We start from the raw sequence: 1,060,809 nt of genomic DNA, 5'->3' as shown, positions 1-1,060,809 counted from the left end.
CCCAAAAACTCTTGTGGGGGCCCCTGCAGGGCCCCGGGGCAAATTGCCCCACTTGTGCCCCCCCCGACCCCCCGCAGTCAGCCCTGACAGTATATAGATCATGGTAACAAAAAGTGAATATGGTTGCTTCCGTTTGTTGGGGAAGGAAAGTTTTTACTTCCCTCAAATTGTTGCATATAGACTATGGAAACTGATAGATGGAGTTTATATGCAGCATGTAGAAAATATCAACCAGAACACAAATTATGGCTAACTTTATAGATAAGTTCAAAAATTATTTTTCACTTTATATTTTAAAATTCTGCCTAATCACTGCTATATGCAGAATAACTTGGATACCTACTGATGAATAAAGAAACCTAATATTTTGCATGATTACATAGCTTTGATAACGTATATTTATTCTTCATGTAATATTGATTGTGAAAGCTTCTGAAGAACAGTGCCAACTCTTTGTTAAAACCTGATTAAATGTGTCAAGTTTTTTTTTAAATGAATTGGAATTCCACATTACTGTCTGTAGTTGTTTTAGGACTAAATATTGACAAGTGGTTGCAGCAGTTACTCTTGACTGTCATCTACTTTGTGCAAGGAGTGTTGTGGGAGGCTATTCTAAAATGTACAGTTTAAACATAAACAAGCATTTTTACTGATAGTTCCTAAATTATTTCACTTTCCCAATAATTTAGCATTTTAACAAGTGGTGTATCATTAGGGCTAAATATTGGAGTGTTCCTGAGGGAATATTCTGATCTAAGGAAGCATGAAGCTAAACTGATTTTCACTACAATGGTGTTTAATCTGTTTTTTTGGTTACTAGCAAAAGGTTGAATGTCTGCTTTAGAGAGATGTACCATTTGCATGATTAGATCTCCCCCCCCACACACACACACACACTCTGTCTGTCTCTCTCTCCTCCTCCCTTTCCCCCCACCCCTGGCAGGAGTGAGCTCACCGCTGCTTGTAAACTTGTTTTGCACTTACACATGGTAATTTTAAAGTATTGCCTACTAACTGCAGATCAGATTAGAAGCTGCTGACTTCTTAAACTGCAGAGCCACTGTATAAAATTTGAACCTCAGTTAATACTCATTCCTAGAGCTAATGAAGTAGATAAACACTACCATATTTTGCTTTCCTTTCTGGCTTCACTGTGTGGTAGGGCAGCAGGTTTCACCAACACAGGGTGTGTGGTGCGCCCCCCTCCCCTTCCCTTCCTAAGCAGTTCCTGTTCTGCACATGCTGTAAGCACAGACATTTAGATACAATACTAGCGTGAACAGGTTAGACAACAAAGGTGAGCCTACACCACAAACTCAAATAGCTGAGTTAGTCATACTAGTAAATTAAATGGTTTTGGGAGAATGACCGGTTTGCATACAGTAACAGTGAATATGAACTACTGCTAGATAGAGATGATGGGCTAAGTTTGCTTAGGCCATTGCTTTTCAGTATAGATATAGTAAAGTATGGTCTGCGGGCAGGATCCGGTGTGTCAGGGCTTTCAGTCTGGCCCATGGGATTGCCAGCCTCATGGTGCAGCGGGGCTAAGCCAGCCTCCTTGTCTGTCCTGGCCCTGTGCGGCTCCCAGAAGCAGCCAGCACCAGGTCCCTGTAGGGCAGAAGGCTCTGTGCACTGCAGGCACCGCCCCATGCAGCTCCCATTGGCTAGGAACAGGGAACCGTGACCAATGAGAGCTCTGGGGGAGGAGCCCACTCTGCACCCCAACCCCTTGCCCTGAGCCCCTTCCTGCACACCTCAACCCCTCCTGCCCCAGCCCTACGTTCATGGCCCTGCATACAATTTCCCCACCCAGCTGTGGCTCTCAGGCCAAAGAGTTTGCCCATCCCTGAGATATGGGGTGGCTATTTGACTTGACGGGCAGCCTTCTGTCTGTATCTAAAATCAGGACACTGACCAAACCTTTTTCAGCTGGAGACCCAGATTCCAAACCTTGACCCATCGAAAGAGCAGCTCTCCTCCTGCCCCCCAAATTATGATGGCACTGTACAAATAGTCCAATGATCCCTGTCCAGAGAAATTACAATCTAAGAAGACAAGATTTAAAAAGTAATAGGTTTATCTTACATTATAGTCATTGCAAACAAATGGTGATAGGCTTGTTATTTTAGGGGGAAAAAATCATTAGCATTAAAAAGTGTATTTTGCACATGCTTTTCCTTCAAAAATGAATTTTACCTTAACTACACTATTTAAATCATTCCACGGGCTAGGTAGAATATAACTTCCCATTTAATCTTTATTCACTAAAGCTGTAATGTCTAACACCCCAAACTCTTGGGGGAATGTCTAATGGGTGTGGATCAAGCTTAATTGTACCAGCATAAAATTGTTCTAATGATGTATGGTCTTCTCCCTGAAGATGTGCATTTTTGAACGCTTAAGATTAGTTATAACCTTTAAAAATAACACCCAAATTAAGATTTCTGAAAGGCTCACAGCATTCTAAACAGGAATCTAGTTTCCTCTGTATAAATGAATCCATTCTATGTATCACAGAAGGGTGCATGTTACCTTATCAGTTGCCTATAGATAGTATGGTGCAACAGACTGCGAAGCAGAGAGACTGTGCTAGAGCAAAACTTCCAAACAGATTGTAGAATCAAAGAAAAAGAAACTTGACCTCTCATGTTAAGGTTCTGCTCTAAGTGCTCAAGATGTCAATCATATGACCAGATTTATGGTGAACTCTCTTGTTTATATATTTAATCTTATCTCAAATAGAAGTTTGTTTTTACAAAGTACTTGAATTCAGCTGTGACTGCCTCTGGCTTCAGTCTGTTTCTCACACTCAAATGGGTGCTTGCAGTTGCCACTTTGTTTAGAATTGATCAGGGCATTCAGTTGTCTGGTACGTCAAAGAATTTATACCATTCAGTTCCTCAAAAATCTATGCCCTGAAGTGTCCTTTTATTTGAAGAGTGACATTACCACAAACATTTGAGTTTTGAAATTAATTCCTTCATCATAGCTGCAGTTTGTTAGCAAGTACATGTTTGGCTTCCCTGCTCTGCCTTTCATAAAAAAGTTCATTCACAGCTGTTTGCCTATTTGGAACATCAGCTTTAAGAATTCACTTCTGAAGTGCCTTTAGACTTTAGCCTATCAATTAAATGTGACCAAGTTCTGCTCTAGTTATCACAAAACTGGATCGCTCAGCTGTGCTTGTGGAAAACGAACGGAAACAGCACAATTGACAAGCCGCAGTGAACTGTAGGCTGGTCTGTATAAAATACAAATACCCTTTTGTATTCCTGCTTCAGCTAAAGCATTAGGTATGAAAGATGTGAGATAAAGACAGTGAAAGGGAAAAAGGACAAGTCTCTCTCCACTCTTGGAGAAGTGTTGAGTGGGGAGCTGCAGCTGAATGCTGAGGAGTGATTAAAATCAGCCTCCATATTACCATTCAGAGTTCTGTGAAGGAGACTACCTAAAGATAGTAGGCTGAAAAGTTCTCTTTGCAATAAGCAGGTCCTGTTTCAGTCTTTCAGCATATTTTAGAAGAAATTACCTATTAGGGAGTGTGTGCTTTGCTTTATAACAAGGTTAACTCAGTCATGATGCAGAATCCTTGCAGCAATGGGATGAGTTGCAGCTCTGGAAGTTGGTAGTATTGTAACTGGAGTCCTGCCACCTGTTGACATTTTCTTCCTGTAGAGCATCAGTAGCTCTTCACTGCAAGTCTGGCTTGGCTAAGATAAAAGGGATGTTTATTTTAAAGGTTTAGCTAACACTTCCGGCATATTCTAGGAACCACTACAATTTCCTTCCTTCCTTCCTGTACAGAGGCCATTTTCTGCCCACGTTGAGAGAGAACGAAAATAATTCCTTGGTATTACACTAGGTAACTTTGAGGGCTCATCTTTACTGAGGTTAACTTGTATTGCCTTAACCCAACTCCTGTCTCTAGTTTGAATGAGGTGCTTTAAACCTGAGTTAGCCAGCCCATCATCTGCTGTGAACTGAAGCTCAAAAAAGCCCCTCAAACAGATGCACTTATACCAGCATAACAGTGCTTTTGCTAGTATAATCTGGTTCTCTCATGGGAGGCCAGGGATGTGGGAAACACCCCAGCAGCTGGTATTAGTTATTCAAACTCCACAGTAGGAGTGCTTTGCCAGTGTGGTATGCTGATAGCTATTCCAGCAAAGCCTTCCCAATGTAGACCCAGCTTTAATAAAGTAGTGGGACCTTGCTGCTAATCCAATCACTTTGTGCATCCTCAGTGTTGTTTTGTAGTTTGGCCAAAGTCACTTGAGGTTAGCTAATGTGTGGCAATAGCTCAAGTGTAGCCAGTGTAAACTAACTGCACTGAAAGCAGCTGAACCCTTGAAATAGGTAATTACTGCTTTGAAAGGTGAGCAGTACAGTAGTAGTGCAGTAGGTGATCTGCCCCTCCCAAGTTTCCAACTGTTCCCATCACCTGTGCAGCTCCACCAAGGGGAGCCCTACTGGAAATAGACCAGCATCATTTTTATTTATTTATTTATTTTTTTAAGTCTTCTGATGTTGCTTAGAGCAACAGAGGTAGGTGAGACTACTCCAGCCCTACACCTTGTTTCCACTAGGCTTTTACAGCAAGCTAAGATAGATAGACATCTCTGTCAAAAAAACCAACCACCTATTTTGGAAGTGAAGAGAAACTTGAGGTTCCAGTACAGTCAAAGTTCTGAAAAGAAGCAGCTAAGAGTATGACTAAGTTCCCTGTTTTCAGAGATGACTAGCACATTTAACTATAAAGCTCTTTTCAGTTTTAAAAATATAATTTGATAAGTGATTAAGGCCACAAATATCTTAGCTATCAAACCACCTAACTTTTAAAAATTATTACAAGCTTGTGCTTTAGTAATTCTAATAGGCTAGAGCATTATGTAAAATGTTTAACGCTTTGATGAAAGTTAAGTGAGGAGTGATCCTTGGAGTAGGCTTTGGATTTGTCTACACCAGGAAAGTTTGAAGTGTTAACCACATGTAGCTCCTCAGCCCATGTAACATAACTTAACACAGTAGAATGGATACCTGGGTTCCACCAAATCCATGTTTCTGAAAGTCCAGTTGGATTAACCTCTAAATGGATGTGTGGCAGATGCTGCTGCATACCATGCAACCTCTAAACCACCCTCAGCCCGACAGACCAGTAACAATCTGAGGAAGCTTGTTTCCTCAGGGAAATGGATGCTCTTGTCAAGGTACACACAGTTCCAGGAATGCCTCCTTACTTATCTAATGCAACCACTGGAGTTTGTCCCACCAGTCTGTTTCTGGACCATAAACAATTAGCACTCCGTGGGGTGAACAATATTGGCAGCAGAGGTGGGTGTCTGACAATTCCCCCAGTGAGCTCTGAGATCAGCTTGTCTTACACCAGCTGACTGCAGGTACTGCTACAACACAACTGCTGCCTCAGAAGTTCTAATCAATACACTGGAAGCCACCAGCACAGATGACCTGGTGAAGGGATTTTAGAATTCCCCTAAAATTATTCTACATTCAGAGGCTTTCTGACATCTTCACTAGAGTCTCAGGGACCCCCACCCCTTCCTATCTGCAATCACTTAGGAGCCCCAGGACAATTACACTTGCTTTCATGGAATACTAGGAAAATATTTAACAGCTGGAAACCATGACAAGGAGCCAGATCACCGGCAAGTGCTTTGCAGTTTGAGACACTCTAGGCCTCAGTCCCATATGCTACAGCTCTCTGAATGCCTTGACTTTTTTTGTTGGTTTTCAGTGCTGTTGAATTCCAAGCAGCAGCACTTTTAATTAAATCAAGTAAAATACAAGTACAAGCAAATATTATGGTTATGTGCATTTATTTTGATTTTTAAAAGTATGTAAATGTATATGCATGATAGGTGCAGCCCTCAGGCTTCAAGTAAGTAGCCAGTTACAACCCCTCATTTAGAGGAGCCATTAAATCACAGAGCACACCATTTATACCAATCTCAGTATTTCTGTTGAAAGCAGAAATGTTGCAGGGAGGTATGACCTCTATTCTGATGGACACAATGCTTAATCTTACAGATAGGTTTCATTGTGAGTTAAAACTACAACAAACAATATTTCATAATTTTTATTGATGGCATTTATCCCATGGTTTAACATGTTAATTATACTGTAATAAACATGGCTTTAATATTAAACTTTTTCCTTATTATCCAAAGTCACCACAGTCCATTTCTGTAAATATAAAAATATATACTTAATACTTTGTACAATACTGGTTTTTGGTCCAAACAAAAATGGATCAGAAAAGCCAATAAACTCACTTTAAGAATTCCCAATTTTATTTAAAGATTTTCCAAATGGATTTAGGCAACTTTGAATAATGGGATTTACATAATAAAATCTGAGACAATACTAAACAAAAATTGCCATAACACAAAATTAAAATTTCAAGTTCACAGATTTGTTATGCCAAAAGAGAGAAACAAAAATTGTATTTACACTTTTTCATAATAAAATAACAAAAAGGCGAGACAAAGAGCTGTAAGAATGAAAATATAGAAATAGCGTATAATTATTAAATGGAGAACTACAGATCTAACAAGTCCTTAGCAGGGACCATCCTTTAATCAGTCTTCCTCTATCAGAAAATTTTAGTGCACAATACACCCAACTCACTCACTTCACACATACACCAGCACAAACTCAGCATAGAAATCATTCATTATCAACATTCTCTACTCTATACAGAATCCTTTCACTGATATAATTACAATTTTGAGGCGTCAGTAAACGCAAATGAGCGCACATAGTGGTGCAGATGAAGAGGTATTATACAAAGCTATTTGCTGTGCAGGCTATATTCATGTCTATAGCCAGACCATGCCAAGTCTGAATAAAGAAATTGCTGGATTCTAAAATAGTTTTGCTTGAGAACCTTCCTGTTGCCAACTCTACCTCTTACCAAAGAAAACTAAATGGGGAAACAGACAGCAGAGTTTTGAATGTCTTTAGGCAGATCTGACTTCAGCTAAACCCAGCATGAGGTACAATCCAATAAGTGCAGGGCACCAGCTGTTGTGAAAGTTGCTAACAACCACTCACAATTATTTTCTACGTCTAACTGCAGTCTTTATCTTCCGCCCAGAAACTGAAGATCCAGAAGCAGAGAAAATATTTTTCCCGTTAGACCTGTCAAAAAGAATTCACAAGTAGTCAAAAATCTATCATGCTGCCACTGCAAATCTCAGGATTTTTCTGGAATAATTTAAAATAACCATCTGCAATAATCTGTATTCTGACAGCAATTAGCCAGGCCCAAACTTCATAAAATCTGATGCAAGAGAAGGATTCCAGAAACAAAATAAGCATCCGCGTTTGCTGTATTACAGTACAGAACACACACAACAAGATGAATAAGTAGCTGGCTTTAAAGTAGATGCAAGGTCTGCAAACATGAAAGGTGGCCTAATTTTCATGCATAAAAAGTGATTTTGTGCCTCACTTCAGACACTTTAAAAAGAACCTGATCTTCAGAGACAGATGCTCAACATCTGAAAATCAGGCCCCTTTGTCAGATTTGGCACCCAAAACCATTAGTCAGTCAGTCATTTATATGGAGGTCATTGTTCACAGATGTTCATGCGAACACCTAAATAATCATGTAAATGAAGACTGATTTGGGAGTTAGAAGCTGCACATACTCAACACTATGAATTAGGATCCTTATTCCTCCCACCACCACCCTTTTAGTCACTTAAAGATATTCTTACCCCATTGTAAATGCTGGAGTTGGGTTAAATGGAAATCCTGAAGAGCTAGAAGGCTGGGTTGGTGGCGCTGGTGCACCCGGATTTCCACCAAAAGTAAATACTCCTGGGCTATTACTTGTGAAGCTGAAATTAGTATCACTACGTCCGAACTGGAATACAGCACCTAAAAAAAGGCGAAGTCTACGTTTAACGCCTCCAGTGCAAAAAAATCACATTTCTTCCCCTTTGCCATTCTACCATATAAGTTTGTTCACAACAAGACTACAGGCTTCCTTTAAGCAGTGATACCAAAATAGCTATTGCAGTAACTTACCTAAAATCTACACTAAAAATATTAACTCAATTAAGTGGGGCAACTTCATGGAGGACTGGGACTTTCAAGCCAACAGCTACTTCAGCATTGCTGATTCAGATAGAAGGTGTGAATGCAGCAGCTTTTAATATGTGCAGCGCATTTATTAAGTCATTTAGGGTAAGAGACAGTCAATTCCTCTTTATTCTGGATATCTGTGCATTTCAAACTATGTGCCTTTAGAAGTAAGAATAATTAATTATAAAAACAGGGCATGTGGCATATTTCTGAATGGTCTGAACATTTTTAGGAAGCATTTCAAAAAGGAAATTGAAGAACTATACTTAAAATATATTTGTAATCACAGGTGATGCTGCCCACAGATTGGATTTATGCATAGTACTTGAAGTGGTTTACAATTTATCTGGTCATTCATAAGTCAATACATACTGTAAAGTTTTCTGAACCAAGAACTATATTCAGGTATTGTTTATTATCAAACAAACAACAGAATGGTTCAAACAGATGAGTTTCAGCATATTCACATAGGCTTTCAGTGAGAGGACTCAGTTACAGACAGGCTCCAGAAGAGAATTCTTCTAGGGAAGGCAAGGCAAGGCACCTCACTTTTATTACCCAAGTATTTCTTTGCAACTTACATTCTTCAATACCAAAGTCACAACTACCGTGATTTCAACAAAGGGACACTCCCATAGCTTAAGCCTAAATTTTGGTGCTGTTAAAAAAGTGTTACTGAACCTAAGGCCTGGTCTACGAGAGTGGGGGTAGGGGTGGGGGCAATGTAGACAAGCCCTCAATTAGAAATCACAGGTAAGATATTTTTTAAAAGTGGGTCCCTAAAGTCAGTCTCTTAAACCTATAGGAGAGCTTCTAAAAATTAGACTACTTAGTTGGGTGCCTAAGTATAAATTAAAATGTTCATTTTCATTCTTGTATTTTTTTTTTATTTTGAAGAGTAAAAAAGTAAAAAAAAACAAAAAAAACAACACGAAATGAGACTGCAAAACCATTAAAACTAGGAGGCAGACTCAAGGGTAGACCATTAAAACTAGGAGGCAGACTCAAACACAGGAGGCTGACTACTGCCTGAAACAAAAGGTAGGCAATTTTTTTAAATTGCTGAAGGTAGTTTAGATTTCAAGTTAATCATTAAACTCCAGACTGCGATGAGGACAACACCCACTGCAGAACTGGGGCCTGACTATTTCAATCTGAACACTTTATTTGGATTTGAACATTCCCTTGCAGTGTTTACAACCCAGCCCGTTATAGGACAAACAAAATCCACTAAAAAATGAAACTGGACTACTGTACTTTTACTGTCCAAACTGACTGAAATGCAAAAAATAAACAGATTTAAGAATGAGTCATACAATTTAAGGGTATTATTGTTAATATAGGTAAGGAAATGTGGGTTTTCTTTTAAATACAATTAAACTTGAAAGTGCCCTTTTAAAACTGTTGTTTCCCCATTTTCTGTTACAGCAGTAATCTTACAGCTATAAGCCTAGCTGTAAATAAAATCTTCCTTTACAGTTGAATGTTGTGGTTTTGATATTTAAGCAAACAGTTTATACTGTGCTAACAAGTTTACAAATTCACCACCCTGATGGCTCAACAATATTCAATATGTTTGTATAACACCTAATGCAATGGAACCCTCACTTGGTTTGCAGTTCGGCACTACCGCAATATAAACATTACGTATTTTGTGCAGACCAGGGAATCAGAAAGAGACTGATCTCTAAATGCCACCAGATCAAAGGAGGGCTGACTAAGTCTTTCAAACTAATGGAAATAAAGTGTTGATATTGTGCTATGGCTAACTGATTACTGACCTGTATTATTTGCTTATTTTCCTAGATTATACTTATAATTTCTATCGAATTACTGCATATGCCCCAGTTAATGAATAAAGCTCCCACAAAGACAAGGAAGCTGGGAAATTTTCCCATTTAATAACAAATATGCATTCTATTCTGAGAAACTACTACTTAAGCTACCATAATCAAAACAATAATAAATAATAAACTACAGTGACAGAAGAGGATCCTCACACGCGCAGGGCCCTGTCCAGGCTTAGACTATATTCATCTTCAAGTCACACTGCCTTTTTCAACCTCATGTGTGAGTTTCATATATTTCACACTGTTTTTCTAAGATTTCTTAATTTTAACACTAACATTCTTGAAAGAGAACAAACACACAAACCACTGATGTGCTTGCAACCTTAACTTCACCCTCATGAATTTTGTGGGTAAGTTTCTGATGAAGGTGGGGGGTAATATCTGACCTCTAGGAACAAGACAAATTATTGAATAATTCTGTTAACGGGCATTACAAGTTATAGTAATCAGATTCTATTTCCTATCTGTAATAAAGTGTTTAATATGAACTATGTTTGAGAGAGGAGATTGTTTTATTTTTTAATGTATTCCTTAAAAGTTGTAGCGTTTTACCAAAAGCTGGCAAGAAATCCCACACAGTCTTACTACTTACTGAATATTTACGGAGAATTCTTCCTAGAAACAATCTACATCGTGAGACCAAAATAGATGTCAGCCACGAAGGGCTTGCACTCACCGGAATTAGGTGCTGTACTGGAGCCAAAGCCAGGCTGTTGGCTTCCCTGCTGTCCAAACACAGGAGGCTGACTACTGCTTGACACAGACCCAAAGGCTGCAGGTGCAGGCTGAGAGCCAGCTGAAAATAATGAAGTTGATGATAATGATCCAAAAGTTGGAGCATTTGGCTGGCTGGCACCTTGACTTTGACCAAATGTTGGCATCTGGCTGGCACCAAATGCTGGTGTCTGGCTGGCACCAGCAGCAGGTGCTGAAGACCCAGAGCCAAACACAAATGAAGAGGAAGAACCTAGAAAAGCAAGGAAGCAGACCAGAAACTTAAGTATTGCGTTCTGTTTTTTCACAAGGACAAAACTAACTCAAGAAGGCTTTCAGTTTTAAAGCATCGTCTTTCAGGATTAACAACCAAATGCTACATTTAAGCTCAAAAGAAATCTGAAGTGGCTGAAATAACCCCTACAACAACTGGAATACATAAAACAGAAAGTAGCAATTCAAGCACCGAAAAAAGTGCAATTGGTACCCATTATATTAAACATGAAAATTAATGCGGAAAACAGCACATTTCCTCTGCATGAAGGGTTACTGTCAGTTTTTTAAAAAGATAATTTTACTCCTGGCCTAAATACCTGTAAACTGCATTTCATACTTAACATGAAATGGTCACTATATGAAGTAAATTGTTCAACACAATTACTACAATTATCTGATCTAATAGCAGATACACACTAATGGTGAATTTTTCATATAGTTGTTAAGAGTTGTTTGTGTCACATCAAGCCAATAACAAAGAGGGCAGTTTGCTAACTTTTATTTACATTTATTCAGTTTTAGTAACTTTTCTGTCAGACATTTAAAGTGTGGTTCTACTCTTCCTGTCTAGAAGTGGCGGGATGAGGGTGCCCACATTTATTGTCTTAACGATTCCATGTCAAATATGCTCAATAAGGTTTCGGGTTTTTCCAATAACTGTGAGCCCACAAATTCAACCTGATCTGAGTTAAGCTGAGTTCCTTCCTGCTTGCAGTCACAGCTGACTCACCAGTAATGTAAGTCCTGCAGGCCAAATTAGGTCCCCAATGACAATCTCACTTTCTTCAAATTGTGCATAAGATTAGAATTCAGTAAAACAATTCTACTGATGATGCATAGGAGAAATAGAACCCTACCTAGCTCCCTCTCCTAGCTGCCTTTGCTCTGCTGCATAAAACAGAAATAAAATGCAGTAGAGAAACATATAACTGACGTCCAGTAACAACTGAACGCACAGGGAACGCATCTGCCAAGTAGAAAGTGTCACTATTTCAATGACTTTTCATTTTGTCTAATGACATTTCAGGCAGCACTTACACAACTGAGAAAAAGAGCATGGTCTACTGCACTATAACAGAATGAAGGAAAACAGATTTAACTGCACATAAAATTTTGGATTTCTGCATTAGAAATAATAGTAAATTCTTGTGTCACTTCTGTCTCAGATTCAGTGCAATTTATTCGAAGTGACATGCTGGTTTGCTGGCAAAGAAGCTCTAATTCAGAGTTAGGATACTATTTGTTTTTAAAAAATGTGAAATTCTTCATATGGCAATTCCAGGTCCACAGTCAGAACTGCTGCTTCTGGCACAAAGAGTTCCTGAACGTAACTTCAGGGGTTATGAGGGTTGGAGACAACCAAATTTAAATTCTGCTTCTTAATAGAAAGAACAACAAAATAACTTTTACTTAAATCACTGGGTGGTTTGAGTCTTGCACTGTATCTCTGAGTTTAAGTTAAACTCATGCCAAATTAGATGACACATTTTAGGATTTTAGACTCTGATCTTTAATTTGTTTGAATCAGTGGGAGATAAACAGGATCAGTGTTCTTAACCCATTAACTTGGAAGAAACAAATCTGATCTTAAAATGAACCAGCAAAGGCATGAGTGTTGTGCTTAAACGCTGCGCTAATGAAGAAGGCTGCATTAAGGTAAAGAAGTCAAGAATTCTATGCTTAAAAATACTAAATGACATTTGAGGATTTCCACATATGGAAGGCTGAGTGGGAAGCTAAAAGAATGAACCATTTTCACTGAGAAACCTGAGTGCTGTCAAGCTGATTTGAGCTGCAGAGGGGCGAATTGAGAATCAAGGGCTCAGCAACAGAACTATGACAGCAACAATATTGTGGCAACAAATGGACCCAGACCAGCCCCATCTAGTGAGAGCTTTAACTTTTCCAAGAGGTTTTTTTTTAAATCTCTTCACATTTTAAAAAATTGGGAAGTTAGGCTGGATTTTCAAAAACTGGTTCTGGTACAGCAATATTCTGTAACTTCAATCAAATTTCTCTACAGTTTCCTTAGTGGAAGCAGAACTCTAGTTATATGAACTGGAAACCAAATAGGGAGGTTATGTGACGTATAAAACAATGCCTGTGACACTTTGCTCTTAAATTGTTTCTAATACTTATGCCTTTTTCCAATAGGAACACCTTATGACTTTTCTTAAAATTTTCTGTGACAAAGTCCTTGAGATGTGCTGATGAAAAGTATTAAGAGCTAGGCATTTTTTTCATAACAAGATAGCCTCGCTAATGACTGTTTGACTCCTTTGTCATACAAAGAATAATGAATAGCCCTGTACACAGCCCATGTATTCTCCGCAGTAAAATGCTGATGGAAATAAAATTGTGTTGGTCCTACATCTACCCACAATAGTGAAATTATCAGCACTAAATTGTATATATACCTGTAGAAGTTGATGTGCTTGTGGCCCCGAAGTTGAAACCAGGGGTTGCAGTATTGTTACTGCCTGTTCCTGAACCAAAGAGAAATGAACCAACAGCTGCACCTGTGCTAGAGGATGTGGTTGCTGGTTTGTTTTCTTGAGAGAACCCAAATGACTGAGGGGCATTGGATTCGGAAGCATTGCCAAATGCAGAGCTGCTCACAGTGTTGCTGGCCTGTCCAAACAAAAAGGCAGCGGCAACTGGCGGAGGATTTGAAGCAGAGGAGGAGCTGCCAAACACAATACTGCTGTTAGCTGAAGTGCTTGGTATGGCTGTGCTGGAGGAACCAGAGCTCAAGAAACCAAAGGCTGGCTTTGCTGCCCCTTGATCTGAAAAGAAGGAAAGCAATTATGAACTACTTTAGAAATGGCAAATGAGGCTCTGAAGGCACAACCAAGGCGAAATGCATAAATTGGGCTCTTTCCCAGGAAAAACACAATCCCCGGGAGGAGTGGGGGGAGGAGAAGAAGACTACAAGGCAGAGGAAAGGCACTTCTGTCTTGGCTCTACTTGCGGCTGGCAAGAGTAGGGGTGTTCACTAAGGAAATATGTACTAGCATTACATATGTACAAGTACTTCAGGGTTTTTGTTTGTTTTTGTGCCATCAGTAGTGGAAATGCTTGGTAGTAAATTATTCCAAGAAACATTACAACAAATAGTTTCATGGCTATGCTAAATGGATCCTACTTCGGGGGGAGAAGGGACAGACTGATTTGGAGATATTTCTTCTCCAGCCCACTGTGAATCTAAGGACCTGATCCTAAGTCAGGCAAAATCAACAACTAAAGTGAGTACTTTGCCTGTGTAAAGGCTGCAAGGTCAGACCCTAGTTGCACTTTCACAAAAATTCAAGGGTGCCTTGTTTATCCCTAATGGGGGTTAAAGTTTACTAATTAACCCCTGTGCTATCTGGAAAATAATTTAAAATTGTCTAGTAAAAGTGCATATATAAATATGCATATTTAAGTACCTTCAAGATTTCCTACAAAAGCAAAGATGACTAACTCTCTTCAGTCCGATTTCTTCATCAACCATTTTGTTTTAAGACATTAAACTAAGTTTACTCACATTTTGGAATTAAGGCAAAGCTTTAAGCCAGTGGTTCTCAAACTTGTGTACTGGTAACCCCTTTCACATAGCAAGCCTCTGAGTGCGACCCCCCTTATAAATTAAAAAACTTTTTTTATATATTTAACACTACTATAAATGCTCGAGGCAAAGTGGGGGTTGGGGTGCAGGTTGACAGCTCACGACTCCCCATGTAATAACCTCATGACCCCCTGAGGGGTCCCAAACCCCTGCATTAAGCTTTCTCTAAGTCTGTTGCTGTGTCCATTTCTCAGTCTTAACTGTCTGGCATCTTGTTTTCATTTCTCAGTCTTCATTTTTCTATTACTTAGGCCTCTGTTTCCTCTCCCCTTTTCTTTGGGGATGGAGATGGGGCCACTTTGAGGAATTAAGTTCCCCTTTCGCCATAAAGGACTGTCACAAATCTTTTCCCTTAGAACTAACGAGTCCTTGATGACACTGACTCTGGGATTAAAATAGCACTGTTAATATTTGCGTCATGGTATTTCATCTCAGAACTCTGGGCCCTCATTCTCTTGTTTGTCTAGCAACATCATGCAGTTTTAGGATTTCGAACAACATAACACTGTGAAGAGACTAATAAAAACACTATTTTTAGTCAGAGTTACTGACAAAACTCTTTGCTAATCCTCTAGAGAAAAAAAGCCGGTTTTAAAACATGACAGGTAGTTGGGCACAACTGGAACTTAACAGCCAGAAAGTCCTCTATGCAGCGACATCACTAAAAAGCTCATTTTCACCTGCAAAGGTGGAGATATTACCAATATATGCAGGACAATATACTAGTACCAGATTTTGTACCAGTATAATTATTTCAGTTAGGGCTGTGATTTATTTTATCTTTTTTTAAGGATATAGTTATACTGGTATAACTTCTTGTGTGGACACAGTTATAGTAGTATAGCATATTCTCCATCCCATACTGGAATAAGCTGCACAGGTATAAGGCACCTTTACACTGGGATAACTGCGCCCACACTGTACTGCTGGTATGGAAAGCGAGAGGTACAACTTCTGTATTTAGGCAAGGCCTACTAGAAAATGGTTCTTATGTGCAGTAAATATTTTGTCAAAGTTTCAGTCCGTGTTCAACTCCACTGAAGTCCATAGAGAAATTGTAACAATTCTGTTATCCTCTAAGACCCAAAATTGTAAATTCATCTTCATGTAGTAAATAAAAGCTTTTCTAAAGACCTAACACACGGACAAATCACTCAAATATATTTGTTTTCTTGGCAGTGACTTAATTTTGTTACTTCATGGACTTGACCAGACAACTAAAGTTTAAGTTTCTTTTACCTGCAGTACTGGTTTGTGCCCCAAATGTAAAAGTTGGCTTTGTTTGCTCTGTTTCCTTCTCTTCCGGTTTAGTTAAGTTGAAACTGAATGGGGGTTTTGCTGTGCTCTCTTCTTTGGTCTGCTCAGACTTCCCAAATGAAAAGATGGGTTGCGCCTTTGGCTCCTCATTGTCAACCGTCTTCCTGAACACTAATGAAGTAGCAGAGGTAACAGCGTCCTGTTTCTCCTCTGTCCTTCCCAAGACAAACTGTGAGGCAGATGCAGGTTCCATGCTGCCAAAAGTGAAGCCTCCCTTGGCTGAAGGAGTTTCATCTTTTTTCTCCTCTGACTTTTTAAATAAAAAGGGAGTTGCTGCAACTTCCTTTTCTGCCACCGTTCCAAAACTGAATCCACTCACTCCTGTTTTATTCTCTGATGTAGCCATGGAAGCAGTAGAACTTGTGCCAAAACTGAAACCTCCTAAAACAGGTTCCTCTTTCTTTTCCTGCTGTCCAAGACTGGATGTCCCAAACTGAAATGCTGAAGTAGATGGATTGCTTGTACCAGAGGGAAGTCCAAAGTTAAAACTGTTATTCTTACTGTCTTTTTTACTCTCCTCTGATTTAGAGTCTGAGGAAGAGACTCCAAATTTGAAGTCCTCTGAAGTTTTAGAGAAACTGAAGCCCCCAATCATATTGTTTGTTACAGATCCCGACTCTGATGTAATACCAAACTTCAAACCCCCTTGTTCTCCAAATTTGAAACTTTCTGTGCTTCCTAATGTCTGAGATGACTCAGAGGATGATGACTGAATACCAAATTTAAATGATGGTGCAGCAGCATCTGAGGACACAGCAGCAGTTCCAAAACCTGTAGAAAGAAAGAACAGACTACATTTGTAATACAGACACATGCACTTAAGTCCTGCTCTGCAACAACATTGCTATTCTGGTCCTGATCCTCTCCTGAGCCAATTATATCCAAAACTCTTTTACTAGAAATGCCTTTTGTTTATAGATTGTCAGTTACTTTAGCATACAGACCCTCTCAAATGAGTGGCACTCTATCTGCAACTAGGATCAAAGAACTGTACTTACGACTCACTCCGAACCGAAGTTTGAAGTGTATATAAAAAGTTAACAGATTTGGTGATATGGAATATTTTACGAACAAGAACATTATTTCCCTCCCAACAAGAGATATTTCCCCCCATACATACACACAAAGACAATGCTGAGCCCTAACAAGTCATTTGTGAAAGTTTTTTTTTTCTTTTTTTCTTTTCTGATATATCACACACACACTTTGGAAAAATGCAGCAATTCACACAAATCTTCCACTACAACAGATAGAAAACAACGGAAAGAGTGCAATTATTATTTCCGTCATGAAGCATTACCTTTGAGCTCAGGTTTGGTGCCTGGTTTTGCATTCTCACAAGCTATGCACTTTGTGGCCTCTGCTTTGTTTTGTACCAAGCATGTTTCACAGTCCCAGCTTCCCTCAGGTTTCTTGAATTTGTCTAATCCCAGAAATCCTCCAGAAGGAGCAGAGAAAGAGGATGTGCTGCTACTAGTCACAGGCACTGAACCCCCTAGGAAACAAAGGAAAGTGTTAAAAGTCTATTTAAATTATAAAATCAATAAATATGACCATTTTATGAAGCTCAAGTTTCAGCTACACTTTCAAGATGTATAAACTGATCAGGCACAAGCGGCGGAAACAAAACCTGCAGATTATTTTAAATATAATTTAGTATCTCTGAAGAATCTTGAAGAGCTTTACAAGCTTAAAAGTAATATACAGACTACAGAGGGGGATTACTGGAAGCACCCTAAAATGCAGCCAATGCTAGAGCTAATGCAGTTCATAGGCTATAGCAACATACCTCAGCTATTTAAGATATAGAGTGAAGGAGACTGTATCAAACTGAAACTGCAGGAGAAATTTAGGTGGACAGAAGGTAATTACCAGAGTTGGAATTAATGCTGTCCCAACTTGTAAAATGCCATGAGGTAAGGAGTTATTTACCAGGCAGACTCATTAGCAAATTCCAACCAAATCTCTTCCTCTTTTCCCTCTGCCCCACAAGCCTGAACAGAGGACTAAACACTCTTGCAGCAGCGGCTCCTCCCCTCCTCCTCCTTCCTCTTTGCTGGTTGCTAAAGCTACTCCCACCCGCCAAAACTGTAAAAGGCTAGAGGAGAAGAGGAAAGGCTGGTGAGAAGGCAGAAAGAAGAGACTTGTCTAAAACCACATACCCCTGTAAGTGATAAAAGAGCTAGATCTCATGAGCTCCAGACTCCCAATGCTATGCTCTATCACCCAAACCAACTGGCTTCAACAGCAACAGAGGCTTCTTTGAAAAGACATGGAAGGTACCATATTATCTGAACACTAGCTTGCTCTCATTTGAAGCTGGCTCCTTCTGCCTGCCCTGCAACCTAGACCCATTGTCATCCCTCAACAGAGTGTGTCAGTGGGTGCTGCTTCCGTAGCAGGCAGTCTGACTTCCATAACAAATACTCAGAGTGAAGCACAAATCCAAATCCAGCAGGTACATAAAGGGTCCTCTGAACACCAGTTTAATCCCAGCAAATGTATCCTAATTGGGTCTTCGAAGCAGCCAGATTGAAGAACTGTCTGCCTACCTTCTCCTCTTCTCCTCAAATTAACCCTCCTTTGATTTCAACTGTGGAAGATAGGGATGATATTCACTCTCATCCCACAACTTATCTTATAGAATGATCAGATATTCTTTGCCCTTTCCCCACTCCCCTCTAATTCTCATCCTTGATGGATCTAGAGACCAGGCAGTTCTCTTCATCATGGGGGATCACACTGAAATCTTGTATTTCCAAAACGCTTCTCAGCAATAGCCCAAAGCCTCACAAGCCACATCTAAAGGGCCAGCTCACACAAGCAAGTCCCTGAAGTAAAAGACGGTTACTCACCTTTGTAACTGTTGTTCTTCGAGATGTGTTGCTCATATCCATTCCAGTTAGGTGTACGCGCCGCGCGTGCACATTCGTCGGAAAACTTTTACCCTAGCAACTCAGTGGGCCGGCAGGTCGCCCCCTAGAGTGGCGCCACCATGGCGCTCCATATATACCCCTGCCGGCCCACCCGCTCCTCAGTTCCTTCTTGCCGGCTACTCCGACAGTGGGGAAGGAGGGCGGGTGCGGAATGGATATGAGCAACACATCTCGAAGAACAACAGTTACAAAGGTGAGTAACCGTCTTTTCTTCTTCGAGTGATTGCTCATATCCATTCCAGTTAGGTGAATCCCAAGCCTTACAAAGGCGGTGGGGTCGGAGTGAAAAGTGGCAGAATAAAACTGCTGAGCCAGAGGCTACAGCCTCTCTTGACTGCTGAACCAGGGCATACTGCGAAGCAAAGGTATGGACCGAGGACCAATGGAGCTTCGCGACAGATCTCGTGGGTAGAAACACGAGCCAGCAAGGCGGCAGATGAAGCCTGAGCCCTGGTAGAATGCACGGTGATGTGGCTTGGGGAAATATGAGCCAAATCATAACAAGTGGGGATGTCCGCCATCACCCCAGATGAGATCCTCTGAGAGGAAAACAAGCAAGCCCTCTCTTTGGCCCGCTACCGGGGCAGAGCTGGGGCACCTTAGGAAATGATTCTGTCAGCACAATATAATGCGAGCACTCCACAGATGTTCAAGGAGTGCAACGGTTATGCCCATTGCGTTGAGCTGTGGGTAACATGAAAGGCCAAAACACCTTAGGGAGGAAAGCCGGGTGCGGTCATAACTGCACCTTGTCTTTGCGGAACCTTCGTAAGAGCTCTGATCTCAGAGACTCGTCTGGCCAAGACTAGGTTGAGGTCCCAGGGCGGGGCTGGGCGGCGCACCCGAGGGTGCAAGCGCTCCAAGCCCTTGAGGGACCTCGAACCCATAGAGCGTGGGACACTGAACGTCCATTTTAGCCTGCTGGAAGGTAGGGATGGCTGCTGAGAGTATCCTCAGCGATGATACCGCCAGATCCTGCCGCTGAAGGCCAGAGGCAGGCCAAATAGAGGGATCGAGACCTCAGCAGGAGCAAGATCGAGCGTACTGCAGCTGTAAAGGAAACGCTTCCACCTGGCCCGGTACGTTGACCAGGTGGAAGGCTGCCTGTCACCCCGACTCAGGTACGCAGGAGCCACCGTGAGGCGAAGAGGCTGCAGGTCCGAGTGACGAAGCCTGTCATTGCCCTGAGTGATGGGGTCTGGGCTGACAGGCCGAGCAACGTGGTATGCCAGTGCTGCCTGGACCACTCTGGAGTGATCATGATGATGCGCACTCTGCCCCTGCGGAGTTTAAGCAGGACCTAACGAACCAGTGGGAACAGTGGGAAGGCATAATGCAGTTGGCCGTTCCACGGCATCAGGAATGCGTCCAAGATCGATTCCGAGGAGAGACCTTGGAAGGAGCAGAACACCTGGCATTTCCTGCTCTCGCGGTGAGCGAATAGGTCTGTGTGAGGAACCATCTCCACTTCCGGAAAGCGGGACGCCTCACATGAGGCAGAGTGATGACTCGTAAGACATGAAAGACCTGCTGAGTCAAAGAGTTAAGACGTTCCGAACACCTGGGAGAAAGGACGTCGCCAGCTCCATCGAGTGGGCCATGCAAAAGACCCGGAAATGGATGGCCTCCTGACAAAAAAAAAAAAAAAGGGGGAGGACTATGTCCCCCCTGAATGCTTATGAAGCACCTGGCCATTGTGTTGGCTGTAAACACCGAGATACAACGGCCTCGCAGCTGCCGCTGGAACCCCTGGCATGCCAGGCGGACTACTCTCATTTTTGGGGCATTAATGAGGAATGCCAGCTCCCTAGAAGACTGAAGGCCTTAAGCTCGGAGGTGACCATGAGCACTCGAGCAGAGAGATGATGCGTCCGCCGTCAGGGGCAGTGAGGGCTGGGGCGGATAAAACCGCATCCCTGTCCACACCAAGGAGGGAGTTAGTCACCACTCTAGGGAGCCTAAGGCGTTCGAGGGAACGGTGACTACCATGACCATTGGCTCCCTGTCCAAGCGGTACGCCGAGGTGGGCCGGACTTGGAGAGGACGGAGGCGGAGCTTGGCGTGTTTGGTTACAAACTTGCGGGCAACCATGGACCCAGGAGACTGAGACAAGAACGAGCTGAGGTCGTTGGGAAAGCCTTCAGACCTCAGATGATTGTTGCCATCGCCTAAAACCGCAGTTGTGATAAGCAGGCTCCGGCTAGGTAGGAGACCAAGATAGCCCCTAGGAAGCCCAACCTCTGCGTGGGAACCAGAGTGGATTGCTCTATAGGAATCATCAGGCCTTGACTTGTGAATAAGACCGTGACGATGCCCACGGGCTGAGTGGTTTGTGTCTCAGAGTCTCCTCGGATAAGCGAATCGTCCCAATACGGAAAAACGCATATCCGACATCAGCGACGGTAGGCGGCGACTATGGCCGTAAACCGGGAGTATTGACCGTTGGCTATAAAGCGGAGGCATCTCCCGTGCGGAGGGAAGATGGCATTGCGAAAGTACGCGTCCTTCCTATCCAGGGCGGCATAGTAGCCCCCAGGAGGCAAGGATGGAATAATGGTTCCCAGGGATACCCTGCAGAACTTCAACCTTATCCCAAACCGGTTGAGTCCATGCAGAACCAGGGAGGTCTGAGACCTGTGTTCGAGTGGGGGACTAGGGCATAACGGGAGTAAAACCCCTAGCCCCTTTCGTCCGCTGAAGGGGGACAGGGCTGGAGCAATTTAAAGGTGATACCTATGCTCCATCGTGCGCAGGGCCCAGCGATCTAAAAGTAACTGGGGCCATGCCAGGAGAAAGCGGGATCGGGATCCCGTCCTGCGACTGGTACGCCGCCCTCCGGCGAACCTTGGAAGGTCCGTCTTTGGTCCCAGTGGTAATTGCGAGGGACCTTGACTTTGGCTTTTTAGGGGGCCTGACGTTTGTCTGCGACCACCTTGGCCTTGCCGTTTTCCAGAGTTCTGTCTCTGGCTAGGCACAGAGTATGGCGGCTGGGGCCATAAAGGCCTACGTTTGGTCGCTGGCGTATACATGCTAAGACGCATTAGGACCCTATTGTCCAGCAGGCTTCGCAGTCTGGGGCTGTCTCTGCCGCGAAGATGCCTTTACCAACAAGGGGTAAATTCTTTCCCCCGTCCCCCAAGACGGCAGCGAACTCCAGGTGGGAGGTTTGAGGGAGAAACTCCTTCACCCAGGTGCTATAATTATCACAGCTAAGCAAGGCTTGTTGCTTTGCTACCCAGAGCTGCAGGGCCCCTGCAGAGTACACCTTGCATTCGCCAAGGCTCTTTCTGCGCCGGGGCTGGCGCCCGCTGGCCATCATATCAGGATCGTGGTCTTGAGCATAAAATCTGCGCATATGGGATGACACGGATACGCGTCCGGACGGCCATGGAGGTACTAAAAGAAGGCACGGGCCGAGTCTCTGACTCACTCGGACCTTGCCCAACTCGGCACCGGGGACCGGCATCGGGAGGCGTATCGGTACCTGGAACGAGATCCAGACCCGCAACCAGAACGGTGTCGGGAGGTCGACCGAGATCTCGAGGCTCGGAGAAGAGCTACAGGAGTCAAGGTACCTGCCCCGGTGCCAGATGTCGGAACGGTGCCGATAGCGGGTCGGCGAACGGGATACCGACCGGTGCAGCGAGTGTGACCAGTACCGAGGAAAACAGCACCGGGACTGCCAGTGGTGTCCGGCGTGCCGACAGGACTTGGAGTGTCTGCGGGACCGTGATCATGAACGGTGCCGCTTTGCTATACTGACAGGGGACAGTCCCTTGAAGAGACTGTATTACCCGTACCGGCGGTGCCCGGGTCAGGCAGCACTGACTCTGTCATGGCACTGAGAGCCCTCGCCGTTGGCAACATCTCCGGCGTGCAGGGAACAGCAGGCTCAACCACAGTGCGTACTGGGGAGCTGTCAGGCACCGGATTCGACGGCCCTCGTGGGGCCGGGATCCACGGTACCGAGGTCGTCAGAGCTTCGGTAGGTGTCGGTGCCGGGCGAACCGAGTTAGATAAGCTGTCTGGCTGCGGTGCCGTCAGCACTGAAGCAGCGGGAGTAATACGCTTAACCACGGCGCGTGCCGGGGAGCCGTCGGGCACCGGATTCGATAGCCCTTGTGGGACTGGAATCGACGGTGCCGATGTTGTCGGTGCCTCAGAGGCTTCGGTTGGCATGGAAGCAGCCGGAGCAGGAGCTCAACCACGGCGCGTGCCGGGGAGCCGTCAGGCACCGGATTCTACGGCCCTTACGGGACCGGGATTGACGGTGCCGACGTCATCGGTGCCGCAGCAGGTGTCGGTGCCGGGCGCTCCGATTTAGACTAGCCCTCTGGCTGCGGTGCCGTTGGCACGGAAGCAGCCGGAGCCCTAGCTCGACCACGGCGCGTGCCGGGGAGCCGCCAGGCACCGGATCCTACGGCCCTTGCGGGACCGGGGATCGACGGTGCCGACGTCATCGGTGCCGCAGCAGGTGTCGGTGCCAGGCGATCCGACATAGACGAGCCCTCTGGCTGCGGTGCCGCTGGCACGGAAGCAGCAGGAGCAATACGCTCAACCACGGCGCGTGCCGGGGAGCCGTCAGGCACCGGATTCTACGGCCCTTGTGGGACCGGGATCGACGGTGACGACGTCATCGGTGCCGTAGCAGGTGTCGGCGCCGGGCGATCCGACTTAGACGAGCTCTCTGGCTGCGGTGCCGCTGGCACGGAAGCAGCAGGAGCAATACGCTCAACCACGGCGCGTGCCGGGGAGCCGTCAGGCACCGGATTCTACGGCCCTTGTGGGACCGGGATCGACGGTGACGACGTCATCGGTGCCGTAGCAGGTGTCGGCGCCGGGCGATCCGACTTAGACGAGCTCTCTGGCTGCGGTGCCGCTGGCACGGAAGCAGCAGGAGCAGTAGCTCAACCACGGCGCGCACCGGGGAGCTGTCAGGCACCGGATTCTACGGCCCTCGTGGGACCGGGATCGACGGTGCCGACGTCGTCGGTGCCGGGCGAGCCATCTTAGACGAGCTGTCTAGCTGTGGTGCAGCTGGCACAGAAGCAGCAGGAGCAGTAAGCTCTACCACGGCGCGAGCCGGGGAGCTGCCAGGCACCGGATTCCATGGTCCTGGGGGACTGGAATCGACGGAGCCGAAGTCATCGGTGCCTCTGCAGGTGACGGTGCCGGATACGCAACTTAGGCGAGCTCTCTGGCTGCGATGCAGGTGGCACGGAAGTAGCGGGAGCAGGGGGCTCAACCGCGGCGCGTGCCGGGGAGCCGCCAGGCACCAGCAGGAATCGTAGACTCTCTCGACCTCGGAAGAAGGGAGCGGTGCCGAGTCGACATCGGTGCCGGCGATCGGTCGGTGCCGAAAGGCCTTGGCGATACCGGCGGGGTCCGGTGCCGAGGAGGCGCTTCTGCCCGCCGCTTGAACATCGCTCCGCGCCCAAGGTGGAGGGGTAAGTGAAAGTCCCGCACCTTTGTGTTCTCGGCTTAAAAGCCTTGCAAATGGGGCACTTATCTGTCAAGTGTGATTCCCTGAGGCACCTCAAACAGGAGTCATGTAGATCTCTCTTCGGCCGCGGCTTCTGGCAAGCCGGGCCCCTCTTAAAACCCGGTGAGCCATGCATGGCTCCGGCACTGGGCTCATGGAAGGGGCTACTTCCTGAACCCCGCTAACTAAACTAACCATGTTAGCAAAGGAAACACGTATAACTATACAAATATATATATATAAAAGTGTTATAACTGCATAATTATATACGAGAAAACGAGTAGCTAGGGAAGTGGAGGTCAGCTAAGCCGCGCTCCACTGTTCCAACGACCGACACGGGCGGTAAGAAGGAACTGAGGAGCGGGTGGGCCGGCAGGGGTATATATGGAGCGCCATGGTGGCGCCACTCTAGGGGGCGACCTGCCGGCCCACTGAGTTGCTAGGGTAAAAGTTTTCCGACGAATGTGCACGCGCGGCGCGTACACCTAACTGGAATGGATATGAGCAATCACTCGAAGAAGAACAAGGTGTTCACTATGGTGCTGAAAGTCCACAAAAGCAACAACCTCTGGAATTTACTATATAGATTTGGAAGAAATTCCATTCTGTGCAGAGTGGTTGTCAGAATTTTTTAGGAAGGCTTTAAAAAGGCAAAAGCACATGACATATTACTAGAACTACTCATCCTTAAAGTCCATCGGGGTCCTTTAGGAAGGGTTTTCCATCATTTCCCACCAACCTAGAATCTAGATTTTTTTTACAGCTCACCGAAAATCTACAAACTAAGCCTTGGCCAATAGTCAGTTTGGAGTCTTGGCTTAGTGGTCAGCAGACCCACCCCACTTCCAAACCCTTAATGGGATTCCCTTTTTCTAGCTCTCTGTAGGAGTGGCCTTTCTGGTGGCCATCACTTAGGCCAGGAGGGCGGGTGGGCTAGCTAGCTGCTCTCTCTGTGGATGCCTATTCCTGCAAAAGGTGCCCCAACTTGGAGATGTTCCTAGTTTTATGCCTAAAGATAGATGGCCTTATATCAGTGCATCTCCCTTCATTCTGTTCAAAACATTATATATATATATATATATATATATATATATACACACACACACACACACACACACACACACACACACACACACACACACACATATAAATACACTACAAACAACAATCAGATGCAGTCAGGCTCAAAACATATTTATAAAGAGCTCAAAGCTTCTGTAAGGAAGAGTGGTTCTCTTCAACTGTTGTAAAAAGGAAAGTATGTGCAGGTAGCATCTCAGACTCAGAGGCCAGAAGGAGCCATCATGATCATTTAGTCTGGCCTGTACATCACAGGCCACAGAACCTCACCCACTCACTCCTGTAATAGGACCTGGATATGTTACTGAAGTCCTCAAATCATGATTTAAAGACTTCACGTTATGGAGAATCCACCATTTACACTAGTTCAGACCCACAAGTAACCTGTACCCCACACTGCAGAGGAATGCCAACCCCCCAGGGTCTCTTCCAATCTGTCCTGGGGAAAAGTTCCTTCCTGGCCCCAAATATGGCAATCAGATCCTGACAGGTGGGCAACATGCACCAGACACGCAGGAAAGAATTCTCTGTAGTGACTCAGAGCCCTACCTACCGTCCCATCTCTGGCTACTGGAGATATTTGCTCATAGCAGTCGCGAATGGGCCATATACCATTATAGGAAACCTCATCGTACCATCACCTCCATAAACTCATTAAAGATAGTCTTGAAACAAGTTGAGTTTTATGCCCCCATTACTTCCCTTGGAAGGCTGTTAAAGAACTTCATTCCTCTGATGGTTAGAAACCTTCGTCTAATTTCAAGTATAAACTTGATGGCCACTTTATATCCATTTGTTCTTATGCCAACATTGGCCCTTAAATAACTCCACCCCTTCCCTAGTGTTTTATCCCTTTGATGTATTTATGGAGAGCAATCATCTCCCTCCAGGCTTTGTTCTGCTAGGCTAAACGAGCCAAGCCTCTTAAGTCTCCTCTTGTAAGTTAGGTTATCCATTTCTCTGATCATGCTAGTAGCCCTGCTCTGCTTTTGTTACAGTCTGAATTCATCTTTCTTAAACATGAATTGCACACAATATTCCAGATGAGGTTTCACAAGTGCCTTGTACAATGGTAATAACACTTCCCTGTCTCTACCGGAAATACCTCACCAGATGCATACTAGGATTGCATCAGCCTTTTTCATGGCCACATAGTCATCCAGTGATTGACCAATGCACCTAGGTCTTTTCCAACTGATATGTCCCCAGCTTACAGCACAAATTCTTGTTATTTCTCAGTCATAGCAAAATAGTTATGTGCTTATATTAAGGAAGAATACATAGCTGAAGCTCTCCCTTGCCCGCTAAAAGTCAAGAGACATTCTACTAATGGACTGATAGCCACTTAAGCATAAAAGGAATGTGGACACACTGCCAGGATATAAACTAGAAGTCCATTCCTACCTTCATTCTCTGATGAGCACACATTGGAACATCTGTAAATATGTTTTTGAAGAGTTTTTGGAACCACAGTTCAAGACAATGTGGTTTCCTTCTCCTCTCTATAATGCAGTACTACAAAAGCCATAGAATAATGAGTCATTTGTCTTGTAAAAGGAGTTTAAGTTATCAACTTGTGCTGGAAGATGGGCTACAGCTTAGGGAAGAGTAACCCTTTGGGGCAGAACTACCTCATTCCAGGCAATGAGGAGAAGCAGATGCTAGTTCCAAAGCAGTTGCCCACAAGCAGAAATGTGGAATAAATGGTAACCAGAAAACAGAATCAGATATTTAGTCACACAAGTCATAAAACAGATGTGTTAAAGAGCTTATACATTAATCTTAATCCCTCAGTTTTAAAACCAGAGTATTCACTATTCTATACTTTACACTTCAAATTAAATAGAATGCTTTTTAAAGACAAGGGCTTTTTTAAAAAATATTTAAGTTAATTTGCAAGCATGGAGAGCTAAAATACAAAAAAAAAAATTCGTACCTGGTCTCTCACACTGACAAGCTATACATTTACTGTCTTCCGCCTTATTTGACACAAGGCACACTGTACAGTCCCAAGAACCCTTCGGTTTTTTGAATTTGTCTCCAAACCCCAAAGTGACTGTCGTTTCAGTGCAGCTAGGAGAGGAAGTCACTGTTATTGTATTTTCTGTGACCACTGGCAATGTCAGAGCAGGCTTTACTCCGGTTCCAGGCTTTGGTGTCTCACAGGCCACACATTTTGTAGCTTCAGGTTTATTCTGGACTAGACATGTATCACAATCCCATGTTCCTGCTGCTAATTTAAATTTGTCTCCGAAGCCCAGTGTTCCTGTTGCAGGAGCAGTTGATTTAACAGTGCTGCTTAGAGTCAACGTTCCAGTCTGTTTAGCAGGATCTGCTGTCGGCACTTTAGCAGCTTGACAGGTTATGCATTTGTTGTCTGTTGCCTTGTTTTGTAAGAGACATGTGTCACAGCGCCAATATGATGAAGCTTGTTTAGAGGTCTCTCTAAATCCCAATGAACCTGCAGAAAAATTACTTATTGCAGGCCGTGTATAAACTTCTGTGCTTGTTGAAACAGGCTGTGTGGCTGTAGGGGTGTGTGTCTTCAGAGAAGTAAAGTCTAGAAAAATATAAACACAAAATCAGGTACATTTACATTAGCTCCTTTGAGGAACTCTTTTTAGCCCTCATTCATCTTACCACACAACAGGAGATATATACGGGGGTCCTGGGGATGTGGGAGGTCTCCAGTATCGTAAAAAACACAAGTGGTAAAGCCACTGTAAAAAAGCTTCACACCATCCACCCGTTTTTTTCCCAATTGTTAATGTTGGGAGTCCTGGACCACAGTGGACTACCATTCAGTATTTCAACACTGAGCTTGTTTTCAATTTGTCAGCAAAATTTAATCTTAGATGAATGATTTAATTAAAGTTTCTCTGTAACTGCAACACTGTATACTGGTCCAGGTTTTACTGTAAGTTCTTTTTAAATGGAACCCATTATCTCACCAGGGCTTTTTAGAAGATCCAGTACACTCCCTTCTTTCAAGACTTTTGCAGGCTTGAAGGCGCCATCGTACTCTTCCTTTTCTTTCTTCTTATTGCTGGTGCTATTTACAGCAGTGGTACCTTTAAAAAGAAAGTTTACTACTTTCATGGAGAAACACGCTCAAACCAAATCAAAAGGTTATTTCCTTCTTCCATCCCTCCCAAAAATACAAACTCTTCAAAAAAGTCTTCCTACTTTCCAAGATTTGATTTTTAAAATTTTATGTTCACACAGGATAGAAACTTAGTGTATTATTACAAGAACCATACAAGTCCAATTAACTTTTTATGTATAATTACAAGGTTACTTTCTAATTTCAAGAAACATTTACATAACCTCCCACTTTTAACTTAGTTGACAAGCTTTGTAATGTGGACTCTTACAAAGAAAAGCTGGATATAGAGCTGGTTGGGAATTTTCCATAAAAACACATTTTTTTAAAAACACAGAAAATGCAGTTTCTGTAAAACTGAAATTTTTCATAGAAAAAAATTGATTTTGCTGGGTTTTTTTAATTTCTATTTTCCCCAACAGGAAAATATTTCACTTTGAGTCGGTTCATGCCAAATAACAATATTTCAGTTTGTTGAAATGAACCAAAACATTTGGTTTATAAAGTCAGTTCAAGATTAAACTGCATCTTCCTATCCTGCCACTTAGTCCCATGAGAGTTGCAGTTCGGATTTATCATGCCTCCATTCTTTCCTATGCATTAGGCTCCCCCTTTCCAATGATGCTGATGAAACAATCTCTCCTGTGACTAGGCTATATGATGCATCATGGGAGTCACATGACTATTAATGTATCATGGGAGATGCAGGATGGCTAGAGAGCCCAGTCCCTAAGGAAGAATGAAGACATGAGGCACCTGAACTACAAATCCAATGAGACAATGCAGCACCAGGAGGAGATGCAACTTAACACTGAACTGAACTGAAACAAAAGGTTTCAATTTGGAAATATCAACACATTTTGTTCTGATCAAAAATGCTCATATGTAAACACATTTTGCCACTTCTGAATAAATTTTTCAGAACTTTTTGTTTCGCAAAATATTTTTTTGGTATTTTAACTCTTTGTTCCACTTGAGGCCGAAAAGAAATGTAGAAATATCAGAATTTCCTGCAGAATAGAAATTCTGATTTTCATTTTACTGTAGTTATGTGTTGTAGTATTAACATCTACTGTTGCAATTTTCCCCAAGAAGATTTTCTTTATTCCTCGCTATTACTGAAAACAAACTATTAGGGCCTTCAATTAAATGAGGGAATGGGAAAGAGGAAGTCTCAAAGGGAGAGAAAAGAGTTGCTTTCAAGTTACCAACATTTTATACTTAGAGAATGACCTGCCTGTCACACTGCTATTATTGTGCCTGTCTATGGATAGAAGACTTCAGTCTCGTGGACTATAAATATAGCATTTGTATGATTGCTCTGACACAAAGTACATTGTAAACTACTTTTTAATCCACTCACTTTTTAATATGTCAGATCAATTTTTATTACTTTTTGTACTGCTAGACTGGGGCCATATGTGCCAAAGTTCTGGTAAGACAATTTCTATAGCTAAATTATAAATATCCCGAGATAGGATTTCATCATTAAAATGGTGAGACAACCTGAACTGTGGTGGCACAAATATGCAGTTTTAATAAATGACATGTAGAAAGAGTTCCTAAAAAAATCTGGGAAGTTACTCCAGTTTTGATGGAATACAGCTATTAAGATTCAGAAGGGAAGGGAATAAGTTAATAACAGGACTTTCATGTGCGGTAACTACAGCACAGCGTTTTGAAATTCCTTAGTGTGTAAGATGTGGATCTGACATATCATATTAAAAAACAACAATCTGAAACAGTCAATTTAGAAAAAAATTAGTCAAATATACTTTCAGGGCCCTTGAGTCTCCCGGACAGTTTTTGTAGTTTAAAAATCAGATTCTCCTTTTTTTTTTTAAATTCTAACATTTGCTGTGTGAAAGACAAACACTAACGGGAAACTGGATATTAAAAAAAATGCTATCAAATGCAGAAAGTTAAACTAAAAGATTTTTTTCTCTATAACCTTTCACTACAGTAATCTTAGGTGCTGCTTGTAACAATGGTATATAAAGTATTCCAATAGCAGTGTGGTTTAAATTTACAGTGTCCCCATAACTTATGCACAAATTAAAAGTATGCTTTACATGATAGCATTTCAGTGGCATTTTCATATAACACACTATGCCAGAAGAAACCTTGGCTATGTAAGTAAAAAACATCCCTTGCAACAGGGAAGAGAAATATTAGGGTTGCGGTTGGGAACTGTTACTGCTTTCAGAAGGAACAAGTCAGAGAAATAAAATTTCAAGTCTCAAGGTAAACCAAACACGCTAATGATCATAACTTAGGCATTGTGATTGGAACACAAAAAGGATAAAATAGCAGCCTATAGGAGGAAAGATGGAAGGTGACACACTAATTCCAATATCTGGTGGAAAATGATCCCCATCTGAAAGCATGCAAATGGTGGGGTTAGACAGTTCAGCTGGAATATGACCCCCAGACAGATCTAGTGTCAGAAAAAATAAAACATTTGAGGTCTGAAATGCTGGAGTTTTAGTTACCTGGGCTAATCAGAAGTGGCACTGGAGTATCACTGGATCCAGAAGCTTGTGTAGATTTCACAACAGGAACACTAAATGTAAACCCAATCTGATAAAGAAAATAAATAAATCTTTTCAATGCCAAAAGGAAGAAATCTTAATCCAGAGTAACACACAAATACAAATTCAGATTTCAATTCTCTGGTATACAGTTTATTTGGCATCCAACTGAATATAGAAACCTATGTTCCTTTTTCCATTATTTGCCACTAATGCCACTTTACTGTTTTGAAATGTTCTGGTAAGCCTACAGCAAAAGCTTCAGGAACAGTGGAGTTTCTACATGCATTACTTACAGACAGTGGAGGTAGCACTTCTGCCTCAGTAGATTTTACAATTGGAGATGAAAATCGGAACACAGGACTGCTAGCATTACTTGCTGGTTGCATCTAAATTTTCAAAAATAAAAAAATTAAGACTATGTAAAAGGAAAATATGTTGAAAGAAAAAACACTAGTTATTTAAGGCTATAAAAATATAAGAAGTTCTGCAATGAACTTGGGAAAGCTAGTTTTGACATTTATAATTCCCAGACAAGAACTATGATGAAATGCATTTAAGGTTCAGAGTACATATCAGTAGTTTTTGGTAAAATATATTACAGTCATGTTTTAATTATTCTAAAACCATATGATATAAACTCAGAAAATTCAGAGTTGAGGTTACACTGAAAATATATTCAAATATGTTAAGGTACAAAAATGCAGCCAAGGCACCTAAATAACCTTAAATTCAACTCAACATTTACCAGGCCCCTCCATAAATAAATGGGCATCTGATTCTTTTTTTAGAAAAACTGTACACAAATATTAAAATGTGTCTAGACATTCTTAATGTTTATTTTTATTGCAGTTATATACATGAATTACTGTGATGACATTTCTTTCCTACTGATGCTTCCAATGCCATTTATGGCACTTCTAAACTGTTGAATAAATCTTGGCATATTATAACCATAACAGGCTTTCCAGAGCACTTCCAGGAGCCATACATCAGTATTATCCAATAATTAATCCAACAACTTTGTGAAACTACATCAAAATCTTTCTGGAATCTCATTACACATCAGAATATAATGGCCCTCGTTTACTCAACTGGCCATAAGATAATACCACTTAGTCTACCCCTTAATACCACTAAGAACAGTGGTTCTCAAACTTTTGTACTCGTGACCCCTTTCACTAGCAAGCCTCAGAGTGTGACCCTCCCTTATAAATTAAAAACACTTTTTAATATATTTAACACCATTATAAATGCTGGAGGGGAAGAGGAGTTTGGGGTGGAGGCTGGAAGCTCAAGACCCCCGATGCAATAATCTTTTGACCACCCCCAGTTCAAGAACCCCTGATTAAGAACATATCTGATACGCAACACAGAGAATGAACAAGACAAATCAATTCTAATCCTGTAAAGTTTTAAGTACATACAATGTAAAAAATTACCTTGTTAATCACTGGTTGTGTATTAGTGATTGGTGATGACGACACAGTAGTAGTACTGGCGAGGGAGCCAAAGCTGAAGTTAGGCAGTGATGCAGTATTAATTGGTAAGGGTATTTTGGGTAGTACTGGTGCCTCCACCTCCTAAAATTGTATATTTATTTAGTTATTTTTCTATTCTATATTAGAAATTACATTTCCCCCTCTAATAGCTATACAAAACAAAAAGCAGCAAAGCCAAATTTAAAATAAAATGATAAAAATATATCCAATCCCCCATCTCAGTCTACTAGAACTTTTTTAACCTTTGGTAGGCACTTTCCATTAGTATGCTATGATCATCATGTGTACAGTAGGTAGAACAGGGAAGACTGTCTCAAAGTTGCTAATTCAACCACTGCCCATAGGATGTGCCATAAAAATAATGTAGAATGAAAGATAGTCTGAGTTGTTCCTCTCCATTTAAAACTTATTTTTGTTGTTAACATCATTTAACTTTAATAACTAAAATCCTAGAGAAAGGATAGTTTTGCTAGTTGATCTTCCCTATTCTTTAATCCAGATGTGGGATTTCAATACATGCTGAGATATGCAAGAAATCCTCTAGCAAAGCTAAGGAAGACCAGTCTTGAAGATTCTGATATTTCTAAGGTAAAAAACAGAGAAAGCAAGTTTTGTTCTTAAAAAAAAAAAAAAAATCTTTCAGACCTTCTTTATACATCGCAGATACACAAAATAGCATAAGCCCTATTTTAGGAACACAGGAATTGTCACACTGGATCAGACCAGTGGTCAATCCAGTCTAGTATCCTGTCTGACTTCATGGTATGTCATATAGTTTAAGGTATGGTGCAAGACAATTATGGAACAAACACAGAAGCTACTGAAGCATAAAGACATTTCTTTTAAGGTATTCAGCTGCTGAAATTAAACTGGATATTATAAAGATTTAACTAGTTTAATGACAACTCATTAGTGGCACCTGGATCTATGCAGAAACAATTAAGTGTGGATAAATTAAGACCGAACTTTCTCCTTGTGTTTATTCCCAAAGGAATTTGGGTTCCCAACTTCTGTATTGGTTCATTTCAACATATTTAATGAAAATTAGGCCCATCAAATATTTATACTAAGTTCTCTTATTTGTGCTACAGAAATAGCCTCCATGATCTCCAATATCCAGCTGGATTTTCTCTCTACATCAGTTCAGTCAAAAGATTAGTCTAATGATTTATAACTCTCTATTTAAGACAAAAGAGGCAGTTATAGTTTATCGTATGCTTTGGACTATACACAGTTGAGACACTAAACACAGACATAATTCTGTGGACATGTACTACTATTTATGTGTTTTATTAAATTGATTTTTTGATAAAAATACAGAGTGGCTGATTTGTGCACCTAGGAAGCATTAGTCAATGTCACTCACAGATCTCTAACATATTTAATATTTTTGCATGCACATATAGTGTTATCTTCAGCTTTATTCCATTTCAAATTTTTGATTTGTTCTATATGGTTAAGTCACATAAGATAGAATTATGAATTTAAGTAATACCCTTATTTGCTTACTGCCACTTATTTAATATTTCAATCCTTTAAAATAAACCGCACGTTACCCTGATATATTTACTCAGTGTTTCTTGTATAGATTCATTCAGCTGCTAGTGCGAAACCCTACAATACAATTGGAAGAACCCCTAAAGTAATATGGCCAAAGTTTCCAAATGCAGCCTCTCATTTAGAGTGCCCAACTTCAGAAATCTAGGGTCTGATTTACAGAAGTGATAAGCAGCTGCAGCCTGTATTGACTTCAACTGGAGAGGTAAGTGGCTCAGCACTTCTGAAAAATCAGGATGTCTCAAGTTGAGCACCAAAATTGAGGCATATAAAATAAGCGGCTCTTTGAAGACTTGGGCCTATATATCCAACAGAATTAACTATTATTTATTTATTATTTGTATTATCTTAGCACCGAGAAGCTTCAATCATTGCCTAACACAATGGGGTCTGGGCTATGTACAAACATGACTGGCTTGTAACTATTAATTTTTTGTGTAGTCTCTTAGAAGCCAAATATTTCAGTTTCACTGCATCCATGCTTTGAAAAATTACATTGTGATGGAGCAATTTAGCTGAAGTATTTTCTCTTACCTGTTTTTCTTGTCCTGGTTGAGATACATAGTGTACTCCTCTCTCCTTTCTCATCTTGCCACCTCCACCACCTCCCACTCCAGAATATAATCCATTGGATGCAGGTGTACTGAATTTGGGGTATGTGAAATTGCTGTCACAGAAATAAACAGTATATAATTAGAATCCACTCTTATTACTTAATTGTTTTAAGCTCTTATGCCCTCTGTCCAGGCTGGAACAGAAACATTCCTACCAACAGTCTGGAAAAAGCAAAGTTCTTGTCCAAGTTGTCTTGTGCTGGTCAAATAGACATCCCAAGCAATAAAAATATTGCTAAACAGAAAAAGTTACAACCAAAATAAAGGGTCAATCAATCAAAAATCTGTCTATCAGAAACAGTCCCAACTCCACAAGGTGTGATGTCTGAGCCAGCAGAGAAGAAGATGGAAAAATTAAGTTAACTAGTAAAATGTGTTATTCTCCCACATCCCTTATTGCTAGTCCGGACAGCGGACATTTCAAATGAAATACCCACCACCAAATGAGAGACCAGATAGGATGAGTATCGTGAGAGGGAGAACAAATCAGACTACATGCAAACACTGACACATCAAGATTTCAGCACAGAGAAAACATAAAAAGGATGTCAAGGTACTTGTCTACCACTGTTATGGAATGAACCTTGACAGAAGGCAGAGACTCCAGTTTCTGCAGCATGACAGTGAGAGACAGAAGCCGTAGAAGCTATTGCATCTTTTGTATGGCCCTCAACAGAACAAAGAGGTTTTCTGACATGTTAACATTCCAGAATTCTTTTCAGATATACATACATCAAAGGGATAACATCAAAGTGTAACGGAATTTTCTCTTTTTCATTCCAAAAGCCTGGACAAAACAAAGGGGAAATATATCCTAACCCAAGTGGAAAAACTACCCGAGGAAATTTAGGAAAAAGGAACAAGATCGAACATTACACCTTGCCCAGATGAAGAAAGACATAGAAGTGCCCAAAGCAAAGAAGAAATTTTATACTGAAGCTCTTCTTCTGGCCAAACAGGTGACTACAAAAAAGGTAGGTTTAAGCACACACAAAGGCTTTTAAGCCCCAAGTCAAGTCCCTGTGAGGATGAGGGCAGTGCCCTGGTTTAACCTTGTCAGGTGCTCCAGAATAATCTCTCCAGCTCTGATAGGAACCTATGGAAGAGCACTCTGTTGCCTCTTAAAGCCTAACTAGCACTTGGATGCTCAACCTTTTAACTATCCAAACTTAAAGAGCAGCAAGAATTTTAGAAATTTCATATTTTACTCAATTTAACTACTCCTGCACCAGAGCCTGACTCAGACTCTTATGCAAAATACGTAACCTTTTCTGCATACACCTGTTCGTCACTTACGGAGGAAGTCACTCCTCTGTCATTAAAGGAAAGATTCTGACTTACAAGTCCTTACCCAGATTTCACATATGAAAAACTTCTGCAAAAATCCTAAGGGACTTCCCTCATTTCTTATCAAGAGCCATCCAAGAACTAAACAGACCCACAGATTAGAGTGCAGACTCTCTTGATCAATTAATGTAACTGGATCGACTCTCTTGCAAAAACAAACCAAAAAAACCCAACAATATCAAAAAGGGTGTGATTATCCCTTCTGCAGGAGAATGGAAATCCACAGAGGTCAGGCTTTGTATAAGTTCATTATCTTCATGCAGAGGATATCTTGTGAGAAAAATTCTATTTCCGCTACAGAATAATCCATTTTGAGGGGGAAATGCTAAACTGAAATTGATACTGAGGCTATGAAAGTTGAGAGACTTACAAAAATCATAGAGAAAAACTCAAGTAATCATTTCCAAGGACCACAGAATTGCTCCAAGAGAGTGAGGGCTAGGGATGAAGCAGCAATTTGTCCTGTATGTTACACACAGCGTCTGATAAGGCCATGCTGCCTTCCACAAAGAGCATTAGATACAACTAAGAAAATGGTACTGGGTCATACTGAAAAGAACTTCCCTCAGAGAGAAACTACCTTACTGTAGTAACCATATGCGTACAATAGAACTGATACATCAATTGGTTGCTAGGTTAATATACTCTTCAATATCATGAGACAAAACTGAAGGTGAGACAGGTGGAACCACAGAGGCTAGTGCACTAGGGGATTACTTCTGCCATGTCATAGGAAGTGGTAGGTCAACTTAGAGCACCTTAAAAGTGAGGCTGCTACCATAGAGAGTGCCCAGATGAACAAAGAAAAACATCTTTACTGCAAAATGCCTTATTTCTACAACATCTAATCCTAACAGAATTACTAAAGGAGCTAAGGTAATATCAGAAATCTAGTTCAGCTAGCTGGAAAACTGACAACACTTCCTGGAGAAGGGAAATCGCAATGCTTCACCAGCCAAACAGCCCCCTCCAAAAGAATCATAGAATATCAGGGTTGGAAGGGACCTCAGGTGGTCAACGTACTTGGCCAAGGCAAGCTTGGTACCCTTATCCTCTTCAACTCTGTGTCCACCTGCTTACCAAGATTCCTACCATCCTTCATCTATGGGGCTACTATTTCTGCTCAAAGGCTTTGAAATGGATATCAAGTTGTATCTCTACTAACTGTGGTATGTAACCTATCACTTAAATCAGCTTCTGTACTACCTGATTGGGGGGTAGCTAATGTACACTGATTTTTTTTTTTTAAAGGCTCCAGAGGGGATCCTGGCAATTACAGGCTGGTAAACTTCAGAACCAGGCAAATTGATTAAAACTACAGTAAAGAACAGAATTATCAGACACACAGATTGGCGGGGAAGGATAGCTCAGTGGTTTGAGCATTGGCCTGCTAAACCCAGGGTTTTAAGTTCAATCCTTGAAGGGGCCGTTTAGGGAACTGAGGCAAAAATCTGTCTGGGGATTGGTCCTGCTTTGAGCAGGGGGTTGGACTAGATGACCTCCTGAGGTCCCTTCCAACCCTGACATTTAATGATTCTATGATCTAGTCCAACCCCTTGCTCAAAGCAGGATCAATTCCCAGCTAAATCATCCCAGCCAGGGCTTTGTCAAGCCTGACCTTAAAAACCTCTAAGAAAGGAGATTCCACCACTTCCCTAGATAACCCATTCCAGTGCTTCACCACCCTTCTAGTGAAAGCGTTTTTCCTAATATCAAACCTAAACCTCCCCCACTGCAACTTGAAACCATTACTCCTTATTCTGTCATCTGGTACCACTGAGAACAGTCTAGATCCATCCTCTTTGGAACTCCCTTTCAGGTAGTTGAAAGCAGCTATCAAATCTTCCCTCATTCTTTTCTTCAGCAGACTAAAACAATCCCAGTTCCCTCACCCTCTCCTCATAAGTCATGTGCTCCAGCCCCCTAATCATTTTTGTTGCTCTCCGCTGGACTCCTTCCAATTTTTCTACAACCTTCTTGTAGTGTGGGGACTAAAACTGAACACAGTACTCCAGATAAGGCCTTACCAACGTTGAATAGAGGGGAATGATCATGTCCCTCGATCTGCTGGCAATGCCCCTACTTATACAGCCCAAAATGCCGTTAGCCTTCTTGGTAACAAGAGAACACTGTTGACTCATAACTATCTTCTCATCCACTGTAACCCCTAGGTCCTTTTCTGCAGAACTGCTGCCTAGCCATTCAGTCCCTAGTCTGTATCAGGCCATGTGATTCTTCCGTCCTAAATGCAGGACTCTGCACTTGCCCTTGTTGAACCTCATCAGGTTTCTTTTGGCCCAATTCTTTAATTTGCCTATGTCCCTCTGTATCCTATCCTATCCCTACCCTCCAGCATATCTACCACTCCTCCCAGCTTAGTGTCATCTGCAAACTTGCTGAGAGTGCAGTCCACGCCATCCTCCAGATCATTAAGGATTTGAGACCACTATAGAAGTAAAAATATTGTTTTCCTTCATAGCATCCAGCTTTTCTAAATAGTTCTGAATCACTTCTTTCTCCACAGAGGGCTGGTCACCTCCTTCCCATGCTGGGCTGCCCAATGCACTAATCTGGGAGCTGACCGTGTTCGTGAAGACAGAGGCAAAAAAAGCATTGAGTGCATTAGCTTTTTCCACATCACATGAGGTTGCCTCCCTCATTCAGTAAGGGGCCCACGCTTTCTTTGACTTTCTTCTTTTTGCTAACATACCTGCAGAAACCCTTCTTGTTACTCTTAACATCTCTTGCTAGCTGCAACTCCAAGTGCGAGCTGGCCTTCCTAATTTCACTCCTGCATGCCTGAGCAATATTTGTATACTCCGCCCTGGTCATTTGTCCAGTCTTCCACTTCTTGTAAGCATCTTTTTTGTGTTTAAGATCAGCAAGGATTTCGCTGTTAAGCCAAGCTGGTCGCCTGCCATATTTACTATTCTTTCTATACATCAGGATGGTTCGTTCCTGCAACCGCAATAAGGATTCTTTAAAATACAGCCAGCTCTCCTGGACTCCTTTGCCTCTCATGTTATTCTCCCAGGGGGTCCCGCCCATCAATTCTCTGAGGGAGTCAAAGTCTGCTTTTCTAAAGTCCAGAGTCTGTATTCTGCTGCTCTCCTTTCTTCCCTGTGTCAGGATCTTGAACTCGACCATCTCAAGGTCACTGCATCCCAGGTTCCCATCCACTTTTGCTTCCCCTACTAATTCTTCCCGGTTTGTAAGCAGCAGGTCAAGAAGAACTCTGCCCCTAGCTGGTTCCTCCAGCACTTGCACTAGGAAATTGTCCCCTACACTTTCCAAAAACTTTCTGGATTGTCTTGTGACATAGCAAGAACTTTGTTTATTTCCTGTCTTCATTTACTGGTAGGAAGACACGTACTGGCTAATAAATGGTTGTCTGTAAATCATATTACTCTCATGTATCCTTTTTTCATTTAATATAATTACTGCTATCATTATTAATGTATCTATCATCATTCCCCTCTTTTCTACTAAGTGTATATTAAGAGACTTCAGACATTTCATATGCCATTTCTGAGAAACAATCCTTAACTAAAGAGTCCTAGTTTCACATTCTGTTGTGTGATCAAGAAATATTTCTTACTTCCTTTACAAACAGGGTAAGCCCAGAGATTCCAGTGGAGGAAGCACAAAGCCACCACACTCCTCTCACATAAATAATATAGATTAAATCTAGGAGGTTTGACATACCTTTCAGTTGGCTCTACTTGCTGTTCTGCAGTCAAATTCTTCTCCCTCACTCCCTGCAAATAAAGGAAAATGACTTCAAGTTTTTCTGAATTTGCTACTATTTCAAGCACAAAACAATACTATAGTTATGCCAATTCTTATAAAATTTCTTCTGCTTCTTTTATTAGTTAATCTAACTAGAAAAATCTTACTGCATCTACTTAGACTTCAGAGTTAAATCAATATAATAGGCACACTCAAATTAAGCTCTGCAGCTCCAATGGGTGTCATCAGTTTATCACTATTACTGATTAAAATTGTGGGAGATGAAATTCTTTTTATATTAACCAAATTTCAGTAGCATGGCCTGCATGCATATATTATAAACTTTTTGGACCAAAATCTGGGCTGATTTACAAGTCCATGCAATCCCACTGAGGTAATATTTATTGAAATTAAGTAGTATATCATATAATACTAGCCAGGTTTTTATATTAGAAAGCACATGCCATTTTAACAATCCCATCAATCACAGAAAGAAACATCTATTGACATCAGATTCATATAATAATCTTCTAGCAGGACAAAACACAAACTCTGCAACCTAAATGATTTATGAATTCATAGATATTAAGACCAGAAATTACCATTATGATTATCCATTCTGACACTGCATAACACAAGTCCTATAATTTCACTCAGTAATTCCTACATCAAGCCCATAACTTCAATTTGAGATAAAGCATACATTCAGAAAGACATTCAATCTTGATTTTAAGACTTCAAGTGATGGAAAATCCACCATACCTTGGTAATTTGTTCCAACAGTTAATTATCCTATTTAAAATGTATGCCTTATTTCTAGTCTAGTTTCTTTTTCCAGACACTGGACTTGGTCATGCTTCTGTATACTAGACTAAGGACCCTTTAATCAGAAATTTTTTTCTCTGTGTAGGTACTCAGACTGTGATCTTAATCTTCTCTTGGATAAACTAAATAGATTGAGCGCCTTACAACTTCCTTTGCAAGGCAGTTTTCTGCATCTCTAATCATTCATCTGAACCTTCTTTTCAAATCCAAATTTTTCAACATCCTTTTTGAAGCACTGAGACCAGAACTGGATGCTGGGCTCCATTAATGGTCTCATTAATACTATATGTAGACATACTGCCACCTCTCTACTCTTACTCAATATTCCTCTGCTTATATATGCAAGGGTCAGGTTAGCTCCCTTAGCACAGCATCTATCATGACCCTCTAAACTGTTTTCAGAGTCACTGCTTTCTAGGATGTAGTCCCTCACTGTGAGACACATACTTTTTGTTCCTAAATGTATCGTACATTTGGCAATATTAAAATACATGTTGTTTAAATGAGTCCAGCTTACTAAGCAATCCAGACAGCTCCTTAGAACTGACCTTTTTTATTTATTTATTACTCCACCAATTTTTGCATCATCTGCAAAAGTAGCCAGCAATGATCTTATATTTTCCTCCAGATCACTGAAGATAATGAACAGCACTGGGCCAAGAACAGATTCCTTAGGTACTCCACTAGATAACAATTCCTCACTTACAATTACTTTGCAAGATCTATTAGCCAGTTCTTAATGCATTTAATATGTGCCACACTGTCATTTGCACAGAACTTTATATTCAAAACAAAGAGTTTACAGTGTGGGGAAACATTAGAACAGATACACGGATAACTGTGAAACACAGCTCTTCTCTCTCCTCTTTAATATAACAGGAAGTCTCAAGCTAGTCACTAAAATACACATAATATTCCATACAAAACTCCATTTTAAGATAACATTAAGGTTAAAGAGGTAGACCCTCAAAAATTAGAAAATTCAAAATTAAGCCTGCACATATAATCTTATCATAATGCATACCCGCAAGAGGTAGAGCTAAACTTAAGCCATTTTTTCTGAGTTGCTATTGGAACAAAATATCTTTAGTCTCTTGCTGACTAAAAAGGCAACCCTAACAGATCACAACCACTAGGTTTCTCTCTTTAGTTCCTTTTTATAACTACTTATTTTCTTCTATTAAACACTTTTACTCCCCCCTCTAAAGTGCAATGAGTTTCTTCTCTAGGTTCTCACTTGGATCAACATGTAACCATCATTAGTTACAAGGGGCAGTTAAGGTCAACAACATAAAACAGATCCTCTTGCTCCCTGGGCCCTTCCAGACATGATTCTTAAATCCAAACTGAAATGTTAAACACAAAAATGCTAAACTGAGGCACCCCCCTCCCCATATGGAAGCTGTGCTTTGTTATTTACTAGCAGACATTTCCCACTTAGAGTTCAAAATTCACTGAATATTTTTATTTGATTCTTACAACTTTTCAGTCTAATAAAAATCATGATAAAATATTCATGCTATCTACATAACAGCTCAAAATTTCAGTTTAAGTGTTATATTGTAAAAGTGAAAACCCTCACGTTCTGCCCTCTACCATCACTACAGGTCAAAGTTAGGACTGCTTGGGTTCCTGACCTGGCATGTTCCCTATACTTTAGTACGCTTGGATTTCTTTTAAAGTATAACTTTAATTTTGAATTTCCTGGGTTTGTAATGTTTGGTTGGGGGATTCTGACTACATCCCTGTAATGTTTTTTATCCTAAAGTTACAGATACCCATCTCTCAACTTTAATTCCATCTTAATAATTATTCGTCTTGGAATTTCCTTGGTTTCTAAGTAATTAAAAAAATTATACACAAACACTAAACAAGAAAACCCAAAAGAGAATGCTGCCACCCAATATCTCAAATGATTTGTAAGATATGTAGTATCACCCTTAAAAGTTAAAGAAAAAAAGATTTAAGGGCAGATTTTCAATGGTACAACAAACAGCATCCCAACTATAGTGGCCAGCTAAGCTGGGTTTACAGTTGATTTGCATTACCAAAGTAGTGCAAGTCAGTCAAAGTGCAGTGATGATCCTGGCCCCCGATTTGTAAGACTGGCACTCTGTAAAAAGAGGGGCAGGGCAAGCCCAGTCCCTGAGTCCCACAGTATGCCTACACTGCAATAAAAAGATCCACCACACCGAATCTCAGAGCTTGGGTCAACCAACTGAGGCTTGCAAGGCTCAGACAGCAGGGCTAAAAATAACAGCATAGATGTTCAGGCTCAGGCTGGAGCCCGGGCTCTGAGACTTTCCCGCTTTGCAGGGCTTCAGAGCCCAGGCTCCAGTCTGAACCTGAACATCTACACTTCTCATTTTAGCCCCACAGCCTGAGCCCCACGAACCCAAGTTAGCTGACTGTGGCTCTGCAACGTAGTGCTGTTGGTTTTTTATTGCAGTGTAGACATGCCCCCAATGTGTCTGCACTGTAACAGCTCACCGTATGTTCCTGTCTCAGCTCCCACCGCAGTACTGCCTTGATTCACAATGGGGAGTACCAGGAGCAGTGCCACGGGCAGACTTTCAGGCCTTAATGCCCAAGTTATGACGACAGAACCTCTAAAAGTAGTGACAGTTAAGGGCCAAGTCATCTACCGAGAACTCTTGACACAGAAGTCCAGTCTTCTCATGCCACTGACTCATTACAACCAACAGATCTGCTTCAAGCAAACAAACTGCAGCATTGTCACAAACTTGAGCAGTGACATAACTCTGCAGCCTCTATATTCATAACAATTAAATACAATCATTTATTTAGCTTCATTACAACCTCATTTCTTCAAATATAGCCATTGCACAAAAGATTTCAATTGATTTTAAGTACTACACATAGAAGTTTGAAGTGTCTCATTTTTTTATTAAGATCACTCAAACAAAAAAAGACTTGAAAGACTGATTATGTCTATCACTTAAGAAAGTTAACTCAAACTTATTAACCGATTTACTTGTAAGTCCTCAGAAAATTTGTTCTGTAAAAAGAGCAAGTCCTGTAAGTTTAGGGAGGGTATGCTGGGTTTTTTTTTTTTTTAATAACCAAAAGGTTAAATCCCTGCTTTTAAAGACAAAAAGGAACTCAGACTTAACTACTGAGCCATAACCAACTCCGCCATAATAGACTGTATTACAAATGTCTGTGGCTGGGAAATAATATGTTTGTGTGCTGCCTAAAATCCACTCAAGCTTTACTCAGAAGAGCCCAAGGGAGAATACTTGTTCTGAGTTTTAAAAACCATGCTTTCTACAGAAATGTAAGTGGCAACCTCTTTCCTCCAAGCCTATGCCACTCAGTTGTTCAACCATTTTACAACCCATAAACTTCACTTAACTTTCAAAAATATCCATAGGTTGGTTCCTCCCACTCATGCCAGTGCTACTTAATCCTCCTCCACAGACTATATCTGGCAAAACAGATAGCAGCACAGGCAGTGGGGTTCCCTCACTCTTCTGGTTCAATCATCTCAAAAGCTATCCTCCTAACTTTCCAGTCCCCAGTATTTGCATAATAGAAAAGGACAAAGTAGAATTTTTGTCCAGGAGCTATGGTATATTAGAACAAACTGCAAAAAGTTTATATGTTTTATAAGTTACCTATAAAATTTTAGAGTAACACAAACTGAAATGCCCTGCAGGATCTCACAAATTAGATCACTGGGAGACCATAATTTAACTGAAAGGTAGTTTATACCCAGCTTAAGTGTGTTTATTTAGCATGACGGTAATCCAAGTTTTGCTAGATAATTATTTCAGCAGGTGTTTCTTGTAAGACTGTCAGAGAACTGATCATAACTAGTTCTCAAAATTTACTGCATTTCTGTGCTATCCTTTCAGTCCAAATATAGTCCAAGCCAACAGCATATCGTTACACTGAGGATGACAAACCAATCACATTCTGGTGCATGAATACAATAAATATTGACACAAATTCAAATATTCCTCCTACAAGGATTCCTACTGTCTTAAGCACTACCCTGAGCATTCTATAAATTGTCTTGACAGGTAAGAACATTTTAATAGGAGAACAATTTATAGCTCTTCCAAGGGTAAGAGAAAGCATACTTACTTTGTGCTTTACATCTACTCTCTGTCTAATCTTGCCTGACTCAGCAGCTGGAGTCAGAGATGGTTTAAAATACTGTAACCGGCTCATGGACTGAGAAATTGTCTTCGGTGTCACTAATTTCTGGACTGGAGGGTGCTGGGATTCCACCTTTAAAAGAAGCAGCAATCAATACAGTTAGTTTGGAGGCTTTGAGATCATTTATATTTACTTAAAAACCTGAATAAAACTAGCTCACTACCTCTACGCAATCACTGCGCTCAGTGAGGTGCTTCTGTGTACAATACAGGTATTCAGTGCGCATGGGGAAATGAGGAAGAAAGTCAAGCAAGGTATCCAGCGGTGTCTTGAATCTAAAACCAGGAGTCCTCAGCTAATTTTAGTAACATTTTAGGAACATTACTTCACTGAAATCAGAGTATTATCCTGTTTTACACATATAACGAAATTTGTGCTCATAGTTGAAGACAGGAAATAGAAGTCTATGTCAAAGTGCTAATGGCTAATCAGTCAACCCTTTGGATTTGATTACTCCAACAAATCTCATCCTAAAAAAAATACAACAGCATTAGTCAACGAAGCCCTTGAACCATGCAGGCACTTTGAAAATTTTACCCCACATTTTATTAAACTGACCCATTTTAAAAAGAGACAAATGTCAATTCAAATTTCATCCAAAATTTTGCATTTTGCATAAAGCACGTTTCTACAGAAAAATCAAAAAGATGAACACAAAAAGAATCTTAAATTTATTTATTTTTAAAAAACATTCCAATGTTAAGAGCTGTTTTAAACAAATATCACATGCACTATATTTGCAACTTATACATTGCTACAAACGTATCTAAAAATTAAACTGACTTCACTGGTTTTCATTGTCCTAACAAAGAAGTGTTTGAAAATTAATTTGAATTGTATAATCTGCTTCACTTGCAGTAATCTAGTTTTGCCAAACATCAGTAGAGAAAATAATTTACAATATTATTTTTAAACTAACAATATCCGTATAACTCAGGATGGAGCCAAATTTTATTTCCCCTAGCGTAATTTCAAGGATTATTTCATGAAAAGGATCTTTCTAGAAGCTCATTACAATAAAGTTTCTCGTCTCCTTCAGAAACCTTCCATGTGTTAAACTAAGTTTAAGTTCATCAATCTAGTCTACTCTAAATGGAAGAATTTTGCACTGTGAATTTTAATGTGCATTATCAAAACATTATAAGGAAAGGTAGGCGGAAATGTTTCTGATACTGGATTACAGATGAAAAGCACTAATGTGAGTGCTATTCTGGCCTACGTGGGTTTTTAAAATAAGAAATGTACTGCACCACTGGCATTAACTGAAACAGTTTTTACTAAGTACACAAGTGTTCCGTTAACAGTCCACTTACTCTGACAGCTGAGCACAAAACAAAATTTCGTCCAACAATCCTTGTCTTGACCAGCAATTACTATCATCAAGGGCTTCCCTTTTCTTGCCAAATATTGCAGTCTGAATAGACAATTCCTTTCCTTTCAGCCAGTGACAGCTGTGTGCAACATTCGTTCAGTCTGACATTGATCGCCAGGCTCTCTGTTGCATAACTGCTACATCTTTTTTAATGCCTCAACACAGGTGTGGCTCTATAATTTAAATGAAAATGCTATACTACAGTTTTCTTTGCAGTGTATTTACATGACACTTATGTTGAAGAAATTACACACTATACTTTGTGTTCGAGTGTCATCTTTTCCACAAATACTCAACAACAAAAGATTTGGATTCTATAATGTTCTGGTAAACTGTCAAGTATAATAATATTTCTAGTTAAAAGGTCAGTATAGAAATTTAAGAGTCATTCTCTCCATTTTCTGTGTAAAACTTCATGTGGTGGATGCTATGGAAGGAAAATAATATTTTTACTTCTATAGTGGTCTCAGATCCTTAATGATCTGGAGAATGGCGTGGACTGCACTCTCAGCAAGTTTGCAGATGACACTAAACTGGGAGGAGTGGTAGATATACTGGAAGGTAGGGATAGGATACAGAGGGACCTAGACAAATTAGAGGACTGGCCAAAAGAAACCTGATGAGGTTTAACAAGGACAAGTGCAGAGTCCTGCATTTAGGATGGAAGAATCCTATTCACTGTTACAGACTAGGGACTGAATGGCTAGGAAGCAGTTCTGCATGGAAGGACCTAAGGGTTACAGTGGATAAGAAGCTGTATATAAGTCAACAGTGTGACCTTGCTACCAAGAAGGCTAATGGGATTTTGGGCTGTATAAGTGGGGGCATTGCCAGCAGATCGAGGGACGTGATCATTCCCTTTTATTTGGCATTGATGAGACCTCATCTGGAGTACTGTGTCCAGTTTTGGGGCCCACACTACAAGAAAGATGTGGAAAAATTGGATAGCGTCCAGCGGAGAGCAACAAAAATGATTAGGGGGCTGGAGCACATGATTTATGAGGAGAGGCTGAGGGAACTGGGATTGTTTAGTCTGCAGAAGAGAAGAATGAGGGGGGATTTGATAGCTGCTGTCAACTACCTGAAAGGGGGTTCAAAAGAGGATGGATCTAGACTGTTCTCAGTGGTGCCAGATGACAGAACAAGGACTAATGGTCTCAAGTTGCAGTGGAGGAGATTTAGGTTGGATTTTAGGAAAAACGTTTTCACTAGGAGGGTGGTGAAGCACTGGAATGGGTTACCTAGGGAGGTGGTGGAATCTACTTCCTTAGAGGTTTTTAAAGTCAGGCTTGACAAAGCCCTGGTTGGGATGATTTAGTTGGGAACTGGTCCTACTTTGAGCAGGGGGTTGGACTAGATGACCTCCTGAGGTCCCTTCCAACCCTGATATTCTATGATCCTAAATTTATGCAATATTAGAAGTATTTGAAAAACTTGAAAAATCTATTAGTATTTTTAACTTGTTAACACCATGATAGGAATCAGGATTTTTCATACTATTATTACTCATTAGGGCTTCTTTAACAACAGTTGAAACTTATTCTTATGTGTAAGAACATTGGTTAAAATTATAGAGGTGACCAGAAATTATAAAATTCCTTCCCTCCTCGACACACCACCATTTTTCAAGACAGAAGCATTAAGGAGCACATGTAACAAGTTTATTTCGTTAGCTTAAAAACAAGCTTGGCAAAGTCATTTAGCACCATTTATAAATATTTATTATTTTTTCCAATTCTGGTTATTCTTCCGGCACAAGACCTTCCTCAAACTATTATCTAACACACACTTTGCTTGTCAACAAGTAGCGGGAAGAAGCAAAGCTCTGTTTAGTGTTCCAGCCATGTTCCTCTTAGTAACAGATTTCAAGAAAGAGCAACACGAAACTAACCTACCCCAGAAGTGGAGTGGATAACCATCCCAGCCCTCCCAGCTACAGTGTGGACAAGACAACATTTTAGTCATTAATAAGCCAACCAAAATATAATGTTAATGTTATGTGAGTTAATATCCTATTGTTTATATCCACTATAGGTTTGCAGAAACTTCACAGTACTTAAAAGTAATAAATATTTTAATTCAATTGATAAACTACCTGGGTATCAGCGAATCTTTACCTGTTTTCTCTTTAAATGGAAGCGAGTAATATCCAGCATGTTCCTGTCCACAGGCTGTAAGGAAAAAAGTGACACATTAGAGGAAAAATTCTTTATAATGACGTTGGCATGCAACAAAAGAGAAGATAGTTTAGAGACCAACTTACAGAAGACAGTGGAGAAGCAACAGAAGATGGAATCCTTTTAGCATCCTGTTGAATAAATATTACAGTAAGTTAAACTATATTAAGAAAGTTTTCACCAATATGGTGCAGGTTAAGTTTAGAATGTGTTACATGCTCTTGCACTGAAACACAATAGAGTAAAATGAGAGCCATTTACTGCTAAAGGACTTGACATCTTCTCCAGAGACTGCAAGATGCGCCGTGCTGTGGAACTTGTCACTCCATAGGATTGCACATTTGCTTGCTTAGCTTTCATTTGTCTTCTGACTGGTGTCTGAAAAGTTAGCATGATAAATGTTAAAAATGTTGGACTTCAACAGTCATATATTTGTTTGTTTTGGGACAACAATGGGTTGGATCCCAATATTTTAAAAGAGATGTGGGGAATGAGCTCAATGAGGACCTATTGAAGAAAATGGGAGCCTACTGGTTTCAAAAGAGTTGGATTATCCTCCCATGTGCCTGAAACAAGGGCGTGGGACAAAGTGATGTCTTAAATCACTTCAATTCCTAGCCTTTGAATCAAAATGTAAAAGGCTGAAAAAGAAGAAAATAATGGGCCTGCTATCTTTTTTGAAGGAGGGCAGGAAAGAAAATTTAAGTAAAGGCTCATATTGCAAGTCACTTCTGAAGAATGTACTTTGAGTAAGCAAGAGAAGTCAGATTTATATGACAGTATAGTGAATCATCTTAATCAATTTACATCATGATCAGGAATTCCCATTTTTAGTTTCTTTTTTTAATTGTTTTCAGAGTTTTGCTACTACAGTGCCTTGTAACTTCTTTATAAAGAAGATAAACCTTTATATTTACAACAATACATATCAAATAAAACTATAAAGAGAAGCAACAAAGGTCAAAAGGAAGAATACTCAGAAAACTTTCTTGAATAGTCATTTATTGCTGGTATCCTATGTTCCCCCTGTGTAATCACAGACAAATGTTGTGTATCACACTGTTGCTATGTGCAGGCAGGAAGCAAAGCATAGAAGGTACAAGCAGCTAGTAATACTGGCTGTAACCCACAGCAAATACCATGGGCAGGATATGAGCTTAGCCCATCTTTCAAAGGAAGCTTGCCATTTTAGTTCCCCTTCCCTAGGCCCAAGTATGTTTATTTTTTAAAGCTGATTTTTGAAAAATTGCAATAAATTTGTCTTGGCTATTTATTGCATTTATTGTATTAGACATGGTCTTAGTCTATAAAACATTCTTTGTCCTTAAGAGTTGTATCTTTGTAAAGTGCCATGTACATCCATTCGGATTATGTAAATGTTTAAATGGATTATGTTACAGTGTCTATCTTGACACTGTATTTAGGATTGTATCCTAATCTCTGCTGAGTAGAAGAATAAAGGTCAGCAAAATTACCTTGTTTGTAAATAGTATGCCACAAGACTCTTTGCTACTTTAAATATGAAAATTTTCAAATAGGCACAAACATCTGTTCCTGCTGTAGTTAAGGTTACCTGATGTTTTAGATGCACACACACTATACACATACATACACATACTTAACTATACATATAGTAAGTTATAAATAAATTGTTAAGCAACTTTAAAGCAATCACTACTGGTTTTGCTATAATGCAACTTTTCCAATTTCAAGATACATGATAAGGTACAACTTTGTTATAATACAGCTTGCCCCTGTCTCTCAGACAACAAACAGCACTGTACTATTTGTAAGTTTCACTGATCGCTTCTACAACATTCCTAAAGCCAGACTGCTATTACACAAACAAGGTAGTCTGACTGACCCTTTACTTTTCTACTCAGCAGTGATTAGGATGCATGGAATTCATCACGGAAACCTGTATTCAGTGTTTCACTTACTTTGGTTTACATCCAGGAAGAACAAGAGAAGAACAGGTCTTCATGAGAGCCAAGGACTTAGTACCACTTCTCCAGTGAGACAAGGTGGGTGAAGTAACATTTCTTACTGGACCAACTTTTGTTGGTGAAATACAATTTTCAAGCTTGACTTTGAGTTTTCACCAACAGAATGTGGTCTGCTAAGAGATATTACCTCACCCACCTTATGACTCTCACATCCTGGAATCAACATGGCTACAACACTCCTTTTAGTGGCTGTCTTATATAAATATAAAAACTGTGCAAGAGTGTGTATGCACACTGGAGAAGCAACGGTTGCTCTACAACAGTTTTTGAACTCAAAATCAATTTAATAAGCAACTATTCATCACCAGTAGTCCCACAGGTTAATAAGCTCATGAAATTTACCTTTAAGATTGGAAGCTTTCTTGGTTAAAGACTTCTACATTTGACAGTTTCCTCCCCCATTACTAAATGTCAGTGATCTCTCTATAATAGTATAATCTCTACTACTGAAGTATTTGATAATAAAGTAAGCTTTTGATCTATCTTATGTGCACACTTTCAACGACAAAATTTTCATTTTACATTTCAACTGCTCTTCCCTGCCCATATCACCAATAGTTTCTCTTACCTGATAAGGAGTAATTCGTATTTTAGATTGCCTTGCTGCTGCAGCTGCACCACCATAAGTGGTTTTTCCAGGGTAAAATGGAGAATCCCCAAGCTGGCTTGTCTTAAGGACAGAAGCATTACCAAGTGACTGCAGAGAGACATATTAACAGGTAGTTAGCAAAATGGACACAAAACTAATGTGATTAAAGCTTATATTGTGCAATACTCACAGGGGATAAGGCTCCAAAAGCAGATAAATTGAATGCAGGTTTTTTAGAGCTGGTAGCAGAATGTTGTGTGAGAGAATGAGATCGTTCAGTCTCTGTGGACCAGAGAGGTGGTACGGATGTATTTTTTGAAACTGCGATATCTGACAAAAGGACACATTGTGTGTGTGTAAATCATATTATAAATTGTAAGCTAGTTAATACACACAGAAAATTGGATATAAAACAGCATTAAGGAGACACATAATAAAATCCAATATTTAATCCTGCACTATTCTACCCCTGGGTTTCAGAGTTCTTTAAACAGACTAATATTGTTTATTATGGCAATATAATCTGCATCAAAAAGTAGGAGCACCAACATCACCCCTGAACCCAGGCCCTGTTCACAAAAGTGCATACACAACTAGCCCTTATAATGGGAATTCAAGGAACTAAACAGAACTGAACAATACTGATAGATTTACTACAAAACAGTATTTCTTCTTTCTGACGAAGACAGGAGGAGACTATAAACACATGGGGATTGGTAATCAGATATTAAGTCCTTCACACGTAGGTTAATGGTTCAAGACTAACCCAGGTCAGAAATGACTCATTCATGTCTGGTAACTTTTTAGTTATCCGTCTGAAATGAGATAATGCTCCTGTTCCCATTACTATCAAATAGTCCATAGAAACCACCAGCATTCTTACTGGCAAAATCAAGTAGGCCAAGAATTGCAATAGCATGGAAACAACTATCCTCACCCCTAAGAATTGCTCTCCCCCTTTCTGAAGGAGCTATGTTAGATGCACAGTATGTGGAGACCTGCAATATGGCTGCCTGTGCTGTCCAGCACTTACTCTGAAAATAAAGAGCCTCAGTCTCCAAAGGTGTCAGTCCAAAACTTAAAATTTTTACTTTAAAATGTTGAGAATGTTTTTCCTTAGTGAATGTTGTATTCATGAAATGTGACAGACTTGTCAGTATTGAAACTGAAGTCCTCTGTCCAAAAACAGATACACCTCTCCCTCGATATAACGCAATTGTGGGGAGCCAGAAATCCCTACCGTGTTATAGGTGAAACACCATTATATGGGGCAGCAGTGGCACGGCTGCAGAGGTGATTTAAGAGCCCAGGGCTCCGGACGCGGGGAGCCCCAGGCCCTTTAAATCGCTGGCCGAGCCCCGCAGCCGCAGCCCCGGGGCAGCAGCAGCAGGACTCCAGGGGCGATTTAAAGAGCTCCAGGCTCCAGCCGCTGCGGGGAGCCCAAGCCCTTTAAATCACTGGCTGAGTCCTGCTGCCGCAGCCCCGGGGTAGCAGTGTCAGGGCTCCAGCAGTGATTTAAAAGGCCCGGAGCTCCCCACAGCAGCCGGAGCCCTGGAGCCTTTAAAGTGCTGCCCGAACCCCACTGCTGCAGCCCCGGGATAGCGGTGACAGGGCTCCGGCAGTGATTTAAAGGGCCCTGGGCTCCCCGCAGCAGCCAGAGTTCCAGACCCTTTAAAGCGCCACCGAAGCCCTGCTGCTACTGCGCTATATGCGAACCCATGTTATATCGGGTCATGTTATAGCAGGGTAGAGGTGTAAACCACAGGCAGTGCAAGTCTCCTCACATGACCCTGACCATATTGCCTCAACTTTAACCTGCAGAACACCCCAGCCCATTTTTAGGGCTGAATTACACTGGTGATTTTGATGTGAACATCTATTTACGATTAAATATATTGAGACCACCACCCCATTTCATGAGTACAATGAGCTGTCAGTCACTACTACCTCAACTCAAATCTGAGTATAACCTAGGTGAAAGGCTTCGTGTTCCATCACCAATTCCTGAGACACCTTAGCCTCAGAACAGCATTTTTCAGAACACTCATCTAAAAATTACAAAGTAAAGTAATATTTCAGATACTTAAAGTTAAATTATTAAATACCAGAAGATATACATCTAAGTAATTGGCACTAACAAATTCTGTATTTACTGAGATGACAGATGGCATACAAAAAACTCAATTTATTCATGTTGTGAAACACAATCATATAAGGCAGATATGACCGTAATAAAATGAAAGTTACCTTTATCAGATGCTCTAGAGGAGAAGCCACTAGTAGTTGAGATGTTATCATCATCATGCTGAGAGGTAGAATCTTTGATTTCTTTTACAAGGGAGAGTCCAGAACTGCCAATTGCAAATGCAGAGGATGTGGAGGGCTGACAATGTGGTGACGGGGAATCCAACATGGTGCAATTCAAATGACTCCGATGAAGAGAGGGTCTTGTTAATACATCTGAGAAGTTTAATGCAGATCTGCTTGTGGACGGTTCTAAAGAGGAATTAAAAAAAAACACAATTAGCATTCTATTAGGCAAGGTGAGTGTACAAGCACACAGAAATCAAGAGCTGTTTTCTATCAACAGTCGTTCTACTGCCATGTATCAAGTACAAAAATAAAGATAAGCCAAATTTAACTTCTTCCTCACCCATACAGGGTTTCACTTAACTGTCTGAAGACAGCAGCAGCACTATATGCAAATAATTAACCTCCTGCAACATTAAACAACATTTTAAAGTACAAAGAAGTTAGGAAATTCAGTGTCAAGGTTTCCTTAGTAGCCCTAATTTTGTCCCCTATGTCCAATTACTCTCAAATAGGGTCTTTCATCACACAAAATATATGAATATTTACAAAATGCATGTATGAAGAAAATGATGAGATTCAGACAGACAATTCGCCTAATTAATATAAACACTATTAGATAAAAAGTATTAACAGTCACTTGATTATATGTAATAAAGGTACTTTTTTTGGTATCTTCTCTAAATGTTATTGTACTGGCTCCCCCTATAGATGAAAAATGTTGGGTCCCTGCCATCAGTTATTGCTGGGATTTTAGCATACAGAGGATACAAACCTCTTGGTTTGTGTGAAACTCATGCCACCCTATAGTAACCAGATGAGCAACTTCTCAAATAAATCAAAAGGTCTGAAGTTCTGACTATTGGTGGATTAGGTCTTATAGTTCTTGTGCGAAGGAGATTGCTATTACAACATATTTTATCTAAAAGGAGCCCGAGGCCTTCCTCAGAAGTTCTAGGAAAGCAAATGCTATTGATATCAACATCTATGGATTAGTTCAGTGTCCAGAATCATGGCAGGATCACTAACCAGTCTGCCCAATCTCCAGCAGATTTTTATGACAACATCTGGAGAGGAATTATATATACCAGGCTAAAGGTCCAGCTTGGGAGAGGGCATCTGTGCTTCAGGTCAATGGTTCCTGAAAGCTGATTATATAGAGTTTGTTTTTTCTGCTCTCAAGTCATTAAGATTTATCTGTGGCACTCCCCATTCACATCATAACTGGCCAAAGGTTCTGGACAGTAGTGTAATTCCTAATCGTTTGGAGTTGTTTGATTAAATCTGCTGTGTGGTTGCCTTGCTGAGAAGTCCTAAGTACTTCTCCATCGAAGACAGTATGTGTTCCTCAGTCCTGAAGACATCTCCTATTCCTTTATGAAAACTAGCTCTCTAGTCAAGGACTGAGAGTGCTGTAAACTTTCTTAGGCTATGGCTACACTTGCAGCTGTACAGCGCTGGGAGTTAAACCTGTCTTCGTACAGCTGAGTAGGTAAAGCGCTGCAATCTGGCCACACTGACAGCTACCAGTGCACTGTCGTGGCCACATTTGCAGCATCTGCAGCGGCACTGGGAGTGGTGCATTATGGGCAGCTATCTCAGCGTTCAAGTGGCTGCAACGTGCTTTTCAAAAGAGGGGGGTGGCGTGGAGTGTGACAGAGAGCATGGGGGATTTTTGGAGTCGACACTCTGTCAGCAACTGCCTTGCAAGTTCCGACCCATTCACTGAAAGCAAACAGCCCTCTTTGTTTTTTTCCCTCACAGACCAGATAAGCAGCTTCCCCAAAACGGATCCCCCCACCTGCCTCCCGCACGGCATGCTGCTTCTCTCCTCAAGCCCCTTCCTTCCCCTCTCTTCAAGCAAACACTAGCTGTGGGCGTTCCAAAGGGAGCTCATCCACAGCAAACAGTAGTTGTGTTCGGTTTTTTGATAAGCAGCTCCGGGAGCCCCGAGTTCAAGACAAAACAAACAGAGGCATCACAACAAAACAGAGAGTTATTTTCACTTAAAAGCATTATGGGAAGCTTCCGGAGGTCAGTTACAGTGTAGTAAGATTATTCCCTGTTTACACTGGCCCCCCCGCACTGCAGCAGCAGCACTATTCTCTTTATTCCTCTCGTGGAGGTGGAGTAAAACCAGCGCTGTAGCCAGGGAGATACAGCGCAGTATGTGCCTTGCCAGTGTGGACAGGGAGTGAGTTACAGCGCTGTAAAGCCACCACCAGCACTGTAACTCAAGTGTAGCCAAGGCCTTATTTGCCCTTAAAGTCTTCTTCAGATGGTGTTGCTAGCAGAGGCAACTAACTTTCTCCAATTTGACAGTCATCTAAGGATAGATGCACACAAATGACCTCCTTACCTAGGCAAGCAGTTTTGGTGATCACCACCACACCAAACATTTTTAATACAAGCTCACAGATGGAGTATCTGGATAGTCCTGCACTGCAAACCTGAGAAACTACTGACATATCCTGCCAACGTTGTCATCTTTACAGTTATCTTAATTTTAAAGTAATTAAGAACTAACCTGAATTTATCACCTCTATTACTGATCAAAGGAGCCTGATTAAAAAGGTCAGGACTCCGAGGAGGGTATCGTCCACTCATTCTAGGACTGCTCATCAGTATCACAGTTCCCAAAACAAGGAACATAACCAATGTTTCTATGGTAATGGGATAAGAGTTTTTCTTCTAGAGATCTTTTGTTTATAAACAATGCAGCTTACTTTTGACTAAAAATCATGACCATTTAACAGCTATTTAATGGATTACATGAAACTCATTGACATATAATTCCCTATAGCACACTCTTCAGAGAACACAGGAAGACAATGTTTCAAATGACATGTCTGCACTTAAAATTGAAAAAAGTTATTAAAACATTTGTATCAGATTTTGTAAAATCGCTTTTCCTTCTAATTTCCCTTAAGTTACAATTAATTCAGAAATGTAAATCTATGAATAAAGATTATTCAACTAACTGGCTACAGTTTTGATTGCAATCTCCCACATACCTTCTAAATTAATTCTTGTTGACTCAGGAGTGACCCTCCCATCAAACACTGGGGTGTCATCATCTGCATAACCATGATGGTAGTTTACTGGAGTTTCCTGCTGGCTTGTAGGTTCACTTGCATCTACACATTCATCTTCACTTTTATTGAAGTACCTTTGTAACCACCCTGGTACGATATTCTTCACTGATTCTGTAACTCTGCTAATGATTCCCTGCTTGAAAAAGAAAGTGCTTATATTTAACCACAAGCATGAACTCAAAAATATATTCTGACATGCAACATTACACACAGACACTAAAGACAGATGTTAGGCAAGAGCTGCTGACAAAATGAAAACAGACAAGAATTTCAAATCCTTAAAGAAAGTATTATATTCCTTGAGGACAAATATGAAGACTAGTCATTGGACAATGTATTTATTTCCCTGTATCAGAGTTCTCAATCTCTCTGGTGCCCCCCTCTCGCCTAATTCGATCTCAAAACTCTGATTGAACTTCAGGAGCCAGGTCACTAAGCTACGTTCTTCCTCCAGTGTAAGAAGACCTTCTTCCTACCCCTTCTCTTACTGCTTGTCTACACATGGAGTTGCTCCTGATTAATTCCATATGTGGATATTCTTTTTCTAGAATAAATGTGTCCCTATGTGGAGTTAATCAGGAACAACCACATGTGCAAAGAAACCTTTAATCAACATCTACAGTGACAGCAAGTTATTTCCAACAACCATGAGCCTCAAGATTTTTTGCTCATGGCATTTTAAACATTGACTTCTTGTATCAATATCTATAAAATACTATGCTTTGAACAGATATCTGCATCCTCTGATGAACCATTAATATGAGTGAGTAATCAATGCTGATTTATCATTGTTATATTAGTGTTATTGAAAAAGAGTAATCAATTGGCCATCAATTTTGGAGGGCTGAAGACATTGTGCTCTTGAACTAAGTTGATGTTGAAAAGTATCTGGAAGAAACTTGGCTACATTTCAATAGTATCTATGGCATCAAGAATGTATCTATGTGGCACTGTCAAAATAATTAGTGTTCTGCTCTTCTACCTTGGTTAAGTTTCACTCAATAACACATTTAATAAATGAATGTTATAATTGAGTGGGGAGGGGAGTTTAAAAATCCACTTTTCAAAAGGAATCACAAGCAGAAATAAGAAGTATATAAAACAATTAAATGTGCAAACTGTTTGTGTCACAACTTCATTCCCCAACTTTATTTTAAAATAACCCTCTGGTCCTTTAATTTACTTTCTGCATTTGAGACCTTGTCCACACTTGTGGTGGTGTGCAGGGTACATGTAACCACAGACTACAGTAAAAGGCAGGCTGCATCCACACTCACTACAGCGAAAGCCTGTGGTGGCAGGAAGCAAAGGGAAAGCCTCTGGCAGGGGAGAGCTGTTGGAATGTTTCCCCACTGCCTTCCCCCTTCTGGAACCTTCCCTCACCGCCAGAGTCTTTCATTGTGGTGGGGAAAGGCCCCGGCAGCATGGAGGCAGTGGGACGCTACACTGCTAAAGTAGCAGTGTAGATCTAGGAAGCACTGCTTGGGCACATAGAGAGCCATGTAGGGTATATACCCTAGGGCCGTGGTTCTCAACCTGAGGTCCGGGGCCCCCTGGAGGGCCATGAGCAGGTTTCAGGGGGTCCGTGAAGCCTGACTTGAGTTAGACTTGCTAGGATCCAGGGCAGCAAGCCAAAGCCCCCATCATGCAGGACTGCAGCCCAGGACAATGAGCCCTGCCACATGGGGCTGAAGACTAAGCAACTCAGCTTTGCGGGGCCCCCGGCTATTGCCCTGCTTGCTACCCCCTAGCACTGGTCCTGGCTTTTATATGCAGAAAAAACATTGTTGTGGCATAGCTGGGCCGTGAAGGTTTTATGGCATGTTGGGGGGGGGGGGGGGCACCTCAGAAAAGAAAAAGGTTGAGAACCCCTGCCCTAGGGTTAGGCATGTAGGTCACTCTACTCATCTAAGCTGTGCCTCACCATCTACATTGCTGTTTATACCTGTGCTAGCAGGGTGTGCAGTGTCTGCAAACGCAGACATACGATGAAACTACGCATGTGACAGTTCCACCTATTTGCATTGGCCTTTCACACAGCAATAGGAAAGGAAAAAACATTAAAAGAAGAAAGTGTGTTTGTAAAACCACAACAAGTGGTAAGGGAACACAGAGGAGGTGCTACAAGAAACTACATTAAATTATTTTATTTAAAAAAAACTGATTAGATTTCAAGCCAATAGCATTAAAGAACATCAGCTGCAAAACTGCAATTTGCCTTAATGAACTGAGAAGCTAAAAGACTATGCATGAAGTTCAGATCGTACCGTCAAATAGTCAAATAACGTAAATAAGTGGACATTAGCCACCAACAAGCATCTTTATCAGGCTGTAAATGTCCATGTCCAGCCAAGTTCAAGATTTTCTTTTCTTTTTTTTTTTTTTGTCAGTTTACTCTAATTTCTTAGAATGCATGAATCTCAAAATGAAACTGCATATTGCTATGCCTAAGTAACAAAGTGATATTGAAGTATTACTCCTGAGGGAATTCTGCACCACTGTGCAAGCACAGAATTAATGTCTCCCACAGATTCCCCTCACCCCCACAGAAGAACTGATTCTGATGCTGAGGTGAAGGGAAGTTGCAATTACACCTTTCGCTCACCAGGGGCGGATATGGCAGTAGAAGAGAGGCAGCTGGCCACGGGCAGGAGAAGTCAGCTGTGCAGAGGGAGGGGGCAGAGGCTACCTTATTCACAGAGCCCTGCACACAGGGCCTTTAAGGATGCAGTGGATGGAGGGGGGGGAATAAAGCAGCACACAAGGGGCTGCTGGGGGGATGATGTCACACAGATGGGGGTTTAGAAAGGCTAGTGAGGGGCAGCAGCTAGTGGGGTGACAATACTGAGCCAGGGGTTGAATGGGGTGGGGATGCAGGGCCACACAGGGATAGAGGGACTGGGGATGACTGAGTGGGGGTGCAGGTATACATGGGTACAGGGGCAGCTACGCCTGGCTGAATGGGGAGTGGGGGTGCAGGGACACATGGGGACATGTGACAGCATGCCTGGCTGAATAGGATGCTGGGACACATGGGGATAAGGGCAGATGTGTCTGGCTGAATGGGAGAGGTTAGGGGTCAGCCAGGTTCTGCATGGAGGAGGCTCCCTAACTCTCTAACAACCCTTCCCTCCCTCCTCCCCAAAAAACTGTTCCATACTTCTCACAGCTACACCCAACAACCTGCCAGGTTCATTCCCAGGCTCCTCTTGAGCAATTATTTCCCCAATCATCAGATTTCCGTTGCCTTGACTTCCACAAGCCTTTGGCCTGCTTTTGAGGGGTGTGGGAAATATGTTTCGGTATTGTAGTTTTAATGAATTATTACTCCAAGTTCTGTATTAACATGCCTAGTAAGGAATGTATTTGTTAAAAAACATTTCATGAATCTTTTTTGTTGTCTGTATTGCTACAGACGTACTTGCAGACACATATTTTGAAATAAATTACCAAAATAATTGAAACTGGCAAGATTATGTTATGTTATTTTGACAAATAAAATATGCAGAATTTTAAAATATTGTGCACAGAATTTTTAATTTTCGATGAAGAATTTCCCAGGAGTAAAGTATGACGGAACAGTATATTTGGTCTTATTTTTATTTATTTTAAATGAAGCATCGGTAAATTACTGATTTAATATCCATATTTTGCTCCAAACAACATGTTACTGGCATGCCACCAATTACATAATCCTTTGGAATGTTTGCTTCATTTAGGGCAATTGGAATACTTCCAAAATTTTGTTTCTAAAATCCCGAATGAAGGATTGTCTCTCAATACCAACTTGTTTTTCTTTCATTATCTAAACTGAGACCTGGAAACGCTTTAAAAAATATCTAGCTAGTTTACTAGATCCAAACATCGCAGAGAAGATACCGCAATGTTCTACATTTTAGTACTGCTTGCAAAGCAAACACCCAGCCTATCATTACCACCAATCCACAGTGTACACTCTGCAAGAGAATTCATATCGAGCCATTCCCAGGTCTAAGGAATTCAGGGTACCAGTTGGTTAAAGCCTGTTCCTGCCTAGCTTCCTCAAAATTGAGTGTCTTTGTCTAGGTAAATATATTCTATGTTTATATCCTACAGTATATAGAGTAAACATTTCATAAAACCGCATAAAAGTGGAAAATGTGAGACTACAGGCTGCATGCAAGCCTTAGTACTGATCAATGACAGGCACAACATATTACTATCAGAGCACATGCTAGGTATAACACCTTGAGATAGCCATCAATTACAACACTAGAAAGAAAAAAAGAAATATATAAATTTAAAATACTAATATGCATCTTAATCACTATTATGGGTACTACACTAAAATGTAAGGAAAAATCGAGAGGAATCCCTGGCAACCCTAAGAAGAGAGACTGGGGATTTAGCTAACTCTTTATTTACAGCAAGACTACTAGATTTACATAGTGTAAAATACATCTACAATTGAACAAAAACAAAAGTTAGAACTGTAATAATGGAAAGCCAGCTCAGAATTGATGGTACTGATTCTCTTCATATAAAGAAAAATTGTTTCAAACTAAAATTAGAACTTTTATTTAAAAACAGGCATGGCAGCAGGATGGCAAAGCAGAGTTCAACACTCCTGACAAATACTTGGACATGTACTGAATAGAAAATCATCCAGAAACACCTTTTCCAATCCATCTCATACTATTATGTGCTTATATGGGCCCTTCACCATATTATCTGAACACTTATTTAAAAACAGGAGTAACAACCTCCTCCCCTTTCTTCCTTTCCAGTCTGGGGAAGGAAAAAAAAAAAAAAAGCAAACATTAAAAAAGTTAATTGAGCTTGTGAGTTCGGTGGAAGAGCTGCAAAAGTTCTGTCTCCACATTTACAAACTTCCATCTATTGGTCAACGATTTTATTCTTCCAGTGGAATGCAGCTATCATGGAAGGTCATCACAGAAAAGGCAATCTCTCAGGGAGAGGGGAGACAGCACCACCCCAATGAAGAGCTTTAAAATTTAGAACAGATAACTTCTCTATTCAATGGGGAGCCAGTGCAGAGAATGGACCACTGAAGTGATCTGTTTGTGACAATTAGCGTTGCTAAGCACCTCAAGATAAAACAGAATCATAACTTAACACCTTTGGCCAAAATACTTAGCAAATGAATGACAGTCAGAATTGAAAGTCCTCAATTAGATGTCTGAACAACTAGCATAGTCATACTTAATTAAGAACCGTGAAATTGGGGCTACATTACTGTGCAGAGTAATATTTCAAATAAATTAAGCATGAAAATAAAAATGTGAGACACTAGTAAGGACAAGTCTGTTGTGTTTTTATTTTTTTTTAATCTATGAAGGACTCATCCACACACGAGGCACACTCGTATGTGATGAAGTCATAGACTATCCTATGGTAACCTTCTACAAAATTGTTTAAATGTGATTACATAACCCAAATATATATATATGGGGGGGTTACTTTGTTTAATATATATATGGACAGACATGCCTTGTTTAGACTAGGAAAACTAGGCCCCACAATTTATCAGTGGAACTACTCTAACACATGTAGTAACGATGATATAAACTGTAGTGTGGACAGGACTTATGCATTTTTACTAATGTATCATCTAACCCAGGCCTGCGCAAAGGGGCCGCACATGGCCCGTGTGGGCTCGCTGTGCAGCCCGCGGGGGGCAAGTAGGTGGGCTCACTGTGCGGCCCGCGGGGGGTGAGTAGGCAAGCGGCAGGTGAGGGAGGGGGGCTGAAGAGGCGGGCGGGCAGTGGTGGAGGGTAAGGAGGCAAGATGGTGGGGGCTGAGGAGGTGAGCAAGCGAGCGGGCAGTGGCGGGGGCTGAGTAGGCGAGCCAGAGGGGTGAGGGGCTGAGGAGGCGAGTGGGCAGGCAGTGGTGGGGGGTGAGTTGGTGAGCCAGGGGGTGGGGGGCTGATCTGGTCTGGCTCCCATCCCGTCTCCAAGGGTTGCAGCTGTCTGAAGGTGATGCCTTCCATGCCTTCCTCATTCACACCTCATCCATTCAACAGGGCAATTGATTACAAAGTTGGGGGAAGATCTTATTCTACTTCTAGCAAAAAAAAGACACTTTTCTTTTACCTTAATTATACTACCGTAGGGGCCCACTATAACATATCAACAAGGTTCAATACTGCTGTTTCGGTGGGGCAGCGCTGGGGAAAGAGGGTTTGTTTCCACGGGGCAGGCGGTGCTTGGGGCGGGGGGAGTTTGGGAGGGCCAGGAGGTGCGGGGGTTCAGCCCTCAGCTGTTTTCTTTGGAGTAATATGGCCCTTGCCGCTTTACGAGTTGTGCAGGCCTGATCTAACCCTTGGAATGGAGAAAGAAAGGTTACTTATAGTAACTGGAGTACAAGATGTGTAGTCCCCATGGGTAGTCACTGTGGGCGTGAATGCACTCTGTACACTGGGGACCAGAAACTCTGTCATAAACGGATAGTTAAGAGTTAATGGAACAGAAGTACTTCATATCTCTTTTGCCTGTAAAGGGTTAACAAGATCAGTGAGCCAGGCTGTCACCTGACCAGAGGACCAATCAGGGGACAGGACACTTTTAAATCTTGAGGGAGGGAAGTTTGTTTGTGTGCTGTTAGTTTTTGGTTGCTGTTCTCTCTGGGTTCTGAGAGTGACCAGACGTGCAACCAGGTTTCTCTCCAATCTCCCTGATACAGGTTCTTATAGATTCAAAATAGTAAGTACTAAGTGATAAGGCAAGTTAGGCTTATGTTTGTTTTCTTTATTTGCAAACATATATTTGGCTGGGAGGAGTTCAAATGTGTATTTTGCTGAAAGGATTTTAATTTGTACTTGTATATTTAGGCTGAGAGGGTATTCCCAGTGTCTATAGCTGAAAGACCCTGTACCTATTCCATCTTAAATTTACAAAGATAATTTTTACCTTTGTTCTTTAATTATTTTTTTTTCTTGTTTAAGAACCTGATTGTTTTTTTTTATTCTAGTGAGACCCCAGGGGACTGGGTCTGGATCCACCAGGGAACTGGTGGGGAGAAAGGAGGAAAGGGGGAGAGAAAGGTTAATTTCTCTCTGTGTTAGGATTACTTTCTCTCTCAGGGAGAGTCTGGGAGGCGGAGAGAGAAGGTGGATTTTCCTCTGTTTTAAGATTCAAGGAGTTTGAATCACAGTGCTCTTCCAGGGTAACCCAGGGAGGGGAAGCCTGGGAGAGGTAACGGGGAAGGAAAGGGTTTACTTTCCTTGTGTTAAGATCGAGAGGGTCTGGGTCTTGGGTGACCCCGGGCAAGGTTTTGGGGGGACCAGAGTGTACCAGGCACTGGAATTCCTGGTTGGTGGCAGCGCTACAAGTACTAAGCTGGTAATTGAGCTTAGAGGAATTCATGCTGGTACCCCATCTTTTGGACGCTAAGGTTCAGAGTGGGGGTTTATACCATGACACTCTTCAACAGCAGCGTCTATTGGTCTGCACTTGTGCCTCCTTGTGCTTTCAACAGAGAGCATAAAGGGCAGCACAGATCAACTGCCTCTCCAGCTCTGATTCTAACACGGATCCCAGAAGGATGTGAGCAAAGGAAGGCAGTCTTCAATATTCACAGGGACCGCACATCTCAAAGAATTCTAGTTACTAGAAGTTGAGTAACCTTCCTTTCCTCTTCAATAGCTAGTCCCTATGGGTATTCCCTGTGGGTGACTCCAAGCACTGCTCATTAAGGAAGAGGGCACAAGGAAGTTTGTTATATCACAGAGTGCAGGACTGCTGTGCTAAAGAAAGCATTTCGCAGCCAAAGTTTGGACCAGAGCATAGAGCCTGGTGAAGATGAATACAGAGCCCCAAGCAGCTGCTCTGCATATCTCTGAGAGCAGGATTCCCTGTCATGAGGATACTGAGAGCACGTGGACTCTCATAAAATGGGCCCTGACAGTTTGAGGAGGATGGACTTTCATATGATCATAGCACAGAAAGATGCAGGAGGAAATCCACTTAGAGACTATTCGGGAAGAGACAGCCTTTTCCTTCACCCTTTCAGCAACAGTGACAAACAAACCTTGGGGACTTCCAAAAAGGTGCCATTCTGTGCAGGTAGAAGGCTAGAGCCCTACCCAAATCCAAGGAAGAGTCATGTCCCCTGCACGCACAGTTTTTGAAAGGCAAACAGTCTAAGTAAGGCGAAACTCAGAAGGTATTTTAGGTATGAACTTTGGATGTAGTCACAAAGAAAACTAGTTCTAGTGAAAAATCGTAGAAGGCAGGTTTGCTATAAGGAACTCAAGCTCCTCAACCCTTTTAGCAGAGGTAATTGGCATCAAGAAAGCGACATTCAAGGAAGGTGCAGGAAGGAACAGAAAGCCAGGATTCAAACAGTCATCTCACGAGAGCAGAGAGGGTGAGGCTCAGATCCTAGGCAGGGACCGGTTTTGCAACTGGAGAGAATGTCCTTATGATATCCTTCAGGAACTTTGCAATAGTAGGATGAGTAAAGACTGAGGAGCCTTCTGCCACTGGATGAGAAGAGCTAAGAGCTGCCACATGTACCCACTGGGACCTGACAGACAAGCCACATGTCTTTAGCAAGAAAAGATACTCCAGAACAAGAGGAATGCCCGACCCCTCTGATGAGTAGCCATTTGACATGTCCAGGACCTATTTGTCCATTGTAATAGTGTGCCATATCAGAAGGAAATGGACCACATAGCCTCTGAAGGGGCCAGCAGCAGACATTGTGGAGACTGGCTGTCAACCCTCAGGTGCTGCGACACAAGAAGCAGCTGAGACTGTAAACTTGAGGATTGTGATGCAGGATGCCTTCACAGTTGAAGCCTCTGCCATTTCTTTGGGGGTTCACACATCCTCTGTTGGAAGAAGATGGTGGTTGATGTCAAGGCAGAAAGGAGACCTGGAGTTAGGGTGACCAGATCACCACACTAAAATATCAGGACATACTGGGGTGCCATCAGCCCTGCCCACAGTCTACCCCTGCTCCTCCCAGTCTCCGCCCCCACTCTGCCCCAGGTCCCGCCCCCTCCCCGCTCGCCCCCCCACATGCCCTTCCTCATCCCCTGGCCTGCTGCTGGCTTGCTGCCTCCCTCTTCAGTCCCCCACCCTCCGCTAACCTCCATGCCCACTGCTCACCTCTTCACTCCCTCACCCATCACTCACCCCTACAGCACTGACTTCTCCTCTGCTGGGTGGGTGCTCGCCCACCCCCCATCTCTTTCTGCCCCTGCACCGACCTCATCCCACCCCCATTCCACCCCCTTCCAAGTCCTCGCCCCTACCCTGCCTCTTCTCCCCCTCCTTCCCCACCGCACCACATCCCCACTCCTTCCCCCTTAAAAGAGCTAAGTGTCGCCAAACGCCTGTTAGGCAGCAGGAAGCACTGGAAGGGGGGAGGAGAGGGGACGCGGCGCACTGGGGGGAGGAGGAAAGAAGGAGACGAGTAGAGGGGAGGTTGGCTGCAATTTTTCCCCATGGGTGCTCCAGCCCCGGAGAACCCATGGGGTCAGCGCCTTCCTCTTGCTCGCCTCCTTCGCTGAATATCAGGACAAATGGTACTTTCCCCTGCTACCTTGACAACCCAAAACCTCCCAATCCATCACTTGCTGCCATTGCCTCCATAAAAATCTGTGTCATTTTCCCCCATGCCCTCAACTTTCATATATAAACCTTAACTAGGATCCTGAATTTTCAAGGTAGTAAAAACTCATTATATACTTTCACAGTGACACAATGTATGCTTATTTTAATGTGTCTTGCTGAGGTCATAATTAAACCTTTGCATTTCTTTGTGATTTGGAGAAACTGGATGTGTGCTTTCTGGGTAGTTACATATAGGAAGCAAAAGTCTATTGTGGAAGTGAAGAATCTATTGTTTTGTTTACAAAAGAATTTCCTATTAATGTTATTAAACATTCAACTGAACCCATGTCAGCATCAGTGGGAGCTTAAGCATAGACAAGGCTCTGGTGGCTTTAATTAACATAGCAGTAAAGCCAATTGAAGCCACTAGAGCCTTGTCTACTAGTTCACTCCAACTGTGCCAATACCAGTTGGCATCAGCAGGAATTTCTTTGTTAGAGCCTTTGAAGGCTTGGGACTGGGGAGACTAGAGCAATAAATTACACGAACTCAAGCTGCTCTGAGTGTTAGCGTGGCCTAACTGGTGATTTCCTGGATATTTTGTGACTGCGTTAAAAGGAAATGCACTTTAGTAAGCTTATGCTCAAATAAATCTGTTAGTCTTTAAGATGCCACCGGACTCCTTGTTTTTGTGGATACAAACTAACACGGCTACACAGATACTTTAGTAACATTCTCTAAAACAATTAAGCGTGTGAGTGTGTGTGTCAACTAGGATTAAAACTTAGTTCAACGTTATCTGTCCATGCAAGAAGGAAAAAAAGTTGCTATAATATGGCTTAACCACAATCATGTTTAAATGTGGTTAATTTTGTAGGCAGGTCCCAAATACTTGTTTTTTTTTTCTTACACTCTGTTTAGAATGCACATCAACAATATTAGCAAAGAGTGAGTTCCAGCACCGTTACGCATACATAACGTAAAGGACTGCTATGCCCACCCAAGGCTTATGATTTTTATTCTTTCATTACCACTATTGCAGCAGTACCAGCTGGGAGCATTAATATAAACCAACCAACCTTTTAAACACTGACTATGTCATCTAACTGTCCAGAACTTCCTAAGTGTCTTCACCATTGTAGCCTGGTCTACAGTAGGAAAATTACTCATTGCTTACAAGTGGTGTCTGCAGTTGGGTTGATTTTGTTTACTCTCTAGCCATATGATTTAATAGGATTTGTATATGACAAATACTCTTCAAGAATCAATGCTACACTGTCTTTATCTCCCTTCCTTATCACAAACTGAGCTGATATACCAGGGGTCGGCAACCTACGGCATGTGTGCCAAAGGTGGCGCACAAGCTGATTTTGCCTGGCACGCAACTGCCGGCTGGTGTTTTGGCCGTCGGCCCCACTCAGTGTCTTGCTGGCCTGGGGTTCCGTTCACTCAGCTGGCAGGAGGCTGAGCGGGGCTGGTGGCTGGGACCCCAGTTCCCCCCCCCCATCATGCTTGGGTTCTGCGGCTCTTGGGAGTGAGAGCCACCAGGGCGCGGGGCCCTGAGCCTGCTGTGAGAGGGGTGGTGGCAGCGGCTCACACTCCCAGGAGCTGCAGACCCCAAGCATGGTGACGAGGGAGCCAGGGGGCGCACAGGGACGGCTGCCCGCATGCACCAGGCCGCAGTCCAGGCAGACACCCCCCCCCGAGTTCCCTCCTCACTGCGATTGGGTTCTGCAGCTCCCGGAAGCGTGAGCCACCGCAGCTGCCCCTCCCACTGCCTCAGCACTCCACATGGAGTCAGCATCTGACTGGCATGGGCATGGCAAGGGGAGCAGGGGGAGGGCTGGAAGGTCTAGCGGTCCTGTCAGGGGGCAGGGGGTGGTTGGTGGGAGTCCCGGGGTCTGTCTGGGGGCAGGGGTGTGGATAAGGGTTGGGCAGTCAGGGGACAGGTAGGGGGTAGGGTCCGGGGGGGCAGTTAGGGTGGGGGAAGTCTCAGGAGGGGGCAGTCAGGGGACAAGGAGCAGGGAGGCTTAGGCAGGGGGTGGGGTTCTGGGGAGCAGTTAGGGGCAGGGGTCCCAGGAGGGGGTAGTCAGGGGACAAGGAGCAGGGGGCGTTGGGGGTTCTGACGGAGGCAATCGGGGTGAGAACTGGGAGGGAGTGGATGGGGCTGGGGCTAGTGCAGGGCTCTCCTCTTTTTGATTGGTAAACCTAGGGGAGGGGGTGCATGGGGGCTGGCGCCAGCATACATCCACTGCAGCCTGCAGGAGCCCCCTAGGGGGCAATGGACTGCAGCCTGAGCAGGAGGGGCAGGGGGCACAGCTGCTCCCTGCTAGCAGCGGCGGCACCTCCTTTGCAGAGCTGCTGACCCCCTGCACCGCACCGGCTCCTCCACGGCTGAGGCTCGCTGCTGTCGCAAGCGGGATGCTCTGGCTCTCCGGTGCCTCCGGAAGGTGGCTCCTCCCTGACAAGCTGCTGCAGCGGCCCAAGCCCGGCAAAGCCAGTGAGTGGACTCGGGCAGGGAGGGCTAATGGGGGGGCTGTGCACCCTCCAGGGAAGTTCAGGGGACGGGAAGAGGGGAGCCTGGTCTGGGGAGCAGCCGCCTCTGGGCACGGCTGGCCCCTGGGGTCTATAAAGGCTCGTTGGATTTGCCCCTCAATGTACTGACATGCCGGGGGCGGGGGGAGGGGAGAGGAGAGGCAAGGTGGAAGTTTTGCCTAGGGCACAAAATAGTCTTGCATCGGCCATGCCCAGGGGGTGCACCCCAGGTTAAGAACCACTGCACTAAACTGATAAGATCTACATTTTCATTTAATTTTAAATGAAGCCACTTAAATATTTTTTAAAACTTGTTTACTTTACATATAATAGTTTATAGACTTATAGAGCGAGATGTTCTAAAATGTTAAAATGTATTACCGGCATGTGAAACCTTAAATTAGAATGAATACATGAAGACTCGGCACACCACTTCTGAAAGGCTGCCGACCCCTGTGATATACGATGGGGCTATTGTGAATCAAACACTGAACGTGCCAATCCTATTGTTCATCTCATCTTGTTCAAAGGAGTCCTCCCTATTAGTGAAGACATAATTTTTGAATTAGGCACAAACTCTGTAGCACTTCAATGTAGACACTACCTACACCAATGGGAAGGATTCTCCCATCAGCACAAGAAGAATTGTTCCATCAACCTAGCACTGTCTATACCGGGGATTAGGTCAGCATAGCTACATCTCTCAGGGATGTGTATTTTCACACCAGAGCTATACTCATGTAAAATCCTAATGTAGACTAGACTTAAGTTTGATACTTTGCATGTATAGAGCCCTTATTTAGAAGTAGCACCTTGTTAAGTTTGGGTGATGAAATGGGAAATATTAAAGTAAGGTAAGTAATTTAAAAATCACCTTTATTATGCTCAGCGGCCATCTATGATTTTTAGCATGGTTCAACAAAGCCCTATAACTTTTAAGCATCATACAGAGGCTTTGTCTACAACGTAAGAGTCAGAACCCAAAATTCACTTCTGGGTAGCAACAGTGGAAGTTGTAATTACTTTAGTCAGGGCTCAAGAGATTTTAAATTGAAATTTTGTATAATCCTGCTGTGTGTTCTCTGACCAGTTTGATAAAGACAAGGATTGCCACTTGGACAGTTTGCTTAAGAGGATTGTACCTATCCACTGAAGCACACAAGAAGTTCCTCTAAAGACTGACTGAACATCAGGGACAAGAGAAACCTGTGATTGCAAAAACGGCAATTCTGAGGTTTCATCATGGTTGTCTACAATTCCTGATTCATTCTGTAGTGTTTTGTACATTCTAATCTTCTGTTAAAAACATAAAGAACTGTTCTACGTTATAAAAATTGCACTGGTGTAACTAAACAGATTTAAAATTGATCTAGTTACACCAGAATAAATCCCTAATATAGATAGATTTGAATCAGTTTAAACTTTGTTTATATCAGTTTAGCTTAAATTGACTTAAGCTAAACAGATATAAGATTGAAAACTGTTTAAGTGAATCTATACCAGGGGTTTGAATATATGGGTGTAGCTTGTCTAATGTAGACCAGCCCCAATATGTTCCTAACCTATATGGAAGATGTCTGCAGCCAAATAGCAGCAAAGATGGTAAAAACAGCTTTCCTGTTCTGTTAATTTCAATGAGGTGTGAATATCAAAACCAAATTGGAACTATTTAAATGCAAACATAATCAGTCACAAGCATTTTGTCTCTCTCAAAAACAGAAGAAACAGTAATTTAATATATATTAAGGCAATGTTACGGTTATAAAATGGAAATCAAAAATATATATTGAATGTGAGCAAGTTAATGTCACTAATATTGATACCCATTTCCCTATGTGTGTGTATTTATATCTGTAATTTTAAGATTTCATTAGCAGCTTTTTTATTTTAATTAACATGAGGTAAGTATGCTGAAAGCAATAAGTAGCATCATTTACTGTGACAATTCATGACACTGCTCCTTTATTGCCTAAATTTTCCAACACAGATGGTAGTCATGTCACTTAAAGCACTACTGGAAGGCAATCAGGACTTGCCTACATTAGAAAAGATGCACCAGCTTAATTAAGGCTATTAAAAACTGATCTCATTAATACAGTGCATCATTAATACAGGTATACTTAAACCTGTTTGACCCTTAATAAGCAAATTAAGTTAAAATAATTTAAAGTGACGGTTAAATCAGTTTAACTACAGCTATATTAGAGATCTGCACTAATTTAATTCACTTGATTTAAATTTTTTAAGACAATATAGACCAGTCTCCAACTGCAAAGCATAGCTGCAGTAAAAAAGCCAAACATGAATGGAATATGTTAATTTATATATATATTCTACCCTTTGTATAAAGAATCTTAATGTAAACATGACAGACTTCACCAAATAATTTGCATAAGCAAAACTGAAGAGATTCACTAAAGAAACCAACAGCTTACAAATAATTTGTACAGAACATGGAGCTAATATTTGTCTCAAAAGAACCACAAATTTTATGTGGGGGAAAAGTTCAAATTGTGCTTTATCCAAATATTTTGGAGTGTGTATTCATAAAAAATAGCCTAAAGTATTCTGTAACTCTTACTGCTACCAACCCATCAGTACACTTAGAGAACTGAGATGAGCCAACAGCTATATTTTTAAGAATATGAAAAATATCTTTCTGAGCTTTTAAACACTAAAGTAACTTGTTATTTTAAAGTTAAAGAATTAAGATAACAAAACAGCCTCTCCCCTTTTCAAACTGCATGTAAAAATATTGACTTTTTTACTTAAGGGTGAAAGGAGAAGCTAGTATCTTTTGCGCACACACACACACACCAGAATTCAACCACTATTTTAAATCAGCTTACAGACTCAGTGGTCTGGATGACTTAGGGGACTGATAATGGGATACAGAACCTTTCACTGCCAAGGTCACTAGTTCAAGTCCAATCCAGACTGACAGCAAACAATTCACTGCTTGGTGGACTCCAGGGTTTACTTCAACTAATTAACCTGTGTTAAAACTACAACTGTCTGCACTAGGATTTTAACATATATTAGCTAACGCTTGTTATAAATGCAAGCCACAGTATACCAAGTTTACCACAAATATTTTAATTATAGCTATGCCAATTAACAGCAGCACTGCAAGTAGGAGAAATATGGAAATGAGAGGTGAAGTTTAGAGAATACTGAAGTGTTAGGCCCTCTCTACATGGGAAAGTTGCACTGGTTCAACTTAGGGCTTGCCTACACAAGTTTTACCAATTATAATTATACTGGTATAGTTAGACAGATATAGTAAAATTGATATAACTCCCTGTGTGAACATTTACTCCAGAAAAAAAACTTATGTCACTTAGAAAGAGGCTTTAAATTAAATAAACCTGGGAACACACATTTTTCCCAGAATAAAAATATCCACACCTGGAGTTATACTGGTTTAAATTCACAGCTCAGTAGCTATAAGTATAACTTTCCATCATGGACCATCCTTTAAATAATTTTTAAACCAATTAATTAAACCAGCTTTTATTTTAGTGTAAGAGTCGCATATTTCAGTTTATCTTAAACCTGTTCCCAACAGTCTTAAACTGAACCAGAAAGGACTGCTCTAAAACCAAAATAAGAGCATCCACGCAGGGGTTTCTACCTGTTTTTAAAAAATGGTTTAAATTTACATTTTAGATTAAATTGGTGCAACTTTGTGCGCACAAGCCTTGAATAAGTGTTTTGACAATGGGATAAAGAAGAAATGGCAGATATTTGAAGTGTCATAAAGAAATAAACCACTCAATCTGGTGAATGCCCAGACAACGGGACGAATTGAGATATATCTGACAGCAATGCATGAAAGTTGTCCAAATTTTTCATGGCTATTCTTGGAAAGAATCAGATGAGAGACTAAATATAGAAAGAGTGGACAAACTGAGGAATAATTCTAAAGTTCTGTTCTAATGAGTCAAAATTAAAAAATTTAGTTTCTGCAAAGTGGCATTTTGGAATACCCAGCATAATTATTACTTCTATAGCACCAGTGACCACAAGAGTGTATAATACAAAATGTAAAGTATTAGAAACCAGGGACTCTCAACATTTCATAGCAGATCATGTGTTAACAGAAAGATTATACAGTAATTCCTCACTTAAGGTTGTAGTTACGTTCCTGAAAAATGCAACTTTAAGTAAAATGATGTTAAGTGAATCCAATTTCCCCATAAGAATTAATGTAAATGAGAGGCTCAGGTGCCAAGGAATTTTTTTTAAAACAGACAAAAGACTATATTATATATACACACACACAGTGTAAGTTTTAAACAAACAATTTAATACTGATAGCGATGATGATTGGGAAGCTTGGCTGAGGTGGAGGAGTCAGAAGGTGGGATATTTTCCAGGGAATGCCTTATAGCTAAATGATGAACTAGCAATTGGCTGAGCCCTCAAGGGTTAACTCTCAGTTTACAAGGCAGCAGGAATGGAGAGAGAGGAGAGAGCATTACAGACAGAGACACACAGTGTGTGCGTGAGAGAAAGATGCGCATTTCACCTTTAAGTACACTGCCTTGTTAATTAGATCAGCTTGCTGAGACCTCAACTGCTGCTGCCAGCAAGCTCCCTCTGTCCTGAACCCTGTCGTGTCCCCCCCACCGCTGTATGGAAGATGGGGTAAGTGGGGTGCAGGAGCAAGGGGGAGGGGGACACCCTGACATTAGCCCCCCTCTTCCTCCACTCCCCCCCCCCCCACAGCAAACTAGAGTCTCAGGGAGCAGCTCCAAGGCAGAGGGCAGGAGCAGCACATGGCAGTGGGGGGAGGGACAGCTGCAATTGCTACCCTGTTGGCAGCTGCTGCACAGGGAACTTAGGAGAAGAGGGAGCTGATAGGAGGGCTGCCGGTCCACCCTGGTTCCAAGTCCCCGCCAGCTAGCTGCCACGGGCTGCTCTTCCTGCAAGCAGTGGACAAAGCAGACACAAAGCAGACGTCTTCCAAACGACAATAGAAAGGGAGCACTGCATAACTTTAAAACAAGCATGTTCCCTAACTGATCAGCAACAAAACGTTAACTGAGAAGACTTTAAGTGAGGAGTTACTGTACTGGGGACCACTTTTTCTCCTGTGTCAGGATTGTGCAGAATACCTCCCTTTCAAAATTTGCAAGTTGCACAATATTTATGCATTAATACAGTATCAGAAAAATATTATGAACAAGTCAATCCTTTTTAGCTGTCTTTCATGTGACACAGCAGCTGGAAAAATAGAAGAGCTGCACAACATGATCTGTCAGTTTTCCGTAAGTGAGACGTGGTCCACAGACCACTTTTAGAAACAGTAATATAGACAAAATAATTTAGGCATGTTCTTACTCTGAGAGAATCTCATGCTCTAAATTGATGGATAAACTATGTAAGATACAAAAGCGGGATATAAACATTACTTCTCTCCTTCAAAAAGGAATTTTCTCCATTACAAACTTTATTCTTCCATTGGGAATGAAAGAACCTAAGCCTTGAGACAGAACTGAAGCATATACCTATAAGGACTGTTATGAACCGACAGTCTTGTCTACATTTGTGCTGGTACTACATGCTAATACAAGGTCCCTGGGAAATATACACTAATGAACAGTGCTATAAATTGTTTCACAAAACTATGCTAAGCTACATTTAAAGTGAGTTGAAATAGATGAAAATTGGTAAAAATGCCTGTACCCACTCTACATTGGCATTTCCAGCTTTACTGGCACAACTGCTAGACCAGGAGTAGGCAACCAAAGGCGGCACACAAGCTGATTTTCACTGGCACTCACACTGCCCAGGTCCTGGCCACTGGTCCAGGGAGATCTGCATTTTAATTTAATTTTAAATGAAGCTTCTTAAACATTTTAAAACCCTTATTTACTTTACATACAATAGTTTAGTTATACATTATAGACTTATTGAAAGAGACCTTCTAAAAACGTTCAAATGTATTACTGGCACGTGAAACCTTAAATTAGAATGAATAAATGAAGACTTAGTACACCACTTCCGAAAGGTTGCCGACCCCAGTGCTAGACTAAATGTGAGACAACTGCTAAAAATTCTCAGTGTAGATAGTAATTTTTTATGCTGATGGCAGAAACTGTGTTAATACCTGCTAACAAGAATAATAGTTACACTGTTCTTGATAACATGGTTGCCACTTATGTACAGATGGTATCAGAGATAAAGCATGAGCTGAAATGAGCTATAGCCCAATTCTTGAAAGAAAAGAAACTTTTAAAACCAGTTTCTTACACCAGCCTACTACTGAACTAAAAGCATGTAGAGACAGACACACAAAATACTCAAATGAACATTATCATCTTAAACTAAAAAATATCTGTCTCATTTACAGAACATCAACAAATTATGCTGTTGATTGCAAAATTCTAAAAGTTATGCCTAATCATGAGACATTTCTCTTCCTAGGATGATTCAGCAGCAGACAATCAGATGTTCCTCACAGAACAGGGCAGGTAGTTCAGATATATGACAATTTTTTCTTTCTTTCGGCTCTTAAATTTCATGTCACTCAGAAGCAAAACAACCAACAGTTTAGAATCATTGATTGTTCGTGTGCACATGAAAAAAATAATGATTTAAAAGCACTAGTACATGCAGAACTAGGTCTGAAAGAGCAACTGCTCTATACACACAGACCCAGGCATCAAGCCTCACCGACTTCAGTAGGGTTCCACAAGCTCAAAGCAATTTGCATGACCATGACTTGGGAGGGGGCTGCAATACTATAGCTCGGGGTGGGCAAACTATTCGGCTCTCCAGATGTTTTAATCTGGCCCTCAGGCTCCTGCTGGGGAGCGGGGTCCAGGGCTTGCCCTGCCCCACACGGCTCCTGAAAGCAGCAGCATGTCCCCCCTCTGGCTCCTATACCTAGGGTCAGACTGGGGGTGCCACACGCTGCCCCCGGAGCTCCCATTGGCTGGGAACCGTGGCCAACGGGAGCTACAGGGGCAGTGCCCGTGGATGGGGCCAGAGGGGGGACATGTCGCTGCTTCTGAGAGCTGCTTGAGGTAAGCGACGCCTGGAACCTATACCCCCGACCCCCTCCCATGCCAACTCCCTGCCCCAGCCCTGCTCCCCCTCCCACCCTCCAATCCCCTCGGTCCCAGCCCAGAGTACCCTTCTACACCCCCAACCTCTCATCCCCAGCCCCAACCCAGAGCCTGCACCCCCAGTTGGAGCCTTCACCCCCTCCTGCACCCCAACCCCCAATTTCATGAGCATTCATGGCCCCCCATACAATTTCCATACCCAGATGTGGCCCTCAGGCCAAAAAAATAAATAAAAATAATAATAATCAATGTAGTTGCACTAGTGCAAACCCCTTGTGAAGACATACTACACTGGTGCAGCTTACCCAGGTTTCAAACACAGGTAAGCCAGTGAAAGTCACTTTTTACACCAGTGTATAGAAAGTTAGACAAATCCTTGAAACTACAGATGACATATCCCCAAGATTAAAACCACGAGTCTGAACCTTAAAGTGAACATACAGGTTGGTGGCAGGCTTTAAAAAGCCTGGCTAGTAAAAATTGACTTACTCAAGGGGGAAAAAACAAAGAATTGTGCTTTTAGGCTTTAAAATTTCTGCCTGGAAAATTGAGTTTTAAAGCATGACAATAAAGAAAACGTTTTTCTTATTACACCATGTTACATTTGTAAATTTGACCAGTACATTCAAGTATCTATTCTTAGGGCCTGATCCTCCATTCCCAAACACATGCTTACTTCAGCACTTATCCAAATGAACCCATTGGGAATACACAAAGACAACACAACTGGTCCATTTAGACTAGAGGATTAGGTCCATAATTACTATCTAAAGCTTTCCATACATCTCCTTCAAAGTCACTCCTCAACTAGCAGTGATCAACACATTCATTACTTGCTACTTCAATACTTCTTTAGCTTTTACACAAATGTTTCAATACTACACGTAGAGATGAAGAAACTCACTTTTACTGTTTAGATGTCATTAAACTACTATCTCGTAGAGCAGTGGTTCTCAAACTTTTATACTGGTGACCCCTTTCACATAGCAAGCTGCAGAGTGCAACCCTCCCAATATAATTAAAAACACTTTTTTGTATATTTTAATGCCATTATAAATGCTGGGGGTCAAGTGGGGTTTGAGGTGAGGGGTCGCAAGCTGTCAGCCTCCATGCAATAACCTCATGACCCCCAGTTTGAGAACCCTGTCCTAGAGCTTCAGAAACAGATGCAGAACAGTGTTATGCAATTGTATATGTATACTTAAGGCTGTAGAAAAGTTTCTATTATTCCAAGAAGCAGTATATTATGAGATTTATGTTGGATAATCCTTCACTTTATATACAAACAGAACATAACTGAATTTGTATTAACCTAGTTCAACAATTTACATAAACACATTCCGAAATGTATGCATACATATATACCCATACAGATGAGATCTGTATAGTACATAGGTATCCGAGCACCCTAAAACTCCTAGAAACACACACACTAATAATGAGGGATCTATCTGCCTGTCCACCAGCCATCCCACCTAGTTTCTGGATTTTTATCTATAAATGCCCAGCAGTGTCAAGTGCTGTAATATATAAACAAGTTATTTTGTTATTTATCCACCACTTCAGCAAGATTTAAAAAACAAAACAGGTTTCTTTAATATTGTTATTTCTTATACTGTATTAGCACCCAAAATGTGCTAGCAACAGATATACACAGAATGAAGTACCAGAAACATTTATGTGAGGGGTTAAAGAGTATGAACTATTTGCCTACTGAAATTATCACAAGGACAACTAACTGCATCTTGGTTTGTAACATGTTTTGAAACTTGTACATAAAAATTAAAAATTTGGCTAGTTTGATCTTAAAGACATTCAAATGTCAAAATTCACTGTATGCTAACTAAACACCTATTTAAGATAATGTCATTCTAGAGGTTTATCCTGATTGTGTATAACGTTTGAACAAAAGTGAACCCAAATCATTCCTGCTGATATATAATTATCTTTTGGCAATCTGAGCTGGGAAGCAACCAGTAAGTTGGGCAGTATAGGAAAGGAAGACTGTATCAAGAGTGGAGCTAAACCACCCTAAAGGACCAGAGATATTACACGATGGACAGAGTCAAAGTTTACATCCTGGGAAAATCGGCACCCTACACCAACTCGTCTGTGTGACAGGAAACGCTCTCCAGATTTTTCCTTCCAACGCTTTTCTTTCCCCCGTTCCCGCCCCATCAAAGCTGTCTGAAGCAAACTGAATGAGACGGGGTTAATTCACACATGGCACCAACTGCGCTAAACAAGTTTCCTCTTCCCTCCAGTGACCCCTCCCAGCGTCACCGAAAAAAAGGCAGGAAATCCCTAACTCCCGCCCCCCCGCTCCGCTCCCAGAGGGAAATCCCAAACCCCTCCCCGCTGCCCGAGGAAACCCCCACACAGGCATACCGGCCCCAGCGCATGGGAAAGCCTCCCACACACGCACCGCCAACCCCGCAGGAGACGCCTCCCCCCCCGTTTCCCTTGTCCCCCCACCCCGGGCCGTGGCTCCTCACGCGCCCCCTCACAGCTCGGGCGGCCCGATCCCCTGCCGCCCCCGGGCTCCACGTGGGTCCCCAGCCCGCGGGGCCTGGATAGGCCAGGGAGCCTCCACCCGGCCCGGCGGCTCCCAGTCCCCGCGGGCCCCCGTGAGTCAGAGCCCCCGGCCTGGCAGAGCGGCGCGGCCCATCCCCGGCCTCTCACCTGCTTGTTTCTCGGGTAGGGCTTCGAGGCGCCCAGGTGGTACCGCCGGGTCCGGATCTTCCCCCCTCCGCTGCCGCCGCCGCCTCCCCCGCCCGAGGCCATGCTGGGATCCGGCCCCCCAGCGCAGAGCGGGCCCGGCCCCCGCTGGCTCCCCCTTCCCCCCGCGGCCTGGCCGCGCCGCGCGCTCCCTCCTCCCCTCTGTGCTGTCACTGTCACTATGGAGATGCCCCCGCCACGCGCCGCAAGGCCTGTCTCGCGGACTCCGGGGCCTCACGCGCTTGCTGCTGGCTGCCGGCTCCGTCCCGCCCGCGCCGCTGCCGACTCCGTGCTCCCCTCCCCCCGTCCGACCAACCACACAGCGCCCGCCCAGGCAGGGCGCGTCACTAACTCGAGCACAACCGGATGCGTCATCCTGCTGCGTCTTACCCAGGAGCCAGTGCTCCCCCCCAAACGCTCATGGGAAGTGTAGTTCCAGGAAATGGCAGCGGCTGTAAGCGCTGGCTGTGGGGGAAGGGGAGGTAGAGAGCGAGCTAGGTTCTGGCCAGGGGTGTGTTTTCCCAAGCTCCAATCGGAAAAAGTTCGCACAGGCAAATACGCAGAACCCCACCATCGTGAGATGTTTTTAAGGCTTTCGCATGGTTTATTTAGCGTTTTTGGAGGCTTCAGGTTGGCAATGCTGCTGTGTAAATTGAGGTTATGCAAGCACATAGTCTGGTGGATGATTTCCACGCTGCAGCGATCAAAAAGATTTGAATCAAGCTAATCAGAAAATGTGGCAAAGAAAAGGAACATCTGCCACTGAGTCCATCACTGCTTTGGTCCATAAACCAATTATTGTGAGCCAGATTGTGGCTGGCTGTTATGAAAGCCCACAGGGCAAGGGGAGGGACACAGTTGTTTTGTTAGGGTGCAGGGTAATGAGCATGGACAAGCACATCATGTGCCACTTGAGATAAGTCCTTTATAGATTATTTGTAAATGACACACAAGAGTCAGAACAATTTCTAGGTGAAGTTAAATCAACAACATGTCTAGCAAAAATTTAGTCACTACAGTTACATAAGTGTTAATGCAAACAAACACACTAAAAAGGGCCAAACCTTAGCTGCTTGAAACAAGCCCATGAAGTGATGCTGATTTATAGATAATGACCTGGCCCATTATATTTATAAATCTATGTCAAGTATGCGGTGAAATATAAAAATGCCCTTCCAGATAGGTTTAGAGAGAAAATGTTGCCCCACAAATTGCCTTCATTGATCCCTGGAAAAGAAAGAGTCATTCATTTGTTACATGCCTATTTATTCTTCCTCATTATGAAGAGCAGTTCACAAATATGGGATGGACTTCTTTACAAAATGGCCTGAGTATTAGTAAGGAACAAAAAGGGTCACCCAGTCACTGAAGTTTTACTGAACTAATTCTTCACCAGATTTAAGGTTCTAGGTGATTGGCACACAGATAAAGGGAAAACATTTGAATCAAGAGTATTTCAACAGGTTTATGAGATTCCAGGAATCTATGACTCACACCACAATTGTTTGGGAAGGTGGAATGGGTCAAAAAAGGTTAAGCAGGCTACCTTTTCAGAACAGCATCAAACAGACTGTAACCAGCATTTCTCATTATCTTGATGGCCTATAAACAGCAGCCATTTAAAGTACAAAATGAATCCCAGTATACCTCATGTTTGGACAAACTAAGGACCCCAGGAAATCTCCTGTAGAGTTTCTGGGAAGTAGCAAAGGAATTTGGATCATTTGAACTATATAGATATTCCACAGCCCCAAACTGAAAAAGCACACATTTCCTTGGGAAAATTTGAAACCCTTTGAAAATGAAAAAAGACTTCAACTATAAAGTTCATATGCGGAAACTTTTTTGGGTGGGGGAAGGGGACATAATCTGATTCCACATTCTTAGTGGAAGGAAGGATAGGAGCCCTAAAACCAATTAACCTTGGGAGGGATTCTTTATGGTATTGACAAGAATAAATGAAGTGGTTTATAGCATACAGGTGGATCCCAGGACTAAGCTCAAAATTACCCAGAAGGTTCATCTGAGAAGATACCAAAGAGTCAGAATTCCAACTTGGCTACCCCAGAAACTGAGAACACTGTTTAGCTGAGGCTGAAAGACCAATGGATGCCCTGTTAAAACAGAATGGGCAAAGTCCCTCATTGTTGCCCCAGCCCGCAGACTTCACAGAAACAATGAAAAGCAGCCCTTCCAAACTGCTGAAAGAAAATCAATCAGGGAGCGACAGGCTTTAAATAAATTTGGATGGGAATAAAATTAAGTCAGGAGTAACGGCATGGAAAGTCCTGACAGGAAGAATACTATGTAAATCATGTAACCCATATTAGAGGCAGTGCTGGTAGACTAGAATGAGCTGAAGAGAATGGGACAAGAAGCCAAGTGAGGGAGACTGAGGCAGGGTTGTGTGGGACAGTGGGAAGAGTTGTTCATTGTTTGTTAGCAGACTCCACAGAAACAGTGGAAATACTACAGGAGTTTGCCTGTGGCATGCCCCAAGCATGCCCATTATGAGTTCCCATCAGAGCCCCAGACTGTCATGCACAAGTATAAAATCAAATTGACAAAAACTTTGTGCTACATTAACATTTTCTAACTTGGACACCAACATTTAGGGATTTATGCACCTCCCCATCCCTTTTATAGAGCAGTGATCTCTCCCTTCTCCCACTACATATCATCTCCTTTCCTGCATCAAATCCTTCTTCCCAATTGCCCTTCTCCTTCCTAAATTATTCAGTCTCTATCCTCCTCCCCCATCCATCTGGCTCCAACCTACCCCCAAGTCTTTAACCTTCCAAAATCCACTCACCCCCAACCACTTATGGGGTCTCATTCACTATTTGCATAGACTTCTGAACAAGGAGCAGAAATTTTGGTGAGACTTTTTCACTAGCCTCCATGGAGGAACTGACCATCTGTTCCTTCCTCAGACAGGATGGTAGGCCACAGCTGTCTGTGCTCTACTTCTAGATCCAGAGATCCTGTTTTTAATTCCTCCAGCTTGGGGTGGGAGATTGGAGAAGCCTGTAACTCTTTTGCATCAGTAAATCCCAGTTTGAGCATGATCAGACCAGTCCTTGGTCCCAGCTTGCAGATTGGATGGTAAGGCCAAATCCAAGATACCAAGGGGGAAGTGACAGAAGCTACAAGTTAAATACTTTGTATATCTGCTTTATAAACCTAAATGAGAACTGGGATTGTTTCAGCCCCAGGATGGACACTCAACAGCAGGGATCAGCAATCTGCTTGAGATAAAATCTTACATCCACTACTTAGATTCAGAATTCTTGAGGGACAGCTGCACAGGTGGTTGGAGAAACTACAAAGTTATGTTATAGCATTTCTCCTTAATCAAGCCCTTAGTGAGTGCTAGTATAAGTTAATAAATAATAAAATAAAATAATTTGGGGGGCAAGGATTGTCTCTGACAATGTGTTTATACAGTGCCTAGCACTGCTCTTGGGAAGGAAAGTAAGGATGGTTGGGGTCACTGCAAGAGAATGACAGAGAGGGTCAAATGGCCCAATGGGCACCGCCCTCTAGAAGCTCGTGGTGTAGGTGCCTTGATATTAACTAAGCATCTGCAGAAGCTGCAACCTTTATGAAGGAACTGCTCACTCCCCTCCTCCTGCCTCCACCCGACTCTGCCCACTATCCAGTCCCAAAGCTCCCTCTTCCCACCATGTTCTCAGTTCCAGGGCAGGGGACCCTACGTAGTTTATTACGGGCTCTGGGGAGATGGGTTCATGGGATCTTGAAGTGGCACTTCCCTATCTTCGAGCCGAGCGCTGAACATGGGGAGTGAGACAGGGGAAAGATACATTCTAGAGAAACCTCAACCCAAAACAGCCTTAGCCTCATCCTCACGCCACCTAGGAACACACCCTCACAGCAGCCCCAGCCCCTCTCTCCAACCCAAGAGGCACAGGACAGTTTTACAGCCAGTTTGTGACTCACGGAATGGAAAAGGTGGAGCAGCAGCACTTTAGGCCTGGAGAGCCTGAGTAAACAACTAATCATCTCAGACCCCCAGAGCCAAGGCCTCCTGACCCAGGGAATGAGCATAGCTGACTGGGTAACAGGGAGAGGACCACCACCATCACCACCCAGCCTCTGGCAGGGCTGCAATGGGGGAGAGGGAACCACAGAACCAATGGTCCCTCTGGGGCCAGGATACTCCCTTCTCTGGCAGTGGATGGAATGTGGAGTCCTGTGAGGTAAAGGGCGGAGTCAGAGAGGCAAAATATTCTTCAGACCTTAGACCAGGTTGACTACGTCAGGGGTTCCCAAACTTTTTTCCCTGATGCCCACCTGTACAGCTGCAATAGGCACTGTGGCCCACTATTAACACTTCGAGGAAAATTATTAATTGTAATGATTACTTACATATACATGTCACAGTAAATACATGTATATTTCCTTTTAATTTTAACAAATGATTGTATGCCCTAGCAATATGCACTCAAAGAAATGCTTACAAATCTTTGAAACCCAACAGTTATAGTAAAACTACACGTTAAAAAAAATGTTGAGAGCAAAGTGTGGTGTTCAAACAGGAAAAACTCAATCTGGTATAAAACTGGAAATAAGCAAAACAATTTTTTTAAACAATCCATTTAAAACCAGACGTGTTATTTGTTGATTTTAAAACAAAATAGTTGTCCAACTTTGAACACTATATTACATTTTCAATTTTTTTAAGTGTAAAAATCTGAATTCTTGTGCTTTGTAGGTAAAGACCCAACCCTACTCTCTGCTAATTATAAAACAATCAAATATTGTAAATAAAATAGAAAATAAACTTACAGACCAGGAGTCTTCTTAATGGGATGGAAGTGCCTGCTTCTCCTTGTACAGGTTTTCCAGTTGGGGACACACGTTAGTGAGGCTCAACCAAATCTCATCTTCAATTTTCAGCCCCTTGCTGACTCCAGCCCTGTATGCCTTCCCTGCACAGACTGTCAGGCAGGGCAACTGGATGGGGCTGTGTGTTCTGGAGCTGTGCTGCGGGGCCAGGGTTGGGAAGGGAAGGAAAGGATGAAGTTTAGGGGGAGGGGCAACGCCCCTACAAGCCTCCCCCAATCTCTGCCCCTGACTTGATTGGGGAATGCAGTTTTGCCAGTGGATTACCCGGGATTGTGTTGTAGTCCACAGCCCATAACTTGGGAAGCCCTGGACCACGTGACATCACATTGAGGGCATTGGCCTCAAGTGAGAATCTTGCATGGGCAGGCAGACTGCAGGGCACAACTGTACCAGGGTTTAGTAATGAAACATGGCTACTGTATTTGGGGCTTACAAACCTCACAGAGGTTGGACCCCAAATTAGGCAGCTTACATACCAGAGGTGTAGGGGTCACTGCTACCAATGTACACAATTCAAGCCATACAGTCTAGATCTCAACACAACAGGCAAATTATACCAATAAAGTGAGTTCAGTTTCCAGAGCTGCAAAGGTCTCGAAGTCCTTACCAAACCTTCTCCATCAAGCTTCAAGAGGCCTACACATACATCACTTCCCTCCCCCCCACCCTCAGTTCCCCTTGAGTCCATCACTCTCCCTTCTCCTCCCCACACACATCCATCAACTCTCCCTCCAGACCACCAGTTCCTCCTTCAGTCCTCTCTTCAAAGGGTTCCCAAACTGTAGGTCTGGATGCAAAGCTGGTCACTTCACACTATGGACTGACTGGGCAAGCTCTTCACAGGAGCTCTTAATAGCAGGGAGGAAAGTACCTGGTGATTGCACTCTATGTTGCTGCACCCCCTGCCATACAGGAGGCTTTTTGCCTTATGGGTCATGTTCCACTCACAGCTTAACAGGTCTATGTGAGAATTTATGCTAGAAGATGCCTATCTGCCTAGCAGAGGCAGGGCTGGGAGAGGATCCAGCAGCAGGTAAGAGATAAAGCAACAGAAGTAGAAATTTCTGGTCAGCACTCAGAAAAGCCAATAGTGGCATAGGGCACACAGAGTAGTTGAGGGGAAAGGTGGAGACAGCACTGTGGGTGGACTGTGCACTCATTGTGTTACTGTTGCATTCTTCGGCAGCCTGTTCCTCTCATCTATTATTGGTCTGTACAGAAACAGCACAATAAGTGAAGTCCACAAACTCCCACCAGTCAGCCCCTTAAAGGAGGGAAACCTATTTGAACCCCTTCTGGTTACGCAATTGGCCCACTGTTTGCCCTCACAGATTTTGTTCAGGTCACTTTATTTTTAACAAGTTATCAGAAAACTAAAGATTCAGAGCTTCAAATTTGATACAAATCAAATCATAACACTAAATTTAAGCCCCCTGCACTTCAGAACCAAATTCACCATTGGCTATAGTACAAGGCATTAACTATCAATGATTAGGTGTTGGCATTATTAATAAAATAATTGATTCAACAGCCATTGTATTTATCAGTTATTAAAAAATGTGTAATGAGACAGTACATGGTTTACAAACCTCACTTACGTTATGAATCATAACAGAAACTAAAAAAGCTAGAATGATGACCTTCCCACCAACCTAAAACAACCGTGTCATATTGCTGGTGCCAGATCAGATGTGAAAGTGAGGTCTTGATTACCTGTGATAATTAAAAGACTATGGCATCTTCAATAGCCTTGCTACTGGCAAAAAAACAAAAAACAAAAAAAACAGTAATGACAGTAGTTTCTGTTCATATGGCTCCTTCAGAACTTTATTCTTCAGTCTCAGGCTCAAACTACACACATAGTGAAGGGATCCCTGTATCTGCAACATACTTCATTGTCCTTAAAGATTAAAATCCTATATATAGGTAGTGAAGTCTTTCAACTCCTCCAATTCAGAGTCCAACTGAAAGAAACGGAGGAACATACACATCTTCTTCCAGCTCCCCCCAAACACACAGGGTGTGAATATGAGAACATTTAAGTCCAGATGGAGTCTCTGTATAACCTTTTACTAAAATGTAATGTACACTCCTCCTGTTGCATGTTACAGCTGAACTTGGCACAGAGTTTGAATGTAAAGAACCCTAAAATTAACAGAAATCTGAGTTGGTACAACTTACTTGCATGACAAAGGGCCAGAAAAGAAATGCAGTGAGGAAAGCAAGGTACAGAAGAATGAGTTCTCACAGTAGGATTATAAGGATACATGATATATATATTGGGCTCTCTGTACGTAAGTAAATGTCAGATGACAAGGATATTTTCAAAGGTTTCCGTGAACCTTTGGACACTATGCAAATAGAAGTGGACTGCTGAAAGACATATTAAATAGGAGGACAGAAGTGCCAGATGCCAACTGCCCCATCTGCAGAAGTTAAGGAGGCCTCTAACTAGTTTAAATCAGTTTATTAAAAAACTAAAACAGTAATGGAGCAAGTGGCTGACCAGCTGCAATTCTTCAGTGTCAGGAGGCTGCAGGAGAGCCATGGGAATGAATGCTCCATTCCCAAGTGTGGGAGTCCCTAAGACTCATGGTTGCTAGCTAATTGAGCCAACACTATCTTCAGAATATCTTTACATCTAGTACCAAATAAATATAGATGTGGTGTTCACTCTAGCTATAGCCATTCTATAGCATGGTGTCAGTTCCAAAGTAAAAATTAGAAAGTTATGGAAACGAGACCATTTGGATTTTGCAAGCCCAAGAGAGAATGTGTACCAACTACTTACATGTGAAGAAGTGAAATTCCCCACTGACAGGTTTGCAGAAACGAGTTTTTATTTACACAAGCAAGTCTATCTTGAGATTCTAGTCAACTCTTTACATTTCTAGAATATTTACATGATTTCAAGATGCTTCATGAGTAGAGTGATGAACAAAAATTACAAAGGTTGTTTTGCTAAGCTTTTGACAGCAACCCATCCTTGTGCTTTAAAACTTAGGGTCTAGAGTAATGTAGAAGAAATGTAATGTTAGCACCTTGGTCATAACGGTCATGCTATATATTCATGAAAGAGACACTTTTAGAAAGCAGTAGGTATTTCAGAGGTGACCGTATCCAGAGGCTGCCAATGACAATTCATGAGTGAGTCATAGAGTTCTTCACTTCTCTCCATAAATTCTCTGTTCATTTCATCAATATCCAGATGGAGCTGTGGATCTGCAAAAATAAACCCAGTAAATAAAAAAAATTGGTCCCAGCACAAGAGACTTACACAGGCACACAAAAAAGTAATGGCAAGAGCTTCATATGTGACATGTGGTTATTGTTCTTACACCAAATGTTCCACCTCAGAAAACCAACCACACAAACCCTCTGCAAACTGGACTTTAAAATAAACCCCAAACATAACAAATTACATTAATGCTTAGGGTTAAAGTACAGATACTACATTACTACTTTGTGAAAAACTCAATTCTAATAAAATAAACTTGCACAGACTTGTTGAAGGTATTAACCTAAATTTTACATCCATTGCTACAGATTTGGGAAATATCACTACCCCTACATTTAAAAAGGGGAGAAAATGCAAGCCAGGATATGGTTTCCTAATATCCCAGTATCCAATACACACTTATTTCTCAGACACAAGGGTGAAAAGTTGCTGAAGGAGTTAGGTTCAAAGTCTTACTTTGACATCCGGTCAGGTTCAGATAGACAATCATGATAAATAGCAATTCAAGCAGGGAAAGAGCCCTCTGGCATAAGTTAGCATGCCATTATGGTTAGATAAATGATAGGGCATCCCACTTTGTTTGGGACAAGGGGGGAAAGAGTTCCGTATAAAATGTAACATCTCTTTTGCTTTTTAGCATATGATTCTGTTAAGCAGTATTGATATTTAATACGCTGTAGAAGATTTAAGAAACCAGTTTTCTACTGAGATATTTAAAGCAGAGTCAAGACTGTAAAGAGCTGGAGAAATTATGAGATGGAAAATAGCACACATCAAGGAAAATTAGCAGAGTGGGACAAAAAGACTATTTTATCTTCATGTAAGAGCAAGTTAGGAGAAAGTCATTTGTCTTAAAGACTGCCAAGTCTGAAAACTCCTAATTTTACATACAATGTAAATTATGTTACAGTCCCAACTTGCTGACCTCTATGCCAGTATTTAGAATAGCTCATTTGGAAGTGAAAATGGAATATTTGTACAGACTTTCCATGAACTCGCACTACTTTGTCAGCAGTTCTGTATAGAAATTTTATAAAGCCAGACATTATTAGGACCAAACAATTGAAGTATGAGCATTAGCATTACCTTCAGTTATTAGTTCATCATTGCTTTCAGTCACAATTGGGGTCTCCTGAAACAAGAATGTTTGTGTTAGTTTTATAGAAGTGTAATTATTAATTCCAGGTTCTTCAGAAATTTTTACATTCCATTATCCGAAAAAAGGATTTTCAATGCGTTCATGAATCTTCGTTTAAAAAAAAAAAAAAAAAAAAAAAGAAGAAGAAGAAAAAAGTCTTAGAAGCTGTAAATGGGGTTTTTCAACCTCATCCATTCCCTTTCTAAAAAAATAGACACATTCAGGAGAAAGGCAAATTTTATAGTTTAGTATGGCTTAGAACAACTACAGAATTAAACTATGTGCATTATGGACAGACTGTTATTAGGATAAAAAATTACATAAAGATATGTCAGTCACATTTGGCAAAAAAATACAAGAACAAATGGTACACATTTAGAGGATTATAGAAGTTTAATACTAGAGAAGTGTATCATCTAAAGGCTTGGATTTTCAATCTGCAATTTAGTCCTTATTTTACACATTATCATAGGCTTTACACATGGTTTCCATGTTTGGGAGGGGGGGGAATGACATACAGCTCTGTTATAAATTAAGTTAATTAAGTAATTTAAGATTTTGGCAAGAACTTGTCTTCAATGTAAATTCAGTAACATCAATACCTCAAATACAGCTGGAGTCACAATTGAATCTCTTATAGCAGAATCTCCAACAGCTTGCATGTTGTCATAGGAATGATAGCTATAGTTGTAATCAGCATAAGGATCATAACCCCACTGTGAGTAGTAGTTCTGATAATCTTGACAATAATCATTATAGTTATAGGACTGATACCGCTGGAATTCTGCTTTCATTCTAAAAACAACATTTTAAAGTGTATAATTAGAATTTAAGAACTGGATGTAAAACTGATTTTAGTTTAAAATTAAACAATTCAACAAGTCTTTGTACATCAAATTATGAAGGTGAACATTTCTCTGAAAGTTGCCAGAAATGAAAGGGTGAGGAAATCACTGCACAGTACTTTTCATCTGTGTTTATACAGAAGTAAATGGTCTCACCTCTGCCAATACCAATAGTAATTACTACCCTGGGTAAAATCCAAATCCATGAAACTACTACTACTTCTATCCATTTACTTTAAAGCAAGTTTCAGTGTCAGCATAAACACAGTTTCTGCAGCTAAAGCCTTGTGCTCTGCTATGGATTGGCTAATTAGTACTTAGACAGCTATCAAGTACAGCTGCTTTAAAGCTACATTCTTTTGTACTTAGCCCTTTGTTTTCTGTGGCTAATTACTAAATGGGGGGGGGGGGAAGAAGAGAGGGAGAAACTAAACAAAAAATCCCAAAGAGATCCCAGATTACATTTTAAGGAGCATGTGATACTTTTTTCTTTAAAAAAAAATCCCAAAACACACACTCCGCCTGAACTTGTTTTGCATAGAGACTGGTTTGGTATTCAGCAGCTGCCAGAGTTTAATTCCCATCTGAAGTTATAATCCTGTTTATGACAATCATTGCCACAACAATTTATGAAGTCAGAGAAGTGAGGAATAAGCAGCAAAAGCACAAACTCTAAAAAGGAGCCTGATTCATTTACTAATAGAGCATGAAGGAAGAAATGTAAAACAGTTGTTTTCTAATTTTTTTGAAGAAAAAATTAGAAAACTCCCCATTTTAGATTCATCTGATACTCATTCATTATACACTATACAATGAAGTCAGATGGACTAATTGGACATTCCAGAGACATCAGATTTTCCATATTTAATACCTAATGCTAAATGTGGCCAAGTCCAGGCAGACTCCTGTACTTGACAGCCTCCATTTACTTTGATAGTTCTCTACACAGACACAGAAAAGCCAGTTGTACCGTCCGCCTCTTAACCAAGAAAGGTAAACTAAAAGAAATAGACGTTTTGTTCATAACCTAACAGTTTGGAGACAATAGTATCTAGCTCAGACCAGCTTTGGGTAGTGCCAACTTGATCAAGAAGATTTCTCTCCTTTAAAGGGAAAGAGGTAATATTTTTAAGGTCTGGATATACCTAGAAGAAAAGGGAGCTTCACTTTTGGATATTTCCACTGACTAACAGGAATATAAGGCAAAGTAATTGAAGTATGTTTAGGAGGTTTCTTCCTCTTTGTTACATGCTATTTCACCCATGTACTGGATGAGAGAGTACGTCAATTTGATATCAACCTAACCAAACCTAACTGGTAAAAGCAGCGATTGCCTCAAAAAGTGTATAACTAACTAAGTTTAGGAGGCAGAACAAGGAACCTTTTCAGAGTGGTTCACAGTCCTCACTTGCACTTTAAGAGCTTCAAAGTCAGGAATCCTTGGACAGCAAAGAACACTGATGAAAGTTGGTGTATTTTCTGTATATCGCATTTGGGATCTAGTTTTGGCTTTCGTACTACAGATTTTTTTTTCTCCCTGCTTAAGAGTGCTCCTTCACTTTACCAGATCACTGTAAAATAAACCTTGTGCTATTTTCATTGGAAAAAAAATTAGTATTTATTCTGTAAGGTCCTGATCCTGAAATCACTTATGATGTGCTTAACTTTGCTATTATGAATAGCTACATTGACTTCAAATGGGACTACTCACAGTAGTAAAATTAAGCATGTGCTCACTTAGGTACTTTAAAAAAAAAAAAAAAAAAAATTACCCCAGGATTCTGGCCAGGCTCTAGGTACTTCATGGTTACCAGACAGTGCTTCTCCATCTGCTTTTCCTAACTAGAAGAAATGCAAAACTAGATCCTTTATGTCATGAACTATGGGATGACACCACCATTACAGTAGATGAGATATGCTTTGACAAGGTGAAGCTACCGTTAATTCCTGTATCAGTACAAGACTGATTCATTACCTTTTAGAAATTCCTATACTCAGTCGGATTCGTTTTCCACCTAGACCTGGTGCATTTTGGCAGTCTTGCAGTGCTCTCATCTGATCACCTTGTTCACCAAATCTGACAAAGCCATACCCCCTGCAAATTCCAAAAAGTAGCTACTTTAGTAATTCCAGTATACACACCAATTATAACAGGAGTTAATAAGTTTAGTGTTTTCTTCTGCAGACAAAACCCTTATTTAGCATTGTAGCTACTATGGCTTACAGTACATATTTGCTTTAACTTTTTTGTTTTGTTTTTAAACACCCAAGCTAAATGCTGTCTCTCAGAGCTCAAAGTTGTGTCAAAGAGCAAATACAGACAGCGGATTGCAGTTAGATTAATAGAGCAAGTTTCTTTTAATGGCAGTTCTCAACAAAAGAATAATTAAAAACAACATGGTTACCTGTATATCTAGGCAGACTCCATATTAATGGATTATATGGCAACTGATTTACCAACATCCTCAATTAGTGTTAACCAAGAGCTATCAATTTCCAGTACTTAGCCTTTTAAGAAAAGTTCACTCTCTCAGTATTTTGGGTTTCTTGCCTGCAAAGTGTACTGTGATCTTAATAAGGAACCAGCAACAGAGAGTTATAGTCCCAGCCCTGCCACTGATTCACTGGGTGGCCTTGGGCAAGTCACAAACTCTCTCTGGGCCCTTTCTGCTAGTATAAGCAGGTTCAACTCCACTGACTTCAGTTTATGTGGCCCCTTGTCTATTTTCCCCACCCATCAAATGGGGATAATACTTGCCCTCAGTACAGCTCCTGATTATGCACAGGTGCACTGCTGGGCATGAGCAGAGCCCCAATAATTCAATGTACATCTCCTTTGCCTCCCCAGGTAAATTTTATGGCATGTAAATATGTGCACAGTGAAATCACAATTTTGCCTATTGCGTGTCCAATCCAGACAAAGACTTGAAATAGCACAAGGGATTTTCCTCTAATACTGCTTTGTTTTTAGACTCTAACCTCTGTTCTACCTTCTCTTTGCATTGGGGGGAGACCCCAAAAACCCCACAGAAACATGACACAGAGTAAAGTCTGACCAAGTGGTTTACAAATAATAACTGTCTACAGTCCTTTTATAAGCAGCATTATGATTGTGTAAAAATTACCTGGAGTATCCCAGTAGGTCTGTGGCTATCTTGCAGTCAATGCATGTAGGGTACCTTTTCACAAAGTAGTCATAGAGCTGAAAATCATCCACTTCAGGAGTTAGCTCTCCTACAACTATTGAGAAATCTGGTCTAAAAAGGATTGAAAAGAAATAGTTAGATTGCAAGAATATTGAAATCTTAAGAGACTGGTCAGAAAGCTATTAAATTAGTTATTGCATATAACAAATAACTATGGGACTAATCCTGCAAACACTGTGATCTTCTATAGCACTACACACTGTAGTGATCGTTGCACTTGGCAGTGCTCATGTTTGCAGGATCAGTCCAAGTCTTGTAGTACAACCATTGTGGCACAATATTCTCGAAGATAATAAGCCCAGTCTACTTCTCTAGCTAAACAGGCTTTATTTCTGCTCTGAGAGAGAGAGCAGATGTCCAAGCCAATCCACCTTAAAAAAAAACCTCAACCAAACCAAACCAAAAAAAAAAAACTGATTGGATTTTACTATCTCTTAGTAAAACAAAAGAAGAGGAGCAATAAACATACAAACAACAAATGAATAAATGTATATTTATGGATCTCAAAGTACTAAGTAAAAAGATAACCCAAAAAATATACACTGGTGTCCCTCAAGTCTCAGCAAAGATTTAACAGCAGAGTGGTGTAATGATATCTCATTACAAAGACTATTACACTTTTACAAAATATACTAGAATAAACAATACTTGCCACTTACATAAGAACCTCCATTTAAGAATCTCAAAGTATTCATTCACTGCTCACTATTGATTTAGATGGATTGTTATGGACAGGGGCTAGTTGTTCTGGTCTGTTTCAAGAGCTTTTTACCTGATTGGAAGATTAACAACACTAACATAGTCTGTTCTTCCTGCTTTTATTTTGTTCTTTTTCTTTCGCTTTTTCTGTGGTCCTCTCCACCAGCTATAGGTTTGTAGGGACTCTCTTTTGTTCTTTCCCATTGTATCCTGCTGGGATGAAAAAAAGCTTTATAGTACTTAGTCTTATTTAAATTCCTCCCACCCACTCCCCATCACCACAGGTGATTTCCCCATATTCACCTTGCCCTTGAAAGAAGCCTGGGGTCCCATCTCTCCCTCCGCCTCCCATGAGGGAAAGCAGCCTCTGGGGAAAACGCCTGGCAAAAATAACAGAGCCAAAGGATTGTATGAACAGCCATATTCCCCTGACTTGTCAATCTGGCTAAAGGATTGAAAGAGTCCTCTTGGAATTAAATTAAAAAAAAAAGGTAAAATAAAGCAGTTATCCCTTAGATGTTGGCCAATCCTAAATGTTAATCACTTTAAGGACTGGACTGCCCCTAAATGTTGTGTAGGATTTGCTAGAGCAGTGTTTCTCAATGACCGGTCTGTGGACCATCACTGGTCCCTGAAATCTTCCTGACACTGTTTAGGCAGGCAGCAAGCTGGTCGCTGGCATCAAAAAGGTTGAGAAACACTGTGCTAGAGCACTCTAGTAGCATTTTTTTGGGTGACTGAAAGGCACAGCTAGGTCATCACTCTTGCCTAGAATGAGCCTCAACTGGCCCTGCCTCCCTTTTGCTGGGAGCTCTTCCCTTCCTGCTGCTGTGAGAAACTCTCCTCACAGCTAGTTGTCAGTCACTCGCTCAGGCCAAGAACCAAGAGGAGGTTGGTAGATGGGATGCAAAGGGAAAGCAGACAAGGGACAGACAGACTAATTTGGAGCCTAGGGGAACTCATGCCCAGATGCAGGGCAAAGAAGAAACAGGCAGAAAACATGCCTCACTCAAAAAAGAGGAAGGAGGTAGGGCAACTACAAAGAAGAGAAGGAGGGAGATGGTCGTAGAGTTAATGCAGGTCACATTCCTCACCTTAGAATCTTAAGAATGAGGATTCTCATCCTTAGGGCTCCAAGAGTTAATACATTTGGTATTTCTCAATATATTTTACTTACTAGAAGTAGAACATTAATGTCTGTGTGAGTGCTTGCATATATCCTGCTCAGAGAGCGTTACAGGCAAGCCCCTCCATGAGAACTCACTTTTAAACAATGGGAAGTCCAATGCTTCATGTCAGGTCCCACAACCTGCTTCAGTTGATATAATTAGGTTTCCAGAGCAGGGGAGCGTAATTAATTAGCACATTACCTGAAGGAAGTACAGGGCTAGAATTCACCTACTCAGAGAAATTATTTTAGTTTTATATTCGCGAAGAATTCTGGATATGGTTTAGTATCCCTCCTAAGCACTGTTGACCTGGACTTGTTCTCACCAGATGATCTTACCTGGTTTGCCACTGTTCAGAAGTTTTCTTCACAAGGAATGCTGCACTGCTTCACAATTTATTCTGATCCTCTATTTAAAGAAAAAGGGGAGGAGGAGAGAAGCTTTTATGAAAAGTAATTCAACTTAAACTTAAAAGAATTGTTGCTGCACAACTGAGAACTTGTTCACCTTCTTTTAAATCTGATTTAAGAGATTTAACTTGGGGAATTTTGAAAGGTTCCAGAGCTTAGACTTCCATTGCAAAAGCCTAAATTAATACACTTATGCAGACCAGTGCTATTAGTAACCACTGATCACTTGTGGATCAAATCATCATTGCATCATATCGTGAAACAGCCTGGCTTGGGGATAACCTGGAATGACCACACATATCCTTTCTATTCATCAAGACCTGTAATTATCTTTCAGCTCTACTTCCACAAACTTCTCTATTCTAGAGGACAGTTGCGAGTTTTTGTTCTTATTCCACCACTGCCTCAAGGTTTTACTTACACACACCCCTATTATTTTAAACATGTGTTCAGTTGGTGGGGGATATAAGGTCAGCTTAGAAATGAAGAAAGATCTATCATTCAGAAGCTTAAAAAGATAGCATGCTCATTTTTATAGGCCTTTGATGTTTCCTTGGTTTTTCCTCTCTTTGGAAGAAATTCAAAGATGCCTTGTTTGGTGGTGTAAGTTACAAATCAATAAGAGAATGCAGAGTGGTACATATGGAAGAGGCAGCTGTAGCGGTAAAAGCAACAAGACCGTATAAGGTAAAGCAAAGGGAGAATTTTGCCCTCCTGTATCTTTCCTAGCTATCCCCTTCTGCCAGCTTGGTATGCAAATTTCACCCTCTTACTGACTTGTAACTTACATAGCCATTTAGCACCTCTGAATTTAGCCTCTCATTATTATTTGTATTACAATAGCGGCCAAAGGCCCGTGCTAGGGCTACAGCTTTGTGCAGTCATTTGATTAGTTTCAATGCCTTTTCCCTTTAGCTCACTCACTTGCTCTATACAATTTTTAAGGAAAATCTGGAATAGCTACACTATATATTTTCTTTTAAATCATTTTGCTAGTCAAAGAATGTTGGGGATAAGAGCAAGTCATTGCACAGCACTTTCCCTCACAACCATTTTTTAAAACTGTTACTCTATTGCAAATTGTTTTTACATTCAGTACTTGGTACATACTAATAAATGCTTGCCTGATGAAATTTCACCCCATACGATTCCACATAACAGATTTCTGTAACATATTACCCCAAAGTGGGGTCTATGTAGCAAAATACATAGTACATCTTTCATTCTAATTACTATGGGAACTATTGCAAATTTAGTAAAATCATAATAGTTACACAGTTTGAAAACTGTTAAAACCCTGGTACTGCAAAGACTTACAGCTTGTCTACATATGGAGTTATTCAGCAACAGCAATTGGGCTTTAAATTCACAACCTGCCTTAATGCAAATTAATTTTCATGTTTAGACAAGCCCTTAAACACACACACAACTTTAACAGGTGAGCAACCCCACTGACTTCAGTGGGACTATTCATGGAAACAGTCATTCACATGCTTTAATCCAGTGATCACCAACCAGTCGATCGCAATCGACTGGTCAGTCCTGGGGACTCTCCCAGACGATCATGATCTCTCTTGATGCAGTGGGGCTGTCGCTAGATTTGCTCCCTGCCTGCCTCAGCCCCACGCCGCTCCTGGGGGGTGGTGGCAGGGGTCTTGGCGCAATGCTCCTGCCTGCGAGCACCACCACTGCAACTCCTACTGGCTGGGAACAGGGAACTGTGGCCAATGGGAGCTGAGGGGTTGCTGCTGGCAGAGAGGGGCAGTGCACAGAACTACATGCCCCCTGCCCCGCCCCCCCAGGGGGCGCAGGGGCATGTTGGCCCCTTCCAGGAGCAGCGTGGGGCTGGGGCAGGCAGGAAGCTTGCCTTAGCCTCGCTGCACCACAAACCGGGAGCTGCCCATGGTAAGTGCCGCCCTGCAGGAGCTCCCACCCCAACCCCATCCTGGAGCCAGCATCCCATACCCCCTTCTGCACCCAAACTCCCTCCCAGAGTTTGCACCCCCTCACTCTCTTTTGTACCTCAATCCCCTGCCCCAGGCTCAGCCCAGTGCCTGCTCCCAAACTATGAACCCCTCGGCCCCAGCCCAGAGCCCACATCCTCTCCCAAACCCTAACCCCCTTAAAGTGAGTGAGGGTGGGGGAAAGCGGCGACAGAGAGCAGTGGGATGGAGTCAGCAGGGCAGGCCCTCAGGGAAGGGGTAGATCCTGGGTTGTGCTTAAATTCAAAAAGCAATCTTGAGCATAAAAAGGTTGGAGACCACTGCTTTAATCTTTTCAGGATCAGCAATTCACTTTGAATTTCAGCAATCAATTTTTTAACAATATGGGAGACTTTACAATAGCACTCTACTATTAACTCTTTCCTGATAGAGATAGATGTCATTTTGCATAAGTTATGAAGTGCACAGATTAGCAGAATGTGCATCAGCAAGGTTTTACTATAGTTCTGCTATTTAGAGTCAGAACCAATAGAATTCTACTTTTGTATAAAGATATAAAATTCTAATACTAGGCCTTTAGATTAAAAACTGTCCAATTTACTTTTGACCACTTATGCTGTTTGTTTTTGGACTTACCACTCTGTGTGCACATTTAATGCAAGCTGCAGCACAATTTAAAAAAGCTATTTGACCGCAGAAAAATTGTATCAGAAAAAAAAGTGATGCAATAATATCTTGATCACAGTTGTCATGGTCTTCTATACGAAACAATATTTTTGGTATTTTATTCTCTGAGCTTGATAGTTGTCATCTGATCTTTTCACTGCAATTGAAACAAATTTTAAAAAAAGTTAGAGGTATGCACATTGATAGGGTACATTACTTTTTCAAACTAACATTAGCTACATAGGTAATTTACCATTTAGTTATTAAGGTCCCAATCCTGGAAAGACTTGCATGCTTAACTTCAAATATTTGACTCCAATAGGGCTACTCAATCGAACTACTCACATTTAACCTTAAGCATGCATGTAAGGGCTTGTCTACACCTGAAAGTTGTCTCTCTTTAATTATACTCATATAGTTAAAATGACAAAAATACCCTAGGATTAATTTAATTATATTTGTATCAAAATGTTTAGACCAGTATAACTTATTCTGGGTTGGGAAGCAAAATAAGCTATACCAGCATAAAGCATCTTTATACATGTCTAACTGTATCCGAAATATGGCTTATAACTGTATAGGTAGAAAATTTCACCCGCTGACAGTCCTATCAGTAAAACTTTTTTAGTGTAGACCAGGCCTAACTTTTTCAGGCAGGAGCATGAAGGAAAGATTTTTAAAAGCAAGCTAATAAAAGGACCATTATGTATGGTGCATACATATCCTTAATTCCAATTCTTTTTTCAGACTTTACAGTAAAATGGAAAAACCACGGAGAGTGAACCAAATATTCAGAGGCACGGTTAAGACCTCGAAACTGTATGTCACTACATAAAGTAAAACCGAGGGGACACTCTCGGGCTGTATAAGGGTGGGTGCTTGGGCCAGGCTCAGTGGGGCTGGTTATAGTTCATGGGGGGGAGGAAATGGGGGCTGCCTGTGGTTTGCGTGTGACGGTATTTGTGTTGCCTGGCAAAGGCGCAGAGAGCCCCCCGGGCAGGAGCGTTTAAAGAATCAGTAATTGTGGGGGAGGGGGTGTTTCACCCGCTGACCCAGGGCGGCCGTTTGATCTCGAGATCAGCTACGCAACCCCCGACGGTCCCACGGGCGGATTCCCCTGGTGACTCTCCCCCGGCCTCCCCGGGGGTGCGGCTGGTCAGCGGGCGGAGCTGAGAGCGGAGCTGCCCGGGGGGAGTCGCGGGACGGGGAGGGGGGAGGGGGGAGGGGCGGCGGCGGCGGCCCCGGGAAAGGCCCAGGGGAAGGGGACGGACAGACACCGCCCCGGGAGCGGGGGCGATAACCCTGGGGAGCGATAAACCCCCCCCGCCTCCCCCTGCTCGCGGGGCCCTCACTCCCCCCGGCCCGGTCCCGGCACTAACGTCTCCCATCCACGACGTCGCCATAAGGAGCAGGACGGGTCCTACTTCCGCCCCCGCCCGGGACCTCACGCGGAGGCTGCCCGTAGCAACGCCTGTTTCTCCAACCCCAGAGTCCTACCGCGCCCACAGCCCGCGCACTCCTATCCGACTCGGGGACTCCCAGGGATACACCCCGGCTAGGAAACCCGAGGGGTGGGCCGCGGGCTCGGGGGTGTCCAGGCCTTGTCAATTCCGGCTCAGGCAGGCCCTGGCCAGCCTGTGCGACGGGTAAATAGAAGGACCCCAGGCGTCGCCTCCGAGCGTGGGGGAAGGAGAACCAGGGCCGCGCCGGGCAGATGGAGCTAGTCGGCGGCTGTTACGAGCAGATTCTTTTCGGGTTCGCGGTGCGGCCGGGGGAGGTAACGGCGCCGGAACGGCAGCTGCTCGTGGCCCTCCCATCCCCCGGGTGTCCCAGTAACTTACCGCGGAGGTGCGCGCGCCCGACGCTGCCCGCCTCAACGCGGGCTTTAAGCGGGGTGGCTCCGCGCGCGCGACGCCGATGGGTTCCCCCTGCTGGGCGCTCGTGGCTGGTGCGGGGAGCGGTGCGAGCTGCGAGCCGGGCGTGGCTGCTCGCAGCTGATTTGATCAGCGCCGGGGCCCGGCTTGCAGCAGGGGATGCCGGGAGTCCTGCCTGCTGCTCACGGCGGGCAGCCAGCACTGACCTCGCTGCAAGTCCACAGCTCCATGTCAGCCCTCCCTGCCCCTGGACCCAACCACATGCCTGGGGGCCTTGTCCCCTGCGGGGCTCTGAAAGCAGGCGCCTTTGCAGCCGAGTTACCCGGCTGCAGGGGGTATAGCCACACTCTCTTTGGCCCAGCCACCTCTAGAAGGGCACAGAGTGCCACGCTTTTTATGATTATTATTTAATACGTTTATTGTGGTCTTTAATACCTAAAAACCAACCCAGAATGGGGCCCTGTTTTGCTGGGCATTGCCCGGACATAGAACCATAGTCTGGAAGGGCCCTCAGTAGGTCAGCTTGTCCAGTCCTCTGCACGCAAGGCAGGACAAAGTAACTAGCCCATTCCCGGCAGGTGTTTGTCTAACCTGGTCTTTAAAACCTCCATTGATAAAGATCCCACAACCATTTTTCTTAATGTCCAGCCTAAATCTCTCTTGCCACAATTTAAGCCCATTGCTTCTTGTCCTGGCCTCAGATGTTAAGGAAAACAGTTTTACACCTCCTCCTTGTAACAACCTTTTATGTACTTGAAAACTATCACACACACACACACCCCGGTCGTCTTTTCTCCAAACTAAACAAACCCAGTTTTTTCCAATCTTTCCTCAAAGGTCATGTTTTATAGACCTTTAATAATTTTTGTGATCCACTAAATAACCTCTAGATTCCTTTCCGCAGTACTCCTTGCTAGGCAGTCATTGCCAAAGTGCTGAAGGAGAAAGGGAAGGACTGGCTTGGATTTTCCTAAGAGCCTCAACTTATCTTTTTCTGCTGGAAGCCATAGAACCTCTTTCCACACAGGACCAATCCACCCCCATCACCAGTCACAAGCGAAGCTCTGGAGACCGGAGAGTTGTTAGGTTGATGGTGTCATTCTAATCATAGAGCGACCACTAGGAAACTTCCTTCACAGGGTCCCATTAGATTTGTAACAGAATATAACGTTTTTGTATGTTTGGCAAAATGAGCATGGCTAGTTTTTGCTATTTTAAAAATTAGGCTTATACTATGATATTGATAATCTAATCATATACAAGTTAGAACATATCTCACTGGGTGTGTTTCAAAAAAGGTTCATTCATTTTATATTTTGTTTTCAGAACTGGATGCCTACCCCTGACTTTACCCATCATGCTCACACTGCCTCATTATCAGCAGTAGCTGTGAATAACAGATATGTAGTCACTGGTAGCAGAGATGAAACAATCCAAATATATGATATGAAAAAGAAGATAGAACATGGGGCATTGCTGCATCATAATGGTAAGGGAACTTTTCTTTTTAGAGGTATTAATTACATGATTTACTGATTGGTGTGTTTCTGTAACAGAACTGTCAATTTTTAATGGGGCCTCAGTTGAGATACATTTTATATGGATTAAGGAATTATCAAATGCATATAAATAAATACATGTGACTTACTTTAGAGAGTGAGGGATCAGACAGAATTAAAAATTGTATGCTACAAGGACAATAGAGGGGCATCAGTGATTTAAATATGGTTGTTAAACTTATTTTCATGAAGAAATATATAGTAAGTAAGCCAGGTTTCATCTAACAAGCAGAACAAAAGGCTGGCATGTTTGGATGTTAAAGGCAGGCTGTTCTTTCACAGATAGAGAGGCATTGCTGCATGTTTGGTGCATGCATTATTCTTGCAAATAATATATGAGATGTACTTATAATGTTGTAATTCCTACATAGGTATTATGTAAAAAGGTATCTGTTATGGGTGTGATGCAAAATGAAAACAATTTAAGTGACTTTCATTTTGCACTTCAAAATACAATTTCATATGTGTGACTTTATTGGAAGTTATACAATTAAGTTTTAAAATATTAGCATGTCTTTAAGTGAATATCTTGATATTTTATATAAAACTATTTTTTGTGTAGTATTTTTATTCAGGATGTCATAATGTAGATTAATAATGCTGATCGTGTTCTGTAGGCACGATAACCTGCCTGGAGTTCTATGGGAATGCACACTTGTTGAGTGGAGCAGAAGATGGATTAATTTGTATCTGGGACACAAAGAGATGGGAATGTCTGAAATCCATTAAAGCACATAAGTGAGTCTTCTGAACTGCTTCTTTTTAGATATTTTTGGCTATTTATGTGACAAAGAAAATACATGATTAACTTTTTGTTGTTGTTGACTTTATTAGGGGGCATGTGACATCTCTTTCTATTCACCCTTCTGGAAAATTAGCTTTGTCAGTAGGAACAGACAAAACACTAAGGTGAGTCAAAACTGGCTGAAAATCTTACTTAGTGAAATTTACTAAGTTATCTTATTGAATTATAAGCAAGGATTATATATTGGGACTAGACTGTGAAGCAAGGATCAGGGAAGCATCTGTGATGCTGCTGTCAGTTAACCTATGTAACAGTGTATGTTTTCATACTTGCAGGATTCCTGTTCTATCAAAATGTACCTTTTAATTTCACTTTGTTTTATACTAGGCAGAGATGATGATTGGGATAAGGATCACTCTAGAATCTAGACAGAGTATATCTGTGCCTTAGCCTACACTTAAATTAGGTCATCATAGCTATGTCAGTCAGGGATGTAAAAAAACCAAAACAACCCCACACACCTCTGATTGACATAGTTTTGCCAACCTAATCCCCAGCGTAGATGCAGCTATGTTGATGGTAGAGGGCTCCCGTCGACTTGACGTAAGCATCATTCAGGGAGGAGGTGTTCCTTCAGTCTAGTCTGCATCGTACTAGGGGGTCATGCCGGCATAGTTAGGGTGATGTAGCTATACTGGTGAAGTGTCCATAGTGTAGCTATACCTAGCACTTTGAAATTTCCTCTTAGCTCCATTGAAATAGTAAAGAGGTAATATTCATCCTGTTGACTCTGTGGTATACAAAACTGGCCTTTTAACACAAAGGAGTAAGGAAGTCACCTCTATCAAACTGCTAGATTGATGTCTTCTGTTAGCCTCAAGACTGATGTCAGTTGCGGATGGAACAAGTGCCAGCCTTTCAGGGAAGAATACAAAGCTAAGAGATTGATATTGGGAGTAGGACTGGATGGCCTGCTCTAGAGGGGAGTGCAGACTATTACATTTTTTAAAATAGCAACAGCATTTTAAAGTATTTCTTTTAAAGAACAGTGGCAGTCTCGGGCACATGCTGCCTCCCCCTTCCCCCTGTTATGCACCAGTGGCAGTCCCAGGCTGCACTGCCACTCCTCCCCCTGCCCTCCCCCAAGTACCAGCAGTGGTCCTGGGCTGTGTGCCCATCCCTCCTCCCTCAGCACCAGCAGAGTCCCCAGCCACGTGCTGCCCCTCCCCACACCCAGACCCGTGGAGGTGCTAGAGCACCTGCGGTGCCCCTGAAGCCCCTCCTCCAGAGCACCCAAGATTTAGTCAGGGTACCTGTCCATGACTTTTACTAAAAATACCTGTGACTAAAACATAGCCTTACCAATGGTTAGTAAATAGTACTTTAATTTCTCTATGCTATTTTAAGCGATGAATATTGAGCCCCCTTTTTGGTATTTTACAGAACATGGAATCTTGTAGAAGGACGATCTGCCTTCATCAAAAATCTGAAGCAAAGTGAGTGTGTCAATCTAATCTGCAAAATATTTATTAAAATTAAATCAGAGTACCTTTTACCTGAGGTAGCCTTTGGTTTGCAAATGTTTGACTCTTTAATTACGGTAATTCCCTCTGCTCTACCTTCTACTAAATATCAAAAGCGCATATCCTCAATACAGACATTGCCATGAACAGGCTATAGTAATACTGTGGCAGAAATCTTATTTCATTCTTCAAATACACATTGTTAGGCTAAAAATCATTTTTAAAAAATTCTGTACCTCTTTTAATTATAACACTTCAGATTATCAAAACTGAAAAATTTAAAGAAATAGTAAAATAGTTTGCTATTTATTCTGGTAGTAGTAGTAGTATTTGTATTTACTTTCTGCATTTATTTCAGCTTGGACGTTGAAAATAGACGAGATAGTTTCTAAAGATTTTTACTTTTAGATTCTTATGCACTAACATGAATTTGGGTTGCAAAGACTACAGAAAAATGTTTGTTTTAAAATATAACTCTTTACTCGAAGTTTCTGGTTTTACTTCTTTGGAACATTGATTTTTGGTAGGATTTTGTAAAAGCTTGTTTTTACAAAATCTAAATTTTGGAACCTAACAATGTCTTTAAAAATCTGTTTTGCTGGTACTAGATTTATTCCAGGAGATGAAAATTTGTTATGATTTCCCCTTCCGGGTGGTAATACAATCCTCTATCCTGAAAACACACATGCTTACATTTACTACTATGAGCATCACTGAAATCAATAGTATTATTCCTGATAATAAATTAAGCATTGGCATAAATATTTGCAGGATTGGGGTCATATACACTGCATGCTAAAGATTCCAGAGTGAAGATGTCAAAAATGAGATTCAGAGTCTTTAAATTATTATTAAGGCAAAACTTATGGCCTTTCTGGTTGTTTTTTTATTTAAAATTGTTCAGATGCACACATAGTTAAATGGTCCCCCAGTGGAGAGAAGTATGTGGTGGTCATAACTAATAAAGTGGATGTCTACAAACTTGAAACAGCAGCTGTCAGTGGTGCCATCACAACTGAGAAGAGAATTTCTTCAGTTAGATTTATAACAGTAAGTATATAAAAGAAGGGGGTTGGAAGCTAAATTGTTTGAATTACTTTAGCCCTCATCTGCATTTTCTTCTCTTCGTCTTCAAGGATTCTGTACTTGCTATTGCCGGAGATGATGAAGTTATAAGACTGTACGATTGTGATGCACAAAAGTGCCTTTGTGAATTTAAAGCTCATGAAAACAGGTATTTTATTTTTGTCTTGTTAAATTGTTTTAAAATTTATGGCAGTTCTGAATACATGCTACTGCCTGATTAGTGGCAACACTGAGAACATCTTGGCTTAATACAGTTTATTTTTATTTTTAAAATAGAAAGTAAACTGCCTTATTTCTGATGTATTGCGTTGAAAATTCAATACAGATTTGTGCATTCTCACTGAGTGTGAGTGTACACCTATTGTTATATGAAACATGAAAGAATCCCTGTGTGAGATTTATTTTAATATCTCCCCACTGGATATATATGATGATCTTTTTATATATGTTGTGTGTATGTGATTTTAAATTGCGTGTCAATATTTTCCAACAAGAGCATGAGCTCACATCTTTCGTGGATGTATTCTAAAGAGATTATGATTTTTTTATCCATAAAATAGTTACAGCACAGGCACAAGAATTGCATAATGACCTATTTTGCCTCACCAGCGTGCCTCAAATCAGTTCTTGAGGAACTACTTTTTAAGAATTTCAGGTTTCATTTCTAATCTGTCCTTGGCACCAGGTGCCAAATGGTACTTGGCATTTTTTTTTATCTTGTTCCCAGAATCTCAACTTACTCTTTTTGTTTTTGTTTTTAATTAAAATTTCAAGCTCTTGTGGTTGAGCAGAGATCCTTGAAAACAAGCAAAACAAATATGAACAGATGCAGAGATGTTTGCCTGCATCTGCAGAGAACTGGAAATTACATCTTGGAGAGGTGTGAACTGCTCTGTTCATCTAAATGGTCTTAGCTCATGTGCTCAATGATGATAATTTAATAATCTGTATTGTTCAATATTTCACTGATGATCAAAGCATGCAAGGAAGGAGAGGGAGGTGTGTTTGAAGTATAAATTGCCAAGAAAGGATGGAGACAGCAGAAAAAGAGGTGGAACAAATCTCATTGGAAGAATGTGCTTCTGGTCTAAAACACAGTGTGTATGTCTACGCTGCATGTGGGAGCAAGTCGTGCAGTTCAGGTCCACAGACCTATGCTAGCAGGGCTTGCACTAGCACACTAAACATAGCTGTGTAGAGAGGTGGCTTTGGCATAGCAGCTCAGGGTCTCAAGTCCGCCTCAACCCTCAAGTTTGAGAACCCAATCTTCAGCCCAAACCACAATGTCTATGCAGGTATTTTGACAAACATGTACCAGAACTTAGTTGCTTTGGTAGTGTCTGCACCTTTTCCTGGTCTTTCCCTCAAAGCAGTCATGAGTCTTGTTCAGCACCAGATAACTAACTCAAACAGTTGTCCATCAATGCTAATTTTTAGATTGGATATTTTTCTAAAAGATGTGCTCTAGGAATTATTTTGGGAAAAGTTATGGCCTTCGTTATATAAGCAGTCAGATTAGATTACAATGGTCCCTTCTGGCCATAGAATCTATGAATAAAAATAGAAAAAAATGGCATAAGGAGTCTCTTATTTCTTCAATGAATCCACATAAGCATTGACTAACAAGCTGTTACCAATTTATAATCTTGCAGTGGTGTCCAAATGGATACCCATGTAAAATAGCACAGTTGGACTCCATCCAGACCAGTAGAAAGAGAATCTTATATGTTCCCCTTTATCATTAAAGAAATACCAAGTACTCTGTCTTAATTTAGGTGCCAATTCAGCAAAGCACTTAATCATATGCTAAAGTGCTGTTGAAATCAGTGGGTGTTCAGCATGTGCTTAAAATTAAGCACTTACGTGCTTTCCTGAATCAGGGTCCTAACAGTCCTTACATGCATTTTTCAAAGGCACATCTTGCTCCAAATGGCAGAATACAAAACAGATTAGTCCTGTGCATGAGCTGTATCTTACGTGCCTAAATCAAAAATATTCACATAAAGCATCCATAATTTGTGGCTCTCTAGATGACATGTAGAATGTTCTGTCTTCATTTTTAAATTCTAACAACTTCTTACCATTTGTCCTTATTGTTTGAAGCCACCTGTCATGGTAGTAAGTATCCAGGTATTATATTTTGTTCTAGAATAAAAGACATCTACAGTTTTGAAAAGGAAGGACTACAGGTTATTGTTACTGCATCCAGTGATGGCTACATTAAATTGTGGAGTCTTGAACTCAATAAGGTTAGTATATTAACAACTCATGGAAAATTTCTGGAGAACTAATTTGCAGGTTAACATTAGGTTTTAAAAAGCATGCTGTGACAGGTTCCCCCTGGGGTACCTCCTGGAACTGGGGTACCACAGAGCCCCCCCGACCCACCAGCCTGAGCTCCCTTTACACTGTATTGCTGTGACAAGCTCTGCACTTCACCAGAACGCACATGGGTAGGGACATACCCAGCTGCAGTTATATGCAGATGCTATGATCAGCCCTGCATGGGAAGGCTCCAGCTAGAGAACTTTCCAAATACTCAGGCAAGTGGTCCAAAATTATACTGTCTTGCGCTATGCAGGGAACTGTACAGTATAAGCTCATGAAATTCACCCCCTCCCTCAATGTGGAGAGGAGTATACAACAGCTTTATGCCCTGAGTTATGACTCCCACACACTGCTTTTAGATATAGCAAAAAAGTTTGATGGCAAAAGATAGATTTTAAGTGATTGTAAAGGATAGCAAATAGATCAAAGCAGATTACCTAGCAAATAAACAAAAATTCAAACTAAGCTTAATATACTAATGAGATTGGATATAAATAGCAAATTCTTACCCTAAGTGATGATACAAGCAGGCTGCAGATTCTTAGGAGGCAAGTTGCACTTGTTTATAGCTTGGAATTCCCACATGTTCCATTCACAGGCTAAAAATCCCTTTATCCTGGATCCAGCACTTCCCCCAACTCAGTCTTTGTTTCTTAGGTGTTTTTAGGAGTCTTCCTGGGTTGGGAGTCAATGAAGAACCAAGATGATGTCACTCCCCTGCTTTATATAGCTTTTGCATATGATGGGTCCTATTGGCATCCAGCGGGGGTGGGCGGGCAAAGCCCGCCCACTTCTAAAGGGCCTCCCCCCAGCCTAAGGGGAGGACCCACAGGTCTGGGACACCAAATAATTACGGGGGACAACTAATGAAAAAAACAGGATCGGGAGTGAGGTCATAGGGCTAAACGAAGGGAACCCAATGGGGACACCGAGCAGAGAACCCCGGACAACGTCCACTGCTCCTCGAAGACGTCGAGGGAGCCAGTGGACGCTGCCCAGAGGAACTCTGCCCGGATGCGTGAGCAGACGGAGGAACAGAAATAGGCCCTACAGTCGCAGGAAATCCCGTCGGCCAACCTCCTCTCCCTGGTGTTGTAGTTGCATATGATGGGTACCCTTTGTTTCACAATTTGGTTCCCATGCCAGTCAATAGAAAAATACTGATATCCCAAGGTGGAAACCAGCACCAGGTGACCTGGTCACATGTCCCTGTCATAGCAGCCATTACTCGGATGCTGTCTGTAGCGTCCTCAGGAAGGCTCCCCAGATGGAGATAAGCTTCCCCTAAAGCCTATTGTTTCTTCCTAGTGGCTCATTAACTTGAATGGGCCTTCCCAGCTAGCCATCTAAACTGAGAGCATTTTGCCTAGTAGGCATTGCACAGGAATAGCTACATGTGAAATAGATGCATAGTCAATATTCATAACTTCAGATGCCAAAAATGATACATGCATACAAATAGGACAATCATATTCAGCAAACTATAACCTTTCCAATGATACCTCACATGACTTATCTTGCATAAAATATGTTATGTCATAATCATATCATAATAATATCACTGTGAAGAATATGGGGTGCAATGTCACACGTGCATTTTAAAATTATTTTAAAATATTGAATAAACCTGTTTGCAATCTAGAAATCCTGAACTTCCTCCACACCATGTTTATCAGAAATGTTTTATATATATGCACTTAGATCTTTTGGTTATCAATTCCTTTTACTATAACTTTAAAAACTTTTAATTTTAGTGGTGATTTAAAAAAAAAATCTTTGAAATTCTCAAGTAACTTCACCCCTCCATCTTGTGCAAGGTTATGCTCTCCCTGATATCTAACTGGTCACACTTACAGCTTCCTAATCAATCTCTTATATTTTGGTGGTTACTATAATGTTTGTAATGTTGGTGACTAACACCACTCTTTAAAAACACAAAATGTATTATTTATTTGTGTTCAAGAGGGGAAAAATACTGTCTTCTTTGAAAAAAATCAAAGATGGTGATACACTAGGCATTTAAATTTTATATTGAGCACTTTTATTCCAAACACTTTATTTTTTAACAAAGCAGGAAAAAAAATCACTTCAGAATGTGTCTTTTGCATTTTTATCCCAATGCTTTTTTCCGTGATGCAAAAGGTGAACAGTTTTAGTAACTATAGTTAGCCAAGATGTATAAATTATTCATTCTTCATTGAAATGTGATAGGCCTAGTCCTTACTACAATTTTTAACCAAGTTTGTAGCCAATTACTGCCTTGGTTGGCTTTAATTGTAGGTTGTGTCCTCATTTTTTTTATCGTTATTACAGAAGCACTTAAAGACCTCAAAGAGGGCCTCATTGTGTTAGGCACTGTACAAATGACACAAAGACAATCCCTGTTCCAAGAAGTTCACATTCCAAGATTTAAACAATATTGTTAAAGCTCAGCTACCCTGGCAGCTAACAGAGTTTGTTTGGCTTCAGCCAGAGACCTAGGCTGGCACATGGTTGTTTTACTGTTACTGGTTCAGCATGCTTTCCCCCCAAACTGCAGCTGTCCTAAACATGTTTATGTAACTGGTGTGCCTGCTGCTTCCTCCTCCCAACTCTCTGTGTGGTAGGATATTCAAAAGTGCAATGCTTCGTGGGCTGCTATTGCTATTCTGTGTGTCCTCAGGACAGACTTTGTTTGAATGAGGTATAATGGAATGTTTGCCCAGATTTTCCCAAAGCACACTGATACAGACACAGTTAAGCAGTAAGGTAGATGTAGATACACAAATATGTTTGTGATTGCAGAAAAGCTGCTGTGTGCACATAAACTGAACCACATTATTTGTAACCAGTTGTAACCCTGTATTTGAGGAAATAAACGGGGAGGATATATTTCAATCAAGTTAGCTTAACACCACTTAGCCCCATTAAGTTGCAGACTAGCTACCTTTGTTGTAGCCAAGATTCACCCAGGCTACAGCCAGCCAACTAATGGTTTCAATTGTGTTGAGTTCTCTCAGGCTACGTCCAGACTACCCGCCATATCGGCGGGTTAAAATCGATTGCTCGGGGATCGATATATCGCGTCTCATCTAGACACGATATATCGATCCCCGAGCGCGCTTATATCGATTCCGGAACGCCATCAACCCCAATGGAGTTGCGGAATCGACAGGGAGAGCCGCGAACATCGATCCCGCGCGGTGAGGATGGGTGAGTAATCTGATCTTAGATATTCAACTTCAGCTACGTTATTCACGTAGCTGAAGTTGCATATCTAAGATCGATTTCCCCCCGTAGTGTGGACCAGCCCTCAGTTGAACCAATGTGATTAAAAAACACACCCATCTTGCCCCTCAAGATGTACCCTTAAGGCAGCTATGGCTCTGACAGCATTACAAAATCACAATTAACAGTTGCGGCATGGTGATATACAGCCATAAAAGTAGATGTACAGGTTAAGTGACATAAACTATATTGAAATAACCTTTTAATGAATCTGTTTCTATATTTTCCTCAGATCCAGGATAGACCATCTTTGCTATGTGAAGTCAATACCAAAGCCAGGCTTACATGTCTGGCGGTATGGCTAGACAGAACTTCAGAAACCAAAGAGAACCCTGACAATGCTACAACCTCTTCTTATGGTAACAGAGATCGATTGTGATTATTTTATGTTGAAAATAATTCCTATTTAAGTGCTATTAATATAGTGAGAAAATAGAAAATACGAAAGCAGGTGGGAGTTTTTATTGCATGTTTTGTGGCTGAATGTGGTGCTCTCAGAACTAAGGGAGGTGAGAGCACTTCTTATTTAGGATATCATACTGATAGATGGTGCAAACTTTCTGGGATAATACTGTCTCAGTCTGGAGCAGTAATGCCACAACTACTGAAGACTCAATAAATAAGCAACCATACAATGGCATTTTGCAGAATCACTTTTCAAATGGAACTGCACTTGAAGGATTAAGTTTTCCAGCTAAAAATGTACAATTTTCTGAAATACACATGACCTTACTTACTGACTGTATTATTGAAACATGCCAGTCTGACACTTTGGGTATTCACCCAGACCACTAATGGGTTCTGTCACTGCCTTCCCTGTATCCCTGGGTGCCTCTGAAGTTCAGCTTTGGTTCAGAGCCCTGACACCAGCAGCATGCACATAGCATAATGGTCTCACCCTGGCTTTCACTAGTCCAGTTGCTCCTTGTAGGATGACTCAACAGTCCTTCCAATCCCGAGTCTCCCCAAAACCATCTTCCTGCAGTGTCCAATCCCTCTTATTGGACACGCAAAGAGATAACACCAAGTTCGCTGCATCCAAAAAGCCAGTACACAACACACTCTCCCATAATACACAGCACAGATGGTTTGTAGTAAAACGAAGAATAATTTTATTAACAACGAACCTAGATTTAAATGATTTCAAGCAAAAGTGAAAGAGAGATGAAAGGGCTACAGACAAAACAAAAAGAACATGCTTTCTAGTCTCGACAGCTTAATTCTAGCAAGATACAGCTTTTGCCTGTCATAGTTTTTTGCATCATATTGTCAGCATTCTGCAGCCTGTTGTAACAGGAGGACCCACCTTTCACAGATACAAAGCGCTGACTGCTTTGTTGTCTCAGGTGATGAATATCCCAAAGTCCTGTAGCAGCTCCTATATCTTCAAAGTTTATCTTTGTTTTCAAAGCCAAGAAGCCTTCCTGGAGGCTCAACATTCTGTCTCCGCCAGGGACCAGATGCCATGTTAATTTTGCAGTCTCCTGAGATTTACAGTGCAAATGATATTCCTGCAATATCCGATGCAAATGAATGGCTCATTGTCCTTGTCACACCTGGTTCAATCTGCAGTTGAGCCAAAGAGGTGTTGGCCTTTCTCTCTTGTCTGTTTTACAGACTCTAAATCATAATATTGGAATATCCGTAATTTCACATACAGCATTATTACACACATTTCAGAGTGATATTAATGACCAGCAGGTTATTGGTTTTCCAATGATATATTTTTAAATGAATATTATAACAAGTGTGTGAAGTTCATTGAGCTTTTCAGGCCAGCTGAGATTTACTGTTACATACCAGGGAGGCCATGGCCATCTGGCATTGGGGTGCTCGGATGGTCACAGCTAGTGTGACCAAAATCTTAATTCTCTGCAGTCTTCTCTAAGCACCTTTAAGTAAGAATTAGTGTGGTAATATTTATGTAAATAAAATACTCAGGCTTTTAGGATACTGTTTTTGACTGGCAGTATCCTGTGCATGACTCCTTAAACCTGTTGGGTCAGATTGTCAAAACTAAACGTATGCAGTTTTGTGTACCTAATTGGTCACTTGCATGTCAGGTATGTATGCATTAAGTAGGTATGGGCAGATGTATTTACCCATTGCATGGGCCTAACTTAGAAAATCTAGCCCAGTATTTTTTTTTACTCGGCAGTCATGCATGACCATCTAAAATACATTTACTTGTCTGCTTGATGTTTGGACACTGCATACCATGGCACTCTCATCTCTTCCTCTAAAATATATTATAGACCTCATACTGTTTCAATTTCTTTTTAAAATGGGGGGAAATAAATTTGTACTTCATGCCAGCAGAGATTCCAAATATTGAACTTAAACACTCATGATAAATAACTTTCTCCTTTGTTTCAGTAAATGAAGATGAACAGCCATTGATAACTAGGAAAAAGAAAGTTTGTTGGACTGATAATAGTGATAAATCAGCAAAGGAAGATAGGCAAGTGATGCCCAAAAAAAAAAAATCAGAAGGTGCACAGCAAAAGAAGAAAACGAAACTACAGAACTCAAAATGAATGTAACTTCTCTACCATTCAAATAATAAGCTAACATTAGTAAATTTTGGTATCACTGTAACTATTTTTTACACCTCTCACTTCTACTCAAGGCATTTTTTGTCTTCTCAACAGGGCACATATCTCTGAAACTATCTTAATTTTGGGAGTAGAAAAGTTTTCTACATTGATAAATGACCATTCAGAATTTTGGAAGGTGGCAAATCTGATGGTACTAACTTCTCTTGAAATATACCATTCAGAAGTAAACACATAATGTAGTATATCTAACAAATTTTAATGATATCAAGTTTATTATAAAAATTATCTTTGAGCAGTTCTGAAATTCAGTTTAAAACTACAAAAATTGCCGCAGTTCTGTGTTAATATAGTTGGATTTTCTGGTTTTAATCATTAAAACTTGGAAATAGGTTTCAGTGAAATATACAATGAAAATGTCTGCAGTTAACCATTTCTATTGGATTATATAATTCAGGGTAAACTGTGTTTTAAATATACTTACTAGGCTGGATTTTTTTAGTAAAAAAATATGCCTGCGTTTATCACTTTAAGGGTTATTTTTAGACAATCTTAATATATACTCCATGATGTCAGAAAAATAGAACTACCAAAAATATCCTTCATATATTCACAAAAAGAAAACTTGTGTTTAACCCTTGAGACAGCAATGAAAAGAGGGTGTAAAAGCAAACAGTATATTTTTTGCCTTCTAATATTTCAAGTCTTTAATTTTAAAAAGACCTGTCTGTGTCCATAAATTCAACTCTGTTTATGTCCTCTTTTTCCAGGAGTTGGTTTACTTGATTGAAACAAACACTTCGGTAACTTTTATGCAGGCATTTTACAAGTATTTACATTTACTCTCGAGCTGTTGAAATGCCAGTGTTAAGAAGTGGGCTAGAACAACTTCAAGAGGTTCTATATGTTTTAAATGTTTATGTCAAAAGAAATCTAATATAAATTAGTTAAGTTGGAAAAGCTTATATTCATTTCTTTCCTTCTCCATTTCTCCCCCCTAAAAATGTTTATCAAGTCTGTGCTCTGAGATTTATTATGTAAAACAGAAAGAGTAATATTTATTATGTACGTAAAGTTGACTCCCTGATGAACCATTATACCATTGTGCTAAGTATTTGTACTGAGCATAATTCCACCTATCTTCAAAGGAAAGTGAGCAGAGAATGTTCAGTAGTCAAAATAAGAATAATGGCTGACAATAGGCTCTAAAGCAGAAATATTCTCTACTCCAGTGGTTCTCAACCAGGGACCCCCGTGGGCCACGAGCAGGTTTCAGGGGCACCACCAAGCAGGGGAAAGGATGCCCCCTGCACTCACCTGCAGCAGGAAGCAGAGCACTGTGGCTGGGAGCTGGCGGAGTGAAGCGAGCTGGGGCCAGGCTGCTCCGCTTCTGCCGTGAGTGCGAGGGGATCCCTTCCCCCAAGCCCCCTCCCCTGAGCGACACGGCAGGGGCCAGGGCGAGGGAAGCAGAGCGGGCGCTCCCAGCCCCCCGCTAATCCCCTGGGCCACTCTGGGACTGGGGGTCCCCAAAAGTGCCCTCCCACAGCTCCTGTCCCCCAGACTCTTGCGGGGGAAGCCCCTGACTGCCCCCAAGACCCTCTGCCCTTTATCAAACCCCTCGGCCCCAGCCTGGTCCAGGACCCTTAATGTTGCTCAGTGCAGCGTGTCAGAGCTTTACCGTGTTATATGCAAACCCATATTATATCGGAGTAGAGGTGTATATGATGTTAGCTACCTTCCATAAATGTCTCCACAGCCAATTCTGTGGCCCCAGGTGCAAGTATACTCATGCTAACTATAGCCTGCTTCTGTTTCTGACTCTAATATTAGTTAAAAGGTTCAGGGCTATACAGTGTTGGTTTGGGACTGCTCACCTTTTTCCTTTGAAACCTGAAATGTGGTGTGCACTCTGAATTCCTATGCAACACCTCTAAGGTTCTTTGAACCCTGTAGTACCATTGCATTGAAGAAAGTGAGAAGCTAGTTTAAGCACTTGTTCAGGTGGTTTTGTTTAAATCTTAGTTGTTTGTAAGAAAAAAATTTCTATATTCTTTATATGACTTTGGGGATATATTTTACCTCACAGTACACAAGGTGTTGGCAGGAAATGTTAGTGCAAAACACTTCCTTCACCAAATGTGTCCATTTGGCCAGTGTTGCATACTTACTATAGTGGAAGAAGCTATTGCATTTACTACAGTTGTGAATGTATTTGATGAGGGCCAGAAGGATCCTCTGTAACTGGACTTTCAGCTAATTTCTAGACAGAAGAAACATACTGGAAAAAACTACTAATCAACATCATCTGAAGTGTATATGTTACACTTTGATAAGAACTGAGCTGTGATGGAATAATACTGTTTACTAGATATGATCCCAGTAATCAAGTTATTGTCTGGATCTGAATTTCCTAAGAATTTGTGGGTGAGGTTTGGATCTGGTGTTTCTTCTTGGGCCCATGTCTAGCTTTTACCACTCTAATTGTAGAGGAGTATATAAACTATAAATCATTTTATGCTAACTATAGGCTCAAAGTTGGATATTGGACAAAATTTCCATAAGTCAGGATTCAGTTATTACAGTAGCAGTTATCCTAGGTAAGTCTGAAATGCATCTCCTATTGTCAACTGCAGTCTCTCTCTTTATTTTTTTACTATTAAATAGTTACTGATAACATTCTCAAACTCCGTTTGGGCTGAAAATAAATGTTTTTCATGGGTTTTTTTAGGTCAGAGGTGATGTTTAAAAAACAAACAAAAAAAAACAACAAAATCTATTAAGCTCTTTTTGTTTGTTTTTTGAGAGGTGTATGCAGTGACAGACCAACCATTTTCTTCCAGGTGCTCCTGTCAGATATTTTTAGCAAGTGTAATTCAGCAATAACCAGTGTGAGGGCTGAAAATATTTGTGTGTTAATTTAAAAAAAAAAAGTTCTGCAAGGTAAACAACACTTCTTAGCTGAAACATATGTCCCACACTGTACATTGATAGCATGTTCTTATCACAATAAGTACAGTCTATATGAAACCTATAGTGAAAACCTTTTGCTGTCTTACTGGGCAAATCCAAGAGAGAAGCCTCTGATAAGACAGACATGCTGAGAAGAGATCAGAAGCACCAGGCACAATGGCTCATGATCTGTTTATCACAACTGCACCCATTGTGGCTGGTTGGTTTGTGACGGAGCTAAAACATGTAAAAAATAGACATACCCAGTCAGAAAGATTCTTGATGTATGCTCTGTCTCTCTTTCTTTGTAAAACTTGTGGGAGCTGGTGAAGAAGGAAATGTATGAGGTTCCCCTTGAACAGTTTCTCTCACAATGTCCTCTTGGAAGGATGACAAGAGTTGGTATCCCTGCTCTTCGCAGGTCTTCAAAACAGCTGGATCTCCAGGGATCTGTAGATTCCAAGGATCACAGAAGACTCTGTGCCTCCATGTAAGCTGTCTGCCCTGGCCATTCCTCTCCATCCCTGCTTCTTGGTAGCATGGCTGTAATGGAGCTGCCCTACCAGGAATAACCCCCTAGTCACAGTATCAGATGGGTAGCTGTGTTAGTCTGGATCTGTAAAAAGCAACAGAGAGTCCTGTGGCACCTTTATGACTAACAGATGTTTTGGAGCAAAAGCTTTCGTGGGTGAATACCCACTTTGTGCAATACATCTGTTAGTCTTAAAGGTGTCTCTGTTGCTCTTTCCCCTAGTCACAGTTGCCCCTTGTCACGCTATTAAGGGAGATCCCTGCCACGGAGTAGTCATCTTAGGAGACAACAGGGGAAACTGAGCAACTGACTGACTAAAGGAACAATGAAACAGTGTTGTAAAAAATACAAATGAGAGAGGCAACTTTTTTTTTCCCCCTTTCATCTCTGTAGGAATTAGATGTTAACTTGTAACCAGAGCAGGGACACGCCAGAAGACTAGACATGTAATGTGTAACTTGCTGCTGTGGTTTAAAGTGTGGCTGTTAACAAAATACGAGACACACACACTCAGATATCTAAATAAGCAGCCCTAATTAATGATATGCGTACTGCATCTGCCCATGCTGTGAGTCTCTATTTCTAAGGGCCCAAGCCTGGTTGCTGGGAATTCCCTGTGCTTGACAGCAGCGGTGTGACAAAGTGGGACTGTTCTTAATGTTTCCTCGGAATACTGTGTGTGCCTCAGTTTCCCCCACGCATTTCTTAAGTCTCCAGTGTGCATAAATGGCCGACAATCTGTCTCCTAGCAACAAACGGCCAGCGCCCTTCCCCCCTTGCAAGGGGATGGCTAAAGGTGAACAAAGAGATCAGGTGACCTCCTGGCCCAGGAAAGAGACAAAGGCCAGAAAGGAGTAGCTGGAGGGGGGTTCAGTTTGGAGCTGGCTGGGGACGGGAAGTGAGGGCAGACCAGGTTGTCTGGCTCACTGGGCCCCAGAATGGACCCGGCTGAGGGATCCCATTCTCTGTACCTAAAAGATCTGTTTTAGACCATATTCCTGTCATCTAATAAATCTGTTTTACTGGCTGGCTGAGAGTCATGTCTGACTGCGAAGTTGGGGGTGCGTGCAGGTCCCTCTGACCTCCCCAGGACCCCACCTGAGCGGACTCACTGTGGCAAGCGCACAGAGGGGCATATGCTGAATGCTCCAAGGTCAGAACCAGGAGGTTAAGCTGTGTGAGCTTCTTGCCCTGAAGACAGTCTGCTCCATGGGAGAGGAGGCTCCCCAAAGTCCTGACTGGCTTTGTGGGGAGCAGTTCCAGAGCATTGCCTGGGACTCCGTGACAAGTGGTGCTTAGGCTGTGCAAGGAATGAGGGCAGGGGTGGCAGGTTTGTAGAAATTTTGGTGGTGCCCAGAACCTGCCCCCCCCAAACTCTGCCCTCCACCTCCCTATGGCTCTGGGAGGGAATTTGGGTGGAGGGAGGAGGTCCAGGTTGCAGGCCCTGGGCTGCGGCAGGGGTGTAGGGTCTGGAATGGAGTTTGCTTGCTGGCTCAGCAGGGGTGGGGGGGGGTGTAGCACGGGGTGAGGGGTACAGGCTCTGGGAGGGATTTTGGGGAGGGAGGGATGCAGCTAAACCCACGGTTGTGAGTTCAATCCCTGAGGGGGCCATTTGGGGCTTGGCCCTACTTTGAGCAGGGGGTTGGACTAGATGATCTCCTGAGGTCCCTTCCAACACTAATAATCTATGATACTCATGTACAGACTGGGAGGGAGTTTTGGGGTGGGAAGAGGTGTGGAGGGAGGGGGTGCAGGGTTGTGGGGTGTGGCTGGGGATGAGGGATTCATGATGCTGGAGGGGGCTCAGGGCTAGGGCAAAGGGTTGCAAGCGGGTGAGGGCTCTGGGGGTGCAGGGTCTGGGGCGGGGCAGGGCTGGGGGTAACTTTGGGGTGTAGGAAGGCTGCCCCAGGGCTGGGGCCAGAGAGGAGGATTCCCCACCCCCCACGCTGGCAGTAGTGAGCTCTGGGGGAGGGCCCTCCTCATCACCACCACCCCTGCACCACACTCACCCCACAGCACTGTCACTGCATATGCTCCTAGGGCCCCTCTCAGGTCCAGGAAGCTCCCTTGCCTCCCCTGTGGTGGGTGCTGGGGGATGCCATCACATGTGGGTATCCTCCCCTGCTGCTGCCCCTTACTGGGGGTGGCGGATAGGCTGCCCCTTGTCCAGTGCGGGGCAGGAGCAGTGACTGTGGGCGTGGGGGGGGGGGGCTATGCTGGTGGAGGGTCCTGCTGGAAAAAAGAAGAGTCTGAGGCAGAAGGGCAGGGGCAGGCTGACTGGGGAGCACTAGGACCCTGCGGCGGCAGTTCATGCCAGGGGCCAGGAGAGCAGCGTCAGCGTGGCGCTGCAGAGGAGAGGGACCCCAGGGAGGTGTGTGACAGCTGGAGACACTGGGGTGCAGGTGGGGCCGGCGGAGAGACCCAGCCCCAAACATTGCTGGAGCCCGGACTCGTACAACTCGCTGCCCCTGAATGAGGGGTCAGGGCCACCCCCTCCCTGAGCTGTCCGGGGAGTTGGGGGGGCAGGCACCCCGGCAGAAGATGCAATCGCCCCGCTAGACACAGAAGTTCCCGGGGCCAGCCCCGCCTCCCGCGGGGGAAATACATGGAGGCTAGTGAGGCGCTCAGCTGCTGGAAGGAGGGGGGGAAGGGAGCCCCTGGGCGGCAACCCCCGAGCTACGGGCTGCTTAGCCGCCCTTCTCCTCCCCTCCCTGCTGCGCCGGGCGCGGCTCTGATTGGCTGCCCCGCCCCGGGAAGTTCGGGGGTGGAAGGTCGGGACGCCCCCGTGCCAGAGTTTCCGCTGCAGCGCGGCTCCGGGCCGGGAGGGCAGGTCAGTGGGGCGGGGGACAGGGCGCCTTGTGGCTGCGGGCCTGCAGGGTACACGCCCGGCCCTGGAGCTCCCGGCCTCCCCGGGTGCGGGGAAGAGAGGGGGCAAGTAGCTGGCTTCGTACCTCTCGCTTGGTGCTGAGCCGAGCTGTGCGGGGGGCTGAGCGGGGCGAGTGGGTGTTGAGCAAGGCTGTGCTACGAGGGAGTGTTTGGAGGAGGAGGAGGTGCCCGTATTCAGGAGTGAGGTTTCTTGTGTGTTGCGGCTGGGGACTCCAGAGTCTGGAGATGGTGACGTTCCCCTCTGGTCACACCTGGTTCCTCGCCCTGCCAGGGCAGGACTGTTCTGAATTTGGTTCACTCTGCATCCCTCTGGGGTGATCGCAGGGGTCTGCCAATCCATCTTACAGAACCGAGCCTGAACCAGTCCCCACATCTGAGTTTCCCCAGACTGGAGGGAGGTTTGGAGCCAGATTTGTGGGTGGCGCCTGTGTGTGTGCTGGGCTGAACCCAAACCCAGATCCAGACATCCCTGAGCCTGGAAAAAGTTCGAATCCAGATCTGATCATGGCAATATGGCTCAGTCTCTGGCTTTTCAGGGAAGTTCTGGGCTAGAGCTATTGCAGGATGATGAGGTTTTTTACCCCTTACGTTGTGATTATAGGGAATTGTTTCCATGTCAAGCATCTTAAGCATTACCAATGGCCTCTGTTAAGGAACAGCTTCAGTGCGTCTGTCTCAGACCATTAGACACTGAACCACCTTCCTAACACATTGCTTCTCCTTGGGCTTTAGGTTCAATGTTCATCAAACCCATTTAAAATCTATTTTTATATTCTATATTTAATTTGTGTGATATCCTTTCACTTAGTCCGGAACTGTTCATTCATATGGATGTTTCTCCCTTACACTTGCATCCAGATACACTGATATCATGATATATGCTTTCCTGTTCTTAGGATTTTAAGTTTGTGGTGTATGTTTGTTCGTGCTTCTCAATGATTGCCAATAATTTTCTAAAAACAGAGCCGTATAGGGAGGTTTGCATTACTGTTGCCCAACCTTTAGTCATTATACGTTATACATAGAGGACTTCCCTTTCAAGTGTTATCAAGCTAATACTTTAATGCTCACAAAAGTAAGTTTAAAAATAAATATAAATTGTATAAAAACTGTGTAAAGGAAAGAGGGAATGAAAAGAATTAATATAACTCTGATTTCCTTGTTGTGTTCCCAGAATGGGTTTGGACTGGATAGGCTTTGGCTATGCAGCATTGGTTACATCAGGTGGAATAATTGGCTATGCAAAAGCAGGTATAGTATTGATAAATCCTCAAACTCTCTGGTGCATAATTGAATCAGATGTTGGAAAATGGAACCTGCCCTGCCTATAAAAAGCAAAATATCAAGTTTTCTGCACAGTGTAACTTCTTATAAAAACAGACTATCTAAATGTTCTTAACTATGACAGTTTAAGGTTTATGCAGATCTTTCAGTGTAATTGGGAGTGGATGGCTTCATTACTTGAGTTGGTGTTCTTTCGTGATAAGCTCACAATCAGGCATACCAGTCGTCTACTGGTAGCCTTTATGTTCTTTGGATGAATCGCAGTAAGCTTACTTCAGAAAGGCTTTATTGCTGATGTCTTGAATATCAATGACCTACTTATATATTTTCAGAGAACATATAAAAAGGTTAATTGTTAGTAGTTTTTAATTTTGTTTTTTGTAATTGATACTAGCACCATCTTGTACACTACAGATGGTCCCCTTATCACTTCTACAAATGGTACATTTAGAAGAGTAACTGCAAGTATTTAGAGAGCTCAGCTTTCCATTTTAACCTTTCTGTAAGTAGTGTGACTTGTTTGTGCTGTGTCACAATTATTTAGCAACATTTGTTTGCTGAGCTGCATTGAATATACTTGCACTTGGAACTTTATTCCTTGATCTGCTGCTTCCAGTTCTGCTTTTCTTGGTTTTCATTCCTTCATACAGAACTGTGGACCATCAGCTCTAAAATGCTTGCAACGAGAGGCCTCAATTCATGTGGAAACCCTCATTCAATTTTTAGGATAGAGTCATGTTTAATGTGGACTGAGGAGTTTGCGTTACCTGAATTCAGTAGGCGTTTGCCCACAAACGTGAATAAATTGGAGCTCCAGAGAGCTTGTTAATGTGTGTCCACTAGCTTATTTCATCCTGACTGGTCAGGATGGAGGTAATAAACAACATTTGGAACTTACGCTGACCTTTTGATCAGTATTTCTCAGAGCATTATTGTTCTCTGTTTCCAGATGGGGAAACTGAGACCCAAAATGTAAGTGACATGTCTGAGGTCATGTGGTAATTCAGTGGCAAAACCAGGAATGGAACCCAGGTCTCCTGACTCCCAATCAGAGAGGAAAGAGGAAATTTTTTTTTTATTATTATTTTGTTATATTTATTTATTCATTTTTGAGGGGAGGAGTAAAAGCAAGTAAAGTGACTTGACAGGGGAATGAGAGACTGCTAATAACTGAGACCTGTCTGTGCCAGTAAAAGTACAGGACAGCATGTTAAAAATAAAGGGAGTGTAGCTGGGTAAATAGCCCTGTCCATCATTATATTCACTTTATTCTCTAGCCATCTATTTCTAACTTAAACCTGAAAATGTTCAACCAGTCAGATCACTGACTGTTCTGATATCCTTGCAAAAAAGATATGCCTTATATAATGATGTCACCGTTGACAGAGTGGGCTCTTTAACAATTTTTTTTCTTTTTAAAAAATGTTCTGTGTAAATTTCCTTTACTGTATATTCCTGTGTGGAGATCCTTATGATCTTGCGATATTACATTCATATGTCAAATCTATTACTGTTGTGCAAATCTAGGGAGCATTCTCTTTCTTCATCTCTTATAGGCGGCACCCCTGCCTGACTTCATATAATCAGAATGTCCAAATGTGTATGTAATAACTTAAGGTTTTGTCTGGCTTCATCAAAAGTACTGAACCATATCTTGCCTATGTTGTATTCAATGGGGTGCTCCAACACCAATCTCCAGGCATGCCAGGGAAATCTTGGCATCATGCCACCTAACCCACTCCCCACCTCCCACTCCCTGCCCAGTTGTGTCATGGAATGGGGTGGGAGGAAGCGGGTACTATGTGTGAGTAGTTGTGGGCATGTCAATACTGTAGATCATTAAGGCAAAATTCAGGTATGCAGTAGCCATTCTGCGGAAAATCAGTTATGCCACATTTGCAGGATAAACTGTTGTTATGCTGCTGAACTGGATGGGAATAGAGTAGCCACTTGCTAATGTTCATGTCTTTTCCTTACACAGATGAGTATATCCTGCACCTCCTCTCTTTCTCTCTCCATCCTCTGCTTTATCCCAAATGCGGGATCTGAACCAATAGTGCAGCTGATGTGTTGATGACTAAAGAATGATCAGCTTCCTACAGCACTGAATGCTTATCATTCTGGTACACTTGGAGTAAAGACTTTTATCATACTGGCCTGACGATTTCAGATAATTTTAATGGTGACCTGCAAATGGAACAGAGTCTTATCACCATTAGCATTAGGTGTGGAATGCTCCTTTTAGCATGGTTGATGAAGGTATTCAGCACTTATTAAAGGTGATGACATTTTGTCAAATCCATTTAGAGATTGTCTACAAATCACTGAGGATAGGACTGGAAATAGCATCCATCTTCTGTCAATAGTGCAGGGTTATCTTTTCCACTAAGGACCAGATCTAAAGCCCACTCAAGTCCATGAGTTTTTTTCATTGTCTCCAATGGCTTTGGATTTGGGCCTTATGTGTATTTAGCCTTGAATACTTCTATTGTTGGTGCCTTCTAGTGCTTCTTGGTAAATTGTCTAATCATCTTGCCTGGCTAGTTTAAACTTCCTTTTTCTAATCTCAGGCCATTACTATGTGAGATCTGTACCACCCAACATAGTTAATCCCCTGATTTCATGCTAGTACCTCTCAAGAGCTTCTGGAAACATTTTACTGGGGGGGAAAAAATAAGTTCTTTTACCCATAAAAGGTCATGTCTGATGCTTTTATTCTAGTGACTCTTTTTGTGTTTGTAATTTATCAATGACTTATTTGCATGTTAAAGAACTAAATGCTGTAATGTTACCTGCAACTAATCTAGAGTTATTTGGTACTTAGTTAGGATTTGTATAATTACTTCCTTTATAAAAGCCAGCCTATTCGAATATTAACATCCTCTCACATTTGATCTAAATTCTAGTTTACCTTATAACAGTGAACAGATATGATTGTTTTGTTTGACTGCTTGGTTTATGGACCAAGTTTGTCTGATCTTCTAATAAGTGCAGTGTGTTTGATTGATTTATTCAAGGTAGTGTCCCATCTCTGGCTGCTGGTCTTCTTTTCGGGAGCTTAGCTGGACTGGGTGCTTATCAGCTGTCTCAGAATCCAAAAAATGTGTGGCTTTCTCTGAGTGAGTATACTTTAAAATATTTATGTAAAAAAACCTTACTGTTATGTTAATAACATTTCAAGGGTGTATATTATGGTGCAGCAGTAGTGTGCACCATAGTTAAGATTGTGCTCCAAAGTTCAATTTTAACAGGGCATTTAAAACCTTTATTATGTAAAACTCTCTGAAATGGCAAAAAGCAATGCATAAAATATAAACTTAGAGCACTATTTGAATTTTTCATGATGGTTTCATGAAAAATGAATTGATAGAGAGAATGAGAGTTTTTAAAAATTATTCCCTTTGGTGTCTCTCCCCAACTCCCTCCCTGCTAGACTGTCTCACTTTTTTGTTATCCTTTTGCAATAAATCTAAATCACTCCAGGCGCTGGCTTTTAGCCACATTGGTATCTTCATGTACTGATTCTTAGAATATCAGTTATACTGTACATCAGGTGTGTTTTGTCTGTAGAGCATTGTTTAACATTTTAGCCTTAATGGAAAACGTGCCAAGCTAAACTTGCCAAATTTCATTTTGAAGAAAAATCTGCTGTGGGTATGAATTGTCATCATTTCCAGAAATAGTGAAAGAGAAACCCCTATCAAATGCTGCCAGTAGCCTAGAGGAAAGAGGAGACCGGGAGGGAGCTCAACTTTCACCTCTTCTACATGCTCTTTAAATTCCTCTGCAATTCACTATCCCTATTATTGACTACACCCACGAACCCCTACCTAGAAGACAGTTAGGAAAGAGCTGTTGAAACCACCCTTTTTCTCCCTGGCCCCCTTTCTTTTTAAAATAAGTTAATAGTTGATGCAGTTCACTGGAGGTCCAGACCCCAGGTCTAAGATAACAAACCCTAATCTTCTCCACTGCACCATACTGTCTTTCAGAGAGACTAAAACGGTTTTGGGTTATCTTGTCCTTAACAGCTGTAAACCACATTCTTTTCCCAGAGCCAGGGGTTCTGATCATACATTGTTACTAGTCAGCAGTAGAATACTGAACTTGCTTAGAAGTGTGTGTCAAGTCCTCCTCCAGTGGCTGGTCTAGAAAGGAAGTGTTCCTGTAGCTCAAATAATAAGAACTTAAGTTAAGGGACCAGAAGGTCGAGGAGTTCAAATTCTGCTGCTGCTGGAAGGTGGAGGTGTATGGTTGCATGCAATTCACATAGTGAAAAAACTTTTGGTCAGGGTTTTTTGGTTTAAAAACTGCGATCTGTAATATGGTGTGAATCACCAAAATACATGTTTCATATTGCAGCCACTTGTCACACATTTTGTTTGTGTAACCCAATGGAGGCAGGAAGTGTTAAGCGTAACACTCTGTGTCTGATCCACAGAGGATGTCCCTCCATGACAACTCTCAGCTTGAGGGCATACCTCTTCAGAACAAGCTGTAAAAATGGTCTAGAGGCCATTTGTTCAGACCCTGGGCTTGGCCAAATTGATGGTTATCACATGTGCTGGTATCTCACATTGAGCCATGTGCTTTATACTGGCTGGGAGCAGGGAGCACAATAGGCATACCTGCTGTAATGCAGGGATGACACCCCGCTGCTGCAACTGCTCCTTCACAGAGGTTCTCTCCAGCTGACAGGTTATGTTTTCACTGCTAAACCTGGAGGGTTGTTCTTTGTTTACTTTTTAATAATTTATAAATGGGGATAAAATGGTATAGTCACCCAATTTACTGAGGAACATCACAGCCTTTCACTCTTCCGAAGGGTCAATATAGATGCTGCTTCAACAGTACAATTTATTTCTCTGGTTTCCAAGCAGGTGCAGCTTCCTTTCTCGCTGACTCTTGAATTATACACCCAAGCTGTAGTAAAAACAAACAAACAGGAAGTTAGCAAACAAAAACTAATTTAATCACAGTTAATGTTGTGGCACTCCACCCACTCAGACTTTAGAACTATGGAAATAAGTTATGGGGCAAGACTTGTGTATTCCTTTTCTCCTTCATATTGCCTATAGCACTCTTGATGTGCACTCCAGGGCTCCATAAGGCTTTCACTCCCATCTCCAACTGATGCCCAAAAGCAGTACATACTGCAAGTTTAATGAAGGTGGGGTAACACAAATAGTGAAAGAGAACCCCCCATCAAATGCTGCCAGTAGCCTAGAGGAAAGAGGAGACCGGGAGGGAGTTCTATGTGCTGTTTAAATTCCTCTGCAATTCACTATCCCTATTAATATTAGGGCTATACAGCATGTGCAGTGTGTAAAACCTGAGTCTAAAGTATTACCCCTGACAGAACAATGTGGGTTTAAAAAAAAAAAAAACATAGGAGTTGTCTTGATTTTTCTGTTATGACATTAATCATGTTTCACACTTTACTTGATGATCTTATTTATTACTCCTTTCTTTGCTCGCTCTGAGTTAGCATGTCTCTCTTGCTCACCTACCTCTGAAATAGTTTTCACTAGTCATCTGATCTTTCATTTAGTTGCATCTGGAACACTGACTGGAGTTATGGGAATGAGATTTTACAACTCTGGAAAAGTCATGCCTGCAGGTTTAATTGCTGGTGCCAGGTACTACACCACATGCTGTTTCTAATCTTACTCAATATGCTCGAGTCACTCCTGTTTAGTTACATTGGGGTTAAATTACTGTATTCTAAGATTATAAAATATTTAAATAAAACTCCATGTATCTTTTTAAAAACAGATAATTTCAGTTTTCTGCTTGCTTATGCTTTATGGGGGAGTATTTGGTAGTTTGCTCTGCATGTTTTTAAATTCAGTGAACTTACATTGTTTTCCTTTAAACAGTCTGTTAATGGTTGGGAGACTTGGACTGAAGATGATTGAAAAACCCCATGGTCCATAATTGTGAACATCATGTGACTTAATGTGTCAATAGGAAGCCTGAAAATGCAGCTGCCTGAATGTTCAGAGAGTACACAACTGTTCTTACATCAAAATAACTTTTTTTTTTTAAAGACTGGGGGAAATTGATGTGTTAAGTATTCAAAATATCATTTGTTTCATCAGTTAATATTTATCTGTACTTTGTTCTGAGAAGTTGGGTTAGTGTTAATTTAAATTTCTCCTAATACATCTTTCATTAACCACTCCCATTTTGAGCAGTCCCAAAAAAAAAAGTATAGACAACATATGAGGGAGAGAGGGAACTGGTGCCTAACATCATGATAAAGAAAATTCCCGCTGTGGGCCAACAGGAGTACTTGGTCAAATACAATACAAATATATATAGTTACTCTGCATGCAAACTATCAGAATGCTTTACCTGACTGCGGTTTGGCTGTAAGAATGTGTCTAACACCAGCTTAATATTTAATTGCAAAATTATGTTGAGCAAAATGTCATTTAAAGGATATAGTTTTGCAATATAAGTTCTGATTTTTATACTAATAAAAACTATCTCCTTTATTGGGCAAGTTTGAATTGGGGCTGGTTCGTGCCCTTCCTGTGGCCTACCTTTTCTTTTCTTAAGGAAATCTTTTCTGTGTACTGTTCTCCATATGCAGTCTTTGATCATGTAAAGAAAGATAACTCTTAAATGGAGGGGAAGAAGACAGAATTAAGTGTGTACATTGTGTTAATACTGCATTAAAGACTCTTTAAAGAAGATACCTCTATTGTGGATAATTTCAGCAAGATTTATGCAAGAATATTTGAACTGTTGAAGTCAGCCTAAAATACACAATCACTTGCATATTCTATTCTGAATATAAAATAAGTTCTGTAGTTCTGGTCTTCCATACTCGCCCTTTAGTTTCTAACAGTGCTTGAACATTTATAGCATCTCTTCAGTTAATGGACACAAGTATGACTTTATTTTGTAATCATTAACATACTTCTGCTTTGTGTGCAGTCTATGGCTTAAACTGTAGTACAGCTGTGGAAGATAGGGTTGATCTAGTACAGTCCTACAGTTTAACATCTTAAATATCATTATAATTAGAATATTTCAGGTCAGCATTATAGTAAAGTGTTTTACAAGTATCAGTATCCCTTCACCCAGTAACAAAGTGCAGCCACTTCTTGGGTGGAACTGAGCACCTGTTTAGTGGTACAAGGAAACCACGTGCAGTGGTTTTAAACAAAAAAAAACTAAGCATGCTGTACCCAAGGTGGATTTAGGTCACCAGGATCTAACGAGTTAGAATCTGGCAATGATTCCAAGATTAAAAAACCCATTACTCTGGGGGAGAAAGTGATGGGGGAGGGCTGGGAGGGAGATCTTTAATAAGCATAAGTGTTCAGAACCTTAGGTTTTATCCCAAAGATAGTGCCTCTAGCAGCAGTGACCACTGCTGCCATACTGAGGTACAAAGACAGCACTGATTTGGGAAGGAAAGGGCTACCTACTGACTCAGCAACACCGCTATGTGCAGCAGCTGATGTTTTCCCTGAATTCCAGTAAATTAAAAGACTTTAGTTAGCTGGGGAAAAAACTGGTTAAAAGAGAAATCGTTGCCAAGATATTACTAAGGATCTGCCCTGCATTATGCCTTGCTCTAGGAACATAGCACATGACTCCCTGATTTGAATGCAAAGCATCCACCAAGTTACCATTCTGCTGGAGGCTTTAAAAGTATCATTTGCCATGTCCTAGTTCTGTCATCTATTGTGCTGTGAGCTGACAGCACCCTGGCCTCACTGGTTGAGGACCAATACCTGCTCAGAAATATGGCCTGAGGTATTAAGCAGTATCATTTTATTGTGCTAAACTTCCTAGCTTGCCAGCTTTGCTCTCTGGTTGAACATTTTAATCTCTGGGGAAAGAAGAGCCAGAGACCCTCCAGGCAGTTATTACATAAGATGGAAAGCTTTGTTCCTTAACATCCCCCATCACATGGTGTATCTGTCCTATAGCAGTCCCTTCCGGCCAAGTGTGATGCTATAGATGCTTGCTTCCTCAGTTCCCCCTAATGTCATCAATAAATTAAAATATTTTACATAAGGAACAATACCCCTTCTGAAGGGTCTATCTTATTAACTAAAGGCCCAGTGAAAAACAAGCCTTCACAATAGCACCTTAGCTGGGAGACTGAGTCAATCTCACTTTATCCATTCTCATCTAGGTCCACCGTTCCCATTCAGCAAGGTTTTCTCAACTCAGGTCCTTTCCCTGGAATAGGGTCTCTTACCATTAAAAAATCCTTCCCTGGAGCCAGGGCTAGGCATAGATCTGTCAGCTGCTGCTGCTCTTCTGTGGGGCAGCATCTAGTTTCTGACAGGCAAGGCTTCCTTCCACTGTTTGGGAGTTCCCTGTCACTCAGAGCAGAGGTTCAGTGAGGGGTTCACCAAGCAGGGCTGGTTTTAGACTTGCTGGGGCTCAGAGCAGAAAGCCAAAGCCCCAGCCCTGTGCGGTTGAAGCCTCAGCCCGAGCAACTTAGCTTAACAGGGCCCCCTGTGGCATGGGGCCAGCCACAGGCAGTTGCCCTGCTTGCTACCCCCTAATGCCGACTCTGGCTTTTACATGCAGAAAAACTGTTGTGACACAACCAGGCTGAAGAATTTTTATAGCACGCAGGGGCACACAGAGCACACTACAGGCTCCTTCCCTCTAGAGCTTCTAGGAACCACCTCAGCTGAGCACTGGTAATGGTTTATCAGACTAATTAACTGCCAACCAGCCACCTCAGGATTTAATTACTTCCAGGATCCAGGTGTGTCTGAGTTGTCTTGTGCTCTCTTAGAGAAGACTGTCTGAGGTAGGCTGGTCCCTGACTCCTCTGCAAGGGCCAAGGCCCCGTGACACCCACTGAAAAAGTAGAATGTAAAATGTTAACTTAAGAACAGGCACAAAGGGATGTGGTGACAACTCCACCCCTCCTACTTTTCAGATGTGATTCAATGGAGTAGATCAAATGTCCTTGTGTTTTGGTGCCAAATTCCCAGCTCTGCCAGATGTCCTATGTGATCTTGGGCATGTCACTTATTCTCTCTGTGCAACTTCTCCCAACTGTTAAAATGGAAATAATCATATTTCCTCCCATAACAAAACTTGCCTTGTTTCCAGTCCTGCCCAATATTCCTCCACCTAAGATCTGGCCACAGAAACAGTCAACAAACTCATCACTAAGGTCCAGCAAATGCCACACTTGCCACTGTTCAGGAGTAGGTGAAGGGCACCCTGCCACTGACTGCATAGCAGAAATCCTATCTGGACAGTGCTGCACATTCTCCATCCAGCAGATAAAACAGCAGCCCACTGTGGTAGACCGAATGGGAGAGGGTCTCTGCCACTACCAAAAACTCCCATGTCACCAGACCAGTAGAAAGACTACCTGACTTTGAGCTTCTGAGCTGCCTCTGGAACCAGCCAGGTTCAGGTGGGGCACAGGTCACTGTCCAAACACCAACCATGCTTGGGACACACACACGCCCTTTGTCCATTTACTTTGTCTAGCATGTCTATTTGGAGTGTATGCTGATAGGGCAGTGACTGACCCTTATTGTGTGCTTGTACAGTACCTAGCACAACTGAGCCTCAATCTCAGGAGCTAGGACCTCCAGTTGCTACTTTTTTCCTTCTAATAGTCAATATAGTCTTTATTTTTAATTTGGTAGAGTATTAATCTAATGGAAGAATCACAGTAGGACAAATGCATATTTGATGGAATCAGTCATCGCTAGGTCACCTGACAGAGTAATGTGGTATATCACAACTGTGGCTGTATTTTGGAGATGTCAGTATATTTTAATGATCGCAACATAGGGAAGAGCAAGGAGCTCAAGGTGCTATTTCCAGCTCTGACACTGATCTGTTGTGTGACCTTGGGCAAATCACTTAACCTTTTTGTACCTCTAATCCTCCATCTGTAAATGTGGGAAGCTTATTCCATCTACCTCACAGGAGCTCCGGGAGGCTCATTTCATGGATGTCTGTAAAGCACTATGAGGTCTTCTCCTGCAAAGTGCTGTATAAGTGCAAATGATTCTTACAATTTTATTTTTAAAGAGAAGAAAAGATGTTACAACCTGGACCTGATTATACCCCCTGGGATCAGCATATGGATAGTCCTTTCCATCAATGGGTCTCATCCTATGTGGGAGGGAGAGTCCAGTGGTTTGAGCATTGGCCTGCTAAACCTGGTATTGTGAGTTCAATCCTTGAGAGGGCCATTTAGTGATCCTAGGCAAAATCAGTACTTGGTTCTGCTAGTGAAGGCAGGGGGCTGGACTCAGTGACCTTTCAGGGTCACTTCCTATCTCATAGAGCTGGTATATCTCCATATACATATATTAGTGTACTTACCCAGCTGCTTCTTAGTCCCACAAGCTTTAAGGTGCATTGTGGGAACTAGAGTGAGACTGTCAACATCATTTCCATTGCAGTCAGACTTGAATATTTAGTCAGTTCTATGCAAACACCCAGGAGGGAAGTATCAAATAAAAGTGCTAGTTCTTTACTTTAAATATTGGGCTTGTGATGTTTTTTGGCTTCTTTAGGATGTATAAAGAAGGACTGAGCTTTTTTTTTTTTTGTCTGTCTTTTACATTAGAAATTCAGGTCATTTCTAGGCTGGAAGAGTCTATGATAAATGGAGCACTAGTGAAATGATGACATCACAAGAGCCCTGAGACTGAAAGCTATGCACTAGAAAGGGAAAGGAGTTTCAGTCAGATGGTTATGTATTTCTGTTAGCACCCACTTAACTCCAATATCTAATTAACGTTTTGGAAAAAGGAAGCCTTTATATTCATGGTATTTCTAAGATATAAAGCAGCAGTAACCAGACCTCCAGCAGGGCTGGCTCCAGGCACCAGCGCAGCAAGCTGTTGCTTGGGGCGGCCCATGGAAGGGGGTGGCACGTCCGGCTCTTTGGCGGCAATTCGGTGGCGGGTCCCTTAGTCCCTCTCAGAGGGTAGGACTTGCTGCCGAAGAATGAAGTGGCGGTGGTAGAGCTGCCACTGATCATGGCTTTTTTTTTTTGGCCACGTGGGGCTACAAAAACACTAGAGCCAGCCCTGCCCTCCAGGTCCCTTTATAAAGAAGCACAGAAAGGCACATGCCCATGTTTAAAAAAAAATCATTGCAGGTCATTTTTAATACTCAGCCTCAGGGATTCTCTACACAAAAAAAGTTGCATGACCTTAACTAGTATAGTTAAACCAGCACAACCCTCTGCCCCAAGTGTGAGCACACTTATACTGCTATAAAAGGTACTTTTTCCTGTATAGCTTCATCTGTATGGAAAGGGGAATAAGTATTATAAAGCACCTTTATACTAGTATAACTGTGTCCACACTGGTGGTTCCACCATCAGAGCCATGCTGCCCAGGAGATGGAGTAAGACTTGTGACGTACATAAGTTATGCTGTAGTCAAACACAATTTATTGGGCTTTCAACCAGGATAGCTAAGTGAAATTTAGTGGCCTGGAATATACATGAGGTGAGATTAGATGATCTAGCAGACCCTTCTGGCCTTAAACTCTCTGAATAACTATATTGCTAAAAAACTTGCCCCTAACTGAAATAGTTATACACCCCTACCTCGATATAACGCTGTCCTCAGAAGCCAAAAATCGTACCACGTTAAGGTGAAATCATGTTATATCGAACTTGATTTGATCCACCAGAGTGCGCAGCCCGGCCCCCCGGAGTGCTACTTTACCACATTATATTCGAATTTGTGTTATAATGGGTGGCATTATAACAGGGTAGAGGTGTACCATTGCAAGATGTGTGTGAAGATCAGGCCTTTGTGTATTAAGTAAAGGTTTCCAATGATGGTCAAAGAGGGGATAGATGAAAAGCTCATAGAATCGTAGAAGATTAGGGTTGGAAGAGACCTCAGGAGGTCATCTAGTCAAAGCAGGACCGCCAACTAAATCATCCCAGCCAGGGCTTTGTCAAGCCATGTTAACCTACTGCTCTATGTACCTCCCCACCTTGCTTCCTGGGATTATGAAGCTAATACACAGATACAGAATAATTCATACAGGCGTTCTATTAAACTTGAACTATGTTTTCACATGTAGTGTTCTGCCTTTAAGAAATGGCGAGGGTTTGTTGAAAGTTTGGGCAAGTTGCAGCAACACTTGTTTCGGGGGTTTCATGGAACTCTTCTATATATGCAGTGTATTTTCTTTGCAGCCGACCTGCTCATATTTTTTATTAAGTTGGACAACAGAGGGCACTAGAACTTCAGCTCTGTTTATAATAGGAGAAAGCAAAATATCTATTATCAAAGCCAATAGAGTGAAGAGAATTCCTTCAATACCCCTCCCCTTGTAAAGGCAGGAAATTGATCTTGTGGGAAATGCTTCCACCCCTCCATTCTAGTGAAAAATTCCCTGCTAATAATAATTATATTAATAAAGAAAATTCAGTAGAAACCCTGACATTCTTTCCCTGCAGAAAATTCCATCCTGATTTTATATTTGAAAATCAGTTTAGCTTTGCTCATGTGAACAACATCATGGTAGTTAAGCATCTAATCCTACTAACACGTGGAGATAATACCGATATGTAGGCAATTTGCAAATTGAATTAGGTTCTGCTGTACCATTAGCAGAAGGGAATTAAAAATACTGGGTACCCTATTGAAACCATATAAACAGCATAGCCTAGTCACCTGTTCAGTGTATAAACAGGGAGAAGATGCAGGATATCTTTGTTCTTTAAGCAGGGACATTATCAGATAATACTAGGCAATGGCTGGAATCAGCTATCTGCTGCAAGCAACATAAAAACATCCCTTAGTTAGTGGGGTTATTGGATCTGCCAAAATTATCAGTCCCCTTCACATCCTCCCCAGTAAATATGAAAAACTTCCTTTGGGCTTGAACCAAGTACTGTTTCATTAATATTCAGCACCACATCTAGCAGAGAAGAAAATTACACCCAGGGAAGAGAGGAGATGGATGAAAAGCAGTGGGAACAAAGTAAATGCTTCTATATTTTAAAGTGAAATTTTTCTTTGCTGACTCCCCTTCCTCCATCCTCACCCTATATAAAGAAACTGCCACGTGACATGTACTGCAGATGGATTACAAGTGGCTTATAAGTAATCACACTGGTCGGATTCACAGCCTATAGTATTTGCCCGTCAGTACAATGGGGACACGGACCCTGACTGGGGCCTCTAGTTGCTACTGCAATACCCCTTAATAATAATCATAGCCACATTTTTATGCTTAATTAGTTTGGATTGGGAAGGTAATCCACAAAATTGTCCAGGAAAGAGTGAGATTAGTCCATATGGTCTTTTTGTTTTCTTTCTTTGGCCCTATTCTCCATAAATAGAAGATTTTTATTACTGAGAGTAAGAGCTCAGACACCCTGGTAATGAATGAATGAATAGTAACATAAACCTCCCCTACTAATTTTGCTCCTATCCACAAAGCTGCTGGTAAAATTATTGTCCTGGCCTATCAAACTGATCACAACATCCCCATCATTTACTATCTCCCCTGGCTCCTGATCCTCCCATCACATTTAATTTAATGTTCTTGCCTTATAGACCCTACATCACTTGCTTCCTTCCCATTTACCCAATCTGCGGGCAGATCTTCAGCTGGTGTAAATTGTCATGACTGGTGTATTAGTAGTTTATGCCAGCAGAGGATTTGTTGCATCAACTTCTACCCCATTAGCTCTGCCAGTGACACAGTCTTGATGCCTTGTTCATTTGTTTCTCCCATAAGTGTCTCATTGCCTTTTTCACACTGCCCTGCCCCTACTGGTTTGTAAAAACTCTACCTTTCTCTTCACTCATCTCCCTCCTGAAAACATGTGATTCCTATGAAAAAAATGAGTCAATAATAGTCACTAACTTCCACCTCTACTTCTGTCTAGATCTAGCAGTAACTAAACAAGAGTAGCCCATGATGTGCACATAACTGTCCTGAATATTCACCCTGCTGTATTGCTGTAACCCTCCATCTTTCCTCACCCCACTCTAGCCTTGCTGCGTGTCACCCTTGCTTGCTGTGTCACTTCTACAATGTAGGCCCTGATCCTGCAAGCTGGTTCACAGCTGTGAGCATCATTGAAGTCAATGGTTTTCAGAGTTTGGCCCAGACAGTTCAGCTTATCATAGAATCATAGAATATTAGAGTTGGAAGAGCCCTCAGGAGGTCATCTAGTCCAATCCCCTGCTCAAAGCAGGACCAACCCCAACTAAATCATCCCAGCCAGGGCTTTGTCAAGCCAGGCCTTAAAAACCTCTGAGGATGGAGATTCCACCATCTCCCTAGGTAACCCATTCCAGTGCTTCACCACCCTGCTAATATCCAACCTAGACCTCCCGCCCTGCAACTGAAGACCATTGCTTCTTGTTCTGTTATCTGCCACTACTGAGAACAGCCTAGCTCCATCCTCTTTGGAACCCCCCTTAAGGTAGTTGAAGGCTGCTATCAAATCCCCCCTCACTCTTCTCTTCTGCAGACTAAATAACCCCAATTCTCTCAGCCTCTCCTAGTAATTCATGTGTCCCAGCCCCCTAATAATTTTCGTTGCCATTTTCGCTGGACTCTCTCCAATTTGTCCACATTCTTTCTGTAGTGGGGGGACCAAAACTGGACACAGTACTCCAGGTGTGGCCTCACCAGTGTCGAATAGAGGGGAATAATCACTTCCCTTGATCTGCTGGCAGTGCTCCTACTAATACAGCCCAATATGCCGTTGGCCTTCTTGGCAACAAGAGCACACTGCTGACATCCAGCTTCTCGTCCACTGTAATCCCCAGGTTCTTTTCTGCAGAACTGCTGCCTAGCCAGTTGGTCTCCAGCTTGCAGGACCAATGCCTCAAATTGTAAGTTCTTCCGGCCAGGGCAGAGACTATGTCTTCTGGAAACACCTACCAAACTTTTGAGTAGAATAAAATAATAGTTAGATGCAGGAGTGGTCCAGATTCTCAGGTGGCACAGAGGAAGCAGAAACCTTCCTTAAGTCCCCAGCTGGGAATACTTACAGCAAAAGGGAGTCCCTGACAGGCCTGGAGCCAGCTCCCACAACTATCCCCCTCTGGCCCAGTGTGTATTGAGGATGTGGAGATGTGTGTCTGGGAGGCGCAGGCAGAGTGAGCGGTTGGAGCACTAAGCCCTCTGGCAAGCCCCATCTAGCACATGGTACCTACATGACCATTGCCAAGTGTCATGGTATATAGCAGGCTATGCAAAACTGCTCCAGGGCCAGGGCAGAATGAGGGTGCAGAAACTGGCTCCCTGCCCCACTCTGCTATGTCCAGTGTTAGCTAGATGCAGCAGAGAATCTGGTCCAGCATGTTTGGTGCTTTTCTGCTTACGACAGTGGGAATTTTATCACATTGTTTCATTATGCTCACACACACATACACACACACACGCACGCACGCTTGTGCACTCCGACAGGCATCTATACACACATGCACAAGGACATCCACAACTGCTCCATCTTTGCTCATATTTTTCTTTTTTGTTAGTGGCTGCTGCCACCCATTACTATTTTCCTGCCCTCTTGCACAGTCTCTGATCAACCAAATGCTGAACGGCAGTTCCTTCAAACAGCCCACATAGCAGTTGTGGTAGTGACATGCAGTTATTCCTATATTGCTTCGAATGTTAAACATTAGACTGTTAACTTTTTTACAGAGAGGGAGAGAGAGAGAGAGATGGGTTAAAGGGGAACAGGGACAGGAGCCATGGATTTTATTCAGTGTATTTGATTTATAGAATATGTCCCACTGGGCTTCCTGCAGGGCAAGAACATTAATCATAAATCTGCATTAGATCTGAACTCAAGGGACAGATACTGTGTTGGGTCTTCCCTACAGAGCCAGCACTCTCTACTCAGCATAACTGGAAGGTTGGAGTTATAGATCTGATTAAAAAAACAAACAAACTTTAAAATGTGCTAATCCCTCCTCCCGACGCCGAAAGGGACAAGTTATGAAAAGGAAAGGTCAGCCATACACCCATCCAAGACCCAATACTCAGGATAACAACCAAGCTAGGAAAGGAAAGGGTTAGCTATTTAAACAGCCTTGTTACACAAGACCTAATTAATGCTAATCTCTCCCTTTCCCTCACCACAAGATTAGCACCTCCATACTAGAGTGTACAGGGAGGACAGTTTGGAGAGAGGTCAGACTAGCATTAATTGTTTCAGAGTAGCAGCCATGTTAGTCTGTATCCGCAAAAAGAACAGGAGTACTTGTGGCACCTTAGAGACTAACAAATTTATTTGCGCATAAGCTTTCATGGGCTACAGCCCACTTCATCAGATGCATAGAAATGAACACACAGACAGGAGATATTTATACATACAGAGAATATGAAAAGGTGGAAGTAGCCATACCAACTGTAAGAGGCCAATCAACTGAGATGAGCTATCATCAGCAGGAGAAAAAAAATGTTTGAAGTGATAATCGAGATGACTCATAGAAGGTGTGAGGATAGTTAACATGGGGAAATAGACTCCTGTAAAAGAGCTACCTTGAAACAGGCCTAGCTACACTAATTGAATCTATTTCCCCATGTTAACTATCCTCACACCTTCTATGGGTCATCTCAATTATCACTTCAAAAATCTTTTTTCTCCTGCTGATGATAGCTCATCTCAATTGATTGGCCTCTTACAGTTGGTATGGCTACTCCCACCTTTTCATGTTCTCTGTATGTATAAATATCTTCTTGCTGTATGTTCCAGTCAATGCATCTGAAGAAGTGGGCTGTAGCCCATGAAAGTTTATGCTCAGATAAAGTCTCTAAGGTGCCACAAGTACTCCTGTTCTTTCATTAATTGTTTGGTATTTAGGGGGGCCATTTCAAGTGACCTCATTCAAAGCTTTCATTGCTTCTTGTTTTAAAATCCAAGATGGTGACATGATGAAAAAGCTCTCCATAAGTCACTCTACTTCAGGAGTGTTCACTGTTCTCTGGCTCTTTATCAAACATCTGTCTGATCTGGAGGTGGACACTGAAATTATGGTGCAGTCCATTCCAGAGATAGAGTGAATCCAACTGGTTACTGAGCTTAGCGTGACCAGACAAGAAGTGTGAAAAATTGGGGGGGGGGGGGAGAAATTGGGACTGTCCCTATAAAATCGGGAATCTGGTCACACTAACTGAGCTGCTCCACTTCTGAATGGTGTGGGGAGGAATTAAGAACTAGAGCAACAGAAATTGGCATAAAAAGCCAGAAGAAAACAAGCGTGACAAGTGTGTTCTCCCCTGGGTTTCCAGTCTCCTGCTTTAAGAATTCAACTCTTACCTTGTGAGACAAAGAAACCTGCAGGCCTGTTTCAAGGTAGCTCTTTCATAGGAGTCATTCCTTGCCTCATGGCTGACTTTTTCCTTTCCCAAATGAGCTGTTTGTTTAATACAGGCTTAAGAGCCTGACTGTGGAACTATTAGACTATGTCTTCATTGTAAAAAGAGGGTGTTTTTATTATAGTGATATAGCCAGCTGTCTTGATGTAAAACCCTGGCAGGGACAAGGGACAGGTAGTTTTAGCTCAGTGTAGCTAGTTAATCCCAGGTGGAGGGCTGAGGGCTGAATTCAACTACCACTATTGAGCTATACTGATTTACACCAGCTGAAATTTATCCCTTTATCTCCTTCTCCTACCTAGTGATTTAGAATGTGCCTTTCCCTTTTAAATAGAAAGATCCTCAGAGAAGAGGGAGATTTTTAGGGTTTGGAGGTTGCTAGAAATGCAAACACGCCCTGGCTTCCTGCTGATGCTAAAAGACATCTCCAACACAGGGCATTTCCTCACTGAGGGTGTATTTTTGTGTTCATTTCTCGTGAGGCTGCTGTGAAATGTATTGAAGATGAGAAAGCTGAGGCAATAGTTTCCTCTGGAGAAAAGACTGAAGCAGACCATTTTAATCACCAGGCACTTTGTAGACTATGATTGTATAATCCAGTTACAATTTGTAATTGAAAATAATGCTAGGCTAGATTGCACCTGTAGGACCCAGGAGTGGAATTCCGCCTCCCTGCATAAAAGGTGGGGACCAGCTGTTTCCAAGGCCCCAGGTAAGGTATGAGGAGGCTTGTGGTGGGATAAATGGGATGGGTTTGGTGAGGGAAGCACACTGGTACCTACTAACCCCATGGGACACTTAAGACTTGAGTCTGTAGCAGTGCAACTGCCAGGTTGCCTGGGGCCCATAGCTGGTACTGAAGCACAAACACCCCATAACTCCCAGCAGATCCCTGAGATCTCTGTGGATCTGCAGTGTTTGGGTGCTGGACTCCCAGGGAAGATTTCTGAGGACTCTCTATGAGGTGAACATCAATGAGTTTCCTGGCCCCACCTGGATATTTCCATGTAGGGGTATGAACTAAACCATTGTTGTTTCCTTTGGTTCTCCTCAGCATGGTGAATGAAGCTCTGTGTGGTTTGGGCTCATTAGTCCACTGCTCAGTGTATAGCTTACAAGAGAATGAATCTGAGTAATTTCAGTCACTGGCCTATATTTCAGCTGCATCTATGGGCACAGTTGAAGGGGCGGGGAGCCCACTGACTTGAGGCTCCCTCCCCCTGAAGGTGGTTCTAAACCAGCCCTGGTGCTAGCATAATTTAGAGCAGCCTCAGGACTCTCTTAAAATATGTTGGTTGTGTGTATCCTGCAGGGGCCTGTATGCCAGCTGAGAATAGCCAGAGTGCTGTAGCACTTCAGGCACAACTCCAAGCCTCATAAGGCAGGAGCCATAGTGTGGGTGGCATAGGAGCTAATTAAACAGCTCTATGTCACTTGTGAACCCCCCATGTCAGAAGAATGCCCAGCTAGGGAAATCTGTGGGCTTTCCAGCCCTTTGCGGTCCAAAGAATTACAAAGGGGTTGGATCAACAAAGAGACTGTAACCTCTATGTTTGGTGTTCTCTTAGTCTATTTGTAATTGAAAATAACAATTATTTTTCTCTTTTGTGTAGACATACTGAAAAAATGGTATATGGGTTTTGATCTCTTTATAAATAAGCTTGATGCATATCTAAGAAACTCACACTCTGATGCCAAATAATGTTCTGCTAGCACGTTATTTATTATTACTGTATTACAGTAGTGTCTAGAGGCCCTAACAGAAATGGAGGCTCCATTTTTCTAGGCACCGTATAAACACACTAAGTCCTTGTGCCAAAAACCTTACAGTCTAAACAGATGGGAGAAGGAGTGAGAGAAAGGGAGATTTGTTTTTAATGTTTACTAGTAGATCTTTAAATTGGTACTAGGTAAGATTGCCAACTTTCTAACTGCACAAAACTGAACACCCTTGCCCCACCACTGCCCTGAGTCTTCTCTGAGGCCCCACCCGCCCACTCACTCCATCCCACCCTCCCTCTGTTGCACACCCTCACTCACTGACTCATTTTCATGGGGCAGGGGATGAGGGCTGCAGCTGGGGATATGGGCTCTGGGGTTGGGCCAGAAATGAGGGGTGCAGGATCTGGGCTGGGGCAGGGAGCTGGGGTGCAGGAGTATGTAAAGGTTCCAGCTGGAGGTGCAGGCTCTGGGGTGGGACTGGGGATGAGGGGTGTGGGAGGCGATGACTTTGCTTATTGTTCCATTGGTGGGGTGGCCCTCCGGCATAGATTGTAAGGTTCACCCACAAATCCCTGGATCCCAAGGAATATACAGGATGCTGGGGCTGTCCACATGGAGACTCTGCACCACAGTGACAGCTCTATGCTTCCAGCAAGCCCATCTCACTTCCTGTAAATATGGCTCAAATTCAACAAAACTATCAATGATGTGTCTGGCTGTAGCTGATTGCCCAAGAGGTTCCCTGGGGCAGGGAACGGGAGAAGAAGCACGAAAGGCAATACAGTCTGGAGCTATTACCTTTTGCCAGAAATGTTTGCTGAGCCCAAAGGAAGGACGACAATTCTTCTCTGTTGGCCCTGCCTCCACTCAGTCTGGGCCTGCCATTCCCGTGGTGTCCTGCCTAATTCCTCCTTCTCTGCTGATCCAGCCTTCCAACCTCTCTGTGTCCCAGAGAGGCAAATAAAACGGGCAAATGCTATTTGCCATCCCTTGTAAAAGGCTTTGTAATCTATGGACGAGAAAGCACCCTACAAGTGCTAAGTATTATCATCATCCTCATTTTGCAGAGAGAGAAAGGGAAGGATACGTGTAAACTGACAGACAGGTTTAGCTGCTGATCTCCTGATCTCCACACTGCAATTTTTTGTGGTCGTGCCCACAGGCTGCACCTCCAAGACTGTCACTCTGCCCTTGAATGAAATGATGCCTCAGAAACTGAGGCACACATTTTTGTGTGTAACTTCTCCATGTAGCTTTTTATGCTAAATGCTTAAAATTCTGAAGTGTGCTGTGGGCACATAACGTAACAAAGTCATGTGATATCTTACAACCTCTCAGTCACTTTTGTTCATTATCCCTTGCTTTTAATTTCTACAGGATTCTTGACTTAATTTCTTTTTAAATGAAAATACTATATGGGAGGGAATAAAACAGAGGGCAGCAGTAAGTGGGTAGATAGCAATATACCCAAGCTCTGTGGTGTCATCCCTTTGGCCAGTCAGTGACATCTTATATAGTGGAGTCACTGTATTTGATGTCACAAAATGAGTGTCTGATAATGGCGCCAAATGAACAAATTACCTGCAAAATTAATTTTGAAAGCCCTCAGGAAAGTCAATGGGAGTTAGGCGCCTAACCTGCTTAGGCGCTTTTGTAAATCATGAGGAGTACCTAGCTGCATTTTTAGGTGCTGAAATGCCTTTGGAAATCTGGCTCCTCCTCCATTTCTGTGCTATTCATGTGCCTGACATGAAACCCACAATGAGTTATTTTCTTTACACTTTCCTAATTCAAAAATCGTGTCAATAAATAAAAATCATCTGCTCTTGTGCTAGACTCATTTATTACAACCAAGAGGTAAAGCTCTGAAAAGGAAGGTTTATAATGAAAATGCGGAGCCCACATTGTTACTCCTCTCAAAAACCGATTTCATATGCAGTATACTCCCATTTATCCAAAACCCTGTTATCAGAACCCCCGCATTATCTGAACCTCTTCCCTTGTCCCCCAGCATGAGATACATACTTCAGAGGGAAGGTATCTCATGCTGGGGGACAAGGGAAGAGGTTCAGATAATGAGGAGGTTTGGATAATAGAGCAGAGACCTCCCGGCCAGGACTGGTAGGAGAAGGAGGAGGATGAGCCCTCACCTACGGCTATGGGGGAGGCCACCCATCTGCTCAGTGGCTCTTGCAGCACCTCAGGGAGCCTTGTGCAGCCCCACTGCTACAGGAGTGAATGAGCAGGACTGTGACATCAGGGCTGCAGAGGGCTCCCTGTGCTGCCACAGGGCCAGTGATACCAGATCTCTGCAAGGTGCAGTGGTGGTGGTGGTGGTAGTAGGGATGTGGTCCTGGCAGGGTAGAGCAGAGACCCTTGGCCAAGACTGCGAGGAGGAGACCCCATCTGCAGAGGAAGCCACCCCACTGCTGAATGGATCCTGCCCTCTCAATAATCCAAACTCCCAATTACCCAAATAAAATCCATGTCCCCTGTGCTATTCAGGTAATCGGGAGTATACTGTAAGCCTAAAACAAAGTGTGTGAATGCCAACATGCCATCTTCTCCAGTGATTGAGCATTTGGCAATAAAACCAAATCTAATTTCTTTCCTTAGAATCATAAAATGAAATGGTCAGAAAATGACATTGGTGCAGTAGTGTGGAACAGTCATAACATGCTATAGACTTAGGACAAAATGACAGAGGAAAGAAAAGTTATGGCCAAGTCACATAGTGAATGAAAAATGCATGCCAATAAGCTTGGTTTTGCTAGATTTTCTCGAAGTCAAACAGCCTTGAGATGGTAGCTCTTTGATCCATAGTCAGCTAAACTATTTTATAAGTCTTACGAGTCAGTACATAAGGTTGCTGGCAGACTAACAGCTTTCCCAATAAAAATGGTGTAATGAAGATTTATTCAATCCATCACAGAATGTCACTGAGGCAATTTGCCCAGTACTGTCCAGACATGTAAAAACACTGGACTGAAGATCTAAGTTCAGTTCCGGGTCACTGACTTCCTGTATGATCTTAGGCAAATCAGTCCCTTTGTGCTGCCATGTCCCGTCTGTAGAAAGGGGCTAACAGCGTTTCTTTTCTCCCACCCTTCGTTTAGACGCTAAACTCTTCAGCAGAGTGACTGTCTCGTATATGTTTGTACAGTGCCTCGCACAATGACACCCCACTCTGGTATTTTTCCCCTTTTGGGTGCAGCACGTAAACAGGGATTTATAGCAATGAAATTAACGTCTCAGCACTGTGATTTTTACGTGAATTGCTGTAACTGTATCCCTAATCTACCCATTGAAGTTGCCCAGGAGTAACAGAGGACAGAATTTGGCCCAAGCACTGTTCAGACTGAATTCATAAAAGGACATTGCAATTCTCCTGTCTCCCCTTTTTATTTGCCTGCCACACTCCTACCCCACTGACCCACGCCACTCTACCCTAAAGAAGCAGGAAAGTGGCTGATTGCAGAAAACATGGGCTCTGATCTTCAACCACTTGTGCCCTTGTATAAAGTTACTCACATGTGTAGTGAATGACTGGAATCCTGGTGAGTAACTAGCTGCTTTCGTTCAGGAAGCTGAGGCACATGCTCCTATGAAGCATGAGCAAGAGTGAACTTTCCACAAGCCAGACTGCTCTGTGGTCTCCAGACTATGTAACACAGCCAACGGTCACATGAAGCCCTGTTTCAAAGTCAACATGTGACTTTCTGTAGCAACAATTCCTGTCACATTTTATTCATTAAGCTGTTTTATTTATTCTTTCCATTGGCTTGCTGCACTGGTCAGCAAGTCTCTGGGCACATAGACATACTTAAAACCCCACATGCATACACTATTCAAATCCTCCTCAGGCTAAAGAGACACTGAAAAGATCTCCTACCCCTGCTAAACAAGCCCATCCAAACTAAACCTCTCCTTTCTAAACTCACTTGCTTGGATCAACCTTGCAGCGTGCCACAGAGCACAGCAGCCTGGTTCTGTCAGGCAAAGTGGAAGAGCTAATTACTGAGTCAAGCGCCCTCCACTGAGATCTCCAGCTCACAGCCCTCATGGAAACCTCTTGGAGCTCTAAGCTCTAGCAGCCCCATAGATCCCAACTTTTAGGTACTTAGGACACTAATGGCCAAATCCTCAGCCCAGTGCCTAAACTCAAGGAGCTGGGCTGGATAATAGACTGATGCGTGGGGGTGGGGAAATCTTTCCCTCCATGCCATGAAGTCTGCTTTAGCTCCCCTTTTGCCCACATCCTTCACAAGAGCAAGCACAAGAGGATCTGTACTGTGGGGGATTCCCTGGCCCTGATGCCAAACATCCCCCAGTCTACCCCTGTATGGTGCAGAACACAGATTCCGTGCAGGGGACTGTGCAGCAAACATGGTGTGCACTCCATGTCTGATCCCTCAAATTCTTTTCCTCCCGATGACACCAAGCTATGCTGACCGGGGACCTTACACAGCCATGGAGGAGGTGGCTGGAATTGCCCCAAAAAGAAATGTGGCCGCATCTGTACATCTGGGACATCAACCACAAAATGTTTCCTAGAAGAACATGGACACATTGAATTGCATCTGGAAATGAACAGGAAGCTAATTATTGTTAGCTATTGTTACTGTCATTTCTTAATACGTTCACTGTTTAAAATATTCATACTTGGCTCTGCTCTAGTTGCGGTCCAGCTGAGGTCTCTCAATGTGCTTTACAAATAGTAGTGAATTAAGCCTCACAGCAGCCCTATGAAGTGGGGAGGTGTTTTGCAGAGACAGAGAGTGGCTAACGACTTGCCCAATACATGCTCTTTGTGTGTCATGTCCTCTAGGCTGGCTCTGCTTGGTTTTTAAGCTTGACTCATGCAGTGACGAAATGGCAAAAGGACCTCAACAACCACAAGTGTACAGCTCCTGCCCAGGGTGGTTACATTTCCTGTGCAGCCTGAAGGCATATCACTCTCATTTTCACTATGATAAACAAAACCCTTTAAAAGCTCTCTTGCTTTAAAGTGTTTCTCAGATGTTTGTGCAAGGGGCCTGTCTAAAAGTTTAAAAGAGGAAGCAGGAGGGTAGGTAAAGAAGAGAGGGGAAAGGAACATGGGATAAAATCCAAAGGCATGGACCACTGTGACAGGCACTTATTGTCTTTATTTATATGATAAATCATAGATTATTAGGGATCTCAGGAGAGCATCTAGTCCAACTCCCTGCTCAAAGCAGGGCCAATCCCTAAATGGCCCCTTCAAGGATTGAACTCACAACCCTGGGTTTAGCAGGCCAATGCTCAAACTGAGGGCATGTCTTCACTGCAGTCAGCCTAGGCTCTTACTTGGGTGTTATTCCCCTCCCATCCATGCACCAAATCCTCTCACCCAAGTTTGGTGCTGCTTTATACCCAAGCTACCTGGCACAGAGTAGGTGCCTGATTCAGAGCTCGGATGCTGCTTTTACTTAGCCTGGTAACCTGCCCACTATGCAATGAGGATACAGGCTGAATCTGTCGAGTGCTGCTGACAGCCCTCCAACGCCTTCCCACAATTCTTTTATGTGTCCAGAAGGACAGGCAAGTTCTCCCACAATTCACTGGGAAAAATCATAGAGTGGCTCAGCTTACGGCAGCACAAAGAGCCGTACAATATGCTCCAGAACTCCTCAGGACGCATACAGGGGAGCGCAGCACCAGTGAAGAGGATACAGTAACTTGGATAGGGCTTGGCAGTGTGGCTGCTCATAGGCAGCCCAGGCTAACTTGGGTGCTTAGATCTGGATGCTGATACCAGGATAATTCTGCAGTGGAGAAACACCCTGAGAACAGATGAGTGTGTAACCAACACAAAAGGTGTGACACACACAGCCTGACAAAACCAGGAAATTCTAAATCCAGGCTGAGATTTTGTCTTGTTAACTTTTGCCAGGGGCATAGCGGCGGGGGGACAAACTGAGAAATTAGAGGCCCAACTGCCTGATTTACAGAGGAAGGTGCAGATCTGGGCCCTTGGTTTATGTCACTGCTTCAGCTTGTTTCTCAGGTAATTCTCTGATTTAAACACACAAAAAGAACAGAAGGCATTTCCCCCAGTCTAAAAGTAGCTATTCTGGTCTCCCAGCTGAATATTGGACATTAACACACAATTATTACATACATCTTTAGGCTCTTTCTTATAATTGTAATCCCCTCCCCCATTGTAAGCGATATCAGAAATCCCAGTGCTTTGTGTGTGGCAATGCTAAACCATGGACAGAGACAAAGAGAATTAGAGGACAAATGAAGGATGTTCTTGATAATGTGTTGTCTTCCTCCTCCTCCTTTTGACACAGATCCTGCAGTCCTAACATACGCAAATTGCCATTGTAAAGATTTGTCTGCATTAGCACTGCAGGATCAGGCCCTTTGTGCTTTAGAAATGTCTCTTCCCACTCTGGTCTCCCTTGAACATTTTCTTTTATCAGAGCTTCCCTTGCTCCATAGCCTGGACTCAAAAATGCAGCAATTCCTATATTTAGGCAATCTCCTAAAGCTTGTTTGGCTTTTCCTAAAAGAGCAGGTTGCTCACAAAATGCTGTTTAATCTTCTTGCACTTTCATATTTCACAGCAAAAAAGAGCTAATAATGTTACAGCTCAATTGCCCCTTATTCATGGGAGTGATATTTTTCATTATCTTCCCTTCTTAGAGCAATGACTAACAGCACTGTCAGCTTTTGATCAGTGTAGAAATCACATATGTTTTAGAAAGAGAAAATTTATCATTGTTGGCTAACCCAGATAGCTTAGTAATTACGTACTTTGCATTGCCATGGAGAGAAGGATAGAGCCTATAACATAGGGCCTGTGGGGCTTAGGGAAGAGATGAAAGTGGGTCAAATGGAGGATTAGCAGTGCTGTATAAGGAATTCTTAGGGGCTTCTACTGGAGCAAACAGTGAACTCTAACTCAGGAGACCTGGGTTCTATTCCTGGCTCCACAACTGGTCTGCAGGATGACCTTGGGCAAGTCACTTCATTGCTCTGTGCATCAGTTTTCCTATCTGTAATATGGGAATAATTTGTAAAATGCTATGAGATCTACTGACGATAAGAGCAGGTGTTATTATCTGAAATTTAGTTTCTTCTTTGTTATTAGGTGGATCTTAAAACAATGAGCCTTATGTATTCATTGTAAACATATTTCTGCACCTGGCAAAAAGCACTGGTAAATATAAAGAGACACTTCAATCAGGCTTAGTACAGCTCCTTCTAACTTGGCTGGAGAGTCTTTTCATTTTGGGCAGCTGGCGGAGCTGCTGCCTAGAAACCACAAGAGTTTCAGCTAGGGTGATGTGCAGGATGAGCGCACACACAGCCATTCAATGGGGGAGTGGTTTCTAACGGAACAGATCTGCTCAAGTGTTGATTTACCAGGCAGTGGACCTATCTCACAGCCCCAGCTGATGGCCTCCTCATACAGTTATTGCACCTTTGACTCATTCTTGGATTCGTTTATGTTCATGTGAAAAATGATTTTTCAGCTCACTCTTCTAGAATTACAAACACTGGTACTTATACTGGTAATTGTGCTGTCTTTGACTCACTGGCACTGGGGGATGTCGGATAAGGTTTTGCTGTGTGCTAATGGGAAGTGTTCACTGTGACCCTAAGAGCCCTTCAGTGCCAACTGGCAAAGGGTCCCCTGTTCTGTTACAGCCACTCCTATCAGATCTGACAAACTCAGTACACATAATACATGGCATTTACAGTATTTAACCATAAAGGTCATGTGGGGTGTCAGATGAAAGCTGATGTCATACTGATCCTCATAATTATTGTGTCATGTACATTCGGGTGATATTTAAGAAGTTGTAGGTATGTACTGAAAATATATTGTAGGGCCGGTGTCCCTGGCAGGGTTGACCCACGAGGTTTTCCTAGACAAAGGAATGCTGATTTATCTGTGTTCATTGTAAATTAACATTGCAAGCCAATATACTGCAAACCCATTTATATAGGGAACCAATATGGGGATGTGAACTCAACAGGGGATAGCACAGCGGAGTCTGTACCCCAGGAGTCAGCCTGACGGGGGGAACAAAGACAATGGATTTGGGGAAGTAAAAGGAGAAGCAAAAGGACATTTTGATGTCACTGAGGAACACCTGTGGCGGGGTATGTGTGGGGGTGTTATTTGTGAATGTTCTGGATGCTGAACTGAAACTAGCAAGCTCTACAGAAAAGGTTTAGGTGAGATAAGACTGCTTTAGATATGGATTGTAGCCAGTTAAGTTTTGAGCTCAAGGAAGAGTGTTATATTTTGTTTTACTTGTAACCTGCTGTTCTTTTTACAATTGCTCACTGTCTCTTAAATCTTAACCTTTGTTAATAAACATGCACTGTATTTGTTTTCACTATAAATAGATTACAGTGCTGGGTTGTTACACCGGAGCTGACAGTTGACTCAAACAAGCTGGTGTGTGTATAGTATATTTCCTTGGGAGTAGTGAACCTGGTAATTATTGTGAGTGCCCTGTGACGGGCTGGACACTTCAGAGGAACACTCTTCAAGAAGGCTCAGGATGCACTTGTTGCTAACCTGCAAAGCAAAGTGGGACAGGCAAAGTCCTGAGGAGAGTGCTTGAAAGACTGGTGCTGTACAGGTGCTAGTGTAAAAAAAAGCCTTCCATTTCTTCCAAGTATTATTTACTTTCCATCACTATATAAATAATAAAATTGTATATTATGTACATTGCATCATATATGCTGTTGATTGGTTATTAATGACCGCTGTTTCACATGTGTGGGTCCCTGCCACTCCCTGGGGGTGTGCACGTGTGTGGGTCCCCGCTGCTTCCTGACCCCTTCATTGAAGCAGATGTGCAGGTTACTGGCCTAGGAACTGCAGGGCAGCAGTGGACATGGGGCTGGTTCAAGGCAGGGGCTGACTGGAGGTAGGGTCTGGCTGCAGGCAGGGCAAGGGGTGCGGGGCTGGCTGGAGACAGGGGAGTGTGGGGCGGGCTGGCTTCAGGCAGGGCCACAGGGGGGTGCAGCAGGGGTTGGCAGGGCTGGAGACAGGAGTATGGGACTGGCTGGCTTCAGGCAAGGGGGTGCAGCAGGGGTTGGCTGGAGACAGGGCAGAGCGGGCAGTGCAGGGCTGGTGCGGGCAGGGATGTGTGGCAGGGGTTAGCTGGAGACAGGGCAGGGGGTTTAGTAGGGGCTGGCTGTGGGCAGGGGGTGCAGAGCTGGCTGCAGGCAGCGGGGGCGGGGCTGGTGCAGGCAGGGCAGGGGGTGCAGCCGAGGCAGCTGGAGCCCCGGCCCTTTAAAAAGCCCCCAAGCCCCCTGCAATCCCAGGGCTCTGGGGGCTATTTAAAGGGCCCGGGGCTTCCCTGCTTCTACCCCGCCCTGGACCTTTTAAATAGCCGTGGGAGCCCTGGGGAATGCATGGGGGCGGCGGGGCTCTGGCAGCTATTTAAAGGACCAGGGTGGCAGAGGCAGCTGGAATACCCCAGGGCTCTGGGGGCTATTTAAAGGACCCGGAGCTCCAGCTGGGGGCACGGGTCTTGTTGCGCTCCAGCCGGAGCTCCAGCCGGGGCCGCGGGGCTTGTCGCGCTCTGGCCGAAGCTCCGGCTGGGAGAGCGAGGCTGTGGGGCAGCCGCACTCCCACCGGCGCTTTGGTCAGGGGAGCGGGGCCATGGAAGACCCCGGAGCAGACCGCAGCCGGGGTAAGTAAAAAAATTTAAAAGGCGCCTAAAGCGCGAGGCTCTCTAAGGCGCGGGGCCCAATTCCCAGGAATCGGGCGAATCGGCCTAAAGCCGGCCCTGAATGTGCCTAAGATGCGACTTGCCTGTATATACAACCATACAAGGCCTAGCTACGTATGCATACTGCTACATGGGTTCTGGTGGCTTCAGCAGTAGAAGATCAGGAGCCCCACTCGAGGGCCTACCAATTATTTGAAGAGAAACTACCCAATTCCAGTCATCAGGAAGATTATTGTGCCCTGGTTGTTCATATACCATGTGTAGGGTCCTACCAAATTTGTGGCCATGAAAAACAAGTCATGGACTGTGAAATCTGGTCTCTCACTGTGAAATTTGGTCTTTTGTGTCCTTTTACCCTATACTATACAGATTTCACAGAGGAGACCAGCGTTTCTCAAACTGGGGGTTCTGACCCAAAAGGGAGTTGCAGGAGGTCACAAGGTTATTTTAGGGGAGTCACGGTATTGCCACCTTTACTTCTGCACTGCCTTCAGAGCTGGGGGGCTGGAGAGCAGCAGCTGTTGGCCAGGCGCCCAGCTCTGAAGGCAGCACCCCATCAGCAGCAGTGCAGAAGTAAGGGGGCAATACCACAACCTCCCCTGACAATAACCTTGCAACCGCCTCCCAGAACTCCTTTGGGTCAGGACCCCTACAATTACAACACTGTGAAATTTCAGATTTAACTAGCTGAAATCATTAAATTTACAATTTTAAAAATCCTACTATCGTGAAATTGACCATAATGGACCATGAATTTGGTAGAGCCCTAATCATGTGGCAGAAACCAGCATGGCTTGCTAAGAGCCGGCCTCACTCTATGAAACCCAATGTTCCTAGGGGGTCTCTTAGCCTAACAGGAGCTTCAACTGTTGCAAAGGGAAAGGGAGCAACTTATTTTAATTTAAGAAGAAAAAATAAACAGTTGCAGAGGCCTTCTGTGCTACCTGGTGAACGCAGGATTAACTCCAGTTCATTTTCCTGTTCCCCTTGTTTAAGTGTTCAGAGGAAGTTCTATAGCAGAGGCTTGCAATCTTTTTCTTTCTCAGTCCCCCCACCAACATGCTATAAAAAGTCCACAGCCCACCTGTGCCCCAACAACTGTTTTTCTGCATATCCAGTAGATTAAAAACTGTATTAAACTGATAGTTCTACAGTTAAATACACATTGAAAAAAGGATAAGATAGTACTAAAATTAAAACATGAATATTATGTTCAAGTATTAATATGGCCAAGCCCTGCCGCCCAGGGCAGAAGCCCAAGCCCAAGCCCTGCCACCTGGGGCTAAAGCTGAAGCCTGAGCCTCACTGCACAGCACCCCTGTGGCATGGGGCCCCAGGCAGTTGCCCTGCTTGCAACCCCCTAATGCTGGCCCTACTGAAGCCAGTAGGTTTCAGCATATCATGCAGGAAAATGAACACGTGTTCTGGTAATAAAGAAAAGAAAAAGCAATGTGTCCAAATAGCATGAGGTGAAACAGCTTTTATTTTTTGCATGCGCTCTGGTTTCTTTTGGCAGACCCCTCCTGAAACCCAGTTGAGAACCACGGTTCTATAGGACTGAGTGCTTCAGAGACAAAAGGAGAAAAATGCTTTTGGGAAGGTAAGCCCTCCAGACACTGAGATAGTCCATGAAATAACCAACTGAATACAAAATGGAAATCCCCTGTCTTTGTGAGGCATTGCGAGGAGTGGGGTGTGTTTGTAGAGGGGATTTGAGGGCAATTTGTTCCTTTATTTTAAAAGAGTTTAAATCTTTTTGCATTTTGGTTTTCAGGGCCCCGTTATTGGTAGCTGCGAGAGCTGCTTTTGACTGAAGAAATGAAAGATCTTGGAAATTCGAATGCTACAGGTGACTTCTGAAGCGAAGGCAAGATGTCCAGAATGTTTCCAAGTGTGACAAATTGCACAAAAACGTTTTTGAGTTTTGCCCCCAAAAGCAAACAGATGCCAGACTGTTCACCCAAAGAACTCTGGGGTTTGGTGCTTCACTTTTCCTTTGTCATGCTGACACTCTCTATAGGGAGCTCCTCTGAATAAGTAATAGTGGGGTTTGTTTGTTTTCTAAGTTACCCATTTATTCATTTCTTTCTTGACATTTCTCCTAAAGGTCTTCATCTGCTCTTTCCCCCGCTCCCTTTTCCTGTTTCGGCATCTTCCTCAGACTGATGAAATTCAAAGGAGTACTATTGTGAACTGAATTCCTCATGCTAGTTGTACCTTTTGTCTCAGGTCTGCTTCTGAGTCATTGTTACTTCAGCCAGTCATTGCTAATATTGCTATTCCGCCCCAAAGGGCTGTTGGATCACAGCAGTAGAGAAAATTAATTCACTGTTTGTTGTCACTGAACACTAGCTTCTTAGTGTCTATGGAGGAGAGAGAGGAAACAGCTCATAAATATTGTTCCATAAGCATTTATTAGAAAGGTGAGGTAATTATAATCGGAGTGGTGCTAAATAGAAGGCTGTGCAGAACCAGTGATCCCAATATCTTGCAGGTTTCAGTGGAAGTTTCAGGAAATGGGCAGCTGAGAATCCAAACAGAAAACCAATGGGAAGGAATTTTTTCCCCTGGTATTGTGTTCGTTGTACACAAAACACAGGTGCAAATGGGATCTGATCCAAGATGCATTGTCTTCAATGGGCTTTGGGACACACTCATAGCTGGTAATATTTGTTCTGCTGAGGGAGAAAATAACCACCTAGAAATCCTTTTAGTTTAAGGCAGGAAGATGCTGGAATGGGGAAACAGAGAACTAGGAGGACGAGGCCTCCCTTAATCATGTGGCTCACAGGGGATGGATCATCCCTTCTGCTTCTGCTCCAGTTTTAAAGAAACACTACACACATCCTCACTCCTGCAATAGGAGTGCCCCCATAGGCTTACCCGCTGTCTGTGAATAAGGAGAAGAGTACTTTCCTAGACTTATTGATCGATCAGTAGAATTCATCCTGACAGGCTAATGCCTGTTTCCTTTTGTACAATCCAGCAGTATTTGGTGATTAAAACTTAATGACTATGCATACTGTGTAGCTTCTTAAGATCTCCCCCTCTCATCAAAACAGGGCCGCCCAGAGGGGGGGCAAGTGGAGCAATCGGCCCAGGCCCCGCAAGCCCTGGCCCGGCGGCTGTCCGGGTCTTCGGTGGCATTTCGGCAGTGGGGGGCCCTTCAGTGCTGCCCAAGACGCGAAGCGACTGAAGGGCCCCCCGCCACCAAAATGCCACCCAAGACCCGGACCACCGCCAGGTGAGTACAAGCACCACAGGTCCCCCGCTTTGTCCCAGGCCCCCTGAATCCTCTGGGCAGCCCTGCATCAAAAGGTATGTTTGCACTACTATATGGCTAACCTCTGTGCATGGCAGAGCTTTCCCAGTCTCCTAGAGGTACTGAGTTTGAAATTTCTCAGTTTAAAGCACAATCCAGATATCTCCAGCCTCAAACGTCTATTGGTACAGAAACTGAAAAGATTAAAATTGAACAGTTTGTTAATAACCTGCTTCACAGATTACATTTTTGTTTAGTCCTATGGTTATTTGGAGACTCCTGGAGAGATCCCACGTAGGAGAAAAATGAGACTTTAAAAATTGACATTGCTGTGCAGGACTGGGAAAAAAGATATGGGCCCAGGCACAATCCTGTGATGTGAGGACCTGACATGAAGTTAGGCAATCTTGGGGTTTGTAAATTTCATTCAACTTGTTCTAAACTCTGAGGTGTACTCATCTCTCAAAGGTTTTATAGGCATTCATTCTGTTTCTGTATTTAGTCAAGTCAATAAGCACAGCACTGAGGCTGAAAAAATTCACCTGAAACAGCAGGGTTCACTTGCCATATGACAGCAGACCATAATAATAATAATATGATCAACCTCATATATAGCTTACAGTTTCATCTCAAAGCACTTTACAAAGGAGGTCAGTGTCTCATTTTACAGATACGGACACAGGAATTTAAGTATTTTGACATACATATTCCACATGCGATTTCTCAGCCCTGGTCTACACTATGAGTTCAGGTTGAATTTAGCAGCATTAGATCGATTTAACCCTGCACCCGTCCACACGACGAATCCATTTTTGTCGACTTAAAGGGCTCTTAAAATCAATTTCTGTACTCTTCCCTAATGAGAAGATTAGCACTGAAATAGACTTTGCTGGGTTGAATTTGGGGTAGTGTGGATGCAATTCGACGGTATTGGCCTCCAGGAGCTATCCCAGAGTGCTCCATTGTGACAACTCTGGACAGCACTCTCAACTCAGATGCACTGGCCAGGTAGACAGAAAAAGCCCGTAAACTTTTGAATTTCATTTCCTGTTTGGCCAGCATAGCGAGCTCAGAGGAGACCGTGCAGATTTCATCAGCAGAGGTGACCATGGAGTCCCAGAATCACAAAAGAGCTGCAGCATGGACCGAACGGGAGGTACTGGATCTGATCACTGTACAGGGAGAGGAATCTGTGCTATCAGAACTCCACTTCACCCCAGAGGACTGCCAAAGCAACAGAAAGCTGGCATTCAATAAGTTTTGAAGTGCAGTGTGGCCTTGTCCTTCCCTCCTCCCCTCCTCTACCACCCCACCTGGTGCTTCCCTCTTCCCCCACCGCTCCTGGACTACCTTGGCAGTTATCCCCCCATTGGTGTGGTGAATTAATAAAGAATGCATGAATTTGAAACAACAGTGACTTTATTGCCTCTGCAAGTGGTAATCAAAGTGGGGAGAGGAGGGCGGTTGGCTTACAGGGAAGTAGAGTGAACCAAGAGGGCGGGTTTTCATCAAGGAGAAACAAACAGAACTTTCACACCATAGCCTGACCAGTCATGAAACTGGTTTCCAAAGCTTCTCTGATTCGCAACGCGCCCTGCTGTGCTTTTCTAACCACCCTGGTGTCTGGCGGCGCTTAATCAGTGGCCAGGTGATTTGCCTCAACCTCCCACCGCACCATAAACATCTCCTCCTTACTGTCACAGTTATTGTGGAGCACACAGCAAGCAGTAATAACAATGGGAATATTGGTTTAGCTGAGGTCTAACCTAGTCAGTAAACTGCACCAGCGAGCTTTTAAATGTCCAAATGCACATTCTAACACCATTCTGCACTTGCTCAGCCTATAATTGAACTGCTCCTTACTACTGTACAGGCTTCTTGAGCCATGGGAGCAAGGGGTAGTCTGGGGTAGGTGCAACCGCACGGTGCTGCTGGCTGGGAAAGCAGCCTGAGGCAGAAGCCTCCAGCTCGCATGATATTCCACGCAGGACTGAATCTCCATGAGACAAAACTTAAAGAAGAGAATGACCAGGAGTCACTCCCATTTATGTCCAGGTGCCCCAACTGACCTCACTGAGGTCTTCCAGGAGCATTCATGTCTGCCCAGGCACCCTTGACTGACCTCACCGAGGTCAGCCAGGAGCACCCAGGAGACAACAATGACGGCTAGCAGTCGTACTGCACCATCTGCTGCCACGAAGGCAAGGAGCTGGTGCTGTGTAGCAATGCAGTACCATGTCTGCCAACAGCACCCAGGAGACATACGGTGATGGTGAGCTGAGTGGGCTCCATGCTTGCCACGGTATATCATCTGCACGAGCAACCCAGGAAAAAAGGCAAGAAGCGATTGCTTGCTGTTGCTTTCATGGAGGGAGGGAGTGGGGCCTGACAAGATGTACCCAAAACCACCCGCAACAATGTTTTTGCCCCATCAGGCATTGGTAGCTCAACCCAGAATTCCAATGGGCGACGGTGACTGCAGGAACTGTGGGATAGCTACCACAGTGCAACACTCCAAAAGTCGACGCTAGCCTCAGTACTGTGGATGCACTCCGCCGATTTAATGTGCTTAGTCGGGACACACACAATTGACTGTATAAAAGCGATTTGTAAAAAATCGACTTCTATAAAAGTGACCTAATTTCGTAGTGCAGACATACCCTAAGTTGCACAATTCACTTTATATTTTGCTGTAGTTAGCCTGACAGCAATGTATAACGCGAAGGGCTATATACTGCCCTGATTTGCTTCCCATGGGTAAGACAGGACAGAATTAATACTTGATTCCCTCCATTAGAGTGCAGTGGTATATATACTTGAGGTATGATTGAAAAGAAAGTTACATATTATGAATCATTTTCATTTACTTATCCTGGTGTAATCAGAACAATTATAATTAATAAATTATATAAAGGAAATGTCTCATAAGCATCCATGCAAGGGACTGACAAAAACTGGCTGCTTACCAAAGGTGGTCTAATAAAGGAGTAAACTTGCACTCAGTAGCAATGAGGATACTTTGGCCATGCTGTGTAAAACAAGAAAGGGTTGAATACAGATTTTGCTGTGTGTCTTAATTATATAGACAATGAAACTTCATTTTTCCAAATGGAACAGGGCTGTAAAACTAATGTAGATGACAGGAAGCATAGGGCACTGGACTGAGACTCAGGAGACCTGGGTTCTATTTTTGACTTTGACACTGGCCTGCTGTGTGTGACCTTAAAAAAGTGTTTGTCCCTCTGTTTCCCATCCCAGCCTGTGTCTTGGGCCAGAGATCATGTCTGATTAAGCACCTAGCATAGAGGGGCCCCAGTCTTCGCTGGGCCCTCAGGGCAATACAAATAATAACATGATAACAATGAATGACAGTTTGGATAAGCAGGGGACTTTTCCATGTATACAGGCCAGACTTTCACATTTGGGTATCTAAAGTTATTGCGATAAAGGGGAGAGGATATTGACTGGGTTTTGATTTAATCGTTGCTAATTATTTTCTGGTTTTGGGGTGCAGAGCAGCTGTAAATTCAATCTTTTTATGCAACTGTATTTTTAATCTGTGGACGGCCACTTAGAGCCTGAGACAGGTGTCTTTTATATATTATACATCTAAATAACTAAAGCTACTCAGAGCTTGAAACAGGTGTCTTTTATATATTATACACCTAAATAACTAAAGCTACTTACAGCCTGAGACAGATGTCTTTTATATATTATACATCTAAATAACTAAAGCTACTCAGAGCCTGAGACAGGTGTCTTTTATGCCACTTAGTTATGGTAGATACCTACCTATGGACTTAGATGCTTAAATTTAGTCATCCAAGTTTCACAACATTGGCCTTAATGCACACTAAGAGGACATGATCTCATTTTAGATAAACAGGGTTTTAGAGAACCAGCATTCAGATAAATGAGTCTCCAGTGCAGTAAACTACTACATGTTAGAGATCTAGTAAAAAAAATCTTGCATCCTCTTATTCCCCAATCCTCCGAACTTCACTTCTTTTTTATTTCATAAAGCCTTCTGCTTCCTTCTTCCACCGGGCTGTTTGTCCATCAAGCGCCTTATCCTACATCCCTTGAAGTCAATGAAAGTTTTGACACTGATTTCCAGGAGAGAAGGACGGGCTCCTAAATAAGCTCTTCTGAAGTTAAATGACAAAGTGGGAAAAATGCCTAAATCCTGTTTACAATACAGTGCAACTTCCAGTGTTGCTACCACTGGTGGAGCTGTGCTGGTGTAGAATGAGGGGTCCAAAATTCCAATTGCAGACACACTCCAACTATTAGTGCTGAAGTAATGATTCAGCATGCAGAATAATCAGCTTTGGCCGCAAAGCAACTTGGCAACAATAATGAGAAGACTATCAGAATAAGTGATCTTTTACAAGAAGGGATAGCAATAGAAGTAGACAAGTATCTTAGCTTATTCTGAGTAGTTCTCCTTTCACTAGCTAGCTCTCCCTCTCATAAGCACTGCTGTGCTTGTCTGTGAATGTTTCCCTTCTGTCTTGGTGTCAAAAAAAGGCTAAACAAGGCTCTTCCCCTGCCCTTAAAAATGTAGGTGAATTGACAGAAGGCCCGGTTGAGTGATCAGATAGTATTCCCCTTTGTGCTGTGCCTGGAGAAAAAGAAATCCTTGATGGACTGCTATTAAAATGGTACATTCCCTATCCCTCCAGGACCTAGTTGTTCTCACAAACCCAATGGGGTGAGGGGGCAAGAGGCCAACCTGAAATTTGAATTTTGCATGTCCTGCATATAGTGTTACTGCTTGTGTACATGGCTAGGTGGCGTGTGTGTCATGACATAAGGTAGGAAATGCACTCATTCAGGACTGTGTTTTCTTTCATGAAAGCCTATCAGTTGTGTTGTTTCCTTGAGTGGTTTCAGTTCAGATTAGCCCCTCCTCAAACTTGGATGCTTATCCAGAATGTACTCTTTCGCTAGCTTTTGCCTCCCTTCTTCTCTCTCTCTCCCACCAAACTAGATACCTCACCCTTTCCTCCACTGCACCTTCCCCTCACCCTCCATGCCTTCCCTGTTTCATTATCCCTGCTGTTACCCTTTTGTGACCTCCAACAGATCTCACATTTGAGGACATCCTCAGTAAGAGACATCTCTGAGGCATTGTGTACCTCTGACCAGGGGAGCCCCAGAGAGCCTTAGGTTTCAATGCAGCAGCAGCTCAAGGCCTAGCAGACATATTATCAAACTTCCCACATCCTGCAGAATGCCTTTTAGAAGTTGCAGGAAGGGAGGGAGCTGGGGTCTATTGGAGTTTATAGGGAGAAAAGTGGACAGTTAAGGGCTGGAATAAGGATTTGGAGGATAGGGATTGAGATGGCAATATCCATAAAGGATTCCATTGGCCTTCATTCAGGAAAAGAGCTGGTGTTCATCTTTGGTCCTTCTTTCTCTGAGCTAGTTTGTTCAGTGCTTACTCTCTTGTTTTTGAAATTGTTATAACATTAGTGGAACTGTGCCAAATTTGGCATTAAATTAAACCGGCAGGAACTCAGCGTAACTCCACTGAAGTCAGTGGAGTGATTCCAGACTTTATGCTATATAATTGACTTCAGAATCTGCCCCAGTGTTTTTACAGTTAGATCTTCCTTCAGGAATAGGAAGGAATCAGGCTTCTATGTTTCCAAGGTGCAGTCCAGCATTTTCCACTGTGATTCTGCTGTGTGTGTGAAGATTATTGAACTCTGTAATCTCAGCCCTTGCTTCTGAATTATTCTGAGACCATTTATAATTGCTTTTGTACCTTTGTAAAAAGAAGTAAGGCAGCCCTCAGCATTCAGATCAAATACCACTACATGATGCACTGCCTGGGATACAAAGGGAAACAGAAGACCACAATCAGTGACAGCTAAAGCCCATTAGACACCAGTTAAGTGTAGTGTAAATCTGACAGGTGGAGGAAACACGCCTAAGGAAGTTTGTTTTAAATTAAAAGAATAATTTCAGAATTTAAATCCTGTGTCCACACTAATTCAAAGCATTAAACACAGCTGTACAGCAGGATTTATATCATCATTATGCTATTTTGAAACTGTGATTTAAACTGGTACTAGAACGACAGCTAATATTTTTTCACTACTTGTCTTGATAAATATTCACAATTTCATTGCAGGCCATTTCAGGCCCGGAATTCATGATGAGGTGTTTTTCGCATTAAACTATATGAAACAATCAAAACTTTCAGAGTAAAAATGGTTCTTTGTCAAAACAAAATATCATGTTCCAAATTTCAGAACATTGAGTTTTTTGCTCAGAAATTAATCTGTTTCGAAATTTCAGATTTTTTTTTCTGTGTGAAATTAGACCAAATAATAACAAAAGTGAAAGTATCAGTTTTCAAGGTTTTTGTCATTTCACTGTGATTATTTCACCCAGCCCTGTCCAGACTCAACCATGGCTCAGGCTCTGACTAACACAGTAAACTATGTCTTAACGGAAACAAATGATGTCAAATCTATTGGGTGAATGTGGATGCGTTAATCTGATTTTTGAATGTGGTTTGACTAATGTGATTAAAAGCAATAGCTTTCCACTGATGTGAGTGGGGATTTAGAGTGCAGAAGTGGGGCATTAGAGGTAAAGAGTTAGTTGCATGTTCTCATTTCTTGCATTACTGTATCACAGTTTCCTCTTTCCTCCTGCTTCATTATTAGAACAATAGGAGCCCAGTCGTATGTTTTTCAGTGTCCCAGATCCAATATGTGAGACACAGCTCTTGTGTACAGTATTAGATTCATGATTCCACACTGTCCTTAATAATGCTGCCCTACTTTCCTTGTGGGTATGATTTACTAATATTAGCAGTGCTGAGCACTGAAACAGAAATCCTTGTTACCTTTCAGAAAAACATTCCCACATTATTGGGTTCTCCTTCATTTGATCATTTGATTTTGGATGCTTATGCTGTATTAAAAGTCTGTGTGTCTTTTGCCTCCCATAAAGCATCAATGTATGTAACTGGACCATTATAATGCTCAACTAGATTTGTGGTGATTAAAGGCCCAGTCCTGCATCCCTTTGTTAGGTGAGTTGCCCAACTGAAGTCAATGAGATACTTCCATGAGAATTACTTTGTGAGTCAAGGTTGCTTAGTCAGTTAATATAGAAGTAAATAGCAATGGATCTCTCTTAATTAAAGATCTAAAGATATATAGTTCTCTGGCCTACTGAACCAGTTTCCCTGGAACATTTCCCACCTATATAAAGTACCTATTAAAAAGTATTTTCTCATGTTGACAGGGACATTTAGGTGCATAACTTGCATAATATTAACTGGAGTTACTGATGAGAAAATTATCCTCAATATTGTGATGGGAGTCAGTCTCTGGCTGTTATGGTTGCAAAGAAAAGCTTTAAAATGTGACCTCAGTGTAAGTGATGCATCAGTGTCTGCCTGCTGAGTTTGTGGAGAGCCTAAAGCAATAACGCTGCCCAGTTAATTTAAATGGGTGCAAACTCAGATTCCAATGCCACTTTAAATGTCAACGTTGTTAACTATTTTACTGTTCATTAAAGGAAATAAGAAAGAAGAGGAAGTATCATGTTATGAAATCTATGTAATCGATTCTGAGTGATAGCTCATTTTGGATATGCCTGTGACACTACGTGGAGGGATAGAAGGGGGTTGTGACTAGTATAATTTTCCTGAATGAGGGCTCAGCTTTGAAAAGTTTGGGAAACTTTGCTTTTGGCCACTTAGAACTGAAATAATTAAAAAACCCTCGTATGCTTTCACTTTATCAGCTGCTTATTTGTTTTTTACATTTCCCTTTATTTGGAGAAGGGAACTAGACTTCTGTTTATAGTCTGTTTTACTTTCTGGTTTGTGTGCTCTAGCATAATGTTATTATGTATTTAGAGGGGTAGGGTTCACAGCACTGCAGGAGAATGTGAACACTTAAAATCTTTTTTTGTTCATACTAGATTTGGTAAAGTCCCCCTCCTCTCCCCTCCCCTTTTTTTTTTTACAAAGTCTAACTTTAATTCCTAAATGATGCTGTGATCTTCTAATAATCCAGTGCGTTTAAATGTTTTTAAAATGGCTTATGTGGCACTTTTAATATAATAAGAGATTGTTATGTGTCTTGATTGACTGTTCATGAAGGAATTGCGTAAGATATTCTAAATATATGTATGTTTAACAGAGAAGCATGTGAGAACAAACCAAACAGGCTTGACACTGTTTACATAACAACAGTAATGACTAATATGTATCTATAGCACTTTGATCAAGGATCTGAAAGTGCTTTACAACATTAATCCTCACCTCAACCTTGTCAGGTAAGTAATTAGTATAACAGTGATTTTAAAGATGTGTAAAATAAGGGCTTGTCTACACAGTGTGGAAAGTGCACTACAGGGTGTGATTTCTAAAGCACACTAATGTGCTGCATGTTAACTAGCCTCTGTAGTCTATGGTGCTGAGCACTAGAAGTTCCCTAGTATGTTTTAATGTAGTATTGTTTGGTCCTATGTTAAAGTGCACTAGAGAATTTTTAGTGTACACCAGCAGAGCCTACACCACAGATATTCAGACCTCAGTGATTCAGGAGCCAAATTAGTGATCAACACTACAAAAAAAAGCCACAGTAGTGTGAATTCATTGTTTCATTACTATAGTACTATATATTCATATTTAAACAGTATGACAGGAAAATATTTAGTTTTATATATATATATAAAAATTTGATTAAGTATTATTATTTTATAAACTATAATTGGTTAATAGCATAGTTAAAGCATCCTGATTGGTTAATAACTTAGATTGGTTAATCATTAAATCACACAGTGTTTTAATATCACGTGCTACAAAGAGCCGCAGGAGATACATTAAAGAGCCACTAGCAGCTCTCAAGCCTCAGTCTAAGTATCACTGGTCTACACATACCAAATAGTGAGCAACAACAAGCCCTAAGACACTGGACTATTGGGACACTGATGCTGCAAGATGCTGAGCCTTTCAGCACTTCTCAGAAGCTGCTCTCCATCTTGATTCTTGAAAGTCATAGGCAGAATTAGGAACAGAACCCAGTCTCCTGCTCTAACTACTAGGAAACACTCCCTTCCTGAAAAAGAGGACATTACTTGCATGACATAATTTTTGATTTATAAGGAATCAGTTCTGCCTGGACTCTAACAAAGCACTTTCAGTCCCAAAAGCAGTAGTTCTATCACTTGAGATAAAGGCGAATCTCCATGAGCAGTCATAGGACTGATATAATGGGCTAAATTTATCCTTGATGAAAATACATTTGCTTCAGTGGGTTTATTCCAGAAATGAATTTAACAAATAAATTATTTAGAATAATGAATTTAACAAATAAACAACTTAGGCCAAACGGTACAAGTCATTTCAGACATAACGACTTCCCTGGAATTGTACTCATGCAGGATCTGGATCTGTCCTTGTCACTTTATTTTGAGTACTATATTTCATGCAAACTATTATCCCCAAAAGCTTGACAGAGTTAGATAATACAGTTGCAGAGTTAAATGGCCTGGCATAGTATTACATGCTATAGCACTGCTGGAAAACCTGAAGGGATCACAGCCGTGCAGAGATGAATTATTTGAAAGCACATTATAAAAAATGCTCTGGAATATGAATATGTTAACATGCTGATTAATGGTATATAGCTGCCTAACCTGGCCAGTCTAACCAGAATTGTTTTCCCATTTTCCTCTTTTTTGCATGGCACATAAGCAAGAACAATTCTTTATTTTTATTTCTTCAAATCTCTAGCTGCCCACCCAATGCTCTGGGTGCCGATCCCATATATTAAAAATCACAACATATACAGAGGACTCCCCATAAATACATCCACCTCACCTCAGCCTATACCCTCTTCAACAGCCTTAGAGAGGAGCAAGGTAACAGGCTTTTCAATGTGCCTGGAAGGTTAATAAATCTGGGCTCTGGTGGGCCGAGGGAAGGCAGCAAGTTCCTAAACTAAGCAATATAAATAACTAAAACAATAACAACAACCCAGCAGAACAAAACCCTGCCCTGGAACATGGCCAGTCCTCTTTAAAGAAGCAAATAGATGAAACAAAAGAATGTTATCAGTTCTTCTGTTCCTGGGGTTGTGTCCATTTACCTCACTCCTTGTGTATTTACAAAAGGGAAAAATGAAATTTGTGCCTAGGCTTTTTGAATCACTGAGGTAGCGCTTCCTGTTGTGAAATGTAACTGGTTCTCTGTATTTTGGAAGCCTGGCTTAGCAGGCTGACAACACTGTCTGCTCTTTTATGGAACAAGATTTATTTATTTGGAGTTAATTTTGGATCTCTCCTGGCTGCAGTATTTAACATATATTGCATGTCTGCATTATTTTTTGGAGTTGCTATAATTTTCTGCCTACTCTAAAGTTTCTCGCAGAAGCATCTGGTCCTGGCCACTTTTTGAGACAGGATACTTGATTAGATGGACCTCTGGTCTGATCCAGTCTAGCAACTGTTATGCTCCTATATACAAATGGATTACCACCTAATTTGACTCTTTTAAACATATTTTATATGGGATACCTCATAACTCTTAAAACCAAGTTAATTTTATTTTACATATTTCAAAGTGTCTAAAAAACTCACAATGCCATACTATCTTCTTCCTAAAGTAACTTGACTATAACAGGGTTCAAAAAAGAACTAGATAAGTTCATGGAGGATAGGTCCATCAATGGCTATTAGCCAGAATGGACAGGGATGGTATCCCTAGCCTCTGTTTGCCAGAAGCTGGGAATGGGTGACAGGAGATGGATCACTTACTTGATGATTACCTGTTCTGTTCATTCCCTCTAGGGCACCTGGCATTGGCTACTGTTGGAAGACAGGATACTGGGCTAGATGTACCTTTGGTCTGACCCAGTATGGCTGGTATTATGTTAACTTCTTATCCACAGTGCAAATAATGCAATACTTATTAGCTATATAGCATATTTCATTTTACACCACTTTACAAACTTATAGTATGAGTCATGACATAGTCTAGTGTTTAGGCCCAAAATTAGATTTCAGAATTCAGGGCTTCTATGCTACTGATTTACTAGGGCCTTGATTCAGCATGGAGCATTTGGAACAACTAAATGGGACTACTCACATGCTTAAAAGTAGGCAGATGCTTACATACCTTGCTGAGTTGGGTCCCACATGCTGTCATGCAAGTCATCTAGGCTGACATTTTCAAGTGCCACTAATTCTGAGTATTTCATTTTTGGTGGCTAGCTGGAGACAAACACTTAAGAACTGAGAGTCCCAAAATGAAGAGACACCTTTGAAAATTTTGCACTTACTTTCCCTCTCCTTCAGTTTCTCCATCTGTAAAATGGGGGTAATAATACTTACCCACCATTGTAAAATATTGTGAGATCTATGCATAAAACATCATCCTATGTGCTAAATGGTGTTATTATTCAACCCCTTTTTGTGGACCCGCAGTCCTTTAGTGAGGGCTCCTAACTGCACAGCATACAAATGCCTGTACAAGGATTATGTCAATGACTGGAGATTTCAGAGTCACCACTGCTTCCCTATAGCGCTACGACTTAAGATGCGTATCTTCTAAAGAATGGCTTCAGATTAATGGAGTTGGTATGCATCAAATGCACATTGAACAGGCTCAGGGAACAAGGGCCAGTGGGCTTTGTTTTCTGGGGAAAATTCCCATGGACTTAAGTGGGGCAGGCTCAAGCCTTATCTAAGTCATCTACTAGCTTATACAGCCTACTTTGCTGCAGAGCTCCCTTTCGCACACTAGGCTATTTAATACAATAAATATTAACACAGCTCTTCCCTTTAAATAAAAGTATGAGAACTTTGTGAGTTGTCTTAGTGGAAATGCAGTTAAAGAGACCTTGAAATAAAGTGTATGGCTCCTGCAAAGAACAAATTCTCAATAGTCTGAGAAACTTAAAAATGTGTTGGAATCTCATATCTATATGTATAAACTTGAGCAGCTCAGTTCATGTACAGTTTCTAGTGCAGCACATGTGTGTGACTCAATAAAGTTTGAGTGGGAGAACCAGACAGGTCTGAATCACCAAGTTTCCTTATCTCTGAATCACTGTTAGCTTTGAGTAAAACAACTGCAGCTCTCAGAGCTACAGAAGCCCAGTCATGATGATCGCAAATTGTAAAATCCAGAAGGAACCAACTAATTTAAAGAAATTTTGCAACCATTTGATGCTTGAGGACCCAGATTTATGTAAAAGAAAATCTGTTAATTCATGTTTTAAATTCTGGGATTTGAAAACTATTCTGGTAGACAGCAAGCTCTGTTTCCTGATATCACAGAAGTTATGTATTATTCAGCTTTGCTCACTGTTGTTCCAACAGGTGTATTAAAAAGTTGTAGAACCATAGTTATAGAATATAATGGTAGTACAATTGTTGTGAAAGTAGACTTGAAAATGAACAGAATTTTTAAGTGTGGAGTGATACAAAAAAAATTGCTTCAGACCATTAAGGGCCTGACCCAAATCTTTCATTTGACTTCTGTGGACTTTGGACAGAAGCCTAACAGAATACGTGTAGCAACCTTACATCTTAAAGGTCAACTGAAAGCTTTTACCTACCAAGAGGTGACTGAGTTCAAAAGAGTGCCAGGTTCCTGCACATCTCTTGCAGCAGCTGATTATTCTGGTGCCCATAACAGTTCCAATCTGCAAGGACTGCATGCTTTACAAATACAGAATGCTGAATAAATCTAATACAAAGAGACCTCTTTGAATATAGGTATTAGAATATAGGAAGGATTTCTGATTGTACATTCCCTTATGGAAAGTTCCCCTTTCACTTAGGCTAGTAACCAGCCCACATTGCAGTGAGGTCACAGGCTATATCACTTGGATAGTCCTCCAACACCTTCCTACAATTCCCTCCCTGTGCCCAGAAGGACTGACACGTTCTCCCACGATTCACTGGGAAAGAATCATAGAGTGGGTTGACTTACTGCCGCACAAAGAACCATGGATACGTTCCCAAGAGGCCTAGCAACACACATGGGGGAGCCAGCACAGCCATACCAATGAGGACACCATAACTCAGATAAGGCTATGTGATATGGCTGCTCATCTGGACTAGGCTAACTGCAGGGAGACATACAGTAAGGGTGAGCTTGTTGATAAAGACATGTTAACAAAATAGGAAGTAATGAACTAAAATAACTAGCAAACAAGAAACTTCTCTATAAAAATCATGGAATGAGCAGGATGTTGTACTAACTTCACCACTCAGTCACTTTCATCCTATCCTTCACCCCTGATCTACGTTATCTGTTTAGATTGTAAAATCTTCAGAACAGAGACCGTATCTGCATCTTTGTAAAGTTCCTAGTCCATGTTGGGGTAGGGTGACCAGATGTCCCGATTTTATAGGGACAAATCCCGATTTGGGGGGCTTTTTCTTATATAGGCACCTATTACCCCCCACCCCTTGTCCAGATTTTTCACACTTGCTGTCTGGTCACCCTATGTTGGGGGCCGAAGTAATATAAAATATATAATTAATAAATCATAGTTCACTCTCCATGCCCAGTCTATTCCTGTGATTTAGCTACATTCTTGGGTTTATTTTTATACAGACAAGGACAGTAAGACAAACAAAAATTTCCAAATTATTCATCTCAGGAACATAATCTATAAATAGTTTCGAGCATCTGACTGAGGACCCAATACAACCTTGACATTCTAAGGTAAGGTAGTGCTGCTGTGGTTAACAAATGGACCTGGATCATGTTTCAATTATTTTAAGCGCAAGTGTATCAATCTCAGTTTAGTTTGATGGTGCTTAGTTCAAAGGTGCAGAGTGCATAGCATGCAAGACTGTTTAACTTGTAGTGATCCTCTGTTCTTTTTTGCAGTAAAGAAGACTTTGTCCCCAGATGAGGACAGAAAAAACAGAATCTCCATGCAGCAGTTGAAAAAGGGAATGCTTGCTTCTTATATTGGTGTATTATGGTTGCAAAAATGTCCCTGGCACAACTCCAGGAATCTAATGTAGAAAAAAATGTTTTCAGTTGCATTGCAATGCAATACGTAAAAGCAAAAGGAAATTAGTGAAGAAACAAGAATAATAAAATGGTTTATTTAGATGGGTTTCATTGTATAGGGGTTAGCAGAATGGAGAATAGATAGAAAACCAAGGTTACATTGTCTGAAATCCCCCTACATGGGCTCAAGGAACTTCCTGACTCTGATTTTTCTTTCAGGTATGATGCCACTGAAACGACATTGACCTCAATGGAGTTACTCTGGATTTACACCAGTGTAAGTGAGCAGCACAGAACTGGGTGAGAATTTTTTTGCTTAACCATTCTCCCCGTGGAAGTAGAAGGGGGTTTGTCCTGCAAAAGCAATGGATCTCCAGAGATCTGTACAGATCTTGGTGAATCAACAGAGGTCAAGCCAATTTGTGCATCTGGAGTGGTTCCTGGCTGGCCCTCTCAGATTACCTCTGGCCCTTTGGCAACACCATTTCTGAGTTATATATCTCTCAGCCAGCCAAGGTCTGACGTGGAACACAATGTGTGATAAACACTCAGAATGAGGGGTCAAAAATTATTAATTCAGAAACCTTAAAATGCTGAATAATTCCTTCCTTTTGTGCATATAACATTCTGTGACCTCAGTTTTCATGATTCCTTATTTTTAATGTAAATAATTTTGAATGATAGATGTGAGGGAACATCGATATTTGTGTGGGATGCAGGTAACTTTGGGACTAAAATAAGTGATGTCCCTCAAAATGAGGAACATTTAAGAAACATGCTGCCAGGGAATCCACTGTCAGCTGCTATGGCCAGAACCTCTTATCAGGAGAGAGCTGCATCATGGTGGGAGATGAAGGAGAAAGAAGGAGATGAAAAAGCCAGCTGGGGGAAATACAAAATGAAAGGTAGTGAAGAAATTTAATTAGTGTATTTTATTTGTCTTACAAACAGTGTATTTTACTACTAATTTATTTATATAATTCCCTGCATTTATAGGGCTCCCAGTACCCTGGTATCTGGGCCGCCTTTACAAGCTTTAAAGTGGAAGCAGTTAGCGTTAGCAAAGCAATCTTCTTTTTATGATGGTACGCCAGAGAAAACTTGAATAAGAGACGTTTCAAAAGGTATGAGTAAGATTTTAGATGTCATTGAAAGATGTGCAGCCAAATCCTTCTTTATTAAAGGGAGAGGCTTAAAACCCCCTGCCTTCTAACAGATGCAAAAGAAGAGTGTCTCCCTCCAGACCTGGCAGCTCTGTATAGTCGGTCTCCTATCTCAAGCTGAACAATAAGAACAAAAATAAGAGTTAAAGTGGAGGGAAGGCTGAGCAAGCTCCTAACAAGCCGTGAGCCCCAGGGGAGAGGGTTGCAGGAGCTGGATAGGGGGTGGTGAAAGAGTGAGGGAGGGGAGAGGAACTAAGGAAGCCCAGCCTTTCAGGATCTAGGTACAACTTTACTTTCTCCTCCTTGGTTTTCACACCTCAAATGCTAGAAGAGGGCCTCATCCTCCCTGATTGAACTAACCTCTTTTATCTCTAGCCTGCTTCTTGCTTGCATATATATATATATATATATATATATACACACACACACACACACACTCTTACTTATCCCTGGAAATTTCCACTACATGCATCCGACAAAGTGGGTATTCACCCAGGAAAACTCATGCTCCAAAACATCTGATAGTCTATAAGGTGCCTCAGGACTCTTTGTTGCTTTTACAGATCCAGACTAAGACAGCTACCCCTCCGATACTAGGTACAATAGAAGCCCATCCTTCTGCCTGCTTCTATATCCTGCTGCCCCATCTAGTGCCACCAGCACTCTGCTGCCCCCTGGTAATGGCATGCCAGCCAATTGGTGCTATTTTTCGATTGCACTGGGAAAGAAACCAGAGTGGTGGCCAATGACACGTGAACTCTAAAGAGGGCGTTGCAGGAAAGCTGTAGGTGACAGCAAAACTCCTCCTTTTCTCGCAGTGAGCAGGAGTGCTCTGTGGTGAACATGGCAGATGCAGCTTAAGGTTCAGGCTGCTGCCTCCGCCTCCTCCTCCTCACTATACAACTTGGCTGCCCAGCAATTTCCCGTGGCGCTGGCTGGAGAGGTAGCTCGCTGGGAAAGAGCAGCCGGGTTCGGGGCTGTGTGTGCGCGCGTGTGGTGGGGAAGAGAGGCGCCCTGGGCTGTGTGATGATCCGGGTATGGAGGGCAAGCAGGGGGGAGCCTCTGGGGCCGCTGCTTTGCTGCTGAGCCGCTCCGGGAGCCGCGGGGCGCAGCAGGGACCAGCTGCCAGGCGACGTGCCAGCAACTGCTGCTGGGCTCGGGGGCGGCGTGTCCCCCTTCCCGGGGCGGCGGCGGCAGCCGCCCTAGGCTGGGTCTGAGCGCTCCTTGCAGTGCCGCTCGCTGCCGCGGCGCTTATCAGCTCTGCGCCCTTCCCCAGGCAGGGGCGGAGGGTGCACACGGGGGGAAAGGGGGCGCCGAGCCGGCCAGGGGCAGAGAGCAGCAGCCATGCTGCCCGGGGTGGGGGTGTTCGGCACCAGCCTCACCGCCCGGGTCATCATCCCGCTGCTGAAGGACGAGGGCTTCTCGGTCAAAGCGATTTGGGGCCGGACCCAGGAGGAGGCGGAGGAGCTGGCCAAGGAGATGAGCGTCCCCTTCTACACCAGCCGGATAGACGAGGTCTTGCTGCACCAGGACGTGGACCTGGTCTGCATCAACCTGCCGCCGCCGCTCACCAGGCAGATCGCGGTCAAAACCCTGGGTGAGTGAGTCCCACCCAGACGCCCTTTCCTTCCTGCGCACACTGGGAAGCGTCTCCTTCCCCCTGCGACTAGGGCTGCTCGGGAAGCATCTCCGGGGGTCGGGGAGCATGTGCGGGATCCCCATGGCTGGGGATGGGAGGAGCATCTGTGGCCACCCATTGCGCTTGTGGAGGTCTCCCCTCGGAGCTTATCCCTGTGCCTAAATAAATCAGTCAGTTCAAGGAGGTGTGTGTGTGAGAGAGAGAGAGAGAGAGAAAGAGAGAGCTGGCTGGATTGTGTTAGTGTCCTGTAGGAAGTCCTGCTGGGGAGGTGGAGTTATTGAAGCACTATTTTTGGTATTTTAGGATTACTGAAACAGAGATGATTTAGTACTAAAATGTGGGATTGTTAAAGATGTCACTGTCTTTGAGATTCGGATGCATGAGTTTTGAGATGTCATCAGTCCTTAGTATCAGACACCTGGTTAAGGCAACATACTGGAAGTTTTTAGGAAGCAGTGTTTCCCATCTTTCTTTTTTCAGAGTGTTGAAAGAGTTCACTTTTAAATACTTGATGTTGAAACTAGTTACTGGGCAACATTATGGGTAGGGCCCTACCAAATTCGTGGTCCATTTGGGTCAATTTCATGGCCATAGAATTTAAAAAATTGTAAATTTCATGACTTCAGCTTTTTAAATCTGAAATTTTACAGTAGGGATCCTGACCGAAAAAGGAGTTGTGGACAGGTCACGAGGTTATTGTGGGGTGGGGTGGGGAGGTTACGGTACTGCTACCCTTACTTCTGTACTGCTGCTGGCAGCGATGCTGACTTCAGAGCTGAGCACCCAGCCAAAAGCCACTGCTCTCCGGCCCCCCAGCTCTGAAGGCAGCACAGAAGTAAGGGTGTCAATACTGTGACCTGCCCACTTTGTGACCTCCTGCAACACCCTTTTGGGTCAGAACCTCTAATTTGAGAAATGCTGGTCTCCCCCATGAAATCTGTATAGCATAGGGTAAAAGCACCCAAAAGACCAAATTTCAGGGGGAGAGATCAGATTTCACGGCCTGTGACATGTTTTTCATGGCAATTAGTTTGGTAGGGCCCTAATTATGGGGTAAAATTCTGGCCCAGTTGACTTCAGTAGGAGTTTTGCCATTGACTTCAATAAACCAGGATTTCATCCATGGGGGCCTCATCCTGAGAGGTGATGAATACCCACAAGACCTGGATGCTCAGCACCTGTCAAGATCAGGCCCTAATGGTGTCTCAAAGGTTAGGTTCAAAATGGGGAAAAACATCTGTTTCATGATAAAAGGGAGAATATAATCAGGAGCTTTCATATATGCATAGAGCGGCACCAGAGAAACTGTTCACCATTTACTCTTTGTGTTAAATGATAGCTTAGTACCTTGCACAGTTGGAAGGTTGCCTCTTATACAATAATCCTAAAAAATAACCTGAGCAGGGCACAAAGATCAACAGATGCAAAGCAGTGAAGCAAGCAGAAAACTGACACTAAAGGAAATATTTTTACACAGGAGCCTTAATCAACATCATATACAAAGAAAGGACTGAAAAACAGGCAAACATTTATAAAAATAATCTTTGGATTTAGTTATACTTTAACACACACAAAAACTGTGGCCTAAGTTCTGCTTTAATTTACACTAGTGTAAACTGGATTTACCCCATTGACTTAGTGTAGGGTAACCAGATAATATTGGGATTTTCCCTATAAAATCGGTACAGCTGATCACCCTAAATTCGGGGCTTCCTGTGTAAAGTATTTGTTTTTCTATCAACGGTGACTTTAATGGAGTTACTCTCAGATTTACACTAGTGTCACTGAAATCAGACTTTGGGCCTCTGAATGTGAATGAGAGAAAGTAAATTAGAGAAAATGTGTTGAGTCATCTTTGTAACTGACAAAGGTATGTTGAGGTAAACAAATCAAATAGTGGCTATTTAGTTTCTTTCTGCAGTTCTGTGGGCTGGTTGCCATGACTATGTATTGCATCATATTATTACATTGCTACTAGAAAGCATGGCAATACTAAGTTATCATTAGTGATGTTAGTGTCAATGGGCATTTTCAGTCTTTAAAGGAAGGGTTGAGAACCATCTCTAACAAACATTAGTTCTCTATTCACAGGCCAAGTATAGTGCAAGCATCTGCAGTGCAAGCTTTGCCACAGTGTTTTAATATCTCTGACCAGAAATGGTTCTTGTATTTGGGTAACAGAACCTGATCATTCTTTATAGCAAACATTTGACTTTTTTCTAGATTGCATATTATTTATGCTTTGCCTGCCAAAGTATGTATTAATGGTTTTATAATCTAAATGTCCCAGAGAATTTAAATGACCATGGAGTTAAAAAGACAATGTCAAGGTTTTAGACCTCAAATGTGATCTAATATAAAATTGCTAGAATTTGACTAGGAAAGTCCTGCAAATTCTGAATATCTCCCTGCCCTCCCCCACTTCTCCTTAATGTACTACTCCTTTACTAAGACCTTTCTCTTACCGCCTGTGCTTGGGTGGACCATGTCTCTACGTTTAACCCCATAGAACAAAATGGGATTCCACACAGGCACAGGGGCGGAGTCTGTTGCAGGATCAGAATCTATGAAATAAGAAAGAAAAAGAATAGTTTTAAGTGAACATCATGTTTTGTTCATCTTATGATATGTGTATGTAGCAGCAGTTAACTAGCAAACATTATTTCCAGACCTATGGTGAAATTATTGATGATGCTGGTTTGGCAAAATAAATTCAGGCTACATTTTCAAAAAGGAAATGATGTTTTCTTATTACTGATTGATAGTACCCCTCCCACTCCCATCTGTCTATGGTCAATTTGCCCTTCTGCCATTCACTATTTGTAAGTATTATTTTTGTATGGCAATTGCAGTGAAATAGGTAAAAAAGAATGCCTACATAGGAGATCTGAGCATGATATAAGGTACCGGTGTAACACCAACAAACTCTGGTGGTTGGGGTCAAGTCTGGAACCTCTGAAGCTACATGCATGAGCCTCTACTGCATGAGATAAAGCTGTAGCAGACCCATTAAGTGCTATCTATTAGCACTTCCTGCCCTCACTCTTCGAGAGCGGTTTGATTTTAAACTCAGGCATTAGTTCTGCAAAAATAAAAATCCTTGTGGATTCAAATACGGTAAAATGGCTTAGAGAGTGATGACTTTCTTTGAGTCACTGGAATCTCAATTTTTGGAAGGTGGAGTGTACTATTTCTGAAATAAGAAGGTCCATAAATATTCCCTGAGCTGGTGAAATGGGCTCAAACTTCCACCTCTGCTCAGGGTGCCAGTGTAGCCTGATGGAAATGGTCAGCCACTGTGACAAAAAAAGTAAATGGGTCTTATCTCTTCTTTATTTTTCCCTTTGTTTCCTTCTTCATGCTTCACCTTTGGCTGCAAGACACATTTGTATTGTAAGGTAGTCACTGAAAGGATTTAGTGATACCTCAGAGTTTAACTTGGTGAATTAGTCTGTAACAAGGACTGAAAACAAACAGTGCTGTCCTGGATTATGGCAGTAAAGCTGGAGGGACATAGGAGTTTCTCCAGCATTATTCTATACAGAAATCCATTCTGGTTTATCTTGTTGCTGCTGGAGCTCTGTAATGTGCCTGTAGGGGAGTACACCGTTCTTCTACCCATCGTGTATTTCTGTGTAGCAATAGTTTGTCATGAAACATGGACCTTTCACCTGCAATAGTAGGCTGTTTTGTTTTCAGTATGAAAACTTGGGGAACTGGATGGCAAAAAGCATTGGTTACACAGTATTTCACTGTCACCCCTAGGGCCCTCTTACACTGGGAATTTACAGCACTTTCCCCACCGCTGATCTCTTTCTGATACAGGTCCTTGAAGATAGCTGTGGTGTGGATTGGTGTGGGTGTTCTTACAGCTGTGCTGCTTAACCAAGGCTGGTGCTACCATTAAGGCGAACTAGGCGGTTTCCTAGGGCACCAAGATTTGGGGGCACCAAAAAGCAGTGCCCCCAATTTTTTTTTACAGTGTTCCTCCCTGAGCGTGTGATCGCTGCTCCACTTCTCCCACCTCCCAGATTTGCAGCACCAATCAGCTGTTTGGCACCGCAAGCCTGGGAGGAGAATTAGAGCGGGGGCGGCGTGCTTGGGCTTGGGGAAGAGGCGGAACAGAGGTGAGCTGGGGTGGGGAGGTGCCGCATGGTTCCCCGGTGTGGGGGAGCTGCCACGGGAGGGGTGCCTCAGGGTGGGCGGGGTGGGGGCGTGGGGAGCTGCCGCAGGGCTGGGGTAGCGCAAGGTGGAAGTTTCGCCTAGGGCGTGAAACTTCCTTGTACCGGCCCTGTGCTTAACCCCGGTTTAGACAACACAAAGATAAAAATTCTTGTGCCCTATCTTTACCATACTTCCACTATTTTAACCTGCAGGTGACTGATCCTTGAGCTAGTGCGGCCCAAGCCTGAGATGGTTCAGAGCTAGCCTGCTCTAGGAACAGAGAAAAAGTTGTTTCAAATCCAGGGCTGTTCAGTGACCTTTGTGAAATGAGTTGGTGGTCTGAGTCCAGTTTCTGTGTCAAAAAAAAATAATAAAATTCCATGGGTCTTGGTTCCTATATGTAAAATGGGGATAGTAATACCATTTTTGTCTGCCTTGTCTATTTAAATCATAGGGTCTTGTCTTGTGGGCAGGGACTGTCCCTTGCTCTTTCCTTATACACATCTTTCACAATGGAAACCCAGTGTTAGCTGGGGCCTCTGGACATTACGATAATACAAATACCAAATAAAGAAATAATCTCACAATTGACTTCCCTCTTGAAGAAAGATAGATCAAGGCTTGAATGACCATGGAGGCCCATTCTAGTATTTAATATGAACTCTGTTGTTTCTCACTGGTCTTGGCAAGCATGGGGTACTTGTGCCAACTTGTTTTCATGTTCTTTTTCCATGAGCTGGAAGCAATTTGCTCTTCTACTACCTGCCTACAACTGCAATATGAACGCACCCTGGGTATAACACTGGTGTTAATGCAGGGTTAGGAGAGGTGAGGCAGAGCAAGTCTAGACAGAAAGACAATGTGCTTTCAAAACTCATTAGCATTCAGCACTGGAAGAGTTACCGATACTGGCAACATGATTTTATCCCTCTGGAAAGAGTTCTAACTTTCCACCCAGTTAAAAATTGTCAATACGTGAATTCTGACAATGTATTAAATATGATATTCCTCAGTCCTTGCCTGAAAGTGTTGTGTAGTATTGCTGTATACTGCTAAACAGCTGCTGCATGACAGCCACTGATGTACCTGAAGTGGATCCTGGGAAATCCTTGTTAAAATGTCACCTGTAAATTTAAAGGAGAGTTGGGGTCATTTCTCTGTCTCTGCTAGAATTCCCCACTGTGTAGGTGCTACTAAACCATTCTTGCCAGAGATGACTTATTCGCAGGGTTCATGTAAATATTTTTAAGGAGAAAATGTTTTGCTTTTGGAATGTATTTAGTGTTAGATATTTTTGAAATACATCAGTGGGGGTTGCCCCCAGCTCCTCTGATAAGGTCTTTGCCTCCTCTCTCATTTCACATTATGCAGATTAAACAGTCTGCAGTGCTCTAAATATTTACAGTATATTTTTCAGGAATATAGTCTAAACATTATTAAACATTTATATTGCAGTAGCACTTAGAGGCCTGCCAGGTCAGGACCTCATTCTGGTACCAAAATATTGGCAGCACATCTACCCCAGAAGTAGAGGTAACTTCAGTGGTAGTGAAGTGATTCATGAATCTAATCTATAATTAATTTGCACCTTCCTTGATACCCATTTAACCCTGTTAAGCAAATGCATAGCTGTAACTGTGGTAGAACTTGATCCATTGTCTGTAAAAAGGTTTGGAGTCCTTTGGGATGAGAGGCTCTATTAAGGCAAACAGCATAATTATTTATTAATAGCAATGTAGTATCTGTCCTGCTATAGTCAGTATAAATGTGGCCCAGCAGCAAGGACACTGAGTAGAATATCTTGTGCTTGGTAAACAGATGACTTTGCAGAAAATTAAACTTGAGTTATGTCAATCATATGACAAATGAAAAAGTTAGACAAAAAGCAATCCACCTTTAAACAGCACAGCCGGGGTGGTTGTGAGGGGTACCCATTTTGCACAAGCTACCTACTAGGAAATCAAAGCAAACAATACATTGGCCATCAGCTTACATACTCAATAGCAGTTGAACAAACAATGTGTATTACAGGAAAAGGTAACCAACTCTTTTAGTGATACGTGGTCCAATCATGCAGTCCTTCCAACTCATCATTATTCAAGCAAACTTCCTACTGGAATACAGCAGGATTGTACCTGTGGTCTTGTCAAGGTGCTGATTTACTCAGGGAAAATACTACTGTATATGATCCATATACAATGTAAATCAGTAGCTACAGTCATGAGTTCATAACAACAATGGTAGCCCTGGCTTGTGCTTGAACACCACCAACAATAACCCACTCTCCTCTGTGTCCTCTCCTTTCTGTCCCTCAAATCATGGATACTTCTCTGGATTTCCCCCATTGTCCTTTTTTCTCTGTATTTGTCTTTGACATTGTCTACATTACAAAATTTTAGGGGGCGGAAACTCCCACTGGTGCTGCTCCAGTTCAGTTGCTCTAGGAGGAACAGCACTAGTGGGAATTCTAGAGCAGACAAAGCTTTGGCATCCTCCACTGTCTGACTCACTTGTTGGTAAAAAACATTGGAAGTTGGAGACTTCTCTACATTAGAGACTTACACCAGTTATAATGGAAGCAGTTGTATTAAACCAATTTAAGTACAGTTAACTGAGTCCACTCTTGCCACGCTGAATTGGTTTGAGTTGATGCAGTTTTGTCCAAACTAGTACTGCTCCAAACCATTTAATTTGCATTGCCCTCTGGGTACCTATCCCACAATTCCGGGCTTAGCTCCCAGAATTCCAAAGGCTTCCAAAGGCTACCAGGGCAGTAGTAGGAAAAAAGTTGCACTGTTTCAGCTAGCTCCCACCCACACTGGCACTAAACCAGTTTAGATGGAAATAATTTTGACTGAAGCAGTTCTTCAGAACTGCAGAGTGTAGTCTGTTCCAACAGATTCAAAATCCTGTTTTGTACCAGTGTAACTATTTTGGTTACGGGTATGATTTTTTTTTTTTACTCAAATAGTTATACTGGTAGAACCCCTTTTGTGAACTTAGTTATACCGATATAAAGGTGCCATATACCCATATGGCATATTCCTTTTTCATATGGAAATAACTGTATCAATGCTAGCACTAGGGTTGTACTGCCTAACTATACCAGTGCAGCGAAAGTAGTATAACTTGTGTGTAGACAAGGCTTTATAGAATGCTTAGAAACTGGTTGGTGCACTTGTGTGTATGTGAACTTCATTGTGAAGTCGTTCACATTAGTGCTAAGTCCGTGTAAAACCATACCAAGTCAGAATAGTAGCATTTTGCACCACTGTAAATGAAGGCACAAAGTGTTAATAAATTGTATAATCAATTGCTTCATCATAGTTTGGTTCACTGTGAAATATACCCAAGAGATCAAGTAAGCAGTGTCAGTCAGGTTTATTAGCGTGGCGCAAGAAAAAGGTTCTATACGATACCAGTCTCCAAAGAGCAATCCTGTGCAAAGAAGTTACATTCACCGTACACATAATGTATGCTCCCAAAGTTACACATTTCAGCTGGGATTATTTATATGATGATGTTACAAGCTACACCCCTTTACAGGTCACTAAAATCCAACCCATGAGTTTTGTCCCAGTTCCATAACTTCTTGTTCTGTTCCTTCCTTATCTTTGTTTTCGATACTAGCATTCCAGTTACTGGTACTTCCCTAGCTTGTACTAAGACATAGTATGAATGTATCTTGATTTTGACAAGTTTCCTATCTACTTATGTCAAACTCTTACTTCAGCAAATCCAAGGCGTTATAGGTTACTTAGCATAAGTGAAGAGGATTATGGTATAGGCCAGTTTAGGCTATATCACTGTTACTATATTAGTGCTTTATGTTATTGGTGCTTAATCCATACTAATATATGTATAGTGCTGATAATATATATATTATTAATAGGTTATATATTTATATGCTAGCCAGCATAGATTAGTCAACAAATGTAACAGAAGATCAGGCCCAAAGTGTTTTACAAGCATACTAGGACATCGGATGAATTCTTAGAACAATACATTTCTCTCATGTAGATAACATATAGTATCGTCCCCTCCTTCCCATCATCACAACCTCTGGGGTAGCTAAGCAAAGTTACTACCACCTGTGCTTGTAGTGAAGGCCTTCTCTGTACACTAGCACTTTTTGCATCATTGGTCTAGTATTAGTCCAGCTCCACTGGTGTTAGCAACAGTGGTAGTACTAATGTAGACAGGGACAGACATTTTTCCCCATCATCATTACCATTGGCAGAGATTCATTGGTTGTAGATCAGTGGTGTGAAAAGTCTTAATGCAGATGCATCTGGGAGCCTTGACTACACTAGGGAATCCTTTCAGCACATTCCCACTGTCATAGTTCAGGGCAACTGCACCTGTATTTCCCCCTCACAATCCACGAAAGGCGCCAATTCTAAGCTTCTAGCTCCCCTGCCATCACTTCTCTTGAGTGGAAACCTGTGTCTCTTTTCTCACTCCTGACTATGCACATGGCTACACTTGCAGATGTAGAGCGCTTTGAGTTAAACCAGCCTTTGTAGAGCGCAGTAGGGAAAGCGTTGTAGTCTGTCCACACTGGCAGCTGCCAATGCACTGGCATGGCCACATTAACAGCTCTTGCAACAGCCACAGAGAGCAGTGCATTGTGGTAGCTCTCCCAGCATGCAAGTGGCTGCAACGTGGTTTTCAAATGCGGGTGGGGTGGGGTGGAGTGTGACAGGGAGTGTGTTGTATGTATGTGAGGGGAGAGAGAGTGGGTTTGTGGGGGGTTGAGAGCATGTCAGCATGCTGTCATGTAAGTTCAGACAGCAGCAGACCTCCTCCCCTCCCACCTCTCTCTCTCTCACACACAGCATTCCACACTAATGGTTGCTTTGTCTGAGAGCAGATAAGCAGCCAGCTGTCAAATGGAGCTTTCAAATGGCATATCCAAAACGATGACACGAGTGGCCACTTGACTTAAGGGGATTATAGTACATTTCCAGAGGCCGATCAGAGCACAGTAATGCAACACCCTGTTCACACTGGCACTGCAGTGCTCCAGCAGGGGCGCAGAAAAAGTTATTCCTCTTGCTGAGGTGGAGTACCAGGAGCACTCTAGCCGTGGAGTCAGAGCACTCTATGTGCCTTGCCAGTGTGGATGGGGAGTAAGCTGGTGTGCACGAGGCTCCTTTAATGCACTGTAACTCCCAAGGGTAGTCAAGCCTTAAGCAGGCCAGTGTCTGCGCTTTGCTTTCTCTTCAGTGTCTATGAACAGTGTAATTGCTCACAGTTATAAATGACCATACAGCCCTTTCTAAGCAAGCACATTTATTCTTAAAGTGAAAGCATTAGACAGAGAACATATAACAATAAAAGAACCAACACACATGCTAATAAGCTTACCAGAAATCACCTCCCCAACTCCAACAGGGGCTCTGTTAGAAGTCAGTACTTCAAATCACATCAAGTTTTTCCTGTGGTTACAAGTTCATAACAGCCTCAGTTCAGAATAAGCACACTCATGCATAGGTTAGTCTTTCCTTTATAGAGCCTGGGCCTTTGATCTTCAGATTCTAGGAACAGATAATCAGAAGACAATGGTCCCTTCCTTAAGCTGTAATGGCTAAAGCCTGGGTTTTCCTGTAACCAGGGAGGGGTGGAATTTGCACTCACCTCCCCCTAGATATTTCCCAGGAAATCCATTTCACTCAGTGTCCCAAAAGACCATTCTTCTCTGCCACATTGTTCGATAGAGTCCTTTGATCATCCAGGCCCACAATAATACATAATATTTGCATTGAATACAATGGACTCCAAAGATACTTAAACTTAATTCAACAAGATTTTTCCAGGATATTGCCACATCTGTCACACCCACCATTGCTAACACTGGATTAGCAGTGCTGGGAGCCATAGGGCTAGTTTACACTAGCAATGCTTTAACGTGGCTTGTGTGGTCGCACTCTAAAAACCCCACCTCCACGAGATGCGTAGCTCCCAGCGCTTGGGCATTGTCTACACTGGCACTTTACAGTGCTGTAACTTGCTGCGCTCAGGGGAGTGTTTTTTCACACTCCTGAGCGAGAAAGTTGCAGTGCTGTAAATTGCCAGTGTAGACAAGCCATAGTTTAGCTGGCTGGCTGACTTCTTCTGAATGGGTTTATTTGACATGGCGCTGAAAATGGCTACTAGAGCCAGATAGCATCATTGAGAGCCCCAGTGTAGATGGGCCGGCTAATACAAATTCAACTGAACTGATGCTAACTCTGGTATCTTACAAAACATTTCTACCTTAGTGTGGACAAGGCTTTAGGAATCACGGGAAACAGTGATTAGCTAAGTTGGGGCTTAGATAAGTTGCCCTTATCTACTCGAAGGGCCACTGAAGGTGATCTGCACCAGTTCCTGAATCAGGTAATATTGTGCATAGACAAGGCCTTCCACTGTAAGCTCTTTAGGCAAGGATCTCCTTTATCTGCACGTCTTCTACAAGTTTGAGCACATGGTCAGCGCTAAGCAAAATAAATAGCAACAGCACAGTATAATGCATCTTCATTTTGTAAATCCTTTTTCATACAAGCTGTATCTCAAAGTGTTTTATTAGTTAGTACTATTAAAATTATAACAGAGGTGGTTCTCAGTTCTATTATTCAACAAATCCCCAGCTCTGTTTACACACAAACTACATTGGCATAGTTAAAGTGGCACGATCCCAATGATGTGGGCACAGTTATACTTGTCTAAAAGTGCTTACAATAACTTATTCTTATATGGGAAGGGGAATAAGTTCTATTGGTAAAAAGGCACCTTATTCTGGTATAACTGAGTCCTTTCTAGGAGTTGTACCGATTTAACTGTTTTGATTAAAAATACAAATCACCTCCTCCCCCAATAACATAGTTATACTGGTATAAAAACTACGTATAGATAGACCAGGCCTTAGTTTACCCAGATATTTATCTTGCTTGCCTTCTGCCTTCATTTTGAATTTGTGGCCAGTCCTCACACCCATTGTAATGCTAAATTCACTGACTCTACTACAGAAGTTTACCTCAAAGGATTTTTTCTTCATGTTTTGGCGCTTGTGGGCCCAGTGGTACAGATAAAGGACAATACATTGTATTTATGTAAGAGCTCTGTAGATAAAGTACTTGTGCTGTGCCTCTGATTTTAGGTTTTGGAAGAATTCTAAGCAGCAGCGTAATTAAGGAGGAATGTATAGATAAATTAAACCAATGACAATCCTTTTTCAAAGTAAAATTTCAAGATTTACAAGCTCCCTGCTATTGTCACTTCTAGCTTTCTTCATTTTGAAAGCACTTTGACTCTTTAGAGCAGGGGTCAGCAACCTTTCACAAGTGGTGTGCCCAGTCTTCATTTATTCACTCTAATTTAAGGTTTTGCGTGCCAGTAATACCTTTTAATGTTTTTAGAAGGTCTCTTTCTGTAAGTCTATAATATATAACTAAACTATTGTTGTATGTAAATTAAATAAGGTTTCAAAATGTTTAAGAAGCTTCATTTAAAATTAATTAAAATGCAGAGCCCCTCGCACCATTGGCCAGGACCTGGGCAGTGTGAGTGTCAATGAAAATCAGCTTGTGTGCCACCTTCGGCACCCGTACCATAGGTTGCCTACTCCTGCTTTAGAGTATGAGATGTTGCTTTGACTTGGTGGACATCCACTGATGTAGCTGGCCCGGTGCAGCCCAGATAAACCTCTATGACCTGTAATTTGCATGGGTGCTGTTTACTACTGCTTGGAACAAAGGTAAATTGCACTGGTGGAAATGCAGTTTATTATCTCATATGTCTTAGGGATTCCCCCCCTGCAATTAGTGGGACCTGAGTACCACTGCCTAAAAATCAAGACAAATCCTTGATGTAGATAAGGCTGGTATTTTCTGTTAAATGCTATAGATTCCAGCTCATCTATATAGCCAAGACCATTCAGCGTTATCAGTTTGCCACTATATTAATCAGGATTTGAAGACAAGTGATCTGGGTTTCTTCAAGCTGAGGATGAAATCACCACAGTAGAAGCATGTTTCCTACTTTATTATTCATATTTTAGTAGCTCCTAGGAGTCAGCAATCAAAGATCATAGTCCCACTGTAGTAGACTGAAAGTCTACAACGTTTTACTTATTTAACCAAATTGGTGCAACTCCCTTGTGTTGACACTCTTAAAGTGGTTTAAGGCCTGGTCTGCACAGATTTGTGCCCATATAATTACATTGGTCAGGGATGTGGTGGTTTTTTTTTTTAGCATAATAGTTGTAACAGTACAACCTTTGGCATGGGTGCAGTTATCTTGATATAATGCCTTATACTGGTATAGCGTATTTCCCTTCCCATATGGGAATACGCTATACCAGTATAAACATGTTTATAAAGTGGGGTTGTATTGCTTAAGTATACTAGTATAGTTACAGAGCTGTGCAAATTGTATGTGTAGACAAGGTCTAATAGTGCATTATATTGATTTAGATAAATCAGGCAAGTTGGTATTAAGTGGACTCAGATGTATATTGATTGAGAATTTTAATGTATTACATTAGAAAATGAAACTCAGCTCCAGGGTGGTTAATTTGGCATTTCAGGAGCCCTGACCTCGCTTAGCTAAGCTAAATTAAACCATCTTAAAAAACACAGTTCTGTTACTTTATTGTGATTTATAGAGCTTTTTAAATAACTGAGGTTATTCTGTTTCTTCATCTTTTACTCCAGATCAGATCTTCCTTCTAACTGAAGTATCATCCAGGTACAGCTGACTTGTTCTTTCCACCTGCATCTACACAATCTATTAACTAGTTGTAGTGAGTCTTCAACTCATATTCCCCCCATTACCATAACATCTGAGTACCCCACAGTTTTTAATGCACATGTCCTCACAACACCCCATGTGGTAGGAAATTGCTATTATCCCCTTTTCACAGATGGGAAACTGAGGCAGAGAGACTAAGTGACTTGCTCAAGGCAGAGCAGGAGATTGAACAACTCCCAAGTCCTAGGCTAGCGCCCAAACCACTGGACTTCTAAGTTCAAAGTTTCAAACAAGATTGATGACCATATTAATTCCTTATGTAATTCCATTGGCTGCAGTGACTCCCTTTTTTGTGCAAATTATATTTGAATAGGAAGATTAAAAAAATCTGTTTACATTATGCAAATAATGCACTGACTTTACATTGTCTTAACCTTGTCTTTCCCCAATCCCTCCCCACCATTGTCAGATGTCAAACAACCCCTCACACCTAGTGTCTAATAAGCATTTTGGAGAAAGGATGTCCTTGTTATACATTCAACAACCTGTGTGTTGCAACCTGTCCCTGTAGCCTCTCTGGTGAGTGGGCCCAACCACAAAATCCCATATACTTCTAAGCCATCTGGGTAGTAACCGATCACTGTTCCTATCTGTGGGTCTCTCAGGCACATTCCCATGTCTGACCCCATTCTAGGGGAGTAGGGTTGCCAACTTTCCACTTGCTCAAAACTGAACACCCTTGCCCTGCCCCACCTCCAAGGCTCCGCCCCTGCCCCAACCCTTCTCAGAGGCCTTGCCCCCCCCACTCATTCCATCCCACCTCCCTCTGTTGCTCGCTCTCCCCACCCTCACTCACTCGCTCATTTTCACTGGTGTGGGTTGGGATGCAAGAGGGGGTGAGAGCTCTGGCTGGGGGTGCAGGCTCTGGGTTGGGGCTGAGCCAGAAATGAGGAGTTCAGGGTGTGGGAGGAGGCTCTGGTTTAAAGCAGTGGGTTGCAATGCAAGAGAGGGTGATGGCTCTGTCTGGGGGTTTGAGGGATTTGGGGTGCAGGAGGGGGCTCTGGGCTGGGGGGGTTCAGAGTGCAGGAAGGGGCTCTGGGCTGGAGCAGCGGGTTGGGGTGTGGGTGGGTGTAAGGGATCTGGGAGCACCTAGGACTAGATGCTGGGAAAGTTGACACTGAGAAGAAAAAAAAAAGCCAAGAAACTGACAACCTGCACCTGCTAATTATGAGCTTGAGAACTGACTTAAGGGGCCTTATTTCTGCTTAGGCCCCATTGGTCCTTTTTATAGCTGTACTTCTAGGTGATTGAATTTGCCTCTGGTTTATCATGTGTGCCAGATTTTGGACACAATTCTGCAACTGGATCCACCTTGGTGGAAGGAACCACATTGAACTCATGCTCACCCCCATGGATCCAGTTGGAGAATTGGGATTTAAGATTATAAACTCCTTGGAGAAGGGACTGTGACTCCCTTTATGTTTGTACAGCACCGAACACATACAGATGACACTCAGCAAATAATAGGAGGGTTATTACTGAACATCCGTAGCACATAGGTATGAGCAGGGTGCTAACCAGAGAAAAATCAAAACATGCTCCCGGCACTGAGGGTTTTACAAGCCAGGTGAATTAATGTGACTAATGAATGCTGCTAATAAGAGGAAACCATTATTTGACACTGGGAATAAAATTCTCTTCTCATCTGTTCTGTGCCACTTTTTAAGTGCTGGATAAAACTTGGTGCCTTGAATCCCACATTAGCAGCATACACACTTTGAGTCCAGCAGACAGAAAAAAGGTGTTTTTTTTTTTTAAAATTTTTTATGTTTTCCAAGGCTTATAACAGCAATAAGGACCTCTGAGTCTGGCACTTCCTTGCAGTGAATGGTTGGCAGCCTTCAGTGCCTCCAGCTGATCATTAGTTGCCAGGAAGTGCCAAAAAGAGAGGTCATTATTGTATTAATGAGAGTCCCCAGAGTGTTAGCCTTCACATGCAAAAAAAAGCTTTATTCAGACTAACTTTCAAAACTGCACACTTACAGTGGAGTCAAACAAGGGTAGACAATGCACAAAATAGTTATCAAATGACTTTGCTTAAAGCTATAAAGTGAATTAAAAACCGAGGATACACTCATATCTATCCCAAAACTAAGGTGAAAAACATCTATTGTAAAAGTGTCTGGAAATTCCCTCCTCCCTTCAATTCCACAGTCCACAAGCAACATAATTACACAGTTTTATATAGTGAGAAAAAAATAACTTAGGCCTTGCCTACACTGGCACTTTACAGCGCTGCAACTTTATCTTGAATGTGTAGACAAGGTCTACACATACACGAGTACACAGCCGCGTTACAGGTAGTGAAGACAGGGCCGGTGCAACCATTTAGGCAACCTAGGCAGTCGCCTACGGTGCTAGGATTTAGGAGGCGGTATTTTCTTCGGCAGCGACCGTGGTGGCCGGATCTTCGGCCGCCCCGGTTGCCGCCGGCATTTAGGTGGAGGGAGCTGGGGAAGGGGAGTGCGGGGAGGGCTGCCTGCAGCAAGTAAGGGGGGGGGCTGGGACGCAGGGGAGCGGCACACAGGGGAACTCCCTGCCCCAGCTCACCCCTGCCCCGCCTCCTCCCCGAGCACACTGTGGCTGCTTCAATTCTCCTGCCTCCCAGGCTTGCGGTGCCTAAGCTGCTGGGGGGGGGGGGAAGGGGAGCCCTTAGAGCGGAGTTGGGGGAGCTGCCGTGGAGAGGGTGGTGCTCAGGGTGGGGACTTGGAGACGGAGGAGGGCACAAGGTGGAAGTTTCACCTAAGGCACGAAACATCCTTGCACCGGCCCTGAGTGAAGACATACCCTTAGGGAACAGCTGGAAAGTGCTCAGCTCATATCAACAATCATGGCTGAGTTAATGCACATTAATAGATATAAAAACAGAGGGCCAGATTCTGATCTCTGCTACCTAGTGTAAATCTAAAGTAGCTCTAGTGAATCAGCAGAGATACTTCTTATTTACACTGGTATGACTGAGATCAGACTATGGCCTAAAGAAAATGACTAGTAGCACAAAGCAGATGGCAGGGCAATATCAGCTGAGTGGGGAAATTTTGAGTCAATTTAGAAAATTATTTGCATCCCAGGCTGACTCTGCAAACCCTTGCTCACTTCAGTACTTTTGATGCAATAGATATGAAAATTGTTCAGCAGGTTCACATGATAGAACCTGTAAGTCTTTTGTGACTAATTGCTTTGTGTGAAGTTGCTTTGTTATTTAGTATTGTGAAAGATATTTTGCAATGAGATGCTTCAAAATGCCATGATAGGATGTACAGTCCATGGATATGAGAATTAAGCAATAAGAATGGCCATACTGGGTCAGACCAATGGTACATCTAATCCAATATCTTGTCTTCTAACAGTGGCCAGTGCCAGATGCTTCTGAGAGCGTGAACAAAACAGGCAATTTTGAGTGACGCATCCCCTGTCATCCAGTTCCAGTTTCTAGCAATCAGCAGTTTAGGGATACTCAGAGCATGGACAATCTTGGCTAATAGCCATTAATGGACCTATCCTCCATGAACTTATCTAATTCTTTTTTGAACCCAAGATGATCATGGAAAAGTCAACAGAGGTACATCAGTTTATACTAGTTGATGAATTGATCCAGAATTTGTAAAGAACTCTGATCTTCTGGGATGAAAGATGCCACATAAATGAAAAATGTGACTAAGATAAAACTGTGTCTATACCAGACCTTTTTCTAACTCCAAGATGAGGCTACATGAGAAGAGTAACTTACATTATAAGCATCCCACTTTTATTAACAAAAGTTTTATGACCTTATTTCTATAAACAGAATAAGCAATAAAAATAAGTAGCAATACTTCTACAGCATCTTGTGACTGAGGATCTGAAAGCATTTTACAACAATTAATTTTGCCTCTCAGGACCCTCAGAAGTTCGGATTGAGTAACAGAAATATGGAGATGTTAATTGACTCACCCAAGGTCGCACAGGAAAGTGGTGACAAAGACATTAATATAAACTAGGTCTCTTGATTTCACCCCTGTGCCTTAACCACAAGACCCTCCTTTATTCCTCAAGCATCAATAGAATTAGCTGAATTAGGCCGTGAACACAAAGTCATTCTAATCTCTGAAGGACAGACTGTGTGTTACTCCTCTAGCCCAGTGGTTCTCAAAGCCGGTCTTCCGCTTGTTCAGGGAAAGCCCTTGGTAGGCCGGGTCAGTTTGTTTACCTGCCACATCCACAGATTTGGCCAATCGTGGCTCCCACTAGCTGCAGTTCACTGCTCCAGGCCAATGAGGGCTGCAGGAAGGGCGGCCAGCACATCCCCGAGCCCGCGCTGCTTCCCGCAGCCCCCATTGGCCTGGAGCGGTGAACCGTGGCCAGTGGGAGCCACAGTTGGTCGAACCTGCGGACGTGGCAGGTAAACAAACAGGCCCAGCCCGCCAGGGGCTTTTCCTGAACAAGCGGCGGGCTGGCTTTGAGAACCACTGCTCTAGCCTGCTGGTTTTCCTTGGAGGTTTTATAGCTGCAATAAAAGCTCAAAAAGGCACAGCCTCTTGAATGTTGAAAGCAAGCCAGGTACTTCACTCAGTGGCACCCATTTCTGTTGGTTATGAGACAGCCTTCAAACTGATTGCAGTGTAAATCTTCTAGGGAGGAAGGATCACGGTTGTGGTGTCAGGTTAAAAATGAAGGAAAAGTTGAGGGAGAGCCTTATAGGGCTCCACAAGCATATAGTGCCCAGTGTGGGGAGGAAGGGTAATATTTAGAGCAATGTGAAGATGTGACCATGAGCTGTGGCTGTGCTCAGGGATGGCGAGTTATTTGGGCCCATGGTGCCTGTGCTCCAGCAATATTCAGGGCTCGGGGGCCTGGCTCCACCAATGTTTGGGGCTGGGCCTCTCCCCTGGCCCCAGCTGCCACGCCCACACACCTCCCCCAAGCGTTCCTGCCTGTGCCCTGGGCAGCTGCCCCCTGCAGCTCCGTCCTGCACTCTGATCTGCCAGCTCTCAGCATCAGCTGCCACTGCAGGGTCCTAGTGCCCCTTAACCACTACTGCCAGGGGAGGCTGACCCTGACCTTGCCCTTCCGCCTTGGAGAGATGTACCCTTCCCTTTTCTGGCAGGACCCTCCACCAGCACAGGGGGCCTCCCCACACACAGTCACCGCTCCTGCCCCAAAGTGAGCAATGGGCAGCCCCATCCCCCACCGAGGCTACAGTGAGCGGCAGCAACAAGGGAGGAGGTGCACACATAATGGCAACGCCAGCACCCACCACAGGGGAGGCGAGGGGGCTTCCTGGACCTAGGAGCATGTGCAGTGACAGTGGTATGAGGTGAGTGTGCTGCTGGGGGCGGGAGAAAGAAAGGGGGCCCCTCCCCCAGAGCTTGCTGCTGCTGATGGGGAGAGGGCAGGGGGAGTGCTCCTCTCTGGTCCCAGCCCCAGGGCAGCCTGCCTGCACCCCAAACTCCTCATCCCTGGCCCCACCTGAGAGCCCACACCCCCAGCCAGAGCCCTCACCCTGCTACATCCTAACCCTCTGCCCCACCCCTGAACCCCTCCTGCAATGGAACCCTTATCCCCAGCCTCACCCCCACAGCCCAACCCTCTGCTTGAGCCCCTCCTACACCCCAAACCCCTTATCACCATCCCCATGCCAGATCCCTCACATTTTTACATTATTTTAAAATATATATATATATATCAGCTTACAGGGCAGATGTGGAGAAGGAGGGACAGGACTTGGACCCATTCTGAGCACCACCAAAAATTATACAAACCTGCACTGTGGGATTATATTTGCCATTGGATATTACTTTGATGATTATTGCATATAGTCAGTCTGGTATTTGGCTCTTATTTAGTGGCTGCTGCAGAGATGGTATTAAATCAGCTCGATACCAGCAATGACGGCTCTACAGCTAGCAGATGTGTATTTATTTTTAATGAGGATTCTATGCTATTCAGTATATGACTTGGTCCATTCTGTGCTCTGAAAGCTTTTTCCTCTTCCTTTGCAAAGGAGTCGGTACATTTCTGGGCAGATCTGAGTAGCTAGTATGTTGGAAAACAAACAGCTTAATAGCGAGTAAGCATATACTGTCAGTTGCGAATACAACCTTGAGCAAAAAGCTCTGCCAACACAAGCAAGTTCAGATCTACTGCTGCAGTTAGAGATGCTCAAATGTTAAAAGATGCTAAGAATCAGCTCAGGGCATTTTTAAGTGTTACAGACCTTATGATCTCATGTGTGGGGTTCACTGTTTTGGGGAGTGGGGGCAGGGGCACGTGCGCACACACACTAGTGTTGGGCATAAAAAAAGAACATGCAACAAAGAGGGGTCAGAGTAGTCACAAGGCACTGAGAAGAGGCAGGTATGGCACTTTCAGCTGCTGAGCTTGAGGTAATTTACAACTGAGTCACACCATACCATGATTGTATTTGTTAATGACCTAGCACAAAACAAAACTATGGAGAAACTCCCCCTTATAAAACAGCCAGACTCAACTTCCCTTTGTGGATGTTCTATGCATTTTGCCAGTTTGATAAACAGCTAGAGGGTCACCTAGATTAAAGACATTCAGCTCACAGTAGATTTAAGGGAAGACTGCAGTGTAATATTAATGACACTCTGCTAGTTACTGAATCAGATTACAAAGAATACATCAAAAGAACCTATAATGATGTATCTTACATGTGATCTGCTGCAACCTTAATTTTGGTCTTGCATCTATTCCACCATACTGAGAGAGAAGAGGGCCAGTTTTTGATGAGGAGTTCAACATAACTGTGTGTAAGACCATTGTGCATAGGGGATTCAATCTGACCCTAATTAACCAAATAGGAAGTGCTGTTTTGATTGCTGAGATTTAGGAAATATTCTATCTGTTTGAATGCATGAGAACAAGAATTCTTAATGTCATACAGAGAATCCAGTTGCATAAAGATACTGCAATTGTTTTAAAATGGAGTGTACCTTATAAGAACTTTGAAAGCACACTGCTTTCACATGCATTCAAGAGTGTTCCTAACCTATACAGGCAATTTAGATGTCCTGATCAGAAGTAGCAGACATTGACAACAAACTTATGGAGCTGGTGACATAGGCACGAACTTTTCCCAGTGCCAGTGGATGCTCATGCCCCTCCCTCCCTTCCATCCCAGCAAAATTGCCTGGCCCTCCCACCGCTCTACCTTCTCAATGTTCTACATCCCATCAGTCTTACCAGGATCAAGATGAGGTTTAAAGAAGATTTGAGGCTACTTAACTGGACAAATAAATTATTCTGCTCTGATCAAATTTGTTATACTAATGCCTAACAGCCCATCTGGGCTAGTACCCAGTTATGCCAGGCAATGTACAAATAGAACAAGATGGTTCTAGACAACTTATCTGTGGTGTTGCCATTCTGCCTAGAAGAGTGCAAGACCAGTTTTGTACTTACATGTTATAACAGATCTCACCCCACAAGCACACCCTCCCGAAGCCACTCACAACAGCAACGGTAAGTTGTGTCTCCATTTTTCCTACAGTCCCCCAGGATGCCCACTCATGAATCAACACCCATTCCATTCTCCAGTTCCTCTACCTCTATTCCAGGGCCCACTCACCAGGCTATCTACCTGTGAGTTAACACTCACTCTTCATTAACTCCTATCTCACTCTTCCAAGGGCTACACATGTCTGGCCATTCTCCATACTTCTTGGAGGTCTGCTCCCACAACCTTCAACTCAGGGCTTCTGCAAGACCACCCCCTACAGTGTTCAACTCCCCAAGCCTCCTTTTGAGCTGCAGGTCCTAGTCAGGCTGAGCTGCTTCTCATAGGAACGTCCCTCCAGAATCAACCCTCATTTTCCTGGGCTCAGCCTCCTTTAACTGAGCTGTTTCTCCTCTTTTACAGAGGTCTCAGTACTTGTCTTCTGCTGAGCAGAATTCCCTAGCTCAGACTACTTCTATCATCAGCCTTCTTACTACACCCATCATTCCTATCTATTACTATCTCAAGTAGTGCTCACTAGCTCTTTCTTACCTGATTCCTGGGTCTTTATAGACATCAGGTGCCTTCTATCAAGCCCCATTAAGAGGCAACTAACTAGTCACAGGTGAATTGGACCCTTTCTCTCTTAAAGAAGCCAGTCACCCTAGGACATATGCCCCAGTGTAACTACAGAATCAAATAGTAGTTAAGAAGCAGGTGATTGAGTCCAAACAATGTTCAAAGTTATGGATTACTTTTATCTAGCTTCTTCCCTTTTCTCTCCCTCATTCTCTGTCTGGATTTCCTAGAATCGTCTGTTACAGTGAGGTATGTCAGGGCCTGAATTTAGCAGTCAGGAAATTAAAGATGCAGATAATTTTGCTTTCTTGATTTTTTTTTTGTGTTTTTGTTTTTTGTTTTTTTTAAAGCAACAGACAGGTATGAAATGATTGAGGTAGGTTCTTGAAAGAGTATGACCATAGCAAGAGAGAAATCAGACCAATAGCTGCAGGGTAAGTCTTGAGGTTCAGATAGGAAAATTGAGTATATTAAACTTTGCCTTAGAGATTTAACAAAAAATATCCTGCCTCAGTCTGTAAGCATGTCACTAAAGATTATGAGAGGCTGGATTAATGTGCGCAATAGTTAATGTTCTTAATGAAAAGACTGTGGATTGCATGAGGAGTAACATGCCACACATATTTGAGATGCTGTTAGAGAAACCTGGAGGAAAAATACATTCCAATTGCTTTGAATGGTTGATCTTAGATCTGATATATTTTGGTTCTGCTTTTTAAAAATGAAGTATTTTACACTCACTTTGTGCTCACTTTGCACACGTGCAAATGACTTCACAAGCTGCAAAGCAGTGGAAACTCAGAGCCATAGTTTATAGTCAGGCATTTAAAGCCAGTAGAGTTATGCCAGTTTACCTCCTCTGAAGATCTGGACTGTTGTGTCAGAGGCATACAAAACAGAAATGAGACCAGTGTGGAACAATCAGTGATTTAATTGTAGCTTTCCTAGAAGAGTTTAATGTGCTCCCCTCTGTGCTAAAGTATCCTAGAGGGGGATAACTGAATGCCCAAACTCTGCAGCTCCAAGGGTACTCTGGACTCTGACCAGGTTCTCCTCTCCCCCAGTACATGGGATTGATCGGCAAAAATGTGGAAGGGTGAAAAGTGGGGGTAGCAGAGACCAGGAATCTAAAGGGATCTAGTTCCCCAATCCTATGGATCCTGCTCAGCTCTATGGAGTGACCTCCCTTCTATGCTCCATCACAGGTATCATTACTCGCAGCACAATGGCAGGAAAAGTAAGTTATGTTGCCAATAGCTGCTGGCCTTCCATTGTGCCCTGTAACTATGAAAAGGGAGTCAAAGAGCATGCAGCAGGAGTGGATGCTGTCTGAGGGAGCATCCATTTTCCTTAGCAGTAGGTCAGATACAGTTTTGGAGGGAAATATGCCACACAGTGTGGCCCTGCCCGTCTACTCCCAGGTCAAGTCCATGTTTTGATCCCTGTGGATGTTTTGAAGAAGGAAAAAAGGATTTATGTGGATGGGAGACCATCCTCTGTTGATATTTTCCTCCCCTGCACACTCTCTCCTTCAGATAGCATGAGTTTCTAGCAGAGTCCCCTCATGTAGCAACAAGGGCAAGTTAACGTCTCTGTTCAGCTGCACTTGTTAGCGTAGATTCTACTCAAGTTCAGCATCATGTCCTGATCTGGGATTCATGTAAATCATTAGGCACAATAGGTGTAATGTACTCCTATGCATACAGGCAATCTAAGGCCTATGCAACAGTTAAGTTTCAAAACAGAATAAGGCCAATCTTAAAGGAAATGTAAGCAGGATTGGCGCTAGGGGTTTTAGCGCCCTAGGCGCACGGCAATTTCGCTGCCCTACGCCCTGGTCCCGCGGCTCCGGTGGAGCTGCTGCAGTCGTGCCTGTGGAGGGTCCGCTGGTCCGCGGCTCCTGTGGAGCTGCTGCAGTGGTGCCTGCGGGAGCTCCACTGGAGCCGCAGGAGCAGCCGGACCGTCCGCAGGCACGACTGCGGCAGTTCCACCGGAGCCGCCTGCTGCCCCCTCTGGCAAAATGCTGCCCCCCTAATAATCCTGGCGCCCTAGGCAATTGCCTAGGCCACCTAAATGGAAGCGCCGGCCCTGAATGTAAGTGGCCTTGGAGTGGTCCTCTGAATCCAAGGTGAATTGGAAGGTGAAGTAGTTCAGGAGGAATGTAGTGTGTCTCAGGGGCTTCATTTCAGAAAATTTCTTTAAGGGGCCAAGTTGTGTCAGCAGCATTCCCATTTCTGCCTCCCTAGTGAGGCTGTGGCTAAGTAGTTAATGGGCTGCCCCATCTGGAGGAGGTAGAGGGTGTCAGAGGCCTGGCGGTGTGTTTCTCACTGATGGCTGGCCTGGAACAGTGCTTGGGGCCTGTCTTGCTCCATGCTTAGCTCTGGGCCATGTCCCTGCTTCCTGTCTGGACAGCAAGGGGAGAGAAGTGGCATCCTAGGCTGCTCAAGACAGTTTGCCACCTCTTCCTCGTAGGCCTATGGCAGCACATTGCCCCTCCATCCTGGTGTATAGGGTCGCAATGTACTCCAATTTGGCCCTACCACCTCTCCATCATGACAGAGCGGCAGCTGTGCCAAATTTGAGTGAGTGGCGTTGTAACCTGAAACACTGGGTTTCAACATCACTCAAACTTGGCATGGCTGACCCTCCGTCAGGGCCAAATCTACCGCCCTACGTGGTTGCCCAGAAATCTGCCGCCCTAGGTAGTTCCTAAAATTCAGGGCCGGGCCCTCCTACCCTACAGCAAATGACTCCCCTGGTGTACCTGCTTTAAGGGCCAAATCCTGAAAGATGCTGAGCACTTGCAACTCCCATTGACTTCACTGAAACTTTTGGATGCTTCCCATTTTTCAGAATTTGGCCCATCTGGGATTTTACCCAAGTCAGAAGTGTATAAAGACCTCACCATTTGATCCTGAATGAACTTTATATGTGCATTAAATATATAGACTAAAGTTCCTTACCCTTTTTTGCTGGAAAATAGTTGTCTGTTTGAAGTAGCTGATTTCCAGACAAATTACTGAGGTGTCCAAAACACCTAAAGAGATTGGTCTGCATTAGCGTAATATGGACAGAAAGCTGATCCCATTCACTTGTATCTTTTGGGGATGTTAGATGGGGTGGGATCTGAGTTACTACAGAGAATTCTTTCCTGGATGTCTGGCTGGTGAGTCTTGCCCACATGCTCAGGATTTAACTGTTCGCCATATTTGGGGTCGGGAAGGAATTTTCCTTCAGGACAGATTGGCAGAGACCCCTGAGATTTTTCGCCTTCCTCTGCAGCATGGGGCACGGGTCATTTGCTGGAGGATTCTCTGCACCATGAGGTCTTCAAACCACAATTTGGGGACTTCAATAACTCAGACATAGGTTAGGGGGTTGTTATTGAAGTGGATGGGTGAGATTCTGTGGCCTGCATTGTGCAGGAGGTCAGACTAGATGATCATAATGATCCCTTCTGACCTTAAAGTCTATGAGTCTAGCTTACAAATGGCCATACAGCGTTTATTTATTTAGTTATTTATTAAGCAAACTTTTTTTTAAGAGTAGAGTTTGCTCTCAGATTGAGGCTTCCTTGCCAAGTTTTACCTCTAGGCCAAATTTTTTATGTTTGAGTTATAAATCCTGAAAATAGGATAATGGAGTAAAATTTGTAATGGAAATGTGTGGCAGAACATAGCTGTGCAAATGGTGCCAATAGAGTACTGTAAAGTATTTTTGCAGACCAGCAACCTTTAGACAAAACACAGTTTAATTAATTAATTTCTTTGGGTGTAAGTGTCTGTTTTTTCTTATTTTCTTGGGTTGCTGGCCATTCTAATCCCGGGAGAGGGCCATGGACGAGATGTGAGTAGGGATAAAATGGGATTTAATACCAAAGGTATTTCTAAATGTATTGGGAAGAATTTCAGAGGCGAAAGTACAGATAGTGAGCCAAATCTAGGTGATTAAAGAGAGTAGAGGGGATTAAGAGCGATCCAGGCTAGGGCACAGAATTAGAAGTCATAAAATCTGGGTTCTGGACCTAACTCTGTCTCATATGTGACCCTGAGCAAGACACTTTAAGTTCCTCATCTGTAGAACGGAGATGATCATACTGTACCTACATTTGCAAAGTCTTGTTATAAAGCTTTAACGTTCTTGGATGTTTCTTATCTTTGAAAACACAAATTTATTTCAAGCTACAAAACCTCGGATGCTTTTTTATTTGGAAAGGAGCATGGATTTGGGTGAAAAGATAAGCAGGGGGGGACTTTTCTCAGAGACACACTTCAGCCATAATTATGGAAAAATAAATTAACAAAGAAAGTTGAAATGGAAACACTGACTGTCAAATCTGGTTGACAGGAAACCTACTGAATACAGCTCAGTAGGGAAGGGAGGGAGGGAGAGCATGGGTGAAAGAGCATTTTAAGCAACGTGATATATTACTGTAACCAAACTGATTACAAATGAAGGGGGAAAGAGACTAGTTGGAGAGTTGCTGCTGCTTCTCTAAGTCCATGGCTAGACTGTACCTGGAGTCACAATTCCTTCGGTTTTTCCTGCCTTTCTGCAGAAGAGGATTAATTTGCTACAGCCCCATGTCAGGTGTAGCGCATTGCCTGCCTTCTGCTGACTCGGGGATGGGGTGGGTGTGATGCAATGGGGAGCAGGGTGGAGCTCAGTTCCCCCTCCTCTGCTAAAAGCAGAAGGAGAACTCCCATCTTCTTTAGCTGGTATGGAGAGTGCCTCCTCTCTTGTTTTGATCTACTGTAATGACTGTGGCTCAGCTCTGCTGGCTGGTATGTTGTGGCGGAGGATTGGAGTCAAGGCTCCATTCAGCTTCCTGCCTCTTCCCATCCCCTCCCCACTGGGATAAGCAATAAATAGCATGGAATATTAGGACATATTTGTACAGTCCTTCCATTCCAACACAATCACCAAATAGCTCTGGGGAGTGAGGGCTGGTGGGAGTCTGAGTGTGGCACAGGCTACTGGGGATAGTACTTGTTCCTTCATGGCTCAGTAATAATAAAGATCTCTGATGCAATCAGAGTAGGGATTTAGTTTTACTCCCTTTGGAAATTCCCTGGATTATTATGGAAATCAAAACACCTCAGGGAGGCATCCATCAAGAGTGCCACTGATTGGCCCCATTTCTGTGCCTGGCGAACAGACTCCCAGTGGATTTGTCTCCTTTCCTGCTCTCACTCCCTGCTATAGTTGGTGGAGAATACCGTGGTAGGACTTGCTACAGAGCAAGGTTTCTTTTTCTAATACTGATTTCTCTGGTTTTGTAAGGGACTGAGTAAAAAATATAAGCTGCTGCATCATGGAAATATGTTTTTGAGGGTAATGAGAATCTTTTATTAAATAAAAAATAGGCCAATAGCACAGGTTCTAAAACCAACTTGCTGACCTCCCCAATCCATTGTGCAGCAAAGCGGAAGGAAGCTAATCTAGTGGCTGCACGAGCAGGCAGCCTGGCATGGGTTGGTCAGTGCTGGGGGAAACTTCAGGTACTAAGGGAATCTGCCCCAAGTGCTGCTCTTAATTCCAAATGCAAAATTCCTCTTCTGAGCATGGAAGCAGGAGCCCTTTGATCTTGCTACTGGGGCTCCTAAGGGATGAGGATGTACCACTAGGTCAAGGGAGTTCTCAGTCCTCCCCAAAGTGCTTCTGTGAAGACCTTCTCCTTTGAGCACGGAGGCCAGGGTGAAGGCATAGGAATAAAATTGCCAAGGTAAAATATAAAGGGAAGCTTAATTCCCAGGGGAGAGAACCACTTACAAAAGGCTCTTTCCCAGAAAGCAAGAGAGGAAGCATTTGTCCTCCTTGGAGACCAGGAAGGATGATATTGACTTCAGTGGAAGCTAGAGAATCCTTCGAATGTCTCTGGTATCTCAGATTGGGCAGCCAAACATTGGGGTGCGCAGGATTAGTGAACACCTCTGAAAGTGAAAATATTGCTCATGGGCTCTTGTGAGTCTGATAATGGAAAGGGTTAAGCAGATGAATTAAAAGATTCCTCTTATTCTGTTTTCCTTGAGCTTGCTCAAAGCTCCTGTCGAAAGGGATCAAAGCCTCTCGCCAGGGAGATGAGCCTCATAGTTTGAGTCACATACAGAATAACTTTTGGGGGTACAAACAGAGTAACCTATCTGGTGCCACTGACTCCAGGCTGAATTACTGGCTACAGGGCATAACAATCAGTGTTGTTGCTCAAAAAGAAAATGCTTTGGGTTCCAAAACTGCAGCCATCCATTGAGTAACAGTGTAATGGTTAAAGGTGAGGACTGAGGCTATCCTGGAAGAAAGGGTGGGGGAGGGGAGCGGGAGAAAGTCTTCACCAGCAGAAAACATGGTTAACGAACATTTAAAGTTAAGCAGACTGTCAATTTAAATGAGGCAGTAAATATCTGTTGCAGGAGCACTGAACTGTGAGGCATTTGGTAAGTTGGTGTAACTGAAGGTGTTTTTGCCAAGCACATGTTCTGCACAGTTGCTGTTGGGTTGGAAGTGCTGTTTCAATTAAGCCTCTCTGTGTGTATTTATAAATGTATGTGCTATCTTTCTCCCTCCTGAATCGGTTGCTGGTGTGCAAAGGAGACAAGTTTATGAGGTGTCATCTAGTCAGAATGCAAGATGTGTTTAGGGGTTGATTTAAGGTTAAAAGGGGCCCAGAATCACCATCATTTTGAGGTCCTCAAGTAGCAATGGTGCTATTAAAGCTGTAAATTGTTATGTGGGATGGCCATAGGGATCTTTACTACCACATCTAGAAATGGGTCAGATGACATGCTGATAAAAATGCTGTTGGTAGCACCAGCGCAGCATGAACTATTGCTAAGGCCTTGTCTACACCACAAAGTTGCAGCGCTGGTGAGGGAGTTATAGCGCTGCAACTTAGGAGGTGTACACATCTGCAGGGCATCACCAGCGCTGCAACTCCCTGTTTGCAGCGCTGGCCATACACCCATTGAAACTCGGGTGTAGAGGATCCAGCGCTGGTGATCCAGCGCTGGTCATCAGGTGTAAACACTCACCAGCGTTTTTCTTGACTTCCGTGGAATAAACAGGTATCCCAGCATACCAGAGGAAGCCTCTCTGGTAATCAAGCAGGTCTCCTTCCCCGCGGTTTGCAGGGGGGTTCGGGGAACGCGAGAGGAAACCGCGGGGAAGCAGGTCTCCTTCCCCGCGGTTTGCTCTCACGTTCCCCTAACCCCCGTGCAAGCAGATCTCCTTCCCCGCGGTTTGCAGGGGGGTTCGAGGAACGCGACAGCACACCACGGGGAAGGAGATCTGCTTGCATGGGGGTTAAAAAAACACCGGAGCAAACCGCTGGGAAGGAGACCTGCTTGCACAGGGGTTCGGGAAACGCGACAGCACACCGCGGGGAAGGAGATCTGCTTGCACGGGGGTTCGGGGAACGCGACAGCACGCCGCAGGGAAGGAGATCTGTTTGCACGGGGGTTCAAAAAACACCGGAGCAAACCGCTGGGAAGGAGCCCTGCTTGCAGGGGGGTTCGGGGAACACCGGAGCAAACCGCTGGGAAGGAGACCTGCTTGCACGGGGGTTCGGGGAACGCAACAGCACACCGCGGGGAAGGAGATCTGCTTGCACGGGGGTTCAAAAAACACCGGAGCAAACCACTGGGAAGGAGACCTTCTTGCAGGGGGGTTCAAAAAACACCGGAGCAAACCGCTGGGAAGGAGACCTGCTGGGGGGGGGGGGTTTCGGAACACTAGAGCAAACTGCGGGGAAGGAGACCTGCTTCCCTGCGGTTTGCTCTCGCGTTCCCCTAACCCCCCTTGAAGCCGCCCAACAGCGCTGCAGTGTGGCCACATCTAACACCACTTGCAGCGCTGGTTGCTGTAAGTGTGACCACTCGGCAGCGCTGGCCCTATACAGCTGTACTAATACAGCTGTAACAACCAGCGCTGCAAAATTGTAGATGTAGACATACCCTAAGAAACAGGTAAGGAATTACCTACTGCAGATATGGCCCATGTATATGTTATCCCCTCTGGGTAGGTGCTCTGCATGACAGCACAAAGGGGGCTGATGACTGGACAGCAGCAATATGATGTGATTCTAATGAGCCTCTGTACAGTATAAGCACTCATTCACTGTTACCTTGCGAGCAGAAGTGCATGAAGGATAGATCTTGTCCACTGAGAGATCTTCTTTGTTTTTTTGGGAGCAGAGCAACCTTTGTGCATTGAACGTTCTGGTCATGACTGTAGCTAGCTTGATAAAAGAAGAATATAGCCATTATGATCTGAATGATCCCCAGCACTACCTGTAAAATAATCAAACAAATAAGTAAATAAAGCCATGCTAGAAAAAGGACTGTTCATCTATATCTAGAGAAACAGCGCATTCAAAAATGGATTAGTCACTAAAATGGTCTAAACATAGTTAAGTCTAATTGGTTGCCATTGCACCAGTTCAAAGCTCCCATGCACAGGCTTATGAACCACAGATAGTCCTAATTGTGACTTGTTTAACTTGACCAAATGAACAGCTAACCCGTTACTAACATGACTGTTTCTGTAGTTATCATGACTTCCCTATAACTGAACTGTGCTTATCTTGGCTTATTTTTATTTATTTTCCCTAACATGAAATATTTTGGATTAGATAAGATATACAACATTGTTTCTCAAACTGGGGTTGCCGCTTGTGCAGGGAAAGCCCCTGGCGGGCCGGGCCAGTTTGTTTGCCTACCCTGTCTGCAGGTCCGGCTGATCATGGCTCCCACTGGCCGCAGTTTGCTGTTGCAGGCCAATGGGAGCTGCTGGAAGCGGTGGCCAGTACATCCCTTGGCTTGCGCCGCTTCCAGCAGCTCCCATTGGCCCAGAGCAGCGAACTGTGGCCAGTGGGAGCCGCGATCAGCCGGACCCGGACAGGGCAGGTAAACAAACCGGCTCGGCTCGCCAGGGGCTTTCCCTACACAAGCAGTGACCCTAGTTTGAGAAACACTGATTTACAAGGAGGAGCAGATATTAAATTTCAAGGTCTGCTACTCCTGCTGCATTGCCTTACATATCCCCTGTGGTCAAACATGCTGGGCATACTGCCAACATGAGATCATAGGATTTTTGTTTTATTTTTGTTTTGTTTTGGGGGGTGAGGGTGGCGGTAATATTTCATCACCTCACCTCCCATGATTCTGTCTTAGTGCTTCCCTCTGATGCTGTTTCTTTTATTATTTCATGTTTGTCATCTTGAATGTTCAGAGGACAGCAGCTGTAGAACCTAATGTATATTTATCTGCTGGCTTTGATGGTGATGGAGGATACTACATAGTACTTGAGCTCTCCCTGTTTCATTCCTGAGTTGCAGGTGCTTCCCCATAGGCTAGCTAACTACCCTTGAGCCTGATTCTGCTGTCACTTACAGCAATGTAAATCAGGAGTGACTCTGTTGCAGTCAGTGGGGTTATACCAGTTGAAGCTGATGTGAGTTGCCAGTCATGTCTCCTCTCTTCTCTAAATCTTCTTGACTATGCGAAATAGAGAGTGAGGGAAGAGTTAAAGATTAGCAGTTACCCAGGCAGTTTTGGGATACGGGATGCTGTCTATCAAAGAGACAAGCCTAATATTCTGGAAATCATTTATTGTCGGAAACCAGAAGCTGGATGTGAACTAGGTCCCTACCTGCACACCCATACCCACCCCCACTCCGGGGAGTATAATATGACTGTTTCTCTAGATAGAGGAATTGTTGTTTTTTTTTCTAGCATGGCTTTAATTTTATTTTCTTGTTTACTTGTCTGTGTGACTGAAGGAAGTGAAGAGTAAAGATGGGAGCTGGTATAGTCAAACTGATTTACCCTTGTTTGTACTGTGGATCAGGAGTTGATACAGAAGCTCATTCAATTTCACTAATGATTAGTTAGTATTTTTATAACAACATAATCAGTAGGTACTGAAGCTTTGCTGTGAATAAAAGCAAAGTGAATAGGAGAGAATCGCAGGAGATCTGGACACCCCTCCCTCCACACCGTCCTTGCACCCTCTGTTTCTTGCCATATGGAGGACTAAAGAATATTAATATTCATTAGAAGCTGTCAGTTTTGGCCACCTGCTATGTGTTTCTGAATCATAATATTGTAGAAAGCATTACTGCGCCTGGCAGGAGTCTATGGAATCCAATTAACAGGTTTAAGGGGTTATAGTATGAGATGTTACAGCTTAGCTGGCTGCAACCCAGCCTGGTTACTAGAGTACGTGGGTGAGCGACCATTGCAGCTCATCCTGACAGTGATGTCATTAATATGGAAAAGTGTCTGTGGTGAGCTTGGCCTCTTCTTGAGGCATCTTAGTACAAGGAAATATAGCGGATATAGCAACATGAATCTACTGAAGGGTTTGTGATGTTGTACTCCATATGTTTATGGAAATATGCTTATGAGTGTAAATATAATGTAACTGGAATATGCTTGATGCAAAAGATCTTTTGTAAGTTATCATTATGAAGCTTATGATCTACCGAGTGTGTTCATATATTATTTCTATGTCTGGATTTAGGAGAATAAGATGTAAACTTCTATTACTAACTGTAAACATGATAAATGGATGCCATTAAGGGTGCTTCAGAATCCATGAACTGTGAATGCGTTTGTTTACCTGCAAGCCTGTCTATGTGCATATCTTTCAGCTACTGGGCTATGAAGATCACATGTCACTGTAAAACCTCCTTCATGTCATCTGAACTGGAATCCATCTTAAACCTGGTGCTTTTCCTTTTAGAAGGAGGGATGGAGATCCAGAGAGACAAAAGATTCCCGCCTTGTGCCAAAGCTATAAAAGGTGGTGGAACAGAACAAAGGGGGCTGCCAGTCATGAGAAATCCCTGAGTTACTACCTGAGCTGGAACAAGGACTGTACCAGGGACAGGACTGGGCTCAGACTAAGAAGGAGTCTAGTCTGTGAAAGACGTTTATTGGAACATCTCTGAGGGTGAGCTTTACCTGTGTTCAGTTTCTTAAATGTATTAGGTTTAGACTTGTCTGTTTTGTTTTATTTTGCTTGGTAAGTTACTTTGTTCTGTCTGTTATTACTTGGAATCACTTAAATGCTACTTTTTATACTTAATAAAATCACACTAATAAAATCAGAGTAAGTGATTAATACCTTGGGGAGCATACAGCTGTGCATATCTCTCTATCAGTGTTATAGAGGGCGGACAATTTATGAGTTTACTCTGTTTAAGCTTTATACAGAGTAAAATGGATTCATTTTGGGTTCAGGCTCCCAGAAAGACTGAATACTGGGTGCTGGGAAAGTCCCTGTTAACTGAGAAGCCCCTGGGCTAAGTGAATCTTAGTTTCTGTGAACTGCAGGGGCATGTGGCCCAACATCTTGGTCTGTGCTGTAGCCAACTGATGTGTCTAGCTCAGCAAGATGGGAGTGGAGGTAAGCCTTCTCTGGCAGGGGAGTTTGTTCTCAGTGGTATCCTAGCACATCTAGTGACAATCTTGAAGGAGTTTCTGTGACCAAACCTGTCACAGGGATTTTTTAGGTGACTGAAAGGAGGAAGAACCGTGCTCTCTTCCCACACCCATAGCACTCTGGGCTTGTCTACATCAGAAAGTTGCAGCGCTGGTGAGGGAGTTACAGCGCTGCAACTTAGGAGGTGTACACATCTGCAGGGCACCACCAGCGCTGCAACTCCCTGTTTGCAGCGCTGGCCGTACTCCCGTTTTGTCTCGGGTGTAGAGGATCCAGCGCTGGTGATCCAGCGCTGGTAATCAAGTATAGACACTTACCAGCGCTTTTCTTGACCTCCGTGGAATAAGCAGGTATCCCAGCATACCTGAGGAAGCCTCTGGTAATCAAGCTGGTCTCCTTCCCCTGTTTGCTCTCGCGTTCCCCGAACCCCCGAGCAAGCAGGTCTCCTTCCCTGAGGTTTGCTGGGTGGTTCCGGGAACGCGAGAGCAAACCGCGAGGAAGGAGACCTGCTTGCTCGGGGGTTCGGGGAACGCGAGAGCAAACCGCGGCGAAGCTGGTCTCCTTCCCCGGTTTGCTCTCGCGTTCCCGGAACCTCCGAGCAAGCAGGTCTCCTTCCCTGCGGTTTGCAGGGTGGTTCGGGGAACGCGAGAGCAAACTGCGGCGAAGCTGGTCTCCTTCCCCGGTTTGCTCTCTCGTTCCCCGAACCCCCGAGCAAGCAGATCTCCTTCCCTGCGGTTTGCAGGGTGGTTCGGGGAACGCGAGAGCAAACCACGGCGAAGCTGGTCTCCTTTCCCGGTTTGCTCTCTCGTTCCCCGAACCCCCGAGCAAGCAGGTCTCCTTCCCTGCGGTTTGCAGGGTGGTTCGGGGAACGCGAGAGCAAACCGCAGCGAAGCTGGTCTCCTTTCCCGGTTTGCTCTCGCGTTCACCGAACCCCCCTTGAAGCCGCCCAACAGCGCTGCAGTGTGGCCACATCTAACACCACTTGCAGCGCTGGTTGCTGTAAGTGTGGCCACTCTGCAGCGCTGGCCCTATACAGCTGTACTAATACAGCTGTAACAACCAGCGCTGCAAAAATTTAGATGTAGACATGGCCTTAGTCTCTCAACCCACAAACTCCTATGCTGGGCTGACTGTATCAGCTGCCACCTGTCTGGGTGACTTTAATCCTTGAACAATGTTTAGATGATAAAGCAATAAATGATCTCTCTCTGCTTCTTGCTATCTCTATTCATTTCCTTACCATCTAAGCATTATTTATAACAGACTAAGAAGATACAAGCAGGTGTACATGTTAATATCTAACTGCATAATACAGTAAAAATGTACTCTTACATAGTAAATCAGATTAGTCTTACCATTAGAAAGTATTCTACCCCGGCATGTTAGTATTATTTAAATGCGGATATTTTGCAAGCACAGATGTGCTGTGGTATCCCTAGTGCAAGGGTGGCTGTGCTCTTGAAGGAGTCATAGATCATTGCAAAGAAATTAGAGCATTTACAGGGTTGATGGACTGGAAATATCTTTGTTTTCATTATGATGACAGTACTGCCCTGGTCATATCACATCATAGGTGTAAACATGATTGACTTAGCAGGGCTATAGCTGTTCATATTTGGACATATTGCTTAGAAAAACAAATAAGCATTGTATTTCTGCCTAACTCTCTTACATTTTTATTGCTTCAGACGCTCATAGAAATTTGATATGGAAAAAGCCTATTAGATCATTTAGCCCATCTCCTCACCACTGAAGGGTTGTTCCCTGTAATGGATTTTCTGGTGAAGTCTAGTTTTAAATATCCTAAACAATGGGGCATTCACCTTTTTTCTTGGGAAATAATAACTCAAGACTGGTGGATCTCTCAGGGTATGGCTACATTTGGAATTTCAAAGCGCTGCCGCGACAGCGCTGCGGGAGCGCTGCCGTGGCAGCGCTTTGAAGTGTGAGTGTAGTCAGAGCGGCAGCGCTGGGAGAGAGCTCTCCCAGCACTGCATGTAAACCACATCCCTTACGGGTGTAGCATGCAGCGCTGGGAGCCGCGCTCCCAGCGCTGCTGCCCTGATTACACTGACGCTTTACAGCGCTGTATCTTGCAGCGCTCAGGGGGGTGTTTTTTCACACCCCAGTTGCAGCGCTGTAAAGTGTGAGTGTAGCCAAGGCCTCAGCTGGGAAACTATCCTGATATTCAGTCTACATTTTCCGTGTCTTAATTTCATCCCACTACTCCTTGTTATCCATGTAATACCCTAAAAAATTCACAAGAACGACCATCCTCCATCTAGCCCAATCTCCTGTCTTCTGACAGTGGCTGGTGCCAGACAAGGCAATTTGAGTGATTCATTCCTTGTCATTCAGTTCCAGCTTCTGGTGGTCAGAGGCTTAGGGACATCCAGAGCATGGGGGTTGTGTCCCTGACCATCTTGGTCAATAGCTTTTGATGGACCTATCCTCTGTGAACTTATCTAATTTTTTGAACCCAGTTATACTTTTGGCCTTCACAACATTCCCTGGCAACGAGTTCCACTGACTGTGCATTTGGTAAAGAAATACTTCCTTTTGTTTGTTTTTAAACCTGCTGCCTATTAAATTCATTGGGTGATGCCTGGTTCTTTTGTTTTGTGAGGGGTTGGGGGGAAGAGGCAGCGGGGAAGGCATGGGGTGGAATATGGCAGCGGGAGGGGAATGTGGGTGTGAGGGGAGGGGAGGAGGATGGGGAATCACAGGGGGAAGTGGGAGCCCGGCATGCAGTGTCCCCTCAGCAGCGGCTGGGGTTCCTCACACTAAGCTCCTCCACACTTGGATCCTGCAGGGCTGAGCCTGCCCACCCACACCTGGTGCGCCAGGCACAGAGGGTCAGGGCCCTGGGATGTTTCTGGGGCAGGCCCAGCCCTTGCGCTGTGTCAGGGTCAAGTGCAGCCTCACTGCTGAGTCCCTGTACTGGGAGAGCTGGGGGCTTCAGGGTGATCTCCCACATCGATGCAGCCAGTGGTCTGTGCTTCCTACTGCCATGCTGGAGCCACATTTATTTATTGACAACTAAAATTTGCAGAACTTTAAAATATTGTGTGCACAATTTTTTGGCACAGAATTCCCTCAGGAGTAATATTTGAATTCCTTCAAAACTCTTGGATGAGTACCATCTGATTCTTGTGACTTATTCTGTTTAATCTATCAATTTGTTCCAAAACCTTCTGTACTGACCCCTCAATCTGGGACAGTTCCTCAGATTTGTCACCTAAAAAGATTGGCTCAGTTGTGGGAATCTGCCTCACACTATCTGCAATGAAGACCAATGCAAAGAATTAATTTAGCATCTCAGTACTAGCCTTATCTTCCCAGAGTGCTCCTTTAGCACCTCAGTCATCCAGTGGCCCCACTAATTGTTTGGCAGGCTTCTGATGTACTTTAAAATATTGTGCTTTTAGTTCTTGTGTCTTTCGCTAGTTGCTCTTCAAATTCTTTTTTTGGCCTGACAAATTATACTTTTACATTTGATTTGTCTGTCTCCTTTCTATGTTCCTCTGTAGGATTTGATTTCCAGTTTTTAAAATGTCTTTTTGTCTCTAACTGCCTCTCTGACTCTCTTGGTTAGCCATGGTGACATATTTTTTTGTCCTTTTACTTTTTTTTTTCCTTAAATTTCATGTTAACATGTAGTTTGTGCCTCTTCTTCTTTTTAAAAAGTTTCCATGCAGCTTGCAGGCATTTCACTTTTCTGAATGCTCTTTACTACTTTGTTCTTGTTCTTTACTTCATTTCCATCCCAGATGTTTACACCCTTCATATATAGTTATTGTTAAGGCTAAGTTTTAGTCATGAGTATTTTTAGTAAAAGTCATGGACAGGTCACAGGCAGTAAACCAAAATTCATGGCCTGTACCCGTCTATGACTTCTACTACTATATACCTAGGATGACCAGATAGGTGCCTATAGAAGAAAAAGCCCCAAATATCAGGATTGTCCCTATCACCCCCTACCCCTGTCCCAATTTTTCACACTTGCTGTCTGGTCACACTTGCTGTATATACCCCCTGATTAAATCTTGGGTGCTCTGGGGCAGGGGATGGCCCAGGAGTGCCACAGGTGCTCTGGGGCAGGGGATGGCCCAGAGGCGCCATGGGCCCTCTGGGGTAGGAGATGGATAGTGATGCACAATCTGGGATCCCTGCTGGGGGTAGGGGGTTGGCGGGGCTGGCAGACTCCCTAACTGGCTCTGCATGGCTCCCCGGAAGCAGCAACATGTCCCTCGGCTGCTTGGCAGAGGCACGCCAGGGGGGCTCCGCACACTACCCCCACCTTAAGTGCTGGCTCCGCAGCTTCCATTGGCTGCCCCTACTCCTAGGAGCTGAGGCACAGGTCACTGCTTCCAGGGAGCTCTCCGAAGTAGCGTCGCCCAGAGCCCTCACCTCCACCCCCACCCCAACCGCCTGCCCCAGGCCTGAGCCCCCTCCCAAACCCAAACTCCTGCTGGGGGATGAGTGAATGAAGTGGCCCAAAACTGCCCCACCAGCAGCTGGTGTGGCTGGTCCAGGGGCTGCCCGACCTGCTCACATGGCCCCAGGACCAGCCGCACTGGCTGCTGCAGAAGTCCTGGAAAGTCACAGAATCCGTGACCTTTGTGACAGACTTGCAGCCTTAGTTATTGTTCCTCTTTGTCTGCTTTTAGAGATTTCTGCACCAACACATCACACCCACACAAGGGTGAAAGTAACACAGAAGACTTTACCGGTACGGGGACCTGGCTCTGGGCCCCCAGATGGGGGTGGGGCCTTGGTGGAAGGGGCAGGGCTGTGGTCAGCCTCCCCCAGCCAGCCCATCAGCACCTCCTGGGCCGTGGCGATTCAAAAGGGCCTGGGGCTCCAGCTGGTGCCGCAGTGGCAGAGGCTGGGAGCCCCAGGCCCTTTTAAATTGCTGGGATCCGCAGCTGCCCCTTTTACCGCACCCCCTCGGCAGTGGCCCTGCTGAGGCGGGTGGGACAAGGGCAGTGACATTAAAGCACTTCCGCGGCAGTGCTTTAACGTCAGCTGTGTACAGGCCGGTACCGGCGGCCACTTCTTACCCGGTATGCTGTACTGGCCTGTACCAGCCCACTTTTCAGTGTCATTGCTGGAGTCCTATCAGTCACCTTACTTGTCAGAGCCTGTCCAAACAGTATTTAGATGACCGTAACACTCTGACTATTGGGACAGAGAATCATTATTAAGTTACACCTTCCTCCAATTGAAGTCACATCAGTTTCACATCTAAGTGGCATAGCAATAAGTAGAAAACAGCCTATGTATCTTCACAGTTGTGCTTCCTAGAGATTCCATCTGCTCTTCCCTATGCATATCCATGGTAATGGTCAGGGGCTTAGTCCTGCCATGGAATTTGTACAGTTAAATTTCTGCAACTGTTGTGATGCAAATGGAGAGAGTTATTGATGAGATGCCAATTGGATCATGGGGAAACAACTGCATAATAAAATCAAATTATATTACCCCAAAATGTACACAGTCTTGGGAATGATTAGGTTTTGTTTTTGCATTGTATAGCATCTAGCAAGTTGGCAGGATGTGAGTGGAATCTATTATGTCCATTGATCTTAGCCATGTTTGGTAGACAGAGAATAACCATGATTTTAAACTCTTTAATGAATGGCACATTCTGTTGCTTGCAAGTCTGGCCGTAAGTCTTGTCACTCAAGTGGGTGATATTTCTATCCACATCTGATCAGATGCAGCCAGTTAAAAATTAGCATACTGTACACTTTAAAGAAATGTTTGTTCTATCTCCAGCACTGGAGCTGAAATGCTGCAGTGTGAAGACAGAAGAGTCTCATGGGGGGATGTTCAAATATTAGGCACATACATAGTGCTGTAGGCTCTGTTTTGAGAGAGTTGGTATATTCAGTCATATCAGGGGCCATTAGGGACAGACATGATGTTTGCATATATATAGCTTGTTAGTGAACACTTTTATGGAAATATAGCTGGGCTATACTGAAATATAATAAGTGCATGGTGAAACATTGTCATTGCATAATTACAAACAAAGAATGCATATGTACGGTTCTACACTGAAAGATGTAACACATCATAAAATATGTACTCAATAGTGCTAGCATTACATGTCATATATTGGACTGTTTATGGTGCTCCTGTCAACTGAACTTCTTATCTAAGTTTCAGAGCATCACAAAATCTAGTGGCCTGTGTGAAATGTGTTGGTGGTCTCAGTTCATTTCCTGTGGGGGAGGTATCCACATCATATAACGCATGGTGTCCAGAACTGGACACAGTACTTCAGCTGAGACCTCACCAGTGCTGAGAAGAACAGGACAGTTACCTTCTGTGTCTTATGTACAACACTCCTGTTAATAAATCCCAGAATATTAATCTTTTTTTGCAAATGCATTATGTTGCAGACTCATATTCATTATAACCCTCAGATCCTTTTCAGGAGTACTACTGCCAGTTATGCCCCATTTTGTGTGGTGTGTATTTCCCCCCACCTCCTCTTTCTTAAATGTAGTACTTTGCACTTGTCTTTATTTAATTTCATCTTATTGTTGATTTCAGAACAATTCTCCAATTTGTCAAAATTGTTTTTGAATTCCAGTCCTGTCCTCCAAAGTGCCTGAAATTCTTCCCACCTTGGGGTCATCCACAGATTTTACAAGCATATCATCTAGTCCAGTATCCAAGTCATTAATGGAAGTATTGAATAGTACCAGACTCAGCACAGACCTCACTTGATTATGTCCCCTCAGTTTGGCAGCCCACTATTGATAACTAAAGTCTGGTCTTTCAACCAGTTGTGCATTTCCCTACTTTGCTTATGAGAATGTCATGTGGGACTGCGTCAATAGACTTACTAAAATCTACTACTTCCATCGCATCCACTAGACCAATAATCCTGTCAAAGAAGGAAGTTAGGTTGGTTTGGCAGGATTTGATGTTGACAAATCCAGATTGGCTATTACTGTAATCCTACTATCCTCCAGGTACTTGATTGTTTAATAATTCGTTCCAGTATCTTTCCAGGTATTGATGTTAAACTGAATTGTCTGTAATTCTCCAGGTCCTCTTTGTTCCCCTTTTTAAAGACAGGTACTATATTTGCCCTTCTTCAGTCCTCTGGGACCTCATCTGTCCTCCATGAGTTTTCGAAGATAATTATTAACAGTTCAAAGATAGCTTCAGCTTGTTTCTTAAACACCCTACAGTGAATTTCATCAGACCCTGTTGATCTGAATACATCTAATTTAGCTAAATATTATTCAGCCTGTTCTTTCTCTATTTTGGCTTGCTGTCTTTTGTCTTTCTCTTGCTCCTAATGTACTTATAGAACCTCTTCTTATTGTCTTTCATGTTTCTTGATAGGTATAACTCATTTTGTGTGTTAGCCTTTCTGATTTTGTCCCTATGTGCTTTTGGTATTCTTTTGTTCTCATGCCTAGCCATTTGTCCATGTTTCCACTTTTTGGAGGATTCCTTTTTTGATTTTCAGGTCATTTAGAGAGTTCCCTATGGAGTCATTTCTGCCTCTTACTATTCTTCCTATCTTTCCTTTGCATTGGGATAGTTTGCTGTTGCTCCTTAAATACTGTCTCCTTGAGAAACTTCCAGCTTCCTTTTTATGTAGGACTTGAAGGACCTCAAGAACGCATCAGGTTCAATCCCTATGCTGATTCAGGACCAGGTAAACTGAATCATGCAATCTATCATATCATGACACCTTTCACCCAAATTGCCTTCTACCTTCAGATGTGCAACCAATACCTCCCTGGTAGTCAGAATCCAATCTAAATTGTCTGTCCTCCTAGTTATTTTCTCCATCTTCCTAAACAAAAGGTTGTCCCCAGTACATTGCAAGACCTCACCTGACTCTTTGTGTTTAGCCGTATTCCTTTTCCACCAAATGTCTGGGTAGTTAAAATCCACTGTTACTACCTCGTCTTGTGGAGACTGAAACTCGCTTACTCCTCCAGACTGGTTGGTCCCTCCAGATTAGGACATGTTGACATAAAATCTGGGTTAATTGGCCAACAGAGATCTCCCTTATGTAGGGAAATGCTCCTGTGCCACCTCCTCCTTAGCTCCTGGCTTAGAAGGTGTGGCTGCAATGCTGCTATGCCCATCTGGTCCATGGAGGATCAGCTTGTACTAAGTGTTATATGTATCCCATTGATAAATAGAGGACTTAAGTCTCCAGGGCTGTCAATCTTGCACTTTTGTCAGCCTTAAATTCACTGAATAATAAAGTGCAATTGCCATATTATGAGATCCATATGTGCTGTGTGAAGGATGTATGATACAGTTAAACCCATCTGGTTTATACAGAAACTCATCTATAATTCACAGCCCTTCATAAATATGTCACTCTAATCACGCTCATACACCCACTACCCATGTTCTACTTCCCCTGGGTTATTCAGGTCTGACAGCTTCTGAGATCAGACCTTGAGTCATGTGGCAGATGGCTGAATTTAACTGAATAAATTTGGTTTTCATTTCAGAAGAATACTCCTTGTAATCACAACTGTTTCAGACAGCATCATCTTGAAGTTTTGCAATTTTCCCCTTAGCATAACTTAAAGTCTATATCAGTCTATTATTTTTGTCAAGGTCTGAATTTCTTGGTCAAGGTTCAGACTCCAGACAAAATAATAATGAAAAGAGGAGATGATGATAAGGATAAGTAAATAAAAAGGTTTTGGGGTCCGTTCAAAAGCGACTGGTGGTCTGGACTTGGCCTGCGGTTCACCTCTTGATAAGGCTGCAAGTCTGACATAGAGGTTGCAGATTCCAGGACCTCCGTGATTTCTGTTGCGGCTGGCCCGGGAGCCGCCTGAGCAGTTTGGGCAGCCCCTGGGCCAGCTGCACCAGCCACTGTTGGGGCAGTCTCAGGCTGCTGTGCCTTCCTGCTCCCCAGCAGCAGCAGGGGTCTCTGGGTGCCGCTCCCTCCTCCTCCCCACAGCAGTAATGTGGGTCCCAGGCCGCACGCTGCCACCTGCCTTCCCCCAGCAGCGGGGGTTCTGGGGTGCGCACCACTGCCTGCCTCTTCCCCAGAGCACCCATGGTGCCCCCATGCAGTCCCCTGCACCACAGCACCCAAGATTTGTTCTCAGGTATATAGTACAAGTCATGGACAGGTCATGGGCTGTGAATTTTTATTTACTGCCCGTGTCCTGTCCATGACTTTTTTACTAAAAATACCCGTGATTAAAATGTAGCTTTACCTATTGACTACCCCTAGTCTATAGCCTACTTATTATGCAGAAGCCATTAATTTTTTTAGTAGAACAGAACTGTGTCTAGCTCCCAACTCCAGCTGTAAGCTTTGGTCCCCTGCAACTGGAACCAGTGCCCTTCTCTCCCCACTACAGCATTTTCATTCTATGGTATTTCTTTTGCTTTTATGGGGTGAAGTTGTTAGAGCCTTGATATTAGCTTCAGGCTTTAGTTTGTGGCTTAATTAGTACACACAAGATAGCATTCTTTAGACTGTACCATACACACATGCTTCTAAGCATATGAGGATATATTTTTAGTCTGTTTCATTATGTGAGACATGGAGCTTTGCAGTGTGGTGTACAACATAAAGCTCTCAGAAAGTAGTATAATTATGTTATGTCTCCTTACCATGAACAAACCTATGGGCCAGCTCCTCTGGACCAGCTGAGCTGTACTTGGTGCAGCTCCAGGAGGGCTGGGCAAAGATGGCATTTAGCCAGCTTGAGTTAATGGCATCTCAATCTTGGGCCTGCTGAGGTCTGCTCTATTTTATACTGGCTGCCAACAGCCCCAAAGAACCATTCTGGCTGCCTTCGATCAGCTGGGCATAGGGGCATCCTAGCCATGATCTCTAGGCCAGGAGTTTGGGAGAGGGGTGGCATAGGCACATTTCTCTATAAAAGGGAGAGCTCTGTTGGCCAATTAAGCCAGGTATAAATCAGCTTTGTGGGACAGCACTCCAGAGAGTCTGAGCCTGATATGTTTAGAGAAGGTTTCTGTTGTATGGTTATCTTTCACATAACGTTGCTGCATTTCGGCGTTAGGCAGAGTGATTCCTGTACACACTGAGCTTAATTTTGCTCTTGTGGTGTTAAGTGAGCATAAAGTCACTGAAGTCAATGGTGTTATGGTGGTGTAAAAATGATGACATTGAGGTTGGTATCTAGCCCATTATTCATAGGTCTGTAAAGATTTGGAGGATCTTGTCTAAATGAAAGGTGGTATAATTTGTAAATTGCTATTTATTAATTTTCTTTTGTTGTTCAGCTCACAGATGCACAAGTTTTGCATCAGACAGTGCAAACAAGTGCTGAATGTATGTAAGCAAAGTCCCAGTTAATTGCGTATTCAGTGTGATGAGGTTAAAATGGAGTTGTGAAAAGATTGTCTAATTCATACCAGCTAGAATATGTTTCAGGTTCCTCTCGGTGCATGAGCCACAGAATACATGACTCTGTACGACTCTCACAGAGAGATCTTTGGCTCTTTAACGCGAGCTGTCACAGCTCGTGCTCATTGGCTCTGGAGGTGCCTGGTTTAATTTCCAGTGTGTCCACCATGAGGTTGCCCGTCACAGTAGCTCTAGCTGTATCAGCAAATGGTCTAAATTTAGTAGATTACTTAAATTGGTTTCTCTTCTCTTGCTAAGGGGGGAAGCTGGCATCTAGCTAGTATTCAAGAAATGCAAACAAACCAAACCAAAACAACCTGACATGGGAAGAACAGATTCCTAATAAGTTTGTTGAAATCCAGAAACTTTGCAAAAAAGGTTCACATCAGTTGGTGGAAATTCAGCTTCCCAATTCTTTGCTCTCCAGCTTTGTATCCATCCTTGTTGGATGTTTTCTCTGATAACTTTTGTACTCCCACATCATCCCCAAATCCCTGTTTTTCCCCTTTACACATTAATTTGAGTTTAGCAGGGTTGATGCTGGAATACGTAACTGGAGCAAAACCTCTTTACTCCAGTTAAATCCTCTCTTTTGCCCTGTTTTACACATCTCAAATCCACTTTACAAACAAAACAAAACTGGGCATTTTCCTACCTAACATTTCTTAATGGCTACCTGATTTGTCTTGCTATCACAAATCAAGTAGGTTAACGATGCTAGTCCTCCCAGTTTAGCTTTTATCACCTGGGATGTTCACAGTTTCAGCAGAGATGGGGCCTATTATGGAACTAGTGTAATATTATGCCCAAAATTTCTAATGAATCCCCTTCTCCCTAATTTGTTGCGCTGTTAACTTTTAAGTACCTCAGCAACAACAGTAGTCTGATTCAGTCACTTCTACTATGCAGGGTGAGGAAACATAATCCCCAAATATGCTGTGAATGCTACTCAAATGATGATAAACAGTCACACCAGCCTGAGGTTGAGACAGGGTGAAAAATTTTAAGAGCTGCCGGACAGTAAATTACAGAAATACGGTGGTCCACAGGACACTAGTGCAGCTGGAGATGGATCGACAGCCTTTTGATGTTAATGGGAATCTTTCAATTGATTTCAGTGGGCTTTGGATTAGACCCATTATTAGCTATGGATGAGATTTTTCAAAAGCACTCAGCACTGGTCTTAAATCGGCCCCCATTGACATTGACTTCAGTGGGAGCAGAAGTAGATCAGTGCTGAGCTTTCTTGACAATCCTTGGGATTTAACACCCTCTGTTATTTAAGTATAATGGAGCAGGGGTGGGGAGGAATCAATACCTCCAAATCAGGTAAATATTTACAGGATGTAGAGCAGGTATTGTCCCCCCAGGAGATGCAATTTTGTCTGTCTCTCTACATATTGGCCTGAGTACCTGAATCAATGTTATAATTCACTCCATCTCTATGGGTCTGGCTACACTTGCAGCTGTACAGTGCTGGGAGTTAAAGCTGTCTTCATACAGTAGGGAAAGCGCTGCAGTGTGGCCACACTGACAGCTACCAGCACTGCAATGTGGCCACATTTGCAGCGCTGTTGGGAGTGGTGCATTATAGGCAGCTATCCCAGGGTTCAAGTGGCTGCAATGTGCTTTTCAAAAGGGGTGGGGTGGGGTTGAGTGTGACAGACAGAGAGAGTGGATTTTTGGAGCTGACACTGTGTCAGCTCCCTGCCTTGCTAGTTCCGACCCCTTCCCCCACCCCTCTCTCATTCACTAAATGCAAATAGTATCAGAGGGTAGCCGTGTTAGTCTGGATCTGTAAAAGCAGCAAAGAATCCTGTGACACCTTATAGACTAACAGACGTTTTGGAGCATGAGCTTTCGTGGGTGAATACCCACTTCATCAGATGCATGTAGTTAGTTCAATCAGGGAGGATGAGGCCCTGTTCTAGCAGTTGAGGTGTGAAAACCAAGGGAGGAGCTCCCTCGTTATCTCTAGCTTGCTTGCATATATATACCTGCCCCTGGAAATTTCCACTTATGCTCCAAAACGTCTGTTAGTCTATAAGGTGCCACAGGGTTCTTTGCTGCTTTTAAATGCAAATAGCTGTCTTTGTTTTTTTCCTCACAGACCAGATAAGCAGCTGCTCCGAAACGGACCCCCGCACGCCGCGCTGCTTCTCTCCTCAAGCAAACACTAGCTGTGGACTTTCCAAAGGGATCCCCCTGCCTGCCTCATTCACAGCAAACAGGATCTGTGTTTGTTTTTTAGATAAGCAGCTCCGGGAGCCCCGAGTTCACAACAAAACAGAGAGGCATCACAACAAAGCAAAGAGTGTTATCTTTACTTAAAAGCATTATGGGAGGTTCCGGAGGTCAGTTACAGCATAGTAAGATTAATCACTGTTTACACTGGCACTCCAGCACTGCAGCACCAGCGCTGTTCTCTTTATTCCTCTCGTCAAGGTGGAGTACATGCAGCGCTGTAGCCAGGGAGATGCAGCGCTGTATGTGCCTTGCCAGTGTGGACAGGGAGTAAGTTACAGCGCTGTAAAGCCACCACCAGCGCTGTAACTCTCAAGTGTAGCCAAGTCCTCTGTGACCAAAAAGATGGAGATGCTTGAAACCAATGGGAGATCTTGAGAAAGGTAAAGCATGTCCATCTACAGGTCACTGGCCAAAGCTTTTTCAGTTGGTGCTGGCAGTCTCCTGGGGGAAACATAATTATACTCTATCAGAATAAGGCTTAACTTGATGCTAGGGAATGAGATCTAGACCAGAACGCGGCCGCAAAGATCTAAATTGCTACTAGCCCTATAGTACTACTACTGAGGAATGAGATAATGTCTCTTTGCAGGTAGCTTCACATAAGGCAACAAGAATGGGAGCTCTCATATAGACAAGGGGTCTATTACTTGCCAGCCATTTTTTTTACCATGTCAGCTCTGACCCTTCTGCACGTACTAACCAGACCAAAAGAGAGCACAGACCAAAGAAAGTCAACCTCCTTCAAGAAGGTTATGGCAATTCCATCATTTAATTGGAGTAGGGATGGGGATGGTGGTGGGAAAAGCTTTCAGTAAAAGAAAATTGTTAGAGAACAAATCTTTCTGGAAATACAGGAGCACAAAAGTTGGCTGTTTTTTCCTGCTAGGGCTATCCGGGACAAACAAGCCTTTCCCCTCATGTCTTCAAAGCCATTGATTTAAGGAAAGAGAGTAATTGTAAGTTGAGGACAATGGATATTTACTTTTGGAAATAATAGACTTGATGGACTGCAAAACGTGACCTAATTTTCAGCAGTGCATTGACCTCAGAGCAAAACTGTCTTGGTTTGGGATGGAGAAAAGTGCATTATTTGCCTGAGTTGACCATTTCTTCTGATGTAAATCTCTGCTCTGCACATAGGGCATGTGTCTATTGAGGAAAATGTATCATGTTAGCAAACCTGTTTAACATTTTAATTAACTAATGGACATGACTTAGAACTTATGGTAGACAGGCAAAACCTGTTTCAAAACTTGGTATTTGGTCATGGTTAATTATATGCTCCCTACTAGAGTTTACCTTGATGAGGTAGCATGTGTTAATACTACAACTGCCCTGCCTCTGCAAGGATTTTAACATTGTGTTTAATGAAATGTTAAACTAGGTATTAACTTTTGGCCACATCTACACCAGGAAAGAAGGGTTTAACATGTTAGTTCAAGTGTATTAGGCCTCATCTAGATTAGGATGAGAGATGTGGTAGCTAACACATACTAATTAACATGTTCTAAAAGTGTAGTGTAGAAAAGGCAGTGTATCCTCTAACACATGCTAACTGGTTGACTTAAAGCCTAGGCTCCCCTCTCCCCCGATCAGTTTAGCACATGTTAAAGGCACATGGCCTTGTCAACACTAGATTGGTTAGCACATTTTAGTTAGTATGTGCTAAGGTCACACCTTTAAATCCCAGCTGAGACAAAGCCTTAGTTAACAAGCTTTCTAACACGATGCATTTTCTTCAGAGTGAAATTCAACCCTCTCTGCAAGGAGCCTGGGGCTAGAAAGGAGAGGGGTTCAAGTGGGGCACTGACATCAGTGCTACCTCATTTCCCTTAGTTATTGTTCCTTCTTACTGTGCTCCAATGACACGTATCTGTAGTATCTGGAGTCAGGAAGGGAGGTAGTGGTGAGGATCATGTGGGATCCAATCGGTTTGAACAGCAGCCATTTCCCTGCCATGCTCAGGGATTTAAGGCAATTGGCTCCATGTAGACCTAGCTCTCTTGCATTCATTCGTAGCTTTGTAAGGCCTAGACAGACACTTTTTTTCCCCTCACCTGCAGAGAAGAACTAGAAACTACTGATAATTCTAAGAAAGCTAGTGTTTGGAATGTCAGAAGTAGTCTTGGCAGAGATGGATTAATGGGCACACTGTGGGTAAGGTGTCCAAAGGTGCATGCCAAATGCAGTAGATGACATGGTCCTGCTGTTTACGAGGGCTCCCATGAAATTAAAAACCAAGTTTAGTGTGAATCTGGTGATGAAATACACATGATAAATAACACATGCGCAGTATCAAACAACAAGCCACATATACAAATCTGAAATGGACAAAATAGCAACAATTCTAACGTGTAGCCAAGAGCCTTGTCAACATATTATTGCACACTGTGTACACTACACAGGTACATGAAAAATACGTAGAAGTAGATCCAAAACAGAATAACTGAAATCCATCTTCACCCATGTTTTGTGAGTTTGGATAAATGGGGCTTGGAGCTGAACTACCTTAGCTTTGGACTTTGGATTTGCAAAGCTGAGATCCAATCAACTATGCTTTACAAAACACCAAATCCAAGCCCTGTTGGTGCTCGTATTTGTTGTGCACGCTCACACGTGTCCTCTCTACTGCAGACAAGCTCCACATCTCCAGGGACAGCCAGCTGTATTATAGTGTCTTCCCAAACAGGGTCATTATAGTACACTCCAATAACCACAGTGTATTTTGACTTACTGCTTTGAAAGTGTGAGGCAGTATAATTCTCAGTTCGTATCTACGTTGAAGTCTCTGATACCGCTAGGGAGCTCAGGTAGGTCCACTAGGCTAGTGTATGTGGTCGTAGCTTGTGTGCCTGGGGCAGCCCTCACTGAAATGCCAAGGTCAGGGCAGGCTGGAAAAGGGAGAGCAGATACTCCCCAAACTGGTGGTTAACACTGAAGTTAAACTTACCCACCAGTCACACACTGTGCTTCTGATTCCCCACACTGGTTATTAAGAAGCTGAAGAAGGAAATCACACAGACCCCTTTATTGCATTCCAGTTCTCTGGCTCCCAGTCTGCACACAGGCCCAGTAGAGTGAGAAGTTATTTAAAAACTCTGCTCACTATACAAAATGTTCTTCTGTCCCCAGAAGGCCAGTCACACTGCCAGGTCAATATCCATTTGGATCTTACCTAAAATACCATGCTGCCAGCCAATCCTTTATCATCTAAAACTAAAGGTTTATTATACAAGTCTGTCGCAACTTACGCACATTTAACATGCGCAATTTCAACTTTACGCGTATGGCTGGAGTCGGGGGGCGTGGCCTCAAGCGGGGGGGCATGGCCTCAAGATTTAAAGGTCCTGGGGCACCAGCTGTGGCTGGGAGTCCCAGGGTCTTTAAATCACCCAGGGGGCTCCCAGCTGCAGAGGTGGCTGATAGCCCCTGTGGCAAACTATAGGGCCCCAGGCTCCAGCCACCGTGGAGCTCCGGGCCCTTTAAATGCCAGCCCCAGCCCGACTGCCAAAGCTGCGGGCGGGATTTAAAGGGCTCCTCCAGACTCCCCACCCACAGTAAAGTTAATTCAGATTAAGATAGGGTATGAATTTAAAGTGGAATAGCTATTCCTGACTGATTCCCTGTGTAGACACTCTTATTCTGGAATCAGTGCTTTATTCCAAATTCACTTCAGCCATTTTGGGTTGAGGGAGTGACACAGTCTGGAATAGTTTCTTTCAAAATAAATACTTATCTACATGGGGGAGTTATTATCTCTGAAGGGCAAGTCCATTTAGATCTGACAATATGTTTTTACGTCTGAGAGATCATTAAGCATTTAGTGTTTAACTAGAGCTGCAGGTTAAACTCTATAGGGCTGGAATTTGTATGTGTGAAAATGAAATAGTTTGGGTGAAATTTTTGAGTTCATTTTTATGTCCGCTCAGCTTTTATTGCCATTTCCTCTCTCTCCTCCCCCAGCTCAAATGAAACACATGGTTAAGCTAGTGCTACCACAATATGTGAATTCTTAGCTGTGACCTCTTCCACCTGGTAACGAATTGCAGCAAATAAGTGCTTCTCATTTCATGATTAAACACAGGGATTAAATGATTAATGTAAATATAGATAGGGTATACTGTAGATAGATATCTGCAAGATGTCTTGTGGTAAAGGTTTAATAGGCTATTTGTACTATGGCATTGTTGCTGAGAGGGAATTTAGAATTACACATCACAGGGGACAAGAATGAGGCTAATGTTTAACTTTCTTTTCTGTTGCCACCATGTGTTTTATTATGGTCATGAAAGCAGGTATATTGACAGTTTCTTTTCACATGTACACTCAACAGAGGGAGTGACATTGAAACAAAAAGAGTGATTTTTTTAAAAAAGAAGAAACAGTTGATTTGGCTGCAAAAACCTATTTCTTGGAAGCAGTAGTTTGTGATTTCTCTATAGAAAACAGACAGACATACACATTCCCTTCCCCAACCTCTTCCCTTTTTAATGTATTTTTGGATGTATTGCATTGGGAAAAATGGCCTGGAATTAAAGGAAGGATTTAAATGAAAGTGCTTTGTGTTATTGGCATATGAACCTTGGTGGGTCAAACAGCCCTGTCAGCCTCAAGCAAGCTTTCTTATGCTGTAGTTTTTGTTTTACATTCTGGCCACTGATCCGTGGTAAAGTTCTTAACTGGTGCACTCCGGAAACGGTATTACTGAGAGTTTATGGGCAGGCTGTGTTTTTGAGCAGACACTGCAGTAAAAAATTCCCTTCTGACCCTTTCTGTCATTCAGGCTTCTGCCAAACCCACTGAGTCACTTAGGGGCTTGGATTAAAAACACTTCACACAGTCAGACCTGGTTAATCTGTGCCTGGTTTATAGTTTTATGTCTGGAAAAGGAAGATTTCCTTGGTGGCAAGGTCTTTGGCATATTGTCGTCTTCTTAGGGCCTGCCTGCACTGTAAATTCAAGCAAAATGGGATCCTGTTGTCCACTAGCAAAACAGGTTTAAGCCAAGTTGGAGAACACAGTTATGGTCCATCTACATTACAAAAGGCACCAGGGCCAGGGAAAACCGTGCTGTAACTGGTTACGTTTATAGCATTTACAGGCTTTAAGAATAATCTAAATTAAATATGGAAAATTCCTTGTAGTCTTTCCAGATTATTCTCCTGCCTGGAAAGGATTGTTCCGTATAATATTCATTTATGTGGCATTGTTATTATCCTATAATTAGGCCTGTTCTACACTTAAAAGTTTTACTGATATAAACTATTTTGGTTAGAGGCGTCATTTAAAAAAAACCCAAATAGTTACACCGGCAAAAGCCCTAGCGTGGACACACTTATTCTGGTATAAGTCACCCTAAGCTATACTAGTATAAAAGTATGTCTACACTGGCAGAGTTAAAGCACCGGCAGTTACAGCACTGCTTAGAGGGTGCTGAAGGGAAACTGCTGTTTTGTGTTCACACTTAGCTTCCTGTGCAATAACATGTTCACACTTGCAGCACTTGCAGCGGTATTCGGAGCGGTGTACTCTGGGCAGCTATATCACAAACCATCTCTTCCTCTCTTCTGCCGCTAAGAGTTGTGGGAAGGCGGAGGGGGGTCATGGGGTATCCTGGGTCCTTGTCCCAATGCCCCATGATGCATTGCTTCACATCCCAACAATCCCTGTGTTTCTATCCACATTTGGTGCCATCTTTCAACAGTTTGTGTACTGCACGCCCTGCCTCTTTGGGCTGCAGGAATGGATCCCACACTGTTGACCAATATGCTGCTCGCTCTCACTAACACATCATGAGTAGCAGTGGAGTTATTCCTTAAACTACCAAGGCAATAGGAGTTTGATGTTGATCTCACCACATGTAGTAGCTGCGACATGAGATTGCATGTGGCATTCACAGAGGTGCTGACCACAGTGGAATGCCACTTTTGGGCTTGGGAAACAAACACTGAGTGGTGGGATCACATCATCATGCACCTCTGGGATGATGAGCAGTGGCTGCAGAACTTTTGGATGAGGAAAACAACACTCGTGGGACTGTGATGAGCTCACCCCAGCCCTGTGGCACAAGGACACGAGAATGAGAGCTGCCCTGTCATTGGAGAAGAGTGTAGTGATTGCACTTTTGGAAGTTGGCTACTCCAGACTGCTGCCGATTGGTTGCTAACCAGTTAGGAGTGGGAAAGTCGACCATTGGATGCGTGTTGAGGGCCTTCTCTTGTTGCTAAGACCAGATGAGCATGAGGCCCTCTGTGTGAAGATCTCTGGGCACAGTCCAGACACACATGCAGTAACATTTCAAGCTGGTATGGGTGTGTAGGACTTCCTCACAAACAGCTATGGGTTCACCCTGGTCAGGGGTCTATGGTGTTTCTGGACTGGCCCCTGTCCTTTTCCATCCTGGACAGAATGGCTGGGAAACATTGTTAGTGAGGAAAATGTTGCAGAGATCTCTGCCACATCTTTTTTCACCCTCCCCCTGTTCTTCCCAAAGGTTTTCCATCAGTTTTTACTCTGGCAAAATCACATGTACTCGATGGAAACTTGCTTAATTGTCAACTACACAATTTAGCCAGGTATAAGAACCTCAGGATTTTATTTTGGATTGTATTGCATATGCTAAATGTGTTTATAAATGATTGTCTGTCAAATTTGAACAGATATAGGTGCCTGAGTCTCTGTTGCTCCATGTATAGTCATTTACATCTGTGCAAAGAAGGTGTAAAATCCACCATTCTGATTTGGTAATGTTTTATACTCTGTTTGTCCCATATACTGTGTGCACACTGGACACACGGTGGACTCCAGTTACTAAAGATGGATATGGATGAATTCCAGACAGGAGCCACATGCATAGAAACAAAGGACCACATTCAGAAGGGAGTCTAAGATGCTACCTAACTGATGTTATTTACTTCTTCCAGGCTCTTCAACATGGATGATATACCAGTATAGACGCTCCTGGACTTACCTGTGACTCTGTCCTTGCAAAATTGGGACTGACTAAGATCTCATGTGTATATTAGTGTAATATTAGGTATTTTAATGCCAATGTAGCTTATTATTTGCTCTAACTGGTACACTTATGAACTTGTAACATTCTTCAGTTGCAGATAATTGGCACTCAGAGGTGTGAAATCTTTGTCTAATCACTTTTTGTACTGCCGTCATTCACTGTAGTATCTGAGTATCACATAAATTATATTGGTAATAGTTAGGTCCCTATAATGAGGTCCCTAGGGGACTTCATAGAATCTCTGGCTCTTCTCTGTTTTGCGAGCATAGAAAGCTCCGCTTTGGGTGTTTTTATTTTTTTTAAAAGGCAGTGGGAAAGGAAATGGTTGATGCTGTGAATGACATTATAGTGGAAAAGCTTCATCAGAGCAAGGTTTTCAGTGTTTCTTAAAGGTGTTCAGACTATAAATTCATATGATCTCTGCCTGGAAATTGGATCTCAGCTAGATCTCCTTTCCCTTTTGTAATCCTTAATTTTTTAAAAGAAATGATTACTTCTAAACAACTGATTCTTGCAATCAAATCCTGACTGATCCATTAGCAACAGGGAATGGCTTTTGGGAGAGTAATTTTTGATCTCTAGAATAGAGTGACACTACAGGCAGTGTTCACTAAAATCAAATTCCGCTCTAAAAAATAACAAAACAGGAGTACTTGTGGCACCTTAGAGACTAACAAATTTATTTGAGCATAAGCTTTCGTGGGCTACAGCCCATTTCATTGGATGCATGCAGTGGAAAATACCGTAGGGAGATTATCTACACACACAGAGAACATGAAACAATGAATGTTACCATACACATTCTGAGGAGAGTGCTCAGTTAAGGTGAGCTATTACCAGCAGGAGAGAGAGAATTTATGTTGGTAATCAAAATGGTTCATTTGCAGCAGTTGACAAGAAGTTGTGAGGCACAGTAGTGGGGGGGAAATAAACATGGGGAAATAGTTTTACTTTGTTTAATGACCCATCCATTCCCAGTCTTTATTCAAGCCTAATTTAATGCTATTTATTTTGCAAATTAATTCCAATTCAGCAGTCTCTCATTGGAGTCTGTTTTTGAAGTTTTTTGTTGTTGTACTATTGCGACTTTTAGGTCTGTGAATGTCATTGCACACTGATTGTGCTATAACCACTGTCCATTTCACGTTCATTTATATCACCAGCAAATTATGAGCAAGAGGGTTTTCAAAGATTTGTTTCAACATAGATGTGCTTCACATGTATATAAGTCAAACTTGTCAGGAGCATTGATTACGACAATGGATGTTGCAATGGCTTAATCCTTCAGGCTTTATTTGTTTATGTCCATTTTTTCAATAGCGAACATTTTAGGTTTATGTAACAAGAGTTAGTCATGGGCAAACAAGCCCACTCAGGCATGTCACAACAAATGCTACTCTTTGCCCCAAGAACAGTAGTCTGTCTGATGCAATGATCTATTCCCATAACTCTCCACGTATCTCCCTTAGCCTGCATGCTGCACAATGCAGTTGTAACTTGCTGACATTCAGACTTCTGTGAAACTCTGGCAGTAGTTCCTGCAGAATGTAGCAATGGCACAGCATTTTGTCCTGAGTTTCTCTCAGTCATGTTTGGTTCAGGAAATGTCAATATAAATAGTTCTTACTTCACTGTCATGTGTCTGCAGCCAGGGAATAAATACTTCCTCATTCCAATTGTGATATCACTTTTTTCCAGACTCCTCTCCAAAATTAGGCAAAGAAAATATAACTGTGTATGTGAAATAATAGAACAAGACAAGTTCATTTCAGACCTTATAGAACAGCTGAGAATGTGTTTAATAAAGAACTGACAGTCATTATACATCTGATAATGATGACTTAGGTTTTTGTAATAATCACTCTACAACAGTGGTTCTCAAACTTTTGTATTGGTGACCTCCTTCACATAGCAAGCTTATGAGTATGACCCTTCCCCCATATATTAAAAACACTTTTTTTGTTTAACACTATTATAAATGCTGGCAGCAAAGCGGGTTTGGGGGTAGAGGCTGCCAGCTCACGACCTCCCATGTAATAACCTCACGACTCTCTGAGGGGTCACGACCCCCAGTTTGAGAACCCCTGACCTACAAGAAGGGAGTGGTTGGCTTGTAGTTAAAACACAGGGATGGAAATCAGTAGAACTGGTGGTGTTCGTAGCTTTGCTTTCAACCGTCTATCTCTCTCAGCATTTTATACTGCTCTCCATCCCCATAGTATATGAGCACCTTGCACGTAATGGCAATAGCAAAGTCCCTAATGGACTTCATGGAGTCTCTGGTGCTCCTCCCTTTACAGGCCACAACTCTACTTGGGGTAGGGGCTGAGGGTGTGTTTGGAGGGGTGTTGGTAATTGGGAATTAAAGGGGTGTTCAAATTCAGCGTGCAACTCACATACTGACATTTTCAAAAGTGGCCAGTGATTTCAGGAGCCTCAATTTTTAGGCACTCATCTGGAGACCTTTGGTTTAATTTTTAAGAAGTACTGAGCAGGTGCAAATTGCACAGGTTTCTGCTGGAGCTATCGGCTCATTCAGCACTCCTGAAAAACCATGGGCTCCCAAAATCTAAAATGCCATTGATTTGGGACCAGTCTTGACAATTTTGACCCGGACATCTCAGGGTCCCCATTTGTTTAAAAACCAAACAATACTTCCCTATCTCACAGAGTATTGGGCAGCTTAATCCATTAATGGCTGTAAAGCATCTGAGAGTCTCAGACAGAAGGCACAGTAGAAATACATGATGATTTATTGGTATTAGAAAACACACATCCAGTGCTGCAGGTGTTTTGAAAAAAATGGAGCCAAGAGCATTCATTGGGGCTTGTCTACACTGGCACTTTACAGCACGGCAACTTTCTCGCTCAGGGGGTGTGAAAAAACACTCCCCTGAGCACAGCAAATTTCAGCGCTGTAACGTGCCAGTGTAGACAGTGCCCCAGCACTGGGAACTATGCCCTTCGTGGAGGTGGGGTTTTTAGAGCGCTGGGAGAGCTCTCTCCCAGCGCTCTGCCGCGACCATGCAAGCCACGTTAAAGTGCTGCCGCAGCAGCAGTTTTGCATTGCCTGTGTAGACTAGCCCTTAGATCAGTGCTCACATGACAAAAGATTGCAAATGATATGTCTGAACTACTATCCATCTGTCTGAGTTGCACAAACTAGACTGTTTTTACTTTAAAAATTCCCACTGTTGCTAACTCGGGTGCAGCTTCTCCTTAACCTTCCCCCCGCCCTCCCCCAGTCGTCTTATTTCAGAGCTAAGGCCCATCTTAGAAGATACTCAGCTACTATTGAACTAGCCATGGAGATCTCTTTAAAAGAAAAAGCTGGTTCTTTGTGGCAGTGGTACCTACTGTTCCAACCCCCAAGTATATAAGGAAGAAGAGTTTTGCGTACTGGATTCCAGCAGAAACACTGTCACGGCTGTAATCTGCCAAACTGCTGGGTGAGCTACTATTCTAGAGAGAGCGGAGGAACCTTACAGCCCAGCTGGCACCATGACACCACATGGAAGTTAGCATCATAGTGCGTTTCTCCTAATCCCTGCCCATCCTTTCCACCAAGCCACACAGAAGGCCAGAGGAACAGCGATAATAGGAGAATGGGATTGTAATAATGAGCCTCTCCTCCTGACACAAAATTAGGCTATGCTAATTAGTGTGCTCATTTGCATGCCAATACCCAGGAGGCTCTTCCACCCTATTACTGTTTCACAGAAATGCTGGCCTTTGAGCTATGGAAAAAAAAGGGAGGGTTGGGTGAATTGGTGGGGAATAGGCTGATTTCTTTTGTCCTGTGCTTTTCTAGTACAAATGGTGGAGGCTTTCCTTTGTTTCTAGCTTCTATAGCATTAACAAGTGGTAATTAGCTACAAGTGATCCAACTGTCATTTAAGTGAACAAGCCTCCCTGGAAAAAACCTCAGTCTTTATTCACCTGCAGCTACCTACCTGTCTGTCTCATCTTGCTGTCCATCCGTCCTTTCTGCCTGATGGTGGACGTTTAACCCTTTCATTTGCTGCTACCCAAGGGACAAGAAAAGATGAGGAGAGTAGCCTTGTAATAGCAAGCCTTCCATATCCCTCATAAAATCTCAGCTTTTCCTTTGAAGCAACTAGAAGAATCACGGTCTCTTATAATGCTCCAATGGGGAAAGTTAATGTGATTTCAATGTCATCTACTATAACTGTGGTGTTTTCTTAGCTGTGGTACAAGTCATCACAAACAGTCGTTCACCTGTATGCCAGAAGCCAATGGTGCTACACTGATTTACATCAGATGAGGATTTGGCCCCCTGGATCTTTTGGATTCTCTTACATGTAATGACTCATCGTGCTTAAAGTAGCCATTTAAGGGGTAGTTCTGCTGCCGTTACTCCTGCAAGTACTGCATAGACATTACTCTGCATGTAATCCCATTTTTCTTTAATAGGACTACTTGAGAAGTAAAGAGTGTGAAATTGGGAGAATCTAAGAGAGCTCACATCATAGGGCCAGATTCTACCATCCTTACTCACACTCTTTGGATGGTCCCACTGGGCCAGAGTGAGAACCCCTTACTTGCTTTCACATGGATCAGGGTTCACAAGCTAGCTACTGAAGTCAGTGGGACCATTTGGACAAGTTAGTGTTTGTCAGAACGAGTAAGGGCTCCTCAGTCTAGCTGTGGGAAGTCCGTGGGAATATTTGTGAATAGAAGTACTATTCAATGTGAACATGGGTGGCAGAATCTAAACAGCTGGCACAGAGTTTCTGCCCTGAAAGGCCTGCTGCCATTGAAGGCCATATTGTGGCAGGCTTCCCATATGGACTGCTCTAATCGCTAAAAACCCCAAAGTTCAGTAACATTTACAGACAATGGGTCAAATTTTGCCAGGGGTTTCATTCTCTAAAATTGTTCCTGTGACTGCGCAAGGCCAAGATCTTAGGCATGCAGCAACTCTGGCGTGAAAAAGTGCATGCATAAAACTGCAGATACAATTTTAGAGGCAGCAGTTGGCAATGTGGACAAGATACAACAAGCTACTCTGTGTATTTGGGAACACTATTGTTGCAAAAGGCTCATATAGTGATCTGATTACCTTTTACGAAAAGGGAGTAGATGGGAATCTGACAGCGATTTATGCACACATTAGAGTCTTGATTCTCCTCTAAATTGTGCCAGTTTTAAATCAGGAGTAACTCCATTAAAGCCATCAGAGTTAAGCAACTAATATAAAACTGGTGTGTGAGAGAGGAGCCCAATATGTCCAATTGCCTGAGCACTGGATAGCCTCGGCAGCATAACATTTCCTTACTCAGTTTCAGCACATCATGTTTTAGAGATCAAGTGACTGCAAGAAGCAATTTGTCTGCTGCTGTGTGTGGGGAGAAGGGAAATGTAAAAGCAATTTGTAGTCTGCAAAAGGTTAATTATTGAAAAAAGCAGCATCCCTAACAGTGGCTTTAAGGTAGTTCCTCAAGCAGCTTTATGTTAATTTCATGGAGCTAAAGGGCTGTGTGCACTGCATGTGGCTCAGCTGCTTTCACACACAATCCAGTTTCTTCAGTGGGTGTTAGAAGACTATATACTGATCAGGGCTGGCTCCAAGTTTTTTGTCTCCCTAAGCAAAAAATATTTCCGTGCCACCCTGGCCCTGCCCCAACTCCACCGCTTCCCTACCCCATTCCAATCCCTTCCCCAAATCCCTGACCCCACCTCCTCCCCCAGGCGCGCCGCATTTCCCTTCCTACTCCTCCCTCAGCGAATCAGCTGTTTTGCGGCAAGCCTGGGAGGGATGGGGGAGAAGCAGAGCGACAGCACTCGAGGGAGTGATTCCTCTGCCCCCCCGGTTACTTCCTGTGGCCCTCCCTGCACCTCTCACCGCCGCAGCTCACCTCCTCAGGGCCGGCTCCCAGCTTTTTGGCCCCAAGCAGAAAAAAAAAAAAAGGAGCCGGAGTGCCGCCTCAAGGACATGCTTGGAGTGCTGGTGCCTAGAGCAGGCCCTGATACTGATATAGTTAAAGCAGTGTAATATCCCTAGTGTGGATGCAGTTATATCAGTAAAAAGGTGCTTTATACCATATAGCTTTTTCCCCTTTCTGTACAGGAATAGCTTTACCTTTATACCACTAAAAGTGCATACTGCATAACTGTATTGGTAAACAATCACAAGTAAGTCTCGTGCTTTGTCTCTGCTGGTTGCAGACACAGTGACATTCAGAGGATGGAAATATAGAAGTTCCGTGTTAGGGCCTGATCATGCAAAGCTCTTGAATTCAGTGGGAATGGAGAGTGTTCAGCACCTCGCAGGGTTAGGCCATTTCAAAAGCAGCCATTGAATTTAGGTATCTCCATTTTTGGGTACCCATGCCCAGCCTGAAATGCCTTCTCCTGATTTTCAGAAAGAGCTGAACAACAGCTGCAGCTTCCACTGACTTCAGTAGCTGATGGGGCTTCCCTTTAATAGTTTCCATGGGCTTCTGAAAATCAAGTTAAAAGGGTCTTCCTAGTTGCACCCAAAAACTGAGTCCTCCAGAATGAGAAACCACTTTTGAAATTTTGTACCTTATTTTTTCAACTGTAGAAATTTACCTCACAAGGGCCAAACCTTTGTAGAACAGCAACTGTCAGGCTGAAGTTAAATACACCTCTACCCCATTATAACGCCACCTGATGTAACACAAATTTGGATATAACACGGTAAAGCAGTGCTCCGGGGGGCTGCACGCTCTGGCTGATCAAAGCAAGTTTGATATAACGTGGTTTCACCTAATGCAGTAAGATTTTTTGGCTCCCGAGGACAGCGTTATATCAGGGTAGAGGTATAACTACATTCTATATTCAAAGCTCAGATCAGTGTAAATTGCATTCAGTTTGAATGTTCTTCTAATTTGTTTGCACTTTGTGAATAGGTATCCATTGAGACTTATTTGAAGTTGTGTGGGTGATTCTGATTTGTGAGTTCAGAAATGACAATTGCATTTTCGTGAGATGCTTGGTAGAATTTGATGCTCTCTCACCAGTATCACGTCACTCAGTCATGAAATGCTACCTCCTCTGAACTGGAATGGGGCAGCTGTTGAATAGCACAAAGCAACACTCTGCAACAGTTGAATAAAGGAAGTGAAGAAGAATACCATGTCCAATTGCAACTACAGAGGGGGGATTATAGACAAGCCTAATATAATTACCCAGAATGGAGTATGGCCAGCACAGTGAGGTTAACATGACTTTCCTCTTGCATGAAGGGCCATAGTATTTTTAAAGACCACAGTGGTAAGGACAGTTTCACATCTTCTCTCAAAGATGGCAATGAGGAAACAAATTGGAAATGCATGCAGCAGTGTTTTCTTTTGTCATTCTGTTTTCACTTCCTGGAGCGTTACTGATATTTGTGTGTTATCTCGTCATCCCTCGCTGATGAAAAATAAATAGTCTCCCCCATGTTATCTCTTCTCTGCTCCAGTAAGGCTCAGTGTACCAAATGGTACAGTGTCAAAAATGATTCCTGCTGTCTCTCACTATTAGGAACTTTTCATTTAGTTTCTTGTGACCTGCCCTCTGACCCAGATAACACAATAAATGACAGGCTGGGAAAAACTTGAGGCTTACATTGATGTCTGCAGTTCTGATCTGTGTCCAAAACTGTTTCTGTGGTTTCCTGGCACTCACTTCTTCTATCTTGTTAAACTAAATCAGGCTGTGCTTATGGCTTTCTCATTCTGATGTACAGCATTTCTCTTTGGTACATAGTTGCTCTGTTTCCAAGACATCACTCAAAGAAAAAGAGGCCGTTTCGGGTGTAAAATCAAAGAACGTTACTAACTTGACTCACATTTTCTCCCTATTCCTTTTTATGTTTTTGCAGAGAACAGGTACTTTTATGTAATACAGCAACTGGTGGGAGGGAGAAGCATACACTGCAAATAGCCCTAGATTAAAGTAGCTTTTATAAACACTTTATGCTTGTGTAGGATGCATTCATTTGCTTTCTTGGCTTTTAAGGAGCAGGAGCATTGGCTCTGTTTACTACAAAGCAGACCAGATTCAAGAGGTCAGTGAGCTAAATGTATTTAGCTGTTTGTTGTTGTAGGTGCTACAGAAATATAAACAAGTTCCATTCGAGATCACGGTTGCATTGTATTAGGCACTGCTCAAATACATAAGGAAACACCACTCATGACCCAAGAGCTTATGGCCTAGTTGGATGTAGAGAAGGACCAGGAGAATGCAGGGCATGGGGTAGGTGTTAAAAATCAAGTGAAGTAAAGTCAATTAGGTCTTCCTGCAGACCTACTCAGGGCCATCCTTACCCATATGCAAAGTACGCAGCTGCGTAGGGCACCAAATTTCCTGGTGACCTGTGTGTGCTCCAGCCCTGCTCTGGCTCTTCTCCATGGCCTCCGCCCCAGCCCCACTTCTTCCCACCCCTGCTCCAGACCTGTCCCAACTCTCCTGAGGAGTGCCCCAGGGCCAGGCCTGCACTCACGGCTGGCGTGAAGTGCAGGGACCTGGCCCCAGACACGCCACTGGTGAGTGCTGGGGGGTGGTTCCCCCTTCCCCCCAAGCCAGGCCTCCCAACCCCAAGGAGGCCTCCCCCCTCCCTGCAGTGGAGCTGTGTAGGGCCCCAGATGGCCCTGGACCTACTCATTCCATGTTGGGTGAGAGAAACGCCAGGGAATCGTTCTGGGAAAGAACCAGAGAATTAATCTCTGCAAGTATTCCAATTATTCCAGTGCTGTATCTTATCATTAGGGTGCCTTTCAGGCAATGCATTAGAAATAGCCTATAAAACAAGGTAGAGCAGTGACTCATTACAGGAGGAAAGAGTAATGTCATCAAAAATCCCTTCAAACAATATGGACTAAATCATCAAGAGCGATTTAAACCGGATTTCAAAACAACTGCAGTCTGAGCACCACACGTTTCCACTAGGAGAGAATTTTATAAGCAAAGGCCAGAATAGAATAGCTTAAAAGCCCCTTTCTCCATGCTTTCAGGGGAAATCTTTTGTCTAAACAAAAGGAGCCAAGCCAGTACTGTCTGGAAGGTTACATGCTTCCTGTTGAGACATAAATCACTTTTAATTCTGTCTGGGAGATGTGTTCTGGGAACAGTCACTGGTGACTTGAGAAGTAAAACTGAGTATTGTGGTGGTGACACAATTCTCATGTGCTGTGAGAGGGGTGACCAGACAGCAAATGTGAAAAATCAGGATGGGGGTGGGGGTAATAGGAGCCTATATAAGAAAAAGACCCAAAAATCGAGACTGCCCCTATAAAATTGGGTCATCTGGTCATCCTAGCTGTGAGCAGACAGCAGCTCTCCCTTGCACTATGACACTAGACGTGAATGAGGAAGTTCTCACATGCTATTATTAAACAGATAAAATCGACTTGAAATTTAGTCTGCTAAAGAAGTTTTAAAGCATTTTGTTTACCTTTTCCTGAGGACCCCACCAAACCAGTTTTTGTGGTTTTACAATTACAATTATCATTGGTTTATTTATTTTTATTATTTGTATTACCATAGTAACAGTTGTGGAACATTTCTGTTTTCACTTTTAATAATAGTAGTGTGCGTTTTAAGTTGCCACTGTCCTTTTTAAATTGATATTTAAAAAAAAAAAAAACTTTGGGGCCAAATTCTGTCCTGGATTCTCTAGTATAGAAAGCCTGCCAGATAGGGCAGGATTTAATGTACAGGGTTAGGGCATACTTGCAAGCATGTTTTGCTGCTTCTCTGAGAAGATGGAATATACTTGTAGCTAGTGCTTGTTGAGAGCTGTATGTGTGCTAGCTATCTGTAGGGCTGGATATGCCCCCCGAGGGCAGCAGGCTTATGGGATGTTGTGTGGAACCTGTAGGTGTCCTCAGCTCTTTTTTTTTTTTTTTTTTTTTTTCCTCCTAGAATATGGGTTCTAGAATGTGATCACCCTCCCTTTGTTTATAGCTAGAAAAGAGTGGGAGGGCGCAGAGATTTTTTTTTTTTTTCTTTCTGATGTACCATGGAGTCACAGTATGGGAAAGGTTAAGAACCACTGGTAATCGTGCTTCTCTGGTCACCCTTGTGTTTGTACGGAAAAGTCCCTCCAACTGTATGGACTGAAGCCTTGATTCTGCAATGTCACTCGTGCACTGGGAGCTCATTGGGATTGGTGAGGCTTTGTGTAATTGCAGAGATTTGGCCTGCACACAGTGCAGCATAAGGTCAGGACATAAGGCTGGGATATACACAGAGAAGTCCTGATGAGATCCTAAACTATGGGAGCTCTCACAGATAGCTAATGCCACCAGAACCCTGGGACTGAACTGGGCTAAACTGATGTTCATGTGATGTGGAGGGAGTGTTTAGTGGCATGGATCACAAATAAGCATTTAATAACTTGGATCACAAACAATGTTCATAGGCTCATAGATTTTAAGGTCCAATGGGACCATGGTGATCACCTAGTCTGACCTTCTGTACATTGCAAGCCGCAGAACCTCACCCACTGACTCCTGTAATAGACCCCTAACCTCTCGCTGAGGGCTTGTCTACATCACAAAGTTGCAGCGCTGGTGAGGGGGTTACAGCGCTGCAACTTAGGAGGTGTACACATCTGCAGGGCATCACCAGCGCTGCAACTCCCTGTTTGCAGCGCTGGCCATACTCCCGTTTTGTCTCGGGTGTAGAGGATCCAGCGCTGGTGATCCAGCGCTGGTAATCAAGTGTAGACACTTACCAGCGCTTTTCTTGACCTCCGTGGAATAAGCAGGTATCCCAGCATACCTGAGGATACCTCTCTGGTAATCAAGCAGGTCTCCTTCCCCGCGGTTTGCTCCGGTGTTCTCCAAATCCCCCCCCAAGCGGGTCTCCTTCCCCGCGGTTTGCTCTCGCGTTCCCCGAACCCCCGTGCAAGCAGATCTCCTTCCCCGCGGTGTGCTCTCGCGTTCCCCGAACCCTCGTGCAAGCAGGTCTCCTTCCCTGCGGTGTGCTCTCGCGTTCCCCGAACCCCCGTGCAAGCAGGTCTCCTTCCCCGCGGTGTGCTCTCGCGTTCCCTGAACCCCCGTGCAAGCAGGTCTCCTTCCCCGCGGTTTGCTCTCGCGTTCCCCGAACCCCTGTGCAAGCAGGTCTCCTTCCCCGCGGTTTGCAGGGGGGTTCGGGGAACGCGAGAGCAAACCGCGGGGAAGGAGACCTGCTTGCACAGGGGTTCGGGGAACACTGGAGCAACCCGGGGAAGGAGACCTGCTTCTCCGCGGTTTGCTCTTGCGTTCTCCGAACCCCCCTTGAAGCCGCCCAACAGCGCTGCAGTGTGGCCACATCTAACACCACTTGCAGCGCTGGTTGCTGTAAGTGTGGCCACTCTGCAGCGCTGGCCCTATACAGCTGTACTAATACAGCTGTAACAACCAGCGCTGCAAAATTGTAGATGTAGACATACCCTGAGTTACTGAAGTCCTCAAATTATGGTTTAATCCACCATTTACACTAGTTTAAACCTGCAAGTGACGTGTGCCCCATGCTGCGGAGGAAGGCGAAACCCCCCCATGGTCTCTGCCAATCTGACCTGGGCAAAAATTCCTTCCTGACCTCAAATACAGTGATCAGTTAGACCTTGAACATGTGGGCAAGACCCACTGGCCAGACACCTGGGAAAGAATTCGCTGTAGTTTCTCAAAGCCCTCCCCAGAGGCGGATGTGATAGAGGCTAGTTTGATGGATCTGTGAAGTCAGGCCTTGGGCTGAGAGGGGGACACAGAGATCAACAAACCTTGAATCTGCTGCTGATCTATGGTAGGAGTAATAAAAATGGGTCAAGGTGGCAGGGAGTCTGGATGCAAGTGGTACAACTGATTTCTGGCCCCTTCTACCACTCTGGTCTGCCAGCCTTCTTCTATTTGAATTTAGTGTCCCACTGAGCTGTGGATGGTGGAGTACAGTCTGGGTGCTCCCCTAACGTCACATTAGAGCCTGGAGTTCAAGCAGGAGGCAGCTGGCACAAGAGCAAGTGGGCAGCACTCAGACAGCTGAGCCTGCTATGCATTCAAGGAGAGCAGCAGCACCTTTGCCATTGGCAGCGAGCACCACCAACAGAACCAAACCTTTAACAGCGAGTGAAGCAAAGTGGGTGGGTGGATGTCTGCTCTGGGCAGGGTGGCTATAAGGCTTTGCAGGAGAGGGTCTCTGGTGGGGGCTCGTCTAGACTAGGGGAGGAAAATTGATCTTAAATACGCAACTTCAGCTACGTGAATAACGTAGCTGAAGTCGAATATCTAAGATCGAATTACTCACCCGTCCAGACTGCACGGGATCAATGTCCACGGCTCTCCGTGTCGATTCCAGAACTCCGTTGGGGTTGATGGAGTTCCGGAATCGATATAAGTGCACTCGGGGATCGATATATCGCGTCTAGATTAGATGCGATATATCGATCCCCGAGCAATCGATTTTAACCCGCCGATACGGCGGGGTAGTCTGGACTTGGGCTGGGATAGGGAAGAAGAGAGGAGATCTGTGGAGAAAGCTCTGAAATAGAGGAGGAATGAGGGCAGCCTGCACGCTGGGGGTACAAAATGTCAATGGATCTGTGCTTTGAGTGGCATTGTAATGGTTGTTCAGTATTTGTATTGCAATAGTAGTGAGGAGCCCCATTCATGGATCTGGACCCAGTTGTGCTAGGTGCTGTACGGACACAGAACAAAAAGATAGTCCCTACCCCAAAGAGCTGTTTTATTTTATTACTTTGCCCAATGATACTTCTTGAAAAGTCTTAACCCTCTTTTGTTTTTATAGTATGCTCCTCTCTTGCTTTTTCTTGCTTTATTTTGTCTTTGTTTAAATTTGTACTTTTTAGGTATAGGAGAAGCACATAACTCCTGACAACAACATGGACTTGCATCACTTTGCATTATTAGATATCTAAGGTGCTGGGATGACACTAATCAGTTATCTAAAAATCCCCTTTCCCACTGTTCACTCTGGTCTTGATTCTCTTACATGAAGGCCTATTTACACTGCTCTGGCCAGAGAGAATAAAGCGATCTTATTATAAATGCAAATTGGGGCACCCCTTTCATTTCAGGTCATTCTATCAAAATAGTGGGTTGGGAGCAGGATGCTCTTTCCTGTAAATGAAGACATCCTCTGACACCTGTGTAAATCAAGAGTAGTCCCACAGAAGTCAATGAAATTCCACTGGGGTAAGACCAATGTAGGGCCTGGGGGGACTAAAGCAGAGAGGTATTGTGCATCTGCAACTCCTAATAAAGTCAATGGGCCAGATTCTTCTCTCTCACCAGTGCAATGTCAATGGAGTTACACTAGTGTAAAAGAGTCAGTGAGTGAGGAGACATGGGCATATTGGGTGCTGAGACTGCTAAGCCTCTTGCAGAACTGGACCCACTTTACAAAGTGTATAGGATTTCCAAGTGTATTGATTCTCTGATGTTGTTGTCGACCGCACTGTTCTAATTGCAAAATGTCTGACCCAGTTGGGAAAGCTTTTTCTTTGCATGGAAGCTGCTGACTGCAATTTTAAAACTCTTCTCTGTCTATAAAACACCCCAATAGGGCTCTTTGTTTTCAGTCTTCCAACCAGCGCATGTGAAGGCAAAAGCAAGACAGGAAATCAACTGAGATTTAACAGGTCCAGACCAACGTAGGATGAATCAGTGCTTTCATGTTATGTGGGTCACACAGTTCACAGACAAATTGGAGAGCAGTCCCTTCATTTTTGAAGTTAGTGTATTTTGAAAGTAATGTTCCTCAACATGAACAATTGGCTTTAAATGCCATTCATAGGAACCAAATTACCCATGGAGCCGGCACAGGAAGTTTGTTGGGTTTTAGTCCATTAAATATATAGGTAAAATGCAAATGGTAAAATTCAGCGACAATATGTCTTGATGGAGGTTTAGGTAAGACCTTATTACTCAGGGTATGTCTACACTACAGGATTATTCCGATTTTACATAAACTGGTTTTGTAAAACAGATTGTATAAAGTCAAGTGCACGCGGCCATACTAAGCACATTCATTCGGTGGTGTGCGTCCATGTACCAAGGCTAGTGTCAATTTCTGGAGCGTTGCACTGTGGGTAGCTATCCCATAGTTCCCGCAGTCTCTCCCACCCACTGAAATTCTGGGTTGAGATCCCAATGCATGATGGTGCAAAAACAGTGTTGCAGGTGATTCTGGGTAAATGTCGTCACTCATTCCTTCCTCCATAAAAGCAACGGCAGACAATCATTTCGCGCCCTTTTTCCCTGGATTGCCCTGGCAGACGCCATAGCATGGCAACCATAGAGCCTGTTTTGCCTTTTGTTGCTGTCACCATGTGTGTACTGGATGCCGCTGACAGACGCGTACTGTAGCACTTCACAGCAGCATTCATTTGCCTTTGCAAGATAGCAGAGACGGTTATCAGTCGTTCTGTACCATCTGCCATGCCATCTGTAAATTGGCAATGAGATGACGGTTATCAGTCGTTCTGTACCGTCTGCTGCTGTCATGGGTGCTCCTGGCTGGCCTTCGCTGAGGTCAGCTGGAGGCGCGAAGACAAAAATGGGAATGACTCACCTGGTCATTCCCTCCTTTATGTTGTATCTAAAAATAGAGTCAGTCCTGCCTAGAATATGGGGCAAGTGTACTAGAGAGCCAGTGTACCAGAGAGCACAGCCGCTCCGTGTCAGATCCCGCAGAAATGATGAGCTGTATGCCATTCACGGGGGTGCCCCTGCAACAACCCCACCTGTTGCTTCCCTCCTCCCCCAACCATCCTGGGCTACCGTTGCAGTGTTCCCCCCCCCCCATTTGTGTTATGAAGTAATAAAGAATGTAGGAATAAGAGACACTGACTTGTTAGTGAGATAAAATGAGGGGGAGGCAGCCTCCAGCTGCTATGATAGTCCAGGCAGTACAGAATCTTTTCTTTAGACATGAAAGGGGAGGGGCTGATGGAGCTCAGCCCCCAGTTGCTATGATGAAGACGGTTACCAGCCGTTCTGTACCATCTGCCGGGAATGACTGGGAGTCATTCCTATTTTTACCCAGGCGCCCCCAGCTGACCTCACCTGAGGCCAGCCAGGAGCACTCACGGGATGATGACGAGGATGGCTACCAGTTCTTCTGCACTGTACCGTCTGCCACCAGGGAAGGGAGGGGAGAGGATGCTGCTGTTCAGTGCCGCAGCACCGCTTCTACCAGCAGCATGCAGTAGACATACGGTGACATTGAAAAAAGTCAAGAAACGATTTTTTTCCCTTTTCTTTCATGTGGGGGAGGGGGGGGTAAATTGACGAGATATACCCTGAACCACCCCGGACAATGTGTTTGACCCTACAGGCATTGGGAGCTCAGCCAAGAATGCAAATGCTTTTCAGAGACTGTGGGGACTGTGGGATAGCTGGAGTCCTCCCTCCCTCCATGAGCGTCCATTTGATTCTTTGGCTTTCCGTTACGCTTGTCACACAGCACTGTGATGTGGACTCTGTATCAGCCTGGAGATTTTTTCAAATGCTTTGTCATTTCGTCTTCTGTAACGGAGCTCTGATAGAACAGATTTGTCTCCCCATACAGCAATCAGTTCCAGTATCTCCTGTACAGTCCATGCTGGAGCTCTTTTTGGATTTGGGACTGCATCGCCACCCGTGCTTATCAGAGCTCCACACTGGGCAAACAGGAAATGCAATTCAAAAGTTCACGGGGCTTTTCCTGTCTAGCTGGCCAGTGCATCCGAGTTCAGATTGCTTTCCAGAGCGGTCACAATGGTGCACTGTGGGATACCGCCCGGAGGCCAATACCGTCGATTTGCAGCCACACTAACCCTAATCTGACATGGCAATACCGATTTCAGTGCTACTCCTCTAATCTGGGAGGAGTACAGAAATTGCCCTTTATATCGATTATAAAGGGCTTCATTGTGTGGATGGGTGCAGGGTTAAATTGGTTTAACGCTGCTAAATTCGGTTTAAACGTGTAGTGTAGACCAGGCCTATGACTCTCTTACACTCAGTTAGACCCCCTTTGACCAATTTGCACCTGTAACATTGACAGACCCCGGTCGTCAGCGGGTGAGATTGAATTGGGGAGCTCTGGAGATTAGTGCATGAGCCTCTACCACATGAGCTAAAAGCCAACTGGCTGTTAGCTAAGGCTGTAGAGCAGATTCAATCTCTCTCTCTTGAAGTGGTCTCAGTGCCACCAGATGGGATAGAACACCACACCCAGAAGGTGTATGGGTGAGCCTTGTGCATATAAGATTCCGACTGAAGTTAGTTCCATGCTACCCCACTAAGCCAATTCTATTTATATTAGCAAAACACACACCACACACACAAGAATAATCGCAGAGCCTTATTTTGTCTAGGCCTCCTTCCCAGCCTGTTGTCTTCTGCTCTTTACACAGCAAACAGAATAGATGGAACCACATGAGTATGGTAGGGTCCAATTAACCGGGTCTACTAAATATACACAATGGGCAAGGCTTTGCTACAGATACAGTTCCAGCACCTTCTAAAACACAGAATGTGGTGAGCACCACTAGTGGGCTCGGAAAAGATTGCATAAGGGGAGGGCAGTCTATTAAAAGGACTGCAGGATTTACCCCCTCCTGTACAATGCTGATGGTTAGTTTGGGGTAATACTGCCCTACAGTTTACACAGCTAAAGACTAGAATGGGCTTGAGTCAAACACCTGGATCAGATTCCCCCAAATTTGGTTTTGTGGGTAAATGTTTTTAAATGTGGGTCTTAATTTTTGCAGTTTATGCCCATCTTTACTAACTCTCCAATATTTCAATATTTCAAGTATTTGTGCCATGAAACACTTAATAATGGTGGTTGGGTGGTAGGGGGCCAGCTATATAGCATCAGGCACCCTTGTGGTTTTGTTTTGTTGTTTTAGTATTTTTGTTTTGTTTTGTCTGGAATTACCAGTTTGGAATGATAAAGGAGTATTCCTTGCTTAGAGGGTCTTCCCATCTGTGTTTGCATTTTGATTCTGTTCAGCCTGTGTGTTGTTTGCACACACAGCACCAATTTGGATTACCCTGGAGCACTGGATTTGGTATGATAAGTTCTTGAAAGCATTTTAGACCAGAGCTCCTGCAGAGATCAGATGTGAAGTTTTACCCTCTTGACCTCTCCTCCAAGAATTATCAGCTTTTTATTTTAGCTTATAAATAATTGAGTATTCTGAGTCTGATCTATTTGCTGGCATAACCAAAAACTGGGAAGGCATAAAGTGTGAAAGGCTTGGCATTCCTGATCTTTTCTCCGCAGGGAGAAATCCGAATGTATAAATCAATATTTAGTTTGTTTCAAATTTTGCATCTAGGTAACATGAGATATTGTTTTATCAGTAAAGCTTTGTTTTGTGTATTCAATTTCCATTCCTTTAAAAGGTTAAATAATGATATTGACACATTTTCTGGGGAAAATACTGCCCACTCATGCTCCCTTCTGCATTTGATTTTTCTGTTTATTCCTCATTTTATTACGAACTATAATCCAGCTAAAATACTGCAATGGTTTTAATGTGCAGCTACACTATGGGTACGGGTGGGTGTGACATGACTGCCTTCCAGAAATAACACTTTTCATTCATGGCCATCCTAAAAGCTGCTATCAAATGTTCTAACATTATTGACAGACTTAGGTTTCAACACGCATTATTATTATTATTTTTTTTTAAACTCAAGTGATATGAGGGAATACGCCTGGCGTGCAGGCGACACAGTGAATTAATGCTCTAGAGTTTCACCTCTGGGACCTGGGTTCACATCTAATTTGAGTCACAAATGAAACGAATTTGGTGAGATCATCTGCAAGCTGATCTGATTCCTTAGTGAAACATTTGTCCACGGAACCAACTGCCCCATTTAGCTTCTGTGCTAGGGAGAAGCTGCTCCACTAGTGTCAGTCGCCATAGCTGCAGTTTACATCAGCTGAGGATGCTACACTAGGATTGTAAGTGAAGAGTCAGGGTGTCAGAAATCAGTGCTGGAGGCATGGAAACAGAACCGGTCTGCAGCACTGTCCCTGGTTTCAGCTAGCTCTGCCTGTCCTTTGTTTGCATAAGCCCTGAAATCCCCACTTCCTTTCTCCACCCTTTGCAAACCTTTGGTTTCCTGCATGGATGCTATCAAGCAGAAAAGGCAAGTCACACTGTAATTTGTGCCAGGTGGTTGGGCTCTGTTTACAACCTCCCATGGCCTCTAACTACACTAAACACCCCTGCCTGAGCCTTCCCCCTCTAGCAATCTGTATGACTTTCACCTATAGTTGAGCTTCTCTTTGCTAACGTATCCCCGTTTTTCAGGCACAGATGTGCCAGAAGTGCAGCATGGGACAGCACAGTATGGAGAGGCAAGGAAACATGGTCCAGGAGTAAAAGCACTAGCCTGGGACTTAGAAGGCCTGGGTTCATTTCCCTGCTCTGTCAGACACTCCCTGGGTGACCATGGACAAATCACTTAGTCTTTGTCTGTGTGTCAGTTCCCCCTGTGGATAATGGTACCCCTCCACCTTTCAAGATATTGTGAAGTCAGGCATAGATGCTATCATTGTGTGGCCTTAAAAGTACCTTACATAGAAAGGACCATGCAAGCAGAGATGGCCCAAGTGAAATGACTCTGTCTGTGAGCATCTTGTGCCACTTGGAAAAAAGAGACTCTTGTCCTTTCCTTCCCCCTAAGATGCAGGCTTATGAAATAAGCAGCTTTTGCAGCAACATTTGTTTATTTTCACCGCAACTTCAGTCATGTCCTCATCCCTACCGCCTATAGGAAATGTGATACAAGAGCTTTACAGACACCTGCACACAGCAATACAAAGAACAACTGAACTTCTGGAATATACTATATTATGACTTTGGTTTTGGAGGAAGCACTTGGGTGATATAAACAAAACACTCACAGCTTGCGTGGAGTTAGAGGCCGATATGGCATCATAAAACACTGTCACCTTTACTCTCTTTGGTCAGATGAGGACTAACCAGAAGTGTGACTACTTTCTTGGGTTCTCAAGTAGTCCTAAAAGCGTGGCCACTTCTGACCATATTGATCTCCCTAGTCCTGGAGAGCAGTAGTCCTTGGAATGCAGAAGTTTATAGTGTAGACAATCTGATTGCTGCCACTGTTAGGGTCTTAAAAACAGTCCTTCCTGTGATAGGCTGTGACCATGGGTGTTCATGGAGACAAGGCATGGAAAGGATACAGAAAATCTTTTTCTAGTGGAAAGAGTGATCAAGTAACACTATACCAGATACCACAGCGCTGGACACATCCTTGGATGAATGGAAGAATAGATTGCATGGATAGACCAAGAAGTACCGTTGTATACTTCATGGTCTTTCATGCTGTTAGATCCTTAAGGCTGCTCAGGCTTGAAGATGTAAAGGTGAAGATACGCTGCTCTATGGGCAGAACGGGTAGGAATGTTCAGGCAGTACAAAGATGGCTGTAGGGATTCTCCTAGAAAAGACAGAGAAGTTGCAGTGCATGGTGCAGATAAGCCCTGGTTGGCCAATCAGGATTGATCAGCCTCTTCTTGGCCCACCAGGAACAGGCACTAGACCGGACCAGTCTGTTAATATGAGTTCTTTATCATATAACTGGTTCGCAGAGAACTATTGGGTAATTATTGGAGGAAATGCAGCTTAGGGTTTAGAGAAGGGCACTGGGAGTCAAGATTGCTGGGTTTTATTCCTGCCTGTGCTGCTGACTTATGTCACCTTGGCAAGTCAGTTTTCAAACTTGAATGCTTACGGGGTAGGTGCCTAACTAAATGGCCTAATTTTCTGAGATTTTGAGCACTCAGCTCCTATTGATTTCAGTGGCAGTTTTTTTTTCACTCAACACCTCCAAAAATGGGGCCATTTTCATTTTAAGCCTAGCTGGGAATTTAAGTGCCTCATGATCAGTGCTAGAGCTGGGCAGGAACTGTTTTTTTGAGATTTTGAAATTTATTCCTGTCCTGAACCAGGACAAAAAGTCAGAATTTCAAAAATGTTAACAAACTCAATTCCCTCCCTCCTCCAAAAAATGGGTCTTTTTTACTGCAATTAGTTTAAATTTTGAAACAGTAATTTTGAACCAGCAAGGCAGAGTTTTGAAAATATCAAAATGAAACTTTTTTCAAAAATTTCAAAACACTTTTCTTTCAAAAACATTTTGAGTCAAGAAGCTTGTAGGAACCGACCCTGAAAAGTTTCAGTTTAGATGAATCAGCATTTTATGATTGGGGGGTCTCTGGGCACTACTGTAATACAGAGAATAATAGTCATTGTGAGGGTGTTCTCACTTCCTTTGTGTCTCTGTTTATTGAGAAGACTCCTTTAGTCAATAAAGTTAAGAATCTTGCTGCTACATTCAGCCATGTTCTTCCATGGAGAGCCATACACACAGGTTCTGGAACAATTTTTACCGTATATTTGGCTGCTATTACTACTTTAAGCCAGGGGGTGCTGCCGTACCTCCAGTACCTATGGTCACCTATCAGATGTGATACAAAAATTTGATGTCCAAATGGATAGTTTGCACAGACTATGCTGTTATTTATCCACGAGAAACTTGTAACAGCAGCACCTACATCCTTGTGACTGTAAGTCTTGACTATTACCATTCACTCTCATCAGAGCTGCTGGCAATGCATCTTCACCACTTGCAGCTTGGTCAGAATGGAGGAGCATGGTCATTCACAGGTTCATATTGTTCTTGTCCAGCATTTTTTACATTGGCTGCCTGTCAAAAGGTATGAGGCCATGCTACACTTACAGTTCTTCTTCGAGTGATTGCTCACATCCATTCCAGGTAGGTGTGCGCGCCGCGCGTGCACGTTCGTCGGAAACTTTTTTACCCTAGCAACTCCAGTGGGCCGGCAGGTCGCCCCCTAGAGTGGCGCCGCCATGGCGCTCTATATATACCCCTGCCGGCCCGCCCGCTCCTCAGTTCCTTCTTACCGCCGTGTCGGTCGTTGGAACTGTGGAGCGCGGCTTAGCTGTCCTCCACGTCCCTAGCTCTCCTAGTTCTCTATCGTTTATCTATCGTTCATCTCTAGTTCCATTATAGTTGTTAATTAGTTTGTTAAGTAGATAGTTTAGTTAAATAGTTGTTAAGTAGTTCTTCGCCGGGGGCTTAGCCCTTCCCGGCACCCGGCGCCAGGCTCATGCCTGTTTCGCCGGGCTTCAAGCAGTGTGCGGCCTGCAAGAAGCCCATGCCTACCAGCGATCCCCACGAAGCGTGCCTGAAGTGCCTCGGGGAATCGCACAGATCCGACAAGTGCCGCATCTGTAAGGCTTTTAAGCCGAGGACAAAGAAGGAGAGGGATCAGAGGCTCCGAACTCTCCTAATGGAGGCGGCACTTGACCCGTCGGCTTCGCAGGCCGTGGTATCGGCACCGGCACCGGATCGCTCCGGCACCGAGAAGACTCCTCGGCACCGACCCTCTCCGGCACTGGAATCAGAGCCAAGGCCGTCGAAGTCTGATACTCCGGCCAGGCAGACCCAGCTTGAGCGCCCGGCCTCGACATCGGCCGCGGCGCCGCCGACACCGTCAGCACCGTTGATTCCGGGCCCGGCGGGTCCGTTGAGTCCGGTGCCGCCGAGCTCCCCCATGAGATCTGGGGTTGAGGTAGTGGTCCCATCCACACCGGAGACCTTCGCCTCGGCTCGGGACCTTATTGCCCTGACTGAGCCCACTCGGCTGCCACCCCCGGTACCTCCGGTGCGGGTTGTGTCCAGAGGCAAGCCCATGATGTCGGCGCCGCCCAGAGACAGTCGTTCGCCATCCAGGTCCCGACGTCTTGGGCGCTCCAGATCCCGACGCCGCTCGCAGTCCCGGCACCGCTCCCCTCAGCGGCACCGGTCGCACTCGCGGCAACGGTCGGCATCGAGGCGGTCGCGGTCAGGCTCCAGTCGGCGACACCGGCACCGCGACTCCAGGAGCAGGCCCCGATGCTACTCGCCGCACCGGTCGACCTCCCGGCACCGAGCTGGTGGCAGGTCCCGGTCTCGGTCGACCTCCCGGCGCCGAGCTGGTGGTAGGTCCCGGTCGACCTCCCGGCACCGAGCTGGTGGCAGGTCCCGGTACCGAAGCGGTGCCCGGTACCGATCAGGATCCCGGCACCGTGACAGATCCCGGTCCCGATCCCGGTCCCGGCACCGATATGACTCCCGGCACCGGTCCCCGGCACCGAGACGATCCTCCGTGCCGGCCCGCGCAGACCCTTACCATCCGGGGTCGGCCCCACCGTGGCCCTCGAGACAGCCGTCCGTATCCTCCCAGACGGACAGCGGGTATGCGCTGGGCACCGACCGGCAGGCGGCGCTGTTCGGTGATCCGCCGCTGCAAGACCAAGGCCCACAACAGTGGGGATTCTGGACACCCTGGGCATACCATCAGGCCCAGGGCCCCCAGCAGCTCCCTGCTAGACTGGCGACTGCGGAGCGTAGGGCCCCTGAAGCCTCCTTGTCTCGCCCCCCTCCCTCCCCGGAAGGGGAGGAAGGGTCCAAACAGCAGGACTCCGCTGCGGCTCCGGAGGCAGAGGCGAGGGCTGAGGAAGACCCTCAGTTAGACACTCTCGTGCCTGGGGTCTCATCATCCTCCTCCCCGGATGAGGCGGTGGCGGGTACCTCCTCCAACAGTCCCCCCCCGCTGGATCTCAGGGCGCATCAGGACCTCCTCAGGCGATTGGCTCAAAATCTGAGTCTGCAGGCAGAGGAGGTCTCGGAGATAGAGGATCCAATTGTCACCATCCTCTCTTCTGATGCTCCCACCAGGGTCGCCCTGCCCTTTATACGGACCATCCAGGCCAACGCCAATACTATCTGGCAGTCCCCGGCCTCCATCCCTCCGACAGCGAAAGGAGTCGAGAGAAAGTACATGGCCCCTTCTAGGGGATACGAATATCTACATGTTCACCCGACTCCCGGTTCACTGGTGGTGCAATCGGTGAACGATAGGGAGCGTCACGGCCAGGAGGCTCCGGCCCCCAAATCCAGAGAAGCCAGGCGGATGGACCTCCTTGGCCGTAAGGTGTATTCGGCTGGGGCGCTGCAGCTCAGGGTCTCTAACCAACAGGCCCTGCTGAGCAGATACGCCTTTAACTCCTGGGTGGCAGTGGACAAATTTAAGGAGCTGCTGCCACAGGATGCTCGCCAAGAGTTTACGGCCATCTTGGACGAAGGCAAGAAGGTCGCACGCACGGCCTTACAAGCCTCCTTGGACGCTGCGGACTCGGCTGCCCGTACCCTCGCGTCAGGAGTTACGATGCGTCGCATCTCCTGGCTGCAGGTTTCCGGCCTTCCGCCGGAGCTCCAGCACACTATACAGGACCTTCCTTTCGAAGGCCAGGGCCTGTTTTCTGATAAGACAGACCCCAGACTCAAGAGTCTAAAAGACAACCGGGTCATTATGCGGTCCCTCGGGATGCACACCCCCGTGACGCAGCGTAGACCCTTTAGGTCGCAACAACAGCAACAACGTAGGCCGTTTTCCCAGTTCCGCCAGCGGCAGGACCTTTACAGGCGCCGCGGCAGGAACGGCAGGCGCAGGCAGTCTGGGAACCAAGGGGGGCAGAACCAAGGCTCCTCAAAACCCCCGCCTGGTCCTAAGCCTTCATTTTGAAGGTGCACCCGAGGGCGCGGTAACAGTTTCCCCTATGGATCCTTCCCCCCCATTTTCCAACCGCCTTTCGTTTTTCCTCCCGGCGTGGTCCCAAATAACATCGGACCGCTGGGTCTTAAGCATGGTGCAGACGGGATACCGCCTGCAGTTTGTTTCATTTCCTCCTTCCCGCCCTCCTTCCTCGTCCCTCTTCAGGGACCCCTCTCACGAGCAATTCCTTCGGCAGGAGGTGCAGACGCTCCTCAGCAAAGGAGCTATAGAGGCGGTTCCGGAAAACGAGAAAGGCAAGGGGTTTTATTCCCGCTACTTTCTGATCCCCAAGGCCAAGGGGGGCCTCAGGCCTATCCTCGACCTGCGAGAACTCAACAAATACCTCGTGAAGTTGAAGTTCCGCATGGTATCCCTGGGGACCATTATTCCATCCCTGGATCCGGGAGACTGGTACGCCGCCCTCGACATGCAGGACGCGTATTTCCACATTGCCATTTGGCCGCGCCACAGACGCTTTCTCCGCTTCGTTGTGGGGGCTCTTCATTATCAATTTGCAGTCCTCCCATTCGGCCTGTCCACGGCCCCGAGGGTGTTTACAAAATGCATGGCAGTTGTCGTGGCGCATCTTCGGCGCAACCGTGTCCACGTGTTCCCTTATCTGGACGACTGGTTGATTCGGGGCACGTCGGAACAGCAGGTCAACAGCCATGTCCGCATGATCACCGCCATATTTGCAAGTCTGGGCCTCTTGATAAACACAGACAAGTCCACTCAGAGGCCCACGCAGAAGGTGGAATTTATCGGGGCCGTCCTGGATGCCACTGTGGGCAGGGCCTCGCTGCCTCTGCAACGGTTCCAGACCATGGCGGCGATCGTTCAACGTTTGCGGTCAGCCCCATTGACGTCAGTGAGGACATGTCTAACCCTGTTAGGCCACATGGCGGCGTGCACTTTTGTGACTGACTACGCTCGGCTCCACATGAGGCCTCTCCAGCTGTGGCTTATCAGTCATTACAGGCCGGCAAGGCAACCTTTAGACATGTTAGTCACAATCCCCCAGAAGGTCTTAGATTCTCTCGGCTGGTGGTTAGACCAGTCCGTATTATGTGCGGGTCTTCCCTTTCACCCCTCTCAGCCCTCGGTATCCCTGACAACGGATGCCTCAGATCTAGGCTGGGGGGCCCACCTAGGGACCCTGCGGACACAGGGCCTGTGGTCCCAGGAGGAGGTGGGGCTCCACATCAACATGCGGGAGTTGAGAGCGGTCCGCCTTGCTTGTCAAGCGTTTTGTCATCAGCTTCAGGGTCGTTGTGTCGCCGTGTTCACGGACAACACGACGACCATGTACTATATCAACAAGCAGGGAGGCACCAGGTCCTCCTCCCTGTGCCACGAGGCGATACGACTCTGGGACTTTTGCGTAGCCCACTCCATTCACCTCAGGGCTTCCTTCCTCCCTGGAGTATGGAACACTCTGGCAGATCGATTGAGCAGATCCTTCCTGTCACACGAGTGGTCCCTTCGCCCGGACGTCGCTCTCTCCATTTTCCGGAGGTGGGGTTATCCCCGGGTGGACCTCTTCGCGTCCAAAGGGAACAGGAAGTGCCAAGCGTTCTGCTCCTTTCAGGGCAGGGAGCCGGGGTCGATAGCGGATGCCTTCCTCATCCAGTGGTCGACCCACCTGTACTATGCATTTCCCCTGTTCCCTCTGGTCCACAAGGTCCTCCTGAAGGTGCGCAGGGACAGGGCTCTCGTGATCATGGTGGCCCCGGCATGGCCCAGGCAGCACTGGTACACCATGCTGCTGGACTTGGCCATAGCCGACCCAGTTCCCCTGCCCCTTCATCCGGACCTGATTACCCAGGACCACGGGACCCTCTGTCACCCAGACCTGAAGTCGCTGCACCTAGCGGCGTGGCTCCTGCGTGGCTGACTGGTTCCGAGCTGCGCTGCTCCACGCCTGTGAGAGAGGTGCTCTTGAGCAGCAGGAAACCGTCCACAAGAGCCACATATTCGGCGAAATGGAAGCGCTTCTCCTGTTGGTGCGTAGAGAGAAATCTCCGCCCTATGGAAGTTTCGGTAACCGAAATCTTAGACTACGTTTGGTCCCTCAAAGGGCAAGGTCTGGCCTTATCGTCGTTGCGAGTCCACCTAGCAGCTATCTCCACCTTTCACCCGGGTGCAGACGGTCGCTCCGTTTTTTCTCACCCGACGGTGTCGAGATTCCTTAAAGGGCTGGAACGTTTATTCCCTAACGTCCGTCCCCCTGCTCCAACCTGGGATCTTAACCTGGTGTTGTCCCGGCTCATGGGGCCCCCCTTTGAGCCGTTAGCTACTTGCTCCCTGCTCTACCTCTCTTGGAAAACTGCCTTTCTAGTGGCTATCACCTCAGCTAGACGGGTGTCGGAGCTCCGAGCTCTTGTGGTAGACCCCCCATATACGGTCTTCCACAAGGACAAGGTGCAGCTGAGACCACACCCTGCTTTTCTGCCCAAGGTGGTCTCAGCCTTCCACGTCAACCAAGAGATTTTCCTTCCGGTTTTTTTCCCAAAACCTCACTCCTCAGGCAGGGAGCAGCAGCTCCACTCGCTGGATGTTCGTAGGGCTCTCGCGTTCTACATAGAGAGGACTAAGCCCTTCCGAAAATCCCCCCAGCTTTTCGTGGCGGTAGCGGACCGTATGAAAGGGCTTCCTATCTCCTCCCAGAGGGTATCCTCTTGGGTTACGTCCTGTATCAGGACCTGTTATGACTTGGCCCATGTCCCTACGGGCCGTGTGACTGTGCATTCTACCAGGGCGCAGGCGTCGTCGCTAGCTTTCTTCGCCCGTGTGCCCATCCAGGAAATCTGTCGGGCAGCGACCTGGTCATCGGTCCACACCTTTGCTTCCCACTACGCCCTGGTCCAGCAGTCGAGGGAGGATGCGGCCTTCGGAACTGCAGTGCTCCGTGCCGCGACTTCTCACTCCGACCCCACCGCCTAGGTATGGCTTGGGAGTCACCTACCTGGAATGGATGTGAGCAATCACTCGAAGAAGAAAAGACGGTTACTCACCTTTGTAACTGTTGTTCTTCGAGATGTGTTGCTCACATCCATTCCACACCCGTCCTCCTTCCCCACTGTCGGAGTAGCCGGCAAGAAGGAACTGAGGAGCGGGCGGGCCGGCAGGGGTATATATAGAGCGCCATGGCGGCGCCACTCTAGGGGGCGACCTGCCGGCCCACTGGAGTTGCTAGGGTAAAAAAAGTTTCCGACGAACGTGCACGCGCGGCGTGCACACCTACCTGGAATGGATGTGAGCAACACATCTCGAAGAACAACAGTTACAAAGGTGAGTAACCGTCTTTTTTGCAGCGCTGGTAGTTACAGCTGTGTTCGTACAGCTGTGTAGGGCCAGCGCTGCAGTGTGGCCACACTGACAGCTACCAGCGCTGCAGTGTGGCCACATTTGCAGCATTTGCAGCGCTGTTGGGAGTGGTGCATTATGGGCAGCTATCCCAGGATTCAAGTGGCTGCAACGTGCTTTTCAAAAGAGGGGGGTGGGGTGGAATGTGACAGGGAGCGTGGGGGAGACAGAGAGAGTGGATTTTTGGAGCTGACACTGTTCTCAGCTCCCTGCCTTGCAAGTTGTAAGGACTGGAAGATACACAGTGCCTATCTTCAATCATTTTAAAAGTTTTGACCTTTCCCCCACCTGTCTCTTATTCACTAAATGCTAATTATGCACTCCTAAATAGCCGTCAGACCACATAACACAAACAGTTGCTCAACATTACCACTCCCCCCTCTCTCAAGCAAACAGCTTTGAACATTCCAAAGCAATTCTCCTGCCTTCGCTGGTTCGCTCGCTGGAGCACAGAGCAGCTGTGTTTGTTTTTTAGCAAGTAGCTACAGGGAGATCGGAGTTCAGCCATTCTTCTGGTTTGTTGTGGACAGGAATTCTGGGATACCTCCTTATACCCCGGAGGCCAATAAAAGCGCTAGTGGTGTCCACACTTGCTGACCAGCGCTGCATCACCAGCGCTGGAATCGCTACACCCGAGGCAGACCAGGTGTACAGCCAGCGCTGCAACCAGGGAGTTGCAGCGCTGGCTGTGCTTTGCAAGTGTGGCCACATCCTGAGTTGCAGCGCTGTAACCCCCTCACCAGCGCTGCAACTCTCCAGTGTAGCCAAGCCCTGATTTTTATATCAGCACTGTTGGGTTTTTGAAGCCGTTAATGGCACATTTGACACCTTCTCCTGGAACCTCATTCGGATGGATGCCTGTGCTCAGACACCACCCACCTCTTAAGAATCCTACCATTGTGTTGTAGATCGGCAGGCAATCAGCCCTTTGTTTAAATAGGCTTTGTGTTTGGGAATGCATTCACCCTTGTATCCATCTCTCACTTTCAAGAAACACCCCAGACCCCTTTATTCATATGAGTTGTAGATTATGACCGCAGTCCCCAACTGACCCCACTATCCCTTTTTCTTCTATGTTGAACCTCTTGAGACTTTCAGTTGCATAAATGATAAATAAGTGGTTTGTAGTGGAATATTTTACTGTTGAAATATTGTGCAATACCCCAACTTCATTGAGTGGGGCAGAGGGCTTATTGACCTGAGGCCTTGGCTACACTGGCACTTTACAGCGCTGCAACTTTCGCACTCAGGGCTGTGAAAAAACACCCCCGAGTGCTGCAAGATACAGCGCTGTAAAGCTTCAGTGTAAACAGTGCTGCAGCGCTGGGAGGATGTGGTTTATGTGCAGCGCTGAGAGAGCTCTCTCCCAGCGCTGGCACTCCAACCACACTCACACTTCAAAGCGCTGCCGTGGCAGCGCTCGGAAATTTCAAATGTAGCCATAACCTGAGTTCTCAGTCCCATGGTTACCTTCCGTTCCCTTCTGTGCACTGGGTTGACATCCCACAGGATCAATTGTTTTGGGGCCTGTTTGAGGCTTTGGGGGGGCCAATAAGCCCTTTATGGCTTCATAAACTTGGCCTAGAATTCAGCTTATTATTACTATGGTTTTATTATTTATTTTAATAATTACACAGCAGTATATAAGGAAACAAGCATTTTTGGAAGGGGATTTAGGGAAAGCTGCAATGAATTACTATTAAATGTCATTGCTTTTGATGTATGTATTTTGGACTTTAAAAAAAATCCATGTTTAAATATTTAGTGGCACTTTGTCCTGGAATTTAGAGCAGTATCTTGTATTGGCTGACTATGTACATTCTCAGTGTCAAGGTAGGAAAAATGCCAATTGTTTCTATTCATTTTACCAAATGCAGCCCCACAAGTTGACTGGGCTGTGTTTTGGATATCCTGTACAGATCTGTGGTCGAGCTTCCTGGAATTAGAAACTGTTGACTAATTTCCTCTCAAATGCCATCCTTAAATGGTCTTGGGAGTTTTAAGTTCTTTTATCATTCTAGTTAAATCATATAGGACCACTTGTTAGGCAGCTTCCTGTTTCCTGCCTACATTATGTAGGTGGGTTCTCCACTGCCTCTCACATTTATACCCATGGAAGGCAAGTGTAGAATGCTGTCACATGAGAGTGGCTGCATTTTACACTTGCTCTGCACAGGTATCAGTGACTACACAAGATGCAAGGCGGGGAGGAGTTGGGCCTTTTCTTGCTAGGATGTACACTGTGCATCCATGGCACTATGCAAGTGCCCTTTGCTTTGAAAGGAATTGTACTTCTAGAGATAAAAGCATTCTGTACTGAACAATAATCCCAAGTGTGTAACCACAGGCTGTTTTGATGTATCCCTGACCTGGAAAAAAATATTCTGTGAGCAATCCTGTGCTATTCCATGGGTCCTAAAAATATAAAGGGTGGAACCTCTAAAATTTGCTGGTGGTTAAGCAGATTTGCAAGATGTGGGCTTAAAACCAAACTACTGTACTTCTGGAAAGTTATTTGCAGGTTGTGAAGAAAGGTGAGCTTTCTACCCCCACCCAAATGTTATTCTGTCAGCATCTGGTCTCCAATCCCCTGTCTGTGCTAAAGTCCTTAAGGAGTAAGGACTGAATTGAAACTAACTAAAGACCCCAGGATAGAGCTCAGTAATGGTGATATATGTAGCATCTATCATCCCAGAGGATCCCAAGACACTTAGTAAGCGTAATAAACTAATACACAAACTGCCCTCCAGATAGCGTAAAGATTATTTCACCCCAAAATATAGCTATCACTGGGGTGGAGCACAGCAGTTGTAGAAGCACACAGGGACAAATTAAAACAAAGAGTATAGTGTCAAGTTGAAACTGTAGGGGAAATGTAGGTAAGCAGAATATAGTTACCTACTGCACCCAGGGCTAACACCCCTCTAATCTTATGAAAAGTGCCATAAGATCTTTAATGACCACAAGTGATCAAGATCTTTGTGTTATATTTCATCTGATAAACAGCACCTCCAGTGAAACACTCCCTTATACCAGACTGATGCATTGGATAAATACTGAATTAAGGGACAAAGTGATATTTGCTGAATTAGGAGAACAATTTTCTGCCGGACCTAAGTGTCCCTTGGCAGTTTCTGCCCAAGATGCATCCTGCCCCTTCCACCTATGAGCAGGTTCCAATGTCAGGAGATATGGCTGCAGGCTTTACTGCCTCCATTTAGTATTATCTATCTGGGAAAGACTTCACTGCATTCCCCAGCCAGGCACCTTTCTATACCAGTGCATTCTTACAGAATGGAAATGATTAATGAAGGAATTAACCAGCCTTCCCAAAGCTAGGTCAAAACCTTGTGCAACCATAATTTACGTTTATACCAGGCAAACTTTTACTCATTGTCACAATTTTTGGATCCCGTTTGAGAACGACAGTAGGATAAGAGGGACAAGCTCCGCCTTCCCAGGAAAGCGAAGGTAATCAACTGTGGGTGATAGTGTGGAAAATTAAGTTAAGCCTAAATGAACAAATGGAACAGGCTCTTGCCCTAGAATGGAGCTGAAGTTAACCTTTCTGGAATTCCGTTGTCCCGGAGGTCATTCTGAGTGTGGTAAACTGCGGTGGCTTGTTTCCAAGCATTAGTGAATGTCAGCTAAGACACAGTGGCTGTCTGTGACAAATGAATAGCAGTGGACTAAGTAAGGACTTCCCCACTTCTCCCCATAAAAGCTTCCTGTTCCTATTAAAATGTCTGAGAGAGGAAAAAGCATTTCTCCATAGACTGGCCTCAGTGTTGAGATTTCTTTGCTTACAGCATAAAGTGTACCCTGTGTATGTCTTACAGATCCCCAGGGGGCTACAGATTTATGGGTTGAGAAGCCTTAAACTACATCAGTAAAATAATCTGTGGTCGTTTGGGGGGGGGGGGGGCAAGTCAAAGAAGCAGGATTCTGACCAGCCTGGCAGTTCTGACAGCATATGGTACTCCTCTTCACTTCCTTTCCTAAACAGTTTTGCAGAGGGAGCTGGCTTTCCTCAGTGGTGGCTGCCTTTTCCTCATGCATCCGATGAAGTGGGTTTTAGCTCACAAAAGCTTATGCTCAGATAAATTTGTTAGTCTCTAAGGTGCTGTCAAGGTTAGAATCAGGACTGACAATTTGTCAGACCACTCTGTTTATTAGCGCAGCGCTCCGCCAATAACATTCAGAATATGTGAGTGGCCATGCAAAGCCCAAACAGTCTTATTTATACAGATAAAAGAGCGGGAATTTAGACAAAGGGACAAAGAAATCAAAACAGTAAAATTCACCTGGGGCACAGCCTGCATATCCTATTTCCTTACTAACTGTTATCGATCTAAGACTAATGCTTCACCAATTGCCCTTAAACGGTGCAATTGTTCTATGTTAATGTCTGTATTCCTGACACCTGGTTGCAACATTCCAACAACTTTGCTTAAAGGTACAGACAACATTTCTTTAATCCTTTCTATTCTTACTATATAAGTCATTATACTTTCACAATCCCTCCTTTTGGTCAGGCGTACGCCATGACCAACCCTTACTGAGTTCCACAAATTAACCGTTCCTTATCTCTTAGTTCATCAGCGATATTCAAAATCATCATATTAGCACTCTGTTTTGGGGCAGCCATCTGGGTGACACAATTCTGGATACAACAGGAGATTAACTGAAAGCATACAAAAATCACTAAGATTCCAAACAGGGTAGTTAGGGCTCCCTGAAACAACCAGTTTCCTATGCCAGAGAAATTAAACAGGTTACTTAGCCACTTCCATAAAGAACTCAGCTCTTCATGAGGAAGATATGCGATTTGTTCTAAGTGGCTAGCGTGATCTATTACCTCATTGGTATTGTCAGGTATAAACACACAACATTCTTTTTCAATGAGAGCACAGGTCCCTCCTTTGGCCGCCAGCACTATGTCTAATGCTTGACGGATTTGGAGGGCAACCTGTTTGATCACCCCTGTTTCTTTGGCTAGGGTTTTTAAACTTTCTCCGGTTTCAGTTGCCATTATTTCAACCACTGCTTGTAACCTTAGGAGTCTTTTTGCGTGGTGTATTACTCCCCCAAGTGGGATAAAGGAACTGCCAATAGCCTCTTCCCAGGTGTCATTACTGTTCCATATTGTGTTAAACGGACAAGGTCCTCCAGTGAGGTCTGGGGAATTGAGTGGGATAGCCAGGACAGGAACACCAGTTTGAGAGTGGGCTGGGATGTGGCTGCAGACCCAGCATTTAGAAATAATAAGGGTCTGGGCTATCCACACTTGCTGCTGGATAAAAGAATTGTCATTGTGGACTCCCCAGACCTTAAGACATCAGCAGCTGAAGAACAGGCACCACCAGAGGCGCATGTTGGAGGCAGGGCCCTTCTGGTTCTGACAACCTCAACTGAGGGAACTGCAGTTACAGTTTTATGTCCACCAGGCAGCAGGCGCTAGGCTCACTACTGCTTCTTCTTGGGCCTTGCTTTATGTAGTCATCTGCTTCTGGCAACCCTTACGAGAGCGTAGATTGTAAGGTATTGCAGGCTGTTCCTCTACGTCTTCTTCTGGAGTCAAAAAATTGACTCTGCGTGGTCCTGAGGTGGTGGTTGGTTCACTGGGGATGGTGCATTCTTACACTGCGAAGCATGTATCCACTCTGAGATGCCAGACAGTTTAAGAGCCGTCCCTTGACTCTGGCTATAACAATGGCCTTCACACCTTATCTTTTCCTGATGCATACATTCCTCATTCACACAAATAGATTGAGAATACAAACAGTAGTATTTTATATCGAACAAAAAAGCATTGCAAATTAAACCTTGCTAAGTTTTACAATTGATAACTAAGACAATGTACATTGAGACCCAGGCCTTCAATGTTTCTCTAATTTACTTAACATAGACACAATAGAGAATCCTGTCTCTTACTATCTAAATTTTAAAACAAAGAGTTAGAGGGGGCCCAATTTGTAATGCATATGGGAAAACAGAATCTTATAGTCCCAGGGGGTCATTTATTTCTGCTATTTAAAAAAGTGGCTAGCAGGATGAAATCAAATTATACTTTAATTCTTATGGGACATTATAAAATCCTGCTCCTACATATCCCCCTTTTGACACTAAGATTATTAATCACCAGTGTCACTTCTTATTTAGTCCATGTAATAGAAAATACTGGGAGATGATTTGGGCCTGTGGCTTTAGCTTTGCACACATTTGTTTTATCCACCAGCACATTGTAAACATTTCAATTACACACATACAATTTAAAACCAAAAACACAATTAGGGGTAGTAACATTAGTATGCCAGTAGTTGTGGGAAACCATCCAGAAAATGTTATACCAATGGTAAGTGGCAATTCTTAACATGTCCCCATTTGTGTGTATAATATGAATGGTCCAATAGTTTGCTAACACTTTTTAAACACTTTTCCCCAAGAATTAACACATACACATAGGCCATTATACAGTACTTTGGATTATCTGAAAGACAAAAAGAACATTTTTCTATCCCTTTTGGGGTGGCATTGATTATTACTTAAAAGATTCCTTTCTTTTACAAATACCCTTGCTGATTGCAGGCAAAACAGAGGAATTACCCCATATTTTCCTGTGTGTTTTTTTTTTTGTTCTATAGGCAGGCCGGGTTTTAATGGCTTTTACTTTTTAAGGGTTATGCGGAAATTATTCCACTGTTTAGTTATTAAATTCATGAGGTGGTGGTGTACCTCAAGTTTTTCCTCTTATATAGCAGACCAGGTTTGTAATGTTTTTCCTGCTGTGTTAAACTTCAAGTTTATTCACAGATAATAGCTGAGAAGCATCATTACCATATTACTTTAAAGGATTTTTCCAAAAATCATGCACTCTAACTTGTTACAGGGGTACTTACTAACATTAAATTTATTTCAATGTTTAATATTAACAATAACATTAGCATCAAATCTATTAAAGGTATCTTGTTATACCATGCCTTTTATGTAGGCAATTTGTTTGCTGACCAGGTATGTTATTTATTTGCAGCTTCTTTTGTGCTGGCAGTTCTGATCTTTCTTTATCAGTTAGGTAATTTGCATCAACACAGGCTTGACTTTTGGATTCAAAGCCATCAGCAGAGCTCAGAGACTCTGGGCTTGTCTACATCAGAAAGTTGCAGCGCTGGTGAGGGAGTTACAGCGCTGCAACTTAGGAGGTGTACACATCTGCAGGGCAGCGCTGGCTGTACTCCCGTTTTGTCTCGGGTGTAGAGGATCCAGCGCTGGTGATCCAGCGCTGGTAATCAAGTATAGACACTTACCAGCGCTTTTCTTGACCTCCGTGGAATAAGCAGGTATCCCAGCATCACCGAGGAAGCCTCTGGTAATCAAACTGGTCTCCTTCCCCAGCTTGCTCTCGCGTTCCCCGAACCCCGAGCAAGCAGGTCTCTTTCCCTGAGGTTTGCTGGGTGGTTCCGGGAACGCGAGAGCAAACCGCGGCGAAGCTGGTCTCCTTTCCCGGTTTGCTCTCTCGTTCCCCGAACCCCGAGCAAGCAGGTCTCCTTCCCTGCGGTTTGCTGGGTGGTTCCGGGAACGCGAGAGCAAACCGCGGCGAAGCTGGTCTCCTTTCCCGGTTTGCTCTCTCATTCCCCGAACCCTGAGCAAGCAGGTCTCCTTCCCTGAGGTTTGCTGGGTGGTTCCGGGAACGCGAGAGCAAACCGCGGCGAAGCTGGTCTCCTTTCCCGGTTTGCTCTCTCGTTCCCCGAACCCCGAGCAAGCAGGTCTCCTTCCCTGCGGTTTGCTGGGTGGTTCCGGGAACGCGAGAGCAAACCGCGGTGAAGCTGGTCTCCTTTCCCGGTTTGCTCTCTCGTTCCCTGAACCCCGAGCAAGCAGGTCTCCTTCCCTGAGGTTTGCTGGGTGGTTCCGGGAACGCGAGAGCAAACCGCGGCGAAGCTGGTCTCCTTTCCCGGTTTGCTCTCTCGTTCCCCGAACCCCGAGCAAGCAGGTCTCCTTCCCTGCGGTTTGCAGGGTGGTTCCGGGAAAGCGAGAGCAAACCGCGGCGAAGCTGGTCTCCTTTCCCGGTTTGCTCTCGTGTTCCCGGAACCCCCGAGCAAGCAGGTCTCCTTCCCTGCGGTTTGCAGGGTGGTTCGGGGAACGCGAGAGCAAACCGCGGCGAAGCTGGTCTCCTTTCCCGGTTTGCTCTCGCGTTCCCCGAACCCCGAGCAAGCAGGTCTCTTTCCCTGAGGTTTGCTGGGTGGTTCCGGGAACGCGAGAGCAAACCGCGGCGAAGCTGGTCTCCTTTCCCGGTTTGCTCTCTCGTTCCCCGAACCCCGAGCAAGCAGGTCTCCTTCCCTGCGGTTTGCTGGGTGGTTCCGGGAACGCGAGAGCAAACCGCGGCGAAGCTGGTCTCCTTTCCCGGTTTGCTCTCTCGTTCCCCGAACCCCGAGCAAGCAGGTCTCCTTCCCTGCGGTTTGCAGGGTGGTTCGGGGAACGCGAGAGCAAACCGCGGCGAAGCTGGTCTCCTTTCCCGGTTTGCTCTCTCGTTCCCCGAACCCCGAGCAAGCAGGTCTCCTTCCCTGCGGTTTGCAGGGTGGTTCGGGGAACGCGAGAGCAAACCGCGGCGAAGCTGGTCTCCTTTCCCGGTTTGCTCTCGCGTTCTCCGAACCCCCCTTGAAGCCGCCCAACAGCGCTGCAGTGTGGCCACATCTAACACCACTTGCAGCGCTGGTTGCTGTAAGTGTGGTCACTCTGCAGCGCTGGCCCTATACAGCTGTACTAATACAGCTGTAACAACCAGCGCTGCAAAATTTTAGATGTAGACATGGCCTCTGTCTTAACACACAGGGATCTGAAAAAGAAAAAAAACAGCCTATTGCGGCTCTTTTTGGAGCCCTAATAGGATTTTAATTCAGCAGCATGTTTTATTTGCATTTCTTTTACCCCTTTTTACAATATACACCGCACATGTCAGAGGGAAAATGCACATTCCTTCTATACTATAACTTTTTAAAAACATTAGCCATATCAATTTTTACATAAGGTGTAACTGTTTCTTTTGTTCTTACAGAGTTTTCATGTATCCTTATCAAAGTGACAGTCTGATTCCACAGAGCCATTTTAAGGCTCAGTGTTTTTAACATTGCTTCTTTTTGTTTTGTGCACCTCACCTCTGCTGTTGCTTCAGAGGGTCACTGTTAATTTCTTATTCTTTCACTACAGCTCTTATCTGCTATTGTTACAAAAAAACCAAACCAAACAAACAAACAGACTCCAGAATCTTTACCTATTCTCCTGATTTTGACTGCCCTATTGCAGCCATGACTTGGTCTTTATTTAAAAACATGTTAATTTTTGTAAAGAATGAAGTTATCCCTTAAGGGTTAAATGCTAAATCCCAAAGCCAAACAACACTAATTGCCTGTGTCTTGCAAAAAGGTCTGTCAGTTTTGCAACTTTGAATTAGAGTCAAATGAATTTTTAGTGGCATTAAAAACAAAAACAAAATCAATTTATCTTACACCTACAAAACAGGATTTTTACAAACCAGATGTGCTGGTTTAGATTCTTAGAACTTTACATATTTTCACAGACAAATAGATACATACACTTTTTTTTTTCCTTAACATTTTTTTACACTACTTTGTTTTTACATAGCTGTATATATATTTGGATGATTTACAGGCATTCTTCTGGAAAAGGGCCCATTTTCCCTTCAGAATGGCTGCAAAGAAACCAAGAATTCTCTCTTTAACATGGTCCTTTTTAACATTTTCCACAAAGTTTAACTGCTTAATTCTCTCCAGCCTCTGTAGAGTTAACTTTTCACTCTCTTCCCTTAAATCACTTGTTTATGTCCCAAAATGACACCTTTATCACCTCAGATTTCACCATTTTAAGTATTGTTCCAGGGATTCATGCCTGCACTTACTGCTTTTCTTAGGGCTTGTCTACATCAGAAAGTTGCAGCGCTGGTGAGGGAGTTACAGCGCTGCAACTTTGAGAGTGTCCACATCTGCAGGGCATCACCAGCGCTGCAACTCCCTGTTTGCAGCGCTGGCCGTACTCCCGTTTTGTCTCGGGTGTAGAGGATCCAGCGCTGGTGATCCAGCGCTGGTAATGCAATGTAGACACTCACCAGCGCTTTTCTTGACCTCCGTGGAAGGAGGAAGCCTCTGGTAATCAAGCTGGTTTCCTTTCCCGGTTTGCTCTCTCGGTCCCGGAGCCAGCCAGCAAACCGCGGGGAAGGAGACCTGCTTGCTCGGGGTTCCGGGACCGAGAGAGCAAACCGGGAACGCCGCGGTTTGCTCTCTCGGTCCCGGAGCCAGCCAGCAAACCGCGGGGAAGGAGACCTGCTTGCTCGGGGTTCCGGGACCGAGAGAGCAAACCGGGAACGCCGCGGTTTGCTCTCTCGGTCCCGGAGCCAGCCAGCAAACCGCGGGGAAGGAGACCTGCTTGCTCGGGGTTCCGGGACCGAGAGAGCAAACCGGGAAAGGAAACCAGCTTCGCCGCGGTTTGCTCTCTCGGTCCCGGAACCCCGAGCAAGCAGGTCTCCTTCCCCGCGGTTTGCTGGCTGGCTCCGGGACCGAGAGAGCAAACCGCGGCGTTCCCGGTTTGCTCTCTCGGTCCCGGAACCCCGAGCAAGCAGGTCTCCTTCCCCGCGGTTTGCTGGCTGGCTCCGGGACCGAGAGAGCAAACCGCGGCGTTCCCGGTTTGCTCTCTCGGTCCCGGAACCCCGAGCAAGCAGGTCTCCTTCCCCGCGGTTTGCTGGCTGGCTCCGGGACCGAGAGAGCAAACCGCGGCGTTCCCGGTTTGCTCTCTCGGTCCCGGAACCCCGAGCAAGCAGGTCTCCTTCCCCGCGGTTTGCTGGCTGGCTCCGGGACCGAGAGAGCAAACCGCGGCGTTCCCGGTTTGCTCTCTCGGTCCCGGAACCCCGAGCAAGCAGGTCTCCTTCCCTGCGGTTTGCTGGCTGGCTCCGGGACCGAGAGAGCAAACCGCGGCGAAGCTGGTTTCCTTTCCCGGTTTGCTCTCTCGGTCCCGGAACCCCCCTTGAAGCCGCCCAACAGCGCTGCAGTGTGGCCACATCTAACACTACTTGCAGCGCTGGTTGCTGTAAGTGTGGCCACTCTGCAGCGCTGGCCCTATACAGCTGTACTAATACAGCTGTAACAACCAGCGCTGCAAAATTTTAGATGTAGACACTATGCCCTTAGGGCTTCCAACCTGTTTTTCAGTTTCTTTATCTGTTGCTTGCCTGCTTTTCTGGGCCCGATCCTGCTTTTTTTTTCCAATGAACCGTTTGTGAGTGCTATTGTGGTCACTTCACAATTTTGAAAGAAGTGTTCAAGGAAAGGGACCAGGAAGGGTGGGGGCTAGTTGAGGAGTCCCCCCTCTTGCTGAATTGGTAGTGGAACACTAACGAATCAGTTTCTGAGGCAGACAAAGGGGAGCAGAACAAGGAGCTTTTTGTCCTTTTTACAATGAGATGGGAGTATGAAGGGGGTTGTATCGATCCGGGGTTTGGAGAACGGGGTAAAGGGGAGCCCTCGGTCTGGTGGTGGGAGAGGAGGCTTTTAATAAAGCTTTTAACTTATTATTTGAATAATTGAGAGGCGAGTTTTGATTTTGTCCACCTATGATTTGCCTCTTCCCACCACTGCATGAAACAATTAACCTCTCCTTTAGCCAATTTAGTTTTAGGTTGGCTGAGTTTGTCCTTTAAGACGTCCACTCAGTCTTTGTTCCAAGATTTTAACAGTGGCCACTGAATTTTGGGATCCCCCTGAGTTAGCCTAGACCATTTTCCCAGAAATTTACAGGAGTCTGGACCCTTTTTACAGGAGTCCGGACCCATCCTAAATACATAAAATGAGCCGGCGTTCATTTAGGGAACTTTTCCGACTTAGACGTCTGGTTACCCATACAGGAGGACTTCACACACCAATCACACAAGAAGGAAATTCGGGTTCGTCAGAGCAATGCCCAGTGCAACACACAAAAGGAGCCCACAGACTACTGCCTCAATCGCCCTTGCTTTCACACCAGGGGTTATACCCAAAGTGCAGTGCGGCTGCGATTGTGCAGATTCCACTCATTCAGACCGCGGGGACAGGAACCCCTTGGTCGGCCGATCCCCAGACAGAGACGGCACCCAGACTCAAACACTCCCCAAGAGGACAGATAGACACAGAGACAGGACAGTCCTCAGTCCGGACAAAACACAGAAATAATTACCTGACCAGATTCCTGATGTCAGATCCCGGGATCCCTACCAGAACAGAGTGGGAACCAACAGGTTCAATGGCGTAGACCTCACTGTGGCTGTGCGCCTTTCCGCTCTAGTGGGGGACCGCTTGGGCCAAATGCCCAGGTGCTGGCTGCCACGGTCATCCTACAAAAACAGTCAGGAATCACACAGCTCCAGTGAAGACAGTTGCCATCTCGGTGGAACCTCCAAATTGTCAAAGTTAGAATCAGGACTCACAATTTGTCAGACCGCTCTGTTTATTAGCGCAGCGCTCTGCCAATAACATTCAGAATATGTGAGTGGCCATGCAAGCCCCAAACAGTCTTATTTATACAGATAAAAGAGTGGGAATTTAGACAAAGGGACAAAGAAATCAAAACAGTAAAATTCACCTGGGGCACAGCCTGCATATCCTATTTCCTTACTAACTGTTATCGATCTAAGGCTAATGCTTCACCAATTGCCCTTAAACGGTGCAATTGTTCTATGTTAATGTCTGTATTCCTGACACCTGGTTGCAACATTCCAACAACTTTGCTTAAAGGTACAGACAACATTTCTTTAATCCTTTCTATTCTTACTATATAATTCATTCTACTTTCACAGTGCCACAAGTACTCCTGTTCTTTTGAGTTTCAATATATGTGGGGCTTGATTCTGAGAGATGTTGAGCATTCTCAACTCCCATTCAGCACCTACGAGGATTGGGTCCTGTGAACTGTTAAACACCTCCTGAGAGTTGTGGAACATCCTCAATTCCCACATCTTCACTCCCTACTAGGCCAGAAGGGGAAAGATTTGCCTACCAAATTTCAGAAGAGCAAGGAGATCCCAGATAAGAGATTCTACTCTGTGGCTTCACTGGCTGGCAGTCCATGTTAAGTGCCGCTGGAGCAGCTCAGTGTAAAGTCAGCCAGCAGGATGCACAGCTATGCAGACACAAATCTTCCAACACGCCCTGTAGCCATCATCTGTGAGAGAAAACTGTAAAATATGTTTTGGTTTTTGGAGAGAAAAAGTTGCCTTCAGGCACCAAGAATCCTTTTGCTTTAACCCAACCCCCCCCCGCAAAACCTTTCCTTGTCCTTATGTGAACCAGTCACTAACATCCAGTGTACAGAGGGCAGCATCATTCTTTAAGCTCTAGATTGCATTGGAAAGAAAGAGAGTATATTTAAACTCCAACAAGTAGAAAAGAATCTAAGAGACCAAAAAGTTACTGCACTTTGGTACGACCATCTGAGAGCCTGGAGGTAGCAGCTGGAAAGCAATGCACGTGAGTCACTCATTTCCTGCACACTTTATTAGGATAAGTACACATAGCCTGCCAAAATAGAGGCCAAATCCCTTCCATTATTTGCTATCTATCAGAATAGAAGTTGTGGAATCTCCATGTCTGGAGATATTTAAGAGTAGGTTAGATAAATGTCTATTAGGGATGGTCTAGACAATATTTGGTCCTGCTATGAGGGCAGGGGACTGGACTCGATGACCTCTCGAGGTCCCTTCCAGTCCTGGAGTCTATGAGTCTATGAGAACAGCATAGACTAAGAGAATAAAGATCAGAGAACTTAAAACCTTGCCAAGCTCCCCCCCCCATGCGTGTTTACATATAATACATGAGAACAATCATCAGAGTGTGCACAAGACCTACGTGTATCCTTCTGGGCTGAACTGGTGTCACACTGCTAGTTGCATCTATATGAATTTTGGATGAGTGCCACTCTGTGTTCAGTGTTGGGTGAGGACATGTTGGAAGGCTGTCCGTGATAGATTTGTCACATCTTGCATAGTATGTCTCACTTATGTTTATGATTTCTGTTTTTAGCTGTCATCTGTGACAATCACTTGCAGTGAATTTATCATGCACTTTGTGGAAAAATCATGAGCTAGTTACAGATTTTATCAACCTTTATGATATATCTATCATTGTAAGCCTCCTGCTTACTGAGTGTTCCATTCCTCCAGCAGATCCTCTTCCATTGTCTTCAAGGGGTAGCTTCTTCTCTTTATAGGACTGGTGCAGTAGTCCAGAAGCCAGCTAGTCCAAAGCCAGTCACCCAGCCTCTTTCTTCCTTCCCAGAGAGAGATGTTCCTTTCCTTACCCTAAAATTTTACAGAACAGCTGATCCAATTAACCAGGGAAGTCAGCAGAGTGAATGAATGAACACAAGTGGTTGTTGTATCTAGTACTGTCAATGTTCAGTGCTTGTACCTTTTAAAAAGTTATTTGCATGGCAAGCAAAACTTTTCGATAATGTAATGAATACGCACTGGAGAATTGTTTTATTTTCCATTAGTGAGGGGGAGGTTTCTGAAGTGGAAGCAGAAGTAAAAATAATTAGCTTAAGTTGGCACCCCTAAAGTCAACAGAATATCATGACCAGATGTCTGTGTTTAACTGGTTCTCAAGTTGGAAGGGACATTTGTGGATTTTTGTTTTTAAAAAATTTTTAAATGCCCCAAACCATAACAGTTAGAGACAAAATAATCTCCAAATACTTTAGTTTAGAGGCTGGTTTTACTGAGAACAAACAACACATAGTTGTTTTTTTAAGGGTAGTCCAACTGGATTTGTATCAAAGGTAACTGTCCAGATTCTTATAGAACCAGCTTAATTTTAAGTTAAGCAGGGACAAACTAGTCAGTGCAGTTACACCAGGGAGGATTTGGTCACTTTCTTTTTAATGTTTGCTGGGGTTTTTTTAACTGGTTTATCATTATTTAAAGAAAAAAATTTTCTCATCAGTAGCAAAACCAGGAGTAACATCATGCTTGGCCTCCACTTAAAAGTTAGGGTTACATGGGTATGTTGCCAATATAGACTCCATAAAGTAGACACAGCCTTAAACAGTGTTAGGGAGGTGTATACTTGTCTAAGTACATCAGTGTAGCAAAGCAGTGTAAAGCCCAGTAAACACATACTGTCTCAGTGCAAAATAAGGCTTGCACCAGAAAAGATTTTTGCTCTGGTCATATGCAGTGTTTTGGAAGCTTTCATTGCCACTCCCCATGTCACACTGATTCTTTTGATAAACCCGAGTTCAGTTTCCCAGGTACGGCAGCCTTCTACTTTCCCAAGTAGTAATATGCACTAAAAAGAGGTACAGTATTTCAAATATATCCAACCATAGCAATATGTACCACCCACTAAATCGCCTAACACTGCAGGGTAAGTTCCAAGACCCCTTACAGGGTAAACTCCATCTTGCACTGGTGCAGTACATCCACACTGAAGGTTTGCACAAGTATAGCTGCACTGGTGCAAATCACCCCAGTATTGCCAGGAGCTCACAGTTGGAGTAAGAAGAGAAGGCATGCATGAGAAACACATTTTATTTAAGCAGTGTTATGGAAAACTGATTTAATGAATGTATAAGTCTATTCAATGTACATGTTTGCATAGAGTACATAGTGAGTAGCAGTGCACATATTAAATCCTTGGGGGATCCAGCAGTCTGACAGCTCCCTGTACTTTGAGCTTCTGAGACATGAGCAGTTTGCTGAAATCTCTCCTCACCGAAGTACCATTGCAGCTTGGTAGCTTCTCTGTTCAGATTGCCAGGGCAGGCTTCTTCCAGGGCACAAATACATATCATGTATCTGCAAACAACATTCAAGGCACAAGTGCCTTGGCAGAGACTGGCACAAATACTCTGACTGTATTGGCCACGCTGTACAAAATGTTTTCCTGTGGCAGATGATCATTGCTCTATAGCGTCTGTCTTTGCTGGTATATTCTAAAATTATCTTGCATGGGAACCCAGACCTACATACAGGTTATTTTGCCAGTTTAAAATAAAATAGGTAGAAGACACTTATTTCTTCATCCATATTATCTCTGTGTTTGAGTTGCTTCACTGGCTCCTTACTGAGCTGTGAATCAGATTCAAATTTATCCAATGCCCTCCATTGCTCAGGCCCTGTCTACATTTCCTGCTTCTGAAACCCACCTCTCCCAACTTCTTTACCAGTCAGACCAGGCTCAATATCCCTTTGTCTGAGTGGAATTAGTTTGTGGCCAGGGTGTCGCCATCCATATGCAAGCCAGGGATGCTCTCGGAAAAAGAACATGGCACATGTCCAATAGGAGGAACTGTTTGTGCCAGGGATGCTCCTGACTTCTTGTTCTAGTGTGTAAAATCTCAGCTGGCAGCGTCCTGGGGGGAAAGCAGAAATGTGTGTGTCACAAAGGCACAGCAACATTAGTAAGTTAGTGGGAGGCAATTATGGGTGCTGTTCAGATATAATCAAAATCCCTGTGTCACTACAGCCAAAAGGACTGCCAGCCCTGGGACACTGAACTCCTCTTTATCAAAATAACCTCTCTGACACGGGGTGTAGTACTGAAAGCCTCCAATTCACTGCTCAGTCTGTGGGCTTGTCTACATCACAAAGTTGCAGCGCTGGTGAGGGGGTTACAGCGCTGCAACTTAGGAGGTGTACACATCTGCAGGGCATCACCAGCGCTGCAACTCCCTGTTTGCAGCGCTGGCCGTACTCCCGTTTTGTCTCGGGTGTAGAGGATCCAGCGCTGGTGATCCAGCGCTGGTAATCAAGTGTAGACACTTACCAGCGCTTTTCTTGACCTCTGTGGAATAAGCAGGTATCCCAGCATACCTGAGGAAGTCTCTGGTAATCAAGCTGGTCTCCTTTCCCGGTTTGCTCTCTCGTTCCCCGAACCCCGAGCAAGCAGGTCTCCTTCCCTGCGGTTTGCTGGGTGGTTCGGGGAACGCGAGAGCAAACCGCGGCGAAGCTGGTCTCCGAAACTTTCCTCCTTAGGAATAACCCACATATCAAGGGTGGGGGGTGGATTTGGCTGCCTGCTTCGCAGTGCTAAGCTTTAAGCTAGCTGACCGTGGGGGGACATCTGATACTCCCGGCTCAGCTAAATACATTCAAAAATCCACTTCTCCTGGCTCCGATCCCTGCACTGCACTGAGCCAGCAATGGAGTCACACTTCAAAACAAAGCAGGAGGACGGACTTCCTGCTCGGCTGGGCTGAGCAGATGCCGCGGCAGCAGTTTCAAACCTCGGGCTGTTCTGCTTACAAGGGAAGTTTGCAGTTGCTGTTTTTAAGCCACGGTCTTTAAGCGCGTTTTAAAGCGGAGACCAGGGCAACCTATTGCGCGCGGGCGGGCGGGGAGCTGCTGCTGCAGCGCGTACTTTCCAATCCCTCCCCCCAGACCAGAGGGGATGTTAGCCAACACCCAGACCAAACCTCTCGGCTCTTTTGTGGCTGGGGGGCTGGACACGCGGGGCCTCGTTTCCCCGGTTTGCTCTCGCGTTCCCCGAACCCCGAGCAAGCAGGTCTCCTTCCCTGGGGTTTGCAGGGGGGTTCGGGGAACGCGAGAGCAAACCGCGGCGAAGCTGGTCTCCTTCCCCGGTTTGCTCTCGCGTTCCCCGAACCTCCGTGCAAGCAGGTCTCCTTCCCTGGGGTTTGCAGGGGGGTTCGGGGAACGCGAGAGCAAACCGCGGCGAAGCTGGTCTCCCTCCCCGGTTTGCTCTCGCGTTCCCCGAACCCCCCTTGAAGCCGCCCAACAGCGCTGCAGTATGGCCACATCTAACACCACTTGCAGCGCTGGTTGCTGTAAGTGTGGCCACTCTGCAGCGCTGGCCCTATACAGCTGTACTAATACAGCTGTAACAACCAGCGCTGCAAAATTTTAGATGTAGACATACCCTCTGTGAGGATGACTGTCTGAGAAGGGTCACTCTCCCTGGCTTGTGAATCCCTTTGCTTGCCCCTCTGTTGGGACTGCCCTATGAGGGCTAATTAGTGCCAACTGTGAAGGTAGTTTTTGTGGTAACTGTCCCCCGGGAACTGGGCCTGAGGCCTATTTCCACATAGGTGGTCAAACCCTCATCAAAGCTAATGATGTTCATTGAGTTGGTACTGATCTAGCTGAATTGAGGCCTGTGCCACAGAGGTAAAAAGTCCCATATTTCCACACTAATTACTCTGAGCTCCTCAATTCCCCACAAGACCTCTTTCTGGGCTAAACTTACCAAATTAGAAACAGCAAAGTCATTTTTGATAGCTGCTTCTTGATGCACTGAATCCTAGGGACAAAGTTCTGCCTGCTACAAGAGCCCCATGCAGAAACTAGTCTCTTTTGCCTTTGTTACTGTTTGTTTCCAGCTTCTCAGTTAATCAGGCAAATATTAACTGCTCAGCTGGAAACTGAAGATGTGTTACAAATAATTTTTTGTGCCCATTGTTCTGGCCTTTGAAAGCTTTGCGTATGAAGACTGCCTAGGTCATGCTTATCCGCAGAGCCCAACACAGGGATAACACAGTGAATATGTTGGGAAGCTGAAAAGAGTTACTTCACATTGAAGTTAAGCTCATCATGTTAGGTTTCTTTAAAGCCTCATATGTGCTTTTCACTGTGGTTAGGCTTTGCTCTGTCAATTTGCCTTTCAGCTTGTCTACATCACAAAGTTGCAGCGCTGGTGAGGGGGTTACAGCGCTGCAACTTAGGAGGTGTACACATCTGCAGGGCATCACCAGCGCTGCAACTCCCTGTTTGCAGCGCTGGCCGTACTCCCGTTTTGTCTCGGGTGTAGAGGATCCAGCGCTGGTGATCCAGCGCTGGTAATCAAGTGTAGACACTTACCAGCGCTTTTCTTGACCTCCGTGGAATAAGCAGGTATCCCAGCGTACCTGAGGAAGCCTCTGGTAATCAAGCAGGTCTCCTTCCCCGGTTTGCAGGGGGGTTCGGGGAACGCGAGAGCAAACCGCGGCGAAGCTGGTCTCCTTTCCCGGTTTGCTCTCACGTTCCCCAAACCCCCGTGCAAGCAGGTCTCCTTCCCTGCGGTTTGCAGGGGGGTTCGGGGAACGCGAGAGCAAACCGCGGCGAAGCTGGTCTACTTCCCCGGTTTGCTCTCGCGTTCCCCGAACCTCCGTGCAAGCAGGTCTCCTTCCCTGCGGTTTGCTCTCGCGTTCCCCGAATCCCCGAGCAAGCAGGTCTCCTTCCCTGCAGTTTGCTCTCGCGTTCCCCGAATCCCCGAGCAAGCAAGTCTCCTTCCCTGCGGTTTGCAGGGGGGTTCGGGGAACGCGAGAGCAAACCACGGCGAAGCTGGTCTCCTTCCCCGGTTTGCTCTCGCGTTCCCCGAACCCCCCTTGAAGCCGCCCAACAGCGCTGCAGTGTGGCCACATCTAACACCACTTGCAGCGCTGGTTGCTGTAAGTGTGGCCACTCTGCAGCGCTGGCCCTATACAGCTGTACTAATACAGCTGTAACAACCAGCGCTGCAAAATTGTAGATGTAGACATACCCTTTGGCTTTCTTTTCCAGCTATCTCAGAACCTAAAAGGAGTAACAGTGAAAACAGACATGGGATTCTTTACTATACTATAGCACCTTTTTAACACTGAAGATAAGGGTCTGGATTCACCTGACTAGTACAGGGAGGTACAAATTACACCTACTTGTACCAGCAAGGCCTGCTGTACATCTGGGAATCCAGGCAGTTGTTTCCACTGTTTTGAGGGGGTTTGCCACCCAGTCTTAGGATAGGTTTTACTACAGGGAGGACAACTAACTATTTTCCTCTGAAGTTTTATAGCAGCTCTGCAGATGAAAGGTGACTACAAAGAGGATGCACGGAATCATCAGCTCAGACCTTAATTGCCCTCTTCACACCTGTTTCTAAGCCAGCGCTCGCCCCACTTTCAGCAGAAGGGAATTTGCATCAGCTTTCCACCATTCCACAACTCCAGCCTTCCCTCTACTAGACACTTTGCTTTGCGAGTCTGGTGCCCTGGCTGACATTGGTAGAGGGCACAATAACCAGGGGTGAATCACCCCAGTCCTGCCCGAAGTACCATTTCCTTCCACCGGCATGTATGTTCTGCAATTGTGTACAGGAAGGTATAAAAACGTGAGCCCCCTTATCTTAAAAAACATATCGGAGGGAATCCTTTAAAATGTGAAGCAGTTGGGAAATTGAAGGTCAGTGCCTTGGAGGTTTGCTACTACTGCTTTAGTTCATGTAACCAGCTCTCTGTTCTTTCTAAAGTATGTTACTCTGGTCCGCATTACATTTTTGCCTGTGGATAGTGTCCACAGTGGCAGGAGACTGGTACACCACAGAATGGAGTAATGTAAAATACACGTTTTATTGGGGACAAGCATAATGGATTAAATCAGGAACAGTCTACAGTACTCATCTGTGAGTGGTAATACTTCATTGTTAAAAATATGTTGTGCTAGCAAAATGCGTTTTTCCATTAAAGCAGCATAGATATAAAAGATAATATTTTAATTGTGTGTCTCATCTGCAGAACTGCCAGCCTCAAATGTTAAAAAATCATGAGACAGGCCCAAAATCATGAGATTAAAAAATGTTGGGGTGGGAGTTTGTTTGCCTTCTGATTTTTGAGTCTTAGCAGGTGAACTTGCTTCACATTTCCCAGCTTTTTTTATGCAACTATAAGAGCTATACATTTTTTTTTTAATGAAAGTTGAGATTTTCTTGCAATCTCTTGACTTCAGCAGGTGGGACTTTAGCAAGAAGACTAAATATTGCAAGGCTCACAATAAAACTGTGAAACCCTCTAATATCCTCTGGTGTGGAAAGGTCATCAGACTGGGAATAGAATAGGATAGATTGCTGCCTCTGCCACTAACTCACTATGTGACCTTGGGCAAATCCCTATCCCTCATGATGCCTCAATTTCACTGTCTCTAAAATGGGGTTCATGATACCCAGCTTTGTAAAGTGTTTTTAAATCTGTGGATTAACAATGCTCTAGAAATACTGATTCTGATTATTTTCGAAGTCTTATTTAGGTTGCTTGCCAGCTAGCCTTGTTCCTGCAGGCTGTGACATGGGCAGAATTAGGGATGGTTTACTCTAAAAGTTCCCATGACTGGTGCAGATCCAACCTCTGTGTTAAGGTGGAAGTTGGGAATGGCACTGGAAGGTCAAATCCCTCTGCCTATGAAACTTCCTCAAGAAGGTAGCTGATGTGAAGGCTCTGTAGATATCCATGCAGGTCCAATTAGTCTAGCATCATTTTAACGAACAGTATAGAAAGGGAACAGCAAGACTGTTTTGTTTTTAAAAATTGTTGTTTTTAACATATTTTCCCTCCAGTGCTAGACATTATCAAGTGTGGCAGGTGTCTCTTAGAAGGTTGGTGAGTCAGCCCCTCGAGGAACAAAATTGTGGCTCCATGATATATAATCAGCCAGGGGAACAGTTTGAATGGACATGTTCCTCTCTCCAGCCACACAATCCCAAGTGCTGATATTCTAGCACTCCTCTGGTGTTGGAGTCATGAGCAAAGCTTCTGTCTGAATCCACCCATGCATGGCTACATTTGGTTTTATAACTGGAAACCTATCTCATCCACTGAAACTGAAATTCTGAGTTTTGATTATTCCATAGAGTACACAAATCTCCCAGTATTAGGCCTGGTTTATCAGAAATTTTTGTACCAGTATAATGGTGTCACTTGAGGTATGATGGTTTGTTTTGTTTTGTTTTTTTAAATCAAATTATACTGGTACTACCCCTAGTGTGGGTACAGTTAGACCACTATAAAGATGGCCTATACCAGTACATTTTATTAAACTGTACTGGTGTGATGCACCTTTTAACCAGTATACCTGTGTCCATTCTAGTGGGGCTGTACTACTTTAACTGCCACCAGTATAGTCAGTGGTACAACTTTCACATATGGATAAGGCCTTAGAAATTATGAGCCCTTGACCAGACTGAAGTTTGCTTTATTAAGGTACCACTCTGGTTATTAGAAATTGGGACTATATTAAGTGTTGTGAAGTTATGCTCATGTTATTATGCAGCAATTGAAGATACTGGAGCTATATCATTGTAAAATTGAAGTTACTGGTTGTGCTGGAGTCACTTCCATTTCACATACATGCTGTCAGTATGGAAGGTGGTTTTCAAACTCCTTTTTTAACGTTGCCATTTATATTTTTTTGCCTACATTAAATCTGTTGTGGTATAAATCTAGTTTTCTGAAACCTGCAGTTTTTACTGTTAGTTCGTAGTAGGGGGTTTTAATCACAGACACTACTTCTTTTCCTCAGAGTCCAACAGTGAAGGTAAACATTGCAGTCAGAAAAGTAAATACAATTGATTAGGTTAGTTTTCTTTCCAACATCCAGACTCTGGGCTTCCTACTGATAGTGGGGTTATAACATTGGCTGCTTGATGTTCAGTGAAAAAAATCAAACTGAGTTCACATGGCAATAGGGCCCACAGTAAAAACTGCCTTTTTTTGAATTGTTCATTTGAATTGTTCATAATCATTCAACCTCCTAGGGATTACGGGTAGAATGTAGTATGTGTTTGGGAATGCTGATTAGTTAGATCATGGGTTATTATTAGGTTGAAAAACCTTTCTAGGGCTTATCTACATGGAAGATAAGTTGAATTAAGTAGAAGTGTGACTTTAAAGAGCACTAGTTTAAAAGCATGTTAAGCCCCTGTGGGGATGCTTTCATTCAGAACTAAAAGTGGTTTTAATTTGCTTTAGCTTAATTCACTTAAAAGTGAATTAAATGTCTCTGTCTGTCTTTCTAGCTATCATTTCCTCCCCCCGCAATCAAATGTTAGTTGGTTCTAGAGCAAACTTAAGAATTGCAACAAGTTTTAAATGGGGATAATACAATTTACCAACTCACAGGGATATTGCATTAGTTAGTGAACCAGATTCATTCCACCACAGGCACAGATAGATGCAAAGTGCACCCCCTACATCCATGGGAACACTTGTACTGGAGTGGGGTTCAAATTCAGGGACACTCTCCTCTTAGGATTTTACCTGGGAAAAATTGCTTTAAATTCTGCTTGGTGCTCTCCTGAGCCCCAGTGAGAGAAGTTGCGTGAGGGCATGTCAAACTTGGCTGTGTATTCGCATACTGTGTATGCATAGCACCACCAGGACCAGCTCTAACAATTTCGCTGCCCCAAGCACGGCGGCACGCTGCGGGGGGCGCTCTGCCTCTCACCGGTCCCGCGGCTCCGGTGGAGCTCCCACAGGCGTGCCTGTGGATGCTCCACCGGAGCCGCGGGACCAGCGGACCCTCCACAGGCACGCCTGTGGGAGCTCCACCAGAGCCGCCTGCCGCCCTCCTGGCAACCGACAGAGCGCCCCCTGTGGCATGCCGCCCCAAGCACGCGCTTGGCGCGCTGTGGCCTGGAGCCAGCCCTGGGCACCACCCAGGAATGCTGAGATTTGTTGAGTTCCTTACACTTTTTGAGTTGGAGCAAAGGGTACTTATTCTCCATTAAAACAAACAAAGGGAAAAATATAGTGAATCTGGCCTAAGCCATTGCTCACCACAGTGTAATTTAATTGTGTCTTGTAGCAGGGCAGCCTAAGTCACGCTAAACCAGTTTGAGCCCGAATGGCATTTTTCAAGAATTCCTTTCAGAAAGATTTAGCTACAGAATGATTGTGGATAGGGGAGGCTGGAATCCAGGCAGCTGGAACCTGATGAATTCTGTCTGTCTCAGTCAGCTGCTTGGGCATAGGCTGAGACCTTGGCCCTGGTGTAAGCTCTGCAGCCTGGGGAGTAATTAAACAAGCATCAATCTTTCTGATGGATCCAGAGGTGGAGTATTTAGAACTGCTGATTCACTTTGATCCTCACAAGATAAGCTATAATTTCCTACTTTTCAAAATGGGTTTATGGCTCATTTAATAGCATTGAGATAGTTTTGCCAGGAATAAAATATGAACTAAAAACATTAGGCTACTATCTTAAGATAAAAAAAAGACTTAACAAATTTCCCAAAGAAGAACAATGTTAATTTAATTGTGGAGTAATTTCAGCTGAAATGGTAATGAAGATACCTGTGTAACAGTTAGTTTAAACCATGGATTACTTATAGTCTGTTTATTACTGTTGTATTCGTTTCTGATGTAACCCTGGCTAGTCAGTGGAATTATATCTGTGATGAATTTGGCCTGAAGCTTGGTAAGGCCTGATTGTGCTTCCACTAAAGTCCATGGCAGAACTCCCATTGACGTCCAGGGGAGAATGGAACCGGACCCTATGGTGGGTTGGAACCAGACCAAATAATAGATACAGTAGAACTCTGTTTATCCACATAGAATAGGGACAGAGTTTACCTGAATAAACAATGAAACCAAACGGGCCATAATCTGATTTTTAATATTGAGTAAAGAGGAGGCCTGCTGCCTATTGTATTTTGGTACAATGCAAACTGAGAGAGAATTGGAGGGGATTTATTAAAGTCATTCCAGTAGCCACTTGATGTCAAGTTAGGGCTTGTTTTAGAGAGAGGAATAAAATTGGTGATACTGATATAACTATAACAGAGTATGGACACTCTGTTCTGGAATCAAAATGATTTTATTCCAGAAAAATGTAATTATTCTGCTATGCCAGTCAGTTTCCTTGTGTAGGCACACCCTTAGATTCTCAGTATAAGAACTATATTTTATCCAGTTGAAACTACAGGGGAAATTAAGGTTAGGAAAAATGTAATTACCAGTTTGGAATTAGATCTGGACACTAGAAGTAGTGTCCTCTCATCTCTTACAAAAATGCCAGAGGCTCTTTAATGACAAGTGCTTAAGCCAAGTCCTTTGTAACCTTTTTTTTTTTTTTTTTTTGCGGGGGTGGGAGGGGAAAGCAGGAGGAGAAGATGAGAAAGAGGGGAAGGAAACAGGTCTCAGGTTCTGAACACCAGTTTGTTTTCAAATTCATTTTGAAAGAGAGACTGATTTACCAATCCCATTTTACCCTAGAAAGATAGCTATTCCCAAATTAAACAAGACCAAATGTTTACAAGACCAAAGGTTTACAATCCTAAAGTTCCCAAGCTATAGTAACTCGTATTCATAACTGTCATGGTATAATTCCCCACTCTGAACCTTAGCGTCCAAAAGATGGGGTACCAGCATGAATTCCTCTAAGCTCAATTACCAGTTTAGTATTTGTAGCGCTGCCACCAACCAGGAATTCCAGTGCCTGGTACACTCTTGTCCCCCCAAAAACCTTGCCCGGGGACCCCCAAGACCCAGACCCTCTGGATCTTAACACAAGGAAAGTAAACCCTTTCCCTCACCGTTGCCTCTCCCAGATTTCCCCTCCCTGGGTTACCCTGGAAGATCACTGTGATTCAAACTCCTTGAATCTTAAAACAGAGAGGAAAATCCACCTTCCCCCCTCCTTCTCTCTCCCCATCCCAGACTCTCCCTGAGAGAGAAAGTAATCCTAACACAGAGAGAAATTGACGTTTCTCTCCCCCTTTCCTCCTTTCTCCCCACCAATTCCCTGGTGAATCCAGACCCCGTCCTCTGGGATCTCACACCAGAATAAAAAAAAAATCAGGTTCTTAAACAAGAAAAGCTTTTAATTAAAGAGGGAAAAACAGTAAAAATTATCTTTGTAAATTTAAGATGGAATATGTTACAGGGTCTTTCAGCTATAGACACTGGGAATACCCTCCCAGCCTAAGTATACAAGTACAAATTAAAATCCTTTCAGCAAAATACAAATTTGAACTCCTTGCAGCCAAATACACATTTGCAAATAAAGAAAACAAATATAAGCCTAACTCGCCTTATCTACCTCGTACTCACTATTCTGAACTTATAAGAGCCTGTATCGGAGAGACTGGAGAGAAACCTGGTTGCACTGGTCTACAATTTTTGAGAAGTCGTCTGCTTCAGAGATAAAATGTGATATTTATTATGTATTTTGATGTGCTGAATTCAAATATGACAATTAAAACAACTGATTGGCTACTGTTTCTAAGATATTTAAGTTTTTACATTTTATATCTATGTATATTGTGTAGAAAGTAGAGTTTTAATCATAAATTGTAAAGCTAGGTCTTTTCATGTGTTTATGGTTGCTTTACATGATGATATTTTACCTGTTCTGTTTCTGTAACACTTTAAAAATCAGCAAAAGGGTTATATAAATAAAATTTATTATGAAACAAAAGGCAAAAACTATTATGTACATAGTTTAGTCCTATTCAGTGTCTACTCGGCACTTCTTGGCCTGTCTCTTGTATTCATTAAATGGAGCATCTCTTGTCACTGTCCAGCAATAATCTGCAAGCATTGATGAGCTGCGTTTGCCATGATAGCCTGCCAGGAGATTCCACTGCTGTAATCTGGATCCCAACAGCTCTGCCTTACTCTTGGGTAGTTCCAAATCCCTGACAAGGTCATTCAGTTCACCTTGTGTTATGAGGTGTGGTTCAGAGGAGGAGGATGGGAGAAAATGTGGGTCCTGTGATATTGATGGTTCAGGACCAGAAGTTTCATCCTCTTCCTCTTCCTCATCTAATTCAAGTGAGAATGATTCTGGTGCATCAGGAACCGGCAGTCCTTCTCTGTGGGGTACTGGGCGTATAGCTGATGGAATGTTTGGATAATGCACAGTCCACTTTTTCTTCTTTGACACACCTTTCCCAACTGGAGGCAATTGCTGGTATGATCTGTTGGCTCTCTCCAAATCATTGGCACTGCAAAAGGCATAGATTTCCTTTTCCTGTTCAACCACTGGTGAAGATTTGTTGCACAAGTGTTGCAGCATATGTGTGGGGCCCAGCTCTTGTCCTGATCTCCAATTTTGCAGCGAAAATAAAGGTGATAGGCTTTCTTAACCATAGTGGTTATACTGCGCTTTTGTGATGCAAAAGTCACTTCACCACAAACATAGCAGAAATTATCTGCACTGTTCACACAAGTACGAAGCATCTCTGCTCACTTTGGCTAAACAGAAATGCGTCCCCTTGCAAAATCAAACACTGACAGTAGAATGGAATATTTATTTAAAAAAAAACAACAACAAACCAAACCATAAAATGTGTGGAGGATGCAGGATTTTCTGTGTTTGTGGTTATGTTGTGTGCAATATGCTTACCGACCTGACACTGCAGCCTATAGTTCTTTCTAAATGAAGACTTGGATTTCCTATCACTTTTCCTGTCACTCTGCAGGCAAGATGTAATTTCCTCCATGTTCTTAAGGCTGCCTGAATGCAGACAAAACTGTCAATGTAATGGCTGCATTAATTACTCCAAAGCATTAGTCTGACATTTCTTTTTGGAACGAGTCAGGTTCAGTGCCAGACTACAATTAGCTTGTTTAGGGCGGGGTGGGGAATGGGTTAGGAGAGAATAACATAAAGAGAATTGACTCAGATTAACAGCTGTTAATCTAACCCATTCGCATCTGTATAAACAATTCTGTGTAGGACAGGAAAGCCTAAAGAAAATTAATCTGCCTGATTGCCTAATCTTCCCAAATCCTTTACAACAGCTGGGCATCTAGGGGCTTGTCTACATCAGAAAGTTGCAGCGCTGGTGAGGGAGTTACAGCGCTGCAACTTTGAGAGTGTCCACATCTGCAGGGCATCACCAGCGCTGCAACTCCCTCTTTGCAGCGCTGGCCGTACTCCCGTTTTGTCTCGGGTGTAGAGGATCCAGCGCTGGTGATCCAGCGCTAGTAATCCAATGTAGACACTCACCAGCGCTTTTCTTGACCTCCGTGGAAGGAGGAAGCCTCTGGTAATCAAGCTGGTTTCCTTTCCCGGTTTGCCCTCTCGGTCCCGGAGCCAGCCAGCAAACCGCAGGGAAGGAGACCTGCTTGCTCGGGGTTCCGGGACCGAGAGAGCAAACCGGGAACGCCGCGGTTTGCTCTCTCGGTCCCGGAGCCAGCCAGCAAACCGCGGGGAAGGAGACCTGCTTGCTCGGGGTTCCGGGACCGAGAGAGCAAACCGGGAAAGGAAACCAGCTTCGCCGCGGTTTGCTCTCTCGGTCCCGGAACCCCGAGCAAGCAGGTCTCCTTCCCCGCGGTTTGCTGGCTGGCTCCGGGACCGAGAGAGCAAACCGCGGCGAAGCTGGTTTCCTTTCCCGGTTTGCTCTCTCGGTCCCGGAGCCAGCCAGCAAACCGCGGGGAAGGAGACCTGCTTGCTCGGGGTTCCGGGACCGAGAGAGCAAACCGGGAAAGGAAACCAGCTTCGCCGCGGTTTGCTCTCTCGGTCCCGGAACCCCGAGCAAGCAGGTCTCCTTCCCCGCGGTTTGCTGGCTGGCTCCGGGACCGAGAGAGCAAACCGCGGCGTTCCCGGTTTGCTCTCTCGGTCCCGGAACCCCGAGCAAGCAGGTCTCCTTCCCTGCGGTTTGCTGGCTGGCTCCGGGACCGAGAGAGCAAACCGCGGCGAAGCTGGTTTCCTTTCCCGGTTTGCTCTCGCGTTCCCGGAGCCAGCCAGCAAACCGCGGGGAAGGAGACCTGCTTGCTCGGGGTTCCGGGACCGAGAGAGCAAACCGGGAAAGGAAACCAGCTTCGCCGCGGTTTGCTCTCTCGGTCCCGGAACCCCGAGCAAGCAGGTCTCCTTCCCCGCGGTTTGCTGGCTGGCTCCGGGACCGAGAGAGCAAACCGCGGCGTTCCCGGTTTGCTCTCTCGGTCCCGGAACCCCGAGCAAGCAGGTCTCCTTCCCTGCGGTTTGCTGGCTGGCTCCGGGACCGAGAGAGCAAACCGCGGCGAAGCTGGTTTCCTTTCCCGGTTTGCTCTCTCGGTCCCGGAACCCCCCTTGAAGCCGCCCAACAGCGCTGCAGTGTGGCCACATCTAACACCACTTGCAGCGCTGGTTGCTGTAAGTGTGGCCACTCTGCAGCGCTGGCCCTATACAGCTGTACTAATACAGCTGTAACAACCAGCGCTGCAAAATTTTAGATGTAGACATGGCCTAGTTGTTTTTCAACTAACAAAAAGAAACATATTAAAGGCAGGGCCGGTGCAACCCGTTAGGCAACCTAGGCAGTTGCCTAGGGTGCTTGCATTTGGGGGGCAGCATTTCGGGTCCTTCGGCAGCGACCGCGGCGGCTGGATCTTCGTCCGCCCCGGTCATCGTCAGCATTTAGGCGGATGGATCTGGGGCAGTGGGGTGCGGAGAGGGCTGGCTGCAGCAAGTAAGCGGGGGCGCGGCACGCAGGGGAATCGTTCCCTGCCCCAGCTCACCTCTGCTCTGCCTCCTCCCCTGTGCACGCCGCCCCGCTTTGCTACTCTCTGTTTGGTGCCGCAAGCCTGGGAGGGAGGAGAAGTGGAGCGGCCACAGTGTGCTCGGGGAGAAGGCAGAGCAGAGATGATCTGGGGCGGGGAGGTGCCGCATGGCTCCCTGGGCCGGGGGAAGCTGCCGTGTGTGTGGGGGGCACCTCAAGGTGGGGGGGGGGCAGAGAGCTGCCACAGGGCTTGGGGGAGGGCAGGGAGGTGCAAGGTGGAAGTTTCGCCTAGGGCACGAAACATCCTTGCACCTGCTCTGATTAAAGGCAGATGCTAATACCTGAGACTGACCATAGATTGTCACAGCCATGTGATTTTTATTATTAAAATGTAGACTGAATTGATGGACTGCATTTTACTGTAAGGGGAATGTAGAGCAATTGGAAGTAATTGGAGCAAATAAAGGACCAAATACAGAAGTCCTTACCCAGTAAATTCCCATTGAAGTTAAGGACTGAATTGTATTTTTAAAAAATACCCACATGCTGAGGTTAATGGGTGTTTTGGCTTAGTAGACAGTGGATAAGGATTTTCAGCTTTTGGGTCAATGATTTTAATGGAAGTTTGTGTGAGTAAATATTGAGTAGAAACTTGGGAAAGACTGAAGGGTTTGGCAACAGACTTTTTCCCAAGTCCTTTTGGTGGCGTGGAAAAGCAGCAGATAGTTGCTCAGGAAGCATAACCATAAGCATGTTTCAGATGCTTTAGCACAGAGGTTTTCAACATGTGATTCATGGAGCTCATCCTGGTGATCTGTGGATAGTGGGCTGGTCAGACAGTGTTGGCTCTTCCTCTGAATTTCAAGAGGTTAAATTGTATTGACAACTAAAAATACATTAAATACTTCATTAATCTCACTTCCCCATGTAAGCATTTGCTCAAGTTGCTACAGGGATCTTATGTGATCGTGAATGAGAAAGAAGGTAACTTTAAACCAATTTCTCTATCAAAATGTGGTTCATGCTATAAAAAGTTTGGGAATCCATGCTTTGCCATGATACATGGGTAAGTAGGAAAGCATAAGACTCAGCTGCTATATAAGGGCTTGATCCTGCGCTCATTGAAATGAACAACAAAACTCCCATTAACTTCAGTGGTGCAGGATCAGGCTGAGTACGTTCACATGCTTCACACACCACCCCCTCCAAAAAAAGACTTACGTTTAAAAGAATTTGGCAGTCCACAACTATCAAAGTAAACACCACATGCACAAAAAACTGAAACAAGCAAGCAAACAAAGATGAATATGGGAGCTATTAGAAAAGTTACTGAGGACTTGATCCTCAAGGCACTGAGTAGTCAAAAGCATACTGATATGTAAGCTCTTTGGGGCGAGAGCTACCTTTTTTGTTCTGAGTTTGTACGCACCTAGCACAATGTGGCCCTGGTCGTTGACTGGGGCAGCAAGGCTCTCCAGCAATAAAAATATGTGTATGCATGTATAGTGCCTAGCACAATGAGGCCATGAGCCCTCACTGGGGCTTCTGAGCACTATCTCAATACACATAAGTGATCATAAATAATGATCACTGATCTCACTTTTGTACTTCTCCCTCTACTATTGTACTGTCAATGCTGGTTAGGTGGTGGTCATCCATCCAGAGTCTCCATCGTAACATGCTGTTGTCGGGGCACCTTTTTTCAAGTAATTTGTGTGTTGGTTGCCCCTGCACAACATCTTGCCCAAACAGTGTGTCCCAAAAGGGGCTAAGCTCTCTCTTTTTTCTTTTAAGGAGAACCAGCTCTCTCTCTCTCTCTCGCTCTCTCTCTCTCTACTTGATTTAATATCTCTTCAAACCACTGCTACAGTTGAATATTCTCCTTCAGAATCAGTTCTTCACATCTCCATTTCACTTGCTTTCTTGTCTCAGCTGTGGATTTCGGCCTTGACAATAAAATCAGATCACTTCTTCCAGTCCTCACACTGTTTATGTGAGGTGTGTAGGTCTTAATAGCTGGGTGACACCTAAACTGATCATTGAGAATAGGTCATGTGCTTTGAAACCTGCATTCCCAACATTCTCTGAAGGGTTTATGTTTTCATCATTTATGTAACATTCAGAATGAACTATTGCAGTGGTTCTCAACTGGGAATATGCGTGTCCCTATGTGTATGCAGACGTCTTCCAGGGGGTAATTCAACTCATCTAGATCTGCAAAAACAGTGAGGAGTCCTTGTGGCGCCTTAGAGACTAACAAATTTATTTGGGCATAAGCTGTCATGGGCTAACACCCATTTCATCAGATGCATGGAGTGGAAAATACAGAGGCAGGTATAACTACACAGCATATGAAAAGATGGGAGTTGCCTTACCAAGTGTGTGTGTGGGGGGGTCAGTGCTAACGAGCCAATTCAATTAAGGTGGAAGTGGGCTATTCTCAACAGTTGACAAGAAGGGGTGAATACTAATGAGGCCAATGTAATCAAGGTGACTCATTTCAAACAGTCGATAAGAACGTATGAGTATCAGCGGGGGAAACTAGTTTTTGTAGTGACCCATCCACTCCCAGCCTTTATTCAGGCCTAATTTGATGGTGTCCAGTTTTCAAATTAATTCCAGTTCTGCAGTTTCTTGTTGGAGTCTGTTTTTGAAGTTTTTTGTTGAAGAATTGCCAGTTTTAAGTCTGTTATTGAGTGATTCCTTGTTGTTTTTGCTGATACAGACTAACATGGCTACCACTCTGAAAGCTGTCACCTAGATCAGTGTTTTTCAGCCTCGGGGTCATGACCCCCAAGGGGGTCCTGGGACAGGTTTAGGGGGGTTTGTAAGTGCAGGGCTGGTGTTAGTGAGTGACAAGCGGAGCAGTAGCCCAGAACCCCATGCCACAGGGGGCCCTGTGAAGCTCTGGGCGGCGGGAGGTGCGGCTTGGGCTTCAGACTCCTAAAAGGGGTACAGTAGTCTGGGAAGGTTGAGAACCACTGAACTATGGGATAACTTGAGGTTCTATAATAGTCAAGTCTTGGTCACAGAGTCACAGACTCTGGGTTGTTGGGTGGTGGTTGTTTTTTGGAAACAACTCTTGGGCAAGCTGGTTGCTGGTAGGATGCTTTATACACCTATCTGAACAAGCTGCCTGAGACCTAAAATTTTGTTACAAGTTAATTAATTTCATTGTTGGGCAGTGACTGACCCGAGACTTCTCTGAAACCACTTTAGACTACTGATCCTCAGAGACTCAGGGCCCAATTCACCATTGCGTTACTCTAGCTTTATGCTAATAAAACTCCAGTGAAATCAGGGGAGTTCAACCAGCATAAAACTAGAGTGACACGGTGAATCTGGCCCAAGCAGAGATTCATGAACTGAAATCTTGGTCTTGGTGATACCGTATAAACTAATCTGACACATGGGAATTTTATTCAGTCCATTGTTTCTTTCAATATTTGTGAAGTATATCTTGTCTCAATTGGCTTTAAAATAAAAACATTTTTATTCATTTGTTTTTTGTAATATTCAGACAACGGGAAAAGATTCAATTTACTTTTGTAAATTATGCTGGCCTTTATAAAAATTATATTAGTCAGTGGTACAGCCATGATTAATGCTACCCTTGCTATGTATATCTCTGCAAAATGTATTCCCTTGTCAGGAATTTTATTTAGCATAGTTTTCTCAAAGAAGCATAGTATTGCTATGCATTTTCCCGTTACGGATGTATTTATTGAACTAATTTTAGTCTTCAAGCCAATCAAGTAATTGACAGCATATCATACTTAGGGTGTGAGAAATACATGAGAATAATGGTTAGAGTATCATATACTAGATATTTTAACCAGGGCTTCTTGTTATACATACAAGGATTTCTTCAGACCTTAGAGCAGTAAGTTTTGCTTTTCAACAGCACCTTCCTCCACAAGACATTTCAAAGTGTGCTCTTCATTTCCACGCCCAGATCTGTCTCCTACAGAACTATTCCATTGCTAGTATTGGAAACCTTCATATTAATATTGATTTAGATAAATTTCAGAGCAATTCAAAAGCTTTGCATCCAAGGGCAACTCTAGGTATTTGGCGCCCCAAGCACGGCAGGCAGGCTGCCTTTGGCGGCTTGCCTGTGGAGGGTCTGCTGGTCCTGCGGCTTCGGGCAGCCAAAGGCAGCCTGCCTGGCGCCCTCGCGGCGAGCGGCAGAGCGCCCCCAGTGGCTTGTTGCCCCAAGCATGAGCTTGGCATGCTGGTGCCTGGAGCCGCCCCTGTTTGCATCAGAATTCAATAAGTGATTCATGCATCATCTAAAAATGCTGGCCCCACTGAATAAGCTTGCTGAGTATTATAGTTCTCAAGCCTGAAAGAGAAAAAACACACACACTCACTCTCGTCCCATTTTGAGCTTTGATTCTCTCTTCTGGTCTTTGCTTGCCAAGTCTTTGCATAGGAAAAATCCTTCTTTCTCTCTTGCAAGTCACCTCTTGCTCCTCCATTATTTTTACCACCACCAAAGGGGTCTTGTTTTTTATATTTAAATTATCAGTTGCCCCATGTGAGTGTTGAAATACTTGGGTTTCCAAACTAGTTGATGTCTGCATGTCATTTTACAACAGCCAGATCTCACGGATAGTGATCACTTTTACACAAAGGGCCAAATTCTGATCCCTTTGAAGTCAGTGGGGCAATGAGAGGCACAAGTAGTTCTCCCAAGGCTATATAATTCTAGAATATACTTATGGAAGGGCAATAACACGCAAAGGGAGTTGCTTGGGCAGCAGGTGGCTCTGGTGGACCTCCCCCGCAGGCGTGCCTGCGGAGGGTCCGCTGGTCCCGCGGCTTTGATGGACCACCGGAGCCGCGGGACCAGCGGACCCTCCATAGGCATGCCTGTGGGGGAGGTCCACCGGAGCCGCCTGCTGCCCTCCCAGCGACTGGCAGAGCGCCCCCGCGGCATGCGACCCTGCTTGAGGCGGCGAAATGTCTAGAGCCGCCCTTGACAAGCACAGACTAATAGACAGTCCCTGCCCCAAAGAGCTTACAATCTAAACTGACAAGCCAGGTGAGAGTTGAGGGGAAGGGATAGAATATACAAGCAGAGGGATGGTCGCAAACAGCCTGTTAGTGCCATGACTCTTTGTTGGGTTTCTTTATAATGCTTTGCGTAGGGTTCTGTTGGGAGAGGATTGGCTCAACAGAGAGAGAAAGAAAGGGAGAGGGGCATTGAAAGGAGGGAGAACAAGGAGGACAGGAGAAAGGAGGGAAGAAAGGCAGTGTGGAGGGCAGGCACAGTGAGACTGAAGAGAAGAGACTGTGAGCGGGGGAGCTGGAGCAAACAGCCAGTGAGCCCACAGTCACAGCTGTACCAAACTTATGCACCAATGACATCAGCATCCGTAGGTCTCTGCAGCAGCTGCTTGTCTGCTCCTGCCAGCTGAGATTCTGGATGGGTCCTCCCAGAAGTTTTTTGTCTTTGAGCTCATACAGCTGAGGAGGGAGTGGCGTTGCATGGGTCCTGATGCCTCCAGAGTGGGGCATTTCCCTTGGCAGTTCTGGATTCAGGGTGCTGGGGGATGGGCAATGCCACCTGGGTCACAGGTCCTCCCTTTCCCCAATGGTACCGTAATACCTGTTGCTTGTCTCTACTCTTGCAGGCTGAGCTTCTAGGGGACACCACAGATTGCCTTGGCCACCAGCTACTTAGCCCCCCCGGTTTAATTCCATGCCCCTGTGGACTAGACATGGGAAAGAAGATTGAGGGCCTTGGCTCTTCTTTGAGCAATCCTGGGAAGGGGGAGGGAGGTTCTCCTGAGGCCTAAGTAGATAGCATATGGTGTAATAATGGTATTAGTATACAGTGTCTCTCTAATCCTTACAGCAGTGTAGTGATGAGTTAGCTAAATAACAGAAGCACTTGCCCGTGTGACAGTAATGTTTGGAAACACTCACACTGTGTGGCAAGATTTTCTGTAGCTAAAGGCTAATGAGCTAAGAGAGCCTCTCAATCATCAGTGCAGCCTCTTGGAGCAATGGCATTAAAGTCAGTGAGTTTGCACAGGTGTAACTGAGATGGGAATTGTCATGGTATAATTCCCCACTCTGAACCTTAGTGTCCAAAAGATGGGGTACCAGCATGAATTCCTCTAAGCTCAATTACCAGCTTAGTACTTGTAGCGCTGCCACCAACCAGGAATTCCAGTGCCTGGTACACTCTGGTCCCCCCAACACCTTGCCCGGGGACACCCAAGACCCAGTCCCTCTGGATCTTAACACAAGGAAAGTAAACCCTTTCCCTCACCGTTGCCTCTCCCAGACTTCCCCTCTCTGGGTTATCCTGGAAGATCACTGTGATTCAAACTCCTTGAATCTAAAACAGAGAGGAAAATCCACCTTCCCCCCTCCTTCTCTCTCCCCCTCCCAGTCTCTCCCTGAGGGAGAAGTAATCCTAACACAGAGAGAAAATTAACCTCTCTCTCCCCCTTCCCTCCTTTCTCCCCACCAATTCCCTGGTGGATCCAGACCCAGTCCCCTGGGGTCTCACCAGAATAAAAAAACAATCAGGTTCTTAAACAAGAAAAGCTTTTAATTAAAGAGAGAAAAAACAGTAAAAATTATCTTTGTAAATTTAAAATGGAATAGGTACAGGGTCTTTTAGCTACAGACACTGGGAATACCCTCCCAGCCTAAGTAGACAAGTACAATTTAAAATCCTTCCAGCCAAATACACATTTGCAAATAAAGAAAACAAACATAAGCCTAACTCGCCTTATCTACCTAGTACTTACTATTTTGAATCTATATGAACCTGTATCAGGGAGATTGGAGAGAAACCTGGTTGCACGTCTGGTCCCTCTGAGCCCCCAGAGTGAACAACAACCAAAACTAACAGCACACACAAAAACTTCCCTCCCTCAAGATTTGAAAGTATCCTGTCCCCTGATTGGTCCTCTGGTCAGGTGACAGCCAGGCTTACTGAACTTGTTAACCCTTTACAGGCAAAAGAGATATGAAGTACTTCTGTTTCATTAACGATTAACTATCCGTTTATGACAGGAATCTTGCCTGCTGTATGTTGCCTGGGTTTGTCGTGACAATGAAAAATCTTGATTTTATGGTGCCAAAGATTTATACCTTGTGATGCCTGAAGTATGCTGAGATATGACCGTATGATTATGGTGCCCCTGAGAGACCAATGAGAATATCTATTTTCCAAAGCTATCCTTGTGATCAAAATTTTAAATAAATTAGAATGACAGTATGAGCTAGTGCCTTCAAGTTCTGTAATTGCATATGATTTCGGAGATGTCAGTCTTGAATTACCTGTTGCGGTCTCACAACCTTGTACATGTTGTCACTCTGGAGTGGCTCACGACTGAGAGTGCCTACCTCAGGGCAGACAGTCAGAAAACAGGGTAGACAACCCAAACTGGTGGTGTGTTCTATAATTAGCCAGCAACAAATGTGAACTCCTGGATCACTATAACAGTCTCATAGGTGGCGGGTTATATACATTTGCAGTGCTCGGGCACCAGGAATATTCAGGGCCGGGTGCCCTGCTCCAGCAATATTTGGAGCTGGGTCTCTCCCCTGGCTCTGCCTGGATCAGGCCCTGGCCTCCACAGGCCTCTCCCCCTCCACGTCCCTGCCTGGAGCAGGTCCCAACCCCTGCCTTCCACCCCTCCCCCTTCATGTCCCCCCCTGCTGCGCCACATCCGTGCCTGACAGAAAGCAGCGCGGCGCCTCTCCCTCGCCTGCTCGTGAACTGCTGTCTGCTGCCCCTAGGTCCTAGTGCCTGCCATCCACTAATGGCAAGGCAGGCTGCCCTTACCCTGCTCTTCCGCCCTAGCCCTGAGCCTCTCCAACACCCCAAACCCCTCATCCCCAGCCAGAGACCTCATCCCCTCGCACTCTAATCCTCTGCCCCAGTTCTGACCCCCCCCACATCATGAACCCCTCATCCTCAGCCCCACAGCCCTTACACCACACTCCAACCCTCTGCCCTGAGCCCCCTCCTGCCTCATGAACCCCTCAGCACCAGCCAGAGCCCTCATCCCCTCACACCCTAATCTTCTGCCTCAGCCCTGAGCCCCCTCCTGCATCATGAATCCCTCATCCTCAGCCCTACAGCCCTCACCCCTGCACTCTGTCCTATCCCCAAACTCCCTCTGAGAGCATGCACCTCTCACCCCCACCTGCACACCCACCCCCTGCCCCAACCCAGAGCCTGCACCCAGCACCCAAACTCCATCCCAAAGCGTGCACGCCTCCTGCACCCTAATCCCTAGCCAAGGACCTCTACCCCAGATCTCCCCCCCCCCCGAAGCTCCCTCCCAGAGCCTTAGGCAGGTGGGGGCGGAGTTGGGGAGGGGTTCTGGGCACCACCAAAATTTCTACAAACTTGCCACCTATGTGCAGTCACAGTCTCCTGTCTATCTTGCCATCTAAGCAAGCTGGACTTAGTGATAAATGATTACTCCAAATATCACACCATAGGTTGTTTCCAGTCCCAAGAGACCAGATGCTTACTCCAGATCAATGGGTATCTGTACAACAAAGACAACATCTGTAGCCAATCCTGTAATAACTTATTTAAATTTTTATTAACTAGGAAAGAGAAATAACAGTATTATTTACAGGTTAAAGCAAGGAAACATACACACAAATGAGTTACCATCTAAATCCTAAGAGTGACTGAGTTGAAGTGATCTGTCCATTCAAAGTGTCTTTCAGGATGCATTCAGGAGAAAGAACCCCTTAGGATCTCTGGTTTCAGTTTGATTTCTCTGGCCCTGTGAGAATTCAAACAGCAAAGAGATGAAGAATCTTCACATCCACTATTTTTTTATTTCTCTCTTCCAGCATTCAAAGCAATGGGACGAGGCCTTCTACACATATGTCTCCATGGGTGGATGGGGCAATTAACAAAGCTTTTTTTTCTTAAAATGGCCCATTTTGATAGTCCTTTTGGATGGGTAGGGGGGTGATTCCCATGCCTGGGTTCACAAGTTCAAAGCAAACATTTTCAAAGTTACAAAGCAAAACTTACATTTTCTTGTAGCATAGAATACAGACATTACAAGGGAGATTAATGCATGCAGCAACTTGCAAGCATTTCATAGAGTCTAAACACTAAATACATTCGTCTAAGAATAATACTTGTTTTGAGCAAAACTAACATACAGGTGAACCAGTCTGGTCTCCAGCTATGAGTCTGTCAGTCCTTAGCTAATGCAGGCAGTTTTGGCAAGAGCTGGGACCTGGTCTGCCAGCTTCACATTGGTATGCTAGTTATATGTAGTAAAACTGAAATGGTTAGTCCAGCTTCACATAAATCAGAATGTGACTGTGGGTTTAAAATAAAAACTTTTTGTGCATTAGTATGATACACGCATACTTTCAGTTCTATAAATCTGACATACAGTTTAAAGTTCCGTCCAAATACGAATTATAGAAACGATATTTCTCCTTCCAGCTTTATGCCCACAGAAATTTGCTTTACCAAACTCAAGTTTTGTTTTCCTGTAATTAATACATTTAGATAGTTGTGAAGATTTTTGAGGTAATGGTGGAATAGTGACCAAAATAAATATATAAAGACATATCATCTTCTGCAGACTCAAAGGGATGGGAGGGCTTGGATTAATTGGCTTCAGAGGTTTTTATATTCCTCAGTCACCCACCTAATCACCTTTTGTACCAAAAGGTATGCATGCATATAGTAAATGGATTGATTTAAATAATTAAATTTAATCTTCCTTTGTATTTATACTTTTTAGTTATTTTCCTAAAGAGAGGCTGATTCTCAATGGTTGGTAACCATTCAAATGTGTTTACTTGCAACTAAATATAGTCTTTACACTAAATTTGGTACTTATTGTTAGCCCATGCATACAGGTTACACGCACACGCACACACGTGTATTAAGCATCTGGTATTAGAGTATATATATCTATATATGTGTGTTGAGTAATCATGCTAATTTGTTCTATGCTTATTCTTGCTCACTTATGCTAAAGTGTATATCCCATAATGCCCTAGGAGAGCTATAGCTCAGCACTTGGCTGAGGTAAATACAGAAGCTGTCAAAAGCTAGGTGGATGAGTGTTTTATGAAACAAAGGTACAATGTGGTACAAGGAAATAATGTAAGGTGTATGAATGTTCTGTATTAGGGAGTATAGTCTTGCCCCTTAATATTTGGAATTTACTATTCAAAACAAAAGATGGGAAAATACAGGAAGGCACCAATGACAAAGCTGGGTAGTTAAACTTAAACTTAAGTGACATGAACAGTGCTGTGTAACTTATAAATAGCCATCCTATAAAAGATAGCTAGTTTAAAGGGGCATTCTATGTAAGTTAAACTGAACAGTGTGTGAGAATTTGCTTCCTGGGAAGAACTGGTGATGCACACCCTTACCCCGATATAACGCTGTGCTCAGGAGCCAAAAAATTTTACTGTGTTATAGGTGAAACCACGTTATATCGAACTTGCTTTGACCCACCAGAGTACGCAGCCCGCCCTGCCCACCCCCAGAGCGCTGCTTTACCGCGTTATAGCCAAATTCGTGTTCTATTCTATTCAATTTATTCATAAATGATCTGGAGAAAGGGGTAAAGAGTGAGGTGGCAAAGTTTGCAGACGATACTAAACTGCTCAAGATAGTTAGGACCAAAGCAGACTGTGAAGAACTTCAAAAAGCTCTCACAAAACTAAGTGATTGGGCAACAAAATGGCAAATGAAATTTTAATGTGGATAAATGTAAAATAATGCACATTGGAAAAAATAACCCCAATTAGACATACAATATGATGGGGGCTAATTTAGCTACAACAAGTCAGGAAAAAGATCTTGGAGTCAGTGTGCAGAGGTGGTCAAAAAAGCAAACAGGATGTTAGGAATCATTAAAAAGGGGATAGAGAATAAGACTGAGAATATATTATTGCCCTTATATAAATTCATGGTACGCCCACATCTCGAATACTGTGTACAGATGTGGTCTCCTCACCTCCAAAAAGGTATACTGGCACTAGAAAAGGTTCAGAAAAGGGCAACTAAAATGATTAGGGGTTTGGAGAGGTTCCCATATGAGGAAAGATTCAAGAGGCTAGGACTCTTCAGCTTGGAAAAGAGGAGACTAAGGGGGGATATGATAGAGGTATATAAAATCATGAGTGATGTGGAGAAAGTGGAAAAGGAAAAGTTATTTACTTATTCCCATAATACAAGAACTAGGGGTCACCAAATGAAATTAATAGGCAGCAGATTTAAAACAAATAAAAGGAAGTTCTTCTTCACGCAGCGCACAGTCAACTTGTGGAACTCCTTACCTGAGGAGGTTGTGAAGGCTAGGACTGTAACAGCATTTAAAAGAGATCTGGATAAATTCATGGAGGTTAAGTCCATAAATGGCTATTAGCCAGGATGGGTAAGGAATGGTGTCCCTAGCCTCTGTTTGTCAGAAGATGGAGATGGATTGCAGGAGAGAGATCACTTGATCATTGCCTGTTAGGTTCACTCCCTCTGGGGCACCTGGCATTGGCCACTGTCGGTAGACAGGTACTGGGCTGGATGGACCTTTGGTCTGACCCGGTATGGCCGTTCTTATGTTATATCGGAGTAGAGGTGTACTTTCTTTTTTTCTTTCCTATACCACATTACTTTGCCTTTAGATAAAAAAATTTGGCTGAGCTGGGTTATTTGGTCTCTTGAACATTCTTAATGTTGAACTGCAAGTATAGTCAATCAGTTTCCTACACTTTTAGACAATATTCTCTGGGCTAACCAGGAGGATATACTATATCTATGCATATTTATTTAAGTAATTATATTGTTTAACGTACATTCATTCATATTCTTCAGTTTTACATTTTTTAATATATTAGAAAATGGTGAATTATGCATTTCCTTGTTAGGATGACTTTTATTTACTCATGATTTGTTTCCAGCTGCATTTGATGTAAATTGGAATTCAATTAAAAATGCACAAACACATCATTTTAGAATAGTTTTTTTAATTAATTAAATAAAACAACCTTAAATATTCTGGCCACATAAGGAAAAAAGCTTTATCAAAACATGTTTTGCATTTAAAACTACAGTATGTTCCTAATTATCTGAACAGCACGGGGGGAACAGATTTAATTTGAATAATTGGGAGTCTGGTTAATCAAGAGGGCAGAAGCCAATCAGCAGCAGGGTGGTCTTCCCTGCAGTCTGGGGCTGCTGCTACTCCTTGCAGTCCTGGCCAGGGATCTCTCTGCTCTGCCCTGCTCACTCACTCCTGTGACAGCAGGGCTACAGAGGGCTCCCTGGTTGCTGCAGGGCTGGTGACACCTGCTCGCTGCAGGATTGGGGTTGGGGGGAATATGTAGTAGCCCTGTAGGGGCAAAGCAGAGATCCCCAGCCCTACCAAGACAACACCTTTCCTGCACCTTGTGCATGCAGGGATAAGGTGTCATTTCCCTGACAGTAGGGCTGTAGAGGGCTCCCTGTGCTGCCACAGGAGCAATTCTTTGCTCTATTATCCGAACTACTATCTGAATCCCATCCTTCAGCATGAAGTACATGCACAGAGGTCAGGTGTCTCATGCTGGGGGACAAGGAGGGAATTAAGATAATGTGGAGGTTTGGATAATAGAGTTTTAGATAAACGGGAATATGCTGTCCTTGATTAAATAAAGAAACCATTAACTCTGGTTAGTAAATTGACAGATTGAAAATCTGACTCGTGGTGACAAGAAACAAAGTTATTTAGGTGCCTAGAAATGTGGAGAGGTGTCTCATGGGATTTTCAAAAGTACCTAAGCAGGTTTGGTACCTAAGTCCTGTTGAAGTCAATGGGAATTAGGTGCCTAACATGTCTAGGTGCTTTTAAAAATCCCACTAGGTGCCTCGCCGAATCTTAATACCTAAATACCTTTTAAAATCTGGCTCCTCCTTTTCCTCCTTGTTTTTAGAATTAGTAGATCTCATCCTTTCCCACCTGGTTTGTATTTGTAGTCTGGAAGAGGAAAACAAGCTTTATTGCTTTTTGTTAACTCCTAATAAATGTCTAAACTTTGAATGAACTAATCTACATGAAGGAAAATATCCTCTCTGCACCTGCTGGCTCAACTGAACCCAAAAGTAATTAAGGCAAAAGCTTTTCTGCACAACAGGAACTGAAACTCCTTAGATTTGCAAAAATGATAATACCGGCAGTGGCTCTGGTGTAAAGATTAAACATAATATAGATACATAATTCAGTACAGAACACTGTGATATATTTATAAAGCTTGAGGTGACTTCAAAAGTTTAGGATGTGTTTTCCCTGATTCTGAATATAGTTAAATAAGCTCATTCAAACTGATGAGGACTTATGAAGCAGCATCTCTTTTTTTAATTACTTAAATGATTTTAATAATTATAGTACATTTAAATATTATTACAGGTTGTCATAATTTCACATTTAATTTAAAAAGAAAAATGTATTTAATTTAAATTTTAAAAATCTGATTTAAATAACTTTAAAAAAAAATTATTTTTGTCCACCATGGCAAGCAGGTTGGGGAGTTCAGCCTACACTCTGAGGACCCCATTCCCTATTTAAACATTCAGACTATCCTTGAAATGTTTAAATCTGCCCTTTCTCTTCAAAAATATACTTTTTTCTGCTGACTAATTTAACTCATTCTACCAAATCTCAGGATCTTGAAACCCCCTTGAGCAACAGTGATAGGTGCAGGCTTTGGACTAATGAATCTTTGTGATGTAAATGCAGTTTTTGATTAGATGCCCAGACTCCAAATAAAAGTCTTTTTGATTTCCTTGTGAATAGGAGGAGGAGAAAATATTTGATTGTAGGTTCACATCATGGACTGAACAAGTCCAAGGCTAGCCTCGTTACAGCTGGATGTTGGACATCTAATTTTGTTTCCAGTGAAAATGAGGCTGTCAGCGTATTTGAAGGAGTCCGAGCAGATGGAAAAATAAAGCTGGCATTGCAGAATTTTAGAACTGATTAGATTGGAAAATCTCTAAGTGAGTTAGGGCTGTCATGCATTGGTCAAGTCATGGAACTTGATATTCTCTGCTAATTATTTAGGACATCTGGCAAGTACAGGGATTGTGTGTGAGTAGAGTGACTTGATGGACAACAGATAACCAAAATGCTATGTGACTTTTATATAAAATGCAGTATGCAGTCCCAAGCATTGAACTATGATGAGTTGGGCCCCCAGAAAATCATGAGATTGGCTTAAAATTCATGAGTTTTAAAAATATACATAAAGTTTGTGTTCTAACTGCCTGGTCGTTTTTGAGCCTTTATGTTTATGTTTTCAAGCTTTTCTCTGCAACCATGAGAGCTGGATACTTTTTTTATGAAAGCTGTGATTCACATATTATCACATGGTTCCACAAGCTGTTGCCGTAAGAAAAGCACCAACTATTATAAATGATATCTATATGACATAGATGATAAATACTATCAACTCACATGATTTTAAAATGTTATAAATCTCTGGGCTTGTGTAAGGTAGCAGATAATCCTGTCTACAAAACAGGCAGATGCCCCACTTTGCCTGGAGCAAACACTTCCAGGAAGTTAGGGTGAAATTCATCCTTGTACAGAGGGCCATCACAAACCTTACATGCTCAAAATAAGGATTGAATAGGACCTAAGTGGTGTGTAGGCCCTGGTATGTGGGTGTGTATGTATGTGTGCATAGGGTTTTGCTCAGGGGTGTATTTTACTCTCAAAATTAGTACAGTCTCTATAGCTCATTCAGTTTTTGGTCTCTGATGAACTTGCTAACAAGGACGCCAAGGAGGGCTAATATTAGTGATGGTTTTATGAAGTAGACTCCTGGACTTAGACTAAAACCACCAGCTCATTTCAAAAGCTGACGAATGCCAACAGCTTTCAGTGACAAGTGCCCATATCTGAATGTAAACTGGTGACCTAGAAACCAAAGCCTCTTGTGTCATTTTGCCAATCTCCTGAACCAAGTAGTCCCTCCACCTCATTTTTAAGGCAAGCAGAACACTTGACTGCATTGCTGCTTGTGATATCCTGGGGTGGTTCCATTGCTTGTGTGTATGTGTGTCTGTCTCTCTCCAATTTGCCAAGGCACAGGAGCATTGTGGAAGCTACAGTACTTATAAAACAACCTGAAACTGAAGTCCCCATTTCTACTGTTCAGACCCAGTACCTTGTTCACAGTTGGGCCAGATTCTGAGCTTAGTTACACGGGTATGACTCCAGAATGAAACCACTGGAGTAATGAAAGAGATACGCCTGTGCCACTGACAGCAGAATTTGGCCCATTATATGGAGTGACCCTTTTTAGCTATGCCACACCTTCTGACTTGAGGAGCAGTGTCAGCCAAAGAGAGAGTCTCTATGAGCTATGGGGGCTTTTTGAAGGTAGAATGGTAGAAATGGTGATGGAAGTGCTGGAAACTAAGTTATTTTATTAAAAGTGTGAATTTTTCCCCCTTTCAAGGTAATACAGCAATAAGGGGTGAGTAGAGCACTTGGAAATGGGGTGGGATTGAGCACTCTGGATGGTCAGTACTTGTATAAATTTATTATTTTAATTAAGAACGCCAGGACAAGGATAGGAACCTGCAAAAGAGCCAGTCCTTTTGAGATTCACAACATACCTATTGGTGCTTCTCACTGTGGGTAAATATCTTACTATTCTTGCTGAAATAAGCTTGCTATGTTTTTCTTAGCTTTTGTGTCATTAACGTGGCTCTTTTTATCTGCAACAGTGAGCTGCTCTTGTGAAAGATGTTTGTAGGAAAAGCTACGCTTAGCTCAGTTTAAGGCAGTGATGAAATGACCAGTAGAATGACCGTTATTTTCCTTGCTAAATCTGTTTTTCTCAGAAGTATCTTGTCCAACAGTGGATATGACTAGACCTTGACCCTAGGCCCTGGGCAGCAGGAGGTAAATATTGTACCTAGGTTCATTCCTAAAGAATCCAATTTTGGAACTTGCAGCCAGGCACACATGTTTTCTTGAGACTGTCAATATTTAAAGAAGAGTTTCTCCTTCAACCCTGCCTTTTGGTCAGCATGCAGCTGATTCATTTCCACAGCTCAAAGCTAAGGTGCTAATTTCTTCTTTGGAGAAGGAAACCCTGAGGGGTGGGGATGGGGGAACAGGTGCGGGGATTTTGATCTCCCTGTTTCTTATTTGGTCTGCACAAACATGTCAGAGTGTTCTAAATCAGCTGTTTTGTACAAACCTTTCATGTTCTCCCTGTTTCAAGAAAACCATTATAGCTGCTTGTAAATTTACAGCTGTGGAGAGGACAGAGATTAGTATCGCATAGTCAAATGCTGAACAGCGTCTTCCTGAAAGATCAGTGCTGGTGATAATATAAGAGCTATCTGGGCACAAAGCAGAAAGTTGTCCAAATCCCCACCAGAGCAGACTATAGCACATGGATTAGGATATGTATAAATAAACAATGGCTCTCAAGGTTTGCATTTGAGGCTTTTTTAATTAATAAAGAATCCGCTTTAAAAAACAGATCAAAATGCTGCTAAAAGAAACTGCAAGATTCCGCCCCCCTTTCTCTCTCTCTCTTGGTTCTGCTCATCCCTCCATGTGTGGGCCTAACTCCCACTGATTCTAAAGGCAATTCCCCTGTGTCTCAGGGCCCATAGGGTGCTCAATCTTATTATTTTGTTTGTTTGTATATTGGTAGCTCCAAGAGGTCCCAATCAGGGCTCAGTTGTTCTAGGCACTCTACACACGTCAAGATTGTCCCAGAGCTCCAAAGAGTTTACAAACACAATGCAGTCTTGCCCTCATCTACACATGGGTACATTGCTGAAAATCTTACATAATCAATGACTGTGTGGAGGACAGGAAAAACCCAGCAGCATGTGTTGAGGGAAGGGAGAGGAGGATGAGAATCAAACTGGAACAGGAACTGAACTCAGGGGATTCTCTTCCATTGCGTAGATCAGCTCATGATTGACCCCCTGGAGATTCCTCATTGAGGGATTTGACTGTATCTGGGATCATTTGATCACCCCTATTATCTTCTAGCAAAGACTTAAAGAAAACTGTGGCAAGCAGAAGTAATCATTCTCAAATACTGTCTGTCTAGGAATAATGGTTAGAATTTCTTATTAGTTTCATGTTCTCACATCACATGATGACCCCCTAGGATATAATTGCACCTGACATTTTCTCTGTGTTCATGGCTAATTGTCCAAACTAGGGACCACTGTAAAGCATCCATGTAACAGAAAATGGCTCGTTGAAATAATCACCGAGCTGTGTCTGAAGCAAATGGTACAGCAGAACATTACCTGTTAAAGGAATATAGGTCAGGAAGATGAATTCAAACAAATCCTGCACTGTGGCATCACTGAAGGGATTACACAGGAGCAGGAGAAGGCTGACTATAAAGAAGAAAGCTTAGACAGCAGTCTGTAGGCAATCTGTAAAGATGAGAAAGGAAATGTAGAAAATAAAACCATGACGGAAAGGGAATCCAGTAGAATAGGATTCTATTCTCTCAGAGAGCCGAGAGGTTATATGTGTCTATAGCTATGTCTACACTTACAGCGGCATGTCGAGTACATACCTTTCACACTCCCCCTAGCATGGATATAAATCACAGTGAAGGTGGCGAGGCACTGCTTAGGCGAATAGAGTGAAGACACACCAGAACCCTAGGGTATGCACCTTACATGGCTCTCTACTCACCCAAGCAGTACCTCCCACGTTTACAGTGGTATTTTGAGCAGCATAGTGTCCTGCTGCCAGAGCCTATCCCTGCCATGGAAAAAGACTCGAGCAGTGGGGAAAGGCTCTGGCCTCCCCACTGCCAGAGCCTCTAACTCTGGGTAGGCAACCTATGGCACGCGGGCCGAAGGCGTCATGCAAGCTGATTTTCAGTGGCACTAACATGCCCGGGTCCTGACCATCAGTCCAGGGTACTCTGCATTTTAATTTAATTTTAAATTAAGCTTCTTAAACATTTAAAAAACCTTATTTACTTTACATACAACAATAGTTTAGTTATATATTAAAGACTTCTAGAAAGAGACCTTCTAAAAACATTAAAATGTGTTACTGGCATGCAAACTCAGAGTGACTGAATGAAGACTCAGCACAGCACTTTTGAAAGGTTGCCGACCTCTGCTCTAAGTGATGCGTGTAGCTACACACTGCAGTGAGGACACAGTCTGCTTTTCACTGTAATGTGTGGCTACACATAACTTACATGCTGTCACCAGTGTAAACGAGGCCTATTTGTCAGTGGCCATATAAAAAGGGACGGGGGACACAGTTCATTCAGTCCAGTTCATTTAGTCCTGTGGTGATGATTTACCAGTTTTGACAACCTCTTTGGTGGTGACAGCCCTAGCTCCAATTCTGATTGGTCCAATATGTAGCAGACAAAGACTGAATAGGAAGTGCTTATGAATTGATTGTCAAGGACAGATTGTGACCCTTCTTCCTCTCCATGGGTGAGCAGTTAGTTACTTATGTGAGTGGTCCCAGTCTGACCCCATGGAGTTGTCTGGCCTTATGACCCCCCCCCCATCTGAGCACCTCATAAACATTTAGGATATAACTGCACCTGACATTTTCTCTGTATTCATGGCTAATTGTCCAAACTAGGGACCACTGTAAAGCATCCATGTAATAGAAAATGGCTCGTTGAAATAATCACTGAGCTCAAAACACCCCTATGAAGGAGGGAAGTACTATACTCAGGGCTTGTCTACATCACAAAGTTGCAGCGCTGGTGAGGGGGTTACAGCGCTGCAACTTAGGAGGTGTACACATCTGCAGGGCATCACCAGCGCTGCAACTCCCTGTTCGCAGCGCTGGCCGTACTCCCGTTTTGTCTCGGGTGTAGAGGATCCAGCGCTGGTGATCCAGCGCTGGTAATCAAGTGTAGACACTTACCAGCGCTTTTCTTGACCTCCGTGGAATAAGCAGGTATCCCAGCATACCTGAGGAAGCCTCTGGTAATCAAGCAGGTCTCCTTCCCTGGTTTGCTCTCGCGTTCCCCGAACCCCCGAGCAAGCAGGTCTCCTTCCCTGCGGTTTGCAGGGGGGTTCGGGGAACGCGAGAGCAAACCGCGGCGAAGCTGGTCTCCTTCCCCGGTTTGCTCTCGCGTTCCCCGAACCCCCGTGCAAGCAGGTCTCCTTCCCTGTGGTTTGCAGGGGGTTTCGGGGAACGCGAGAGCAAACCGCGGCGAAGCTGGTCTCCTTCCCCGGTTTGCTCTCGCGTTCCCCGAATCCCCGAGCAAGCAGGTCTCCTTCCCTGCGGTTTGCTCTCACGTTCCCCGAATCCCCGAGCAAGCAGGTCTCCTTCCCCGGTTTGCTGTCGCGTTCCCCGAACCCCCCTTGAAGCCGCCCAACAGCGCTGCAGTGTGGCCACATCTAACACCACTTGCAGCGCTGGTTGCTGTAAGTGTGACCACTCTGCAGCGCTGGCCCTATACAGCTGTACTAATGCAGCTGTAACAACCAGCGCTGCAAAATTGTAGATGTAGACATACCCTCAGTTTTAGAGACAAGGGACTGAGTCACACAGAGATTAAATGGCTTTCCTGAGATCATACATTTAGTCTGAGACAAGAAGTGAACATGCATCTCCTGAGTCCTTCTTCACAAGATCTTTCTTCCTCCTCTCAGGCTTTTGTTTAGAGGAAGGTAGGACATAAGGCAGGGCCAGATAGGTGATAGGAGTTCTGCCATTGCTCATGGGACATAAAAATCCATCTGTGCTATTATAAATAGAATTAAGACTTCAAGAACTGTCAGTTCTTTTCACTCCCCTTTACATGTGAAAAGCCCAGGTACAAGCATAATATATAAAACAATTTGAGTCTTTTTTTTGTCTGGGAACAGGTGTCACTTGTAACTCAAATTGGAATGGTACAAAGTGATTTACCCTGCTGTCATTTTGAATTGCTTTCTGCATGCAAGCAGTTACTGCAGGTCTATTTGTGTAACTTTACCTTGCCAGCACTGCATTTGTATAAGTACAGGAAGAAAGAAGCCATAAAGAAGAAGTCAATAATAAAACAACTATTAAATATCAAACCCTGAATTGCTTTCAGTACATGCAGGTAGCTTGTTAAAACAGAACCCTCATAAAAGATTCGATATAACAATGTGCATAAATGAGAAATGTGGGAGGACAGATCGTCCCAGCTATATGTTTGCATGTTTGACCTCTTTTGAGACATCACAGGTCTTCTTTGACATCCTAGATATGTTACTAACATCTTGACAAGGGGGTCCCTCAAATATTTTGCACCTCAGCCAGAATGATACGTGATGTTCTTTGGGTAAAATACTTTTTCCTGCTCCCCGACCCAAAATAATCAATCAATCCAATACACTTCCCTCCCCTACAAAATCCATCAAACAGAAAGGGTGGGGATGGAGAAATGAGTCCCCTCAGAAGAAAATCCCAGGATTTTCAGTGTCCTAGTGTGGGCTACTATGGGCATAAGATCTCCTCTACCATGCACTTCTGCAAGTAAGAATGAGGGAAGGCTAGGATTAACTTCTCACTTTCGTACCCCCTTTTCGGCGTGAATGAATTTTGAAAACAGGAAGGGGTTCGTTTTCATTGTAATATTCAGTCAGCTGACACATGCGGGATTTTTGTGCATATGGTACCACTGGTTCACAAAATGTTGTCTTCTTTCCAGGATGTCTCTTGTTGGTCTTGATCAAAATTTGCCCATTAAAACGTCCTGAGCTTGCTCACTCTTTTCTGTTTTGCAGGCATTGGAAAAAATGTTATCTGTGACCGAACAGCAACTCCCCTGGATGCCTTTAGGATGATGTCTGCAGCCCATTATTACCCCAAGCTCATGAGCATCATGGGGAACGTTCTCCGCTTCCTGCCTGCCTTTGTGAAGATGAAGCAGCTGATTCAGGAGGGCTATGTGGGGGAGCTGCTGGTGTGTGAGGTGCAGGTGCACAGCGGAAGTCTGCTGGGCAAGAAGTACAATTGGAGCTGTGATGACCTGATGGGGGGCGGGGGTTTGCACTCGGTTGGTACCTATATCATCGACCTCTTGACCTTCCTCACCAGCCAGAAGGCTGTGAAAGTGCATGGGCTGCTCAAGACCTTTGTGAAACAGACTGACTACATCAAGGGAATACGTCAGATTACCAGTGATGACTTTTGCACGTTTCAAATGGTTCTGGAAGGAGGGGTGTGCTGCACTGTCACCCTCAACTTCAATGTCCCTGGGGAATTCAAACAGGATATTATTATGGTAGGTTCAACTGGACGACTGATTGTAATAGGCACTGATCTGTATGGGCAGAGAAACAGCTCTCCTCAAAGAGAGCTCCTTCTAAAGGACTCTATGCCAGTCAGCAACTCCTTACTGCCTGAGAAGGCCTTCAGTGATATCCCATCCCCATACCTTCAGGGCACTATTAAGATGGTGCAGGCCATCCGACAAGCGTTTGAGGACCAGGATGACAGGAGAACCTGGGATGGGAGGCCCCTCACCATGGCTGCGACTTTCGATGACTGCCTGTATGCCTTGTGCGTAGTGGACACCATTAAAAAGTCAAACCAGCTAGGGGAATGGCAGAACATTGCAATCATGACAGAAGAGCCAGAGCTGAGCCCTGCATACCTCATCAGTGAAGCCATGCGTAGGAGCAGAATGTCTCTGTACTGCTAGCTTCACTCAGCTCTTAAAAAGGAATGGAAACAACACAGCTCTTAAAGAATAATTCAGACAGCATAAGGATTTGGACATATAAAAGTTTGACAAATTTGGTGTTTAAACCAACTAAACTAGTTGGTGCCTCTATATTACGGTGATGGGCGCATTAGAAATGCCTAAGCTAGACAGCTGGAAATGAGAATTGTTTAAGGGCTGACCTAAATCACTTGTGCTAACTGTTTAGCAGCAGTATTAACTGGCTGGATAGCAAGATATCATGGAATCAGTCTCCTGCATGGAAGTGCTTAGCTGATCCAGACGTGCTTACTGTGAAAGTTCAGGAAGGTCCTTTTAGACTTACCTGTCCTGCCAGAGGGCTGTGAAGGTTCTGTCATGTCAGAAAGTCTCCTGTGGCATCTGATGTGAAGAGTTCCTACCATGCCAGCTGACAACACCACACTGTACTACTACATTACTAACCAGTACGTAGAATAAGAAGACTTGGTGTGACCAAGTGTCATGTGACCTGGACACACTTGGCAGCTCAATTTTCATAGTTTATTCTGAGGGGGGGAGTTGTTTTTGTTTTTGTTTTTTTGTTTTTTTTTAAACTACAATTAAGTAGGGAACATTGTGGCTTTTGTAAACAAGTCGGTCTCCAACAGCAGCTCATATAACTAGGGGGTGGGGATGGGGAAAGCATTCTACAAACTCATGTTGAGTTTCAATGTTAGCTGTACAGATGTGCTCATAAAGAAGGTTTGTGCAAAACCTTCATCAGCAAAATCCAGGCCACGTGACACTCTCCTGATTTGGGGTTTTTACACAGCCAAAACTTGGACCAGGGTTTACACACTTTTTTTTTCCCTGTGAGCCTGGGATTGAGTTCTGAGTGAACTGGGCTTGAATTATGGCAGAGAATATACAAAACTAAGTCGGCTTTTACCCAAAAGCTATGTTTTGAGTTTTTGTGTACTTTTACATGCATGTGAACCTCAACCTAAAAGAAGAAATCTGCACCAGCCACCAAATTTCCCGTTGCTCAGCCCAGAAGCTTTCAGCTCCTGAAGATGGAAGGTCTGAATGATAAGCCACAAAGAATGAGAAAAATTCTTATAGATTTGCAGGGAAAAAAGCAAAAACCTCCTTAATTGCCTAAAGTCAGCAGCCACTGGTACTATGCTGACTGTTCTGCAGGAACAGACAAATGGTCTCTGGTTTACTTATCCCTCTTGTCTTTAATGTGTTAGGCCCTGCTCTTGCAAACATTTTATGCGGATGCTTGGGAGTTGTCCTGGTGAGCTCTGTGGGGCTCCTCTTATGCATTAAGCTACTCACATGTTCACGAGTTTTCAGCATCGGGGCTGCAGCTATGAAAAATAACACAATAAAATGTAATCCCGAAAAGAATACAAAACAAAATTGCATTTGTCTTAAACTGTAGCAAAACAACTTGTTTTGGTTAATCTGATTGGGCGGCCGGGGCGGGGGGAGTGGAGAGGGAGGGGAGAGAGGACCTCTTAGGGCTTGGCTACACTGGAGAGTTGCAGCGCTGGTGGTGGGTTTACAGTGCTGCAACTTAGTAACTATCCACACCTGCAAGGCACATCCAGTGCTGCAACTCTCTGGCTGCAGCGCTGGCTGTACACCTGGTCTGCTTGGGGTGTAACGATTGCAGCGCTGGTGATGCAGCGCTGCTCATCAAGTGTGGCCACCAAAAGGGCTGTTATTGGCCTCCAGGGTATTAGGAGGTATCCCAGAATGCCTGCTCACAACAAACCGGAAGAATGGCTGAACTCCGAGCTCCCTCAAACTGCTTATTTAAAAAACAAACACAGCTCCTGTTTCCTGAGCGAGCGGAGGCAGGCAGGGGAATTGCTTTGGAATGTTCACAGCTATTTGCTTGAAGAGAGAAAAGGCACGCTCACACGGCAGAGGGGGAGGGGGAAGTCCGTGTTGAGCAGCTGCTTATGTGGTCTGCAGGCTATTTAGGAGTGCATAATTTGCATTTAGTGAATAAGAGAGGAGTGGGGGAAGGAGTCAAAACTTTTAAAATGATTGAAGGTAGGTGCTGTGTGTCTTCCAGTCCTTAGAACTTGCAAGGCAGGGAGCTTAGAACAGTGTCAGCTCCAAAAATCTACTCTCTCTGTCTCCCCCGTGCTCCCTGTCACACTCCACCCTACCCCCCCTGTTTTGAAAAGCACGTTGCAGCCACTTGAATCCTGGGATAGCTGCCCACAATGCACCACTCCCAACAGCGCTGCAAATGCTGCAAATGTGGCCACACTGCAGCGCTCGTAGCTGTCAGTGTGGCCACACTGCAGCGCTATCCCTACACAGCTGTACGAAGACAGCTGTAACTCCCAGCGCTGTACAACTGTAAGTGTAGCCATACCCTTAGAAGATATATGCTTGCTCTAAGGATTGAGAGAGAAATTTTGAACCTTTTTCTCAGGGACGCCAGGTCAGTATACTAATTAATTGTTTAAATTACAAAAATTATGACTCTCTTTTTAAATTAAAAAAAAATGTTTACTGCTCTGTCATCTTTAGGAGTGCTTAGAGCTCCCTTAGGAATCCTGCTACTGGCCTCTACCTTATTACCTTGTTCTCTTGACTGCTATGGTCTAGGCTTTAGTGCTGCATTTACTGAACTGGGAGAGTAATGCTCAGTACAAATTTTATTTGAAAAAATATGTAAAATCCTAGATATTTGTGAACTTTCACGACTTCTTTACTGAGATCTTTAAATAGTGTGAATGATGGAGGAAAAGGGTCATAATATTTGTTTAAATAATATTGTGAAATGAATCAGACTATTGGATAATTACTATTTGACCAGCTCTAGCAATTATATCTGTTGTTTACTACTTCTATTAGGGCCTTGGGCAAGGATGCAGGGCTTCTCCTGCTAGGGTCTCAAATTTCTATTTTTTTCCCCAATTGTTTAAAATTATTCCTTGGAAAATAATTGTCAATGAAGCAATTAAGCAAATAGGAAATAGCCAAGATTACAATCATTGTTGCATACAACACTATTCCTTTATTTAAATAAACCCGCTATCTCTCACACTCTCACACACACACACACACAACCCCACTTGAGGGACAGTCGGATCAAAAACTAAATCTCTCTTAGCAAAAGAATGATATTAATCAGAGAGGGTCAAGAAACATATATTTATTTATTTTTTAATTTTATTTTTTTAATGCAGTATGGTGTAATCTTACTGAGGACAAAGGTAGAGTCATGGATGCAGGATAAAGTGGATGACTAAGGGAGAGAAAAATCAATGGCAGGGAGCTAGGTATGATAAATCAAGTCTGATAAAAGAAAACACCATCCCAAACTGTAGCCCCAAACCTGAATTAAATCTGAACCAAAATATTTTTTCGTTTATCTTCATTTATTATTTGCATTGCAGTAGGGTTACAGAGCTCCAGTCGTGGACCAGGACCCCATTGTGCCAGGTGCTGCACAAAATGTAATATCTTTGCCATTATATTTTTAACGTTTGTGCCTCTCTGCAGTTTTATAGTTCTGGCTGAAAGCATAAGTGCTGGAATCCTGGGCCTTGTTCCTGCAGTGAGCTCCATGCAGGCAGAACACAGAGTCCTATTGAATTCAGTTTTTCTGAACCTGAGCTGAAAGCTTTCAGGTGGGTGTGCATCACCCTTCCTCTCCTTAGCCTTATTGGTTTGGATACTGCAATTTGCAGAGTTTAACTCTAACTGGGGTACAACTGGTGACTGCCTGCAGTCAGGATTAAATGAAATTTTTGTACTTTCCAGGATGTAAGGTGAGATGAAATACTGCTATCTGGGCAAGGTTTTGGTAGCATCAGATGCAAATATATTAAACTGCCATCTGAATTAAAGGAACAAGTGACTAGTTTATTTGTAGAATGTGTCATAATATTCCAATAAAATTATGACTTACTCTATGCTAGGGCTATTTAGATTTGCAGTATAAAACCCTCATTATTTTGGGGACCGTTTGAAGTACGTTGAGCAGAATGCTGCAGATGGCCCCTGGAGTTCACATCACATTTAAGAATTTGGCCAATGGTTGAAAAGGGTTTACATTATTTAATTTAAAAGAATCTCTGGTACTGTACCAATGTATTTGGAATAGCAGTTTTAATGCTACTCTTTCTCTAGTGCAGGGGTGGGCAAACTTTTTGGCCCGAGGACCACATCGGGGTTGCAAAACTGTATGGAGGGCCGGGTAGGGAAGGCTGTGTCTCCCCAAACAGCCTGGCCCCTGCCCCCCATCTGCCCACTCCCATTTCCCGCCCCCTGACTGCGCCTCTCAGAACCCCAACCCATCCAACCCCCCTGCTCCTTGTTCCCTGACCAACCCCTGCCCCTAACTGTCCCCCAGGGACCCAACCCTCTAGTCAACACCCCCTGTTCCGACTGCCCCGACCCTTATCCATACCTCTGCCCCCTGATAGGCCTCCTGGGACTCGCAAGCCTAGCCAAACCCCGCCCCCGTTCCCCATCCCCTGAACGCCTTCCCTTCCCTCAGAACCTCTGCCCCATCCAACCGCTTCCTGTCCCCTGACTGCCCCTTGGGACCCCCCACTCCCTGCCCCTTTAGCATGCTGGATCCAGCCACGCCGCTGTGCTGCCCAGCAGGTGCAGCAGGCCAGAGCGCTGGCAGCGCGGCACTCTGAGGCTGCGGGGGAGGGGGGACAGCAGGGGTGGGGCTGGGGGCTAGCCTCCCAGGCCAGGAGCTCAGGGGTCGGGCAAGACGGTCACGGGCTGTAGTTTGCCTACCTCTGCTCTAGTGCCACAAGATCTGAGCTCCTGTTAGAATTGGTGCAGACCCAGTTATTCAAATCCAGGCTACTATTTAATGTACAGTAGCCCAGAAGTAACCTTGTGCACTTGCTAAATCAAAAATAAACTTGTTTTCTAGGGCTGCTGTTGGAGAGGCTCTTTCCTTTGCCATTCGTTACTTGTGTACCTGTGATATTAAACATTGTGATCTGCCGCCAAAGAGGCAGAGAGCCAAAGCAATGCTCATTAAGAGGCAGGTTATGCCTTGCAGTGAATTCAGTAGAAAGATTCCCAATGACTCCATGTGGAGTTGGATTGAGCTCCAATGAACAAAGAGGTAAATGGAGGGCAGCCCCTCCTCATGTCCCTGTGTAGCAGCAAGGCACAATTGCAGTCCTTCCATGTGCCCCATAAGTTTCAAGATACGTCAAGTGGGTGAGAAGGTGGGTCCATGGCCCTATATTCACCAGCCATGCAAGTGAAGTATACTGTAACCCTGGGATGGGTGTAACAACAGGTGCACTCTGCCTCTGTGTCAGGGAGCTCAGGAAGGAGTCATGTTTTCCCAAGGGCAAAATTCCTCCCAGAACTCCCCCTGGAGCTGTGCCCCAATGCAGGGCTCAGTTAAGCCCTAAACAATGTTAGCAACCTCAAGCTTTGGGCTTTTCCTTATTTCATATCGTGCACATGGCTAGATTAGTAGCATTCAACCTGTATAGTTAGAAAATACCTATGTATAGATAATACTTTCTTACCCAGGATCCCTGTATGGCATAGAGTCAATGCATGCACAGACAAGCTCAGACTCAGCATGCGTTTCTGCAAAACTCATCTTAACCTTTGGCTGAAAGCATGAGAAATTCCTGTCTAGCTAGCTTAGAGCAATCAGAGGCACTCTCCACTTTTGTACAGAATTGCTTTTTCTTTTCTCATCTCTTCAATAGCTTTTGAATTACCATGACCACAGAAGAGAAGGGGTATCCCTATCTCTGCTCCACATTGTCCTGGCATGTAAACTATTCAGTTCTGGTATTATCCCATTTATTTTTATGTCCTTACAACTATAGCAAAAAACAACTAAAAATGACTGTTCTGTACAAAAATTAACATTATTCTTAGCTGATTTTATTTCACCCCAAAAGACAAACTTAGCATCTCCATCACGTCTTTGCAGAGATCCATAAATGACTACTGACAGCAATGTTTGTCACTGGAAGTTTTTAGCCCTGAACTTCTATATGTTGTAAGTACATCTCTACCCTGATATAATGCTGTCCTTGGGAGCCAAAATAATCTTACTGTGTTATATTGAACGTGCTTTGATCTGCTGGAGTGCACAGCCCCGCTCCCCCGTAGTGCTGCTTTACCACGTTATAGCCGAATTCCTATTTTATTGGGTCGCATTATTTCAGGGCACAGGTGTATAATACACTGAGTGTAATCTGTTCATTTCTGTACCTACAAGAGTTTAAAAGCATCTAGCAGACCTTTGGGCTTTGTGCAGCTATTTAATGCATTGGCTTTACACTCTTACCTCCTTGATGGGCAAGTGATATGCCCTTAAATAGCTGAAAAGCTCAACACTGAACTGTTTAACCTCTAAAGAAGGCTTTTGGGTATTTACGACTAGCTATGAGATGGCAGACTTATGCAGGATAGCAGGTTTTGTTGTTGTTCTTGTTAAAATTGGAAGCAAAATCTGTAAATTTTGCAGATGAAGTATGAATGAATAATCTTTAGTCCTGTTCACTTAAAATTCTGTCCTTGCTGTGGATTTCTTAACCTACAAGGTAGATTCCATTAAATAACAATGACGTCCAACTCTCTCCCTCCTACCCCAAATCCTCACTTCCTTCATGCATGAAAGGAGGAATTTTAAATAGATAGGACTGTACATAAGGCTGCATTCATGAACCCACCCATACCTGAACAACTGTCTCTTTCTTGCTGCTGCTCTGATGCCAAGCATTTGAAACACAGAATGATCAGGATTGTGCTAACAAGGAACCTGAATTGTCTCTTCTTTTGGAGAAGATGTTGCCTCTAAATCAAGATTGTCATGATGGCCAGATCAGCACTGAATTAGTTTAACTGGGCCAGATTCAGTCCTGGTATAGACAGATGCAAGTCTATAGATTTGTATTGTTAGAGTCTGAATTTGGCCCAGTGTGTTTCACTCATATATTGCCATTGTTCTATATAGGAACTCTGGTTGATTACATGGACTTGGCTGTAGATAATCAAGGTTCTCCACTTCTGGTGTTGCAGTGCTAGCTATCATCTTTAGAAGCACTAAAATAAGGATTAACACGTTTATCATATGGTTTATATGATTTTACAGTCCTTCCCACAGCCTTGTTTCTTTTTAACCATCAATCAAGCCCACTGGTATGGGCTTTCTTTCTCATCTCATTGCAGGTCATCAAGACAGGTATCTGTTGAGAAAGACATCTTTTGCTTCCTCATCAGGTTTGCTCTCTATGTAACACAGGGTAGCTCAGGTGACTAATTGCTGATTTTGAAGCTAATCCCAAAGCAAAAAATTGCTTTAGTAAAAATCCACTAAATTTGAATAAATTACATTCCCATTGCCCAGCTAGGACAGACAGCAGCTCCTTGCTATGCCTGGTTCATGAATGGTGCCCATTGCTTCTCTTTGTACTGTCTGGTTGTTTGTTTTTTGTTTGTTTTTGTTTTTCAAATCTTAAAGCAAAAGTATCTTCAGTTTGTTGCTATATCAATATTAAATATATTTATTGTGTTTTTCAAACATAAATGCAAAGTGTGTGTGTATATATATATAAATGTCAGTGCATGGACATATGTACAGTAGATATTTTAAAGAGCTATTTATCAAGAAAAAATAAGTGTTATAAAGTAAACAGAGTCTATATTTTATATATAATGTAGATAGCAAAAAAATAGTGTTTAAATTATAGTAGGATTTTTTTTTTAAGAAATGGACAGTGACAGTTCTAGCATTTTAACAGCCAAACTACTTTGTAAGAAAGCTGCCTACTGTGTTTCTCCGTTGCCACAATATCGGCCTCTTCTCCTGGAAGGTGATGTGCATTGTTCATTTTATATTGCTTGGGGAATGTAGTTAGTTATACTCAGCCAACTGGTATGTGCTGCTTAAAATATGGTTTCTGGCTGTTCTGCATATTTGCATTGATGGAAAAAAAGGATCCTGAATGGCAAATAAAGACATAAAAGGAGACGATTCCAGCTGTCAGCCATTTTTTTTCTCAGCCTCTTGTGTTTGGTGCAGTGAAACAGCATCAGTTATTTCTGTCTCCTGGTATGATTAAATTCATCATGTCTGAGCAAAATACACAAGATTTGTGCTTGCAGCAGCATGAGGTAATTTTGGGGTTAGGGAAGGGAGCAGTAGATGTTAGAAGATTTAACTTTTTAGCAAGTTTTTGAACTAACTCCTTCTGAAATGATTTAACCTGGAGAAATTTTCTTGTGTTTGCAGAAAGACACTTTAGGACAGGGTAGCAATTTAAACACCCTGGTAGTCCTATCCCATGTCTGAGTGTATAGGCTCTGCCAGAAAACAGGGTCTGCCAAAAAATGGGTGTGCCCCCCGCCATCTCTCTGTGACACAGGAAAGACCACATTTGCAAGGTACTAGTGTTCAGCGAGAAGTGATGAATTTGTAACTTTTACAAGACCCATTGTGTTTTTCTCTTAAAGCAGTAGGGTATTCTTCATAGATTCCAAGGCCAGAAGGGACCACTATGATCGTCTAGCCTGAGCTGTATAACACCATAGAACTTCCCCAAAAGTATTCCGAGAGCAGATCATTTAGAAAAACATCAAATCTTGATTTAGAAATTGCTAGTGATGGAGAATCCACCACAACTCTTGGTAAATTGGTCCAATGGTTAATTATCCTCACTGTTAAAAACGTACACCTTCTTCCAGTCTGAATTGGTCTAGCTTCAACTTCTGGCCACTGGATCATGTTATACCTTTATCTGCTAGACTGAAGAGCTCATTATCAATGTTCTGTTCCCCATGTAGGTACTTATTGACTGTTATCAAGTTGTTATACCAATAGAATAAAATCCAGCAGGATCTTATTAAGAGGGGTAAGGCAAAGATGCCACATTTATTGTAAATATAATAATAAAGCAAAAGATAAAGGTAAACAACATTGTTTAACTACTTATTCCTATTACTACTTATTCCTTATACACACACACATATATATTCATTCACACAATCATTCATTCAAGTTCTGGATAGGTGTTATAGTTACCAGCCTAGAAGTTGCTCATGCCAAGTTACTGGCCAGGTATCTTGGTCATGAGGATGGAGCCGAGTCTGTGTCAGATGCCCATGATGCTCCTGAAGGTTGGCAGCAGAACCAGAGACTCAAAGTCCTCAGTCTTTAGAGTCCATTCTTATAGGAATAAATTCCTATGTTAGTCTATGGGAACTGTTTCATCTTGCTGTTACTGACTCAATCAGCAGATGGCACATTCCTGGTAGCTCCACACTGTCCAAAGTTTGTGTTTCTCATCCTTTCAGGTGTTGGGGTGGATCCCAGTTTACCTTCCGGAGGTTGTCTGGTGGTCCACTTGACACATTCTTCGGCCAATGGATACTCTCTTTCTAGGCTGGCACCTCCCTAATCGTTCATGTATGTCAAGCATTCATCAACATACATTCCATATCTTAACCATATCTTAATTTACCGTCTCCACCGCTTTCGGAGTGTGTGCTAATTCATTTGAGACTCCCGGCCCTTTAATCACAGAGAGTGGTGGTCTGTTCCTAGGAGCCATTGCTGTTACAATGAAGTGAAAGTCACTTAAGGGCTTATAGCATTTGTTTACATTGTATCAATTACAGCTTAAGGCTCACAGCAGGGGTGGTAGCATAGTGTTTACTTCAAAAACAAAGTCAATTAACTTGTTTGTAAGTTTTACATAGTAATAGAGCATCTTTCACAGGACAGATACAATCAATTGTTTTTACAGACAGTAGCTTACAAGTTTTAACAAGAACTAAAAGAGATTTTTTGTACTTGGTGAAACTGTTGGATTTTTAAAATGGGGGGGGCACTGTCACTTGGGGGAATCACTGTTAGTACCTTCTTTAATATCCCTACAAAGTCACCCCTTAAACTTCTCTTTGTTAAGATAAATAGATTGAGCTCTTTGAGTCTGTCACTATAAGTCATGTTTTCTAATCCTTTAATCGTTCTCGTGGCCCTTCTCTGAACCCTCTCTAGTTTATCAATATCCCTCTTGAATTCTTTCCATTTGCAAAGGTATTTGTTACATTTTCTTTTGTTTGACAGTAAAGCACATCAAAAAGGTGTTAAAACTCTGCTCTGTCAGACCTGGCCCACTTCCCAACCACGAATAAAGTGCAGTTATTCTGATGCATTAATGATTACATCACCATATGTGGCCAGATTTGTACTGGTATTTAGGCACCTGAAGAAGCAGATAGGATACTGAAATGCTTAGGCAACTTTGAAAATCTCACTAGATCCCTATCTGCTTGTTGAGGTACGTAAATACCTTTACAAATCTGGCCTACTGAGTCTTTCACCTTAAAGGGTCCCAAAATACTATATACTGTATATAAACAATGCATGTGTGTATGTGGGGGCGGGGGGGAGGGAAATCACTTCAGTCATTAAAGAAGTACAGCCACCCCAGAGGGAGGCCAGGGTGGATCACAACCAGTTAACATCTTTAAAATGTGTGAAAACCTACCTACAGCAGTCACATTTATAAATATCGCAACATTATTGCTTGTTAGCTAATACATTTTTTAAAAAACAGCTTTTTCTCCTAGTCTAAACAGAGCTAAGGTGCTAGGCGGTATAAAACCAATATATTTTGCAAATTCTGTTTTAAATATTGTTTGCCCTGCATAGGCCAAAATATCGCTAGGTTGGTCAGCCAGCCTTGCAGAATGCTGCCTCCCACAGTAGTTGCATAAGGCTGAAATTTACATCTCATTCTTTCCCAGCAATTTCACATTAACCTGAGACCTACTTTTATTTCTGGGGTAAAAGCTAATTAACAGTTGTGCCACTGTGCCCTAGGGGAAATTAGCATGAAAACAATTGCCAGAGATACAGTGGGATGATTAGTTTACAGGTAAGCATACAATATATAATTATAAAGGTGCATACGAATACAACCATAAATCTAAACAAAATTCCATGCTAATGAAGCTTTAAATACTAAGGCCAGTATTTTCAAAGTTGGGTTGGTAAAGTTTGGCATCTAAATCCATATTTAGGAACCTGCTTTTTAAAGACTTTGTTTGAAATCATGGGAGCTGCCGATGCTCATCACCTTTGAAAATGAGGCTGCTTATTCAGGTGCCTAACTTCAGGCAGTTAAGTCTGAAAGCTTCAACCTGTACTCAGGCTATCCAGCCAGGGCATCAAAAACAACCACCCAAACTCGAAACTGCTGTTTAACTTTTTAGAATAATTAACTTTCTGCTGACACTCCAGTAAGGAAGTGTTGTCCAGCACTAGGAGGAAAATGATTGAAAAGATGTATGTGTGCAGAAGAAAATCAAGAACAGGATTAAAATGTAAATTCACAGAAAACACTGATAAATATCCCTTGCTGAACAATTTGGGATTTTTTTTTAAACTGGACTAAAGTATTGAAGCAATGCATGAGCTGTAGTGTGTGCTCTGTAGTATAAAGCAAGTTCAGCGGATGATATTACTTAACTTCCTCCCAAATGATTTATTTCTCAAGAAAATAAAGGAAAAAAAACTCCACAAGCACAGGAGTGCAGTGTGATTGGAGATTTGTATTCATAGTGTATATCTTACTACATGAGAGTGCAAATGTTAAATCAGAGCAGCAGTCATTCAGGACACTTTATAATTTCCTGCTTAGCTCTACTAGGACTTGCTCTTGTGATTTATAACATCCTTGCTGTTCACTGTTGTCCATCATTAGTTTTATATTTATACATCTGCTTTCTTATCTACAATAGCTTGCATGTTAGTGGCTAATCTCCTTCAGTGCAATGTCAGTTTCCTTACATTAAGCTGCTGTTCTTCTATGAATATGTCTGTCTGCTTTCCCCAGTCTTTTCCCCCTAAAATCCAATAATATTGTATGTTCAGATTTTGGAGGATTTTTAAAAAAAGAGGGGGAGTGAGTGTGATCTTGAGCTGCCACACAGCATCAGAGAACCATGAATCTATTGTACATATGCTTAAGGCCCACATATGCTACCCAGTCAGCTCATTTAACACTTAGTTGTTTCTGGAGTGAGCTTAAATAACTTCTTATCTAAGCAAGAAAGAATAAGATAATGTTGCCCCTTTGGCCCAAGTATGTAGCCAATATTCAGGGTCTTGCAAGGTTATTTCCAAGTATATTCTTGATTTAAACTTGTTACTTTACAAAAAGTGCACATAAAGTCTTATTTCCCTGAACTCAGTAGAAACAAGAGGCACTTTCCTTGCTCAGAAATCCCCAAGTCTGCCACTTCAGTGAGCTCTGTGCCCAAGAAGCCCTGTGCTTTGTCTTCCTCTGAGTCACACAACTCTTCCTGACTTTCAGATGCTTCTGACACTTACAGTCTATAACCAATTTCCTAACCCCTTGTGTTTGCAACCAGGAAAATCTCTGTTAAACTCTCTGGGCTCACTCCGGCCTGCCAAGCAGCCTATTGTCTTGGGTCATTGCCATGACTGTAGCTTTTTTCACTACATGAAGGGGCTTGGTTGCTCCATTTATTGAGCCTGAAAGAGATTTTAGGCTCACCCTTAGCACACCCATTGGCTTCCCGAGGTCCATATATTTTGGATTCAAGACCAACTTGATGGCAGCCATGAGCCCCTTTCAGCATATTTTGTATTTATCTGGCACCTTCCACGTGAGGATCTTAAACCTCTTTGTAAATGTCAATGATTTAATTCTCACAATATCCTTCGAGAGAAGTAAGTATTACCCTCATCTGACAGGTGAATAAATGGAAATGTTAAATGACTTGTCTTCATGGCAAAGTTCACAAGTGTTGCATCTAACTCGAATCCTGTCCACACACAAAACCCCTTAAACTGAATGTGGTAATGCTTTGATCTCAAGATGACTGGCCCACTAGGGGCCATAAGCTAAAGCTTGAGTTAGCACAACTATTAGCTCCTAACGGACTTCCTCTGCAATGTGGATGCAGGCTAGTGCCACTCGTGTGTTGGCAGATCTTCAATGCCTTCTCACAATCCCCCTGTGTGCCCAGAAAGGAGAGTCAAGTTCTTCCACAATTCATGGGGAAAGAATGCATAGAGTAACTCAGCATGCTGCAGCGCAAAGAACCCTTGGACATGTCCCCAGAAGTCTCAGTGCTACACGAGTGAGTGCAGCGCCAGTGCTGACATAGCCGCTCGAATGTTATTTCACAGTGTGGCTTCTCTGATTGGAGCAAGGCTAGCTAAAGAGATGTAATCTAAGGCCTGATCTATACTACACAGTTAGGTCAACGTAAATTGCCTTGCAGCTACCTAGTTGTGGAAGTGTCTTCACTTAAATTTGGCTCCCAATGAGGTAAATGCCTCTCCACGCTGATTTAGTAACACCACCTCCCCAAGTGGCATAGACTCAAGGTTGATGTAATTAGGTCAACGCAATGTCGGTGTGGCCACTGTGTTCCTTACATCAACTGTTATTGGCCTTCAGAAGCTATCCCACAATGCCCCACTCTGACAGTACAATCGATACAAGCGCTTCTGGTGAGGAGAGACACCTTTCACACAAGCAGCCAAGTGTGCACACACACAAGTGACTTTATAACTGTGATGGCTGTATGCAGACATAAAGTTGGTCAACATAATTTTGTAGTGTGGACATGGCCTAAGTGTTGATAACTCCAGGTATGTGTTCACTGCAGTTACCTCGGGTCTGCAGACATAACACAAATCTCTTGCCTCCATTACTGTGCTTCAGCCACAAAGCCTATCTTTCTCCTTTTTAATACAGTGTTATTGTTAATTCTGCTAGTGTTTAAAGATTAAAGATAAATATTTAAAATATGCTAATGACTCATTTATTGGGTATATACAACAGCTTACAGAAAGCTGCTAGGATTCCAGAACCACTGTGCCAAATTCAGCGATGCTGGTATTACCAGATCATGTAAAATACTGTGTTTGTGATGAGAGGCTTGAGTCTCAATCCCAGTGCTTGAAAGCTCATCTGCTGAGACGGTCTGACATAATTTTTTTGTTTAAAATGGCCTCCTTTTTGTATCCACTTATCTTAAGCCTTCTGTTTGTGGTTTCACAACTGCAAAAGCAGTGCTACAGTTGATCTTGCTGCAGTAGTAATGGAAGCCAGGCCCTTCTAGCCATACCAGTTGCTAGGTAGGACTAACTTCTGTTGTCTGGCCACTGGTGGGCTAGCCTGTTGGTGAAAGGAGGAAACAGGCTGGCCAACAGAACGAGGTGTTGAGTCATCAAGGATTGACGAAAGCTCACAGCTAAGTTTGACAATGTATTAAAATTCTGAGCACTTAAACATGAATGACTCTTCACACAGTGCCCCCATGGGATGGGAATAATCACACTTGCTTATTTTGCAGATGGCAAAAAAGAAGTAGAAGTTATTTATGTTGTATGAGGCCATAGGGAAAGTCAGTATGATCGCTTGGTTTAGAATTCCTAAATTCCTTGAGTCTTCTGCTCAAATGATTAGACATCATCTCTGCCAATGGTTCAGTCATTGGTAATACACACATGGCCTATATTGGCTGAAATTTCATGGTCAGGCACAGCTGTGCTGTCAGTAATACTAGTGCAAAGACCATTTATGAAATATTTCATTTAGGGCCTGGATCAGACCCTATTATGTGTGTTAAAAGCCAAATTCAAGAAGAATAATCCAGAATTGTTCTTTCTTGCAGTTTATCATTATGAAATATACATGCAACTTTAATGTCTTTTCATTTTAAATTAGATGCAAGCTCAACCGGTCTGCGTTTTTATTTAATATGTCATAATTCCTATTGTGTCACCCCTGGGAGTAAGAGATTCACAATCTGGCCCACAATGAAAGACTCAACAAACAAAGAAACCAGTATTTTACTAATATTTGCATTAATGTTGTACTTTTCATCATGGGATCTCAATTGCTGCTGGCTATATATTATCCATATTTTATACATTGTTTAATGAAGGACGGGGAGGTTAACTATCTCATCCAAGGTCACGCAGCAAGTCAGTGACAGCTGGGAACAGAAGCCTGGTCTCCTAATTTCCACTCCCTTTACTCATGGTCCCTAATCTAATCATAATTAAATATAATTAATAGAACAAATCTAGTTATCATATATAATCCATTTCTAATATGCTGTAGTATGTGAACACCTGCAAATTAGGAATGTCTGTGCAAGGTTTTTGTACCATTTTAATTATATCCGTTTAGAAAAGTGCTCATAGTGCTTAAAAGTGGTACCTATACTGCTATAAACACCTTTATAAAACTTTATCATGTATATAATTGTGCCCACGCTAAGGCATTGCACCCGTTTAACTGTATCAGCTTCTAAACCAATATAATTAAATTGGTACAAAAACAAGGTGTAGCTCAGCTCTTACTTAAAGGAATAATCAGTATGAACAACTCCAGCTCAGTTGCCAAGACCGAGAAGTCCCATAGGCTGCTAGAATAACAGATTTTAAATGATGTCAGGTAAAGAAACAAACATTGGAGTCTGGAGACATACGAGAATTATTTCTCCCTGCATCCTGCGGTGCATTCTATTCATTTTGGTGACTATTTCTATTCAGAGGGCTTCACTGAAGCCACCAGTAATTTACCACTGCACTGTTTAGATGGAAGTGGCAGCAAGCAATTACCTGGCAAACCTGCTGACAACCACCCCAGGGTAATTCTATATGTCTCTGGGGGTGCTATTCTGTGACTTTCACAGCTCAGTATTTATACTATAAACCAACAACCAGCAGGTAAGCTGTGCTAACAAAGCTGTTAATGATCAAGGGAAATATGGACCTATAACAAAAACAAGTCCAGAAAATGTGGAAAAGGAAAAAGGTATACAATACATTCCCCATCACAAAATAAACATACCAGGTCTTCCAGTTTAACAGTGCTTGTTCTTTCATATTAAAACCAGCCTGAGACATGATGGATATAATTTGGAATAATTACTTATTTAGGGCCCAATCCTGCAAGTAAGTCTGCTGATACAGACCCCTGAGCCCCACTGAAGTAAATGGGACTGCATGGGTGCAGGGTCCATGCTAGGAGATGGAAGGGTGGAGAGTCTCTGGGTTAGGCTAAAAGGGGTAAAAAACACAGGTGATGTCGTGCTGGGAGTCTACTACAGGCCACCTAATCAGGCGGAAAAGGTGGATGAGGCTTTTTTCAAACAACTAACAAAATCATCCAAAGCCCAAGATTTGGTGGTGATGGGGGATTTCAACTATCCAGATATATGTTGGGAAAATAACACCGCGGGGCACAGACTATCCAATAAGTTCCTGGACTGCATTGCAGACAACTTTTTATTTCAGAAAGTTGAAAAAGCTACTAGGGGGGAAGCTGTTCTAGACTTGATTTTAACCAATAGGGAGGAACTTGTTGAGAATTTAAAAGTAGAAGGAAGCTTGGGTGAAAGTGATCATGAAATCATAGAATTTGCAATTCTAAGGAAGGGTAGAAAGGAGTACAGCAGAATAGAGACAATGGATTTCAGGAAGGCAGATTTTGGTAAGCTCAGAGAGCTGATAGGCAAGGTCCCATGGGAATTAAGCCTGAGGGGAAAAACAACTGAGGAAAGTTGGCAGTTTTTCAAAGGGACGCTATTAAGGGCCCAAAAGCAAGTTATTCCGATGGTTAGGAAAGACAGAAAATGTGGCAAAAGACCACCTTGGCTTACCCTTGAGATCTTGTGTGACCTACAAAATAAAAAGGCGTCATATAAAAAATGGAAACTAGGTCAGATCACGAAGGATGAATATAGGCAAATAACACAGGAATGCAGAGGCAAGATTAGAAAAGCAAAGGCACAAAATGAACTCAAACTAGCTATGGGAATAAAGGGAAACAAGAAGACTTTTTATCAATACATTAGAAGCAAGAGGAAGACTAAGGACAGGGTAGGCCCACTGCTCAATGAGGAGGGGGTAACAGTAACGGGAGACTTGGAAATGGCAGAGATGCTTAATGACTTCTTCGTTTCGGTCTTCACTGAGAAGTCTGAAGGAATGTCTAGTATAGTGAATGCTTACGGGAAGAGGGTAGGTTTAGAAGATAAAATAAGGAAAGAGCAAGTAAAAAATCACTTAGAAAAGTTAGATGCCTGCAAGTCACCAGGGCCTGATGAAATGCATCCTAGAATACTCAAGGAGTTAATAGAGGAGGTATCTGAGCCTCTAGCTATTATCTTTGGGAAATCATGGGAGACGGGGGAGATTCCAGAAGACTGGAAGGGGGCAAATATAGTGCCCATCTATAAAAAGGGAAATAAAAACAACCCAGGAAACTACAGACCAGTTAGTTTAACTTCTGTGCCAGGGAAGATAATGGAGCAGGTAATCAAAGAAATCATCTGCAAACACTTGGAAGTTGGTAAGGTGATAGGGAATAGCCAGCATGGATTTGTAAAGAACAAATCATGTCAAACTAATCTGATAGCGTTCTTTGATAGGATAACGAGCCTTGTGGATAAGGGAGAAGCAGTGGATGTGATATACCTAGACTTTAGTAAGGCATTTGATACAGTCTCGCATGATATTCTTATAGATAAGCTAGGAAAGTACAATTTAGATGGGGCTACTATAAGGTGGGTGCATAACTGGCTGGATAACCGTACTCAGAGAGTAGTTGTTAATGGCTCCCAATCCTGCTGGAAAGGTATAACAAGTGGGGTTCCGCAGGGGTCTGTTTTGGGACCGGTTCTGTTCAATATCTTCATCAACGATTTAGATGTTGGCATAGAAAGTACGCTTATTAAGTTTGCAGACGATACCAAACTGGGAGGGATTGCAACTGCTCTGGAGGACAGGGTCAAAATTCAAAATGATCTGGACAAATTGGAGAAATGGTCTGAGGTAAACAGGATGAAGTTCAATAAAGATAAATGCAAAGTGCTCCACCTAGGAAGGAACAATCAGTTTCACACATACAGAATGGGAAGAGACTGTCTAGGAAGGAGTATGGCAGAAAGAGATCTAGGGGTCATAGTGGACCACAAGCTTAATATGAGTCAACAGTGTGATACTGTTGCAAAAAAAGCAAACATGATTCTGGGATGCATTAACAGGTGTGTTGTAAACAAGACACGAGAAGTCATTCTGCCGCTTTACTCTGCGCTGGTTAGGCCTCAACTGGAGTATTGTGTCCAGTTCTGGGCACCGCATTTCAAGAAAGATGTGGAGAAATTGGAGAGGGTCCAGAGAAGAGCAACAAGAATGATTAAAGGACTTGAGAACATGACCTATGAAGGAAGGCTGAAGGAATTGGGTTTGTTTAGTTTGGAAAAGAGAAGACTGAGAGGGGACCTGATAGCAGTTTTCAGGTATCTAAAAGGGTGTCATCAGGAGGAGGGAGAAAACTTGTTCACCTTGGCCTCCAATGGTAGAACAAGAAGCAATGGACTTAAACTGCAGCAAGGGAGATTTAGGTTGGACATTAGGAAAAAGTTCCTAACTGTCAGGGTAGTTAAACACTGGAATAGATTGCCTAGGGAAGTTGTGGAATCTCCATCGCTGGAGATATTTAAGAGTAGGTTAGATAAATGTCTATCAGGGATGATCTAGACAGTATTTGGTCCTGCCATGAGGGCAGGGGACTGGACTCGATGACCTCTTGAGGTCCCTTCCAGTCCTAGAGTCTATGAGTCTATGAGTCTAGCGGATCTGTTTGCTGGGAGGATCCTCAGATGGCAAAATTCCTTGAAGATGTGAACTATTAGGTACGTGCTAAGTATTATTTTCTTAGGATTTCATCCTTTAGCCTTTACTAACATGAGCAATCCCATTAAAGTCACTGGGCCAGATTTTTGTGTCTGCTACAGCCCTTTTTTACAGCTCTGTTAGCACAAAGGAGCTGTAAATCCATTTTACTCTGTCTCTTGAGGATTCCCCTAGCATGCTCAAATATCCCCATGTAGCTAGCTATGTGCCAGGTGGTATGAAGTCCCTGGCATAAGGGAGTTGGCTACGGCAAAGGAAGCCTCCTTAGAGTGCAGCTGTACTGCAGTGACTCTGGCTGTTGGAATGACCTCTTGAAGCTGTGGACAGCTGGGGTTCACTTTAGAAAATCTCTGGCTACTCTAAATTGTGCCAGGTACTGAACTGATTCCTTGGCTGGCCCCAGGATCAGGAGAACACAGAGGTGGCATAAAACCACCTTTACCTCTTTGTTCAAATCCCATGCGGAACGCAGTTTAGCCAGACCCAAAAACCGGGGCCATTTGGACTACTTATCTTATGCTCCAATACATCTGTTAGTCTATAAGGTGCCACAGGACTCTTTGTTGCTTTTTATCTTAGCTTAGCGATCCCAAATGGGAACCAGCAGCCTGGAGTCAAGCAGCTTAGATGCCTAAACCCTTGTTTGAGTGAATGAGTTAATGTCTGGCTGCCTTGATCCATACAAAATGGCTCACTCAGTCATTCTCTCTCTTACTTAGTGACTGGATAAATACTTAAATAGTCATTGGGCCATAAAGAGAGAGTATGACATTGTAGTCCAGAGGGTAGGGCACTGAGGGGGGATGCCTGGGGTCCAGTCCCCTGCCTCCAGCCACTTTTTCATTATTTGTCCAGCATGCACAGCTTCAACAGGAAACACTGAGGGATCCCCTTGTCAGAATATCCCATAGTTCAGTGATTAGGGCACTCTTCTGAGAAGTAGGGGAATCTTCTCTTTCCCTCTGGCAAAAGAGGGGAGAATTGAACGTGGCTATCACAAGTGCTCTAATCACCTGGATATAAGGTGGTGTTGCCTCAAGCTAGATTTTGAATGGGACCTGATCTGGTGGGCAGTTTTTGACTATACTTCTTGGATCAGGCACCACATATACAGTTTAGGTGGGTGAATGCCTATCTTTTCCCAGTTTGTGAATCACTCTGGTGCTCAGGTGGGAGCTAGGTGTCTGCATGCCCAGAGGAAGAAATGTGAGTGCCAAGGGAATTTTACTCTAAAAACTTAGGGGCTCAGTGAGTTTAGGCACCTACCGGATTCAGCAGGAATTTTGTGGATTGCAGCAGAGTCGAAACTGGGAATAAGTTTAGGTTTCTAGGTACTTTCATGGTCCCATCCAAGTTTTCTAGCACCAGTTTTTTAGTTACAGACCAAGCAACTGAATTTTGTTGGTTCCTTGGGTGGTTGCATAAGCCAGAGTTCACATGTGTATGCAGTCATTTTTTGGACATTGTTTAGGTTTCATAATCTGCAGCCTCCACCCTTCCTGCCTTAAGACTTGTGAACATCACTTCTACAATGCTTCCACCCTTCACTAGCCTGAGGAAAGGGGAAACTGGGGGCACTTCTGAACCCAGATTTCCAAGGGCAGCTGCCCAGTGAGTCATCAGGCTCCCTCCCTATTGTTATATGATGGGGCTTTCTACTATATTTATTTAACTACTTCCCTGATTAAAGATACTGTCCACAGTCTCCTTAGAGACAAACCTACTTACTGTGCTGCCATGCTAAAAAGAAAAGTTAAACTCCCTTTTGCTCCAAACCATTTAATTATGTTTTATTACCTTAAACTGTCATTTCTTCCCCTTCTTGCTTCAACAAGGAATTTAGTTTGTGAACATTTTTGGCTAAAACATCTGCATTCTTTCTGCAGGTAGAATGTAAACAGTAGAGTGATCCTGTTGTGGCCAGGATGTTGCCAGGAAATGGAGCCAACTTTTCCCAGCTCTGCTCAAACTCACAATGAAATGCTTATACGAATAGAGTATATTCTCCCCCGCTCGCAGCAGTTCTTAAAATAAATGTTCACAATCCTGAAGAAAATAGCTGAGGTGAAATCATATCTGCAGAAAATCTAGACTGACCCAGCTAACTATTCATGCCCTTCCCCAATGCTAGTTATTATTGTGTATTATCCAGTCACTGTGGCAATAAGCCACAAGGAGTGTGCATTAGGCTATTGGTGCACACTTAGCACACACTGTCTCAGCTGTACGGAGGCTGAGTGCCGGCAAACAGATGAGCAGTGCATCTATAGTTGGTTCAGATAAAATTCTACACAGATACAAATTAGCTCAGGTTTAGTTCTGCAAAACTGAAACCAAAGACCTGGTTTACTTGGCTCAGCTCTGCTTCATTGCAGCATCACATGCACTCTGATACAATGCAGATGTAGCTGCCTGTGCTGTGTAGGGTGGATGTTATTCCACTGCATTGGTGTTTCATACACCTTTTCACAGCTCAATCTGCCTTTGATAATTTAATGACATTACTATGCATCTTTGCAGCTTCAAAATAAGCTTTTGTCATCCCATTGATATGGCAATGATACAAGAGGGACTAGAAAACAATGCACTTCCAAGGAGCCATAATACTTAAGGAGACATGGCTGCCATAAAATTGTTCTGGCTTTATTAGCAAAAGCACTTCTTTTCATGGGTAACAATGGACACTGTGTGGTTCAGATTATGCAATAAAATAATTAACACCAGTTGGCTTCATCCTCATCTTGCTTTGTAAGCCAGTGGGCAATTAACTTGAGCAAAACAACATGTCACTGTAAAAGACAAACACATTAGCATTCCGACTAATAAGTAAGAATCAAGAGATACAGTATGCCTTCAAATTAATTAGTTTATTAGGGATTAGTTATTAATCAGTTTATAATGCTGCTACACCCATATAATTTCAAGTCCCTTTTTACTCTTTATTGTGTCTCCTTTTCTGATCTCTCTGTCACACTTTTAAAAATTGAACATTTAGGCTATGGTAGTTTAATAGATATATTGCTATATATTATACAATGTATTTGTAACTTTATAATAACCAGCACTATTGCTTGGTGGGATGAACCTGAAAAAGGCACAATGGGGAAAAAACATTAAGAAAACTGCCTGTAAGGAATGAACAAATCACTTAAAACTGAAAGAGAACAAATTTGCTGAATTTCTTATTTGACTATTCACTTGGTATGCAGCACTGAGGAGGGGTGGGTGGTGCTCTGCATTTCTGGGCGCTCCTTGAAGCACTGTGGACCAGATCCAACTCCCAGTGAAGTCAATAAGGGCTTGTCTACATCACAAAGTTGCAGCGCTGGTGAGGGGGTTACAGCGCTGCAACTTAGGAGGTGTACACATCTGCAGGGCATCACCAGCGCTGCAACTCCCTGTTTGCAGCGCTGGCCGTACTCCCGTTTTGTCTCGGGTGTAGAGGATCCAGCGCTGGTGATCCAGCGCTGGTAATCAAGTGTAGACACTTACCAGCGCTTTTCTTGACCTCCGTGGAATAAGCAGGTATCCCAGCATACCTGAGGAAGCGTCTGGTAATCAAGCAGGTCTCCTTCCCCGGTTTGCAGGGGGGTTCGGGGAACGCGAGAGCAAACCGCGGCGAAGCTGGTCTCCTTTCCCGGTTTGATCTCGCGTTCCCCGAACCCCCCTTGAAGCTGCCCAACAGCGCTGCAGTGTGGCCACATCTAACACCACTTGCAGCGCTGGTTGCTGTAAGTGTGGCCACTCTGCAGCGCTGGCCCTATACAGCTGTACTAATACAGCTGTAACAACCAACGCTGCAAAATTGTAGATGTAGACATACCCTAAGACTCCTTCAACTGATTTCAGCAAGAGCTGGATTCAGCCCTTAGATTGGCAAAGTGGCCTAGTCAAGTGAGTTATTAACAGGCTTTCTTGAACAAATATACACTGCATGGACAAAATTATCAAAGTCTCTTCCCAACATGCACTGAATTCATTCTTGGGTTGAGTTCTTTCTGTAGCAAGTCTCTGCCTCAATTGTTATAAAGTCTCATTCAGAATCTGGAGGAGATTGTCCTAGACCTAGAATGTACTGCATGCTCTTATTTACAATGGCAAATCCACTGAAATAAATTTAGTCCAGATTTGCATCAGTGTAAATAAGAGCAGCATTTGGCTTATACTATGTATAGGTTGGCTTATACTATGATGTTTTAGTTAATGTGACTATGTCCATGGCTACACTGGAGAGTTGCAGTGCTGGTGATGGGGTTACAGCGCTGCAACTCAGTCTGTGTCCACACTTGCAAAGCACAGCCAGCGCTGCAATTCCCTGGTTGCAGCGCTGGCTGTACACCTGGTCTGCTTGGGGTGTAGCGATTCCAGCGCTGGTGATGCAGTGCTGGTCATCAAGTGTGGACACCAACAGCATGTCCTTTGCTATACCAGTATACAATGGAAGACATTTCAGTGATGTGCAGCATAGGCAATTGTGAGGCACCATTGCACAAGGAGAAATAAATGTTTATTAAAAACAGAAAAGCACAATCAATTGGCGGTTTCAACAGTTTAGCAGCCAAGTGTTTAACTGAAAATGCAACCAGCTTTACTAACTCATGTAACATGGTCACATGTAGTAGAAATCATTGTGCTTATGATAAATTTTCTCTCTCTGTGGTTAATGTTTTCAGTTTCATTTGTGTTTTTTAAATACTTTAATGGTTAGCTATTTTTTTTTCCTGAGGAAAGGCTAGATAGTGAGGAAGGTTTAGCTGGTTAAGATAACCAAAAACCTGGATTGAATGAACTCCATATATCTATAAAATCCATATTAATTGTATTAATTTCCTGCCTCAGGTGATATCCACACTAGGCTCTATTATAACCATGTTTGAAACTGTTTTCAAACACAGCTATGGTCAAACACAGTTGTAACATGGCTTGTGTTTAAACCTAATATGCTGTAAAACATACTACAAACTGGATTCAGAAATGCTGGCAGGGGTGGTCTTTAGATTGTGAAGGCTTCAGAGCAGGGATTATCTTTTACTTTTTTATTTTTATAGCACCTGACACTACGGTGCTCAGATCTCGATTAGGGCCTCTAGATGTTGAGATAATGCAATGAATAATAGTATAGTGCAGCTTCTTAGCACAGTGTGTGCTACCACAGTTTAAAAAAAAATCCTGTACAGATGCTTTACTTGGAAACTGTACTCAAATAAATTGCACTGGCAGCAACCTTTTTTTAAATAATGTGTTGTAGCTGTGTTTGTCCCAGGCTATTAGAGACAAAGTTGGTGAGGTGATATCTTTTCTTGGATCAACTTCCATTGGTGAAAGAGACAAGCTTCTGAGCTTCATGAAGATTCTGAAGAAGAGTTCTGTGTAAGCTCCAACGCATCTCTCTTTCACTAACAGATGTTGGCCCAATAATAGGTGTTACTTCAACCCCCCTTGTCTACTTTCTTAAAACTCAGCATGATTCTGCTCTGACTGCTGACAAGGCCTAACATAAAAGTAAGATGGAGGCTTGAGTGAGCATCAGCAACAGTACTCTAAAGCGTGTGAAACTGATAAGCTTGTTTCCATAAAGGATCACCACAAACAGAACCCATAAACCACTCCAGGCAGAGACAAGTGCCATCCCTTGCTTTGACACGTGCAGTCAAAAAAGGCAGAAAAAAATGACAGCAGTCTGCCATCTGGTGTTGTACAGAATTACTGCAATAAACTTAAATAACTGACTACATGCTCAACAATAATGTTTAAGCAGAGCTGTTACCCAGTGGTGTTATAATATGGTTTCTTCTTGCCAGTATGTACAGTAAAAACATGTCAGTCAAGATTCAAAACAAACTGATGCTCATTCTTTCTGAAATTCAGGTGCCTATAAATGGATTTAGGTGCCTAACTTTAGATCTTTAAAAAAAAATTCAGTGTTGCCAATTCATGAGTCTCTTGGTGTTTGGTGGTGTTCTTAAAGACTCAGATCCAGGAGTGACGTTATTAAAGAAAGGAGTTTATAGACGAGTGTCTATAAAAAAAAAAGTTTCTAGCCCTTCTGATTGCATAGAAAAGCTTCCAACTGTAAACCCTAAAGGTTCAAAGCTTCCACGGCAAATTAGATGACCCCACCGGTTCCTTTTTTTAACATCTCGCGGTTGTTTGAGTGCTTGGCACTTGCAACGCGGAAACCCTGGCTCTGAGGAGCCAGGTTTGGGTTTTCCTCGCTGGGGGGCAGCAGGCCGGGCAGCACGGGACGTTGGGAGGTCGCTACAAGTGTTTCCTTCTCCTTCTTCCCATGCGGGACGGAGCTGGGACCCGCTCTCTGGGTCACAGTCTCTCTGCCGGGATCAGCTGGGCGGGCGCGTGCGTCTGTTTTCCCTCGCCCAGGCGGAGCGGCCTGGGGGGGTGCGCGCGCTCCCGCGGGAAGGGGGGGGCGGGTCTGTCTCTCGCGCTCAGCCTGGGGGTGGAGTTTAGCGCGTGTCGCTCCCGCGGCCCGGCCTCCAGCCCCGCCCCAGCCGCCCTCTCCTCTCAGCTGGGCGGGCCTGTGGCGCCTGCGCCGGGCTGGGCTCCGCCTGCGTCGTGCGTTTGTGGCCGGGCCGGGGTTCCGCGGTGCGGGCAGAGAGCGGCCGCCGCCCAGCGCAGGGTTTGCAAAGAGCCGGGGCCGCGGGGGCTGGCGCGTGGGGAGTCTAGTCCCTGGTCCTGTCCCTCTGCGCCCTGCGGTCTCCTCCCCCGGTCCCTGCAGCTCCAGTGACCCCCCCATCGCCACCCCCAGCCTCTGTAGCGCCCCGACCCTCCGGAGCCACCCCCAGCCCCTATAGCACCCTACTGAGCTCTAGCCATCACCCTTAGAGCACCCCACTGGTCTCTAGCCACCACCCAGCCCCTATAGCATCCCACTGAGCTCTAGCCATCACCCTTATAGCACCCCACTGGCCTGTGGCCACCACCCAGCCCCTATAGCATCCCACTGAGCTCTAACCCTCAGCCTTATAGCACCCCACTGGCCTGTAGCCACCACCCAGACCCTATAGCATCCCACTGAGCTCTAACCCTCAGCCTTATAGCACCCCACTGGCCTGTAGCCACCACCCAGCCCCTGTAACACCCCACTGGCCTGTAGCCACCACCCAGCCCCTGTAACACCCCACTGGCCTGTAGCCACCACCCTTATAGCACCCCACTGGCCTCTAGCCGCCACGCAGCCCCTATAGTACACCACTATCCCCTATGGTACCCCACCATCTGCTCACCTGCCCTCTACAACACCCCGCTATTCTACTACCAATCCCACTCAGCCATTTCCTCTCTCTCTAGCACCCACTCACTCCACTATTCCCGTCATCATCAGCCACTCACCGACCCATTATCTTCCTCCCTGTCAACATCTAGCTCCCATAGCAGGCTACTGCTCCCTTCTGCCCTGTATTGCACCCCCATTATTTCCCTCTGAGCATCTGGAATCTCTGGTGGGTGTCAAACACCCCTGGCCTCAATGGAGGAGGAGGGTAGGGAGAGGAGAGTGGTGTGAATTGGGGTGCCACAGAGGGGAACTTGTGTTAGTAATTTTAATTTCATCCTCCCCCACTTTCCCAAATACATATATGCTAGAAGCTTTTCCTTTGTAAATGTGGATGTTTGCAGAAAACTTACAAAATACCAGCTGTGTGTATGGACCAACATAGTTGAATTGTCACTTGCTGCTTCTCCAGAGTGAGTGTATGCTGTAGAACCTTGATAATCCACATAGCTCCATAAGGTGCATGCCAAAAGATGATTGTTCCCTTTTGCAAAAATTTTATAGCAAGGTGGTGTAGTAAGGTGTCATTTTACTACTACTTTTGTATGGCAGGTGTAGAGCAGCAACTACAATTTCACTGAAGTTGATCAAACCAAATGGTTACATCAGGAGTAGCAAAATTTATTGCAGTAATGCCTCCTTCATATTTATAAATTGGGCAGTAGGTAGTGATATGTTCGATGGTCTGTTGTGGGGAACCACACTTGCACACTGGGGAGTCCTTGATTTTCCATTTGTGCATTAGATATCTGCATCTACCATGGATGGTTTGAATTCGGTTCAGAGTTGACCAAGATGACTGTGGAAGGTCAAACCCAGGAACATTCTGCATGGGATCTGGCACAAGATGCTTATTTTTTTAACTCTTGTTTAGCCTAATCTGCTTTTCAAGCCTCCTGATCATAGCCCGATTGTATGAGGCTAAACAAATGTTCCCAGAAAGGCTTGTGGGATTTAAGATGTTGGAGTGGGGATAGGGCGTGGGGAAGTTGTCAAGGTCTTGGTCAATAGGAAGACATCTGTTTTCCTGGAATCGCTGAGCTTCACGGAATGTTGCAGCAGTTCGGTGTATCGGCAGGGGAGCGATGCTAGACAGGACAGGTAGCCAGGGTGTTGGAGTTGACTTAAGGGTTCCCGTGAGGCACCACTTCACTGTAGTCATCTGGGTCTCCACAAGTCATGTGTGGCTGCACAATATTCAGCTACTGAATATACAAGTGCTATTGCAGATATTTGCAATGCTGATGCACTGCAGGTTATACCTGCTAGTTTCAGGATTATGTTAACTGTCGTTTTTATCTTTGCAGCTGCTTTCTCAAGATCAGTGGTCCCCAACCTTTTTGTGACCAGTAGCACATACATGTTTGCAGAAGAGTGTGGTGGGCGCCAACAATTTTTCAAGGCTTATTTTGTATTTGTACATTAAATAATACAAATTTTTTTTTAATAATACATAATATATGAATCCAGAGAGAAGAGAGAAGCCGGAGAAAAGCCGCGAGGACAGAGAACACCAGTGCCCGCAGCCCTGGAGTACTCTGTTCCCAGCAGGTGCGGGGCCCCAGATTCTCTTCTCTGCTGGGCACTAGGTGGGCCCCACGCCTGCCGGGGACCGAAAACACCAGCGCCTGCAGCCTCAGAGTTCTCTGTCCCCGGCAGGTGTGGGGCCGCGGCTTAAGCCAGAGAGAAGCTGCGGCCCCACACCTGCCAGGGACCGAGAACACCGGCGCCTGCAGCCCCAGAGTTCTCTGTCCCTGGCAGGCGTGGGGCTGCAGCTTCTCTCCCCTGCTGGGAACTAGGCCGGCTCTGCACTTGCTGGGAACAGAGAACACCGCGCCCGCAGCCTGAGTTGTCTGTCCCCGGCAGGTCCCCTGATGGGCACTAGGCAGGCACACACAAATGCCCCGGCGGGCGCCATGGCACCCACGGGCACCACGTTGGGGACCACTGCTCAAGATGGTCATGGAAGAGGAGGGTAGTGTCGAGTTTCACTCTGAGATATGTTGGAGAGTAATGGTGTTGTACATTTTTACCACAAAAAGCTACTTTGTGTGTTTTTGACATTCTTATTGTCAAGATAAAATGCGCTTACTATTGTTTTTCCAGAGTTTAGTTTGAGCCTCCATTTCCAGAAATATTGTTCCATATTTTGGAGGTCCTCAGTTAATGCTTTCTCAATGTCATGGAGGTTTGCTTGGATTATCGTGCAAAGATCATCCGCATATCCACATTTTCATGATTTAACTGGAGACATGTCACTTATGTAAATATTAAAAGGGTTGGCGCAAGCATAGAGCCTTGTGGTAGCCCGTTGTTTATGACATGGGGTGAGCTGTTCTTACTACCCAGGTACCCCCGTAGGCATCTGTTACTCAGCATGGTCCACAGCAGGTGAAGTGTTTGCTAGCAAGATATAATTTTAGCAAGTTTCAGCATCAGGCCCTTAATCCATACAGTATCGTACGCAGATGAGAGGTCAACAAATATTGCGCCAGTCTTTAAGGTTTTTTTTGATAGCCAGCCTCAGTGTGAGTTGTGAGTGCCAGAACTTGGTCATAACAACTGTGTTTTGGCTGGAAGCCTGCCTGTTCCACAGGGATAATTGGCTCAGAAAAAGAGCATATTCTTTTGAGGAGGATATGTTGAAGAAGTTTATAGGTCATACATAGTAGAGAAATTGGCCTATCTTAGTGGCTCTCAAACTTTTTTACTGGTTACCCCTTTCACATAGCAAGCCTCTGAATGCAACCCCCCCGTATAAATTAAAAACACTTTTTTATATATTTAACACCATTATAAATGCTGGAAGCAAAGTGGGATTTGGAGTGGAGGCTGATAGCTTGCAACCCCCCATGTAATAACCTTGTGAACCCCTGAGGGGTCCTGACCTCCAGTTTGAGAACCCCTGGTCTATCTCTTCCTGCTTTATCAGGGGGCTTTCCAGGCTTTGGCGTGGCAGTTACCATTGACTCATGCCATATTTCAGGGATCCATACTGTTCTTAAGGTAACGGAGTACAATGTTGCTAGCCATTAGAGTCTTTTGGAGCCAAGATGGTGGAGGAATTCTGGCGGAATACTGTCAGGGCCTGCAGCCTTCCCTTTTTTCATCATGGCAAGTCCTCCTTTTACTTCCTCAATGCTGACATTGACAGGTTCTCCTTAGGGGATTGATGCAAGTGTTCGGTAGAGTTGTTGATACACTTCTCTTCTTGTCTGTTTATTAAGTGGTCCTTTTGTGTTCTCTACCAGTTTGGAGGCTATTGAGTTTGGCTGTTTTTTTGGTGGTTAGTACTCTGGCATTAGCAGCCCCAGGATGTTGCAGTAGTGTCCAGGCTTGACAACTTAAATGTGTAAAATCAAGGTTTTGTACACAATCAAGCCAGCGCTGGCATATTTCTGTGTCAAAGGAGTGTAGCAGGGTTTTTGCGATACGAGAACTCCTGGTCTGATTGTATTTCCGGAGCAACTCCTGTGTCTCTCTCGTCCAGCAGGGAGTGTGATTTTTTCGGAAGCCTCAGGGAGTGTTCTTCTTTCCTGCTGCTTTCAGGAGCCCTGTGAACTGTTGATAGCATTTTGATCTTGCTGGAATTCTTGCAACAGTTTTCTCAACAGTCTGTAGGCACCCCAATCAGTTTTAGCAAAATTCCATCATGATACCTGTTTTGGAAAGAACACATCAAGTTCGATGCCTATGTAGATCATTATAGGCCTGTGTTGGCTGTTTGAAAATGCTGATAGTACTTAGTGTTATGTGGTCTTTAGACACAAATGTTAGGTCTGGATTGTACAGCTGTTGCCAGCAGCTTGAATGGAATGTTGATTGTTGTTTTAGTTCATAAATTAGTTGTAAGTCTTGTTCTGATATCCAGTCCATGAGATCTTTGGCATTGGTTTCATAGCCCACGTAGTGTGGTGACTATTAAATTCACGTGCATGGATGCATGGAATAGGAATGCTGGGTAGTGCTGGTTTTGGCCAATTTGTGCCAGGGGCTTTATAGACGTTGGTAATGTGGAGCTTCCTTGTTTTGATAGTTGTGGCAAATGTGATCTCCTCTTCAGCTGATGGAATAATATTGAAATCTGTGGTGATGTCCTTGATGTATATTGCCAAGCCATATTTAGGATGATAATGGCTAGTCATTAGGTTGTGTCCATAGATATGGTAGTGCCTAGCCTGTTGGTTGTTGCCAACATGGGTCTCTTGCAACATGAGGATATCAATGGTGTAAATCTTCAGCAAGTTTCCAAGGTACTGAAATTTTGCCCAGGAGAGTCCTTCAGCATTAAGTTGCAGGATTCTTATTCCAGGGCCCATCTGGCATGTTGTATGGCCCTGTGGAGGAACTTCAGGATTTGTTGAGTTGCTGCTGTAATGACCAGGAGATCACTGAGCAATGTTTGGTTGCTAAGTTGATCGCATTCATTATGAGTTCTCACTTAACAGAGTGGGCCCGTGAAGGTTGCCATCTTCCACTCCGTCATTTTACTACGACAATATTAATTTTCAAAAATATGCTAAAGAACATTTTACTAGCTTGCTATGAGATATTCTAATCAACTAGACTATATTTATCAGATTAACAAAGTACATTTTGTAATGCAGTATCTTTGCTTTTCTGTTGTTTATTGATTTGATAATTGGCAAAATTCTCTTGATCTGCAAATAAAGCTCCTAGGTCATGACCTTGAAGACACTTACACATACATGCAACTTTATGCACGTTAATACTCCCATTGAAATCATTGGGATTGTTTGTAGAATGGGGCCCTAGTTGTAAGTGCTGATTAATAAGTTACTATTATAGCTATAAATAGACTTGGCAGAATTCAGTTTTTATTTTTATAATTTTGATGGATATCATCAATGTTTATTTTTATCAGTTTAAATTTTCACAGTTGTAGGAAATTATGGGAGGGTTAGACAATTAATGAGTAGACATTGACTTTCAAAAAGTTAAATCTTTATAATGCTTAAAACACAAATTTTCAACATCACATGTCAAAATATACAAAGCAAATATCCTTAAAGAAAACTAATAAGTTCTTAAGCAGCATTTTTCTCACTTTGATCATTGTTGACAGAAATATTTTTTCATCCATTTGTTCACGTCCAGAAAGATTGACGCTTACCAATAAAAATCTAATCCTTTCAAGCCTCCTTATAAAAGGACACCACTCTGTCTACATCATGCTTGACTGTTGTTTAATAATATTTTACTACTTATTCCTAAATATCTGCCTTTTAGATTTAATAACATGGTCATAAGTGTTGAATGAAAATATTTATATAAAGGCCAATTGAGTTGTTTGGGATTTTTTCTGCAGAGGTCTCTTAACTAACACACTGAAGACAGTTTTTCCTGTTCAGTTGACCATATGAAATCAAGTTTTTGAAGGTGTTTGGTTGCCTGACAAAAAATGTAGTTTTTCCAATTTTGGGGGGATATCATCTGATTCTCAAATCAAAATTAAATGTTTTTGCTATGTTGACAGTTTTGAAATAGCATTCCTCTGTACAGTTGTACTAAAGTTTTTTTAGGTTTCTCTTATTTTTAGCATTCTGTCGCTGTTAGGTTTAGTTGTGCCTTTACTTTAATATCTGTTAAAATGTCACTCCACCAACTGTAAGAGAACTGAGACTAATTTGCTGTCTAAATATTATATGTCAAAGTGTTTATATAAGTGAGGCATTTTGGGATCATCCCCAAAGAGGGATATGTCACCAGTACTGTGAATATTGTCTGTCTAGGTTTGAAATCTAAAGGTGATCTGATCAAACACAGTAAACCCAAATCTTTTACTACCACTTGGTTTTGAGTGCTAATTTTGGCCCTGATACAACAGGGACCTACGCACTGGCTTAACTTGAAACATAAATAGTCTCATTGTGTGCTTAAAGTTAAGCACGTTCATAAGTCTTTGCAAGATCAGGTGCTTTGTGTATATCCATAAATACGTTTTGTTCCTGGTCCTCCTACAAACCACTAGAGAACCATAGCTGAAAAAGGCTCTAAGTTTGTGCCATTCGCTCCAAAACCAAATAATAATAATAAAAAAAAATCTTGTCAAATTTGCCATATATTTCTGGACATCCAGGTCAGGATTGTTTTTCATTACTCTGAGTTCCAGCATAGTGCTGCTTAGCTTTTGCAAATCCTCAGATTACGAGAGATCCTCTCTGTAAAAAATCGAGTTCAATCACAATGGACATTTTCTGTCAGAAAATGTAATGTACACATTGCATAATGTACAACATATTTTTTAAGATAGGGATAATTTATTTATATTTCTTTGATCTAGAATGACAAGCTCAGGGTTGTGGTTGATGCTGACAACATGAGTGTCTTATTGAAATCTGCAGTCTTTGACAGGTCTGCATTCATCCACCTGTACTCTTTGAGCTTAATGCTCTTTCGGCTGATGTAAGCTTGGCCTATCTCTGGGATCCTCTGTTATCCTTGTGTAGTAGGTACTGACAGTTTTACTTGTCTGGATAGTAGTTCTACTTATCCAGGGTTGTCAGCAGTCAGATTTCTCACAAAATAATCATATATTGTTTTAGATTTTGCAAAGCAAAGTGTTTTTATTTTTCTAAAGCAATGTAACTTATTACCCAGTTTATTCTCTTTGAAATCTTGACTCCGTTAGATCTACCCTACTTAGTCCACAGTCTATTTTTCAGCGGTGTCTGCCTAAGGAGTCACGTATCTTGAAAGTCTTTCAGGTTCACTAGATGTTACTCATGCCATAGAGATGAAGGAACTTAATTCTCATCAATATACAAAGGCAGTTTTCTCTAAATTATGTCCAACAAGTATGTTGTTACTTTTTTGAACCCCCCTCCCCTATCTTCTCCTCCAGAATGAAACATGGCTGAGGATTCTCAGAGAAACTTCCGTTCTGTCTACTATGAAAAAGTGGGATTTCGTGGTGTTGAAGAAAAGAAATCATTGGAAATCCTACTGAAGGATGATCGATTGGGTGAGTTGATCCCACTATTTCCTGTACTTTCTGGGCATGATTTTTGGTTGTGCTGAAAACCCACAATTAACTGAAGTCAGCGGTAACTGCTCTTGCTTAGCACCTCTGATCCTTTGTCTTTAAACTTTTTATGGTTTTTACTGTGATATTAATAGTAATGTTGCAAACGGAGTAGCATTTAAAATTGTTGGGGGATATTCTTGACTTCAGTGGTACTGATAGCTTCCAGTAGGTGCATTTGAGAAGCAGTGGATATTTTATTTAGAACTTGTTGTTTATTTTTCTTATTCTTTATGCTTAGGAAACTGAAAATGTTTGTATGAAAGTAATTTTTGTTCAAGAGTTGCTCAGCTTCTGCTGCTAATTCCTCCTCCTCAAAATCACAGTGGATTGTGATATGATTATTTCTACTGATCTCTGAGGTATACTAAGTCTGTCAGAGAACAGAAAGATAGACATGGTCTCTGCACCAAAGAGCTTATTTGTAATTAGTCTTGAGGCAGCAACACATTTTTCAAAAGTGCCTAAAACATCATTTTTCCCCTTGATTAGATCTAGTGTACCTGTGGCTTCATTTTAAATCGAGTTAAGATTTAAATTTTCAGTAGAATCATTGGAGCAGTTTGTATGACACTTCTCTCCATTTTGAACCAAAACAGATTAGCTTTTATTGATAGTACTTTTAAAGTGCAATTTACAGATGTAGATCTGCAACTAAAGAATTGTCTTGTTCTTGAAAATATTTCAAGTTTAAAATGTTTTGAAAAATATTTGCTTTCTTTGCAGATATTGAGAAGCTTTGCACATTTAGTCAAAGGTTTCCTCTCCCATCCATGTATCGTATCCTGGTGTGGAAGGTGCTTTTAGGTATGACATGCGAGTCTGTGGTTTTAACTGTAGAAATAAGAATAAGCAGGGTATTTTGTCATTTGTTTGGGGGATAGTAAAAACATGGAATACTCCGTTTTGTGACCAGTTGCTAATGATAGACATGGGTCCACTTCTGCGTACTCACAAGTTTCACACAGAGAACATTTAATGTACACATGCAAGTTAACAACGATTTGACTTTGTTCTATGCATGCATTTTGTGAACTCTTGTACATGCGGTTTTACAAAATTAGGTAATTGAATTTAACTTCTATAAATGTGCTTATAATGTCATGGACATGATATGAATAATTAGTGTAGGTAAAGTTAGATGTTTAATATAAATAGCTGACATCTAACAGGGTTTCAGTACAGTCAAAAAACATTAGACATCTAAGTGAAACTGAATCTCTGATCAAAACTAGAGTTTAAAAAGTTAGGGATTTGTATTGAACTGATTATTTAATAGAATATGTCTGTGGTTAGACTCCCTATTGTAGTAAGCTTTCCAACAAGGTTTAGCTCTAATTTTTCTTCTGATGTTAAATGATATTTGCCACTGGAGAGGAGAAGGAAACCAGGACCATAAATAGGCCAAGTCCTAGATTCTGTGTAGCAAGTGAGTCAGATTACTAATTCCAACAGTATTAATGGTGCTTTGGAACAGCTTTTTCAGTTTATTGGATTTATTAGTGCCTGGGTTGCAAACGCCATAGAGGAATGTTTAAATCCTGTCTAAAACTTTTCTCGTTAAACATTTTTTGTTCACTTTATTTAAAAATAATTTCAAAAGTGAATTATTTTAAAAATTAATGAATGTCCATGTTAAGATTTGTAAACACTTTTTGGGTGCAAAACCTCACAGTTGATTCTGACCCTTGTGATACTGTTCCTTTTATTAAATGATCATACATAATGAAACCCTGAGCAATAGCAGAATTAAGCTAGGGATAAACACAGTTCTTGAGACAGGTAACTGAAAGTTGTGGAGATTTAGAATCCTTTAAAATGTTGTGAGGAAGAAATATAGATGGTGTTAAGAAGTAACAGCAGAAGATCTTTCATCCAAAACCTCACTGTTAACGGCACAAAGGAATTTCTGTGCAAAGTTGTATTTCAGTTTAGAGCCAGTAGCATTTGTTCACTGCCTCAGACACCCTGATTTCTGAATCTTACAACCCTATGGTACAATGAAATGTTGGGTAGGTCGAGTCCTTCTCTGTCTTTTTATATACCAGCTTACATCTTAGTCTGATTCTGAGTATATAGAAAGTGTAAGAAACATGTTTACAAATATAATTTTAGAACTCAGTATGGAAATTTTAAATATGTGAACTCTTTTCAGTTAAACAACCTACAATAGGTTAAAACATTGTACAGACACCTTGGATCTGCTGAGGCACAAGGGATAGTTGAGTGCAGGGAGGATTGCTTGTAATATGTCTTCAAAGATTTTTCTTAGTGTAAACATTCATCAGGAACTGCAATCCAAAACATCTCTGCCTTGATGATTGGAACAACAGCCTTCTCCATTTCTATTTCTACTTTCAATTTTCTACTTCTAAAATTGGATTTGAAAGATGACAGGCGCTGATGCCTTCCCAGGTTATAAAGTGTGCCATACATATATCCTGCTTAATTTCCTCAACAAAGTTTGGCTCATTAGAGCTAAGTGGAGGGTCTGTTGCACTAAAATGATTTATAGACTTCACTTCATTTTTTGTGACTCCCTTTTCTCTGTCTGCCTAGGGTCAGTTTTCTAGATTTAACCTGTAGTTTTAGCAGCATGTACTTGCTTAGTTATGATGGCTTGTTCAGGCCTAGCTATTAGAATGCAGCCTGATTTGCTCTGGCAGTTTGAAGAAAAGTGTCTATATCTATTTTGTTTGGTACTCAAATTCTGTGATTTCCTGGGTTAACACTTGGGAGTGCTATTCTCCTTCATTTAAAGAGAGGCAAAAGCAGCAGATTAATCTAATTCAAGACTAATTTTGAAGAGTGCCTCCTTCTGATTAATTCCTACAAAACTAGTGGTTAGTTTTACACCATTAGTGATACATAGGAGCATTTCTGCGTTGGCCTCCTTGGGATCTTACTTTTGTTGAGGTCACTGGCAGTTTTGCTATTAACTTCAGTGGTAGCAAGATAAAGTCCTAAGTGAGGTGAAGTCATTAGGATGAAGGGAAGTGCTCAGTTAAGAGAGCACTAGAGGAAAGATGTCATATGAGTCTGTTATAGGGTTACCAGATGTCCCGATTTTTATAGGGGCAGTCCTGATTTTGGGGTCTTTTTCTTATATAGGCTCCTATTATCCCCCACCTTCATCCCGATTTTTCACACTTGTTGTCTGATCACCCTAGTCTGTTATGGATATCATAAATCATTTATTGGGACAGTGGAAAGATAACTTATCCTTTTTGTAATGGTGATAGAAAGACAGGCGTTTAACATAATCAGCTGTGTTATGTGAGGAAAATTTAGTGTGTTACATGCTTCTTTGGTTGACATGGTTATGGGGCCTCTACCTGAAATTGATTCATCCTGTGTTATTGAAATTACTTCCCACCACTGATTCAGAGGAGGGTTGATCTCTCTGGCCTGGGCTACACTAGCAGGGGGGTTCGAACTAAGATATGCAACTTCAACTCTCAGAGGGGTAGCCGTGTTAGTCTGGATCTGTAAAAGCAGCAAAGAATCCTGTGGCACCTTATAGACTAACAGACGTATTGGAGCATGAGCTTTCGTGGGTGAATACCCACTTCGTCAGATGCATGTAGTGGAAATTTCCAGGGGTAGGTATTATATGCAAGCAAGCTAGAGATAATGAGGTTAGTTCAATCAGGGAGGATGAGGCCCTGTTCTAGCAGTTGAAGTGTGAAAACCAAGGGAGGAGAAACAGGTTCTGTAGTTGGTAAGCCATTCACAGTCTTTGTTTAATCCTGAGCTGATGGTGTCAAATTTGCAGATGAACTGAAGCTCAGCAGTTTCTCTTTGAAGTCTGGTCCTGAAGTTTTTTTGCTGCAGGATGGCCACCTTAAGGTCTGCTATAGTGTGGCCAGGGAGGTTGAAGTGTTCTCCTACAGGTTTTTGTATATTGCCATTCCTAATATCTGGTTTGTGTCTATTTATCCTTTTCCGTAGAGATTGTCCAGTTTGGCCTATGTACATAGCAGAGGGGCATTGCTGGCATATGATGGCATATATTACATTGGTGGACATGCAGGTGAATGAACCGGTGATGGTGTGGCTGATCTGGTTAGGTCCTGTGATGGTGTCACTGGTGTAGATATGTGGGCAGAGTTGGCATCGAGGTTTGTTGCATGGATTGGTTCCTGAGCTAGAGTTATTATGGTGCAGTGTGCAGTTACTGGTGAGAATATGTTTCAGGTTGGTGGGTTATCTGTGGGCGAGGACTGGCCTGCCACCCAAGGCCTGTGAAAGTGTGGGATCATTGTCCAGGATGGGTTGTAGATCCCTGATGTTGTGTTGGAGGGGATTTAGCTGGGGACTGTATGTGATGACTAGTGGAGTCCTGTTGGTTTCTTTCTTGGGTTTGTCTTGCAGTAGGAGGCTTCTGGGTACATGTCTGGCTCTGTTGATCTGTTTCCTTATTTCCTGGTGCAGGTATTGTAGTTTTGAGAATGCTTGGTGGAGATTTTGTAGGTGTTGATCTCTGTCTGAGGGGTTAGAGCAGATGTGGTTGTACCTCAGTGCTTGGCTGTAGACAATGGATTGTGTGATGTGCCCCGGGATGGAAGCTGGAGGCATGAAGGTAGGCGTAGCGGTCGGTAGGTTTTCGGTATAGGGTGGTGTTAATGTGACGATCACTTATTTGCACCGTGGTGTCTAGGAAGTGGACCTTCCGTGTAGATTGGTCCAGGCTGAGGTTGATGGTGGGGCGGAAACTATTGAAATTGTGGTGGAATTTTTCAAGAGTCTCCTTCCCATGGGTCCAGATGATGAAGATGTCATCAATGTAGCGTAGGTAGAGAAGGGGCATGAGTGGACGAGAGCTGAGGAAGCATTGTTCTAGGTCGGCCATAAAAATATTGGCATATTGTGGGGCCATCTGGGTGCCCATAGCGGTGCCACTGATTTGGAGATATATATTGTCATCAAATTTGAAATAGTTGTGTGTGAGGATAAAGGCACAGAGCTCAGCAGCCAGTTGTGCTGTGGCATCATCAGGGATACTGTTCCTGACAGCTTGTATTCCATCTGTGTGTGGGATGTTTATGTAGAGAGCCTCTACATTCATGGTGGCTAGGATGGTGTTTTCTGGAAGGTCACCAATGCGTTGTAGTTTCCTCAGGAAATCAGTCGTGTCATGGAGATAGCTGGGAGTGCTGGTGACATAGGGTCTGAGGAGAGAGTCCACATATCCAGACAGTCCTTCAGTGAGAGTGCCAATGCCCGAGATGGTGGGGCGTCCAGGATTTCCAGGTTTGTGGATCTTGGGTAGTAGATAGAATAACCCTGGTCGGGGCTCTGAGGGTATGTTGATTTGTTCTGGTGTTAGTGTAGGGAGTGTCCTGAGTAGATGGTGCAATTTCTTAGTGTATTCCTCAGTGGGATCTGAAGGAAGTGGCCTGTAGAATTTGGTATTGGAGAGTTGTCTGGCGGCCTCCTTTTGGTAGTCAGATCTGTCCATGATGACAACAGCACCTCCTTTATCAGCCTCTTTGATGATAATGTCAGGGTGGTTTCTGAGGCTGTGGATGGCATTGCGTTCTGCACGACTTAGGTTATGAGGCAAGCGATGTTGTTTTTCCACAATTTCTGCCTGTGCACGTCGGCGGAAGCATTCAATGTATAGGTCCAGGCTGTCATTTCGACCCTCAGGGGGAGTCCATGTGGAGTTCTTCTTCTTGTGCTGTTGGTGTGAGGGTGCCTGTGTATCAGTGCGCTGTTCAGTGTTGTCTTGAAAGTATTCTTTGAGTCGGAGATGTCGAAAGTAGGCTTCCAGATCGCTGCAGAACTGTATCATGTTGGTGGGGGTGGCAGGGCAGAAAGAGAGTCCCCGAGATAGGACAGACTTTTCTTCTGGGCTGAGTGTGTAGTTGGATAGATTGACGATATTGCTGGGTGGGTTGGGGGTACCACGGTTGTGGCCCCATGTGGCAGGTAGGAGTTTAGACAGCTTACAGTCCTTTTTCCTTTGTAGAGAGGTGAAGTGAGTAATGTAGATCTCCTGTCTTATTTTAGTGAAGTCCGTTTGTATGGAAGTTTGGTTATTAATGAGAGTCTCCAGGTTGGAGAGCTCTTTTTTGATGTTTTCCTGTTTGCTGTATAGGATGCTGATCAGGTGGTTCCTCAGTTTCTTTGACAAAGTATGGCATAATCTCTCACTGTGGTCTGTGTAGTATGTAGATAGCAGTGGATTTTTTATCTTTAGTCCATTTGGTATGATGTCCATCCGTTTGTATTTGGAAAGGAAGAAGATATCTGTCTGTATTTGTGCAAGTTTCTTCATGAGGTTGATGGATTTCCACTCCATACAGCTAAATGCAGTGCCTTGCATGGTGTCAAGTATCAGAGGGGTAGCCGTGTTAGTCTGGATCTGTAACTAACTTCAACTATGTTATTCACGTAGCTGAAGTCGATGTATCTTAGTTCGACTTACTGGGCTGTCCTCATGGTGTTGAGTTGACTGCCGCAGCTCCCCCGTTGACTCCACTTACTCCTCCTGCCAAGGTGGAGTAAAGAAGGTTCCACTGTGGGTAATGTAAATTAAATAAGAAAGTTGCACAGTACCTTTGTGTTACTTATATTCCCACACACAACCCTGATATTCTTAGAGGGACTATAGAATTTTGGAAAGGGAACGGTTCTGTTTTTGTATAACTGCTCTTCAGTCTAAGCTGCTGCTGATTTGTTATGCTGTTGGTAAGACATTTGTATAGAAAGTGTCTATTTTGTTTTTTCTATGAGACCATGAATGTCTTTATTACTGAGGAATAAAATATTTGTTCTGCATCTATGTTTATCTCCAAAACAAAGGGAAGGCTCAGCACAAATACACAGGAAATGCAATATAGTAAATGCTGCAGATAAATCCAAGCCAATGGCAGTTTTGATTTTTTTTTTAAAATGCATTTACATCATTACATCATGAAACTAATTTCTCCTCATACCAAACAATGAAACTCTTCTCAGCATACCAGCCTCCAGTGACCTCATGGACAAAAAATGATCAGCCAGATGCTAAGGTCTAAAAGGGGATCAGTAAACCAAGTCTGTGAATAAATCATTCCTGCATTCAGTCAACACGACCTTCAGTTTTAATAAATACTATTATTTGCTTGGTCTGTGTCATCTTGACTTTATAGGATTCCATACTGTAACTTTACCCAAGCTCACATGAGTAAGAGCTGCATGATTGGGACCTACATCTTTTGCAGGGTGTATATTAGTACATATTGAAGTAAGTGTAGCCCCTTAGAAAGGGGATTCACTGCTTTCCTTCTCTTTCTCTCTCTTTTTTTTTTTAGGAATTATTCCTCCTCACCATGAATCTCATACTCTGGTGATGAAGTACCGAACGGAACAATATAGGGATGTGTATCATGCCCTCCAAGTAATTCGGTTTATCAAGGATTTTACCCCACAGGTTGAAGTTTTCCTTCGCATGCATCAACTGGAGTCAGGAAGGTTGCCTCGAAATCTGGCTTTTCCTCTGGTCAGTCATTGTTTCTTTTGACTTTCAACAGAACTCTTTCAGACAAAAGAAACATTACACTGAAACTATTAATAGCATGAAAGATATACAGAGACAAAATGAAGTGAGTGTAAGGATACTAATATCAAATTCTAGGTTTTACTCAAACTGTACATTCATTCATTTCCCACAAATTCTTGCATAAGCTTTTATGCCTTAAAACCTTTTCTATATTTTTTTCTGGGCTTTGTTGCCTTTTGTATTCTAGCTCCTACCATCATTTCTTTTTGTCTGAAATGCCTTAAAGCAAATGACAGTCTTGCTGCAGCAGAGATTCCTGAATGTCTTGTGGCTGGGCCACTAAAAGCGGTGATTTAGTGCAACTTACATTGTGTTCCTAAATTATTGCAATTTACTGACCAGGCATTTTTGTTAACCTGAGCTGTTTGAGGGTTTTATTCAAGTATTTAGTGCTGCTGCAGGACTGCTTGACAATTGATGATGGGAGTTCTGCTCTCTAATAGTTAAGTTCCATGACTTCTGTTCCCTTTCTGTGTTTCAAAGCAGAGAGCATGATATAATCTTGGTGATAGGGAAATCTAACGTTTAGTGAAAGAAAGACAGCATGTATCTCAAGTACATATTGAGTTGTACTTTGGGAATAAGGTGCCTTGTTCCATGAGGGAGAGTTTACTAGTATCCAGGTAAATAAAAGTCTATAGAAGTGGCCTTTCTATCTCAGACAAAATCATTCTGTACACATCAACATCTGTAAGCAAAGAGCAGTTCTATAAACTAGCAAGCATTGTGGTGTAAAAGGGAGGAGGATGGCCCCATGTTTTTGATAGAACACACAGCATTAATATTGACTCATGTCACCTGATACTGGTAACTTTTTATTTCTATTATACGACTGAGCCACACCAAACTTCTGTCACTTTGATTTAAAATTTATTTATTTATTTATTTAATTTATTTATTCAGTTTTTATAGAAAATACAGTTATGCAGTTAGTGCCAAATGCTTGAATTATGTCAGTACCGTTTCTCATTTCACATATTTGTCCAGGTCATCTATCAAAATTACAGGGTCAAGGATTCACATTAACTTCCATGGGCAGCCCAACAATTCTGTGGATCCCAATTTTCTGTTTTGTTTTCTAGGAACCAGAAGATGAAGTGTTTCTTGCCATAGCTAAAGCCATGGAGGAAGTGGTGGAGGATAATATTGACTGCTACTGGCTTGTCAGTAGTTTTGTGAATCAGTTAAACAACAAATACAAAGATTCGTTACCACAGCTGGTAAGTATTGTTTGTGAAAAGAGACACTGGGTGGGGTGGGGGAGATGTGACTTGGTATGCACTGAACATCTTGGGAGCTACGTCTAGGAGCTAGCAAGGGACTGGAAGTCAGTAGACCTGGTTCTAATCTGCCACTAGCTACTATAAAATAACAATATAAGCCTCCAGTTGTGCTTTGTAAATTCCCTGAAACTTTGTGGTGTAAGAAATTGGTCGTTTGCTAAAACATGTTTCAATTGCATTTCGAATTTTTAGACTTTTAAGTTAAACAAAAATGAGCACAAATATGATTTAGCTTTTGTATCTGTAACCTGCTGCTGCGGATGTGCAGAACTGTGAGCCACTGGGTTACTCTGCCTCAGCAAGAGTGGGTTTTGCTGGTGACTAGACTATGTCTCAGCTCTCTGCCACACCAGCCCAGTCTTCCTCATCAGCTAGGTCCTCAAGGCTCTCCTGGCCCAGACCTTGCCTAGAAGGTAACAGTCACCCCTAAGCTCCTCAGAGATGTTTCTCTGCAATGCGCAGCCCTTACTACTCTGCATTCATAGAAGATACTAAGTTTGTCACTCTGTTAAAGAGTCAGTACATCACAGGTTTATTAATCTAACTGGAGTAAACACACCCATCTTTTCAAACAGCACTGAGTTGGTTTATCGTAAAAGTAAAACAAGTTTATTAATAGAAAAACATGGATTAAGTGATACCATGTAGAAGAGATAAAGGAAGAAATGGTTACAAGCAAATACAAGTGAAAACGCACATCAGAAAATCTAAAATTTAATCTAGCAAGATATAATCTTTGTTCAAGATGGTTTCTCTCACCCCGAGATTCCTTGCCAAGACCTATCACAGAGATCAAATTGCTTGGTTTCTTTGTCTCCTTAAGGTGAAGGAGCCCCATAGTATCTCTCTGTTCCCTATATCCCCAAAGAGATGTCTTTGTCTTACAAATCAGAAAGACCTCCTGGGTATTCAGTCTCCAGTGTCTTTCTGAGATGCAGGAGTCATGTTAATTCTCTGTCCCTTGAGTTCAGGCTCAAGATAACCCCACTGGCTTAGCAGCTTTGTTTTCGGCTAATGTGTAAATCAAGGTAACCCTACATTCCTCTGTCTAAGATAGACCTGTTTATCACCTTTACCTAGGCTAAACTGTCTTTGCCTTAAGGATTGTCTACATTTAAAACGCTGCAGCACTTTAGTGTAGACATTACCTACACTGATGGAAGGGGTTCTCCCATTGTTATAGGTAATCCACTTCCCCGAGAGGCAGTAGCTAGGTCGATAGAACCATGTTGCTCAGTGGTGTGGATTTTTCACATCTTTGGCAGACCTAATTAAGCTGACCTAGTTTTCTAATGTAGACCAGCTCTTAAACATGTTCTAGTACAGTAACTCCTCACTTAACATCCTCCCGCTTAATGTTGTTTTGAAGTTATGTCACTGCTCTGTTAGGGAACATGCTTGTTTAAAATTGTGTAATGCTCCCTTATAACGTTGTTTGGCTGTCTGCTCTGTCCATTGCTTGTAGGATTCTGTGGAAGAGCAGAGACTTTACAAGGAAGCATTGCACAAGTTCCTCTTCTCCGCCTCCTCTTCTTCCCTCCCAGCACTTCAGTTTAGGACTTTCTGGGAGGGAGGGAGGGAGTGGGGAGGTGCTGTGTTTCTGCTCCTCTCTCTTCCTCCCAGAAAGTCAAACAGCTGGGAAGAAGGGGGAGGAGCGGGGATGAGGCATGCTCCAGGGAGAAGGTGGAGTGGAGGGTGAGAAGAAGTGGGCCTGGAGTGGAGCGCGGACGGGAAAAGGTAGGCATCCCCCAGCAAAGTTGGCGCCTGTTCTTCTGGGGGGAAGCTGCCACTGCTGCTGCACAAGGTGCTTCCTAATCTCCTTGCCTGCAGTGGGCTATGCCTGTGTGGGGTAAGACAGCGGCACTTCCCAATCACAGTACAGTACTATACTGTACAGTATATAATGCCTTTTGTCTTCCCCCAAAATTTTTTCTTGGAACCTAACCCTTGCATTTACATTAAATCTTATGGGAAAATTGGATTCCTTTCACTTAAAGTTGTATTTTTCAGGAACATAACTACAATGTTAAGTAGTTACTGTACAATGTTAAGTACAGTTACTGTAATATACAGAGGGAATTCATAACCTTGCATATAAGATAACACATGCATTTTATAATAATGTTAGTAATCAACATGTTTTTAGCTTTCATATGGTACCTCATAAGGCATATTTTGTACAAATGTTATTGCAGTGGTGTGTAGGGTGTAAACACAGGGTGCCTAGGGTCACAGTATCCAAGCGCTACTTGAATTCCTAGAACTGCAGTCACTTTTTAAAAATTATTTTGATTTAAACAAAATCTGTCACAAGCCTAATTACACTGACAATTCTGTACTTTGCATCAGACCACTTGTAGAGCTGTTTAAATTGTTCTGTCTCTACCACTGCGTATCACATATCCTTCATTAGCTGATATTCAGGTAACAGTTGCTGGTGCTGGTTTTGAACTGAGAGCAGGTTATTTTGTTTTAGGAAAACAATACTTTTTGAATCAAATTGCAATAAAATGTCAGTTTAGTAGGTTGAGTTTTTTTGTTAGTGGACATTTAAAGCAGGTAATGTTGAATTTCTGCAGAATTTCTTTGGTAAAGGCAACTTGAAGAAATTTTTTTTTAGGTTTACTAGCATTTATAAGAAATCCTATTGCTTTATCTAGACGTTTCTAATTTGTCAAATAACATTACAGTAGGAAACCTGTTCATAAACAGTGTCCACTCATGTAAATACATACCTAGGGCCTGATCCTGCACAATTGAAGTCAGAGTGGAAGCTCAAACCCTTAATGTAGATACATGTTTCTGTTATAAAATAATTGTTTTGTAAACCCACCATCTGTTACTGGGAGTTACTACACTCAACTACATCAATTGCCGTAATTCTTAGTGTTTGCATGCCTGAAGGGGGATTTTCACAAGTGTTCCCATTAGCAAGAGAGGAGGGCTATAGATCCTTCACTCCCAGATTTTTTTCAATAGTTTATGTATTCTACCAAAAATAGGAATTTTGGAATACAGCCACTGGGAAATCTTTTTGTCCTTTGCCAACTGTAAAATTAGTCATTTGTCTAGCTGTCAGAAAATAGTGAAACTTTTGTGGTTTTTATATAAAAATATTGGAATTATAAATGCATACTGATGATTTTTAAATTCACTCTTTTTTAAACCCCCCACCATTATATGCTATTCTGCTGGTCTTTCTAAAAACACTTCTGACAGGCTTTTTTTAAACAGCAAACAATGCTTTTAATAAGTTGCATAGTGATTTGCTCTGAGGCATGATTTCTCCTGTTTTGCTGCATTGTGTGTTGGTTTTGTGATGTGCTCAAATGGAGCTAGGTTTGTGATGAACTAAACTCAGTTTTACTTGTGATGGTAGCAGCAATTAAGCGCTGGTCCCCAAATGGTGAAAGTTTAGTGCAGATATAATCCTCTGCATCACCTGAAATTCTGACTCCTTACTACACAAAGGAACAAATGCTACAGTATTTAGAAGCCCTCATAATGGTAAGTGATTTTTTTTAGGAGCGGGGAACAGAAGTTGGTGTAGCAAATATGCTATCAGCCAAATTGCAGAGTTCAATAACCCTTGCCATAGGTGAATGTGATCTTGCAGTACATTATCTAATATTAAGATTTTAGCATTTGCTTTTTACATGTGTTTAATTTTGAGACACATCTCTTAAAGAGGGAATCAGCTCGGAGTTCCATTTGATGTGAGGTATTTAAAACTCTTTCCCTGTTCTTTCTACAGCCAAAAGTTCTTGAACAGTATTTGAACGTTGAAGATAACAGACTTCTGGCGCATCTGAAGGCATGTTCTGCAGTGAGCAAACTTCCTTACAATCTTTGGTTTAAGAAGTGTTTTGCAGGCTGTTTACCTGAATCCAGTTTACAGAGGCAAGTGTGTGTTTGTTTAGGAATTTCAGCTTTGTATAGCTGCTAGTACAAGATAACTTCTCTTATTTCATCATCCAGAGGAAAACTGATTTTAAAGTAGCACTGAATTAGGAATCATAACAAAATTTGATGTGACTCCGCTTATTACAGATATAAGATCTTTTTTAAAGTGTGGATTTTTTTTTGGTATTTAAAAAAGATGAGGTTAAAATGTAAGAATTTTGGCTGCATGTGTTAACATCACTTTCAGCTTCTTAGTATTTAAAACCCCAAATCCCTATTTTGTGCCTTTAGCTGTATGTCACCTGAATTTTCAGATGTTTTAGTTGCAGTTACTGTTTTACTAAGTGAATGTTTACTCTTGATTATCATTGAATTTTAAAATGTAGTGGGAGAGTTTGTTTACAAATATAGCACTAGATATGTTAAGCATGACAAAGTTCATGAAAATAAAGCATACTCTGGGCTAGTCTACACTACATAGGCTTTGCCAATACAGCTATATTAGTATAGTTATACTGGCAGAGTCCCTAGTGGAGATACCAGCTTGAAGGATCGGAGCCTGTTTATCACTGTAGTAGCTAAGTGTTTTTTAAAAATATTTACTTTAAAATGTGTAAGTCACTCATGATAGGTGGCATTCTTGTTCTGTCAATGTCTCAGAAACAAAAGACAAACCTAAAAACATGAGCCAAACCTATTTATTTTAATACTATTGTTTCCTCTTCATTTTACTCTGAGAATTAATTCTTCTTCTTCGAGTGCTTGCTCATATCTTTTCTATGTTAGATGTGTCCGTGCCCAAGTGCACAGCTGCTGGACATTTTTTCCTTAGTGTATCAGTAGGGCTGGCTCTGGTGCCCATTGGAGCCTCGCGCTCAAGTGCTGGTATATGGGGTGCCGCCAGCCACGCACCCTTTCAGTCCCTTCTTACTGCCTGTGTCAGTTACAGGAATGCTTCTTGTGATTGCAAGTTCCCTTGTGGTTTTCTTGGACTGTTTTAGACTTTTCTTTTGTAAATAGTTAAAACAGTTGTTTAGTTAGAGTCCTAACTAGGACATTGTCCCAGGGGATGGGGCATGCCCCGGTCCCTGAGCTTTAAGTCACGTGCTGCCTGTCACAAACCTAGGCCAGTGAGTGACCTGCACATGGGCTGCCTTAAGTTCCTCAGTGAGGCACATCAAAGAGAAGTGTAGGATCTGCAGGGGCTTCAGGCTGTGCCCTCTCAAGGACAGAGACATTTGGCAGAAAGCCCAATAATGGAAGCCGCCCTCCGCCCAGCTTCAGAGCTGTCCCATTCTGATTTGGCTCTGAGCATGCCTGCCTTGGTGTGGAGAGTGCTCCACTGACACCATGCCCTTCCTGGCACCATTCCCTTCACCTGTGCCTAAGAAGAGGCACAAGAATCAATGGGCTGACGGGGGCACTCTCCACTACCACAGACAGTCAAGTGGCTAGGGACCTGATGTCTCTCCCAGTGCTGCCTACACCTCGAGACCCAGGCCCGACTCTAGGGAATCCTCGAAGGTGGCCTTCAACTTGGTGCCAATCACCATCGCAGCAGCAGTTGCCTGCTGAACTACAGGCCGCAGCGCCATTCGCTGGCTTTCTGGTCTCAGTCATCATCCATCGCCCCCCCCGCCCCCAGATCTCCAGCACTGTGTTGAGCATCTCTAGCACTGAGGCACTGGCCCTGCACCACCGCTCCCCAGTGTGACACTGCTCTCTGGCTCACCACCATAGCCTTCAGCAAGTGGCAGCAACAGCTCCTCCTTGGTCTCCGAGGGTCCTCCTTGGGGTCCGAGAGCAAACCCAGCTCTCCTCCGAGACAGCCATGACATCATTCTTACAGGCTGGATTTCACTGCAGGTCTGTCATTGGGGCCATGGCCATTGGTTCGGTGGCTGGCCCAGTGGCACTGTTGGAACCCCTGAAGGGGATTCCCTCCCATGCTGGGACCATATTCCCAGCAGGCATCCTCGGTAGTTTCTGAAGGACGGACCCTGGCTCTGATGTGACTGGCTCAACTCAGTACCGGATCCTGGTACTGAAACCCAGCAGTTCCAGCGCAGTCAGTACCGGCAGTGGATGGAGAGCCAGCCACACCAGCAGTGACAGCTGCCTCCTCATGGAAACAAAGTGGAACCAGACTGCTGGCACTAAACATTAAAATGGTTGTAGAGCAGTTTTTAAACTAGGAGATGGGGGAAAGCTGCTGCAAAGGAGCATGTGGATCGGACACAGACTTCTCTTAGGGGAGAGTCTAATGATAGAGAATCTCCAGGTTATAGTCGGGAACAGAGGATGGAAGAGGATAATGTAAGGGCCAGATCAGATGATAAACAGTTACATAAAAAAGAATCTGACACATCAGAAAATGGCAGACAAATAAACAGGGACAAGTTTTTAAAGTGCTTGTACACAAATGCTAGAAGTCTAAATAATAAGACAGGTGAACTGGAGTGCTTTGTGATAAAGGAGGATATTGATATAATAGAAATCACAGAAACCTGATGGACTGAGAGCAATCAATGGAGCACAGTCATTCCAGGGTACAAAGTATATTGGAAGGACAGAACAAGTCGTGCAGGGGGCGAGTGGCACTATGTGAAAGAAAATGTAGATTCAAATGAAGTAAAAATCTTTATTGAATCCACATGTTCCATAGAATCTCTGTGGATAGAAATTTCATGGTCTAATAAAAATATAACAGTAGGGATCTATTATTGACCACCTGACCAGGACAGTAATAGTGATGATGAAATGCTAAGAGAAATTAGAGAGACTATGAAAATTAAGAACCCAATAATAGTGGGGGATTTCAATTATCCCCATATTAACTGGGCACATTTCACTTCAGGACGAAATGCAGAGATAAAATTTTTCGATACTTTAAATGACTGCTTCATGGAGCAGCTGGTACGGGAACCCACAAGGGGAGAGGCAACTCTAGATTTAATCCTGAGTGGAGTGCAGGAGCTGGTCCAAGAGGTAACTATAGCAGGACCGCTTGGAAATAGTGACCATAATACAATAGCATTCAACATCCCTGTGGTGGGAAGAACATCTCAACAGCCCAACACTGTGGCATTTAATTTCAAAAGGGGGAACTATGCAAAAATGAGGGAGTTAGTTAAACAGAAGTTAAAAGGTACAGTGACTAAAGTGAAATCCCTGCAAGCTGCATGGGCGCTTTTTAAAGACACCATAATAGAGGCCCAACTTCAATGTATACCCCAAATTAAGAAATGCAGTAAAAGTACTAAAAAAGAACCACTGTGGCTTAACAACTATGTAAAAGAAGCAGTGAGAGATAAAAAGACTTCCTTTAAAAAGTGGAAGTCAAATCCTAGTGAGGCAAATAGACAGGAGCATAAACACTGCCAAATTAAGTGCAAGAGTATAAGAAAAGCCAAAGAGGAGTTTGAAGAATGGCTAGCCAAAAATTCCAAAGGTAGTAACAAAATGTTTAAGTACATCGGAAGCAGGAAGCCTGCTAAACAACCAGTGGGGCCCCTTTATGATCGAGATACAAAAGGAGCGCTTAAAGATGATAAAGTAATTGTGGAGAAACTAAGTGGATTCTTTGCTTCAGTCTTTATGGCTGAGGATGTTAGGGAGATTCCCAAACCTGAGCTGGCTTTTTTAGGTGACAAATCTGAGGAACTGTCACAGATTAAAGTGTCACTAGAGGAGGTTTTGGAATTAATTGATAAACTCAACATTAACAAGTCACCGGGACCAGATGGCATTCACCCAAGAGTTCTGAAAGAACTCAAATGTGAAGTTGTGGAACTATTAACTAAGATTTGTAACCTGTCCTTTAAATCGGCTTCGGTTCCCAATGACTGGAAGTTAGCTAATGTAATGCCAGTATTTAAAAAGGGCTCTAGAGATGATCCCGGCAATTACAGATCGGTAAGTCTAACATCAATACCAGCAAATTAGTCGAAACAATAGTTAAGAATAAAATTGTCAGACACATAGAAAAACATAAAATGTTGAGCAATAGTCAACATGGTTTCTGTGAAGGGAAATCATGTCTTACTAATCTATTAGAGTTCTTTGAAGGAGTCAACAAACATGTGGACAAGGGGGATCCAGTGGACATAGTGTACTTAGATTTCCAGAAAGCCTTTGACAATGTCCCTCACCAAAGGCTGTTACGTAAATTAAGCTGTCATGGGATAAAAGGGAAGGTCCTTTCATGGATTGAGAACTGGTTAAAAGACAGGGAACAAAGGGTAGGAATTAATGGTAAATTCTCAGAATGGAGAGGGGTAACTAGTGGTGTTCCCTAAGGGTCAGTCCTAGGACCAATCCTATTCAATTTATTCATAAATGATGTGGAGAAAGAGGTAAAGAGTGAGGTGGCAAAGTTTGCAGATGATACTAAACTGCTCAAGATAGTTAAGACCAAAGCAGACTGTGAAGAACTTCAAAAGATCTCACAAAGCTAAGTGATTGGGCATCAAAATGGCAAATGAAATGTAATGTGGATAAATGTAAAGTAATGCACATTGGAAAAAATAACCCCAACTATACCTGCAATATGATGGGGGCTAATTTAGCTACAACGAGTCAGGAAAAAGATCTTGGAGTCATGGTGGACAGTTCTCTGAAGATGTCCACGCAGTGTGCAGAGGCAGTCAAAAAAGCAAACAGGATGTTAGGAATCATTAAAAAGGGGATAGAAAATAAGACTGAAAATATATTATTGCCCTTATATAAATCCATGGTATGCCCACATCTCGAATACTGTGTACGGATGTGGTCTCCTCACCTCCAAAAAGATATATTGGCACTAGGAAAGGTTCAGAAAAGGGCAGCTAAAATGATTAGGGGTTTGGAGAGGGTCCCATCTGAGGAAAGATTCAAGAGGCTAGGACTCTTCAGCATGGAAAAGAGGAGACTAAGGGGGGATATGATAGAGGTATATAAAATCATGAGTGATGTGGAGAAAGTGGTTAAGGAAAAGTTGTTTACTTATTCCCATAATACAAGAACTAGGAGTCACCAAATGAAATTAATAGGCAGCAGGTTTAAGACAAATAAAAGGAAGTTCTTCTTCACGCAGCGCACAGTCAACTTGTGGAACTCCTTACCTGAGGAGGTTGTGAAGGCTAGGACTATAACAGCGTTTAAAAGAGAACTCGATAAATTAATGGTGGTTAAGTCCATAAATGGCTATTAGCCAGGATGGATAAGGAATGGTGTCCCTAGCCTCTGTTTGTCAGAGGATGGAGATGGATGGCAGGAGAGAGATCACTTGATCATTGCCTGTTAGGTTCACTCCCTCTGGGGCACCTGGCATTGGCCACTGTCGGTAGACAGATACTGGGCTAGATGGACCTTTGGGTCTGACCCGGTATGGCCGTTATGTTCTTATTATGTTCATCTTCCCCTGATTCTTGGCGGGACCTGCCAGCCTGTTGCCACCAGACGATTTTAGGGCCCACCAGGAACTCCTCAATGAGTTGCCTCGAACTTGGGGTTGGAGGTAGAGGAGCTCGAGGAGCCTACCAACGGCCTCTTTGACATTCTGGCTGCGGTGGCTGTCTCCAAGGTGGCCCTACCAGTGCATGATGGAGTTCTGAAGCTCGTCAAAGCACAGTGGCAAACTCCATCTTCTGTGCCCCCAACATCTGAAAGGGCAGAGAAGTACCACCATGTCCCTGCCCAGGGCTTTGAGTACATGTATTCACACCCATCCCCAGGGTCACTGGTGGTCTCAGCCACAAATGAACAGGACAGATGGGCAATCTAGCACAACCACTAAAAATAAAGACACTAAGAAACTGGATCTTTTCTGTAGGAAGGTGTATTCTACTGCCAGCCTATAGCTGCGTATCGCCAACCAGCAAGCTTTGCTGGCGCGATACGAATACAATATATGGGATTCGATGGCCAAAATCAAAGACTCACTGCCCCAAGAGTCAAGGCAGGAATTCTTGGCCGTCATGGAAGAGGGGAAAGCAGTGGCCAGGGCCTCCCTTCAGGCGGCATTGGATGTGGCTGATGGCATCAGTGGTCTCCATGCGGCACAGTTTGTGGCTGCAGTCCTCAAGGTTCTCTCACAAAGTGCAGCAATCCATCCAGGACCTCCTCTTTGTGAGCAATGCTCTGTTTTCGGAGCAGGCAGACACCAGGCTGCATGGCCTGAAGGACTTCAGGGCTACCCAATGCTCCCTGGGGCTGTATACACCGCCGGTCTTGAGAAGACACTTCTAGCCACCACTCAGGCTCTCGGTTCCACCTCAGCAGGGACTCTAGAGGAGAAAAGACAGAGGCTTCAGATGCCACCAGTCCGCCTCATTGTCCTCGACCCCCCAGTTGAGTCCTGCATCCACTCTGATGGGCTGAGACAGGCATTTTGAGGGTGTGCCCAAGGATGGCATACTGGAGTTACCTCAGGATCTCCTTCCCCCCTTTATTTCTGGACTGTTTGTCCCCCTTTCTTACTGCATGGGCCCAGACTATCTTGAACAGTTGGGTGTTCAATATCATAACAGCTGGTTACACAAGTTTTCTTCCACCCCTCCCTCTCACCCCCTTTCCCCGTCCCTCTTCAGGGACCCTTCTCACGGGCAGCTTCTCATCTAGGAGGTGGAATCCCTCCTATGTGTAGGGGCCATGGAGGATGTTCCTCAAGAGCTGAGAGGGAAGGGGTTCTACTCCTGGTGTTTCCTAATCCTGAAGAGCAGTGGAGAGGGCCTCTGGCCCATTTTAAACCTGCGCTGCCTCAATAAATATGTCAAGAAGTTGAAGTTCTGCATGGCCTGCTATCTCTCAATCCAGGAGACTGGTATGCCGCCCTCGACTTGAAGGACACCTATTTTCATATTTCTATTTTCTGTAGACACAGGAGATTCCTCTGATTTGAGGTAGGCCAGCACCATTGTCAGCTCACGGCTCTGCCCTTTGTCTGCTCTGAGGGTTTTCATGAAGTGCATGATGGTGATGGCAGCTTACCTGAGGCATCAAGGCATGCAGATCTTACCCATACCTTGATGACTGGCTTATCAGAGGCATGTATCAAGCCCAGGTCCAACATAGCCTTGACTTGATACAAGCTACCTGTCAGGTGCTGGGCCTGCTTATAAAGGAACAGAAATCAACTCTGACCCTAATCCAGAGAATAGAGTTCATAGGCACAGTGCTTGACTCTACCAAGGCCAAAGCCTACCTACCGGAGACCTGATTCTGAGCTATGTCAGAGCTCATCGCAAGCATCAGAGCCCATCCACTCATGACTGCTTGGGTTTGCCTCAGGCTACTAGGCCACATGGCAGCATGTACTTGCATTGTCTGGCATATGCGGCTGTGCCTCAGACCCCTGCAGATGTGGTTGGGGTTGGTCTATGCTGCTGGCAGACACCATTTGGACTCAGTGGTCACAGTTCTGTCAAATATACTGTCCTCCTTGATTTGGACGGACCCGCGATTGGTGTTGGCAGGAGTTTCCTTTATGGCCCTGCTTGGTTTGGTGACGTTGGTCTCTGATGCCTTGGATCTGGGGCTGTGGGGGAGCAAGCTGAGTATGCAGGGCCTCTGATCTCAGGAGGATTACTCCCTCTATATAAATATCAGGGAGCTCAGGGTGGTACACTTGACTTGCCAGGTGTTCCTATACTACCTAAAGAGCAGAGAGTGAATATCTTAACGGATGATACCGCCACAATGTTCTACATCAATAAGCAAGATAGAGCCCACTCGTCTACCGTGTGTCAAGGGGTCTCCGTATGTGGGACTTGTGTGCAGCATGCCATTCATCTCAAGGCCTGTCACCTTCTGGGAGCCCAAAATTTGCTGGATGATCTCCTCAGCAGGTCCTTCTCTTTTCGCCACAAGTGGTCACTCCATCCAGAGGTGGTCAGTGTAATCTTCCAGAAGTGGGGAACTCCCTGGGTGGAGATACTTGTGTCCGGGCAGAACAGGAAATGTCAGCAGTTTTGCTCGATACACTCTCTGTTGGATGCCTCTCTGCTCAGCGCAAGTCCAACATATTCTGTTGAGTAGCAGGAAGCCTTTTACCAGGGCAACCTACCTAGCCAAGTGGAAACACTTAACGTGTTTGGCCTTGGGCCAGAGTCCATCCTCCTCCCGGTCTTCGCTTCAATCCATTTTAGAGTACCTGCTGCATCTCAAGCACCAAAGCCTGGCAATTTTGTTGATCATGGTGCACTTGGCAGCTTTCTCAGCCTTCCATCCTCCAATCTAGGGCAGATCAGTCTTCTCCCATGAAATGACGATCAGGTTCCTGAAGGGGTTGGAGAGAGACTACCTCCAGATTCGCAACCCAATCCTTTCATGGGACTTAAATCTGGTGCTCTCTTGGTCACAGGTCTTGCCTCCCCCCCCGCCCCCCCACTTTCGAGCTACTAGCCTCCTGCTACTGTTCTTGTGGAAGGTTGCTTTCTTGGTAGGGGTCACTTCAGCCTGGTGGGTCTCTGAGATAAAAGCACTAACATCAGAATTCCCTTATGCAGTGTTCTATCAGGACAAATTCCAGCTTCATCCCCACCTGGTCGTCTTACCAAAGATGTCATAGTTCCATTATAATCAGGACATCTTCCTACCGGTGGTCTTCCCAAAGCCTGGCAAGACTAATGAGGAGCATCGGTTGCACTCTTTGGATGTTAGACGGGCCTTAGCCTTCTACATCGAGAGAACTAAACCCTTCCGTAAGCTGACTCAGCTTTTTGTCACAGTGGCAGACAGAATGAAGGGCCGACCGGTTACCTCTCAGAGGATCTTGTCGTGGGTAACTGCCTGCATCAAGTTCTGCTATGAACAAGCAGGGCACAAACTGCCCATTCCATCGGAACGCAGGCTTCTTCAGGAGCGTTTCTTGCACGGGTACCAATTCAAGATATCTGCAGAGCTGCTACCTGGTCTTCAGTCCGTACCCTTGCATCCCATTACGCCATCACCCAGCAGGCCCAGGACAATGCCAGCTTCGGCAGAGTGGTGTTGCAAGCCACATGTCTGTAAACTCCGAGCCCACCTCCAGGGGTACTGCTTGTGAGTCAGCTAACATGGAAACCACATGAGCAAGAAGAAAAAACAGTTACTTGTCTTTCATAACTGTTGTTCTTGGAGATGTGTTGCTCATGTCCATTCCATAACACGCCCCCCTTCCCCAGTGTCGGAGTTAACGGCAAGAAGGAATTGAGAGGGTGCAGGGCTGGCGGCATCCCATATACCAGGGGTCGGCAACCTCTGGCATGTGGCTCGCCAGGGTAAGCACCCTGGCGGGCCGGGCCAATTTGTTTACCTGCCACGTCGGCAGGTTTGGCTGATCGTGGCTCCCACTGGCCGCAGTTTTCCGTCCAAGGCCAATGGCGGCGGCGGAAAATGCCGCGGGCTGAGAGATGTGCTGGCCGTGGGTTCCCACTGCCCCCATTGGCCTTGGACAGCGAACCGTGGCCAGTGGGAGCCGCAGTCTGCTGAACCTGCCGACGTGGCAGGTAAACAAACTGGCCTGGCCCACCAGGGTGCTTATCCTAGTGAGCCGTGTACCAGAGGTTGCCGACCCCTGCCAGATACCGACACATGAGCGCGGGGCTCCATGGGGCACCAGACCTGGCCCTACGGATACCACGAAGGGAAGAATCTCCAGCAGCCGTGCATGTGGGTGCGTACACACCTAACATGGAAACGACATGAGCAACACCTCCTGAAGAGCAACAGTTATGAAAGGTAGGTAACCGTTTTTTATGCTTAAATGTGTATTATGCTGGATACAAGAAGGAGATAAGTGCATATTTGCACAGACTTCATAGTAATGAATGAAATATTGTCAATTTTTAGAAAAAATTAAAAAACGGTATTTCAGGACAGTTACTGAAAGTCCTGGTAATGAACTGAGACAAGGCAGAATAAGAATTTACTTTCAGTAAAGGACTGCACTTGATGAGGAATCTAAGAAGTTGCCCTGAGAATCTTCTAGCATTTTATTCTTTTTACACAGACTTGTAATGTGTGCCTTTGTTTACAGAAAAGTGTAGATGTGGAATAGTTCTTTGCATTCTTTCAAAGAACAACACACAGTAAATAAAACTTGATGTGCATAGGATTTTGCATTGTTTCAGCTTCATATTCTTCATGTTGTTTGTTTGGTTTTTTTACCTTATAATTGTCAATGTGTTTCTGTGCAGTGAAGGAACAGTAGGAGAGCCCTTCTGTGGCTAATTTAACACCTATTACATTTCTAAGGATGTTAGTCTCTCACAAAAAATCCCACCAACCGATCGTAATGAGTAGAGCGTTTGCTTTAAGTTTCAGTGACTGTGAATAGGACTTTCTGAAGTCATTTCCACATCAATGTACTAATAAATTAACTGTCACAAGTTTTCTGAAGCCATAAACCGTGAAAGTATGTCTGATCCTAAATTAGGATAAGAACACTTGAACTAATCAAATGTAATGTGTAAAAACCATGTAAGAAAATACCTAATTACAAAAATAAACAAATAAACCCAGTGGCCTTTTTTCTATAATTTTCTGCTGCTGCTACTACTGCAGCTCGGTTGGTGGTAGCACTAGCATAGGCGAGGCACTGACAACTGCTAGTCTATTTATCATCATGTCATACACTCGCATTCCTATTGTTTTAAATTAACTGAGCTGCGTGGGCAGTAACAATAGCTGGAAGTTACAGAGAGAGGGCAAGAGGAGACACGGCTGGTTATTGCTAACATTGGCCAGGTCTACACTACACACCTCTGGTGTTATAACTACATCTCTCGGGGTCTGAAAAATCCACACCCCTGAGCAATGTAGTTTATACTGAACTTAACCCTCCTGTGTAATCTGCCTCTTGAGGAGGTAGATTAACTATGCTGATGGGAGAGCTCTCTCCTGTTGGTGTAGGAGCATCTTCACTTAAGCGCTTCATTGGTGCGGCTGTGCTGATGCAGCATTTTAAGTGTAGCCCTGCTTTTGTCTCCATTCCTTTCCTAAATAAAGATTCTCCTGGGTGGTGTGAACTGGGGATTAGTTAACTAATTGTAGTTGTTTTAATACGAGCATTAAAATGAAATGACTGAAATGCTTGTTTGGGAACAGGTTGAGTATCAATGGAAATGTTTCGAGTTTTTTAAAACCTGTGCTGTTACCAATTAAATCTGGCAGCAGAATCATGAAAGAAGGCTGGATGTGTCACAGCAGCTTAGTTTTAATAGATGTTGGAAAGACTCTTGCCCTGATCTCTTTAGGATTATAATTATTTGTGCAGTCACTACAAGTTATATTTCTAGTGTCCGGGAAGTAAACTGTGTCTGGGGCACTATCATTTGGCTTGTGCCTTTTTTCTTCATGACTTGTGATGTATAAAGTAGGCCTGAGGGTTTTATGTTTTTTTAGACATTCACATCCCGTGTAGATTTTACAATGATTGGAGAATGAGCACAAATGGTGACATCGAGAGCTATGATAATGAAGGTTGAAGAATTAAAAGAGGGAGGGATTATTTTTTACTAAGGAGTCATGTAGTAAAACTGCTTGCAGCCTTTGGAAATTTACCATTCAGATTCCAGTCTAAAGTTGTCATTAGTACATCTATAGTTTTGTGCATCCTACTAGGGGGGTGGATGTGAGGAGGAGAGTGGGTTGGAAGGGTCAGAAGATGTTATCTGTGTATATAATTTATTATTTACAGAAACATAATTGGTGATACCATGTTGATATCAGTAATACATCTCATACAATAAGATGGAATATTTGGTCACAGTAGGTATCCTTGTTTAGCTTAGCACTTTATTCCTTCTGAACTTTTAGTTTCAGTTGGTTAACTATTTGACAAATGTCTTTACAGATATGCTGATTGTATTCCTTTTCTTGGCACCAGGAAAAAAATCTCATTGTCACTGATACTGTTATGACAGTCATCCATGTTTAATAATTAAGCTTACTAGAACAAGATCTGCTTGTTAAATTTTAGCTTATAATCATTTAAAAATGCAGAACATCTGTATGTGTTTTATTTCTAATTGGGGTCTTTGTGTAAGGTTGGCAGCAGTAGGCACTACTACTGTACTGTTCTGCCCTTAATCCATCATAGTTAGAGATTTAGTAGAAGTCATTAACTTGTAACATTTGATTTCCTTACTTTGAATATAGATAGTACTGGTACAGTTACTGCATGTATAATTTAGTACATTGCTCCATTCATGGAAATTATATGAAAAAGAGATTTGTTGCAATGAATAAAAGATTAGAACAGATTAGTATGGTTTGTTGACTTTGTTACTTACTATTTTAGGGTTTGGGACAAAGTTATTAGTGGATCCTGCAAGATTCTTGTTTTTGTTGCTCTGGAGATTTTGTTAACCTTTAAAATGAAGATAATGGCCCTGACTAACGCAGAGAAGATCACACAGTTTCTGGAAAATGTAAGTACTCATCCTAGCTGTGCATTGTTTTTGGTGGTATAGCAAATATTTTCAGGTTTCAAAAAACAACAACTTTTTGTCCCTTGTTAATTCAGTTAGGATAAAAAGCATTGCAAAATGAGTTACATGGTATTACCCACAATTCTGAGAACTGGGTAATACTCAATCTGCCTTATCTCCCTCAGTCTTCGTAACAGTTTGCTTTTCTACATTAAACCCATAATCAGTGCTCAATTTTTGTATATGTTTTTATTTAATGGTAATATTTTACATTTTAAGTTTACCATAGTTATAATAGCAGTTGCAGTCATTACAATGTTACTAACTTTTAGGAGGAAAGGAATCCATAGGATGGCTGGTCCCAGGGTTTTAGGAATGGCTGATGTAGGCTTTTACCTTTAGAGGCCAAATTGATAGTCCGTCAGAGGGATTATGGGGAGAACCTACTGTCCTTTAAGTCTCCCCAAATTGTTCTGTTGGGGGGAATTTGGGCTCCTCTTCCTCCCCCACACTGAATGAGTGGAGCTTTCCAGACATCCATGGAGGCAACAGGCTCTCTGCATGGACCATCAATGCCTCAGCACTGCCTTGAGCCATCTTGCTAGGACTTGTTGTATCCTGGCATTGGATCCTACCCATGCTCACGTGGTACTGAGAGATTTCTGTGGAAAAGTTAGTGTAGTTTCAAGCTGTGTTAATTTTTTGATATTCCTTACAAGGTTGATGGCACAATGCTACCTGACCCTGGCCTGCTCCCTCCCCAAAGAATGCTCACTGTGGAGGTGACTGAAACACCGCCCTCCACCTCCATTTATGTGGAAACAATGAGATTGTTTCTCTGAGAGCTGGGTGCCAGTCTGGCCATGCTTAAACACATGGGCTCCATCCAAAGGCAGCTCCTACTTATGACCAAAATAAATATTTTGATTAGGGACAATTTTTGAAAGGGAAATAAACAGAATAGAGAACAGAAATATTGCTGTGAGTGACTGGATATTTTGTTTTAGGGTCTTTGACTACCTTGTTAAATTTAACACAAACCTTTTTCCTGACCTTTTGTAGATTCCTCAAGATAACACTGACGCAATAGTGAGCAAAGCTATTGATTTGTGGCACAAACATTGTGGGATGCCGGTACATTTGGTATGAGAACGTGCTGCAGTCCTCATGGTTTGGAAGACCATACCTTCTGATGGTCCTTCCCTAGATTAGTATTTGTAGATGTTAAATTGTTTCACATTTTTTGCTGTAAATATCATGCTGATTAATTTTTAAACTGTTGCAGTAAAAGTAAAGACTGAGTTGTGCTATGATGAGCAGTAATTTTGATAATATAGTTGCAAAATGCAAATAGGATAGTGCAGTGGCTCTCAACCTTTCCAGGTTGCTGTACCCCTTTTTAGGAGTCTGATTTGTCTTGCGTACCCCAAGTTTCACCTCACTTAACTACTTGCTTACAAAATCAAACATAAACATACAAAAGTGTCACAGCGCAGTTACAAAAAATAGTGAAAACTGCTTACTTTCTCCTTTTTACCATGTAATTGTAAAATAAATTGATTGGAATATAAATATTGTACTTACATTCCTTGTTTAGTATAGATAGTAATATGAACAAGTCATTGTATGAATTATTTTAGTTTGTATTGACTTGTCTACTACTTTTTATGTAGCCTATTATAAAACTAGGCAAATATGTAGATGAGTTGATATACCCCAGGGGTAGGCATCTCCTTAGCTGAGAACCACTGGGCTAGGATCCTCTGAATTGTAGCATTAAAGTAAGTTGTTTAGCAGGAGAAGATCTAATACACAATGCAAGACCAGATTTGCATGCCTCTTTATGCCACACTAAACAAGTTACATTTTGTGTCTATATAAGACAATTAAAGGAAGCTGTCCTTTGGTGGTTTATATATACACCCTAATAAAATGACAGCCTTTTAGTGCCATGGGATTAAAAACATTAAATCAAGTTTTAAGGGAAAAAAACTTGTTACCGCTTTGAATTACATATTAGCAGATACACTATCACTTGTTTCAGACTATTTTGAACACAGAAGGGAACAGCCTTTAAAATGTTAATGGTTATTAGGTAATACCTCAATTTATGGTTAAGAACAGTGGCAGCAGTGCATTAGACTATGGTAAATAAGCAGCTTGCTAAAAACTGTATAAAATTGTGAATTATTGTGTCTTGTTCTGGAATGCAGAAACAGGTGGATTTTTTTTAAATGGCATTTATAGAGAACTTAACAGAAGAAAGTGATTTTGCTACCACTGCCATCTGCAAGATCCTCCCTTCTAATTCAGGTTAGACACTGAGACAGATCAGTAGCCATGGTTGAAATGCTTTACCAAAATTTGTGTTTGGTGGCTTTAATCTCATCCAAGCCAAGACCTTTCCTTATGGGTTCAATACAGTAGAGTGAGGAGTACCTCATCTCTCCTTCAAGCCAATGGAAGTTGAAGATTGCCTCTTGAGAACCAGACTCTCACTGTATTGCAGGGTCAAGGTGTACAGGTTTGAGAAAGTAATAAACAGCTCTCTCCTATCACATGAGGTGGGTTTTAAAAAAATTGAGAGTATTTAAATAATCCTGTTTAACATAGATTGTTTTTGCTGCCAAGTTTTAATGAAAGTCTATGTGTAAGCACCTGGAACCAGAGTGAGAATGCTAAATCAGCTTTTGAGAGTAGTGGCCTCTTTTTGCAGCTGTAGAGAATATTTTCTTCACTTCAGTTTATTCAACTAGTTCATCCAAACTGTTTGGAAGACGAAAACAAACTTTTCTGCTTTTTTAGTTCCCAATCTATTAGTAAACTAAATGTGAAAATAGCTCTGAAGGACATGGTAACCAAAAACAAACATTCAGTTCAATCCTCTAACTGCAAAGTAAAATATTTCCTTTCTGTAGAGTGGAGTGAGGTTTTTTTTTGGGGGGGGGGGGAGCGGGAGCCTTGGTGGGGGCACTAAAACAAATTGTGGTCAACTTCAAATAGATTCAGTCGAGATACGGAAGAAAATTTGAAAGGGGATTTGTTTCAGCTGTTTCAAACAAAAAAGGGTCAGTTATTTGCTCACTCTATTCCTTTAATCAATTTCAGATGCAAAACGTTTTGCTAAAACTACTTTAGCTGCTGGATATTTTTATATATAAAGGTTTTAGAAATAATTTAAAAGTGCCATTTTTGTTTAACTGTTTCCATCCAAATAGAGCTTGATACAAGTCACAAATAAGTCATTTGGTGTTTAAGAATCTGAATTAATATGCTCTCTATAGCCTGCTGGTTAGCAAAAAAGCATCAAATTTAGTGTAAATGTAAGTCAACATGTTAAGGGCTATCAGCCAACCGGGGTGGGGAAAAGGAACAAAATCAACCTATTTTTGAAAATGGAGAACAAGAGTAAAAGTGATGGACTTACATCAGTGTTTCCTGCTTGGTGCTTCAAATAATCCGTGTTGCTGCTAAAGGATTTTTGGAAAAGGGTGCAGCTCTGAATATAGAAAAACCTATTCTTAAATACTTAAATGAAATTCAGACATGCTTTAACATTGGCCAGAGACAGCACATCCCCCTTTACTAAAGCTCAAAAACCTTCAGCATAAAAAGGGGGGTGTGCTTTCTCTTGTTACAACTAAGATCACTAAAGGGGAAAAAGAGGAAAATTCTCTCTTCCTTTATGCAGTTGGCACTTAGTACACACTCTTTTCCCCCCAGTGTTTGTGTGGGTCTTTCCCTCAGTAACAGGGAAGAGCAAGTTACTAACATATGATTATAAAACCATATACACAGTCAAGGGGTCTTGGGCAGGAGTAGTACCTAAAACTCTGGTTCATTAATAAACATTTCAGGTGGGTGTCACCCTACACTAATTTGCTTTTTTATTTTTAAAAGATTCTAACTTGGTTCTTGATGCTGCAATAATGCAGTTGCAAAATTCAGGCCTTAGACTTTCACTGAGTGGTCAGTAGGGTGTGGGATCATTACAGATAGAATACTTCCAACTCCCAAAGAGGGTGAGTTCTTCTGGTACCCTGGTCATTGTTCTGGGAGAGAGGCTCAGATCTCTGACCAACCGACTGAAGCCTGAGACATTCCAGCTGGAGTCATGGAACAGAAAGACAACAGTAAAGAGTCTTTACCATTGCTTGTCTCTAATGGCTTACTTACACCTTCATAACAAATGAATTTTTTAAATGGAGTCCAGCAGCACTTTTGAAGTATCTCAAGGGCAAAGTACTCCATGGAATGGCTGTAGACCTCCTTCCATAAAAGATCCATTGGGATGCACCTGTTTAGAGCAATTCCTCTGAAACGGAGTCATCAGTGAAAAGATGACCGATTCAGCATTATAGTCTAATATTAAAAAGTTAACTGCATAGCTCAAGGATGCATAGAATAAATTTCTAAGCCTTTGGACTGCAGATTACATTTGGAATTTTTTTTAATAGAAAGTGTGTTCTGTGGTGACGAGGAATCAACAACTGGTAGACGGATTAATCAGAAGTGCCTACTACTGCAGACTGCTTTCAGGTTTGCAGACGAATGTTCTTTAACTCACTACTTAACCGAATGCAAACAAAATGCCTTACTAGGACAGGCAGGTCCCAAAGGTGCTGTGACGAGCAATACAAACAGATGGTTTTGAACTTCCCTTGTTTACAAAAAATTGCTATTAACATTTTAACAAACACTGAATGGATCTTCACACGCTGTCGGGATTCCATTCCAACACCACTGTTTAAAATGTCAGCCAAAAAACTCATTTGCAATCTTAGCCACATCTAGTAAGAGGGAGCAGAACTATTTCTTTTCACTATGTGCATTACTCATGCTCTGGCAGGCTTATTAGTCGATCTTTCTTCAGGCAGGATTGGGCCTAGTTTTGCCAGAAAATAAGTTGGTTCAGCTCATGCACCCTTCCCCACTGTCTGGTTATGAGAGGTTAGTTTATTTTAGAACTGGACTGAAAATTTCAACCCATGGATTTCATTCAGTCCATTGGTGAGGTGTATGCCTCATGTCAGAAAGTTTAGCAGTAGATCTGAGCTTCCTCACAGGAGCTGGGGATTTGGGTCAGAGAGAGAGTGAGTGAGAATGCGCAGTTAGTTACTGTGACAAAACAAGGTTCTAAGTGTGTCCACTTCATAAAGTTTCACTGCTGCTGCACCCCAGCTCTGCACACCCAGTGGTGACCTGTGTCCTACACTGGAAGGCTAATGTCAAATAGTTAGTAATTAATCATACCTCAGAGGAGTTATACCCCAAGCCCTGTGTCACTAGCTGAGCTCAGCACTGAGCCAGGTAAGAAGACTGGAAGATAAAGGGGTGAAAAGGAAGTGTGGAGAGACAGGGGAGGATGAGTGGCAAGCAGGCTTGTCAGAAGCTGATGGAGTTGAGCAGGGATGTGGTGAGAGAGCTGAGGGAAATCCCTGCTAATGGCTGTGCAGATTGACACTAGGGGGCTTCACATAGGACAATGGCATGAAGGCAAAAAGGCTGCATCAAAGAGCAGGGTGGGGATTACCATTATAGAGGCAAGGGACCATCTCTGCCCTGTCTGTCTGTCTCTCTCACACACACACACCCATTATTTCCCATTACAGTTCACCCCTGCTGGAAATGCACTCCAGCCCAGCTGCACACATCCCAGGGGTGGGGTGGGGGTGTAAACACCTACAGGCATAGCTGGTGAGTCTATGGGTGCTCTGGGGCTCAAGCACCCATGGACTAAAGATAGGGGGTGCTCAGCACCCACCCATCCTAGCGTGCTGGCAGGGGGTGCTCAGGGGAGGGAAGAGAAAAGCATGCTGCGGGAGGGGATCTTGCAGAAAAGGATAGAGCAGGGATGGGACGAGGCAAGGTGAAGGTGGGGCCTTGGGGGCAGAGTAGGGGTGGTGCATGCACCAAGAAAAATAAAGGTCAGTGCTCACACGTGTACTTCATCAAATTGGGATATTCAGACACTGAACTACATGTAGATTGGTGCATGGGCTGGAGGAACTAAGCTGCAGGTAGCACTTGTAAGCAAGGGGGGGTGGAAGGGCCAGTAGCTGGACGGCTACCAGCTTTGTTTGGCTGGCTTGTGCCTCAGGTAGGGCTCCAGCTGTGGTTTGCCAGCTGAGGATATTTTGCAGTGGCAGGGTGGTATAGACACTATCTGCTCTATGTTACTGTGTAAAGTACAGGCCTGGGCTGTGCTTGGCAGTGTACTGCTGTCCTACCTAGTTGACGTACATGGACAGTTGAAAGCAATTTGGAATCCTTTGAACTGAATGGTGCTAAATACATATAATTTAGAGCTGCTTTAAGCTACTATTACTCCTTTGCCCAAACATGTGTTTGGGCAAAGGAGTAATAGTAGCTTAGAGCAGCTCTAAATTTGGCCCTTAACCCACAGGGGCAAAAAAGGATTTGTTTTGCTATAACAGTTTCTGTTAGCTCCCTGTCACTGTATGAGAGCCACAAAGTCATTTGCTCATAGTAATTTAAACTATCCACCTCTACCCCTTGGAAGCTTGAAACTGAAATGTCAGGTGCATTATTTCTCCTCCCTTGGCCAGGCATGAGTCTGGTGCCTGCATGATTGTGAGTGTAAGACTGCAGGAGTGGTTTTTACAAGGACAACAGAAAGAGCATTGAAGCATCCATTTTGGAGGGGGAACCCCTTCCTCCCCCCTGGAAAACAACTCCATGGATCTGCCAAGCGAGTCACACCGTCTTGATGTGGTCCAGTTGTACCCAAAAGCAGGTCTTCCTCCAGAGGCTTAAAAAGATGCCCTGGCTCTAGCTGAGCCCATGTTGCCTGTTGTAGTTCTTACACTGGCAGCATCCAAATGTATGACTGTGGCACTTGAACAAAGATTCCAACTGCTAAAGACAATGCTAGCCAGCAGAGGATGACACTAATGGGGGGTAGAGGCAATTCTCAGTTCCGTTGGGACTTCATCTTCCCCTGACTGATCATGCTGGCAGCTCTACCTATCTCCAGCACTCTGGCCCCTCAGCTACCACCACCAGTTGGGACTCCTGATCAATTCAAGCTTCACAGAGTGGTGAGAACCCAGCTCTCTCTCTTTGTGTAGACCTCTGACCCTCACTTGTGTGAGCAGTTACAGTTTTCTAAACTTGACTTTTATGATCAAGTTTAATATTATAAAACTTTTGTTTATTTCACTCCCCTCTGGTTGTTACCTGGCAATAAATAACTTTCATAATTAAGTGGTTGCTTTTCTCTCTCCCCACCCACCCCTCGGTTTTTGGGGTTTTTTAAAATTTCTTCATTCGCTCTGCAACAATTCTCCTTGTATCTAAGCTAAAAGATCGCTGCAGCACCCAAAAATCCTGTGGGGTTTGCTCATCAAGTGGGTTACTACCGGAACAATTGTAACGTGAAAGTGGGGATAGGGACATGCTGAACCTGGGACATATGAGGGTGGCAGCCTGGAAGTGCTGCTTGACCCAATCTGCTGAGTCCAAGGACATAAGGGGTCAGTTTGAGACTGCTGACTGACCCAGTCCTCTCAGACATGCTCTGTTAATGTGTATGTATGTTCATCTGATTCTGGGGCTGGAAGAACCCAGCCTTAGGGACAGGGCCAACCCTAATATTTTTGGCACCTCAAGCGAAAACAAAGAGCATCACCCAAGTCCCCGCCCCTCCCGAGCACTGCGCCGCCCATCCCTGCCCCCCACCCCCCGAGTGGCACGTTGCACCGCTGCGCCCCTCCCGAGCACCGTGCTGCCTGTTCCTGCCCCCTAAGTGTCACGCTGCCCCACCCCTTCTGAGCACCACACATCCCCCCGAGCATCACATTGCGCTGCCCCGCCCAAGTCCCCGCCCCCCCGAGCACTGCCCAAGTCCCCGCCACCCCTGAGCGCCACGGCGCACCGCCCAAGTCCCTGCGCCCTCGAGCGCTGTGGCCCTAAAGCCTGCCCCCACCGAGTGCCACGCTGCCCAAGTCCCTGCCCCCCCCAGCCCAGCACCACGCCTCCCAAGCCCCACCTCCCCCCAGCGCTGCCCGGCTGAACCAAAAAAAAACAAAAACAAACCCCGAGTGCCACCCTAAGCACGTGCTTGGTAGGCTGGTGTCTGGAGCCGGCCCTGCTTAGGGAACCTAGGTCCTGCAGGATAGTTCCATTGGGAGGGAACTTGCAGAAGGGAGAAGTAGAACTCCATATGAGAACACAGGTGACACAAGACGTACATTGATAGAAGTACAGACCCCCCTCCCAAAGCATAACCCTAATAAATTAGCATACCCCAAAGTAATGGAGAAAGCTGGTGACATTTGGCATGAGAAGGGTTCTAAGCAGCTCATTAACCACCTAAGTCGTGACACTGCCCCACAGTTTGATACACGCCCACTGACAGAAATTTTAATCTCTGTGGGGATTTAGGTGCTTAGATGGTTAGGCAGCAGCTGCGCAGTCATTTGGTCTGTGGTGCCTAAACATTGGCCTTTGGGCACCTAAGTTCCTTCATAAATCTAGCTTCCTACTCTGTGCCTAATTTTCCCCCTATGAGAAACAAATGTTATAGTAGGCTTTATGCCCTGCTAACAAAACATTTTGCAATGTAGTTACAGGTGAAACGATGCCAGTGTTAGCATTGTTGGTTACACTTAAACCTAGTGTTTATATTTAAATAAGTGACAATTCCAAAGAGACCCCTTGTCTCTGCTTTCCCCTTCTTACCTCTGTCAAACGGAAAGACACAGCTAGGCGGGTCCCTCAGCCCTTAAGTCTATGAAGCAAGAGTTGTCAGAAAAAGCCTTAAGGTAGCTGCTGCTCTACACAAGCTGCCAGTGCTGTTCCCAAACTGGTCACCAGAGTGTACCGTTCAATGCAGAAGTAGAACACCCTCAAGACACAGCAAGATTGCAGTCCATGGTGCAGATAGTGGGCTGTGCTACATTTAAGATTAAGGTGAACGTTCTGATTAAAGCTTGACTGTAAGTACTTCTAAAATCCACATTGCTACTTGCACTACCTTGACATATGGGCGCTTTCCTGGTCCCGTGGCTTCTGCCAGGGATGGGGTTGGGGAAGGGGGTGGCAGGTGCAGGCACTTTCCTTAGCCATCTGTCCAGTAGCCAGTGCTGTGGGCTTCCGCTGCCAGGCCACAGACATGATCTATGTATGTCCCAAAACTTGACACTATTACATGCTTAAAATTATGCTACCTGTCATGTGAGAGACTTTTTTTCTCTCCCATGTCCTCTGCAACATATAGTACTCCTCTCCTCATTTCCAGCTCACCCCTCCCTTCCTGTCCCATAAGCACTTTAGAAACCAGGTGTGCATGAAAAGTGGTTAGAAGGTGAATTTTAAGAAAAAGCTGCATCTTGAATGTCACACTCAACTGTCCCCCAATTTGGATCACTAACCCTACCATGTGTTCCCCAGAGGCACCCCGAGTATCAAGAAAATCTGAGTAACCATGCAATACTTAGCGGAGCCTTAACAGAAAGCAAGTCTTAACCTCAGCTAAGGCAGAGGTTGGTGCCCTGCTTTAATGAAGTTAATCATCACCAATGGATTTGCTATATCCAGATCGACAGCGCTGGAGGCTCTGAGATGTATGAAGTGGCCCATTCCATTATCACTCGGTGTGAGAGTCTCATGTGAAGGCGAACACCCTATGGAGATGAATACAGCCTGAAACAATAGCTGAGACGTGAACTATTTCAGTAGTCTCAGTGGGTGCCCTCATGTCTCCAATGAGTACGTGAAAGCCTGCGATACCATCAACCCTCACACTAGTGTCAGCAGTGTGTTCTCTTGAAGCATGCCCCGAGTGTGCCTGTTCTCAGCTGCCCACCCAGAGAGGCTCTGTCATAAACAGATAGTTAAGAGTTAATGTCTTTTACCTGCAAAGGGTTAAGAAGCTCAGTAAACCTGGCTGACACCTGACCAGAGGACCAATAGAGGGACAAGATCCTTTCAAATCTTGGTGGAGGGGAAGTCTTTTGTGTGTGCTCTTTGTGGTGGTGTTTGCTCTGAGAAGGACGGGACATCAATCCAGGCTCTCCAAATCTTTCTAAATCAGTTTCTCATGTTTCAAACTTGTAAGTAATTAGCCAGGCAAGGTGTGTTAGTCTTATGTTTGTTTTCTCAACTTGTAAATGTTTCTTTTTGCTGGAAGGATTTTACCTCTGTTTGCTGTAACTTTGAACCTAAGGCTGGGGGGGGGGGGGGCTTTGGTCTATAGGAATCTGATTGATTACCCTGTAAAGCATTGTCCATCCTGATTTTACAGAGATAGTTTTTACCTTTTCTTTCTTTAATTAAAAGCTCTCTTTTTAAGAACCTGATTGATTTTTCCTTGTTTTAAGATCCAAGGGGATTGGATCTGGACTCACCAGGGATTGGTGGAGGGGGAAAGGAGGGGGATGGTAAATTTCTCCTTGTTTTAAGATCCAAGGGGATTGGATCTGGACTCACCAGGGATTGGTGGAGGGGGAAAGGAGGGGGATGGTAAATTTCTCCTTGTTTTAAGATCCAAGGGGATTGGATCTGGACTCACCAGGGATTGGTGGAGGGGGAAAGGAGGGGGATGGTAAATTTCTCCTTGTTTTAAGATCCAAGGGGGTTGGATCTGTGTTCACCAGAGAATTGGTGAAGTCCCTCAAGGCAACCCAGGGAGGGGACGAAGTTTTGGGGGAACAGAGAGTGCCCCAGACACTGGAATTCTGGGTGGTGGCAGCATACCAGAGCTAAGCTAGTAATTAGGCTTAGAAGTGTCCATGCAGGTCCCCACATCTGTACCCTAAAGTTCAGAGTGGGGAAAGAAACCTTGACAGGCTCACAGGAGGGGACATGGAGAGGGGCTGTAATCCACCTGGAAAGACAAGCCCCCCCCACATCCTAAGAGACAGCAGCATCTCAGATACCTACCAAGGGGGAATGGCTATGCCTCACCCACATCCTGGTACACACGTGGGAGGAGAGACTGAGGCTGACAGGTGCCAATCCCTCCCACTCACCCTGGCACCCACCCGCATGTCCCCCCAACCCCAGTATTCCATCCCTTCCCTAATCTCCACCTCCCCCCTGAGCTGAGCCACCCTTCCCACAACACCGCTCCACTCCTCTGTCACCCAGCCCTCCACCCCCTAATGCCCCCATTCCTTGTGCAGCCCCCAAGCCTCTCCCCCAGCAAGCATTCACAGGTGTAAGAGCTTGAGCAACCTCTGAATTTTCTGCTGCACTCAGATTACATCCCTCCCTGCAAAATAAAAAAAAGTCCTTTGCCAGAGGCAGATTGTAGCAGAAACCAGACAAAAAAAGAGTCACCTTGCTATCAACCCTCTTGGCTTGTGAGGCTACACATGCCCAGTGTGTAATCAGTTTGGCACGTGAGCCTTAAGCAGGGTGACCATATTTCCCTATGCTGAATACAGGACAGCTGGTAAAATTACTCATATTCAAGTGAATTCAATGGCAATCAGGCAGAACTATGCAGTACAAATGTTCAAATTAACATCAAGTTAACTGAGCCCCTATTAAAAGGAAAGACTGTGTAGTTGGATTCTTTTTTATTTACCTTCTGATCTTTAAGGCTTTAGGGTTCACACAGGGAGAGGTGACAAACACCCCTTATCCCCCCCCCAATGACACAGGGTGGGGTGACATATACACACACTCCCGTACACATGTAGGAGGGGTTTGACCAACTGATCCAACCCTCCCTGCCCAGCGCTCTCCGCCCACCATGCCTGGCTGGACCTCCAGGATGGACCTGCCTCTCCTGATACTTGGTGCTGCATCTTCCCGAGGCAGCACGTGTGTGTGTGAGGTGGGGGGGGGCACTCACGCTCACATCCCCTCACCCCGATTTCTGCCAGGGTTCACACCAGAATGTGGCCAGCAGCAGCCTTTCGACACTGTGCGGGAGGAATGAGGATGGAAACTGCTTCCCGCCACAGGGGAAGAGGGGCAGGAAAGGATGATCTGGTCCATGTCTTGGCAGAGCTCAACTCCCCCGCCCCTATGGCTGGAAGCAGCTTGTCCCTGCCTGCCTGCACAGCGTGGAAAGGCAGCTAACACCGCCTGGCTGCTGCTTGTCACCTACATAACCACTGATGAGCTCCCAAAATCCTAAGAACCGGTTCCCTACTGGGTCCTCGTCAGCACTTCGGCAGCAGCACTGACGGGGTCTTCACTTGCTCTGAGTTTTCGGCAGCGGGTCCTTCACCCAGAGCGAGAGAAGGACCCACTGCCAAAGTGCTGCCAAAGACCCGGTAGGGAACCATGTGGTAAGCACATGCCCCACGTGCCTGTCTCCCACCCCCATCCAACTCCAACCCACGTCCTGCCCCCGACTGCTCCCCTCAGAACCCACAACCCATCAACCCCCCCCACTCCTTGTCCCCTGACCACCCCCTCCCAAGACCCTCCACCCTACCTGCCCCCAGGACCTCACCCCCTACCCAACTTGCCCTGCTCCCTGACTGCCCCGACCCCATCCACCCCCACAGAGCCCCAGCAATCCCATGCTTACCCCCCCCATTCCCCGTATGGGGGAAGGTGGAGACAAGGCCTGGGGGGGAGCCTCAGAGATTCTTGTGGGGGCCCCTGTGGGGCCTGGGGCAAATTGCCCCACTTGCCCCACCTCTAGGCAGCCTTGCCAACCTCTCTTCCAAGCCCCAGCCCAGCCCCCTTACCATGCCACTCAAAGTGGCAGGAGCTGCAGAGCTGCATTGGTGCTGGCGGCTCAGTATGCTGCAACTCTGCAAGAGGGAGGGGACGCAGGGGAGGGGCTGGGGGAGCCTCCCCAGCTGGGAGCTCAGGCAGGCCAGACAGGACTGTCCCACAGGCTGACCAGAGTTTGTCCACCCGCCCATCCCTTAGCAACTGATTCTACACCGGTTTCTAAATTTAACAACCAGTTCTTGCAAACTGGCTCCAGCTCACCACTGGACATAACCCAACCGCCTCCTGCCCGCTTGTTACAGCGGGGGAAGGAAGGGGTTAAGCCCCAAGGATGCACTAGGCACCAGGGCCCAGGGAACCTGACTGCAGGGGCTTCTGCGAACCAGGCCAGAGGGGTGGCTCAGCAGGGGAGGGTGTCTAGAGAATAGAGGGGCAGGACCTGGGGTGGGTGGAAAGCAAAGATAGTGCAAAGCCCCTGCCTGGGGGACTGCTGTGGAGCCTGCAGGTTCAAGGCACGACCAAGCTGGAAATCGCTTCCCCAGCCCGGACACTCCAGAGCTTAGCTGAGGGGCAGAGAGGCTTCCCAATGCCAGAGCTGTGCAGGGCTTTGGCACACACAGGCATTGGCTCCTTCTGGCCAGAGCCCCACACTCACCAGCCGCCACAGCTCACAGTGTGCAGCCAGTGCTAGCCGGAAATGGGATGGGAGGCAGGGCCCTGTAGTCTGAAAGCCAGCACACAGCAGGGGCTGTGCTGATGGACCAGCAGAGGGAGCGGCTGGCTCTACGCACTGCAGCTTTGCTCAGCTACCAGCCTTGCACACCCCCTCCCCCTGCCCCAACGCTGGTGGATGGGTGGTTGGTAAGCAGGGATCCAGCCAGCAGCAGGACTTACCAGTACTGATGGGGGCAGGGGAGACAGAAAATATGGGACAGTTTGCCCGTTTTTAAGAAAAAGTCAGGACACCTGCAGGAGGGCTTAAATATGGGACTGTCCCTTTAAAAACAGGACATCTGGTCACCCTAGTCTTAGAAGTTTTAGGCATGCACCTAAATTGAGAGAGAGACTCTTGGGCTAAGACTAATCTGAATTTTAGTGCTCAGAAGGCTTGTGGGTGCCATTCCCTCTTAAGGATAACACTTGAGTGACTTGTCTATGGAGCAGCGATCACAGCCTTGTTTCCATTACTATCTGCACAGAAAGAAGTTAGAAGAATCCATAAACCCTTATGACAGGTTTCAGAGTAGCAGCCATGTTAGTCTGTATCTGCAAAAAGAACAGGAGTAATTGTGGCACCTTAGAGACTAACATTTATTTGAGCATAAGCTTTTGTGAGCTACAGCCCACTTCATGGGATGCATGCAGTAATTACCACTACAAACAGTTATTTCTCTCTCCTGCTAATAGCTCACCTTAACTGATCACTCTTGTTAGTGTGTGTGGTAACACCCATTGTTTCATGTTCTCTGTATGTATATATAATATCTTCCTACTGTATTTTCCACTGTATGCATCTGATGAAGTGGGCTGTAGCCCACAAAGCTTATGTTCAGATAAATGTGTTAGTCTCTAAGGTGCCACAAGTACTCCTGTTCTTTTTGCATAAACCTTAAGAAACACTTTTACAGGGGGCTGCATCTTGGGAACCCCTTTTTCAAATGGTCCTAAATTTGGTTTACTGACTTTCAACAGCACCCCCATGAGGCATGGCAAATATCAAGACAGTGGAATTAACTGTACAGATTTTATAGCACTTAAGACTAATCAAGCATTAAACAAAGCTGGTCTAAAATTGTTGCTTCTGCACATGACACTAAAGCTGTTCCCAAACTGGCCACCAGCGTGTACCTTTCAGTGGAGATTAGGAGAACCCCCCTTCCTCCAGACTGAGCAAGATTACAATCCATGTGTTGGTAATAAACTAATCTTAATGAATGCAGAGGCCTCTCCTTCATTAGTCCAGTCTGGAGCACTACTTTAGCTTTTAAAGTTTGAAAGAAGCAGCTGATTCAGGAAGGTTACATTAGTCTGTCAGAGAGCAGTCAGTCTACAACAACTGGGTATAATCAGACACCTGTAGCAGCAGGGCTCATCTTTTCTGAACTAATGTTCCTCCTAATTTTTTAATCACTGGAAGTTTTGAATAGGCTTTTCTTTTGCTTACTGTACTTAATAACTCAGGTAGGCAGTATGGCTGCACAGATGAATGCGGAAGTTGGCCAATGAGGCTGAGGCAATCTGAGATGCTGAGAAGTGTGTTTGTGGGGGGGGGAGAAGTGGGAAGGAAGAGACAGAAAGCAACTAATAGAAGAGAGCAAATATTTATTTAAAAGTAGAAAATCTAGCCCCATACTTGATGTGTAATAGCAAGTTGTGTATAAACCAAGCCTGCAATGCAGGCAGCCTTGCCAAGCTGTAACTCAGTAATGATGGTAACTCATGGTGGTAACTCAAAACATATACTATCTTGTTGCTGTTTAGCCAAAGTAAATGGATTCCTCCCACCCCCATTTTACTCAGCATAAAAAGGAACTGCTAAAAACATTTGAAAATGCTGGCAGAATTACCATGTTTGGTCTGCTATAGAACCCATCAGCAACAGAGAGGAGGCAGAGCACAATTGGGACTGGTAAAATACATAAAACTCCCTGTTCTACCTGAGAAATCCAAAGCCACCTGGCTTTTTAGAGGGCAAATGCTATTGCCATCTGAGAGTTATTCAGAGACCAACATGAAGCACATCAGGACTAAAATCCACAGAGGCACTGTCACCAGGACAGGTTATTGCCTGGTAGACCTGGATGACCTGACTACCACAGATATGAGGGAGGGGATGAGACAGAACACAGCAGTTCTTCAGACACAGATTCTATAAATGCTGCACATTCTGGGTTCCACAAGTACAATCAAAGACTTTTTTCCCTTTCAAGAACCCAAAGTACAAGTCTCTTAAGGGAGACAAGCCCAGCTTATGCCCACTACAGTACCTTCATTTCCAATGGTCTGTCATTCTCTCCCATGCTCTGTCTACATTTCCTCTGCTACTTGTCACTCTCCAAGTTCTAAGCTAGGCTCAGAAAAACAGCAGCAGCAAACACTCCCTTCCACATGTGAAACCTCTCCACCCAGCCCCCTACCATTCCCAACAGCCTCTGAGGAGATTGTAGTTTATTAGAGCCAACTAGATTCCCTACAGCTGCCTTGTTTAATTTGTCACAGGGAGTTATGCATTGCATACCTAACTGTGTCAGGTGTCCTGCTGCCCTGTGGAATTCATAGCTTTGAATTAGGTGTCTAAAAATGGGATTCACAAAAGCCAGCAACAACTCCAACAGGAGAGGCTGAAAGAGCCTCACCTCAGAATATCCAATAGACTGGGAGTTAAACACATGCACCTGGGACACAAAGTTTCAAGTCCCTGCTCCAAATCCAGCAGCATGGGGATTTGAAAACAGGTGTCCCACATCCCAGGTGAGTGTCCCAGCTACTGAGCTATTGGTTATTGTAGTACATGTGCCAGCCAGTCAGCCTGCCCCCAAAATTCCTCACCTGGTCACTCTTGTTCTCTTTTGTGCTGGTGAGGCATGCTCTGAGAATGTCTACTGGATCAGGCCCTGCAGGCACGACTGGCAGGGAAACACCCGATTTGAGAATCCAACTAGGTCTTAGGCATTCCACTACAGTACCAAGAAGCTTGGTGTCATCGGGATTTAGGCAGTTTTGTGTATGCCCACTGGCGGAAACTGAGGCAACTAAGGGATTTTACTAGCAGACATTTAGGTGCCTAGAGGGTTAGGCAACGACTGAACAGAGGGTTTAAGAATCTCAGGGGCACAAAGTGGTGGTTCAGTGCCTAAATACCTTTGTGGATTTTATCCTTGATGGTTTTAGCCCAGCTCTCTGGGGACACCAGTTCACATCACAAATTACTCTGGACTGCATAGGCATGGTGGGGGTGTTACCATCACATCCGGGTAGAGAAGAATATTAATAGTGAAGTGTGGGGAAGCTTGTACTTCAGCATCTCAAGTTGTTCTCCCTTCATGGATAGGAAATTTCCGTCTGCAGTGCTGTCAAGCCGGCAACCTTTATAAAGAATAAAGGCACTTGCAAGAGACTGAACGAGTATTTCTCTTCCTGTGGCTTTTGCTAAATTGTAATGAGCCTTTGCTGCTGATTGCACTTGTCTGATCAAAATCTGCTCTAGTACTATCTAATACCGAGAGAGAGAGAGAGTGTGTGTGTGTGTGAGAGAGAGAGAGAGAGAGAGATTTCCTGGACGGGGAGACCACTACAGGTGTGACTCCTGTAATGGGCACTCAAAGGAAAGCAAAAACCATGCTGAGTGGGATATTTCTGCAGTGAAGACCAGTGTTTATTAGATTGGTGTTTGAGACAATTGTAGCTGCAGAGTGAACAGCCAATCTTCTTCAGTCTTCTTTGCTGAGCCTTCCCAGAGATGGTGGAATAGATCCTCAGCTGTTGTAAACTGGTATAGCTCCACTGAAGTCAGTAGGGCCATGCCAATTTACACCCTCTGAGAATCTGTCATCCTAATTACAATCATCTTTCCCTCACAGGCCTAACACTGTGAGGTGCTGAGAGCGTACAGCCCCCCCTCTTTTTTTTTTGGCAATATCTGGCAAAGAATATAACAGGAGGTGAATAAAATACACATGATCAGGAAAGGTTTTTTAAAATGATTTTTTTTTAAAGAAACTGCATACATCAGAGACAAACAATAATTTAAATACCATGCAGTTTCAGTATGTACAAAATCTAGGACAGAGATCCAGTTTACTTTTTCTTCTAGTTATTTACATTGTTTTCATACAGCCATAATCTGTTAAATTACAATACTGGAAGAGCACATGATTGACAGTCACCACATTCACTCCTATACAAAGACATACTATGTACATACACCTGGATATCAGCTGGAAAATGCAACTGGTTCTGGAGTATGTGAGACGCATGGAAAAGCAGTTAATGTACCCTTCACATACTTTGTTTTTATAGAAGTGATACTAAATCACTGGGTGAGCAGTGGGAAAGATCATTTATAACCATTTCTGTTGGCTAAGTTTTCATCCTTTTCTTCCATGGATATTTGTACAAAGTGGGTTTATTTGCAGGAACATTGGGGGATGGATGTTCTGCATGTTATAACCCTATTTGCATGTGAACCTGGGTATCTGTGTGTGAATGTAAGTATTTGCTGGTCATTTTTGGAAGTGCTCTCCTTCTGTTTATAAAGTTTCAGCTGTTCAGTCGGCATGCAGAACTAGTAACATGTTATTCAGGTGACCAATCACACCTGATGAAGAGAGAATAGTCAGTGACAAAGTGAAGTGCTTGCATGTAACCCTGAGGTTGAAACCTCTCAAGGGTTCATTGAACAACTACAAATAAATAAATTAGTAAAAATAGAAACCTATTATTATTATTCACTATTTTTCCTGGCAGCGCGTCCTAGGGCCAGATGCACAAAGATGTTACAGGCCCTGCCCCAAAGAGTTTATATATACCCTGAAGCCTACTCCGATCTGAAATGGATAATCCATAGTACATTGTTCACTATGAATAGTTCACTCAGCTCTATTTTACACTATTTCCGGCCTGGAGGTGGAAGAATAGACATCACCATCACATCTCAGTAGTTTGTGCCACTTTCTCAAACTAAGCAAAACATTTAGTTAAAAATTTTATGATTTTTACCACAACTCCTTGTTTTTCCCCTTCAATTTTCCACTAATATTTCCATAAGTTCTAGAGCAGATGTTGCATTACACCTTGTAAGTATTAACATTGATTCATTAGATTATTACCAATATATTTTGTTTTTCACCATTGGCATTTTTTCCTCCACATAGTTTTTAGCAATTAATGATGAGTAGATGAAAATTTTGCTCTCACCAACCTATTCTTGTTTCTTTAAGCCAGTTAAAGTGAAGTGTGTGCTATTATGACTATAAACCCTTCTAATACATATGAAACTGATTGCTGATAACTGAACGTTCAGTAGAAAAATTATCTGCTTTATTATTAGCTCTACTTGGCCCACTTTTTTTTTTTTTAAAGAAAAGCTCACTCCTTTTTTCAAATGGAATCCCAAGTACAGTAACTCAGTGGACATGGCTTTAGCAGAGTATTGATGGGAAAAGCATTTACACTTCTGCAGAAAATAGATTTTTTTTTAAATAGTCTGCCCTCTTTTTTCTCTTAAACTTCCATGAATGTTAATCGGAGTGATGTAAGTAAACTGAGGGCACAATGCAGTGTTCAGTCACCAAAAAGTCACCTTTCAGGAAGATGCCTTGTCAGTACATAACTCCTGCTAAACACCCAAACATCCTTAGGCTCGGAGGAGAAGAAATGTCAGCTGTGTAGCATGGACTGATGCTGCTACGCTGGGCATTTCACCTGGATTCCCCTGCAATGTGCTGTAGCTGCAGCTCATGAGAAATATGGCAGTTCCACTGTTTCAGATCAAAGCGGAACTGCAATGTCTTCTGCTAGAATGTCAGGCAAATGGAATAATACCTCAAGTGCCTTCCACATCTTGTCTCAGGGCCAAACAAATCCTGAAAAAACCTTCCTGAGAGTTCAGTGGGATCTGGCTTTATTCCTTATCTCCAGCCACATGGTAGCCTGCAATATGATGACTATACCCAGAGTGAGGTCTCTACTGTAAACTAGAAAACCACTGAGCAGAGCCAGTTCAGTCTGGCTGCCTGACCTGCAGGTGTACCAGGGGTGGCGGCATGGCCCTGACACAAAAGGGACAGGTTGTATTGCTACAGTAGCATTTCCTGTGTGCGCTCCTCCACCAGCAGCTTAGTGTTGCCTGAGAGGTCTGCAGTGATAGCAACAGCTTAATGCCTATCCCCTTATCTCAGCCTCTCATTCCTCCCATTTAACAAGAAACCCAAATCCACCCATTCCTTAGTGCCTCCCACCAACACACAAGTTCTGAATACTCCGATTTCTGTCACTACTGCTTCCTCAGGCCTCCCATCTGACTCAACCTCAGACAACCAGGCAGAGAAGCCAGGACATGTGGGCAGCCGTGGGAGGTCACATTCAGAATCCCGGGGCTTGCAGCTGTTTCAAGCAGCCATGTCACCGGGCCATTTCATAAAGCAATGTGCACATACAAATGCCAAGACCTTTGTTTTCTTCTTTCAAGCCACGTGTGAGAGTGAATTTAATAATATGCACACCTGTGGTTTCAGGGAAAAAACCCTGCAGCAATATGTGCTAGGCTGATACCTGCTCTGCTGTTCCTGCACTGTGCTGATTACGCTGAACACCAGGTTCTCACTGCTGGTGAACTCTTGTCTGAGGAACTGCATTGTACTTCCCCACTAACTTTAATCTGCAACGTCCTGCAGTCAAGTCAGTTAGAACTGGTCACTGGCAGATCATATTTATACAGAAGGCAGGACTTCCTCTGTCTAAGATAAATCTTCTTCTCCCAGAGCGTATTGGGATTATTATTTTCTTTTGACAAGTCCAGGTAAGTATATCCTGTGTGTGTGATGAGGATGCAGGATTCACCTTTATTTTTAGGCTCTTGTGAAACCACTAAACAGTGCCAGGTAATAACTTCAAAGACCTGTTACCTCAAATAGAAACGAGGCAAAAGGCAACAGTCAGTACTCTGGCTCCTGTGGGAATGGCTGAGGTGCTCTTTGCCCTCCACCCTGTAACAGATGTTCACTGTTCTCCAAATGCTCACTCATAAGTCACATAGGTGACCTCAGATGAGACTGAAATGCTTCCACTCTTCTCAGATACGGCCCAATCCTGGCAGGTGCTGATCAGCCTCAGTTCCTTAATGAAATCAATAGGCATTATTCTGATGTCATTTACATGGGCTTTATACTAATGCAACTTCACTGAGTTAGATGGGGTTGCTGCTTATTTACACCAGGGCCAGTGGAATGAGAAACAGGTCCAAGAGGAGCTGAGTGTGCTCTGCACATAACTGGACACATAATATACACCTGTTAGAGCAACCTCAATCTGCTGCTAGTCTGAAATCAGTGGAGGGGGTGGGTATTGTATTACCAGGGCACTCCAGGGAAGAATGGGAGGAAGGGTGAGTGGTTGTGCGTGCATGTGAACTCCTGCAAAAGATACCGTTGTCATAGAAAAATTTGGCCTCCCTGCACAAACTTTCAAAAGCAAAACAACATTTGATATTATTCCACAGTCATGATCCAGAACATTGCAATTTACAGTAATGTTACTTCAGCCTTTTGGCCCATTTATATAGAGTGCAGCAGTATATTTTCTCATAAGGGATGGAATCACAGACATTTGTTTCCAGCTTGTGTCAGGGCTGGATGCTGCAAGGGGCTGAACCCTCTGGTCCTGATCCAGCAAAGCACTTCAGCATGTGCTTGACTTTAATTAAGCATCTGAATAATCTCACTGGTTTCAAAGTGACAACTCCCATGTTTAATTAAAGTTAAGCAAATGCTTAAGTGCTTTGCTGGGTCAGAGCTAGAGTGATCACCCCCTTGCAATACTGAGCTGTAAGTGGCCATTTTAACAGGTAAAAGCATGCCAGTATAATAAAAGCCTCTGGGTTTTTGCCTATTGCCTTGGTTCTAAATACTGCAGACAATTCTGAGCCATCCATAACAATACAATAGTATATTTTTGTTACACCAGAACCAAGAAAAGATTATTCTCAATATGATTGAAGTGCAGGTCTTTACATGCCCAATCTGCCCTTTAAAAATCTCATACATACAGAATAATACATATCCCATGGATACTTTATTGGAATCCAGACCTTGGACCAGATTCACTGCTGCCTTACACCTGTGTGAACTGGAGGGAAAACCCAGCTATTCTGATTTGATTGTGCTCTACACACCTTTACAATTACTAGGCACAGGTGCAAATGACTACACAAAGTCAATGCGGTGCCTTTTGCTTGTTATTTACCAATATTATTGTTACTTTGTTTGTGGAGTCATAATTAGGTTTGGAAAACAAAAAGTTGATTGAGCGAAGCCACTGTTCAGTAAGGAATGCTGTTCTTGTTCTTGTGAACCAAAATGGTGATGATCAACCAGTCACAAACTCCTCCAGGGAAAGTGAATTTCTTTGTACTCGGAAAGTGGGCAGGTCCTGAGAGCAGTTCTCCTCCCTCATTGTACTTCTAAGGTGCTCCTAAACTGAATGAAGTGTTTGGACTAAAAGTGCTTTAACGTGGTTGCAGGCCTCTTGGAGGCTTCACCCAGCACAGTCATTCCCAGAACACCACCAAGTGCCTCAGCTTCCTTTGGAGTCAGGCGACAGATGCTTGCAAGGATGGGGGGTGACTGAAGACAGAATGGACACATTACCAGCTGGGCTTGGACAAATATGGTGAATCCACATGCCAGGAAGTCATAAACATAGATGCCAGCTCTTGGTATGATTCCCACCAGGGGTATTTTCTATTATCGAAGCTTGTGCCAGCAGGTCTGATGATGTAGCAGTACCCATCACATGTAAGTACAATTTCCATTTTTGCTTCCCCCCCCATATTTTCATTTCTCTCTTTAATTTAATTATTTTAAAAAGGCAGTTCAGAAGATTTACATTGTACGTAACAGGAAGTGAATAATACCAGCACTTACGGTTCTTTTTAGTTAGGTTTTAAAGATGGCATAGTAGTCAAGTAGAATTGAACTGCTACGGTCTATGAAACCTAAAAGAGAAAGGATGAATGAAAAATTCAATACTTTGCAACAAGCTTGTTCTCACATACGTATTATATGTCATCAAAGAGGTGGCATTATTTAATGGTTTAGGGCAATGGCATTGGACACCAAGATTCCTGGGCTCTGTTTTCAGCTCAGCTACTGACTCACTATGTGACCTTGCAAAAGTCATTTAAACTTCCCTGTTCCTCAATTTATCTATCCAAAAAAATGAGTTTAGCAACATTAACACTTACCAAACACATACATTATTCCAAAATAGCTATTCCAGAATAACTCCTCATTGTGGACACTCTTATTCCAGAATAAGTGTGTTGAAAAGTAGTTATTCCAAAATAGCTATTCCACTTTAAATTCACGGCCTACCTTACTCCAGAATAATCTTCATTTGCAGGCAAGCCCTCAGATCTTCAAATAATGGACTTAACATAAATTCAAATTATTATTAAGGCTATATTTTAGTCACAGGTATTTTTTTTGTAAAAGTCATGGACAGGTTATGGGTAGTAAACAAAAATTCACGGCCTATGACCTGTCCATGACTTGTACTATATACCTTTGACTAAATCCTGGGAGTGGGAGGGGGCCACGGGTGCTGGGGTCGGGTAGCCCGGGACCCCTACTGGTGCTCAGGGGTGGGGGGAGTTGGCAAGGCCAGCAGGCTCCCTGTCTGGCTTCGTGCCTCCCCAGAAGAGGCGACATCCTTCTCCCTCAATTCCTAGGCGGAGGTGTGGCCAGGCACTCTGCGCACTGCCTCTGCCCCAAGTGACGGCTCCGCAGCTCCCACTGACTGGAAACCGTGGCCAACGGGAGCTGCGGGCAGTGTCTGCAGGCAGAGGCAGCATGCAGCGCTGCCTAGCCACACCTCTGTCTAGGGGCTGAGGGATGTCGCTGCTTCCATGGAGCGCCCCCACAAGGTAAGTGACACCCAGAGCCTTCACCACCTCCCGTGCCCCAACCCCCAGCCCTGAGCCCCCTCGAACACTCAAACTCCTGCTGCTGCTGGGGGCGCGGTGGCTGGTGAGACTGCCCCAGCAGTGGCTGGTGTGGCTGGCCAAGGGGCTGCCTGAGCAGTTTGGGCAGCCCCTGGGCCAGCTGCACCGGCCACTGCAGAAGTCCCGGAGGTCCCAGAAAGTCACAAAATCCATGAGTTCCATGACAGACCCACAGCCTTAATTATTATTTATTAATGTTTAAGTTTAAAGAGACATTTGAAGTTAAATGTGCAGCTTCTCTGCAGCGACTGCTTTGCAATGTATCCAGAGTAGGGCGACTAGAGCTCTCAATAAAATCGGGACTGTCCTGATTTTTAGGCGTTTGTTCCACATCCCGATTGATGTTTGGTCGGGATGCAATTTGTTCCGATTTTTCGCACTCCAGGTTTTTTTTGTCCCCCGCCGGCGGGACTCCGGGACTCAATCTTGTCCCCCCTCCTCTGTCAGCAGGACTCCGGGACTCCATGCTTTTTTTTTTTTTTTTGGTGGCTCTGCTGGCAGGACTCTGCTTTCTCTCTCTCTCTCTCTGCTGGTGGGACTCCCCCACCCATATGTCTCGATATTGTCTTCATCCCATCTGGTCACCCTAATCCAGAGGCTTTTGTTTCCAGTTATGTATGTTTGGTTTTTTAAGTGTTGGTTTTTAACTCTATCATCAGCTAAAGTATCCATCTCTCTAGAAGAGCAACATTCATATCCTTTACCCAGCATATGTGTCATTATTCTAATGACAAAAATAGATCATTACCCTGCTAATGATTTTATAATGGTGACTTATCTGAGTTTAAGAGAATTACTCTTTCATGTAAGTGTGTTTCATTTATGTGGATATTTTTTGGTTAGACAAACACTTCCAACAACCCTTTTGAACTTTAGATGAACCTTTCTCCAGCTTCAAGTATGCTGGGCTTAGCTTTCAGTGAGCCCAGGGTCAGATTTCAATGAATCAGAACCAGCTTATGGATTCAAATGGAAATCAGACAAAATTCAAGAGATTTCAGATGAATGGTGTCCTCAAGATTTGGAAATAAAGCAAAATTCTGGATGCAAACCCACATGAACCAAACTGAAAGAAGGCTCACACAGATCCCCCTGCAAACTAAAATTGCTAAGTTTCACAGGTATGTCTGCACTCCAGTGTGTTGCCGCTGTGCCATTGTTGTTCTGTAGTGTAAACACTTACTACCGCGATGGAAGAGGGTTTGCCACTGCTGTAGTAAATCCACCCCCTTAAGAAGCAGTAGCTGGATAGTAGAATCCTTCTGACCTAGCTGTGTCTACACTGCGGGTTGGAAATTTTTCACAAATCTGAGCAATATACCTAGGTGAACCTAAATTTTAGGTGTAGATGAAGCCACATGCTTCTAGACTTAATGCCTGATCTTGTGAGTTGCTGAGCACTCAATGGAAGCTGAGAGTGCTTAGCACCAGTTAGAACCATAACCAGTTACAGGAATCTCACATCTGGAGGAGGAATTTAGCAGGACAAACTCAACTCTAGTGTAAATCCATAGACAGGTTAAAAGATTAGGTCAGAGATGATTATGGACCGTTGTGTGCAAGTACTAAACTGGAACTGGCCTAAGATTTCATGCTTCAAAGGCAGCTGCTTGTCTCTTGCAAATGACTGCCCTGCACCTTTAAAAGGGGCAGCTCAGCAGCACCTGAAGCCTTCCTTTTTACACAGACTAACACTGAAGCAGGACCCACTCTTCCTCCTTTTTAGGTGGTAAAATACCAGGTTTGGTCAACACCTGCTGTGGGCATTATGCTAGCCACCCCATTTTTAGGGGGGCTGGGAAGGAATATTTCCCTTACCACCATATTGGCTTGGGTGCAGTTGGGTTTTTTTTCACCTTCCCCACAGTGTGTTTCAGGAAGGGGTCTATTCATGCATGGTGTGATGGGCGGTAGGCTATATGTCACAATTCATTATTTAAGTGTAGGGTGGATATCCAGTGCACGTACTCCATAGGAAAGGTATACAGTAACAGGATAAATGTCTTGGAAAAGAACTTCAAAAGAGGTGTTCATTAAAGAAACGAACAGGGAGAGGTTGGGGACTCCTATGATTGGTACGGCAGGGAGCCAACCTCCCATTATAGCCCACCTTAACCCTCCTACGAGGGTGGTGTGTGGATGGTAAGGTCCCGGAAATGGATTTGGTGGAGGGAAAAAGTGGGGGAGCTGGTAAAAGCCCCCCAGCTAATTACAGAATAAACATGGGGTTACTTGCACTGTACACTTATCTACCAGGTAGTCTCAGACATTTAATAATAAAGTTGAGGCCTGATTAAACCCATATCAAATGTCTCCTCTTCTTTAGGCATAGCCAGACAACACACACGTACATTCTTATTTGTTACTATTTGACTCCTTTTTCCAAATGAATGTGTGCATAAACTATGCAACAATTTTAACACAATTATAATGTATGGAAATAAAGATCCACATGATGCAAAATTAATTCAGCCTTATGCTTTTCCAGGGCATTCCTAAAGTACTAACTGAACGAGATTTGCATGAGACCTCTCTTTCTTGAAATGAATTCCTACAATGGTTATTTGAAAAAAAATCTATGAAAAATAAATGTAAGTGAATCTAGTGTAGGACTTTACTAACCACAGAGAGTCTGATTTTCAGAGGTGCTGAGCACCTGCAGCTCTCATTGACTTCAGCTGGATTTCCAGGGACTTAACACCTCTGAAAATTACAGAAGAGAAACAGCATGGACAATGGTAAGGCACGCTTCCCAATCCACCAATGTGCCTCAACCCTGAATTGTTATGGATGCGCGTATTAGTTCAGGCTCCTGGCTCATTCAGTTCAGGGCTCTTCTGCCCACACTGCCTACAAGGATATGAACGGGTGCCAGTTATAACACTGAGTTTGATATTTCCTCCTAAATTGCCTATGGAAAGAATTGAAACACAGTAATAGAATAACCTGAGCATTCTATATGATTCGTGTTCACGTTGCAGTGCATTGGCATCCTACAATGTATGAGCTCTACAACAGGAAATGCTGTTATAACCTTTCTGCTTTCCTTTTCCTTCCGGCACAAACACCATTTATTTTAGATACCAGAACAAGTGAAATGAAAATGACCAGCCTGCTAAACAAGCAAAATAAAAAAAGAGATTAAATATTGTTACAGAGATGACACACAACTGCATACAAGCCTGCAATCTTGATGGGCGTATGTCTGGAGTGGTGGGTTGATTGTGAATGCTGTTTGTGTGTGGCTATGTATTTGGTGTGTGCATGTTTGGGAAAGAGGATGCCTATATGTTTTGGAAATCAGCACTATTAATTGTTACTTTTAAAACAAAAAAACAGAAAAAAGTCTCATCCAACCTTGTTAGATGCTTGCTTAATTCATGAACCTCCATTTCAGTGCTTTTAAATTCATTGAGCTCTTTTCGAATGGCTGCCTGCAAATGACAAAGAAACTAGTAAATATGCAAATAAAAGAGATCAAAATAAGCTCACTTTTTATTCAAAATGGTATATTTGCTTAACAAGCAGGAAAGAGGCCATAAATGATGTTCTCACAGGTAGAGGAGAAAGCATATACAAGGCTCTTTAAAATATTTCTTAAAAAAAGAGAGAGAAACCCAATCTAAAAATCACATGAAGACAAGAGCAAAAGAATGTTTCAGTGAGCTGCATCTATTAGAAGGGGAGGTTATTTGTAAACAATGCTGACATAGGTCCTAGTCCTAATCCCTCAAATAAATACTCCCAAATGGGTGCACATATATGTTGCAAAAGCAAAATGAACAAAAAGCCAGATGGAACAGATGAATGGCTTCCAAACTTGGACTATGCCTGTCAGTACCGGAGCTGAATGCCTTTCACACAGAATGCCCTGCTGCTTATCCCTATTAAGTCAACCTCTGGACAGCAAGACTATTCCAGTCAAACAGAACTGCTGCAGCAGGGCACATAAGAAAGTAGTAAGAAATGCCAGCACCTTGAATTGCAGCACCCACAGCAGACTGGACGCCAGTGCAAGGCAAAAAGCATGACTGCCAAATACTCATATTGGCCTGTTACTTAACAGGCAGATGGCCACATTCTGCACTAGCAGAAAATTCAGAGTGATCTGCAAGGGTAGTCCTATGCAGAGCACATAGCAGTTTCCAGTGTAGAAGTGCCAAAGGCACGGGCAACTATGGCACAAGGAAACATTTTCAAAAGTTCCTAAGTCCCACTGACTTTCAATGAGGCTTGACGATCCTGGAGCCCAACACATCTTACAGTTTGGATTGCTTCATTACTTATTTAAAACAATATTCTTTCTGCCAAAAGAACTCCCAGCAGGAGATGGCACTAAGCAACAGAAATAGCACCAAATCCTAAAATAGCTAGAGTAACTGGATAGTATTTCACCCAAATCACTAAAGTTTCAATCCTGCAACTTCCGGGGGTCAGTGCTGGGCCAAGAGTGAAGAAAAGATGGTTACTCACCTTTGTAATTGTTGTTCTTCGAAATATGTTGCTCATATCCATTCCAGTTAGGTGTGTGCGCGCCGTGTGCACGTTCGTCGGAAGATTTTTACCCTAGCAACTCTCGGTGGGTCGGCTGGGCGCCCCCTGGAGTATCGCCTGCTGACCCAATCACCCCTCAGTTCCTTCTTGCTGGCTACTCCAACAGTAGGGAAGGAGGGTGGGTGTGGAATGGATATGAGCAACACATCCCCAAGAACAACAGTTACAAAGGTGAGTAACCGTCTTTTCTTCTTCGAGTGATTGCTCATATCCATTCCAGTTAGGTGATTCCCAAGCCTTACCTAGGTGGTGGGGTCGGAGTGAGATGTAGCAGAATGCAAAACTGCCGAGCCAAAGGCTGCATCATCTCTAGACTGTTGAACCAGAGCATAATGCGAAGCAAAGGTGTGGATCGATGACCAGGTAGCTGCGCGACATATTTCCTAGATTGGTACATGGGCCAGGAAGGCAGCAGATGAAGCCTGAGCCCTGGCAGAATGTGCGGTGAGATGACCTGAGGGAACATGAGCCAAGTCATAGCAAGTGCGGATGCACGCCGTCACCCAAGAGGAAATCCTCTGGGAGGAGACAGGTAGGCCCTTCATTCGGTCTGCCACTGCAACGAAGAGTTGGGGTGATTTACAAAAGGGCTTCGTCCGTTCGATATAAAATGCGAGAGCCCTACGGACATCTAGGGAGTGCAATTGTTGTTCCTGTCGTGAAGAGTGCGGCTTCGGGAAGAACACCAGAAGGAAGATGTCCTGATTGGTATGGAAGGCTGATACTACTTTAGGGAGGAACGCTGGGTGTGGTTGCAACTGCACCTTGTCCTTGTGAAAGACTCTATACGGTGGGTCCACAGTGAGCGCCCAAAGCTCGGAGACTCGTCCGACTGACGTAATGGCCGTGAGGAAAATTGTCTTCCAGGACAGGTATAGCAGCGAGCAAGTTGCCAATGGCTCGAATGGTGGAGACATAAGTCTGTTTAAGACTAGGTTGACGTCCCAGGTGGGGGCAGGGTGGCGTACTTAGGGGTATAGGCGCTCCAAACCCTTGAGGAACCTGGAAACTATAGAGTGTGAGAACACGGAGTGGCCACTTTCTCCTGAGTGGAAGGTAGAAATGGCCGCCAAGTGCACCCGCAAATATAATACCGCTAGGCCCTGTTGTTTGAGAGACCAGAGATAGTCCAGGATGGTGGGGATCGAGACCTCGATGGGAGTAACATTTTGCGTTTCGCACCAGCAGGAGAAACACTTCCACTTGGCTAGATACGTAGACCGAGTGGAAGGTTTTCTGCTACCCAGGAGTACTTGTTGCACTGGGGCAGAGCAACATAACTCTGACTGGGTTAACCACGCAGGAGCCATGCCGTGAGGTGGAAGGACTGCAGGTCTGGGTGGTGAAGTCTGCCATAGTCCTGAGTTATGAGGTCTGGATGAGGAGGCAGGGTGATTGGGTTGGCTATCGACAGGTCGAGCAACATGGTGTACCAGTGTTGCCTGGGCCACGCAGGGGCAATCATGATCGGGCGAGCTCTGTCCCTGCGGAGCTTTAGAAGGACCTTGTGAACCAATGGGAATGGTGCAAAGGCGTAAAGTAGATGGCTCTTCCACGGAATCAGGAAGGCATCCGAGATCAAACCCTAGGAGAGACCTTGGAAGGAGCAGAACCTCTGGCATTTCCTGTTCTCGTGAGAAGCGAAGAGGTCTATGTGTGGAAATCCCCACTTTCGGAAGACAGAATGTATAATGTCCGGGCAAATCGACCACTTGTGAGACAGGAAGGATCTGCTGAGTTGATCTGCCAGAGTGTTCCGAACTCCTGGGAGAAAGGATGCTACCAGGTCTATCGAATGGGCTATGCAAAAGTCCCATAGTTGGATCGCCTCCCAACAAAGGGGGGAGGATCGTGTCCCTCCCTGCTTGTTTATGTAGTACATGGCCGTTGTGTTGTCTGTAAACACTGAGACACAACGGCCCTGTAGATGTTGCTGGAACATCTGGCACGCCAGGCAGACTGCTCTCAACTCTTGGACATTTATGTGTAGCGCCAGCTCCTGAGACGATCAAAGGCCTTGAGTGCGAAGATGTCTGAGGTGAGCACCCCAGCTGAGAGATGACGTGTCCGTCGTCAGGGACATGGAGGGCTGTGGTAGATGGAATGGCAGTCCTGCACACACCAGGGAGGGCGTCAGCCACCAGTCAAGGGAGCCTAGGATGCTCGGGGGAATGGTGACTACCATGTCCATGGTGTCCGGGCCTGGGCGGTAAACCGAGATGAGCCAAGTTTGAAGGGGACGCAGAAGTAGTCTGGCGTGCTTGGTCACGAACGTGCAGGCAGCCATGTGACCAAGGAAGCCGAGGCAAGTGCGAGCTGAAGTTGTCGGGAAGTTTTGAAGGCTTTGTATGATTGATACTATTGCCTGAAATCGGGGTTGTGGTAAACTGGCCCTTGTGAGATTGGAGTCCAGGATGGCCCCAATGAACTCTATTCTTTGTGTGGGCACTAGTGTAGATTTCTCTAGGTTGATCATCAGGCCTAGTCGCATGAAGAGATCCTTGATGACGCCCACATGACTGGTGACTTGGGCCTCGGAGGTCCCCTGAATGAGCCAATCGTCGAAGTATGGGAAGACATGTATTTGACGCCGACGGAGGGAGGCAGCGACTACAGCCATGCACTTTGTGAATACCCGAGGGGCTGAGGAGAGGCCAAACAGAAGGATCGTAAACTGAAAATGCTGATGGTTGACCACAAACCGGAGGTACCGTCTGTGCGGAGGGTAAATCACTATGTGGAAATATGCGTCCTTCATGTCGAGGGCGGCATACCAGTCTCCGGGATTCAAGGATAGGATGATTGTCCCCAGGGATACCATGCGGAACTTCAACTTTTTCATGAACTTGTTGAGTCCTCGCAGGTCTAGGATAGGCCTGAGGCCTCCTTTCGACTTGGGGATTAGGAAATAGCTGGAATAGAACCCCTTACCCCTTAAGTCCTCTGGTACCTCCTCTATAGCTCCCATGGCAAGAAGCATCCGTACTTCTTGTAAGAGGAGTTGCTCGTGAGAGGGGTCCCTGAAGAGGGACGAGGAGCAGGGTTGGGAGGGAGGGAGTGAAATAAACTGGAGGTGGTATCCGAATTCTACCATGCGTAGGACCCAACGATCCGAGGTTAATTTGGGTCCACGCAGGGAGGAAAGGGGAATGGCAGTTGTAAAACTGAAAAGGATCCTGGGAGACAACTGGCATACCGTCCTCGGGCACACCTTCAAAAGTTCGGTTTGGATCCCGTTGTTGGCTTGGAGGGACCATTACTGAGACCCCCTTGGGGTCCACACTGTAGTCTGCAGTTGCCTCGACCTCGCCTCCTGCCAAAGTCTTGTCTTGGTCTAGGCGGGGGATAAGGGCGTTGAGGTTGGGTGCGGAAGGATCTTCGCTGAGTCTGTGGTGTATGCATCTCGAGCGAACGCATAATCACCTGATTATCTTTCAGACTCTGTAGCCTAGGGTCCGTCTTCTCGGAGAATAGACCCTGGCCATCGAATGGTAAGTCCTGGATAGTGTGCTGAAGTTCAGGTGGCAGGCCTCACACCTGGACCCAGGATATACACCTCATGGTGATTCCAGAGGCCACAGTTCTGGCTGCCGAATCGGCAGCGTCCAGCGAGGCCTGGAGAGAGGTTCTCGCCACCTTCTTTCCTTCCTCCAATAGTGCCTTAAATTCTTGGTGGGAGTCTTGCGGGACCAGCTCTATGAATTTTCCTACCGCCTTCTAGGTGTTGTAATTATACCTGCTAAGTAGGGCTTGCTGCTTTGCCACCCTGAGTTGGAGGCCCCCCGAGGAGTGGATATTACGACTCAACAAATCCATACGCCTAGCCTCCCTGGATCTTCGGGCAGGGGCTTGCTGGCCATGGCACTCTTGTTCATTTACGGATTGAATGACCAGTGAGCAGGGAGGAGGGTGCACATATAAGTACTTGTACCCCTTAGAGGGCACCATGTATTTCCGTTCCACTCCTCTGGCCGTGGGTGGAATAGATGCTGGGGATTGCCAGATGGTATCTGCCTTAGCCTGAATCGACCGAATGAACGGCAAGGCCACTCGAGTTGGTGCATCCGCCAACAATCTATCTACCACGGGGTCCTCAACCTCCGGAACCTCCTCCACCTGCAGGTTTATATTCAGGGCGATGAACCTCAGGAGGTGCTGGTGCGCCCTGAGGTCAATTGAAGGCGGGCCCGATGAGGATGTCCCCGCTACTGCTTCATCCGGGGAAGAGGAAGACGAAACGCCTGGGACAAATGGGTCCTGTATGGTCTCCTGATCATGGGGGATGTCAGGGACCAGTGGGACCTGAGGGTCCGGTGCGTGGATGGAAGCTTCCTCCATACCCGCAGGAGGGGGGGTGGCTGACAGTGGCCTCTAGTACCCGGTGTTCCGATGGAACGGAGCGTGATGTCACTGCGGGTCCACCTTGGGCTTGGTGATATGCCCAAGGTGTCCAGAAGGACCACTGGTGAGGTCCCTGGTCTGGGCCGCGGGTCTCTTGGAAGACTCGGCTGTGCGTATCCGAATCGCAGTCGTGTGCATAGGAGGCACTGTCCGCATGTGATGATACCGATGTATGGCGAGACGGCCACAGAGGACCTGAAACCACTTGGGAAGGGTCTGTGCATCTGGTTGATCTGTCTCCATGCGGCACCGGAGAACTGTACTGGGCAGCGTACTCGTACTGGGAATGAGACCGGGACCTGCGACCGGAGCGGTGCCGGGAGGTCGACCGGGACCTCGAAGGTCTACGTCGAGAGCGGCTGCGAGAGGTGCGGTGCCGTGAATGGTGCCGGGAGCTGGATTGGTGCCGAGAGTATCGGGTCAGCGAGCACGATCTCGAATGGTGCTGTGAGTATGACCAGTACCGAGATGGAGAGCGGTACTGGGACTGCGAGCAGCGTCGGGACCGGGATCGGTGATGGGACCGAGAATGCCGGTGGGACCTCGATCGTGACGGGTGCCTTTCAGCGGTGCTGAGCGAGGATGGTCTCATGAGGGGAGGCTTGCCCACTGATTAGATAACTCGCACCGGCGGTGCCGGGGGTTGAGGTAGCGCACGCTCTCTTAGGGCAATCAGCTCCCTTGCTGTAGAAAATGTCTCCGGCGTGGAGGGAACAATAAGCTCAACCATGGTGCATGCCGGGGAGCTGTCAGGCACCAGACTCGACGGCTCTTGCAAGGCCGGAATCAATGGCGCTGAAGTTGTCGGTGCTGCGGCAGTTGTCGGTACCGGGCAGTCCGACTTAGGCGGGTGCTCTGACTGCAACGTAGGCGCTGGAGTTGCAGGAGTCTTGTGCCTCTTGACCTGCGGGGAGAGAGAGCGGTGCCGGGCAGGCTTCTGGGCCGGTGACGGTTGGTGCTGAGGGGCCTTCGCGGTGCCGCTGTGCTCCGGTGCTGAAGATGCACTTGTCCCCTGTGCGGATTGCCCGGTGCTTGGTGCCGAGGGTAGAGGAGTAAGGGCTGCCTCCATCAGGAGCTGTTTAAGACGAAAGTCCCACTCCTTTTTCGTCCGTGGCTTGAAAGCCTTGCAGATGCGGCACTTGTCTGCGAGATGGGATTCCCTGAGGCACTTAAGGCAGGAGTCATGAGGATCTCCTGTTGGCATCGGCTTGCGACAAGCCGAGCACGGTTTGAAACCTGGTGAACTGGGCATGGGCCCCGGCACCGGGTGAGGGGAAAGGGATAATCCCCAACCCCTCTTAACTATATACAATAACTACGTTAAAGAACTAATAAAACTAAGTAGAAATTGAACTATATACAGAACAACGATGAAAGAACTACAAGAAGCTAGGGAGGCGGAGATCAGCTAAGCCGCACTCCACTGTTCCAACGACCGACACGGGCGGTAAGAAGGAACTGAGGGACAGTTGGGTTGGCAGAGGTATATATCTGGCGCCATGGCGGCGCCACTCCAGGGGGCGCCCAGCCGACCCACCAAGTGTTGCTAGGGTAAAAAACATCCGACGAACGTGCACGCAGTGCGCGCACACCTAACTGGAATGGATATGAGCAATCACTCGAAGAAGAATGTCTAGCCTCCAAGCAGCCTCACTGTTGATGGTCTAGCCCAAGATTGAAAAACCTTTAACTTTGACTTTTTTCCCACTGCTGGTCTTATCAGTTTATGCTTCTACCTTACTGCTGGATTATGAAACCTTTTACTCATGTGAGTAGTCCCACCGGTAAGTGCTACTTGTGGGAGGAGGGGCTATGTCTAAGGAAATCTGCACTGGTATAATCTCTTAATACAGATAAATTACATCAGTGCAGGGGATATGTGCAGTGTGATTTATCCAGGAGCAACTGTCTTCATCTAGACCAGAGCGGACACTAGGCATAAGCAGACCAAGGCTTCGTCTACACTGGCACTTTTGTCGTTAAAACTTTTGTCGTTCAGGGCTGTGAAAAAAACCACCCCCCAAATGACAAAAGTTTTCAGGATGAAAGGCACTGGTGTGGACAGTGCTTTGTCGGCAGCAGCCGCGCTTCCAACAACGAAGCTACCACCCCTCATTGGAGGTGGGTTTATTTTGTCGCCGGAGTGGCTACACAGCACACATTACATGGTGTGGCTGCAGAGGCACAGCCGTGCCGCAGTAAGGTGCGCAGTGTAGACATAGCCTAACAATTGCTTAGGGCCCTGAGCAGCTTAAGAGGTCCCCAAAAATATTCCTGCTGAGTGTCCCCAATGGCCTAGCACTGCTTCTGATCTAGACAAGCCCTAAGTGCGACTCTTTGCATGGGCTGCAGAACTGGGCCCTTTGTGCTCTTTCCATACAGCGTTGTTGTTGTATTTACTTTGGAAATGACTGTCAGGCTGTGCCTTATCTATCACCGAAAAGACTGACTGTTTATGCAGCTGCTCAAGGGTCTGCCCTCAGCAGACCGATTTGCTGCCTAAGGGTACGTCTACACTACCTGACGGATTAGTGGGTAGCGACTGATCTATTGGGGATTGATTTATCGCATGTAGTGTAGACAGGGCCAGCTCCAGGCCACAGCGCGTCAAGCGCGTGCTTGGGGCGGCACGCCACAGGGCGTGCTCTGCTGGTTGCTGGGAGGGCGGCAGGTGGCTCTGGTGGAGCTGCTGCAGGCGTGGCTGCGGACGATCTGCTGGTCCCGCGGCTCCGGTGGACGTCCCGCAGACACGCCTGCGGCAGCTCCACCAGAGCCGCAGGACCAGCTGACCGTCCGCAGAATGCCTGCGGGAGGTCCACTGGAGCCGCGGGACTGGCGAGCGGCAGAGCGCCCCCCGCGGCGTGCCGCCGTGCTTGGGGCGGTGAAATTGCTAGAGCCGGCCCTGAGTGTAGATGCAATAAATCGATCCCCGATCACTCTCCTGTCAGCTGCTGAACTCCAGCTTGGCGAGAGGCAGAAGCAACGTCGACGGGGGAGTTGCGGATGCAAAGTAAGTCATTTTAATTTGATCTAAGATACATCAACTTCAGCTACACTATTAGCTGAAGTTGTGTATCTTAGATCGATCTCCCCCGCTCCCCACAGTGTAGACCAGGCCTAAGTGACTGTGAAAGGCCACACAGGTGGCTGACTCCCACAAGGTCTGAAATCTATTACCCCATGCATTCCTGATCTATTGGTGAGATTTTAACATGCCCTTTTCATTCCTCAAACCATTACAGTTGGTAAAGATGAAGTCAGACTGAACACAATTCTGCACATCCAGAACATGGAGAGCAAGATTAATTTGACAAACAGAAAATCCATTAGAAAAATATATATTTGCAATAAATCTTCGCCCTGGCCTGTGAAGACAGAAAGTTATTGAACAGTAGCTGTGGAGGGGAATAATCTTCAATAGGGGAGTTTTGGTTTTGTCAGAGATGGTTTCCATTTGTTTTTCTATTTTTTGTTTAAATGGTGCAAATGATGATGTAGAAAAGCAGGCACTGCAGATGCCAGCAATCAGGATATTTTCCATAGGACCTGACCTCAAGGTGGAAAACTGATTTGTGCACTTTTTTTCTCCCTTATACATGCAGAAGGAACACCAAACCTTGTTCCCTCTGTTTTGCTGGAGGTGTTGATCAGCAACCGCCAGAGCTCAGTAATACAGACTGGCCTTCAACATACACTATAAATAAGGGTCCAAGCTCCATTCTCCCGCCATATTTACTTTCTTTTTAATACTGGTACGTAGCACTTTAGCACTGGTACGTAGTCAGAGATCTACAAACACTTTACAAAGCTGGACAGGCATTATTATCTCTATTTTATAGATGAGAAAAAATGAAGTAGGGATTGGTTAAGTTACTTGACTAAAGGCTTCTCCACAATAGAAAATTATATTAGTATAAGCCAAGATGTGAATGGAAACTGATTTAGTTACCGTATCTCAACATAATGCCCAGGATGGACAGTCTTATTCTGGAATAAGGCTTTTTTTGTTTGGTTTTTATTGCTTTGGAAGGGATTAAAGCTAAACTGAAGAAAGCCGCTCTTATACTAGAATAAGAATGCCCCCATGGGTAGCTATGCTGATATAACTATACTGGTATAACTACTAACACATGCCTGTGTAGACAAGCCTTAACTGTAGTTAGTCAGCTTTAGGGCCAGGAATAGAAATCAGGGCTCCCAGTCTTATTTCGTGTCCACTGGACTACACAGCCTGGTGATAACATGCTGGGCTGACACAGCTTCACATCAAAAAAAAAAATTTAGATCCTGATTTTCATTTACACTATGGACCCTTTAAATCACAGTGGTATTGTCCAGGGGCCAAAGAGTGGGCGTAACATTTCTCAGGCCCATAGTCTTGTCTGTCTTGAGAACTGCAATAAAAAGTTTAAATCTCTCTGTCTCACTTTGTGGACCCTATCACCTTGTCCCTGCTTGAGGCAGACATTGCACTCTACGTAGTAGGACAAAGAAACAAGTGGAAACAGCTTGACGTATGAATACAGTCCACTTTCTTTCTGTAACCTCAGTGTTATTTATATAATGTCAGGGCATTAAGCCCTTTGCTGCTTGTTCCCACCACAGACTCAATGTGGTGGTACAATATAGTGTGCCAGACTCCACTAACACTCCAAAGAAAGGTGTACTTGATATAGAGAACTGCTTTTCTCAATATATACGGCATATAAGACAATAATTAGGTGGTTACAAAACCTTTGGGGAGCAGAAAAGAACATAACATAAGAACAGTCGTACTGGGTCAGACCAATGGTCCATCTAGCCCAGTATCCTGTCTTATGGCAGCGGCCAATGCCAGATGCTTCAAAGGGAACGAACAGAACAGGGCAATCATCAAGTGATCCAAAATCATGTTCTATCACTCATGTCTTAAGATAAAGATACTGGGTAAAATTTTCAAAAGCAACTGAGACCCAGTGGCTTTCTATTGGGCAGGTGCTTTTGACAATTTTATCCATTGACATTTTTCACCCAAGGATTGATTGATTATGTGACTACAGTTTTAGTGAGTGCCAATTCGGTACTGGTTCATTAATTCTGTCTCCAGGTATCATGTGCAACCTGGCTTGTAGGAGCTCCCCACCCACAAACTGGTAGAATTACTCAGAGCAACCAACCAACACACACGCAAATACAAGGGCAGTCAACAAGGTCTCTTCCTCAGAGGGCCTGATTCCCCTCTAAGGCTGATTTTATGCCAGTGTAACTCCATTGATTTCGCTGGGATTAGTCCTGGTTTACTGGGATTAGCAAATGAGGCTCAACATTTACAACATGAAAACAAAATACATTAACATAAGCAGAAAAGGAACAGAAAACTCATCTGCTTGGGGTTCAACACAGCCTTGCAACCCTGGATAATCAGTACCCTCCCAAAGACATTTCACCCTCTACCTTCCAGCCAGCCGCTCTTAGGCCTTGTCTACATACAAAAGTCATCCTATTTTAACTCTACAGGTATAGATAAAGCAGTACAATCCCTCTAGTGTTGATGCAGTTATATGCCAGTATAAAAGAGGTTACACTAGTATAGGTTATTCCTGTATAGAAGGGGAAAAAGTTATACTGATATAAAGCACCTTTATATAGGTATATCTGCATCCAAGCTAGGGAATGTTCTGGCATAACTATATTCATTACAATCACAATCCTAACCAGCACAGTTATGCAGGTACAAAATCTGTGGGTAGACCAGCCATTATAGCCTTTCCCCGGCCACCTTTGGAAGGAGACTGAATTGAGGTTAGGCCCTTGTTCGCAGTGTGGTGTCACACCAGCATTACTGAACCTTGTGATCAATACACAGCTGCTACCGGATCATAAGCTCATTGGGCTTACTTTGTCGGCGGCTGAGAGTCGCGTCCAGGGTTTGTCCGCCCTCCTGTCATAGTCCTGAGCATCTGCCACTTCCACGTAGTCACTGAAGCGGATGAGGATCTTTTTCTCACGCAGCTCTTCCACTGTGGGCCTTTGGCTCAGCTGCAGGTACAGGGGGAGAAAGGGCACCGAAACTTGATTTCTCCCCGCCCGCCAGTGCTATTCTTTGAGTTGTTTTACAGGCAGAATGATCATAATGATAGTAGGTCCCAAAGGTAACATGGCCAACTTCACTGGTTTTAATTACCTTCTGCATATTCAGTGGCTGGAAGACAAGCCACTGTTTTGCCTTCTGAATACCAGATATGAGGGTGCAAAAAGGCCCTAGAGTTGGAGTAGCTGGTTGCAGGAAGATCCCTCAGTGGCACAGAGCCGGAATAGCAACTTATATGCCATCCCCCCTACGGCTGGAGTAGGGGCAGTAGGTTGGGGAGGGACTGTGGCTGGAACCACAGGCACAGGCAGAGCCAGATCAGGAGAACACAGCGGTGACTAGCCAACCTCAGGCACCTCCTAGAGAGGACCAGATGTCTCGATATTATTGGCACTGTTGCAATATTAGGGGCTTTGTTTAATATAGGCAACTATATTCCCTCCCACCCCCCAAAAAAGTGTCCCGATTTTTGACATTTGTTATTTGGTCACCCTGGCACCTCCCCACCCCACACAGCCACTCCTGGGTTGTGATGTGTGCTCTTTTGCTGCAGTGGAGGCTGCAGACTGAGAAAGTGAGCCTATCCCTTTCTGAATTATGAGCTAAACATGACAAAGCGCCATTACTTACCGTTGTAATACCTCATGGAAAGGAAGGCAGGATGGCTTTTGCTCATTTAGCTTTTCACTTTATGCTTTAGTTTGATTTTATGTCACAGTATATTGGATTTTTAACAGATTATATTGAGTACAAGAAAAAATTTCAGGCACATATTGCATCATGTCAAGAAACGACCTTCATTGTTCCAAAGCAATTTTTCAGAGTTTTGCAGAAAAGTAGGCCAACCATGCTTAAAAACACAAATCAGAAATAATATACCCATAGTCCACATATACCATAGTCAGCTATGTGAAAATACTGAAGGGCAGAATTTGGCTGTAAGGGATTTATTCTCTTTGAATGCATAGAATTCCCATTACTGTCAATTGGAATTATATGTACTTTTCTAAAGAAGAGACTACATATATGTATTCGATGCAAACAGTTCCATTAATCCAGCATTATGGCTGAACAGTTAAACTCACAGAATGTAAGAAACTGCAAAAGTTAAAGTTCCAATAGCAATTTTAACTTGGCCATGTTGCCCATACAATAAGCCTTATGGCACAAAATACATTTTCTATTACCTTACACCTTAGTCCATCCTGTGCTTTGCTGTACATTGGGCTACCAACATTTGCCATCCTTGCCTGTCAACTGCCCTTCTCTCCAGATCTTCCCATTTCATGTAAAGATGCCTGATGTCGTTCAGAACTGTTCGTTTCCATGTTATTCGCAGTCTTCCTCTCTCTCTTTCTTCTTGTGTTTTCTGGCTTCCATTCAAGGTTGGTATTTGGTAAGCCTTCTTTTTCCATTCTCAGCCACTGATGTCTTCTTTTGTAGATTACTTGTGAGAGGGTGCCTTGTCCAGTAATTTTTCTGACTTCCATTTGTCTGCCTATCTCTATATGTTATTCCCAATATTCTTCTTAGACATTTGTGATGAAATGCAACAGAATATGGATGGAGGAGAAAGTGCCGGAAGAATGGACCCTCGGTATCATAATCAAGGTACCAAAGATAGGTGATCTAAACAATTATTCAAATTGGAGGGAAGTAACACTTCTATCTGTCACAGGAAAAGTATTAGCAGCAGTCCTCCTGAACAGGATGAAAGGAAAGATGGATTCTATCCTACGTGAACAAAAATCTGGATTTAGACAAAGGAGATCGTGCACAGACTCTATTTTCACCCTGAGATGGATTATTGAGACCACAGTTGAATTCCAAGGCAGTCTTGCCAACAATTTTGTGGACTTTCAAAAGGCATTTGATAGTATAAATAGAGAAACACTGTGGAAAATTATGAAACAATATGGAATTCCAACAACATTAATCAACTTTATGAAGGCATTCTACACCAACTCAAAATGCTGCATTAAAATGGAAAATGGATTGAGTAAGCCATTCAACATTTTATATACATAACATATAATGCTACCCAGTTAACCAGAAATGGTAAATACTACACATGTGCAACACAGCTAAGCTAATAGTGCTGGGATAATCTTAACTTTTGCATTTCTTAATTTTGATTAAAAGTTTCAAATAAGCCGAAGAGCAACATTTTCAAAAATGTCTAAGTGACTTAGGAGCCTTCATCCCACATTCAAAACTGATAGGCCCCAATCCTGAAAGGTATTTAGGCCATCAATCAATATGAGTTAGGTGCCTAAATTCCTTTGAGGATCTGGGCCGTACATACCTCCTTGCCTAAATTCTAGTGACTTTCAATGAGCTTTAGGCTCCTATGTGCCTAAATTGTTTTTGAAAACCACTTAGATGTTTGAAAATTTACCCTTTGTGATTTCTGTGCAACTCCAATGTTACGTTAACATTTTTTCATCAATGTTACATTTCCTAAGCTTTTTAAAGGAACAAAGATAAAAAAAAAGACCATACTTAACAATGATACCATTTCAGTGGTCCCAATTAGGCTGCTGCTACTGTATGGATGAAAATAGTTTTATGCAAGGCTGATTTAACAGGGAAGGACCTTATTGGTTTACAACAGAAAAAAGAAAGATTACTATTTGCAGAATATTGCTGATGCAGCCAAAATTGCAGAGATCCTAAAAGCAGCTATTTTCTCTCACATCATCTTTGATATGAAGTCAGAGTTTTATGGGAGGATTTTGTGGTGTGTATTTTATTAAAACAATTCAATCGTTTTTACGCTAACTATACTAACAGTGGCCTGAGAACAGTAGCTACTGCCTATGCCCAATCCCACGCTCAGGAAAAACAGCAGATACTGAGCATGCTGGGTTGGGCGGGGAAAATGTACACTGTGATGTCAAAGTGGGGCTTCACTAAACTCTGCTAACAACATCGCAGGCCATCTTGTTTTTTTGAAAACAGTGCATCTTGGCTGGTACAATATTTTTTGCTACTTTTGTGAACTATTTGTTCCAGACAATAATACAAAGCTATCTTTGGGATACACAGTACTTTGTCAGTCAAGCTGAAAAGAGAAATGTGTATAAAGTACAACTGTCTCTGTGGTTCTGGCCACACAATAGAGATAACCACAACCAATAAAGTTGGCTGAAACATGATTATGTTGTAAACACACACTCTTATTACTTATCAGGGCAGAAAAAGCAAAACAACACCTGCAAAACAAGGTAAAGAGCCATTTATAGCCAATATCGGGGTTAATACATGGTTCTTGAACATGTTTTTTTCTGTCCTCAAAAGCAAGAAAAACAAAACATGTTTGGTCTGTAACCATGGTAATTTTTATCTTGTAGATGGTCCTTCTCTCTGTGTATTACAGTTCACATGAAATATGATAGTAAATTATGTATCAGGGGTTATGTATCTGTTAAAATAATAGAGAAACAAATGCTGTCAACTCTGTTAACATTAGAGCACTGCTGTTCAGGCAGGTCTGCAGCAGCTAAACATGATTCTCTCGCCTCTAAATTTTTATCTAAACCGCAAATGAATCAGTAAGAAAATACCCAAACCACCGCTACATTTAAATAACATCAAGGCTGGAATGAAAAGCCAGGACATTCAAAGATAAGGTTGACACTCCATCTTTTATTAGCCTCAAGTGCCTCTTATCCCCACAACATGAATTAAGGACGAAGTGTCAGTGTTATCTTTTCATTTCTGAGCTCTTGTCAGTTCATGACAGACCCTGGTCGTTATTTAAAAGTAAGTTTTTTTTTGTTGGTATTTAATACCCTATTTATATAGTAGGTGAGGACATTTGATCAAAAAGATGAAAGCCTGTAAACTAAATGCAGTTTTTAAAAGATGGATTCAAAGGAAACATTGAAGTCAATTTTTACAGACTCTGACTGATAAATTACTGCAGTCGTTTTGGGGTGAGGGAAGGTTTTTTTTATACACTCGTTTTTCTTTCATAGCTCCTTGTCCATTTCCCACATTTAACCTGGTTTAATATTTGGGCGATGCTGCCATACTAAATAATTTGCTTATTTTCCCTGCAGGAGGTAGACACGAGGATGCTGTTTGATGCACAGTGGCATACAGCACCAAGCCGATGTGTGGGTATATGAATGGTGCTTCTTACATGTCCAGGAGGCACAGGCGCCAAGCGGCTTCAATGCCACGGAACTTTGAACTTTATTTCATGGAGGTGTGTTAGCTCAAAATTGCAACAAAGGCTTGAACAGCTTAGGAGTAGGGCTCATAGGTGCTATGGTAATACAAAGAATATTAATAATTATACATATTCACATATATAATTTTTATAGTAAAAATATTTACACACACTAAATACTCAGTACGTTAAACCAAATAAGGATCTGATAAAAATAAATAAAATAACAGACCACTACTGTGTGTGCTTTAGATAGGCAGCAATAAATACGGCTGTTATTTACATAGTTAACATACTGATCTGTTAGCAATTCATTTTGGTTCTCTATTTCAATTAAGTCCTGTTATATACAGTCTCTCTTTGGGTCCAGTACTGCACAGGATGAGCACCTCTTGTGCACTGCTAAGCATCCTCAGCTCCCAGTGGGTCTGATTCTCCAAGGTACAGAGAAGCCTCAAATCCTACTGACCTCAGTGGCAGTTCAGGATGCTCAGTACTTTGCAAGACTGTATCCTTAAGCAGAAAAACAGTATATACCACTTCAGAGTTTGTTCATGGCAAGGACATTCAGGTGATTTGCTCTGAGACCTTTGCTGGGAATTTAGTTTATATCTCATGAGCTACAGTATCTTGGGTCAAAAATAACTACTTAGTGGACAACTAGCAAAACTGATGACTGCCTCCTCATAATGGTCAAGTGGGTTACGTGACCATTATAAAAACAGTGAAACCTGCCCCAAATATTCAAACAAGAGCCTGACAAAACTGGTTGCTTAATGAAGGTGATCTACCAAAAAAGATGGAGAAGAATTGTATCCAGTGGATGAAGTCCTGGCTTCATCAAGTCAATGAAAGTTTTGCTACAGACATTGAAGCTAAGCTTTCTCCTAGTGTGCTTAGGGGTGCTTTGGGGCACGTTTTAGGATGGGAAGTTTTCTAAAAAAGCTGGTGTTCACTAGTACAGGTTTCAGTGTCAATATCTGGAATGAGCCCTAACATTTTTTAAGCAACATAAAATATGGGCAGAGGGAATTCTCATTGCTTCCATTTGTGATGCCAATGAGATATGCATGTATCTTTTCCTCCTTCTGGTGTATACTGTGTGTGTGTGTGTGTGTGTGTGTGTGTGTGTGTGTGTGTGTGTGTGTGTGTGTGAGAATATTGGGGAGTATAATCCCTTGGGCTGGATATTGGTCTCACAATAGGGAAATCAGGAGGAACTCCCCTGAAGTCAATAGAGTTCCATCAGTGTAAACGAGATCAGAACCAGCCCTCTGTATGGAAGCAGGGATAGGGAAAGAAGGAGATTTCTTTCAATGTTGCCAGGAACTCTGGAGATAAAACAGCAGCTAATTTCAACCTTTGATAACAACCCCGTTTACAAGCTAAAACAAACCAAAGTGCTGTCTCCTCAGGTTGGCAAACCAAACCACCAATCCCCTGTATAGCCAAGAATAACGTAGGGTTCAGCAATCTGCCCTGGGGATGTTACTGGGTATGCAACTAAAAACAGAACTTGCTCTGAAGTTCTACTGTGACAGCAGCTGAGGGTTTGTCTATACAGGGAATTCATGGGGAAGTCAGTGTGAAATAGCAAAGATGTGAATTTAAAGTGCAATAGCTATTCTGCACTAGCTCCCTGTGTACACTCTTACTCTGCACTAAGAGTGCCTTTGTGGGGTTTAGATTAATCCACTTCCAAAGTGGCTAAACATATATCAACCAAGGAATTGTTAGTGAGGAGTAAGATTGTCCACATGGGAAGCTAGTGCAGAATAGCTCTTCTGTACTAGCTATTATGGGCTTTTCACCACACACAGACAAGCCCTAAGATGTTGCTGTATCCCGTCACTTATTCATCATCTTCTTAGGGTTCTATGGAAGTTCTAATGGGGAATTTACTCTTACACTATCCATCCCAGTTTCCAACAAAACTCATGCGCCGGTAACAGATGATGAATTCCTTGCAGCATTTCCCGATGACTCAGAATCTCTAAAGGAAGGTTACTCATCTGTAATCAGAATTCTTCAAGATGGACTCTGCACGGTCACACACTTCGGATAAGCCAGTGGTGCAGGTCATACTGGAGTAGCTTCTAATAGCAGTGTCTGTTGGAGTGCCCCCTTCCTTGTGGCTCTGAATGGCTGGAGGGCAGGGCTATACCATGGGTGCCTGATGGGCCAACCACCTCAATTCTTTTCATCCCACCCCCCCTGCAGGTACAAAATTGAAATTAGGATTCTGAGGAAGAGGGGGAGGTGGGCAGGGAGTGCAAATGTGCAGAGTCCACCCTGAAGAACTCAGGTTACAGGTGAGTAAACTTCATTCTTCTTCAAGTGGTCTCTGCACATCTGGGGAGTTTGTCAAGCAGCATTATTCTCTCTGGACAGTGTGATGGGCTGCCTTGCTCAAACAGAGATTGTCATACGGCATTACCAGATTGTGGACTTTACTTCCTCTTGCTCTTTGAGCAGCAGCCACCACCACCAATGAATCTGAAGCAGGATGCATCTGGCAGGATGGGAACTGGCAGGATACAGCTGGTATAGCTTGTCTGATTCTTTTAAATTGTCTGTCCAGATGATGGATTAGACAGGTATTTACTGCTGACACTAATAAACCATGGAGAGCTGGCAGGGTAATCGTACTCCTAGAAAGTGAACCCAGAACACTGAAAACCAGGTGTGTCATTTCTAAGGTTACCAAAGGGAGAGTTTAGAAAAACGGCAGGGCAAGAGACACCCCCTCCTGGGCCCTGGTTTCTTTGCTGTCGTTAATTCTGATACATCAGATCCTTATTTAGAAAAGAAAAGAATAATGTAGAACTAATTAAAATCTAATTGAAGGCTGCTGCACAGGGAACGATCCAAAGACCTGGCAAGGCTCCTGGTCCATCTGCTCCTGTGGTCGGAAGGAACGAAGGCTGTCTGTGTGTCATGCCCTGACATTCAGAGCTGCAAGGGGAGAAGCGGGGGCCAAGAGGGTGCTCCCCAGGGGGCACTGCTAACAGAAGGTTCTGCTCGGTCAGGATGCACTGTCAGTTCATCCCAAGAGCGGGAATGTGCAGAGGCCACCTGAAGAAGAACATGTAGTTTTGGCCCTATTTTCAGTAAGAAGCTGCAGAGAAGGCTGAGGCACGACAGCTGGGCACTGTATTCACACTCTCATGGGCCAAGAAAGCCTGCACAGCCAGGAGCGCTATGTAAATAACTAGAGAGACATGTATGTGCATAGTGAAATCCACAGAAGCTGGAATTAGACTTCCAGGACAACACAGGCCAAAAACCAGTTTACAAAACCAAACTGAACTTTCTGTGGGTTAGGCTATCAGCATTTGAGCTATACAGGAAACAACTGTTACATTTTAAGTTGCCATACGAAAGAAGGAAGAGGAAACAATTTGTACAGACTCCCCAACAACCACTGTGATGTTCATCTGCAGCCTTGGCCGTCTTCCCTCACCATCCTGAAACTCCTTGATGCATCCTGCTGACCCACTCTCTCTCTCCCTGTCTTTCCAATGCTTCCCCTACTATGAAGTTTCTGATCCATCTACAGTGCCCCCAGACAATTGATCCTTTCTTTAGGAGTTCCACACACAGCCCAGGAATGTGTTACTCCATCCCTGATCTGGATCTAGGTCCATGAGAGATTTATTTCAGGTTTCAGATTTACAGTAAATCTAAGTTGCTCTTTGAATAGCACTGAAGATTTCTGTGTAATGAAGCTTATGAAATCATCAACAGCTCCTTTCCAATCCTTTCTGGGCTTTGAAGAGGTCTCCATTTGGATGCCTGTATTAAAAATGTAACCTTTAACAGTTTGCCCGTGGGGTAAAATCTCATGTCATTATAGTGCGTCATATTTCAATACATCATCATGCTGTGACACAAGGCCAGCCCTAGAAGATTTTCAAGGACACTGTTAGTGGTGCCCGCAGCCATACGTGTATTATGCATGGTGCATAGCATTGGCAGTGGTACCAACTGGACAGCAGGTTTGCCCAGAGGTGGTGGGGGGAAGGGAAAGGGGCAGTTTGCCATAGCCTCCCATTTGAGAGGGGGGGCACCCAAATGAAATGGCGTTGCAACCTGGCATGGGAGGTCACAATGCCACTCAGGTTTTGCTCAGTAGCTCCTGGATGAAGTGGCTGCTGGGCAAACCTGAGGGTGGTTGCGAGCCTGTATGTCAATTTGCAATGCCCAGAGGAGGGAACTGGGCCCAGCCCCATGGGACAGGCGCCCAGCCACCGCAAAGTGAACGTGGTTCACGTGAAGAATTTCTGGAGGCGCCCCTGGTCACTGAAGTGGAACTATTCCATTGAAGGCAGGATGGTCTCACAAAATCAGATGGGTAACAATTCGTGTTGTTTAATGTTTTTATGGTTAAGAGACTTTAGAATGGACACTACAGAACCATCTTTCCCATTGTTAAACATACAATGCTACTTGAATAAAGCTCTGCATATATTACATCACCTTGAATTTGCTCTGTGTGTGCGTACATTAAATACCACCCAGAAACAGGCAGGTACAGCGGAGCAAACGTTTGGAAAGACCAGTTAGCTTTTTCCCTTATCTCAGGTTTAACATCTTTTGCTAATAAGACTCCAGTACAGCTAGGTAGAAAGAACCTGTCCACAGTACTCAAGATGCAGAGACATATTGGGCCATATTCATGAAAGTGAGAGCTTGGGGAATAATTGTAATCTTTCTGAAATTCACCAGGTACTTGGCATTTCTAATTGTTATTTGCCAACTTTCAAACTTTATTCATTCCTTCTCTCTAGCGATTTCTGAGCATTTGTTATCTGCAGGGGCACAGTACATTCGTAAATCATGGCAAAATCCAATAGTAGTGAAGTACCATGATTCTTTCTGTATAATTACAGACAATTAGAAGCTGTCAGTAGAACAATTAGTTTAAAAATTGAAAACAGATAAACAACCTAAGCCATGTATCCACTTAGGGCTTGATCCCAGGATCTTTCCATGCACAAAGCTCCCACTGAAATTCAGTGTGATTATAGTACGTGTAGGGCTCATGAGACCATACCCTTATTTAGTAAAAGTCCAAAAACGGCCAAAAGAAACCTGTCTAGAGTGTGATATGAGAGTCATAGAACCTAGTTTAATGGGAACGGAGGGTGTGCAGTAACAGGCTCAACTGTTGCTATTGTTTGCAAGTGCAAACAGGAATTGCCTGTCAAGTAACTGAAATCTTCAGGATCACAGGTATAGTTGCAGTTATATAGTAGACCAGTGGTCAGCAATTGGTCGATTGCGATCAATGGTTGATCCTAGAGGATCTCCCAGTTGATCGTGATCTCTGGTGGCACAGGGGGCTGCCGCTAAGACAAGCTCCCTGCCTGTCCCGGCCCCATGCCGCCCCCGGAAGTGGGCAGCGCGTGTCTGGGGGTGGGAGTCTCCCTCCACGCGCTGCTCCTGCCTGCAAGCACTGCCCCCACAGCACCCCAAGCCCCAACTCTGAGCCCCCTCCCAAAGCCAGTACCCCAAACCAGCCCTGAGCCCCCTCCTGGAGACTGCACCCTAACACTCTGCCCATTCCTGACCCACCTCTCAGAGCCAGCACCCCATACCCCCTCCTGCACCCCAACTCCCTGCCCCAGGCTCAGCCCAGAGCCCCCCCCCACACTGCAAACCCCTTGGCTCCAGACCAGAGCCTGCATCCCCTCCCGAACTCCAACCCCCTACCCCAGCCCAGTGAAAGTGAGTGAGGGTGGGGGAAAGCGAGTGATGGAGAGAGCAGGGGATGGAGTGAGTGGTGCAGGGCTTTGGGGAAGGGGCCGGGTGGATCCTGGGTTGCCCTTAAATTCAAAAAGTGATCTTGGGCATAAAAAGGTAGGTGACCACTGCAGTAGACAGAACACTTTAGTCCTGTAGCGGTGACCTCTTCAGTGCAAGAAGCTGCTCTTGCCTTCTGCATTTCCTGAAGGGCGGGTGTGCGGTGGCGAACTGTACAGTGACAGGGCAGGTTGGTTTATGAAAGCCAGATTCTTTGGTAATTATTTGTGTGTGTGTGTGTAATGTTTCTATCTTGCATGTTTGTTTAGCAAATAGCACTACCATTTGGACTGGATTCCTGTACATGTTTGCCTGTCTAAATACAACAAGAATGAAAGACTTGCAAAATGATATTTGCGATTTCTGTGCAGAGATTAACCTGAGCTTTGCCTTGAAGTAGGTGCAGTGTGAATTGATTCTTTTCCTCAAACATCAGTATAACAGGATGGCAGTGGAAGTGTGCTTAGTCTTGTCAGGAATTTATGGGTTTTTTTTTTAAACATTTTAGCTCAGTGGGCCAGATCCTCATCTGAAAATTGGCATAAATCCATTGACAAGATAGAGCTATAGACTGAGACTCTGGGCCATTATTTCTAAGGATGAAAGAAGCCAGGTTGGACAAAAGATGAACTGACCCAAATATTAGCCTGGAATTAAAACTTTTTTTCAATATTACAACATATATCCTGTTTATAGGCCTTTATCAGTTTTATTATTTATATATTTTACAACGCTCTGTTCAACTTCTTGGTGTTTATAAAATTGTTTGGACAAGAGAATTATTTAATAGTATGAGTTCACAGTAGTGCTTCTTCCATCGCTCTCCTCATATGGGAAATATTGATATAAATTGGCAAACAAACATTATTTAAAAACAACAGGCAAGGTCCTTAACGACTATAAATTAGTATAGTGCCACTGAAATCAGTGGCTCTATGACAGTGATGGGCAACCTGTGGTCTGTCGGGGTAATCCACTGGCAATCCGCAAGACTGTTTACATTGACCATCCGCAGGCACGGACACCCACAGCTCCCAATGGCCAATGGGAGCTGCGGGAACCAGCGGAGGACTGCAGGTTGCCCACCACTGCTCTATGATGATTCACACCAGCTCACCAAGCATATATAAAATTACTACTGTTTAACCTTAAGAGTAGAAAAATCATCGATGGCAAAGACCTATTAGATCATCCAGTCCATCCTCTTCTGCCAAGACAGGATTGTTCCCTTTCCTGCACTAGACACTATTCTCCACTGGTTTGTTCCTATCTAGTTTTAAATGTTAAGGTACCAGTTCTCTTCCATTAAAAGTCCATTCCCCAGTATAATGTGTCTTGAGTAGGATTTTCAAAAGCACTCAGCATGGTGTTAACTCTGCTCCCATAGAAATCATTGGGAGCCACTGACTTCAATGGAAATAGCATTCGATCAATGTTAAGCCTTTACTCTTACAGGCTACTCTTAAGAAATGCTTTCCTGCTCTTGAGCCTAAATTTTCCTTTGCTCAATTTTCATTCCATTATTTCTAATAATTGCCCTGGAAGTCCTCAGAGATGCTCCTCTCTTTCCCCTGGGTTTTTGCCCTTAAAATGCATAGACAGTTGTTTAAGATTTTGTTCAATAATATTTTAAGTTCTCTTTTTAAAAAGGGTGCTCTGGAAAAGAAAAAGGCAAAGGTTTATGCAGTCACTAGAAAGTTCCTGGACTATAACAGTATAAAAATTGCCTCTCACCTTGCGTGTTAATCTTCTCTTTATCTCCCGTTTTTCCTCCTGCTCCTCTTGCTCATTCCGAGCTAGAAAAAGATTTACATAATTCTAGACTGTTGGCATGATCAAAATGCACAGTATAAAACAAATAAGCCTCTATAGCAGTATACCAATTCATGGTCCATTTTGGTTAATTTCATGGTCATGGGATTTTAAAATTGTTAATTTCATGATTTCAGCTATTTAAATCTGAAATGTCACAGTATTGTAATTGTATGGATCCTGACCCAAAAAGGCATGTGTGTGTGTGGGGGTGTGTTGCAAGGTTATTGTAGCAGGGATACCCTTTTGTGCTGCTGCTGGTGGCGGCACTGCCATCAGAGCTGGGCAGCCAGAGTGTGGCAGCTGCTGGCTGGGATTCCAGCTCTGAAGGCAGAGTCACCACCAGCAGCAGCATGGAAGAAATGATGGCATGGTATGGTATTGCCACCCTCTGTGCTGCTGCCTTCAGAGCTGGGCCCTTGGTCAGCAGCCTCCACTCTCTGGCCGCCCAGCTCTGAAGACAGCAGCACAGAAGGAAGGATGGCATGGTATAGTATTGCCACCCTTACTTTTGCGCTGCTATTGGCTGGGTGCCAGGCCAGCAGCCACTGCTCTCTGACCGCCTAGCTCTGCAGGCAGTGCAGAAGTAAGGTTGGCAATACTGTGACTCCCTTAAAATAACCTTGTGACCCCCCCCGACACTTCTTTTTGGGTCAGGACCCCCAATTTGAGAAACACTGGTCTCCTCCATAAAATCTGTATAATATAGGATAAAAGCACACAAAAGACCAGATTTCACAGGGGGAAACCAGATTTCCCAATCTGTGAGGTGTTTCTCATGACCGTGAATTTGGTAGGGCCCTACTTATGTTTCAGGGCTTGTCAGATGCAGAGAAAGTCCTTCTGGGAACAGCGAACTTCCCTACTCATTTGCTACTGCACTTTCTTCTATGTCTCATGAAATAGCCACATCTTCTGCCTCAGTATCAGTATGAATTTTACTTCTGTGTGTGTTTCACTTTTTAGCTTTACCAGGCAGACAACCAGTGCTTCGGAAACCATTGTCTGCATTCTGGTGGCCCAGCAGTGGACAGTGATAATACAGCTAGCCTCTGAGAAGAACAGGCTGAGAGGGCAGGAGCTCGGGAAGAAGCAGAAGTATTTTTTCCCTGGCCACAGGATAATTTGTCCACAGCTACTCAGTGGAGGGTCTGGAAACAAAACTCACAACAGGGGTAGTGGGTCAAGTCCCAGACTCAGCCTGCCATTATCTGAGCTGTTGTCTAACAGAGTGGTGAGAAGATCCTTCTGATACGGGCTTTGCATAGCACAGCACAGGAGCACAACAGCCAACTCTGGGGGCAACATGCTTCACGGACTAAAACCAAATAGGCCACATGGCAGTTTCTTACCAAGACAAGCCTGTATCACAAAGGCTCAGGAAAGTAATATCTAGCACTGCCAGCTCTATTAAACTTTCACAAGCCTCACTGGTCTCTAAGCGTAAAAAACAGGCTCAGGACAAAACTTTCCAAAACTCTTAAAAGTCACAGTTTCAAAAGTGACTTAGGCACTTACAAGTCTATATCTCATTGAAAGTCAGTGAGATGTAGGAATTTAAACAATGGGATGTCAGCTCCTAAGTCAGTTAGGGCTTGTCTTCACTGCAGAGTTAACCTGAGAATAACTTGAGTGTTGGCTGACCCACGAGGGGATACTGGCTAGAATCAGCCTCACTTGTCACTGCTAACACAATTAGTTTGTGTAGCTCGAGTGTTATTTCACTGTGCGCCTGGCTCTCACTTGAGCTAGACTAACTCAAGAGGAGTTAACTCTGCATTGAAGCCATATCCTTATTTAGACTCTTTTTTTGAAAAGTTTATCCCATTGTCTAGGTACAATCATAATACACAGATAGCCGAGCTAACTAAGCAATAAGCCACAACAAAGTGTTCATTACTGAGCTGCTGGAGCGGGCTCCTAAGATGGAGTACCTTCAATGAATCAAGAAATAATAATAATAATAATATACTATTACTTTACACATACAGTCTATTGTATACAGAGCCTTTCATCCAAGGATCTCAAAGCATTTTACAATGGTGGGTAAATATTACCCCTGGTTTAGAGAAAGGGAAACTAAGGGCTGTTCTACACACAGCTGAAGCACCGATTTAACTGAACTGGTGCTGCAACCAATGTCGCTCAATCCAGGCAAATCCCTACTGTAGGTATTCTTAAAACTTTCAGTTACCAACTGAATTAAGTTAAGCCAATTTAAGGCACTCAACTTGATCTAAAAGTGTCCACACCAGGAGTTTATTTATTTCGTCATGCATCTGAGGAAGTGGGTATTCACCCACGAAAGCTCATGCTCCAAAACGTCTGTTAGTCTATAAGGTGCCACAGGATTCTTTGCTGCTTATTTAAAACGAGGCAGTTAAACTGGTGTTCAAAGTGGGCACAGATCAGCCACACAGCACAGAGAAGTGATTTGACTTGTCCACGATCACAGAGCAAATTGGAGGCAGACCTAGGATTAGAAACCGGGTCTCCTGATTCCCAGTCTGAGGCGATAATCAGTGGAGGTGAAATCCTGGCCTCAGTGAAGTCAACGCAAAACTCCCACTGACCTCAGTGGAACCAGGATTTCTCACTACAAATCCACCAATTCAATACATGCTGCGCATGATTGTCTCCTATTATAATAGGGCCCTTTAATTTCAAATGACAGATTTCCAGTAATACTTTTAAAATAAAATTTTCTGGAGGAAGGAATTTCATGCTATAGCAGAAGGATAAGAAGACAGCAGGGGACAGATCCCAAGCACCTTTTCTATACTATTTGGAATACATGTATTGCTAAATTGTTTCTCTTTTTCTTAGTTTTTTTAAGTTCCCTGAATAGGTTCTCCCTCCAATCAGTCCCCAATCACACTGATTTATCGTTCCACACAGAATCTAAGGAGCTGATCCTGTCAACAGTTTACTCAAGGGAACAGTGCCATTGAGTAAATCTTTGAAAGATCAAGCTGTTAATTGGGAGATGTAAACAGCTTCTAACAGGGTTCAGAATGAACAAATTGGCTAAAAGGCTACAAATAAGTGTCTGAAAGGGCAGAAATGAAGCTTCTTAACAACTGCACGATTTTTCCTGTCTCCTTGTTTCCTTCAGCCCAGTTACCAAGCTTTAGAGACAACTGGGTAGGGTGAAACCTTTACCAAGTGAAAGCTGGTCATTAGCAATTGTCCTTGTCTGAAGCCAGAAAGCAATTTATTTATTTAAAACACGGCTAAAATTGATGAAGTCCTTTTAGAACTAGAGAGGTTACAAAACTGTTGCTTTGTGTATTTTGTTTTAAGTGGTCAGGAGAGCCCCTCTTTCTCTCTAGCCTCTTTGTGTGAGAAGAACTGGAATTTTCAGGCGTGACGTCAGTGCCAGTCTGACATTTCAACCAAAATTGTGTCAGACCCATCAGATCCAATCTCCTTGCCTTTTTACAGGGAATTCATGCTCATTGAAGGTGCCAACCTGGCATCCTTAAAAGCTGAAGTCCTCTCTTCATCACAGATGCAGTCACCATGCAAGTTTCCTCACAGACTAATGTGCCTCACTCATGCCTTGGAAGGACCCTCTGCATGGGTGAGCAGTTCAGTCTTCATGCTTATCCAGCGCACAAAACCGCAGGGTGCTGTGTTCCTCACCCAAATTGCTTCCTGCTCTTGACTCCTATTTAAGTCAATGGTGGTTGAGGGCATGTTGCATCTCACAAGAACTACCCAGCACCTTCCAGCAGTATGCCCTCAGCTCCTCTTTTGAGACAACCATTTTTACTAGTGCCATCTGTGGCAGTGGATTTTGTGCTATGAGTACCTGTGGTTTTGGAATTCAATCAGCAAGACTATCTTGCTCATTCCATCACAGTGGGGCTAGGAAATGGACAGGTGATCTTTGCATGAGCAAAGACTGGCTGAGTAAATACATTTTGCCTCATTTTGTTTCCCACCCATGGAATTGATACTGACACAATTGCATTTGATATAACAACACAGCGATGTCAAATGTGACAAGTGCATCAAGGAAATTTCAGCTCTAGCCACAGAGGAAAACCTACCTACTCTGAAAAACAGCATGTGCTCATTTACTGCATTGTGAATTAGGCTAATAAAAATAGCTCCACTTGTTTGGGATAAGATCTTTGGACTTAATTTTCTTGTTTCACATCATCCATCCATCTAGCTATGTTCTTAGATATATATTTAAATTGCATCACTGAACTACTGAAGGGGGAGTGAACAATGCTGTCTTATAATGCTGAACCATACTGGAATCTGATGGTCCTTAGTTTGGATTTTTAATATTTGATGTTTTCATTACATAATATTTCATTAATTTCCTCATCATGTAGGCGCTTCAGCAAAGGCGTGAGGTGGCTTATAAATACAATTATTATATAACAATTTCCCCCCCCAGTATTTAGGAAATTTTCATTTACCAAGACATATGGAGTTCTATGGTAGATCCGTGTTTTATTTAGGTGCCAAAATGTAGTTCTAGATTTAGGGTAATAGTTTCAAAGACACTTGGTCACTTAGGAGCTAAGTCCCATTTTTAAAGAAAAGCCCTAAATGAGACTTAGGTTCCTAAGTGACTTGGGCATGTTTGAAAAATTTACTTGTAACAGCCTACCTTTAGAAACCTAGGTTTTAAAATGTTGGTCATTAAGTTATGGTTCAGACAATGCTGCCAGAGCTGCAGCCTGGCCCCCGCGTCTTCCCCTGCACCAGTAACAGTGTGGTGGTTACTGGTTATGCTCCAGTGCCAGATGATGGGTGGTACCAGATGGCTCATGCTGACTGGGAATTCTGGGGTGATAATATGAGCTCTTTGGAGAATCTGGTTCTAGACACATCATCTCTTTTTCCAATAATTTCCCCCAGGAGAATGATTCCCTCCACCTGACATGCCATAGAAGTTGAGAGAATATAGTAGGAGATGACACACTCATAAGTGAATGATAGCCCCATATCTGCTTAAATTGGCTCTGATAGCTAATCTAATCTTATCTCTATATCAGGCCTGCACAACTCGTAAAGCGGCGAGGGCCACATTACTCCAAAGAAAACAGTTGAGGGCCGAAAACTCCCAGCCCCACAGAAACACCCCTCCCCAGGGCCACCCTGCCCCGTAAAAAGAAACCCTCCTTCCCCTGCGCTGCCCCACCAAAACAGCTGTGCGCTAAAAAGGAAGGTTTGGGGTGGGGAGGTGATATTTTATTTTAAATCAACCGAGGGCTCCCATCTGAAGAGGTGGCTGGGAGCCCTCAGGTTAAATTAAAGGGCCCGGGGCTCCGGCGGCTGGGGGAACCAGGCAGGGCCGGTTCTAGATTTTTTGCTGTCCCAAGCAAAAGAAATTTGGCCGCCCCTCGTCCCAGCCCTGGGTTTCCCCCTGTACCCTCCTGCTGCCCCAGTCCTGGGCTCTCCCCCCACCGACCACACTCCCTGCCGCCCTAGCGCTGGGCTTCCCCCTTTCCTCCCCACCAGTGCCCTCCCCTCACCCTGCTGCTGCCCCAGTCCTGGGCTTCCCCCCACCAGTGCCCCCCCAGCCCTGGGTCACTGGTAATGCTCCCAGGGCGGGTCATTCAGCAGGACTTTTGGATGTGCACAAAACACAGACAGGATTGGTTCCCATATGGTTACAGAGCTGCAGTAAAGTGGAACAATTTTCAGCTTGTGTGATTGGAGGATATCCGGATGCATATTATAAGACTGTCCTACATAAATGAGGAAAAATTGAGGTGCCTTTATTATTCTTTTGTTCCACTCTTCCTTTCTATGGGGAATTTGCCAATGCAATATCACTGTCTTCCTTTTAAACAAACAAAATGGCAATGTCTGTTGAAAATAGCAATTCCAGTTCTAATAAGCATTTCTTGTTCAATTTTATCCTACTTTTTCTACAGCAAGTTACAGTGGATCAGTATATTTGATTTGGGAGAAACGAAGTAACAGCTGCCCAAACTGAGCTTGAGCACTCCTGAATTTTGAGGTATTCAAATCTGGAAGGCAGGTGCTGCGGGGGGGGGGGGGGGGGCCTGTGGGCTCCGCAGGGGAGCATGGCAGCAACATGTCTGGAGCTGCATGGAGCCAGACACGCTGGTCTGAGTGGCACGGTAAGGGGGCTGGAGGTTGGAGAAGGGGTAAGGGGTTCCAGGGGGCAGTCAAGGGACAGGGAGCAGGAGGGGTTGGATGGGGCGGAGATTCAGGGGGGCAGTCAGGGGACAGGCAGCAGTTGGATAGGCATGGGAGTCCCAGGGATTTATCAGGGGACAGGTAGGGGGTGGGGTTCTGGGGGAAAGTTGGGGGGGTCTCAGGAGGGAGCAATTGGGGACAAGGGGAAGGGAGGCTTAGATAGGGGCTGGGGTCCCAAGGGGCAGTTAGGGGCAGGGGTCTCGGGAGGGGGCAATCGGGGACAAGGGGAAGGGAGGCTTAGATAGGGGCTGGGGTCCCAAGGGGCAGTTAGGGGCAGGGGTCTCGGGAGGGGGCAATCGGGGTACAAGGTGCAGCGGTGTTAGATGGGGGTGGGGGTTCTGGGGGGCAGTTGGAGCAGCAGTCCGGGGAGGGGGCAATCAACGGCCGCGGGCCGGGATTCAAAGGGCTCTGGGCTGCTCGCAGCTGCGGGGAGCCCTGAGCCCTTTAAATCCCAGCCGCAGTTGGGAATCTCTGCGGGCAGCCCAGAGCCTTTTGATTCCTGGCCGCAGCTGTGATTTAAAGGGCGCAGGGCTCTCCGCCGCTGCGGGCAGCCCAGCACCCTCTGACTCCCGGTTGCGGCTGGGATTTAAAGGGCTCAGGGCTCTCCGCCGCTGCGGGCAGCCCAGCACCCTCTGACTCCCAGCTGTGGCTGGGATTTAAAGGGCTCTGGGCTCCCTGCCGCTGCGGGCAGTGCAGAGCCCTTTGATTCCCTGCCGTGGCCAGAATTCAAAGGGCTTTGGGCTGCCCGCAGAGCGCTGTGTGCGGGTGATTTAGAATCCCCCCGCGGGCCGCACAGTGAGGCTCTGTGGGCCGCATGCGGCCCGTATGTTGTGCAGGCCTGCTCTATATCTATAGCTACCTGTCTATTGATGTGCCATATTTACAAAAAACCAACTACTGCAGTGCCAGCACATTTAACTCCCTAACTACACCACTGAAACATGTTAGAAATTTGATTTCATGGTATTTAATCAATTAATTTTACTAATTTCTAGAGAGCTAATCATCCATTACATGCCTCTAGGATTCTGTTCAATGTAGAAATAAAAAAACAACAACAACAAATATACAATTTTTAACAATGGGATCCTACCTAAAGACACACTAAGGAATCTAAACATGATACTGTAGACTATTTTTCTTGTAGCTTTTTTTTAATACTCTAGTTCCATGCTTCTGAAAGGATGCAGGATACATCACCCACGCAAGAGTGTCAGTGAAAATTGTATTCCCGCTGTTCTCTGCTTTCCGACTAATTATCTTCAAATAAACAGCTTTATCTTTTTCACATTTAAAACCATTTTGATTTGATTAAAAAATAACTGCCATACTTTTTCAATATCTGATTTGTTCATTAGAATAATTGTTATTTCAGATTCAATCTTCCTCTCCTTGAAATCAGTGGTAAAACTCATACGGACTGGAACAGGATCAGGCTGTCTAGGTAGATTTTTGTGGCTTTAAAATATCATTAACTACTTTAGGGATGTTAAGTATCAGAGGGGTAGCCGTGTTAGTCTGGATCTTGTAAAAGCAGCAAAGAATCCTGCTTATAGACTAACAGACGTTTTGGAGCATGAGCTTTCGTGGGTGAATACCCACTTCCTCAGCTCATGCTCCAAAACGTCTGTTAGTCTATAAGGTGCCACAGGATTCTTTGCTACTTTAGGGATGTTGCAACTCCCCATAGGTTTGTTTGTTGAAAGGAACAATACAGATCAGAGTTTAGAAACTGTGGGCTAAATCCTGAAGTCTTTATTGGATTTCAATGGGAGGTCTGCCTGTGTGAAAACTTTGGAAGATAACCCTCAGTTTGAATGTTCTTCCCAGACTGTTTGTATTGGTTCTCTTATTAAATGTGATTTTCACAGTCATTCCCACCCAAACATAGCTCCTATATATATTATTACTTATTTGTGATATAGCTACAGACTTGTATTTGGTGCTTTATAAAAGACACAGAGCAGCTAACAAGTTGAATTCTGAATGATACAAATACTTACGTTTCAGAATGTTTCTCTGCTCCAGTTCCTCAGCAGTGGGCCTCTGGCTCAGTCGCCTGCGAAAAAAATCCAGGATCAGTTTTTGGACCATATCACATCCTCCTTAGTTCAATGTGTATAAGAGCAACTTTGCAGTGCAAAAGGCAGAGAGTGAGACAATGCCATTGCTCCATTATGTACACAGTATGTCCACACTGTGTGTGGTATTATGGACTATACTTTGCTCTTCTATTTCCAACCCACAAAAACCAAAATGTGTTGTGTCATGTTAGACATGACCCTCCCACTCCCACCCCGGGCTAATCTGCTAAAAGTTAGGCTGTGCAGATTTCTTCACTTAATTTCCTTCCTTGCATGCCTGTTTCCTGACTTTCACAAATATGACAAGTTTAGTTCTAGCTCCCTCCCTCCCTGCCCTCCACTCGGCTGCGTGTGAGCCTCCCGACTGTACCCAACTTGTCCAAACAGAGTTTGAACACAAAGCCAGTCCACAGTAACAAGGAGGCCTGGTTAGGCTTTGCAGACTGCGGAACAATAGCAACTCTTCTTCTCCTCCTCCTCCTCCATTCTCACTCCCCCCTTGGACAGCTTTACTAAATGTACTAATTACAAATGAACATGAATTGAAATCACTTGGCAGTCAACCTGTACGTAACATAGTCACAACAAATAAGATCTAATTAAAAAAGGGAGGCTGCAAACAGAAACAATCAGAGAACTCCGACTAGAAAGCAAGAGAGAGTAGCAGAAAGGGGTATTAGAAGAACAAAGAAAAGCAGCAAGATGACCTCAGAAATTAACATTTGTTGAGCCTGTTCTTACACCCATTGAAGTCAATGGGAGTTTTGTCATTGCTTTCAATGGGAGCAGTAACAGAACATTAATCACCATCCAAAACATGAATTTGGGGCCTGATTCTGTGCTGAGTACCCTCCGCACACAATGAAGTCATTTATATCAGGGAAGTTGATGACGCTCATTTAAATAAATGGAAGCTGAGACTGCCTGATGTGGTGTAGGATCACGGCTACTGTGTGACAAAGTTTAGGAAATGATTTCAGGCTTCTCAGAACACACTGGCCCCAATCCACAGCTGCAGCCAAAGAATGCACATCACATCACAGGAGGGAAGCGCAGCAGTTTCTTCAAATCATCTTTGCATTCCCCTGATCCTGGAGCTACTGTGTGCCAGTCTGGTAGCCAGGCATAAATTACAGCAGCCTGAGGACTGCTCTACATTGTGCTCATTCCCTATGGCCTCAAGGAGTTGTTACAGCAGCTGGGATTCACAGCAATGCTGGGACTTCCTCTGGGCATACACCCTACACCAGATGCTTAGCAGGGAGTATAATCCCATGTCCAGATATGCTGGTTTTATGATTCATTTACACCACTCCAGCAGCAAAGAGTGACCTTAATGGAGTAGAGAATTAGGACCATTAGCTGGATCTCTTTGCCATGGTTGACTGGACAATTATTTCTTTGGAAAAGTGCTGAAAATGACAGAAACTCCTCCTTCATTCAGAACGAATGAATGTTTGTAAAGCACTCTGAAGATGGAATGTGCTATTCAAACGTTATTATTTATTATTATTATCCTTAAGATACAGTAACTGTTGCTAATGGGATGCTTAGATAGTTCACATTATTGTTAGGAGGCCAGTAAAAGCATTTTGTTACTGGCAGTGTATGGGAATCAAAGAATAAAAATCACACAGTCTAACTTGGCAATATGTAGCTCTAGTGACTGAGTTACATAATGTTTCTTGTGCATCACATTGTGAAAGTTCTCAGGAAGATGCACCAGAGGAATGCTGAGGCCAGATTCCAGCCACTGAGCCTGTGACCATTTCCAGAGGGACAAACAGCACACAGCGAGAAAAAAGGACCAATCTGTGTGACTTTATGAGGAGGACATTACTATCAAGGGCCTTTTGCCCGCAGTGAAAAAACAAAATGGGATTAAAAAGGATCAGCTAAAAATCTCTTATTTTTCAGAGATCAGAGTACGTGAATGCTGGCCATTTCCGAACACAGGGCCAAATCCTGAGACTTCTGTTTTTGTCTGAGTGAGGAATGAGAAAAACTGATTTAAGCACTTAAGCATTTAGCTCATAATGAAAAATGTACTCTCTAGGGCAAATCCTTAACTGGCATAAATCAATGGAGCTTCACTGAACCAACAGAGCTACACTGATTTATAACAGCTGACAGCCCGTCCCCTTGGCTTTATCCCGACAAGACCATAAGAAAAATCTAAATTGAGCCATGAGCACTATGCAACCTCTTCTGTAGTTTAGATTACCTTGTGACAGCTAGGATGAGCAAAGGCCTATCCTAAAACTATTGTATTTACAGTGTATTTAATGTAAGATTATTTGTAGGCTTGAGCCAGCCCTTGAGAGTATAAAAACTTCAAAGATCGTTGTACTGAGATGGGCCCCTAGAACATTCACAGACTTTTGTATTATCTTTTTGTGCATTCTTGGCTCAATAGAGGTTTTCCCTGGAGAATCTGGAATCTCTAAGGGGTGATGAATGCAAAATCCCCAGGCTGGTTATGCAGATACCCAGCCTTTTGAGGCATGACCTCCTGAGGAGAGGGGAAATTTTCAGGAGGATGGGAGACAAAGCAAAATTTTTGGTATAAAAGACTGGGTTTATCCTGACAGAAGGGTCTGTCTTTAGATTCTGCAAATGGACCTGACCTTTGGTCCAAGCAAGGATCCAACCCCGCTGAAAGGTTGGAAGAACTTTGCCCTGTCAGACTCCTCCATTTGGTCAAATGGGCGACTTCTGGTACATTCAGTATGTGATCCTTTGGCTATTTTATATGTTTTCTCTGCATGGTTTTGTCCGTAAATAAATGTACTCTGCTTTGAAAGAGCTATGTGGTCACTTATAACCACTTGCATTCCCTGGCCACAGCTCTTGGAAAAAAAGCAAAGTGGCCATTAGTCAGACCTGCTTGAGATAACGGCAACCTCAAACCCGATCTGAGGAGAGAAGGGACACAGGTTCCTGCCCAGAAAGAGGTGCTGGCTGGAGGTCTGAGAGGGCATTCCTTGAGCAGATCATGGAGGGGGTCAAGGGTGCAGTTACCCTGAAACCGTGACATACCTTTCCCCAAAATGATAGATAAAGAAATGCGTTTCATGGCCTTCCAAAAGTTTTCTGCAATCCAATACTAAGTACAGGTGATTAGAAGAGAACTAGGGAAGAGAACAGTAATCACATCTCATGTTTCCATACATATTTTAGCTGTTAGCAGAGGTCAGGAAAGAACTGCCTTCACTCCTCCTGGCCCAGCAGTTTACAACTGGCTAAGTGCATTTATGAGGTTTAGGAGTTTCATTTTCTTCTGTAGCATCAGTTTTTAAACCATGGCTAGAAGTCAGATACCAAACTTGAGGGGCTTATTTTCCTATTGAGAATCAGGCTTCTCTAATCAGTCTTCTGCAAAACACTGTCTTGTCAATTAATTAAGTTCTCAATTGCCTACATGTTAAACTGAAGGCTTCTCAAGCAAGGAATCCCTATCCAAAGAAGCACAATATTAAACATAAGAGCTCTACACTTGTACAATTCCTGACAGAAAACTTCATTGAGATATTGTTAAAACTGATAATGTGTCTGACACACACTCTTTCTTCAAGTTGTTCTTACTGACTTTTGTTGCAGATCTCTTGGTACCTTTCATGACAATGCTTCTCCCTCCCTCCCTCCCTCCCCTGATTTTTAATTTTCCAGGGAAACCCATAAGGTGCATTTGCTGAATTTCAGCTATCAAATAAAGACTATCTTTTGCCTTCCTGCTATTTTAAACATTCAGCTCCACTTAGATTTTTGCATTTGTGCAGGCAAATACAAGAGCATGAGTAAGGCAATGGCTAGAGAAAGCCAAAGCAGATACAAGACCATATTCAGCTCCAATGAAGATGAATTTAGAATGGGGTTGGTTGGATAATGGATTTTTCCCTGCGGAAAAATTTGATTTTTGGAGAATATTTGAATATTGAAAAATTTCAGTAGAAAAACAAACAGAAATGATTAAAAATGCTGCAGTGGTACCTTGTGGAATCTGTTGTTCAGCTGTCTCATGCTCCTATTCTTCTCTATTGGCTGGGTTCCTGGTCAGACTACAGTTCCCATGATAGCCCTCTTGTATAGCTTCATGGGAGTCTCAGGTCCTGGTGCACCATGGAAGATGTAGCTTGGCTGGGAAGCCCAGCCCATGGAGCAAAATGGGGAAGTGAGGCAACCAAACTACAACTCCCATAAGGCACTGCAGCAGCATATCCAAATTAAAATATTTTGATTTTTATGTGAAATTTTTCAGTTTTTTAATGAAAAAATGAAATTTTCTGTGAAAAATTGTGTTTACTCAAAAACCTAATTTTCTGTTGAAAACAGTTTCAATGGAAAATTTTTAACCAGCCCTAGTTTACACTGTTGGAAAGTTTTTTAGCAAATCCAGTCAACAGGTTTTTGCTTTATTGCCTTGCTCAAACATCTGTGGATAGTCAAAAATATTGTAAAATTGGCCTTCTGGGTAAAGCCCCAAACTTGGGTTACTTTGATTACTTCCTTTTCCAGGCCTCCTTGAGGCCAAGTGAGTCAGCTTCTGCTTAAGACATCTCCAAAAGTTTATTATTGTTGGAGATTTTTAAGAATGGGTTAGTCAAACACCTGTCAGGAATGGTCTAGTTATTACTTAGTCCTGCCTTGAGTGCAGGGGACTGGACGAGGACTAGATGATGTATTGAGGTCCACTCCAGCCGTACACTTCTATGATTATCTTCTGTTCCTCAGTAAGGAATTGTTTTATTTTGATTTTGTTTTACTCTCAGGAGAAGTAACAAGTTACTCAAGAAAAGGTCTTTAAGATTTTTCAGAAAAGTATAGGCTGTTCAGCATGCATCAAATTAAGTCTTCTAGAAAAAAATCATCATTCATAGTCAAAATGTAGCTTCTCTTAATTCATTATCCCTAAAAAAATAAGACAACTTGCCTGAGATTTTGCCTATAATACATGGGGTTTATGTATTAAAAAAGTAAAAGAAAAACAAAAAAACCCCAAACCCCACATTGTCTGATGTCCCGATAGATGTAATCTTGGCTAGAAAATCCATAAACTGTGAATCTAGTCCAAAAAACTGAACAAACAGATAGATTTGTAATTCTGGATAAGATGGAGTTGTATGATGGTTTGAACAATGACATACTCAGGCCCATAGTCTTCAATAAAATCACAGGTACGATATCACTAACCCAATAAAATCCCTTTTTAAAAATGAACATCCTTTTTACACGAGGAATATCACAGCCAGGCACTCAGTATTTTCTTGGAGAATTATTGCATTTCTCAGGGCTTTCAAAAGATGAAGCCATAGCCTAGCACAAAAGTCAGTCACTAAGGCCCTGATCCTCTTCCCACTGAAATTAACAACAAAATTCTCTTTGATTTCTGTCATTCAGGATCAGGTTTTAGCCCTCCATCCCCAAATGGAACAGCCTTTATACTTTACTGTTTCATTAAAATAAGAATGACAGAAGTATAATAATTGCATCTACAATGCAATAAGAACTCTACAGCAATAACATTTCCCTCTGGGGAAACGCTGAGTTCTCAAATTCCTAATCTTTGAAAGGAGAGTGCCTACTATGAATTAGCTAATTCAAAAATATATTTCATGGGCAACAAAATAAAAAAACTTTACAAAGGCTGGCTGGGGAACTAAGATTTGCTAGATGACTATTAGGTGAATATTAGAACCCATAGTAACAAAGCAAACGTTATTCTAAAATGCTAGAGATCTTATTCAGCTGTACTCTTATTGTACACACTGTATCGCAGAAAGAAAATGAGTTCTCCAGACACAGAAACACTGATCCAAAATTTAATTTTACAAGTCTAACAGGAGCAGCAATAATCCAGAACCAGGATTAGAGCTCAGGATTTCCTGTCTTCCTGCCCTGAGTACAATTAATTACAATGCATTACCTATAGAATAAAAAGGCACAATGGAGATTACACAGAGGTTAGTAGATCTTCTCATGTTCCCAGGCCAAGGTCACAACTATGGTTTAATAGATCTGTCCTCTAATTAATTTTGTGTCCCTCTAAATCTGTGCTGTGCATGAACTCATTTTTCTTTTCAGGAACAGGCCTCTAAATGTATGTTTTATATGAATGTTTTGGAGGGGAAGAACCTCATGGATACTCAGCTATTGCCCCTCTGCCCTTTACAAGTTCCTCCTTCTGACCTAGAATTCTCTGTTTCTCCCCGCCCCACGTATCACAGCTTAGAAGGCCCTTTGCTGTCCCCTCTTACTTTTATTTGGTTTTCATATATTGCTGTGGCGATCTAATACTTGGAGGCTCCACTGTGAAACCATCTGGTCCCTGGTGTAACTGCAGTGGAGTCATTAATCATCTGTCATCTAATAGCTTCCCGTGCAGTCCTTTGGACTCTTCTCTTAAATAAAGGGATAGATGATGGAACCTAAAACCTTTCAACTCTCAGTCACTTCTTCAAATCCAGCTAAGGGTAACAGTAACTAAAGTCATGTTCATCTGATGCTTGTTTGGCAGCTTATGTGAAATGCATAGGTGGTCTCTCTCTCCAACCCTGGGTACATAGGTATTTCAAATAATAAAAGCACAATCCCATTGGCACACTTGCTGGAAGACTCAACATAGAAGGTAAAGACTGAATAGGTATGGAGAGAGAAGAACCCTGTCACCTATAGAGATGATTCATCCAGTGCAAGGCTGAGACCTATTGGTGGCCAGTGTGGATTTACTATGGCTCCCCTTACTATGCGTGTTCTGTGAATAAATAGATGCCTTCCATTTCTAGTGTTATCAATATTCAATTAGCCTTTTTTTTAAAAAGGTCTCTATAAAGTGCATACAACTATTTGCTACTTCATTTATTCATGTGTTCCTTAATTATAAGTATGCATCCAAATGAGGAATCACATATTGGGAATTCTATCAGTTATAATCCATACACTCAATACTTCAGTACTTGTACCACTTAATGCTGCAAAATCTCCACTATTATAGCAAATACAGACTATTCAAAAAAAACAGGCAAATGGAGTTGTTCTTTGTACCCTCTGACAAAATTAGTTCGCACTGAAAAGATTTGTCAGTGCTAGGGGTGAACAATGGCATACAGACAACAGGTAAAAATCATGTAATAAATCAAAATTAATTCCGAACAATTAGTTTTAGATTCCAGGGATATCATAAAGAAACCTCACCTTCCAAACATTAAGCCAGAAATTAGACTGTTCATTGAGTCTTACTATCCACAAGAATTCCAAAGATGTGTTTTTAAAATTAAAAATAACAACATTTTCAACAATTTAAAACATGGAAAGTAAGGTTCTGAGGGAAGGGATGCATGGGAAATAATATGATCTACACACTCTCTCTTTCTATATGGTTAATGAAGTGGAAAAATCTGGGAACTGCATAGGTTTTTGATATTTAAAAGTGGTTAACTACTTCAGGCTGGAGGCATTTCCGATTCTCACTCTGCTAAGAAGAGTAGTGGATCAAGAGTAGTGGATGGTCGCAGGGTTGTTGTAGCTGTGCTGGTCCCAGAATATCAGAGACACAAAGCGTGTGAGGTAATGTCTTTTATTGGACCAACTTCTGTTGGTGAAAGAGACAAACTTTCGAGCTTATACAGAACTCTTCTCCAGGTCTGGGAAATGTGACTTCACCTTGAATGGTCTCTTGAAATGTGTGTTAATCACTTATGCTGAACAATCTGTTCCACCTTGAATTTAGCTGTGGCACACTGAATATGTTTCCCAGACCTGAAGAAAGTGGAAGCTCAAAAGCTTCTCCCTCTCACCAACAAAAGTAGGTCCAGTAGAAGATATTACCTCAGCCACCTTGTCTCTCTAAAAAGTACATGTTAGATATAGCTTTTCCTACAGTAGTTATTTGGTAGTCAGGTTTGTTGTTTTCATTTGTTTTTATTATTATGAATCTTTTCTGTGTGTCACCACATGTAAAATCACCCCTCATCTTGTTTTAATGTCTTCATGAATTTTGGGTTTAGCCATTACTTATTCAATGTGCATGTCTCCGGTCCTCTAACAGTCTCAACAACTACTTATTCCCAGTTAGCTACTGGTACACTCACAACCCCTTCCTGTTCTTAGATTTCACATTAGCAAAGCCCAGGAGTAATCTTTTAACTGATAGCATTTCCCCGGAAGTTTAATGAAAATAATGCTGTACCAGATGCATGCAATACTGGAAGTGTTTACTCTGATAAATCTGGTTCACTAAGCAGAAGTGCAACAGTTAAAGACACAGATGCCTTTTGCCTCTTGCAAAACTTTGAAATTATTATTATTATTATCATTTTAGAGATCAAACGACAGTTTTGTATCAGTTACACCAGAGTACTGGGAGTTAATTGCAATGACCTCAGTAAAGTTATGCTGGATTTGCACCAAAATGTCTTTCCTCTGTTGGACTTACTTCCTCAATTAGGGCCAGGGAGTTACACCTGTTTACACTTGTGCTGAATTTGGGCCAGGAAGTCATAATCCTTCTTTGCTACATCATAACTATTTCCACATCAAACAAATGTAATGTTGCAAAGAGGATTATTATTTCAAATGAGGAATTAGCAGCAGGAATTGACAATCTCTAAAGTAGCAAAGATTCTGTTTCCATAAAAATATCCTTAAATAATAATAATAAATAAAAATGGGGTTGGGAGGAGGAGGTGGGAACAAAACATGAGCACACAAGAAAAAACATGCAGAGGGATATAAAAAAACCAACATGGTATGTTAGCAGTATTGTCTCTAAATAATATTTTACATTAGCTTTTTACATTCTCCATGAATTTTCAAGGACTCAGTCCAGTGTTCACTGACATCCTTTCATAGATCACCTTTTAAAATACCCATGCACACACCACCACCTTCTCCTGCACACCCACCCCTCTTCGCCAGTAGCATTCAGGCTGTATTTTGAAGGCTGAAGAAACTTCATCAAACTAGAAGCCTGCTTTAATATCCCAATCCAAGTGTAATGGTCTCTGGGGGACTACTAACCTTTTCATAAGGAATATTTCCTAATTAAAATGAAAGTTAAACAAAGAAAGTGGAGGGGGGAGGCCTGACAACCTTTTCCTTTCTGCAAAATAGAACAGGAGATATAATCCTGGCCTAAATGGTCTAAAGGATCATTATCCCTTTACACTTTAAAATACTCTGATCTTTAAGCCCCACTGGGACTCTGTCATAAATTAAACTCTCGACAAGGACATTGCAAAAGAGGAGACTTTCTCTGTGACCTTGGGCAAGACATTTAGAGCTAGATTTGTAAAGGTATTTTGGTGTCTAAATATGCAGATAAGTGTCTAGTGGGAATTTCAAAAGCATCTAGGTGCCTAACTCCCATAAATTTCAATGGCAAGGTGCTTTTGGAAATTCTTCTAGATGCCTGTCTTCATCTTTAGATGCCTAAATACTCTTACAAATCTGGCCCTTGGCATACTGAGGTACTTCACCAAGGTACTGAGTCCCCTAATGCCCACTGAAATCAGTGGCAGTTAGGTGTCTAAATACCTTTGTGAATCCCACCTTTAGTCTCTCAGTGCCTCGGTTCCCTATCTGTAAAATGAGACTCTGATTTGTCCATGTAGATTTTAAGTTTTTTGGGACAGTGACTGTCTTACTGTGCATTTTCAGTACTAAGCAAAATGGGGCCACGAACTCAGGAGTGGAGGGTGGGGCTGTAGGTGCCACTGTAACCCTCATCTCCTGAGGCCCAGTCCAGTTCTTTAATTGCAAAAGGCCATCCTTCCTTTCAACCCAACTGAGCTCACATAGAGTTCAGGGATGCTGGATTAGGCCTCAAAAGTGCAATTATTACTTAGATCAGTTTGCCATTTTCTTGCCTCCCACGATAACTCTCTGACAGCATCCCACCTGATGATAATAGCAGTAATAACCTTGGGGTGTCCAGAAAAATATGATTTCTTTCATCAAGCTCTGACAGGAAGAAAAAATGCCATTGATCTTGGATGCAGGGAGTGAACAGGTGAGCCTGCACTCTCATCAGTTACGGTACATCTACACAGCAAAGAAAAACCCACGGCTGTTCCAAGCCAGCTGACTTGGGCTCACAGGGCTTGGGCTGCAGAGCTATTTCATTGCTGTGTAATCTTCCAGGCTCAGAAACAGAACCACAGCCCGAGTCAGCTGGTATGGACCAGCTGTGGAGTTTAATTTGCTGTGTAGACATAAAAGACGGTTACTCACCTTTGTAACTGTTGTTCTTCGAGATGTGTTGCTCATATCCATTCCAGTTAGGTGTACGCGCCGCGCGTGCACATTCGTCGGAAAACTTTTACCCTAGCAACTCAGTGGGCCGGCAGGTCGCCCCCTAGAGTGGCGCCACCATGGCGCTCCATATATACTCCTGCCGGCCCACCCGCTCCTCAGTTCCTTCTTGCCGGCTACTCCGACAGTGGGGAAGGAGGGCGGGTGCGGAATGGATATGAGCAACACATCTCGAAGAACAACAGTTACAAAGGTGAGTAACCGTCTTTTCTTCTTCGAGTGATTGCTCATATCCATTCCAGTTAGGTGAATCCCAAGCCTTACAAAGGCGGTGGGGTCGGAGTGAAATGTGGCAGAATAAAACTGCCGAGCCAGAGGCTACAGCCTCTCTTGACTGCTGAACCAGGGCATACTGCGAAGCAAAGGTAAGGACCGAGGACCAATGGAGCTTCGTGACAGGTCTCGTGGGTAGAAACACGAGCCAGCAAGGCGGCAGATGAAGCCTGAGCCCTGGTAGAATGCACGGTGATGTGGCTTGGGGAAATATGAGCCAAATCAGAACAAGTGGGGATGTCCGCCATCACCCAAGATGAGATCCTCTGAGAGGAAAACAAGCAAGCCCTCCCTTTGGCCCGCTACCGGGGCAGAGCTGGGGCACCTTAGGAAATGATTCTGTCAGCACAACATAATGCGAGCACTCCACAGATGTCCAAGGAGTGCAACGGTTATGCCCATTGCGTTGAGCTGTGGGTAACATGAAAGGCCAAAACACCTTAGGGAGGAAAGCCGGGTGCGGTCACAACTGCACCTTGTCTTTGTGGAACCTTCGTAAGAGCTCTGATCTCAGAGACCCGTCTGGCCAAGACTAGGTTGAGGCCCCAGGGCGGGGCTGGGCGGCGCACCCGAGGGTGCAAGCGCTCCAAGCCCTTGAGGGACCTCGAACCCATAGAGCGTGGGACACTGAACGTCCATCTTAGCCTGCTGGAAGGTAGGGACGGCTGCTGAGAGTATCCTCAGCGATGATACCGCCAGATCCTGCCGCTGAAGGCCAGAGGCAGGCCAAATAGAGGGGATCGAGACCTCAGCAGGAGCAAGATCGAGCGTACTGCAGCTGTAAAGGAAACGCTTCCACCTGGCTCGGTACGTTGACCAGGTGGAAGGCTGCCTGTCACCCCAACTCAGGTACGCAGGAGCCACCGTGAGGCGAAGAGGCTGCAGGTCCGAGTGACGAAGCCTGTCATTGCCCTGAGTGATGAGGTCTGGGCTGACAGGCCGAGCAACGTGGTATGTCAGTGCTGCCTGGACCACTCTGGAGTGATCATGATGACGCACGCTCCGCCCCTGCGGAATTTGAGCAGGACGTAACGAACCAGTGGGAACAGCGGGAAGGCATAATGCAGTTGGCCGTTCCACGGTATCAGGAATGCGTCCAAGATCGATTCCGAGGAGAGACCTTGGAAGGAGCAGAACACCTGGCATTTCCTGCACTCGCGGTGAGCGAACAGGTCTGTGTGAGGAACCATTTCCACCTCCGGAAAGCGGGACGCCTCACATGGGGCAGAGTGATGACTCGTAAGACAGGAAAGACCTGCTGAGTCAAAGAGATAAGACGTTCCGAACGCCTGGGAGAAAGGACGTCGCCAGCTCCATCGAGCGGGCCATGCAAAAGACCCGGAAATGGATGGCCTCCTGACAAAAAAGGGGGGAGGACTATGTCCCCCCTGAATGCTTATGAAGCACCTGGCCATTGTGTTGGCTGTAAACACCGAGATACAACGGCCTCGCAGCTGCCGCTGGAACCCCTGGCATGCCAGGCGGACTACTCTGATTTTTGGGGCATTAATGAGGAATGCCAGCTCCCTAGAAGACCGAAGGCCTTAAGCTCGGAGGTGACCATGAGCACTCGAGCAGAGAGATGATGCGTCCGCCGTCAGGGGCAGTGAGGGCTGGGGCGGATGAAACCGCATCCTGTCCACACCAAGGAGGGGGTTAGCCACCACTCTAGGGAGCCTAAGGCGTTCGAGGGAACGGTGACTACCATGACCATTGGCTCCCTGTCCAAGCGGTACGCCGAGGTGGGCCGGACTTGGAGAGGACGGAGGCGGAGCTTGGCGTGCTTGGTTACAAACTTGCGGGCAACCATGGACCCAGGAGACTGAGACAAGAACGAGCTGAGGTCGTTGGGAAAGCCTTCAGACCTCAGATGATTGATGCCATCGCCTAAAACCGCAGTTGCGATAAGCAGGCTCCGGCTAGGTAGGAGACCAAGATAGCCCCTAGGAAGCCCAACCTCTGCGTGGGAACCAGAGTGGATTGCTCTATAGTAATCATCAGGCCTTGATCTGTGAATAAGACCGTGACGATGCCCACGGCTGAGTGGGTTGTGCGTCAGAGTCTCCTCGGATAAGCGAATCGTCCCAATACGGAAAAACGCATATCCGACATAGCTACGGTAGGCGGCGACTATGGCCGTAAACCGGGAGTATTCACCGCTGGCTATAAAGCGGAGGCATCTCCCGTGCGGAGGGAAGATGGCATTGCGAAAGTACGCGTCCTTCCTATCCAGGGCGGCATAGTAGCCCCCAGGAGGCAAGGATGGAATAATGGTTCCCAGGGATACCATGCAGAACTTTAACCTTATCCCAAACCGGTTGAGTCCATGCAGGACCAGGGAGGTCTGAGACCTGTGTTCGAGTGGGGAACTAGGGCATAACGGGAGTAAAACCCCTAGCCCCTTTCGTCCGCTGAAGGGGGACAGGGCTGGAGCAATTTAAAGGTGGTACCTATGCTCCATCGTGCGCAGGACCCAGCGATCTAAAAGTAACTGGGGCCATGCCAGGAGAAAGCGGGATCAGGACCCCGTCCTGCGACTGGTACACCGCCCTCCGACGAACCTTGGAAGGTCCGTCTTTGGTCCCAGTGGTAATTGCGAGGGACCTCGACTCTGGCTTTTTAGGGGGCCTGACGTTTGTCTGCGACCACCTTGGCCTTGCCGTTTTCCAGAGTTCTGCCTCTGGCTAGGCACAGAGTATGGCGGCTGGGGCCATAAAGGCCTGCGTTTGGTCGCAAGCGTATACACGCTGAGACGCATTAGGACCCTATTGTCCAGCAGGCTTCGCAGTCTGGGGCTGTCTCTGCCGCGAAGATGCCTTTACCAACAAAGGGTAAATTCTTTCCCCCGTCCTCCAAGACGGCAGCGAACTCTAGGTGGGAGGTTCGAGGGAGAAACTCCTCCACCCAGGTGCTATAATTATCGCAGCTAAGCAAGGCTTGTTGCTTTGCTACCCAGAGGCGCAGGGCCCCTGCAGAGTACACCTTGCATTCGCCAAGGCTCTTTCTGCTTCGGGGCTGGCGCCCGCTGGCCATGATATCAGGATCGTGGTCCTGAGCATAAAATCTGCGCATATGGGATGACACGGATGCGTGTCCGGATGGCCATGGAGGTACTAAAAGAAGGCACGGGCCGAGTCTCTGACTCACTCGGACCTTGCCCAACTCGGCACCGGGGACCGGCATCGGGAGGCGTATCGGTACCTGGAACGAGATCCAGACCCGCAACCAGAACGGTGTCGGGAGGTCGACCGAGATCTCGAGGCTCGGAGAAGAGCTACAGGAGTCAAGGTACCTGCCCCGGTGCCAGATGTCGGAACGGTGCCGATAGCGGGTCGGCGAACGGGATACCGACCGGTGCAGCGAGTGTGACCAGTACCGAGGAAAACAGTACCGGGACTGCCAGTGGTGTCCGGCATGCCGACAGGACTTGGAGTGTCTGCGGGACCGTGATCATGGACGGTGCCGCTCTGCTGTACTGACAGGGGACAGTCCCTTGAAGAGACTGTATTACCCGTACCGGCGGTGCCCGGGTCAGGCAGCACTGACTCTGTCATGGCACTGAGAGCCCTCGCCGTTGGTAACATCTCCGGCGTGCAGGGAACAGCAGGCTCAACCACAGTGCGTACTGGGGAGCTGTCAGGCACCGGATTCGACGGCCCTCGTGGGGCCGGGATCCACGGTACCGAGGTCATTAGAGCTTCGGTAGGTGCCGGTGCCGGGCGAACCGAGTTAGATAAGCTGTCTGGCTGCGGTGCCGTCAGCACTGAAGCAGCGGGAGTAATACGCTCAACCACGGCGCGTGCCGGGGAGCCGTCGGGCACCGGATTCGATAGCCCTTGTGGGACTGGAATCGACGGTGCCGATAGAAGCAGCCGGAACAGGAGCTCAACCACGGCGCGTGCCTGGGAGCCGTCAGGCACCGGATTCTACGGCCCTTGCGGGACCGGGATCGACGGTGCCGACGTCATCGGTGCCGCAGCAGGTGTCGGTGCCGGGCGATCCGACTTAGACTAGCTCTCTGACCGCGGTGCCGTTGGCACGGAAGCAGCCGGAGCATTAGCTCGACCACGGCGCGTGCCGGGGAGCCGTCAGGCACCGGATACTACGGCCCTTGCGGGACCGGGATCGACGGTGCCGACGTCATCGGTGCCGCAGCAGGTGTCGGTGCCGGGCGATCCGACGTAGACGAGCTCTCTGGCTGCGGTGCCGTTGGCACGGAAGCAGCAGGAGCAATACGCTCAACCACGGCGCGTGCCGGGGAGCCGTCAGGCACCGGATTCTACGGCCCGTGTGGGACCGGGATCGACGGTGCCGACGCCATCGGTGCCGCAGCAGGTGTCGGTGCCGGGCGATCCGACGTAGACGAGCCCTCTGGCTGCGGTGCCGCTGGCACGGAAGCAGCAGGAGCAATACGCTCAACCACGGCGCGTGCCGGGGAGCCGTCAGGCACCGGATTCTACGGCCCGTGTGGGACCGGGATCGACGGTGCCGACGCCATCGGTGCCGCAGCAGGTGTCGGTGCTGGGCGATCCGACGTAGACGAGCCCTCTGGCTGCGGTGCCGCTGGCACGGAAGCAGCAGGAGCAATACGCTCAACCACGGCGCGTGCCGGGGAGCCGTCAGGCACCGGATTCTACGGCCCTTGTGGGACCGGGATCGACGGTGACGACGTCATCGGTGCCGTAGCAGGTGTCAGCGCCGGGCGATCCGACTAGACGAGCTCTCTGGCTGCGGTGCCGCTGGCACGGAAGCAGCAGGAGCAATACGCTCAACCACGGCGCGTGCCGGGGAGCCGTCAGGCACCGGATTCTACGGCCCTTATGGGACCGGGATCGACGGTGACGACGTCATCGGTGTCGTAGCAGGTGTCAGCGCCGGGCGATCCGAGTAGACGAGCTCTCTGGCTGCGGTGCCGCTGGCACGGAAGCAGCAGGAGCAATACGCTCAACCACGGCGCGTGCCGGGGAGCCGTCAGGCACCGGATTCTACGGCCCTCGTGGGACCGGGATCGACGGTGCCGACGTCGTCGGTGCCGGGCGAGCCATCTTAGACGAGCTGTCTAGCTGTGGTGCAGCTGGCACAGAAGCAGCAGGAGCAGTAAGCTCTACCACGGCGCGAGCCGGGGAGCTGCCAGGCAGCGGATTCCCTGGTCCTGGGGGACTGGAATCGACGGAGCCGAAGTCATCGGTGCCTCTGCAGGTGACGGTGCCGGATAACGCAACTGAGGCGAGCTCTCTGGCTGCGATGCAGGTGGCACGGAAGTAGCGGGAGCAGGGGGCTCAACCACGGCGCGTGCCGGGGAGCCGCCAGGCACCAGCAGGAATCGTAGACTCTCTCGACCTCGGAAGAAGGGAGCGGTGCCGAGTCGACATCGGTGCCGGCGACGGTCGGTGCCGAAAGGCCTTGGTGGTACCGGCGGGGTCCGGTGCCGAGGAGGCGCTTCTGCCCGCCGCTTGAACATCGCTCCGCGCCCAAGGTGGAGGGGCAAGTGAAAGTCCCGCACCTTTTTGTTCTCGGCTTAAAAGCCTTGCAAATGGGGCACTTATCTGTCAAGTGTGATTCCCTGAGGCACTTCAACAGGAGTCATGTAGATCTCTCTTCGGCCGCGGCTTCTGGCAAGCCGGGCCCCTTTTTAAAACCCGGTGAGCCATGCATGGCTCCGGCACTGGGCTCATGGAAGGGGCTACTTCCTGAACCCCGCTAACTAAACTAACCATACAAATATATATATAAAAGTGTTATAACTGCATAATTATATACGAGAAAACGAGTAGCTAGGGAAGTGGAGGTCAGCTAAGCCGCGCTCCACTGTTCCAACGACCGACACGGGCGGTAAGAAGGAACTGAGGAGCGGGTGGGCCGGCAGGAGTATATATGGAGCGCCATGGTGGCGCCACTCTAGGGGGCGACCTGCCGGCCCACTGAGTTGCTAGGGTAAAAGTTTTCCGACGAATGTGCACGCGCGGCGCGTACACCTAACTGGAATGGATATGAGCAATCACTCGAAGAAGAACCTTCAGATGCCAATTAGTTTCCCAGGGAAAGCTGACTGAGGTAATTAGATAATCAGGCTGGTGGGTATAGAGAGCCAAGTAGCCCATCATCCCAAATCTGATCAAAAGGCACAGGAAGGAAGCGGGATGCGGGGAGGACAGGGAGAGCTAGTTGAGTCAAGTCCTCATGAGAGGGTCAAAAGCACAGAAGATACTGTAAACAGACTATTGCACAAAGACGGTTCTGCTATTGGTGGAGGGAACTCAAAATAAATAGCACTGTGAATGTGTAGCTAGTGGGAGTCTAGGCAGTTTCTGTGGGTCAAGATGTCAGGAGAGAAGGCACACCCTGTTACACTCGGTCTAACCATCATCGTGAAAACACAGGCTCAGCTCTCTTCAGCTTTTCTTCACCAGACAACACTCAGACATCTAGTTCTCCTGGGCCCTTCCCGTGAATCCAGGATTTAGAGGAGCTTGTTTGCCACAATTCTATTTTCCACGTAGTTTTTCCCTTAACACGCAAAATGTGAGGGGGCAAGCTCCAAACACTCTGCTGCCACTAAGGATGAGTTGTTGCCTTGAGGAATGTTTCTCTCTCATTACTGAAGCCTAACAATCAATGGTAGAATTGCAGACCTCAGAGGTAAACAGGAAGAAATGATTTCACATTAAAGAACTAAAATAAAATCTCTGAGCAAAGCCCAGTCTCACTGCCTGATTATCCCTAAATGATTCTGAGATAGTGAGAGAATGAAAATCTTGAGAACTGGGTCCAGAACAATCACTCAGTCATGATCGGCAGGGGCCATCTTGCAGCCAGTCTGTGACTGAATAAAGCCTGTGCACCCTTCGTGGGACTGGTTAAATAATAAATCATTTAAAAAAGCTGTCTCTGTCCTCATAGCAGAAAACTTTTAGTAAACAAAAATGATCACTTTTGGCTGTTTCTTGCAGGCCTTTTAAAGAGCCTTTGTGCACTTAAAAACATTGAGCAATTCATGGGCTAGTTGGTGAAGACATGTAGTACAGTACGACCGCAATTACTCTATCACTGAATAATGTGTGTGTGGCCATGGCAGTGATTCTGAGGGATATTTAGCATTTTCCTCATGTTACAACCAACTGACTTTGTCTCTCAAAGTTCATATTTGGAGCCTGAAATGAAAAACGTGCTGATGTGAGAATTGGTTGATCAGTATCACTAGTGCTGTTTTAGGAATAGAGGTCACGGTTGCAGTCCTTGCTCTATCTGTCAACACCATGGCATGATGTTCCTGAACGTGCCAGCAAGCCATCCTCTGAATGGCATGTTCAACAATTGCTGGTCTACTTTTTCAGGCATAAAAGATGCCATGGTCCCTTATAGAAATATTTGTCAAATTTTATTGTTAAAAATAAATTCTTTTGGACAGCTTTCTACCAAGAAGTACTGTCTCTGCCAATGGGCTAATAATATCTCCTCTGAACACATCACTCTCTATAAGGATCTGTCAACCTGAAAAATGCAGCTAACTTAAACAATTTGATTGTATTTTATTGCATTACATTTAAACAGTGAAGCAAATTTCAGACGAGTCAAATTATCTGAAGACAATTTGACTATCCAAATAGCCCTGGTGCTTGCTGTTATGCAAACACTGCAGATTTACAGTACTTTAATACTTATGACATTTCTGCCAGCCTTATGGTCAAATCATATCTGAACTGATGACATCATTTCCCTTCCACCTTCTTCCTATCTGCCCAGTTTTCTTTCCTCTTCACTCCATTTCATCTGTCCACTCTTCCCCCTTTCTCCCCTGTGTGCGTGCACACACACTCTCTCACACACATAGGCAATCAGATCTTGATTTGAACAGGCCATAAAGTCCCACAACAGATACGTGACATTTCAGAATTTTATGGTGATCTTTTACCTCCATGGGAATTCTATGGATAAGCTGATGCCTCTGTTCCTAGGCAATGTTTTTCAGCACAGTCAAGGCAAACACAGCATAGGTAGGGTGTATTCAGAAGAGATTATCTTCCCCAATAAAACAGTGGGAGACCACCATCTGTCAAGTCTGCTATTCAATAACAGATTTGATGTGTGATTTTTACCACAATATTGCCAAACCACAACTACTTCATTCTTATTTTTTATTCATCTGTGGGATTGTATTGTGTCACATGTGGTTTTTTTTGATATATTATACGTATAGCGTTTCATAGACTAGTCTCATACATCATATTTGTCTTGTGATACATGCAGTGTATTATCTGCATTGCCTCAAATCAGATTTTCCAGTTGCGGTGGTATAGACACTGCTCTGCAGTGTTTTTGCAGAACGAAAAAATTTAGGAATATAGAACAAAAGATAACGCAGAGCACTATCTTCTTACACCTTTCTGTGGAGCAAGTTACTGAAGTATGTGCTGGTTAACACTGTCTTATTTACACTGCAGATCTCAACACAACATCTAGTTGCCCCTTACGCAGATACGTGAGGATGAGGGCATATGACAAAAGAGAATGCATGTGTGTTGTAAAGGGAATCCTTTGTTTGTTATTTAACTGAATCCTTTTAATTCTTATATGTGTAGATGGAGACAGGATGGCAATCATGGTTACTCTGTGCTACTTTTGATGGGTTTCAAACAGGGCTGGCTCCAGGCACCAGCCAAGGAAGCAGGTGCTTGGGGCGGCCAAGGGGAAGGGGTGACACGTCCAGGTCTTCGGCGGTGGGTCCCTCAGTCCCTCTCGGAGGGAAGGACCTGTCACTGAAGAATGAAGCAGTGCTGCAGAGCTGCTGCCGAAGTGCCACCGATCGTGTCTTTATCCTTTTTTTTTCACTTCGCCGCTTGAAGTGGCAAAAAAGCTGGAGCCGACCCTGGTTTCAAAGGACATTTTGAGCATGGCAATGCTTAGACATGGCTTTGCAAATAACAGTGTGTGGCAGGGGCACAGCACATGCTCCAAATATTGCTGCAGAAGGGATGGCAATTTACATCTGCTCTCTGCAGGCCTAACGGGCACCTGGCCAAAATGCCTAGAGCATATGTACATTGTCTGGAAGATGGTGTGACACTCCTCTGACCTGCCCTCCTGAGGGCAATATTGGCATATACCACACAGGGCTGCAACACCACAACTCTGAGGATGAGTTTGTGACAGAAAGAGCGGATACGTAATGATGTTATGCATACGGAGATGTAACCATTTTACTAACATTGTATGTGAGATGGTCGGGAAGGGGGAGTTATGGTATATTGGGTTAGTAGATTATCCTGTATTGATCTATTTTAACATGGGACTGTTGGAATGGCAAACAGGATAGCAACACAATATAGCTACATAAAGACACCTCAACACACACTTGAAAGACAATGGGTCACACTATTAGCATCAAGATTCCTGAGTCTGATCTCTAGTAAGTTGCAAGCCTTATTTTGTCAAAGCTAGGAGGCTAGAGATCAAAAGAACACTAAAAAATTAAAAAGCCTTTCTCTGGGGGACCAGAGGAGTTACTTGTCTGCAGCTATCTAAGGAGACAGGTCAACTCAGAAAGAGACTTTGTGGAGTGAGTCTAAAGAAACTGGGCCTCCCCAGATCCAGGGAATGGTAACTCCTTGGGAAAAGCTTGATATGCAGAGTCTGGTTTACTGTTTTGAAGATATGTTTTCTCTGAAATGCTTCTGCTTTAAAAAAATGGTACCAAGGAAGCTGTTTGGTCACTAATTGCCACTGTCATTGCCGCAGAGGGGAATTGAGTTGTAGGATCTAATCCTAAGTGAGGCCTCCTAAAATAATCCATGTTAATAACCCAGGGCTCCGTCTGAGTGTGGGAGAATGGTGTGGTTCCACCTGGAGCCAGGTGATGGCTAGAGACCTGAGAGCTGAGCGGGGGTGCACTTAAAGACACCAGGAGGGGCCAGGGTGCAGTTCAGCCAGTAACTGTGACAACTCTAAGGTCCTAATTTTGCTTAAATTACCATATTCTGGCCCAGCGTCACTTACAACGCACACCTCTGCCTTATTTTGCAGCTGGGGGGGTCGAGGAAGCACCAGAAAACACAAACAATAGGAGGTGTAGTTGAGCAGGTGAGCATGCCTAATAAAGAAGTTTCCAAATACAAACTTTGAAATACACAGTTTTTAAAAAAGATTTGTTTGAAGTGCCACATCCTCAACTGGTGTAATCCAGCATAGCTCCATTGGAGTCAATGGAAATATGATGATGTACAGCAGCCGAGGAACTGGTCTACAATGTTCAACTCCTACCCTCATCTCATGAGTGTTACTGTCCTTCGGTTTGTATCTTGTTTCACTACTAGAAACCGACATCTTGGAACAACTTCTTCTAATTTGGCCACAGGGAGGATTCCATATAGCCACTTGCTAGCATTGCTGCTTCTGAATTGATGGGTTATAGAGCATGGTCCCATGCCCAATGCATGTGACTGGGATTCAAGAGACCTGGGTTTTCTTCCTGCTTGTCACAGACTCATTTTGTGGCCTTGGGCAAGTCACTTTACTTCTCTGAACCTCAGTTTCCTGATCTGTAAAATGGGGACATTGATACTTACTACTTATGCGAAGCGCTATACAGGTGTTGAGTGTTGTTATTATGGACTGTGAAGATCCTGCGTTGAATCTTACCATTGCCATGATGCAAAAAGCATACTGTAGGCCAAATTCTGCTGCGGGATATGCTTGGCAGCCCTATTTACTCCTGCGGCATCACTGGGGTGCAAATCAGGCCAGAACTGGTCCAGCTGGTGAACTTTGATAATTTATTAAATGTGCTATGGTATCTGGCTACGAGTTGGCAGACACAATAATAGAGTCACAAGCATTTTCTGAGAACGATTTGAGATTTAGTTGTTTCTAGCAACATTTAAATACAATATGAACAGACACTTCTGAGTCAGTGTAATTACACAGGGGTGAATTTGACCCTGTGCAGTAGGTCAGAGATCAAAATCTTAGCATGTCTGCCCATAAACTTCTTTTTTAAATAACACACTCTTCTTAGATATAAATTCTGATCTGCCAAATACTGCAGCTAATGAGCTCTCCTTAACTAAGTATAGTGAAGAATGCACGCAAATACTGAAGTGTCCTAATCGGTGTTCTAGTGAAAACGAATTGATCCTGTTCATTGCTGACAATGGTAACTATCTGTTGAAGTTTATATTTCTTCTGCAAATAATGTATGTGATTTAATTGACTGGTTATTTCAAACCTTTGGGACCCATTGCTGGAATGGTACAAATTCCTCAGAAATATTATTAAACTTGCCAACTGCAATCATAGTCTGAATCTCAGTTCTTCTCTGAAGACTATAAATCCTGTGTGCCTTTAATTTTGCTTGAGATTTGCATCATTATGTGGCAACAAAGTATGGATGCAGTAATGAGGTTCTGAAATGTTATGTACACAACAGAAAAAGTATCAACTTGTGTTTTCTGAAACTTATTCTGTAAGCCACGGAAATGGCACATTTTTGCACACCAAACTTGAGACATTTCCAGCCAAATAAATATAATATATATCAGCCCACAGGCTAGCTGTAGACAGCCTGGATTTATACTCTGATATTTTATAGTTAGACATAAGACACATTCTAGGTTTTTACTGCTAAGACCTGTAACCCTGTCTAGTTTTGCAGCAGTTGTGACTTATTTTATTTGGAGCCTGGATAAGGAAGTATCTTTCCCCTCAAGTTTCTTAGCTCTACTTCTAATTTTACTCAGCAGAGGGAGATGCAAAACTCTAACTTCCAATTGTCACAGAGCCTGATTCACCACTACGTTACTCCTATTGTGACTCCATGAACTTCAATGAAGTTACACTGGTATACAACTAGAGTAATGCAGTGATGAATCAGGTCCTGTATTTTTCTCAGCTCAGATATTTTATCATTCTAAACTTTTAGGATTTTCACTATCCAACCCATGGCTACATTAGAAGACAATATCCAGTGTCGTACCTCCGACAGTAAAGGAGCACAAATAGCAAGATGAATGCACTGGAGAAAAAGGCAGTGATGTTCTGAGAACATGAGGCCTAACTAAGAAATGCTCCAGTTATTGTCAAAATTGGTTTACCTAGTTGAAAATCAAAACTGCAGAAACACCTTGTTCCCATAGGGACATTAAATCAGTTGGAGAAGCGTTGTTTATTAATCATCTGGAAAGGGGAATGAGTAATGAGGTGGTAAAAGTTGCAGATGACACAAACTTGTTTACATGAGAGAAGTCCAGAGAGGAGTGTAAAACTTCAGAAGGACCTAACCAATCTAGGTGAATGGGAAACATGATGGCAAATGAAGTTCAATATCAACAAATTCAAAGTAATGCACATTGGGGAGGGAAAAATTAAACCACTCTGATACCTTGCAGGGCTCTAAAGTAACGGTATCAAGTATAAAAAAGGATCTGGGTGTCACTCTGGACTCCTCAACTCAGTATGCAGCTGCAGTCAAAAAAGAAGTTATGATGAATAAGGACTAGATCGAGAATAATGTGGAAAATATTATAATACCATGATATAATTCAATGGTGCAGCTTTGTCTGGAATACTGTGAGCAATACTGCTAACCCATCACAACAAAGATATGGCAGAATTAAAGGGAATTCAGAAAAAGGTGTCAAAACTGATTAGGGGCATAAAAAGAGATTGAAAAGACTGGAATTGTTTACCTTACAAAGGAGATGAGTTAAGAGGGGACATGGAATAAGTATATAAATAATGTACTTATTCGTCTGTTAATCTATAAGGTGCCACAGGACTTTTTGCTGCTTTTACAGATCCAGACTAACACGGCTACCCTGCTGATACTATATAAATAATGAATGTGATAGAGAAGGTACATTATAAGCTTCTATTCTCCCTGTATGATAACACAACAACAAAACAACATTCATTAAAATTAAATGGTGGCAAATTCCAAACCAATAAAAGGAAATATTTTTTCACACAGCATGTAATTAATCTGTGGAACTCATGGCCATAGGATGTTGTTGAGGCCAAAAACATAGCAACATTCAAAAAGTGATTGGACATAATATATTATATATAAAAAGAGATTATTCTAAGTTGTAATGGTTAATATTAATATACATTCCGGAATGATATTTAACCACATACTTCAAGGTTTAAGCCAATCTCTAACTAATAAGGATTATAAGAATACCTAATGCGGGGAGGCAAATAATCTTACAGCTGCTTACTGCTTACTGTACCTTTCTCTGAAACATTCGGTGTAGACCATTGTCAGAAACAGGATACTGAATTAGGTGAGCCTTGGTCAGATTCAACATAGCATCCTATGTTCCTATATGCAAGTTAAGAGTCACTCGGTAGAAACAATCTGACGTGTAGCAACAACACAGGGTTCACTGAGGGAAACTCCTGAGTACTGTATGTGATAAAGCAGATGTTGCATATAGATACACACTTCTCCTCCTCTTCCTGACACTTCTATTTTTAGCTCACTATCAGTTTGGATCTTTTTGTGCAAATACACTATGCCAAGCTACTAAGCGAGTGGTAGAGTTGAAAATTTTCATTCATAAAGCATTATTACTGCCTACTTCTGCATAATACTGCTGCCAGATCCCACAGGCAAGTTGGAGCATTAGATTTAATCTAGAAAGCACAGGGAAAAAGAATACAGGAAAGCACTTGAACATCTTACATATTTCGTCCAGGAATGCTAACTATTCTGAATGCAACTAATTGCTGAGAGGAAGCGAGGTAATAAATTCTATCCTTCATGTTTATCAATCACCTCTCTACCCTCGCCCACATCTATCATGGCAAAAAGAAGATCAAGTGGAAAGGAATAAGATTAGAGAGATGAACGAGTCTTTCAAAAGGAGAAACCCTGCCCAAGCCTGACCCACCCAAATCAGGTTGTGTGTGATAGGTATGAGTGTTGCTGGATAGGAATATATTTAGCTGCTCCAAAGGTAACTCGGTCAGGAGGGGGCTTCATATCAGTCATTTAGTAGCACCAATGGTTTCTCAAAAGGATACATAAAGAGGGTTCAACATGCTACAGCCCAGAATATCCCCAAAGCTGCACCTTTTCATTTGGGAGTAGAAAATGGGCACCAATGCAGAAAGCACATTTCCACGGGCCCTTCTGTAGCAAAGGACCTCCCAAGGGTGAGATAGGGCTGTGTATGGGAAATTATAATGAAGCAGAGGCAAAGCCTATAGCTGTTGGTTTTCTTCATCCTGTTGGGTGACTTCTCACATAGAGCATTGCGAATAGAGGACCTTAAATCTCCACAGCCCAAGGATAAAAGTTGGATCTTGCAGTCCACTCTCCCACCAACCCATTGCTTGATGGTAAACATTAGAAAAGTGTTTGGGTCTTACCTTGTTAGCTTTGTTCCAATCTGCTGCCTCAGTTCAAGTCTCTCCTCATCAGTCTGCTTTGGGAGGATGTTCTTTTCCTCCAGTTCTCGTTTGGAAGGCCTGTTGCTAAGTTTGATTGCTAAAGAATCCTGCCTGCAGATTTTCATTGCCAGAGAACCTATGGAAGAAGGGAGAAGTCTTGTCAAAGGGGATGTCAGGATTATACCATATCATACAGCAGGCAAAGTAGTAACAGTCAGGAGAGGATTAGCAGAGTGAACTAAGATTCTAGTCTACACTACAGTGGCACAGTTATGCCACTGCAGCTGTACTGTTGCAGTGTTGTAGTGTTAATACTTCTTACATTGACGGAAGAGGTTTTTCCACTGATGTAATTAAGCTGCCACCTCACGAGGCAGTAGCTAAATTGACAAAATAATTATTAAACTAATCTAGCTGCACCTACAGTGGGGATTAGATTGACCTAAGTATGTCGCAAAGAGAGTGACATTTTTCAAAGCCCTGAGTGATGCACCCAGGTCAATCTAACTTTTAGGGGCAGCCTTAGATAGATTTTTTTCCAGATTTACACCAGTTTATTAGCTTCAGTGGAGTCACTTTCAATTTACATCATTACAGGGAAGGACAGAATTTGGTCCAACTGGTAAAGAGAATAAAATGCAGATGTGACAAATGTGGGGGTGTTTTTTGAGAATGATTAATAATGTATCTGAATCTGCCACTAGCGTGGGGTTTCTGTGCCATATTTCACCCTCAGCGTCTGACTGGGTAGCAGGCCCTGTCCACCTAGAGAAAGAGGGAGGAGGTCTTTTCTCCTAGTCACTCGACAGCTTACATTTAAAGTTCAAGAAGAGACAATGCCAGAGTATGTAGCCTTAATGAGTCAAGCCAGCTGTCCTTGGGCAGCATCTGAACCACTTTGAACAGTGAGTGTCAGAATAGATCTGTCTACACCGCAGCTGGGAGTGTCTCTCCCAGCCCAGGTAGACAGACTTGTGCTAGCATGCTAAAAATAGCAGTGTGGTGCTGTGGCACTAGTGGCAGCTCATGCTAAGTACTCATGTCTCTCTGGGTCTGAGCTTGGCTGGCCAGCCTGAGCTGCCACTGGTTCTGCAACATCCACACTGCTACAAGCAGAGCCAGTGCGAGTCTGTCTGTGTGGGTTGCAGTGGCACCAGTTTGTGGGGTGGGAGGGGAGGCTGGAAGGGAATGAACCTCTCTCCAAAGATTTTTCAATTGCTCAAAGTTGCATAGGTTGTGGAGCTGCTGGGCCCATGGCCTGATCACTTTTAAGCAGTGATCTGATTCTAAATCAGTATGGCTGCTGCTGGCGCAGCCAGAGCATTGCTCTGGCTGTGTGGTTACAATACTACTCAAATTTGGCCCAGGTGTGGCGTGGTGGCCGACCCAATCGGTACTGTTATCGGCACATGCAAAGTCTGTTCATATATAGCAAAGTGCCGGGGAGTCTGTCAAGAACTTGACTGTTGTCAGAACCAGCTCATGCAGTGTGAGGGAGGCAGGCTCATGAGCTGAGGGACACCTGGGGTTCCTACAGGAGGACGGTGGGGATGAAGAGAGACTGGAATGGGGTTCCTTGCCAAGGGGTTAGATAGAGGGACCGGAATTTTCACCTTCCAAGAAATATCTGAATTGGCGCCACTGACGGGCTGGGAGGCATGCTCCCAACTGACTGAGAGAACCAGATTGAGAGTCTCACAGACACGGGAGGATTGGGGCTTTGAGAAGTGTCTCTGTTCTGTTCTTGTAATTTAAGAGGAAAGCCTATCTAATTTAGCTTGTAGTGAAGCATAAGATTAGATGACACTAAATATGCATGTAGGATGTTCGTTATTTTAAAATCTTGTGCCTTTAATTCTTTGTTCTAAGTGCTAAATAAAAATGCTTTGTTTTAAGAAGCTTGTTGGTCAATATTGCTGGTCACATGATCCCGAAGGGAGGAAATGCAGGTGACTGAAACTCATTCAGACCTTCAGGGTGATATACAGTTGCTGTACACAGGGTAGTAGACTCACCTTCTGATCAAAAAGTAGAAGAATTGCGAGATTTCACCTAGAGACAGTTATGGACACGAGGCCAAATATTGGAAGGGGGTGCACTCAGAGAGCAACCAGAAAGGGGGAAGAGGTGCAACTAATCCTGTAACCATAGGTCTCAAATTTAGCTTAGAGTTGTCATTTGTGGGCCTGATATCTGCTGCCTTGCACCATGCAAAGTGGGAGTAAAATGATACTAAATGAGATGATAGCATTTGTACAGATGTAAATTACTCTATACTGTGCAGGGTAGTGGAGAATGAGGTCCATGTTTTTAGTAGTAATTATCAGGAGTGCCACCAGCTTTTTGCTGCCCTAGGCGGCAGAAGGTCCGGCCCCCGAAATACCACCGACGACTGGGGCGGCTGAAGTTCTGACCGCTGCGGTCGCCACCTGCCTCCAAATGTTAGTGCCCTAGGCGACCATGGGTTGTGCCGCCCCACTTCTTATTGTAGCTTAGGGTTCTGGAGTCTGATTCTGAATTCATTTACACTGGTGTAAACCAGGAGTAACTCCACAGAGGTCAGCAGGGTTACACTGGAGTAAGACCGCTGTAAGCAAGGTCCTATTCAGGCCCTCGATTTTTAAATCAGTAAGGACTAAACAATTAAGAAAAATGCGAGCACAGCACACAGAGAGCTAAATACTGCCCACCTTACTCGTATAAGTACTCAATGAGCTCAATAAGTACGCGAGCAGAATTGCCTCCCAGCTCCTCCCCCGTGGACACTGATCCTAACAAAAAATGGTGTGCTTGTGTTATTCTGTTCTTAGTGAACATGCTGAGCTTTCTCTATGTGTATAGTCCACTCCGTACAAACAAGACATGCCAGTCAGTGCTGGAGGGATCTATTTTAAAAACTACCACTTGTCCATTAAGGGTGGTATTTAAAATAAAGAGCACATGCCCGGCAATAATTTAGGGGCCAATCCTTAAGCCCTTCCTCGTTTTGTATCCAATTCTGACTTGGACAAAAGTTCAGAGGCCAAATATTCACACTGACTTAAATGGGAGTTTTTCATAAACAAAGATTGAATAAAAACTGAATCAAGATCTCCGGATCTGGCCATACTTTAGTATTGTTTCAAAACTGCTCAGTACTGGGCTCATTCTGATCCTATTGAAGTCGTTGGTAAAATTCCTATTGCCTTCTTGACTTGACGATGACACGTTTGAAAAAAACAAACCTCTATGTAAATATTCTGACATGACTTTGTACTTACTAAGTATAAAGCACCTGATAGTCCTCTCATAATCATCAATTTTATGCTGCTGTTACTCTGTTGTAGCCAATGGAGTTTATTCTAATTTATGCCAGTGTAAGTGACATGAAAATCAGGCCCAAGATATCCAGTTCGCTTGTGTTTCCCTTGTGCTTTGAGGATAAATTAAAAAATAAATAAATAAAATAAAAGGGGGGAGGGAAGGAGTCTTACTTGTAAATAATGAGCTATCATCCTCCTCATCTTCCTCATCATCTTCTTCCTCTCTTGAGTAAAGGCAGGAAGAATCTTCGTAATCAGATTCATGAGGCACATTTTCTTTATCGTCATCGCATTCGATCACAACGGTTGGCACTTGTCTCACGTCTGAAAGGCCTCCAGGTCCTGTTTTCGTGACACTGTCACCCGGGTGCAAACCAGAGCTATTGGAAAAGAAGAATTAAAAAGAGAAATTAAGAAAATTAGAGAAAATTGCTCAGCAGGAGTCAGGGCTGCTTTTCTGAAGTCAGAGCACGAGTGCTTTTTCATACTGCAGACATTTTTTTCAAGAGGGGAAGATGGAAGGATTATAGTTACCAACAAGAATGGGTTAAAACATGGTAAACAGGAAAAATTAGGTTTCAGAGAGGTAGCTGTGTTAGTCTGTATCAGCAAAAACAACGAGGAGTCCGGTAGCACCTTAAAGACTAACAGATTTATTAATAAATCTGTTAGTCTTTAAGGTGCCACTGAACTCCTCACCATTTGTGTTTGTTTCACAGTAGCAGCCTGAATAGGGGTATGGATAAAGCACCCGATTGACCTTCTTCAGGCACTCGTCTCGCTAAAGTTGGGCTTTACTTACACAAAACACTTCTTCGAGTTTGCAGGATTCACAGATGCCATTGCACCATTATTCTTTTCATCATCATCTTTGGGAAAGTCTGTATCAGCAAAAACAACGAGGAGTCCTTGTGGCACCTTAGAGACTAACATATTTATTTGGGCATAAGCTTTCATGGGCTAAAACCCACTTCATCAGATGCATGGAGTGGATAAATTAGGAGAAATTAAGTTTATTAAATTTAGGAGAAATCAAGAGTATGTCTACACTACCCACCTAATCGGCGAGCAGCGATCAATCCAGCAGAGGTCAATTTATTGTGTCTAGTCTAGATGCTAGAAATTGACCCACGAGCGCTCTCCCGTCGACTCCTGTACTCCACTGCCGCAAGAGGTGCAGGCAGCATCGATGGGGGAGCGGAAGCAGTCGACTCACTGCAGTGAAGACATCACGGTGAGTAGGTCTAAGTACGTCGACTTCAGCTACTTTATTCACGAAGCTGAAGTTGCTTAACTTAGATTGATTCCCCTCGCCCAGAGTAGACCAGGAATAAATTACATTAGTTAGTAAGGAACTAAAGGATAATTCAAATTTAAAAAGTTGCATAACCAGAATTGAGAAAGGATCTGTTATGAAGGTTGCCTGACACTTCCCATTATATGATCCTGTTTTCAGTTGCTTATAATGTTGCCAAATATTAATCACTTGGACTAAACTTTCCATGCTGGTTGTCTGTCTGAGGCTGAATTTCTTGGGAAAATTTTGGTGAAATTGGTTCAGTTGTTTCTGAGAATGAGTTTAGGGAAAAACATAATGGTTTGCTCATATTAAAAAATTCTGGTGACCTCTGCATTAAAAAGCTATAAAGCCCCAATGCTTTGGAGCACATGTAGAAAAACTGGCAGGAACTGTAGCCTGTGTGTCAGGTATATGCCTTTTGCCATCCCTGTGAAAATCCACATAAACTGGGATAAGTTATAGGGGGGAGTTTGGGATCAGTTGGACAAGAAATCTGAGACTAGGAACCAGTGTGGGGAGAACCCAAGATTCCTGAGTCTCACCTTCCTCTGCTGTCAGCAAATATCTGTGAAATTCTCTGGCACAGTGCATGTCTCACCCTCCCCTAGGGCTGGTCCTCCTGAAGAATGACAACCTGCTACTGCTATCAGTTACTCAGTTCCATTGGCAGAAGCCTGTGCAGTGTGTCTAAAGGTTCCAATCCCACTGATGACTCGTGGCATCATATTGATGCCCGCATGATGGAATTTTTGTTTTTCCAGTTTGCTTTTTAAAAAGCCTAGGAAACTACACAGAAAAAACTATATTAAAAATAACATTTTTAAGGTTGCAAAGTTAAGCACTTCCATTAAGAAAGGCCAGAATCAAGTTTGCATGAGCAATCTTAACCTGACCTCTTCTGCACAGACATTATGATACAGTCTGTAATTACATGATCACATACTATTTTTTTCACAGGACTCCTGCCTCATTCAGTGCACAGGATGGACCTGCTTTGGGGATGTGCCAGGGTTGTGTAGTAAAGGAGGCTGTTGTCCCTGCGACAAATGAAGCAGAAGATGGAAGGTGTATAGTGAATGAGGTACGGAGAGAAAGGAGGGTCTCATGGGTAAAGCAGTTGAATGCTACCCTGGGGAACTAGATTCTATCTTGCCTCGGACAGAGATTCCTATGTAATACTGGGCAAGTCACTTAAACTTTCCACAGGTGATTACTAATTGTATGTTTCTTATTTTCTGGGTCCTCAACTTGAGACCCCAGGGTCTGGTTTGCAGAAGTATTGAGCACTACAGCTGTAAGTCAATGGGAGCTGTACTCTGAATATATCAAATGATATTTAATGCCCAATGCTCTGAAAAATCAGATCCTAGGGGTCTCAAATTGGGCCCCCAAAATTAGTGGAAATTTTGGCCTTAATTTCTGTCTCTCAGGTTCCCATCATAAAATGGGGCTAGTACCACTTCCTAACCTTACAAGGGTTTTTTTTTTGTATGATTCATGGATCATCTAATCCAGGGGTTCTCAGACTTTTGTACTGGTGACCCCTTTCACTCATCTGAGTGCGACCCCCTTTATACATTAAAAACACTTTTTTATACATTTAACACTATTATAAATGCTGAAGGCAAAGTGGGGTTTGGCTTGGAGGCTGGCAGTTCATGACCCCCCATGGAATAGCCTCACGGCCCCCTGAGGGGTCCCGACCCCCAGTTTGAGAACCCCAGACTCTAATCTGATCTCCTCCGTAACACAGGCCATAGGATTTCCACGAATTAATTTTTGATTGAATTAGTGCATATTTTTAGCAAAACATCCAATCTTAGATTCACTAGTAATTTTGAAATCAACAAAAAACTGTTGCAAAGTTAATTACCCTCACTGTTAAAACTTTGCACCTTATTTCTCGTCTGAATTTACCTAGGATCAACTTCCAGCCATTGGATCTTGTAATACCGATGTCTGCTAGACTGAAGAGCCCATTATCAAAGTTTTGTTCCAAAAGTAGGTACTTACAGACCGTGATCAAGTAACTTTATCTTTGTTAAATTAAACAGATTGAGCGCCTGAAGTCTATTGCTATAAGGCATGTTTTCCAATCCTTTAATCATTCTTGTGCTCCTCTCTGAACGCTTTCCAATTTACCAACATCCTCGAACTGTGGACACCAGAACTGGACAGAGTATTCCAGCAGCAGTCAACCAGTGTCAAATACAGAGGTAATTCAATCTCCTTGCCTCTACTCAATATTCCTGTTTATACATCCAAGGTGTCAGGATTCTGGCTGCAGAGAGGCAGGACTAGTGGCAGGAGTGTGAGATCCCAGAACTGAAGCTAGCGTCAGAGCCAGTATCAGGGTCAAGTCAAGCTGAGGGTCAGAGCGACAGTCAGGAATCAGGCTGACGGTCAATACCACGTATAAAGGTTCATTTTGAGGTTCCAGGGGGTCAACTGGGAGTCAGAATCCAAATCAGAGCCATGGTCAGTACCAGGTGTTCGGGAACAGAGAAACAGAGTGGGCATGGCAGGTAGCTAGGGATCTGCATTGTTGTCTGGACACTTCCTGGTATGCCCCCTTGGCTTCTATAGGGACAAGGAGCCAATCAGGGCTCACTAAGACCACTGTCAGTCAGATCACTCGAGGTGAACCTTGTCATGACATTGAACCTCTGTAGACAGAGTTGCAGGGAATGGCCAGGTTACAGCTGCTGTCAAGCAGCAATGTGGGGATTCAGTTGCCTGGTAGCCCTGCTTTCAGGCTTCAGCTCCTGCTGATCCTTACAGAAGGATCACACTACCTCTCAACTGACTAATGTTTGTGAAGCACTCGATACTACAGTGACAAGCGCCATAGAAAAAAACATGGGGCAATTAATAATTCTGTCTTCAGCGCAGAGTTTGAACAGGGTCCAGTAAACAATTGCTAAGGTCACACATTGAACAACGAGAAAACCAAATATTGAACAGCTATTCATTAAGTGAGCACACAGGGCTGGCTCCAGGCACCAGTGCAGCAAGCAGGTGCTAGAGGTGGCCAACGGAAAGGGGCGGCATTGTCAGGCAATTCGGCAGTGGGTCCCTCAGTCCCTCTTGGAGGGAAGAACCTGCCGCCGAAAAATGAAGTGGCGGCGGTAGAGCTGCTGCCAAAGTGCTGCCGATCGTGCCTTTGGGTTTTTGTTTTTTTTTGCCGCTTGAGGCGGCAAAAACACTGGAGCTGGCTCTGTGAGCACCCTCCATCCTGTGCACTGAATGAGGCAGGGCTCCTGTGGAAAAAAATAGTACGTGATCATGCATTTCTAAGCTCAAAGGGGAGGAATGAAGGTTGCGTATACAATCTTATTCCTGAGTGCTTGAGTTAACCTTAATAATATTCTTTTAACATGGGTTTCTGTTTGTAATACACACACACACACACACACACACACACACACACACACACACACACACACACACACACACTCCTCTCTCTCAAATTCAAGGATTGTCACTCTGAAGCCTAGGATGAAGGTGAAATATACAAACAGCTACAAGCATGGTTGAGACCTCTTTTTGTTTAGAATATCAAAAGTTCAATCATCTCTAGAATACTCAGTCTGTTATTATCCAATTTTAAAGTTTTCAGCCATTTTGACTGTACCGATTACACCTCTGCTGCACCCAGCTACAGCAAGGCATATATCTACACCATGCTAACAGTCCTAGAGCACTGTGATATTAAAGCCAATTACTATCCTTACTCTACAGCTAATTTGCATGCAAAGCTTTCATTAGTTGTATGGAGACTGCATAGATAGTGGATTAACTGGCCAAACTGCCACACTAAGTGACTGCATGGGCTTCCAACTCTCCCCTTGCCCCGAGAAACTTTAAATCCTTGGGAAATATAAATACAGCACAGGAATCTTTACTGAGCCAGGAGAGATTAATTAAACCATTCCAAACTTGCCAAATAACTTGGACTAACAGACGGTTTTATGATTTCTTTTGTTATTTTGGCATTTCATATCTTCTCCTCCAGGAAGAAGGTAAGTTGAAGCGAAATGTAAGTCCTGAGATTTTTTTCTTCCCCTCATTTACAATAGAACAGTACAAAAGATGAATGGGGATACATTATCTGCAGATGAGCTGTGACTCAGATGAAATGTATGATCAAGGTTGTGCTTAATTTGTGAATGTCAGGCAAGGGGTCCTACAGGAATCAAAAAGAACTGAGATTGAACTGAGAACCCAAAAAGCCAGACACCGAGGAGCAATTTGCTTTTACTCTCTAAATATTCAGTCCTATTTCTGCTGCCATATAGTATCTTAGGTTCTGAGCTCATCACTTCCCACAACCTAATAGGTTCAAACCTGGTCATTATTACTACTGTTTAGTTCTCTTCACATGTAGATCTGAAAGCACGTTATAAGGGAATGTAAGTATCAATGCAGGTACAGTTTTACAGACAGGGAAACTGAGAATGGGAGAGTTAAAGTCCAATGTCACACAGCAGGTGAAGAGCAGAGCCAGGAAAAGAACTGAGATTTCCTAATTCCCAGCCACGTGCCCTATTCACCAGACCATATTGCCTCCCTCTACTAGGATCAGAGACTGCCAGAAAAAATCCTGGGTGTTACAGTGGTGTCGATGATTCAGTAGTAGGTGCTCTTCTTTCCAAAACAGTAATTGGTGCGAAATTAGGAGGCTCTGTGCTGTTGGAGATGCTGCTCTTTGGATGAGAAGTAAATCGGAGTTCCTGACCTTGCAATTGTTAAAGTTCTCATGCTCCTTTCCACATGAATATAGACGTTAATCCAGCTGTCCTGGCCACATTCCATTTGAGGCAACTATCAAATTTGGATATGATCCTGCAAAGCAACTGCAGTCTAGGATGCGCAGAACTGCAGGAGACACTCCACAGCACCCTGGGAGGACTGGGCCCTTTAACTATTTAAATCACCTTCCACTACGTCAGTTGGAGAAGTTATCTTAACGTTCTGCCCACACTTGTTGTGTGGTGTTGATGAGAACCATTAAACAGTTGCCAAGTTCCACCCCAGAAATGACTGCTTTGGGATTTATAGGGATAAAAGGCCGTAGATACTATAAGTGAGTGATACCACTTGTTATAATTATGTTAGGCCACAAAAAGACCATTTGGTAATTGCAGCTTATATTGCATATATACTGACTGGACATATAAAAGAAAGGAATTTATTTGCCTAGAGATATTCTACATTTTGTAGTACAAAGTATTAAAGATTCATGAAGAATTGGGTTGTGAATTTCTCTATTAGATTTCAGTGAATTTTACATTATACTATTTTTATCCAAGAAGTAATTTTGGGATGCATCAGCTGAATTCTTCTAAGGATATACAAATGCATTACAGTCTTTAAAAACTTTCAATTAACTTTTATTTTATTGATATACTTTAATAATTTAAATTCAATTAACTTTTTTATCTCTCTTTTTCCGATTATCTATTGTTCTGTGTAATTCTTCAGTGGCAGATACAGGAAATCCCGAAGACTCAGATCTAATATCTTAGAGATGATAAAGCTCAGCACAATGCTGTTCTGTAAAAAAAACAGTGAACGCTATGCAGTAAAATCATTCAGCTCAGTTTAAAAACAGCATAGTCAGGCACAGTACAAGTCTACCAAGTAAGAGAAGAGGTGGGAGGCTAGCTCAGTCTTTATGCCCATTCAGTCTGCCTTTACCTCTCTGCTGGAGTTACCAACCAGGTGCTAATTGTGACAGACTAATTTTTTTTGGGGGGGGGGGAGAAAGAGGGGCTGGGGCTATTCATTCCTGAGGTCCTCTGTCCATTTCAACAATTTAAGTTCCCATACAGCAGTTAGATGGTAATCACAAGTTTCAATCCCTATCACACAGGCTTGATTTGAACTGGTGTCTTAGCAGTGGAAGATTCTCTCTCTCTTTACAACTTCTCTCAGTTAATCAGTCCACCAATAATACCACTTTCTATTTTAAGCTCTATTTTTTCCCTGCTATTTTATGTATTTCTTGATTTCTGTTCCACACTATTAATTTCATTCCCTAAGTCAGCTGACAAGGTGTTGTGCACTTTTGCCCTACCTGCAGTACTGCAGTGCACTTATGAAAAACAATCAAGGACACGATTAATTCTACTGTGCATAGATTTCCTCTTTGTTGGTAGGAAATACTCACTGTCATGTGGTCTACTACAAAATTATTTGTAAAGGCTGTTGGACTAGTAGTAGTATTATGTACTGAACAATTACACTACTAAACGTTTCATATCATCAGTTTCAAAAGCTGTTTCAGATTTTGTTGCTTTGGTTGTTTAGAGATCAAGACAATGGCTATGCAGGCACTTCTTTTCAAAAAGAATTTATCTTAACATGTAAATTACGGTGCTGCTATTAAGAAAAGATTTTCATAAGAAGTCAGAATTTAAAGATTATACAGACCACTACTGATACTCTTGTTACTCAAGGGTGTACTCTAAATAGAACAGGGGAAATCACTCCTGTAAAAATCTAGTGGGATAAAATATATCCCCACAAACTATCACCTCTTCTTCTTTGATAACAGAATGAGGAGTTACCAAAAAAGATTCTATCAAAATACTGTCAGATCAATAGTATACTGTGTTGTTGCTTATCAGTTAAACTAAAAATAGAAACACTTTAGATCACTGTACATTCATTCATATAATACTACGCTGGGATGAGAGTGGGGAAAGTATTAGACAAAAGTAGTTATCTTGAAAAGTCTTATAGACTGAAATGCATTCGATAAGAATAACAAGACATCTGCTAGGTAGGTCTGATATGATTTAATTTATAAATTTTAAGTCTGAGGGAACTGGATGTCTAAGGGCAATTGGTTACAGAAACTTTTTCATACAGAGGTTTTCACTTTTGATGTCATTTGTTCAAATCTATCCCAGGGCAGGGCATTGATAACTGGAAGTCATTACCATCTGATAGCTGTTCAGTATTCTATAAGAAATAAGTTGTGGTCTGATCCCAGTTGCGAGCTTACAAGAGTATGCATCATGATTGACACTAATTGGCAGCCTCATCAGAGAGACTGAATGGGTGCATGGCTGGAGATTAGACTAGCATGTTATGCCAAGAAGCTGCCCCTCCAAGTCAGCGTTAAGGAAGGGGACAAACTATGTCAGAAAAGCCATACTGCAGTCGGGGAAAAGAGCTCCCATGAGAGGTACCCTGATAGCAAATCTACATTGTGGAATCCACGATTTTCTTGACTTTTAAAGAAGTTGGCCACATAAATTATTCCTTTGTTTAAACTGCGACACACTGTTATCCTCATGTAGGAAAATTGCTGCCTAGTGAGTGCAGATCCTTTCTGAGAGTTAGGAATGTGTCACTTAAAATCATAACACCTGGCTCTTACAAAGGAATTTCTATTTTTAAAATGCTTTTAAAATATTGCCCTGCTAATGCTCACAATACTCTCGTGAGGCAGGTAAGTGTTATCACCCATTTTACAGAGAGGAAACCAGAGGCATGGAAGTTATGTAACTTGATCAAGGTTACACAAAATAACATGGTCCCTGGTTCCTACTCTGGTGATCAGGAATTCCTCATTTTTCTTTGGCGTGCTTCTAACTCATTGGCAAATCATTTCTAACTTCCTTTCACATAGTTCATACCTTTCCCCTGCCTTTAGATGTTGTTAGACAGTCAGGACTCTGGAAATCTGGTCTTTTAAAACAAAAAATCTACCTTGTTAAAAGAAGGGGATTGCGTATTCTTTCTTTCCCTATTCTTGGCCACAAGAGCAGAGATGGGTGGGAGGGAATGGTTTGGGGGTGGGAGGTATAAGAAAAGAATGCTGGAGAGTTTAAGGAGAACTGTTCTTCCAGCACAAACCGCTGACCTCTCCCCTTTACATGGTTTCCTTACCCTCCTTACAGTTCCTGTATTAAACCCCATTTTACTAATAATTCCCCATGTAGTATCATGCCAAATGCTTTATTGAATTTTAGATAGATTTCATTCACTGCATGTCCTTTGTCTAAGAAAAAGACGGTTACTCACCTTTGTAACTGTTGTTCTTCGAGATGTGTTGCTCACATCCATTCCAGTTAGGTGTGCGCGCCGCGCGTGCACGTTCGTCGGAAACTTTTTACCCTAGCAACTCCAGTGGGCCGGCAGGTCGCCCCCTGGAGTGGCGCCGCCATGGCGCCCAATATATATCCCTGCCGGCCCGCCCGCTCCTCAGTTCCTTCTTGCCGGCTACTCCGACAGTGGGGAAGGAGGGCGGGTGTGGAATGGATGTGAGCAACACATCTCGAAGAACAACAGTTACAAAGGTGAGTAACCGTCTTTTCTTCTTCGAGTGATTGCTCACATCCATTCCAGTTAGGTGACTCCCAAGCCATACCTAGGCGGTGGGGTCGGAGTGAGAAGTCACGGCACAGAGCACTGCAGTTCCGAAGGCCGCATCCTCCCTCGACTGCTGGACCAGGGCGTAGTGGGAAGCAAAGGTGTGGACCGATGACCAGGTCGCTGCCCGACAGATTTCCTGGATGGGCACGCGGGCGAGGAAAGCCAGCGACGACGCCTGCGCCCTGGTAGAATGCGCAGTCACACGGCCCGTAGGGACATGGGCCAAGTCATAACAGGTCCTGATACAGGACGTAACCCAAGAGGATACCCTCTGGGAGGAGATAGGAAGCCCTCTCATACGATCTGCTACCGCCACGAAAAGCTGGGGGGATTTTCGGAAGGGCTTAGTCCTCTCTATGTAGAACGCGAGAGCCCTACGGACATCCAGCGAGTGGAGCTGCTGCTCCCTGCCTGAGGAGTGAGGTTTTGGGAAAAAAACCGGAAGGAAAATCTCTTGGTTGACGTGGAAGGCTGAGACCACCTTGGGCAGAAAAGCAGGGTGTGGTCTCAGCTGCACCTTGTCCTTGTGGAAGACCGTATATGGGGGGTCTACCACAAGAGCTCGGAGCTCCAACACCCGTCTAGCTGAGGTGATAGCCACTAGAAAGGCAGTTTTCCAAGAGAGGTAGAGCAGGGAGCAAGTAGCTAACGGCTCAAAGGGGGGCCCCATGAGCCGGGACAACACCAGGTTAAGATCCCAGGTTGGAGCAGGGGGACGGACGTTAGGGAATAAACGTTCCAGCCCTTTAAGGAATCTCGACACCGTCGGGTGAGAAAAAACGGAGCGACCGTCCGCACCCGGGTGAAAGGTGGAGATAGCTGCTAGGTGGACTCGCAACGACGATAAGGCCAGACCTTGCCTTTTGAGGGACCAAACGTAGTCTAAGATTTCAGTTATCGAAACTTCCATAGGGCGGAGATTTCTCTCTACGCACCAACAGGAGAAGCGCCTCCATTTCGCCGAATATGTGGCTCTTGTGGACGGTTTCCTGCTGCTCAAGAGCACCTCTCTCACAGGCGTGGAGCAGCGCAGCTCGGAACCAGTCAGCCACGTAGGAGCCACGCCGCTAGGTGCAGCGACTGCAGGTCTGGGTGACAGAGGGTCCCGTGGTCCTGGGTAATCAGGTCCGGATGAAGGGGCAGGGGAACTGGGTCGGCTATGGCCAAGTCCAGCAGCATGGTGTACCAGTGCTGCCTGGGCCATGCCGGGGCCACCATGATCACGAGAGCCCTGTCCCTGCGCACCTTCAGGAGGACCTTGTGGACCAGAGGGAACGGGGGAAACGCATAGTACAGGTGGGTCGACCACTGGATGAGGAAGGCATCCGCTATCGACCCCGGCTCCCTGCCCTGAAAGGAGCAGAATGCTTGGCACTTCCTGTTCCCCTTGGACGCGAAGAGGTCCACCCGGGGATAACCCCACCTCCGGAAAATGGAGAGAGCGACGTCTGGGCGAAGGGACCACTCGTGTGACAGGAAGGATCTGCTCAATTGATCCGCCAGCGTGTTCCATACTCCAGGGAGGAAGGAAGCCCTGAGGTGAATGGAGTGGGCTACGCAAAAGTCCCAGAGTCGTATCGCCTCGTGGCACAGGGAGGAGGACCTGGTGCCGCCCTGCTTGTTGATATAGTACATGGTCGTCGTGTTGTCCGTGAACACGGCGACACAACGACCCTGAAGCTGATGACAGAACGCTTGACAAGCAAGGCGGACCGCTCTCAACTCCCGCATGTTGATGTGTAGCCCCACCTCCTCCTGGGACCACAGGCCCTGTGTCCGCAGGGCCCCTAGGTGGGCCCCCCAGCCTAGATCTGAGGCATCCGTTGTCAGGGATACCGAGGGCTGAGAGGGGTGGAAGGGAAGACCCGCACATAATACGGACTGGTCTAACCACCAGCCGAGAGAATCTAAGACCTTCTGGGGGATTGTGACTAACATGTCTAACGGTTGCCTTGCCGGCCTGTAATGACTGATAAGCCACAGCTGGAGAGGCCTCATGTGGAGCCGAGCGTAGTCGGTCACAAAGGTGCACGCCGCCATGTGGCCTAACAGGGTTAGACATGTCCTCACTGACGTCAATGGGGCTGACCGCAAACGTTGAACGATCGCCGCCATGGTCTGAAACCGTTGCAGAGGCAGCGAGGCCCTGCCCACAGTGGCGTCCAGGACGGCCCCGATAAATTCCACCTTCTGCGTGGGCCTCAGGGTGGACTTGTCTGTGTTTATCAAGAGGCCCAGACTTGCAAACATGCCGGTGATCACGCGGACATGGCTGTTGACTTGCTGTTCCGACGTGCCCCGAATCAACCAGTCGTCCAGATAAGGGAACACGTGGACACGGTTGCGCCGAAGATGCGCCACGACAACTGCCATGCATTTTGTAAACACCCTCGGGGCCGTGGACAGGCCGAATGGGAGGACTGCAAACTGATAATGAAGAGCCCCTACAACGAAGCGGAGAAAGCGTCTGTGGCGTGGCCAGATGGCAATGTGGAAATACGCGTCCTGCATGTCGAGGGCGGCGTACCAGTCTCCCGGATCCAGGGATGGAATAATGGTCCCCAGGGATACCATGCGGAACTCCAACTTCATGAGGTATTTGTTGAGCTCTCGCAGGTCGAGGATAGGCCTGAGGCCCCCCTTGGCCTTGGGGATCAGAAAGTAGCGGGAATAAAACCCCTTGCCTTTCTCGTTTTCCGGAACCGCCTCTATAGCTCCTTTGCTGAGGAGCGTCTGCACCTCCTGCCGAAGGAATTGCTCGTGAGAGGGGTCCCTGAAGAGGGACGAGGAAGGAGGGCGGGAAGGAGGAAATGAAACAAACTGCAGGCGGTATCCCGTCTGCACCATGCTTAAGACCCAGCGGTCCGATGTTATTTGGGACCACGCCGGGAGGAAAAACGAAAGGCGGTTGGAAAACGGGGGGGAAGGATCCATAGGGGAAACTGTTACCGCGCCCTCGGGCGCACCTTCAAAATGAAGGCTTAGGACCAGGCAGGGGTTTTGAGGAGCCTTGGTTCTGCCCCCCTTGGTTCCCCGACTGCCTGCGCCTTCCGTTCCTGCCGCGGCGCCTGTAGAGGTCCTGCCGCTGGCGGAACTGGGAAAACGGCCTACGTTGCTGCTGTTGTTGCGACCTAAAGGGTCTACGCTGCGTCACGGGGGTGTGCATCCCGAGGGACCGCATAATAACCCGGTTGTCTTTTAGACTCTTGAGTCTGGGGTCTGTCTTATCAGAAAACAGGCCCTGGCCTTCGAAAGGAAGGTCCTGTATGGTATGCTGGAGCTCCGGCGGAAGGCCGGAAACCTGCAGCCAGGAGATGCGACGCATCGTAACTCCTGACGCGAGGGTACGGGCAGCCGAGTCCGCAGCGTCCAAGGAGGCTTGTAAGGCCGTGCGTGCGACCTTCTTGCCTTCGTCCAAGATGGCCGTAAACTCTTGGCGAGCATCCTGTGGCAGCAGCTCCTTAAATTTGTCCACTGCCACCCAGGAATTAAAGGCATATCTGCTCAGCAGGGCCTGCTGGTTGGAGACCCTGAGCTGCAGCGCCCCAGCCGAATACACCTTACGGCCAAGGAGGTCCATCCGCCTGGCTTCTCTGGATTTGGGGGCTGGAGCCTCCTGGCCGTGACGCTCCCTATCGTTCACTGATTGCACCACCAGTGAACCCGGAGTCGGGTGTACATGGAGATATTCGTATCCCCTAGAAGGGGCCATGTACTTCCTCTCGACTCCTTTCGCTGTCGGAGGGATGGAGGCCGGGGACTGCCAGATGGTATTGGCGTTGGCCTGGATGGTCCGTATGAAGGGCAGGGCGACCCTGGTGGGAGCATCAGAAGAGAGGATGGTTACAATTGGATCCTCTATCTCCGAGACCTCCTCTGCCTGCAGACTCAGATTTTGAGCCAATCGCCTGAGGAGGTCTTGGTGCGCCCTGAGATCCAGCGGGGGGGGGACTGTTGGAGGAGGTACCCGCCACCGCCTCATCCGGGGAGGAGGAAGATGAGACCCCAGGCACGAGAGTGTCTAACTGAGGGTCTTCCTCAGCCCTCGCCTCTGCCTCCGGAGCCGCAGCGGAGTCCTGCTGCTTGGACCCTTCCTCCCCTTCCGGGGAGGGAGGGGGGCGAGACAACGAGGCTTCAGGGGCCCTACGCTCCGCAGTCGCCGGTCTAGCAGGGAGCTGCTGGGGGCCCTGGGCCTGATGGTATGCCCAGGGTGTCCAGAATCCCCACTGTTGTGGGCCTTGGTCCTGCAGCGGCGGATCACCGAACAGCGCCGCCTGCCTGTCGGTGCCCAGCGCATACCCGCTGTCCATCTGGGAAGATACGGACGGCTGTCTCGAGGGCCATGGTGGGGCCGACCCTGGATGGTAAGGGTCTGCGCGGGCCGGCACGGAGGATCGTCTCGGTGCCGGGGACCGGTGCCGGGAGTCATATCGGTGCCGGGATCGGGATCGGGACCGGGATCTGTCACGGTGCCGGGGTCCTGATCGGTACCGGGCGCCGCTTCGGTGCCGGGACCTGCCACCAGCTCGGTGCCGGGAGGTCGACCGGGACCTGCCACCAGCTCGGTGCCGGGAGGTCGACCGAGACCGGGACCTGCCACCAGCTCGGTGCCGGGAGGTCGACCGGTGCGGCGAGTAGCGTCGGGACCTGCTCCTGGAATCGCGGTGCCAGTGTCGACGACTGGAGCCTGACCGCGACCGTCTCGATGCCGACCGGTGCCGCGAGTGCGACCGGTACCGCTGAGGGGAGCGGTGCCGGGACTGCGAGCGGCGTCGGGATCTGGAGCGCCCAAGACGTCGGGACCTGGATCGTGAACGACTGTCTCTGGGCGGTGCCGATATCATGGGCTTGCCTCTGGACACGACCCGCACCGGAGGTACCGGGAGTGGCAGCCGAGTGGGCTCAGTCAGGGCAATAAGGTCCCGAGCCGAGGCGAAGGTCTCCGGTGTGGACGGGACCACTATCTCAACCCCAGATCTCATGGGGGAGCTCGGCGGTACCGGACTCAACGGACCCGCCGGGCCCGGAGTCAACGGTGCTGACGGTGCCGGCGGCGCCACGGCCGATGTCGAGGCCGGGCGCTCTAGCCGGGTCTGCCTGGCCGGAGTATCAGACTTCGACGGCCTTGGCTCTGACTCCAGTGCCGGAGAGGGTCGGTGCCGAGGAGTCTTCTCGGTGCCGGAGCGATCCGGTGCCGGTGCCGATACCACGGCCTGCGAAGCCGTCGGGTCAAGTGCCGCCTCCATTAGGAGAGTTCGGAGCCTTTGATCCCTCTCCTTCTTTGTCCTCGGCTTAAAAGCCTTACAGATGCGGCACTTGTCGGATCTGTGCGATTCCCCAAGGCACTTCAGGCACGCTTCGTGGGGATCGCTGGTAGGCATGGGCTTCTTGCAGGCCGCACACTGCTTGAAGCCCGGCGAAACAGGCATGAGCCTGGCGCCGGGTGCTGGGAAGGGCTAAGCCCCCGGCAAAGAACTACTTAACAACTATTTAACTTAACTATCTACTTAACAAACTAATTAACAACTATAATGGAACTAGAGTTGAATGATAGATAAACGATAGAGAACTAGGAGAGCTAGGGACGTGGAGGACAGCTATGCCGCGCTCCACAGTTCCAACGACCGACACGGCGGTAAGAAGGAACTGAGGAGAGGGCGGGCCGGCAGGGATATATATTGGGCGCCATGGCGGCGCCATTCCAGGGGGCGACCTGCCGGCCCACTGGAGTTGCTAGGGTAAAAAGTTTCCGACGAACGTGCACGCGCGGCGCGCACACCTAACTGGAATGGATGTGAGCAATCACTCGAAGAAGAATCAGTTATTTTATCAAAGGAAGATCTACTTTTGATAATCCCGGGTTGGATTTTATCCCATTTTCATTTACCTAGAGTCTTTAATTATTCTTTCCTACAAAACTTGTTCTAAAATCTTGTATACTATTGAGAGCAGACAAACAGATCTGCAGTTGCCTGGACTACTTTCCCCTCATATCTTAAATACAGGTAACTATGTTTGCTATTTTCTGGTCACATGATATCTTGCTACCTGACTTGCAATTTCATGTCTCAGGGGTTGGAGATTATCTGGTCCTCATCAGTCTGGGAGCATTAAACTCTTTGAGCTTTGTTTTTATTTTGGATTTGATAATTTCCATTTTCATACACTCATTTCCATTAGCCATCCTACCTTTCCAGGCCTCTAAGTTCTACATTCTTCTCTACAGTTGCTGGCCTGGGAACAGGGGCCCAGCAGCATGCTATTTTGGAAGCAGCAGAAAAGCTTAGGAACCAATCTCAGATCCTACATATTTGATAGACATGATCACAGAGCTAAATTTTATATAGAAAAAAAATTAGATCTCAAATATAAGCAGTTTATAAGGCTTTCAAGGCTTCTGAGCTGAAGCATCCTATAACAAACACTGCAGAGTGATGTAATTAAGGTTTAAACCTTTTTTTTTGGTACACTTAGGGAGAAAAGAAAGCACTACTGTCAAAATAATATCAGGAAAAGATACCGCTTGCTGTACCTAATCCCCTCCCAAATCAAATCTATTCTGAAAACCTAGACTAATCTCCTTGGAGACATTAGCACATTTGCTAAAAACAGAGAGCCCCTTGGAAGTGTAACTTAAAAAATTTAACCGCATATGTTGACTTTACAGTCCACATACATTATGAAACCAGTGACTGCCTTTCCAGAAGAAACAGCCATCAATTTTTTTTCTCAAGTACCACAAACATTACTGACTTACTGGACAATAAGCATAACTGAAATACTTGATACATTATTCCATGACTGAAATATCCACTGAGGCACAAAAAAAAACAACCAGTCAATCGACTGAAAAGAAACAATAAAAAAATCTGTTCTGTATATTAATGAGAGCTAGGAGTCCCTTAAAGGTGAAATCAATATTAAGCTCATTTTTAAAAATTATTCTCTTCTGTGCTAGGAGACAATTGCTTCATTCTGGGAACTGGATTCTTGCTTGTTCAGTTTCAGCTTCTGGTAAATGTTAAAAATTAACAAAAATAAAACCCCCCACAATCTTTAGGTCACCTCCTTTAAACAATTCAACATACTTGTAAACACAGACTTGATGGAAGCTTAAAAACTGGAACATCTATTGCTGAGGGAAGGGGAGAACAGATGCCACGATGAAGTCATATGAAGAGAAATGTCATTGGATTTAGAATGATGAAGTGCAGCTTGCATGTACCATGGGCCAGATTGTGAAATTAACACCCAGACTTGTGCTAGGAATGGTGTGGAGCTGCACTGCTCTAGAGAGGGAAACAGTTCCTCTTGACACTCCCCAGCACTCAGGAGTGTGTACAGTACATCGCATCTCAGGATGATGCAGCTAGTTCTGCAAAGTGTACGTGCCAGGCTGTGCTAGCCTACGTGAAAGGTGGCAGGACTGTGGTCCCATCAACCCTCTACCCCTGTTATAGTGACTTATGCCCACAGCATGCTACCTCCTGTCTCACCACTGGAGCCCCTTATCTGTGGCAACAGGAACCTCCCACTACATGCTAGCCAACTTCACACCAGCTGAGGATTCCCTTACACTGGGAAAATCTACAGTGGCCCTTTCAGAACAGCTATAAAGGTCTCTTTTCACCACTCTGGCAGTGCAAAGGACTAGTAGCATGGGGCAGAATCTGGCCTCTTGTCTATTTAAATGGTACATGTTTGCTTTTCTCTACAATTTTCTATTTTCCTATCACCTTGTCAGTTTCAATAAAACTGCCTTTGGTGAACTGCCCAGCTATCTCCTTGAGTTTTCACTGTTCATTTAGCTGTTCTCCTGTATATAAATTACAGCATCATTCAGATTGCTCAAATTTATACTGGGGACTGGTCTGGCACCAACAAAAACCCCAGGGCCAAGCCTTAAGCCATATTTCCACTGCTCCTCTTGAGCTACTTTGAGCACTGAGAACTGGGCACCTGTATTTATTGATTCCTTTGGACTACAGACATTCAGTGTAAAAATTCCTGCAGGGGACTATGTTCTGTACTACTGGGTGTAGAGGCTGTTTCTCCAGGAAGAAGTTCCATGTGTCGTATACTTTGGTATTGGATCTACCCTCCCTGAGAGCCTCCGCAAGGCTACAGTTAATCCAGGTGTTCTGGTGAAAGCCTAAGGACTGCTGTTCAGAAGCTTGTGCTTTTGACCAGAGACAAGTTAGTGGAATCTCTGCAAGGAAGTCAATATACTGGGATACATCCCGCATTCCATTGACTCACTTTACAAAATATGTGTGGGGATCTTGCATGGAATGACATTAATTTTCTCTATCCACTTTGCAGTCTACAGTTGGGGATTGCTACAAAACAGCTGTGACAATTAGGTTGCGTTTGTGTACACACACATTCCACCCTGGCACACATTTATTTTGTTTTATTCTCAGATGAATTTTAGATTACATTAAAAATACCTAAATAGCTTATGCAAATCACCATGTGCTCCCTCCAGCTCATAAGTGGCATGTAGATTGCTTTGGTGGGGGCAACACATTTGGTCTTTATTGTTCTTTTCTAAATCCTCCATTTTTTAAAAAAACATTTTTTTCTTTGGTCTTCCATGTAACCAAAGCTTTACTTGGAAACCTGGTGTTATGTTGTTGCAAAACAGGAGGCTCCTGAGAGTAGCCATGCAAGGCACTGAATTTAGCCGTATGATGTGGAAATCCATCAACTTCATGAAAAAAATTCATACAGATATGGACAAACATCATCTTCCTTTCCAAATGCAAACAGATGAACATCATACCAAAAGGACTGAAGGTAAAAAAAAATCCACTGCAATCTACATACCACACAGACTATGCTGAGAAATTGTGTCACACACACTCAAAGAAACTGCGGAACCACCTAATCAACATTCTATACAGCAAACAGGGAAAGATTAAGAACCCCTACTGTTACTCACACCTTCTTGTCAACTGTTTGAATGGGCCATCCTGATTATCATTACAAAAGTTTTTTTTCTCCTGCTGATAACAGCCCACCTTAATTGATTAGTCTCGTTAGAGTTAGTATGGCAACACCCATTTTTTCATTTTCTCTGTATATATATATCTTCCTACTGTATTTTCCACTGCATACATCAGATGAAGAGGATTTTAGCCTATGAAAGTTTATGCCCAAATACATTTGTTAGTCTCTAAGGTGCCATGAGTACTCCTCGTTCTTTCTATCAAAATCTAATGGCTAGAGCAGGAGACTGTGATTCAGGACACTTGAGGTTTATTCCTGATTCTGCTACTAACTCACTGCATCAACTTGGGCAAGTCACTTAATCTCTCTATGCTTCAGTTTCCCCAATAATGAGTTAGGTTTGTAAAAGATTTTGGATCTTCAGATGAAAGGCCCTCTAAGTGCAATGTATTATTGTATGATGTTATGTTCTGATGCTGTAATGACACCATATAAATTAATATTTTTAAAAATCAACCATTACCTTTCTAGCCTCTGCATGGTCATGGCCAGTGTCTTGTTCAATTCATCTATCATCCGACACCCTGAAGGGTGAATAGGTAATGAGCTGGATCCAGAAGGCAGATGCTGGCTGTGGCTGCCATATGGAAGCTGGTGCTGGTGTGCTGCTAATTGGGATGGCAGTACAGAGTGGTGGTGTGGAGCCAAAGGCTGCTGGGAACTCTTCTGCATGGAATAGGATGCAAGAGAGAGGTCTGGTCCCCCTAAAGGCATGCAAATCATGACTTTCTTTGGAGGTAGCGGAGGCGACAGTTTAACTGGCATACAAGGCAGTTTCATAGGACCGCCAGGATCTAAACACAAGAATGAGAGGCACAGACATAAGTTTTGATGGCATTAAAAAGAAGACCACAATATCTACTTAGGTAATCGGGCACAGAGGTTGCCAGTAAAGACAACAGATGAGTCTGCATTGGACTTACCCCTTTCCTGCTGGTGATGGAATATACTGTACCTATAACACTCTGAATGGTTTTCAGAAGGGAAGTTTTCATGCTGCAACATTTCTGAGCCTCATAGAAACATCTGAGGACTCTTAGGACTGGTTTACACTGGGGGGGAAAATCGATCTCAGATACGCAACTTCAGCTACGTGAATAACGTAGCTGAAGTCGAAGTATCTAAGATCGAATTACTCACCGTCCTCACGGCGAGGGATCGATGTCCGCGGCTCCCCATGTCGACTCCGCAACTCCATTGGGGTTGGTGGAGTTCCGGAATCGATATAAGCGCGTTCGGGGATCAATATATCGCGTCTAGATGAGAAGCGATATATCGATCCCCGAGCAATCGATTGCTACCCGCCGATACGGTGGGTAGTGAAGACATAGCCTTAGTAAGAAATGCCTTAAACAATCGTTCATGTAATCACAAGATCTATGTAGTACTTTCATCTTCAAAGCACTTTCTACCAGGGACTAACACTGACAACATCCCTGTGAGCTCTGTGTTGTTATCCCCCATTTAATGCATAACCTGAGGTAAAGTGACCAGGCGCCCAAAGTTACAGAATGAATCATTATCACCACAGTGAGGATTAAAACTCAGGAATTTCTGGCTCCCACTGCTACGGTCTGACTACTGCACATCACATCTCACATTTTTGTGGACCTGCAGAACATTTGGAGCAGCACAATTATGCTAATAAAAAAAAAATCATGAATGAGGTATAAGGATAATCCAGCAAAAATGAAGGGAAATGGTAGGATTAATTTATTCTTTTACAAAACACCTGGCAAACAAACTTTGTTCCATGCTGTGGATTTTAACCTTTTTAGATCCATGCAGGATTCCTCAAAAATACATAATTTTGTGGCGTTTACCCATGGGGGAAAGATTCCTGTTGACTTCCATGGGAACTGGATAAGGCCTCAGAGGTGCATGTAATGGAGATATCTATAAGCAGATGGAATTTCAATGCATTGGCTACCTGAGCTCAGCAGTGAGTAGGAGACGTTCTGGGCTGCATTATGAAAATTTCTAAAAGGTCAGAAAGCCAATGAGAGGAGCTGGAGATTTGAGAATGAGGAAGGCCATGGAGAAGTAGCCACTTGGGATTGGGGGATAAGAGAAGATGGGATTTTACATTATGGACTGATGTTGTTTGAAGTTATAGGGAAGGGGGGAGCTAGAAAGGCCTCCTGAGGTTGGAAGAGGGAGTGACCTCAATGAACCCTTTCAAATCTGGCAAACCTCTGGCATTCGGGTTCTGTAAAGGAGTTCTGGCAGCATGACATATTTAGCCTCTCTTACTTGAGTTCATGCACCTTACTAAAATACAATGAAGAGATAAAAGTGCCAACAGTTTCTTGGGACTTGACAAAGCCCAGCAGATAAGCTGCTGCTGAGGTTTCAAAGGCCATCACATGTTTGCGAGCTGCACCATAGTTTTTAAAAGCACATCTATAAATTTTCATGTTTGTACTAGCTATCCATAATCTCTGGCCTGGGTATTTATTCACCAACAGTGAGGCCAAACCTACTAACTAGAATTCAGATGGCTCCCAGGTGCAACACTTCTCCAGAAAGATCAAACTGAAAAAAGACACTAAGCTAGAAGACGACAGGGACCAAATTCAAGTCTGACATTACTATTTATTATTATTAGAGTAGCTCTACAATAGCACCTAAAGGTCCCAGCTGAGGTCTAGGCCTTATTATGCTAGGCACTGAACATGCATATTGTAAGAGACAGACCCTGTCCCAATGAACATACAATCTAAACAGCCAGCCAGGACAGAATCCAAATCTTTTGCCTCTCCATCCAGCATGTCCTATCCGCTAGGCTATACTCTGTCCACTAAAGTCAATGCCTGTTGCACCCCCTTATGCAGAACCAAATACGGCCCTGGGATTTGCCAGCAAACATGAAACTCCCCTCTGCCATTCCCTACACTTTTCTAAAGCGGACCGGTTTTCATGTTTTGCAATTTGAATTTTTATGGGTTTTATTTACTCAAACACAGAACAGGCTGAGCTGTCATGTCTCTTATGCACATACATGCTAGGTAGCTATGTTTTATCTTTGTACCCTATATACTGTCTTCAAAAAATTTAAGAGACAAAGAGTAAATTGAATAAAACCCTGAGAATAAGGCTCCTATGCAATGTGTTGTAACAAAACATTTTTATATATTATTTCTCCAGGATACCTTCTACTAAAAGATGAGCCTGAGCTACAAAGCTGGGATCCAGATCTGCACCTCCCTAAACTTCTGCAGTAGCCAGACCTGGATGTTTGGTTTGGTCGAATCTCTGTTGTACTTCAAGTAACAGCGTTAGTCAACAGAGGTGGTGGTATTCTGGAAGGGAGTGCTGTCCTAGTCCCAGACCTTCGCTCTGCATATGAAGACATATGAGGAGACATCTGCAATGGAGGGCTCAAAGTGATACCATCCACCAGAGCAGCACACTCATGGCTCCTGGCTGAAGAAAAGCTGGAAGGGACAACTGAATTTGCAACTTCCTGTGTTTCTGAAGTACTAAAAAAGCTGATTTTCTGCTGGGAGCCAGTGGAATTTGTGAGGTTGATTGATGAACAAAATAGATAGAAATGCTTCCATTAAAAAAAAAAGCATTAAAAGGAAAAGGATATTTTTCTTTTTAAATGAAAATATTCCCCTCCTAGGTTTGCAGCCCCAAAATTGTTGTTTGGGGGACTGTAGCTTGGGGTAGCGTATCAGAACTAGAATGTGAAATTCACTAGTTTATTTTCATTGGTCAGCAAAAGGCAAAAAGCATAAAGAGTGAGTGAGATTTGTAAAATCAGTCTAAATTGTCTAAAATACTATTCATAACACAGGTAAGGACATTTGTTTAAATATATGGGGCTAGAGTACATTAGCATACTTTCATTGACTTCAGAAATGGAAGGATGCCAATTTACACCAGCTAAGGATTTGGCCCATGATTTTTCACCTCGTGTCCACACAGCTTTGAGAAAAAGTCATGAAAATCTACTAGCACAGAAACAAAACTTACTTGTCTACCCTTTACTGTAACAACTTTTGTCTATCAATGAAAATTACCCCAAAGAAGCATTAGTACAACAGGAAGGAGCTTTAGAACTGTTCACTTGGTGACAATGGGCATTGTCCTGAAAATCTGACTAAGTTGTCAGTTCAGTGGCGGTTCTGAATGAGTAAGGTTCTCAGAACATGGTCCAAACTTACAAGCAAATTTTCCCTCTCCAATCAAACCAGTGGAAACGTCATTGTCTACAGTGGATCTCATCTAGTGTAAATGAGAGGAAAATTTGACCCATGTGTGTAAGAGGTTATAATTGATATATTAGATTGGGACAATCATAGTCCATAGTTTTTTGGTTTTTTTTAACTCCACTATTTTTTTCCCATAAGGCATATGGACAGCACTTGGGGAGATGTCCAGCCCTTAGAAGGGAATATCCATCATATGTATACATGACTAGGTGACTAACAAGCAGGGAAAGGGAAAGGATGAACACAAAAAAATAAATCAGTGCTATAAGTCCTCTCAGTGGAATGTTACTGCAGTTTTAAATCATTGCACAAAGCACTGAAATGACAGGATAGTAGCAAATAGGCCTGGAGATAGTTCTTTTCTGGCTGAGGACCCTTGTATCCACTGTTATGTATAATGCGGCTAGTTCTGCAAGATGCTGAAGAAGCTCAACTTCCCCTGGCACTAGTGAGAGTTGAGGTTGTTCAGCATTTTGTTTGATCAGGTCCTAGTTATGCTGGATTTAATGCAAATAATGCTAGAAAATTAAACCTTATCACTGTTTATGACAATATACTATAGTTATATACAAATATATAACTAGAAGATAAAATTTGCTACACCAGACTAGGGCACTGATCCATGAGGACAGCAGCCCCTTCCTCTTCTCCACAATGTACCTAGCCAAGTGACCATCCTGTACTTGGGAGGAAAAATTCCTTCTGACTCCTATGGTGACCAGCTGATGCCCCAAAGCACGAGTTTTTATTACCCTTGTTGAAGTACATATAATTACAAATGTAACTACTTGTTATGAGTATTCAGTTCCCTTTTAAATCCTATTCCAGTGGCTAACTGTGACCTATTGTAGTAGTGAATTCTAGAGTCTGCAAAAGTCTGCATGTATTTAGGAGGCAGTGTTGCCCAGTGGGCAGGACCCTGAAATGGGATTCAGGCAATCTCAGTTATATTCCTGGCACTGTCCTTAATTCACTGTATGAATTTGGGTAAATCATTTGACTTTTCTATCCCTAGTTCCCAGATCCTCTAAGGCTAGGACTACACTTACAGAGGTGTGTAGAATACATATAGTGCATACAACCCTAGCATGGGTATACATAGTGTAGACAGCGAGGTGCTGCTTAGATGAGTAAAGACATGCCAGAACCTTAGGGTACAGATCCTACATGGCTTTCTACTCACCCAAGCAGTGCCTTCCACATCTACACTGCTACTTTTAACAATGTAGTGTCCCAATGCCATCCTGCTGCCTTGTACTCTTTCCCTACTGCAGGGAAAGGCTCCGGCTGCTCCCTTCAGTGTGGAAAGGCTCCAGCAATGGGGAGCTGCTGGAGATTTTCCCCACTACCCCCTCCCACCAGAGACTTTCCCTGCTGCATGTAGCTACTCACTGCAATGTGGACACAGCCTTCATACTGTACATGCCACTGCCAGCATAGACAAGGACTAAGAGGAACTGATCCAAAAGGCTATTGAAAATAATGGCAGTCTTTCCACTGACTTCACTGGGCTTTGATCAGGTCCATAATGAAGGGTCAAATTCTGTTTTCAGATACGTGCATGCAGTGTTGGACATGGAGCTGTTATGTCATAATTTTATGACTGCTGTATGTAAGCTAGTTATTGAGATAGAATGTATAATCGTATTAGTTAGCAGAAAGCTTATTATAGATCTATACTGCTTTAATTCCATGGGGACTGTCACCAAGACAACAAAGGTCTTGGACTGTTTGTAGGAAGCTTAGACCCACATGGAAAATGGATAGCCACCAGGTAAGCAAGACATGCATATAATCTGTTTACCATTTTAAGATTTTTTTCTCTGAAATCCTTTGGCTGAAAACAAACAACACAGCTTTAAGAAGGCTGGCTGATCTCTGGATGCCACTGGGATATAGCTCCCAAGGACCAGAATTGCAGGTACTGAGGCTAAAGTGGGCTTGCTGAGGCAATCACATTTAGTTCCAGGGGATGGCAAATCAAGGCCTGGCCTAAGAGTGGGAGAAGCATGTGATTCCACCTAACGAGGTGACAACTCAAGGCCTGTGGAGAGGGAGTACACTCAAAAAGCCCCAGAGGGGTCAGAGATACAGTTAGCCCAATAATTGTGAGACAAGCATTGCCTACTGACTGCATTGCACACGTGCATCTTAGGCCAATTTTGGCTTCCACATCTTTTGCTGTTCTTCTGCACAATGTGTACAGCAAAGACAGGGGAAGGACTTGGGAGCGCATGTAGAGGGTGTGCACGCCCTGAATGCCACAAAGCCCAGCTTTGCAGGGACTCTCTGCGTAGTTTCACAGCAGGCATTAAGGGCAGGGCCAGGCATTCTGCTGTTACCTTGATCAATTGGCTATTGCTCTCTAGAAAGCAGGAGTCACAGGACCTGTGGAAGCAACTACAATCCCAGGGTCCAGCCCACTGCCATTCTGCAGACTGGGAGAAATGATCCATTCATTCTGCTCCTGGGCTGCTGTATAGAATATCAGGGTTGGAAGGGACCTCAGGAGGTCATCTAGTCCAACCCCTGCTCAAAGCAGGACCAATCCCCAGACAGTTTTTTACCCCTTGTATCCTCCTCAAGAGCTCAGCATGGGTACTCAGAGTGTGCACTGGGGAGAGAATTTACTTCAAACTGAATAAGCCATGTGCATACTGGCGCAGAAAGCAGGAGAAGGTATGACAGAGCAGAGGGCTCACGCCTAGTGCAATGGGCTCATCTACAGAGGAGTCACCCCAGACATGGGCATTGGCCTGCTAAACCCAGGGTTGTGAGTTCAATCCTTGAGGGGGCCATTTAGGGATCTGGGGCAAAAATCTGTTTTGGGATTGGTCCTGCTTTGAGCAGGGGGTTGGACTAGATGACCTCCTGAGGTCCCTTCCAACTCTGATATTCTATGATTCTATGTAAATGCTAGATTAGAACATATTGCAGGCTGTGGAGATTATCTGACAGATCAACTTGTAGTTCTAAATAGTTTTTTAATGTTGTAACCAGCAATCAACTATGTTTCAAGAGGCCTTACATCCATTGTTCTGGAATTCAATCCTGGCAGGTCCACATTAATCAGTAGTTATTTTTACTGGGCTTACAACACTTGCTTCCCTGTTAAATGTTCACTTCTAACCATGGCTAGTTGCTCTATATTTGACTTATCGCTATTATTCAGCCAGTTGATAGTTTGAATCTTATTGTATAGGCATAACTAGATTGTGTGTTCTTAGAACTAAAAACGGGACAAACTTTCTCCTCCCAATGCCAGGAATGAAACAACTGAAAAGATGCTAAAAGGATTTTTAAAAGCTCTAATATGATTGTTGAATTAAAGGGCCAGATTCTGTTCAGTTACAACAAATGTAAAACTGAAGTAATCTCACTGACTCTGGATTTACACAGTGTAACAGTTATGCCCCAAAAGTTTCCCTCACAGATTTTTAAGAGAATTTCATAGATAACTGGCAGTTCATTCTTTTGCTCTGAATGTGGCTGGGTTAATCCCAGAAAAACTCAAGTTTGGTACTAAGAAGTAATGGATTAATGGACAATGGGACGAAGGGGCACTGTGATACTGGGAGTGCTGCTTTTCAAAGAAGATATCAAACCAATGTCCTGGCCTCTTCTGGTCATTAAGGATCTCCTGGCAATTAATCGCAAGGCCCCAGCCAAATTCAGTCTCATATGGTTATTGAAATTCCCCCCGCAATTTCAACCAGATATGGTATTTTGCAATTCGTGTCCAAAATGGTTGTGTAACACTGCTGTACACTGCTATCTTCCACCCCAGAGATATCTGCCTTTTCAGGTGGGTGAAGATGAGTCTTGTGTAAAGTTGGTATATCAGAGCCTTAGGACTCTGGTGGATGAAAGGAGCTTCATAAATGAAGAATGGCTTATTATTAATGATCATTATTTAACAATTGGCAGAAGGATCATTGTAAAATAATTGGCCAGTGAGGAATGCTGAGTGGTGAAATTGTACTGAAGCAATAACAAGACATATTCTCTTTCTAGGGCTGACTGCTTTTTACTATGTAGAGATGGATCTTGATGATTACAGGGCAAATGCTGCTTTTTCCTGTTCAGGTTATGAGCATGCAAGACAGAGAATAGGCAACAGAAAGGCTGCTCAGGGGATTCCAACACTCTTCACATACTGTAGAGAAGTCCTCTCTGGCTGCTCCTTCCATAAAAGCAAGATAGATGGTTTTGGGATGGATGGGGCAGGAATACGGGTCTGAGAACTACAAAGATGTCAAACCCCGTACCAGTAAAAGACTCCAGAGGAGGCAGTCTCACTCCCAGCCTCCTCTGGTTTCTCTTCTATTCAGTATCAGAGGGGTAGCTGTGTTAGTCTGGATCTGTAAAAGCAGCAAAGAATCCTGTGGCACCTTATAGACTAACAGACGTTGTACCTCAGTGCTTGGCTATAGACAATGGATCGTGTGATGTGCCCGGGATGGAAGCAGCCACACCATCAACCTCAGCCTGGACCAATCTACACGGGAGGTCCACTTCCTAGACACCACAGTGCAAATAAGTGATGGTCACATTAACACCACCCTATACCGAAAACCTACCGACCGCTATCCCTACCTTCATGCCTCCAGCTTCCATCCCGAGCACATCACACGATCCATTGTCTACAGCCAAGCACTGAGGTACAACTGCATCTGCTCTAACCCCTCAGACAGAGACCAACACCTATAAAATCTCCACCAAGCATTCTCAAAACTACAATACCCGCACCAGGAAATAAGGAAACAGATCAACAGAGCCAGGCGTGTACCCAGAAGCCTCCTACTGAAGACAAACCCAGGAAAGAAACCAACAGGACTCCACTGGCCATCACATACAGTCCCCAGCTAAAACTCCTCCAACGCATCATCAGGGATCTACAACCCATCCTGGACAATGATCCCACACTTTCACAGGCCCTGAGTGGCAGGCCAGTCCTCGCCCACAGACAACCTGCCAACCTGAAACATATTCTCACCAGTAACTGCACACCGCATCATAGTAACTCTAGCTCAGGAACCAAGCCATGCAACAAACCTTGATGCCAACTCTGCCCACATATCTACACCAGCAACACCATCACAGGACCTAACCAGATCAGCCACACCATCACCGGTTCATTCACTTGCACGTCCACCAATGTAATATACGCCATCATATGCCAGCAATGCCCCTCTGCTATGTACATCGGCCAAACTGGACAGTCTCTACAGAAAAGGATCAATGGACACAAATCAGATATTAGGAATGGCAATATACAAAAACCTGTAGGGGAACACTTCAACCTCCCTGGCCACACTATAGAAGACCTTAAGGTTGCCATCCTGCAGCAAAAAAACTTCAGGACCAGATTTCAAAGAGAAACTGCTGAGCTTCAGTTCATCTGCAAATTTGACACCATCAGCTCAGGATTAAACAAAGACTGTGAATGGCTTGCCAACTACAAAACCAGTTTCTCCTCCCTTGGTTTTCACACCTCAACTGCTAGAACAGGGCCTCATCCTCCCTGATTGAACTAACCTCATGATCTCTAGCTTGCTTGCATATATATACCTACCCTTGGAAATTTCCGCTACATGCATCTGACGAAGTGGGTATTCACCCACGAAAGCTCATGCTCCAAAATGCCTGTTAGTCTGTAAGGTGCCACAGGATTCTTTGCTGCTCTTCTATTCAGGTTCTTATATCCTCCTCATCTTCACAGTACCCAAGAGCCTACAAGAACAGCACTAATCTATGTGATTAGAAATTGCCACGTGCGATTCTCTTTCTCCCTTTTCACTCTCACAGTAAAACTGAGGGTTTCTTTGTTTTTCTAAATTTAATTGCATTTAATTTTGTTTGCTTTATACCTGCTCTGCTAGGAGTTTGACCTTGCCTCAGTAACAAATAGTCTTGCACTTGAACAGAAAGCGGTGATGTGTGAGATGGATCCTAGATCCTGTTGGAGGGGAGGATTCTGTCTCCCAAGTCTTGCCCGATCTGCACAAGGTCCCTTGTGTATACTCCTTTAGTCATTCTTCATGCAGGTGATGAGGATTTGGCCCAGAGTTTCCTGACAAGAAGATGGTCTGATTTTTAAGGCACTGAACTGTCACACTATTTGAGGTATTTATCTGAGTTTTTTCCTCTGCTGACCAGGCCTGTGGAGATTTTGTAATTATATATGCTCAGGTATTCTTGTATTTGATTTAATAAACAAGATAAAACAAAACAGGATAAAAGATCAGAAGCATTCTGCAAGCTCCACATCAGCACTATACCTGAAATGAAACTCATTCCAAGACCACGTTTCCTCTCATATACTTCTTGAACAGACCAGACCATTAACTACTGTCACTCTCTATTAGTCATGCTTGGTGTGTCTTAATTTGTCCTTCACTCTCCTCACAAAATCCTCAATAGAAAAACACACACTGAAAGTGCAATGAAAACCTGAAAAAAATCTTCATTTGGAGTGCCAGAAGTCTGATTTTATTAATTCTCTCACACACAAACTAAGGATGTCTCTGGAGTAATTAGAAAATAATAGGGTTAATTTAGCTCTCTCATGGTGAGGGTGATTCATTAAGACACACTACTCATTTTCAGGGATTATGCAAGTCTACTATAATCTAAAACGGTTGCATAAGGCATATATTCTGTATGTCCCTAGACCCTCCCAGTAAGAAAAAGGCAAACCTATTGGTCTGAGATGTTAATGTTTATAAGGGAAACTGTCAGCTCTACCAAGAGGCAACTACCAGCTAAACTAGGGCCTTGTGACTAATTCTGAAATTGTACCCCGCTCCTGCAGAGACACATGCATGTGTGTGAATCTTGTCTATGTGTGAGAGTGTATGTCATCATGTCTACATGCAAGTGAGTGTGTGTCCGAGTGGGAGAGAGCGAGCTGAGCAATCACCCTAATTAGGCAACCCTCTGTCTTTAAAAACCATTCCAAAGTAGCCCCAGAAGTAGAGTACAATTCTGCATCACCTTTATTGGAAAGTGATCTCTGTTAAACAACTGACACATGCTGATCCCTTGAGCGGTTACTTAAGACAGATTTCACTCTATATAAAAAATTGATTTACAAAATACATAGAAGCAGACACCAATCTCCATCTATTGTTTGTTTTTCATTTAACAAAGAGCAAGGTAGTCTCTCTCTTCCCCCTCATGTTTCTGTACGATGCACAGTTTGCAGAAGATGTTTTCCTTTATGTTAGTTTCTTCATTGCATCTTCATTTGTGAGCAATAACTCATAAGGTAAACTGAATTACAAGAACGGATGAGAAACAAATTCTGAGCTGGTGCAAGTAGCCCCAAATGAAGTAACCCCAAATGAAGTCAATAAGAATGGTGCCTGCTTTTGCCCTTTAGTTTACAGTTTTAGGCAAAAAATAAATCAATTTAGAGTTGATTGTGGCAGGCGGCAAAAGTGAAGAAATCCCATATAAATGTCAAATAAAAGTGAACAAAAGTAAATAAAGCACAAATCAGTTGGCCCTCTAGATAGAATACTATGTAGAAACAGGTGAGAAAAGCAATATATGCTCTTTCATAAAGATTCTTTTATTTTATAATAGTCAAAATAAAAGAAAATGAGCTGGCAAAAAAATAGTAACATGTAGCATTGTATAAACAGGAAATGATCATCCTCACCACACCACTCTGAGGCAGGGAAGTACTAATATCAGAGGGGTAACTGAGGGGAAAAGACTGCGACCTGCCCAAGTTACCTAGAGAGTTACTATCAGAACTGGTTTAAGACCCAGGAGTTCATAGCCTCCTAACCTGTGCTGCTCTCTCTGAAAGCAATGAGAATTGTGCACACACACATCTCAAAAGGTACAGACATGTATTTTAGGAAGATTTAAACATTTCATGGTCCTCGTGTGTGCGACTGTAATATTTCTCTACAGCAGTGGTCTGATGGTAGTCTAGGGAGGGTTGACTGGTCACATACGGCTGACTGTTCCTCCTTGCTTCTAGTAGCTTTTACAGATAATAGGCTCTTAATTGCAAAGAAGAGCCTTGACACATGTAGAAGCAGCTGGAAACCAGGCAGGAAAGACTGCATAACCTGCCTCCATTGCAGTCTCTAACACAGCAGGAAGGGAAACCAGAGCATCCTTCACGGACTGGAGCAGGAACAGAGCAATTGGGGAATTGGAGTTGTCAGTCACCACTAGCATCCACCAGTGGGAAGCCATGGAGAAGGGGACTGGGTAGCCAGCGATCATGAGCAAGGAACCAGAGCAGCAAGGAACCAGAGGGGAGAGTAACTGGGAAAGAAGGGGACTGAGCTTGATAAGTTTATGGAGAAGGTGGTATGATGAGACTGCCTCTAAGGCTGAGTTGCGACTGCCTGCAGCAAATATCTCCAATGGCTGGTGACAGGACAGTGGATGTGGAGGGCTCTGAGTTACTACAGAGAATTCTTTCCCAGGTGTCTGGCTGGTTGATCTTGCCCACATGCTCAGGGTCTAACTGAATGTTATATTTGGAGTCGGGTCAGCTTGGCAGAGACCCTGGAGGTTTTTCGCCTTCCTCTGAAGCATGGGGCACAGGTCACTTGCAGGTTTAAACTAGTGTAAATGGTGGCTTCTCTGTAACATGAAGTCTTTAATCATAATTTGAGGACGTCAGTAACTCAGCCAAAGGCTATGGGTCTATTACAGGAGTGGGTGGGTGAGGTTCTGCGGCCTGCAATGTACAGAAGGTCAGATTAAATGATCATGACAGTCCCTTCTGGCCTTAGAGTCTACAGATGCTCCCTGACTTACGCAAGCATTCCACTCCGGAATGCCTTGCATAACTCAAATTTTGCATAAGTCAGAAACGTATACTTGACCATTACACAAAAAAACAAACAAACAAAAAAAACTATTTCTAGCTTATGGAACTTTTTCCGTAAGTGATGATTTGCGTAAGTCGGGTTTACGTAACCCAAGGGGCATCTGTATGAGTCTAAGAGAAGCATGTGCACAGAAATGGAGGGAAAAAGTGGGGAGAACAGCACTCATGGAAGCTGGAGGAGATGTAACAAAGAGCAAATGGAGAGAATCTGATTAATTTCCCCCCCGAGAAAGGACAAAGGGCTTATCTTATGAAACATGATTCAAGATACGAAAGTACTTTCCTATCATCATTTTTCCATCCAAGTCACTGCTGTATTTGCTAAGGTGAGGTTGCATGTTGGTGATCAGGGTCATGATTAGGAGGCTAGGAGGAGTGGCAGTCTACGTGACTGTGGATGAGACAGAGGTATCCATCTCTATCAAGATGTCATCTACACTATGAAATAGTTTGAAAGCCCCTGCCCTGCTGTATCAGAACAGCCATAACACACACACAAGCAATATCGATACACATGCAAACATCTACACAGCAGCTTTACCAAAGAAAGACATTGAGACTCTCAGTACAGGAGTGGACTGTTCCTTTAAGGGAAGTAGTGGTGCAGAGCATTCAGGAACACCTACTTACCAGTTAAGTGGTTGGCAATCCTGGCAATGGGTTTAGGAGGCAGGGCAGGGGGCTGTTTGAGGAGGGACAGCTGTTTCACTGGGGTGTCCTCATGGTCTCCAGGGAAAGCAGCAGATTTTTTGGGGGGAAGTAGCAGGACTGGTTTAGCTGAAGGATCTTGGGACAGGAGGACTCCAGACTCACTGGATCTGGGGCTCTCTTCAGACACTGGAGGACACAACCACATCATTGACGCAACAACGTTACAAGCAGAGTGGCAGCAGGTACAGTAATAGTAAGAGAAGAAAAGCAGCACAGAGATGCAGATTAAAAACATGACTAATAGATTTTGCTCAAACATCATAAAACACAAAGAGAGAGAGAGAGAGAAAGAAAGAGACATACATACACACACCCCCCACAGGCCATTTCAGCACTGGGTCGTTCTCCGTTAAAACAAATGGAGTGTCCCTCACTGACATCAGAGTTGAATTTAGTCCCACATACATTTAACACAATCATGAGCCTTGAAATGTCAAACCCCAGACCCTCCAGATGGGTAACAATACATAACCAATAAACAAGAAGCTAGTCGACAGGTTTACGTGTCTACACAATGGCATCCTGCCCATCTCTCTGGCAGGGTCCATTATATTTTCAAAAGATCACATGGTTGTGCAGGATCACAGATATGTAGTTATACCAATTACACATTCCTTTTCATTCTTCCTCTTTGGAGCAATGTGCAATAGTCGCCACACAGCTGGTGAAAGGCACATTTTGTGCCACGTGCCTCAAAAATGCTTTCTGAAGTCTGCTGTAGAACTGAATGGTACAGCTGAAAAGTAACACCAGAGTCAGTCATCTTGGTTCTTAAGAATGTTATTTTCTTATGTAGCAGTTTCTTCTCTGAAGCAATGCCTTTTACAGCGGGGCTGAATTTTTCCCATTACTATTTGAATGGTATTGTGGTTTCCATCCAATTCCCCCTCTCTCTCAAAATAACAGACATGGAAATTGTTATGTTGTTGCTGTTGCACAGTATAATTGACCTTCTTTTTCTTCAAAAGGTGCAAGGCCTAACTGATCCACATCTCGGCAGCCTAGGTATGAAGACTGTGACCCCTTTCTTGTGAAACTGTGGTTTGAGAGGCATTCTTATGAAACCAAAGGTGTTACTTCTGATTCAATCAGATGCAGCTCAAGTGGACCGTTGTTTCTCACCAGAGACATCCCATTTAACTTTCTCAAGGACAACAAAAGCAGAAATTGAACACTACAGCAGGTGCTCTTCAACAGGAGGTTCTGGCCAGCCATCCTGAATCTGTGAAAGGGATCGCTACCAGTGGCCTCTTTAGAATGATCAGGTTTTAGATTCCCAAAGTCAGAACTTCTTTACAAAAGGTTCTCTATTTGAGCTGGTGAATGGATGGGTCTAGGCATCTGCACCAGGGACAGGTGTATTAGTCAGATAAAATAAGAAGTTAAATTAACTTTGCTCCAAGACTTAAACCGAACCTTTCTGATGTTAATACAAATAATAACATGGTTGCTTCCCTCCAAGCCCTGCATATTTTCATGCCTGTGCTTCTCCAGGGCCAGCAGCACGTGTGCTGAAATATCATGAGATAAAGAGTTCAGTTTGCTTAAGTACCTAGATTTTTGGCGGTTGTTCCTCATCTAAAACTCCAAATCTTTTAAGAGATGCCCAAAGCTAATCTGAACATTGTCACTCCCTCATCCACAACTATGTCTCACACTCCTTCTGTGAAGATAGCTCTTTTGCAACTCAGTGACCCAGTGGGTCTGAGTAGACTTTTCTGACCTATCAATTTAACCTAAGATCTGAAATCACAGCTTCTGTGCTGAACTTTCCTTACTGAGCAGCTGCTCAAGGCACTAACCTTGTGAACTGGAAAGCAGAAGGTTACTTCTGAGCTATACAATGTCTAAATCATGTCCATATGATAAATGGTCTGCCTTTTCTTTTAACTATGTTCTCATTCTGCTCTAGATGTGAGAATCCCTCAGAACTCCTTATCACAGTCCCCCTGCATGTTAGGGCCTTGACATTACCTACCAAGCTATTTGCTTTGTTACAACAGTGAAACATAAAACCCTCCTCTCTAAATCTGAAAGTATGCAAGACTTGCTAGGTTTCTGCTTTCATTACAAAATCTTCTTTCCAAACAGCAAAGAACATAGAATATCAATGAGAAAATGAAATTAAATCTCTACAGTTTCCAGACTTGAAACGTACAAAGATTTTACTTTGCATTCTGATTTGTGTGTGTTACTCACTAGTAGCATATTTACAGAAAGACGCTTACAACAGTCTGTAGTCCTGCATACAGCTGGGACCGAGTTACAAAGTTGGACCTGAATCCAAACTTTCCCCAAGTTCTGAAGTGTTTGGATCTGAGGTTCTGGTTCTGGCTTATATCTACTCTAGTATGTCAAGAGCACTCCTGTGTGTTAAACATTAAGTATCCAAGACCAAAAACCACCAGAAGCCAATTTTAAAAAGCTTTAAAGAGCATAATGTTGAAAAAATTCTATATTTTGTATCTTAGAATGAAAATAGAAATGTTACCTGTCCCATCCATGATATCTGTGGTTGGGAGCACCTCATACGAACAGGGTTCCCCAGACGCGGAACCTGATTCCAGTTCTGCTAGGCCTGGTAATGAAATCTGGCTGGAGCTCAGAGCCTGCCCATTCTCCAATGATCCTTCATTTGGTATGGAAAGCTCCCCATCTGATAGCATTTGGAAGAAAGCACAATGATAACAGATCAAGAATAAGTAAGATATTACAAGAATTTAAATAAAACAGTGTCTGCAAAGAGACTGCCCTAAAGCTGTGGTTTCCTGTGGGTTATTCATGGCTCAAGTACCTAAATGGTGACTACACATCCAACAGACACAGCATACAATCCAACAGTTTATGTAACATTTATTTAGGCATGGCCTGTATTTACAGAAGCCTTATTTACATTCCCCAGAAATCTTTCTTAGTTCCTCCAGCAGAATAAACTCCCCCTTCACAAAGTCATAGTGTTCGTATCATAGTGTTACAAGCTGGGTATATTGCAATGACAATTTTCTGCAATGTCAGGTTGAGATGTCCTGTTGCAACATAATGACATGCAATTCTGCAACCTAATGGCATTTCACTCACTTCAAAAGTGGTTTCAAGATTTGGGAACATCCTGAAAAATGTTCTTGTTGGACATGGGATTGTGGCAAGAAAATAATTATGATAATCGGAAATGAGGTCAAATGTGAATAATCCCCATTCATTCTCTACCTTTATATGGTCCAAAAACCTATTTGTATTGCACCTCTGCCAAACCTGCGAAGCGGGGGAGGAGAACGTGCTTGAACTGATGCTATGAAGCTTTTGTATTAATTTTGTTTCCCCTCCACTTGTTTTTATGACATAGGAGACATATAAATAACATCACAGACATATATCCCTATTTCACACACCACTAAAACCATTAAAGCTCCGAGCATGTCCAAGAGTTTAAGTAAAGTGATGACTAACTTTTATGGCCAGTTGGTATAAGCCCTTAATATTGGCATGTAGCAAATTCTAGCTGGAAAACCTATAAAATCCTTAAAAATATCTCTCCTTTATCTACACCAATTTCTGTAGCAGCAACAGATTTCTTTTTCCCATCAAACACTAGCCAGGACTAAAAACATCAGGACAGGAGAAAGAGTTACTATTATTCTCAATAGTATTAACTCTTGTGATTTGATTGGCGTCTTTCCTAACATCTCAGCTGTTGGAGGCATGAGCATCTCAGCTTTTATTAAAACAAATAAAAACAGTAAGGTTCTACCCCTGGTGGTTGTGGAAAAATGAAAGCCTGAAAACCTGATGTCATGGGTTCCCTCCGGGTGCCAGCTGGAACTGGGGATCTACTGAGCCCTCTGACCCACCTGCCTGGGCTCGCTCTCACACTGTACTGCTGGGACAAGCTGTAGATCAATGTCTACACACCCAGCTGCAGTTACATGCAGGCACCAACTGCACAACCAACCAGCCAAGATAACCCCCAGCTCCCCAGCCTAAGACCCCAGAGCTGCCCTGATTGAAACCCCGACCAGCATGAATTCATTACCCAGTTTGCCTCTCCCTCAATGTGGAGAGGAATATGCAACAAAACTTGTGTCAACCAAGGTAAGATTTTTCCCCAGACACTTGACCTAAAGGCATACTAGTTTACACTGAAATATAAAACAAGTTTATTAACTACAAAAGGATAGATTTTAAGTGATTATAAGTGATAACAAACAGATCAAAGCAGATTACCTGTTAATTAAACAAAACCGCAAACTAAGCCTAAAATACTAGAAAGATGTGATATGAATTAGCAATTTCTCGCCCTGACACACACAAGCAGGCTTGGAGATTCTCAAGACAAAAGCTGCACTTGCTTTGCAGCTTGGGCTCCCCCATCCCCATTCAAGTACTTTTTTTTTTTTTTTTCTCCAGAGCTTCTCTCGGATGTTGAGTTATGGGGAGGTGAGGAACCACGGATGATATCTCTCCCTGCCTTATACAGCTTTTCCATACTGTGGGAACCCTTTAAAAAAATTTGTTCCCAGACCAGTTTGTTGAAAAATACAGGTACTCAAATTAGAGTCCAGAGTCATGTGGTCTGGTCACATGCCCTTGCAGAGTTATAGAAGCCATTACTTACAGGCTGTCTGCAGCATTCTCAGGAAGGTTCACTAGGCAGGAGATAAACTTATCCTAAGGCCTATTGTTTTTCCTAATGGCCTATTACTCTGAATAGACCCTTCACAACCAGCTGTCTAGGCTGGAAGCATTTTGCCTAGTGTGTGTTACCCAGGTGTAACCACATCTGAAATACAGATACCTACTCAAAATTCATAACTTCAGGTCCAAAAAGGATACATGCATACAAATAGGATAATCATATTCAGCAAGTCATAACTTTTCCAATGACATCTTACATGACTCATCTTGTGCAAATTGCATCATAATTATTTCAGAATCATATAACTGTACCCCCATGATGCATATGGGGGTGTAGTGTCACACATGACCCCAGTGCACCCTAATGATTCAGAAGCCAGAATGCAAATAGAAAGAACCCAAATATTATTTATGACTTATGATTTTTGAACATTTGGGGTTGGCACTGTTACATTCCAATTCCCCAAACAGAGATGTCAGATGATTCCTCTCACTTTGGTGATGGTACAAGTACATTCTGAGCTCAGAAGGCTAAGATGTATATATCAGTTTGGAAAGAGATGAAAAGCATAAATTCATTAATTCAGCCTCAGGACAATGGCAATTAATATGTCTGAAGGTAGATTAGCAGCAAAGAATTCAAAATCATGTTTGTGACCTTTAAGACTCCTTTATGAAATATGAAGATGACCTTCTGCTTATTTTTCACCTTGGAATTATTAGGCATATCAGGGTTTTGACTTCCTTGTTTTTGGTGGAGGATTTTTGGAGTACTAGCATGACACAGCATGAGAAGGGGCATGGGACAGCGACATCACAATAAGATGAAAACTGAATAGTAGTTTTCTCAGCATTTAGCTGAGTTGGAAAGGGGAGAGAATATTAATGAAACTTGTAGGTTTTAGTCAGTTGGTAACTCGGTCGCGTGATTTTTGATCTCACTTGCCCTGATTTTACACTGCTGTAATTCTGTTGATGGCAGCACAGTTACTTCTGTTGATCTGAAAACAGAGTCAGGGTTCTCAGCTCTTCCACGCAACTATTTCTAATTTGAAACACAGTATTTCAATATACACCTCTACCTCAATATAACGCTCTTCTCGGGAGCCAAAAAATCTTACCACGTTATAGGTGAAACCATGTTATATTGAACTTGATATGATCCACCAGAGCATGCAGCCCTGCCCCCGCCCCCGGAGCACTGCTTTACCGCGTTATATCCAAATTCGTGTTATATTGGGTGGCATTATATCGGCGTAGAGGTGTACATTCATTCATTTAATCTATTCCAGAGCTAAATTTGACCATATCTGACAACAAAGTTTGTACTATGAAAATAGCAAAACTTGCTTGCTTGAGGAAAAACGATACACTAAAAAATAAATCTGGGCCCTAATCCTGAGGTGCTGAGAAGAGTTGGATAATAAATGTTTTCCCATCCTGGGACGATTTCTGAGCTCTTGATATTTTTTCTTGTCCCAAATTGGGATGAAAAATCAAAATCTCTAATTTTTTTCCAAACTGAGAATCTGAAAAAATATTTGAATTGGGTCAGTCAAAATTTCTCATTTAGATTGCCATTTGTAACCTTTATTTTTAGTACAAATAAGCTGAAATTTTGAAACAAAGTCATTTTCAACATTTTGTTCAATTGGGAGACTGTCGAAACTGACCCTTTCTAATTGGCATTTTCCATAGGAAAAAAATGTTTCGCTGGATAATTCCCAACCAGTTCTACTAGAGCTAAGCACCCTCAGGTCCTACTGACTTCATGCTTTTAGCATGTCTCTGTAGGTGTTCAATGCCTACTAAGAGGCAGTATTAAAATTTATCATTTGAAGCATATTTGAAAAAATATCAAGATGACAACACCAATACTTTTGCTTTTTATTTGAATGTTTTTTATATTGCAGCAAAACACAAGTCTTTTTGCTGGTGGTAAGATTTATTTATTTTGAATTCATCTTCATTTAAATTCTAAAACCCAATAATAGCCCTTTGGTGCTTGCATTGTGCTGCAGTCTTTTGACATTTAGGGACCACTGTGGAACAGTATGCCCAAAATTTGATCTTGTTTAAATCAGAGCAACATAAAAGGCTGCTAGTTAACAGCACAGGGAGAGATCAAAGGCTTGGATACAATGGTCATTTGTAGAGTCAAGAATATCCCAGCATGAATTAATCCTGGCTCACAGGCATGCTTGATAACCAGATATAAAAGAAGTCAAATTATTTTTTTTAAAGTGTATTGAAAGCTGCTATGGATAAATGAAATACAAATGAAAAGAATCTAACTTCAGCATAGTTAGAATCTAGTTATCCAATTACAAAGTATAAAATGATTTAGTCCTGAAGAAGTATGAGTTTAGATTTAATTTTGGCATAAAGATAATACACATACTCGTTTCTCTGTGCATTTGCAAAATCCTTTGTAGTATTTGCATGGAACATCTTGTTACATACTGCAGAATTACTTTCCCCAATGTCACATGAGCTTTTGGAAATGCACACTGAATATAAATGAACTCTTGCTAAATGGGAATGAAGAGAATAACTTACATTTATTCTACAACAGGAGCACATGAGGGCAACTGTTCTCTGCTAATCAGGAGGTATAGCACACCTACTAGTCATTTAAAAAAAAAACAGCTACGGCCATAGAGGGATCTATATAACACGGAAGATGATACACTGACACTCTGATTCATCATAGCCTGTAAAAGTAACACCATGCAGCTGAAAATTTAAGTATGTAGAACAGATATTGGGAAGATATGGCCTCTTAAGCATGGTTTAATCCTTCTGAACTCCTCCACACTGCCCCTACCATCTCCACTTTTATGTAACTTTTGAAAACATACTTCTACTCAGCTACCTCTAGCAAAATCTTGTTGATCTTTATAGAAAACTCTTGTTGTTGTTTGCCCTCCTGAAACTCTGACTACCTGTCTGTCTTTCTTTAGATTCTGAGTGCTGCAGGGCAGCGACCTTCTATGTTTGAGTGCTATCACTAACAAATAATGAAATAATAAAAGTAATAATTCTGTATACTGGATTATTTAGATCTATATCAGTTTTCTCCTTGAAAATTTTCATCCTCGCAGGTAATCTGTGTCCAGGCAAGGACACTCATTGGGGTGTGGCTGGTTCTGAGGGGTGCAATACTGTTTAGGAAGCAGCCAGACTTATTTTTTCCAGTGATGTGCTCTAAAGATTTCCATGTCACATTAAAAACAAAAGGAAACCTTAATTTCTTTCATTACTTCCCAGGGAATCACGCTTATTACTATTTGGGCAGACAGCAAAATCTATTATAAATAAATCTTGGCTACTGATTACAAATGAGTAATTAATGAAATTTCTAAGGTCAGAGCTCAATCCTTTTCTCAGACAGAAAAGGGCACTCTGTCATGTCTGTTGAAATATCATGTACTACACTATACTTTGGAGAGCAAGAAATATCTTAAATGTCTGAGATTGTTCTCTGGCCCATGATTGCTTTGTCTACTCATATTTATTAGGGATGAATAGGGCCCTTCATTTTTAGTTTTAATTTTATTTAATTTTCCCCAGGAATTTATCAGTATTTATTACCACAAAAACAAAAACAGATGAAAATCAGTGCAAAAAAACTAGTACTAATTTTTCTGGGTAAATGTCAGGGTCTATTGTGGTGGAAAGACAGTGGAAAAAAGTATTCAGTAGATTAATGCTTTGAATTCTGTTCATCAATGTGGTTTGCTGAAGAACTAAAACAGAACTCAAAACACAATGCCACCTCTGAGTTTAAGAAAACAATACATCCCAAATAAAAATTTTTCATTTGAATAAATCGTTTTCTGTTGTAGACTTAGAACTATTATCCTACAAATATTTACATTTAATAATTGGGATACACCATCTCCAGCATATACACTCAATTTCATCCTTTTCTCTTGTTTTTGTTTTTTTTTTAAAACTTTGAATACTTCCTTGGGTTCTGAAATGCATTCTGAGCTCAACACTCTAGCTGACAGCGGTATATTGCAGGTGACCAAGCTGTCCAGCTGATCACATTCCCTCCTCCTTGCTGCACTACTGAGGGTCCCCCTTCCACCACACACAAAGCACAACCACTTGTCCTAGTAGGGGGAGACATAGCACCTTCTCTCCACAAGTTTCAGCAGGTTTCACACACACAAGGTCTGTAAACCCTCAAGGCACTTTGGGCTACAAACAGAAATCTGGATCAATGTCCCTCATATTGTTAAAACCAGCAGGAAGACACTGAGTCTATAGAAGGTGGAGATAGCCACCACTTCTCTGATGAAGCCATTGTAACCACAACTGTTAGCCTCAAGTTCAATACATTCCTTGTTACTAACAATCTCACCAAGATTAACCTTGTCTACACTGCCACTTCACAGCGCTGAAACTTTCTCATTCAAGGGTTTGAAAAAACACTCCCCTGAGTGCTGCAAGTTTCAGCGCTGTAAAGTGGCAGTGTAGACAGTGCCACTGCGCTGGCTGGGAGCAACCTCGTGGGGGTTGGTTTTTTTGTTTTTCTTTTTTTTTTAAACAGCGCTGGGAGAGCTCTCTCCCACAGCTCGTGCTGTGACCACACAGCCATGTTAAAGCACTGCTGTGGCAGCACTTTAAAGTTGGTAGTCAAGACAAAAAAGGTATAAAAATACTATGAGAAAGGTTACTTTTGGGGCTGAAACCATGGAACAATGGACATTTTAAAAGATAAGTTCTTACATTTTGGATGCTTATCCGACCAGGAGCAAACATCAGAAATGTTTGAAATGTGCCTGTCAATAGAATCAACTGGTCAGATTCACATGTGTTGACACAAATGGGTGCAAAAATTTCTTCTCTCGGCACAATCTGGCCCACTGTGCCCTCAGGCCAAGTCACCTAAGGGATGGCAAGTGTTGCTGCTCAAGACAGCAGCTTTAATTAAACTAAACTCTACACAGGAGACTCGCTGATGGCTGTTGAGGGAATGTGTTGCCATGACCACAATTACTCCATAGCCAGTGCAACCAAATCTTTGGAAGACAATCTGGCCTTGGACTCTTAGGTACTGATTTTTACTGCCTTGTGAAGCAATTTATACTGCACAGGGTGAGTGAAAAGTGGGTATAAAATTGTACCATGGGGGAATTCTATTTGATAATGTTTTAAACTCACTACACAAGTTGCAAGGCAGTGGGAATCAGGTCTGAGAAGAGTGTGTATCTGTGTGTAGTTGCAGACATCAGATAATCATTTTAAGATGTGTAATGATTGGTTTAGAAAAAAAATGAGTTATTTTAAATGCTGCATTGCAGATAGAGGCTATACTTTAAAACTCACAGCACTATCTGCCACAAACCATTTTGAGCAGTAGGAACCTAATCAAACATAGTTGTTGTGTGTTTTTTAAAAAAATATACAGTATTTGCAAACCCTGGCTTGTACTTTCATAGATTCAGTCACAGAACTCTAGAAATTGAAGATGACCAAAACCTATTAAGCTGTTTAGTCAACTCCTTGCCAATGTCTGGTCATTCCATGCAGTGTATTCTCAAGTGATTTCACTTGTAATGATTTAAGATACAGGGCCAGTGTTGTGATGAACACCTTTCTTGTTTCATGAATGTTGCATCTGGAATGTCGCACTGTGATGTACTGTGTCTGGTTAGATTTCACCTGCCAGATGACACTACGTCACAGAAAAAGTCACCAAGCACTCAATGGGACAAGAGGAGTGAGACATCTTGAAAGGGCTGTGAGACAAAGGCAAGAAGCCAGCTCTATAATCCTGCTTTTTCTTCATCCAGGATAATATTAAGGCAGAAGCTAAAGCATGCTGTGGATCCAGCATTTTAGGTACTCAGTTCAGTTTATCCATATTATGTTTACTTTGCTAAGTATGAGTCTTTTTAATTAATATAAAAGGGAAAAATAGTCATTCACTTGTCGATTCTACTTGTAGCTGTCTGCTCTGCTCTCATCCTATGAAAGAGGGAGGCAGGGACCTACTGTCTGCATGAGATGCTTCCTTTGGGAAGGCAGCACTACAATTAGGACAATAAGGTCCTCCTTTATGAGTACTGTTTGCCAGGTCCACCACCAATTCCTTCTGACTGTCCCACAGGATTGGAGAAAAGGAACATACAACAGAAAATTACTCATTAGTAATTCCATTTGTTGTCATTTCATGTTCTCTCATCTTACAACCGCCTCTTTTTCCTTTCAAGGACTGGTGCCAATTCTCATACTTCTGTCTTTTTAACCAGAAGAAGATGGAGGTGGTGGAGAAACTGGAACTTGCATAGAGGAAGACTCACTTTTTTGCATCCTTGCCTCCTGATAGGCAGAATCATATAACACCAAAGGTCAATGTCTGTTTTGTAGGATGGGAGAAGAGAGATATGCAACCAAGTTTTTTTATATGCTGCCTCAGCCGTTCTTGACATGAAAAGCTAAAAATAAATACAGAGGAAGAACAGAATTTCCACAGCTTGTTTTCAAGTGAGGAACTCTGGACAACTTTTCATCTGCTTCTTGAAGGTCACTATCTTGTTACGAGCTAGAACATTATCACATGATGGGGGCCATTATTCAGCATTGTACACCAGCTTCTATCTTGATGCCGTGTGAGGCTTAACTACTACAGCTTTTTGTTTTCTGCCTTGGTGTTACCAAAATTCCAGGAGACCTAATATTTAAGCCCTGACCCGGGTGCCTATTTTGACACATCAGCATGCAAGCACAGGTTAATTTTCCACAGTCAGAGACACCTTGTTGCTTTTGTTTCTTGCCTTCATTGTGCAACAAAATTGACAGCAGAGTTTCAGCTGATCAGCCTAAAAAACTGCACAAATCTTTTAGGCAACGTCCTAACTTGTTTTCAGTCATATCTCAGGGACCTTTTCCTAAGTCTTTTCATTTGGCTAAATATCAGTTTTGTTAAACTGCAATGAGGAACGTGGGTTCATTTTGATTCCTGTTCCTTTATTATCGATAAATTAATTGCAGAGACCAGAGTTGGAAGTTTTCATCAATTTCCTAATAGCAGTGTTGGCACTAAACATTTTCATTGTCAGTAACTTATAGCTAAAAATATCCACTCTAAAATTCTCCCATGTAAGAGGCTTCCTCTTCAATGCAGAGTTTACAAACATTTCTCTACCAGCACACTGGTACAGGCAACTACCATACTTTCTATGAGAGTTGAGTCTTATTAGTCACTGCATTTTACAGCAGCAAAATGCACGAGTTTGATTGTTACTGTTCTTCCCTTTCCCCACAAAGCACTCCTCTCTCCAGACAAAATCTAGGCTTCACTACGAATTGTGGGTATTTAACACCTCTGAAAACCAGGCCACTTTTATTAAAGTGACTGTGGTCCAGCTCCAATTGAAGCCAGTAAGAGTCTTCTCATTGATTTCAATGGGAGCTGGATCAGCTACTCATACACAATTTCTCTCTTTCTGTCTTTGTGTGTGTGTATATAAACTTAAAATTTTGGCTCTCTTTTTTTAAATCTTCTCTACAGATGTAGAATGTATTTATCATGGCTTATCTTTGCAGTTTTAAAATCTATTATACAATGTTTTATATTAAATCATTCTAACGCTATAACAAACTGTAGATGACTAAAGCAAAATGTATGAAGATATGGAGATGCAGCAGTGATGCTGTTTGCACAGATAGGAATTTTGATTTCCAGACTGTAAAAATTCTCTTCAGGCTGACGACTGGCACAGAAAATCTGATGCGAAGATCAGAAAACTGGCTGGAGCAAGGGTTGAAATGGGTAATGGGATTATAGGGATTCTGCATTTTCTATTCACACCAAATTACAAAGCATAAAGCAAAAACTATATATATTAATACTGAAAGCCATCTTTCCTCACAAACATTATTTGGACATATTTAAAAATTCTAATGTCATAGTAACAAAGTATATTTAGTCTTGGAAAAGTGAATTTAAAAGATATATAATTAATTTAAAGGAATCTTGGCTTTCCAATGACATTCTAGTGATTAAATTCTAAAATTGTTTCCTGTCTTGCATTTCCATTAAAGTCAATGGGAAATCTTCCCCTAGAAAGCTTGCAGGTCTGGGGCTCATATTTTTACCTGTCCCTGGCAGGTCACATGATATCTTGATAAATAGGAAAGGTATTTTAGAGTTTTTGGACTTTGAAAAATTAAGCCTCCAAGCCCACAGAGAAATGCTTATCTTTATGCAGGTGAATAGTTCCACTGATGTCAAATGACGGAAGCAGAAGTCACTGGGACTGTTCATGCACATAAAGCCAAGCACGTATGTAAGTGTTTGCAGAAACGGAACTGTATTCTAATATTTCAGCCACTGTGAAATCTGTCCATGGTAACTAAAGTAATCTTATTGCAGAGGCAGAGGGATGTAAAAAAAAAAATTGCAACCAGGAAATATTGTACAGCTTTAAATGACAATCCAATATCTTTTTCTTTTTCTTTAAAATGTGCATGTGGGGAAATGAAAAATGTTGTTTGGTGTTAAATGGTTTTATTGGACAGGTTTGTGACTCACTTGTGGCTTCTGCCAGGATAAACAATATATTCAGACAACTAGTTACCTTATGAACAGATAAATTGATCCAGTAGCCCCTGGATTTCATGTAATCCTCTTTGTCTTGAATTCCCCTTTTACCAGCCTCCGGTAGTAGTACAATACAGGATAGTGAGCAGGTATTGCAAACTCATGCCAATAAAACTGTTTACCACCACACACCACCATGTACAGTAAACACACGCACGCTCTCTCGGTCACACACTCAAGAGTTTTTCATAATTCTGTATTTCAAAGTGCAGTATGTCATTACTTCAATACTATGTATTATTTCTTTTTCCTCACAATTGCATATATTGTCAGACTTAGGCATCCAAATCCATATTTGGGGACATATAAAAGTAGTCTGATTTTCAGAGGTGGTGGGATGCAGTTCCTAATGATAGTTATAGTGTTTGATGATACAGTATTTCATTACAGAAGACAGTGTCACATAAGTATGTGTGGAAGGGGATTTTCCTTCTGTGCTTCGATTTTCTTGCTATCAGTGTAGAGAGAGAGCCCTCTTTAGTGGCTCTATATACCTACATTTGTTTATTTAGATACATGTACTATGGTCCCAATTTAGGAAAGCACACCTATTCAGGACAGCACTGAGTATAAGCTGAAATGCTGTACTACACAGGGATGGATTTAAGCATATGCTCAAGTGTTTTCCTGAATCAGGCCTATAAAAAGAGCACCCACCATCCCTCTGCTCTAAGACCCTGTGATAAATGAAGTGAGGGGGATGGGGGACTCCCTTTTATGGACAGCCAGCCAGTTAGCTACAAAATCCTTGTTAGTAGCTGTTCTCTACTTTCTTTACCTGTACAGGGTTAAAAAAAAGCCCATAGGTAAAAGGAAGGGAGTGGGCACCTGATCAAAAGAGCCAATGGGAAGGCTAGAACTTTTTAAAATTGGGAAAAAGCTTTCCCTTTGTCTATCTGTCTGTTGTTTTCCAGAGAGAGGACAGACAGAGCAGCGATGCTGTAAGAAGCTTTAAACCAGATATGAAAAATCATCAAATCATACCTTGAAACTACTTATCTGAAACCCAGATATGTAAGTAGATCAGGGAATGTCTAGGAAGACACAATTAGGTTTATCTCTTTTATTTCTTTAAGGCTTGTAGACTCCTCTGTGCTAACCCCAGGGGCATTTGTTTTGCTTGTAATCTTGAAGCTGGACCTCAAGAAAACCATTCTTGATGCTTAATTAGTGTATTTGCTCTTTTTAAATCTAGCAATAGCCTAAGTTCCAGATGTATTTTCTGTCTTTTTTTGTTTTTTAATAAAATTTACCTTTTTTTAAGAACAGGATTGGGGGTTTTGTGTCCTAAGAGGTTTGTGCATATGTTGTTTAATTAGCTGGTGGCAACAGCCCATTTCCTTTGTTTTCTTTGTTAGCTCTTCCTGGGGGGGGTGGGGTTGGGGTTGGGGTTGGGGTTAAAAGGGCTTGAGGGTACCCCACAGGGAGGAATTCCCAAGTGTGCCTTCCTAGGTCCAAGGGGAGTTTTACACTTGGGTGGTGGCAGTAGCCATCCATTCAAGGTCAGAGAGAAGCTGTAATCTTGCGAATTTAATATCAGCCTGGAGTGGCCAATATTAATTTTTAGAGTCCTTGCGGGCCCCACCTTCCACATTCGAAGTGCCAGAGTCGGGAATCAGCCCTGACGGACCCCTTGAGATAACTTAAAATACAAATAAAAATGCACTCCATTATAACTAGACTGCAGTAATTCCAGCCCTTATAACCGTTCCCAACTAGCAAACCAGGCAAATTAACAGTTGATACTACCTTTCCTCTTCAACAGTAAATCAACCTCACCAGTCTCCCCTGCCCATTTCAAACGTTCAGGGGGAAAAAAGATGAGGTCTACAACATGTCTTAAAGGTCATCAGGTTCAGCCTATCCTGGAGAAAGGTGGGGAGTAAGTTCTGACGCAGAGGGGTCCTAATTCAATCGGATTCCTGCTCTAGTGCTTCTGCTTATCTTAATTACAGCTCTGTACCATGGTGAGAGAAGAGATCTCTTAGACAGATCAATTTAGTGTATGTCTACACAGCACACTAAGCCTTGGCTGAGACTCAAGCCCCTCTTCCGTTCACATAGAAATTAGTTTGTTGACATATTTAGTCTAATAGACTATTTTTTTAATCATTGGAAGGAGTTATTCATATTTCTTGGTGACATATTTAAACCAAATCATTCTGCCATGTGGAACACCCAAGGCTATATATAAAATTAGGTAAGTGGACAAGAACTGCAAGCTTTCACAGTGAAGTAGCGTCTGAGCTGACTTCACAGAAATAAGGGCAAATAGTAGAGCAGAAGTACTGCTAGAAATAAAGTGTTAAAAAGTGGCTAAAAAGAACAAGCTAAAATTTGTAATTTAATTACAAACACTGTACTTTTTGAATTCACTTAAATGGTTGCAATCTGTGGGATGGGAATGAGTTAGGCGCCTGACTGACTCTACACAAAACGATGACAGGAGGACGACAAGGTGGCCTATTTAAGTATTTATCACAGTGGAGCAGCTACTGGGCCAGAGAGAGAGAGAACGATTCTGCAGTTCGGTGGTTAAGGCATCCACCTGGGACACTGGAAACCCAGGGTCCAGTTCCCCCACTCCCATTGTGGATAAATAATGAAAGAATGATTGAACAGCTTCAGCTGGAGAGACAGAGAGATCCCGTTGCTAGACCACGTTTCTAATAGGTGGGAGATTCCTGTTCAAAACCTCTCTCTCCATCAAGAAGAGAGGAGAATTGAACCTGGGCCTCCCATAGCCACAGGGGAGCCAAAACTGAGATGTAAACACCTAAAGGATGAGAGAAATTAGGGGCCTAAATCTGGGGTTTAGGCAACTAAGTACCTTTGTGGATCTGGGTTTAAGTGCTTGGCTGAATTATTGCCTTTGTGCTCTTTACACAGGAAACAACAGAACAAACTGAAGGAGAGGTTAGATGACTGACAAATACGTAATAGGCAATGTGCATTTGTTGCCTTACTTAAATGGGATGACATAAAGCAATGAAATTTCATTCTTGGGTGTGAATGTTATTTTTCTTGTCACATTTGTGAAGTATCCAGGTCATGAGTATTATGGATTTTCAGATATGCCATAGAAATCTGTGGTGCCCTGTGCTCTAAGCAATCCAAAGCAATATAAATGATTTCCCTTTCCACAATAGTTAATCCAGCAGTGACTCAACCAGAATATTGATATCAAGAGACATCATGGGGTCATTCAATTTTCTTCATTATGTCATGGTTATCAAGAGAAGAGTGATTGCCATATACTGCTATAATTTATCCTTCAGCTACTTTACATAAGTTTAGTTTTTAACTCTCATTAGATGATTTTTACAATTATTCAAAGTGACAAACCTAAGTAAAATTAGAACAGAAGTATGAAGGCCTGATTTGGATCTCATTAGGTAAACCATGAGTTAATGCTATTGAAGCTACTGGTATTATAACATTACAAGATCAGGCCATAAGACTGTACATACAATATTGTCAATTTAAAGTTGAGTAGACAAGTATCTCTTACCTTTATCGTAGATTTCCTTCAAGACTCCTCGTTTTATCAGCTCCTCTCTGCTTTGCCTCATTGATATTTTTCTTTCCAGAGCTACAATATAAGGACAAAAATACATTTAAATACAAAAATAAATGCCAAGGCAATTTTGAAAGGTCATGTGCCTTTTATAGCATTTATTTTTACTCTCTGGGCCAAATCTTTTTCCCACTGAAGTCAATGGCAAAAGTCCCATTAGTATCTGAAAACCAAGAGAGCCACAAATCTGTAGATTTCCACTTGTTGTTGTAACATGACTGTTGATACAAATGGATAGACTGATTTATTGGGGTACACTCACTGCTTCATCAAACACATGAGCCAAGTGTTTTGGGGAGAATTAGAAAGGATGAGAAGAATGGGGTATAATTCATGTGGGGGTGGGAGGAAGGAAAGACAGAAAGAGATCTGAAGGAACACAGCATGAATCAGAGAGGTAGCAATGTTAGCCTGTACCCACAAAAACAATGAGGAGTCCGGTAGCATCTTAAAGACTAACAGATTGATTTGGGCATAAGCTTTCATGGGTAAAAACCCCACTTCTTCAGATGCATGGAGTGAAAATTATAGATGCAGGCATATATATACTGACACATGAAGAGCAGGGAGTTACACATGAAGGGGGAGTGGAGAATATGCTATATTCAGGATGACAGAGAGCCACGTCCTCATCTGGTGTAAGTCAGAGAAGTTCCATTAAAGTCAATGAAGCTCCCCTTATCTACATCAGCTAAGGTTCTGGCCAAAAGCGTTATAATTCTTATTTTGGTGACCAAATACCATGGTGATCAGAGCACCAGAAAGAGAGATAGAATTATGCTGTTTGATTAGTGCAACAGCAATTTTAAAGCAATGCCCATTTAACCAAAACATCAAAAAGTAATTGGCCTTATCTGTCCATTCAGGCATGTATCAGAGAGTGAGCAAGGGGTACATAAAATGATGCACAGGGTGTGCTGAGATTTTGTGTGCCCTGTGAGAAATCAAGGCATAGCTTGCCAAAAAGGAAGCATAGTCAAGGGCAAATCCCCAGTGCCATATGCTCTCCTGTCAGCTGCAGCACACAAAAAATGAACCAGGAGGAAGCAACTTCAAGCTGCACAAGACAGATTTAAAGCAAAACGGGCTCAGAAATGACTTTTTCCTCCTCTCCAAACATGAGAGCATAACCACTGGTTGCGCTGCTGCCAATTCTCTGTTCCTCAAGTCAGGAGATACTGAGTACTTGGAGGATGGGCGAGCTTTATATTGACATCATGCAACTTGATATATACTGTGTGATGATCAATTTTAAGATATTAAGGCCTGGGCCCTGGTGTCTATTATAACTCTGCTTATAAAAGGTATTGTGTCTGATGGAAGTAATTTCTGTCTCTTCTTTTTTATCTAATTCTTAGATTTGATTATATATTTCTAAAGATAAAAAAATAAAAACAACAAGTAGTTAACATCTAATGTCTCACAAAAAAACATATATGAACAGTTGTATATATTAAATATATTTGCATTTCCTCACACACTGAAATCCCAGAATGATCATCATATCACCTTGAACATGTCCAATTGACCTCTAATGTCAATTAGCGCTTAAGGGCTGTTCTCCATCCCGGAATAGAAGGCTTCAGACCCAATACCCAATCATCTTCTATAGTTTTATGTCTATATATATGTTCCAGATATTATCTTCTGCTTTGATCACCCTCTACATTTAACATAACAAATCTCTTACAAGAGACCTAACAGCTATACAATATGGATAACATTTTCAAAAGTGACTTCCTTATTTAGGAGCCTATGTCCCACTGACTTTCAGTGAGATTTAGACTCCTAAGTACCTAAGCACTTTTGAAATGAGCCTTAGGGTACATCTACACTTCGAGCTGGAGGAATAAATTCCAGCTCAAGGAAACATACCTGTGCTAGCTCTGATCAAACAAGCATGCTAAAAATAGAGTATAGCCGTGGAAAGAGGGGCTAGCCACCCTGAGTACATACACAGCATCTTTGACTGGTACGTTCTCAGGACAGGAAGTCTTTCTGCTGCTGACTGCGCTGTTGTGGCTACTCTCTATTTTTGGTGAACTAAGTTGCTCAGAGCTAGCAAGAATATATCTCCTCAAGCTGAAATTTATGTCTGCAGTTCAAAGTGTAAACATATCCTTAGTCACTTTGGCCGTTTTGAAAATTTTACACTTTGCACATTTTGCTGAGTATTGGGTCTAAATAAGCTGTAACACACATATTGGTATCAAGGGCTTTGCATTTTTGAAAGCCTGGTTATTTGTCTTGATTATCTGACAAGATAGTGAACAGTAAATGAAGCCCAAATAGACCAACAAGCACCAGAAAATGATTACATGGGCTAAAAAAGTAATTCAATAGATCAAGAAGCATCAAGAAGCCAAATTAACAGTTCAACCGGTTCTCTAATGATGAACTGTTATCAACTACCAGGACAATAAAAACAGCAAACTTAACCTTGCAAGATACATGAAACATAGAGAGGCCTCCCAGCTGCGAGAAGAGAGGAACTGAGGGACAGTTGGGTTTTTTATCCCCTAAGGGTGATAGGCAGTTTTGCAATTGACTTCAATGGGCCCAGGAGTTCACCCTTGGACTCTAAGGAGGGTAGGGTGACCAGATGGCCAATGTGAAAAATCGGGATGGGGGATTATCGGTTCCTAAAAGCCCCAAATATCTGGATTGTCACTATAAAATCGGGACATCTGGTAACCTAAAAGAGGGTAATGAGCACAACTCCTACAGATTTTCATCACTAGCAGAAGTTCCATTGCTTATGAGTAAGGCGAGATTTTAGTCACGGGTATTTTTAGTAAAAGTCACAGACAGGCCACGGGCCATGAATTTTTGTTTACTCCCTGTAACCTGTACATTACTTTTACTATATACCCCTTACTAAAACTTGGGAGCTTGGGGGAGAAATTCTGGGGCTGCCAGGGGGTGGCCCGAGAGGGTGCTGTGGTTACTCGGGGGAGCACTTTGGGGGGGCACCATGGGTATGCAGGGGAGGTGCGCAGCCCAGGGGGGCACTGTAGATACTCAGGCGTGTGATTGGGAGCACTGGGGCAGTTCCCTACCTGGCTCCTGGGAAGCGGCAACCTCCAGCCCCAAGCCCTGGTTCAGCAGCTCCCACTGGCTGGGAACCATGGCCAATGGGAGGTGCAGGGGCAGTGCCTGTGGGTGGAGGCAGCAACTGGAGCTAGGAGCTGACTGAGGGACATTCCTGTCACCCTTCCAGGGAGCCCTTCCCCCAGGTAAGAACCACCCCGCACCCCAATCCCTAGCCCTGAGCCCCCCCACACTCAAACTCCTGCTGCTGGAGGCAGGAGGGGGGTGCGAGACTGCCCCAGCAGCAGCTGGTGCAGCTGGCCATGGGGCTGCACGAGCTGCTTAGGTGGCTTCCGGGCCAGTCGCATGGGCTGCTGCAGAAGTCACGGAAAGTCACAGAATCCGTGACTTCTGACACAAACACAGAGCCTTACTTATGAGCATAGGTCTATGACTCCATACAGTTTGCATTTGCAAAGGCAACAAATTCTGATAACCCCAATTACTTAGAAATAACCTCAGACTTTCCATATCTGGAACTTCCTCATTCACTGAAACTACACCCAGAAGCTGCTGCTCAAACTAGACCAAATCTTGCAGCCCTCTTTAGGGTAAATTCCCACTGGTTTCAGTGGGAGTCTGCCTGAGTAAACGCTTCAAGATCTGGCCATTTTATATTTCCTTGGATTAGAAGGGATTTTTAAAATTTGTTCTTTTTAAACACTCAGCACAGTAAGGTCCTGAGCCTGCCCCCACTGAACTAAATGATAAAACTCTTCCTGACTTCAGTGGTGCAGGACCTGTCCTTAAGTAAACAGGAAAAACTTGACCCTGTTGAACTCTTTTTTCAACAACTCTGAGAAAATCTCTTATTTTCCATTAATTCAAACAGTGAAGTGCATTCACTCTGCCTAACGGTACCTCTCTACAGGAAACCAAGCTGGAAGAAATATCATCAAAATAACACCACCTGCTTACAGGCAGCAGCACTGTTCACTGAATGGAGATACAGAGAGTGCCAAGTATAGCTAAAAGATATTTTGAAAATTAATATACTAAACTGTACCATAGGCAGCTAGATAACCCATGCATATTTTATCTATATACACATGTATATACACAGGAATGTGTGCGCGCGCGCATGCACAGTACATACTTGTGCATATGGACCAAATTATTCTCTCTCTCTCTCTCTTACACACACACACACACACTCTCCTATATAGTCCACTCCTATATAGTTCACTACGTAAGGTATTACAAGTAGCATTTCTTTTATAGTCAGGAAGAAGCATAAGTGAAGAGCTTCAGCCCACACCATTCTACACCCTATAGAATCAAAACTAGTGGTAAGGAATAAGCTAATTTCATGCAGAGAAGTCAACATTTCAGAGAGGCAGACATTACGTTTTAGTCAGACAGTCCTAATTGGAAAGACAAGAAGTAGTGAAAAAAAATCTCAGTAGACAGAGTCCCCTCTTCAAAATAATTGGATAGCCAGACAGCTAAGTAGAGAGAAATGCTTCTCAGACACACACACTATTTTTTTAGGCTGAGTTATGTAGAGTTCTAAACATGGATTGTTTAGGATGATTGTCTGCACACAAGCTTCTTCATGGTCCCTGTAGAAAGCTGTGCCTGTCACAGACATCACATCAGAAGATGACACAAAAACTTGTGTTCAAAGCTTGGGCTAAAAACAAGTACTTTGCTTTTTTTTTTTTTTTTTTGCCTTTTAGCCATTCACGAGAAACTGCTGAGCTTCAGTTCATCTGCATATTTGACACCATCAGCTCAGGATTAAACAAAGACTGTGAATGGCTTGCCAATTACAGAACCAGTTTCTCCTCCCTTGGTTTTCACACCTCAACTGCTAGAATAGGGCCTCATCCTCCCTGATTGAACTACCTCATTATCTCTAGCTTGCCTGCATATATATACCTGCCCTTGGAAATTTCCACTACATGCATCTGACGAAGTGGGTATTCACCCACCAAAGCTCATGCTCCAAAACGTCTGTTAGTCTATAAGGTGCCACGGGACTCTTTGCTGCTTTTACAGATCCAGACTAACATGGCTACCCCTCTGATACTGTATATTTATGTGCATGTCCTCTGAAGGTGCTGTGGACTCAGGGTAAGAGAATCACAAATGCCCAACTTACAGTTCATAAAGCCTCTGTGTAAAATTCATAGCGAACTAACAGCTTGAACAATGTGAACTACCTGCAGAGCTCATAATTACTCTGACAAAGATGGAAAGCTCTTTTGCCAAGGGTTTTCTTTCTAAGGAGGAAGCTGGTACATAGGGTGACCAGATGTCCCGATTTTATAGGGACAGTCCCAATTTTTGGAGCTTTTTCTTACATAGGCACCTATTACCCCCACCCCCTGTCCTGATTTTTCATACTTGCTGTCTGGTCACCCTACTGGCATAGCATAAACGTATTCATTATGTACTTGGAAGGGATCTATTCATAAGAGAAGAAAAATAAAGATCTTTATGAATTAACCTTTGATTCTTGAGAACCTTGTAACTTCAGTGATGGGGAAAATTAAGTATAATTACTATTTAAGATGTATTCCTTCCATTGGGATTTTTACTAGTGATAGATCGATTAACCTTGTTTTGTCCATTCATACAACATGGTTCCTTTTCCAGGAGGATAGAAATCAATTGCAAACTTTTGCTATAGGAATTAATTAAGTTTTAAAACTGTATTCTGCTATCAAAATAAATGAACTAGTTTTTAAATAAACCAATTTTCAGTTGCTGGTTTCTAGACAAAGAGGACACAAAATGGACACAGAGAGAGAGAGAGAGTATATTTTGCTACCCTGATCTACAGTATACAGTTTCTTATCTGGTTTGATAAAATTAAAGACAAATATTTTTATTTACATTTCTGAGCCAGTGTTTTTGAGCCTTTTTTAAGCAGGGTCATCCCTCTGTTATTCAAATAGCGCTTTTCTCAGTGTCTGGTCCATGAAAATCAGAACAGTCTAGATAAGGTCACAAGGATTTCCTGCCCCTTCATCCTGGAAACATACCACGATATTGTCTTTATTCCTTTAATAAACCCTTGTGCTCCATGATAACAGCGATTGTGGTCTGTTTCCAGCTGAGAAGGTGAAGCATACGGCTGCCTGTGGGCCCAGTGCTTAAGCTGCTGCATTAAACCACCACAGAGACATTTATGTAGTGAGGAAACATCAGCCTATCAACCCTACCTACTCATCTCTCACAGACCAAACTCTGTAGCACATCAGCGCCCCAACACATATACGAGAGAAAATTGCCACCCTTTGCACAACATGCCATGCTACTGATTAAATTACTGGGATGACAATCAACACTCAAAATAATCTGCTCTAGTCAGATGGATCTTAAACTTGCTCATGTGCGGCTGCCCCCTTGGCTTTCTTCTAAGAGAACACTGTGGCATGCTTAGTCTGAATTCTTCCTTTTAAAGACCACTCTATTTTTCATTGGTCATGTAGTCAACAGAGGTCACTACAACATGGCAAGAGCTCTCTATTTTGTAAACTATATCTGGAATCAATATTCGGAATTTGCTTTTCTAATATTTCAGATATGGATAGTTAGGAAATAAATGTAAGTTACTGGCTCCATGGTGTGATGATACACAAACATGCACCATTCCCTTTAGAATTATGGAGGAGAGAGATGTATTTTCATGAGATACTTACATGAGAGGCACCAGTAAATGGTGTATTAAGACATCCTGAAACTTTTTCAAACTCATGGAGTTTCTCGGTAGTCAGCTGGTACCCTACTTGATTTAAATGAGTAATTTTGAAAAGAGAAATAACATGGATGAAAGTCTCAGACAGAGCAGGGCAAAACTCACAGGTTCCAGTTCACAGGAGGCTCAATTAATTTTTGATTTGTTTCATTTAGGGTGACCATGTGGCAAGTGTGAAAAATTGGGATGGAGGAGTAGGGGTGGGGTAATAGTTGCCTATATAAGACAAAGCCTCTACTATTGGGACTACTGACAACATCGGGACATCTGATCATCCTAGTTTTATTTCACATGAGTTGACATCCCTGAACTTTGCTTTGAGTCTGAGGTTTGAATGAACTTTAAAGTCAAAGCGAAACTCAGCTGAACTACTGAATTTTGTCTTGTTTAGAAGTGAAAGTGAACAAGTCCACCAGTTTTGCATGGTTACAAATCAAACCCATACAATCATTCCTCAGAATCTGTGAGAAGGGGAGAGTGTTCAAAAGGTTTGCGAATTACAGAGAAGCTTTTGGCAAACCTGGACCAAAAGCTTTTACAATTACATACAAAAGCAGGAGGCCATTATTTCTTTGTGGTGTCTACATAGGAGAACTTCTTTCTGGTTCCAACCACAGCTTGTGCTGCCACACTGCAATGTTATAAAACACGTGAGTCAGTGAAGGACAGAGATAGAGTTGTATGAAGTTGTGTTTTTTTTTTTTTCAAATTTGCTGATCTTATACAAATGGCAAAAGAGTGAATTGCATTTCCAAATCAGTTGACACGTAAATGACAGAGAAGAGTAATTCCCTCCACTGCATCAATTACTAAGTGAAATTACAGGATTTATGTTATAGAGGAGAGACTAAGAATAAACAAACAACAACAATAGTACCTAACTCTTATAAAACACTTCTCATCAGTAGATCTTAAAATATTTTCCAAAGGAGACCATTATAATTATCCCTATTTTACAGCTGGGGAAACTGAGGCACAGAGCAGTGACGTGACTTATCCAAGGTCACCCCAACAGATCAGTGGCAGGAGCAGGAATAGAATCGAGGCTCCCTGAGTCCCATTCCAGTGCCTTATCCACTAGAACAGGGGTGGGCAAACTATGGCCTGTGGGACGCAGCTGGCCTGTCAGAGGTTTTATTCTGGCCCTCAAGCTTCCACCAGGGAACAGAGTCTGGGGCTTGCCCTGCTCCGGCGCTCCAGCCAGGGATCCAGGTTAGGGGATTGCCCTGCTCCGTGCATGCTGTAGCTCCACGCGGCTCCCAGAAGCAGGGGCATGTTCCCCCTCCGGCTCCTATATGTAAGGGCAACAGGAGGCTCCCAATGGCAGATGCCTGCAGACAGGGCAGCGCACAGAGCTGCCTGCCTGCGCCTCCGCATAGGTGCCAGAGGGAGGACATGCTGCTGCTTGAGGTAAATGCCGGCCGGCCAGACCCTGTACCCCTGACCTCCTCCCAAGCCCCAAGTCCCTGGCCCAGTACTGATCCCCCTCCCACCCTCTGAACCCCCTTGGTCCCCGCCTGGAGCACCATCTGCACCTCAAACCCCTCATCCACAGTCCCACACAGAGCCTGCACCCCCAGCCGGAGCCCTCGCCCCCCCACCCACCCCACATCCTAATCCCCTGCCCCAGCCCAGAGCCCCCTCCCGCACCCTGAACTCCTCATTTCTGGCCCCACCTCAGAGCTCGCACCCCTAGCTGGAGCCCTCACCCCCTCCCACACCCCAATTTCGTGAGCATTCATGGTCTGCCATACAATTTGCATACCCAGATGTGGCCACAAAGTTTGCCCACCCCTGCACTAGACTATGACTGATTAAGACAATTGAAATAACTGATTAAAAATCAACTAGAAGGCAGAATGAACCTTGCTCATGTTATTCCCAGTTCTGTACTGAAACTGGCTTTACTGTAGACAGTGATTCACTTAAGTCATGGGGAAGAACCTAGCAGTGCTTCTTGTTTTCACAGAAAATCGGGATCAAGGAGCGCATCTAGTTTATGTCTCTTTTCATCCCCTATGATATTCTGACTACTGAACACTCCACAGTAGGCTGGAAACTCTGGTCGGTCACATCCAGCTCAGCATCATCGGTAAGTTCCCTCTCATCTAGAGCTGGTCAAATCAGCAATCACAACATTTTATCGGGAAAAAACAAAACACTTGGCTTTTTTTTTTTTTAATTCAAAATGTCAAAATTTGAAAAATTGCAGCCACTTCTACTTTCCTTTTCTACAACTGGGCATTCAATATTGCTGGGTGCACTCACTGAGTGCTTCTTATAGGTGAGCTGCGCACAAAATACAGATGCATCAGTGAGGAGAGTCCTTCTGTGCTCAGTGGTCCGCATTTCCTATGTAAAGCCAGACAGATACCCAATAAAAGGCACTGATCAGCAGACCAGGAACAGTGTGACAGATGAATCTACATTGTTGGAGGAAGTCTTGTGAAATTACTTCCCCTCTCCCCCCCCCCTCCCCCTCCCCCCGATACCCACTTGGAGAACAGTGGATCAAACTACATATCCTATGGATACTAACTACAGAATCAAATAGTTGCCCCAGACAGTAACCACAGGAAAAGAAAGGAACCATTTCTACTTCTCACTTGTATTTTGGCAAAAGAATGTAACACTGAATGTTTTAATTAATATCAGACAAACGAAACTGTAGATCTACACAGCTCATTAGCAAACAAAGTAAACTGCCAGAGGAAAGGATCAGAAAAAATGAATACAAAATCAAATCTCTAAACAGGGAATTACAGGAGCTAATAAAAAAGCTGCAGACCACATTAAACAGAGAAGACCATGATAAAGTAATAGGACTCAGAAACATGGCTTATAATCAAGAATTCTGTAAACAAAAGCAAATCCAGATAAGTAAAATTTGAACAACTCTATGAAACATAACTAACAGAAGGAACTGAACTAGAGAAATCAGAAATACAAATCCAAAACCAGACAGACTGCAAATCTCTCCTATAGCAGGATTGAAAAGCAATCAAAGAAGTAGTCATTCTAGGAAAAGGGCTAAATTTCCAGCCAGCTGCAAAGTAACTCAACATAATAGATTTCACAGACCAAACAGAGGAAGCCTGAGAGAAGATGAATAAATGAACAGACAAGAAATAAAACAGGACATCTAAAGCAAAACAATGGAAGGAACTGTCAGGAGGAAAATCAAAGAGAATGTAACTGAACTAGGGTGACCAGATGCCCCGATTTTATAGGGACAGTCCCAATTTTGGGGTCTTTATCTTATATAGACTCCTATTACGTCCTATTTTTCACATTTGCTGTCTGATCACCCTACTCTGAATGAATGCAAGGCCACACACCTCTGAAGAAAGGTGTCACCATCCTCATCTCTCCAGCTGATAAACAGAGACCCACAATCTTCATGAGCAGATATCACGCAACAATCAGATAGTAACAGCAGCAACAGCAAACTACACAGACTGGTGAAGAAACAGAACAAACACACTGCCAGGGTTTTGCCAAAAGCACATGGAAGTGTCTCTATTAACCCTAGGTCTGCCCTTGCTTTCATAGGCTCAGACTATAGTACAGGAACCCTCGTGGCAGTATCAAGTCCACCTGAGGAGAGGTTTGCATCTGTGAAAAGTGTCTCATAGACTTTAAGGTGAGAAGGGATTGTTGTGATCATCTAATCTGATTTCCTGCACATTGCAGGCCACAGAACCTGACCCACCCACTCCTGTAATAGACCCAAAATCTCTGGCTGAGTTACTGAAGTCCTCAAATAATGATTTAAAAAAACTCAAGTTACAGAGAATCCCCCATTTACTCTAGTTCAAACCAGCAAGTGTCCCATGCTGCAGAGGAAAGCAACCGCCCCACACCCTCCCCCAGTCTCTGCAAATCTGACCTGAGGGAAAATTCCTTCCTGATTCCAAATATAGTAATCAGTTAAACTATGAGCATGTGGGTGAGATCCACCAGTCAGACACCCGGGAAAGAATTCACAGTAGTAACTCAGAGCCCCCTCCAGAACCTCACTCCTTTGATGGTTAAAAACCTTCATCTAATTTTAAGCCTAAACTTATTGGTGGCCAGTTTATATCCATTTGTGCTTGTGCCAACATTGGCCCTTAACTTGAATAACTCCTCTCTCCCCCGTATTTATTCCCGATGTATTTACAGAGTGCACTCACATCTCCCCATAGCCTTTGCTGAGGCTAAACAAACCAAACTCCTGAAGTTTCCTCTTATAAGGTAGGTTTTCTGTTCTTCTCATCATCCTAGTAGCCCTTTTCTGCACCTGTTCCAGTTTGAATACATCTTTCTTAAATCTGGGAGACCAGAATTAAACACAGTATTTCAGATGAGGTCTCACCAGTGCTTCACATAATGGTAATAACATTACCCTATCTCTACTGGCAATACCTTGCCTGATGCATCCTAAGATTGCATTAGCCTTTTTCCTGGCCTATCACATTAGTGGCTCATAGTCATCATGTGATTGACCAATACACCCAAGTCTTTTTCCTCCTCTGTTGCTTCCAAATGATATGTCCCCAACTTATAGCAAAAGTTCTTATTGTTAGTGCAAAGTCAAGGTCATGCACTTAGGAACTACTAAAATTTTATCCCATTTCTATTATTCCAGTTTTCGAGGTATTCCAAATTTTCTTATATAGGGCTGCCAAGCATCCGGTTTTTGATCAGAACACCTTTATCTTTTTTTCCAGTCTTTCCTGAACAATACATACCCTTCAATACCAGTACTTCTGTCACGAGTACTATTCTGTCATGAGTACTATTCCATCACGTTTATGTTATCCCTATAATATCTGGTTTCATTTCTATCTGCTCTAGTCTTCTGATGGCCTGGTACCATCTAGAAGAGCCTCAAACATGGATAGTGCTGCCAAGGGGCAGGGCCAGGGCACAGGAGCAGCGCCAGGGTTTCTGACGCCCTAGGCGGACAGCCATTTCGCTGCCCCCCGCGGGTCTGGTGGACCTACCGCAGTCATGCCAGTGGACGGTCCGCTGCTGGAAAGGCTCCGGTGGAGCTGCCGCAGTGATGCCGGCGGGCGGTCCGCTGGTCTAAAGGCTCCGGTGGACCTGTCGCAGGCATGACTGCGGTAGGTCCGCCGAAGCCTTTAGACCAGAGCACCGTCCGCCGAAATGACTGCGGCAGCTCCACCGGAGCCTTTCCAGCAGCGGACTGTCTGCCGGCATCACTGCGGGAGGTCAACCGGACCCGCGTGCCACCCCCACGGAAAAATAGCACGCCCCAAAAATTCTGGCACCCTGGGCCATTGCCTAGGTTGCCTAAATGGTAGTGTCGGCCCTGCCAGGGCAGCTGAAGGATATTCTGATCCAGCAAATTCCCTAGACAGCCCTCATTGGTGTGGCTGCTCTGGATCCCTGGATGTAAATTAACACTGCTGAGCGAGAAAGGGTGTGGTGCAAATACTGTCTGTCTTCTCTCAGAGATGCATACTCTATGGAGTATAGCTGCCCATTGGTGCTGGGACAGTTTGCATCCTCCTGTATCAGCAGCAGCAACTAAGATCCATCGATTCCAGCACAGGAAAGAGATTTGAGGTCCTGCCAAAAGCGTGTAAGATTGATCAATATATATTCTCTCTCTCTCTCTCTCTCTCTCTCTCTCTCTCACACACACACACACACTCATCCCTCCAACCTATTTTCTTGCCACCTTGAGAAGTAACATAAAATGTTCTAAGAAGTAGTTCAGAAACCTGATCAGGACTTTGGAAGAACTGAAGAGAAACTACCACCTGCAGAAGAATCCATCCCAGGATTTACACTGGACCCAGGGTATGCTTCGTTAGGAATGTGAGGGTTCAGTCAGAAGTACGCTGGGATACTCAGGCAGGTAGACATGTTCAATAAAGTTGACAGCAGCTTAATAAGAAATGGTTGTGGTTTAGTTCAAGAAACTCTCAAACTGGTAGGAGTTGGCAGTCTTGTGCAGACTTCACACAATCTACAAAGTGAAAGACCCCAACGATGTTTCAGACTGTAGATGGAACACAAGTAAAAGATAAACTGATGTTATCTCCTACAAAGTGGTGTAACAGCGTTCACAACCACAAAACACCACTACCATCATCTGAGATCACTGCAAAGGAAAGCGGAATTTGGCACAGAATATCATCCTCTATAGAGCAGTCCTACAGCCCAGTCAACTGTACATGTTTTCACCAACTCAACTTTCTTTATATATTCTGCAGCTTCAGTAAAGGAGGCTTCAAAAGAAATAAAGATGCTGCTAGAAGAAAACAGTGAATAGCCTGGTAAGATAATTAATCCTTACAACCTCATTGTACTACCAGCCAGAGTATGTCTCATCACAATAAGCTTCTCTGACAACAAGAGGACGATAAACAAACAGATGGCTCAGCAATGGGGATCAGCAGTGTCATCTGTAATTGCAGAAATATATCTGCAACATTGATACATAATAGTGCAACTAATCCTTTTCAAACCAAAACCAAGTCATTCATGTCAGTGACATCATCATAACGAGAAAACACTTTCATGACTTCTCGCAGCTGAAGACAACTCACTCCAAAATAGAGTTTACATATAAGATGCAAACAACTAGGCAAGCTGACACTGTCAGATATTCTCACTATTAGACAACACAGCCAGATGGCAAAATACGGACCAGTTCACAGAAATGAGTCTAATAGATGTCAGTAGACTGGATCCTCCAGTATAACTCCTACATCCCGAAAGCAGCAAAACCAACAATCCAACGCTACCGCCCCTGCATTGCAATTTGACAGGTTCACCTGCCAGTTTTCTTGTCACAAAAGGAGACGGGGGGGGGAGGGCGAGAAAAAGTGAGTGGAGGGTGAGAATGAAGGAGGAATGCTTGTACAGTCAAGATAAGGAGAAGACAACCAATCTGCTAGCCCATCAGAATAGTTTAGCCACTTACTCTGCCAGCCTGGAGGATAGATAACTCAGCTGATAGAGAAGCTACACTTACAATGAAAATGACTAACTTTTACATCTGAATGGTAAATAGCAAAATAAAGTGCTAAACTCATGTAGATTTAACTTTACCAGAATACACTGCATGGTCCTAATAGTCAGGCTAACACAGGAAATTAATACATTACCACCTAATGAAAACTCATCTTGGCTGCAATATGGAAAGGTTAATTTGCAAGATGCTTCCATACACCAAATAAGGATTTGCATTGGCTGCAAAATCCCTGCAAATTAGGACAAATAGCTGTCCAAAAGGACATTTTTAAGCACAAAGCGCTGCTACACTGGAGTCTTAACCAGTTGGGATTATGTTTTCCAATGTGCATTACTTTGCTTTTATCAGCATTGAATTTCATCTGCCATTTTAATGTCCGGTCACCCAGTTTTGTGAGAAACAGGAGAGACTGAAGGAGCCCCACATCAGAATAGCCCATAGCTCAGTGGTTAGAGCCTTCTCCTGGGAGGTGAGGGACCCGTGGTCAAATCCTTTCTTCCCCTCTGGCGGGGGAGTGGGGAGGAATGGAACCTGGCCCACATCCCAGGTGAGTGCTCTAATCACTGAGCTAAAAGTAAGAAGGTGGATGGTACTTCCACCAACCCCATCTCCTCCTGCACGATTTTGAACAGGACCCCCCGTGGTCCAAATAGGTCTATTGGATCAGACCCGCAGGTGACTTAGGTGGATGAACGCCTATCTATCCCTGGATTCTTAATCACTCTGCAGCTTAGGTAGGAGATAGGTGTCCACATGCCTAGACTGAGGCAGCAGTGTACATATCCAAAGGCAGAAATTAGGCACAAAGGGAACTTTCACCCTGGAAACATGGGTGCTGAGCGAGTTTAGGCACCTACAGGATTTGGCAGCAGTTCTGTGCATCTCAGTGGAGACTAAAACTGGGATTTAAGTGTCTAAATCCAGACAGACAAGGCAAATGGATGGACAGTATATCTACAGCCACTCGTACATCTATTAAAATAAGGGCAGCAAAGCAAACCAAACCTAGCAGTAGGAATATCTAATTGATTTTGAACAGGCCCTAAATGATAGGTCTTCCAATAAGCCATAAAATTGGTTTGGCAGCTTGTGAAAGATATATAATCTAGCTCCCAAGTGTTTCATGCCTAACCAAAGGAAATTGTACCTAGAGCAATAATCCTAAAATCACCTCTTAGAAACGTCAAATGACTCATAGCTGAGAATGATAAACTCAGAAACACAAAAATGAACCGATATCATCCCCTAAATGCAGAGCTTCAATGAGAAGCCAAATTGGGAGCTGTATATTTAATGCTTGAACAAATGATCAAGTAACACAGAGAGAAAAGTCTTATCCAAAATATGGCAGTTTCCTGATCACATCATCTAGTGATTGGCTTTGTCATGACACTCCTATCTTGTGGCCTGGCACAAACAGGTTGGCATAGACCAACCCCAGATTAAATGGTAATTTTTCTTGCACATCGTTGCCTCATGACACAAAATGGTGCAATCGCTACTTCATCATTTTGGAATCTAACGTGATGGCAGTTGGGGTACTGGAAATCGATACATGTGGAATTTTAGCATATTTCACAGATTTTGGTTTTTTCTCTGGGTTTGCTCATTTGGTTGCACAGATAACTTTCCCAACTTGAACCAATGCAGTGCTATCTTCTGGAATCTACAGAAATAAACCATGGGCCAGTTGGACCAATCAAAATTAAACCCATGTAAATCCAGAGTAACTCCACCAGAATGTCGCCCAACAGCTCTAAGGAAAGCATGCACTGTCCCATTCATCAAAATGGAATGTTAATCTTACAAACCTAATAATGACAATCTGGGGCCTAATGCTCTCCTCAGGCAGGTGTGGTGTTAAAATTGTGACAGAAGATTGGGGCCTTTAATGTTAACATTCTTTACTACTTCACTGAATATCTTTTTTGTAGAAAAATCCAGCTAATGTGCTTATCCATTATGTTGGGAGTCTTTTGAAGAAACTGGAGCAAGTTTAGAGACTAAACATTGAATGGAAGCTGAAGGCACTGACCTATAAAGAAATCTTAGAACAGAAAAAAAAAAGATTGATATAGATTGAGGAAGGGGGCACAGCAACAGTTTAGAAATATCTGTAGATAGTAACTGTACAAATACAACTGGAGATAATATTGTACAAAATAACTGTACTCTAACAGAGTCCCAAATGGAACAGCTTCCCTGTGGGTTCAGAACTTAACAGTACGTAATATAAATGCTAGATTTTGTGGTTTAGGAAATAAAAAAGACAAACGTAACATTTAAACTCCATATTTTATTCAGTTATCTGCAGGGCCATCCCTAGCTATTTTGGTGTCCTACACAGCCCCCCAGCGGGGCCCCAGGCCTTCGTGGGAAGGAGTGGGGGGAGGCTGGCCCCAGGCCTACGTGGTGGGGGGAGGGCTGTGTGGGGCCCTGCCCCAGGCCTCCATGCAGGAGGTGGTGAGTGGAGTGACCGAGCCCCAGCCTCCTCTGCTCTCCAGCTTGTGGGGAGGGGGGAACCGCCCCCCAGCACTCACTGGTAGCGCCGCTGGGAGCCAGGGGAGCAGAGCAGGCTGGGGACAGGTCACTCCACTTACCATGTGGCGAGTGCAGGCCCAACTGCTTCTGGAGTCTTCAGGGAAGTGGGGTTGGGAAGAGGCAGGGGTCCTGGGGAAGAGCAGGAGCAGGAGCTGGAGCAGCACGCAGGGCACCAGAAAATTTGGGGCACCATATTTCCTGGTGCCCTGCACAGCTGCATACTTTGTGTATGGGTAAGAATGACCCTGGTTATCTGATTGTTCAGGAACATGGGGCCACTTAATCTGTATTTACAAACAAAGGAATTTTAATCTTGCATACTTATGCGTATGCATTACATGGGATCATTCTTAGCTCAGTGGTTTGCGCATTGGCCTGCTAAACCCAGGGTTGTGAGTTCAATCCTTGAGGGGGCCATTTAGGGAACTGGGGTAAGAATCTGGGGATTGGTCCTGCTCTGAGCAGGGGGGTTGGACTAGATGGCCTCCTGAGGTCCCTTCCAACCCTGATATTCTATGATTCTTACCTGACCACACAATGTATGTTGACTAATATATAATGCTGTGTACTTGCATCTAAAGTTACTAATACATCAACTTCTATAAACTTATTGCATTAGTTGTCAAATAGCATATCACATTTCTAGCTGTTGTGTGATCCTAGGGCAGAATTTTTTTCACCATGGGCCTTGTAGCCTTCAGGGTTATTCATTCATTGATTTGAAGAAAGTTAAACTAGTTTCTTCTTCCCACAGTAGGAAACATGATGGTGAACTGTATTTCACTTCCGACAGCTCCTAATTGTTATTGATTGTTTTATGATGGAAGAGCAATGCCTGAAGCACCAAAGAAATGAGAAACTGGAATCTGAAATTTTACCCAGCACAGGTTAGTGCCCGAGCTGCTGCTTGTTTTTCTAGGAGAGAGAAGGAAGGCCAGCTGTTCTGTAGATTTTGACTACTGTTTCATAGCAGAACTAAAGCGGTTCCTAACCATTCCCATGTAGATTTACTGGTTCGCTAAAAGTGGACAACTGTGCTTACTTTAGTCTTTCTCTGAACATAAGTCAGAAGACAGTAACATTTTTTAAAAAATTAACCAATATACCAATATTTGGGTATTCAAATTCATGTATAAGCTAAGATGTAAAATAATCTTTCCTTAGAGATAACGTTAAGGGCCAGATTCTTAGTTTGTGCAAATTGCCACACACCCAGTAAATTGCTTATTTTACACTAGCTGAGACTAAGGCCCTAAAGCTATATCCATAGCCCCTTCCAGAGACAGTTCATTTTATAAACCAGGCCTAAGAGCCTCTCTTTCTTTATTCCAAAACCAATATGATCTCCAAGGGTTTCTTGCAAAAAGTAATAAAAATGATGGGTAGCAGGAAGCTTTTTCAGAATGGCTAGAAATCCAGAGATATTATGGCCAAGATTTCCAAACATAATCACTGACTCTGGGTATGTAATGAGATACCCTAAAGCAGCGTTTCCCAAACTTCTTCAGCCGCTTGTGCAGGGAAAGCCCCTAGGGGGGCCGAGCCAGTTTGTTTACCTGTTGCATCTGCAGGTTTGGCCGATCGCAGCTCCCAGTGGCCACGGTTTGCTGCCCCAGGCCAATGGAAGCAGCTGGAAGTGGTGGCAGGCGTGGTGGTGGGGGGGCAGGCTGAGCACGGGCGGGGGCCCTGGGGCAGAGCCAAAGCAGCAGGGAGCAGCGCAATGCCCCTGGCAGGCAGAGGAGGAATGACATCACTTCCTAGCCGGCTGGAGCTGATCAAAGCCGCAGCGCTGGGTGAGCATCCCAGACATTCTGGGCACCGCTTTTTGGCGCCCTCAAATCTTGGAGCCCTAGGTGGCCGCTAGTTTGCCTAATGGTTGCATCGGCCCTGCATCTTTGCCTTTCTTGCATCAGTTGTACAAGGCAGCTAGTCCTGCACATAAAAACTGAACCCAAAATTGTGATTTCAGGTGGAAAAGACTTTCTACTCTGAGTTATAGTCTAACTTTTCTTCTGAATTTTGTGTGACAAAAAATGATGCTCAAAGCTGAGCTGCTGAGTACCGAAACAAAGGTAAAGTTATATGCATTTGCCTGTAAAACAGAAAATGTTCTTTGCTGGCTCAGTAAATGTATGATTGGTGAATTCCTATGATTTCAGTTCCAGCTTTTAGATAGCTTTAGATTTTTAAAACTATTTTTGAGTTATGACTTTTTAGGATGGGTGAGATAATGTCTCTGGGTTGACCCAGATCCTCAAACACCTCAAAATGCCTACAGATCTTCTAAATGACTAAGTATATTTTTGGATCCATGAACTTTCTGAGGCCAAAGTTACTAGAATAGAGAGGTTCTTCATTTGCACAGAGGTACCCTAACTGGATCTTATTTGGTCGTGCCAGTAACCTCAGATGAGTGCCTTCTGATTTGCCAAGAAGCTCCTGAAGCATTCCAAGGGGGAGGAAACACCCAGGCACCACCTTCAAAAACGGAATGAAAGGAAGAAGCTTTGCTACTGCTTGGCTTGCTTGCTTGAGCTTATTTGCATGCAGTGGCTGCTGCAGCACCTGTTGGTTGTTGGCCTCTGACTATGCAATGGCACCATGCCTGACAAAGAAGCCTATGCTTCCTTGCCCTTATGGCCTTCCATCAACAGGCAGGAGTCCGGCAATATGCAACATCTAAGATTCACATCTACAAGTAACCTCTAGCTAGCCAGCAAGTTCACCGATGTTAAAACCTGAAGCCAACCTGACCACTAGCTAATCTATTCAACCACATACCAGCTTCCTGACTATGAATGAAACCACCAGTTGCTAGAACCATACTGTATATGTATCAATCTCTTTGGTTTGGTTTTCCAATCTTCATTAGTAGAGTGACACTCCTACTTCAGCAATCTTGCACTTTTTTTAATTCCAAAAGATGGCTGGTCATAAGTGTGCAGGTGTGTGTGCGTGTAAAGAACACACAGAATGTATTTGAGAATGGTACCTGCAATAGAGTTCACCAAATATCTAAGACAGCTGTAGGTTAAACAACTTTGCTGTCTAAAAGCTCTCTCTCTCTCTCTCACACACACACACTTTATGAGTTAGGAGTTGTATGATTAGTCGTGAGAAAATAAGCAGTGTTATCTTTTATTGTATTTGAATGTTTCACTGTAACCATATGATAGAGGTGGGGATGGCAGGGAGAAGAGACTGGCTATCCATTTATAACCCACAATTTGGGCAGGCTACCTTAATTGGCATTAGAGCCAGGGGCAGCTCCAGGCACCAGCAGGCCAAGCACGTGCCTGGGGTGGCAAGCCACGGGGGGCGCTCTGCCGAACGCTGTGAGGGCGGCAGACAGGCTGTCTTGGGCGGCATGCCTGCGGAGGGTCCAGTGGTCCCACAGCTTCGGCAGACCTCCCACAGGCGTGCCGCTGAAGGCAGCCTGCCTGCCATGCTTGGGGCGGCAAAATACCTAGAGCTGCCCCGATTAGAGCTGTAGTCTCAACATTAGCTTCCACCTGGGAATGATTTGACCCTCCTTGTATTATCTGTTTGGCTGGAACCTAAATACATCGATTGACACTGAGATGGATAAAGCTCTATTAATTTGGGTCAGACAGCTAAACAGTTTGCCTTCCCAAATTATTATATAAAGTTTATAAGGACTTGTTGATTTACTTGATATGATTTATTCAACTTGATGATCAAATTAATTTAATGAACTTATATTAACTCACTCACTTTCAATTTGATCTGTTTATATGTCTTTCATGCTTTTGCTTAATTATTTAGTTTACTTAATAAAATACAAACAATTGGCAAAAGACGGTTACTCACCTTTGTAACTGTTGTTCTTCGAGATGTGTTGCTCACATCCATTCCAGGTAGGTGTGCGCGCTGCGCGTGCACGTTCGTCGGAAACTTTTTTTACCCTAGCAACTCCAGTGGGCCGGCAGGTCGCCCCCTAGAGTGGCGCCGCCATGGCGCTCTATATATACCCCTGCCGGCCCGCCCGCTCCTCAGTTCCTTCTTGCCGGCTACTCCGACAGTGGGGAAGGAGGGCGGGTGTGGAATGGATGTGAGCAACACATCTCGAAGAACAACAGTTACAAAGGTGAGTAACCGTCTTTTCTTCTTCGAGTGATTGCTCACATCCATTCCAGGTAGGTGACTCCCAAGCCATACCTAGGCGGTGGGGTCGGAGTGAGAAGTCGCGGCACGGAGCACTGCAGTTCCGAAGGCCGCATCCTCCCTCGACTGCTGGACCAGGGCGTAGTGGGAAGCAAAGGTGTGGACCGATGACCAGGTCGCTGCCCGACAGATTTCCTGGATGGGCACACGGGCGAGGAAAGCTAGCGACGACGCCTGCGCCCTGGTAGAATGCGCAGTCACACGGCCCGTAGGGACATGGGCCAAGTCATAACAGGTCCTGATACAGGACATAACCCAAGAGGATACCCTCTGGGAGGAGATAGGAAGCCCTTTCATACGGTCCGCTACCGCCACGAAAAGCTGGGGGGATTTTCGGAAGGGCTTAGTCCTCTCTATGTAGAACGCGAGAGCCCTACGAACATCCAGCGAGTGGAGCTGCTGCTCCCTGCCTGAGGAGTGAGGTTTTGGGAAAAAAACCGGAAGGAAAATCTCTTGGTTGACGTGGAAGGCTGAGACCACCTTGGGCAGAAAAGCAGGGTGTGGTCTCAGCTGCACCTTGTCCTTGTGGAAGACCGTATATGGGGGGTCTACCACAAGAGCTCGGAGCTCCGACACCCGTCTAGCTGAGGTGATAGCCACTAGAAAGGCAGTTTTCCAAGAGAGGTAGAGCAGGGAGCAAGTAGCTAACGGCTCAAAGGGGGGCCCCATGAGCCGGGACAACACCAGGTTAAGATCCCAGGTTGGAGCAGGGGGACGGACGTTAGGGAATAAACGTTCCAGCCCTTTAAGGAATCTCGACACCGTCGGGTGAGAAAAAACGGAGCGACCGTCCGCACCCGGGTGAAAGGTGGAGATAGCTGCTAGGTGGACTCGCAACGACGATAAGGCCAGACCTTGCCCTTTGAGGGACCAAACGTAGTCTAAGATTTCGGTTACCGAAACTTCCATAGGGCGGAGATTTCTCTCTACGCACCAACAGGAGAAGCGCTTCCATTTCGCCGAATATGTGGCTCTTGTGGACGGTTTCCTGCTGCTCAAGAGCACCTCTCTCACAGGCGTGGAGCAGCGCAGCTCGGAACCAGTCAGCCACGCAGGAGCCACGCCGCTAGGTGCAGCGACTGCAGGTCTGGGTGACAGAGGGTCCCGTGGTCCTGGGTAATCAGGTCCGGATGAAGGGGCAGGGGAACTGGGTCGGCTATGGCCAAGTCCAGCAGCATGGTGTACCAGTGCTGCCTGGGCCATGCCGGGGCCACCATGATCACGAGAGCCCTGTCCCTGCGCACCTTCAGGAGGACCTTGTGGACCAGAGGGAACGGGGGAAACGCATAGTACAGGTGGGTCGACCACTGGATGAGGAAGGCATCCGCTATCGACCCCGGCTCCCTGCCCTGAAAGGAGCAGAACGCTTGGCACTTCCTGTTCCCTTTGGACGCGAAGAGGTCCACCCGGGGATAACCCCACCTCCGGAAAATGGAGAGAGCGACGTCCGGGCGAAGGGACCACTCGTGTGACAGGAAGGATCTGCTCAATCGATCTGCCAGAGTGTTCCGTACTCCAGGGAGGAAGGAAGCCCTGAGGTGAATGGAGTGGGCTACGCAAAAGTCCCAGAGTCGTATCGCCTCGTGGCACAGGGAGAAGGACCTGGTGCCTCCCTGCTTGTTGATATAGTACATGGTCGTCGTGTTGTCCGTGAACACGGCGACACAACGACCCTGAAGCTGATGACAAAACGCTTGACAAGCAAGGCGGACCGCTCTCAACTCCCGCATGTTGATGTGGAGCCCCACCTCCTCCTGGGACCACAGGCCCTGTGTCCGCAGGGTCCCTAGGTGGGCCCCCCAGCCTAGATCTGAGGCATCCGTTGTCAGGGATACCGAGGGCTGAGAGGGGTGAAAGGGAAGACCCGCACATAATACGGACTGGTCTAACCACCAGCCGAGAGAATCTAAGACCTTCTGGGGGATTGTGACTAACATGTCTAAAGGTTGCCTTGCCGGCCTGTAATGACTGATAAGCCACAGCTGGAGAGGCCTCATGTGGAGCCGAGCGTAGTCGGTCACAAAAGTGCACGCCGCCATGTGGCCTAACAGGGTTAGACATGTCCTCACTGACGTCAATGGGGCTGACCGCAAACGTTGAACGATCGCCGCCATGGTCTGGAACCGTTGCAGAGGCAGCGAGGCCCTGCCCACAGTGGCATCCAGGACGGCCCCGATAAATTCCACCTTCTGCGTGGGCCTCAGAGTGGACTTGTCTGTGTTTATCAAGAGGCCCAGACTTGCAAATATGGCGGTGATCATGCGGACATGGCTGTTGACCTGCTGTTCCGACGTGCCCCGAATCAACCAGTCGTCCAGATAAGGGAACACGTGGACACGGTTGCGCCGAAGATGCGCCACGACAACTGCCATGCATTTTGTAAACACCCTCGGGGCCGTGGACAGGCCGAATGGGAGGACTGCAAATTGATAATGAAGAGCCCCCACAACGAAGCGGAGAAAGCGTCTGTGGCGCGGCCAAATGGCAATGTGGAAATACGCGTCCTGCATGTCGAGGGCGGCGTACCAGTCTCCCGGATCCAGGGATGGAATAATGGTCCCCAGGGATACCATGCGGAACTTCAACTTCACGATGTATTTGTTGAGTTCTCGCAGGTCGAGGATAGGCCTGAGGCCCCCCTTGGCCTTGGGGATCAGAAAGTAGCGGGAATAAAACCCCTTGCCTTTCTCGTTTTCCGGAACCGCCTCTATAGCTCCTTTGCTGAGGAGCGTCTGTACCTCCTGCCGAAGGAATTGCTCGTGAGAGGGGTCCCTGAAGAGGGACGAGGAAGGAGGGCGGGAAGGAGGAAATGAAACAAACTGCAGGCGGTATCCCGTCTGCACCATGCTTAAGACCCAGCGGTCCGATGTTATTTGGGACCACGCCGGGAGGAAAAACGAAAGGCGGTTGGAAAATGGGGGGGAAGGATCCATAGGGGAAACTGTTACCGCGCCCTCGGGCGCACCTTCAAAATGAAGGCTTAGGACCAGGCGGGGGTTTTGAGGAGCCTTGGTTCTGCCCCCCTTGGTTCCCAGACTGCCTGCGCCTGCCGTTCCTGCCGCGGCGCCTGTAAAGGTCCTGCCGCTGGCGGAACTGGGAAAACGGCCTACGTTGTTGCTGTTGTTGCGACCTAAAGGGTCTACGCTGCGTCACGGGGGTGTGCATCCCGAGGGACCGCATAATGACCCGGTTGTCTTTTAGACTCTTGAGTCTGGGGTCTGTCTTATCAGAAAACAGGCCCTGGCCTTCGAAAGGAAGGTCCTGTATAGTGTGCTGGAGCTCCGGCGGAAGGCCGGAAACCTGCAGCCAGGAGATGCGACGCATCGTAACTCCTGACGCGAGGGTACGGGCAGCCGAGTCCGCAGCGTCCAAGGAGGCTTGTAAGGCCGTGCGTGCGACCTTCTTGCCTTCGTCCAAGATGGCCGTAAACTCTTGGCGAGCATCCTGTGGCAGCAGCTCCTTAAATTTGTCCACTGCCACCCAGGAGTTAAAGGCGTATCTGCTCAGCAGGGCCTGTTGGTTAGAGACCCTGAGCTGCAGCGCCCCAGCCGAATACACCTTACGGCCAAGGAGGTCCATCCGCCTGGCTTCTCTGGATTTGGGGGCCGGAGCCTCCTGGCCGTGACGCTCCCTATCGTTCACCGATTGCACCACCAGTGAACCGGGAGTCGGGTGAACATGTAGATATTCGTATCCCCTAGAAGGGGCCATGTACTTTCTCTCGACTCCTTTCGCTGTCGGAGGGATGGAGGCCGGGGACTGCCAGATAGTATTGGCGTTGGCCTGGATGGTCCGTATAAAGGGCAGGGCGACCCTGGTGGGAGCATCAGAAGAGAGGATGGTGACAATTGGATCCTCTATCTCCGAGACCTCCTCTGCCTGCAGACTCAGATTCTGAGCCAATCGCCTGAGGAGGTCCTGGTGCGCCCTGAGATCCAGCGGGGGGGGACTGTTGGAGGAGGTACCCGCCACCGCCTCATCCGGGGAGGAGGATGATGAGACCCCAGGCACGAGAGTGTCTAACTGAGGGTCTTCCTCAGCCCTCGCCTCTGCCTCCGGAGCCGCAGCGGAGTCCTGCTGTTTGGACCCTTCCTCCCCTTCCGGGGAGGGAGGGGGGCGAGACAAGGAGGCTTCAGGGGCCCTACGCTCCGCAGTCGCCGGTCTAGCAGGGAGCTGCTGGGGGCCCTGGGCCTGATGGTATGCCCAGGGTGTCCAGAATCCCCACTGTTGTGGGCCTTGGTCTTGCAGCGGCGGATCACCGAACAGCGCCGCCTGCCGGTCGGTGCCCAGCGCATACCCGCTGTCCGTCTGGGAGGATACGGACGGCTGTCTCGAGGGCCACGGTGGGGCCGACCCCGGATGGTAAGGGTCTGCGCGGGCCGGCACGGAGGATCGTCTCGGTGCCGGGGACCGGTGCCGGGAGTCATATCGGTGCCGGGACCGGGATCGGGACCGGGATCTGTCACGGTGCCGGGATCCTGATCGGTACCGGGCGCCGCTTCGGTACCGGGACCTGCCACCAGCTCGGTGCCGGGAGGTCGACCGGGACCTACCACCAGCTCGGCGCCGGGAGGTCGACCGAGACCGGGACCTGCCACCAGCTCGGTGCCGGGAGGTCGACCGAGACCGGGACCTGCCACCAGCTCGGTGCCGGGAGGTCGACCGGTGCGGCGAGTAGCGTCGGGACCTGCTCCTGGAGTCGCGGTGCCGGTGTCGCCGACTGGAGCCTGACCGCGACCACCTCGATGCCGACCGTTGCCGCGAGTGCGACCGGTGCCGCTGAGGGGAGCGGTGCCGGGACTGCGAGCGGCGTCGGGATCTGGAGCGCCCAAGACGTCGGGACCTGGATGGCGAACGACTGTCTCTGGGCGGCGCCGACATCATGGGCTTGCCTCTGGACACAACCCGCACCGGAGGTACCGGGGGTGGCAGCCGAGTGGGCTCAGTCAGGGCAATAAGGTCCCGAGCCGAGGCGAAGGTCTCCGCTGTGGATGGGACCACTACCTCAACCCCAGATCTCATGGGGGAGCTCGGCGGCACCGGACTCAACAGACCCGCCGGGCCCGGAGTCAACGGTGCTGACGGTGCCGGCGGCGCCGCGGCCGATGTCGAGGCCGGGCGCTCAAGCCGGGTCTGCCTGGCCGGAGTATCAGACTTCGACGGCCTTGGCTCTGATTCCAGTGCCGGAGAGGGTCGGTGCCGAGGAGTCTTCTCGGTGCCGGAGCGATCCGGTGCCGGTGCCGATACCACGGCCTGCGAAGCCGACGGGTCAAGTGCCGCCTCCATTAGGAGAGTTCGGAGCCTCTGATCCCTCTCCTTCTTTGTCCTCGGCTTAAAAGCCTTACAGATGCGGCACTTGTCGGATCTTTGCGATTCCCCGAGGCACTTCAGGCACGCTTCGTGGGGATCGCTGGTAGGCATGGGCTTCTTGCAGGCCGCACACTGCTTGAAGCCCGGCGAAACAGGCATGAGCCTGGCGCCGGGAAGGGCTAAGAACTACTTAACAACTATTTAACTAAACTATCTACTTAACAAACTAATTAACAACTATAATGGAACTAGAGATGAACGATAGATAAACGATAGAGAACTAGGAGAGCTAGGGACGTGGAGGACAGCTAAGCCGCGCTCCACAGTTCCAACGACCGACACGGCGGTAAGAAGGAACTGAGGAGCGGGCGGGCCGGCAGGGGTATATATAGAGCGCCATGGCGGCGCCACTCTAGGGGGCGACCTGCCGGCCCACTGGAGTTGCTAGGGTAAAAAAAGTTTCCGACGAACGTGCACGCACGGCGCGCACACCTACCTGGAATGGATGTGAGCAATCACTCGAAGAAGAACATGTGGTTTGGATGTTTGGATTCCTCAGAGTAAATAAGAGGCAACTCTGTGATCCAGATAGGGGTGTGCTATAGCACTGCCTCTACAGTCCTCTCATAAATGGTGTCTGAACTGGAACACTGATGCTATTTGAGGGGAAAAGTTAACTCATGTATCAATTTTTTTTCAATAAGCAACATGGATTCCAAAGCCTAAGAAAAACTAGTGCGGTGAACAATATGAGCTGGTCAAGCTACAGGTTGAGCAGATACCCACAGTAAGCTTGGTTTATAGAAGCCCTGGTCCTAACCACAGTTTGTAATATGTGTGTGTGTTTTTAAACAAACGTAAGCTATAGCTTTAAGCACTAGTAGTTCCATCCGAAATCAACTGGGTTATTCATGTATTTACAATTAAGCAAGTGCTTTCTTAGAGTTGGTCCTTAGTGGTGGGTATCATGAGCATAATGCAGGCAATGCATCCTACACAGTGGTGAGCTGGAGCCGGTTCGCATGAACTGGTTGCTAAATTTAGAAACTGGTGTAGAACTGGTTGCTAAGGGGGCGGGCGGGTGGACAAACTGGGGAGGATCCCCCAGCCCCTCCCCTTTGCAGAGCCGCAGCATGCTAAGCCGCCACCACCAACACAGCTCTGCAGCTCCTGCCACTTTGAGCGGCATGGTAAGAGGGCCAGGCTGGGCTGGGCCTGGGAGAAGGGGTTGGCAGGGCCACCGGGGGGGGGGAAAGTGGGGTAATTTGCCCCTTGCTCCAGGCCCTGCAGGATCTCCCCCGAGAATCTCTGAGGCTTCCCACCAGCCCCATCTCCACCTGCCCCCCTACCCAACCGCCCCGTTCCCCATCCCCTGACTGCCCTCCCAGAACCTCTGCCCCATCCAATCCCACCCCCCAGGATCCCTGTCCCCAGGATTCCCTGCCCCTTATCCAACCCCCCCTGGCCCCAGCCCCTTACCATGCCACTTACCCGCACCTCCCCCCTCTTCCGGAGCCTCAGCGTGCCACGTCCAGGAGCAGCCCTGGACAGCACTGCAGTGGCGTGGCTCTAGCGGGACCTGAGCTCCTCCTGCTTCGAACCGCGTGGCAAGGGGGCGGGGCTGTGAGCTCCAGTCCGACCAGCAGGCGCTCAGGCCCCACTGGAGCCAGGCCCACTCCCGGGGTCCGGGAGGTTGGATAAGGGGCAGGGAGTCCTGGGGACAGGGAATGGGGGGAGGGGGTTGGATGGGGCAGAGGTTCTGGGGAGGTGGTTAGAGGATGGGGAACGGGGGGGGGGGGTTGGGTAGGCATGGGAGTTCCGGGGCTCTGTCAGGGTGGTAGTGGATGGGATTGGGGCAGTCAGGGGACAGGAAGCAGGGCGAGTTGGATAGCGGGTGGTCAGGAGACAAGGAGCGGGGGGGGTTTATGGGTTGTGGGTTCTGAGGGGGGGCAGTCGGGGGCAGGACATGGGTTGGGGTCGGATGGGGGTGGGAGACAGGCATGTGGGGTTTGTACTCACCGCATGGTTCCCTATCGGGTCTTCGGTGGCGGGTCATAGACTCAGACTATGAGGGACTATTATGATCACCACAGAAAGCACCATTATGATCATCTAGTCTGACCTCCTGCACAATGCAGGCCACAGAATCTCACCCACCCACTACTGTAACAAACCCCTAACCTATGTCTGAGTTATTGAAGTCCTCAAATTATGGTTTGAAGACCTCAAGCTGCAGAGAATCCTCCAGCAAGTGACTCGTGCCCCATGCTGTAGAGGAAAGCAAAAAACCTCCAGGGCCTCTGCCAATCTGCCCTGGAGGAAAATTCCTTCCCGACCCCAAATATGGCGATCAGTTAAACCCTGAGCATGTGGGCAAGACTCACCAGCCAGCACCCGGAAAGAATTCTCTGTAGTAACTCAGATCCCATCCCATCTAACATCCTATCACAGACCAGTGGGCATACTTACCTGCTGATAATCAAAGATCAGTTGCCAGATTAATTGCCAAAATTAGGCTATCCCATCATACCATCCCCTCCATAAACTTCTCAAGCTTAGTCTTAAAGCCAGATATGTCATTTGCCCCCACTACTCTCCTTGGAAGGTTGTTCCAGAACTTCACTCCTCTAATGGTTAGAAACCTTTGTCTTGCTCCAGGTGAAGGACCCATCACCGAAATGCTGCCGAAAACCTGGAGCGAGTGAAGACCCCGCATCCGCCACCAAAGTGCCGCCGAGGACCCAGTAGGGAACAGGTTCTTAGGATTTTGGGAGCTCATCACTGATCCTACACCTTTTCTCTATCCCTTCAACAGCTTCTCGAACAAGAGGTGTGAGAAGATGGAACTCAGTGGAATCCAGTTTTGGAGAGAACCCAAATTCACAAATTTTGAAGCAGAATATGCAGATTGCTAAACAATGAAAAACAACTTCCAATTCAAACATTACAGATCTTAATTTTAAATCAAGTAAAAACCATGATTAGTCTCTCACATGTAGGAGGAACAAGTTAACATTTTAACAGTTTATTGCATGATTTCCCTTAATCACTCGAAGTTGTCAAGATCAACATTGACAAATGTCTTGCATGATTAGTGTTGTGTGATGCAAGTGGTAGGGGGTTACGCTAGATATATCGAAAGGTTCTTTCCAATATTCTTATCCATGATTATCAATCAAGTGACTGCAGAAATGGACTATGACTACTATGACTCTGGGATCTATTTCCCCATCAAGCTGTGGAGGGGCAGAGGGAGGGGGAGGGTTGTATTTGTAATTCCCATTGTCTCAGAATTGAAGTTGCCTGAATTTCTGACTTCTACAGCAGTGCAGGAATAACATCTCCTTTACTGAAGTCTGCTAGTGATGGATAAACCTCTGTAGCAGCCTGATCCTGCACCTATTCATATATGTAACATTATTTGTGTGAGCAGTTCCACTGACCTCATGCAAATAAAGTTACCCACATGCTTAAATCTTGGCAAAACCGAGTTTTAAATCTGGACATTCAGATAATCACCCCAAAGTTGATACACTAAACTCGGAACTGATTGAGGTTACAAAATTGAACCTGAAATCTCAGGAGAACAGTCTCAACTTGTGTGATTCTGGCACTTTCACTTCCAAGGATCAGGGATGTTCATGATGGAAAACATTATCTGACTTTACTCAAAACTCAAAGGAAAAAAAAAAAGCTTGGTTTGGGTTTGTTTTGAATTTTGCAGGAAGTTTAAAGTTGGCTATTATTTTATTGTAAATGCTTCACCCATGTCTAGTGTGCACGCGTTACTGGTGGACAAGCACACATTACAGGCATGGGGAGTGAGTGGGGGGAGAGGCTCTTTCCTGCAGTCCTTTTTCAGGCAACTATCCCAGTGACTTCAGCTGGAGTTCTGAAGGCCTGCAGAATTGTGACCATGACTCCATGGACTGAACAAATAGATGTAACTAAAATTTTAAATAACCCTTGTCCCTAAGATAGAACCATGGTCTTCAAGGAATTCTCTCAGAATCTGATCTTACAAGGTGCTGAGTGCGCACAAAATTCCCACTGAATACTGTAAACAGTGCTTAGGTCATCACAGTTTCAGGCCCTCAAAAGAGAATGGGAATGGGATCTATTTATTGGTTTCATCAGCAGAGTAGAATAAACTGGATGCAATTGTCAGGTTTTCTTCCTCCTGTTTTGCTGTAATGTATTTAACTGAAGGCTAATGATTGGTCTCAAAATCTGAACATGTCAACACTTCATAGTTTTTCTAGACTTTCTAATATACAAGCTCAGCTAAACAGCTCTGATAGCACCATGGATTTGGAGAACATTTCCAGAAGGCTTTGTGGCTTCTGATATAATTTTCATAATTATGTACATTGACAAACCACAGGAATACTTGATTATTCACAAAGCCATCAAATAAGAGGTAACAAAATGAAAATCAACCAAAAAATAAAATAAAAAGGGGGAAAAACAACAAATTGAACCAAATGACTTTGCCAGGGATTTAGGTGGACAAGTTAGGGTTTTTGAAGACTGTATCTGAAAAAAAAAGCCAAGTGCTAAAATTTCTTCAACATTGCACAGAGGATGTGTGCACAAAGAGTCAATGAGCAATCAATCACCTGGTGGGTTCCTTCTTGCAGGCATCTCTTGTGTAACTCTCAGAAAGTGCACCCTTAAGGACTTAAAATCTGCTTAGCACTATGTTCAATATTTTTGAGATCAAATGGCCTTTTATCTTCTCTTTTATACACCAAGGGAGAGTTAGGGAGGTGTGTCACTGCTGTGCACTATTGGAGGAAACTATTCACCTATCATTATGTAGGGAAGTGCAGTGACGCATATTCACAACAGGATTCAAGCCTTTGCAAAGCACAAGAGATAATTTCTTTAAATGATTCTGTAGCAAATATAAAGTCTAAATGATTGTATTATGTATTTATTTATTCATTCAGTGGACAGATATAGACAAGCCAGATGGTTTCCTTCCATCCTCATTTTGGAAGAGTAAAAAACCTCACAAAAACAATAAGCTGTCCAGTGTAGATATCCAGTTACCACAAACACAAAGCCAAATTCTTCTCTCAGTTACACTGGTTTAAATCTTGAGTAACAGTCCACTGAGGTCAATGGAATTATTGCGGATTTAAACTGAGTAATTGAAAGTAGAATTTGTCAAATAATTTTTTTACATATTTTAATTCACTATTTAAAAAAAAACACACACATTGGTCTATGTGTTTTTGTTTTTTTGCTTCTTTAGGATGAATAAAAAAGGCCAGAAAGATGGCAGAGATGATTATTTTTTCCTTAATTTTTTTTTTAAAACCTTAAAAATATCAGTAATGTCAAATTTGGTCTTCCCTTGTTTTGCTGGAAGAGCTCTTAAGGAACTCTGATGATATCTGTTGCGAGCTCTAACAACTTAATTGAAGTGCGTGAGATACTGAACCTTTAACAAAGCTGTCCTCTCTCCAAAGAGTTAATTCAAGTTTAATAGCCATTAACAAAAACAAAGTCTTTTAAACAACCTGACCAAAAATTTCCCCCCTTCTCCCTTCTTCATCTTTCACTCTTGACTCTGTTTTGGCAACATTTCAATTAGTCATATTAAAAGTCTGCCAGCACAGACAAGAACTGAATGTAACCTAATACATATATACATAAAAATCCCCATCCTTCAGGTCTTCTTTATAAGGCAAAGAAACAAAACACACACAAAAAAAAGTACAAGTCCTTTTTTCCATGGGTGCTGGTAATTTTTAATGCACAGCAGTTTTTAGGGCCAAAAACAAAAAAAAAGATTTTTTTTTCCTGGTGAAAGGGCTAAAGTGCTATGTTCCATCCCTCTGTGCTAGCAGGCATGTTAGAACAGAAACAATCACAATAACATAAAAATTAGATATAGACTTTTGCACTCAAATCACACTTTCTGTATTTGTTAACAAAAGCAGTGGAAAGTTGAAAGCAAAATAGCAGCAACATATATTTACATTACATCTTTCACCCAGAAGGACGATAAAGCACTTAGTAGACCACATAAACCGATTATTTGCCTACCACTGAAATGCAACCACTGCTGGGCTGGGAAGCTTTAATCATGCTGGGCTAGAAACATTATACAACAGCTCTTAACAGGATAGTAAGAACAACTCCATTTGAAATTTAACACGGAAGGGAATTTAGGGGAGAATATATGATCCAAGTTGGAATTTGGTCTAGATACCAGAGTTAATGCCCCTGCTCTTGCGAAACTGCCAAGGGATTGCAAGTGGTCAGTGCCCTTTTTGTCTTGTTTTTGCTTCATTCAAAACATGTCAGCAGCAGCAGCATGACGACTGTATTGACTTAGAGAAAAGAGTGCATCCTAATCAGTTACCATCACCACTTTCCCTTGTACCCTGTTTAGCCATCAATAAATCTATTCTTGAGAGACAACTTGCGTATTGACAGTAGGCAGTAGGAAAGCTTTCTAATGGAGCTAAATGGCACTAGAAGGTAACGCACAGAACAGAGAGCAGAGATGTGAAAGACTTTCAGTGCTTGCTTTGGTATTTTTGTGAATCCTCCAAAATATGGAGTTGAACATGGATAGTCACAAAGAAAATGGAGAAATTCAGTCAGTTAGGTGAAATCCTGAATTTTTATCAATTTGTTCTAAGTGGGAATTCATCCATTTCACTATGTTTGGTACGAGAACAGCTTGGTGATGTGAAAGTCTGCTTTGCTTTTTACAAAAAGTGTGAGGGGGGAAAATGAGAAATAATTTAGTTTTTCACAAGTTAAAAAAAAGTGATTTTTCTTCTAACCAATTTTGCTAGCAGTAAGATTTTATTTTCTGCATAACTATAGTACTACTAGGCCCTCTCTCATTCATATGCACCTGTAAGCATGTCCCATTAGCATTATGAGTAATAATTAATAAATACTGATACTAGTTAGCACTTCTATAGTGTTCATCCGTAGCTCTCAAAGGGCTTCAACTGAATGGGTGAAAATTAATGTTCCTATTTTACAAAAGTGGACAGTAAGGCAAAGGGAATGTGAGGTACTTGTCCAAGACCCCACTAAAGGTGTAATTTCCAGCTCAGGTATACGTACTCACACTAGCTCCAATCAAGCTAGTGCACTAAAAATAGAAGTGTTGCCACAGGGACATGAGCATCAGGAGGAGCTAGCCAGACGAGTATGTACTAGCATCCTGGATGGGGTCATACTTGGGGCACCTAGTCCCTCCCATCATTCATACTCTTGCAGCTATATTTCTGTTTTTAGCATGCCAGCTTGACTGGAGCAATTTTAGGTGTGTCCCCTCATGATGGAATTCACACTTCCAGCTCAAAGTGTAGACCTACCCCCCTAGGTCAGCCTAAGTCTCTCTATTTCTGGTGCCATACCCTCTACACCAGACCAGACCACCCTGTCTTCTTTAATGGAAGTTATGCACATGAAAAGAGCTATGAATCCTTATAACAGTGATGGTCTTATAACAAAGTCTCTGAGAATAGGGATGCCCTGTATTTTTTGTAAGAATACGTAAGAGCTGTGATGATAGTTCATTCAGAATCTTGCTACAATAAGTCTTCTGGGCCCACTTTTATAAACAAAATAAAATACATGTATTCAACTGCAGAGGACTATAGTCTTGGGAACTTATGACGGCCTTTCCTATGGGTTTAGTCTGGCTCAGATGCTAATGATTGTAATAGAATTAGCAGGATTCATGTTACTATTGCTGCTGGTGTCACTTTATCAGGACACATGACCACATCTGATAAGCATTCTTATCATTTCCAATTTGCTCTATTTTTGCCTTTTTAGGAAACTTGTCACTGACGTGTCTTTTGATTTCCATGAATACATTCCCTGCCACCAAGCGGCAAAACAGGAAATACCTTCATTAGGAACGGGCATGTCAAATTTGACAGGATAAGCAATGGCTAACATTTTCTTTACCTGAACTGAATTAATAACTATTTTTTCAATTGAATTTTGTAGACTTTCACATGCCTCAGAAAATTTGCAATTTTTAAACACAGAAATGCATGTGGTTTCACTTTGGTTTTGCTCCATTTTTGTATTCAGTTTTCTATAGGAGGGCCCCTTTGTGCTCATGACAGAGACCCCTAGTCAGAAAAGCATTTAAGCACATGCTTAATTTTAAGTACCGTTAGCCCAGTTGGCTTAAATGGGGCTACTCTCATGCTTGAAGTTAAGCGCATGCTTACACGCTTTGCTGAATCTGGGCCAGAGTCCCCTGAGTTCCCTTCCAATTTTCTCAGTATACAACTCCTTCCTCCCATCTCATGAGGGCATATATTTTAACACACACACTTTACACTTCTATAGTAGCTTCCATTCAAGAGGCTCAAAAGGCTTAACAGGTGTTTTGTTGCCCGGGGTGGAAAACGTTTTCGGCACCTTCTCCCATACAAAAAATACAAGCACCCCTCCCACTCCAAACAACACTCTGCCTCCCCTATCTCCCCCATGTCCGAGGATTTGGTACTTCTGAATGCATGGTTTGGTGCACCTGATCTAATCCCCCCCACCCAAGGCTGGCCCTGGGGCTTAAACATTAATTAAATGAGCCTCAAAACATTGCAAAGCAGGTAAAACACTACATTGGCACAGCTGCAGTAGCACCACTGTAGCACAGATACTTACTGAAATGATGAAAGGGGCTGTAGTTAATCTACCTCCCCGAGAGGCAGTACGTAGGTTGACAGAAGAATTCTTCCATCGACCTAATGCTGTCAATACAGGGACTAAAGTTGGCTTAACTACATTGCTCAGGGGTGTTGATTTTTCACACGCCAGCACGACTTAGATGGGTTGATCTAACTTTCTAGTGTAGACCAACCCTAAGGCAAAGAGAAGTTGAGTGGTTTATCGAACATGGCACAGCAATTAGGGCAGAAGCAGGAACAGAAATCATATCTCCTGTCCCCGTCTCCTTGCTTCTTCCTGAGTAGTATAAATTCAGGAACAAACATTTCAGGAATAAAATCCTTCAAACTTAGAAGAAGCCACCATGAGCAACAATGAAGAAATTTGCTTGTAAAGTAACATAGCACAGTGTCCTTCTAATTAAAAATATTAACCTTTCCTCGTGGAAATAAGCACAGTTATCATGGTGATTACTGTCCAGTACATTTGTATCGAGAAAATATGAGCCTGGCTATTATAAGACTTGTGATAGAGCAGACTACTATAAAACATTAATTAATTGCTCTGCCTGGCGAGTTATTCATCTTTGTGTAATGTATGAATTTTAAAGAGTATGTTACAGAATTTACTTTTTATGATGTTGCAAACTTATGTATGATCACTATGGCAAACGTGTCCGCAGTGAAACCTATGAGTGGGTTTATGGAGAGAAGACCTGCATTTTTTTTAAATTAGTCCAGCAAAATCACCTCACAGTAAGGTAGCCATGTGTGACTGTTCACCACTGACATTTTTAAACGGGGGCCAATCCCTGAGCAACAAACTGTGTGGTCCTTGATTGAGCAAAACACCTATTGACTTTAATACTCACTTGGAAAGAGTAACTAATTATCTTAACTGTATTTTTAATATAGTGAAGAAAGGTTAATAGGGACACTTTAGTAATGTTAAATGTAAGTTAGACGGGCCAGCCCAGCACTAGAGCACCACCATTTAGAAAAAACTTGAGTTCAATCCCCAATTGACTACACTTACGGTTTCTTGCAATAAAGAACTGCGAAATGTAGCCTTGAGTATGCATGGATATCCCAGAGCCATTCCCAATAATAATATCAATATCTTAAATGTGTATATTACCTTTAAACCTGAAGGATCTTAAATTGCTTTACCAAACTATTATACCCACCACAGAAATGTAGCCACTTTCTGAAGTGCAGCAGCTGTTTAAGAGTTCACATCAATACAGTAGTAGTTTAGATTAGAAAGTGTATGCAATGGATATCCCAAGGGAACATAAGTAACCAGAAGTTTGAAGTTTGCTAGTATTCCAGAGGAACACCCCTGCAAAAAAACAAAACTTGAAACAAGATTTGTAGTGAGTGAATGAATGGTCGGGACCCTGTTTTCACATCTCATCTGAAACACAGCACCTTCCTTCAGCCCTTTAATACCATGTGGCTTATTTTCAGGCCTGGCTGAAGTGTGCTTAGAACATGATTTGGGACAGGTAGCAGAGGGGAAAGATGGCTTTGAGCCTTCTTTACGTTCCCATGATCCTCTGGCTGGCTGGTGGCCAGCCAAATACCTGATTTAACTGAGAAAGCTTGAAGGTTGCTCCTACTTACACCAAGGTGTCTGTGGCCCTAAAAAACTGTTCTAACAGCTGGGATCACTGGGATGCAGGGGTATCCAGCTGTGTCCTCTTTTCTGGACATGCTCCTTCCCCTGGGGTCAGGAAGGGGGTGACAGAGGAGTCACCACGGCAGCTGTGTGCCATCGGAGATCTCCCTAGGTAGGAACAATGCAGAGCAGAGTGGGGCTATGGATCTGGCTCCATGCTAGAGTATTGTTCCAGTTCTAACTTAGGCTATGTTTACACTGCACACCTGTGGTGTTGGTGTATAGGGTATGTGCAGCTATACGCTGCAGTGAAAGCGTCCACATTGTGGTGTGCAGCTTCACATGTTGGTGAGAGGCACCAGGGACAGACTTCAGCAGCTCTGATGCCCAAGCCTTTCACTGTAGCAAGAAAAAGCTCTGGCAGGGGGAGGCAGCGTGCCATTACACTGCTAAAAATAACAATGTAGATGGGGGGGGCACTGCTTGGGCATGCAGAGAGCCATGTGGGTAATACCCAGACACATACCCACAGACTTCAGGTGACTCTTTACTCACTGTCTACACTGCCATTTATAGCCATGCGAGGGGGGGGGGGTTATCCATGCATGTACTCTATACACTACAATAAGAAGTGTGCAGTGTAAACGTACCTTTAGAGGGAAGAGCCCCGCTTGCTGAATCACCAGCATCAAAACAAATACTTAAAAGTACTTCAGTCCATTCAATAAATGGGGCATATATGGTAAACTTGTAGTAGTGGGAAAATATTTTGGTCAGTATCCCAGGTTTGAATCAATATCAGAGATGCTGCTAACAAATTCTCTTAAATAGTCTTTCTCTACATGCTCTACTTCAAGAATCAGCTGTTTAAAGATCTGGAAACTTGCTGGTCACCACGTTTCTAAGAATCACAGAGAAATAATCTGCAAAATAGATGTAAGGTGAATAATGAGGATTAGAATGGAACTCAGTAAGAAAACGTTTTCTCTGTTATTGTCATGTTGAACTTGCTCAACCAACAGATAGGAGGTTTTACAAATAAAGACTGTTTTCTGTGACTCTTCTGTGCTAATCTGCTTCCTAAAACAGTCTGTCTTTAAAACGTGACAGACAACGATGCAAAAATTATACAAAAATACAATGGCCAACCCGTTTTATTTTTCTTCCCCTTTAAACTTTTGTCTTACAGTGTGAAATATAATTGCAAAACAACCTCCAGATTAAATGTTAAAATAGGTCTATTGCACCATCTCTTACTTCTGGCAATGAAAAACTTAATCTAATTAAAGTCACAATCTGAATGTGGCTGCTGGTTTTAATTATCTGCAGTTTTCTTGCAAGGTTACGTAATCCTAATTAAAGATAAATTTAGACAACAGAAAAGGTTCAGTTTTAATAAGAGAAAAATATGTACAAAGTACTTGCATAGCTATTTAAGAAGAATTTTCTAAAGTTTTATTTCCATCTAACAGTTTTCAGTTAATAAACTGCACATAAGTATTCCTTCCAAGAGAGAAAGTCTCATTTTACTATTTGCTACTGTAATGTAGTAACTATTTGCTCTTTAATCAAAAGCTATCATCTAAAATTATGGTTATTTAGCCATCAGCTCATTCCATTGAAAATACAGGCCTGCATTTTCAAAAGTGTCAAGTGATTCTGGGTGCTTCAATTTGTGGTGTTCTCAACCTGAGATACCTTAAAAGTGCTCAATTTTCAGAAAGTACTAAGTACCCGTACTCGGACAAGTTTTTAAGGTGTCTCAAATTGGCACCCAAAAATGGAAGTACACAAACTTGCTACTCACTTTTGGAAATGTAGCCCACAGCACCTTAGATGAAGTAGATTTCATTTTAATTTTGAAGGGGGGGGGGAGTTGTGGGGGGGTGAGTGGGCGCGAGAGGATAAACTGAAGAAAAACACCTAGGCTTATTTACACTGCTACTATTGTTTTATGCATGATGTCATTTATTTCAGCCACAGGATTTAATGCTGACACCTTGCAGCACTTATCATGCTGTGTAAGTAATTATTTTGATAACAACAGGAGCTTATGTCTCCAAGGAGAACAGAGTTGTGACACCTACAGATGCATTCAGGTTACGCATAAAGGCCTGATTTTTCTTTGACAAGGATGTAAATCATGACTAATTCCTTTGACTCTGATGGAGTTTCACCTGCATAGAACCATGACAAAGAAGCAACAGGCCTATTGTTTCCCCTTCTGTATGCGAGTTCTTAATTAAAAAGTAAAGTAAAGCAAAAAAAGACAGTCAAGTCACTCAACTGGGTGCTACTATGCTATGCATATATCAGTGTAGGAAATTAAGAGTTAATGACAGACAAAGTTGAAAGTGCTGTGTGTCCTCAAAACTGTTTTTATATTCACTGCCCCTTGCTCAGCTAAAAGCTGTTACGAGTATATCTAGTCAGTCAAATTTATTAGACTACAAATGCAATTTATTAGAGGATCTTCATATTCTTATGAATCCACCCTTCTGGGCATTCACAGATCAGCTGTGCAACTCACCAAGGAATATGCATCGCAGGCACACAGAGGGATGACCCAGTCTCTTGCCTAGATAAATACTGGTGCTCTAATTTTGCTGTTAGTTTAATAGTTTCTTCAGAAAAAGAATCAGGGAGATGCACATCCAGTTTTTCGACTAAAATGGCAGTCACCAGTGAAAAGCAGCACTGTCTTGCAAAGCAGCCAAGTAAAAAAGAATGGCAAGAGATAGGAAGCAGTGTAATGTCTAAGGACTAATGAAGCAAGATAGAAACTGAGGAAGGCAGTTCAAGGAGGAGGAAACAGTGAAGAGACAGAAAGCAAGTGTGAGAACCAAAGAGGAAAACATGGCCCAATGTGACGTGATGACAGAATGTGTATTTAACCTCTTTGCTGGCAGCCCTGCACTGTGCATGCTGTTCTGTTCTCACATTCAATTAAAATGCCGCCAAAACTTCTCAAGAAACTAAATCAAGTAATGCTATCTATTTCTGCTATTCATAATCTGTACCTCTGTGTTCCCTAGATTTTTATGTGAAAAGCAATGCGCAAGGTTGCTGAATTTCCCGAAGATGACGATGCAAAGAATAATGATGCAATGGCATCTGTGAATCCTGCAAACTCGAATTAGTGTTTTGTGTAAGTAAAGCCCAACTTCAGCCTGACGAGTGCCTGAAGGAGGTCACTCAGGTATTTTATCCATATCCCTATTCAGGCTGCTACTGTGAAACAAACACAGATGGTGAGGAGTTCGATCGCACCTTAAAGACTAAATCTATTATTATTATTATTTTATATAAATATAATTATTAATAAATCTGTTAGTCTTTAATGTGTCACCGGACTCCTCGTTGTTTTTGTGGATACAGACTAACACGGCTACCCCTTTGATACTTGGCACAGATGGTCAGTTATTAGAGTTTGGAAGCATGAACTAAAGTTCTTTAAAATGTTCATTTCCTTCCACTCCCTGCCCCGTTAGACTCTTCCAAAATCTTTCCTCTAGAGGGCTTTTTTTTTTTTTTACCTGCCATCACAGTATGGAGGTCTATAAAACAACTATATATACACATATAACTGAGGTCTATATAAATCCTTTTCCTTCTTCAAAAAGTGCCTTAGAAAATGTTAAATACAACCACTTTATTTATATATCCTTTCAAAAAGGCACAATTTCATCCCATCCTCCCACATTGCCCAAGTCTTTAACCTAACACTTTTCTTTTTGACAATCTTGGTCTACCCACCCCAAAAAGGAGGCAAAGTGGCATGTGATCGGCTTGAATCTCAAGTCATTTGAATACTGGAGTCAGATGCTAGCCCACAAGCGGAAGCTGAAAGCAGAACTCTGAATCTGAAATGCCATGTTTGTTTTGTGTGCAGAATGGAGCTGGGAAGGATTTTACTTTATAAATTTTATTTATTTTTGTGACCACCTGAGGATTCTCTGGCAGAATGATTTATTCTACTGCCACAGATGCATGGAAAATCCAAGAACATGTCTAGAGGTTTAGTAGGCTAATGAAAAGCGGAGGCTGGGGACACATAATTATCTTAATATGGTATTAAATTTACATCTAAAAGGCAGAGAACATTCCCTATTGGTTATGATAAATAGCACAAATGGAGCTGTTGCATGGAATCTGTTTGACTTTAGCATATCCTGTATTAGAAAGATTTTTTTTTTTTTTAATAAACTGAGACTTTAGGCTCCAAACCTCCAAATCTTTTCAAGTTTTCCCTATCCTGTCAGAATTATTCATGAAATGAGGTATAGAATACGGTCATACCAAATATCTTAGGCTATAGCTATTTTTGATTAACTTAGCTTTTGAAATAGTTTTTTTTTTTAACCTCAGTAGATCTCTACTCCATTTTAATCGGTTTATATAGGGAATGATCAGGAATAACTACTGATTCAATGAATTTGTCCTTCATATTATTTATAGGTGGTTGACTATGGGCAGGTTCCTTCTTAGTAGTAATAATTTCAGTAAGGAAGCCCCTGTGGCTTTCATGAGGATTGGGTTTGTCAGTCATTTGATTAGAGGCCTAGCTGGATGTGAGAAATGAGATTTGCTTCAGCATAAATTTCTTTTGTTAAGAGCACCAGGTGCAAGTGCTTCAGTAGTAGTTCTGCTGCATCTCAAATCTTGGAGGCTGCCTCTCCAGCACAGAGTAACAAAGTTTCTCTGCAGGCAAAGACCATCTTGAAGAGAGATGCAAAACCCAGCAACCTAACCCAAAGCTGATGGGACCTGACAAAAAGTGTCGGGTTGGGTCAGGTTTGAAAACAACTGTAGTCTCTTGGGCTTGGGATAGGTCAACTCTGATCACCTCCTCCTTCCCATGGAGTTGGTGTGGCTGTGGCTGCGTGCCGCAGTCATGCTGGTTGCTGCCACCTCACTGCACTGTGTGGGGTCTTCCGAAGACTAATATTTATTACAATCAGATGTGCTGAATTTTAGAGTCAGAGTAATGGGTCAGTGCTTCTGTATGGAGAGAAAGAGCCAGTAGGATTGACTTAAGGCACAGGCAGCCCTTTCTTCTCTTTTCATTCTTTGCTCCTTGATAAATGATTCCTGAAGATATAAAAAGAGTTGTGCAAGAAAGAACCAAATGGTAATCGCAGTAACCTGTTCACTGCTCCAGACTCCTAAGAGAAATCAGAGTGGTGTTTCAAGATGTCTTAATTTCCTTTATGCCATAGAACAGAATGTCACAGATGAGCAGGTTCAGTAAAGGTTCTACTACATCCCCAAAGAGCCTAACCATCAGTGTCAAGGAAGTAATAAAGTAGAGGAAGAAGCTTTTGGAGACATAGCTCTACAGTAATATATCCACTCTGGAATATCTGTTTTCCTTTAATTTCATTTTACTGCAACTGGACTTACAGTAGTCCAGCAAAATGATTATTGCTGAGATCCATTATATGCCACAAACACACAGAATACGACATGTTCTGACATCACTTTTGCTGAATACTAATGTGCTAATCGATAATGTAGTCAAATATTAAGAATAAGCTCTCTCTTTGTAAGGCTGAGGCCAGTATTATCTGTGCAGCAAACTGAAGCACACGTATTAAAAGGATACTTATGACAAGCCTTGAGAGTGGAGGAGGCAAGTGACAGGTGTCATACTTTGTAATCCATATGGTATTTCCATCCAGCTCCTGATACTAACCATACTTAAATAAGTAATATACATAACATTTTAGTTTTTTTCCTCTAGCTTGCAAAAACATAGTATAAGTGGTCCCAAACTTTCTTTTCTTTTTAATGAACTGCCTTTCCCATGAGCAGCACACAGCTGACAAATTGTTCTGTGCCGTCCCATCCATCCATCTTTTTCAAGTCTGCATACTGAATTATACATTATTAATACAAAATCCATGCAATGTCTAGGAAGTTTCTGTTCCATGTATAGCACCAAAATCGTTTTACAATCCTTTGATTACACAGGATCAAATGTCATTCCTTTACACGGAAACATTTTTCCACGTCTTAGTTCCATGTATATCCTTAAGCTCTTCATACAGTCCTAGTGCAGAGCTCTGACACTTGCCTGGCAATATCTGTTATTTTTGCTGCATTTTGCTAGTACATACCAACACAATATTATTTATCAGTGGAAAAAAATGAAATACAAATACACACACAAAGCATTTTAATCTCTGTCCAGCTGGCTCCCACTGTAGTATATAAGCACCTCACACCCATCAATAAATGTGAATGACTTTCCCAAGGTCACACAGAAAATCTATGGCAGAGCTGGTAGTTGAGCCCAGACTTCCTGAGTCCCAGGCTAGTGCCTTACAGGGACAAAGGTTATCTGGTATTGCTTAAAAAAAAGCAAAATTCCTAAATGGTTTCAGTAGAGATTTTTGTTTAAAAACTGATGGCTTTGTGGAGTCAGTATCCACTGATTACAATAGTTACTGCTATGTTTAATTTATTCCTAAAGTATAGAAAATTCTATAAGTTTGATGCATTTGACTCAGTTCCATGGATATCCAAGATAAATACCCTTTACACAATACTTGTATTGTATTTTTAGCAAACCTATTTACATTGGTTCCCAAGAATATAAGCGGGAATGCAGATGTTACAAGTATAGGACACCAGGAACGCTGTTATCTTTTGAAACTGCAGATTAACACTGCTGCTTCTTTATTTAAAAATGTGTTTTCATGGATAATGCTCAGTGTCTGAAACCTAATAGTATTTGTTTCTGTTTGGACCATACCACTTCTAGATGGATTGCTATACAGAGCACCAGGGACTGTATTTTTCTCTGCAAAGTCTGCATTATCCTGATTATACAGCCAGGGAAAAGGAGCAGTTTATATTATAACAGAGGCCTAGTAGGTTCTAGTAAAGAACAAGTAAAATAGGCATGATTCAAGGGCACCAAGAAAAATTGGCCTCCATGTGATCTTCATATAAGAGGCGACTTTATAATGATACAGTTTAACAATGCTTTCCAGAAGAATGAAAGGATATATATACTGACAAAATTTTCAAAACTGAATGCCTAAAGGTAAGCTCCCAAGTCCATACTTAGATATTAAGTAAATGGCCTGATTTTCCAAAGTTCCGAGCGTTCAGCAGATCCCACTGAAATAATTTCTTCTCAAAACCAGGCTATTTATTTGGTTGTCTGTGTAAGGATGTAGGAGACTAACTTGAACAGTGCAGTTTGAAAATACTAGCTCTTTAATTTAGGAGCAGTAGTAACATGCAGGCAGCCATGACAGCTTTATCGTAACTGAATAGGCAGCACTGTCATATGTTCCAAACCTAACTGAGGAACCTATCTAAGAATTCATTAAGATGAATATAGTTTGAGTTCTTCACCAAGGCTCGGGGAATATTTCTATACAAGATTTTGATTCAGGCCCATTTGTAGTAATAGTTGAAAAACAATATAATACTCAGAATAATTATAAATACTTCTGCATGTTTCTGTTGTATGGAAACCTGGAACGTCCGTGATCTCATTGTGCTGTTCAGAAAGACATTGAAATATTGTTTTCATTCCTTTTCTCAAACCCTGCTGTCACTGCCCAGCGGGATACTGCTGATGCACAAGAACTATGGATAACATGTAAATGAAACTACGCTGACTCTGCTCTTTTAGCTTAACTGGAAGAGCATGTGCTGCACAATCCAGGCTCAATTCTGACTGTTAAATTCTCTCTGAATTCATGATCTATCACCTGGATTGCACATCTGTAGCAGGAGGAGTGGGTGGTCAGTTTCCAGTAGTGCATATAATAAAGAGTCACACTGAAATCTGGTACAAGTGTAAAATTCCTATACTATTTTAAGATCTAAATTTCCTACGTTACAAAAGATGAAATTTAATATTTTGTGATGTATGTTTAAAATGTGCTTAGTCATTTATGAAACACATAGTAATAATAATACCTTTATTAAAGATCTCTTGGACTAGATTTTCAGTCCAGCGTCTACCTAGCCTTTATATGGCCCACAGGACTGCATCAGCAATGAATCACTGGCACAGACCTGTCTGTGGTTGCAAAAAAGGTGCAAAGTTCGCGGATTAAAAAATAAATCAAATGATAAGATATTTAGGAATCACTTTACTCACCACTGAAGTGGAATCAGAGCCAGGACAGCACAGAAAATCTATATAACAGTGCATGGTAAAAATGCACAATTATGTTGTAGAGATGAGCCTGAACCCTAGATCTGAATACTGCAGGGTTTTGATGAGATACTTATGTGAATACTAAATCTAAATTTTTCAGCTTGGGAATGCATCTACTGTTCAAAATAGAAAGTGAAAAATACTCCAACTTAAACTTCAGTATGAATGTTGGGTAGGTAGGATTTAATTATCCAGGAGGTAAATTAGCCAGGACACAGGAAATAATGCCTCTACTCTTGCACAAAATGTCACAAGATCTTTAATGACCACCAGTGTTTGGGACCATTCTTCTACATCTCATCCAAGACTACAATAGCTGCAATTGTCTTTTATTAGTACTGATAAATATATTCTGCTACATACATGAGAAAGTCAGACAGAAGGCTCTTACACTTCTTTTCTAGATAACTGCAACTCCCAGCAATCAGCAAGAGAGAATTCACACAAACTTAAATATGAATTCCCTCTTACTGGTTGCTGGGAGTTGCATTTGTATAGAAAAGAAGTGCAAGAGTTCTCTCTGTCTTTAGCATATCTTAGGTGAGAAGACTGGCATCTTTTATCAGTAGTGCTTTTCAGAACTGGGCTCTAACATCACCAATAGATATAAGCCTAAATTCTATTTTAATTAACATCTGTCTGAAAACAACCCATGCAACTTGTTGGTCTAGAGGTAAGAATGTTCCATTTACAGTCCTTTCTCAGACTCTACTGAACAAGATGCTCTAATTAGTGGTGGATGTTGCCATGATTCTGATTAGTCCTCTAATTAACTAGTTGTATTATTGTCATTCTGGGTCAAATTGTGTGCTCAATTATATCTTAGGCAAAATTTCTACTTAGCTTTCCCACAGGATTAAAAATAAATAATAATAATAATAATAATAATCACATTAAAAACTATGTGGGAGGCAAAATGAGAAACTTAAGAACCTTGTTAAAATGTTTAAAAGCTTGTAGAGTGCTCTGATACCACAGTGATAACCAAAGCACTAGAAGAGAAAATTTGGTCTACTTTGTCATTGATGGCAGGTCAGAATTAATAACCACCATTTTAATACATCTGATTGACCCCAGACACTACTGGAAATGCCATTGAGAAGGCTTGCTAAGAAATTGAAAAGCCTCTTGATAATATTAAACTGATTAAATTAGATATATATTCAATAGGCTGACGTAGGAAATAGCATAATAAAGAACCGTGAAAAGATTAAAAATTAAGTTATGCCTTTTGGGACTCAACAGTTTTGAACAGAAAGACCAACATTCTTAAAAATGACTGAATAAGTGGTCACTTCTGAAAACATGGCTGCCTTGGTTTTTCTTCAAAAACCAATGGTTTGTTGATTTACCGCCTGGCATAGTCAGAAAATGTTTTTGGACAGTTGGAAAGTCAATATAATGGCATCACTTTAAGATGGTGTTTTCCCAGAAAGACCACATAGTAGCTGAAACAGGGCCTGCAAACACTCCTATGTTATAAATAGTCTGAGCTGCTCTAAATTAGATTTGTCAGCGTTTATACTCCCAAGAAAGTCATTATCCAGTGTGACTTTCCCATCTATATCTGTATAGTGATTGATTTTGACAATATTGGAAATGCAGTATCTGTCTGCTCTTTCTACTGAATCGTTACCATGTATCTCTTCCATTTGCCTTCATACTACTATGTATTACAAAGCCTCCACATCTAGAGCTGTGGTAAATGTGCCATTTTCCGTTCACAATTCTCAGCTCTTTTGTCAGTTCTGGTTTGCGTGGTATTGTATCCCTTGAATTTCACAAAGCCTTGGGTTCATTCAAACTCAGTGTGGTATAGAGGAAATACAATGTGAACCTGGGAAGTTTCATTATGCTTTCTACTTATGGGTTTCATTCAATTTCGCTTGAAAATGACAGTAGGGAACAGTGGCCATCTTTCAATGCCCCACTGTGAACTAAGAGCAAGAACAGGCAGTTTTTGGATCCAGATGGAAAGACAGAATGTTGTAAATTGTGACAAGGATTTTCAAAGCCGCATAAGATCCTTGGACATTAGGACATCCAGTTCCCATTCATTCTCATAGGACTTGCAGGTATAAAATCCTTAGAGTATATACAGTATACTCAGTATATACACGCATATTTGCATGCAGTTGGACAGAATGCAATGTCCATCTGGAGTTACACATCAAAATAAAATGAAATGGGAAGAATTATAAAGGTTCTTTCATGGGCCTGTACACTACACAGTCAGTCACTCTGCATCCCACACCACACCTGCCCACTTAGATCCATCTTGTATTTTTTTTATATTAAGCAATGGTCAAATAAGACATATAACAGAGGCTATGTCTACACTAGAGAGCTTAAAGTGGCACAGCTGTATTGATGCTTTAAGATCTCTCCTGTAGCCACTCTACGAGGACAGAAGAGAGCTCTCTTTGTTGACATAAATGAACTACCTCCAACAAGTGGCGTTAGCTATGTCAGCTGGAGACGCTCTCCGCCAATACAGTGCTGTGTACAATACAACTTACGCTGGCAAAACTTATGTCGCTCCGGGGTATATTTTTTCCACACCCCTGAGCAACATAAGTTTTGCAAACATAAGTAGTAGCGCAGATTCAGTATGGCCTCAATCAATAATTTCTGTTTACAGTGTTGTAGTGGCCTTGTTGGTCCCAGGATATTAGAGAGACAAGGTGGGTGAAGTAGTATCTTTTATTGGACCAACTCCTGCTGGTGAGAGAGACCACTTTCAAGCTGCACAGAGCTTTTCTTCAGGTCTGGGAAGTACTCAGTGTGACAGCTAAATACAAGGTGGAAAAGATTGTTTAGCATAAGTAATGAACATATTGTAGGAGACTATTCAAGGCAAAGAGGCCAGTTAACACTTCTGTAGACATATGACAAAAAAGGGGGATTAATGGGTTACAGATTGTTATAATAAACCCTAAATTCAGTATCATTATTAAATACATGATTTTTAGCATCTAGCAAAATTATGAATGTAAGCTTCCAACATCATCTTTTGAAGGAACTGTTGAAGTTTTCTTTGAGGATGAGAACTGAAAGATTAGATGTGGAGTGATTGCTTTGTGAAAAGTGTTCATCCACAGATGACAAAGTATTTTTGTCTTTTATCATTTTTCTGTGTGAGTTCACTCCAGAGCATAGTGATTGTTCTGTTTCACCCATACTGGGTCATTCAGTGTACTAGATGAGATACACCACATAGGTATGTATAAGACCCATGTTAATTTACCCTGAATGGTCTCATGGTTTGTGCTAACTACTTACACTAAATAATCTGTTCCACCTTGTACTTCCCAGACCTGAAGAAGAGCTCTATGTAAGCTTGAAAGGTTGTCTCCTTCACCAACAGAAGTTGGTCCAATAAAAGATATTACCTCACCCACCTTGTCTCTATAAATTTCTGACAGCTTGTTCCAAGGTTGGGAGAAACTGAAAACAGAAATCTATTATTGATGTGCCCCACTGCCTTTGCTTGTTGTTCTGAAGCAACCAATTCAAATCTATGTTTTTTTTTGAAATAACAATATAAAATATGTTTACATTTACATAACTAAAACTAGAGATGGTTTTATATTTTAAGAACTGGAATGACATTTAAATGATACAGCAAAATTAACAAACTAAAATAAAATATAGAAATGAATAACAAAAACTCGCATCATTTTATGCCTGTTTAACTCATTTCAGTATATGCAGCTATGCAGTATAATTCCCTCCCCCGCTCGAGCAGGCTGCTCTGGATGGCTCTTTTCCTACACTCAGAAATTAAATGTTTCTTTACTAAGTTTAACGTTGCAGTGTAATTGTTTACATCAATCTGTCCCTTGGCTACCAGTGTTACCAGAATTGAATTTACTATCCCTCAGACGTGTCAATTTACGGATTTTCATCAGGTTTTTTAAAAAAGGAAAACACTAAGTATTTTGAGTGATAAGGATGAAAATATACTTCAGACCTTCATTATTTTTGTTTGTCTTCCCACTTTCCCCATCTTCCATTCTTTTTAGTCATTTAAAATTACTCTAGGTAGAAAATAAGGCAGACACAATAATGAAATAATGAAATCTCGGAGACCAAATCTCTGTAGGCTTTCACACTGTTTTTAAACTTCAGATACTGAAAACAGGATCAGCTTTCAGTTTAGAATGTTAGCTCTGGATTAATAATGGTAAGTAACTCATATAAATAAATGTATAACTATAGGGTGAAGAGACTGAAGCTAGCCCATGGTTTGACAGAAGGAGACAAAAGAAAGAAACATGGAAATTACATATGCACAAGAGACAAGACAATTGGTCAGCTGCCTTCAGTAGGAACACACAGGCACAACAGAGTATACTTTGCCTCAGGTATTTGAAATGAGGGTGCAAATCAAAGAATAATATCCCTAAAGAACATCAAGAAGTCCCCCCCCCCCATTTCAAGGTATCCAGATGGTATCATAGCACTAATTTAAAAAACAACAACTTGCACATACAGAAAATGTTACTATTAATCATATTCTAAATATAAAGCCATTGCTTTTCATGTGGGTTTCATCATCTTTCTTAACGGTCTATGAACATTTTGTTATAAAAGTTAAATGTTAGCTTCTTCCGACCTCATCTCTTTGAATGAGCTTCTACATTGTACCTCTAAGCCCTGGTCTACACTACGAGTTTCGGTCAAATTTAGCAGCATTAGATCAATTTAACCCTGCACCTGTCCACACGGCGAAGCCATTTTTGTTGACTTAAAGGGCTCTTAAAATCGATTTCTGTACTCCTCCTCAACAACGGGATTATCACTGAAATCAATCCGGCTGGGTCGAATTTGGGGTAGCGTGGACACAATTTGACGGTATTGGCCTCCGGGAGCTATCCCAGAGAGCTCCATTGTGACCACTTTGGACAGCACTCTCAACTCAGATGCACTGGCCAGGTAGACAGGAAAAGCCCTGGGAACTTTTGAATTTCATTTCCTGTTTGGCCACCATGGCGAGCTGATCAGCACAGGTTACCATGCAGAGCTCATCAGCACAGGTGACCATGGAGTCCCAGAATCACAAAAGAGCTCCAGCATGGATCGAACAGGAGGCATGAGATCTGACTGCTGTATGTCCAGGCGCCCCCGACTGAACTCACCGAGGCCAGCCAGGAGCACCCATGTCTGGCCAGGAGCCCCCGACCGACCTCACCGAAGCCAGCCAGGAGGAACCAGGAGACAGCAGCAGATAGTAGAATATGGCTGCTAACCATCTTTGCTTAATTGCAAAGTCAAGGAGCTGCTGCTGTGTAACACTGCAGTACCGCATCTGCCAGCAGCACCCAGGAGACAGACGGTGACAGTGAGCTGAGTGGGCTCCATGCTTGCTGTGGTATGTCATAACCCAGGGAAAAAAGGCAAGAAATGATTTTTTGCCATTGCTTTCATGGAGGAGGGGAGAGGGCCTGATGACATGTACCCAGAACCACCTGTGACAATGTTTTTGCCCCATCAAACATTGGGAGCTCAACCCAGAATTCCAGTGGGCAGTGGAGACTGCGGGAACTGTGGGATGGCTACCCACAGTGCAACACTTCAGAAGTCGACGCTAGCCTCGGTACTGTGGACGCACTCCACTGACTTAATGGTCTTAAGTGGGGACACACACAATTGACTGTATCAAATCAATTTCTAAAAAAATCGACTTCTATTAAATTGACCTACTTTCGTAGTTTAGACATATCCTAAGAGGCACAGCACAGAACACACAGCCCAGGCATAAGACGGGACTAACGTGGCTTTAAGTCAACTTTGCAGCCTCCTGATCCCTGGGGACCTGTGTAAATTATGGAAGCCTCCTGGGCTGTCCTGCAGACAGTAATACTGCTTAGAATCTCCTCGGTGCTGCATGCTGTAGCCCTGCCCCTAATGCCCTTTTTGCCGTTGATATCTCCCTGCCACAACCCCATGCCAGGACTTAATGTGCAGGAGACCTCATAAGACATCTTTATAGCTAACTTCCGCAGTTCCTGCACTGGGGGAATTCTCTCCTGGCCAGATCCAGGGCTGTTAGAGCCCCTTTACTCAGCATAAACGGACTGGAATGAGAATGAGGATCTCATGCCTAGTTTGTTGAGGCTACTTTAGCATTTCTGTCATCATGGCAACTAGGTACAATCTTCTCCTTCTGCGTGTGCTTGTGTTGAAATCATGCTGTGACTGCAATGTCACAATTTCAGCACTAGTAGATTGTGATGTCATTAACATCAGACTGTGATTTCTCTGCAGGAGTAAGTGCAGATATAACCTGGGCTGTGTCCAAGAGAAACTACTATCCAATTATATATATTTTCAATGATATGGAGAACACAGGAAAATAAAATCCAAAGCATTAAGTATAAATGCCCTAAATAGAGTTAGCAATGCTGGGGCAGGAAATACAGAAAAAGTATGTGGCAGTCTGAGTTTTGATGAAATATAATAAACCACTGGAAAGTACGCTAGATGACATGGTAACTGGTATGGTATCATAAAATCACAGAATCATAGGACTAGAAGGGACCTCAAGAGGTCTTCTAGTCCAGTCTGCTGCATAATCATAATAGAATAGAATCAGTCCAACCCATTTGTAAATGAATGCAAGTAAGTCAGTGAGCTCACACCATATCCGAATTTGCCCCAATTTTTAAATTTTATCTGGTTGCTGAAGAAACTTTTGAAACCGAAAAATTCAAAGATTGTTACATCTAAACAAAACTTTCTTCTGCAGCATTAGCAACCCAATCACTGTAGCAATGTGCTAATGTAGAGGCATCCTAACTGAGCGCTTGCTGGTTGCCCACAGAAAATTGATTGGCCACAAGATGCTGAGTATTCCTTGTTTCCAGCTGCTAGGTTTTGTGAAAGTACAGCTAAAATTGCCTAAATGCTTTCCTCTTATTTCTTAAGCAGTTGCTGCAGTTGCCACAGGGTTGTTAATGTGATCATGAATGAAAAAGAGGAGTTGGTGCATGAAGCAATCTCTCTGCTAACATGTGCTCTATACTGAAAAAGTTTGAGAACTCTTTTGCTAGTGCAGTGGTCCCCAACCTTTTTGGCTGGCGGGTGCCAGCCGAAGGACCACTGCGGCGGTGGAGCACCCGCCGGAATGCCGCCAAATCGGCGGTGACGCCTCTCAATGACGCCACTTGCCGTTGACAAGTGACGTCATCGAGAGGCGTCCCCCTCGAAATTCGGGAGTGACGCCTCTCGATGACATAACTTGTCGGCGAAAAGCGTCCTCATCAAGATGCGTCTCTGCTGAAATTTGACGGCATTTCGGCGCATGCTCTCCCGGGGGCCAGGACACGGGTGCATTAAGATGCCCCCGCAGGCGCCATGGCTCCCACGGGCACCGCGTTGGGGACCACTGTGCTAGTGCATAAGAACCAAAAAATGAAACTGACTAGAGACTAACCTGACTAGTGTGTTTTCTTTATCCGAGCAGAGAGAAGTTAAAAAATTAAACAAATAGCATAAATGGAGACAAAAAGAAAATTAGTCTGAATTTGTTGGTTTTAGTATAACCTCTTTTTAAATACATGATTTTAACCTGAGAGTATCACTTTAAATGGTCTTTTAATTATCTGGCATAACTGAGATTTTAAAAATAAAGCTGTCTGACTTTATTCACTTTTCATACCAGGCCAGGCCAGGACTCATTGAAGTCAATAGAATTTTGCCACTTATTCTAATAGAGGTAGGATTTGCTTCTTCAGTCCTGATTCAAGGATGCACCTCTCTCCAGGAAAGCACTTAAGCAGGTACAAAAATTCCAGCAAAGTTATAGGATTTAATCACATGCTTAACTCCTGTCTTGAGTTGCTTAACTGCAGTCCTGAATCAGGGCCTCAGCAACTACACACCACAGTGACACACAAAATGTATAACAGTGTGTTACTGAGATCACATGATCCTGAAAATATCTAGCAACCAATGCAGATTACACAGTCCAGACAAAGCTTTAGGAAGAAGAAAACATATTTATACAGGATCACAGAGAGAAACCTTTCCATTCCCATCCCTTGTCTCCTGAAGTGTTTCCTTCTCTATTCTTTGAGCATGAAAATGACAAAACTCTGTAGCCCTCCAGTACATGCCAACTGAGAAACAGACCAAGTAGTCCATGGTTTAGAAGTTTAACAGAGCACGTTTACTCAAAGGGAGATTTAAAACCCATTGCTTTGACAGAAGGAGTGGACATAATGAACCACAGCGGCTGATGTGACAAAAACCAGAGATACTGTTAAGCAGTCACGCACAATCTTCCATTCCCTACAGTTGCCTGGAAACACTGAAACTTTGCGGATGAAACAAAGTGGGGACTTTTAATCAGACAGTACAGAGGCACATTCTTCACTTGTGCCAAGTTGGTCAGTCCTGGTTTCTCAGTGGACTTACATAACCCCCACATGCAAAAGCAACATTCTACTATATGTCTAGGAAAGAGCAGATAGTGTTTTCCAGGTGACATTTTCCTATTCCTTGTTTGCACATATTCCTGTGTTAACTGAAATTATTATGTTCACCTAATCCTTTCACCTGACTGTTGGATTTATGGCCTTTTCTAAATGGAAATCTAATCACTAGGCAATGTCTGGGAGGGGCAAGAAGGGTCACGTGCCCCTTCCCAGACTCCTGGGGGGGTGGGAAAAACATTTCTGCCACTTGAAGTCAGAGTGCAGCTGCAGACACATGTGCATGGAAAAGGCACCAGCAGCTAGCAATCCCGCTGATCCACACTCTATGGTGCCTACAGCAAGGAAGGAAGACTGGGCTGTCAGCCCAGCTCTCTGCTAGAGGAGGCACGGGGAACTTTTTGTGTGTGTCCCTTCCTGTTACCTGCTGCTCAGGTACATGGTTGTCTCGACTAGCCTGCCTGATTGCCACTGCCTGGGATAAGCAAAGGGAGCTTGCAGAGTCAGGGTATTTGGGAGGGAAGGAAGGGGATCCAGAGGAGGGCAGGACCTATGGGGGATGGGAGGGATGCTGGGGGAGGCAACAGAGGCCAGCAGCCATGTGGCCTGGGGGAAGCAGTGGGAGAAAGGAAGGGAGATGGGTGTTCGAGATGGGGGGGGAGCCCAGGGAGACAATGGGGATGAGAGGGGAGATGGTAGGGGGGCGGGAGGGAGAGGCAGCAGAGGCCAGGAGCCTTGAGGAACTCTTTAACCATACGTTTCTGAATAATGCAAATTAGTTTATTTTAGATTGATAGGTGAAGTTTTTCAGGCTGTGTAAGAGGAGGACTGGGGAGAGAGGTACTTATTTTTAACCCGATTTGTTTGTCCATCCCTTATTTCATTGTGCTCCAATAATGTATTTCATTGGGAGGAGGAGAAAAAAAGAATATTTCATGTGTAGCACACAGTGCTCTTAAATAGTGAAAAATACTCTCCCAGCTTCTTATAGATCAGCTAGGGAGGAGTTATGTGGGGAGGTCATCTGTCCTCCCCTTTAGCTGGTGCCCCTCCCCAGTAATCCCCTCCTCCACCAGTCACCCATTTGCTCCTGGGTTGAGACATAACATTTTGAAGCTTGTAAAACAACACTCAGGCAATTTCATATGCAGAACCTCCAGTCAAGACATTGTGTCCAGCCCTGCAGTCAGACAGTAACTTCCTCTCTGACCCATGGTCTTTATTTCCTGCCTTCAACACATTGTTCCTAGTGTTCTGTTCCCTTTTACTCTAAACTGAGAAACTCCTTAGACCACATGACATGATCAGATTGAGCTCACTGTACTCAATACTAAAGTGGATTGGGCATCCTGATCATTAACCCTCCTTTTGTTCTGCTGCTCTGCAGCACAAATACATCCTCAGACAGGTTCAACTATATGCTATATTTAGTGTTCATTGGAGCTGGCTTCAGTTGCCATCCAGACAAAAGGGTACTTACCCCATACAATACCCTTAGCATCCATGTGTGACCACAGCAACCAGCCATTTATTTGTTTAACCCTTTCTGTGGAGAGTTTCAGACCAAGTATACATATCAAATAATCCATAAGGGGCATTTCAGTGCTACTTTTGCCCTAGCACTTGTTTAGCTGGAGATAATAAGGAGTTTTATTTAACAATACAATCCTCCAAAGCCATCCATGCACAAGGTCTGGCATTAGAGGCAAATTTTCAACTAGTACAGAAAAAGAGCATATCATATTAGAGTGGTGCAGCAGGATTGCTATAGTTAAGCTTCTGTCACAATATCTGTTTAAAAGTTGAGCTTTCTAAGTCAGGGGTTCTCAAACTGGAGGTTGGGACCCCTCAAGGGGTCATGAGGTTATTATATGGGGGGGGGTCATGAGCTGTCAACCTCCACCCCAAACCCTGCTTTGCCTCCAGCATTTATAAGCGTGTTAAATATACAAAAAAGTGTTTTTAATTTATAGGGGGGGGGGTCGCACTCAGAGACTTGCTATGTGAAAGGGGTCACCAGTAAAAAAGTTTGAGAGCCACTGTTCTAAGTGCTCTAAAATCAACATACTGAGTTGGATTTCTTTGAAATTCGATGAGCCTCAAGTGGGTGCAGGATAGGGTTAGTGACCCAAATTTGGAATAATTTGAGCCAGGGCTTCTGGAGATATAAGCCCCAGAAAAAACAGATACTTAAAAAAAACAGTTTGTAGGTGGGTTTTTTTTTCTTTTTGCTCAGCACTAGAGATCAAATTACTGAAGTGATGCAGGTCAAAATGGCCTCAATCGGTCGGATTTTACCTAAGGTAGTGCATGACACCCACTAAGTCTTTGAAGGACGCAAACTGAGAACAGTATTTAAGAAAATACACTTTTTTTTACACCGCACAAGCACCAATATAGAAAAAAGGCTGGAAGGTTTCTATTCCTGCCATTTTATAACCTTTAAGCTTGACTCTTGTAAGTGTTCTAAAATTCAAATGGTTAAATAGATTGCTTCAAAATTTGGTGTGCCTCATGGGGACATGGGGCGGAGATAGTGTTCCCAATTTGAAGTCATTTGGTAGAGAGGTTCCTGAGTTACAGGCTTGCCCCAAAAATGACTTCCTTCATTTTGTACTGTTAAACTGAGAGGTAATAATGACTGGATGAATTACAAACCTCTTGGTGGCTGTGAATTCACCCTTCAGATAACATATCTAAGGATAAATTAATCACAACCCCCCCTCCTGAGATACAAAGAAGTTTTCGATTAAGTGGCCGGAGATTGCTACAATTTGTGAGTCATGAATGGAAATTACACATGTGAATGCTTTCTGGAAAGAAAGTGTTACCTGTCAGCTATGTGTTCTTGGGGAACCAGGGCACAGTACCCAGCCTGCTGACTTATGAAAGACCTCCCCCACCTTAGCCTCTGCTTGAACCAAAACCGATCAGATGAAATACTTACAAAAGCAATGAAAAGGAAGTGGGAGACACACCTAAACCCCTCCAGACAAGGGTGACAGGATTAAGGAAACTCCTGTAGCCCCATTTGCATCAAAGATGGGACAGGGAGGCATCTCTATTAGCATATAGAATGGAGAACAGAGATTCCACGGCAGGAACCGCATGGAACTCTGGAACCAGAAAAGCAGGGAAGCACTGCATGATGGGGGATCTCTGCTCCAAAATCTACATCGGTTCCATTGGGACTTCATCTTTTCCGACTGATCGTGCTTGGGGCTTTGCCTGTCTCCAGAACTCTGGCCCCTCACCTACCACCACCACCTGGGACCCCCGATTGATTCAAACTTCAGGGAGTGGTGAGAACCCAGCTCTCTTTCTCTGGGTGTAGACTTCTGACCCTGACTTGTGTGAGCAGTTATAGTTTCCTAAACCTGACTTTTATAATCAAATTTAAGTTAAATTTAATATTATAACTGTTTTGTTTGTTTAGCTTCCCTATGGTTATTACCTGGCAATAAAAAACTTTTATGGTTAAGCTGGTTACTTCTCTCTTGCCCCCTCATGAGTGTTTTTTTGGCTTCCTCATTCACTCTGCAGCAACACTCTTTGTACCCATGCTAAAAGATTGCTGCAGCACCCAAAAATCCTGTGGGGTTTGCTTATCAAATGGGTTGCTACCAGAACAACTGTAATGTGAAAGTGGGGATGGGGATGTGCTGAGCCTGGGACATATGAGGGTGGCAGCTTGGAAGTGCTGCTCGACCCAATCTGCTGAGTCCAGGGGCATATACGGTGGCAGATTGAAAGTCCTGCTCGACCCAGCCTGCTCAGGCACACTCTATTCCAGTGCAATGCCCATGGCATATGAGGATGACAGCTTGGAGGTGCTGTTCGACCCAGCCTGCTGAACCCAAGGGCCTATGAGGGTGACAGCTTGGAAACGCTGCTCCACCCAGCCTGATGAGTCCAGGGACATATAAGGGGTCAGCCTGGGAGTGCTGATTAACCCAGTCCTCTGTTAATGTGTGTGCACGTCTGATTCTGGGGCTGGAAGAACCCAGCCCTGGGGAACCTAAGTCCTGCAGGATAGCTCCCTAGGGGAGGGGGGGGGGCGAATTGCAGCAGGGAGAACCTGGGTCCTGCTGGATAGCTCCAGAAGAGTAACCCTAATAAATGAGTATATCCCAAAGTAATGGGCAAATCTGGTAACAGAAGGGATAACTAGGGGATGGAGAAATGGGAGAATAAAGGGGAGATGGAGATAGATGGAAGTGGAGGGGAGAGAGGCCTGGGACTTGAGTGAGGGGGGCATGGGGTTTAAGAGGGAGTGGAAGGGTGGAACAATGGGAAAAGGACTAGCGCAAAATAGGGGCAGGGCACCTGTCAGACTTGTATTCTCCCCTCCCATGTTTGTACCCAGATATGGGGGGCTTTGGGGTTTGTTTTTTTTTGTGCAGTGCTAGAGATGGAATCCTGTGTGAGAGTACGAATGGGTTGTAAAAGGAAGAGAAGAGCTTTTAGCAACTTTGGGGTTGGCAGAATAAAGGTGTGTGTGATAACAGGGTATATTGGGGCTTTGCTGAAAAAGGGCAGAGTTAAGTCTGCATGGGCAACCTTAACTGTGAATTTCCTGGTTTTCAGAAGTTTGGTATTTATCACAGACATAGACTATCAGGGTTGGAAGGGACCTCAGGAGATCATCTAGTCCAACCCCCTGCTCAAAGCAGGACAAATTCCTAGTGTGACAAAAGTTCCTCCTCTATCTTGGAGGGTCCTGAGCTTATTGGCAGATTTGCTCACCTCAGTGATCTCCCCCACAGTCTGGATCAACTCCTCCTGTGTATGATCAGGAGTTGGGAGGTTTGGGGGGAACCCGGGCCCGCCCTCTACTCCGGGTTCTAGCCCAGGGCCCTATGGATTTGCAGCTGTCTATAGTGCCTCTTGTAACAGCTGTGTGACAGCTACACCTCCCTGGGCTACTTCTCCAAGGCCTCCTCCAAACACCTTCTTTATCCTCTCCACAGGACCTTCCTCCTGGTGTCTGATCACACTTGTACTCCTTAGTCCTCCAGCAGCACACCCTCTCAGTCTCAGCTCCTTGTGTCTCTTACTCCCAGCGCCTCATACGCACTTCCTCTCCTCTGGTTCCTCCCCATCTGACTGGAGAGAGCTCCTTTTAAAACCCAGGTGTCCTGATTAGCCTGTCTTGATTGGCTGCAGGTGTTCTAATCAGCCTGTCTACCTTAATTGGTTCTAGCAAGTTCCTGACTACTCTAGGGCAGACCCTGCTCTGGTCACTCAGGGAACAGAAAATTACTCACCCAGTGACCAGTATATTTGCCCTCTACCAGACTCCTGCACCCCACTGGCCTGGGTCTGTCACATATCCCTCCCCCGTGCTCAACACCAAGGGGTTGGGCAGCTTGGGAAGCCAGACAGTGCACACGGGACAAGCTGTCAGCATTGCCGTGACGGCTCCCTGCTCTGTGTTGCATACGGAACTGGAAAGGTTGGAGGGATAAGAACCACCTGGTCACCCTTGTGTTCTTCTCCTTGTTCCACTGCATCCATTGGAGAGGGGCATGGTCGGTCACGGGGACAAATCTGCGCCTGAGCAAGTAGTAGCGCAATGCTTCCATGGCCCATTTTACGGTAAGGCACTCCCTCTCCACCACTGCATATTTTTGTTCCCTCAGAAGGAGTTTCCTACTGAGGTAGAGAATTGGGTGTTCCTCCTCCCCGAGCATCTGTGATAGAACGGTCCCCAACCTCACTTCTGATGCATCAGTCTGCAGGATAAATTCCTTGGTGAAATCAGGGGCTATTAGGACAGGATTACTGCAGAGGGCAACCCTTTGGTCTGTGAATGCTTCCTCTGCTGCATCAGACCATCATACCAGATCAGGCCCCCGGGCTTTTACTAGATCTGTCAGGGGGCTTGCCCTTGTGGCAAAGTGGGGGATAAATCGTCAGTAATACCCCACTACACCTAGGAATGCCCAGACTTGTTTCTTGCGATGCGGTCGGGGCCAATTTTGGATGGCCTCCAACTTGTTCACTTGGGCTTTTACCAGACCCTTTCCCATAATGTAGCCAAGATATTTGGCCTCTGTAAAATCCTACAGCGCCCTTGGCAGGGTTTGCTGTAAGGCCAGCTCGCCCGAAGGTATCAAGGACTGCCTCCACCTTCTCTAAGTGGGTTTCCCAGTCTGGGGTATGAATGACCACGTCATCCAAGTAGGCAGCAGCATAACTGTTATGCGGGAGTAATAGCTTGTCCATGAGGCGCTGGAAAGTAGCTGGGGCCCCATGTAGTCCAAAAGGGAGGACAGTATATTGAAAAAGACCCTCTGGTGTAGAGAGCGCAGTCTTTTCCTTTGCATCTTCCGCAAGGGGAATCTGCCAGTACTCCTTTGTCAAGTCTAGGGTAGTCAAGTACCGGGCATTCCCCAGATGGTCCACTGGCTCATCTATGCGAGGTATGGGGTACGCATCGAACTGGGACACTTCATTTAGTCGCCGGAAGTCGTTGCAAAACCTTGTGGTGCCACCAGGTTTGGGCACCAGCACGACTGGGCTTGACCACTGACTGTGGGATTCTTCGATGATCCCCAACTCCAGCATTTTTTTTTCACTTCTGCTTTTATTTCTTCTCTTTTGGCCGCTGGCACCCGATAGGGCCTCATTGTTATTCTGGCCCCAGGGTTCGTGACGATGTGGTAATATGTCTCGGTTGTTCGACCTGGTTGTGTCAAGAACACATCCTGGTTCCGGAAGATCATCTCAGACACCTCATTCTTCTGGTCTGGTGTTAAATTGGGGGACACTCTCACCTGTTTGGAAGACTTGTTTTCCTGAGTCAGGTCTTTTCGGATAGTTATGCATGCCTATTGTGCATGCCAGGGTTTCAGAAGACTGATGTGATAAATTTGTTCTTGTTTTTGGCGTCCTGGCTACCGCACCTTGTAGGTTACTTCCCCCACGGGTTCAACCACCTCATAGGGCCCCTGCCATTGGGCCAGAAGCTTGCTTTCTGCCGTGGGTACCAACACCATCACCCGATCCCCTGGTTGGAACTGTTGGACTTTTGCCTGGCAATTGTAATAGGTTCTCTGGGCCTCCTGTGCCTTTTCCAAATGTTCCCATACAATAGGGGTGACATGGGCTATACGGTCTCGCATCTGTATTACATGTTCTATTATATGTCTCCGCTCAATGGGTTCCTCTTCTCAAATCTCTTTGGCGATATCTAGTATGCCACGGGGGTGACGTCCGTATAATAACTCGAATGGGGAAAACCCAGCTGAGGCCTGAGGTACCTACCGGAAAGCAAACATAAGGTAGGGCAGTAGGGTGTCCCAGTCCTTCCCATCCTGACTTACCACCTTCCTTATCATAGCCTTGAGGGTTTGATTAAACCTTTCTACCAACCCATCAGTCTGCAGATGGTAAACTGAAGTTCTCAGGGTATGTATACGGAGCAGCATACAGAGGTCCTTCATTAGTTTTGACATAAATGGGGTTCTTTGGTCTGTTAATATCTCCTTTGGTAGCCCCACTCGGGCAAAGATCCCCATCAGCTCTTTGGCTATCATTTTAGAGGCTGTGTTCCTCAGAGGGACAGCTTCTGGGTAGTGAGTAGCATAATCCAAAACAACAAGTATATATTCGTGGCCCTGAGCCGTCTTCTCCAGGGGTCCCACTAGGTCCATGGCTATTCGCTCAAAGAGGATCTATATGATGGGAAGGGGTACTAAAGGTGCCCTCAGGTGGGGATGGGGACTGTGCAGCTGACACTCCGGGCAGGAGGCACAGTACCTTTGCACTTCTTCATGTACTCCGGGCCAGAAGAACCGTCGTAGGACTCGTGCCAGGGTCTTCTCTACCCCCAAGTGCCCCCCAAAAAGATGACTATGCGCAAGACTTAATACAGCGTTCTGGTGTTTTTGAGGTACTAAGATCTGCTGTACCTTCTGCCCCTGTACTGATGCAACTCGGTATAAAAGATTCTTCTTCATTATGAAGTAGGGTCCTGGTCCCTGTGTTCTCCCTTCCACGGGGACCCCATCTATTTCAGTCACCTCCTTTCTAATGTTGTTGTACCTTGGGTCTTCAGCCTAGTCCTGTCCAAAATTTCCTCTTCCGGGGCTAATCTGCCCAAGATCTAGGGGCCCAGTCTCTGTTGCCTCTACTGGTTCAGAAGCGTTAGGGTGGGGGTCAGACTCAAGAGCTTCTCCCTCCTGGGTGGCCTCCTTTTCAGCTGCTCGGGTCCGCCTACCTATGAGAGCGACCCTCTGGCTTTGGGCCAGTATTTGGGTTCCCAAGGCCTTAGCTGCCCTCCTTTCCCTTTTCGACTTTCTACCATGTCTGGGAATGGAAAATAAATCTGGGGATATTTCAGAGAAGACTGGGGGTTGACAGTCTACTGTGGATGCCTCACTAACTTCAGGATTCCCTTCTTTCTCCAATCCTCCTACTGGGAGTAAGTCTCCAAACCGTGGGAAGTCCCTCCCTATGAACACCGGGTATGGGAGTTTAGGGACTACACCTGATGCTACCTCAGTAGTGTTCCCCTGAATCTCAATTTTTACTGGGATGGTGGGGTAATAACCAACTGTCCCATGGACGCATGTTATCCCCGTACGCTTAGCCCGCAGCAGCTGACTACACTTCACAAGCTTCCCCGAGACAAGCGTGATAGCACTCCCCAAATCAACCAGTGCCGTGGTCTCTACCCCATTTAGCTTTACTGGTCTGGTGTACATATGTGGGGTTAGTGAGACCCCCACAAGGAGGATTAAGGAGCATGGGTCGGCCCAGTTCCCCAGGTTACACTGCATAGTCTCCTCAGCATTGGGACACTGTGCAGCTATATGTCCCCACTCCCCGCAGGCATAACATCTGTATGGGGCCTTAGGCATTCCCCGGTCTCTTGGTTTGGGCAGTCTAACATCTCGAGCCTCTTCTTTCTCAGTGCTCTGACTCTTTGTGGCCTCTGGTGAGCCCTCAGCCCCTCTTTTTTTCCACCAGGGCTCTCCTGGTGGCCCCATTACTCAAGCTCTAGGGCTTAGTGCTGCTAGTTTAACCCGGGGTGCCTCTTCCTTAACTGGTCGGGTCAGCTCCCTCGCCGTCCTTCGCCTCTCTACCAGTGCAACAACCTCATCATAGGTGGAGGGTTCGTTCTGGCTTACCCAGGCACGAAGGTCTGGTGGTAGTCCCCTCACGTATCGGTCGATGACCAGAACCTCTAGTATCTCTTCTGGACTCTGGGACTCCGTTCGCAACCACTTTCGTGCAAGATGGATGAGGTCATACAATTGGGACAGCAAGGTTTTATTTTCCTGGTACCTCCACTCGTGATACCGCTGGGCCCACACTGCAGTCGTTACCCCAGATCTGGCCAGGATCTCTGCTTTCAGCTGGGGGTAGTCTGCTGCAGCCTCTTCAGGCAGATCATAGTAAGCCTTCTGGGCCTCTCCACACAGGAATGGGGCAAGGATACCAGACCACTGATCTCGAGGCCAGGCCTCCCGTAGGGCTGTCCTCTCAAAGGCCAGAAGGTATGCCTCTACATCATCCTCCTGCGTCATTTTCTGCAGTGAATGGCTGGCACGAATGAACTGCGTCCTATCATGGCCATGGTTCAGCTCTGTAAGGGTCTTTACCTGGTTTACCAGTTCTCGCAACATAGCTCGGTCTTGAGAAGCCTGGTCCATCAGCAGGCGATGGGTCTCTTGCTGCAGCCGCACTGCCTCCTGTTGGGCAGCTGCCTGGACACGGGTAGCCTCCTGCTGGCTTGTATCAATGCCTGCACTAAGTCTTCCATTGTTGTGAAAAAAAAACAAACCCTCTAACTTTTTTTTTAAATCACCCTCCTTCTGCCGTGCTGTGCACACCAAGATCCCACCCCTGACACCAGTTGTGACAAAGTTCCTCCTCTACCTTGGAGGGTCCTGTGCTTATTGGTAGATTTGCTCACCTCAGTGATCTCCCCCAGTCTGGATCAACTCCTCCTGTGTATGATCAGGACTTGGGAGGTTTGGGGGGAACCCGGGCCTGCCCTCTACTCCGGGGTCCAGCCCAGGGCCCTATGGATTTGCAGCTGTCTATAGTGCCTCTTGTAACAGCTGTGTGACAGCTACACCTCCCTGAGCTACTTCTCCAAGGCCTCCTCCAAACACCTTCTTTATCCTCTCCACAGGACCTTCCTCCTGGTGTTTGATCACACTTGTACTCCTTAGTCCTCCAGCAGCACACCCTCTCAGTCTCAGCTCCTTGTGTCTCTTACTCCCAGCACCTCACATGCACTTCCTCTCCTCTGGCTTTTCCCAAAACCCAGGTGTCCTGATTAGCCTGCCTTGATTGGCTGCAGGTGTTCTAATCAGCCTGTCTGCCTTAATTGGTTCTAGCAAGTTCCTGACTACTCTAGTGCAGACCCTGCTCTGGTCACTCAGGGAACAAAAAACTACTCACCCAGTGACCAGTGTATGTGCTCTCTACCAGACTCCTGCACCCCACTGGCCTGGATCTGTCACACTAGGATAGTGTTGTTGTTGTTGTTGTTTTTTAACCCCTGTTCCCTAAATGGCCCTCTCCAGGATTGAACTCACAACCTTGGGTTTAGCAGGCCAATGCTCAAACCACTGAGCTATCCCTCCCTCCCCAACTCAGTGGTCAACTCAGTGTTCTTCAAGGGGATGACCTACTACTAAGCTACCTTTACTCTGCCTTGTTGTAGATTTTTGCTGTAGAATTCTATTTTCTTTCTAGCTTTCCTATAAAGTTTTAAATACCCATTCTCAGCACCTAATTAGGGTGGTCACCATCTTCACAAACACAAACACAGAGAGACAAAAGAGGATCCTGTAAATCACGCAACACCTCATAGTATAAAGTATTCCTCCCCACTCCATAGAAAGTTCGGTTATAGAGCCGTGACTCATGTTGGTGAGCACTTTCAAAAACAGTGCATAACATAACATACTGTATTTCCTGGATGAAAATATGCTTGAAAGAGAACAGACATGCACACACAAAAATCACTCTCTTGGACATGGCATGTTGTCTCTAAGGGAGAAAGAAAGCCTTTAGCTATTACTCAGATAAAACTCCAATTTTCCTCAATTGTCGTGCGATGATCTTCTATGAGGCTATGAAGACATCCAATGAAAGATATTTTATATATACATGCATATGTACACACATAAATACACTATATATTTATGGTTTCTTGGACCCCTTGTCTTCCTATGTGCTTGTACAATGTGTGGTACCACAGGGACTTGATCCTGGTTGGGACCATAGGGCACTACTGTAATTCATAATTGTTTTGCTTGACCAAGATACACTATCCCATCCTGGCAGTCTAACAATATTTAAGGTTTGCAGGTTCCCAGCTACATCTTCAGAAGAGACTGAGACCACCTAAATGAAGGGAACTATACTATATACCCCATTCCTGGTGTAGAGGTCCAACAGTTCATCCCTACTCTAATTACTTTCAGCCAGAAGAGATGAGCAGCTGTAATAAAAGATCACGGAGATTAAATAGGCACAGCATTAGATGTCTCCTCTCGTAAAAATAATCCTCATATATCAAATCTTCAATTATCAGATCATGGTCAAAGAAAACGATCTGTATATTAGAAAGATACTCTCTGTAAGAGGTGGAAGGAGTTCAACTGACCCATGAACAAAAAGCGTATTATTTATTTATATGGACATTGCAATAGATTTTTCTTTTTTGATGTTGTACATCCCCAGCTAATTAAGCCATCCTGAAATTTTCAATACTGTTCATTTCATGGATTGAATAAGCCAAGGTTCAATGAGCAAATGGTTCATTACTGAAGTCTTTGGTTTTCTGATATCAAATACAACAACATCCATAACAACATTTATTAGTGTAAATCAAATCTTTAGAGCTGAAGTAACTTTGTATATTTTTCAGTTAATGGGAGGGGGAAAAATGCTATAAAATAAATGGGAGAGTCTATAACAGTTTTCTCAGACTTTGGGGGAAACTGTACCAGGTTACCATACTAAGGACCAAATCATGCCTCCTCCATCAAAACTACCAGGAAGGCCAAAGATAAAAAGGAACTCCACACGCTTTCTCTCACAGATCATCCCAGTGGGAGACTGCGGTTTTCATAGCCAAAAAAGGATAATGGGTGTGGTTCTCTAACTCTATCAGTGTTCCCTGAGATCTCTGCAGAAGTCAATGAAAAGTCATTGCTAGCAGTGGGCTCTGGATCAGGCCCTAACAGCCTGGGGTTAGGACAGAACTTTCCTTGTAGGCACATTATTAAAAATGGTCTATTGCTGGCATTTTATACCTTCCTCTGAAACATTATGGTGCTAGCCATTGTCAAAGACAGGATACCAGACGCTACTCTGACCCAGTCTGGTGATGTCTCCGACTTCCATAGGCTTTGGAGCAGAGTTAAAGATGGGATATAATTTCTCATGCTTCTAGATGTCCACTAAGTAACAGACGGCGACATTTACACCACAGCCATGGGTAGAGGGCAGTGCAGATCTGCACCACCCCAGGTGGAGCTCCAGAGAGATTGTGCCTGCTTGAGGCACAATTTCTTCCCAGCTTCTCTGTGAACACTGGGACTGTGCAATCTACTCCATCACCCTGGCAAGCCAGTCTCACTCTGCTGGCAAATAATATCTTTAACATGATAAACAAACTGGAAAAGTTATTAATCAATGTATTTGGGATGTATTTTTGCACTGCTGGTGATGAGTATCATGACTCTGCCTCTTCCCCATCTCCCAGAGCACAGCAGGAGCACAGTGTCCCTGCACTCTTCAGGGAACAGGGAACCCAAAGACTGCTATCGCAGGAGGCCCTTTTACAGCCACCTAAAGGGTGCGGTGAGGCCAGTTTTGGTTGAAACCTACTAATCTCTTTCCTTTGTTTCAATAATGTAATGGGATAGTGAGTTCTGCAGATTAACTGGGCATTTCCCTCTATTGCCTTTAAATATGTTGCTTTTTCATTTCATTGGCTATCCCCTCGTTCTCGTATTAGGACGGTAAATAGGAGCTCTAAATTGACCTTCTCTAAACCGTGAATGATTTTCTATATCTTTGTCATGTCTGATCCTGACAGATCTTGATGACCTAGGTGCAGCAAGCAGGGACACCTGTGGGCTTCCTCCTGCCCTTCATGCTTCCCTGCCCCCTACTTCTCTTTTCTGGCAACATGGCTTGCTTAGGAGTTGTGTTCTTGTTAACACTTTCCGGTCCCCAGCTGATTGCACCTATCCTCCTTTTCAGAAGGATGAGAGAGAATGGGGGTTTTCATGATAATCAGAGATCAGAGGATAAAACAATTTCTCTGTGCATTTCTAGAGGTGAGCAGGAGGATGATGCCACCTAGAGCAGCCATTCCTTTGTTCTCTTCCTTCTAATGGTCATGCCCTCAAAACCTGCATAACCCCAAACATATCTGAGTACAGGACTACTGTACATTTGGGAATGGTGTTAGGAGCTGGAAAATGATAGATTTTGAACTGCCGCTCCCCTTTATTGTGATTACCAACCAATTCTACATATTGTTTGTGGGCATTAATTCTCTCCCCATCTAAAATCATAAGGGATGATTTATTTGTAACCTCCAGCGACACCAGCCAGCCTGTTCTCTTCCATTCAGTTGTGCTGCAGTGTAACTTGAAATCCAATCTTGCCAAGATAAGACTCAGTTTTTGAGCAGCCCAAACTCTAAGGTGAGTTCGGATGCACAAAGCTGACTGAGAGCTGGTCAGTGGCAGTATAATGGCTCAGCAAAAAAGCCTGTGGTCTAAGATGGTGCCTGCAGTACCCGTCACAAAAACCTCCAGCACTAGCACTGATATGTTGTTTGGGAAATACTGGCCTGTGGACAAAGGCGTAAGTGGTGAATTGCGTAGGCTGATTTCTGCAAGGACTGAACTAAATTCCTTAGCTTCCGGAGCTATAATTACTATTGCATTAGTGAGCTGTTGTGCTACTGCTGAGCACCAGCCACATTAATATTACACTGCACCTATTTTAAAATGCAGGAGAATCATTTCCATCCACAGGGAAAAAAGAACCTCCAAAATGGGCTGCTGAAATTAATTCAGATTGGATTATTAAAAAATGTAAAATGAAATCCTCCTAAAGAGATCAACTCTGGAAAAGTTGCTAGCCATGTGGCCAATTATGACATATCCAAATATACATACACATTAGCCAAATTTTTACGAAGAGTATGACACTTATATCCAAGGTACCCAACTGAATTTTTAACTGGTTTGTAGTAGTAGATCTTCTCAATTACATTAGGCCTAGAATTGTGGAAGAAATGCCATGTATCAATCACATTTAATATACGGCTAGAGTTGATCCAAGGCCCACTAAATTCAACAGGAGTCTTACCATTGCATTCCAGGGGCTTTCGATCAGGCCCATAAAGCACTGAGGCTAGTTGGTGTAGGACTTACAGTTTGTTTGTTTTTTAATGAAGTCCCTGTATACAATTCTACATGAAGTTCTGATTCTAGGTAGCAACAACAGAGAATTCAATGGCTTTGAAATGTTTCCTTAGGCATATTCCTAACAGAAATAAAGCCTTAAGTACACATTTTAAAATGCCAAAGCCCACATCTGTGTCCTAGCAACCCACTGGGTCCTGAAGCGGGGAGGCAGGACTTGATCTTGCACTGTATTGATCACCTCTTATGTTCCACTGACTTCAGTGGGAGTTAAGGGTGCTTAGCATCACACAGGATCAAGCTCATAGCTGCAACAGGGCTCACAGGCCTGGGCTTCTAGTATCAGTATCTGACTGCAAGGCACTCCACCCATTGAAATCAAGGGCAGAACAGTTCCTCGGTGGGAACAGAATCAGGCTCGCTGTGAGGGATTTTCAGCATATCTACATGACAACATGAAGCAGCAGTATTTCTGGGCTCTGTTCGGCCCTTATTCAGAGCATGCCTTATCTATGCACTTCCAGCTGTCAGCCCTGTACTACTTTTAATTGAAGAATTAATGAGGAGCATTTTGTGATTGAGAATGTCCCGCAAAAAACGCAAAGGTGTGAATCTGTGTCTTCAGATTCAGCCAGGAGCCATTGGTAAATGTGAACTCTGTAGTAAATTTTTTAAAAAGCTGGGGAATGGTACCATTGGTTAAATTCAAAAAGTGCTAACGATTTTAAGTAAGTAAAGGAGCTGAATTGATACTGCCTATTGCAGTAAACAGATTGGTTACTTTTTAACAGGGCCAGATTAACTTTCCTGTGAGCCCAGGGCTATTAGATTTTGTGGGCCCCCGGGGGTTTGGAGCGCGGGAGTGGGCTCGGGACTGGGGCAGTGGATTGCGGTGCGGGAGAGGTGCAGCTCCATCTGGGGGGGTGGGGCCATGGATGGGACAGGGGGTTGGGGTGTGGTAAGAGGTTTGGGGTACGGGCTCTAGGTGGGAGTCTGGGTGTGGGAGGGGGCTCCAGGCTGGAGCAGAGGTGCAGGCTCCGGCTGGCTCTTCATCAGTGGGTGCAGTGGGTCTAAGGCAGGATCCCTACCTGCCCTGGCTCCATGCTGCTCTGCTCCCTGAGGTGGCTGGCACATCCATCCCCTAGGTGGAGGGGCCAGGCCGCTCTGTGCAGTGCATGCGGCCCGTGTCCACAGGCACTGCCCCCACAGCTCCGATTGGCTGCGGTTCCTGGCCAATGGGAGCGTTGAGCCAGCGCTTGGGGAGGGAGCAGTGCGCAGAGATTCCCTGAATGCCCCTCATCTGGGAGCTGCAGGGGCACATCAATGAGCCGGCACTCACGGCTCCAGCCCCACGGGGCGGGGTGCTGAGGCTCGGGGACTGGTATCTGGCCTGCAGCGTGGAGACTTGCCGCGAGCCAGATGAAAAGAAGCAGCAGGCTGCATCTGGCCTGTAGGGCCCCCCTTAGCCGAAGGCCCTGGGCTGCAGCCACTAAACCCCTGCGTTAATCCGGCCCTGCTGTTTAAATGTGTTATTGATTTTAGAGAACTACACCTGCCAAATTAAAACTCAAAGACAATCTCAGACCCCAGTCCTGCATTCAGAGCGGCATGTATTGCAGAATCAGCGCTTAACCATGCAAGGCCGTATTCCAATCAGATACGAAGTTCCTGCCACTCTATGAAGAAATACAGAAGTAGTTAATAAGGTTTAGCTGTCACTGATCTATTTTGCAACTGCGCTTTTCTAAAGTACATCCTGTAAATACCAGGCTACTCAGATACATTTAGCAAAAGGTTTAAGTTGTGTCAGTGTATACAAATCGATGCAAACCGTTATGAATCTTAACTGCAACTGTCTCTATTGCTCTTTAAATACATACCGCATTATAGTCCCATTACAATCATTAATTGGTTTTAGTACTGTATTGCCAACTCTAAAGTTCAAATATTACAAGTCAGGCCTCAAATAGATCAGATTGGCCTGAAAATAGTGAGATTTTAATAAAAAAAGTTGGGGTCCTTTTTTATCTGCCTTCTGATTTCTAAGCCTTTAAGATGGACTTGCTTCACATTTTCAAGCTATTTTTCCTGGAATAGCAAGGGTTGTTTTTCTTTTTGTTTAAAAGCTGAAATTTTCACCTAATCACTTGATTCCATAAGCTGGAGCTTTAAGGAAAAAAATACTAAATATTGAGAGACTTGTGATAAAATTGCCAGAGTTAGTGAAACATTATTTTAGCCCCACAATACCCCAATATTATCATCCTTGACTTCAATGGGAGCAGGATTGGGACTCAGATCAGTAGCAGAACTCGGAAGAGAACCCAATACACTTGTCTTTTCATTTTCTGCTCAAATCACTGCACTTCTGTTTAGTTTCCAGATTAAGTCCTGAACTAATAAGGTGCAGATTTCACTGAATTTGGCCCTTAAGAGTCCACCCCTAATTTCCAGTTAAAGCAGATATGTGATATGATCATATTCTGCATCTTTTCTGCTTTGTAGCTCTTAGACTAAGATTCCTAAGAAGAGAGAGAAATTCTCACCTCTGTGCATTACTATATGTCAGGCTAAGTCTGATTCTTATTCATCTTCTGATTTTCCATTTTAAACCCTTCTTTACAAATTGATTCTCTTTCTGGCAACAATTTATTATACAATACAACCATCCACCCACCCACCACCCACATAGGTTTGCAATCCTCCACTCCACAGATCTAGACTGACCCAATGGAGCTATTTCTTTGTCTAAGTCGGGGCGAGCAAACTCCTTGGCCTGAGGACCACATCACGTTTTGGAAATTGTATGGTGGGCCGGTTAGGGGAGGCTGTGCCTCCCCAAAACAGCCAGGCGTGGCCCGGCTCGGCCCTGATCCCTATTTGACCCTCCCTGCTTCTGCTGTGCGAGTGGAGCCAGCCATACCACAGAGCACTGGGTCAGGCCGGGCTCCGCAGCTGCACTGCCCCAGAAGCTCACAGCCCCGCCACTCAGAGCATTGTGCCGGTGGTGCAGTGAGCTGAGGCTGCGGGGGGAGGGAGGGGAAGACCAGGGGAAGGGCTGGGGGCCAGCCTCCCGGGCCAGGAGCTCAGGGGCCGTAGTTTGTCCACCTCTGGTCTAGGCTAATCATATTTACAGATCACATTTTTCATAGGATTACAATTCACATCCACAATATTTTACTCCTTTGGCATTTTTACCATGATTCTAAGATAGCCAAATACTGGGCAGCCACTATAATAATTAAAAGAACCTATGAGACTTGAGTCACTGAACTATGTGCTCACAATAATATGACAACAAGTAGCAGAAGTAAAATATGGGTCAGCCATGCAGCAGGTCACTGATACAATAGCACTCAATCAATATACTACCGCTCCAGCCTGAGGGATTCTTGCTTCATTTATCCCATTGTTAGAAATGCTGGTTGAGTTGGCGTTTCATTTCTGTTGGGGATCCTTCACCATTAATACTTAGTGAAGACATCTAACAGCTTTCCCCTGTAGAGGTTAACCTACTGTTCCATTCAAATGGCACTGTAATAGTTATACTTCGTTGCTCTGGATCTCAAGGGCCAAATTAATTTCCAGTGTAATTCCAAGAAAGTCAATGGAGTTACACTGGGGATATATGTTTCCTACAACAAACTCTGTAATACTAAGGACTGAAGCTTGCTTGCATTCCAAGGGACACAGCTATTTATTATTAATAAATACACACAGCTGTGAATATTAGAAATTGTTCACTGCATGAGCTCACAAAAAGTAGAACTGTTTATAAGCATCCTTTAGGTAAAGCGAAAAAGGTGGCCAATAGGCTAGGTATCCAGCCCTATATCTGGCATTTGGGCCGCACTCTGGACACCTGTGCTTTGGAATCATGCAGTGTTCTTCTTTCCTGTTACATAGTGATGCCCCCATGACTCCTTTTTACGTTAGAATGATCTTGTTATTTTTCTCCACCTCTATACAAGGACAGAAAAAACCATTAAGAGCACAAATGGAGGCCAATAGCGTACGAAGAATGGTCATTGGTTTCCATGTGTCAGATGCAATGTAAAATAAAATAAACTTCACTGTGTTCTGTCATTAAACAAAGACACCCAAAAAGGGCTAGTCTTCAAGAACCAGTCTGTTTTGAGAGTGGTTGTCCATTCATGTATCACTGTGATAGCAGCTGATGCTAGAGAACAGGTTGTTACACAAGAGGATCAGCTTTTTCAGACAGGCACTCTTGTTCCGTCCCCCAAAAACTAGAGATTTCATTATTACTAATTTTGTTGGAAAACATTTCTGGACATATCTGGCTAATGATGTTCCCTAAACCTCATAAAAAGAAGAGGATTAAGATATTAATAGTGCATTTCACTGCAAGTCTTCTTCATGCCTTGAAACACGCATTGTAAATCCTCTCTCTAATTGATTGATTGTATTACATTATTTTTTGCAGGAATACATTATTGCAGAGTTATGCTGCAGTATTACTGTTTGGGGTGGCTTCGTCATATAATTTTCACAGCAGCTGGAAGTGTAATTAGCATAAAAACTAAATGGCCTCATTAAAAACATTCCTTTCTTGTAAGACGGGATATATTTAAGGGCCCTTTTCACAAATGTCCCATTAAAGCAATGTGTAGTGCTGGCAAGGGGGTTAGCAGAGTCTCAAAAAGCCTTTTGACTCCAGCTAGGCAAAGCCTGGTTCTTAAAGCCAGGAAATATATTATGTAGCAGATTTCAAGAAGGCTCAAAGATGCTGCTATAGAGTGGAATAAACATCCATTTTCTTCAGAAACTCCCCTTTGGCAATTCATTCATAAAAATAGACTAATGCTACAATCGTCCTCAGTGTGAAAGTCATAGCTGTATCCAGTCAGGCAGCCTTTGGCGGCATTTCTGCGGGAGGTCTGCCAGTCCCGCGCCTTCAGCGTACCTGCCGCCAAATTACCGCCAAAACCGTGGGACCGGTGGACCTCCCGCAGAAACGCTGACAAAGGCAGCCTGACTACTGCCCTCACAGCGACCGGCAGGGCACCTGCCATGGCTTGCCGCTCCAGGCAAGCGCTTGCTGCGCTGGTGCCTGGAACCTCCCCTGGCTGTAACTTTTATGGTTTTTAGTCCCTTTGAAATGCCAAGTTTAAAAATGATGCATAATATGCAACTCCAAAACCACAGAAAAACAGAGATGGAAAAGACCCAGTACATCATCTTGTACCCATATTGCAAAGCATGATAATTTACTGCAGTACATTTTTGGATGTTAGTCTGTTTGCTTGGTTGAAAATGGTCTTTGATTTTAAAGTCTCCATGGAACTTGGGTCCAACAGGAGTAAACAGGTGAGAGATCCAGTCTGTCCTTATTCACTCCTATAAAAACAGTGGGTAAAAGTTTCAAGAGTGGATTCTTAAAAAAAAACAACAACAAAAAAACCCAAAACAAAAAACAGTTTTTTGGTTACGGTCTAATTTTCAAAAGGTGCTGAGCACTTGCAACTGCCAGTGCCATCAGGTGAAATTGTGTGGGTGCTTAACATCTCTGAAAATCAGTTCCGTTACCTAGCACGCAAAAATGGAGGCACCCAAAATTAAAGGCCACTTCGGCAAATCTGGGCCTTTTCATCCAATGCCTTTGCTTTCTACATCCCTGGAAAGACAGAAAAAGATCTTGGGTTTCTCTATCCTCATTTTAGTTCAGCATGAGTGACTCTAACACTCCACACAGTTCTGACTGTAGAATCAGAGGTATCTTGGTTGCGTATCACCTGGCTTCAAATATGTTAGCAGAATGTTTTATACAGACTCTTAAAACGATCAATCAAGAGTGAGGACAGACCCCTTAAACACTGCACTGCAGACTTTTTTCCAATCACACACATTAGCCTACACTGCAGAGGAAACTTCAGCAGAATAACTTCTTAAATGCCAATTAAGAATTACATTTAATTTGATTGGATCAGATTTAAGCAAAATCATTAGATGAGAAAGAGTACAGAGTAAGAAACCCACAAAACAATGTTTGGTTTTTATGCCAAGGCCACAAAGTACTGGTTTGAAATTACAGGGAGGGAAGAAAGGAAGGAAGGAAGGGAAAAGACGGTTACTCACCTTTGTAACTGTTGTTCTTCGAGATGTGTTGCTCATATCCATTCCAGTTAGGTGTACGCGCCGCGCGTGCACATTCGTCGGAAAACTTTTACCCTAGCAACTCAGTGGGCCGGCAGGTCGCCCCCTACAGTGGCGCCACCATGGCGCTCCATATATACTCCTGCCGGCCCACCCGCTCCTCAGTTCCTTCTTGCCGGCTACTCCGACAGTGGGGAAGGAGGGCGGGTGCGGAATGGATATGAGCAACACATCTCGAAGAACAACAGTTACAAAGGTGAGTAACCGTCTTTTCTTCTTCGAGTGATTGCTCATATCCATTCCAGTTAGGTGAATCCCAAGCCTTACAAAGGCGGTGGGGTCGGAGTGAAATGTGGCAGAATAAAACTGCCGAGCCAGAGGCTACAGCCTCTCTTGAACCAGGCATACTGCGAAGCAAAGGTAAGGACCGAGGACCAATGGAGCTTCGCGACAGGTCTCGTGGGTAGAAACACGAGCCAGCAAGGCGGCAGATGAAGCCTGAGCCCTGGTAGAATGCACGGTGATGTGGCTTGGGGAAATATGAGCCAAATCATAACAAGTGGGGATGTCCGCCATCACCCAAGATGAGATCCTCTGAGAGGAAAACAAGCAAGCCCTCCCTTTGGCCCGCTACCGGGGCAGAGCTGGGGCACCTTAGGAAATGATTCTGTCAGCACAACATAATGCGAGCACTCCACAGATGTCCAAGGAGTGCAACGGTTATGCCCATTGCGTTGAGCTGTGGGTAACATGAAAGGCCAAAACACCTTAGGGAGGAAAGCCGGGTGCGGTCATAACTGCACCTTGTCTTTGTGGAACCTTCGTAAGAGCTCTGATCTCAGAGACCCGTCTGGCCAAGACTAGGTTGAGGCCCCAGGGCGGGGCTGGGCGGCGCACCCGAGGGTGCAAGCGCTCCAAGCCCTTGAGGGACCTCGAACCCATAGTGGGACACTGAACGTCCATCTTAGCCTGCTGGAAGGTAGGGATGGCTGCTGAGAGTATGCTCAGCGCTGATACCGCCAGGTCCTGCCGCTGAAGGCCAGAGGCAGGCCAAATAGAGGGGATCGAGACCTCAGCAGGAGCAAGATCGAGCGTACTGCAGCTGTAAAGGAAACGCTTCCACCTGGCTTGGTACGTTGACCAGGCGGAAGGCTGCCTGTCACCCCGACTCAGGTACGTGAGGCGAAGAGGCTGCAGGTCCAAGTGACGAAGCCTGTCATTGCCCTGAGTGATGAGGTCTGGGCTGACAGGCCGAGCAACGTGGTATGTCAGTGCGTAACGAACCAGTGGGAACAGCGGGAAGGCATAATGCAGTTGGCCGTTCCACGGCATCAGGAATGCGTCCAAGATCGATTCCGAGGAGAGACCTTGGAAGGAGCAGAACACCTGGCATTTCCTGCACTCGCGGTGAGCGAACAGGTCTGTGTGAGGAACCATTTCCACTTCCGGAAAGCGGGACGCCTCACATGGGGTAGAGTGATGACTCGTAAGACAGGAAAGACCTGCTGAGTCAAAGAGATAAGACGTTCCGAACGCCTGGGAGAAAGGACGTCGCCAGCTCCATCGAGTGGGCCATGCAAAAGACCCGGAAATGGATGGCCTCCTGACAAAAAAAAAAAAAGGGGGGAGGACTATGTCCCCCCTGAATGCTTATGAAGCACCTGGCCATTGTGTTGGCTGTAAACACCGAGATACAACGGCCTCGCAGCTGCCGCTGGAACCCCTGGCCTGCCAGGCGGACTACTCTCATTTTTGGGGCATTAATGAGGAATGCCAGCTCCCTAGAAGACCGAAGGCCTTAAGCTCGGAGGTGACCATGAGCACTCGAGCAGAGAGATGATGCGTCCGCCGTCAGGGGCAGTGAGGGCTGGGGCGGATGAAACCGCATCCTGTCCACACCAAGGAGGGAGTTAGCCACCACTCTAGGGAGCCTAAGGCGTTCGAGGGAACGGTGACTACCATGACCATTGGCTCCCTGTGCAAGCGGTACGCCGAGGTGGGCCGGACTTGGAGAGGACGGAGGCGGAGCTTGGCGCGTTTGGTTACAAACTTGCGGGCAACCATGGGCCCAGGAGACTGAGACAAGAACGAGCTGAGGTCGTTGGGAAAGCCTTCAGACCTCAGATGATTGATGCCATCGCCTAAAACCGCAGTTGCGATAAGCAGGCTCCGGCTAGGTAGGAGACCAAGATAGCCCCTAGGAAGCCCAACCTCTGCGTGGGAACCAGAGCGGATTGCTCTAAAGTAATCATCAGGCCTTGATCTGTGAATAAGACCGTGACGATGCCCACGGGCTGAGTGGTTTGTGTGTCAGAGTCTCCTCGGATAAGCGAATCGTCCCAATACGGAAAAACGCATATCCGACATAGCTACGGTAGGCGGCGACTATGGCCGTAAACCGGGAGTATTCACCGCTGGCTATAAAGCGGAGGCATCTCCCATGCGGAGGGAAGATGGCATTGCGAAAGTACGCGTCCTTCCTATCCAGGGCGGCATAGTAGCCCCCCGGAGGCAAGGATGGAATAATGGTTCCCAGGGATACCATGCAGAACTTCAACCTTATCCCAAACCGGTTGAGTCCATGCAGGACCAGGGAGGTCTGAGACCTGTGGTCGAGTGGGGGACTAGGGCATAACGGGAGTAAAACCCCTAGCCCCTTTCGTCCGCTGAAGGGGGACAGGGCTGGAGCAATTTAAAGGTGGTACCTATGCTCCATCGTGCTCAGGACCCAGCGATCTAAAAGTAACTGGGGCCATGCCAGGAGAAAGCGGGATCAGGATCCCGTCCTGCGACTGGTACACCGCCCTCCGGCGAACCTTGGAAGGTCCGTCTTTGGTCCCAGTGGTAATTGCGAGGGACCTTGACTTTGACTTTTTAGGGGGCCTGACGTTCGTCTGCGACCACCTTGGCCTTGCCGTTTTCCAGAGTTCTGCCTCTGGCTAGGCATAGAGTATGGCGGCTGGGGCCATAAAGGCCTGCGTTTGGTCGCAGGCGTATACATGCTGAGACGCATTAGGACTCTATTGTCCAGCAGGCTTCGCAGTCTGGGGCTGTCTCTGCCGCGAAGATGCCTTTACCAACAAAGGGTAAATTCTTTCCCCCGTCCTCCAAGACGGCAGCGAACTCTAGGTGGGAGGTTCGAGGGAGAAACTCCTCCACCCAGGTGCTATAATTATCGCAGCTAAGCAAGGCTTGTTGCTTTGCTACCCCGAGCTGCAGGGCCCCTGCAGAGTACACCTTGCATTCGCCAAGGCTCTTTCTGCTTCGGGGCTGGCGCCCGCTGGCCATGATATCAGGATCGTGGTCCTGAGCATAAAATCCGCGCATATGGGGTGACACGGATGCTGGAGGTACTAAAAGAGGGCACGGGCCGAGACTCTGACTCACTCGGACCTTGCCCAACTCGGCACCGGGGACCGGCATCGGGAGGCGTATCGGTACCTGGAACGAGATCCAGACCTGCAACCAGAACGGTGTCGGGAGGTCGACCGAGATCTCGAGGCTCGGAGAAGAGCTACAGGAGTCAAGGTACCTGCCCCGGTGCCAGATGTCGGAACGGTGCCGATAGCGGGTCGGCGAACGGGATACCGACCGGTGCAGTGAGTGTGACCAGTACCGAGGAAAACAGTACCGGAACTGCCAGTGGTGTCCGGCGTGCCGACAGGACTTGGAGCGTCTGCGGGACCGTGATCATGGACGGTGCCGCTCTGCTGTACTGACAGGGGACAGTCCCTTGAAGAGACTGTATTACCCGTACCGGCGGTGCCCGGGTCAGGCAGCACTGACTCCGTCATGGCACTGAGAGCCCTCGCCGTTGGTAACATCTCCGGCGCGCAGGGAACAGCAGGCTCAACCACAGTGCGTACTGGGGAGCTGTCAGGCACCGGATTCGACGGCCCTCGTGGGGCCGGGATCCACGGTACCGAGGTCATCAGAGCTTCGGTAGGTGCCGGTGCCGGGAGAACCGAGTTATATAAGCCGTCTGGCTGGGGTGCCGTCAGCACTGAAGCAGCGGGAGTAATACGCTCAACCACGGCGCGTGCCGGGGAGCCGTCGGGCACCGGATTCGATAGCCCTTGTGGGACTGGAATCGACGGCGCCGATGGAAGCAGCCGGAGCAGGAGCTCAACCACGGCGCGTGCCTGGGAGCCGTCAGGCACCGGATTCTACGGCCCTTGCGGGACCGGGATCGACGGTGCCGACGTCATCGGTGCCGCAGCAGGTGTCGGTGCCGGGCGATCCGACTTAGACTAGCCCTCTGGCCACGGTGCCGTTGGCACGGAAGCAGCCGGAAAATTAGCTCGACCACGGCGCGTGCCGAGGAGCCGTCAGGCACCGGATACTACGGCCCTTGCGGGACCGGGATCGACGGTGCCGACGTCATCGGTGCCGCAGCAGGTGTCGGTGCCGGGCGATCCGACGTAGACGAGCTCTCTGGCTGCGGTGCCGTTGGCACGGAAGCAGCCGGAGCAATACGCTCAACCACGGCGCGTGCCGGGGAGCCGTCAGGCACCGGATTCTACGGCCCTTGTGGGACCGGGATCGACGGTGCCGACGCCATCGGTGCCGCAGCAGGTGTCGGTGCCGGGCGATCCGACGTAGACGAGCCCTCTGGCTGCGGTGCCGTTGGCACGGAAGCAGCCGGAGCAATACGCTCAACCACGGCGCGTGCCGGGGAGCCGTCAGGCACCGGATTCTACGGCCCGTGTGGGACCGGGATCGACGGTGCCGACGCCATCGGTGCCGCAGCAGGTGTCGGTGCCGGGCGATCCGACGTAGACGAGCCCTCTGGCTGCGGTGCCGCTGGCACGGAAGCAGCAGGAGCAATACGCTCAACCACGGCGCGTGCCGGGGAGCCGTCAGGCACCGGATTCCACGGCCCTTGTGGGACCGGGATCGACGGTGACGACGTCATCGGTGCCGTAGCAGGCGTCAGCGCCGGGCGATCCGACTAGACGAGCTCTCTGGCTGCGGTGCCGCTGGCACGGAAGCAGCAGGAGCAATACGCTCAACCACGGCGTGTGCCGGGGAGCCGTCAGGCACCGGATTCTACGGCCCTTATGGGACCGGGATCGACGGTGACGACGTCATCGGTGCCGTAGTAGGTGTCAGCGCCGGGCGATCCGACTAGACGAGCTCTCTGGCTGCGGTGCCGCTGGCACGGAAGCAGCAGGAGCAATACGCTCAACCACGGCGCGTGCCGGGGAGCCGTCAGGCACCGGATTCTACGGCCCTCGTGGGACCGGGATCGACGGTGCCGACGTCGTCGGTGCCGGGCGAGCCATCTTAGACGAGCTGTCTAGCTGTGGTGCAGCTGGCACAGAAGCAGCAGGAGCAGTAAGCTCTACCACGGCGCGAGCCGGGGAGCTGCCAGTCACCGGATTCCCTGGTCCTGGGGGACTGGAATCGACGGAGCCGAAGTCATCGGTGCCTCTGCAGGCCGGATAACGCAACTGAGGCGAGCTCTCTGGCTGCGATGCAGGTGGCACGGAAGTAGCGGGAGCAGGGGGCTCAACCACGGCGCGTGCCGGGGAGCCGCCAGGCACCAGCAGGAATCGTAGACTCTCTCGACCTCGGAAGAAGGGAACGGTGCCGAGTCGACATCGGTGCCGGCGACGGTCAGTGCCGAAAGGCCTTGGTGGTACCGGCGGGGTCCGGTGCCGAGGAGGCGCTTCTGCCCGCCGCTTGAACATCGCTCCGCGCCCAAGGTGGAGGGGCAAGTGAAAGTCCCGCACCTTTTTGTTCTCGGCTTAAAAGCCTTGCAAATGGGGCACTTATCTGTCAAGTGTGATTCCCTGAGGCACTTCAAACAGGAGTCATGTAGGTCTCTCTTCGGCCGCGGCTTCTGGCAAGCCGGGCCCCTTTTGAAAACCCGGTGAGCCATTCATGGCTCCGGCACTGGGCTCATGGAAGGGGCTACTTCCTGAACCCCGCTAACTAAACTAACCATGTTAGCAAAGAAACACGTATAACCATACAAATATATATATAAAAGTGTTATAACTGCATAATTATATACGAGAAAACGAGTAGCTAGGGAAGTGGAGGTCAGCTAAGCCGCGCTCCACTGTTCCAACGACCGACACGGGCGGTAAGAAGGAACTGAGGAGCGGGTGGGCCGGCAGGAGTATATATGGAGCGCCATGGTGGCGCCACTCTAGGGGGCGACCTGCCGGCCCACTGAGTTGCTAGGGTAAAAGTTTTCCGACGAATGTGCACGCGCGGCGCGTACACCTAACTGGAATGGATATGAGCAATCACTCGAAGAAGAAACAATATTATAATTAAAATATTAGTACAAGTGTCATATGTTTTTGAAGTATATGGAGAAATGATGAAGAGACATGTTGGCCAGTTATAAGATGAAATTTCAGGGAAAGAGAATGGAACCATATAGTTGATTGAAACTAGGACTGTTATTTTTCTTAACTAGCACAGTGACAGCAGTGCAAATATTATTGTCCAAACTGAATCTGCAAAGGAAGCAAAGAAGGAACTTAAGGAGTAAGCATCAACTTTCTCACAGACACATTTAGAATTGTAGCCTTTCACAAGACTACATTTATCATTTTACAAATGGCACTGTGGGATGAGGATCTGTCAGAACCGTGGCAATACTGTCTAGTTACTAGTTAAAGACTGGAAGATACTGAAATGCAGAGTTCAAAAGATTAGCCAGTTGCAGAGGGGTCTGGTTAGAGGTAACCAACTATTGGGATAAAGTGAGCTTGATATAACATATAAACAATAGTCCCTCTCACTGGACTGACTTTATTAGTTTCCTACTTGATTCTAATTATCCAATTAAAGCCTTTACATTTAAATTAATGTATGTTATTAAATTAAAAGACACATTGGCCAACTGGATTTTGGGAGACAACTTAAATAATCCAACTGACTTGAATCATATTTTGTAGAACAATTTTTTTCTGGTCTGGGAGAGTAAATGCCAAGTTTCAGAAATGAAAAAAAATAGCATGTGATCATTTAAATAAAGACTGTATCATAGTGCATCCACACACGGGGGGCAAATTAAGGTAGTAACAGGCATAATCCAGCAGAGGAACTTTGTCAGAGGGGAGGAGATTCATTGTCGGCTTCTTTTTGCCATGAGTAAGGATTGACTCTGTCATGGCGGTCACAGATTCTGTGATTTCCTCCGTTTCAGTCGGCTGCAGCAGTACAGCTGAAGGACCTGTAAGCCCTCACTCAGGAGTACAAGAGCAGTGGCTCCCTGGGGGCCGGAGCAGTGTCAGGAATGGGGCAGCTACCTGGGGACCAGCGCAGGAGCAGCAGCCCCCAGGGGCCCCAGCAGAACTCTGACAGTTAATCCCCCCACAGGGTATTTTAAATTAAAAAAAAAGTCAAGGACAGGCTTCCATTAATTTTTGTTTATTGCTCTTGACCCATCTATGACTTTTAGTAAAAGTATCTGACAAAAATCTTAATCTTAGCCATCAGTTAGACTGCTTCTTATAAATTAACAGAAACAGCCCCATCAAGTGTTACAATTTTGCCATTTAGAATTTTATTATGTTCCTAGCAGGGCCGATGGGGGGAGGGGGGGAAAGGAGGAGGAAGTTGGTATAAATTACCGGGGCCCGGCGGTCCAGAAGAGGGCCCGGGGCCCAGCTTCATCGGCCCTGTTTAGCTGGTCCGCCTTTGCTGGGGGGCCTGAAAATTTTTTTCACCAGGGCCTGAACCCAATCTTGGCGGCCCTAGTTCCTAGCTATAACTGCCAACTGTATCCAACTGCTGACTGCTGCCAAAGGCCTGCACTCCTCATGGTAATTAAGGTTATAGTGCTTTCTGGAGAAGATGAAGCTTTTGATAAACTGTTTAAACTTTATTTTATTTTTTAAAACTTTTATTTGTGCTGAAGTTTAAGTGTGGCCGAGTCTAATTTTGTGTTATAACTTTCTAGTATGGCTCTGCTATAAATATTGATGTTCCAGCCTGGTAACAGTGTGTCAAAGAAATTCCAGTAGAAATTTCTACTGTAAAGGGTTTTATATCCCAGCTGTTGAAAATAATTGCTCTGGAAAGAATTACATTTTTTTTCTCCTATACCTTGCTGTATGTTGTTTTGAAAATCCCCTCAGCACTGTTTATTTTCGAACATGAGGTGCACGCAAATCAAATCCCATAATCATAGATTTCAAGGCCAGATGGTACCATTGCGATCATTTAATTTGACTTTTGGTATAACACAGAGCATAGAACTTCCCAAAATAATTCCTACAACAGACCTTTTAGGGAAAAAAATATCCAATCTTGATTTAAAAATGGTCAGTGATAGAGAATCCACCACAACTCCTGGTAAATTGTTCCAATGATTAATTACTCTCACTTTTAAAAAGTTATGCCTTATTTCCAGTCTGAATTTGTCTAACTTCAATCTCCAACCATTGAATTACATCACACTGTTCTCTGCTAGACTGAAGAGCCATTTTTTAAATATTTGTTCCCCATGTAGATACTTATGAACCATAATCAAGTCACCCGTAACCTTCTCTTAGTTAAACTAAATAGAGCTCTTGGAGTCAATAATAAGGTGTGTTTTCTAATCCTTCAATCATTCTCATTGCTCTTCTGTAAACCCTCTCCAATTTATCACAACCTTTGAACCGTGGACACCGGAATGGGAAATGTATTCCGGTAATCGGAGCACCAGTGCCAAATGAGAGGTAAAATAACCTATTTATAGTCCAGATGCATCCAAGGATTGGCCATAGTGTTGCACTGGGAGCTCATGTTCATTGGATTATTCACTATGACTCCCAAATCTTTTCAGAATCACTACTTCCCAGGATAGAGTCCCCCATCCTATCAGTATAGCCTACATTCTTTGTTCCTAGATGTATATGTTCACATTTAGTCATATTAAAACAGGTATGGTTTGCTTGAGCCCAGCTAACCAGATTGCTTTATACCAGTGACTGATTTTCATTATTTATCACTCCCCCAAATTTTGTATCATCTGCAAATGTGTATGTCATCTGAACTCCTGATCTGGATCCAGCGCTTGATCAAAGAGTATGTTTGGGCCAATCTAATATTTACACTTACAACAATGAATAATTTTAAAATGTGTTCTCTTTCACATTCACTTTAAAACTATAGGAAGTGCAATGATGCCCATGGATGGGTTACCTGCAGGAAAAGAACCCTAGGCCTCTAGATCAAAAAACCATGAGCCTCTACTGCAGGGGTCGGCAACTTTTCAGAAGTGCTGTGCCGAGTCTTCATTTATTCACTCTAATTTAAGGTTTTGTGTGCCAGTAATACATTTTAACATTTTTAGAAGGTCTCTTTCTATAAGTCTATAATAGATAACTAAACTATTGTTGTTTAAAGTAAATAAGGTTTTTAGATGTTTAAGAAGTTTCATTTAAAAGTAAATTAAAATGCAGAGTCCCCCAGACCTGGGCAGTCTGATGCCACTGAAAATCAGCTTTGTGTGCCATAGGTTGCCTATCCCTGGCTCTACTGCTTAGCTAAAGGACCAGGTACATTAGCACAGATGCAGTAACAGATTCATAAACTGTTGCGTATGTCTCCTCCTAGTGACTGGACCAAACAGCCACACTGTGTGTGCAGGGATTACAGAAACACATAAACCTGCTTCATCTTCGATTCCTGGAGACACCTTAGCAATGAAGATAGAGACCATGAAATGATAAGCACCACAAGGTGAATATTGGTGTATTTAGATACGCCAAATGTAAGAAACATAACTCAAGCCCGGGCTTCTCTAATTATTTAATCCTATCATGAATCTGTTAACACAACCTTTTCCTTCTAAATAAAGTAACTTTTCTTTATTGTGCTTTTAAACATATTTTGAGGGTCTCAGCTCTCTGGCTGGGAATTCTTTGGCATGGAGTTTTAAATCTACATAAATCAAAATACAGGTATAAGTGATTAGCCTTGGGCACCTCCAGCAGAGCCAAATCTTAGTTCTTAAAAATCAGTCCTTTCCTAGGCAAAACTTCCTTTAATTTCAATGGAAGCTAGAGCTGAGTAAGGGGACTTAAGGATTTGGTCCATAACAATCTATCACCAACTTGGAGACTGAAAACATTGGAATCTATTGCTGCAGCTAGAAGAGGCAGAGTAAAATATCTTTTTATAATTAGTGATTTTGTGAAAAGCTGGAGTGGATTCCCCTAGGAAATTAATGGCATTTTTTTTAAAGTCACATTTATCAATGCACCAGAGACAGATAACCTATTATAATAGGAAGTTGCTTACTGGCTCTCATTATGCCATTTCATGCGTTTGTCTTTTGATTTACCATAAAAACTAAAGGGATCACCCTTGTGAGATTCATGGCATCAGACACTAGATCAGTCTCTCTTATCATCATCAATGGAGACTTAACTTGCGATGGCTTTCCTATTATGTATCATCCTTTATTCTACAAAAAAAAAGAGGGAAATACATAAAATTTTTACTGTGTTTTTATTCTCTGTGTGGTTACTAAAAGAGCTATGGGAGTTTCACAGAAATTGTGCTACAGAGAACTACAGTGATGACTGATAGAACATGAAGGGCAGGCCATTTGTTTTGCAAAATCATGTCACTCTGACAACCGTCAAGCTCCCCCCCCACCCAAAAAAAAAAAAAAGATAGTCACTCAGAGCAACACAGCCACTTATTCCAATTCATTTATCTCTGCCTGTCAGACAGACAGAACTTGTAAAGCCATGTAGCTGAAGAGTGGTTTTAGGTGCTCACCCTGCAAATCCTAACTTGTGCAATTACTCATACTTGTGAGAATTCCCTCTCAATTAAATACTGCTTGTTGGTGAGTAAGGACCACTGACACAAGTAAGGGTCTGCAGGATCAGAGTGCACAGTTAAGTCCTGTCTACACTACAAAACTTTTACCATGTTGTAGACAGGGGAGGGGTCAAGTGTGAGATATCCAGAATCCCTGTTGGCACCTCGAAGTGTGAGATCCATAGTATTCTGTTTCTGGGTCTATCTTCATAAAGAGGTCTGAGGCAAAAATTCTTATTTTGCCACAGCCATCTCAAAATCATCATAGGGGCAGTGGGGAGAAGGTTCATAGATACAAAATGGAGAAGGGTCTGAGTTCAAATGCAGATCCACACTTCCCCAAAGTTAGTGTTTGGATCTGAGGTATTGGCTCAGTCCTCTCTCTGATACGAAAACACGCTTTTGCAATTTTCAATACCTTTTTATAAAAAATGTCCAAGAGTAGGAATCTGAGAATGGCTCAAGAAGGGATACTGGTCATTCCAGTCCAGTGGAATGAAGAATTTGTTATTATATCAGTTATATAAAAGTAAATTGTCTTAACTGCTTTTCCCCAGTTATTATTTTAATTCTTCATTATCTGTAAAAACCTTTACAACATTTGAAAGTAACTGCATTCTCCACTGTTGTTCTCTCTTGATTTTACCAGTTATTCTGATCTCACTCCCTCTATGTTTCTCATAGAGCAGAAGCCAACATGACTTCATTTCGTTTACTTATTTTTCTGAGCTTCACTAATATCAGAGGTTGAATACCCAGCTCCGGCAAGTTTTGGCATTTCAGAATTGTTTCATTGTTTTTTAATGCATCACACAAAAATGGGATTAAAAAAAAATGCCTAGCAACAAAGTGATACATCTTTTTTAGAATTTGGAGGACATTTCCAACAAAGTTATAACATTTTTAAGTTGATCACTATTTGTGCCTACTTTACTTATTAATGACTCTGTACGGCTTTCAGCCCATTTGAACAATTTAAAAACAGTCAACCAACGCATGTTTATTACCTGCAGAAGTGTGTTTGAACTTTTCACTCTTCTTCTTCCTCCATTTCCATGGCTTGAAAATCCTTCCTATATTGGCAAACTTACTTCGTCGCCTGATTGGAGGAGTGTGGGTGCCTGGTACTAGAGAGTCTGAACGCATTGCAGCCAGTCTTTCCACTTCGTCAGCTATTTTTCCCCAAGAGGAGGAAGAAGAGGAGGAGAAAAAGAAGAATGTGTTAATAACATTGTGTAGAATCGCACAGATGGTCAACGTTTTCATGGTTACGGATAGCAGTCAAATAATGTGACAAAGGTTTTGTTTATTTAAAACTTTAAATGGAATCCAAGCCCTGTTACAAAGGTCAATATTAATAATATTATTAACAAATTAATCGGAGTAGATGCTTTGGTTTTGGGTAATCCATCACCCAGCCAGTGTTGGCTAAGGAGCTTGAAAGAGATTTTTCTCCAGGGAGACTACAAAAGCACTGATTATTTTTGGTGGTGTTTCCATTCACAGTTTTGATGTTTATCAGGGACAGAAAGAGAGGAGCAAAGGAACAACAAATTACTGTTTTAAGAGAAATATTGCAGCTCTTTACCACAGTGTATGTGAAAGATTATTTGATAAGTAGTAAGGACTAAAAATTCCTTGGGGGCCATTACTGCCTCAGTTAACATCTCATTCTTTTCCCCTCCCATGCCTTTCTTTCAACCAAGGAACACTGGAAATCAAACTTAACAACAGCTGGCATCACAGTGATTATGAGTATGTTCTGAAATTTCTTTCCTTTAAACCCAGAAGGTTTTGCAGTGAATTTCCTAGCATGGTCACAATTTGCACTGAATTCGTTGTGTTAAAGTATTTCTAATGCAGATTTTCAGAAGCTGAATAGTTGCAACAAGTAATCTTTATGTTGGTCAAAACTTAAAAAAAAATAATCTAAACTGCACCCACAACACATGCAAGTGAGTGCAAGAGTCAACTGTGCGTGCGGCATTATACTGTTTTTGGTGCAAGACGATTAAACATATTTGCAGATTTTGGGGATATTTTTCATGCACAGTTATCTGTAGGGGACACTTTTACAGGCAAAACTTTATGCTGGTATTTTTTTTAATTAATACATTGTGATCAAATTATCAATATTTCACAAAAATTAGAAATGGATCTGAACCACATAGATCAGATCTAAACCTCCCCAGAATTTAAGGGTATTTGATTCAGGGTCCTTTTAAAATAAAATAAGGCAAGCAGAATAAAACTGCAATCAAATGTGCTTTCCCAATATGAAAGGTAAAGTAATGGTTTCCCATCCTTCTGCCATTTTGCCCCTCTGCATCCCACTATGTTCCCCCAAGTTCTACAGTGCCTCAGTGGAAACAGCAAAGCTTGGTCTTTCCCTCCATTTATGCTTTATAAAATACAGCCAAAGACCTGGATTTATGTCTCCCAGTCTAACTATAATTCCCATTAGCAGTTTTAAAAAGACAAAAACAGTAGAATTATTCAATATCAACAAACTAAGAGCCAACTCACGTTCTACAATCTGGCTGAGCTCTGCTCAGCACAGAGTGGGTGAAAGAGAATATGGCTTCACAATTCCTTTATTCCCATGACTCTGGTATCTGCAGCCAAGTGCCTCAATTGCTGTTTAGAGCAACTCAGTCCAATCTGTCTTTACCCCATCCAAACGGCTCCCAATCCCAGTCTCTTTGCTCAGCCAGTGACAGTTTCCTCCCACCCACTGTGCTCCACATCAAATCTAAGTTTTCCCTCATCCCCACTAACACTTGAGCCTCCCCATTTCCCCCCAGCTCTGTGGCCCAATCTATTTCCAACACTGCTGACCCTCTTTACCCCCTCAGTTCAGCTCTTGTCCCCTTCTTCATACAAGTAAGGCTGTTTTCTCCTCCATGCTGCTGGGGTATCAGTGGGGAATGGGGGACAGGGAGTAACTGAGAGGACAGGAGCCACAAGTTCCCTGCTGTCAGTTCCTGTGTATGGTGCCACCACAATCCCCTGCATCTGGGAGCAGCAATTATAGGCAAAGTCCTGCTCAGCCCCTGAAGCCCTGGGCTGGAGCACATTCAGTTGCTCTGTAGGGATGGTACACATGCAGTCCAAGTCAGCAGGTAGGAGCTGTGAGGGGATGGAGCATGCTCAGTGCTGACAGGATCTCTGTATATTTTAGCTCTCAAATTCTAACAATAATGTAACAATTCTAATATTATAATAGTATTTTTTTCTAAAATCTTCCTCCCAGAAATGCCTGAATGGCTTTTGTTTAAAACTTTCCTAAGGGTGTGATGGGGGAGGGAGGGAAGAAAAAGGGAAGATTCAGCCTGAGGCAGACAGTCATCATGGAAAATTTCAGCCCAAATGGTTTAAATCTGGCAAAGTTATAAGCAATTGGAAACAGTGTCTTGTAATAAAAGCAACCTTAAGTACAGGTGGTGCTGCCTATATTCACAGACTGCCCACCTAGATATTTTGAAGGATATGGTAGGTGGGGAGCTATTTTTCCTTTTTGAAATATACAGAACAAGTTTCCTTTTAGCTACAAACACAGCTTGTTTTTCTACTAATTAAATGAATCAGTCTTGGGGTGGGGGGGAGGTGGTATTTAAAATTACAGGAAAAAAATAGCTCACAAACTTGAACTAGCTTTCCAAGACTCCCAAAATAGTCTGAAAGTTTCAAACTCCATGACACTTTCTAATCCCCAGCTCTGTCTGCATTTCTACAATGTTTTTCTACTGAAGCACATAAGTTTAATCAATTTATTGTGAAAAAAAATAAGTCACTGATTCTTTTAAAAAACATCTCATTGAGTATAAAATGTGGCACATCTGTTAAAATATGTTCCTCATTACACCAAGCTATTAGAACAAAAGCTCAAGTGGGGAAAAGAAATTGGAGTTAGGTATATGTTTCACTGCGCTTTGCTGAAGCAGCAGAAAAGCGCAGGCTGGAGGAGCACAGTAATCTACTTTGGAGAAGGTGGGGGTGCTCATGAGAACATTTGCTTTGCCATAAAGGCAGAGAAAGAAAGGTAGCCTGGTTAAGGCATGTGGCTCTTCACAGGATGGCACACAGAGCTGATTGCCTAGAGAAATGCTCAGTGTGATGTGGTGCCAGATACAAAGCCTGGGGATTGCTGAATCAAGGCTAGAAATTGCATGGTTGTGCAAAGCAAATCTGTGAGAGGAACAAAGAAAAAACCAGAAAACTCCTTATACCCTTTGACTTCACTGGAAGTTGCTCTGCTTTGAAGAACAAAATGCTTTTCACTTTCCATTCAGGAAATCATGAATCAAAGGAAACCCTCCCCCGCCCTCCTTTTTTTTTTTTAAGTGCCCGAGGCTAAGGCACATCTAACCGACCATGCCCTAACTCAATGTTTTCCACTGCTGTGGCTTTTAAGAGCTTCTCCTAAAGAGATGGGCAGGTCTCTGGACACCACTGTGATACTTGACTGGAAATTGTGCAGAGTATAAAAACATTCTGCTGAACCAACTGGGAAGGACACTGTGAGGCTTCTTATTCAGCCTGACTTTCACAATGAAAACACACAGCTGTGTGACAAACAAAACTGCAAATGAGCTCAACATAAATCCCTCCAACCCACCTCCCCACCCTCTCTTGGGCTCCTCAATGAGCCACAATTACTGCTACAAATCACTATTGATTACTAAAATGCACCAGAGTTGCAGTACTCCCTCTTTGTAAGACTGCTCTAATTTGGGGCATCACTAAGGCCATGGCTAGTCCTGTTTGAATTGATATCCATTATAGATCTCCTCTCTTCATGATACACAGGCTCTCTGTAAGTTACAGAATGTGCTTTTCTCCCCTTAAGAACACTTCCTCTTTTAGGGCCAATTCCTAAGGGTCTATACGCAAGCAAAACTCTCACTGAAGTCAAAGGGAAATTACCCAAGTAAAGATTGGGTCCATAAAGAACTAGAAATTGTCACAGAGTGTCAAAACCATTTCCATATTTTGATTTTCTTTCATTGAATTTCAGTATCTTGTCTCATGCAGAACTATGCTCCAGGAGTCCTGCTGTGCATCCCATCAGCCAGGAGCTCTTCTCCTCCATCCTTTCCAAATAAACACAGGCGTGAACTAATGCAAGTAACAGCACTTCTCTCTCTCTCTCTCTCTTTTTTAAAAAAAAGTCTACTTCACATTTCATGAAATGTACATTTGGAAGTATTAATAACTCAAATATCAGGATCACTGTAGAGGAATGACTGAATTAGAACCATATACACCACAGTCTTCCTAAAAAAAAAAAAAAAAAAAAAGGAGTAAAGAGAGTAAAAGCCATACTTCACTCCCATTTTCTGGTGTCTCTTTTGCTTCAATTAGCCACGTTCCCGCTGCCTTTTTGGCTTCTCATGATTGACCAGCTGTGGGCTTTGACACCCACTAATGACAGCAGGCTTTGTAGGCGGTTTTCACACTCTTCCTGTTCCCAAAGAAGGTGGTGCTTTCAAGACCGTAAACTAAGCCAGACTTACATATTTATTGCCTTTGGGAGAGAAAAGCAGGTCAGTGCTTACCAGTTTGCTATACTGATACTGTTAAACTGCTGTGTGTTTTGGGGCCTTTCACCACAGTATTGCTATTTTGTCCTTTGACTGGTACAACAAATCCAAGATGATGTTTATAACCATCACCATAACGATAAATACTCAGCACGTACTAGTGGTGTTCACCTTATATTCCAGAAATGTAAAGCACACAATATTGTTGGTGAATGGGACACTACATGAACTGAAATACACATATGTTTGACACATAGGCTCTTCCTGAACAAATGGAAAGACACTGTGAGATTTCAACATTACTTGAAACTAGGGCAGGAGGATGACCCACTTCCCACTCATCATCTTCCTCTTCTCCTGCAAGGCATTAGTGAGATGACAAGACTAAATGAAAATAACAGTTACTTACCTTTCTGTAACTGTTGTTCTTTGAGATGTGTTGCTCATATTTATTTCAGTTAGGTTTGTGCACGCACCGCGTGCACGGAAGTTGGAAACTTTTACCCTGGCAGTTACCTGTTGGGCTGGCTGGGGAGCCCCCTGGAGTGGTGCCGATATGGTGTTCTATAAGACTTTGCCGGCCCGACCCCACTTCAGTTCCTTCTTGCTGGCTACTCCAACAGAGGGGAAGATGTGTTGGGGGGGGAATGGAATAGATATGAGCAACTCTCGAAGAACAGTTACAGAAAGGTAAGTAACTGTTTTTTCTTCTTCAAGTGATTGCTCATATCAATTCCATTTAGGTGACTCCCAAGCCTTACCTTGGAGGTGGGGTCAGAGTCAAGGAACCGCAGATTGAAGAATTGCTCTGCCAAAGGCTGCATCATCCCAAGAGTGCTGAATGATGGCATAGTGGGATGTGAAGGTGTGCACCAAGGCCCACGTGGCAGTCCTGCAGATTTCCTGAAGGGGAACGTGTGCCAGAAAGGCAGCTGACGATGCCTGAGCTCTCGTGGAGTGAGCTGCGACAGCAGGCGGAGGGACATTTACCAAGTTGTAGCAAGTATGAATACACCTGGTGATCCCCAAAGATATTCGCTGAGAGGAAACCGGAGTGCCTTTCATCTGCTCCACGATGGTGATAAATAACTGGGTTGTTTTATGGAAGGGCTTTGTTCAGTCTATAAAGAAGGCAAATGCCCCTCTAAATGTCCAGAGAATGGAGGTGCTGTTCAAGAAGGTCAGCATGTGGTTTTGGGTAGAAAACTGGCAGGAAGATATTCTGATTCACATGGAAACAGGACACCACTTTTGGCAGAAAAGCTGGGTGAGGTCTCAGTTGAACTTTATCTTTATGAAAAATGGTATAGGGCGGTTCACACATGAGAACCCATAGTTCAGACACCCGTTGTGCGGAAGTGATGGCCACTAGGAAGGCAACTTTCCAGGAGAGATAGAGGAGTGAGCAGGAGGACAGCGGCTTGAAACGGGGGCCCATAAGGCAGGAGAGGACCAAGTTAGGGTCCCATGCAGGCACGGGTGGCTTTGTTGGAGGGTGAATTTTTTCCAAGCCTTTGAGGAAATGCCTCATGATGGGATGCGCAAACAGCCAGCGCCTGGCCGCGCCTGGGAGGAACGCAGAGATGGCCGCAAGGTGAACGTTAAGGGATCCAAAGGCTAGGGGCTGGTCCTTCAAGAACATCAGGTAGTCCAAGATGCAAGGGATTGAAGCCTGGAGCAGGGGCACCTGCTGCTGATCACACCAGCAGGAAAACCTCTTCCACTTAGCCTCGTAGGTAAGCCTAGTCGACGGCTTGCAACTTTCCAGGAGCACCCACCTTACCGAGTCTGAACAGGCGTGTTCAGCCTGGCTCACCCACGGATCCTCCAGGCTGTGAGGTGGAGCGACTGAAGGTCCAGGTGTAGGAGACAACTGTGGTTCTGTGAGATGAGGTCGAGGCTGAGACGTAGGCATAGGGGAGCTCGAATTGAGAGGTTCATCAGGACCAGGTACCAACACTGGTGCGGCCAGCCAGGGGCCACTAGTATGACATCCGCCTTGTCCCGGCAGACCTTGAGGAGCACTTTGTGGACCGCAGGAATGGTGGGAAGGCATAAAGCAGTTGGTCCGACCACATGTTCAGGAAGGTGTCCGCTATCAAGCCCAGGCTGTGACCCCGGAAGGGACAGAAGGCTGGGCACTTCCTGTTGATCCACGAAGCGAACAAGTCGACTTGGGGAAAAGCCCCATATGTGGAAAACAGAGTGAACGATGTCCGAGTGCATCAACCATTCATGTGTGAGGAAACGCCTGCTCAAGCTGTCCGACAATACAATCTGGACACCTGGCAGGTACAAGATCTCAAGGGTGATGGAGTGGGCTAAACAGAATTCCCACAAAAGGAGGGCTTCTTGGCAGACTGGCGATGACCGGGCTCTGCCTTGTTTGTTCAGATAGAATATGGCCGTGGTGTTGTCCGTTAGGACTACGATGCAGTGGCCTTGTAAGTGAGGAAGGAATGCTTGGCACGCAAGGCGAATTGCCTTGAGCTCTTTGATATTGATGTGTAATGACAGCTTGGTTTTGTGCCATAAGCCCTGCGTTGCCAGGCTCTCGAGGTGGGCCCGCCATCCCAGGGAAGATGCATCTGTAATCGGGGTCAGGGTGGGTTGAGGGGGATGGAACAGGACCCTGGCACCCACCATACGGGGATCCAGCCACAAGCGCAGGGAGTCGAGTGTGCGATTTGGGACTGCAAGCACCATATCTAGACTGTCGTGGCCAGTCGATAAGCTGACAGCAACCACGTTTGTAAAGGCCTGAGTCGTAACCTGGTGTGTTGCACCACGTAGGTACAGGATGCCATGTGACCCAGCAACCTGAGACACTGCCTTGCTGTGGTGGTGGGAAACTTGCAGAGGCTGGTAATTATGCTTGCTATAGCCAGATGCCGAGCATCTGGGAGGAAAAACCTCACTTGGTTTGTGTCCAGAACTGCCCTGATGAACTCTACTGTTTGAGTAGGGGAGAGGACAGATTTGCTGATGTTCAGCATGATGCCCAAGCGACTGAATGTGTCCATGACCAGTTGTACTTGAGACTGGACTTGTTGGTGAGACCGGTCCCGTATAAGCCAGTCGTTGCGGTATGGGAAGACATGCACATTGTGTTGGCAAAGAAAAGCTGCCACGACCACCATGCACTTGGTAAAGACGTGAGGGGATGTGCACAAGCCGAACGGGAGTGCTGTGAACTGGTAGTGCGCCTTGTTCACCATGAAACAGAGGAAACGTCTGTGAGGTGGAGTAACTGAAATGTGAAAGTACGCGTCTTTCATATCGAGGGCGACATACCAGTTTCCTATATCGTGAGGGAATAATAGTGGCTAAGGAGACCATGAGGAACTTCAGGCTGACAATCTGCTTGTTGAGCTTCCTGAGGTCCAGAATGTGTCTTAGGCCTCCCTTTGCCTTGGGGACAAGGAAATAATGGGAGTAGAAACCCTTGCCCCTGAGGCACTTTCTTCACTGCCCCTAAGGCAAGGAGCTGCTCATGAGAAGGGTCCCTGAAGAGGGATGGGGAAGGAAGGTGCGAGGGTGGGATGGAGCAGAAGTGAATACATTATCCCGTCTGCACCGTGCGGAGGACCCAAAGGTCCGATGTAATACGGGACCAGGCATGGTAGAAATGGGATCGATGGTTCAGAAAGGGATAATTGTTCGGGGTGTGAGCTGGTAGTCTGTCCTTGAGTGCACCTTCAAAATGGACACTTAGGGCCCAGGGATGGCTTGGATTGTCCTTAACCCTGTCCGGAGGGGGGACATGACAGTCTACGCCGAGAGTACCTGCTTCTCTGATGGGAGAAGTCCTGCCTGGGTCTAGGTGGGAAGGGGCATTGCTGGGTGGTTTGGGGTTTAAATGGCTCTCTTTGGTTAGCTGGGGTATGCATGCCCAAGGATTTAGTAGTGTTTCTTGTGTCCTTTAAAGGTATGTAGGCGGGAATCGGTTTGCTCCGCAAACAGGCCCTGACCATCAAAGGGGAGATCTTGGATGGTGTGCTGCACATCAGGTGGAAGTCCTGAAGACTGGAACCAGGCGTTCCGCCACAGGGCGATGCCGGATGCCAGAGTGCATGCAGCCGTGTCCGCTGCATCGAGGGAACCCAGAAGGGAGGTTCGAACTACCAAATTTTCCCTCCTCAGCAATGGCCCCCAGTTCCATATGAGCCTCTGCTGGGAGTAGGTTTTGGAACTTAAGGACCGCAGACCAGGAATTAAAATTGTATCTACTGAGGATCACCAGCTGGTTTGTGATCCGTAGCGAGAGACCACCAGTAGAATAAGCTTTTCCTCTGAAAAGGTCCAGCCTTTTGGCATCCTTTGATTTAGGAGTGAGCCCTTGTTGACCTTGTCTTTCTTTTGCGTTCACTGTATCCACCACAAGTGAGCATGGGGCGGGGTGGATGAAAAGGTATTCATATCCCCTGGTGGGGACAAAAGTATTTTCTTTCTACCCCTTTGGCTGTTGGGGGAATGGAGGCCAGGGTTTGCCAGAGAGTTTTGGCATTGGTTTGAATAGTTTTATTCATGAGGAGGGCCACTCTAGAAGGCCCTTTTGGGCCTAAAATGTCCACCATAGGATCCTCCTCCTCAACTTGGAGGTTCATATTAAAGGCTACGCGCCTAAGTAGTTCTTGTAGGACTCTAAAGTCCATTGGAGTTGGACCAGATGTGGACATGCCAGCCACAGCCTCATCAGGGGAGGATGAAGATGACTCCACCGGGAGAGCCGGGACGGAAGTGGCTCCTTGGTCAGCTGTGAGTAGCTCTTCCTGGGCACCTGGGTGCTGACTCCGCAGATTGCTCTGGGTCTGGAGGGAGGCGGCTGAGGGTCTCCTCAGGAGGCCCTGGGTCTGAGTGTGACGACAGCCAGGCAACTGGGGAGACAGGGGGGGTGGGGGAACCTGGGCTGATGATATGCCCAGGGGGTCCAAAATTGCCACTGAGGTTGCCAGTTGGGCGCCAGGGCTCATGACTGAGGCTTCCTGGACCTGACTGGGGAATGTCTGAAAACCCTGAAGCTCTCCCCAATCTGTCGGGGGGGGGGGATTGAGATCCCGACAGCCAAAGAGGAGCGGTGCGCGAATGGAGCACGGGGGGCACAGAGTCCCTTGATAGACGAGGGTCATACGGAGATTGGAGTCGTAGAGCTGATCATGACTGTGACCGATGTCATGCTGGAGAGCGGTGTTGTGCCAGGGAGCGGTGCCACGATGAGGTTCGGCAGCATGAGGAGGCTTGGTGATGAGTCACGGGCTGGTGCCGTGGTGACAACAATGCAGGGATCGGTGCTCCGAATGGCATCGGTCCGAACAGTGCTGCAAGGTTGCTGAACATGACCTGGACCTCGAGTGGGACCATGTTCCAGCAGTCGACAGTGACCTCAAGCGTGAACGGCTCCTGGATCGGGGCTGTGGGACCAGCGCCACGAGTCTAACCGGTGTCGTGAGTCAGACTAGTACCTGGAGGAGTGCTGGGACTCTGAATGATGCCAGGACTCAGAGCAGCGCGGAGATGCTGGTCTGATGGCTGACACTCCGAACATCGCTGGTTTGTCCTTGGACAGTACTGGGACCTAGGCTGGAGCCGGTGCTTGGATTGTGGACACTGGTGCTGTCATTTCAATGAGCCATCTGGTGGCCTCAAAGGTATCTAGAGTGGAAAACAATTTAACCTCTTCCACTTGCGCAGTCCCTTGCGCGGAGCTGGCATGAGGAGACCAAGGCCTAGCGGTCTTGTCAGGCTTAGAGGCCTGCTCCGACGCTTGCTCGATTGGGGCTGGAGTGACCGCTTCAGGCCTAACAGAGGGTCCTCCCAAGGCTTTCTTCTTTCGAGTGACTGGGGAGCGGGAATGGTGCCAGGGTGGGCATCTCTGGGGCCTGGGAGATCATCGGTCTCGAGGTGGATGCGGGATCCTCTGCGGTGCCGTGGCCAGTAACGCTGGGGGAGCACTGCGCACCCAGGCGCTCGGTCCCGCGTCTTGAGAGAGATGCAATGTGGACTCCATGAGGAGTTGCTTGAGTCAGATTTCCCTCTCTTTTCTTGTTTGGGGCTTGAATGCCTTACAGATTTTACACTTGTCAGCTTGATGGCCCTCCCTCAGACACCTAAGGCAGGGGACGTGGGGATCGCCCGTAGGAATGGGCTTGCTGCAAAAAGTGCAAGGTTTGAAGCCCTGGGACAGCATGCTCCAGAGTCCCACAGGGCAGTCACTGAGTGCAAAAAACTGCCCTCAACGACTAAACTACACTTAACACTAAGATAACTATCAACAATTAACTACTAAGAGAAAGCTAGGAATTAGTGGAGCACTTGAGAAACAAGAGACCACTGTTCCAACAACTGTCATGGGTGGTAAGAAGGAAGTGAAGTGGGGTCAGGCCGGAAGGGTCTTATATAGAATGCCATATTGGTGCCACTCCAGGGGGCTCCCCAGCTGGCCCAACAGGTAGCTGCTAGAGAAAAAGTTTCTGACTTCCATGCACGCAGCACGTGCACACACCTAACTAGAATTGATATGAGCAATCACTCGAAGAACAGTGTTTCACAAGTATCTGCTGATAATAGTGTTGCCAACTCAGGATTTTAAATCACAAATCTAGCAAAACTTGGTATTCTTCATAAAGTCCCAGATCAAGGGACTAGGTGAGAATCTCAGGTTCTATTAAAAAAAGTTTCTAGTCCTCATGGTTATAGAGAAAAACTTGAAAACCCGACTATAATGCTCCCCCAAATATTAAAAGCTAATCAAAAGAACCACAAATGTACCATTTTGTCCCATGATTTTGAAGACAATCTCATGTTATTTTGGGTCATGACTCACCATTTTTCAATACATGGAGTTGGCAATATGATGTAGAAGCACCACAGATGCTACATGGCTGGGTAAGTAGAATAGTCAGGACAAAGAACTGTTTGCAAAACAGTTCCCTAGTACTGTAGGTGCATCAGTGAAGCCGAGGAGAAAAAAGGACTGAAAAGCTTGTATCACACACTTCTGAGTTTTCTGCCTCATTCAGTGCAAAGTCTTTCTGCATGTCTATTGGCCCCACCCCCTCTGAAAATCAGCTGGATGCTGCGATGACCTACTTCCAAAGCTCTGGGAGTTGCAAAATGTGGATCAATGATCCTCAAAAATGGTAAGCAGCCCCATTTTTGGTTGGGAGATGTCTAGGTGGGCATCATACCAATTGCTGAGATAAAGACTATCCCAGATTTCATTTTAAAAATCAATATGGCTGCATCTCTGCATTCAGGTACAGAGAACTACATCATAGCTGAATGGCTGAAAATCTGCTATCAGGTCATGCACACCAACCCCTTTGCATCAAACAGCAGCTTCTTCTTCAGTAACTCCACTAGTACTTTATCTAACCTCATTTATGCAGTTTGCAATGCTGTTGTAGCCATGTTGGTCCCAGGATAAGAGAGAGACAAGGTGGGTGAGGTAATGTCTCTTTTGGTCCAATAAAAGATAAGCTTTTGAGCTCCACAGAGCTCTTCTTCAGGTCCTGACTTTAACTACAGGACCTTAAATACGTGAGAAGAGTAACAACAAAATAAAGTTGTCAATTTGTTTACAAGCTACATCTAACCTCACTTCATTCTTAGGTTCAGTCTCTAACCAATTTTAGCTGCAATTGCTTCTAGCTGTCAAGACTTCTTTTGCACTCTAGATCCAGAATGTTCCAGAACTTAAACTACAAACACAGTCAGTTCTTAAAAGCTCCATACACCATAAAAGTCAGTGGCGTTATTGTGAAAGTACACCCCTTTTCAGACTGTCTTCAGAGCATCCAACCAACATTATAACCACCAGTAACCACCATAACTGTTGAAACTTTTTTTGTTCTCTTTATCCGAATTTGATCATTTTAAATCTAATTTCAGATTATCTCATTTTTCCTTATTCTGTAGGAAAGCTGGTCCTTTCCTGTTTTCCTATTAACACTTAGGCCACGTCCAGACTAGGTATTAAAATTGATTTTAGATACGCAACTTCAGCTACGAGAATAACGTAGCTGAAGTCGAATTTCTAAAATCGAGGTACTCACCAGTCTGGACGGCGCTGCATCGATGTCCGCGGCTCTCCGTGTCGATTCCGGAACTCCGTTCGGATTGATGGAGTTCCGGAATCGATGTAAGCGCGCTCGGGGATCGATACATTGCGTCCAGACTAGACGCGATATATCGATCCCCGAGCTATCGATTTTAACCCGCCGATGCCGCGGGTTAGTCTGGACGAGGGCTGAGGGTGACCAGATGTCCCAATTTTATAGGGACAGTCCCAATATTTGGGGCTGTGTCTTATATAGGCACCCATTACCCCTCACCCCCGTCCCGATTGTTCACATTTGCTGTCTGGTGGCCTTATTAAAACCTGATATTTTTGTAGTGTTATCGCCCTTTAATTTCCTTTTCTTCAGGAATTAAGTTCTATTGGTCCTCCCCCTTCTAGTTCCTTTATTTTCGATGCCCATTTGAACCTTCTTTAAGGCTTTTCAGTGTCTGTTTTACAAGGACAGGCTCAATGTTTCATGCAGTATTCCAAGCACTTGTTTAACAAGACTGGATTATTATTACCTCATTTGCTTTCTAAGAAATCCTAGTAAAAATATGCTTTAGGATGGCATTTGCCATTTTTGCAATGGCACTGAATTGTGAGTTCATATCCAGTTTATGATCCCCTATAAGGTCCATAGCCTCACTGCTCTGCATTGTAAGTAGCACTTGCTCATTTCTCTGATGATGATGACGACTTCTCTTTAGGTGTATTACTTTACATTTTATCTGCAAACAGAATCTCATCTCATTCACCCATCTCGATACACCTGTCAGATCACTCTGCAATTCTGATTTTTCCTACATGGTGTTTATAATCCCTTTCTAAATTTTATATCATCTGCAGATTTAATCAATGTGGCATATATACATTTTCCTCTTGATTAAGGTATATAATTGAAAACTATAAGTTTAAAGACTGAGCTGTGCAAGACCTCACTTCAGACCTCCCCCACCTTTTGAGGTTAAATTGTTAATAATTTATGGCTGATTGCAACAGGTCAGACAATTTCTTTAAATCGACACTATGCTGCAGCGGATTTTATTGATACAAAATCATTCTAATCTCCAAGATTGTTTTTTTATTCATGTAGAATGGTTACTTTACTCACCAAGCCTGTAATGATAGAAAATAAAGAATATTAGGTTTGACTTATCTGAGCTATGTGTTATCCACAATGTGACTTTCACTGCTCATCACATTCTTCACCACTGAAGTGCTAATCACATATAGATTTTCCTCTTATTGGTCACAAAAACCTGCTATTGAAGTTAGATCAAGTATTTGATAATTTTCTTGGGGTAAATTTGTCTAAAGCATCTAAATGAGTTCGGCCTTTAAGTCTCATTTTCAAAAGTCATTGCAACTAAGGCTCCTAAATCACTATGAATCCCCTTTACCTTTCCTTATCTTTCTTAAGGCCCTCTTATAAAAGCCTCCCCCACACAAGTAAGCCAACTGACATCAGTAAGACTACTTTGGGGCTCAATTAGCCACAAGAGGAGGGGAGTAAAGATTATCACCCCATCACCACCACCGTGTGCCAGCATTTGGGCGCCTAGATCTTAGGTCCACGTCCCAGAAGAGAGCTCAGGGGCCTTATGAAAAAGATACCATCCCCATGAAGCAAGTGGCAAGACAGGGTGGGAGTAGGTTGAGCCATGACTTCACCCACACACATGCTGACCAATGGAGCTGGCTGGTCATGCAGGAGGAACTGAAGGAGGATATGTTGCACCCTGCAAAGAGGTGCCACAAATTACTAACACTGCTACGGCAACCAGGAGGCTCCAGGAGGAATGTGGGATGTCTCTGAAGCATGATGCCTCCTGGTATTCCCCATGGAATGGTGCCTTCATGTGCAGTCCCTTACTCAAATCTCTGTTAATGACCCAGTTTAGTCCTTTGCACGTAAGCATTGCAGGATCACACCCTTAGAAAGCACAGAAGCACTTTATTTCTATTACATGCAACCTACAAGTGGAACTGCATCAATGTGCAAAACATAGTACTACAGACATATCCTCCAACCCTACTTATCACACTCAATATACTTTACACTCTATGTCATGGCACTTCCCCCTACTCTCATTTCCACACCATACTCTTATCTATGTTCAGCACCATTCAACCAGGTGCCCTCCAACACTTCAGGACACATGTAAATACAACCATAGTTTCTGAGACTGAAGGCAAGTGATCCACACAAACAATTCTTTTGGTCTTTCTTGATACCTAAGCTACTGGAAAGACAATGTTCATGGAAGTAAGTTCATAACACTATGCAGACTCAGTCACTCTCTCTCAAAATAAATGTTAGCATTTACTTTGCAGTTGCCTATGTGTCATGGTATAATTCCCAACTCTGAACCTTAGTGTCCAAAAGATGGGGTACTAGCATGAATTCCTCTAAGCTCAATTACCAGCTTAGATCCTATAGTGCTGCCACCAACCAGGAATTCCAGTGCCTGGTACACTCTGGTCCCCCCAAAACCTTGCCCAGGGACCCCCAAGACCCAGACCCTCTGGATCTTAACACAAGGAAAGTAAACCCTTTCCCTCACCGTTGCCTCTCCCAGGCTTCCCCTCCCTGGGTTACCCTGGAAGATCACTGTGATCCAAACTCCTTGAATCTTAAAACAGAGAGGAAAATGCACCTTCCCACCTCCTTCTCTCTTCCCCTCCCAGATTCTCCCTGAGAGAGACAGTAATCCTAACACAGAGAGAAATTAACCTCTCTCCCCCCCTTCCCTCCTTTTTCCCCACCAATTCCCTGGTGGATCCAGACCCAGTCCCCTGGGGTCTCACCAGAATAAAAAAAACAAACAACAATCAGGTTCTTAAACAAAAAAAGCTTTTAATTAAAGAAAGAAAAAAGTAGTAAAAATTATCTTTGTAAATTTAAGATGAATATGTTACAGGGTCTTTCAGCTATAGACACTGGGAATACCCTCCCAGTCTAATAGACAAGTACAAATTAAAATCCTTTCAGCAAAATACCAATGTGAACTCCTCCCAGCCAAATACACCATTTGCAAATAAAGAAAACAAGCATAAGCCTAACTCACTTTATCTACCTAGTACTCACTATTTTGAATCTATAAGAACCTGTATCAGGGAGATTGGAGAGAATTGCATGTCTGGTCCCTCTGAGCCCCCAGAGTGAACAACAACAACCAAAAAACTAACAGCACACACAAAACTTCCCTCCCTCAAGATTTGAAAGTATCCTGTCCTTTGATTAGTCCTCTGGTCAGGTGACAGCCAGGCTCACTGTTCTTGTTAACCCTTTCCAGGCAAAAGAGATATGAAGCACTTTTGTTTTATTAACTCTTACTTATCTGTTTGTACTATGAGAATAAGGTTCAATCCCACAACGTTGAAAACAGCCAAGTAAAATCACACACACATAGGGTTCTCTCTAATCTAGGGCTCTGGTCTTAAATGAAATAGCCACAAGAAGAAGTCACAAGCAAAAGATTTTCATTGGATTTTGAGATCGTGTCCCTACATGATGACAACTCTCATTGATGTAAATGGTGACTGGATCTGTGTAACTGAGGGAGGAATCAAGTCCCATAGCTATAATCTTGGGATAGTATCTCTTGATATTATTAGCTTGTTAGACCAGACGAAGACAAGCCTCACTTTCATTTGAGTCATGCCCTGACTGATCAAAACTGGAGTTCACGTTCATTAACCATAGTTGAAGTACCCTTTGATGCCCAAGAATGTTGAAGACAGATAAACCATAGCTTCCTTTAGGCAAATCTTCAAATGCTTAGCAATGACTTGTTTGGCATGAAAAACAGAATTGGATTCCAAGATCATTCCATTCCTAAAATTTCCTTCAGTCGAGAATGAGGTACTTAATTTTTATCAAATATATTGTTTCTGTGAAAGACCAGTTACCAACTGCATTAAAACATCACCACTCAGGTACTGGTATTAACTAAATTCTCAGGGTCTGATTCTTCTCTGATAATGATGTAAATTGGGGAGTAATTCCACTGGATTACAATAATGCAAAGCTGGTGTGAGAAGACAATCAGGTCCACAGATAGTGATGATACCGTTGATCAAAAACATGTTATCAATAATTGTATGTACCAGATTACAACTTCACCATTTATCATAATGATCCAGAAGGGCCAGATTCTGACACACACGTTGAATAATACCTTGTTCTACAAATAGTTTAATTAAAAACTTCTTATAGTGTGTAAAATCTGTCCTTTAATGAATGGACAACTAGCTTTGAATGTTGCCTATTTTGAGATGCTCTGATACATATCAAAATTGTGTGAAACTTCTTAGGAAACTCTTGGTCAACTAAAAGAAATATCTGATCCCCTTTTGCAGATGCTGTAAGTATGATTATCCAATAATAGTTTTTACAAAAAGGGGCCTTCTAAATCACAAATCCTTAGATTATTCAGAAATCAGATGGGACTGTAATGTCAACCAAAAGCTGCAGTGTACAGACAATGCCACATCACCCATTTAAAAAGAGGTACTTTTGATAATGAGAAAGGATTCTGTAAATACTCTTCTTTAATATAGCTGTGCTTCTGGGGTTTCCATCCAGTATGAAACTAGAGAAAAGCCTGTTGAGAGTCTTTGAGTTAAGTTTAGAGGTGAGAGCAACAAAGGTGATGTTGTGGTGGGCATCTGCTGTAGACCACCAGACTAGGAGGATGAGAGAGACGAGGTTTTCTTCGGACAACTAACAGAAGTTTCCAGATCACAGGCCCTGGTTCTCATGGGGAACTTCAACCCCCCTGACATCTGCTGGGAGAGCAATACAGCAGTACACTGACAATCCAGGAAGTTTGGGGGACAACCAGCTAGGCGCCATGCTCCTCTTGGTCTGCTGCTCACAAACAGAGAAGAATTGGTAGGGGAAGTAGAAGTGAGTGGCAGCCTGGGCAGCAGTGACCATGAGATGGTCACGTTCAGGATCCTGACACAAGGAAGAAAGGAGAGCAGCAAAATATAGACCCTGGACTTCAGAAAAGCAGACTTTGACTCCCTTAAGGAACTGATGGGCAGGATCCCCTGGGAGGCTAATGTGACAGGGAAAGGAGTCCAGGATTGCTGGCTGTATTTTATTGAGGGCACAGGAACAAAGCATCCCAATATGCAGAAAGAACAGCAAATATGGCAGGTGACCATCTTGGCTTAACAGAGAAATCTTCTATGATCTTAAACACAAAAAGGAAGCTTACAAGAAATGGAAATTTGGACAGATGACTAGGGAAGGGAGGGGTATAAAAATATTGCTCGAGCATGCAGGGATATAATTAGGAAGGCCAAAGCACAACTGGAGTTGCAGCGAGCAAGGGATGTGAAGGGTAACAAGAAGGGTTTCTACACGTATGTTAGCAAAAAGGTGGTCAGGGAAAATGTGGGTCCCATTCAGTAAGGATGAGGCAACCTAGTGACAGATGATGTGGAAAAAGCTAAAGTACTCTGTGCTTTTTTGGCCTCAATCTTCATAGATAAGGTCAGCTCCCAGATTGCTGCACTGGGCAGCACAGTATGGAGAGGAGATGAGCAGCCAGTCGTGAAAGAACAGGTTAAGGACTATTTAAAAAAGCTGGACATGCAGAAGGCCATGCAATGCATCAGAGGGTGCTGGCTGATATGATTGCACAGCCATTGGCCATTATCTTTGAAAACTCATGATAATCAGGGGAGGTCCCGGACGACTGGAAAAAGGCAAATCTAGTGCCCACCTTTAAGAAAGCGAAGGAGGAGAATCCAGGGAACTACAGCCTCATCTCAGTCCCTGGAAAAATCATGAAGCAGGTCCTGAAAGCATCCATTCTGAAGCACTTGGAGGAGAGGAAGGTGATCAGGAAAAGTCAACATGGATTCACCAAGGGCACGTCATGCTTGACCAACATGATTGCCTTTTATGATGCGATAACTGTCTCTGTGGATATGGGGAAAGCAGTGGACACGACAGACCTTGACTTTAGCAAAGCTTTTGACACAGTCTCCCACAGTATTCTTGCCAGGAAGTTAAAGTAGTATGGATCGGATTAATGGACTATAAGGTGGATAGAAAGCTGGCTAGATTGTCAGGCTCAATGGGTAGTGATCACTGGCTCACTGTCTAGTTGGCAGCCGCTATCAAGCGGAGTGCCCCAGAGGTCGGTCCTGGGTCCAGAGGTTTTGTTCAACATCCTCATTAATGATCTGGATGATGGGATGGATTGCACCCTCAGCAGGTTCATGGATGACACTAAACTGGGGGGAAGAAGTAGATACACTGGAGGGTAGAGATAGGGTCCAGAGCAACCTAGACAAATTGGAGGATTAGACCAAAAGAAATCTGATGAGGTTCAACAAGGACAAGTGCAGAGTCCTGCACTTAAGATGGAAGAATCCAATGCACTGCTACAGGCTGGGGACTGACTGGCTAAGCAGCAGTTCACAGAAAAGGAGCTGGGGATTACAGGGGACAAGAAACTGGATATAAGTCAGCAGTGTGCCCTTCTTGCCAAGAAGGTTAACGGCATATTGGGCTGCCTTAGTAGGAGCATTGCCAGCAGATTGAGGGAAGTGATTATTCCCTTCTATTTGGCACTGGTGAGGCCACATCTGGAGTATTGTGTTCAGTTTTGGGCCCCCCACTACAGAAAGGATGTGGACAAACTAGAGAAAGTCCAGCAGAGAGCAACAAAAATCATTAGAGGGCTAGGGCACATGACTTATGAGGAAAGGCTGAGGGAACTGGTGTTATTTAGTCTGCAGAAGAGAAGAGTGAGGGGGGATTTAATAGCAGCCTTCAACTACCTAAAGGGAGGTTCCAAAGAGGGTGGAGTTAGGCTGTTCTCAATGATGGCAGGTGACAGAATAAGGAGCAACAGTCTCAAGTTGCAGTGGGGGGAGGTCTAGGTTGGATATTAGGAAAAACTATGTCACTAGGAGGGTGGTGAAGCACTGGAATCAGTTGCCAAGGGAGGTGGTGAAATCTCCATCTTTAGAGGTTTTTAAGGCCTGGCTTGACAAAGCCCTGGCTGGGGTGATTTAGTTGGGGATTGGTCCTGCTTTGAGCAGGGGGTTGAACTAGATAACCTCCTAAGGTCTCTTCAACCCCAGTCTTCTATGATCACCATAATAGCCAGGAGAAAAGGCAAAGAAACTAGTTTAAGAGCTAAACTGCCCAAACTATCCCTTTTAATCTGTAGTTTGCTTCTCTTGGGAAAAATAAACTACTATTTCTGTCCTTTAAAGAAGTTGACAGGAAGCTGGCCAAGAGGAAAAAGAGTAATTAGACCAAATGGTACAATTATAATGAAGCCTGAATGCAAGTTTAAAAAAAAAAAAAAAAAAGCAAAAATCTGTTTCAGTGGATTTTAATTGAGAGGAGCCAGTTTCTATCTATCAATTTCAGTGCAGGGAGTTAGAAGAAAAGGTGATGTCTTTCAAGTTAAGATACCTAAAGTCAGGCATTTATGATCTGGTCTAACTCCCATTAAAGTCAATAGAGAAGCTGGATAATTCACCTTAGTAAGTGACTTTAATTTCAGGAGTGATGAGTACCCATATCTCCTTTTGCAATCCTGGATAATTAAAGTTCCCTTTTTTTTTTTGGCCAAAATCTCTAGTATTTTCATGGGTTTTTTTAGGATCTCTCATTGGGCTACTGCAGTCTCATGTATTTTTCCTGCTTGCTCACTAGATTTAGATGACAGCATCCTTTTTTTTTGATTCATGACAGCTATTGTGAGCACCAGAGAAATATTCTCTTCCTGCCTTAAAAAATAGAATAGAGTCAAACAAATTACTGCACACCATTAGGAAACTTTAAAGTCATAGACTGGTTTTATGGTCATAGTGTCAAATTCATGAAGTCTGAGTCTTATCAATCAGAAATAGCCTAACTAGTTTGAAGGAGTTTAGGTCAGATGTAGGAAAAAAAAACCCAATACAGGGAACCTAGAAACCACTATAGATTAAAAATCTATCAGAATACTCATATCAAACAGTGTTATGCATGTAAGTACGAGATAGCTGGTGAAATCCTGACCCCATGGAAGTCATTGGCAAAGTTCCCATTGACTTCAGTGGAGACAGATTTTTACCCAGTACATCTAGTGATTAGATTAGTTGGGCTGGGACTGGGAGTCTGGACTTGTGGGTAAATTTTGCCCTTTCACCCATGCAATCCAATTGACATGTAAATTAGGGTAGAATCTGACCCCTGTATCCGCTTCATGTGTCTGCCACTGATCTGACAGATCTAAACATCAGGCATGGAGTGAGCGTGAGGGAGTGAACAGTTCTCTCACCCTGGTCCTCTCCAGGTCAGGCTGAAGCACACTGGCAGAACAAAACAGGAAGCCTGCACGGCTGCAGCCTACCCTGTGGAGAAAGGACTTTAGTGCCCTGCGCTGACATTTTGACACCTTTCCTCAGCACTAGAATTCATATCCAGGAATATAAATCATTAGAGAAAGCACTTCAGCTTGGCCCTCTTAATCTAATGCATTCTTTTGTAATAATAACCCTCGAAGGCTGTTTGAGGAAGAAACCGATGGCCTGTTCTGAGCCATTATTGCAAAAAAAGCATTCTGGCAGCACGCACACATTGGGCCTACCTATACAAAGCCACTTGTCCATGAAATTGACAATAACTTCATTGTGTAATATTATTAGGATCACAACAGTAGGTATTTGCAGTAGATTTTATTTCAATACTGCAGGTGGAAAAAATAAAGAATCACAGTCAATTCTTACAAACGCAACAAAAAGGTATCTTCCTTTCACCTACTAGCTTCTGTGTATTTGGCACCATGCAGTATGCCTGTGAAAAAGAATCTGCACATATCTTAGAAATGGTGAATGATGACTTTCCAAAGGTTTTACTATACAGGCTTCACAAAATTATTCTTTTATACAGAAATACATAACTAGAGAGTTACCATCAGCAAAAACTCCTTCCGATCTATTTCTGCAGTAAGGAAAACTAGACGTGCATCTCGCGGTTACTTGGAGAGGAGATGTGCACTTGCTTTCATGCTGAATTTTATGATCAGAATATTTTTGCAATATTCTACAAGTTCCATAAACATTTTTCAGTAGGGTCTTGAAATTTTGGCTAAGCAAAATTGCTGCATTCATAAAAGCTCTCAACTAAATTGGAATTGGCAAAAAGGGATTATTACAAAAAATCTCAAAGCAAAAAAGCAGGAGAAATATTTGTTTTATATTTCAATAGAGAACAGCCTAAATGTCAATATTTGGATCCAGATTTCACACTTCCCAAAATCTGCGAGGGTGCTTAGAACTAGTGGTTTTAGATTGGCCCTCTGTAAAAAGAGGGGGATCAGTTTAAAAAAAAAATCTCTGTTTCCAGGTTCAGATGTTTGGTGTGGATGTGATAGGCCCATTTCTATTACAAACATACACAAATGGAGACTTGTAAAACTCTGCAACAACAGCACAAAATAGTGAAATTAATGAACACTGATAGTAGGTAAAGAACAGCAATCCTGGTTTGCCAACTGAATTTGTGGAGCAGCTCTACTATCTCAAGTCAGCTGATTTCTAACATAACTACCTACCTCCCACCCACAATATGGACTTGCATTTCTTATCATTTCCATCATATATAGACCCCATTGCCCATGGCAGACTGTGGGGAAGGAAAAAAAAAGGGGGGGGGGGCAATGACTTTTTAGTGGCAGCATGCAGTACCAGATAAAGGGCTGAACTTGCCACTCTGGCAAACCACACCAAGTATGGGAAAGGGTGAAGAGTAAGTTAGGAATTACAGGTTCTCCATTCTTTCTTTAATGGTTAGGGACACACGTTATGATTTTATGTTGTGATGTGTACACATTGCACAAGTAAGATAAAGCTGCGTTCATATTTATTTCCACTCATCATGGCCAGTATAAACGCATAAAAAGCCACTCAGATTTTTACACTTTAGAATTACTGGACATATTTGGGAATCAAACTACAAGTATACAATACTGTCTTTAGCTTTCATTAGACATACAAGGATGGGAGGAGCAAAGGGTCCCTGAGCCATCTTGGTAATACAGGGCAGGAATGTTTAGAGAGGCCAGTTCTGGAAAATGGGGAAGATGCCTTCTAGAATATGCCTAAATTAGGCTACACACCAGAGCTTCATGAGCTCCCATCTAGTGCCTTGCATTGGCTGTGGTATATATGCTGGGTCAGGTTCCTAGCCCTCACATCCACAAGCCAGCAGACCAATTCCCCTGGGGATGGTGAATACTAATAAGAGCTTTAGTCAATCCCCCCCATCTATAGCTTAGGAAAGTAAGTGCACTAGGGTGAAGAGAGTATCCTGTCCTGCTGCTACATGGGTAAGTTTTGGGGAGGAGAAAGATTGTTTTACTTGTGAGCCCTATTTTCCCCACGCCACCTGCACACGTGCACACACCCACACATACCCACACCCACCCCTGTGCGCTTAAATACAGCAAACTCACAACATCCATCCTTGTTTCTCTGCTTTTTAGTAACCTTTGCAATTTTAAAAACAGACTGTAGGGTAGCATCAGGAAGACAAGAAATGACAAATTTGAAGACATGGCATAAATCCTCTTTGCATTGTTTTAATTGCAGCTGATGGAGAATAAATAATGTTTCTACAGAAAAAAATTACAGTCTAAAAATTAAGCAAACTGACAAAGTCTCCATGTTGGAAATTATTCCCCCCTCCTCTCCCCACCCCCACATACTCTGCTTGTCCTATACTGAGTACCTCTCCTAATTTGGCAAATTTCAAGGCAGCTGTGCCTTAATAGTTTTGCAGGAGACATTGTTAATGAGTTCTTAGGGCCTCCTTATGACAGGGATCACTGACATTACAGCCCACAAGTGCCCCAAAGAAGCTTTCTAATACATGGACCGTGGACATAATAGACCACAGTGGCATTTCCAGAACCAGTTTATCTTGTCAATATGCATTTAGGGACTCTAGAATATATAAATTCTGACTGTAAAAACTCTAAAGCACAACGGTCTGCTTAGCAACATTTTTATCTGTAGATTCTTGACTCACCAGAAAGCACAGTATCTCCATGTCACAACCTACGCAGTCCTTTGTACATAACTCATTGCAACATAATATGGACTTTAACAGATCTTTGCTGGACCCAAGTACATCTTAAAAAATCCTAATTTTCAATTATTGCACATTTGCACTCAAAGTCCTTGCAATTACTGCACGTTTGCATTTCTAGACATTTTAAGCTGAATAACTTTAAAATACCTTTACTTCTGTTCTTCAAACAGACAATGCAATTTCTTTTGCGATAGGAAGTGAAACAAATAATTCTCAGCTGCCATAGTCTCCCAAGACATATTCAAAAGTTGCACTAATTTTAATATTTGTGCCCTATACCGATAGTGCACAAATCCATTAGACTACTGGCCTAAAAAATGTCAGGCAAAAGATGATTAAGGGCAAAATCCTTCCCTGAAGTGTCGTGGCTCTAGGCGTGCTGAAAAAGGCATCAGATGTGTATGCAATGTACTATTTACGCATCCTTTTAAACTGCAAAATAAATTTGTTTCTGAGCTGACACCTTATATGTTAAATGTTGCCTCAATGTTCCTGCAATCTCAGCTACAGAGAGCGAACAAAGGAGCACATCTGGTGGTGTGAGGAATCTACTTCTTTTGGACTTTTCAGAAAGCCAATGTCAGGCCTTACATTTTATTAGAATCCTACTAAAGACCCAGGCAATAAGACATTGGATGCAATTGTTATTCTTAATCTAGTCAGAATTACCTACCTCATTGTATGCAACATTTAAGCACATGCAACGCCACTGGGGTGTGCGAGTGTGGTGGTTCTTTATATTGTGTTAGCGCCTACAATACGCTAGGTGCTTTCCAAACACAAAGACTCTTTCAGACATCTCTCCTAATATAAGATGAGGCCAAAGACAGAGATGGGGGAAGGGGAAAGAGATAGGATCAAAGACTTTTTTTCTTCCCCTCTCCTTGTCCTTGCTGTGGCCAAGAGGCTGTGAAAGGAATAGTGTTGTAGAGACCCATCCCTCTCACAGCAGCCAGAAAACTCTGGAGAGGAACAAGAGAATGAAAGAGCCTCCTTTTTCCCAGGAGCTAAAACAGAGGAGGAGCTTTAAATCAGACTTCTACTAGCTACAGATAGATACAATAGATGGAGCCTCCAAATATATTCCATTCTCCTCTCAACCTTCACCCCAGCCCACCCAGAGTCTGGTTAAAAATAAAATAAAATCACAGCACCCTCCCACTTCCAAACTTATGGTGCTGGCATGAAGACTGGGCTTCTTAGACATCACATATTACAATACTGCCTTTAACCCTGGCCTGTGCCCCCCCAGCCCTCATCTTTCATATCAGTCTCTCCTTAGTGGGTTAATCCAGTTAGCAGGTGTTCAGTGAGTTTTGCAAGACCTAGTCTACTAGATTTCATAGACAAGAAGCTAAATTTTCTTTTGCTCACTTCATCCAATTACTCCTGGAAATCCTGACAGACCCTTAGCAAGATATCACCATGTACATTTATACTGTGCTCCTGAAATTATGCTCTGATTAATAAGTGGGGTGGTTAAGAAGGCCACAGCATGAAGGCACGTTCTTCTATGCTGTCTGATTACAAATGAGACATGCTGATGTAACAAATAATAGGTATACATCTATTACAAGGCACTGAAATAGAGCAAGACATAAAATGTTATTGCTATAAAAATTAAAATGGTGAGGAATATTTGCCTGCCTCTCAGATGAAACAGCAGAATGCAACAGTATTAAACATCCAACAGTACATTTAAAAAAAAAAAAAAAAAAAAAAGGGTTTTGCAATGTTTTGCCGTCAGGCAGGAACTCATAACAGCTGTACCCTGATGCTTTTTCGCTTTGCAGGAACCAGGTACCAGCACTTACTACTTCTGACTCTAGACAAAAAGCATATCATTTTGCCTGAACAAAGATGCAAAAATACATGAGAAATAAAATGTGAATGAAAAAGACAAAGGAGAAAGGAAGGAAACTGAACCATTCATTTGAAGATTGGATTGGATCTACTCTTCTGATCTCTTTTCTACCTTCCCAATATCCGCCTATGCTCAGCTCCTTACTCAGATTTGTGCCGTGGTATTATTATTAATAAACAGTAATAATACCTGATTTAAGGTATGCTGCTCCCACAGATCATGTTTTCCATTAAAAAAAAAAACCAGAAGTTTTGTATTACGTAAGAAACAGTCAGCCATGCAAAACACCCTCCTATGGAGAACTTCACTAAGGAAGGGCAAATAAGTAAAGGGACAATACTTGAAAATGTAAAAAGGAGAGATAAGAAAACTAACTACTGATCATATCTGTGGCTGAGATATAAACATGGATCAAATAATAAAATTAAGGAGGCAAACATATGAATCATATACAAGAATAAGGCGCAATATGCTTGTTCAGACCAATGGTCCATCCAGTTTGGTATCTCTCTCTCTTACGGTAGCCAGCATCAGATGCTTTGGAAGAAGGTGCAATAATCTCTAGTGGATAATTATGGAATAACCTGTCCCCAGGGAAAGTTTCTTCCTCAATCCTATCATTTAGTTGTGGGGTATTGCTCTGAAGCGTAAGAATTCACAGTGCAGTCCTTATAAAATATTTTAAAATTCTAACTATAGAAGTTCTCATTATCCAAATAAACATCTAATCCCTTAAAAAAAAAAAAAAAAAAAAAACTCACTGAGGTCTTGTCCTCACTGATAATCTTATGGTAATAAGTGTCACTGGTTAATTCTACATTATGTACAAAAATATTTTCTTTTATCATTTCATGAAATGTCCCCAGGCTTTTGCAGCAAGAGAAGAGTTAAATAGAAGCACCTGCTTTACCATCACTATACTATTCATTATTTTGCACACCTCTATCACGTCCCTTTTTACGCACCATCTCCCTTCATGTGGAAGTATTTCATTGCCTTTAATCATTTTGATCACTTTTCTCTGAACTCCCTATATTTCTGCTCTATCGATTTTGGGACACAATGACCAGAACTCAAAGCATTCAAGGTGATGACAACCACTGAGTTATAGCAATCGAGTTTCAGTAATTTCAACTTTATTTGCTATCCCAGCCTTTTATAGTTCCTAACATTTTTGTTTGCTTTTTGGACGACCGCCATCACCGAAGTTTTAATGGCGAGCATTCAGTGTTGCCCAGGCCTCTCTCTTTGACAGGCTTAAACAACAATATTTTCCAATCTGATCTTCAGCATGTGAGAGCAGGAAGCCATGTCACCTCAAAAGATGGCATCTAAGCTTAAAAGGCAGAGTCCACAGAGAGAAGCAAGATTGGAGCAGACCACTTGGCTGCTCCCTAAAGACACTGAAACTGGAAGGTGATGGCAGACTGATGGGTCTTTCCCCTAATAACAGTCTCTACAGTACACCTCTGCATCAGTAGTGTCTAAAGAGAATGAGATAAGATGATCAAAATGTCACAAGCACAAAAAATGATTTTAAAAAAATACTAAGCCCACCAATTTTTGCCTTTCCCACTCTCATTTCCCAAAAGTATTCTTTTCTCTTCCTCCCCTCCGAGTTTTAAAACTGAAAACAATTATCCAAACAGGGAAGCCAGTGCATTTTCTCCTCCAGGTTACCACTAACTTTCATTGGAGAAAAAGGGAATTACTCACACTCCTGGGGGCAGGATGCAAAGAACTGGAACCCTGATCTTTGGGCCTCCCCTTGGGAGGCAGTGACTTTTCCCCAATAGGGTTCCCCGCTTGTCATGCAGTTTAGCGGAATATGAATGATTCATTACAGTGCTATACAAATGTAGTTAACTACTTGCCTCAGGCAGAGAAATTAAGTTTTGGGTAAGGAAGTTCATTTGACCTTATTTCAGCACCTAAAGATTGAAGGTGTGATTTCCCCCCTTTTTCTTTAACTTCAGACTTGCCCATTGAAACTGTGTCAATGTCGAATGTTTAAGGAAAGCATCATGTAAATCATCCCCTTGCTACTGTAGCCCTTTGAATTTGCATTCCTTAAAATAGGTACCACAAAAATACCTATGTGTTATGTCACACACAATCCTGCCTGATCCTACATCCCTGTGCAAGGGCCAGGCCCAACAGCAATCCCTGTGCTCCATCAGCACAAGGACAGCTCTTTTTGTTACTCCCTGGTGCTCAAAAACACTCTAAAGTGAATGAAGGGATAGGATTCTAGCTACGCGCTACATTCTGGCCAGGAGAATTAACCAGCTGTGCAGAAGGGACCCAAAGAGATGGTGGTTGCATCAAATAATAGTGCACACTCTGTGCTTGCAGGAGCTCCCAGAACTCCCCTGGGGATAGCGTAACCCCACAATACTTCTAGAACAGGGTTGGGTACAAAAAGGTACACAATCTGGGCCACTGATGTTTCTTTAATTTACGATGCATCCACACTAGGAAAAAAACAGGAGGGTTTTTTTTACTGCACGTTAGCTAACTTGGTAACTAGCACTGGTAAAAACCCTCGTAAAGACAAGACTGTCTGTAGCTTTCTCCCATGTGAGCAGGTTGAGGTAAAGGCTTTGGGCATGTCTAGACTGCAACCATAGGGTGTGAATGCAAATCAAGTACACATACCTGATCTAGCTGTAGTCTAGCTAGCTTGAGTCCTGGAACAGTGAAGCCATGGCAGCATGCAGGCCCGTGTAGGCTAGCTGTGTGAATAATTAGCCAGGGTTCCAGGTTGGTTTGTAAAGCCTGCCCTGAAGCACATGCTGATGCAGCTTCACTGCTGCGGGTCCCTGTGGTAGTTAGATTAAAGATAACATGGGTATGTCTGCTTGAGTTGCAATTGCACCTGCGACTAAAGTGCAGATATACCCCATGGGGAAGCCTAGCATTTACCTCGAATTGCTAACGTGTGAAAATAAAAAAACTTCATTAGGATTTTACCCTGCATTAGTTAACCTGTGGTAAAAACACACCCTTTCGCCTAAATAAAAAACAACCTAAATCTCCTCTCTCCATACTTGCCTCTCTAACTACCAATTCATTGCCTCTGAGATCCTCAAGCATGCAGTCTACTCAGGCCCAGTCCCTCCAGAATCACTCTCAGCAGCTACTGAAATCAATGTGATTTGAAGGTACTCAGCATGTCCCAGAATATGCTTATCACCTTAACTGCCAGAACACTTGGATCTGCTGTAATCCAATTCCACCCCTTCTCTACCCCTTGCGAATCGCCTCTTACCAAGTGTCCTCCTGGTTAAGTATCAGGCATATTTTCATTCTCTTTGAACTTTCTGCCATTTTCAAAACAAACACTGTCACTCCACTTCTGCTCTCTTCCTGGGGCTTTTGAGACTCTATTCTCTCCTGGTTCTCCTGCCTCTCATCCTTCCTCAGCTCCCTACTGGCATTTTTCAGAGTTCGGTCCTCACGTCTCTCCTCTTTTCTTTTGACTCTATGCCTAGGTGACCTCATCAGCTCTCATGGCTTCAGTTATCTCTAAGATGATGATTCATACCTGTCCCTCTTTGACCTCTTCCTGACTGTTCAGTCTTGCATATCTGACTGCCTCCGGGACATTCCATCCTGGATGTCCAGATGCCAACTCAAACTTCAGAGGGTGAAAACTGAACTCCTCTCGCCTCACAAACAGTTCTGTGCCTCTTCCATTTCCACCACTATCCTCTCAGTCACCCGGACAGGCAGCCTTAGTGTTTTACACTCCTCTTTTTCAGATCTTTTTAATTCTCAGACTACACCAGCTCTAAATTCATCCTCTATTCTCCATGCTACTGTTAAAATCTTTCTTCACTTTCCACCTTGAGTACTGCAACCTCTCACTCTCTGGACTGCTTTCTTCCCACTTCATCAGTCCACCCCAAAATGCAGCCGCTAAAATGAATTCCTTTCTCATGGGTCTGACCATGCCCATCTACGTGCTCAAGTTCTTTCACTGACTTCTCACTTTTTGCATTAAGTTCAGCCAACATAGCTGGAAATACAGTTTCATTACTTCCTAGCATTCCATAAGAAATTTATGGCACCTGTAGCAAGAAGAGTTAATAGTTGTAAATCAAGCTCTATTCTTTTAAAATTATTGTGGTCAAAGACCATTTAAATGAGGAAGACTGAAATATATCACTGTACCACAAGGTAAAAATCAAAATTCTGGTATGTCCCAAAGGTCTGTAAAGTGAAAGCCTGCCTTTATTGTGCTTCTGTATTTCTGGGTTATCTCATAACTAGTAGGATATTGCTGTTAGTCTGTATCCCACTGAAAATTAGAGATTGAACAGACTAACATAAAAAGGAAGGAAGATTACAGTACTATGCATCTGAGAGTCTGCTAAAGGGTACATGCAACTGAGGTTATACACATAAGCACACACATACACATTTGTTAAAAGAAAAGGCACCTACGAGCTCCTCTTACTGTGCTTGCAATTGTATATACACAAGGCTGTGGAAACTGAAAAAAGGATGTTGATGTAATCTATTTACACATCAATTCAATTAAACTGGCAATGCATATTTTTAAAAAGAGGCTTAGTCTGTTTTTAGGGATAAATGAATCATGCTAATACTGTAAAGTACCCGTGACTTCTTTGCAGATTTCTTAATTTAATTTTTATGGGGCTTGCTGTCACCAGCAATGTGTGTGTGTGTGTGGGGGGGGAGAGCGAAGCACTTTTTAAAAAGGTACATAGCCTTGGAATCCTGGACATAAACATTGGGTTAAACTCCCTATTGGTTACACTGGTGCAATGGAGAGAAGAAATCAGGCCAGGCTATCTCCATACTCTACACCGAAAGGAATTCCATTCAGCTTCACTTGCAATTTAATGAAAGGCAACTATAATTACACTATCAGGGCTCTAATTTTGAAGAGACATTAGCAAAACCATAGTTACTTCATTAAACTGCAGACCGGTGGCTGACAAAGGACTAGCAGATCCCAAATAATATTTCGCTCCTCTGCTGAGAGCAAACTAAGCAGGCTTTTGTTAATTCAAGAACCAGCCTGAGTGTCAAAAGCTGAGAAATAAAGTGGCAAGCACCACAAACAGTGAGCATCCCCAGAAAGTGTTATTACATTTTCAGTCAAAAACCTCTCTCTGACCTTCAGGAAATGAGCTCTGCCTACTGTATCAGTTTTAAGTAGCTCTAACTAAAGAACCTTCAAATCTGAAGTAAAATGTAAAGCAACACAACAAACAAACTCATATTAAACAAGGACGCGGGGTACCATCTGTGAGGCTATTTCTGCATGGATGGTTTTATGCCTCTTCTAGTTCTCTCCTTCTCCTAATTGCTGACTCTAGAAATATCCAAACAAACAGTTTGCCATCTCTCTCTGTATACACTGCTTTTACAGAACACAAAAAGCGTACACTTACCAGTACAAACACCTGTTATCTTATTGTCACTCTCCTGGAATACCTTTTGAGGTTTTGCTCAATCCCAAAAGGAGTGGGGGAGGATGTGATAGCAGTTGTCTGCTGAAGGACACTACATTAATTCCAATATAACCACAAACACCCCCCAGTGATTTGTTGCTGACAGCATGGCGAAATATCACACAAGATTGATTCCACGTAACACACTCTTCCAAATATCGATAATTAAGTCGGGCAAACTCTACTGCTGCACAGTGAAGAAAAAGTTGATGCACCAAGGCAGAAACACCGGTCTAATCAATTCATAGCAACGATGGTGAAACCAATGAATATATACACTAATTTCTATGGCAACTAGAGAGAGTTTTCCCCACTAGCTGTTAACACGAGGTTATTAAGGTAACTGTCCTCCTGGCTTCTCTCTGGTCACTATGCTGAATACTTGCTCATTACATCCATTCTGTGCCTCCTGTTCTATTTTCCTGCAGTCCATTAAGTAGCAAGCTAAGCATCAAGCATTGACAGTAGTGCACACACATCCTACATGCAAACATACTTTTCTGTCTCTCACACACAAAATCACAGCACTCACCGTCACGGGCTGCCTCCCCGCGACTGCAGTTGCTGCATATATGTTTGATCTCCTTGCCTATGTGACAGTGTATCACAAAAGATACATTGTTGTTGTTGGTAGCAGGCTCCTTCAGTGGCTTCATCCTCACTAGATAGAAAGCCTTTTTTTTAGGTTTCTCCCCACTCATGTCTGGAACAGAGCCCTCCCTGCAGCCCGAAGAAGAAAAAGCAAGCATCCCAGGCTGCCCGATGTGTGTGGAATCCGCCATCCGTTCACTCTCGCCTTAGCGTTTATCTGCCACACACACACCAAGGGTTAAGGGGGGGGGGGGAAGAGCGAGCAGGGAGAAGCACTGCCTGAGCCTTGGTGGCCTCTGTGACCCAGCTGCCTTAACCAATCCAAATGATTTTGGCTGGAGGATGCTCTCAGCATGTCACTCCTCTGTCCATACCTGTGATACTTCTCTGCCATGGATTCTAAACAGTTTCATCAGCAAGTCAGAGCTTAATTATTTTCAGCTACCTTGCTTGCTGCATGCTTCCCATGAGTGCAGAGCTGCCCCCATGCTCCCCCCCCACAACGCCTCCTCCCTTTCCCTCACCCCCTCCTCTGGTGAACAAATGTGAGAATTACCATACAGAGTATCATTGTGTTCTTGGAAACCTTTGGTACTGCGTGCGCAGGAACAGTCAATGCTGTGTTCCTTCTGCAGGACAAGCTGCAATTCTCCAGCCCACTGAACACAACAACATTGCCTGTTCTCAGGCAGCATCACAGCCTATTCCGTTATAATTAATATTTTACACACAAAGGAAAATCATCCAGTATATTGATATAGGCTGGCTCCCCCACTACTGCTCCTTTGCATACTCCCTTGGCTATTTGAGAACTAAAGACCATTGGACTACATGCACCTATCACAGCCAGTTTGGCTCTTCTCTTTTTTTAAATAGTCCTTTCACTCTGGCTTTTTTCAAATTCTGTTTGACTCTTAAAATACAGAGGCAGCATCTGTCTGGTGGTTCTCAATGACAGCCATTGATACTAGCTGGCAATGACTGGTGACATCAAACACAGGCTTCTCTGGAATGGAATTGCTCTTCCTAGACCAACCCTGACCATGGCTCACCAAAGAGGAGGGCAGCCACTATGGGTCTGTTCAGACTACTAATCTCAGGATGAATACCCTCTCTTTGTCTCTTCGCCCCCTTTCCTAAACTGCAGCTGCTCTGAAGAGCTGTAACACCATCTCTGGATACTTGTAGACAGAGCAGTGGCTTTTCAAAGGCCCTCACAAAGCTCCTGGCTTATAGGGGAATATTTATCTAATGTCATATGATCTGTCATCCCCTTTGCTAACTTGACTGCCCCATAGGAAAAAACAACATTACAGAACTCTGAATCTGGGCAAAGATACCAAGCAGCTTCAAATTCTCGGACTCTCTGCTGAAGCAGTGCTTCAGGGAAGGACCTGGAACACTGAACAGAGATGTACTTTGAGGGTGGGGGGAATGGCGGGATGAGGAGGGAGGGAAGCAAGGGAGACTTGGGTCCTGCAGGGCCTGGGGAAAGAAGTATAGGAGAACAGGGGAAGGGAGAGATGAGAAAAATCACATGAAAAGGGAGTGCTGTTCCTGTAAATCTGGAGCTGGAAAGAGGTTGAGTGAGTTCTAGGCTGAAGATCTACAACATAGCTGAGACAGAGAGTAATTTTAGGGATAGTGCTGGTACCTTTATTTTTAATAAAGTTCCCTGTTCAGTGATAGAAGAAAGTGACTCACTCTGACAATGGCAAAGAATTGCACATGACATCTTCTAATACACTCCATAGGCTAAAAGAGACTGTCCCGAAGCCCTATCAGTTTTCATTCCATTCTTACCCACAACTATCATTGAAACCAAGAGGAGTTTTGCCTGACCAAGGAGGGGAACTGAGGCAGACTTCAGGATTTTGCCCGATATTTTTAATTAATATTTTCTGTCCCTCTTCTATGATTTTTCAAAATAAACGAATAAAAACAAACACACATGATGAACTGCTGCCCTGCTTACCATGCATTGTTCTGACGCAGGTGTCACTTCTTCCCTGGCAGCACTGGGAACTGAACCTTAAGATGCCTTTTACAGCAAAAATTGCAATGCTTCATTTTTCTGGGCATGGTTCACAGTCAGATTAGATACTGTTAGATCTCACTGCAACATGGGCTGAAAAATGCTCCCAGTAGAATCATGCCATTTACTCAGCCATGCAACACAGCCTACACATCACCCTGCGGGTGTGTTTGTGTCAAATGGAGTCAGTCACTTCAGGTTAGCTACATCACTAGCATCACACAAGGTTTGATCCTGCATTAGTTGTTCATCTAAAAGTTGCCCATTGGGAGTTTTGGGGGCACAAGAAATGCAGGATTAGAGTCTCAACAGCAAGCAAACAGATAGATGTGATAATAGATGTGCATCCTATTTATAAGGGTGTACGCATTTTAAAAAGTACTTTCTTTAACTGAGATTGAGATTCAGTCACTCAGCAAAAATGTATGTTAAAATTAAAAATTTCAAAAGAAAACAGCTGAAAATTAGTTGCTTCTTCATTCATTGGCCTAAATAGGAACTCAGGTCTGGATTTCCTCTACCACCATCTTCCTAACTCCTCAAATTGGGTAAAACACGGTTATAAATCAAAAAGTAGTTCTGTAAACATTAGGGTAGCCACAAGCTACGTCATCAACTTCTCAAAGTTCAGGGATGCGTACAGTTGGAGTTTTACATTGCCACAACAAAGAAGTAGGTCAAGAGAGGCAAAGTAACTCCAGATGTGAGCTTTCCCAAAGTGTAGAGGGTTTCAGATCTAGCCCTCTGGTTTGGTCTAACTTTTTATTCTACATATCTGCTCCCTGCTGACCAATCCTGGAGTACTGCACAAGGCTTGAGTAAACAAGCCTTCCATGGTAGGTCTCTGAAGGAGGCTGAAAGTGCAGGGTACTCATATAGCTGCTGCTAGATGGGGGCAAATGGTTTTGTAGTTCAATTCCTGACTACCACAGGCTTCTTGTGTGACCTTGGATAAGTCACTTAAAATTGCTCTGTCTCTCAGTTCTTTGTCTATAGAACAGGGATGAGAATATTTCTCTAGTTCACACAAAAAAGTGTCATGAGAAAAAATTCATAGACATCTAAGAAGTGCTCAGAAAAATACAGAGACTGAGGCAGACAGGCAGTAGTAGAGGCTGCACTTGCTACCCATCCCTCCATTAGCCAGGGATGCCAACTACTGTATCTATTTAGTTACACCCATGGCCATGCCTAGACCTCTCTGTTGGTTTACCCATCTTCATACCTCCATGACCCTTCACGCTGTTGTGGAGGACACCACCACAGGATGCTGCCCCGCAGCATGCACCTGCAGGCCTTCCCCACTGGACAGTGGAGTCCCAGCTATTCTGTGGTGTTTTGGGGAGCACGTATGATAACAAGTTTGCCCAATGGGCAACACGGATTCCATTAAGATCTGAACCCAAATTACCCATGAGAAAGTCTGGCATGCAAACAAGTCCTGAACCCATCTGCCAATACTTCTTTTGTAACATGCACTTTACTATAACATGCAAACTGCTTTCATTCCCAAGAGCTGCCTTATAGAAAGTCTGAATTTGCCACAGCTCATAAGACAAAAATATGTTTTAATTATGATCTGTGTAATTATGGTAAAAGCTGCCGCTGCTAATAATTTCTAGCACAAATAATGGAAGATGAACATACTACAGGAAATAACTCTTTTGTTTCATTTTTAACAAAAGCCAAAAAAGCCATAAACAACCCTTTCTGTTCACTGCCTGAATATGTTTTTGCAAACCTAGCACTCCTTACTGCATTGTGGCACCTAAAAGATGACAGAGTGATCTTTTGGACTGGGCATCAGGAAACCTCTGCAACTGACTTTCTATGTTACCTTGGGCAAGTCATTTCACCTCTCTGTGTTTCCATTTTCCTTCTCCTCTTTGCCTAAGTAGGCTGTAAACGCCTCAGGACAGGAACTGTCTTTTATAATCTCTTTGTCTAGAACAATGGGTTTAGAATCTCAGTTGTGGCCCTAGGACAGCTATAATACAAATATCACCTTCCCCACCAATTTGGAATAAAGAAGTCTCAAAACCAGAAACCCAGATCTGAATACCATGAAACTGATGATACCTCAGATCAAGATTCACATTCAGATCCAAACTTTGAGCTCCGGCCCATCTTTCCCCCGGAACTCATTTCCTCATATCTCAAGATTACCTGGCTGAGAACGTCCTCTTTATGACACTGTTTAGTGGTTTTCAAATTATTCCTGTAAAGGCAGAAAGAAGCAATGGAACCAGTCAGCTAAAACCACACAGGCTCAGATTTTCAGGTGCCCCAGAACAGTATTCAGTTCCACTGGAGAGTGGTTAAAAGAGGGTTTTCTGCCCACCTTCTCCAATCCCATTGGGCTCAGAGCAACTTAGAGGCTTGAAATCAGCTGGAGCACTGTACACTTTGGCCATGCCCTCTCCTGCTCTTTATGCAGAGGAGCAGGTGTTGGGATTGTAAGAAAACTTCCCGCCAGGTCCTCTTTGCAGCAGCAGATTGGCACAAATGATGTATACTAAGGTTAAGGATCTGTATCTCCATAGATTTTAGGTCACAGGCTGAGACCACGTCAGTGGCTGCTAGCTGACAGCTTAGTGATCCTGCAACATTATATTAAACCCTTACTTTGCATAGCTCTCTAGCCTTATTTACTGAATAAGTAGTTATTTTGTTCACTTGACCTATTTGTTTTAATATCTACCTGCTGATCTACATTTGAGATCTCTGTGTGTGGCAAATATTGTATAACTTTCCCCTTTTTGTTTTCTCTTCCCTTTTTACTATGAACTATACACTATAGTGCAGCTAGTTATCAGTGGGCACAGTAGATATAAACATTGTACCGTACTGCCATTAGGGGCAGGACAAGACAAGACTATACGGTATAGTTAGAACTAGGGCAGGTCTTAAAATGAGGAAACCTCATTTAACATTTAACCAAAACTTCTCTCATTTTTTTTGATGCAATTCGAAGTGTCAGCAGATTTTTTTCCAATACATGTCAAAACATTTTGACCCTCTCTAGTTAACAAATAATAGGGAGACTGCAGTGCTTTCTCCACGAGACTATTTCAGAGAAAGCTGACTAACAGTGTACTATTGCCGCAGCTCTGCTAAACCTTGTCATGGCATCGGGGTGAGACGGGAATTGACTTCTAGGTTTTTACAGCTGGAATTAATTACAACACTGTCCCTCCCCTCACCCCAGTGCAGAAACCATTGTTAGGGATGGTGATGACAAGAAAATGCCAAGCTGCACCAGAATCTGGTCTGGTGGTGTGTCTTATAGGCATCTATTCCATCACAAACAGCCCAGCCCAGCAAATGGAAGTATAAAATCAAATACTACAGGCTGTGTGCAATGACTAACTAGATACACGTGCTATCGGGTACTACAGGGTAGACTATATTTATGTATTTTATTGTACTATCTAAAATCAACAATCGCGATGTTAAGGAGAAAATATGTATAAACTGGCCCAATGACAGCAAAAGACTGATCAACCATCAACATAACATCCCATTCAACAGCACCCTCTACTTATCACCCGGGAAGAGCCTAGAAAACTAGATGACCCTTTCAGGGAACCAGAACGTTGCAAAGAAAGTAAGTTCCAGAGTGAAGGATCCCTCATTGAGAATTCCTTGCCAGCAGCTATCTAATGGTAAAGCTATGGGGCTGTCGGGGGTGCGTGTGTGTGTGTGTGTGTGTGTGTGTGTACGTACAGTGCCAAGCACAATGGGATCTGAGTCCATGACTGAGGCTCCTAAGCACTACTGCAATACAAACAATAACAGGTTTTTTAGATACAGAGTGTATGTGTTTAATGCTTACTTTTTAAAATTTACACATTACATAAACTCCAGCCCAACAGAGCAACCAGAGCCTGGTGTAGACCACAGCCTGCAACTCCCTGCAGTGCAGAACCCCACCTCCTGAAATGGAGGGCGACCTTTGGTTTCTGCAGACACACCCATGTCTTTCCACAACAAATCACAGCTGCTCCACACAGAGCCCAAGAGTCAGGAGAGAACAAATGTTACAGAAACACACAAGGAGAAGGGAATGGAATCGCCCTTTCTTGGTTTCCCCTGTGTTTTTAAACTCCAATTAACAGCCAATGTGGAACTTCTTGTTCTTCTTGCTCCTGATCTCCCTCCCTCTGAACCCTTCAGTCCCAGCCCAGAGCACCCTCCTGCACCCCCAACCCCTCCTCCCCAGCCAGAGCCCTGCCCCCCCTTCTCCCTCTCACCCCATCCCCAACTTTGTGAGCAGTCATGGCCCGCCATACAATTTCTATACCCAGTTTGTGGCCTTCGAGCCAAAAAGTTTGCCCACCCTGGATTATAGACTTGATTCTGATTTCTCATCAGCATTAGAGTGTTGCAATTTCATCAGCTTCATTGGTGTTACTGCTGACTAACTCTGGTATCATAGAGATCTGAATCAGGTCCAAAGACTTGGAGGGAAATCCTGGCCCCACTGAAGTCCTTGGGAATTTTTCTTTTGACTTCAATAGAGCCAGAATTTCACCTTTTTAATATTTTCTATATTCCTTCCTGCTCAGAACACCACTTGGCTCTCATATTAGTTCTGCCCTCTTAGGACCCCACCTCCATATTAGTTCATTATATGTGTTCACTTAGGCTATGTCTACACTACAAGCTGAGGTGTGATGCATTATAATCATGGTAGCACCAGTAGTGACAGCGGAGGCCTGAACTGTGCCAAGTACAAACCCACCTGAAATTGGTAGGTATATACTTGGCATGACTCAACCATGCATCCACTGCCACTGTCCTTGCTACCGCAGCTACACTGTTATTTATACTCATGCTAACTTGATGAGAACTAGCGCAAGCACGTGTACAAAAAGCAGAGGAATTGCACCCCTACCTCGTAATGGAAACAGCCTTATAGCCAGTCCAGCTTTCACTCACCTATTACGAGTGTAGGTTTGGCATTGTGTGTGTTACTCAGCATTCAAATGGCAGCTCAGCAGTCTTTCCCTTGCACTTGTGGATGATGGATAGGCTGATACACACATCCTTTTTTTCCATAAGTATATTTTACCACCAGCAGTTAGTCACAGTGCAGCAAACAGTTGTTCCCAAGCTGTCCTCTTTGTGGGTAACTTTTTCAGTTAGGCTTTATGCACCATATGGTGGTATGTCAAAATAGAGCAGGGCTTCTCCTAAGTGAAGGAATGACTGTGTAACAACACAGCACGCACCTGGGACGTCGTGGGCCCAGCAAGACTAGGCGGGGGGTTGGGGTGCAGGAAGAGTTCAGGAGTGCAGGCTCTGGGTGACTCTTACCTCAAGCAGCTCCAAGCAACAGCGGCATGTCCTCACTCTGGCTTCTAGGCAGAGGTGTGGCCAGGTGGCTCTGCGTACCACCTTGTCTGCAGGCGCCGCCTCTGCAGCTCTCATGGGCCATAGTTCCCAGCCAATGGGCACTGCAGAGGCAGTGTGCAGAGTCCCTTGACTGCCCCTTTGCGTAGGAGCCGGAGAACAGATATGCCACTGCTTCGGGGAGCCGTGTGGAGCGGGGCAAGCCCCCCACTTCACTCCCCGGCTGGAGCTTGAGGGCCGGATTAAAACATCTGGAGGGCAAGATGCAGCCCCAGGCTGTAGTTTGCCCACCACTGCTGTAGTCAGTTTAACAAATATATAAACACTGCTGTTGTAAATCAAAGCCACAAAAATGCGAAGGAAGTGGCAATTTCTAGACTCACCAAACACTTGTCAGTTTCCCAACCAGTTATGTACTGCCTGAAGAGGAATGAATACAAAGTGTGATACATAGCAAAGCTTTTTCCAAAAAAACTCTTCCCTCTGCTCATAAAATAAATAAAGTTAGCTCCCTACCTCCTGCTTCTTGCCCACCAGACGGAGAGTCTGCTGCTATAAGACCAGGAAAAGTGAAGGAACACAGTCATGTACCCATTTGGATTTATAATTCTTTACAAGGTTACACTCTTTTACAGAATACTCGGACAAGACTTGTGAGGTAAGGAGGAAGGGATAGAGACCAGATGAATAGCCAGAACATATGGTGGACATGAGGCTAGGTACTCAGCCAACTCTGTGAGGGACACATGCAGGACTGCTTCAATTTCAGGTTTTTTTTGCCTCCCTGTTGCCAAGAAATGGATATTTGAGCAAGCAAAAATATACGAGTAAGTAAAAACTTCCTATGACCAACAGGTATTGCAAACAAGGCACAAGTGCGAGCTGCTGGAAGAATTTCAGTATTACTTTTTGCAATTGTTTCATTTCATTCATATTAATTTGAATGTGTTCGAGGATATGTTTTAGGATGACACAGTAAATACAGACCAAGGAATAGTCATAATTACTAGAGCAATGTGCAACCATTGCAACGCAACCTGAAATGATGTGAAACTTGCCAGGTTTCCAATGTTGTTACAAACTCAGAATTCAGAGCAAACCTGTCTAAAGATTGATTACGGCTTGCAAACAACCTATATGAACCTAGTCTTCGTTTTGGGTGACCTACAAGGCACCAGATATAAAATGAGCATAGCTCCATTGAAGTAATCACGGCAAGTCCATAGCTTTGGTTAATTTTTTTCCTGCAGTTATTGCTTTCTAATAGCCTCCTTTGAAGGCAAGCGTTGTGTTCTTCTCCTGAGATTCCCCGTAAAATTTGTACAGGTGTGTACCTTCTCATTCACTCATCCACTCACTCCTCACCACCCACCTGCCAGCGGCTACTGACTCCCATATAAATACCTCAAAATGTCAAAATCAAGGGGAAAAAAAAACACATTGCCTATGACTCCTATATAACCATATCAAACTTCCATCAGCAGCTATAGTAGGGAGGGTAACCAAATATTAAGATAAGTTTGTTGTACATCTCTATTAGCATTCTTTAAGAGAACGGTATCACAAAACTATTCTTTCAAGGATTTTCACATGCTTTAAGAGGGAATTTATAGAAATATAGGCTAAGATTTTCAAATGTAACTAGTGATTTCTGCTGCCTCACTTTCTCGGTGCTCAACTTGAGCCCCTTGAAGCGGCTGATATTCACAAGCGAGGGCGCTCAGCACTTTCTCCAGTATGGACCATACGGGAGATACTGGATCTGATCACTGTATGGGGAGACAAATCTGTTCTATCAGAGCTCGGTTACAGAAGACGAAATGACAAAGCATTTGAAAAAATCTCCAGGCTATGATACAGAGTCCACAGCACAGTGCTGTGTGACAAGCATAACGGAAAGCCAAAGAATCAAATGGACGCTCATGGAGGGGGGGGGGGGGGGACTGAGGACTCGAGCTATCCCACAGTTCCTGCAGTCGCCGAAAAGCATTTGCATTCTTGGCTGAGCTCCCAATGACTGAAGAATCAAAAACATTGTTGCCAGTAGTTCAGGGAATATGTTGTCAATCTACCTCCCTTCCCCCCCTCAAAGAAAAAGGGAAAAAATCGTTTCTTGCCACTTTTCAATGTCACCATATGTCTACTGGATGCTGCTGGTAGACAGGGTGCTGCAGTGCTAAACAGCTGCATCCTCTCCCCTCCCTTCCCCGGTGGCAGACAGTATAGTACAAAATGACTGATAGCCGTCCTCGTCATCATCCCGTGAGTGCTCCTGGCTGGCCTCGGTGAGGTCGGCCAGGGGCGCCCGGGTAAAAATGGGAATGACTCCCTGTCATTCCTGGCAGACGGTACAAAATGCTGGGTAACCGTCCTCATCATAGCAGCTGGAGCCTGAGCTCCATCAGCCTGCCCCCCCTTTCATGTCTAAAGAAAAGATTCTGTACTCTCTGGACTATCATAGCAGCGGGAGGCTGCCTCCCCCTCATTTTATCTGGCTAAAAAGTCAGTGTTTCTTATTCCTGCATTCTTTATTACTTCATCACACAAATGGGGGGGGGGACACTGCCATGGTAGCCCAGGAGGGGTGTGGGAGGAGGGAAGCAACAGGTGGGGTTGTTGCAGGGACACCCCCTAGGATGGCATGCAGCTCATCATTTCTGCGGGATCTCTGGGGCTCTGACCCGGAGCAGCTGTGCTCTCTGGCTCTCTAGTAGACTTGCCCCATATTCTAGGCAGGACTGACTATTTTTAGACAAAACAAAGAAGGGAATGACCCGGGGAGTTTTTCCCATTTTTGTCCATGTGCCCTCAACCGACCTCAGTGAGGCCAGGAGCACCCATGACAGCAGCAGACGGTACAAAATGCTTGATAACCATCACCATTTCCCAATTGCAAACAGTACAAAATGATTGAAAACCATCATCTCATTATCAAATTTACAATGGCACAGTAGATGGTACAGAACGACTGGTAACCATCTCTGCTACCTTGCAAAGGCAAATGAATGCTGCTGTGTAGCACTGCAGTACCGCCTCTGTCAGCAGCATCCAGTACACATACTGTGACAGTGACAAAAGGCAAAACAGGCTTCATGGTTGCCATGCTATGGCGTCTGCCAGGGCAATCCAGGGGAAAAAGGGCGCAAAATGATTGTCTGCCATTGCTTTCATGGAGGAAGGATTGAGTGACGACATTTACCCAGAATCACCCACGACACTGTTTTTGCACCATCACGCATTGGGATCTCAACCAGAATTCCAATGGGCGGGGGAGACTGCAGGAACTATGGGATAGCTACAGGATAGCTACCCACAGTGCAATGCTCCAGAAAATCGACGCTAGCTTCGGTACATGGACGTACACCGCCGAATTATTGTGCTTTGTGTGGCCACGTGCACTCGACTTTATACAATCTGTTTTACAAAACCCGTTTATGTAAAATCGGAATAATCCTGTTGTGTAGACATACCCTGGATCTTGCTCTCCTTCTGCACAGACACAGGCTCCTCTAAACAGCACTGAAATCGACACGAGGAGCCTTTCACATTCTCCAAGAGAAAACAAACAGAAAAGGATTCTTCCTCTCCTCTACCCATCCCCCTCTTCTCATTGCAGCTCACTCATTTTTCAGCGTCAGACTCTCTGCTCCTTAGTGGCTGCTCATGCTTTCACTGTGGATTGGTATGGTGCACAAAGCATATATGAAAAGTCTCACTGTGCGTCAGCCCCATGTCATTGTTCACTTACTGTCCCAGAGTTTAGCAAAGCTAGGCTAGTCTCAATAATACCAACAGACAATACACGTGCCATCAATCAAGCTCGCTGACAAAAGAAATAGCAAGTATTGTTTGCCTTTTTAAAGCCCTGAATAGCAATCAACAAAAGAAGCTGGAGTAAGCTAATGGGTCTAAAGAAATAGCTGCATAATCAGGTTCTTCTGAAATCTTGGTATGTATTTTAAAATAAAATTTGCTAAGCATTTTAACATCTGTCCTTGGATAATTATAAAGTTCAGAGATCCAGAGCTGTGTTTGAGCGAGTTGTGTTTTAAAGAGGGTCTTTTCATACAGAAATTAAATTTTAAAACATAGCAAGCATACCTAAATATAGTCAACTTTCTCATGCATATTTTAAATAATTTACTGCCTTATGTTTTAAAGCTCTTTGCAATCCTCACATGTAGTATGTGGTGATTATTAATAATGATGTTAGTGAGGGAGAGCAGAGTAACAGTTGCTCTTACTATTTGTTAACTATCATATCATTTGATATTTCAGTTAGGAATTTCCTCCCTCACAAGCCCAGTTGCTCCACCTGTATGACATTGCAGTGAAAATCATAATACTCCATTTGTGAGATCACAGTTTTTGTGCAACTACAGACTGCAGTAATACATAACCAGAAGTTTACAATTTCACTGAAAGTTCAAAAAGCAGAAGAAGCTGGGACATAAGCTTTCAGAAGAAAGTTCTTAGTAAAAACATACATTTTCAATCAGAGTAGTGGGAGCGCAGAAAAATCCTGGCGTTACACACTGCCTTTTTTTTTTTTTTTTTTTTAATTACTCTGTTTGTATTACCATAGTGACAACAGGCCCCAGCTGAGATCAGGGCAGTATTGTGCAATTCTCTGTACATAAACATAGGGATGGACTTTTTGTCCTAATAATCTTTTCTTTCAAGTTTTCTCTAGCATAATAATCCTCTGAGCTGAAAACATTCAAGCTTCAGGACCCAAGGACCTGATCTTACAATGTACTAGTGCATCCTGCAAGGTGCAGAACACTCTCAATTTCCAATGACAGCGAGGGGGCCTTCAGTCACTCTGCAGGATCAGCCTGAAAATTTACCAGGGCTATGAAATTCACAGTACAAGGCAAAAAAATATATTTCTTAGCATCAATATGTAGAACACTGTCATTGTTTGAGGGCTGTGTTCAATGGGAGTTTTGTGCAAACATCAGGGGGAAAATGTAGCCTTCAGTGCTTCAAGTTGTTTGCTCTGTAGTAAACACTTCTTTTGTGCAGAAGGTGCTGCTGCTGTTGTTGTTGTTCTTCCTTCATAGGCAAACTAAAAGTAATATTATTGATTACTCATCACGGGTATAGCAGCCTATGAATAAATAACAACAGCTTGATCTAACTCAGACACCACTCTGTGTCAACAACTAAAGGCAGCTAAGAACCAAATTATTACTTCCATAGCACAAATGCACTACTACAGGAGCAGGTGCAGGAAGCCTCTTCCCGGTTGTAACTCCTGAGGAAACGCAACCATAATGTGGATACCTGTGCACCCAGAATGTAAAGTTCCCTCCCCAGAACCTGCTAGGGATCTATAAGAAGCTAGAGGGCTGCAACAGTGGGAGTTGCAAACAACCCTTTTCCTGTGTAGTAAGAGCCATAATCAAGCCCTAAGCATTCAGGTCACTACCATGGTTCCCCTCCCACCTGGCCATATGTATCAATGCTCCTAGGTTCTTACGGATATCCTGAATTTCAGTGATTTGTGTCTGTTCCACCTTAGAGTCCTTCATCATTCATGCCAATTCTTCCAGACTGACTCCATTGCCTGTGAAGGGACCTCCATCACACCATTGTCTGCTGGGTCACCAGGCGGCGAAGGGCCGGAGGCACAGTGATAATCACAGGTGATGGGGCTGACCCAGCTGTGTGGGGGATGCCCAGTGGAGGTATCATCCACTTGACAGCAGCACAGAAACATAATTCAGTGGCAGCCTTCAGAGGGTCTGAGGAGGAGAATGAGAGGGAAAGGCGAGGTGGGAGGTATATGCGAGGCAGACAAAGCTACTTCTGTTACTCTAGGGCTTGTAAACTGCTGGGAGGTGCCAGTTGGGATCTCCAGCTGTCATCGTTTAGAATATTGGAGCCAATCTGGGAGTGACTGGCTGGCAGCAGCTCATGCCAGCTCAGCTAATCAGGCATCAGAATGGAAATGGGGAGACCTGTGAGAGGGGAAAAGATGGTTTCACTACTCTCGCCCATACACCCTAGGAGAGCTAGAAAGAAAGAGGGTGATCAAGTAGGAACAAGAGAAAGAAAAGAAGCAGCAGCTATTGTGAATATTTAGCCTGGTATTTAGGGACTACTGAAGTTAGCAACAAGAGGTAGAGGATGGTTGGCTGATGGGGTTCATACGGATACAGGGAGACTTTTATCCCTAAAACCGCAGATTGAAGACAGGTGAGGTCAGTCCAGACTGAAAGCTGATGCTGCCTGATAGATTTCAGCAGCCTACATGAAAGGAGTTTGATGGTCTCAGTCTTATTTCCAGCATAAGCTCTTTGAGGCAAGGTGGTCTTAGAATCATCAATAATTATTTGGATCACAGTAATGCCTAGAGACCCCAACTGTACTTGGGGCCTCTTTGTATTAGGTGCTATTCAAACACAGTGAGAGACCTGAAAGGCTTATAATTTAAACAGACAAGACAGAGAGAGCAGAAGAAAAGAAGTACTATCATCTCCGCTTATAGATGGGAAATGGTGGCAGAGAGAGAGATTAAGTGACTTGCCCAAGGCCAAACAAGGTGTCTCTAGCCCTGCCAGAATTTGAACCAGTTCTCAGGAGTGCCTTAATTACAAGGCCATCCTTTCTGTGTATACCTGTACTGTACTTACCTCTGTGTTTGGAAAGTGCCCAGCACATCTTGGGCACTACTGCAGTATAGATAAACAATAAATAAATAGCAACTGGCTTTAAGCAGCTTCTTTCAAATGGCAGCTGCGGCACATTCCAGTTTCTCCCTTCCAGTTCTCACCAGGTCCCCTGGTGAGCAGGAAAACAGAGGTTAGCTGGTGAGACCTGATGCAACCAGCAAGGGAAGGAGCAGGTAAGCATCCAGAACCTTATTGCTGCCTGCATCAAGAGAAGGTGGTGACATTATACCCACTCATTGGGCAACTCTTCAGAAGAGGCCACCCAAGCCAGCCCTCCATCTTTACCAAAGGTGTAGTGGTGTGGGAGAGAGAGGATGTAAAAAGCTGTGTAGCATAGCTGAGCTCCCCTATAACAATTCTCAGCTCGCTAGGGTTCTCTCAGGACCACAGTCAGTTGTTGTAAATTAGAGCAGCCTAAAGGCTGCTCTAACTTACATCAGGCCAGGACTAGGGCTGGAGCAGCTTGAGAATTAGAGAGCAGTAGCCAGTTCCCTGACAGCCCCTCCTCTCTCCTGCACCAAACATACCTTGCAGGAGGGAATATGGCCCACTAGTTTTTAAAAGCCAATCTCCTATTGAGGATTTACTGTAACTACTCTATTGGACCTATATATTTATGAAGTTGATGTTAGGGCAATATTTTAAAATACATCAGAGCAAGTGGGTCATGTCTGTTTCTTTGCCCTTCCAGATGTAGAGTGGTTAGCATATACTTGTCCAGGGAGCCTAAGATCAAATGAACAAAGAAAGAATCTTTCTTGCCCTTTTACACTTGGGAACAAGGAGTGGAGTGTACGTGGGCAGAGCTCAGACACTGTGAGGAGTGTATTTAGGGTTAGTGGAGAATGGAGAGTGGAAGGGTTAACAGGAGGAATTGTACTGATGGGAAAGATAGAAGGAAGAAGGGGACAAAAGGTTGCGACTCAAGTGGACAAGAAAAGAACTGAGACAAAGGATGGAAGAAACAGATAGACAGGGCCAAAGTGTAACTTCAAGAAATTGCACTGGTGTAACTACATTGATGTGGTAATAGTTGTTAAAATTAATAGATTTTTAAATTCAGCTTTGCAATTAAGTACAGTATTCAGTTACTTCACAATTCAAGTACACCACTACCTCGATATACCACCACCCAATATAACACGAATTCGGATATAACGCGGTAAAGTAGCACTCCGGGGGCGGGGGGGGGGTGGCAGGGCTGCGCACTCCAGTGGATCAAAGCAAGTTCAATATAACACAGCTTCACCTATAACGCGGTAAGAGATTTTTTGGCTCTCAAGGACAGCGTTATATCGAGGTAGAGGTGTATATATCTTTCTACCGCATGAGTGAGGTTCTGATGTCCAGGATGGCACTTTAAATACAACACAAAAAGAAAAAAAAAAAAGATGCTCCATGTTTGGGTCATTTTATGTTGATTGAACGGATGTGATTGAGGCTGCCTTCGGATCAGATCTGAGGGAAGCAGTATAGCGTTTTTAAATCATGAGGAGGACGGTCTAGATATACCACTTAAATAATTAAATGACCTTTTAAACGCATATGTCCGAACAATGATTTTTGATGAAGCAAGTCCTGCAAGAACAACAACATTTCAGGAAACAAAGTGGATACACACACTTTTGAATGACTTTTTTTTTTTTAAATCAAAAGGAAAAAATCACTCTTCAAGACTCAGTATATGTAGGTTTAAAATACAATATCGCTTTAAATGTTCTTTGCAGATCATTGTGCTCACAATGCAAAATGTATTGAAATTGAAACCAAACATCCTGAAACAAATCCTACCAGAGGCATTAACTATGCTCCAGTGAGCATTCTGGCACACTTTAATATTTCAGGTCAATGAAGCTTATTCTGAGCAAAACATCTGGAGCATTATAAATCTAGGATTTTTTTTTCACTTCATTTCTTTAAGATTCCCTTTAATTATAAGATGGAGCAAATGACATTTCACAACACTAACTCCCGCAGTTGTTCCTTCACTAACTGCCCTATTTGCTTGCAGCTTCCTCCCTTTTCCTCTTCCCTCCCACACAAAATAGCTTCCCAGGGCCTGACACTGAAATCCTAATTCAAGCAGCACTCCCACTGATTTCATGGGAGTTTTGTCTAAATAGACATTCTAGGACTGGGCTCTTTGTCAGCGAGTTCTGAAATTCATTCATAGCTTACCCTGCTTTCTCATTTTCATAGGTGTTGGTGTCATTCCAGGAGGTTTACATTTGGCATTAAACATTCAATATTTAAAAATATAAGGTAGGATGCAGAATTGGTGTAAGCACGTTCAAGGATGGTCACTTGGCTTTTCAAAGAGTGTTATTCAAACTGGAGTAGGCATAAAAGTAAGACCATTTGTATATAAAATGGTATGGATTCCACTCCTGAAATTCATTTTACAAAATCCTCTCAGAGATAGCTGTGTGCTGAATAGTTATGGCTAAGAGGGGCATTCAGCACAGTGGCCTTGAGCCTGCCAGGTCCTGATCTCCTTCAATTCCCATTTGATCAGGTCTATTAGTTTAAAACATAGTTTTTAAAAAAATTCTTAAGTCCTACAACCTCCATCCCTTCTCCTGTTGCTAGCTCCTCCTCCAATATAATGCCCCAGCATTCATTATGTTGAATATGTCACATCAACTGGAAAACTCCATTGGAGCATGAAGCTGACTTCTATAGGGATGTCAGATAAGTGCTATTTGATTGCTATAATCTGCAATTTTGCAACTGTTAAAATCTACAATAATAATGTTTTACTATCTTACAAATGTTAGACTAGAGGGAGAGATTTAGAGCATAAGACTCGGGAGGAGGGATGGTTTTGTGTTTAAGGCATTTAACTGCGCTAAAGAGCAGAGTTCAATGCCTGATTCTTCCACAGGCTGTGTGTGGGGTTTTGGCTAGTCACTTCATTTTTCTGTGCCTCCATTCCCAGCTGTAACATAGGGATAGTAACAATTCCTTTCTCTGGCTTCTCTATTTAGACTATAAGAATTTCTTGACAGAGACTGTCTCTTACTATGCATATGTCATACAGCACCTAGTACAATGGGGCACTGAAATCAACTGGGGCCTCTGGGCATTCCTGACATGCAAATACTAACAACAACAACAACAACAGAGAAGACTTCCTCTCCTCATATGCCATTTTCATGCTCAATAAATATCTAAGATAGCATGAGCATAGTGCATACGGGGGCACTTGTAAGTGTACTTAAAACTAAGTAAGGGGTGAATATCAAAAAGGCCAGAAGTTCAAAGCAATGCAGATAAGCATCCAAAAGTTTAGATGTTTAATTTGAGCTTTATCCAAACCCATTTTCTAGACAAATCAGACTTGAAATCTTCAGAGAAAAGGCTCTCTTAGAAGACTCCTAGTACTGCCAGATTACGTCCCCCAAAACAGCAGACAAGCAACCTTTCTTGCAGTATTTCAATTTTTCCACTCTCAGCCCTGGCGAATCCTAGGGGCAAACATTTTTAGTCTGTGTGTGAGAGAGGCAGGGTCAATGACTCACAGCATATGAGGCCAGTTTATTCACCACAAGAAACAAATAATAAAAAGAAAACCTGGCACATTCCATACCTCAAAATGGGTTCCCTTATTGCAGTGGCTTTCAACTAGCGGTATGTGTACCCCTGGGCATATGCAGAGATCTTCCAAGGGGGTACATCAATTCATCTTGATATTTTTCCTAGTTTTACATCAGGCTACATAAAAAGCAGTAGCCAAGTCAGTACAAACTAAAATTTCATACAGACAATGACTTGTTTATACTGCTCTGTATACTATACACCAAAATGTAAAAGGAGAAAGCAAGTATTTTTTTTAGTAATAGTATGCTGAGACACCTTTGTATTTTTATGTCTGATTTTGTAAGCAAGCAATTTTTAAGTGAGGTGAAACTTGAGAGTAACACAAGACAACTCAGACTCCTGAAAGGTAGTTTGGAAAGGTTGAGAGCCACTGCCTCACTGCATCTCTTCCAGGCCTTTCCTACACCAGATTCTGCCCTGGGCTGATTTCCCTCTGGTAACACTCTTATTTTATAGTCTACAGAAAGTTCACAGCTTCGTAGAGGTCAGGTACAATCCTGGGATTGGTTCTCTTGGTTCATCTCCAGTTCTCACTGCTTCTTAAGGCATAGCACCCTATCACATACTGACTCTTGTTACCCGAGTGGCTTCACCTCATCCTAATAAAGCTAAGAATTGCACATGAAAGTCATTGCCCTGATTACTGTGCATGGAGCTAAACGCTTGTGACATGTTCAATTGCATGCAAATGCATGCAAGCATCACTGCACTATTTATTCTGCATTGCTCAAAGTGAGGAGGGTGGGTGAAGCTATGAATATAGTTGCACAACTGAAATTTTCAAAGAAAGCATTTTACAATCCAGCCAGCCAAATGTATGAGAACCTGAAATAGAGAAAGTTAGATTAAAACTAAATATAAATTACATTAGGAATGCCTCTAATCACTCATTTTAGCTGCCAAAATTATTCTAAGGCTGGAAGGTCAGGGACCAATATGTCATGAAACAAACTATGTTGGGATTAATACAATACAAATTGATCTATAATTCAAACAAAATAAAACAGAGACAATGGACATTCTTTTTTAGACCTTCCAAAGGAACAAGTTATAAACAAATACAAAATGCCATCTTAGATTACTGTAAAAAACACTGAAGATACACAGGATCTATAGGTTACCTGTAAATCAGAAAAAAATATTTTCTGTAACAGACCGTTACATAAACGGAATGCTAATGGTAAAGAAGAAAATGTTGAGTGATCCTTATGGGGCCAGGTAAGGCTCCCAAATGCAGTGGAAGAACTGAGAACCAGGCAGGAAGCCTTTTGTGCACTACCCAGCCCTTACCAAGGTCTCGCCACTGAAACCAGAGGAGGGAATGGATGCACTGGGACATAGCCCAAGAGTCCAAGAACAGTACAGGTCCACATGGCCAAAGCCTGCTGGGGGCAGGGTGAGGGGCAGTAGCAGTGGGCTACAGTAGGCAAAAACTCCTAGGGAAATTAGGCACCTAAGGTGAAATCCTGGCCTCAGTATCAATGGCAAAACTCCCACCAACTCTAGTGCGACCAGAATTTCACTCCTAATTGCCAGTGAAAGCCAATGGGAGCTGTAGCTGTTAGGCAGAACCACCAGCTGTGGAAGATAAAGAATACTCAATCAGAGTTGCAAACCTTTTCTCCAGGGCCTTCTTTTACTGATTTATAAACAAAAGGATTCCAAACTGAAACAAAGCACTCAGAACAGTGGGTTCCAGTTGCCATAGATCTTGCATCTAGGAGACAGCATGTCCACCCTCTAAGAAAACCCCACCACTACCACGTACCCTCTGTTTTTATATCCCCCATCTTCATCACCCATGTGACAGGTCTGGGTTTGGATTAAGTCTTTGTGGACTGGAACTTGGGGAACATGTTCCTACTATGTCTCACTACCTAACGCCCTTAGATGCTTTTGAAAAATCTCACCAGACGCCACTGCCTCCCATTATCCTGCAGTTAGATCCTGTGTCCGGCCTGATGATAGTTATGGCCCTACATGCAGGGTATCCAGGGATGAAGGTCCTGTCCCTCAGCCCCACACCTTCTTAATGCATTCTCCTTAGCACACAGTGCATTTAACTCAGGTTCTGTGCTCAATTTGCAGATATGGCCTAATATTTGTTTTCATTTTGACATACAGCCACACCAATAAACCATGCAGGATTTTAATAAGACAGGTTAATACACGACCAGTTGAAGGAGCTCTGCCCTGAACCTATGTACTGTAGCGTGCTCTCTCTCTCCCCCTTCCAATGATAAATTGTATCAAAATCTGAAAATCATTTCATTCTTCACAAATAAAAACAAAATGCGATTCGAAATGTCATGTTTATGGTTGTGTGAGCAGGATTCCCATCATCAATCATTCAAAATAAAGGGTATTATTTAGGAGCAATTTGACAGTGGATTTAAAAACAAAACAAAAACATTATGAAAAAAATCATCTCAGGAACATCAATATTATTTGATTTACAGGTAAATGCTGGTTGTTGTATTTTTAGATTTAGAGCCAAAAACCTAAATTCACTGCTGGTGTAAGCAAGTGCAACTCCACCCTCTATCTACGTCCTTGTAACATGTTATAGGTTCTGATCACTACTGAAGTCAGTGGAGTCGCATTCACATGCAAAAGTGATAATCTTTGCCCACAAATTGATCTCACATACACACCACAGGTTCTGCTGTCCTTACTAATACCTTCTTCATGGGTATAGTCCTGCAGGCTTCAGTGGGACTACGCATGTGAAGAAGACAGTAAATAGTGAGAGTAAGGGTGGCAGAATGACCCAATTGAAAGGAAAGATTTTCATGTGCTAATGATAGTCATTTAAGGCCATATTTTGCTACCTATAGTCATGGTGAATAGTACATTATTCTGGAAAACTCTGTGTGAATCAATGGGACAACTCATAGAGAAAGCTGCTATTCATGCGAGTAAGGATGGCAGGATCCGGTCCTAAAGCAGCACATACGCCTAGCCAGGGTGAGACTGATCTACCTCAGTGATGCTGTGATAATCTTTTAAAATACTCAAAAATGAAGTGTGTATAATATTTATAACTACAGAATACCTGTACACATAAATATGTAGCCATTGGAGACAATCTTCTATTATTAGCAGTAACTGTATTTTTCCCCGAAGGGCCCCAACTGAGATCAGGGCTCACACACACAGAGTAGGAAACAGTCCCTGTCCCAAAGAGCTTACAGTAGGAATAGACAAGAAAGAAACTGAAGTATTATCACCACCATTTTGCAGATAGGGAATTGAAGTTCAGAGAGATTAGATGAACTGAACAAGATCACACAGGAAGTCTGTGGCCGGACTAGGAACTGAATTCACATCTCCTGAGCTCTAACCCAGTGCTTTTAACCGCAAGACCATCCTTCCTTTTAAAGCTGTTTTATAATTATTACATTCAGTAAACGACATTGTGACATTCAGCCACAGCCCAAACTAAGGGGCAGCGGACAAGTGCACTGCCCCACGACTAACTGAGACCGGCTGACACAGGGTACTCTTCTTGCACTGGGAGTGTGTTTGTCAGAAAAAGTAATTTCCTGCAGCCCTGAAAAGGCATAGCTTGTTTCCTCCTGTGTGTTCAGCCAGATCTGCTGGACAGTGCCATTACTGCTCACTCGGAGCCCACCCCGTCATGGGGAGCAGTGGCTACACAGCCCTTGTATTCCACGCAGGAACCAGGCCCAAGATCTGTGTAGCCCTAAAGTGGCCACATACAGTGGAATTGGGGAAACCATATTATCCCAGTCCTGTAGGCAGCTGTGTTAGGGACAGGGATAATCTTCCAACCATTTAAAAATAAGGACATTGTGTCTGTCAGCTGCAGCAGGCTGTGTATGCAGACACTGTAGAGACAACAGGGAAAGGAGACTTCCCATATTTTATAAATCTGACCCATACCCTGTAAAAACTCTTCATAGTACACAGGAAAGGATTCTAGAAGATGATGAATCCTGTAACATAGGGGTTCCTGTGCTATTGCACAGACCTAAGTTTTTCACAGCTTTGTAGGAACCTCAATGTATTACATCTGAAAAAGGAATATACTGATTGCTTAGTATTTCCCTAAGAAAACAGTTATTGAGGTTTGAAATGTCTTAGTCCCTCTTCCTCCCGACTGGACTGTTATTCAGAATGAGGGAAAGTTAGCAGGCCAGAAATGAAAGCCCACCAAAAAAGATGATGTGTGTGTGGGAAAAAAAAATTTTTTTTGTCATGTGCTTTAACAACAGCCAAATGCTCGCAGCTTTCAAGCTTGGTTCAATTACTGTAAACATAACCATGCATAGCAAGGACTTTCCACTAGATTTAATAGGGAAAAAGTATCACATGATGGAAGACTTTAAAAATCCAAACACAAGCAGTGCCTTCTGCACCAGACTAGCTGAAACAAAGGCACTGTATGCAGTGCAATTCTGTGTCACCCTCATACCTACTTTTACAGCTCACTGTTACTAAAACCATGAGTAATTCCTAGCTCCTCTGGGTAAGTATGTGCACTACATGGCACATTTTTAGAAGGTCAATTTCCCCTGGGGTGCAAGTTGTGCTAACACAAGGAAAATTGGGCCTCACCAGGCTGAAAATTTATCCCTCTCCCATCTAGAATATAAATGATGCCTTCAAGTGAGCAGCCAAAAAACACAGCCCACACTTCCTTGCTCCTTTTCACAAAAAAATAAAAATAAATTGAAATATGACTCTAAAACTGTACTTCTATTTTTAATAATACAGTTTGGGGTGGCCTTAAAGAGCTTGATGTTCCTAGCTGTGGCTGATTCTAGCTTCTGATTTCAAATGTTTAATTTGTGAGTTCTGTGAACACCTAATTAGTGACCTATTTTTTTTTGGGGGGGGGGCAGGATGCTCCTATTTACTACGGCTTTTTTGGGTGGGGAAGGCCAAAATTATGCTTTCACCTATTTAGCTGTAAATTCAGAGAACATCCATGTTGAAATCAATGGAATTATTCTAGATTTACCATGAGAGCAGACTTTGGCCCTATTATTATTTTTAATTTAAAAAAAAATCTCCTGTCATTGTCCTCCTATCTAGATCTCTGAGGTGGCCCCTATTACCAGAATATCTGAACACCTCATCTAAAAACCTGTTTCTAATGCATTTATCCTTAAAACACTCTCCCCTGTGAGATAGGGATATGCCATTATCCCATTCTGCAGATGGGGAACTGAGGCACAGAGAGATTCAGAGTTTGTCTTCACTGCAAAGTTAACTCAAGTTATAACTTCACATATTGCCCCTAACTGGAGTCCTGTCCAAACACAAAACCCCTTAATTCAAATGCGGTGATGCTTGTAACTTGAGTTGGCTGGCCTGTTGGGGATGTAGGCTAAAACTTGAGGTAGCACAACTCATCTACTACTAAAATCACTTTGTAGCCAGCATCTTTTGGCATCAAGATAGAATTTCAGTGATAATTAAACATACGTAGTATTGGAAAATCAGTTCTTTACAATCAAAGAGAAAGATATTGGCACTGATACCCGAGCATAAAAATAAAGCAAAAGAGGATATGAAAAATATCCCTTGCAAGCAATCATCAGTGACTGTCCAGACTGATTGCCTGATTTTTAAGAGTAAACATATACAAGAGACACATACAAACAGTGCTTTGGTTTGGCAGCCCAGTTTCTCCAGTCCAAAACAAATCACTTATGTCATGCTTGGACAGGAACGAGTTAGATGCAGAGTTATTGACTCAGGGTGATCACTTTTCTTTGGCTTGCGGTGCTAGGCAGCGCTTCTTCCCTCGGGGAGTATTTTGTCTGTACATGGATGCCCTTTTTGTCCTATGGAATAATCTGGATGAAATTTTCTAGGAAATACTCTTTGATCCTTTCCCGGACTTTTCTAGGAAATACAGCCTTGTTTTGTCTGCCCCAATACAAAACTTTCCCACAGTCCTCTGCGATGAGTTCTACAGACACCGTTACTATAAACAGCATGGCAGCACACAGGCCAGGATGATCTTGAGCCATCTAGAGCAGCTGCCTTCTCTGGGCCTTTGTCACCCTAAGCCATAATCACCCCTGCCTGCAACAATTCTCACCATATTTGCTGCACTGCCCCTACACTCATATCCTGGGGCCTCCAGTGGCTCCCAGCAATTTACAGCTCTGGGCTTATCACAGGACCCCCTTGCTACTCACTATGCCTGGAGCTGCAGAGTGTCCTGAAACAAAATCCGACCCTTTGTATATTTTTATGAGGAGCTTTATGGGAAAAATTTTAAGGAAGTTGTGAGACTTTTCATTTCTGCTACCACTGTAAATCTAACAATGTCTATCTTTATCAGCTGCCTCTGCCAAGGTGTACTTGAGTTGAGCTCCCTCCCCACCCAATGAAAGACTGACCCAGATCAGAAGAAGAAAGAAGTAGACAAGAGAATAGGTTTTCAGAGCTTTTCCAGTCTTCAGATGCTGCTGAGCAGGAGAATAGAGATTGGAGGGACCATGTGATAGAGACCAAACAGAAGGACTAAGATTGGAAGAAATGCACGTGTGAGGAAAAGACAACAGACCAAGAGGAAAGTCAGAGGGACCAAGAGATGCACGGACAAGTGCACCAGGACATAATAACTCTGCTCAAGCAGCAAATACAGGTTTTGCAGAATAATATGGAGCAAAAGAACTCCTCCACAGCAGCCTTCACGCTCCCTGGATAATTCAATGTACACAGGAACCTACATTTCTCCTCAAACAAGGGGTGCCAGTACTGCCTACCCTATCCCTTATCGTGGCAGTGGAAACCAAGCAGAACTATTACTTCAGGTTCAGTCAGCAAGCACCTGGCACTTTGCTTTTTTAATATGTGTAATAAAGGTTTGGTAAGTGTTGATGCTTTCAGAGTTTACCATTGTCAGTACAATTGTTCATTGTGTATTTGCACCCAATAAATTTATGTTTTTTTAAAAAGACTATGTTACTGGGTATCACCAAACAGAAATGCCAGTCTCCCAAATTCATAACAGTTTATAAATCATGTAAATTTCTCATCCAAGCCAACTACACAATGTAGTACACAGAAGCATCACACAGCAATACTATGGCACATATTAAAGAGATCTGCTAAGGCCTCTCTCAACCACACAGCTCCTCAATGGACTCTTGTAATTGCCCTGGCATCTGACTCTTGTAAGTCAGCAGACAGTCTTTCCAATTCCCCCCTCCACCCTTTTGTAATAACTCCCCCTTTGTTTCAAAAATATTATGCAAGACAGCATGCAGCAAAAATGACAGGAATATTTACCTCACTGAAGCTTCTGTCGGCATAACTTATGACACTCAGGAGAGTGAATAAACCACCCCCTGAGCAACATAAAAGTTACACCAACATAAGTGCCAGTGTGGTCAGCACTATATCAATGGGAGAGCTTCTCCCACCAACATAGCTACTGTCACTTGCGAGGGCTGGAGTAGTTAAGCCAATGGGACGGCTCTCTCACAGCAGCTTAGAGCAGCTACATTCAAGAGTTTACACTGGTGCAGCTGCATCAATGCAGTTGTGCTGCTGTAAGCTCTCTAGTATAGTCATAGCCTAAGATCCAGCCTAGCCATGAGACATTGCTAGCGCCCCTTCAATCTACCAAATTCACATTCAACAGTCATTATGTATCTGCTCAGACTATCGTTAAATCTCTCCTCAGTGCTGTCTAGGTGCCCAGTGTATGGGACCATGAGCCATTGATGCAAATGGTAGGCCAAGTTCCCCAGAATCACTATTGCCATTTTGACTCCACCAATGCCAACGTGCCAGTCTAGGATGAATGTCCCTGGATAGAGCTTTTAGAAAGGCCCTGTGTTCCTCAAAACACAAGTATCAAGCACCTTGTCAGACCACCCAACGTTAATGCCAGTCAAACGTCTATGATGATCCAACAGCACTTGCATAACCATGGAAAAGTACTTTCTGTTTATATATTCAGTAACAATGTGGGGTGGGGTGTCTTATCTATTGTCCCACAGCAGTTCAGGAAGCCCATTGCTTCAAAGCCCTCAACTATTCTCTGCACATTGCCGAGAGTCATAGTCTTGTGCAGCAACAGACAATTAATGGTCTTGCACACTTACCTGATAACTGCCCCCACCATCCCACTGTGGAGTTTTCAACCCTGAACTGATTGCCCACTGAACGACAAGAGTTGCAGTTACCTACTGTTGTGGAAGCAGTAGTTGCTGATATTTTGCAAATATAGGAGAATCAAACATCCTGTCTCCAAAACAGACACCAGAGCTCAGCTTAGCTGTCATGGGTTGATCATTCTGCCAGAGACCTGGCAGAGAGAATGAAAAAGCAGCCCAATGAACTGTGAGAATTGTGAAATGTCACACAAATTATGGGATGGAAGTAGGGGATGTGTCAGAACTTGACTTCTGCTCCCATCATTCCCTGGGTGCAGTGATAATATCCCATAATGCACTGCGAAGCATTGCACCAGATGGTGGCATTTGGGACACTGGGATGCCATTTGAGACAGAGCACCAGATCTTCTGCCGATAGCCTCTAATGGGGAGGACATGCAGCACCAACAAAGCAGTCAAGCCTGCATGTACTGTAGTGACATAGCAACATTGGCACCTGTAAGCCAACTAAATTTTTGTTGGCAAAAAACTTTGTAGCACAGACATGGCCCTATGTTAATTCTGCAGTGAAGATGTATCATAAGGGACTCAACCAAGGGCCCACAGGAAGCCTGAAACTACAGTCCTCCTCTTCACCTCACTTCAGCTTATTTTTCCTCATACTTTCTTTTGCTTTTTTGATGGCTCTTGTTAATGCTATTAAGCTGTGTTAACAAACCTCTCCATAACAAAAGAAAAGACAAAGCGGGTGGACAGAGGAAAGAGAAGCCAGCTAAGCATTGCTGACCTTTTTTTTTTTTTTTTTAAATAGTTTAATGCTATGATTTGCTGCAGCCACTCAATCGCGGTAAAGTTTACATATATGGAGTACAGTATGTTCGCGTATAGAGTGATAATGTTAAACTGATGACATTATCAGAACTATAAGAGTAACAAATTCTGGTTCCTCATGATCTCACCAGTACTCCAGAGTCTAGATTTAATTATACATTGACAGAATGTACATTCAAGAAATGGGCCTAGACTCTCAGAGCCATACTTAAGCCAACAACAATACTTCCATTGGTTTCAATAAGGCCAATCCTTAGTTTTCTCTACTCTTTTGGCAGCCAGGGGCTTCACTGAAAGATTCAGGGGCTTATTTTAATGGAACTCTGTCACAGCTATCAACACAACTGTTAACAGAAATTGTATTGCTTTTGATAAACATGCAGCAATGCAAGTAAGTGTTCTTTGTATCTGGGGATGACTCTCCTTCTTGAGACTGTCAGGGGCTAGGTGTGTCACAGAGGTGCTACCCTCACCCTCTAGGTCAGAGGTGGGCAAACTATAGCCCGCGGGACCGTCCTGTCCACCCTTCAGCTCCCAGCTGGAGAGACTAGCCCCCATCCCCTCCCTCACTGTCCCTCCTCCCCTGTAGCCACGCCGTCGCGTGGGCAGCACTCTGGGTGGTGGGGTTGCGCACTCCTGCCAAGCAGAATGGCAGTGTGTCTGGCTCCAGCCGGGCAGCACCGCTGCCAGACATGCTACTCTGAGCTGCATGGTAAGGGGGCTGGAGGGTTGGATAAGGGGCAGGGGGTCCCGGGGAGGTCCCGGGGGAAGTCAGGGGACAGAGAGCGGAGGTTCTGGAGGGTGGTCAGGGGACTGGGGGGGCATTGGATAAGTGAGGGGCCTGTCAGGGGACACAGAACAGGGGGGTTGGAGAGGCATGGGGTCCTGTCAAGGGGCAGGGGTGTGGATAGGGGTCAGAGCAGTCAGGGGACTAGGAGCAGGTGGGTTGGATGGGGGTGGGGTCCCAGGGGCGGAAATGGGGGTGAGGGCCCTGAGGGGGGGAAGTCAGGGGGCGGGAAGTGGGAGGGGTCGGATGGGGGTGGGGGCCAGGCTGTTTGGGGAGGCACAGCCTTCCCTACCGGGCCCTCCATACAGTTTTGCAACCCCAATGTGGCCCTCGGGCCAAAAAGTTTGCCCACCCCTGCTCTAGGTGCTGAGAACATGCATTATTTGTGCTCCACTCTATGGGTAGTTGCAAACTCAGAGGAGGCGGCCTTTTTCTCATTCTTACAGAGAATGCAAGAATCTTAAAATCAATATATAGAAAGGGATGGACTATTAGGAAAGGGTGCGCGAAAGCTAGAGGATTGACCCTTTCTGCCCCATAGCCCCAAACTGGACTTACTAATAGCAAGCTATCACCACCTTCTAGAGAAGAGAGCTCCCTAACTCTTCTAATTCCTGAAACAAAGCCCCTTTGGAAGCCTGTGTAACCCACACACCTCCTGGGTGTGGTGTTCTGTCTCATCTAGTGGCACTGTGATGTTTGGCCATCGTTGTCGATGAAGACCTCAACAATTCATTCGTTCGATGACTGGGCTCTGTGCATCCAAAGATGACTAATCAGTCTGATTTGGGCGTGGAACGTCCTGTCACACATTGGGCACTGTCGATGATGTGCCGGCAGCTGTGGACTTGCGCAGCTCACGCTTTCTTTCAGCCTCAGCAGTACGCCTCGCCTCAAAGGTATTACTGCCTGTGTGAATGAGGCTGTGCCATGCTGGATGGTTCAGTGCGAGGGTTTCCCATGTGGCAGTGTTGATCTTGAGGGACTTCAGAGAGGTCTTCAGCGTGTCCTTGAACCGCGTCTTTTGTCCTCCATGGGAGCGCTTTCCCTGGGTGAGTTCTCCGAAAAAGAGCTGTTTAGGAATGCGCTCGTCTGACATTCTCATGACATGTCCAGCCCATCCGGTCTGGGCTCTCATCAGCAGTGTGTGAACTGATGGCAGACAGGCTCTGGTAAGGACTTCAGTATCGGGCACTTTGTCCTGCCATCTGATTTTTAGAAGCTTTCGCAGACAGGAAATGTGGAAGTGATTGAGCCTTCGTGCATGACTCCAACAGACAGTCCACGTCTCGCAGGCGTACAGCAGAGTTGGAAGCACCACTGTTTGGTAGACCTTCAGATTCGTTGGTAGGCTGATCCCTCGACGTTCCCAGACGTTGGAGCGCAATCAGCCAAATGCAGAGCTGGCTTTAGCAATTCTGCAGTTTACTTCATCATCGATTGACACTGCTCGGGAAAGGGTACTGCCCAGGTATGTGAAGTGGTCCACTGCCTGAAGTCTCAGAACCGTCCATCACTGTAAACGGACAGAGTACGGAGTGTGGGGAGCTGGCTGGTGCATGACCTCAGTTTTCTTGATGTTAATGGTGAGACCGAAGTTGTTGCATGCAGATGAAAACTTGTCCATACTGGTTTGCGCTTCTAGCTCTGTACTAGCATTCAGAGCACAATTGTTGGCAAAGAGAGTCTCGAAGTACAGTTTCCTTCACCATGGTGATGGCACGCAGTCACCTCATTTTGAATAGTTTCCCGTCAGTTCTGTACTTCAGGCCTACTCCTTCAGTGCAGTGTTGAAAGGCATCAGTCAGAGTGGCAGAGAATATCATGCTGAACAAAGTGGGTGTTAAAACACACCCCTGCTTGACGCTGTTGGTGACTGGGAAGGCCTCAGATGTTTCACCGTCATCCAGGACACAAGCCATCATACTGTGATGAAATTGATGTACCATTCGTATGAATCTGTCTGGACAGCCATAATTTCGACATGATCCTCCACAGGCCCTGGTGACTGACAGAATCAAACGCTTTCGTGAGGTCCGCAAAAGTTGTGTAGAGTTCACGATTCTGCTCTTGACATTTCTCCTGCAGCTGACGCACAGCGAAGATCATGTCAATAGTCCCACGTCCCTTGCGGAAGCCGCACTGTGATTCTGGCAGTAAGCCCTGCTCCAGGTGAGTGATCAATCAGTTCAACAGAACCCATGCAAGAACTTTCCCCGCTGTAGAGAGCAGCGAGATTACACGGCGATTGTCGTATACCTGGCGATTGCCCTTCCTCTTATAGAGGTGAATGATGGACATCTCTGTAAATTCCTGTGAAATGGATCTCTGCTTCCAGAAGGACTGAAACAGCTCAGTGAGTTTCCGCAGTAGCACAGGTCCACCGACTTTGTACACCTCTGCTGATATGGCATCTGACCCTGGGGCTTTGCCACTTGACAGCTGGTTGATGGCTTTCTTCACTTCGTCCTCTTCTGGTGAGGCATCCATGGAGTCATTGACTGCAACCTGGGGCATCTTGTCAATGGCCTCATCACTGATGACTGAGGGGCAGTTGAGAACTGCTTCAAAATGTTCAGCCCATCTCTGGAGAATCTGCATCTTCTCTGTAAGGAGCACAGTGCCATCAGAGTTCAGGAGGGAAAGTCCCAGAAGACTGTGGACCAGAGTGTGTTGAGGGCTTCATAAGACTGCTTCTAGTTGTTCCTGTCCGCATACGCCTGTATTTCATCTGCTCTGGCGCTCAGCCACAAGTCCTGCATTTTGCGCAGTCGGTTCCGTACTGTTCTGCGAGCATTGATAAAGGCGGTCTTCTTTGCCGCTGAGGATGGACCGTTCTGATATGCACAATGCCGGTGGTGCTTCTCAGCAAGTAAGGTCTGGATTTCTGCATCATTTTTGTCAAACCAGTCTTGCCGCCTGCATGTGGAGGGCTCCAATACCTTCGAAGCAGCTGTATAGACAGTGTTGCAGAATCGCTCCCAGTTTTTCTCAGCGTCATCCTCAATACGAAGATCAGCAAGCTCATTCTCTAGGTCTTCCACTAGATTTTCAGTGCTTGGAACAGGGATGCATCCACAAAGTCCTGTTATGGGTAGGGAGGTGGAAGACAGTATTGGTGATCAGAAGGTCATGTGCTGCACAAGTTTTCAGCAGTAACAGGCCATTGCTGTTACATTTTCCCACTCCATTTTTCTCCAATGACTCCTTCCCAGGCTGCGGCATTGCATCCGACTCTTACATTAAAATCGCCACGCAGGATCAGCTTGTCTGTGCGGTGCACTGATGATAGCAGAGCATCTAGTTCTTCGTAGAATTTATCCTTCACATCTTCTGGGTTGGTCATTGTGGGAGCGTATGCGCTGATTAAAATAGCTTGTTTTCCTTTCTGAAGTGGAAGCTGTATTGTCATGAGTCGATCATTCACACCCTTGGGGGGACTGGCAAGTTTCTGAACAAGATGATTCCTGATGGCAAAGCCCACTCCAGATTCGCAATGCTCATCACAGCTGCGGCCACTCCAGAAGAATGTATAGCCTCCGCCTGACTCGGACAGCTGTCCTTCATTAGCAAGGCGAGTTTCACTAAGGGCTGCAATGTCAATGTTGTAGCGTGCAAGCTCTCTGGCGACAAGTGCTGTTCTTCTCTCCGGTCTGTCTGCCGTGATGTTGTCCTGTAGCGTGCGCACGTTCCATGTGCCAATGGTGATCGGTGTCACTCTAAGTTTTGTTTTTGTTCGACCGCTTTTGTGGGATCCCTGCCAGCTGCGATATGCTGGCCAGGGTAAGGTGAAGCCGGCAATGTTTAGGGCACCTTTTCTAGCCCCCTCCTCATTCTACAGAGTTGAGCAGTGCAATCCTGAATAGGGCTGCTCAGTCACTCAAGAAAAGGCCAAGCTCCACTGCTGTTTCGGTCAGTGAGGAACGACCATTATACCTGAGCCACCTGTGTGCAGGTCTGCGGCTACAGCTCCCAGTGTATCCACACCTGCTGCTTCATCGCTCGCCCATTGCCACAGGACTTGATATATGATATGTCGAGACTTGCACGTGAATTGGATTAAAGTGAGGGAGAGTGGCATGATGTCAACCTCACTCTCTCTTCCCAGTTCCTATCTGTATCCAGTGGCAGGACAAGAGTTGAGATGGCTGGAGATAGGGCAGGGCGCAGTGAATGACCAGGACACCTACGTGTCTTGTTGTGCTCTTGAGCGTTCCACAACGCTTGCTGTCACCATCTTCCTGACTGTTGAACCGGTTTCCTCAGTCAGCCGGATCCAGCCTTCTCATGCAATGGGTAGACAGGCCCTAACTCACAGAGGATCTCAGACTCATCGGCTACCCTCACCTGGGTTAGCCCGCCAGTCGAGATGGTTTTCAGGGATGTGGCCACTGTCGCATGCTGACAGCTACTTGGGGCCACCGGTGAAAGCTAGGTGTCAAGTGGGGACCAAAGTGGATGAGCTACTCCTAAGAGTACGACTGCTCCCCTATCAGAGGTACTACCCCTCCCTGACAACCCTACACACCCCTAGTGGCACTAAGACCACTTAGAGAGAGAGAGAAAATGAGTCTGCTCTACAGCCTTAGCTAACAGCCAGTTGGCTTTTAACTCCCACAGTGGAGCAGGGGTGGGCAAACTTTTTGGCCCGAGGGTCACATCTGGGTATGGAAATTGTATGGCGGGCCATGAATGCTTATGAAATTGGGTGTTGGGGTGTGGAAGGGGATGAGGGCTCTGGCTGGGGGTGCAGGCTTTGAGGTGGGGCCAGAAATGAGGAGTTCAGGGTGCAGGAGGGGGCTCTGGTCTGGGGAGGGAGTTGGGAAGCAGTTGGGGGAATGAGGGCTGAAGCTGGGAGGGCAGGCTCTGGGGTGCAGGAGGGTGGGACCAAGGCATTTGTAGGGTGGGAGGGGGAAGCAGGGCTGGGACAGGGGGTTGGGGCACTGGAGGGATCAGAGGCACTGGCTCTGGATAGCCCTTACCTCAAGCAGCTCCCAGAAGTAGCAGCATGTCTCTCCTCTGGCTCCTGTGTGGAGGTACGGCAAGGCAGCTCTGCGTGCTGCCCCATCCATAGGTGCTGCCCCTGCAGCTCCCATCAGCCTTGGTTCCCGGCCAATGGGAGCTGTGGGGGTGGCACTTGGGGCAGGGGTAGTGTGCGGAGCCCTCTGGCTGCCTCTACACATAGGAGACGGAGAGGGGACATGCCGCTACTTCTGGGAGCTGTGCGGAGCCATGGCATAAGCGGAATAGGGTAAGCCTTAGACCCTGCTCCCTGGCAGGAACTTGAGGGCCAGATTAAAACATCTGAAGGGCCGGATGCAGCCCCCAGGCCATAGTTTGCCCACCCCTGCAGTAGAGGCTCATACACTAAGCTCCAGAAGTGTCCTGTTTGATCCCACCCACCAACGACCAGGGTCTGTCGGTGTTACACTTGCACCTGGCACCCCAGTAAAAGCCACTCTCACTAGACTCCTGCTATCCATAAATGCCAGCCTTAGTGCAGAACTGAACCTTCTATTCTCCAGAGCTACTCTATCACTCTTCAACATAAGCTGTTAGGTGTCTTCTCCAGTGAACTGGCAATTATAACGTACAGATGCTGTGAGCACAGCAAGGGCACAGTTCCTGTGTTCTTAACCAAACAGACACCCACACAACATAAAGAGATGGTGGGAAGCACAGACACGTGCCTTGTGCTTACTGAGGCACTCATGGGTTATAAATATGTTTTAAAAAAAGGAAAGTATGTCACACGCTGCTGTGAACATAACATTTTGTTGCATTCGCTTTTAGCCTGAGTTGGGCAAGGTTTCTTATTCCACTAACACATTTAAGCTCTGAGATTTTGACATGCTGAAAGTTACCCTTGAACAGAACATGTAATTGGATAGATACTTCAAAATAATTTTGCTTTCCTAACAGAATGCCATTAGGTTGTGTTTTACTTCCCCTTCCCTTGAGGGGTCAAAGTGAGGCTATTTAAAACAATAAGTCAATGAAGTAAACTTTAAGGCCTATATTTTCAAGGCATACTAGTGATTTTGGGTGCCTGATTTGAGACACGTTTAAAGTGCCTGATTTTCAAAGGGTGGGTGCTTGGCACTTTTTGAAAATCAAGCCCCTATAAAGGTATCTCCAACTGGGCATCCAAAATCACTAGCTATTTTTAAGCCTAAAACAGAACAAACTATTTCATCCTAGGTTTGTTTTTTTATCTTTAAATTCCACAGCTTCAGTTTGAGTCACGTAGTTAACATAAAAATGGTGCATTTATTTCAGCTGAGCGTGATTCTGGACATAGTGAACAATGCGAGCAGCAATGGGAAAGTGGGCAGTGCAATGATTCTATTAACACATATTTTGTCTTTCTGGGAAAGCAGCCTCTAAGCAGGAAAGTTCAGATACAGAACTGGCCATAACCAGTCCAAAGTGACAGAGAGGTCTCAAAGACTTAAAACCAGCAACTGGATTTACTGTCTGTACAAAGGCATCTAAATCAGTGGTTCTCAACCATCTGTATTGGTGACCCATTTCACATAGTAAACCTTAAAGTGAGACCCCCCCCTTATAAATTAAAAATTTTTTAAAATATTTAACACTATTATAAATGCTGGGGGTGAAGCATGGTTTGCGGTGAAGGCAGACAGCTCGCGACCCCCCGTGTAATAACCTCGTGACCCCCTAAGGGGTCACAACTCCCAGTTTGAGAGCCGCCGGTCTAAATGATATTTCTGTCTACACAAAAGCCCCTATCTGAATGTCACTCCCAGCTCTCCTACACTTAGGCAATTCAGCTCAATACTTTGCTGTATTTTCTCCTCAACCTGTTCAGAATTTTTCATTTGGAAAGTAGCCAAGTATGACCTACAGATTACATTATTTCCCAAATACAAATTGAAGAGTTTAGTTTCCAGGAATAAAAAGGGATTTTGGCTTGAAAAGTAAAACTAAAGATTTTTGTTTGCTTCTATTACCTTAAGATGGGCCTTCTTCAGACTGAAGATCAGATCTTTGTTTACTAAAAGTGAAAAATTATTTCCAAACATAGGCACTGACTCTGTAGGTGCTCTGGGGCTGGAGCACCCATGGAAAAATAAAAGGGGGGGGGTGCTCAGTACCCACAAGGATGACCAGCTGTTGGCTGCCAGAGATCAACTGTTTTGCGGGTGCCTCGGCAGATGAACTGTTTCATATGGGTAACCTGCACGTAGCTGCGATCAGCTGTTTGGCGGGCAGGCTCAGATCAACTGTTTTGTGCCTCCCTGCTCCAGCAGGGGCTGAGTGAATCTCACAAAAGCACCTTAGGGTTATGCATGGGCAGTGCTGAGTTTACAGTGGCTCCATGGAGCCAGGCCCATGCTCAGAAGGGGCCCTGGCCTGCTCCGCTTGCACTGCGCCCCAAGACCCCGCTGGCTCCCCCACCCATCACTTGGCTCCTCTTGGCTGGCTGACCAAGAGCTCCTCTCTGCCCCCTGGCCCCACCCCCCTGCTCCTCTCAGCCCCCTGGCTGGACCCCAGTCCACCTCCAGCTCTGAGCCGTCTCTGCTTCCCACCATCTGTGGGGCCCCACCTGTCTTCCTGGAGCTGAGCCGCCTGGGACTGATGCAGAAGCCTGGTTAGTCTCAGCCAGGTGGAAGGGCAGACAGTGCAGAGGGCTTGGCTGGGCCCCTCCAGGCAAGTGCGTCTTGAGGGACCCCAGCCAGGGAAGGTCCTGGCCTGGCTGATCACACCACTCCCGAGGGGCTGGCACGATTCCTGGCCATGGGACCAGCTCTGGCTGCACTGTGAGCTCTGCCGGGCAGACACAGTCACCTCTCCCCAGTAGGCATCAGGTGACCCAAAGGAGCCCAGCTAGGCTAGGGCTGGGGGTGGGTGCAGTGGTGGATTAGGGGGAGGAGAAGCCCCAGACCCCATCAGGAGCTGCACTGGGTGAGAGCGGGAGGAGATGCCCCAGATCCTGGCAGGAGCTGTGCTGGGTGGCGGGAGTGGGGGGAGGGGAAGGAAAGAGAAGCCCTGGATCCTGGCAGAAGATGTAGGGCTGAAGCCCCCAGCTTGGAGGCCCCAACCACCCTAGTGGCAGAAGCTGCAAGGCTGAAGCCCCAACCCCACTCCGTGTGCGGAGCTGGGCTGAGCCCCTCTCTCCCCCGTCCCTCTTAAACGGAGCTGGCTCTCACTCTCAGGCTGTGGAGAAATTCTGGCCAAATCTACCCACATTGGTATCTCCATTTCTCCCCACCATCATCACAGACATGAATGGATTTAGCCTAGGAGGCAGGGTCAGGATTAGCCCCATTTAGCAGGTAGGATCTAGGGCACACAGAGGTGAAGTGACTTTCCCAAGGCTAAGCAGGGAGTCTGCGGCAGAACAGAGAATCAAACCCAGAACACCTGAGCCGCAGGCCTGTGCCTTAACCACTACGCAACCCTTCCCACCCGGGGAAGGGGAACTTTCTTTGCCACTTTGAGTGTGTGGGTGAGAGCAGGCACTAGACAGAGCCACTAGGAGGTGGGGAGCAGAGAGAGAGATGGGAAAAGGGACATGGTAGGGAAGCAAGAAGGGGGAAGCATCAGGAAGGGGAGCAAGGACTTAGAGAAGAAACAAGAGAAAGGGAAAGAGGCAGGGAGAGCAAAAGGAAAGGAGAGAAGAAAGAGGAAGGGAGAGGGGAAAGACTCTCCACTGCTTGTCCCTCCCATCCATCTTCTTCCCACAGCCACCAGAGTCCTCAGCTCCCAAACAAGCCCTAAGCAGGCGTGAAGCCCAGAGCGAACATGTCTTTAAACTGGGATGTTAGTGAAGACAGCTTGTAGCTGAGTGTAATGATTTTAATATACTGTAATTCATGACAACGTAATGATATATTTCATTACTATTTTAATAATGATTATATTGTTAAGATGCCAATGACAGACACACATTCAATAACTAGAATATGAAATAAGTGTATAAATATGCTGAAAATTGCCAGTTTTGAGGGGAGGCTGAGCCCTCCCGCCAAACACACCTCACCGTTAAGGCAGGAGGGGGCAGAAAGGAGTAAGCAGTGGGCAGGAGATGCTCAGGGGAGAGAACCTAAGGAGAGGGGGCAGGAAGAGATGGAGTGGGGCAGAGAAAGGGCAGGGCCTTGGCGAAGGGGGTGGAGCCAGGATGGGGCACCTACCGGCAAAACCAAAAGTCAGCACCTATGTTTCCAAAAGCTATGCTTTTGACCAAAAGAAACCAAATGTATGCAGTGCTGAATGCCAAAGTTTATTGCATTTTGAACAAGTTCCTAATATACATAACACAGCCTGATATCCACATACAATCCAGGGTGTGAATTTGATATCTGCAGGATAAAACCGGACAGATAAAAGAGTACTTCCAGCTTCTGGAACTGGTAAATAGATATGGTGCTTTTCACCTCTAGAGCAGTGGTTCAAATACAATCAAGGATTGTAACGATCCAAAGTTGTTAGCTTTGGATAGTTGTTTGGTATACTGTGTGACATGAGTTTCTGGTCTCAGTTCACCTCCTAGTAGATAGCTGTTGGCATCCCTGGTTTGTCTGGTTAGCCACCAGTTGCATCTTGTCAAAAACCTAGCCTGTGAGCTCTCTGGAAGTAGGGACTTGGTTTTGTTTGTACAATGCCTAGCACAAAGGTGTCCTGGCTAGATGCCTCTAGGTACCATTGTAATATAATTAAGTGATAGTGGGGTTCGGGTCCATCACCAGGGTTCTTAGGAACTGCGGTAATATAACTGTCTCTGCAGAGGGGTTATAATTTTGGCAACAGGATCAAATTACCTTCTCAGTCCTAGGGTATATCTACACCCACGCTGCTGCAGTGGCACAGCTGCAGCACTGCAGCTGTTGCTGTAGCGCTTCAGGGTAGACACTCACTACAGTGATGAGAAGGGCTCTCCTGTCACTGTAGTGAATCTACTTCTGAGAGGTGGTAGCTAGGTTGATGGAAGAATGCTTCCATCAACCTAGCGCTGTCTACATCAGGGGTTACGCTGACATAGCCATGTCCCTCAGGGGTGCGGAATTTTCACACCCTGGGTGACATAGCTGTGAGAGTGGGAATCGCCTGTAATATTTTGTATGAATACTATGTGTGCCTCGGTTTCCCCATGTGGTGCATGGTTAAACTCGGTGGCAGGAAAAGGTTGTTTGCTCTTTGCAGAGACCCAGAGATTCATGTGTGACTGTTGCCTAGCTATCTGGGGCCTGGGCAACTAATGATAAGCAGAGCCCACCCTCTGCAGGAAGCCAGCCAGTCGTGACTGGCTAGAGAACAAAAAGAACTAAGGAAGATGGCTAAGTGACCATTTTTGCCCTGGAAACCAGAACAAAGGATGGAGGAGGTACCCTTGGAGGTTGTTATGTATGGGCCCCTGGAAGTATGACACTCTTCTGGACAGGGGCTCAAGGGGGGAGATCAGAGAGAGCTCTGGGCTCAGGACCAACCCAGATGGACTGTGCTGTAACTTTCTGATCTCTATGTTAACCTAAGGACTTTCTACACTGTGTTTCAGACATCTAATAAATCCTTCTGTTTGTACAACCCTGACTACAAGCCATTCCAGAGTCAGGAAGCTGGGGGGCCATTGCTCCCTTTGAGTGTGTAAGTCTTCCCCAGGTGTCCAATTCAGGGGGACTGGCTGAGGGGAGCTCATGGGGCAAAGCAGGGGTGCTGAAGGCTCTGTGGTTCAATCCCAGGAGGAGGTGAAACCGCACGGCTTACCCTAGGGAGAGAGGGAGAGAGAGACCCACCCTAAGGGGGCTGACACATTGAAGTGGGTCTTCACAGGCATTATTCCAGAGCCATTCAAGAGCATGGGATCTATGGATCCATTACAGTAGCCATGGCAATCAGTGTAGACCAGCTCAGTGGCCTCTCCAGGTCACACCACTGGGAGGGACAGTGTGAGAAAGCTTGCTGTATTACTCAGCTTGTAAGCTCTTTGGAGCAGGGATCATAATTTCATGGTATGTATTATTATGAGCTGGATAAAACTTTGTTATGGATTAGGTTAAAACCCACTGAGGCTGATATTTGAAGGGTGAGTTCACACCTAACATAACCTCCACCTAAGACAAAAAGGAGTGTGTGAACCATCCAAGGAGCTTTTGGGCTGAGTATTTTTTTGGGTAGGGGTGTGTGTGAGAGAAAACATGCAGATACTGAGGTCACAGACAAGAACAAAGAGAGGGGCAGAGGAAAAGAGGCAAGAAAAAACTGAAGCAGGAGCCTGTAACTTAGACCAATGTAGCTCTGGAAAAAGCTAAAGACAAGACAGCTTTTGGATCTGGTGTTTGGTAAAGAAGCCTAGGGAGCTGGTACTGCTCTTTTTTGTTCTTGGTTCCGTCTTTATTCAGAGACACAGGACTCTTAGGGTGACCAGACAGCAAGTGTGAAAGATCGGGACAGGAGTGGGGGGGCGGAGGAGGGGGTAATAGGCACCTATATAAGACAAAGCCCCAAATATCGGGACTGTCCCTATAAAATTGGGGCATTGATCACCCTAAGGACTCTGCACTCTTATTTAAAAAGGAATACACAAAGAAATACTTGGCTACCGCCAATTTCTACTCCCAAATGGGATACCTGGAGAGCCATGAACTTTGACTAGGGATCTTATCTAACTCCTGTAACTAAATTTAAGACTGAGAGGGAGATACTATTTATCCATAGAGGGTCTCTACTGAGGCAAGAGATAGAGTAGAGTTAGTCAACTGTATTGTACAGATCTCTTCATCCATAACATATGTTTCTATTAATGACAAAAATAGAGGGAGGGCGGAGGGACGACACTGTTTCTTTAACTCCCAAATGGCTTATTTATCTTTTGTTCTTCTTTCTAATCCGCTATTTTATACTTGGAGTGTTGTTCTAGCTGTGTTGGTCCCAGGATATTAGAGAGACAAAGTGGGTGAGGTAATATCTTTTATTGGACCAACTTCTGTTGGTGACAGAAACAAACTTTTGAGCTTACCCAGAGCACTCACTCTCTCTCTCTCTCCTCCTGTGCAACTTTGTGTAAACTCAGAAAGCTTGTCTCTCTCACCAAGGGAAGTTGCTGCAATAAAAGAGATTACCTCACCCATCTTGCCTCTCATTTTATACTTGGGCCATTTAGTGAAAATTTAGCAGTGTTAGGATCCTCACACTCTTTGGTTTTCCTTAATTAAGTACCCAGGCACTGAGTGTACTGTATGAGGAAAGCCTGCTTCAACACATCCCTCCCTGTCCCTCTCATTCACTTGTTCAAAGGAACATCAAAAGGTCATCAAGAGGTCACTGTTTTTCACCCAAATGACTTAAAAATAGTAAAGAATGGGTGAATGTAATATACCACCAAAAACCTGGTTGCATGTATCAGCAAGATTCAGGCTGTAAAACTGGAGGAAATCTCATTACCATGGCATACCAGTCATTCATAATAAGCAAATTTAAATGTTGAACACAGCAGCCTGATCAATCAGCAGATCTTTTCGATTACAGACTTATAGAACACAGTTCCAGGTAAAGTTTAAAATTCACTGCACTTCATTAAAGCAAAAGGTGAGAAAGGTATTAAGAGGGGGACAAGTTCATCCCTGGTACAATTCTATTGACTCCGATGATAGAACCACACCAGAAATAGCTTGTGCCAAGATCTACCACAATGCTGCTAACAAGTAAAGGATATCTGTGCAACTCCCACTTTCTAAGTAGGAAATCATAATCATGGACTGTTATTTCTAAAGTGCTTTGCATTACAGCTATAAGTGGATATATTCTATTGAAAAACAAAAGCCACATGCTTAAGTGCATTTTGGAACCGAGTTAAACCCAGACACTCAAATCTGAATTCCAGCCATTGTGGGCAAAAGAGGAGAAAGAAAAAAAAAAGGCACATCACTATTACATGCCATAAAAGGCAATGTGCTTTTGACAACACAGCTCCTCCCTAGGAAGACATGGCTGTGGAGACCTGGGCAAAACTCAGCAGTTTTATTTCATAGAGGTTAATGGAAACATTATAATTAGTTCTGTCCACATAGGTTTACACAAATGAGCCTCAGATGTTAGATCAAGATCTCAGAGCTTGGAAGAGTGAAAATCTCAAAGCTTTGAAACTGTTGTTGAGTTTCACCTATTTGTGTGTTAAATCTATGCAAAATTTTGCATGACTTTGCTGTAAAACTATAAACTAGTCCTGGGTTTCTCAATAGTTCAGATATGCAGGAAAATAATTATGGCCAAATGTTTTGCCCAAAATGGAACCACCTTGAAGAATGCGGGTTCTATATTTAGAAAAAACTGGAAACATTTGAGAATCGTTTTCCATTTTGCTTTGGTACAATACGAGCTCTGAGTGGCTGCATTTGTTTGTTGTTAGTTTATGGAAGCAGGACAAGAATTACTTTCAAAACGATAACATTCATTTTCAGATAGCAGAAACCCTGGCTGTTAAAAATTCTACGTGTCCTGAAAGATTTCATCCTGCAGAGGAGGAAATCTCTATTATATAATACTGAGGCCTTGTCTACACTGTGGGGGGGGGGGAAGGCAGAAATCGACTAGACTAGACGTGATAAATTGATCCCCACTAGATCGATCGCTGCCCGCCAATCCGATGGGTAGTGTAGACATACCCTAAGATTCTCTTAAAAAGCTGCTCCCTTCATGTTGAAAAGAAGGAATTTTAAAGGCCCCAGAGTGTAGCTAATAAATATACGATAAAAAAAAAGGGGGGGGGGGCAGAACAATGACAAAGTCTCACATTTTGTGAACAATTTAACAAATGTGAGTTGAGGTATGAGCTTGTAAGTAAACTAGAAACCAGGGAAGTTTCATGTGGTTTCAGGGTTTATTGTAAACATTTTGCATACCTCTATTGCAAAAACTTTGGGTAAAATCTAAGTGATTGATCTAAGGGCAAGAGTACTACCAAGCCAGTCAAACTCACAGATAAGGTTGGAGAATTAGCCTCGATTTTCATCCTTAAATTAGTTTCACAGCTTCTGGATTCATTCAAACTACTGATATAATTTACATTTAGTCCTCAGTAGTTTCTTTAGGTTAGTATTAAAAACACAGATTTTCCTAAAAAGCATTTTAATAATTCCTTAATGAACTCAAAGGTGAGCCTGAAAGGCTGTGTCACAGTTTTTATGGACTATCTCAAAACTAGTGTAATTAGAAAGTTTGGGCAATATGGAATCTGCTCTTGGTTCAGACCAGTTACCATCTATTACAAGGCCAAATCAGATAAGTTTTAGTCTGTTGATAAATCACCCTATTTGACCATAATTATTCTTTTGGAGCCAATATTATTTATCTGATCAATGCATGAAATGAAAGATTGTACCAGATCATCATTGTGTATCACATCTAGTCTCCTTGGAGAAGTTCTAATATGCAGATATCTATCCACAGAGCATGATGGTTCTTACAGAGAGATTGATGGTTTAATCTATTGTCAGTCTGACCACCACTCATAAAAATGAATGGGTATGTACTCCCCAGGTTATCTACACATAACTCTCACTGTCAGCAATGGGTGCACTGTATGGCAGTAGACGGATAAACACGAAACATATCATAGTCTTCAATTTCTATTTCTTGGAGCGGTGAGCATTTTTTATGGAGACTGGTGGATTATTTTTTGTCCTTCAACAGATACAGATATCTAACAGTTATGTTAATAAAATATCTAACAGTACCAGCTATCACTTTGATCCTATTTGACCAAACAGATCCCTACTGTAACTCTATCAAAATCAGTGGATTTATACAAGGATCAATCTGTCCAAATGTATCTGCCTTGGGAGATTATATTGCAAGGTGATATAACTCACTGGCTTTGTGCAAATAACTAGTGAGTGGTGATGCTCTCTAGTGGCTGCAGCTACCAATATCAATAGTATGAAATTTCTTCTTTAGCTCAAATAGTAGAGGACTGCATTTTTGGAGCTGACAGACCAGTGTTTCTAGTCCTAGCACCCAATGTATTCAATATATATAGGGTCTGGCTCTGTGTTCCTGGGAATCTTTGAGTCATGAGTAAGATACTGTACTGCTCAAAATAAACAAGGGTGGCAGAAGCTGAACACTGTAATTACATCTGTTGTGTGAAACATGCATCTCCAGTACAATGGGAACAACAGCTCTGATAGCATGTGTACATATTTTTAGTTTTTAGCTACAATCTTTTTATCATAAATGTCTCCACTGACAGCAGATTTAGAAAACAAGAATTCAGTAAATAAAGCAAATGCTTACCAACCTGTAATCTACAGTACTGTGAGAAATATCATTATTAAAAATAGGCTGACATTCATGTAGTACTTTTTAAACAGAGATCCCAAAATGTTGATTCACAAATTTACAAACTACTATATATACAGTTCAGGGATTATAACCCCTACAGCTGAAACGCTGCTTTCTCCAGTGCAGAAGATTTCCACACAGCAAATCTACAACATAAAACTATAACCAGTTGAAACTACATTGGGAATTTTATGTAAGCAGAATGTAATCACCCAAGTTAACATATGGTTGGGTCATGCCAAGAAAAAAAAAAGAAAAGTAGGAGCTATTTTGTCTAATTGAAACAGTTGAGTGGTTAAAGCACAAGGCTGTTCCAAGCTGTGTTACAAACTAGTTTGATCTCGGTCAAATTATTCAGGGCCTGTCTACAATGCACATTTTACTATTTCACTGTGTAGTTATCGAGCATGTATGTCTGTGATCTAACCTTTTATTTTGTCCATAGTGTGAATGCCAGAATAGGAGTAGAGCATGGTGCTACACTCTAAATCACTGTATCATGGCTGAGGCTGTCACACAGCTCTATAAACATGTTGTCCTACAAAAGCTGCCAACACCAATACCCCTGATCATGTTCTGGCAGTTAGACTTGTAGCATAAATGAGCCCACAAGCTCTGTGCCTCAGTGTCCGCACCTGAAAAAATAGGAATACTAATGCCTACCTCACAGGTACATTAGGAAGCTCAATTAATATTGCATTCTTTGGAAGGAAGGGATTACAGAAGAGCAACCTTTTGTTATGCATTTCATAGTGGTTATAGACATATTGCCCTCACCTCCTGACCAATGCTTATGCTTACATTTTTTCTTTCCAATATCAAACCTTAATTCCATCTAACCCCTTCTTTCAGTCTGAAAGTTGCTATAATATATTTCAACATACCTATATAAGAGAGAACAATCAAACACAACAAGGGCAAGCCTTGTCCACTTTGCATAGATGTGTGCAGGGATTTCTTGTGATAGCTACCAGATAGTGAGACAATTCCATTATTCTTTTCACATGTCAGCAACTAGATCAAAGGAAAAATCAACAGAGCTCAAATTCCCTCTCTCAGCTTTTTCTAGCTCTCTCCCTTGTTTGCAACAGAGACTGCTCAGGAAGGTAATGTGTAGGCTTTTTAGGTCTTCTAAATTAACTTTTTTGGGTTCTTCAAACAATCACATGCTGTAGTCCTGCATTGATCACATGTCTCAACTGCAGTAGGATTTGCAGGTGAATCCCCCCAGTCTGCAAATCCCAGATACCTCACTGATTTTCAGAAGACCTAGTGATCTCTCATTCACACAAACACTGGCTTTTGGGTATACACATGCAGCTGCTATCATCAACCAGGTCTAAGGAACACAAACAGACAAAAGGACTTTGCAAACCCAAACAATATATATATAGATCTATATTACCAGTTCTTTGAGAAAGAAGAATATCCAGGAAGAAACATATGGTTTATGCTCTTGCCTACCTGTTAGAGATCACAAAGCTGCTTTCACACTTCCTGCCTCTCTCTCTCTCTGCAACAGCTGTGCTTTCTGAAACTGAGCAACAGTCTCCTTAAGTGTTGTGGTCTGAAAATACACTCCCTCACCCTCATACAGCCTTGCAGTGCCAGACAACCCCTTCTCCTTTTGATTCTGCCAGTTGAAACAAGTTACAATTCACTGGCCAACTCACATGTGAAAGAGAGATAGAGTTCAGAACAATCAATCCAATTAACAGTCCTGAAAACAGCACCAAGGCATTTATGATAATAAAAGGTTACATTCAGTTTGTACCTCTTCCTCCCCCCCATTACGTTTCCTATAAATATATCTTCAGCAGACCCCTGCTAGTTTACAGAGGTGCCAGTTGTTTACTCTCCCTTCTTCTATCTTATACAATCACAGAAAAGTAATAATGGGTTTTACACAGACTATTAGGAATGTGATTGCTTCTTACCTCCACAAGCCAATGATTCCTAGCTGCTTATTGAGGTCTCCAGTGAGCCACTCATTTTGTTCAACATCGGATGCACCCAGTTTTGAAGACAGGGGTGTTATTGAAGGAACAGAAAACAAACCACAGATGCAGCGAAAGCCCCCCCCCCAGCATCCCCACTTGTCCTCTACCCATCAAATCCCTAAGCTTTGAACCAGAAATACATGTGGCTGTTGCAGCAGTGGATGATTTCAGATGAAGTACTATGGAAATTCTATGCTATATACTTTTTGTTTTAAACACTATTTGTTGAGCTTTTTAACATGCAGCTTGTCTCCTTCTGCAGGGAATTACTCAGACAGCAAGTCATGTGACTCTCAGCAGCACAATTATATAATTCAAACTGTGCTAAGGCTATTCAGGGTTTTGATTTGGAAATCATACCCATGAAGAGAGAAACAAACAAGAGCCAATGACATGGAAATCCATGCTCTCTCTGATCAGAAGCCTGTATGTCTAGCATGCATGTTTACGTGTGTTTGCTGTTACACAGGACATCAAGGAGGGCTCTGCTGTAGTTCAACACCCCTACCTGAATTAGAAGGGAGTCAAGTAGCACATGGACTTCTGAAGGAATAACCAAATTGGCTACTAATAGTTCCTTTAGGGAAAAAGACTCTAGGTATCAGAAGACGTAACTTATGTATACGGGTTAACTACCTATATTGGGGGGGCAGGAAAGTTCCAGTGACTACAGTCTAGAGATAGGTCCTAGCTGTAAAGTTCAGATGTAGATCTGGATCCAGTTAAGCCCCTCTCCAGAGTTGGGGCTGTTCCAATCCAAAAGGGTTGATTCAGGCATTTATACAAACGGGTTAGTCATGACAGTCAGATCCAGATCCACACTCCTCCAAAGGAAGTGTGTGAATCTGAGGATTTTGGATCAGGCCCTCTCTACTATATAATGCAATGGAAAATGTCACATAGAACATAGCCATATTACTCTATAACATGGAGCTACTTATAAACACAAATAAATATATCACAGATATATGCATTTCTACAGATGGGTCACGAACATTTAGATTTAGTGCTTTGGTTTGTCTTGTTATAGTGACAGGCCTGGAACAAAGATATGGAGTTGGATTTGAACTTCTTCATAGTTTGGCCAGGAGGTGTGGTGGATCTGAGCCAGTACTTTGGTTCAGACCCAACTCAAGGTGCTTTCACTTCTGCCCTTCCACTGATGGCACCACTATGCTTGGACTATTTCATATGTTGCCCCGTTTGACTGTTTGATGCCTTGTTTATTTCAACTGAGTGATTGCTGCCCATTTATTTCCAAATGCTTTCAGCTAATGGGTTACACTATTTTCTCTGTTCCTGGATTTACTTCATTGATTGACTTTTATCTATTTGATCTGACTAATGAATTATATTTTACTGATTCACAGACTGCCATTAATTTAATTTGTCCCTTTCTTTCTCCAGATCCTTTCATGGGGTCCCCCACAGTTCCCACATCAAATTTATACTAATAAATAACAATAGTATATAATAATAATAAGCTCTTTAGCTTTGCATTCAAGACCCTAGCTCCTACTTATTATTGCCATTAATTATTATTATTATTATTTGTATGGCAATAGTGCCCCAGGCAAGGACCAGAGCCTCGTTGTAGTAGGTACTATACAAACCTATAGGTAAAAATCAGTTCCCTCATGTCTTTCCTTCATTTTCATCTCCAGGCTTTCTTCTCACCTGGAACATGCTCTTCTTACTAGATCCAGCTGGAGCACTCTCTCCTCCCAATCTTTCCTTAAACTGCACCATTCTGAAAGGTTTATAAGCCATTATGTACCTTCATCCCCTGCTGCAAAGCTAGCTAATGAATGGCTGAAAATCATAATAACAAAATGCAACAAAAAAGTGGAACTACTGGGAATAAGGTGGATGCATAACCTCACCACTCACATTGCTGTTTTGTTCATTCTGAGCTGGTAGCATTTTCAATTGACGGAACTGTCTATGCACCAAACTTCTAGAGAAGATCAGGAGAATCTATTCTAGAGTCTGATTATCTTTAAGAAACACTGCAACACGTTCCTCTTTGAATAAGCCTTTCTCCACCTTGAGAATGACACTCATGTGACTGCCACCCTCTTCCACCCAATAAATCCCTACCAAGGAAGAAAGAGAGGGGATTCATAATAAAAAAAGAATTAACAACAACAAATCCTACTTCAGGCAAAGCATTTACTCTGAACAGGGAGATAAGCCACAGACCCCAGGAAATCCATTGGAGTCTTTGTTATTGCTATTGATTTTACATGGAAGGTGCCTGTAGTGATAGGTGGCAGTATAAACCCCTAAGACTGGAGCCAGCAAACAGAGCTGTAAACTCAGTGGGAGTTTGTAGGGGAGACTAAGAGAGCTAGACAGAGGAATAGACAGGCCAGTGAAGGGAGTGGGTGGTGTTCTGCCGGTGTTCTGGTGCCCGTTGGGGGTTTGTTTTGCTGTAGGTGGTGGTGGTTTGCTTTGGTTTGTGTTTCCTGGACTAACAGGTTTTAGGTGAGAAGGCTATGACTGATACAGAGGAAGAAGTGGAAGACATAATGAGGATGACTGGATGTGGAAGCTGCGGCATGTACATGATCCTAGAGGGGGTGCCTGAAAAGAGTTTTGTCTGCATGAAGTGCATCCTGATAGAGCTGATGGAAGAAAAGAGCCAAGGATTGGAGATGCAGGTGGAAACTCTGGTTGAGTTTAGAAGGGGGTTTGAGCAGATGATGGAGAAGAGACATGAGGAGGCTGAAGGGAAAAGCTCAAACTTGCAGATGGAAGCAGGACCAAAGAATTCTGAGGGGAGACTGCTGGGCGAGGAAAGTGAACAGTGGAAGCATGTGACTAAGAGAACCAGGCAGAGGAAAAGATGGGCTAGTGAAGGAGAAATAGAACTCAGGAACAGGTTTGCAGAGTTGGAAAATGAAGAAGGGGCACAGCAGGTGGTCACTGAAGGTGAGAGGGCAAGGAAGAAGAGAAGAGCAGCAAGTCCTATAGGAAAAGGGGAAGAGTCAATGGAGATAGCATCAAATATGAGCCCCAGGAGGATACGGGATGGGTTGCGGAGGATTGCAAGGGACAATAGAAATTGAGAGGACTTGCAGCCAGAGGGAACAGGGGATAGACTGGAGAATTGCACCATTACCAGGAAAAGGCAGGTCTTCGTGATTGGGGACTCCTTACTGAGAGGAATAGACAGGCTTGTAACTAGAGCTGATCCGGAGAACAGAAGGGTGTGCTGTCTGCTGGGTGCTAAGATATGGCATGTGGACCTGAGACTGAAAAGGATCCTAACAGGAGCAGGAAAGAATCCACTGATTGTCCTTCATGTGGGAATGAATGATACAGCTAGATTCTCGCTGGAACATATCAAGGGAGACTATGCCAGACTGGGGAAGATGCTTAAGGAAATAGAGGCTCAGGTGATCTTCAGTGGGATTCTGCCTGTTCCTAGAGAAGGGCAACAAAGATGTGACAAGATTATGGCGATCAACATATGGCTCAGGCAGTGGTGCTATAAGGAGGGTTTTGGGATGTATGGCCACTGGGAAGCATTCATGACAGAGGACTGTTCTCTCAGGATGGACTTCACCTCAGTAAGGAGGAAAATAGACTTCTAGAATGGAGGCTGGCACAACTGATTAAGAGAGATTTAAACTAGGACTTTGGGGGAGATGGTTAGGAGATGTCCAGGTAATCTCCACGCCGGAATTTAACATTGAGAGGGAAGAAAACAGAGTAAGAAAGGATACAGGCTTGGGTAGGAGAATGGACATCAGGAGGAAGGGTATTGTAGAAACCAGTCTAACAGGTGATACTGGCAGTAGCATGTCTGTGCCTAATCGGGTAAAGAATGTCACTGAAGCCAAACGGCAAAAATTAAGATGTTTGTACACCAACGCGAGGAGTCTAGGTAACAAAATGGAGGAACTACAGCTACTGGTGCAGGAAGTGAAACTGGATATTATAGGGATAGCAGAAACATGGTGAAATAGTAGTCATGACTGGAGAACAGGTATTGAAGGGTATGTGTTGTTTAGGAAAGACAGAAATAAAAGCAAAGGTGGTAGAGCAGCATTGTATACCAATGATGAGGTAGACTGTAAAGAAATAAGAAGTGAAGGAATGGATAAGACAGAGTCTATCTGGGCAAAAATCACATTGAGAAAGAAAGCTAGCGCCTCCCCTGGGATAGTGCTTGGGGTGTGCTACAGACTGCCAGGATCCGATTTGGATATCGATAGAGACCTCTTTAATGTTTTTAATGAAGTAAACACTAATGAGAATTGTGTAATCATGGGAGACTTTAACTTCCCAGATATAGACTGGAGGACAAGTACTAGTAATAATAATAGGGCTCCGATTTTCCTGGATGCAATAGCTGATGGATTCCTTCACCAAGTAGTTGAAGAACCTACAAGAGGGGATGCCATTTTAGATTTGGTTTTGGTGAGTAGTGAGGACCTCATAGAAGAAATGGTTGTAGGGGACAACCTTGGTACAAGTGATAAGAAGGATAAACAAAAATAGCTCTGGGACTAGGGTTTTTTATTTCAAAAGGGCTAACTTTAAAGAATTAAGGAAATTAGCTAGAAAAGTGGATTGGACTGAAGAACCTGTGGATCTAAAGACGGAGGAGGCCTGGAATTACTTCAAGTCAAAGTTGCAGAAACTATCAGAAGCCTGCATCCCAAGAAATGGGAAGAAATTCATAGGCAGGAGTTGCAGACCAAGCTGGATAAGCAAGCATCTTAGAGAGGTGATTCAGAAAAAGCAGAAAGCCTACAAGGAGTGGAAGATGGTAGAGATTAGCAAGGAAAGCTACCTTATTGAGGTCAGAACATGTAGGGATAAAGTGAGAAAGGCCAAAAGCCATGTAGAGTTGGACCTTGCAAAGGGAATAAAAACCAATAGTAAAAGGTTCTATAGCCATATAAATAAGAAGAAAACAAAGAAAGAAGAAGTGGGACCGCTAAACACTGAGGATGGAGTGGAGGTTAAAGATAATCTAGGTATGGTCCAATATCTAAACAAATACTTTGCCTCTGTCTTTAATGAGGCTAATGAGGAGCTTAGGGATAATGGTAGGATGATAAATGGGAATGAGGCTGTGGAGGTAGATATTACCACATCCGAGGTAGAAGCCAAACTTGAACAACTTCATGGGACAAAATCAGAGGGCTCAGATAATCTTCATCCAAGAATATGAAAGGAACTGGCACATGAAATTGCAAGCCCGTTAGCAAGAATTTTTAATGAATCAGTAAACTCAGGGGTTGTACCGTACGACTGGAGAATTGCTAACATAGTTCCTTAAGAAAGGGAAAAAAAGTGATCTGATAGGCCTGGTAGTTTGACATCTGTAGTATGTAAGGTCTTGGAAAAATTTTTGAAGGAGAAAGTAGTTAAGGACATTGAGGTCAATGGCAATTGGGACAAAATACAACATGGTTTTACAACCATGATCTCCTTCTTTGAGAAGGTAACAGATATTTTAGACCAAGGAAATGCAGTGGATCTAATTTACCTCGATTTCAGTAAGGCATTTGATAAGATTCCACATGGGGAATTATTAGTTAAATTGGAAAAGATGGGGATCAATATGAAAATTGAAAGGTGGATAAGGAATTGGTTAAAGGGGAGACTACAATGGGTCATAGTGAAAAGTGAACTGTCAGGCTGGAAGGAGGTTACTAGTGGAGTTCCTCAGGGATTGGTTTTGGGACCAATCTTATTTAATCTCTTTATTACTGACCTTGGCACAAAAAGTGGGAATGTGCTAATAAAGTTTGCAGATGACACAAAGCTGGGAGGTATTGCAAACACAGAGAAGGACTGGGATATCATACAGGAAGATCTGGATGACCTTGTAAACTGGAGTAATAGTAATAGGATGAAATTTAATAGTGAAAAGTGCAAGGTCATGCATTTAGGGATTAATAAGAATTTTGGTTATAGACTGGGGACACATCATTTGGAAGTAACAGAGGAGGAGAAGGACCTCAGAATATTGGTTGATCACAGGATGACTATGAGTCGCCAATGTGATATGGCTGTGAAAAAAACTAATGTGGTTTTAGGATGCATCAGGCGAGGTATTGCCAGTAAAGATAAGGAGGTGTTAGTACCATTATACAAGATACTGGTGAGACCTCATCTGGAATACTGTGTGCAGTTCTGGTCTCCCATGTTTAAGAAGGATGAATTCAAATTGGAACAGGTTCAGAGACGGGCTACTAGGATGATCCGAGGAATGGAAAACCTGTCTTATGAAAGGAGACTCAAAGAGCTTGGCTTGTTTAGCCTAACCAAAAGAAGGCTGAGGAGAGATATGATTGCTCTCTATAAATATATCAGAGGGATAAATATCAGGGAGGGAGAGAAATTATTTAAGCTTAGTACCAATGTGGACACAAGAACAAATGGATATAAACTGGACACTAGGAAGTTTAGACTTAAACTAGATGAAGGTTTCTAACTATTAGAGAAGTGAAGTTCTAGAACAGCCTTTCAAGGGGAGTAGTGGGGGCAAAAGACATATCTGGTTTCAAGACTAAACTTGATAAGGGGATGGTACGATGGGATAGCCTAATTTTGGCAATTAATTCATCTTTGATTATTAGCAGGTAAATAGGCTCAATGGTCTGTGATGGGATGTTAGATGGGGTGGGATCTGAGTTACAGAGAATTCTTTCCTGAGTGCTGGCTGGTGAGTCTTGCCCACATGCTCAGGGTTTAGCTGATCACCATATTTGGGGTCTGGAAGGAATTTTCCTCCAGTCAAGATTGGCAGAGACCCTGGAAGTTTTTTGCCTTGCTCTGCAGCATGGGGCACGAGTCACTTGCTGGAAGATTCTCAGCACTTTGAGGTCTTCAAACCACAATTTGAAGACTTCAATAACTCAGACATAGGTTAGGGGTTTGTTACAGGAGTGGGTGGGTGAGATTCTGTGGCCTGCATTGTGCAGAAGGTCAGACTAGATAATCATAATGGTCCCTTCTGACCTTAAAGTCTATGAGACTGATACATAGATAGATTTTACATCCACTTTGCGCAGGTGTAAATGACTGACAACAAAAGGTACAAGGCAGTGGGGAACCAGGTATTTTGTGTTCATCCCTGACCCAATGACCATTCATTGTCATTGTGAATGACTATGACTTGCCACTGTGAACGACAATCACCGGGCCAGAGAAAGACAGCGAGAATAATGCTACATCCTGGTAGTTAGGATATGCATATCAGAGACCCAAGTTCAAGTCCCTGCTCCAATGACTATATAATTATTTATAAAAAAAAAAAAAGAGCTTCAAGAGGAGAGCTGGAAACAACACCACACCAGAATCTCCCACAACCAAGTGGTTAGGGCAGTCCCATGCAATGCTGCAGATGTACGTTCAAATCACATCTCAACATGAGACAGAGATTGGGAGTGAACCTGGGTCTTCCACACTTCAGGTGAGTGCCCTCACCACCAGGATGAAGCCTATAAGGGATATGGCCACTGCACCATCTCTTCCACTTTTGTAAATCTAATTTTCCTTTGCTTTTGTCAAAATGCCTAATGTTTCATTTTGACATTACCACAAGGTTTCAATGTTTTTGGTTTTGGTTGACACTATTTGACTAACTCTACATCAATTCACAAATAGTTTTGGTCAACCTGAAACTGCATTTTTTGATGAAGAAACTAGTCACCCAAAAAATTTTGCTCAGCTCTACTGTATACTGAAACCTTGTATCTTGCTTTACTGCACAATGCAATTAAACTCAGTGTCACAGCTAAATCAAGGTCACTTCATCTTGAATGGTTCCTTAGAACAGGGGTAATTATTTTTTGTCAAGGTCCAAATTTCCTGGTCAAGGTCCAGACTCCAGAGACAATAATACAAAAATAACAATAATGATAAAAGCATTCAAAAACGTCTGGTGGTCTGCGTTTGGCCCACGGGCTGCCTGTTGACTACCCTGCCTTAGAATATGTGCTAACTACTTATACTAATCTATCTGTTCGACCTTGTATTTAGCTGGGAAACTGAGTACCTTTCCCAGACTGGGGGAAGAGCTCTGTGTTGCTCAGAAGCTTGTCTTTCTCACCAACAGAAGGTGGTCCAATGAAAAAAGTCTTTTCACGCACATTTTAGATGGTGTCACACAATGTCAGCAGTTCAGTTTCATCTTAACAAGTATATTATGTGATACCCTACTAGACAGGGAAGCAGCTAGTCACAACTCAGAAGTTCTCATCTCAAACCTATTTTCAATGCCATGCTTTTATCTAAGTTGCTACTCTGGTTTGGGTGTGCGGGGAAGATTCTCTTGAGTATGCTCCACTGCTACAGAATAATTATACATTTTCTGTCATCAGCATTGACAAACCCAAATATTCAAAAATCATGACATTTTAAAAAACATAATAAATGTGAAGGCTATTTTATTTGCCTCCTGAGTTTTGAGATTTTAGGGTGCACTTGAGTCACATTTTCTAACTTCAGTTTGCAATCACGAGGGCTAGAAAAGTATTTTAACACTCTTTGAGGCCTCAAAGCTGAGATTTTTATGTAACCACCAGGAGCTGGAGCTTTAAGAAAAATTCAAAATATTGTAAGAGTGACGGTAAAATTGTGAGAGTTGGCAACACAGAAAAGAGGAACTGGACATTTTAGGCAGCATTCATTCTTGGAGTAATGCCACTGGCTTTACTGAGTTTAGCACACTGTGTCCTGACCAAGTGTCTGTTCTTCCTGCACATGGGGACAGATGTGACAAGTAAAACTCACTTCGTCAGAAACATGGAAGATGCTAAGTCTGATTAATGTGGAATGCTGGCTTTGACACAATCTGTGGAAGTTTGAGTTTAAATCAAGATCTAATTCCATGGCTTGGGCCCATTCCTAATTGTCAGTCAACATCCTGCTGGGGAAAGATGTGGGTGGATTTCTGGAATAAGACAGAATGTTGTTGTTCCATCCTGCTCAGCTGGTTTGAATCTGGTGCAGAGGAATGGAGATCTTAATAATTTTCTCGATTTACACTGAAGGACTCATCAGCTAATGAGCATTTCAGATTGCTTTCAGGATCATGAACATACCACCTACGAAACTGTAGTGAAGTGTCCGTTATAAATGATTTTCACTGTATTAAATCTGACACAGGCAGAAGAAACCTGAGGCTTAACTCTTCATACTATGCTCATCAAAAGAGTCCCCAGATAATGAGCCTTCCCACATGTCTTTCTCCCTGTGATAATTATGACCAATCACAATGTCATTTTTGTGAAGGAAGTAAACAAGAAACACGGGGAAGTGTTAACCCACCCTAAATAAGACATAGCTCACAAGCACTGATGTGTGCAATGAAACCTTCAGTGCAACATGGTCACAGGAGCATAAGAAAGGATGAAAGTAAAGAAAAAAATCCACAATCTGATAATAGTATATCGACAGAAAACACCAGGAAGCATGTGAAACAGAGACTACCGGACTAAACTGAAAACAGTGAGAAGGGGATGAGCTCTTTGCCACTGCATTTGTTGCCAGGCATTTTTATAACTACCAATTATTGCTGATGCATCAGTAAATACCATTGTAGGTACCGTTTTGCTAGACTTATATTTAGGTTTGGGAGGATTCGATTTTTAATCTGTAAACATAGGTAAACATCAATTTCCTGTATGCATACAAACCAATGAAAAAATATTTCTGCTTTAATGTTTGAGAGAGCATGGAATGCATTATTCAAGCATGTCCACAGAATTTAAGAGCAAATCTATTCACACCGCTTATAAGTAACAACTGTAAGAACACATGCAAGCATTTCCCTAGTAACTACAAAACCCTGACTCATACAAAGAAGTCATTCTAGCGTAATGTAATACAGTTGGAGCAACCTGCACTGAGATGATAAAATTCTTTACACGGAAAAGCACTCTCCCAGCACCTCCCCGGTATTTGTGAACTTCTTTAAAGGCACTTCTCTGGAGTCAGTTCAATTCTTGGAAACCCCATTGAACATACAGAAGCCAAGGTGCCTTTTTGTTCTGCTCCGGCATATTTTCATTCAGAATCAAACCCTTTGGTCCATAGCCTTTTGAGGAAGCATCTTCAGTCTTTGAAGCTACGTGTACCATTGTGAAACATTTTTTAAAGCAATCCAGTCTCCCTTATCTGCTTTGCACACTTGTACAGCACACAATCCACAATCTTCTTCTGCAACTCTTTCGAAGCCTTTATTGCTCTAGCATCAGCAGGCCTCCACTCATCACATCAATGATCACGCCATGAATAGGATGGCACTTGGAAAACATTGAAGTCAGCTGGACTATCTGGTGCACAGACCTCATCATTTTGTTCATAAATCTGCCTAGCCCTTTCCTTTCTCAGAATTCCAGAAACCAGGACACTTTCACTCCTCTGCTCTCAAACGCTAACCCAGTAGATTTTTTTTTTATTTTTGCATTGCTCCTAGTTGATTTTTAGCTTAAACCTCAAATATAAACAATTAACCGTCCCATTAAAATACAGCCAGAGAGATGATTTCTCATATGCCATAAAATTAAGGACTACAAATGCAAACAATTCTCAAACTATCACTAGCAGGAGAAAATGTCACACTTCCACAGCAACTGCTAATATCATCTGAGAGTCATCTTCATAGAAGGATGGCTTATAGAATCAAAAGTATTAACAATATAGGGAAGAAAAAAGCAAATAAAGCAAGCAAAGAAAAAAACAGTCACTGAGCTACTCAAAATTCATTTTTTTTATCTGTACTGTGAAACAAAATGCAGTGGTTGATTGGTTTCCCCATGGGTTGCTTGTGTGTGATCAAAACAATTATTTGATAAGTTTCTTGCTTTCTTCAAATGTCTGAGCTTAAATTCCCTCAGAAGGGTTAGAACAGGAGGAGGCCAGATCCTCAGTTGCTGTAAAATGGCAGCTTCCTTGAGGCCAGTGGAGCTATGCCAATTTACACAGTAGAGAATCTGGCCCAGGATGTTACATAAAAATCAATATCAGACTCCACTTGAGGGGAGAACAATGCAGTTACCTATTCACTAAGGGCTTGATTCTGCCACCCTTACTCAATGGGGCTAAACGTTCAATGTAAGGGTGACAGAATCTGATTCCCAAAGGTCACCATAGAAGAGTAGTCAAAACTGTTGTCTAACTCTAGGAATTGATTTGTGTCAGATGAGGTGTAAGTGTTTCAATGTCTTACATGCAGTTCATATTTGGTGGATAATATTCAATAAAATTCATGGATACAGAGCTCCTTTCTAGTAAGGAAAAACATCTGATATCCACGTTCTGCAGGAAAATGATTGTAAGCTGCTGTGTTTCAGACCATTACTGCAGAATATGCTAGCGTTGTTGTTTTTAAAATGAGAGATGGTTACAGAAATTCAGGTTGCAAAGACAATGTGAAATTTTATGACTCAAGGGATTTTATGCCCCAACAGAGTATCTATGAAAAACAGGAATGGTCTTGTTTTGGGGCCTGTCCCTATCAATTTTACACTGTATCCCACAGGGACATCTCTTCTGCTACTCATGTATTTGGCATACCACATGGTCACAACTCCAGCTGCAATAGAAATAGGAAATTGCAGACCCACTGGGAGAAGCCCCAGGAGAACTGTAAAATTAAGGGGAATATTCCCTGGGCTTCTTTTCTGGAGGAAAGGGGTGTGACTTACATTCCATATTCTTCATAGAAATATTGTTCTAATATGAATATGACATAACTAAGATATGTTTTATGCAAGATGGGTCAGGTGAGGTATCATTGAAAAGGTTATGATCTACTGAATGTGTTTACCAGTTTGTATGCATGTATCATTTCTGTATTTGAAGTTAGGAATATTGACTATGTAACAATTACAACTGTGTGTGTGTACTTGGAGGAACGCCCACCAGACAGTAGGCAATCAGCCTCAGTGGGCCAATAGGAAGAACAATAAGAGTTGGAAGATAGTAATCTCCCACCTTCCTGAGAAGCTCCCAGCATTGCTGCTTTGACACTACAGAGTCAGGTGATCATGTCTTGTGGTACTAGATCCTCATCTTGGGCTTTCAGTGTTTTTCCATTAAGAGGAGGTGGGGAGGTCAGTCTGGGAAACAAAAGATTCCCGCCTTATGTAAATTTTACGTAAGGCTGGGTAGTAAGGCAATCAAGGCTCTTCTCCATTGCCTCTCTGTCCAAGAAGAAAGATTGCTAAAAACACCTGAGCGGAAAGGCAGGGGCTGAGTCCAGGCTGAGACAGGAGTCCAGTCTCTAAAGAGAAATAACTGGAACTCTAAGCAACAGAAACTCTGCAACCTGCCTAAAACAACATTTAGGATGAAAAATTACACTTTGTAATCTGTTTCTTGAATGTATTAAGCTTAGTATGCGTTTTGGTTTATTTGCTCAGTAATCTGCTTTGTTCTGTTTGCTATCTCCTATAATCACTTAAAATTTACCTTTTGTAGTTAATAAACTTATTTCTTGTTTATTTCAAAACCTAGTTTGTGCAGTTCATATTGGGAAGGGGCAAAAAGCCGTGCATATCCCCCTCCAGTTTGAGGGAGAGAAGGTTTTTGCAAAACTGGCAGTTTATGATGTCACTGTCACCATTTGGAATTACAAACTGTGACTCACCTGCTTTAGCCTTTCAATAACTCTCACTTCCTTTTCTTAGCTAATAAACCTCTAGTTCATTTACTATAGAATTGGCTACCAGTGTTGTCTTTGGTGTAAGACCTAGGATACCAATTGATCTGGGTAAGTGACTGGTGTCTTGCGACAGGGAGCAACCTGATGTGGTGTGATTTTTGGTACAAGTGACCTTTTATCACAGTCTGGTTTGTCTGAGTAGTAAAGATAGACTGGAGAGTCTAAGGGGACTGTCTGAGACTCCATGGTAAGACTGGGACTCCATGGTAAGACAGGAGTTCTCATTTGTTACTGCCTTGGTGAAATCTAGTTATAGAACACATCACCAGTTTGGGCTGCCCTGTTTTCTCACAGTCTGCCCTAAGGTAGGAACTCACAGTTGTGAGCCATTCCAGACAACATGACACAACTTCTTAATAAATTTTCATTGCAACACAGATGCCAAACTAGACACAATAGGCGCCACGTCCTTATCCATGCCAACATAAGGATCCTCCCTCCTCCACTGCCAACATCAGTTCAGAATTTATACATTTCTAAATTCATATTCTTGCGACAAAAGAAAACAGATCACTTTGTTACTAATAAAACACAGGGCTGGATTTCTTAACACCAGAAGATATCACATGGTTTCCAATAACTGTGACAGAATGTACAGTAAAGTTAGCATAACACTGTATTACCTGGAATTTAAATAATTCCATAAGACCAGAACATTTTCTCTCTCTTGTCACTGATATAAAAAAAAAAATCAAAGGAGATTAAAGCAAAAACATATCCAAGAGACCAATGGTTAGATTTTTCTGCTGTGCTTCTAAGAGGCATGGTACTGGACTTGTAGCCAAGGGAGATGGGGGGGGGGAGTGGTGAAGATGGCTTTTTGCAACCTTGGCACCCTCCCAATTCAGGGCTGTGCTGGGGGCTAGATAGGCCCATGGGGGCCTATCTGAGTTACATCAGCCTCCTTGGACTGTCTGGAATCTCTGCAGAGCTATGTGCCATGGCCTTATCCCTGACATGCCATTCCTGCCCCATGCTACATCCCCTATGCGAGGGCTTGCAAAGGGTTCCTTGGGAGCACCTCAATGGCTGTTTTCTACACCCCTGTGCTTGGGAAAAATCCTTCCCCAGCCAGATAACAGGGACCATTTATGCAGCTTCAGCTCTCATAGCTGGTGTAAAGCAGCAGGATCTAACCTGAAAGATTTAGGTTTTATACCAGAAATTTGTGCTATTATATATAAATATATATATATTTGAAATTAGTCCCCAAATCAAAATGTAACAAATATACAGCACCGTTCATCCTGAAGGGTTTTATATAATTTAGGCCTGATCTGCGCCGTTCATGCCTGAGGAATAGAAGTTACTCAACATGAGCAAAGAGATACCAGAATTGGTTATATCTCTCTGTCTATGGACTACACTACAGTGTGCTGAAAGCAAGGTTATGTGCATAAAGGTAATGCTGTTTTGTAGAGAATTTCCATATTTCAAAATGTGGTTTCATTCTGATTCGGAACGGAAACCAAAACATTTCAAAATTCTCAGTAAAGGGCAAAGCCATGGGATCTGTGATTCTGGGGCAGTCTTCCTAGTCCAGCACCATGGTTCTAGAAGCTATGAGGTCTCCTAGACCAGTGCTTCTCAACCAGGGGTTCATGTACCCATGGGGATACTCAGAAGTCTTCCAGGGGGTACATCAATTCATCTAGATATTTGCCTAGTTTTACAACCGGCTACATAAAAAGAACTAGCAAAGTCAGTACAAATTAAAATTTCATACAGACAATGACTTGTTTATAACGCTCTACGTACTATACACTGAAATGTAAGTACAATGTTTATATTCCAGGAACCACGAGTATAGGAGCTGGGGAGTCAGTGCTCCCAAGACTTTCAGACTCCTCAGCTTATCTGGCAAACTGCTGAGCAGCCTTGCAACTTAGGAGCAAGGGTTTTGATGTTCTCAAGCCCCTGTGAGAACATTCCACTGGAAAATTTCTGACCAGCTCTAATATAAAGTTTCATAGTCATGAGCCTGGGATGGCTGCATCACTCAAGTGATTTTAGTCGATCACCCCAAACACAAATGCCAAGCGACATCACCAAGTATTGTGCAATCCACATATATTTTACAGAAAAGCTATTTTAGAAACATTTTAGAGAGGTGTTTTTCTTAAACAATTACATATCCTATTTTAGGTAAATAGGAGAAAAATAACTAACAAAATGTTAGAAACATCTAAAAATGCCCTATATTAGCTTTCCATACATTAAAATGTTGTGGTTTTCAGATCTGAGATCAGATCTGAAAGGCTAGAAGCAAATGCTATAAATGATAGTGGAGAGCTGTGAACCCTGATATCAGCCCAGAAGAGTTGTTAGATATCTGACCTTAAATCTGTCACTGTTTGGGACAGCATGGTCTAGCAGACAGGACACTGGACTGGAAGTAAGAAAACCTAGATTCTATTCTCAGCTCTACCAAAGATGAGCTGGGTGACTTTGTATAAGTCACTTACTCTGTCTGTGCCTATATCTTCTCTTTTTAGATTTCAAGCTCTTTGGGGCAGGCACTGTGTTGGTACAATACCTTGCCCAAGTTGGCTGAAGCATCTGGGCACTGCTGTAACCAGGAGCGGCGCTAGAGTTTCTGGCACCCTAGGCAGAATTCGGGGGGGGCAGCATTTTCTGCGCTCACAGTTCCGCTCCCATCGCGCCGCCGAAGAAGGACCCTCTGCCGAAATGCTGCAGGCAACAGTGGCAGTCACTGAGCTGCTCAATTGCCTGCCGCTGTTTTCTGCGGCACATCAACAGAAGGTCCTTCTTCGGCGGCACGATGGGAGCAGAACCGGAAGCTCCTGTGCACCCTGTGGGGAGTGCACAAAATGCCACCCCCTGAATCCTGGCGCCCTAGGCGACCACCTAGGGTCGCCTAATGGAAGCGCCAGCCCTGGCTGTAACAGCGGTATTGCTCACAGTAAAGACTGAAAGCTGCCAGTTTGGCATGTCAGTTCAATGTAATTTTGAGGGGCAATGCCATATTTCAGGTAAAGAAGGAAACACTTCTCTGGTAATAATGACAGGAGAAGATGACATGGACATTTATATTGCTAACAAGGCTATCCAGAGTTACAACAGAAAATACTAAAGCAAATATTTGTTTATTTATTTTAAAGAAAATAAAACCTCATGGTTTAGGGTTTAGGCCATTTTCTAGCTGGGACTAGAGACTTCCCTGACGGTCAGATTACCTCTGACTACTGTGGGGTTTCTTGCACCTTCCTCTGAACAGGGCCAGGCGAAGGGAGTCACATGAGTACATCAGAATCTGAGTTTTCATGTAGTAGGAAAACTTGAAAATATGACCCAAATATGTAACCAATAAATTGAAGTCTGCCTGAGTCTTCAGTCAGTCTGAAATGATAACTGAGAGGTGTGAACTTCCACACACACCTCAATAAAGCATTAGTTCCATGATCCTCTGCTCTATGGGCCCCCACAAACACCATTGCAGCTCAGGGCTGTGTCTGTAGCAGATGAAGAGTGGAGCAGGCCTTGCCCACTCATCCAAGAGATACAATCCAGTTCCTAGGGAAAATACTGGAAGAAGGGAATGTCATGCTGTTACCCCCCTGCTTCTCTTGGAGGGAGGCCCCTGCTGATACCATTCCAAGTGGACTTCAGGGCCACAGCTTTGGGGTGGGGCCATGGGAGGGTCTCATGTCGTGTGCATAGGGTCCCAGATTGCCTTAACATGGCTTTGCCTCTGAAGCATCTCGTGTTGGCCGTTATTGGAGACAGGACACTGGACAAGATGAACCGCTGGTTTGATCTGGTACGTCAGCTCTTATGATAATATGAATCAGTAGTCAGAACTTAGGTGAGGCTGCCAAAGGAGCATGATAAATATAATTTTATCATAGGTTCTGCAATTTATAACCTTATCACACAGAGGATTCCAACAGCAGGGGTGGATGGATAGAGGGAAAATCAGCTGGGTGTATGGGCCCAGCCACATCCTGTTTTTTTAGATGGGAGGGTGCATGGTATAACAATTGCTATGGCAGCTCTGCACCTTCAATGATCTCCCTACACACTGGAATCCTCCAGAGGCTAGACAAGGGGTGGCCAGCCTGCAGTTTCAGAGCCACGTGCCACTCTTCAGAAGTTAATATGCAGCTCCTTGTATAGGCACCGACTCTGGGGCTGGAGCTACAGGCGCCAACTTTCCAGTGTGCCGGGTGGTGCTCACTGCTCAACCCCTGGCTCTGCCACAGGCCCTGCCCCCACTCCACCGCTTCCCACGCCCTCCCCTCAGCCTGCCGTGCACTTGCTTCCTCCCCCTCCCCTTGAACCTCCTGCACACCACAAAACAGCTGATTGGGAAGTGCGGGGAGGGAGGGGAGGCGCTGACCAGTGGGGCTGCCGGTGGGTGGGAGGCGCTGGGAGGGGTGAGGGTAGCTGATGTGGGGATGCTAACGTATTACTGTGGCTTTTTGGCAATGTACATCAGTAAATTCTGGCTCCTTCTTAAGCTCAGGCTGGCCACCCCTGGGCTAGACCTTCTGGGATTTGGGCAGCTTTGCACCACAGTAACAGCCCAATGTTAACAACACACTAGAGAATCTAGTCTGAAATAGGTTCCCTTTGTTCTGTGTAAAAGGTGATGAAGACTCTTATTTTTCTCTTACTTTCCTTCACATCTAATCAAGAATCAGAGCATAGTAACAGGGTTTGTTTGTTTTCCTTCTAAACTGATCAAAGCTATTTAGAACAAATGGATTTTGAAAGAGATTAAAAAGTCTTTAGTTTTCTGGGATAAGAGCTGCTCAGCAGAAAGAAGATACAAGAGTGTAAACCAATTGTTTCAGTGGAAATGACCAGGAAAAATGTATTAAAAACTCAAGACTGCTTGTACAGCAGCTCTAACTTGATTTCATTTTGATGTGATTTCATTCCTGGTTGGCATGTGAGTGCCTTGTGCATAGTTATAACACGCACTCGTTAGGAAAGTCATGATAAACACACTACAGTTGCTTTGACCATAGGGATAACCACAGACTCCTGGCTACTTTGCTAATAATTTTAGCACCACTTATCAGCTAAGGTTACCAGCTGGTAGAGAGATATTCATTAGCTCCTTTTTCCTGTTAGCAGTGCCAAATGTAAGTATATAATGTGACTTTTAGTATGACCACTTAATTTTAGGTTTTCATAAACTGGTTCATAGAATTTGCTCTACTTTGAATCTTGGGTTCAAACGTATCGGTGTAGGAGAAGCATTTTGGAAAATTTAAAAAGTAAATAAATAAATTTCTGCTCCATAAGACATCATTAAGAATATCTCCATTAATTAATACCTGAAAAAATACATTTTGATTGTGACAGTTTAAAGTGAAATCCTTAATTAGATATAATGGTCTAATATTAACTATTCCTTTCACTGTACACTCCCTCCAGCTCTGATCTGGTAAAGAACTCAATGGGACCATACACAGGTGAGTAAAGTTACCCACATGCTTAGATCTTTGCAGACTTCACCCCTTGTAAAATTCAGTTCCTAGCAGATGTACTAACAATCTCCATGGTACTTTTTGAATATTCAGTAAAACAAACAAACAGAAACCTATATTTATGGAAACTGTGATGATAAATGGTTTTTAATAAAAGAAACTGAATTATTTTTATGTTGAATTTCTTCCTCACTTGCCAAGATGGTATAAATACAATTAAGATATATGTTTCCTGTGGATATACTAGCAGTCTGCCAACACGTTAGCATGTGCTAGAATAAATATGTTACCTATATTATTGAATCTCAGAAAAGATCAAATATCACATGAACAATGCAACTTGATCATATTAAGTCAGTTACTCATGTATGAGCTTCTTGTAAGTGAAATGCACTGGGGTTTTACATGAATAGAAATGTCTAAAATTAATAGATGTTACAATGTTTGGAACACCATAAAAATAGAAATGATACAACATCCAGCTATTTTCAAGACAAAGATTAATGAGGATAGAAAAGTATTGAATTAATTAATTCACATTTGTTACAGCCTATTGTATACATGGTTTAAGGAATTCAGAAGGACTTTCAGTATTTACATCTTTTTTTCTCATAGAATCATAGAAATGCAGAGCTGGAAGGGACCTTGAGATGTCAAGTTTAGTGTCCTGTGCTGAGGCAGGACCAACAAAACCTAGACGATCCCTGACAGGTGTTTGTCCAACATGTTCTTAAAAACCTACAGTAGTGGGGATGACACTACCTCCCTTGGAAGCCTATTCCAGAGCTTAACTACCCTTGTAGTTAGAAATCTTTTACTGATATCTAACTTAAATCTCCCTTGCTGCAGCTTAAGCCTATTGCTTTTTGTCCTACGTTCAGTGAACATGGAGAATAATTGATCAACATGTGCTCTTTAAAACAGCCTTTAGTCTATTTGAAGATGTATCAGGACTCTACTCCCTCCCACCCCCCGACTTCTTTTCTCAAGAGTAAATATGCTCAGTTTTTTATAACTTTTCCTCATAGGCCAGGTTTTCTAAACCTTTTATCATTTTGTTGCTTTTCTCTGGGCTCTCTCCAATTTGTTCACATCCATCCTAAATTGTGATATCCAGAATTGGATGCAGAATTCAGCTGGGACCTCTGCAGTGATGAGTTAGAGCAGGACAATTACCTTCCATGTCTTACATACAACACTCCTGTTAAAAACACTTCAGAATTATATTAGTCTTTTTCACAACTGCATCACATTGTTGACTCATGTTCAGTTTGATCTATTGTAACCCCAGATCCTTTTCAGCGGTACTTCCACCTAGCCAGTTATTCCCACTTTGCAGTTGTACATTTGATTTTTCCCACCCATATGAAGTACTTTGCACTTATCTTTATTGAATTTCACCTTGTTGAATTCAGACCAATACTCCAAATTGTCAGGGTTATTTTGGATTCTATCCTGTCCTCCGAAGTGGTTGCAATCCCTCCCAACTTGGTGTCATCCATAGATTTTATAAATCTACACTCAACTCCAATGTCCTAGTCATTAATGAAAATTTTTGATTAGTAGTGGACCCAGGACAGCAAACTATTGACAACTACTCTTTGAGTGTGGTCTTTCAATCAGTTATGTGCCCACCTTATAGTAATTTCATCTAGACTACATTTCCCTAGTTTGCTTATGAGACTGCCACGTGGGATTGGAAGAAGTCTTACTATAATCAAGATATATCATATTTACTGCTTCCCCCCATCCGCTAGGCCAGTAGCCATGTCAAAGAAGGAAATTAGGTTGGTCTGGCATGATCTGTTCTTGAAAAATCCATGCTAGCTATTCCTTATAACACTATTATCCTCTAGGTACTTACAAATTCATTTTTAAATAATTTGTTCTAGTATCTTTCCAGGTATTGAAGTTAGGTTGACTGGTCCGTAATTCCCCAGGTCCTCTTTAGTCCATTTTTTAAAGATAGGTACTATGTTTGCCCTTCTCCAGTCTGCTGGGATCTCATCCATTCTCCACGAGTTCTCGAAGATAATTGCTAATGGTTCCGAGATTACTTCAGCTAGTTCTTTAAACACCCTAGGATAAATTTCATCAGGCCATGATGACTTGAATACATCTAGTTTATCTAAACATTTTTTAACTTGTTCTTTCCCTATTTTGGCTTGCGTTCCTTCCCTCTTGTTGTTTAATATTAATGTTGTTACATATTTGGTCACCATTAACCTTTTTAGTGAAGACTGAAATAGGCATTAAGCACCTTAGTCTTCTTAATATCATAAGTTATTAGCTCTCCCAAGTAGAGGACCTACATTTGCCTTCATATTGCTCTTGCTCCTAATGTATTTAAAGAAGCCCCTCTTATTGCCTTTTATGTCCATTGCTATGTGTAACTCATGTTGTGCCTTAGCCTTCCTAATTTTGTCACTACATTCCTGTGCTATTCTTTTATACTCCTTTGTACTTCAATATTTCTACTTTTTTCATGATTCCTTTTTGATTTTCAGGATATATAGTGCTTCTGATGGAACCGTAGTGGACTCTTACTATTCTTCTTATCTTTCTTTTGCATCAAGATAGCTAATCTTGAACTCAGCATGAAATCTATGCTCTGGTTAAATCTGAGCACAGGTTAGCTGGTCTAGACATATCTGGCTTGATCTCAAAAACTTCCATCAGGCTTGCATCAGTGCACAATGGGTATTTTCCGGTGCCATTTTAGTGTGGTGCCTTAATGTAATTATGAAAACAACTTACAATGAACCATTTTAGTTTGTTCTAATGACTATTGCAAATGATTGAATTTAAACAAGGGGCTGTTCGTCATTAGGAGCTAGTCTCCACCACTAATGTCACAATGGTATACTATGGCAGACGTACGGCAGAATGAGGTATCACTGGGAAATTTATGTGGGCCCAAAGTGGCTTCAGGCTCTGGAGGCTGCAGTACACTAGTCTACCACTAGGGATTCCTGGTGAGACTGGAACTGGAGTACATAAATGGAAGGCTGCAGATAGAGGTGGCACAGCGCAGAAAATGCAAGCTTTTCTGGGGAAAATTGGCATATGTCCCATAGAATGCAGAGTATGGGACTCTCTGCATAGTTCCCTGGAGCATTCAGTGCCTGGAGTCATTGCAGCACATGAGCTGCAGGCAACAGAAACAATACCTGCACACAATAGTGAATACAGGCTTCTGTTGACTAATTTAAATCTGACCTAGTGAGGCAGAGTATAGGGTTATCTCTACAGGCTCCATGCTTCATCTTTCCTCAGGAGTTCCTGCAGTACAGGGTGGTGCTTCAAGTAGCAGGAGGAGGCATGAAGCAGGGCGTACATTCTTCTTAAGGCTAAATCAGAGTATACAATTATCTGTATACGTGCTCTGTCAGCTGCAGCCACCTCCTTTCCTTCTGTTTATAGTGTGTGGCTGGAAGACAGGGAGGGGTGTTGTGAGTGGAGGATGCCTGTTCTGAGCCTGGAGGGTTGGAATTGTGTGGGCAGGGAGGTGTTCTGGGCTGGAGGGGTATCAGGGTAAGCGAGAATTCAGAAGTGAGGTGGGGATTCTGAGCTGAGAAGTTGGGTAGGAAGAGAGGTTCTCATTCTGAGCGATACAGTTTTGGAGTTAGTAGGGGATGGGCGAGAGGGAGCTAAGAGGGCTTGGAAAGGTTGAGTGAAGGGGGAGTGGAATCAATTAGTGAAGGGGTGTGTGTGTGTAGAAAATAGAAGTGGAAAGGTAAAAGCTAGACTGAAGGAGAAACAAGGTGAGATCAGTGAAGGAGTGACAGAGCGACAATCATTTTCTCCCACCATGCCTGTTCAGTCAAAGCATTGCAGTCTGAAAGGAGGGGTGGGGAAGTGAGAGAGAACAGAGGGCAACCCTTTTGAGTCCAGCTTCCCCTTCAACTTTTCTGATCACCAGCCAGCCTACTTCCTTGTGACACATTGAACTACAGTGACCAAGTTTATCCAATGAAAATATGACCAACCTGCAGAGGAGGCAGAGGGCAGCTGGCTACATGTACCCCACTAGTCATTTTGGGCACGAGCAGCCGCTGGATTTAGTCAATTAGTTTATTTATCCAAATGCGTTGGAGAAGGACAATCTAGTGATTTACTATGGCAAGCACAAGCTCCAAAAATTGCATTGCTGTTTATAGAAATGGTTTGGTCACGAGGGTATTTTAAACTGGATTCAAGTTTTTGGGGAGGGGTCGGAAGATATGAAAAAATAATGCTTAGAGCAGATCTTTTTGTTCTATGATATTGTACATGGCTTCACGTCACAGAATGCTGGAAAGAGATATTCCTTTTGCAAATTGGAAAACAGAACATTTCTAAGTGATTTTAAAAAAAGTTTCTGAAACAGTTTTACATTGGTTCATCATTTAAAGGCTTGATTCACTGCTGTCAATGGAAAAATTACATTAAACTTCAGTTGGGAGGCTCTAAAACGTGATGGAAGTAGGAAATGTGATCCAGTGGTGAAGTACAAAACTGGTTGCTAAGACACCTGCATTCTGGTCCCATCACTAACTTGTTATGTGATCTTACACAAGTAACATAACTTATCCGTGCCTCAGTTTACCCATTTGTAAAATAGAAATCAGAGTACTTATTTCACTTAGAGTTGCCAACTCTGACTGAAGCTATTCTGGGAGTTTTTCCCCGACATGATCCAATGTCATTTTCTTAAAATCTCTCTTAAAATCTCCTGGATTACTTTCAGTAGTCACCAAGAGATTGATGCTGATTCTGGGAGACTCCAGGCCAATCTTGGAAGGTTGGCAACCCTAATTTCACTGTGGTGTTGAAAGACTTAATTCATTAATGTTACAGCGGGTTTTTCATTTGATAGGAGGAATATATAAGAACACAGAAAAACAATTTATTCTTATGATTTTGGGGAAATAATATCTCTAGCTGTATTTTAATTATCCAGTGAATATTTGTACCATTATAATAAAGGTGCCAAAACTGGTTTTCAGTTGGAGTTTTACATGTGAGGAAGGGCTACCGGATCAGGCCCTTAATATTTTATCAATTTGGGGCTATAGTGACTGAAGCTAACTAAGGCTGAAATTTACCCTCTTGAACATGGTTTAAGTCCCAATCAAAACAGGATTCAAGTGGTACATGGTTCTTGTTTGCCTTTTCACCTGCACAGGCTGAATTTCACCCTGAATTAATGTTGGAAGCATTATTTTTGTGGTGGGGTGAGTGGACAGAGGGGAGGATACCAACCAGAAAATCTAAGCTCACTTTGGTCCCACGCCTGAAAACAGTTACACATGTGCATAAAATTATACTCACACACAGGGCTATTGAAAGGGGGAGGGGGAGACAATTGTAATGCAGTCTTGAATTAAAGTCCTCCACAAAACATCTATAACAGGTGTGTAGATAAACTGAAATGGAAAGGGGTGGGGTCCCAGGGAAAACAATATACCGGGTCCCAAATTTTTCTCTGTGGGCCTGCTTCCATATGCAGTCCCTTTGATATCAACCTACTTCTGTATGTAGAGTTAAGCATTTGTGTAAGTGCTTGCAGCACTGAGGCCCATGCTTTCGAATCTGCAAACTAATGTCTGTCATTCCCCATAGGCCTAATCTAGGATCTAATCCATATTCTTCTTTCTTGATGCTTTGGACACATTGGTTAAAGTAAATAAATAAAAACCCCAATCCTGCTACAACAGAAAATATTTTAAGAATCCGTGTGTGTGTGTGTGTGTGTGTGTGTGTGTGTGTGTGTGTGTGTGTGTGTGTGTGATTGGCAGACATTTGAGATTTATTCACATAGAAAAAATACTAACAGATGTTGCCCTCTAGCCGATGTGAAAGTACTGCAAGCTCCATTTAAGGAACAGTTTTTGCCTTTGAAAACTGTCAGGTTCACAGAGAGTTTATATATTATCCTCTGTTGAGGACAACGATCATAGATATTTATCACACTAAAAATGCTTTCCCTGGGGGAACTCCAGCACTACAAGATGTAAGTCTGCATAAAGAATTTTTCCCTCTGGCTGTTGTCACACCAATGTACCTGTAGGTTCATCTAGAGGTGAACATCTCTGAGGGGAGATCATAAAATATAAAATTGAGACTACAACCGGAGAGGAAGGATGGTTCAGTGATTAGGGTGTTAGCAGCAGAATCACAAGACATGATGAGTTCATTTCCCTGCTGTGCCACTGAGTTACCTGTGTAATCTTGCACAAGTAACTTAGATCCCCATCTGAAAAAATGAGGATAGTAGCATTTCCCTATGTAGCAGGGGTATTGTGAGGATAAATACATTAAAGATTGTGAGGTATTCAGATATCACAGAAATGGAGAGCCAGGAAAAAACCGCCACACAGAAAAACAAACAAAAAACACCCAGCAGAGCCAGTTTCAGAACCCAAGTCAACAGACTTAGGTTTGCAAGGTTTACACTACCAGACTAAAAATAGCAGTGTAGATGTTGCCGCTTAGGCTGGAGCCCTGGCTCTGAGACTTCAGAGTCCAGGCTCCAAACTAAGTGGAAATGTCTACACTGTTATTTTCTGTCCCATAGCACAAGCCAGAGTCAGTTGGTTCAGGCTCCGAGACTCGCTGCAGTGGTTTTTGGGTTTTTTTGGGCTGTGTAGACACACTCTTAGCTAGATTTCAAAATCTGAGATCACATGTTTCAGGCAAACGAATCCTATCTGTAATAACACGCCTATATTGGAGTGGCCATAGATTTCACTTTTGAACAGTACAGATTAGAGGTCTTTATTTAAAAACGTGAAAAAAAAATTCTGATTTCAACCTCAAGTTTCTCCATTATTACACAGATCTGGGGATAGTTTCCTTATATAAAGGGAAGTATTAAGTGTGGCTGTGTATGCACATGGGCAAAAATTTCAGGTAGGAGCTGTCAAGTGATATGACCTTTAGAGGGGCTTGGGGCCCTCTTTCTGCACTGAGCTATACATATGCTTGCCCCTGCATGGAACTCCCCTGCATGGAACTCCTGCTGGTCTGTGTGGAGATGACTGCAGCCACAGAGTCACAGTGTCACTAGGTCTCACTTATTGATCATGAGTCTCACACTATTTGGATTTTTCTTAAAATTCCAGCTCCTGGAGTCATGTGAATACTTGGGACTCTCCGCTTTCATTAACACAAAATACTGTCAGCTTCTAGTTCTCGTGGTTGCACAGAAAAGCAAGAAAATGTGAACCCTAATTGTCTCAAGCTTGAAGACAAATACAAAGGACCTCAAATTTATTATTTTAAGAAAAATCTCAATTTTTAAGTGAACCCAGTGGCTTTTGAGGGCCTGACTCACGAATTTTGAACTCTCAGAGTTGGTATGCTGTTGCGGTCTTCTGAGTTCCTTAATGAAACCCAGCTGCAGGGCCCAGGACTCCCATTCAGAGAAAAGAAGAAAGGCAATAAAGCAGATAGCAAGGAAAGAAGATTATTGGTTGAACATTTTGAACTAAAGGAAGGAGGTAGGAGCTATCCCCTGGGTCATTTATAAAAATAGATGCAATTTAAAAGCGATAGAGTAATGAATTTTTAATAATAATTATATTTGCATATATATGAATTTAGTTGTGTCAATGACTTTGGAAAGATGCTATAGCTTGAAGGAATATGATGCTTCATTTTTCTTCTTCTGATTTTGTTTTTTCAATTTTAAAAATATTCCTACTTTTGATCAGATGACTCATTAATCCACTATCCCTCTTGAGCTTCTTGCCAAAGCATAAAATGGCTTTTCTGACAGCTACCTTTCCTATTTAGGACAGACAGGAATAGTCTTTTCTGGCTCGATGGATTTTTCTCTCTTTTTTATACTCTATTTTCCCCCATTCTCTCTTTTACTGTCTACTTTGTTTTCTTTTTTCATATTTTCTAACTTCTGCTGTCCCTTTCTTCAGCAAGAGAGATTCAGGTTAGATATTAGGAAAACCTAATAAGGATAGTTAAGCACAGGAGTAGGTTTCCTCAAGAATCCCTGTCACTGTAGATTTGGAAGAACATGTTAGACAAACAGCTGTCAGTCGTTGTCTAGGTCTACTTGGTTCTGCCTCAGTACAGGGGGATGGACTACATGACCTCTTGAGGTCCCTTCCATTTCCAGACCTACATTTCTAGGATTCCTCATGTGTTGAATTGTATCCTTTTGTGCTGCTCTGTCCAAGATCCCCATGTCCTTGGGAAGCTTCTTAAATTAAAGCACTGAAACTTTATATTCAGGTACACAGTACTGAGTTTTATTGATAATGTCTGTACTGCATGGATATCCCCACAGCCCGGACTAAACCCCGAGAGTTCTTTCTCACCATACCCTGCCCTCGGTGTAAATCCTCAGCTGTACTGACTGGGATGGTCTCTTCTTTGGTTGCTCCAACAGCCTACTCAGAAATCTATTGGAGATATCCCCAGGACATTACACTTTGCACTTGCCCTTCTTGTCCCATATATATGTATGACCTGTGTCCTGGCCCTTTTGGCACTCCTCTGTCTTAAAGGATGGGTACTGAGCAATAGTTTAGAAGCCATTGCTTGATGCATTTGATCTTTCCAATTACTATCTGGATTATAGCATCCTTTGGTGGGGAGGGGGGAAAAGAGGACAACAATAGCTAGGAACAAAGAAATTGCTATACCAGATCAGACAGTGGTCCATTTAGCACAGTATCCTGTCTCTACAGGTACCAGTTCCAGATGCTGAAGGTGCAGGTGCAAGAACCCATTATGGACAATTATGGAATAATCTGCACATAGGGGAAACTGCTTTTTAATCCTCATCAGTTAGCGGGTGGCTAATACTCTGCAGCAAGAGGGTTAACATCTCTTCTAAACAAAAATCAAAACAAAACAACCCCCTAACTAATGTAACTGGCAATGTTCTCAATAGCCATATAAAAGTCTAATCCTTTTTCAAATCCTACTAAACTCTTGGCCTTAAATGATATCTTGGCAGCTAATACCTTTTATTTTAATCATTTGTATTATTTAATCTGTATACTAAGGTAGCACCCAGGAGCCCTAATTTTTCTTCAGTGGTTTATTTTTCCAGTATGTTATGTTTATTGGAAAATATCATTTAAGCAATATAAAAATGGAAAGATTGTGCCAACTGTCATAACAATAAAGAGTCCTGTGGCACCTTAAAGACTAACAGCTGTATTGAAGCATAAGCTTTTGTAGGTGAATGCCCACGAATGCCCAATACATCTGTTAGTCTATAAGATTCCACAGCACTCTGTTGCTTTTTATATATCCAGACTAACACAGCTACCCCTCTGATACTTGTCATAATGATGTTTTTTTGAATGTCTCTTGCCACCAGATGTCAGCACTATGTAACCTAAGCTAGCAGAACTGTAGGAATATTTCAGGACATGTCCACCGGGGAGCTGGAGGGTGTGATTTCCAGCTTCAGGAAACATAGCTCAATCAAAGCTAGCTCAGCTAATACTCTAAAAATAGAGGGTAGTCATGGCGGCTCAATGGGAGAGGCTAGCAGCAAGAGCAGTCAAAATTGTACTTGGCTAATGTCTCCTGCTGTCATGGCTACCCTTCTATTTTTAGTGAGCTAGCTTGAGCAGAGCTAGTGTGGTATACCTTCTCAAGCTGGAAGTTACACCTTCCACCTCAGATGTAGGTATATCCTTAATATATCCAGGATTAGGCAATATCTATCTTGGTTTAAGGTGTCATCACCAACATGAAATATAGCCCAAGGTCAAGTTGCAAGCAAACCTGATTGCTGATTTATAATGGAGACCACGTTAAACTTGGTCAAAATTCAGTGGTTTCAGTTTCATTTGAATAAAAACTAAAAGGGTCAAATTCAAACCTAGGATAAGCAGATACAAACCCACTGGAATCTGCAGGCCTTCTCCCACTTATATCTAGTCTGATTTTGGCTGAAGGGGGACAAAATGCAAGCAAATAAAATGGGGAAAAGGTTCACATAAAACAGACCCTCCCCCATATTCCGCAGAAAATATTCTAGGTACTCTTTTGGCTGCTGAGTTCTGCCCTTCGTTTTCTGTTGATAGAGGTCCTAGAACAGAAAACCATAGGCAAAGGTGACATACAACCAATTTTTTCCCCTGAGTTACACTAGTGCCACTCCAATAAGCTCAGTATGGTCTGTTCTGAAAGCAACAAGAGCCCATTCCTACCTCTCAGCAGGGAGAGAGCTTCCATAATACCCCAGTCAGCAGTTCTTCAGTATGGAGGTACTCTGAATTATTTGCTATCAGTTCCCAGCCCCTGGTTGTTGATGATGCTGAAAGTATCCTATTTCCTGGTTCTTCCCAGAAAGAGGCAAAAGATAAAACAGGCAGCAGCAGCAGCAAGAGGAGGGTAGACCTGGGGATGGTGTGAGAATCCCATTTTGGGGGAGGATTCCATACAGGAATCCATACCCAGCCATTCCTTGCTGATACAGCATACCTTGGCAGCCACCCTCCCTGCACCCTCCACGAGTAGAAAACTAGTTTGTTGAAACCATTCAGTGTCTTAAGTGTTAAGCTTTCACATCTGTGGGAGGAAAGTAGTATAATAATTACATCCAGTCTAGATATGAGCAAACAGGCACAGAGCATTGAGGCAACTTATCCATGGCCACACAAAAAGTCAGTGGTGGTGCCAAGAGTTGAACTCAAGACTCCTGCCTTTAATCACTTCTTTCAATGGCTGGGGAAATATAGAGTCAACTCTCTGGGCAGTTTATTCTAGTTGAGTGGTCCCCCAACTTTTTGCCTCACACCCTCCTCTTGCCCCTTTCCACACACCCACCCCCAGAGGTGGGGCCGGGAGCAGGGCCATGGCTCCAGGGTCGGGGGGGGGGAGAGAAGGAGATGTGGACAGGGTAAGGGGGGCAAGCCTTGTGCCACAGCTGGGGGCGGGGGCAGGGGCAGAGCTTCAGCCAGCGGGCCAGAAGCTGGGGCCCCGGGTGGAGCCCCAGGTGTGGGGCTGGGGCCAGTAGCTGTGGGGCTAGTCCGGGCCCCAGCCCTACCCTCCCAAACATTCCTCTGTGCCCTTCTAAGGGGGCACACTCTACAGTATGGGCACCTCTGTTCTAGTTGTAGTTGCTAGCATGATCTCACATGTGCTCGTTTGGGCCTACTGCAGTTACTCTTGATGAGCAACACCATGAGTGAGATCAGAATCAGCCTTCTCTCGCTGAGGGCACTTCTTCTACACTGCAATAAGAGGGCTACAGCATAGCTGTGACTGGCCTGGGTCTGCTGACTTGGCCTCGCAGGACTCAGGATCCTGAGAATAAAAATTGTATTGTAAACATTTGGGCTTGGGCTGAAGCCCAGACTCTGAGACCCTCCCCCTTAACATGGTTTCAGAGGCTGGGCTCCAGCCCGAGCCTGAATGTCTGCACCGCAATTTTTTGCGGCACAGCCTGAGCGAATTGACCTGGGCTCACAGACTTGGTGCTGTGGTTTTTTTTAATTGTAGTATTGTAGCATTAAGAGGCCTAGCCAAACACCCAGATCTGAATACTCATGAATGATCAAGTTCAAAAATCTGGTTCCAAATCAGAACTTCCCCCACGTTCAAAGAATCAGTTCTTTAGCAAAACAGGTTTGAAATGGAAAATCAGGTCCATGGTTGTGATTTGGGCCCATCTCAAATATGGTCTTTTGTGGAACTAGAACGTTAGTGATGTCATTAATTTTTGGTGTATTCAAAAACTTCAGTTTCCTCCTGCACCTGCTTCATCTATGAAAATTTCTCATCTATTTCTCCAAAATTTCCCTTAGCAAACCTTTTGATCAAAATATACATTGATATGTAAAGTGTTTTACTGGATGTTTCCCTCACTGATTTCTGTATCAAACTTATTTATAAAAAGTACTTGTAGCACATAAAAGCTCATTTATACAACCTAAAGAAACTACTACACTAATTTATTTCAATAACCTGTAGGATGCTTATGAAAATCCCACTAGGCCCCTATCTGCATCTTAAGGTGCCTTTGACAATCTGGGTTCTCAGTACTTGCAAACAAGTTAAGCTACTATTGAACTCAAAAAGGGTTATATGGACCTGTGTTTATATTTAATTACTATACAATTGTGAAACCCTCTAACTAATATCATCCCTCTAATCTACTAGGTATTCCAACTCTGCATTAGACACAATGCCTTAAAAATCTAGCATTTCTAAGTCACTTCCATGCTCCAATTAACTTAATTATAGAAACAAGCCTCAAATTGATGATCCTGCATATAATTATAGATTCTGCATCTCAGCATAAGCAAATAAAGAAAACCATACTTATTATGACAATATATTTTCCAATAGGTGCTGCAAACTTAATTGCAGTTACGGGTGGATAGTGCTATTCTGTAATTAGTAACAAAAGCTTTGTTTCAAGATAATTAAACCATGATGTGGGCACAAAAGCTAATTTTAGAACAGCCTTTTTGTAAATGATGGTGAATTAGTTTTAAGAATTTTAAAGGCTGAGCATACATTATATTTGAGTGTTTTTTTCCATTCTGAAACCATGGTTAAACATTTTGTTGCACACAAGATACAGCTACACAAATTAAATAAAATGGCTACTTCACATAACCGTATCAAGAAAGCCACTTCAGATTTTCCTCCCTTTCATTCATGTGGCTCAAACTGAGAAAGGAAACACCATCTTACTCTAGTGTAGATTTTGTAAAGGTAAAACCTGAACTGAATTATTGTGTTCTGAAGAAATACAGGTGACACCACTAAAATGGGGTCTGATTTGCCTGAAGTTCCTGGCAAAATGAGATACCAATAGCAGAGCTCTGTATTGGAGCAGGGGAATGAGTACAGGAGACCTCTGTGTATACAGAACAGACACACAGATTCTACTGTGATTGGTGCCAATGAAAGAAAACTAGGTGGATAAATAAATAGAGCAGTACAAGTAGATAAACCTAAATGCAATACGATATCTTACATACAGCTTGAAACATTAGCATTTACATTTAAAATGAAGTGGCTATAAATTGTGTGATCAGAGATTTTACAAGAGTCGGGCGGGAATTTTCATGGCTGAATTACAAACTTCTGGCAAAAAATACTCATAATGGAAAGCTTTATCAACCTTGACTACATTGCTTAGATTGGCACTACTCTAAGTTAGTGAGTTCTTTACAATATTAAGATTCTGTTATACTGCAATTCACTACTGCAATATTGAATTTAATCCAGCCCCCAAGTGAAGTCAGTGTCAAAACTCCCATTGAACTGAGTTGTGCAAAATCTTATTTTCTGGATCATTACAGTCACAAGAAATTAATTGATCTCCTCTCTTCCTACATTCTCAAATTTTCTGATGGGAAAAATTGCTTTTATCTTCTGTGTTTAGTTCCAAAATTACCAATCAAAGTACCCCACTGTATGGAGAGGCATAATTTTCTGTTATTTAACAGAACCCTAGAGGAAATTTGACTCATACTAAGTCTAAAACAGCTTTTAAAGTAATATGGCTATTTGTAGCTTTACATTTCTGCAAATTCACTTTAAGCCGCAAATTAGGTAACTCCATGGAAATCAGGCTCTGTGTTAACAAGTTACGTTTAATTTGTAACTAACATTTTGTACATTATAAGCAGTTTCATAACTACTATGTCATTCACAAAAATACAGCAGCCCCAGAAGATAGTTTTGGAAACTTCCTGGTATCAGATAGTCATTCCATGCCAAATGACTCCAGCAGAAGCGTATGGCTGTGTATGAAAAGAATCTGGACAGTAGACATCTGAACCTCAAGCTTCTGAGAGCGTCCTGGGAGAGTGCCCAGCACCTTAAGCATGAGATCCTAGGTGTGGAGCACTCCAGATACAACTATCTGATTGTGTATTGTGATTTTTTTCAGCATTCACTTCATGCCAGTGTGATCTTTTGAAAATACTGCCATTTATTCAGTTGTTGAAAATTGCAGCTCTCCCTGGGACATGTACTCAGCAGTAAGTGTGCACCCAACCCCTTCACAGCAGGACCAGGCCTGCCCTAGAATCACCCATGCCAGGTGCACCTAGTGTAGGCAAGCAGGATCCAAGTATGGAGGGATCCAGGTTTGGGTTGAAAGGGTTCTATGTGGGGCAATCTGGGTGTGGGCAGCTCAACTGGGGATGTGAATGCACAGGGGCTTGTTGGATGGTTCTGGGTGCAATGGTAATGTGACTCTGTAGGGCGGGTCCAGGTGAAAGTGGTTGGGGCTTAGTGGGCGTGTGTGGTTGTGGTAGGGATATAGCTCAGCGGGGTGGGGGACTGGGTGTGGGGGGTCCAGATGCAGCTGTTTGGGGCTCAGTAGGATGAGGACCCAGGTGGCTCATCTGGGTGGTCCAGTTACAGAGGGAGTGGGACTCATCAGGGGGAGTTCTGGATGCAGGGGGAGTGGGTGAGGCTCAGCAGGAGGATTGGAGTATGAGGGGGTCTGGATGCACAGGGGTTGGATGGATAAGGGAGCAGCTCCCTGTACAGTGATCCCTTCCCCTGCAGCTGAGGAGCGATGGGTGCAGTAGGTGACAAGGGGGAAAAGCAGAGCTGCTTACAGTCAGGGAAGAAATCTGGGGATTGGTCTGACATGACCCAGATGCTGTGCAAGGAAAGAGGAAGTCCTGTCCTCCCCAGTCCAGCCAGGACTAACAGCTGAGCCCAGTGCAGGGTAGGAGCCACCAGCTATGTCTTCTTCAGTACTGCCTCATATCCCACAGATTTACTTCTGTTTGCTGCCCTGGGCACCCAAAACATACTGCTGCAGAGGATCTCATGAGTGCTCCTGTGGCTTCCTTTTGTTTACCAGTCAAAGTCATTTTCTGTGAGAAAGCAAAGAAATCTGAGTGGGGTACAAATTCTATATATGTGCAGAATTCCCCCAGGAGTAATTAGTCTAATCTATGAATAAAACATGGTGTGAGAAGATGAGATCTACTAATTCTAAAATCTTGAAGGACATGGTAAACAGACACAATCAGTTCAATTAACTTCATAAGATATTTCTTTTGTTTAATAAACCAGTTAGTTTTGTTAAATAAATCTTTCTGAAATGATCTGTATACATAAACTTTTTCCCTTATCAATTTTTTTTCACATTTAAAACTATTTTAGAATGCTGATTTGTGCATTTTAATTAAATTCCAGTTTCCATCCAAATGCAATTTATCACAAGTTTATAGTAATCACCTAGTAAATAAAACATTTTCTAACATGATAAAAAATAAAAATAAAAATCTAAATATATGCTAAGCTACATTTATTTAAACAATTATATATCTAAATACAATATTCTGGTTAGCAAAAAGAAGCATCAGATTTAGTGGAAAGGCTATATTTAGTTGCAAAGCAACATGTTTTAATGGTTATATCAGAAAATGAGTATTAGGAAAAACTACTAAAAAGTACAAATGCAAAACAAGTTTAAAATTGCCAATTGAAATAAAGGTTTCCTACTTGCTGATTTAGATCATGGTTAAAATTAGTGATTTAAATCAATTTGCCCTGTTCTGAATATAGATTTAACTTCCTCATGGGCTTTTCTCTGATGTTTATCAGTATAATATGTATTAATTATTCTTCACAATATCCCTGGGAGGTAAAAGGGTGGTGTCACAGTTTCAGGGTGACTGCACCCGTATTCCTCTCCATTGTCCCTCAAGGGGACTCATTTAAGGTTTCTGGCTGCCAGCAATTGCCTCTTTTGGGTGGAGAGGCAATTCTCCCTTCTGGCCAGGGTTTTAGGGCTGCACAGCTTGCTCACTTATACTGCAATATCTTCAGCAAGCCAGTCTACCTACAGGTCAATTCCTGTGCTTTGCCTTTTCTCTAAGGCCTATGGTCAAGTATTGCCTGCAGTTTCAGGTTACCACACAGCTACTTCTAAGCAAGCACATTCATTCTTAGGTAAAAGCATCACAGAGAAAGTATTTTTAAAACAATAAAGGTTCCTATGTTCCTGCTAAAAGCTCTCCAGAAGTCATCAGCCTGTCTTATGGGGCCCTACTAGGCCAAAGTCTTTCCAATCCTTCTGCAAGGATCTGCTTCCATTCCTGCCATACTCTCACCCCTCCTCACTGATTTCTAGTCCCAGTCTCCTTCAAATCCCCAGCTCCTTGTCCAGTCTCAGTGATCCCCCCCAACTGATACCCAGTCTCCTCCCTTTCCCTCACCAGTTCCCAGCCTCAGTCTCCTCTTTCCCAGCAACCAGGTTCCTTGCCTACCCACTCCCAGATTATACCCCCAGCTCCCAGTCCCATCTCCTTGCACAACCAGTTCCAGTCTCAACTCAACTCCTAATAACAGATTTTTTTCCTTACACCACCAGTTCCAGTCTCACCAGACCCCCTTGTCCCAATCTACTCCTTTGCCTCCCCCACAGTCCTGCTTTTGTCCCCACTGCATTGAAAGTGGGTGGCTTCCCTCTCATACTACCTGGGCACCAGCCAAGGAATCATTAAAAGCACGAACAGGCTCCCTGCTCTCGGTTCTAGTACTCATCTCCCCCCCTAAGAAGCAGTTACAGGTGAAGTCCAGCTTTGCCCTTGTGACCCTGGGCTGGACCATGCCCAGTCACAGCGTGGAGGGCACATGCAGAGACTCGTTAACACTAGGAGTAGCGAGAAACTCAAACATGCACAATGAATATGAAATCTTTGGTGATTTTGGCTGCTAAACTCAAAGACTAAACATGTACAAACAGATTTTTTTCAGTCTTATAATTTGGATGAATTTTTCACAGAGATGGCAAAAGGCACATCCCTGACACTGATCACTCCCTATCAAAATTTCAAATCCCTGCTCAACAGCACCAGGTTGCTAGAACTTTTCACATAAAAGATCACTGGGATTTTTTAAAGTGACAAAGCAAGCCTCTTTCTTGGAAACAATTGAACAACTTTGGCTGACTTTTTCAAAAACAAAATAGTCCTAGAGTCAGACCACCAGCACAAAAAATTTACAGTAGAATCTCAGAGTTATGAACCATAGAGTTACAAACTAACCAGCCAACCACACGCCTTATTTGGAACTGGAAATACACAATCAGGCAGCAGCAGACACACACAAAAAGAGCAAACAGTACAGTATTATGTTAAATGTAAACTACTAAAAAACTGGAAAGTGGCATTTTTCTTCTGCATTGTAAAGTTTCAAAGCTGTATTAAGTCAATGTTCAGTTGTAAACTTTTGAAAGAACAGTCATAACATTTTGTTCAGAATTACGAATATTTCAGAGTTACAAACAACCTCCATTACTGAAGTGTTGGTAACACCGAGGTTCAACTGTACATGCAAATAGTTAAACTTTGGCAAAAGTTATTTATAATTGAAAACAGGGTCTTGTAATGGGAATTATCAGGCAATCTTAACAATGGATGGTGCTAACAATCTGCCTGTAACATAGGGTTTGATACTACATTACTGAGGTCAGTAGGAGTTTTGACATTGACTTCAATGGGAGCAAGACTGGACCTCATTTTGAGAAATCTAATATTCATTTTTGTATGGGAGAACAAGTGAAATCATCTTAAAGGACAGTGACCATTCTATCACACGCTCAGAATATATGCAGTAGAGGCTAATTACTCAGTTGGCATGTGCAAATATGGGCCTGGGTTGGTAGGTTCCTTTGAAAATGCTGTCCTCATAATGACATCTTGTAACATTACAGGTCTCCATCCTGCAGCTGAATCAGTGTGGAGCCCCTTTGACTTCCAGTGGGGTTCTGAGTGGACACAAGGGTTATCTTATGTAGGTTTGATTGCAGGATTTGGCCATATTTTTGTAAAGATAGATTTTATTCGGAAGCCATGAGTTGGATACAAAGCCAAAATTGGCCAATGCTCATGCAAAACTTGGCCTGGGTTTAATCGAATCCTACCTTGGGACTACTTGAAACATGGCCCATGTTTCCACAAGAGATCAAAGATTCTCAGAGATCCTTTCAGTAAATCTAGGCTGTTTCATGTAAGTAACATAAAAAGTGTTGCACAGTCATAATCACGAGCAGCAAGAATGATAACCTAAACACTGCAGGCTCAGCTGCACACAAAAGTTGTACAGCTTTCACTGTACCAGTATAGCACCCCTAGTGTGGGCACAGCTGTTTTAGTATAAAAGTGCTTTATACCAGTATAACCATTCCTGTACAGGAAGAGAAATAAGCTATACCAGTATAAAGTACTATTATACCAATATAACTGTGCCCATGTAACTATTCAGTTAAGAAAAACAAACAAAATATTCCAAACTGACATTGTTATACTTGAACCAAACTGTGTTTAGACCAGGCCTTCTAATGGAGATATAGAAATGCCCAAGGTGGGAGAAGTTCAAACACACATGGTGCAATATTTAGGAAATCCACAAGATGGAGGTAAAGTTTGAAAATTAAAAAATACAAACAGTTCACAGTGGTGAGATGCATTAATGTGCAGTCACCGTTAATATTATTTAATTGATGGCAAATATTATAATCAACATGGGGATTTCTTAGTTCTCTGATCTCTTCTCAGTAGTCTGGTATGCAATCAGCACAAAGTAAATATTGCACTGGCTTACCACAATGGGATTTCCTCTGATGGAATAAAGGATTTACAGAGCCATGGGAAGAGGAGTCTCTGATCTAGCCTTGAATTCAGGGCTGGTACAGGATGACAAGTCACATGTGCTCAGTGATGTTTCTCCAAGTCTGGCTCTGGGGGACAATTACTGTTGACAGTTATTCGGTAGATGAAAATGGGGTGGGGGGGAAGGGGGGAAATCTAATACTTATTCCAACCTGATTTAAATCTGTGCATCATAAATGCTGTACTATCCAAGGAATAAAGTAACTAGTCAACAAGTTACCAGGAAAGGAAACTGGAGTTGGATGCAATGGACAGTATTACTATGTACAGCCCTGGAGAGCTGTGAATGCTGACCCACATTAAACAGGTATTTGAACAGAGGAAGAGAATTTTTATATCCCTTTTGTGAAATATGACAACTAAACCTACTACAGCTGTAATTCAGAAACAATCCAGATTGTTGTGGTGGGTTGCTTCACAAGCACAGTAATACTTCTTTCTTAAGATCTCAAAGTGCTTTACAAACATTACAAAAAGCTTACCTATCTCCTTGGGGTATTGAGAGGCCAAGTATTATTACACACATTTAACAGATGGAGAAAATGAGGCACAGAGGTTAAATGATTTACGAAGGACACACAGTGCCTGGTACAGCCAGGTTACAACTGAGGAGTCCTGATTCCAAAGCTCTTTTCTAACCACTGAACTACATTCCCTGAGCATGTGGTGACTATAGGTACTGCACCCTCTAGAATGAAGAAACTATATTCAACTGTATTATCCTTTTATAAGGAAGTATCTGAAAGGTACCCATGTTAGTCTGCATCCACAAAAACAACGAGGAATCCAGTGGTACCTTGAAGACTAAAGATTTATTTGGCCATAAGCTTTCGTGGGTAAAAATCCCACTTCTTCAGATGCATGGAGTGAAAATTAAAGATACAGGCATAAATATATATTGGCACATGAAGAGAAGGGAGTTACCTTACGAGTTGAGAACAAATGTTGAAGGCCAATTCAGTCAGGGTGGATGTGGTCCACTCCCAATAATTGATGAGGAGGTGTCAATACTGAGAGGGAAAATTGCTTTTGTAGTGAGCCAGCCACTCTCATTCCTTATTCAAGCCCAAATTGATGGTGTTAATAGTTGCAAATGAATTGCAGTTTCTCTTTGAAGTCTATTTTTGAAGTTTTTTGTTGGAGAATGGCTACTTTTAAATCAGTTATTGAGTGTCCAGGGAGATTGAAGTGTAACCTCACATGAAGAAACGGTAACTCTTCTCTTCATGTGCCAATATATATTTATGCCTGCATCTGTAATTTTCACTCCAAACATCTGAAGAAGTGGGTTTTTTACTCACAAAAATGTATGCCCAAATAAATTTGTTAGTCTTTAAGGTACCACTGGACTCCTCCTCCTTTTATAAACAGATACTTTCATTGCCTAGAGCTCATCCTTACAGTACTGAACAGGAAATAATACACGAAGTAAAGAGTTAGCACAGAATCTTGCAGTATAAAATAAACAAAGGTTAGAAAGATGGAAAATATGAAAAAGAAGTGTTGAACTGCTCTTTATCCTAGATTGTTGATTTAAGAGGCGGTTCAGCCATGTAGAATAACGGTCTATTAGCAACTCTTCTTGGATAACAGACCTGTAGTAGCCTTCATAGGTGTGTCAGTGTTGATGCAAGAGCTGAATGGAGTTTTCTTTGCACAGAACATCCTTCCAGGTATCTGTCCATTTTCGATAGCTAAAAGCTCTCTTTAAAATCTTATTTTGTTTATTTTCTTGAAAACCATGCAATTAGTATTTGTCCTAATATACCAAAACTAAAAAGCATGAATGGAGACATTGGGATGGATTCTCCTTTGAGTAGTACAAAGTGGCCTTAAACCAGCCAAAGATTGCAAGTGGAGGTCTTCCCCAGAGTGGGGGGAATTTTCACTGACATAGAGCTGCATGAAACTCAGGAAATAAATCCCATCAGGCAAACAACATGCATAACCACTTCATGGGATCAAGAATATTTTAATTCCATGGAGTCAAAACTATTATTTTTGGATGCTCTAAGCCACAGGGAGCAGGGAGTTGTGAAAGTGCCCACTGTCCACAAATGTTAATTCCTATACATGGTAATCTATGTACAGTGATTAATATCTCAGACAATCAAAACTGTAACCTACCTTGGGATTTTTGAATAAAGAATGGTCTTCCTCATCCTGGTGATGCCAAGTAGCATAGTAATCAGAGAAGATATTTTTGGAACTGTAATAGTTATTTCCCAGCACCACTAAGTCCCAATCCAAAAGTTTAGGAGAAATTTTATCATCTAGAAAAAAATAACTGATTTTACCACCCGCAGAAGTTGGGAGCACAGTTCCCTTTGTAATTCTGTTCAGTGTATCTGGAGAAAAACCTACAGACTAAATAGCTAGAAGGTCTTAAATGGAGGACCACCTCCTTATTTGAAGTATTTGTTCCTTAATTTCCCACCCACAGCCCACCAAAATATGAGATGATTTGGTTGCATAGCCATCAATGGCAAAGGGACAGGTATCCCTACGATACCAGCTCCACCTATACTTTGTGCAATAATTGTGGTTTATTGCATTTAACCAGTTGAGATTAAAATATATTGGAACTACTGCCGCTATCTATTTAAGTCACAAGTATGTAGAGTAGTAGATGTACAGTATATTATTTGTTTCAGGTGATGACCTCATTAAATAGTAAGTGGGCTGGGCAGGGGTTAAAGCTTTACGAAGTACATTGTTTGTAAAATCTGCTCATTTCCTTGGCAAGAAAAAACCCTCAAAAACTCAGGAATCTTCTGCATCCATGTCCAGAGTGACCCCACTGGCTCTGCTTGGCTAGTTATAGCTAAAAAAATCATTAGGTGATTGCATCTAAAGTATGGGTAATGATACGAGTAGGGTACATCAACTACACTTCACAATAACTAACTTGTTTGACATGCTCCAAATCAGTCATCGATCACAGAAAAAAAATGTACATCGTTACTACACTTCAGTCTCTCAAGCTAGGCTAGGGGAATGTAAACACTCACTGACATAAATCTTCAGACTTGAATGCTGTTCAAGTAGGGGAGTCATGAACTCCAAAAGGTTCAGGTGGAATGGGCACCCAAAAATTTGTATGCTATATTATTCAAACCTAGAGTGCAAAAAAGGCTTCCATGAGATTTCCAGTATTTCCTCTTACTGGCTGAATGAAATGCATTGCCATAAACAAAGCAAACAAAGCGGGAGAGTTGGATGGAGAATTGTCCCTTGTAATGGCGTGCACTCACCACCGCTGGTGCCTGCTGCTCGTTAGTCCAAGAGTTAGCTCATTCCAGCTCCAGAGTGCCCTCTGCAGGTGGTGTCTTGCCCATTGTCTGAAATATTCTGCTGTTTGAGATCCACGTTGCTCCCTCACTTGGCGAGGTCCTCTTCAGGACACTGCCCTCCGGCAGTGCCCACTATTTCTTTCTCACCCCCCTTTCAGGGGTCACAGCAGTCCTTTGGCTTGCATCCACCACTGGGGCCAATAACAACCCAAAGTCAACCCCCTCACTTCAGGGGCAAGTTGCAGTCTGTATTGGTCCTGCTCTTCCATGGCCATGTGCAGTACAAAGAGAGGGACCCAGGCCCACCCACTACTCTGGGTCCCAACCCAGGGCCCCTCTAGCAGCAGCCTCTCCACCCTCCGTCTCTCCCCTTGTCTGCCTATCATCCCTGGGCCACTCCTCCTTGGCCCTTGCACCTTCTTGGCCCTTTCTGGCAGGGGCCTGCAGCCTAGCAGGTAACAGGCCAGAGCTCACCCTCTATTTCCGAGCCTATCCAGCATTACTCTATCTCAGGTGCTATCCCTGAGAGCCAGGCCTCCTCCCTTGCTTGTCAGGGAGAAACCACCCCCCCTTGGGCAGCTCCTTATATCTGGGCTGCCTCAGCAGCTGGCTCCTAACAAGCCTTGCCCTAATTAGCTGCAGGTTTCCACAGCCTCCCTATCTGCTTCTGCCCCACCCCCTGCTGGAGTGGGCCACCCTCCCACTTCCTGGAACCAATAGGTACAGTCCTCAAGGAAGATTCTGTTCAATTCTTGGGGAATGCTTTCATTTGGGTCTTTTTTTCCTATCTGAACCAATTTACCCATCTCTATATGAAAAATATTCAATGCACTGTATTTGAGAGTCAGATGGAGAGGTATGATGGAAAGGAAGATCAGCTCCTTTCCGTCAACAAGATGAGCTAAGAGATCATGGCCATGAAAAAAAATGTTAGATTTGGTTTTCATGTTTATAGTGAATCAAAATGACTAGGGTCTGATTATCAGGGTTCATACTCCTGCCTCCAGTTCAAATTTTGCATGGAGTTTTGGGTTTCAACTGTAACTGATTGGGGCGAGCTTGACATGAAGTCAATAGAAATTTTGCTACTAATTTAATGGGAGCAGGCCTGAGCCCTTAATGAGTTTAAGAAGACAAAATCCTTTCATTTAGTCAGAGAACAATTGCATCAGCAGTGCTCCCTGTTTATGCAAGCAAGGTACAATGCTATCATTTATGAAGCTATTATAATTTCAAAACTGTTTGTTGATTCTGAGCATCAGCAGTTTGTGAAAGAAAACCCCCCAATATGAAAAAGCATTCTGTTTTTTGCATTAATCTGGCTGGCCTAAAAGTAAACAGGGCTGGAATGTTTGTCCAGTGCATCCCATGGTGCTAGATCAGACAGTAAAAATAAAGGCCCCTATGCCTGGCATTAGAAGCTCATATTAAAAGTCACTTGATATTTTCAAAATTAATGTGAGGTCTAATTTAACAATCAACGAGCCTCAGCCAGGAAGTTTTGATCTATCTGTGAGCATCCCCAAAGTTCAGTGCTCATTTGGACCTATCTGAAATTTAACATCACTTCTGTCATTGCATTATTGGAAGATGACCATCAGCATTTCAGAGCAATTCAAAAAACTTGAGAGAGAAACACATAGCACACATTCCCTGTTTAAAATGTGCCATTATTTTGTATGTAAGTACCCTTTCCCTCCCTATCATGCAATGTATGTATATTAAAAGACTCATTTTGTTTAAGTTTAAAAGCAGCTTTTACTTAGGAGAAGCCTCCTGGAAATATTGCTTGCAACTGAGAATAGGATGACTTGATGTGAGCCGTCAGTCTGCGCATGAGAACACTTATGAAATGCATCCAAAACATGTCTTGGTCAGTTAAGCTAGAATGTCTCCCTCTCCATTCCTTCCAATAAAAACCAAATAAAGAGAGCATATTAAACAGAGATGTCATACTACATTATATTTTAACTCAGCACCCTGGGTTTATTTGTTGATAGGCTGCCAGCCTTGGAGCTGTGATTTCAGTACTGAGATAAGCCCTCATGCTGGAAGACTAATAGTTTTCTCCACAGGGGGTTATTTGAGAACAAGGATATGCAATTTTTATAGGGGGTGAGCTCCAACGTGGGGGTCTAGCAACCATAACAGTGCCTATCAGATTTTTTTTGGTTTTGCAATAGGAAGCAGTGGCCCATACCATTTTATATTCCATTTAAAATTATACTGAAATAAAAAGCTGCAATACCAGTATTAATTATTCATAAAAATCTGGAGTGGATTTAAGCCTCAGGAATAGAAGAACCTGATTACCTGCAATCGCAGGTTCATATCCAAGCAGAATGAACTCAACCCTTTGTTCCATTTCATGCAGTTTACTAGGGGGCTTATTCTCTTCTCCCTTACACTAGTGTGAATGATGACTGGCTCCCCTGAAACTAATGGAATTACACTGGTGCAAAACTGGTGAGAGAAAAAGAATCTGGCCCTGTGCATGTGTCTTTTAGAGAAGAGCTGGAACACTGAGATCCTCTGGACTGTATGAACAGTAAGGATCCCCTGGCTCTTTAAGTAAGAGGAAGGGCAGAAGTATCCTTAGGCAACACATTCCATTCTCCACTGTCATGCCCAGTAACATGTGCTTGTAGTGTCCTCCCCTCCTCCACAGAAGCAGTTACAGTTTAACTATCCTGGGATTCTTTAGATAGAAAGGCGTTATTATTCAAATATTTCACAGTTTGTCTGAATCTTAAGTTTGCTCAGCAAAACATCACCCCAGTATTGAAAACTTGAATACAAATTTTGTTAGCAACTCTGACATCTAGTGCATGACACTCTTCTCAAGAAAATTTCCACAGGGGCGGGTGGAGGAAGAGTTTTCCTTGAGTAAAGGCTGCAGGACCAACATTATGGCCCCCAGCCAGTCTAACATTATGGCCCCCAGCCTGCATTTTAGTTTGTACAAGCAAATTAGAGAGCCTGCATAGAGCCCCACTGGAGTGTAACAGCTGAACTCCCACGTGGATCGCAATGCAGAATCTTGTTGTTGAATGTTGTGTACGGTCATTGATCATGATTCCCTTTTGCTGAAATTAGATGATTACCAGTATCTGGGGAATTGGTACAGGAAAAGAGAATCTCTTCGGAAGATGTTAAAAATCAGGGGAACTTGTTCACCAAACAGGTCTTGGTGGGAACTGACGTGGGGAGAGAAGGAAGCAAGAAAATAAATCTTGATATTTATAAGATAGGATGTAATTTAAAACTACAAAGCCAAAAATTGTACTTATATTCGATTTAAAAAACAAGTTTTCAGATAAGGGGGCTTTTTTGATCAGAGAAAGTACATAGACTGCAACTGAAAGAGTCCTCTAGTTATTTAAAAATGAAAATTGCATGGATTAACTACCTAAGCAAATACATTCATCAGCAGTCTGTGAATCTGGAAGAGATTATCGTACAGATGATTGAGCATACAATTCTCATATAAAGCTTTTAAACCCTAGCGCACAAATCTTAAAGGCCATGTCAGCAAAGGATGAAAGGACTATTCTTTATTATATGCCCTGTTTTGGTGTGAGGTATAGTCTGGTTGTGGGGAACAATGTATACTTGACATTGCAGCTTCTGCATTATTGATAAGGCTGGTCATCAACTAGGATCCAAAAATGGCCCTCTGAGCTGGGGAGACAGGCTAATGGATCAGCAGCAAGACAGGCAGCTTGATACAAGCAAGGGGAAGTCAAAGTGAAGATTACATCAGAGAGACTTTGCAAACAATCTTAAAAATAAGAAACTCTCCTCCCATCCCAAGAAGGATGCAAAGAGGGATGAGAGAACGAGAGGGGGAGAATGAGAGAGAAACTAAGAGAAAAACAGGGAGGCAGGGAGTTAAAAACAGAGAAAAGAATCTATTCTATCTGCACAATGACAGGGAGAGGCAGTCCAGCCAACAAAACATATCATTTGCCATATTGGATCAGATCAGTGGCCCATCTAGCCTATCTCCAAGAGTGGTCATTAAGAGCTGCTTCACAGGGAATTGCAATGAAGTGAGCATTTCTTATTGTTACTTCTTGTTTGTATTGCATTAGCGCCTACAGGATTTGGATCTCATTGTGCTGGTCACTGTATTCATGTGTAGCAAACACTGTTCTGAGCCCAAAGTGCTTACAATCTTAAGTAAGAAGATGAACAACAGATGGGTATAAAATACAGACAGTGGAAAGAATATGGGAACAGTGAGATCATTACTAACAGTGTTCTTAACAGAAGCCATTACACAGCAGTTGCCTAACAATTATCAAGTGTTTTGTGGGCATCACAGCAAAGACGAGTTTTAAGGAGAGTTTTGAAGGAAGATAATGTAGTGGCTTTGTGGCTCCTTGCTGAGAGCTCCTCCAATGAATAAGGGCAGCAGAGAAGAAAGCAGAAAGGTGTTTGATGAAAAATTGGACTAACGGGTGATAAAGGCAGCATAATTTACAGAGCTGAGATGGAGTTGATAGCTCTGTACCATATCAGAGGGTGGGTCTAAACCAGGAAGGACCTTAAAAATGAAGATAAATTGTTTGAGAAGGATGAGCCAGGGCAAAGCTGCAAAGGGATATGTGTGAGAGAGACATGGGCCATGTCTACATCTAAAATTTTGCAGTGCTGGTTGTTACAGCTGTATTAGTACAGCTGTATAGGGCCAGCGCTGCAGAGTGGCCACACTTACAGCAACCAGCGCTGCAAGTGGTGTTAGATGTGGCCACACTGCAGCGCTGTTGGGCGGCTTCAAGGGGGGTTCCGGGAACGCGAGAGCAAACCGGGGAAGGAGACCAGCTTCGCCGCGGTTTGCTCTCGCGTTCCCGGAGCCACCCTGCAAACCGCAGGGAAGGAGACCTGCTTGCTCGGGGTTCCGGGAACGAGAGAGCAAGCCGGGGAAGGAGACCAGCTTCGCCGCGGTTTGCTCTCTCGTTCCCGGAACTCCGAGCAAGCAGGTCTCCTTCCCTGCGGTTTGCAGGGTGGCTCCGGGAACGCGAGAGCAAACCGCGGCGAAGCTGGTCTCCTTTCCCGGTTTGCTCTCTCGTTCCCCGAACCGCCGAGCAAGCGGTTCTTCTTCCCTGCGGCTTGCAGGGTGGCTCCGGGAACGAGAGATCAAACCGGGAAAGGAGACCAGCTTCGCCGCGGTTTGCTCTCGCGTTCCCGGAGCCACCCTGCAAACCGCAGGGAAGGAGACCTGCTTGCTCGGGGTTCCGGGAACGAGAGAGCAAACCGGGAAAGGAGACCAGCTTGATTACCAGAGGCTTCCTCCTTCCACGGAGGTCAAGAAAAGCGCTGGTAAGTGTCTACATTGGATTACCAGCGCTGGATCACCAGCGCTGGATCCTCTACACCTGAGACAAAACGGGAGTACGGCCAGCGCTGCAAACAGGGAGTTGCAGCGCTGGTGATGCCCTGCAGATGTGTACACCTTCAAAGTTGCAGCGCTGTAACTCCCTCACCAGCGCTGCAACTTTCTGATGTAGACAAGCCCCATTGGTCAAGGCAATGAGCCAGGTAAATTGTCTTTGGACCCGTTTTTTCAACAGATAGAAGGCATTTGTCATGGTCAGCAGTCCAGAGATGAGATAATGAGGGTCTGAAACAGAGTTTTACCTGCATGGGCAAAAAGGAAAGGCCAGATGAGAAAGATGTTGTGTAGAAAGGAGTAGCAAGATTCAGACGTGGCCTGGCTGTGTGGGTCTAGAGAGAGAGATGAGTCAAAGGGGACGGCGGAAGCTGTGTTACAAATGAGATTGCCCGGAAATAGGGCATAGAGGGAGAAGAAGGAGCAGCCCTGTGGGATCCACACTGTGAGCTGGAGCAGGAATGAGGAGTTATGGGATCTCCTGTTGCCAGGGAAAGTTTATCCCCAACCCCCTGAATTAAAGATTGGTTTATGCCCCTTACAGAACCACAGGAGTTCTTTGTTTTAATCTTTGCTATTGTAGGGTAAGGGAGGGCAGCTTGACCCAGAGAGGGCCACAGAGGTTTGACTCCTCAGTACATCAGGAAGCTTTGCTGGGCCATAATAGCTTTGACAAGGACATTTATAATTAAAATCTTAGCACGTCCCTGTAAAAGATACCCATGTGATTATTTTTAATGGAAGGATTTTTGAGCTTTTTTCCCCCATTTGCTTCTAGAAAATGCAGACCCATTATTCTCACTAATTATCTGAGAACTTGTTGAAATGCTCTCATTATTTCCAGTCTGAAAAAATCCAGGGACTTGCATGGAGTCAGCCTGTCAAGTTCCCCTCTCATAATTCCAGCATGTGATGATAACAACCTGTGAGGGGCACTGCCCATGTCAATGTATGATTAGTTATTGGCAGCCACTATGGGTCTGTCTGACTTTACCTTTAAATATAGTGATTTAAAGAGCTTTGTATTACACTGCATAAGCGCTATAAATCATATTAACTTGGTCTGAGCTGGATGTACATCTACCAGCCTCATTATGTCCAGTAGATCTACCAGCCTCATTATGTCCAGGCTAATGAATTAATTAAATAGACACCCTCTTTTTTTGTTATCTGACTTATTTCAAGTGGATGAAACTGTTTGATGCCATTAACTAAAGTGATAATAGCTTCCTCTCTCCCCCACCCCACGAATGCTGGGTTATAGTGACACTACAGTGTGGTCCAATGGATAGTGCCCAGGACAGAGTCAGGAGCCCCAATTCTGTTCTCTGTTCTCACTGACTCGCTGTGTGGCCTTGGGAAAGACATTACATCTCTGGCCATGGCTACACTGGCACTTTACAGCGCTGCAACTTTCGTGCTCAGGGGTTTGAAAAAACACCCCCCTGAGCACTGCAAGATACAGCGCTGTAAAGCCTCGGTGTAATCAGTGCTGCAGCACTGGGAGCGCGGCTCCCAGCACTGCAGGCTATACCCATGGAAGATGTGGAGTACGTGCAGCGCTGGGAGAGCTCTCTCCCAGCGCTGGCGCTGCGACCACACTCGCACTTCAAAGCGCTGCCACGGCAGCGCTTTGAAGTGCAAGTGTAGCCATACCCTCTGCTTCTCCTCTGTAAAACAGGAATAATGCTTTGTAAAGAGCACTGAGACCTAGAGACGAAAAGTGCTAGTGATTCTACTATTAAAGCTGAACCCATTTCTATTGCAAGCCTGATTAGAAAACCCTCCCTTCTCCTCTTCTTTATTATTATAATATGTTGAATATCTCCTGGTTAGTGTGAGGCAAGTTGGGGGCGGGGGGAACATAGCGTGGGAAGGGAGTTTTCAAATGATAGGACTTCAGGGGGGGAAATAGTGACCTTTCACTTTTCAAAAATGTCACCTTCATAATTCAGAAATGACATTGTCAATAGAGGTCAAAATAATGCTAATAGTCAGGCCTCATGGAAAACTCATAAATTGGGTCACTAGTAGGAACACTGAATAATTTTTAAAATGTTAGCCAAAGTCAAATTTTTTAATGTTGGGAGGACTTATATATTCCATGGCAATTGTAGTATCTGTTAAATCCTGTGACAGTTAAAAAGCTCCACCCTATCTATGCTTACATTAAAAAAAATTCTTTGTGGGGAGACACTACAAAATGGAAATCTATTATTAGAGCTTTTTATCACTGGGATTTTTGCTTTAAAACACACAAGAAAATTCACAGATCGTCCACCCATTCTTCCCAGCACTACTCTCTTTTGCCATGTTTATCCCAAGCTGGACAGAGTGTGTGTGTGTGTGTGGGAGGATTTCATTTCCTCAGTGGTGATTCTTCAACACCAAGGAAAAAATGAAGTAATATAGCTCGTGGCTAAAGATACAAAACTACTGTTGTTTCTGTGACTATCGTGGTAAATGTTCTTCCCTGCTGACAACTGAAGACTAGACATTTTGAATGCACTACCATGTTAAGCCTATTAGGGATGAGGCGGCAGCTCACACCACTGGACCCCAGCAAGGAACTCCAACTATGTTTATGGAGCTATGGTGGCATGACTGTCAGACTTTATGGCTTTTGCGACAGACTCGGCCTAGTCATATATAAACTTACATAGAATGATCCAAGATTCACTTAGTTTTAGAACATGGTTAAAACAAATATAGTAATTACAAATTACAAATGTTTGCCCGGGGAATCTGCTCGTGGTATGAGGTGTCAGTTTTGCATAAAGTATTAAAACGGGCCTCTTCAGATGATGATGGTGGTACTTGTAATTTCAGTGATGTTTGAAATACAGCTCTGCTCAAACCAGTTACTAGTAACCCTTTGTAATGCCCCAGCAGCAACACTGGATGCTTTATGGAGGTTACAAATTCTTCTAGCACAACTTCTAACTCTCCCGAGCAGTATTTCTGAAACACTGGTCTTACTAAGTCAACAAGCAAAATCCATTCAACAAGTTTTGAGTTATGAGTAGTTCTCCCCCCGCCCCCACTTAAAAATAAGGATGGAATTCCCAGATAAAAGACTTGATTAAGAAAGTCAGTGTTGGGAACATATTGCCCATTAAACAATGTTTATAGAATATAACAATCCCACACCACCACCAACCTCTAGACAGTAGAAGATGGTTCCAACATCAGCCTTAACTCTGCTCTTGTATCCTTCCTTATCCTTCACCTATACTCTAGACAGTCCTTACCTTACCCCATATGGGCCACAGATGATTTATAAACACCATATGCATGCTGGCAGATGAACCACTTATCCACCTACTATGTGTGGGCCAGAGACTCAGCCCTCCCACTATGGGTCAGAAACTAAAACACCCTCACAACTGGCAGCTAACTGGCACACATACAGAATGATCCTCTCAATCTTAGAGATGATCCCGCTCACAAACATCACCTGGATAGAGTTAGGACGCTTGCACTACTACTTTATGGAGAGAGGATTTTAATCTCCAGCGCTAGCAATCTTGTAGCTTGTGTGCATGCTACATTCACACAAAAGCTGTAAGACTTCAAATCAAAATGTTCTCCTTTATTACTGCAGTAGAAAATTCCACAGTCTTTATTAATCCTAATAAGCCTTTATATTTTTATAGAAACATTTTGAAGATGGCGTGGGGGAAGAAAAAAAACATGTATTTTGCTTGTCAGGGTTGTAGGCCCACTGCATGTGCTATTTTTATTTCTTCAGAGCGCCTTACATTTGACACCATATTTGGTAATGAGCTGCAGGATGGAATAATTCTAGCCATACAAATGACAAAGGGTGGGCATATTGGGGAAGATGAAGTGCACTGCCAGAGTGCTGCAGGTATTGTACCAATTAGACTCCCTACAGAAAAAAACAGGACTAAATAGGAGGAATGGAAAAGAGAATGCTCTCAGGTGGGTATTTTATAGCTAAGGTCCACAAAAAGTAACACGATTATTGGAAACAGTATTTGCTGTAAAAATATTACATTTAAAGCAGTTTACATGCAGATTGTTCATTCAGTTTTTTGTTCTGTTAGTACATACCGGAGTGCTAGTTTAGTATTGTGTTGGTTTCAGCCGCTAGGGGCTAGAAGTCTAAAAACATATATCAGCATTACTTTAGGAATGCAATCTAAGATCAGGAAAAGCTGGTGAGGGGAAGTATCAAGTTACTAGTGGGGGACTGGCCACACAAATGAGATGAGGCAATGTTGTTCGGACTGTGACTATGCTAATGTTTATGGTGAGTATGTTCAGTGTGAAGCCAATATTTTCAGCATCTGGAGCAGACTCAGTGCTGATACAATGTTGTGCTGCCTTCTCCTGACAGACCTGACTGCTTACTGAGCATTATACAACTTACCTGATTTCAGATTGTGTCACGTAAGCAAATGTTAGTACATACAAATGTCAGGCTGAAGTTCACAAATCTCTAGAAAGGGAGTGGGATCTTTCTTTGCCTCCCCATAACTTCCTGATGCATAACTACACCAGTCCCCTCCCTATCTAGTGCTCCTTTCTGAGCAGCTGGTAGCAGTGGCCTGTGATCTCTTTGAGGCATCAAAGGGCAACTGGCTGACTCCCTCCCATGCACAGAGCCTTCCGGTGGTGGCCCGCTGCACCAGTATAATGCAATAGCATTAATACCTAGCCCTTATGGAGCTCAGAAGAGTTTTTCTTGACCCTGATATTGCAGAAAGGGGAGTGTAGTAGCCTGAAGGCTAGGAGGAGCAAAGCAAAGACTCATGATGAGGAGAATTTGCCAGACCTTGGAGATCCGAGGATGGGAGGGAGGGAGTCAGTTGTCCTCTCTCCTTGACTACGGTGGTGTCCGTAGGCCACTGTTCACTCGCACCAGAAAGCAGGACTAGATTAGATAGGGATCCAGAATCTATTAGGGATAAGGAAGAATCTTTAAAAATACCCCCACCCCCCGATTCCCACTTGCTAGTTCTCAATGGAGAAGAGTCTCAAAGTTGTTTTTAAGTTCTCAAGATAGCTACAAAATCAGCTGTTTTTGCAGCTATATGCCTTCAAATGAATCTAGTTTGTAGAAACAGCAAAGAACAAATATTTGACACCACAAACACGTAAGCCATCTTCTAACATTAAACACTGATGATCAGTGGTGCAAATACGGCGGTATGGTCCAGTACATCGTACTGGTAAGACATTTATAGCTGGTATGACGTACTAGAAAGATGGAGGAGGAGCCCCACCCCCGCCCTGCTCCTTGCCTTTCCACGGAGCTGCATTTCCTCCATCTGTACAGCAGCCCCGTTGGAGAACAGGGCTGGGGGTAGTATAGCAGCCACGCCGGAGGAGCTGCCAGTGTTCTGCTCCTTTCCCCACTGGGAACCGCAGCGGGGAATGAAGCAGAATGCCAGCAGCTCCTCTGGCGCAGCTGCTGTACAGCCCCCAACCCCACCCCCAGTCCTTCCATGCAGCCGCGTCTCCTGAATCCTTCTGCCTGGGGTCTATACAGCAGAAGTCTCCAGCGCAGCAGGAGGAGAACAGAGCTCCCCCTCTCCCTCCCCCTCTGGTAACGTGAGAAGGATGTGTATCATGGGAAGGGAAAGGGGAGAGCGCGGGGCCCAAGGCGGGGAGGAGTCATGTGTGGGGTCACGTGTCTCCCCCTTTGTGTCCCTCCCATGAGTACAGTGTGCCGGCAAGAAATGACTTCTACTTGCACCACTGCTGATGATCTTCCTAAATGTACAGCTTTTACATAGTCATGTGCTCCAATGATCTGATGGCTTTGCACCTTTTATTTTCCAGCATTATTTAAATGCTAAGACTGCTGCTAAACTTGCTTTTCCTAAGTTTTTGAGTGACAACCCTATTAACAACCAGATAAGCCATCTCCTTGCCTTAGTAGCTGTTAGATGACTTTGAAAGCTTTTACAACATAAAGCAAATGGAAAGTAAATGGAGAGAAATGCAATTTGCTCAAAAAAGTATTAGTTATTTGATCTAACCTTTCAAAAATTGGCACTTTCGATAGCACAGGTGTATATGATTAGATTATGAAGCATGTTAACTTGGACATAGACTATTGAGGGGAGATATGACTAAAATAAATCTCAGAAGACTTAGCTGTTCAGTCTAGATAAGAGTATAGGAGTTTATTTCAGTGTATCCCTCTTTCTTGGTTCAAGAAAACAGATTGGAAAACATTCAAGAATGTGGCTTATGTATGTGTGTGAGAGCACGTGAGTTGGATTACCAGTTTTCCTAGTCTGAGTTGAGTGTGAAATAAAACAAGAGAAGTTCTTCTCAGAATATTTTGATACTTTTGCCTCCTCTCCTGATTGGAAACAGTAAGAGAAGCAAAGTAAAGGCTCCTAGGTGCTATCAATCAGTCAATCAGCAAGCAAGCAAGCATAGTTTTAAAGGGAGAGAAAAGTTCAGTCTCCACATCCATTCGGTCCCTGACCTCACTATTGAAACTGCCAACAAGAGTGACAATTAAAATGTTGGTTTAGAGGAAGAGGATGCTGGTCCCAGCAGCGGCTCCAGGTACCAGCGCTCCAAGCACGTGCCTGGGGCGGCAAGCAGCGGGGGTGTGCCCTGCCAGTCCCTGCGAGGGCAGCAGTCAGGCCGCCTTCAGCGGCTTGCCTGCGGGAGGTCCGCCGGTCCTGCGGATTTGGCAGCAATTCAACAGTGGGTATGCCGAATCCACGTGACTGGGGACCTCCCACAGACAAGCTGCTGAAGGCAGCCTGACTGCTGTGCTTCGGGCGGCAAAAAAGCTAGAGCCGCCCATGGCTGGTCCTCTGGAATGAGACTTTTAATATATCTCAGAACAGGCCCATTGACCAATCATTGAACAATAATGGCTACCAATTTGAGATGAATTAGAACAGACAGCCTAGAGGTGAACGTTAGCCTTTGTAACACCAAGAATAGACTATTGCAATGTGATTGATATGGAGCTACACACAGAGATGGCTCAGAAAGTGAAGCGAGTGCAGAATGCAGCTAATAACATTGAGTGGAGCATCATATCAAGATCATAGACCACCAGTACTTCATAGACTGTACTAGCTGGTTGTTAGTTTCCAGGTGGAATCCAAAGTGTCAGTTTTAACCATTAATGCTATTTGTGGGTTAGAACCATGCGGCCTAAGAGACTGCTTCTTTCCCTATGTGGCTATGAATCAGCTGGGCTACGTGAGGGGCTCTGGGATAGTTTCTCTTTGTCCCTCAGTGTCCCTTCGTGATGGGTGCAATATTTGCTGGGACCTGACATCAGTTTCCGCACAATACTCTTTGGCCTACTCCAGCCACACAAGTGAGCTTGGCTTTCCAGCCAAGCCTTCTTTAAAGCACTCAACCCCTTTTGGGGTAACAGAGTCACTTAGTTCAAAGCCAAACAAACATACAAAACAAAACATACAAAACAGTCCAGCGAGGCCCAGCCTTCAGCCCTCACATTCAGGCTCCTAGCTATAACAGCTTGCCTTCCCACTTAGAGACTGGATCCTTGGCTCTTCTCTAATCAGTTATCTAGGCTAGGCCAGGCCAGGCCTACCCTCTTTGCAAAGGCTCTAGCAAGCCATAGTCCTCTTACAATCCCTGGTCTGGGCCATAGGTGCTAGAACTAGGGGTCCTCCCATACCCCCTGGCTTGAAATGGTTTCCATTATATAAAGGGTTTACGGTTTGGTTCAATGGCTCTCAGTCAGCACCCCCACTATACAAATTGTTCCAGCACCCATGGTCTGAGCCAAGCTCCTTGCCCCACAGAGGAACAGCATATCTGCTCTCCTTTTCCAACAGCCCTCAATTTCTGGGCTTTCCTCATCTTAAATCTAACACTCAGAACAGATATAGTAGAGTGGGGATAACTGACCTCAAGGCTGCTCTTTAACCATTTCCTATCTGGTGTGGGGTTTACCCCTCACAGGCTCAAGATACAATCACCTTGATTTAAGTGATGGGTGGCTGCTGGCAAGACTTTCTCCTATATGGTTTCTTCATCTCTGTAATTTGCTCTAGTTCTTGGCCCACCAGAGCCCAACTCTGCTAAGTGTCCAGGCTCCTGCAAAAACTCATATACGCCCCCCTCCAAGTATGAGGAAGGGGGGTGGTTTGAAGAGTACATGTTGGACAAGGCTTGTTAGGTTTTTGAGGAGATGGGCAAGCCTGCATAACGTGTGCATTCAACTCGATTATATTGTAGATATTGTTAAATTATTTTGATATTGTTTCAAGATCATAAAATGCCTAGAAGAATGAATGAGCCCTTATTTGAAACTGAAAAACAAATAAACATACATAACCCAATATCAAATTTCCTATCCATCCCTCTTGCAGCCAATATCATGGTATCTGGGTATTTGTGTCCAGAGCCAAAGACACTATGGAGTCTATATTTTTTCTATTTTACAATGTGTAAGTAAATTTATGCTTCCTTTTAAGAATGAGGAAGACTCTTTCACAGCATTGAATCTCACAGTTTATCAATGTAATGGAAGCATGTGTCTCTTTCCTGCGTCCTACGATGAGTTAAAGCCTGCCACAAATGAAAGCTGATTGGCTGGACAAACCACACAGTACAAGATTTTTGACTTAAATTAGGTGTATCATGCTGCAGGCAATACAAACGATAGAATGAATGGAACGCACCTTCATTGAAAGGGGAATGGAGCAGATAACTTAGAAGGTCGTTTCCCATCTCTGCTTCATATGATCTCTCTGAAATCACAGGAAATATTTTTATCATCTTTGTTAGTGGTCTGGAAGTTGGAGCAAAAAGCACATTAATTCAATTTGTGGACTGCATTATGTACTAATGAGGCAGCCTCCTGCCTAATCCTATTGTCCATATCAATACTTAGTTAGCTATATAATGGAAGGAAAATGAAAAACAAAAAGAAATGAGAAGGAAGGAGCAAATTTGCTGGCTGAATGATCATTACCATTATTAGTCAAAATTACAGCTCTCTAGGATCCAATCTCACATTTTCAAGGCGTACCAAACAAATTATGATGATACATTAGATTAGATGTCATTGGACGGTGGGGGGTCATTAAAGGTAGGTGGAAAAACAATTTGATATATTACACTAATAAATACAGGACATTAATTAATTAGGCCTGCTACTATAATGGGTCTCAGTGTGGGTGCAAGGCTCTGCCCATACAGAGCTCCTGGCAGGATCACAATCTTAGTAACTAACAATAGTAAAATGTGTATTTAAATGAGAACTAACTGTCACAGGCCCGTTCAGTTGGCATTTTTCATTTTCTGTACAGAAATCTCTCCTATTAACTAGAAGATTTAATAAGGCACAATGTTACCCTATTTATTCTTGTATATGTAACCCACACATTTCCTGGTGAAGTGTCCTGTCCCACCTAGTGGCATTGAGACCACTTAGAAAGAGAGATGAATAAATTGGCTTAACAGGCATGTGGCTTTTAGCTCATGTAGCAGGGGTTTCATGCACTAAGCTCCACGGGTGCCAGGTTTGGTCCCACCTGCCGATGACCAGAGTCATTTGCAAAAAAATCTACTGTGACATTACACGTGAGTGGGGTGTGGCTGAAGCTTGAGAGATTATCTTATTTTTACTAAGTCTGAGTCTCAATGCCAGAAACATTTCATATTTTATGTTACTATTATGGGCCAAAATAAATGTTACATATTTTATCAACACTGATATTTATAGGCACCAAAATCCTAACGGTTTAAAAGAGTGCAGACATGAAGAACAAGTGGATAAATTAATACAGAGATGTTAATATCGCACTATTAAAATACTGACCAACAACTTCAGGCTTTAGTTGAAAGAATTTCTGACATTTTTAACCTTTAAATGAAAAATGTGTGTATACATGTGTGTGCACATGCACGCAGGGGGGAGAAAGAAATCTGTATTGATGACAGGAACTTAGGAATTGCCAGAACAGATCAGACTGAAAGTCCATCTTGTCCAATATATTGTCTTCAACACATGCAAGCACCAGATGCTGCCTAGCAAGATTTTAAAAATGTAGTATTTCATTTTAACTCAGCATTGATAATTAGAAATGTGGGCTTCTCCACTGCAATCCAGGACTAATTCATTCAATGTTGAGAAACCAATTGGGAGTTGAAAAAGCAGGAAAGCATGTATTTCTTTTCCAATCTAGGAATAAAAACAATGCGGGAGAAGATGAGATCTACCATTTCTAAACACTTGCTGGACATGGGAATAGATTTTCAAAGGTATTTAGGCACCTAAAGATGAAGATAGGCATCTTGTGACCATAGCAACCAGAAACAATCCACTAATTACAGTTAATGCTTCCTTTGTTTAATGATTCTATTAGCTTAAAATGCAAAGCATGTTTTGATTAACAACCTTTTTTCCCCCCACATACCCTGGAATTTAAGGTAGTTTTATGTAATTAATCAACAATTTTAAAAGGCTGCTTTTGTGCATTTTTAATGAATTCCAATTTTCTGCCAAAAACTTTTATCAAATCACCACTAAATTATCTTCATCTACAAAACAGGAAATGTGTCATTCACCATTTTCTAATATAATACTGTAGCAATTAAGGAGCTGAATAAATATGCTAACCTATATAATTGCTTAAATAAATATCTATCGATATAGCATATTCTGGTTAGCAAAAAGAAGTACAAAATTTAGTTTAAAGGCTGTATTTAGTTGCAAGCGGACACATTTTAATGGTTATACCAACCAATGAGAATTAAACTTTCTTTAGGAAAATAGCTAAAGTACAAATACAAACCGAGATTAAAATCAATTATTGAAATCAAGGTTTCTTGCTTACTGATTTATATCATGATTAAAATTGGTGATTTAAATCAAAGCACTGTGACTGAAGCACTTCTCCCTTGAAGCTACTTTGAAAGAAATATCATCTTAAAAGTTACAATGGATTATCAACAAAATAAGATATGACTAGCTAATAACAATAGATCAGTTACAAATTATCTGCACATTTTCTCTGACAATTATTTAATGTCATTTCAATTTTTAAAGGCAACTGAGCAGCTTCATCTTTGACATTTTTATACCTACTGCAGGTTCAGAATCTATTCTGTCCACCAGCACAGAGGTTACAGGAAGTTTCTGATGCAAGTTCCAATAAATAATCACAAATAATGTTTAGATAAAAAGTTCTGATTTGGTCTCTATGGGCTGCCAGGGGGATTTACAAAAGACACAAAGGGCAGTAAGGTGCCCAGCTCCCACTGAAAGTCAGCAGAAGTCGCACACCTACCTCCCATGTATACCTTTGAAAATCTCCCTCTGAAACCAACAAGCCACTGGACGTCTGCTTTCCAGAATATACTGTATATAATCCCTGCAGGCAACTTTTATGAAACTGAAGTGTGCAAGCACTGCTGGAATGCTTGACAGATGAAGTGGTGATAATGAACCACCCCCTTTTCCTGTGGCAAGGCACACAGCCTTCCTTGTCTGCTAGAGGAAAGAATGGAAATAAGACTTTGCCACTGTAATGCACTGGATAATTATACTTGTCAAGAAGGTTCATACTGTTTGAATGCTACTTGAAACTGAACTTGTATTTCTAGTTATTATCCTGATTTTTCTGGTGCCTCCAATATCAACTCTTTTAAACCACATCAGCCTGAAATGGCTCCAGGACTGAGTCCAGATGTGACTTTTTCATTGTTGTTGTGGAAAAAATCAGCCTGATTTTTCAAAACCACTATTGTGTGTGTGTAACTGCATGACCACAATGGAACCTATTCTGTGATTGTACTAATGATTGTGCACACCCAGATGGGTAGTGATCTCTGTACCTCTTTGCAGCGGTGTGCACATAAAGTGGGTACACAGTTGTACACTCACAATTAAAAAACAGGCTGAAACTGGTTTTAATGTTGCAGTCTCCCCATTTTTGGAGAGAAAAAATGAGGGGAAAAAAGTTTCAAAATGTTATTGATTGGGGTTTAGATGGCATGATGGGATGTATAGTGGAAGGAGAGAGATATGGACAGGAGAATTTTATAAGCTACCTATTCATCCCTACTTGGAAAAGATAGATGCAAGAAAAAAAGCTGATTACTCATGGAACACCCCAGCTATTCAGACAGAACATCAAACATAGATGAATGATTGTCTTGTACAGAGCTCCAACCGAGTTAGCAAAAGCTTGGTCAAAAGTGACATAGAGGAAATAAACCCTTCATCAAGGAACACCTGCTTTTTTAACCACTGAAAACGAGTTGGAGTGCACTTTGCCCTGGAAGACGACTTTACTGGAGTGGGTTGGTGGGAAGGTAAAAATCAGAGTTTTGAACATATTGGGGAACATATGTTGTAGCAAGGCCTGGATAATGATTAAGTAACATCATGACTTAATTTTGGAACTTTTGGGCCAGATCCTCACTTGGTATAAATTGGCTCATCCCTCTTGCCTTCAATGGAGCTGGACCTATTTACACCAGCTGAGGATGTCGCTGCTCCCTGCCATCCTCCTGTTTTCCAAAAATACTTGCTCCCTGATGCTGCTGAGTCATCCATGACTGGAACAAGGCTAGGGGTATTTTATTCTCAATACATCTCCATGCCACTTGACTGCTCATGCTGATCTTTTAAAAAGCCTTTAAAAGACACAGGCACAATGCACAAAAGCAGATGCCCTTTTCCATTACCAAAGCACCATCATATTTTCTTATACTATTCCACCTACGGAGGGATACATTTTCATTTCTTTTGGTGATTGCTTCATTTGAGTAGCAGAATGCTTTTTTTGTACTTCACAAAGAAGGTCTATTTTAATCAGCTATGTCTCAAGCTCCTCATTTGTGGCACAGCTTATTCTCACTAGGGTGTCAATCAAACTCTTGAATCCCAGTTAATACAATGCCCTGAGCAAATCTATTGGAGCTATTCAAAAAATGTTGACAATAACAAGCTTTCACACCGGGAAAAAGTTTGAAGATGAGTGAAAACTGCATCTCTCACGAATTCAATTGTTAAGTGCCATTAGTCATGATAAACAGTTCTTCTTCAGTCCTTTTATCTCTGGGTTCACACCTGAAATGCAGTCATAAAACTCCCTAAACTAATATGATCCCACTTTCCTGACTTGAGCTTCATTCGGATCAGAACTAAACTATGCCAACAAATACAAAGAAACATTTGATGCAGTATGCAGAGCTTATTGTTAAGAAATTCAACCCGAATTGAGGAATTGGTGTGCGCTCATCTTCACAAACAGGAAATGAAAAAAAAGCCATCTGAGCTATACAAAAGCATCTGCCACTGTAAAAGAAATTACTTTAAAGTATCCTAGGCACTACAGCAACTCCTTACTTCCATGGACTCTCTTCAGTAACCATCATCGAGTGCATACTGTCTTGTTCATTACTGTTTCCTGTGCTTGTTATGTGGGCCCATTTTAACCACTTATTATTCCTTTGTTGTTGTTAAGGAAGAATCTGAAGTGATGTCCACTATTTATTTTAATTTCTATATTTGTAGTTTTAAAATATTCAAAAATAAATTTTAAAGGGATAAATAGCTTTAGAAAAGTCTTATCTTGCTGGCTGGATCCTTTGGGTCAGACCTTCATCTTGGGTAGATCAAGCCCAGTGGAGCTATGGTGATGTGGCTCTTTGTCTTTAGCAGGTCATAAACAGTTGTTGAGAACACCATACTTATGTCTTAATTGCTCAAAAGACACCAACATTCCATTTTGGGTAAAGTTGTACCATTAAACAAATATCCATCACCTTGATTGATCGGTCCTTCAGCCCCCATATAGATTGCACTGATCACAACACGTCTTCCATTCTTCTCGTATCCTGGTCTTCCTTCTCCATGTGTGGTCATGTTTCGCTGCTGTACAACATTGCTCGTAGTACTGTTGATTTGAAGAGGCTGGCACATGTTGCCTTGTTGATTTTTCCTTGGAGAATATCCTTGATAGAACAGAATGCACACCAACCTGGTTACTTTCTTCACAAGAGTTCACTTTCCTGATTGTTAATGTTAATTAACAATAATGTTAATGGGCATGTTAATTTTTGGCCCAAATAAACATATTACTCAACTTCTTCTATTTGTTCTCCCTTGATTGTTATTTGGGCTTTTGGCAAAGTATCAGACCACATACATTTAGTTTTGTAGCGGTTAGTTTTCAGTCCAACTTGGCTGCTTTTTGTATTGAGTTCTCGCAGCATTTTCTGCAGTTTGATAGTATTTTTGGCGATCAACACAATATCATCCACGAATCTGAGATGGTTTAACTGCTTTCCGTTGATGTTGCTTCCACCCTTCAAATTCATATGCCTCATTACCATTTCGATGCAGGCTGTGAAGAGTTCCAGTGAAACTGTCTCTCCTTGTTTCATACCTTTGTTAACTGGGATGCGAAGAGGGGTATTAAATAAAGTTATATCTGTATTGCAGTCAGAATTTGCTTCCTTTAATAGTTTGATTTAGTTTGTGTTGATACCCTACTTTGAAAGAGCTTTCAACACTGCATTGATCTCTACACTGTCTAATGCTTTTTCATAGTTGATGAAGGCAATACATAAAGAGAATTCGTATTCCCTTGAGCATTCCAATAGCTGGTTTATAGTGAAAATATGGTCCATTGTGCTGAAATTCCTTTGAAAGTCTGCCTGCCCTCTCGGCTGATGCTCGTCCAGACTCTGTGAGAGTCAGTTTATTATTTTGGTGAACAGCTTGTAGACATGTGAGAACAGGCATATTGGACGATAGTTCTAAGATTTTCACAATCTCCCTTCTTGTACAGCAGAATAGTGTTGGACTCCTTCCAGCAAGATGGTATCTTCTGCATTTCCAAGTAATGGCTAAACCTCTGAGCAAACCTCCCAGAGGTCTTGGCCTCTAGATCTGCAGGCCTGTGCCAGCTGACTTGGGCTCACAGGGCTTGGGTAAGGGCAGGGCTGGCTCCAGCTTTTTTGCCGCCCCAGGCGGCAAAGAAAAAAAAAAGAGAGAGAGAAACTCAATTGAGCTGCCACTGAATTGCTGAAGAGGGAAGGAGTGAATGACCCGTTGCTGAATTGCTGCCGCAGACCCGGACGTGCCGCCCCAACAGTGGACGGACGTGCTGCCCCTTTCCATTGGCCACTCCAGGCACCTGCTTCCTTTGCTGATGCCTGGAGCCTGCCCTGGTTAAGGGGCTTTTTAATTGCGGTGTAGACAATTTAGCTCAAGCTGCAGCCCAAGCTCTAGGACTCTCTCACCTTGCAGGGTCCTAGAGCCTGGGCTGAAGGCTGACCCCAAAAGTCTAAACTGCAATTAATGAACAAATAAATAAATAATGCTTCGTAAAGGATGCTTCATTCTTTTTGAGTTAGTTTGTAATTCATACTTTATGTTGTTATCCTGTCACTCAGAATTTCATGTTGCACAGATGAAAGTCAAAGCAGGCAGCTGTACAGCAATTGTTCTTTTTTACTGCAATTATAATAAATGCTGCGAAGAAGAACATTGCTGATCAATAGTGGAGTGCTACTGCTCTCCCTAGCCATTGGGCTTATCTTTTCCTCTCTCCAAACAACAGGCTTAGCATACAAATGTGATACAATTCTCTGCTAGAAAAAATCATTCTGAAATATGTCACAGTAGAATTTTGGGGTCCTGAAATACAGTTATGCCATGTTGCTTGACAGCTTCCTGCAGCATATCAAAGAGGCAACCGTCTGACTGTAAAGCTCTGCAGTGATATATAGAGCTATTTTTTAACCATTAAACCAGTGAAAAATAGTAGCATTTCTAGGATTTCTAGTAGGTACTATTCATGAGTTCTCTGTTAGTTCTATATGATATTATTTATATCTATATGATATATTATGATAACCCATATATCAGTTAATGAAAGTATTTCTTTACTGCTCAGATTTAAAAACAAACAAGCAAATTCACCCCTTCCCCTACCCCCCTGTGACTTGCTGGGAGTAAAAGAGACTATCTCTAAAGATTGAAGGAAAAGATTTTCTATTAGGATGTGGCTATGGTACACTGTAGATATACTGAATTAACAATATATATTTATTTATAAGGTGCTCATATTTGAAGCCCACTAGGCTCCTAAAAAGTAGGTACAAGAATTAGAAAAAGGTAAGAATTTAATATGAACTGATCTCTTATGTTTTGTATAAAAATCTTGCCTTCCCCAAATGCACACAACTCAAGAAAACCTGACATCTTAGCTGTGATGTCCCTTTCGTATGACTTCAAAAAACAAGAGCGCTAAGAACACACTGACATTTTGTTGATGCCTTACCTGTCTATTATTCTTTGTCAGACTTGTCTATTTAGCACAATATTGAGATACCCTTAGTCAAGTGGAGTAACACCTTACCAGGAAACCTATGCCAATGTGGAGGTGAGGAAGCAGTTCATCCTCAATATCATTGCTCAGAGTCCAGCTAGGACACAGTCTGGGCACTTTGGGTATGTCTAAACTGCAATCAAAGGTCTAACTGCAGCATGTGAAGACATACCTGAGCTAGCTTTGACCTAGTTGGCTTGAATAATAATAGCCATGAAGCTGTGACAGCACCTGCCTAATACCCTGGGTATGTACTATAGAGGCTATCCTGTGCTGCCACAGCTTCATTTCTATTGTTATTTGAGTTAGCTGGACTGAAGCTAGCTCAGGTACATAACTGAGCTTAAACTCAGCATGTAATTAAATTAGTCCCTTTGGAATTGGTTCAATTACAGACTTAAGGTAAAGCAGACTAAGGAGAATAGATCTCTCCATCCAACTAATATTGCCAATTTGTGTAAATGGAAGTCTTTTTAATTGGCAAAATGTACTCACATTCTGATTTTTATCCTCTCTGCTGCTCCGCTAGCTTTTATTTTAGTCAAACAGAAAGGACAAAGTGTTTTCACCAAAGAGAGAGAAAGATTTGGATTAAGGAGGTAGGAGGAAGAGAGAAAAAAAGGTTTGCATTGCTTGTTAAGAACAGCACATAAAACCAAAATCACCACCATACTTTGCACTAATTAATACTCTTTGGAAATCTTAGGCTAGATGCCAGTAACAAGAGGACTTGTCTACATTGGCCAATGATACAAAAATAACAGTTAAAATTCCCACCATTGCCATCACTGATTCAACTTTGCATGTGATACACCGGTAAAAAACAAAAAACAAAAAACAAAAAAAAAAACAGCCTGGTGTCGGATCAACAATTGTGCTCCCACCTCTGATAGGGACTAGAGGAACAAAACTGGTGGCAGCAACAGTGAGAAAGCTTCTGCAAAACATGACAAGCATAGACAAGAATTTTGTGTGTGCAGATGCTGAACTAACCTCTCACCATAAGAGGTGGCTCCTCCAGGCTAGGATTGAAACATAATCAGCACAGAACTGCAGGCAAACATTTACCGCTGCTGTCTATGCTGTTATATCTAATCTATGGATAAATAAAGAGCTTAAATATCCAGAGCTGTCAAATTTGCATCTTTCATTAGCATGAAATTCACTTAAAAATACAACAGTTTACCATTAATGTTCTTTCAGGTTCCATTAAGACTGGGTTACAACTGTTTCCTTTATTGTAGGTTTCATAACATAATTCATATAGAAACCAAAGCTCCAGTATCTACATTAGCAGTGTCACAATAAGGTCAAAAAGTAGTTTACAACTCTTCCTTTTTTAGCGTTTTCAACTTGTAATAAGTATTCTATTAATATGAAAACTATTTGGGTGTGGAGGAAAAAGACTAGAGCTGTTGGAAACTTTTTAATTAAACATTTCTGTATCAAACTGTGCAGTTTCAGTGACACAAACTTTTCAAAAAGACAGACTGATTTGGACGGCAGTTTCAATGAGGCAGTTTCTCAGGTCCAGAGCGGACTTTCTGGAGAGCAAGTGTGCAAGCCTGCCTGACCATTTTGATTAGAATATGGATATTTTGACAAAATTTCAGTTTGTGGAAACATTGAAAGGTTTTAATTCAATTATGGAGGGAAAAGAAAAGTTTGAACCTCAAAAGTTGTCAGAGGGAATTGTCACCTTCCAGCCAGCTCTATAAAAGATCTTGGGTGAAATTTTGGCCCTACTGAAATCAATGTGAGTTTTGCCATTGACTTCAGTAGAACTAGAATTTCACCCCTTAGTTTGATACGCACAGACCCTGGTATTTTAAACTTTACTTGACAAAAGCAAGTAATATAAAGGAATCTAAGTACGTAATTATCTTTTACATTTTTTAAAGTTAGCTGTGTGCTGGTGAAAAGTAACAAATTGATGATGACTAAGTAATCCTTAGAACACGTGTAGCATGGGCAGTGGCAGTATATGGCTCTGATCCTGCAAAGACTTATGCATATGCTTAACTCTACATATATGAATAACCTCACGGACACCAAGGAAGAAAGATAATCTTGCGGCTAATGCAGCAGGATGGGATTCAGGATGTCTGACTTCAATTCCTGGTTCTGCCAGAGACTGCCTGCTAGAATTTGGGCTAATCACTTAGGCCCAGATATTTCAAGGTAGTAAAAAGTGTTGCTGCACTGTGTTTCAATACTTAACTGATGTAGGAGCCTAAATGTCATTTTCAAACGGAGTCTAGATACTTTAGAGTCAAAATCCTATTGAAAAGCTGAGCACAGGAATATCTAAATATCTTAAAAAATCTGGGCCCTGATCTCTGTGCTTCAGTTCCCCAACTATAAAATGGGAGTAACAGCACTTCTTTTTTCCCACCCTTTGTCTGTCTTGTCTACTTAGATTACAAGCTTTTGGGGGCAGGGACTGTTTTTTCCACTATATGTTCACTCAGAACCTAGCACAGTGGAGCTCTGCTCTTGGTTTGGGTATCTACATGCTACTGGAATGCCAATGATTAACAATGATAGTGCCAACTGTAATAGCGGTTTTCCACATAAGTTTCTGCCTTTGATGTCATGCCGCTATCTACATATATTGACCAGATTTAGCCATAAGGATATTTGTGCTCTGATTCTGGTATATCAAAACACAAGGAAAGGGAGCTAGTGCATATATACAATTTTCATACTTACACTATTTAAAACCCAAACTGGGTTAAGGAACAGTTATTATTTTTAAAATGAGCAGTAAGTATTTGACTAGAGAAATTGATTCTCCTAAAATGAGAAGCATCTCCAAAGATATTTTAATGAATGGGTTTAACTTCCACGATCCAGGGAGCCATTTGTTAACTGCCATGTCGCAAACTAACTCTTATAAAAGAATAGCTTGAAATTTTACTCCTGTGACATTTTCTAAAATTAAAGTATTTCTTCATGGCAAGAGCTTCTAGATATTAATGAACAGTTGAATAGCTAGCAATAAAATAATAATCTTTAGAAGACTTAGATTTGTCTCAATCTAACTTGTCATAAGGAACACTACCAAATGAAAAGCAATGTCCTAACATTATCTCCCTCCTTAGAGATTGATTTTAAGTGGATACAGTTGATTGGAAGTATTTTTAATGTTCACCATTTCAAATGTCCTTTCTAGGGTAGCAGTCTTCAACCTGTGGTCCATGAACCCTTGGGGGTTTGCAGACTATGTCTAAGATTTCCAGAAGTGTCCTCACCTCGATTTGAAAATTTTTAGGTGTCCGCAAATGAAAATGGTTGAAAGCTACTGTTCCAGGGCAACTTTTCTCTTTGCTTTATTTTCTGAGTTCTCACCTCAGACTCAACTCTTGGATGAGCAGCAATTAGATTGATTCTCTAAAACAAGAGTCCAGCATATTCATAATAATGCCAAAGGATAAATTTCATGGCCTAAGTGTAAAATAATACTATGGCTTCCAGCTGAAGATCTCAAAGCAGTTTCAAACATTAGTCAATTGCAACACTAGCACAAGATCCCTATGATGCATGTATTATCTTCATTTTTAAATGAGGGGATTAAATGACTGACTCATGATTGTAACAGCACAAGGAATAAAACCCAGGTCTCCTTATATGCTTTCATCCCTAGAAGAGATATGTATAATAAATCCTTCAGAATGTAGTTCCTAACTACTTGATTATTCATTCCTTTCTCTGTGACCTTGCCCTGGTAGTTGCAATCAGATCTGTCCCAAGGACAGAGCTACTTAGCTCTTACACTGATTTTGGGCCACATCTGTCCATCAATCCATTGCCCATGACCCTGTTTGTGGGCAACACACCTTTGTTATCCCTATGTGCATTACATTTCTGAAACCCACGGCAGAAGTCTTCTCTTCAGCATGCATGTTTGCTGACAGTGATGCAATCTCCTAAAAGTATGTGATGGCTGTGTGAAGATAGCCTTCAGGAAAAGGTACTAGGAGGAGGAGGACGACATCTTGAATAGCACCAGGACCTATTCTGAAAAGCAAGTGCCAGAATAAACTCAGGTCACTCCCTCTACAGCCAGCTAGTGTGTGACTCCAACTACATACACTGAATGCTTATGAATACATAAGCAGCTACATTCTGAACAACCTTCAACTGATGGAGCGCCCCTAAGGATAGCCCTAGTGAGTGAGAGAGAGAGAGAGAGAGAGAGAGAGAGAGAGAGAGAGAGAGAGAGAATTACAGTAACCAAACCTTGTGATCATGAGGACATGTGTTTCTGCTACAAGGTCAAAACAGGCTATGCATGGAGCATGATCAAGTTCCACAAACAAAAACAAAACACCTTTGTAGCTGGGTTAGCACATCTAACTTAATGAGATGTACAGAAATCATGAACTTGTCTTTTCAATACAACTAGACTCTTCTCCTAACATTTACTAACTGAACAGTGCCACATTTTCTCTGCAAAAACCTGGCAATGTTCCTACCTAATCTCCAGAGGATCTTCAACCGGATACAAACATAAGATAAAGAGAAATCATTGTAAGTGATGGAACCTGGATCCTGAAAATCACCATTGTTCTGAGAGATATTTATTGCCCTGCAGTGTGAATACGATTAAACAGCACAGATTCATATGAAAATACACTCCTTTCCTTTAGGAATCTTGAGGCTCTCAGACTGCAGAACCTTTACGGCTCAGCAAAGGCATTTATTGACAGAAGTGGCAAGCACTGTTAAAAAAAATTACAAATGGATTATTTGCCTCACTGTTTCACAGTGGAAAAGGGGACAGATGCCAGAAACAGATGTACAGTTCCCAGGAGAAGAAGAGACGCTGAAGGAAATCTGAAACAAGCTAGAATTAGCGAATGCTAAGTCAGAATATGTTCTGACCGAGAATCAAAAAGACACTAGAGCCAGACAGAATCCATCACTGAGTCCAGGTGCTCATGGAGACTGGAAACCTTTAGCAGGCATAGTTAAAAACCTTATTAGAAAATAGCAAAGATACCAGAGAAATGGAGAAAGCTCTTTTTGAATTTTGAGAGAGTTTAAGTCTGATGAGAGGTCCCAGACTAACAGGGATCCCTGGGGTGAATAAACAGAGAACTTTAACAATATGATTCTGAGCTAGCTCAGTGATGAAGCACAAAGCTAAATTGAATGTGGTGCAGGGCTAGTGACAATGGAAGACAGAGTGGTTTAGAATTTTATAAACTGGTTTCAGAAACATGTTATATAAAGACCGGGACAGAAGAGGAATTTTAGTCTATTTATAAAGAGAGAAATAAAGTAACTAGGTTTAACAAGATTGAGGGAACAGTGAGTTGAGGTAAGTGAGAGGGCATTGGTATGAGTGTGATCAAATAAAAACTGTTATTGCACTTATGGATAGTGACTTACTGCACCTGTGCCTCGGTTTCCTCATCAGTATAATTGGGCTAATATCAGTTCCCCATTTCTCATGGGTGTTCAGCAGATTAAATCATTAGATATTTGTAAACCTGTTTGGTACCATCATATGAAAGATGATATTGAAGTACAAATTGTTATTAATTATCATTATTACTGAAGATTTGTTCCATTTGCTTCACTAGTAATCCACACATCTGATTCCTTAGTGGGATAAATTGCTGAGCCTTGCAGTTTATCCACTTGGGAACCAGATTATCTCTCTATAAAACAGAGTTCCCTTCTATTATACATTAAATATTCATGGCAAAAAATCAATTTTGCTCTGTTAGATAGCTGCATATTTTCTTATACTGTGAGCATTTCACGCTTTCTCTCCTGGTAATCATGGGTCCCATCAGTAAGCTGCATTGAGTCAAGCCTCATCTTTGCACCAAACCATCTCAGACTCCTAGGCAGAAAGACTTTCATCAAATTAGGTCAAATCAATTAAACTTACATTTATGTTAGGAGCTAAAGACATGCACAAACACACACACTGTCATACAATCTTCTCTTGTCTATGCTGGGCCAGCAGAATTCAAGCTCTCTAAAGGGTTTTATCGATCAGTTGTCAACCTGAGTGTTCAGGATCTGATAGAAGAACATTGCTCCTTGAGAAAATGAGGAAAAAAATGTTTCCTAGTAGAAATAATGACTGTTTAGTTACACAGGTATTCATTCTTTCCCCAATATTCCCTTATGGAAAAGACCTACAAAACCCAATAAGATTTGACAGAAATGATGCAAAAGGCTGTTGGAGCCAGATCCTCAGCTGGTGTAAACTGGAATAGCACTATCTGTCAATGGAGCTATGCCAATTTAAACCAGCGGGTAGAGATCTGCTCATAGAATTCAGTAGAGAAGGATATCTTTTCTATATGCTTTTGGAGTACCCTCTAGAATTCTACCTCAGGAATATAATTCATTATTCAATCGTATATGATATTTTAAAAAAATACCACAGAAACCCCAACACCCAAACCAAAATAATCCACTATGGAAAGATTTCCTCTCTCTGTTCCACTCCTTGGGATTTTTTCAAAAGGGGAGCATGTGACTGACGTACACATAAAATTTATACAGCTTGCTCACCCTCTGTATAGATATGCACATATATAAACGTCTACTTGCTCTTATTGAGTGTGCCCCTGATCCTGCGAAGTAGAAAGAGCCTCCAGGACTAATCTCAATAGCAGTGAAGGGTTCTGCGTGTTGTCTATAAAACACACACAGACTGATACATAGGTTGTACTATAAGCTTGTATTACCTATTTTAAATATAATTACATTTCAAAAGATGCCAATAATTCCTATTTAGAACCTCCAAGAAAAGGCAGAATCTTAAATCCTCCTACCACACAGCAGCTTAATAATCTTCTGCAAATACATCTCTTTGCTGCATTGCCATCACATGTAGTGTCACAATCACAGAACTGCAACTGTACTGCATGACTACTCAGCGTACTGTCATTGGGCAATTGGAGTTAATTAGCCAAAACCTACAGCTATTTCTTTGTACAGATAATTCTAGCTCTTATTAAGCTGACCACCATGTTTGAAAATTAAGTTTCCCCCTTCTAAAGAGGCAAATTAATGACAGTTGAACTAAAACAGGACAACACATTAACTGTTTGTAAAGCACTATGAAGATGAAAAGCACTCTCTGGGTGCTAATTATTATTACTACTGTATTACATGCGATAACCTAAGAACATCCTACTGACATCATTCAAAGGCCTCTCCTGTACAAGCCTCTCAAGCATAAAAAGGTGACTTTTGGTTAATTTTTATTTTGCACTGTTATGGATAGAAAGCTGATAGCCTCATTATGCTTGTACATGCTGCAGAAAGATGTCCATTGTCTGAGTGACAGTCTTTTCAAGAAAGAGATGACAGGTGTCTTTTGGCCTTTTATTCCCTAGACCCAGTCACAAAATTAAACTGCTTTGGAAATGCCTCAACAGTGAGTGTGCTTGTTCAGCAGACACTCTGATAAGCTTATCAAGCTGGATCAGCCACTGCGAGGAGGATTTATTTCACATGAATGAAAAATCGCCTTATGGTCTTTCTTTACTGTAATTAATTCTCACTTTAACATCTCTAAGTCTAGGGTTGGATTTCCATTTGCAGCTTTCATTTTGGGGATTAGGTGCACTGAAACAGCCCATACCAAGGAGTTAAACTAAAGGGTTCTCTTCCTACTGACATACTGCGTGACCTAGATAATCACTTTATCTCTTAGTTCCTCATTTTACGCTCTAAGTGGGTATAATACCACCATTAAATACACTGCAAGGCTCATTTATTTTAATAGCACTTAGAGACACGTAGATGAATGATGATATATCAGAACAATGTTTTAGGATATTATTAATACAGAAAGGCTAGTTGTTTTGTTAACTGTCCTGTATAAGCAACTGATGACAGATGTGTGTGTGTGTGCGCACACACACACACACACACACACACACACACACACACGTATTATATCTTTCTATTACAAAAGGTCTGTTACACAAACTGACATCCAATTTAGAAAAAAAAATGATGAAACAATATGAAATCTTACCAAAGGAAATCAGTCTGGTCAAAATCTTTTTGCAGTGAGAACCTAATTGTCAACCAAACCTGGCACACTAGAACAAATTTATTTTCTGACTATCTTTCTAATTGCTTTGATTTCCTTTGTATTAGTTCTCTGTCCTTACTTGTTTTTACAACTCATCTCAGTTTAGTATCATCTAATTACTTTAAATTATTCCCTGTTCTAGGTCATTAACAACAAAGATGTTAAATAAGATCAAGCCTTTCATCTTCTGTTGCAATGCTGTCTAAAAAAGAGCAATTAAATTTGCCTGGGAAGATTACAACTTCGTAAAAAAAGTTATAATGAATCAAACTCAAATCCCAGTCTTTGGGGGTATTCAAAATCCATATATAGACTTTTGGGGCTTGGAGCTATCTATAGCACTGCTACATGGAGCAAACAAAAAGAGAGCAAGAAGAGTTTGAAAAAATCAGTGATGAGGCTCTTATAATTGATATTCATACAAGGAAAAAACCTAAAATTCACCAGAATGCATTCAGAACCTGATGTTAGCGGGCCACTCAGCCCCATGTCTTATCTGGAGATTTATCCTTTAAAAATGTTTGGATGCGGATGGTGGTAGATGTAAATGGGTAAAAATGTAAATAGGTAAAAAAAAAGAGGTAAAAATGTTTGGATGCAGATGGATTCAGTGGTGGTAGATGCATCAGCCTGTAAACTCTCTACAAATTCTAGGAGACTTTCAATTTAGCACAAGATCGGGGAGATAATGAAAGTTTGGGATTTGCAGAGAACTGTTTAGGTCCTCCCTTAAATTTAGAAGAGATTTAACAATTCCAAAAGTCTCTACAAAATGGAAATAAAAGGACTTTTAGAAATAAGGTACAAGAGAAGTCCCTTTAAATAAAAAACCAACAAAGCAGAAAAAGTTGTGAAATTTTTTAGTTTCTTTTAAAACACAAAAGACTTCTTGGCAAAAAAATAGTTTATTCATTTTTAAGAATTATGCTTTTCTCTTTGGCATTTGTTTGCATACTAATCACTATTTGCACAGCACATTATATATCTGGTTCCAACTACTGTGCCCCTCCCATTATAAAATCTGAAGTGCACAACTGCAACAGAATAAAAATAGCAAACATACAGCATGTATGATGAGTTAAGTCCTGATCTAAGGCCATTGAAGTCTATGAGAGTCTTTCTATGTTGTTTAATCAGCTTTTGGTTAGGACCTTTACTTAAGTAAAGTCAAAGTCAACAAATTTCCAGGGCCATCTCAGTTTGAAAATTTATACATGAATGATTATGAATGAATGCATATGAATTATCAGCTGTATCAGACCAGTTGTCCATCTAGTATTTTACCTTGTTTCTGACAGTAGCCAGTACCAAATGCTTCAAAGGAAGGTGCAAAACAACACATAGTGGATAATTATTGAGGAATCTGCCCAGCGGGGAAGTTTCTAACCTTCATCAATAAATGGTTGGTTTATGTGGTGTAAAAGGAGAATTTATAGCCTTTGCCAATTTTTGTCCTCTCTGAATTGAGCTATGGATCATTTCAATACCATATTAATATTTACTTCTTTTCAAATCCTGCTAAGTTCTAGGACTCAGTATCTTGTGGCAATGAGTTCCACAGCTTAATGATTTATTGTAAGAAAATATTTCCTTTTATCAGTTTTAAACACGTTGCCTTTCAATTTCACTGGATGTCTCCTTGTTCTTGTTTTATGAGTAAACTGACATACCCAATTTATTTTATACCTTTCAGTATTTGATATACCTCTGTCACGTGCCCTTTTATTTATTTATTCATTCATTTCCTATCTAAGATAAAAAGAGACCTAATCTTAATCTTTTCAATATTTTCTCATACAAAAGTCTCTCCATCCATTTCTCCTCCCATCTCTGGATCATCTCTGATATTAGCTTTAATTTTTTTGAGACGGGGAATCCAGAACTGTTCATAGTACTCCAAGTTAGGATGCACCATTGATATTATATAATGGCATTATATATTCAGTATTATTTTCTCTCTCATTCTTTCTACTTCCGAAAATTTGGTTTACTCATTTGACCACAACTGCACAAGCAGAGGTTTTCACTGAGCTCTCCACCATGACACCCATGTCTTTTTCTTGAGTTGATACAGCTAATTTTTAATCCAGCACTATGTATACCAGTAGTTCAAATTCTCTCTTTCCATTTGCATTACCTTGCATTTGCCAACACTGAATGTCATTTACCATTGTGCTGCCAATTCAGCTAGCTTTGTTATATTATATGAGAATTGGAAAAGCTACAGAAAAGGACAAGAAAATGATTAGGGGTATGGAACAGTTTCCATATGAGGAGAGATTAATAAGACTGGGACTTTTCAATTTGGAAAAGGAGGATATGATAGAGTTCTAGAAAATCATGACTGGTGTGGAGAAAGTAAATATGAGAATGAGTAAATAACACTTCCTTAACACAAGAGCTAAGGGTCACCAAATGAAAGCAATAGGCAGCATGTTTCAAACAAACAAAAGGAAGCATTTCGTCACACAACACACAGTCAACCTGTGGAACCTTTTGCCAGAGAATGTTGTGAAGGCCAAGACTATAATAGGGTTCATAAAAGAACTAGATACATTCATGGAGGATAGGTCCATCAATGGCTATTAGTCAAGATCGGCAGAGAAGGTGTCCCTAGCTTCTGTTTGCAAGAGGCTGGAAGTGGGTAGCAGGGGATGGATCACTTGATGATTACCTGTTCTATTCATTCCCTCTGGGGCACCTGGCATTAGCCACTGTCGGAAGTCAGGATACTGGGCTAGATGGACCTTTGGTCTGACTCAGTACGGCTGTTCTTATGTCCCTTCAGTCCGTCCCCCCACACCCGCTTTGCTAGTCTTTACTAACCTACATATAACATGAAGATATCTGCAAGTTTTCCCATCTTGCTGTATAGCATTTTTTCCAGCTTGCTAATAAATATATTCAATAACATCCATCTTAGTGTAGATCTCTGGAGCCCTCCGTTGGTCAATGTGGTACCCACTGTTAGCCTTACATTTCAACAGAGTATAGTGACACTAGGCCAAATGTTGTTGTCATTTACTCCAGTTCAGTCCTACTGAGTTCAATAGGGTTGAATTCAGTAACACTAGAGAGGCTCAACTGAGATTAGAGTTTGGTCATAGCAAACATTTGAGGAGAGCTCACTAGCAGATTCCGGAATACAAAAGCACATTAATTAAGCTAAAATAATTTTTTTTAAATAATGCAAAAAAGGAAAGATTGTCCTAACCCTGGAAGTAAAAATACCATCCACATCGCAGAAGGGAAATCATGGAACAGAAAAAGTGTTGTGGCATTCCATGAATCAGTTATTTCTACTTTGCCAAATATGCACATGTGATGGTGAAGCCAGGTGGGTAAACTAATTCCAATTATTAGTAAAACAAACCACACTGGGAAGGAGGAATTCAAAGCAAATGACACATCAAATGAAAATAATGTCAACTTGGGATGAAAAAAATTAAATAAAATGAGCAAATTATACTCACATAATCAATGTATTTAGGAACATATATATGTTTGTAAAGTAATAAAGAGCAAGATGAATGAGAGCTAAGTAGGTCCAAGTGTTTTTAACTATTTATAAGGAAGGGAGTGGAACCCAGTGGTTAAATCACAGGACTGGGAGTCTAGACACCTGGATTCTCTGCTCTCAGCTCTACCACTGACTTTCTGTGCAACTGTGGGCAATATGCTAATTTTTCTGTGTTTCAGCACTCCCAATCTGTGTCATAGAGATGATTCTATTTACCTTATTTGCAGGGAGGAGGAGGAGGAGAGAAATAATGTCTGTGAAGCATTTTGAGATGGAAAGTGCTGTATTTGCAAATTTTGATTATCAAATGGTTCTCGCCTCACAACTAAACAAAAAAGCCCACACAATGTGATTAAACTATTACATAGGAATCCAGAGCTATGACAGAAAAACACATGTTTAAAAATCTCTTAATGAGATAATGAAACAAAATGATTAAGAGTCCATTGTTCTCCGTGTCACTTCAATGCAGATCCAGTGGAGAGGAAGCTTAAGATTGATTCCTAAGGTAGAAAGATATAATAAAAAACTGCAATTACACCAGTTAGAAAAAGGAAGTGATGAAAAAAGTATATATTTATAAGCTTTGGATCCCTACAAATTAGGCTGATTTCCCTCATCCTTGACCATTGATCTACGAAGATTATACTTATGCCTGTGAGGGCTGCCACCACTTGAAGACTCAAAACAGCCTGTGAACAGAAAGTTGCAAGGATTTTGATGAATCTGTCATAGTACATAATAAGAACATAGAATGGCTATATTTGGTGAAACCAATGGTCAGTCTAGCCCAGTGTCCTATCTTCCAACAATGGCCGATGCCAGATGCTTCAGAGAGAATGAGCAGAACATGGCAACTACTGAGTGATCCATTCCCTGTCATGCAGTCCAAGCATCTGGCAGTCAGAGGCTTAGGGTCACATCCCTGACTATCTTGGCTAATAGCCACTGATGAACCTAACTTCCATTAACTAAATTTTTTGAAGCCAGTTATACTTTTGGCCTTCACAACATCTCCTGGCAATGAATTCCACAGGCTGACTGTGCATTGTGTTTGTTTGTTTGTTTGAAATGTGATGCCTATTAATTTCATTGGATGATCCCTGGTTCTTGTGTTATGCAAAGGGGTAAATAACACTTTCTCCATCCCATTCATGATTTTATAGATCTCTACCATATCCCCCCACTTAGTCATCTCTTTTCCAAGCTGAACAGTCCCAGTCTTTTTCATCTCTCTTCATAAGGAAGCTGTTCCATATCCCTAAAAATTTTTTTGGCCTTCTTTGTATGTTTTCCAATTCTAATATGTCTTTTCTGAGATGGTGTCACCAGAACTGCACGCAATATTTAAAGTGTGGTCATACCACTGATTTATATAGTGGCATTATGATATCTACTGTCTTATTATCTATCCCTTTCCTAACAGTTCCTAATATTCTGCTATCTTTTTTGACTGCCACTGCACATTGAGTAGATGTTTCCAAAAGAACTACCCAAACGATGCCAAGATCTTTTTCTTGAGTGGAACAGCTAATTTAGAGCCCCACTGTTTTGTATGTTTAATTGGGATTATGTTTTCCAATCTGCATTACTTTGCATTTATCAACACCGAATTTCATCTGCCATTTTGTTGCCCAGTCATACAGTTTTGTGAAATCTTTTTATAATCCCAGATCAGCATCCTCCAGAATCTCATTTGTTTCACTCTTTTAGGGCCCATCTACATTATAAAAACAACCTGGTCAACAGACCTGGCTACAGCATGGCTGTTCAAGATGGTTGAAAAACTGGTTTGTCTTGCAGCATAGCCAGGGCAGAACCGTAGTTTAACCATATCACAGCATCTCACACAACCCGGCTCTGTCTGGGGCAATGGCGGCTCCAGGCACCAGCGCACCAAGTGCGTGCCTGGGGTGGAAAGCCGCTGGGGCAGCCTGCCGGTCTCTGCAAGGAGGGCAGTCAGGCAGCCTTCGGTGGCCTGCCTGTGGGAGGTCCGCCGGTCCCGCGGTTTCAGCGGTAATTCAGCGACAGGTATGCTGAAGCCGTGGGACCGGAGGACTTCCCGCAGGCGCGCTGCCAAAGGCAGCCTGACTGTCATGCTTGGGGCGGCAAAAAAGCTAGAGCTGCCCCTGGTCTGGGGCTATAATACAATTCAGGGGCCCAGTCAAAACATGTCTTGAACCCACCCATCTACACTGCAAGATCAAACTGTGTTAAGGGACAACAAGGTAGTAAACGAGTCTCCCGATACATTTGGCTATGTGGATAAGTCCTGACTCTGCTGAAACTACTATATTAGCAGCAGTTTTTTTTTTCCTATCCAAAGCTCAGTATTGCCCTATCTGACACCCCAGCTCTTTCTTAAATACGTGGTAGGAGAGGTGGCAATATGCAGAGATGAGGGAAGGGCAGCAGTGAGAGAGAGTGAATATGGAAGTGAGCCTGAATTGTGGTAGAGTTCAAGGCCAGAAGGGACCACAGATCATCTAGTCTGACCTCCTGTATATCAAAGACCATTCAACACGAGCCAGCCACATCCATACAAAGCCCAACAACCACAACTCTCAGGACATTAAACTATTGTGTGCCACAGGCGCAGAGCAGGAGAGATGAAACAGTTTTGATTCACTACTTGGCCAGAGCCAGAAGGTTTTGTAGGTGTGTACTATGCAATTTGTGCATGTGTTAGGATGGCCCTTAGCACAGTAATGTGCTGAGAGGGCTCCAGGGAGATGCTTGCTCAAAATTCTGCTGCCAAACTGAAGGGGGAGTTTAGATGGCTTCCCTGCCTCTGGGGAAGTTCACCCCCTTGCTGGATATTGTTAGATAATCACCAGGGCTCTTACAGATGTCTGAATTTAAAAAGAAAAAAATTAAATACTTATTTGAACAAAATATTCTTCAGGTGTATACAGTTTGTGTAAACACACTCAGAACATTTAGTCAGAAATATTTTTTAATGGCTTGGGAGGTTATGTTCTCACTTTCAGCCCTATGCTGCATTTCTAATTCCACAAGCTGAACACTGTTTACTTCACTTTACACTGTTTCTTAACTTGCTTACCACACGTTTTCAGTACTGCAGAATAAGCATTTCTAGGACACATATTTAATATGTTCATTTGCACATTGCTGCAGTCTCGCTCTTTGTTTTATGTTAGGAGAAAGGAGTTTTATTTAAATGGGAAAACAAGTTAATGGATTCCTCATCCTCCTCTTTGTGAGTACCTGGAGCTTAATTACAGCTGAAGGAAACATTTTTGTGGGGGTCCCTTGTTAAAATACTCACAGCACATCACTGCCTTAGAAGTAAATGAGAACAAGATATTGGTCCATTAAAGAGAAATTAAATAATGCCCACCCATGATTATATGAGATACTAAAACTGATGACCAGTAATGAGCTACCCTGCACTTGCTCACACTCAAAACTGCATTTTGTTATGTTTTAAATGCAGACATTTTTAACTAGGAAGAAAGTAACAGCTGGCAGATAGTTTTAATTAAGTGTCTTTCCTGTGGCTGTTTAATTTCCTCCCTTGAAGCTTTCAGAATAGCACAAAACTTCTCTTTCTTTTTATGTGCACTTGAATCAAATTTACTGGTTTAAACTACCTATGCTGCTGATAGGCAAACATTAGAGGTTTGCAAGTTCACTTGAAGGGCTGGAAGCATATGAAAGTCTTCATTCTTCTCCACATCTCAACAAAAATGATTTGAACTTCTTGGCTGTATACACACAGGAATTTTTTCTAAAATTTCCCACCACTGCTCAGCTTAGCACTCTTAACATTGCTATCATTGGTGGAGCTGCAACTCCAGGAGAATTTTATACAAGATTTCTTAGAGTAGGTAAGGTCCTCGACCCTGCAAAATTTGGCTGGAAATTTCACAGATTCACCCAAAACTCCACAAGAACTGCTTTCCTTGGAGTATTTCAGCACTTCCATTTATTCTGAAATCACCTTTAAAGAGACATGTATTTTAAGTTTTAAGAGCAATTTATTACAAGCATCAAGAATGCTTTCAGATGTGCTTGTAACTTAGATAATGACTAGCACATCTTTTATTGCTGCATATGAAGTTCATAATATTTACAAAAAGACCTGAATGGTCTGTTGTAGCCTTTCGGGTAAATATATAATTTGGCAAAAAGACTGGGTATCACTTGTGGGGCTGTTATTGTACCATGCAGAATACAAAATCTGTAAATGTTTTTTACATAAGTTGTAACCTTTTCAAAATCTCAACATCCCATATCATTTCAAGTTATTTCAATAATAATAGTTAAAGCAACAGATAAGTCACACATAAATCTTCCTCATTTTACAGACAGAAAACTGAGAGCTGCCCAACAGCAAAGTAAAAATAAATAAATAAATAAAAATGTCAGCTAAGCAGAGCCAGTGGGTTTTTTTTCCAGTTGAAACCAATAGACTATACAGGGAGTAAAGCTTGCAAAATTGGATTTATATTATTTGTTAATTTCCCCCTTGAAATTGAAGACATCTTTGTGTTGTAGGACTTAAGCCTTAAATAGATTTAATCAAGGTGGATTTAAGCATGTGCACAAGTGTTTCCTGAGTCAGGGCCAATAACTATATTCATAAAGCATATTGGGTGGTGTAAAGATATTCTGAAATACAGCACAATATTATAATAAAAAAATCAAGGAAAAGGAACGGATCAGCTTGTGTTTAGATTATAGGACTGAGAATAAATAGACATGGGTTCTATTTCTGGCTCTACACGAGATTTCCTTTATGGTTTCAACAACTCACAAGGGCAATATATATATGAGCTAAGTATTAAATTCTCTATGTGAGCAAAAAGTCTATCGGCTTCAATGGAAGTTTTCTCATTTAAAAATAGTAGATTTTGGAGGCAGGTTTGCTTCAGGTTCTCCGTCTTTAAAATGGAGACATTACTAACACAAATCAGTAATGCTACCACATGTGTTCATGCACTCTGTACAGTGTGGTCAAGGTAACATTGCTATGGGAAACGTGTGTATTTATATAAGCAACCTTAACATTCTATTAATGAAAGTTTCCTGCATTTAATAATTATTAGCATTGAAAACAAAACAAGTTGAGGGTTTGGATATAAAAAGAAGACAGTGAGAGTGGGAATAAAAGTAATAGATATGGGACCAACAGTGATCATATTGAAACCCCTCTGGGGAAAAAAAGTGAGACTGTTAAAGAGACTAAAAGAGAGGAAGTATCAGAGGGGTAGCCATGTTAGTCTGGATCTGTAAAAAGCAACAAAGAGTCCTGTGGTACCTTAACGACTAACAGATGTATTGGAGCATAAGCTTTCGTGGGTGAATACCCACTTTGTCAGATGCACGTAATGGAAATTTCCAGAGGCAGGTATAAATATGCAGGCAAGAATCAGTCTGGAGATAATGAGGTTAGTTCACTCAGGGAGGGTGAGGCCCTCTACTAGCAGTTGAGGTGTGAATACCAAGGGAGGAGAAACTGCTTTTGTAGTTGGCTAGCCATTCACAGTCTTTGTGAATCTAAAAGAGTCTAAAAGAGAGAAGAGATTAATTGAGACCAGTCTTCTGCTGACCTAAGACACTACAGTAGGATCACTAAAAGATGGATGGTATATGAGCACATATATCCTTCAGGACATTGCTCAAGGAGGCCTCAAAAACAGTCAAGGCCTGTGGCATTAAAGGACTTAAAAGTAGACAGTGGGAATTTAAAGCAGTCCACCACTTTCTAAGCAACAAAGAATGGAATGTAAGCGTAACATGATCTCAGTTGTTCCAACTATGAGCAAGTGCTCTGCTTCATTCTGAACAAATTACAGTAAATGGAGAAGTATCACTGGGAGCTCTGCTAAAGGCAATTACACAGTACATAGGCTTCGTCATCAAGAGGGCATATATGTTACTTTGCAAGGATATCGTGGGCTAAATAAGGGTGAAACCAGCACAAACTGCACAAATAACAAAAATTCCTTTGAACTACATCTCAAACATTTTTTCCCCATAGGCAGGCACAGTTGAAAGAAACGTCAAAGTCTGTACTAGAGAAATTTTCTAACTGGTTTGAAAGCAGTTTGAGTATAAATAAATAAATAAATAAATAAATAAATAAATGATCAGGTTACTTTAAAATGAATTGACCTGGACAAGACTTAAAACCAGTTAGAAAATGTTACTGGTATAGACAGGCCCCAAGATTCTTTAACTGACTCCAGATGAATCTCTTTCAATAAGTTGGGAAGCAAAAGAGGAGAGAGCCTCCTTGCTAATAATAGCCACCAGTCAATAGGATCTCAGTTTTCTGGGGTCTCAGGGTGAGGTAGTTTGGCTGCATCCAGCTGACAATATCATTCAAGTAACGAAAAAAGAAAACTTTTCAGGGTTCCAGGAAGAGAAGATGGACCCTTACTTTTCAGCACACTGGTGATACTATAGTCAGTGTTCAGAAGGCAGCTCAGCAAGAAATTTCACATACGCTGAGCAATATGGGAGAGAGGACAGATCATTGAATGATGCTACATTTAAAACCCTTGCTAATGACACATTCACATAGACACTCATCACTACTGATTGAGTCCCATCTTCTATGATGCTATTCTAGGATAGCTCCAGACACATCAACAAGTAGTTACTGAAACAAACAACCCATGATCAAACAAAAATGGATAAGATCCCCAGCACGAATAAAGGGCCAGCTGATTGCATCCTTAACCCACCTGGAGATCTTTCATGATGATAAAAATCAGAATCTCCAAAGGAAGGCTAGAAAACAGACTGGACTCTTTCTGGGGACAATCTTAATTTTGGGGTCATCCCCCTGCTTCCGGTCAGTAGGGTTTACCAAACTCAGAAAAATAGAGTCCTGTCATCTTTGAGGTTGACCTGGTTCCCTTACTTTGTAAACTTAATAAAACACCATGCAAAACTGTGTATTATGAAAAATATTCTTAACTGCGATACCATGATGTTGAGTCACAACCCTGGGATGTCAAGACATTATGCTGCAAATATTACCACATCATGTTTTTATAACTTTATCTAGGAGGACAAAGTCTGAAAGTTGGCAATTCTGACTCATTGGAATATTTAGCTAACGAAAACCAAGTGGGGTACTTTCTGATTCTTCAATACACTGTATTCATTGACTAAAACATTTCCTTTTTTCCTCCCAGCAATTATAAAACAGGTACACATACACACATCTCAAATATTATTTCTACTTCAGCAAAGCATATCTCTGTGTGTATACATTATACAACAGTGCATGTTAAAATGGGAAAGTTTATAATGCTCTCCTATAGCACCAGGTGCTGAATAAATCATGTAATAGAGATGGTCTTTTAAAACAGCCTTCTACTTAAAGAAGCTTGCATTCTGTTCTCAATACTTTAACAGAGACCGATTTAAATCTTAATTAAGCTTCAGTTACGAAAAAGTAGAACGGTTAGATATTTAGTGTCCAAAATAAGCTTTAACGTTTATAATCAAAATCACCAATTAAGTGATAAACAGGCCTATACAAAACCAAGACTGTTTTTTACTATCTAGATGACAAAGCTTTGCAATATATTAGAGAAATAAATAGGCCTGATGAATTAATTATTAAAACTGTCTCTGTTGCAGTTCCTCAATAATCCTCATGAATATTCTAAATAGGGTGTCTTATCAATAGTTTAAAAAAAAGCTTGAAAGAAGTTTTCCTCCTACTTAAAGTAAATCTACATTCATCTGTGTAACACATACTTTCTCTATACTGTTTAAATTATCTCAATTTAAAAACAAAGCAATACAAAAAATGATGAGGTTTTTAATCTTTAGATTTTATGTAAATATGTGTTATGATACCTTGTAGAACGAGTTGAAGTATGTGTTAAGATTATACAACATATTCACAACAAAAAATCAAGAACCACAAAATGAGATTTTTACCTTTCAGGAAAATATAATATATAATATTCTAAGTTATATAGCTTCAGCCTTAATTATTCTTCTTTTCTTTCTGATTTCTGAGGAAGTTTACATCTTTATGAAAAACCCTTACACAGGTTTTAAAGCAAAACAAACAGTGCTTTGATTTCAGTATGGATGTTTTCTGCCACTTCACTATTCATTATTGCATTCTGTTAGATCTGACACAAAAAAAGTCAGTTGAACATCCTGATAGTGAGTATCAATATCACTGGGAATGAAATTGTGAGCAATTTATTTTAAGTATTTGTACCATAATTTTTTAATGAGAAACAGTGCTGAGTTAGGATTTCCTGTTCAACTTGATCTGATTACAAAAAGAGTACTCTGTAATCAGTTAAGATAATTTGAAGAAGCTTCTATAAAAGTAGTGATGGAGATCAGAACTGTATACCTTAAAACAATTCTGACTCGGGAACCTGAAAATGAAGATTTGCTAACCAGTGCACCTACCTAGAGAAGAGCAAAAAATAGATGCTCTGTAGCTTTGTGGAAGTATGAATTTATGTTACATCTTTTGAGCTGGTTCTTGAAAATGCCCTATGGACTTGATGCTACATCAGAAAAGACCATGGAGAATTTTGGCAACAACTTTAATGGACCAGGCTCAGATGTTGCCTACAAAACTCTCTGCTCAGAGCTCCTATTGAAATCAGCAGCTGTTCTGCACACAGAATCTGTTCTACTCACATTACAATCACTGGCAAGACTTCTACTGACTATTCTGGATTTGAACCATTTAAAAGTTGATTGTTGGAAGAGTTAAATAGAACAGAGAAGTCACCATACTTGTGATTCCTGCACTAGTAAAGTTAATGAGAGTTTTTCCAGATCCTTGAGTGAGAGCAGGTTTTAGCTCTTAATGTATATTTGTTCCTAAGAATGCTATAGAGCAGTGTTTCCCAAACTTGGGATGCTGCTTGTTTAGGGAAAGCCCCTGGCAGGCCAGGCCAGTTTATTTACCTGCCCCGTCCGCAGGTCTGGCCAATCGCGGCTCCCACTGGCTGCGGTTCGCTGCTCCAGGCCAATGGCTGCTGGACCTGCGGACGCGGCAGGTAAACAAACCAGCCCAGCCCGCCAGGGGCTTTCCCTAAACAAGCGGCATCCCAAGTTTGGGAAACACGGTTATAGAGAAAGAGGAAGAAATGTCAATAGTTCTATTAAACAGAGTAGAACAATGGTTTTTAAACAAGATTAAAACTTCCATGGGATAAAATCTGAGGTTCAAAATCTCTAGAATTCTTGTAATAAACCTAACTTCACTGCAATGAGATAACAAATCATTACCAAAACATTGAGGTTCTTCTCAGAACCCAGGGTAACCACGTAGATCTAACTGTCTTTACATCTTGTATCATTGCTGTGCTTCCAGAATCTTCACTATGTACGGTATCAAAGCGGAAACTCTGATTTACAGCATAAAATGGGCACATTCACACGTGTAGAATCTATCCTTATTGAGCATTTACTTCAAAAGCTCTTACGAAGCTAGCTCTGCTGCTGCTCTCCATAGTCAGTAACGTTGCATATAATATATGAGCTCTAGACAGCTACAGCATATGCCTATGAAAGTGAACAGAAGTTTAGCAACCATTTGGGGCCTGGAGGGAAATGTCAGCCAAATCACTAACAAATGTACTTTACTTCTGCTCATTTCTGCTGTTCCCCCTGAAAAATCATTTGTTGAAGAGGCAGTTTGCATACCTAAATATTCCCTCCTCTCTAAGTCAAATACAAGGTAGTTTTTCAAATACAAAAAAGTGACACGTTAATATGGCTGCCGATATAATTAAGTGGCAGAAAGGTGATAGAAAACTCTTGTAACAAGTATAATTTTAAGTTTATTGTTTTGAAACATGGAAGTTCATTTACCAAAATAAAGCAGCATGGGAGGAACTATTTTTATATCTCATCACTTGCCATTCTTCTGCTTTCAACCTTTGCTTTGTCAACACTGTGCCCCTCAATGCTCGCTTAGTGTCCTTTCACAAGCAGCTGCACACCTTTGATGATGCTGACCCTAAGTCCAGAAATATTTTTCCTGATCCTATATACCATGCAATTTCACTGTCCTCTTTCAGATTCCTTACCAAAAAGAATCTTAAAGTAGGCCTGATTGGTTTAACTAATGGTGTGATTTTAAACCAATATAGTTAAATCGGTGCAAAGCCCTATGTGTTCACTCTTAATTTAATTCAAACCTGGTTTATTAATTTGGTTGGTAAATTTACAAAAGCAAACTAAACTCATGTAATCTGTTTTAAACTAATGTAGTGTGTCCATGCTTTAAGTAAAAACACTTTTTGAACTTATTTCAGTAAACTGATGTAACTTCTGCATGTAAACTAAGCAGTTTTTTAGCCAAGAAGATTGTACTTTGGTCTCAGAACTATAAAAGCCTCATTTCAAACTCAATTAAACATCATGTTACTGAGTTTTAGAAATTACTCTCCCATAGTGTGCATTACACCAGTGTGTAGACAGTCCCTTAGGCTCCTAAGTCACTTTTCAAAATGAGACTTATGCCCCTAAATCAGTTTGGCACTGCAATGCTAGTTTCACACCTGTTTAATTATGCTGGTTAAAAAAAAAAAATCACACCATTAGTTAAATCAACTGTGTGTTGATCAGACCTAACTTTAGATGTCCGTGAACATTTTGCTGTTTGTAAATACTAAGCACACACTTCAGTTTGTAACACAAATATTTCACATTTCCTAGCTTTGTGTGCCTTTCTTATAGCTTTTCCTTCATTGCATAAACGTGGTTGTTTCATGCTAAGCAGATTCAGTTATGATATTTGTGTTGGGCTTTGTGAAATTTGCAGAAAAGCTACAAATACATCTGTTTCTATGCTAAACTTCCCCCACCCTAAATTCCCCCACCCCACCCACCACCACAATTATTGCTACCACTACTATAGCTCTGCCAGTGAGAGTGCTAGTGTAGACAAAGTTCCAGGCAGGGGCTGGCATTGTTAACCAGCATGTTGTTATCTAATCCTGCTCATAGCAGGTCTTAAGTGGCATAGTGCTTAAAATGTTTGTTTGTTTGTCAACACTCCCTATAGTGCTCCCAATGTGTACTGAAGACAAGGCCTAGAGGGTTCGTTGATGCAATCATAGCTACTGCCAGAGTCAGTGAACCTTCTTCCCACATCTCTGGCTCACAGGTCATTGAGATACTCGGGACTTCAACAGGAATTTGGTGACCACCAGAAGTAATTTCCTTGTGCATCTATGTAAGGACTTGTCCTGATCTGTCTTTACATAGGAGCATTTTTTAATTGCATGTAGCCTATTTACAAACATCTTCATTTGAGATAATTACAGGAAACAGCAATACTTATCTATTCCATTACTGTACACACAGCATAAAACTCACCTACGAGTTCAAAATGGTGCAGGTGGCAAAACGTTATAAGGCTAATTAAGGGGGGTGGAGCGGGGAAGTGAGAGCAGTAGCCACATGTTTCAAAAAGAGCAAACTAAATGGCTTCAAATACCTAAGCTTGTTCAATCACTTCATAGGACACCACTTCAGAATTTGTCTCGCCACTAAAATTACAATTCCATTTCGCAATATCCAGCTCAGATATAAGATTCTGTTTGTACTTTCACAAAAAGATGAGTAAAGAAGAATGATCGCTTCCATATCATCACAAAAAACACCCTATAGCCATGCGATCTGAGCAACAGATAGCAATTTTATTAATTCTGCTTTCTTTTTTCCACCAATATAATCCTGTACGTGTGAGTGAATTAGTAATACTCAGGGGAACCACCACTGCTTAATATATGAGATTTGCTAGCAATCCTTTATGCATGAAAAAAACCAACCCTATACACATGCAACCCACATATCTGAGCCAAAACTTTCAAATCTCAGTGCCTAAAAATAAGGATTTAGCAACCAGTTTGAGGCACTCACGTTTCAAAACCCTGCTCTTCAGTTTTACCTATAGAATAAAAAGTAGCAATAAAAAACAATTTAAGAGGTTGGCATGATATTTTAGATTGATGTGCTCAAAATAGTAACAGCTGTTTCAGAGCTGATGGCAATATTTTTTGAACTACAGTATTAGCACTCTTCTGACTATCAAGCCCTTTTCCCTAGGGGACACGTTCTGTGAAAATGTGGCAACAAACTATACATGTGAAATGGAATCAAGTTCATTTATAGACCTCATAACTCAATGCTGAATGTTCAAAATAGGATCTGAACTTGTATGCTCAAATTTTATGTGTATGTACCTTTGAGCACCCAAATTTATGCATGATAAAAATATGTTTTATGCATGGAAATTGGCTGGTTAGATATCTAATTATTTAATATGCCCAAGGAAATGGTATTTGGTATATTCAGGCATGGATTTTCAGAAGCACAAAAACTCAGGAACCAAAAAGTGGGTTCACATAATTCAATTGCATACAAATTTTGGCCCTCACGCTGAAAAAGTGGGTTTCAGAGGCTATCTCTGTGTCCATATAAAGCCCCCTAGGCAGATCAGCTAGCAGAACTGAATTTTCAAAATCTCTTTTGAGCATTTGTCCCTTAGGGGTTTATATTATTGCCAAGCATGTAGAATTTATTGGCACCACATATTCAGAAACAAACAAATCGAACATGAAGCTTGTTAATTTGTGTTCCCAAAGGTGGATAGGTAAGAAAAAATAAACTGACATCTCTTTTTCTAATGTGTATGTTAATTATGTTGAGTTACCATGTTTGCAAATTTGTAATATAATGTTGAAAAAAAGATCACCAGGAACCCACCAAATCCTGGCCAGGATTGGAGAAACTGAACACTAGAAAATCCTAAAATTCACCAAAATTAAGCATTATTCATAGATTCCAAGGCCAGAATTATTAATATCCCTCTGTTTTTTAACACCAAAAAAGGAAAAAATCTGTTGCATTACCAAGGAGAAAGTAAAGACAGGCAGCTGTACCGTACCAATGCTGAACTGAAACATTTCTTATCTCCTACCTGAATATCACAGGCATTGGTTAACTTGGGCTGGAACCTGTGCTGTTCACTAGGGACGTAACAGAAACATTCTTCACAGGTATTTTTTTTTAATTCAAGCAATGACTGGGTTATTCTAATTTAAATTCTTAGCGCCAGTTCATGGCTTATCTACTGTTGCTGCATATGGGAGGAAGAGAACTCAAAGCTACCCTCATTAGGGGCAGCATTCACAAAGCTGCTATTTCCCCTCCTGTATAAATGCACAGGGAATGGATGGAGTTAAGACTTCTCCCCCACTGACATGCCACCTGGCACAGCCAAACCAGGGGACAGACACTATGGCAGGTATGGGACCAGTGGGACACTATGGCAGGGTATCCCCCCCACAGCAGGGGGAAAACTCTCTGAATCACTGTCCGTTTGCTGGTCTGCTCCTGGGGCAGCACAGCTACCTGTTGCCTCATCCACAGGGATTGCGACAAAGCCAAAATGTAGTCCTTTGAAAGTGTATACCTAAGGTTACAGGCTTATACTAAACTACTTTAATGTGTACTCGTGTTTTGGAAATAAGTTTCAGCTTCAGTTTTAAAGTCAAAGGGTTGCTAAGAGTGGTGAGGCTGAAGATACCAATGTTTTAGTGGTTAATTCATTTTAGCACAGAAACAAACCTTGTTTACATGCAGCAATAGCAACTACCTATTAAAATGTTATTACATGCCTGAAAACCAAGTACCATGACCAAAGGTAATGATAAGCCACATTATTGCTATCCAGGAACAGATAGTTTCTGGAACTGATGTTAATGGATTTTATGATAAGAAAATTTACCACTGGGTTAACATCACTTGAAATAACTGTGTAATTTATATTAAAACTAGGGTTAAAATGATAAGATATCAGTGCATCCTAGAATACTCAGGGAGTTAATAGAGGAGGTATCTGAGCCTCTAGCTATTATCTTTGGGAAATCATGGGAAACGGGGGAGATTCCAGAAGACTGGAAGGGGGCAAATATAGTGCCCATCTATAAAAAGGGAAATAAAAACAGCCCAGGAAACTACAGACCAGTTAGTTTAACTTCTGTGCCAGGGAAGATAATGGAGCAGGTAATCAAAGAAATCATCTGCAAACACTTGGAAGGTGGTAAGGTGATAGGGAATAGCCAGCATGGATTTGTAAAGAACAAATCGTGTCAAACTAATCTGATAGCGTTCTTTGATAGGATAACGAGCCTTGTGGATAAGGGAGAAGCGGTGGATGTGATATACCTAGACTTTAGTAAGGCATTTGATACAGTCTCGCATGATATTCTTATAGATAAGCTAGGAAAGTACAATTTAGATGGGGCTACTATAAGGTGGGTGCATAACTGGCTGGATAACCGTACTCAGAGAGTAGTTGTTAATGGCTCCCAATCCTGCTGGAAAGGTATAACAAGTGGGGTTCCGCAGGGGTCTGTTTTGGGACCAGTTCTGTTCAATATCTTCATCAACGATTTAGATGTTGGCATAGAAAGTACGCTTATTAAGTTTGCGGACGATACCAAACTGGGAGGGATTGCAACTGCTTTGGAGGACAGGGTCAAAATTCAAAATGATCTGGACAAATTGGAGAAATGGTCTGAGGTAAACAGGATGAAGTTCAATAAAGATAAATGCAAAGTGCTCCACTTAGGAAGGAACAATCAGTTTCACACATACAGAATGGGAAGAGACTGTCTAGGAAGGAGTATGGCAGAAAGAGATCTAGGGGTCATAGTGGACCACAAGCTTAATATGAGTCAACAGTGTGATACTGTTGCAAAAAAAGCAAACATGATTCTGGGATGCATTAACAGGTGTGTTGTAAACAAGACACGAGAAGTCATTCTTCCGCTTTACTCTGCGCTGGTTAGGCCTCAACTGGAGTATTGTGTCCAGTTCTGGGCACCGCATTTCAAGAAAGATGTGGAGAAATTGGAGAGGGTCCAGAGAAGAGCAACAAGAATGATTAAAGGTCTTGAGAACATGAGCTATGAAGGAAGGCTGAAGGAATTGGGTTTGTTTAGTTTGGAAAAGAGAAGACTGAGAGGGGACATGATAGCAGTTTTCAGGTATCTAAAAGGGTGTCATCATGAGGAGGGAGAAAACTTGTTCACCTTAGCCTCCAATGATAGAACAAGAAGCAATGGGCTTAAACTGCAGCAAGGGAGATTTAGGTTGGACATTAGGAAAAAGTTCCTAACTGTCAGGGTAGTTAAACACTGGAATAGATTGCCTAGGGAAGTTGTGGAATCTCCATCGCTGGAGATATTTAAGAGTAGGTTAGATAAATGTCTATCAGGGATGGTCTAGACAGTATTTGGTCCTGCCATGAGGGCAGGGGACTGGACTTGATGACCTCTCGAGGTCCCTTCCAGTCCTAGAGTCTATGAGTCTATGATTCTATGAGTGAGTATCAGCTGGAAATTCAAAATAAATTAGAATAATTTTGGAACTAGTTGATTGCATACTTCAGATGAAGTCATTTGTTTCTGTGAGAAAAAGATTTGGCCAGAGATTATAGATTTTTTCCCCGGGAAAGCATTTTGAATATCAAAATGAATAATTGAGCAATTATGCAAATTCCTAAACTTTATAATTTTAGAATTACCTGGGTTGAACTGTCACTTCCAAAAACCTTAATTTGTACAAACATTAACTGACAGGCAATCTTCATTAACAAACTGATAAAATCTTGTACTAAAAGATCCACAATAATTCCATGTTAACCATCAAAATTACCTACATAGAATACTATGGAACTCACATACATATCCACTTAGTGCTAAGCCATCGATTTCAAGCTGTTACGCTGATTGTTTAAATTTTAACATTCTGTGGTAAATACATTACTTTAAAATAAATTCAGTCATACTTTGTCACATAGTGTCATTTAAACTTTTCTGAAATTTCATTGTTTATTTCTTTTTTTATTAACATAATGTAGAATTGCCAAATCTGCATTTTGGTAAAGCAACCTAAGTATTCCTAAACTCATGGAAAATACGGTATGGGAAATTTGTTAGTTAAAAAGGGAGGCAATGTGGCCTACTGGATACATCACTGGATTGGGACTCAGGAGATCTGGACTCTACTCCTAGCACTGCCTTTTAGATTGGTAGGTGTTTTGTGCCAGCCACTTCACCACTCCATGCTTCAGTCAGTATCAGATTTACCATGGTGCTGGCGCACAGTCCAAAGGGGCCCTGGCCTGCTCTTCTCCGCCTCTCCCCACTCTCTCCTTTGGTAGCAAAAGCTTGATGCAGCTGGCTCCTGCTGCAGCAGGGCAGGCTCTGCCGGCAGCCAAGCTCCTCCTCCGGAAGATGCTATGTTCCCTCCCCTCTCCCTGCTGCTGATCAGCTGTTTGGTGGCAGGGGAGAGGGGGAAGAGTGGAGCCTCAGCACACTCGCCACTCCGGGAAGGAGGAGAAGAGACAGGAGTGGACCTTGGGGAAGGCGCTGGAATTGGAGCATACCCCCTCTAGCCCCCTGCCGTGAGCACCCCCATGACTCCAGTCCACACCCCCAGCCCCCAGCCCACCCTGCCCCTGCACCCCCCTCACACCTCCCCAGCCCCTGGCCCTGACTCCTGCACCCCCCACACACACACCCAGCCCCTGCACCTTCCTCACAAAGCACTTTACAATAGTTAGCTAACAGTACAAACAATATTTGGAAAGATAATTAAGTGGTCAGTTGAGACCCTCTGCAATTTTCAAGTGGTCTGTGGAAAAATAAATTAGACTACAAGAACAATCAAGATACCTCACTTTATTTTCATTTACTTGCTATTACTTATAGGAAGAGGATCAAGAAAAAAAGAATGAAAAACAGAGGTGGAGGGAGATAAGAGAGAATGTTCTTCTTCTTGGCTGGTGCCCAAGGAGGGGCCCCAAAAGTGAAGCTGAGCACAGGGCCGGGGGGCCCCACTAACTCTAAATCCACCACTGGCTGTCACGTCTCCTGGGCTGTGTCGACTGATCCCCCCCAGTCTCCAACCTACCTGAGCAGCACAGCAGACATGGCCCTGCCCACTAGCTCCTCTCCACTCCCTAGCCCACCCCCACTTGCTCCCCCCCAACACTTAAAAAATGATTGCTTGCCCTCCCCCCCCAGGCTTTTCCAGCAGCCCTGTTGCCAGGTACCCAGTTTTAGACTGGAAACTCTAGTAGAAGACAGGACCTAAGAGTCCAGTTAGCAGTGCTAACTGGAAACTAAAAGTCCAGTTATAGGAGTAACCATATTAGCCTCTGCTCCTCCCACTCTCAACACCCACCCCAGAGGGCTGGAAGAGAACCTGTCCTGCTGCTGCGGGAGGAGGGGCAGTTCAGTGCAGAGAGAGACAAAGAGAATGGGCTAGAACCAGGTAGGTACCCGCTCTATGTGGACAGGGCTGGGGGGGGTATCCTGTTTATCCCCTCCCCAGCCCTGCTGTGCTTGCAGTTTACCCCTGGCCCATCTCTTGCTCCAGGGACCAACTCTAGCTCCCGCCCCACTGTGCTTTTGTCCCCAGCCCCCTTTACAATCATTCCCCGGGGGGTCCACAAATATTTTTGGCACTGGGCCCACAAAAAGTTAATCCGACCCTGGCTTCAGGGTCTCCATTTATAAAATGGGGAGAATGATACTAACTTCCTTTGTAAAGCACTGAGATCTACTGATTAAAAGTGCTATATAAGAATTTATCAAAAAGTCCTTGTTCAATATGAATACATTTTCACCTTTATGTTCTTACAAAGGACAGGATTATTGTTGATGATATGGAAGAAGATGAGACAAAGCTTTGTAACAGCTTAGATCAGTGCTTCTCAAACTGGGGTCACCACTTGTGTCAGGAAAGCCCCTGGCAGGCTGGGCCGGTTTGTTTACCTGCCCTGTCCGCAGGTCTGACCGATCGCAGCTCCCACTGGCCGCGGTTCGCTGCTGCAGGCCAATGGGAGCTGCTGGAAGTGGCGACCAGCATGTCCCTCGGCCCACGCCACTTCCAGCAGCTCCCATTGGTCTGCAGCGGTAAACCGTGGCCAGTGGGAGCCGCGATCGGCTGGACCTGTGGACGGGGCAGGTAAACAAACCAGCCCAGCCCGCCAGGGGCTTTCCCAACACAAGCGGCGACCCCAGTTTGAGAAACACTGGCTTGGATGACTGGGGCAAAAGAGAAACAAGATTCATGCTAGCAATGGACCTAATGCCCTTTTGAAGGACACTGAAAAGAAACTCAAGTCCTGTCACTCTGCATTTTATCTACATGAACCTGAATTACTCACAACAGCTAGTTTTCCAGGATGTGTGTTATAATTGGCAATCAGTATTTGCCTAATTTGGTTTCAAATAAAGTCTTAGACTGTGTGACAGTCACAGAGGATTGATACTTTGAAATGCACAGCACCTTTTGCAAAAAGTTGGGTGATATCATGGGGAGAGTGCTCAGTTACTTACAATAAAAAGTAGGATGGAGAACAGCAACTTTACCTTTTCATAGAGCAAAGCTGGTTTTTTTTTTTTAAAGAAGTACTTTAAAAACAAGAAAAACATCAGTAACTGACACAATAATAGGAGCAAATGAAGGCAACCTTCAGCAATAGAAAGATCAGGCAGCATCCTGTCAAAAGACTGCAATTACATGTTATACAGTAGTTTTACAGTATCCTCTGAAGGCATGTCACACAATTATACCTCTGCGGAGGCTGAGCTGGAGAAGGGAGCAGGAGGTGTGCCTCCCAAGCTGCAGAGCCTGCACTCAACGCCTCCCCAAAGGCATTGGGGTGGGGAGCACTGAGCGGCAGGAACAAACAGCTGTAGCCAATGCTTCCTAAAGAGCAGTGTTGCTGGAGCACAGGGGCCCTCCCAGCCCAGACACTCCATCTCTGGGGCTGGCAGCACTAGCTGGCTATACACCCAACAGCTGGTGCCTAACTACGGCTGTTCTCTGAGCAGATGCGCTGTGACTAGAGAGAGGAGGGTTCTCTCTGTCCCCCTGACACATCCCAGCCATCATTTGGCCTTCCTCTGTTCAGAACAATTCTAGCACACTCAATGCTGTAGCTCCAGCATCAATACCCATCTTTACTGTATTATGTAAAACAAAAAGAAAATAAAAGACAGACTCCCAGTACAGATAAAATGCAGGGCTGCTAGATAATAACAATAAGTAGCATGCCTCTATTCCGATATAACGTGACCCAATATAACATGAATTTGGATATAACGCGGTAAAGCAGCGCTCTGGGGGGGGCAGGGCAATGCGCTCTGGCGGATCAAAGCAAGTTTGATATAATGCGGTTTCACCTATAACGCGGTGAGATTTTTTGGCTCCCGAGGACAGCGTTATAACGGGGTAGAGGTGTATTCAGTTGGGTAAAAAGAAAACATCCTTAGGTTTTTTTTGTTTTTTTTTTAAAAAACTCTTAAAAATCAAATCTGAATGAAAAAACCTGAAAACTGGGCATTTGGTTCCTGTCTGATGAGATGATTTTTTATTTTTAAAATGATTTCAATTTTAGTTATAAATGACATAAGTTATAAGTTTTCCAAGAGCCAAGTTACATTTTCAGAGAGGCACCTTGTCAAATATAGATGATTTTTTAATCAGTATTTCACTTGCATAGCAGAGAGATACATTAAAATTTGGCATGAAATTGCAAGACTCATTTTTAGAAGGAAACATGTTGGCAATGTGTGAGATGCCAAATATGTCACATTGAAAGCTGGATCACGTGATCTTTACTTACACCATAGGGAAGTAAAGTATTGCAAGTGTCTATGCTGTTTCTGAACTCTTTTGAATTATGTGCAACTCTCAGAGAGCCCTTCATAGCCACATGGAAGCTACATACTAATATTTTGGCTCTATTGATGGTTTGTTCACTGAGATCCTGATTTTGCTAACCTATGGGGCTTAGAGTTTACTACCATGAGTGCTAGCACTAATCCCAGTAGTGAGTGTTTGCATGTTGCTACAAAATGTGATTGGTTTCAAGGGGGCTGAGAGTACCTCAGCTCACAGGAACTTACGTCAAGAAAGGAAGATGTCAGCCTGGCTGGGCAAAGTGTTGAGGAGCACTTTGCACTGTGAAGTCTAAGCAGTCTAATACAAAGAGAGATCAGCTGGAATGCAAGAAGTAGCTCCAATGTGAGAGGAGAGCTACAATAGGGGAGATGTAGTTAAGATAAAGACTGCAGTGTCATAGTTCAGTGCCTGATCTTGCAATACCTGGAGTGCCCTCCATTTTCAGAGATATGAGCAGGCAGCTGCAGAATGGGAGCCAGAGTGCAATACATATGTGCAGCAGAAGCCTGCAGAGAGAAGAGCTCAATTGTTTTAAAAAAACAAAACACACTCAACAGACGCATAGCTGATGGTCTACTTGACATTTCCAAAAAATAAACGAATAAAAACCTTCACCTCCAACTGTACGAAAAATCTATCCAGCAACAAATGCACAAATAAAGAGGGGGAGAATATTAGTGGTTTGCTAGGAATGCAGCTGAAGAGGCTCTGAATGATACCAAGAGTAGGGAGCTCAACCACAAACGGAATGATTTTCTCTCTCAAGAATTTTTGTTTACCAGGCATCTGATGTATTTATAGACTGTACTGTGTTATCAAAGCACTTAAACACAGTAGCTGGAATACAATATATGCTGTTAGAGGGCAGCACACACAGAGTCATAAAATCCAGTGAGAGAAAACACCATGGAAGTGCCAAAGAATCTGACAATTAAGCATCTGAACTTCATTCACCTTTTAATCACTTGTCCTAGAAAGTGTATTTATTTCAAGACACTGAAGAAACATGAAACTGTCACTTAATATTTGAAATAAACTGTGTATATTGCTTAGTGTATCATTGGAATGCACTCAGGTATACAGTGGTGATGGTTACGGCACAAAAACCTAAACAGAATATAAAATAACTCCTCACTTAAAGTTGTCCCGGTTAACGTTGTGTCATTGTTACATTGCTGATCAATTAGGGAACATGCTTGTTTAAAGTTGTGCAATGCTCCCTTCTAATGTCGTTTGGCAGCCGCCTGCTTTGTCCACTGCTTGCAGAAAGAGCAGACCGTTGGAGCTAGCTGGTGGGGGCTTGTAACCAGGGTGGACCGGCAGCCCCCTATCAGCTCCCCCTATCAGCTCCCTGCTTCCCTAAGTTCTCTGTACTGCAGCCACTCAGCAGTCCCTTCCCCTGCACTAGTCCCATACCTGACATAGTGTCTATCCCCTGGTTTGGCTGTGCCAGGTGTCCCTTCCCCCACTGCCATGTGCTGCTCCTGCACTCTGCCTTGGAGCTGCTCCCAGAGACTCCTGCTTTGTGTGCAGGGGGGGAATGGGAGAGGGCTAATGTCAGGGTGTCCCCCTCGCCCTGCTCCTGCACCCCATGTATCCCTTCTCCATATAGAGCAGGGACAGGAGACAGACGGAGAGAGACAGAGAGAGCTTGGGGCAGCAGCTGCTGCCTCAACTGCCTGATCCACTTAAAAAGATAATACACTTAAGAGTGGGTCAGCTAACTTAAAGGGGCAGTGTGCATTTCTCTCTCTTTCTCCCACACACAAGGTGTGTGTCTGTCTCTGTCTGCCATGCTGTCTCCCCTCCCTCTTATTCATGCTGCCTTGATGTGAGGCTACATTAACAACGCGTTAACCCTTGAGGGTTCAGCCGAGTTCATCATTTAGCAGTAAGGCATTCCCTGGGAAATATCCTTCGCTCTTCCACCCTCTAACTTCACCACCTCAACCAAGCTTCACAATCATCATAGCAGTGAACAGCATTAAATTGTTTGTTTAAAATGTATCTATATAATATAGTTTTTTGTCTGGTGAAAAAAATTTCCCTGGAACCTAACCCTCCCATTTACATTAATTCTTATGGGGAAATTGGATTTGCTTAACATCGTTTCACTTAAAGTTGCATTTTTCAGGAACTACAACATTAAGCGAAGAGTTACTGTACTGAGTAGCACTGAAATGGGGATAGACCAGAGGTGCGCAAACTACAGCCCACGGGCCACAACCAGCCCGCGGACCTCGCCTGCCTGGCCCTGAGCTCCTGGCCTGAGAAGCTAGCCCCCGGCCCCTCCCCTCCAGCCTCAGCTCACTGCGCCGCCGGTGCAATGCTCTGGGTGTTGGGGCTGTGCACTCTTGCCAGGCAGTGCAGTTGCAGAGCCACAGCCTGACCCAGTGCTCTGTGCTGCACGATGGTGTGGCTGGCTCCAGCCGGCTGGCAGGGCTGCCTGTCCTGGTGCTCTGGGCAGCACAGCTGTAGTGCCACCAGCCACCGGTGCTCCAGGCAGCACGGTAAGGGGTCAGGGAGCGGGGCGGTGGGGGTGGATAGAGGGCAGGAGAGTTCGGGGTGGTGGTCTGGGGCAGGGGTGTGGACAGGGGTCAGGGTGTAGAACTGATAAATAAAATTGTTTTCAATTGTTCACTTTATTAATGTAACTTCTGTTCACCATTCACTACACTTGCCTACACTGTAACTTCTGTTCCATATTGTAATTCAAACCCCATTTTAAAACACTCACTCCATTTTGTAAAAGCTTCCTCCAACCTTCATTTTTGCAAACCCTATTGTAATCTTATTAGTTTAGTTTAGATGTGTGAATGAGGTATGTATGAATGATGGAATCAACCTCCAGCCCCAGCCTGTCCTGATGAGATAAAGTTCAAATACCAACGGCTGAAGACCTAGACAACAGCCCTAAACAAAGTAAGAAGCATCCACCCTAAAAAGAAAAGGACAACAGAACAACAGAAGGAAGATCAAAGCCAGGTCCAAGGCTGAAAGTCACACCGGCAAGTGATGGGTGATCAATCTAAACCCAGAGGCAGAGTGACACAGCAAGACCTATAGACTTTGAATCCAAACTAAAAGCCTATAAAAAAGAAGGGTGAGATGAGAGACTCTGGGTAACATTCTGCTGCCAACATGGAAGAACATCAGTGCCTGCCCAACAGAGATCCAGCTCAGTCTTGTGCCCAGCTTTTCTGGCCAATTAGCTGCCACAAGCTACGAACCCAAGCTGCAAAATCAAGCCATGAACTTAAGCTATCTTCAGGACTGGTAACTATGCAGCAGCTGCAGAACACCTGATGAATGTGGGTGTGTGTGTGGGAATGTGTGTATGTGTGTGTGTATAGGTATTAGGTATAATGTAAGTGTGTGTGTGTGTGTATAGGTAATAGGTATAATGTGTGTGTATAAGAATTAAGATATTAGTTATTAGTCATAAATTGTTATCATAATAAATGTGGCATCTTTGCCTTGTCCCCTTTAATAAGATCCTGCTGGTTTTTACTGGTCTAATATAATTGGTATAACAAGGGCAGTCAGAGGGCGGGAAACGGGGGTTGAATGGGTGGCAGGGGTCCCGGGGGGCAGTCAGGAAGGAGATGGGGGAGTTGGATGGGGCAGCGGTGGCAATCAGGGGCAGGGGTTCTGGGGGTGGTCAGAGAGAAGGAGTGGTTGGATGGGGCGGGAGTCCCGGGGGGGCAGTCAGGAATGAGAGGAGGTGTTGGATGGGGCAGCAGGGGTAGGGGGGCAGTCAGGGGCAGGGAGTCCAGGGGCAGGGAGGGGTGGATGGGACAGGGATCTAGGGGAGCCATCAGGGGACATGGAACAGGGGAGGTTGGATGGGGCAGGAGTCCCGGGGGGCCGTCAGGGGGTGACAAGCAGGTGGGGGTCGGATGGGGTAGGGGCTGGGCCACTCCATACAATTTCGGAAACCCGATGTGGCCCTCAGGCCAAAAAGTTTGCCCACCCTGGGATAGACTGTAGCAACCAACCACCTCAAAGTATGAAAATGGCAAGTGGGGAGTGAATTTCTGAAAAGGACAGTGATGAACCACAGTATTTTTTGGACAAAACTATTTTTGACAAAAAATTACAGATTTGGGTTGACTGAAACATTTGGCAAATTTGTATACAAATTGTGTTAGAACAGAACAATTCTGAAAAGTCTAAATGTTTCATTTAGTCAAAGTTTTTGACTATTCAATCCAGAATTTTTCATTTTGAATTTTACTTCTGTTTTTCAGAAGAGTAAAACACCCCTCAAAGACAACACAAATGATTTGTTTTGGTCAAACAAAAGACCTGAAATTATTTTTTTTCTTACTTTTTCAGTCTGCTGAAAAACTCAAAAACATTTTAATTTTGGGTTAACCCAAAAAGTGAAATTTTCCTCCTGATTTTTCGGTTTGGCCACTGAACTGAAAAATCGGTTATTCACGTCTCTATAAAACACTACACTTTCAAAAAATACTGAGAGATTTTAATACTCATTTAAACCACACAGAAATAGAAGCATGTGGAGCTATTTTTTGCAAGTATTTTGAAAAAGTTTTGTTTGTAAGCAGACTTTGATTTTTCCTAGTTTGTTATTCAAAATTGTTCAGATAGAAGCACCATTCAGTATATGAATAGCCTGTGAACTATTTATTTACATTGTCTGAGTGTTTGTGGTGTACTTTGGTCACTCTATCTGTTCCTTGACTAGATGATAAACCTATTATAAAATGTAGTAGAGAAATCTTAGAGCTTGTTTGCACGAGCAATTGTTATTGTGTTTAAAATATTATTGAGGAAACGCAAGTCAGATTACTTATACAAATATGCTTGCAGGCAAAACATCAATTGTATGACATTCACGAAAAATGAATGTAAAGCATCAAGAATAGCATCAAAGGAAATTTGTGGCTTTTATTCCAACAAATGCTTTTTAAAGTGGTATTTTCCCAGTTCTAGACAGGATCTTGATTTCTAAGATCTTATCTGATAGACTTGAACATATTAAAGTACATGGATCTCAATTTATATTTCTTAGGATAAAGTACTGGGTCAACATTGCTGAGATTCAAACCTTACGGTTCCAGGAAGTCTGGGTAATTCAAACCACTACCCATCTCCTGTATTTAATGAGAAGTCAAAATAAATTTTGCAAGTTATTTACATGCAGTAAGTAGAGCTATTTTTAGCAGGTTTTTTTCTTTAAGGAAGAATCACTGGGTGATCAATATAAAAATGGAAAGTGCCATGCAAACACAGTAGTAAGAACTATGTAGTGTCAGACATCAGTTTGCATTTCAAATACTCTTTATTCCTCTTGTTAGTGCAAACAGCTAGAACTTTCTTTGTGCTGTGATAACATGGAATATATTAACTTGATTCTTGCACATGCCAGAAATGTCATTTTAAGCCTACTTTAACTCTCCAAATAAGGAAAAAGAGAAAAATTGAAGAGGCAAAACCCTCATTATCCCTCCAGAGAATACAATTCTCAGTGAAAATGGCTGGAAGTCCAAGCCTTGTTCAGAATGAAAATAAAATGTAAATTTAACAGTGAGAATAATTACCCCTTGTAACAATTTACCAAGTGTTGTGATGGATTCTCCATCACTGACCATTTTAAAATCGAGAGTGGATATTTTTCTAAAAAATATACTCTATACTGAGGAAGTTCTATGGCCTTTGTTATACAGGAGGTCAGACTACATGATCACAGTGGTCCCTTCTGGCCTTGGAATCTCAGAAGCTATGAATCTGAGAACTTGTTGGCCTTGTCTAAAGGTGGGCAAAAACTGCAAAGTTTGGATCTGAATTGGGATCAACACTTTGCATGGGATTCAGATTCAGAGTTTTGGTTTGGCCTGTTTCACAGTTAGGGACCAGTTGTGCACTTCACAGATGGTCTAAGTTTGAAATCTCCTGAAAGTTCAGAGGAATTTGGTTTGGGGCTCTGGTTCACTTCCAACACTACTCTGTTCCTCTGCGTCACCACAGTATTGTTACTGAGCTCTTCTTCTCTATTTGCCTTGTATGCTACCCAAGGTTTAACTAGTCATCTCTCAAGGTTATCAGTGTATTTAATTCAAGTGCTCATCGTTTTACCTATCCACTCATACTAGGTAACTTCCAATGTCAAAAGTCTTGGATATCTTAAAAAAATCCAAAAAACGACATAAATCTGAGAATTTGCAACTTGAGTCCTGTGATAGCTGAGGCAAATGTCTAGCCTTATGTATACTCCAGAAGAACGAACTGGAGAAGACACTTAGCAGTTTGTTATGGCTTTGCAACACATCCAGAAAAGTAGGGCTTGCATTGAAATACCTAGACAGGATTTCTTATTGCACAGATTTTGCATCAGTGTATTTCTCTCTCCAGCTTTCCTCTTTATCGGTTTAACATTGGTACCCCAGATTTTTCTCATCTTTATGTTTGACTCACTGCTCAAAACTTATAATCTTTTCTCCACTTAATCACCAGATGTTATACTTTAGGTGTGTGGGATGGTATTCATGAATCTGCAAAGGCGTGTTACAGCTAACTTCTGATTCAGAAAAAGGACATGTTACTTCTGAGCTCATTAAATCTAAAGCACACTTTTATTGCTTTTAATTTATTTTTAATTAATGTATACATGGTCTTTTATCTTGGAATCCAAATACAAATGAAAAATCAATATAGTACTACCCACAATGAAACACAAATAAAATCTAATGCCAAAACAAGTAAATATATCCTACATTTTCCTCTGAATGCACCCAAACTCAGTCTCTGGCAAAGCCCAATCCTAATGGGAGAATTCTCTACTCATAGAATCATAGACTTTAAGGTGAGAAGGGACCATAATGATCATCTAGTCTGACCTCCTAAACAACGCAGGACACAGAATCTCACCCACCCACTCCTGTAACAACCCCCTAACCTATGTCTGAGCTATTAAAGTACTCAAATCATGGTTTAAGAAGACTTCAAAGTGCAGAGAATCCTGCAGCATGTGATCCGTGTCCCATGCTACAGAGGAAGGCAAAAAAACCCCAGGGCCTCTGCCAATCTGCCCTGGAGGAAAATTCTTTCCTGACCCCAAATGTGGCGATCAGCTAAACTCTGAGCATGTGAGCAAGACTCACCAGCCAGACACTCAGGAAAGAATTCTCAGTAGTAACTCAGATCCCACCCCATCTAACATCGCATCACAGGCCACTGGGCATATTTACCGCTAATCGTCAAAGATCAATTAATTGCCAAAATTAGGCTATCCCATCATACCATCCCCTCCATAAACTTATCAAGCTTAGTCTTGAAGCCAGATATGTCTTTTGCCGCCACCACTCCCCTTGGAAGGCTGTTCCAGAACTTCACTCCTCTGATGGTTAGAAACCTTAATCTAATTTCAAATCTAAACTTCCTGATGGCCAGTTTATATCCATTTGTTCTTGTGTCCATTTGGTACTTAGCTTAAATAATTCCTTTCCCTCCCTGGTATTTATCCCTCTGATATATTTATAGAGAGCAATCATATCTCCCCTCAGCCTTCTTTTGGTTAGGCTAAACAAGCCAAGCTCTTTGAGTCTCCTTTCATAAGACAGGTTTTCCATTCCTCGGATCATCCTAGCAGCCCTTCTCTGTACCTCTTTCAGTATGAATTCATCCTTCTTAAACATGGGAGACCAGAACTGCACACAGTATTCCAGATGAGGTCTCACCAGTGCCTTGTATAATGGTACTAACACCTCCTTATCTCTTCTGGAAGTACCTCGCCTGATGCATCTCAAGACCGCGTTAGCTTTTTTCATGGCCATATCTCATTGGCAACTCATAGTCATCCTGTGATCAACCAATACTCCAAGGTCCTTCTCCTCCTCTGTTACTTCCAACTGATGCGTCCCCCGCGTATAACAAAAATTCTTGTTATTAATCCCTAAATGCATGACTTTTCACTATTAAACTTCATCCTATTACTTTTATTCCAGTTCACAAGGTCATCCAGATCTTCCTGTATGATATCCCAGTCCTTCTCTGTGTTAGCAATACCTCCCAGCTTTGTATTATCTACAAACTTTATTAGCACATTCCCACTTTTTGTGCCAAGGTCAGTAATAAAAAAATTAAATAAGATTGGTCCCAAAACCGATCCCTGAGGAACTCCACTAGAAACCTTCATCCAGCTGACAGTTAACCTTTCAGTACAACCCGTTGTAGTCTCCCCTTTAACCAGTTCCTTATCCACCTTTCAATTTTCATATTGATCCCCATCTTTTCCAATTTAACTAATAATTCCCCATGTGGAACCGTATCAAATGCCTTACTGAAATCGAGGTAAATTAGATCCACTGCGTTTCCTTTGTCTAAAAACTGTTACCTTCCCAAAGAAGGAGATCAGGTTGGTTTGGCACGATCTACCTTTTGCAAAACCATGTTGTATTTTGTCCCAATTACCATTGACCTCAATGTCCTTAACTACTTTCTCCTTCAAAAATTTTTCCAAGACCGTACATACTACAGATGTCAAACTAACGGGCCTGTAATTACCCGGATCACTTTTTCCCCCCCTTTCTTAAAAATAGGAACTATGTTAGCAATTCTCCAGTCATACGTTACAACCCCTGAGTTTTCTGATTTATTAAACATTGTTGCTAACGGGCTTGAAATTTCATGTGCCAGTTCCTTTCATATTCTTTGATGAAGATTATCTGGGCCCCCCAGTTTAGTCCCATTAAGCTGTTCGAGTTTGGCTTCTACCTCGGATGTGGTAATATCTACCTCCATAGCCTCATTCCCATTTGTCATCCTACCATTATCCTTAAGCTCCTCATTAGCCTCATTAAAGACTGAGGCAAAGTATTTGTTTAGATATTGGGCCATGCCTAGATTATCCTTAACCTCCACTCCATCCTCAGTGTTTAGTGGTCCCGCTTCTTAATTTGTTTTCTTCATATTTATATGGCTATAGAACCTTTCACTATAGGTTTTAATTCCCTTTGCAAGGTCCAACTCTACATGACTTTTGGCCTTTCTCACTTTATCCCTACATGTTCTGACCTCAATAAGGTAGCTTTCCTTGCTGATCTCTCTCATCTTCCACTCCTTGTAGCCTTTCTGCTTTTTCTTAATCACCTCTCTGAGATACTTGCTCATACAGCTTGGTCTACAACTCCTGCCTATGAATTTTTTCCCCTTTCTTGGGATGCAGGCTTCTGATAGTTTCTGCAGCTTTGACTTGAGGTAATTCCAAGCCTCCTCTGCCTTTAGATCCACAAGTTCTTCAGTCCAATTAACTTCCCTAACTAATTTCCTTAATTTTTTTTTAAGTTAGCCCTTTTGAAATCAAAAACCCTAGTCACAGATCTATTTGTGTTTATTCTTCCATTTAGTTTGAACTGAATTAGCTCATGATCACTCAAACCAAAGTTGTTCCCTACAACCATTTCTTCTATGAGGTCCTCACTACTCACCAAAACCAAATCTAAAATGGCATCCCCTCTTGTTAGTTCAGCAACTACTTGGTGAAGAAATCCATCAGCTATCACATCCAGGAAAATCTGAGCCCTGTTATTACTACTAGCACTTGTTCTCCAGTCTATATCTGGGAAGTTAAAGTCTCCCATGATCACACAATTTCCATTAGTATTTACTTCATTAAAAACATTAAAGAGGTCTCTTTGCCTGTATTTCTGTCTTTCCTAAACAGCACACACCCTTCAATACCAGTACTCCAGTCATGACTACTATTCCACCATGTCTCTGTAATCCCTATAGTACCCGGTTTCACTTCCTGTAACTCTGGTTCCTCCATTTTGATCCCTAGACTCCTTGCATTGGTGTACAAACATCTTAATTTTTGCTGTTTTGCTTCACTCACATTCTTTACCCGATTAGGCACAGACATTCTACCACCAGTATCACCTATTAGACTGGTATCTACACTACCCTTCCTCCTTATGTCCATTCTCCTACTCACAGCTGTATCCTTTCTTACTTCATTTTTTTCCCTCTCAGTGTTAAAATCTGGTGGCACAGAAGCTATCAAACAGAGCTGTAAACAGGGGAGTTTGCAAAGGGAGTTTGGGGGAAAGACTAGAAGAGGCAGGCAGAGGAACAGACAGGCTAGTGAAGGGATTGTGTGGTGTTCTGGCAGTGTTGTGGTGCTCGATGTGGGTTTGTTTTGCTGTGGGTGGTGGTGTTTTAGTTTGGTTTGTGTTTCCCGGACTAACAGAAGTTAGGTGGGAAGGCTATGACAGATACAGAGGCAGCAGTGGTAGTAATCCAAGCAGTGGAAGACACAATGAAGATGACTGAATGTGGAAGCTGCGGTATGTACATGATCCTGGAGAGGGTACCTGAAAAGAGTTTTGTCTGCATGAAGTGCATCCTGATAGAGCTGATGGAAGAAAAGAGCCAAGGATTGGAGATGCATGTGGAAACGGAAACTCTGGTTGAGTTTAGAAGGGGGTTTGAGCAGATGATGGAGCAAAGACATGAGGAGGCTGAGGAGAAAAGCTCAGACTTGCAGATGGAAGCAGGACCAAAGAACTCTGAGGGGAGACTGCTGGGTGAGGAAAGTGGACTGTGGAAGCATGTGACTAAGAGAACCAGGCAGAGGAAAAGATGGGCTAGTGAAGGAGAAATAGAACTCAGGAACAGGTTTGCGGAGTTGGAAAATGAAGAAGGGGCACAGCACGTGGTCACTGAAGGTGAGAGGGCAAGGAAGAAGAGAAGAGCGCCAAGTCCTATAGGAAGAGGGGAAGAGTCAATGGAAATAACACCACCAAATGTGAGCCCCAGAAGGATACAGGATGGGTTGCAGAGGATTGCAAAGGAGAATAGGAATTGAGAGGACTTGCAGTCAGAAGGAATAGGGGATAGACCAGAGAATCGCACCATCACCAGGAAAAGGCAGGTCTACATGACTGGGGACTCCTTACTGGGAAGAACAGACAAGGCTGTAACCAGAGCTGATCCAGAGAACAGAAGGGTGTGCTGTCTACTGGGTGCTAAGATACGAGATGTGGACCTGAAGCTGAAGAGGATTCTAACGGGAGCAGGAAAGAATCCACTGATTGTCCTTCATGTGGGAACAAATGATACGGCTAGATTCTCACTGGAAGATATCAAGGGAGACTATGTCATGCTGGGGAAGACATTTAAGGAATTCAAGGCTCAGGTGATCTTCAGTGGGATTCTGCCTGTTCCTGGAGAAGGGCAACAAAGGTGTGACAAGATGATGATGATCAACAGATGGCTCAGGCAGTGGTGCTATAAGGAATGCTTTGGAATGTATCGCCACTGGGAGGCATTCATGGACAGAGGACTGTTCTCTGGGGATTGACTTCACCTGAGTAGGGCAGGAAACAGACTTTCTAGGATGGAGGCTGGCACAACTGATTAAGAGAGCTTTAAACTAGGAATTTGGGGGAGATGGTTGGGCGGTGTCCAGGTAATCTGCAAACTGACAAAGTTCTGATGCTCTCCCTGGAGAGTTCATCTTCCATGACACCTTCATCAATTAATATTTGTGAGAATTCATGTTTGTGCATTTTAAATGTATGCAATTGACCTTGGAAACCGAAATCCTTTATCAATCCAACAGTGAGGCACAGCTGAGGCAGTACAGAAGTTTCTCCATGACAAGCAGAAAATCCAATATCAGATCTCTATAGGTTATAAGAGTTAATTCATTCACTTTCAGTCCTACCCCAAATTGGGCCAGCTGCAGTGAAATTTTACTGAAATTAAAAATTAGCAATCTGGCAGGCATTAGTGCAAGACATTATATGATCTCGGAGATGTAGCCTGATGTCCTCTGGGGTCTTTTGTTCACCTGATTGTAAATGTGATTACCATGTTAAATTTTGCACGTAAATACTGAAAACAAAGAAATTATCCCATGAGAGAGCGTGAGAAAGAGAAAAGAAAAAATAGAGGAAAACTCTAGATTATATTTAAGGGACTTTGAATTTCTATTTGTTTAGGGAGGACAGTCACCCAAGCATTATACATATAAATTTTGATTCAATTCCAGAAGTTACTGATAAAATACAGGATCTAATTTCAAGATTCTGAAACGTACTGTATGAACATATGATTAATTGCATATTGTGCCACATGTTATTGCAAAGGTTACTCATTGGTCATTAGACTAGCAATTAGATCTCAGATTTTAATCTTTTGCTGGGCATTTTAAAGATATAGAAGATGGACCAAACCTGCCCCGTCTACATTCCACCCTACAAACTGGGGACAGGTAGGGAGAGAACGTAAATCTTGAGCCTGAAATCACAAGGATTTTCATCTAACAGAGCTCCAAGACCATCAATCACCCTGCTTTGGTATGGGAATGCTAGTGACACATAGGGTATGTCTACACTACGGGATTATTCCGATTTTACATAAACCGGTTTTGTAAAACAGATTGTATAAAGTCGAGTGCATGTGGCCACACTAAGCACAATAATTCGGCGGTGTGCATCCATGTACCGAGGCTAGCGTCGATTTCTTGAGTGTTGCACTGGGGGTAGCTATCCCGTAGCTATCCCATAGTTCCCGCAGTCTCCCCCGCCCATTGGAATTCTAGGTTGAGATCCCAATGCATTTTGTATCGTTTGCAATTGGAAATTGGCGATGATGGTTATCAAGCATTTTGTACCGTCTGCTGCTGTCATGGGTGCTCCTGGCTGGCCTTGCTGAGGTCGACCGGGGGCGCATGGACAAAAATCGAAATGACTCCCCGGGTCATTCCCTTCTTTATGTTTTGTCTAAAAATAGAGTCAGTCCTGCCTAGAATATGGGGCAAGTCTACTAGAGAGCCAGAGAGCACAACCGCTCTGGGTCAGAGCCCCAGAGATCCTGCAGAAATGATGAGCTGCATGCCATTCTAGGGGGTGCCCCTGCAACAACCCCACCCGTTGCTTCCCTCCTCCCACACCCCTTCTGGGCTACCATGGCAGTGTCCCCCCATTTGTGTGATGAAGTAATAAAGAATGCAGGAATAAGAAACACTGACTTTTTAGTGAGATAAAATGAGGGGGAGGCAGCCTCCAGCTGCTATGATAGTCCAGGCAGGACATTAAAAAGTAGGGGGGAGAGGAAAACAGCCTCCCACTGTTATGATAGTCCAGGGAGTACAGAATCTTTTCTTTAGACATGAAAGGGCAGGGAGTGGGGTTGATGGAGCTCAGGCTCCAGCTGCTATGATGAGGATGGTTACCCAGCATTTTGTACTGTCTGCCAGGAATGACAGGGAGTCATTCCCATTTTTACCCAGGCGCCCCCGGCTGACCTCACTAGGCCAGCCAGGAGCACTCACAGGATGATGACGAGGATGGCTATCAGTCATTTTGTACTGTATCGTCTGCCACCGGGGAAGGGAGGAGAGAGGATGCCGCTGTTTAGCGCTGCAGCACCCCGTCTACCAGTAGCATCCAGTAGACATACAATGACATTGAAAAGTGGTGAGAAACGATTTTTTTCCCTTTTCTTTGAGGGGGGCGGAGGGGTAAATTGACAGCATATTCCCTGAACTACTGGCGACAATGTTTTTGACCCTTCAGGCATTGGGAGTTCAGCCAAGAATGCAAATGCTTTTCGGAGACTGCAGGAACTGTGGGATAGCTTGAGTCCTCGGTCCCCCCTCCCTTCCTCCATTAGCGTCCATTTGATTCTTTGGCTTTCCGTTATGCTTGTCACACAGCACTGTGTTGAGTCCCTGCTGTGGCCTCAGTCTATCATAGCCTGGAGATTTTTTCAAAAGCTTTGTCATTTCGTCTTCTGTAACCGAGCTCTGATAGAACAGATTTGTCTCCCCATCAGTGATCAGATCCAGTATCTCCTGTATGGTCCATGCTGGAGCTCTTTTTGGATTTGGGACTGCATCGCCACCTGTGCTGATCAGAGCTCCACGCTGGGTAAACAGGAAATGAAATTCAAAAGTTCACGGGGCTTTTCCTGTCTACCTGGCCAGTGCATCCGAGTTCAGATTGCTTTCCAGAGCGGTCACAATGGTGCACTGTGGGATACCGCCCAGAGGCCAATACCGTCGATATGCAGCCACACTAACCCTAATCCGACATGGCAATACCGATTACAGCGCTACTCCTCTCATCGGGGAGGAGTACAGAAACCAGTTTAAAGAGCCCTTTATATCGATATAAAGGGCCTCGTTGTGTGGACGGGTGCAGGGTTAAATCGGTTTAACGCTGCTAAATTCGGTTTAAACGCGTAGTGCAGACCAGACCATAGTGGTCTGCGAGCTGTGCCTGCTTTTGTGGCCTGTTTAGATAGAGAAAATGAATCCTACTGGCACAGGTGGAATTGTGACAGCCAGAACTTTTACTAATGTTAATCAGGATAGCTCCATTGAGGAGCTTGCCCACGGTCTTCAAAGGTTGCAACAGGTGGATAAGCATCCAGAGTTCTAGATGCTTTTCCAAATCAAACCACAACTCCAAACCTTGTAGAGGGTCTATCATCACTAGTTTTTAATATGTTTGTGCTGGCTTTGTGGGTGATTATATATATGAGAGAGAGAGAGAGACACAGACAGACAGACACACACACACACACACACACAGAGAAACAAATTTGGGGCAGTAAATTCTTATTTCCCCTGTAAGCTTGGAAGCAGAACAAGAATTACATAAACTATCAAAAGCCTCATATATTTATTTCTGAATGCTATCAAAGTAAGCAGGGGAAAACTTAAAAATATACTCTATATTCCAACTCTATAAATTCATAACATAACAAACTGGCAAAACCCACACTAACGTCCATTGTTTCTATTATACTCATTCCAGAAATGGGTACCACTTCCACTAGTTAATATATATTTCATATATTCTAATAGGTTTAATCCCTGAGGCTTTAAGGTCTGCTTCAGTGACATTTAAATGTGAAGAACAGTAAGAAGGTAGAATGTGCATGTTTGATTTCAGAATGCAAAGTTACGTAGAAAAAAAAGGAATATTACCTTTTAAAAAACAGGTGAGTGTACAGCAAAGTATGGATTTGTCATCCAGCCTATATTTGAAATGTATTAACAACACACAAGCTAAGAAATATTTTCAGTTTGATCTGCAAGGCAAAAGTACTATCAAAATGTATGCAAAGGTGTGTGAATGTTTTTCTGATCGTGAACTGCAGCATATTAATTAGGGTTGGAGGGGAAGGACCCCTGATTTTGAACCGTTAAACAGCATCAGGCAAATATTAAAGAAAATAATCTTTTGAAATAAGAACATAAGAATGGCATACCGAGTCAGACCAAAGGTCCATCTAGCCCAGTTTCTGTCTACCGACAGTGGCCAATGCCAGGTGCCCCAGAGGGAGTGAACCTAACAGGCAATGATCAAGTGATCACTCTCCTGCAATCCATCTCCATCCTCTGACAAACAGAGGCTAGGGACACCATTCCTTACCCATCCTGGCTAATAGCCATTTATGGACTTAACCACCATGAATTTATCCAGTTCTCTTTTAAACGCTGTTATAGTCCTAGCCTTCACAACCTCCTCAGGTAAGGAATTCCACAAGTTGACTGTGCGCTGTATGAAGAAGAACTTCCTTTTATTTGTTTTAAACCTGCTGCCTATTAATTTCATTTGGTGACCCCTAGTTCTTGTATTATGGGAATAAGTAAATAACTTTTCCTTATCCACTTTCTCCACAGCACTCATGATTTTATATACCTCTATCATATCCCCCCTTAGTCTCCTCTTTTCCAAGCTGGAGAGTCCTAGCCTCTTTAATCTTTCCTCATATGGGACCCTCTCCAAACCCCTAATCATTTTAGTTGCTCTTTTCTGAACTTTTTCTAGTGCCAGTATATCTTTTTGGAGGTGAGAAGACCACATCTGTACACAGTATTCGAGATGTGGGTGTACCATGGATTTATATAAGGGCAATAATATATTCTCAGACTTATTCTCTATCCCCTTTTTAATGATTCCTAACATCCTGTTTGTTTTTTTGACCGCTTCTGCACACTGCGTGGACATCTTCAGAGAACTATCCACGATGACTCCAAGATCTTTCTCCTGACTCGTTGTAGCTAAATTAGCCCCCCATCATAATGTATGTATAGTTGGGGTTATTTTTTCCAATGTGCATTACTTTACATTTATCCACATTACATTTCATTTGCCATTTTGTTGCCCAATCACTTAGTTTTGTGAGATCTTTTTGAAGTTCTTCACAGTCTGCTTTGGTCTTAACTATCTTGAGCAGTTTAGTATCATCTGCAAACTTTGCCACTCACTCTTTACCTCTTTCTCCACATCATTTATGAATAAATTGAATAGGATTGGTCCTAGGACTGACCCTTGGGGAACATCACTAGTTTCCCCTCTCCATTCTGAGAGTTTACCATTAATTCCTACCTTTTGTTCCCTGTCTTTTAACCAGTTCTCAACCCATCAAAGGACCTTCCCTTTTATCCCATGACAGCTTAATTTACGTAAGAGCCTTTGGTGAGGGACATTGTCAAAGGCTTTCTGGAAATCTAAGTATACTATGTCCACTGGATCCCCCTTGTCCATGTTTGTTGACCCTTTCAAGGAACTCTAATAGATTAGTAAGACACGATTTCCCTTTACAGAAATCATGTTGACTATTGCTCAACAGTTTATGTTTTTCTATGAGTCCGACAATTTTATTGTTAACTATTGTTTCGACTAATTTGCCCGGTACCGACATTAGACTTACCAGTTTGTAATTGCCGGGATCACCTCTAGAGCCCTTTTTAAATATTGGCGTTACATTAGCTAACTTCCAGTCATTGGGTACCGAAGCCGATTTAAAGGACAGGTTACAAATCTTAGTTGTTAGCTCCAAAACTTCACATTTGAGTTCTTTCAGAACCCTTGGGTGAATGCCATACAGTTCTGTATAAGAGCATACATTTGAATGCATAGCCAAGAGAACCTCTATAATCATCTTTATGTTGATAGCAATGACCTGATCCTGCCTAGCACCTCCCGAGTAGTGCTGAGGGCTTCCATTCCCCCTGAAGTCACCACGTCTCAGGGGGCACTCAGCACCTTGCACAATTGGAAACCAAGTTTTCTCTGAGGACTAAAATGTCACAGCCCTTAACTGGGAAGTAAGAGGGGATCAGGACCCATTATCCCCATCCCTACTCACACTGTGACTCCTGCCATGGCATGAGGAACAAAACACCTGGTACTGCCCCTCCAAGCAAATGGGACGGGGGGGTGGGGCAGGGAATGGAGGGAGCCTTAGCTCCCCATAGCACCACTAGGTGGCCAAAGCAAATGGATGGGGAGTGTGGGTAGTGAAAGGCAGTGCGAAGAGCCATGACTTCACACTCCTGCTAACTGGCCAGAGTAGCTAGCTCTGGGAAGTAAACTGCTCCATGAAAAGTGGTAAAGTAACTTATTCCGATCTCTGAATGAGTGGGGAAGGAATACTGATTGCTTGAGTCACACTTTTTTGTGTGATCTGCTCTTGAGTCAGTGTGGCTACATGCTGCCTTTTCTTCAGGGTAGGGCACACTGTAAAGGTGCAATCTACTCCTGAATGTTTAAATTCGCTACTGGCATAGTGGAGTTACAGCGGCTTAACATCAATCAAATGGCACCTGCTTTCCACCTATGGTGAATTTGTCTGCTTAACACATTGCTAAAATAAGGAAGAAACAAAATGACTAATGGGGAAGGAGTATGATAACTTGGTATTTCATTTCCACAAGATTTTGAAATTAACAAATGGTAAATGTGAATTTAAAAGTACAGTTGAACAAAACAGTCAAACCACTAAATATAGGAGAGTGGGTGCAAGCCAATAATTTCAAGCAAAAAGTATGCAGCTCAATTATCCTCTTGTCCCTAGAAATAGTCCCTTCCAGGTCATGGGAGAGACAGATTTGGGTAAGTCTGCACTGCTGCTACCAATGCTGTACAGTCCTCTGTGAATAAAGAGGACTTCATTCTCCAGGGCTGGCAGTACAGCAGCTTTTGTGAAAAATGCAAAATGGCAAGCCACTCACTGGTAGGAGTGAATATTCTGTGCTTACATTGATGGCTCTGGGCCCATGTGCACATATTTTGTGTGTAACATAGTAATCTATTTTATTTTAAATGTAGCCCTAAAATGTTTTCTTTTACATTTTAGCTGCCTTACAGATAATGGGTCTCAGGTGTTTAAAAAGCAGTAGTACACAAGACTTTGCACAGATTTAACAGAATGGCTGGTGCTACACAGAGCAGAGCGCTAAATGTTGGGCATAGCCAAACCATCATTGTCTTTAATAGCTATTCTCCTCTGCTCCAGTTGCCACTGCTTCACATATTTTTTGATGTCTAAAGTAAATCCAGGTAATCTATTGTACCTAATCACATTTCGGTCTATAACAAGCCTCAGATAAAATATATGGTCTGCAAGTGCCAGCTGATTAATTGCTTTCTCTTTCCGACCACTTCTCTCTTCAACAAGCTGAACAGTGTCTGTAGTTGAATGATCTGCCTCCCTAGTGTAAACTTTACTTTATTTAACAAGTGATTTAATACATTCACTATTATTTCTCATAAAAGGATATTTCAATTTGCATACATACATATCCATGCTTCAGATTTCCTTTGATTTTCTTTCCAGGTCCACAGGGTGTGTCAGGCAGTAGTACTTTGACAGAACAGCTCCAGATAATGAAACTTTGGCCATGGCTACACTAAAGAGTTGCAGCGCTGGTGAGGGAGTTACAGCGCTGCAACTTAGGATGTGGCCACACTTGCAAAGCACGGCCAGCGCTGCAACTCCCTGGTTGCAGCGCTGGCTGTACACCCGGTCGAGCCTCGGGTGTAGGGATTCCAGCGCTGGTGATCCAGCGCTGGTCAGCAAGTGTGGACGCCCACCAGCGCTTTTATTGACCTCCGGGGTATAAGGAGGTATTCCAGCATACCTTATAAGCCTCTCTGGTAATCATGCACACTCCACTGCCCTGGGCTCAGCTGACCCCACCTTTAAATGCCCCAGGAATTTTAAAAATCCCCTTCCTGTTTGCTCAGCCAGGTGTGGAGTGCAATCAATCAATCAGCGACCATGCCTCCACACTCCAGACGAGCCCCAGCATGGAACAGTTCCGAGCTGCAGGACCTCATCAGTGTTTGGGGTGAGGAAGCTGTGCAAGCACAGCTGCGCTCCAGCTGGAGAAATTATGGTACCTATGGGCAGATATCACAGTCCTTGCTGAGAAGGGGCCATGAATGGGACGCGTTGCAGTGCAGGGTAAAAATTAAGGAGCTGCACAGTGCGTATTGCAAAGCCCGTGAGGGAAATCGCCGCTCAGGAGCTGCCCCCACAACCTGCCATTTTTACAAGGAGCTGGATGCCATACTTGGGTATGACCCCACTGCCAATCCTAGGAGCACAATGGAGAGTTCAGAGCAGGGAGAAGTGGGGGAGGGTGTAGAGGAAGCCGAGAGTCAGGCTACTGTGGTGGAGGGAGACACCCCGGAGTCCCAGGAGGCATGCAGCCAGGAGCTCTTCTCAAGCCAGGAGGAGGCTAGCCAGTCGCAGCAGCTGGAAGTTGCTGGTGAGGAAGAAGCTGAGGAGTGTGCTCGGGGTAAGCAGATTTTTATGTTTTGGGAGAGGACGGTTTGGGTTATGGCTGCCTGCATGCATGCCTAAACGTGGAATAGCCCATTGATTTGCTCTATCACGTCTCTGTAATCTGCCTCAGTAATCTCTTGAAAAGTTGCAGCCAGAGCGTGGGCAATGTGCTTTCGCAAGTTTATAGGGAGAGCCACCGTGGTCCTTGTCCCGGTCAGGCTAACTCGTCCGATCCACTGTGCAGCGAGGGGTGGGGGGACCATGGCTGCACACAGGCAAGCTGCATAGGGGCCAGGGCGGAATCCACATTGCTGTAGAAGACCCTCCCTCTCTTCCCAGGTAACATGCAGCAGTGATATATCTGGCAGTAGGAAACCCTGTTGAGAATTTAGGGATACTTGAGTGCAGGGCGCCAGGTTCACGGTCCCCCCCCCAGCCCCGCAGTGCGTTCCGGTCTCCCCCCCCCGCCTTTCCAGCAGGCAGCCAGCCCCACATTGCGCTCCGGTCTCCCCCCCGCCTTTCCAGCAGGCAGCCAGCCCCGCGGTACGCTCCGGTCTCCCCCACCCTTTCCAGCAGGCAGCCAGCCCCACGGTGCGCTCCGGTCTCTCCACCCCCTTCCAGCATGTAGCCAGCCCCGCGGTGCACTCCGGTCTCCCCCCCCCCCGCTTTCCAGCAGGCAGCCAGCCCCGCGGTGCATTCCCCCCCCCACCAGCAGGCCGGCAGTTCCGTGGACCGCCCCCCCCGCCAGCAGCTCGCCACCTTCATGTTCCCTACTGTCCCCTGTGCAGGCCACCAGCTACCTCCTGTACCCCGTGCGGATAAACCCCAGTGAGCCATCAGTCAGTTCCCCCTCCCAGGTGAAGTCGGGGCAGAAACACTCACCCCATTGCTCGCCATGCCTTCGCTTCCCTGGCCTCTCTGTGTTATGTTAGGTATGTGGGAATGATGCTACAAAAAGTCTACAAACTCCTTCATAGTGTGATGATAAACAATGCAGCCTCTGTTTATTACATGTTTCTATCTATGCTTTTTTTAGTGTCCTTGACTAATGCAGCCGGATCACCAGCCTCACATCGGTTGCAGAACTTGAGAAGAAATCCACGAAAATCAAAAGAGGAGTTGATCAAAGCAGTCATGAATCACTACAACAGAGAAAGTAGGAAGACGCAGGAATGGAGAGAGAAAATGTATGAGTGGAGGCAAACAGAAAGCAGGAGAAAGGAATTGGCTACCAAAAAAACCTCAAAGCAGATGATAAGCCTCCTGGCTCGCCAAACTGACTCTTTCGAGTTTCTCGTAGCCATGCAGGCAGATCTGTACCGTTATAACCCACACCCCTCCCAAAGTTCTCTTTCTTGTTCCCCAGTATTTGCACAAAACACCTTTCTCCAGCAGCCAGTTTCTTATTACCCCCAGCTGCCCCCAACACCTGTACAATCACCTACCAGCCCTGATAACTACAATTCTTACCCTGTGCACTCCACCCCCATTACTCTGCAGCATAGTAATTCTGAAGTGCAGCAGACATTGAACAGTAATCCAAACAGGACATATTCAAACCTCTGAATGTACAGTCCACCACCCTAACCCCCCTGGCCTTTTATGTACTGTACTTTGAATAAAGGATTTTATGGCTTTTACAATACGTTTTATTATTGCAGGAAGTGGTAAATATTGTACCCCAAGGTAGAAAGGAGCACAGCAAAGGCACCAAACATTACTGTTGGCTCTCAGCATCAAATTGCTCCTTAAGGCATCCCTAATCCTTGAAGCCCTTTCCTGGGCCTCTCTACTAGCCCTGCTCTCTGGCTGTGCAAATTCATCCTCTAGGCGTTGAACCTCGGAGGTCCATTCCTCACTGAATCTTTCTCCCTTCCCTTCACAAATATTATGGAGGGTACAGCATGCGGATATAACAGCGGAGATGCTGCTTTCCCCCAAATCTAGCTTCCCATAAAGACACCTCCAGCAGCCTTTCAAACGGCCAAAAGCACACTCCGCAGTCATTCTGCACCGGCTCAGCCTGTAGTTGAACCGGTCCTTGCTCCTGTCAAGCTTCCCTGTATACGGTTTCATGAGCCAAGGCATTAAGGGGTAAGCGGGGTCTCCAAGGATCACAGTGGGTATTTCGACATCCCCTACTGTGATCTTGCGGTCTGGGAAAAAAGTCCCGGCCCTCAGCTTCCTGAACAGGGCACTGTTCCGAAAGATGCGTGCATCATGCACCTTTCCAGGCCATCCTGAGTAAATGTCAGAGAAACGCCCACGGTGATCCACAAGCGCTTGCAGAACCACGGAGAAATACCCCTTGCGATTAACGTACTCTGATGCCAGGTGGGGTGGGGACAGAATAGGAATATGCGTCCCATCTATTGCTCCTCCACAGTTAGGGAAACCCATTTGTGCAAAGCCATCCACAATGTCCTGCACATTCCCCAGAGTCACAGTTCTTCTTAGCAGGGTGCGATTAATGGCTGTGCAAACTTGCATCAGCAACATTCCAACGGTGGACTTTCCCACTCCAAACTGGTTTGCTACCGATCGGTAGCTGTCTGGAGTTGCCAGCTTCCAGATTGCAATAGCCACCCGCTTCTCCACTGGCAGTGCAGCTCTCAATCTCGTGTCCCTGCGCTGCAGGGTAGGGGTGAGCTCAGCACACAGTCCCATGAAAGTGGCTTTTCTCATCCGAAAGTTCTGCAGCCACTGCTCGTCATCCCATGCTTGCAGGACGATGTGATCCCACCACTGAGTGCTGGTTTCCCGAGCCCAAAGGCGCCGTTCCACGGTTCTAAGCACGTCTGTTACTGCCACAAGGAATTGAGTGTCTTGAGCGTCAGGCGTTTCAATATCATCGTCTGACTCCTCACTGTCACTTTGCAGCTGAAGGAATAGCTCCACTGCCATGCGTGATGTGCTGGCAACATTCATCAGCAAGGTCCTCAGCAGCTCAGGCTCCATTTGTAACAGAAATCTCAGAAATCACGCAGTAGACTCACAATGCCGCCAAATTGCTTGGAATGTGTAGCAAAGCACCATGGGGCGTTGGAACAGGAAGCGGAAAGACCCGCACACTTCCTTCCCCTTCCCACAAGCCACAGCGCCAAAATGGGACGAGGTGCTCTGTGGGATAGCTGCCCACAATGCACCACTCCCAACAGCGCTGCAAGTGCTGCAAATGTGGCCACACTGCAGCGCTGGTAGCTGTCAGTGTGGCCACACTGCAGCGCTGGCCTTACACAGCTGTACGAACACAGCTGTAACTACCAGCGCTGCAAAACTGTAAGTGTAGCCATGGCCATAGTTAAGTTCCAATCTACAATACAAATTGGAACCCTTTTTGTAATCTTATGAGGGCACAATCATGTTGTAACTTGGTTTGCTACTAAGGTTGTATTTGTAGTGCAGACAGGGCCTTAGACAACAGTTGACAGGGAAGGGTCAAATGCAGGAAACACTGGGTTGCAAACAGCTATTTATTCAATTTGCTCAAAACACTGCTGAGCTTCTGCTGCTTAATTGAAAGTGGCATTATGAAGAACTGAAGTAGAGGTAAGTCAGCAGGGTTGGTGTATTCCAAACACTTATAACACAAGTATCAGAGGGGTAGCCGTGTTAGACTGCATCTGTAAAAGCAGCAAAGAATCCTGTGGCACCTTACAGACTAACAGACGTTTAGGAGCATGAGCTTCCGTGGGTGAATACCCACTTTGTCAGATGACAGAAGTGGGTATTCACCCACGAAAGCTCACGCTCCTAAACGTCTGTTAGTCTATAAGGTGCCACAGGATTCTTTGCTACTTACAACACAGTCATTATCAGGCATCTAAAGAAATAACATGCCAATATGACTGGGAAATGCAAACAGTAGGACATGAATTATTCCATACTTTGTTTTAGCTGTGTTTTCTGTCAGTGAAACAATGCAAGATACAGATGTTTAAGTTCAGCAGATCTGTGGCTGTTGGATCATTAAGCAACTCTGGTAGACGTCATTTCTAAGGCTGCTTGTGCAGACACCAGCCCGTAAGACATATGGGCCACATGCAGAATAATCTACTGCAGATAGCAAAGCAGCACTTTATACATTTTAAAAGACTTCTTCCAGTAACAGTCCACCAAGATTGTTGTGTGGGCTACTCAGTAAATGCATGACCATGGAAACAAAACGATATTCAGAGGACTGGAAATGGTATACAGAGCCTTTCACCAGAAGGGCACCAGTTCAGATTCATTCTAGTTTAACAGCAGCGACTTAAAGTCATTACCATCTAGTGCACTGGTTCTTAACCTTGACTGCAGCCTGCACCCCTTTGGTTTTCAAAATATATTCTGGCACCTCTTATCAAAAATCGTTGAAGTAGGTCAGGTCTTTAAGCCTAGACATATTTTTTGTCTGTATATTACAGTAATCGTTGAAAATGTATAATGTTAATACATAGGTTTGATGAAACAAAGAAGTTGTACTTATGTGCCTGTGCTTAATTTGTGTTTTCGATGATGTACCTTCTAAAAAAATCTGGCATGTCTCGCACCCTCAGAAAGGGCATCTTTCACCCCAGGGGGTGCATGCACCCCAAGTTAAGAACCACTGATCTAGTGGCTTTTCTTCAGCTTATGTGAAAGGAGTTGGTGGTCTCAGTCTACTTGCTAGCTTGGAGAGATGTCTGCATCTCCATCCCATCCACGTCAGCCGTGTTTGGAGTCTCAAGAGAGGTGCTCAGGATTTAATGGGCACTGAAGCTAAACCTCCCTTTTGCCCCTAGAGGTAGTCCTTCCAGGTCAGGACTGAGGCACATTTGGAAAGGGCTACACTGCCGCTTCACATGGTATGCCTGTTCTCTGGGTGAATACAGGATTTCATTTTCCAGGACTGGCTAGTCAGAATGACCACTCAGTTTTACTTACAAAATATGTGCACACTATGCACTGCACCTCCTTCTCTTGATTTTTTCTGGGCATAAAACCAGAGGTATTAATAGGTTCAATATAATACTATCAAGTACATTTTAGCATGGAATATTAGTAGCTTATGGGCATAATATTTGCTGCAATCATATTTTCAGTAGCTAGTCTGAAGCACAAGTAACTGAGCAGATAAAGACATTCTCAGTTTTCTGAATAGGGTCTTTTTATATTGCTGAGTCATATACTGATGAGGAACATTGTTAAATATATTTATAAATAATGTATTGCTTCTAGATTCCTGATGAGAATAACCAAAGACAAGTGGCCCCTATGGAATCCATCCCAGGCTTTACACTGATACCAGTTCATTCCAGGACAGAACTTTGAGCAGTATGATCAGTGTTGTGTGAATACTCATATGGTGCAGGCATGACCAATAAAACCCTAGTTCAGAGGTCGGCAACCTCTGGCACGCGGCTCGCCAGGGTAAGAACCCTGGCGGGTCAGGACAGTTTGGTGGTGGTGGGAAGCAGTGTGGGAGAGGGATATTGAGTCTTGGCGCTTTGATTTTAGTAGCTTCTCAGTAGCCAGGGACCATCGCTAAGCATACTAACACCCACTGTATTATGGCAGTGAGATCTTCAAAGAACTTCAGCAGGCTAGTTTAGCCTGAATGACCATCTTGGTCTGACTTCATGCTGTCTTTCTTTAACCAGCCTATGCTTTTAATATTTTCTTCAAACTTACTGGCCTATATGCAGAGTGCAGGACAGAAATCATTTTAAAGTTTCCTGCTTAGTCTCGTTATGCTTTTAAAAAATAAGTTAAACCTGCCATGCTCTAATCTTTAAACATTCCAAAAGTAGTACACATTTTAAATGGGTCTATTAAAAGTTTACGCCTTTTATCACTCACTCTCAATAGTTTCAGATGCATGTTGTGCCCCTTATATTCCCAACATATCTAATCCTTTTATCATTGATTTGGCAGTTGTCCTAATACCCAGCTCATTTTCATATCAGGTCACATTTACTCCACAGCACTAAACTCAGGTTGATGATTTTTACCTGAATTACTGCATCTTTTAAGTAAATCAGAAAACTATCAGGGAACAGAACAGCCACAGGAGGCCTGGCTGCCCTGGCCCTGCTTTGTGCTACATGATGTCTTAGCAAAATAAACATAAGTGATAATGGATTAATGCTAGCTTCTTGACTACAAGGTACCATTGCACTTCTGTAGTGCATTCAATCAAAGTAGAATATCTCTGGTCTGCTCAGCTCTGCTCAAGCCCCAGCTCTGGCATGAGTCAGAGTAGCACAAGGGCAGCTCTAACTTATTCCCTAAACTTCCATACATCAGATGGAGATTAAATTAGCGAAGCTCCACAATAACCCCGTCATGGTAGAATTCCCCAATCTGAACCTTAGAGTCCAAAAAAATGAGGTACCAGCATGAATTCCTCTAAGCTTAATTACCAGCTTAGATCTGATAAGCTGCCACCACCCAAAATATAGTGTTTTGGGGCACTCTGGTCCCCCCAAAAACCTTCCCTGGGGACCCCAAGACCCAAATTCCTTGAGTCTTACAACAAAGGGGAATAAACCATTTCCCCTCCTTCTCCTTTCTTCCTCCCAGATCTTTCCCACCCTGGGTACACTAGGAGATCACCATGATTCGAACTCCTTGAATCACAACACAGAGAAATCAGGTTTTCCCCCCCACTTCTCTCCCCCTCCCAGGCGTTCCCTCCCTGGGCTATCAGGGAGAGATAGACAGATTCTAGCTCCGTGCATCTAAAAAAAGGGATTCCCCCTTCCCCCCTCCCTTCTTTCTCCCTGTCTCCCACCAATTTCCTGGTAAGTACAAACTCAATTCCCTTGAGCCTCAACAAGGGGAAAAAATCAAACAGGTCTTAAAAAGCAAAACTTTTAATAAAAAGAAAGAAACAAAAGTAAAAGTTGTCTCTGTAATTTAGATGGTAAAAGTTACAGGGTCTTTCAGCTTATAGACACTAGAGAGAACCTCCCCCCCCCCCCCCGCAAAATACAATTTAAAATACTTCCAGCAAAATACACATTTGCAAATACAGAAAACAATCAAAAGACTAAACTCGCCTTTTCCCTGGTACTTATTAAAATTAGAACAGAAGAGATTTTTTCAGAAAGATTGGCGGAATCTGCTTACATGTCTGGTCCCTCTCAGAACCCAGAGAGAACAAAGCAAAACCCAAAAAACACAAACAAAGGCTTCCCTCCACCGAGATTTGAAAGTATCTTGTTTCCTGATTGGTCCTCTGGTCAGGTGTTTTTGGTTCACTGTTTGTTAACCCTTTACAGGTAAAAGAGACATTAACCCGTAACTGTCTGTTTATGACAACCCCGTGCTAGGGATGGGTTTGGCACACCTCAAAACACACTCTCTAGGCAGGGGATTGGTAGAGTGGAGCTTTGTCTGATCTGCTACATATGGGGATGGAAGCAACTGGTGCAAGAGTCAGCTCTCACCCGCATCAGTATATGACTCAGCAGCACAAGCAGACCCTGTTCAGAACATTCAGAATAGCGTTACTGTCAGCTCAGTCATTTGGGCTACAGAATTCTCAAATGAACAGTTATGGCCAGAATTTGCCTCCCCTGTATCACTCAAATAGTGTAAAGGAGACAGTTCAGGTGTGAGAATCAGGCCTCTAGGGTCCAACAGTTGCTCTAATGTTTGATGCATGAGGCAGATGGGCCAGCTGCCTCTTTGAAACTGTCGCCTCCTGCCTCAGATGTTGCAGAAAGTCTTTACAGTGTTGGGGGGAGGGCTAGGAGATAGGCATCAGCCCAGCCCAGCCCAGCCTCCTCCTCCCCACAAACTGCACAGAAAATCCAGTTCAGAAACACTGACTTTTGCACTGGTCCTGCCTTTTTGCACTGACAAATCCCATTAAGGTGAGGAGATTGTCTGTAACCATTAGCAGCAAATGAAACCACAATGTCCGAGAGTTAAAGGGAGCCAGGGATCATCATAGAAAAGAGGAAAAGGGACTTCGTATAGATGATCCTAATCTGTTGCAGATTTCCTCAGATACACAGCTTCCGGAAGTGCCATTTATTCTGTAAGAGGTAAAACCCCAGGAACAGTATGTGGAAACCACCACAAGGTGATCCTTGCAGAACTTTCCTCTCCCCCTGCAACCTTTATCTCTTCCCCAGAGTATAAAATTCACTTCTGCTGCTAGCAGTAAATAAAATACAAACAATAAAAAATGTACATTATTCCTTTCTCTGGGTCTCCTGTCTTTTCTTTGGCTACCATTTAAAAATCACAAGAGCTTCAGGGGAAGAATTGTCTTGATCTTTATGTCTTGTACATTGCTGAGCATGTACCATTGCCAGCTGCATACCCATAATAAATGCTATATGCCCCCTTATGACCTACTCCAGCTACTACGCAGGGGAGCCAGCAACCATTAGGGTGGCCAAGGACCCAGTTTTTGACTGGAAAGTCCGGTTGAAAAGGGAACCTGACAGTGTCTGATCAGATGTACTGACTGGACACCAAAAGTCTGGTTACTGTGCATGGGAGTGGGAGGGAGCTTGCTGGGTCAGCAATCTGTGCCAGCATCTGCTCAGCCGCGGCTGCCTCCTACCTACATCTTATGGGCAGGAAGGTTCTATGTCAGGCTGCAGCTTTGAAGCAAAGGGAGCCCAGCAGGGGGAAGAAGGGAGAGGATGGAGCTGTGAGGGAGGTGGAAGGATGAGCAAAAAGCAATGGGAGGAGGAGGAGCTGGGCCTCAAGGAAGAGGAGAGCTCCTTGAGGAGCTGGGGCTGGGCCTCAAGGAAGAGGCAGAGTAGCAGGCGGGGCCTCGGAGTTCCATCTGTCCGCAATTAGAAAGTTGTCAGCCCTATCTCGACAGACAGCAGCAGCGGTCTCGTTAAGGCAGGAACAGGTTTCCCTATGTTCTCTTGTCTCACTTGCTTGTCATTTTCCCCCCTTGTGTTTATACATGCGACATTTCTTCCCTATGCTGTGCAGGATCAAGCCCTCACTAGTACATTATGGAATACTGTGACCAATTATGAAAACCAAACTAAGATTTTCCGATAATGAACGAGCCATTTTGTGATGCAATGTGCTTGTTTCTGCGATGGTGTTGGTTCACTCACTCATGTAAATTTCAGCAATTTGCAACAGGTTTCCCAGTCATTACTGCAGAGTAGGACCCGATCCACAAAGCATTTAAGCACAGGCATAACTTTGTGTGTTCATAATGCTATTGAAGAAACTGAGTGAAATTCTACTGTATTAACAACATTGCCCTCTGTGCAGCTTAAGAACAGTAGGAAAGGTTCATTCTCAAGCCTAATGCGTTCATGAAATACAATCTGTCAGCGAGCCACTTGAATACCATAGTTTTTATGGTATTTAACAATCACATTTTTCTCCAGAAAAAAAGAGGGTATATGATTATAACAAGAAAATGAAGCTCTAAAAATAAATCAAAGAAATCTTTAAAAATTGTCTGTAAGTGAGAAGTTCAGCTAGATCCTTGACTGCAAGATAGTGCTTGCTAAGAATAGCAAATGAGTAGGAACAGTCAAGGCTGAAAGTTTCTGAAATGCTTTGACTGCTGGCTTCTTCAGAGAAGCACTTATTGAGGTTATGCATTATGGGGAAAAGGCCAAGTAGTCAGAGGTGCTTTGATGACTTGTGATGTCATAAAAATTCCAGATCTATAGGTATATATCTAGTTAGTGTGTGGACTGATATAGCACACAGAGGAGTTTAGCAAGAACAATATTTGTATTAAATTTGTTGGCAAAAAAAAAAAAGATGTTGTTAAGCAAACAATCATAAATAGAATCAAATTGCATGTGTTAAGGTCGAGGCCAGTAGATTGCAGGCTCAGGAATGATTACCCCCCCCCCCCCCATGTACACCATTGCACAATTAGATGAGGCATTATACATTTTTATTTTTGTTTTTTTAAATCCCCCTATCAACTAGTGCAAAAAGAATGATGCTGGATTAGATGGATCAAAGATCTGCTCTGCCATGGCGAATCCTGCATCCTTTTGTCTTCTAGAAGATGCTCTTTTTGTAAAATTCTGTGGGCCAAATCTTTAAAGGTACTGAGCACTTGCACCTCCCATTGACTTCCACAAGTGATTGGCAGCTCCCAGGATAGAGCCCTTAGTATTTAGGTAAACCCACAGCGAATGCATTGTGGCTGTATTACTGCCACACTTTGGGTGCTTTATTATGCACAAGGCTAAGGCATGAATACCACACCCACCGAGACACTGGCAGTCACATTAAATCACATTTTCTCAAAGACTGGTGCTTAAACTGCCTCCAAAAATTGTATGTGCACTGTCATGTAATTTTGGGTACACAAACAGGCACTGAGATTCTATGGTGATAGGAGTCTTAGAAAATCCACAGAGTCGGTATAAAGAGCACGGGTAATTCCATATACAAAAACGTAAGCATTCACTCCTGTGTGAAACAGGCACACACAGCAGTGGCATGGACAAAATGCAGAGGAGTAACTTAGAGTCCAGCCATTGGAAATTTGGCCACCCCAAATTGCTCCTGGATTAGTTTGAATGGATCATTTGACAGCCAGTGAGTAGCAGATAGAAAAGCCAGGGAAATCTGCCCCTCTTTAAACTGCATTCTGGGTCTAAATACTCAATTTCCCAGCCTGAACAGAACCTGTCATATACTTTCCCACTGTTTCAATTGGCTTTTGTTAAATATGTTACAATGCCTGGATTGCTGTTTGAAGTCCTTTGTGAGGTTTCCCCATTTTATGAATTTGCTGCAGGAAGCTGAGTGCACTTCCTCTGCAGCATGTATTAGCTCACACAATTCAGAGTCAAGGGATCATTTTGGGGACCTGAATTAGAATCCTTCACAGTGTGCAACAGCTTGCCAGGTGAGACCAATTCAAAATTTTCCATCACAAAACAGAAAAGGTGATTTGATTGGATTATTATTTTAGATTTGAAGCAACCAACAAAAGGCTTGGGTGGGTGGTGATTTCCCTTTCTTTTCATTCTGCCTGCGTCACTGGCTAACAGCTTCCCATAGCCCTGTCCTTGTGATCGCATCCAAATTGCTTTCTGATGTTCTTTTTTAAAAGCTGAATCAGAAGGGCTGTTTCCTTCCCCTTTCATTCCCTCTTTTATAACTGTTTCTCCTGGCTGCAGGAAAAAAATCTTGTAACTAAAGCTAAGGCCTGTTAGACTTCACATTTGTACTTATGGCTATTTGGAACTTTGGTGACCACAGCGATAATACTCAGATCCTCCTGCTCCAAAAGCACAACTGCCTAGTGCTTGAGATCAGATTGGTCCCTTCTGACCTATGAGTCTATGAGTCTATGAGAAAAAGGAGACTCTCCTACGCAGAGTCCATGACATGCAGCTGAACAGGTCTGATTCCATCCAGTAGAGGGCAGCAATATGTGCCCACGCTAAACAATTCATTATCTAGATATCCCTCACAGTAACAGTGGTACATTTCAGTGCTTGATTCTATGTTTAAAGACAGAGTTAAACCAGTTCTTAAAAAAATAAAAACCACTAGAATTTACACATTTCAGAAAACTAGTGTACTATGTAAAATGCTACTAGACCCAAAGCAAACCAATGGGAGGATATAACAAGAGTCCAGTGCAATATTGCCAGGCTAAAAGTGGAATTGGACAATCAATGAAAGTTTAACTTATTGTTCCTCACCTAGCTAATGTAAATTTAAATTTCACTTCATCATACCAATAATATTTCAGCTCTCCTTGTCACTTAGAGATGTGCAGCACCAGAGCTGCTCTGGCGTGTCATTTAACACCTCTCACAGAAATGAGTCATCCACATTCTGACTCACTAGTTCCACTTGACATACATTTTCTTTAATTTTAAATCACACAAAATTATCTGAGTGGCAGTCAGCAACAGCCCTGTGATTTCTTGGCTTCTGGATCATCATGCCTAATTTCTGAGCACTATACTCGGAAGGTTTCACTGCATGGCAAATGTAAGAAAAAACACATTTTATTTCTCATAAAAATGTAATAAAGATTATCTTTTGCATGTCTACAGCACCTTTCATTTGAGGATCTTCAAGCACTTCACAAACACTGGTTAAAGGTTCACATTGCTATTGTGAGATCTCTGAGCAGAGCTAGTGTGGGAGGGTTATGAACTGATCCTTACAGCTTGATTTGAAGGGGCTGACAGCAAACCACCCCCTGCATGTTCACTTTAGAAGATCAGATTAAATTAATGTGAATTTCCATGGGGAACATTTCAATCCTTTCCCCTCTAGCCAGCTACTCACAGCCAGCCCTCCCCTCCTCATCACCTTTGATGTTGTCAGGGAAAGGCAGTCTGATTGTCCCAGCCCCTCTGTCTCCAACCTGGCACAAGAATGGCCCCTTCCGTACCTTCAGGGTGTCCCTCCAGCAGGATCTTTGGGTTTCTCCTCAATCGGTTAGGTCTTCTGTAGGCACTATGCACCAATGGGGGAAACCCTTGCTATCAAGGAGCTTCTTCTGTGACCAGGGGCTGACGGATGCTCCAAGATTGCTAGTGTTGTAGGGCTATGGAAATAACGTCCAGTTAATTTGGGGCCTATTCCTTTATTTAGATCAAGTGGCAGGAATTAGGACTCTTTCTGTCTTAGTTCATTAAGGGAGCTAGCTAACAAAGGAAGTGGGAGGGTTTCTCGGGCTTCTGCTGAACTGAGACTCTTGGTTCACCACATTCTGACTCTCAGAAGCCCCTAGCAGAATGGTGGGGAGGGGATAGTAGACCTTATTGGACAGACACTTGAAGAATCTGCTGCAAGGGAAAGTGGCTACTTGGTGGACTCTGAAAATTGGTGAATTATCGATCTGGATGGAGCAGCCCCTGGGCAATGTAGCTGAGCCCTGGGTTTGGCTTCAGGAGAGCTCTGTACATTTAGGAATGTCAAAGCTCATATTCAGACATTTTTGCAGCCCTGGTCTGATGTTCATGAATACAACAAACATGAACATGGCCCAAATCTATGGATAAGTATTAATAGCTCTTGGATGCATTGAGGCAGAGATTTGGGTCTCACAGTTGTGTCTATCAGGAGTAACTACAATGAAGCTGACAAAGTCATACTGCTATTACACCAAAGTGAGGGGAATCAGGACTCAGATGACTTGTCTCTTCTGATTTGCTGTGAGGTTTTGGGCAAGAACAGAACCCAGGAGTCTAGACGGCTAATTCTCTGTTCCCACCAGCAGGCATGCCACCACTGCTGCTCCCTCATTCTGTGTACTGTTATTGAAACCCTAGTATCTTTTCAAGAGGCATATTCTAAACAGAAGTGATAATTTTTGAACTTTGAGCACTGCCAGATGCTTTTGTTGACGAGCCTAAAATAGGCTCGTAAACTCAAAATATGGAATATTTGTCTTCTGATACCAATCGCTTAGTAGCAGAAACCTTGTTTTCTTAATGTACTTACTATAAAGTTGGGAGAAAACTGGATTGATGTATAGATGAGGGGTGTGCCATATAGAATTATAAAATGTAACCTAAGATGCTGTTATATATAAAATGGATATGTGGTCCAAGTAAATCCCAGACACCGGTGCTCCATCTTGATATAGGAAGTTGGCTATTTGGACCTCTACTGTAGTTCCATACTTGTACTTGTACTGTAGTTACAATAACCCATGCTGGGATTATCAGTTATACTTGAGTCCTCCAGTTTCAAAGCACAGACTTCTACTACTTGTGCTAATGGAATAACTTCATTATATATAGCACTAGTAGAAGACCGATATCCTCTGTGCATCAGCCAATAGTGGACATGCAACGCACTTCGCAAGCATGTTACAGAGTCTCCATAGGCTGCACCTCCATACTAAAGATAACAGTGGCTGTAATCTGCCCCAATTTAAAGAATCAGGTGCAGTGCTCCAGCTCCTGCCAGATTGCCAATGTAGCCTTTAGTTGGGCTGTCCTAAATGAACCAACAAAACCACTGGTATAATTTTCAGTCTCTCCATTTAGCTGCGAGATTTCTCTGAATCAAAACAAAAAACAAAAAACAAACAACTATTTAAATGAAAACTGAAGACTCACTTGTTTTCCCTCTGCTTTCAGTCATTAGCCTGGCACTGCAAACTATATCAGTAACTATTATATATATTTTTGCTATATGCTTCATGATAAGCTGGCACGATAAGGCACTATTTACAATGAGGTTGTTACTGATTTTGGCTTTCCTTCTGGGTAAAAAATAATTACCATTCATTTTAGCGGATAATTTAGCCTTGTCAGTGTTTTGTTTTGTTTTGTTTTTTTAACTAAAGCTCTTAAAATAATTAATTGGAACAGTGACAAGGATACCTTTCCTTCACCAGCATCTGGTCAGGAGCAAAAAAACCTGGTGTGTGAGACATACAAGCTAATCATTCCTAATTAGAAGGCATTTTCAGCAAAATTATTTATTATACTTGGTCCTTTCAAAAATCTCCCATAGTCCAATATATTTCCCTAGAGTTGAAAGGTGCACGGTAAATTTTCAAGGTTAGGTTTGCACAGTGGCATACATATACTTAGGTAGCCCTACTTACACACATGAGTAATTGCTCAGTAAATGCAATCAGGTATTTACAAGACTAACTAAAAATCTGGACCTCTGCCCCTATTTTTTCTTCACAAATGTCCCTTTTTATAACTTTCATATGTTGGCAAGCCTAGGTAGGATTGTATCTGTTCATCTAGGTAAGAAGGGAGAGAGATGCTCAGGAGGAGAAACGAAGAATAGTCTACAATTAATAAAATTGATATTTCTTGTCCTTCCTTTCTCATTCTCAGCAGCAAGAGAATGAAATAGTGCACAGATTTTTGTGGGGGCCTTAGCAAATTAGAAAATTTCACCTCACAAAAACACTTCTGTTCAGTCATAACTTTATAATGTCAAAAACTAATTTTTTAAACCTAGCAAGTCCCCACACAGTTCAGTGAAGATACCCATATCATGGGATTACTGTATTAAAGTTCTACTATAGTTTAGTTCTCGGCATTTACAAATCCTGGTGGACAGAACAGGAAACAGGCTGCATTTTCACCCTCCTACAACTGGAAAATGCCTGAAAATTGACTCAAATTTAAAAAATAAAATAAAATAAAATAAATCAACTTTAGGAAATGGTTAAGATCCAAATGGCAAATTTACTGAAAAGTTTTGTGTAATTTAAAACAGAGGTTTTTAAAAAACTGTTTGACAACCTTTACTATAGTGGTGATCTGTATATTATATAGCTTGTTAACTTTATTATTTGAATGTGAATTCTGTGCTCATCGCTTTCTAGACAGATAGAAAGACATGGCTCTAGACCCAAGAAGTTTACAGACTTCCCCTTAATACAATGTTTTGAAATCTTTTCAGACAATTGCATCATTTCCCCAGATTAATATCTCAGCAATACCAGCCATTTCCCACTGCCTTATATTCAATAATACATGTTGTAACCTGCAGTAAAATTGGACTCTCAGGCTACATCTATGCTACAAGGTAGGGCTGTGATTCCCAGCTCATGTAGCTAGCTCTCATTTAAGCTAGCATGCTAAAAAGTAGTAGCATACCCATGGCATCACGAGCAGCAACAGCACTGACTAGTTGCCCTGAATTCAAACCCCCTTGACCCCCACAGTTATCTACTTGGAATGGCTAGCCTGTGCCGTCGCTACCACTGCCCATGGTACTGCAGCTACACTTCTCTTTTTAGTGTGCTAGCTGAATGAGAGCTAGCATGAGTATGGCTACACGAGCTTTGAATCACAGCCCTAGCTTGTAGTGTAGATGTAGCCTAAGACAAGTTCGGAGCAGCCAAACTGATGTTGCAGGTGAGATTATATATACTGAGTTCAATGCAATTACTCACAGGCCTAAAGTTAGGCACTTGCTAAGGTACCTTGATGACTCAGTGTGTAAGGTAGGAGGGCGTGAGCCTGTTACTGTCTCAAACATCAAAACACAAATACAGATTTAGTATAAATTAAGGCAGTTATTCCCAGTAACATAAAAGAAGATTTTCTTCTAATTCTAATTAATCTGATTCTAAACAGTTCATCATCAGAACGTTTCATAGCACCATTTGGTCAATTATTTCATTTGAATTCATAAAATTATTTTTCTAGTTCACTAAACACGTCACACTTAAAAAAAACATAGAATTCTGACATCACAATGTCCTCTGAGACTACAGTCCTTTCAAAATCTTTACGACACATTTAGTTTGGGATTTTCAAAACCACCTAGCACTGGCTCAATTGCTTTAATTGAAGTCAATGCGAGTTTTGTACAGTGTGTCAACGTTGATTGCTTTTGAAAATCCCACCAATAATAAATGATACAGAAAAACAAGAGGATACATCCAACAGCACATTACCGTTACAAGTCACACCCAAGGAGCAATATAAGGTTGGGTTGTTAGGGATGGAAAACATGGGGTGATAATGAGGAAAGAAAGATTATATAACAGTGGGGAAGTGAAATGTCTGGATTCCTTAACTCTTGATTTCCAGAATTTCCAACATTTATAAAAATAGACAATTTTTGTTTTAAAAGTGTATTTGGAGTGTGGTACATGCAGGATGGTTAACTGGGCTCCACTCTTTAGCTTTTTTTTTTTTTTCTTAGAAATTATGTAAAATGTTCTACATAATTAGTTAATTAAAAGTTGAGGTTGCGGCAAGATTACAGTCTTTGGACCTTGATTCAGCAAAACACATAAGCACATTCTTAAGGGCTTGTCTATGCTAAAAGTTTTGCTGCTTTAAGTGTGGTGAACAAGTCAAAGCAGCAAAATCCCCCATAGTGTGGATGCAGCATAAAAGCGCTTATACCTACACATCTTATTCAAGCTCAGGAGCAAACTAAGCTATACTGATATAAGGCACCTTGATACGGGTATAGCTGCAATTACACTAGGGCTTTTTCTGCTATAATTATGTTGGCAAAAAAATAAAAAATAAAATAACAGTAAAAAAATCACATCCCTAACCAAGGTCATTATGCCAGTAAAGCTTAGACCAGATGTAAGGGTACGTCTACACTACGGGATTATTCCGATTTTACATAAACCGGTTTTGTAAAACAGATTGTATAAAGTCGAGTGCACGCGGCCACACTAAGCACATTCATTCGGCGGTGTGCGTCCATGGTCCGAGGCTAGCGTTGATTTCCAGAGCGTTGCACTGTGGGTAGCTATCCTGTAGCTATCCCATAGTTCCCGCAGTCTCCCACATCCCTTGGAATTCTGGGTTGAGATCCCAGTGCCTGATGGGGCAAAAATCATTGTCGCGGGTGGTTCTGGGTAAATGTCGTCACTCATTCCTTCCTCCAGGAAAACAATGGCAGACAATCATTTCGTGCCCTTTTTCCCTGGCAGATGCCATAGCATGGCAGCCATGGAGCCCGTTCAGCATTTTTTTTACTGTCGCCATATGTGTACTGGATGCCGCTAACAGAGGCATTACTGCAGCACTACACAGCAGCATTCATTTGCTTTTGCATGACAGCAGAGAAAGTTATCAGTCGTTCTGTACCGTCTGCTGCCATTGTAAATTGGCAATAAGAAGATGGTTATCTGTCGTTCCGTACTGTCTGCTGCTATCATGGGTGCCCCTGGCTGAGGTCAGCCAGGGGTGCAAAGGCAAAACTGGGAATGACTCCCCGAGTCAATCCCTCCTTTATGGTTTCTAAAAATAGAGTCAGTCCTGCCTAGAATATGGGGCAAGTGTACTAGAGAACCACTGTATCAGAGAGCCAAGTTGCTCCGTGTCAGATCCCGCAGAAATGATGAGCTACATGCCATTCATGGGGGGTGCCCCTGCAACAACCCCACTCGTTGCTTCCCTCCTCCCCCAACCTTCCTGGGCTACCGTGGCAGTGTCCCCCCCATTTGTGTCATGAAGTTACAAAGAACGCAGGAATAAGAAACAGTGACTTGTTAGTGAGATAAAATGAGGGGGAGGCAGCCTCCCGGTGCTATGACAGTCCAGGCAGAACATTAAGCGGTGCGGAAGAGAGGAGCCCAGCATCCCGCTGCTATAATAGTCCAGGCAGGACAGAAACTTTTCTTTATACAGGAAAGGGAGGGGGCTGATGGAGCTCAGCCCCTAGTTGCTATGATGAGGACGGTTACCAGCCGTTCTGTACCATCTACTGGGAATGACCAGGAATCATTCCTATTTTTACCCAGGCACCCCCAGCCAGCCTCACCTGAGGCCAGCCAGGAGCACTCACGGGCTAATGGTGACGACGGATAGCAGTCATATGTACCGTCTGCCACCAGGGAGGGGAGAGGAGCGGATACTGCTCTTCACTGCTGCAGCATCGCGTCTACCACCAGCATTCCATAGACATAGGGTGACATTGAAAAAAGTCAAGGAACGATTTCTTTCCCTTTTCTTTCACATGGGGGGGAGGGAGTAAATTGACAAGCTATACCCTGAACCACGCTGGACAATGTGTTTGGCACTGGGAGCTCAGCCAAGAATGCAAATAGTTTTCGGAGACTGCTGTGGACTGTGGGATAGCTGGAGTCCTCAGTACCCCCTCCCTCCCTCCATGAGCGTCCATTTGATTCTTTGGCTTTCCGTTACGCTTGTCACGCAGCACTGTGTAGCCTGGAGTTTTTTTTCAAACGCTTTGGCATTTCGTCTTCTGTAATGGATCTCTGATAGAACAGATTTGTTTCCCCATACAGCTATCAGATCCAGTATCTCCTGTACTGTCCATGCTGGAACTCTTTTTGGATTTGGGCCTGCATCGCCACCCGTGCTGATCAGAGCTCCACACTGGACAAACAGGAAATGTAATTCAAAAGTTTGTGGGGCTTTTCCTGTTTACCTGGCCACTGCATCCGAGTTCAGATTGCTGTCCAGAGCGGTCACAGTGGTGCACTGTGGGATACCACCCGGAGCCCAATACCGTCGATTTGCAGCCATACTAACCCTAATCCGATATGGTAATACCAATTTTAGCGCTACTCCTCTCGTTGGGGAGGAGTACAGAAACCAATTTAAAGAGCCCTTTATATTGATATAAAGGGCCTCGTAGTGTGGACTGGTGCGCAGTTAATTCAGTTTAATGCTGCTGAAATCGGTTTAAACGCGTAGTGTAGACCAGGCCTAAGTCTCGGTCTATTCAGCAAAGCATGTCAGGCTCAATCATGAGCTGATGTATATGCCCATTCAGAGGAACAACAGGGCACATTGGCCTCCCTGGGGCTATTCCTCCTTCCTCCTATGCTGGTGGATGGGGAGTGAATGGACAGGAGCAAGGAGTGTCTCCCCTTTTCCCAGCATGTCAATCATCCCACATGAGCTGACAGGGAAGGGGAGTAAGTTGTCCCAAGAAAAGGGCTGATTGCTGGTGCAGCTTAATTCAAGGGTGATCAGGGAAGGAGACACAGTTCTGCTTCTGAAAAGCACAACTAAATGTTGCTCCTTCACTCAAGGGTTAGATTGTGACCTTGCTATTTGCCCTAAGTACGTGCTTCAATCCTATAGAATTCAATGGAAGTTAAGCATCTGCTTGAAGTGTAAAAAACAAATCGGGTGCTAGCAAGAGATAAATAATTATGTGACAGCAAGGGAAAGTAGTGTCCAGATTCCTTAACTATTGATTTCCACAATTACCAACATTTATAAAAATATTTCTATAAGCACTGTGCTGAATCTGGGCCTTAGGGTCAGCTTAACATCCTGCATGGAGTAACAGTTGAAGAATATTTAGGTTTACTTAAGAAACCTGCTCAGAAGAGATTGTGTAAAACATACCGATAAAAGTATCAACAAATATTATTGCCACTACTGGATATGTGGTACCCCTTAATAAATTAGAGAGGCTATATTTAGTAGTCCAGATTATATAATTCTGCTCTGTGGTTTAACATTGCCACCAGAAACTCTTCATAAGTTTTTAAAACAGTATTATATTACTGTATATGAAATGATGCAGATAACTGTTATGTAAGTATTTTTTTAATTTCAAGACTATTTGTGTATTATGCTTGCATAATTTAGATATATCTTCTCAAATTGCACCCTCTTTGGAAGTCAATGGAGTTACATGAAGGTTTATTTTAACACTTGTGCCTGATTCTGATCTCATTGGTTTAAAATAGGTATAATGCCATTCAAATCAATGGTGTTACAGTGCGATAAAATTGGTATGATACCCAAATCAGGCCTTTTGGGTCTGATCCAGGGAGACCAAAAAAAATCAGATTCCCAGTATGATATGGTTTAATTATTCATCTAATAACCACACTGTTGCCTATATCTTATGAACGAATATACCACTATAGTTACTTTTTACGTAGTAACTGGGCTGTTATATCTTTCTATCCATCTTGGCCGTGATTGTGACCTCAATTACACTAGTGTAAATCTATATCAAATCAAATAAAGTCAATTGAATTACTCTGTGTTAACACCAATGTGACCTTGGTCCAAATCTGGTCTCTTGTACCACTGCAGAGAGAGAGAGAGAGAGATTACAGCCAGCTTCACATCATATTTCACAAGTTACAGAGTTAAGAGTACAGTTCCACTTGTATGTAGAAGAATTGTCATGGTTTTATGACTTAATTCTAACCCACAGTCCCTCAAGGATTTAGGTTTTGAAACAATTTTTTTAAGCCAGACTCCACAATTCTTTACTTAAATTTAATTTATTTAATTTTAATTCTGAAAAGCTTTACTAAAGAAAGCTTGCCTTATCTAACAAATATGAGTATTAGGCTTCAATTTGAATAGTATATCCTGAAACACAAAGAGATCTCATTTTCAGCAATGATTATATGTCAATTAAGAGGTTACATTTCAGGATTTATGCATGAATTCAAGCCTCATGCTGTTTGGGAATTTTTTTTCCCACCTCCATTTAACTATGGAACAAGTAAGGCAAGCTCCCACTGTTGCAATATTTCAGGAAGGTTTAATCAGGCTGAAAAAAAGAGGCGAGAAATTTTCCAAATTTAAAAATACTGGGAGTAAATTAACTTTGCTTCATAGAAATATTTCTTTTCCAGAAATAAAGAAAATTATTATTTTTAATCCCATGAATATAATGTCCTCATGAAAGTCAAAAATACATGTATTTGTTATTAATTCTGGGTTAATGAGATGGCAGACATCACATTCCTCTTAATGGAGATGTAGCACTGGTCCAGGATATCATTATGATGTTTGCAGTAAAAAGAGTGGAACACTGGAGGTACAGCTTCCATCAATGAGCAGCTTTCAAGAACCCTGCAATTCAAATAATCTACGTAGAATCATAGAATATTAGGGATGGGAGAGCCCTCAGGAGGTCATCTAGTCCAATCCCCTGCTCAAAGCAGGACCAATCCCAACTAAATCATCCCAGCCAGGGCTTTGTCAAGCCAGGCCTTAAAAACCTCTAAGGATGGAGATTCCACCACCTCCCTCGGTAACCCATTCCAGTGCTTCACCACACTCCTAGAGAAATAATGTTTCCTAATATCCCACCTAGACCTCCCCCATTGCACCTTAAGACCATTGCTTCTTGTTCCGTCATCTGCCACCACTGAGAACAGCCTAGCTCCAACCTCTTTGGAATCCTCCTTTGGGTAGTTGAAGGCTGCTATCAAATCCCCCCTCACTCTTCTCTTCTGCAGACTAAATAACCCCAGTTCCCTCAGCCTCTCCTCGTAAGTCACGTGCCCCAGCCCCCTAATCATTTTTGCTGCCCTCTGCTGGACTCTCTCCAGTTTGTCCACATCCCTTCTGTAGTGGGGGGACCAAAACTGGACGCAATACCAGTGCCAAATAGAGGGGAATAATCCCTTCCCTCGATCTGATGGCAATGCTCCTACTAATATAGCCCAATATGCTGTTGGTCTTCTTGGCAACAAGGGCACACTGATGACTCATATCCAGTTTCTCATCCACTGTAATCCCCAGGTCCTTTTCTGCAAAACTGCTGCTTAGCCAGTCGGTCCCCAGCCTGTAGCGGTGCATGGGATTCTTCCTTCCTAAACGCAGGACTCTGCACTTGTCCTTGTTGAACCTTGTCGGATTTCTTTTGGCTCAATCCTCCAATTTGTCTAGGTCACTCTGGACCCTATCCGTACCCTCCAGCATATCTATCTATCCCGCCATCTTAGTACCATCTGCGAACCTGATGAGAGTGCAATCAATCCCATCATCCAGATCATTAATAAAGATGGTGAACAAAACCCGCCACAGGACTGACCCCTGGGGCACTGTGCTTGATACAGGCTGCCAACTAGACATAGGGAAGAGGGAAGCCTTTCCACTGAAACATAACAGTAAACTGTAAAAGTATGCTGTTTTGAGCAATGGAGAAGCTGCCAAAGGCCTGTGAAACACTAGGCGATGGTATAGATTTAACAGCTTTAACTGTCTCAGTATCTTCTTTGATCAACACTATTTCCAAAACAGAAAAATCTGCAAGTTCAACAGGAAGATTAAACAGATGCTTTGCACAAAGGCTGCAGTCCTGGAAGAAGAAATCCAATAAGCCATTTGGGAAACAGAGGCCTGTGTACAGATCCTAACTGCAGTCTTCATCTCATCTTTAGCTCTGCTTAACTGATACTTTGCTTAGACCCTGGGCTCCCTTTCTCACATCTATCAAATTTTTAACTTTGTCTTTTGTTTCTCATTATAATTAAGCAGGTCATTTTTATATACTTAGCAATGTTCCTTCTAATAATAAAAATACACATTTGCCCTATCACCATAAGTTATATTCTGCTAATGGATACCTGATGGGGTTTTTGTAGACAAAGACTTTTGAGTGTAATCTGATTCTAAATTTGTTTTATCAGTGAGTCTGAAGAGTAAATGTGCACCATGAAAACAGCACCATGTTAAAAAGAGCCAAATCTTCACAAGTGGAGACACAAAAATGCATATGCACATTTGAACACATCCATGCTAGGTGCCCAGAGACCTCAATGCACGTGTATAAATCAGACTGAACGTATGTGCTCACACTGAAACATTTGTGTGTTTAAGTTGGGCGTGCATCGCTTTGCCCATACTTTTTCAATATTTGGCCCACACTATAGCACTGATACTGCAGCTCTCGCTCCCACAAATATGCATGTGTGTGTTTACTTTGGGTTTGTCTACAGAATCACGTGGGGTTGATCTAAGATATGCAACTTCAGCTATGTTAATAACGGGGCTGAAGTCGATGTACTTAGCTCTACTCACAGTGTCTTCACTGCGGTAAGTCAACAGCTGACACTCTCCTGTTGACTCCACTTGCACTACTTGTTCTGGTGGAGTACCAGAGTCGACGGGAGAGTGTTCAGCGGTCGATTTATTGCATCTATACTAGACATGATAAATTGACCCCTGCTAGATCCATCGCTGCCTGCCGATCCAGTGGGTAGTGTAGACAAGCCCTTTCTTTCCTCATATAAGCACAGATCACTTGAGTTACCAGGCCAATAAAAAGCTGATAAAACCACAAAATAATGAGCTACATCTACTGTGCCTCATGTGTTGACAGACTGACAGTTAAGCTCCCACTGCAGAATCTTTACCGTTGGTGATGATGTGAGAAACAGAAAGATCCCAGCATTGCTTTCTACTCCTTGTTTGAGTTTGCAATACCCAAATATAAAAATCATCTCTTGATTTATAAACTGAATTAGCTTTTTATGGTAGTCCTTGAGAGCAAATAAGCAATAATAAATACTGGAAACTCAAGTTTTACAAAATCACTTTTCCAGCTACAACTGCACTTTGATGGTAGTGTCTAGTATAAGGCTGGATAGAAATTAGTCCAGTTAAAAAAAAAAAACAAACAGTTTATGTATCAGTTAAAATCTTCTGCCACAAGCCCAGAATTCTATCTTATTGAACCTTGTTCAAGGGGCTCCTGCCCCACCGGTTTCCTGGAGACACATGATAAAATCTAACTTATGGGCCTCATCCAAAGATCAAGGAAGTCAATGGGAGTCTTTTCATTGACTATGACGGGTTTGGGATCAGGTCCTATGGTAGGACACAGCACTGGTATATTATTCAGGGAAGTCCCAAGAATAAATTCTCTAGAATCAACTGGTAGGGCAGTGGAACTGAAGAATTATCTTCTTACTAGATCCTATTTTTCCTTTGAGAATAACAGTTTGCAATGGATTTACAGAGCAAATGCAGTGATGCACATACATTAGAAAATCATCATACCATTCAGAAATCTACTAAAAGTGACATACCACGATATGAGTAACAACACAAAAAATGAGTTCTTTCTCAGAATGAAACATTAGAAAGGCAATATTAAATTAGCTATGAAAGATGAACTACTCTATTGTTTGTGAAGATGTGAAACCAACTTCCTTTTGCTGACTAGAGCGAGAGGTCATAACAGAAGAAACTCCTGTCTAAGCTAAAGATTTCAGGAGGGCACGGAGAACATTAATCTCCAGCATCCCCATACAGAATTTTAACATAAATGAAGTGCATCTGATATGTAGTAATTAAAATAACAAAGTTCAGCCACACAGGTGTAAAGTAAGTGAGCTCCATCTGAAATGGTGTGCTGTTTTGACTGGAACAGGCACATGAAATAGAATGAAAAGCCAAGATTTTTTGAGATTTTCAGTGACTGAACATGGAAACCCCTGGGAACTTTTGTGTGTGTTCTGTTGTTTGTGGTTTCATCAAAAAGGTATGAAACGTGCACTTTTCAATATTTGGCATCTTAGGACCAAGAAGAAAAAGGTGAAGAACAGCAAAACAGAGTTTTTCAAATTAAAGCTCTGTATCACAGAATCATAGAAATGTAGGGCTGGAAGGAATCTTGAGAGGTAGCCTTGAGAGGGGCCAGTGCTGAGGCAGGATCAAGTATAACTAGACCATCGTTGACTGGTGTTTGTTCAAGCTGTTCTTAGAAAGCTCCAATAACAGGGATTCCACAACCTCCCTTGGAAACCTATTCCAGTGCTACAGTATCCATATAGTTAGAAAGTTTCTCCTAATACAGTATTTAACCTAAATCTCCCTTGCTGCAGATTAAGCCCATTTCTTCCAGTCCTATCTTCAGTGGACACGGAGAACAACTGATGTGTCCTCCTCCCCCATAACCTGGTCTGTTTATCTCAATGCCAAACATGCCCAGTTTTCATAACCTTTTCAGGTTATAGGTCAGGTTTTCTAAATCTTTAATAAATTTGTATTGATCCCCTGGAGTGTTGGCAACCCTAGCTCTCCTTTAGACTCTCTCCAATTTGTCCACATCTTTCTGAAAGCATGGTATTAAGAATGGGACACAATACTCTAGCTGAGGCCTCACTAGTGCCAAGTAGAGAAAGGCAATTACATCCCGTGTCTTACATATCACACTCCTTTTAATACACCCCAGAATGCTATTAACCATTTTCACAATTGCATCACATTATTGGTTCATATTGAATTTGTGATCCACTATAACCCCCAGATTCTTGCCTATGCAGTTATTCCCCATTTTGTAGTTGTGTATTTGATTTTTCTTTGTGAATGTAGTACTTTGCACTTGATTTATTGAATTTCATCTTGTGGATTTCAGCCCATTTCACCAATTTATCAAGGTCATTTTGAATTCTGATCCTGTCCTCCAAAGCGGTAGCAACCCCTACCAGCTTGGAGTCATCCAAAAATTGTATAAGACTACTCTCTACTCCATCATCCAAGTCATTAATGAAAATATTGACCAGTACTGAACACAGGACAGACTCCTGTGGGACTCCACTAGATACGTCGTCCCTGTTTGACAGCTAACCATTAATAATTACTCTTTGAATTCAGTCTTTCACTAGACCAGGCAATAACTAGTGGATGGTGGGGGATCTATAGCCATGACGTATCCTGATTTTAGTGAAGCTTTGACAGTTCCTTATTATCTCCTTTCTTAAAATCCAGTGGATATTGGTATCATATACAAAACACTCTGATCGAAGTACATTTTAAAAAGTTATACTAAAGCCCTGCTTATTTTGGGCAGAGAGAGGGAACTAAATGATAGCCTTGATGGGAGTTCTCAATGGACAGGCTAAGAATTGAATGACCATGAAGACTGAACTCCTCTCTCACCTTACAAGTGCTCCCATCAAGTAGGTGGACTACCCACACTGTGCTTGTGTTTTTTGTATTAAAATAAGGGCTTTGGATCTACAGAAATGTCAATCCAGTATGTCTCACCAGAACTAAATGTGCTTTCAAAGAAATATATTAAAAAACAGCAGCAATTTTCATTTAAAGAAGCATTAAATACTTATTTCAGGTAGTTAACAGGTTTCCAAAGAAGCGCATCATTTTATATTTCAGTTTTCTAGAGAAAAATAAATACTGTGTTACAGAAAACTCTACTACTCAAGAGTAACAAACCAAATTTCAAATTATTCAAGATAACTCGGCAGTGTTTTGCCACTTGTAAATTTTTGAAAGAAAAACATTCAAAATGATATTTTAACAGTTTACCATCAGTTCCACTTATCAGTGATAGTCTATTTAACAGCAACATGGAAATGCATGAGACTAATTTCTTATTTAATTGATTGGTCAAATATGCATTCATTAATATCATATTTGCTATATTCCCAACAGATGGAGAGGCCTGAACTGCTCACATTCAATAATATTTCTTTTTTTAGTGTTTAAACATTTGTAATAAAGGGAGGAACGTTCTCCCCCCTCCAGAATACTAAAATGTCTCCAATAATAAGACTCTATTCCATCGTAGAAACTTTAAAGGTTGGGAAGCTCCATGTATCAAAATGATAACATGTGAGTTGGCTGTTTTATAACTTGTTATTGACATGTGGCTCTGAAGAAGAAAAAATACTTTCCAAAAGTTCATGTTGTGTTAATATTCTAGGAATAAAATCACATTCAATAGGGGGTGAAAACACATTCTCTCTTCATTTTTATAACAATAAACTCAGAACCATCATGACACACACTGAAAAATGTCTAGCAAATAGGCTAGAGGCGAAATCTGCTTGATGATTGCACCTCTGTGCATGTCTGGGAAGCCATGGTTAAAAGGGAGGTTGGAGCAGAAGTTTTTTTGTCAATGATTTGATCTCACTGAAGACCCCTGAGTGGAGTCATAAAGGGTGAGAACTCTGTTATTCTCCAGTGGATGTAAGAAAATGTCTGTACTTCCAAAGCAAACCATAATCATGTACCACTCCAAAAGCGTAACGAGAGTCTGTATAAATAGTAACTGCTTGATCCTGACTTAGAATGGAAGCTCGGGTTAAAGCCACAAGTTTGGCCACTTGTGAGGAAAACACAAAGGAAGAAAAGCACTTTCAATAACAGCACAGGCAGAGCACACTGCACAACCAGCAACCAATTTACCCTTTGAATCTCACAAGCACGAACCATCCACAAGGGTTATTCCAAGGTTAGGATCTACAGGTTAGGGCTATGATCATGTTTTAGCACATACATTCATTAAACACAATACATTTTCACTAAATATGTTAATTTTCTGATGTCTACAATTTCTGTAGATTGTTTCTGCATTTTCTTTTGCCAGGTTGAAAAATCAATACTGTCCCCTGACATTTTTTCACTTTTAAAACAAGCAGGAGCTGAATCAATAGCCTGCTCTGATTTACCTCTTTCCCTCCTGACTCCCCAGTGGCTCTGCCCCACTCTCCTTTCCTTCATGAGTAACTTATCTTCACCTTCATCTGGCCTCCTCTACTATGTTCACACACTACTCATTTTTAGTAACTTTCTTTTACAGTCCCCAGAGGAAGCAACTTCAGAGAGAAACATAGGAAGCTGTGAGACACAGGGAGAGACTTTTGCAGTTGGCACTCAGATCGCAGCACCCACCACAAGAGAGCTGCACGGATAACTAAGGTTCAGGAGGAAACAGAAAACTGTCATTTTAGTTGTGGGGGGAGGAGGGGTGAAACCTGAATTTTATAAGATGGCCAAAATCTGGGAATTTATGCTGTAAATAGTGATATACTGTTAAATGTAGTGGTAATAACTGGCAATATTATAGTACTGTGACACACAGTAGGGCTGAATTTGAACTCAAAATTTTAGTACTCATTCATGATGTTCAAGGCCAAATTTTCAAATCTGACCTCTAGATTTGTGAATGCACTTTGGGACTTCATCTTGCAAGCTGCCGACTGCTACTGAAAGAAGATCCAGTGAGCCCCCTCCTTCATTGTGATACCAGAATGCTAATGATCAGTGCTACGCACTGCCTCAGCACCTACGCAAAGGAGCTCACAGGTAGCAGAGCAACATGAAACTACACGTGTACTGAACTGGGAATAAGCAAGTAGAAGACAAAGTGGCATGCAGAAGTGCAGATAAAACTGGGCCATTCAAATGCAATCCAGTGAATGTAAATGGTGGATTATAGGATTTTCAGTTGTTCCTATTGCCAGTGAGGAATAGTGGCTCACCTGAGTGCGCTTAAAAGCTGCACTTAGAAAAAGTGAGAGCAGGGTCACCCTGCTGACACAGACATTCTCGTGAGGGAAGAGAACACAATCTTTCACAGCCAGCTGCTCAGTGCTGCATGATGTGTATTGGAGAGTATTCTTATTAGCTTGAAAACCTGCATAATTTGCAACATTCAGTTTATTTCACCGTATGGACTGTGCATACAAAAGAACCTTGCACATCATCTATCTTGGTCACCCAGTCTCATCTGCAAACCAGGATGGAAGGAGGGTGCACCCAGATAGTTTCAGCTCTCCAGGGTGCACATGCAAATTCTGCTGGTCTGATTCTAATCTCACTTACACTGGTTTAAATTTAGTGGAGTTGCTCCTGATTTGCACCAGTTAACTAAGAACAGAATCTGGCCCTTAAAACACTAGCATTTTCCAGACTGATGGCCAAATTAATGTTTACTGTTGATACAGTAACTCCCGATATTTTACAGTAACTTAAAGTCATCCCGGTTAACATTGTTTTGTTGTTACATTGTTGATCAATTAGGAAACATGCTTGTTTAAAGTTGGTCAATGCTCCCTTGTAAGGTCATTTGGCAGCCGCCTGCTTTGTCCACTGCTTGCAGGAAGAGCAGCCTGTTGCACCTAGCTGGTGGGGGCTTGTAATCAGGATGGACTGGCAGCCCCCCAACAGCTTCCCACTTCCCTAAGTTCTCTGTGCTGCAGCTGCCCAGCACGCTAGCAATTGCCGGCATTAAGCTGTCCCTCCCCCACTGCCATGTGCTGCTCCTGCCCTCTGCCTTGGAGCTGCTCCCAGAGACTCCTGCTTGCTGTATGGGGGGAGGCAGGAAGTGGGGGGCTAATGTCAGGGTGTCCCTCTCCCCCCTGCTCCAGCACCCTACTTACCTCATTTCCATAGAGCAGGGGCTACACACCACAGGGTTCAGGAGGGAGGGAGCTTCCAGGCAGCAGCTGCTGTCTCAGCAAGCTGATCTAATTAATAAGGCAGTGTACTTAAGACTGGGGTCAGCTACTTAAAGGGGAAATGTGCATCTCTCGCTCTCAGACACACCATGTGTGTGTCTGTCTCCTATGCTCTCTCCCCTCCCTCCATGCCTGCTGCCTTGTGGAGTGAGGCTACATAAACAACCGGTTAACCCTTGAGGGCTCAGCCAAATCCTAGTTCATCATTTAGCAGTAAGGCATTCCCTGCGAAATATCCCACCCTCTGACTTCACCGCCTCAACTCAGCTTCACAATCATCATCGCTGTGTACCAGTATTAAATTGTTTGTTTAAAACATATACTGTGTGTGTGTGTGTGTGTGTGTGTGTGTGTGTGTGTGTGTGTGTGTGTGTATATATATATACACACACACACACTGTATATATATACTGTGTATAGTCTTTTGTCCGGTGAAAAAAATTCCCCTGGAACCTAACCCCCTCATTTACATTAAATCTTATGGGGAAATTGGATTCGCTTAGCATTGTTTTGCTTAAAGTCACATTTTTCAGGAACATAACTATCCTGTTAAGTGAGGAGTTACTGTACTTTACAGTTCAAAATTGTGGCTTCAAGACATAATTAGGGAGTTGGTAGCAGTACAACCTGGCATCACACCAGGGGAAATTCCTCCCTGACACATAAGAGAAGTGTGTCTGCTGCTATGATATTTTAGAGCAGGGGTCAGCAACTTATCAGAAGTGGTGTGCCAAGTCTTCATTTATTCACTTTAATTTAAGGTTTCACTTGCCAGTAATACATTTTAATGTTTTTTAGAAGGTCTCTCTATAAGTCTATACATTATATAACTAAACCTATTGTATTGAAAAATAAACAAGGTTTTCAAAATGTTTAAGAAGCTTAATTTAAAATTCAATTAAAATGTTGATCTTACGCCAGCAGCGAGCTGAGAGGTGCCTGCAGCGGGACCCTGGCTGGCAAGGGGCCGGCAACCAGAACCCCAGACCGGCAGCAGGCTGTGCGGGGCCGGCGACAGGGACCCCAGACCAGCAGTGGGCTGCGCGGCTCAGCCTGCTGCCACTCAGGTGTTCCATCCGCCAGCTCCTGCCAGCCGGGATCCCAGCTGCCAGAGCTGCTCAGCCCGCTGCCAGTCTGGGGTCCTGGCCCTGCCCACATAGTGGGTACCTACCTTTTCCCTTGTTCTGACTCATTCTCTTCTCTCTCTGCACTGAGCTGATGGTGGGAGTGTACTGAGCACAGGGCTGGGGGTGAAGGAGCAGGCTGGGGGTTGGGGTGTAGGATCTGGCCAGGAGCTAGAATGAGGGAGGAGGCTCAGGGTTGGGGTAGGAGGTTTGGGTGTGGAGTACTTACCTGGGAAGCTCCCATTTGGCGTGAGGGGTGCAGGTGGGAATGGGGGGGGGAGGAGCTCCCATTTGGTGCTCAGAGTGGGGGTGGGGATGTGGGAGGTGCATCGGGATGTGGGGAGACTGGGTATGTGAGGTGCATGCAAGAGTCAGGGCAGAGGGCTGGGGGCATGTGAGGGGGGTGCAGGCGTCAGGGCATGGGGTGTGGGGGCCCTGGGTATGTGTGGTGATGCCAGAGTCAGGGCTGGGGTCAGGGGGGTGAAGGAGTCAAGCAGAGAGCTGGGTGTGTGTGAGGGGGATACAGGGCTCAGGGCAGGGCCTTGGGGGGTGTGCGGGGCTGCAGGGCTCAGGGCAGGGGCCTGCGTGTGTGTGAGGGGGGATCAGGGCAGAGGGTTGGGGGTGTGGGCTGGGGTTGGAGGGTGCTCACAGCAGGGGGCTGGAGGGGATATGCCCCAATTCCACTTGCCGCTTCTCCAAGGCCCTGCTCCCACCTCTTCTCTGCCTCTGCTGGGAGCAGCAAGCATCCTGACTCCACTCCTCCCCTACCCCCTCCCTTGCAGCCAGCAGGGAGGCAAGGAGGGAGGGACGGAGGGGAGGAGGAGGGGCAGGAACCCAGCACACTGCCGGAGGAGGCAGGGGAGCCGGCAGGACCAAGCTTCTGCCCCTACAGAACCCCAGCAGGCAGCAGTGTTCCACTAAAAATCGGCTCGTGTGCTGTCTTTGCCACGTGTGCCATAAGTTGCCAACCCCTGCTTTAGAGACTACAGCACACTCCCTTTTGTATAGCCAATCAGAGCAGCTGGCTGGTACATAAGAATGGGATAATGGTCTTGCCAACTGCATGGTGAAGTGTCTTGTGCTCCAGAAGTTGCATGAAGGGAGCAGACCCTAAGAAGCACAGGGATTGAATTGTGTCCTTCTGCTATGCAGGAATATGGAGGAGTGTGTCTTCCTGTGCATGTATAAAAGAATGGGGAACAATCTAGCCCTAATATGGGGTTCAATTCTCTATCCTCTCCTCATGTCAGGTAGCACTTACTCACAACTCATCCCACTGAAATAAATAGGACTGCTCAAGTCAGTAAGTGCTACCTAAAGTGTTTAACCCCTAAACTTAGGGTAAACTATTTTATTTTATAGCAGTTTTGATGGTCACTTTTTCTGTGATGTTTGTTTGATTACTGGTCTATACAAACAGCGAAGTAAAAATTCCTCCTACCTGTTTTTCAGGGGCGCTACAATGAACTAAGCTCTGTGCATGTGCTCTGCGCCAGCTTACAGGTGTATGCAGCTTTGTCTCTATTAGAAATGCTCATGTGGTGTCCACCAAATGGATTGTCAGTTACAAGCCTGCTGGCAAGAACATTGGGAGTGAATCCCTTCTCTTCCTCTAGATCTTGCACTGAAGCTTTAACCGCTTGAAGATGATCACTTCTATAAACAGTACAATGGCAGCAGCACACACAGTTCTCAGGGCAGCGTACAGAAAGTACTGCAATGACTCAGGTTTAGATTCTGCCAGCCTTACTCATGCTGAATAGTACCTTAACCGTGCGATCAGCCTCACTGACTTCAATAGGACTGCATAGGGAGACAGGTGCTGCTCAATACAAGTAAGGATAGCAAAATCTGGCCCTTAGTTTTATCTTCCTGTTTTTACTTTTTCAGAGTGTATACAAGTGGTAACTAATAGTGGGGTTTGGCATTTATTGGCAGTTAATAATTTTGTTTTGGACCCTCTGCTACTACAACAGGTCCTTAGCTGCCATGTAATGCATTCCCTATCAATCATTATTACCATAAAAGAAAAACTGGTGGAATTCTGACCTCCAAGTTCATAATGACAAATAACTTTGGAAGTACATAATGCTTGGAGCTTAAAATCTTTGAAAGTGTTTCTTGAACAGTGAAGATTAGTAAAAAAACAAATTATTTTTTTCATGGCAAGGGCTATGGGCTTCCCACTACAAATTATTAGGGAAAAAACAGAGTCTGGCTTCAAACTCATTCAAAAAAAATCAGTCTCAGTGCCTGTCAGTTCAGAGCCACAACAGCAACCATTCAAGAAATGAGTTGGAGAGAGGCATTGCTGCCTTCTTCAGTTTTGCTTTCCTGCCTCAGCCTTTGCAAGAGCAGCAGCACTATGTAGACTATGCTAAGGGTCTGATCCAAAGCCCACTGAAATCAGTGGGGGGCCCCAAATCAGCAAAACACTTGAATATGCATTTAGCTTGAAGCATGTAAGTAGCCTCATTGAAATCAATGGAACTACTCACATGCTTAAAGCTAGGCACCTGCCAAAGTATCACATGCTGAATTAGGACTGGGTGCTTTTCTGTTGACTTGAAAGGGCTTTTAATTAGGCTATAAACCATCAATGTAAGCCATGCTATTTTCCCAACCTAATAAAACTAGGGAAATGGCAGAATCCATCAGCCTGTGACAAATCAGTTAGTGGAGTTCCTGATCTCTTATAGATATGGAAGCTTTGAAGGTTTTAAACTTGGCAACTCTTCAGTTCCTCAATATAACTGGTTCACCTGTTACTATCACATTCATTGCCCAAATGCAAAAAGTCCCAACATTTCAGGAGACTTGAATGTATGAAGAAAAAAACCACACACAAAAAAAAAAAATCAGTGTCCATGATTTCCATGTCAAATATACAGCCCTTACTTATGACATTTTTATACCTCTGAACTTTCAACAAAAATGCTAAATATGTCATGTGTACTTGAGATTAATATTACCAAATAATTACATCTGAAGTGTTCTAATGCCATTTTCTGAAGTACCTGGTTCTAGCTGCCATCAGAAGTAGGATACTGGACTAGATGGACTGCTGGTCTGATCCAATATGGTAATTCCTATGTAATAAGGGACTTTTATAGTAGTTGGTTTCAGTTTAATCCAGCAATCTCTACTAATACATTCATTTACTAGTATGCACATGAGGAGAAATAGTGGAGAGTTTCTCCCTCCTGCTGTGCTGACTGTATGCAGCCATATGAGTGAATAACAGCCATAAAAACCCCTCATTAGCCTGGGAAAATCTCTCCCATTGCAGACATGCATAAGTCACGCATAGGCTGCCCTGCAGAGGTTTGTCAGTGCATGCCAGGGCTATAGCCAAATCAAGAGAGGTTGTGGTGGAGGAGGAGCGGAGCCATAGCATATGCAGTTTACAGGGATTCTCAGAGGGGGAGAACCATGGAACAGTCCATGAGCAGAGACTACTAAAGGGGGGGAGGGTGTATAAATTAGAGCAAGCAGGGGCCCACACCTCTGCTAGAGCAGCCCACCATCTGGCAGTCACAAAGGAGTCTATAGTCTGGTTTTAGAAATTGATAATTTAAATAAAATTGGGATAAAATTTTGATTAAAAATGTCATGAAAAATTTGTCAAACCCCACACACTCTCCCAAAAAATGGGTCAATTTCAAACCCTGCAAAACAAAAACTTCAAAAGTTTTCACTAAATTGATTTCCCAGTTTTCCATTGGCTTTAGTTTTCAACCATATGTTACCAATAAATGCTTTCAAACTTAATTTCACTTTGGAGATTTCCTTAGTTTTTTTTCTTTTTTTTAAATTGGCCTAAGAGGGGAAAACAGGATGCTTGTGGGAAACAGAAAGGGGACAGCAGCTGTCCTCCTTCACGACTGACTTCCTGAGTTTATTTTGTCTGATTCTTTTGTGCATGAACACAGAAACCTGATCCTGATCAGTGTACCTACTTTTATTCTTGTGATAAGAAATATAAATTGTTAAGGAGACTGTTCTAATATGCTGCACTGTCTCTCTAAACCATTACTTTTTATGAAATAATTTTAATGGCAATGAAAAATAACAGCCTGTTTTGGAGTTGCAGCAAGGGTGACACTGACCAAACTTTTTGTTTGTTTGTTTGCAAAAGCCACTGGTTTGAAAATCTTTTCTGAAACAGAAATATGATAGAAAATCTTCTCTGTCTGACATTTTCAGTAAAGTTGAATTTCATATGCAAATAAAGCCCAGATCCAGAAAGCACCACTACCTAAGACATGTTTTTAAATGCTGTCTTGAAGAGGGCTGGACTTAAATACACTCTTAAATATTTTCTGAACTGGGGCCTAAAGTTGCAGTAGTGAGACAAAGCAGGAAATGGCTGGGAATTCAGCATAGTAGTTTTTATGGTTTTGTAGCTTTTCCATGGCTAGCTATAACACTGTAAGAGAATATGTATTTATTTCACTGAAGCAGGATACCTAAATGGTGATTTATCAGAATGGTGTTATCTTTATAGCAATATTCACCAGCCTACCTATCATATGAAAGTTGCTGCAAAATACATTTTATTATCTTCCTCCGAGGGGATTTAAAATATGATGCAGCAGTTCTTTCTTAGAGAGAAATTATTTAAATAAGCCATATAAGTTCACTTGATATCAGTGAACCTTAATTTCCCTCTACCCCTTTAAAAGTCTTATAGGAGACTATTTCTGATATAGTTTTAAAGTAACTAGAGCTTCAGAGGCTATTTTTTCAATGGATGTGAATTGGTTTTACCAAGTGGCCTTTTGACATATGCCTAGTTTAAATGCAATGTCATATAATGAAATTAGTCAGACAAAATCGATTCTGAATTTTTTTTGTTTTCAGATTACACTAAACTTACTATTAAAATTGTGCTAAATTAAAATTTATCATGTCCTTATCTCATTATCAGAGCTTCTCTTAATGGGAGAAAAGAGAATTTGCAAAAAAATTTTTTTTATAATTTTGAAATTTTAGCAAAAAATTTGACCAACTGTACTCATGATAATGAGCAGATCACCATAACTTTCCCAGGACCAGCCATGCCACTGCACTGACAAAGTTAATGGAAAATCACACAGAGTTTCTGAGTATGAAACATAAGCTTGATCCCTTAGACTTGGGCCAGTGTGGGTTGGGAGTATTGAGGAGTCAGTTTACACAGGCTGCTGGGTTGAAAGAAAATCTTATAATGCTTTAGAGTCACTTCTCTGACCAGCCCAAGGAGTGACATTTCCAGCCTCTATTAGAAACAGCATCTTGTCCTCCTCTTTTAGAAGAATGATCAATATGACATGGATTTTTAGGTGTGGAAGGGGAAAGAACAGGGAGTGAAGTGAAAAATAAGACAGGGATTCCTGGGGAATCTGTAAGGAGCACAAAGAACTCAGCTAGGAGAAATCTACTTAGTACCCAAGAGCAGGCTCGTTTTAGCTGATAGAAAATAAATGCTTTTATGGATGTACATAAATATCTGTACAGCTGTACCAAGAAGGAACAAAAGTTCCATCAAAAAGTTATGACTTAGATAAAACATTGTTTGTGTAGACCGAGAGCAAGGTTTTGGCTAATGTTTTGTGTGTAGTTTTAAGAGACAAGAAATAAAAATAAAGTCCTCTAAAACTCAGCAAGCAGAAAAAACAAACCATATTCGACTCCAGTGCAAACAAACATCTTTCCTCAATCTGTCACTGTTCTTTCTGGGAGAAATAAATGTATCTTAGTTATTGAGTCGAATATGGGCAATGCCCTGCAAGCTGATTTTACAGGGTTTGACTGTTGGATACTACAGTGATGGCTGGCACAGAAAGCCCTGAGATAGGTAACCTTTGGGTCAAATCTAGAGGTCTTAGCTCTGTCCCTACTTGGAGAATAGCTTATTAACTGGACTGAGAGTCTGGCCTAAAGACTGAATAAGACTGGGTCATCCGCTCCAGAAAACTAACCAACAAACAAAAAAAAACACCATGAGAGGGGGCTGAAGGGTAGAAAAATCCCTCTATGGTCCCCTTCATGGAGTTCTCTCTCCAGTCATTCCATCATGGAGGTGAGTATCCTGCCATAGGAACAGACCAGCTCACAGACTCACAGGAAGCAGCAAGAACCCATGGTCATATGCCTCTCCCTGCCAGGGCTTCCCCTGAAATAATGGCTTTCTTTGGAATCCCCCTAGAAGGGGGGTTATCGAACATTGGGTATATAAAGTTTCTGTTTTGATCTAACTCCTGAGGTCCTTTTCCTTGCAGGAAGAGTATACATGCACAAAAGGACTTTCTTCAGTCATACATTTTCAAGTACATGGCTGGAGCCAGAGTGACCACTTCGGGGTCTGCCCCTGTGTTTATGGAGTGCTATATTAGTTAAGGACACTGATTTTTTTTAAAATTACACTATGGACAGATGAGTTGTAATGCAGCCTCCCTTTTGTTCAGTGCTGGCCCTTTGCTAAGAAGGAAACACCAACTCAGCTGAACCATGAATATTCATATATGCTAAAGGAAAGATCTCATTTGAGATGCAGCTGACACTTCCATGCTTAATCCACTTTAAGACTGTGGCTTAAGTTCGACACAAAGTCTTACAGGTGATAAAACATTTGGTTATCAATTTAAGCCACCTACGATACAAGGTAACCACAGAAAAAATGTATACATTAAGGGCATTAGCACATTTATTAAATGTAAATGCTTTTGCTTCATAAAAACTTCAGTGAGGAGGGGAGGAACAAATGCATATCTGTGTTTCTGTGTAACTTTCTATAGTGATATATCAATTACATTGAACACTATTTTCTCTGCTAAAAAGATATTGGATTTACTGCACCTAGTACTGATGCTGAATTTGCCTGCGTAATGTACATACCTTTCTCCACTTTGCCTACAGTTAATCCTTCTACCTCTTGTTATTAGCTTTCTGAGTGCCTTCATTTATTCACCACACAATGGACTTATGACGATATCCTTTCCTGAGTGGGGTGAGGTAGTGCACAAGGAGGACATATCTATGAAAGGTTATATGAAGTGAGGTGCTCTGTGAAACACTATGGCACCAACTCACAACCCAGTTAGTCACAAATGACAGTAAGCATGGTTAAGTTAGTCAATGTACAGAAACAAAATCTGAGGAAACTGTGCTGGGAGAGCCATGTAGCACTGCTCCGACATGCAGTATCTGCTATGGGCTTAGACAGCCAGGAGTAAGTAAGTATAGATCTTATAAATATGACCCCCTTCCAGTCCATGCTGAGCCCTTAAAACCCACACTGGCAACAGATGGTCCCTGCATGCTCAAGCTAATGACACATATCTATCTATCTATAGCATCACTTAGGTGAGTAGCCTGCTGAGAGCAGGTTACTGATGTCTAGGGCAACCGTAACTGATGAATCAGTTTTTACAATAAGCCATGCTGTTTTGATGGCATCATGGGGCTTAGGTTGCTTTAATTTTCGGTCCTCCTTTTTCCCAAACCATGTGTCTTATTTAGAATATAAAGTAAAAGCTGCATGCCATAATTGTAATTACATTTACAAACCAAGTATTTATTACAATGTAGCAACTTTTGCACACCAGATACCGCACCCAAAATTTTAACATATCCTGTGTGACTGGTCTGCTATAGATAGTATGCACCACAATGACCCAATATCTTTACACCGCTGCTTTCTGTGGTTTATATCCATGGTGCTACTTAACTTTATAAAGCAATATAAAACAGATCCCAGAAAATGTCATTAGACAGTAACTTGTATAGCATTACTGCTTTAAAGCAATAACAAATTTCACTGTATACTTTTAAAGCACTCCTTGCTATTAATGGGGACTATATTCCCTAAACATGCCTAAGGGTCCAAATCTGTACATCTTCACTCACACAGTTAGTCTTATGCGAGTGACCTCACTGAAGTCAATGAGACTGTTCACACAAATAAGGACTACACCTCTACCCTGACATAACACTGTCTTTGGGAGCCAAAAAATTTTATCGCGTTATAGGTGAAACTGCGTTATATCGAACTTGCTTTGATCTGCCAGAGTGTGCAGCCCCGCCCCCCAGAGCGCTGTTTTACCACGTTATATCCAAATGTGTGTTATATCGGGTCGCGTTATATTGGGGTAGAGGTGTATTTCCACAAGTAAATGTTTCCAGGATTGGGCCATTATGTCCAGCAGCCACTCATGTACTTTTTAAAAGCAACATTCACAGTTTAGTTTGTTCATGATGCTTTCTCAGTCCTAAATTACCCATCATTCAATTGGTAGAAATATTTGTTGCTTTAGGCCTTTGGCTCAGATTAAAGCAAATCTAAACACTTGTTTTCCATAATCTTTTAATTATATGTTGGTTTAATAATTTTAATTATTTTAAAGTGGTCCAAGCTATTATCATCGTCTGTACACAGTATGTCAAAGTGATTGATTGACATAGCTATAAACAATATACTACACTGTGGCATAGAACTCTATATAATGCACTGCTTCTGAAACAAGCCGTTACATTGTTTGAAAATTATTCACAGCTCTGCCGATGGAGGCTCCTTTCAGATTACACTAGAACAAACCCTTATGGAATGCCCTGATGAACAAACATGGTGATAAGACAAAATGAAAATTGTTCATGATTGGATGAACGCGCCAGATGGTTTTAAATAGAAGTGCTGCGCTGTTCAGTACTAGTTAAAATCAGTCTATTCTTACCTTTCCACCCCAACGTTTCCACTAAACCATCTTTCATAATGTGGAAACAGAGAGCAGTCAGAATGCAGACAGTAGAAGTAATCACTCCGTGGAATTATTCACTTAAGTGGGTTCATGAAAGGATCTTGTAGATTATATGGCTCTTTATCATGGGGCCTTAAAACACAGGATGATCACTTAGGGCTATATGTTCACATCAGCTGAGCATAAGCAGAATATGTATCTAGTAAGTTAAAACAAAAAAAGGCAGCATATCCCATGCGCTGTTTACAAATGTGCAAGCAGCATGCTTCCATCAGGAGAAACATTGCAGTATAACAGCAACACGTGACATCTGCACTCTGCTGAAATGGTGGAGTGGTCAGGAACAAAGCAGAGAAAGTCAGGTCCCAAAAGTCTTGAACCTTAGGAGCAGCAAAGAGTCCTGTGGCACCTTATAGACTATCAGACGTATTGGAGCATGAGCTTCTTTGACATGCATCCAACGAAGTGGGTATTCACCCACAAAAGCTCATGCTCCAATATGTCTGATAGTCCATAAGGTGCCACAGGACTCTTTGCTGCTTTTACAGATCCAGACTAACATAGCTACCGCTCTGATACTTGAACCTTAGGGTAATTCAAGGTATGTTGTGGAAAACTCTGGAGAAATGGCAGCACAATTGGATAATGGAAAAAAAAAAGTGAAAATAGAGGATTTGCAAGCTGGCCACATCACCTAAACAAGAGATAGCTATAGCAACATTACTGGTCAATATTGTTGAGGGAAACAAGCTACAAAATAAGTTCCGTGGGCTCATGTGCTGCGGGATGTCAGTGACTGAAGGCTCTGTGTGAAGAAGGGCCACCAGAGGCTCAGAGGATTCCTTAACGGCTAAACATAGTTGTGTCAAATCTCCGCATTTCTTTTCTATATTTTTCTAGCAAAGGAAGTTAGGGAAGACAATTATATATGAAAACTGCACTGATATATGCTGTCAGAGAGGAGAGCATGGCATAGAATCAGAGTACTCTCTTTTTCAAGGAACAGTATGATGCAATTGTTCATTTCTTGTTCCGTCATAATTTTTGACATATCTTACTATGAGTTGACAAAAACCCCATAGATTATACTGCAAAGCTCTGGCATAATGAGACAAGCTTTAGACTTTTTAGGCTGAATTTAAGGGTGCTTTGATGGTTTAACCTTGTCCCTAATCTTATTTTAGCATTTAGGCCAGATTGACTGATTCACATAAACAAACATGCCCATGGACTTCAAAGAGCTCTGTATGTGGCAAGATCCCCTTATAGTAGCTTTGTATTTGAACTTGTACTTAAACACTTATGAAAGGCATTCAGACCCAGAAAGAAGGATACAAAATAAGAGCTGAAACGAACGGGATGCATTTTTAACAAAACAACATTTAAAGATAATTTTGATTTCCATTTTAAAACTTCGCCTAGCTATTTAACAGAACTGGAGCTAGACTAACGGAGCTGGAAATATTTTCTCAGCAAAGTCCCAAAGCTGTAGGGGGAGAGTACTCTCATTCACATCAAAATCAGTGTGACTAAAAGGCATCAAACATCTCACAGGACTGAGCCCCATGTGATTAATATTGTTTCTTTCTAAGTCAGTGAACATTCTTCTGACTCTTAACATAAAGATTATTTACAATTTTTACAAATTTAAACCCTGATCTATTGTTATAAAACAAATGGGGAAACTATTTCAAGCATTCTACCATTAGGTATATGCAGACTTGAACATAACAAAGTTTTATATCATTTTAATAATGTATCAGATATTTAGTTTGCTTAAAATCTGTTAACCAAATATCTGTGTCCAAATAATGCAAGTTACATTCAGAAAGTCATATTGTATTATAAATAATTCCATCATTAACTGAAATGTACTGGGGTATGTTCTTGTCATCCATAATAGTTACAATGTCAGATACATTTGTAGGTGTTAATATAATATATCAACAATTGGGACTCACTGTTGCATTTCTTGTGCACTCAATAAACCAAATGAAATTAATATGCGTTTGGGGTGCACAAGGAATACAAGCTCTAGCCCAAAGTCAATTTAGTTTTCAAGTTTGCTTCCTTCTTTTCTTTCTCAATGTGCTACTCATTAAAATTCTGATGCAGGAACCATCTTCATCTCATTTGATTTATTTCATTTCATATAGATTAAACTGTAATTTCAATCAATGGAAACTATTATGATGCCATGTGCAATGTCAGCACTACATGCAGATACTTATATTTATTAAGGTATCCAATAATAGCACCCAAATGAAATCTAGTTGAAGGAATAAGCATTGGAACAATTTACTCAGGGTCACGGTGGATTCTCCATCACTGACAATTTTAAAATCAAGATTGGGATTGTAGTGATATATCTGAGGTAGAAGCTGGTCCTTAGTATATGCCTTCATACATTCACAGATTCCAAGGCCAGAAATGACCACTGTATCATGCAGGCCACAGAACTTGCCCCAAATAATTCCTAGAAAGAGGCTATTTAGAAAAACAACCTCTTTCTAGGAATTATTTGGGGCAAGTTCTGTGGCCTGCGTGATACAGTGGTCATTTCTGGCCTTGGAATCTGTGAATGTATGAAGGCATATACTAAGGACCAACTTCTACCTCAGATATATCACTACAATCCCAACGATTTCAATGATTATAACTAAGGAAAGAATTTTACCCTAAAAATATTCTGGATATAGAAAACATTCTTGTTAACTATGACAATATAAATTTTAAAGATTTTTTAGATTCCTGACATAATGTAAAATCTATTTTAAATTAATGTAATTTAAATGTCACAAATGACACTTAGCTGAAATTTGATGCATTTTATACATGAGAAATGTTCTGCCATGAATATTCATTACCAAGACAGTATAAAATTAAATCTGTTTATGTTTTGCCATTAAGTTAGAAAGGATTAACATTTTAAAATTACAACTTTTAAGCATAATGAACTGGTTATCAGACACATAATCATGGCAAACCTCATTAGTACCAAAAGTATATGTGATCTGATGGTAGATGACCCGGGATAGTCTTTCAACATCAATAATTTTCAGGTATATTTAGAAAAGCTTACACATTTTAGGCCTGATGCTACACTTACTGTCAGGTACAGTGGGTATCACTATGAGTAGTCCCCATTAAACAAATAAGTCTGCTCAGACTAGTTACGCATTATGCCCAACAGTAAGTGTTGCTAAGAATTACCCCCCAAGTTATTGTTAATATGCACAATTTAACAGTATTGCCAATTCTAACAATATTATTGGGAGTCTCATGATTTTTGGTGTGTTTGGTGTCCCAGTTCTTGGAAGCAAGTGATTATGTGAAAATTTCAGCTTCCATTAAAAAAAAATAAGTCTGTCCTCATGGCTGCAGAGATACATTTGAAAACGTGAACCCCAAAGGCTCATAAAACAGAAGGCAAGTAAATAGAATCCCCAAATGCATTTTTTTAAATCTAATGGTTTTTAAGCCATTTTTCCAGGGCACTGGGTTTTAACTGTTGCACAAATTATTTTATAATTTTTAACTGATACATCTGTTCTCATTTTGTGCCAATGGATCATGTAGAGTCATATTACCCCTTTCCACATAAAGCATAGAAAGTGGGCATTTACAGCTGGATACTTTGGTTTCTTAAAGAGACAAATTTTGCCACATCTTCCTGGAAGCATGGGAGCAGCAGTGGAGCAGAACTGTACCCTGAAAATCAAGTGTAATCCAAACAGCTGTAGTAAAAGCCATCAAATTTGTGGCTCTTGACCATAGATGTGTGTGTCCTGCTTCCTCATGATTCCCAGCATCCCTAATCTATAGCAATGGCAGCTCAGTGACCATACTTCTATAGGCTCACTGCCCCGTGAATATGCTCACATAACCATGTCGATGGAGTAGCTCACGCCCCCTAGGGTGGAGTACTATTGGACATTCTCACAGGGCCCCTCTGATGGAGTGCTACAGGGATGTGGTGAAAGTTAAAGCTGCTTTAAGCTATTTCCACCAACATTTTCAGGACTTTGAGGGGGAACTTAACTGTGTGTAATTTTTCTTCTTCATGTTTCTCCACTTCTGAAAAGTCACACCCTGCTCTCTCAGCACATGGCATAAAGCCTGGATGATGAGTTGTTATTTTTATATGAACTGGTACAGCATAGGCAAATTTTCCCTTTACATGTGCCCCATGATCTTTTGCCCCTCTGGAGCTTTCCTCACCACAGAACAGAATATAGGACTTGATCCAAATACTACTGAAGTCAATTGGAGTATTTCTATTTACTTCACTGAGTTCTGGCTATGGCCAATAGTCCTTAATCATAAAAGGCATATTCTCCCTAAGATACTTATCCTGAATTTAGGTGTATATTTTCAGTAGACCAGAGACTTGTCTTTCTGTTTACTGGTGTGAAAAAAATGAATTGTGCATGCAAATTTCAGAGTTTGCACCTTTAGTCGTGCTTCAAATAGACAGTTAAAGGCAGAAGTACTAAGACTGGATTTATAAATCAACTGAAGATGCAAAAATGCAGGCACGAATTTTGCTGATGCAAGTTGTGATGGCAAAGGAGTGGCCATTCACACAAGCCCTTTAACAAATATATCTCTTACAGTAATGTGTAGTCAAATGCTGTCATTTGGACTCATGAGGATCTCCATGGCAGTAAAGCAAGGAGAGAGTGTGGAAATTGTGGCAAAGTAAGTGGAATTTGTCCAGGTAGGAATTCTTGCCTAATATTGCTTAAGAAAGAAACAAAACTGAATACATATTAACACCTCCTCACACCCCGCAAAGCCTTTACTTGGGCATGATTTTAGCTACTTCTTCATTGTTCTTATGAACCCCAATCTCCCTAAGCTTACAGTTACAGTAGCTTTAAAAACATAAATCTGGCCTTTAGGTTACCCATTTATCTCATTTCTAATCTGTTAACACCCTGAATCCAGGGTATTTTATATTCCTATATAGTATTTGGGGATTTTTACATTTTACAACAATCCAAAAGAGGACATTTAAGAACATTTTAAATAGCTAAGGTGTTGATTAATTGGGTTAGTGGCCTAATGCTGTTTTTAAGGGTGGCCAAAGGGTAAATTCAAAAGACTTCAAATAAGGTCTTCAAATCAAGTGATGAGCTTTAGAAAGAATTAAAAATGAATGGGACGCAGATTTCCCCAGGAAAATCCAATAATTTCATCAAGCCACTTCATTTTTTTAAACAGCCTTTGAAATGGTTTCATAAACAATATGACATTTTACAGAATGAAAAGATAAGTATCTGAAAATAATTATTGAAACTTGTTCCTTGACCACTACAGAAAATATCATATCCTTCTATATAATTCGGGATGTGCAGGGGGATGCCATGGGAAAAGCCTACCCTGCCACTGGAAAAGAAAAGAACTGTACATCAACTTAGCCTCTGAAAAACATCATTCATAGTGCCCTTCCCAGTAGCCCTCAAAATGACAAAGAATAGCCCTTTGGTCAGAGAAAGAGAGAGTGAAAATTACTCAGTGGGGTTAGGGCACTCACTGAGGATGTGGGAGACCCAAGCTGAAGTCCCTGCTCTAATGACTAATTAGTTATTTATAAAAAGTGGAACAGCTTCAACAAGAGAGACCCACACCAGAATAGCCCAGTGGTTAGGGCACTCACCTACAGTATTTGCAACACAAGTTAAAGTCTCTTCTCCACATCAGGCAAAGGGGAGGAATTGAACCCAGGTTTCCCACATCCCAGCTGAACATCACTACACTAACAATTATAAGGAGACCACCACCACCATCCTTCTCCTACTATCTAAAGATTATGAGAGTGAACCTTTCTTCTCCAGCCTTTTTTTAAATCTAGCTGTTTAAAAATGACTCCAAACAAAACGTTTCATGTCACGTGACACCCAAACTAGAATTTTTGATGTGCCAAAATTTTGGGGTTAAACAATTCTCTCTGTGGTTTTTCAGAACTTCCAGAGAACCAAAATAATCAGTTGTTCGGCCAAGTTTGTGGGAAAGATGCCACTGTGTGTGAAAACATAAAATCCTTTTGGTTTCAACTAAAGAAGGATTCAGTTGAAGAAGGATTGGCCAACACTCACTGCTGTTCCACTTCATGTCCCATTCCCGGTCTCTTCACCACAGAAACAGCTTCTTCTGAGAATTTTCTGGCTCCTTTAGCCATTCATCAGCCTCCTTATCCGGCTCCCTCCAATCCCTGCAAATTGTGATTTAATGCTGCTTTTTTGTGTGAGTTAATCACTATTTCAAGAGCAGTACCTGCTGACTCCACATATCTGTCCAGAGACCAAACCCACTTTTCTTTGCTGTCAGTAATATTATGGATTTTTGGTCAGCCTAGACCAATCCACACAAGCAGTCAATTTCCTAGACACTACTGTGCTAATAAGCGATGGCCACATAAACACCACCCTATATCAGAAACCTACTGACCGGTATAGTTACCTACATGTCTCCAGCTTCCATCCAGGACACATCACACGATCCATTGTCTACAGCCAACCTCTAAGATACAACCGCATTTGCTCCAATCCTTCAGACAGAGATAAACACCTACAAGTTCTCTATCAAGCATTCTTAAAACTACAATACCCACCTGTTGAAGTGAAAAAACAGATTGACAGAGCCAGAAGAGTACCCAGAAGCCACCTATTACAGGACAGGCCCAACAAAGAAAATAACAGAAGGCCACTAGCCATCACCTACAGCCCCCTACTAAAGCCTCTCCAGCGCATCATCAAAGATCTACAACCTATCCTGAAAGATGATCCCTCACTCTCACAGATCTTGGGAGACAGACCAGTCCTTGCTTACAGACAGCCTCCCAACCTGAAGCAAATACTCACCAGCAACTGCACACAATACAACATAAATACTAACCCAGGAACCTATCCTTGCAACAAAGCTCGATGCCAGCTCTGTCCACATATCTATTCAAGTGACACCATCATAGGACCTAACCACATCAGACACACTATCAGGGGCTCATTCACCTGCACATCTACCAATGTGATATATGCCATCAGGTGCCAGCAATGCCCCTCTACCATGTACATTGGCCAAACCGGACAGTCTCTTCGCAAAAGACTAAATGACACAAATCTGACATCAGGAATCATAACAATCAAAAACCAGTGGGAGAACATTTTAACCTGTCTGGTCATTCAATGACAGACCTGCAGGTGGCAAATTTGCAACAAAAAAAACTTCAAAAACAGACTCCAAAGAGAGACTGCTGAACTCGAATTAATATGCAAATTAGATACAATTAACTTAGGTTTAAACAGAGACTGGGAATGGTTGGGTCATTACACTAATTGAATCTGTTTCCCCATGTTAAGTTCTCCTCACACCTTCTATGGGTCATCTCAATTATCACTTGAAAGGTTTTTTTTTTTCTCCTGCTGCTGATAGCTCAATTGATTGGCCTCTTACAGTTGCTATGGGTACTTTCACCTTTTCATGTTCTCTGTATGTATGTCTGCGTGTTCCATTCTATGCATCTGAAGAAGTGAGCTGTAGCCCATGAAGGCTTATGCTCAAATAAATTTGTTAGTCTCTAAGGTGCCACAAGTACTCCTGTTCTTTTTGCAGATACAGACTAACATGGCTGCTACTCTGAAACCTGTAATTACTAGGATTGGCATGTGTAGATCAGTAGGGAGAATAGTCCTCTTAGTTTGGAAAACAGCTTTGTTTCTTTTTAATCAGTCCAAGAAGGCTTGAATGATAGAGTATACTAATTGAACAGCATTTGGAAATTCACAGTAGGGAATATTTATAATACTACAATTGATCAGTATTTGGAAACAAACAAATATTTATTTGAAAACCAATTAAAGAAAGTAATGTGAAAAATAAACTATTAATATAATCTGATTGGAGGGGCAGATAAAGTTTGCGTTGCTTAATTGTTTATAAATTGTTTTTGAGAAACATACCAACTCCTTGCTCTACCCAAATTATGTAATTGCCTGTGTGTGCGCGCAATCTGGCAACAATACAGATAACAGCAGTAATGGTATAATTATAACTTGCAGCTGAAGTAGATAAATAAGACTGTTTGCTGTTAACTAGTGGTTGCCATTAAATTTAAGGGTGAAAAAGTGTAGCACTAACTCCATCTGCATATAGATAATAATAATGGATTTAAAGTTCAAATAAAGCAAAGCAGCAGCACTCTGCATCCTATCCCAGGGAGTATCCTGGAACAAGACAATGACCGGATCAAAAGGGGATGCAACCCTGCTTGTAGCAGCTGGCAGGAAAAACACTATAGGCTGTGTTTGAGCAGCAGGAGTGTACACATAAAATGCATTAAATGGGAGGTAACCCATAGGTGTGTAGGGAAAGAGATATTTCCTGTGCCCTAAGCATCACTTTAGTCCTGACTGCATCACTGAGTAGGGGAAATGACATTCCTTCCTCATTTCCACCTCGCTTCCCATCTCCATATACACGGACACAGTTATATACGCACTCACACAGAAACACACAGCTCACACACATTGACATACAGGAAAACACGGCAGATACAAAGCTGAGAGAGAGAGAGAGTTACTCTAAACAATTAATTATTAGAGTCCATTTTTCTTGGTAGCACACAGACATTCTATTCAGCACCACCTGGAATGAACAGCTCCTCATGTTCATATGTGCTCTGGAGTCTTTCCCTGACCCTAAACCTCTCAGCTCTACACCAGTGCAGTAATTAAATTTTAAATAAGAAAAAAGTAATATCTGGTAGTTTCACAATTAAGAAACAGTACTAACAATGGACACATAAAGAGAAGAGATACAGATTGTCAAGGTTCCTTCCCCACTCTGAACTTTAGGGTACAGATGTGGGGACCTGCATGGACACTTCTAAGCTTAGTTACCAGCTTAGATCTGGTATCGCTGCCACCATCCCCAAGCACTACTTTTCTTCCCTGGGTAGCCTTGAGAGACTTCACCAATTTCCTGGTGAACACAGATCCAAACCCCTTGGATCTTAAAACAAGGAGGAATTAACTCCCCCCCTCCTTTCTCCCACCAACTCCTGGTGGATCCAGATCCAACCCCCTTGGATCTAAAAACAAGGAAAAAAAATCAATCAGGTATTAAGAAAAAAGGCTCTTAATTAAAGAAAAGAAAGGTAAAAGAAAACCCTCTGGGAGAGATTAGCATACCAGCTACTCTCAGACAACAGATTCAAAACACAGAAGATGGGCAAAAATCTTAATACACACAAGAATACCCAAATTTGATAATTCCCTTAATGGAAGCAAGACAAGTTAAAAAGAAAAACAAACATAAACCTATTTATCCCTTTCTAAAACTTACTACTCTGATAAGAGGCTGGTTCCTTGATCTTTTTCACTCCGGCTGAAACTGAAACTCTAAACAAAGAAAAAATTCCCTCCTTCCTTTTGAAACATCTTGTTCCCCCATTGGTTCCTCTGGTCAGATGTCAGCTAGGCTAGGTGAACTTCTTAACCCTTTACAGGTAGAAGAGGCATTAACCCTTAACTATTTGTTTATGACACAGATAGATTCCAAATGAGCTCCGTCCAACATAGAGTAAGTGCTTCTACTTTCTGCAGTGAATACAATTTGATACCAGAGAGCATAGCTCTTACCCTGAATAAGCAATAAGTATACAAAGTAAAGGTTCATTGAGGGGCCAGCTATGAATTAAGTGTTCTTGTTTAATTGCACTTTTAATTGTTTCATGCAAGCTACACATACAATAACTTAAGGGATAACTATTGTACCAATACTTCTAAAAATATAAAATATTCAAAGTAATTCTTAATAAAATGTACACAGTTTGTTTCCTAAACCTAAAATTCAGCAGACAAGTTCAGAAATACTTTTTGCCACAAAAAATTTATACGAACCTTAAAAATATACAAAACACACCATTCCTTATAAACAAGAGGTTTTCAAAACCTAACCCTACACCATACAACATAATCAGATCCAGTAGAAGTTTAACCATCTTTAAAATAAAACCGGTTCTTTGGAGTACGGGTCCTTCTGAAATTAAGGGCTCTTGGTTTACGCATTCTTGGAAAACAGTCACAAAAATAAAACCAAAAGCTCAACAATGGAGCAGATATCACTGGTATATTTCACTGAGTTAGGTCACTAACTCAAACATGGGTTGCTAAGCAATTTTTTTTTAAACACACACTCAAACTACCCAGTGCCAGATGGATTAATGAAAACATCCACTCGCAGTGCTTTAAACAGTTTTATTCTGTTTCTTCACAAATCTTTCCAGTGCTACTTCTTTGAATTATTCCCTTTAAAGGAAGTCCATTCCTGAGATGTTAGAAATGGAGCTTTAAAACACATAAATTAAAAAGGGAACTAAATGTACTTATCCAAATTTCATAGGAATTACAGAAGAAAGAAAGAGCAGCATTCTACCTGACCTTCCAGGACTTGCTGTAGTAATGACTGCAAGCCCAGCTCAGTGTAGAAATGTGAGGCACTAGGTGACCTGAAGGTACCTTCCTCTCAGCTGATAATCTATTTATAACTCCAAGGCATAATGTCACCTGTGACAGTGAAGGCCAACATGGAGTTACTTTCAGCAATCAAGTAACCATGCACAGCCTGTTTTCATTTACACTTCATCACTTTCTACACACCACCAACCCCTTCCCATACCCCTACGTCTTGTTTGTTTTCACTTTCAGTTCCTTAAAATCAATGCTACCTACTGGCATCACTTTCTAACTCCTGCCTTGAAATGTCACCCAGCCAACCTAAAGCTTTATTCAATATTTTTTTAAAAACTAATCATGACCAGAAAGGAATAATCATACAGCAAACAACATAATCAACCAGCCATAGTCAATGGTAAACACAACCTTCATATTACTAGTTACCAAGGGTGTAATTATAGTGAGGACAAAGGGGATGAATCTGTCCCACACCAACTTGCAGTCTGGAGGAGAAAACAGCTACATCTTTATCACCTCGAATTTGCAACCTGCTGAGGGGGAAGGGAGAGAGACTGCAACATAGGAAGCAGGAGCTCTCAGTCAAACTCTCTTCCCACAGTGAGCTGTTGAACTGAGGGACTCTGCTGAAAAAGGGAGTTGCATTGTCGGATCTTGCCAGTAGGGTTACTTCAGTGTACCCTGGTGGGAAAGTCAGGAGACTGAAGCTGAGACTCCTCTCTAAAGTTATCTCAATTCCCTCCCTCCTATGCAAGGGGAGCCTGGTCTGGTATGGAGGAAACTGAGTAACCACCCAGGAGCAGCTGTCTCCTCCTTTCCTCAATTTTGAGGGCAGGTAAAGGGAGGATCACCATGGGCAGGAGACTCTGAGGAGGGGAATGGCCCAATGGAGAGGGGAGGGGAACAGGCCTGGTGGGAAAGAACCCTGAGAATGGCAGGAGTAATGTGAAAGGGGATCTGGGAGGGAACAGGCATAATATTGGAGGACCTCAAGGACAGGGAGACAGAAAGAAGAGAGGTGAAGGGCAGCTGGAGGGCAGCTCTGGGGGCAGTGTCTATGTGGCAGGGGTGGGGGGGGAAGAGATAAAGGATGCAGAAAGAAGAGGGTGAATTTGGAGAGCTGGAGGGATGAGAGAAGACCTGGGAAAGGTGGAGCAAATAGGAAGGATGTGACACATTGAGGGGTAGAGATAGGGAATGTCAGGGTGATTGTGAGAGAACATGGGATCTCATGGGGCAGAGAGAGTGGGAAGGATATAGGTGTAAGTTTCAGACTAATCTTGGGGACAGAGGCATGGGAGGAAAGACTGGAGGAATTACAAGTGGGACAATGTGGGTGATTTCAGGGGAGGAATGAATGCATTTGGGCAGAAGGAGAGACTGGTGAGAAGGCGGAAGGAAAAGTAGTTTGATGGGAAGGGAAAAGAATGATGGGCTATGAGAAAGGGAAGGGATTCTAGGGGTTGAGGAAAGGAAGAATAGAATGAAGAGTCTGTAGAGAGAGATGTAGGATTGGGGGGAGAGAGAGTATTATTGGAGAGGACAGAAAGAGAATTAGGGGCTTGAGGGAAGGGGAGAGGAAAGGGAGAATGAGAGTTTGCAGGGAGAGGGAGGTGAAAAGGAAATTTGGGAGGAGGGAAATAGGTGTTGGGGACAGGGAAGAAGAAAGGGGGATTTGGGAGTAAACGGGGTTGAAGGACAGACGGGGAAGGAGGAGCATGGTAATAGGAGGAGGGATGTTTGGGGAAAGGAAAGGAAGAAAGAATGAGGGATGTAGGGCTACTTGGTAGACAAAAGAGGAGACAGCTTTTGCGGGGAGAGTAGTTTGGGGGCAGAGGATAGGGAGACTAAGTGGTTTGGGGGCCAAGTGAGAGATTTGGAGGTAGAATAAGGGGCATAGAGGAAAAGGGAAGTGTTTCAGGAAAGGGGTGGGGAATAAGGTCTTTGGGGGAAAGGGAAGAGAGAATGAAGAGTCTGGGGAAAGAATGAGGTGTGAAAAGAGAGGACATTCTGGAAAGCTGGGAGGAGGATAGATGGAGGGAATGTCTGGGGAGAGTTAGGAATCTAGACCTAGATGGGAGATAAATGAGGAAAGATATATTAGGGGTGATTGTGGTACTGTGTAGGTCTCTTTTCCCTCCCCTCCCCCCAAAAAAATAACTTCGAGGGGGAAATTACTGCACCGCTTGCTTACTCCATGACAGGAACTGAACGCTGCCACCACCACCACGTCTTAGTCCTCTCCTCCTGCCCATGCATGCTGCCCCCTCCCGCCAGTTCATTTTGTATTGCACCAGTGTCTTACGGCTGGGGAGCGAAGGGAGGGGAGAAATGCTTGTGTGACCGTGACATGTCAGAGTTTCACATACCTTCAGCAGCGCCCTGCACCCAGCAGACACAAAGAGGCAGAGTGGAGTGCAGCAGCAGCAGCAGCAGGAGGGAAGGGGTGGGTGCCAGGGAAGGGATGAGCACTGGGGCGTGTGTCGGTGTGAGTGCACGGGAGGGGGGATGGACAGGGAGAGGGGTCGCTCTTACCTCTCCCAAGATTGAAGGAGATCCTGGCCTCTGCGAGATAAGGGGTGTCACTCTTGGACCTGACTCTCCTAATGGGTCTCCGGTCTATCTCCTCCTCGGAAGATGCCGCCATTAATGTGGGTACGGTGAGCAGGGTCGCCCGGCGAGCTGGCGAGAGAGAAAGGCGAGAGAGGTGGGGTGGGAAAGAGGAGATGGAGGGAGGGAAGAGGAAGAGGCGCACACACAGAGGAGGGGGAGGGGGAAGCAGAGGAAGGGAAAAGAGAGGAAAAGAGAAAAAGAGGGAGAGGGAGGGAAAACCTGTTAAGGATCTCTGGACTGGAGCAGCGAGACCGGGAGACGCTGCCCTGCCAGCCCCTCTCCCTGCAGCCCCGGCACAGGCGGAGGGGGCAGGGGCAGGGGTCACCTGCAGGCGCAGCACAGCGTGCCCCCCCTCCGTTCTTCCCCCCTTTCCCCCAGCGGGGAGGGCCATGTCCCAGGGCTAAAGTGAGCTGATTACCGCCAACAATTACTGGCTGGTGATTAGAATGGCCAGTGGGGTAGGGAGGGAACCTCAGCACCGCCCCATTGATTCGGGGCTGGGAGCGTTGTGTGACGGAAGTGTCTGCTTGGGGGAGCAAGTGTGGGAGAGAGACACACACATCCCCTCTTCCCCGGGCAAGCGGCCAGGCTGCTGAGGCACGCGGAGGTGGGAATGACAGCACCAGTGGCTGCTGGTACAGCTGAGGAGGCGGTGAAACAGGACAGGCTGTGACTCTAAGGTGACCTGACATTACAATTGCTGGAGTGGGACTCGCTTTTCCTTTTAATCAGTTCGTGTTCTAATATTTATGCTCGTTCCATATAATCCTCAATATGAAAAGAAAAGTTTGCTTCTTCCACACCTCCTCCCCCCTCTTCCTGTAAGTGGGGAAAGAAAAAGCAGCAGTGTGAGGACCAACCACAACATGCACCAACTCCTAGAGTAGCTGAAAACTTTTGACAGTATTTTGGGATGTGCAAAGCTCCTTGAAAGTTCTGTTTATAAGGTCAGATTTGGGGAATATTATACTAGGACCATCTTCATTGTTGGAAGGGCTGCCACAAGACTGAACTGCTTAACTCCCCAACCCCTATGTATGCATAAATTTTCCTTTCTGTGGATAAACACACTGACAATAATGGAAGCATTTATAGGTAATATATTTTTAAGTGCCTAAGTGATCTAGAAACCTCAGTTTCGTTTATAAAAGTGACTTAGGCCCAGATCCTCAAAGGTATTTGGATGCCTAACTCCCACTGAAATCAATGGGAGTTAGGTGCCTAAATACATTTTGGGATTTCGGTCTAAGAGCTTGGGATATAGGCTTCTACAGCCTTTTGGCACTTTTGAATATTTTGCTCTGTATCTATAAAGCATAAATGCCCTTAATCTTATTTTTAGAAACAAAAAATGGTTTTGTGGTTAAAGCATTGGACTGGGACTCAGGAGATCTAGGTTTAATTGCTAGTTTTGCTGTGGCCATAGGCAAATATCTGTGACCCAGTTCTCCAGCTGTAAGATAAAGAGAATACTTCCTGTCTCCTGCCCTTTTCTGTCTTGTCTATTTAAATGGCAGGGGCTGTCTCTTAGACTGTTTAGCACATTGGGTCTCCAATCTCAGTTGGAATCTCTATACGGTACTGTTAAACAAAATATTAATAATAATAATTAATAAATGCTAACATCATTAAAGATAAACAGAATAATAGACTACACAAATTATTTTCTCACATAAATAGTAAAAGAGATGAGAAATATGAAAGATGAGGGAATTCAGTGGAGTTGAATTGAGTTACAGTAGGTATCCACATGGTTATTATAAAATGTACACCTCTACCCTGATATAACACAACCCAATATAACATGAATTCGGATATAACATGGTAAAGCAACGCTCCAGGTGAGGTGGGGTTGCGCACTCCGGCGGATCAAAGCGAGTTCGATATAACGTGGTTTCATCTATAACGCAGTAAGATATTTTGGCTCCTGAGGACAGCGTTATATCTGGGTAGAGGTGTATATTATTATTTATTGGGTCAGTTCATTCCAATAGACCCATCTTTCCTTAAAGAAAGTATCTGAACTACTTGTAGCCAGTAAGTTGTTCATGTCTCTAAATTATTTTATTCTGAATTAATCATTGGTATGGTTGAACAAACAAAAACCTACTTTCCTGTTGTGTTTTAAGTCTCTCCTATCCCTTCCAAAGCAGTGAGGTAGGACAAGGATAGTTTATCCAAATACCAATGTCATAGAACAAGTATTGCTGTTTAGTTTCCTTCTGTTCAAAATGCACAGGAATTTGAAAATAGAGATAGGCGTGTACCTGAACTTCAGATCTGAAACTCACCTACTCCTAAATTATTGGGAAGTTTGAGCCTAGACAGAAATCTGAATCTCTCTTTGTGGCTCAAGCCTATCTATATAATTGGCTGAAAATCGAACCCAAGTCTGAATGCTCCTGAACTTTTGGGAAGTTCAGAGCCAGATGCCAACTTTCACAGCTTGTGCCCATCTGTAGTTCTAAAGATTGCTCTTTCTGACAGCAATTTCAAAAGATGTCAGGGTAGCAGTAGCTCTGTGGGAAGCCATTATGATTTTAGCAGGGTTAAGTTATTTTAGGACAGTTCCTTCACTCACCCCTGAAAATTCAAACTGTTCTTGTCTGTTACTCTTGATGGCAGTAGATGCTATTAATATGCTGAGGCACTCTGAACACTTTTCCATGGTTGTACTGTTTGGTATAGTCAAGAGATATTTGAAATCTGCTCTTAAATCTAATAAATGTTGACACAGAGCTTTAATATTTCTGAGGTGGTTTAGTGGTATTATCTGACGATGTGTGCAACCATATTACCTTAGACTGTGATCCTATCAACTCTCACTAGCTAATCAGGGAGACGACGTGGGTGAGATAATATTTTTTATTGGGCCAACTTCTACTGGTGAAAGAAACACCTTGTCTCGCTGATATCCTAGTGTCTCTTTCGCCAGTAGAAGTTGGCCCTGTCTCATTCAGTGCACAGGACAGATCTGCTCTGGGCGTAGAGCAAGGTTGTGCAGAGAAGGAGGCTATTCTCAGTAGAACCTCTGCCTCATTTGATGCTGAATTTGGAACATATGTAGTAGTAAATGAGGCAGGGAAAGAGAAAGGATGCTCTCACTGTTAAGACAGTTGAAAGCTGTGCCAGAGAATTGGATTCTGTCCCTGCCTCTGCAACAGAGTTCCTGTGTGATGCTGGGTAAGTCATTTAACACAACTTTTCAGACATGGTCACTAATTCGGTGTTCCTCATTTTGAGGGTCCCCAATTTGGTACCTCTGATTTGTAGAAGCCCTGAGCACTCAGAGCTGAAATGGAAGTCAGTAGGGGCTGTGCTTTGAAGATATAGAATGCTATAGAATGCTAAGCACTCTGAAAAATCACGTCCCAATTGTTTCATATTGGGCCCCCAAAATTAGTGAATACATGGATCTTACGCTCTGTGCCTCAGTTTCCAATCTATAAACTGGGAATAATAATACCCTGCATCTAACAGGCGAGTTGTGAAAATTAATTCATTAGTATTTCAAAGCAGAGCTTGAATAATATGCAATAAATAAGGCATAGGGCCACATATTAAACAATGAGGAGAACACAAAATTTTGAATAGCTGCTCATTAATTGAGCACTGTCCATCCTGTGCACTGATTGTGGACAAGGCAGGGATTGTGTGGAAAAAATAGTATGTGATCATGTTAATAAAGACTGTATCATAATGCACACGCACAAGAGAATCAAATTAAGGTTGCACAAGCTAACTCAAATGCTTGACTTTACAACCTTAATAATATACCTTTAATGTAGTTTTATTTCATATAATGTAACTATAGATGCCCATCCAGTGCTCTGACCACCTATCATTAAAATTAAAAATCATAACATATAATGAGGATTCCCCACAGAAATACATGTACCTCAGCCCCACTTCTTCCTTAGCAGCCTTAGTAAACAGAACAAAAAGGTTGCTTAGAAGATTAACTCTTGTATATATTGAGGGAACTCCAGCTTGAGTGTCTCTGCTGATCTCAGGATATTTCAGAGATGGGAAACTGAAGCTGATGGGGAGAGATGCGATCTGTCACGTAACAAGGTCCAAAATCATTTAGGGATTTATAGGCTAAAACCAACACCTTGAATTCCATATCCATATATATTAAGGGAAATAAGGGGACCATACCCATCTTGTAGTTAAGACCCTGCCTGGCCTGACACTTGGAAGATCTGGGTTCAATTCCTGATGCTGCCATGCACTTGTTATATGACCAAGGCAAGTCATATAATCTATCTGTGCTTCAGTTTCCCATCTCTGAAATATGGATAATGATACTTTTTCCCCTTTGACTCTTCCTGTCTTGTCTATTTAGATTCTAAACACTTCAGGTCTGAGATGACTCTTGCTGTATGTATGGACAAAGCCTAAGACAACGTACCCCCCGCCCCACTTGCCCTCTTCCCTAGGTGCTACCATATTACAAATGACTAACAATAAAACTGAATTTTTCTACTGGCTGGTTGAGAATGTGATCATTAGCAATGTGATCATTAGCAATTTAGGGCCAATTCTGTAGTCCTTTAGCTGATAATATTTCCTTCAGCAGTTAATGCTAGGTTTCTATTTAATGTCTGTCAATCAGCAAGTCTTAAATGTCCAATAACTATCAGGTTTAGCCATGACAGTACATTATTAACTAAATTTAACAAAAGCTGCTACAGTGTATGTTCATTTTACAGAATCATATGGCCTACCCCAATGAAACAGTGCTGGAAGTAGCATCTATTTCTGTTATGGGCTGAGCTGTTTTTTAAAAAATATTTTCTTTTCAAATTTCATGCTAATTTTTAATTGAGCATTTTGATTTGTAAGATCAAAGCATAAGTCAAGAGTTGGAATATATTTAGTAATTTCAAACATTTAGATTATGATAAAGCAAACATTTGTAGTGGACTGTAAACTGTAGCAGCCAATCAACAGGAATTAACAGTAATGAGGATGAAAGAAAATACCCTCTGCACTGGAAATATTGTATACAGTATCATCAGTTCCTCAGTTAGGAAACATTTTTCATTTGCAAAATAAACATATTGTAAAAATAGTCATTAAAACAAATTTAGGGCATGACTTTTGGAAAGTGAGTAGAATTATTCCCATTCACTTCAGTAGGAGTTGGATCACATTCTTAGAGACCATTGCAAATTTTTGTTTTATAGTAAGCATAGTTTCATCTGGTGAAACAACACACTAAACAAAGGTTCAACTTAGTGGCCTGAGCCTGCAACTTTGGTTTCAGTGAGAGTTGAGGACATTCAGCATCCTCCAGAATAAGACCTTTCATTAAATAATTTCCTGCTGATGCCATCCTTACAGAGCTGAAAGATGGAATCTATTTGCTGCAGTTAACATACTGAGTGATGGATGGAGGTGGAAAGATGTGTCCAAAGATGAGTTTGTATTTATTGTAAAAATAGAATAAAATGTGGGCTTTTCTGCTCACTTGTCTGGAATTCATTTTTTGCCTAGCTAGCTCTAAATCCTTGTGTCTGGCGCATATTAACTTTGACTACAGCTGGGTACATACTACAAAAAATGTTTCCTTGACTATTTATTCATTATTTAATGGTTTGCATCTACCACATTTCCAGCTCTTCTGTGCAAATTTTTGTAAATAAATTTACTGACAGGAACATTCATGGAAACAATGGCATTTAATTAAATATTGGAAAATATTCATAGGTAGCAATTTTTTAATTAATAAATGCTAGTAGTGTTCTAAATAAAAATGTCTTTATATCCAGGACATATATAGTTAGAAATTAGATGGACTCTTTCCTCCATGATGTCAAAGCACTTCACATAGAAATATTGGGAAGGGTAGAGGGACATATTTGAAACTAGATATTGCACATTCATGGTTACTTAAAAGATTAAATTCAGTATGTTAAATTACAATTAGAGCTGGTCAGATTTGTTTTACCAATCTATCTGAACCCACTGATAAATGGCCTTTACAATTTTTTGTTTGTTTTGCAAAATGTTATTGACTTGTTGAAATTTTCATTTTCCATGAAAAATGCCGTGTCTTTTTGACGTTTTCAAAATTGTAATGAAAAATTATCAAAATGTTATTGGGTTTTTTGTTTACTGAAAACTTGGTGTTTGATGAACACAAAATTTTAATACTCACGTTGATAACATTTTTGCTATTTTTTTTAGACAAACTTTAGGAATTAAAAAACAAAAAATTCCTACCACCACCAAAGTCATCAATCCATTTCAAGACTTTTGAAATGAAAACAAGTCTGAAGTTTCTTGTGAAACTGCTTTTTTTTTTCATTTTTAACCAGTTCTAATAACAATATTTTAAAGATGAATATTAATTTGCAATATACGTGCTATTCTGATTTCTGTTCCAACAAGACTCCGGGAATCATTACTTGCAAAATGCTGTGTTATCTCCTAATGGCAGAGGAGCTTACTTGAGTTGTTTTGTTTATTTTCTAATATTTTCTCAATGTATTAACGTATTTAGCTTGAACCATGTAGTTTTAACTGTACAGAAAGTGATGTGGTTTTGATGTATGTAACTGAAAGAAACTTCAGTGCGAAAATAGCCCTAAATATATGATATTTTGTGTTGAAGTCTTAAGTTTTTGAGGAAAAACATATTTTGTCGGGCAAATTTTGAATAAGTTATTCTTTGGGAACATCTATGAATTAATTTTAATTGGGATATAGCTGATGCTGATTGAATGGGATAATTATCTACTAATTTTCATTAGGTAAGAATAAGAGCCTATTAACTGTTTGGCTGCACTTAGACTGCATTTCATCACTGACATTCTCTCCTTTTGCCACTTTTCCCCCTGGTGTAGAGTTCACAATAGCTGTACATAGCATAGAAGAAGTTTTCTTTGTGTTTTGATCCAAGAATTTCTAAAAAGAACTTAAAAATTAAAGATACAAATTATGAGTATTTTTCTATGGCCACATGCAAGCTATGGGTTCAGTTGGTTGCTGATTATATGTGCATATGGATTATGTAGAGTGGAATGACTGATTTATTGTCTTTTCACTTTAATTTCCGTTTAAAATCAAATTCTGAAGAACAATATGTTAAGGATTAGAGAAATAGGGGAGGTTAATAGGAGAAGAAAGAGTGAGAATGTGTATGAGCATTAGAAAGGAGCATAACTGGTCATATGTGAGTAATGTTTTACATACATATGATTCCTGGATAAATATATTCTCACAGTAATAAGCCCCAATTCTATAATATGCTCCATTTACAGTTTATAATGTAATAACTTAAATAGGACAAAATAATAATAATAAAATAATAGCCGTAATAATTTAATTTGTGATCACTGTGTATTTAATGACAGAATATGGCCATCTCTTTTTGACTTGACCAAAATGCAGTTTTAAAAAATTACAAATGCACTCTTTGATTGTATGATTTGAGATAAAATTTTAACATTGTGCAATCATTCTAGGTGAATCTGGCAGCAACACCTCTAGTTAAAGTTGTGTAAAGTTTTCCATTATAAGATTCTGTTTTCAGTTGCTTATAACTTTGCCAAACTTTAACTGTTTGAACTAAAATGTTCACGCTAGGTGCCTGCTTCAGGTTGAATTTTTAAAGAAAGTTTCAGTTAAAATGGCTTAGTCATTTCCACGAATGAGGTAAAGGAAAAATACAGTGGTTTGCCCAGGATTAAACCAAAACCCAAACCATACAACTGTAACATTGAGAAACTCTAGTGCCTCCATCCTTTGAAGGACAGACTTGAAATTTGGCAAGGGGTACCCTAGTGCTGGCCGTTTGTGACAATATGCCCAGATTGGCAACATTTAGAACCTCTGAAAATCTCAGTTCACTCATGCTCAATAGCAGCTTGTTAAAAGCTGGCAGCTAAATTCTCCAAGGATTCTGTCTGCACCTGGAATGCTCCATCCCTCAGCTCCTATTGCTGACCAGAATGTGTATGCACCATCCCTACAGAGAGATGGAGCATGCTCCAGCCCAGAGTGGCAAGGGCTGCCTCTGCTATTGCCAGGGACTGCTGTGGCCCCCAGTCACCAGAACTGAGAGTGGCAAGACTGTTTCTGTTATGCTTTCACTGCTCTCCCTACTGGAACTCAGGCAAGGAAAAGGAGGAGCAGGAGCAAGCAGCCTCACACAAATATAGAGGAAAAGGTGGTGGTGGTGGTAGGGAAAGGGTTAAAAAAGCTGTGGGGAAGAGATCTGACGAGCATGGAGTGGAAGACAGATAATAAGGACAGAAGCCTGGGTGAAGGGTGGAGATAGGAGCAGAGGGGAACAAGTGGAATAGAAGTGGAGAAGGAAAGGGACAGGTACCAGTGAGGTGCATAAAAGCGGACAGACAAAGGGACATGAGTCTAGGAAGGAGAATAGGGCAGAGATGCTGGTGGGGAGAGGGCAGAAGGTTCTATAACCACTATATATCAGCACACTCCTGTCACAACCTGGCATTGAACCCAGAATTCCTGAGTCTCACAATACCTCTACTATCATTACATAGCTGTGAAATCCACTGGTGCTTGTCCACAAAGAGGAAGACACTCTACTACCACTACCAGTATCTTCCTTAATTCAAGTGATAGAGGTCTGTGTGGTGGGTCTAAAGGTCATCACCCTGCTGATGATCCATGTGGTGATAATTCTTCATGATGGAAGTTCTGGTTTTTTAGTTTGTTTTTTAAAAAGTTAGAAAATTACATATAAAATCTATGTTAAAGGAAAGTTAAGATTTCAAAATCAAGCACTCAGAAGCTAAGAAATGTCTGTGCAATCTTAATTTGGTCCTCTTGTGCATATGCATTATGATACACTCTTTTCCACAGAACACCTGCCTCATTCAGTGCATGGGATGTTTGTCAATTGGTATGGAAATCTAAGATAATAAGTCAGGCAAGTTACATATTTCTGAATTTCAGTCTTCCTTTCTGTGGAGTCATAAGGTATCTGTCCTTATACTGATGCAGGATGATTTATTATTAATATTATTTCTATCATAGTAATCAGGTGTGCATAGCACTTTAGAGATGAAGTAATTAAAAGCACAGTAAAACAGGTCTCTGGCCCTTGGAGCTTTCAATCTATTTGTTTGGTCCTACTAGGTGCTTAAGGTCCTGAATTACCACTGTTTGATGCAGAAGGCTACAATGGGACAAGGGAAGAGCTGCAGATCTACCTTTAAATGGTTTCCCTGTGCATCTTGCGTAAGTGGTGTGCAGATGAAATTCTAGCCCATTGACTGGAATAGCAGCTGCAATTGGCTGTGCAGCAGTGCCACACTTACATCCTAGGGTGAGGGTAGTGCACATCTGTGTACAGCATGAATGCTTGGGTTTTATGCAGGTGGAAAGTGCATTTCACCTTAAAAAATCTAACCTGGTGTGGCATACAGTGTCTATTAGTTTGACTATTGTCATAAATATAGAGGGAAGAGTAACAACCTTTATGTATGCAGTAGCATAAAATCCATCCTTGGCAGCTGTACTGAATCACTTTACCTGTAAGGGGTTAAGCAGTTCAAATAACCTAGTTGGCACCTGAGCAGAAGGACCAATGAGGAAAGAAGATACTTTCAAATCTGGGGGAAGGGAGGATTTGTTTGTTGTTCTCTTTGTTTGTTCTCTCTCCAGGTGGAGGAAGAAGCCAAGCAGATATAACATCTCCTGAAAATATATCAGGAATAATCCATCTAAAACAATGGAAATTGTAAGTAGGGCAAGGAAATGCATTAGGTTATCTTTTGTTTTTGCTTGTGAATTTTTCCTATGCTACAGAGGTAGCTTTATTCCTTTTTTGTAACTGTGAAGCTGAGCCCAGAGGGGAATCCTCTTGTGTTTTAAATCTTTTTATTACCCTGTAAAGTTACCTTCCTATTTTCAAGGTGTGATTATTTTACTTTTTTCTTTATAATAAAGTTCTTCTTTTAAGAACCTAATTGATTTCAGTGTCCTGAAGACAAAGGGTCTGGTGTGCGCTCACATTGCTAAGGCAATTAGTTGGTATATTATTCTCAAGCCTCCCCAGGAAAGGGGGTGAAGTGGCTTGGGGGGATATTTTGGGGAAATAGGGATTCCAAGTGACCCATCCCTGAATTTTTATGTAAGTCACTTGGTGGTGGCAGCAATACCGTTCAAGGACAAGGAAAGGAATTTGTGCCTTGGGGAAGCTTTAACCTAAGTTGGTAGAATATAAGTGTAGGTGGTCTTTCATGCGGGTCCCCATGTCTGTATCCCAGCGTTCAGAGTGAGTGGGGAACCCTGATAACTATACATTTGATTAGCAGCTGAACAAAGTTTGTTACAGAAAACCTGGACTTTCTTTTCAAGTGAAAGTGCAGTACATGAAAATAAGGCTGAAACTGGATGGAGCTATTTGGACCATGGGTTCTCAACCTGTGGCTTGTGAGCCGTTTGCAGCCAAATCAGCACACATCTGGGTCAATGTGACATCATCAGGGCCGTACAGGAGGTATATATAGTGTGTGGATGCAGCCCACATAACACAAAGAGAGCAACATATGCGGCCCACAATGGTAAATAGGTTGAGAACCACTGATCTGGACCTTACATTTACCAACCTCACAATTTTTTATAATGCCTTAAAGTTATGCTATTAAAATATTATTCCTGAAGATATTTTAGCTTCTCCCCTCTTCATTTCCCCCCCTCCCTCTCTAGTAAATGGCTTTCTTTGGTATCCTCATTGGATTCCCAAAAATTAGAGATGGTGGGAAAACGGTGATTTTTTTCACAAAACATTTCAAAGTGTTCTTTTTCCCCCTAGATTTCAAAAAGGAACATCTCTTTAGTTATTTGTTTTATTTCCTCCCTCTTCCTGCCCCTTTTACTTTTTTCCTTTTTCTGCCTCCCCCCATTTTCCATTTTGCCACTGACAAAAAGGGGAAAAAGGTATAAACTAAAATCACCCCCAATTTTTAATTTTAAGGTATCATAGAAAATGCAGAAAATTAAGAAAAAATGTTTTTTAATTAAAAAGTTTTTGCTTTTGGAAAAAAAAGTAATTTTTTCAACTAAAACATCTGTTTGAAAAATGTTACCCAACTCCTGTGTCTGTTCTACTATCGCTATGCTATTGGGCCCACATTTTGTAACGGATGTTAATGAACCAGTACAAATATGTTGTTTGGAAGTTGTGCAGTGGAACACTTCGGAGTTTTCCTATATAATTTGTGCTACTCAGCTAGAGCCTTAAAAATAAGATTATGCACCAAAGTATTAATCGCATAGCATTTGGAGCACTGGAAGGAAGGAGGCACTTTTAGAGGGAAAGCTCTTGTCACACCTAAGAAGTGAGTGGAGGGGGCTATTATTCGTGAGTCCAAGGGACCAGAGAAAGCCATACACAGCAGCTGCACTTGATGCATCTGTACAAGAGGTGTAGCACAAATCTCAGCCCTACCTTCCCTGTAATATCTGTTGTGCCAAGGGAGAGATCTCTCATCACCAAACATATTCTACCCTTTGGTTTTGACTGTGCTGCCAGCTGCTTTAATGAATCACTCTTAAGCTCAGAGGGAGAAAATCAACCCACTTACTGTTTCCTGGGCTTCTTGTGTCGCTGTTTTGGGGGGAAAGGATTCTCTGTGCTTTCTTACCCTTCAACAGTTCATCTACAAGTGAACGGCCATAATTTGACCCCATATACACCTCTATCTCGATATAACGCTGTCCTTGGGAGCCAAAAAATCTTACCATGTTATAGGTGAAACCGCATTATATGAAACTTGCTTTGATCCACTGGAGTGCTCAGTTCTGCCCTACCTCCCCGAGCACTGCTTTACCACATTGTGTCCAAATTCGTGTTATATTGGGTCACATTATATTGGGGTAGAGGTGTATGTAAGAATTATATTTCTGATTTTCTATCTCAAGTTTTTTTACCTTGAGCTCCTTGATTGTATAACATCAGTCTGTGAGCAGACTCAACATCCAAAAAATAGTCCATCTTGGAGGAACTTTTTGTTGCCAATACGCCTTTCTTTTCAAAGCGATGTGATCAGTCAAATTCCTGGGGGGAAAACCAACTAAATATCAAACATACAAATATAAATAAAAATCACAGATTTTTTCGGAGTAAAGAATTCTGTATGCAGTATTTAAAAAACATCCCAATCTGTCATATCAGAGTGCATCTAGGAAACTATCATGCATAGAATATTTTTAAACCACAGATTTTAGTTTCAAAGAATAATTTTTCATATCCTCAGCTGAAGAAAATATGAGGAAAATAGAAATACCAAACAGAAACAAGATTCCTAGAATTATCAGTGATATCTCATCCACAGCCTCCATCCCGCCACAACATACACTTGTTTTACCCACCTGATGCATCCTGTCTTAAGCTAAGATTGTAAGGACTTTGGGGCAAGGGCCGTCTTTTACTTTATGTCTGTACAATGCCTAGAGCAACAAGATCCCAACCTGATTAGGGCCTCTAGGCACTACAGTAAAACAAATAATAATAATATTTATGTTAAAAACACAAACATTTCACCAGACAGGACAGAAATAGATTGCACTTCAGCAGGTATGCCATTCCACCAAAAGGCAAGAAAACCAACTCTTCCCCTGGCCCCCTTTTTTACATTGACTTAAAGTAGCAGCAGAACTTCACACCGTCAGCTTTTAACATGTTTGATAACAGGTATTGTCAGTGTAATGTCAAGCACTCTTAGCATTGATTCTTGGCTGACCCTTTCATTGCAGTATTCCCCTGAACCCATTTATGGTATGTAGTCTATGAGTTAACCTCTCCTCTGACATATGGTGTTTCTTGTGTGTCACACATTGACATACCAATTATCATGAACCTTTCCTTACCTTCCTGTTGCCTCCTGCATTTTCTTTCACTTCACACAGCAATTATATATATTGTATATTTAAAGTCCAGCAGTACAGAAAATATATACACTGGCATTTCTTTGCATCTTTCCCAGCATGTATGCATAGACATATAAGCAGCTATATAAATATCACCAATAGCCTTCATTTTTAAAAAAAAGAGATCAATAGTCCTTCCTCTTTCAGAGCATTTCTTTTAGGGTGATGTGAAAGAATGATCCTCACTTCAAGCAATGTCTTGAATTCCAAAGTATAAATCTATTTGTTTGGAACAACATGTGAAATCATTTTCAATTTACAAACCTATACTAATGAGAAAACTTCTAAAATTCTTCAATATATCACTTCATTGGAGTATTCTGAACAACAAATGATACTTACTGCAAATAACAAGAGCTGCCTGCCAGTGGTGGAAGCTCCTGTAGTTTGAGGGAGGGCTTCCTTGATCTTACTAAAATGTCCCCAGTGTAAGCAAACAATTTAGATTGTTTGATTGGAACTCTGATTAATAATGCATAACGTCAACTGGACTTCCTTTATCTGATAAAAATGGGCAGGAGATGTTGTTACTTAGCAACAGATAACTACTATCAACTCCCCCACATCCTCAACACTGAAGGAATAAACCCCTGATAAGACTTTCCCAAGGAAAAAAAGCAAAAAAAAACCCCAATCCTATATCAAGTTCCTTTATTAATTTGGTTTTTGCTCTTATCTTGATCACTTTCCCTTTCAGAAGCTCAGAAAACCTGAATTGTGTTGTAATGGTTAATTGAAGCATTTTGTTTTGTCTAATAATTTACTCTTGCTGACCTGGATCCCCTTTCACTATTTACCACAAGAGTAATGAGACTATGAAGTATTTTACAGTAAATGTAAGATGAATAATAATGTCATAATGAGACTGTTCAGAGATCACTCCTATTTTTATCTGGTGCTGTGTGTTGGGTAAGGCTGTTTTGCAGAGTTCAGAAAGGCACTAAATGCATTAAATGTTCCAAGGATGCCATAAAAGCCACAAGTTATCCAGAAGCCTCTCACACTGTGATATTCCTATTTTTTGTATTAACTCACTGTGATATATATGCATATAATAGTTTCTAGGAATCATCACATTTCTATATAGTATGTAGCTTTGTGCAAAATACATGATGAAGCTTTTCCCAATAGATGTACATTGCTAAAGAGCAAAGGCACTATATAAAAGAATTAAAAATAAATATAAAAGCACAGGTTAGCAGATAGGTACTTACCAATATTACTGATCTCTTTCCATCCTACTGGCTTGAAATAAGACTAAGCAATGTAACCAGTTGGTGAGTCAGAGCGAACAGCTTCAAATTGTCACTTCAACCTCGAAATCAAGAGTACAGAGTAGAGAAAGGTGATGGATCTGCTGTTTTATATTATGATGAAATGAAATGTCTTAGTACAGATCTGAGTGGAACTGCTTTTTATATTATATTAGCCTGCTAATTTGAGGAAATTGAAAGGCTTTGTTTTACTGTCTTTTCTCTGTTCTCTTTGCTACCCCCTCAATTTAATTTGCATTTAAAATTATTCTTATGGCTTCACTGCTCTTCAAGGTGTGGAGTATTTTCTAATCGCGATGAATGTTCAGTATGGTTTTGTGCAATGCCACTTTTATTCTGAGCTAGAAAACATTGTGAGTAATTATAATTGCTAGTTATTTTCTAGAACAAAATAAAGTGGTTGTCTGATGCAGTTTCAGATTTTTCCTCCAAATAGCAGTGCACTGTAGCAAAACTGCTCAGTCAAAGCTTGCATAAATATATCAACTCAAATGGCACTATTTTATCTCCTAATAATTTCAATATTCAAATCCATATACACTGGAAACTGAGTATTTTTTCCACTGTACGTCTTTTCAATAATGTTAGGCTATTTCTGTTTTTGAAATGGACTTATATATTTAGTAGAGATGTTGTAAAATACATTTTGATTGGTTCCAGTTCATATTGTTTAATCCCCTTGGGGAATCTTCACGAAGTCTGGGGTTCAAATCAGGGGTGGCTCCAGGCCCCAGCACGCCAAGCGCGTGCTTGGGGCGGCATGCCACTGGGGGTGCTCTGCTGGTCACCAGGAGGGCAGCAGGCAGGCCGCCTTTGGCAGCCTGCCTGTGGAGGGTCCGCTGGTCCCGCAGCTCCAATGGACCTCCTGCAGGCATGTCTGCGGAGGGTCCTCTGGTTCCGTGGCTTCAGTGGAGCCGCGGGACCAGCAGACCCTCCGCAGGCACGCCTGCGGGAGGTCCACCAGAGCCGCAGGACCGGCAACCGGCAGAGCACCCCCCGTAGTATGCCGCCGTGCTTGGGGTGGCGAAATGTCGAGAGCCGCCCCTGGTTCAAATGAAGCCAGGGAACGAAAGGGAAACTTAGCCAATGCTGTTGAGTTTCACCTAGTTTTGTCCCCAGAATCTAAGTCAGGACACCACTCCTTCCAGCAAGTCTTGAGATCCTCCTGTTGCTTCTGATCTGTGAGAGGAGAAAGGGGTGACTGATGGACTCTACATTTTCACCCCTCCTCGTCCTGCACTTTAAGGTGGGAGGAAGGTCAGGAAACATGATCAAGACTACTCTTCCTATATCCACAGAAATTCTGTTCAAGGAAACAGGTGTAACCTCTGAAATGCTACAAAATATCATTGATTTTCAGTACTTGGGATTCACAAATGAATTAGACATTTATTTGGTAATGAGAAGCTGCATTGTTACACTGGATAGCATAACATTTTCAGGAGGGGAATAAAATGAACTTTACAATCCCTTGAGGGACTAAGCTATCAGGAAAGGAACTCAATGCCAATGCACTAGTCAACAGAGATAATGATTCAAGTGACAATACTTCTTGTCACTCACTATGGATGCTACAGGGCATACGCTACTTTCTAACTCCCATCAGTTAGAAGTTAACTTCCCCAAAGGGCAGGTTATGGCATAATTTTCCATTTCATGGTTTCTTACACATTCACTTTAAGTATCTGATACTGGCCACAGTCGGAGACAAGATCTTGTACTAGTTGGATCACTAGCCAGGTCTGGTATAACAATTCCTGTATTCCTCATCTGCAGCACAACTCTGAATGTACATGAGCGAGAAGGAAAACGTGGCAAACTCTGCCCCATTCCTGCTTAAGAATAATATATTAACACCTCCTCATCAGATTTTAATATGTCTTCCTCCTCCTCCTTCTCATGACTTTCACTAACTTGATAGTCCTTATCTATATCGAGTGACAAGAAGTATAGTTACTTGACTCATCATCACGTCTGTTGACCAGTGCATTGGCATCGAGCACCTTTCAAGTTGACTTTAAATTGCAATGCAAAAGTTGTGACAACTGGAAAAAGAACTGTCCAATTTGGAGTTGGGCAGCAGCAAGGAAGATAATAGTACCTATCTATAGCTAATACATCCATCTATCTAGATTGTTATATGGCACCTATCATTCTAGGAGAATCCTCACCTGCCCTGTTAGGCAGCTTTAGGACCCTGAGCTATAGCATGGGCCAAGATCTGACCCTCAGTTTAGTGAGATATACCTCTCTGCACTAAGAGGGGGAAAAATTATCTCTAGCTCAGGCTTGCAGGCCTAGAAAAATGTTTAACTGTAAAAGGACTGGTTCTAGTTTGTGTGTGAACCCAAAACTCAGTGATTTTGTGTGGTCTGGAAACTCATAACAAAAGAGCTGCACAGCTGTTGTGCTAATGAGGGAAATACTCTGAAGTTGTTTGTTGTCACGGATGGTAGTTTCAGAGGGCACCCCAGTGATAAAATGACAGAGCCATAAGAGTGCAGGAAGGCAGTAGGTAAACTTATCCCCACAGCTCTATCAATGCAACCAGCAAAATACTTATTATGCAAGTACTGGACCTTTTCTGAACACAGATTTCTAATCATGATAGTCAATGCAACGGTTTTGTAATGTGCACAAATGTATCCCCAGGACTAGAGGAAACCAGCAAACTCACTTCATTTGTGACAGACTTTTTTTAAACCTGTGTTAGAGAGATACTTGATAAAAATGTGTATACTTGGAAAAATCTGAGTCCAGGCTTCTAAATGTTAAGTTTAAATAACATCACATTTGATTTTTTTTCCAAAGGCAAGAAAATGAGAATAATTGAACACTTGGCATTTACATGACGAGAGTAGCCTTTTGGTTTTCTAGCACTCAGATACATGTAGGCAACAGAGCTTACCCCCTCTCCCCACTCTGAACTCTCTATTGTGAGCATAACTGCGACTGTAATGACTCACAGGCTGAAAAAAAATCTGCTGCTGACAAACACTAATATTAACCCAAAAGAAAGTGGGAGAGAGAATGTAATGTGTGACTGAAGAAAGTGTAGGCAAGGTGATTATTACAGAGAGTTGTTTCCTGAGGGATACATTCAGAATAAAGGAAAAATATAAAAGTTTAAAGCCACTAAGCTGTGAAGAATAGTTTTTTATTATAATTATTAACCTTGTGCTTAGATGAACTAAAAAGAAAGAACTAGTAACAAAACTGGGATATGTTCTCTGTTTTTGATCCCCTAACACAGGGGTGGCCAACCTGTAGCTCTGGAGCCACATGCGGCTCTTCAGAAGTTAATATGTGACTCCTTGTGTAGGCACCGACTCCGGAGCTGGAGCTACAGGTGCCAACTTTCCAATGTGCCAGGGAGTGCTCACTGCTCAACCCCTGGCTCTGTCACAGGCCCTGCCCCCTCCCCTGAGCCTGCCGTGCCCTCGCTTCTCCCCCTTCTACCTGCCTCCCCTGAGCCTCCTGTACACCACGAAACAGCTGATCAGGAGGTGTGGGGGTGGGTGGGGGAGGTGCTGATTGGTGGGGCTGCTGGTGGATTGGAGGTGCTGGGAGCAGGGGTGGGGGGAACTGATGCGGGGCTTTTGATGTACTACTATGGCTCTTTGGCAATGTACATTGTTAAATTCTGGCTCCTTCTCAGACTTAGGTTGGCCGTCCCTGCCCTAACACAAGAGAGACTTTACAATAAATAAAGGATGCAATAAAATACATAGAACTGTTCAAACAACAGTGTCTCACAGCATTTTACAATTATATAAAATATTGCTAACAATGTTTTCAAAAGTGTCCATGAATTTTGGATGATTCCAGTCGGGGTGCTCTGCTCAAGGCAACTGTGAGTTTCAAGACGGTTAGCTAAAATTGGAGGCCTCCAAAATTTGTAGATACTTCTGAAACCTTAACCATAAAGTCAATGGCCTGTAAACATTCAACTATAAAAATGTCTTAGGTGACATTTTGGCCCCACTGAAGTCAATGGGAGTTTTGCCATTCAGTTCAATCGGGTCAGGACTTCATCCCTGTAGTTTAGTCCTGATGATGTCTCAAAAGATCTTAAAATACTTGAGACAGAGACTGTAGGGCAATGAATGGGATTATATGACAGGGTTGCATGTGACAGCAGGGACAGGTCTCAGTAACCCAAGAGGTCCTATGGCAGTGTCTGAGAGCCGTCCAGGCTGCAGTGATATGTGGCAGTGTAGTGTACTTTTATTTTCGTGAACTGAGGCTGAAGAGATGTGTATCTGATAAACTCATTAGTGTGGAGAGATTCTGGGGAAGTTCACATGGTTTGCACTATGCTAATAAACCAAATCCTGCAGTCCTTATGCCGGCAGAAGTTATTTTGAATTCAAAGGTCTCTTCATCTTCATAATCATAGAGTCAGATCATTCTCTCCCAGGGGAAACATGCAGGAGAGGGCCTGAGGAGACAGACAACTCCACAAGTTTCAGCTAACTGACCCCCACAAATGAATATTGGGGTTTTGTGGTGGTGGGGGACGCAGATTGATTAGGCAGTGATTAAACCTGACCAGCGTGAAACAGCAGGGTCCATGAGAAGGGCGACACTCCCTTGAGCAACACATAGCAACCTTAGAGGGCTACATACAGCAGCTGAATCCTTGCTCTATGCTGGGGTTTCTCAAACTTCATTGCATCATGACCGCCTTCTGACAGCAAAAATTACTAGATAATCCCAGGAAGAGGGATTGAAGCCCAAACCCTGCTGCTCAGACTGAGGGTGGGGGTCAAAGCCAGGAGGGGAGCCAAAGCCGAAGAGAAGGTTACTAACCTTTCAGTAACTGAGGTTCTTCGAGATGTGTGTCCCTGTGGGTGCTCCACTCCGAGTGATGGTGCGTCCCGGCGCTGTTGATCGGAGATCTTCGGTAGCGGTGCCTGGTTACGACGCATGTGCTCAACTGCTGTCTCGCAGTCTCATTAGAGTCTGCTTGAGTGCGTGTGTCCTGAATCTCCCTCAGTTCCTTCTCTACTATGGAGAATTCAGAATGGTACTCCAAAGTAGAGGGGAGGAGGGTGGGGAGTGGAGCACCCACAGGGGGACACATCTTGAAGAACCTCAGTTACTGCAAAGTGAGTAACCTTCTCTTCTTCTTTGAGCGCTGTCAATGTGGGTGCTTCACTCCAGGTAAATGTGAAGCAGTACCCACTATGGTTGGTGGAACTTTGGAATTGCGGCAGTGATGACTGTAGACAGTACTGTGTGGCCTACTATGGTATCTGCCTTGATATCCTGCGTGATAGCACAATGTTTGGTAAATGGGTATTCAGATGTCCATGTAGTCGCCTTACAGATATCAGGAATAGGTATGTTATGGAAGAAGGCAACAGATATTGACATAGCTTGAGTAGAATGAGTTCTGATGCCTTTGGCTGGTTGGACATTCTGAATGCGGTAACAGGATCTAATGTAGTCAAAGATCCACTTGGAAAGGCGTTGCTTAGAGATAGCCACACCCTTCGATCTCTCAGTAGTGGAGACAAATAGCCACTGGGATTTACAAAATGGTTTAGTTCTGTCTAGATAAAAGGTGATTGCTTGTCTGATGTTGAGGGTATGTAGAGCCGCTTCGTGTGGAGTCTCATGAGGTTTGGGATAGAATGCAAGTAAGTATATTGGTGGGTTAAGGTGGAAGGTGGACACCACCTTAGGGAGAAATTTAGGGTGGGGTCGCAGGGTAACTTTATCTGGGGTCTGCCAGAGGGTGTTAGCTGGTTCTAGGAGTGCTTCATTTGTGGGGAGCATGATCTTTGAGGGCGCAGAGGGTTGGAGGATTTTGAGGAGTCTGTGTTGTGTCTCCTGGACCTTCTCTAAAGGGATGCCCTGGCTGAGTGCCACCCTCTTGAAAAGTTCTTGGAATTGTTTAAAGTCGTCCATATTCTGTAGAGGCGGAGGCACGAGGGCTCCATCTGTAGCTGATGGAGTTAGGAGTCTGTTAATCAGGATATGGTCCATACCCCACCTCTTCGGGGGGTGAGGTTCAGGCACTCTAGAAGTAGATGGAGATGGAGATAGAGGCACAGAAGAAGCTTGTGGTCTGGTGGAAAAAGCATGAGGACAAGTGACAGCAGGAGCTGGCCAAGGGTACCACTGAGGCTAAGGCATGGGATAAGAAAAGTTAGGTCTGCCAACGGGGGAGCAAAGTAAGGAAACTGAAGCTGGTGGTTGTGAGCTGTGACCTGAGGTGCAAAAGGTTCCGGTGGAGGAGGAGAGGCAGGTGGGGTGAACTCCACCTGCTGCTGCATATCAGGCTCACTGTCAGAGAAGGTAGCCAGGTCAGGTGGGGAGAGCGGCTGCTCAAAGAGTGAGCACTGTGTGTCAAGGAGCAGAGAGTCAGGCTGAGGGGCCACTGAGATGTCCTGACTTAAGAATTGCTGCTGCTGCTCCCTGCGCTGTGATCCTGCTGAGTGTGATCTGTGCTCAGAAGTGTGCACTGACTTCTGTTTTGCTTTCTGTGGTGCCGCAGGCCATTGGTAGGTGCCATGAGGGAGGGTCGGTGCTGCTGCTGGAGTGGCATGCAGGCTCAGTGCCAATGTTCTTGTCGGCACCAGGTCTATTTTTGGTGCTGAGAGGACCAGTGCCGAGGAGACCTTGCCGGGAAGTCGGGTCCCTGCCTTTGCGCTCTGCGGGAGCCATGGTTGAGGTGCTGGGACGGTCGGAGGCACTTGCCTTCTGTGCTGTCAGCACTGAGGGTAAGGATCTCGCAGGAGACCCTTTACCCTTTTGAAAGTCTCTGGATGGAGACAGTTGGGCTTCCTGCCTCTTTGCATGAGAAGGTGAAGCTGCACTCCCGAACGGTTCAGACCTGGCTGGGGAGCCTGAGGGAAAGGGTTTGCTTTTGCCCATCTCCACAGACGCCTGTAGGGATTTCTCCATCAGGATCATTTTCAGCCACAGGTCCCTATCACAACGAGCCCTGGTTTTGAGGCTGGTACAATGGACACACTTAGCAGGGATGTGTGTCTCGCCAAGGCACTTCACACAGCGTGAGTGTCTGTTGGACCGTGGTATAGAGTCTTGAGAGGAAGCACATTTCTGAAATCCTGAAGATCCTAGCATTATTGCACGAGGAATGCCAGGGGAGAATGTCTCAACGGGAGACAAACTTGAGGAAAAAGAAGGTTTTTTTTTGGTTTTTTTTTTAAACTAGGTAACTATTCTAAAGGAAGAGAAATAATTGGGATGTTACTAACTAACTATTTCTATGTCTTTGTACTTGTTTCCTTCAGAGACCAGGGAAGAAGATCAGCACTGCCCAGAGTCCTGTCTTTAACTGAGGACAGTTGAGAAGGAACTGAGGGGGGTGTGGGAGGTGCATGCAGACCCTAACGACACCACGAGACAGCAGCTGAGTGCGTGCATCCCGACCAGGCACTGCTACCCAAGATCTCCGATCAATGGTGTCGGGACGCACTGTCACCTGGAGTGGAGCACCCATAGGGACAGCACTTGAAGAAGAATCTTGAGTGCTTCAGCCCAGGTCAGGGGGACTGTAACCTGAGTCCCGCTGCCCAGGGCTGAAGGTAAAGCCTGACCCATGCTGCCCAGGGTGAAGCCCTCGGGCTTCGGCTTCAGCTTCAGCCCTGGGCAGCGAGGCTTTGACTTTGGCTTCAGCCCCAGACCCCAGTAAATATAACACTAGCCCTGGGGTCCTGATCCACAGTTTGAGAACTGCTGCTCTATGCCCTTCTGCAAGCCTCTTGGAGCTCATTCTGTAGCAGAGATACTTCAGACGTTTCCTAGGGAATGTGGGGAGCTGGAGACAATCTATGAAGCCACAGATCCCCACCTTCATGCCTTACTGAGAGAGAGTCACTGGATCTCAGTCTCATCTGCAGACTCTTCTTGTCTGTAGATGAGACTGAGACATCATTTTATGAAATAATACAATACACTGGTGCCTTTAATTTGACATCAGTAAATATACCAAGGGAATTATTAATGATCACAATCGTCATCTTCACACCAGAGGGAAAACAATGAAGTACAGTAGAAATATGGCATCAGAAGGGACCAAATGACATATATGACAAGCTACAATGTGAGCAGATCATGGACAGATCTGGTTTTAGCAAGTGGCCTGTAGTACACAGGATAAGCAATTTTGAAATGACTGAGCATCTGGACATAAGTACTATAACATACTTATGTTTGATAATCTATAAATTGCAATCTGGTTAGAAAAAAATAAAGAGATTCTTATAGTCTGGCTTTCAGCAATGCAGCAGCATGTGAGGGATTGTGGGCCTCAAACTAGGCAGTTCTCAGACTGCAGCCATCACCCAGCAGCCCACTTCAAGCAATGGAGAAGGGGGCTAGTGGAGCTCTACCCCCACCAATGTCTCTGCCTACAAAGCTCCTGACTATGGGAGATGTCCAGCAATTGGCTTGGACGCAGTACTTAAGCCAGAACAAGGCAAAGGAAGCTGTCCAAGCAACTAGGTGAATCCTTGACTGGCTGGCACTGTGGACCCTGCCTACTTGCCTGACTCATGGTTCCTGCTTCTCAGCCTGCTCCTTGCCCTCCTTATCCAAGATCCCTTTCTGGCCCCAGTTCCTGCTTCCCTGCCTTGCTCCAGATCCCTACTTCTTTGCCCTACCCCTGGCTACTGACTCTGGCTCCTACACTTGGCTTAATCCCAGACTCTGACTCTGACTTAAGCTTTGACCCTTGGCCTGACTCCTGACTCTGTCTCCAGTGTGGATTCCCAACTCTAACCATTAGGCATGACCACTTATGCCCTAGTCCTTACAGCAATCTTGGACCACTACCTATTCCTCTGAGTGTGCCCAGCTGAGGCTGGACTCTGCAGAGTTCCCCGTACCCCCAGGTCATATGTGCTGCATAATCAGGTGTGCTGCCTCCAGGCAGACAACAGACCACTGCAGGCACAGAACACACAGCTGATCGTTGAGAATCAGATGTTGTGGGAGAAAGCCCATCAACTCCAAGAAGACAGCATTGTGTACCTGTCCCATTCAGCCATGCTGTCATCTGAGCTGGGACCTGCTATTCCTCTGCCCAGGGACTTTGATGCGAACTGCTCCTAATTCCCAGGCTTCATGAACCAGTGCCATCTCTTGTTATTGCTTTAACCTCAGACATACTCTTCCATTCAGGGCAAGGTAGGCCTGTTAGTCTGCTTGCTGACTGGGGAGGAGTTGGAATAGGCCTTCTGCCCTGTTGGGATGCCTTCCAAAAGGAGATATCAACCATCTTCAACAACCCTGCTCCACTGATGCTGCCTTGCAGAAACAACAGAAACTCCAACTCCTCCAACTTTTTTTGCAGCTCACTTCTGCTGTCTTGTTTTGGACATGGAACTGAATGAGGCGGCCCAGTTATTTCAGTTTTGATGGAGTTTGTGAGATGAGGTCAAGGATGAACTGGCCCAAGATGAGACCAAAGGTTATGGACACCTTCATAGATCTTGTTATCTGGATTGACATATGATATATGTGAGCAATGGAATAAAAGAAGAGGGACATCACAACTGTGCCCCTGCTATTTCATTCCACTCCACCAACTGAGCTGATGAAAGTTAGACCTGGCCTGCTGGCAACTCACCTTTCATGAGTTAGAGTGCCAGTGATAACTTAATCTGTGTTACTATTGTGGTGAGCTAGGCCATGTTATCTCCAGGTTCCCCAAAAGGAACCCATCTTGAAGGAACCTGGAAAACAAGTCAGACCAGCTTGGTGAAGGGGGATAACCTGGGTGTTCTGACAGTGTTCCCCTGAACCCCAAACTGATGCCCTGACTGGAACACACGTCAGTTCCCGTCAACCAGCACTCACAAGTGCCAGTTGAGTTATGAATCCCAGCCACCCTCAACATCTCCCTCCACAGCAGGCCCTCAATTGACTCAGGTACAGCAGACAACTTTATTGGTGCCCAGGCCCTGTAGATTCTCCTGCAGCTCAAGTCCATTCCAGACCTAGTAGAGATGATCAAAGAGTCTCTCTTTGATGGAAACTAGTCAGTGCCATCCACTGACAACTTGCCACCCCCACACCCCTAACAGGGACTATGATTACCCAGTTGAGCTACAACCTGGGGCAAACATTCTTTCAGGCCACATCCAAACACAAACTAGCCACTCCACACACGTATCTTCAGGAGAACTTAGCTAAAGTGTTTATTCACAAATCCATCTTACCTACTGGGATGCCAGTCCTCTTTGTTAAAAAAAAAAAAAAAAAGATGGCAGCTTGTCATAACATTTCTTCCCAGATCTGGACCTTAGCATCCAAAATATGGGTGTTAGCATGAAAACCTCCAAGCTTAGTTACCAGCTTGGACCTGGTAATTGCTGCCACCAGCCAGGAATTATACAGTGCCTAGCTCACTGTGGTCTCCCCAAAACCTTCCCTGGGGGACCCCAAGACTCAGATTCCTTGAGTCTCACAACAAAGGGGAATAAACCATTTCCCTTCCCCCTCCTCCCCTCCAGGTGTTCCCTCCCTGGGTTCCTGGAGAGATATACAGAAGCAAGCTCCGTGAATCTAAACAAAGGGATTCTACCCTCCCTGTTTCAAGTCCTGGAAACACAAGTACCGAGAGAGCTAATCTCTCTTCCCCCTCACCTAGAGGGTATGCAAAATCAGGCTTAGTAAATCTAACACAAAGAGATTTTCCCCCTGACTTCTTCCTCCCACCAATTCCCTGGTGAGCTGCAGACTCAATTCCCTGGAGTCCCCACTAAAGAAAAACTCCAACGGGTCTTAAAAAGAAAGCTTTATATAAAAAGAATGAAAAAGGACATAAAATATAGTCTCTGTATTAAGGTGACAATAAATAGGGTCAATTGCTTAAAGGAAAAAAAATGAATAAACAGCCTTATCCAAAAAGAATACAATTTAACACATTCCAGCAACTACCCAGATGTAAATACAAAAAAAATATATAAACCTATTGTCTTACTATCCTTGTACTTACAACTTGGAAACAGAAGATTAGAAAGCCTGGAAATAGAAAAATCACTCTCAGAGCCGAGAGGGCACAGACACAAGACAAAGAACAAAGAACTCACACCCAAAACTTCCCTCCACCCAGATTTGAAAAAGTCTTGTTTCCTGATTGGTCCTCTGGTCAGGTGTTTGGTTCCCTGTGTTAACCCTTTACAGGTAAAAGAACATTAACCCTTAGCTATCTGTTTATGACACGCCCCCCCCCCCAATTGCAGCCAGTGGGGAACCTCACTGGCGGCGATTTCCTTCTAGAACTTTAAAATAAACAGATTAATACAATACATGCACCTTTACATATACCACTAAGTATATAACTAACAGACTTTTACATTTTAAGAACACTTTTTAACTACTGGATTCTGGGAAACTCTCATGGGAGAGAGCATCAGCTACTTTGTTAGAAGCTCCTGAAATGTGCTGAATTTCAAAATCAAAATCTTGGAGAGCTAAACTCCAATGAAGAAGTTTCTTGTTGTTCCTCTTGGCAGTTGGAAGCCACTTTAGCGCAGCATGGTCAGTTTGTAGCTGGAACCGCCGTCCCCAAACATATGGGCATAGCTTTTCCAGGGCGTACACAATGGCGTAGCATTCCTTTTCACTGACTGACCAGTGATTTTCCCTCTCAGACAGTTTCTTGCTGAGAAACATGACAGGATGGAAGTTGTGATCTGTTGCTTCCTGCATGAGAACTGCTCCTATACCACGCTCAGATGCATCCGTGGTTACAAGGAATGGCTTGTCAAAGTCCGGGGCCCTTAGCACCGGGTCAGACATGAGCATCGCCTTAAGTTGGGTATAGGCCTTCTGACACTCATTAGTCCACTTAATTGAAGTTGGCTGGGTCTTTTTGGTCAGGTCGGTCAATGGGGCAGCGATTTGGCTGTAGTGTGGTACAAATCGCCTGTAATACTCGGCCAAGCCTAAGAAGGATTGAACCTGTTTCTTTGACTTTGGGACAGGCCATTTTTGGATAGCATCCACCTTAGCCTGTAGGGGGGTTATGGTTCCTCGACCCACCTGGTGTCCCAGGTAAGTCACTCTGTTTTGGCCTATTTGACACTTTTTGGCCTTAACAGTTAGTCCGGCCTGCCTGATGCCCTCAAAGACCTTTTCCAGGTGTAGTAGGTGTTTGGGCCAGGAGTCTGAAAAAATGGCCACATCATCGAGGTAGGCAATTGCATATTCTCCCAGTCCTGTTAGTAGACCATCTACCAGCCTCTGGAAGGTGGCGGGTGCATTTCGCAGCCCGAAAGGAAGGACATTAAATTCATAAACCCCCACATGGGTGACGAATGCTGATCTTTCCTTGGCAGGTTCATCTAGCGGTACTTGCCAGTACCCCTTGGTAAGTCTATTGTAGAGATGAACTGGGCACGTCCCAACTTCTCCAATAGCTCATCGGTGCGTGGCATTGGATAGTTGTCCGGACGAGTTACCGCATTTAGCTTACGGTAGTCCACGCAAAAGCGTATTTCCCTGTCTGGTTTGGGTACCAGAACCACTGGAGATGCCCATGCACTGGTATATGAGCGGATTATACCCATCTGTAGCATGTTCTGGATCTCCCGTTCTATAGCACCTTGGGCGTGAGGAGGCACCCGGTAGGGTGGGGTTCTAATTGGGTGAGCATTACCTGTGTCAATGGAGTGGTATGCCCGTTCAGTCCGTCCTGGGGTGGCTGAGAACAATGGGGCGAAGCTAGTGTACAGCTCCTTGATTTGTTGCCGCTGCAGACGTTCCAGGGTTGTGGAGAGGTTCACCTCTTCCACGCCACCGTCTTTTTTCCCGTCATAGTAGACACCTTCAGGCCACTCAGCATTATCTCCCTGGACTGTAAACTGACAAACCTGTAAGTCTCTGGAATAGAAAGGCTTGAGAGAATTAACATGGTACACTCTGGGTTTTAGAGAGGAATTTGGAAATGCTATGAGCTCCCAGGCGCTCTTGGACCGTGAATGGCCCTTCCCATGATGCTTCCATCTTATGGGCCTGTTGCACCTTCAAGACCATAACCTGGTCTCCTACCTTGAAGGAACGTTCTCTGGTATGTTTGTCATACCAGGCCTTTTGCTCTTCCTGAGCATCCTTTAGGTTCTCTTTAGCAAGGGCTAAAGAGTGTCGGAGGGTGTTTTGCAGGTTGCTTACAAAGTCCAGAATGTTAGTTCCTGGGGAAGGCGTAAACCCCTCCCATTGCTGCTTCACCAACTGTAATGGCCCCTTAACCTCATGGCCATACACAAGTTCAAATGGTGAAAACCCTAAACTGGGATGTGGTACAGCCCTGTAGGCAAACAGTAACTGCTGCAACACTAGGTCCCAATTATTGGAGTGTTCGTTGATGAATTTACGTATCACGGCCCCCAAAGTTCCATTAAACCTTTCCACCAGGCCATTGGTTTGATGGTGGTATGGGGTGGCAACCAAGTGGTTCACCCCATGAGTTTCCCACAGTTTTTGCATGGTCCCTACCAGGAAATTAGATCCTGAATCTGTAACGATGTCAGAGGGCCAACCTACCCTGGCAAAAATGTCTGTTAGGGCCTGACACACAGCGTTAGCCCTGGTGTTGCCTAGAGCTACTGCTTCCGGCCATCGGGTAGCAAAGTCCATGAAAGTCAGTACGTACTGCTTTCCTCTGGGCGTCTTTTTTGGGAAAGGACCCAGAATATCCACAGCTACTCACTGAAATGGGACCTCAATTATAGGGAGTGGCTGGAGAGGGGCCTTGACCTGGTCTTGGGGCTTTCCCACCCTTTGGCACACCTCACAAGACCGGACATACTTGGCAACATCCTTGCCCATCCCCTCCCAGTGGAAGGACTTCCCCAATCTGTCTTTGGTTCTGTTCACCCCAGCATGGCCACTGGGATGATCATGGGCTAAGCTTAAGAGCTTCCCCCGGTACTTAGTTGGAACCACCAACTGTTTTTGCGGCTGCCATTCTTCCCAGTGTCCACCAGAAAGAATCTCCTTGTATAAAAGTCCTTGGTTTATAACAAACCGGGATCAGTGAGAAGAGCTGTGGGGTGCTCTGTGCCGCCGCCCAAGCTTTCTGAAGGCCATCATCTGCTTCCTGCTCAGTCTGGAACTGTTCCCTTGAGACTGGAGTCACCAGTTCTTCCTTAGACTGGAGACTTGGGCTTGGTCCCTCTGGAAGCGATGTAGGTGATGGGGTTGTTTCCGTTGCTGGTGAACCGCTCTCCACTGGTGCACCAGGGGTTATTTCAGGCTCTGGCTGAGCCCATTGGGTATGATTGTCTGCTGCTTCTGCCAGTTCTGGCTCGCTGGCGCCCTCTGGCGTTGAGTTTGAAGATGTGGTTGCAATTGCTGGTGCTGGTTGCTGTTCCAGTTCCGGGCCTGGGACTGGAGATGCTGTGGCTGTTTCAGTGGTTGGCATGGAATCCGGGTCCACTACCTCTGTCTGGGTATCTGGTAACACAGATGGGGCCCCTGTGGATGGCTCAGGAACAGGAATGGGTCTGGAAGCTTGCCTGGTTTGGCTACGTGTAACCATTCCCACTCTCTTGGCCCGCTTCACCTGGTTGGCCAAGTCTTCCCCCAGTAGCATGGGAATGGAATAATTGTCATAGACTGCAAAAGTCCACATTCCTGACCAGCCTTTGTACTGGACAGGCAGTTCAGCTGTAGGCAAGTCTACAGCTTGTGACATGAAGGGGTAAATTGTCACTTGGGCCTTTGGGTTGATGAATTTGGGGCCTACGAAGGATTGGTGGATAGCTGACACTTGTGCCCCCATGTCTGTCCACGCAGTAACCTTCTTTCCGCCCACTCTCAAAATTTCCCTTCGCTCCAAAGGTATTTGAGAGGCATCTGGGCCTGGGGATCTTTGGTGTGATGGTGGTGTAATGAACTGCACTCGGTTGGTGTTCTTTGGGCAATTGGCCTTTATATGTCCCAGTTCATTACACTTAAAGCATCTTCTAGCTGACTGGTCACTGGGTCGAGGTGAGTTACTGGAGACTGGTGATGTGGAAGAATAGGGTGTCTATGGCTTTCCTTGGGTTGTAGGTGGCGTCTTTGGCTGCCCTCGGTTGTAGGGTTTATTGTTGGTGTGCCCTCTGGGGTATTCGTTCCCCTTGACAGTAGCTTTCTTGCTTTCTGCCACTTCCATCCATCTGGCTCCAATCTCCCCGGCCTCGGTGAGATTTTTGGGTTTTCCATCTTGTATGTACCGTGTTATGTCCTCAGGAACACCATCCAAGAACTGCTCCATTTGTATGAGGAGGTGCAGTTCGTCTAAGGATTTAACATTGTTTCCTGATATCCAGGCCTCATAATTTTTCCCAACGGAGTAGGCGTGTTTGGGAAATGACACCTCTGGTTTCCACTTTTGGGTTCTGAAACGCCGACGGGCATGATCCGGGCTTATCCCCATCCTGTATCTGGCCTTGGTTTGAAAAAGTTTATAGTCGTTCATTTTCTCCTGAGGCATTTCAGCTGCCACTTCTGCTAAAAGTCCACTGAGCTGTGGCCTCAGTTCTACCATGTACTGGTCTTCAGAGTTGCTGTACCCAAGACAGGCTCTTTCAAAATTTTCTAAGAAGGCCTCGGTGTCATCACCTGTCTTGTAGGTGGGAAATTTCCTGTGCTGTGGAACAATCATTGGCGCAAGGTTGTTAGAATTGGCTGTGTTTTGTTGCTTAGCCTTTTCTAATTCCATGGCCTGTCGGTGGGTCTCCCTCTGGAGTTCTATCTGTCTTCTGTAGGCTGCCTCTTCTTCTTCTTGTTTCCTTCTGTGGGCCACCTCTTCTTCTCCTTGTTTCCTTCTGTGGGCCATCTCTTCTTCTTCTTTTCTTTTGTGGGCTGCCTCTTTGGCTGCTTGTTCTCTTGTGTAGGCTGCCAGTTTGATGTTTTCTTCCTTTTCTTTCAGCTCCACCTCTTTTTCTCTTTTTTCCAGTTGTCGCCTGTGGTCTGGTTCTTTGATTTGTTCTTCTGCCTCCCTTTTTTCCTTGGAAGTCATGGCTCTTGTTTTCTTGTGTTGGGGTGCCCTCCGGTGTTTATTGTCTGAACTGCTGGCTCTGTTGTCTCCTGGGGTTTGCCTAGCAACAGTGCCTTTTTTTTCTAGCTAATCTTTTAAATGTAAAGGAAACCAGAAAAACCACTTTATTTGCATGTGTGTTATGCTGGGTACTTAACTCTCAATCACAGTGCTATAGTATAACAAAAGATCCTTAATAGTTCCTTAATGGTTCCTTGCTTAATATGCAAGCTACTGCCAGGAGAGAGCAGAAAAAAAATTTCTCTCTGGTTCCTTTTAAAACCAAACCCTCTCTGCTTAAAAGCCCCTAGCAGAGAAAAGAAAAATATAATATTCCTACTGGCTTCTGGATTCTATCTTTCCCACAACGCTGCACACCATGTCATAACATTTCTTCCTAGATCTGGACCTTAGCGTCCAAAATATGGGTGTTAGCATGAAAACCTCCAAGCTTAGTTACCAGCTTGGACCTGGTAATTGCTGCCACCAGCCAGGAATTATACAGTGCCTAGCTCACTGTGGTCTCCCCAAAACCTTCCCTGGGGAACCCCAAGACTCAGATTCCTTGATTCTCACAACAAAGGGGAATAAACCATTTCACTTCCCCCTCCTCCCCTCCAGGTGTTCCCTCCTTGGGTTCCTGGAGAGATATACGGAAGCAAGCTCCGTGAATCTAAACAAAGGGATTCTACCCTCCCTGTTTCAAGTCCTGGAAACAAAAGTACCGAGAGAGCTTATCTCTCTTCCCCCTCACCCAGAGGGTATGCAAAGTCAGGCTTAGTAAATCTAACACAAAGAGATTTTCCCCCTGACTTCTTCCTCCCACCAATTCCCTGGTGAGCTGCAGACTCAATTCCCTGGAGTCCCCACTAAAGAAAAACTCCAACGGGTCTTAAAAAGAAAGCTTTATGTAAAAAGAATGAAAAAGGACATAAAATATAGTCTCTGTATTAAGGTGACAATATACAGGGTCAATTGCTTAAAGGAAAAAAAATGAATAAACAGCCTTATCCAAAAAGAATACAATTTAACACATTCCAGAAACTACCCAGGTGTAAATACAAAAAAAAATATAAACCTATTGTCTTACTATCCTTGTACTTACAACTTGGAAACAGAAGATTAGAAAGCCTGGAGATAGAAAAATCACTCTCAGAGCCGAGAGGGCACAGACACAAGACAAAGAACAAAGAACTCACACCCAAAACTTCCCTCCACCCAGATTTGAAAAAGTCTTGTTTCCTGATTGGTCCTCTGGTCAGGTGTTTGGTTCCCTGTGTTAACCCTTTACAGGTAAAAGAACATTAACCCTTAGCTATCTGTTTATGACACAGCCTCCAACTATGTGTGAACTATCAGGCGGTGAATCAGGTCGCTATTAGAAACCGATATATGGCAACTACTACTAATCCCTGAGCTAACGGACTGCATGGTTGCTGCTCAGATCTATGGCGGGGGCATACAACCTAGTATGTGTGAGAGCTGGGGACAAATGAAAACAGCCTTTATCACAGCAACTTTGATTATCTTGTGATGCCTTTTGGTTTGAAAAAAACACCCATAACATCAACGTTTATTAATAAAGTTTTCTGGGACATTCTGGACCAACGTGGTAGTTTACCTGGATGACACTTTTTTTTGGACAATGCCAAACACCACACCATGTATGTCTGTTCCATCCTGAAGAGGCTATGCTGACATGACCTCTATGCTAAACTAGTAAAATGCACCTTTGATTAGTTCACCATAGAATTCCTGGGGATCATTCTATCCCCTGCGGGTACTGAAATGGATCCATGCAAGGTAAAGGCAGTCCTCAAGTGGGCAATGCTACGGAACATTCATGCGCTACATTTCCTGGAGTTGTCAAACTTCTATCAGTGGTTCATTCTGGGGTTTTGGAAGTGGACCACTCCTCTCACTGCCCTTCTTCACAAAAACACCAGATTCCTATAGTCTCCTGAGGCTCAGCAGGTCTTCAAGCAATTAAAACTCGCATTTATCACCACTCCCATTTTGGTCCACCTAGATACCAGGCAAGCCTTCATCACCAAAAGGCTTTCCACTTGGTGACTGGAGCAGTGCTATCCCAAAGGCACAGTCCTTCAAAAGTTGTTACATCCATGCACCTTTTACTCTAGGAAACTCACACCTTATGAATTTTGGAGACAGAACTCCTGGCAATTAAGACCACCTTCAAACTAAAGTAATGACAGTACTATCCAGAAGAGGCCTGGTGTACATCAATCATAAGACCTAGAATATTTGCATAAAGCCAAGGCCTTTAACCAAGGATTACATACCCTTTTTCCGCTTTGATTTTGTAACCTCATATCATCGAGGAATCAAAAATAGCAGGGTTGATGCTCTGTCCTAGAAGTGAGACTATTACACTGATTTAAAGGACCCTAAAGCCTCCTGGAGCCTCAAGCCTCATAACTTTCTGGGCAAAGAAAAGATTTCTAACCATCAGAGGAGTGAAGTTCTGGAAAAGCCTTGCAAGGGGAGTAGTGGGCCCCCCAAAAAACCTAACTGGCTTCAAGAATAAGCTTAATAAGTGTATGGAGGGGAAGTATGATGAGATTGCCTACAATGGCTGGTGGCCCACCTATGACTCCTAGTAGCAAATATCCCCAACAGCCGGAGATGGGACACTAGATGGGGAGGGCTCTGAGTTTCCCTCTGAGGTTCCTGGTTGTTAGATCTTGCTGACATGCTCAAGGTCCAACAGATCACCATACTTTGGCTTGGGAAGGAATTTCCCCCTGCATCTGATTAGCAGAAATCTTGGTGGGGGTTTGCCTTTCCCTGCAACGTGGAGCATGAGTCACTTGCAGGTTTAAACTAGAGTAAATGATAGATTCTCTGTTACTTTAAACCTTTAAATCATGATTTGAGGACATCAGCAACTCAGCCAGGGCCTGTGGGTTTATTATAGAAGTGAGTGGGTGAGATTCTGTGTCCTGCAGTGTGGCCTAGATGATCATGATGGTCCCTTCTGGCCTTAAAGTCTATGAGTCTATGGGTGCAGCTCCTCAAGAAGACTTGCTCACCCTCATACTATCAGTCTTGGCCCATAAGATCCCTTCTGATCAGCAGGAAGCCACAAGGAGGGAACCCCATGATGTCCGAGCTAGGGCAACCTATGTGAAAGGGCATATATACGTTCTCCTGGGACCACCAATGAGTACGGCCCTACTCATGTGTCATCACTCCATTCTTCTGGCAGAATATTTTGGCTGCTTTAAAAATCAAGGCCTACTCTCATCTCTTCTGGCTACACAGTGCAGGCCTATGTGACCTCTGGCAATGTATGTGCTTGCTCCAACATATACCGCACACTAAACCCTTGGAGTTCTGCAACCCATCGAGACTCCACCTAGCCCCTGGACAGTCATTGCACTAGATCTTGTTGTAGAACTACCCAAGTCCCATGGATTTGAAACCTTTCTGACAGGTGTAGATCACTCACATCGCCTGCATTGACCCACTCTCCTGCCAGGAAACTGCCTGGCTCTGCGTGGATCAAGTCATCCGCTTCCATGGCCTCCTGGAGTGCATCACCTCCAACAGTGGTGAGCAATTTCTCCCCCACTTCTGGCAAGAAGCTCACCAGATTTTGAGCATCTGCTTCTGTGTCTCCTCTGCCTATTGCCCCCAGACAAACAGTCAAGCAGAGAGAACTAACCACATTCTGGATCAGTATCTTCGGTGCTACATAAACTTCCACCAGAACAACTGGTCCTTGGTGCTACCTCAGAAACAGTTTATGTACAATAATGCAGAACATGACTCTATAGGGCAAAGCTCTTTTTTACCCTTCAAAATATTGGTTCCACCCTGAGTTTTACCCAGAGCTACCTGCAACTTCCCACAATCCAGCAACCCGGAACTGGATATAACAGATACACCAAACCCAAAATGACCCAAGTGTTCATCTCAAGTACCCCAAGAAGTGTTAGAACAATATGGGGACTGTTTACAACAGGAGAGGGCCACCCTTTTGATAGGTCAGAGGTATGGCTCTCAATTAAATACCTACACAGGGACAGGCCATTTCATAAATTGGCCCCTACTGAGTTTGCCAACAAATTAACCCAGTCACCTTTGAACTCAACTTAAGCAGTTCTCTCCAGATATATCCTGTTTTGCATATATCATTCCTGAAGCCCCAGATTCAGGACCCATTTCCTCACCGTTCCCAGTAGGGTGACCAGACATCCTGATATTATCAGGACAGTCCTGTTATTTGGGACTTTGTTTTATATAGGCACCTATAACACACAAACACCCTGATTTTTCACGCTTGCCATCTGGTCACCTTAGTTCCCAGCCACACACCTCTACTGGTATGCGTTCAAGACCACAATGGGCATATTGTCCATGGGATCCCTGACACCAGAATAAGATAAGATAGACTCCGGTATCTCATGGATTGGAAAGATTATGGTCCTGAAAAAAACTCCTGGAAATGTACGGAGAATGTGCATGTTCCTGCCTGGTAAACTCCTTCCACAAAAATCACCCCAGAAAACCTGGCCCACTACCGCCCAGAAAGTGGGGGGACTAATGGAGCTGGTAGCTCACCAAGGGCAAAGCTCCCAATTGGGAGAGATATCTGGTCCCATCAATTGGACCAGACACATTACTTAAGCCAGAAGGAGGCACTGGATGGTGTCTGAGCAACTAGGTGACTTTGTGGCTGGCTGCCATTATGGACTCTGCCTACTCACCTGACTTTTGAGCCCAGCCTCCTAGCCTGCTGGTGGTTCCTGCCCTCCTTATTCCAGATCCCTGCCCACCCCTGGTTCCCAATTTTTGATGCTAACCATTAAGCATGACCACCCACGCCCTAGTCTGTACATGGCATGGCTACAGTATATTAATGAAGGTGCACAGTACTGCAATTATATGGATCAGATTTTAAATGTAGTACATATTGACTTTTCTATTTTAGTAATTTAAATGAAGTCAAACTCCCTTCATATGTTACATTCCGCCTGAATCATGTCTTTCTCAAAAAACTCTTATCGGCATCAAAGGAAATTTTCAGACTTGCTCAGTACTGGCTTTTATGACTGACTTCATTGGAAGCAGAATTAGATCAACACCGAATAATCTTGAAAACCCTACAATTTGAGCCTATGTGTTGTGCTGCTCTGGGGTCACCGCAGAATCCTCTTCCTCATTAATATCTGCATTTGTGGCTATGGATATTAAATATGAGCATACATTTGACAAAAATGAGCAGAATTACCCAAACTCAGATACTATATGCATATTACCATATTTTGCTACTGGATTTAGACCCAGTTTTGTATACAAGATTTATAACTGACTTTAGATGGAATTATTTATGTGTTAAGGTTCCCTTGGATTTTTAGTGAATTGGAAGCTGGTTGGTACCATATGCTTAAAATCTGTCCAAGTTTTTAGACTGTGGAGTGTTCATATGGAAACTCATGAATGCTTCCTGTACATGTGTCTGTGCAATAGTAGTTCACTATATTGCCTCATCTCTGAATAGCTTTTAATGCTTCATTAAAGGGCTTGATCCTGCACTGTGCATATAAGTGCCATGTAAAAAATGATGAACAAGATATAGTGCCAGGAGAACTCACTCCTTCATTAATGACAGTGTTGTTGCACAGCTGTTAAATTACTTCTGCCTGGTAGCAGAAGTATGGCCTAAAAGAGGAATATATATTGTAGCTAAGGGTTCTCTTAGCATGAGGATGATTGCACTTAGGATACATCTATACTACCCACCAGATCGGCGGGTAGTATTACCATTGGTTACTATCACTGATGGTTTTTAAGCTCTTGCTGGGGATGGGGAGAGATGGAAGAAGGTGGCCTGATAATGTTGCACAACTGGAAAAAGTGAAGCTTGGAGCATCTGTGGGATTGCAAATCCTGGAGTTGCAAAGACGAATGTATTGTAGAGGTCAGTCTCTCTAAGGGGAAGTGAAGGTGTTAACTGCTCTGTTAACAGCTTCCCTTGTCTGCTAGAGAAATATCACTTTAATTTTTTCTTCCCTTTCCATTTAAAAAAGTCTTCAAGAGCAATAACAACTTTCCACAATGTTTTCTTTTTAACACATCCAAAGTATCAGAAAAAGATGTCATTTAAGACAAATTCTGCCCATCCCTATGGCAACTAATGGAAGCATTTAATACTATATATACAAAATGTAATATGCTTCCCCGTCATTCCTAGCTATACTTTTCTTTTTATGCTAAAATTGCTCCATGCCACCCGCAATGTTTTGAAAATGCTCCTGAAGTGACATACATCAGAGGTGCAGCGTCACAGAGAGATCAGATGACCAATTAGAAAATGAAATACTGATCCTGAAAAAGCAGTTGAGGAAATTAACAAGTGCTGGAAACATATACATCTGAAGGGTCATATTTGTAATTTTAGAAGACTCAGTATTAAAAACCAGTGTTATTTCTGTGTGAAAAAGGTATCTAATGCTCAGGGCCGGCTCTAGCAATTTCACCGCCCCAAGCACGGTGGCACGTTGCAGGGGGCGCTCTGCTGCTAGCTGGTCCCGAGGCTCCGGTGGATCTCCCGCAGGGACACCTGCGGGAGGCTCACCGGAGCCGCCTGCTGCCCTCCCAGCAACCGGCAGAGCACCCCCCGCGGCATGCCGGCCCAAGCACACGCTTGGCGTGCTGTGGCCTGGAGCCGGCCCTGCTAATGCTAAAGATCAAGTCAGGAAAAATGACAGTATTGAAATATTCCCATTCAGAAATCAGATCAATGTGCCCTGGCAGGTAAGGAGTAGCAATCTTTAAAAGCTACTGTACAGTATAATTCTTTGGTTGCAGCCTCCTGAAACTCCTTCTCTTTCAGCACAGTTCAAAATAGCACTAGAACTTGAATTCAGCTGAATTAGGTTATGGCTTAAATATGAAAATGGAAGTGTGAAAGTAATGTGGCTGTTTCATCTCACTTCCCAGATTGAGAGAGATGAGGAGTATTCATTATATATAGTTAAGTGTTGTGAAGCCACTGGTGTAAAGAATACAATGAAAATTAGTGCTCAACCATGCAAAATATATACCTTTTAAATTGTTGCTCTCTGTATCTTATCTGTACCTGTTTCTGATTCAGGCTGATGCTATTTATTTTGCAATATACAATATAACATATCATTATTTAATTCAAGCACATAATGAAATAATTCCTCCTACATCCCTCCACTTAAAATTGTGTAACATGCACAAAAAGCAGAAACCCAATTTCAAGTTGGGGTAGATTTAAAAAGAAGGCATGACAGTGGTCAAGGAACTATCATAGCATTGTTAAGAATAGGAATATTTTGCAGTAATGGCCTTTGGTACATTGTTGCAATGATGAAAACATATATAGATATTTTTAGGAGTGGGCTCTTTGTCTGTTAGTGTGGCGTTATCTTAATTGAAGCATCCCAGGCATCAGAGAAGTTCATCTCAGTAATTTTTGAGCATATTGTGCCACTGTTGCCTAGATTCCTAAGTTCTTTTTTCAGAACATTGTGCTCTCTAAACAGGAGGTCTTGTGTAATCACCAGCTAGCAGGACATCCCACAACTCCACAAAGGACCGCAAAGCAAGAAGCTACAGAATGGTTAGCTTAATAGCAGACAGAGTAAGTAAGTAATTAGGGACATACAACACAGGCTAGTGAGAGGAAGGTATTAACAACTAATTTCATGGAAGTTTTCTGTCAATATTTCTGCCAGGATTGGCCAGGGAAGTGCAGCTTCCACAAGTGGCATACATTGATGTATGCGTGACTACACCGATTTACCCTGCTGAGGATCTGGTCCTAAATATTTAGATTTTCATACAAGAATCTGTTTTAAAATTTCTTGTGTAAGTTTTCTGTCACCCACAAAATCTCTTAGACCATCATGCAAGCAGATATACCACCATGGTGTGGCTCAAAGATTCTGAGGTCCTAGTTTTAACAAAGACCCCTTCCTGCTACGCAGCAGAATTTTCTATTGAACTCAGTGGGAAATTGGTGTGTGCTTGGTACCTTATAGGACTCAGCCTTTAAGAAAGGTCTAATTTGGAAAATGTCTCTCCACAGCAGACAGATGGTGAACACAAGAGGTAAAGGAGGGAATGGGCTAAGCCAAGAGGTGGGACTCTGTATGTGGTGGGAGCGGTGGATAGAGACAGCTCTCTTTTAAAACAGCTGACCCTTTCTCCACTCTCCCCAATATGATGTGTCCATCTTCAGTATCTGCTATTTGGATTTGGGTTTTGGTTTGTATTTTAGTTCATAATGGTATCTGAATACTGTCCACATGGCCTGATTTGTATATAGAATGAAGACAAATTGAAGATACAACAAATCTGTATTTGATTGGGTCCCAGACTGAAGTTTACCTGGTAGGGTAAAAGGTCCTGATTAAGGACAGCTGAATAAAAAAATCTTCAGCCAAATAAGTTATGAGACAAATAGGGATTCAGACAGATACACAGCTGACCGAAGGCCACCAGAAAAACTGTCTAATAAATTTGACAAAACCCAGCAATATTTGCCAAAGAGCATAGGGCCAGATTGTACCACTGGCTGTGCACCTGCAAGGATGAGTAAACATGCAGAAGGTGTTAACCCTTTAAGGTTAACTATGTTGATGAGGATGGTATAGGCCAGCTATATCTTGCAGCTAAGTAGCAGGATCTTGGACCCTTATCTGGTATCTATCACCAGAGGGTTAGAAGGAAAAGATACTGTACCTCTGTATCCTGTGATACAAATGGATAAAGAAGAGAAAAGAATAAAGTAAATATATAATAGCTTTTATTTAAACAGATAACTTAATAAGAAACAAAAGTGAGATGTGGTTTGAAAGTTTGGGGTTTAACCCAGGCCCTACCAAATAGGTACCCTGGCAATAAACAAATAAAGCTAAAACAAAAATACCCACCATTTCTTGGTGTTGATAGGCAGTAGATGTACAACACCATTGTCACAGGCAAATGATGGATCCTGGGTCTCAACCGCTTCTTAAATGGATATCAACAGGACCTCTGTACCTCTCGCTGAAAATGATGTGGGGTTCAGAGATTGGTAAGCACAGTTATGGTTCTTAATGCTGATCTCTTCAGATGATGATCTTCTGGTTCTCATTGCCGAGCAAGTACAATGGTACCGTGGCTGTCTCTAGGACGGACAGTGACTAGGCAGTGGGTGCTCAGAGTTTATATAGGCACAAGCACGCCAAGGTTCTGAGATAAAACTGGCAGCTCCCTTGCTGGAACCTGTTTGAACCAGTTCCGTGCTGACCGCTAGCTGCTTTTCCCACCAAAGTTCCAAAAGGGCACGAAAACTTCAACAAGTTAAACAAAGATGGAGTCGAGCTGTTTTGCAGGCATGCCATTTTGAATTTCAGACTCCATATCTAATACATGGTCAAATATCTTAATCAAATGTAAAGGCATAAAGAATAACATAAATAATTTTAAAGCTCAAAACAACTCATAATCGCTATTTAATATACAAAAACATCAGGGGATAGCCATGTTAGTCTGTATTGAACATGTAAACTTCAGAAACAGACTTCAAAGAGAAACTGCAGAACTAAAATTCATTTGCAAATTTAACAGCATTAATTTGGGCTTGAATAGGGACTGGGAGTGGCTGGATCACTACAAAAGCAACTTTCTGTCTCCTGGAATTGACACCTCCTCATCTGTTATTGGGAGTGGACTACATCCACCCTGAGTGAATTGGCCCTGTCAGCACTGATTCTTCACTTGTGAGGTAACTCTTTTCCTTTCATGTGTCAGTATAATAATGCTTCACACTGTAATTTTCACTCCATGCTTCTGAAGAAGTGAGGTTTTTTACCCACGAAAGCTTATGCCCAAATAAATCTGTTAGTCTTTAAGGTGCCACCAGACTCTTTGTTGTTTTTAAACAAAAACATGTTACAAAGGTGCCCCCTTACTCCCAAGGAGTGGGGTGGGAGTTGAGTCTGCTGTGTCTTCCCAGCTCACAGGCTAGAGCAGCTGATGCAGTGAAACAGGAAAAGTAATTTCTGCCAAGAATAGGGCCAGCACAGATTGCCTCCCTCTCTTTTCAGTGCCAGTCTTAGCCCAAAGGGTAACTGCAGATCAGATTGTGACTCAGTCACAAACTGGTTCTCCGGCTGCACAAGGGGCAGGGCAGTTATGTCCTGCCCTTTACTAGCGGCTCATGGCAAAACCACAATGGAGCCCACCTTAAGTGAATATTATTCAATCAAAAGAGAGCATGACACTTTACCTCATTTGGCTTGAAAACAGGAAGCACTGGGTGGTTGTACATACTAATGGCCCTTGCTAGAAAGATTCCCAGTCAGGAAGTACCCAGAATGGCTTTGGGAAAGGGTCTTATCCATGCAACAGTGTATGTGAACCAAAATCTGGTACTATCTAAATCAGTCAGAGTTTTGCCCTCATCCTCAGGCAGACCAGAGTTTAATCCTATCAGTCTATCAAGTGTACAGTAAGATATCAAAGATTTATACCAAACAAACTTGACTATAATTTTCATTTAGATGACTGGACCTAAGAGAAAATACACTTTCATGGAAACAAATGTAAAACCACAAACCTGAGGATGTGAACAAACCAAAACAGAATGTACATTTTAAACAGAAGAGAGATGCAGAATACTTCCCAAGAAAGGGATTACTTGGGGGGGAAAAATCTTTGGAGGCATAAAAGGATGAAAGGCAAGCAGCATGCTGGCATACATCAATAAAGGGGCAGCATACCAATCAAAAGACATGATGCTATTGGACAAGCCATTTGTTCATCTTGAAATAATGTATTCAGACTCGTCAAAAAAACAGGCACCCACAATGACCTGAGATTTTTTGGGGAGGGAGGAAATAGAGGGAAAAGGTTGAAAGGCTGACTTAACTCTTCCTGGTGAAGAAACCATTTTGAGATGAGCAATTAAACATGCTGAAAATGCTCATCATACACATGGGGATCCTCATTTGGTTTCAATACATGTAAGTCCACAGACTCTGAACTAGATGTGGCACAAAGACCACATACTGGCCACTGAGAAGCATGTAAAGATTGAGTAAATACTTTTCTAAACTCTTCAGATTTCTGTTCTCCAACCTTGCCTTTCTCCCTCTAAACTTTTACTTATGTCTCTCCACTTTGAAGATGAATTTTTTAACACAGTTTATTTAAATACTAAATGTATTGGGCTGCATCTAATTAATATGGCCAAAGAACTCATTAGACCAAGATACAACTCCTACTGATTTAATTTAAAGAGCACTTCTGTTACTACAAAGTATTATTACTGTAATAATGAAATGCGCTTTCCATCCTCACACCCAGTACTCTGCTCGTCTACTGCTCACAAGACTCCACCTCTACAGGTCCATAAGAAACAAGGCCTTTTCACCTTTCAAATCCCTCATTTAACCAAGACTTGTCAATATCGTCTCCTCTTTCCTTTTGCACATGGCTTCTTTCCCCTTCTCCCCTCTCTGAAGTAATTTATTTATTCAAGTATATTCCATATCTGAAGTTAAGGTAGGGTGACAGGGTTGGGTGTCACAGAATCAGAAATTAAGGCAGCCATGTTTGAAGGGGTCAGATAGATCCAGAGTTCAGTGAGCTATAGACAGTCAGAGTGAAAGGATTTTTAAAATACCTGTACACTGGAGAAATACAGGGCCGGTGCAACCATTTAGGCGACCTAGACGGTCGCCTCGGGCAGCATTTTTTTTGGCAGCAATCGCGGCGCCTAAGCTGATTGGCGCTGCAAGCCTGGGAGGCAGGAGAAGTGAAGCGGTGATGGTGAGCTCCGGGAGGAGGCGGACCAGGGGTGAACTGCTTCACTTCTCCCACCTCCCAGGCTTGTGGTGCCAATCAGCTTAGGCACTGCAAGCCTGGGAGGCGGGAGAAGTGAAGCAGCGATGGCGTGCTCAGGGTGCTTGAGCGGGGAGCAGGAGTGAGCTGGAGCGGGGGGGTGCCTTAGGGCAGAGGGTGGGGGGTGGGGAGCTGCCTCAGAGGGGGTGCCTCAGGGCAGAGGGGGGGAGCTGCCGCTGGGGGAGGGGGCACCTCAGGGTGGGGGCTCAGGGACAGGGGAGGGTGCAAGGTGGAAGTTTCACCTAGAGCACGAAACATCCTTGCACTGGCCCTGGAGAAATAGCCATACAATAATTGTTCAAATCTCTGATTGGCTAATAAAGGCCCTGAGACAGGGTAAAGGGATTTGCATATTATACTATTGTTGAGAAACGCTCTTATTGTCATTATGCAAACCACACTCCCACAGCCAGAGTGCAGAGAATTGCATAACTGAGAAATAACTAAGTGGGTGGATTCCCTGCTCTGTGATGGGCAGAGACAAATCTATCAGTAGCATCCTTTTCAGTTTCAGTAGATCTTGGTTTTTCAGAGAGATTTCACTCAGTGCGCTGCATCTCTGCCTTTAATAGTCTTTAGGAAACAAACGAGTGGAGCTTGTCTCCCCATCTTTACATGAGTGTGAAGCCACACCACTCTCCTTCCATGATGGAGACATTGCATACTAACAATAAGGAAAACTCTAAATCAGGGGTTCTCGCAACAATTTTTTTGGTGGCCTCAGAGTATGGCCACCAACTCTCACTGGCGGCTGCACTGACACTTTTCCCCCTAAAAGACTTAATTAACTTTAGGAAAAACAATTAAATATGCACAGATTCACATCCAAATCATTGAAATATATATTTGAGGTTTTTTTGGCAGACTCAATAACAAAAACAATGCTGCCTCCCGCTTTAGCCCCCCACCCCATTCAGGGCTTAGTGGGTTCTGGGGCTTGCTGTGAAAAGTGATATTTGTATATTTGTTAATATTGTAGCACTTAGTAACTACCTGGGAGGCTATGATAAGTGATATCAACAAACATACAAGTATCACTTTTCACAGATAGCTAGTAATTTTGCTGTGAAGAGAGATACTTGCATGTTTGTTAATATCACTTTGTAGATAAATCTCTGCATTAAGCATCTTCACATAACTTTCATATGACTTGATATTATACTTCTATTTTCCTACAACTTTGTATCAGATCCTTATATAGAAAACTTTGTATTGAGCCTTGGTATAATGTTAAAAAAAGTCTTTTTGCTAGGAGTAGAATAAGATCTCCCTTTTAATCAATTGCCCTGTTGAATGAACAGGGTGTGAATGAGTAAAGGCATGGAAGGCAAGCACCTCCAGATAGCTGCTACAGTTGGAAAGGAGATGGAAGCCAGACCCAAGAACAATAACACTTGTCAAGTGGGCTCACTAAAGAAGAGCAGACATATTGAGGGCCTTGGGGGTTGGAAGTGAGCACCTTCTTTTGAAAACACCCTCTTTGAGCAGCATTGGGACAACACCCAGAAAAAAGCAGCACAAAGGACCAACGGACACAGATACAGATTTTGAATCTGGTATAGATTTGCATGAGAGGGAAGCTGCTATAAACGTGAGGTGTCTTGCAAAGGATGCTGTGTCTCATCTTGTCAACATGGGAGCATCGATCTGGATTGGCAGAAGCCCGGCTCCACCCCTCCCCCATCTAACTCACCTGGTCAATGAAGTTAAGGGGAGCAACTAATTGGTAACAATAACAAGACGGAGTATGCTTGTGTGTGTATGTGAGTGCATGAGTGGAATATATATCATATGCATATGATACAGTGTTGATTGATACATGTATTACCAATAAATGTGGCGCTTTGCCTTATTCCCCCCTAAAAAGATCCTGTGCAGTACTTGAAGTACAACAACTTTTCTCAGCAAGCCCCAGGACCTATTAAGCCCTGGACGGGGGTTAAAGGGGGAGGCAGCAGGGCCTAGAGGCAATGGTGGGATGGATGTGTGGTTGGGAGAGGCAGCAGGATCCAGGGGCGATGGGGGTGGATGATGAGCCTCACTGTCACATGGTCAGAGCCAGGACCAGGTGTCTGCTGCCAGGGTCAGGGCTCAGTGCCCATGGCCGGAACCAGGAACCAGGAACTGCGTAGCCAGAGCCAGAGATTGGAGCTTGCTGCGGCAGGGCTGGAGCTGTGGGTTAGTACCCGAGGCCAGTGCCTGCCGCCGCACAACCAGAGTCTGGAGCCGGGTGCAATAGACCAGGGGTGCATGGCCAGAGCCAGCGCTCACTCCTGTGTGGCTGGAGCCAGGGGTCGGCACCCGGGGCCAGCTTCCGCCACCATGTGGGCAGAGCCTGGGAACAGAGCTGTGGGTTGGTACCTGCTGCTATGCAGCTGGGGATGGGGATCAGTGGCAGAGGCTGGGTCCACACAGCCAGAGCTGTGGTTTGACACCTGCTGCTGTGCAGCTGGGGCAGAGGATCAGCACCAGGAGTTTGGCCTGTGTGGTTCGAGCCTGAGGTCAGCGCTTGCCACCACACAGCTGGAACTGGGGGACAGAGGCCAACTGAAGCTCTGTGGCTGGAGGTCAGAACCAGCTGCCCCTGCAGCCAGAGCTGGGGTTGGTGCCCAAAGCCCCACAGTTGGAGCTTGCTGCCGTGCGTCTGGGGGTCAGCGCCTGCGGCCAGCACCTGCCACTCAACAGCCAGAGCCTGGGATTGGAGCTGGGAGCCAGTGCCTGCTTCCACACAGCTGGAACCAGGGGCCGGAGGCGGAAGCCCTGCAGCTGCCCATGGTTGGAGCCTGGGGCCTCATGGCCAGGTTCCTGAAGTCCCACTGCTGGAGCCTGCCACCAAGCCACTCCCCCCAAGGTGAGTCAAGAACTCACCTTGCTTCTGCAGCGTTGTGCCCCACCTCTCTCCAGGGGCGGTTCAGGGCAGTACATCCAGGAGTAACAAGCAGGGAGAGGGAGGGGGAGGGGAAGAGAGAAGGGCTGATGCTTTGCCTGCCCCCTCCCCATCATTAGCCAGGAGGCTGTCATGACCTTTCAAAAAAGTCCCCAGTGGCCGCATTTGAGAAATGTGACAAAGAGTCCTGTGGCACCTTATACATTAACATAAGTATTGGAGCATAAGCTTTCATGAGTGAATACCCACTTTGTGTCTGACGCTATTTCGTGTCTGACGCAGTGGGTATTCACCCACGAAAGCTTATGCTCCAATACTTCTGTTAGTCTGTAAGGTGCCACAGGACTCTTTGTCACTTTTTACAGATCCAGACTAACATGGCTACCCTGCTGATATTTGAGAAATGATGCTCTAAATGCATCATGACTTTAGAACCAGTGAATTTTGCTTTTGCTTCTGATCTAAAGCCCTTTCACATTTTTTCTTAAGGATGGAGACACTTGACTAACTACTGTTGATAAATTTGGAATGAAAAATAAGTCTTCCCTAATAGTTTAACACTACCAAAAGTTCTCAGTCTATTCAGAGTTATAGCCACATTTTAAATGAGTCATATTTTCCCTTTTGAGGGATGCATCCCATCTGTTTCTGTGTTATGCCCCAAATGAGCAGCTTGATTCTGGAAGGAGGCACATTATTCTAACTGTACGAACCAGGTTTTAAAGTTTTTTACAAACCTCTTAAAAATGTAGCCTGTTCCTCTATCTTTATCCCAGTTTTCGATAAAGCATGCCATCCAAACAACAGCTAATGTCTTAACCCTAGAGCCTTTCATCCTTTTATGCCTTCAAAGATTTTTTTCCCCCAGTAATCCCTTTCTTGGGAAGTATTCTGCATCTCTCTTCTGTTTAAAATGTACATTCTCTTTTGGTGTGTTCACATCCTCAGGTTTGTGGTTTTACATTTGTTTCCATGAAAGTGCATTTTCTCTTAGGTCCAGTCATCTAACTGAAAATTATAGTCAAGTTTGTTTGGTATAAATCTTTGATATCTTACTGTACACTTGATAGACTGATAGGATTAAACCCTGGTCTGCCTGAGGATGAGGGCAAAACTCTGACTGATTTAGATAGTACCAGATTTTGGTTCACATACACTGTTGCATGGATAAGGTCCTTTCCCAAAGCCATTCTGGGTACTTCCCACCAGTTTTAGGAAATGGGTGTTTTTAACCCCAGCTTGAAATAAAGTTTGCCTCCAAATTCTACTATTATTTATAGTTTGTGTTCTACTATTATTACTCTTTTAGAATTTGTCTTGTTGTAGTGCTTAAAGGGCACAACCAGACATTAGGGCCACATTGTGCTAGGCACTGTACAAACAAAATGTAAAGATAGATGCTGCCCCAAAAGAGTTTACAGTCTAAGGGCTTGATCCTATGCTCATTGAAGTCAATGACACTCAATGACTTCAGTGATGCAGGATCAGAGCCTAAGTGCATGATGAGAAAAAACAGGTGTTCCCTTTGTTGTAGCCACAAATGAGCTGATTATAATTAGTTCAGTAAACAAACATCACAGCACACCAGTTGCCTAACAATGTTCTAGCTTCTAAATATAGGTTGCAAGCTCTTCCTAATTTTCAATAAATTGGAAACCTTCCGTATTTTTTCCATAAGTGTGCAGATGTCATTTTCTATCATTTTTAAGACGAGACCTTCATTGCTCCTTCTCTTTCTCCAGGCAGTCTTCTGCTAATTTTTCCCCATTCACTTAGAGAAAATGTACACACTGTCAAGCCCAAAGACATTTTGGATTACCAGAAACAACAGACCAAGCTGAAGTAAAGTGGTAATGAGACAGCATGGTGTCTCTGTCCTCTGTGACATGCCACTTTGCCCATGGGTCACAAAATGGCATCTATCCCATAGGCAGGCAGATTCATCTGAAATTTAAAGGTGCAATTCCCAAAAATCAAATTCACATCTTACAGGACATCTAGGGGCATGTCAGGGAGTTGCAAAGTATTACAGAAGGCACTGAAAAATGGGAACTAAGTGGGAAGAGGTACAGGAAATAAGAGTTGAATGACATTGAGCGGAACAGATAAAGACAAAATCATTCATGTTAATTTTTAAAAATCTTAATTTTCTAGATTTAAAATTATTTAAACCCTTAACTGATGGACAAAAGACAACTTCCCCTCCATTCACCTCCACTGTACACAAACTCCATATGCTACTCAGGTATAACTGCCCTGACACACACAAACATACACACCTCTATCTCATATGAAATTGCTAAAATTGCAAAATATGCTTTTGCTAATCTAGCATAGAAAAAAGGGTGTATTTTTTCTAGCCCTTCCATGGCAAAGTGCAGAATTCCTAATTTTGTTAAATTCTAAAACGCACTGAGCACCAAAGTACTCGTAGGTGTAAGTCGAATGTCAAGGATGAGTCAAAGATTAATACCTAAATTACAGGGCGTGAAATGGGAATTGTAGTCTTAAATATCTAATTTGGAGCTAGGAAGTATTGATCTTGTCTAAAGAACTCCCTTACATTCTGCTAGTCAAAGGGGATCTTGCACAATTCCATTTAACTCCATTTAGGTCTAAGGGGATGCTATAGTAGTCCCATGCTTGAATGGGAAACCACAGCATATGGGATGAAGTGATAATTTCAGAATAGAGTCTAAAAGATAAAGGCCCTGATTTGGTAAAGCACTTTAAGGACTTGGTCAGTTTTAAGTACATGCTTAATACCATCCCGGTACAGTAAAACACTTCAGTATGTGCTTAAATCACATTTGCCTTCGCTGCTTTGCTGAACAGAGATGGATTTAAGCATGCGCTTAGGTGCTTTCCTTAATTGGTGCCTGGCCAATACAGGTCTTCAGGACAGATCACAGTTGTACATCTGGCAGGTTAACAAACCAATTAAAATCTCTAATTTTTTTTTGTATTACAGTGTCATCATGCATATCACTTGGGAGTATATCAAGAATATTTTTTAAAAAGACAACTGAAATAGTGTGGGGGCGGAAATCTGATTAAATCCTCACATGCAGCAGTCATTTATTTTAGATGTTTGTATTTAAACAATGTTTGAAAACAAATTTCAGGGACCTGCCAATGTCAAAAGAGGAGGCCCACCAATCGGCATAAAGTGACTTCTTTTAATTGAAAAATCAGTATCTGGTGATTTGGTTGCCTGACTAGGTACTTTGCTGGCAATAAGTGCTTTGCATTGCACATTGAGTGTTAGAAAACAGGATGAAAATTGAGCAACTTAAAATAGACTTAACTGTGATTTGATTATTCAGATTGCTGGTGCCAATTTTATTTTTGTGGTAAGAAGATCTGCAGTCAAGCAGTTTCAAAGACCAGAATTAGCCTTCTTACATATTTTAGACCTTATAGAAATTCAGTTTTATCATTTAAAAAAAATATTGAATATCTAAATTTATTTACTTTTAGTGCAATCAGTTAACTACTGCTTTAGTACATCTTTCTGTTCAGACTCACTGCAAACCAAAATACCTGCTTCATTGCTGTAATACCTCTGCTGAATCTTAAAAAGACACTTGTTTTATAATTTACTTTTTAGGACTCTACTTAGCAGAATTTAACTTATGCAGGTATATTTTCAGCAGGAAACTGGAGGCAGGACACAAAAACTTATCTGAAGGTTGCTTATGGAAATGTGCCCTTTAAATTATGTCTACACTGTACACAAAGATTTGAGCCCAAGTCCCCCCTTCCATTCACACACTCACCAGTCTGACTTAGATCAGCAAGCACTCAGGACTTGGGACTTAGATCTGCTATGGGGGTGGGTCAGAGCCCGAATCCCACTGTGACTCAGGTCCAAGCCCAGTCATTTTGCTGCGTGGACACAAGCTGCAGATCCAGGTCGGAAGGTCTGTGTAGTGCACTATGTTAGCATGGCTGTGAGATCAGAGTCTGTAAATCCAGGTTTACAATGCAGTATGGATGCTCAAGCACTTGCTTGAAATCCCTGAATCTGCAAGTCCAGATCCCACAGACTCAGGTTTACAATGCAGTGTAAACATATCCTTAGAGACTCTTGGGAAAGTTGGGAGAACATATGCAACTGCAGTCCATGGCTCTTCCCTGAGAAGGGTTTTCTCTACAGAATTTCCTGTTTTTCCTCTACTGTTTCTTGTGCCCTAGACACTAATCTATTTATCTTGCTTTGTCTGCCTTAATCCAGCCCACCTGGTCTGGCTCTATAGATAAGTCAGAGAAATAGCTCTGTACCTCCAAGAGGGGTCCTAAAGGCTGAAAATCTGTCTTAAGGAGCTGGAATGTGACTAAAAGAACTTTAGAACTGAGATGTAAATTTAAAAGGAAGACAATGAAAAGGTGTTTAAAAGTAATAATATATTTAGACAGCTGCGTGACTGTAAGAATGCAAGTTGCTGTGGCTTGGTCTACACTACACGTTTAAATCGATTTTAGCAGCTTTAAACCGATTTAACGCTGTACCCGTCCACACTACGAGGCCCTTCATATCGATATAAAGGGCTCTTTAAATCGGTTTCTGTACTCCTCCCAGACGAGAGGAGTAGCGCTAAAATTGGTATTACCATATCGGATTAGGGTTAGTGTGGCCGAAAATCGATGGTATTGGCCTCCAGGCGGTATCCCACAGTGCGCTACTGTGACCGCTCTGGACAGCACTCTGAACTCGGATGCAGTGGCCAGGTAAACAGGAAAAGCCTCGCGAACTTTTGATTTTCATTTCCTGTTTGCCCAGTGTGGAGCTCTGATCAGCACGGGTGGCAATGCAGTCCCAAATCCAAAAAGAGCTCCAGCATGGACTGTATGGGAGATACTGGAACTGATCGCTGTGTGTAGAGAAAAATCTGTTCTCTCAGAGTTCCATTACAGAAGACGAAATGCCAAAGCATTTGAAAAAAAAACCTACAGGCTACACAGTGCTGCGTGATAAGCGTAACGGGAAGCCAGAGACTCAAATGGATGCTCATGGAGGGAGGAAGGAGGTACTGAGGACTCCAGCTATCCCACAGTCCCCAGCAGTCTCCGAAAAGTTTTTGCATTCTTGGCTGAGCTCCCAATGCCTGTAGGTTCAAACACATTGTCCGGCGTGGTTCAGGGAATAGCTCGTCAATTTACTCCCCCCCCACGTGAAAGAAAAGGGAAAGAAATTGTTTCTTGACTTCTTTCAATGTCACCCTGTGTCTACTGAATGCTGGTGGTTGACGCGATGCTGCAGCAGTGAAGAGCAGTATCCCCTCCTCTCCCCTCCCTGGTGGCAGATGGTACAATATGACTGATATCCGTCATCACCATCAGCCATGGATGCTCCTGGCTTGCCTCAGGTGAGGTCGGCTGGGGGCGCCTGGGTAAAAATAGGAATGATTCCTGGTCATTCCTTGTAGATGGGACAGAACGGCTGGTAACCGTCCTCATCATAGCAACTGGGGGCTGAGCTCCATCAGCCCCCTCCCTTTCCTGTGTAAAGAAAAGATTCTGTCCTGCCTGGACTATCATAGCAGTGGGATGCTGGGCTCCTCTCTTCCGCACCGCTTAATGTCCTGCCTGGACTGTCATAGCACCGGGAGGCTGCCTCCCCCTCATTTTATCTCACTAACAAGTCACTGTTTCTTATTCTTGCATTCTTTAACTTCATGACACAAATGGGGGGGGGACACTGCCACGGTAGCCCAGGAAGGTTGGGGGGGGAAGCAACGGGTGGGGTTGTTGCAGGGGCACCCCCAGTGAATGGCAGGTAGCTCATCATTTCTGCGGGATCTGACACGGAGCAGCTGTGCTCTCTGATACACTGCTTCTCTAGTACACTCGCTCCATATTCTAGGCAGGACTCACTCTATTTTTAGAAACCATAAAGGAGGGATTGACTAGGGGAGTCACTCCCAGTTTTGCCTTTGCACCCCCGGCCCATCTCAGCCAGCAGCACCCATGATATCAGCAGACAGTACAGAATGACAGATAACCGTCATCTTATTGCCAATTTACATCGGCAGCAGATGGTACAGAACAACTGGTAACCGTCTCTGCTATCATGCAAAAGCAAATGAATGCTGCTGTGTAGCGCTGGAGTATCGCCTCTGTCCGCGGCATCCAGTACACATACGGTAACTGAAAAAAAAAAAGCTGAAGGGGTTCCATGGTTGCCGTGCTATGGCGTCTGCCAGGGCAATCCAGGGAAAAAGGGCACAAAATGATTGTCTACTGTTGCTTTCCCGGAGGAAGGAATGACTGATGACATTTACCCAGAATCACCCTCAACAATGATTTTTGCCCCATCAGCCACTGGGCTCTCAACCCAGAATTCTAAGGGGTGGGGGAGACTGTGGGAACTATGGGATAGCTACAGAATAGCTACCCACAATGCAACACTCCGGAAATCGACGCTAGCCTCGGACCATGGACGCACACGGCCGAATTAATGTGCTTAGTGTGGCCGCATGCACTCGACTTTATATAATCTGTTTTATAAAACCGGTTTATGTAAAATCGGAATAATCCCGTAGTGTAGACGTACCCTGTGTTTTAAAGAAGCTGTAAACTCGATGTACTGCACATCGGAAGGGCCGGCTCCAGGCCACAGCGCGCCAAGGGCGTGCTTGGGCACGCCGCAGGGGGCGTTCTGCCGGTGGCTGCGAGGGTGGCAGGTGGCTCTGGTGGAGCTGCCGCAGGCGTGGCTGTGGACGGTCTGCTGGTCCTGCGGCTCCGGTGGACCTCCTGCAGACACACCTGCGACAGCTCCACCAGAGCCGCGGGACCAGCTGACCGTCCGCAGATACGCCTGTGGGAGGTCCACTGGAGCCGCGGGACCGGTGAGCGGCAGAGCGCCCCCCACGGCGTGCTGCCGTGCTTGGGTCGGTGAAATTGCTAGAGCCGGCCCTGCACATTGGAGTCCTTTAAAAGAAAGCATTGCAACACTCAGTTTGAGGATATAAAAGCATTTATCAATAGCTCTAAATTTGTTTTGCTGAATGCTGGTCTGGCAATGTTTCAAAGATGACAGAAAGAGGTTTCAATAGTGGTCCTAAGATACATATTCATCATTGTGTCTGAGGATAGCAGGACAACCAATCTTTTGAAACTTCCTGGAGTAAGTAATACATTATTGCATGGCATCACCATGGTTGTAGAATCACTCAGCAGTTGCTTAGAGCTGATTATTAGTGTGTATGTTTTCTTTGAATTCAGCTTCAGAGTTGTGGGACATCCATTGCGGAGTGTCCTGCAAACAGTACATTTCACAATTTGACATTCATATGAAAAGATAAAGTATTTTGAGGTATTGGCTGCATAGCTATGAAAAAACAGATTATACCTTCCTATGACTGAACAAATGGAAGCACATAAATAGGGTAAAGGCTCTGCAGTTTTTCTCTGTTGGATATCACAAGAAACAGAATCTGAAAAATCAGAGGGGTAGCCATGTTAGTCTATATCCACAAAAACAACGAGGAGTCGGTGGCACCTTGAAGACTAACAGATTTATTTGGGGATAAGCTTTTGTGGGTAAAACCCCCCACTTCTTCAGATGCTTGGAGTGAAAATTACAGAAATAGGCATAAATATACTGGTACATGAAGATAAGGGAGTAACCTTATAAGTGAAGAACCAGTGCTGACAGGGCCAATTCACTCAGGGTGGATGTGGTCCACCCCCAATAATTGATAAGGAGGTGCCAATATCAAGAGAGGGAAATTTGCTTTTGTAGTGAGCCAGCCACTCTCAGTCCCTATTCAAACCCAAATTAATGGTGTTAAGTTTGCAAATGAATTGTAGCTCTGCAGTTTCTCTTTGAAGTCTGTTTCTGAAGTTTTTTTGTTCAAGTATGGCTACTTTTAAATCTGTTATAGAATGTCCAGGGAGATTGAAATGTTCTCCTACTGGCTTCTTTATGTTACCATTCCTGATGTCTGATTTGTGTCCATTTATTCTTTTACACAGAGACTGTCCGATTTGGCCAATGTACATGGCAGAGGGGCCTTGCTGGCACATGATGGCATATATCACATTGGTAGATGTGCAGAAGAATGACTCCCTGATGGTGTGGTTGATGTGGTTGGGTCCTGTGATGGTGTTGCTAGAGTAGATATGGGGACAGAGTAAGCAATGGGGTTTGTTACAGGGATTGGTTCCTGGGTTAGTGTTTCTGTGGTGTGGTAGGTAGTTGCTGGTGAGTATTTGCTTTGGGTTGTGGGGCTGCCTGTAAGCAAGGACTGGCCTGCCTCCCAAGGTCTGTGAGAGTGAGGGATTGTTTTCAAGGACAGGTTGTAGATTGTTGATGATGTGCTGTAGAGGTTTTAGCTGGGGGCTGTACATGAGGGCCAGTAGTGTTCTGTTATTTTCCTTGTTGGGCCTGTCCTGTAGTAGGTGACTTCTGGGTACCTGTCTCGCTCTGTCAATCTGTTTCCTCACTTTCCCAGGTGGGTATTGTAGTCTTAAGAATGCTTGATAGAGATCTTGTAGGTGTTTGTCTCTGTCTGAGGGTTGGAGCAAATGTGGTTGTATCGTAGGGCTTGGCTGTAGACAATGGATCGTGAAATGTATCTGAAATGTAGAATCTAAAATGTATCAATTATGATGACATCACATTAAATAGGATTTTTGCCTGTGTTGCACCAGTCAGTCCCCAAATGGACTCCAAATAGTAAAAAGAATTCCAGTACCACAAATTATCATGTCAAATGCTGCTGAGAAAACTAACACCATGCAGAGAGAGAAAGAACCTACATCTATGGCCACTAAGTAGCTGTCACCGTTCTGCTTTTATGATTTTCAGGTACAAAAAGGAGAACACGATGAAATTACCCAGTCAACTGGCAAGAAAGTCACCATCTTATCCAGAATCTGTTGTAAAATAATTTATATTTCAACAGCAATTTCAAAAGCAGCTGCATCTTTGAAAGAGTCTTCTAGGTTAGAGGCCAAAAGCCACTAAACATAATTTCAACCCAGAAGAAATATTGGGTGACAAACCGCAGAAATTATTTCTGCAGAAAATTTCTGAAGTAAAAGGGATTCCCGCCCCAAAAAGGAAATGTGAACTACCTGCTGAATAGCAGACAGACAAACTAGTAGATTCAATCATATCCAATGTGCAACTTCTAACAGAGAATGGACCACAAATATAGCAAAAGCAATAGAATCTAGCAGTCCTAAAATAACATAGAAATTACATGTGTATGCTCATAATAAAGGGATGGATTATGAGATTCTTATTCCTGTTGATAAGCACCTTACTCCACATGTAGCCTTATTAGCTTCAGTGAAAATACTTGTGGAGAAAGGTGCTAGTCAACAAAAATAAAAGTATTGAAATCCCACTCTAAGATTTAAGGCATGGAAAGTCAATGAATGTTGCATATCTAACTCCATTAGGACACTTGGAAAATAACAGCCTTAATGAACATTTATGATACTTCAAAGAAATATGTCACAGGGAAAAACATCTGTGGGTCTAGGTGAGACTATATTTAATAATAATTAGGAAAAAAACAGAGCATATCCTGGAAAATGTGTAAGTGATGTTTGGGAGGAGTTAAATCCATTTTATAAACAGGCACTTATGGACTTGACTTTTCTTAAATGTTTTTTCAATAATTATTTTGAGAGTTACTTCTTTTTCTTCTTTTCTGCTGCAAGTACATTACCAGACCAGGCACTACATGGCTCTGGAAAGAAAAAAATCTGTTTTGATTAATATCTTCTTGACATTTTTTATCCAGAAGAGGTGCAATAGACTGGACCTTGTGATGCAAAGTTTTCTCACATGCACAGAGCAAAAGTATGAAAAAGGAATGAAACATGAAAAATAAAAAGTAGTTAGCAAATTCAATCAAAAATGTATTCCATTTGTGCAAGACATTTTCTGTAGCTGCATTTGTAATTTAAAGCTTCTGATGAAACCAGACTATAGAATGCAAGTACAGAGTGCCTTGTTTGTTTGAACTGCAGGAAAGCTTAATACCAAGAACCTGCTGAAAAACAACAGAGAGATTCTGTGTTGTTGCAATAGGAAATGAAAAATATATATGCAAACTAAGTACCAAATTCTGTCTTCAGTTACCCTAATTTAAACCTGGAGTAAAAGCATTGATTTATACTGGAATCTGCTTATGTGCAATTTAATGTACAATGCAATGGCTGCATTTGCACTGAAAAAGACCCACAGAAAACCTTAACAAACAAGTTTACTTTTCTCAAAGGAAATCCTACACAGGCAAAATTTTGACCTGAATGGTAGGATAATTGTTACAGCCCTAGTGGAGAGAGGACATCTTTACTTTTTGATGGATAAAACAGAAGGGTATCTGAGAATGAGAAGTGCACCCTTTTCTTAGCACTGTATAAAAATCAGTGGAGTCCCCAGCCGTGCTAACATTTTGCCTTGAAACGTGTTCACTGTGGAACAAGATTATCTATTAGTAAGTCTCAAGAAGAAGGCGGCTGAACAATTGCTTTTAAAGAAAGTGATTATTAGTGACATTTCGCTGTTGACCAAGCACAACAATCACTCTAATAAAGGCATCTCAAGAGCTCTTCTGTGGTCTCGGGAAGAGTGGTTTTGTGGCTGTTAGCTGATAAAGTCAATTCTCCAATTATATCCAAGGAGAAAAAGCAGGCAAACAAACTGACATGGTCAGTGGAAGTTATATTTTATTAGCCACTTGCTGCTGGTGGTGGTCAGGCACTTTTGATGAAAGTTCTGCATGGTACCTCTATATAGTTGCTTCTGTAATAACAGTCAAATGCAACCTTTACCCCTATTTATTAAATAATAGAGGGCTAGAGTGACATTAGGCTGCACCCAGAGCAAATGGGTAACTAGCACCACAAGAGATATTGTGCTTCAGACACACCTGTCTGAGGCACAGTCTCTCTCCCAGCCTCTCACTACTTCTGTCTTCCCTTGGGGAGGGACACAGTAATTTGCTGCAGGTCATATCAGTTGCAAATTATGACCATCCCACATGCTGGTCAGTGTGTTGGGGGCACAGAGTCAAGGCTCTGCCTGTTTCCCCTCTCCTTCACACCCACTTATTTTAGAGGGAGGAGTAGCAGGTGCACAGCATTCTCTTGTTCTAGTGCAGTGGTTCTCATCTGGGGTACATGTACCCCTGGTGGTACTCAGAGATCTTCCAGGGAGCACAATAATTCATCTAGATATTTGCCTAGTTTTACAAATGGCTACATAAAAAGCACTAGCAAAGTCAGTACAAACTAAAATTTCATACAATGACTTGTTTATACTGCTGTACATACTGTATTCTGAAATGTAAGTACAATTTTTATATTCCAATTGATTTTATAATTATATGGTAAAAATGAGAAAGTATGCAATTTTAAAGTAATAGCATGCTGTGATCCTTTTGTATTTTTATGTCTGATTTTGTAAGCAAGTAGTTTTTAAGTGAGGTGAAACTTGGGGTTACACAAGACAAATCAGACTCCTGAAAGGGGTACAGTCGTCAGGAAAGGTTGAGATCCAGACCCAATGTCTTGGTAGCCCACACAGTTGTGCAAGGGTAGGGGGAAAGTCTCCCTTCATCTTACTCCCCTGCACAGGGCATTTAGGCCAAGCCGCATTCTAACCCTCCCCACCTTTACCACAAGTTCAGCAGGTGACCTGGAGAGAGGATTGCTATATTTAATTAGCTAAGATTGTAGGCGTGTAGGGAGATTTACAATGAATTCCATGTCTGAAATGCAAAATAGCCAGAGACTTTACCTCTGGCTATATTACTGCAGTTTTGTTGTAATCATGTTTGTTCCAGGGTATTAGAGAGACAAGGCAGGTGAGGTAGTATCTTTTATTGGAGCAACTTCCGTTGTTGAGTGAGATACGTTTTCATGCTACATCGAGCTTTTTTCAGGTCTGTCACAGGTAAACACAAGCTGTGTACAGATTGTTTAGCGTAAGTAGTTAACATATATTGTAGGAGACCATTCAAGATGAAGTGGCCAGGTAACATCTTTGCAGACAAGACTAAAAAGGGAGAGTTAGTTGGTTACTGTGTGTTGTAATAAGACATACATTCTGTGTTTTTCTTAAGACCATTATTTTTAGTGTTGAGCAAAGTTATGAATTTAAGCTTCCAGGCTCATCTTTGGAAGGTTTTGTGTAGGTTTCCTTTGAGGATGAGGACTGAGAGGTCAGATAGGGAGTGCCTGCTTTGTGACAAGTGTTCACCCATGGGTGATACAATGGTTTTGTCTTTTATCATTTTCCTGTGTGAGTTCATTTGAGAACATAGTGATTGTCTGGTTTCACCCCTAGAGTTGTTAGTGGGGCATGAGTGAGGTACACCACATGACACGATCGGTATAAGACAGTGACCCAAGGATCTTGAAAGGTGTATTGTGTATGTGAGTGTGTGTGTGTGTGTGTGGGGGGGCAGTATTGATACTATTAGCAGTGGAGACCTGTCTGCAGATTTTGCATCTGTTGTTAGGGTAGGGTCTGGTACTGCATTGTGTTGGTGGATCCTGTTCTGCGGGGAGCTATAACAAGTTAAAAAGACTTTCTATCCAGAGATCAGGCAGTGATTGCTGAGAAGCTGAAGAGACTGACGGACCCAGACATTCTGGGGATATCTGAAGAAGCTAAGCCTGCTTGGGTCAGTCACAGAGTGGCAGGGTTTTGGTAAGAGACATATATATATAGTATTGTTCTAAAATTCTTTTTCTCTTATCTTATGCTTTATTACTACTGTTAAGATTAAACAATACTTTGGTTTAAGAAGCCTGTCTGGTTACTATAGTCACCACTGGTTGTAGACTCTTGATGGGAAGAACTGCAGGTGCTGAACGCAGTTGTCTGCTGGGTACTGTTTCCCAGGTCCTGGTCTAAGAGTGGGAGACTCACACAACTGCCCTCAGGATAGGTGAAGGTATGAGTCCTGAGACCAGGAAGGGAACAGGAGTGCAGCTAGACCTGTAACCATGACAAATAGATTTTTTTATTAATTTATTTAATGATGAAAAATCTGTCTGTTACATTTGGAAACATTTCTTGTATTCATTGAACATACATAAATTGTTGTGAGCAGTCCATTATGCCTCAGCCTGAGATGAATTTCCTGTCAATCACTTAGGAAAACATATTGGGTAAAATTCTGGTCCCACTGAAGTCAATGGCAAAACTAATGACTTTACTGGGGCTAGGATTGCACCCAGAATCTTTTAATATTTCTGCTATTGCTTCTTGTAACTGACTTCATTATAGAAGATGCCTTTATGCATGACTACGTTGTTCAACAAACAAGGGTCAGTGAAGCCCTGAGATCAGCAATGCAGTGTTAGCTTTATCCAGATTTCTGATTTGACTACTGCTTTGGTTATATGATGAATTGAATAGCTCTATTTAAATGTTTTTGCATGCTGCTGTATATTCATACACTGACATTGCACCTTACTGCTCCACTCACACAGTAGTCATCCACAGGCTAGAGGCCATATCTGCAGCACCCATACATTGTGACATTTGAAGGATTATACATAGAGGTAGGTTAAGGAGCTATGGTGTTGGTAGTGTTTTCTGTGGCTTGATGGCCCCAACTCAGCTAAGCATATAAACTTGTGTGTTAACTTTGGACTGCACATGCTCAAAGTTAAGTGCATACTTATGTCCTTTGCTGAATGATGGATTTAAACATATGCATAAGTGCTTTGCTGAATCAGGTCTTCATGACCATGATCAATGCGTCTTTTTATTTCTTTGCGGGAAGGTATGTATGATGCTTACTATGGAATCCCTTAAAAATCTTCCCACGACACAAAGATGTTCTTTCCCAGTTTGTTGTTCAGACAGAGATGAAGGAAAAGAAAACCTACAAAACCTCCATATGTAGAGTTCCCATTTTTTCTTGGATGGTTTATTTCCACTCCAGAGTATGCATAAACTTTCTCTCTTCTCATATGGCCCTACCAGACAGATATAAATTACTGAACTAAAGAAAACTCATCTGAGAAGTATTTATTATGCCTCATAAAAAAAAGTGATTGAGTAAAAAAAAGCTGCAAAACAGACAAAAGGACATGAGCTTGACATTAACTACCCACTATTTGGTAGGATGAGAAACACAAGAACATATCAAGTGTGGGAATGACATAGGACACACTGCTTCAAAACATTGCCTATTAGCAAATACAGATGTGCGCCATCAGTCCCTCAGGAGCTTCCTTCAGCCACAATGGAAGGAAAAAATCTCTTATGACCTTTGAAAGAGTCGTGGAATGTAACCCTTATCCATCCCAGCTTCATAAAAATTAGCTATCAATGCCATCGCTTCAGAGAGAGAGGAGCAGACCTCCTGTATCTGAGGTGTGGAAGATTATAAATTATTTTCCTTTGTGAACATTTATGAAGGAGGCTAGCATCAGAATAGCAGCCACTTTTGTATGTGTGTGCATGCACCCACACTTGCACTCCCCCCATGCATGACATATGATCAATTCTGAGAAGAGACCACTGTGCCAGCTTAGTAGTAGTACTATATTAACTGGTCAAGTTACATGTTAGATTCCTACCTCCCCTTCCAGAAAAGCTATTGTATTTGTAGTATATGCCATTTTAAAATCACAAATTTCAGGGTTCACCCGATGGAAGTGAGAGTCCAGATTTGCAGTTTTGGTATTGCATAGCCCAGGATGGGAAGGAGCAGTTAATCACTGAACTATAGATGGGCCAAAGCTGCAAAGTTTGGATGCCAATCTGAACTTTTTCCAAGCTTCAGGACAGAGGTTGAATCCAAAATTTGTTTCAGCCTACCATAGAAATAGGAGCAAATGGTGACATTCAGGTTCCAATCCAGTGCTTCAATTTCCCAGAGTTCAAAGATGTTTGGAGATCCAGGGTTTTGGATCAGGCTAGTCTCCATTAAAAACACATATTTAAGAATAATAAATCTCTGTGAAAAGAACCTCAGATTTATCTAGGGGGAAGAGACACACAGAACAAAGACTATATATTTAGAATTTAGATTGCTTCCTACTGCCCTTTCCTGTTCCATTCCCACACATTTCTACTGATTGTGGGTGTAAATCTTAAATGACGTGAAGTTCTTGAATGCAAAGATAAAAGTTTTATATAAATTCTTAGAGGCAAATTCTCTCCTTGGATGTATGCATGACTCCTGTTAACTGTAATGGGAGCAGTAAGCAGATATCCAAAAGACAGATTTGGCCTATAATTCTCAGAGATCCAGTGAAATTTTAAATTTATTTTTGATTTATATGGAGACTTTTCCATGGCACTTGTAACCACAGCACCTGAGTACTACAACATTAATGGATTTATCTGAGACACTGCTATGAGACAGGGAAGAGCGTTATTACACCCAACATTTCACAGATGGAGAATTGAGGTAGAGAGAGAGGGAGAGATTCTGCCACCCCTACTCACATTAAGTATTACCTCACTCCCTGATCAGTTAATCCCATGCTTTTCTTTTTTTCAGGTTCTTTTACCAGTTTAATCACTCTAGTATCTGGGCACTATTTCACTCAATTTATACATAACTATTTGTATTTAATCCAATATAAGTCTAGATTTTGCCTTTAGACACAGCTCTGAATAAATTTATGCACCATCCCAGAAAACATTGAGACTTGTTTTCATTAATAATTGGGGAAAAAAAGACTGCTTATAAAATTTGTGGCTTACACAAAGATAAATGTAATGGCAAACAGCAAGGATAGGGGAGTCATACAGAGCGGTAAACTCAGCCCATTCAAACAAAGTGCATTTTCATACCACCAAATGCATTGTCATACATCTAGGACAGAGAAAGTTGCCCATACCTACAGAATAGGGGAATGAGTCCTGGAAAGCAGTGCTCTGAAAAAGGACTTGGGGAGGGGTGTAATATAGGACAAGAAACTCAACCTGAGTTCCCAGTGTGTATCAAAAAGGGCTAATATGATCTTTGGATGTATAAACAGGAGGGTAGAAATAGCGAGGTGACTTTACTTATCTATTTGGCCTTGGCCAGAGTGATATTGGAAAACTGCACCCAGTTTGTCCATCTCTGAAAAAGGGTGTTGGAAAATCAAAGATGGTGCAGGAAAGAGCTCCCCCCCAAAATAATATAAATAAAATAAAAATAAAATAAAAATAAAATAAAATAAAATAAAATAAATTTTAAAAAATCAAGGGCTGGAGAAAATTCCTTACAGTGAGAGACTTAAAGAGCTCAATGTGCTTAGGTTATCAAAAAGACAATGTCACAGTGTCTAAGTACTTCGATGGGAAGCTCTTTAACCTAAGGGAGAAAGGCATGACAAGAACCAATGGTGGAAATTAAAGTCAGACGGATTCAAAATAGAAGTAAGGCACACAAAGAACAAACCAACAAAAACAAAATAAACAGCCAGTGAGGGTGATTAACCATGGGAACAACCTCCCAAGGGAAGTGGGAGATCTTTCAGCTCTTTATATCTTCAGATCAAGTGTGGTTGTTTTTCTGCAAGGTACATGTAGTTAAAACACAAGTGATTGGACTCAATGCAGAGGTAACTAGTGAAATTCTGTGGCCTGTGTTGTATAGGAGGTCAGACTAGATAATCTAATAGTCTCTCTTCTAATCTATGAATTCCTCCCCTCTCATTCCAGCGGGCAGGAGAAAAGATAAATTTCTGCATCCCTTGAAAAGGTGCAGATTATTTCCCCTCTCACATCTGGACAGCTACTCCATCCAACGAGTAGGAGGCTCAGCAAGGCTCTCCCTGTTGCTAGTAGTGGGGAGTATTCAAAGAACAAGATCTTCACATTGGACCCAGACTAAAGAACCAAGTAGGCCAAGCAAAGGGACTGAGTGGGGTCTTGCTTCCTTGATCAAACAATTACATAAGAGCACAAGATAGCTCTTAATTATATAAAACTCAATGGGACTACTTGCAGAGTTAGGTACTACTCAGGTATGAATAGGGGAGACAGATTAGACCCTAACTGGTTTATCCAACATGACCAGGCACTCTGTGTCAGAGGAGGGAAGAGCACAGCTATCTACCAAGTCCCAGGCCTGCACATTAATCCAAAGACCATCCTTCTTATTTTACAGTGGAGGTCTCATTTTTAATTCTAAGGGGCAGCATCTGGCTCTAATAGCATAGAACAGATGTGCCCAGCTGACCTTGTAAGCAATTTGTTGATAGTTGGATTAAGAGATGTGATTTTGTTAGGCCATGACACTGTTTGTCACTAAATACCCAGAAAGAGGAAACAATCCCCTGAAGGTAAGATTATTATATGATGCTTCTGAGAGTTTTATCTGGCAAAGAAAAATAATTTTGGAGTACAAGGAAAAGACTAATGAGGATGAAACTAAGAATTTGCAAATTGGGTTGACCTATTGGAAGACAGTGCTAGAACAGGAATAGACTGCGACCTGATGACACATGACTCATACAGTGAATGCTGAAATAAAGCAAGAATGATTCATGTTTTACATAAATGAAGAAAAATGAACATTTACTTGCTTTCCATAATTAATTTGGTTTAGTAATAAATGCAAACAATAAGTTATGAGGGTCTCATTCTGGCTGTATGAGAAGAAATGCAGTTTCTGTTCTGCTCCCATCCAATCCATGAATTACTTACTAACTTTTTTATTAAAGACAAATAGAAGTGTTGATGGGAGGTCCTGATGGTTCTGTTGGCAAGAACACGTAATCAGTTGCAGGATCAGGGCCATGAAGGTTGTATGTAAGAACCCCTGTGACTCCATACCCTCCCAATGAAGTCAATGGGGATCTGCATGAACCGGCCCAAATGGACCCAGCATGAGGTTCATTGCACTAACATTCTTTACATGTCACAGTTTTGGGGGTTTAAGTATCTTGGTTCTCTTTATGATATAAATGAGAGAAAAAAAGCTAGAGTCTTCCACACTTACAGCTAGCATCTCCCCACCCCTCATTAACTCATGGTTTTCTTAAGTACAGAGCTAAGGTTTGGTCCTGTAGTAAAGGAAGGGCCCTTTTCCCAAGCTGGATCTGAGTCACTTATGACACTCAATATTCAGGCTTTTGTAGCTTTAAGATCTGCAAAATACTGTACATGGGTTAGGTGCTTTAAAGCCCTGTTATGGAATTTGTACATTAAATTTTTAAATACACATACCAGTTTAGAAGTGAAGATTATTATTTACCCAAGAAGCCATCACACCTAAGAGTCTACTGTGCATTAATTTAAGGTACTGTAATGAGTTATAGGCTCCATTTTACAGTGGATTTAAGCCATTATAGTCTATTAAGTAAATACTTCATAGTTTGTGAATTATTGACTTGATAGGCCAAAACAGCTCCATCTGTCCATTTAAAACCAAGCACTATGCACATTCAGTACACTAAATCCTATTGTTTTTAAAGTGCTTTCTTTTTTTGTATACTAGATTTCAGTATGGAGTGACATTTTATGGTTATGGTTACTGTCTAAACCCGTTTAATTAGAGCTTTACATGGCACACTGCCCCCAGAGTGGCACCACTATATTACTTTGAAAATGAGGCCATTGATTCAGATCCAACATTTAAGAGTGATATATAAGTTGATAGATGGGTAAAACATTTAAAAGTGAAGAGACACTCCCTCATGAAATGGCGGTGATAATGATAAGGTCTTAGTTAATGAAGCTTTTATAGCTATGAAGAAAATTACTTTCAGACATCCAACCTGAAGTTGTAATAATGAAACAGCTAAACATAGGCTCTCAGGGACTTTTGACGAAAAGGAAACAAGATTAATTACAAGCTGATGTATGGCAATACAAGTCAGGGCCAAAGTGGACAGAGAAAAGATATCAAGGCCTCTTTAGTAAACATTTGTTGATAAAATAATTTACCAAGGCCAACATGTTGAAGTGCTGAGTCCAAAAATTTGTCATGAGGGATGTGACTTAGTTGTATAAAAAACTAGATTCTCTATCGTAAATTGCCCTTTTGGTAGTGCAGCAGAAATTAAAAGTATTATTATACTGCATATGTTCTATGCATTAGAATACAATGGTGTTTTTTTTTTAAAGGTAATGACAACGTGCTTAGTGTTATGAGACACAAATACAAATGACAAAAAAGACTGCACGATTGTGTCCTTATATCACCATGGACATGGTGGATTTAATCTCTGATACTCTGTTCCCTCTCTACATGCATGCCCCAACAATTGACATCAAAGGATTGACATCAATGCGTGGACCTATTCACATGCTTAAAATTAAGTACATGCTTAAATGCTTTTTAGATTAGGATCAGACAACTTGGCATCTTGAGTTCTGTGTTCTATATGACCAACTGTACAGGGTTCAGTGGGAGAGAAAAATTGGAACTATTAAATTCTAAATTAAAAATCAAAACCACCTCAAATGACCTAATATAGCTTTCATATAAAGAAAAACGTAATGATTTAAAACCTCATATCTTAGGTGGTTCCATGATTAGAAGAAAGTGGTGCATGTCCCATCCAGAAGATGACAATCTTTCCTTTCCAGTTGGTAACTTGTAAAATATTGGACCTTAAATCTGTTACTGGAGCAGGACTAAATATTGCCTGCTCTGCACCTTAAACTTGGATAATTTGGGGGGGGGGGGAATGAGGGAGTGGAGTAGTGGATAGTTCCATATTTGGTGTGGAAGGGAGAATCTTTTTGGCAGGTTGATTTTTAAAAAAGAAATGGCAAGTGGTGAAGCTTCTCAAAAAACTTTTCTACAGGAAAATTAATCTGAATTAAATGAAGGTGTGAATGGGAAGTGAATTAGTTAAACCACTTTAATTCTGAAAGAGGGATATCGCATCAGTTTAAAGTGGCCTGAATTTGGTTTCACTTAATTTACAGAGAGAATTAAACAAAACCAAATTAAGGCCAAATTCTGACCAACGGTGCCCTCACAGGGATTTAATACCATTTAACTAATCTACTTAAAAGCCACATCTTTCATTAATTTGTATTAACTTTCCTGGATGTCCCCATGTAGACAAGCCCATAGTCTCAGGAAGATAGATTAGTGGTCTGAGTGCAGGTGAGTCTGTTAAAAGTGCAGTATAAATACAAATGATTACACTGATATAACTTAATATATGATGAGTGTAATATGAGTGATGGGGGGAGGGAGCGGGGAAAGGGAGAGAACGAACATCCCCCTGCCCAAGCCATGCTCAAATCCTACTCACTTTGCTCACCCAAGTATTTTCAGGACTCCTTGCATAAGTTAAATGAGCAGGACTTGATACACTGACTGTGGTAGGATTTACACAGTATGAAGGGCAAAATTTGGTCCTAAATTTTAAAGCTTTTACAAAAGTTTCCCCCCTCAACTGAAAGTAATTAACTTTTCTTTCAAAAGCATCAATCAAAAATAAAGACAGCTTACAGAAATATATATTCCAGGCCTGTCATTCTCACAGTTTTTGCAAGATGGAAAAGTAATGGCTGTATTTGTGGGACCTGGCAGAAGGTGGCCTCCATATCTGGAGCTATTTGAAATGTTGTCGTGCCATACAACACAGGGCAAAAAAGTTTGTAATGTTTATGAATGTTTCATCCAGCCCTGAGCACTGAAGTGAAAAAGCTAGATTCCAAGATCAAACCTTTTCTGCTGTTTAACTGAGTGAGAGAGATTGATTCATTTGGATGTTAGTGTAGGCAGTTATTTTAACAATATTTGTGCAGTGCTGATATGCTTCAATAGCTGAAAGACAAAGAAAGAGCATCAGTGGAATATTAAAAAGGAAACATTTACATTCAGCTCTGAAACACTGCTGTCTCTTTGGGATCTAAGAGTACGGTCAGGCATACTATCTATGTCTGCTGGGATTGTGATAAGATGTTCAGAATGTTAAATTAATATTTCTTTAGATACAGTAGAGAATTAAGTAGCATTTGTCTCCTATAGCTATGGCTGAACATCTTTAGGACAGTTGATAAAAGATCACACAAGAAAAATCTAAAATTAAATGCACTAGATGTAGCCATTTTTGGCATTCAGTCTGGTCAGTTGTACTGTATCCACTAGGTCACATTTAGCCCTAAAGTAATTCCATGGAAATCAAGAGAATTATGCCAGGGAGTAAGCTGGTCCAGAACAGCTTCAAGTGCTGGAATAAAGACACCCACATATTTTAAATGGCTTGAACAGAATGCATTTTGCAATGAAGTTGGCTAAGAAAGTTGCCTACTCTGTGCATGAGCGCTGCCTGCTGGCACTCTGAGGGAAATCTGACACTCTAAGGAAAGTTCAGTTCCATAACATTACATGGGTATGGAATTTACTATACAACCTCTTAAACATCCACAGTATTATCTTAAAGCTCTGGTAGTCAATACGAAGGCAGAACTTTTGGCGCATAAAAAAGATGGTTCCAATAGTGTAACCGATTTTCTGCATAGCAGTAGAAAAATGTCTATTACTGTCCTGTAGCATCTGAAATAACTCTTTGTTCATATTCATAGCAATGCATTGCTGATAGTGTCGCATATCAGGCCCTACTGATGCCAGATTATGGGCAAATAGGATTTCACACTTGAATACCAGTGACCTTATTTTAACTATTGCTGCAATGTTGCCTTAAAAATCTAGGTCACTGAACAACATAGCCTGAAGGGGCTCAATCGCTATTGCAGTGTTTTGATCAAGCATTTGACATTCTCTCACAGACTGGTATATTGTAGACAGCTGGTTGGACAGTATACCAGTCTGTGAGAGAATACCAGAGAATATACCAGTCTCCTGCCAGCTGGTTGGACAGTCTAGTAAAGAACAGAATCCACATCTGAGAATTCAGATAGGTAGGAGACATGAAATGTTTGCATGCCTTCAGATTTTATATTTCGTGTTGCTAAGGTTAGAAACTTCATAAATTGCTTTATAGAAAGCCTTAGTTCTTACAAAGACTTGTGTACCATAAGGTTTTATTTCCTTTTAGAAAAGTTTTTTTAAAGCAGGATAAAAAGAATTGATATCTTGACTACTAAATCCAGAATTACAGCCTCATAATACATCATGCTTAGGAACATTGCACATCACAACCTCCACATCTCCCCAAATTCTAGTTACCTATATTTCAATGACAGTTAAACTTAAGGGGAAAGAAAGAAGAATGATCAATTAATTATAAAACCAAGACGACAGGAATTTGTCTACTCCATTTTCATCCAAATGATCAGCTTGCCTGGAAAGGGTTAACAATTCCTTTAAACATTGGCAAAGCTACCTATTGTCTAATAATTTTGCACTCAAAGTTCTGCTCAAAATTTTCAAAAAGAAATTCAGTCTGAGACTGAGCGCAGGCATGGAAAATTTCAGCCGGAATGGTTGGAGTTTGTCAAAATTATAAACCACTGAAAACAGATAGTGAGCATAGTACATGAACCTCAAGGCTTCAAGGGTGGTTGTGTTAAAGAATAGGAGGGCCTTATAACTCTAGGAGGAGGTGTGGAAGGCTGACTCTTAGGGAAAAAAGCAGAACCCAGTTCTGGGATGGATTCTGCTCTCTCTCATACCAGTTTTACAGTGGTGCCCGTTCATTGACTTTAGCACAGTTACTCGTGATCTGCACATTACTGGGCACATTTGACAGCCAAGGGGTAATGGGAAGGCAGGTTACTCCTTATCTATTCAGGGAAAAGCTAATTTGGCCCCCAGCACAGACTAGAGCAGCTGTCAGGGCAGTCCTAAATTGCAACCTGCTTCATTATCCCTTATGGATCATTTCAGGAGTACAGAAACACTGGAGGTGCAGCTGTGCCCAACTGCACCCCACGTGCCACTTGAAACCTACGCCTGCTCCAGCCTAATCTATGCCTAGGTATGTGGTGCATACATGTTGCAGAAGAGCCATGTGCTGGGGATTTTTGCTGCAATGTCAGTCAGACAGACAGACAGACACACACACACCAGCTCCTTTCTGCCAGCCTCACTGGTGCAAAAGCCCAAGGGCATGGATGAATCTATGGGAGCAAATTCAGGCCTTTTATCTCTGCTCAAACATTTCACCTCCATGTGTGAAAAATCAAAAAGGAATAGAAAAATGAAAGCTTTACTGAAGTGCCCACTGGGTGACTGAAATGAAGCTCACTTTTTAAAATTGTGACGGTGGTGAATTAATACACAGTTCTGGAGTCATGGGTGGATAACAACAAGCACCAGATAAAATTGACTTATTTATAAAACGTATGAAGTCTCCAGATCCTGCCATGATCCAAGCAGGGATTATAATAGTCTGCATAAAACAGGTCTTCACGGCTCCCAGTGGATCCCAAAGGAGGGGCACATTCTGGTTTACAAGGAGTGTTTTTAATTCACTGCTCCATCAAGTGGTTTTATTCTCTTGATTTCTGCAAAGGAAGGCCATACTGTGTAGAAAGATTTTCACCCTTTAGCTGCTTTAATAGTCTTTATAAATGTGGAGAGTTATTTAGCTCTTCTAGGAAAGAACGGTCTCATACCATGTGTTTATCTAGTACAAAGGGATCCCATAGGGGAAAAAACCCAACAAATAATCAAACAACATACAATGCAAATAGATCTGCCAATGCAGAGGTCATAAAAGAATCATCATCAATCAAAAGCACCAAGAAGGTTGTGAAAAGTCCCTAACAGACTAAGCCCTCCAAGACAGCATGAAATCAAGCTGGCAGCCTGTGAAATATATAATCCAATTGCATATGTCTTATTGTAAACGGTACAAATATTCTCTTGCCATGAAGACACCAAGAAATGCAGATTAGAATGATACATCTAAAACAGATTAGAATCATCACACCTCAATGAGGAGCCAAATGAATACCGTAGTCATCATTTTATCATAGCTGAACAACATGTGTAAGTAAATCACACATAATTATGACAAACACCATCAACAATGTGACAGTCTCCTGTTGTGTTCTGGGGCATTTGGCACATAGGTTTCTGGAGTCCAATGTTTGTTCCTTTTGCAATGTTTGTTTCTGCAACATGAACACAATGTTATTTTGCCTAGGAGATGCCTGTGTTTTCCCTATTGCTTTGAATCACATTTTTTGCTTCAGGAGACTTGTTACACTGTAACTGTGTACAGTTGTGGGTCCCAAACTTTTTAGTACTGAGGATCCCTTAAAAATATTTTAAAGTTTGGTGGGTCCCTACAACCAAATACAATTTTTAAACCAACTCAGGACAGTAGATTCAAGAGGGACCCTAGACTTTGGATGGTTAGCAACTTTATTCAACTATATACAGTTTAATTATATAATCTGATCTAATCTCGGTTTGGGGCCATTTTTTGGTCACAGCCTAAGTTTTTCTGTGAGGAAGAATGGGCCTGTTTCCACTGCATATTTGCACAATGTTTGGTTAAATCTCTGACAGTGCCAGATATAAGCATGTGATCACCTGACAATTCTAAGAAATTTTCCTGAGCTGAGATATTTAAACCTAGTTTAATAATCTTTTAATTGGGAAAGGGGGGGGGAACAAAAATTGGCATATTGATTAAATTCCCCCTCCTCCACAAACACTTGCAGCTTCCCCACGAGTCCTTTGTGGCTAATTCATGGAACCATGTCGTACAGTTTAGGAAGCACTGATTATAGTGTTTTTCCATTATCATGTATTACTGTGCTAGAGTGCTGAACTCCAGTGATTGGGCAGTCTCTCATCTTTACTGTTCCTAACAAAACAGAGCTCTTTGGAGCAGGCTCACACTCTAGCCCTAACTCACTAACTCAACTTCACCCCAGAGTGGTGACACTTCCTGTAGGCTACCCTGGTAGTTCTATTTCTCATAGTCTAGAAACTGTTGGCACTATTGATCTGAAAGTGCTGGACAATCCTGTACTATGGCTAAATAATAATATATGCCTATTCTGGGATTTAGGTCCTGACCCAATTTCAGTAACATCTACAGGAATCTTTCCATTTATTTCAATGGGAGTTGGATTTTGCCTATAGTTAAGGCCATGTCTTCCATTTAATGAGGTTGTCCTTCATAGCATTATGTAACTCTTTTGAGCCTATAATATAACCACCCATGGAAATGTGTCAGAGTCTTTGTTTCAGGTAGGATGACAATCTCTACACACTAGATGATGAAGGAACTAGGGGAGTGGGGTCAGTGTTCACATGTACATACAGAGCTAGCTGTTGGGTAACCCTAATCTTTCCCACAGCACTTTGCAATGTTGCAGCCATTGGAAGATCGTAATAATGAGGATGACAATAACTACATAGATTTCTAAAGTGCCCATCGGCACTGGGCATTCACAATCTATAGTCTTCCCTGAAATGCAGGAATGTTATGCAAGTCTCTTAAAACCAGATCAATAAAGCAGCAACTTACTTTTCCAGCGGGCACCTCCCATTTGTTGCCAGAGCACTTCCAGTGTAGCATTATCTTCTATTTGCAGCTTAGCAGGTTTGTCTGTTTGTTGGATGACTATGAAACTAGGAAATCAGCCACAGTTATGTCTTAATCTGACTTTCATTAGTTTCCTTCTTTCATCTTAAACTGAATCATTTCACCCTGCCTACTACATTTGAGGTAACATGATTATTTCCTATCTTCTTTACTTCTTCTTTGGTCTTGTTAGCTTTGATAATATTTATGAACAAAAAACTTTGTGCTTTAAAGAAGTCTAAGTTTCAAAACCTGACCTTCACTTTTGTACACTGAACATTATCTGCTGTAGATACAGTAGGAAATATACAAATATGATTAATGATCTAGAAAAATGGTGAACAGTGAAATGGTAAAATTTGCAGAAGTCACAGTTATTAGGATTGCTGACACTAGAGAAGACTATGAGGAACATCAGAGACCCCCTAATAAAGCTAAATTAACAGACAACATGATGGCAGATGGAATCCAGTGTTAACAAGTGCAACAAAATTCACACAAAGTAATAGTGCTAAAAATGCATGCACAAATGTGTTTTGGGCATGCAAAATTGTGTCCCCACAAATGATGGATCTTTATTCATGTCCCTAAATCCTTAGCAACTGGAGTTGGAGATCCTGTGCTAGCAATATCTGTACTAGAATCTAGAGCTTGGCTTAAAACTTTTCCAAGGATCTGCAAGTTGTTGGATGTGAGAAACGGTCTGTGGACAGAGCAGTCAGTAAGCAATTTATTCATGGCAAGTGTATAGAGTTAAAAAAAAGTGCCTTGTAGAACTGCATGTGTTGCATGGGTCTACAATCAGTTATGACTGGAATAGGAGTAATCTTTTTAAAGCATCATAAGAAGGTGACAATACATTCTGGAACTATGCATAAGGTACCATAAATATTCAGAGAACATTAGAAGCAAATGATAACCCCAAACTTTTGGTTACTTGGTCACATCCTGAGTTTTAAGGGAATTTGAGTCTGTAGTGTTGAAGGGGGGGGGGGAAGGAAATAGGAGGTATAAAGGTAATATTTTAAAACCAACCACAGGATTTGAAATCCATCAGTATCCCACAGACCTACAGCAAAGGTTGCAGAATTGGGAACAATACAAAGAGCCCTCTAAAGGTTTTTCAGCAGACAAAAAGAGAACTGTCTAGTAAAACTTGCTGTCTCTTCAACGAATCCTTTTTCCTGTAGAACAGGTAGTAGCTGGAACTTTCATACAAGATCAAGGTGAGCGACGACAACAGTCTCCCTTAGAAACTGACGTAATACTTTCCTGCGTACTTTAACCCACTCAGATGAGAGTCCAAATCGTCCTAAGTATAATTAACACCTCTAAATACCTCAGTGAGTGATGACTGCAGTATTTTCCCAGTTCTAGACATTGTTGTCTAGAAAGTCAGAGCTCTCCTCCACATGTAAGAAAAGCCTATAAAGTGTCCTGTTGTCTCCCTTCTTTGATTGTAAGTGCTTTGTTGGGCAAGAATTGTTCTTTGACTGCATGTATCTACAGCCGCATAATGAGGCCACTGCATCTAGGTACTAGCACAGTACAAATACAGTAAGTGGGGTAGGCGGTAATACACAGGTGTACACACTGTTCTCTAGTAGGACACTACTTGCCAGAAGCCTGTAATGCATTATGCTTGTCCCTGAAAAGGGTCAGAGCCAAAACAAAACAACACCCCCCACACACAGCCACCACAAAACACAACAAACCCCGACAAAACAAAAAACTTCTCCCTATTCTGTGTGTCTATTAATATTTTGCAAGTAAGATTAGCGATTATCTTGCAATGTATTCCACTAGGCCCATATACATTTATCTCTTTCTTTTTCAGTTATGCTGCTGATAAAAGTTATACCTGAATTGGCTTCTGTGATTATCTTCCTTGACATAGTTACTGGGCAATGCATTTGGAAGAAGTTATTGAAACTGTGTCCCAGGCATCCATATGGAGAGGCCTACTGACTTCCTCTGAAGTGTTACAGAATGGCAGGGGAAGTATAGAGTGGGCTAAACAATCTAAATAGAATGAAGTGATAGGTAGAAACATTCACAGCAAACCCATTTATAGTAGGGAAAGGTGGGTCATTTAAAAAAACAACCCAAAAACCTGTTAATCATAATCTCATTTTCTCCTACCAGCTTTTGTTGGGTTAGTGTATTCTAGTTTACATCCGACACCCACTCAGTTTGATCTTCTTTTCTGTGGTTTTGCCTTGCTACACAACAAGTACCATCAGCAACTATGGCAACCTTTGAGTTGCCTTCCATTCTATAAGAAACAGCATGCAAGGAGGTCTTAAGTGGAGCCTCTCAGATGCACATGGCATCACTACATGTTGAAGTAAGAATGATAAAACAAATTCATTTTCAAGGACTTGGAATTTATTGAAAAACAGCAGTTCACTGTAGATTAGATGTTAATCAAGATTGTAAACAATGCTTCAGGCACTTTGTATGCAGGTAATTAGATGATATAAAATCAGTCAACTACTGTTCTAGTACATACTGTAACTAGTTTGTTTGGTTGCAATCTTCTCAATTAGCTGGGTACAGCACAGAGCCTTGTATCCTTTCTGCCTTTTTAAAAAGCTCTGCTCAACTGAAATTTAATTTGTGATCTGGTCACAATTTTGCCAGGTCAAAAGTACATTTTCCTTGCTTGCTTAAAGAATCTACTTTGCATCTGCTATGTCAGAAAATTTGGCTATTGGGGCCCTTCACATTAGAATTTTGCAATATTAGGCCCTGAAGGTTCAATTGCAAAATGGATCCCATTAATTTCTCTACCGAAGTGACTGGGTCTGGTAACTCTGCACTAGTGGGCATTTCCAGTATCCTTCCCTTCCTTGCCTGGATTTGAATTTTAACCTGCTTCATCATTTGATCAAAGGACAATGAATCTTCCAGACATCTGTTTCACCCCTTTTTCCTCCAACTCTCAATTCACAGACACACCTCCAAAGAAGACAGACAGACAAAAAAAAAAAAAGGAGGATGAGGTAATGGGATATAACTAAAAACAACAAGAAGAAACCCCTCAAAGGAATAAATTCTGGTTTCCTTTTTGTGGCAGGATGGTAAGGAGTTATTCAGACCCAGATTCACAAATGAATTTAGGTGCCTACACCCCAAATTTAGGCACCACTCAGATTCACAATACTCCCACTCAACTGCCGCCTAACCCTGTAGGCCCCTACATTCACTCAGTGCCTCAGTTTTTGCAATAGAAGTTTCTCAGGTGCCTTTCTGCCTATGGGCAAGCACGCTCTTGGTATTTAGACACCTATATCTGGCCTGAGCCTCAAAGCCAGCCACAAAATGGGAAGATAGAGGAGTGTGTATTGTGCCTGCATGGCTTGTTGTGGTAGCTGGACTCTGAGCATGCCTAACTCTACACAGAATGGCTGCAGGAGCGGAAGGGAGAGGACTTCTCCCTTACAACTTTTAGCATAGTTGTTAGGGCACTCACCCAAGATTTGGGAGGATGTGCCTGATGAACGGAAGGGATTCAAAAAGGGGTTCCCTACCTCTTGGGTCAAATGCTCTAGTCACTTGACTACAAAATATTCTGTGGGTGTCCCCCTCAATCTCTCCTGTTGAAGCCATTCCACTTTAATTAAATAAATATTAACTGGGCCAGAGAGAGACTGAGAATCACTCTCTAATCCAATGGTTAGGGCACTCACTTGAGATGTGGGAATCCTTTTCCTCAGGCAGAGAGGGGAAATACCCAGCATGTGAGATACCCCCAGTGTGAGAGCTTCAACCTTTGGGCTAAAGGTTATAAAAGAGGCTGCCTTCTCCCTGGCCTTCCTCCCAACTGTTTTGTGTGGAGTTAGATGCCTGCCTAACTCATTCTTGCAAGAAACAGCTTAGGTGCCTAAGCTGACTGACTCCAGCAGAGCGGTTCCCTGCAGAGACAGGCACCACCTTAAAGTGCAGAGTTAAGCACCTAACTCCCTGACATACACTCCTCTTCTTAGCATCTCCCATTGGCTAGCTTAGGCAGTTCACCTTCTAGTATGCTGACTTTCGTCCATCCCATTCTTAGGCGCCTATCTTTCCTCATGCATTCTACAGGGAGCCTAGACACCTAACATGGGCTTTGTGGATCCCACTGTTCCAGAGATTTTCTAGACATCTAAACGTTAAGCATTGCAATGATTAAGTGCCTTTGTGGATCTGAGCCTCATTTTTTTCCTTCTCATTACATTTTCTTTTGTACTTAAATTTTTCGTTCTACAAAAGCTGCTTTTTCCTGGTATGACTTATAAAAAGAGTGGAGAGTTTGCTTATGAAACTTGGGATGACACCAAGCTGGAAGGCGTCACAGGCACTTTGGAGGACAGGATTAGAATTTAAAAAAACCTTGACAATTTGAAGTTTTGACCTGAATTCATCAAGATGAAATTCAGTAAAGACAGAGCAAAGCACTACACTTAGGAAGGAAAAATCCAATGCACAACTACACAGTGGGGAATAACTGGCTAGATGGTAATAATGCAGAAAGGATTGGGGGATTATAGTGGATCACAAACTCAATATAAGCCAACAATGTGAGGCTAATATTCTGGGCTGTATTAATAGTTTTGTATGTAAGACACAGGAAGTAAATATCCTGCTGCACCGGGCAGCGGTGAGGCCTCAGTTGGATTACTGTGTCCAGTTTTGAGAAGCACACTTTAGCAAAGATATGAACAAATTAGAGTCATTAGAGTCCAGAGGAGAGCAATAAAAATGATAAAAAGGTTTAGAAAACCTGACCTATGAGGAAAGACTAAAAAATCTGGGCATGTTTTTTCTTGAAAAAAGGTGACTGAAAGGAGACCTGATAGCTTTTAATGTGTTTGAAGAGTGATCAATTGTTCTCCATGTCCACTGATGATAGGACAAAAAGTGCTTAATCTGCAGCAAGGGAGATTTAGGTTAGATAGTAGGAAAATTTTTCTTGACATAAGGATCGCTAAGCACTGGAATAAACTTCCAATTGAGGGTGTGGCATCCCCATCACTGGAAGATTTTAAGAACCAGTTAGACAAACATCTGTCAGGGATAGTCTAGGTATACTTAATCCAGCCCCCTGAACTGATGCAGGACCAGATGACCTCTTGAGGTTCCTTCCTTCCAGCCCTATATTTCTATGATCCATAATGTATATCACATAACAAAGACACAGCCGATTTAGGCAAAATAGTCATGGTAAGTGACAAATTCTACTTTTTCTCCCCCAGGGGTTGCAACAAACAAATATAGCATGATCACTTCTGGCCATCTTTCATCTGGTGTGGAGAAATGGAACCTTTCTGGTAGGATGGTCTTGTGATCTCACTTTATAAGGGCAAGGGACCACGCAGTGAATGTAAGAGCTAAAGGCCAATCACCTTGCCATTCATTCCAGGGAAGGTGTTTGTGCATATTTTGCTGGCATATTTGGAGCCTCTGCTACAATCAGAAGTGTTGTCCCCAACAGTCAGGCTTTACAAAGAACAGGTCCACATTAGACACCATTTTGGCTCTCTGCTTGTTGTCAGAGATACACCGTGAGTTCAGGAAGCCCCTGCACATAGTGTACGTTGATCTTATGGCTGCGTTCGATTCAGTTGACAGTGTCACTCTGTGGAAGGCCTTTAAAAGGGCATAGGTCTCCTTACCACTCTGCTGGACTTGATTAAAAAGAGCTGCATAATGGAACCACTGCTTGTGTACGTCTGCGGAATTGGATGCCAGCAACTTTTAAATTAATATCTGGTGTCAGACAGTGCTGCATCTTGCCCCTACACTATTTTGTCGGACAATGGATTTCGTAATGCAGTGTTCTGTCAGGTCCATAGACATTTAGATTGGTGATCTCTTGCTCTCAGACCTTGATTACACTGATGACATTGTTCTTCTAGTACAGAGCCCCGACAAGTTTCACAAGGCACTCCAGCAAATGGAGGAAGAGTCAGCCAAGGTTGGCCTCCATGTTTCCTGGTCAAAGACACAGCTGCAAAATCTAGGACCAGGTTCACCTGTGACTCCAATCTCTTTGAATAACAAAACTATTGACCTAGTCTCCAGCTTTTGCTATTTGGGTTCTATACTCACCAGTTCCTGCAACTCTCACACAGAGGTTCTTCATCGGATTCGCATTGCAGCATCTGCCATGGGCCGTTTACAATGAATATGGAACCAACATCATCTCAGCATGACAATCAAGTTCAAGATCTACTTGAGCTATATCCTCCTCGTATTGTTGTATGGCTGCGAAACATGGACATTAAGTGGCTCAGACTGGGCAGAGCTGGAGGCTTTCCTCACAAAATGCCAATGTTGTTTATTGGGCGTAAGGTGGAATGACTTCCTCTCTAATGCAGATGTTTATGATCGCTCTGGTCTACAAACTACTGAGTCCATTGTCCACAGATGGTGCCTTATGCTTTTTGGATATGTTGCGAGAATGCCACAAGACATTTCAGCGAACACTGTTCTCCGGGTGGCTCGTAACATACAGGATAAAATTCCACCAACCGAGGGGTAGAGGCGGCCCAGAGGCAGAAACCTTATTACATGGGTTCATCAAGTCTCTTCCGATGTTGGACCTTCAGGCTGTCAAGCCCTTGTGACCACACAGGAACAGACAAAACGGCGAAAAATCTCTAAGACTGACTGTTCAGCTAAGCACTGAAGAAGAAGAAGGGGTTGCAAATAAACAAAATCAATACAATTCTAAATAAATGGCTACATTTTTAACCTCTGTAGTCTTTGCTTTAGTAAAGCAACAAGACTTTGGAAACAGTGTAGGTGAGAGAACACTACAATTGACTCCTTTGCTAATATATAAGTAAAACTATGAATGGATTATTTGGTGTCTGAAGATATACAAAGCTTGAAATGGTGTTTTTTATAAAAGATGTTAGCAGTATGCAAATAATCCTCTCACTTCACTCTATTTGCTGTATTGTTGTTGGGCTCCTGTGAGCTAAAAAAAGTCGGTGCTCTAAAGCAGAAACAGCAGCAGCTCCAGGTCCACCAAAGTCAAAGCCCTAAATACCCATATTATATCCCAATCCTAAATTGGAGAACATGGAATTGGTTGATTTTTTTATTTTTCATTTTACATTTTCAGATTTTGGAAAACTAAATCCCAATTTTTTGGATACAAAACACAGACATTTTCACACAAAAATTATTTAAATTCAATGCCCTCTCTCCCCCAGCAGCCTCAGAGAGATGCGTTTGAAGTAGAAAGAAAACCCTTCGTGCTTTTATGTAGAGTGTCTCTTCACCCCTCCTTGTGGGCACTCCTCCACCTCATGGACTAAAGAAGAGGGAATCAGTGATGATTCTGGTTGGCTAGACACAAGGGTACCTCAAACCCATTGGCTCCTGGGCACCCAATAGGAAACTTTACAAGCTAAGCCTTGTTGTGGGCATCGTGTTAGTCAACTTTTGAGGGGAAAACTACTTCCCAGCTTCCACTGTCAGATCAGCCTGGGGGGGGGGGGATGGTGTTCTTTTGCCTTCCTCAGCAGCCCAAAGACCCGATGGGTAGGTTAGGTTGAAAAAAAAATCATTTTTGTTGCAACTTGGCAGGTGTTCATTCCATCAGGGATCCAGTTCCCCCTAAGAACCCAGATTGGAAGCAGATTAGACGAGGGCATCTCCTAAATACAAGGAATGGAGTTGGGGCTCAATGTCTGATACAGTGAGGAGATAACCCTCTTTCCTTTATATGATGGTGTTGGTTGTTTGGGGGGGTTAAAACAGCAGCCCAGCACCAGGTGGAATGGGTTACACAGGAGCAATGACCTACACTGTCTGAGTTAATTCAGGATCGTTTCCCAGTGAATCATTTAATAAAGTTACTGCTTAGTTAAATCTCATTCATGGTGTCTCGTCTGTCTTCTTGTGGTGACAGGAAGAAAAGCATTTTTGCTGGAAAAAAAATTCCAACAACAGTTTTTTTTTCAAGTTCTAGCAGTAAGGGGAAAATATAACTAGTATTGGGAGCTCCTGCTAACTCCAGTTTTGCATAATACAAAACCAATGGAGAGTTTGCCATGAAGGACAGGTTTGCTACTGGAATAGCAGGAATGTTGCAAGGTCGATGGTATATTATGTTAGTTGAGGTTTGGAGGCCAAGAGAAGTTTGCGTAGCACATGTCTGCTACATTTGACTAAAGACACTGGTATTGTTCCCTTGATTTTAAAAGTATTATGTTCATTCTAAAAGCTAATAGATTTGTAATGAATCCTTGGGCTAATAATTGGAAAACAAGTTATCACTTTTACTTGGGATACCACTACAATATATGCACCTATACTGTCCTTGGTAACAGTTATTAGAGAATGCCCTAAAGTGTGTATGCATTATTACTTCTTCTCTGAAAATAGTCTTTTCCCCTTTCATTTGATTTGCAGTAATTATCTTAATTGCTACAATTCTGAGAGTAGCTGCAGTAATTGCCTCTCAGTGAATTTGAGAGAAAAGATGATCACATAAATCAGATAATAAAGAGTTATAAAAGTTGTAAATTACAAATCAGAAAAGAAAGAAAATCCTTGTAACTAGATTCTTCCAGAATAATCATTTTTATCTTATATTATATAAAGATAAGCCAAGATTTTAGTGATTTTAAGTGCCTAAACTGATACACCTTAATGGAGCTTGATATACAGAGGGTAAGTACTTGCACTTTCTAAAAATCAGTCCCCTTGAAAGAGTTTCAAGAGAAGCACACCCCTCCCCCAAATATCACTAATCACTTTGGAAAACATTGACTAGGTATACCCTTCCGTTCTTTGATGCCATGTATTGAATTATAAACAAGGATCTTGTCCTCATCCTGATCTCTAAGATGCTTAGCACAATGTTGCTGCTATACAATTGACAATCCACCCCCATTGCTCTATTTGCTGTATTGTTGGGTTAATAATGTAAAGTAAAGAAGTTAGGGCTATGAGTAACTCTAGGCCCACTGACAGCCAACACCCTAAATAGCCATAATGGCTGCCAAATTTATATTGCAGCACATGGAATTGGGTAATAAACTTTCTAAAGTGTGGGAAGTCCTTTAAAAAACAAAGTAAGTTTAAAAAGTGTGATGCTGGACTTCTAGACAGACCATTTCAAATTGGTAACACAAGTCCCTGAAAATCATTAATATCTGATGTGTAGATCATTTCCATCTTGGTGCAGATACACGTAAGCTTATTGAAGTATAAAAGATGAGCTATGGCAAACCTGGGAACTAAATATAGTCACTTCTAGACTTAGTTTCCGTGTACTAATAGCATCACAATTTGATGCTGGTTGCCAGAGAAACCCATTTACGCTATTTAACAAGGTTTCCTCTTTCCTGCTTTATCCTCTCCCACATAATAAACATTTTTTAAAATGAAGAGTTAGTATAAAATTCAACTCGGAGGACACATTGCATAAGGAGGCACTAAGTGTTTGGATATCATCTTCTACATAAAACTCTCCTTTGTGTGGCATAGTGGATTATCTCTAAGTGGCCCTAAAACCCCTCAGTGCTAACTGGCAACAGGGTTACAAGAATGTCCTGATTCAGGTATGTACATTCTGGTTCATCAAAGAGTGTAACTGAAGATTTTAAATGAAAGCCAGGATAACACTGGGCATTACTATAATTAAGAAACATATGTACAGATACCAGGTAAGACATATGCATACATAGGAATGTATGTTCCTAAATTCTGTATCAAGGTACGATCGACAAACATGTTTCTGCCAGACAAAGTAAGCATGTTCACCTGTCCTTCTTCGGGCATATATAAATTAATCATTGTTAAGTCAACACAATGGAAGTCCCATTTACACATGAAATCAACAGGGGAATGTGAAGTCAGCAAGATGACAGACACAGCTTTACCCTCATGCTGTGTGACTGAATGCTCCCCATATTCACACCTACGCATTACAATAATAATCTTTGTACAAAATATGCCTTATGAGGTGGTATGTGAAAACTAATAACTCACTGGTAAATATCATGGTGAAATGTGCTTAGCAACATTGTGTAAAGTTATAACATAGTTATAAAATTATGACTGAAATGTGTTTACCAGACAAGTCTGGGGAGGTTATAAACCTGTTTGTCAAAAACAAAATAATGCCTCTAGCGGGTTGTCAAAGTTGACTGGCAATCACCAGTCAAGTGACCATTCTTTGGCAACAGAAGGGGGCAGGAACAGATCAAGCTGCATTTTAACAAACAACAACATGGAACCTCTTTCACCACGAGACCCTTTGTCTTCATCCTCACACCGGGAAGTACTTTATCTGGGGGTAGCCCTCAGGAAAATGCATTTCAAAGGATGTGACGTGCAAAAACACCCCAGGTGTTTATCTTTCTTTCTCTCTCTTTATATGAGGACAATCACCGCCTTTTGACTTTGGAAGCGATCCAGACATGAAAGTGTGGTTAGCAGTGTTGCTGGGAACTTATAGTAAGGATTTTACTTTGAACCAAGTCTAGTTTAAGTTTTAATTACAAGAAAGAGTTTTATCCTTATTTCTCTTGTAACCATTTCTGACTTTAATGCCTTATACTGGTATCACTTTAAATCTTTTTCTAGTTAAATAAACTTGTTTTATTCTTTAATCAAAAACTAACCCAGTGTTGTAGTTAAACTGAACTGTTTTGGTAACTCCAGGTAAAGTAGCAAACTATTGCATATTGACCCTTTACAGTGGCAAAGGACCTATAATATTTGAACTGTTCAGGAGAGAGCTGGACAGTGCAGAACACACGTTTTGGGGAAAATTCAGAACTGGGAGTGTGTTGGGGTCACCTTTCAGGTAGTAACCAAGGCTTCTGGAGGGCATAGTGTGGCTGGAGTGTTGCTGACAGGTTGCTGGGATCAGAGTTGCTGGATCAGGGCTTTGGCTGTACAAAAACTCAGTATAACCAGCATGCTGGGAAGCTGACTGTAAGCATCCCAAATTGGGAGCTATAGCAGCAAAGCATTGAGTGTCATCCAAAATGGCAGGGCAAGCTGAAACAACCCTTCACTTGTCTGCATTGCACCATGGAGTGTGATATGCTGGGTTTTATCACACAGGTATCCTGTGCAGAGGGGTAAGGGAGTGCTTTATGCACAATTGTTTCTTCAGAGATTGCTATAACTTGTCAGCTGCCTCAGAGCCCCCACTGCCTCGGTGAGATGGCTATGCTCTCTTTCTGAAAGGTCTACTCTTCAGTACATTGAGCAAGAATTGCAGATGGAGGAACTTGATTTACTTTGACTTCAAAGCACAGTAAAATCTAAACTATTTAAAACAATAATAAAAGCAATGAGTATCAGAAGGACAAGTCTTCACCAACCCTAATGATTACTTTAAATTACTCTCAAAATCCTAGCAGCTGGAAGAAAACATCAGGGAGGGCAATAGAAATATCTCCAAGGAAAAGTTGTTTGCCTGCAATTCCAGGGTTACTTGCATTATAGGAAACAGAAGAAAGAAATGTTATGCCAGTCATTGTTTTCAATATCGTTCCACACAACTGCTTCTATTAAGGCTTCCTATTGTTAAAGCACTTATATTATAAACAGATAGAACTCTTAGCAAGTCTTAGTTACTGGCACTGAAAATTGTTAGTCAAAGCAGTTCAATTACAACTTGTTAATATTTTCTTTTCTGGCCGGCTACAGTAGTCAATGAGTCAGATACTTCGATGCGGTGAGCAGTATTCTGACACTGCAGGGGGATAGGGAGTTAGATCTGGATCCTAGATTCTCAAGCTGCCTCCAACCACAGGCATGGTTCAGAGGAGCTTGCAAGTTATTCTAAAAACTAGTTCCGCTTGTAATAGTTCCCAGTTGACTGTATGCCAGCTGTGGATTCACATGTCCAGCAGGGCATTGGCCTCATCCCTACCCATACCATGCATTCCCTCCTCTTCTGGCACTAGGAAGGGGGTGTCATAGGAAGCAACTACGCACCACAGCCGAGAACCATTCCAGACAGGGGGATTCTCCACTAGCCAGATCCAGGTGTTTTCAGCCCCTTTGCATCACCCTATTTATATTATTAGAAATGAACCCAGATTTGCACACCATAAATCAGACCATGCCTGAATATGGAGAAGGTTTGGATCTGAAATTTGCAGTTTGAGCCCATCTTTAGTTTATGTAAAGTTATGAGCATAAGAGCAGTACTGGAAAGAAAATATAGTCTTTAATAAATGAGGAGTTAAATGATGACTCAAAAATGCCTGAGAGACTAAGCTCCTGTTTAAAAATCTGTGTTTAGTTAGAAAAATATGCAAGCAGAAGTATGGTCAATCAGTAAGGGAGATCCTGTGAAAACAACCATTGATAAAGAGCAGGTAAGGGAACACTCAAAAAATCAGAAGGCAGCAGTCCCAGACAATATGTAGTCCATAGCTAATTCCTGTAGTGCTAACTTTCTGTAACACTGATTTCCTTTTGAAAGATCATGGGCACATAGGAAAGTAACAGAAAGGGGGGAAAGCAAAACTATCACCCGTTTTCAAAGAAAAAGAATAGTAAAGCCTGGCAATTACCACACATTTTTCTTCTAGCAGTCTTAAAATAATGAACCGATCCCCTGGACTACCAGAGAGGAAAAGGAGCACTGAAAGAGAATAAGGCCACCGAAGGGAAGTTAAATGATGTTTCAGCATCTGTCTTTACCACAGAGAATGTTGGGGAGATGCACTTCCCCCATGCTCACCTTCTCCCATGCCCACCATTTTAAATAAATAGAGGTTCCGTCAGAAACCGAGCACCAAACAGGTGCTGGAAAAAACTCAGACACTGAAAAGCAACCAGTCACCAGGGGCCCAGTGGTATCCAGGAGTTCTAAAGGAACTTAAAAAATGAAATGCTGAGCTGCTAACATTAATATGCAGCCAATAAAATCTACTGCCCTCCAGTACTCTGGTGGTGTAGATAAAGTCATAAAGATGATGGGGGTGATCCTAGAAATTACAGGCTAGCAAGCCTTGCTTCAGTAATGGGTAAATTGGTTGAAATAATAATTAAAAGGAGAATTGTAAAACATTTAGAGGAATATGATAGAACAGGACAAACCAGCATGGTTCCTGTAAAGGAAAATTATGTATTTCTAATCTCCCAGACTTGCTTGAGTGTGTCATCAAAAAAGCAGACAAAAAGAGAAATGTTATATATAATTTATTCAGCCCTTCAGAAAGCTTTTGACAAAGTTGCTCATGAGGCTATGAAAGAAATTAAAGTAGCTATGCAATAACACTGGGAACTGGTCAAGGTACAGAAAGAGGAGGAATATATTTTTTAACACAGCTTAGAGCAGTTTCAAACATTTAGTGTGCACCAGCATGGTCTACATGGACCAATGTACAACATGTTAGTGCACTTAAAAAAATTACACCTTTACAGAGGGTGCATTACAACACTGCATAGACAAGGCATATGCCTGTACATAACATTGTAGCCCTCTGTGCCTGAAAGCAGCAACCAGGAACTTCCATAGTTACTGTGGTGATATAATTATATGTTGTATACAAAGTATGTCTTGTGAGGTATAATTTAAAAAGTCTTGATCTGTTTAACTTTAACATCCTGTTGGATTGTATGTGCTATCATTGTACGGGAAGTTATGAAGTTTTGCTATGTGTGTGTTACTGAAATATGTTGCAAGATCAGGAACACCCACAACCAGCCTTTCAGGTACAACAATGGAGCATCCAGACACTAATGATGGCCCATTAAGGGGAATTCACTCTCACAAGGACTACCCCAGGAACTGTGTACAATGGAGACTTCTCAGGGAGAGCATGTAGACAATGGAGACTGCTTGACTCACGTCATAGCAAAGGATTTTTCGAGCAAGCTGGAAGAAACTATAAAAGAGGGAAAGGGATATCATCACTTTGTCTCTTTCCCCCCACAACTCAACACCTGGAAACATGTCTTGAGGACAAAGACTGAACTGGGGAGATGGTCTCAGGCTGAAGAAGACTTCCAGCCTGTTTATCGAAGATCTGTAACCTGTTTGTATTGTCTATCAGGGTGAAACACTGCTTCATTCAAATCTTGTCTAGTCTATAGAACTCAGATTGAGATATTACTTTTATTTCTTAGGTAACCATATCTGATCGTATGTTCACCATTTATAATCACTTAAAATCTTTCTGTAGTTAATAAATCTGTTTTATGTGTTCCAAGTAAAACAACGTGTTCTGGCTGAAGTGCTTGGGAAATCTGCTCAGGAAGAAGAGCTGGTGCATATCCTTTCCACAGTAAGGAGGGGTGGACTGTGTTATAAATGTACACTTGTCATGGTATAAATCCCCACTCTGAACCTTAGCGTCCAAAAGATGGGGTACCAGCATGAATTCCTCTAAGCTCAATTACCAGCTTAGTACTTGTAGCGCTGCCACCAACCAGGAATTCCAGTGCCTGGTACACTCTGGTCCCCCCAAACCCTTGCCCGGGGACACCCAAGACTCAGTCCCTCTGGATCTTAACACAAGGAAAGTAAACTCTTTCCCTCATCGTTGCCTCTCCCAGGCTTTCCCTCCCTGGGTTACCCTGGAAGATTATTGTGATTCAAACTCCTTGAATCTTAAAACAGAGAGGAAAATCCACCTTCCCCCCTCCTTCTCTCTCCCCCTCCCAGACTCTCCCTGAGAGAGCAAGTAATCCTAACACAGAGAAAATTAACCTCTCTCCCCCACTTCCCTCCTTTCTCCCCACCAATTCCCTGGTGGATCCAGACCCAGTCCCCTGGGGTCTCATCAGAATAAAAAAAACAATCAGGTTCTTAAACAAGAAAAGCTTTTAATTAAAGAAAGAAAAAACAGTAAAAATTATCTTTGTAAATTTAAGATGGAATGTGTTACAGGGTCTTTCAGCTATAGACACTGGGAATACCCTCCCAGCCTAAGTATACAAGTACAAAGTAAAATCCTTTCAGCAAAATACAAATTTGAACTCCTTCCAGTCAAATACACATTTGCAAATAAAGAAAAACATAAGCCTAACTCGCCTTATCTACCTAGTACTTACTATTTTGAATCTATAAGAACCTGTATCAGGGAGATTGGAGAGAAACCTGGTTGCACGTCTGGTCACTCTCAGAACCCAGAGAGAACAGCCAAACACTAACAGCACATACAAAGACTTCCCTCCCTCAAGATTTGAAAGTATCCTGTCCCCTGATTGGCCCTCTGGTCAGGTGACAGCCAGGCTCACTGAACTTGTTAACCCTTTACAGTCAAAAGAGACATGAAGTACTCCTGTTTTATTAACCCTTAACTATCTGTTTATGACAACACTGGTCGGACCTTTGATCAGGGCAAGACAGTATAGCCCTGGGGACCTAGGCTGGGGAAATTGGGTGGAGTCTCTCTATTGTTAGTTCATGAGTGGCTAGGAGAAGCATTCATATAACACAGCTGGGTGTGACCTGTGGATGTCTATGTAAGTGCAGTACGTGGAGAGGTTTGCAGCTTGTCACAACATCACAGTGTGAGAGAGAGCCCAGATTGGTAAACCAGGGGGCTCAGTGGTACCCCAGTTGCAGATTGCACCCCAGGAACCAGTCAAATATATAATGAATGACAGAGAAGGTAACTCATGTGTTCCTATTGATCTTTCTCTCATAATACAAGAGCAAGGGGACAGCCAATGAAATTGGAAGGTAATAAATCTAAACCTTATAAATACTTTTTACCACAACTCACCATTAACTTGTGGAATTCATGCCCCAAGATACTAGAAAGACTAAGAGCTTTGTAGGATTTTAAAAAGGATTAAACATTCATTAATTAATAGACATTGTCCTGTCACTGACTTTGGGGTATTTTCAATAAACACTGGGCATTAAATTCCCTTTGTCATGAAAATATTCATTGTAGCCTTCAAAAAAGTAACACCAAAATGGTCCTTTTACACAATCTGTTTGTACTGGCTATTCTCATTATAAGGCAGGAAGCTAGTATTTGAAGGGTCATTAAGGAGTTATAATTTGTTTCAAAATATCCTGCTCACAGAGGAGTCTTTTATTGGATTTTTAAAATCTAGATCCCAGCTCTGATCTTTATCACTGCTGCAGTATGCTTTGTATGTGAGAGTATCTCACACTAGTACTGTTTGATTAAGTACAATTAAGTAGTTGCCATTAAACTAGATTTTAGATAGACTGTGCTTAATGAACTTAACTGGAGAAAGCCAAAGCAAAACAGTACCTTCCTTGGCCAAAACAAACCTTTGCTAAGTCTTGGAGCCCTTGCATTTGGGCTGAGGTGGCTAATGGAGACACTACAGAAAACATTATTTCCCGGGTGTCAAATGACTGAGATGCTGAAAATATTTGGCCTGAGATTTTAAAGGGACAGATTTAATTTACTACTTGTATTTTAAAAGTATGGATGGGCCCAAACCAAAAGTCTAAATTGGAATGTCCCTGAATTCTGGGAAAGCCTTGAGCCAGTGTCTGAGGCTCATGCCTGTCTTTATTTAAAAATACCGTCTTTCAGTTTTCCCTTCTGTACCTTATAAACACTGTCTTGAACATAAAACAAATTCAGTAACTGAGGCTCATTGTAGTTTTCCCTTTCAGACTATCAGTTAGATTTACAGCTTTAGAAACTTAAGGTGCACGTGACCTCCTTGCCCTTTCACCTCTACACTGTGGAATAAAACTGTGTGTTCTAAAACTGTGTACACTCAGAGCCATGCTTTGTCCACAAGGCAGCAGTGCACATCCACAAAACTACAAAGTGTCCCTTAGCAGGATGCATTCTGAACATTCTTCAACACTAATGTGGTTAATACAGTTAGCTCCTCCATGGGCATTTACATATAGGGTGTAATAACATCAAACAGCACTCTTTGGTTAAACAACAGTGCATTATTTGCTTATTATACTACTGCTTTGGTAATGACCTTCAGAGTGCCACTCATTCCCCTCCTATCTTGAACAGTGAACACTTGTGGGTCATTGCCACACACACAGCCAAGTGTCACATGAGAAAACTGGCATTTATACCTTTAGATTTGACTCTTAACATTGACAATATGAGCTTAGATTTCTTCTATCCTCAGTGCAAGTAATTATAGCCTCCCACTACTTTAAACTAAAATACATTCTTCTCTTTCAAATAGTCAGATTTTGATAACTTCTACCCACCTTAGCTCGTGTCAGTGAGGCTTTATGTAACCGTGCTGCATTTCCAGAGATGAGACCCACTCTTCAGAACAGCTATTAGTGGAAGAAGGCTTCAAAAGAAAAGTAGATCTTGATATTGTATGTCATATTCTGGCTATACGCAGAATTTCATGAACAACTAAAAGGAAGATCTGGTTTGGATGGAGAACTGTGCAGCAGAGAACTACTTAGCAATAAAGGGGATTCAGCTTTTTAGAACAAATACTATGCTGGAATAAAACATTTTAAGAATTCTTTCATTCTCAGTGCACTACAGAAGAGGGCAGTGTAAACTACTTCTAAATATTTTGAGCATAGTACATAAAATGCTTCTGTGGTCACATTAACTAATTTAAACCTCAAATCAGTGGGTCTAAAAATGCACAGTGGAGTGGTTTGTTAGACGTCTGTACCAGCCTATGTAATCTGAGGGTTCAGGTTATAAGATATTTTCTATACTGACTCATGTCTTGGAACTCTGATTTGGTAACCTTTTTCAGTCTGTCTGTTCTGTGTGCATGGTCTTTAAATCAAGATTTCATTTTGCCTGTGAAATAGATGCCAAAACAAAATAAGGGGGGACATCCAGGGGTAATTGCTTAAAAAGGATGATGGTAGGTAACTGCAAAACTATGCTTCCTCTTAAGGTAAGTACAGAGGAAGCCTGCATCACTGAAATGTCTTGGACAGATCTGATTCTGTTTGTGACCTGATCCTGTAAATGCTTGAGAGATGAAACATCAATTGATCTTAGTGGGATTACATTGATGGAGCAATTGCAGGATCAGGTTCATAATGTAAAGTCTTTAACATACAGTATTTCAGCGAGAGGTTAGGAGTCTAGGACAGGAGAGGGTGGGTGAGGTTCTGTGGCCTGCAATGTGCAGGAGCTCAGACTAGATGATCATTATGGTTCCTTCTGACCTTAAAATCTATGAATCTACATAAGTTCCTATACCACTTTCAGTGTAATATCTGAGCACCATCAAGTACCTCATTAAGTGACACAATTAACTTATTTATTGATTTCAATGTTAAGTGTGCAAAATGGTTTCAGTTATAGAATAGCACTGTTTTCCTTGATTACTTTTCAAAACATTCTCCTTTTACACAGAAATTTTCTATGCCTCATCTCTGTCCAAAAATAAACTTATCTGGGAAGTTTGAGGAAAGTCTCTTTAGCAGTTTTTGAGTTACTTGTATTTAAATTTAAAAAAATGTTTTCCCTTTGGGTTGGGAAAAAAAATGGTGAAATTACTGCTCATTTTTCCAGTTAGTCCACATGGCTGAATGTTGAAACTTGGCATTTAAATATTCCTCTTTGGGAAATATGTGCAAGTTTAATTTTAACAAGATAATTGGATACAATAGAAATGTGGTAGGGTTCTGTAGACTTGTAGAATTTAGAAGTATGTCCTTTTATAAACCATCTTTTAGAAATCTATATACAGGGATGGTTAGAAGGATCACAATGTAATTCTCAATTACATTCTATAGGACTTTTCCCAAGGAGAAAAATATAATTGATAAGATGTTATATTCACTCTAGATGTTTTGCAATGTTGTCTAGGTGGAATCCCGAGCTAAATTCCAAAAGCCCTCAAAGCATGGAGTGTTCAGACCTACTAATATAGTGTCAGCTCATCTTTAGCAGAAAAGTACAGTTATTTATATATCTATAATCCTCAATTATTTCCAATATTTTCTTATTTTTAGTCTTCATAAAGAAACATGTAAAAATCAGTAACTAAATAAGCTCTTGAGGAATACTACATTAACATCCAAAATAGATTACAGATCTGAACTCATGCTTTTCCACCATTTAAAAAAAAACATACATGAACGTGGCCTCTTTTGAAAGCTTTTGCAATTTTTGTCTGAAAGGCTGTTCAGTAGTTGAATACTTTCAGGCTGTTGTCAGAGGGCAGACTCGTGGCCTGAGGTCTCTGCAGGCACCTTGCCTTTGTTTGCCCTCTTCTGAGCTTCTTAAGCATTCCACACTCTTAACTTTAGCAACACGTTCCTGGGGCTGGATTTATTAACATAACAAAATATTGAAAATAAAGGTTCTCAAAGCTCTATCAGGTCTCTAGTCTCAGCCTTCCTGCTGGGGTCTCCCACACCTTCCTTGCAAACTCAGGAGTCTCTCCCAGAGTTAATTTATTCCCAGCAGCCATTGATTCTGCTTGTGTCTCCCTACACTGTCCCTTCTCTGCAGTTTCCTGCTGTAATTTATAGGAGAATTAGCTCCTCCATACCCAGCTGGTTTTACTAATTACCACAGCTCTACCAGGTGTGGCAGATAGGGCTAATTGTATGGAGCGAGCCAGCTCCAGGTCTTAAAGGGGCAGGCCACCCTGTTACACAGCTATCCCAGAGTTTCTAGGAAAAACCATGTGTTTGGCTTGGAAATGGACAACACAAAGCAAGAAACTGATTATTTCCAATTTCTCTCTCTCTCCTTTTCCCAAGTCTGCTCCCCTCCTCTCATCTCTGTTTCTGATTTAAAAAAGCTTAGACAGATATTACAGGGGAGAGGAATGCTAAAATAATGGTCTTATTCAGGATGGAACCTATCTTTGCAGCTAATCTGGAGGTCTTCAGGCTGTCTCTTAGAAGGCATGTTGTTTAAGTACATTTCATATATGGATGAATTCTGTTATTTTTATGTTAGTTGCCTGGACATTTATTGAGTATTCTGTGCCCTTTAATTGTGCTCTTAAGTTGATTTAGGTTTGTTGCATTTCTAAATTCCTGCCCAGCCTGAACAGCTGTGTGTTTAAATAAAGAAATTTGGTCATCACCCAAACTGATCATCAAATGCCATTGTAAAACATCACCCTGACTCTGCAATATGTACAGCAGAGAGAGAGATTATATTGCATTCATATTGTGTTATTGGCTAGGACAGTTGGTAACTGTACATTGGCCCCTCTATACTGTAAAGATATAGAAATACTTACAGTGTGAGTCATACAATCTATTTCAGAAAGAAGAGTTAGCATTATGTACAGCAAATTGTTCTATTCTTGTAGTTTATTAGTGGCATATTGAAAAGGGCTGTCTATTCAAATGACAACGTAACATTAGAAAACTTGCATTTAACACTGATTAAATATGATCTGTTATTGTGCAGACAATACTACCTTTCCCTTTTTGTGTCTCCTGCTGTAGGTGCTTTCTGTTACCACTGAAGGGTGCTGGTGCTAGAGATAGAAGCAGTGGTGTCCCCATTACCTCTACATCTTCCTGTGGCCCCTCATTTCTAGCACTACCACCTCCCAGACCCCATAACTTAGAGAGTGAGAGATCTAAGGCAGTAGCCTCATCTATCTTAGAATAGCCTGGAAATGTGTTTTCTCCAGAAGATCCCTCTTTTCTGAGGATAGCATGCTGGCCTCATCTCTACCATCCCTAGATTGGTCAACCTGTGCCCCATCTCAGTGAGGATGGCAACAATGCCCAACCACATGCTTGTCCCAGTAAAATTGACCACTATTTCTCTGTGGTAGCTTGCTGCGGCCTGCACACTAGTATTAGTGCTGCCTCTTGACAATGCCATGCTGGTGCTGATGTCAGAACTGCCCTAGAACTGGTCGGGCAAACAATTTCTCTGTCCTTTATTACTGCAAATATTTTCCTCACTGTATGCTACTGAACAGTGAAGGCCAATTAGCATGTTTTATATGGGGTCCTGCTGCTTAACGTGGCAGGGGGACAGAGCTCCTAAAAGCCTTGCCAGGACCCTGACACAGAAGCAATTAAATCAGCCAGAGAAATATTGTTCTGCACTCTTCCCAACTAGAGACACTGTGCACACAGTTAATTGGTGTGCATGTGAGGAGGAAGTGTTAAATGGCCGAATTTCTCTAAGAATAATGTACTAAGCAAAGCCCGAGCGTTCAGAAAAAGGAAATGTAAAATTCCCTATTCTTGCTTACCAGCTCGCTCCCCTTTAATGCCCCAGTGGCTCCTAGAGCCGCCCTCCTTACTCTATGAGTGAAATGAAGCAATACCATACAAATTATCTGACCAGTCACCACTAAACAGTTCAAGTTTTGGTTACTGAGTAGTCTGATACTCATTATTATTACTATTCTGTATCACAGTAGCACCTAGAGAACCCACTCAGGCATTAGAGCCTCCTTGTACCAGGCACTGTACATACTTGTATTAAAAAAAAAAAAAAAGACAGTCTCTGGCCCGAAGAACTTACAATGTTAGCACATTATGAGAACTAGTAAAAAAATAAAAAAAAGACAGGGAGGGGCAATTAGCCTACCAAGCAGACATGTCAGCACACTATTTCCCTAACGATGGGCACACCAGTAAGGGAGTGCACAGAGCAGCAGAAGGACAATAGATGGAGAGGCAGCAGGTGGGAATGTGACAGAAGGGGGATAAATATTTTGTTGAGTAAAAATCAAACAAGAAATAAATATGAGATGTGCAACCTGCTCTCGGATATTTTGAGCGCAGAAAAAGATCCTAACTGTGTCTGAGTAAATTATTACCCTGGGAATTATTTGTTCCTCTTTACTAATTGTGGTCCTTCCATATCAGGGTTGGGGCACATTGCTTATTGTGTAGTTGGGGGAATTCAGATTCCAGAGTTGTCAAATCAGCATTCCTCCCCTCCCCCCAACACAATATTAAGTATTAGTTATGTTCAGCCCACACCACCGAAAACATGAGGGCAGGCTATTAACTTTGATAAGTAGCATTTTACAACTGAAGTATAAACTTGATCACTAGAGGGAACCAACACTTCAGGTTTTAACAGAAATATTTCTAAAATGGCTCCAGTCATCACAAATGCAGTTCATGGAAGAAAAAAATCTCATGTTCAGAACTGGCAACTAGTAATCATTGGAAGAAGGAAAGAACTGCCAGTATTAATGGCAGGGCTTTGGAAACAAAGATAAGCTGGACTTTAAAATTGATGTTAAACAAGAAAGTATCTGGATAACCTTCTAAATTTTGACTGCAAATGCTTATTTATTGACAACTGACAAAAGAAAATAACCGATTGTGATTAATAGTCGTTAAAATAGGACGAGCAATATGTTTTAAATAACTATAACAGGAAGTTGCATTACTAAATAATAGTATAATGCTTCAGAAAAAGAATGAACAAAATAATGATTAATTAGGTGAATATGTTCTATAATACTGTCCTGGCTTCTAAGTAGCTTCAGATGTGAATGGAGGCACCCTGAGATGGGTCAGGCCCTTCCTCTCAGACTGAACTCAGAAGGGTTTCACAGGTAATTGTTCCTCACTTGTGCAGTCTCACAAACTTCTATCCTCTTCCTAATTCTATTCAGCATTTCTGACATCACTGGAAGAGACAACATAGGCTGAAGTGGCAGTACTCTATAATCAGCCCACATATCCTTATCATCAGAAACAGTCCCATCTCCCAACCAGCACTGGGATCCTGTTGACCTACAAACTATACAAAATAGAGCAAGAGACAGTCCCAACCCTGAAGAGCTTATGCCTGATCCAGCACCCATAGAAGTCAATGGGAGTCTTAATTGATTTCACGGCGTTTTGGATCAGGCCTATAGAGTCCTAACAGACTAGACAAAGGTTCTCTCTCTCTCTCTCTCTCATACACATACACACCACCATTGAAAACCGACATTAAATGAAAATAGCTCAGGAAATCTTGAAACATGTCTATGGTTAAAAAAAATTTAGAAAATGTACAGTGGGCAACAGGAAATGGCAGAACAATGAAATATGTACTTATGCATTAGTTTGAAAATATATATTCAAGTAACATTTTGAGCCAGATTTTCTGAGAAGGGGAAGATCAGACCAGCTTCTGAAAAAGCCAACAGTTTTTCATGTTCAGGTTTTTGCACATGCAGGTACCAAGTTTTCTGCATACTCTTATTTTCACCTATAGATCAGGGTGCTTAGAATTCTAGTACATGAAACAGTCTGCAGTCCAGATACTTATCTCATTTATACCTATATAAATATGGAATAACTCTTTGCAGTTACTCTCCATATACATTAGTGTAAGTGAGAAAAGAATCTAGCTCTACATGCACATAAGACTGTGCATGAGTGTGGGTAAAATCTGGGGTATGAAAAATTGCACATGCAGTTTTGTAGATTTTGCTGGATGCATCTACACAAATGCAATTCCCAGCGCACCTTGTATCTGAAAGAAATTGTAGTTGAATGTGCATATATCCTGGCTGATTTAACTCGCTGATGTATGGAGACTGAACTCTATAGGACTAATGCCGCTCCATTTTTGTATTGTTAACTACACTGATATTAGTCTTCATGATCTACACTAGTGCAAAGTATATCTGTGCTATGATCATACAACCAAGATAGGCTATCCTGTCCTGTTTTATCTATTTCTAGAAGTTTCTGTCAGATGTCAAGCAGGATTTGGCCATGGGTTTTGCTGCTACACTCCTGAGTCAATGAGAGTCTCCAAGTACAACGATCTGCGCCTTTCTAAATAGGTGGTTTTTTTTTCTACTATGGAACATAAACACATTTGCAGGCCTAAGTTTACATATGGTTGACTCAGTGCAATATTTTAGCAATTCAACACAGAATTTCAGTCATTTTGTTTAGAGCCATTGCATACCACATATGGACATTTGAAAACCTCTGAACACAGTGTACCCGCAGGTAAAATGGCTATAGCAGTTAAGTCATCCTTCTTACTGTCATTCCCAGAAGAAAAAACTCAAAGGCAGGACGCTTAAGAATGCCGTTACCTGAAGTTTTAGCAATGGAGGACAGGTGCTTTTGGGAATAACCATTGCAGCAGGCATGCAATCATGCAGATAGCTATGGATAGCATATGTTTTAATACCTGTCTGCAATGAGTTACAGACAGAGCTGGAATAAATATTCATAACAAGACATGCTTTGAATTTGCAAAGTATCTATGGAATGGGAACAATATAACATTTTTCACTGGAGATTTGAATTGGCTACTTGGATGATGAAGAAACTTTAATATAAGCCATTGCTGTTAAAAGTAATGCATATCCTTGAATTTTGGAAAGCTTTGTTAGATGTGTGGGTGGTGCTCCAAAGGCATGTGATTTATCAGAATAAATATGGGACTAGATGCTAGAAAGTCCAAAATTCTGTACTCATCTCTGCTACTGTCTGCACTTAAGAGTTTGCACTTATATATAGCACTGCACAAACATACTGATACAGAGAGACTCAGGTGTCACATGACTTGCCCACAGCAACATACAAAGTTAGTATCAGAACCAGGATTGGAATCCGGAGTCTCTCAGGATGCTGCTGTATGTACTTAACTGTCTGGAGGACATTGAGGCTGTTTTAATTACCTTACCTACTAGATAGGTTTTGCTGGCATAACTATCCAGCAAACCCTCCTAGTGGAGACATCTTATTCCAGCATAATTTACATCAATTTTCCTGAGGCACATAAATACTGGGAAAAGCACTTTTATGCTTGTGCAAGTGCATCTACACTAGGGCTTAGACTGATGTGGCTGTTGGTATAAAAAAACAAACAAACAAAAAAAACCACCACGCACCCACAAAAAAAAACCACAACCCCAGTCCTGCCCAACTCATACACTCCTAAATGACATAGCCATGCCGATGTACATTTTAAGTATAGACCAGATACAGTTCCAGATATTTACCATAGGTAAAATCTTAAATTGAGATGGCCAGAGCCATAGGTACTCCAGGAAGGTAGTTAAGAAGTTCTACTTCCATTTTCTGGACTAGATTACTAAAATACTGACATCAAGTCAACTGCTGGAGAGGCATATGGTATCTTGCTTGGTGTTTAAACTTTCATATGTGACTTTTTGTATATTTACATATAAAAACTGGTGTTTAGCATTTTGGAATGCTTCTCTGTGAATAATTTCAATTCTCTCTAGCCTTTCCAGGAATTAAGATTTTGAAGGTGCAACACATGACCTTTGCAAAAAATATTCAGTTACTCTCCACTCTAGCTATCCACCTGATTCCATAATCCAAATCTGTGGACTATTATTTGCTAATAAAGTTAGTCACTTGCTTAAGTATCTTCTTGAATCAGGGGCAAACACAGCAAAGCAACAGTTCAAAGAACATGAAAGATGTCTTTTTAATGCAACTCTAATTATTCTTCTCTTTAGCCTTCCTTGACACTCTAATCATGTTTTTGAAATGTATTTTTGCAGTATTAACATGCAAATGAATTTTATGTTTATAACCATGATTTTTTATACATTTATACTGTGCCCACAGTCATCTTTGGGTTAAGATGGGAAGATCAAAAGAAAAGCTAAATGAACAAATATTAGGACAAAAAGCCCTGAAGTTGAGAAAACAGAAAATAACTAATGGGAATTAAACTCCATTGGAGGGGAAAAAAAAAAAAGAAAAAGGAATCCCAGAGTGGAATAGAAGAAACATTTAGATCCTACAGTAGCAATGGGATGAAAGCTATATTTAAATTTATTCTGTGAGCTGCCTGATGGGAACATTAGGTAATTTTTGAGGTGCATGGTTTTTAAATGGCTTAATGATTGGTTAATGAATAGCTGAATTCATTGTAATGCCAGTGACCCTAAGCATCCATGTGTTCATACCCTATGCCCTACGGTATTAATATTTGTACAAAATATGCCTTTGAGGTATCATTTGAAAAAACTAATAACTAACTGATCAATAATATTTTACATGATGTATGCACAGAATGTGTACAAAAAGTTATGAGTGTACACTAGAATTATATCTTAAAATGTGTTTGGCAAGCAATGCATAAGCTGTCTGTCTTAGAGAAATGAGTTTGTATTTAGTTCTTTGACTAGCCTGGTCTTCAGGCAGAGACAACGAAGATCTCTTTTTACATATCGGGTAAACAGAGCTGTCAAACTAACAAGTAGGGGAGCCTCTGCACCCAGAAGGAGAGGGAAGCTTGGTCTGGGTCTAACTTAAAAACAAAACAACAACAAAAAAACACAACCTGAAAAGGTTTATTGGTCTATAAAAACAAGGGCTTGAACGTCAACTGATTGTATACAATATTACTGTATTATAAAAATGTACAGCAAGGTCTTTTATGAGAGCCTAGGACACAATGTTGATTAACAGCATAAAATGTATGTAAACACTAACACGAATTATTGATACTCATTAATATTGAACTTTAGTCCACTCTTAATAATAGATGAGGAGGTGTCAATTCCAGGAGAGGCAAAGCTGCTTTTGTAATGAGCCAGCCACTCCCAGTCCCGATTCAAGCCCAAATTAATGGTGTTAAATTTACAAATGAATTTTAGTTCTGCTGTTTCTCTTTGAAGTCTGTTTCTGAAATTTTTTTTGTTCAAGAATAGCTACTTTTAAATCTGTTATAGAATGCCCAGGGAGATTGAAGTATTCACCTACTGGCTTTTGTATGTTACCATTCCTGATGTCTGATTTGTGTCCATTTATTCTTTTATGTAGGGATTGTCCAGTTTGGCAAATGTACATGTCAGAGGGGCATTGCTGGCACATGATGGCATATATAACATTAGTAGATGTGCAGGTGAACGAGCCCTTGATGGTGTGGCTGATGTGGTTGGGTCCTCTGATGGTGTCACTGGAGTAGATATCGGGACAGAGTAGGCAATGAGATTTGCTACAGGGATTGGTTCCTGGGTTGGTGTGGTGTGCAGTTGCTGGTGAGTATTTGTTTCAGGTTGGGGGGTTGTCTGTAAGTGAGGACTGGCCTGCCTCCCACGGTCTGTGAGAGTGAGGGGTCATTTTCCAGGATAGGTTGTACATTGTTGATAATGTGCTGGACAGGTTTTAGCTGGGGGCTGTATGTGATGGCCAGTGGTGTTCTGTTATTTTCCTTGTTGGGCCTGTCCTGTAGATGATTATTGGGTACATGTCTCGCTCTGTCAATCTGTTTCCTCACTTCCCCAGGTGGGTATTGTAGTTTTAAGAATGCTTGATAAAGATCTTGTAGGTGTTTGTCTCTGTCTGAGGGATTGAAGCAAATGTGGTTGTATCTTAGGGCTTGGCTGTAGACAATGGATCATGTGATGTGTCCTGGATGGAAGCTTGAGGCATATAGGTAAGTATAGCAGTCAGTAGGTTTCCAGTATAGGGTGGTGTTTATGTGACCATCACTTATTTGCATTGTAGTGTCCAGAGAGTGGATCTCTTGTATGGACTGGTCCAGGCTGAGGTTGATGGTGGGGTGGAAATTGTTGAAATCCAGCTGAAATTCTTCAAGGGCCTCCTTTCCATGGGTCCATATGATGACGATGTCATCAATGTAGCGCAAGTAGAGGAGGGGTGCTAGGGGACGAGAGCTGAGGAAGCGTTTGTTCTAAGTCGGCCATAAAAATGTTGGCATACTATGGGAACCATAGCAGTGCCACTGACTTGATGGTATAAGTTGTCCCCAAATCTGAAATTGTTGTGGGTGAGGACAAAGTCACAAAGCTCAGTCACAAGGTGTGCTGTGGCCTCATCAGGGATACTGTTCCTGATGGCTTGTAGTCCACCCTCATGTGGAATATTGATGTAAAGCACTTCTACATCCCTGGTTGCCAGGATGGTGTTTTCAGGAAGATCACCAATGCATTTTAGGTTTCCTCAGGAAGTCGATGGTGTCTCGAAGATAACTGGGAGTGCTGGTAGCATAGGGTCTGAGGAGAGAGTCCAAATAGCCAGATAATCCTGCTGTAAGAGTGCCAATGCCTGAGATGATGGGGTGTCCAGGGTTTCTAAGTTTATGGATCTTGGGTAGCAGATAGAATACACCTGGTCAGTGCTCTGGGAATGTGTCCGTGTAGATTTGTTCCCGTGCTGTAGCAGGGAGTTTCTTGAGCAGATGGTGTAGTTTCTTTTGGTACTCCTCAGTAGGATCAGGTGATTGTGGCCTGTAGAATGTGGTGTTGGAGAGTTGCCTGGCAGCCTCCCGTACATAATCCGACCCGTTCATGATGACAACAGCACCTCCTTTGTCAGCCCCTTTGATTATAATGCCAGAGTTGTTTCTTAGGCTGTGGATGGCATTGCATTCGGTATGACTGAGGTTATAGGGCAAGTGATGCTGTTTGTCCACAATTTCAGCCTGTGCACATCTGCAGAAGCACTCTATGTAGAGGTCCAGTCTGTCATTTTGACCATCAGGAGGAGTCCATGTAGACACTGTGTAGACATTGCATTACTTACATCGGCTGTTGGCTATCTTACAAGCTTGACTTACATTTCTTGTGTAAAAAGAACAGGAGTACATGTGGCACCTTAGAGACTAACAAATTTATTTGAGCATAAGCTTTTGTGGGCTACAGCCCACTTCATTGGATGCATGCTGTGGAAAATACAGTAAGAAGATCTATATCTATATCTATACACACACACACACACGCACACACAGAGAACATGAAACAATGGGTGTTACCATACATACTCTAATGAGAGTGATCATTGTTTCGTGTTTTCTGTGTGTATATATCTTCCTACTGTATTTTCCACTGCATGCATCCCATGAAGTGGGCTGTAGCTCACGAAAGCTTATGCTCAAATAAATTTGTTAGTCTCTAAGGTGCCACAAGTACTCCTGTTCTTTTTGCGGATACAGACTAACACGGCTGCTACTCTGAAACCTGTCATTATTTCTTGTGTAGAAACTGTCTAAGGCAGTCACCTCCTCTTCTGAAAACTTCTGCTTACTGCCCCTCACTCCCTCAAAGACATGGCTTCAGGTCTTTTTGCTGCAGCCTGCCCTCCAGAGCTCCCATTTAGAAACTGTACAGGTCATCAGATAATTTTACAATCAATTATAATCACATCATTCCAAGTTTTCTTAAGATTTCAGTACAACTCTACCACAAACAGGGGAGGTGGGACTGGTGGGAGAGAAGGAGGGTGTGTCTTGCAACATATTTAAGTCTAAATATGCTGCATAGAACACGATTTTGAATAAACCCCATCCCCCTTGAAAATTAACACATTTTACATTGTTCTAACCTGATATCATTTGCAGCTTATTCTTCCATCCAGACTTAGTTTATTTTCACTTACATTGTAAAACTATGCGAGACCTAAAAATAGTTTGTCTTCCCTTGTATTAATAAAAGTTCAAAAGGCAGATAAACAAACAAAAAGGGGGGAAATGCCACAAGTTATACTGCTGTTAACTGGCAAAATCTTAGAGCATGCATATTGAGAAATAACAGGAATTAAGAGGCCACCACTGGGTGATGAGAAACAATAAGAAGCTGCCATCCTTTATTAACGCTTCCTAGCAGAAATGCCTCTTTTCCCCAGCCTACTTAATCTTCAACCAAACAGTACCTGCAAGAGAAATTCTGGCTCCATTTACCTTTGTTGTCTTTGATTAAAACCCTTGAGACGTATCTTAAATGGACATTGATTCATGTGGTCAGAGCTTTTGAGGACAGCAAGAAAGAGAGGCATAAATAGCAGTATTAAATCAGCAGTTGTTATGAGCCTGTCAAACATACTTCAGGGGTTTTCTCTTTAACCCAGGTGGATGTGTAGTGGTGGTGCAGGATTTTAAGCTTTGAAATTCTATTTAAAATAGTCCACTGAGGGCTAGTCTACACTGGCAACGCTAAAGTGCCATGAGGGGCATAGCTCCCAGAGCTGGGGCACTGTCTACACTGGCACTTTACAGCGCTGAAACTTTCTGTGCTCAGGGGTGTGTTTTTTCACACCCCCTGAGTGAGAAAGTTGCAGCTCTGTTAATTGCCAGTGTAGACAAGTCCTGAGTAAGAGGAAAAAAATGCTTGTAATAGAACTTCCTCAGGCAGCTTTCATGTTGGAGAGTTATGTAAATGCCTATTTTAGCACATCCCCACTGAGAATCATAAGAAAAAAAACCCATCTGACTGGATACCACAGAGCAGATGAAACCACACTGTTGATCATTACATTGATTGCTTCAGGAAAAAAATAGACTGCAAAATGCTTAAACATCACACCCATCATATCATCTCTTCATCACTGAGAGGACAGTCACACAGTCCCTGAAATCTAACTGCCAGATAGTGATCAAACCAGCAGACAAATGGAGCACCATCGTAGTCCTCAACTGCGATGAGTACATTAACAAGGACAACCAATAACTCTCCAATATCATCTACTATAAAATACTCAGTGATGACCCAACACCACAATTTACCCAGGAACTTAAAGATATCATCAAATCCTTCCTCAAACAACTGCAAGAGAAACCCTACAAACTCATCCTCCATGAACCCACCCCAGAGACCTTCTATGTGCTACCTGAGATACACAAACAAGGGAACCCAGGCAGACCCATATCTCACCATGGCACTCTTACCAAGGAATATCAGGATTCAGAGAAATCATCCTCAAAACACTCGCCACACAAAGGACCAGATTCCTCTGTGACACAGCTGACTTCCTCCACAAACTCCGCAATATTAGCCACATCTCTCAGAACACCATCCTCACCACTTCCCTATACATCAACATCCCTCACAATGATGACATAGCTGCCTGCCTCAAATATTGACAAGACAATGGAGAACCCTCAGATAGCCACCCCAAACACATTGCCAAACTCATCCATTTCATTCTCACTCATAACAATTTAACATTCAACAACACTTTGTCCAAACCATGGAAAGAGCCCAGGGTACTACAATGGCTCCCCAATATGCCAACCTCTTCATGGGCTGCCTCGAAGAAGAATTGCTGGACAAATGCACCACAAAACCAATGATATATCTGAGATGCATCAATATTTTCATCCTCTGGCCAGATGACCTAAACTCTCTCATAGATTTCCACCACAACTTCAACCACCACCTCCATCACTACCACTCCATTAAACTCTCTCTGGAACACTCCCACACTAGCATCAACTTCCTGAACACCACAATCAGCTTCAGAAATGGAACCCTACAGATAATCATGTACAAAAAAACCCATTGATCATCACCCTACCTTCATAGATCCAATAACCATGCCAAACACATCAAGAAATCTGGAGGCAGGCATTCAGATATCATAGAATATGCTCCAAGGACAAAGTCCAGAATATACACCTTAACACACTTAAAACCATCTTCATCAAACAAGGACACTCCAGAGAAGTAAATCACATTATGGAATGGGGCACCCAAATACCCCAAGAGAACCTGCTTCAATACAGAATCTCCCTTCCTCCCCCCAGTCATCACCAACCACGCCACACTAGAATCCATAGGGGATAACAAACAACTAGACTCATCATACTCGATAGGGATGCCATCCTGAAAGAAATCTTTCCTGAACTCCCACTGCTGGTCTTCAAATACCCCCGCAACTCCTCCACGATCATCATCAGAAGCAAGCTACCCAACTCAAAAGGGCACCAGACCTTACTAGAACAGGTGATGCAAAACCTGCAGATATATCTCCACACAACACACCTTTCAAGATCCATGGATCCTCCATATGCATATCACAACATGTGATGTACCTCATCCAGTGCACTAAATGCCCCAACAACTATGAGGGTGATACCAGACAATCACTACGCTCTTGAATGAGCAAAAAAGAAATTGATAAAAGACAAAAAACACCCTATCACTTGCAGGTGAACATTTTTCACAAACCATCACTCAATATCTGACCTATTAGTCCTTGTCCTCAAAGGAAACCTGCAGAATGCTTTCAAAAGACAAGACTGGAAGCTTAAATTCACTACTCTGCTAGACACTAAAAATCATGGACTGAACAGAGACATTGGATTTATGGCTTATTACAATAATCTTTAGCTCACTAACCTCCTCTTTTTGTCCTAGGACTACAGAGATGTTAACAGGCCACGGTACCTTGAATGGTCCCTTGCATTTTGCTGTGACACTTGGAGTACCTTTCCCAGATCTGAAGAGCAGCTCTGTGTGGCTCGAAAGTGTGTCTTTTTTGCCAACAAAAGTTGGTCCAACAAAAGATATTACCTCACCCACCTTGTCTCTAATATCCTGGGACTGACACAGCTACAACAACGTTGCATATTTTAATCAACTATTTGATTGATAGTCGTTGGGGTTTTTTTGAGACTACTTGGGCAAACTTTTCACATAAAAGCCCAAGGAAAGCACTTTCATTCCTACTGGCTCAAAAACAGACTCCTCCCCTCTATCATTATGCTGAGGAGCCATTTTCAGATACCTCATAGAACAGCCTAAATACAAATATTAAACTCTAGAGTGTGTCCCTCAGTTATAACTTGGTTTGAACTTTTTTCCAAGAAGACTGATGTGTTGCCAACTCTCTTGATTTTATTGTGAGTTTGGCAATAGTTGCTGAATTACCTAAATCCCCTGTTCCTGGAGTCTTCTGATAATGAGACTCTGCTTTCTTTTTTTTCAAGTGTAAAAAAGCCTTTGGTACAGAGAAAAGCTCTGAACTGTGACCCGAGTGCATCCTAAACATTCAAAAGGCAAATAAAAAGCACACTTTAAAAAAAAGAAAAGTCATGATTTTTAAGACAACCTCATGTTTGAGGAGCTTGACAATACTAAGTTTCATGCTTCCCCAGAGGCTTAATACGTGGATTGAATTACATAAATTATAACCAAAGTTACTGGCATGTCATAGTAATGGAAAAGTGCATTGTACATAATAATGTTAAAAAGATAGGACCAATAAATTGCTAGATATGACTTTCCCAACAGGTTGAAATCATAAGCACTAGTAACCCATAAGGATTTTGTATCTTAAAAGGAAATTTTAGGTGAGTTCTCCTGAGTGTTAGTAAGAAACTAAAGATTTTCAAACCTAGGTGCCTAAAGCTAGGCTTTTAAATCCATAATTAGGCTTTTAAATAAGTGGTCTGGTTTTCAAAAGTGCTAAGCAGCCAGCTGCTCCCACTGAAGTCAATGGGATTTAGGAAGAAACTTCAAGTCAACCATTTTATTCAAATCTTGATCTGAAACTTTATTTCCTAGCCCCAGTCATGTAATCTGGGTCAAGGTTCTGAAGGTAAGTATGCATCACATACCAGGGGTTACTCTCGATCACGTTAAGCAAAGTTTACAAAACCTGCTGTTACTTAGCACTGAGCCAAACTGGTCAAAAGGTTCCCACACAATTTTTTTGATAGCTTCTTTTGTGCAGTTTTTATATTCTCAGAATATCACTCTCCCTGAAATGTTGGAGTTCTGAAGATTTTTCATAGACCGTCTTGCAAAATGCACTTCTTACTCAAAACCCTGCGTTTTCAAAATGTTGAGCATTTGAGGTAGTTCATATAACAACATTGTACGTGTTGGTTTACAGTGATTTTGTGCACTGATCTTTTTGCACTCAGTAAAGTTTTATTTTTGGATAATAAAAGAATTTTTGTTTATTCACAACAAATATTACAGCAGTCAAGAACTGAAACAGTGCTTATGAACATACACCACAGAATTCACAGTTGGGAAAACAAACACATAGCAGCCAGAACCCAATTCATAGCAGAAGGCAAAGCCCCAGGCCCGGCAGTATTTATCTATTTTGGGCCTGCTGAAAATGATATATCAACAGGCAACCCCCCCAAAAAAATACATAACTGAAATGACACAGAACAGACACTATCTCAATACAGCAAGAGAGAACACCACTATGGATGCCTGTGAAAACAAACCTTTAAAATATCCTTCAAACTTGTAGCTCCACAGCGGGCTCTTCTAGTTGCCCTGGTGTCTGACTGATCAAATTCTGTAGACAGCTGCTTCATCTCACCCCTCCATCCTGGCAGCAACTTTTCCTTCTTTGCCTCACAGATCTTATACAGGACTTCAATAAGCAGCTATAACCACTGGATTTGAGTGAAACAAAAACATCCTAATCTAGAGAATGCAATGACTGACAGCATATCCAAAGCACATTCCACTGTCATTCTGCACCTATCGAGAGATAGTTGAATCTTTCTATTTTGCTGTGGAGGTGGCCAGTGTACAGTTTCATGAGCCAGAGGAGCAAAGGATAGGCTGGGTCCTCCAGAATCACTGCTGGCACTTCCACATTATCAATGGTAATTACAAGTGGTAATCAGCCACTTGGGAAAATGTCCCTGCCTACAGTTTTCTGGACAGTCCTGTGTTCTTAAAGATACAAGCATCATGCCCCTTCCCTAACCAACCTACACTAATATCAGTGAAGCATCACTGGTGATCCACGAGAACTCGCACAACTGTGGGAAAAAGTGTCCTTTCTGTTGATGACCTCAATAGCAAGGTGGACTGGTGCCAAAACAGAATTGCATGCCATCTTTCACAGTCCCCAACACACACCTCACACACACAGTCTTGCAACCCCATTGCTGCAAATCGACCCACACTATTCCATGTGCTTTGCCAAGAGAGTTACAGCCCTGTAGAGTTATGGCCCTATACACTTGCATGACAATGACCCCACTATTGATTTGCCAACTCCAAAATGATTTCCCACTGACCAGTAGCAATCTAGAGTTACAAGCTCCCAGAGCATGTTCGCCACTCACTTCTTCACTGCCAATGCAGCTCTCATTCTGATGTCTGTGCTGAAGGGCTAGGGAGAGCTCTGTACACAGATGCAGGAATGTGGCCTTTTGCATCTGAAAGTTCTGCAGCCTCTGCTCATCATCCCTAACCTGCATTACAATGTGATCCCACCAGTCGGAGTTCACTTCTTGGGCCCTGAAACAGTGCTCCACCATCTGCAGCTAGTTGACGAATATCACTCAGCAACCTGGAATTCCTCTCTACCCCACTATGTCCATTAACAAACTCCCCTCAAAGATATCCTCAACTTCCTCATCGTGATCTTGGTTGTTGCAGTACTTTCTGAAAGCCTGCAAATATGGGAGAATTGTGTATCCTGTATTTGCAACATTCAGGAGAACAGTGCTGAGTTCTGCAGGCTCCATGCTTCCATCATAGGCTGACAAATGCCATATTTTTGTGTGCGTGTATTATGTATGGATTGTTCAGTTCTGGTCACCCTCCCTTCCCCGCCCACTATATCTCTCCTCTTGGCCTTGAATGCAGGACTGTAAAGTTTATGTATAAACAGTGTGGATCATGATCAACTCCTCCTCATATTGTATATGAAAGAAAACACACATTATTAGGACAGAAGTTATTTGATTATGTATTGCATAATGTGTGCATTCTGTTTAAGTATGCCTTATACAGCCGTAATATATCTTATCAAATAATTAAATCTTTTTTTTGAGAATCTATTCTCAGATCAATGAGAAATTTGATTTTCTGTTTTCATGAGGTCACAATTTTCATCATTCAAAAATATATGGGCAATTGCCATATTCATTGAAAGGATTTGTGAATCTTGAAATCGTTAATAATTCATAGTGGAAATGCACAGAGTTGTCATTCTCCTGAATAAAAAAATGTGTTTGTTTCCTGATTGGATGAATGAAATCAAACAAATCAAGTATCATAAATTGCCAACAAATAATGAATTATGGTTATGAGCAGTTTTGAAAACTGCATATAGTCTTAACTATTCAAAAAACTATTGAACAAATATAGAAAATTAAATACATAGACTCAAAATAGGGCTCCATCCAGCTGAGCATTGGTCCCTGATCCAATTTAACTTTAAATGTGAGTAGTCTCACTAATGTCAATGTTCTTTTTAAAATTCCCTTTGCTGTCCTCATCACTTTCCTCCTATTACCGAATTACGATCTTCAGGGTAGGGTCTTATGTGTTTGTACAGCGCCTAGTACAATAGAGCCCTGATCTTGATTAGCATCTACACTATAAATATATATATATAATTAGTCAATAATTTACATGCATGTGCATATACACATTTGCCAAGGTTGTCAAAAGTGACTAATACCTGTTGGTGTCTCAGTTTTGGGGTACTCGAGACATCCTAAAAGAACCTGATTTTTCAGAAAGAATTGAGCGTCTACCCTCAGAAAATCAGGCAACCTTAAGGTAACTAATCCAATTTAGTGAATTAGTATTCACTTTGGAAGATATTCACCGTCACCTATAGTTAAAAGGTTTGTTCTTTTTTTAAAAAGCCATCCAGTTTGTCAAAGATAAAGTTTGAAATGCATTTCAAACTCTTTTCCCCCTCAACAATAGGTTTTGATTTTATTGATAGGGCATGCAAAGTTTCTATTATTACATGTTTTTAATGTGAAAAAGGCTATTTCATGGAAATGCATGGAAACTAATTTTCTATGTTGTGAAATGGCCCAGAACAGAATCACAGAAAAATACTGTTGTTTTCACGCTGCTCTTTGAGGAATGTGTGCATGTGCTTGTTAGGCAGATTGTTAATGTTGTTGCCAACTGTTACCAGTCAGCTCTGTGTTTTTGGGGAACCAGAGCGCAGTATCTGGCCTGTCTGACTCATGAGGGACACCTCCCACCCATCTCTGACAAACCAAGACTGACAAAAGAAAAGGCTTGCAGAGAGCAATAAAGGGCATTGAGAGACATACCTAGACCCCTCCTGACAAGGGTGACAAGATTAAGACATCTCCATTTGCATACAGAATGGAGAGCAGAAGACAACTCCCCTAGCCTTAGCTGCATGAAAGATGGGACAGGGATTAGAATACAGAATGGAGAACAGAGAACCGCACTGAACTCTGGGACCAGAAAAGCAGGGACGCACTGCATCATGGGAATCTCTGCTCCAGGTGTTAATGAACCTACACCTGCACACATCCAGCTCAGCAGTTATCAGACCAATTCTATTAATGAATCCTTGATTGATATCCAAAATACTGAAACAGCCTAGTTGCATTGTGAGCTCCCTGGAAGAAACCACCACCCATAGCCGAGAGTGATCAGCTCCTATTGTCTAGCCTAAAGAAAACCTTTGAGTCATCAGTTTACCCATAACCAAATCTAGTGTGCTCTCTTGAACCATTGTTGTTTCTCTACAAAAAACCCTACCTATATTCAAGTAAGTGTTCTCATGCTTAGATCCAAATTATGCATCAGTTCCACTGGGACTCCCTCTTCTTCTGACTGATCGTGCTGGGGGCTTTGTCTTTCTCCAGCACTCAGGACCCTGAACTACCACCATCAGCTGGGAACCCTGACAAATTCCAGCTTCATGGAGTCGGTGAGATTCCCCTCTTTCTCTCTCTGTTTTCCTTCTATCTTAGGTATTAACCTTTAATAATATGTGTTATGTTGGTTTAGCCCTCCTTGCGTAGTTATCACTATTATTCAATAAATAACTTTTATGGTTAAGTTGGTTGCGTCGCTCTTTCTTGCTGAACTTTACTCTTTTGTGTTTTTAGTTCCCTCATTTACTCTGCAGAGACACTTCTTTTACCTAAGCTAAAGATCCCTGCAGCACCCAGAATACTGTACGGTTTGCTCATCAAGTAGGTTACTATCAGTACAATTGTGATGCTAGAGTGGGGATAGGGATGTGCTGAATCTGGGACACACAAGGGTGGCAGCTTGAAAGGCCTGCTTGATCCAGTCCATTGAGTCCATGGACATATAAGGGGTCAGCGTGAAAGTGCTGATTGACCTGGTCCATTCAGACTTTCTCTGTTAATGTGTGTGTGCGTGCGCGTGTATGCATCTGGTTCTGGCTGAACTCAGCCCTAGGGAACCTAGGATAGCTCCATTGGGAGGGGACTTACATAAAGGAGAAGTAGACACATGTGACACAAGCTGTAAATTGATAGAATTACAGAACCACCCCCCCTCGTACCCGAAGAGTAACCTGAATAAATGAGTATAGCCCAAAGTAATGGGGAAATCTGATAACACAGCTCTCACAATTCTATCAGTGGCCTTGCAATATTTGATTCATTTCTTAAACCCCAGCTACTGAAATCAAGAGACTGCCTGAGAATCTCAGCTTTCATTTAAAATGAAGTAAGTTTCTAGACCATACTGCTTTGAAATCTTGAATACACTGATGACGCTGTCTTATTGGCTCAGTTTGATGAATTACTGCAGTTGATGGCTGATCTGGTCACACAAGCAGCAGCATGTATAGTATCTGGATTAATAACCAGACCAACAAAGTCCCTGGCCAATACCATGAAACAGACTTCAGCTCCAGATTACAATCAGCTCACCATTAACCTGTCAGCTGGGACATTAAGCAGGTGGCAACTCTCAAATATCTGGGCAGCACCACAGATGGTGCTGAATGCTGCTTGAAAGATGTGGACACTCATATAAACAGGAGCTACCACCACATTTTGGGCCCTTCAGTGGCTTCTGTGGGGATGTTGCAACACCTAGCTTACTATGAAGCAGAGGCTCTGTAGATCCCCAGTTGTACCAATGCTTTTGTGTGGAAGTGAAATGTAGATGCTGCAGAAGGGTGAAAACACATTGGATTGATGTTTTCCCTTTCTCATCATATCCGTCAGCTGCTCCAGATAAAGTGGAAGGACAAGATCAAAAACAAGGCTATTTGAACTTAAATGCAGCTACTGCCTCCATCAGCACTGATTCAGTTTCATCAGCTTTCTTAATATAAACATAGCATAGGAAACGAAGACCAATGAATTCCGAAGTACATATGCCAAGGAATGCTGCTGCATAGCCAGCAATTATGTAGGCACCAAAAACTTCAGTGGCACAAGATTACATATTCAGTTTCTGTCCATCACTGGCAATGGCAATCAGACCACTCTAAGCACTTTCCCAGAAACGGTTCATGGCACTTGATTTGCAAGGCAGGCAGACTCCCTTGTGATTTGCCATAACATTTCTAAACCTTACTGCTGCAGAGAAAAATCTTGAAAGCCATAAACTAAACACACCCTAAAAGGCTCAGAAACTGGAAAGCAAATACAAAGAATCTCAAATTTGTTATTTTAAAAAATTATATACTTTTTTTAAACCAAGCATAATTCTTTGTTGCCTGACATAATTTTTGAATGGTTGGGGTTAACAAATGCTTTTTTAAAAAAACATTCAGATATGAACATAGAACACCACAAGAGGTTATATTGTTTGCAGTGCTGTTGTAGCCTTATTGATCCCAGTATATGACAGAGACAAGGTGGGTGAGATAATATCTTTTATTGGACCACACCTTCTGTTGATGAGACAGACAAGGTTTCGAGCTACAGAGCTCTTTCTCAGGTTTGGGAAAGATAGAGTTCCAGCTAAACACAAAGTGGAACAGATTGTTTAGCATAAGTAGCTAACACTATCCTAAGGGGTCATGCAAGGTGGAGCAACCGGTTAACATCCCTGTAGTTAAAGGACAAAAAAGGGGAGTTTTTTAAATCAGGCGTGAATCCAGTGATTATGTTGTTGTAATGTAACACCACAATTTTTATACACATATTAAGCTGATAGTCAACAATAAAAATTACAGCCAAAATATCTTGAACTGTAAAAATTACAGATGAAATATCTTTAACTGTATTCTACTTTGAAAATGTTTTGTAACATCCATAAAGGTATAAAAGAACAAAATACTTTGAAAATAACCACCCAGGTGGGTTATTAGACAGATTTCCTTGATCCACAATCTCCTTCTTGTGATGGAAAAAGGAGTTGATTGGTGTTATCTGCTCTGCTCTGTCAAGGAGGTGCACTCACCATTTTCAAAGGTAATTTAAGAGTTCTTCCGAATTGTTCCAGGAGTAACAGCAGCAAAGAAAAGCATCTCTTCATGTATGAGATTTTCTAGGTGGCTGTTATTACTTGTATTACAATAATGTTTAGAAGCCCGACTCATGGATCAAAAGCCCCACAGTGTGCAGTGCTATACAGACATGGAATACAAAGACAATCCCTGCCTCAATTTGCTCACAATCTACATTTTGAACAAGGACATAACAGGTGGATGACTGGGAGAACAAAGCAACAGTAAGGTGAGAAAGTTTTGCATAATAAACAACAGTGTCACCCTTTTGACATCTGAGATTTGTTTATTCTGTACACACACACAAAATATTGCTCACTTTGTTGTAACCTCTTTCCCTCACCATCACCATACTATAGTTTCACATTCTTCCATTACCTCCAGAGTGAAGATAGTCAGTATCAGACAGACAATCTAGGAGGATATTCCCCACCTGGGCAAATTTTTCTTCATACTGTTTGGCACTCCCTGAGGCCAAGATACATTCCCATAGCACTTAACAAGTCAGGCAGAAGGACTGGCAGTAGAGCTGCAACCAGTTTAGTGGTGAGGCTCCACCAGATTTTTCGAGTGGGAATAGTGTTTCCTCTTTTGCCTTCCTCCACAGAGACTATGGGGGGTGTGTGTGGAAGGGAGCTATTGGAGAAGGGCTACTCTCCTGATCCTTCCTTCCTACATAGGAGGTTCTCTCCTCCACGGTTAGAGATGGAGTGTTCTGAGTCAGGACTGCGTGCATTCACAGCTTGGGCACATGTCTGAAAACAGAACACTTGATTTAATGGAACTATCCCTCCAAATGTTTGCATTCAGATCCTGATTCCAATCTCATGGGGTTTGTTTGATGCGACACACATTTGACTTCTTGGTCCTTTGTGACTGTTTGATGTTAACTGAACACCACATGTTGAGGTCACCTTTCTGTTTAAGGAGCATGACTGTTGACAGGGGAGCTGGAACAAAATAGTGGGTGGTACCGAGAGCCATTGAACCAAACTGCAAACCAGGTAAATAATGGAAACCACTTCAAGCCGGGGGTGCGGCAGCACCCCTAGTTCCTGCACCTGTGATTGCTGATCTTCACTGACTGCAGTGTTCTTCCAGTACCTTTGTCATGTATTTATCGGCCCTGGCAGTTTTCATTGTGTTCTCATAATTAATTAAAGCCTCATTCCTCAAGCCAAACATTTCATTCCCACTATTTATCTTCCAGCTGCTAGTTGACTGTCACATATTTGACACCTAGACATTACCTACCATCAGTTACATCAAAATGATTTCGGAGCACAAATGCTCTTGTAATCATAAGAGTGCTTAGAATGGTAGCTAATATGTTACAAAGATTGTTCCTCTTTAGCACTTTGGTATGAGAAGTTCTGGTACATTTTAAGCCCAGTGCTTTGTCAGTAATTGGCAGGTTGCATAGGCAACCTACTTCCAGACAGCAACGTTTGTTATAGAGACTTTGAGGTAAAGTGGGGCTAACATCTATTTCTGTAAACAAGTGTACATATACTTCAAGTAGAACACGAAGTCAGAGGCTTGCAGAAAAATCTTCCTCCGTCACTTTCAAGTCTGAGCTGCCTAAATTGGTTGCTGGAGCCTTTATACCATGATCATTAGCCTAGGTACTGTTAAAACTGTGCCTGGCACTGGAAATAGTGTTAGAGCGTTTCTGTGACGTGCATCAGGTTTAGAAATGTATTGTTTTGACCACGGTTTCATAGACCCATGTTGGCACCAACCAGCCCTTGCTATTATTAAAGAATCAGGGAGTCAGCAAAGAGGGGACCTTGAATTTATGGCTGCTTCCCAGCACTCTTACTAACAGAGTAGATGCCATTGTTGTCCCACATGGTTGTTAAAAAAAAAAAAAAGTAGTAGTAACTGCTGCTTTCAAACTTGACGAAAGGAGTGGAAAGAGGTTTTGAGGCAGCACCTTACCCCTCTCTGAGGAGACAGTGTAGCTACTGCAGGAAGCTCTGGAAAGTAATAATACAAACGTGACATGCATTGGAGATTTTCCTTCTGCATTTCCATCTGTTTCTAATGTCCAGTGGCCGTGCTTGCTGCGTGACTTTCTGCATGCACAGAGATATTTAAATTGACATGGACATTCCCCCTTTGAACTGATCCTAAACTGATGCCAAAAGCCCATGATAGATTCCTTGTGCCATCCTGAAAAACAGGCTGAAATATAGCACCGTTAAACCAAACGTAAGGGTAAACAATACAGCCTGTACTCTGGTTCATAAACAGTCTTCATTATTACAAAAGGCATTTCAAACGCAGTGTGATATGACTTGACCTTAAAAGCTATAGACAATCTAGCAGTGCACAGACGGTTTCTTAAAGTACAATCACTTCCTGGAATTCTTGGGGCAGCACAGCCGGAGCCGTGCAAATCCTGTTTTCCTTGCATTGTTTCCTGCATGTGAATATCATCAGTCTAGTGAGGCTTGTAACCATGGCACTTGTTAAACAGTAGAGGGGAGACTTCTGATAAAGTCATCCACAGCTAGGACTTCAAGGATTTTCATGACAACAATCTTGATCTGGCAATAGTAGGCATCAGCCTTCATTTTAAAACTTTTTTTTTATTAACAGTTACTGGTAAAAGTCTGTCAGACAAAGGTTATATGTCTGTAAAAATGGCAGGAGTACTTGTGAATTCTGTCCTTATTGTGAGGTCAATTTCTGGCCTATGAGCATAATGCTGTCTTTACTTTAGGGGTCTATACAAGGATAGAGAGTGAAGGGTGTCAGGTACATTCCCTGCATGACAGCCATGCTGCTGACTGCAACTTATGCATGACCTGGGTTGAGGGTTGCTCATGTGCCCGTCTGGGAGACCACTTTGATGCTGTACCCCATAATGCTTTATGGGAATATGACATAACTGGAATATGTTTGTGCTGCCTGTGCCATGTAACGTATCTCCGTAAAGGTTATGTTCTACTATATCTATTCATCCTATTGGTACACATATATCATTTTCTACTTGAGGTTAAGAATATGGGCTGTATACTTGCTTGATTTCTAAGTAAGCTTTGTGAGGCATTTGGTCAGCTTCTTTAGGAAGGAATTCACAAGGTTAAGTACCCGATCAGGAAGCACTTGGGGAACAACGCGTCTTGGAATGCTTCAATCCACATAAGAAGTCTTCCTGGAGACATACAAGATACCATGTGGGCAATGGCTTCTGTCTGTAAGGACTGTGAGTCATGCATGGATATGTGACTTGCCCAGCTGAGTCCAGAGCTCCATCTTGGAGCTAGACTTTGCATAGGAGTGAGGAGGGGGGTCTCCACTCAGAAGAGAAAGTCTATTTAAACTCATGGGAGACCCCTCCATTTTGTCTTCAGCTGGCTAAAGAAAGAGCCTCTCCATCCCCCCAGGATACCTGAAAGAAATTGGAACAAAGGACAGTGACTGCAAGGGGTGTGAGTGATTGCTGGACCCAGGCTAAAAGGAGATTAGTCTGTAAAAGGGAGCATTCTGGAGCTGGTGAGGATCTTTCATAGACTCTAGGACTGGAAGGGACCTCGAGAGGTCATCGAGTCCAGTCCCCTGCCCTCATGGCAGGACCAAATACTGTCTAGACCATCCCTGATTGATAGACATTTATCTAACCTACTCTTAAATATCTCCAGAGATGGAGATTCCACAACCTCCCTAGGCAATTTATTCCAGTGTTTAACTACCCTGACAGTTAGGAACTTTTTCCTAATGTCCAACCTAAATCTCCCTTGCTGCAGTTTAAGCCCATTGTTCTATCATTAGAGGCTAAGGTGAACAAGTTTTCTTCCTCCTCCTAATGACACCCTTTTAGATACTTGAAAACTGATATCATGTCCCCTCTCAGTCTTCTCTTTTCCAAACTAAACAAACCCAATTCTTTCAGCCTTCCTTCATAGGTCATGTTCTCAAGACCTTTAATCATTCTTGTTGCTCTTCTCTGGACCCTCTCCAATTTCTCCACATCTTTCTTGAAATGCGGTGCCCAGAACTGGACACAATACTCCAGTTGAGGCCTAACCAGCGCAGAGTAGAGCGGAAGAATGACTTCTCGTGTCTTGTTTACAACACACCTGTTAATGCATCCCAGAATCACGTTTGCTTTTTATGCAACAGTATCACACTGTTGACTCATATTTAGCTTGTGGTCCACTATGACTCCTAGATCTCTTTCTGCCATACTCCTTCCTAGACAGTCTCTTCCCATTCTGTATGTGTGAAACTGATTGTTCCTTCCTAAGTGGAACACTTTGCATTTGTCTTTATTGAACTTCATCCTGTTTACCTCAGACCATTTCTCCAATTTGTCCAAATCATTTTGAATTTTGACCCTGTCCTCCAAAGCAGTTGCAATCCCTCCCAGTTTGGTATCGTATGCAAACTTATTAAGCGTACTTTCTATGCCAACATCTAAGTCGTTGATGAAGATATTGAACAGAGCCGGTCCCAAAACAGACCACGGCGGAACCCCACTTGTTATACCTTTCCAGCAGGATTGGGAGCCATTAATAACTACTCTCTGAGTACGGTTATCCAGCCAGTTATGCACCCACCTTATAGTAGCCCCATCTAAATTGTATTTGCCTAGTTTATCGATAAGGATATCATACGAGACTGTATCAAATGCCTTACTAAAGTCTAGGTATACCACATCCACCGCTTCTCCCTTATCCACAAGACTCGTTATCCTATCAAAGAAAGCTATCAGCTTCGATGAGATTTGTTCTTTACAAATCCATGCTGGCTATTCCCTATCACCTTACCACCTTCCAAGTGTTTGCAGATGATTTCTTTAATTACTTGCTCCATTATCTTCCCTGGCACAGAAGTTAAACAAACTGGTCTGTAGTTTCCTGGGTTGTTTTTATTTCCCTTTTTATAGATGGGCACTATATTTGCCCTTTTCCAGTCTTCTGGAATCTCTCCCATCTCCCATGACTTTCCAAACATAATAGCTAGAGGCTCAGATACCTCCTCTATTAACTCCTTGAGTATTCTAGGATGAATTTCATCAGGCTCTGGTGACATGCAGGCATCTTATCTGTATTCAGTTTGATTAGACATAGATTTGTGTGTTTTATTTTATTCTGCTTGGTGACTTACTTTGTTCTGTCTGTTACTACTTGGAACCCCTTCAATCCTATTTTCTGTATTTAATAAAATCACTTTTTACTTACTAATTAACTCAGTATGTATAAATACCTGGGTGAGCAAACAACTGTGCATCTCTCTCTATCAGTGTTATAGAGGGCGAACAATTTATGAGTTTACCTTGTATAAGCTTTATACAGAGTAAAACAGATTTATTTGGGTTTAGACTCCATTGGGAGTTGGGTATCTGAGTGTTAAAGACAGGAACACTTCTGTTAGCTACTTTTAGGTAAACCTGCAGCTTTGGGGCAAGTAATTCAGACCCTGGGTCTGTGTTGGAGCAGACGGGAGTATCTGACTCAGCAAGACAGGATGCTGGAGTCCTGAGCTGGCAGGGAAAGCAGGGGTAGTAGTAGTCTGGGAACATCAGGTGGCAGCTCCTAGGGTGTTTTGTGATCCAAGTCGTCACACACTCCCCCTTGAGGCTAAAGTGCATGGGTTGGTATAGTAGCCATGCCCTGTTCCTAACATTCTCTGTGGCATATCAGGCTTCCATCCTTACATGGGGGTGAGGGGGAGAGGAGGCATTCTACAACCTCTGCCCCAGGGCAAGATCTACTTCAGTATGAATGGTAGGGTGACCAGACAGCAAGTTTGAAAAATCGGGATGGGGGTGGGGGATTGTAGGAGCCTATTTAAGAAAAAGACTAAAAAATCAGGACTGTTCCTATAAAATCGGGACATCTGGTCACCCTAACGAGTGATTCAATAGATATCATCATCATCATCATCTCTACTGCAGTAGGACTTGTGATCTCAAGTCCCCTTGTACTGGGTGCTGTGAAGACAAACATAGAAAGACAGGACCTGTTCCATAGAGATCACAATCTAGCATTCGGTGGCTTTTTTATATCTGACGTAATGGAACCTGCAAAAAGGGCTATGCAGTGTGATCATAAGAATAAAGGGCAAAATAAAATATAAAAGCTGACTCTCCAAAAATACCAACATTCACAAACTGAAACCCCAACCAGGCACCTCCCCTGAAGCACTATCTTCAGTGCTTATGTGGACCCTATTGCTGTAGTATCTTAGTGGCTCGTGATCAAGAGTTTTTATCCTCAACACCCCTGTGAGGTAGGGAAATGCTGTTGTCCCCATTTTAGAAATGGCACTAAGGCGAAGAGGATAAGTTACTTGTCCAAGGCCACGCAGGAAGTCTGTGGAGGAAGAGTAGGAAATTAAACCTGGGTCTCCAAATCTCAAGCTAATGCCCTAACCACTTGACCATTCTTCCCTCACTTCTCTTCCTCTTGTCCACACTGAGCTTCAGTCACTTCACTCATCCATTCACCTTTCTTAAGTACTAGGAAAGCACTTTCAATTCTTAAAAATGAAGGAAGTCAATGAAATTTCCAGCCTATACCTAGATTTGAAATGGCACTGAAAAGCTAAAGGAAAAGGGGCTAAGATTTGCTTTTTCTTTAAAATACGTATACATGTCTAAAACAGATCAATGGTACAAACTTTCTCTGAATGCAACATATTAAGAATGCAGTGTGTAATCAGATTCACTGATATCAGTCAACTTTCAACTTGTAACCATAACTTACTTGTGGTATGCTTGTATTCTATTGCTGCAACATAACCTATTGCACCATTCCACAAACTTGTGTACACACACACACACACACACACTTATATGTGGCACTGATTGGGCAATGAGACCGGGATGGAGAGCAGGGGTGGGCGGAGACTGGGATCTTACTGGGGGGGGTGTGGGGAAGGAAGACATTAAAATTGGATGAGGAGCTAGTGGCAGGGGTGGGAGACTGGAACTAGGAACCACATGAGGGAGAATGGGACATAGGGAAGATAGGCTGCAGAAGGAAGAATTGGCACTGGCTGAGCAAAGAGACTGGGTGAATTTAAGAATGCAGGGTAGTTTTATTTACATGTATTTCAATGAATGGCTAGTGAAGGCCTCTTCTGTTAAAGAGCAGGGACAAGAAGCCAGGAATAGGGAAGAGACAGAAACAGGACAGGTTAGAGGGGACAGGGAAGAAGGGGAACAGGACCAAACAATTCCAGGGTGGATATTTCATTTCAAATTGTAGGTACAAGGGAAATAACAATCATTGCAATAAGAAGAGATTAATGCTACTAAAGTGGTGTCAACAACTACAAATATACTACGTTGAGCCCTGGACTCCAGCTATGGTTGGAATATAGTTACAGTGTCAAAGGTGAAAAATTAGAGCCTTGGGTTTAACCCATTTATATCAGCTCTGTGCTGCAGCCTCAGGGTACATCTACATTGCAGCTGGAAGCACACTTCCCAGCATGCTTAAACAGGCATGTGCTAGCTCTGCACCAGCTTGTGCTCTAAAAATCCCGGTGTAGCTGGGGTAACACGGATGGCAGCTCAAGCTAGCCACCCAAGCACATACCCAGTGGAGGAGTGCAGCAGAGCTAGCATGTGTCTGTCTACCCACTCCAGGAAGCACACCCCTAGCTGCAGTGTACGCATAGCCTCTGGGTGATAGCTGAATGCAGCAACATCCTGTGCATCAATGCACTTACATGACTGCCATCATCAGTGTCTGAACACCACACAGAAACATTACATTTATTCTCCTAACACTCCTATGTGGTGAGAAGTTTGACTGGAACTGTGCCTTTCCCAAGCTCACACAGGAAGTCTATGGTTGATTCAGGAACAGAGCCAAATTTTTGCAGCCTTGGGTGCAGTGACTTAAGCATGAAACTATCTAAAGTGGGTAATGGAATATTTGCTGAAACATTGTGCCATGAAATAGGGCAGCACTAAAGGTTTATATTGCCCTACATAGCAAGTAAATTAAGCAAAAATAAAGTAGGTAATTACATGCAGATAATCTGTACTATACCTTGCATGCTCCACAAAAGGTATCTTTTAATATAATTACAATATGCCTTTTAATATGATTACAACTTTGCATTATTTTATTAGGAACACCCGACCAGGCAAGTTAAAGAAGTATGGGCTGGATGAATGGACTATAAGATGGATAGAAAGCTGGCTAGATCGGCAGGCTCAACGGATAGTGATCAATGGCTCAGTGTCTAACTGTCAGCTGGTTTCAAGTGGAGTGCTCCAAGGGTCGATTCTGGGGCCGGTTTTGTTCAATATCTTCATAATGATCTGGAGGATGGAGTGGACTGCACTCTCAGCAAGTTTGCAGATGGCACTAAACTGGGAGGAGTGGTAGATACGTTGGAGGGGTAGGGATAGGATACAGAGGAACCTAGACAAATTAGAGGATTGGGCCAAAAGAAACCTGATGAGGTTCAACAAGAACAAGTGCATAGTCCTTCACTTAGAATGGAAGAATCCCATGCACTGCTATAGATTAGGGACTGAATGGCTAGGAAGCAATTCTGCAGAAAAAGACCTAGGGGTTACAGTGGACGAGAAGCTGGATATGAATTAACAGTGTGCCCTTGTTGCCAAGAAGGCTAACGGCATTTTGGGCTGTATAAGTAGGGGCATTGCCAGCAGATCAAGGGATGTGATCATTCCCCTCTATTTGACATTGGTGAAGCCTCAGTTGGAGTACTGTGTCCAGTTTTGGGTCCAACACTACAAAAAGGATGTGGAAAAATTGGAAAGAGTCCAGCGGAGGGCAACAAACGTGATTAGGGATCTGGAGCACATGACTTATGAGGAGAGGCTGAGGGAACTGGGATTGTTTAGTCTGCAGAAGAGAAGAATGAGGGGATATTTGATAGCTGCTTTCAAGTACCTGAAAGGGGGTTCCAAAGAGGATGGATCTAGACTGTTCTTAGTGGTAGCAGATGACAGAACAAGGAGTAATGGTCTCAAGTTGCAGTGAGGGAGGTTTAGGTTGGATATTAAGAAAAACTCTCACTAGGAGGGTGGTGAAGCACTGGAATGGGTTACCTAGAGAGGTGGTGGAATCTCCTTCCTTAGAGGTTTTTAAGGTCAGGCTTGACAAAGCCCTGGCTGGGATGATTTAGGTGGGGATTGGTCCTGGTTTGAGCAGGGGGTTGGACTAGATGACCCCTGAGGTCCCTTCCCACCCTGATATTCTACGGTTCTATGTAACAGCTCTAAAAGGCATTGGCTTGTCTACACTGGGAAATGTGGACGCTATTCTGGAATCGTTATTCTAGAACAAAAGACTCCGCTCACAAAGCAGAGTAGTTTTCAAGAAAAAAAACCCCAACAAAAACCACTTTTATTCTGGAATATTGTCCATGTGGGGACATTATTCTGGATTGGTATGCCAGACAGACAGACAATCTCCCCCATTTAGGCAAGACTACAGAAGCTACTGACCATTGAAGTGGTAATTAACCACAGGAGGCAAGACTGTCCTGTGCTCTGGAGGGAAAGCAGAGGGCATCACTGGACCCCCAAGTGTAATTCTAACTGAATGACTCCACCAGCCTTGGAGAAGATGCAGTGTGTTCCTGAATCTATGAAGAGAGCCCTCTTCTCACTCTGCTTCTCCCTGATGGCTTATAGGTGGCTCTGGTTGGGCAATGAGGCTGGGACTGAGAGGTGTACTAAAGACACGAGTAAGAAACAGACAATTCACCCCTAAATTTATTCTGGTCAGCCCCAGTGCAGTGGGCAGGGATTCCTCCTTATAGCCTCTGACTGCCCTAACACACTCATGCAGCTGCTGCCCAAAATTTGCCCCATAGTGGCTTCAGACCTACAATATCTACCCATTAATCATACAGCTTGCATTTATTAAACTACTTGGTAACATCAACAGTAATGATCAGGAAGCTGCCAAGAAGTGGTTAGATGGTATTTATTGACTATTTACAGGGTCATCTCAAATCTATTGTATTGATGAATGGCACTTCTGTAAAGAAAATTGACACAGTAGGCCAGATTATTATTTTTTTTCAAATTCTATCTGGAGAAGAAAGACTGGAAATGAGGTACACAATTTTTAACATGGGGGTAATCAGTCAGTAGTACAACTTTCCAAGGATTGTGGTGAATTGTCGATCACTGACAAATTTTAAAATTGAGATTGGATTTTTTCCTAAGAGATCTGCTCTAGTTCAAACAGGGATTAATTCAGGGAAGTTCTACAGTTTTCTATACACAGAGCCCTGCAAATCTGCAGCTATCAAAGGCTTGCTTGACTTTTCCAAAACATCACCAGAAATTTCATTTTCTTTTTAAAGTTTTACAGGAAAAAAATGTTGCTGCTTTATTCCTAGTGAGACATTCATTTTTCCTTTAAGAGCTGCTTAGGTTTTCATGCCAGCATACTGATATGCATTCAAGTATTTTCCCAGAAGCTTCCATGTTAACCCAAACTCTCAGACACACACAGTTCCACTGGAAAGGTTTCAAATTGTAAGATACAGTTCCTTCGTTATTTCTTTAGTAGAAAGTCCACTAATTTCAAATTAAATCCCTGATGTGCACGAATGGTTATTTTTGTTACTAAGAATTATTATTGTTAGTAGTTTCTAGAGGCTTCTCCCTGGTCAGGTCCCATTGTGACAGGCATGATACAAACCTATAGTAAGTGATAGCCCCTACCCCAGGAAGCTTACCATCTAAAAGACAAGATGTAACAGGGTAAGTAAGTGTGGCGAGAGGGAAGAAGGGTTCCAATAATAGGATGCTTTAATACGGGCTAGCTCTGCGAGCAATTCATAGCCAATCAGCAGCAAAATTCATGACTTGCCACTCCTCTAGCTGTTCTTAGATACCAATCTTCTGGCTTTCAGCAGAGATGAGTTTTGAGGAGGGATTTGGAGAAACAGAAGATAGTGGCTTACTGGCTTTTTTTGATTTTGACAAAGAAATACATTAGATATTTTTCTATATTCTGCAGCTTTAAATGGGGAGACGCCTCTCTCCTGACTCCAGTGACAGGCAGACATTGTGTGTGCTCAGATGCAGCCTTGCTTGAGAAAGAGACATACATGAAGTGAAAACACAAGTCGTCCTTGTGGCACCTTAGAGACTAAAATTTATTTGGGCATAAATTTCGTGGAATATAACCCACTTCATCAGATGCATGAAGTGGAAGATACAGTAAGCAGGTATAAATATATAGCACATGAAAAGATGGGAGTTGCTTTACCAAGTTGGGGGGTCAGTGCTAATGAGGCCAATTCTATCAGGGTGGATGTGGCCCATTCTCAACAGTTGACAAGAAGGGATGAATATCAATGGAGGGGAAATTATTTTTTGCAGTGACCAGCCACTCCCAGTCTTTATTCAGGCCTAATTCATGGTGTCAAGTTTGCAAATTAATTCCAGTTCTGCAGTTTCTCGTTGAAGTCTGTTTTTGAAGTTTTTGTTGTTGTTGAAGAATGGCGACTTAAGACTGTTATTGAGTGTCCAGGAAGATTGAAGTGCTCTCCTACTGGTTTTTGAACATTACAATTCTTGATGTCTGATTTATGTCCATCTATTCTTTTCTGCAGAGATTGTCCAGTTTGGCCAATGAACATGGCAGAGGGGCATTGAAGTGTTCTCTCATGGGGGTTTTGCTATCGATTTTTCTTGTTCTATCAATAAAATAAAGGTCATTCACATGGAGTATGTGGTTGCTCTTGATGGTGGGAGGGGACAAAACACTTCAGATATTCTTTATTGATTGCTACCAGAGCCCTAACAGCGTGTAGGCTAACAGCTCTGTTCTAAAACCTAGTTGCCAAAAGGAAGCAAGTGAAAAATGTATAAATGGAATTTCCACTCAAGTTGTCTCAATAGAGTATGAAAAGACATCAGGATAAGTCAAGTTAAAAATTCAGAGGACAACAATAACAGCTGTTTCCCTTCCTTTTTTGAAAAATAGAATGACTATTTTGTATAACTGTGTTTGTGAAATGACAGAGCACTGACTTTGTAATGACATTTGGATTAGCTTTTGGTTTGCTCCAGGCTATTTTCATGCTTACACTAAGCCTGAATGGTCAGTAACCTTCTGGACATTTTTCAAGTAATAATGGCTGTATCTGTTTATAGCTCAGCCAAGGTGTCCTCTACTTTCCTTAACTAAGTTAGCCAGTCCTTCTGACTTGTAGGTTAAGATTCCAAGAAGTGCATTAGACTTAGTAATGCAAAGTAGATGAAAGGGAATCTTGCAATCCATGAGACTTTTCCTTGCACCATATCAAATGAGGGGCCATGTTGATGGTGTTTGTCTCAAATTCCTTCAAGTCACCAAAGACTTTTGACAGATGAAATCACAATGCTGAGGCCTGTCACTCAGAGCCACAATTGTCCCCTGCAGCAAGATGTCTATTTCACTTCAGGATGGCAGCGCCAGAGAAACATGCTCACTGACTTTGAAAGATGTTAGCAGTTTGCATGCCTTAAAAAGTACATGTTAAATAAATATGCAGGTCCTCAGGCAGTGAGAACAAGGGGATAAAAACCCTCTCTTATTGCATTTGATATACTGCTGGGTTGGGGAGATTAGAATAATATGAACAAGGGAGGATCAAAGTAAGGGGGTGGGAAATGTCAGAAATAAAAGCATGCAACCTACCGAGAAAAAAATAGCTACTAGCAGACTGATATCCCACTAAGTGTTCTACTGCTATTACTAATACTAATAAGATGATCACTGATGACTGACAAAATCACTTGCAACATCCCTGCATTGTTTGTTTCTTTTTTTTTCTAAAACCATCCACTGAAGTTCTTTGGGATACACCGGAAGCATGAAAGATGCTGTATTAAAAATAAAGAAAATCAGAGATGGGCTAGACTTAAACCCCAATCCAAACAACCTCATGCTTGCTGGATATCTGACCTTTATCCAGGCATTTTTGATGAATCTCATATCTATGACTGAGTCAAAACCATAGACCCAAACACTCCTGGGCCCTGAAGAAGCTGGGATGCAGGCTGCACAGTTCAGTTTGGAATCTGGGAACCCCTCTACACAGAACCCAACCACTCCTTACAGAAGAGCCTCACTAATTCTTACCTGGGTAACCCCCCAAAACACTAGGGCTGATGATCCCACAAAGCCCCCTGATTTGGAGTCACTTGGGGGTGGGGGAAAGCTTTTTATATCAAGCAAGTTCCTAGCTGTGACTGGTAGAAATTTCACATTTTGCATGCCCCACCCCCAAAAGGTAAAATTAATATTTGAGACATTTCCCAGCACCATTTTTACCAACTATATTTCGACTTTTCTGTGTTTCTCCCCTCCCTTTTATTTTCTTGTGAAAAAGGTCTTGAAAATTTGCTAGTGCTGAAAGGGCTCTCTTTTAGCAGGAGGGAAAAATTTAAGGAGGCACAAACCTCTTAAGTAGAATGAATCTTTTATGTTTAGGGTATATCACAAAGAATCATCTTACTTGTTGTCCCCAGAATCCTGGGGTTGACTCTGTGCAATAAAAGTGACAGGTATCTGTTACACTTGGGTCATTCCCTGCCCACCACCCAAAAAATGTTTAGCCCAACCCAAGCCATAACTAATCAACACAAACAAAAATCCAACTGCCACTCAATAGCTTCGCTCTAGTTCTTAGAAATTTAATAGCAGATGACTACAGTAAAGTCTCATACAATACTGTAAAGTTTCAGTGCTTTTCCTGTATCTGCATCAGTGCTGACAGGAGTGTATTATGATGTAACAAAATTACACTGCACCTGTTAATTTGTGAGATCCAATGTTTGTTTTAATTAACTGTTTCTTTTCCTACTTTCTAATCCTCAGAATTTATCCTATTGATATAGGCCTATCACTCATTAATGCATATTGCTTCTATTGTGGTCCATTTTATAAGATACAGCATAGTGAGACTTTTCTAGTGTATGTTTCTGTGGACCAATGTAAAGTAATCACATGAGAGGATCTGCATTGTACACCTGTATTGGATTCATTGAGGCACAGCACCAGAACAAAACTGCCATCTCATTTAGGCCAACTCATTGGGACTATGGGAAAGTTGACTCAAAGAGGAAGAACCCGTGTTTAGATCTCTCTGGCAGCCCACAGCAATACATAAAAAAACCAAACCAATTTCAAATCAATGCCTAAATTTAGACCCCTTTTCATAGAAGCCTAAGGGTCTGCTTTAGGGCCTAAATAGTTGGTCTGATTTTCGAGGGTTCTCTGAACCAACAATAGTTACTTCAGTCAGTGGGAGCTGTTTAGGTGCTCAGCACCTCTGAAAATGTAGCTGCTTATTTCGGTCCCTATTTGTGGATTTAGGTGGTTAAATTGAGGCAACCAAGTTTGAAAAGGTTGATACAAGTGCCTACATATTACAGTGATGGGTGCTTTACAAATACCTACATTTCTTTCTTTCATTATTATCAATATTGAGAATCCACTAATTGAATAAGTTATTTAGTATTTGTGTTGCAATTGCATCCAGTGACTCCAGTCAGGGATTAGAGCCCACTGAGCTTGGTGCTGTACAGACAAACAACAAAGACAACAGTTCCTGCTGAATAGCTATGCAGACAAACACCTGTCAGGAATGGTCTAGATAATACATAGTCCTGCCCTGAGTGCAGGGGACTGGACAAGATGATCTTTCTAGGTCCCTTCCAGTCCTGTGAGTCTATATGCATTATGAAAACAAATCTGTAAGTTGTATAAGAACTTTTTTCAGGTGATGTTTTATTCCAAGATGTCAATGGGGGATATGTACTTTCCTCAACATGTCTGGGATTTACACATGCAAGCCAAACAAGTAAACAAATCTCAGCTTTTAACTGCTTTGCTATGTGTGGAGCCTGACTGAGTGGATTAACAAAACACATTGACAATTAATTCTTATAAAATGTTATTGGACTTTGGCCACCCCTGATTTCTCTCCCAGACTCATTCTAACAGATGTAGTTTCCAGAGCTAACACTTCTCTACAACTAAGTCACATGCCACCTAGTGACAGACTGTGGAGCTATAACGTAGTTAAGAATAATACAGTTTGAGAGGGACAAAAATAACCTGCATTTTTCATAGATTGTAGGGCTGGAAGGGACCTCGAGAGGTCTTTGAGTCCAGTCCCCTGCCCTTATGTCAGGACCAAACACTGTCTAGACCATCCCTGATAACCATTTACCTAACCTACTCTTACATATCTCCAGAGATGGAGATTCCACAACCTCCCTAGGCAATTTATTCCAGTGTTTAACCACCCTGACAGTTAGGAACTTTTTTCTAATGTCCAACGTAAACCTCCCTTGCTGCAGTTTAAGGCCATTGCATCTTGTTCTATCCTTAGAGGCTAAGATGAACAAGTTTTCTCCCTCCTCCTGATGACACCCTTTTAGATACTTGAAAACTGCTATCATGTCCCCTCTCAGTCTTCTCTTTTCCAGACTAAACAAACCCAATTCTTTCAGCCATAACATTAGAGTCTCACCTGTAACAGAAACTCATTAAGAAGAGTGAACAACATACAAAAAGACGAATAGATGCATGTTATTTATCCCCAGAAGTGAAGAAAACATGACAACAACCTACCAATCCTATAAGTCTCCTGAGAGTCTTTGTCAAGCGGTGTTTTAATGTATTCTGGGATCCACTGGCCCTTGGCGTTGCACAAATTTTACTACACAGGGGAGCCATGCTAGAGTTTACAGTCTATCCCACACCCACATTCTTGGCTGTTGGAAGACAGGGAATCTCATTACTATTTGCACAGTGTAGTGTATTATTTCCATAGGAGGACAATGGTTGTCTACCTAGGCTTCTTTTGTGTCCATGCTTATCAAACAGTGAGCCGTGTTAGTTATGCACCCAAACAAGGGATTCGGAAAATCCAGGGATTCCCTGCATACTTGTCTTATGAGTCATTTAAAAAGAAAAAATATGAGTAATTTCATCTTATGAGTTTTAGTCCCCATTCTTTTCTATTTCCTATGGTTTTCTTATCAGAGAAACTTCCAGAGTTCTGTGATTGTATTATCTTTCTTAGATAAAATACAAAGTAGATCACCATTTTAGACCAAAAAAAAAGAGTCATTGTTCTATAAATGCATGGCTTCAAAATGAAAAACTACAAACTAACATCTGAGAGTAAGAAATAGGTTTACTGCAGGTTAAGGTCCCAATTTGTCAAGATGCTCAATTATGTGCCTAACTTTAAGCACATGAGCAGTCCTACTGAGGTGCATGTGTTATTTTGCATTTATTTATCTCCAGAAGTGAAGCAAGAAATGTGACATATTATACACACACACACACACACACACACACACACACACACACACACACACACACACACACACACACACACACACACACAGAGTGCACCTCTGAAAACCTAGTCAGAGTCTTTTTCTAGGTCTGATTAGTCATATTAACTTCAAAACATGTTTAAAGGCAAGCTTACTTTCCTCAGCAAAGACTAAGAGTGGAATAAGGGTGGTGTTACCGGTAAGGATTAAAGTGCAATGGTAGAGCTCCATGGGGTAGACTGGAAGGGACATCCTGGATCATTGAGTCCAGTCCCCTATTGCAGGCAACTTCATCATATATTAAATATATCAGTTATGGAAACTTAAAATTCTACCCAATCTCATTATTAACCAATCAAATTCACTCTGCAGAACCAGAGAATTTTCAAGTGCCTTGTACTCCAAAAAGTGACCATTATGAAAACAGCACCTCAACAGATCGGGTCCCTAAATGTATTCAAATGCATATCTGCTAAACAGGGTGCCAAAATCATTCTAAAATTCTCTTAGTCCTTCAGAGACACTACAGTTAAGAGTGTAAGAGCTTCTATTGTATTTTGCACAGAAAAGGATGACCAGATGTCCCGATTTTATAGGGACAGTCCCAATTTTTGGGTCTTTTTCTTATATAGGCTTCTATTACCCCCAACCTCTGTCCCGATTTTTCATACGTGCTGTCCAGTCACTCTAGCACAGAATCAACCAGCAGAATGGTTTGCTAAGTTTCAAGCCATTATCCCTATGCAGTCCCACTGAAAACAATGTGTCTGCACAAGCATATTGGGGCCTAATTAAAGACAAACATGTCACTAACGGTAGAATTTAGCCTGTTAATGTAATAAGGTTTACTGGTAAACCCCCCGAGTGTAGTCGACTTATACCATTGAGAAAGTGCTTTTGCCAGTACAGCTTATACCAGTTGCCTAAATGAAATAACTAAGAAACACCAGCAAAAGCACTTTTTTTTTGGCCAGCGTAACTGTATCTACATGCAGGTTTTTGCCAGTATATAACTGACATTAAAAAGTATATGTCACACCCCAAACTGATATTCCTGTACTAGCAAAACTTTCTAGTGTTGACTCACTAGTGTTGACTTTCATAGTGTTGACTCTAGTGTTGCAAATCTGTGGAAGACACACCTTGAGGAGTCTCCAATCTCACCTGCCAAGCACCCTTCTAACTAAATCCCTTCTTACATTACACATCCTCCTGCAATACCTCCTCACCTCCCACTGTTCATAATGCTTGCAGCTGCTTTCTCTTGAGCTAGCATCCCAAACCTCATCTTTTCTTAATCTAGATCATGAGTTCTCAAACAGGGGGTCAGGACCCCTTAGGAGGTCATGAAGTTATTACATGGGGGGAGAGGGGGTCATGAACTGTCAGCCTTCACCCCAAACCCCACTTTGCCTCCAGAATTTATAATAGTGTTAAATATATAAACAAGTTTTTTTAATTTATAAGCGGGGGGACACACTCAGAGGCTTGCTATGTGAAAGGGGTCACCAGTACAAAAGTTTGAGAACCACTGACCTAGACTGAAACAAGGCCTTGTCTTGTGAGATGCCGGGCACCTTCATTTCCCACTGACTCCCAATGGGAGCGAAGGGTACTCAGTACCTCACATGATCAGCCCCTTAAATTGTGAGCCCTTTGGTACAGGGAACACATCAAGTTCTGGACCAAACCTGGAACATAGGAATTGCCATACTGCATTAGAACCAAGGCCCATCTAGTCCTGTATCCTGTCTCTGAGAGCAGCCAGCACCAAATACTTCAGAGAAAGGTGTTAAGAACCCTATGATAGGCAGATGTGGAAAATAACCTGCCCCCCCTCCCCCTCCCCCTCCCCCATAAGGTATTATCTTAGCCCTTTAAAGTTATAAAGATCAGCTTAAGCCCTGGAGCACAAAATTCTTTTATAGTGTGTGACAAAGTTCCTCCTCTACCTTGGTGGGTCCTGCGCTTATTGGCAGATTTGCTCACCTCAGTGATCTTCCCTTCTGGTAGAACCCACAGTCTGGGTCAACTGCTCCTGCATCTGATCAGGAGTTGGCAGGCCCGGGTTCCCCCCCAAACCTCCCCTCTGCTTCGGGTTCCAGCCCAGGGCCCTGTGGATTGCAGCTGTCTATAAGTGCCTCCTGTAACAGCTGCATGACAGCTACAACTCCCTGGGCTATTTCCCCATGGCATCCTCCAAACTCCTTCTTTATCCTCACCACAGGACCTTCCCCCTGGTGTCTGATAATGCTTGTACTCCTCAGCAGGGCCAGCTTTAGGAAGTGCGGGGCCCAATTCGAACATTTTCGGCGGGGCCCTAGCAGGGATGACTTAAAAAAAAAAAAGTGGAAAAAAAAGCCTTTCATTTCTTTCATGTATTATTTACTTTCCGTAACTATATAAATAATAAAATTATATATTATGTACATTGCATCATATATGCTGTTGATTGGTTATTAATGACTGCCGTTTCACATGTGTGGGTCCCAGCTGCTCCCTGCCCCCCTCATTGAAGCAGGTGTGCAGGGTTACTGCCCTGGGAACTGCAGGGCACAAGTGGACATGGGGCTGGCTGGAGGCAGGGTCTGGCTGCAGACAGGGCAAGGGGTGCAGGGCTGGTTGGAGATAGGGGGTGTGTGGGGTGGGCTGGCTTCAGGCAGGGTCGCGGGGGGATGCAGCAGGAGTTGACAGGGCTGGAGACAGAGGAGTGTGAGACTGGCTGGCTTCAGGCAGGGGGGTGCATCAGGGGTTGGCTGGAGACAGGGCAGGGTGTGCAGGGCTGGTGTGGGCAGCAGCATGTGTGGGGCTGGCTGGCTTTCGGCAGGGCCACGGGTGCCTGGCAACGGTTGACTGGAGATGCGACAGGGGGTTTGACAGGGACTGGCTGTGGGCATGGGGTGCAGAGCTGGCTGCAGGCAGGAGGGGCAGGGCTGATGTGGGCAGGGCAGGGGGTGCAGCAGAGGCAGCTGGAGCCCCAGCCCTTTGAATAGCCCCCAAGCTCCCTGCTATCCCAGGGCTTTGGGGGCTATTTAAAGGGCCTGGGACTCCCCAGCTTCTATCCTGCCCTGGACCTTTTAAATAGCCGGGGGAGCCATGGGGAATGCATGGGGGTGGCAGGGCTCTGGCGGCTATTTAAAGGACTGGGGTGGCAGAGGCAGCTGAAGCCCTGACCCTTTAAATAGCCCCCGGAGCCCCTCACTACCCCAGGGCTCTGGAGGCTATTTAAAGGCTCGGAGCTCCAGCCAGGAGAGCAGGGCCACGGGACTTGTCGCTCTCCGGCTGGAGCTCCAGCCAGGAGAGCGGGGCCTCGGGGCTTGCCGTGGTCCAGCCAGAGCTCCAGCCAGGAGAGAGGGGCTTGCCGTGCTCTGGCTGGGGCTCCAGCCGGGGGAGCGGGACTCCAGCCGGGGCCGCGGGGCTTGCTGCACTCCGGCCGGGGCTCCAGCCGGGGCTCCAGCCGGGGCTGCGGGGCTTGCCGCGCTCCCGCCTGCGCTTCGCTCAAGGGAGCAGGACCACGGAAGATCCCTGAGCAGATCGCAGCCAGGGACCCAGGGTAAGTTTAAAAAAAAAAAAGTATCTAAGGTACAGGGCCCTCTTAGGTGCGGGGCCGATTCCTGGGAATCGGGCAAATCGGCCTAAAGCCGGCCCTGTTCCTCAGTCCTCCTGCAGCACACTCTCACTCTCACTCTTACTCTCAGCTCCTTGCACCCAGCTCCTCACACACACACCTCACTGATTAACTGGGAGGCTTTTAACTAGTTCCAGACAGCCCTTGATTGGCTTCAGGTGTTCCAATCAATGTAGCTATCGCCACTGCCTTCTAGAAGGATCTTAATTGGCCCCAGGTGTCTTGATTAACTTGGAGCAACTGCCATTTAGTTACCATGGAACCAGGGATTTGTTTAGCCTGGGGCTAACATACCTGTTCCTCACTGCTTTACTGTAGCCATCTGGCCTTGCCCCATCACAAGTGTTAGATATTATAACTTTGGATATTGTTATTAAGCCATATAAATGTCTAATCACTTTTTAAATCTTGCTAAATTCTTGGCTTCAGCAACATCCTATGGGAACAAGTTCCACAATCTACTTATTCATTGTGGGAAAAGTATTTCCTTTTGTCATGTTTGAAGTTGCCACCTTTTGATTTAATCAGGTGTCCCTTTATCATGTCTCCTTCTAGTTATCTCCTTCATAGATGAAACAATCCCAATCGTTTCATTCTCTTGATATGCCCCAAATCATTTTTGTTGCCCTTCTCTAAAATCCCTTTAATGTTATCTATTCTTTTTGAGGTACAGTCACCCAAAAATCATCAGCAAAAGTCTGAATTATCTTGCCAATCACCTGCATCATGAAGGCTATTTCCCTAAATTATTCCCACTAGCCACTCATCCTATCTATTCTTGTCCACCCAAGATGTTGCCTTCACTACCTCTTTTGATAGTCTATTGTCTATTTCAAGGCCTATCATTCTCAAGGTTAAAAGATTTTTCCTAATGTTTAGCCTGATTTTTCCCCATTTTTAATTTTAGGCCATTATTCTTTCTTTGACTACTTTCTAAATTACCCAAATAATGCTCTTCCTCTCTTTGATGTGATTTCCTTTAATGTATTTATATCACTATCATCATGTCACCATCACTCAATTTATTTTTCCCCCAAATGCTATAGACTGAGCTCTCTGTTCTTCTTCCAGTATACTCTTGAATTCTTCTATCATTTTAAGTGCTGTTTGAATGCTTTCTAGCTTTCTTTCACATATCTGTATTGGTTTTAACTTTTGTAAAGTATTTGGAAAGGGACCATTTCCAATAGCATCAACTTCCATTATTTAGCATTATGATCTAAGAAATATTCTTAATATGCTTTCCATCAATAAGTTTTCCTTTTTCATTTCCCCCTTTATGCAGTTCTTTCCTATCTTTGTTCTTGTGAACATTATTATGTTTATAGCAATAGAAGGGTTACAAGCTCTTTGCAAAACAAAGGGTCAGACTGTGTCTGACACTTGCATGAGTACATCAGTGGGAAGAGGGTGGAAGGAGCCGTTCTTGAGCATATGAACTCTTCAGTGGGGCAATGTCACTTAAAGCAGTAACCTCTCCAATGAGGGAGGGACTATGATGAGCGCGCGCGCGCACACACACACACACACACACACAAGCTGGCTGGATGCGGAGAAGAGTATTTCAGGTACAAAAGCTCCTGATGGGGCAATGTGCCTCTGATATACTTCAGTGCCTTAAAGGAGCAACAGAAGTCATGTGAGACATGTTCTCCTTGTCCTTTACAGCTGGCAATCTAATGCCGCCATTTTGCTAACTTTCCTTATCCTGAACCTAAGACAATGGTAATTCCATGCATGGCATACTTGTAGGATTTGCTCTTAACTCAAAGAAAATTGACCTAAGGATCACCATGAGCTCCAGCAGGAGGAGGTACAGTAATTGCATTGAGGAGCACCATAACATAAGATTTTTGAAAGAAGTGTGTTAAAGGAGGAGAAAAAGCGCATAGAAAGTGGAAGGTCATTTTACCTGTGAAAGGAGCAGAAGCTAAGAGTGTAAGAAAAGGACCCAGAGATCAGATAGGGGTGAGAATATCGAGGAGTGCAGGGCTTAAGAGATGCTGTAAGATGAAATGGGAACAGAGAAAAGCATTTGAGGGGAGAATTTCAAAGGCACAACTAGAGGTACATGTAGACTACCAGCCATATCGGTGGGTAGCGATCGATTTCTTGGGGATCGATATATCGCATCCCATCTAGACACGATATATCGATCCTTGAATGCCCTCCTGTTGACTCTGGAACTCCACCAGCGCAAACAGCATAGTGGAGTTGACAGGGGGAGCCATGGATGTTGATCCTGCACCGTGAGGATGGTAGGTAACTCGACCTAAGATACTTCGACTTCAGCTACGCTATTCACGTAGCTGAAGTTGCGTATATTAGATCGATTCCCCCCACCCAGTGTAGACCAGCCCTAGGAATCAGGTATCCAACTCATCAGCATTCAGTGGAATTTAAGCACGTACCTGACTTTGGGGCCTTTGAAAATCCCCCTTTGTATAGAAACTATTATTTTTTGCCTTCATCAGATGAATTATATTACATTATATTATATTTTTATTAGGTATAAAACAGTTCTTTTTTATAGTGGCATATTTCAAAAACCAAGATGCATAGGGAACCTGTCAACAGCTGCTACTGTACCTTAGCTCCCTCTGAACACTGCCTTACTGAGAGCCAAAAATCTGCTATCTGCCATCTTTGCACATATCTACTCACAGATTGAACACAGGCATAATCACACCATTCTTTTTATCACCATAAAGTATCTTGCACCTCTACCTGAAAAGACATTTTATTTTTTTAATTGGCTCAGCCTTGTTTAAATTGAGGTCTTTTTTTAAAGCATTATTAAGTTAACAAACAGCTTGTTTTCCATATCCTACTTTAAAATAAATGACACTTATGCAAACATTTCCCTTTAACAACTTGCATTGATTCTAATTCTCTGTGTGCCTCACTAGTTATAATTCAGTTTTTAACTCAATTCTGTAGGCATCTAGAGATTGCTCTTGCTCCCATTGATTTCAGTGGAATAGATTTGGGCCCTTAAGTAAAGATTTTTCAAAAGCATAAATGCTAGTTAGGGACCTCCGTCCCACTGAATGTCACTGGGGAGCTGGGGAGTTTAACTTCCAATATACTTTTCCTAAAGTTTTATTCAACATTAAAATGAAAAATCCAGTTTGCGATCTAAGAATTAAATTCTGGGTGGCATTGCTTGATACAATGTGAAGTCGCTGGAAATGGTGATTAATCACTGGCACAATATGCAAGGGAAGTGGTGACTTCTTCTGAAGATGAAAATAATCACTTCCCTCTTAATTTTTTTTCCAGGATTAATCACAATTTCCACTGACTTAATATTGCATCTAGTAATCATCTTCATCTCAAATCTTTAAATCAAGAATGGATGCCTTTTTGGAATAGATGCATTAGTCAAACAAGCTATTGGGCTCAGTACAGTGGACGCTGGATGAGATTCTGTGGTTTGTGGTATACAGGAGGTCAGACTAGATGATCTGGTAGACCCTTCTGGCCTTATAATCTATGAAATGGCCTATTAATTTATGCTATTACTCGATTCTCCTAGTGACTATTTAATATTTTTCTTGCAATGTATTTCTACCGATCCTTGAGAATGATAATTAAAGAATCCAATGTAGGAATTTTTAGAAATGACGCTTGGATAAGTCATTTGCGTTATCTTCTCCTTTGCTACTTGCCCCACAACTTAAGACACTATCAGAACAAGGGTAGTTTTGAAACATCCACTTCTCCTCTTGATTTTGGCACCTCTCTAGTAAGAAGTCATTCACCTTTATCCTCTCTTAACTCCTCTGAGAAAATAGAGGAAATTGGCTTATGTCAGTTTGAGCTGCCCACTGACTGCTAGAGTTAACTGAAAGGAAGAAGTATCACTCCTCCTAGTTAGAAGTGTGAAAGTCAACAGTCCTGGGCCCCATTCCCAGTTCTGGCACTCCTTTGCTGTGTAGTCTTGAGCAGTCACTTTGGGCAACCTCTCTGTACATCATTATAGCCAACCAACAGAAAAAAAAAAGGGAGTCAATGCTTACTTCAAAGGAAACACTAGATACAGCTGCAGAATGAGAAATCCCTAAGACTGATGGAAAGGCAGGAGTGTTGAGATGCTTAAATGAATGAATGTTTGAAAAACTCTGAGAGCCTCAACTGAAAGGGCCTATAGTTCGGAGGTCATTAGGCTTAAACTCACCACACCCTTTTCAGGTGATAGGTTACAAGAATTAGTGTCATAGTCCTGGAGATAAAAGATCTGGTCCCCTCTTGCCCCCTACTACTCTCTGGAATCCAACAGAATCAGATCAGTCTCAGTAACTCCATTCTAAATCCTATTACACCTCTGGGGTAGACACTAACAAAAGCCAGTAAAAGCAAAGGATTAGAACAAGATTTCCAAATTGATAAGAGGGAAGGCTCTCTCCTAATTATGGTCAGTAATGTCACCATCTTAGAAGCCTTGAAATCTTCACCCCATGCATACAGGAGTAGGCATAAGGACTGATGAGGAAATATTGGATTTTCCATAGAAGAATTATTACAGGAAAAATGGGTCAGCGAGTCAAGAAACCGATTAACAAATAGGGAATACTATCCAAGGAAAAAACAAATATCAGCATTTTCCCTCAGTAGCTGTTGATAATTTGAAGCTGTTTCAATAATGATATCCAAAACTGATGACAATATTTCCTCCCACCCTCCAACTCTATCCTGTTGTTTTGTGTTTTATAGGGTTGTCAGTCAAGCAGAAATTGAGAAAGAAAGAGAAACAATACAGGACAGGATATGAAGGAATGTTGCACAGCCAAGTCAATGCTTTCAAATGTACAGACACTTCACGCAGGAAACTTGGAGCCTGATCCTGAAAATCCTCACTGATGCAAGCAGTCTCAATGAAGCCAACAAAACTGCATGCATAAGGGCTACTCATGTAAGCAGGGACTGGAATGCTCCAGTTCCGGTAGATGTTTCTGTGCTACCAATTCAGTATAGTCCAGTTAGCAGTATGTCTTGAATGTCAAAAATCCAACTAGTGGATCAAGTAGTGACAAAACTTCAGCGTTTTATTAATGTTAAATATCAGAACAATAAGCAAATATTTTCAGAATTTGCTCCTTTTCTGCCCTCCCTCTTTGGTAAATATTGAGTACATTTTCAGAGAAGAAAATACTGACAGACTTCTTCATTCTGCTGAGCCACATTTTCTCACAAAAGTTCCCCTTGTACAGTGGCATCGTCAGAGTTTGTAGCAGAAGCAGCTGAAGAGCACTAACTCTGTGGAGGAAATTAATGTACATGTCAGTAAACAAAAAAACCTGTTCAGATATACCGTGGAGAAAAATATGCTCAGTAACACTCAGAACTGTAAAGTAGGTGTCCAGATCAGTGCCTGAAAAACTATGCCCTTTATTCTGAAGAATGACTTTCATTTGCTTCTCTGAGGAACAGAGATGTTGGAACAATTTTTATAGTGGTGGTGCTGAGAGCCATTGAACCAAACTGCAAACCCTGTGTATAATGGAAACCACTTCAAGCCAAGGGGGTGCAGCAGCACCCCTAGTTCCAGCACCTATGCTGAGGAATATGGGAAGGACCTGATTCACAACTAGAGAACTATTTAATCTTCCTGGACATTCACAGGAAATACGAACGGCAAAGTAAGTAGTGATAATGTAACCCACAATCAATGTGTGTGTTACAAGTCATCTGTACATGATTCACAGAAGTTATGAATCTGTTACAGTTTTTAGCTTGAGTCTGGTTCTTAAATCTCTAGAGACTTGTGCATTTAGCTCCAGATATTCATGGCTCAGCTCGTTAGCCAGGATGCATATTATGTGGGAGTTTGTCCAGGATTTGACTTGTGCTAGGCCTCATACTGAGTTTATTTTTACGGCTGATCCACAGCAGATGAGAGTCTGTTACAACCCCCAGGTTCGGAGCCTACCTCTTAAGCTGTACAGACTCATCCAGAGTTGCCCATGCTGGAAGCCAGCACAATAACAGAATTCAATACTAAGGGCTTCAGCTTTTAAAAACATTTGCTTCATGGTGTGTGAGTATTATAATTATGTAATCACATTGTTTCTGATATGTACTTTTCTGCAAATGCTCCTATACATTCCTGTTCTATTTTTAATCTCCTACTCCAAAGATCTCCCTTCATTCATTCCTCCTTTCTTCTTCTCTTACCTATTTATTCCTGTCTTTGTCCATTCACTCTGCCTGCTGTCTCCCCCTTCACCCTAAGCTGTACCTTCATAGCCAGCTCCATGCCTATTCCTCAGCCCCTTCACTAGAGCTAAAATCTTCCTCCAAGCTGTTTGGAACTTGTTCTAGTCCTACTCAGCCATCTGCCCTGTACCAGGAATAAGGGAGATACAGCTCAACGGTGACTGACCTGACTGGAGTAATAGAAGAGTAACAGGTCCTTCTTCATCCCTGACCATCAGGGCTTTCATGGAGCAGATGCAAACTTCTGATCCCTGTGAGCAGTGGCGATCCACTGCAGCTCTGACTGAACTCTAGGTGGGGCGGAAGGGAAAGAAGGGCAGGAACAGCCTTGAACCTCAGTTCCTTCGAGTGCCAATATTGCCTGCCCAGAGCCACACCAATACCCATGGTTATCCTCTCTGATTACAGCCCACCACAGTCACTTCAAAGACCCATTCAGGAGAAGAAATAAAGCATGTGTGTCTATTTAAAATCCAAGGAGGGATTTAAAGTGGGTAGAACATAATTACCTTAGCTGAATCTGAGCAGAACAGTGGGCCATGGGACCGTTAATCATCAGCTTCATCCGGATCTGAGTTTGGCATCCCATACAATACACAGCACTCTCTAACACCACGCTGGGACACTGCTTCAGTACGGACTCAGAGAGCGGCAGGTCACCTACAGCTATGCCACTTCCTGAAGCACCTATGTTTTCCCTGCTTCTGAGCAGGCATAAAAAAAAGTATAAAACTACTATTGAGAGATTCAGAGAACTGATTCTGTTCCAGATTAAATTTGCAAGGAGTATCTGCGTATCTCCCTTATGGAGCAGCCCATTGTTTAATCAAACATCAGAGCTATTCCTCCCATGAAAAGAAAGGCAACATGTCAAAAAATAGTGCCCTTCACATAGCTTAAGCATTTGTACTGTTGTTAGTACAATTGTCCCACTACAGACAGACTTGCAAAGGAAGGTGGGCTTCTGAAATTCAGAAAAAGCCACATTCTACAGCAGCTCTGGAAGCTTTGATGATAGAAGATTAAGACTGAGCCTCTTAAAGTCCATAGGCAGAAAACTGTTAAGGGTCAGTGGGGAGAGTGGCCGTGGAAGTAATCTGCACTGTTTAACATCCCAAAGCTGCCCATCTGCATTGTTCTTCACAGTTAAAGGAGCCAGAACAAAAGGGCAACTTCATAAGAGGAATGGACCACACAGACCTGGTATATCATAATGGGTGCCAGGACAGGAGGAAGCAAATCCCACACTTTGGAGAACTAAGGTATTGCTTAGATTTTTAAAAGTCTAGAAAAGAAGCTGTTTAGTCCAAACCACAAGCTTATCTTTGCTGTGATCCCTGCAGAGCACTTGACCATAGCAAGGCAGCAGGTATGCTGAGTCTGCTGCTTGTTGCCATAAGCAGCATTGTGTCACAGAAACTTTTTCTCTCTCACCACCCTCCCATTTGTTTTATTCACCTGTCCCATTATATGGTATGACTGCAAACTCTCTTGGGCAAGAAACATCTTTTTTTTTGCATGTGTACAGCACTCTGCACAATGGGGCCGTGCTCCCTAATCAGGTACTAATGTAACACCTGACAAAAGAGGCGATTATTAACATGTCCCCACGCTGCTGTAGCTAGAGGTGGGCCTGAGACACACAATTCAGATCATATCCAAACAACTCCAAAGTTCCTGTGTACTTGAATCCAGGATTCTGGTTTGGGCCCCTCTTTTGCTATAATAGTGCATCATTTCAACATAGAACACTTCGCTTCAATAGGAAACAGTATAATTTATTCCCTGGCTAGAAACGTTTCTAGATGAAACCTGGTTAATAATCTCTGATTTCAGGATGCTGGTATGCTGAAATGCTATCTCTTGCCACCACTGGAGAGCTCAAAATGTTTGACCCGCAAACTTTACTTTCCAGTGCTATTGACCTTTTTAAACAAGGGAGATGTCAACTCATTCATAACATCAACATTTAAGAGGCTGAGCAAAAATGAGCATGAATTTCCTTTTCATTTTATTGGAATAACTACTGACAAGAGGCAGCCCCAGTACTTATTTTCCCTCTTTTGCTCGAACGTAACGTGTGGTGTGCCTCTGATGGCACTATCCCCCGACCCCAGATGTCCCTCCATAGGGACTCTGTGTGGCATAAGGCATCACCTACCCTGCTAACCTAGATAGCTGAGTGGATATTCTAGCAAAGAATCCTCAGTGGTATTGTTGAGAAGCTACAGGATGATGACTTACAATAGTAACACTTCTGTGTGGAGAAAGGCCAGCAGAGCTTCTGCATCTGTGGGACCACAAGCCTTTTCTGTCTACCAAATCCAAGGATTCTTAAACTCTCAAGGGAACAATTTACAGTGAACTGTGAGATCACCCTCACTGAGAGATTCCTTGGCCCTCTGGCTCCCTCCCATGGGTTTCCCCATAGAAGAATGTGACTTAACCTTATAATTACACATGATAAACTGAATTATAGCACTGTCACCTTTGGCATTTTTTATGTAACTGTAAATTGGCTACCATTAACATGCACAACAATAATAAAAAAATACAGTTAACTGAAAGAAAATTTAATAAGGTGCGGGAGCATTCCTGTTCATGATTCTGGGAGAGAGGGTGTCTTTAATGCAAGTCCATGCTTCCTCCAAAAGCGCTGTTGCTTGTCTGCAAAATGACATGTCTCCATGGACCTTGTCCCCAAGTCACGATGAGTCAAATTCTGACTAAAATTATGCTCATGTAATCCCAAAGAGACTAAAGGAAGTTGCACTGGCTGCAGGTCAGTATGGTATTTGGCTCTATGTATTCCTGATCCCCCATATCTCATTTGTCCTGAGGGGATCTGCCGTGGAGAAGGTACCTCTTATCAAGGCAGACAACACCATCTGGCAGCTGGTGAGGAAGTGGATGTTTCTTCCTCACAGAGCCAGCAATGAACTGGTGTACATTTCACACAGGCAGGGCAGTGCCAATGTCTCTTGAATGGGTGATCTGTGTGATACTGCTGTCATCACTCAAGCCTTCCATCTTCTGATGTGCCCGAACACCATGGTGAGGAACATCATGAAGAATGTTCTGCAGGATGCCATCAGGAAGCGAATAGCCAGGACCCCCTCCAACCAAGATGTTGCTACCTACCTGAGCAGCTCATTGGAAGGTGAATTTGGAAGAGAGGGAGGAGACTTTGCTTCGCTCTGGACTCATGCCCTCAATGCTACACAATGACTGGAGAAACATATCAACTGCCACTGGATATGGTGCGAGGAAGGCCAGGAAATGAGATTCCTGGTGCCACAGGTGAAGAAGACGGAGCACACAATCGTCACTCCAAGAGCCAGTACCAAGCTGGAGAGGATGCTGAAGGATGCCATCCACTGCCAATACATGGAAAACATGAAATGGAAGCCGGATCAGGGCAAGGCTTTTGAGGTGGGATGCCAGCAAACACTTCCTCCCCGGGGGCAGCTTCACCTGATTTGCCAACTGGATGTTCATCCACTGGGCCCAGCTCGGCTGCGTCCTGCTGAACAGAGCTATCCGCCATGGGAATTGGGACAAGTGATGCAGGAAGTTCAGCTATGCCAATGAGACACTACCCCATGTCTTGTGTAGCTGCAAGCCCCATTCCAGAGCCTGCTAGCTGAGACACAACACCATCCAGGATTGCCTGGTCAAAGCCATCCTCCCACTTGTGAGGAAGGTAGCTGTGAACTCCGCCATCCTCAGAACCGACAGCCAACTGCGACCAGACATAATCATCAACGAGGACAGGAAGAAGATCATCATGGTGGACGTCACAGTGCCCTTCAAAAACAGGACCCCGGCTTTCCATGATGCCCAATCTTGAAAGCTGGAGAAATGCTCCCCTCTGGCTGAAACCTTGAGAGCTAAGGGTTACGAGGTTCAGACACACGTATTGATCATCGGAGCTCTGGGTGCATGGGACCCCAGTAACAAGCGACTGCTGAGAGAATGTGGAGTTGGTCAATGCTACGCTTGGCTGATGCGGAAACTCATGATGTTGGATGCCATCGGGTGGTTGAGGAACATCTGCATAGAACACATCACTGGACATCGGCAATACCAGGAGAGATGAGTTGGAGTGCCGATGAGAAGTTCAGTCGGGAAAGTAACTCTTACTTTCCTGATGGACTGTTTTTTTCCTAAATGGACAACCTACCCTAAATTCTCAATTACTGAGGAACAGTCTTCACTTGTTGATATATTTTGCTTTCTGCCACCAACTCTCTGTATAACTTTTTTCATGAGTAATGGACCCAAATGCATGGATGCTAAATATCTAAACTGTATTCTTAAATTCATTTACCTAAATTTGGGTTATTGCTGATTATGCACAATAGTTATCTTATGACTTTAAAACAAACTTTTATTTGTGGATAATTTAAGCACCATATCCCAATGTACAGACGCTCTTGTCTCAACCTATGTATGATATAATTTTTTTTACCATTAGCTTTAATAAAATGTTTAAATTTGCCTGCCAAGTAGTGGGTGGAGGTGAATTAATGAGAAAAGGGAAAGTAAGTTGTGCTCACTGTGTCAATAAATTGTGCCAGGGAGCTTCAAAGCAATTCAGTCCTGTAGAAATATTAGGAATATACAGCACAGCTGTGCTTTTCAAAGAAGTCTAGATGAGTTAGACACAAGGTAAGTGGAAGATGTGAGTCCAAAGCCCCTAAAGTGCTTTGAAAATCTCCACCCACAGTTTTCTACATTTAAATTAAAATGAGGATAAAGGAAATTTTTAAAAAAACCAAAGTCTACATTTTAAAACCTAATATGTACTCTACTACATTAGCTATTGCAGCTAAGATCTCTGGATGCCTGATTTTTAACGAAACAGGTTTATATAACACCACACATAGATTTTGTCTTTATTCTGTAGTATTACATTGCCATATCTTACTGAAAAAAGTTCAGTGAAAGTCAAGTGACAATAAGTATGGACAGTTCCAGAAATGGTGATGATGTGCTCCAAAAGATTCATTGTGAGGACTTCATCTACCTCTGATATGGTTCCTGAAAGGACATTCTTTCTTTCCTTTCTGCAAAGGGGTATAAGCATTCTGCATTTTTAACTCAAAACATACAATGTTATCTGCTTCTAGTCTCTTGTGTAACTTTGCAGGAATGTGGAAAGACTTTCCAGGCTCTGGGAGGTTAGGAGCTGGTGGGGGTGGGGGTGTGTATGTGTTGGAATCAGGACCGTCATAAGCATTGGCTTTTTGGGACATGAAGTTATTGCAATTAAGATATAAGCCGGATGTGTGGGCTAAAGAACCCTGCTGATATCAGGCATTTATTGATAATGCATATTCTGTTGAAGAGATCTGGGGAATTGTTGTCTTTCAGGCTTTTCTATGCAAGTGAACAAACCATATGGATTTATCAAAAAAACACAACACTTTATCTAAGTCGGGAGAAAGTGTACAGTGTTTATTTTACTGCAGAGGAATGTTCCTCTCAGATTTTTAGAGACAATAGTCTGGGCTACTACCTTATATTGCATGGCTTACTATAAACATAGTGCCTTGGCTCAGTCAATACTGTTTTAAACTTTACATGATTTATTATGTGCATTACTGTATCACCCAGGAACCTCCCATCGTGTGAGGTGCTATGCTAACACAGAACAAAAAGATGGTCCCTGCCCCAAGTAGCTGAGCTAAAGGCTGGTCTATATGAAAATTTAGTGTGTGGCGAGCTGGGGTGTCCATTTACCCTATACAACCCTGGTATGCATTAACAGGCTGTGTGGATCTTGCTGCTGTGCATTAAAAATTTTCTAGTGCACGTCAATCTACTCGCATTTCAAAGCAGGGTAGATCAACACAAACAACGGAACTTTTAGTGTGCAGCAACAGGATCCCCATGGCCCCTTAGTCTGTGGCAGGTAGTGCAGGGTAGGGTCATAGCACACCTTGCTGCAAACTAAGGATACGTTCTGACAAGCCCCCAGCAGAGTTTAAATGAAAGAGCCTAAATCTGTTATAGAAAGGAGCAAAGTGTGGTCTGGTGATTAAAGCAGAAGCCTGCGATCTTTCTTCCCCCGTATTACTATGTGATCATGAACCAATAACTTTTCTATGCCGAAATTTGCCCAGATGTACCCATAATATTGTCTGTTAAAAATAATTGTGCTGGGAAATGGAGATCACACATTAATAAGGTCTTATTGATAGGAATGACCCGGGGAAGAGGTCAGAGAAATGAAGGATAGTGGGAGGGACCGTGCTTTACAGCATGCTCTGCTCTAGAGGCAGTGAATGCTCACACAGATCTTCCATATGTAAGTAGATGCTGCTCGACACAACATTAACTCAGCCGCTATACCTGTAACCCTTCTCAGAGAGCGTGTAGAAATAAACCAACCCCCAAACAAAACAGCATTCCCACACTGAATTTCTGTAAGTAGATTAAAAAAAAGCTGAAAGGTACTGCCATGATCATAAATATGGTCCAAAAATCTTCACAGGCTATGTGTGAGTGACATTTTTTCTGGCCTGTGTACAAAGTGGGAGGCTGCCATGTGCCTATTTTGGGCCTTTTTTGCTCCGAACTGAAGACAATGGCACAACTCCCATTGATATCAGTTGGAGCATGGTTGCTCTCTACTGCTTCCTGGGAGACAGCTGCATCAGAGAGACAGTGAGTAAAAATATCCCAGTCTCAGTGTGGGCCTTGATGGCTCTTTGGGCTTGATCCTAAAGGGTGCTGAGCACTCCAGCCCCAATCCAGCATGCAGCTGCTTAAGTGATTCACTGGCTCAAGTCCTATAGGCTCAGCACCTTGCAGGATCGAGCCTTTGTTGATTGAGGGTTTAGTTGGGTCAGTGCTGTAGATGAAGCAGCTGCTAGCCCACTCACTTCCCACACCTTTCTGTGCAGGGCCAGATTAACTCTCCTGTGGGCCTGAGGCTATTAGATTTTGTGGAGCCCCTGGAGGTTTGGAGTGTTGGAGTGGGCTCAGGGCTGGGGCAGGGGATTGGGGTGTGGGAAGAGCAGCTCCAGTTGAGTGGGGGCAGGGATGGGACAGGAGGTTGGGGAGTGACAGGAGGTTCGGGGTGCAGGCTCTGGGTTGGAGTTTGGGAGCAAGAGGGGGCTCCAGGCTTGGGTAAGGGGTTGGGGTGCAGGGTGTAGGGTCCGGCCGGGAGGTGCTTACCTCGGGCGGCTCCTGGTTGGTGGTGCAAAGGGTCTAAGGCAGGATCACTGCCTGCCCTGGCTCCGTGCTGCTCTGCTCCCTGAGGTGGCCAGCATGTCCAAACCCTAGGTAGAGGGGCCAGGCCGCTCTGCGCAGTGCACACTGCCCGTGCCCACAGGCACTGCCCCCACAGATCCCATTGGCCATGGTACCCAGCCAGAGATTCCCTGAATGCCCCTTATCTGGTCGGGGGGCTGAGGCTCAGGGAACGGTGTCTGGCCCACAGTACGGCACGGACATGGCTGGCTGAAAAGAAGCAGTGGGCCACAACTGGCCCATGGGCCTGCGGGGGCCCCCTTAGCCTGAGGCCCTGGGCGGCAGCCCCTAAAGCCCCTGCAGTTAATCTGGTCCTGTTTCTGTGCACATCTTCTCTAGAGAAATGCATCGTGCAAGGTCAGATCATTGCTAAGTGTCTTCACTTATGTGCCCCAGTATGTCAGAGTGATTCATGGCTCCACAAATGAAATTCTGTCTTTCCAATAAAATATCTTAAATTCCAGTAGCGTGAAGTAAAGCAATACCCATGTGCTTTGCACGGTCAAGTAAAGTCATGGGAGTCAGTGTACTAAGTAGAGTTCATAAGAAGTGTATTTTCTTGCTTCCGGATTTTGTGTTCTAAGATATTTTTCTGTTTCGGTAACATTTCAACTCTGTCTAGTTTTTGATGTTCTCCAGGTGGAGACTGACTGAGTCATTTCTATCTGAGCTGTGAGGATAACCATTAGCAGGCAGTGTTATGTAAAATGAAGCAAATAACAAACTAGGCTTAGGACAATTTTATGGATCATTGATGTAAAACGTGTGCTGGCTTCTTGAATTATATGAAATATTTCATGCTGTGTTAATCACACGGAGAAGTGAGTTAACAGAATGATGTGGATGTGTATATTAAATGGTCCAAGACAACAGAGCTCAGCTTCATTGTTTGAGACCTTTGAGGTAGAATACCGGGGCCAGACAAGATGTTTTCCTGACTTGGGCCAAAATGTACCAACAAAATGCTAGTATAAATGAAACCTGAACAGACAGAGACTCACATGAGCTGGTACCTTTGGAAAGTTGGTGATGAGACACTTGTCATGGAACATGTGGAAGCCCTTCTGCATGTTGTCTATGGATTTGAGGCTTAAAGGACTCTGAGGTGGCTGCATGCCTGACTATAGTTTGCAGAACGGTAATAAATAGTTCTAGTACAGTATGTAAATGTACATAAGTATTCCAAAAGACTGGCATTGCAGTAATTAGCAGCTGCACAACAGTACTGGAAACACAAACACTTGTTTTAGATTTCTTTATGTTATCACACTATGGCAATTTTAGTTGGAAGATTGAAAACTTTAAAACAAAGAGCCAGAATGACCTTGTGTTTTGTTCATCATTGTTGCTGTGAATAAAGTTAGTTCAGGAGTGGCTCTGGGTTTGTGTGTTTGATGACACAGCTTCTCCTCAAGGAAGCTTAGGTATGCCACACTGATAATTTTGCCTGCATGTTGTAACCATTTCCTTTATCCCTTGTCTGTTTTTGTCTTTTTAGATTGTAAAAAACTCTTTTTGGCAAAAATTCTGTATGTAATTAGTGAGTTTTGGGTGCTATTGTAATCTTAACAAATATAATCATAATAATTTTACCCTTATAAGTGGGCATTTCTTGTCTAAGTAGCTTATGGCACACTATCATTAATTTGGAGCAGTTTGTCCTTGCAGATAAGAAATGTAAATTAAAATGCAAGTTTTGCAAGGCATAGATAGCATAGTTTCATACATAAATTCCACATAGTTTGATAGCTTATTTTTATAGCCATTAGTGGTGAATGAAAGTAATGTGCAGGAACTGACTCAGCATACTGTATATACACACCAAATAACATCAAAATGCCGATGTTATCTTATCAAAGTAGAGCATACTTTTATATGTAAATGTTACTTACCTACAATAAATAGCATTTACAGTGAGAAACACTGTGTATTCCAGTTCTCTAGCTACTATATTTGGTTTTACAGCACTGTTTTAAACTTACACAAATTTGTGCATGGGTTGATAGTTTACCTTTCTTATTGTTTAGCTTGTTGTTTGCATACTAAGAGTGAGCCTTAAAGGGTCTGAAATGGGCCAGATCCTCAAAGGTCTTTAGGTTCTCAACTCCCATTAGCATCAATGCAAAATTATTTCACTGGAAATTAGGAGCCTAGATACCTTTGATGATCTAGGTCAATATGCCCACCTGACATGAGTTGGTGTCAATTTAGTTTCTGTTGAATACATGAAATTCACACATGGAAAAGTTGCAAAATCAGGACTCTGAGTAACATATTTTTATAATTATCCTCATCAGATACCAGAACTTCTTGTTTTCTCTGCTGTCATAACATTTGGATTCATAATTAGTTTTAAACAGAGGCTATTTAACGCTGAGATATCAATTGCATACTCAACTGAAGGAGCAAAAACATGTGGGCATGGACATCTATTTGATGAAGACATTGGATTCCCAGTATAATTAGGGGTACAAAATTGTGGTTCTAGACTTTTTTATGGATTTGCACTCCAAAAAGTCAATGTTTGCTTCTATTTAATAAAAAAGGTCATCTTAACTGGCCTAATCCTCCTGAAGTCAGTGGGCTCACACCAGGGTTGAAGCTGGCAACTATGTTAATACTGAGAGACCATTTATAATCTGAATGCTATTAAGAGGGTTATTTTTTTGCTGGGAAATGTGGCTCTTCTTAGTAAGATCCTGTTGTAGCCTCTTAAATACTTCATTTAGAAGAATGTCATTTTATGATGGGTCATTTCATTTCCTCCTCAATTCTTGAAACAAAATAAATGAATATAAGATACTATGTCCAGGAAAACCATTACTCTAATTGTAAAAATAGGGAAAAAGGTGAACAAATTTAAACAATAGAATTCTAGTAACTATTTGGAAAAAGATTCTTGCTGCAGTGAAGCTGGCTGCTTTCTTAACAATGTGGTTGTGACATTCCTCTGGTGTTATCTGGACTGGTGATCTGCTAGGTCACTCCAATCCTTGACTGGGAGCCAGCCTTACCCTGCTCTGTGAGAACCCCCACTCCTGGGCTGTTCACGCACAGCCTCTGGCATGGTAGCTGCTCCCAGCTACTTGCAACTGAATGACACTAGCCAATATATCCAGTCCCACACACAACCCGCGTCTTGCAGTGTCCAGTTATGCCTGATGGATGCTGCAAGCTTATATGAGTTCATCAATTTAACAAAGAAATTGATATGTACCAGGCTTGTTATCCCAAGGGGAGTCTCTGACACGCTTCAGACCAAATGCACTGCTTCAGGTAGAATAAACAAATGTACTAACTATGAAAGATAGATTTAAAGTGATTATAAGTCAAAGCATAACAAGTCGGATTTGGTCAAATGAAATAAAAGCAAAACAAATTCTAAGCTGATCTTAACACTTTCAATGCGCTTACAAATTTAGATACTTCTCAACACAGGCTGGTTGGTTGTTCTTCAGCCAGGCTCTCCCCTTTGATCAATGCTTCAGTTGTTTGGTAGTGGTGTCTGTAGATGTAGGTGGAAGAGAGAGGAAGAGCATGGCAAACATCTCTCCCTTTTGTCATGTCCTTTCTTCCCTCTTGGCTTTGCCCCTCACCTTCATAGTCAGGTGAGCATTACCTCATCACAGTCCCAGACTGACCAAAGGAAGGGAGTGACTCACTGGAGAGTCCAACAGATCCTTTGTTGTTGCCTAGCCCCGTGTCCTTTGTTCCTGTGAGGCTGGGCTGGGTTTGTGCCATACATACCCTAATGAGGTGTGAACTGCCCCTCTGCTTCTGGAGATTTTTTGCCTGGGCTTTTTTTAAACTATGAGAATACATTTTCAGTCTCATAACTATATACATGAAATTACAACCTATAACATTACTTTAACACTGATTACTATAACATTACCATAACAACAATGCTCAGTACATCATGAGCCTTCTGAAGACATCTGACAAACTTTGCATTAGATAATACACACTTATATGATAAGGATGAACATGGGGGTGCTGGGTGTTCCCTGACATAGAGAACGTCACAGTAGTATGTACAAAAACAATCCCCAGAGTATAAAGAATGTGTATCGATCAATATTGTGGTAGCAGTAATTAGAGCACAAGTCATTACTGATTATTAATAACTCCCAGGTGCTGCTGCTACTGTCCTTCATGCAGAGTTATACTGCTTTGTTTAAAAATTGAAATGGTTTCAACACTACATTTTTAAGTGTTCCATGTGGAATTAATGTTAATGGTCGTGATGCAGATAAGTTCTAGAACACTGTTTTCGAGTTAAAGTGTGCTAAGCCACTGAGTACATCTTTGAGGTATATTTACTTCTACATTTTGACAAAATGATCCATAAACAATTTATATCTGATAGCAGGGGTCAAAGAAGAAGAGGAAGGGCAATCTTGTGGTTTAAGCGCAGGACTGGAAGTCAGGACACATGGGGTCTTAGTCTCCATTGTGTTGAGCTTTTTATAATTATTTACACTAGGACAAAGTTGGTGTAAAATGTTACTAAGCTAGCAGAGTCACACACTTAATAGCTTGTGGAGGCGAAGCCCACTTTACATACCAGGTGCTCCCCTTGAATTCCTCCATTCCCTCCCACAAGCCACCTGTGTGCTCTCGTCACACTCTATTTCCAGAGCCAATCAGAAGTGGGGCCAGGAAGGCCATTTGGCCTGAGCCTCAAGCTCAAAAGGATGTGTGTGTGTCATATTTAGGTACTTGTTAATTTTTTGGCCTTTGATAAGTTTCACAACCTGTTTTTATGTGCATCCCTATTGGACCAAAATGTGACACACACTCTCAGCTTAGAGCTGCAAATTTAAGCAAATAAGAGATGTGATTTGGTAAAAGACATTTTTTTTGTTAACTGATATAGATTTTGTCATATTAAAGAGTTAAAAATGTTCATAAATATTAATAAAAATATATAGGTTTTGATGGGACAAGATTAGACTGTGATGAATGTGTCCTCTCAGATCAGTTGATTATATAAATAAAATACTAGTAGTGGCTGGTGCTGGATTAAGTGTGTGTTGAAAGAGAGAGAATTGTTACATTTTAGTGTCTTTATAGTTTTACATCTAGTTGACTAAGGAATTATTTATGTGTGAGAATTCCTCATTATAATCTTCATGTGGTAGTTGAAAGAGGTGACTGGTTGGTTGGTTGAGCCCTAGCTTGGTAGCTTGACCATCATCATAGGCTTTCGTAGTCTACAGGCCCAGATTCAAGGTGAAAATTTGTGAGGACAATCTTGTACAGTGAGTTTCATGAGGACATATGTTTGAAATTTTTGGGCAATATCCCTCTGTCTGTATCCGTGTCTGTGATTACTATATATATGTCATCCCTTTGGCTTCAGCTCAGCCTGTTATATTATAGCTTGGTTCTTGAGTTTTGATGCAGTGATAAGGATAATAACCTGTCTGACTCTTTCATTTTGTGTTCTTAATTAATGCTTCTTCATTTTAACTCTTTTCAGCATCTGTGTGCCATTCAGCATTTGTGTACATGTTTACAGTAGAAGATTTCAAGTGTAGATAAACTACTTATTTACAGCTGAATATTTTCAAGTGTGGATAGGCTACATATTGACCAGATAGATCACTATGAAGAGGAGATTTGAAAGTGATGCCAGCAAGAGACAGCGAAAACAACTGAGTGAAGCAGCAGCTAAGAGCTCAAAGCCAATAACTTCATTTCTCAAACCACTGGAAAACACACCCTTCCAAGCAAACAATGCTACAGATAACGAAAACTCTGCAACTGCCAATACCTGAACAAATGCTAATTCCTGAATATGAGGACAGTAGTCAAAGACGACATGTGCCAACGGTAACAGATGCAGCAGAAGATCCTTTGTATGATCAAGAAACTCAACAGCAACAGGTAGATACAGATCTTACACAGCAAGAGCAATTAATGAGTATTACAGGTTTGACTGTGACTGACATTGGAACTATTGACAAGAGTAATGCTGCCCAAATGCAATCTTTTCTTCAGATTAGTTGTTTTGAAATTCCAAGTAACATTCCACGAGATGCTGATAATCATGCTGTCCCTACTTGTCTGCTGACAAAAACTCTTCCAAATGATGAGACCTGCACAAGAGACTGGTTATGCTGGAATATGGAAAAACAATCTCTGTACTGTGCACCCTGCTTCATTTTGAACAAAAGTGCTGCAAATAAGTTCTCTCTAATCAATCAGGACGGAGCACCAACAGAGGTTGAAGGAAGTTGAAAGACCGAATACCATCACATGAGAGTTCAATGTCACACAAAAAAAACTATGTTGCATGGAAATCAGTCAGTAGGGTAGCATCAGCTGAAAGTTCAGTTGAGAATTTACTCTTGACTGAACTCTGTACAGAAAATAATAACTGGAAAAAAACTTCTTGAGCGCATTCTGAATGTCATCATTTTTCTTTCTGACCAGGGATTGGCTTGCTTTGGTTCCAGTCAACATATTGGTGATTGTGCAAATGGAAACTTTCTAGACATGGTTGAGCTCCTCAGCAAATATGAACCACTTTTATCAGAGCATGTTAAATGTGTTTGAGAATGGCAAGAGAGTCAAAAGTGTATGCAAGTCTATTATCTTGCCATATGCATACAAAACGAGTTTATTGAGCTATGTGGGTCATTCGTTCAAACAATAATTCTTGATGAGATTTGAAATGCCAAGTATTTTTCTAATATTATTGATGCCACACCAGATTGTTCTCACAAGGAATGACTACTATGGTTATTTGATATATTAAGATTGTAGACAGCTCAACATTTTCAATTGAAGAAACGTTTATTTTGTTTGATAATTTCATGAGAAAAACTGAAAAAATATTGCTGCTCAAGTACTTGCAATTCTAGGAGGTTTTAAGTTAGATTTTCAAATCTGCACTGGTCAGGCCTATGACAAGGGCTCTATTATGGCTGGGAAGTACAAAGGTGTACAAGCAGTTCCACTTGAGCATAATTCAGACTGGATTTTCTCCAGCTAAACCTTGTAGGTGTTGACTGTGCTGAATTGTGCAAGAAGGTATTTACTTACTTTGGAACTATTCAGCAATGTACAATCTCTACAGTAGCAGACCACAAAAGTGGGAAATTCTGAAGCAATATCTTCCTGTTTCAATGCCTGGGATGTACAAAACTAGATGGTCTGCACAGACTGATGGTCTTCAACCAGTTGTGCAGCATTTGAATTCAGTGAGAAAGGCTTTAAGTGAGCTTGAATCTCTCAGTCTCACTGCACAGGCTACAAACTGAACTTCAGTATATTCAGAAGCACATGTCCAACTTTGAATGCATTCTGATGTCATCTTTGTGGATGAAGCTACTTACAATGATTCACCAAACTAATCTGGTAATTGAAGCACACAATGCTACACCTGATGTTGAGAGGGATAACATTGAAAGTCTTATTAATGACATTCAACAGATTTGTGAACAGTGGGATGTGATCCTGACTAAATCCAAATTACTAGCACAGAATATTGGCATTTCATCGAGTTCTCCACCAATCGCCAGTTACCTACTGAATCCGATGCTGAACAGCATTATAGGGTCAGTGTCTTCCTTGCAATCACTGACTCTATTCATTCAGATCTTCAAGTAGATTTGAGTTGCTGTGACTAATTTATACCATTTTTGGGTTTCTTTGGCAGTTCAACAGACTGAGCAATTGTCATAAACAGATAGTTAAGGGTTAATGTCTCTTTTACCTGTAAAGGATTAACAAGCTCAGTGAACCTGGCTGACACCTGACCAAAGGACCAATCGAGGGACAAGATACTTTCAAATCTTGGTGGAGGGAAGTCTTTGTTTGTGCTTTTTGGGTTGTTCTTTGTTCTCTCTTGCAGTTAAGAGGGGCCAGACATGCAACCAGGTTTCTCCAATCTTTTTGAAACAGTCTATCATGTTCAAAACAGTAAGTACTAGGTAGAAGGCGGATTAGTCTTTATGTTTGTTTTCTTTATTTGCAAATGTGTATTTTGCTGGAAGGATATTTTTTCTTCTGTTTGCTGTACTTGTATCTTAGGCTAAGGAGGAGGGATTCCCTCTAGTCTATATAAGCTGAAGACCCTGTAAACATTTTCCATCTTGGTTTTACAGAGATAGTTTTTCTTTTTCTTTTTCTTTCTTTAATTAAAAGCTTTCTTTTTAAAGAACCTGATTGATTTATTTCCTTGTGTAAAACTCAAGGGAATTGGGTATGAACTCATCAGGGAGTGGTGGGGGGAAAGAAGGAGGGGGAGGGAAAGGTTAATTCCTTTCTATTTTAGGATCCAAGGAGTTTGGATCAGTGTATCTCTCAGGGAAAGTCTGGGAAGGGGAAAGGAGGGGGAATGGTTTATTTCTCTCTGTTTTAAGACCCAAGGGATTTGAATCTTGGGTTCCCCAGGGAAGGTTTTTTGGGGGACAGAAAGTGTACCAAAACACTATATTTTTGGTTGGTGGCAGCGTTATCAGATCTAAGCTAGGAATTAAGCTTAGAAGGGTACGTGCAGGTCCACACCTTTTGGATGCTAAAGTTCAAAGTGGGAATAATACCTTGACATGGTGGCAGAGGTGGGATGTCTAGGACCAAAAGCCAGTAGGATTTTTTTTCTCTCCTGCTAGCTGCTTGAAAGCAGGCTGAGAGGAGTGGGTTTTAAAACTAAAGCCAGTGATTTTTTTTTCTTCTCTCCTTTCTAGCTGAGGAAGGCAGCCTGAAGGCAGAGGTGTTAAGTTCTTTAACAAAGGTCTTTGATAAAAAGGCGGCAAGCTGTGAGCCAGCAGAAACCAGCAAAAGGCATTTGCAAATGAATTTTTTTTTCTTTCTAACTCTTCGGGCATAGATAGTTAGAAAGTCTCTGTAACAAAGCAACCCTGAGCTGCAGCATTCCAGGCAATAAGCTGCAGAGGGCACAGCCAGCACAAGAAAGCAGGAACAATAAGTTCAAAGGAACCCATTAAACAGGAACAGGCAAGGCTAGAAGCCATAGAGAAAGACAACGAACATAGGAGACAGATGGAACTAATTAATGCAGAAATAGCCAAGGAACAAAGAGAAGAACAAGCCAAAGAGGCTGCCCACAGGAAAGAGATAGAAAGGCAACAAAAGGAACTGGAGATAAAAGAAAAAGAGCGAGAGCTCCAAAGGGAGGCCCATCAGCAGGCCATGGAATTAGCAAAGGCTAAACCACATGTTCCAACCAACCCTAACAACCCTTCTCCAGGTACTGTTTCCCATCCCAGGAAATTTCCCACCTACAAGGCAGGTGATGACACTGAGGCTTTCTTAGAAAATTTTGAAAGGACCGGCCATGGGTACAACATCCCTGAAGACCAGTAAATGATAGAGCTGAGGCCACAGGTCAGTGGACCCTTAGCAGAGGTGGCGGCTGAAATGCTTAAGGAACACACGAACAATTATGAACTTTTTCAAACCAAGGCCAGAATCAGAATGGGGCTAAAACCTGAGCATGCCCGACACGCCTACCACATTGGAAAGAATTGGGATGCCTGGATATCAGGAGCAAATGTTCAATCTCTGCCAGAGCTGTCCCCCCTAATGCAAATGGAGCAGTTCTTAGAGGGTGTCCCTGAGGAAATAGAAAGGTGCATCCTAGATGGGAAGCCCAAAACTGTAACCGAGGCAGGGGAGATTGGAGCCAGATGGGTGGAAGTGGCAGAAAATTAAAAAGCTTCTAACAAGGAGAGTGAATATCACAGGGGGCAAACAGACAATAAACCCTATCACCGAGGACAACCCAAGACCCCACCTACAACCCAAGGAAAGCCCCAGCCTCCTTATTCTCCAACCTCACCAGTCTCCAGCAACCCACCTCGGCCCAGTGACCAGTCAGCTGGGCGATGCTTTAAATGTAATGAACTGGAACATATAAAGGCCAACTTCCCCAAGAACCCCAACCGAGTGCAGTTCATTATGCCACCATCACACCAAAGATCGCCAGGCCCAGATGCCTCTCAAATACCCTCAGAGCGAAGGGAAACTTTGAGAGTGGGCGGAAAGAAGGTTATCACGTGGAGAGACACAGGGGCACAAGTGTCAGCTATCCACCAATCCTTAGTGGACCCCAAGTTCATCAACCCAGAGGTCCAAGTGACAATTTACCCATTCATGTCAAAATCTGTAGACTTGCCTACAGCTGAACTGCCTGTCCAGTACAAAGCCCTGGCCAGGAATGTGGACTTTTGCAGTCTATGACAATTATCCCATTCCCATGGTACTTGGGGAAGACTTGGCCAACCAGGTGAAGTGGGCCAAGAGGGTGGGAATGGTTACACGCAGCCAAGCCAGGCAAGCTTCCAAACCCATCCCTGTTCCTGAGCCGTCCACAAGGGCCCCGTCTGTCTTACCAGAGACCCAGAGATGGTGGACCCAGATCCCCTGCCAACAACTGCAACAGCCACAGTGCCTCCAGTCCCAGAACCAGAACTGGAAAAGCAACCAGCACCAGAACCGTTGCCAGCACTGACACCAGCACTTGCAAATCCAACTTCAACCCCAACACCAGAGGGCACCAGCGGGCCTGAACTGGCAGAAGCAGCAGACAACCCTACCCAAGAGGCTCAGCCAGTGCCTGAAATATCACATAGTGCACCAGCGGAGTGCAGTTCACCATCAGCAAAAACAACCCCATCACCTACATCGCTTTCAGAGGGACTAAGCCCAAGTCCACAGTCTAAGGAGGAACTGATGTCTCCAGCCTCCAGGAAACAGTTCCAGACTGAGCAGGAAGCAGATGACAGCCTTCAGAAAGCTTGGGACGCGGCACGGAGGAACCCACCACCTCTCAGCTCTTCTAACCGATCCCGATTTGTTGTAGAACAAAGACTTTTATACAAGGACACTCTTTCTGGTGGACACCAGCAAGACTGGCATCCGCAAAAACAGTTGGTGGTTCCAACTAAGTACCGGGGAAAGCTCTTAAGTTTAGCCCATGATCATCCCAGTGGCCATGCTGGGGTGAACAGAACCAAAGACAGGTTGGGGAAGTCCTTCCACTGGGAGGGGATGGGCAAGGACGTTGCCAATTATATCCGGTCTTGTGAGGTATGCCAAAGAGTGGGAAAGCCCCAAGACCAGGTCAAGGCCCCTCTCCAGCCACTCCCCATAATTGAGGTCCCATTTCAGCGAGTCACTGTGGATATTCTGGGTCCTTTCCCAAAAAAGACCCCCAGAGGAAAGCAGTACATACTGACTTTCGTGGACTTTGCTACCTGATGGCTGGAAGCAGTAGCTCTAAGCAACACCAGAGATAAAACTGTGTGCCAGGCCTTAACAGGCATTTTTGCCAGGGTAGGTTGGCCCTCCGACATCCTTACAGATTCAGGAACTAATTTCCTGGCAGGGACCATGAAAGATCTGTGGGAAGCTCATGGGGTGAATCACTTGGTTGCCACCCCTTATCACCATCAAACCAATGGCCTGGTGGAGAGGTTTAATGGAACTTTGGAGGCCATGATACGTAAATTCGTCAATGAACACTCCAATGATTGGGACCTAGTGTTACAGCAGTTGCTTTTTGCCTACAGGGTTGTACCACACCCCAGTTTAGGGTTTTCACTGTTTGAACTTGTGTATGGCCACGAGGTTAAGGGCCATTACAGTTGGTGAAGCAGCAATGGGAGGGGTTTATGCCTTTTCCAGGAACTAACATTCTAGACTTTGTAAGCAACCTACAAAGCGCCCTCTGACACTCTTTAGCCTTTGCTAAAGAAAACCTAAAGGATGCTCAGAAAGAGCAAAAGGCCTGGTATAATAGACATACCAGAGAGCGTTCCTTCAAGGTAGGAGACCAGGTTATGGTCTTGAAGGCGCGACAGGCCCATAAGATGGAAATGTCATGGGAAGGGCCATTCACGGTCCAAGAGTGCCTGGGAGCTGTTAACTACCTCATAGCATTTCCCAATTCCTCCCTAAAGCCTAAAGTGTACCATGTTAATTCTCTCAAGCCCTTCTATTCCAGAGACTTACAGGTTTGTCAGTTTAAAGCCCAGGGAGAAGATGACGCTGAGTGGCCTGAAGGTGTCTACTACGAAGGAAAGAGTGACGGTGGCGTGGAAGAGGTGACCCTCCCCACAACCTTGGAATGTCTGCAGCAGCAATGGATCAAGAAGCTGTGCACTAGCTTCGTCCCATTGTTCTCAGCCACCCCAAGATGGACTGAACGGGCATACCACTCCATTGACATAGGAAATGCTCACCCAATTAGAACCCCACCCTACCAGGTGTCTCCTCATGCTCAAGCTGCTATAGAATGGGAGATCCAAAACATGCTACAGATGGATATAATCCGCTCCTCTACCAGTGCATGGGCATCTCCAGTGGTTCTGGTACCCAAACCAGATGGGGAAATATGCTTTTGCATGGACTACCGTAAGCTAAATGCGGTAACTCGTCCCAACAACTATCCAATGCCACGCACCGATGAGCTATTGGAGAAGTTGGGACGTGCCCAGTTCATCTCTACAATAGACTTAACCAAGGGTTGCTGGCAAGTACCGCTAGATGAACCCGCCAAAGAAAGGTCAGCCTTCATCACTCATGCAGGGGCGTATGAATTTAATGTGCTTCCTTTCGGGCTTCGAAATGCACCCGCACCTTCCAAAGACTTGTAGATAGTCTCCTAGCAGGATTGGGAGAATATGCAGTTGCCTACCTCGATGATGTGGCCATTTTTTCTGATTCATTGCCCGAACACCTAGAACACCTGGAAAAAGTCTTTGAACGCGTCAGGCAGGCAGGACTAACTGTTAAGGCTAAAAAGTGTCAAATAGGCCAAAACAGAGTGACTTACCTGGGACACCAGGTGGGTCAAGGAACAATAAACCCCCTACAGGCCAAGATGGATGCTATCCAAAAGTGGCCTGTCCCAAAGTCAAAGAAACAGGTCCAATCCTTCTTAGGCTTGGCCAGGTATTACAGGTGATTTGTACCACACTACAGCCAAATCACTGCCCCACCAACAGACCTGACCAAAAAGACCCAGCCGAATGCAGTTAAGTGGACTGATGAGTGTCAGAAGGCCTTTACCCAGCTTAAGGCGACACTCATGTCTGACCCTGTGCTAAGGGCCCCAGACTTGACAAACCATTCCTAGTAACCACAGATGCATCTGAGCGTGGTGTGGGAGTAGTTTTAATGCAGGAAGGACCAGATCAAAACTTCCATCCTGTCGTATTTCTCAGCAAAAAACTCAGAGAGTAAAGCTACTGGTCAATCAGTGAAAAAGAATGCTACGCCATTGTGTATGCCCTGGAAAAGCTACGCCCATATGTTTGGGGACGGCGGTTCCAGCTACAAACTGACCATGCTGCGCTAAAATGGCTTCATACTGCCAAGGGAAACAACAAAAAACTTCTTTGAAGGAGCTTAGCTCTCCAAGATTTTAATTTTGAAATTCAACACATTTCAGGAGCTTCTAACAAAGTAGCTGATGCACTCTCCCGTGAAAGTTTCCCAGAATCAACTGGTTAAAAAATTTTCCTTGAAATGTGGAAAGTCTTGTAGTTTACATAATTAGTAGTATATGTAAAGGTGCATGTGTTTTATTAATCTGTTTATTCTAAAGTTCGAGGAAGAAATCACTGCCAGTGTGGTTCCACACTGTCTGAGATTTGGGGTGTGTGTCATAAACAGATAGTTAAGGGTTAATGTCTCTTTTACCTGTAAAGGGTTAACAAGCTTAGTGAACCTGGCTGGCACCTGACCAAAGGACCAATCGGGGGACAAGATACTTTCAAATCTTGGTGGAGGGAAGTCTTTGTGCTTTTTGTGTTGTTCTTTGTTCTCTCTTGGAGTTAAGAGGGGCCAGACATGCAACCAGGTTTCTCCAATCTTTCTGAAACAGTCTATCATGTGCAAAATAGTAAGTACTAGGTAGAAGGCGAATTAGTCTTTATGTTTGTTTTCTTTATTTGCAAATGTGTATTTTGCTGGAAGGATATTTTTTCCTCTGTTTGCTATGCTTGTATCTTAGGCTAGGGGGGAGGGATTCCCTCTAGTCTATATAAGCTGAAGACCCTGTAAACATTTTCCATCTCGGTTTTACAGAGATAGTTTTTTTTTTAGTTTTTCTTTCTTTAATTAAAAGCTTTCTTTGTTAAGAACCTGATTGATTTATTTCCTTGTGTAAAACTCAAGGGAATTGGGTCTAAACTCACCAGGGAGCGGTGGGAGGAGAGAAGGGGGGGGGAAGGTTAAGTCCTCTTTGTTTTAGAGTCCAAGGAGTTTGGATCAGTGTATCTCTCAGGGAAAGTCTGGGAGGGGGACAGAAGGGGAGGGAAAGGTTAATTCCTTTCTATTTTAGGATCCAAGGAGTTTGGATCAGTGTATCTCTCAGGGAAAGTCTGGGAAGGGGAAAGGAGGGGGAATGGTTTATTTCTCTCTGTTTTAAGACCCAAGGGATTTGAGTCTTGGGTTCCCCAGGGAAGGTTTTTTGGGGGACAGAAAGTGTACCAAAACACTATATTTTTGGTTGGTGGTAGCATTATCAGATCTAAGCTAGGAATTAAGCTTACAAGGGTACATGCAGGTCCACACCTTTTGGATGCTAAAGTTCAAAGTGGGAATAATACCTTGACAGCAATGAAGATCTACTTTCAGCAGCAGTACAACAAAGAAATTTCAAAAGGTCTCAGTGACAAGGTCATCTTCCTCAAACGAATATATTCCATGAACTTTAAAGTGGATTGCAAGCCAAAGGAATTGCTTCAAGAAATACTCGAACTTGGACTCTCTGAAGTGTTTCCTAATATCACAATTGCATTGTGTATTTTTGTCAGTTTGCCTGCATCAGTGGCTTCAGGTGAACACACCTTCAAACTGTTGAAGCAGGTAAAGAACTATCACCGTTCGACTATGGGACAAGAGCATTTGAATGGGCTCAATATGCGTAATATGAACTGTGACATTGCATGGAAGCTAGATTTTCTGTCAATAATTAGTGCAATTGCACAGAAAAAGGCTAGAAAAGCATTTGTTAAATAAAAAAAATTCAAATTATGTCGCACTCTTTTTTTGGTGCCTTATTTTGTTTTCATGTATCGCCATTTTTTATTTTTATTATGGCTAGAGGCCTCAAAAGCTGGAAGTGGCCTGGGCCTCTCTGGACCTATGAGAGGGTCTGCCTATTTCAGGGACCTGATGGAATCCTCCCACACCCCCTCCCTCAGGCTGGGTCTCTGTGTGCCCCCTCATCCCACCTCCTCCCATACCAGAGTCTCCCAGTCTCTCCTCCATGCTATGCGTTCTGGGTACAACCTTATTCCCCGCATGCACTAGACCTGCCCTGGCCACAGGACCCACCCACTGCCCCCCAGTTTACTCCATTCTCTGGTCCACCAGATGCTTTATGTGCATCCCTTTGTTCCCATGCAAGAGGTTCTGTATGCACCCCCATGTCTCCTCAATCCCTCCTACCATTCTTATTCTCTGTTTTCTCTTACAGGATGTCAACTTTTAAAACTGTATTAGAAGGATGAGCATAGCTAAAAGAAGAGGTATTGATATAATCAAAGGTGTTAACAGCTGCCATCAAAATGGTTCTTTGATTTATAAACAGTTACAGAGATGGTTGAAGCTGTGGTTTTGGTAACCAGATGCCAGGGGCTGTGTCCCCTATTTCCTCCTTTCAGTATTTCTAATTTCCCCCAAAATCAATAGAGTTCTGCCCATTGACATCCAAAACATTCCCTGAAATTTTAGAATTGATAGGATGTGGTGTTCAAAAGTTATTGCATTGCATTCAAACAGAGAATAGCTATCTAGTTGAGTATATAGCCTCACAGGCTTGGCCAATCAGAATGATAGGTCTGATCTACACTATCGACCTGTATCAATGTAACTACATTGCTCAAGGTTGTGAGCCTGAGCAATGTAATCCATAGCCTTGAGAAATATAGTTAAACTGACCTAACCCCCTATATAGCCAGTGCTATGTCAGTGGAAGAGCGTCGCCCCCAACATAATTACTGCCTCTCAGGGAGGTGGATTAACTATGCCCACAGGAGAGCTCTTCTTTAAAGCACTGTGCCAATGCAGCATTTTAAGTGTAGACATGCTATTAGTGTTTGCATTAACTTTGCAGGCTGTCATAAATATAAAGGGAAGGGTAACAGCCTTTATTGTATGCAGTAATATAAAATTCCTCCTGGCCAGAGGTACAGAATCACTTATCTGTAAGGGATTAATCACTTCAATTAACCTAGTTGGCACCTGACCAGAAGGACCAATGGGGAAAGAAGATATTTTCAAATCTGGAGGGGGGGTCGGGAGGGGGTTCTTTATGCTCTCTTTGTTGTTCCCTCTCAGGACAGAGAGAGAGAGATACCAAGAGGTAAACCAGCTCCTAAAAAGATACCTGAAATGATATATCTAAAATTTCAGAAATTGTAAGTAAATGCAAGGAAATGCGTTAATTATCTTTTGTTTTAGCTTGTGAATTTTCCCTATGCTAAGAGATAGTTTATTCCTGTTTTTAGAACTATGAAGCTAAGTCCAGAAGGGAGTCCTCTGTGTTTTAAATCTTTTTATCACTCTGCAAAGTTACCTTCCATCCTGATTTTACAGAAGTGCTTCTTTTATTTTTTTCTTTATAATAAAGTTCTTCTTTTAAGAACCTGATTGATTTTTAGTGTCCTAAAAACCCAAGGGTTTGGTTTGTGCTCACTTTGTTAACCTATTGGTTAGTATATTATTCTCAAGCCTCCTCAGGAAAGGGGGTGAAGTGGCTTGTGGGAATATTTTGAGGAAATAGGGACTCCAAGTGGTCTTTTTCCTGAATCTTTGTCTAAATCACTTGGTTTTGGCAGCAATACCGTCCAAGCACAAGGAAAGGATTTGTGCCTTGGGGAAGCTTTTAATCTAAGCTGGTATTTATAAGCTTAGGGAGTCTTTCATGCGAGTCCCCACATCTGTACCCCAGAGTTCAGAGTGGGGAGGAAACCCTGATGCAGGCATATAAATGACTACATAAGATGCTAGGCAATGGAGTAGCAGGCCCATGGTTTCTACTACTGGCTCTGCTACCATCTGACCTTTAACAACTTCTCTGTGACTGTGTTTAATCATCTGTAAAATGTAAGGCTCCATTCACTGAAGTTTGTAAATTGTTTTGAAATCCCTGGATGCACCAGAGAACTGGAGGTATCAAAGTAATTTACTATATTTTACAATACTTAGATGCTTAAAATCAATGGTTTACAAAACTTAACACATTTAAAAACTTTGCTGTTAGGCACTAGCATCTGTAATACTATGATATATGTCAACATCAGTCCTCCAGGGGATAATGGACAATACTTATGTAAAAACAGTGAATTTGGCAAAAGGCAAGATTGATTGTTGTGGAAATAGTTTTATGAGTTGGTTCATTACTTCATAGGAAAACAGTTGAGATGTCAGCTAAAGAACAGGCTGAAGCAATATCATTTGAAAGGAAGACTGATATACTAACTGCATGCAAATCAATAGGTATTGTGTAAGTATTCTTACCTGACATAGTAATTAATAGCTACACAGGTTTCACTTGGTAATAAACATGTAATCACACAGCAATTATGTGTTCCTTATGTTATCACTTGTAGATCCAAAAGTTACCATGCACCCTGCAACTTGGTAGTTACCATGCACCCTGCAACTTGGTTTACAAACAAGAAAAAAAATCCATTGCCTGTGTATTTGCATGGCACTTTCCTTGTCAATACCCTCCATGCTACCTCGGAAGTACTGCACCTGATTCTCCACTCCTTTACACTGGTGGAAAGCTGGTGTAATTCCACTGATTTCAATGGAGTTACACTGGTGTGAAACTAGTGCAACAGAGTATCAGAGGGGAAGCTGTGTTAGTCTGGATCTGTAAAAGCAGCAAAGAATCCTGTGGCACCTTATAGACTAACAGATGTTTTGGAGCATGAGCTTTTGTGGTGAATACCCACTACATCAGATGCATCAGAGTGATGATTCAAGGGGCGGCAGGTTTGTATAATTTTTGGTGGTACCCAGAACAGGTCCAAATCCTGCCCCCGCCACCTGCCTTGTAAGCTGATATATATTTTTTTAAAGAATGTAAAAATGTGAGGGCTCAGGTGTGGGGCTGGTGATGAGGGGTTTGGGGTGTAGGAGGGGCTCAGGCAGAAGGTTGGGCTGTGGGGGTGAGGGCTGCAGGGTGAGGCCGGGGATGAGAGGTTCATGTTGCAGGACAGGGCTCAGGGTTGGAGCAGAGGGTTGGGATGCAGGGGATGAGGGCTCTGGCTGGGGCCAGGGATGAGGTGTTTGGGGTGCAGGCAGGCTGCCCCATGGCTGGGGCCAGAGAGGAGGACAAACCCCGCCCCCAGCTGAAAGCAGCAAGCTCCAGGGGAGGGCCCCCCCCAGCAGCACACTCACCTTGCACCGCTGTCACTGCACGTGCTCCTACAGCCCCTTTCAGGTCCAGGAAGCCCCCTGGGGGGCTGCCATCACATGTGCACTTCCTCCCCTGCTGCTGCCCCTCACTGTAGTTGCACTGGAGGTTGGGGATGGGGCTGCCCCTTGCCCAGCTTGGGGCAGGAGCAGTGATGGTGGGTGTGTGTGTGGGGGCCCTGTGCTGGTGGAGGGTCCTGCCAGAAAAGGGAAGGGTCCATCTGTCTGAGGCAGAAGGCCGAGGTCAGGATCAGCCTGCCCTGGCACTAGTGATTGAGGGGCACTAGGACCCTGTGATGGCAGCTGATGCTGGGAGCCGTCAGAGTGCAGCTCAGCGTGAAGCTACAGGGGGCAGCTGCCCGCTGCCCATGGCACAGGCAGGAATGCTCGGCGGAGTTGCGCAGAGGCAGGGGAGAGACCAAGCGCCAAACATTGGAGCCAGACCCCCAGACCCTGAATATTGCTGGAGCCCAGGCACCACGGGCCCATATAATTTGCCGCCTCTGTCTGCCTTGCACACCTAGAGATGTATTGGGTGGCAATGGTAGAGAGCAGTAATGATTAGTGGCTGGAGGCATCGTGCCTGCACAGGCCACGCACAGGCAAGATGCACCAGGGTCACTGGGGAAGTGTATGCCTAGACGTGCAGTGTGCATTTTCCCAGTGGCAGCCTCTGGGCGCCAGCAGGTTCATAAAGTGAGGTGGGTCAGAACCACCACCCAGCTACCCATCAGTTTACACTCTGTTTGGGTTGTTACAGCCTCCCCAGCAGTGTCAGTCACCGCCACGACCCGTCGTGCTCAATGAAGGCTAACTGCAGCACTAAGGCTGATTTCCACATGGCTGCACTGGGAGCTCCTGTGCCCTCTTCTCCTCTCTAGCACTTTTGCCCATGGAAGGCTACAGTGTATTTACTGCCCTTCTGGGGTATTCTTCCCTTCTAAAATACAGCATCACCACCACAAAATACAAACAAACCGTTCAATGAGCAGCGTTTTGACAAGATGAATTTACTGTCTTTTAGTTGCTCTAGCTTCTAATTCATTTATTTTGAGGCCAGAAGGGACTACCATAATCTTTTAGTCCAACCCGTTGTAGAACACAGGCACGTAGAACCCAGTAATTCCTGCATCAAGCCCCAAACTTCTGGATGAGCTGGAGAATATCTGCTAGAAAGATATCCAGTCCTGATTTCAAGACTTTAAGTGATAGAGAGTCCAACACATCCATAGGAAAATTGTTCCTATGGTTAATTAGACTTACTCTAGTCTCCACTTCTGCTCCTTTATAATGTCTTTCTCTTCCCTCCCCCTCTCCCAGGCACCCAATGGGAAGGTTCTTCAAGCAAATAAACCAAATAAAAGTCCTCTCCCCTCTTCCTTCTCTTATGAGAGAGGGGAGTCTGTAGGAAAACAAAGAGAGGCACCAGAAACTTGGATATCAGGCAGTCTTCCTGGGTCAGCCCATTGGGCTCATTCCACAGTGGGGTGTGGGGTCTACCTCCAGCCCCTCCTCTTGGGGTATACTGCTTTGCAGCGGGGTCATGCAGCTTTGGGAGCAGCAGTGTCTGCCCCGGTCTCCCTCTCAAAGGGCCTGTCTCTACTGTCTGAGGCATGACAGCCTTCACCCTAGTAGGTTTTCCCTTTTAAGCTTCCCCTTCTCCTGCCAGAACAAGCCTTACAGGTGCACTTTGTTGGTGTTGAACAGGCCCAGAGGAGTTCTTTTGTCCGCTTTGAGCCAGAGTGAGGGCATGTCCGTTCACACACGCTGTTAAAGAAGTGTGGCTCATTTCTTATTTGGATTTACCTAGCTTCAGCATCCACTTGTTAGATCTTTGTCTGCTAGATTAAAGCAGTTGTTCTCAACCATGGTTACGTGTACCCCTGGAGGTACACAGAGGTACACATCAACTCATCTAGAGATTTGCCTAGTTTTACAACAGGCTACATAAAAAGCACTAGCAAAGTCAGTACAAACTAAAATTTCATACAATGACTTGCTTATACTGCTCTATATACTATACACTGAAATGTAAGTATAATATTTATATTCCAGTTGATTTATTTTATAATTATATGGTAAAAATGAGAAAGTAAGCAATTTTTCAATAATAGCATGCTGAGACGCCTTTGTATTTTTATGTCTGGTTTTGTAAGCAAGTAGTTTTTAAATGAGGTGAAACTTAGGGGTACATAAGACAAATCAGACTCCTGAAAGGGGTACAGCAGTCTAGAAAGGTTGAGAGCCACTGGATTAAAGAACTATTGCTCTTCACATTTATACATCACTTGTGCATTTAGAGTGCATTAGAAAGTGTCCTTTCGATCACAGTCCTGTTTAGTAACTTGTGGACCACAGTAAAGCCTAGCCATTTGTAGTAAGTGACAGCCAGAACTTGCCAAGGCACCATTTTGTAGTGTTAGATGGTGAAATCTAACATCTGACCCTTTTAGTAGAGATGGGCGTGAACCAATACCTCAGATCTGAACCTCCACAAATGTAAAAAAGCTTGGATCTAGATCCCACTGTATATATATCATACTTATCTCTCTATTTTAGACTCTTACATCCTGTCTACACTAGCAAATTGGCCTGTTTCTGACAATTGAGCTACTGCTGAAAACTGTTTGTTTGGGCACAAGAACTTTTTTCAGTGTTATTACAGAACTCATGATTGAAAATGATTGTAGATAGGGTTGTATGCTCCTTTGGGCACTCCACAAATAACAATATACAGGGATATATTGGATTCATTTCACTGGGCATTGAAATGCACCTCCATCTTGTCTGAAACACAGCAGTAGTAGCAGCACTGAGGTGCCAGAGGGAGCTGTTGGGAGCTCCTTAGGCCTCCTTATTCAAATTTTGCCACCAAATATAAGGGAGAATTATGCTGATTTCCCTGCTCTTGGATTCATTTCTCCCCTAATGTGACTTCTGGCTTCCTAGCAAATATGACTTCTCTGTCTCCTGGAGGGGCAGAAAAATCCTGCCGAGAAGCAAATGGTAAGTATTTTCCAGAAAAAACATCCTGGGAAAGTCCCTCAACTTTATAAATACATAGTCTGAACCCTATGCTGCACTATTAGTCCATTTTTCAAGAACGAAGTCTAAACATTCACCATGTACTTTTGACAGATGTCTATTTGCTGGAAGGTGGACCACTTTGGCTATGAGAAAGTGGTTTTGCCTAAGAGAAAATAAGCCAGTCCTGCAACCCTTCCCTCTGCGAGAACACTTGACACTTGCAATAGGTTGTTATCACAGGCTGAGGAGCACATTTTTGTGGAAGCTCTGTTAAAATGTTGGTATAGTGTTATTGCGCAGCAGCTAAATAGTGCATCCTATTCAACCTTTTAGGACAGGACAAGAAAAATACTGTATTCCATTCAAATGTCATATCCTTGACAGAACAAGGAGTAATGGTCTCAAGTTGCAGTGGGGGAGGATTAGGTTGGATATTAAGAAAAACTTTTTCACTAGGAAGGTGGTGAAGCACTGGAATGGGTTACCTAGGGAGGTGGTGGAATCTTCATCCTTAGCGGTTTTTAAGGTCTGGCTTGACAAAGCTCTGGCTGGGATGATTTAGTTGGGAATTGGTCCTGCTTTGAGCAGGGGATTGGACTAGATGACCTCCTGGGGTCCCTTCCAACCCTGATATTCTTTGATTCTATGATCATCTACCATAAATTTGACAGACCAGTATGTTTTTATTTGGGTTTCCCTTTACTGAGAAGTTCATTATCATCCATCTCAGTATATAAAACCAACTCTTTACAAAAAGCTCCAAGGTTAAACTCACAAGAGGTGAAATCCTGATCACAATAAGTCAACAGCAAAATTCCCATTGACTATGACCCCCGGTATATGCTTATTATGGAGACAACAGTTAATTAATCTGCTCTTTCAAATGTCTCCTGACTTTACTGAAAGCTTTTCATGTACAACATTCATTTTGCTTTCTGGAGGTGACATGCCTTAGCTTAGGATCAGCATTTAATAATATGTTTCCTGCACATTCCACCTTGATGCTGTTGAGGCAAGCCTTCCTTCTAATTACACACATGAGCCAGAGTGCCAGGGAAGAAAATGACATCATAGTTTCCCAGCTACACTTACAGCTCAAGAGACTGATCAGAGCTCATAGTCATTTCCAGTGATGTTGATGGTCTCATAGAAGAGAAACTTCTCAAATCCAAAATATCAAATACAGGTTCTTGGTTATTTTCCCAGTGGGGGACATTGGCAGGTGGAGCCAACCAACCAGCCAGACCCACTATTGTCTTTCCTACTGTTGTGGGAAAGTCCTGTAGAATCTAATAGGAAATGATAACCTTTTTATAGAGATGTTCAACCATGCTATAGAATTAATGAATAAAGAATTATATCCCTGCTGTAGAAGACTAAAGGATTTTTCCAAATGCCTATGGGAAAGATATCTTTCTGTATACAGTTCTGTTTTCAGAGTAATTTCTATTACATTTCTGTAAGGAAGGGGTGTCGTGAGGTTTAATCAATTAACATTTGGTAAGCACTTTGAGATCCTTGATAAAATGGTGTATATAAATACAAAATATTAAGTATATTCCTCTCCCTCCCATTTCCTTTTCTCTTCTTTTCCTTACTTTGAAGCATAAAACATATTAAACAAAACAAAAAACACATGTTTAATAAACATGCTGGAAAATTTGAATAAAAATGATAATGGGTAAAAATTTCAGAAGTCCCTGATTCACTTAGGAGCCTATGTCTGGTTGAAAGTCAATGGGAATTAGACTCCTAAATGCGTTTTGAAAATAGTAGGCTACTGGGTCACTTGGTCGATTTTGAAAATGTTACCACACTTAATATGCATAACTAGTTATGGTTATGGTCTTTTGGACAATGAAAATATTTTAATAGAAAATGTATTCTTGCCCATCTGAATATATATTTGGCACTAACAGAATGCCTGTGTCATGCATGAAATATGCTGAGTATCCATGGATCATTATTTTGGAGGTTGATCAGATCAATCTACAGTGCATTTTTTCTTCTTGCTAAGATGAAAACATTTTCAAGATAGCTGCAAGACAGGGCAGCAAAGTATGCTCCCAAAGAAAAACCCTAAGAGAAAAACCAGACTCTTTTATATGTTTATAAAATTGTAGGGTTTTTGGTGCCTGCTTGTGATTCACTATACAAGCACTCAGGATACAGCTCCTCTGTGGTTTACAGAGCAAAATTTCATGTTTTTTCCAGTAATGTGTGTTCCTACCGATGATAACTTGAAATTATCTTGCCACAATGTCATCTAAAGTCATGTTCAGATCTGACATGGACTCTTAACAATCAGAGACAAATTATAGGGTGAGAGAATGCCATTTCTTGTGGACAGGTGAGTATGAACCCACCTAGCATCAGTACAGGTGTTGAGATCACAACAGGATTAACATTAGAGATGGGTAATCCTTGAAAGGTTCAGAGGTTTGGTTTAGATAAAGGTCTAAACTTTTGGATGCTTATCTGAAACCTTATCCCATTAATCCAAACTCCTGAGGCCCGAACATCCCATCAGTTGCACATGTACATATGACAGGGTAATTGGGCTCCTTGTGTCTGCACACTGAAGGCCTGATCCTGCCATCTTTGAACAGACAAAATCTCTAATTAATATCAACCTGTCCCAGAGCTGGACATATTGCAACAGGAAGTTTCCTTTTGACTAAGGCTGGTTGAAAATGGTAAGTCAAAATTGTTTTGTTGAAAAAACTGGGTTTTCCACAAAACAAATTCAAAATGCTTCTGCTTTCTGTGGAAATTTTACATTTTTGATTGAAAAATTTAATAGCTGAAAACCATTTTTTCTTTCTTTGTTTTTGACAGAAAACTAAAATATTTCAGTCAAAGCCAGAACTATTTTGATTCAGAAAGGCTGCCATGGTGCCTTATGGGAGTTGTAGTTTGAACATTCTCTTCTATGACTCAGGCTCCCCAGCCAGACTTCATTTTCCATGAGGAACTGCCTCCCCTTTGGAGAAGGGAGGCTGTGGTGCACCATGGGACATATAGTCTGATGCAGTTCAGGCTCTATAGGAGAATGGAAGCATGTAGCACCTGAACTACAATTCTTACAATAAAAGGTAATGGCATTTCAGTATTGAAATGTTTTGGATATTTCAGATTTTGTCCTCCTCCACCCCCCAGCTTTTTTTCTAAATTTGAAATTTTACTGACATTCAAAAAAATTTCACCAGCGGGTGAAAAATGGGGGATCGGAAGAGAATTTGTGAATATTTTGTGGAAATTTTCCCCCATTTCCTTCATCAACATTTGAAAAATTTCAGTCAGTTCTAATGTTATGGATGTGCTCTCTTTCACAGGGCACCGATACAGAATGTGCAGGGTGCATGTGCGAAGTATGTGTATTACTAGACATGGAGTCTATGCATAGCTCCTGTACATGTGATTCAAAACTGTAGGACTAGGAGCCAAGCCACTGGCTGCTTCCAGCTACTTTCCACTGTTCCCAGAGGAAGCTGGAAACATCACCAGCTGCACAGGTTCCCTCTACTTATCAGCAACAAGAATCTGGCTTGTTGGAGGAAAAGGAGAGTGCAGCAGGAGAGAAAGATGGTTCAGTGGTAAATGATACCAGCCTGACTCTTAGGAGACCTAGCTTCAGTCCCCCACTTTACCACAGACTTTCTCAATGACCTTCAGCACATCACTACTGGTATGTCCATAGGGCACAGAGGGAACATTGTCAATATTCATATCACGTTAAACAAAGAACTATCATTGCTTCACAACATTTTAGGGGCACTGCACACAAAAAAAAACCAAACAACACCCCCTCAACCCCATGGCAGCTAATCTCAGATCCCAGGTTTACAGGTTTGGGCTGTGGTGTGAAAGGTAGCCATGTAGACAATCCAGTTGGGCTGAATGCCACCCCTATCCCTGGGCTTCAGAGACCGAGCTGGGACATCTACGTTGCTATTTTTAGTGCCATAGCACATGCCCTGTGAGCCCAAGTCTGCAGACATGGGCTCTGAGATTCACTGCTCCTGGGTTTTTGTTTGTTTTTTTTGCAGTGTAAACATGCACTTAGTCTCTCTGCTTCAGTTCCCCACCTGTAAAATATGGATAATAGTACTCTCCTATCCACAGAGATGTTGTGATGATAGACACATTGAAGACTGTGAAGATACTACAGTAATGGAGGCCATATAAATACCCTGAACAAGGAATATAAGGCCCTGAAATCAACTACCTTTGACAAAAGGGCAAATTTACTTTATCAAAGGCTGGGTCCTGGGGCAATATTGTAGTTCACAGAGTGAACTATCTCAATATTCATTTGATATTAAGCAAAGAGCTACAATTGCTTCACAATATTTTTGGGGTAGGGAAGATAATTCCGAATACTTCCCATTCAAAACTACTATGGTTTTGAACTCCCCTCCCCCTAACTTGCCAGATACAGTCTAACATTAACAGGGTAATTCTATCACTTTTATACCACTGTGATTGTCTGCATAGCTACCACATAGTTCTTACTTTCTACTCTTTCTTTGGGAATGAAAAAAATGCACTTGTTTGTTTTGGCATATCTGTATGGCAACAAGATTAATGGTCATTAACTAAAAATAAGTTAGTAGGACTCTTTTTTGATACAGAAATTTCAAGCTGATATCCTGAAACAAAGTGTTATTCAGAGTTTACAGAGTATTTTTCCTATCCACATGGGTTGTCTTTTTGATAATGACAGGAGGTATGTATGTTTGGGGAAAATGTTTTACTCTATATAATTATATTCTGAAGCCAAAAAGCATCTTTCTTTTAACTGCTTGGTAGAAAATAAATACAGGTCTCATATCATTTTCATGGATCATTGTGTTTCTTAATAACAATTATTTTTGTCATATTTCTCTATTCAAGCTTCCCCCCTTCCTAGTTAACTACACCTCATATCTTCAGCTGTTGTTTGTCAGCATTGCTTCCTGTTTTGAATGAAAACACTAATTTAGCTCATGTAGAATTAGATTTAGTCATTTTGTTATTAGCCTGCTTAGCTGTACCCAGTTTCCAACAGGTCAGACAGCACTGTATTTTATAATACAGGTGAGGAACTGTGTGGTTATGTTCAAAGGCTACTCTGAAATGTATGATTTGGGTCTGGTTCCTGGGGGAGCAAAAGGGAGGGAGAAATTAAAAAAAAGGCACAAAAACACAGTTACTAATGATAACGAGGGCCATATAAGTATCCAGATAGACAGACTGAGCCTTCCTTTCCCCACAGTTGTGTACCATGTGCAGGGACCAGAGGTGAAAGGGATGAGACATACCTATGTTTTGGAAAGTGATGAGTGTTTGGAAACAGAAGGTTATACTGGAATCTGTTCTTTAACTACTTGTCCCAATTGTATGTGTGTGTTTGTGCATGAACTAGAGTCCTATTATTACTACTCATTTGTTTTGTGGTAGCATCTAGAGGCCAGGGATCTGTCGTGCTAGGTACTGGACAAACATATGACAAAGTGTTGGTCCCTGCTCCAAAGAGCTTACTAGTAATAATGTCTCTGTTTGCCTGTCCTCAAACTCCACTCACAAACAGTATGAGTTGGATTCACTATTGTCCTGAATCTTCCACAGTTGTTTAAACTAGTGCAAAGCCAGAGTAAAGTATGACCATTCTGATCTGGTACTGCTTTTACACCCATGTTGCACTGATTAAATGACTCCACCAAGTGTCAGAGAGACAGTGAATAGGGGCCTAGGTTTGTAGCAATACTGTGGGCTTTGAGGTGATGAACAAGAACTGCAGGCTGTGAAATGTGTTGGGAACACATTTGTGATCTATGACTTGATACTAAAGGCAGGATTCACGTCCATCCCCTGTGAACTGAGCCACTGGGTTTCACACAGCTTTGTTCTCAGTCACTGAAGCTTGTGGCACCGCTTCTCAAAGGCATGCATCCCAAAACTATAGGGGCCTGCCTGCAGTTTTCTTTGCTTACCTTCAATGGTTTGAGGAAAATTCTTTCAGGGTGCTTTATGTTATTCACATAATCCTCTCTCACATTTAAACTCTATACAGTACATTACAAAAGCTTTTGATGGTATATTCATTAAGAATTGCTTTGTCTGGGCTGCTTGTTACTGGGAGTGTGCAGTCAACTCCTGGTAACATTGCTCACCATTGTAACCACTGGTGGAGGTTTTATTCCATCTTGTGCATCACCTACAGAATTGTTCACTAAGTTCCAATCAGTTCTGTGCAAACCCACTGAAGGCAAGGAGGTTGCACAGGTGTCAGTGAGGGTATCATTCAAAGACAGTGCTCAGCTGTTACAGAGCAGGGATGATATATAATCTTTTTTATTAATGGTAAATAGTTATATTATAGTAGCATCCACAGGCCTCAGCTGGGACTGGGGCTATTATGCTGAGTGATGTGCAGTGAATTTTGGACATTATGCAAATCCCTACATACTCATTGGCTACTTAATGTAAATTTGTTTCAGTAACCATACTATATTCAGATCTTTGAACTCTGATTTGCTATTTCATGCCTGAGCTCACTGTCCATATGCCTACAAACATGGGTCTCTCAGTGACCAAAGTTTCAAGCTTTGCTTCCACTTACAAAACTATAGCTTGCCCAATTATGTCTCAAATGTATTTAATTATGAAAGTGTTTCACAAGAAAATAAAAATAAAAACTAAAACTGGCTAGTGGATATGCTCTACTTCCCTCTACAGGATGGAATTAGAACTGCTCAGCTGTGTGTCACAGATCCTATTCTGCTACTCTCTACTAGAGATTCGGGTGACCAGATGTCCTGATTTTATAGGGACAGTACCGATTTTTGGGTCTTGTTCTTATATAGGCTCCTATTACTCCCCACCCCCTGTCCTGATTTTTCACACTTGCTGTCTGGTCACCCTACTAGAGATACACCATTGGTCCAAGTAGTAGAGACCCATGTTTCTACTGAAGGCAGCTTTGAGGGCTAGCTCATTGTCACTGAAGTTCTAATGGTCATGGCATTAAGCACAGTGTTAAGTTCTAAGCGTCAACAAATTTGCTACACTAGTAACTATTAATAATGAGGGTGGTTGCTATCTGCTCCATTATATCTAAATGGAGTGTTTCCCCATGGTTTATTAGGTTTTAGGTACATTTTACCCCATGTGTATGGAATCACAGCCAGTGAAGACATATTCCCAGAGGAAACTGGGATGGCATTCATCAGGGAAACATGACTGAAGAAACAGCAGCCAGCAATGAGGAGGAGGGGAACAGAAAATCCAGACATATTTACTGTGTGTGTTTTTTTTTAAGCAGTAGCACAACACACATGGGGTGAAATCCTGGCCTTATTGAAGTCAGTGGGAGTTTTCCAAGAAGAAGTAGTCTTATGCTATTATGTAAAGATGTGCAGACTGGCTCAGTGTGTGTGAGCCAGAAAAGATACTGGCAATGCAACCCAGCCCAAAGGAAAGGAAGAGGTGCAGTACTACATGTGAATGATTTAAATAAGGCTCTCAGATTCTGCCTAATTTATGTCCTTAAAACAGCCTTAAACATCATAATCTGGTATGAATGGGCCTTTTGGTGAGAAATATATACTATTCACACTCTGTTTCTTAGATTGTTGCAGGGACCATGTAGTCACATGTATTTATACAATAACCCCTATTTGTGTCCTCTTAATGTTACCCTAACACAGTGGATTTCAAACTGGGGTACCCCTGGGGGTGTCCGAGCTCTCCTCAGGGGGAACATGCTAAAAAAATCCCGTAATGGCGGACAATGCACTTTATTTAGTTGTCCACTTTATTTACTCCTTTTCATACTTAATTCACTAAAGTCTTCCTCCATTGTTTATCTGGAATGCTGTCATGAAGGGGCACCCAAGGATCACATACACACAGGGAAATCCCTGGGTGATGCAAAGCTGGCATGGCGAGCTCAACGTCACTCATCCCTTCTCATTCTCATAAGGGACATGCCAATGTTGTAATAGAGGGTCCTAGGCCAGATTGCTGCTTGCTGTAAGTGGTATAACTTGGAGCAGCCCTGAGGCTGATTTAAATTTTGCTGGAGCAGAAAGATGGCTAAAGGCCACCTCTCCCCCACCCTCTCTTCACTTGCACAAAGTGTAAACCAGGCACTGCTCAGGCACTGAGCACCCTGTGAATTAGAAAGGCATGCAATCTAATTTTTTTTAGTAGCATTTGCCATTAGTTATAAAACAAATAAGCTACAATTCAGCTCTTATCTGGCGAGCTCCGTATATATGTATTTTGTTTCCTGTTATTGCAGCGCTAGTAGAAATAGTGAAATGCTCTTGATTTCTTTTTCCAAGGAAGTTTTCTGGTCTAAACAATTACTATGAGAGTGAACAGAGACAAAAAAAATCCCCATGCATATTTCACAGATTTCCAGTAAGGTTGGACCTGTGTGTATTGTTTCAGGTCTTACTGAGATGAAGGCTTGATTAGGTTAATGCCAACCAGCCACTTCATTTGTTTCACTTACAGATGCTTTCACTACAAACTTTACTGAAGCTTGTGTGCCAGATTCAGTTCTCAACTGTAGCAAAATGCTACCAATATTTTAACAAGGGGCTCCCCTATATTTTTTCTTTAGCCTATGGCAAAACTGGTGTACAAGTGCTGATAAAGATGAGGGATGAGGGACGACTGGGGAACCAATTTGGTTTCTTATTTAAAGAAAATATTTTTCTCATAACCATAACTAAGGTAAATAAACTGATATTGCCTGCTACTCTCTGGAAATGTTAGGCTTTGTTACTGAACTGCATAGGACTATACTCATAATATAGCACAATGTTTAACCTATGGCATTTGAATGGGATGTGTGTCAAGGCAATGTTTGTGGTCAGGGCTGGCTCCAGGCACCAGCATTCCAAGCAGGTGCTTGGGGCGGCAATCTGCAAGGGGCGGCAGTCTGTATGTTTTTGCCCCCAAGCAGCGCACCTAATTGCCGCTGCAGACGGTGGGGGCAGTCTGTGTGCCATTAGAGCAGCATGTGCGTTTCCACGGTGGTGGCAATTGGGCAGCAGCTTCTATGTTCAGCTGTCAGCGGTGCGGCTTCTGTCTTCTGGCTGAAAACAGCAGCTGCCACCGAATTGCCGCCGCCACGGAAACGCGCGTGCTGCCCTATGGGCACATGGACTGCCCCCGCCATCCACAGGGCAATTCGGTGCGCTGCTTGGGGTGGCATAAACAGTAGAGCTGGCCCTATATGTGGTTCAGGGATATTCTGTCCCAGGGGTATTTTTGGAAGATACTATTTCCCTTCTGAAGTATTTGAGTCAAAGAGATAAGTCCTCTCTGGGAAAGATGCTTGAGCAGTGCCAAGAGAAAGAGGGAATTCCATCAAATGCAGGGACTTTCCTGAGCTCCCCCTCCAATGTGGTGGAGGAACTTGAAGAAATACCTTTTGGAAGCCACTCTAGTACATTATACCTGTGCAGTCCCATCAATGTTACGGGCATAAATGGGATCAAAATTTTACCACAAGATTTGAATGCTAGGTTTTGAGACGGGCACATGCAACAAAATTCAGGTTTGGATTTCACTCTTTCCCCCCCAGACCTCAAAGTTTGGGGTTCAGATCCAGAGTTTTGGCTTGACCTACTGTAGTAATCCCAGTTGCCAAAAATGGACCTGGGATTGGAGTTCCTAAAAAGTTCGAAGCTTTTCAGAACTGGGGCTACAGTTCAGATTCAATTATTTATTATTAATTTATTAAAACTAGAGGGGAATCTGGATTTGTTTCTACTCTTTATTTGGTATTTAATTATTAACAGCTAAAGCCTAAGACTGTGGCTGCTTCTGGCATAGATCTTCAGAAAGGTGAAAGGATCAGTCAAATCATTAGTTCAACCCCTAATCGCCTGTCTGCTCTTTCTTCTGAGGCTCTACATTGTGTAGATTGTCTACATCTCTGACTTGCTATCCTTTCATATTTTCCGCTGCTCCTACCGAGAAACCAGCTGTGACACCCCCTTTATCTCACAGGCATCTCTGGGCCTTCTTCTACACTGCCCCTTGTACATGCCCTGCCAAACCCAACAACCTTGCCACATCCAAATCCCTCCTAAAGTATCCCTTCTATCACATTGTCAATGATGTGTGGGTGAGAAAAATTAAGATGGGAAAAAAGATATCTACGAGCCTTAGTGCCTGGGCGATCTTGGCAACAGTGGTTGTTTGGAGCTGCTGAAGGGATTGAAATGGTAGAATAATGTCTAGAGGAGATGGATTAGTAGGTAGACAGCAGAGAAGGTAGTCAAACATTGATGGTAAAACCTTTATCATCACGACTGTGCAATTTATCACAAGGATACTATCTGCATATGTGTAGTAGGTAAGGGCTTGTCTACACTACCGAGTGCTTGCAGGTCTAGCTGTGCCCCTAGTGGAGATGCAGAGTAAGACAACAGAATGAGTTTTGCCAGCATAGCTAAACCACCTTCCAGAACAACATTAGCTAAGCTAACAGACACACTCTTCTGTCAGCATAGCTGCATCTGTGCCAGGGGCTTTGGCAGCATGGCAGTGTGGGCTAAGAGGCATGATATTTTCATACTCCTAGGCAGCATAGCTATGCCAGCAGAACTTCATGGTGTGTACCTAATATAGCTGATGAGGAGCATTGTTATCTCACCTGTCAATGCTAATAGAGTCAATCAAGTTGCTGTCAACTGGCCACTTCCTCACCAGCCAGAGGAATTATCAGTTACATCCAGATTGGTCTTTAGCCCTTGCCTCCAGGCTCCATTTTTGTTGTCCAAACAACCAAAAACCTCACAAATGAAAAACAAAATTTCCAGATGGGGCTTTCTGCCCAGCCACAATGCCTAGGGCTTTCCAGCTGGCATCTCCCTTCAAAAGGGACTACTGCAGGAGCCAGTGCCTTCCGCTAGCTTCTCACTGCAGGCATTCTCAGTCAGTGTCTCTCTCTCTCTCTCTCCCCACGGTTCTTTAGAGGGAACACTGGTCACTTTCTCAGCTGCATGTGATAAGAGAACAGGGCTGGCTGATCCAAGATCTCTGGCCCTTAAAAACACAGGCCACCCTGTTAAAGATGCCCTTTTGTAAATATTCTTTACACTCAAAGACATCCCAGAGGATGGCTGCAGACAATTGACCTTTTGCCCCAAGGGTGGAATCACATGGGACTTTGTCTGTTCTCTGATGCAATGTGTATATAGGGATGTGTTCGTGAGGTAAATGAGAAGGCCTGGGTACTTAGCCACCTAAATTTAGGACCCCTATAAACCTTTGAGAATCTGGGTCTATAGTGTCTTCATTATGGAAATAGCTCTAAGGTCTATATCTGTCTCACCTGACTCAGCCAGTGCTGTTGAATGTCTTGCCTAGAGTTTGGTCTAATAGAATAGATGAGGGCTGGTTGACTGAAGATTATTGCAGATATGATGGAAGCAGTACTGATAGGATAGGGGGAAGCAACAAGAAAATATGAATTGGTTATATTTGCCCCATTAGTTTGCTTGTAATTTGCTATTAGGGTTCATAATATGGATATTGTTAGATCCCAAGCGGCTGTATTTTCCACTGCATGCATCCGATGAAGTGGGCTGTAGCCCATGAAAGCTTATGCTCAAATAAATTTGTTAGTCTTTAAGGTGCCACAAGTACTCCTGTTCTTTTTGCGGATACAGACTAACATGGCTGCTACTCTGAAAAATGCCAGGATGGTTTTCTTTCATCTATGTCTGGCCAGTAAGCTGTAACCATTTCTTCTGGATACACATCATGCTACTACAATCCATGCCTTTTAACTTTGATATCAGACTATTGTGTGGGGCCCCTACATCGGGCCGCAACTTAAATCCCCTTGGAAACTAAAGTTAGCCAAGAAGTTGGTAACCACTGGTTAAATGGATTTTCTTATCAGGAATATGTGACACCAAAGCTTTGTAGTTTGCACTGTCTCCCTGTGGTTTTCTGGGTGGAATGTTTTTTTTATAATAAAATTTTAAGAGGCTTGGAACCTGCCTACTTTAGATGCCTTCTCTCTCCCTTTGTGTTACTGACACAGTTGCACTCAGCAGGTTTAGTCAAGGAAGAATTTGGAAAAAGTCACCTTCCTGGACCATTGGTAATCTTTGATTATCCTGATGTTTCAGTTGCCTCCTTAGACTTTTTGATTGCTGAGTTTGAACTCTTGTTTCTTTAATATGATCTCTTGGTTGCAGTGTCCATCCTAGTGTATGCCTTATTAAGAGATTGGAGAATAGAATCATAGAAGATTAGGGTTGGAAGAGACCTCAGGAGGTCATCTAGTCCAACCCACAAGAGGCCATTTTGAGTCCAAGTATCAATCAGGAAGGAAAACTTGTGTTCTGAGCTGCCCTATTGCTGCCTATGCTTTCAGGCTGGGCTGTGAACTGTTGAAAAAGTGAATGATATCCTGATTACAAAGCATAATTAGTATCTATTCTGCTTTAAAATAGTTTCCAGATCTCAGGAGACACACATCAGGGCTGATTTCTTTATTTTAAATCTTATCAGTACTGAGTGATTTATTTACATACGTGGAGGTATTTAGGGATGGAATTGTCTGCTTGAAGAAATCATTCCCCTTCCCTCTTCATTTTTTTAAAAATAAATATCTTGTATCTTGCTTTACTTTGTGTTTATTTTACATTTCAGGAATGCAAAACAACTGCATGATAAATCACAGCAAGAATGTGCATGAGGGTTGTTAGTCATGGTTATAAATACATGAACTTCAGCAATATTTGATAGAAGGGAGAGAAAGTGCACAATTCAGGAGAGCTGGCAAAAAACAAAACAAGACTTTAGCCCTCCAATAACAAATCTCATTAGACTGGATCGCAACCCATTGGAAAGGCTGTATCAAGAAACAGGCAATGGTTGTGCAAGATGGCATCTGGATGCTTTGGGGAAAGTGCAAAACCCATATAATGCATCTACAGGGTAATATATTATACCAAGCAGGGGGTTGGAGATGCTCGGGAGCTATGAAAATTGGGCCTCTTTTAATTATACTCCTACACAGGTATTTTGAGGCCTAACTTTAGGCATTAGGCTTGAAAATCTATCAATAAGAAGGATCCAGAGGATAAAATTAGAGCACAAGCCTGAACCCTGTACAAGAGCTGAACAAAAGAGCTCTTTGTGAGGTGGGTATACAGTCGAAGTACAACATAAAATGTGCCTCTGTTTCACTGCAACACAAAGGCCTTGATTCAGTGAAGCACTTGTGGGACCCAGGACCGCCCAGAGGATTCAGGGGGCCTATGGTCTTCGGCAGTGGGGAACCCCCGCTTCGGCGGTAATTTGGTGGCAGGGGGTCCTTCTGTTCCAGGACCTGCCGCCAAAGTGCCCTGAAAACCCCTCGCCACCGAATTACCGTCGAAGCGGGACCCGCCGCCGAAGTTCTGGGCCTTCAGCGGTAATTCGGCAGCGGGGGGTCCTTCCACCCCGGGGCGGAAGGACCCTCCCACCGCCAAAAACCCGGAGCGGAAGAAGCTCTGGGGGTCTGGCCCCCATGAGAGTTTTCCAGAGCCCCTGGAGTGAGTGAAGGACCCCGCTCCAGGGGCCCTGAAAAACTCTCATGGGGGCCCCTGTGGGGCTCAGGGCCTGGGGCAAATTGACCCACTTCCCCCCTCTGCCTCTGGGCTGCCCTGGTGGGACCTAAGCAGATTCTTAGCTGAAGAGGGATGTGGTTGCTTGTCTGCTTAAGTGCTTTCTGAGTCAGGGCCCAAGACAGGAAGTGTAGAGAGTGAATAAACCCTTCAAATTCCAGGCCTGCCCAGAGGGGGGGCAAGTGGGGCAATTTGCCTCAGACCCCGCAGAGGGCCCCACGAGAGTTTTTTTGGGGCCCTGGAACGGGGTCCTTCACTTGCTCCAGGGGCCCTAGAAAACTCTCACGGGGCCTGGGCCCCCAGGGGGAAGGACCCCCCCGCCACCGAATTACCACCGAAGCGAGACCTGCCACAGAAATGCCATGTCTTCAGTGGTACTTCGGCGGTGAGGTGGGGGGATCCTTCCACTCCAGTACCTGCCTCCGAAGTGCCCTGAAGACCCGTGGCAGGGGTCTCCCGCTGCCGAATTACTGCCGAAGACCCGGCTGCACTTCGGCAGCAGGTCCTGCTTCGGCAGTAATTCGATGGTGCGGGACCCCTGCCGCGGGTCTTTGGGGCACTTCGGTGGCAGGTACCGGAGTGGAAGGACCCTCCGCAGCCGAATTACTGCCAAAGTGGGGGCCCCTCGCTGCCAAAGACCCCAGACCCCCTGAGACCTCTGGGCGGCCCTGTCAAATTACCAGTGTAAACATTAGAGGGACACTGATTCTTACTGGGCCACTGAGAGCTATAATTCACAGTTCATTTCTGCTTCTTCAAATTGTCCCTTTAGTTCATACTTTATAAGGTCAGCGTGAGGTGCAGGTGCGATGCTCAGCAACTCTGAAAATCAGGATATAATTATAGTCCCTGATACAACAGTTAGTGGTAGATTTGTCAAATGTCTTTGGTTAGCTAATTAACAGCATATTCCCAATTGTTTGTGCATGAATTAATTTTGTTCTGATTGTGGTTTTTTTAAGTTTCTTTGAATATTTGCTAAGAACTATGTCTTGGAAATCTGGACTGCAGTCACCTACATTCTGAGAGAAAAGAGAAACAAAAGATTAATTTGAGTTTTTTAGAGCTAAGGCTATATCTTAAACTGATTTCATACGGATACTATGGTGTAGTGAAAATAGTGTAAACATTACAAGCTGTTATTTTAAAATCCTAAGGGGTTTTTTTGGTCCTGTTTACAGGGTAGGGGGCTCTGTACGGAAGCATGTGATCAAAGTCAGTTCTGCAGAAAACCAACCCAGAGTAAGGAAGGGGTTGATTTGTGCATCCCTCTTTTTTAGGGAGCAGCCTGATTTGTCTCTCTCTGTTTTTGGATTCTTGTATTTTATTGTTCTGAATTCTAAGAAATAAAGTTGTTAGTTTACAACCTACCAGTAAGAGTATTTCATGCTTTTATCTAACTTCCCTGTATGCTGTAAACATAACAGATCCTATTGCACTGAAGGCCCAGAACAGAAAAAGCAACAGATAAGTCTGGTTTCTAAAAAGGGAAGCAAATTAAGTAGATAATTAAAAACACACGGGTATCTAAGTTGTTACATGTGTAAGGTGTCCATCATCATGGTATCTGGGTGCAATTTTACTTTGATAAATCTCTAACTACCACTCAGTAGGCTCAAGCTGTGAAAAAGCAGCAAGGCAATTCTTAAAGTGCGAGACCATGAATCAAATGAACAACATCACATTGGCAAATAGCAGAACTAACAGTTCTTGTAGACAGATATCTAAAGTGCTGTTATCTGCCAAATAAATAAATAAATAAATAAATAACATAGAAATTTGAGCAGTAAACAGTAGTTACTATCTATCTGTTTCAGTGATATCTGAGGTGCCCAGCACAGTAGCATCTAGGCACTAGGAACAATAATGGCAATTATTTGAAATGACAGCTTCTTTCCACAGACAGCATATGGCATATTACCAAAGGCTAGAAGATGTATGTGTGATGTGGTTTGAAATAGGAACACATTAACATGCTTTAAATGCGTAGGTCCTGATAGATGCACATGGGTTAGAGCTGGAGATAGTTAGGCAAAGAAAACAGAGAGCTCTATTGGAAGCAGGGGTGTGGGTCTTTGTGGAATAGACAGGGTCCTGTGGAAATGAGAATGAGTCTTAGGGCCTGATATGCAGAGGAGGGTAGTATCAGAATCAGAGGATATTGGTATAAAGGAGCCTGTTTCCTAAATATTAGAGCCTTCAGAGGGCAAATATCCTTCTGAATCTGAAAAATGGATCACTGTCACCAATTAGATATATAGAAGGCCACTTCAGTAGTCAGCAACCTATCATAAAGCTATTACTAGTCAATATTAGTGAAAAGGTCAATGCCTGAAAGTCAAAGACACAGTGTCTACTGTCCAATTGTATTTACATTCATTCGAATCTTGAAGAGAACATACCATCCCTTCTGACGAAGGGCTGAAGTATAGTAAGCATACAGGCAATTCTTTATGGAGTTTCTGGGCACACACAGGCCTTAGCTCACTCTGAATTGCTAGCCCACAGACAGATCCAGTATGTACAGCACAAGCTAAGTCCTATAGCAGATAAATCATGGAATAGATTTCTTAGTAGATGAAGGATGATGCATAGCTGACAATTACAAACTTTTTACCAGCCTGAAAAATGAAACATGAGCCAAACTCCTTAAGAGAAGGGTTGCCAAGAAACCTTCATGGTAGTGTATCTGTCCAAACAGGCAAAGATGGAAAGAGGTTTCCAATTCCTTGACAACATCTCAAATATTATCTACTCTTATTCTTTTCAGGGGAGATTTACAACACAAGAAAGGGCTTGGTGGAGGAGACTCTGTTACTGAAATAACAAAGGCAGGTGCAGATCATGCTACTGCAGAACACCTGGAGATTACCAAGACAGCAGAAACTATTGAATAACTGTTGATATTTCACTATAGAACGTCGTCTTTATTATTATTATCTTTAGAATCTTTTCCTGGCCCACTGCTTTTTCCTCACTACACAATGTTTGGATCCCTGGAATGAAATGAAGCTTTCTGATGGGCTGTCACCACAGCCATAAAGGGCCAGTGAGCTCCCCGATTAGCATCCAGGTATATCAACTTTGCTCTGTTTGTATTACAGTTCCTATTACGACTAGAATCACAAAGCAAAATTTTCATGGACAGGCACTGAAGGTATCAACGAAGCATGAGTGGAAAGTGGTGGAACCATAGTAGAATGCTGCATACAGCTATCCGCATCCCTTATGGTATCATGTTAGATACTGGCTTGAGTGCATTTACACTGCTAGTTCTGGGCAGGTAAGCAGGGATGATCGCAGGAAGCAACTCAGCTTCCTCAAAGTGCACATCTGGGTGGTGGGACTTGTGGTCTCTGCTTCCCCATGGTAGGTCTATGGAACTGAGCAGATCTATAGGGAGTGGGACAAAACAGGAGGTTTGGCCCCTCAAGGCCTTTTTTTCCCAACAAGGTGTTCACGCTTCCAGTGAAAACAAGGAGTAAAAATCCTTTTTGGGCAAAGAATGCTGGCAGTTATAGTTTATATATTTAAATATGCACTCAGCATCTCTGGGCAATGCTAGGGAATGCATCTACAAGCTTAAAACTAACTGATGCAAAATAAACTATTCACACTATTCATAGCACAGACAACGTAACAGGCCATTTATAAAAAAATGTAATAACATTTAATAGCAACAAATCTATTTTAAAAACCGATAGGAGCATATTCTCTCCCTCTCTCCCCAGTGCAGCACAGGGTGGACCAGAAGACTCTTCACTCTTCTGTGGAAGGTATATGACCTGAATGAGCATGGCGACTTATATTATTCCAAAAACCAAAACACTTGGTTAAAAAGGAAAGTTAGCTTGCTGACAACAGTGCAGTGACAGAATGGGAGCTCCATGCATTTGGCTGGGGGAGGGGAGGGAGGAGTGGAAAGGAATGATCCTCAAGTGTTAAGATTCCAAAGCCAAAATGCCTCCCAGCCAGCTTGCTGAATTTCACCTGAATTTCATTTACATCACTCTGGCACTGAAAAAACGCTTTTAAGTGGGAGTAAATTAGGTTTACACCCACTCTGAGGCTCCTTTACACTATTAGCATGATGTAGAGTGGCTTTAGCGTAAATGAGAATCAGTCTATATATGTCATAGTTATTACAGTAATAGAAATAGGCTAACATCCCTATAAGTCATTTGTGAGCCCTCTAGTGGTGCTTACTGTGGTCTACATTGCAGAAGGTGCCAGAAACCAGTCAAAGCAGCAGCATGTATCTAAGTATGTCTTGCATGTTTGTGCATATTCAGTAAGCCCAATTACTTGGACCCCACCGTGTGCATATAGTTTCCTCATATTGTTTGTTGTGTGAAGAGGAAAAGACAAATTAATTATACCTTCTGAAATACGGGACTAATTATAATGCTTTGCACTTATATCATGTTTTTGCAGCACAGAAGTGGGTAAGTATTATTGAACCCACTTTACACTTTGCCTACCTACTGAAAAGAGACTCAAAACACTTTGTATGAGATGGTCTAGAAAAAATGACCTGGGTCTACCACCAAGGTACAGACTATCTGTGTCTACTGATTAGCTCCGATTGGTCACAATTCACATGGCGTTGTTACTGCTCTTTGGTTGGGGGACAGTAAATTGCGAAAGCAATTTTAAAATGTACATCCTGTTAACTTTCTTACTAGCAAAATTCAACACATGGAAATTCAGGACAGCAAACTTAGCCAGAGAAATCGGTTAAAAATTCAAATCAATATTCACAGAAAATATACACCCAGCATTGTTTTACAACCTTTCATAGGCACATTACTTTTCAACAGGCACTCTCTCAGCTGTTGGCAATATTTAAATAACCGAAACAGATTAAGTCATATTATTGACTAATCACTTGCCAAGCCTCGTATGCCAAGTTGTTGCCTGCAGTGAATTGTTATGCTTAATTTAGGAACAACTGACAGTAATGGCTTATATTGGCAACTGCAATTTAACTGTAAATGTAACAGTTCAAATGTAGAAGTGCATTGTTTTCTTGCTGTCCTCATTTTTGGCAGTCGCACTGTGGACTGAATTATCTTTTCATTTATACCAGTGCAATTCCGCTGAAGCCAATGGTGCACCAGAGAACAGAGATGTCTGAGGGAAACCCTAGTTTTCCGAGGAAAATTCAAACTATATCAGAATCAGTTGGTGACATAATCTTAGGTATGAATTAACAGAAGAGTGAAGATACAGAGCCTGACACTAATGCAGGAACACTGACTTCAACAGATTTACTTTGGGGAAAGAGGGGGGAGAATCAAGCCCATAAATTAGAAGTGTACAATTATTTATTTTCTTCCCCTCATGAATATATTGTGTGATACAGCATGGCCAGAGGGCAGCAGAAGAGTGTTGGAAGGGAGCCTTATTCCCTGTAAGGGGAAGAAAGTTTGCTATAGATTAACTAGAGCACCTGCAGTCAGTCACATGATAAAAACCCCTGCTTCAATCAGACAGTGTGGGAGTTGGAGTAGAAAGGATTGATATTTAAGCAGAGAACAGTTTGAAGGAGTTGAAGCAGAGAACAGTTTGAAGAGAAGCAGAGGAAAGTTTGGAGGAGTGCTGCGGTGGGCTAAGAAGTCCAAGACCCTAGGTAAGGGGCATCTGGCTTGTGCAGAGGGAGGGCAGGAAATCGCCCACAAGCTGAAGGGCAGGAGACGGAAGTAGCCCAGGGGAAGGAACCACCAGTTCAAGTGGTTCACCACTATCCTCAGGGCCCCTGGGCTGGGATCTGGAGTAGAGGGCGGGCCCAGGTCTCTCCCTCTCTACTCTCCTCCTCAAGGACACTAGTGGGGCAATTAATATTCCAATTCGGGGCAAGAAATGGCACCCTGAACCCCCCCCAAAGAAGAGAAAGCGCGAGACCCATCATAATAGTGCTGGCAATTTGCCACAATTGCCATACATGAATGTAGCTGCTAGATTTTCTATGATTCAACATCAAACTCAAATGGGGGAAGATGGTTCCACTCGTGTGTTAAGATGCTGTATGAAACTGTAATGTTCCCTAACTTCCCTTCCTTCTCTTTCCCTCTGTCCTGTGCACAATGGGAAAGAAATTAAGACTACCCACAAGTCAGTAGTAGGTAGATTTTGAGGGGACATCCACATTTGGAGATACCTCAAGCTTCCAGCAGATATCTGGTGTTTTTACCAAGTCTTGCAATATTTAGTGATCTTAAAGTCTCAGGTCCTGGAGACATGGTGTTCCATGATAATGTCAACTTTCAATTTAAAACAAAAATTAAGTTCCTAGCCCTCGTGATTACAGAGAAAAGCTTGAAAACATGACCTGAGTGTTTCCCTAAAGACTCAGAACCAGAAGGCAAAGAAAAAGCACTGAAAAGGCCTTATTTGTTTTTAAACCTTAAGATTTTTAAATGTTTGGGGTTGACAATAATGGATACCTTCTCAATATCTTTAACAAGATTCAGTACATAGTGTAATCTCTCTCATGGGAGAGAAGAGACAGATCTCATTTGGAATGAATATTAAGGAGATTCTTTACTCAGGTTATTGGACTACAGCCCTGTAATTGTCTGGTTCCGTAGCTTCTGGATTAAATAAAACATGGCTTGTGCATTTACTATCACCAAATGAGTCTCCCTGTGCTGTGACCAGGGTGAACAAGTCACCAAAGGGCTGTTGACTACAGCTGGTCAGATCAACTTTGACAGAATCATTTTCCATCAAAATCTAAATGCTTCATGGAATCGGGACCTTTATGGGACCTGAAGAAGAGCTCTACCTAAGCTGGAAAACTTGTCTCTCCCCAACAGAAGTTGGTTCAGTAAAGATATTACCTCACCCATCTTGTCTCATGGAATAGTCTTAATTTTGTTAATTTTGTTTCAGAGAGAAACCAAAAAATGTTCTGACAATGTTAAAATGTCTCGTTTTGACATTTTTGGAAATAAATGTTTTTTTAAACTACTTTTCATTTGACATTGTCTGGAGTGACTCATGACTGCAAATATCAACCTCAGGGCAGACTTAAGAACCAGGGCACAAACCCAAAACTGGTTGTGAATTCTATACTCAGATTTCACCAACCAAGTAACTAGTGTAAACTCCTGAGGCACTACACAGCTTTAACATGGAGTCATAGACATTACCCTTGGGCAGTCTGATCTACCTGGCTAGCTTGATTCTATGATAGGTGGTCACTTTACACCAAAGAGTACAAAATATTTAGATTGTTCCCAGTCCCAAAGGACCAGTAACAATACTAATACACAAGTGAGTCAGACTGGTTTCCAGCTACGCATTTGTCAGCATTCAGTGATGCCTGGGGGCCTTGGCATGAGCTGGCACCTGGTCTACCAGCATCACAAAAAGAAAGTGAAGATCAAAATGAAATGTTTCAATTGACCCAGAATGAAGATGTTTGGAATGTTCCCTTGTAGAGAATTTTGAAATATTCAGGTTTCGTTCTGATTCAGAACAAAGAAACCGTGCCTGCCATACAATATAAGTGCCTTCTCTCTTCAGGTCTCTTAAAAATCTGTCCTCTGTATTTTTTCCTGAGAATAGCATGTCTTAACTGTAAAAGACTATGTGACTTTCCCCCTCTTATTATTCATCTTTTCCTGATGCTTGCAGGGCAGTGTTAGTGCCAATTTTCACGTGAGCCTTCAACAATAGAATCAAGTTACACTTTATTTTTCATCATACCTCAGCAGTAGGTAGGGCACTGGTGCAACTGCTGGGGCCTGTCAGTAGTGATTGTCAGATAACCTCCATCTTCAATTAATAGACAGTTGAAATAAAGCATATCAGAACAGGAAAATGACAAAAATAAAGAGACAGACAGCAGTTACCACCCAACTGCTTGTTAACACGGGAATCACTTTTTTTAGGGGTAAAAGGAGGGTTTACAAAGGGTGGGAGGGTTCAAAAACAACTTTGAAATGGACCGCATGGTGCGTTATTTTAAAACGTTTGAGTGAAATAATTTTGCTCTGAAATAAAACATGACTCACCAAAAAGGAATCAAAGAAGAGTGATCAAAAGATTTTTCCTAAAGCCTGTCTGAAAAAGAGACACAAACTCCAAATGCTACTGTACCCAACACCTGCATGAGTGAATCGTGGATTTGATAACAATAGGAGCATGTATGTGTGTGTGTGTGCGCGCGCGCACGCATGTGGTCACACACAATGGGGATAGGAACAGATACATGACTAAGCCCTATTACCTCTGTACCTATTACCTTCCAGGGGGAGTTCTCTTGGGTATGTCTACACAACAAAGAAAAACTCACAGCTGGCCAGTGCCAGCAGACTCAGCCTCATGGGGCTGCAGGGCTGTTTCATTGCTGTGTAAACTTCTGGGCTTAAGCTGAAGCCTGGGATCTGGGATCCTGCAGGGTGGGGGGCTCCCAGTGCTTGGGCTCCAGCCTGAGCCTGGAAGTCTACACAGCAATGAAACAAGCCCAAGCCCGGCAAGCCTGAGTCAGCCGGCATGGAACAGCAGTGGGTTTTTCGTTGCTGTGTACACATTCCCTGAGTGTCTATGTAGAATGAGATGCTCCTGCCTTGCTGAGCAAATGGCTGAATGAGCAACTTGACTGATGTCCAAGAGCTGCACCAAATTTCTATAAAACCAAGTTGATTGCAATCACTGTCAGCTTTAATATGAAGATCCAGGCATGCAGTACTCCATGTTAAACCATGCAGACTGATGTGTTATAAGTCAGCATGTGCAATCCCTATGAATTGGAAAAATTCATTTAGCAGAATACTAGTCTAATTGAGTTAGGTTCCTAGCTCTGAATCTGCTTGCCCACAAGTCTCTTAGTTATGCCTAGATTTCCCCCTCCATAAAGTGGAAATAGCATTACCTCCAACTTCACAGGTTAAGTTCATTATTAATTAATATTTGTAATGATTTCTAAGACCATTGGATGAAAGATGCTGTACAAATGCACAGTGTTAATTCTATAATGACGGGTTTGCATATACTTATTAATTAATTGTGAATTTGATTAATTTCACCTCTTGCTACTCAGGAATGTTTGAACAGATTGGAATTTTTTAGGATTTACTTGCTCTTTGAAATTTGCTGAATAATTTCTGTGAATAGCTCTTGGTCCGTAGCTTGTTTACAAGCACTCTGTTGAGTATTTGATGTTCAATAATCAAAATATTTTGATTAGACATGCAGGACACAGTATGATTATGTTTTTGATTGGATTAGCCTGACTGCTAGGCTCACATTTCCACAGCAAATACTTGTGTTTAATAATAAATAAATAAATAAATAATGTCAAACTCTTATCTAGTGCTTTTCATCATTAGATCTTTAGGGGCTTTTCAAAGGTCACTCTCACTGTCCCCATTTCACAAATGGAGAAACTGAGCCACAGAGAGGGGAAGTGACTTGCCCAAGGTCACCCAGCAGGCCAATGGCAGAGCCAGAAAGAGAACGCAGATCTCTTGAGTCTCACTCACTGGGAATGGAAGCTAGGACTCCTGAAATCCAGTCCAGTACTCTATCTACTAGACTATACTACTATTATTAATTATAATTTCACTTACATTATTTCTATATTATTTATATTGTACTAGTGCCCAAAGACCAGCATCTGGGAGACAATTATTTCCTCTTACCTAATCAAAAGTTGCTTCCCATGACTATTCTGCAATATTCACTTAGGTTTCACTATTCTGGTGAACATTCTTGTCTCGGGACTCAGTGTCAAAAAGTTCTGCAAATATGGTCAATGCAAACTCATTTGAGGAGTCAAATGAATATGAATGAGAAAATTTGTTTTACAGTGTTTACTACTATTATATAAAGGTAGCTGGGAAGGGAATCTATCCTTTAAACTGTGATTCATTCATGTTACCACAGTGCACGCTATAGAAGAAAAGGCTGATCCCTCAGCAAAATTCTCTTCTGCAATCATCATTGCAGAAATCTTATCTTTAGGATGATTTCTGCTGCATATTCTGCACTGGTCTCACACATGGAGTAGTTGTATGAGAAACAGTTGCAAAATTTGCAAGTGAGATCCACAGTGGATAGAAACAGAGAATTTTTCTCCAGAGATTAGATCCTATTTCTAGTCCTTCTTTGGGAAGTTTTAATTATCATGTTTCTCTCATTCAATGCTTCAATGTACCTCTTCCCCAAAAAGCAATTGTGTAGGAGGACCTCTGATAACAGATGTATTCCTGACAAAATGAGGAAAAGAAGCCAGTGAAACAAAAATCATTGAAAGTTTCACTTTGATCTTATTTATTTTTGGCAATGCTGAGTTATTTTCTAGCCTGTAGCAACAATAACAAATAAGACACGTCTATCAACCCACCTTCTATCTTGTTGTGGATTACTGTATTAACATAGGTTTTGGATCAAATGACTGATAGAAAAAAATTAAAGGTGTAGTTTACAGAGTGTGTTTAAACAGCCAAGGGCTTCTTTAGCTTGAAGAGCCATTGACTGTAACCTTTTATCACTGCTATTAATAATTAAATTATGCTTACAGACTAATTACTAATTTGATTATCTGCTGCTAGAGGGAGTTGTCAGACTTACCCGTGCAGCACCACTCTGTTGAAAATGATAGTTCACGATAAGAGATTCTGAATGTGGTTCTCCTTGAGAGTTTGTTATGCAAGGTTTTGTTTCTCTGTGCAATTAAGGGCACCTCGTAATGACATATAACCCTGTCTGTCTGCCTGGCACTCAAAAGCAATCCAGAGAACAGGACTTTACAGAGAGGATGATTATTGCACCAGAAATGCTGATTCACTGTCATGAGCTTTAATTTGTGGTTGTACCATGTATAAGAAGATGCACATGCAGGACTGCTCCAAGGCAAATAATAATAGTGCTGTGGATTAGGTAGATATTATGGTTGGGCTCATTCAAGTACCGTGGACAACTGCTTCCATGTTAGGAGGCACTAGGAATGTTCAGGCATGTACCAGTGTTTATAACTCAAACCCAAATATGTTCATAAAGCCTGTTCATGAACAATTACAAATAATGAACAAATTAATACAAATCAAGCTCAGTGTACAGACATATTTTTGAACAAAACAGAGTGCCAGACCCAGTTAATAAATTCTTTGTAATGACTAGCTTGGCAGACTTTATTGCTTACAACCCACTATGATCTGTTTTCATTCTCCAAAGTGCATATAGCACCCAGTTTCCTGATGAAGACTTTGGGTGGTGTAGTCCATTAGGCATTTTCTGAACTAAGAAATACTGTAATGACAGTGACCTCTAAAGGGCATTGAAAACATACATTTTCAGAAGTGCTGAGTACCCACAGCACCCAGGGAAGTCTATTGGCCCTTATGTGAACATGTTAAATTACACAGCACCCATACATTTCTGGAACTTTTTATATCTACTCTGTGAACACCAGTAGATGGGGTTCTGTTATTAATTCTAATATCTCATGGTACTGGACTCTTTGTTTTCAGACATGGTGGCTTAATAGGACATCTAAACAGTGCTCTTGGAAACTAAGATTAACACATAGGAATATAAATGCCCACTTGAAGTGACATTTATGTGTCTGAATGCGAGATTGGGACATCCTATTAAGCTATCCATGCGTCTGCAAATTGGCCATCAGTGAGAAATGAGATATCCCACGCACAGGAACCACATTTATAAAAAAAAGCTCTGTTGTATGTATACTATTCGTGGAGTTTGTCATGGAAACATTTCTGGATGCTAACCTAAAGCGTGTGTGTCTTTCTTTAGTTATGCAAGTAGTAGAAAGCTTTTCTCCCCTTTACTGTTTAGCAAAAATGATTAATGACTACAGATTGTATGATGTCCCATGGAGACAAAACAAATATCCTAAACTCATGACTGTGGTTTTTGCCTTATGCTCCAATGTTTTGTATTATTTTGTTTGGTCAAGATGTACTGTAGGCATTACTTGGAGTGACAATTCAGTGAGGGTTGTGCCTATGTAACTGAGGCCAGAATTTGGCCTTTAGTGATTTGAATCTCACAGTAATAGGTTACTCATGAGTGAGGAAATTCATACTCTACACCTTTTATATGCTATTTATGCAAAGTTCCAGGAAACATCATAGCAGAGTTCACAACCTTACACACACACCTTGCTCTCCTAACACAAACCATCATTCTCAGATCTCCTCCTTTGTTTAACAACAGCATTCCTTTTTAGTATCTTTACCCTATTATCCCTGTTACAGTCTTTTTGCAGTTTACTAACCAGATTAAAGAAAACTCAATTTATTTGGTTTGCCTGTTTGTGTGGACAAATGTTAACTTGTGGGATTTTGCTCATGTATACACTGTTTTGTTTTTTTCTAGATGCACCCAGATTTCTTTTGTTTTACTTATTTCTCCAGTATTATAATTTACCTTAAATGGACAAAAGTTAGCATATCACCTATATGCCAAACAAAGATTTTTTATAACCTGCTGCTATTAGCTGAAAGCTCAATGTAAATAATGCAGTATTTGTAACACAATGCAGTAGGGTTCAGGATGCAGGCCAAAAAGTTTATGGAGGGGCACATTCTGAACTGCAAGACTTTTCTTCTTATAAAATCTGGGCATTTTAAGGTTTGAATCACAGTCTGGAACATCTCTGTCATTCTAACCAAAAAGCTATAATTAAAAAGAGCTGAGTTATACAGTTTGCACAAAGGCCCTGTCAACACTAGTTTGGGAAGTCTTATGAACACCTTGCCAGCAAACTGTGCTGAACTATGGTGCTAGAATTCTTCTAACACCATTTATCCTGCCAGTGTTGAAAGTCCTAAACAAACAATAAACCATCACACTTCATAGCCAGGTTTGTAGCTAGTTTATTGAACAGTAATGACCTAGCTGCTCTGATCACAAGAACCATGCTTACACCTTTGGAAGAACTGTATTTAAATGTTGTGACATTGCACTTTATATGATTTAATAAAAATATGGTAATGAGTGTGAATATAATGTAACTAGAATATGCTTCATGAAAAAGGTCTCTTGTAAGGTATCCTTACAAATCTTATAATCTACGGTGTATGGTCATTCTATTTGTACAAATGTACCACTCTTGTATCAGAAACTAGAAATATAGCTCTAAGAGCCTATTGTAATTAGAATCTTGATGGCTCCCATTAACCAGGACAATTGACTGTAGATGGCTCCATTTTATTTGTAAGTCTTCCTGTATATCTGTGTGCTGGCAAGTGGGTAATGAAGTCTTGCAGTGACATGTGATCATGTCACCTGAACTGGAATCCATCTTTAACCTGGTGCTTTTCCATTGAGAAGGCTGGGGTGGGAACCCAGAAAGGGACAAAGGATTCCCGCCTTATGCAAAAGATATATAAGTGGGTGGAACAGAACAAAGAGGGGGCAGCCATCATGAGAAATCTCTTAGCTACCACCTGAGCTTGGACAAAGGCTGTACCAGGGGAAAGGATTGTGCCCAGACTAGGTAGGCATCCAGTCTGTGAAAGAAACTTATTGAAACATCTCTGAGGGTGACATTCAGTTTTATTACTGTATTAGGTTTAGATTTGCATTTTTTATTTTATTTTACTTGGTAATTCATAGTTTACTTTGTTCTGTCTGTTACTACTTGGAACCACTTAAATCCTACTTTCTGTATTTAATAAAATAACTTTTTACTTATTAATTAACCCAGATTATGTATTAATACCGGGCGCATGGGGGCAAACAGCTGTGCATATCTCTCTGTCAGTGTTATAGAGGGCGAACAATTTATGAGTTTACCTTGTATATGCTTTATACTGGGTAAAATGGATTTATTTGGGTTTAGACCCCATTGGGAGTTGAGCATCTGAGTGTTAAAGACAGGAACACTTCTGTTAGCTGCTTTCAGGTAAACCTGCAGCTTTGGGGCAAGTAATTCAGACCCTGGGTCTGTGTTGGAGCAGACTGGCATGTCAGGCTCAACAAGACAGGGTGCTGGAGTCCCAAGCTGGCAGGGAAAGCAGAGGCAGAAGTATTCTTGGCACATCAGCTGACAGTTCCCAAGGGGGTTTCTGTGACCCAACCCGTCACATATGTATTGTGCTAAAACCATGCGTGACAAATGCTAATCTCAAACCAATCAGTGTGCCATATCACAAATTTTCTAAGAGTTTTTGCTGCCAGCACATTATCCTAATATTAAGTGTTAAAAGCAGAGAGTCATCTTCCTGGAGTAGTATGTTCCAATGAGAAGATTCTGTTTTCCCCACTTTTCCTCCTCATCTAATACTTTAGTTAAGTAACAGTAGTAACAACAAGGTACAGGAAAAAATGGATTTAAAGTATTTCTGGAGAACAGTTATTCAGCACTCTCATAAGAGCAGGCCCATTGAAGATCTCAAGTTGGGCATCCAAAAATTGAGAAAAATAAAATCACTAGTCATTTTATAAAATATTGGCCTTAGGGTTTAACCTTAACAATGGACTAAATGGGTTGATATTTCATTACACTTGGTTTTGTATTTTTTTAAAGGAAAAACAAGGCCAGGGGAGGGGGAGAGGAGAAACCAAAACCCAGCACTATTCAGGTTGTAATGAGTGCAAGCTCTGCTCGAAAACTTGTAATCTTCTTACTCTGCAGCTACTCACTTTGTGACGTTTACAGGTGCTCTGGCTTTGTTTCTTGAATTTATAAGCCCTGCAGTAAGCTTGCAAACTACTTAACGTAGAGCTATTCAGCTAGTGGAGCTTATGACTTCTGCTGCCTTTAGCAATAAATGTGCAGTTACAATAGCTACCTGTATGCACAGGATGCTGTATTTCAGTGCCCACCAAGAAACTCAAAGGAAATATTCCATCACATGCCCTCAGTGTGCAGTTTTCAGAGACCAACCTTTGTTAATACCAAACATTTTACAAATCAAAGCCAATAAAGACACTGCTGTTCAGTGAGGGCTATTTCCACTTGAATTTCATGATCCTGCATTAATGCTACATATGAGGGTGTGCTACCTTCCTGTGATGGGTCGTGGTCACCCCCTCCTGCTGGTTGCACCAGGAATTAGCTCTGTCTATCAGCAGGGCACACTCCTCTTGTGGTGTCTCACTTTCTGTCACTGCTTCTCCACCATCTTCGCTGTCTGTGGGGACCCGCATCGCTCCTGGACTGCATTGTCGTCTTCAGAGCATGGCCTAGGGTGACCAGATGTCCCGATTTTATAGGGATAGTCCCAATTTTTGGGTCTTTTTCTCACATAGGCACCTATTATGTCCCACTTCCTGTCCTGATTTTTGACACTTGCTATCTGGTCAGCCTAGCATGGCCCTATGGCTGTGATGGGGGAACTGTCAGTCCTCTGCCCAGCCTCTTGCCGCATGGTGAACTACAACCTCTAGTCCAGCCCCGCTCGGGGGCAAACTGCAGTCCTTTGCCTGGCCTCTTCCCTCGGTGGCCAGTGGGAAAAAGCAGGGGGGAGGGGGCAGACCCACCTGCGACTTGGGGCCTCGACCCAGTGACCCTATAGCTGGCAGCAACTCACTGGCTCTACTTCCCCTCTGCTGCTACCTGCTGTCCCTGGGCCACTTCCCCATAGCCCTAGCATCCACTTGGCCCTTGTATCAAGGCCACAGTCTGGGAGCCAGCCAGGCTGGAGCTCCACTTGCTCCCCTGACCCTGCCCAGCACTGCTCTGCTCTGTCCCAGGTACTTCTTATAAGGCCCAGCCTGGCCCTGATTGGCTGCTTCTAAGCCTTCCCCTGGTTCACTGCTATTAACCCTTTGCCAGCCAATGAGGGGCAGCTGTCCCTTTTCACTTTCCAAGAGTGAAAGGGAAAACAAACAAAATATTAAGTAACTGAAAAGAAGGAGCTGTCTGTCCTACTGCACTCAGTTACAAAATGGTTACTTCAGGGCTGGAGGTGCATCTCTTTCTCCCAAATTAGAAGGGTCTGCCTCAAGAGAAGTACTGACCTAAAAAATGACCTTCTGTAAAAGAAGTCAAAATATTAGTAGTGCTGGCTAATGTGTAATAAAAAGGCTGTTTCTGGGTTAATAATATGTGTACTTCCCTAAGATTTTTACTGCCTAGCCTTTCATGTATTTTGGGATACTCATCTCCATGTGTTAGTGTGTTTGGATAGGGTGTTATGTTCATCTAGTAAAAATCTGGATGTCTTTTTGCCATTGTCTGCTACTTGTCTTGAAGGATCTGAAGGATCATCCTCTTTGAGGGGTGTTCTTGCTTGTATGGTGGATAAGAATGTATTCAACAAGCTTGCCAGGGGTTCAATCTCTGTCTGCTTTCTTGGCCTTCTCTGGCCTCTGGTGTAATTTTAGTGTTAATGTTTTGTTCTGGTAGATACCAGAGATATTCAAGGTTAACTGTGTTATCAAAGTTTTTATTCAGATATCATTGGTAAAATAATTTTCCTTCAGTAAAATATGGTTTGATCTCTTCTGAATACCTAAGACTTGAGGAATAATGCATAGTTTTACCTCCAGACAGCATGGATCTGCTCTCTGAGGGATCTATTTGGCCAACATACCACAACCTCCCAGCAAGGAAGGATGGTCCCATGGTTAAGGCACTGGCATGAAACTCAGGAGATCTGGAACTGAGGAGGTATGCCTCTACCACAGCCTTCCTCTGTGACCTATGGCAAGTCACTAAAGACCAGATCCTTTGTCCACTGAAGTCAATGGCAATGTTCCTGTCAATGGCCATTAATCTCCTTGTGCCTCAATTCCCCATCTGGAAAATGGGAATAACAATACTTTCCTTTCCCCTGTCCTTCATCTACCTTATCTATTTAGTGTGTGAGCTCTTTCAAGCAGGGACTATCTCTTACTATAGGTACTTAGAGTGCCTTGTATGATGATACCGATATGTCCTATTGCAATGCAAATCATAATGATATTGTTCCTGAAAGAAGCGTAATTAAGATGACCGAAGTACTATCGTTGAAAAACTGAGAATATACGTTTGGATCACTTCAACTAACCAACACAAATGGACACTGGCTAAATCAGCGTTACTTTCAGGATACCTGAAAAAGCTCATCCTTTTCCCTAAGCATTTGAAAATGGGGGGCAAATGTAACTGTCAAGGTGAAGTATTGTTTGAGGGTAAGGGCTCTGAGTTTTTAACTTCCCTGGTTTACTGGTGGTGGGTAGGTTAAATTGTATTGCTTTATTTAGGGTGTATTTTTATGCTACATCTAGGGCACCAAGAGAGTATGGACACCCACTTGAACATTTCTAGAGATAGTTTTAATAATAATAACAATAATAATAATTAATTATTAATAATTGGAAGAACTGTCCAATTTTTAGATAGCTACTTTATAATCCCTCCTTCTTCATCCTATACTCTTTTTTCTTTGCATGTGGAACCCAATTTAAAATTGCTTGCATAACTTCTTTTTCAGCTGCTTGATTGTTTAGTTTTTTATTTTAAATAAAAAATGTCAGTGAAAAAAGACTATAATGAAACAGAGCACTTCAGTCATTTACCATAATTAGCAGCAATGGACTTTGGTCTGGGCACAACTAGCCATGTAGAACTCCACCCCTCCTTGTTTCTTCTAATTTGCTCTCCAATTTTTTTTCTTTTACTGAGAATGGCTAATAAAACACATAGCAGACTTTAATGGTAGATAAGTGAGAATTTTTATTACCTCTGCAATATAACGTAGGGTAAATAGTACAAATAAATGCTTGCTAAATTCAAAACAAGTAATAACCTGCTTTGCAGAGGCCATTTCACCTTTCAGCTTCTATAGCCTTTAAATTAGTATTACTGAGTCTTGGGTTAGGGAGTTTCTTCTAAGAACAGTTTTAATAGTTTAACTCAGATACAATGCACACAATGATGGGGACAGATTCTACAGTCATTACTCTATCTTCAATTCCCATTGAAGATAGCAGCAGTTTTGCCTAAATAAGAATTATAGAGATTGTCAGAACATAAGAATGGTCAGACTGGGTCAGACCAATGGTCCATCTAGACAGTATGCTGTCTCTGACGGTGGCCTGTGCCAGATTCTTCTGGCAGTTGGAAGTATAAGGACACCTGGAGCATGGGATTGCATCCATGACCATCTTGACTAGTAGTCATTGATGGACCTCTCCTCCATGAACTTATCTAACTCTTTTTGTAACCTAGTTATACTTTTGGTCTTCATGACATCCCACGGCAATGAGTTCCACAGGTTGACTGTGTATTATGTGAAGATGCTTTTCCTTTTGTTTATTTTAAACCTGGTACCTATTAATTTAATCAGGTGACTCCCTAGTTCTTGTGTTATATAAAGGGGTAAATAACACTTCCCGATTCACTTTCTCCACACCATTCATGATTTTATAGACCTCTTTCATATCCTCCCCTTAGTCATCTCTTTTATAAGCTGAGCAGTCCCAGTCTTTTAAATTTCTTCTCATATGGAATCTGTTCCATACCCCCAAATCATTTTTGTTGCCATTTTCTGCACCTTTTCCAATTCTATAATATCTTTTTTGACATGGAGCAACCAGAACTTCATGCAATATTCAAGGTGCAGGCGTACCATGGATTTATATAGTAGCATTATGCTATTTTCTGTTTTATTATCTGTCCATTTCCTTATTGTATCTAACATTCTGTTAGCTTTTTGGACTGCCACTGCACATTGACTGGATGTTTTCAGAGAACTATCCCTGATGACTCAAAGCTCTCTTTCTTGAATGGTAACAGCTAATTTAGATCCCATCATTCTGTCTGTATAAGTGAGATTATTTTTTACAAGGTACATTACTTTGCATTTATCAACAATAAATTTTATCTACCATTTTGTTGTCCTGCCACCCAGTTTAGTGAGAACCCTCTGTAACTCTGTGCAGTCAGCTGTGGACTTAACTATCTTGAGTAATTTTGCACATTTTGGCACCTCCTTTTCCAGATCATTTATGAACAGCACAGGTCCCAGTACAGATCCTTGGGGAAACCCACTATTTACCTCACTCCATTGTCAAATCTGATCAATTATTCCTACCCTTTGTTTACTGTCTTAACCAGTTACTGAGCTATAAAAGTACCTTCCCTATTATCCCATTACTGCTTAGTTTGCTTAAGAGCCTTTGGTGTGGGACTTTGTCAAAGGCTTTCTGAAAGCCCAAGTACGCTATATCAACTGGATCACCCTTGTCCACGTGCTGTTGACGCCTTCAAAGAATTCTAATAGATTGGTGAGATATGATTTCCTCTTTACAAAAGCCATGTTAACTCATCTCCAACATATCATGTTCATCTATATGTCTCATAATTTTGTTCTTTACTATAGTTTGAACCAATTTTCTTGGTACTGAAGTTAGTCTCACTGACCTGTAGTTGCCAGGATCATCTCTGGAGCCTATTTTTTTTAAATAGGTGTTACATTAGCTACCCTCCAGTCATTTGGTACAGAGGCTGATTTAAGCAATAGGTTACATACCACACTTAGTAGTTCTGCAATTTCATATCTGAGTTCCTTCAAAACTCTTGGGTGAATAACATCTGATTCTGGTAACTTATTACTGTTTAATTTATCAGTTTGTTCCAAAACCTCCTCTAATGACACCTCAATCTGGGACAGTTCCTCAGATTTGTCACCTAAAGTGAATGGCTTGGATTTGGGATCTCCCCCACATCCTCTACAGAGAAGACTGATGCAAAGAGTTCATTTTGCATCTCTGCAATGGCCTTGTCTTCCTGGAGTACTCCACTGACTGTTTGGCAGGCTTCCTGCTTCTGATCCATTGGGCCTGATTCTCTCTTCCAGCCTGCTGTAGGAAGTTCTGAAGCAGTAGCCATTTTTGCAGTTTTGTTTAGATGATGCATGTTGCAGAATGAGGTGCTGTTTCCTCTCCCTCAAAGAAGCTTTATAGTTAGTCTTTCTTTGTAGATTGTTTTCCTTTATCAAAAATGGAAGCCACCTAGACTGTAAACTACATAGAATATCAGGGTTTGAAGGGACCTCAGGAGGTCATCTAGTCCAACCCCTTGCTCAAAGTAGGACCAATCCCTAACTAAATCCCCAGATGTCCCCCCCCAAGGGTTGAGCTAACAACCCTGGGTTTAGCAGGCCAATGTGCAAACCACTGAGCTATCCCTCCCCCTTTGTTCCATATGTCTGAGGGCCCAGGGAAGTCAAATATCTCACAGAAAGCCAGTGCCATAGTTGGAAGATGAAATATGATCTTTAGTCATGGATGTCAATATCAGCATTTGCATGTTTCCATTTGATTGTTTCCCTTAGACATACTTATTTACTTAACCCCAAGTAAATGCATAATTGTCTGCATCTCCCTAATTTCCTAACATTAATTTTAACAAACATGGAGCCAGATTGTCCCTTATGCAGAAAAAAAGCCACAGAAAGGAGAGGATCCACAGCATGTTCCTTTTGCAGAGCTTTCCTCAATTGTCCTATAATGATGGTGGAGTTTGCCTTTCTGTGGACCAGTCCTTTCAAACTTATGGATCTCCCACAGGCCCCATATTTCTGTCCCCACTTGGTCCCATTTCAGCATGGATCCTCTGGAAACAGCTACCCTGGACTCTCCTAGCTATCTGCTACCCCTGAACCACGCTTCTTGGAGTATTTATTGTGCAAGGTAATGCTGACTGTGTCTGGATTACTGTACACTGAAATGTCCCACAGGGTTAACCTGAACAATGTTTTGCCATCTGTAAATTTTGCCACCTCATTGTACACCTCCCTTTTGCCAGTGTTAATAAATATATTTATCCACACTGCTTCTGGTATAGTTCCTTGAATCTTAGCACCCTACTTTTAACATTTTGCCATTATGATAATTGGCCATTCATTTTCTTTATTTAACCAGTCTCTAATCCATGATAGAACTTTACCACTAAGCTATGATTGCTTAGTTGCCTTAAAACTAATTTTTGGAAATGAGGAAGGGAGTTTACATTTCTTTATCCATCACCGATGGCTTTATTGTCTTCAGTTAATAGTTGCACTACATTAGGTAAACCTAAGCCTACATACTCATTAATGAAAATGTAATTATACTATAATTTTCTTCACAGCAACCTGGTTTATATAATTTTTGTCACTATCTGAAGCAGTCTGTTGCAACAATATTTACAATTTTCAAGCAAGTTATTCATTAACTCTCTGATCAATTGATTTAAGTGGGACTATTTGTGACAGATATGACAACATCCTTAAGAGAACTTATTGAATTAATTTTAGTATTTTTGTGAATCATTGAATTAAATGATTGGTTTATGTATTATTGTGGGACAGGATTTCATGTAACCTATCTAGGGAGAGATGTGACATGAGGTCTGGGAAGTCAATGGACTATATTGAAAATGTGCCAGACAAGAAAGGACTTTTGGGGCAATATGTGTTAAGTGGATTTCCTGGGGAATACCTCGGAGGCGGTTAATGCAAATTCCCCTCTCCGATTATGCAAAAACCCAGTCTTTTAAAGCTACACCCTGAGGAGAAGGTGTTTGTCTGCTGATTACCAGTTCCAGAGACTGGAAATCAAAGACCTGAGCTGTGTAAAGAAATGGCTGTACTACCCATCCTGTGTTCTGGTTCTGAATCTGAGACAGTTGTGAACTTATAACCACAGGAAAAATTCAGTTGTGGGTTTTGAAGATCTGATATCTGCCAGAGCCCTTGTTGGAATTGGGGCGTGACCTTTGGTAAGCTTTTTCACATGTATTTAGGTTCTTGCGTTGTTTTAATATGTTTTCTCTGTAAGGCTTTCACATTTACAATAAATGTGCTTGCTTATAAAGACCTATGTAGTAATTTTGACTGCTGCCAAATGCACTGTTCATAGCCTTTAGAGAGAAAGAAAAGCTCAGACACTGCCCTCTTTAGGCACTCTGGCTTGCTGGTAATATCACAGTGCCAGCAGGGAACTCTGGAGCCTTAGAAATCCCTGGTCAGGAGGAAGAGAGACATGGGTCTCCACCCAAAAGGTGATGCCTGGGAGTCAGGAGCCTAAAGTGTGTGGCTTTGGTGGACCACAGAGGGAAGAGTTACCCTGAAACTGTGACTTTACCCATTGTAGTAAAGTTAAGCATATGTATGTTTACAGGATCACAGCTTACACAATTAAGATGAGGGACTCTGCATTTTATGGACTTTAATACCCTCCAGACTATTCCACAATAACCAAAGTGAATGAAGAAACTATTGGACAGTCAAATAGCCAGAAATTTATCCTGAAAATATGGAAAAAAAAAAAGAGAAATACAACCAAGTGGAAGCCTAGGCAGCACATTACCTGAAAGCAATTTATTGCAACATGGGTATTTATTACCGAGAGAATTACAAGAGACACAGTTTCCTTTGCAATGAGCAATACCAGTTTGGATTGACAGATTGACAGACACTTTAACTGTAACAGAGTTTGATAAGTCATAACTGACAGGAATCTATATTTCCCAGCTTGCCCTCATCTGGCTCTAAAAGAAAGAGGGACTGAGACGAGTTGGAACAGCCAAAAGCCAGCCTGAAAGGTGAGTTCTAGCTCACCTTGCTCATGGAAGTCTGGCTTCAAAACCCTAAAGCCAGGATGAGCAGCTCTGGCTTCTTTACAAACCCCTGACTACTTTCTCCTGTCCTGAGGTACTTTTTTATAAGCAAACCCAAAATGTGTCAGTACTGTCTCAGGAGTGTAACTCTAATAAAGCTCAAAGGGCTGCAAACCCCCTAATGGCAACCCTTCCAGTCATGATGTTTTCACATCAGCAAGCTACATATTTGTAGTCATTTTCTGCCATCACTCTTTACTGGGGCCATGCTTCCATATGTGCAATCAGTGGGACTGATGGGAGAGACATATCATCCCCCCACCCCACCTGTGGTGCGGACAAGGCAAGAGAGGACCGGAAGAGGAAACAGTTTGGCTGACTGATGCAAAAGGCAGAGGCAGTATCAAATTCAGCCAGCCAGGGGATCAGAGGGAAGAGTACATGTTGCTGTTAACTATGTCTCCTCTCCCAAGGATATGGGGCAGGGGCCTGTAGCATGTGGGAGAAGGAAGCGAACACCTGTACAACCTCCTTCACAAAGCTATGATGCGTGGTTCGGAAATTACTGGTGGGAGATACTCCTGCTGGAAAGACTGGACCCAACAGGGGTAGAGAGAATATAAATCCTGGTGGGAGACATAGGATGCTTGGACACACAGAGCATTATAAACATGTACACACACACACGGTCATGCACACGAACACACTGAGACTTTTAGTACTGGAGTCAATCATGTCCCTCAGGTTTTCTACCGAGTGGTGTGGCTGCATGCATCGAAAGGATGGTCAGCAAGTGCAATTGAAAGGTTCTCATTAGAACTCCTCTGAGTCTTCATCAGTTGTCTGTTAAAGCATACAGATTTAGTCACCACACTCGCAGATAAAACCTTTAACTTCAGATAAAACCTGACTTCAAAGCCAGGCCTTGTTTTCAAGGTCTGACTCAGGCTGATAAAGTTTAGGTTTCTTGTTATCAATACCTACTAACCGATAACAATCCAGTTTGAGATGATCACATTCAGAACAAGAAGACACAAACTTGAGTGTTTTATAGAGAAAAGGTGTGAAATGCTTTAAAAATGAATAATACATAGAAAATAATAAATACTAATGATAAATTTTGAATTGCAGTTCTCTGCCTGGTTTCAGAATGGTAGCTGTGTTAGTCTGTATCAGCAAAAAGAATGAGGATTACTTGTGGTACCTTACAGACTAACAAATTTATTTGGGCATAGAGCTTTCGTGGGCTAAAACCCACTTTGTCGGATGCATGCAGTGCATCTCTGCCTCTCAACCAAGGGTTCAAAAGGTTTTTACAACGCTACTGGTACCTCACAAGCTACTTTGAAAGGCGAGGGCATGACAGAAGGGCACCACTCACATCAGGCTGTACAATGAAGGCACTGTGCATATGGGAGATTCACATCATATGAGTTAGTGTAGGGATTAAGGGGAGACAGCCTGTGTCTCTCCAATTCAGGAAATACCAGAGGGGCAAACCAGTTCCCTGTGCAGACTACAGAAGCCCTGAGGGCTGGCATAACTCACATCCCCCACTGCGAATTGCTGGGGCACAGGACCATTCTACTGCCTCTCACACCCAGCCCACCATGAACACCCTAACAAACCCTCTGCACCACGAACTCTGTGTTTGGTGAAAATGCCCCCAGCAGCGGTGCTGTTCACCTGCCTTCAGGAACTTTCCCCCTGCCCGCTGGCCCCTTTGCACATTAGAGCAATGGTGGAATTTGGATCACAAAGTCTAATCCTCTGCTGGTAAAACTCTATCACTCAAATGTTTGGAGAAAAACAAAAGGGGTACAAAGAGGGTGAAAATGTAAATGAACTTCACAGAAAGTTGTTTGCTTTTATCCACTCAGGTCTGAATGTGACTCACAATCATTATTAAGGGAACTTTTAACTTGGGCACACTTTAAGCACTGTCACTTTCAAACAGAATTTTTATGAAAAGATTAACCTAATCAATGAGTGGCTTTACAGGATTATTGCAAGGAGCACACATCACAGAGAAACCCGATGAATCCAAAGGTCCTGGGGATTTCAGGGGGAAAGTGTCTATTTCATGAGGATTTGGTGGAAAGGATACAATTTGTGGGATTGGGAAGAAATTATAGAGATTTGATAGAATTCCTCAAATCAGTTCTGGTGATGAAAAAGACACTGGTCTCTCCCCGAGAGGCCTTCATTTTATTAGCTATGAACAAAACCAATTAAGTGACTCACGTGAGAAAGATGAAGCAAAACTTTTCATTATCTCTTTTCCTGGTAATAATTCCTTGTCATACAGACATGTAAATGCTTTGCTATTTCTTAATGATTAGACAGAAGAAAATAAATTGTTTTTTACCTTCAATATCACTGGTGTAAATCCTCAGTAACGCCACGAAAGAGGTCGGAGTCATTGTAGATTTACTCTGCTGTAATTGAGAGCAGATTTTAGCCTCATAGTATGGTAGTTTATTACCTCATTAATTTCCTAATGCCTAGGGAATGATACACAGTCAGGTGTCACAATGGTACAGGGAGATACCTGCCTGTACAAACAGCGAGACTCTGACTCATTGAGGAATACCAGCAGTTGGTGTCACTGCTGATCCACATCATTTTAATACCCTTCTTGATGCAAATGCTGGGGCTGATACATTCCAAAGCAAATCTATAGATCAATTGCACTTCAGGTGGACGTTTAAATCTGGAAAATTTAAAAAAGCAAAACCAGCTTTCAGATGGAACGGCAATAACTGTGGTCTTCCTTTATGGGATACATTAGCATAATATAACGACCGGTTAAATCAGCCCATCATTGTACTGAATACACAGTGCCTGGTTAGAACAAAAAAGACCAGTTGATCTTAGCTCTCAAACCCGAGATCATCGTCAAGCTTTCACTTATCATCTCCTCTGTCAACAGTACCCCTCTAGAGAAAAGAAATGGCAGCAGCAGCCAAAATAGCAGCCTGCAGCACATGAGAGGCTTATGGCTTCAGCAACCTGATGGTCTTAAAAACATACCATTCTAAATGGGAATGTGTGTGTCACTGTAAAAGGGAGGTACCTGGTAGTTTTCAGCAACTGGATTACAGTGAATTACTCACAAGACAAAAAACCTGGTGATATAATGCTGTTGCATTCAGCGTTTACAGTCTGTCTGTCTCCTGATCTGACAGAAGGAGAAAGTCTGTGACTTTAGATGAGGAGTTTGTTTGACCAATGTGTTTGTGCTGCTGCAACAGCAATACAAATAGAGATTTTTTAAAATACACATTCTACATTAATGGATTATTATAGTTGAAATTTAAACCAACAAAAACAAGAAAATTCCGTGACAAGCTTCCCTCACTTCCCCCATCTCAGACCTACTCATGCTTGCCAGGCCACTTTTGTCTTTGACCCTCTGTATCTCACCAGTAGGATATACCTTTCATTGCTTGAATACATAACATTGGGCAATGGAACATGCCCCTGGACAAATACTCTACAGGGAAGCATGTGATCTGGGCCTAGCAGAGTCATCCTGCAGATAGCCTGGCTCAAGAAAGGTAGGGTGACTTGTGCCTCTTTGTTTTAGGAAGCAGTCTGCTTTGTATCTCTCTGTTTCTGGGTTCCTGTGTGTTATCATTCTGAATTCTAAGAAATATGTTGTAACTTTCCAGCAATAATATTTTATGTTTCTATCTAACTTCTTCATGTGTATGCCATGAACATAACACTTTTCAGGTTGACTTATAAGACATGTTTGCAAGGATGCTGAGATAGGCGTTACTCACCCATGGATCCATCCATGCATTTTTAATGCATTCATCACCATGACATAAAGGTGCATAGAGAAGTTTGAGATAAAAAAGACATAGACCAGAGGCACACAACATGATCTGGAGCATCTTTGAGAGAAAAATACCAGAGGGTGCTAAATCTGGGGGAGTGGAAATCTACTGGGCCCCAAGACGGAATCATCAATGAGGGAGGGGACTGTGTGCCTGACAAAAGAGTCATGGAGGACATTTTCATGTTGGTCTGGAGAGAAAGTCATGACCCTGATAGATAGCCATGGGCCTGTAGTTTGCAAAACAATCTTTAAAGATTGAGCAGCAGCACTATAGGGCTGAGGAAAGGAGAGAAAAGAAAACACTTCACTATATTTGGAGGGCTGAATACAGATACTTCATTGAACAAAAGAATCTCTGATACTTTAAAGCTTTACTCCTCACTATGCTGAATCAGAACTTCTTAACCCACTACTTTTTTACTAAACTGTTCATTACCTAACCCACTTTGTCTCTCTAATATCCTGGAACCAACACAGCGACAACTACACTGCGTATAGCCCATCCCATGTCTGTCCTGATTACTGTATCTACCCACTTATTTCAGTAAAATGATTTCAATACACAGAATTGTTGCCAGTGGCAGCATTATAGTAGTTACACTTCCTGGACCTGATCTCCACTCCAAGAATTCAAAACTGATGTAATTACCTTGAGTGAAATTCTAATCACATTAAAGAATCTGGGAGTTTTGCCATTGACTTCCGTGATGCCTGGAGGACTTCAATGAAGTTACACCAGCGTCATAGAGTAGAAAATCAATCCCTCTGATTTATTGCATCCATTCTTGGCTTTATCCAAGCATTTTATGATCTAGAGGGTTTAAGTTAAGTAGCAAGCACACTTTTAGTATGTGTCTAAACAATGTTCCTGCCGGGTTCATCTGATTATTAGTTTAAATAAAATTGGCTGTTACAAAGTGATTTGGATTAATGGGCTGTGGATATATAAATGAGTGCTTAGTTCTGACCTGACATTTACATTCATGAAGAGGAGAGAGATGATAGCTTACCAGGGACTTTATTTGCTTTTACCCACTGAAAGCATCAACACCTGAAGGTAAAGGAAAGAACTTGGAATGAAGCAACAAGTTGTCAAAAATGAAAGGGATTTAAATGGATATTAGTAAAGTCAAATCAGGAATGTGTGCTTTAAAGAAGGATTTTTAATATTAAAAAATAAATCACAGGTAAAAACATACAGTATAGAGGTATCATCTACATCTTCTACATAGGAACAAACAATGTGGGCCATATTTACAGAATGGGCACTCTATACAGGGAAGTAATGACTCTAAAAAGGATTGTGGGGTGTGGTGGATAATCAACTGAATATGAGCTCCCAGTGTATGCTGTGGCCAAAAGAATTAATGAGATCTTGGGATGTAAGTGTACAGAGGTGATTTTACCTCGTGTTTGGCACTGGTGTGACCATTACTGGAATACTGTGACCTGATCTGGTGCCCACAATTCAAGGATGTTGATAAATTGAGGAGGGTTCAGAAAAGAGCTGCAAGAACGATTAAAGGATTAGAAAATACGCCTTATAGTGACAGATTCACAGAGCTCAAGCTATTTATTTTACAAAGGGAAGGTTAAGGGGTGATTTCATTACAATCTATAAGTATTTACAGGGGGAACAAATATCTAATAATGGGCTCTTCAATCTAGAAGAGAAAGGTGTAACATGATCCCAGGTTTGGGAGCTGAAACTAGACAAATTTACACTGGAAATAAATTTGTGACAGTGAGGGTAATTAACCATTAGAACAATTTACCAAGAGTTGTGGTGTGAGATTCTCTATCAATGACAATTTTTAAATCAAGATTGGTTTTTTTTTCCTACCAGAGATGCTCTAGGAATTATTTTGGGGAAGTTCTATGGGTTGAGTTATACAGGAGTCAGATTAGATTCTCACAATGATCCTTTCTGGCCTTGGAATTTATGAATCTATTAATCTTTTTGGATACTAATATTTCCTCTATCTTTTATGGGCTTTCTTACTGAATTACAAATAGTTTTTCTATAGCAAGCCTAACTACTTGATTCTACTCATTCGCAACTCACATCGGCATCTGTGAAATTTATGTTGGCAAAGTATCTGCATGATTTCAGATCAGTTAATATCTTTACTTTTTTCATACTAATAATCAAGTTTAGGCACTTTTTAAAAATCGAGTTCATTATAAAAGAAGAATGTAAAAGAATAGGAAACTGAGTTTAAAGTTCATATTTTAATGTTAATGTGGCTTTTGCTTTTAAACTTTAGCTAAGTGATTTGTTGTACTAGTAGATTTATTTCTCAGAAAGAGTAACCAATATGATCCAAATGGTACACAAATGATCATGTTCGCACAATAAAGGGCTCACTCCTACAAACACCTTATTTTTGGCCAGCTGTTCAAAAATGTTCTGCACCCAACAGCTCCTAAGTGTCTGGATTTAAAAAAAAGAGCACAGCTACCATGTAGGGCCCTGAATAAGGTGGCCAAATTTTCAATGGAAGTTGGGGCTGTGGGATGCTTTTGAAAACAAGGCCCTGTATTTAATATATTAACAGATCTGCTATTTCATGAGAGATAGATCCCGATGGCTAGTCACATTTTAAAACAATATATTCCTTTCCTATATAACAATATTCTTCATACCTTCCTAAAGAGAAATTAAGACTAAGATTCAGGTGATCTGGATCATAGTCTGAGCTCTCGATGTTTTAAGATGAGACTTGTCAAGAGGAAGTGACTCAGTATTGTTGAGGGAGGAATGGAACACATGAAAGTGAACCCCCTAACTATGAGAAGTACTAGTCAAGACAGAAAGACCAGGATCAGGTTGAAGGAGTGGAATGAGTGGGTGGGGACTTAGCTGGACATGAGAGGTAGTGCAGAGTGAGTCAACTGAGAGTTTTGTAAAATAGGAGGGCAATTACTGTATGAAGTAGACCAATAAGACCAAGGCCAAAAAATTGGTGCTAGGACAGTGGAAGGATGGAGTTAGTGGTACTTAAATATGCTCCCTCTTCCTGGAGAAACTGAATAGTTTGGAAACAGCATTTTGGACCTCTTCAGAGTAGAAATTAAAGAAAACCATAATAGAGGAAATAACAGAATTCAAGATGGAGACAGATAAGAATTTCACAGAGTCAGTGTCAAGGAAAGGACAAATTATGGCATCATGCCAGAAGCTATGATAGGCAGTCTTACAGAAAAGGGAGACATAGGAAACAATAGAAACACATGAAGTTTTTAATCACAGTTAAGGAGAGTGATCTTGATCTGGAGGAAAGGTTAGAGAGTTAGGGGAAAGAGGAAGGAAGGGTGGATCCATCATTAATGAAGATAATGAGGCTTCGAGAGACTTTGTTTCTATTCCTGGCTGTGTCACAACCACATGTGATTTTAAGCAAATTGTTATTCTTGCTGTGCTTCAGTTTACCAATCTATGGCATGTGAATGATAATATATCCTTCACAGGGATGTTGTAAGAGTAAAATTCTGTACTATTTTAAGATGTTTGGTTAGAAAGCTCTCCTGAGGTGCAAGGTATTATTATTATTTACCTGAAGCACTTTGCTAATGAATAGTGGCATAGCCAGGGGCTGACCAAATCAAGACAGCAGATAGACAGGAGACAGTGGGATTAGAGAAGGGGATGTGGAATTAATGTCATCTGTGTGGAAGTGATTTCTGTCTCTAGGTAAATCTACTCATCTATATACCTATACTGTGCTCATCACCATAGTTTGCGAATGCTTATATCCAAGGCTGAAGTTAACAATAAGAGGTTCCAGGGAAAAGATAGAGCATGAAGAAAGCACACAAAGGGAATACTCATTGTTCCTTCACCATGCCAGGAAAAATGTACTATTCATGGCTTTCTTCTCGTCAAGGCCTTTTATAGATAATGCTGTAAAAATCACTATTTTTAGGTGTTGAGTATCCTTACAAAGACATGTATCAACTCTGTTAATGTCTCTCTTTCTTGTAGATACTGTATCAGTCAAAGGTGTTGACGCAGAAGGGGACTGTGGTTGGACATACAGTACATACCATTCTCTGCACACAGTTAAATTTACTCAGCACTGGCTTTCTGAGCCACAACCTGAACACTGCAAATAGAGCAAATGGCACATAAAACCTGTGAATTCTGTGGCCATTCTTTTCAACCCAGGACATGTTTATGGGAGATGAAATAACTTCCTAAAATATGACTTTCAGCCAGAAAACGATACAACTTGTTGGCGCTCTGTTTTAGTTAACACTGGGCATTGTGGTCAAATCAAAGTGCTTGGAGACCTTAGGTAGATAATTCGCTGTGCCACAGATCTCCTGTGTGACTTCTGGAAAGTCACTTGACCTCTCAGCAACTTAGTTCCCCATCAATAGAATGAGGATAATAATGGTTTCTTTCTCCCACCTTTTGTCTGTCTTGTCTATTTAAATTGGGAGCTGACTGGGGCAGGGACTGTCTCTTACTGTGGGTATATCACAGTGCTTAGCACAACATATCTCTAATCTCAGCTGGGGCCCTTAGGCGCTACAGTAAGGTAAATCAATAACAACGCTGACCTGACTTGGATTTGAAGAGGTAATAGAGGCTCACTATTTCCATTACCAATCCACATAGCCATGAAGTTTCTTGAACCGCACACTCTTTGAAGATGCAATTGTCATCTGGAAGAACTCTCATTTAGAGCTTGTCAGCATGGGAAGTTCACAGGGAAGAAAGTGCTAAATAGCTAGGGTGTTGATTTAAAGTGCAATAGCTATTTTGCACTAGCCCCCTGCATGTGGACATTCTTATTGCATTGAGTGCCCATAAGCGAGCGATAAGTATTGCTGAGCAGTGTATGTACAGTAGAAGATGTGGAAAGGTACCTACCCAACTTAAATAAGCATTGTTTTGCTGCAGGTATCAATTAACATACGATTATGAAACAAACTATGTTTTTTCCCCAAAACCTGCGTGCAGCAGAACAGAAAAAAGCAACAGGCATTTTCTGCTACTTTGATATTTTAGCAAGAGTGATTCTGCAGGAATTTTTTAGAAATGTCACTTCACCAATTATGGGTCCAGTTTTCCACCACCTGGTTCCTTTTATAGTAATTAAAAGCTGTGTAAAATAAAATTCAAGTCATGGTGAAATGCTACCACAACAGTGTCAATGAGTGGAGAATTCTAATTCTGTAGCATTTTACACCCGCTTTGCATTCACTGGCTCTGATTGTGCATGAATGTGATCCTCTGCTCAGCACAGAAAAGGGACAGTGAGGAACAGAGGTGGCCTTGAGCCACCACTGTGATTCCTGTATTCTGGGGCAGCTAGGTGGGAAGGGGAGGATGTGTGCTCCTATGTAAATTATATCAGCGTCAAGGTTTTTCCAATTTATGCTCTGCTTCCCATGGTTCCCTGCTGGTCATAAGAAGCAGCAAATAGCTATAGTGCACTGCACTTTGGCCAAGCCCCCTTCTTCTCATCAGAAAGCCCATTCCAATGTCTTGAGCTAGGAAGGAGGGGCAGCTTAGTGCCCTTACACAAGTCCCCCCTGCACTATCCCCTTAGTCAAGCTCTCAGGGAGAATATTGCAATGGAGATTGAGGATCACTTTCCACAGATGTAAATTACTACCCAAGGTGGAAGGCAGAGGAGGAATCAGCTCATTCATTTTACTACTATCTGGAGGAAGGAATTCATTTTACAGAAACTCTTTGAGCCCATTCTCTAAGTGCGTTTCTGAGGACTGTATTTGCAATCAATGTGTATTCCCAAAATAGCTTTAATAACCCATTATGTTATTTTTGTTCCATCTGAGAAATACATCCAGTCTCACTTAATCCAAGCACTAGTTGTGCTTTTAAGAAAGGCAGGAGCTCTTAAAATGGATATATGCATGAAACTCAAACAAAGGCTTTCTTACAATGCAAATAAATGAAGCCACCCAGTGAACAAATACAGTAATTTACAATTCTAATAAATCCTTTCAGCCAGATTTAATTGCAGCTGCAGTGAAGAAAACCACCTGCCACACCAAAGAAGTCATCACATGGGTCTGATCCTCAGATGGTGTAAATTGGTGTCACTATATAGACTTCAGTTATGTTAGTTATGGACTTCAGTGAAGCTATGTCAATGTACAGTAGCTGAGGATCTGGCCCTGCAGTCTAGCATCAAATTTCTCTCAGATATCAGCAGAATTCTCCAAGCTGCAAACATGTTGGTCTTTATTAAAAGTAGTAATGTGAAGAGATATTAAAAACAGAAGAGGTTGTTCTAGATAGAGGACTTGGTTCTCCTCCCACTTACAGCAGTTTTACATTGGTGTCAATCTGCTGATCACAGTGGAGTGACTCTTGATTTATACTGGTATTCTTGAAGGGAGACACAAATCCAGAAATTATGTGAATTTTTGGAATGACACAATTATCTGGAAAGACTGAGGATGGATGTTAATTTCTAAGTGAAGTAAAGTGCTGGCACATAAAATCCTCACTGTGTTCTATGGGGCTCCTCTTCTGAGCAAACTTAGACACACACTTGAGTGTTAGCGGTCTCCTGGCTTCTTCTATGACCAACCATCAGTTCTGTGCAACATTCTCTTAAATAAAATAGCTTTCATTCATTTGTTTATTTTAATTTTTCATGAAAAAATGTAAAAGGGGTTGATTTGTCCGTTTGAGACCCAATATGCAGAGCAAGGAAGCTCCACTTTTTTCCACTACTGCCTTAGAGTCAACCTCACAAAACCGAATTTATATTAAAATAATGTAATAAGATTAGATGGATTACTTTTTAATAAAGAACAGTAGGTAACACTTTGAAGTCCCAAGGATGTCACTCTAGATGAGGCATGTCAACAATCTCTAATCACTCAAGAGCAAGGTCGGGTGTGTGGTTAGCAAAGTGCTAACTGGTAAAAAAGGCAGTAAGGAAGGATAGCCAGGAGTTTTGTGCTTTGTTGTGAATCTCTGGTGCTTATGACTAGAAATAAAGTCAAGCTGAGTCCAGAGGGAGTCTCAGTTCTGTTCCAGGTGCTTCTGCATAACCTCCCCTGATTTTAATGTGCTTGTAGTCTTTGTTGCAGTCACCGTGTAAGTGGTCAGGTTGGCAGATATATCATTCTTAGGGTACGTCTTCACTACCCTCCGTATCGGCGGGTAGCAATCAATTGCTCGGGGATCAATATATCGCGTCTCATCTAGACGTGATATATCGATCCCCGAAAGCGCTTATATCGATTCCGTAACTCCACCAACCCGAATGGAGTGGCAGAATCGACAGGGGGAGCCAGGGACATCGATCCCGCGCGGTGAGGACGGTGAGTAATTCGATCTTAGATACTTCGACTTCAGCTATGTTATTCACGTAGCTGAAGTTGCTTATCTAAGATCGATTTTCCCCCGTAGTGTAGACCAGCCCTCTGACACTGATGGTCTGGCAATGCTCTTCATCTGCCAAGAGAGACAAAATGTCTCCATTGCTGCTCTTCATTAGCTAAATTAAGGCACGTGGGGCTGAGGTCTTAGTAAGAGGTAAGTGTTGTTATTCCTGTGACAATTTCATTTAGCTCTAGAGCTAGGCCTGGCTAACCAGATGAGGAGAAATAAGAGCTACACTCTCACCTATGTCCATTTCTAGGGTTAGGTCCTCCTGTACGATGGGAACTACTTTTTGTCACTTGATGTAATGCAGCCCAAAAGCAGGCTTACAGGCCACTTGAGGATTCCTCAGGGAGTGTCGAGTCAATGTTGCAGCTTCCACTCCACCCTTCTTGGCCCCTATTGTGTTCTATTTAGATTTTTATATCATGCTTATCACCATATTATCTGATCACCTTTCAGCGGTGCATTAAGTGATGTGACTAACATCTGGCACGTTTATTGTTTTTCTCTTCCCAAGGGGAGAAGTGTGCTCAGTGGAGTGTTTAGTTTTTGAATTTTAAAAATTACACACAGATGCACACACACACTGATTTTTGTGTATGTTATAGAAGGCAAGGTCAAAGACAGGTGCCCTGCACTTGGAGAAGAAGGTGGTGACAGTTGTGATGAACCTTAGTTTCTGGAAGACATAATTTCATAGTCTTGAGCTAGCCTCTGCAGTAGCTCTGTCTCCTATCTCAGGGCCTACAGCCAGGGATAAGGGAGCATTTTTATGACCTGGCAATCCCCAGTTTCTGGAACAGCCCTCTCGAGACAATGGATAGCTGGTGTAAAACAGAGCAGTCCTATGGCTGTTATAATTTATGCTGGGATCAGCCTGGCAGTGAATTAGCTCTAGGGTCAAGGGCCTTCTACCCCCTCCTCAGGAGCACTGGCCACAGCTCAGGACCTAGATCAGTGGTTCTCATCCATGGTAGGGGTAAGTAGCGGTCTTCTAGGTGGTACATCAACTCATCTAGAGATTTGTCTAGTTTTACAACAGGCTACATAAAAAGCACTAGCAAAGTCAGTATAAAATAAAATTTCATACAAACAAAATGAGAACATAAGCAATTTTTCAGTAAAAGTGTGCTGTGACGTTTTTGTATTTTTATGTCTCATTTTGCAACCAAGTTGTTTTTAAATTGAGATGAAACTTGGGGTTATGCAAGACAAATCAGACTCCTGAAAGGTGTACAGTACTCTGGAAAGGTTGAGAGCCACTGCTTTAGCTTTTAGTGATCAGATTTTATCCCGTCCCTTCTAGTTTCTGGCCCACACTAGAAGTGCTGAAATTTATCATAGAACTATAATCACCACATAAGGTAAGTGATATTGATGGGGAATGCAGGATGGTGTAATGTGAAATAAAGGCTTTATCTGCATGGGTTTTGGGATTGGTTCAGCAGATCATCTCAAATTAGTTTTGATAACTGCGATGGTTTACAAAAACCTGGTGAGAAAGCTATAGTAATTTCAAAGAGATGTTTCAAACAATAAGAACTCTCCCTGACAGATCTCTCAGACCTCTCTTGAGCAATGCATAGAATCCTTTATTGAGTCTCCAGTATCACTTTATAAATGTATACTTCACATTAACTAAATTAAGATAATGAGGTCTGTTTAGAACCTTAAAACAACCTAAAACAACCTAAAACAGAGACCTACAATAATGGCATTGTTCTTTCACCAATTACCAAAACAATTTGAAAAAAAAACATTATTTCTGAACTGGCTAGAACATGATTCCCACTAGCCTCTTTGCCTACTGTCTCTGAGACTTCCTTCAAATGCCTCTCCGATACGTCATAAAACAATATGTGCCGTAGCCATAGTCTGCATGGAGACTGTTAAAAGCAGACTGGTGGAGAGGTGCTGAGAACAATCACTGGAAAAATATGTGGAATCTTCAGGTACCATGGGCCAAATCCTCATCAGCTGTAAACTGGCATAGTTCCAATGGACACCAGCTGGCTCCATATTTATAATCATTCAGATGTTCCCTTTCAATGCTAGTGTGTTGCCAGTTCGTATTCAACATGAGAGCACATTGTCTTAAAGCAGTGCCTTGCTGCTGTGTTGTGCTCTGACAGGAAACTCTTCAATGCATTCCACTGTAGGATCTTCTGATAACATCAGCAAACAGACTATTGAGCACACGCCTCATCCTCACACACCCCTCAAGACCGAATGTTAACAAAGGCAGGCATTCTTTCACTCTCCTCAATGACACAATCACTGCACAAGCGGAACAATAATAAAGACACACGTCTGGGCAGTTAGACTAATATATGACAGGATAAGAAATCATAAATCAGCTGACGCTGCAGCCATACCAAAACTAGCCACTTGAAGCCTTGGCAGTTTGCAAAGTGAATCAGCATCCTATCCATATATTTTAGTTCTCTCATTGTCCAGAAAATGTCTCCTGACTGCTTGGGTATTGTCTGCTACCCTGGACTTTCAGTAGAGTCCTCCTCCCAACCCATCCTCAGGTGGCATGTAATAAGTGGCATGGACCACTTGCCTATGATATAAATAGAATAGGGCATGTCTGGAAAAGGTGCACAATATTTTTTATTTTGGTTTTGCCAACTATCCATCAGCAAGTTTTAGGGAGGGGAATATATCTCCCTAATTCTTCTTCACCATAGGTGAAGCCAGAGATGCTACTCAGCCTCATTTTCACAGAGTCTGAGCTACTAAGAGAGTTTATTTCTGAACCATTGTCCAGAACATGGATTGTCGGGAAAGGGATTTCACAGGTACATGTGGGACTCATCCGTTTTAAATTCTTCAGTTATAGCGGGTTCTTAGTCATTCAGTGGGGAAAGTGGAAGCGGACAAGGACATGAAGTGGACTCTTAATGTTGATCAACACTGCTTCTTTTTCTTCTTAGGCTGTAGGGGAGAGTCGACCTAGGATACACAACTTCAGTTACATTAATAGTGTAGCTGAAGTCGGCACATCTTAGGTCGATTTACCTGGCCTTGAGGAGGGCAGCGAGTTGACCACTGCTGCTCCCCCATCGACTCCACTTCCATCTCTCTCTGCGGTGGAGTTCTGGAGTCGACGGCAAAGCAATCGGGAATCGATTTTATCATGTCTAGTGTAGACACTATAAATCAATCCCCAATAGATCGATCACTACCCTCCGATCCAGCGGGTAGTGTAGACATATCCTTAGAATGGCGAGTCTTTGGCAAGGAAATATTGATTATACAGAGGACCTAAGTCAGAGGTGTGAACAGTAGTTCCACACATATCAGTGCACACTTATGTATTGCATAGATAACAATCTGTCTTGGTTAAATCTGTCCAGATAAGTTGGAAAAAAGGCTTTAGTTTCAAATAGAGAATTTTTCTGGAAGGAGGACAGAGGAAACAGAAGTGTTGTCACTGGCAGGCATAATAAGATGAAAGGCTAGAAATACTGACAACCTAATCATATTGATAACTACTTACAGTGGTATAGAAACAGCGAGATTGTGTTTCTATTTCACTGAGCTCTAGAACAAAAATGGGGATAGTGCAGGATGGAGCACATTAGATATGATCCAATCTATGCCATGTAAATTTTCATCATTTGCCAGTTACTGACAAGCAAAGAGTAGAACCTCTGGCAACAAGGTGGTGGGAATCTTCCCATTGTGGTTTTAACCATGTTGATTTCACATTGGAAGACAGAGATTTAAAACCATCAAATGGCCTTATTTCGAGTGACCAGCAGTAGATGACAATCGGTACTTGAAGACTGTCCAGTTCAGAAGCAGTGAACTGTCCCAAACACCACACAGTACCACCAGAGTGATATAGTTTAGCATAGAATACTAGAGCAGGAGCACTTATTAGCTGAGTAACTCATAGATTTCAAACATCCCACTTTCTTACAACAGGAACTAGACCTTCGTGTCTGAATTTCCCATTTTCACTTAGTTGTTGGTAAATATTTAAGGAGATTAACATCTGAAAATCTTCAATGATTTTTAGCAAGGCACGGGCTTGACATCTTGGTGGAGTTAACACATGAAATGGAAAGCTGTCTGTTATGGGATTTAGATATGCCACTAACTTGCTTTCTTTTGGAGCTTCAGCAAAACGAGCTGATAGCAAAGGCTAAGTGTGACACTGCCAGGATCAGCAGGATCACCCATACAATTAGGTAGGTGGATAAAATGTCTTCTGGTCTTAAGAAATTTACAGTACTCATAGTGTACTCTTGGAAATACCTATAGATCTCTTCCTACCTACATTTTGATGAAAAAGTAAGGAAAAAGGTGACATCTCTCCCTTTGGACCCAAATTTACATATAGGTTCCAAAAAACTGCTTGAAGCTACAACCTAAATTATCCATATCAATGCTTGGTGTTTTAACATGGGAAAGGAAGATCTGCCATAGTAAGAAATGCTATTGTTGTGGCCATTTGGACATGGTACTATGTAGCGAGGCATTTTAATCAGTCTTTTACTGATGAATAGCTACAGCATACAAATTTTGATAAATATATAGACCTATTAAAAATGGCTTGTAATATTTTACAATAGGAATCCTAGATGACCTTGTAAATTGCAGCTAGTATATCAATATATGACCATTTTTCAGTTCAAATAAGACCCAGGACAGTTTCTGACTGCTTCTTGTCCTTAGACATTCCCATGTACTTTTCATGGGGATGAAAGAGCTGTTGGGCATGATCTTCAACTGGATTAAATCAGTAGGAAGTCAATGGAACGGTGCCAGTTTACACCAGCTGAGGATCTAGCCTGTGTTACTCAATATCCTGGCCAAAACCCAGCAGAAGTAATTGCATTCTGCCAAGTTCCCCTGCTAGTTTCAACTGGAGAAAGTATTCTTCACTTCCCCTTTGCAGAGCTGTGTTGCTAAATTAGAGGGCTGTCATATTCCACAGAGAGTGAAGTCTGCATAGGTGAAATCCCTGTTGTACACACATCCTACACAATGTTGTAGAAATATCACAGGAAAAGCCAGTGGACTGGACCCTTGGCAGGATTCATGTATGGCAGAAATGGGCCATACCTTAAACTGACACTGCCCTACTAATTGGAATATCTCTTCCAGTTACCCCAAGGATAAATGCGTATGCCTTTTGTGGATTCAAAAATCTAAATGAAATCAGATTCAAGCCATCTGGATGTGATTGGGGAGCTTTGTTCTCAAGATAAGCAGAATATTTTCTGTTCCTTCTCAAGACAATTGCATCATCTTCATGTCAATAAAATTCAGACCTCACACGGAGAGAAGTCTATCCCTTCACCTGTGTAAGGCTCAGTGAGATGGGCTTGTGTAGCTTTCCCCGGGGCTTTTCACGGAGGTCATACACAGTAGCCGCAAGTATTTCCCAGTCTACCAAACCCAATAGAAGATTACTGAGAGTTGGACAAAAAAACAAACACACACACACACACACACAAAACAGTAATTCTACAGAAGCTTGCTAGGGGCGCAAGGTTACAAACAGAATTGTATTTGAATCATGCAACCATGTCACTTTGTATTGAAAGAAATCAGACCCAGAGCATGGGCACAGATTATCACTTCTGCTTCTCTCCCTTTTCACTATTCCAGCGGTGCAAAGGGAGTAGAGACTCATCTTCTGGAGTGGGGGAGTTCCCAGGGGACATGGACCAGTTTCTATGCTCCACCTCCCTGAAACTCTTATGCAAGAGGCATACCAGGGTCAAGTAGGGGCATGTTGTGGTGGGGACAGACAGGAAGGGACAGTGGCCTGAACATAATGCCTTCCTTAGCTGGCAGTTGGTCATTTAGGGATCACTGCCAGCTGGCACAGATTGGATCAGCCCTGAGAGTGCTCTAATCTGTGGCTATGGCCAATTAGAGACCTAAGGAGCCTTAATTGGCTCTTTGGTAGTGTAAATTGAATCCAGCAGGAAATTTAGACCATAATTTATATCAGCAAATTAACATTTGAAAAATCATGATTTATGACAAAGATACAAAATCTATGGACTAGTTGCTTTCTGATTCAGTGGAGCAGCTGATTCAACAACCTGTGTGGCAGTGTTCACTGATGCATATAAGTGCAAGATCCAATGCTGAATACACGCTTCAAAACATAGTACAGCATAATAACAAAAAGGCAGTAGAGCTGTGCAAAACTATCCTGAGTTGCCCTGCACAAATAAAACATATTATTATTAGCATTGTTTTTAATCTTGTGCACTTGATCAGTGGTAACATTTTGTCATTTCTTCACATAGAACAAAGAATTTGTATAAAGAATTTGAAATGTAACCAAATGTCAAAGATGTTAATAATAATGGCCAGGCTGAGCTTCCATGCTGGAACAGCAACATTTTGGGGGAAAATGGTGATCAAGAACGTAAATTTAAGGCAGTTCGAGTCAGTGTAACATACAAGTTCAGGGGGCCTAGAGACATGTCCTTCTAGTCTCACCTAGACCAACCTTTGTTTCTTTCTATCTTCTGTAACACCACCTACTTTCCTGTAAAATAAATCCAACCTGGGACACAAGAGGGCATAAAATGTTTGTATATATTTATATTATAGGATGCAGGTGATCTTTTATTGTGTGATTTAGATGTTTGTTTAATTAGATTATGTAAGTATGTCAAGTTTTCTGGAATTCATTTAAATTTCTCATCAGCAAACATAGCAAAACATAGGGCTCTCTTTTTTTGCTATAGACCAGGGGTCGGCAACCTTTCAGAAGTGCTGTGCTGAGACTTCATTTATTCACTCTAATTTAAGGTTTTGCATGCCAGTAATACATTTTAACCTTTTTAGGTCTCTTTCTATAAGTCTATAATATATAACTAAACTATTGTTGTCTGTAAAGTAAATAAGGTTTTTGAAATGTTTCAGAAGCTTCACTTAAAATTAAATTAAAATGCAGAGCCCCCCCGGACCAGTGGCCAGAGCCCAGGCAGTGTGAGTGCCACTGAAAATCAGCTCGCATGCCACCTTCGGCACGCGTGCCATAGGTTGCCTATCCCTCCTATAGACCTTACTCCTTGCTCTAGCAAAACTCCCATTGCAATAGGACTTAAGCCAGTGAATGAGTAAGGATTGCAGTGTAGTATCCTTAGATATTGGAAATTTAATATATTTCAGTGTTCCAAATAAATATGCCTTAACACTCTTTCTAAAATGGGGATATTAATACTGCTTATAACACTTCCTTTCTCCTGTCCTTTCTTTGGCCTGTCTATTTAGGTTGTATGCTCTTGTGGACAGGGATTTTCTCTTACTCTGTGCTGGTAAAGTTCCCAGCATAACACAAACAATAAATAACAATAATAAGTTAAATCAGTACTTCCCTTTGGGTGAACTGATTTCCCACTCCTCATAAAAGTGGCTAATTTTTAAAAAATGTGTTTTATTGTGATGAGAGTTATACACACTTTACTGACATTTTTAGCTTTCAGTTATGTTGACTGTGTTTCATTAGAATGCGATTATTTTATTGCAATGAATTAGTCACTGTTAAAAGAAAAGGACATAAGCAGGCAACACTTCCCCATCCGGGGTGATTTTCAGATCTGATGACTGTGCCACCCTGAAGGGGAATGTCTTCTCAACAAATCTATAATATTTGTGTTGCTATATTAGGAAATCAGGTTTCCAGAGAAACTGATGGGCACTACCAATTAATTCTGTAAACCTTGTTGCAGAGAACAAGAGGTCATGTGGCTCGTTTGGCTTTCACCCAACCCCAGCATTCCAGTCCAAATGCATTGGAAACACATGCATTAAACATGTCCTGGAGCAGAGCTGCCCAGAGGATTCAGGGGGCCTGGGGCAAAGCAATTTTGGGGGCCCCTTCCATAAAAAAAAAGTCTCAATGTTATAGAATACTATAGTCTTGTGGGGGCCCCTGTGGGGCCCAGGCCCTGGGGCAAATTGCCCCACTTGCCCCCCCGCCTCTCCCCCCCCCCCCGGGCAGCCCTTCCTGGAGACACTGAAGAGAAAGATTTCAGAGCGGTAGCCGTGTTAGTCTGTATCAGCAAAAACAAGGAGGAGTCCTCGTGACACCTTAGAGACTAACAAATTTATTTGGGCATAAGCTTTCATGGGCTAGAACCCTTTTCATCAGATGCATGGAGTGAAAAATACAGTAAGCAGACTATATATTATAGTGCATGAAAAGATGGGAGTTGCCTTACCAAGTGGGGGGGGGTCAGTGCTAATGAGTCAGTTCAATTAAGGTGAAAGTGGTCTATTCTCAACAGTTGACAAGAAGGGGTCAGGGCTGTCAGAGGGTGGGGAACAGAGGGCTTGAACGGGGGTGGGGGTCCCCAGGGGGCAGTCAGAAATGAGAGGGGGTTGGATGGGGTGGCAGGGGGCAGTCAGGGTACAGGGAGAAGGGGTGTCTGGATGGGGCAGGAGTCCCGGGGGGGCGGGATGAGAGGAGGTGTTGGATGAGGCGGCTGGGGGCAGTCAGGGGCAAGGGTTCCAGGGGCAGTCAGGGGACACGGAATGGGGGCGTTGAATGGGGCAGGAGTCCTGGGGATGGATAGGGGGTGGAGGCCAGGCCACGACAATTTATACAATTTCCGAAACCGATGCGGCCCTCAGGCCAAAAAGTTTGCCCACCCCTGGATTAAGTCCTATGATGGTATCCCACATCTGATGAAGTGGGTTTTAGCCCATGAAAGCTGATGCCCAAATACATTTGTTAGTCTCTAAGGTGCCACAAGGACTCCTCATTTTTATTTATTTTATTTTATTTTTTAAGAGAAAGGGAGTCTGATATTCCACTGCCTTGCCCTCTTACTCCATGTACTCCTGTGCCAAATGAGTGTCAAATGCTACCAATGAAAAAAGTATCATTTTATACTCATTACAGGTGTACATCACCACATAAGGTGCAAAGGGGAAAGTCGGTAGGGAAACAGCCTAAGAATAAGTATTTTCAAGGTTTCTTCTACACACAAATTCATGCTGAAATAACTAATTTAGTTTTAATTCACATCTTTTGTAATTTCAGTACAAATCTGCATAAACACTTTTATTCCAAACTAAAGTTGTCCTATTTCAGTTTTATGTCTGTAATCAATTTAAACTAAATCAAAATGGGACACTTTCATTCTGGAATAAGAGTTCCTGTTCTATTTTATACAAGTTCTTATACTGTCTTGATAACTGAGGTACATTAAGTAAGATGAGTGGCTTCTATCATGTTGTCTCTCTCATCCACATGCAGTCTTGCACTGAAATAACCCAAGCATGAATTAAAACCAATTTAGTTATTTTTGTGTGTTTGTGTGTGGATCACCCCCAAACTCTGGATCACCCCCAAACTCTATATACTTTGTTATAGCCCTACACAAACAGTAAGTGGCCTTATAGATTTGCATTTTCAGCAAAGATGTTGCAGGGTTTTTCCAAAAAAATTGCAGAATAAGAGTTTATTTATGTGTATTGAGCTTCCATGCCGAAATATTTCAGGAAAACACAACATTTCAGGAAAACACAGTGATTAAAAAAATTAATTTAAGGCAGTCTGAGTTGGTGTAAAATACAAGTTTAGGGGGGTCAGAGATGGTGTCCTGCTAGTCTCACCTAGACCAACCTCTGTTTCTATCTGTCGTCTGCAACACCATCTACTTTCCTGTAGGATAATTCCAACCTGGGCTCTACATGCCTGTATATTTAGAATATACATCCATAGGTGTGACAGGATGAGGGGACTGGTAACAGCATCTAGAATATGTCTCTTCTAGATTATTAAGTCAAATCCAAACTGGACTGGCACAGAATCAGATTGGTAACCATCTAGTAGCTCTATATGAAATGGGCTGGTGGCCTCAGGCCAGTACAGAAATTCACAGTTTATTTCCTACGTACAATATGGTTATTGTGTCTATTGATATTGTATCCAGCGTCATCCCAAGAGGTCAAGCTTTGTAGCCTACTGCTCTGCTCTAAGAAGCAGGAGACCAGAACTCAAATTTGGGATTGGTTTCTTAGTTCAGGAGCTAGAAATGCACAGGAAACACTCTGGGGCGGGTACATATCATGTGGCACAACTGTAATACCCATTTATGGATTAGTTGTGTATGCATAAACAGAAGTGAGAAGGAAGCCCTATTCATTGCTCCAAACCAGAAGATAATTGTGGTGATGAAAGGGATGGGACAAGTTGATTGTGGTAAAAAAAATCCAAAGCCTTCAGAAATGTGCACATTCTCGCTGCCAATATGCCATCAGTAATGCTGCAAGTTTGTAATGGAGGTTGCAGAAGTCACAGATTCTGTGACTTTCTGCAACCTCTGTGAAACTCTGCAGCTGCAGCGGCCAGTGTGTGGCTGACCTCAGGGCCACCCAAACAACTGACTTTGGGACCCCCCAAAGAAGCAGGGCCCGGAGGCAGCTAAGATTTAGTCAGGGGTATTTATAGTGAAAGTCATAGACAGGTTGGGATGCCAACTCTCCAGTATTATCCTGAAGTTTTCAGGAATAAAAGATTAATTTTTAATTGAAGATTATGTCATCTGATGAAACCTCCAGGAATATGTCCAACCAAAGTTGGGAACCCTATAGACAGGCCTTGGGCTGTGAAATTTTGTTTATTGCCCGTGACTTGTCCATGACTTTTACTAAAAATACCCATGTCTAAATCTTAACCTTAGCTATCAGTTACCATTTAGTCATGGGTATTTTTCAATAAAAGTCATGGACAGGTCATGGGCAATAAACAAAAATTCACAGCTGTGTCCATGACTTAGCTGGGGCGGGCACTGATCTGTGTGATCCTGGGGGAGCTGCTGCTGGGAGGGAGCGGGGGGGCACAGCCAGTGGCACCAGCTGCTGGGGGTCACTGAGCAGCGGCTGCTCCAGCTACACTCCCCGCCCCACTGCTCTGGCCGCCCCGGGACCATTGACAGGGGCCACTGAGCTGCACCTGTTCCCTCCTGTCGACCCCAGGACGGCTTCTTCGTCTGTCCCTGGGGCCAGCCACACTGGCAGCTGCTCTGGTGGTTCCTGGGGGTGGCTGCCTGGGGCCACCTGAGCAGCAGGTCTGTTCCACCAGTGGCTGGTGTGGCTGGCTGCAGGGCCATCCAACTGGCTAGCTGCGGAGCTGCTCCAGCAGCGGCTGGGATGGCTGGTCCTGGGGCCACCTGAGCAAATGGCCATGGGGTAAGCCACACTGGCTGCTGCAGAAGTCATGGAGGCTGTGGAAAGTCATGGAATCCGTGACTTACGCAACCTCCTTGACAGATACGGAGCCCTAGTTATGACAACAGTAATCTACATACAGTATAGATAGTAGCTTCCATTTGCGTGATACCAAAGTGTATTCTACCTGAGATGGAGCTATTTCTTACTGTGTTGTTCTGTAAGCAGATTTTGATTTCAAGGCATATGAGAATTTATTGCAGCAGTAGAGTATTTTTTTCAACCCAGCTAAAACATAAATTACCAATTATTGGGGATATTGGACAGACATGAAAGATACAGACAACAGTTTTTGTGAAATTTTCAGTGAACGATGTACAGTAATCCTGAAACCAGAGTGCAATAGTAATGCCCATTCATACACAGAATATGAGCTTTGAAATCAATTTTCTTTATTATCAGTAATAAATGTGATGCACATTTCCTTTGAGAAATCTGCCTACATCGTCTAATGAATTGTATCACCTTGACAGCTTCTTTATAAATGGAATGCAGGGAATATTATTTATATGCTACATTTTATTATGGCAAAATGAAATGACTTGTATTTTATGTTTTGGTCACATGTCAGTTTAGTGTGGAATAGGAATGATCAGTTTGAAAATGAGATTTAGGCTTAAATTTGCCTTGGAATGTTGCTTCTGTAGAAAATATAAAAGATGACACATTGCTCTCTCTCTTTCTCACACACACACACACACACACACACACACACACACACACACACACACACACACACACACACACACACACACACACACAAAAATATATTCAGCTGGTGTAAATTGAAATGTACTAATTTATACCAGCTGAGGATCTGACCCCTCAGAGTCTTAGAAGGTAGAAGGTACTGAGAATTATCAATGTGTTGATTTATCAACTAGGAGAACATTTGTTTTTATAGAAGACCTCGCCAGCACGAATGTCTCTGGCCTTCCTGTCTGTCAATTGAATTGAGCTGTAATGCTACATTCTGCACTCCCAAGAATTGAGGCAGTTTTTATCTTCCAGTTTGTTTTCCCTGTTTGTTTGTTTGGGTTGTTTTACCTTTTATCTATTGAAGATTCGTTTCTGGTTCAGTGATCCCAAAAAGGCAAGAGGAATTAGTACCGCTGAAAGAAATTTGCTACCGAATTGTCCTTGTGTTGTTTGTACCTTGTTATTGCTTCAGTTCATTAAAACTAAGAGATGGACAGCTGGAAGAGAGATAGATTAGCTGGCATAGGCAGTTCAGGGCTGGGCAGTGGTCAGTTTTCTTTGGGGGATAGAGCTGTCTTCTTTTTAAAATAACATGATGAAAAATGTCAGAGATTAAAATAAAAGGCTGGGTAGTCAACTATCTACTCCAAATTCTCCAGAGAAAGAGCTATAGTTGCATCATGTTCTAATCATATTGTCTCGTCTCACATTCCTACAAGTACATGGAGATGATGTGCATAAAACCTCTTGATTATTTCTCCAGTTCTTTGACTTAGGTTGATTTATTCTTTCATGTGCTCCACCAAATACTTAGTATTTCCTTTAAGGAGCAGCAAGGTCCCATTGACTCCAGTGTTCCACTGGAACGAGAAGCATAAGGTAAGTCGATGGGAGAGTTTCTCCCATTGACCCAGTGCAGTGTAGACACCGCAATAAGTCGACCTAATGTACGTCAACTCCAGCTAGGTTATTCAAGTAGCTGGAGTTGCGTAATTTAGGTTGACTTAGCCCTGTTGTATAGACCTTCCCTCAGACTTTAAGGCCAGAAGGGACAATCATGATCACCTAGTCAGATCTCCTGCACATTGCAGGCCACAGAATCTACCCACCCACTCCTGCAATATGCCCATCTCTCTGACTGAATTACTGAAGTCCTGAAATCTTCATTTAAAGACTTCCAGTTATAGAGACTCCACCATTTACTCCAGCTCAAACCAGCAAGTGATCTGTGCCCCATGCTGCAGACGAAGGTGAAAACCACCTTGGCGTCTGACTCTGCCAATCTGACCTCGGGGAAAATTCCTTAATATGGTGATCAGTTAGACCTTGAGCATGCAGGCGAGATCCACCAGCCAGACACGTGGGAAATAATTCTCTGCAGTAGCTGAGAGCCGTCCCCATCTAGTGTTCCATTTCTGGCCTTTTGCTAGAGATGAGACATCTCACAGTGCACTATGCACTGACAGAGAGTCAGAAATGTGGATACCAGATGAAAGGGTCTACTTCACTGGCTCCCTAATGAATTCAGATGAGAAGAAAGTAGACCCCTGAAGGAGAGTCGTAGCTAGTATCAAACATTCTCTCTCTAAAAGATGGAAGAAGTTAAAAAGGGAAACCACAGCTTATTGAGAAAAAAGGGGGATTTGGGGAGGAAGAGGGAGGATCTTAGGCTGGGACAAGTCCTGATTTTAGGTCCTCATAATTCTCAAAGACTCATTATTGGGTGAAACTCAAAAGTGTTGTAGACCTGTATTAAACTGAACTTCCTCTATCTCTCTGATCTACTTTTAAGCAAGATTTCTCAAGAAGACCCAAAATAGGAATAGAACAGAATATTGAGTTCCTCCAGCTGTCAGGTACTGACTGGCAGTTTCTGCTCTAGCTCTTTTCTTAAGCTGTTCTACCACTGCACTCAGAGTGACCAGACAGCAGGTGTGAAAAATTGGGATGAGGTGGGGGTAATAGGAGCCTGTATAAGAAAAAAACCTCAACATTGGGACTGTCCTTATAAAATTGGGACATCTGGTCACCCTAACTGCACTGTCAAATTGCCCTTTTTCTCTGATATATGTTGATATTTCTATAGCCATTGGCTCAAGGTCCAGAACATGAATTTCTGGTTTGACAAAGAGCGGATTGGAAATGCCCGTCAAACTTCACATTATTGCAAAGGGTGTCTTGCAGCAGCTCTGCATGCTAATTGCACCAAATAACCTGGCTAATTGCCCCAAAGGTACTTCTGTCCTATTTACTATTTGAATGGTATATTTGCTAGTTACGCTAATTTGAACAAAATTATTTTATGAGCAGTGCAAATCCATTGAGAAAAAGAATGGCATATAGGCTCTTATTTTAAAAAAAGCAGATAAAAGATAACATATTTAAAAATAGCTACTTCTGAGGAAGAACAGAAGATACATTTAGTTACCACAGAATTGCAAAATCCTCGGGACCTTGAATATCAAGTTCTTTAGTTGTAATTCATTTGTACTGGAAACTTAGTTAACAAGTCAGAGAATGCATTCAGAATAATCTAGAGCTATAAAAGAAGCTGATGCTGACACAAAAAATAAAATACATCTATGTTTATGTCCATTCCTGATAAGGGAAGATTTTTTTGCAAGCCATGTGGAAATTGAAGGGTATTTTAAAATATAAAATGAAGAAAATTCATATCTCTCTGGACTTGGCCAGGACACCTCTTTACAATGGAAAATATGTTTAAACCTTAGTCAGCATTTTTCAGGAATTAAGGCTTCATGACCATAATCTTCCCCCTACATCAGTTTCTTTTCTCCTAGCAGTTCTATTCTGGCCATCATAACTACTTGTATTAGAGGAGATTTGAGAATTGTATGAAAGCCTCCAGAAGTTTCACTTTATCAAGATTTGCTCAAACACGGTATTCATCGCTATGAGTTTTTCCTTTCGGAACCCAAAATAACAGAGTGAAACTCAGTTCCTGTTGGTTTCATGAAATATCCACACAAAACCACAGATTTTATATGAAATCAATGAGACACACAACACTAACTTTTCATTCAAGCTATTTTGAGTTGAGGTTTATAATGAAATACACAGTGAGGATAGTGGTTATGTGTAGTTGCAGTTATGACAGAGAACATTTCACTTGTCTGTGTATGGAAACTCACTCTTCCCAAATTGCTCAGCAAGCTAGTTTTGTAGATTTCTTAGATTCAGAGCTGAATGGAAGCATTAGGAACATATTAAAACGGTTAAACTCAGGAGACATAAATGTGTCCCTTTGATAAGCAGGTCAGGTGAACACAGAAATAGTAAAATTGCAGAAATGATGGCTTTGGTCAACTAAATAATAGCCTGGCCTATATATAGGCCAGTAATTACAAAGGGTGAAACAACTTATTGGCGTTGTGCAGTTCTCTGAGATCTTAAAATAGAAGAGTTCTGTACCTCCAGCTCTCTCTGTGGCATTATAGAGCCCCCAGTTAAGCATGCTCAAGTCCATTCCTATTCACCAAAGCACTTAAGCACGTTTACATTTAAGGACATGCATAAATGCCATTAAAGTCAATGGGACAATTTATAATACATACAATTAAGCGGGTGTGTAAATCACTGCAGGATTCTGTACTTCCTGGTTTCAGCTAGGTGCTCAGAAGTGAAAGCAGTGAGATATCTTAAGGATGGCTATTCATCTAGTATTTTCAGTCAGGTTAGAACCAAAATACAGTCAGAATCTTGTAAGACATTCTGTTCCCATGAGATTTCCAGCCCAAGGAATTTCATGCTTGGTAGGTTTCAGATAAGGCTCTGAGCTTTTGGGTGCTTATCAGAGTGACCAGTCAAGGGTACCTGTCACCAGCGATGTAGTTTGTAGTTTAAACTAAAAAAAAACGAACTACCTCCACCCTCACTGCTGTTCTTTGCTTCAACATCTTTGTGGTTAACACTCCAAAGGAAAGGAAAACCTAATCCAAAGAGCACTACTAGAAGTAGAACAAGGTAGTACTAGGCTGTACGATCATATCAGCTGTGCTCCCATAGCATAAGATAAGCAAGATTGGACCTAGATAGTAGTTGGGTGAATGGCCTTGTTGACAATTCAGCAGGTGGCATTCTTTCCTCTGAGGGTTTATCTAAACACAAAAGTTGTACCCCTTTAATTATGCCAGTATCATTAAATTATACTGGTATAAGTCACTTGTATACTAATATAACTGCATCCACTGTAGGGGTTGTATTGTATTGTATACCGGAGTGGTATAACAATTTTAGTTAGGGGTGTAATTTTTTTAACCAAATAGTTATATCACTCTGTAGTGCTGGCTTTAATATCAGGGTAAATCAATGGGATATAGGCTCCTAAGTCACTAAGGTGTTTTTGAAAATTTTACTCCTGCGCTTAAGAGGTCCTGTTCACAAGAACAGAACTGTTAGCAATTGTGTCCTGGTTCAGTTCCAGTTTGGATAATTCTTTTCTCTCTCCCTACAAGAGTTTCAATTGGATAGTATTCTTGTCTTCCAATTGGAAATGACTATACCACTATATACACTGTGACTTGTTAAAGAAAAACTGCATTGTGATATGAAATTGTTTCCAGTGACTTAAATCAATGTAAAACCTGATGAAATTCCTAGTAATTATTTCTTTAAAATGTTCTGCATGTAATAAAAATGCTAAATATAAAACAATGAAGCAAAGACACATTCGTATCTTTCCCAGATAACATGAATACAGTTAGGCAATTCACAGGAACAGGAAGATGCTTAAAGGAACAGCAGGAAATATCCATAGCTCTTTTTAATTACGTTCTGTTTAATTTTTTTGGAAGGATGGTGGTGGTGAATATTTGTCTAGTGTGCACATCTATATAATATTTATATTTTAAGTCCCATCCAGAGCTTCAGGCATATCAGAAAACCATAAATTGCATCCAAAATCTATGCTTTTGCCCTACGTTTTTAAGCTAGGAGCAAGGAAATATGCTTGGGCTACAACATAGGCAGTTGTATCTGACTCTCACCCTCCCACATCAGCTCCTGCCTTTCCAGACGTCGTCTTAGTCCTAAAACATACCACACTCTGCTTCATGGTGCACTTCAGCCACACATGATAAACTATAGCATACTGCTAGCTTCTTCAAATCTGTGTAGCTTCCCTGATATCCTAAGTGGATAGCACTCCCCAGCATCTCTATATACCATCACATGCTTTCTCTTTTCCTTCCCTTGAAGACTCTGAACTTTTCTGACTCTTCACAGATCTCTAACTTCTCTACTTCCCCACTTTTATCCTCTCCCCCTTACAGAATTACCATGGTTTCTAGCCCCATTTGTGTAGATTTAAGAAGCTTGGTCAGCTAAGATAAGGAGCCAAGCTCTAGGGTATTTATCCACACCCATCTCCTGACCCTTTTGATGTTCTTCCATCACTTATTTCTGAGGTTCAGGAGGCCAGGTGACAATCACTGTGGTGCTTGCCTGAAAAACTGCTTTTCTGCTTCTTTAACAGCCACATACATATCCATCTTTCATTGATGTCTGTTGCCACCCAGGGCTGGTGCAAGGATGTTTCGCGCCCTAGGCGAAACTTCCACCTTGCACCCTCCCCCGTCCCCGAGCCCCCACCCTGAGGCGCAACCCCCCCCAGCGGCAGCTCCCCCACTCCGCCCTGAAGTGCCAGCTCCCTCCGCCTAAATGCCGGCAGTGACCGGGGCGGCCTGAAGATCCGGCCAGAAAATGGCGCCCCCCAAATCCTAGTGCCTAGGCTACCACCTAGGTCGCCTAAATGGTTGCACCAGCTCTGTTGCCACCCTCTTGCCTCCTAAGCAGCCACCAGAGATAGAGCAGCCCAAACAGATTGACAGAATCCCTAATTCCACAACTGGACTTCCTGCGTTCCGGAAAGTATCACAATACTGAAACCCAAACTTGGACCCTTGTGGGCCTTAGGGCAGTATCTCTATCAAATAAGCCACTCAAATAAGCGAGCAGGAAGTACACTAAGCTTAGCTCAGCTGGGGGTTACTCTTTGTATATTTTACACAGAGGTGTGTAAATAGTTCTTGGAGTAAGAGAAAAATCAACAGAAGCTGCTAGCCTCTGTTTGCATGCATTTGTATGCAAGGGTCACAATAAAAATCCCATTTTCCTTGTTCTCATATACAGCAAAGAGTCAACAGAAGTTTACTAGCAATCGCTTTCTCTCTCTCAAATTTCTCACCCTGTTGAAGAAAATAATGGCATTTAAATAGATCAGAAGTAATGGTAAATGAGCATTTCAGATATGATTGTTTCTGAACATTAAAATGCTGGGAGAAAATACTTTTCTCTACAAGAAGCATTTTTGTTGTGGCAATAAGGTAGTACCACATGCTGTCAAGCATTCGTGAAAAAAAAAATCAATTAAAATAAAAATGGCTCCATCTCAGACCCTTTTCACATGTTCCCTCAAATCTCTAACTTCAGCATGTATCCCAAAGGTGTGTCTAGTCCGTTTCTCATGAGTGCTCACCCAGCTCAAAAATGTCCTAGCAAATCACCTATTATGGGGTATTTCCAGCCGCACACCATGACTAACTCAATTTAAAGATGTGAGATCACTCTGAAGAGGCGATAGCACTGATCTCTGTCAACTCCAGCTTCCTCATCAGTTACTCATAGTGATATGTGTGATCTTGACTAAGGTTGAAACTAAAAGACAAAGATAGCTGAAAGTGCTTCTTTCAAGGATCTCCAGTACTAAGGGCACAACTTTGTGAATGAAATGACATGTGGCGTGAATTCATCATCATTCTGGAAAATAAGGGTAGGTTCTGAGAGAGATGATTTGGAATGAGATCTTGACAAACATTCAGATATTATTAAAACAATAGGTTCATTCTTTAGGTGATATTTCTCTATTCTTCCTATTTACATTAACAGCAATATTGTTTTCTTTATTTTCTCAACCACCTTATTTTTTGGAATTCTTTCTTTTCATGATTTCTTTGTAAAAATTTTAACAGAGTCAGCTAATTAAAGCCATGTTTCATCAAGGTTCTTAAGCACAAGCTTAACTTTAAGCACACAAATAGTCCTATTGATTTAAGGCCCTGATTCAGCAAAATACTTGTCACCTAACCATACAAACCTTTTGCATGTGAGGTGATCAGTCCCATTGAAACCAATGGGATTATCCATGTAAGTTAAGACTATAACAGCTGTCACAGTTTGCAGAAATGAGCCCTGCATAGGGGTTTAGCTTTACTTGTTTAAATCCCATTAGAATTCCTGGGAGTCACATTGTCTAAACAATCTGAAGCTTTGTGATCATGCTAACGCTGTCGTCCAGAGTTTACTACAATAAGATCTAGTGAAAGATTGGCAAATTATCTATCCATATATTTTTCAGCACTCTTGTTAATAAATCTGGCTACTTCTTGGTTTGCAGATCTTGGAAACAGTAAGGCTCTTTGGGGAAACTTACCTACCTACCATGTGTTTCTGAATTGTATGTATCCCAAAAAAAAAACAGTATGCATTTACAAAGTATCCAATTTGTAGGTATTGGAAGAAAATAAATCCTGTGGAGTCTCCAGTAGAGAATAAAGCTGATCATTCCCAGCTGGAATCCTGAGGGAGGGCAGACAATGGTACTTCTACCTGCCTTCCTTTGGGCATTATAGGCCAGGCTAGTACCTGCGAGAGTGTATCTGTTCCACTGCATAGTCACTGGCTCTAGCTAGCTTCCCTACATTGACAAAACCACCAAACATCACTATGTATAGCAGCATCCACTCTCCTCTTGTTTTTAAGAGATAGTGAAAAATTTTAAAAACCAAAAGCGCTAATAATTAATTGTTGTACAGATTGAGATAATGTTATTATGAGACTGCTCTAAGTCTGCATGTATGTAAATAGTTAATTCAGAAGGTGCCAGTAGATGACACTGCAGAATATGTAGCATATTTCTTGTGGTTTGTAAGACCAATAAATCTTCTTATTGTGGACTGCAGTTGGCTTCCTTTGTGCAGCTCTTTACTTCAAGTCTTAATGCAATTGTTGAAAGCTGTAACTAAATAAATATTGAAGGCCAGACTCTTGGCCTCAGTACAGCCACTTTGCACTGCTCCAGTGGTGCAAAAGGCTAATAAAGCTGCTTTACCCGGATATTGGGCAATTTCACTTTGATTATTAAATCATTCTAGTTACCACTTCTTAGCTCCAAATATGTGCTTAGAGTCATAAAAGTTGCAAAATGCAGACAGACCCTGCCCAAGAGAGCTTACAGCCAAAAGGCAGAAACAGAGGAAGGAATAATTAGGATATTGTTTAATGTATTCATTTATTTTGTAAAGCTTGCATTACTACATTATTGTCTCAATTCCTGCAGGCAACATGGAAATGACTTACTATGCTTTTGCTTCTAACCAGATTCCCTTTTTTATTCTCATAAATTAGCTCAATGTTGTTGTGTCTGAGTTCACAATACTACAAGAGGCTGTTTAATTTTTTTAAAGGCTGTTATTTGTTGTAAAATTAAAGAATCTTGAAAACATTTCTATTCGTATTAATTCAGGGCCTAAACTAAACTGTCCCTTTAATTCTTTGTATCCTCTGAGGCTTCCAGCTGTTACTTTCATGTTGCTCAGGGCGGCTTTTGCACTTTGGAATGGGTGCTACTGGAATTCTATGAGCTTTTCCTCTTCAGTTTGTTAATTAAATGCTCTGATCCTGCAAGTAGTGCCATGTTGATAGACCCCTGGTGCACTGTTTCTCTCTCTTCCATGGAGGAGAGCTGCTGTCCCATGTTGTGCCCCTGGAAAGGGGAATGGGCTGCTGGGGCCCTGTGCTGGGTCTGGGGAACCTGACCTGTGTAGGCCCCTATTGATGTCAGTGGGGCTCTGTGTGGCTGCAGCAGTTCACCTGTGCAGCACATTGCAGGATCAGGACCTTAGGCGCTAATCCTGCAAACAGCTGTGTATGTGCTTAGCTTTCCCTTTGTGAGTGGAAGTGAAGTCAAAGGGACTACTCACATGAATAAAAACTAAGCAGATGTATAGTTAGTTTAATTCTCCAACACTGTTTCTTTTCTATGCACCTTACTTGCCTGTCTCCTTGGATATCATCAACTGTGACCACTGGCTGTGGCAGAGGAGCCAGATGGGCGATTTCTTTTGAAGCCTCTGAAGTCACAGTAAGTCTGTCTGTCTGAAATAGCATGAGTTGGCAGGTCTGTCCTCATGTTAAAGATTTGGTAAAGATCAAAAGTCATCTTTTCACTTCTATCTGCAGGGGGTGAGGATGGCGGCTAAAAAATGTTTGAAGTAGTTCCAAGTAATTTTTTTCTATTCTTTTTCTGATGTTGTTTACTCGTGACTTTTCCCCCCTTTACTATAGTTCTGCCCATTTAATGACAGTGCAGCCACTGTTGTACATGTACTAGCTGCCTCTTTACATCTTTACATGGAACAGACCTGTGAAAAGAATACATTTTGCACATATAAAACCAAAATGCAATGGAACACTTGCAGAGAAATACCTGATCAAGGAAGGACCCTGATAAGAGAAATGCAGTAGAAATGGAGCATATGAAGAAATGCCCTTAAGACTTTATCCAAAAACCATTGAAGTTTATGAGGTTTTTTTGACTGACTTCAGTGGATTTTGGGTTATGCTCTATATCTGATTAATGAACTGATTTTCAAGAAATTGTGGTCCCATGGTGTAGCGACAGGAGAGGTGTAAGTAGATAGATTTTAGACACCAATAGATAAATAGACATGGAATTTAAATATATACCGGAATGAAACTCCTTTAAATGACTGTCCAATGGAAGAAAACCACCCATTATAGAAGTTCACTTTTTTTTTGGTAATACTTTTCTGCATTTAATAGATGTAACTTTCAGCTGTTCATAATGAGCCTCAAGATTATCTCAGTGTGATAATGTGACCAGAAGTATTAAGGGGCTAGGGGAAAATCCTCATTTTCTTTTCTATGACATTTTCAAAACTGCATGTTATCTTTTTAATCTTTTTGCTGCCAGTTGTAGTTTGTAGAACGTGAAGCTTTTATTTAGGGCCTTTCCATAATTCAGTAACCATGTTTAATAACCGTTGTCGTGCACCAGAACAATGCCAAACAACTCTCTCTCAACACTGTGGTGAGTAACACAATTCTATCATTGTTTCCCCTGTCCAATACAATGAAAGATTTTGAACCACAATAACCAAAACTATGCTATGGAGTACTAATTGCATTATAAATGACTAGTGATAGACTTATTTATCTTAACAAAGAGAAGGTTAATGGGTGACTTGATATCTGTATATTTGACAACTGGCTCTTCAGTCTAGCAGAGAACGGTATAACATGATCCAACTTCTGGAAGTTGAAGCTTGGTCAATTCAGACAATTTACCCAGGATTGTGGTGGATTCTCCTATGCTGACAATTTTTAAATCAAGATTGAAAGCTTTTCTAAGAGATCTGCTCTAGGAATTATTATGGAGAAGTTCTGTGCCCTGTGTTCTACAGGAGGTCAGACTAGATCAGGGGTCCCCAACATAGTGTGGCCTCTTATGAACATTTTGAGCATAGGATAATTTCTCGGCAATCCCTTGTCATCAGTTAATAAAGCTCACATGTTATGGAATATTAATGTGGTCCTAATTAAACCTGAGCTCCTTCTGAGCTACTCAGTACTATGAGTTGACGTGCCTTACATGGAATGTTCTTTTCTTGGTGGCAGTGACTTGAACTTCTTGAGTGAGCGAACCACACGATCTAGTGCCTAATCCACCAAACATTAAATTCTTCAAAGAAATGCCATAAATGCCTTCTGAATTTATTCCTAAGGTAGTGATGGTTGCACTTCAATCAGTCAATTATTAGATCATTAGCTTTTTGGGGCAAGGAGTTTTTTGTTCTGTTTGTACAGCACTTAGCACAATGGGATCCTGATTTATGACAAGGACCCCTAAGTACTGTGGTAATGATAAATAATAATAATAATTAATAATGTGGCAAACATTTTTCTGCATATTCACATTGGTGAAATCCTTTTCCATAAACTCATTTTCAAGTGGTCCCTCAGCTTAAATCTGGAGCAGATTAGAGGCCTCATCCAAAGTCCAATTTTCTGAACTTGAAGGTCACATCTAGATCCATTCTGTGACAGGTAAATCTTTTACATCTGGTTCTGTCCAAGAGACTTTCAAAGCATACAGATGATCTTTGCCGAATGCATTTACCAAGGACTATTACTTACTACAGCCTCTAAAGAGGAGCAGAGATTTTGTCTGCTGTGGTTACCGTTCTTAAGAACACCCAATGTCCTCTACTCCTTTGGAGTTTTATTAATTTATAGATGTCTCTTTGATTCTATTGCTCATCTTTTGCCTTTTTATTCTTATAAATGCAATTTTTAAATGCCTTGTTCAGTTGTTTTCATTGTGCTCTCAGATTGTTTCCCAAATCTCACTTCTCATTACTTCTAGAAATATCCCTGGAGCTTTCTGGTTTCCAAACATGTCAAGATGGTGTGTCTTTGGCCATTAGAAAATTACTAAACTGGAACAGTTCTCTTAAGATAAGACTTTTGACAGACTGACACTCACCCACCCTTGTTCCAGAGCTGAAGTTCTATAACTTTCTGTTTTTATCTTCATTTTTAATTAGAGTTCATTTTCAAAGTGTTCCCACTTTGTGCTTTGGAAGGAACTAACTGGCACCTCAGTAAAAAGATGTGGTGTGACCTGTTTGCTGGTTCCAATAGCTCAGAAACCCTGACCCAGGAGTGTTAATCTCAAGAAACATATCTACAGGAAAGCAATTATCTCTTAGTCACTGTGATGACGTGCAGGTCACTCAGGCACAACCCGTTGTGGCCAGGTTTGGGGGCAGGGGTGAGCCTTGTCTCGGTCTCCCTTCACACAGGTTACAGACATGTCCAGACAGAACTTTTAAATCAAAAAGCAACCCCTTCTGAGTGTCTCAGCCATCCTAACCATGATAGGGCATTCGTCGTCTCAGGTTCAGTCCAGCTAGCAGTCTCTGGCGCCTTCCTTCATGATATTCTTCTTTCAGATGTCTGGAAATGGTGTCTTTCCTAGAACCCTTTCTGGCCCCTTCTGCGGGTAACTCCTTTTTAGTCCTTCCTTAAGCAGGAATTCCCATCGCTCCCCCTTAGAAGTGGGATATGTTAATTAGTCCCTCACTCTCTCCTCAGACAGAGTCAGGGCAGCTCCAGGGTTTTTGCCTCCCCAAGTGGCCAAAAAAAAATAGAAGTCCCGATCGTGATTGGTGGCTGCTCCACCATGCCACTTTCTTCTTCGGCAGCGGGTCCTTCCCTTCAAGAGAGACTGAGGGACCTGCTGCTGAATTGCCTCTGAAGAGCCCGACATGCCTGTCCCTTCCCCTTGGCCGCCCCAAGCACTTGCTTGCTGATCTGGTGCCTGGAACCAGCCCTGGACAGAGTCCCCCAACTTTTCTCTCTGGAGCTGGGTTCTGTTAATAAGAGCCTCTGGTCCTTCTGAAGCAGTAGCCTTTATCTCTCCTCTCTGAAGCTGAGTTGTGGGTTGTCCAGCTGTACAACCTTTGCCAGCTTCTCCCCTTTCCTTAAGTAACCCTCAGGCTGCAGGGATTCAGCCCTGATTATGTGTCCTGGTGTCTGCCCTGCTATGAGAAAGGAGGCAGTCTGTATGTTGGTTCCCAGCTCATCCCCAATTGATTGGGGGAGAGGGGAGCCTTGCTCCGCCCTCTCTGCAAGCTCCAGACCCCAGGCTCATAAGGATAAAATGATGGGATTTCCTCCCAAGCACAACTCATTCCTGGGACCACTTCCTCCTTATCCATATCCCCATTAGGTCCTTTTATATAATTATTGGGTTTTCCAAACCCTTAAGGCAACGCCACGTGGTTGGAGTGGACTGACTGCTAAGCTAACCCTTAAGGGACAGAGTATCCTGTTGCAGTCACCCTTCTCTTTTGTTTCAGGAAAGGACTTTCTCATGCCGCAAAATATTCTCCCATAAGTGTCTGATAATTCATCATACTAAAGAAGCATTTTGCCAGGAGACTGACAAGCAGGGGATGTTTGAGACACAGCCAACATATCCACGCTTGCTTCATGCTTAATGCCCAGCCTCTTTCTGGCAGATACTTTTTCTAGAATTTAATTTTACCAAATATATGTAATTAATCTCTCCGATTCACCAGTATCCAACACTTCACAGATACTAGAATAGTAGAGCATAGTGTCGGATGTTTTCCTTAATGCAGTATTTAGTCCTGTTTCTTTGGTTTATAACATAGCTTTCCTATTATTGATATTGTTATCCTCTCATTATCTCAACCAGAGCTTTTTTCCTAGAAAAACTGAACACTGATATTTTTTTACCCAAAACTGATGAAGCTAGGTTGGGCCAAGTACATTTCCATCCACTAGTACAGCATATCATCCGGTCACACCCTTCCAATACCATTGCACTCAACCCCTCCTTCTCTCAGGGTACGTCTTCACTACTTGCCATATCGGCGGGTAGCAATCGATTGCTCGGGAATCGATATATCACGTCTCATCTAGACGCGATATATCAATCCCCAAATGCGCTTATATCCATTCCGTAACTCCACCAACCCTAATGGAGTTGCGGAATCAACAGGGGGAGCTGCGGACATCAATCCCGCTCCTTGAGGACGGTGAGTAATTCAATCTTAGATACTTCGACTTCAGCTACGTTATTCACGTAGCTGAAGTTGCTTATCTAAGATCAATTTTCCCCCATAGTGTAGATCAGCCCTCACACTGCCCTCAGCATAAGCTTCCTGGCCTCTTCCCAAACATCTCATATCATATCTTAAGAGAAATCCCTTCTCCCTGGAAATGACTCCTAATTATCTCTCTAATAAAACAATCAAAGTTTCTTCTCCATACCTCCTAGTATCTCCACAGTTAATCATTCCTCCTGAAACTAGGTCACTGTATTTCACTTCAATGCTGCTCTACCACTTGGACAGATTCTAACTAGTGTGATGATGAATCACCATGTAAACACTCTAATCAGCTGTGAAGCCCAGTTGTACTTTCGTATCAATGACAGACTCAATAACAGACCTCAAAGTGGCAATTCTTCAACAAAAAAACCTTCAAAAAACAGGCTCCAACATGAAACTGAAGAACTGGAATTAATTTGCAAACTAGATACCATCAGATTATGCCTGAATAATGGCTGGAAGTGGTTGGGTCATTACAAAACATAATTTCCCCAATACTAATTTCTCCCTACTGTTACTCACACCTGCTTGCCAACTGTGTGAAATGGGCCACTCTCTTACCACTTCAGAATTTTTTTTCCCTCCCTTGGTATCCTGCTGTTAATTGATTTATCTTGTTAGACTGACCTAACACTTGGTAAAGCACCCCCATCCTTCCATGTATTTATACCTGCTCCTGTATTTTTTACTTCATACATCTGATGAAGTGGGTTCTAGCCCATGAAATCTTATGCCCAGATAAATTTCTTAGTCTCCAAGGTGCCACAAGGCCTTCTCTTTTTTTTAGCTTCTAAGAACCAAACTTGGGACATTACACTTATGACCATGTTCAGTAACCTCCATGTAGTGTATATGATTTAGTTCTATTTTCATTTTAGTAGGCGTTTGATCATTCTGATTTTTATCAGAATCTTATGATCACAAAATTAAAATTGCAATCAAAATCTTGCAAAAATTCTCTGAATTCTAATTTATCCCACTGCTTCATTCCTACCTATGTCTTGTTGCATCTTCAAAGATATTAGATCATTGGACCATCCATGAAATTATATCAGTTTAAGGCAGTTCTGTCCTAGAGATCCAAGTTCAGATACCAAAGGTTGTAACCAATTCTCATTCTCCAATCAAACTTACATTAAATTTACACCTGCTGGCTCTTAGTCCTAAATTTCCTGCACTGGCAGCTGGCAATAAAAAACTACTTTCGATCATTTTTAGAGATTCGGACAACATTATTAGTTACAATTTTGTTCTCCACTGGAAGTCTGCACAGTAGTTGTTATCTCATCTAATACACGACTTCTTTCTGCATTCATTTCCTATTTTATATGTTTGTTCCCAGCCCTAAGAATGCCCTACGTAGCACTGACCATTAGCTCTTCTCCCAGATTAATGATTAGGAGAAGCTCAAAAGAGAGTGAAGAGAACATTGTTAGACCCTGAGAGTTTTGCCTGATTAAGAGCAGCAGGAGCTGGAACTCTATGTGTGAGCATGTGTGTAAGAAACGCTGTATTAGCAGTGTATAGTTTCTTTGTGAAACATGCACAGTATAACATGCAAACCTCAAATCTAGACAGTTGTTGGTAATGAATTTAAGCATCATATAAAATATGTGTGTTCAGATCAGATTCCTGGAGAGTGTATTCATTGAACATGCTGGTGTTAGTGTGCTTAAAAAGTATTTTGTATATCTCATTTATTTATCTAATGAATGCATGATGTCATGGGGACAGTGATTTAATCAAAGTGACTGTCAGCCTTAGTCTGTAAAAGTCTGTATTAATACATAACACTTAAAGAGAATTTGGCTGGTCTGGGCAAGTCTGTATATTAGATTTCTCAGCACCACAGTAACAGCATCAGACTTAATTACAAATCCCCATGTGTGCATGAGCTTTTAGGGAATGATGGAAAGTGAAGTATCAATCGGCACCTCCTATTGTTCCATACTCATGAATGCACTCTTTCTGTGTTGCTACATTTTTAATGTGTGCTCTCTCAGCAGAGTAATCAGGGACAGGAAAAGCGATTGTACTCAAAGCTATGATTGCGTGCAAATACAAGCCACAATAAAGTCCCCAGATATAAGCAAGCGCTGCTAGGAGTTAATATTAGCCTCTCCTCAGAAAGTATCCAGGACAGAGATTTCAAGAACATTTGAATGCTGCTAACACAACATGAAACCCTGCAGACTTTAGTCACATGAGATAGTCATACTCAGCCGAGTAGTCCCGTGAATGGGACTGCTCACCCGAGTATAGCAGAAGAAAGGGAGGAAAGGTTTGCAGGATCATGCCCAGAGCTTTTTATTCCACCAGAAGTGTCCTTGCACTATTTTGCTATGTTACCTTTTGCACTCCTAGCTTCTAACTGCTCAAAGGCGAAGTGTCTCAGCTGGGCTGGGCTTTTATGTTCTGGGTGGTAGCAAAGCTCTGTGCCAGCTCATGTAAGTGGGTTTCACTGGAAAGACAGGAACTCATCCATGGGCATCTTAGCCAAGGGCTGAAGGGGGAACATCCCTCATCCTTTTCCTCCTGTTTCAAGAATTCAGGAATGTAAATGAGGTGTTTTCTGCTAAATTCAAGTACTTTTTCCTCCCTTAGAAACAACACATTGAATTTCCCTCTTTTGTGTCAGCCAGTGAATCCATTTTCAACAGCTCCTTCTTCTGCTGGGCCAGCTGTGAAGCTTGCTGCATATGGAGGTGCCCCATTGAGCTGATACAATACTTGTCACGCTGGGTCAGACCTCAGCTGCTCTAGGTCAGGGCAGCTGCATGGAAGTCAGTGGAGTTCTACACCAGTCGAGGCCCTGGCTCTTTATGTTTAAGATGTCACATTTCAATGACGGAGTTTAGGTATCTTTTCAGCCAAAGTGAAAAAAATAAAATACACTACAGATGCCCCCCGGGTTATGCAAGACCCAACTTATGCAAAGTCATACTTACGGAAAAAGTTCCATAAGCCAGAAATAGGATTTTCAAGTTGCGGAAATTTTTGCATAATATACAAGTATACATTTCTAACTTATGCAAAATTCGAGTTACGCAAGGCTTTCTGGAATGGAACAATTGTGTAAGTCGGGGGGCATCTGTAAAAAGCTTGTGCCACTCCAAGGTAGAAAAAATAAACACCCAGTAGCTGGGGAAATTCCATAATGGTCATGCTGTTTTACAGTTAGCAACCCCTGCCATTAATGCTTTATCCAGGCCACTTCTTAAGTATTCCCAATGTGATGGTCTTTTTGGCGGAGCCCTTACCCTTCTATTTGGCCTGGCCCTGTTAGGCAGCATGAGTTGTGTTTAGAAAACCACAAGCCCTCCTATCTTTCCTCTGCAAAGAGTGAACACAGCTGTTTAAGTGCTGCAGTAGTGACTTGTAGCACTACCTTGCAGCATAGGGAGAGGATTCCTTCCCCAACCCACTCCCTTTCAGAGTCCCTGTGGAACTGTACCATACAACCCACCATGTAGTATTTAGGATGTGCTCTTGAAGAAAAAGTTGAGGACAAAAGTCTCTAAATTGCCTCGTTACATTGACTTGAATGGAATTCCATCCATTTGTACCAGCAGATGACTGTTGCTCTTAATGTTTTCAAATCACTTTGGGATATGGAGCTGGCCTGCGCTCTAACAAAGCATTATTGTTATTATGCCCGGTCAGTAGATAGGTAAACTGTACTTTGGCACAAAGGAGGTTTCACTTGTCTAAAGCCACATATGCAAGTCAGTTGCAGAGTTATCAACAGAACCCAGCATCTCTGATGCCCAGTACTCTTTTCTAACCACTACATCCCCACCTCCACCCCCTGAACGTTTATATGATTCAGGGTCTGGTCTTGGCGAGCAAAGAAAAACCCATAAAACAACAAAGATTCTTACTTTGTATAAGTCTGGAGTGTGCCTTCTTTTCACATTTCTCTCTGTTATCAAGCCTGACATATTGGAGGTGGATCAGGATTTGCAGTCGCTTTGAACCATTCTCAGAATAAATGGTGAAAAGCTAAAGGAGCCCTGGCATGCAGATATTATTGATTTTATGACTATTTCAACAGCTCCATCAACAGTGTCACGTAAGCGAACTCGCCATTTATAAATTATGTCTTCCAAAGATCAAAGGCCTCTCACGGCAACAATTAGTTCTGGCAATTTATCAGATCTTTTTGCCTGTCAGGTGGGAAGAGAAGGGCAGTTCTGCATGAGCTCTCCTCCAAAGTTGTTACTGTAGCTAAGGCCAGGTAGGATGTACAGGGCAGTCATTTGCTTCGTATTTCATTTCTTAAGCTGTTTTGTCAGTCCTTCCGATACCCGATCCATTTGTTAG

General features: G+C 43.1%; 7 protein-coding genes and 2 long non-coding RNA genes across 40 annotated transcripts; 5 read left to right on the top strand and 4 right to left on the bottom strand.

Moving 5' to 3' along the window:
* Positions 1 to 5,818: 5,818 nt before the first annotated feature.
* Positions 5,819 to 78,490, bottom strand: NUP153 (nucleoporin 153). 2 transcript variants are annotated; one of them, XM_030552443.1, is made up of 22 exons: positions 78,170 to 78,490; positions 56,236 to 56,452; positions 53,159 to 53,407; positions 51,102 to 51,241; positions 50,891 to 51,019; positions 48,578 to 48,694; positions 48,403 to 48,447; positions 48,257 to 48,310; positions 44,693 to 44,839; positions 39,734 to 39,786; positions 34,602 to 34,734; positions 32,451 to 32,591; positions 31,305 to 31,397; positions 30,970 to 31,057; positions 28,326 to 28,445; positions 27,311 to 27,934; positions 17,177 to 17,371; positions 15,799 to 16,647; positions 13,370 to 13,738; positions 10,639 to 10,929; positions 7,743 to 7,905; positions 5,819 to 7,161 (listed from the first exon to the last, which is right to left on the bottom strand). In XM_030552443.1, exons 1-22 carry the CDS (start codon positions 78,269 to 78,271, stop codon positions 7,077 to 7,079), a joined length of 4,404 nt encoding a protein of 1,467 aa, XP_030408303.1. In that variant the 5' UTR covers positions 78,272 to 78,490; the 3' UTR covers positions 5,819 to 7,076. The 2 variants fall into 2 exon arrangements, with proteins under 2 accessions (XP_030408303.1, XP_030408304.1); XM_030552444.1 differs by having other exon boundaries at positions 56,236 to 56,449.
* A 6,393-nt stretch (positions 78,491 to 84,883) lies between these two features.
* On the bottom strand, positions 84,884 to 98,325 carry LOC115646523 (tRNA selenocysteine 1-associated protein 1-like). Of its 6 annotated transcripts, none has more exons than XM_030552449.1 (10): positions 98,230 to 98,325; positions 96,359 to 96,545; positions 93,708 to 93,777; positions 92,504 to 92,580; positions 92,274 to 92,413; positions 91,421 to 91,552; positions 90,271 to 90,390; positions 88,053 to 88,245; positions 87,399 to 87,444; positions 84,884 to 86,296 (listed from the first exon to the last, which is right to left on the bottom strand). In XM_030552449.1, the coding sequence occupies exons 4-10, from the start codon at positions 92,531 to 92,533 to the stop codon at positions 86,160 to 86,162; spliced, it is 798 nt and encodes a 265-aa protein (XP_030408309.1). In that variant the 5' UTR covers positions 92,534 to 92,580; positions 93,708 to 93,777; positions 96,359 to 96,545; positions 98,230 to 98,325; the 3' UTR covers positions 84,884 to 86,159. The 6 variants fall into 6 exon arrangements, with proteins under 6 accessions (XP_030408309.1, XP_030408308.1, XP_030408311.1 ...); XM_030552448.1 differs by lacking the exon at positions 98,230 to 98,325 and adding an exon at positions 97,768 to 97,871; XM_030552451.1 differs by lacking the exon at positions 98,230 to 98,325 and adding an exon at positions 97,768 to 97,871 and having other exon boundaries at positions 92,274 to 92,410.
* On the top strand, positions 98,026 to 112,439 carry PAK1IP1 (PAK1 interacting protein 1). Of its 2 annotated transcripts, none has more exons than XM_030552446.1 (10): positions 98,026 to 98,165; positions 99,589 to 99,751; positions 100,439 to 100,559; positions 100,656 to 100,730; positions 102,010 to 102,062; positions 102,994 to 103,139; positions 103,226 to 103,323; positions 105,325 to 105,424; positions 109,003 to 109,129; positions 111,147 to 112,439. In XM_030552446.1, exons 1-10 carry the CDS (start codon positions 98,103 to 98,105, stop codon positions 111,305 to 111,307), a joined length of 1,107 nt encoding a protein of 368 aa, XP_030408306.1. In that variant the 5' UTR covers positions 98,026 to 98,102; the 3' UTR covers positions 111,308 to 112,439. The 2 variants fall into 2 exon arrangements, with proteins under 2 accessions (XP_030408306.1, XP_030408307.1); XM_030552447.1 differs by having other exon boundaries at positions 98,137 to 98,236.
* Positions 112,440 to 117,129: 4,690 nt separating this feature from the next.
* On the top strand, positions 117,130 to 125,676 carry LOC115646519 (transmembrane protein 14C-like). Of its 5 annotated transcripts, none has more exons than XM_030552440.1 (5): positions 117,130 to 117,177; positions 118,867 to 118,943; positions 121,994 to 122,095; positions 124,528 to 124,615; positions 124,856 to 125,676. In XM_030552440.1, the coding sequence occupies exons 2-5, from the start codon at positions 118,868 to 118,870 to the stop codon at positions 124,911 to 124,913; spliced, it is 324 nt and encodes a 107-aa protein (XP_030408300.1). In that variant the 5' UTR covers positions 117,130 to 117,177; position 118,867; the 3' UTR covers positions 124,914 to 125,676. The 5 variants fall into 5 exon arrangements, with proteins under 5 accessions (XP_030408300.1, XP_030408298.1, XP_030408299.1 ...); XM_030552438.1 differs by lacking the exon at positions 117,130 to 117,177 and adding an exon at positions 117,519 to 117,636; XM_030552439.1 differs by lacking the exon at positions 117,130 to 117,177 and adding an exon at positions 117,660 to 117,737.
* A 23,049-nt stretch (positions 125,677 to 148,725) lies between these two features.
* On the top strand, positions 148,726 to 152,185 carry LOC115645152. Its single transcript, XR_003998665.1, has 3 exons — positions 148,726 to 149,366; positions 149,541 to 149,615; positions 152,088 to 152,185. It is a non-coding gene; the product is annotated as an uncharacterized LOC115645152 (long non-coding RNA).
* Positions 152,186 to 166,883: 14,698 nt separating this feature from the next.
* Positions 166,884 to 299,295, top strand: GFOD1 (glucose-fructose oxidoreductase domain containing 1). Of its 3 annotated transcripts, XM_030552426.1 has the most exons (3): positions 166,884 to 167,148; positions 167,616 to 167,802; positions 296,857 to 299,295. In XM_030552426.1, exons 1-3 carry the CDS (start codon positions 167,056 to 167,058, stop codon positions 297,774 to 297,776), a joined length of 1,200 nt encoding a protein of 399 aa, XP_030408286.1. In that variant the 5' UTR covers positions 166,884 to 167,055; the 3' UTR covers positions 297,777 to 299,295. The 3 variants fall into 3 exon arrangements, with proteins under 3 accessions (XP_030408286.1, XP_030408287.1, XP_030408288.1); XM_030552427.1 differs by having other exon boundaries at positions 167,057 to 167,802; positions 296,857 to 299,294; XM_030552428.1 differs by lacking the exon at positions 167,616 to 167,802 and having other exon boundaries at positions 167,088 to 167,148.
* Positions 167,131 to 359,194, top strand: LOC115646516 (TBC1 domain family member 7-like). 9 transcript variants are annotated; one of them, XM_030552437.1, is made up of 8 exons: positions 167,131 to 167,148; positions 330,645 to 330,764; positions 331,551 to 331,631; positions 338,126 to 338,313; positions 339,456 to 339,593; positions 343,411 to 343,556; positions 355,822 to 355,951; positions 357,014 to 359,194. In XM_030552437.1, exons 2-8 carry the CDS (start codon positions 330,653 to 330,655, stop codon positions 357,098 to 357,100), a joined length of 882 nt encoding a protein of 293 aa, XP_030408297.1. In that variant the 5' UTR covers positions 167,131 to 167,148; positions 330,645 to 330,652; the 3' UTR covers positions 357,101 to 359,194. The 9 variants fall into 9 exon arrangements, with proteins under 9 accessions (XP_030408297.1, XP_030408293.1, XP_030408294.1 ...); XM_030552433.1 differs by lacking the exon at positions 167,131 to 167,148 and adding an exon at positions 323,048 to 323,125; XM_030552434.1 differs by lacking the exon at positions 167,131 to 167,148 and adding an exon at positions 323,132 to 323,948.
* PHACTR1 (phosphatase and actin regulator 1) lies at positions 348,932 to 832,915 on the bottom strand. 11 transcript variants are annotated; one of them, XR_003999047.1, is made up of 17 exons: positions 832,585 to 832,915; positions 830,372 to 830,498; positions 818,372 to 818,518; positions 707,570 to 707,638; positions 577,083 to 577,247; positions 491,958 to 492,038; positions 477,686 to 477,850; positions 475,114 to 475,320; positions 461,864 to 462,194; positions 442,872 to 443,080; positions 439,378 to 439,534; positions 414,349 to 414,404; positions 406,076 to 406,137; positions 394,167 to 394,307; positions 382,692 to 382,768; positions 378,256 to 378,326; positions 348,932 to 349,825 (listed from the first exon to the last, which is right to left on the bottom strand). XR_003999047.1 is itself a non-coding variant. In XM_030552416.1 (16 exons), exons 2-16 carry the CDS (start codon positions 830,433 to 830,435, stop codon positions 378,311 to 378,313), a joined length of 1,947 nt encoding a protein of 648 aa, XP_030408276.1. In that variant the 5' UTR covers positions 830,436 to 830,498; positions 832,585 to 832,914; the 3' UTR covers positions 374,664 to 378,310. The 11 variants fall into 11 exon arrangements, 9 of the variants coding, with proteins under 9 accessions (XP_030408276.1, XP_030408277.1, XP_030408278.1 ...); XR_003999046.1 differs by lacking the exon at positions 348,932 to 349,825 and adding an exon at positions 373,324 to 373,931; XM_030552416.1 differs by lacking the exon at positions 348,932 to 349,825 and having other exon boundaries at positions 374,664 to 378,326; positions 832,585 to 832,914.
* Positions 832,916 to 840,172: 7,257 nt separating this feature from the next.
* Positions 840,173 to 851,400, bottom strand: LOC115646518. Its single transcript, XR_003999049.1, has 3 exons — positions 851,390 to 851,400; positions 848,686 to 848,687; positions 840,173 to 840,279 (listed from the first exon to the last, which is right to left on the bottom strand). It is a non-coding gene; the product is annotated as an uncharacterized LOC115646518 (long non-coding RNA).
* Positions 851,401 to 1,060,809: the final 209,409 nt, after the last annotated feature.

This window comes from Gopherus evgoodei, chromosome 2 (genome assembly GCF_007399415.2).
Source record: "Gopherus evgoodei ecotype Sinaloan lineage chromosome 2, rGopEvg1_v1.p, whole genome shotgun sequence".
Lineage (NCBI taxonomy): Eukaryota > Metazoa > Chordata > Testudines > Testudinidae > Gopherus > Gopherus evgoodei.
The sequence above is the reverse complement of the archived record's forward strand: the minus strand, read 5'-3'. Positions and strand labels throughout refer to the sequence as shown.

Coding starts and splice junctions, on each gene's coding strand:
- NUP153 (XM_030552443.1), bottom strand. CDS start 78,271: ATGGCCTCGGGCGGGGGAGGCGGCGGCGGCAGCGGAGGGGGGAAGATC. Junction 17,372..27,310: donor TTGTCAGTGTGAGAGACCAG/GTACGAATTTTT, acceptor TTTGTTTCCTAG/GGGGTTCAGTGCCTGTGACT. Junction 7,162..7,742: donor ACTCCAGCATTTACAATGGG/GTAAGAATATCT, acceptor TCTTTTTGACAG/GTCTAACGGGAAAAATATTT.
- LOC115646523 (XM_030552449.1), bottom strand. CDS start 92,533: ATGGGACCCCAGGCTTCTTTCAAGGGCAAG. Junction 91,553..92,273: donor GTTGTTAATCTTCCAATCAG/GTAAAAAGCTCT, acceptor AATCCTTTTTAG/ACCAGATTTCTCAATAGTTG. Junction 86,297..87,398: donor TGATGAACTAATAACTGAAG/GTAATGCTAATG, acceptor TTATTTTTGCAG/ATCCACAGCTCCATCTGGAT.
- PAK1IP1 (XM_030552446.1), top strand. CDS start 98,103: ATGGAGCTAGTCGGCGGCTGTTACGAGCAGATTCTTTTCGGGTTCGCG. Junction 100,560..100,655: donor AAATCCATTAAAGCACATAA/GTGAGTCTTCTG, acceptor TGACTTTATTAG/GGGGCATGTGACATCTCTTT. Junction 103,324..105,324: donor TTTAAAGCTCATGAAAACAG/GTATTTTATTTT, acceptor ATTTTGTTCTAG/AATAAAAGACATCTACAGTT.
- LOC115646519 (XM_030552440.1), top strand. CDS start 118,868: ATGGGTTTGGACTGGATAGGCTTTGGCTATGCAGCATTGGTTACATCA. Junction 118,944..121,993: donor AATTGGCTATGCAAAAGCAG/GTATAGTATTGA, acceptor GATTTATTCAAG/GTAGTGTCCCATCTCTGGCT. Junction 124,616..124,855: donor GGTTTAATTGCTGGTGCCAG/GTACTACACCAC, acceptor TCCTTTAAACAG/TCTGTTAATGGTTGGGAGAC.
- GFOD1 (XM_030552426.1), top strand. CDS start 167,056: ATGCAGCTTAAGGTTCAGGCTGCTGCCTCCGCCTCCTCCTCCTCACTA. Junction 167,149..167,615: donor CCGTGGCGCTGGCTGGAGAG/GTAGCTCGCTGG, acceptor CCGCTGCTGAAG/GACGAGGGCTTCTCGGTCAA. Junction 167,803..296,856: donor GATCGCGGTCAAAACCCTGG/GTGAGTGAGTCC, acceptor TCTGTTTTGCAG/GCATTGGAAAAAATGTTATC.
- LOC115646516 (XM_030552437.1), top strand. CDS start 330,653: ATGGCTGAGGATTCTCAGAGAAACTTCCGTTCTGTCTACTATGAAAAA. Junction 331,632..338,125: donor GGTGTGGAAGGTGCTTTTAG/GTATGACATGCG, acceptor TTTTTTTTTTAG/GAATTATTCCTCCTCACCAT. Junction 338,314..339,455: donor GAAATCTGGCTTTTCCTCTG/GTCAGTCATTGT, acceptor TTTGTTTTCTAG/GAACCAGAAGATGAAGTGTT.
- PHACTR1 (XM_030552416.1), bottom strand. CDS start 830,435: ATGGACTATTTTTTGGATGTTGAGTCTGCTCACAGACTGATGTTATAC. Junction 707,639..818,371: donor CTCCTTCAATCTTGGGAGAG/GTAAGAGCGACC, acceptor CTGTGATTTCAG/AGAGATCATATGAAGCAGAG. Junction 394,308..406,075: donor AGAGAAGATTAACACGCAAG/GTGAGAGGCAAT, acceptor CTGTACCTGCAG/CTGAGCCAAAGGCCCACAGT.